Raw genomic sequence first — 1,149,597 nt, forward strand, 5'->3', positions numbered from 1 at the left:
GAGCCAGCTCCAGGCCTGGCCTTTCAGAGGACTGTAAGTCCCCCTTCCATCCTCTGGGAGCCCTGAAATTGCCGGTAAGAAGTCCTCCTTCCCCGAGGCCGTTGTGCTTGCAGCAGCCCAAGCGCCCCAGGCAGAAAGGGACGCAATGCACCACCCGGCCCCTCCCTGCCGTCCCAGCCCGAGCTGCGAAAGGCTTCCACCTGAGCTGTGAAGATAAACCGAATCGCTGCATCTTTTCTGCATTCATGACCCACCAAAGAGGAAGATGCAGTAATAATAAGTAACCGTCTTAAACCAGTAAGCACTGGGGTCATTTGTTACAGAGCCATCGGTAAAAAGCAGCAGGCCGTTACCGTCTCAACAGTCTGCCCCTCTGCTTCCCTCCATCCCACACAAAAACGTTTTCAACCCCTCTCCAATCAAGACAACTTGGAAGTCCCACCAGGGACGATCCCAGCTCCGAGCCCAGGCTCTGTGGGCGACGCGTGGTGGTCTGTCTGCAGGACGGAAGGAGATGTGGAGATTCTTGGCGGAGGACAAGCCCTCCACCCACCCCCCGACGTGCGGAGGTGGGGGCTGGGGAGGAGGGTCAGAATAACCCCAGTCAGCAGTCCCGTCCAGAAGGAGGACCTGGTCTACGGCAGGTAGAGGGAGGGCGCCGCCCTGCAGGCGGGAATGGGCTCTGGCCAAGCCCCCTGGGCCTCTCTTGCCCTGGGAAGATTCCTCCTTGCCCTTCATCCTCCTGGGCCCCCTGTGAAGTGGGTGTCGGGGCATGCCCTCCGTGGAGCCACATGCTGCCTGTAGAAGGTGGGAGAGCTCATCTTTCCCTGGCAGTGTGACCCTCATCAAAACCCAGCCAGCCTCCCTCCTGCTTCCCTGCAGAGGGTCCCATGAGCCAATGAACCCGCCCCGGCGCGCCTTTCGGGATGTGGTGCTCAGACATAGTTCTTTGCTTTGTCGTCTCCTGTGCTTCTCTTTCTGGTGTGAGAGGGGGCTGCCTGGAAGGGGTGGGCTTCTCTGGGAAGGTCTCACCATTAATCTCTGCAATGAGTCATTTTGTCCAACCGAAAGCACTTCCTGGGTACCACACCATGCGTCTGCTCTGGGCCCTGAGAAAACTTAGTGAAAATCAGTCACAGAGGTTTTCTCGGACCTTTGAGTACTTTCGACTTTGCTTTTTTTGTCGTTGTGATGTTGAGAAGCGTCTGGCTTTTCAATATTGCAAACCTTTGATTCCCTTTCATTTTTGCCGCGACATGAGCCGCCTCCTGGAGCCTGTCCCTTTGTGTCGTGCTTTGCCAAGCGTGGCCAATCGTCATGTATTTTGCACTGTGTTCCAACCTCTCTCCCGAGGTCTGCGGGTTCATCAGGTGTATCAGCCGCAGCCAGAGTGACGGGGGGTCTGGTGAACACAGATCCCAGCTGTCTGACCGCTAAGCCAATGGATGCTGCACGTTCTAGGTTTCTGTTATATCAACACCCACGGCCGGCACTGATTTCTGTATTCGTCCCGACAGGCTACGTTATGCTGCGGGAACAAACTAAACCCCACCCTGTACCGTCAGTTCTCCTTGGTGTCCTCCCACAGATGCAGGATTTCCCTTGACTAATCGTTTCGAAAATGGTGGTTCCTCCATGCGGCCTTTCATCTCGTCCCCAGGAAAACATCCCACGAGGACAGGACATCGCCTATTCCTCCTGTACCCGCAGGGGCTAACAGGCCTGGCACGAAGGGTCCACCCAATAAAGGCTTCCTGAAAATTGCCAAAGGAGTGGGTGATTTAGGGGATGGATGTCCAGTTTAATGCTTGATAAAGGAATGGCGACTAACTGAGGGAACAAAGAGGGAGAGAGGGGAGGGAGGATGGAGGGGAGGGAGGGAGGCTGCAGCTCGGTCATTCTGAGCAGATTACGGTGGTGACCCAGGACCTATTTTCCTAATTTCACAAAACCTAACAGAAATTGTACATGAACCAAAATCAGCGTGACTTTAAGGTCAACTTTCACTGCTTTTGGCACTGGTCGCGCTGATTATCTCATGCTCAGTTTGGTGGCCATAAGTGTGTGTGATGAGCAAGGAATGAGGAAGCTGTTATCATTTGGTAGCAAAAAAAAAACCTTTCAAAACTGAGGATCTGAGGGGGTGTGATAACGGGGTGGGGTGTGGGGCGCGGTGGAGAGCCTCTCCCCCAGAGAATTGCCATGGATGTAAAAACAGAGATCCGGTATTAAGAGTTTTTAAAGCAAGGCTCTCAAGTTTTAAAAGCGACCCAAATAAGATATTATAAAAGGAACTTGCTTATCTCTGGGCTAGTAGCCAACACTGTTTAGAAGAGGCTCTAGAGTAAATGGGGAGGACCCAGTTGCAGGCTGTGTAGCCTCTGCCCTGGGGTCACTGTCACCACGGGGGGAGCAGGGACGGGGGAAAGGCTGGGGCTCTGCGTGTAGCTGGGCTCTGCCCAATGGTACCTGACGATGTGAGAGAGATTGCAGAAGGGTGGGACCTCGAGGTCCTCAGGGCAACACTCTTCTCTGTGCTCAAGTCCTCTTTGCAGGACCCCCATAAGTGCTTGGATGCCTCCCCTGACGGAGAACTCACTACGGCACAGGCAGGCATCGTCGCACAGCTCTGTTAGGCTAGGGGAGGGGCCCGTCACCATCTCCACCACCTCCTGTCTCGTCCAGTCCCTCCATCAGCCCCGTGAGGTTCTTATCGTGAGGCTCTTGTAGACCGACACTGGGGCTCACAGAAGTTAAGTGATCACCTCAAGTGGGGACCCAAATCCAAGCCTGGATAAAGCTGGGTCCTCCCATGACCCCATGCCTTCCCAACAGCAAAGCTGCATCGTCATGGGCAAGGAGCCTCGTCTGCTCTGTGAAGATGGCCGCTCTCGGTCTGGGGGCAGGGCACGAGGAGCGAGGGTCCGCTCTCCAACCCCACGTGTCCTCTCCGGGCCTGACCTTTTTGCCAGGCGATGACATCAGCTGTGGGCAAGCCATTCTCAGTCCAAGTTTGGCCTGAGATGTTGTCTCCAGGTTAGAATCATTTTCATCAAAGGCGGGTTTGGGTTTTTACTTTTCTTTGTTTGAGGGCCGTGGAGGAGGGGGATCCTTTGGGAACATCACATTCTCTAAAAAACTATGGGGAAACATTTCACTTCCCAACAGTGCAGGGTGAAGGATGCTTCCCGCGAGCGCCATTTCGGTAGCTCATCTCCAGGGAAGGACACATACGAGGCACCTCCGTGGGCAGGCACGGCACGAGGCACCTACCCTAAAAAGCAGCTTCTTTATCTTCACAACGACCCTGAGTCCCCTGTACTAGCACCATGTTTAATGAGGAAACCGAAGCTTAGAGACTAATTTTCCAAAGTAGGGTAATCAGATGGGTTCCCCCAAGGCACTGCGCACAACTGATAAGGATTCGTGGACCAAACCTGAACGAGTGATAAAGCCCAAACCGAACTCAGAACAAGAACAAACAAATTGAACAAAAAGACAGAACGTGGGAAGTTAACTAATTATAATCCGTAGTGTTATCTTGTATTTTACATGACCTCATGTAGCTTTTATAACTGTTTAAAACCTTCCTTTTGATCTCTAATAAATAACAAAACTTAATGTGTGCGTGCGCGCGCACACACACACACACACACACACACACGCAGAGAACTCGCTTCTCGACGTGACACACACTTGGCCGAACACACTGGTCCACGCAGAATCTGAAACATCCTTTCTGCACCAGCGTTGACCCAGGAATCGAAACAGGACATTGAACCTCATTAACAAGTTTGGACCTGCAGTGTATCTACTGCAAAAACATTTCCACTTATCGGGAGATGGCATTTCCTCAAGGGACAAGAGTGTCATGCTGGAGGCGTGACTGAGTCCAAGGGAGAATCTAGGCTCAACTCTCTCCAGCAGCCCCTGGCTCAGTGATGGGACCAGTGTCCTGGGGCTGCCACAGCAGAGGACCGTAACCTGGGCGCCTAAAACAACAGAAATGTATTCTCTCATACTCCAGAAGACAGAAGTCCAAAATCAAGGTGTCCCCAGGGCCACGATCCCTTTGGAGGCTCTAGCGGGAGGGTCCATCCTGCGTCTTCCGGCTTCTGGTGGCCCCAGGCACCCCTTGGCTTGTGGCCACACAACTCTGGTCTCTGCCTCTGTCCCCCATGGCCTTTCCCTGTGTCTGTGTAGTCTCCTCCCGCATCTCTTAGAAGCACATGTGTCCTTGGATTCAGGATCCACCCTAAATGCAGGGTGATCTCATCTCCAGGTCCTTATTACGTCTCTGAAGACCCCATTTCCAAACAAGGTCATATCACAGGTTCTGGGGGTTAGGATGTGGACATATCTTTGGGGGATACAATTCAACCCACTGCCGTGACCACAGCCAGATCAGACTCTCCCCGCAGAGGAGGTCTCCATGACGGTGGGTCTTAGGGGCGGTGAGCTCACCTGCTTATTCCCACCGGCATCACACCACTCACAGCAGACGCCCGAGAGTTTCTGAAGGAACACACGAACAAGTGAATGAAGGCGTGTCTAGCCGAAGCCTCGCAGAGCGTGGGATGGCGGCTTTCCGACGCCGTCCAGGTTTTCGGGTGACTGCAGCCCTTGACTCCCTGCTCTGCCCCTGGGTGAAGTGGCTAAAAACAGCACCCGTCTAGCTAGTGCCCACTGCGAGATTAGGCGTCCTCAAGGGACCTGCAGATCCCAGAGGCACTGAGAGAAGAGGTAGCCTGGGCATCACCAGTCCAACCTCCTTACCTGCTAGGTGAGAAAACTGAAGCCCGGTGGGAGGGCCACAGGTTTGCGCAGGTCACCCAGGTCAGCAGCAAGGTAGAGTCTAGAGGGCTGGCCCCTGCTCCTCCCCTGGAGATCCCCCATCACCACCATCATCATCATCGTCGTTGTTGTCATTCGTCATCCTCAACCAGGACGGCGCCCACGATCTCACCCCCTCCTCCGGGCGCTGTCCTCAGCATCTCACATGAATCTCCTCTTTAACTTCCCTGCAAACCAGTGCTTCACACAACGTCCTCACCCCCACTTTACAGGTGGTACGACTGAGGCTCCGAGGTGTGAAATAACCTCCCAAAGGTCTCACTTCTCACGGAGGGAAGTGAAGCCACGGTTCTCATTTAACTTGTTCTGACACCCAAGCCAGGGGTGCCTGTGACCACAGCCACACTGTGTTCCCACAACCGAAAACAGGAGATCTCTCATGAGAGCACATAAAGTTTAACTGGAACACGACCACGCCTGTTCCTCAGGGTATCATCTGTGGCTGTTTTCCTGCTGCAATGGCACAGCTGAGTAAGTGCGACACAGACGGTACAATTTGCAAAGCCTAAAGTATTTGCTATCTGGTTCTTTACAAAAGTCTCTGCTGATGCTCTATACTGCTCGCATTATATTCTAGTATAGTATATTGTACCGGAGTATGTTTTAGTAATTATATCAGTCATACTGTATCATGGTCACTGCAAACGCTACCACTCGGCAAAGATCCAAGAGCTTTGCCTTTATGATTTCTTGGTCTCTTCACATTTGATTCTCACATGAAATCCACCAACGATTAATTTCCAAGGAACTGAGCATTTCTAGAAGATGACGGCCTTCCCCTTGGTGACACTATTTCCACAGGTACATGTTTCCAAATGGATAATCCCCAAAGTGGCCAACTTAGAAGAAGAAAGAAAGAAATGAAAAAGCCCAATAAGTTGAACTGCTCACATCCGAACCAGAAGGTCCTTTCATGCTGACGTTCTATACGTCGGGGAATTTTATGCCAGAAAGTGACTTTTCTACATCAATAACGCATCACCCCGTCCCCGACGGGAAGTGACATTACAAAAGCCGGAAAGGACATCAGACACGCTGGCTTGGCAGCCACATGCACATGTGAAGTTGCTGTCAGAGTTCAAAGGAAGGGCTGCAAGGTGGGGCCGCTGCACGGCAGCATCACCCGTAATGCTTTTACCTCGTGGGACAGGGCACGGTGACCGCCTGCTTTGACGTGGCCACCGCCTTCCTGACGCCCACGCCGAGCTGGCCGCGGGGCCTGCGGGGCTGGGTTTGGGTGGGCTCTGCAGCTCCAGGGATGTTACTTGGTCCTGCACGCGCCACCCAGCTCCCCGGGCTCACACGCCCGACAGCCTTCGCAGGCACGGCCAGCGTGGACCGTCACGGTTGCCGGGGCTGGCCCACACTCTGAGCACTTTCTCTGTTTGGAGCACTTTCTCTGTTCCCTGCACTGTGCTAAGTAGGAAGGCACTGTCTCGTGTCTCCTGTGTGGCCTGACAAGGTAGGAGCAGTCATGGCTCCCCCTTTATGGATGGGGAAACTGAGATGGATCGAGATTACCCAGTGTGCCCAGCATCACAAAGTCAGGGGAGGAGCCACGACTCAAACCCAGAGGTTTCACCACCTGTAACCACCAGGCTCACTGCCTCAATCTGGAAGCCTCCTTGGGAGATGCAGCCAGGCAAGCTCAGGCAAGGTTAGACCTGACGGTGTGAGGGACTCGCCTCTCCAGGTAAGTCACTGAGCCTCCACTTGGGAATGATGTTTGCATCAACCTTCGTGGCAAGACGGGTCAGGGGAATGGGGTGGCAAAAGGAGATAAGGCTCCTCTGGCCAGACAGGTGACTTGGCTTAGCCACCTGACTCATTAAACTGCTTGGCAAACTCCTACTCATCCTTCAAAACCCAGCTTAAATATTCCTTCCACCATGAAGTCCTCCTGGTCCCATAAACAGAACCGATCAACTCTTCCACTGTGCCATGCAGTGTATGTGCTGTAGATGCCTCTATTATGCCTTGCAGGTGTGTGTCTCACCCCCCTGTATGGTGAGTTCATCAAGGACAGAAATTGTGTTTGATGCGCTTGGATCCCCAGCTTGTAGGAACAGAACAACAGCAAACAGTGTTGACGAAGCATGTACTAGGTTCTGGGCGTTCATCTAAATGCATCCTATGCATGAATCCTTGAAATAACCTAGGAGATGGGGTGGCTATTATCCCCAGTGGCTCAACCCTGAGGTTGACCCTGAGCACGTTACTTAACCTCTCTGTGCTCCGGGGTTCTTATCTGTAAGATGGGGAATGGTCACAGCAGCCACCCTGCGGACCACTGGAACCAACATGTCCCAGCTTGCAAGCACTAACTATTAAATTTTAATAAAATTTGAAAGTTTGCCACTATTAAAAATTAAATTCTGGACACTTGAAATAAATTGTATTAAAAACAGGTAATAAACACTAAGTCGTCACCACTTCCTAATTACTTTACTATATTTTACTGTTATCTGCTCTTAGGTGATTTATGTCTATTGAATCACTATGGAGGAAATGCTAAGTCGCTGTGAGCATTCCCGGCTCCATCCATGTTCAGTGACGGCCGGAGATGAGCCGCCAGGAGAGCGCTTACACCACGGCGTGCGGCAGATGCTACAAAGCAGGGATTTTCCCCTAGAGAACGCGCTGCTGAGCCTTCACCAGCACACCACCATAACTGCCTGCAGTGAACCGGCAACGCGCATTAGCCATTGTTATTGCTACTGATGAACAAACCGCAGAGATAAAATAACCCACCGAAGTATGAAAGATCCAGACCCGATCCCAGACACCGCAGCTCCAGAGCCGGCCCCTTAGCCAGCCAGAACCCGGGGCACACCGCAGAAAGAGCAGGGGCCAATAAACGCTTGTTGGATGAACAAACGTTAAATTAATGGGTTTCAAATCTGCTGGCCACAAAATTGCCTGGGGAACTTTGCTAACACAGATTCCCTGTAGCCTCTTCTGTGCCGAGCTCCAGAACATGCGTTTTCAGTCAGGGTCCCAGGGGTTCTGATTCTGGACCCGTCCCTGTCTGGATGACCAGCCTCCACCCCCAGCCTGCTCCTGCCCTGGCTTCTGTGCCCACCGGTCCTGCCATCCGGCCTGGGGGCGAGTGGCGGCTGTGAGATGGAGAGGCAGATCAGGGCAACAGAATGCCCCAGTCTGCGCGCAGGCAGGAACCAAGAGGCCTCCTGAAGACCAAAGGTTGTTCTCAGGCCTCCTCCAGCCGGGAGCGGGGAGCTGAGGGGCGGAAAGTTACCCTGAGCTGAGAAGCCTTGGCCACATTCATGTACACGACAAGACGAAACGGGGTGAGAGGTGCAGAGCGCAGGGAAGTTCCTGGAAAGTGGCCGCACTGCCTCTCCCTCAGTCTCACAGCAACCATGTGAGAAGAGCAGAGGAAGCACGCACGTCATCCCCCATTTACAGACCCGCAAACTGAGGCTCAGAGACAGACTTGCCTCAGCTCCTCACTGCTCGGACCTGGAGCCTTGGTTTCCAGACTGTGTCTTCCCTCAAAAGTGGGTGTGAGGAGAGGGGTGGAGAAGTTGGAGTTGGGGGTCCCGGTAAGGCTGTGTTTATGCATGACCTTGGCTCTGCTACTCACTAGCTGTGTGACCTCGGGCGAGCATCTTAGTCTTTCTGTGCCTCAGGTTTGCTCCTGTGAAAAAAACAGGGAAGTAATGAGCAGCCTTCCTGTATGATTGCTGCAAATTAACAGTTGTAGAGACGCTTCTTAGAATGTTACACCGAGTGGGGTTCAATAATGTGAGAAACGGCAACCACGGTACGGATCGATACTGTCGCCTTTAGATATGTTATGGCCTCCCCGGATGGCTCTCTTCCTTGAAAGGCAGCAGGCTAATCTGGGGCACAGATGGGGAGTGGAGGTGTCCCGGGATGGAAGTAGGGGACTCTGGATCGGAAACAAGCCTCAGCCCATCCACAGGGATTCCCTGGGCACGTATTCTGCTCTGAAGGTCCTGCTGACTCGACGGGATGTAGAGCGATAGCTAAGAGGGTGAGTGCCAGGATGCCGCGGACACCACACGGCCGACGGGCCTGTGGCCTGGCTCGAGGCTGTACTCTAAGTCTGTCTTCCCATCTGTAAAATGGGATGGGTGAGGAGATCAACCTTAGAGTTTTTGTGAGTATGGAATTTTAAAAGGAAATTTTGCCAATCAGGTGTTTTAGTCTGGGACAGTAGCTCCCAACCCTGACTGTCCATTAGAATCACCTGGGAAGCTTTAAAAAATGCCACTGTGCCCCACCCCAGACCAGCTGAATTGGAAACTGGAACGGTGATGGTGCTGAAGGTGGTGGTAATAGACAGGACGGTGATGATGGTGATGATAACGGACATTGATGATGGTGGTGGTGGTGGTGACACCGACGGTGCCGGTGATGACGGCAATGCTAACGACCACCATTTTCTGCTCTGCCTGCCTCGACGTTCTCCCCAAACCCCCTCATGGTGCCTTGGCTCACTTTCTTCAGGTCCATACACCAATAAATGCCTCCTCCAAGAGGCCCTCCCTGACCAGCACACCCCCATCTTCGGCAGCCCCCACCCTGCTTTCCACTTCTTCGCTGCACGTGTCGCTAGTTCACGTCACATCACACGTTGATCTGTGCACTTGCTGACTGTCGCCACCCCCAGGCTGTGAACCCCTGTGGAATCATACAGGTCACAACTCAGAATTATTCTGCTTGACACGAGGGGGCTCGGGTATTTATGCTCCCGGGGCATCACACCCAGCACTTAGGGTTGCCAACATGCGGGGCAGAGCAGGCTCCAGTGACCAGAGGAGATCTGGGTGCTGGGAACTGTAAGGGTTAAGAGCTAGGATCTGGCCCATATTGTCTGCTCCAATCTCTAAGCCTCAATTTCCCTCCCTGTAAAATGGGAATATTTATACTACCTAACCCGTGCTGCTTTGAGTGAGGAACAGCAGGCTATGCTCACGAAACACAATAAGTGTTTCGCCCACCGTGTGCATCCCTTGGGTTTCTGGACACTTAACAGTGGCAGAGTCTACGTGGGGTCAGGTCTGGTAGGGGCGAGGTGCAAGGTCTTCCGAGTAGGACAGAGCTGGGTTCAAGCCCCAGCTCAGCCTCTGCCTGGGTCACCTGACCAGGTACCAGGCTCACGTGGCCTCAGTTTCTGCTTTTGTAAAACAGAGTTGATGAAAGCACCTCTCCTGGTTATCGGGAGAATTAAACGAGATGTTACGGGAGGTCACCTTGGACAGTAACATCTCCTCGGCTCAGGGAGTGGATGGGTCGCTGTCTGAGGAAATTCCTTCTTCTTGGTCGACCACTAGACTCTGTCGATTTTATGGACAGGGCACAAAAAGAAAGAAAAAGAAAAGACAGCCTAGAACAAGAGGACGAGAAAACGCGGACACACGTGTGCACGCACACACACTCACACGCAGGCCAAGTGGAGGGACCCCGTCGGCACAAAAACTGGAGGTGGGAGTGACCCCTGAAGCCTCTCCTCTGACAGCCGGTGGCGGCAGTGATGAATCTGTGAAGTTATCTAATTTTCCACTGTTTTAATTAGAGACTTGGGCTCTGAGGCCTCACAGCTGGCGTCTTTGTGCTGCGTTCTGTTGCCTGACAGAGAAAAATGTCTTCTCGAAGTGCAGCCAAGCTCTGCTCCTGACCTGAGCAAGTGAAACTTCTGGGATTCATAAACTTGTGGTCTCCGGGCAGAGTGTCAGTTGAAGCAGGCGTCCTCCTCGCGGGCCCCCCAGAGCCAAGGCCGGGGGCCGCTATCACAGGAGGGGGCTGGGGACGAGGGCAGGGCCAGGAGGTGGCCCCTGGTTGTGTCTGGGGTCCTGAGCCCAGTGCACGGGCAGCGGCGGCTCCTTTTGGCCGATAACCGAGCCCAGCTTGGAGAGGCAAACGCTCTGCTTCTCCGAGACAATGCTTTGGTTGCAGCGTGTGTGCTCTGAGTAATTTAATTTGTGGCTCATCTTTTGCCAAGTGATCTTTCACTACACTGCCTCTGATGAACGTGCAGCTGGGGCCGAGGCTCTCTCCACCTCTCCTGGCCCTCTGGCTGCCGGCTTCCTGGTGACTCACTTTGAAGAGAGGCAGGATGGGAGGTGGAGAGAGCCCCGGAGGCGGCCGCACTCCCATCTCGCCTCTGCCCCGGCCAGCCTGCAGGTCCCAGCCCCGAGCCTGCCTCCGCATCTGCAAAATGACAATCCGAAGACCAGCGGGAGGGTGAGGAGGCAGTGAGGGGTGGATTAACTCACGGGTCACAGACAGGAAGAGAGTTACCAGCTGAGGAAAAGACGGTCCCTGTGAGATTCAAATAGGCTTCGGGGTGAAGAAATGCTTTAGGTGTGTGATAACTGCTTTATACACAGCGCCGCTGGGACCACCCCAGAGCGACCACAGGTCCCACCTTTCTCGGAGCGGATGTGAACTCCCTGTCTCCGAAGCCCTGTTTGAAAGCACCTGTCAGGCAACATCTTCCACTTGTGCCACGACCGAGGCCAACCTTCCTACCTACCTCTCACGGAAGAAACCACGCCTTATCCTTACGTAGGTGCCAAAAGATGGCTGTGGGTGCCAGCTCGGTGACAGTTAAGGAAATTACTACGGCATCGTGCCCATAGCAGTAGAGGAAAAATGGCTGTGACTAGGTTTACTGCTGACCATAAAAGAAGTTACCCCCACGTCATGAGCTCAGCCAGTGCTCAAACGATACCCATCGCAGACCGATTTCTTGACCTGAAAATAACAGCTGAGAATCACACACGCAGGAGTCTCCAAACATCAATCAATTGCCTATCTTCTCCATTAAAAAAAAAAGAAAAATTAGCCCAGACTGTGTACATCCCAGATGCTCAAATGGTTATTGCAACTGGTCACTTTTTGACCCAAATTGAACGGATCAAGTTTCCAAGAAGCTTCACTGTGTCCCAGAACAAAGCTCCAGATATTCCAGAATAGGAATAAGAAAATATCTGGCGACCAACAAGGTAAGATTCACCATATCTGGCATCCAATCCACAATTCTCCAGTATCCAAAGAATCGGGAAAATACAACCCGGAAGAAGAAGAAACTCAATCCATCAAAAATAATTAGAAATAACAGAGACGATCAATTTAGTAGACAAGAACTGTTCAAGTTACTATAACTGCATTAACTATATAACTAGGGGGCTTCCCCCAACCCCGGCCCCGCCAACAGAAGGGATGGTCTTGAGGGGAGAAGCTGGGAGTCTCGGTTCCTGGTTCTGGAAAGTCCAGAACGAGGAGAGGAGGAAATGGGCGAGGGAGAGACAGAAAACTGTATCATGACCCTGACAACTCCCACCCCACATCTCAGACACGTCCCCAGAACCTGCATTAAAGATGGGTGTAGGAGGAAGACTCGAGCGCTTTGTGTCGGCATAAAGAAGATGCGGCACATCGATGGAATAGCGCTGAGCCATGAAGAGGAACGAAACTGGGTCATCTGCAGAGACGCGGAGGGACCTAGAGACCGTCATACAGAGTGAAGTCAGAAAGAGAAAAGCAAATATCGTACATTAACGCATACACGTGGAATCTAGAAGAACGGTACAGACGAACCGGTCTGCAAGGCAGAAATGGAGACCCAGATGTAGAGAACAAATGTATGGACACCAAGGCGGAAAAGCGGGGAGGGGGTGGTGGTGGGCTGAATTGGGAGATTGGGATTGGCATGTATACACTAATATGTATAAAATAAATAACTAATAAGAACCTACTGTATAAAAATAAAAATAAAAATTAAAAAAAAAAGGACGGACTCAGAGATGAGGGAAGGAGCGAAGGCCAGTTGCTGATCAAATTACAACACCTGGATCCAGCTGCACCTGAAGCTGACATGCCCCTGGACTTCTCAGGTAACTGAGCCCATCTTCTGTTTTTAACTCGGCCAGGTTGAGTTAGGCTTCCTGACGTTTGCAAGCAGCCAAGGCTGCCCTGACATAGTAACTCACTCCCTCGGGGTCCGCACGTGTCAGAAAAGTAATCAGGGAAGCTTCTGAAGGGGTGAATTCTGGTCAGTGTAACGCGCACTCCTCCCCCTAGGAGCTTCTCAAGCTGAGATGCTCTTTCCAATCCCGTAAGAGCTGGGCTGGGGGACTTCTGACACGCCCCCCTCCTCATTCTCTTCCATACAAGCCATCTCTCTGCAGTGTCCTGCAGGCGATCACGATAAAGCTGGCAGCTGGATCTGCGGGGCAATGTGCAGGCCTCACCCCCTTGCAGTTAAATGCCTAATTAAAATCGAGGGCCGAGGCCCATGGACTTGAGAACATTAACCATGTCCCGCTGTCGGGTGGGGAGTTCACGTCGCCCCACCAGGAACGCACAGAGCCGCAGCTCTGGGGGCTGGGGCTTGGAGTGCCCTTTGGCCCAGTGGCTGTCTCACGCTGCCCTGCCCTCTCCGGGCTGGGTCTGAGGCCACGCTCTGCCCTGGGCACGATGCGGTCCAGAAAGCTGAGCACGGGCCATCTGCAGCTTCCCCCAACCCTCCTCCTCCTGACCCTCCTATCTCCCCTCTTTCTGTATTGTTGGTCTATCTCTCCATCTCCTCTCTCTGCCCCTTTCCCTATCTCGTTCTCTTTCTGTTCCTGTCTTTCTGACTCTTCCTCTGTCTCCTTGTCAACATCTGTTCCTTGTCCGGGGGTCTGTCCATCTGTCCCAAGCTCTCTCTCAATCCCTGTCTTCTCTTTTCCTGTTATTTGCTCCCATCTCTGTCTCTCTCCCTCTCCTGTCTCTCCGTCTCTCTCTCCCGTCTCTGTCTCCTTCCTGACTCCCGTCTTTCTTTCCTATCCTCCTTGCCCCCCTTTTCAGTCTCATGATCGACCATGGGACCTGCCAGGACAGGCCGAAGACCCCACCCTGGGGGCTCTGGCACTGAGCCACTTTGGGCCCAAATGATGCGCAGGGACCCGAGAGCTTGGGCCACATCGTCCACCTTGTTGGGTCCTTTGGGGCCCTCAGAGGAGCCCTGTGCCGACGGTGGACAAAGCCTCAGTCCTGGGGTGACGACGAGGTCTCCAGAGTATTTAGGAAACTGGAGTCTGCAAATACGGGGGGAAGAACCCACTCCTGTCAGCCCTCAGCTGACCTTCCAGGCCCTTCCTGTCTCCTTGGCCTCCACCGGGGCCTTCGAGTTTTCGACTCTGGAGGCTGGACCGACCACGGACCGGAGTCTGGACTCACCAGATCCTGTGTAACGGGGCTTAGTTCACTTCTCCGGGCTGTCCTGATGAGGTACCACACGCTGGGTGGCTTAAGACAACAGAAATTTATTCTCTTACAGTTCTGGGGCCAGAAATCCAAAATCAAGGTGCGGGCAGGGCCACGCTGCCTCTGAAGGCTCCGGGGAAGAGTCTGTTCCATGCCCTTCTCTCCGCTTCCAGCAATCCTTGGCGTTCCTTGGCCCACAGATACATCACTCCGGTCTCTGCCTGTATCATCACTTGGCTGTCTTCCCTCGGTGTGTCCGTCTGCGTCTCTTCTCTTCTTATAAGGACACCAGTCATGCTGGATTAGGGGCCCATACTCTCCAGTATGACCTCATCTTACCTTATCACATCTGCAATGATCCTACATCCAGATAAGTTCACATCTCTGGGTAGGACGTGAATTTTGGGGCGACACTATCTCACCCAACACAGTCACCGAAGGCAGTGTACGGGGTGGCTCAGAACCCCGCTGTGCCACGTTGAGAAGGTTACTCGCGTCTCTGAGCCTCAGCCCTGACCCCTAAGACAGGGTGATGGAGTCACTGCGCAGGGGCCTTGGGAGGCTCTTCCAGCACACGGGGCTCGCACACGGCAAACGCAAACACAAAGCAGTTCTCAGCGCAGAGCGCTTAGCAGAAGACCTAGGACCTGCCGAGTGGCCTGTTGGGTCCCATGGGCTCGTTACCCGCTCCTTCCAGCCATAACTCCTCAGCCTCCAGTTGCTGTTGGGTAGATACTATTGGGGGGAGGGTTCCCAGGAAGAATTGGGGTCTTGACTGTCACTGATGCCCATGCTTTGGCCCCGGATGCAAATTCCCTGAGTGGACACATGAAATGGAGCTGGAGAGAGAGAGGCGATGGGGCCACAGGGAGGAGTGGGCACCGTGAACCCAGGGCATCCGGGTGGACGGCCGCTGGGAACAGGAGTTTGGCATCGTGCAGACCCGGATTGGATTCCAGCCCCACCGTTTACTCACAGCCTGGCTTTGAGCGAGAGGTGGAAGCTGCCTGAGCCTCCGTTTACATCTCTGTAAAATGGCAATCATCGTCCAGGGCGCGGGACAGTCGAGGGAGGTAGACGGGTTAATAACCGGTGATGAGGACCCTACCTTACTTCCCTCTCCCCTGCCAAGACCATTCTCAATCCCAGGAAAGACCAGCCAGCCAGGCCAACCTGATGTGCATTGAAAAGACAGGAGAAAGGGTGAAAGAGAGAGAGATGGGGAAGGAAAACTATGCAGGCTGGGGCTGGGCAGAGGGCTTGGGGGTCTCACCTGTGAGAAACTCCAAAGAGAGTTAGAAGTCGGAGGGAAATGTTTTATGAGATGTGCTGCTGTTGAGGAGGAACTGGCATCCAGGTGACGGACTTAAAAAAGATGCGCGGGAAGCAGGAGCTAGTACACCGCCACCTGCTTCCCTGGAGCCCAGCCACGCCCATCCGTTTACGGCTGTCTCCACTGCCTTGGCGTTGAGGTGGCAGGATGTGTGACAGAGACCCCCAAATATTTCCTATCTGCCCCTTTACAGGAACAGTCGCTTGACGCCTGAGATAAACGTTAGAATTCCTTCTTTTCTGGATCCCTTTCTGCGGCCAGACGATGCTTCCTGGAGAGCGGCCTCGCGCAGAGACGGGGCCACGAGCAACCCCGGAATGCATCAGGGTTACAAGGTGCAAACCACTTAGCCTGCAGATCATATGTACTCAACGAATAATAAATTGTACCTGAAGAAGTTTCCCAGGGAAAAAGAGGAACAGAGTGACAAGGAAAATAATGGCAGGGGAAACAAGGAGTGAGAGAAGGTGCTGGCATTGGAAGCAGCTGCTCTCGGGGAAGGTCTGGTCTTACACGGGGCTGGAATGCAGGAGAGCGGGCAGGAGACGAGAGACCCAAACCCTCATGCTGGATCCTCATGTTTGCTGTTTCCACGGCTCATTTACCGGCATGTCCCCCTTAATATTTAAGTAGTTATTTTAATCTAGCCTCCGGTGTCCCACTGGCACAGACTGCCAAGAGCTGGAGCTTGTGGCCCCACCTTCAGCCAGGTTTTCACCAGGCAGCAGACTGGGAACCGCCTCTGTCTCAGCCACAGGAAGAGAAGGCAGGAGCCCGACGGAGCTGGAAGCTCGGGGCGTCAGCATTTCACACTGATGTCCGGGGCTGTAGGCGACCAGGAGAGGCAGCCGCTGGCAGCTCGAGGAAGTCTGGGAGGACTTCCTGAAGGAGGGGGCTTTTGATCTGGGCCTTTAGAACCGAGTAGCAGTTCAGGAGACAAACATGAAGGGCATATCTGGCACCTGGTATCTGGGGGAGGCCAGCGGGGCCCCTCTTCCTGACTCCTTCCCTGCTCCGACCAGGTGGCAGGAACACTTAATGCTGTCACTAGCTCCTCTGAGAGAGGAAGCTTACATGGAGCAGGCTCGTGAGTTTGGGGAGAGAGGAGACAGAGCTGGAGAAGAAAGAGGGAAAGAGAAGTAAATAGAGAAGAGGCGCCACGAAGAGAAAAAGAGGTGAGAGGCATCAGACACGAAGAGGGACCCCAAAATATCATCTCATCAAGGCTTAAAACCACGGCTCAAGTGTGCCCGGCATTTAAGTGTCTCTTACGCAACCCCCGTAACCCTATCAGGGAGATGCTGCTGCCTTTCCTGGGCTACAAACAGGGAAACTGAGGCTCACAAGGGACTGGCTCAAGGACACGCAGCTAGGAAATGACAGCAGGATCTGAACCCAGGCAGTCTGCCTCCATCGCCCTCACTCTGACCACCCATGACCAGGAGGATTTTCCCAGGTACCACGGGGCAGGTGCCCGGAAGGCGACATCTGCTCTGAGCCTCCTCAGGGCCCCCACCGATGGGAAGTGGGCTGGGAGGACTACAGGGGCCCAGCTCGAGGGAGGGCCCTGGCAGGGCTACACTTGGCCGGTCCCACAGCTGGTCACCAGCCAGCAGCGGCGGGGTCGCCTCCGATAGCCCCAGTCCCCCTGTGCTGCCTGCTGCCTTCCCTCGACTCTTCCTGGCATTCTCCCATAGGAAAGCGGGGGGAAGCTCAAGTTCACTGTCTTTTCCCAGCCTGCAGCACCGCGGCAGAGCGCTCCCCGGGGCCTCCCACCCAGGCAGCCGGCAACTTGGCTGGGCCCAGAGGGCTGTGGCCGGAGGCTGGGGAGCAAGGGGGGCCGGGCAGAGTTCCAGTTCAGTGAAGACATTTGCCCTTTCCGGCCCCGGGGCCCTTTGCTCTCACCGATCCCGATGTCTTGCTCTCATCTGCAAAACTCCCCCCATCCTGGAGGATCCACTCCTTCTACAAGGCGTGTGTCGTTGCTTCCTCCGAGCGCGTACGTTTCTGTTTCCCCTGCCACCCACAGCCGAGTGGCCTACCTGCCCCCTCCCCGGGGCATCACCTGTGTCTGGCACACCACAGGTGGTTGTGACATCAGCCCTCTAACCCTCCTGGGCACCTCTGTGAACCAGGTACTGGCTGAGCCTCGTCTCTCTACCCACCCCCACGCCGCCCCATCCAGCCCGCAAGAGACCCAGGGCTTGGACATCACTTCTGAAAGGTCGCCAAGTCCCGGACCTGGAAGAGGCTTGTCTGTGCCTCCAGAAGAGGAAAAGAGAGCTGCCCTTTCCTAAGTCGTCAGCCACGGGCCCTGCAGGCAATTTTCCACTCTGCCTCCAGTGCTCAAAACTCCAAGTCTGAGTCCGAGAGCTAAAATAATATACATTCTCCGATGACTAATATGGGGGGAAATCCAGGGCTTCTCAGGAAATAATAGTCCACAGGCTGTGTTACCTTTTGCTGGGAAACTCCCAGTTCCCACCAGAAAAAACAAGAAAGGCCATCAATTTCCAGGCAGCCCAACGAGTGCAGGACCCGGGTCTCCGAGCGCATCCGTGTCGGCGGCACGCAGAACACCTGTCTTCCAGCGGGAACAGACCTCTTCCAAGTAAACACACGGCCTCGGGGAAGGAGCCTGGCTGGGGAGAGGCATCCGTCCGCCCAGCTCCGGACATCCTGGACAAGAGTCCAAACGCTTCCTTCCACTGTCTTAGAGGAAAATGGCATCGTCGTCCAGCCGGAGAACCGTCCTGAGAATGCTTTCCAAAAAGCCAGAACCACCTGGAAACAGTCCCCGGACTTGACAGGCTCTGCTGGCTTTCTTCATTCATTCCTTTATTCCTGCGTCGATTCAGTCAGCAGGTCTGTATTGAGCCCCAGCTTGACGATTAACTCCGTGGGTGGGGTATCGTGTGGAACCGGGGCCCCTTCCTCGGGGTTCTTACTCTGTTACTACTGCCCCAGGTGTGGCCCACGCAGCTTGCTGTCCACCAACGTGCGTGTCACTCCTGCCCCGTCAGAGCTGCTGCTGAGAGGCGGCTGTCCGGCCAGGACTTGCACTTCCCAGCCCACTGGGCAAGTAGGTGGGAGCGTGTGACTCGGTGGCCAGCCGTCGTTAGTGGGCTGTGGGCAGAAGGGACGTGGGGGCCCCACTGCGGAGGAAGCACATGTCGACTGGCGTTGTTCTCTTCCTCCCTACGTGCTGGATGCAGAGGACTCCGGCATCCTGGGGGAGGGCAGGGCCACAAGGCAGAAGGAGCCTGGGCTCTCGAGTGACCACCTAGGAGCCCGCCCGCATTAGACGGCTAAGTGCACGAGAAACTCAAGAAACTTCACTCTGCCCACACGTCGTGTCTAGTGCACAGGGCCAGCCTCCTGAGCGGAACAGAGCAGGCCACACAGGCCACGGGAGGGACGGAGGGGCACTGGTGTGGACGTTTGCCAGCAATCACAAAGCCCTTTGGGAATCTGACTAGAGGCTCTGGAGGCGCTTCCAGGAACGACGTGCACCGTTTGCATATGCGTCATTTGCATATGCATAATATCGTGCACGCTTGATCCAGGTCCTCTTGGGGGAGTAGCATCTACTTCCTCAACCTATTCACGGGCCCCTGTGAAAATCCTGCTGTAGATCTCTTAGCAGTCGAGAAGTTAACTGTTAGCCATCAACTAGCAGTCAGTTATTAGTTGAAAGCAACAGAAACCAACTCCAGCTGATAAGAAGAGAAAAGGAATTTATTAGAGGACCCTGCTGGAGCTGATCACTGCTAACTAAGCGGGCTGGAGAGTCAGCCTCAGAAGTTCTGCGGACAGAGCTAGTAAATCCCACATGCGGCCCATGCACTGAGCCTTGCCCACCATTGCTGCTGCATCAGACGCTGCATTCAGCCCCGGCCGAGGCTGGGAACCCCGGCGAGCAAGCTCTGAGATGGGGGCCGGCATGAGGGCCAGCTCCCAGGGAGTGGGCTTGACTGAGCGTGAGGAGGAGGAAGCAGAATTGAGCAGAGGGGGCCCCTGAGCTGTGAGACAGTCCCAGCAAAGGACCTGGCCACCCTCCCGGGGAGCTTGGAGCTGGGATGGTCCTCCGGAGCTGTCCCGAGTCGGGGTGAGGGGCTGGGATTACACCCCCATGACATCAGTCGTCAGACGTAGCTGCCACACAAAACCAGGACACGCCCCTGGGCCAGCTGTGTTCTTCTGCCGCGGCGGTCCCCAAAGAGAGCATGTCTGCTGGACATCCTCTCAGCACCCAGGGAGGTGAGTCGTTAGGGAAGGGGGATCTGGGCAGAGTGCCCCAGCGCCCACCTCTCCCCAGCCGCCCCTGTCAGAGAGAACCAGCCACGGTCCCTCTTTCCTGGGGCCACGAGCTCCCAACTTAAAGTCCAGGGCAGGCATGTCCGGCTGCTGGAGGCCAGGCCATGGGCCCACATCCCGGCTGCCTGGAATTCCGGCCTCCTCCCTTCAAACACAAAAAGACGGTGGCTCCCCGAACACAGACGGGGTGCTGGGTGGCCGCTAAGAATGACCAGTGGTCACTCCACGCATGGGTGAGTCAGTGGTCAGTCAGGGCCAGGAGAGTTTAACAAAAGAAGACTCTTTACAAAGTGTCGGGGAAATCGCAGGATGGCGCAGAGCCCAGCCCTGGAGGGGGTGGGCAGGGTTACTAAAAACCCAAGACGGTAATGTCTGCAGAGGGTCAGCCAGCAGCAGCAGATGCAGCTAACCCCCAGCGAGCCAGCGGGGAGAGCCCTGGGGACGAACACCCTGCCCCTCTCCTCCCACCTTCCAGGTAAGGGAAAATCACCCACCCGACGACGTGCCCCAAACTCTCACAGTTAGGGCGAGCTAACATCTATTGACTTTTCCCTCCGTGTCAAGCATCTCGCCAACACCTGACACATCACGTCGTCCTCACACTAATTCTGACAATAACCCCGCTTTACTCTGTTTGTGGCGGGTGTCCCACCCTTAGTCCTCACCCTGACCTGCCCCCGGAGCCAGCACCTGCCTGCCGGGCCTTGGGGTCAATGTCCTGAGCTGGCTTTGAGTCCATAAGGCAGGCGGGAGCTAAGGAACCAACCTCCTGCAGAGACAGTTCCCAATGACGATTACGGAAACGAGGGTATGAATACCTCAGCTCCCCCGCTGCCCTGGACACCTCTGAAGTGCGTGTTCTCCTTTTCTCCTAGAGTTTTCTCAGTGGGTTTGAGCTCCAACGACCCACACTGGTAACTGTCTTAACAACACTGCTGCATCGTCTCCTTCCGTCCTGGTCTCCCCTCCCCACTCCCTGTGTGTTCTTCCTGCGACCACCTCCCAAATAAACGCCTCACTCAAATCCTCATTGCAGGGTCTGCTTCGAGGAGAAACTAAGATGAAGAAGACCAGAGAGGTTAAGCAGTTCGCCCAAAGTCACACAGCCTCACTCAGGTTGAGAAGCCAGGGCTGCCTGCCTGGTCTCTCCTCGCCAGGACCTTGCTGAAGCTACAGGTCTTGGAGATGGTGGTATTCCCAAATTCAGAGACTCCCCAAGTTCTTGGACGTGTGCCTAGTGAACGTCAGGGTCCTGTCTTATGTGTGCCAGGAGCGGCACAGAGTTCGCTTCCAGGAATGCTCCAGATGGAGCCTGGCATTGCCTCCTGGCTGGTGGCCAGCCGCGTTCCTCCCGGGTGCTCGGAACGCAGGGCCTTCTGTTCCTGTGCACAAAACAGATGCGGGAGGAGGGTCTGCTCAGCGTCAGGGGAGTGGGCTCCAGCGCGGGGAGCGGTGACTCGGGGCGAGGGGGTGGTGCCTGGCGCTCTGCACTCAGCACCGTGCTCCGTCCTCATGGCCGAGCCCACACCCACCACCACCACCAGCACCTTCCGAACTGGGGCTCTGAGCGCGTCACCGCCCGGCCCAAATCCCTGCCCAGTCCCCTGGAGTAACATCCTAAATCCTTAACCTAGACCCCAAGCCCCGCGAGGCCTGGCCTCCCCTCAGCCGTCCACCTCACCCTCCGCCTCGTTCTCCCCCGTGGCCCTCACTCCCGGGACACGGGCAGGAGAGGCAGCCCGAGCAGCACAGCTATGCGATGACACACAGACACCATGAGCCCGGGCCGGCACTGGCCTTGGTGGCTCACCCATCCACAGACTCGTCGGCAGCGGGGAAACTGAGGCACAGAGAGAGGCTTATGACTCGCCCGGGGTAACGTAGCTAAAGATTAGCTCAGCTGCATGCATGGTGGTTGTCATGTGACACTGCCCAGGTACCTCTCCCGTGTGTTCAGAGGGCTTTGGTCAAGCAGTCTGGCTGGGATGGGAGAGCGAGGACCATGTGAGACACGGGCAAGAGATGAAAATGGGGCTGGACGGGTGGTCTCCGTGGGCTTCCAGGAGGAGGTGGCATTTGAGTTGGGCTGGGAAGACAGGCAAAGGTTTAAATAAACAGGAAGGGACCCTGGAGCAGCAAGGACAGCAAGCATTTGCGGCGACACGAGCCAAGGAGGGAAGGTGACCAGTGCACCGGCCGTTTGGCTGTGTTCAGCTCGGTGGGAGGAGCTCCGGAAAGGACAAGCAAGGTGATTTTTCCAAGCTGCCCGTTGGCAAGGCACAAGGACCCGTTCATTGAGGGGGCTCATCTGAGCACCCATTTTTTGTTGCAACTTCCCGGGGCGTTTTGAGTAGAGTGTGAAATCGTATTTATACAGAAGGGTGGAACTTTTCTGAGGAGCCATTTATCCCCCAAAATAGGTTCGCCAGGTTTGTGGGAGGTTGAGCCCACGAATCCCATTTCACACAGCCCTGGGCTTCCTCAGCCCCGTGTTCCCGGCTGCCAGGGCGCGGCGGCTCTGTGAGAGCAGCCGTGCTCGGTTCCTTTTCTATTTTTGCACCCTTGAACGTCTGGGCGCACAGTTACCAAGTGGATGCATGTGTTTCATTTGGCAGTGGGTTGTAGGAAGGGGCTGGGAAGCCCTCGAGATATCTGGAGCTGGCGAGGAGATGTTCATTGGCTTATAACAAATTTGCATTCCTATACATCAGCTCCTCCGGGCTGGGCTTGCAAAGGAGGCTTATTCATCAACCAGGGTGGAATTTGGTCCCCGGGGTTGCTGGCTTCCATTCCTCTCTCTTGCCCATGTAATCAATCATGTAAATAGCAACTAATCTGTAAGGAACAATAGCATGGTGTCCTGCGTCTGTAGGGCTCTGGTACAGCCGGGCTCCGTGGGCAGGGAGGCAGGACATACAGTCTCATTGCTATGGACTGAATTGTGTCCCCCTCCCCACTAATTCCCATGTGACCTCCTAACCCTCACTGCGATGCTATTTGCAGGTGGGGCCTTTGCGAAGTGATTAGGGTTAGATGAGGTCACAAAGGGGGGGATCCTCGTGATGGGATTAGTGGCTTTCATGGGTAGAGAGGAGGAGAGTTCACCCTGCACCATGTAAGGACACAGGAAGAAGGTGGCCATCTTCAAGCCAGGAAGAGTCCTCACCGGGAACTGACCCAGCCAGTGCCTTGATCTTGGATTTTCAGCCTCCAGAGCTGTGGGAAATAAAAGTCTGTTGTTTGAAGCCCCCCGGTCTGCACTGCTTTGGTACAGCCCCCTGAGCAGGACGGTAGCGCAGAGGATCAGGAGATGTCGCACCAGGCAGTAACCTGGGACAGAAACCCAGGCGGATGAGAAACCAGCGTCATAGGTTCCACGGGAGAGCTGGGTGGAGAGACAAGGGGGAGGCAGGGCTCCCTCCCTTCTTCCTTCTTGTAATAAAAGCCCTTCCCAAAGCTTTGGGAGGACACGTGGCCACCAAGCTAGAAACTCCACTTCCCTGCCTCCCCTTCGGCCGGGCAGGTCACGTGACTGCGTCTTCACGAGGAGGGTGTGCAATCCACGTCACTTCCTTCACATCCGCTCTTCCCTGCCGTGGCCGGAGCACTGATGTGGTGCTGGTGGGTCAGCTTCCATCTTAGGGGCAAGCAGCTCCCCGGCAGGTGACAGAGAAGGAGGGTGACTGCAGGAACCTGGGTCCCGCAGCCTAGATTACCCGCCCCTGAGAGAGAAACAGGGCCCGCGGCTGTGAGCCACCGTCCACAGGGGTCTATTTGCTGTAGCAGCTGAGCCTGAACCTGACTAACCCATGGGCTGAACTGGAAATTCACCCCCTGGAGAACTGTCTTCTTGCCTTGAACGGATTTTCTTTTTACGTCGGGAGGAAGTTTGCTGTGCAATCAGTGGCTTGATATAAAGGCAAGTGAGGTAAGCTTTACTCAGAGCTGAGGCCCGCGGGGTTATGCTTCTACGCACACATCAGCTGAGACATGCTTGTTCCTTTAGAGAAGCGTGGAGCAAGTGGCTTATCCATCAGCCTGGGTGCCTCAGTGATCTCAACGTCCCAGCAACCCACAAGGAGCGTGATGCATGAGCAGTAATCAAACTTCTGTCTTTTTAAGCCACTGAGATTTGAGGGTTGGTTTTTGTTTATTTTTTTTAACCTTTTATTTGATATTGGAGTACAGTTGATTAACAATGTTGTTTTAGTTTCAGGCGTACAGCAAAGTGATTCAGTTATACATATACACGTATCTATTCTTTTTCAAATTCTTTTCCCATTTAGGTGGTTACACATAATATTGAGCAGAGTTCCCTGTGCTGTACAGTAGGTCTTTGTTGGTTATCTTTTTTTTTTACTCTAGCAGAACCTCAACCATACTAACTGACGCACTGGCTGTGTGACCTTAAGTGACTTACTCAGCCTCTCTGAGCCTCAGTTTCTTCAGCCTCAGTACCATGGGAACGTGAAGATGATGTTTCCCACCTAATTCAGTCTGTGGACAGATTAAGGAAAAACTGTTATCTATAATAGTGCTTAGCAGAGACCCTGGTATTGGCTGGTCTGAATCAATTCTTCTGATTCTTGCCAGTTCTGATTGATCTGCACTCTGTCCTCCTCCTCATGGCCCCCAACCCAGACTTTCCCTTCTCCACCCTTCCTTCTTCCTTGATTTTACTCCCAGACTGTTCAAGTTGGCTGAGGCCCCTGGGGTTTGACGTGTGCTGTTTGACACCCAGGTGACAGGTTACAAACTCCAGGAACCTCTGTCAGGAAGGCAAGGCAGCAGTGCTAGTTAGTTTCTCGGAGGCTGTAGGGTTTTTTAATTCTTTGAGTCCACCCTTTCCATTAGCTGAACTTTTATAGCTTGGAAAGAAGACGGAAAATGGTTCACACTTCCAAGAATCCTTGAGGCCAGTTCCACGGCGTACAGGGCTCGTTAAGCAGGCACCTACGTCCAAGTTTGGGACCCGGGGACTTTAAAAGTCCCATGGAGAGCTGGGCATTCTCCCCAAGAGCAGATCTAGGGTTTGCTCCTGGGCCATCTGGTATGGCGGGACGGCAAAGGACACAGTCTCTGGAGCCAGCGGCCTGAGTCCCAGCCGTGGCTCTGCCACTAATTACCTGGTTCCTTACCCCTCTCTGAGTCTTAGTTTTCCTTTCTGTAAAATGGGATAATACGAGTATCTTCTTCAGAGGGTTGCTATTTGCTGAAAGCAGTTAATCCACGGAAAGTATTTAGAAACCACGACTGGCGTAAAGCGAAAGCTCAGAAAATTAATTCGAGCTGCTGTTATTAATATTATTTTTTCCAGTTTGGATGTGGACTAGCCTGCCTTTCCCCCACCTGCTTTCTCCTCCTGGAGGGCCTGTCTTGTCCATCCAATATTCTCAGCCACGGTTTCTGACACCCGGACAAGTTGGAATCCCCTGTGGGGCAAGACACAAAGAACTTCCTAGAAAGAATTGTTGAAGTTCCGGAATTGCTGAAATACGCAAATGATTCCTTCCTTGCTTTATACATCAGACCTGATTTAGACATTTTCTAAATTAGGCCTCGTTTGTAAATGATTTATTTCTTGTTTTAAAAATTAGACCTGATTTATTATCCCTCTCATAGCATCATTCCCACTTGTATGTTCTGATATGCTTCCTTTTTAACGGTATAGAACATTTTGTTAAAAAAAATATGCCGAGGGCTTCCCTGGTGGCGCAGTGGTTGAGAGTCCGCCTGCCGATGCAGGGGACGCGGGTTCGTGCCCCGGTCCGGGAGGATCCCACGTGCCGCGGAGCGGCTGGGCCCGTGAGCCATGGCCGCTGGGCCTGCGCGTCCGGAGCCTGTGCTCCGCAACGGGAGAGGCCACAGCAGTGAGAGGCCCGCGTACCGCGAAGAAAAAAACCAAAATGCCGATAAAACAAGTGAAGAAAAATTAGAAAATACAAATAAGTAAAAATAAGAAAATGAGAATCACTACCAACGCCCCAGCCGAGCGGGAACCACTGCTGACCTGTGGGTATATGTGCTTCGGCACAGAGACTCTCAGTAGAATTACACGGGTCACCTCTGTTTCTAAGACACTATCCCTTTGACCCTCACGCTCATTCAAAATGGAAAAATCCATTTTGCTCATTTTCCAGGTAAGTCACTGGGGCTCAGGATGTCTAAAGACCTTCTTGCCATCACACAGGAAAAGGTGAGGTGCACAACCACCCCGGGGCTTAGGGTGCTGGAGGTGGGGCAGCGAGAGGAGGAGGGAGCTGACAAGAAGCTGGTCTCTCCGGAGCGTGGGCTGCATCCCAGAGGTGATCCCCACCCCCACCCCGAGTCAGTCGTTGGCCCAGGTCTCGGGGCTGGGCGGGCGCATAGCTTCCCAGTCCAGGGGCTCCCACTGGGCCAAGGGCACTTCTGCAGAGAAGGGGCGCAGGCTGGTGAGGGGGATGTGGGCGGGGTACCCGCTGCATGCCGTCTGCCGCCTGGGTCGGTCATTCTTTTTCTGTTCATCTCGTCCCCTCTCCCAGCCTCCTTGCCCTGGTCCCGCTCTGGGGAGCCAGTGAGCTCCTCGGGCCTCTGGCTTCCAGCTGGGTTTGGCCAGTGAGAGGGAGCTGAGGGAGGCAAGAGGGTGAAGTCTGACATTCTCCGTCCTAGCTCCCTCCCTGCGGGGCGAACAGGTGGCTGCATCCCTCCCCAAAGGCTTCTGCATCCTTGAGACAGCCTTCCCGTCCCTCCCTCCCCTGCAGTTCCTGTCTCCACTTCCTGTCCCCCGCCCCATGGCTGGGGGTGGGGAAGGCTCCCCGGTTCTAGCCTCAGGGCACTTGGTAGTTTCCGTGGACCCTGCCCCTTATCAACCTCTCTGCAGTTACCCAGGCCAATGTGCTGTCTCTGTCCTGTCGGGGCCTGAATGGCGCGAGGGCTTGTGGTCCAGCGGGGAGATGGTCGGATACAGAAATAGGTGCCCGGATGGGCCCAGGGCCTCCCGCCGACAAAGAAACTGGAGCAACCCAAGGATTCCAGGGGTCCAGCTTAGAGGACACTGGGAACACTGCGGAAAGGGATGCCCCCAAAGAGAAGCACCATGAGCCCCTTAGAGTCACCCCCCTAAGAAGGGAGATGCTTTAATTCACTTGGGTCAGGGCTTCTCCAGGGCCAGGCCCTCTGGGAACAGGTAGGGGTGTCTGCTTCCCTAACAAAGGGTTCATTCCAGGCCAGGCAGAGAGTCAGGAGGCAAAGAAGCAAACCAACGAGACCACTACCGACTGTGACAGCTGCCCTGAAGGGGACATACAGAGTGGCCGCATCTGAGGTCAGTGCTCGCCCAAGTGTGGCAGGTCCCACAGCTGACATGAGGCAGCACACGATCACAGCACAGAATCAAACCAACCCACACACTGAAAAACCCATTTCCTTCCCCCAAAAGAGAGGGCTTCTTCCACGCCTTGTGACTGAGTCTAGGAGGGAGCCCCATTCAGCGCCCAGAAGCTCTCTGACCAGCAGCAAACACTGGGCCCGCGACGCCACCCCTTCTAACAAAGGGAGAGCAGGACGGAGGTGGCCACTGGCCTGAACCGAATTGTTTTCGTTTTCAGTTTCTATCTGCATGGTTACTTTCTATTTCTGTGCAGTGATACTGGTTTTCTATTTCCAGTAGAGATACAGAGTTTCCTTTGAAAATAAATGCATAAAAGGCAAGAGAGGGGTCTAGTTAAATAGACTAAGTAAGAATTCAGGTCGGGAGGGAGGCGTGGCGAGATCACGATTTCCGACATTCTAGAATTCTACGGTCTTAAGCAGCGGTTCTCAGAGAGGGGTGCCCGGCCAGCAGCATCGCCTCTCCTGGGAGCCTGTGAGAAACTCGACGTCTCAGACCCCAGCCCAGCCCCGCGGAGTGAGAACCCCTGCCCCGCCGTGGGCCCAGCCAAATGCCTTCGACCACACCCGCTGGGGGACTCTGATGCTCGCCCAGATGGGGGAGCCAGCGAGCGCACCCTGCAGCCACGGCTGTGCTGACCCTACTGAGACTGAGTAGAGACTACTCAGAAGCCAAAAGGGTGAAGCCGGCTCCCGGGGGCGCGGCCTGGCAAAGGGCCCCGGCTACGCCGCTGAGACCTTGCAGCTTTCGGGCCTCAGCTTACTCAAGACGGACGTTTAGGACGTGCCAAACGGATTCATGACGCCCTCCTCCTTCATGCTCTACTCAAAGCCGGCTTTCTGAAACGCTGAGCACTTACCTGGCGCTGGCCCCCTGCAGGTGACGAGGTGAGGGGGAAACGATTACCACGCGGCAGGGCCTCCCGACTTCTGTGACTGTGACACGCCCTCGCCCACCGAAGACAGACATTTTATACTCAGAACCCAAAGCAGAGGCTCACGAGGCAACACTGAAGCTCCCCGACGGCCGTGCACTTTGGTCCTTTTTATCCCCGTTCATTTTTTTGTTTGTTTTTAATGCTGGTCTTGATGCACTAAATTGATACAGATCAGGGATTGGTAAACTTTTCCTTAAAGGGCCAGATAGCAATAAAGATTTTACGCTTCTTAGTCACGTGGTTTCTGCTGCAACTTCTCAAATCTGCCGTTGCGGCAGCTTCAATGAAATGTTACCTAACGGCCCCGTGACTGAGCTGGGCTTTACTGTGGGATGTGCAACCCTGTCTCCTCCTGCGCCCAAGCGTTCCTTCCCCCGGGGGCCGGGGGAGCTGCTATCGGTGGCTCACAGCTTGAGGCCTTCCCAGAACGTGCCCTCAGCTGAAGGGAACAGCCCACATCGAGGGACTGGTCAAGCCTCGGGTGCAGGACAGCTCCTCCCAGGATGGCCCAAGGCCACTGGGGCCACAGCCGTGCAGCCCACGCCCCCCAAACCCGTGCAGTGCTTCGCCCCCCTGCCAATGCCCAACACAGGCATATTGTCAGAGCTCTCGAGAAAAACCTTCCGTGTCTCACGGCTTATTTCCCAGGGAACCCATGGCCCACTGAAAGGTGCAGCCAGCTATGAGAGAACCACTGAATGAAGGCCACTTCTTCGACTCAGGAGGCGGCCACCAAGGTCCATGACTTGAGGACAAAATCTGGGCAGCCCACGTCAGTCCCTCCCTCCCACACAGAGGCTGAAAGCTCTTCTGCAAACCCAGGTGGTGGAAATGCCGGCGGGGCTCTGGGAGGGACGGTGCTGCTGGGCACGAGGCTCCTTGCATTAGCTCCTGACTTCAACACGTGGCAACTTTTACTGGGCAGGGGGCTACTTATTCATCCCCCAGATAAACCCCTGGAGCAACTCAGTCCGTACCTCCCCCCACCTCTCCGTCAGCTGAGAGAAGAGGAATATACACCTTTTAAGTCCCAAACATCTCAAGAAGTACAGACTGGGCAGAAGAGATGCACCTGGGCTGTGCCGTCGCACCTAAACCAGCCCTTGAGGGAAGTGGAAAAACAAGAGGGGGATGGTTCAGTGACGGAATACCTGCTGTACACTGACACAGGGACAGGGGAAGACAGAGAAATCACAGCAAACAATCGCGAGAAGAGAGGACCGGCAGGCAAATGGATAAACCAATCGTGCTACGTCCATACAATGCAATGCGATGGAAAATAAATAAATAAAAATAAATAAAACCAGTGGTGCTGGCAACACAGATGAACCTCTGAGATATTACGCTGAGTGAAAGAAGTCAGACGTGGAAGAATGCAGGTGGTCTGGTTTCCTTTGGGTTAAGTTCTTGAACAGCCTAAACGAATCAATAGGGATACGTAGCAGGCTGCTTGGGGCCAGGGAGGAGGGGCCTCAACCAACAGGGAAGGAGCTCAGGAAGCCCTGAGGGTGATAGATGCTCTGTGTCTTGATCTTGACAGTGGTTACATGACTGCACACCATCGCCAGACTCAGCAAACTGCACTCTCGATGTGGGCGACTCTCACTGGCATTTTAAGAGGTGGAAACCAAATCCTCTCCCCTTGAGTATAGGCCAGACTTAGTGACTCAGTTCTAACAAGTAGAATAAGTGGAAATGACGGTGTGACTTCAAAGACCTGGTCATTAAAGACACTGCGCCTTCTATTTTGGTCCCTCTTGGCTAATTCCCTCTGGGGGAGCCAGCTGCTCTGCTCCAATGGCCCCACGGAGGGGCCCTCGAGGTGAAGCACCGGGGCCTCCCACCAGCAGCCACACCAGGGAGCGGCTCCTCCCAGCCCCGGCTGAACTTTCAGATGAGACGGCAGCCTCGCCACGTTCCAACTGCGTCCCCACAAAACACCAAGTTCCTGACCCTCAGACACGATGAGATAATAAGCGTTTGTCGTTTTAGGCCACCAAGTTTGAGGCGATTTGTCACACAATCAGAGGTGAGGAGGCAGACAGAAATGCTGTCTCCTCACTGCTGACCTGTCAGCAACCTGCCACATGGTCGGCATTCAAATTAACAATATTGGATGAATGAATGAATGAGTACATGAATTAAACAACAGAGAATGTAAGGACTCTCTTGGAATAGCGTATGATATCCCTAAGGGAAATAAAAGAGCATTTGTTGCGGACCAACTACGTGCAGACATTTTCCCACATTAGTTCACGAACCCTCACCAACAAGCCCCTGAGATGAACAACTGCAGTCAGGCTTGGTTTGCAGATGTGGGATCTGAGGCTCTTGCTCACAGCTCTCCGGCGCTTACGGGAGCCCCTCTCTGAGGGCACAGCCTCCCTCATTATCAACATGCCCACCCGAGTGGTACATCTGTTACAACGGATGACCCTGCAATGACACATCATCACTGACCGGAGTCCGTGGCTAACATTATACTTCACTCTGGGCCCCTGGCATGGACTTCCCTCATCCCTGGAGTCCTCAGTTCCTGGAAATGTCTCCTCGTTACAGAAGCATAACTGATGTTTGCTAAATTGAATGTGAAGAGGGAAGAGAAGTGGTAGAGGGAAGAAGCGAAATGCAAATACGAAAAGTCAGCTTTCAGAAGAGGACACCAAGGCGAGGAGAGATTACATGACTCAGATGCAAACCATGGGCTGGTCGTGACCCAACTAGACCGAGCTTGAGAAACGGGAGACGAGCAACTTCTCAGCGACAGGGCTCCCCTATTTGTCACTGTCATTGTGTCATTTTACTTTACTTTTTAACTGATTGCAAAGTAATATATGGCTTTGGTTTGTAGAAACTGGAAACTACAAAGGCGCCTAAAAATTTCACATAATGTACCTTTTCCCTTATCCAGTAAGAAATCAACTGTGTGTCTGGTGTACATTCTTCTGATCACATATACCATTTTTATGCAATAAAAACGTAAATCATGTGATGCATTTTATATGAAGGGTGTCTCAACCTTGGCACGATCGTCATTTGGGCTGCATAATTAGGTGTTGTGAGGGGTTGCCCTATGCCTTGCAGGATGTCTGGTGACACCCTGCTGCCCACACACGCCAGTAGCACACCCAAGTCTGAACAACCGGGACAGTCTCCAGATTTTGCCAAACGGCCTGGGACGTTCTGCTACATAGGAACCTGTTTGTTTCACCTCCTCAGATGCCGTAAGTATTTTTCCAGGCCATAAACATCTTCTAATATAGAATTTTTCAGTAGATGCCTGGATTGTATCTCATCAACGGGCCATATGCTATTGACCAGCACTCCTGAGGGGCATCCCTGCAGTTTCCACTTTTACTCAGCTTGTGTCCAAAGCCCCGAGCATCACTTGAGTTTTCACCTCCACTGCAGATTACCAAGCTCAGCGCCGTGTTTGGTCCAAAAAAAAAAAATTTTTTTTGTCTTTGTTCTGCAGAAAGTGCCCCGGGAAGTCTGGGTCTGTGGCTTCTGTGAGGAACTCTCTGGCAGGAGGAACTGCTTTCAAAGACTTGGCAAGCACGGCCTTCACCTTGCTGTGGATTTCCTGTGACGAGCTGGGGCCCTGAGATGCTAAACAATAGAGCCTCGGTGGCACGACCTCTTCCCTCGCTGCTGGAAATCACTACAAAAAGCTCAACCCCGCTTTTGCAACCAAGTTGTTCAGAACTAATTTCAAACTTTTAATTAAGCCAGCATCTAAAATGGCAGCCTCAGGCTGTTCCAACTTCCTCTGAATAGTTAATTACGGAGCAACTGGTCGACCTGGCCAGTGTATTGGATGAAATGCCTCAAACAGGTCTCCCTGGGGGTGTAACAGCAAGGCGCCTGGACTGGGGGTCAGAAAACCTGGGTTGCTGGTCCTGCCGTGTGGACTTCGGATGCTCACAGAACCTGCGTGGGCCTCAGTTTCCTCATCTGTAAAATGGGAATGATGACACCTCCCTTAGCAGACTCTCAGAGATCTTGGGAAGGTTCCATGAGTTTCTGTATCTGTAGGTGCTTTGCAAAGTGTCACACCTTATAGAAATATAAACAACTGGCAGGAATCTTATGTCAGGAGCAGGCTTTCTAAGTATGAGGCTCTGTCCTCAATTACATACTGTTTCCCTCAGGATTTAGAGCAGGAAAGAGAAGCCATTCTAAAAAGTCAGAGGACACACGCACCCCAGTGTTCACTGCAGCACCGTTTGAAACAGCAAAGCCATGGAAGCAACCTAAGTGTCCATCGATAGAGGAATGGATACAGAAGATGGGGTACAGATACACAATGGAATATTACTCAGCCATTAAAAAGAATGAAATAATGCCATTTGCAGCAACGTGGAGGGACCCAGAGATTGTCATACTGAGTGAAGTAAGTTGGACAAAGAGAAATATTGTATGATATGGCTTACACGCTGAAACTGAAAAGAAATGATACAGATGAACTTATTTACAAAACAGAAACAGACTCACAGACTTAGAGAATGAACTTACGGCTACTGGGGGGAAGGGTGGAGGGGGTAGGGATAGTTAGGGAGTTTGGGATTGACATGTACACACTGCTATATTTAAAATGGATAACCAGTAAGGACCTACTGTATAGCACAGGGAACTCTGCTCAAATGTTATGTAACAACCTAAATGGGAAAAGAATTTGAAAAAGAATGGATACATGTATATGTATAACCAAATGACTCTGCTGTACACCTGAAACTATCACAACATTGTTAATCAACTATACTCCAACATAAAATAAAAAGTTTAAAAAAACAAAAATTCTGCTCTTTGAAATACACTGTTAAGAAAATAAAAAGAAAAGGCACAGGTTAGGAAGAAAAAATAATCAAGTCAGATAACAACAAGTGTTAGCAAAGATGTGGAGAAGGTGGAACGCTTGTATACTGCTGGTGGGAGTGGAAAATGGTCCAGCTGCTGGAAAATCATCTGGTGGTTCCTCAAACGATGAACTGTAGAGTTACCATATGACCCAGCAGTTCCATTCAGAGACCTGAAAACGTACGCCCACACAAACACTTGTACACAAACGATTATAGCAGCATTATCCTCTAGAGGCAAAAAATGGAAACGACTCATGTGTCCATCGAAAAAGGGAAACGGATAAAGTGTGGTCCATGCACACAATGGAGTATTTTCAGTCATAAAAAGGAATGCAGCACTGACATCCACTACAGTGTGGGTGAATCTTGGAAACACGACGCTGAGCGAAAGAAGTCAGACACAAAATGCCACATTGTATGATTCCATTTGTATGGAATGTCCAAGACAGACAAATCCACAGAGGCCGAAAGTAGATGAGTGGTTGACTGGGCTGGGGGGAACAGGGAGATAGGAAAATGGTTGCTGAAGGGGACAGGATTTCTTTCTGGGGTGATGAAATGTTCTAAATTGCCTGTCATGACGCTTGCACACATCTCTATAAAGCAGCAATGTTGAAGAAACTTGGGTGATACACAAAATCACGCTAATTTTATTTTTGACTCTCAAGTAAAGTGGGGACAACAACAGCTTGTGCTTTTGTGTATGATTCACCTTGGTATTTCCTGTTGCCAGCACGGTGGGTAACACGCAGTAGATGCTCAGAAAATAAAGGCCGTCAAATGAGAGAATGAACAAGTGGATGAACATATGAAGGAAATTCTGCTGTACGTGGCTTATTTAATGATCACGTACATATCTTGATAATAATATGACACTAGCATTTTCAGTCCTTTCCTTCACTGAATGTGATTCCACTTAGGAACTTTGTTTTGCCTATTTAGAGCTCACTAATTTACCCAAAAGTCAATAATAAAAAGAATTTTTTTCCATATTTATTTATTCATTCATTTGCTACAGGCTAGAGCACTTCACTTGTACTAAGACATCTGATCCACACAGAGCAACCTCGTTAGGTAGGTCCTATTATTATTTCCGTTTTATAAATGAAGAAACAGAGGGCCTCATTTGCTCTAGAGATACAATGGCCTGAGATGTAACTGTATACAAGGTTATTCACTGCAGCACCGGGGTAGCAAAAGGTTGGAAACTAAATGTCCAACAAGTGGCCGCTGTTTAAATAAATTACGGTACATACTTGGAGTAGAATATGCTTTACCTGTTCAAAAGAGAACGAGGCAGATGTTTATATGCTGATATGGAAATATCTCCAAGATATATTACGTGAAAAAAAAAAAACAACAAGAGAGAGAACAGCGTGTGTCATATGCTATTACGGATTTTCTGGTATACGTTCTGATCATATCTGGAAGGACACGGTGGTAAGAGCGGGTGCTTCCAAAAGGGGATCTGAGAGGCCGGGTGTATCGACAGGAGAGCCGTGCATGTGCGGCAGTAACAAACGGAGCCTAAACCTAAGTGCCTTAAATAATGGAGGCTTGTTTTTCATCCATACAAGATTGTGATAGACAACAGGGCTTCTCTGCTCGTAAATCGCTCAAGGACGGAAGCCGATGGAGTGTCCACCAACTCAAAGAGAGCTCTGGAGGTCTCGAGCTGACAACGAGCTCCAGCACAGAAGTCACATACGTCACTTCTGCTCACAAGTCCTCGGTCAACACTTGCCACAGGGGGGCCGGGAAATGCAAACCTATGTGTCTGGAGGTGGAGGGCCTCTGAGCTGCAAGAAAGCCTACACCCTGGGGAAAGACGCTGGCGGGAGGATTACTTTCCTGCACGAGCCCTTTTAAACGTCTGAACGTTTTCCTCGGGCATACGACTGCCCAGCCACGAACTGAAATGTTTAAAAAGTGTCTCCAGGAGAGCTAAGTAACAGGCAAGGTGAGCTAAGTCCCAGGTAAACCGCAGAGACCACAGATCTCGTCAGCTGAGAGGAGGAGGGATCACTGCAGGCCATTTGACTCTCCACGTGCTTTTAAAGGGCACCTACTGTGCGCCAGGTGTAGACTCTGCAATGCAAAAGCGCAGTTCGGTAAGCCCTGGCCCATCCCTCCAGGAGTTCAGAGCTGATTGGAGGAAAGCTGGGCCACTTGGGTTCAAGTCCAGTCTCTCTCTGGGTATCCTCATTTGCCTCACCTGTAAAATGGGCCTCCAAACACCTACTGTAGAAGGTTACACCAATGTGGCCGAGGATGGAGTGAACGGGGGTCTGTTGGCCCATGAGGCACCTCACACACGTGGAAACCAGGCGTGTATCCCCACTTTTGCCTGGGATGTTTGTGACAGGATGGAGAGCTGCCCCGGGGAGACCTCCATCCTCTCATTTTTTTCCTCCTCCCTCTTAGTTCCTTCTTTCTGCTAATGGGCCGGCTCTCTGGGGCTCATCAGACCACTTTTCATGCTGTTAAACTGCATCATTTTTGATCTCCCCACTCAACAAATCCACACAAACCATGTTAGATGTTATTTGTGGGGAATAATCTGTTTAGTATCTTATCGAAACTTTGAAAGCTGTGATTCCATTCAGATGGGGGCATTTTCGGGCTGCAGAGGGGGAGGGAAAAAAGAATGTCAGAATGCTGGGATTATCAAGATTTGGATTAGCAAGCAATTTCCTGAGTTCCCCAACTTCATACACGAGGTCAGAGAGGTCTGTTCTGAATGGAACCCATTAATCTCCCTGTTGTTAGCGAGGAAACGTTGGAAAGTGCAGGTGTTAACAGTCTCCGTGTTATTTTTGGGAGAATGTGAATCGAACACTCGCAGGAAGTGTACTATTCCCTCACCGGCATCCTGGAGTATTATTTTAGGCGGCAGAACTGAGGCTGGCGAGCAGAAGCCAGCTTTCAACACACCTTTAAGGCAAGGAGGGTACTTCACAGGCAAGACTTTTGCTGCAAAGTTGGGGAAAATTAAAATAATCAATGTGTTCTCCAAGGCTGCTCAAAAAGGTCACCCGCAGACCTCCTCAGGAGAGCAACACCCATGCCCTCGGCCACTAGCCCATCTGACTCCGTGGACTATGTGGACCCGTCCTAGTCCTATGGAACAGACAGGCTAACCTGAATACCACCAGCCAGCAGACACGGACGGACACACACACACACACACACACACATCAACTCGGCACGCACACCTCTGCCTATAAGGGCTGCTTCCCCTATAACTTGAGGAGTTTATTCTTTAAATGTAGATAAAAATTCTAAACTACAAAATAAAATCAGAGTATATTTGACCATCCTGAAAGGTTCTGCTGGGAATGCAATGGAATTTTCTCTCTTGGACCCTCCAAGTGCACAGCAATTTGGAGTAAATGTCAACAGCAAAAGCCCTAGAGCCCAACTGTCAGGCTTCATGGCTTCCTAGGTGGGGGTTCTTGGGCAGACTTCTTAACTTCTCTGTGCCTCAGTTTCGCCCTCTGTAAAATGAGGGAGGGTGCAACTGTAAGAACGGTGTTGCGGTGAGTTAATGATAAAGAGTGGTGTTGAATTAACGCAAGTACACGCACACCTTGGAGATGCTGCGGGTTCAGATCCAGACCGCCGCGATGAAGCAAATATTGCAGTGAAGCGAGTTACACGGAATTTTTTTATTTCCCAGTGCATATAAAAGTGATATTGGACACCTGAAACCACTATCGCATTGTAAATCAACTATGCTTCAATAAAAAAGTTATGCTCACCCTACACTGTAGGCTGCTGAGCGTGCAAGAGCATTACATCTAATAAAAAATCATGTACATACCTTAATTAAAAACACGTTACTGTTAAAAAATGCTATAACATCAAAGTAACATCAAAGATCACTAATCACAGATCACCGTGACAAATATAACACTAATTTCAATAATAATAATAAAAAGTTTGAGATATGGCGAGCACTACCAAACCGCGATACAGAGCCATGAAGCGAGCAAATGCTGTTGGGAAGATGATGCTGAGAGATCTGCTTGACTCAGGGTTGCCACAACCTTCACCGTACACAAGATAACTGCAATGCGTGATGAAGCGAAACAGTCAAATGAGGCACGCCTGTAATCACCTGAACAGTGCTTGGCGCCTGGGAGGTTGACGTGAGTTGGTTATGAGGATGACGGTGGCGATGATGGTGGTGTTGATGATGATTTTATCCTGGTACATGTGGATGGCTATGACAGAATACCTTAGACTGGGTGGCTTACAGACATTTTCTTACAGTTCTGGAGGCTGGGATGTCCAAGATCGAGGTGCTGGCAGACTGGGTGTCTGCTGACTCCACTTCCTGGTGCACAGAAGGACATCTTCTTGCTGTGCCCTCGCACGGTGGAAGAGGCAAGGCGTCTCCCCTGAGTCTCTTTTATAAGGGCACTAACCCCACTCAGGAGAGCTCCACCTTCATGACCTAATCACCCCAAAGGCCCCACCTCCTAATAACCATCCCACTGGGGATTAAGTTTCAATGTACATATTTGGGGGCAGGGGCGGGACACAAATATTCAGTCTATAGCAATGATGATGGTGGGCATGGTGGCTCCGTGTGTTTAAATGTATGATGCATGCAGGCCTTGGAGTCCAGGAATATGTACGGGGGCGGGTACTCATGAAGTAGTGCTTATGTACTGAGACTACTAATTAGGGAGATCACTTGTGGTTAGCTGTCAACCAGCAAGCCCCACAGAGTGGATCAAAATATCTCCCGGGGCTTGATTAGGACCTGGGAACACTTGGTTAAAGAGTCTGTGGTCATTTCTAAGGACAAGGGACTCCAGCCCCTTCCTGAGGAACACAGGCTCCACTGTGTAGATTTCTCTGGGAAAACCAGATTGACAGTGCCTTTCCCATGCATGAGAAGACTGTCTGTGCAAAGACAGGGGAAGAAGCAAAGAGCCCTCTGGTCTCACAATAACCTGCGAAATAGATGTTCACCTTGCTGTGTCACAGATGAGGAAACAAAATCCTGGATAGACTACACACGGGTGTAAGTGGCGAGGCCAGGGTTTGAACCCGTCTACGAAAACCTCATCTCAAGGCCTCCACGGTGGAGTTAAATCACACCAAGGGACAGTGTGTGTCATTCTGCTGTGTGTAGTGGCCGCCAACTCCAGAATCAGCATTCTTAACCTTTCTGCCACGGAGTCTCAGAGCTTTGCTCACCAGGTGCTTCTCTGGGCAGATGTTACAGCGCAGATCCTTTGCCGTGACCCTGCAGATGTGCTCCGCTTGGAGATCTGGGTATGGCTTGGGGCTCTGCATTGCACTGAGCACCCCAGGTGAGCGGACTGCAGGACCACTGCCCTTGGAGAAATGCGGATCTCTACTCCGCTGCCTTTGGTTCTCAGCGCAATCTGGATTTTCCAAAACGGCAGGCCAACAGGACCGACCCTTTCAACTTGGCATGGTTGAGACCCTTGACGTCCAACAGGGTGGAAGGCAGAGGAAGGGCTGGCTCAGGAGCCAGAAGACGGAAACGCAAGGCAGGCTCCACCGCTTCTCAGCCGGAACCTCACTTTGGGCCTGGGTCTCTTCGCTGGTAAGATGGGTGCAATGGTCCTTGCACAGTTGGCACCCAGGGAGATGATGCTTCTGTAACACAGTGCCACGTGTCCACCACTAGTGACTCATTCCTAGAACCCGCAGCCCCTTCTTCCCATCCACACCAGAGAGCACTCCCCAAGGGGCACGCGTGGCGTTCTCCGAGGAGGGTAACTCAGCAGGCGGGGACATTTGTCAGTCCCACCCCATCCAAGCCCGTTGGAACCAGCAGCTTTCCCCACGGAAGAGGCTCTAATTACCTCACACAAGGAGGCAAATGGGAGATAAAATTACCAGCAACTCGAATCATAAATACTTTCTCTTTTAACGTTTTTACGATACTCCCTCTTTTCAGATGCAATAATTTACCCTAATGTGTTCCTCCCGCTGTGTTCTCTACTCATCTGACATCTGTTTAAATGTCGGGACGGCGGGATGAGAGTAAATCACATTATACTGATTATATGTGTTTCATTCTACTGTGCGCTGCTGAAGCCACGTCGGCTTCACTTGCCAACATGAGGACCGAAAACGCCGAACGCTGCCCTTTGCGTTATCTTGATGAAGAGGACATAAACTTTAACTCCAGCAAATGGAAAAGTACCAAAATGCCATCGAGTTGGCCTGGCCGCTTTTTAAGGAGCTGGAATGGAACGTATTTGTCTTGTCCCGTTCACCCGGGGAGCCATGAATCAGTGTCCAGTGGACCCGCCGCTAAACGCTTAACCAGAAAGCTTCGGGAGGACACAGGGAGAGAAATGCTACTTGTTTTCTAGGATCACATTGTATGGGAAAGTTTCCCAAAAGGAATTTTGTTGAGGTCCGATGTCATGTAAAGAGATAGACGACGTCTCCATTGGGATTAGCCTCCAGAGAGTAAAAAAAAGAAACAAACAAAAATAAGTAATGGATGGTGGCTCAAACACACCATATTTGATCCTTTAGCATAAAAGAAGATATGAGGGGTATTCCAGGGCCGGCACGGTGCTTCCATGAGTTTAACAGGGGACAAGACTCCTTTCAGCCTCCCTACAGTGTGGCCCTCCTCCTCATTTTATGGCTGCCTGAGCTCCGGCAATCACATCCGAGTTTCTGATAGCAGGATGGAAGAAGGAGAGGAGAAAGTCTATGCCTTCCTTCTTTTTACAAACAGACTTTATTTTTTAGAACAATGTTTAGATCTATAGAGAAATTGTGAATATAACAGAGTCCCCATATCCTCTACCCCCAGTTTCCCATATTATTAACATCTTACATTAGTAAGGCACATTTGTTATAATTAATGAGTCAATATTGATACATTATCATTAGTGAAAGTCCATACTTTATTCAGATTTCCCTAGTTTTTCCCTGACGTCCTTCTTCTGTCCTAGGCTTCCATCCGGGGTCCTTACACTTTACACTTAGCCATCACGTCCCCTTAGGCTCCTCTTGGCCGTGACAAACAGTTCACGCCCTTCTCTTTTAAGGAGATTTCCCACAGGTACCACGTGACACGTCCTCTCACTTCTCACGGCCACAACTCAGTCCTTTGGCCACGCAGAGCTGCGAGAGAGGCTGGGAGGTGAGTCTTTATTCCGGGCACCACGTGGGCAGCAGAGCACTGGGGAAGACGTGGAGCATGGATACTGCTGACAATTAACAGTTCCCGCCACAGAAGGGTCTCAGGAGACCACCCTGGTCGGCCTTCTCCTTCAGGCCGATGTGCTCCTAACAGCCCCAGCTGGCGGGGTGACCACAGTCCAGGAAAGGCAAGCGATTACCCTGAAGTCACACAGCCAGGGCCTGGGGAGGAGCCCGGCACGTCGCTCCTTCACGTCTACCAGGCTCCTGCACGCTCCTCTCCTGTTCGAGCTTGTTTCTGAGCAGATTCCAGCTGTCATCCTCCTTTCACGCCAGGCCTCAGTTCAGGCCCTGCATCCTCCAAGAAGGCCTTCGTCATCCCTGTCGCCCTGGGCTGGATCAAGACAACCAGTGGGTGTGTTCTCCTGGGGCTTTACTGAGTGTGCTCGCTGTGTGGCCGGCGTCGTGCTCAGGGCTCCCACACTAGGTCTTGTATTCCTCGAAGCCATCTCCTAGAGTAAGTGTGATTACTCTCCTGGCTCCCTATAAGAGGAGGCTGAAGACGGGCCCAAGGTCACAGTCAGCACAAGACAGAGCCGGGCTCCCTGGCAGACCTGTCTCCGGAGCCCACACTCACCAGGCCACATGGTGCGGCGCTCTGAGCGCCTGGCCCATTCACACGGGGACAGCGGGCGTCTGCAGTCCCCGGGGAGGCTCTCCCAGCCCTGGAGAGTCAGCAGGGCTGGCTCCTCCTTGGGACTTGGAGAGACTCTGTTCCTGCCTCTCCGGCGTGTCCTGCGCCCCTCCAGTCTCCGCCTGAGTCATCACACAAAGGTCTCCTCTGTGTGTGTGTGTCTGTGTCCAAATTTCTTCTTCTTATGAGGACACAAGTCATTGGATTAGGGCTCATCGTAACCTAGCGTGACCTCACCTTAACTTAATTAGACCCTATTTCCAAATAAAGTCACGTTCACAGGTCCTGGGGGTTTAGGACTCAAACATCCTTTTTGTGGGGCGCACACTCCCACACACCCCAGAGACCTAAAGGAGAGCTTCCTTCGTCAGCACGGCCTGCTGGCCTGTCCGCTGGTTTGCTTATTTATTTTCAGCTTCTTTAGCAAACTGTCAGCAAGAAACCAATGTCCCTCTGAAGTGGGGACCTGAAAAGGGCTTAATAGGGTGATGATCTACACAAGAACCTACACAGGGCGGTGCAGCGCACCAGCATGAACGGGTGGGTGCGAGGACCCACTACCCCCTCTAGGACCGAGGGGCTGGCCGAGAAGAGTCGCCAGAGGCCCTGGCACAGAGGCCCATCTGTCGGCAGCTGTGGCCTTTCCCAGAGGGACACAAGTGTCTGTGAGCCTGAGCGAGGCCCGCGGATACCCCACCTTCTCTCCCCTCGCCCTTCGGATCGCTCGCTGGGGCTTTCCGTTGGCTGAACTCACCCAGAAGCAAGGGCAGGGGGGCCCGATTAATACCGTGGAGAGTACTACGAGCTACGGCCTCCGAGGGCAGAGTGGAGAGTAAAGGACGGTGGGAGGTGTCCCACCCAGGGCCCAAACCGCCCTGCGATGTGCTTACGACCTGGCGCTCACGGCCGGGGGGCACGTAAGTAACACACGTTCAGTCCCTGAGATGCCTGGCACCCGACGTTCTAGTCCGGAGGCAAGGCTCCGCGGAGGTCGGCGTGGTGCCGCCAGCCTGGTTCCAGGATTTGATTTCCCAGGCTGTCATTTCCACATCTCACAGCCTCCTGGAACTTCTGCGAGCTCACTGCTACCCCTTCTAAATGCCTTTGCGGCCGGGTCAGGCAGAGCGGGGGTGTGGCTCCCACAAGCACCCTGAGTGACGTCAACCAGGGCCAGCAGCCTGGTTCCCCCAGGACGTCAACCAGGGCCAACAGCCTGGTTCCCCCCAGGACGTCAACCAGGGCCAACAGCCTGGGTTCCCCCCGGGACAGAGCTCGCACCCTCGGCTGGGGCTCTGAAGAGCCTTGCAGTGGAGGAGCTGTTCCCAGAGGTGTGAGCGGGGGAGACCAGCAACTCCAGGAAGCCACAGACACACTCAGATCTGAGAGGATACGGGGCGGGGGGCGGGGGTGGGGATGGTGTTCGCAGGCTGGCGGAGCCCCGGAGCCACAGGGGGACATACTGCCAGGCTGCCGCAGCGCAGCAGAGGGCCGGGAGGATAGAGATGCCTCTCGCCTGCCCCCCAACCTCCTGCCACCCCCCTCGGCTGAACCCCACGGCGAGCCAGACAGAGGACGAGGGAACCCGGGTGCGCTTGGCTCTAGGGGGCAGCGGGGCAGGGGGAGGGGCTGGGGTGGGCGTGGTAATGAGCAAGCGCCACCCCCCGGGGGACAGACGCCTGCTGTGGGCTGCTGGGCGCTGTCCAGAGGCTTTACCCACGCGACCTTGGCCGACCCTGACCGTGCCCAGTGAGGCAGCCTCTGAGACGTGCTGAGGGGCTGCAGCCCAGAACGGCGGCTGCCCCGCCTGAGCTCACAGCAACGCCGGTGGCTGAGATGCGTGTCTTGTCCCCATTTTCAAGATAGAGAAAAGAGACTCCACGAGGCTAGATTCGCTTCTTGAGTATGTGTCAGTCAGTGGAACAACTGCTGGAACAAACGTCCGCGGACTCCAGGAGCTTAGCCCGACACAGATTCCTCTCTCATCACGGTCCGGTGCAGGACGTGGGGCGCGTGGGGGGCTCCATGCGGTCATTCCATAACCCAGGACCCATTTCCTAGGGTCTCAGAGTCACCCCTGGACCCCAGTGTCCAGTTAATGGACAGGGAAGAGAAATCATGGAGGACAGCAGACTTCCTGGGGCCAGGCTGGCCGTGGCACACGGCAATCCTCCCCAAATCCCTCGGCCAGAACCCGTCTCGGGGTCCCACCCGACTGCTGGGGGTTGGGCAGTGATGTCTGCGGTCTGCCGAGAGGAAGTGAGAAACCCGGCTGGGGTGACACTGGCCAACGCTACGGAGCACCTCTGCGGGCGCCCCGCTGGGGGCAGAATGGTGTGTGGCTGCAGGAGGGGACAGTCACTGCACGAGGTGCGGGGGCCGAGGGGACAGGACCCACTGCACAGACCTCGTGAGAGTGGCTTCGGAAGCTGCTGACGGGGGTGAGGAGAGCAGCCCGACGGACTCGCGCACGGCCACTCGGCTGGTTACCTGCAGCCGTGGGCGCCAGGCCGGGGCCTTTGCTCCCGGAGCGCTGCACTCTCCTGGCTCCCAGAGCCGTCTCGGGGTTCACGGGGGTGGCAGGCTTGGGCCCCCGAAAGGATGGTGCTTTGTCACTACCGAGTCTTCTCAGGTTCACAGGCATCCACGTTCTGGGTCCGCAGAGCGCCGAGGGAGGCCAGCCCGGGCTTTCTCTGAGCCGCCCGGGAGCACAGCACAAGCAAGTGGCCACGGAGCCGGCTGCGAGTCAGGCCGCCTTACAAATTACTCCGTGAAAGCTAAAAGCTTCGGCAGTCCCGGGGGATATGAGGAGCCCCGGCGAGGCCTTGTTAGGACGGGCCTCCGGGAGAGCGTGCAAGGTATTTACATTGGTTGAAGGGCTCATTTCGGTGAAGGATGGCAGGGCCTTGGCCTCGGAGAATCATGTGTGCACGGGCTTTTTTCTCCCAGCAAGCACTCAGGCTCCCCAGAGGTCAGATACAGTGCAAAGCAGAAGCGCGCTCAGCTTCCGGCGGGGACCTCGTGGTGGGCTGACCAGGTGCCGGGCGCCGAGCAGAAGCGCACTGGGCTTCCGGCGGGGACCTCGTGGTGGGCTGACCAGGCGCCGGGCGCCGAGCAGAAGCGCACTGGGCTTCCGGCGGGGACCTCGTGGTGGGCTGACCAGGCGCCGGGCGCCGAGCAGAAGCGCACTGGGCTTCCGGCGGGGACCTCGTGGTGGGCTGACCAGGCGCCGGGCGCCGAGCAGAAGCGCACTGGGCTTCCGGCGGGGACCTCGTGGTGGGCTGACCAGGCGCCGGGCGCCGACGCGTCTCTGGATCTTGCTGCCTTCCGATTCTGGTTTCTGTGAGCTTGACAAAGCTGACACCGGTCCCAGGTACCTTTTCACGGGTTCCAACCAGACTCTGCGGGCGCCCTGCTGGAGGTCCCTGCTGGGCACCTCCACCTCCCGCTCTGGGGATTTTCCATGGCCTCGGGGGCCACAGATGCTGTAGGACTGGCCCAGAGCCTGTCCGTGATCCAGAGAGAGTTCATGCCTCTTGGGATGAATCAATGGCCAATGAGCAGCAGAAGCCAGTGGGTAAACATCCCTCCTGCCTCCTCCTCGGATGCACTGTCCTGAGAAGCAACTGTTTATATGGACTTTAGGAAGATGGTCCTATAAAACTGGGTGACCACTTGCTCTTAATACCGAGTGCTGGTCAGTCCGGACTGGCCCTTGCCATTGGCTCTCCTTGCCCTTACTTCCGCTTCCTGGGCTTGCACCTCCTAAGTAGTAGCCTGTAAGCCTTGCCTCGGGTTTTCTTTTCTGGGGAACACACACTCACGCACACACCTGCGCACATATCGAAACGGTGATTATCTTGAGACTTCCCCACAAGGGGTCTTTTCTTTCCTTCCACGAAACGATAGCTATCAGTGATCATGAAGACTGTTTCTCTGGCAGAAACGGACGAAGTGTCCTGGAAATCATTCCCCTTTCCTCCAGGGCACACAGCCATCCACACTCCCCAGCCTCCTGTGCAGCTGCGGGCAACGGAGTGTGAGGGCAGCGACGGCGACCACTCCAGGTCAGACCCGTGAAACGTGAATCCGCAACCTTCTCCTTTCTTTTTCATCCACCTGCTGAACGGGGAGGCCTCCAAGGGCCAAGAGGAGGCAGACCCAGGAGGGGGAAGGAGGACCCTTCCCAGGAGAGACGCCCGACCAGGAGAGTCGGTGTTGGACTGCCGTGTGAGCACGATATAAACTTCCACGGGCTGAGCCTCTAAGATACGTGGCTTTTGTGTTTCAGCGGGAAGACCATCTTCATGATCTACAGACTTTGCATGAAGTACACTGCTATGCACTGTCCCATTGAATCTTCACAGAGAAAATACAATTAGTATTAAAACTGGAATGCTGCAGAAAGTGAGGCACGAGCGTCTGCAGCATTTAGAAGTTCGCACGGTGAGCAAATGCGGGGAGGCGCTCTGTAATTTTAGCGCTAAAAAGACCTCTTGCCATCACAAAGCACGCCTTCCTCCACTTGACAGATGAAGAGACTGAAATTCAGAGAGGACCAGGGACCTGCCTGAGGTACCACTCAGTTCACCGGAGTCCCGGTGGTGAGTCCTCCAGCCTCCCAATCTCCTATGCCCTTTCTAAGGCACTGGGGACAGACAAGTGTCTTCACAGCCCTTGGCTGTCTCTTCCAGGGGGAGAGCAAATGGTTGTTTTAGTGAAGGCAGTGATCAAAGAGATAAATCAGGCACATCCAATGATATGGCACTGAGTCTCGCGGACATCAGGCAGAGAAACGATAGTGCTGCGGCAAAGGTCATAGACAGAGTTGGAACCGGTTCCTCTAACTAGCTGTGTGACGCAGGGCGAGTGACTGAACCTCTCTGTGCCTCAGGTCCTCATTTATAAAAGAGGGCTAGTCATGGAACCCACCCGGCACGGGTGTTGAGTAGATTCTAACTAAGTTGTCAGATGAGCTACCTCATGTCGTCGGCACGTGGTAAACCCTCAAACATTAGCTACTATTTTCACTGTTCGGATTCACTCTTTGGCCAGTTGCAAGGCTATCAACATTTACTAACTCACCCTGTCGCTGCCCAGACTCTTTCTTTGTCCCTCCAAAGATCTTAACTCACTTCCGAGCTTCAAAAACCCGTGGCCACACACTGACTCCTCTCCCCTCTCATTAAACTATCACTCGATGATGTAAACCGCTGCGCCGCCTTGCCCTGCCCAGGGAGCTCTGCCGGTTCCAGCTGAGTTTGCACTGGAGGTGCCGGCAGCACAGCTCCCTGGGACAGAGGCTGGGGTCTGAGCTGGCAGGCAGGGGGCAGAGGCAGGGGCGGGAGCCCTTCCTGAAGTGCCAGGGGGCCACCGCACCCCCCGCCTCCCGCCTGGACGCCCTGCACAGTGCACCCTGTCGGGCACTTGGGTCTGAGCCACCAGGTGATAGGCCTGCCTCCAGCCTGCTCTCTGAGCCAAGCGGGAAGCCCGTAATATGCACCTCAGCTTGGCTTTGTGGTTTTCTGTTTTGCTCGTTTCCCACAACAAGGTCCTTAGAAGGATGAAGACCTAGTGTGCTGACTTCTGGGAAGGGTGGGGCAAGAGCAATTGTCTTTGGAACTGAGAAACGTTTTCAGAGAAGGGTGTGGAGTGTCGGCAGGGTGGGGGTGCAAAACACTACCAAACAGTGCCGTCGGCCCCCGACTGAACATGGTCTAAGGAGACCCAGGTTCTCCCCACCTCGTCCACAGCGTCCGTCCATCCATCCATGCTCCATCCGTCAGCCATCCTTCCTTCCTTCCATCCACCCACCCACCCACCCACCCATCCACCCACCCATCAGCCCATCCACCCACCCACCAGCCCATCCATCCACCCACCCACCAGCCCATCCATCTACCCACCCACCCACCCACCCATCCACCCACCCACCCACCCACCCATCCACCCACCCACCCACCCACCCCCCAGCCCATCCATCCATCCATCCATCCACCCACCCACCCACCCCCCAGCCCATCCATCCATCCATCCATCCACCCACCCACCCACCCATCCACCCCCCCATCCATCCACCCCCCCAGCCCACCCACCCATCCACCCCCCCATCCATCCACCCCCCCAGCCCATCCATCCATCCATCCACCCATCCATCCATCCGTCCACCCATCCATCCATCCAGTGACCACATAATTAGTCAAGCATTAGATGCGGGCCGAGCACTGTGCTGGGCCCTGGGAACACAATACGGAGCAGGAGACGCTGACGCTCCCCCCGCGCCCTCGGCTCACTGCCTAGCAGGGTGTCCACGAGGGCAACAGTTCAGCTGGGCTCCCCACAAAGCACACCGAGGCAAGGAATGAAAACACTGCATTTGGAAAATGGTCCTGGGAAATCAGCAGAGGAGAGTGGAGAGATAAGGCAGGAAAGGAGAGGCACCCTGTGTGCACCTGGAGCTCCACCCTGCTGGAGACCTCCGGAAGGCTTGCAGAATGTGCCCCGGAGTTAACCCAGCTGAAAGACGGCAGGGCTGGGGCCGCGACCCCCCAACTCTGTCCACCACTGGCCAAGGGCTGCTTCCGGGGCTCCTACTCCGACGAGCCGCCCACGGGGTTGGGGAAGGGCCAATACCCATCTTTTTACGTCTGTGCAGACATAAAGCTATTCTAGAAGGATGAGCGGAGACCCACGGCCAAGTGGAGCTGTGTGTGAGCTCAGCGTACACAGGTCCACAGCCGTCCTGGAGGGAGGCAAAGAGCACTGACAAGACGCACGCAAAGTCCAAAATAAGATGCCATCTCAGGAATTACCAAGCGTCCGGGAGTCCCCTTGGAAAGAAAGTGCAGCACTTTCATGGAGAAACTGAAAGCTTTACTAAGATGGGAAGGAAGGCCTAAACAAAGGAAGAGAGTCCCCTGTGCGTGGGGGGGTGACTGAGCCTGTGGAGCTGCGTCCCCTCAGATTAACCCTGCGCCCCGTGAGGCAGACGGCAAGGTGCCCGCGGCATCTCTGACAAGTGTTTTCTAAAATTCACGTGGAAGAATAAACTTCCACAAACGGCTAAGACGATTTTGAAAAAGTGCAGAATGTGGCCTTTGTCTTCATGTGTTTTTAATGCTGTCATCCCGGTATCCACACGCTTCACACACCTTTCTTTGCACTAGCACACAAACATCACTTACATCTTAATAGGAATAGTTTAAAAGCCACATGATAATTCATCAGGTTGCTTTAACTTAATTTCCCTAACCACACCCCCATTGTTGACATTTCAAACTTCAGTTTTTTATCATCTTAAAAAATCCCATGGGTGAAATTTCTTTTTTTTTTTTTTAATTGGGGTAAGAACACATGAGATCTACTCCCTTGCCGAATTTTTAAGCGCACAATACAGCATCGTTAACTGGGGGTCCCGTGTTGTACGGCACCCCTAGAATTTGCCACCTCGGATCACTGACACTTTATACCTGCTGAATGGCAACCCCCCTCCCCCTCCGCCAGGCCCCGGCGACCACCATTCTACACTGCGTTTCTCGGAGTTTGACTCTGTTAGATTCCACACGAGTGACATCATGCAGTATTCGTCTTTCTGTGTCTAGCTTATTTCCCTTCACATAACATCTTCCAGGTCTACCCGTGTTTCACAAATGGCAGGGTTTACTTCTTTTTTAAGGATGAATAATATTCCATTGTATATCCACCATGTTCTCTTTATCCATTCATCCGTCGGTGGACACTTAGACTGTTTCCACAGCTTGGCCACTGTGAATACACTGCAATGAACACGGAAGTGCAGATATTCCTTAGAGATCCTGATTTCAATTCCTTCCAATAAATATCCAGAAAAGGGACTGCTAGATCATAGAACTAAAAATAGAACTTCTATTTTTAACTTTCCGAGGAACCTCTGTACTGTCTTCCATCATGGTGGTACAAATTTACATTCCCACCAACGCTATACAAGAGTTTCCTTTTTTATACATTCTTGCCAACACTTGTCATCTTTTACTGTAGCTCTGCAAGATAGTTTGAAGTCAGCAAGTGTGACACCTCCAGCTTTTGTTCTTGCTGAAGATTGCTTTGGCTATTCAGGGTCTTTTGTGGTTTCTTAAGAATGTGAGAGTTGTTCTTTCTATTTCTGTGAAGAAAGTCTTTAGACCTATGAAAGGGACTGCCCTGAATCTGTAGGTCACACCTTGGGTAGTATGAACACGTTAACAATATTAATTCTTCCAATCCAGGTACATGAGATACCTGTCCACTAATTTGTATCTTCTTTAATTTCTTTCATTACCGTTTTACAGTTTTCAGTGTACAAGTCTTTTACTTCATTGGTTAAGCTTATTCCTAAGTATTTTATTCTATTTTGATTCTGTTGTGAATGAGACTGTTTTCTTAATTCCCTCTTTGGAGAGTTCATTGGTAGTGTATAGAAATGCAGCTGATTTTATATGTTGATTTTGTATCCCACAACTGTACTGAATTTGTTTATTAGTTTGTGTGTGTGTGTGTGTCTGTGTCTGTGTATGTGTGGAGTGTTTAGAGTTTTCTCCATACAAGATCATGTCATCTACAGATAGACACTTTACTTCCTTCTTTCCTATTCGGATGCCTTTTATATCTTTTTCTTGCCTAACTGCTCTAGCTAGGGTTTCCAGTACTATATAGAAACGGCAAGAGTGGGCATCCTTGCCTTACTCCTGATCTTATAGGAAATGCTTTCAGTTTTTCACCACTGAGTATGATGTTAACTGTGGGCTTTTCACATATGGCCTTTCTTATGTTGAAGTACATTCCTAAAGAAGAGAAAATACTACCAAACTCATTTTACAAGGCCATCACTACCCTGATACCAAAGCCAGATAAGGATACTACAAGAAAAGAAAATTATAAGCCAATAGCCTGGATGAACATAAATGTAAAAATACTCAACAAAATATTATCAAACTAAATTCAACGGCACATTAGAAGAATCATACACGATGACCAAGTGGGATACACCCCTGGGATGCAAGGATGGTTCGACACGTGCAAATCAATTAATATAATACACCACATTAACAGAATGAAGGATAAACACACAGTCACCTCAATAGATGCAGAAAAGGTGTTTGACGAACTTCAACACTCTTTCATGACAAAAATCTCTACAAGCTAGGTATAGAAGGGCGAAATTTCTAGGTATCAGAAATAGCTTTAATCCTCTGAGTGATGGCTTTGTTTTTACTTTGAGTGCTGCAAATTTCAATATCATTCTATTTCCCTCTGCCTTTGGTGCGGGGGCGGGGGGGGGGGGCGGAGCTGGGAACGAGAGAACTCGGAGCCTAATCTGTGGCCGATGCCCAGAGCATCATGTTGGACATTTCTTGTAGCTATTTCACTGAAAGTATCTCTTACATCCCTGCCCTTATCTATCCTGGTTTAATATTGTCAATCAAATACACTAACTCCAGACACTGCTGAACACAGACGTGCTCCCCAGCTGAGAAGCCCTGGAGATGCTCTTGCAAGTTGGGCTTCACAGAGCCTGGGGAGCGCCAGATGTTGAGGGTGATAGCCAGGGCTAGCTATGCTGTCTCCTCATGCCCTCTCATCACCGGAAGGCCTGCTCGGCCCGGTAGCACAGGTTGCTGACTGTGCAAATGATGGATGGTCACTGGCCTTGCAGACAGGACGAAAGCCCCTTTTGGTCTGCTAGAGGAGTAATCTGGACATTCCCGCGTGGAGGCCCCTAGGGACTGGTAATGTGGCCAGGCACAGCGGACGGAGCAGAGCTGCTTCCCCAGGGCAGCCTGGGCGGGGCGGGGCAGCTGGAGCAGCCTGACTCTTCAGGAAGGACGGCCGTCCGGCCGTGTCTACCGGCACTCCCCCTTGTCCAGTCACTTTGAACGTCAAGGGTGGCTCGTCTGAATACGACTTTCCTTCCTCTGCAGAGACCTCCCAGGGCCTCTTTTGTTCAAACCCTGTGTCAGGATTTCAGAGCCGCCACCAAGGGCTGGAGGCAACACTCAGAGGCCTAACTCCTTGAGCTGAGACAGCCAAGGCCCAACGAGCCTGCATTCCATCTCCCAGTCTGGGGATAGTCAGGTCGGGGGCACAGTCTCGGCGACGACGGGAAGGCAGAGGCTCCCTAGGATGTTGTAACACACGTTTTTCCCCCAAATGGCAAGAACAGCCCCGCCCCCTCCCCAGGCCGAGCCTGTTGTGAAAACATCCACGTTAAGGCAGAAACAGGCCCAGGTCAGCCGCTGAGCCCAGCTGAGCACCCGGAACGGCTGGGGCCGGGGCTTCAAGTGAGAGATTCACTTCCAACCCCCCTCGGGTGGGTTGAAAAGTTAGCCCTGAGATCTTCTAATGACAAATGCCTCCCGAGTCAACGGGCAGTGGAACTGAAGGTTAAAAGCATAATTAATTAATTAAAAAATAAACAAGTCACTTTTCACTCAACATGTGTGTCCTGAGCGCCCACCTCGTGGCCGGGCGGGGTTCCAGGGCGGAAGGCAGCCAGGGGCGGCGACCTGGAGGAGAGCGCTGCCCGAGGGGCAGGAGCGCAGAGGCCCTGCGGGGACACGGAGGCCGGGGCAGCTGGTGACAGGGGGAAGGCGGTGGCCACTGAGTGAGGGAAGTAGCCGGGGAGAAAGAGAGGTGCGGGCAGTGGGGAACGCACTGAGCTGAGGTGGGCCACGCACGCGCTGGCACACACCTGCACACACCGTCTCGCCCTCACGCTCCTTTCGGGGAGCTGGCGCACTTCCAGCTCCACCCCTCCTTCTGTTCACGGCTTTGAGGCGCACCCCGACTCTGCGCCTCCCTGCACGGTGACCCACACAAAGCAGGCATGTCCTTGGCCTCGGGTCCTGAACCCCCGTCCCCACGTGCACTGGGATCGTACCCACTCGAGGGGCCGGCAGGCTGTGGAGGGCAGAGCGGAGGTACGCTGCCCGTGCCCACTCTCTGACGACGGACACCAGGGAGCCTGTCTCCTGGGGGTGAGCAGGCCGGAGGCCCCGCATCTGCCCGGCTGTCACCCAGGCGACGGCGCACACGACGAGCCAGAGACCCGGCATCGCAGGGCGGCCCTGGGGCAGCGGGCTCGGGGCCTAGGGCTTTGGCGGGGAGGCCGGGCAGGAGAAGGAGAGAGTGGACGGGGCCGGGCACCAGCTAGCGCAGGACTTCACCAGAACTCACCCTGCCCGTGGTTTGGAAAATGAAAGAAAATGTGAAAGATTCTCCTTGGGCAACATTGACGGAACATTCCACGCTGGGCCTGGCGACAGACAGACAGCCTTTCACTGGAGCTACCTCCGGGGGCCCGGGGGGCCTGAACCCACGGCTAGTCCGGGGCCTCCCTCTTCAGCAGATGGAAGGGTACCGGCCGTCCAGGCAGAATCCCGGACGGCTTATCTCCGGGCCCTGACGGGAAAGGGAGGTATTTACAAGGGAGCAGCCCAGCCGCTGGCCGCAAGCCAGCTCACATCCTCTGCAGAAGGTAGGGGTTTTTTCAGACTTCCACGTTCTGTTGAGCTGAAGAAAAGCATTTCTTGCACAGAAAAATAAATAAATAAATACAAGTAAAGAGAATGAGTTTAACCAACAGGCTGGTGTGGTTTAAACGAGAGAGATGAGGACGCAAGGCTACCATATACTGCCTGAGCTCCTCCCCGAAGCAAGCAAAGAAAAAAAATACAACTTCCCTGCTCAGATACGGGTCCTGAGGGCAGATTTCTGGGCATTTTACACCTGTGAAATTCACCACGGTTTCAGACGACAGTCATGCTCAGAGCTGCCAACGCCTAGGGAATCTGGAGTCTGCCACGTCACCAGTGGGGGTGAAGATTCTTCCAGGCCTTCGGGAAATGATTTTAAAATAGATATTAAGAACTAGAGAAAAGAGTCCCGTTCTTTGATTTAGTAAAAATCTCACTTCTAGAAATTTATCCCAAGGAAATAAGCGAATGAGAAGAGAAAAAGGTTTGTGTGAAAATGTTTGTGCCACAGCTATAGAATAGAGAAAAAAGAGAAACCTTATAAAAGTCCAGCATCAGAGGTGCTACGTTATCAACTGATGAGACGTTACCTGGCCTTTAACATAGAAAATAAAAAAAAGAAGGCAAGGCTTATAATGTAATGAGTGAAAAAAGCACGTGCGTTCATCAAAACATTATAAGGGCATCTACAGAGAATGTAAGGGAACAAAAGTTAAAATAAAAGGCTGGCTTTCAGAGGCAGCAGAGTCAGGAGTCCGTTACCATGTCTAAGTTTAGGGGCTACTAACACAGTATAAGTTTCCTTATGTGGCTTCAAGATACTGAATGAAGGAAATAAAACCAGCGCTGTCAAATGGACGGGAGGGGGATGTTTGGACGGGCGGCGCTCCCAGCCCCCGGGCGACCCGCATGCTTGCTGAAGCCCATCGACCGGCAGGCACCCACCGGCTGCTCTTCCTAATTGTCCAGCATCAGGGGTACCCCGTGCGATGCTGTCGCGCCGCTGTGTACGGCTCAGTGGTTAAGATCGTGGCTCTGGGGTTGGTGGGTCTGAGCTCAAAACCCGGCTCAGCCCCTCAGGAGCTGATGGCCGCGGGGAAGCTGTGTCTCCAGTCTTCTAACTCCGTATCCTTAAGGCTCCCTTCACATGACAGCTAATTCCCTCAGGCAAATATGTGTTATATACGCCTAGAGACCTTTCAAGAAAGCGCGAATATCAACTCTCAACCTTAACACTTTACTTTTCAAAAAATTTAAAAGGAAGGAAGGAATCCCTCCACTGTGGATGGCAGGCACCTACTGGCCTAGAGGCAGGGGGTTGGATGTCATGACCCCCAGGTCTCCTACAGTCTACAGTGCTCCAGTCCTCGCTCTTTGCTCCCCTGGGGGCTCTGCACTGTGCAGGACACGGTGCAGAGCCCAGAGCTGGGTCGTCTTTTATCGTCATCGCATGTCCCACTTGAATGCAGAAGGACGTGCCTTCCCGCTGGCTTTTTAACAGCTCACACGCATTGTTCGCCCACCCGTCCTCCGTCCTCCAAAATCTTACACTGGGCGCCCATAAAAACGCATAGGCACTAACCTTCCTGTTTTCCCAGGCAAGGGCTCTCTCAGGAAATGCATCACTATGGGGGTTTTCGCTACGGTTCCCAGGCGGGCGATGGGAGCTCACAGCGTTTCTCAGTTTGTCGCCTGGGCTCGCCGTGCCCAGATCTCTATTCTCTGGAGGACGGACCTTGAATAGTCCCTGGGGCTGCCCAGGGACTTTGTGTGAGGGCAACGGCAGCCAATCATCCAATCGTTGCTCCTTTCCTAAGTATATCCCATGGCCAGGGATTCCTGCCTTCAAGGAGACCCCACTTCTGTGGGAGAATATTCCAGCTAGCTAGCACTGGAATACTTGGGCTAGTGTAACAAGCCCAGAACTTGGTGTTGGCTGAAACAACGGAAAACAACGATCATTTTATCTCCCGTATTCATTTGCTAGGGCTGCCATAACAAAGGAACACACTCCGGGCAACTTAAACAACAGAAACGTATGGCCTCAAGTTATGGAGGCCAAAAGTCGGAGATCAGGGTGTGAGCAGGCTGGTTCCTTCTGAGAATTCTGAGGGAGAATCTGTCCCAGGCCTCTTCCCGACCTTCTGGCGGTTACTGGCGACCTCTGGCATCCCTTGTCTTGTAGAAGCAGCAGTGTGATCTGTTCCTTCACCATTTCCCTGTGTCTCTGTGTCCAACATTCCTCTTCCTACAGGGACACCAGTCATATTGGATTCGATCCCACCCTAATGGCCGCATTTTACCTTGATTACTTCTATAAAAACCCTATCACTGAATAAGGTCCCGTTCTGAGGCACTGGGGGTTAGGACCCCAACATCTCTTTTTCTGGAGGACACAGTTCAACCAAGGATATCTCCCAGGGGTCCTGCGGTCAGGATCTCAGGAGGGCTCAGCAGATGGCTGTGGCCCAAGGTGCCCATATGCTTGCAGACAGATGGTGCGCGTCCTCTCTTCCTGAGGCCGCAGGTCCTCTCGTGTGGTCTCCCCCACGTGGGAGTCTGGGTTCTCTCGCAGCACGGCTGCCAAGAGCTTCAAGAGCAAAAGGGAAGGCGCCTCACCTTTTATGACCTCCCTTCTGAAGTCACAGAGCATCGCTTCTGCATCCTCTGATGGCCGAAACAGTCACCAACACCTGCTGAGTTTCAAGGGGTGGGGACGCAGGTCCACCTGTTGATGGGAAGAGTGTCAAAGTCACATGTGGGATGGGAATATTGCCGCAGCCGCCTTTGGAAGACGCAGTAGGTCACAGGGACGGAGGAGTAAATAGACAACGTAGCACGGCAGGGAGGTGATGGCTACTTTCCAGATAAGCATAGAAACTGGGCACCCAGGCCCCGTGAGGAGCCAGCAGGGCTTGCAGAGGAGGTCGGGCTGAAATCTGATAGGGATGAGCAGCTGGAAGCATGACAACGGGTGGGGTGGAGGCCGTCCAGCAGAGGGGCCTGTCTGTGCCAGGAGACAGGAGAAAGCGTGCACCTTCTGCAGGAAGCTGGGACTCCACGGGCCGGGCCGAGAGCGCTCTCCCTGCCCTCCGGCAATTTCTCAAGATCCCAACTTCCCTGTACGAAAGCCTCAAATACCTGCAGTAGATTCCATCTGGTACGTTTAACCCAGACTAACAAGCGGCTATCTGGCCACCGTCGGGGTCCCCGGTCTGTTCACGCGACTGACTGCTCCAGCCACTGTTTTGAAATGTATTTGTCTCCATCAGGGATCAGCAAACTTCTTCCATAAAAGGCCAGAAAGTACCATTTTCGCCCTTGTGGGCACACAGTCAGTGTCACGGACGACTCAGCTCTGCCGCTGTAGCCCCAAAGGAGCCACAGACAACGTACGAGTGAATGAGCACGGCTGCGTTCCCATAAAAGTCCATCTACGAAAACAGGCAGTAGGCCATTGTTTGCTGACCCCTGACCTAGACTGAAGTCTGTTCTGGTCAGAACTTAAGTCTCAGCTTCCGCCATTTACTGTGTGACTCTGGACAAGTTGTTCAACCTCTCTGAAGCTGTTTCCTCTTCCACAAAATATTTTAGGTTTAGCTGGCAACACCGCCTCTGTCCCAACTACTCAACTCTGCCCTAGTAGAGTCAGAAGGATCCTCTTTTTCACCCAGGATGGGAGAGACAAGTGTGTGAGTGCACGGGAGGGCTGGCAGCACCAGGGTTAGAGAGTCCAACGTTGCCATAGCAACCCTGTGTGCGCTCTCCCGCTGCCCCGAACCTCAGACTCCTCACGTGTAAAATAGGAAAAATGTGGGCACACGGTAGTGTTTTAGCGAGCATGAGTGAGGTTCCCGGGGGCAGAGCGGACGTCCCGTTTGGAACCGGAACTCTGATGGGAAGATGTGGCGGCCACACCCCGCTTGGTGGGGCTGGGGGCTGGGCCGGATGCGCTGGGCAGCCCTCTGGGCAGACCTGAAACCCTCTGAGGACCCAGCCTCCATTTACCTTAGTCACTCAGCTCTAAGCTGCGTATTGACCACGTTAGCACGTCTGAAATCAGAGGGCCTCTTCTGATCAACGCCTGCGTGTAATATGATGGCCTTTCCTGCCCTTCTCTGCAATAAAGGCAGCTTTTAAACTGTTGTGCATCTCACAGTGTTTGGGGATGGAAGAATGAGGATACAGAGACAGACCCCAAATCGGCACGGGCATGTCACCGTGGAGGTGGCCTCCAGCATCACCTGCTGGCTGAGGACTGGGCCCCCTGAGACCCCGCCAGGCTTCCCCTCCCCCATCAGGTGGAGTCGAGGGAGCAGGAACACGCTAGGCCGTGAGATGCCTTCACCCCAGAGCCCCACTTCCTCCACAGGGCGGGCGCTTCCTCGCCCTCGGCACAGGGACGTGCCCCTCCCACCTTAAGGAAAGCCCGGTGACAGCCCCCGCGTGGAGACGGTGACATTCCTTTAAACCAAGCCTGTGGTTCCACAGCCCCGCTTTGGAAGACTTCAAAAACATAAAGGCTCGAGAATCAAAGGCTTCCTGTTATAAATTCATTTCTACACCTCAGGTACTTGGTGGGTGAAGGGGGAGGGAAAAAACTGAGATTCAATGAAAAGTGGTTGCAAATGCTCTAAAAATACTCGGCCTGTGGGAGGAGAAGGTCCGGCAGGCTTCGGAGGGCGGGCGGCGGGGGAGAACTGCCTCGGGTTTTGGAAGGTAGTTTACACGTTCAGAATGGTAATGCTTGGTTATTCTGAAACCTCCGGTGCCTTAAAAAAATTGTTTTTAACGTCGAGACTTGTTGAGAACTAAGTGTCTGAAAAGGAGTTTAGAAGGCAGACTGGATCTCCGAAATCAAGACCGTGTCATCTTCGAGATGGGAAAACCGAGTGTGGGAACCAGCTGCTTACTGGGCGCTAAACAGGGCAAGCCGGAGACTTTCCCTGAAGGTTCCAGAAAGTGAAGTCGGGCTCATGGGCACCACAGGATAGCCCTCTCTCTCCTGCTCTTAAAAAATAATGTCCTGATAAATCGTACCGATGTTTTCTTAGCTCAGTCTCCCGAGGCAAGAGAAATAAAAACAAAAATAAACAAATGGGACCTAATCAAACTTTCAAGCTTTTGCACAGCAAAGGAAACCATAAAAAAAAAAAAAACACGAAAAGACAACCTATGGAATGGGAGAAAATCTCTGCAAATGATGCAGCCAACAAGGGCTTAATCTCCAAAATATACAAACAGCTCATACAACTCAACAACAACAAAAAAACCCAATCGAAAAATAGGCGGAAGACCTTAATACACATTTCTCCAAAGAAGACATACAGGTAGCCAATAGGCACATGAAGAGATGCTTGATGTCGCTAATTATTAGAGAAATGCAAATCAAAACTACAATGAGGCACCACCTCACACCCGTCGGAACGGCCATCATTAAAAAGTCTACAAATAACAAATGCTGGAGAGGGTGTAAGGAAAAGGGAACCCTCCTGCACTGTTGGTGGGAATGTAAGTTGGTGCAGCCACTATGGAGAACAGTATGGAGGTTTCTCAGAAAATTAAAAATACGACTACCATACGATCCAGCAATCCCACTCCTGGGCATATACCTGGACAGAACTGTAATTCAAAAAGATACATGTACCTCTATGTTCATAGCAGCACTATTCACAATACCCAAGACATGGAAGCAACCTAAATGTACATCGACAGATGAATGGATAAAGAAGGTGTGGCACATGTATGCAATGGAATACTACTTGGCCATAAAAAAGAACGAAATAATGCCATTTGCAGCAACATGGATGGACCTAGAGATTATCATACTAAGTGAAGTAAGTCAGAAAGAGAAAGACAAATATCATATGATATCACTCATATGTGGAATCTAAAATACAGCACAAATGAACCAATCTACAAAACAGAAACAGACTCACAGACAGAGACATCAGACTTGTGGTTGCCAAGGGGGAGGGAGGGAGGGAGAAGGATGGACTGGGAGTTTGGGGTTAGTACATGCAAACTATTACATTTAGAATGGATAAACAACACGGTCCTACTATAGAGCATGGGGAACTATATCCAATCTCCTGGGATAAACCATAATGGAAAATACAAAAAAAGAATATATATATGTGTATAACTGAGTCCCTTTGCTGTACAGCAGAAATTAGCACGTTGCAAATTAACGACACTTCAGTTTTAAAAAAATGTCCTGATTACAGAAGCAACGTGTGTATATTTGGGGGAGTGTCTCAGAGTCCAAAGAAGAACCTGAAATCACCTGTGACCCTGAAGTCCACACACAGCCCATTCGGGGCTGGACTCCCACTCTCTTTTCTGGGTCTGGATTGACCAAGAGGATGATACAGCATGGCACCGGGAGGTTGTAGAAGACGCTGTGGATATCCCACACCTCTGTGTCCCCACCCAGCTCGGGGGCCCCCTTCCCTCTGCTTCTCACCCCACCACCTTCTCCTGCCCTCGCAGTTACGACGGAGGCAAGGAGAGGGAACTGGTCTTTGCAGCCTCGAGAGCAGAGTAGGCACGGAAGGCAGGACTGGGGGTGAGTGTTGGGCCGGGACGCCAACCGTGGGTCCTGGAGGGCTTTTGAAAAGGATGGCGACGCCACTGGGGCTGGGTTTCTGAAAGCTCCCTGAGTGGCGAGGATGGAGGCGAGATCTCTGCCCCAGGCCTTGGTGACGCGGCCCCCACCCTGGAACACTCCTTCCCCTCTTGCATCTGGCCAACACCTCCAGGTCTCAGCTACAGTAAAGCCCCTCTGGGAACACCCGTGCCCAGTCTGGGGCTGCCTTCGCCTTTCCCAGCCCGGGTGCCAGTGCCCACGCACGGGAACAGCCCTCCCCTCCCCACTCGGCCAGCGCTTGCTCCGCACGTCCGTGCTTTTAGTTCTAGCCATCCTGGCGAGCACGCATCACGTCGTCATGGTTTGAATCTGCCCCGCCCAGCACCAGGAAGCGGTCCATCTTGGACGATGGCACAGACACAAGGGAAACCTCAGGTGATGCTCTTGGCTCCCAGACCCTTGTGTTCAGCCACCGAGATTATTCTCGCAGGACCACGGCTTGAGCAAAGGATGTACGACGGCAAGGAATATCACATCAAGGACGAGTTGAATCTACCTACCAGGGCGTGAGCCTGTTTACCTGACGCCCAAATCTAGATTAAACCTGAACATTCCAAAGGGCCAGATGTCTGGTATCAGCTGCTCAAAACACCTGTTTGCTGAGCTGTTTTTAAGTTGCCACTCTCACTGGCACACGGCAAAGTGTCTCCAAGGGAGCATCAGTCTCGCTCTGTGGTTGGACAGCCATTAGTCCAGGAAACGCAAGGCTTGAGGCGCAAGAACGTCCACAGTCACACCAAACCACCTTTTGTATCTTTTAGGGGTTTTCAATGATTAGGGTATTAAACTAACAGTCTGACACTTGATCAAAATAAGTAACACACAAACGGAGCCCGTGCACGGCCAGATGCACCAGCAGCACATACATGTGGTTTCAAAATGCAGTTGGAGCTGCAGCGAATACACGGAATTTTGGAATGATTTGCGTTACAGTTCCCTTAAGTAACATTATCTTGTTAAAGACATTAACCTCGGGCCTTTGCTGTTATATATTTGCTTTTATTGTTTTCATCCTGGGACCAACCTGCAGGAGACACTCGTCAGCACGGGAGGGGTCAAGGGTCGTGAAAATATTGATGTTCAAGGTGGCTGAATGGCCATCTGGGGAACACTTGCCAATTATGGAAAGCAGACATCGCTTTTCAGAACTTCCTTCATAATTGGAAAAAAAATTTATGAAATCTCAGACCTTAATAACCATTTCATAGTTTCGCCCAACGTGAGACTGCCTGCAGGAAACGCCTCCTCCAGTAGTGCTTTTCTTGGGGGAGACTCTGCAGCTGGTGGGTTCTCGCAGCAGGGCTGAGGCTGCCCCCGAGCACGTCTGGGGGGGCTCACCCGCAGCGGCCGCTCTCCCATCGTGGGCTGCAGCCCTCACTGCCAAAATCACTGGAGAGTGAATTTCCATTTTTTCACATGGGTTTTTTTGGGTGGTCTCCCCAGAAGGAGTGTGGGCTTTCAGCCAATCCCTGTTTCGAACTCTCAGACCTTCTATTTTCTCATCTGTAAAACAGGGGCTCAGGGAGCTTGCTGGGAAGATACTAGAAAATGGAGTAAAGAGCTGCTGTCCCTGAGATTATTAGGTGATCTGATGGCTGCTGCAACGGGAGCGGGAGGGGCAGCATCTCTGCCTTGGGATCGCATTCATTCGCTTCTTGATTTCAGGTAACGGTGAGCACAAGTCCCGTGTATGGGCATCTGTGGTCTGTGCACCAGGCACCGGGAGGTCAGTCATCTGTTGTCTTCACAGCCCTGCAACGTGGGAGCTGTGCTCCCCTCAGGGAAGCTGAGAGGTGAGACAGCTCACCAGGAGCCCCTGGGCTGGCAAGGAACGGAGATGGCATTTCACCCCAGGTCTGTCCCAGCCCCGAACCTGGGTCTTTGCACTGCACCGGGCTGTCTTGCATGTGCTTATCCCAGGGAGCTGCTGGGCCTCTGCAAAGCCCCTTTCTTTGGAGCCCAGGTTGACAGGAAGCTTCTGGGGGACCTCGTATGGAAGGCCCAGGGGGGCGTAGCTGGCTGTGGACCCCCGGGACCTGCAGCGCTACCAGGTCATGGCCAAATGCGGGGGACATTCTGCTCAATCCCCTTCGCCTGCCCTGCTCTAAGTGGGGATGGCTCCTGAGCTCACGTCCAGTCATTTCAATGCTTCTCCTCAGGGTCATCTCTAAAGCCTAAGGACAGATTTTGTGGTGCTCTGGGATGTAACCCCCTCCCAACAGTGAGGGTAAGCTCTCTCCCTTCCTTATAAAGGCTAGCCTGGTGCAGGAATAAGGTGGAAGACAAAATAGCCTTATCCCAGGGAACAGCCTTTCTCAAGAAGTCTGTACAGGATGCAGCTTCCTCGTCCCTCTTCCCCTCTCTCCTTCCTTCCTTCCTTCCAGATGTCACAGAGAGCTGGCCTGACTTCCTAGGTAATTGGAATATTCCTCCTTGGAACATGGTCGGGGTCTTAATGGCCAAAACAGCCTCCAAGACACCAGAACCCTAGTTAAGAAAGACTTTTCAAAACCTCGTTGATGCAGCTCAGATACAGCTCTTGGAAGTGTCATTTATTCAGCTCTTCTGGAAGGCGATTTAGCAATAACTACCAAAATTGCAAGTATGAATAAACAGTGACTTAAATTCCTCGCTGTTAGGGATTTATAGAAAGGAAATAATTAAGGATGTGTGCAAAGAGACTTAACTCTAAGATGTTCAATGCCGTGATGTTTATCTAGACAGTCAATACTAACAAACCGACTGAACAGGCCGGGGCCAAAAATGCAGGGGGATTCTATTTAGTGAAAGAGAAATACATTCCTGCTCTACTGTTACATGAAAAACATTTCAAAGCTGTGTTCAACTTCATCTCTTTGTCAGTGTGCATGGGTGTGTGTGAGACACACAGAGAGAGAGAAGACCAGAGAGAAGGGTGGGCGGGGATGTCTCTCTGGGCAAGTACGCAGGTTCTGCCATCAGGCGAGCTGAGTTTACATCACTGTTGCATCACTTACGACCTTCGTGACTTCCAGCTAGTTACTTCAGCTCAGTTCAATAAAATGGGGATATAACAGTGCAAACCTGACAGAACTGTGTAAGGATAAAATGAGATAATATATGTAAAGTCTAAGGATAACGAATGTGGTAACGCGTGTTTTCAAAGCCACGTCAAAGGCGGCAATAAAGGACACGCATGTTGAAAATACTTATCTCTGAGTGGCGGATTACCCACAATCTCTTTTCTTGCTTCTCTGATTTAGGACTTTTCTACTGTGAACGCGTAACACAGGTGTGCGTGACCAGGAAAACTTGTATCTTTAGGTGCTAGGAAGAATAAACACTCATATCACTCGGACACATCTAGCTCTGTGAGCAGAGCTGAGCTCTATCAGCTGGGGTGAGGGGTGGCTGTCAGCAGGGGGCGAGGATGCCAGGTGAGGGTGGCAGGTGTGAAGGCAGGCCCTGTCGGGCTGCAAGCCCTGTGCTCGCCCAGCTTCAAGACCAGAGAAAGAGCCTGGAGGCAGCAACAGAGACATCAGTGGTTTCACGGATGGGGGGAGCTAATGCGTCTGGAGCGACTGACAGCAGGCAGGACAAGGTGGCAGCCTTTGCTCCTGGCCGGGAGGCGGGGTGGGGGGGTGGTGGGGGAAAAGGGAGGTTACCAGTTAGAGGCGAATTGTCATCAGGTGGGCTCATTAGTTACCAGGGAAACCAGCGGAGGGGCCCGCCCCTCACAGCCCCTCTGATAAGAACAATCATCAGCTGGGGGTCTGGGGTAAGCACGTGGGAAGGTCAGTCACGTGAGCAGCTGTGGGTGAAGCAGGCGCTGGCCAGGCAGGGGACGTCCAGAGAGCCAGACAAGAGCCACCTTGAGTGGCTCCGCCCCTCCATGCCCTGCACGACCCTTACAATCCTGGTCCACTTCTCTTCCGCCATATCCCTGGGGTCACGCATGTAAGGGGGCACTGTGACCAGATACCACAGATACAACACAGACGGCAGCCAGAGAGCACCAAGGGTAAGATACCTCGTATGCTCGGAACAGTCACTGGCCAGGACGTCGGCAAACCTGGGAGCCAACGCTTACCAGGTCGATGGAGAGGGAGTCAACTGTAGCAGTGCCCCGTCCAGTTACAAGGAAGGCAAGGCCACCCCTGGTTTTCACAAACCCAGAGCCACCCCCATGCGGAGCGGAAGGTCCAGCTTTAAAAGAAACATTCTGGTGGTCTAGCCAGGGGTCCGCGTTCACGGTCCAGATCTGTCACCCCGTGTTACGCTGAGTGCCATCAGGGGTGGGCCCATTAGGTCTTTCCAAACAAAAAACAGTTAACACCACTAGCTGGGCCTGTGTGTCCAGAAGCCAGCCTATTCCTCTCCACACGGCCAGCTGTACGGTAACGTTTACCGACGGGGGTCCTTTGGACGTATTGCCACACGGGACCGGAAGATCGTGAGTCTTTTCCCCCCATGGTCAGTAATCCCCACATAGTCGATCTTTCATGGATGCCCAGAGGAGGACGACAATGCCATCTCGCTGGGGACCCGGCAATTAGACTCATTTCACAGTGAGGCCAGCGTTGCTGCTCAGCCCCCAGATAGGTTTCCTCCCTCAGGCTAGGGATGCAATGTAAGACACCTAACAGGCACAACACGGGACAGCGTGACCATTAAGCACGATACAGGCAGAGGCCGCAATCAGAGACGATACCACACCCACCTGTGGCTTTTGTCCTGGTCTGCCATGCAGTGCAGAAAACTCAAGTTTTCAGTGACACACAAACATGTCCAAAATCATGTTTACAAGGGCCACGTCGTTTTACCTTGCATGTCTGAACCACAGCTACACCACTCTGGCTTTCAAATGCATTCCCTTCGTCAGTGGCGAAAGCAGAGGAACAATGCATGTCTGAAAGGCCACAAAGCAGGCTGCTGGGGTCGGTAACATTTAAGTTCAACCACGTATGAGCCACGATGACTTCCTCCTATCACCACGATACGTGCAGATCTTCCCATCTTTTCCCCTTTGATTGCAAACCTTTCAGTAGAAGGCACTGGTGATCAAAATATCTGTCCTGTGATGTTGCAGTGCCGGCTCCTACCCCAGGTTCGGATCGTGTCCCTGGGAGCGACGCCTCCTCTACGTTCACTTAGTCATTCACGTGGGGGGAAAACTAATCAGATCTCGTGAACGGGCTCAGGGTACGTTAACAGGGAAACCCTTTCTAGGCTATACATTTTATCACTTACACCCAGCTGTCACACAAGCACTGCACCTGTGCTTTTAGCAGCAGACTTACAGCAGGCAGCGTCGCACTTCATGAGTAGTTATACTCTGGGACAACTTCACTAGACAATTTCCTTTCGATCCAGAACATCAGGGCAAAAGCGTGGCTAACACAATAACTCTCATAGATCTAGACCTCAATTAGCAGAACTAGAATTTAACATCCACTGAAACACAATATTTTTCTCTCTAAAATTACCCTCATCTCCACCAAACAAAGACAAATCAAGACTAATCTGTCTGCAAAACAAGTCTGGTCAATTGATCGTATAGGCTCCTCCAAACTGGCTGAGGTGGAACTCCTCAGAAGGAAATCTCAGACTGAATTCCCAACAGGCTTCTCAAGGCCAGGAAAGTCATGCCCAAGGCCCGTCAACAGGCTCTGCCTCAGCGGAGCTCTCAGTCCCCCAGATATTGACATTCTTGTACAGGCCAGGAGACAGTCTTTCCCGTTCACCTGATAAGGCTGCTCGGACCCCAAGAGCCCCCAATTTCTGGAGGGACCAGGCAGAGAGAAAAGAAAAATGTTTTAATTCTACCCACAGGTGCAGTTTACCAAATTGCTAAAAATCATAACCAACTTGAGGGGAAGGGCTTCCCTCTATCTGGAAAACACAGATAAAAACCAGTAACATTCCAGACGAAACCCATAAAAATTATAACCATATTCACCAGTTTGTTTAGTAACCAATCTTTCTGTTAACTTTTTATGAAGCCATCAGGTTTTCCATTAGGATTCTTTAAGTTCTTACCCAGTTCAGCAATATAATCTGAAATTTATCAGAAACCTGTCACTGTCAAAAGGTCCTTCCTATGAATCTTCTTGAAAATGAAGCACTTTTGCAAAAGCAACAGAGTACAACTGTCTAAAAATGACAAATGACTTTAAAAGGCACAGTTAAAACACCTGATCCCAATGTAATTGATAAGAAACATTTGGCTATAAGAATTATGACTGGGACTTCCCTGGTGACGCAGTGGTTAAGAATCCGCCTGCCATGCAGGGGACACGGGTCCGAGCCCTGGTCCGGGAAGATCCCCCATGCCGCGGAGCAACTAAGCCCGTGCGCCACAACTACCGAGCCTGCGCTCTAGAGCCCGCGAGGCACAACCACTGAGCCTGAGCTGTAGAGCCAATGAGCCACAGCTACTGAAGCCCGCGCGCCCAGAGCCCGTGCTCCGCAACGAGAAGCCACCACGATGAGAAGCCCGCGCACCGCAACTAAGAGTAGCACCAGCTCGCCACAACTAGAGAAAGCCCGCGCGCAGCGACGAAGACCCAACGCAGCCAAAAATAAATAAATTTATTTTAAAAAGAAAAAGAATTATGACTGATTATAATCTGAATCCTTAAAAACCTTAATCTCTGGCAAAAACCAAGAAGCAAGTAATTGTGCATTTCTTGATTAGAAAACTTACGCTTTAGTCTTCCTCTCCTAAGCAGGCAAGGGTAGGTAAACTTAGACCCGTCCAGTAATTAATGTTCCAGTATTTTACCCTATTTGAAATGACGCAGATAGTCAATGAAGTCTCTTCATTTAACTTAGTTCAGTTTCAAGTTACCAAAGTCTGGAGAGACTATTTTAGATAGATACACCCCAAACATAATCATTTCTATAGAGTTTACTTCAAAGCTCTTTTTTCTCCTTTCCTCTTAGAGATCACCTGAGATCAAAGTTCCAGAGAGCTCAGGTAGATCATTTACCTCTCAAAGGCACAATAGCAATTCCTTCTAGAGAGCTAGCTCAACCAACGACAAAAGACTCTGATACAACAGCGGAACCGTTAGAGACCACTGGCCTCCAGATACCCTGGCAGCCCCACTTCAGCCGCCATAGCGCCCCACAAACCAGCGAGAGCCGTCCGGGGTTACACCCGCAACCTCCGGGTCCCACGCGCTAGCGGACAGCCACGCAGTTTTCCATTCCCCGTCCCGCATTCCCGCCATCTCGGCGCTCACGGGCGTTTCCTCAGTCTCCTGGCTGGCTTCTCCTGTCGCTGCCCAGCCTCAAGACCGAAGAAGGAGCCCGGAGTTGGTGACAGAGACGTCACTGGTTTCACGCGCGGCGGAGCTTACGTACGTGTCTGAAGCGAGGTTCTGGAGGGCCTCCGAGTGCGGTGGACGGCGGGCAGGACGACGTGGCAGCCTTCGCTCCAGCGGGACGGGAGGTTACCAGTTACAGGGGAATTGCCCTCAGGTGGGCTCATTAGTTACCAGGGAAACCAGCGGAGGGGCACGAGGCCCCTCGCCGCCCCTTTGATGAGAATAGTCACCAGCTGGCCCGGGGCAAGTCTGCAGGAAGGTCAGTCAGGTGCTCGGGTGTGTGGGAAGCAGGCGCTGGTGGGTGGGGCGTGTGCAGAGAGCAGGTGGGCAGGCGGCATGAGTGGCCTGACCGTGCAGGTGCAGACACCCCACCCTGCACTGTTGGCTGACCCTCAGGGTCAGGGCCGGGCTAAAGCAGAGCGCAGAGGCCACGAAGCCAAGCGGGCACGAGCAGGCAGGCCAGGCTCCTCCCACACATGCGAGCCTGGAACGCGGTCACACTCGGAGTCACCTGCCCGAGGCCCAACACGGCGCAGTGGCGGCACCAGGGTCAGGCGCAGCGGGAGCCTCCAGCCCTCCTCCCCTCCCTGGCCACTAGGCTGCGCTGCCCGCGGGGAAAGCACTGGGGTCAGATTGTGGCCTTAGGACGCCAATCTGTTTGAGTGTGGGTCGGGCTCTGCCACTTGCCAGTTGTGTCCCATTGGGCAAACATCCTGACCTCTCTGAACTATGGTGGGGTAGGGCCAGGTGAGGTAGCCCTGTGAGGCCCGGTGGAATGGCTCTGCAGAGCGGTGACGAGCAATAACGACGCTGAGGAAAGGCCCTGCTGGGGGTGTGCACATTCTGGAACAGGGTGGAGGAAGTCAGGAGGGCTTCCTGGAGGAAGGGACATCTGAGTCAAATCCCTTAAGGTGCCTGGGAGTCCGCCAAGCCCAGCGGAGAAACACGGGGCCTCAAGATGCCAGGAGAATGAAGAGTAACGCCAGGACACCTTGCTCTGAGCCATTCTTCCCGTCATGTTGAAATCAGCGCTGGCGTGAAGAGGACGTTCCAGCTGGAGGACCTCCCCTCATGCCCGAGTGAGTCAAGCTTGCCCTGAGCTGGGTGATTCATCACCCTCAGGAACAGTGCCAGGGAGGTGGGGCAAAGGGAGTTGCCCCAATTGACAAAATGTTAGCTACAAGCTGCAAACCAGTCCAGCAAGGTACAGGAGTGGCAGCGACAGGGAGAGGGGCGACGGGTCAGAAGACACCCTGAGTTCAGGTCTTGCTTCCTGACTGTGCAGCCCCTGGCACGTGACTTACTTTCTCTGAGCCTGGGATTCCACCTCTTTAAAACGAAGACAAGGTTACTTACTGGCGTGACTGTGAAAGCCAAACAAGACACTACTTTAGCTGGGAGGAGTGTGTGTTAGAAAAACCCCAAGCAGTAGTATAGGAGCTTCTCACGTGATGACCTGGAGACAGGTGGTCACGGCTGGGCTGACCGCAGCCCCCTGTCCCGCCCTGCAAAGCCCTCAGGGATCCAGGCCCCCTCCGGCCCACCACGCGTGTACCCCGCGTACTCTGCTCTCTGAGATGGCAGCTTAGTCTCCAGCCATCCCGTTACCATCCAGAAAAGAGGATGAAGGAAGAGACCGACTGCGGGGGGTGGTCATCAGAAAGTAGGCTCTGAGACAGAGATCTCATGTGGGAGGTTGGGGGGGACCACCCACTGGGCCCTGCCCGGTGGGGAAGGAGGCGTTGGACCAGGACGCAGCTGCAACCAGGGCCTCAGCTGATCCCACAGGGAGCTCTGGAGCTGGGACAGCCCTCTGGAGCTTGGGTTGTCCTGAGTTGAGGTCAGGGGACCAGACTTTACTTTGTCCAGTGGTTGGGTGGGTCAGTCAGTGGATATGGGACCCAGAGAAACCTGTGGAGAGGGAGGGTGGTTCTAGCAAATGACAGAAGGAGACTGGTGTTGGGGGTGACCGGTGTGGGCTGAGCTGCATATGCTTAGGCTGAGGCCCACACAGGCAGGCGGCAGCTCCCCCCGGGCGATGCTCAGTGAATCAATGTTTTTGGTAGGCGTGGGCCTGAGGGCACAAACGTGAAGAATATACTTGCCCTGGACTCGAAGGGCGTTGCAGTCAGTGGAAGGAATAATCGCAGGGCATTCGAACCACAGGGCCCCCGAGAGGGGCCCAGGCCAGGCTGGATGGGAAATCGGGGTGGGGGGCGGTGATTCTCGGACCTTCGGGCAGGTTAAAATCAGACGTGTTCTGCTCAACACCCTGTAATGGCCTATATGGGAAGAATCTAAAAACAGAGTGAATATATGTATATGTGTAACTGATTCTCTTTTCTGTACACCTGAAACTAACACAACATTGTAAATCAACTATACTCCAATAAAAATTTAAAAAAAGAAAAATCAGACATGTCCCCCCAAAGTCACTATTGGGATCTTCTCTGGCTCTGAAGCTCCGTGAGCTGGTGCCCACTTCACACACCAGGAGAAGCTCTGGAGGCCAGTTGGCCTGTGAAATGGGCCTCACTGGAGGGGCAGTTTTCTACAGGGGAGGCCATTCCAGACCGAGGACACAGCAGATGCAATGGTGGCAGGAGGCTTGAGTAGGGTCTGTCGGGGGATCTCCAGGCACATGGCCGGACTGTTGAGGAAGTGGTGGGTGCCTTGGAGAAGCATCGGGAAGGCAGTGGGAGCCATGCTGAAGAGGGCCTGAGGGGTAGGAGAGTTTGTAACCGGTAGGCCACTAACTTTGGAGGTGGCTGCGAGAGGGAGAAGCCACTGGCTTTGGAGTCAGACACCCTGTGTCAGAGATGCAGCCCCTGCACCCCTGGCGGCCTGGCCGTGTGCTGCTACAGGACCCAATTCCAAGATGGTGAAGGTGCTGGCTGTCAGCTGGGAGTCCTGGCCAGCTCAAGACTGCCACCCAGGTTCCCCTCCATGTCAGTCTTTCCATGTGGGCCTCTTGGCTTCCCCACATCATGGTGGCTGGGTTCCCAGGAGGAATGTCCCAACAGGACCACACAGAAGCTGTGTCTCCTCTCTGGGCCCACTCCGGGCAGTCACATAGCTCCACTTCAGCTGTAGTTACAGAGCCACTGAGATGCAAATGGAGGGGAGCACAGACCCCCCACCTATGGGGTGGGGCACTGTAAGAAGAGCATGGGGGATGGGAGATTTCCCTGCAGCTATTTTAGAAAATGCTCTCTTCCATTGCCTAACGGAGAATCTGGAAACAGAGGGAGGCCTTTGGAGGCACTGTAAGATGCCTGCCTTCCTTCTTTCTCACATGGCGTGTCAAGATGGCTCTGGAGGTCTGAGTCTATGACTTTATTTGGGAAACGGTGAGGACACAATCACCCCCAAGCCAGACTTACCCAAGTCATTAATGGGTACAGGTTGCCAGCCAGCCTAGAGCTTCTACAAATAATCCCATAGATCGTCCAAAGCATTGGTTGCTGACCTTACGTTTCCAGTACGGCTTATCTTATTTAACACAATACATTTAAACCCGAAGATGGGAGACCAGCCTCTGTACATAGACAATCCTGGGCTGAGCTGCCGCTGAAGGTCCCCAAGGATGGGTAAAGAGGAGAGACAAAAACCTAGGAAGGATGAGTGGCCCTTGTCCTACTTACTCTCATCAGAATATATGCAGGCCCATTTTTAAAGACAGAGGACACCCAGGGTAATTTTGAAATAAACTCTAGGGACGGGCAGCCTCCTTGGGGTCCAAGCCCTTGATCCCGTCCTGACTTGTGCCGGGTGCAGAGGAGGGCTGCCCTCTAGTACAGCCCCGTCTGCTAAGCCCCAGGGAGCACCCTCTGCCCTTCCCAGCAGCCTCCTGCTTGATGAAGCCTGTGTCATCTTGAACTTGGTCATGAGTCAGCGGAGGGCCCCATTTCTCCCCATCTCCCTCCACCGGGCCCCCTAGAGCAGGTGTTTGCTGCGCTCCAGGTCTCTCTGCTTACATAACCCTTGTTCCATTTGGAAGGATGAAAAATCTCCCTGGGGTTTATTGTAAACAGGCTTATGTTCACCCAAACACGGCGCGAGGAAAGGTCAGCGGATTATTCATGCGCCTCCGTCTCCCTGCCTGGCGCTCCCCACTCCCCGCCGGCTGCAGACGCTCCCCCGACCCCGACCCCTGGGCAGTGGCCAGGACCTGCGCCCGAAGCCTCCATCAGGCCATCGGGGCACAGGGCCCAGTGGCGGGGGCCAGGGCCAACTTGGCGGCCCTGATGCTTTCAGGGGCCCCGCTTTGGCGACTGGACCTCAAAGAGGCCGAGGGAGGGAGTAGGGGCGGGGAGCGGGGAAGTTTCTTGAATAGCCTCCATGAGTAGAGGCTTGCTCACAGAAAGACCATCTTTTATGATGACGGAAACAGAGCCAGGCACTCGTGGTGAGGGGCCAGCATGCTTCACGCAGGAAACGGAGGGCCCGCTGGCCCAACAGGCCACGGTAACGCCAGTAACATCCACGCCCTGACGTGACCGCAGGTGGTGTGTGCTGAGCATTTACACACGTGAACTCACACACACGACCTCACCGGAGACAGCGGCATCAGGCCCATCTCACGGATGAGAAGCTGCGGGTGGGGCTCAGCAAGGAAGACCTATGGGCCTTAACTGCACGGCTGGTACACTGGTGTCGGCTGGCGGCCAGGAGCTCAGCCCAGGTGAAGCATGGGCGCCTTGGCCAGGTCCTCCGCGGGGGCTCTATGTGGCTGCCCTACTCGGAAATGGTTTTGTCCATGATTGAGGGCCCCATGTACCTATAGGCAGGACTGTTTGGCCCATTAACTAAGCCTGACAGGCCCCCGGGGGTGGTTCTCAAGGTCTGGCCCCCAGACCTACAGCAACAGCCTCGTCACCTGGGACCCTGTTAGAAGTCACATTCCCAGGTGGAGCCCTCGGGAAGCCCCAGGGGCGAGGGTGTAGAGGCAGGCGCGCCCTCTGTGCGTCCGCATGCCCTCTGGTGCTGCTGAGGTTCCAGCTCAAGTTTGAGATGATCAAGTTTGGCCCGGAGATGCAGGGCCAGCCGCTGGGGCCCAAGAGAATGAGGGGGGCTTTCCCACAGAGAAGCTCCAGGTAAGTCCTGCCACAACCAGAGGGGCCAGATGGGCGAGCTCACCACCTCCTCCCCCTCCATCCCGGGGGGTCCTTGGAATTCAGTGTCCATCCTGCCCAGACACACAAAGGGGTCAGGCTGTGCTCTGACATCCTCAATGCACCAGAGGGACAGTGTGATGGGGCTCAGGTGCACCCCGAGGGCACCCAGCAGTCCCGGGGCTAATGTTCCGACGGCTGGCGCCTGCCGGGCCCCCGCCCAACACCCACCGCCATGCCCTCCACCCCCCCCCGACTGCTTCCTGGGTGGCTGGTCCCCTCGGAATGTGCCTGGCCCGGGTGACCTGGGGCTTCGCTCATCCCACAGAGCAGCTTCGGTAAACACAGGAAATGTGGTTTTGTTCCCAGACACGACAGACTGCACGAGACTCTGGTGGATGGGACATGCTCCTTCCAGGAAAAGTCCCCAAAGCCGGTCTCAAAGCTGACCCTCCCTGGATTCTATATGGGCGTGAGGCCAAACCCCAGCTCCCCAAGGAGAAAAACTCCCAGGCTTGGGGGGCTTTCTAAAACTTGGGGGCAATGATGTCACACTCTGAGGTCACAGTTCTATAAGTGAGGGAGGCGTCACCCACTTCCGCTCTTAACCCTTTGGAACTGCCGGGGCCCTACGAGGGGAGGAGCCATACAGCCCCCCGCACTGCTGTGGGCAGGTCCCTGGGCCTGGAGTCAAATCCTAGCACTGCCTGTGGGAGCTCTGTGACCTTGGACAAGTGGCTGTGCCTCGGTTTCCTCACGTGTCCAAGGAAGATAATAACAGTACCTGTCTGGGAGAGTTGTCATGGGGATTAAATGAGGGGGATATGGTAACTAATGATGATGTTCTGGGTAAATGCTTTTGACATGGATGAATGGATAGATGATGCATGGATGGATGGGTAATTAGGTGGATGAGAGGAAAGATGGATGGACGGATGGATGGATGGATGGATGGATGGATGGATGGATGGGAGGATGGATGGACGGATGGATGGATGGATGGACGGATGGATGGATGGATAGATGGAGGGATGGGTGGAGGGATGGACAGGTGAGGAAGAAGAGTAAGGTGTGGCCTGGAGAATCCAGGTGTGGGTGGTTACTGTACACGCCTTCTAACTTTTCTGCATGTCTGGACATTTCCATAATAAAGTTGGGGAACACCATTCCACCCACTGCCCCCAGGCTGGCTTTTTCTCAAAGAGCAAAGGCCAATTTTCCCACAGGCCCTTTGGGCACCAGTGAGTGGAGCCACTGATGTGCCGGCTACAGCAGCACCCAGGAAGGTGCCAAGGACGGCACCCCGGGGACAGCTCTGCAACTGTCCTGCCTGAGGCTCTGATGAGCCGGTTTTGTGGCGTTCAGCCTCTGCCCTCAGCAGTCCCAGTCCTTTGTGGTGGCACCTCTGCTCCTGAAGGTCCCTCGCCCTGGAGCGCCCTGGAATCCCTCCTTCTTTTTATCTGCCTAGAAATTTGTAGATTCTGACTCTGCCCGTCAGGTTACCAAGGGCCAGCTGCATTTCTGTAGGGACTGCAAATGTGCATTGTTAAAACCTTAAACAGAGGCATTCAGGTTAAATAATTGGACCCCAGAGGTGAAGTCTGATGCCTATAAAAAAAAAAATGAAAAAAAAAATGGATAGAGGTATGGCCACGTGGACAGATACCACCTTTCTGCTCACTTACTGTTGCAAGATGGCTCTGAGAGGCTGGATCTGTTTTATATTTAAAACAACCCTATGTGGCATTCTGGTTATGATTCCCACTTCACAGATGGGGAAACTGAGGCCCAGGGAGAGTTCTTAAGTGATGTCCAAGGACACCCAGCAGGCTGTGTCAGAGCTTGGGTTTGAGCCCAGGCAGCCTCGCCCCACATCTGATGTGCCTAGCTTTGCGCAATGTTTGAGGTTCACTCAACTTCTCCTCCTCCTCGGGCTGGTGGCTAAGTACGGGCACAGTCTGGCCGCAGGGCTGCCCAGTTCAGCCAGAGGCAACGCTCCTGACGGATTCAGGGCCCTTCACCAGTGAAGCCGACACCCACCGAGCGCCATACACAGCAGGTTGAGACCCCAGAGGACAAAGACAGGTCAGCCCTCCAGGCAGCCTGAACCCAGTGACCATGGCCCCAGTCAGGCCCAGGGTCTCCAACCACCCTGACGAATGTTAGTGGCAACACAGACGTCAGAGAGGTTTCCTTCACAGCAGTGAGGGGAAGGCTGAACTGTGGGAGATGAATCACCATAAAAACCATAATAATAATAATAACGCCAGGCATGAACTCTTGCCTCTGCCAAAGCCAAACAAATGACGGGGTGTGGACGGGGCTGTCCCTTCAGTTTATGGGTCTCTCAGGCCGTTTACGAGGCTGCGTGGTCTGCATCCTAAGTGGGCAGCACAGTCAGTTCTATTATATTTGGGCCCGTTCCAGGCCTCAGTGGTTTGAAGGGAAACCAGCCTACCGAATCACAGTGCCTTGCCCAACGTCCCCAGATACAGTTTTCTTCGACGACTCTATCAACCCGCGTTTTGACGGCTGTCTGCCCAGATGAGGTGCATCAGCTGTGGCCCAGCCATCCTTCCCTGAGCTGCTCCGGCACAAGCCCTTCTCTTCTCTTAATGGTGATGGTGGGTGATGGGCGGCGGGCTTTGCCCAGGGAAAACCCTCCGGCTCAAACCCTCTCAGTCCTGGCTGATTGAGAACTCTAGAATCATCCAGAGAGTTCAGCAAGCTAGAGATGCCTAAGGTGACGCCCAGAGCTTTGGATTCGGACGGTCTGGGTTGGGCACAGGAAATGGTATTTTAAAATAACCCCTCCCAAGAATTCACAATGGCAGGGTGGGTATTGTGCTTGGTTCTAAGTTGTGGGCATCGGAGCCACCTGGGAGGGGGTCACAGATGAACATTCCTACACCCTGGCTGACGCCTGACTCAGTAGGTCTGGGGTGGGGCCTGGGAATCCGTATCTTTTACTATTGATTTATTTTATTTATTTATTTTTGGCTGTGTAGGGTCTTCCTTGCCTGGCGCGGGCTTTCCCTAGTTGTGGCTCGCGGGCTCTAGAGCGCAGGCTCAGTAGTTGTGGCGCACGGGCTTAGCTGCTCTGCAGCATGTGGGACCTTCCAGGAGCAGGGCTCGAACCCGTGTCCCCTGCGTCGGCAGGTGTACTTTTCACCGCTGCGCCACCAGGGATGTCCCGGGAATCTGTATCTTTTCAAGCAGTTTCCCATGGAGATGGCAAGAGGAGCGTTCAGGAAACTTGGCTTGGCCAGCGCGCTCCTTCCCCGGATTGGAAGTGTCCCCAGGACACAGTGTGGTGTCCCACCCGATGATGGGTGGGCCTTGGTCTGCTGCGCACCAGATCTGGGATACCCTCCCCCACCCCTTGGGTGGTCCTAAGTCACCCAAGGGTCCATTGCTGGCTTTCCAGGACCCTGAAGGCCGCACACCAAGGCCGCAAGCAGTGGGTGGTCATGTTGGCAGTCCCCTAAAGCCAGCAGCTGAAGGACAGTGTTCAGAGCCCCCGAGCGGTGCCAGGGGTTAGGGTGGGGCTGGAAGGGGCATCGCCTTCACTGGTTTTCACGCTAAAACTTTCACAGCAGGGGGTCAAATGGGGCAGGTGAGCTTTGGGAGAGGTCAGGTTCTCCCAGAGAGAATGCCCGCCCTTTGGTGCACATCTGGGTCTTCGTGCTCCTTGCATCATGCCCTCTGCGGGCATGGGAGTCCGAGCACGGTCACCTCGTGGGGACCCTGGCCAAGAGGCTACCACCCCTGCCCCATTTTTGTAGCCCACAGAGAGAGAAGGGGCAGCCACATGCAGACCGAGGCCATAGCTCAGCTCAGTCCGGCTGATGAGAAGCGGGCTGGGCAACAGCCACTTCCCGGGGCTGGAGGAGTCTCCTCCACCTGCTCCAAGCACAGGCATGGGGGCTCCTCAGAGTAACAACCTGCCCAGCTTGAGCGTAGGGGCCTTGGCTGGGGCATGGGGATGGGGGCATCACTACCCAGAACGACTCCCCTGGCCAGGGCTGGGGCCGTGGGAAGGGAGTAAGGCATTTGCCTTGGGCCCAACATTTAAATGGAGGCCAAAAGTCTCAAAATGAATTTTCAAAAAATCCACGATGGACAAAAGATCAAATTTCAAGGAAGGACAGAATCTGATCCTGAGTTGGCGTGACACTGCCTCACCTGCCACACCCTCATCTTGGCCCCAGTTCCAATCAAATTTTATTTACAAAAACAGGCCAGGCAGTAGGCAGTAGTGTGCCAGGTGGCTTTTTGTTTGTTTGTCCGTTTTATTTTGTTTTTTACTATTATACCAAAATCTTAACTCATCTTGATTACCGAGATTTTTGGCACTCCCTTCAATTTTGCACCCAATCCTGCAGCTGCCCCTCGAACTCTGGGGACCCTGGCCTGAAATGTCGCACAGTGAGACGCTCCTCAGCCTGGGAGCCCCAGTCCCTAGGTACTGGGCGTCCTGCTGCCCCGGCAGCCGCCCCCTCCCTCAGCAGGACTGTATATTTGTAGTGGACATTCCCGAGCGCGTTGCTGCTGACGGGGCAAAGCCTTTGCCAGGGGTATTTGCATCAAAGTCTTTTCAACTTTAATGGTGTATGACATTTTTGAGACAAAATATGGTTCAGCTAATCATATTTTAATAGCTCTACCTTTAGAAGCGGACTGCCTTGGAGTGCACACAGTAATATTTTAATTTCTTAGCTCTGATGAGCATCGTTCTAACCAGGTATTCAATTTCTCCATTTATAAATTTCGCTCCCAGATGTTGGATGCCAGGGAACTCTACAGAACAACTATACAAATATAATATTTAATATTGGATGTCAGTTTGCGTGTTCCACTCAATTTCCTGGAAAGAGCTCGAAACTCCTCTTATTCTGGGCGGAATATCCAATCAGTTCCATACTCTGAGGCCCAGCCCGGATTGCCATGTAATACCGCATAACTAAATTCTCTAATTTCTGAGAGACAAATTTGGAGCAGATGTAGGAAAAGTGTGTCATTTGTTTCCAAACGCAACAGTTATCAGGCCGAGTAACTGGGAGGGATAATTAGCAAGGGGCGAAGTTCACGAGCGGGTCCCCCAAACCAGGAGACTTGCCGGGCAACCCACCCTGCCCTTAGGAAGGCACACAGGGTGGGGGGCTCCGCACCACGGTATCAGCTGCTGATGGGGGAGGCCAGACCAGACTTGTGGGTCTGGAGCACGTTTGCATTGGACGTGGAACTAAAAAATAAATAAATAATGGGATGCCAGGGCAGGAAGGTGAGTGGCACATAATCCCAGCCCTCGTTTTAAACGGGATTCCTGTGACGCTCGGAGTGTCTGCAGTTACCCAGTCCCACCCCGGCTGGGACCCGGGCATGTTCACGTCCTCAGCCCAGCTCACTCTCAGTCTGGGGGTCATTCGGTTCTTTGGGACTCAAAAGAGGCTCTGTTCTTGGTGACGCCGTCTTAGTGACGTTGATGTACACCGTCAGCTAAGAAAGAGCTCTGGGGGTGCAGAAGCCGCACGAGAACAACGCCACAGGCAGCCTCTGGGGACCCGGACCAGCCTCAGCGCGTGTCCAAGAGCGGGACGTCTCCCGATGAGGGCATCTTTCCGGGGATGCGGCTCATCAGCTGGCCCGTCCCTCGGTTTCCTCATCCAGAGAAGGAATGCCTGATCCCAGGAGGAGGCCTCCCCCCGATGCTGTAAACGGGGGGAGGAAATTATGAAACAAGGTACTCTGAGCCTCCCAGTGGGAAATTGGGGTAAATTCCTGACATCCGGTACTGCGTGCTCTTCTTGGTCCAGGCATAATTGAGGCAAGGTGACAAATGGTGCAAAACAGGCCCTTCTGGGAAACCTATCGGGACACCAGTGACTGGAAGGCAGGAGGTCCCGGGGCTGGTCCCAGCTCTCCTGGCACCTCGGGCAATGCATGCCCCCCTCGGAGCCTCAGTTTCTCCTTCCAGAAGGAGGGGGTTGGATGCGACAGCTGCAAATCCCTGCTGCTCTCAGGAGATTTCTCTCTCCTCTCTCCCCTCCAGGTGAGGACGGAGGATGCAGACGAAGGCCCCTCATCATTTTCTTGCCAGGAAAGAAAGGAACGTGAGTCCTCTGCGTGTTTGGGCCCCAAGTGGAGCTTAAGGAGTCACAGCTGCGACGCCATATGGGGGAAGTGCGTGGGTGGTTCGGCCTTTCCTGCCTCTTTCATTCTTGGTCGGGCCAAGTCCAGGAGCATCCTCCCTCTCCCCCCCGCCGGAGTATCGGTTCGCCTCCTTCCTTTCTCCCTGTCCCTTCCCCTCCTTCCAGACACCAAGCAGCCTAACTCCGCCGCAGCGAGCTTCGTTGTGGGAAGGGAACCGCCTCAGGTCTCCCTGGTGTCTGGGGGGGTCTGCTGCTAATTGGGTTGGAAAGGATGATCCTGCCGCACAGCTGTCGGCAGAGCTGGGCCCCAGTGACACGGGAAAAATCAAATGCAGACAGCCGGGTGGAGTTACCTGCTGAAACTCTGTGCCAGGCTCAGACCCCAGAAGTCGGAGAGGACAGCTGGGCACTTAGACGGGAGAGGAGCAGAGGAGAGGCAATGAGGGACCCTCACTGGAGTCCCCCAGTCGGACGCTGAGATGACCCTTTCCCTGCAGGCCTGCTCACACCCCCTGCCCACCTCCCTGGGCATCTATGAAATCAAAGCTTCCTCACCCCCTTTACACCCACACTCAGAACACTGCTCTCTGGGGCTGCCCAGCAGCTGAGCCAAGAGTGCCCTGGGCCTGCAGTCCCACAAGGCACCCCCCAGAGCGGAGCGCACGTCCGGGTCCCGCTGCCAGCCACTGGTTCATTCACTCGTTCAAGCTTCACTTATTTACTGAGAATATCGAACAATCCGTCTCTACGCTGAGCACTAGGAATACAGAGATGACGTGGACAAGACGGCTGCTCTCCTCCCCTATTTGTCACCCCGTTCTCCCCACCCGCCAAAGCAACAGAGCCCTGAGTTTAGCTGGCATGTGTTCAGCCACAATTAAAACTACACTTCCCAGCCTCCCTTGCAGCTAGATGTGGCCATGTGATTACATTTTGGCCAATCAGATTAAGCAGAGTGGGGTGGCCCTTCCTTTGAACAACACAGTTGATCCCAGCTTTCTGCCCTCTCCTCTCGGAGATCTTCTTTCCTGCTGGCTGGGATGGAGATGCTGAAGTGGCCATCTTGAGCAAGGTGGCTTTGGGCAAAGAGGCCCCATGTGGTAGGTTAATCAGACAGAAGAGGCCACGTCCTGAGGACGTTATGAAGGAGCGGCACCACGCCAGCCCTGACCTGCCTTACTCCAGACTTTGGTGTGAAAAAGAAAAAAGAAAAACAAATCTGCCTTCTTTAAGCGACTGTTACTTTGGGTTTCTATTGTTTCCAGCTGAAGATATTCAAAACCTACAAAACAAGTGATGACACTACAACAGGGGCGTGCAGCCTTGGCTACAACAGAGGGGACCCGTGGCCTGGTCTTGGGGATCAGAGGCAGCTGTGCGTGGCTGCAACCTGCAGGGTGTGTTGGCCTGGGGAAGGCAGGTTGGCGGGGCTGGGGGAGGCGGATTTCAGGAAGAAGGAAGGCCTGAGGAAGCTCAGTGTGTCTGCGGAAGCACTGGGTCCTTCAGGGAGGTGGGGACCCCCTGCTCTGAATCTGTGAAATGCAGACAAGGCCTTAAAAGATGTTGTCCTTGATTCAAAGGAAGAAGTTCATTACTACGACAAATGCGAGGTCATTTTGCCTGCCGCCAAGGTTGAACCGTTGCTGTCTGATTTCAAAGACTAGTAAACAGCTGACAGTAGGCTCACGTAGACGTTCATAATTGTTGATCGTCCAGGAACGGCTTCTCGGGTCAGCTCAGAGCTTGATGACTTGCAGTTCCGTCTCCTTAGCACCGTGGTCCACATGTCCCTTGTCTGAATGGTCAGTGCCCTCCTCTCCTTAGGTTCAGCCAGTCCCCTTCTTTCCTCATTGCCAGCAAGTCCCCAGTGCCTTACGGGGGAGGGCGGGGGTGGAGAGAGGTGGCAAAGCGAAGCCATCCCACTGCCAGGCTCGGGGAAACCATCCCAGCCGCACACCAGCTAGGCCATCGAGGGGCAGACTCCGTCTCTGTGGTCACCCCTGCGTCCAGCTCTGTCCCAGGACGCTCCAAGGCATTCTGGGAAGAGCGCCTAGAACAGCCTAGAATGTGGGCGCAGGAAAGAACCTTGAGGGAGGAGAGGCACAACAACGACTTTCAGAGCAGAGAGTGCTCCATTCACAAAAGCACTCCTGTGTCTCAGAGGTTACTGTGCGCTTGCAGGACAGTCGGTGTAGTCCATTCGTGTAAGCAGGTCCACTCTCCTCCCAAGTCTCTGGCATGTGATCAATACGAAAAATTTAGGCCAGGCTGCTGCCTCTGCCGTTTACAGATGAGACACTGTCCCAGAGCTACGAAGCTAGAGGCGGAAGCAGCCTCAGCTGTCTGACTCCCAAACCCACACTTTTCCCCAGGAGTCTAAGTGGGGAAAATTCCACTTTTCCCCAGAACTCTACGTGGCTCTGTGCCTTGGAGAACGAGCACGAGGGTGGCCAGTACGTCCAGAGCACCCCGCTTTGTGCTGAGCCACCAGCTCTCACGGCCAAGGAGGGCGTGCATCTGTGGGCTCTCCAACCCCCGCTGGTCTGTGAAACGCACCTGGAACACATGACCCGGGGGCAAGAAGAGAGGACCGTGTCTTCTGCCTCATATCAGGCCCTCCCCAAACAGAATAATAATGAAAGCTGATTTGCTATTCTCGGAACCAGAATTTGATCAAACAGGGTGACAGGCCAGCTCCTACGTGGGATGTGACACCCAGTGAGCGGGTCACAGAGATTGCACACCTGTCCAGGTTGGCTGTGAGATACTGCCCAGCATCCGGGTGCCCATCCACCCGGCAGCACCAGCAGCTGCTGGCGTGAGTTCTGTCACTCAGACAGCACAGAAGCTACACTGCGTTTAAAACTGTGCTAGTATCGTCTGTTTCCCCGTCATGTGTTCTGCTTATCGCCAGATAACAAAACTCCAGGTTTGTAAGACCAGCAAAGACAGTCACTCATCCGAAGATGCTTAAGGAAGCCCCCAGGAGCCAACGTGGTCCTGCTGTCCCGAGGGTCGTCCAGTTCAGCAGACAGTGGCCCGGTGGCCTCTTGCTCCCCACATTAGGGGTGCCAAGAGGCCTCAAGATGACCGCTGCCCTTCCAGCCTTCCTTAGCCAGAGGGCATCCAGCCACGTCCGAAGACATGCTCAGCCTGACGTGGGGCGGTGGTCTGCAGGACGGGCCACAGGCGTCCACCCTGAGACTCTCCTTAGTAAAGACGTGATTCAAGAAGCAGGAATGAGCGGCCATGCCCGGACCACCTCGGATGCATTTTCCTCCGTGGATTATTAAATTAAGGGCATATTTCACTGAGAACGATTATCTCCTCGCTGGTTTCGGAGGATGTATTTAGTAGAAGTATTTCAATTCTGGTGTCGTTTAAAACTAAAAATCAAAGTATCGTTTGTGATATCCAGGTTCTCTCTTCCGCAGGAACACGCACCGTGGTGTGTTACCATCACGTCTCCACCATTTGCGCCTTAGGTGTACTTGCAGGTGCGTTTATTTGGTTTTCGACTGCGTTTTTGGCTGAAGGATCAGGATCACACGTCTAATCTCAAAGGGTAGGATACTCCCAGATGGCATGTGAATTTGGCAAACGTTCCAACTGGTTTAACACCAACAAGTGGCTTCCAAGGGGGGAATGAGGGCAATTCAAAATTTTATACTTTGCAAAAGATAGCTTTTTTTTTTTTTTTTTTTTTTTGGCATCCCCCGTATTGCTAGGAACAAACTATTTTCTTATTTGAAAAAAAACAAAACAAAAACCCACCCTGCCTTTTTATGGGAAAACTTGTTCGGCTCTGTGTATATTATTCCACATGAAAGCAGTTTTGCCTTCATTTGTGGCTGCCTGATTACAAAGACAAGATCTTTAATTAAAATTGGTTTGGTTATGTGTACGTCTTTCAAAGAAAACCATCGAAATAGCATTTGTGACTCATTACCTTCTTAACAGGGATGCTATCCTATCTGCCTCCCTGTTTTCGATAGAGATGCTGACCTTGAACGAGGGGGGGGATGTGCCAACAGGGAGCTCTGTCGCACCCTGAAGTTGTCTTTCTGGGTCTGTGACTTTGACCTGGGGAGTGGGTTTGGTCTGACAATGTGTCGAGGGCATGTAATTCAGGAGGGCAGGGCGGGCGGGCTGGGACTTTTGCAGACCAGCGGCATCTTCCGGGTGGGTCCTGGGCTCATGCGCTCGGGAATGCCCCGCTCGACTTGGCTGGACGGGAAGGGCAGGCCGGAGCTGATTTCCTCATCATCCTCACATGCCCAGGGTGGATGTGGGATCACATGGCTTTCGGGAACCGCTTCCAGCCGAGGCACAGGTCTGCCTAGATCCGAAAGGCTGTCTAACATGTTAGCGAAATTAGTGCTTAGCAATATTTTTGAGAATTCTGTGGTTTGGGCGTTTTATGTTTTTTCCTCTGCCAAAACAAGTTTGCTAACTTCTTTGCTTCTCTCTCTGCCGCAGAGAAAAGCAAAGGGACTCTAAATCGTTTGCACATTTCATGTTGACGGCGTCCTGCACTAGCACGATGGATGGGAAGTGAGGCTTCAGCTGGGCTTTCAATAACTGGGTGACCCAGGTTCACCCCCTCACCGGCGCTCCCCACCTGATGCCAACGGCAGCTGTTCTTCCCCGCTCCGCCCCGTGGACCTAGTGCGTTTCAAAGTTGTATGGGGTGAATGTGAACGTCTGGCTTTTCCAAGTGTGCCTGGGATTTTCCAGTTCTGCCTCCTCTTTAACCCAGGCAATACCAGCCACATTCCAATTCCTTGGGTGAGTAATGATGACAAGAGCTAATACTTAATGAGCCCATACTGGGCACCAGGTCTTGTCTAAATGCTTTCTGTTCCCTGATAGGTTTAACTGTCCTAATAGCCTGAAACCAGGTTGCTGGGATTAAATCCTAGCTCTACTGAGCTGTGTGACCTTGGGCAAAAAACTTAACCTCTCTGTGCCTCAGAAAGACCCCCGGAGAAAGTAGTGTGACCGGTCAGGTGAAAGCGATTAAACATGCAGTGCTCTTAAGAGGACAAGCAACCCCTCAACATGCCAGCTGTTACCATCCCAGTGTCCCACAGCTGAGTACTACCAATGGCACCCAGCAAGCTGGTGGCAGAGCTGGGGCCAGGCTTTTGATCACTAGACTATAGTGCCCAAGACAGAAGCAGTAGCTGCAAAATGCCATCGCCGGTTTCAGGGTGTTTGCATAAAAGGACTTCTTACACAAGCCTTGGTCATTGGCCGCTGCGGGGTAGCTTCATGCACCGGAAGGGGTGGGGGTGGGCGAAGGCAGAGCCTCCTGGAGGGGGAGGCCCCCATCTGTGAGAGAAGGAAGTGCTACATGTGGGGTGCGTACAGTCCCCTGCCTCACCTCTGGAGGAGACGGGGAGCTCTGTTTGCCTGCCCACTTCCTGGGCAGGTGTGTGGCGAGCGGACCAAGGGGCAGTGAGGGAGCTGGAAGCAGGACAGAGAGGCAACGCTGTGACAGGCGGTGACTGTAACGAGCCAAAGGTCCCTCAGTGGGGCTGGTGACACGAGCCGTCACAAGGAAGCGGTCATGGACTGACACGAGAGCAGCGTCAAGACCTATCATGCTGGCCACGCCCCATCGCGGCAGCGCGTAGGGAGAAAAGTATCGCACATGTCTGCATCTCCTTCTGTGTGAGTAAAGGAACTCTGCAAGAATAAGAGTGGGGGTCCCCCAGGGGAGGAGGCGCTGAAACTGGACAGATGGGCCACAGAGGTGAGAGTAAGCCATGTATATATATATACACACATACATACACACACACGTATATACATATATACACACATATGAATACATACCTACTGTGTCAGTATTTATATATACAGTATTTATGCTGTATATATATTTACATATGGTATATATGTATACATGGTATAGACATACATGTATAGGTCATGTATTGTATATATAGTGATTAATAAATATATATAAATCTAAGTGAATAGGTAAATGTCTATGCATTTAAGGACAGAGCTTCAAAATATCATTAAGCAAAATTATACAGTAAATAAAAAAGGCAAAACCCAAAAACTCCACGGTCATAATTGGGGATTTTAAAATCTCCTTCTCAGTAACAGAAAAAATGAGTAGACAAAAGAAATCAGTACAAATATAAACGCTCTGAGCCACCTTGACCGAATTGAACGTACAGAATATTCACTCAACAGCTGTAGAATGAGAGCACGTGAAATGTTCACCAAGACAGACCACACGCTGGACCATGAAACAAGTTGCCATCCGTTGTAGAGGACTGACACACAGAATGTATCCTCCGACCACAGTGGAATTAAATGAGAAATAAACACAATGGGATGTCTGGAAAAAATCCCCAAATACTTGGAAATTAAGGAACACACGTCTAAAGAACCCATGTGTCACAGAACAAATCACAGGGGAAATTATGAAATATTTTGTAATGAATGATGATGAAAGCAAAGCATATTATGATTTGCAGCACTCAGCTAAAGTGATCCTTAGAGAGAAAGGTATAGGTTTGATGCCTATGTTTGTTGGTAAAGAAGAAAAGTTTGAAGTTAGTGGTCTAAACAACCAAGTTAGAAAGCTACAAAAAGAAGAATAAGTAAGTAAAAGTGTGTAAGTAAAAGTAAGCAGACTGCAATAATGAAGAGCAGACATCAAGGAAATAAAAATATTTCAGTAACAGAAAAACATCAAAAGGCGAAAGTTGTTTCTTTGAAAAGATTAATTGATAAGCCTCTAACTCAAGTGATCAAGCAAAAAAGAGAGAAAACACAAACCGTCAATATCAATAATTATTATTAACTCAGTGGGGGAAAGGATGATCCTTTTAACATGCTGCTGGAACAACTCGATATCCTTCGGGAGAAGAAATGAACTTGACACCTCTCTGACACCACACACAAAAATCTGAGATGAATCGTACACCTAAACATAGCCAAGATGCATAGATAACATACAGTTTATTAGAGAGAATGCAGAAAGCACTAACTAAATTAAAACTTGCTAAACTGTACTGCACCAAAATTTAAAACCTTTGCTCTTTAAGAGACACCATTAAGAAAATGAATAGGGAAGCTACAGATGGCGAGAAAATACTTGCAAAACATATGTCTAATGAAGGATCACATCCGGAATACAGGAACTCCTACAACTCAGTAATCAAAAAAGATAATTCAAGGTTTAGGATGCACAAACTATTTGAACAGACACTTCATAGAAGAAGATATATAAATGGCCATTTATCACATGAAAAGATGCTCAACATAATTAGCCATCAGCACTGCAAATCAATACCATAGTGAGATAGCACTGCACACGCCAGGGAGCTACAATTAAATCCACTGACAACACCAAATGCAACCACTTTGGAAACCAGCTTGGTGGTGTCTTACTGAGTAGGACATATGTCTACCTTTCAACCCAGCAATTCCATTCCTGAACACTTACCCAAAATAACTGAAAACAGATGTCCCTAAAAGGGCAAGTATGCAAATTTTTACAGCAGCTTTATTCATAATAGCCAAAAAGTGGAAGCCAGCCAAATGACTCAACAGGTGAATGGACATACACATTACAGTTTATTTAAGTAATGGAATGAGAGGCAATTAAAAAAAAAAAACCAAAAACCTTCCTGATGCACACAGCATGAAGGATGAAGCTCAAAAGCGTGCTGACAAAAAGCAGCTGGACACAGAGTACGTGCTCTGTGATTCCATTACGTGGAGTTCAAGGACAGAAAAAACTACCATGCTGATAGGAATCAGGAACGCTGGCCAAAGGCTTCCCAGGCGTAGTGGTTAAGAATCCGCCTGCCGATGCAGGGGACACGGTTCGAGACCTGGTCAGGGAAGATCCCACATGCCGCGGAGCAACTAAGCCCGTGCGCCACAATTACTGAGCCTGCGCACTACAGCCTGTGAGCCACAACTACAGAGCCTGCGACCCACAGCTACTACTGAAGCTCCCGTGCCTGGAGCCCGTGCTCCGCAACAAGAGAAGCCACTGCAATGAGAAGTCATGCACTGGCAATGAAGAGTAGCCCCCGCTCGCTGCAACTAGAGAAAGCCCGTGCGCAGCAACAAAGACCCAATGCAGCCAAAAATAAATAAATAAATTTACTAAAAGAAAAAAAAAGAAAAAGAACCCTGGCCAAAATCGTTTGCACCTGGCAACCAGAAGTTAAGGACCAGAGATGCAGATGGGAGGGATGTGGGTGTGGCTATAAAAGGGCAACAGGAGATACTTATGGTGATGCAACTGTTCTGTATCTTGACTGTGGTGGATATACAACCATACACAGGTGATAAAATTGCACAGAACTACATACACACACACACGTAAAACTGCAGAAATCTGAATTAGATTGGAGGATTATATTAATGTCAAGATCCTGATTGTGATATTGTAATATTGCTTTTCAAGGTGTTGCCATTGGGGGAAACTAGGTGAAGGGTACATGAGATTTCTATTTATTGTTCATTACAAATGCATGTGGATCTACAAAAAGCTTAAATTTATAAAACCACAACTACTTGGCCCCTCTTCATCCCCTTCTCTACTGCTAACTGGAATGTAGGTGCGATGGCTGGAATTGAAGCAGCCATCTTGGGCTATCGACTGGACCTTCGGAGTGGAGGTTGCTCACATTACAGCAACAAGATGGGAGGAGCCTGGTCCCTGAGGACTACATAGAGAAAAGCATACTGGCCCAGACTGTCTCCCGGGATTTTCATGAAAGAGAAACTTTTAACTCATTTAAACCCTTGCTACTCGAAGCGTGATCCATGCACCAGCAGCCGTGACACCTGGGAGCTGGTTAGAAATACAGAATCTTAACCCAACCCCAGACCTACTGGATTAGAATCTGCATTTTAAACAAGATTCCTGGCTGATCCATGTGCAGATTAAAATTTGGGAAGCACTGATTTTAGCAATTGCTATAATGCATCTCTTAATTTTAATCCAACTCTAACTATTACAGGTACATTATTAGTAATTTTAATGATAATACTCCTTAGAGATTTAGCAGTACTTTTACTCCCTGAGACATATTTCTTGAAGATCGAGGCAGTAGGAGTGAGAGAAGGTTTTCAATGAACCAGCATCTTTTATGTATGAATATATGGGAGGGCGGGTGGTGGTTGATTAATCGGCCCAAATCCTTTTGGCCCACCTGACTGTACCTGCAGCAGCAGGTACACTACCCAGCTCCCTGAAAACGTCCCACCTCAAACACCTGTGCCTCATCTGACCCACCTAGAGGGGGCAGGGCGGGGGCTTCCTCTGTCCCCAAGGGGGTTGCTCAGCCCTGTACAGGAGCAGCTGCAAAGTGCGGGGAGGCTGATGCCCGGGGTGCCCCTCAACCAGTGGGCTGTGGACAATCGCCCCAGCTCTCCTGCGTCCCGGGGGCGAGGTGAGTCCGCCAGGTTTCTCGGGGGTCTGCAGTGGAACCATGCTTGCTCCTCGTGCGTTAAGGCATCCTTCATTCCTTCCCTGTTCCAGTCTCCACACTCCCTCATACCTACTGCCCAGGATCCCCCCGCCCAAGTAACCCACCCCGCCCCGCTCCTGGCGCAGGCTCTGCTTCTTAGGGGTCCAAGCTGAGACACCAGGAGACCAAGAATCCTGAACCCCAGCTCACAAAACTCAAGGGAGTTGCTCATTTCATGCACGGCACCACAAAGAACCGAGACCTCGCCGTCTCAGCGAGAGTAAGCAGCCCCAGTTAGAGAAAAGGCTGCCCTTTGGGAGATTTCACTGGGAAATCACACAAAATCCCTGGAGAGCTGGCGTTTATCAGCAGTTGCTCTGTCTCCCCACTGGGGCTGCAGCGCTGCTGGGCGCACACGCCGAGTCTTTTTTTTTTTTTTTTTTGCGGTACGCGGGCCTCTCACTGCTGCGGCCCCTCCGGTTGCGGAGCACAGGCTCCGGACGCGCAGGCTCAGCGGCCATGGCTCACGGGCCCAGCCGCTCCGCGGCATGTGGGATCTTCCCGGACCGGGGCACGAACCCGTGTCCCCTGCATCGGCAGGCGGACTCTCAACCACTGCGCCACCAGGGAAGCCCCCACGCCGAGTCTTAATGGAACAGCCACTGTGCCCTTTCCCTGCCGAGAACTGGGATGGTTGAGCCAGAAGCAAAGAAACTCAGGCCGGATCCTGGTAACGCTAAGCCCATACCATTGTTGTTCTGACAACCAACTCCGATGGCAAAACAGCCCCTGTGCTGTCTGTACCAGTGTCAGAACGATGCCAAACGAACAGACTCAAAGACTTGAGAAGTCCGGCAAAGCCTCACTGTCTTTTCAAAACGTGCTTTATTAAATTCATCTTTAAAATGACAACTGAGAGAAGACTATTCACACGAACAATTAATAACCTCCCCGTTCCCAGCTGTGTTTTCACCCCCGCTTCTGCTCCAAGGTGACCTGCGTGGATCGTGTGTCCGGCTGCGTCCTCTCACATTTTTCTCCACGTTGACATAAACATATGGCGTTTTATTGAGGTTTGTGTTTACGAAGTCGAGGTGGGGCACTACAGTGGTTTAGGGCTCAGATCCTGGCTAGGCCACTTACAGCTGTGTGTTTTGGGGCAGGTTGCTTGGCTTCTCTGTGTTTCCTCAATTACCAAATGGGATTACTAATAGTACCTGCCTCATAGTATTGTTGTGAGGATGTATACAGTGCCTAGTGCATGCCGTACGAGTATCTGCTATTGTCTCGCGATTTTCCTTTCTCACTTAACGATACATTATTGCCATTCTTACCAGGTCAATAGGTTTATACCTCATGACACATATTCCATCCTTGCAACAACTCCCCCAGAGAAGGTAGGTATTATTATCCTATTTTACACATTAAAAAAATGAAATGGCTCAGAGAAGTTAACTTGCCTGAGGCCACACAGCCAGAGGGCATTATCAGGCAACGAGGGGGAACAGAATAATTTTTTGAAAATTATCTTAAAAATGAAAACATTCTGAACTGTGGGTTAGACTTTTTTAGGTAGGGATAGAAGCCGGTCCATGCTCTTCCCTCAGCCGCAGATGCCTGGTCAGGGTGCCCATCCCATTTCAAAATCTCTCGTGACCCATCCTTCTCTCTGTGGGTTTCCTGGGCTGAAGGGGTAAAGTTGCATCACACTCTGGCAGTCTCCCTCCTGCCCGCCTTTCCTTTACTTGCATTTTGGGTCATTTTGATCATTTTTAATGATAAAAGTAGAGGTGGATCGAAGAGCAGCGACACTCATGTCTCCCGCAATAAAACCTTGGCTTTGACGAGCGTGTCCCGCAAGGAAGAACACGCCGGCCCAGTCCATCCAGGTCGACCCGGGGCCGGTGCGGTCATCCCGGCGAAGGGTGGCGGGAGTCCCCGCAGCTCCTCTCCCTGATCTCCCCACTGGCACCACCACCGGGAAGGAGCTGCCAGCCCCAGCGCCGAGGTGGGCAGGCACTGCTGCCGCCCAGTCCTCTCTGGGAACCATTTTGTAGGTGAAAATAAAGCAGCGCTTTTATCCGAGGCGAGCGGCATAATCACCAGATGCACATGAAATCACTTAAACTCTGGGAGCCCGCAGCCCCCGCGGCTTAATTACACAGCAGGGCCGTGTTCTGCTGAAAGCAATTACATCTGAGATCCCCAGCACGGGCACACGCACAGCGCGCCGTGCTCTCCACGCGCCCAGCCGGGGTCCACGCCCACCCTCCCTCTCTGAGACGCCTTTTGCAGGATGCAGACATTTGTGAATTAGCTATTTGTTCAGGTGGGTCAATACTCCAAGCGCCCGAAGGACAGAGCGCGAAGTTTCTTTCCCTCCCATCCTTCCCCCAAGGCGCCAAGCTCCCCGCACGTAACGGGGCCGTCCATCTCTTTTGTATCCTTCCGAAACCGCTGACACCAGAAATCCATCCATCCATCCAAATGGAGCCTTTCTTCGAGAAGGAAATCGCTTTTCAGACAGCGGGATCTGTGAGCCTCCTATATCATCTCTGTTGCAGTAAACAGCCAACCACTTCTCTCCTGGACAAACAAGTTTGCCGCCGTCAGGAGGGCTCCTTGTTGGAAATCAAATAAAGGGTCTGATTCCAGATGAGGGCTGGTTCCAGGTACCGCTCGGTGAGCCGGGGCTGCCGTGCCCAGAGCTGGCTGAAGAGAGGGTGTGCGGTCCCCACCCCACCCCCCAGATCACAGCCGTGAAAGGCCCCTTTGTGACAGGGAGGGGTCAGACCCCAGTCACAATGCTCTCTTGTCAGAAGGGCCTCCTGGAGCTGCCACGAGGCGGGCAGCTCTACGGAGCAGAGCAGAAGGCAGGCAGCGATTCTGTGGTGGTTTCCGTGGCCCGGTGGACCCCGTGGAGGCGCTCACGTTTCCGGGCCTGGCTGGATCATGGGCGCCTTACGCAAGCACACCAGGCCAGGATGCAAGGCCCGGGGATGTCACCCTCCCTGAGACATGCCAGCCCCAAGGTGGGGGAACGCTGGGCGGCTGGATGGGGCTGTGCCCGCCACTCTTCACTGGCCAGAGAAAGCAGGGCTTCCCGGGAGGATGTGACAGCCAGGATGAAATTCAAATCCGCGGTTCCAGGCGATTCCCGTCTTCCTGTTATTCTAAAACTAAGTGCTTCACACATTTGGGAAGTATTATTAAATATGGATCTGTTGGATGGGCTGTGGTCGGGGCTAATTTCTTCCAGTTTGCAGAGCGTCTAGTTACCAGACCCCCTCAAGAGGACCTGTCAGAAGTGCTTTGCCTGTGCAAACGCTGCTTGCAAACAAGCTGGCTCTGCGGCCGTGCAGCGCCGAGTCAGGAACGCGCAGGGCTCGAGGCTCCAGAATTCCTCCCCAGATCCCACTTCTCTCCTTGGTGCCCGTGAATATGAAATCCTAAGCGATCGCTGAAAACCTAACGGAGCGATTATTTTTGTTCGCTCCAGTGGGATGAGAGTTTGGGATTTTAGGTTGTTATAGGGTTACCCCCAAAGGCAAATCTATAATTGATTTAAAAAAAAAAAAAAAAAAAAAGAAGACCTGGCATTTAAAAAATTCTTTTCATGTTTCTCCAAAGCGTTTGACAGACACAAATTCTCGAAACATTCCAGAGAAGAGACGGGGGGATTAAGTCCTGCTTTGGATGAGGAGATGCATCCTCAAGAGAGAAATGAAGTTTGTGTTTGTCCAAAGAGGAACTTTGGGTCGGGGCTGAGACTCCCAGATGTGTGTCCTGCCCACAGCTGTCACCTCCCAAGTCTGACAAGTGGACAGATAGTGACATCCTAGGATGGCACATGCTATAGGCTCAGGACAATGCATTTTGGAGCCAGAGAATCTGGGTTGGAATCCTGACTCCCCCATGTATTAGCCACATGACCCTGAGCAGGTAACTTAGCCTTTGGGGGCCTCAGTTTCCTCATCTTTAAAGTGGGTATAATCACAGCATCTAGCTGTATAATTAAAGGAGTTAATACTTGTAAAGTGGTTAAAGCCTCCTGGTGCATAATAAGTGCTCAGGAAGCATTGCTATGGTTATTCTCGCTTCCTGCATCTGCGTGATGGCCCCACCACCAACCCATGGGCAGGGTCCACCTTTAATGAGAAGGCTGTCCACATGTCAAATTGCCTGGTGGCAGAAAGGCCAGCAAATGGTGGAGACTCGGATCTTTTTTTTTGGTCGAACTGACAAACTTGGACATGGAGAATGATTGGTTAAAACCTCAATGTTTCAGCCAATCCCTTAAGATAATTCTGACTGGATGGGCTGAGCAAATAGAACCAACCAGAGCTGCTCACAGCCCTGCCTGGTCCCCAGAGCCCGGGGTCTGCAGGGAAAGAGGGACCCAGCCAAGCGCAGTGTGATCTGCCCCTGCGATGGTCTGGTTTACGTGTGGACTTGGCCAGGCTGTAGCACCCAGTTATTCAACCAAACACTCATCTAGGTGTTGCTCCAAAGGTGTCTGGGAGATGTGGACAGAATCCACAGTCAATTGGCTTTAAGAGGAGACCCTGGACCATGTGGGTGGGCCTCATCCAATGAGGTGACGGCCTTAAGAGCAAAACTGAGGTTTCCCAGAGAAGAAGAAATTCTGCCTCAAGACAGCAGCATCAACTCCTGCCTGAGTTTCCGGCCTGCCCTACAGGTTTCAGACTTGCTGGTCTCTGCGATGGCATGAGCCAATTCCCTGAAGCACGTCTCTTTCTATATCCCGTATGTATAATGTATCTCTCCTACATATTTATCCAATTCGTTCTGTTGCTCTGGAGACCCTTGCCTGCGGGGTGGGGGCAGCAGGACCCTCTCATCACTACCTTGTCACTGTAACAGTTGTAGCCACAGCTACGTCTTGAGTGCCGGGCACAGGGCTGAGGGACTCCAAGGGCCTTATTTACGCCAACCAGCCACCTTCTTTGTTTCTGGAGATGTCCAAGTGAGGGACTGGGGCATCAAACGAAACGTGAATTTAAAATGTTAAGGACGTGATTACTTTCCCTAGAGAGTTTAGTGACTGACACTCCCACCATTAACATACGTAATCCAATGGGTAAAAAATGTTAACTTGGTTTTTCTTTGGTAATTGTAGTAGAAAAACACATAACTTACCATCTTAACCATTTTTAAGTGTACAGTTGAGGAGTAGTAAGCACATTCACATTCTTGTGAAACAGATCTCCTTAACTTTTTCGTCTTTCCAGACTGAAACCCCATTGAACTCCCATCTGCCCTGCCCCAGCTCCCGGCACCCACCATGGTACTTTCCATCTCTATGAATGGGATCCTCTAGGGACCTCGTGTAAGTGGCATCCTACAGGACTTGCCCTTTTGTGACTGGCTCATTTCACTTAGCGTGATGCCCTCAGGGTTCATCTACGTTGTAGCACATGTGGGAATCTCCTTCCTCTTTACGGCTGAATAATATTCCATCGTGGGGACGGACAACATTTGCCTGTCCATCCGTCCGTTGATGGACACTGGGGCTGCTTCCACCTCTTGGCTACTGTGAATAGTGCTGCTATAAACGTGGGCGTGCAAATAGCTCTTCAACACACTGCCGTCAAGTCTTTTGGAAATATATCCAGAGGTGGGGCTCGTTGAATTTTGTATTTGCATTTCCCCACGAGTCCTAGTGAGGCTGGACCCGCTTTCGTATCATTTCTGGACAATCCACACTGTTCTTAACACGATGGTTACGCATTATACTGTTGCACCTGTGTCTGCCTAGCCACGATCTCACACACTGACTGGCCATGGAGAGGATGTCTGGCAAATTCTGGCCCAGGGCCTGGCCCCTGGAAGGGACTCAGTAAGTGGCTCTTAACTGTTACTTGCTGAATGAACGAAGGGAGGGGTGAGCTGGAATAGGACGACGAAGGAAAAGCCCCATCTCTCACAGAGGGCAATTTCATTTTCCATTCTCACTGAGCCTCAAAGACAGTAGGGTGGAGGGTGTCTGGTTTTGGGGTCCGGCAGGAAGCTCCGAAACAAACAATGCAAGTGGGACACTGCCAAGGAAAGGAGGTAGCCTCATCTTCCTGTGGACAGTAACGTCACTGAACCTGCTGGGCTGCATAACGTCCTAGAGAAGAATTGCACTGGGAGCTGCCTGCAGGCCCCCAAAGGCCTTGGATAAGCTACTCTGGAAGAATGTCTGCATCCCATTTTGCAGAGGGCTTTGGCCAGAAGCTCCTACAGCTTCTCAACTAACCATAATGCGCGGGGAAATGCCTAGGGCAGTGCCTGGCATCTAAGTGTACACTCAATGCACTTCCCCTCACGCTCACAGGCTGGGAGCAGGTCAACGTCTCAAACGACAGAGCTGGACCCTTGCCAGGCTGGGGGTGTCAGCCAGTGCACATGGAACAAAGCTAAGCCAGCGATGGCCCATAGCTGCTGTGCCCCAGGATCCAGGACACCATAAAGATCTAGGACTTTCCCAGGCAAAGACCCATCAGCCTTCCTCCAGCAATTCCCAGGCAGCCGAAGAGTCAGGAAAAGCTGAGCCTGTCCCCAGAATGCCAGTCCCCTCCTTTGCAGAGACGGTCACTGGCAACCAGTATCTCATTTCCCTCTTCTCTCACGGTAATCGAATTTTCCACCCAGCAAATGGCCACCTCCAATAAAGAATACGCTTCCAGGCTACCTTGCAGCTAGCTGTGGTCACATGACCAGGCGCTGGCCAAGGGGATGCGAGTGCAAGTGATGTGCATAAGTTCCTGGGGCTGCAGTCCAAACAGTGAACCAGCAGTAGAGACAGTCCCTGAGAAATCAAAACACACGCCGACCATAAGGAACCCCCCGGGCCGTGCCCGTGTACACCGACCTCAACACTAGCTCTGGGCGTGCTCTCCCCTCGACGCTGCCCTTGCGTCCTTCCCCTGCCCGGAAGCAGGCTTGCTTGTGGGGAGAATCATGCATATGCAAGCAGCAGCCTATGGTTGGCAGACACACCAGAAAGACAGCAATTCTGGTCCCCTGACACTGTGGACCAACCTCTCAGTCGCACGCGCTGTGTGGGACACCGGCCCGTGGGCGAGAATCACATTCTCCCTTGTTTAGACACACGTCATCTGGACCTTTACCGCAGCAGCTGAGCCCACACCCGAGAACACATCTTCCATCCTCTCCTCCCCGCTCCACGCTCCAGTTTTGCTTTCCGAGCAAATGAAATGGGACAGTTTCTTGCTACAAATGCCACTACCTCAGGGCAGGTGAGGGTCTTTGAACGGCTACTGCTGGTTGGTGGTGGCCCCGAAAAAGAAATGTCCGTGTCGTAACCTCTGAAACCTGGGAAGGTGACCTCAATTGGAGAAAGGGTCTTTGCATGTGTAGGTTAAGAATCTTGAGATGGGGACTTCCCTAGTGGCACAGTGGTTAAGAATCCACCTGCCAATACAGGGGACACGGGTCCGATCCCTGGTCCAGGAAGATCCCACATGCCGCAGAGCAACTGAGCCCGTGCGCCACAACCATTGAGCCTGCGCTCTAGAGCCCGCAAGCCACAACTACTGAGCCCGTGTGCCACAAGTACCGAAGCCTGTGCTCTAGAGCCCATGCTCCGCAACAAGAGAAGCCACCGCAATGAGAAGCCCGTGCACCGCAGCGAAGAGTAGCCCCCGCTCGCCACAACTAGAGAAAGCCCATGCGCAGCAGCGAAGACCCAACGCGGCCAAAAATAAATAAATAAATATATTTATTTTTAAAAAGAAAGAAAAAAAAAAAAACAATCTTAAGATGAGATCACCGTGGATTTGGGTAGGCCCTAAATCCTGTGACAGTGTCCTTATGAGAGACAAAAGTGTCCTTATAGGAGACAGAGAGGAGAGCGGAGGCCATGTGTGGACGGAGGCAGGGACTTGGCCATCAGCCAGAAGCCAAGGACGCCTGAAGCCACCAGGATCCGGAAGAGGCGGGGTGGGCCCTCCGTCCCCTAGAGCCTTTGGAGGGAGCACGGCCCGCCGAAACCCTGATTGCAGACTTCTGGCCTTCGCTAGAATAATTTCTGTTGTTTTACGTCATCCTGTTTGTAGTCATTTGTTTCAGGGCCCACAAGACACTCAGACACTGTGGCTACCACTCTTCTCAGCCGCCTCGGAGGTCTCGTCTCCTTTCTGCTGAGGATGTGTGGTTCCATGTAAAAAGCATGGGGTGAGCGACCCAGGGTCATTGCTCCCAGCCCCAAAGTTCTCAGACCCAGCTTCTCCAACTGCATCTACCAGCCCGCACCCCATGGGCGTCGACCCTGAGAACCCTGGTCCCCCGCCAGGTGGGCTCTTCACTCTTCCCTGGCTTGCCCTCGGGTGTGGGCAGGGAGCCCCGCTACCTGGGCTCAGGTGACCCCACAGCCTGCCTCGGGGGTCTTGCCTCTTGAAGTGTAAGAGCGGTGATTAGAACGCAGGAAACGCAGTCTCCCGACCATCAGGGCGCCGCAGACCCCAAGGGCCTGTTTTGGAAGTGGAAGCCTTTCTCTTTGCACTCCTACCGTGACATGCTAATCCTTCCCGGGGTGAACTGCTGCCTCTCGCGGAAGGGCACAAGGGGTCAGATTTAACACACATTCAGTTCCAAGTCACATAAAGCTGCTACGAGAGACCCCAGCACAGTGGCTGCAACAAACAGAGCTTTCCTGCCCCATGCTCACACGCTTGAAATAAAAGTCCACGCGAGACAGCTCAGGGCGGCAGGTGGTGTGGAGCTCGCAGGGCTCTCGGACCAGGCCCCTCACGCCTCTGCTCTGCGCCCCTTTGCACACCAATCTCTGTGTCACAAGAAGGCCGATGAAGCTGAGGACAGCAGTGGCAGCTTACCCTGTGCCTGCATTTCACATATCCTGCTCCTTTAATCCTCATAACCCCCCCGAGTTGGCCCCGTTTTATAAAGGGGAAAACAGGCACAGGGTGGGGGTGGCATAACTTGCCCACAGTCACACAACTAGTAAGTGGTGAAGCAGGGGTTTGCACTCAGTCTGTCTCCAGCATCTGAGCTCTTGACTACGATGTGAACCAAATGAATCACCCCGCTGTATATCTTGGCTGGGCTCCTTAGAAAGCTTCCCTTCCCTTACAAAAGCGAAGTGTCTTTTCCACTTGCCCCCTTCTTTCTTCTTTGGGATGTGGGAGGAAGGATGTGATGTTTGAGCTATGGCAGCCATCTTATAACCATGAGGTGAGAAGGCAAGCACCAACGTGCAGAAGACGGCAGAGCACAAGGATGGAGAAATCTGGGTCCTCAGTGACAGAGGACAGCACTGAGACACCACATCTGACCTGGCCCACCCACCAGCAGATGCTTCATGTGAGAAACGTACATGTCCTCATTGCTGAAGCCAGTTTTTCTGTGACGTACAGCCAAGTGCATCCTAAATGGAGTGACAGTGTGTGTGGGCTGTGGGGAAGAAGGGGGTTAGCTCATGGAAGGGCATGTCAGGAATTTAAGGAATAGCAAACAACAAGGCCTTGGGAAGGGACAACCTAGGGCCGTACTGGGGACAATCAAGATGCTTCCTCCAGTGAAGACTCAACTCCCGAAACCCGTGTTCTAACCTTGAGTGCAGCAGAGCCGCCTGGAGGGCCTGTTATGATACAGAGCTGCAGAGTCAGTCGGTTGGGCTCTGGGCGTGGCTTGCTGTTTCCGAGCTGTGTGACTCTCTGAGCCTGTTTCCTCTCGACAAAAATGAGGATGAATGAAACACTTTTGAAACACAAGGCTCTTAGCGCAGTGCCACAGTGCTACACGGTGACAGCCCAGTAAAACTGGGTGGCTATTTCTGAGGGTTTGTTTGCGGCCTAACAGACCCAGCTGTCCAGCACTAGGTTGTCCAGACTGGCCATTAGGGGCCCTGTGAGGATAAAGACTTAGTGTCACAGGAATGAGGTGCAGTCCCAAGACGGGCAGTCTGCTGCCATCAAAGGATTATGAGAACTCCACTCCACCGCCACGTGTGCCCTTCCAGGGACCTCTGCCCTGGGACCGCCCGTGTTGGCTGTGGGCAAAGACGGCACTTGTTTTCATAGCTACCTGATTCCAACACCTGATTTTTAAAAAAAAGATTTGCCAAAGCCCACCCAAAATACGGCTCTGATGGAAAATACACCTAACCCTTACGTTTTATATACATAAATTCATTTTAGAAGCTGATGCCCTAACATAAAAATAAATCTGATACCTTAACCTAGACGGAATGATCGCAAATCAAATGCACCATGATACGGAGCTCATTTTTACAACATGTGTCTTTATGCAGGGTCATCAGATTCAGAGAGAGGGAGAAAACGTGTTTCCAGGTGGAGAACCCTCTGCCCCAAGCGTCCAGCCTTTCTCTCCTTCATCCAGCTTTCGCTGAGAACAGAAGTTAAATGTGCTTTTCCTTTTGACGTTAAGATACTTTTGTGGGTCTCGACCTTCCAGACATGAACCTTCTGGGACCTCTGTCCTTGGTTTCTGCTTCTCCTGCTTCTGCCTGTGAGAACGCAATGCAGAGCAGAGGGCCACAGGGTCAACCGGGGGCCGTGGAGGGCACCGGAGTGGAGTGGGCTTCCGCATCTTTAGTCTTTTTTTCCAGTGTAACAGACCATCCTGAAAGGCAGCGGCCTAAGACAACAGTCATTTATTCAGTAGGCGACCTGGGCTAAGGGCTCAGCAGGGACGGTTACTGGGCTGCAGGACCCACTTCCAAGATGGCGCAGCCCCCACGTGGCAGAGAGCGCGGCCAGGGCTATGGGCCGGGGGACCTTGGGTCCTCTCCATGTGGGGCTCTCACAGGCTGCCTGCGCTTCCTCAGAGCACGGTGGTTGAGTTCCAGGAACGAGTGTCCCAAAGCCTTGGAAATCACATCCCCTCCCTTCTGCTGTCCCCTTCTGGTCGGGGTGGTCACAGAGCCTGCCCAGAATCAAAGGGACACGCTCCAACTCTACCCTTGATGGGAGGAGGGCGGCAAGGTCTAGAGGAGCGTGTGGAATGCGAGAGATTGTGACGCGTGTCTCTGGGACCTGCAATCTGCCCATGAATCAAAGAGACCTGGGTTCAAAGCCCAGACAAGTCCTGTCTTCACTGTGTGGCCTTGGGCAAGCTCCTTAACTTCTCTGAGCTTCAGTTTCCCCAAATGTAAAATGGGGTCATTCTGACTCAAGTTGGGAAAATTAAAAGAAGAGCCTGGTGCGCTATGGACTTAGAATATGTTGGCGCCCTTTTCTGTCTCCCTATTGGTGATGTTCATAATTATACCCAGAAACAGCTTTAGAAACTGGTGAACAGCTAGGTAATCATTAGTTTTACGGCAAGTCCATTTCAGGAACCTAACAGGACCCAGTAGAGAGCAAGCAGGAAAGAATCGTCAGGGGTCTCTGACGAGTCCCCATCATTCTGACCCAATACAAAGAGTTCCTGTGTCTTGCTCCATCAAGCCATGCTCCCGGGGTATCCTGCTTGGGTGGCCTGGCCTGGTCTTCAAGGCAAGAAGACAGGCCCTCAGCATCCTGTTAGCACCACTTCTGACTCTTAACAGTAACAGTCATTTCCTTGGAATTTTCTGAAACCTTCCCACCTTCAGGCCAGACTGCAGACAAGAGGCCTGTGGGGGAATTCCAGGAGCGCTGGTGAGTTTTCAAAGGCACAGATGCTGTTTGCTCCACACAGAAGGGCCAACCGCTGGAGGTGCCGACTGGCGTGCCCCGAGACTCAGGGACAGATGGGCTCACAAGCAGTAGAGTCCTGCCTGGAGGGTGGGAGCTCCTGGTTGCGGGGAGACAGCGCAGCCCTCGAACCCGGCTTGCACCCTGAGCCAGTTGGGGAGCGGTTGGCGTGGCTGCCTGGGGACCGAGTGCGCCGGGAGAGTTTCTCGGAAAAGGCCCCACTCCCTTCCCACGAAACGGGCAGACCCCCAAACTCCACAGACGTTGCCACACCCAAGACTCTGTCTAGAGGCTGAGCCCTGTCTGCATGCTGGAGGGATGCTTTACCCTTTCTGTTTCACACACAAAGAAAATTTCTGTTTACTCTAGCCACATTGTTTGTTGTTTAAAGGAATGAAATAATTAAAACAAGAGGAACCCTCTGTAGACTTGGATTGTTTCTCTACAAGCATAGAAAATGTATAGATAACATCATATTTTTTTAACAATACAATGTAATGAATTTAATTCACTGCTCAATGATTTATAAATATCTTTTATTTAACAAGCACACATATATACAAACAATTAGATACTTAAATCTGTATGAGTTTCCTGGGACTGCCATAACATAGTACCACTAACTGGGGGTCTTAAAACAACAGAAATGGATTCCCTCACAGTTCCAGAGGCAGGAGTCCAGGTGTGCATAGGGTCGGTCTGCTTGGGAGGAAGCATCCCAGGCCTCTCCCCCCAGCCGCGGTGTTACCAGTGATCCTTGGCATATAGACGCCTCACTCCAGTCTCTGCCTCTGTCGTCGTCACGTGGCCTCTCCCTGTGTCTCTCTGTGTCCTGCTCTGCGTGGTGTTCTCCGGTCTGTGTGTCTTTCTCTATCTTTTTTAAAACAAAACCGTCTTTGCCCATCTTTGTCTAAGCTGGATAAACGACCAAGACAACAGGCGTGAATCTGCTCCGCTGTGCCGTCTCCAGCAGGTCTGAGCTACCATCACTAAGCAGTGGTTCTCCGTACTTCCGGCGAGCACTCAGCATCCTAACTGCGCCCCTCTCTCCCTGTCCTGTTTTTGGGGGCTGCCCTTGGGGAAGGCGAGTGGCAGCCATCCGTGCAGTGAGTCCACCTTCCTGCATATTTTTGAGGATGTAAACACCCAGGGAGGTAAGTAACTTGCCCAAGGTCACGGTCAGTGGGGGAGCGGGGATTTGAACCCTCGTATTATAGCTCCAGAGGCGGAGCTCACGCTCACGGCACTACACTGTCTCCGCCCTGGCCCTAAGGGTCATTTGCTTCAAATCTGTTCATGCTGCCGTGAGCAGCTTCATTGCACCGTTTCAGTGCTGCACGGCGGCCTACCACACGCACATACCGCTGTGGTCCAGTCTGTTCCCCTAGAGAGGGACACCTAGGTCACCCCCAGTTCCAGGTTCCCCAAGCCCCACGCTGACGAACAGCCTAAGTGCTCCACGCTGGACAAACGTCAGAGTTAGTTTATGCCCACGCTGGTGCTGAACTGCAGGATCTGGGTTGGGGGTAAAGTGTGGGCCGTTTCTACGGAGGAGTCTGATTTACAGAGGAGGGCGTGCCCTTGGGAGCCCAAGCCAGAGGCAGGAGCCGGGGACCAAATTCAGCACAGCTCCCCAGCCGCCGGTCAGGACGCAGGCCACAGGGGTCTGGACTCTTACTCGCTCTCCGCTCACATCCAGGGGCCCTGAGACGGCCGACCTTTAATGTGGAGGTTGAGGTCAAGGCGAGAAGGGCCCTGAGGGGATCCTTAAGCCCTGGTGCACTCTGAGCACACGATCCACTCCCCACAGCGACCGGAGCGGTCCTGCTCGAGTGCCGATCAACCCGCAATTCACTCATGAGCTCCAAAGGTGGTCCCCAACAACGTCACCAGCCTGAAGGTGCGGGACAGTCCTCCGTCCAGAAATGGACCTTATTTCCCTCTCTGGAGCCTGGCTGGGCCTCTCACTGCTCTGGCCAATAGGATGCTGGTCTGGGACATCTGAGCCCAGGTCCTAAAAAGGCTGGAAGCCTCTCCTTCCCTCCTCTTGGAATCCAGGCACCTATCATTAGAAGCTGGACCACATGGTGAGGCCACAGGGAGGAGAACTGAGGTACTCCGACCCAAAGTTTCAGCTGGGCTCCCAGCACCGGCTGGGAGAGAGGCCAGCTCGGTCGTGCAGCCCAGGTGATGCCCTGGAGCATCACAGGGCGGAAGAACTGCCCGGCTGAGCCCAGTCCATCCACAGAATCCTGAGAAAGAAGAAAACGGTTATTGTTTTAAGCCACTACATTCAGGATGGTCTCTTACGCGTTAAGAGACGTGGAAACAATGTCCAATAGAAATGCACACATACATCCACCGAAAGGCACATCCCAGACATTCACAACAGCCCTATGGGTGATGGACGCAAACTGGAACCAAGTCCGTGACGTCCCTCAACAGCAGCAGGAATAAACAGCCTGGGCCCGACCACACGATGGGTTGCCGCGTAGCAATGGAGGTGAAGGAGCTGTGCACGGCTCCCTGCAACAACCTGGGTGAGTGCAGACACACGACGCGGAGTGAAGACACCGGGTCGAAGGAGCACGGCCCCTATGATCCATTTGTACAGGGTTCGCGCAAGGCAGGACTCTCTCTGCTGCTCTGTTCCACGGAGCGCATACACTGCGGTGTCCCAGGCACCCCCGAGGGAGGAGAGCAGCCTGGTCACCTCCCACAGGCCCCGCCTCCCGACTCCATGATGCTGGGGTAAGGATTTCAACACAGGAATCTGGGGGACAGGGACTTTCAGTCCATTGCAGGGTGGCAGTGACCGGCAGGGGGCACAAGGGACTCCTCGGGGATGGGCTGCTGGGTCTTGATCTGCACGCTGCTTGCAGGGTGCGTTGCCTTTGAGAAAACTCATCGGGCCGATCTGTGGACTTCTCTGTACAGAGGTTATATTTCAATACAAAGTTTACTTGAAAAATGTAAATCAGATTTTTCTCGGGTAATCTGCTGCACAGCAAATTATGCCAAAACGCAGTGGCTTTATTATTTTTCCCAGTGTCTGTGGGTGGGGAACCCGAGCGGGGCTGGGCTGGAATGGCTCTAGCTAGGCTCTCTCATGTGGTCGAGGTGCCGTGGGGGCCGGGCGGGGTCGTCTGCAGGCTCCTCATTCACACGTCTGGCCCCTGGGCTGGGAGCCTGGAACAGTGGGGGCTGGAGTCGAGGGGGCTCCGGGCCCTCTGATCTTCATGTGGCCTCTTCACGTGGCCTCTCCAGCGCGGGGCTTCTGAGGAGCCGACCCCCTTCAAGGCCATTCCAGGTTCAAGGCGTGTGTCCCGAGAGAGGCAGACAAAAGTTGCCCCCTTGCTCCCCTGGCCCTGGACATCACACACCTCACTTCCACCACATCCTATTGTTCACGCAGCCTCAAAGTCCCACCCAGGTTCCAGAGAGGGGCATACAGACCTTCCATCCCTTCTGGGAGAAGAGGCGTCGAAGAATTTGCAGATGTGTTTTAAAACCACCCACAGATCAAGCCATTTTCTTTGCCAAAAACCTTCAACAGTCGACCATCACATTTAGGATAAAATCTACTTTCTGTGTCCCACCAGACGGGCAGGATCACCTGGCCGCTGCCCACCTTTCCCCACTCTTTTTCTACTTTCTCAGCCTTCTCTGCTTTCTACTCCCCCCACCCCCAGGCACCCTGGCCTCCTGGTGGATCCCAGAAGTCCGCCCACTGCCGCCACCTCAGGGCCTTTGCACACGCTGACTACTGTCTGTCCCACTCCCTGTCATCAGGCCTCGGCTCACTTCAGCTGAGCCCTCCTTTCCCATCACTCCACCGCACTCCTGGTTTTACTTCTTCACTGCACTTCGCTCCATCTGAAATTAGCTTTTCTGCTGATGTGTCATTTCTTGTTGCTAACGGCCTGCCGAGGAGAATGGAAGCTCCTTGTTCACCACCACGGCAATGTCTGGTGCCTGGTAAACATCCCCTGAATGAACATGTGGGTGGAGAGTGGACGGAGTGACGATACAGAACTAGCGTGTGCTTTGATGATGGACAGGGAGACAGACGCCAACACCTCCAGCGGATCACAGGCAGCTGGACTAGTGCTCGGCCAGTGCTATGAACAGAGCCCTCTCTGGACCCAGAGGGAGGGAGGGACTTGTGTTGCTGCAGGTGATTGGCTGGCTCCCAGCATCCACTCCCCTTTTCACACGTATCTTCCTGGTCCAGAAAATAAAGAACTACATTTCCCATACTCCCTTGTAGCCCAAGGGCTGGCTGGGAATGAGATACAGCCAAGGAGATGCAGCCAGAGGCAGAAGGAAGGCAGCCTGGAGCAGATCCGGCTCCTGCTGGGCTCTGCAGGTGTGGCAGTGTCCCAGCCTCCAGTCACCCACCCTGAGGGGGCAGGAGGCAATGGGCGGTGACTTCCTGATCCTGGATGGCAGGCATAGCTGTTCTTGAATTCGGCAGAACCAGTGGCAACCTCCTGCCAGGTAGCTCTCTTGGCAGGTCAGCTCTGGAGGGCCCACTAAAACCTATGGCCTGTAGGAGTTACAGGCCACCTGATCATTTTGGAAGCCCCAAATCCCCTGTGTTAAGTCCCAGTCTGTATAAAACACTTGGAGGGTATCATCTTATCACCTGCCGTGGCTGGGATGTCTGAACAGATGAAGAGGGCGTGACAATGCAATAGCCAGTCACCGCATTACAGACAGCTCAGCAGATCCCAGAACGACCTGAGAAAAACAGGAGACTGCAGCCCACCACCTAGAAACTCCGCCACAAGACTGAGAAGCACCCAGATATTTGGAATGTCCAGGTGGCTCCCCGGACTGTTCACCTTCCTACCCATGTGTTTAGTACAAGACCTGGTTGACCGGCTGCTCCGATGATTATGTACAACAGCAAATACAAAACTCTTTAGTTCTGCTACATGACATGGTTTAAAAGAAGAAGGCCAGGGGGCTTCCCTGGTGGCGCAGTGGTTGAGAGTCCGCCCGCCGATGCAGGGGACACGGGTTCGTACCCCGGTCCGGGAAGATCCCACATGCCGCGGAGCGGCTGGGCCCGTGAGCCATGGCCGCTGAGCCTGCGCGTCCGGAGCCTGTGCTCCGCAACGGGGGAGGCCACAACAGTGAGAGGCCCGCGTACCGCAAAAAAAAAAAAAAAAAAAAAAAAATGCTCCAGATGCCTCACAGACACTAAGACGCAAATAAGAACACCCACGGATGCACTCAGTTTTTCTAGAAGCGATTTTTAGAACTTCAGGAGCGATTCTAGGGCGGTCCGAATTCAAACATGTTCAGAATACTATGAACATGATGTGGAAAGTGGCCCATTTATTTTAATACCTACACACACCAGGCCCCAAACTCCTGCACCACCACCTACAGCTCCTAACCCTGCATCTTGGGGTCAGTGTCGGTGGTGATGAGCGGACAGCCAGGACCCCTGGGGACTGAGGCTCTGGTGCAGGACGCTGTGCTGGCCCCTGGCTCTACTGCTCAGAACTCTGTGGGTGGACAAGCCAGGCCTTCTCTGGCCCTCCATGACCCCATCTGCAGGATGGGAACAGTGATCTCAAAGTCTCTCTCACAAGGCTGTTTGGGGACTAAATGAGATCATAGAACACGGTGCCTGCATGGTGCCTGATGCACAGGAAGTGCTCCATAAACACCGCTGTCCTGGGACCACGGTCCTGGTTTCCTGAGATGAAGGCTCCCCTGGCCGGTGTCGGTCTCCCTACACGTCAGCTGCTGAAACCAGTGCTAACCCGAGAGAGCACACCAAAACATGATCCCGACGGGAAAACGTCTGCTTAGCCTAATCCTTCCGGATCTTCTGCTATCTCCTCCGCCGCTTGAGCGAGCCTGACACAGGCAGGCATTCAATCTCACTCTCACAGGGAAAGAAAGCATAGAAACACCCTTTTTGAACAGAAAGAACTTAGTTTGTGCAGGAACTGCCGTTTCAAAGGCCTGGAGAGCACAACTGGAGGACTGGATGTTGTAGGTCGGGCTCTCCACCGGAGCAGCCGGCTCGCCGGACAGTAAACACGCTTCTAATGAAATAAACGCTGTTGGGCAGCAGAGTCTCCGCTGTGAGTGGCAGGCGGGCGCTGTGCTTCCAAGAGCGTGTCAGGCTGAGGGCATTCGTCATCTCGGAGGGAGACCCTCCCAGCGACACAACCTGAATGGCAGCACGGAGCCCAGCCCTGTGCGCTGAGCCTGTCTCCAAGGCAACCGCAGCCTGTCTAGGGCACTGACTCAGGACCCACCTGAGGCCAATGACTATGTGTGGACACATCCGCGGATGCATTTACGCCTTTACCACCCGCGCCATTCTTTGCCGTCTCTGCCCTGTGGCGTTCCTGGGTAATACAGTGCGCAGCCCGAAGACACTCAAGGTTTCAGCGCACCTTTCCCCTTAGGAACAAAGCGCATATATATTTATATTAATTGACCAACAAAAGTTACACCTTGTGACGTCATTTAATCAGGACTCCGTGTGATTAAGTACTGAATTGCTCCCTGTGCCCCTTCCCAGCCCCTGGGCCATCCGAAAAGCCTGGATCCCCGTCACCTCGGGATTAAATGCCCATGAAGTACCTGGTGTGTGCTTCCTGAAAGTGATGGGGTGATGCCTTAGAGAGAGAGAGCTGCTCCAACTGAGAAGGAGGGTCTGACATCGAATGTCACAAGTGGAAGGCCTGGCCTCTTGAGGATCCTCATTGCCCAGAAGAAGAAACAGAGGCTCAGAGACAGGCGGGACCTGGCCACGATCGCAGAGCTGTGAGGGACAGCACGGCACCAGCACTGCCATCCCGCACTTCCCTCTCGGAACTGCAAACACCTCTGGAATCGGCCATGATTCGTAAAGATGGAGAGCGTTGGTGCCCTCCCCTTTCCAGGACGGAAGTCCAGGAGGACCCCCAGGACCCCCTGCAATCTCACGTCAGATGGGCCGCCTGGGAGAAGGGGGCTGGCTGAGCTGACAGGACAGCGCCAGGACGGTGAGGGTCTGCCCTAAGGAGGCAGAGTAGGGGATCTGTTTGTTGGACGTGTGTGTGCTCATCAGGAAGGTCTGGGGGATCTGCTCTTGCCCCAACACAACCCACATCTAATATCTGGCAGGCGCTCTCAGAATCTCTGGGCAGGACGTCCATGGGAAGGGATGGGGAGTTTGGTGTGCTGCCCAGCCTGGAGGCCGGGGAAGTTGGGCCTTGGCCAGCAGGGGAGAGGGCCCACGGCCACTTTCCTCCAGGCCACACCTGCCCGGCCTGGGAAGGGGGCCCAGCAGCCTCACAATTAATCTGCCTCCTCGGAAGCCTCGGGCAAACATTTAGACTGGGGACTCCCTTGTCTCATCTGTCCAAATATTTGTAGCCCGTGGGTCACTTGGTCATTTCCTGAGAGGCTGAATGTGGGGCGGTTTTGACCCACACAATCTCCGTCTCCCTTGCACTGCAGGGGCCAACTTGAGCATCTCCAGCGTATACAGAAGCTTCTGGTTCCAACCAGGGCCACCCTGACATCCCGGATTGGGGGGTGGGGGGGCAGGAAGTGAGATAATGTTTGAGCATCTTCCCTCCTGTAAAGCTCTGCACTGGATACAGCAGCATCTCAGCTACTGTTGGCAACTCTGGTCAGGTAGCATTCAAAGATGAGGACCCCAGGGCCTGGACATGGAAAATAAGCTACTCAAGCCAGTGGGCACAGCTGGTGATGGTCTGGGCTTCATTCAAACTGGGTTCCGTCCAACCCTGGACTGCAAGTCTCCCCCAGCCTTACATAAGTGCTTTCATTCATAATTCATCCCAGCAGCCTATAAAGTTGCTTTTTATCAGCATCCTCATGATTTTTCTCACCCCCTGACCCCCTGGGTCAGATTTAATTCTCCTGAGCCGCTAGAGAGAAGGTATGACTTCTCCCCCATTTTACAGATGAGGCGCAGAGAAGTTAGGTAAGCCACCTAAGGCTGCACAGGAGAAACAGAATCACTCTAGAAGCCACACGTTCCGACCCCACCAAGCTCCAGACCATTCCACGGGCACCTTCGATGTTGCTGTGCGGCTGCTCGGGGCGCCCTGAGGCCGTGCCTTTCTGGCCCCGGGGAGCCAGTGGCAGGCCTGCGGCAGGGGCGCGCAGGTGAAGGCGGGGAGGGCCTGCGAGCGCAGCTTGTCCTGCCTGGGGTCGCCTGGAAGCCGGAGCCTGTACTTAGTTCTCTGGTAAATAACAGCTCCGGTTTCTGCTCAAAGGATTCATTCCCAGAACACAATAATGTTCATCTCCCCCTCGCTAACCCGTAGTTTATGCCTAAATATACGGCCTAATGAGCCCCTGGCCTGATAGCGTCGTTAAGGAGATATGTGACCTCGGGTTTAATTGCAGGATGGAATAAATGGCTGGGACGCGCAGAAGGGGCCCCCGCCAGCTCGCAGGCAAGTTCAGGGCTCTGCATCTGGCATCCGCCAGTCCCGGAGAAAGTGGTGCGTCGGAGAAAGGGGCTCCCCCGGCGCCTGAGACGCAGAGGAGGGTGAAGGCTCCGGAGCCCAGGGCGGCCATGCGGTCCCTGGCCAGGGCCGCCCTGGAACCCTTGGGTGTGGGTGGATTCCGGTGGCTGCTGACCCTGGAGAGCGGCCCTCTTGCAACTAACTCCCTCTTTCCGCCTGCACCCTGCTTTCCAAAGTCCCCTAGAAAAAAAGCCACTCCTACCCTCCCACCACCGCCCCCCTCCCCCTTGGCAGAATGCAAGGCCGGTTTGCTGGGCGTTAGGCTTGGGACAAGAGTCACCACCGACTAGACACCGGTTTCAAGTGTCCCCGACACATGCCTCTGTATCTGTCCTGGCTGATGAGGGCGAGGGGAGAGACGGGACCCGGGAACGAGGGCGCCCTGGCACCTGCTGAAGGCTATCGAAAGAAAGAAACTCAAGCAGGCAGACGACTTGGTGATGCGACCCGGAGCTGGGCTGCAAGTCAGGAGGGGCTCCGCGAAGCAACCTGCCTGTGGGCGATGGGCCGGTGCTTCTGCAAGAACAAACGTGGCTTGTGACCTCCACGCCCCGGAGGGAGGAGCGGGGGCGGATTCCGGCCTGTGGTAGTGCAGGGTGCACCCAGTCGTGCCTCTTGGATTTTTCTCTCCGCTGCTCAAGGTCAAGGCTACAAAAGCCATCCAGGGAGTGTCAGCTGAACGGAGGGCTTTGACAAATGACAACTGCTTGAAAGAAGGGAGTGTCGATACCTGTGACTTGCGCCCAATTTATTCGATCTTGGTGGTTCTTATTTGGGAGGGAGTGTGCAGGGGACTCTGCACGGCACTGAGAGCTATGGGCTGCTTCTCCACACACCTAGTTTTGCACCCCCCACCCCAAGATCCTTTGGTCTTGAGTTAAGATCCACACCCCCCAACAGCTCGACCTAAGACCCGGGAAGTACACCAGGGTCCGCCCCTTCCCTTGAGGAAGCCTCTATCTGCACATCTCTAAGGGCCAAGTAATCATCTCCCTATTTTTCTCTTCCTGAAAGAGTTTTGTTTCTTTGGCTCCCACGACTTCTTTCCTGCTAGGGTGCCAGGCGGATTGCTGATTCGGGGTGAGCCTGGCCCCCAAAGCCTATCTGAGTATTGTCTGTGGACTTTGTAGCACCCGGGAAGCAGAGGTTCAGAACCAGGGAAAGTGGCTCCTGGATGCTGCTGGGAGCTCCCGCCTACCAGGCTGGAAGCCCAGGCGTGGTGTTCTCTAGGCCACTGCCTGGCATCTGCAGCGGCCGAGCACCCTGCACACGGGACTGGGAGTGGGCTGAACTGATCCCGAAAGGTAGGAGCACAGCATCTCCACAAGCAGAGCGTGCTGGAGAGCTGCGGGGATCTACTGGGAAACTAGACTCTCCCAGCCCAATGTCCTCTAGGAGATTAGACAAGGCCCTGAGTTCTCCATTTGGTTACACAGTTGCCAGTCTCCCGATGCACGGTGTTTGGAGAGGGGCTGGGGGCGTGTTTCCAAGAGGACGCGCGCGGCTGTGATCCCCAAGGGGTGCAGAGCCCACATCAGTCCCGCTGCCCTGCTCCACCGCACCTGGCCTCGGCCATGGCCGCCGCTGCCCGCTGCCCCCCGAGCAGTGGAATCCCTCCTGATGGCTGCGGGTCGGGGGATCCCTCCAGCGGGGTCCTGCTTTTCCTACTCCAGTTTTCATTCAGCTAAAGAAAAGGAGGCGAAAGCCAGCACATGCCGTCCTCTGAGGCAACGGAAGAAAAGTGGGCAGTGGGTGTTGAGAAAAAGAGAGGAGAAAAACTCTTTTGGGATGGGGGAACTGGGCTGGCCTTTGGAAAGCCAACTGCTTCTCCCCAGGAAAAAAAAAAAAAATCATCCCGGCCAGGAAACAAATGTCAAAGCCTGGGGTAATTATATTATTTGAAAAGAAAAGAGACAAGGGAAAGGCTGGTGGCAGAGGGAGGCTGCAGGCTGCGTTTACCCCTGACTGTCGCAGAGGAACTGTCTGGGTGCTCTTAGAAACGGGCGTCGAAGGACTTAAATTAGGGTTTTTCTTACCCAGAAACCTGATTGTGCTACTGCGGACGGCGGGGGCAGGGGGGGGGATGATAACAAAGAGAGTCCCGATTTTGCACCGTGGGGAAGGAGACATGACAATTTCATCCAGTTAGAAGAAAGAGGACGGGGTCCTGCTAAGAGTCCGAGCGGCCCAGGGCGCACGCCCTTTGATTGGACCTGGGATGCGAGCACCGCGAGGCCCCGGCGGCTGAAGCTCCATCGGCGGGCTGTTTGTAATTCCATCCCTTTTTTCATTAACATAAACACCACTTGAACAAAAATATACACGGCCACCTACTTTGCCGGGAAAGACGGCCCAGCGCCCACCGGCCCGCGCTCGCCCGCCGACCGGGACCCCTGCCCTCGCGGCGCGCCGGGGGCGCCCGGGTCCGCGCCATCCACGCGGCGCGCGGGGCCCAGGCGGAGGCCGCCTTTGGGTGGCTTTGAAGCTTGAGGCCTCCCGGATCTCGGGCTGGCCCCCCACAGTTCAGCCTGTCATCCCGGCCGGCCGCCACCAGAGTCCCGACGGAGGTGCTGAGTTGTCAATGTAAATTCCTAGTTAAGCCACTTGTTGATAAAGCCTCGGGGCAAATTGGTTCCTCTTTACCTGCCCAGCCCCCGCCCTCGCCCTCGCCCGCAAGGCCCTAATTTCAGGAGGAGGTGGTCGCCGGCGGCGGCCTCGCAGCGAGCTAATTGAATTGGAACCCGCACGGCCTCCATTCAGCTGGACGCCTGGAGGGGTGGACGAAGGAGCCGGGGGCGGGGGTGGAGGTGGGCCTACCGCCTGGGACTTCTGGCCTGGGGTGGGCTCCTGGTGAAGGAAGAGCAATAACATGGGGTAGTCTCTGCCGTCAGCGTAAACGGGCGCGGTGACCATCTGGCGGCTCTCCTGGTGCTCTGGCCTCCCGCGTCCGCGTCCACGCAGTCCTGGCCCCTCCGCTCCCCACGTCCGCGTGTGCAAGCTGTCCTTGCGCCAGCGGGGTCTCCTCCCGCGCGCCCCGCCCCAAATCAGAGCTCACCGAGAATCAGCCCGGAGTCGTGAGTCTGAGCTTCGCTCTCTTCCACCCCGCTCTGTACCCCCATTTCGGGCCCCGCACCCGCACGAATTAAAAATCGACAGGGTCTTGGAGACGGCAAGGGGAAATCTCCCCGACTGGTCCAGGCCCCGGCTCCAGTCTCCGTCTCTGCGGGCACAGGCAGGTCAAGAACAGAGCCAGTTCCCCGTATAATTCAGGCCCCAAACAACGTAGTTGGAATTGTCCAAGGAGTAGACCTTTGATGTTCTTTTTTCCTGTTACCTAATGTTACTACATAATTTTTGGTCTCCGCTATTTCCCATTACCCGTATAGACACGTCCCAAGCAATTATGCACTATAGACACGTCCCAAGCCATTATGCACTTTAAGTGCATTTCCCGGTTTTGCAGGAAAAAAAGAAAAACAAACAAAAAAAAAACACTTCGAGGTACCCCAGTTTCATGAGCCTTAGAGTCTGACCTGGGCGTCTCACTCTCTAGCGGCACCCTAGGTAGCATCCGGAGTCCAGCGCGGACACCCTTCTCATCCGCCCCTCTCCCTTCGTGCGCCCAGTGCCCGCGGTATCCGAAACTGGGCAGTCCCCACCACGGTCAAAGGGAGGCGACGGGGCCCGGAGACGCGCGCGTGCTTGGCTTCCAGAAGGCACCTCTCCACGAGCGCGAGTCCCGGGCGCGCCCCGGTGCCCCAGCCCCCGGCCTCTCCGCTTAGACGCCCGCAGGAGAAGGCCGAATCCTCCCCCTCGGCTCCCACCCAGGCAGGGCCAAGCGAGCGAGAAAAGGGAGCTCACTGACCCCACCTCCCAAGACCCTACCCCAGCCCGAGAGTTTTCGGATTTGCAATTCCAGCGTCCCGCGCTCGGGCGCACGCCCCCTCCCCGGGGATGGTCGAGGTAAAATAAACACCGTGTTCAAGCAAGCAGAACCCATCATTAGCCCAAACCACGGTTAAAATAATTGCTTCGTCGCGGAACGAGAGCGGCAGTAACCAGCCGGGACTGCCTGGGACGCTCCCGCCGCCGCCGCCGCCGCCGCCGGGGCCTCGGTGGACGCGGAGCCACGTCGCAGCCGGGGCGGCCCCGACCCCGAGGGGTGACGTGCGTGACGCGGAGCCCCGTGGGCCCGGGTCCGCACGGAGGGAAACGCGTTCTCGGCTTCCTGCGCGAGTGAGAGCGCCGTCTCGGCCGAACGCCAGCCTTCCACAGTTATTTTCTGGGAGGTGACTAGACAGTGCTCGAATCAGATTCGCAAAGCCAGAGTGAGTCTCGGCTGCTTAAAAAGGAGAGAGAGAGAAAGAAGTTAGGGCAGGTAGGCGGCGGTGAAGGGCAGGCAGCCAGCCTGAAGCTACGTTCTTCAGAAAACGCTGCTTTGCAAGAAACGCGGAGAAAACGTGGAGGCGATGGCGAAGGCGGTGTTAGGATACTCATTAGCGGTCTCTTAAAAGGGGCAAATCTGACTCCTAATGAGTTAGTTTTCATGGCGAATTAAATGGGTCTTCGCCCAATTTAGGGGTGGGGTGGCAATGACCTCGTGGAAGCTTTGCCTGCAGCGGCCACGTGGACCTAACTCATTCTCAAACTTTAACAGGAAAAAGGGAGGTGGGAGGAGAACGGAGATAAAAAGATCGATTTTGACCTTGGGAATATAACAAAATGTTTAAAATATTTTGAGGTTTACACTTTTTAAGATAGCCGGTCTTCCCATGTCAGGGCTATAGAGACTTTTTGCATGTAATTGATTTCTAATTATTAAGAAAAGTACCCAGGATAAAAATTAATTGGTGCTGGAGTACGGAAATGAAGTACTTAAATGCAAACCGAGTGCCCCAAGGAAATTAGTTTTAAAAACGAACCCATGCTAGGACCTGTGTGTGATCAAATCGTTCCCAGATTTGGTGTCTCTCGAGCATTGAGAAAACATGTTTCAAAATAAAAGAACCAGAAAGTGTGAGTGACTACTTTATCTTTGCACCTCTGTTTGATTTTTAAATTCGACGGGGCAGGTAGCTGCCGGTAGGAAGGTGAGCATTGACTGAGATGCAAACGTAAGTACAGCCTAAAGGGACACAGCACATTTTATTTTACTTATTTATTTTTTTATTTTTGTTGCGATACGCGGGCCTCTCACTGTTGTGGCCTCTCCCGTTGCGGAGCACAGGCTCCGGACGCGCAGGCTCAGCGGCCATGGCTCATGGGCCCAGCCGCTCCGCAGCATGGGGGATCCTCCCGGACCGGGGCACGAACCCGCGTCGCCTACATCAGCAGGCGGACTCTCAACCACTGCGCCACCAGGGAAGCCCCTAGACACAGCACATTTTAAAAGGCAAGGAGCGGCGCTGGGGCAGCTCTGCAGTTGCCCCAGCTTGAGACCTACTGCCTGGGCTGGTCAGGACCGCCACCGCCAAGGGATCCCACTGGAGGTCTGCTCCTGGGGGGACGGGGACCCCAACGGTCCCCAAGGAGCTCAGCCGGGGCTCTCCAATGTCTGCCTTTCCCCAAGTCCTCCTGTCCCAATTTAAGTCCACAAAAAGAGTGGCCCTGAAGACTTACCCTGAACACCCTGCGGGAGGGCAGTCGAGGGTCTCAATAAGCCCCCACTCCCAGCAAAACAGACGCCCTGGAGGAGTGCAGATGTCCAGGCCAGGCCCCGCCGCTCTCCGTCCCTGGCGTTTCTCAGAAACTGGGCTGCTGGGGAGCAGTGCCAGGAAGCGGGTGGGATCGGGTTGGGGCGGGTGTGGTGGAAGTGATTCGGAGCCCCCTTGCCCCATGCGGGGGTTACAGGGCAGGGCCCAAAAGGCTGGAGACTACTGTTCTGTTACTACGCAGGGTGGAAAGCTGGGGCAGGGGGACGTGAAGCAGAGCCTCCGGGTCAGGAGCCAACGGCCTCCCCTCTCCTTCCTGGAGTTGCCAATGGCAGCCCGGAGTTGGGACCCCACAGGTGCCCTCGGAAGGAGGAGAGAAGTGTCTTAAAGCAAAGCCACGTTTACGGAGCCCTCGCCGTTTGCCTCTTGCTCTCGGGTCTGCGAAATGGGCTCAGCACTGCAGCTCCGTAGCCCGGTGCTGATACACAGCAGGCGCTCAATGGTTCTCTAAAGTAACGCTGTTCTTATTTAGTCTTCACAGCGGCCCGAGGGTGGGGATATCTTTATTTTCACCATCACGCAAATGAGAAGAGGGGCTCAGAGAGGTCACTAAGCTGCGCAGAGGCCGCACAGCAGCCGGGGCAGAAAGGTGGGAGTCTAACCCAGGCCTTTGGCTGCCGGGCCCCTGCTCCAGAGGCCACCCCAAGCGGGATGGGAGCCCCCAGTGGGCTCTGTTGTCTGCAGAGGGTGACCCGGGACCACGCCTGGCGGGTGGAGGGGCGGGGTGCGCCCCTGAGACTTCACCACCCTCCCGTGTGGCAGCAAGTTAGCTCTGAGTTGTCCGAGGGCCAGAGGAGGCTCCCCTCCAACCTAACCTGACGCTCTGCTCTGTGAAGTAGGTGCCAGGATTTTGAGCTACGTTCTCTTCCACGCCACCTAGGGGTGAGGGCAAACCAGAGTGCCCAGGGGAGGGGACTTGCCCCAAGTCTCGGGTGAGCTGATTCCCCTATTTGAGTTCACTCCACCAAAGCTTGGTCCTGTCAAGCTGAGCCCCACAGGATCTCAGCCCCAGCACCCCAAACACCAGGGATGAGGGAACACCCCCAATAACAACAACCAGGCTAAGAATTATTCACAATTTGCTAACTACCCAGAAGGAGCTACTGTCAATGTTCTCGTTCTGCAGATGAGGCGACCAAGGCACAGAGAGGTAAGGCCACCAGCCCTGGGTCACACAACAATGGAAGCCAAGTCTCAGTACAGTCTTATTTATTTGTTTAAGAAGTTCGCCCTGGTTCGCATTTATATTCCCCTGCCTTAGCCCCCTCCTAGACCGTGCTCAGAGCTCTTCTGCCTTTCTCCTCTGGCTCTCAGGCCGCTCCATGGATGGGTACTGACTTTCTCCCCATTTTAAGATAAGGAAAAACAAAGGCACCCAGAGATTAAGTCATTTGCAAAGGCTGTCCTGGTTCCTCGCTGCGCCTGGCCGCCTCCTCTGGCTTTCCTCCCACATGGCCCCAGGGACACTGACAAGGGCCTCACAGGGACCCTTCCCGACTCTCTTGGGAAAGCCCCACCCCAGGGCTAAGTGGGCTGAGGTCTGGGACCTGCTCCTCGGAAAACTGGACACAGAAGAACTTCCATGTCAGAGTGGCCACTGCCCGCCCAATGCTGGAGCCCCAGAGAGAGGTGTCCAGTCACCTGGGGCTGTGCCTTCAGACACACACACACACAAACACACACACACACACACACACACACACACACACAGAGACCTCTGTCTCTTTCTGTCTCTCCTTCCCTCTTACACACACTCCTTTCCACTCTAGAGCTCCCTGCCCACCTCCTCCCCAAGCAGACCGCGGGGAACCCTCCCTGTGTGCCTCTGGGTGAGTTGGTTTTCTCTCTCTCACCCCAGGCTTTGTGGGAGTCCCTGCTTCTCTCACAGTCCGCGTGAGTCCTGGGGCTTCGCCCTCTGTCTGTTTGACGCAGGCATCTCTGGGTTCTGGTGACCAGATACCTTGGGGTCTCTCTGGGGTGGAGGAGGGTCTCCGTGTCTCCTGGACACCTGTGCCTCTGTTCTGCGTCCACAGGGCACTCTACTCAGCTCTGACTGCCCGGGAGCTGTGTCGCCTTCCCCGTGTCACACACACAGCTGGCTCTCCGATCGTGCAGAAGACAGACCGGGGAGGCTGTGCAAGACGGCACGCCCACGTGCAAATCCTCCCAGGGGGTCCCTGGGGCAGCCCGGAAACGACCCGGCTGGGACAAAAGGGCCCAAACCCAACCTGGGGTGCGGGGGAGGCGTGGAAAGAGCACGTCCGTCACCTCCATTTCCTCAGCAAACCCGGGGCTCTGGGCCGCGCTCAGGCAGGTGAAGTCCCTCTTCCCGCAGGCACTCTGGGCTGCGCAGATTCTGTTTTCTCCCTAGAGATAACACTTGTTTTCGTATTTCCCACACCCTCTAAGTGGACATAGAGCATCACAAGCTATCAGGGAGACCAACAGGCACATTTTGGGTGCGCACGCTGCCAGGATTCTGGGGGCAAATTGCTGCTTCTGATTAAGGACCCAATCCGAGCACACTCCCGCCCCGTCCCTACTTAGCCTGGCCCTCATTTCCTCATCTCGCCCTCTTCTAAACCCCCTGATCCCCGAAGGTGGTGTGTGTTGTTTTATCTCCCCCTTGAACCTGAGAAATAGAAAATATCTGACGTTTGAAATTTAATTTATATTTTCCTTTTGGTTTTTTTTTTTGGAAACTCACTCATTTTCATCGTCTCTCTCTACACGATCCGCTCCCCCTGCCCCCAGAGGAGTTATTTCCACGGGGCGCCCCCCCCCAGTAAGTGTTGAGGACCAGTCGCTTTCTCTCAGCCATACCTCTTGGGAGATGCCTCTTTTTCTCCCTCCGTGTGGGTCCTTTGCTCAGAAACAAGATCTGGGACCCACTCCCTCCCTCACACCCCCCCATGATGGAGTGAACGTCTTCTCGCCATCTTTTTGAGAGCAGCTGTCCAGGCACCGGGGATAAAGACACATCGGAGGCTTTGGAGCGTGCCCCCGCGGGAAGGAGGGCTGCAGCCAGGCCAGGCACCGGGGAGGGAGCCCCAGGACACGCAGCGTCCCCGGAGCGCTCCCTGTTCCTTAGAGCAGTATGCACTGCTAATGCCAGAAAACTCCCAAAAATCTCGAGGGGAAGAGGGCTGTAAATTCCTGGGCTGCAATGTTGTCAAATATTTCATTGAAGAACGTCATGGAAAATGCGTGCTTTTGGGTAAAAGGCCAAGTGGAGGGGCAATCGCAGGGCTGCAGCAGCACGAAGACGAGGCTCTTTTTTTTTTTTTTTTGGACCAAAATATGAACCTCTCCCTAATGTACAGCTGACAGGGGAGATGAACCGCCAGGACCTGGGTCAGGGATAACCCTTGCCTCAGCTGCTCCCCAAGCATGGCCCTAGTGGTCCCCACAGGTGCCGTTTCGGAGCCGCATCTGTGTCGAGCAGGGTGTGGCCGGGCCAGTGAAGCCAGAGGGTAGGGCTCTCTCTCCTCCCCACTGTGGGGTAGCCCCAGGAACACTCTAAGGGGCCCCAGAATCTGACTTGCCATTGACAAGAGGAGACAACAGGACTGCCTTAGTTTAGAGCTTGGCTGGCAGCAACGGGCACAAAGCAGGGACAGCACCCCGAGGTGTGGGTGTGCAGCACAGAGCAGGAGCCTCCCCAATGGCCTTCTGAGGGCGCTGGGGCTCCCCAGGACTTGGGGTCCCTTCTAGTGCTCATTCTGCCCACGTTCCTTGTCTCTGCGTCTTTTCTGTGCTGGCTGCAGACAGAGGCTTACACGGTTCTGAGCTCACAGCCTCTCAAAGACCCGCACAGAAGGTAAATCGTCCCCACGTCCCCACACCATGCCATGCCGACGAGGACAGCCCTCCCTTCCCGGCACGACACAGGGCAGGAAAGTTGCTCTGTCACTACAAAAACAGAGTAGGAGAATCACTCACTTCCCTGGGACCTGAGATCAGAACAGAACCTGCCTCCCAGGGTTATGGTGGGGGTTACTGAGCGAGTGGTGGCCTTGAGGTGCCTAGCGAGGGCACAAGGTCAGGCCTCCATGACCGTCGGATGTGTGAGCTCTGTACTTTCATTATTGCATGCTTGGCTGCGTGCAGACCTCCTGACGGTGTTCTACTCACGCCACCATGCTCCACTGCAAACGCACTGCCTGACGCTTGGGCAGACACAGCGTCACAGCGCAGACCCCTCTCCTTGCGAAACGCTGCCCGGGTGCGCACAGGCACCGCGGCGTACTTTACGATGTGCGTGTGAAACCACTATATCATGTCCAATACAACCCATTATATCACGCACACACCTTACAACCGTCCACGTAGTTCTATATCATATGGTCCGCAGAGCCTACAGTATTCTGTCCAGAATACGTGATGCTGTACACACCCCAGCGTGCGTAACCTGCTACATGCTACACACACTTCAGAATATTTGGTGTACAGGACACTTCTCATTGCCCTCAAATATTCTGCACACACAACGTGTCATATTATTCACATCTTAAAACATTCATTACGCATGAAGCCACTATGCGGTACCCACACCCTAACAATGTTCAGCACAGGAAACAGTTATATTTGCACACCTTGTGCTATTCCGTGCACACAGGCCTTACATTGTACACCCACCTGACACGATCACACTTACGGGGCACCACCCGGTGCCTCTCCAGTTCTATAGTTCCTGCTCTCTGGACAATATTCTGCACATTGGCACGCGCGATACGTGTGCACCTCCAGAGTCTGCAGAGAAATACCCCACTTACTCTGTGCACAGATCGCCCTGTAACTGGGGAGAGGGTGCCCTCTCCTCCTGACTCTGACGCTTCTCCCCACAGTCTCCTGTCCCCAGGGCCGCATTTTCACCACAAACCTCGCACCCCTAATCCCCCACCGACGTCCGCAAGCCAAGAGGCTTCCTTTACTGCCAAACGCCCACCTTGGTCTGGGGCCCGGCCCGCGCTACCTTCTGTCGCCTTTGGACGTCGCCGGGGAAGGGGTTCGAGGGAGCGGGGACGAGGGAGGTGCGGGCCGGCGCTAATGCAGAGCAGGGCGGCTGCCCTCGCGGTGGGTGGTCGGCGGCCGCCCCCGCCCCCGCCCCCGCCCGCGCCCGCGCTGCCGGCCCGGGCACAATCCGAGCTGGATCTGGTTCCCTGCTCGGGTTACGGCGCGCTCTCGGCCCGGGCGGCTTCACTTAAGCAATTAGCCAGTAAAAATACCTTGGGTTCGGGGAGTGGGAGACATGGCAGGCGTGTCTGTTTTTACACCCCCCTCCCCATTTTGGGGTTCCTGGGGCCGGCGCTGGAGCGCAGATTGGATTTGGGATGGGTGGGTGTTCTTGATAGATCTCTGCGCTAAGAGCAGAGAGCTGCCCGAATCCCTGTCTGCGTTTTCTCCGACAGTCCCTGGAGCTGGGCCCCTGGGGGTTTTGTTTGTTTCTGTCTGTTTGGAGAGCCTGTCTTTCTCTGCACAGTCTTGTCCAATCCTCCCAACAGCCCTAAGAAACAGACGCCATTATTCGTCCCATTTTTTAGATGAAGACACTAAGTTACAGCGTGGGGATTACAGCTAACAACACTGTATCATATACTTAAACGTTGCTAAGAGAGATCTTTTACGTTCTCACTCCCCCCAAAAAAAAGAAAAGAAAGAAATGGTAACTACGTGATGGGATGGTGTCATTTTGCAACATATAAATGTATCAAATCAACACCCTGCACACCTGAAACCTACCCGATGAGTTAATTGTCTCTCAATAAAGCTGGGGAAAAAAATCACCCAATAAATCCCACCCTCCCACTCCCTGCCAAAAAAAGACAAGGAACAAATGCATAAATGGCTTAGGCAACATCACTACATAGTGGAGGCTGGACTCAAATTCGGACCACGGTTGTGAGTCTGCATGTAGACAGTCTCTGCCCTGTGCTCCGGAGGCTTAACCCCGGTCCTGCTCAGACCTGGATTTGTGTCCTGCCTCTGCAGCGTGACCTAGGACGTGGGGCAATGTCACTGAGCCCATCTGTAAAGGGGGGGATAATATTGACCTGGTAGGGTCATCTGTGAAGGTTAGACAAGTATCCTTGGGGTGTTTAACCACAGTCCTGGCTTCGTGGATGGGAGGCTGGGGATTCACGGGGGGGCTCCAGGCATTTGGTGAAACCTTGAAAATCATTCTACAAATGTCGCAGGTATCTTTCCTCTGGAAGGGGTGGGTGTAGGGTTTTAGTTTTCAACAGTTTATCAAAGGGATTCACAGCCCAGAGAAACATCAAGAACATCTGAGAGGCGTTTATAAGTCTTAGCTCAATACCGGGTGCATGGCCGGCAATCGATAAATCCTATTATCATCATGTGTGTGTGGCGGTGGTTATTATTTTATCACCGTCAGTTCTCCAGTGGGTCTCAGGGCCCTTGAGCCTGGAAAGCCAGGGGTAGGGGGCAACAGAAGCATCTCTAGACACCCCTCTCTCTCCACTCTCGGCCTGTAACGAGGCATCTGGGAGGGTAAAATTCGATGACAGTCAGCCCCTGGAGGCGGAGCAAACCACAGAGAGATGCTCGCTCGGCAGCGCTGGCCGACCCAGGCCAGGGCCTCGGTTTCTCCATCCCCCAAAGACAGGATCAGGAGCGACCTCTCAGGGCATCTTAAGAGGCGAGAGCTTAGTCTCCGGCCACCTGGGAAAGCCCTCCTTGCCATGGCTGTGGCTCTTTCCAGAACTGGGTGGGGGGGGGAACCTCCAAATCACACAGCTGGAACTCATTCCCCTCCACTTTACCTCCTGCCCCAGTGGAGATGCGGGGTTGGGGGAGAGCCTCTGTCTGCCGCATTCCTGAGGCTCGGAGGCCGTTCAGCCTCTCCCTGGGCACAGCAACTGCTGGCCTTCCCCGGCAAAGTCTATTCTACTGTTAGACCTCGGGGTAAGTGGAGGCCAGGCGGGGCCCTGACTCCACACTTCCTCCCAGGAAGGCCGGAGCTTTCCCACCCCAAAACACACAGGAGCCTGCAAAGGGAGCCGCTGAGAAACAGTGATGGGCAGGAGTGAGGGAAACTGATCTGTGGGTTAGCTGAAGACGGAATCTGTAGCCCTCTCCCAACTAGAGAGGGCCTAAGAGGGAAGGGGGCTACTGGAAAAAGGGGCCCCAACTTCATGCTCTATAGAGCCCCCTCATTTTGGAGCGTCCTGTCAGTGGGGGAGGAGCGAGAGAAAGGGAGGGGTTACTATCACTCTCTGGGAGCCTCGGGGCTTTGCGTTGCACCCCTCGCTGCCTTGGGAGTGGGGCAACCTCCCCCAATAGCCTCTCTTCTAAAGGCCAGATGTGCTCCCGGCAGCTGGTAGTAGCGACCCCTTCTCGGGAACTTCCCTCCCAGCGCCGCGGGGCCTCCTACCCTGCAGCTGCCGTCTGGCGGGGGGAAAAAAAAAAAAAAAAAGTGATGGAGAGAGAAATGTGAGATTGCGTGTGCGTGGACGTGTGCGCGCGCGAGTGGAGCGGCCGTGCGTGCGATTGCGTGTGCATGTGCGGCGGGCTGTGCGTGGGCGAACGCGCAGCGCAGGAGTGTGTGCACGTAACCGAAAGTGTGTCCTCGGCGGTGGGCAGGCCAGAGCGCTCGTGCAAGGGTTGGGGCGCCTGAGCTGTGTGAGGGGTGTTCTCTGACGTATGGAGGCCGAGGCTGTGCGCGGTGCTCAGGATGCCTGCGGTCGGTGGATGCTGGGTGGGCTCTGGGAAGTGGGAGTGGGTCTGCCAGCGCGCGTCTACCTGCGCGAAGACAACCGCACACGACGCGGTCACATCCCACACTCACCCTTCCCCTGCCGACCGACCCCTGCCTGCGTGCGGAGCCGAGGCCGGGGGAGCCGAGCGAAAGCGCAGCGCAGAGAAGCTGGCTTTCTAGTCTCCCGCGAGCGCGCTCCGCCAGGGCAGGCTACGCCGCCGAGACCCCCAGCTCCTCGCATGGACGTGCCAGGCGTCCCGAAGGCGACGGGGCGTCCACCGCCGAAGCTGAAGGCGTCGGAGCGAGGAGGGGCGTCAGCGGGTTGACAAGGAGGCCCGAGAAACCCGAGAGGCCGGTGGGCTTTGAAAAGCGCCGCGGGGCCACACTCCGAGCCCGGCACACGCCTCTCGCCCCAGCTCGCGCCGCAGCACGGCGTCCTGGCTCCTGGCGACGACCCGCGAAAACACCCCTCGCCTCCCTCCTCCGAAGTCTGCGAGCGAACAGCACTCACCTGGGTCCCCGCGTGCGGCGTTGCGCCCGGCTCCTGCGCCATCCTGCGCTCGGCGCCACCGTCCCCCCTACCCCGTCCTAGCCCGCACCCCAGCGCCGGGAGGTTGGCGGGGTAAGGCTGCGTGCGAGCCCCCCGCTGCGGGCAGCCCGGCGCGCGAGGGCCGCCCGGGCCCATGCTCCCCGCCCGCGCAGACTGCTTTCCGGAACCTGGCCTGGCGCTCAATGTCAGAGGCCCCCGCGGCGGCGGCAGGCCGAGCCCACAGGGGCATTAGGCCAACTCCCCCCGCGCACGCGGAATTCTCTATTATTATTATTAAAGAATCCCCCAGAATGTGTTTACGTTGAACCGTATAAACTTCCTGCCAGGGCCTTTACCATCTGCGAGAAATCGGAACCTGCTCTTGGGAAGCGGGGACACGGACTGCGGGGCCAAATAGGCGGGTTTTCAGTGTGTATGCTGGGGGGGGGGGCGGTCAACTGAGTTATGTGTGAGCTCAGATCAGCGTGGCTAGTGTGCACATGAGTGGGAGTAGGTGCGAACTGAAGCTCCTGTGGGCCTTTTGTGTGCGCGTGAGTGAGCGCACGAGTGGGCACGCACATGCCTGAGCGCCGTGTGCGCGTGAGTGGGAACGAACGCGTGGGTGTGAGTTTGCACGTCTGAGTCTGCGAAATTTACCGGGTTTGCATGTGCATCAGTGTATGCATGTGTGTGCACGAGTGCACAAGTAAGTGAATGAGCGTGGCCGCCTGTTCGGGAAGCCCGTGAGATGTTGGTCTCCGCAAGGCCAGAGGTTCTCACTCGCTCCCCGAACAGCCTGCGGCGCCGGAGACAAAGCGGCAGCGACCCGCCCTGCGCTTTCGTTTTCCGCCCGCGCTCGGCTCCATCGGCTGCCCGCCCGCTCGCGCCGGGCTGGGCGAGTCCGAAAAGTCCCGGGCGCGGCGCAGTCCTTCCCGGGGCGGGGAGAGTGGGTAGGCGGTCCCTCGCGGGAACACACGCCCGCCGGCCGCGGGGACCCGTAGCCGAACCGGCTGCGTCCGCGATGGTCACGACCCGGCGGCCACGGCCGCCACTGCAGTTGCGATTTGCCACCGAGCAGTACGCGTCGGGGAAGGCCCGGGACCCGGGGTGCGTTTTCCTCCTCGCGGGCCGGGCAGGGAAGGCGGGGGGCCTGCGCGCAGCTGGGCTGAACCGCGGGCCGAGGGCGCTTTAACACTTGCTCGCCAGGTTGGTGGAGGCGGGGCGGGTTCTGCAGGCGGACGCTGGGAGGCGAAGGTGGGGGCCCTTTAAGCGCCCACCACCGCGGGGGCCGGAGGGGGGCAGGGAGGGGAGGGAACTCCTGGAGGGTCTTACGCCGGCCCGCGAGACGCCGCCGAGAGACAAGGCAGAGAGGGCGGCCTCGGCTGGAGTCGTGGAGCCGAGCGCCGCGGGTGGTGGGGACCGAGCGCTGCTCCCCGCGGGGGCGCACGGCCACCGGCCCGAGAGGTGGTGCCTCCCCCGCAAAACCGGTGGGGGGCTTCCTAGCGGCCTCCGCCCAGGCTGCAGAGAGCCTGCTCTCAGCCTCTGCTCGGCTCCTTCCCTTGTGGGAGGGCGAGAGGGAAAGAGGGAGGAGAGTAGGTGGGGGGAGGAGGCAGCTGGAGAGAGAGGGGGCTCTGCGCCAACCGCCCGCGGATCCATCAGCTCCTCGGGGAGGACGGGCGAGCGAGCGAGCGAGCGAGCAAGCGAGCGGGCGGGGGAGGGCGCGCCGAGGCTCGCTCGGGAGAAGTGGCCGCCGATGACGGCAGAGGTGCAGCCAGCCCCGCGCGCGCAGCCCCCTCCCCCTTGCCCTCCTCCCCCTCCCCCTCCTCTTCCTCCTCCTCCTCCTCCTCCCGGCTCGTCGGCGGCGCAGAGCAGCAGCGGCAGCGGCGGCGGCGGCAGCAGCCACCCGATGTCTTCGGCGCCCGAGAAGCAGCAGCCACCGCACGGCGGCGGCGGGGGAGGCGGCGCGGCCATGGACCCCGCGTCGTCCGGCCCGTCCAAGGCCAAGAAGACCAACGCCGGCATCCGGCGCCCCGAGAAGCCGCCCTACTCGTACATCGCGCTCATCGTCATGGCCATCCAGAGCTCGCCCACCAAGCGCCTGACACTCAGCGAGATCTACCAGTTCCTGCAGAGCCGCTTCCCCTTCTTCCGCGGCTCCTACCAGGGCTGGAAGAACTCGGTGCGCCACAACCTCTCGCTCAATGAGTGCTTCATCAAGCTGCCCAAGGGCCTCGGGCGGCCGGGCAAGGGCCACTACTGGACCATCGACCCGGCCAGTGAGTTCATGTTCGAGGAGGGCTCCTTTCGGCGGCGGCCGCGCGGCTTCCGAAGGAAATGCCAGGCGCTCAAGCCCATGTACAGCATGATGAACGGGCTCGGCTTCAACCACCTCCCGGACACCTACAGCTTCCAGGGCTCCGCCGGCGGCCTCTCGTGCCCGCCCAACAGCCTGGCGCTGGAGGGAGGTCTGGGCATGATGAACGGCCACTTGCCGGGCAACGTGGACGGCATGGCTTTGCCCAGCCACTCGGTGCCCCACCTGCCCGCCAACGGTGGCCACTCGTACATGGGCAGCTGCGGCGCCGCGGCGGCCGGCGAGTACCCGCACCACGACAGCTCGGTGCCTGCTTCCCCACTGCTGCCCGCGGCCGCCGGTGGGGTCATGGAGCCCCACGCCGTCTACTCAGGCTCGGCGGCCGCCTGGCCGCCCTCCGCCTCCGCGGCGCTCAACAGCAGCGCCTCCTACATCAAGCAGCAGCCCCTGTCCCCCTGCAACCCCGCGGCCAACCCCCTGTCCGGCAGCCTCTCCACGCATTCCCTGGACCAGCCGTATCTGCACCAGAACAGTCACAACACCCCAGCTGAGCTGCAAGGTGAGTGGGGAGGTTGAACTGTCCCAGTCCTGAGGGGAGCACATCTGTGAGTGCACTGCAGACCCAGCCCCCAGAAGCTGCTGACCGCCCTGGGCCACAGCCTGCGGCCACTTCTGTGCGGTGCCAAGCTCCCCAGGGTGCCTCTCAGCCCCACCTCCCCCCATTTGAGACGCGAGTGCAGCCTGGAGCCTCCAGTATAGACTAAGATGTCGTTTTCTCTCCTTTTCTGTTTCAACTCCCAGCTGCTGGCTGCCCCAGCCTGGCCAGGTAGGCCCCGTCCTCACCAAAAAGACTTTATTAGACTCCAATATTCTAAGTCCTCTCAGGTCCCTTAGCCCCCTCACACCTCAGCAAGTTCCCGGGATGGAGCCAGGCCCAGCCCCGGACAGCTGGCTCACTCTCCCCACTCGCCCCAGAAAAGCTGCGGGAGAGCCGCCTCTGCTCCGAGCCGGGCAGGACGGAAGAGTTAGGCCCAAAGCCGGCCGGGCTGCACGCCTGCTCAGAGGCTCAGAGCCCGGCCTTTCAGGAATCAGGCCTGGGCCACGCGAACATTGAGTCGGGGCATTTTGTGGTGACAGAGGCAGAGAGGGGACCCGATCGAGGGTGAGAGTTGCAGGCCCCCCACACAGCCTGTTTCTCAGGAGCCAGGTTTTCAGGTCTCCAGGTACCGCCCCACCCCCAATCCTCCGAGCAGGAAGGTGCACAGCAATCTTCCCCTCTGAACCCTCCATCTCGGCACCCGCTAGCAGCCTTCTGGGCCTGGTTCTGAGAAGAGCTTGGAGTGATCCAAGCAGGGGCCTGCCAGGAGTCAGCTGTCAGCAGCCTGTGGGGGGAGGAGCCGGGCCTGGAGGCTGGAGGGGCCCTCTGCACCGGGTTGCCCAGCTTGGGCGGCTTCGACCTCCAGGCGGGCTCCAGCTGTCCCAGAGGCTCGGTTCTCAAAGGGTCCTTCCTCTGGAGAAGCCACCCTTGGCCCCCGTGTTGGCCCCTGCCGGCCTGGCTGGCTGCTCTGGGGCCACCGCAGCCTTTGGGGTTGGAAGGTGGCTGCCCAGCCCCAGGCACAGGCCCCAGGCTGCCCTGAAAGTGGAGGCCGCTGGACCTTCTCTGTTGGCGCATCTCGGCCCCTCTCACCACTTCCCCCGTCAGCCTCTGGAAGGCCCCGGCCCAGGCTCGGTGTCCAAGGTGGGAGAGGCCCAGCCAGCAGGCGCTCAGGGGAGCAGGGATCCTTGCCAGTGTCTGGGGATCTTCCCTTTGGGCGCCGGCCCTACGGAGACCGGGAACTCAGACATGGGGAGGCGCTGTGGAGGAGAGGCCTCCAGCCCTGCGCCCGAGCCGGGCAAGCCTGCCCCGTGCACCCCTCGGGCAAAGGTGCTTCTCCACCTGGAACTCTGGCCTCCGGAGGCTAACCCTTTAACGTCCCCTTTCCTGTCGCCCTGCCCTGCAGGCATCCCGCGGTATCACTCGCAGTCGCCCAGCATGTGTGACCGAAAGGAGTTCGTCTTCTCTTTCAACACAATGGCATCCTCGTCCATGCACTCAGCCGGCGGCGGCTCTTACTACCACCAGCAGGTCACCTACCAAGACATCAAGCCGTGCGTGATGTGAGGCCACAGCCCCCGGGGCCCTCCGGGCAGGGGCTGGCCGAGCACTGGGACTTCGGAACCCATCGCCAGAAACTGCTTTATTTTCGAGGTATAACCGTCGGCAGAAGAAAAGGGTTTGACCCCTCCCCGACCGGATTATTCGGGAAAGGAATCCCCGAGGCAACGACGGAGCCCCGCTGTCGGCACCTCCCCGCCACCCGCTCAACAGTTTCTTTAACATGGTGGTGGTGGGGCCTGATCTGACTGCAGCTGTTGAAAAATAAATATCTATTTTTGATCCTATTGAAACCGGCTGAGAAGGTGCTGTGTTGGGGAAAAACCCTCAACATCTAAACAAGCATTCTGCTGAGGTCTCTCCCCCTCTTCCCCTCCAATGGCAAAAGTCGGGGAAGGAGAAAGGCAAACGTGTGAGACCGTCATCATCAGATACTTTTATTTTTTGGTTGAGTATTTATCTTTTTTAATTTTTTTTGAAAGAACGTCTTGGAATGCGCGTCTCCTTTCAGAGCCATCTTTTTGCAGGGAAGGGGGGGGCAAGAAATCGCCTTCTCCCTCCCCACCTCAGAAGGCCTCCAGCCAACCACAGGTGCGAACAACTTGCATTTCTGAAGCCACTGCTCGTCTTAGGAAAGAAACCAGGAGCCCAGAAGCGGCGGCTCTCGGGCCTCCGCTGCCTTCCCCCTCCGCCTTCCTCTCCATCCTTCTCTTCAGTGTTTTTGGTTTGGTTTCTAACTTTATTTTGACTTTTTTGGTCGGTGTTTTTCTCCCGAGACCTGGCTGTCTCCTGATCTCTACTGTAAACCTTCTGGTGGGAGAGTGAGGAAAACACGGCGCCGCGGGGACCGGGAAGGCCCGCTGAGCGCTCGGATTCAGGATTGCGGTGACGCAGAAAGGTTAAGGCACTTTTAAAGAAACGATAGCAAGGCTCATCCTGTTATTTATTCTACTTTCTTTCCCTAATAATCGAAACACCGCATAGGCTCCTCCGTTTATCAGTATTAATGGTGTAACTTTGTTGGCAATATTTGCCGCGTAGATTTTTTTAGGTATCATTGTAAATTTGAAACTAAGTCCGATCTGTGTAAAGACAAATTTCCATATGTTTTATATAAATAAATAAATAAATATATATATAAAATGAAGGCCCCCCCTTTTTTTTAGCATTTTGGCTGCTGGGGTGCAGCGTTTGTGACACGTATTTTAAATTTCCTTCTGCACTGTATAAAAATGACAATTTGAGGATGTTTTTGCCTTTTGTGTATTTTTTCCTAAAAAAGAACAAAAATAAAAATGTATAACATTTGTACATGGCCTTTAATATTGTATCAACTAGAAATAAAATCGCATGAGTATTTTATTGGGATTGGAGAATATCTTCCAAATACAGACAGAAACGAGCCTGGGATCTCCAGCCTTTTTTTTTTTTTTTTTAAATTTAAAGTATGGATGATTCTTAATCCTTTTTTCTTCTTTTTTATTTCTTGGCTAATCCTTCTCTTTTCACTCTTCATTTCACGCTGAGGTGAAATCTGGACGACAGTAACTCTTTTTCTTGGCTTCTGTTTTTTAAGAAGAGCCCTCTGCCCCTCGATATGTCGCTTCTTGTTTTAAAGAAATAAGCAAACGTTTAAAGAAAAACTATAGTTGTCCCTCCCCCAGGGGAAAAAACATATATATACGTATATATATATATGTATATACGTAAAATATTTTACACTTTTGTTTTGGCCCCTCCAAGACCAATGAGAATTGTACTTTGAGTTTCAGACTTTACTGTTCGCATATTCTAGCTGTTATAAATCATGGAACACCTTTTAAGGTTTTTTTTTTTTTTTTTGGTAGGATTTTTTTGTGTGTGTGTGTGCCCTGCACTTGGTTTTCCCCAATGGAGAAGCGAGTAAAATTTGAGCAGGAAAAAGGCTGTTGGTGGGAGAGCAAGGTGATAGGCATGTTTCCAATCTGCTTACATTTCCCCCTAAATCATTAGGGGAAAAATCCATTTTAAAAAGTCTGTCTCCCCTGCTGACCCTCTTTCTATTCCAATTCCCAGCTACCTAGGAAAACAAACACAATAAAGTCACATTGTCGGTGCAGCCGTTCAAGACCCACCACAGCTTCTCCGCGTCGTGGGGTCGTGAGCCTCTGAACCTGGTTCTTCTCAAATCTGACATTCTGGACGTGAGGGCAATTTCTCCGGTGCTCTGTTACATCAAAATTATCAATAAACTCGCCCAAGCAATTAATGCCCCAAACTAACAGCTGTCTATAAAACCGAGATAAAGGGCACAGGAAAAAGCCGGCGACTCCGTCCCTCGGGGTCTTGGGCGGCCGAAGCGGCGGGCCCGGGTCTCCTGGGCAGCGGGCGGGGAGCAGCTTCATGGAGGGCGGAGGAGGCACTGTCTTCCGGGGCAGAGGCCACCTCTCCGCACCCCCTGCCTCCCGTTGGTGCCCAGAACGGGGCCAGAGAAAAGCCCCCAGGCCTCCAGTGCAGGAACGTCGTGCTGGGGCTCCAGACAATCTTGGCAGGGAGGCAGGCAGGCAGGCGTGGGGCCCCCTGCTTCCTCCGTCGGAGCCTGCGCCCCAATTAGGATGGAGGCTCCGGGGAAGTGGGGCTGATTAGGAGAAACCCAATGCCAGCCCAGTCGGCGCGCTCCCTGTCTTCTCGGGCAGCGTCTCCAGCCCCCGCACCCACTCCCTTGGCCCCTTGGTGCGCCCTGGTAGTACGTGGCTTTGGCGCCGCCGGACCAGAGTGGGGGATGGGGGGCGGCGGCGAACCCCGGTCTCCTGTTCATCTCCCCCGGAGCGCCTTCATTTCAGCAAGATCTCCCGGCGTGCCCACGTCTGGGCCAGGCCAGGTGGGACGCACCCAGAGGGGCCTGTGCAGGAAAACCAGCCCAGGGATCAGGGATGGGCCTGGCCTGCCTGGGGCCTGACCTGGAGCCTGGGGATGAGAGCAAAGTCCAGCCTTCCCCGCGGGGAGAGTGTGGCTCCAGGCACACCCGAAAGGGTCAGATTCTACAGGCATAATTGCCTCCACGCCCAGGACCAAGATTTCACGAAGCCGCCCGCTGCCCCTGCGCAAGACCACGTTCACTCGAGTCTTCCCCAAGGCCCATTTCGGCCTGGCTCGCACAGGGACCACGGGGATGAAGCTCCCACCCCCGGTGCCAACACAAAAGCGTGCACGGCTTGTGCAAGTTACCAGCTTAAAATGCAAAGGCGCTTCTGAGTCCCGTGCAAAATCACACGCCCTGGGTGCATAAAGGGGTATCATTCTAGCTTAGGGACATTTTCGAGAGAATTAATTCAACAGTTCTGCACACATCTTTCGGGGGTCTGTCCTGGAACACCGCAGTCAAAATACCCCAAGGGTATGAATACTCCCCAAAACAATAGGCCAGGAGGTGGGGCAGCGGCCAGGATGTTCACGATAGGGCTTCTGTTCGTGGATTACACCTCCCGTGGCAGTTCCCTGCGCAGGGCCGACGGCTGGGACACAGCTGAACCTCGGCTGCAGGCCATCGCAGCCCCAAGCGGCAGCAGCAGCAGCGGCGCCTTGGCGCAGCGTCCCGGCTCCCCAGCCCCTGGCAGACGCGAGCTGCAGGCCTCGCGACCAGCCGGCACTCAGGGTGCGTGCTTCCGAAGGGGAAGTGCCTGCCTGGTCCTGCCGTTTTCTTTGCCCTTTGGGGCTGGAGGGCTAGGGACAGGGAGGGGAGTGGCTCCCCGCCTGCAGCTCTCCTGGAAGCAGTGCAAAGATGGAGCTAGAGTCCCAGCTCCAGCACCACTAGACCTGGGTGAGACATGTTACCTCGGAGCCTCGGTTCTCCTCACCTCAGTGGTCAGCGAGGTGACACCTGCCAGGAGCAAGAGGACAGCCTAGCCCCAGGACGCCCAGCCAGGAATGGCTATGAGGTGCGCATTACTTATCCTCCTCCCCTGGAGTGTGGGGTGGGTGTCAAACGAGTTGCAAGAACCCATATTCTACAAGGCCTCCTGCTCAGGGACTCGGGCAACCAGCTTGGGAACCGCTGGACGCCCCATCTTCCAGTATGACGCACCTGGACTTTCCCTCCGTTCCCAGGGAGAAGAAAGACGTCCCACTTGGCTCCAAAGATGGAATTCTAACGTGGGGCTGAGTCAGGAGTTCGGTTCCGATGTGGACCCTCCCCAGGATCTCCTAACCCTGCGCTCAAGGGCTTCACTTCTGAGGGTGGTTCAGAGTGCGGCCCAGGAACTGCCCGCATCAGAAATACTAGGGGTGTCTGCTCACACTGCACGTGGGGGCAGGGGCAGGTGCTGACAGTCACTGGATTAGAATCTCTGGAGGTGGGACCCGGGAATCCACAGGCTCGCAGATGTCCAGGTGGTCCTGATGGGTGCGAAGTTTAGAGTCTCTCGTCCAGCATTCTCTGGGCTCCTGAGAAAACCCCGGTGAAGGAGTCTCATTGTGGCCTCTGCTGCCCCCTCCCGCCCAGTGGCCCAGCCAGCTGTGATCCTAAGCAGCAGCTGATGGGGGGCACTTGGCGCCCAGGCGAGCAGACGCGGGGCTCGGGTTTGTGCAGGAGGCGCCTTGCGCTGGCCACGCGGCCGTCCTCTCTCCACACCACCTCTGTCCACCTTCTCGGCAGCCCTCTCAGGCAGGTCCTACGACTTACTGCTCTCGACTCCAGATTCAGAAATGAGCTCAGAGAGGTTAGGGGACGTTATCAAGACACTGCTGGTAAGAGGTGGAATTTGGACTCAGACCCAGGACTTTCTGACCACAAAGCCCATGTCCCTAACCACTGTGCCCCATGGCTCCTGGACACCCATTTTCCTCCAGCCATGAGGCCTAGTGATAAAAGAGGGAAGCTGAAGTGTGGTCCGTGACCCAGCCTCTGCCAGCCTCCTGCCTCTTCCGGGGAGATGGCAATGGTCAGGGGCAGCACAAGGGACTGGGGTCCCTCTGATCCCCCTGCCTGCATCTGGATGGGGGGGGGGAGGCCCTCCTAGCAGCCCCAGCTCAGACCCCTGACTTTCACCTCCTCTCTGGGACAGTGGACCTGGTTTTCGTAGGTTCCCACCACGGACCTCCATGAGAGATCCCTTCACTTCCTTGGGCCCCTCAGTCCAACAGAGAAAAACTCAAACAAAAGATGAAGCTCAAGGAAGAGAGGCCAGCTGGGGCAGCATATGTGGCTGCGCCCTCCTGCTCTGCCTCTGGAATCTTCTGGGTACCAAGAGCTCAGAGTTCTGGGCTGTTTTAAGGAGGGAGGCCCTTGTTTAGCATCTCCCGCTGGCAAGCCACGTCCACTCACGATGGCGCACTGACTTATTGTGGGACCGAGACAAATCACGGGCCCTTAACTGTCTTGATCTCTGTGCTCTGGGGATAGGCAAGGGAAGAGGGACAACGGACTCTGCAAGTGTAAAATACCGTTCGCACGAAACACAGGACAGAGGAAGCATCTGGCACAGATTCACTTTCAGGGACACTGAGTACCCACTGCCCTCTGCCATCGGGTCAGACAAGATTCAGCGGCTGACACACCCCTGCTGACACGGGTCAACAGCACCAGGATACTTGGGGTCGGCGTGTCAACACCCTAAAGAGGCAACGTCACCAAGGCCAAGGCAACCCAAGCCCCCAGCGGAGGCAGAAGGCTGGTGCTGTTCAAGACCCCCGTGTGGGCGTGGCCACCAAGGTCCCCTCCGACTCCTACAGCACGGGCTGTCTGGGGACCCCGAAGGGTGAGCCTGTCCAGAGCGGACAGAGGCACTGGGGCCGGTGTAGACTGTGCCCTGCGGCTGATTTCCTGCAGTTCACTGTGTCAGTGGGGTGGCAGCCCAGGGAGAAACGCCGCAGCTGGACAGTGGTCTGAGGAGTAACGGTGGTGATAAGCCTCCCCAGGCTTATGTCATTAAAACCACGGCATCACACCAGGGAGGAGGCACGGGCTCCGTGAACCCTGCTGTGTCAGGGTTCACGACCACGGGGCATGCCGGGCCCGCAGATGTCCCCTGGAAAAGGAGACGACGTTTCTGCATTTGGAAATTTCCACCAAAGCCAGCCCCATAGTTTAGCACACCGTGTTTCTGGGTCCTGCTGTAACACCTTTGCGGGGTCACAGCTTGGGGTGAAGCAGGGAGGGCTGGGCCATCTCTGTCCAAATGGTCAGAAGCCTTCCCTGGGCAGAGAGCTCGGGGCAGGGGACCCTCCCTAGGAGAGGAGGCAGCCTAGCACCTGAACGGTCCCAGGGATTCCGCCCCTGGCTGTTTCTGAGGGGACAGCGCCACCTGCTGTCCACCTCGCCGTTTTTGTTGGGATAACAGCAGGGACCCACTGAGGAAAATTGATTTCACCTGAACGTGGACAGAGGCTGTGCACAGATAAACCTGATTCTGATGTTTCAGGGTCTCTGACCTTTGTTAAGGTGCAGCTGGCGTTTTTTGGGAGACAGCTAAACTAAATGAATTTAGTCTTTTCCTAATTACACAAATGATAGGGCTTATTTAAAATAAAATAAACTGTAGAAAGGTGAAAGGAAGAAAGCAAACATGGCTTCAAACCCACCCCTCGAGACAGCGTGTCGGCTCCAGGAGACGTCTCCCTGCACACACGGAGACCTGCCGACCCTGGAAAAGCAGGCGATGAGCCCAGGATTGAGACCCTGGGAGTCAGAGAGCCTGAGTCTGAGTCCCAACTCCACTGCTTCCCAACTGTGAGCTCGGGCCGGTGCCTCCCCACTATGCCTCAGCTTCCCCATCTTTAAAATGGGGGTGATGGTAGGAGAACTCCTCTCAAAGGATTAAGTGATTAGAAAATCTATGAAGGGCTTACAGGTGAAGAAACCGAGAGGGCAAGCACTCCACCTGAGGTGGCACAGCAAGGGCCCGTCGGAGCTGGATTCACTGCCAACCCTGGCAGGTGTGGCTTCAACACCACGTGCCTCCACCACTAAATCAATTGTCCCTGGTGTCCCCATGGGCCACCCTGGCTCCCAGCTACCTCGGAGGCCTGTTGGTAGTCAAGAGATGACGACGGACAGGCTTCCCCCTTGATGGTGGGGAGAGGCCCTGGGACTGAAGGTCAGCTCTGCTGTGTGACCTGAACAAGTCAGATAACCTCTGGGAGCCACAGCTTTCTCACCTAGAAAATGGGAACGTAACACCTGCTTCATGGGATTCTTCTGAGGGTTAAGTGAGTTAATCCACCCTCCGAGGCAGGCAGGGATGTTTAGTTTGCTCACAACTCAGCACTTCAGGGTCTGAGTTTATTGCTTCCAAAACATCCAAAGTGCAAAACGTCCACATTACATGGTCACATGTCAGCTCCCATTATAACTTCTGTGATTTATGGACGTCGGAAATAAAGAATTCCATTCACAAGAAGAAATCCTGCCCCACTGGAGGAACAGGAGTGTGGGTTCCGCTATTCAGAAGTCTCTGCTTGTTTGAAAGATCGCCCAGGCAGTCTCCAGTGAAAACCTAGGATGACGACAAGGCCTGGCAAAGCAAGTGGGACTCGCAGGGCAGGGCGTGGTAGGGGACAAGAGGGGCTCCGCCACGCACCGGGGAACAAGCCATCACAACTCGGTGCCTCAGCTGCCTCATCTACACGTGCAATAAAATACGGGGCCATTTCAAGCAACAGACGGAAAGCTGGCCTGGTGACCCTCAGACTGAGGGCTTCCAACAGGGGCAGCTACCTAGTGACGTGCACATCAGAACTGAAGGCAGCAGGACAGATGCAACGGAGAGTGGACAAAACCCACCACCCCCTGCCTGGAGACTCTCCTGCAGGCTCCTGAACTGAGCAGCCCCAGCCCCAGGGGTGTCTCTGCCACTAGCATGTGTGCACCTGGGGGTATCACCCCACCCTGCATCTCTCTTCTAGAAAATGACACGGTTTTGTGTGCCTCTTTCTACCTTAGGTGGCAAGGTGAAGGTGACCCACAGTGAAAGAAGACAGATAACTCTGGCCTAGTCTACAATCAGCTACAACCCGACTCCTGGCTTCACTACCAAAGCTGGGGGACTGTGGGCCAGTTACCCGTCTGTTACCTGCTTCTCTCAGAAGCGACTGTGAGGGTCAGGTGAAATCACACACTTGCGCATCTATATAATTTGTATTTCTAAATTGTATCTTCAGTAATGTGTATTTATAAGTGCATCATATAATTCACATAGTAACATTGTTATAAATGAAATTATGCCACTGATTATTAATAAAGAACAAATCACCCTCTAAACTTAAAGCAGCAGAAAGGATTCATCTCACTCCTGACTGCAATCTGGGCAGGGCGCAGTGGCAACAGCCCTTGTCTGCTCCAGGAGGCATCAGCTGAGACGCCTCACCTGGGCTTGGGGACCGACTTTCAAGGTGGCACACCCACGAGGACGGTGAGGTGGTGGTACGCACTCCTCTGCTAGGCCCCGGCCCAGGCAACTTGGGCTTCCTCACAGCGTGGGGACCAGGCTCTGAGGACAAGCGTCCCAAGAAGATGAGGGGGAAACTGCCAGGTCCTCAGCCTCCGCGTGCCAGCCAGCAGTGTACACCCAGCTGCCCTAGGGCCCAGATCCACGGGGATCTGCACAGACTCCTTCGCTCAATGGGGCTGTTGAATAACCTTGGGCCAACACTTCACAACTTCCACAGCATTTTAAACAGCTCAATAAATTTGAGCCATTACCATCAGGAGTGAAGACAGAAGCCAACCCAGCTGAGGTCGGCACCCCACTCTCAGCTGCAGAACAGCTGGGGGCTCAGGTAGGCAGCGCCCGTTAAAGAATACTGCGGGAGGTGACTGTAAATTCACCTACACACCAATCTCTTCTTCCTGCTTTTATGTATGGAGTTTTGTGTCAGATTTATCTTGAAGACAGACTTCCCCAGGATAGCCCTGCCCCACCCCACCCCCTAAAAAAACCCATTTTGAAAATGACTAGAGAGTCCACACTGTCTACTGTATTTGGAACATTGGTTGGGGTTAGATCCAGATACAGGGGAAGTGAGGTTAGCAATACCCATTCAGCTCTTTCTGCTGAGTGCAGGGGGTGTGAGAGGCAGAAGTGAAGTTTTGGAAGAGTCCTCTGCAAGCCAGGTGCTTCCTGGGAGCCTGTGGGGGGGAGGCAGGTGGTGAGAGGTGGCAATGCTCCCCAGGAAAACGAGGTGAAGGGAAGGATCCTCAGTTTTGCTCCTCCGGCAAAAAGGCAGAAAGCTTCACCTCATGGCGATCGTCTGGCCCCAGTTCCTTAAAATCCAGGGCAAAGCCTTCTCAGGCTTGGCTAGGAAGGGCGCTGGGATGGATTGTTGATGTCTGCTGTGGGTGTGGGTGTGGACGGAGAGCTGGATTTGCCTCATGTTTACCATCCCTGGACCCGATTACTGTTTCTTTTTAAATGTTGCTCTCATCTGACATTTTATCTTCTCGCCAATATCTCTTCACCAAACATAAACTCTTTTGTGGTTTTAGCTACACGGGCTCTCTTTTCTTGGGTAGTTTTATTCTCAGCCTTTTCTATTTGCAGTCTTGTGTCATCGTGTTTCTTTCTCCTCATGCGGCATCTGGGGGAGGTCTGTGTGCGTCGCTGGATGGGAACCAGGAAGGCCAAATGATGGCCGAAGGACAATGGGAGGGCAGACCTACAGAACCCCTCCCCTAAGAGTCTAGGAGGGCTGGCTCCCACACGCCCTGGCTGCTTAGGGGCTGCTGGCTGGGTTGGGGAGGGTGGGGTGTGAACAGCGCTATCCCTGCTCCTCTGCTGGTAGAGGAAGTACAGTCAACCCTTGGTATCTGTGGGGGACTGTTTCCAGGAGCCTCCGTAGATACCAAAATCCACCGATGCTCAAGTCGTTTATATCCAGTTGTGTAATACAGTCGGCCCTCCACATCCATGGGTTCCACATCCAGGACTCAGTATTTGCAGTTGGGTGAACCCACGGTTGGTGCAGAACCCGCAGGTGTTGAGGGCCAACCGTAATGCAGAGAAGCCGGCAGGGTTCCTGGGGCAGAGGCCAGGGTCCAAGTACCCGCTTTACCTCTGCCTGGGTCTGGAGCCCCGAACAAGCCCATTGCACTTTCTGAGAGCAGCTGTTTCCATTTGTAACAGTCACCCAGTCCAGAGGCCGATTTTAGAAGTAGGAGACACATGTTGTAAAGCTTATTTATCTTAACATTCCCCAAACGACTTAAGTAATACTAAATAAAATCATTTATGCATAGTGACAAATTTTAGAAAAGAACACACAGAAATTTCGATGCTTAAAAACACTGGTGAATGCCGTCGCTTGGAGAAGCGTCCCGCAGACAGCTCATCCTGGACGGCTCGTTTGGATTCCATACCCGCCAAACCCTGACATTCCAGGAGAGGACCAGGAATAAGTTCCTCCTTAAATTCAGGGCCCCGCCCATCCTTTACTAACCCAACATTAGAAAACATTCTTTTATTATTTCCAAATTCCTTCATTTTTATGTTTAGATATTTAATTAGCCTGGAATTTACTTTTACGTGTGGTATGACTTAGAAGTAAATCCAAGCTGCTTTATTCACCCTTCAAAACAACAAATCTAGAGGAGGTCCTATCCCTATGCCCACTCACAGTTGAGCACGTGGAAGTTCAGACAGGAGGTACCAGGCAGCAGCAACACTGATGCTCTCGGCCGAACCTGTGTGATTCTGAAGCTCATGCTGTTAATCCTAGCTACGTTTTACAACTGCACAGAGGAGAGACTGGACGTAAATCAGAGGCAGTGTCAAGGCTGCTTAAGTGGTGGAGTGAGGGGTGACACTCTTTGTACGTCTGCTATCCCCAAATTTCCAGAATGGATAAGTTTACTTTTATAAACAGAAAAAATCTAAGTGACGGTGAGCAGTGAGCCTTAAAAGAAACAGAACGTTACAACCGTTCAGGCCCTAGAAACAAACATGCTCAACCCTCTCTTTGTAAAGATGAGGACGCCAATGCCCGGAGAGGCTCCATGACTTGCCGACAACATAGGAACCGTCAGCAGACACAGTGAAGCCCCAGGGCCAGCGCTCGCCATGCAGAGTTGAGGGTGGCAGGAATCTCCTCGCATCTGCAAGCAAAACTGCAGCGCCACTCAGGAAAACACAAGACGCGACCCACGAATCGTGACGAATCCACTTAAAAGGGGTTCATACAGTCTCAGCAACTTGTCAAGCACTCAGTTTCCATTACTTTCTAATATGCGAACTATACAATTATGATGCTGACAAATACTCAAGAACTCTGAGAACGAAAAGCAGGGTCCCTGAGGGCCCCTCCTGGCGGCGCTGAGAACTGCGGCTCTGGGGCTGCCCGAGGCGAATGGAGGGGAGGCGCGCAGGTGACACATCTGGAGGGCTTGTATTTCAGGCCCTTGGTCCTAGTTTCCCTCATACTAACCTACTGTCCACAAATATAAAAAAATGATGAATGCATTCAGATCATCTGTGTATCAATACATCTGGATTATTTCAGCTGAAAGTGACAGAAAACCCAGCACTCTGGCTCAACCCGGAGGGATCATCCCTGATGGGCACAACTCAACAGTCTAAGGTGCTGGCGCCAGACTCACCAGACACCGGCCCCCAGGGCTGAGGCCCGGACCCAGCCTCCCCCTTGGCTCTGACGGAGCCCTTCCCATTTGCATTGCTCCTGAGTTGCTCTGTATCAGCAGGTGGTTCTCACGGCTGGGGCTGGGGCACAGTGGGGAGTAAAGGCAGGGACAGACTCACTTCCTGCCCTCCTGTAGCACTACTCCAACGGTAGCAAGTCAAGGATAGAAACATCAACCAAAACTGAACAAGAACATGCCAAAGACAGGAGGCATTCTGGAAAAAAACGGGAAAACCAACCGGAACGGAGCAAGGAGTTCAGATATCAGGTCGCTACTCTGGACTGGGCGGTCAGTCAGCCTGGGATGGCCAAGCTGAACACAAGTGACAAAACGAAACCAGCCAAGGGACAGGGGTTGGGCAGAGAAAGAGTGAGCCCAGAGGCCCTACGGCCTGGACTGCCCTGTGTTAAGATATTCTACCCCCTGGGTTTGCTCATGTCAATGTGGAGTCTGCATTTAACCGAGCAAATCTAAGGATCAATTCTCTTTCCAAAGTCTCCACCGCATTTTCACTGTAAAACCAATGAGAAAATGCTTTTTCAAAGGGAGACTGAGAGCCTTGAGAACCTTATCTTCAAAGTGCAGGCAAGGCCTGCCCCTTGAGGCATAATAATGGGTTTAAAACATGCTCAGTAAGACCCTCTGGTGGAAAAATAAAAATGCCCCGTGCATATACATTTGAAAAAAAAAATGAGATCTCCACTTAAATGCTCATCTTGACTTTTCACCCAGGATCACTGCAAAAGCACTTCCGTTTAGAAAGCACAGTTCGGCCAAAATCCAGCTTGATTTCCAGGAACAGAGAAATGGAGGGACAGAAAACATACGACAGTGGACAAATGAGTGTGTGAGCATGTGTCTGGCCTCGTCCGTGACGTCGGCTGGGACAACTCACTGACAGCCAGGATTTCCTAGACACAGGCTCCCTGCTGTTCAGGGGCAGCTGGCCGAGAGCAGAGGTGTTCACCCCGGGGGAGGAGCCTGGCTGGAAAGGTAAGGAGGGGACAGAGGTGAGACCACACAGCCGAGGGTCCACGTCAGATTGGCCTCCATCTCCGACACCAGGACTGAGGTGTGACAAGCAGTCTGTACCCAGGGGACTGAACCACCTGGCTTCTGCAAGCTGAGCGCATCTTTTCCCTTCTAGCAGTGCCAGGCCAAGGAGCCAGGAACACAAGGATATCTTCTTGTTCTGAGCCGCCACGCCTCTGCAGCTGGTCCTCTGTCCACCTTCTCTTAATCTCCCACGCCTCTCAAGTTCAAAACACAGACTCCCCTAAACTGCAGTCAGCATTTACTCCAACTTGTTTATTGCCCACTCGGTCCCCTAAACCAAGACACCAGCAGGGCTGAGACACCCAGCAGGCTGAAGGCCCAGGATAAGCCAAAGCCTGAACATGGACCTTTCTGCCTTCAGAAGATGGGAAGCATATTACGGTTGACTTCCCTGCTCCTCAGGAGACACCAGGCAGCAGCTGAAGCTCTGACTTCCGGGAGAGGACTGAACTCAAGGCAGCTCGTGCAGCACAGCTCCACCACATCCCGCTGTGCCGGGTCCTGAAGCTCGCCGGGGCTGGAGCGGGATGTTGTCACGGGTCAGGGTGCGGCTCTCCAGTGCGGCCGCCCGCCGGGCCACTGGCCCCCTGATGCCTGGCCAGCGCCACCCTCACTGTGTTGGCGCCCAGACAGAAGCCCTGCAAGCGGGAGATGGCCTGCCAGGCCTCGGCCGGGTCCCGGTAGTGGAGGAAGGCCCCGCGCTGCGGCCCCTACCAAGTGAGCCGTGAGGGCGCCGCGCCCCGTGCGCTGAGGGCTCGCTTCAGCTCACTCACCCGGGCGTCCCAGGGGAGGTTCCCAACGTAAACAGTGCTGGAAGGCACATCGTCCCCCTGCCAGGAGCCCGATTCCAGCGAGGGCAGCTCCCGCGGGCTTCTGACGGTGCTCAGGGCGGCCCGGGCACGCGGCAGGCCCCGGTGTGTGTCCCGAAGGGTGACGTCCTTCCCGGCCTGCTCCTCTCGGCAGCGCAGGCTTCTGAGGACTGGCATTTTCCCCATCATCTCACAGCTGATCTGAAAAAGCAAGGCAGTTCCAGATTCTTGAGGTGTCCAAAAGGGACCATGACTTGGTGACAAGGGAGGAGAAAGCAGTCACTCAGGGGCCTCTGCCCCACATGCTCGTGGAAGCCTCCGTCCACTCAGGCCAGCCATCTCCATCTGCCATTCTGCGTCTGCCAGACAGGCCGTGGCCGCTGCAGGAACCGGACGGCTTTCTCCATCTTCCTGGGGGCCCAGAGGGCAGCCAACCACGGCTTCCTGCGCAGAAGGCGAAGAGCTAGGGGCTTCCCCGGCGGCCCAGTGGTTGGGACTTGGCCTTCCAAGGCAGGGGGTGTGGATGTGACATGCCTCACCGCCAAAAAACCAAAACATAAAAGAGAAGCAATACTGTAACAAATTCAATAAGGACTTTAAGTTCACATCAAAAAAAAAAATCTTAAAAGAAAAAAGGGGAGGAGCTAAGATCACTGGTATGAGGGTTACAGGGTCACAGATGGCAACCGCCCTGGGGACCCCAGGATAATGGGGCGGTTTCTGCTTCCACACCCGTCTCCTCCCCAACCTACGCCTTTGGGTGGGAGGAGGTCTTTAATGGGGCCGTGGGGATCTCCTTCTCAGCCTCCCCCCACCCCCCACCTCGCACCCCTTAATTAAGGGCCAAACCCATCCAGACCTCCGGGAAAAAGCACAGACAAGGCGAATGTGAAACAGAATGCTACATGGAGAACACTTTCTAGCAAAGGGTGATCAGGCTACAAAATAACGAATCCCACATACAATGTTACATCTCAAAGAGAAAGACTTTTACACAAAAGACACTTTTGGCTTTTTGGTCAAATTGATCAGCAAGTGTTTCCTGAGCACCCATGGCAATGGCGGTGACAGAAGCGCCCCAGTACTCGAGGTGAAGCCTGAACAGGACACCCACGGCTCCGTCCTGTGGGGCAGGGGCACTGGGGGCTGAGCCTGGGCAGAAGTGCTTCATGTCTCTTAAGGAATCCCAAGGCAGAAATGAAATAGAAAGCCATGCTTAGTTCTTTTCAATAATTCATTCTTTAGAGATGCTTTCTGTCTTCTGTTTGGGGCACAAAGCATGTAAATGATCAGTCACCAAGGGAATTCCCTGGCAGTCCAGTGGTTAGGACTCCATGATTCCACCGCTGAGGGCATGGGTTCAATCCCTGGTTGGGGAACTAAGATCCCACACAGCTGTGCAGCGTGGCAGGAAAAAAAAAAAAAAAAATCAGTCACCAAGAGGCAAGCAATGGTCCAAGCACGGGCTTCCCACAGATGTGGGTCCATCAGAACACAGATCAGCACACAAGGCAGACAGCTGTAACTTTTCTACAAAAATAGTTCAACTAGCACCAGTGTTCTCAATATATTCAGAAGCCTATGTAACTTAGGGCAATGGTTCTTATCCTTGTCAGGGTGTCAGGGACCCTGGAGAGAAGCTGGGGTTCCCTCCCAAGAAGGGCTCCACCACAAGTCTCTGTACAATTTCCCAGCACTTGTTCCCGGACCTACAATCCGCAAGAGGCACACAGGTCCCAGGTTGAGAATCAACGGGATCAGAATAAGATTTAAAGAAACACGAACACCTAAGCACGGCACGTATCTTCTCGCAAACCTGCAGGCTGCTAACCCTCACCAACTTCGTCCTGGTCGTCTCTCCCAGTGCTGTGCAGATGACGCTCTCCCCCGCAGCAAAGCCCTGCCTGGGGGTCAGAGCTCTCCCCAGCCGGATGCTGCCCTTGTCCCCGGCACAGCCAAGTCAGGAGCCTTGCGGGGGCACCCGACCACTCGGGTCTTCAGAACAGAGCACACTCTTAGCGCAAAGAAAAACTCCCTCCTTCTCATGTTTCCCATTGTTCAGATACAAAGAGAGAAACAAAAACCACGTCTATGCCTCGGAGACACCCACAAGACGGAGCCACTCTTCCTGATCAAAGGGAATCTTCCTCCACTTGACCCTCTGCCATCTCCTGAACTGACTCATCTGCAGGTGGTTAAACTCACAGACCAGTCCTCCAGAGGCTCCAGTTCCCAAAGAATCCCAAAGACAATGCGAGTCAGGCCAACCCAACTCCCTGCCACGTCCCTCGTCTGCCTTCGTAAGGAGTTCACATTCTTGCATTCTTTCAAAGTACCTAGGAGCAGACTTAAACTGGTCATAATTAGATTCTTGGGGACTTCTTAAGTTACTGGATCTAGCATTGAGAAAGAATGATCAAATTTAAAACTGTAATTACAATCAGAGAAAAAGTGTGACTATGTCCTTGTATGAGAGAACTAAACGTTACCCCAGTCCAAGCACCAGCAGCGGGAGCCACCAGGCCACACCTCCTGGGAAACACCGTGCATCCGCTGGGCCCACTGTGGCCAGATGAGCACCCCTGAAGTGCCCAGTGGACCCACAGGGCTGCCTCAGGCAGAGGTGCGTGTTCTCATGAAGCCTGACCCACGGGGTGAGGCTCCACGCTCAGGCAGCAGACATCCACCCTAAAACGTGTGTGAAGCAAACACGCATCCTTCTGTGCACGTCCCCGGGAGCTACCTGATCCCAAGCTGGCGCACATGCAAACTGCAATCAGCTGCAGGATAAGGAAAGCCTGCCAGCACACACTGTGAACTGAGCCCACAGCACCGCCACGCTGGCAAACACCAAGGCATCTTTGGAAACAGAAACAGAAACGCGAGGCTTTTACGTAAAACTGCTCGTCCTGAGAGCGGTATGTCCTTTGGAACAACAAAGCCCAGTGTCAGCTCCCTCTCCACGCCACTCCCACCCCGCGAGCTCTAAAGGACAAACCTCCCTGACCATGAGGGGGCCTCTGCCACTTTCCCAGCCATTTGCCACCTATGTGCTCCTCACGGGATGGCGTAGGTTGATGGTGGCCCTACAGCCAACAAGCTTCTGAGAGCCGAGTGGACGGGCTGGACACCCACACGGGACCCACACCGCAGCTCTCTATTTTTCCTGGCTGGCAATTAGGAACATTTGTTAGGTTTTGTCTACTTGCCATGTGAAATGGAAGATTTTGCTTGTTAATCAAGCAAAAAAATGTATGCCCTTCTGTAACTAATCATACCATTTAAAAAGCAAGTGTAAAGCAAAATTGATTTTTTCTGTGCGCTACGATCCCTTTTTGCTGAAGCATGCAGACGGCAGTCATTTCTAAATATATGTTCCCTTTAGAGATTAAATTAAACCTGTCCCCTAGAAATGCTCGCTTAGCCCAATACAATCAGAAATCTGACTCTCGACGCATCTGCTGCCAGCCCAAGAAGAAGACACTTGGCTCTGACCTCCCTCCGCCACACGCCGGGCTACACTCTGGGATAAATTGCTTTTCTTTCTGGTTCTCACTTCACTTGACCAGAAGATAAGGTGCTGGGGAGGGATGATCTCATTCTATAACGCCAGGATGTGCTGGAGCAGCTGCTGGCAAAGTTAAACAGAAACACCAGAAGTATTTCTAATGAGAACTACAACTTCCATAAAAATCACGTTAGTCTCTTGCAAGACTTAGAAGGTGGGTCGAGGAGACCCACTGTCTGAAGTGACTGGAGCTGGAAACAGAGTCCATATCAGATCAGTCTATTGGCTGGGGCAGTACTCACATTTCTTGAGAAGCTGGAGCAAAGGCTGGAAAATCAGATGCTGTACAGTCTTTGCGTATTAAGAATGAGTTAAAAAAAAAAAGCATCACATTCGGTACCTATTTCAAAACATTGCATCTGGGAGGGCTACAGTGTTTAGAAAAAAAGGGGACTCCAGATATTCCAATGATAAAGACAAGAGGCAAATTCCTAGAGTCTGATCCCTACATGACGAGTCTCTGGGTAGAGCATCACAGAAGGATTTACCGGTATGTGCCAAACAAAGAGCCACCCTGAAACGGCACTGAGCTGCCCCCACCACCTCCTCAAATCTTCAGCGCAGGGCTTCCCTGGGGGCGCAGTGGTTGGGAGTCCGCCTGCCGATGCAGGGGACCCGGGTTCGTGCCCCGGTCCGGGAAGATCCCACACGCCGCGGAGCGGCTGGGCCCGTGAGCTACGGCCGCTGGGCCTGAGCGTCTGGAGCCTGTGCTCCATGGCGGGAGAGGCCACAACAGTGAGAGGCCCGCGTACCGCAAAAACAAACAAACAAAAATCTTCAGTGGAATTAGGGACTTTGTCCCCAAAGTCAATGAAAACGCACTCTGGCTGCACACAGAGCAAGCCCAAGACAGAAACCCCAGGGGCTGGAGAGAGTCCTTGCCTTCACAGGACCCATCGCTCTGCATTGCAGAACTGAGAACACAGGACCCAAAGTAAGAAATGGCCTTTTACAAGCTAGGGACTCTTGCCAAGGCCTCACTAAGCATGAGCATCCTTCGGGAAGAGGGAAGAGGATGAGTAAGCCAACATCCCGATCAGCAGGCTGACATGTCTCAGGAAGCTGTGGTTGAACTTGGTTTCCTTTCATCTCAGAGGGATTATATTCATCTAACACAACTGATAACCTAATTTGTTGCTTTCTTTGTATTTTTCTTGTTAAAATCTGCAGACTGTAACCACGGCTATTCTCCAAGGCAACCAACTCTCTCTCCCCGGAGAGGCCCCCAGAATCCTCCCAGCCTGAGCTGCAGCTGGCCCTCAGCTATGAAGTGCTGGCCCCAGGGCATCTGCAGCCTCGCTGTGGCCGCGCCTGTGATGTATCCTCCCCAGACCGCGTGCTCACCTCTGAGCACAGCCACCTCGCTCCCACGGCCTGAATGCCAGTCGCCATTCAAAGGGAGGCTGTGGGCCTGAATTCTGGGGAAGCCCAAGTTCTAACTGTCCCGAGAGACGCTTTCATAGTCGTGAAGGATGCTGCGCCTTCTCCCCGGTGCTCAGGGTGCACGTGGACTGCCCCACACCCCAGCTCAGGGTCTCATGTGCTCCCCTCTGCTCTCCTCAGGGGCTCTCCTGGCAGGAGCGCGGGCATCTGTGGGGAAGCCCTCAGGCTGCCGTGAGAGCACAGGGCTCATCCTCGGAGGGGAGGTGGATGCTGCTGACTCCCAGGCCCCCAGGAAGGAGGCCTTCCAGCTCTGGATGACTCAGGTTTAAGGAATGTGAAACAGGGACAAACATGCTAAGCTGACCAGGAGTTTCAATGCAAACAGAGCACAACTTCTCCAGTTTTCTCAGTAATTCTGGCTATTTACCAGCAGATGGCATCAAAACCCACAGGTTGGCTTCTGGGGTCAAACTCCAATTGCAGACCACTCTGCGGTCCATGCCACTGCCTGTTCTGGAGATGCAAGTCACCACGGCATCAGCTTATGAAGGCTTTGGGTACTGCCTCCTACCCAATTCGGTTCTGCATGGAGATGCAGACAGCAGTAAGAAAATCTGGGTTTGCAAAAGGACAGACTGATGATTAGGACCATGCAGAGCTGGGACGGCAGAAGACAGCTCTTAGCAGTGAAAGCCAGCGGGCAAACAGACTCAAGGCATCAGCTCTCCTAGTTGAGTTGGTCACTTCCCGCTGCCTAGAGCTGGTGTCGTGTAGAGACCTTGAACCCTGCCTGCTCGTCAGAACCAGCAGGTTTGCAAAGTAGATGCTCCAGCCCATGCTTGGAGACCGTGATTCAGAAGCAGAAATGTTCAGAAACTCGTGGGTGACTCTAATGCACAGCCATGCAGGCCTGGGGACAGCCGCCATGCCAGACAGAGAACACAGGGAAAGAGGAGGTGCCTATAAGCCACGGGCCTCGCTCCACAGCACGGTGACCCACCTTGGACCACACGATTCCTGTTGGCTTGGGGCGCTCACACCCCGTGGTGATGACTCGAGTTGGAGTGAGAATATAGTCCACGGTGAGGTCGTGATCCTCAAGGAGTGTTTCAGGTATGTCGACAACCTGGTCAAACAGAAGCGGGTGAAGGAGCGGACAGGGATACGGCCCCAGCTGTGTTGGCTGCACCGCTGGGTGGAAGTATGATGTCCCCCAAACCCATCATGGGCAAGGCCGAGCTGCCACACCAGGCGAATCCAGCCTGGCTGAGCGACGCCATGCCCGACACGGCATGGAGGGAAGGCGGACACCCTGCTGGCCTGTTCCCAGGAAGCACCTGGCAGTCGTGGACGATGGTGACCACTGGCGTCCCCTGGCTGACCGCTCCCATCGACACCATCATGGCGTATTCAAGGTCGGCATAGCCTTCTCCCTTCCCAATTCTCCAGCCTAAGAACAACGCAGAGAATCAATGTCTCTGTGGGGTCTGGGGAACCATGCAGGATTACGTTTCTCATCGTGGACTCAGAGGCGTTACAGAGGAAGAGCCACACACAGCGGTTCACACACAGTGAAGTGAGCGTGGAGCCTTCTCAACACAGACCTCTCCTTTACCAAGGAAACTGCGCTTGCATTTATGGGAGCTTTACGTCTACAAGTAGTGAAACAGTAGTTTTTAAAAACACTAAGGACAAATTCCTACTAAAGGCAAATCTTTTTCATCATGGAGCGAAAGCAGGAAGTCTAAATCAGGGACGTGGCTGTGAGACAGCACAGCCTTGCCTTGTAAAAGCACTACGGACTCACCCAGCGCAGCCCCACAGCTTGGAAGGAGGCGGTTTAAGCAGCACTAGTGCTATTTTCAAATTCACAAATGCGGCACAAGAAAAGGGTTCATCCTCTGAGGCTGAAGGACAAGCGAAGCAGGAGAAAAGAACGCAGAACAGCGGACAGGGGACGTTAGCACGCTGCCAGCTCCCCACAGAGTCCAGCTACTCTGCTCGGCAGGACGCCCAGGCCAGCCGGGAGCTCTGACTTCTGTGTAACGTCAGCATCGTCAGCAAGCGTGTACGCGCCATCACTCACACGTCCTGTAAGATTCAGCCCTGACTGAGCTCCTTTTACAATGAAAAGCCTTCAACCGGGCACACTAAGAAGCAAGAGGAAGACAATTCAATAGCAGAACAGCAAAGGGTACAAAGAGTCCAGAGAGAGACGGGCGGACGGACAGTGAACACAGGAGAAATGTTCAAGCTCACCCAAACCAGATGCAAATGAAGAGGCGACTCAAATACCACTGTTCACTATCAGACGCAGAAACTGAGGTGGGATAATTCTAGTTATTCACAGAAGAGGGAGAGAGGCACGCAGAGGGGTGGGGATGTGAGGTGGGCACACTTTCTGGTGGGTAATTTGGCAACATCCATCAGGATTTAAAAACCCTTTGGTCCGGCAATTCCTCTCCTAGGAATCACCCCACAGGTGGTCCTCAAAGGTACCCCTAGAGCATACGATAAGACGACACCTCATTCTGGCGGTATTTGCAAGGGAAAGACCGAAACAAACACTGGAGATAACTTAAATATATATCAGTCAGGGCTGATGGACAGGAGGAGGCTGAGCTCTGTGCTGACGGGCAGAGCCCTTGGAGACACAGACGCAGCAGCAGCAGCGCACAACGCACTGTCAGTGCGGAAACAGAACCAGGATGAACGTGCAGCCCACACACAGAACACTCGAGATGCCTGTATCTCACACCACACAAGCTGATACTTCTGTGGGCATCAGGGGACAGGCAGAGGGAAAGTGGCCAGGCAACGCTTTCTGTGCTATCCACCTTTTTTAAACACATGCATGGTGATTTTGTTGTTTTAATTAGGGGGTTATCTAAACAGTGACAGTTACAAAACATTGTTTTCTTTTTCATACATCCTGAATTAAAAAGAAAACTCCTGACGTCCTTTTAAAAGAAGAAATCGTTGCTAACTTCCCATTGCCAAAAGAGTACAGCCCAGTTCCCGGCATCTGGCCTCTGGTCTCTGGAAGGACAGCCCCAGACACTAGAGGGCCGTGCTACATGACCACGGCACTCCCTCTCCCCGTCCTGCCCCGCCTGCCTCAAACACACCTGGCACGCAGGAGCCAACCCTGAGGCCTCTTCTGAGGTCACCGTGCTCCAAGCTGGCGAGTCCCTCCTCTGAGCCTGCCTACGTCCACCCCGGCTTCTGTTTCCAGCACTGAGCACATCGTATTGTAGCTCAGCTCTCATGTCTGCTCCACCCACCCACTGAGGACCCACAGCAGAGTCCACTCAGTGCCGGCCTGGCATGTGGCACACAGTGGGCACACGTGTGCTCACATGTACCCGTCCCTGAGGACACAGGTAAAGCATCTATCTGTAACTGTGAATACAAGGCAAACAAGGAATAAAGACCTGTAACATGTCACTCCTAAGCATCTCACACAGTAGCTCAGAGCAGGAGCTGGGAAAAGAGTAAGTTTAAGGTGATGGTATTAAAGGCCAACATTTAAAACACGACACTCAGGGTTCAGAACGAATGATTTAGAGCACTGCTCGCCAACTGTTTATTCGGAACCTCTACTGAAGGAAGAACTTGGCTTTGGCCGACTAACTTCCAAAGGGAGATCTGAGGATGAGCATCTCAGGACATTCTGTTGGCGGGAAGGGAGGAGAGAGAAGGCTTTCCTGGTGAGGGTGGGGGGTCCCAATCACACCACACGAGCGCAGCTCTGCAATGTGCTCATCCTGCTGCAGAATCAGCAGCTCGTTTCCAACAGCACCCAGCTGGGCCTGGGGCAGAGCAGGGCAGAGAGGAAAAGGCCCTAGGGAACCCCAGAGATGAGTCCTGAGGGCGGCTCAGCCCAGGGCAGAGGCTGGCATAGTGACCCACCCTGTCCCTGCTCATAGGCTTGCGGGGTGAAGCTCCAGGCCTCAGAGGCAGCCTCAGGACACCCCGCACTGTCCAGGAGGCTGCTGCTTCACAACAAAAAAGAGCTTCAGAACCCAACGTTTCTCCACTTACTGGAGGCTCTCCAAAAACAACTATTTACTGACGCACTGCAAATAAGTTCAGCTCCAGTTCCAGTTAACTTAAGAACAGAGGGGAAATCTTTCACACCTGAAGAGAGATTATCTCACTTTATTTTTCCTGTTATGAAAAGTGAAAATGCTGTAAAGGTGTTGAGTGGGACTGAGAGTGGGAGGGACCGAGTTAATTCTTCAAAACGAGTGATAGACGCAGTGGTTATGCACGCCAGGCACGCGTCCAGAAAGCTGAAATCACTCACCATCAACGTCTGAAAGGCGACCGGAGCGCTGGGGTAACAGCAGGCTGCAGGGTAAGTGGTCACATCCGAGAGTTTCTGTTCTTAATCTTACCTTTTTCAGAAACAGCCACGGACCCCACGACCACTAAGTCCACAAGGACCCTGGAATCCAAGCCCACGGGAGTGCTGTAGTTCCTCACACCCTGCGGACAGACACGCGGCCTGAAAGCTCCCTGGCAGAGAGGCCACCCGTCTCATAACCCGCGGGGAGATGCACTCAGGGTCTGAACAGCCTCCCGAGGGAAGCACGTGTACCACCCCACAGCAAACACGCAGCATCATGGAAGCAGCAGCTCAGGAAAACCATGGATCAGAACCATTTTAAGACAATTCCCCACAATTCTTCCCCAGGAAAGACATCAGGAGGAACTGACAGCACAATGACTAGGATATTCATTTCATAATGTTCAACAAATCATTTTCCTCCAAGAGGCAGGAGAGCCCAGTGATTAGAATACAGGCTCGGGAGTCACAAGAAACCGGGTCCAGGTCCCTCTCCGCTGTGGCCTCAGCAGGAGGAAACTCTCTGAGCTTCAGCCTCTTCCTCTGTAAGACAGGGACACCAGCCCTGCCTCGTCCGACATGTTGGAATGAAATGACAGAGCGCAGGTAAAGCGTCTAGCATGTAAGACATGGCCATTAAGCGTGTGTGACATATTAGTTCACTGTGAAACGCTGGAGGCCTCGCTCTGCGTGAACAGCTGGTCACTCCTAACATATTAATTATTCAACCAAAGAGCACCCAAAGCACACCCACTTATGCTGACTAATGGCGGCCTGGTGCAAAGCACAGGGAGGCTCCTGTGGCCATGACTCTGATAACGGGCGACAGGGGAATCTCGGAAACCAGAGGAGGGTGCTGCACGGCCCAGCACCCGGCAGCAGCGGTCGCTGGATGTGGTACGGTGCCCAGTCGACAAGCACGTGACAAGTCCCTATAGGACCGGTACCATGATTGGGGCCTCCCAGCCATCAAACCGCAGTCATCGGCCCGCAGTGCCCACTGCAGGAAAGCGTGTCCTTCGTTAAGCTCACAGCGGCCATGCAGGCAGGTCTCTTGCCCACGGCCCATGTCCTCAAGCCTGTTTCGGGGCGCTTGGTGCCTGGCAGCCTTGGGGAGCACGCACCTGCCTGGGGTTTTCTGTGTTGTAACCTGTCAGGCCCCCTCTTCTCTCGGGGGCTCAGCCTCACCTGCTCAGTCTGACCAGACACAGCGTGAGCAACCAGGAGTCACCCTGACTCTCCAAGATCCTGTTCTATTCAACCAAGAGTCACCGGATGGGCAGAGGGACTTATGAGGCAGTTAACAGACCTTTCTGCCTGCCCCCTGGGGTGGTTACCAGAACACTCCTGAGTCAGAGTAAATACAAAGACCACGATGGCACACACAGGTGGCTGGGGTGTGGCCGTGGCAGGGGGCTGAGGGACAGACTCAGAGTTTTATCTGCCATGAAGTAAGCCTACATCACAGTCTCCTACAGTGACACGCACGGTGGCGGCATTTCACCACTAAGCTTTGGCAACCTAAATAATAATCGTACTAAATTTGCATCTGCGTTAGACGTGGCTTTAAGAGTCTCTCTCTCTCCTTTGCCATTTTTCCTCTGCCACAAAGAAAACAAAAATCTTTGGTTTTTTCTACCCGCGCTCTGTCATTCTGAGGTTCATGGCCCTGGATCTCTGATTTCCATCCGGTATCTCATGATGTAACAGAGCCCAAACACAGTTCAATCTGTATGCAAGCTCAGTTGTGAGAGCTGGTCTGGCTTTACCCTGGCCAGGACCAGCCAGTGCCGGCACCTCACAGGGCCTCCTGGCAACGAGCCCCATGTCGGTCACCCTTCGGAGGGGAGTGGGATGCTGTTAAGGGTGACACAGACCACTACACCAGCACCACGGCCATGTCTGACCTGGACCTCAACACGTGGAAAGGGGCTGCTCTTACTGTCCGGAACCTACCAATTATAACAGATCACATTCCCTGCCAGCTTGCGGAAGTATGGGCTCAGATCTGTGGCCACAACCACCAACTGCAAAGGATCACGGGGTGGCCACTTTGAACATTGACCAGAACCACGGTTATCTCTTATTTTTCTGCATTTATTTTCCCTTTGTTCTTTTTCCTACATGTATTTTATTATCTTACTTTATTATATATATTTTTGTATGCCACATCGAATTCTATTTTTGCAATAAGACAGGTTATCAATAAATAACGATAAAGCATTCACTTTTTATACACTAGACTTAAGTGGAAAATCCCTTTTTAAAAGGAATATCTTGATGCCCTATTTCTTCTTCCCACCGGATTAGGAATCAAATGACCTGGGGTCAACTCTAGAACTCTGAAAAGTCACCAGATTCTATTTCTTCATCTCTAAAATACTAGACAAATTCCATTATAAGGCAGTCTAATGTGACATTTACACACTGGTTTTATGGCATCGTGAGGTAGTGAAGAAAATCATACTGCTAAATCACTAAAGCCATTATTACTTTAGCACTTGCTGAGGCAATTTCCAATTGAACATATTTTGGAAATTCTACCCCGCGTCCCCATTTGCTCTGGTGGCATCTGAGAAAATGCTACAGGGCACTGAACAGCATCAAAAGTTAACACCAGAGGGCGCCAGAGTACTGAAAACTGGCTTTCCCTTTTCTTAATTAACGGGGGAATTTACTATTTCTCAGCTTAGTGCAAGAGAAAAACCGAGTTACAGGCAGTTCTTCTGCTTGGCTCCTGCAATGACGAGATTGCTGAACACTTCACGTCACTCTTCATTTGGCTTTGCTAAACACAGATTTCAGCTCTGGCGCATTTACACTGTTCTAACTCACCAGAAGCCACGGCTGAGAACGGCTCTTCCCTGTGGCCGGTGTTGCTTTTCACACTTACCTGAGAGGTGGCACATTTTCTCAAGATGTCTTTAGTTGCCCCGGGGGGTGGTGTGATCTTATTAAACAACCCCGTTCTCAGTCGTGGTGTTGGAACCAACAATGTTTTTTTGCTCTTTTAAAAGAAAAGACAATCAATAAATTACAAAATTTAAGATGGGAACTTTCTTGTGTATACTTTTAACATTTCAGGAACAGAAGCAAATTACTATTACCTGCATTTTGGGGTGTGTGCCAAGGAGATGAGTTGCTTTGCAAACCCAAGTGAATAATACAGGGGGCCCATTTTACTTAAAGCAGCTGCACTACCCCGCCTCAGAATAAAGGGGCAGGAGGTTTGTAAAACTCGCTGACCCAACTCTACTTGCCATTCACAATGCTTACAGGTGAAAATGACCATGCAAATCCTGACGACCTTCCTGGGCCTTCTGCTCCCAGCATTAAGCACTATCCAGGTACAGGGATGTTTTATCTTGAAGCTGGCATTACACAGCCACATTAAAAACATTACCCCGTCAAGCACTTGTATCTAGTTTGCTGCTCAATAAATCACAGTCTGAGAGATCAGTGCTCATTACAATTAGTATTTTATATTGACCTGTGTTGATAACCGTCTTCTTCTATTTAGTTCTCAAATACCTACTGCGAGCCCCAGGGCAGGGGTTTTCAAAGTGGGGGCCCCTGGCCAGCAGCATCAGCAGCCCCTGGACACCTGTCAGAAGTGATCAGAAGCCCCGTGGGGCCCAGCAACCTGCTTTAACAAGCCCAGCCGGTAATCCTGACACGCAAGAAAGTTGGAGAAACAAGGCCCAAGGACAGCGCTGCAGAGTATTCAGGGGTGGGCCATGAGGCAATCATAAAATTTATAAACTCCTTCATGTAAAAAATCACATGTTTTACTTTTTGTGCAGGAGATGACAGCCTGAGACCAACAAAAGACCTATAAAAACACAGTCTGGCTTATTAAAAAAAGGTTTTCAACCCCGAGAAGAGTATTTCAGCAAAAGTAACGAGTACGTGCTGCTCTCCTTTTGAGTGTGACAGAGGTGGTGGTTTTATTTGCAGTCTCCAGATCCTGGTATACTGCACACTACTCTGATCACCCCTCGGCTGTACACCAGAGTGCCCCGGGGAGCTCTGAGCCTCAGCAAAGTACAGTTCCACTCGAGCCTGACTCAGAAGCGGACACTGGCAAGAGTCTCCAGAGCTCCTCAGGGGTGCTGACTTACAGCCAGTGTGCTCAGGCCCAGGGATCTCAAAGCTCCATCAGGGCGTTTACTATGAACAGGTTCTAGAACCGAATAAAGGTCTGGGGTCAAGCCTGGGAAGCTGTGCCCCCAGGTGTGATCTGCGGCCGTAGGCATCACGCTGCCCCTGCCTGCCGAGGTATGCACTTTCCCACACAGGATGAAACGCGCCCGCAGAGCGAGGATTCTCAGGAGTTGTAGGGAAACTGAGTCACCACCCGAGGCCTGGTGGCATACAGCAGAATCCCACAGACCCCGCACTGCCACACGCAGCACTATACTCACTGTAAACGGTGTTTTGTTTCGGCAAAACAACATCATCCATTACTTTAAATGAGTGATGTTATCTGAATTTTACTGCTTTTATAGTTTGGTTTATATGTAATTTACATGTTTACTTTGGTTTTACAGTCGCATAAGATCCTGAGCCTTATAATTTATAGCAAGTTTTATGTTTATACTTATTAAATTATAATAAATTGAAGCAACCCTGGGGGAATTTTTCCCCTTGAAAAGGGGCCTATTATATCTACGTTAAGAAACACTGTTCTAAGTCATATATTTTGGGGACTCATTTCTCAGATCTCTTACTCATGGGTTATCAAGTTTCGAAGAATTATAGTATTACAAATGTAGCAGATGAAATATATTGTAATCGTTCGCTTCTGGAGAGGTACATTAGAATTGGGATGCCTCAAAGTCATGGTTTCAAAGTCTTTTCTCTTTTAATTCAGAGATGTTCAGGACTTCTAGACCGACAGACAAGGGAAGAGCTCTGGACCGTCCTGGAAAAAACAACTCCAAGGACACATTCTGCACTGGAGGGAGTCAGAAGCACCATCTTTCCAAATGTGGGACTGTGCACATTTGCCAGCCCCCTGGGGAAGTGGGCCGCTCAGTAGCCAGGGCTCAGGCTCAGGGAATGGGATTACCTGCAGCGCCAGCAGCCGGACGCCTTCCAGCGGTTTATCAGGGTCCACTTTAACCTCCTGCGTTCTGGCAAAAACCGCGAGGTCTTTGATGTTTTGGCAAGCCAGATAAGAGCCCTGGTTAGGCAGATAGACAGAGGTGCACTTACGTTGAGGACGAAGAAGCGGGCATTTTTCTGGGGTGCGTCAGGGTTGACTTTAATGGTTCTGGCCATTTTGAACGCCTGCAAACGTGGGAAATGCTCAGCGGCCCGAGAAGCACCCTGTTTTTAAATGCAAGTGCACGTTACTAAGAGGCCACCACCCTGGGCCACCCTCAGCCTGATGCTCCAGCATCTCCCCCAGACAGGCCCGGGGGCCGATTCTGAGACCAGGTCTGGGGTCACCCGAGAAATGTCTAAGGAAGCAGCCAGGTAGAAAGGGCTGAGAAGCCAGCCTCGCTGGCTGGGGCTCCCTCTCAGAGCACGTCACTCCTTAGGAACCAACTGTGTGAAAAGGCACCACAACCATCGAATGCTTCCAGCCAGGAGAAATATTTCACTCTGTACCAAACGGGGAACAGTAGCCTTAGCACCTCCTCATGGCAAGACGCGACCCACCCACCAACCCTGCACAGAAAGGCACGAGGTGCTCGAGAGTGAAGGTTAAGTAACATGATGAAGGACATCTCAAAGCATAAAAACACCCCGGCCAGCTGGTTCAGATTTCACACCACTCACTGTTCACCGAGTTCAAATCCACCGTGAAGCAGGAAGGTAACTGTATTACCACTGTTACTCATCTAGGGGTATCCTGCTTTCACTGTGAATGCTCCAGGAATGCTTCAGTACCTTGAAGTTGGGAATCCTGTGATGAACAGGCCGGGGGAAATCAGCTAGATTTCGTGCCTCCATGTAGTCCCAAATCTGCTCACGAATGTCCTGTTTGGAAACACCTATGGCAGTAAAGGGTGTGACTGATAAACCCACAGACAGGAAGCCCACAGCGCAGCAGTCCCAGGGCCCAGCGCTCGCCCGCTCCCGCTGCACCCCCAGCTCTGCCCCGCCAGACAGAACCTAGGGCTTCTGATCCCTACGTCGAAAAACTAGGGTCAGTGGTAAGTTTCTCCACCTCAATAAACTGCTATAGTCCAAACACAGTGTAAATGCAACGTAACCCAAGTGTTAATTAAGCCAGTTCTATGAACCTGTAGCGGCGGGAGAACAGACGCAAGCCAAGCCATGGACCCAGGCATTCCTAACCCCTCACGCGGAGATACCAGTTCTGCTAAGTCTCTGCGATCTCAGTCTCAGTCTATCGGTCTTGAGACGGCTGTGATTACTTCACTCCTGCTGTAAGTCCTTTTCGCTTCTCTTAGACCTAAGCGACTCGTAACCCAGCTACTATTCTGCATTCCAACTACAGCCCCCTTCATTGTGGGACTCTTTATTCCAGACCTCGCTTTGGTAATGGATTAGGCAACAAATATTCCTTAAGGACGTGACTGGGAAAGTCCTAAGAAAATCCACACCAACCACGTGCCCCTCCTGGAATGGAGAACCATGAAAAGCAGTTTCCAGTTAAGCAGGAAAAAATAAAATCAGCACATGCATATAAACAATTTTAAGATAGTCACTGAATTTTTGTTTTCCTTTGTCCGAAAGGATATCCCTGCACTCATACAGAAGTCTGTTTCAAATCACTTTGGAGTGACGGGGCACCTCTCATCACCCAGGCAGGAAACAGGGGCAGGTTCAACCTCTCAAGTCCTCAGTCTCCCCTGCTGGAGTGGAGGCTGCTCAAAAGTGACACAAGGGAGCAGCCCAGAGAGCTGGGAGCCAGCGCCCTGGGGGGTGGGATGTGGCTGGCAGCTGGCTTCTAGCCATAAACATTTAGCAATTGTGTGGCTTTGAGTCTTGTGAATCAATTACATTGTAAAAGCTTAATTCTTTTGTAAATGGAGCTTTAAAACATACAAAGGCATCTATAATGAAGAGCCTCTCTCCTCCCGGTCTGCTGAGTACCGGGTCCCTTCCCCCAAGGCAATCAGTGCACCAATTTGTTCTAGTGAATTCTTCCCCAGGCATCTCAGACTTCTCCCTGGAGACACTCCATTCTCGCCCTCATCCTCCTTCCCTAAGAGGGTGTGCTATACATGCAGCTACATATACTGCTTTCAACTCTGCTATTTACGTACTGTCCTGCAGACTGGTCCATACGGTATGCAAAAGCACCCTCATCCTTTTCTGCAGCTGCCCAGTTTTCCACGATGGGGGCAGGTCAAATTTTACTCAAGACTGATGGACAACAGGTGGCTCCCACCTTGTTACTGGCGTGTGCCTCACAGCCCCTGCCCCTCTTACAGCCATTTGCTAAACCCCTACGTGTAGTTTTAAGGTGTTCAGGGCCAGAGCCAAAGGTTTCCACTGCTTATGCCCACAGGCTAGACACAGACTCCCCTGCAACCGCAGCCACGCCAGGCCCTTCACAGCCAGGCCCCAGAGCCTCCTGGACTTCCTGCCAACACTGCTGGTGCCTCTTGACCCCAGCTGTGCTTCTGAACCACTGCAGAAATCAAGAATGCAGACTCGAGTGTACACGCATCTCCACGGACGCAGGCCAAGGCTACGCTACTGCTGGCCTGGGTAGGGCCATGCAGGCAGTTTCCAGCACTTGGCTTGCTCTTTCCTGCTGGGAGCTCTGCATTTGCTGGTCTCTGCTGGAAAGTCTGTTCTACTCCCTGTCCCTCAGGCAAACCCTCACTCTTCAAGGCCCAGCTTCGGCACCACCTCCAGGAAGTCTCCCCTCCATGCTGTTCCAGTGGCCCGAGGATCCCTGGCACAGGGTGTGGAATGAGTTGCAAAGCTCTGCCGGCCACTTCAGCCTCATCTCCTGTCACTCTCACATCGAATTCAAAAAGTGGCCCAACCATGTCGGCCCCTAGCCCCACACACCTGTCCCCCTGTCTTTTTCAGGCCTTTGTACCTCCTCCCCTCCCCTCCCCTCCCAGGTTCTCCCCTTCCTGTCCCTTCAGGCCTAGCTGAGACGCCACCTCTCCCAGAAAGTATTCTGAGTGCTGGGTCACAGACAGACGTCCCTCCTTTAGGACCCTCCCCCGTTGAGGAACCCAGAGCACGCTCACTGCTTGTTTTTTCCAACAAAAACCATTACATCGACACAACTATTAAAAGGCTACTATATTTATCACTTTCACTAACAACCCAGACATCCAATGATATCCCCAACACTGTGCACAGTGCTGTGTGGGACACAAGAGATGTAGGCATTGGGGCCCTTACTCCACAGTCAATAAATCACAAACATCCCAGTGACTCCCATTTAGAAAGCACTGGGCTAATCGCAAGGGGAGGGAGAGAACAAAAGGGCAGGTTCTTGCCCTTGGGAAGTTACCAAAACATGGGAAATAATTAGAATAATAAAAGGCGACATATATTAATGTGAGAAATGCATGAACCCTGTTCGTAACTGCCCAACAGGTCAGCCTGGGTCTCGTTCCTTCCATCTCTAGCCCTGAGGTCACTCCTGGCATCTCCAAAGGTCTTTGTCACCATCCCACTGAACTATCGGCACCTGTTCACTGTGCTGTTTCCACGCTACCCAGACAGTAAGGGAGGAGGGGATTTATTCACGGTTGTCGAACCGGGCTTTAACAGACCCTGGGGCGCCAACGGCCTTGGTAACACCTTTGCCAGGCAATTCTGCAATGAGTAACCAAAGCTCAGGGGCTCTGGGGCGAGCCTCCCCGAGGCCTAGGGAAGGGCCTGGGACAGCCTAGGTCTCGGAAACCATCCGTTAAGAGGTCTGTGACGCAGCACCCCAGCGTTTAGGTTAAACTGGCTTCCAGTCGTGCCCCCGCCAGCAGCTGTGAGCCTCCGTTTCTCCTGCTGTAAAGAGGACGGGATACGGGAGACACATCTCTCGGGGACGCACGGACAGTACCACGTACCCAGAAGATGGCCTCCCTTCCTCTTCCCACCTGCTCCACTGACAGTGTCGGGTATCCGGGTCCCAACCCGCCGCAGGTTCGACCCTGCACCCGGCTCCGACCCCTCTGAGACCCCGCCCGCCCCTCCACGTCCCGTCTGCCCAATCCCCGGGGACCCCCTCCGCGTCCCCGCGCGTCTCTCAGCGGCCCCTCCGCGTCCCCGCCCGTCTCTCAGCGGCCCCTCCGCGTCCCCGGCCGTCTCTCAGCGGCCCCTCCGCGTCCCCGCCCGTCTCTCAGCGGCCCCTCCGCGTCCCCGCCCGTCTCTCAGCGGCCCCTCCGCGTCCCCGCCCGTCTCTCAGCGGCCCCTCCGCGTCCCCGCCCGTCTCTCAGTGGCCCCTCCGCGTCCCCGGCCCGCCTCTCAGCGGCCCCTCCGCGTCCACGCCCGTCTCTCAGTGGCCCCTCCGCGTCCCCGCCCGTCTCTCAGGTGGTCCCTCCAGCGGCCCCTCACCCGCCCTCGGCTCCATGGCGACGCCGTCAGTGCGCGACACCTCACCCAGCGGAGTCCGGCACGAAGTGACGACACCTGCGCGCGCCCTCCAAGCGCCTGCGCACTGGCCTGGGGTGGGGGTGGGGGCGGTGGCGTAGCCGCGGAGGCCTGGTGGGAACGTTCCGCGGCGCGCATGCGTATGCGGCTCCGCGGGCCTTGCGAAGGGAAGTGGGCGTGGGGCCTGAGGGTTTGTTCTCTGAGCGGGCCAAGCACAGAGGCCCTGCTCCGACGCGCGTTTGCCGGGCGCTGGGGAGCTACCGAGTGAACAACCCCTGGCCTGTCGGAGCCCACTGCCAATTCAAACACAGCTACCTCCTGTTCTATTCCCCAGAGGCCCCCTACTCCGGGAAGCCGGCCTGGATTGCTCCTCCATGCCGCGATCCCTCTCCTGTGAGACCCTACAAACGTTAAATGCCACAGTTTATTTTCTGTTTCCTGACTTCCCCCTGCATCATCTACACACACACACACACACACACACCCCTCCTAAAGTGCTAAACAAATAAATAATTCTAATAAAAAAGGATGGCTCCCGAGAAGCTAGAAGATTCCCTTCCCCCTGGGGAGCCGCTCTGCTTCATTCGGTCCTTTACAGGCCCCCTAGGGCCTCCCTTGCTTATCGTCACCGTGAGACCCGGTGGTCACTTTCAGGCAGGACGGTGATTCCAAGTCTGGTGTATTCTCTGGGGCTCAGAACACACATCCCACAGTCTGCAAATTCGGTGAAAAACATACAGCCTCCTCATCTCTTTCTCTCCCTGCCCTGTCCAAAAATCAAAGCCCTGTCTGCACCTCCCAGAGAGCAGTCGCTTCTTGCAGACTCTGATAATGAATCCTTTTACCCTACCGGGTTAATTAGGCTTGCAAGGTGGTAGTATAAGAAGCTAAAATTTCACAGACATTGAGTCGTGTGTTCAGAAGTCATGCCTTCGTGCATACGCTATTGACTGTGTATATATAGTTATGAAATTACATAAATGTATGTTTCCATATAGACTATTTTTATTTATATAGAAGTTTGTATTTTAACGTTTTAAGTTGACTCTAATTTCCAAGACGCTAACCCTAATCTTAAAGAGGCAGGAAATTAATGGGTTAAGAGATCCTGATTCTCTCACTTGTAGCTGAAAATCTGTGGTTACTTAAGATCTCTAAACCTAAGGTTCCTCTCCTGTAAAATGGTGATATTAACAGTACCTACCCCAAAAGAGGATTAAATGAGATGTCACAGGCAGAACATCTTGGCACACAGTATGCATGCGTTATATTTTCCCTTATTTATTAGGGAGGAAAGTCTTGGACAAGTCATACATTCGTTCAATAAACACTTCTTGTGTACTATTATGCCCCAACGTACCCTGCAAGGCACTGGGACTGCAGAGAGAAACAAGACAGAGTCACTAGCTGCCTGGAGAGGTAGGACATGTGTGGCAGACATGAGACTGCTAAACAAAAGTCAGCTCACCCATCTGCCTGGGTCCAGGGAAGACTGAACTCCCTGCCCCAGGGGTGTGTTGGGGCCACATGATCTGTCCAGGCCGATGAGTTGTGAACAGAAGTGCCATGTGTCACTTGGACACTTAATTCCCAGGGCAGAATCTGCCTCTCCTGCCCCTGCCAAGGTGACAGGAGGGGCAGCCTTTGAAAACCCAGGCTCCTGAGTGACACCCAGCTGGGGTTGGCTCAAGATGAAGTCAGTGAGACTCCGGTTGTTTGTTACTGCAGCATACACCAGCCTCAACTGACTGATACACTGTGTAAGCCAACCAATTGCATAGCAACATGCATGAGGGCAACTGTATAGAACTGGCATGCAACGGGCAGCAGAAAGAGGCATGCAATTGACTCTCTTTAAGAAGAAACATACGTATATCTTTAATATTCTGTTTCAGAAGCATCTACAGTGCTCTATTGGATTTCTTACAATTTTGATGGTATTAATTGTGGTGATGCTTGAATTATACAGATAGATAAGCTCCTTAGACAATCAGCGTTTGGTTGTTATTTTTTTAAAACAACCACAAGTTAATGTGATAAACTCCATGGTTGTTCAAGATTGTTTTCCAGAAACTTCTAGAACACAAGGAAAGGGGACATTGGGGGCCAAATTAGGCCCCTACATTAGTGTTTGCAATACGGAAACCCTAATTTCCTTCCATGGAAAGATGTTTGCTCTGTGTCACATCCCTTTTTAAATTTCCAGAGTAACAAAGATGGTTTTCTCCCAATCTTTTTCTTTAATTTTGAAAAATTTCAAACTTAGAGAGAAATTGCAAGACCAATAAACAATGAATACCCACATACCATGGGTTCAGCAATTGTCCGCATTTTAGTACATTTTAGATAACTTTCTCTTTCCTTCTCCTCTCTGTCCACACCCTCCCCCTTGGTTGAATCTTTTAAAAGTTGCAGAGATGATGAATATCAGCTCTAAATATTTTGACATGCATCTTTTAAAAACAAGACATGTTCTCACTTGACCACATATAATTATCACACTCAAGAATTTTAACCTTGATAAAAAATTATTACCTAATACACACATGATATTCAAACTTCCCCAGGTATTCTCCTCTATTAGTGTTTTTAAAAAATTTCCTCCATCTAGGATTAAATATTGCATTTAGTTGTTCAGTTTCTTTAATCTTTTAACCAAGAACAGTCCTTACCCCTGTTATTTTGTTGTTTATGGTGCTACCATTTGTGAACGGTGGTTTGGACAGTTTTCATCAGGCACACACTTTTTGTCCTGGAAAAAATTTCTAGGAGCTGGATTGCAATGGATTTCTAAGAAGCAGCATTGGCTCTGATGAACTCAAGGGTTCATCAGATCCCAAGTAGCTTTCGGAAGACTGAGACGGCTCTCATTTCTGGTCCCTTTCCCTAAAACCTCATGAGCCCAGGAGTGAAATGTATTGAAAATAGTGAGGAGAGACACAAAAATCCTTTCACTTGTCTGATCTGTTGTTCCTCAAAAGCAGAAGCGGCTGCAGAGGTGTTGTAAGTCTCCCTTAACTTCGGTTAAAGTTAAGGGTTGTTAAAGCCAATGTCAGGCACACACGTGCAGCCCAAACATTTTTGATGAGTTCCCTGAAACTCACGCCACACATCGGGCAGAAAGACAGCTGTCCTGGGAAGACACGAGGAGAGCAATTTGTTAACAACTCTGGCAAGAATATAGCCAGACTTGTAGACACCTAAGAGGCGCAGGTTTTATTTGCTTAAAACCTCAGCGAGTCTCCCTAGAGGGGATTTCTTGCTCCCCAAGCAGTTTCAAAGACACTTCTGTTTTCCAACACATCATGTTCTTGACACATCGCAAAACCATGGAAAATGTTTTGTATTTTCTTGATCGACTCGCCGCGCACAGTTTATTTACCTTTCTCTCTCAGAGATTTTGAACTTTATTCCTGCCATGCAATGCTAAGGTGCATCCATAAGGTGTCAGCACCTCCATTGTAACCAGAATGGTTGAGTTTCCCCCCGACCCCGCCCCACTATTTCAAGAGTAGTTCCCTGATGGGCCTCAAGGTGGCGCCAACACCACAGGTCCGCCCGAGCCGCTTCCAGGTGCAGGAGCCCGCGGCGCCCAGGCAAGGACTCTGTGCGGTGGGGCGCGGGGCCGGGGGTGGGGGAGTGACTTGAATATCTTCTGCCTTTATCGTCGCTTATTATTCTACTAATGCACAGGGCTCTCTGGGGCCCGATTTGGCTTTCGGCTCACTGACAGCAAGGTCAAGAAAGGAAGAAATCAGCAGCCCCCAATCCAAAATACCTTGGCAGGAAAAAGAAAAGATCGGAAACATGGTTTTTGCAAAGTCCAGGTGTGTGGAAGGTGTTGTTTTAATAACCTGAACAAACATCTCTCCCGGAGTCCTACCGAGCGGAGAAGAAACCTAATTCCAGGGGCAAAGGAAAATGTCTCTCTCACCTTTTCTGTCTTGATTATAAGGATTTTTTCCCTTCCCATCCCACTCTTTTTTTTTGGGGGGGGGTAATAATTTAGGCCATTCAGCCTAGTTCTTTTCAGATGTCATTGGTTTAAACCTGGACACCCTTGTAAATATAAACTCAGGCAAAAACTGCCATTTTGGGATTTATTTTCCGTGGTCCTTAGCTATTTTGGTTTTTGCCCTGTGCTGTGATAAGGCTTTTTTTCTTAAAGCACCTCGTAAAAGCAGAGTAAATAATATTCCTCCAGGAAGTCTACAGACTGAGGAGTGTTTCTTGATCAATAGTTTGCATTTCCAGTAAACTTGTGAGAACTCGGGCTGCCTGTCACGTACTCCAGGAGAAAGACACTTTTTGCTAGAGGTTTTTTTGGGTTTTTTTTGTTTTTTTTAATGGATGTGAAAATACTGGAGGTATGAATAAATAATAAAGTTGTAGTGGGAGTTGGAGGGTTGCGGAGAACGCTCAAACCATTCACCTGTGAGCTGAGGACTGGGCAGTTTATTTTACTTCGTTGCCCCCCAAAAAATCAAGTTAGAGAAAGAACCCAGAGCACCCATAAAAAAATATAGCGAATGTTTCAGAAGCAGAATATTCGAGGTAATAGGAAACTATTTTGTACTTTCCCTTTGATTTTGAATTTATCAGGAGATAATACCATTCAAAGAGAATGCATATAAATGTTTTTCTTTTGTTCTGTTATTGAAAATGAATGAAGTATCCCCAGTGCGTTCTACTCACCTCCCCCAAAGATAAGACTGACCGTAGATTCTCTCAAACCCTTTTCCTGGGAATCTAATAAACAACTGATGGGAGAGTGAGGAGGGGAAAAGGAATTCCGAAATACAAAAGTTTTATCCGAAGTCTTCTTCCCTTCCCAACCAGACCGACAACTTCCAGAAGAATTCTGACCAGCATTTAGCCCGTCTTATAGATGTCCTGCCCCTTCGGGGAAGCGAGCGGAGGGGGACCTGATTATTCGAGGTGTTGAAGAAATAAATACTCAGTCCACAAATAAACAAACTTTCTGGGACTCCTAGAGAGAAGGAGAAAGCTTTGAAGGGCGAGGATCTCCGAGTCGCTCCAGGTCGATATCCCGAATAATACCATCTCCGGAGGTGTCTTTAACCATTTGCAATCGCTTACCCCATCCTCTCGCGGAGCCCCAGTGCCCAAATCACCTTATCAAACAACAGCCAAACAGAAAAGACTGAAATACAGAAAGTTAACTTGGAGAATCCCAAGGGGCTTCTCCAGGAACTGGAAGCAAGAGCTGCGCCCAGGGTTGTGGGTTCCAGCCGGCGGGGCGCCGGTCGGGAACCCGCTCTACGGACGCGCGTCCAGCGCGAAGCCCCAGCGGAGCGCAGAGCGCGGAGCGCAGGGCTCAGAGTGCAGGGCGCGGGGTGCGGCTCGGGTTTCTCCTCGCGCGCAGAGGAACCCGGCTTTCCCGGGGCCGGGTGGCTGGTGCATTGTTCCCATCTTCGGGGAGCGCGGGAGTCAGCCTGTCAAAGGGAATTTATCTCTGGGAAAAGGGAGACACGCTGCGAAGCTGGAGTTGGTGGGCTGCAAGCGTCTACGCGGGAGGGGAAAGGGGGAAATGAACAGAATTATTTCACTCTCTTCCCCAAACCCCACAAAACGGCTCCCGATGTCGTGGATGATTTACTGAATCCACGGCGAATTCAGAGGATTATATCGTCAAGATGTCGCTACTTTCCCCACTTCGCCTTTCCCCTATAGACGCCTCGGCCTGCCTCCTCAGGTTGGGGTGAGGGGCACTCGGTTTCTATAATTTGCCTCTAAAACCTTTATAGGTTATTCTTGACTGCCCTGAACCTGGAAACTTCCCGTTGATTATTAATTATTTGCTTAAATAATGACAACATACAGCGGAGGCTCCTCCATTCCAGTCCAGCACGTTTACTTGGAAGCCATTACACCTGGACCCCGATAATTAGGAAATCTAATTATTTGCCTCATCACTCATTAATAAGAAAAATAGTCCCAGGTTCTTTGCTACTTACAACGTCTTTGGGGAGATACTGGACTACATTAATCAATTCGATTTTATATCTCAAACTGACTTTTATCTGCGAAGGAGCGTCGGGGTTTTTTTTGTTTTTTTCTTTTGCTCTGGGCACGTGGGCCCATTAACCAAAATGTGATAATAAAATAAATTTTAATAAGATATAACTTTTTAAAAAATCTTTTCAAGTTAAGACTGAGCTGCAGAAGTCTGGTTTTGCGCGGCTGGGTCTTAGAGCCGACGGATTCCGGCGCTCCTCGTCCTGATTGGTCCCAAGTCCCCAGAGCGGCCGGGTTATTGGTCCAAAGTTCCCGGAGGGGGCGTGGCTGGAGGAAAGTAAAAACTCGCTTTCAGCAAGAAGACTTTTGAAACTTTTCCCATTCCCTAAAAGGGACTTCGCCTCTTTTTCCGGGCTCGGCAGGGTAGCACTCTGGACCCCAGCTCTCCGACCCTCAGGGCTGCCGATTTGCTGGGGGGGCTTGGAGAGCCGCCTTCCCCTTCCTGACGCGGACCGAGGGGCCAGCCTCGGTCCACCGCGCGCGCGGCGTCTCCGCTCCGTCCCCGGCCGCCCGCCCGGGCTGCCACCCGCCGAGTCCCGAGAGCGAGCGGGCGAGCGAGCGGGGGCCGGCGCTGCGTTCGCCCGGGCGCGCCCTCCAGGATGCTGCTCCGCCCGGTCCGCTGAAAGAGAGCGCCCTTCCCGGCCCAAAGGCGGGCGCCCCTTCCCGGCGCCTCCTCCAGCTCACCCCTGAGGCTTCTAGGCGCCCGGGGTTCCCCCCCGCAGGCTCCCTTCCTCCCTCTCGCGCTCTCTCGCTCGCGCTCGCTCTCGTAGGGCCTTCCTCGCGGTCCGTGCGCGCAGGCGGTGGCTAGCCGTCTCGGACGCAGCATGCAGGCGCGCTACTCTGTGTCCGACCCCAACGCCCTGGGAGTGGTGCCCTACTTGAGCGAGCAGAATTACTACCGGGCGGCGGGCAGCTACGGAGGCATGGCCAGCCCCATGGGTGTCTACTCGGGGCACCCGGAGCAGTACGGCGCGGGCATGGGCCGCTCCTACGCGCCCTACCACCACCACCAGCCCGCGGCGCCCAAGGACCTCGTGAAGCCGCCCTACAGCTACATCGCGCTCATAACCATGGCGATCCAGAACGCGCCCGAGAAGAAGATCACCCTGAACGGCATCTACCAGTTCATCATGGATCGCTTTCCCTTCTACCGGGAGAACAAGCAGGGCTGGCAGAACAGCATCCGCCACAACCTCTCGCTCAACGAGTGCTTCGTCAAGGTCCCCCGCGACGACAAGAAACCTGGCAAGGGCAGCTACTGGACCCTGGACCCGGACTCCTACAACATGTTCGAGAACGGCAGCTTCCTGCGGCGCCGGCGGCGCTTCAAGAAGAAGGACGTGCCCAAGGAGAAGGAGGAGCGGGCCCACCTCAAGGAGCCGCCCCCGGCGGCGTCCAAGGGCGCCCCGGCCGCCCCCCCACTAGCGGACGCCCCCAAGGAGGCCGAGAAGAAGGTGGTGATCAAGAGCGAGGCGGCGTCGCCGGCGCTGCCGGTCATCACCAAGGTGGAGACGCTGAGCCCCGAGAGTGCGCTGCAGGGCAGCCCACGCAGCGCGGCCTCTACGCCCGCCGGCTCCCCCGACGGCTCGCTGCCGGAGCACCACGCAGGCGCGCCCAACGGGCTGCCCGGCTTCAGCGTGGAGAATATCATGACGCTGCGAACGTCGCCGCCGGGCGGCGAGCTGAGCCCCGCGGCCGGGCGCGCGGGCCTGGTGGTGCCGCCGCTGGCTCTGCCCTACGCCGCTGCGCCGCCCGCTGCCTACGGCCAGCCGTGCGCGCAGGGCCTGGAGGCTGCGGGCGCCGGGGGCTACCAGTGCAGCATGCGCGCCATGAGCCTGTACACCGGGGCCGAGCGGCCGGCGCACATGTGCGTCCCGCCCGCGCTGGACGAGGCCCTCTCGGACCACCCGAGCGGCCCCACATCGCCCCTGAGCGCCCTCAACCTCGCCGCCGGCCAGGAGGGCGCGCTCGCCGCCGCCGGCCATCACCACCAGCATCACGGCCACCACCACCCGCAGGCGCCGCCGCCCCCGCCGGCTCCCCAGCCCCAGCCGGCGCCGCAGCCCGGGGCCGCCGCGGCCCAGGCGGCGTCCTGGTATCTGAACCACAGCGGGGACCTCAACCACCTCTCCGGCCACACGTTCGCAGCCCAGCAGCAGACTTTCCCTAACGTCAGGGAGATGTTCAACTCCCACCGGCTGGGGATTGAGAACTCGACCCTCGGGGAACCCCAGGTGAGCAGCAACGCGAGCTGTCAGCTGCCCTACAGATCTACGCCTTCTCTCTACCGCCACGCAGCTCCATATTCCTATGACTGCACGAAATACTGACCTGCCCCGGCCCTCCTCTGCCCTGGCCCGCTCTGGCTTCGCCTCCCAGACGCGACCCTCTCAAACAGTTCAGGCTGCGGAGACGCAAAAAGAACCCAAACTTGCCCACCGCTTTTTCCGCAGACCCGGGAGCACAGAGCGCGCGCGCCAGCCTCAGCCCTCTGCGAAGCTGCAGGTAACTTTAATTCGCCGCCCCGTTTCTGAGATCCCAAGAGGCCCCAGTACAGGGACGCGGCCCAACGAAATGAATAATGATTTTAAAATCCCCCTCCCCTTCCAGGATGGCTGTGCTCACTGCTCCACTCGGGGTTTCAAAAATTATAACTTATGGACCAAATCCCATAGCGATCCAGTAATGATTCTCTGTAGAGACCCCCATAGGTCTATGGGGGTCTCTATAGATTATGTATGTGCTGTGTGTAATTTTAAATTTCTCTAACCGTGCTGTACAAATTGTGGATTTGTAATCAGGCTGTTTTTTTGTTGTTTTTCAGAGCCATTAATATAATATTTAAAGTTGAGTTCACTGGATAATTTCTCATCTTGCCCGACCATTTCTAACTGCCAAAGTGAAAATTCAAGAAACCTATGCGGGGTTCCCCCCCTGTACAATTATGAGATATAATTCTTCTCCCAGTTGTAGGTCTTTTACAAAACAAGAAAGTAATTTATTTTTTGTTGTTGTTGGCGGATAAAGTCAAGTATCTGATACTTTTTATTTACAAAGTGTGATGGTGTTGTATAGTAGATTCCTCCCCCAGCATTCCTAAAAGAAAAAAAAAAAACACTAAAAATTTAACTTGACCTGTGTTTGTCTTATGTGGTCTTAATTGTTGTACTTGCCTTAAAATAAACCCATGTTGTTTTTCTGCCCAAAGTCCGGACAGTGTGTTTGTATGCTCGAATTTTTAAAAACCAGGTGTGTTCACAAATCCACCTGTTTTGATTATTTTTGTTACACAGGTGGGTAAATGTATAGACATCTAAGGATGATCACAGAAGACTGGGGGAACTCCCCTGTTGTCCCGCCAGTGTCACAAAAGGCTTTCGATTAGTTCAGAATCCCACCCTGACTGAGGCAATCAAGAAACAGTCCTGCTTGGACGTTGCTGCCTGAAGGGCTGTGAGCCGTAATGACATTTGCTGTAATGCATTTTGTTAAACGCAGAAAAACATGCCAATAGTCAAAACAAACAGTGCCATTCCATCCCAGTGTCCAGCCATCTCCAATTTAGGAGGTGAGGGAGAGGAGGATAAACATTTTCCATTAGCTGACAACAAACCAGGGGGAGTCCTGCTTTTCCTCAGTTTCCTAAAATACGGACTTCCTTCCCCACTTTAATAGTTCTCCAGAAAAGAATTTGAACCCGGATGGCGGAAATCCAAAGGGGATTGATTCTGTACCATTTAATGACCATCCCTGGCGGTGACCAGATCAGAGGTGAATCTTTGACCTCTTCACTTCTGGATTTGATTTCTAAGTGTTTACCCTACTGCAGTGAAAAATTTTAAAGCCTCGTCGCACTTCAAAAATAATTTACAGTGCTTTTAGAGTTTTAAATTTGTCAACTTTTCCAGGACTTTAAATAATAGATTATTTTTCTTTTCAATGTTGACACCTTGTCCTTCAAATTTTAAATAGCCATGCAGCCTTTGTGAGGTGCGGCTGCGCAGGGGAGGCGGGATGGCGTTACTATCTGTTTCACTGACCAAAACACGCAACTCCCCTCTTGGTCTCTGTGTGTGACTTTGGGGTCCAGAGCTCCAAGTTGGGAATTAGTTTCCCAGCCCAGCAGGTGAGAAGGCACTCGTACCTTGCCTAGAGCGCAGCTCCTGTGAACTTAACACTTCAGGAGATGATGATTTTCCAGAAGGTGATCTTGCTGGATGCAGTAGCCTTGAATGTAACCTGGGCGTTATGTTGTTTTTAACACGGCATTTTGTCTCTGTGTTATGCTGAAATCGAATTGGGGGAAGTTTGAGCATAATAATTTCCCCCATATGTGCAACACAGCTTCTTTCAATCTGTGGCCCCAGAGGTGGCACCTGGCTAAGACTTAAAGATTGCATTTTATTCCTTTTCATGACCGTAGGAGTGGTGAGCCCCCGGGTCCTTGGTGCTCAGTTGAGTGGGATGCACCAGAGAGAGGGAGGGAGAGACCCCTGAGACCATTCTCTGAGCTGCCGAATGAGGCTGCAGATCGCTCACTGCGGACTCGGGCACTGGGGTTTCACTTTGCTCCCCTCGAGGAGAGTGTTCTAGCTGGCTTTCTGCTTCCCCAGATATTTCAGAGTCCTCCCTGAAAGGCTGCCCTCACCTTAAGATTTAGAACTCAGAGGAGGTCTCAGAGACACATGGAAAACAGTGGAGAGAGAAATGGAACCACGGGGTCAGAGATCTGATCTGCCCTTGACACCGCGCTGGGGTCTCCTACCTTTGGGAAAGCCTCTTAAAGAAGTCCCCGCTGTGCGTGGGCCGCTCACCTGAGCGGGTAGCTCACGGAGGCCACGGCGAGGGGCCCTTCCATTCCCCGGGGAACGTGGCCACCTGGGGACTGTTGGAGGAGTTATCCAGGCCTGTGGAGGCGGCAGAATGGAGGCGAGTCAGGCCCTGGGCCGAGGAGGCCGGGAGTGCGGGAAGCGCCTGGAGGCCGGCCGCGTGTGGGGTGGGCGGTGGTGGGGGGGAGGCCCTGCGCTCGGAGCCAGTCTCAGTCCCGGCCTGCAGCAGCCCGAGAGGCTTCGGGACTCAGTGGCCTGGGGCGTCCGTTGCTCCGCGGAGTGGGAAAGACCGGACGCCGGGACTGAGCGCGGAGCCCAGGCGCCGCCGGCTGCCTTGCTGGTCTTCGCGCCACCCTACGCGTCTGCCCCCGTCGCGCAGAGACTGCGCGGGGCGTCCCGGCTCCACGTCTCCATCCGCTCGCCGCTCCTTCCTCCGCCGCTCTCCTCGGGAGGCCCAGGGCCTTTCAGGAAAAGGGGAAAGGAGGTCGGGGCTGGAAGGGCCAGATTGCAGGTCTGCCGGGACTCCTTGCTAAGGCGGCTCTGTGGTCCACCGAACGCAGTTTGCGTGAAGCTGCGTCTGATAACCACGTTTCTTCCTGACCCAGTGAGATACAGCCGGGCAGGTCTCAAAGATACAGCAAATAAAATGGAAGGGACCCGACTACTACAACAGAGACCGTTTCCCACAGAGATAACCCTGCGTCCCCGACTGGCCTTGGCTGGGTGGACTGTGTCTCTAACCAGGGTCCAATTTTGACAGATAAAGGCCGCCAAAGAGACCCAGTGGCCTTTGAGCATCCTGCACGTTGTTCTTAGCCCTGGAGAGGCCGCAACTGGAGGAGCCATGCTTCTTGTAAGTCTCGGAGAGACACCCAGGCTCACTGCTTTCAGGGAGAGAGGCCGAAAGTTGGGCTTCTCCCACGGCCAGTCTTGGGTCTGTGGCCCGGCAGCCCTCACTGCTCTGGTTCAAGTGGCTTGTCCTCGAGGACGCCAAAATCGGTAGCGCCACGCATCCTCGAGTTGCTGGAGCAGTGGGCTAGGGGTTAGAGGACCACATCTCTCTGTGTGAACAAAGTCCTTCCCTCCCTCGCCTTGGCCTTCTCATCTAAAATGAGCAGGTGAGTGCAAGGGCATTTCAGGGCAGCAGGCATGTTTTTTCCTGCATCGCCGGCTCCTGCGATGGGCCCTCGCTTATCCCCACTCCCCTGCTCTGCTCGCAAGAAGTGAATATCAGAAGTTAGTGGGAGAAGAACATGCAGGGTCCTGGGAACTTCAGCATTTGGCTCATAAATCTTCCCAGGTCCATCTCCTGCCCTTTACCCCAAGACTGCCTGGGGGGTGGGTGGGATCACCTCTGGGCCTGGGAGAGGCTTGTGAGCTTCACTCAAAGCACAGAGCAGAGCTCCCAGGTCCCCAGTGGCCGAGTACTCGCCGCCTCCATCCTCAGCCCCAGCCCCAATCCAGAAATCTGGACGGGGGTGTTGGGCCAGGTTGGCCAATGGAAATTTATTGATAACCATAAAGCTGAGGTGAGTGGAGAGAGTGACACCGAGAAGAGACTCCCGTGACGAATAAGCAGAATGCACTGGGGTCTGGGAGCCCGCACCGGGCGGGCGTCTCAGGGGATGTGTGCCTGCGTCCTCGGGACCACGTGCTCGTGCCGGGTCGGTCAGGGCGTGGTGGGAGTGGATGAGTGGAGAGTAGGGCCGCCTTTGGGTGCAGCCAGGCCAGGGGGGGCTGGGGAGTGGGGGGCAGACTCCAGGCCAGCGGGACCCCCTGGTCAGAGCCACCTCCGAGTGCCTGTTAGCACCACATACTTGAAATGCTTTCCCAAACGCTGAGAAGCATTGCCTGCCTGCCTCCTTCTTTGCCCGGCCTCAGCTCACCAAGGCATTTGAAATGTTTGCTTTTTGACATAGGCATGTAGGGAAGGGGGTGGAAAGTTTCAGGGAGTTGGGAAGGCTGGGCAGCCGCGGCTACACCTGGGAAGACGCCACCGCCTCCACTTATGCAAGCCTTTCCCTCTCTGGCTTTTGCAACGTTTCTGTTCTGCAGCAGAAGCAGACAGACATAGCTTGGGTAGAGGTGGATTCTTGAAGGTGCCTCTCTGGCGCTGCGTTTCTTCCTGGGTCAGGTCCGTGGGGACTTTATGCTGGGGCTGTGAGTGTGTGAAGGCTGGAACAGGGGAAGGGGGTGGGAGGACAGCTCGATGGACTTGCTGGCATTGATGGTCCCTTTAAGGGAATGGAGTTGGGGAGCCCGGGGAGGGCTTTGTGCTCACTCCATACGCCCACCCAGGCTGGGAGGTCATGGAGGCCAGGGAGGCCGTTCTGACCTCACGGAGGCTCGGTGGCCCTTGATCCTGGACCTTCCCTTTCCAGCAGCCCCTCTGGGCGCTCTCTCTGCCCTCATGTTATTTTTCCAGATGGGTTCCCCGATGGAGATTTTCTCTCTAAGCCAAATCCACAGGCACCACCTCGGGCCCTACCGCGCACAGGCCGACTGAGGGTGCCCGTGACCTGGGGCATGCTACCTCAGGCTCTCTGAGCCCATTTCTCAACTGAAAAAACAACGGGATCATCAAATAGGGTTATCGTGAGGATTAAGGAACCCAACACCCGTGGGGAACGTGCTTCGATAACATCCAGTCCATGGTAAGGGCTGTTAGCTATTAGGATTTACCTGGATAACAGAAGAGCAAGGATTCTTTGGTCTCACTTAACTGCATATATCAGGCTAAATGCTGATGTGCTTGGGCAGGGTGGTGCCCGGGCCCTAACTGCCCCTCTTCTCTGGGCTTCAATCAGCATCAGCTGACTGGCCAACCATTCCCTTTATGGCTCACTTCCCCTGAGAGAAGCAGAAGACACTGCTCTAAGATTCTTTCAAAGTGGAAGAGGAGGGTAGGGAAGGAGAGGGTGTCCTGGGTTTTGGCAGGATGTGAGGACTCTGGGTCTCCTACTTACAATGCCCCAAATCTCCCAGCTCTGGGGGTGGGGCACTCATCCCTCCTCTCCAGAGGGTCCCCTTGCCCTTTGATTACTCCAGACACACAGTACTCAGCTTCTGTGCTCACCTGAGGGTGTCAGACCTCAGAGAATCCCCCTTTAGAGGACACCGTGTGGGTTCCAATCCCTGTTCCGTTTACTACCTCCGTTGTTTTCCGGTGTTCCGTGCCCGGCCTCAGTTTCACCATCTGTAAAATGGGTGAATCCATCCTCGCATCTTCCATAGATGCTGCCAGGGTTCTCAAGAACCACACACAGTAGCTATTATAATGCGATTGTCTTCCTGTGTTTGGAACACTTCCTCCTAGGAGACCTGAGGTGAGTTAACTTCCTGGCCTCAGTTGCCTGATCTGCAGAATGGGAACGATAAATGTTTCTGTTTCTTAGGGTTACTGTGAGGATGGAGTAACAATACAAGGAAAGCACTTAGAACGGTGCCAGCACACAGTAGTGTTCAAGACATAGTTAGTTGTTCGTATTACCCTTATTATCATCATCCTCGCCCACATTTTGTCATTAAGGTGACCTTGCATCCTTCCATCCTCACTCTTCTCAAACATATGGTAGAATCATTCGTTCATTCAACTGAATGAATGAATCATTCATTCATTCAAATATATATACAATTCCTTAACTATCTTCACACGTAGAAAAGTGAGGCAGATATTTGGGAATATGGCGCAGATCATCGTTAGCTTGAATGTCTGCTCTTTATTTACCGGTGAAGCAGAAGAAGGGTAGATGGGAGCGGGGCATGGGAGGAACTCCTGTCTCTCCTCCGAAGACTTTTATTGTGAGGCCTCTTTGGTCCAGGCTAGTGCCTGGCCTGCCCAAGGAGCAGGCTTTCTGCCAGGGGGCTGGGAATGGTACTTTCCGCCCTCATCCCACACTGAACCCAATTTGTGCTTGGGCCCCAGAGCTGGAACTGCCACGGTCCTTCCGGAAGCATGATTTCAGGGCTTTCGTGCAATCTGGAAGACGCACTCCCACTGACTTCAGAGATGAATGTGCTTTTCTGGGATTTGAAGACCTATGAACCTGCAGGGAACTTTCGGCGTCTCCATCTGGCTCTCTGAGTCACCCAGTCTGCCCGGCTGTCTCCTAGGCTCAGCTGGTCCCCCCACCGAGCCTCCGATAGGTCCTCACCCGACAGAGCTTCCGCACGAGGGCGCATCCACACTCGGACACTCGGTGCTTGTTCCCTGCGCTCCCCGGAAATAAGCCGCAGCGCGGGGCTCCTTCCTGCAGCGTCCCCTCCTAAGCTCAAGTTACACACTTCACCTGGGAGCCCAGGATTCTTCCCCCTGCCGGAGCCGGGTTAGGGAGCCCTGCCGGAGTCCTGCGGCTGAAACCTCTCAGAGAGGTTGCTAACTGCTGCAAGCACGTGGGGCTCGCCTCTCCAGACCGCGACTAGAACTGGGGTTGTTTTTTCTTTACTATCAGTGCCCTGCCCACCAGCTGCGCGTGTCTCCGCCTGCGTCCCGCCCATGCCCAAATTGGGCGGTGTTTATTATTGTACGAATTCAAGCTCCGATTTGCCTTAGAGTTTAGAAGGAGCGCTGCGGTGGCGCGCCTTTCCGGAAAGGCAAGGATGTACGTGCTGGACTTTGGGTGCCTGGGAAACTCCAGGAAGGGCTCCGGGAGCGGAGGTGGGGGCTCCGCGCAGTAACACCGGTTTGTCTCTTGCTCTGGGTCTGGCTCTGGGTCTGTTCGAGCCGGCACCGAGGCTGGATCCAAACTTGAGCTTGCAGGGGGCGCTCTGGTCTGGAGGGGTTGGGTGACTCCGGCGACTGTGGTACCCGTGCGTTGCAAAAGCGCCGACATTGAGGTTGTTTTTCCATCCCAGGGTTGAAAGGGGGGCTCCGAGGAAAGCCAGGGATCCAGAGAGAAGGTAGCGCCCCGCCCCCTCTTGGCTAGAGGGCCATCCTCAAGACCAAAGCCGGGACCAGGCCAGGCGGGACACTGGGCATAAGTTAGAATTGCAGCGCTGGGGACGGAGGCCTGGTTGTGTCCCAGGGCCTGACCTGGCTGTCCCTCAAGCCCCGCCTGCCCCCAAACCGGTTTTTCGACCCTGACCGTGACTTCCTTTTTGGTATTTCAAACGTACCGGGTCCCCTGCAGTCTATTCGGAACCCCCAAACACATGGGTTACTTTCTGGATTCCGCATTGTAGAGTGGGATTCTCCCTGCTTTTCCGTGTTCAGGGGTGACCTGAGCAGTGGCAGCCGGTCCCCAGCATAGGGTCGCCTCTCTGTGACAGCAGCAGCAGACAGGCCCCTCCCTCATTAACGCAGGTTTAGTGCGTGTCTTCCCAATTGCCGTGGAGCCTCGAGGGCCGTTACAACCCTCACCTGCCGTCCTCACTCCTCTGCCTTCTCTTTGGCATCCACACGGTTGACTCAAGAAACGTTAATTCAGTTATCCCAAGCTTTTTCTTTCTTTCTTTTAAAATATATTCAGCAAAGGTGGTAAAACAGGCACTAGTCACGTTACGTGCCACCCCTCCAAGGCGGTGGAGTAGGGGGAGACACCTCCTTCTAAGTCAGCATCATTCAGGCTTTTTGATTCAAACCGGGACGTGGCTAAATGTAAAATGAGACCGGGTGGGGAGTGCTTACACCCCAGGGTGAGTGGGGAGGGGAGCGGCGGGAGAGCGAGCAGGCTTCCCAAACGCTTAATGTAATCACGGGCCAGCTGCGTGCACTTGTAAAGTTGTTATAACCCCCTCCTTGTTATAAACAGGAAAGCACAGAATATAAAGCAAGGACCCGCATTCACAAATACCAGCTCTGCTGCACCAGCTGCCAAGTTCCCCTTTTATGGTGCTCCTCCTCGCAATCTCAGGCCCATCAGAAAGATCTTAGTCTCTCCCCCTCAGCTCTCCAAAAGGGTTTACTTTGAAACCTCCCCAACTAAGCCACGGACCCGGTACTGCACGCCCTCTCCAACTCTCAGTGCCCTGTGCCACTGGCTTCGGGAGAAACTGGGCTCCTGGAGTCCTCTTCCCCAGGTCCCCAGGGAGCCCCGAGGTTTGCCCCTTTCGGGATGCTAGGCCCCCAGGGAGTACGCCTCCACCCCCCAGCTCCTCTGGGGCATCCCAAGGATCTCTCCAAGGAGGGCTGCATCCTCTTCTAATCAGACTCCCGTCTATCTCCTCTCCCCCGCCAAAATATCTAAGAGCTCTTAAAAGACCTCAGAAGGCATTTTATGAGACTGTGTCATCTCTACATTTCCTACTAAGCCTGGGAGAAGAAAAGATCTTTTGTGGGAGGCCATGGGACTTCGGGGCTCCCCCAGGCCAGAGGTAAAACTCACCCCTGCGCCCCTCCCCCCGCACCTCTCCTTCCTGGCCTGGCAGACCCCGCTCTGAGCCACCGCTATCCACATCCTGCCTCACTGACTGTGTGTGCTTACAGCGTCAAGGGGTGGACGTGATATTTCAAACATCAGATCAGTGCGTTTATATATTGGGTGCCCGGAAATTTTTCCAAATAAACACAGCTTGATTCAACTTGGGTGGGCGGACTTATCAACAGACTAATTCTATAAACAAATGAAGGAATAACCCCGAAACCGATTGGCTGGTATCAAAAAGACACGTGGAGGGAAAAGCTTGGAGTTTTTCAGCAATGAAATTTTAATTAATGTGGGTGGGCTGAGAACACAGCGACTGTTTATCATAGACAATTTATTTTCCAGCGCTAAGTCAACATATAATAGCAAACTTACAACAATTATTTAACATTTTTAAAGCCATGAAGAAGGGACAGAGCCCCGAGCCGCCGGGGAGAGCGGCAGAGCGGGAGGCAGGCGCAGGGCAGGCTCCCCTGGAGGGCCCTTGCGGCGCGGGGCACAGTCCCTAAGCCGCCTGGGTCGCCTGCGACGCCGGAGCGCAGCGCGGGCTCCCACTCGCCATGAGCCACCTCTTCAGTCCCCGGCTGCCTGCTCTGGCCGCCTCTCCCATGCTCTATCTGTACGGCCCCGAGAGACCCGGGCTGCCTCTGGCCTTCGCCCCCGCGGCCGCTCTGGCGGCGTCGGGCCGGGTGGAGCCCCCCCAGAAGCCGCCCTACAGCTACATCGCGCTCATAGCCATGGCGATCCAGGATGCGCCTGAGCAGAGGGTCACACTCAACGGCATCTACCAGTTCATCATGGACCGCTTCCCTTTCTACCAGGATAACCGACAGGGCTGGCAGAACAGCATCCGCCACAACCTCTCGCTCAACGACTGCTTCGTCAAGGTGCCCCGCGAGAAAGGGCGGCCCGGCAAGGGCAGCTACTGGACGCTGGACCCTCGCTGCCTGGATATGTTCGAGAATGGCAACTACCGGCGCCGGAAGAGGAAGCCCAAGCCGGGCCCCGGAGGCCCGGAGGCCAAGCGGGCCCGCGCCGAGCTGCAGGAGCGCGGCGCAGAAGCGCAGCCGGAGGTGGGGAGAGGGGGAGCGCGCCCCCGCTCCGCGACCCCCATCCACGAGGGAGCGCCTGCGCGCCCCTCGCCCCTCCGGGAAGGCTCCTCTCCTCCGGCGTCCCTCCACTGGCCCAGGCCCGCGTCGCCCTCTGGGGACGCAGGCGACGCGCTCCAGGGCGCAGCGGCCGTGGCCGCCAGCCAGCCCGCGCGCACGGTGGATGGCTCGCGGTCCCCTCCGCGCCCCGCCTCCCGCAGCTCTCCGAAGAGCTCGGACAAGTCCAAGAGCTTCAGCATAGACAGCATCCTGGCGGGACGGCAGGGGCAAAATCCGGCTGGAGGGGGCGAGCTCCCGGGGGGCGCCAAGCAGGGGCCCGGCGGCTGTCTGGGCGCCTCGCTTCTGGCCACCTCCTCCGGCCTCCGGCCACCTTTCAACGCTTCCCTGATGCTCGACCCGCACGTCCAGGGCGGCTTTTACCAGCTCGGGATCCCCTTCCTCTCCTATTTCCCTCTGCAGCTCCCCGACACGGTGCTTCATTTCCAGTAAAGCAAACAGTGCCTGATCTTTCCCTGCCCTGGTCTGAGCTTCTTGTGAGCAACCAGGACTCCCACCGCTGGAGGAAGAAGTCGCGTGTTTTTTAAAAAATGATTTCCTCTGCCGACTCCTGGGAAGTAGTAGCAACCTCTGCGCAGGGATGGGCACACTCCCCTGCCTCCTGCAAGGCGGACCTTCCCAGAGCCCGGAGCAGCTTCGGAGATTTAAAAGACATTGCCCACGCTGGGACTTGGGCATCTCAGACCTCCTACTGTGGGAGCAGGAAAATGCCTTGACCTTAGGTCGGTCCCACTGGCTACCCAGACAGGCCCTGCGTGTCTGGGGAACGGGAGGGCGCAGACAACCCGAGGGCAGCTACATGGCCGCAGTGTGGTCCTTCCTATCTGAGAGCCACGGTCTGACCATCACCAGCTCGGTTGTCACTGTGGCCTGGGCCTTGGCTTTGAGCTCGTCGGGGTGATGGGTGTTCACAGCTGGGTTTGTCCCTGAAGTCCAGGGAGAATTTTTCTCTTTTCCTTTCTAGATAGTAAAAGGAACATGCTATATTCTTTGGCTAAAATGCTTGATTCTTCTTACTGTAAGGATTGCCCTCTGAAAACATCTGTATTAACAACTTCTATTACGAAAGTGCACTCTGTATCATTTAGCATTTTGTTGCATTATGATAGCTTGTTAATCAATACACATGTTCTCCAACGCATGTTACCAGCAATAGCCAGCCTCCTATCTCTTTGCTTTTTTGTTTAAGGGTCGAAAGATTTTTGGAGACACCGGAAGTGTGTGAGGGGGAGCGAAGATGTCTAAGACAGCAGAAGATTTTCCACTTCCATGTTTTTTTTTTCAAGATCTAGGCTTGACCGTTGCTACATTTTCCAGAATTGTGTAGTGAAGGACTACTTTTAATCAAAAGAGCTGGGTGAAACAAACACACGGAAAGCGAGTAGAGGGAGAGATGGGTTAGTGCCAGCAAGAGTAAGGGAGCCCACTGGTGTCTGTGGAGGCGGCTCTCTGGACCCCAAGGAACAGGAGGCTTGGTGGGAGGCTTCCCAGCCGACTGCAACTGGCTCCTCCCTCTAAGCCCCAACCAGGCAGGCCCAGAGCTTGCAGCTAAATAAACACCTATGGAGGTGACTGGAAGTCTGGTGTGAGGGGTGGGCGGGAAGGCAGGGGGCTGAGACAAAGATCTGGTGACGAAAATTGAGATTTTTCACAGCCCGGTACAGCTTGAAACTTTTGGGAAATGCATCTAACCTCTTATGGTATCTCTCTTTGGGTTGTTTTGGTGGTTCTGAAACTTGATTTCCTGAACCTCCAAGTTACTTTAATTTTATCTGATGTGGGAAAAGCACAATAAGCCATGAGTTCTTGGAGGGAGGTGGAGACAGTCTCTGCATTTTTTAGAGCAGTTTCCAGGACATATAAAAATGAACACAAACTTTACATCAGGAGAGCCTGTTGGTTAATATGTTGGATATTTTGGACAGGCAGAATAATTTAGTAACTAGTAGGCACAGAGCCGACTTACTGAGAATTCATCCTGAAGGCGTGTGCTACCGACCCACACGTGCATCCACGACCGCTTTCTGCCTGGGCTGGTGGGAACACTTTGGCGGCCGAGCTTCAGGGTCCTTGATGTTAAGAACTTTGATGAGATCCTATTGTTGAGATCCAGGATCACTGTGATTAACTTAAAATGTGGTGGAAGGGCCGTCATTCGATATTTTGTTATCCCGAAGTCTCAGCCTCTGTGAATAAAGTTGTTTTTTCATTAACCTCTCAGTGACTGGTTCAATGGATTACTGGGGGGGGGGGATAAACAAACAGTGTAATAAGAAAAGGGAGCCTGGGATTATATCTCGGAACCCCAACAGTGTCTCTGGAGGCTCTGGCTTCCGAGGGAGGGTACACAAACATGGACTGGAGGGTAGGAGCTGAAAACCCCAGGACTGGTGGATGCTGCCTGAATGTCAGCAATAAGATGAAGATTCTGCTGTGTAGGATGTATTTTTAGTGTTTTCTTTTTATGTTTGATTTGAGATCTCGTGTGTTTTGTTAAGTTATGATGCCTGTTTTCTGGAGAAGCAAATAATCGAATACTGTCATTTTAAAAAATACTGTCATTTATCTTAGAATTACAGTTCCAAAAAGTTCCACAAACATTATTTTTATGGCAAAGAAAAAAAAGGCCGGAGTATGTATTACTTTGTAAGGGTGTTTATACATACATAAAGAGGAATTCTGTTACCTAATCCCCACATTCATCTGGTTTAGGAAAGCAAAGAGAAACGGACAGTGGGGTCATTTCTATGGATTCTATACAATTCCATGTGTTTTCCTTCCTACTGGAGAGAGAGAGGGGCTGTGGCACTTAGCAATCCAAACAGCTGTTCTAATGTTCCAGTTTAGTCATGTGCTCCAAATTACGGATCAATGAGAGCAAGGAAAGGTTTCTACTCTTAATAAAAACAAAATCACCTAGATTTCAAGTAAACTAAAAGCAACCAAATCATTCTGTTCTTTGGCAATCTGAAGTATGCCTCAGTGTTCTCTAAACAAAGGGAACAGATTCTGGTTCCTGTAGATGATCGTTGGTTTAAGCCTTGATTACACACACACACACACACACATACACACACACATACACACACACTTATGAGTACACTGATCATAATAGGGGATATGGCAGGTGTATGTGCAGCGATAAATGTGTATGTGTACATATATGTATACATGTGTGTATGTATATACATACATGCATGTGTGTATATATGTTCTACACACACGAATGGTCAGAAATTCACCTTCATTGCATAGCTGGGACAGATAAACTCAGATCAAGTGCTGAATTCCTTTAGATTTACACAAGTATTGGTACTTCGGGAAAGATTTTGTTTTTCTATATAATTTGAACAAGGAATAATTTAGTTTTTTGCACTATCATAGTGAAACTGACAAGGACTTTACAAAAGAATCTTGGAAGACATACCCACCTGAGACCTTTACCTTCCCAACTTCTGCAAGGGGCTTCAAAAAGGCCTTTTGCTTTGTCTGCTCATGGATGTTACCTGGCTCTTGTGGAGGCTGATGGCCTCCTGGGTCTTACACGCCCCATAAGGTTTTCCAGAATTGGAACAGGATGTGTCTTGCCATTTTCCAATACAGCCGCATCTCTCTGGAAAGAGGCCCACCCCGTGGTCTCTACCATTTCGTGAAGAGTGGTCAGCGTCTATGCGTGTGTGGGTTAATGAATTAGCCACATGTGATGTTATTGTTACAGCTGAAGGCCAGAGCCCATCCGCCCGGGCTGCACCCATGTGAGAGCCACGACTCGGTATACTTCCCATGTTCATGGTGGCTGGGGTCTTGCTTCCATGATGCAGGGGTTGTTCCATCGAGTCAAAAATACACATGATAGGCTTCCCTGGTGGCGCAGTGGTTGAGAGTCTGCCTGCTGATGCAGGCGACGCGGGTTCGTGCCCCGGTCCAGGAAGATCCCATATGCCGCAGAGCGGCTGGGCCCGTGAGCCATGGCCGCTGAGCCTGCGCGTCCGGAGCCTGTGCTCCCCAACGGGAGAGGCCACAACAGTGAGAGGCCCGCGTACTGCAAAAAAAAAAAACAAAAAAAAAACAAAAAAAACACATGATAATAAACCAAGTTTATTATTAAAATTGAAGAACATGAGTTTGTTGGAAAAGTAAAATTCTTTTTATCCACATTTCAAGCAGTTTTTATGCCTGAATAGCCAAGTGTCAAAGTTCTCGTCTACACTTGTCTTTATCCAGACGCCCCAGACTCGGGGTTCTGCAGGGTCAGACAGATCCCATAGATTGTACAGTGACCTAGAGGGGTCCACAGGGAGTGGTGGGGCCTGGGCCCAACTGGGAGGGTCTGTCTCTTCCAGTGGCGTCCAGTTGCCAACTGCCCTGGGAAAACCACACAAGTGGCTCATAGGCCAGATGTGGATTCAAACCCAGGGTGTACACTGTGGTGGGCAGATGAGACCAAGTGGAAAATTCACTTCTTCTCCTGGAAGGTGGCTGGAGAGAGGGAGGTGGGAGGGCCTATCCTAAGTACTGGGGACTGAGGGGACATTATCAACTCAGGTGTCTTTATTTACCCTGGCAGTGATAGGGGCGGGCAAAGGGTAGGCACTGGGGCAAAGATTCAGTCCCAACCTCCTCTTCCCATTGGCGTGAACCAGGGTTCCAGCAGGAAACAGAAACCTACTTAGATGAACCACTGGAAAAGACCTGGTTGGAGGGACAACTTACAGGGGAGCAGGTGGAGTGAGTGTAGGTGGGACCGCAGTGCTGGCGCAGGCAGGAGCTGAGGAGAATGACCCGACTTCTCTCTTCTGCCTTCCAGCCTCACGTTGATGCCTCTGATCGGCTAAACCCCACCAGGAGTCCAGCCTGCAGGAGTCCAGCCTACAGGGAGCCCAGGTGATACAGTCCACAGGGCTCAGCCTGCTGGGGCAGAGAGGGGTAGAGAATGCACCGGGCTGGGACCGAGGCAAACAGAGCACGGCCAGCACAGTGGAGGGTCCTGCCTCTGGGGCCAGTTGGTGGCAGCTGCCCGGACCACACTGTTGACGTCCAAGGGCCAAGACCAGGATGTCTGGGACAATACCGGCGGCTGCATCTGGCATTCTCAGAGATTGGATTCTCCCGTCTGGCAAGCTTCTGGGAGAAGGTGTTTCTAGACCCTAGCCTGAGAGCCTCTTGGGTGGGTGGAGTCTGGATTTAGCTCCTGAGGGCCCTGGCCCTGGCCGTACAGTCTCCGCCTTCTCACCTCTGAGCCTGGAAAGGACTTGCTGAGTTGCTGGGGGCTGCGATGACTGTACCTAGTTTGTATCCATTTGCTGAGCATTTAAAACAAAGTTACTCCTTCCTGGCTAGTGCGAGGAGCGCAACTGATGCCGTGTTACTCTTCCAGAATGTGTGTCCCACACGCTGGTGAGGGCGTCCTCCAGCCGGAGTCCAGGGAAAGGACACAAAGGAAGTGTCTCGGCCGAAGGTCAGGCACTCTGGGAAGAGTGGGGAAGACGCCCTGCTGTCCACAAGACCATGTCACCTTGGACAACACCAAGTTTAAAGCCTGACTCAGGTCCTCATACTGTGCAAGGTGAATATGACACATGTCCTGTCTCCCCAGCATCCTGGGACCACAGTTCTTTCCCAGGTAGTGGCCACCTTCTACTGTTCCACAGGTCTCTCTAGACACACCTACTAGTGAGGACAACCCCTCTCATTAATGTCTTATTGACTCATTACCATTCAGTAATTTGAAGTTCAGATGAAGGTGGGGAGGGGTATGTTAGCCTTGTCAAGAGTGAGCCCGCCAGACAGAGAATAATAACCCAGCTCTGCTCTGACTTGCTGTGTGACATCAGCAAAATGACTTAACCCTTCTGTGCCTTAACTCTCTCACCTGTACAAATGGGGGCAACGTTAGTAACTGCCTCACCAAGCTGTTGAAAGGAGTAAATTTAACGATGGGTGTAAATTCCTAGGACAGCACCTGACCCAGTTCTCGTCTGCAAAATGGGACTAATCATAATGCCTTCTGCATCGGGCAGCTGTCAGAATTAAATTAGTTAATATATACACATACAATATCTGGCCTGTGGGAGGCATTTGGTCAATGGGAGGTCTTGTCTCTGTATACAGACGTAGCCTCTAATCTAAACACTCTTGTTTTACAAGCCCATTTGCGAGCCCACAGCGCGGCTCGCATCCCGTCACTCCTCCTGGGCCAGCTTCTTCGGCTCCTCCTCCCGGGCAGGCTGGCAGCCATTTTCGTCTCTTCCTCGCAGTGTTATATCTCTTGAGGTGATCCAATCGTTTGAACACAAAACCAAAAGCAAAGTAAGCCGCCACACGCGGCAGGGGATCCTAGGAAACCACAGGAGGGCGATTTTCACGAGCCCAGGAGGGCGAGTCCTTTGGTGTTTCTTCGCCTTGCCCAGGAGCTTACAAGGAGCTTCCCAGGGCTGGCCGTCCAGCCATAGTGAACTCAGGGGCCTTGGGAATGAATAAAACTCTTCATTTCTGCCCTCCCCCCACCCCAGCACCAAGACCACGCCTGTTGATGAAGGAGAGGCTCCACCCCTCTCCCGGGGACAAAGGGACCAGACTGGGGAGCAGCTTTTCCTAAATTCATGAGTTTCATAGCCCGCCTTATAAAGTGTAAGGAACATTTCTTTAAATGCTGTGGCTAAATATAGCAGGGGCTGGGTCAGCGAGAACATTTTTAGAAAGCACATTACAAATCAGGAATGTTTTAGAGAAATAAATAAACTTTCCCACATTTTTGGACTTTGTGTCGGCTCTGCAGGCTCCATCTTGAGAGCATGATGTGAGGTGGGGGTGATGAATAATTCACGTTGGGCTCTTGCGGGTGCCCGGAGCACCCTGCGAGTGGCTTCTCCTTCCCTTCCTTGGGCATGGGGCTCTAGGACAGGGGTGGGGTGGGCATGGGAGAAACTGTCAGGCTAGGGACAGCTCAGCATCTGAAATAAGGGCCACTCAGTGACATAAGGAAGACGGGATTAAGGAGAAATACATCTATTTCCAGTGCGTTTCATTTCTTGTCTCTGCTCTCTGTTCCGGGGGTTCACTGGCCTTCCACATGGGGTGAGAACAAACCCAGGGGGCCGTGTGCCCACCCCTCTGTTGCAGGATGACCTCCCGGTGCTTGTGACCTGTTCCCAAGGGCTCCCATTCCGTTGGCCTCTGGTGGGACCAGGTGGCGTGTTTCTATAAGCTCCTCAGGGGAGTCTGCTCTGCAGCCAGGGTTGCGAGCCACCGTAGCGAGGTACCGACGTCATCAGGCGGGTCTCTGGGCGTGAAGGAATCGTGCAAAGCAGGTTGTTCATCTCTTACTCTTTCTTCTTATTTATCCACATTTGTACTCAATTTCCTCTTGGTCAAAATAGACTCTCGGCTTCTCTCCATGGACGAAAGCATCCTTTTTCTATTTCTTCGGGTAGAGCTGCCTCCACTAAAGCACTCGTAGAAGTTCTATGTGTTCACGCAAGAAGTGTGGAATATTTAGAAGAGTACGAAAAAGAGAACCAATGTGTGATCCCATGACCACCTGTAATAATCCCACCACCAGAGATTATGGTTGGTACTTCCCCCCTAGACTATATATATATCTGTATCAACCATAGACATACCAGTGATATTAGATCGGTATGTATATATACAAATTGTTCTCTACTTCATCACTGCTGCCACCATCACCATCATCATCACCACCACCATCACCATAGAGCTTTTCTGCACACGCAGAGTGCCAGGGAGGTGCTGTAAGGCCTCTTACGGCACGATCCTTTAATTGCTGACAGCCTGGCCACACCAAGATGAGGTGAAAATAGATCTGTTTATTTATTAACACCTTTTATTTTGAAATAATTATAGATTCATGGGAAGGTGCAAAGAAATGCACAGGGAGGTGAAAGAGACTTATTTTGTGCAAAAATTTTTATAGCCCTTTTCTCATTTAAATTTAACCACCTATGGCATCACCACGATCTCTGTTTACACACACTAGGGCACAGACACGTACACACACACACACTCTCTCAGAGAGACAGGTGTCTTGTCCTAAGGCACCTGGCTAGTCAGGCTCAGAGTTAGTCCTGGAGCACACGGCCAGCACCGAGGTTCTTTCTGACCCCCTGCCATGAGGTCGGGACCAAGGATGGGGACAGAGACTCCCACCACATGACCACTGGTCCACAGACCCAATCTGCACTCCTGCTGTCCCCTTCCTCCCCATCATGGGGGAGCCACGCCAGCACCTAAGATCCATTCTTTGATTGGTTTTCATGCTTCCAGCAGTTACGGGTAGAGCTGCGAGTGAGAACTCGACTTCTGCTGTCTGTTTGGACGAGTGGATCTCTACCTGCGCTAAGCACCGGAATCCCCAGGGGGTCTTTAGAAAAAATGCTGACGGCCGGGTCACAGCCCCAGATGGTTTTTTAGGATGACCTCCCCCACCCCCCGCAATAATCCTAGTGTGCAGCTGGCGTCGGGAAGCAGTGGTTTTGGTATCAGTAAGGGAAGGCTTAAGGTCAAGTGCCTGGATTATTCAGAGAAACCTCTGGGCAAGAAGAAACAGAGAAGTGGGTTTCGGGTTGAATGAGGCAGCCCAGCTGCTGACATTCATCAGGGCTCACGGCCTTCCTGCCTCCTCGCACACCATCTGGGGAGAAGGTACTGAGCACGTCACCGCTTTGGATCATTTCAGCAACCCTGTGAGGCTGCCTTGAGTCTCCCAACTTGCTGGAGGAGGCATCAAGGCTGGGTGAGTGCATGACACACAGTCAGGGAGAACCCGAGTCAAACATTCAGGTCATTTGTTCCTAAAGCTCCGGCTCTCTTTCGCAACATCTTCGCTGCACAAGCCAGCGTCTCACAGATCTCCCCCCACGTGCAGCCTGGGGTAAAGGAAGCACATGCACTTAAGGATACGCACGAAGGAGTAAAGGCGTTTGTTTCCCCGTGATCAGGAACTTGTTCCAAGAGCCTCTGTCATCAGAACAGCTTGTCATTCTCCATCCGCCAGATAGTCATTAAGTGCCAGGCGTGCGACACACCTTAGCCACATACAAGTGGACCAGACCCCGGGCCCGTCCTCGAGGGGCTTATACTCAGGTGGGGAAGACCAGCAAAGCAAATTGACAGGCACCAGCCGATGCACTGTTGACATTTATGGTTACTCAAAATCTTTTAAACACTCTCCACTTCCTGAGAGATCCCCATTCTTTCAAGCCGGTCTTTCAAATATAAGAAGCAAAGAAGGAACCCCCCACTCGTCTGTGTGCTAGGATGGGGCCCACCACCAGACACACGGGTGTGACCTTGGGGGCCAGGTGGGCAGGGAGGAGGGCGTAGTGTACCTGCTTCGATGCTGCGGACCACGGGAGTGGTCCTGGGACCTGGAGCCGCGAGAGCCGCCCAGGACTTGAAGCCCTTGGATCCTACTGGAGGTGGGCGCTTCCGTGGTGGCCAGCCCTGCAGTACTGGCAGGGATGCGCTCCTGGGAGCTCAGCTTGGAATCCACTTTGCAAAGATCCTGTGAGCTACTTGCAAATTCTTTCTGTGTAACTGAACGAGAGTTTGCAGTAAAAGCTTAAGCTACCCCAAAAGTGCTAAGACCTAGGAGGGGCTAATCATCATTTCAGTTTTTGCTGAGCACTGGGTCTCTGGGGGGACTGGTCTAAGGACAGTACTTGGCATGTATTATTACTCACTCACTTCTCCCCAGGCCCTGTGAGTTAGGGACGGTAGTCTTCCCTCCTTAACAGGTGAGGCAGCAGGTGTAGAGGGCTTAGTCACTTCCCAGCGTCTCGTAACCCATACACGGCAGAGCTGGGCTTGGATTCAGGCTCTCCGGCTCTGAAGCAGCTGCCGAGCTCTGTCCTGAGGGCTCTATGTGCACAGTCTCTTTCATTTTGAGATGAACCTGGGAGCTGGGGATTACTGTGTCCAGTTCACCAGTGGCATTTGACTAGTGCGCTCCCCAGGTCGCAGTGCGAATCCTTGGCAAAATAACAGACCCAAGCATACCTGTCTTTAAAACTCGCAGCTGCCTTTCAGCATCAGCTGACCGGGTGTGAAAGGAGTGGGCCTACAGGGCAAACACCTCCTCACCTCTTAAAGTGAAGGACGCAGGCAGGGAACACACCGCCCGTCAAGCAGCAACCTATATGAGGTTCTCAGTCAGGTCTGCACATCAGAACCATTCAGGGAGCTTAACAAAATGTGCTTCCCAGACTCCACTCCCAGAGATGCTAGGGCCTCTGGCCTGGGCGGGTTGCATGACCACCTGGTGATTCTAATGTGGAATAACCATTGACCTCATCTGGTCCTGCATTGGTCTAGTAGGCTGGTTCTCAACTGGGGGCAAGCTTACCCCCTGGGGCAGTTGGCAACGTCTGGAGACAGTCTGGGTGGTCATAACCAGGGGAGGGGTGTTAATGGCATCTAGGGTGTTGAGGGATGCTGTTGGACAGCCTACAAAGCACAGAACAGCCCCTCACAACGGAGGATTATCCGACTCTATAGCCCTGAGGTTTGAGAAACCCCGTCTGTTCCCTTTGTGAGATCTCCACACCCAAAGGACAGAGCTAGTGGCGCAGACACATTTCCATCTCCTTCCCATCTCTCTGGGATTTTCAAGCTAAAGGGTCATAGAAAGCTTCTTGATCAGGGACGTATATTTGGATCTTCTAGGCCAGTGAGCCAAAAAAGACTAACTTAACAATTTTAGTAGCCACCTTAAAAAAGAAAGATGGAAAGGAAACAGGTGAAGTTCATTTTAGGGAATCTATTTTATCTAACCCCACCTCTCCAAGACATTCTCATTTCGGTGTGAACTTAACATAAAAAATTACCGACATGCTTCACATCTTTCTGGCACCAAGTCTTGGAAATCCGGTGTGTATCCTGCACTAATGGTACATCTTAATTGAGATGAGCCGCATTTCTGGAACTCAAGAGCGACGCGTACGTACTTAGCCGCAGCCCCGCTGGACGGTACGGCTTCAGATTCTCTTTGGTTGCCCTTTCACACACTTTTATAGAATTCTGCAGCTCTTCAGATTACTTATCCCAACTGCAGTTAGGTCATTATTTGCCCAGTGATGAGGTTCGCATCTGTCCCTCCCCACGATGCGACGTGCTCCATGAGGGCAAAGGTTCCATCATTTTCTGTTTTGCCCCTTTTTTTCCTATCTGTCCAGCCCAGTGCCTGCTACTTAGCAGGCGTCCAAAACATGTCTGTCAGCGGGACTGCACCTTTTCCACGCCTGACTCTCTTGCCAGAGCGGGCGTCCCTCAGCTTGCTGTAACCCAGTGCTTGGTGTGTAACAGACAGTGAATATTTGTAGGACAATAATGTGAAGGCACTCGTCCGACTCCCGATGCTTCTTTCCATCCAGACCGTTCTCTACTCCTTTACTCACTCGGCCCAGGACGGGCGGGTGCTGGGGCTTATCAGACGGGTAAACATGCGTAGAGCTAGGCAGGCATCCGGGGCCCCAGCCTGGCTTTGTCCCCATGGGAGTGAGCTGCCCTCTACTTTGCTCTCAGGGGTCTGCCCACTCCCCACCCCAACTATGGGGTGGAGCTTCGAGCGTCCAGAGGGGCCACTGAGTAGCGGGCAAGTCTGTTGCTCACCACGGATACAACCCACAGTCTCCAGCTGAGCTTTCAAAATAAATCTTTTTGACTTCTCTCGGCCCAATCCTGTCATTTCCCAAAGGGTTCAGAATTCAGGCAATCTCCTGGTTTTCCTGGCGAGGACCCCACCGAGGAGCGGGGAGGGGAAGTGAATTCCCCAGGGCACAGAGTTACATAGTGGAGGGTCCCGTGGGGGCGCCCGGCTCCCAGTCTGGAGGGCAGGGGGGCTTAGGCTGCAGCTCATGAGAAAAATGCCTGTCTCGACTCTGGACGCGCCTCTGTAGGCAAAGACCTCCCCGAAGAATCAAAGAGGGGGGCGGTCTTTACAGCACTGTGCACCAGACCCAGGGGTTCCATATTTAATCTCCGCGACTTCCCAGAGGAGCAGGGAGAACGTTCAAGCTGCAGGCGTGACCTCTGGATTTATGGGTTGGCGAGTGAGGCGTATCCCAGTCCCCTCTGGTGAGAGGATGCTCCTTGGAAGCTGGAGTTGTGTGGGTGGGGGCGGGGAGGGCTAGGATCAAGGAGGTGGAGTGGCAGCTGGGGACTGTGAGAAACAGGAAGAGCCCTTCGAGCTCCATTAAGAGCAAGCGGTTGTCTTTCCCAGCAACAGAAATTCTCCACGGGCCCCATAATTCATACCGTAGAGCCGAGCCTGAAATCAGCTCCAAGAAGCTGCACTCTGTACGACCACACGATCAGGACGTGCGTGTGTGTGTTTGCGTGTGCGTGGCTGCGTGTGGCCAAGTGGGACGGCACAAAGAGCCTTTGGGGGGATCAGGAATCTCCATCACTGACTCCCCGTCTGTCCCCAGATTGCGGGGATCCCCGCCAGCACCCAGCACAGCTTCCTGAGGATCCCTTCGGTGCCTCCGAGTGCTTCCCAGGACTTTGTTTTCATTAGCAAAGCAATATGTAATAATAGTTGTTAAAATAATTGTATTTCTGTTTTTACATCTGTAAAGATTAAGTTAAACAGTATGAAGCCCATTAAAGTATTTCATGACACGCTGCCGTGAACTGCCCTTCATTCCCTCTGCTACTATTATTCCAGAGTAAACTTCAGAGATCGGGCGGCTGCCACGGAGGGTTATTTATAGCGGCTCATTCATCAATAAAAAACTTCAAAAGGAATCTGTTACTCTTCTATTGGGAAGCCAAAGAAAACTCACATAAAGACAGCCCTGTTAAGAAACAAAGCGGAGCGACCGCAGGACATTTAGTTAAGTAAAATCCTGATTTCTAACAAATACCATGTCGCAAAAAGAGATTGCTGGCAACGTGAATCCATTTAAGCAACTGGGTTCCCATTGGATAGTTAAAATAAGCTGTTAAACAGTTGTATTTACGTTGGCTTCAAAGGCCCTGAGTCTCCTCTTTGGGTTTTAAAAGCGTAAGAGGTCTGTGATCCTGACATAGCGAAGCAAGCCTTGTTTTCATCTTAAGAAAGCGCAGGGGACGGACACAGCCCCTGCGCCTATGGGTTATGGCTTGATTTACGGTTTTCTTGGCTCTTGGCGTGAAACTGGACTGGGGATTGGAATGGAGTCTCCCATGGTGGGAAGACCACTTATTGAGCACTTACTGTGTTCCTGGTACTGTCCCATCGAAGCAGGTGTTAGTGGCTCCATTTTGCAGATGGGAAAACCACGGTTGAGCCCATTACCCATCACGCTGGGCCATCTGTAGGATCCCGTCTTTGGTGGCGTCTTAGAATTGTAGCGATTCGTTCGGTACTGGATCTTAAGGTGATGAGATGCAGCCGTCTGCACGTTCACGAGCGAAACGACCACGAAGGCCAACCCCAAAACGTCAGTGGAGACACGCAGACAACCGCAGCCCCAGCATTTCGTCGTGTTTCTGTGCCTTGACACCAGACAGGTTCTGGGAGGCATGATGCTGGGTTGTAGAAAGGAAACTGCCTTCGAAGGACTCTCTTATGGAGACATCTTGTCCTTCTGGAGGTGGAGGTGGAGGCTGGAGGGTGGGTGACGACACAGTCCAGAGCCTCCGTAATTGTCGGGCAGCTAGCAAGTGCTGGGAACTCTGCCAAGCGAGAGCAGCAGAGGCCTCTGTCAGTTATTTTTTCCAGCCTCGTGATGTAAATACCAACCACAGGCCCATTTTACAGATGAGGGGATTGAGGCTCAGTAAACGAACTTGCTCACGGTTACCCAGCGGGGAGGACACAGAGCAGGGCTTGGCCTCTGCGCTGGAGGTCAGGGCGGGGGCGGCCTCTCCTTGGCTAACAGGAGTGGGAGGCTTTGGATTCAGACAGGCCAGTGGTGACTGGTCACGCAGCTTGTCCACTGCTCAGAGCTGGCCGAGGGGCCGAGCTAAGGCTGAACATCCAGCCCGTGCATCTTGGAGGAGAGGCGCCTTCTGGGCTCCAGATGGCCCGGGAACCAGGCCTATCCGGACTGGAAATCTGGCTTTGCTCCTTGTTAGCAAGTTATTCAGCCTCTCGGAGCCTCAGATTTCTCATCCCTCAAATGGGATAATGACATCAGGGCAGCGGTGAGGATGGAGAGGGGTGAGGTCATTTATCTGCAGGGACTGGCTCAGCGTAACAACCACAACAGTGGGCGCTGACTGCACGCGTCCCCTGGGCTAGACCAACGCCGACAGCCTTCGTGTAGCAACTCGTGCAGTCCCTCCAGCCACACGCTCAGATGGGAGCTGTGAGCACCCTCGTCTTATAGACGAGCCAGCTGGGCCACAGAGGGGCTCGGTAGCTAACTCAGCATTGCACGGCTCTGCGTGGGATGCAGGCCGGCCCTGAGTCCATTCTCGCACCGCTCTTCCCACCCACCTCTTTAGCGGGTCCTCCGTAAATGTGATGGACTAGGCGCCACCCCGTAGACAGCACTGACGTGCATGCTGAGAACTAGTGCTTATTCTAGGAACATGGGGGCCACCGATGCACTTTTGCACCCCTCTCGGGACTCCATCCACAAGGATTCTCATCGTCAGTTGTGCTCTAGAATGCCTTCTGGTTGTGCAACACGTGATCTGAGATGCGGCCTGTGTGTGGCCTGGGAATCGGGAAGCTTGGCGCCCACCCCCCTGCGTTGCTGCTGTGTATCCTGACACGTGAGCCCAGGGGGCCCTGTGCCCTCAGCACTCAGTTTCCTCACCTGTGACATAAAGGAGGTGCCTCGAGGGCTGGCTGAGGGCTGCCCCGTTGTCACCTGCTTGGGGTGTCCACACTTGAGCGCAGAGGGGGACCCCTGAGCACATGCCTGACCACAGGCCTCGCTCTAGAGGGACTTAAAGAACACGTGCTTGGTCTCTGTCCAGAGCCTGAGGGAGGGGCCCCATCTCGGACACAGAGCTGTGACTACATTACTTTCTTTTGCTGAGCGCCCTTTGGGTTCCCCATAGATGGCCACAGGGTGGGTTTGGAGGGAGTCTCTAATTGGGGGTGGGGACCTGAACAGTATGCAAATGCTGCCCTTTGCAATTTCCCTTCATCTCCTTTAAGGCAGTTATCGAGAAGAACGGCGTCTACAAAGACCAGAACCCCTTTATGGCACTGTTAGCCGGAGCTTCAGCTCACAGCCTTCCGGTGTGTGGAGGGGAGGCCTGTCCTCGTTGGATGGAGGAGAAGCTAACAGCCACCCTGGCGTGGCGTCCCCAACTTGTTCAGCAGATCCTTTCCCAAGATGTGCTGTTAGCATTGGATGAATTCAGCTGCATTTTGGATTTGCCAACCATCTCACACTGTTTTTAAAATGCTTGGGGTTTGATAAAACTGAAAAAGATATTTGCCAAGCCCCATTCCCCTTCATTTTTTAAACCCATGTGGATTTTAAGGGGAATTTAATCCATATGTTTCTGATTCATTTGCTCTTAACTCATCAAAACCTTGTTTCAAAAAAGCTATTTGATGTCCAAGGAGCTTTTGGAGTTGGGTTTTAAATCTTTTAAAGTCCTCCCTTCCTGGCTTTGAAATGAGATGTTGCCGTTTGCCAAGCATAAATGAGCTCCCTAGCTGAAAAAAGGTTCATGTTTGGTTCACAATTAGAGAACTGTGAATTCTCAGTGGGCTGTGAAATGGGCAAAACCCGCCTCCTTTGAAGACTGGTCAGGACCCCTCCCCTAAAGCCAGGGCCAGGGCCCCACCGCCTCTGTGTCCAGGAGGCATGCCATTGGCTGGGCGAGGGACAAGAATGATGGATCCTTTTACTTCAGCACCTTGATTCTATCAGCCCAGAGAAGGGCAGCCTGGAAGATGTTTCTGAGGACTGGGCTCCACACATTTTAGGAGAATATAACTTAGGAGGGACTTACTTACATGTTTATAAAGCCTGATTTATTTTAAGCTTTTTATAATGGAACCTTTAAAACATATACAAGAATAGAGAATGTCCTCATGTATTACTCACCACGCCTCAGCCCTTGTCAGCTCAGTATCAACCTTGACTTTGAGATGAATCCTGGATTTTCTACCATTTCATTCTTCTACAGTTCTGTCCACATCTCTAGAACATAAGGAAAGACTCTTTAAAAGTCCACAATACCCTGATCACAAATTGGCAATAAATTCCTAAATGTCATAAAAATCCTGATTAATTTCCCCCTATTTTCTCATAAGTTAGAAAAACTGGGTTCTTTGAATCAGGATCTAAATGAAGCCATCCATTGCATTTGGTGGCTTTTAGTCCTTTGGTTTCTCTCTTCTTTTTTTCTGTTGGCAATTTATTTGTTGAAGAAATAGGTCATTTATCACGTGGCATTTCCCACATTTTGGATTTTTCTGATTACATTCTTGTATTTAACAAGTTTCTCTTCCCCTAAAAATGCAATTTCTTAGAGTTTATGTTTTTGAAAAACTTCAGAGTCAATTCCAGTAGAACAATATTTTACATTTTGATAGGCTTAATATTTCCTTTTTTGTACCTTGAAATATCCCCTTTGGCCCTATATTTAACTCCATTCTCTGAGTATCACTCCCCCCCATCTCTCTCTCTCTCTCTCTCTCTCTCTCACACACACACACACACACACACACACACACACGTACATTTTTGTTTTCCTTATTCGGTGCCACAGTTACAAGACATCAAATGCTGCAGTGGCAGGACCCTGTTCCATTATGTACTAAGACCCGGAAGGAATGAGGGCACAGGAGAAAGCAGAGATATCCTGAAAATGAACACACAACCATCATAAGCATGCTTTTCCAAATGTGATTTTGAGTGTTAACACGTCATGAGTCACCCAGTGAGAAAGCTTTCCCCCTTTCCGTTCTCCTCCGCGCCATTTGATGGCATTAAGGAGCGTCTCAGTCGGTGGGGCCGTGGTCTTTCTTCCCTCTAACACCTGCCAATCTTCTCACGTAAGGAAGGCAGATGAAGGCCTGGGGGTGGAGCCGTGGCCAGGTAACAATATCTAGCTAGCGCCGAACAGCATTGCTTTCTTTGCTTTTCTTGTACCTGATTTGTTTACGATCTACACATCAAGAGATACGGACTGTCCATCGTCAGCCATACTTCAAAGCTTACTTTTACAGTAAAAAGCGAGGGTCGACTTAAAGGAAAACGTTAATGACATCGTGGAACGGTGCTCTGTGCTTTGGCGAAGCCTCGCACTCCCGGTGCTGGCTGACGTTTGGCAAGCAGTGCAGGAGCAGCGGGAGATCTGGGGGACGCAGCGAGAAACTCTGGGTCCTTTTCCTCCTCTTCTTCGTAATCTAACCAGTAAATGCAGGCAGCCACTTCACCTCCCTGCAGGCTGTCTCCCCCGTGGAGTGGGACGCAATCCCTGCCCCGAACCCCGGCCTCACCTCCCAGGGTTCTGGTGGAGGAACAAAGAGATGAGGAAAGTGATGCCTTGTAAACAATAATTATTACGCATAATTTAATCGTCTATTTCGCACCCCTCCAGACACCATTTCTTCTCTCTTCTCCTCTCCCCCTTCTTCAACAGTCTTTACCCTCTCTTCTGGATGCCCCCATTCACTCACCGTCCTTCTGGAACTATAACAGGAAGAAAAGCAGGTGGTTGGGTAGAGACTAAAAAAACCCCCACAAATCCTTGTCTGAAGGACCAGAAATAATTGGGGCTGGCGGCCCAGGATTCCTCCAGTAGTTCCGTCTGCATCAGACTCCACCTCTGGGCCACAGTGATTGGGCCCAGCTTCGGACACGTGACTCCTGTTGGGCCGATCAGAGTCTACCACAGGGGTTTTCCTCACTGGAGCGGGGAAGCACGTGCTCTTTCTCTGAGCAAGATGGGAGCCTGGAGGTGCCTGCAGATGTGGTTCCCACCTTTGGTGGGTGGATGGAGCTGACCCGAAAGTCACCCGGTGAGAAGGTTTCCCCCTTTTCAGTTCTCTCCCACACCATTCGACTATATCAAGGAGGAGAATGTCAGTTTGGTGGCTTCTTTTTTCTTGGAATAAACAAGAGAAAATGTCGGGGGTGGGAGGGGAGAACAGCCTTGGAGTCCCTGAGGCTCCCTCTGCCCCAGATATTTGATTAGAGGAACCGAAAAACTCTTAAGCCAATTTACTTAAGCCAGAGTGTGTTGTGTTTTTGTCACTTTCAACCAAAAGAGTCCTAATGAAATACATCTGGTAAAATTACATTTAAAAGCACATATTGGACAAACAGGATGTCTGCAAACAGATTAGGGACAGGTCTAATCGCTTTGCGATGGCCAACCTGAATTGCTTCAGAGGGAGAAGTTCTAGTCCTAGACCAGCATCTGAATCCAAGCGTCCTCAGCATCACTGTTGCTAACGGCTGGCTTCCTGTGACAGACTTCCAGCTAGCGCCTTGCATTTTGATAACCTCACCGAGTATTTTCCTACTTACCCCTTTTTCTCATCACGTCCCTTTGATGTGGTCCAGAATGACTGATTGATTAATTTGACCAAGCCATGTTTGCTGAGCACCGACAATGAGCTGGGCACCCCGGTGGAATGGCAAAGATGTAAGATGGAGTTTCTATAGCCAAGCAGGTGATACTCAAGAACCATCCATCTGATAAAGAAATGGAGGCACTAAGCAAGGTTAAGCGACCTCCTCCAGGAGTCTTAGGTCTTTCGGATGGAAACGGGACCTTTTAACTTCCCAGCCCGGGCCCCTGCACCGCAGCCTGCTGCCTGTTTCACAGTGTTTGAAAGAGGCTCACTCTCTTTCCACCACTCAGCTGTGCCAGTGGTGTCTCTGGGGCCCTGCGCTCCCGACTGGGGAGTGAAGGATTGCACACAGAGGCCTCAGACTTGCAGCCGATGGCTGGGGGCATGAGAGCTTGGCCGTTTTCTTTGGTTCAAAGAAACATATTTTAAAACACACTGTATCTCACAGATCTTATCCTTGGTAGCAACCTCAGCAGCCTAGTGTCTGTTGCCTTACACCTGGCCCATGTCAGTGACTCTTATTATCTTCCTGGCCCTTGTAGACTTTTGAGTTTGCATCACAAGGTGGTCTCTTAGGTAGTTTCCAGTCTTGATATATATTTTTTTAATTTGTTTATTTAATTAATTTATTTTTGGCTGCATTGGGTCTTCATTGCTGCACGCGGGCTCTCTCTAGTTCCAGTCTTGATATTTTTATGACTATATCTCACTCTTAAAAAAAATATATATATATATATATACAATATCCATAAAATTTTAGACATGTGGACACTCTTTTGATCACCTCTCAGGTTACGATTTGGAATATTTCTGTCACCCAGAAAGTTCCCTTGTGCCCTTTCCCAGTCAACACCCCCCACCCTAGAGATAACTGCCCTTTTGACTTCCATCACCATCAGTTCGTTTTTTCTGTTCTCGACTGTTGTATAAATTGATTCAAACAGCATGTGCTCTTGTGTCTGCCTTCCTTCCCTCGGTGCTGTGATGGGGACTCATCCACGTGGTTGTTTGTGGCAGTGGTTGGTCCGTTTTCACTGCCGTGTAATATTCCCCTAGAGGAAGAAACCACGACCTCTTCGTTCTACTGCTGGTGGGAGCTTGGGTTGTTTGAAGTTCTTGAGTGTTGGGAGTAACTGAGTGTTCTTGCACATGCCTTCTTGTAGAACACAGTCCTAGATTCAACTGGGGATATACTCAGGAAAAGAAATTGCTTGGTCATGGGCCGTGTGCCCTTTGAGCTCTGTCCTGCCGGGCAGCGTCCCAGCGAGACAGAACTCTTGTTCCTCTACTTCTTACTCTTTGCAGAGGGGCTGCATTCACACACGTCTTCCTCTCCCAATACGTGGTGAGCAGCTGGCACACAGTAGGTGTTCAGCTAACGCGGTTCCTTTTTGGAGAATGAATACTGATCAAATCCCCCTTCCCAGTCACCGCCAGCACCCTGTTCACCGTCACGAGTGACATTCGAGCACTGCCCGCTATGGACCTGATCTCTGATCTCCACGAAGCCCTGAGAGGCTGGCATCATCTTGCCCGCTTCGCAGATGATGCAGCCGGGACCCAGCAGAGCTAATCACTCTGCCCGAAGGGTCCCAAGTGGAGCTGGGATGCAGGTCTGCCCGAGGCCCACGTGCTGTCACTAAGCTGTCTCCTGCGAACATCTCCTCCGCCTCTGGCACCCCCGCAACCCACTTCCCAGGCGGCTCCCAGTGCTTGTCTGTTCCTGTGGAACCGTTTGCAGGGACCAGGGCATTTCTCGACAGTTCGGCTCCCCTGGGAGGTCTCTAGGGTCTACGGTCTGTTTATAAACGGCCCCTGGGCCTTTTCCTTTACTGGTCATTATTGACAAATAAATGGCTGACTCACAAGAGTAAAAATATACTTCTGGTTTAGAGCTGTGGAGTTATTAAAAGTTTGTTGTGTCTACTCAGATGGTACAGCCACTGCCCGAGGACAAGGCAGCTGATGTGACTGTAGGACGAGCACAGACAAATGTTCCCTCTCCTGACTCAGTCCTGGCCATATGTTGCCGGTCACGGTGACAAGGCCCACGAGGTTCTAGGGGCCCGCCCCCTCTGGGGTTTGCGTGGAGCAGCAGAGCGCTGCATCTGGAGCCGGGGGACCTGGGACGATGCCACAGCTCTGTTGTCTTCCGGTTATGTGACCCTGGCCAAGTCACCTCCTTAAGCCTCTCCTCCACCCCTGCTGGAAAGTGGGAATCATAGAGCTTGCCTCCCGGGGTTGGTAGGAGGTGTGAGCAAACACTATTTCAGACGAGTTGCCAGAGTGACCATTTTAGAGATAGAAAGGGTTGGCCTGATATGAGCTCGGAGAGGAGGGCTGTGGCCAGGGGCGCCTTCAGGCAGGGCTCAGGAGATTGCTCTGGGAAGCCGTTGGATGTTCAGGCAGGGTGAGGGCGCGAGGGCAGGGCACTGGCAGCCTCTGCTGCAGCAGAGGTGGCCGCTGGCCCTGCCAGGAAGCTGCCCCAGAGGCTGGAGAAAGAGCCGTGCTTAGTTCAAAACTCCTCCGCGGTCAGGCGCCCTTCTGCCGTGAACTTCCGCAGTGCTTCAGCTCCCTCAGTGGGCAAGCATCTGATGCTTCGAAAGAGAGGCAGGATCCCCTACGCAAGGAACGTAGTAAGTACTGAAGACAGGAAAAGACCGCAGATACGTTTACCCGTGAGCCGGCAAATACAGGCCTGCTGCTCAGGCCTTTCCCACCCAGCACGCTTCTCCTGAACCTCTGAGCCTCCAGCGAGCCCTGCAGGCTGCACCGCCGGCTCGGAGTTGACGCACGTGAGCACTCCTCTCTGCCTCTCAGCCCTGGTCCCCAGAAGCTTACCCGCCGGGCTGTGCTCAAGGGATGGGCTTTGGCAACCGTGGTGAGACAGTATTTAACATTTCCGAGACAGAAATGGCCATCCGAAAAGGCTAAAATGATATGTTTTGGCCCCGTCTCTAACCTTTGGAAGGATGCCCAGCTTCCGACAGTCTCTGACGCTGTTTTGGGGGAGGAAACCTTATGTTGAGGAAAAGCACATTGCTCTCCTTTAAGGTTCTATTCGCTCTTTTCGGAACTCCCATTTCAGGGACCCCAGACGCCGTGTCCCATCGTATTCTTCACTGCCTGCCAGTGGGGCATCCCCTGGACTCCCAGGTGGTCAGAGCCTAGACATCTGTTCCAGAAAGGCTTAAAGAGGAAAAGGTCTTCTAAGAAATAACTACTCCTACATACAAAACACTCATGGTTCCTTCCAAGAAAACATGCTCCCACAGTGATTTGAAAAAATTACCCAGTTAAATCCTTTTATCAGGAAGGGATTTATCCCCCAGTGACCAACTCGTAGAAAACAGACGTGTGCCATGATTCACAGAATGAACCCTGGTTTCCATCACTCGGCTCTTACAGACATTGTTGCCAACATCCCATTTAAAGCCCTACTTAGGGTTAAGACTCCATGCTCACAAATGCAGGGGGTACGGCTTCAATCCCAGGTGGGGAACTAAGATCCCAGGGGCTGCACGGTGTGGCCAAAAAAAAAAAAAAAAAAGCGAAAGAGAAGAATTAAGTCCTACTTAGAATCTTGAATCTGAATCAGATACAAAACATGGTTTGATTTGGGAATAATAATGATCAAAAGAAACCAAGCACCACATTATTTAAAAGGCAATTGGTTGAATCCATTGAAAAATCAATGCTAATGGGTTATTTATAAGAATAACTACTTACTTGTTTTTCTTTTACCATTCTTAATGGTTTTTTTGTTTGTTTGTTTGTGTGGTGTTTTTAATGACTGAAAATTGTTTCCTGGATTAGTGTCGTATTTGACATGAAAATAAACATTTTTGATTTGAACCACCAGATGACTCAAATTAGTGGAGGGAAGTAAGATCTGGCCTTGTCGGGCTCCTGGGAAATCTTGAGTCACTATCTGCATCTGGGTATCAGTTTTTCCATTTTTAACACAAGTGATTTGGAAGGAGTCACCCCTCTAGTGCTTCTACAAAAGGGGCAGAGATTTATAGATGATTGCCTAGAACAGCACTGTCCAAAAGAACTTTCTGCAGCGACGGGAATGTTCTCTAATAGAATATACATGTGCGTGGCCTCCCATATGGTCGCCACCAAGCACTTAGAATGTGGAGACGGCACGTGAGGCGCTGCATTTTAAATCTGCTTCAGTTGTAACTCATTTACATCTAAGTCGCCACGTGGCTGGTGGCCCTGGTTCTGGGCTGTGAGGATTCAAGGAGCGAGTCTTCAAACTGGTGACTGTGACAGAGTGTCTTCCCCATGGACCACCGTTTTCTCCTCAGAAAAAGAGATGTTTGGGTAGATGAGAGCTTCTTAAAATTTTCCACCAGAGTTCACTGTTACAGTCAGGGTCCTGTTAGGAAAACTGAAGCAATACTAGGCATTTCAAAGGGAAGTGACTGGGTGTAGGGCATTAGGGAATCAAACCTTCAGAGAGCCTGGCGGAGGGATGTCAGGAGAGGTTGTATCCAGCTTGCAGGTTTGTCACTGTGAGTGGAATTCAAAGCCTCGACAGGCTGGTGCTGTTGCCCAGCGGTCAGAAAACTGCAGGAAGGCCTTGCTGACAGGGCTGCCTTGTGGGCCCGAGCAGGGGGCTGGCAAGGGAACACAGAGGCAGCTACAAAAACGTGCACTTGCCAGATGCATCCTCCGCGGCTGCCAGAGAAACACGGGTGGCTTCTGCCTTCCAAACCTTGTGTGAGAGCTTCTCGTCTGTGGAGAAGTGTAGCTCCCTGTCTTCCAGCCCTGTGGTACACGAGGCGGGAATCCATGTCCACTGCCCCAAAACATGTCCAGCGAGTGCTCCTAACATCACAGGAAGGTGAACAAGTGTCCCCCACCACGTCAGAGACTGGAGGAGTAGAGTGCAGGGTGGCCCGGCCCCAGGACAAGATCGACATTTGTTGTTTTGCCTGCTCAGTATAGGCACACCTTGTTTTGTTTTGTTTTAAATTTATTTATTTTTGGCTGCACTGGGTCTTCATTGCTGCACATGAGCTTTCTCTGGTTGCAGCGAGCAGGGGCTACTCTTCGTTGTGGTGCGCGGGCTTCTCGTTGCGGTGGCTTCTCTTGTTGCAGAGCACAGGCTCTAGGTGTGTGGGCTTCAGTAGTTGCGGCTCGCAGGCTCTACAGCACAGGCTCAGTAGTTGTGGCACACGGGCTTAGTTGCTCCACGGCATGTGGGATCTTCCTGGACCAGGGCTCGAACACGTGTCCCCTGCATTGGCAGGCGGATTCTTAACCACTGCGCCACCAGGGAAGTCCCGGCACACCTTGTTCTACTGCACTTTGCTTTATCTCACTTCCAGTTTTTTACAAGTTGCTGGTTTGTGGCAACCCTGCATCAGGCAAGCCCATCGGCGCCATTTTCCCAACAGCATTTGCTTACTTCATGTCTCTGTGTCACGTTTTGGTAATTCTCACAGTATTTCAAACGTTTTCATTGTTATTATATTTGTTATGGTGAGTTGTGATCAGTGACTGTAGGTGTTACTACTATGACTCGGTGAAGGTTCATGGTTAGACATTTTTAGCAACAAATTTTTAAAAATTAAGGTATGAATGTTGTGTTTGAGACATAATGCTACTGTACACTTAATGGACCATGGTGTAGTGTAAACACAACTTTTATATATACTGGGCAACCAAAAAATTTCTCTGACTGGGGTAGCTCAGGGAGATAGGATGCAAGCCTGGTACTCAGGCAGGCATTCTGCCTCCATGAGGGCAGTTCCTGCCTGAGACTAGAGCCAACGTGCTCCAGTGCCATGAGGGAGGAGTGTGGGCCCCACAGGGGCGTGTATACTTCTGGGTTTGTAAACAGCCTGGCAGGGCTTCAGTTGGCAGCCACAATCATTTCAGAATCTTTCTGTGGCAAACAATTTCCAGCGACTGGGCTCTTAGCTTCTTCCCTGTGTCCATGGGTCCACCAGGGTTCCTGACTGAGCGTGTGTCTTTCTGCCTTGTTACTATGAGCCCACGTCCTGGCCTGATGCTCTATCTTTCCCAGGCTTGGGGCTCTGTTTGACTTTTCTCAGTCCTTCCAGGCTCTGGGCTCCTGCCCCTGAATCCAGCATCACAGGAGACCCTGCAAGGTGCACCCAAACCTCACGGCCGCTGGCATCTGTCCTCCTACTGCTGGGCTGGCACCCTGCCCACCTGCTGGAGCTCCTGGTCCCTGGCCACCTGCTGCCCAGCACCACGCTCTCAGATTCTACAGTCGCACCTGCATCACCCAGCGTCCAGCCACTGAAAGTCATTCTGCTTCCCGACCCCGGCAAACCTTCCCAGGGGCTTTGTTTGATCTATTTCATCAACAGCTCCCAGCTGACATTTACATTACTCCTTCCAGACCCGTGCCGGCCAGGCGACTGGAGAAACTGAGCCACAGAGTCGGAATTGTCCAAAACCTTCCATGTCCCCAACAAATCTTTTACCAACAGCCATTTGGAGCCCAGACGCCTTAGAAGTCATTGCAGACAGGCAGCTTCCATCAATTCCACAATAAACATTTAGCCAAGAGAAAAAACTACCTCAAATCTCAAATGATGTGAGAGTGACGTGAAGCCCAGGATGTGGGCATTGAGTCCACGCTGAGCAGAAAATCTCCCTTCCTCCCGAGTGGACCCACCTCGGCTTCAGAAGAGCCATTTCAGCTCAAGCAGCACAGTGGCTCATTGTAGAAAGGGCCATCCTTGGTGTCCTCTGTACTAAAACGACAAAATGGTTTGGGTAGATTTAGGTCATCTGGGAGTTGGAGTCCTGGACAGAAGCAGGCCGTGGGGGCCAGGGCTTGGTCCAGGCAGCTTGGGGGGCGGGTCTGGAGGGTGAGTGACGGGCTGGAACTGAGCAGGGCTCGGGCTGTTCGTGGTTGTCAGCCCCCAGAGGGGAACCAGTGGCATAGTTGGCCCGCTTTGCACGCCGGGCGCGAGGATAGGGGCAGCTGGGGGTGGAAATTTGGGGAGAGACACTGGGCCACGCACTGAAACTTGAAGAGGAAATGCCAGATGCAGACCTGGAGCCGCCCTGGACACAGTGAGTCTAACTCGGGAAGCCAATAAACAGTAGGATGCTGGCGGGCGGGTTAACAAAAGCTGCCTTCGTGGTGAAGGAGTAGGAGGGAGTAGCTGACTAACGCTCCTCTCCATGCAGGATGCGGGGCCTGGAAGCCCAGGGACGCTCCTGCATGCTCTCAGCGGGATGGCAGCCGGGGCGCCCACACACCGGGCAGAGCTGCCCACCGTCGCCGCTGCCCACAGCCCTGCTCACTCCCACCTTGCGCGGCAACACCTCTCAGCTCGCTGCCCTCACAAGAGCTGCACCTATTCTCACACTCCCTAACACAGCGCCATCCAGAAGAACAGTCTGCTACGACGGAACATTCCAGAACCTCACTGTCCCAGGGGTTGACACGTGTGGCTCTTAGAGCACTGAAATGGGGCTGGTGTAACTGAGGAACGGAATTTTCAGTCTCATCGAGCACAAACCCCTGCCTTGTTCATCCGTTTCTCTGCCCCAAGTGAGTGCCTGGTGGACAGCAAACCTGTGCTGCACGGTGATCTTGTTTTATTTTTCTCTTTCCTGCTATTCGCTGGGTCCTGGAGATCCAAGAGGTAAGTGGAAGCCGCTCTCTCCTCAGCACATATACATAAAATTCATGCAGGAATTTGACTGGCCAGGCCTAGCCATGGGTCTACTCTCTGTACAGGACCATTTTCACACCTGAAAAATGAACAATAATTCTTCAAAATAATCAGATACCAAGTAACTGCTCAAAATTTCCCAATTGCCATATCTACATCTATCTATATTATCTGTCATCCATTTCTACCCACCCATCTCTATCATCTATCTATCTATGATCTATCATCTATATGTCTATCATCTATCTGTCTATTATCTATCATCTATTTAGCAATCATCTATCTATTTAGCTATGTAACTATCATCTATATATCTATCACCCATCTATCTATCTATCATCTATGTATCTACCATCTCTCTATATATCTATCTATCATCTATCTAACAATCACCTGTCATCTATCTGTCTATCATCTATCTATCAGTCACCTATCTATGTATCTATCATCTATCTGCCTATCAATCATTTATCTATCAGTCACCTATCTATCATCTATCTGTCTATCATCTACATATATCTCTGTCTCTATTGCCTGTTTATTCATCCATCTGTCTAACCCATCACCTATCTGCATCCATGCATCTGAGGCAGGGTGCAGCAGGGCCCACACACGCATGTGACATCAGGGCCTCCACTCCTCACTGCGTGGCCGATTCTCTCATCACCTGGTCAGTGACACGGACAGAAGCAGGGGCTTTCCTCCCAGTCCAGTGCTGCTTTCTACCACCCACGCTAGCTCAGCCCCTGGGCCATGTCTGGCCAGCTCCCCAGCTGATAACTGTCAGCCCTGCCCTCCTGTCTCCCCGTCGGTCGCCAAGGATGTGCTCGCTGAGCGTGGAGCGTGGAGCTGGCAGCCACACCATCTGATACTACTCTGTCTCGGGCAGATTTCAGCACTTCGTCATCCTCTCAGTCCTGGCGCCAACGTGCGGCCCAGCCCACTGCCAAGCGGGGCCGTCAGGCCCCACAGGGGAGCCTCGCACGCTCGGACATGGCCAGGCCATGTCGAGACAATCCTGGGCACCCAGGCAAACACCCCAGGTCTGCTCAGACTGGATTGAGCCCGACTTCCCGGAGGCCCGTGGCCCGTGTGGGCTCTGACAACCCTGGGCGCTGTTTTCAGGGCACACAGCTCCAGAAAGCAGCCCTTTTCTGCTGAGACTGGAAGCCTGGGGGCGGTGCTGTCACAGCTGAAAAACAGATTTCCATCGGGAGCGTTTAGATGTTTTCTGAAAAGTTGAAAATATTTTTCCTTTTAATTTCTCCATTTTCCAACGTGACCTCACAATCCTACCTATTCCTTAACACCTATTTCATTCAAGCTAGCACAATTCAAAATAATAATATTTATCATGTGCACATAACGCCTCTTTTTACCTCACAATGACCTTAGAGGGATCCTTATCATTCCTATTTTACACAGATGAAGAAGAGAGCCCAGAGAGGTTAAGTCACTTGCCCAAGGTCACACAGCAGGGCTGGGGTTTGAGCCTAAGTCTTTTGATTCCAAAGCGTGGAAGGAACTGATTGTCCATCAGACCAGTTTCTTCCTGGATGGCAAGGCCCTGGGGTACCCAGGGGCATGAGAAGGGCAGAGCCAGGGGGCAGAACCTGGCAGAATACCCAAGGATGCTATGGGGACAAGGACCCTCTCCACGTGGCCGACGGGCCCAGTCCCAGAGTGGCCCACCTGTTTCACTGATTTCTCTCTCTCTCCCTCTCCAGAAAGAACTCCAGGTTCTGTAAGAACTGTGTTTTCTCAGGATGCTTCCTCATGCTTCTCAGCCCAGGTGAATAAAAGTTGGGTGTCACCTGCCCACCAGACCACCTGGCCAAATCTAAGTCCCATTCAAGGCCCCCAGGACACACACACCATCCCTATTCTATAGATAGGGAAACTGAGGCTCAGAGAACAAAGGAACTCATCCACGGCCCCACGGCTGTGGGATTCAAAGCCAGGTGTTTGCACCCCTTGGCCCAAGCACATTAGAATCAAGGGCACAGTTTCAGGAAAATACGGAATGCTGCCTCTGGGACCCAGAAGCTCACGTTCAATTCCCCTGGGATGGGGTCTAAAAGCTCCCCAAGTAATTATTGTGTTCAGCCAGGGTTTAAAACTTGATGTTCCAAGTGGGGTCCCTGGATGAGCAATATCACCTGCAAGCTTGTAGAAATGCAGAGTCTCAGGCTCCACCCAGACCCAGTTATTGTGAGAACAATATTTTTTCCTATTGCCTTGGGCGCTGGAATCACCCTTAGAAACAACCAGTCCTCCTGCCCCACCTACCGCACCCTGGGCTCTGACTTAATTGGTCAGGCTGTGACCTGCACATTGGGAGGGTTAAAACCCTCCAGGTGGCTCCAATGAGTTGCAAAGTTGGAGCACCCTAGTTCAGAATCTCTGCTAAATTAGACTTCTGAGAACTAGGTGGTTCTCAGAGTATCTCTTTGGGGTAAAGGACTCTTTCTTTAGTGTAAATAACATTTATATTTATTGATTGAGCAAATGAAAAAAGTCATGACAAAAAGGAGGGTTTATCAATATGAAAATGTTAACTTCCGGGAACATATTTTTGGAACACTGGGATAATGAATTGTAGAATCAATAAACAAGTCTACGGCTTCCCTGGTGGTGCAGTGGTTGGGAGTCCGCCTGCCGATGCCGGGGACACAGGTTCGTGCCCCGGTCTGGGAAGATCCCACGTGCCGTGGAGTGGCTGGGCCTGTGAGCCATGGCCGCTGAGCCTGTGCGTCCAGAGCCTGTGCTCCACAACGGGAGAGGCCACAACAGTGAGAGGCCCGTGTACCGCAAAAAAACAAAAACAAAAAACAAGTCTACTGTTGGTGGGAATGTAAATTGGTGCAACCATTATGGAAAACAGTGTGGAGGTTCCTCAAAAAAGTAAAAACAGAGCTACCATATGATCCAGCAATCCCACTCCTGGGCATATATCTGGAGAAAACTCTAAGTCAAAAAGACACACGTACCCATATGTTCACAGCAGCACTATTCACAATAGCCAAGACGTGGAAGCAACCTAAATGTCTACCAACAGAGGAATGGATAAAGAAGATATAGTACATATATACAATGGAATACTACTCAGCCATAAAAAAGAATGGAATAATGCCATTTGCAGCAACATGGATGGACCTAGAGATTATCACACTAAGTGAAGTCAGTCAGACAGAGAGACAAATACCATATGATCTTACTTATATGTGGAATCTAAAATACAACACAAATGAACTTATCTGCAAAGCGGAAACAGACTCACAGACATAGAGAACAGACTTGTGGTTGCCAAGCAGGGGGGTTGAAGAGGGATGGATTGGGAGTTTGGGATTAACAGATGCAAACTATCACATATAGAATGCATAAACAGCAAGGTCCTACTGTACAGCACAGGGAACTATATTCAATATCCTGTGATAAACCATAATGGAAAAGAATATGAACAAGAATATATATATATATATGTATGTATAACTGAATCACTTTACGGCAGAAATTAATACAACATTGTAAATCAACTACACTTCAACAACAACAGAAATAAACGAGGCTAGAATAGAATAGAAAATTCCAGACCACATCGGGGGTAGCAGGAATGTTGTTCTGGTTCTGCCGGGGTGAGGTGTAAAGCGTGTTTCTCATCGTGCATGTGGTACAGACAGGTGGATCTCAGAGGCCTGGGGGCCCCCGCGAGAGTGAGATGTGGTCCTGCCAAATTGTCCTGGGGCCCTGGACTGGGAGAGAGATGAGGTTAAGTCCCCTGGAGGTGAAAGGTCGAGCCGGCAGATTGATTAATCAGTGGCTGGGGAGAGGGTCATGAGCTGAGTGCAGGCCACTCCCCACCACCGCTGCCAGGATTCAAGGCTCTTCCCCAACGGGTAGTCTCCCCGTTCCGAGGCTGGCCCATGGGTTACACTCGGAGGGCGGGGGGCAGAGCCTCAACCTCTCGGGCTGGGTGCTCCTTTGGGGAACAGGGCTGCTAGGGTTCCGTGGGGATGCCATGAGATGATGCACAGCAGACGCTGAGCATGGCAGTGTCTGGGGCGTCTGCAATAAGCCTTGGGTGACAGCAGCCTTTGGACGACGGGCCGTGCTGTCCCAAGCCTCCTGAGGGGTCCAGGGAGACTCAGCTATGGGGCAGGAAAAGCCCAGTTCCCAGGGTGCCTTCTGAAGCCGGAGACAGAGGCTGGTCTGGGCGGGAGACGCCAGAGGGCTCGCCTGCGTTCCCAGGCTGAGATCCCCAGGGCGTCCATGGCCTCTTTTGATCTGCCTTCTCCTCTGGAGCCTCCTGTCAAGGAACCAAATCACTCTCCGACCCTGGCAGCTCCCCTGCTGCATGTCTTTCCACTGTGGGTTGGAATCCTGACTTTTCGGCCACTTTAAAGGCATGGGCCCCCTGCTCCCCACATCTGCCACTCACTTCTGTAGAGGTCGTGCTGCTGGCGTGGACGGCTGAGCGGGAGCCCCCACCCGCGGCCCCGGGGACAGGCGCCTTCCCAGAGCCCCAGGGGCCTCTTGCCAGGTGACTTCAATTTGCTGTGACCCTGTACAAAGCATCACTTTGTGTGAATGGGATGCGCCCCTGGTGACATTTTAATTACCGACCTGGGTCCAAGAGAAGCTCGGAGCATCTTGCAGGCCTGATGAGACCCACTGTCTCTACTCCCCCCACACCCTCCCAGCCGCCCTCCCCCCACGGCCTTGGGCCCCTGAAGATGCCAGGAGGAGCCGAGCTTAAGCGCTGTGAGTGGTGCGTGAAGTGGACGCACGACCGGGCCCGGCCCGACTGTTGGGTGCAGCGCTGGGTGGACGCCAGGCACCCGCTGGTCTTTGACCCTCACAGCTGGCGGGGGATCCCCAGAAGCCTACACTGGGAGAAGAATCCGAGTACAGCCCTTTCTCTGGACACGTTCTGGTCATCAAAGCAACGGAACAAATAACCCCGAAACTTAGCGGCTTAAGACAACGGTGTCTTTTCTTTCGCTTACGAGTCTGCAACTGGGCAGGGGCTGGTGGGGACCCCTCGTCTCTGCTCTATTTTGTCGGAGGCCTTGTCCATGATGGGAACTGGGGCAGTGGGGTGAGGCATCTCCCTCTGCACGTAGGTGCTCTCACTGGGCCGCGAGGAAGCCGCCTTTCCACAGGGTGGCTCAGGTGCTCTGAGAGCCCACAGGGGAAGCTGCAAGCCCTTCTGTGGCCTAGTCTAGAAGCCACCCGTGTCACCTCCCAGTATTCTACTGGTCATCTAGAACCAGCCCTGATTCAATGAGGGCCACACGAAGCACGGGCTGCTACCGCGTGCCCAGCTCTGGGCTAGGTGTGGCGATACAGCCACGAACACACTAGAGGAGGCTCTACACTAAATGGGAAAAGAGACACCGTATCGAGGGGCGAAAAGTGCTGGGAAGGCAAAAGCAGGGCCAGGGAATAGAGAGGGACTGGGGGTGGGGCGGGGTGGGTGGAGGGGGCAGTGATGTCACACAGGGGCACGGGACAGCCTCTCAGAGGAGTGGCATTTGAGCATGGTCAGAGGGACGTGAGGATGGAGGGTGTCTTGGGAAGAGGGGATGGAACAGCCAGTGCAAAGGTCCCGAGGCAGCTGTCTGTGTGTGCAAACGGTTGGTGTGTTGCAGTAGAGTGGGCAGGGGGTCGGGGGGTGGTATGTGGAGGACAGGCAGGTGGAGGTGGGCGAGGGGAGCAGGGTTTGTGGGATCTTGCAAAGGCTTCATTAATTCCAAGTGAAGGGGGAAACCACTGGAGGGTTTTGAGCAGGGGAACAGCATCTGACTTAAGTTTTAAAAGAATCGCTGCAGCTCAAGGGTGGGAAGGAGGGTGCAGGGCACTAGGAGGGAAGCATGGAGACCAGGTACGTTCTCCGCTTTCCAGGTGAGGAGGCTCAGAGATGCAGAGAGAGAGAAGTTTCCACGGCTGTTCCTCTGCCTGCAGCACCCCAGCCCTTTCCCTTGCTGGCTGCGCTCGCCCATCAGCAAGAGCTTGAATCTCTGTGACTCCCTAGATCCCTGCCTTCGGATGTCCTGGACGGTGTCCGCCTTGGTCCCCTTTCCCCGCCGTGAACCTAGCTCAGGGCAGACTTAGCATCGAATCGAACAGACGAAAGGGCTGGGCACAGTGGCCTGAGCTCAAAGGCTCGGGCCGTCCACAGCCCCACCAACCTGGACAGTAATGACACAGGTGAGAAGGAACCCAGGACAGGTGAGGCGGGCTTGTCCAAACACTGAGGGCTGAGCAAGATCGCCCGTCGTGGGAGAGATTCAATGGCGACCCTCCCCTGGGAGACATCATGGAGGGGAAAGTGGGGGGTGGCGGGTGCTGCCTGAATTCCCTTCTTTCCTGGAGAACCGACCGTCCCAAGTCAGCACCCAGGCCCAGGGTGTGTTTCTCCCATAGGAAGTATGGTCATTCCAGGTGGGGTTGGGGGACAGATCACCCCGAGGAAGCAAGGAGGGGGCACCCGAGCACCGAGCTTGAGTCTCCAAGTAGCTCCCCTCACACGAGGCCCCCTCTGTAACCAGCAGTCAGCCCCCATTCTGGGGGGGGCCCGGTGGCAGTAAGCACGGCCACAGACCACCGGGCCACTGCAGCTCTTTAATCTTCCTTGTAAGCTCTGCTCTCACAGATTTGGAAAATGCCTCTCTGATAGACTAGGGACTCACGCGACAATCATCGCCAACAGACTGGGCGTCCTGGTCATCACTCTGCCATGAGAAATAGTCACACGTGGGCTTTAACAATCTTACTTCTGTGAGGTTAGTTACCATCGGGGGAGATCGCTGCTCTGCGTTTTCAGTGTCAGGAGGAGGCGGCTGAAGCGTCTGGCCTGCGGTCAGAGCCCTGTCTGACCTCTCACCTTCCACCAAATAGTACAAAGTGGATGGTGTTTTCCTTAATAGGAATTCAGAGCAGAAGGCTTTTCCTCTTCTCTCCTCATGCACACGTCGGCCTGCAGCCGGCCTTCCATGAGAAACGCACACACTGAGGCTCCAGCTGCAGAGAGGAGGAGGAAGCGGGAGCCCCGGGGCTCCGGGCGTATGGGGTTTACCAGCATTTCAGGGTTTTCAAGCTACATCATGGTACCACTGCACCACCCTCCACCCCTTTCCTTATCCAGGCTCCCTGGCGATTTGTGGGATCCACTCATGAGGACAGAAATCTGGGGATCCTGAGGGAGGAGTAGGACCACCGCGCTCTCTGTGCCTCGGAAGGATGTCGCATCATGGGGTGAGACTGAGCATCTGGGGGTCTCTCTCCTCCCTAAACATTTCCCCACGGACTCTCAGCGCGTGTTGTGAGAAGTCTGGCCTTCGGAGGAAGTGGTTTTCATCCCTAAGACGAAAATGCTGGCGTTTAACCCAAACAACTTTGGATCAATTTTTTTCTTTTTCTTCTTTCTTACTCTCCTTTTCTCTCTTTTTGGGGAGAGGAAAGTTATTGATGGGGTAAACACAGATGTGTTTAATGTTTTAAGTCAGTTACCAGTGTATGTGGAGTCAACTAAATATCTCTGGGCAATAATTAGCCCAGAGGTTCTTCATTATGGCTGTAAATGGGAGGCCGCCGATGAGAAAGATTTTTAACGTACGGATGACAGAGTTCAGTAGTGTTGGACATTTGCTAACTGTTTCCACATGATCCTTTAACGTCAGTGAGAGTGCAGGGCTGACTTCTAAGCTCTCTGGTGAAAACCCAGAGACCATCTCCATCACCAGCTCCAAACTACTGTTAGATGCCTAGTTATACGTTATTAACTAGGCTTCTTCCGGGTCCTTTCCGCGTCAGTCCTTCATATGCAAGAGTATAAACACCTACAACATGATGGTCGTGTCAGGATGGCTGCACCCATCTACCGCAGCCCCCTGCTCTTCCTACACTGAGACGCTGACCGTCCCCTACTCTTGCATCTGCCCAGGCTGGTGACTGTAGTGCGAGCCATGCTGTGTGACAGCTGAGGCTCAGACATGAAAGGTGATGCTGCGTCCACCTGGACCCCCGGGGATGCTCAGCCTTGGAACCCAGCTGCCATCCTCTGAGGAAGCCAAACAGCCACCCGGAAGGGCCACATGTGAGCGTCCTGATCCCGGCCCATCTGAGGTCCCCACCAGCATCGACCACCAGCCAGGTGAACCAGAGGACCTTCAGACGATTCCAGCCTCCACCTGGACCAGTCCTGGGTGGTGCTGAGCGGAGTAGAGATGAGCCGTCCCTGCCAAAGCCTGCACGATGCAGAGATGTGTGAGCAAAATAAATGTCGTCATTGTTTTAAGCCACTGCACTTTCGAGGGTTTCAGTCTGCAGCAAGAGACAACTGGCACACTGGAGGTACAAACCCAGTGCACAGAGAGCGTTTTGCCCTTGGCTGGCTTGATCTTATTTTCTTTTATCTCAATTATAAGTCATTTTGTTGGATTATTATCTTGGTTCTATCATGTATTTAAACGCACTGAAAAAAAGGTTTTTTTTTTTTTTTTAAATCTAGGGCAAAATTCACAAAACATAAAATTAATCATTTAAAGTGTACAGTTCAGTGCCATTTAGTACTTTCACAACACTGTGCAACCATCATCTCTATCAAGTTCCAAAATATTTTCATCACCCCAGAAGGAAACTCTGTATTCATTGAGCAGTTGCTTCCCATTTTCCCCTCCTCCAGCCCCTGGAATCACCAGTCTGCATTCTGTCTCTATTGGTTTATCTATCCTGGACATTTCGGACACATGGAATCATACATGTTCTCCTGTGTCTGGCTTCTTTCACGGAGCATAATGTCTTCAGGGTTCATCTGTGTTGTAGCCTGTATCACAAATTCATTCCTTTTATATGGCTGAATAATATTCCACTGTGTGGATGGACCACATTTGGTTTAGCCATTCATCAGTTTCTGGACGTTTGAGTTGTTTCCACTTTTGGGCTATTATGAATAGCGCTGTTATGAATATTCAAGTATTTTCTCAAGTCCTTTGTTTTCAATTCTTTTGGGCATATTCCTAAGAGTGAAACTGCTAGGAAGATAAGAATCTTTTCTAAACACCAACAGTGCCATCTAATGCATGCAGTGGCGAGAGGCTGAGAATCTCTCACTGAATCATCTGCAGTCTCAAGCAGTGACAGCATCCCAGGTAAAACAGGACATTTAAGATCTATTCTTATGGTTCTTAAGAGACCAAAAGCTCACCCCCCCAAAAATGCTGGAGAGGGGCGTTTGCTACTGCTTGTTATTTAGATTTGTAGTCGATGAAGATGTTTTAATGACATTTGGAAAAAATATAACCCATGGTAGGTCACACTTGTAAGTCCGAATAATCAACTATTGGCAACTTCCTATGATTCCACTTAACATCCACTAGAGCAGACTCTGCATATCACAGACACTTAACCTAGCTTCATCAGATGAAGTCAGGCTATGAGGCTTGATTTTCCTGTGCGACAAGGATTCCAAAGGTGGACAGTCCAGCACACTGCAGTGGCTGACGGGCTTGTTAAGAACTGGGTCTCCTTCTGGCTTACTGCCCTTGGTCCTGAGTACAGGCACTAAGCCTGCATTTCAGGCATGGAGGAGGTGATAAGAAAAGGGGAAGAGGTGTGTGCCAAGATTTTATTTAAAACAAAGCAAAACACGCACGCACACGATAGCTTTCCTAGAAACCCACGTCTGTGGACAGACATCTGTTCACATCTCGTTGGCCAGAACCGGGTCATTTGGCTGCCTCTAACTGCAAGGGATGCTGGGTATTTCTTTATTTTGATGCTGTTTTATTTTGGAACAATTTTAGATTTTCAGAAAAGCTTCTGAGACAGTGCAGAGGGCTCCCACATACCCTGCACCCAGTCTCCCCTTCTGTTCCCCTTCTGCTACTATCTTCACAACCAGTCTCCCCTTCTGTTACTGTCTTCCATCACAATGGCACACTTTCAAAAGTAAGAAGCAACACTGATACATACAGTTAACTAAACTCCAGACCTTATTTGGATTTCACCAGTTCTCCCACAAGGTCCTTTTCTGTCCCAGGGTCCCATCCAGGGTCCCACACTGCATTTAGTCATCACGTCTCCTTAGCCTCTGCTGGGCTGTGACAATTTCCGAGACTTTCCTTGCTGTCATGATCTTGACAGTTTCAGAGAGGAATGGTAGGATGTTTTGTAGAATGTCCCCCAGGTTGAGTTTGTTTGTCAACTGGGCTTTTCTCATGCTTTGACTAGAGTTATATGCACAGAGATATTGGGGCGGGGGCATCATATCCACATGACTTACCACTGGTGACGTTGCCCTTGGTCACCTGATTAACATAGTGTCTGCCGGGCTTCTTCACTCTAAGGCTACTATTGGTCTCCATCCTTTGGAAGCAATGCAGTAATTCAGCGCACACTCGAGGGCGGGATGAGGCTCCACCTCCTGGAGCAGAGAGCGTCCACGCAGATTATTAAGGATTCTTCTGGAAGGAAGAGTGACGGCTCTGCTGTCACCCTGAATAAAATCGGGGTCCTCTTGGTAAGGAAGTAGGGGAGCATGGATATTCCATCCTCAGTTGTGAATGGGGGTACCAGCATTTGCCTTATCTATGTGGATAAGAGGATTTTTACTCTACTTTTTAATGCTGGGACTTCCGGAAGCTTGGAATAATGGTTGGGGTTCTTATCTGAGGTTGGCAAACTTTGACAGGTGAGTTTATTTATTCAGGACTTATGTACTGGAGATGGGGACAGTCACTGGGGCCACAATCGTGCATGGATTGTGGCAGACACAGCTATTGTCACCCAGTATCACTTTCCCTTTCCCTTAGTAATAGAATCCCAGGGCTTCAGCTGGGTATGTGGCTGTCCAGGTAAGGACTTCATTTCCCAGCCTCCCATGCATGGTCGTATGGCTAACTTCTGGCCAGTGGGATACGAGTGCAAGTGACGTAGCCAACATCTGAATTAAGCCATGGACCAGGTCTCCAGGATGGATAAGTGGGAAGAAGAAGGGACCGCTGGTTCTTACTCTTTACTGGAGTAGAAGCTTTTGGTATGGTGGCCCCTTGGGTCAAAACTGTGGCATCAGTGATTGTAAGATACCCATAAATTCTACCCCTGCGGGTGACTCAGATGACGGTGAATTCACCAAAGAGAACTCTGTCCTGGGGCCACCTCTTATTGTCTGTGTCAACCTGAGCAAACCACACCACTTCTGTGCCCCTCTGTGAACTTCTCTGTGAGTGTCAAGGCCTCTCTCACAGATAATCAGGGAAATCCAATGCGCTGAGTATGTAAGATACTCAGTACGGTGCCTGGAAGGTAGTGTCTCACAAATGTTCGCTTCTATTTTTGTTATTGTTATGATTATTACCACAATGTTTGTAGAATTAGAAAAAAACATTTATGATAATAGGGTCAGAGACCATAGTCTTCCTCTGTTTTTTGTGGAGTTTTTTGGCGGGGGGGGGGGGTGGTCTGTTTATTAAACATGACTCTAAACTGTAGCCCTAACAAGGCTAGTCTTAAATGTATGAAACGATTTCCAAATTTGGGACCCATGAACCACTTCAGGGCACGGGAATTAGTCTGCATTCCAGATCAGTTAGGGAAATAGTTTGCAGCAACTACGACATTTTGGAACACATCAAATAAGAAGAGAGATGACTGTTGTATGTCAGAGTCAGAAAGAAAAAGTAAGGCATTTCTGTGTGATTTCAAGAATGGTTCACTCACAGAGTCCCCCCTGGAGACGCAAGAAATAGCAGGCCTATGTCAAAACCACAGTGAACTTTTCACTGACTCAAAGACCTCCCACCCAATCCCAGGGGATGGGGTAATTCAGTGGAGATTAAAGGCTCACTCAGTCCTGGTAACCAGAGAAACGCAAGTTCTATTAGGTTACCAGTTCCATTTTTCTGCCAAGCAAAAAGGCAGAGTTTCCCTGGAGGAGACAGAATATTTGCTCTCAGCCAAAAGACCCCAGAGGACCAGAGCTGTTTAACCGAGATTACGAAAAAGAAAAGAAGTTAAACTGCACAGCTTTGCTGGGCCTGGACCTTACTGCCAGCCCCACACTCTGAGCTAAAGCCCCTGGCATTTAAATCAATGAAAAATGAATAATGCACTTAGTTAAACATTTCCTCCCACCATGAAAGTCCTCGGTCACCCTAATTTCTTTCTCTCCTTGACATTTTCACTTCTTTTTCTGACCAGATATCCAAAATGAAATCTGGCACTCTGAGGACAAGTGCTCTCTACGCAAGTTTTCGCCAGCGTTCTATTAGGAGCTTTGAAACTCAACACCCTCTTTTTATCCCATATTACTTCCTCCCCTGGAACTGTTCAATCTCTACTCAGCAATACCATTAGACTTTTCACTTCCATTTTTTTAAAAGCTGATAAAAATGTGTAGGTGTTTGAACCCCATCCAGGGAGGTCGGCTTCCAAGCTCAGCAGAGAGCAGAAGGCTGCATTGGGTGTGTAGGGTGCTGCCGGGCGCTGGGTCCCCTCCCTGGCTGCCCGCCCATGCCTTCGGGGTAGGGAGGTGGCCCATTGTGGGCACATGTGTGGCCTTTGCCGCATGCTCTGGGGATGGTGGGATCATTGCACAGATTTTTACGTGGCTGGAAGTGCTTGTTTTCATCTTCCTGGTAAGTGGCTGAACTTTGTAAAAGAAGAGAGTGACTTAGCAGGAAATGGTGGGACTAACACAGTATTGTATCATGTGGAGCCGGCCAATGTATTCACGCTTTTCCCCTTCTTTCTCAGGGAGGGGAGTTGCCAGCTTTGTTGCAGGGGAGGGAGGGGCGGAGGAGCCTGTGAGGTGTCCACGGAAGACCTGTGGCCACCCTGGGAGAAGGGGGAACTCTGTTTCTGCAGCAGACGGTGGCCTGTCCCCAGAGCCCGTCCCTGTTCCACCTCTGCTCTTGTCTGCCAACACCTCCCAGAGGCCTTGCACCCGGGCTCCGGTGTAGGTTTGCCCCACGGGGAGCCCTGGCTGAGACCAGAGGTGGAGAGCTCTCTCCATCTCAGCTCTCTGCATCTGAGCCTCCTTGGTGCTTCCAGCCCTTCCTCCGTGGTCCTCAGATGGACCGGGGTCAGCCCCTGCTCTGCTATTGCCTGGCGAGGGGCGAGCGAATCCGTCTCTCTGAGCCTCAGTTTCCACAACCATTCAGTACAGCCACTCGCACCGACCTGGCACCTGGCTGGGACTCACCGAGACCATGGTGGTAAAGCACTGCTCAGCATCTGGTCCCCGCGGGGCTATTCTCATCTGCGTTGGGAGTCGCACGCAGCCCACCACCTGTGCCATCCGAGTGCCACAGGTTCAGTGCTGTTGAAGGACAAAGCAAGCAGTTAAACTGAAGATGCATATATTGATCTCTAGCATTGGATGTTATTTTAGTGATTTTTATCAGAGCATCTCCCCTTCCCTGGCCCCTTCGGCATTCCTTCTGTGATCTGACAAGGAATTGTGTCAGGGGAATACTGCCTGTGGCTATTGGGTGACCGACTGGATCTATGCCCCGCCCTTACCTCTGCAGCAGCTGGTCAGCTTTTCCTGTCACTCAGCCAGCATCTCAGGCACTGCTGTGTGGGGGTCAGTCATGACAGGGAGTCGTCGACAATCACAATTACAACAGCAGCTGGTATTTACCGAGCCCCCTTCAGTGCAGGTTCCCAGCAAGCGTCGTATTGGCTTTTGTCATCGATTATTCTCCTATTTCACAGATGTGCAAACTGAGGCTCCAACTGGCTGAGAAACTGTGCTAAGTGCACACATAACAGCAGCTGCCCTGCGTGTGCTGCTTGTTCCCTGGACACACACGTTCTCTTGGTCCTTCTGTACTCGGACTTGGTCAGTCCTGAGGCTGATACCAGGAGGGGAGTGCCGTTGTCACATTCATGTTGCAAAGGAAGCAACTCGAATACGTGACCTCACTGCCAGGGCCCGGCTGCTAAGGGCAGGAGGAAACTTGCATCCACCTGGGAGCTGGACACAGAGCCCGCGCTCCTGGAGGCAACGGGGTCAGCACCGTCTGAGTCTGGGTCTTCCCAGAGCACAGCCTGACATGTGGCTTGGGCAGTGGTGTGCTGGGAGTGAGACGGGGAAGCCAGAAAGGCAATAAACATTCATTGGCGATGCTTTCCTGCTGTGGGCATGCGGGCGGGCCAGGGCAGGGTCCACTGAGGGCCCCGAAGCTGGGGACGCGCCCTGGGATGCGCCTGGGGGCACTGACTCCTTGCCCCGTCTGGCCTGTCCTGGGTGGGGTTGAGAAGGTCCTCAGGAAGCCGTCGGCATGTGTGATGCGGCCTGCCGATGACCTGTGGGGGCCGAGGGCTGCTGGGCGGGCTCCGAGGTAAGTTCTCTGTCGTTAAGCCCCTTTCACACTTACGGTGCCCGGGACTCAACCCAAGTCCCATCAGAAAGGAGCTGGAGGACATGATGGCAGTGGACAGGACCCTTGCTGGGGGTGTCACTGTGGACTTAGCCCCTGCCCAGCACCCACAGGGAAGCAGAGCCAGCACCAGAGTCCGCTGACATCCCAGAGGGCCACACTCTGTCCTGGCTTCTCAGACCTCACGCAGACGGCAGGACATCAGGAGGAAAGGTCAGGCCCGTCTCCTCCCGCTGCTCCAAGTTCCACGCAAGGGGACTCAGCACGATCAGCCTCAGGGGCTTTCGTTGCGGATTGGCCACTCCCTCAGCGGATGCTCTCCGCTCCTCTGGGACCTCAGGATCTGATGATGAGAGTGACGGATGCCAGTCCTCGGCTGACAGGCACAGCCAGGGGCCCCGCACCCTCGGGGAAAGTGCACTGTCAGGGCCGGGTCTCTCCTGGTGCCTGACCCCAGCCAGCGTGGGGCTGGGAGCCAGGTACAGAGATGCGGCCGGCGTCGCTCCTGGCTGCGGGCAGCTGCCCCAGGAGAACATCGTTCACGGAAGAGCAGAGCCTGCAGAGACCACCTGATCCGCTTCCGGAGCGTTCAGAAGAGAGGGGAGTGCGCAGTCCTGCTGAGGTTTAAGTGAGTGTAAGCCTTGTGACGGCACTGGGTTCAGCGCTTACAAATACTAACTCACTGAACTGCAACAACCCCGCGGGCTAGGGTTGCTCTTTATCCCACCTGCTGCAAAGAAACTGAGGCTCGCAGGGGTTAAGTGCCTTGCTGAAGGTCACCAGGTGGTCTGGCTTGGAAGTTCATACGTGAAATCCCTAGGCCATGCGGCCTCAGCTCCATTCGGAATCACAGCAAAGTGTAATAGAGAAAAAGCCTCTGGAATAGCTCATATTCACAGTGTTTATTAAGTGCCAGGCTCCAGGGGAAGTGCTTTCTGTGGCTTCTCCACTGAATCCCGACAGCAACCCGCGAAAGTGGCACAATCTGCATCTCCATTTTGCAGATAAGCAAAGTGAAGCTCAGAGAGGTTGTGTAACTGTCCCAAGGTCACTCAGGTTGGAATCGTGGAGCTGGGATCTGAACCCTGGCGATTGGGCTCTGAGCTCACCCTCTTGGGGGAGTGTTGACTTCTAATGCAAGACCCAAGGGACAAGCCACATGATCTCCCAAAACACACTTTTACCATTAAAATGGGAAGTGTCGATGTTTTCAGGCCTGTCCCTGTGTCTTGTTCATCCACGGTCCAAGCGCTAACAGAGCGCACGGGGTCAGCACTGACTGAGGGGGTGTGAGCTCGCTTCATGATTGGCCCCTTGGGAGACACCGGCTCCTCAGGAAGGAACCACAGAATATTTTCCGAGATGCCTCCAGGTTTAGCTCATCCTTCAAAGTGTGCCTGATGGAATAATCCCCCCAAGAGATGCTCCAGAAAACCAGAGTTCCAGGGCCAAGTATGTTTGCAAAAGCGCCGAACGCTACACTCCCTCCTGGAGATTCCAAATGCCCCTCAGCCCGTGAGAGGCGGTAGAGGTCGTAAGATGCGTAAGTTCCGGGGATCTAATGTACAGCGGGGGATTACAGCTAATAATACTGTGTCACGTATGTCGCTGAGAAAGTAGCTCTTAAGTGTTCTCACTACAAAAAGAAGTAGTAACTGCGCGCCAGGCTGGAGGCGCGACTAGCTGATGCTGAGCTGGTAATCATTTCGCTACATATAAAGGTATCACATCAACACGCTGCACACCTTAAGCTGACACAATGTTAAGTGTCAATTATATCTCAATAAAGCTGGGAGGAAACTAAGGCACACCTCTCAAAGAAAAAATAAATAAAAGAAGATGTTTCTCAGACTGATTCTTTACCCAACACAAGTTCATGTGCCAGATGCACACTGAGGCCAAACAAACATCAGAGTTTGGAGCAGAGAAAGGTTTGCTGCAGGGCTAAGCAAGGAGATGGCTGACTCTTGCCTCCAAAACCGAAACTCCCTAACGCGTTTCAGCAAAGCATTTTCAAAGGCGAGGTGAGGGAGGGGTGTGGTTAGTTGTTGCAAACTTCTTGGTTTCGGAATCCTTTGTTCTTGCAGTCTTTATTTGTTGCTTTAAAAAAAAAAAAAAAAGATGAGAAACTATGATACTATAACGGTCCTTCCAATAAATCCACAATAGACAGCATTATGGGGAGGAATAGATAAATCATCTAGTGTTCATTAGCTGGAGATTTTTATTTTATTTATTTATTTTAAAAATAAATTTATTTGTTTATTTTTGTCTCTGTTGGGTCTTCGTTGTTGTGCGCGGGCTTTCTCTAGTTACGGTGAGCGGGGGCTACTGTTTGTTGCGGTGCGTGGGCTTCTCATTGCGGTGGCTTCTCTTGTTGCGGAGCACGGGCTCTAGGCATGCGGGCTTCAGTAGTTGTGGTACATGGGCTCAGTAGTTGTGGCTCGTGGGCTCTAGAGTGCAGGCTCAGTAGTTGTGGCGCACGGGCTTAGTTGCCCCGCGGCATGTGGAATCTTCCCAGACTAGGGCTCGAACCCGTGTCCCCTGCGTTGGCAGGCGGATTCTTAACTACTGTGCCACCCGGGAAGTCCTGGAGATTTTTTTTTTTTTTTTTTGCGGTACGCGGGCCTCTCACTGTTGCGGCCTCTCCAGTTTCGGAGCACAGGCTCCGGACGTGCAGGCTCAGCGGCCATGGCTCACGGGCCCAGCCGCTCTGCGGCATGTGGGATCTTCCCGGACCGGGGCACGAACCCGCGTCCCCTGCATCGGCAGGTGGAGTCTCAACCACTGCACCACCCGGGAAGCCCCCTGGAGATTTTTAAATACACACTTTTAGACCCTGAGAGCTCAAAGAGACAAAAATAATACATATATGCACAATAACATAATAACTAAGTTTGCTCTAGTAGAAGTGTATAGAACTTTATGCCCAACAAACAATATAGTGATTTTTTTTTTTTTTTTTTTTTGCCACATTGCACAGCTTGTGGGATCTTAGCTCCCCACCCAGGCAGTGAAAGCGCTGAGTCCTAACCACTGGACCGCCAGGGAATTCCCTACAGTGCTATTTCTACCCTGGCTCTTAACACATTCCTTTCTTCTTCCTACCTTCCTTCTGCTCAGCCCTCTGAACCCCATTCTGTTCTTTTCTGACGCGTTCTCAGTGTACTGTATGATTTTAAAATGGCTTGTGCTAAGCACTGAATGAGTATTGAATGGCGTTTGCAAATTGCTTTGAGCTTGTGGCTTTGACGGAAGGGTTATGTAAAGTATTGATAGCTGAACCACTTTCTCAGGGGGCGGGTTTGAAAACATGGCAGATCAAAAGCTTCTTAAGAATGTGTACGGGTATGTGTTGGGAGTCTGCTCTGTCCAAAGGAAATCTCTGGCAGGTATTAATTTGAGGGAGAAAAAAGGAAGTTTTTAAAGGCAAGTCATCACTAGGAGGAAAAAAAGGGAAAAGGAAGAAAAATTACAGCATGTTTTAATTGTGACTCGGAAACTTTATAAACACAATTTACACATGTATCACTTATAATCATTTTCCTGGCCAGAGCAATAATTATGATAAATCCTTTGTCAACCCTGCTTAGGGGTCTTTATGAAGTAGTCGGAAATTAGTTCACATACTAGAGAATACTTCAATAAAAATCCGATCCAACCCAGCCTCTCCGCACATGGAATTCCACACGGCTCGTAATCAGATGTTCACCAAATCACACTTTTTCACTGCCAAACGCCTTGCCAGGTTAGCATAAACAAGTCTTGAATTCATTAAGTCGCATTTTTTAGTCTTCTAATTAGCTAAAAGTTGTACATTTCAAGCACAGCATGTCAAGAACTCAATGTCAAGGTATAATGATACGGCAAAGGTGCAAAAGTCATGGCCTTTTGTCAAAAATGTTGGTTGATGACTCTCTGCTTAACTGGTCTTGGGCTGGCTTTGGGAGATGTGTAGAGAGGGGCTGGCAAGGAAGCGTTCTTAACACATGGTCCTTCTTCCTAAAAAGTCACCCACTCCAATCTCTATCTTTTCCAACACCATCTGAGGTTGTGTTGCTAGAAATTAGGTCCTCCCACACATTCACCTAATGTGAAAATTTTTTTTAAAACACTTTCAGTTTTCTTCCCCCTCAGTGATTTCACATCAGCAAACTCAGCCGCAATCCATGTCTTATCATGATCATGTTGAAACATAAACATTTCTCTCAATAATGTTTCACACACTCATCTGCAGTGCATTCATGCAAAAATGACAGCGTCCCCATAGTATTCCAGCTCATTTGTTTAAACTTACAGTTAAGTAGCTTCAGACCACGTAGAGAAGACTCAGGGTGGGGACAGCAAAAGCAGATTCTAAAATGTCAGACCTTAAAGACCACCAAATCTGATTCTCTCCTGTGTTACTGAAAGCTGAAAAAAAAATCCCAAAACCAATCAGGTTCAAAAACAACAACAAAAAAGTGAAAGCTGAGACCCAGAGGGGAGGAAACTCACTCAAGTGTACATGGTTGATTAGCAGCGGAGTGGGAATTGAAGAGGATAATCACATGTCTTTCAGAGCATCCTTCACTTTGCTGAGATGCTTTGACTTTCTGATCTCATCTCACACTCCGAGGAGCCCGTGAATCAGGGAGCTGGGTGCCATGCCCCCATCTCACTGCCGAAATACTGAGGAGAAAGAAGGCCAAAGGTCCCGCATGAGTACACGTAACCACTGGGTGCTAAGGCTACAATCCAACTCTCCTTAAGTTCAGATCATGCCCTTTTCATTAGATCAGGGGATCCTGGGGGTTTTCATAAAGGAAAAGGAAGAGTGTCCATGAGGCAGTGGCTTTCAAACATTTTAAAACACATCCCTAATAAGAAGTCATTTTACCTGGGTCTCTGGGGCAGTGGAGGATGCTACCTGGCCTCCATTCTCTCTTTCTTGCTTTTAGTGCTAGAACCCCCTAAGTTTGAGTGGGCACCCAGTCGCTCAGCTGGAAGACTACATTTCCCATCAGTCTCTCCTAGCAAGTGGGTATGACCTGGAGGCTACCTTCCGGCCTATAGGATGTGGGAAGAAGTGTGTGCACCTCAGGTGGGGCCCTTGGAAGAGGAAAGCACCTGCCTTCCGCTTCCTCTCCACCCTCTCCTGTGGGCCGTACGGCTTGCTTCAGGCGGGGGCCAGGCCAGGCCAGGTTGATGAGGGTCACACCCAAGGGAGGTGGAACACCCTGGGAAGGATCTGGGGGTCTAGATTATCCCACAGAGCACAGCTGTCTACTATCCCTGGCCCCCCTGCCCACCTCTGGTTGGGTGCAGACAGGGAAGAAAACTTCTACCTTGTTGAGCCACTATATTGTGTGTCCCTTTAATACAGCAGCATAGTGTAGCCCTGACTAACGTACCCAGGCTACCCTCACACACACAAGTGCATACTCATGTGCACGCACACACACACACACACACACGCACAAAACAGATGTTTCAGAGATGAAGCCACTGCTTACCATGTGAATAGTGCCTTGGTCTAGCCCATTCCATTCCATTCCATTCCATTCCATTCTGCCCTGCTCTACTTTTTTTTTAAAAAAAAAAAAAAAAAACAGATATGGCTCCTTCCCCTGACCTCATGATCCACTAATGGGTTACGACCTGCAGGACTAGAGCACTTGTCTAGCGACAATGCATTAAACTCTGCCGAGGGACCCTCGAGCAAAGCACTTTGCAAACAGAGGTGGAAGGAAGCACCTAGCCCGGCAGTTACGACAGATATGCACAAATGCAAAGCAGCACGGAGCTCGGGAACGACAGGGGCACACTGTGGGCTGGTCTCTGGAGTCGGTGGATGCCGCCCGCAGGGCTCCGCGGAGGTGGGTTCATAACGGGACGGGCACTGACTTTGCATCCAGTAGCGTTAAAGCATCCCGAGAGTCCAAGTGTGCACCTCTGCACTCTCCAGCCACGCTGGCACCTTTATGCACTCAAGCTCAGGTGTGCCAAGGACCAGGTGCCAGGAATAACGAGGCCCTGCTCCTCTGGGCAGCTCACTCAGACCACTCGTTCTCTGCTTTCCATTTTCTGGGAGAATTTTCACCTTCCTCGGGTCTGCTCCCACCTCTCCCCTCCTCTTGGCTAACTTTACAAGCAACAGTGGCATTGTAAGAAAGAGTCCTTTGGGCTTCCATACTGGCCGCGTGGCCCTGAGGAAGTTAGGGGACTTTTCACCTGTAAACTGGGTGCAGTGGCACCTGTCCAGAGAGGACCGAACTCCAGTGAAAAGAGTCAGGTGGCTGGTGTCCTTGAGCATCTACTACGTGACAAGTATTAACTCGGGTACTGGGTTCAGAGAGCATAAAAGCGGTGATGTATGTAGGGTGCTGAGGAGGGGTCTGGCTGGTTCTCGGGTTGTGATGTCACCTATCACAGTGTGGCTTTTACCACCATTCTCGGATACTTGGCAGGTAGCAAAGGGTGGAGAGAGGATTTTCACCTGCAGAGCTGACAACAGAATGAAACTTTCATGGCAGTCAGGGCAGCCTCAGAGGGGAACTTTCCATCTCAGCAAGAAAAGGCATTCATTTCTACCTGTTTGGGTTGATGGATTTGTCCACTGAAACCCGTTTGAAGAATATATATATATATATATATATATATATATATATATATATATATAAATAAAACGACATTTAGTTTATTTTGAGTTAAAATAAACCTCAGTAAATATTTTTGTGATCTCTCCTTACCCTGCCACAAATAAAATATAATGAGCTCGACGTTTAGATAATCCTCTGATTTTTCTCAGTAGACATTTTAGATAAAAGACAAAGAGTTTCTTATTTTGGGTTCATAAAACATTCTACATTTATGGCTTCATTTTTCTGAAATCCAGATCAAAGCCTGGCTGTGAAATTTTACTGTCCCACTGCTCACGGGTCTGTTGACTTACTGCATACTTCAAAATTCCCTTCTTCCCTCTAGACCCTCTGACCACCTTCTTTTTTTTTTTTTTTTTAAAAAAAAGGACATTTGCATTTGGTGCTATTCAGGACCTTGAAGATGTAGATTGGCAGACTGAGGCTGGGGGAGCTGAAACAACATTTTCCTGGGTTCTAATTAGAAGAATTAACTGTATTCATAGCAAGGCCCTCTCCTAGAGCCCCTGATTCCCCCATGGAGCAAGATGTTCTTGTGCTGAATGCAAGTGAGGTTGGTCATTCATAGCCTGTGATCTCCGCCCCCTACCCCGTTCACTAGATGCCTTTATGATCTTTGTTTATATTAATCCCCAAAGAACTAAGCTTCATTTCATTTTATTTGGTAGAGAACCCCAACAGCGAAAAGTTCAGGAGACCCAAATGTTTCCATAATTGCTTTGAGTTCTGAATGTATTTCAGGCTGACAGCAAAGATAAAAAGCCCCTTGCGGTCTGGTGAGGGGAATAATTTTTCAGTGCTCTGTGTGGGAAATTGAGCCTGGGCTGTAACGGGGTGGGTTCAGGGAGGCTGGAGTTCTCAGACTGCAGTGAGATGGGCCCCGGCTGTCACTTTAAATCATCCCTGCATTTCAGGCCTTGGTATCAATCACACCTCGGGTGAACAACACCACGTTGGAAACAAATTTGGGGAGAAGCAAACAGGGGGCGGCCGGGCTCTTGTTTACGTCTTCTGTCGTGTTTCTTAAATTGTTCACATTTTCTTTTTCCACCCACATGGATAATTCCTGCTTTCAGCGGTGACGGAAATGAACAGGGGCCAGAATACTACAAGCTATTCCCATGATGATTGCAGCTGAGACCACAGGCCAAACCATGGATGTGTCATGAGAAAAGCCGGGTCCTGCACAGTTTCCTGGGCTGCAGAGGCTCCCGGGAAGTTTGGAGAACTGGGGTCTTCCTCCCCCATAACAGGGTGGATCCCCCCAGGATCTGCTCTTTGACACTGTTTCAACTTTTTACCTTTATTTTTCCCATCTGAATAATGGGTCCATTTTGTGTTGCCACTTCGTATAATTCTAAAAATCTCTGCAAATAATTTCAATATGGCTGTGAAATACACAGGAAATTGAGATCCTTAGAGCGAGAAGAGTCCTGCATAGGGCATTTTCCTAGGAACTCAATGATCATGGCGCTAAACTTTTCCAGTATCTGAGAAGCCATTCCCACATGGAGTTCAGTTTGGGGGGAGATTTCAGGAAGTACTTAGTTTGAACAGTGGTTCTCAAACTTTTTGGTCTCAGAACCCCTTTACAATCTTAAAAATCACTGAGAGTCCCAAAGAGTTTGGTGTCTTATATCTATTATTATTCACTGTATTAGAATTTAAAACTGAGAAACATTTAGAATATTTATTTTAAAATAGCAATAATAAACCCATAACCTGGGGCTTCCCTGGTGGTGCAGTGGTTAAGAATCTGCCTGCCAATGCAGGGGACACGGGTTCGAGCCCTAGTCTGGGGAGATCCCACGTGCCGCGTAGCAACTAAGCCCGTGCGCCACAACTACTGAGCCTGCGCCCTAGAGCCCACGAGCCACAATTCTGAGCCCTGCGTGCCTAGAGCCCGTGCTGCACAACAAGAGAAGCCACCGCAATGAGAAACCTGCGCACTGCAACTAAGAGCAGCCCCCGCTCGTCACAACTAGAGAAACCCGCGCACAGCAACGAAGACCCAACGCAGCCAAAAACAAATAAATAAAATAAATAAATTTATTTAAAAAACCCCATAACCTACATAGTTCACTTTTAATGAAAAATAACAGTATGTTCCCACCGCCCCCCCCAAATCAGTGAGAAGAGTAGCATTGTTTTAGCATTTTTGCAAATCTCTTTGATGTTTGTTATAATAGAAAACAACTCAATTTTTAGTCTGCTTCTGACTTTGTTGTAATATTGGTTTGGCCACAAAGTTCGTTCGGGATTTTCTGTAACGTCTTACAGAAAAATCCAAATGAAATTTTTGGCCAACCCAATACGTTTTGATTGAAGCATAAGAAGAAAATCAACCGCACACAGATAGTTGGAGAAGGGAGGAGTATTTTGATAAGGTTCTCCGGATCACCGTAGCTTTTCTTCTTTGATACTACACCAAAGTTTGACAAGTGGCGGTTTCGTAAAGGTTAGTTGCCATGTGGAATCTGAAACCCTGCGAATGGACTTTTGATTCTCTGGCACATTAAAATCCGTTGGTGTAACTGGCGTCTCTGGCACTCTGAGTGGACCTTTTACCCGAGGAAGGAAGGAAATCACCAAGCGCCCAAGCGCGCCCATTCTTTCTGTTACATCATTGAATTCTTTCCCGCATTCGTCCATTATTGAACTGAGCACATAAAATAACCAAATACTATACGAAGCACTGGCAAAAGGTGAAGTTGTCAAAGACCAGCTCCCGCCTCCAAAAGGAGCTGTGAAACGGAAGGAGGCTGAATGGGAGGCAGACAGACCTCGGTTGAAATCCAGCTCAATCTTTCACTGTGTTGGTGTTCAGAAGTAAACAGATGTGTGAAGCGCTCCTTAGAAAACAAAACGATTTGAGGTTCAAACAAGTTTGTGAAGCACTTCCTCCCTCATGAAGATTCTGAATGCACAATGGGAAGATAAGGACTCTAAGTCCTTTAGTAAAGAAACTTGCTTAACCCAGCATCTTCCAAACTTACTTCATCACGGGCTCTTTTTCACGAAATGCCTGCTGGCCTGTTGACTGAGCATGAGAACGTCAGACTTGGGGAATCAGACTCGGTTCTGGTGGGGTCTCCTAAATCGCTGGGTACCCTGGAGAATTCTCACCATCAGTGGGCGCTGGGGACAGTAAGACCTGCTCTGACTGCCTTGCCCTGGGTTATGCCATTTAATTCTTAGAGCAACCTTAGAGGGGAGGGTATCACTACACCTGCTTTACAGCCGAGGAAGCAGAAGTTTAGGGAGGATAATAACTAACGAGGTTGCTCATTGGGTTTCTGGTGAAGCCAAGACTCGACCCAGATCTGGCTGGTAGACACCACCTTGCCTGAGGGTCAGGGTCTCCTTGCTTGGTCTTTTGCATTGACTCACATTGAATTCTTATTTGCATCTTGCATTTTATCCAATTTTTGGCCTCTTATTCTTATCTCTTGGCTGGATTGCAAGCCCCTGGAGGGGTCAGGGATGGCTTCTTTGCCCGTTGATTTCTGCTCAGTGCCGTCTCTGTGGTGGGTGTTCAACGATGTGCATTAATGGAATGACTGAGCCCACACTGGGCTTCTTTTCCAGCCAAGTGCTCCATTCCGGGTGCCCTGAGTGTCCGTGCTCTGGTCTTTGGGGCAGGGGTGGACCAGAAGGCAAGCGGATTGTTTTTCTCATCCCTCTGTGAATGCTGCTTAGCATTGAACCCGCCCTGTCTACACACTTAATGCTATGTCTCCCAGCTGCAACCATGCAGAAGACACAACCCAGAGACCCCGCTGTTGTCTCGTCCATGGGGAAGGGAAGACGTTCTTCTAGCGCACACGGCCACAGAAGAGATATGAGCCATTAGATGGGCAGCTCCACGGATACGATGCCTAAGAAAAGGGTCAATTCCTTGCTCAACTTCTTAAAGAATGTGTTTGGAAGTGTGATTTTATTAACTCGTTTGCACATCTTCATTTGGTTTCTACCATGTTCTCAGCACCATGCGTTATTCCAGAGAAGTTTAAGACCCCAGTCCATGAATCTACTCTGAATTTATTTAATCAGAGTTTCTTTGCTGTCAGGGTTTCCATAGATTTTTTTTTTAAAAAAGAAAGCCAGAGATCTGATTCATTTTCATGAGTATTTCACGTGAACCTGCTTTCTATCAAATCATCTGTGTTTCCTAATCTACAAAAAGATGTGTGTTAATTCTTTTCTTTCTCAGAAAGTGTTTGTGAACTTTCAAGGGAAAAAAAACTTGGAAAAATGAATAGCAATTTCAGGAATTTCCAGAGTAAATGAGGCTTTGAGCAGAGCCTATGATCAGTGTGCATAATTCATTAAAAACAAATCACTCTGCAAAATTGGGTAAACCGACATCCTAAGACTGTCTCTGTGTGCCATGTGGCGGCCATTTAGTCCATGGCTGTTGCTAATGAAGCTCTTTATATAAATTTGAGAGTAAACAGATTTGGACAAATTTATTTGCTGGGAAAGCAGCAGCCGCTATCCCTGCCCAAATCACACAGGCCCTTAAAATGTGGTTTGGAGAAAATTATCCTTCTAGAGACGTGTGTGTGTGTGTGTGTGTGTGCGCGCGCGTGCGCGCATGCCCATGCGCCCTGGTGTGCATCGTGTAGAATTATTCTGCATTATTGCAAAGCTCTGGAGACAGAGACTCTATGTTTTAAATAACTAATCGCTTTCAAATAGGGGACCAATTAAGAAAACAAGAGCAGTCATAGAACTGAGCTTGTGCTATAAGAACAGCGGATAACATAGTGAACCCTGTTCTATGCCTCGTGTCTTATCATCTTCTCAGCAACCCTGTGAGATACTACAGCCCAGGCTGAGCTAGGGGAAGGGATCTGCACTTTATACGTTAAGCATCTTGCAAGCAGCAGACTGAAGACTGAAGAAACTCAGGTTTTTGAGTCCAAAGTATGTGCTTTGAGTCCAAAGTATTGCACTTTATTCATAAATCTGGAAGATTCTTCGGAAGAAAATGAAACTGAATATCTTATTTACCAATTTGAATGTAAAAGGGCAATTTTGGACCCATGTGTTCCAGATTAGATGTGGGCCATGTTCATATTCACCTCCAAATTGCATTTTATCTTTTGTAGATAGGCATGGTATTTAAAGTTTTCAGTTGTTTCTGTTTTCTTTCTGTTTGTTTTGCTTCATTTAAAAATTATCCTAATAGGAGACAATCAATTTAAGTTCAGAATTATGACTCAAAATGTTCCAGTGAACATAGTTCTGGATTGTTGATGGAGTTCTGCAGGAAGAAAAAACACTGCCACTTTATCTACACAACGGTTCTCGTCTGGCATTGGACAGGGTTCTGTAATGATTTCATGACTGATGTGAAAATGTCACCTAGTCTTAGACATTTAAAATATATTACAGTGAGCTGTGTAAAAAGCAACGACGATGACAACAGTTAAGTTCCACCCTAAAAGCACGTTCCTATGCCGACAGATTAATTCCGGAAGTAACCCTGAGCTCAATGTTTCCAGAGGCAAAGCAAAGGATCTGTGTGGTGCGGTGACCAGGACAGCTCTTAGAAAAGTTTTTCCAACTTGTTTTGCAACCTGGGATCTTGTTATTCCTTTGTTGACTTAGCTGTTTTCACTAGATTTGAAAGTGGCCATTTCTGGCATCCCTCTCTTTCCACTCAGTATGGAAGCCAACCTCAGATACGGAAGTATCTCTTCCTAAACAGACATCCATGCTAGGCTAGGTTCACGGAGAAGTGGTTCGCAAGGGTGAGCCATGGCAACTCGTTATTTTCTCCCTGTGGTCTGGATTCCTGAGGAAAACTTTGACTCCTTTCTGATGCTTTTCCACCTTATTTACTTGGGGAAAAATGACAGAACACGTGAATATTCTGAACGTTTTCCAGAACGATTACACTTGCTGGTGAGCGACTCTTTCACGTTTCCGCCACATAGAACACCATGCCATCCCCCCAGCAAGCCCTTTCTGGGGGAAATCAGGAAGGCAACTCAGAGACCATGAATACCTCAACACGGTGCATTGTATTCCAACGAGGGAAGGACCGAGGACCTCTTGACCGTCCGTGTTTGCCTCAATTTTTTGGAACCATCTTGGAGTCTGCCTGGCTGAGTTTCTGTTCTCTGGTGCTTGTGGGCTGGCTGGCGTTGGCCCTGGTCAGGAGGAGAGCAGAAAAATCCTCAGGGAAAGTACAGGATATGACAGAAAACTGAGCTGGTGAATCAGGGGTGGGCTGGTCTCCATTGTGTCAAAAGTGCAAGAGTTCTAGAAGGCTGTGGGCAGGAAATGGCATTGCTGAGTCAGAGGAGAGGACCTTGCCCCGTGAGTCAGGACCCTCGACAGACACACCTTGGGGCGCAGACGTAGATGAAGCCCCGGAGACAGCCGCGGAGGGGTTAACGGAAAAGAGAACTCACAAGCTTGTTGAGTGTTACTGCGTCTCAAACCTCAGTGCATTCTAGGGAAAAAGATATCTTGAGATGCGGTCTTGGGCAGGTTCCCTAGAAGCAGACACTGGAGCAAGGTTGTGTGTGAAAGGGGTTGATTCGGAAAGTTCACAGGGAAGGCAGGCTGAGGAGGAGTGAGGAAGTGGGAGTGGGAAAGGAAGGAGGCCGGGCCAGGGTGAGGCTTCAAGCAAAAACCTCAGCCACTGGGGTTGCCTGCTGGGCAGCCAGTGTGCCCACAGGTGGTCAGGAGGTCGGAGGGCACGTGGGGGAGGTGCGGGGGCCAAAAGAGCTGACTGCGTGCTGCCCAACTCCATGCTGAGGCCATGTGGGAGTATTTACACCATGGGAATCAGCAAACGCTACAACTCAGGACTTTTTTGGAGAGCTATGCATTTACCAGCCTGGGTGGACCTACGACAACGTCTGGCACAGACACACCCAGCAGACGTTTACTGAGTAGTTCCTGTGTGGCAGGCTCAGGTATAAGCATTCCTCTACACATTAGCTCTGTAGTCCTCACAACGATCCCATGGAGAAAATACTATTTATCATCCCCATTTACGAGAGAGGAGACGGAGGCACAGAGACGGCAGGTGATTTGTTAAGGACACGTCAGCCCGTTCATAAGGGTGGAGCTGCAGCCAAAGCAGTAGAGCCCCAGAGTCTGTGCTCTTCAATATGCAATATTCAACCATGGAAAATATACAGGCTTGCGCTGCACAGAAGACTTTCCTTGACGATGAGAAGGCATACGTGTGGAGGTCATTCACCGCAACATGACTTGCCATTGCAAAATATGGGAAATTACCAAAATGCCCACACCTAGGAGATCCAGTTGAATAAACTATGGCCCATCCACACAGTGGAGCCCTACACTGCTGTAAAAAGGAATGAGAAGGTTTGATCCGGACTGATATGGGGCGATATCCAGGGAGCGATGTTAAGGGGAAAAAACCCTGAGTGCAAAACAGAATGCATAATGTGTCATATTTTTGCATATAATACATATTTATTTCGTACGTGTATCTCTCATGTACACAAATAGATATGTGTGTGTGTGTATGTGTGTGTGTGTGTGTGTGTGTGTAATATTTCCCCCTCCAAAAGACATGCAGGATGAATAAGCCAAAAATAATTAAGGAGATTGATTACCTATGGGGAGTGGGAACGGGTGAAGGATTACGGGAGGGAGTGGAACTTCCAAGTATGCATTTTTTGAATCGTTTTGATTTTTGGAACTAAGGTACTGTTAATATTTTCCCTATTTAAAAATTTAAATCCATGAGGATGGGGGAAACGTCTGCAAGGTTGTAGGTACACTTGCTTGTGTGGGCCCTCTTTGCAATGGCGGTCCTGGGCACGAGGGATTGTCACAATTCACTCACAGACGTGCCTACGGCTCGTACTGCTCTGAGGGAAGCCCCGTCACAAAGGCTACCACACGGCCCCTGGTGGCTGAGGGCATGGCTGCTGCAACAGAGGCCAGCAATGCGCTCCTGGGATGGCCACGTGTCAAGAAAAGGTTCCCAAAGCCCAGATTTGAGGGTGCTTGGAAACAGGGAATCATCCAGGAACTGACAGCATCCAGAGACGACTCTCTCCATGTTGCAGAAGACAGCTCTTAGGGGACGCCCGGGCGGCTATGTTCCTCGAGCAAAGAGTCTGGTCGTGACCCCCCAAACAGGGGTCAAGAGGTCACGGTGACGGGCTCTAGGTAAAGACCCTGGAGTTCAGCTTTTGCTCAGATCGGTGTTTGCTGTCCCCCTTTTTGTGCCAGATCCTCTCTCGTGGGGGCTGAAAGACTCGCTGGAGACGGGGCCAGGCGAGTCAGCAGATAAGAGAATGTGAACTTCCCTTCGCACTCTGAGCAGCCCAGCCAGGCCCTGCATTTCATGAGAACAGCTCTCTCTTGAGGTTTGTGCTAATTCCTTTTCCCAACTGGGCTGGGAATGCCATCAGACAGCTGCGCTGGTGTGGTCCAGGGTGTCTGCGTCTGTCCTGACAGCCACCGGAAAGCGCGCAAGTCCACAGACACAGGGAGGACATTTCGGGGACTGGCAGCCGTGTGAAATCAGAGCTCCGTGTTTAAGAAGAAGGGTCGCCTTGCTTGGTTGTCCAGCTCATTCTTGGGACTGGTTCTGATTTCACATCCCTGGTCACAGGGGCTGAGTCACCTTCTCATCTAATGTAGAGGGAAGAGCATGAGTTAGTGCAGACCAACCCTGTATGCTTGTCCTGGTTTCTTCTCTTCCAAGCTGTGTGACCTTGCAGCAGTCCCTTTCCTTCTCTGAACCCCAGATGATACAATGGAAATACTGCTATCTGCCTGCATCCAGGGCTAGACCAGGGTGTCTGCTGAAACCCCTCAACCACTTACCTCTCTGATAACAGCAGCTCTGGGAACTGAACCCAGTCTTGTCCATTCAAAGCCACCAGCCTTGCCTCCCGTCCCAGAAGTCCATGAGGTAAGTGGTTAAAGGTGCAGCTTCCATCTTACTTTGCCTTTTACTGAGCACCTGACTCAATCCCTCTGCCCCTCCGTCCTCTCATCTTTAAAGAAATGGGCCAATAATAGTCCTTTATCCAGGGGTTGATGAAAGACCAAATGTGTTGAAGTCTCAGAAAGGCACAAAGAATGTTGGCTGTTGTGGCCACGGTGCCTCTAGACGCACATCCGTGTGCTGAGTTCTTTCCTCCGATTAGCCCGAGGTCTAGGTCGGGAATAGTAAATCCAGGGCACACACTCCACCACGTCCACGGCAGATGTCACCAGTCGCTGGCCTCACGCTTCTCCACAGCCTGGGTGGAGCCTCACACGCCTCAGGCAGGCACGGCTAGTTGATGGCAGCTGGCGCGTGAGCCTCGCCGCCATCCACCGGTGTAGGCGAGCGCGGGCCTTTGATCTTCTGCGGGATGGTCTGCTTTGCATGGAAACTGAGGCCACCTTTGCAATCTGGAAGATATCCAGGCGCCTCTCACAGGTTCAAAAACAGACGTCTCCCTCCGAGGCCTCCCCAGATGAGGAGAGCCTCTGTTCCGTCCTGAAGGAACAGGGTCAGATGCTGCTCCCGCTGTCTGGGGTCAGGAAGAACCCTCTGGAGGGAAGGCAGGGCGTGTCAGTGTACAGGATGAGATGATTCAGGGAGGCCAGCAGTGGAGTACAGATCCGCGTTGCGCAGAGGAGGCCAAGGTTATGCAGCCAGTGAGCAGGGAGGGGCCAGGTGCCCCCCGCCTGAAACCGGCCTCCTTATCCCGGGGGCAGCTGCAGCGCTTCCCCGTGCTCTTACAGCTGTTTAGAGTCTGTAAAGCCGCTAATCCCCGGCCATGTGTCATTCCCAGCCAGTCAATGGGCCTCGCTTCAGCTCAAAGCTGAGAGGCCTGGCTCCCCCTCTGCACACTTAGTGTCCAAATTTCTGATTTAGTGGGAGAAGCCCAGCACGGCCCCCCGGTGCCTTCTCAACCAGAGCCAGCGTAGAAGGTGACAGAGACAAAAGGGCCTTAGGATGCATTTCAGACGGAAGGAGCGGAGAATCTCTTTTCAGCTTCTCCAGGGAAGATCTCAGAAAGAGCTGATCTCTGCTCACCCTCCAGGTGCCGGGACACCGCTAACCTTCACCAGGTAAACCTGGAATTCTAAACCTAAGACACAGCCAGAGGGGGGCACTCCTGCTGGGCAGAAGGTGCCGATGGGAAAACAATTTGAACCTTTTTAAGTTAAGCAAGTGGTTTATCTTTGGGTCTTAAATTCTGCAGTAAGTTCAGGATAGAAATGTGTTTCCTCCCAAACGAAGTCTGGTTTACAGTTACCTTGGGGGACAGTGGAAACTCAAGCCGAGCGGCCATGTCTATGCTTTGCTCATGTGCTGGACTCAATCAGGCCTGGGTTTAAATCCCAGCTTGGCCCCTGTTATGACTTGGGACACTTCTGTCCCTCTCTGAGCCTCAGTTTCCTCATCTGGGAGATGGGTGATTCCAGACCGCCAACGCCACTCAGTCATCCCAACCAGAATCTTCCGAAAGTGAAAGGTCCCATCAGGGGCATCCCACATGAACAGGGACCCTCTCAGGCAAATCGGGGCTGTTTTGGGAATCAGCACCGGGGTGAGCTCCAAGACTGTCACCTCGGGTTATGCACTCCTGTTCCAAAGTCCACGTCCTTTTGGACACCCACTCACAGCTCTGAAGTTTGTTTCTGTGGCAAGTGGCACAGAGAGGGAGGGTTGTCATCACTTCTGGAAACACAGGTGAGTTGACTCCGGAATAAAGAAATATTCCATTTTATTTCCGTGTTGCAGACGTGATGCTGGGCGCTTCCTTTGGTGAGGCTGAAGGGGAGCCGCTGTTGTCAGAGGCATCCAGGGGGTGTTTCGAGGACCCCCTCCCGGCCCTGCCTGCTTCCCTCGCCGGAGGGGCCCTGGGACACGGGAACCATTGCCAGGCAGTGAAGGCTTGCTGACGGCTGTCTTCCCTCAGGCTCTTTCCTGACGTTTCTCCATCACCATCTCTGAAGCCACCCGTCCTTTTCAGGAAAAAGAAAAAAAACGCAGTAGTCTGACATTCCAAGAAACCCCAGAAGGAGGAATGTAGAAAATCAAACAGGCTGGTCCCCATCCAGCGGTTCCTCCGGGGAGAGAAACGATTTCGCACGCTAATGGCCGGGCCTCCGACGCTGACATTTTCTTGCAATGTACTTAAGTCCGGTTTGTTTTGCTTTCTGTCTCCACAACAATTACCAAGATTTATTTTTTATTGCTTCGGTTCACGCTGCCAGGACCACACTTCCTTTTTCTCTTTAAAGGAACAGCCATACTGAGCGGAGGGGCCTAGGAAGTGAGCATTTTCAATCGCAAAAATGAAAATAAACAAGGCTGCTTGCCTCTTCTGGAGACGGCCGGCCGCTTCCCCCACGCTCGGGGCCAGAGGGGCTTCTGGCTCTTCTCTGCTTGACACACGGCTTCACCCAGCGACTCGGCGGCAGCGCTCCGCGAGGCGGGTTGTCACAGAGACGTCCTCCCCCGCCAACGGGCTCCTCAGAGGAACCCCGGGCACTCAAAAGGCACTTGGTTCTCAGCCGCGGGAGACTGGGCTCCTTGTGGGGTGACAGGGACGAGGTTGGGGGTGCGTCTTTCTCAGAGTTGATGTGGTTTTCCAAGGTGATGGTTTGGAGCTGGGGGACCCCTGTGAGTGTCCAGGTTGTCTGGGTTGGGCTTGTCTGTGTCTTCCCTGCCACGTGGTGATGTGGGGCCATTCCAGCAAGGGCGGGGAGAGAACCGGCGTGTGTGCGTCTCCGCTCCTCGAGGTCCTGGAGGTGTGACCCTGGGAAAGTTACTCACCCTCTCTGAGCCCCAGTTTTGTCACTGGAAGCACCTGCCTCCCTGGGCAGCTGTGAGGACCCCCTGAGACCATGGATGGAATGGGCTTGCACAGCCTGGCAGGGGTACCTGGGTCGGCTGCATAATGGCCCCATCTTGAGATGGGAGATGATCCTGGATTATCCAGGTGGGTCCCAGGTAGCAACAGGAAGGGCCTTATAAGAAGGGGGCAGGAGGTCAGAGTCTGTGACGATGGAAGTGGAGGTTGGAGGGATGCGGGGCAATGAGCTGAGGGATGCAGGCGCCTCCAGGAGCTGGAAAAGGCAAAGGAGTGACTCTCCTCTGGAGCCTCCAGAAGGAACCAGCCCTGCGACACCTTCACTTGACCCGGTGAGACCCACGTCAGTTTTCTGACCTCCAGACTGTAAGAGAACACGCGTGTTGTTCTAAGCTGAGTTTGTGGTCATTTGATACAGTAGCCCAGGAAGTGAGCACGCAGTGCTGGACCGCTGCTGTCACATCACTGACGGTGGTGATGAGCCTCTTTCCCAGGGCTGTCTCTCAGGTTCCATGTGGGCCTCCAGTGCCCTGAGGCTACACGTTTGTCTGTTCATTCATTCATTCATTCCTGGGAACCCAGAATCTGCTGAGACTCTGCTGGGGCCGACATCTCGGGTGCCCCCTGCCCTTCACTCTCCACCTTGGGCCCGCTCCTAACCCAGAGCCAGAGTTATCCTTCAAAACCAGGTCAGGCCACCCCTGTCCCTGCTTAAACCCCAGAGCCTGAGTCACCGTCTTTCCTGTGCCTTGTGGCGTTCAGCCCCTTCTGCCCTCCCTCTGGCTCTGCCCCCTGTCCCAGGGCCGTGGTGCCGGCCGCCACCCCTCAGTGCACTGTCTTCCCCGGGGGGGCACCTACCTCACTGCCCCCCTTCTTTGGGTCTTTACTCTCGTATCACCTTCTCGACAAGACCCTCCCTGACCACCCTCTCCCCTCCCCTGCTCTCCCCCCATAACTTATCAACACCTGTTTTTTCCTCTTACATTTGTGTTTCTTGCATCCCCTGCTGGAAATAAGCTCCCTCAAGGCAGAGGTTTTCACCCACTTGTTCCCTGTCGTGTCCTCAGTGCCTGTACACAGCAGGGGTTCAATAAATATTTGTGGAATAAATGAATGAATATCGGGGTTTAGACCTGATTCCATGCAGCTCCTCAGCCTTGTCTGGGGTCTCACCATCTCACGTTCTACTTGCATTGGCTGCGTGCTGTTCCACACACAGCCCTCACTCAAGCCTCTGTGATTTGGCACAGGTGAACCTTTTCTCTGCCTGGTGAACTCCTACTCTTCCTTCAAAACCCATCTCCTTTGCAGAGTTTCCTCTAAATCTTTCATCCCAGGCTGCTTGCCTCTCCCTGTCTTGTGCATTTCTAAAGTACTCTGTGCTTCCTTTCATCGGAGAACTTATTGATCAGAGTTTTATTTTTTTAAACACATCTCTTTCCCTGATCAGACTGTTAAGGTGAATCTTCCTTTTTAGTTTCCTGCACCATTTATCAGAGTCCCTGACACATATAGGTGAACAGAAACAGTGAATGAATGGATGGATGGATGGATGGATAGATGGATGGGTACAGACACCTTGTCTCACTTGACTCTGGGTCTCAATCATTGAGTGCAATTTTTGGCACATAGTAGGTGTTTAGGAAAATCTCCTGTCCATAAGGACAGGGATTTGTGTCTGTTTCGTCCTAGAGCAGCGTCTGGCTCGTAGTAGGAGCTCAGTTACGCTTGATGAGTGACTAAATTCGGGGGCCCTGCTTCCATCAGCTCTCTCCCAAAGGCGAATGATGGGCCTGGGGCTGCAGAAGGGGAAGGAACCTCTAGCTGCTCTGGGGCCTCTCCCTCCAGGCTCGCTCACACACACACACACACACACACACACACACACACATGTTCACATGAATCAGAACACGTTTCACATGGAGAGAGCGGGAGAGGTCTCTGTGTCCAAATCCCCCCCTTTTAATAAGGGCACCAGTCATGTTGGATTAGGGCTCACCCTAAAGACCTCATTTTAACTAATTACATCTGCAACAAACCTATTTCCAAATACGGTCACATTCCAAGGCACTGGGGGTTAGGACTTCATCATACGAATTTGGGTGGGGGGGACACAGTTCAACCCATGACACCCTCCCTGACATGGACACCCCCTCCTTCCATCACCGCCATCACAGACAGCACCTTCCTCTGAACTTTCTGAGCATTTTTTACATTCTTCTTTTTCTACATTTGCCATAAATTTAAACCCCATGAAGACAGGGGGTTTGGTCTTGTTTGTACACTGCCGGGTCCCAGCACTCCCCAGATAGTGCCTGGTGCATAATACGGGCTCAATAAATGTTTGCTGAGTGAATGAACAAGAGACCTGACTCCCAAATCCTTCGTTAGACTGTGCACCCACCCAGGGCAGGGACGTGGCAGCTTTATCTGGGCAAACACTCAGTGAATGCTTGGGAAATGGAATCAGATTTTGGTCCAGCGGCGAAATTTCCTGTGACTCAGTAAATCACTTTAACTAATGAAGGAATAACAATCCCAGAGGAACAGAAGTTTCAACTATGCAGATTATTTCTGAGTTTTTAAGAAGTGTCTCTTCAAAGAAATAAGTCCCTGGGGACTGCTGGCTCTCCATAAAGCCTGACTTTCCACTCGCTTAAGTAGCTCACTTTGGCCCTGAGACAAGATCCAGTTGGTGGTTTTTAATAAATAATGTTTTCTGTGTTACAAAAGCAAAATTGAGAAAATTTACAGAAGTACAAGGAATTAAGAAAAAATAACCCATCAGCCACAGACAACCAGATTGTTAATATGTCACTGTATTTCTTCCTGGTCTTTTTTTATATGTCTATTTTTATATGGTGATAAATTTAAGTGCGATTGGGTTGCTGCTTCAATTACACAAAATCCATCTTGACAATATCCTCCAGTTTCCACACAATTCGAAAACCCCAGAGGCGAGAGTCTGGATGGGGCTGGAGGGAGGGGGTGGGGAGGGGCTGAGAGCTTGGGTCTGGGGTGGGAGCGACAGGGCGCAGCTGGTCCTGGGCAACGTTGTTCCCGGAATCCCAGTCCTTGAATGCCCACGTGGACGGCACTATTGAGATGGATGTAAAACAAGGACAAACACAGCGCCATAAAACCCATTTCCTGGCCTGGGCTCCCAGTTCATCTGCAACTTGCACTTTTCCAATTACAAGGCCCTCCTGGAGCACGGGTGGGAAAGTGAGGCCACTTCCCACCAAGCGAGCGGCTCCAGGTCGGCTCGGATCTCGGACAATGCCGTGGGTATTTTGGAGGGGAAATGATACATCCCCACGGCCGAAAGCAATGGGGCCGATTCAGGCTTTGTGGTGGCCGCTGATGTCATTTCAGAGAAAGAGCTAAAAAGCTGCTTTGTTTTTCAGACTGTGTTTCTGAAATTGTCTTCTTTAAAAAAAAAAAATTCTGATTTTATCCCAATGTGGATGTTCCAAACCCCAAACCTCTAATCCAGGCCTGCTTGAAGGCCCCTGCCCTGGGCCGGTGCGGGCGCCAGTGGGAAACGCAGAGGTCACCCAGTTCAGTCTACCGCAGGGCTCGCTGCCGGGACCCTCGTTTGCTGCTGGCCTGTTGGGGGGCCCGCGAATGGATGGAGGGCGGGGAAGCCAGAGAGAGAGGGACATGTGTCTTCTCGCAGGCTGGCGTGGCTATCCAAGAATGCCACAGCGTGTCTTCCAAAGTTCTGCCTTCCGCGAGTGCGGGGGAGGCTCACCCTTGGCTGACATGCTGGGAACGCTGTCGGGCTGGCACTCGAAGCCGGATAAAGAGGAGAGCAGGACAGGAGAGACCAAGCAAAGGCCCCGCCTGCATGGCTGGGGGGTGGAAGGGGTTAAAACAGGGCTCCTCCCAGCCAGAGCGCCCCCTCCGTGACCCCCTCTGGTCTGCCCAGTCTCCCGCGCAGGAAAGGACCAGCACGGCCCCCCTTCACAGTCCCGGAATGTGACATTGCTGTCTGGCGGGTGGAGTATGGTTGACCACTAACTGGCCAGGTCAAAATTGTGCTGGGTTGCCAGGTACTGAGGCCCTACTGTGTGGCTAAGTTCAGCTCCAGGGCCGTCCTATGTGCCATCTCAGTCGATCCTCACGGCAACGCCGTGGGTGATCCATTTTACAGATGGAGAGATCGGTGCTCAAAGAGGTAAAGGCCACCCCATGGGAAACAGCAGAGCTGGGATTCACGCCTGGGGCTGATGGCTTTTCCTAATTCCTGTACCGCACTGCCTTTAAGTAAAGGATGCCACGGGGGGTTGATATGCCCAAAGATATGCTGACATCCTGACCTCTGGTAGCAGTAAGCAGGACCTTATTTGGAAAAAGGGTCTTTGCAGATGTGATCAAGGATCTTGAGATGACACGCGTCCTTATAAGAGACAGAAGGGGAGGTGACACAGGCACAGAGAAGAAGGCTGTGCGGAGACGCAGGCAGGGCTTCGGTTCTGCACATCTCTGCTTCTCCCAGGACTGCTCAGAAGGCTGCCTTACAATGCTCACTCTACTGGTGGAAACCCCGAGGCCCTCAGAAATTCGGACGCTCACACCAGGCATGGGCTGTGTGCCAGTTACGAACGCTAGCTGTGTGACAAGCCGCCCCCAACAGTAACATACTAACGCAACAACAGTCCCGGCAGCAGCTCAGTCAGGGTCTCTCACGCGGGTGCACCTAGACGGGGGCTGGTCGGGGTCGCCTCGTGGGTTCAGCACACCCTTCTCTCTCTGTCCCCCAAACCCCCCCTCCCCATTGTGTCCCCCCCGGCCCGGCCACCCCCAACCCTCTCGCCAGCTACATGTTAGCCATAGAGTGACTGGCCATCTGGGCATCTTAAGTGTCCGTCAGAGATTCCCGCAGTGTCCCAAGATAGAGCAGCAGAGGCTGCCTGGCCTTTTCTAACGCACCTGGGGAGTCACACAGAGCCACGTCTGCCATGTGCCATTCAGGATGCAGCACCCCCCAGACGAAGACCGTCACAGAAAGCCTGGCAGCTTGCAAGTCCTCCCTGACTTGACGGCCAATCCTGGCCCCCTCCGGCTCTCCCACGCTGGCTCCTCTGGACACTCTCCTCCTCTGTGTCTCCCTCCTCTGCTCTCCAGCCCCCCGGACGCAGGGGTTCACATCGTGCCCCGAGAATGCCAGTGAGGACGTTCCCACCAGGGAGCAGGGCCAGCTGTTTTGGCTTCGGAGGCCCCGGCTCCACAGGGGCCTCGTGCCCTCACACCCCCCGTCCTCCCCGGCCATGTGAACACAACTGCCTCCCAGGGAAATACCTGTGATGGTATTTGGACAAATGCCCGTGATCTGAGCTCTTCCTGTGACATGGCCACAGAGCTGTCAAACTTCTGAAGCAATACTTTCATAACTGAAGTGTATTTCGGGGGCTGGAAATGTAAACTTCAGTGCTAGAGCAGGCGTGGCCATGGACTCAGCCCTAATGGGACAAAATCACAGGCTGTGGATTTCTACCACAGGTTTATATTTTTAACATTTACAACCAATAAACATTAGCTCCAGCATCAACATAAGAAAAGGAAGACCATAAATCCTTCCTCTCCAGTAGTAAAGGGAACGGAGTCCCAGACCGTAACGCTCGCTGTCATATTTTAATAGCAACTGTTCGCAGACTCTTGCCCCGCGCCAGATTCTGGACTAAGCTCTTTGCATTCATCGTCTCATTGGGTCCTTAAACAACCCTATTACTATTATTCTTCCCATTTTACAGAGAGGGAAATTGACGCTTTGAGACGGATAGTCGCTTGCTCAAGGTCATATGTTAGCAAAGGGCAGAGCCAGGGCACGAACACCCGCGTCACTAAATGAATACTGCATTCAAATCCCTGTCACGGAAGCTGTAAGGGGGCAGAGTACTTCAGAATCTACGCACGGGCATTTACCGAAGTATCTGATTGGAATGCTCCGCCTTCGAACAAGTTGATCGTCACATGAAACTCGGAGGTACTGGGGCTGAGGGGGTTTGACAAAATTGGGAGCTAGTAGATGGCTTTGTCCTGGACCTCAGCCCTAGACCAGGGACAAGTGAGGTATTGTCTTAGGGGATTCCTTAGGCACAGGGGAAGCAAGAAAAGGCAAGGAGATGCTCCTTCTGTGGAGAGAGATTCTGAACAGGAAACAATAGAGAAGACCAATGATCCGCAAAGCTGGTTCTTTGAGAAGATCAATAAAAATAATAAACATCAGATAAACAACAAGGTCCTACTTATAGAACAGGGAGCTATATTCAATATCCTGTGATGAACCATAATGGAAAATAATATGAAAAAGAATATATATATGTATATATTTATGTATATGTACAGTCACTTTGCTCTATTGCAGAAATTAACACAACATGGTAAATCAACTATACTTCAATAAAATTTTTTAAAAAGCAATGTCAAACTAAATAAAAAACAAAACTCAAGTACAAAAAAAAAAAAATGATAAACATCTAGCCAAGCTGATCATGAAAAGGAGAAAAGACACAAATCACCAGTATCAGAAATGAGAGCATTGACACCACTACAGATCTTACAGACAACTTGGAAAAAGTGGACAAATTGCTTGAAAGACACAAACTACCAAAGCTAACTCTAAAAGAAACAGATGATTAGATAGATAAGAGCGCTCTCTATTAATAAAATTATATTCGTAGCTAGAAACCCTCCCACAGAGAATACTCTAGGCCCACAGGGCTTCACTGGTGAATTCTGTCAAACATTTAAGTTGAATAATTATCTCAATTTTACCCAAACTTTTCTTAAAAAGCGAAAAGGACTCAGTTAACGAATCAGCAGTATTACCCTGGTACCAAATCCAGACAAATTTTAAGAAAAGAGAACTACAGACGGATATTCTTCACGAACATGGAAGCAAAAATGCTAAACAAAATTTAGGAAATCAAATCCAGTGATATAAAAAAAGGAGAACGCATTGTGACTAAGTGAGGTTTGTCCCACGAAGGCAAGATTAATTGATTAGAAAGTCAATGTAATTCATCATATTAACAAACTAAAACAGAAAATCATACGATCATCTCAATAAAGATAGGAAAAACGTCTGACAAAATCGAACACCCGTTCCTCATTAAAAAAAAAAAACTCTCAGAAAACAATGACTAGAAGGAAACCTTCTTCCCTTGAAAAATACAAACTATCACAACCTCACCATACACCAAAGTTAACTCAAAATGGATCACAGATCTAAACGTAAAACCTAAAACTATAAAACTTCTGGAATATAAGGATAAAACATCTGTGACCACGTGTTAGGCAAAGATCTCTTAGATTTGTCATAATCTATAGCTTTTACATACACGTGATCTGTGCATGAACAGTGTGAAATTTTGAATTGCATTAAAATTCAAAACTTCTGCTTTCAAAAGACTCTGTTAAGAGAATTGAAAGACAAGCTCTATCATGAGAGAAAATATTTGAAAATCATAGATCTGATAAAGGACTTTTATTCAGAATATATAAAGAACTCTCAAAACTCAATCATAAGCAAACAAGCAACCTGGTAGAAAAATGGGCAAAAGATCGGAACAGGCACCTCACCAGAGAAGATCTATGGGTGGCCAAGAACCACATGAAAAGACGCTCTGCATCATTAGCCATTCGGGAACTGCGCCTAAAAGCCACAGTGAGGTACCACTGCATACCTGGGAAGACAGCCACATTGAAGATGGACCACACCTGTGCGGGGTCTTCCTCAGCTCGTTGCTGGTGAAACCTGGTGGAGTTTCTGGAGGTAAAAGCCATGAAACCGTGGATGTGCCCTAAGCCTGCAGCCCTGGGAGTTTCTCATGCTCACAGCAGCCCACACTCAGCCTCCAGCAACTTGTCATTTGAACAAAATGTTCCTCCCAGTTTACGGCTCCTGCAGCTCCCGTTGCAAGGAAGTACATGGTACTTACGACCTTCTGATGGTTTGCCCTTTGACCCCAATTCTCTGACGTGTCCGAGAAAAGTCATCGATCTTCAGGTTGTTCAGGATTTTTCTTGTGGTAAGAATGGAAGTGATGCCGAGCTGTTTACATGCCAAAGCTGAAACTGAAAGTCAGGACAACCACTTTGGAGAACAGTTTGGCAATGTCTTAAAGAGTTAAACATACAGCTGCCACACGATGTGGCCATTCCACTCTTAAGTATGTATCCAAGAGAAATGAAGGCAAATGTAGGTAGCAGTTTTGTTTATAATAACCTCAAACTGGAAACAACTGAAATGTCCATCAACGCATGAATGGATAAGCAGAATTCTGTTATATCCACATAATGGAATATTACTCAGCCATAAAAACAGCAAAAACTATTGGTCCCTGCTACTGTACATCAACTATAATTAAATAATTAAAAAAATAATTTAAAAAATTAAGATAATTTAAAAAAAAACTATTGAAACACGCTACAACATAGATGAATCTCGGAAGAGCTGCCAAATGAAAGAAGCTACGCAAAGAAGAGTACATAGTTTATGACCAGAGACATAAAATTCGAGACATCTATAGGGACAGGAAGCAGATGGATCACTGCCAGGGGATGAGGCACTGCTGGGTGGAAGCAGGAGGGAGGGATGGTACAGGGGCATGAGGGACATTTAGGGGATGACCGTGGTGATGGCTGCACAAGCACGTACACACGCCAAGACTTACTGAATGGTTCACTTTAAACGTGCAATTTATTCCATACCAATTATACCTCGATTAAGCTCTTTAAAAAAAGAGTCTGAACAAAGAAATATTGCCCTATTAGAGATGTTTTTCTTTTCTAAGAGGGAGGGCCATTAGAAACTGCATCTAATCTAGACATTAGAGATTTTCAGCTGTGATTCTTGAAGCCTGAGGCAGAATATGATTTGCAAAGACGGCCACCACTGTGTCTCATGCCCAGGTGCTCTTACACGTGACCTGCCTCTATAATGCTGTCCCCTCCCCTTGAACCTCGTGACCTTGTGACCGCCAGTAGAAAGGAGTGGAGGAAACACTGCATGATGTCCGAGGCTAGGTCACAACAGGTCATGCAGCCTCCACCCGGTTCTCTGGAAACGTTTCTTAGGGGAAACTGGCCACCAAATAAGCATTCTGAGCACACAGAGACCCCCATGCTGGAGAGGCCACGTGTGGGCACTCTGAGCGACAGTCCCAGCTGAGGGTGCAGCCAACGGCCACCATCGACCTCCAGCCATGTGAATGGAAGACCTGGGATGTCCAGGCCAGGGGGGCCATCAGCTGCCTGCAGCCCAAGCTGACACCTGGCTGCACCCCCACGGTAGACCGCGGGGGAACTGCCCAGCTGAGCTGCTAAATGCCTGATCTGCAAAATCGTGAACAAAATAAAAGGGCTTTTGTTTGATACCAGCTTGTTCTGGGGTAGTTTGTTACAGGGCAATAGTGGCGAGACTGGACCCTGTCAGGGATCACCGTACAGCGGGCAGAGGGCAGAGGATCTAAAGGGGTGGGGGCTCTGGGACATTTGCTCAGATAAGGACGACTTTGACTGGTTGAGGAAAAGGTCCTCTGATCCAGCCCAAGCCCTTCACCTTGGAGATCAGGTTACAGAGGAATGGACAGAATAAAACTAAGTTAGGACAGTTTATATGGCTAGTAAGCGGATGCGCTGGTTCTCACAATTGAACCTTACAACTCCGAGTCCAGGGCTCCAGCCTCAGCACTTCACCCACCCATTGGGCCATGGGTTAACCCCCAGGTCAGTGCGGTACTCTTTTAACGGACCCACTATCATCTCAATAATATAGACTTCAAAAAAAAATGCAAGTTGTTGATCTTCCAAAAGCAAATCTATTTATTAGAGTAGCGTCATCAGCCCTTGTATTTATGAACTTTCAATGCTGATTTGAGAGAGCTGCTTTTAATCCAGCAGATTATTCCCACACGTGTGTAATGTGTGACTATAACTTTGTTTTTAAAACATTACCTAGGGAAGCACATCTTTAAGAAAGTTGTAGAAAGAACACAGCGCTCTCGCCCACATATATTTCGTTCCAGTTTCCACCTATGCAGTGCTGGCAGCTCCTTTGAGCATCTGCTGTGTTACCTGTTCCCTTCCTCCCCTGTAATGCCAGGGACTTCGGCAGGCCAGTAAGCCACAGTCGGGAATGCATTCAGAGACCATTAGTACAGGAAGCAGGGTGAGATCCAAAGAAACCATGAGCCAGTGAGTTGGAAAACACTCCATGAAAGGCCTTTTCAGCCTGTTTCTTTCAGGAGGAGTTTGTTTTTGGATTAAAGGCGTTTATTCAGGTATTCACAAATACCCAGGCTCTGCACCAGCTGGAGAGTGGAAACCCGTCCGTCATGATCAATTGCTGTGCAGGGGACTGGCATGTTCCGACTGGGGAATACACGGATGAAAGCGGCGTAATTAGGTGACACGCCTTCAAAGGAGATGAAAGGCCCAAAACATCCTCAAAAACGTAGGCAAAAATATACCCTGAAATCACTACTTTCTTTATTTTGGATGTAGCAGTTCCAATTAAAGGCTGGGTGTCAACGGCATGGAATGCAGCAGTCTTGCACTGGGGTTCTTTCATTCTTTTTCTTTTTTTCTTTCCTTGCTGGGGGAAGAAAAATGATGAAGTGTCATTCCTATATTTCCTCCACTCCATTGGCAAGTGGTGTAAATTCCTCCCTCCTTAAAGGAACCTTAGACTAAGTTGATGCTTTCATGGCCTTCCACTCGGGGAGGAGAGGGGATGAGAGGACCAGGAGCTAATGGCACAAGTATCTGACAGCCCCCACCCCGTCCATCAAATTTTTCTCTGAGCTTTCTGAATGGCTCATTTGTATTCTCAACTCCTTTGCTTAAAAAACAGGGTCTTTTCTCTGTTTATATTGCTAAGAAAACACACAAAGTTCCATAATCTTCTTGCAAGCTCCTTTTCCTTAGACAATTCTTATTCTCTGATTTTGTTAAATTCGGGAGACTGGCAGGTTCTGATGATGAGGGAGTTCTGTAGCTGGGGGATCGATCCATCTACTCCCCTCCGCTGTTCATTTTCAGATGAGAAAATGGAGCCCCAGTGAGGTTGGGTGTCTTCCTCCGAGCAGCAGGACTAGAGGCAAAAGAGAAATTTGGGGGATTTCGATCCCCACGTGAGTGCTCTCCCCACTGTTCAAACTATTCCTTTTCCGTTTGCCTGTATTTTTAATCCTTTAATGGTCACACTCTGACTGCGTTTGCAGCACTCATTAACACATATTTAAATAATTATGGGAAAATCCGCGTTTTATGCATCCTTAAGCACTTTGCCCTCTGGGTTTCTGCAGCTGGATCGCGGAGCTTCAGCGATTTGGCACACTGTAATGGGCGCTCTGACGGCCTCTTCTCCCGTGTGGTCTTCAAGCAGCCGCAGAACACCTGCCTTATTGAGCCCCGGGTCTCCAAGATGCTCGCACAAACACTTGGCTTTTTCTTTTTCTTCTCTCTCTCGCTCCCCCTTCCCTTTCCTGCCTGAATTCGAGGGTGCAGGATGAATGTGCTATTGAAAGGCCATTTTGACAACACCACTAAATATGGATTCCTCTTGGTTGCCAGGATTTCTCCAGTTTAGATCGGGGCTGCACGGAAGGGGATGGGAGGGTATTCATTGCCAAGACAGTCGTTATAGATTGAAGTAGAAAACATATATATATATATATATATATATATATATATATATATATATATATATATCTCCTGAGGTAGAAGACGTAAGTATATAGGTATATATAGATAGACAAATATGTCTTCTTTGTCTGTGTGTGTGTGTGTGTGTGTATCCAAACGTGGAATCACACTGTCGTGTGCTGTTGTAGTAGAACGTTATATTATGCTCATTTTCCTTGTCAATACGCCTAAAGTTAATGGCATAATATTTCATCATATGGAGGAGCCATCAACTTCAAAACCAAGTGTCTGCTGATGGACAAACAGAAATTTAGTTTGTTTATTTAATTTTGCTATTATTGACAGCATTTGATAGACACCTTCGCATACATACGCACCTTTTCAATCTGGTCTGAACACTTACTGGGGACAAATTCCTACAATGTTGTCCTATAAACGTCTGCACGTTTTAAATGCTGACCCATATTGCTCTTATTGGGGTACAGTTGCTTTACAATGTTGTGTTAGTTCCCACTGTACAGCAAAGTGAATCAGCTATACACACACATACACCCCGTCTTTTTGGATTTCCTTCCCGTTTAGGTCACCACAGAGCACTGAGTAGAGTTCCCTGTGCTATACAGTAGGTTCTCATTAGTTATCTATTTTATACATAGTATCAATAGTGTGTATATGTCAATCCCGGTCTCCCAGGTCATCCCACCCCCTTCTTTCCCCCTTGATATCCACACGTTTGTTCTCTACGTCTGTGTCTCTATTTCTGTTTTGTATATAAGATCGTCTATACCAATTTTTTCAGATTCTACATATATGTGTTAATAAGCGATACTTTTTTTTCTGACTTACTTTACTCTGTATGACAGTCAAAAAGACACCTGCAACCCAGTGTTCACTGCAGCACTATTTACAATAGCCAGGACACGGAAACAACCTAAATGTCCATCAACAGAGGGATGGATAAAGAAGATGTGGTTCATATATACAATGGAATATTACTCGGCCATAAAAAGGAACGAAATTGGGAGATTTGTAGAGACGTGGATGGACCTAGAGCCTGACGCATACTGCTCTTAAGAAAGGTGGGGGTGATTGAGAATTCCATCCCCTGTGTTAGAGGATGCCCACTCCCCCCTGCCTTCACCAGCACCGTGTCTGGTCATTAAAAGCAGTCTTTGCCCATGAAATTTTGAAATGTCCCATCGACAGAGGAGGTTAGAATGGAAGGGTGAGGAGGGCCTGGGCTGGGAGGGGGTGGGCAGGGGCGCTTGTGGAGAAACTGGGACTCTCGTGCACGGCTGCGGGAGATGGTGCAGCCACTGTGGAAAACAGTACGGCAGTTCTTCAGAGAATTAATAAAATTACTATACGACCCAGCAATTCCACTTCTGGGAGTACACTCAAAAGAACTGAAAGCAGGGACTCAGACACTTATACACCCACGTTCATAGCAGCATTATTCACAAGAGTCAAAAGGCGGAAGTAACCCAAGTGTCCATCGACAGATAAATGGATCAACAAGACGAGGTCCATCCACACGATGGAATAGTATTCAGCCTTAAAAAGGAACGAAGCACTGACACCTGCTACCACATGGATGAACCTTGAAGGCATTACGCTAAGTGAAAGGAGCCCATCACCAAAAGATAAGTATTGCATGATTCCACTGATACGAGGCACTAGACTAGTTAGACTCATAAAGACAGAAAGTAGAACGGTGGGTGCCGGGGGTTATGGGGAGTTAGTGTTTAACGGGGACAGAGTCTCAATTTGGGAAGATGGACAAGTTCAGAAGACGGATGTGGTGACGGCTGCACAACAATGTGAACGTACGTAACACCACTGAACTGTACACTTAAAACAGGTTAAATGGTTAAGTTTTATGTTGTGTCTGTTTTACCGTAATTAAAGGAACACCTGACAGCAGTAGCACCCACGAGGGGCGCCTCCCTCACTACTTGGGGGCCCCAGAGTGAGGCATTTGGGAGCCCCGCCCCCAGAGGACCAGTGATGAAAGGAGGCCCTTAGAGTGGACACAGGGTGGGGGGCTGTGCCCGGTGCACCCAGTGCAGGGGCGGCCCTGTCCCATCCATGCAGGCCCAGGTGCCATCTTCGGGAGCCAAAGGTCACCCAGGGGACACGCTCCCGCAGAGAGGCCACCGCACTGCCAGCGTGTCAACACGTCTGCACTCAAAGGCACTGGTGGAGATAAGAATGCAGAAGAGGTGTAACCTAAGTGTCATCTGAAAGCTACCAGGGGCTTAGCTGCACTTCAAAGACGACACAGGGCGGGGCCCAGAGACAGCCAGCGCGCAGACAATGCGGTGGGCCAGTGATTGTGACTTATCGTGTTCCACCGCTGGCGGCGGCTGGCGTGTGAAAAGGTGGCGGGACCTCTCCGTGGGGCTTTACGGGGATGGTAACTGATAAATCCCAGGAAGGGTCAAGCGAGCTCTGAGCGGGAAGGGACACCTTGTCCCCAGCAGCAGCTGAAGTCTTGAGCCCCCGATTAACTGATTAACCACAGTGAGAAGAGCCGGGAACACAAGGAGACTCAGGCAGCCCCAGGCGGGAGGCGCGCAGTGTGCCCACGGAATTTGACTCGCATTCCAGGAAGATGAATGAAGGCGGAGAATCTAACTCCCCCAAGTCTGGGTTACTTTAGTCCAAATTAAGAAAAAACCCCAAGTGCCTGAAAGTTCCCTGTGCTAGCAAACACGACGCCTTCTCCGCAAATGGCCGAGGAAACAGGATTCCCACCATTTGGTGCTAGTTTCGTTTCAGGAGGAGTGGGTTGGGGGGGAGGGCAGAAAAGAGCGCATTGCATACCTTCCGTTGGCCTCCGGGGTGGGGGTCAGGAAAGGGGGGCCGGTAGGGGCCTGAGGTGAGAGGGAGCTGGTGTAGGAGGGATACACTCCCCTTCCCTGTGGCGGAAGCACAGGGTGGGGAGTGCAGGGGGATGGGAAGTGAGCCCAATCACAAATTATTTGGGTCTTTACTTGAGGACCGCAAGAAGCCCTGGGATGGTTTCAGAAGAGACGGTGGGTTCCACGGCTCAGGGTCACGTCTCAGGCTCAGCAGTGGGGAGTGCGTTGCATTGGGTGGGGCAGGGAGGCAGCTGTTGGGGCGTCCGGGGCGAGCTGATGCTGCGCGGACCAGGGGAGTGGCCGTGAGGACCCAGAGGTGAAAGGAACTGGGTGAGGTTTAATGGGGTTCTTAATGAGCTTTTCCTAAAGTACTTTATCACAATTTTTTTTTTTTTTTTTTTTAGCCAGCTTCTGCATTCTGTCTTAGAAAAGAGGTGACATAATTTGTATGGCGGGCATGATCTGGGAAAGGAGACGGAGGGAGCGTGCAGAAGCAGAAAAACCAAAGACATGGTTGGAGGCTGTTTCCTCTGCCAGAGCTGTCATGACTGTGGGAATCTCACTGACCGCATCACCTCCACTCTAGCGTAGAAAATAGCAGAGAGCCGGCACCCAGTGTCAGGAGGCATCAGAGTCCAGAGTCCTCTTTACTGCTGGCGAGCCGGGGCTGCCTGACCCTGACGTTGCCTGCCGGTTGCAGGCACAGACGTCCGTGGCGCCCGAGCCTGGACGCCCCCATTGCTCACGTGTTAATGCAGAGCTCTGGCCCTTAGCCTGTGCAGTCTGGTGGGTGCCAGGATGACCAACCGGGTGAGCCGCCCGGGATGGCATAAGTCCAGCATGTGCCGCCCAGTCTGCTCCATCGGCAGAGCAAGTAGACACCCCAATATGGAAACGTGGGGATGGAAAGGCAGGGGGCCCCCAGAGGGGCCATGACTTACCTTGGTGATTCAGATCAGCAGGGGTACGCTGGCGGCTGCGCATCTGCATGGGTCGCAGGCTCCAGGCGGCAATTTAGGGACACAGCCCGGGATGCGTGGCCGGGGCCTCGGGTGGGGCCCATCGCCCGTCTGATCCCAGTGTCGTCTGGAGTAGGACGAGTGGGTGGCCCTTCCATGGTGAAGGTCAGGGTCAGTTTTAAACCCGCTGAGTCTGCAGTAACAGAGGTATCGGAGGAGACCTGTCCGAGGCCCAGAGGAGCAAAGAGCAGAGCCCAGGAAGAGCCCAGGAGCGAGACTGGCTGGAGATGCAGATTCAGATTCATCGGGAGGCTGACAGGAAGGCAGCTTGGATGCTGGGATCAGAGCCTGGCTCCAGAGCCCCACTCCGCCACCTGCTGCTGTGACGCCTGAGGCCACTGGCTTCCTCCCTCCTGTACCTCAGTTTCCCCATCTGTGAGGGACAGTAACAACCCCCCCTCCCCGAGTTCTGGGAGGTCAGGGAGCTGCATATGGAGGATGCACGGCACAGAGTCGGCCTCCAGAGATGTGCGTTCACGGTTTCCGCTCCCTGCTCAGCATTTTGCTCTATAGTCTGGAATCAAGAGACGTCCGACTGTAGGATAAATTATGAGACCCATACGGCCCAGGTCAAACTTGCCTAGACTGCTAAAAACACGTCTGATTTAACTCTGCAGAACACTGAGTGGTTTAACCTTTCGGGTCCTTTAAATAAACTCTCTCTGCTCTGAATGCCATTCTAGCTTGGACTGGAACCAACGGCGCAAACAGCCCCTCTGCCATTGCCCCGTGCTCGCTGGATGGCCTCCCTACCTCCTCACCGGGCGGTGGGCTCGGGGCCGCCTGCAGTTCAACCGCGCGTGCCAGCAGTGAGCGAGGGCCTTGCAGAGACAGCCACGAACGTCCTTGGCTTGATGGGGACGTTGCCTTTTGGGTTACTCCACTACCAGAATGTTCTGCTTCCTGCCAAAGACGGTCAAGTCAGGGCACATCTCCCCATTTTAGAGAAAACAACAGTTTTACAGGAAAACTCTGACGCAGCCTTTCATGAGCACGAACAAAAGCTCCCATCCCTCCAGCGCATCTGGGGACCCAGGAGATGGCATGGAGTGATCTGTGATTAAGATGCTCCCTCTTTTCATGTGCAAGAACCTCCTGGAAAAGTGGACCTGAAACAGCCCAGTTCCAGAGGGGAGGCTCCCAGATGGCAGGTCACTCCCGCAGACGTCAGGATTGAAGACCCCATGAGGTTACGATGCTGACTCCAGGTCAGACTCAGGGAGACCCCATCCAAGCTCTGCGACCTCGGGCATCTTCTTACTTATTTTTTTGTCTGTCTATAATGCTGTTGTGAGCATCACATCAGACCATGCGGTGAATGACGGATAAATCACTACAGTTTACTGAGTGCTTGCCACACACGAGGAACGAATGTAACAGCGTCTCCTGTTATCAGTGTTTTAAAATCCCGAAAATAAAAACACTGTGAGATGCTTATCATCATCCTCACCTCACAGATGAAGCGTTTGAAGCACAGGAATGTTAAGTAATGCGCCTCAGGTCACCCAGCTGGACAGTTCGGTCTCTTACCAACCATAGCACGTCCCCTCTCGTGTTAGCTTTCCTTCCTCTTATATTACTCTTGCTACTTTCCAACCCCTCCCTCTGCCACACCCCTGCCATCTGACAGCCCAGCTCATTGATGACCTTGTCCTAGTTTCTTTTCCCTCCTGGTTCTTGTTGTGTGAATAATATGCATGAACTTGACTCTCCCAGATGAACTTGAATTGTCTTTCAGGACTGGGGCTCAAGCATATCCCTTAGGAAATCTCCCCGGGTCCCTGCAGTCAAGGTCATGGCTCCCTGCTCTGTGCTTATCTCAGTGCCCGGTGTCTGTTCTTCCCATTGCGTCTGAGAAACGGTCACTCATTCTTCCTTCCCACTGAGGCTGCAGTCTGTTTCTCCACCCTTGAACCTGGGCTTGGCCGTGGGACATGCTTTGGCCAGGGGGACTTTAGCAGATACGACGGGGGTGCTCGTGCCCGGGGCTCCACCCCTGGCTGCTCTTGGGACTCTGGGAACTCATGTGAACAAGCCTGGGCCAGCCTGCTGGACGGCAAGGGCCACAGGAGGACCAAGATACGTGAATGAACACTTCCTACCGCATCTAGCGCCCAGCTGACCACAAAGCAGGAGAGAGCCAGCAGATAGCAGCCAGCCCATTCCAGGCCAGAGGAACCAACCATCCTCCTTACAAAACTGTGAACTAAGTAAGTTTTGGGGTGGATTCTTACGCAGCACTAGCCAGCTGATACACTCATGTATCTCCACTGCCTAGATCAGTGCAGGTACTGACACAGGTGCTCAAGGAGTGAATGAATTATGGCTCAATTCATAGTTGGAAGAATGGATGGGGAGGACACCAGAGTGTGACTTGGAGGAAACTTTACCTAAATCAGTCCTGGGAATGCTCCCGTTTCCTCTATTTCCCATCTTCAGATGGGATCTCCCATCTTCAGCTGCTGTAATGAACTCCACTAACACCTGTCAGCCTGAGTCACCAGGTCAGCACTCAGCAGTTACTTCCCGTCCAGTGTGTCACACAGACTGATCTGCAGTCAGCGCTAGAGCTTACTCAGCTGCAGGAACAAATACCCCCAGAGTCTCTTTGGTTTACAACAGCAAAGATTCATACTTGCCCACGCTGCAAGTCCACACACGGTTGGCAGGGGCTTTGCACCTCGTGTTCACCACTAAGGGGACAGCCTTCGTCCGCAGCACCGCCTTTGGGGGGCAGATGGAAAAGAGAAGACAGTGAACTCAGTGCTTTCCAGAGTGTCCTGCTCACTCCCCTGCCCAGCATGTAGCACAATGCCCAACAGGTAGCAGGTGCTCAGTAAAACTTAGTTGAATGACTGAATGATGCGGTAGGTCAGTCGTGGGGCATATGACTTCCTAGCACCTATGACTCTTTCATCAGAGGATTAATTTTGAAATAAATGTAGACTTACAGAAAAGTTTCAAAAATCACAAGGAAAGTTTCCATTTACCCTCACCAAGCACCCTGTAACGTTAACTTCCGACATAACGACAATAAAGTCAGCAAAACCAAGGAGTTAATATTGGTAGGGTACTAACGAAACTACAGACTTTATTGGGATTTCATCTTCCTTTCCCGCTAATGTCCTTTATCTTCCCAAGATCCAGCCCAGGATCCCGTGTTGCATGTAGTTGTCACGGGTCCTTGGTCTCCTCCAGTTGGGGACAGTTCCCCAGTCTTTCCTTGTATCTTAGGTCCTCAGCGTTTCTGAAGAGCACGGGTCATGTATTGGGTTGGCCAAAAAGTTGGTTCGAGTTTTTCCATAACAGCTTATGGAAACCACGAACGAACTTTTTGGCCACCCCAATATTCCGTCGAGTACTCTTCTGTTTGGATTCTTCTGAAGTTTGCTCACGATTGGCTTGATGTACCGCATTCCTGGCAAGCGTACCCCAGAAGTGATGTTCAGTCCTTTTCAGAGGATCGAATTGAGGGGTACGTGATGCCCACGTGTCTTATTACTGGGCATCATGTATCTTAGTACGTAATAAGACACCGTGTGTCTTATTATGAGGAACTATTACTTAGTTCCTCAGGTGCGGCATTATTTATATAAGTGATGGTGACTGGGTCTCCTGGTTACGGTGGTGTCTGCCAGGTTTCTCTAAAGATGCTATTTTCCTGGTCACATTCTAATTCAATGGCCAGCGTGCTTGTCCAGCTCTGCCCCTGGATGGACGCCGCTGGAGGACAGGTCCATCTCTGTGTCCTCATTGTATCCCCAGCACCTACGGCCATATCTCGTAGTTTTTTTGCGCTCAGCAACATCTTATTAAATAAATGAATGTCCTGAAAGATATAACCAATTTTCAGGGAGCTGATATTCAGGGAGTAGTGGGTTTTCAGACTAATTATCCTGAATAGAAAGGGCAAATGCCTCTTGCATTTCTCATGTATTTTATTTAATCTCATAATTTACCTTCTCTATCCTCTGATTCTTACCCCACAGCTGAATGAGACACTTCATTTAGGGGACTCATGATTTCGGTCCTATGAAATTTTGGAAGACTAGGTACAAAGCAAACAACCTTTACATAAGCAGTAGAAAATTGATATTTCTTACTGACCCATTTTCATGAAGCCCACCTTCCCCTAGCAGCCATCCTGATTTCCGAGTCTTTGTGAAGCCTCCAATTGCCAACATCACAGCCACTTCCAAAGGGAGGTTCAGTGTGATGTCTCAGCTACAAGTGACCAGGAATCTGACTAACAGTCGTATAAACAAGCTAGGTAATTATCTCTGTCTAGAGAAGCACACAGGGAGTTCCAGGTTTGTTCAGTGGCTTCATGATGTTATCAAGGCCCAGGCGTGTCTCTCCTCAGCCTGTTGGCATTTCGTCCTCAGGCTACAGGACGGCAGCCCCAGACGTAGGTATCACATCCTGTCTCGTGACAGCGTCCAAAGCAGATGCGGGGGAAGGGGGTTTCTTTTTGCATTTCCCTTATGTCTTCTTGGTGGGAACTGGGTCATAAGACCCTCCCTAATTACAGGAGAGCCTGGAAAAGAGAGCACCTAGGATCATAGCCTCCACCGTGGGAGGTGGACCTGCCAGCATACAACGGGGTAGGTCTGACTTTGCCTAGACAACTCGTACCATCTGCTACGGGGAGCTTCTAGGTGGGGTTTCTGAGTGGGAACCTGGCTGGACCCCAGGGCCATCCAAGGAAGTGGAAAGGTAGAGGTGGTCTGGGGCAGACTTTCTGCATTTCTGAAGGTGTTTTATCAGGTCAAGACCAGAACTGGAATCCGAGTCTCCCATTTGCTATCTTCTTGGTCACAAACCCCACAAAACTCACAATACATAATCACAGTGAAGCCTGCATGAAGAGCAACCGAGGAAAAACCCCATCCATCCATCCATCCATCCATCCATCCATCCATCCATCCATCCTTCCTTCCATTCATCCATCCTCCGTCCACCCATCCTTTCATCCTCCCACCCTTCCATTTGCCCATCCATCATTTTATCCTTCCTTCCTTCCATTCTTTTGTCACTTCTTCTCTCCCTCCCTCTTTTCCTCCCTCCTTCCACCCATACTTTCAATGTTTGGGGGAGCCATTTGACCCAGTTATGACCAATGAGGCAGAAAAAGTCTGCTTCTGGGGAATATTTTCACCCCCTTATGTAAGGCAGGGACATTCAAGAGAGGCCTCTTTCTTCTTGGGACGCTATCGGGAGAGAATAAGATGCTCGGAGCTGCCACAGCCATGTTGCAACCATGAGGCAAGACATGTGAGGACGAAGCACTCTGAGTCTCACACTGAGGGTGCACGGTGAGGAGGGAACAGTGCCTGCTCTTCCGGGCTCGCACTCCAGTGCGAGACACAGAGAGAGATGGGCAGTTACAATTCCACGTGAACTAGCAGTGTCGGGGGATGTGCTGGGAGGTACAACTGGGTGCTGAGGTAGAGGCTCAGTGAGGAACAGAAGGGAGCTAGAGAAGAGAATTCTGGGCAGAGGGCACAGCCTGAACAGAAGAGCACGGAGCTATGATGCATTCAGAACGGAAGGGCTGAGAAAGAAGGTGGAGGTAAGCAGGCTGGACGAGAAAGACAGTGGGACCCCCGCCCCGGCTCACTCTCCCCTGACAGCCCTGGGCTCCCGAGGTTGTACCGCCAGCTCTGTCTCCTTTCTGTCAGGTTCCTCAGTTAAGCTGATGCCCGCCCAGCCCCATCCTGGGGGCACACTCAGCGGCGAGTTTGGGCCTTGCTTCTCTCCATGATGTTGAGAAAATTCTGGCCTTTGATATCTGCTCTGGACTCCTGTTTCCTGCTCTCTGCGGTCTCGGGGTGGACAGAGGATGACAAGCCCCTCCCTGGCCGCCCCTCCTCGCCCCTCCCCCTTGATAAGTTCAGTATCAAAGGTCCGCAGAGGCAAGCGGCAGAACTCAGGCCTGCGCTGCCACCGACAGGTTCATCGTGCACAGAAGCCGCTGACGGTCTGGCTCTGGGCCGTCACCTCGGAAAGCCGGAAAGCCGGACTCGCCCTAAGCCATCGGCAGGCACGGCTCCTGGGAGAAAACCTCCCCGGGACGTACTATTGAGAGCTGGGGGGAATATCCCGAAACATAACAAAAGAGCAACAGAAATGAAAATGGCCAGGGACACGGACCCACCATAGATTTTCCTGGGCAAGGTGGGCTGGGGAGCTGCGGGGATGCGCTTTCCGAGAAACCGAGGCCAAAGGAACAAAGGACCTGCCACAGCTTGGCAGGAGCCCCTTCCTCTGTGACATTAACTGCTTCCTGTTCCCTTCCAACGGGGCAGGAAGATGGAAGTGAAGGAAACGGAAAATGCAAACTACACACCAATTTAGCATTTTGCCGCTTGGAGCTCAATTTTTGCTAACTTTGGAAATGCCAGAAGAGAGAGGTGTTTTGTCAAGACATTAAAAAAATTATTTTTTAAGGGAAACAAGACAGGCTATTCATGGCCAGCAGGGAAGCACACCTCCCGGGGTGCTCGGCACTCCCACTGCACCCGGTAATTTGATTTAATGAGATGATGAGGCTGCTGTGAGCATCCTCTCTCAGCCCCAGCGCTGTGCCACGAGGGCGGCGAGGGCGTTAACTCAGGCACAGCCAGGCCTTTGAAGCTTTATTTTGTTTTCCCCCTGCCCCCTCCCACCCCCTGCCAATTAACACCCGGGAGAAATCACATCCAGGTGTAGTCTCAAGCCGGCCCTGCCAGTAGAGCCACCTTGTCCCCAAGGGCAAGAGGGCGCTTCAGGGCCAGAAGGTGCCTGGCGAGTCTCCAAGCGGAGCGCCTGGCATCAGAGCTGGGATGCAGGGGCGGTGTGCCTGGGCTGCTGGCGTGAGCGGCTGATCACGGGATGACGTCCCTCTGAGCACCTCTGTAGCTCCGGCACTGGGATGCCCTCCCTCCAGAGCCCTGCGTGGCTGCCTTCTCATGCTGCTCAGGTCCGCGCCCAGGTGCTACCTCCCTCAGGAGGCCTTCCCTGACCCTCCCACGTCTAAAAATACAGCCGCCTCCAAGTGGACCGCCCTCCATCTCCTTACCCGGATTTGTTTTGGTTATCTTTCTCTGTAGCACTTGCCACTACTGAAAACACATTATTTACCTCTTGTTTTCTTTACTTTGCTTGTTTGCTTGTTTTTCTGCCTCTTGCATTAGACTGTCACCTATAAGAGGGCAGGGAGTGGTGGTATCCACTTTTGTATCCCCGGGGGGATACCAGACACAGAGCAGGAGCTTAATAAACATCCCTGAGTGTGTGAGTGTGTGTGTGTGTGTGAGCGTGTGACCTCCTAACATGGAGCCTGGCGTGCAAGCAGTATCGTTCATTCATTTATTCACTATCTAGGCATCTGTTCACTTCACACTCATGACAACTCTTTAAAGCAAGTATGGACACCAAGGGGGAGAGGGGTGGGGTGGGAGAAACTGGGAGACTGGGATTGACACGTATATACTATCGATACTACGTATAAAATAGACAACTAATGAGAACAGACTGTACAGCACAGGGAACTCTACTCAACGCTCTGTGGTGACCTAAACGGGAAGGACATCCAAACAAGAGGGAGCATGCGATGCAGAGCTGATTCACTTTGCCGTACAGCAGAAACTAACACAACGCTGTAGAGCAACTACACTCCAATAAAAATGTGAAAGAAACATTCTTATTTCTGTTAAAAAAAAAAGAGAGAGAAAGTAGCATACACCCCCTTTGCAGTTGAGAAACTGAAGCTCAGAGAGGTTATGTGAACTGTCAGTGCCGCACAGCCGCGGAGTCGGGTTTGGGGCCCAGGGCTTCCTGACGCCAGCACCCCAGCCACCCTTCTGAGCACCACCTCCCCACCCAACTGCTCACGCTGGGGTAAGTGGACCCTGTTCATCCCGGGAGCTGCCGAGTCTGGGAGGCCCGGAAGTCCCACGTGGGCTGTTACCTGGGCTCATTCTGTGTTGCCCGGCAGGGTTTCCGTTGCGGAGTCGGGTCTCAGGGATGGGTGGGACGCCCGGCAGTTGGCCTCTCGCTGTGATAATGACCGCCCTTCATTCAGCCCGTTTGCTGACGGCCTGCAGCGGGTGGTTGTGTTGCACGGCCCTGGTGTCCGTTGGTGAGGGAACGCTGGACAGGACCTGCTGTAGAGCATACGTAGGTCAGATTTCATCCTTGTAGCCACACACCTGCCCATGTCTCACACGTACACACACACACACACACGGTCATTAAGGCAGGGGAACCTTGCTGCATCCACTGAGGTCATTAGCTCGTGGCTCTTCTTCATTAGCTCGCGGCAGCTGGACCAACAGCCACGGACCTGAAGAAAGACTCCAGGGCTGAGGACACTGGCACCTTCTAGCCCCAAGGAAGCTGGGCTGAGGTCCTGGTCACAATCTCCTTGATTTGGGGCACGAATGACTTTCCAGTGGACAGCGACGGGTCCTGAAGCCGTGAGGACCCACTCTTGTGTTCCGTGTCCAGTGGGATAATTCGGTGCTGGTTAAAATGGTGCCGACAGAGTGGTCGCTGAGCAGGGGCTGAACGTGCCAGCGCCTGGGGTCCAGACCAGGGAGTGGGGAGCCCAGAGGGCTACAGCCGATGTATCCCGTGGTTGCTCCAGGTTAGGTTTCACAGTTCGAGGAACTGCCAGGCTCTCTTCCAAAGTGGTGGTCCCATGTCACATTCCCAGGTGGTTCTCTTTGGTAATGATTTTTTTCCTCTTCTGCTTACTTGTATCTTATAAATTGTTGGCAGTGCTTATCTGCCTCTTACAGGTTTTTTGTTTTTTGTTTTTTCCTGAAAATAACGTTACCTAACAATAGAAGGTGGCATGGAAGACGAGTCATATCCGGCCATACTGTCCGGGATGCTCTTGGACTCCAGCAGTGGCCACATACCCTGAGGCGATCGGGACATCTCACGGGGGCGGGGGGATATTGTAAAGGACACAGGTTCTATGGAGAAACAGGGGGTTTCTTGAAGGGCTCGCAGGTGTTTGTGTGGATCACAAGACCTCAACTCCAGCAGAGGTTTTATATTCCAGCCGGCATCACTGTGGTGGAAGTGAGCTGCCCCCAACTTAAAAGTGAGAAGGGGCTCCTGCCCCCCTCTCCTTTCTACACCTGGAGTCCTACCTCCTGACCCTGGGAGCCTGGAACGGAGGCTGCTCTGGGCCACATGGGAAGTTGCCACTAACCACATCAACATCTTTAAAATTAATAACATGAATTCCATAGCGAAGGGGCCTGGGCCGGAGATGGAAGGCTGCTGGCTGCTCCTGGGCCCCATGCGGCAGGTGGGGGACAGGAAACCTGAGGACAGGTGGGACCTCCAGGTGGGCACTGTCCTGTCGGAACGTAAGACCTTAAGGACTTGGCTGTTACTGGGATCAGATCCATCCAGGCTGACTGGGGACGGGTTCCCCGAGGTGTAGAGCTCTCATTTCAACACACATTGTCATAGATTTATGACTTAGATAGAAAATAGGCTCTTTCCACTCCCCACAAATGCACCTCTCCCCTGCGTGTTTGGTTTAAAAGGATCCGATCTTTTTATCCGAGGGCTATCCTATGATTCAGGTTTCGTAGAAGTCCGAATTCTTAAATTCTGCAGCTTCAGAGACTTCAGAAGGTCATCCAGCTCAGACCTCTCCCTCTATCCAAACAGATCCTTATACTGACCTGAAGACCAGGAAGGATCCTCTGGGCAAGTTTCTAAAGCTCTTTCTTTAAGCTTCCTTATCAGCAAACTGGGCAAAATAATAAGGTCCATCTCAGAAGGATGTTGGGAGGATTAAATGAGATACGCAGGTAATGTTCTTGGCGCCATGCCAAGCACGTTGTGAATCCTCAATAAACGACTGGGTCGTTACTGTCAGCCGCATCACCAATGCACAGTATTTTCTTTGTGTCCACCTCTCACCTTGTGAAACAATCAAGTCTGTAGTTGGCTCATAAATGAAAGCTGCCTTCCCAGTTCCATTACAACACAGGGGGCAGAGCTCTTAAGTTCATTCCAGACCAGCAGGAACAAGCTCTTACCTTCTCAAGGGCTGAGGTCAGAACACTGGGACAGCCCAGGTGGCACAGTTGGCATCTGTGACGCCACGCCCTCTAGTGGAAGGATGAGGCTCCTGAACCCAGGTGTGCAAGGAGGCAGGTGAACGGGAACGTGGCAAAACCAGGTGAATTTTCACGCCATCTGAATTCTGTCCTCCTGAAACACAGACAGTAAAAAAGGTAATCAAGGTTACAAGGCAACGCAAACAGAAATGCACCCTGAGGAATTTACATTTGCAGTATTCTTTTCGTGCTTTGTTTTCTAAATCTATGCTCAAAACCACAGAGCAAGATAAGAGAAGGGGCCGCTCATACGGAGGGGGCTTCCTTTTGAGCTGAAAAAGAAATGTTCTAAAATTAACCGTGCTGATGGTTGCTTAACTCTGTGAAGATACTAAAAATCACTGAATTTTATACGTTAAGTGGATGAATTGTATGGGATGTAAATTATATCCCAAAAAAGCTACTTTTAGAAGTTGACTTTTCAAAATGTTTTATTGTTTTTACATATTCCCCCAATACTTATTTATTATAAAAATAGAAAACACCCATAAAAATAGATTTTTCTCGAAGTATTTATTTGCATTCTTTGAGTTCCACATGCATTTGTAGTTTGCCCCACCAGAGAAGTTTCCCTGAGGTCAGCAGTACATCCCAGCGTGTGCCAGGTGCCGTGGAGACGGGAGACGTGCAAACCTGGATGGTGAATTGAAGTCTCTTGTCCAGTTGTGGAGCCCAGACTGATCTTTAGAAGCAACGGGATGAAAAGAGACAAGATGGCTCAGAATAAGGGGCTACATTATTTGTTGAGTGAGTTAAAAGAAGGATATTATTGAAGGTTCAAATAATCCAGGAAGGCTTCATGAAGGAAGGACCTGAGCTAGAACTTAATAGGTTTAATAGAAAGGACAAGTAAAATATAATACAAATAAGTAAACTAAAAGTAACACAGAGTTAGGATAACAGCCTCAGCTCTCCCTCCTCGGGCCTACCGTCTGCGTCCTGCGCATCGCGGACGTTCCCCAGAAGACAAGCGTATCATTCAGGGAGGAGAGGGTCCCGCTTCCCCCTCTCCAGTCTCCGGCTGGCACTCCCACTGGCGGACCCCAGCTGGAAGCCAGAGAGCAGGGGCCACTGACACAGACCATGTGGCCAGTCCCCAGGGAGAGAGGATGGAGGAAAGGACGGAAGAGAGATCGGGAGGGCTGCGTGGAGGTGTCCAGCACCTCTAGCTGGGGCTACAGGGGGTTAGAGTGTGACCCATCCGTGTCTCAGAGGAGAGGGGGTTTTCTCAGGCAGACTGACGGAGGACAGAGATGGGGGCCCTGAGCTGCCCCCGACTTTCAATAGCAGAGGGGCGAGAGCGTCACTTTGATTGTTAGAGTGTGCGGGGCTCTTGTTAAGGTCTCGTTATTCATTTACTTTAGAGCCTCGCTACCCCGCAGGCGAGGTGGTCCTCAGCCATCACCTGGGAGCTGGTTAGAAATGCAGAATCTCAGCCCCACCTGCACACCCTGCCCTAGAACCTGCATCTCGCCCAGACGTGCCTGGCGATTCAGGCGCAGGCTGCTCTCGGAGAAGCTCTGCTTTCAATCACCCCAGGGATGCGGGTGGGTGCGGGTGGTTAGGAACAAGCCAGTTAGAGTTCAAAGGCGGGCGTGTCCACCTGCTGCAGGTATTGGGCCTCAGGCACAGGAAGTCATGGCCGCTGGCCTGTCCGTCCAGCAGGGTGGACACCGCTGCTCCACCCGCCTCGCTCTTCCCTGCAGACGCCAGGAGCAACCCCACGATTCTCTCCACACAATATACCTGCATCCACTTCTTGTCCATCAGAGCGGACAAGTGAGATGAAATGTAGTTGCCTAATGTATATATGTAATATCGCCCATGTATAACTTTTGGCAGAAATATAAAATCCGCTGATTCCCAGAAGACAAACACCATGCCTGTTTTGTACATTCATTATCCCTGCAGACCCACACCGTCCGTGGCCAGCAAGCCAGAAGCTCAGAGTCCGGTCAGGAGGCGGAGAGATGACATTGACACTGTACGTCCGAAGTACCAGCCCTGACAGAAGTGCCGCTGCTGCGGTCTCCGAGGCCAGCTCTGTCCCCACGGGAGGGAGGAGGAGGGAGGAAATGCCCTTGACCCAGGCCTGGGAGGATGGGCCTGTGTGGCCAGAGGACACAGACAGGGAGCCAGAAAGTCATTCCCACCGAGAAGGAAGCCACCTGCTACAGAGCAGAGTTGAGTCCAAGGCCCGACAGCGGTGCTCACCTGTCGAAAGGTGTGGGTCTGAGCTGGAGAAGCAGCAGGTGTGTCTTTCTTTGGCTCCCAAGCATACCTGAACTGATATTGTTATTTCTTAAACTTCTGAAAGTGAAGTTAAACATAGAAACGACAACATGGATAACCATGCGTATTTGACGACCATCTTGGAAGTCTGTCAATGCAGAGATTCAAGATGCCCCCTCCCCTTACCTAAAAGCGCTCTGCCTGGGATCGATGCGTCGGTCACCTGTGCATCTTGAGCAGATGTTGAGAAAGGCAAAGGTCCAGTTCTGACGTCTTGCAAACTGGACACGACGGCAAGAGGGGGCTGCTCCAGCTCACGGTGGCCTCACACCATGTGGACGGAGACGGCTCTACCTGTGGGAGAGCTGGGCTGTCCAGACACTGTGGGCCTGGCAGTGACCCTTGAGAAATGGAAAAAAGGGACCTTAAGTTGCATCTGATTGGATTCCACGCGGTGCCTAATGCAGTGTAGACACGAACTGATGGTGGGTGTGGGGCAGCGTGACTTGCTGGGGTGGTGACATCGTGTCACATAGAGATAACCTCTGGCATCAAAGGAGACATATGCTGGCTGTGCTGTGCACCAGTGAGTAACCTGGGAGATGCAGAAGTACCCATAGCTCCGAGCCCCTCCCTGCAGTGGAGAAACAGCAGTGGTTAGCGCAGTCCCAGCGCTGAGGGGACGCTCCGTCCAAGTGGTGATGGGAGAGGGTTGTTATCCTCATGCTATCTTCAAGATGCTGCTAGTGTTACTGCACAGGGAATTTGCCAAAATTGTATTATATAACGTGTTTTATATTAAAAAACATGGGGTGGGGCGGCCGCTCTTAGAAGTATTTCAGCCATGAGTGCTGTGTAGGATCCATGAAACGACAGGACCCATGTGCTCTTAAGTGTACACACTCCAACTCTGCGTGTGCCATGTCATCGACACGGAAAACACTCCACACTTACACGTTCTCCAAGCTGTCAACACGTGTGGGGCGTGTGGGCTGTTCCCGGGCTGTTGCCAATATCGCAGTAGAGGGAGGGGTGGCTTCAATGATTCAAACCATGACACTTACAGCGGGGCTGGGAGAACCCAGTGATGGGGGGACGGCATCATGGCTGCAGCCTCTTCAGGACTTTCAGTCTCCCGGCGGCCAGTCCGTTCCATGACCCGCTCCACCAACCCTCTCACTCTCCGTCCCTGCTCTTCAATTAGTTGTCTGTATTCTCTGCAGGTGTCCCTTGGAGACCACACAGCCTCTTTTTTTTTGACATGATTTCAGACAAATGGAAGAGGAGCACAAAAATTCTCAAGATGCCCTTCTCCGAGGTTCCCCAAATATGAATGTTTACCTTCTTTGCTGTATCCCCTCCCCAACACACGGAGGAAGTTGCGTATAAGATCTGCCTCTCCACTAAACACTACCATGTACGTTTCCTAGAAATGAGGGATTCTCTTCTGTAACCACAGTACAATAATCAAAGTCAGGAAACGAAAACTGACTCAACTCTGAGCTAACCTACAGCTCTTATTCAGATGGTCCGATCGTCCTGAGAAAGCTCTCGATTGGCTGAAAGTGGATGGACCGACAGGCTGAAGAAGATGTGTCTCGTCTTCAGCCGGTTCCTGCCCTGCTCGGCCTCTCTGTTCCACTCCTGCGTCGTTTTCATTTTTGGTCATTTCTAATGATGTCCTACTTCAGAATCAGTAGTCATACTGATGACAGGAATGGTTCTGTACGGGCTTCTCTTTCTGTAATAAATCTCTGTTTCAAGCAACACTCCAAGCACTTGCCAGTAGGCCACGTGTTTCAGAGCTAGGAATGATCACGGAGGTCTGCTTTGATTTTGAGATAACTTATGAAACTAGTTGTGTGTGTGTGTTTTGTAGGAAGCACGTGTGCCCATGTATGTGAGCATAGAATAATACTGGGGCAGCTGAGTCAGGCTATCTGAGGGGTGGTCTTGAATTTATACAGCCCTCCTGGTTGACTCTGGGGAAGTAAATTCAGTCCCCCGGAGCTTTACCCATCACCTGTCGACTTTCAGGCAAGACCATTGTTATTTAAAGGGATCTGTTTTGTTTCAGCATTCTAAGTCCATAGATATGCTGAGAATCTATCAGTGGAATATTATTCAGCCTTAGAAAGGAACGAAGTACTGACAGATGCTACGACATGGATAAATCTTGAAGACATCAAGCCAAGTTAAATATGCCAGTTACGGAAAGACAAATACCGTAGCGTTCCACTTCTATAAAGCAGCAGGGGAGTCAAATTCATAGAGACAGAAAGTAGGACGGAAATGGTACAGAGGAACTTATTTACAAAGCAGAAATGGAGTCACAGATGCAGAGAACCAAGGGGGGAAGCGGGGGTGGGATGAGTTGGGAGATTGGGATTGACATACATACACTACTACGTATAAAATAGATAACTAATGAGAACCTACTGTAGAGCACAGGGAACTCTACTCAGTGCTCTGTGGTGACCTAAATGGGAAGGACATCCAAAAACAGGGGATACATGTATATGTATAACTGATTCACTTTGCTGTACAGCAGAAACTAACACAAGAGTGTAAAGCAACTATACTCCAATAAAAAAAATGTTAAAAAAAAAAAAAGTGGAATGGTAGTTTCCAGGGACTAGGGGAGGGGTAGGATGGGTTCGGTGTTCAGTTACAGAAGACGAAAAAGTTCTAGAGAAGGTCTAGGTGGTGACAGTTAAACAACAGTTCGAATGCACTCAATACCGCAGAACTGTGCACTTACAATGGCTAAAATGGAAATTTTATGGCAGGTATATTTTACCACGATTTTAGAAAACTAAATGATTTTCTAAAAACTTGCGTTTCAGAGGAAGCCAGCATTTTAATCCCTTGCACGGAGAAGCTCTGCAGCAGCGCTTACAGCTGTCATTGTTCCGGTCCCTCTAAAGCCTTCCTAAATTCATCAGCCACCCCACTGTCACTGTCCCCGGTTCTCTTGAATGTCACCCAGAAAAGTGAGCAACACAGGGACACACTCGTAAACGTTCCTCCCAACAGCAGTTGTTGGCCTGACGTTAGAAATGAATGATTTCCCACTGTACCAGTGACTCTGCTGTGGGTTCTATTAGCACCATATGTTACATGTCTACGTTTTTAGTAAAGCCTGGCCCTGTGAGTCCTCTGCCATCTGCCCTGGCATCGGCACAGCCCACGTGGTGCACGGAGGCCAAGGGCCTCCTCCACCCAGCATGGTCTTGCATCTCTTCCCAGCCAGAAAGCACGCGTGGGCAGAACGCATGGGGCCAGGCGAAAGGTGGGTTTTATCAGCTCCGCAAGTCACAGTGAAGTGGGCCCATGTTTTGTAAAACGTGTTTGGCAAATGATTCCCTGTGGGCTGCAGAAATCCAGATGGAGGAAGTTTTCTAAGTGCAACGTCAGAATTTTACATCTGCTGATCCCAACAAGTGCATGGCGCCAAGGAGAAGCAGCAGGTTTTCTGTCCACAAAATCTGAGAGCACGGATGTGGTTCCGGGGGCTTGTTCAAATCTAGAAGACAAAGGCGCCATGTCTTCAGCCCCCGCTGGGCCTGGGCGTGGTGAGAGCAGAAGTCTTAACATCACCCAGAAGGGCTCAGTTTCACAAAAGAGGAAACGGAGGTATGGGGAGGTGGGCAAAGTGAGCTGCCCAAGGCTGCCCAAGGCTGCCCAAGGTTGGAACCTGAACTTGGGGCTCTGTGGACTCAGTGTGGGGTCCTCTGCCTCACCACGCTGGACATGACATTGGAAAGTAGCCCCTGACACGGTGGGTCTGCTTGTCTAGGTGCTGCCGTTCACTGCTGTGGCTAAGTCTGGGGCTGTGCCACTCTGACTCCCGGTTCCCTGTGCGCAGATGGGAGGCTTAGCTGACACAGTGCTTGGTCCATAGGGGACTGATAATGGTGAGTCATGGTACAGAAGAGGCCAACAGGACACGGCCTGGGTGTACATGTGGGTCAGAGGGAGGGCTGGGGACTGGCTGGGCTGGGAATGGCGGGGGAGATTGCCCGCAGAGAGGGGCCTGCAGACCCCATTGCCACATTCAGGCTGGGTGTCCTGTGGGCTGAGACAGGGCTGAGAGACGGGAGGCTCGTCCGCACGAGCCCTTTTGAGGCTGCACGGCCACGTGCTCCACTTTGACGGTGGTACCCGGAAGCCGCGCTGGCTGTCCTGCGCTCACCCTTCCAGATCCGTCCTGCATGCCGCTCTGTGCCTTGGGAGGCTGCCCTGCAGGGACTGTGTGACGGGGCTCCCACACTTCCGGTCGGGATCAGCTAATGGGACATGCCAGAACAGACTGGAGGGCGGGAGCGGAGAGAGGCCGGGGGCTTCTCCTTTGCACCCCTCTTGCCTGGCTGGAGCCTCCCCAGCTCTCTCCCCTGCCACTTCCAGCCCAGGTGGTAATGGCCCCCCACTCCTGTTAGCCTCTGGATACCTCCCCATCCTGGTTGGTCCCCAGAGCCCTGCCCTCCCGCCCTGACACTGGCTTCAGTTACCGCTGGCGGAGGCTGCTTTCCTGGTGGGACCATGATGGATACAGGAGGTGATCGGCAGACCACAGGAATGCTGACATCTAGATTCAAGGTAAGGACAACGCATATTCTGTGCGGTGTGGAAATCCCCTCGAGATCCCACATCAAAGGGATGACGTGTTAGGGAAAATGCCCAGAGGCCTGGGCTACGTCTGCAGTCGCGGAAAAGTCTGCAGAGACCAGAGCTTATGCGGAGGCCACAGTGACTCCCCTCCCACCCAGATGGAAGGGTGTCTGAGGTCTCTGGGGCTGGTCTGGGAGTCAAATTGGAGTCCAGTCTATTGTATTACTAACGAGCACCCTAACGAGCACCCTCCCTCCTCCCTCCCCTCCCCCCTCCTCCCTCCCCCGCCAACACCCTCCACAACCCACTTCCTTTCTTCAGGAAGCACAGAGTCAAAGAAAACACATGTAAACCCCATTCTGGAGCTTTTAACCCAGTTCAGCAGTTATCAACAGTGGTCCTTGGACTCTGAGGTGTTTCGGGCCTCTTCATAATACGTTGGAATGTTATAAAATCATGCGTGGGGAAAAGATCCGTGCACAGTGCAGGACAGACCAACAGAATGGAATGTAGTAAGTACAAGACGTTCATTCATTTGGTTTCAGATTCCACATTGCTACCAGTCTTTAAGGAACTACCTCTTGTCGAGTTTTGGTGTAGTATTAATGAATAATACCCATAATTATCCAAAAAGACTATTAACTTACCTCTTAATTTCCAATCCATATCTGTGTGTGGCCAGGCTTTTTCCATATGCACCAGACTGAATGATGAAGCAGATAGCAGCTGTTTCCTAAGCCAGACATTAAACATGTTTGCAAAAATGTAAAACACTGAATTTTCTCACTACTTTTCTATTTTGCAAAACATGATTATTTCTTTCAAAAATACGTTAGTTGTGTTAACATGCAGTGGGTTTACCCTCGTTCTTATTTATATGACTTAATGGATAAGATATTTTTAAATTTTATCAATTTTACTGTAAAATTCTGTAAAATTTGACAGATATAAGCCACAAAAGCAAAGCTCTTTAGGATTTTCAACCAGTTTTAAGAATGTAAAGAGTCCTGAGATTCAAAGGTTTGAGAGCCTCTGTTCTAGGAGCGATACTGTAAACACTAATATCAGTTGACGCCTGAGGAAGGGGCAGATGGCGCTCATCCCCCATGCTTTCAGCAAATCCCCACTGCTAAACTACGTGCCAGAGAGTTAGGGCTTGGGCATACAGTGTCAGAGTGCCCAGGAGGTTAGGGTTCTGTTCCATCAGTGGGAAAGCTGTGTCACCCTGGGCAAGTTCATTTCCTTCTCTGAGCCTCATCTGGAAATGGGGATTCAGTGGTTCCCGCCTGCAGGAGTGTGCCTTGTGGGAACCAAGTGGTGGTGGAGCTGAGGAAGGTGAGCACGGGCTCACCCAAACGGTGCGTGTGCCGGCCCCACGCTCAGCATTTCACAGCCAAGGTCTCCCTAAGTCCTCGTGCAGCCCCTAACCCAGTACTGTCACCCCTTCAGGCTGCTTGGGAGGGTGAGTGAGACGGCGCCTGCCCATGCGAAGACGGTAAACCCCAAACATCTTCGGCGCCTTCCTATTGCTAAGGGTAAGGACTCTTGCAAAGATCCTTTTCTGAAGGTTAGGGATGCCCGCTGGGCAGCAGGGAGCCTCACACCTGGAGGACAGCACACATCTGGGAAAAGACGCCAATAATCTCCATAAAACTCCTTCCCGGCCTCGGGCCAGTGGGCTGTTTAGAAACGTCCAGGGGGCAGGGAAGACCAGCTGCTGAGGAGCCTGCCCTCCCCGGACCCTTGAGAATCAGGTATCTCACGCTGTGCTGGCTCACAGGGGCGGCCAACAACCCCTGCGCTGGTCTGCCTGGCTGCTGGTTTTTACTGGCAAGGGAGGTGGGCAGATGTGGGTAGTGGAATATGCCGCAAGGTCACAGGATCAGATCTGGCCCGGCTATTGGAGACTTCTGGGGTTATCTGCCCTCTGAGAAGCTGTCTATTTTGGGGACCTGGGTCAATGCTTTCAGCCAGCAAGTGTCTGTGAAGCACCTAGTAGGCTCTAGGCACCGTGCTGAGCGCTGAAGACACCGTGGTGAGCAAGGCTGATAGAGTTCTCATCCCCACGGCAGGTCACGTGCACAGGTTCTGGGGATCAGGATGGGGGCATTACTCTGCCTGCCTCATGGGGGGGCAGAGCTGCATCTCCAGGCCGCCCTGTCAAGGCTGTGGGTGCTGACCCGCTGCGCTCCTGCATGGACGCGGGGCCAACGACTCGGTCAGCGGCTGGGCTCCCTCTGGCTGCCCCACACGCAGCCACGGACGCGGCCATGGGCTGCCTCCTGCCAGCGTCTCCTTTCGTTTCCAGAGCGGAATCCTCAACTTGACGGCACACTCAGTGGCCTGGGGCCTTGCCGGAGGCCGGCGGGGCCCGCGAGTCTGCATTTCTAGCCGTTCCTGCTCCCGGGGACAGCATGGCTGCTGGTGTGGACCACGCGTGGGAGGGCATGGGTGGAATTTCTGCTCCGTGCTGATCCCCATGGCCTGGAACAGAGGTTGGCACATAGTAGGTGCTTAATAAATACCCAGTGAATGAATGGATTCCCCTTGGTCCCTCCCCTGTTTCTCAGCACCAGGACCTGGCATCTTTCTCTTGCTGACAGGCCCTCTGGAGTTCTGGTGGAGGGAAGGAGCCCGAAAGGCACCAGCTGGAGTGACAAGTAACAGACCCGACAGGCAGACACCGCTCCCTTTCTTCCATGATTCTCTACGTCTATTATTTGTATACTGTTTCACTTGCTATGTGTAACCCAAAACCTCATGTTGTCACACCAATCCCACCAAATCTTCAAAAATGAGGGCCAATTGAGCTGCAGTGGCCCCCTGCCCGCCCCCCCCCCCGCAAGGGCACGCACACATTCACCAGCTACTGTTATGGCCCCCCAAGCTTAGCTCCCCTCCCGCCTCGCACCGAGGTCCAGCCACGACTCAACATGGGCTCTGTTTATTATTCTAGAGAAGCAATTTTCAAGGGGCTGAAATACTTGTTAAAATTAAGGTAAAGAATGTAAACCACAGCCAGGCCGGTTCACCTTGTGCTTCAAAGCCCTCTTGTTTCTCCAGGCACCGCCTCCTGCAAGCTTCCTGCAGGTCTCCATCAGCCCCGGCGAAAAGGAAGGCCGGCCGCCCAGTGGACAGGCAGAGCGGGGCCTGGGAGTGCAGCCCGTCTCCAGGCCTGCACAGCTGTCCTGGGGCAGGAGGCACCTGCTGGGCCCGGGCGGAAGACGGCTTGGGAAGGCTGAAGACAATCAGTGCAGGGGACTTGACAAGTGATGAGGGAAGACGGGAGTGTGCAGCGTCCACGGGCGTCTGAGGGGCCCGGCGTGCCCGTGGAGCCGACTGTCTCCCAGTGGGTTGGAGGTACATGCCCCTCCAGGCTGAGTCCTGGCATCGCGGAGCCTGGCTTAGGTGGAAGGGCAAGGGTGGAGGACTTTGACCACGTAAATGCCGAAAGGCAGAGCCCTTCAAGGAGAGCCACCCAGGACTGCTTCACAGCATAGACTGCTGCCTCTTGTTCCAAAAACCTGCTGCTTCCAAGCGGCTTTTTATTTTCTGCAGACATCTCCCTTAAGAAATGATAACGGGGCAATTTAGGGAGCCTTAGCCTTGAAAGCCCCTCCTGCAGTTGGAGGAGGGCCCTGGAAGGCTGGGGTGTGCGTGGGGCTCCTGCACTGAGATTCTTGAGAAGGTCTCGCCCTCTCAGCGGGTCCAAATCGGTGGTCCAACTTCCTCTGGAGATTAGATCGGCAAATGGGGAGAATGATTAAAATAAAATGGATGAATCTGAGCTTTCTCCAAAGTGGGCTCAGATTCAAGTTCAGGCTACATCTCCGTGGGCTCTTGGCACCAGCACGGCGCCCTCAGCCCACGCCTGTTAGATAACTCACTGCTTCTGGTGGAGGGGGTTTCAGGACCCAGCTTCCAACCCAGTTCCTCTGCTGTTTGGGAGCTGAGTGATGCTGTGCACGCCCATCTTTAGAACATCTTCCTGTTCACTGTTCACGACAGGGCGAGGACGCTGCAGACCCGACATGGGGCGGGCACTGTGGCAGTAGGTGAGATGGTCAGAAGTTCAGACGGGGCCCTTGCAGCCAGGCAGGTGGGGACCAAGTCCCCTGCCCATTAACTACGGATGCGCCCTCGGCCGTGTGTTGAACCTCCCTGCGCTTCAGGCCCCCCTCTGTGAAGGTGTGAATGTGAGAGCACCTGTGAGGAACGCAGTCCTTGGGAGCTGCTTCTATTCATGTCTCTGGCATCATCCGTTGACCATGAATTAGAAATAAGATGACACATCCAGAAAGCAATGATTTAGGAATACAAAAGGCACCCTTCTGGCCTTGATCAGTGGCCGGACACATGCTCAGTGAATCAGGGGAGCTATGCTGTAAGCCCTCATCTGAATCTGAAAGCCCAAGAACCAGGAACACTGACGTCCGAAAGCAGGAGAGGGTGGATGTCCCAGCTCAGCAGAGAGAACAGATTTGCCCTTCCTCCGACCTTCTGTTGTACCCGGACCCTCAATGGATTGGGTGACGCCCACATGTTGGAGAGCCATCTGCTTTCAGAGGTTCACCATCTCAGTGCTCATCTCATGCAGAAACACCCTCCCAGACAGAAAACGTGTTTCATCAGCTACCTGGGCATCCCTGAGCGCGGTCGAGGGGACACGTGAAATTGACCATCACATCTGCATGGCAACCCACAGCTTCCCCAATGGCCGTGCAGAGCCCCCCTACCCTGTGAGGCCTGCGGAGCTTGCGGCCGCTGGGTGTACCATTTCCAGGTGAAGAGCGTTGATTTAGACGTCTGCCGGTTTGGAGCCGTCGCACGTGAGGCTACAGGGGACCCCTTGGCACCTTTCTTTTGGGCGCTGATGTCTGCTTTGCCGCGGGAAAGCTGAGTGAGATTCCTGGGGCCCAGCGGGGCGGGTGGGTCGGCTTTGAGCTGTGCAGCCAGCCAGGGCCCTCGCGTGAGTCTAGGACAGACGAGAGACCCGGCTAATGCATTCCTCCTTTGGAACGCAGAGTCCATCACAGGAGAGCCCGACTCCGGGTTTAGCAAACGGAGGGTAATTAGGACAGTGGGTGGTCCTATCGTCATCAGGCAATTAGATCTGAGGAAGCACTCCCCCCACAGAGGACAGCCTGCATTTATTCAGCTGCCCGGTGAGCTCAGCACCCTGCACGCCTATCCCTCCTGACAGCTGCGGGAAGCTTGGGGAAGCGGCATCCCCGGATCCACGTGGGGCCCTGGGAATGCCACAGGGAGCAGCAGTGGCCACCACTCAGCACTGGGGAGAGGAAGTCTGCACTTTACTTCTTGAGGGAGACAGTGGAAACGGTTCCCAGAAGGCAGAGTCTCTCCAGGGACGCTTTAATAGCCGGAGTGGGCGTGGATTCACTCCGTGACATGGGCGTCAGGAGAATTCTACTTATTTATCTGATTTTTCTCAATCAGACAAATCCAATTGCAACTGTCCCTTCCCTCTCCCCCTACCACGTGTTGAGGTTTGTGAGAAATTTAACCCGTGTCATTTTGCCTTTTTTGAGGCGGGTAGGTAGCAGGGAAAAGTCAACTCCCTAGAGACAGTTACCTGTCTTAGGTGGTCTTAAGCAATTCAGAATAGTTGAGGGAGGGGTCTGGTGTGATCTCCACCATGGCTACTTGGAGCCCAAGCACAGCAGCCCACGTGGCTGGTCTAGTGCAGGGCAGACAACTCCACCATAGTCTAAACAAGCGTAGGCCAGGAGCTGGTGGAGGTGCAGGCGGAGGTGAGGAGAGCCTGCTGCGGGCAGCCACCCCTCTGAGCACTTTGCAGATGCCCTGCCTGTGTCACCAGGGAAACGAGCACAGGGGCAGGTCTGGGACTCTAAGCAGGCCGTTGTAACCACTGCGCTGGAGGGATGCCGGGAGTAATCTAGAGTTGCCAGATTCAGCAGATAAAAATGCAGGATGCCCAGTTAAATGGTAATTTCAGATAAACAACTGTGTGAGTTTCCTAGGGTTGCCATAACACATGATCACAAACTGGGGGGCTTAAAGCAATAGAAATGTATTCCCTCGCTGTCTGGAGGCCAGAAGTCTGAAATCAAGGTGTGGGCAAAGCTGTGCTCCCTCTGGAGGCCCTGAGGGAGGGAGGGACCTTCCCGGTCTCTTCAGGCTTCTGGTGGCTGCTGGAATCCTGGGGGCTCCTTGGCTTGTGGAAGCGTCTCTTCAGTCCCTGCCTGTGTCTTCATGTGGCCTTCCCTTGGTGTGTCTCCGTGTCTTCACATATTGTTCTTATAAGGGCAGCAGACATTGGATTTAGGGCCACCCTCGTCCAGTGTGACCTCATCGTAACTAATTATATCCGTAAAGACCCTATTTCCAGCTTGACACGTTCTGATGCGCCGGGTGGACGTGAATTTTTTGGAGGACACTTATTCAACCCATGACAAGAATGAAAATGGTTTTTTAGTAGCATGGGACATAGTTTATACTAAAATTATTCATTTTTTTCTGACATTCAAATATTGCATGGGACATTATTATATTAAAAATTATTCATATTTCATCTGGCCACCCAACTCCTGAGACCCATGGCATCTGTGTCCTGTCCCATCTGAAGTGCAGGCCAGTGCATTCCTAGGAGAGAGCACAGCCCTTCCCACCCTGAGGCAGTGTCAACACTCCCTGGGCCCTGGTCCCACCCTGCAGGTATAGGAGAGCTCAGACTTTGGAAACTGAGTAATGGTCTCCCCTTCCTGGATGGGGGTGGGGAAAGGAAGTGCTTCACTGAGGTTGCAAAGTAGAAACAAAAAAGGTCAATGTTACCTCTTTTCTCTCTGTCCCTTAGGGCAAGAGCTGAGCCTCTCAACTGTGAGGAGTGGTGGCCTGAAGCTCCGCACAATCGCGCGTGCAGATAAAATGCAGGGGAAGAGTGAGAACCAGGGCTGCCTAGCAAAGTTTGTTAAGCACGGGGCGGGGGGGGGGGGCAGTGAGGGGACACAAACATCTCAGCCGTGAGCGTGATGCATTCACGCCATCTGGGCAGCCCCACACCAGGCTGTGTGAGCGGCCGCCTGCAGCCGCAGGGTGCAGTCAGTGCGCCCAGCCCTGGGCACCGTCTCCTATTCTCGCGACCACCAGTAGTTCCCTGAGTGTCCCTGTTTGCACCCGGGGGCGCTCTGGGGGGTCAGGCAGTCAGTGACAGAGGGAGTGGGATTTGAACCCCCTCCCCTGTGCCTGACTCCGACTCACACACACTCGCCAGCCCAGGCACCAAGCTTGTCCCCCACGTGGTCACACATGCGTTTATCCACTGCACAGGTGGTTCGTGTGTTTTACCAAGTGCTTGGGGCCCCTCAAGGCTCGGGGGCCCTGCAGGAGGCTTCTGGAGCTTCCGCTGGGTGTGCAGGGGGTGACGACTGCATGATGGAGAATGAAGAGGGTGCAGGTAAAAGGGTAACGAGCACGTGTGAGTGTGTTCGTCTGTGTGTGCATGAGCGTGTGCGTGCGAGAAGGCCTCTATGGGTGAGTGTAGGAGTGTGTGCATATGTGCGGGTGAGTTTCTTTTTTTTTGGTGGTTTCCTCTTGATTAACGTGTCTCCTACCTTCCCCCCACAATTTCAGTCCCTTCCATCTACCCCCCCAAAAGAAGGCAGTGAAAAGAAGGGATTGTTGGAGTTCTGAGCCCCTTGGGCAGTTAGAAAGGGAACAGAAACCACAACACTCAGTGGATGTGACAAGGACTGACAATCGAAAAATCTAAAGCAGAGCACGGAAGGTGGAGGAGAAAGAGGGAAGGAGTGCTTGCACACGCGTGCACACGTGTATGTGGTGGTGTGCACCTGCGAGTGTAAATGCACGGGCATGTGAGTGTGTGTGTGTGTGTGTGTGTGTGCTGTATCAAATGCAGTGGTCAGAGAAGCTCCCTCTGACGAGATAATGCTCTGGAAGACACCGTGTGAAAGAAGTGAGGGAGAGAGTCCTGATGACTGAGGGGAAGAGTGCAAGGTGGTGGCAGCAGCAAGTGCAAAGGTCCTGGGACAGGACTGGGGCTGGTGTGTGGAGGCTCAGAACAGAGCCCGTGTGGCCGGGACTGAGTTTACATCTCACAGCTTCAGCCTTTTTGACACTGGCTCTGTCACCCTGTCAGAAGTCCTCAGGGAGGCATGGCATGGCCAGGGAGCCAAACTGTCCATACTGACTGGCGAATCCTGCATTTCTGACTCAGCAGATGAGAGAAATGTCAGTCTATAGAGCAGAGATTCGGTAGAAAACCCCAGAGACATCCACTATACTACCTAGGGATTTACCCACCTATTATTAGAGGCTCTAATAATATAGGCTCTTTGTATGGGCAAAAGAATACACATATTATCCAGAAACCTAAAATGTAATGGCATATTTCTATAATGAAAAAAAAACTTCCCCAAACCTGTGAGATGTTTTCTACCACAGCCTTCACTGACGTTAAACCTTCAACATCTGATAGAACAAGACTTCGGTCACATCCAGCTCGACGGGATCAGCCCCAGGGAAGACTTGGGTAGAGAGGATCTCTGGTTATGGACACAGAATAAAAAATGAACAGTGATGAGGGTGGGGAATGGGGAGGTGGGCAGTGAAAGCTGCAAGCTCAGATATAGGTGGCATTTTGGAATGAAATATTGATTCCTCAATATACAAATTACATATCTGTATGTAAGTCAAATCATTATGCTTAAAATCATTATCACCTTCAACCTACATAGTGGATATGTCAATTATATCTCAATAAAGATTGTACCTCAAGAAAAAAATACACAGAGATACACAGAGTCTTTCAGAATCCAAGTTTAAAAAGCTGAGCAGTATGTGGTGAATCCTTTGAACCCAGGCACTGGAATCGGACAAACCAGGAGTGGAAACTCAGCTCTGGCCACGTGGCCTTGGAAGTCGCTTGAGCTGAAAAACGGGGAAACCAGGATTTCACAGTTCCCAGTGTTGCTTCAAGATAGCAGGGAACAGAGTAGCCTTGGATGACAAATGAGACAGAGGAAAGTCTTGAGATGATTACAGTGAATGGAAAGGAAACAGACAAAGAGAGGAGGTCCCCACAAGCAGAGAGAAGAGGGTGGACCCTGAGGGCAGACAAAGACAAGCCCATATTTGGAGACAGCACCAAACGTGACCTGTTTAGAGACAGGTGGGAACATTCCCCTTAACAAGGAATTAGAAGTGCTGGTGGAAGGGACTCCACACCTCCACATTTCATGGCAGGAGATGATGGAGCAGTTTCCCCAAAGTTCTGAGCAAAAGAAAACAGGATGAAGAATATGAAGCCCAGGTACATTGTCTTTCAAGTATGAAGACAACAAATCGGTATTTTTGAGAACAAAACAAGAAAACACTGAATGCTACACTCATTCATCCCATCAGGGCACTGGAGAGTTCCTCGATGACGTGGAGCTGAACGAGAGACTTACGAAGAATCCCAAAAGAAGACACTGTGGGGAAGCGATGGGTGATACCATGAAATCCACAGAGATTAGGATTCTGCACACTCGGGGCGATTGTTGTTACAGAATAGAATTTACCCTAAACAGTATAAACCCTAAATATGGAACTTTACACCTGGGGGGATTAGTATTCAGAACACAGTTTATATCGTATGGGTCCCGTCAAAGGACACGTGATACAGGCGGTTAGTGGGGCCGCGTGGAAGCTGGAGCCTGGGGGGAGTCGAACAGCGTTGCCTTAAGGGCACAGCCTTTGGGTCACCCCTCCCCACAGTTTTGGCATCCACTTTTCTTAGCTTTGGAGTGATTTTTAGGAATCACCATCTTTTTTTTTTTTTTTTTTAACATCTTTACTGGAGTATAATTGCTTTACAATGGTGTGTTAGTTGCTGCTGTATAACAAAGTGAACCAGCTATGCATATACATATATCCCCATATCTCCTCCCTCTTGTGTCTCCCTCCCTCCCACCCTCCCTATCCCACCCCTCTAGGCGGTCACAAAGCACCGAGCTGATCTCCCTATGCTGTGCGGCTGCTTCCCACTAGCTATCTGTTTTACATTTGGTAGTGTATATATAAGTCCATGCCACTCTCTCACTTCGTCCCGGCTTACCCTTCCTCCTCCCCGTGTCACCATCTTTTGTGGTAAAGAATTATTTTGGCAATTCCCTTGGTGTTACTTTACATTTTTTCAATCAAATTCAAGTAAAAGAAATACATTTTCATTTTTAAATAGTGTGGATAGTGTTACTCACGTGTATTAACTTCCTCTCTTCAGCTTTCTATCGATATTTGTGTATGTATGTAGGAGGACATTCAAAAAGACAGCCACATTAATATTAATCCCATTTTGGAGGAGTTAATACATTTTGGGCGGTTGGTTGCTTTCTTAGGAATTTCTGCTTAAATTTTTTTAAAAAGCAAGCATGAATGACATTTATAAGAAGCAATTACACCAATACTTAAAAATACGCCACTATATGCCTTTCTTGGAGAAAAAGAAAACCACAATGGAATATATCAATATATTGTACCTCCCTGAAAGATAAATCTAAGTTATTTAATTGTGGGAAATAAACCTATAAGCAGGCAAAAAACACTGAATCACTAAACGGAATTCCATTTAAATAAAAGGGCATCTGGCCTAACTCTGAGATGCAGATGTCAAATGCTTCCTTTTTTTTTTACTTTATAATTTATTCATGTATTCAACAAAGTGCCGAGTGCCTACCATGTGCTGGGCTTGTCTCTTTTATTTGATGACAGTCCCCTAGGCTCCTACGGACGAACGACAAGATTACATTTAGACGAAATAAAAGTGAGATCCCAAATCATCAGAGGGTTCACTGAGTCACCGTATACCAAAAGGCAGCTTTGAGAAAGCACCCTCTTGGGAAGGAGCCATGACCGTAATGGCTGTAAGTGTTCATGCCCCCAAGATCGCACCTCACTCTTCTTCTAAGACGCAAAATCTCTCAAAAGTTTCCGGAAGAGGAGCCAGAAGCACAATGGTGAGAGAGTCTGCCAGCTTTTAGAAGGTCAGGTGATGCAGAAGTGCTGCTGGTTTGACTTACTGAATACACAACGAAAGGTGTATTTAAAAGGGAAACCCCAGGCTGGTGTCAGGCCAGACACGACCTCTTCCCCTCCTTCTCGGGGACTAGACCTTCGTTGTGACCTTGGCCTCCTGGGGAGACTAATTACAGCTCAGTCCCCTCTTGCAGGGACCCTGCAGCCCCACTCCCAGCCCCCTGCTGCAGCCTGTTGCCCGGTCTAGGGCTGCCTTCCACTGGGTGGTCCCTCCAGCACTGCAATGGCCCTCACAGTCTGTGGGCCCCAAGCCAGGCCCACCAGCGCCCCCACTGTCATCATCCTGCTGGATGCTGCGTTAGAGCCTCCCAGGCCACTTCCTGCCGAGATGCCGGGAGGGAGCTGCACTCTAAGCTCTGGACTGTCCAGCCTGTAACGGGCTGGAGCCCAGTCAACCAGCCTTGATCCAGAAGCCTGGGAACTCAAGCCTTGAGCATCTTAGGGAAAAAACAAGAAAGACTTTCCTCATTCTGCTGTCTTCCGAACACCACTCCGGATTCTGGCTCCAGCCCCTCTGAGATTGTAAACATCTGGGGGGTGACAGACAGCCTGACCCTGTGACTCCGCCGCAGGCCCCCTGTGGATACGCAGATGACGGGTGGAGAGCGGTCAGCCGTCCCAGCCCGATAAGGGTCCCTAAAAACCCCAAATCAATGGGCAGATTTAGCCTTCTCAAACCACGCCACATACCAGCATCTGTGACATATGGTACAAATAAAATGGGCTTAGTCTTACATCGGGAAGGAGGTCATTAGAGGCAGCTGAAACCGGGAAACCTCACGGCAAAGACAGAAAAGGCCAGGCTTGGAGACGACACGGCTGCACGTCCAGCTGCACACGCTCCGTGGGTCAACGCTGGCTTTGCGTCCAGCCTTGGAAGACTCTGCTCCTTCACTGGAGGCTAAATTTGTCCCCGAGCACCCACTGCCCTGTGGAAAACCTGGGCTAAGACTTCAAATATGACCTAAGTCTTGGTCAAAACACAGGCAGGCATTCATGTGAGTAACAGACGTGTCACTGTGTGCCTGCCGCACACGGTGCCCATGGAGGGGAGGAGACCAGAGCTTCTCCTCTGTTTCAGGACCTGCTTTGGGTCCAGCTTCCCAGGACAGGCCTCCGAGGGTCTGTCCTCCTCTTCTCTCTACTCCCAGCGCCCCGAGTCTGCACTTCCTGTGCTTCAGAGCCGGAGGCCACTCCTCAATTCCATAAGCTCGGGTCTAAATGCACCAAAGAGGAGGGTCCTCCCCCAGATGAGTGCCTCCTTGATAAATGGATGGAAAGGGCCCCAAATCTCCCACCTGAAAAGGGCCAGGATGTAAGGAGGCCACAGAACACGAGCAGTGATGCGGCCATGGGGACGGGGACCCGGCCGCCGTTTTCAGTACATGCTTTTACTTTGATTCATTTCCCCCTTTCTCTGTCCAGGCTGAAGGGTCACTAACAGCTCCGGGTCCAGAATATGCTCTGGGACAGTCGTCCCCTACCTTTTGCCCTCACAAACTATGACATCCAGCCCCCCACCCCCACCCCCACTGCCAGGCCTGCGAAAGCCCACTGAGCCACCTTTGTTTTGTTTGTGTTGATCTGTTTAATTGCACGATTGCTTTTGAGGCTTATTTAAGGAGTGGTTTAATTTGTTTCTTCCTGGTCTCCTGGCCCCGCCCCAGACGTCAGGTCCTAGAGACAAGGGACCTGAGCTGTCATTTGCACGGAAGTGTCTTGGCGCCTGGAATCTAGTGAGAGGCGGCTGACCAGAGGAGGGGGTTGCCCACGAGATTGTGGGGTGCAGCCACGGCGAGCGCTCGGGCTTTAACTTTGACTGTGGCTTTTACCAATGAAACATTCCCTCCCTCTGCATTTTGTCCTAAGAGAAGCAGTAGCGAGCGGTGAAGACCTCGTTGTTTCCATCACCGTGGAAGCTGGCATCTCATCTGGAAGGCACCAGCCCTGTCAGGCAGGCCCGGCCTATCCAGCCCCCAGATGGGTGTCAGGCGGCTGGGACCGTCCCAGCTGGCTGACATTACGGCGGTTACTGTAATAAAGACCAGGGTTAGCTGACAAACTTGGTATTTTCTTATACGGCTGCTGTGAGTTTTACAAAGTGTGAGGCAAGCCTCAGGTCGGCAGCGCTGCAGCAAAACAAAAACACACAACAGAAAAAACCCACACTGCTGAGGTCAGCTGTTGAGGTCCTCCTCGTGTACAGCTGTTTGAAAAATACAACACGACACAACACAACACAACACAATACAATACAAGCAGCTGTGCGGTGGGGAGAAGTTAGGTCAAATCCAGGACTGAAAGAAATCTGTTCGGAGCTGCCATTGGGGGTGCAGGGCTGCCCCGTGGAACCGCTGCAGGGATTTAAAGAGGCAGAAGTTCATTTCCTGCGATTCAAGGAACTTTGCTGACGCCTGTGCTGGCGCGGGGTTCGAAGGACTGGGAATGGATCCGGCCGCCCAGGCACACAAGGCGCGCTCCCCCTGCAGCTCGTCTCAATGCAGGGCTGCTCCACGCTGATTGACGGCCCGGGCAAGCGACCTATTAATCCAACAGCAGCCCCACTTCTATTCCTAACTTGCTGGAGGCAGAACGGCCACTGGAAGTGGTTTTCAACTGCTTCCTGTGGTTCCCCCGACTCTGCGGGGCAGGGGCTTCTATTTTTAGAAAGTGACCATTGCCATGAAGGTCCAGTCGGCCATAGATGCGATGTGGGGACTTGCGGGTGGCCTGGGCAGACTGGGTGGGCTCTTCATTCAGATGGTATTTTAAGAGTTCCTTTCAAGTGACGCATAGTGGAGAAGGCCACCACTTCCTCCTGAAGGATAAGAGGGTGTGTCGAGGCCAACAGACGCTAGGACGCTTGGCCGTAAAGTGTGTCACTGTGTTTGGAGGGCTGGTGGCCTCCCCATATGAGGCTGCATGGCTGGCGTCCATGAAACACCGAGATGTGTACACGCTCATTTGCATTTACCATGTACCTTCTCTGAGTATGACGGTACGTTGTGGATTTTTGTTCAGAATGGCTCAGTTTCACATATTCTGTTCCCCTCCAGTCAATGGGTCACGTGTTAGTTTGGGTTTCCTGGGAAGCAAATCCTGGCACAGGGGTTCACGTGCACGTTGCTTCTGTGGGAGATGGTCCCCGTCAGCACCCCTTGGGGCGTGGGCAAGCGAGGCAGGGATGGGAGACAGTCAAGGATGTCGGTGAGTCGGAGATTCCTCAGAAGGCACTGCGGGGCCAGGTGGCCCATTTCTCCAGCTCTCCGAGGCCGCAGGTTCTTCTGAAGGTGAAGGACCCTCTTTGTGGCCAAGCTGGGGCTCCAGTTGACACATAAGCCTGCAAACACGGGAGCAGGAAGCAGGGAACGGAGCAGGGAAAAGAATTCACAGAGCATCTGGATGGCGAGAGCTGAGGTTTCTGTTGGTTCTCCTGCCCCCTTGGCTGTTTTTTCTCACGGCTCTCATTTCATCACAGATGAAACTTTGTCACAATTCAGTATTCGTACAGCACTCCTCCTGGCTATGAAGCGTGATCTGAATGCTTTAGATGCATTTCTTTTTCTCTCTCTGTTTACTTTGCATCTTATTTTGTGCACTCATTTTATGCAAATCACACCCACAATGAAATATCCCCCCGCGGCCACAAGGACAGCTAAGGTTAAAAAGGCTGATAATTCCAAGTGCTGACGAACATATGAGCAACAAGAACTCTCACACGTTGTGAAGAAAACAGGACGGCCTATCTTATAAGGTTAAATACAGACTCACCATAGGACCCAGTAATACCCGCTTCTAGATGTTACCCCAAGAGAACGCACGTCCACACAAAGTCCTATGCATGGATGAGCACAGCAGCACTACTCATAGTAGCCCCAAGCTATCTGGAGCATTCTGCCTGGGTTCAAGCCCCGCCTCTGCATGTTAAAATGCTGAGTGATGTTGGCTTAGAAACTTAGCCTCTTTGAGCCTCTCTTCCACATCTGTCTAATGGAAATAACAGTAGCGACCACCTCATAGGGCTGTTGTGAGTATTAAATGAGTGAATATGTCTGAGAGCTCCATATTGGGTTACTTGTGTGCCTCAAAAAGATATGTTCAAGCCCTAATCCCTGGAACCTGTGAATACGACCTTATTTGGAAACACGGCCTTTGCAGACCTCACCACCAAGGGCTGAGGTGAAATGTCTGCTGGGACTGCTTCCCAGAGGCGCACAGCACCACCCAGGGCCTTCTCCACCGCGTGCAGCGATGAGAGACAAGCTTCACGGGCATCCCTTGGGCCAGCAGACGGCCAGGGGTGTGGCCCAGCTCACCTGTATCCTACCTGCGCCGTCTTAACGGGTCCGTCACCCCCTGGGGCTGCCCCCGCAGAGCTCTGCCAAGCACATGTCCTGACATCGGCGGGCGGCCAGGCGCGCTCACACACATGCTTGGGAAGAGATGTGTATCACAGCCCCTGAGATGTGGGTTTTCTTCCAGATCAGATATGGGCCGAGGCCTCGCAGCTCCAGCAGAAGGGAGGAGAGGCACCGCATCTGAGTTGCATTAGCCAAACCAGCCCCAATTTATTTTTCCATGCCTCAGAATAATGATACATTTTTAGTCTTGTGAGATGCTGCACTTCAGGGAAAAGGCACAAAGACTCAAGTAACCCTGAATGCGGTTGTGGCCAGGCCCCTTCCGTGGATTTCTCTCCACCTTCCCGGGACTCCGAGAGACCCAGCTCCCATCCCCGGCGTCCTTCATCCCACCCCGTTCCGCTCTCGCCCCCAACACCCCTCTGCAGGTTGCCTTTTATTTCAACACAACACGTCAAAGAACGAGGTTTGGTTTTGGGAGCCCAGGTTTGTTGCTTGCAAAAGACTGTCTAAATGGAGTGACGCAGGTGTGCTTTGGGGCTGGTCTGAGAGACAGAGAAGCCCGGGGACAACACCAAGCCCGTGGGCTAGTGCAGCCCCAAACCGGAAGCTTTCCAGCCAAGCAAGCACGGTGAGGAGAGACTGGATGGGTCTCAGCTCAGACCACAGTCACGATGAGATCCACGTGTGTTCTTGGCAAGTATCCGATAGGAGAAAGTCTGCCTTCCGTCCTATACCACTTTCTGTTTGTGCTTTTTCTCCTGTATTTTAATGCAACTCCCTCTCCCCTTTAACACACCTTTAACCCTCTGTGACCTTGTGCACTCTCAGCAGCGCCGCCCTACTGAGACTTGTTCCAAAAAACCAGTGTCAGTCATTTACACATTAGTATAAATAAGCCATGGACGGGCTGCTTTTCTGGGCTGGAAGTGGCATTTAAGCCCCAGTTGTTCAGCGCTTGAACCAGCAGGCAGGCTGCGGCTGTCTGTATCTATAGCTGAAGCTGCTCCTGCCTGAGGTGGACAAAAACACGTTTGCAGCACATACTCATCACGGGCACGTGGGCACACGTGCGTGTGCGTGCGTGTGTATAGGTGCACACGCACACTCTTCCAGGATCCCAGGGTGGAATATAAGTCACAGTTTCCAAAGGTCATTATGGGTGTTCCAGCACTGAGAAGTGCTGCCAATGTTGTCCTCCGAAAAGGAAGCAAGTGAGTGTTCCCATGCTGGAACGAGCCGGCTGTGTCTACCCTTGATGGTGGCGGCGGGGGCGGGGGGAGGCGGGGAGGTCAGGTCCCCGGGACGCTGATGACCCTGGGTATGAGGTGTACGGGGCTTTGCGCTTATTACAGAGTCGCGTTATAAACAGGACTTCTTTTTAATGGTAGTGGGCACCAACTCAAAGACGTCTGCTGAAAAACTGTGCTCTTCTCTCTGCTGACTCATTTGGTGGGAATTACAGCCCCAAATGCCAGTGTGTGGCTGAGCCGCATGACCCTCCACTGAAAAATAAGGACAGGATCGTTTCAGTCTTGCAAACAAACAACGGAGATGCAGCCAGATCTTCTTCCTCTGTTTGTTTTTTTCATTCACATCAACAGCTCTACACCCAGCATTCAATGTGACCCCCCTGGGTCAGTGCCTCCAGATTTGAGAAGAGAGAGGAATGGGTCACAAAGTGACCGCGCTGCTTTTTAAAATTTTTTTAAATTTTTTTGCGGTACGCGGGCCTCTCACTGTTGTGGCCTCTCCCGCTGTGGAGCACAGGCTCCGGACGCGCAGGCTCAGCGGCCACGGCTCACGGGCCCAGCCGCTCTGCGGCATGTGGGATCCTCCCGGACCGGGGCACGAACCCGTGTCCCCTGCATCGGCAGGCGGACTCTCAACCACTGCGCCACCAGGGTAGCCCTGCTTTTTTTATTTTTTAGTAAGTGAAAAGGAACCTTGGTATGTAACAGAGGGAGGAAATGAAAACTCTGAATGGTCTGATTTTTCGGCCGAGTCCTAGAAGTAGTAGCGTGATAAATAAGCTGAAAGGAGAAACAAAGCCTGGACTCCAGCTCACTCTGCCACTAACTAGCCTGGTCACCCGGACTGCCATTTTCCCTCTGGGACCCCAGGTTTCTCATCAGCGAGATGAGGAAGTTGGTGTTGGCCAGAACGGCGCTTCCCTGGAACATAGAACCCCAGGCCAGCACCCACCCCAGGCGCGGCTTATAGGTCAGCTCATGTTCTCCGGCAGACCTCTGAACCCTTCTCAACCCTGCTCTCTGTGAGCCATTAGCAATCGGTCAGAAATCTAACAGCTACATGTGGTTGTCATATCCACATGTGCTGTGTTTGCCAACTACTTCCAGTAGTTTCCTGTCCAGGCTTTTGGTAGGATTGCACTGCCTGCCTTTTTGGGTGACTAGTTCAGGCCAATGAGTCATGAGCCAGTGAGAAATGGGTCACTTCTCGGCTGGGGTGCCTCAGTGCTGCCATGAGACCCTCCACATCCCCCATGCCTCACAGGGCAACTGGAATTATCAAGTCATTGGGCAGAGGGCCCTGCTGACCTACAATGGACCTGCCCCATGAATGAGAAATAAGCCTTTATTTAAAAAAAAATAAACCTCAGAATTTGGGGGTTGTTTGTTACTTCAGCGTGTCTTGGCCCTTCCTGACTGATACATCATCCTCGGCCTCTTGGGCCCTGTGGTTTTACAAGTCTGGGTCTGGTGACTTGGCCGTTCTGCCTGATTCAGAGCTGTCCCTTGGGACACTGACATCAGACCAAAAAGTTTATGGCAAGAACTCCCATGATGTTAGCGCTCAGATCTGTTTATGGTCCTTCCAGGACAGTTTTCCCAGCTAGTCGAGACACACCAGAGCAGAGCCAATGTCCAAACACTGACCACACCCTTCTGGTGTCGGGATGTCCTGAGAAGCAACATAACAGCTAGCAGTTCTACGTTCACCTCTCTTCGTTTGTACGACATTTGCCAGCTTGAAAAACAAGTTCTCACACCAGTTTTCCTATAAAAATGGTGGGTCCGGGGCTGTCCAAGCTTCTGTGTTTTACTCCTAAACCTTTCCTCTAGACCAGTAGAAGCCATGACACTAAAGCAATGTGTGAAGACAGAGGGAAAGAACGCCACCCATGGTGCTAACCGACCGGAATCTTACTCACCAAAGAGGTAGCTTCCTCCAGGAGTCATCCGGGCCCACGCGCGTGCAGGGCTGTGTAGGCGCAGAGATGGAGAGAAATGGACCCTTCCCTCGGGGCGCCACTGTCCAGGGGTGCAGTGTAGCAGGAGGTGGAGTCTGTCAGGCTTAAGCCTCCCTGTTAGAAAGTGACAATCCCGAGGTTAGTCTTCAGCAGAGAGGCTGAGTCACGTAACGCTCAGGCCTCTGGAGCCTGCAGACCCGTCTTCACGACCAGTTTGCCCACTTTACCACTTAATTCACTGTAAACGTGGGCCAGTTGTTTAACTGGACAAGCTGAAAAACCACCTGTAACTAACACAACACTGTTAATCAACTATACTCCAACATAAAATGAAATTTTTAAAAAAGTCATCTGTAAACCAGGCAGCAACACCCATTATTACTAACTTATGTATGAGTGACGGAGCCCATCCTTTGTGCCCAAGCCTGCTGCCCGACGTCTGCTGGGGACTCCCTAACCGCTGGCTGCTGTCACCCCACTTCCAGCAGGAAAGGGACACCCCGACACTCGAGGGCACCCCACACGTTCTGTCCCTGCCTCCCTGTGCTCAAGAAATCTAAGACTCACTCCCTGAAAGAAACATCGGGCAAACGAGGAGGCTCTTAGGAGCCCGACAAGCCTTTGAAGGTGCCGGCAGCCCCATTGCTGAAGCTTTAAGTCCCGAGAAACAGTCACTATATGAACAGAACACTTGCATTAAATGTGCTAGACATGTCTAAGAGGATAAGAATACAGAATCCCTGCTCTTGTTTTTGCCATTTACAAAATTTTTATTCAAAAATTAACATACCGTAAGATTAATTTTTAAAATTCCATTTATAATAATGAACTAATTCAAACATACAGAAGAGCTCAACCAGCCCTTGCTTTGCACACTGCCGTGTTAACCCAACTCACGCATAAACCCACGGGCACGCGTGCCCGTGAATGTGGAGCCACCAAAGCCAGGACTCCTTACAGAGTGATGTGGTAAACACTTCTCTACCCCCTCATGGGCTTGACAAGCTTTCTAAACACTGGGATGGGATTTCTGGCAATTTTTGTTCCATCCTTTGCACTTCTCTGTGTTTTTTTCCCCTTGAAGTCTGTATATGGAACATGCATTCCCTCTGCAATCATACTTTACGGTTAAAGTAATAATGCAAAACAATAATGCATCTTGAACTCTGCTCTTGAACTGTTTACACCTGATAGCGTGTTTCCTTTCCGCCACACCCGTGTGAGATACTTGGGGTTAGTACTATTTGATTGTTGCGGACACAGGCTCAGAGAGGCGACGTGAGTTGCCCAGGGTCACACAGCTCCTAACAGGGTGAGGTGGAGAGTCAATTGGTGTTTTTTCATGTAAGACAGCTCTTATCACTGAACCAGAGCCACCTCCTTGGATGGTGAAAAGTTCTTGGGAAAATCTTACTGCTGAGATGATATGCCTTTTTAAAAAATAAATAATTAATTAATTTTTGGCTGCGTTGGGTCTTCGTTGCTGCGCGTGGGCTTTCTCTAGTTGCGGCGAGTGGGGGCTACTCTTCATTGCAGTGCGCGGGCTTCTCACCACAGTGGCTTCTCTTGTCGTGGAGCACGGGCTCTAGGCACACAGGCTTCAGTAGTTGTAGCACGCAGGCTCAGTAGTTGTGGCGCACAGGCTTAGCTGCTCTGCGGCATGTGGGATCTTCCTGGACCTTTTTTTTTTTTTTTTTGGAAAGATGTGGCATTTTATTAACAGATGGTCATAATGGAAATGTGACCAAAATTCACAAATAGGGAAACTGAGGAACACATAAACGACTAGAATCAAATCACAAGACCTGAATGAATACTGATGGAATCAGCTCCGTCACAGTTACAGTTCTGTTTCCTATCCATTTTTCTTTGAATCCATGTCCCCTGCACTGGCAGGTGGATTCTTAACCACTGCTCCATCAGGGAAGCCCAAGAGACGATATGTCTTTTAAACAATGGCACACGTCCCTGTTGAAAGAAGCATTTCTCTTGAGTTAAGGGCTAGGAACTCACTCTCCTTCAGAGAGAATGCTGAAAAGAAGCCGTCAGCCCTTTCTCCCTCTCCCTCAGCTGAAGAGTAAATATACTTTGGCTGTGTTTAAGTTACAAGAACGTAAAGAGAGAGAAGTTTACTAGTTGTGGGTAATCTATACAATCTGTAACTACAAAATCATTTCTATTTACTTATTTTGAAGGGTCTAACCTGGTATTCTTTTAAAACAACCCCTGTGTAGACTGCAGAAAGGAAAACTAACCATGGCAACCTGGTCGTGGAAGACAGAGAGCTGACAACAGACAGCGTGCGATCGGAGTCTGAGGCTCAGAGATCATCTGAAGCAGCACCTCCTGAACTTCGCTCTGTGAGCGATTTTCCTGGGGCTCTTGTTCAAATGCAGATGCTTATTTGAAGGTCTGGTGTGGGGCCCAGGACTCTGCATTTCCAATCTGGAGTCTCAAGGGCCTTGGATCTGGTTTCGCAGCTCGGAAGCACGTTAGAATCACCTGAAGCTTTGAAGATCCTGGCACCTGAGCCCAAGAGCAGACAGATTCAATCACACACCCTGGCGCTGGACCCAGGTGATCCCAGTGTGTGCGGCCAGGCTTCAGACTCACTGCTTACAACAAACAGTTCTCCAACCTTTAATCCCAGGAACACTTGACACGCTTAGACATGATTCAGGAGTTTTTTATTTTTATTGGAGTCTAGTTGATTTACAATGTTGTGTTAGTTTCAGGTGTGCAGCAAAGTGAATCAGTTACACATATACATATGTCCACTCTTGTTTTAGATTCTTTTCCCATATAGGCCATTGCAGAGTATTGAGGAGAGTTCCTCGTGCTCTACAGCAGGTCCTTTGATTCAGGATCTTGAAGAGCTTTTCCTATCCTATTTATCACATTAGAAAATAAAACTAAGTAATACAAAAAATTCATTAATTGATTCACTTTATTTTATGTTAAAATGAAAACTTGTTTTATGAAAAGTAACTATCTCACAAAACAAACAGAATCGAGTGAGGACAGTGGCACTGTTGCCTGTCTGTGCCTCGAGTGTCTGCGTGACTAGGACACGGTTCGGGCCTCCCCGCTGCCCCTCCCTGCACCCGACCTGCCGCTCTTCATCTTGTTTCATCCCCAGCGACGCTGGCCCAACGTGGAACTCACAGAAGAGGAAGCCGAGCTCCGAGGGTGCAAGGTCTCTGTCCAAAGTCACACCGTGAGTACCAGGGCCTAGGCTGACTGACTCTAAAACCAGCACTCTCAACCGCTAGGCTAGATCCCCCCCATGGGTGGACGAGACACAAGGGACTGGGTCTCATGCTCCGTAAGACCCCCGTGAACGTTTCCTGGAAGGTGCTCAGTGAGCCCCCAGCGTCCCTCCGTCTGACGCCTGCAGCCTGGACTGTCACGTGTCCAGCCTTCTCGCTGCCCAGCCTGCAGTGATGGATGCGTTTTTGTTTGATTCCGTGAGATTGCGCAAATTCATGCAGCGCTTCCTGTGGGTCAGGCACTCCTCTGGCATTCCATAAATACCAACCCCTTTTATCCTCATGGTAACCCTGTGCTGTAGGTTCAGTGTTGCTCCCATTTTACAGGTGAGGAAACTGAGGCCACACAAAGCCGGGATTTGGACCTCTGCAGTCCGGCTCCAGCTAAAGATCTGTCCTCTGCTGCGTCCAGTGACAAAGGGAGCTGCTCTGGTCTAGAAGGCCACCCTGAGGCGGTGAGAGCCTCTGCCTGGAATACTGGAGCATCCTTCCCTCCAGTTCAGAGCGTCCACCTTGGCACTGGGCTCTGGAGCCATCCACTGGCCCTGCCACTGCTCACCAGGGATTACCTCTGTCAGCCTGCAGTTCCTCCTCCGTTCTGTTACCTGCTCACGACAGCCTCTCCTCTATACCTTGCTGGCCGTCACTGTGGCTGGGGTGTACTTCTCTGCCCCTTGGTGACGGCTTTGGTTAGTGGCGTGTGGGCAGGAGTGACAGCATGTGAGTTCTGAACCAAGACCTGGAGAGCCACAGTGGATTCCTCTTCACCCTCTTGCATTCCTGCCACCATCACTGGCAAAGCATGCCCGTGTAGCTGCTGGTCTTAGAATAGGCAACATGTGGAGCAGATCTAAACCTGGCCCACAGCAGAGCCACCCGGCTTACAGATCTGAGAGAAAGAAACACATACTTGCTACTGGAAGCCTCTGCGATCTCAGGGTCATTTGTTACACAGCATTAAGTGCCGAGTGTGTCATTTGATAACAAGGGTGGAGACGATGTGTGAGCGGCTCTTAGTGCGGTGTCTGGCTCAGGGCAGCCCCCGTGAACATGAACCATTATAACAGCTACTTCAGATGCAGTTTCCACACAGCCCCTCCTCTTTCTCCTTCCTTAGTCAGCCGAGGCTCTGCAGCCTGCCCACCCTCCCCACCCAAAGGAACGAGGTGCTCACATACCACGGAGCAACAGGCTTGGGAGCCTGGGCCAGGTTTGTGGAAAACGGGAAAAAGCCCTGGCCTCAGTGAATGGGGTTTTTCAACCTTATCTCGAATTCTCTTGGTGAGGCTGGTGGGTTTGTGCCTGACGGTGTTTTCTGAAAGGGTCTTTGTGGTATGAGCGTGCATGAAAAATGAGAAGCAGGAAGGAAACAGGCTTGACTTTGTTCAGAAGTGTTGCGGGTTTCAAAGGGAACTTGAAGGTGAGTCCAGGGCATGGGCCTGGCTCTGGGTTTACAGCAGGCCCAGGACTCAGTGCCAGGCACGGAGGGAACCTGCCGTCCCGAAGGTGTCCTGGACGCCGTCCTGAGCCTGCTGGTGCCACACCTGCTTTCTCTCGTGATGTCTCACACAAACACACAACTTCAGCTATTTACTGGACCAGGAGAGCAACCCATGATCCAATCCTTTTCTGATCATCTAGAGAAGGCAGTAGAAAGGATCTGCTGTCAGGAGCTCGTTCCTCTCTGAGCTGTGTGACCCTGGGCACGTTAACTTTAGCTCTCTGAGCCTCTGTTTCCACGTCTGTGATAGATGGACACTGTAATGCAGACCTCATAAGGCTGTGCTGAGGACACAGCAAGAGCGAGCGTGTCCGAGCTTCCAGCCCCTTAACTGTGGCTCGATGCTGGCTGTTAGGACTGCGGTCCTCACCTTTCTGTTTCAACGGATGCCAAGCTCCCCCACTTGTCTCTTAGCTCTGACTCACAGTGGCCGCTGCTAAACTGAAATGCCCTCTGTTTATTGACATTTCTCATCTACAATTAACATGTAATGAGTGCCCTGGACGGACGAACGAAGAAGAACCTTTTCCTTCCAAGGAAAGTGGGAACTTACTCTGTGGTGCTGGGCAGCATAGTTAAGACGAATGGAATGAATGAGGCAAAGGAAACTCAAACTGGATATCAAGAAGTTCTGCGCATAACAGCTATTAAAGGAAACGGTGACAGGGCCGTGTGGTGAGCCAGGCGGAGCCAGGCTGGGAAAATACCGGCAATCTGTAATTTCACAGCAGGACAGTGGGAGACGTCGTGCTCGTGCCCAGGCAGAGAGGGGAGCAGGGGAGCGGGACGCAGCCAGCAGGGTGGCAGTGGCTTGTAACACTCACGCAGGTGTCGTACGGGGGCTGTTGCTAACCACTACGGGTCACTGCAACTAAGCCGGGCTGTCATTCGGGTCATTGCTGAATCTCAAAATAGTGCAATTATAGGCGAGAATCTGGAATCAGGCACTGTGAAGGGATGCATTCATTTAAAGGAGGGGCTTAATAATAATCTATAATAACTAAATAATAAATAATAATCTATCATAAGTAAATAGTGAGCAATAAGCTATAAATAATATGTAATAATCTATGACAACGGAAGGTACCCCACCTTCTTCACTTTTCACAGCCACTAAGAATTCATTTTCCAGAACATTCCCCGCCCCACCCCCAGTTCTCTTTTCCCAGACCAAATCAGACACAAAACTCTCGCGGTGCTGACTTGTTCTTGTTCCTCATTAATCGTTACTTGAATGTTCTGGAGGTTTTGCATTCCGGAACCTTCTTTGGCCTTCTCGTTTTTTGTAATTTTCCCAATGAGATAAGACATTTGGGGTCTGTTTTGGGAGTAGTGAGGGGTGAGTGTCAGTAAAAAAGAAAAACCCAAAACACGGGAAAAACTGTCTTCCCTTCGACATCCACAGACTCTCAGTCCATAACTGGCTTCTTCATTCCATTTCTGTTTTGGAGACCATCACAGAAAATCCCTGACACTGCCTTCTGCTGATCTGCAGTGTTTCTCTGTGTCTCAGGAGTCCCTGTTTTAGGGCAAGCACACAGGGAGATGGGGGTGACCCAGATGACACAGCAGCTTAAATGCGGCCCCAGCGTGTCCCCACCCCGGGGAGACAATGCTGGATGGAAAGTCGGGTGGATACACTCATTGCGGCCAAGTGGGGACTGTGCTCCCTGAGCAAGTGCTCTGCAGACAAAGGGAAACTGAGTCGAGGAATGTTAATTGCTTCTGGTACCGTCCCGTTTAGCCATGGATTAACCCTTATCAGCAAGTGGCTTCTTAAGTCTAATTCTGTCCCAGAAGGGAGGCTTGGCCTGTGCCGAGCTGAAGTCGGCCCTCATTTCCCAGGATTACCTGGCCAGTGGGGTCCCACACTAATCCCCACCTCATTTTAGTTAATTTCAACCTCCTGCACAGACCCTTTCCCCGAAGCTACCAATAAGAGACCAAAAAAAAAAGAAAGCCCAGCTTTGCTTCCTCCTCCTGTCCTTGCCCAGATTTTCGGAGATAAGAATGAGCCTGGAAAAGCCACCAGCAGACTCCAGAGCCCCAGAGAAGTGGACAGACTTTCCCCTGGGGAAAGGCCGACGTCCTCTTTCTTCCAGGCTGTGCAGAGGCGCCATCTGTGCCCGTCGCTGGGCAGGGGCATGCGTTTGGACCTTGCAATCCCCTGGGTTAGCTGCTCTCTGAGCCTTGCTGGTTGGGGACGACCAGGACCCCTTCGTGGGGCCGAGTTGGGGCTTACAGCCTCTCCCGGGTCCCGCATGGGGCAGCATGCTCGGTTGCGATTATTCCTCATGGTGGAGAGTTGGTCCAGGACTTTTTCCGGGGTCCCACTAGGGACTGCATCTTCTTTCTCTCCTTTCCTTCCCCAGCTAGCATGGGGAGCAGATTCTACAGGAATAACCAGGACAGGCCTGTGAGTCTGTGCCCTCCTTGCTAGGGATCAGCTCAGGGCAGGGGGGCGATCACACTGAGTCTACCCTCAGTGGGAATTCACGGGGAGGGGGCAGCGCTGCAGCTGTGTGAGCTCACAGATGACTCGGGGCCTGAAGCAGCCAGGTGCCTGGGGAATAGATTACGCCCCCCAGATCGACTCCTAGTGGCTGAGCTGGGGACTTCGGCCAGAACTGCGGGACCGCAGGGAGAGCAGAGGCACCCCCATGGGGGAGAGGTTGCACTCTCCTCCCACTGCGTTTTTATTAATACGTCGCTCTCTATTTGAATTTCCTCCTGTATGCAAGAGAACAAGACAAAAATTCAAAACACCTGGTAGTTCAAAACTTACTCATTAAAAAAAAATCCTGCTAATAAAGATGATAGCAGAAAAGATGAAGTCCAGATGAACCACAGCTGCTGGTTCAAGTGACAAATTCGCATCCCTTTCTTCTCTGTGAGTGGGGAAAGGGGAAGGTATCAGCGGTTTAAAGTCGTTTAATGCAGATTTCCATCGTTGTTATCCTAAGTGGAATCATTGTTATCGTTGTAATAACATTTACCCAGCGTGCCTGCGCTGGGTGCCCTGCATATGGCGACCACATTGTCTCACAGAAGCCTGGAGCTTCCCGGCCCTGACAAGGGGGACGCTTCACAGGGCGTGGGGAGGGGGCTGGCGGGCAGGACGCATAGGCCTCCCGATTCGGTTTGGCGGCGTTTCCCAGAACCTCGTAGACTCTTTGCAGCAGAATACTAGACGCCTGGCACATCGAATGGAAGGGGACTCTGCATTTGTTTAAACAAATGCTGCAGATTACTCTTAAGCACATGAAATGAGTTTCCCCGTCGATAAAAACAGACAGATGCTAACGCCTCCCTCACAGCATTACTGTTGGGGTGTTCAAGGAAGACGATCCGGGCAAACAACAGGACAAGGGCACTGATTACTGTTAAAAGTCAGCAATTATTATTATTATTGTGGTTGTTACTGTTATGGTTATTATTGACAAGCAAACCCAGGCCCAGAGAGGGAAAGCAACTGGCCCAGGGCCACACGGTGACGAGGGGGCCAGCACCCACTGTGAACCCCACTTCGGGGCTCTCCCCAGCTCCACATCCCCTAGCGCCCAGTTTTCACTTCCTTATTGTGTGGACCAACTCCGGGCTGAGGTGGGGGGTGCTGAATGCTGAGTCCCTTCCCTCATCTGGGTTCCCTACAGGCCCTCCCCCAGAAGGCATTTCCTCTGCTCCCGACAAGAAGAGAACATTTCAGGGTTCTCCCTGTTAGAGGCGTGATGACTCTCTAGATGTTTAGGTTCCCATCAGCCGGAGCTCCGAATGGGGCTGACGTGAACCATCTCAAGGCAGGAGGTTCCAGCAGAATGACCTTGTGGCCATTTTCTTAGGGAAAACAGGCCAATCGAGGCTTGATTCTTCTGGTTCCCACACACTGCAGTGGGATGGGGACGCCAGTTTGGCTGCACGATTCTGTCCGCATTCAGAGTTTTTTCTCGCTCATTCCGTAACCCGATCAGGATTCCAAGCCCATGTGTGTTGGGCTGTAGCTGGAAGCCCAAGCTCAGGGCTATAACCGCGGCCTTCAGGCCTGTCTCAGTGACCCAGGCAATTTGGGGGTCAGTTGAACAGAAGCGGGCTGCGAGTTCACAAGAAGGCCAAGTTGTGTGAACAAAATGCTTATGAGATTCCCGGGTTCACGTCTCGCCTTGAGGCGGCCTCACAGGTCTCCCCGGCAGGCAGCAGCAGGCCAGGCGGTGCAGCTGTCGACGGGGAAGAACGATGAAAGGCTGGCCAGCCAGCGCGTGGGGACCATCGGTGGATCATAGGATCGAGTGGTTCAGAAACGCAACACGTCGTGTTCTCTTCCAGTAGTGGGCGGAAAGCTCTGGGTAAGATGAGAAGCAGCTTGAATCCGTTCCATGGAAGATTCCAGGAGGGGTTAGCGTTCTCTAATTCCCACTGCTGATTCTGCCCTATAGATTTTGTCAGGCACTGGGGGCTGAAGCATACCACCTTCCTCATTCGTGGGTCTTCCATCCAGGAAAAACTAGGAAATAATGGGAAACTTGAAAGAAATCCCTCAGCACGTGTCTCCACACCAAAGAGGCTGTGCTGTTTCCCTGTCTGGAACCTCTGAGGAGCTTGAGGCCGATGCACCCACCAGATGAAGAGTCTGGAGGCTAACATCTGCTCTTCGGTCAACTGCACCCAAGGGCATGTCCAGGAAAGGCTAGTTAGGGTGGACTCTCTCTGGTTGCCTCTGTTTGGTTCTGGGTCAGTTACGGCCTCCGTGGTCACGGTCCATGTGGTCTTGGCATCTCAAGAGCGTGAGCTCTGGAGCCAGGTTGCTCCTCCCATCCCTGCTGTGTGTCCTTGGAAAGTCAGTTAATGTCTCTGAGCCTCAGAGGTTTACACTCTTCATATGTAAAGCGGGGATATTAAAAGTACCACATCACTCGGCTGTGAAGATGAAACGCCGGGGGTGGGAGGGAGAGTGATGTATGTAAAGTGCTTCACCCAGTGCGGGGCACAGAGTAAGCCCTCTTTAAGGATATGTTGCTATTATTGGTGTTATCATCCTTATTCAGATAGTACCCATTAGTAAGCACAGCTGTGATCCCAGCTTCTGTTTTGTAGAATAGAAAGAGCCAGAGGTGGGAGAAGGCAAAACCAGGAAGAGAAACTCGTGGGGAAATGTCCCAAGTCTTTCTGAGCTCCTCTGCTCCATCTGTGAGTGGGAGGAGAGGATGCACCTACTCTAGTTGGGTTGCTGAGCTCTCGAGAGGGAAGGGGTCAGTGGCAGGCCTCAATGCAGGAATTATGTTCTTTAGGCAAACCTCTGGGACCTTTCCCTTCCTGGGTTGGTGCCTCCTTCTGACCTCAGAGGTGAGTTTGGCCAATCCTTTGGGCTATTCGTGTCTGTCGTGTTTGAGATCCCCAGAAGCTGCCCCAGGACAAGGATTCTAATGTGAGTTGTTTATTTGGGTGGTGATCCTAGGGAACACCAGCAGGGGAGTGGGCAGGTGGAGAAGGGACCCAGAGAAGGGACAGAGTCAACTGGGGAGGGTTGGAGGTGTCACTATCAAGCAAGTTCATCTGGGAAATGATGTAGAGCACAGACCTCAGGATTGTCGCACCCAAGGGAGGGAGCTGGGGTATTGACACGCCAACCCCCATTAGTCACTGACTGCGGGCTACTCCTGCGTGGGGGGAGGGCGGTTAATTCCCTGGAACTCTGTCCCGCCATGCATGTGTGTAGGCAGAACGGACTCTGGGGACCTCGGACAGCCCTCCACCAATGAGATGGGAGTGCCGAGAGCTGGAAGAGGTTAGGCAGTGCCCCGATGGTGTCAGCTACGGATCACTCAAGAACATCGTCTGCCTTCCTCTAGCCTACCTTGACTTCTTCCTCTGTTTTATTTCTTTCGTATTTATTTCCCAGTGTTGAAATGCTGCTGCCCTGCAACTCTATTTTCAACTTATTTTACTGAGTATATCTTGTGCCCTGTGTAGCTGGTAAGTTCTCTTGAGGGCGGGAACACGGTTTCCAAATGCTCAGATAACAGGACACAAATTCCAAACACAGATGTGTTCATGGGTTTCCTCTGTCCCTTGAGGCCACTGCAGAATATTCTAAAATCGCCAACACTGCCTTTCTCTTCCCAAAGGAGAGTCTTCAGCGAATGAGCAGCTAGGTCTATAGCATAATAATGGAATGAGGGGCTGGGGGGAGAGGAAAGCGGCTCAGGGCTCAGAGGGGAGTTTGGGAAGGACTTTCAGCGCGCACAGCTCTGATGCGGCATCTGGGCACACAGGGAAAGGAGGACAAGGAGGGTGTTTCCAAGCATGCTGTTAGGGATGGCAGGCCCAAGTCCCTTTGTGGTTTTAAAGAAAAGTAAGTAAAGTATCGGAGTTATTCTGAAATTACTTTTGATCGGTATACTGTGTATTTGGATTGCAATGGATTCTCGAGACCGAACTACGTAGATTCTGGGCTTAGATAAGGACTCCAGTGTATTTTCCAGAGGGCAAAAATGCACATGCCATAGGTAACCAGCAAATGCTTGTTGAATGAATTAGTGGATGCTTATGAACGTTTAGAGCTGGAATATGCCTGAGAGGCTCTAGTCTAGGTGTGTGACGCTCAAACGCCTCTGTAAAATTTCCAGATAAGACGCAAGATGCCCAGTGAAATGTGAATTTCAGACTAAAAAAAGAGTACCTGTTAAAGTATAAGCATGTCCTCAGTACGACATGGGACAAACTTACATAAAGCTGCTAAATCTGGCAGCCTAGCTTTAGGAAATGTGCCGGTCGTGGAACTTAATCAAGTGCAACAAGCCATCGGAGGATCGGGAGAGCCGGGGAGTGGGGATGTTTCAGGATCGGTGGGCACAGGTCCTAAGTGCATTTCTTTAAAAAAAAAAAAAAAACACAACAAAATCATCCTCTGGGCAAAACAAAATGCACCTTTTAAGCTAATGTCCTTACTTTAAGTAAGGAATCTGAAATGCAGAGGAGAGGAGAAGCAAGGAGCCTGCAGACCCCAGGCAGTCAAGGCAGAGACGAGGCTGGACCCAGGTTCCTCCCCGGCAGGCCGCTGTCCCCTGCCCCACAACACAGGGCGGGGTGTGCACGTGTCTAATGTGTGGCTTTTGATGCGCGCCCGCCTTCAGAGGGCAGGTGATGGGCGAGTATTCAGGGTAAGAGCAATTTCGTGGATCACCAGGTGTAGCCAGTGCACATCCCCCCGAAGACCCTGAGTAGACCCCCTTGGTCTCCTCTTGCATCCAGCAGACACTATGGCTTTTCTCCCAGTGCAGCCAGCTGGTATTATTTTTCTTCATTTTTGCCATTTGAGGTGCTCTTGATGAAGGTACAACAGTTGGGATATTAGGTAACATATTCCATATCTCGGGCAAGTTATCCTGCCTTTTGAGTCTCATTTCCCTCATCTGAAAAATGGGAGGATGTCAGGTCTCTCTGATCTCTAATGAGGGGGACCGGTGCACCCCACTTTGCCTGGGAGTGTCCTGGTTTATGCCCGTTGTCCAGTGTAGTCATCAACTGCACTCCCTTTGTACCCTCCAAGCCATCCTAGTTTGCATGAAAAATGAATGGTACACTCCTTCCAGGCAGTGGTGTGCTGGAGTCGCCCAGCATGGGCTCTCCAGACCTGATGACTATGTGTTCCCAGTGAGGTCCCACAGGTAGCTTGAAATCAGCTACAGAGTAGTTACACCACGGCCATGAGCAAGCACTGCTTCCGCCCAGGGAACTGGCTGTTAACACTAGTCAGCACACCACTGACTCTGCTCTCATGGTCGACAACCACGTTACATACATGTCTGGACAAACTGCCAGGTAGTCAGTGAGTGAGCATTTGACTCCAGAATCCATTTTATTTTTGTTTTTAGTTTTTGGCTACGTTGTGTCTTCATTGCTGCACGCAGGCTTTCTCTAGTTGCGGTGAGCAGGGGTTACTCTTCCTTGCGTCGCGCAGGCTTCTCATTGCGGTGGCTTCTCGTGTTGTGGAGTATAAGCTCTAGGCGCGTGGGCTTCAGCAGTTGTGGCACGTGGGCTCAGCAGTTGTGGCTCCGGGCTTTAGAGTGCAGGCTCAGTAGTTGTGGTGCACCGGCTTAGCTGCTCCACGGCACGTGGGATCTTCCCGGACCAGGGCTCGAACCCGTGTCCCCTGCATTGGCAGGCGGATTCTTAACCACTGTGCCACCAGGGAAGTCCCCAGAATCCATTTTTAAAAAGATATTTTGGTCCATCCATGTTGTTGCAAATGGCAAGATTTCATCGTTTTTACGGCTGAGTAATATTCCATTGTACAAATGTACCACATCTTCTTTATCCATTCCTCTGTCGATGGACGCTTAGGTTGCTTCTGTATCTCAGGTATTGTGCATAATGCTGGGAGGGCAAAACGGGTGGTGGGGGTCAACAGTATGAGACGGAAGGAAACTAGAGTTCTGGTGGCGAGCATGCTGAGTGTGGACAGAAGTACAAATGGAATCCTGCACACATGAAACTTATATAATGTTATAAACCAATAAAAATTTTAAATAATGAAGAAAGCTACTTTGGTGACGATTGAGTTGACATAATCAGTGTTCTAGTTCTTCTGTAACTGACGCATGAATATGTCCACTTAAGCCAATGTCTGTCCTGGTCCTCAGTGGTTATAACGCTGTGAGAGCAAAGTTCCCTGGCTTTGAGTGAGTTTTTCTGTTTCATCCGTCAGTTTGGTTGGATGGACCTGGTTACTGTGGGACACAGTGTCTCAGCAAAGCTGAAAGCCCCAGATGCTCTCGAGGAAAGAGCAGCCTGCAGTTGGCTATTCCGGGTCGCCCCCTGCTTGGGTGGCCATTTCACCTGACGCTCTTCTGAAAAAGTGCATTTAAAATGCAGCCCTTGTCACGTGTGGAGAGGCTGCAGGTGAGGCTAGCTTTGCTCCTGGGCTTCCTTCCCCGTGTCTAGGCCGACAGACTAGGAACTTTTCCCTTGAGATGGGGAGTCTTTTCCCCACCCCACCCTTGGGAAGGGGTGCTGATATCTCCCCACCCTCCAAGAAGGCATGCCTGAAATATGCTGTGTGTGCCCTGAGCACAGCCACTCACAGAGCCACTCCTCCGACCTCTGAGCTCCTTACGTCATCCGCAGGGAGCCCAAGACCCAGGGGTCATGGATGCTAAAGGCAACACAGAGGGTGAGCGCCGAGGCTTCAACTCCCAAGAGGGGTGAGATTCAAGCAGCCTAGAACATCAGAATGGTGAAGGCCCTTAGGGGTGATAAAGTTACCCCAACTCATTTTACAGATGGGGAAACCAAGGCTGAGAGTGGGCGGGGCCTCCAGGGAGGCGTCTGGACCTGGTTCCCCAGAAGACCTGACGCCGATGAGACACAGACACTTAGAGCACCGCACCTCTTGGGTCCCAGTTTGCTCATCTACAAAATGGGGAGATGAAGTGTCTACAGCTGAGGGGTTTTGAGACTGAAATGAGATAAAGCCCGCAGGGTGCGCACAGAATGCGATGGTTACGCAGCATGGTACTGGACCCACGCAGTTTGATGATCAGAAGTTTGCTGTTATTGTTAGTTGTTGTTGGGGTTTTGTTTTGTTTTGTTTTGTTTGCAGTGGCTGTAATTCACTGCTTCTCAGAATCTGTGATCCCCCTTCTTTCCTTCCTTCCTGCGAGGAACCTGAACCTCCTAGTCATGTGATTTGTTCAGGCCCCAGGTGGTTTGGAAAAATCACATACTTCAACGTGCTTTGACGCCGTTATGGATTCAAGAATGGGGCTGCAACATAAACCCATCCAATCAGAGCAAATCTCGGGACTTGGGTTGGGTGAGGTGGGGGAGACACCCCGTCTCCTCTCCTGTAGGTGAAGAAGGAAGCGTGGAATCTGGTGCAGTTGGCAGCCACCTGACCACCTCGAGGGAAGTCATTGTGTAGGTGGAGCTGCCCTAGAGAAAGAGAAGCACAAGTCTGGTGGCACTGTCAACTGCTGGAACAAACCGAGCCTGAAGCTCGCCTGACCTCTGGATTCTCCACTTACATGGGTCCATAAATTCAAATTAACGCTTAAACTAGTCTGGATATGTGCTCCTTGCACCCTAATCCATTGAAATCCACTGCACCTCTGCAGTGAGGCAGTGCCAGAGACTTCCAGCTAAATGAGACAGTGTACGGTGAGATAGAGACAGTGCAAAGCATCTCCTACAGCACTTAACACATACAGGCGCTCCACTGAAAATTCTTAGCTCTCCCTTCCTTCCATCCCTATTGTATTCAAAGCAATTTCAACTACACCGTCTAAAGTTAGATTTCCAGACTGCTCACAGAAAAAAGGCTCTTTGGCCTGGACTGTTTGGGGCTTTTTCAAGTAATTGCATGCCTTGGCAAATCTTAAGACGATGCCTTTATTCCTCCCTTGAGACGGAGTATGTGACACACAGACCCGCTTGGAATGCAGTGAAGCACCAGAACACCAGCCACAGGGTTGAATTTGAATCTGGGAACTGGTTATGTTCAGTTAGGATTTTAAGAGCTGCTCTCCCCCCATTCCGCTTGCTGCTCGGGACTCAGAAGCAAAGACAGGGGTCCAGCTGAACGTCACTCCTTAGGCCAGCGGGCGGCTCTCCCCTCCAAAGTGCAGCTCAGGGACCCAGGCCTCTCCCGCACTGCAGCTCTCACCTCCTGCAGCAGGGGTTCATGACCTGCACCCTTGGACCACGGGGAACCCAGGAGGTCCACGAACTAGGATGGGAAAAACATTCTACCGTTATTTGCACTAACCTCTCGCTGAATCATAGATGTTGCTTCCGACATGAATGCGGGCAGCAAATGATGGCAGCGTAGCAGCACCAAGGAAACTTCTCCCCTGCAGAAATCAGATATTTTCATATCACATTTCCGTTGTTGTGGATACCTTGAAACTTTGTCTATCCTCGTTCGAAATTACAGTCGACATCTTGTTATTGAATGTATTTGTCAAGAAATGCATACATTACTATATCACAGATGTTTACGTTATTGCAATGCTCTTCTGTGACCCTAATATGCTGGTTGTTATTACTATTATTATGTAATCATTATGTCCCCACATGTCAAATGTCCCTGTCATTCTCCCCAGGGAGACTGTGAACTCCTTGATGAAAAGGGCCGTGTCTGACCCATTTTTATTTCCTGTGTTGAGCACACGGTTGAGAATCCAGTAGGAACCTAGCAAATATTGGGCCAAGTGAATAATGAGGACGTACAGTTACTTCATGACACTCTTGTCATAAGCAAGGTGAGGGGCCTTCTCAAGGGACATGCTGGGACATGCACTTAAACGTGGGCCACATCCAAAACCCTGCTTCCAAGTGAGGTTTGCCTGCTCGGTCACACTCGTTGAAAATCAGTCCCACAGAGGTTGGGATTGACATGTATGCACTAATATGTATAAAATGGATAACTAATAAGAACCTGCTGTATACAAAAATAAATAAAATAAAATTCAAAAAACAAAAAGAAAGGAAATCAGTCCCCCCCACATACACGTGCACACATGTACAGGCACACACATGTACACACATACACACAGCAGCCAGAAGCTGCCCCCGGCCTCCAAGGAGAATATTTATGATTTTTAATAAATTGGGACCACGGCTCATTAAGCTCCTCACCCGCGCCCCCGAGGCCCCTGCAGGGCCCTGACGGTTGACTTTTCATATCTGAGCGCAGTGAGGCTGCGCATGCCACACCGATGAACTCACAGGGGACCCGGCTCTGTCCCTGCCGCCCAGAGAGCGCTCCTCTTTCAAATCAGATTAAAAGAAAACAAGAGTGTGGCCCATCCCCAGTGCGAGGAGCACGGAATTGTGTACTTCACTGAAGGAGGAATGTGGCCCATTAATTACTATTTGTCGTCAATTAATTGCTATTTGAAATATGGCCCCAGCTGTGAGCAGCAGGGGAGTGACAGTCGTGTGCTTACGAGCCGGTGTAATTCATCCTGGGGGCGGGCAGGGAGGCCCACGGAGGTTTGGGGCATTTTTGTCGGGAGAGGAAAGATCCAGCAGCACGTTTCCTGAACTCATGAGTAACAATGATAAGTGAGGGGCTTGGGCCATCGGGGGCCCAGGCCAATGTATCCCATGCAGTTTAGAGGTGGGTCTTGGAGCCGGCACGGTTTTCTGGGGCAGTAACTGAACATTCCTGGCCACTGACGCCAAGGGCGGGCTTGACGTGGGGGGAGGTGTGGGGCAGCAAACTCCTTCCCTGCGGTGGGTTAAGGGACCTCATGGTCAAGAGACATTCACGGGCCAGCTGCTCATGCAGGGGAGGAAGGAGCGGGGTGGCAGGGGGGTGGGGGGCGTGATTTCACTCCCGTGGGTCCCCACCCCGACCCCGATCACCAGCCCAGGGGCCTGGGCAGTGACTTAGGTTAGTCAGTGAACTCAGGGCCAGCTGGTCCCAAAGCTTGGCTGTGGGGCTGAGTGTCCAGCAGTGCAGTTATTTCAAGTGTTAAGACAAGAGCGTCCCTCTTTGGGGGGATTTTTGAGTGAAGGATAACAGACATAGGGTAAAAGGGCGCAAAGCTTAAGCTCTATAAACTTTGCAAAGCGGACGCGCCTGCGTAACCATGACCCGGCTTGAGAGCCAGACACCCGCCAGCCCTCAAGGCTGTCCTGTGTCCCCACCCAGGTCGTTCCCCCCAACAGAGGAGCCCCCTGTTCTGGTCGCTCTCGCAGGAGAGGTTCTGGCTGTTTCTGAGCCTTTGACCGGGCTGCGACCGTTCCTCTCACTTAGCATAAGGGCTGTGACGCCCGTCCGGCCCGCAGCGTGCAGCCCCGACTTTCTCACTGTGAAACGGCAGCACTTCTCAAAGCCTTTGGTCTCAGCACACTTCCACTTTCTTTATGTCTACGAATGTATACTGAAATTTAACAAAATGGAGAAAGTTAGAAACATATTTATTAGCTTATTTGGAAAAGTAATAAACACACTACGTGTTATTATAAATAACATGTTTTAATAAAGATGACTACATTTTCAAAACATGCAGTGAGTGGAGTGCCCTTGTTTTGCCTTTTTACAAATCTCTCTGTGTCTCACTCAACAGAGGAGAGCTGGGCTCTCACATCTGCCCCTTCATCCCGTCTGCTGCGATGTCACGTCACGCAGGAGTTCTTCTGGAATTCTCCTCCAGATGCTCTTGCGATGGGAGTATGAAAGCAAACGGATCTTGGTGATGTTATGAAAATGCTCTCTCAGATCCCCTGAAAGAGTCTCGGGGACTCCCAGGGTCCCTGCACCCCACTCTGAGACCCTCTGCTGGACGCTATTCCGGTGTGCGAATACGTCACAACGTATTTTCCATCCTCGTGTTGATGGACATTTGGGGCCATTCTGAATGAAGTTGCTATGGACATTTCTGCGCGTGTCTTTCGGGACCCCCCCACCCACACATACACACGCAGTTTTGCTGAGCACATACCTAGGAGCGGGACTGTTGCGTCCTAGGGTGGCTCAGATTAGGTTCAGCAGCTCTTCCCAAACTGTTTTCCAAACTGGTTGTTCCAGGTGGTACCCACCCCCCTGACCCCAGGCAGCATATGAGGGTGCCAGCTCATTTTTCTCCTCTTTTATTAAAAGTAAGTGATCTTATCACAGCATGGTGATAGTCAATGTAGGGGAAGAAAACTTGTGAACACGTATATTTTTAAAACCTTCCGTTTGGAAATAATTTTAGGTTTTCAGAGTTGCAAGATTAGTAAAGAGAGTTTCTGAATACAGTCCACCCACTAAAGGTAACTTCACACCTGACCCGTGGACCTTGATCAAGATGGAGAAACCAACACAGCTACAGTACTAAGACACGACCTCACTGGGATCTCTGTTTCCCACGAAGGCCCTCTTCATGCTCCAGGATCCCATCCAGGGGACCACGTCACATCTAGTTGTCACATCTCCTTAGGCTTCCCCGTCTGTGACGGTTTCCCAGACCTCCCTTCTTTTTTGTGACCATAATGCTCTGAAGAGTCCTGGTCAGATCTTTTGCAGAATGTCCCTTATATTGGGTTTGTGTACTGTTTGCTCATGATTAGACTTGAGGATATGGATTTGGGGGAAGAATGTCACAGAATGGATGTGTCCTTCTCATCCCACCTATCAGGAGGTGCATGCTGTCTGAATGGCTTATCATGGGTGACGATCACTTGATCACTTTGGGCGACGCCTGCCAGCTTCCTCCACTGAAAGTTCCCTGTTCTCCCCTCCCATGCTCTATCTGGTTAGGAGAGAGTCACCAAGTCCAGGCCATATTTAAGCTGCACGTCTTGGAGGGCAGAGTATCCGAGAATTTGTGGACATACGGCTACAGCCGTCACAGCAATCGATAAATCTTTCAGGGGAGACACTTTGAGGCTCTGCAGCTATCCTGCTTCTCTTAAATTCCCACCTACTAACTTCAGCGTCATCGGTAGATCTTGCCACAGCAACTCTTCCTAACGATGATTTCTGATCTCCCTCATTCCTTGTACATTTATTATGTGGAATTCTTTTGTAGGAAGGATTTGTCCCTTCTCGTCCATTTATTTATTTATTCAATCATCTATTTATATCAGGATGGGCTCATGGACATTTATTTTGTTGTTCGGGTAATAACCCAATGCTCTCATTATTTATTTTGTTGTCAAATGGTTCCATTTTGGCCACTGGAAGATCTTTTGGATTACTGACTTCTGTGCCCTCTTGACACTGCCCATCTTTTTTTCAAAAACACACACTTTAATTTCTGGCACTACCAGATGCTCCAGACTCATCTTGTATTTTCCCAGCACAGCCTTCAAATCAGATCTTCAAGGGGCTTTGAACCAGGTCCCTTTTCAACCTTCTCTAAAGTTATACTGCTTATTTACACGTGGAGAGTATTGTATAGGGTATTCTCATTTCCACAGGGTAAAAATGAAATGTTTTGTGTCATCAGTGGTTGAATGTGTGTTTTATGCTCTATCTTTATGACGTAATCAAGCATCTGTTTTCCTGGTAACTTTCTTTCACAATTATAATGCTTATTGATAAAGCAGGTAAGGATTGCTACACGGTGGGGGCACCCTGTGGTTGAGGATCTGTAACACTGGAGTCAGCAAGCGGCTGGTGGGGACGTGGGCGGCGGCAGCTGAGTGCACAGACACTTCAGGCTTCTCCGTGATTGGTGTGATGTATGTTGACCAGGTCACTACACCAGCGTTTGGCCATTACTGCATCAGAAAGCAATGCAATCACCCAGGGTGACTGCGCTGGCAGACGGGACTCTCAAATATAAACCCCTAGGAATTCTACCCATTAAACATTCTTCATACCATCCTCGACATGGGTGACGCACTGAGTGGATAATTACACAATTTGGTGATGATGATTTAGACCCGTGACGCGACTCTAAACACATGTAAAAACATAGCTGGTGTTGAAAATGGTGCTGAGAATTCACGGCACGGCAGGGCCATGGCTCTTTTCTGCGGGAATGGAAGGCTTCCGATTTCACTCCTGACCAGTGGTCACTGAGCTCCTGAAGCCATACTTTTGGGTTCCTCCTGAGCCCCCAAATGTCAATGCTCTTTGACACTTTTCCCTTGAAGTGAGCAGTGTGACCTGGGCATGTGGGCCACCTCTCCATTCGGGTAGGAGGTCACAATCTGCACACACATCTGCTCTCCGTCCCAGAGAAAGGCGCTGACATCTGAGGGACAGAATGGCATTTCCATGTTGGTTGCTATGGTGTTTTTGGCAGGAAAGGGACTAGAACGGGTCTCTCTCTGGGGAGGGTATCTATCTTCTGATATAATTAGCCCACGTGAATCTCACCTCCTGTGGTTCCCTGGCCCAGGAGCTGTGCATTTGTCAAAGGGCTGTGATGGGACCCCCCACCTTGCAAGGGCGACATGGGGCTGAGGAATTTGCATCACCAGGAGCCCGCCTTGGGGGCTCTTCGTTCCTGATTCATGACCTAAACTGCCCACCTCAGAGCCGCCTGCTCTGAGCAGCCTTATTCAACCGGAGCTGAAGCCATTGGAAACGAGAGCTTATGGAAACTCAAAAATCACCATCAAAAATTTTCTCTCTTTCAAAGGCTGGATCTCAGTGAACGCCTTTCAGTTATTTTAGTGAGTCTTGTTGAAGATAATTTGGGGCAAAAGGGCCCATCAAAGCACTTAAGGAAAATGCGTACAGCAATGCAGAAAGCGTTCTTGTATTTTAGCTCCTCTCAAGCTAAAGTTGAAAAAAAAAAAAAGCTATTATTTATTCAGTGCTTTCCAAGTGCTGGCGTTCGGCTAAGCTCTTTATGTATTTGAACCATATGAAAGTGCTAGTTTTGTAAATGAAAACAGGTCGAAAGTCAGTACTTTATACGGTTCAAACTAAGAGCTTGCCTCATTTCTTGCAAGTCTGTGAGACAGTTGGGAACGTTCCCATTTTATGGACGAATGAAGCAGAGGCTCAGAGAGGTCAAGTAACTTGACTTCGGTCACATAATTAATGAGAATGGCAGAACGAGTATTTAAATCCATGTCTACATGACTCCAAAATTCACACCTGAAATTACCACGACACAGTGCTCACACTGCACAGGTTAATTTCTGTGAAGTGCTCAGAATGGTTCTTGACACAAGGTAACTGCTACACAAGCAAGGCTCAATAATAACAAATCACAAAAGCATTTTGTATTCATTCCATTAATTACAGCATTAGATCCTAGTCAGCTACTTTGCATAAAATCCTCCATATATGGCTATGTTTGGGATTTGCCGAAAAATCTCCCAGTCCCCCAGTCTTGCCATAAACCATGCACATGGCCCCAAACATCACCGCCTCATGCATCAGAGAACATTGTCCGCCAGATTCTTGCATGTAGAAATCGCCCACAGACCCTGGTCAAATTATAAATCTCCATTTTTCTTTCTGAAAACGTGGAAGCCATTACAGGGGCTACGTTTTCTTTTTTCATTACAGGCTTCTAGAAACTTAGAAATGGAAAGTTCCAGGGAGAGCATCTGGCCTATCAGAGCATCTTCCAGGAACAGAGGCTGGTGACAAACGGTCTGCATGTTAATCCCATTTGCGCCCCAAACCAGCTGTGTGGCCTCAGGAGCACCTCCGACTTCTCTGGATATGTCTATCTGTCTGTGACATGGGGGTTGGGCCAGATCTTTAACGTTCTTCTTTAGACCCAAGGTTCTATACAATTATACGATCTCACCATGAAACAATGAATCCTTGTGAAATGCCATGTTCCCATAGAGTTGGACCTCATGAGAGATAGCCATCAGCTTCTACTTAAAACCATTTTGTTGTCTACCCCCGATACCAAAACCAGACAAAGACACCATCAAAAAAGAAAATTACAGGCCAATATCTCTGAGGAACATAGATACAAAAATTCTCAACAAAATCTTAGCAAACACATGAAAAAGCTCGTACACCCTGACCAAGTGGGATTCATCCCAAGTTCACAAGGATGGTTCAACATATGCAAATCAATGTGATGCGCCACATAAACAAAAGAAAAGACAAAAAACACACGATCATCTCAACAGATACAGAAAAAGCATTTGACAAAATTCAACATCCAATCATGATAAAAACTCTTACCAAAGTGGGTATAGAGGGAACATACCTCAACATAATAAAAGCTATTTATGACAAACTCACAGCCAACATAATACTCAATGATGAAAAGCTGAAGGCGTTCCTGCTAAAATCTGGGACAAGCCAAGGAGGCCCACTCTCACCTCTTCTATTCAACAGAGTATTGGAAGTCCTTGCTACAGCAATCGGACAAGAAAAAGAAATAGAACGTATCCAAATTGGAAGGGAAAAGGTGAACGTGTCATTATATGCAGATGACGAGATACTATTTATAGAAAACCCTAAAGACTCCACACAAAAACTACCAGAACTGATAAATGAATTTAGCAAGGTAGCAGGATACCAGATTAACACACAGAAATTGCTGTGTATTTGCACACGTTCCGAATGGCTAACACATGAACCCGGAACAAAATTTACAAGGTACAAAAGGGTTTTCAGTGCAAAACAACTCCCCTGCCACCACAGTCTCTGGCCACCCAGCCTCCCCTGGAGGAGACTCGTGAAGCCATCACTCCCTCGAGGGTCCTTCCAGAGGGGGTCCCTGCGCGGGAAAGCAAATGCCCTCAACGTACAGGGTGCAGTCAGCCCACCTCATGTCCACCCAGCCATCTGCATCTCACCCGACCCCCGGGCAGCTCCTGCCTGTGTTGAGACAGACATCTCTGCTGTCGTCTCTGTGTCTCTCTTTGCTTTGGAAACTGAGTCCAGCTCCTCAGACCCAGACCTGATGGACCTCCCTGCATCCAGAGGAGAAGCAGCTGGGAGAAAAGGCCAAGTTCAGGTAGGGTGTGGAAACGGCAAATGCAGTTCACTCCCTTCAAGAGAGAACCCACCAGGAAGGGCGGGGAGCATCTTTTCTGCAGCATTTTTTATTGCGTGTTCATCTAAAGCAAGTACAAGTGATCCCGTTTGGACTGGGAACCCGGAAAAGCATTAACACTGCCAATGTCTCCCACGAATCCATGACTGGAGGCATTAATGCAACAAGCTTTGCACGTGGAGTAGATGGGAAATTCCTCACCGCAGCCCACACGCCCTCTGGGGTTTGGTCCTGTCCATCTCCACGGCCTGACCCTAGAGCAGCCCTGCCCTGGCCTCGGGGCCCTTCCTCCTGTTTCTCCACCACTAGAACCTTTCCAGCTGGGGTTTTCGGAATATGCTGATCAGTCTCAGGCACTCACTCTTCCCTGGCGATTCACAAAAGCAGCTCGTTTCCACCATCCAGCCATCACTCCAATGTCACCACCTCAGAGAATGCACCCCGGCCCCTGGGCCTAAACTAGCTAGTGCAATCAAGGAACTGAATTTTCATTGGTTTGATTTTAATGTATTTACATTTAAATGGCCATACATGGCTAGTAGCTACCATGGCTACCACACTGGACCCATTAAACCAAACCGGGATGACAGTGCAATGGCTCAAAGCTCAGACTCTGGAGCCAGAAGACCTGGGTTCCAATCCCAGCTGTGTCCAAGAGCAGATTCCCTGACTGCCTGGTGCCTCGGTTTCCTCATCCTTCTTTTTTTTTAATAAATTTATTTATTTTTGGCTGTGTTGGGTCTTCGTTTCTGTGCAAGGGCTTTCTCTAGTTGCGGCGAGCGGGGGCCGCTCTTCATCGTGGTGCGTGGGCCTCTCACTATCGCGGCCTCTCTTGTTGCGGAGCACAAGCTCCAGACGCGCAGGCTCAGTAGTTGTGGCTCATGGGCCCAGTTGCTCTGTGGCATGTGGGATCTTCCCAGACCAGGGCTCGAACCCATGTCCCCTGCATTGGCAGGCAGATTCTCAACCACTGCGCCACCAGGGAAGCCCCTCCTCGTCCTTTACATGGGGGATACAGCAGTGCCGATATCATAGGGGTTCTGAAGGATCAAATCAGCTGGGGTACATTAAGCACACTGCAGGGGGCCTGGCATGCCATGGACTTTGGGTAAATATCAGCCATTATTTTGAGTTACGCTGGAGAGATGGTGGCTGTGACTCCACCATGGGGCTGTTTATTTCTAATTGGGTGCTTCAAGACCTCAACGACCAAAATAAGAGTGGATTTAGGTGGGATGAAGGGTCAGTGAGAGAAGGTATTCTGGAGTTAACACAACACTGACAGCTAGCGACAGTGGGGGCTCCAAGGGCTCAGGGTGCCGTCTGTTTAGTGTACCACCTGCGTCTGAGCACCGTGGTTGGGGGCCTGGCTGGGGACTCTGACTAGATGGGTATCTTAGGAGCAGCAGCCTCGGCCTACAGGGGCAAATCCACCTCCTTTGACACACCAGGAAAGACTTCCAGGGGAGGAGGGGTCATCCAGTGCAAGACCTCATGAGTTGGCCAAGAGAGCAGGTTCACCTGGGATGTCAGGACCCAAAGGGAGCAGCGTGGTTTACCCCGGAGAAGGGGTGTGTCCGCCACAGCCCTGCCACCTCTCCAAGCCCCTTTGCCCCAAATGGGACATCAGGTCCTCCCACCTGCCATGCCCCCTGCCTCACCTCCTTCCTTCTAGAGGCAGGGATGATGCAGCCTACGTCTGGAAGCAGCAGATTCCCTAAAAATGGCCTCACATTTTCCCTTTCCAGGCCAAGCAGAGGAGAAGGATGCTCTGAGTCACAGCTCTGCCTGCCCCTGACCAGGCTGGCCAGAGGTCCTCCCTTGTGTGCAGAGCCAAGAGGGTAGCCTCAGACGTTCCTGCCACATCACCGGCCCCCGTGTCTGTCCTGCGTCCGCAATTGCTAGAGGCTCCCAGCTGGTTAGGGCTCAGTCTGCATTTCCCCACTCATTCCTTGGGGCAGCTCCTCGCTCCAGAGCTGTCCACGGCCCCAGCCTCCACGAGCGCCGTCCCTGCCCTACTTCGCACGTAGCACATGCGTGTCCGGCCGTGAACATGTAAGGGAGCCCTGCTGCGTTTGAATTCTACGAAGCACCGTCTTAGTGGCTGTGTATTGGTGACTTGCTTCCTTTGCTTGCCACCGCGTTCACGAGTTCATCTGCGGCCATTCACCGCGTTCACGAGTTCATCTGCGGCCATTCACCGCGTTCACGAGTTCCTCTGCGGCCATTCACCGTCATTCTTATAGATGGCACCACCGTCACCCACTGGAGTGACTGTTCTTACATATTTGTGTTGTTTCCAGCTGGGGCACCTGATGATCACGCTGCCGTGGACTGTCTTGTGCACCTGGACCCGGGTTTCTCCAGGGGATACACCTGGAATGAAATGTACACAGCTTCCACTTTCTAGATGATTCTAAACTACCTCTCCAAGAGGCATCCTGGTGTGTGTGTTTTCCATCTGCGATCAGCCTCCATATAACGTCTACCCATTGGTTCAAATTGTGTCCTCTGAGATCCAGAAGGGCCCTGCTTCTTCCTGCCCTCCTTCCCTCAGATAGCAGACTTCCCAGTGCATTAACAGATGCTCAGAAAAACACTGTGGAATGAACGAGTGCATGAGTTCAACTGGAAAGTGGTGTGTCCACCCTCCTTTTGTATTTGATGGTCAAATTCTTCTGACCAGAGCGATGCTCGCCTATAAGGCATCTTTGTGCGAATTAGGTAGGGGCACCCCCTCTGGGTGGGAAAATTGCAAAAAGTCACCGCTCTGCTAGAAGCAGTCCCAGTGGTTCATGTCATGGCCAGCCGGACCCAAGCTGGCTCCAGCCCCCTTGGCCTGGTGCTTTGGTGAAACACACAACAGGGCACAGCCTGCGGGAAAGGGCAGCCCCGCGTTCACCTGCCTCCCCGTGGTATCAACACTTGTCCCTGCTAATCAGCGTTCCTCCTAAACGGCTACTCGCAGAAGGTCACATAATCCCCCCAACCTTTCTAGTTCCCAAGAAAGCAAATTTTCTAAACCATGAAGACAGGGACGTGGAAGTGAAAAATATTACAGAACTTCTGTTTATCCGTGAACTTGAGGGAAATGACAGCCACGGATGAATCCAGCCAGGGACGTCCCCAACCCCATTTTTAAGGCTGAGCCTAATTCTAAACCCTGGAATCCCCTCTGGCTTCTGTTCTGGAGTCTCAGGCTGGTTGCCCAGGCAGGCGGCACAGTGACACACAGAGATATCATCACACCACGGCCCCCACGGCGTGCGGGTGCCGGTAATTTCAGTGTACGATTTCCAGAAAAGAACTTGACTCAGACCCAGTGGTTTGGAATTAACCTGCTCAGTTCACCCAACTTGGGAGCAAATCAGATTCCACATTCGGGGGCACTGTCTGGGCTGGAGGCGCCGCAGAAAGTCGATGGGAGGGAGTGGAACTTCTTAGCAAACGAAGGACACGCTGGGCAGCCCGAACCCTGCCAGTGTTCTCTACAATGGCGTTTTATTGCTACATCATGCAATTTCATGACAAATCCTGGGCTGCCCTCCCACGCCTCTTATTAAGTTATTTCTTTTTATTTTGCTGGTTTTATTGATGATGTCATGACATGGCCCATCAACCTTTAATTAAAACCATGGCCGCAGTGTTAGGCTTCCTTTAAACCGTGAAAGCCAGGGCTTTGGAGAGGTCCCTGTGGAGCGTCCCGATCCTCGGGAGCAAACAGTCACTGTGCGTTTCAGGAGGCACCAAGAGGTTCCCAGAGGGGCTGGGGGGTGGAGGGACTGCTGGGTGCTATGGGCTGAATTGTGTCCCCCGGAAGAGATATGCTGAAGTCCTGATGCCAGGGACTTCAGAATGTGACCTTCCCTGGCAATCGTCATCACAGATGTGATCAGAGATAAAGTCAAGATGGAGTGGGGTGGACCCTAACCGAACACGGCCGGGGTCCTGATGAGGAGACAAAGGCACAGAGGGTCAAGGAAGGATCCCTACAGGTTGCAGAGGGAGCACGGCCTGCCGACACCTTGATTGCAGACTCCCACGCCAACCAGACAATAGTCTGCTGTTTTAAGACACCCAGTCTGTGGTTCTTTGTCATGGGGCCCCCGCAAACAATACACAGGGTTTGGTTGGATCTCGCTGGGTTCCAGCGTGCCAGACCAGAGGCGGCAGGCGTGAGGCAAGTCCCATGTTCCCTCCTTCTGAACCCCAAGCCGGGCTTCCCCAGCGGCATTCCTGCCCTGGCATTCAAAGGCATCCTGTGCATGGCTCGGCTCTGCGGGTGGCTGGGTCAGACCCAGCCCTGGACACAGTTATGATCTGAAACCTCAGCAGTTGGGGGAAATCAACACAGCCGGCTAATTAACGATAGGAAGGCGGCTAGGGAGGCTCTGAGAGTTCCCTGGGTTTGATCTTGTCTGGGCTCCCCAAAAGCGCTTTGGAAAACCGGGATGGCTCCAACATGACGGCTCACTTTCCCTTTATGCAGCACAAAGTTTAGGACCCTGACGTTGGGACCCCTGGACGTGTGCGAGTGTTTTTACTGAATCCTGGGGGGGGAGCCTTGGTCTCCGTTTTCAGGAGAATAAGTGGCTGGGCCCGAGGTCACACCGGGATGTCCGCACTGCCGTGACAAGCATGCTGGTTGTCTGCGGTTACAGATGTGGTGTGTGTGTGCATGGGGGAGGGGGTGAGTACATGTGTGTGTGTGCTTGTGAGACAGGCATGTATAATTATGCCCCATGAGGAAGGTGACAGACCCGCACTCTCGTTCTCTCCCTGAGGTTATCAATGGTCATTTTTCCTTTTAAAAGTTTCTTCTCACTGAATAGCTTCTGTTTCCTTCCCATTGCTGTTTGTGTTACTGTGGTAAAATGCACATAACAAAATTTGCCTTTTGACCATTTAAAGGCGTACAGCTCAGTGGCGCTAAGTGCATCCACAACTGTGCGTGCCCATCACCTTGACCCAGTACCCAAGCAATTTCGTCACCTGAAAAGACCCCGTGCTCGCTGCTGCCACTGCCCACCCCCCAGCCCTGACACCCACACTTCTGCTCCTTCTGGTGCCACGGCACACGTCCCCAGGCTGAGAGACCGGGGCGGGGGGGAAGGCCTAAGGGAGAAGGTGTCCCTCTTTTACTTTTCTTTTAAATTTATTAATTTATTTATTTTTGGCTGCGCCGGGTCCTTGCTGCTGCGCGCGGGCTTTCTCTAGTTGCGGCGAGCGGGGGCTACTCTTCGCTGCGGTGCGCGGGCTTCTCATTGCGGTGGCTTCTCGTTGTGGAGCACGGGCTCTAGATGCGCGGGCTTTAGTAGTTGTGGCATGCGGGCTCAGTAGTTGTGGCTCACGGGCTCTAGAGTGCAGGCTTTAGTAGTTGTGGTGCACGGGCTTAGTTGCTCCGGCAGCATGTGGGATCTTCCCGGACCAGGGCTCGAACCCGTGTCCCTGCGTTGGCAGGCGGATTCTTAACCACTGCGCCTCCAGGGAAGCCCCGAAGGTGTCTCTCTTCCTTGTCATCCTCCACTGTGGCTCACTGTGTAAGTGGCCAAACTTATCTGATTAGGCAGATTAGGGCCAGGTACACACCAAAGGGTCCAGCACCTGCTTGGACCCAGGGCCGTGTTCTCTGTAAGAAGTCATGCTTCAGATGCTTAATCCAGCTCAGACTTCAGGGCAGTCCGGGGTGAGGGGTGTGGTGAACTCACTCTGGCCCACAACATGCTCACAGTGTCACAGGTCAGAGGGCACGGTGTGGGATTTAAACCAATCACCAGCTCGCAATTCTATGGACAATTATCCATGACGCATGTTAAAAGGCCAGTGAGGACAGGACCCAGTCACCACACACGTCCTCCTGTAAGGGCTCATTTCTTACAAATGCACAAACAAATAAAATAAAAAGCCTGTCTCAGGATTTGGGTAAAATTATGAATATGCTTAGTGATACAGATGCAGTAAGAACAGCTTTCAAGGGTACGGGGATGCCTGGTGATTTAAAATAAACGGAGCTGGGTTAGGGAAGAAAGAAAATAGAATGTTTCAAACACCAAAACCCCCTAAATTCTCATCCCAGGAAGTCAGTGACCCCATGGATGGGCAGTTGGAATAAAGGGTCACTTGGAATGAGAACCTGAGACCGTCTCTATTACAAAGAAAGCAGAGGCGTAAGGGAATACCAATTGGTAACAATTAGAGCCGGATCAGATAGGTGGGGGAAAGTTCAGATCCCCTCTGGGGTATATTTATGTATCCTCTCTAGAGCACAAGGCTCGTTAACCTGGGACTGGCTATCGGCTTCCTCCATCGGTGACCTGATCCAGTCCCCCTGCAAGGAATTTCAACTGTGGATGACTTTCCTCCACATGAGCTGTGAACACATCACAGAGGACAAGTTTCCCCAACTGTGTGAAGCACTGCAGACCCAATGGCCTACGGGGACCAGGCAGGTAGTGTGGCCTAGGGAGGCGGATGGGGGCAGGCAATAAGGAAGAGGGGGGACTTGGCAAACTGAGAGCGCAGGGCTTGCCCAAAGTGGACGCCACAGCTGGGCTCCGGGCTCTTGTTTCCAGACGGGAACACTGGCCTGCTGTGGCCAGATCTTCTGAGTTTATCAAGAGCATCAGGCTGTGTGGATTTACACATGAGCTGTCCTCCTTTTTAAAACATCGAGGGCCAACAAAATATTCCTGCAGCAGTTGAAGACTCCTGGACTAAAGTCACAGGAAATGACAGTGACTTCTCTGAATGCATCGACCAAAACCTTCTTCTGCCATAAAGGGGTGGCCTTTGGTGCTGGGCAAAATACAGGTCTGCTCACTGCCTTCTGGCTGGGCCAGGGTGCATCCCACCCCAGACCTTCGCCCAATCTGTGCCTCGTGCCAGGAGGCCCTTCTTGCCCCTCTCTAAGTGTAAGTGGAGTATGAAGCCACGAGGTGAGATTTGCTTTATGATTTGCGAGGAGTCTGCCCGTGACTTGACCATGGAGATGGTCTCCAGTTCCCCAGCTGGCTGGTCCACCCACCCTAGACCTTGGAGTTCCAGTACTTGGTCCCGTCTCCAAGGCAGCTTTATTCATTCACTCACAAGAATTGACCAGATGCCTTCATGGTCTCAACACTGGGCTCTTTGGTGGCATTGATCTAAAGCTCAGCCTCCAGTTCACCTGGCGAAGAAGCTGACACAGGTCTGATGCACGAATGGTGGATCCATTCGAATCTCTGGCAGGGTCTCAGCCCCTGTGTATTTATAAAGGTCCCACTGAGATGGATGTTCGTTTAAGCCTGAGCGCTTTCTATGAAATCTTCTTATCCAACGAGCATCTCTCCCTCAAAATGCCCGAAACTTGTTTCTGTTCATTTGATACGTGGGACCACAAAAAAAAAAAAAGGGTACATTAGAGATGACCCCGTAAGGTCAGGGACCACATTTCAGCACCTCCGATAGCATGTTATTCAAGAAAGGGCTGTGACGATGGATGTCTCCACTTTCAAAATGACCAGGTTTATCAGCGTGAAGCTCTCGTTAGGAGAAAATCATCAGTTACCTGGTTTAATAAGCTAACAGCACGTGCATCTAGAGAGGTTCAAACTTGAAACCCACATGAATGAAAAAGACGCAGAACTATGGTGGGGTCCAATCGCCCTGGAATACGGAGCAGAGCTCACCACAGCCGTCACCTCTGCCCTGGGATGGAAACACGTCCCACTGGGTTCAGCTCCAGCAACTTCTTGCTGTGCAGTGGGTGTGATACAATTCACATGAGCAAACAAAGCAGCCCAGGTAACAGGACCGGCCTCGGCCTCAGCGTTCAGATGTTAATCCACCTAAGCCCCTGCGGTTGATAACCATGACATTCTGGAAACCAGACACCGTGGCTCATTACAGAGCAGTGGCTTGTGCCCTGAACTCTCCCCAGTCCCCGGGTTCAAATCCCAGAGGCCGACTTTAGTTCTAGATTTTCTTTTTCTCTTTTCGGTGGGACACAGTGTAACCTCCACTTCGTCTGAAACCCTTGGGCCAGGGTCACCTTTCAGCAAAATAGCGGCACCCTGCACATGGTCAGTGTTCATTTTTCAGTTGTCATCCCCAGTTTACCTTGCAGAACTTGACCTTTAAGTGAGTAACAAACAGCTACTGAAATCTGCCCAGGACTTTTTTGTTTTGCAGGCAGAACAGCCAGTACACCAGTCCCGGCAGGAAAGAGTGGGGTGTCCACTGCAGAGTAACAAGCTTTTGAAAGACAGATCACACACCTCCTTGGGCACATAACATGAAAACAAATGACCCCGGAACAATAGCACGCCGTCTCTTTGGCTGTGGGAGTAATGTGTCTATGTGGATGGCTTTCCAGGAGCGCCTCACAGGTACTTTGCATAAAGTGAATCTGGTTGGTCTCCTTGGCCTTATCTTTTCCCTGCCAACTTCAAAAGCTGGAGCGAGCCCTGTCCCACAGGGTAAAGTTTCCAGGGTGACAGATGCGAAGAGCAAATCGACTTGAGGTCAAAGGCAAAAAGAAAACAGTCTCTCATCTGATTAATGGTTTGAATTTAATTAGTGGGGAAAAGCGCAAATCATACAGTTTGTGACTTGGTCAAGCCCCAGGTCCCTTCCTGCAAAACTGCAAAACAGAAGAAGGGTCGGTTGGGCTGAAGGCTGACCTTTCCGAGATGCCTGCCGCTTCGTGCTGGTTTAACACGAGTTAAGTGCGAGTGGGCGGGTTGGTGATGTTCCAAGCCAACAGTGAAAAGGTGGTTTCCAAGGTTGTAAATGTGAACGCTTTGGCATATGAAATAAAATTTGAAAATATGGCAGCAGCACCATCCCATCTTCTAACCTACCACCCTGTGAAATGTGAGGGGCTTGGTTTTCGAGTTTCTAAGAAGTCTGGATTTAGAGCCATAAAGGATTAAAGCAGGTAGGGAGGGTGCCTTTCCAGGATTAAGTTCAGTTATTTGCATTTGCATTTGCTCATGCGTTCATTCCACAAGTATCTGTTGCTACTGGTGCCGGCAGCGGGCTGGGTGCCAGGGATAGGGATTTAGACAGGGTCCTCCTGAGAAGGAACTGGGGGCCAAGGAGCCAAGGGACTCAGCTAAGACCACACAGCAAAGCCGGGCGGCGTCTCCAGGGCCCAGCCACCACCCTCACTGTCATACAGGGGTCCCCAGTGGCACCCCACTTACAGAAACCAAAGAAGTCTTCACTCTTAAGAAGGGGAAATGGGCGAACGCATACTCATATTTAAAAAGAGCTCTATTTCAGAGTCACTTCTACCCTGGATGCACCTTAGAATTAAGCTGGAGATCATTACAGAAAGTAAAGAAGGAAAGAGACTCCGACCCCTCCCAGACCGGCCCAGCCAGGATGGCTTAGAGGGGGCACTTGGGCACCAGTTCCTCTCAGAGCTCCCAGGGAGCCTGGGTGAAGAGGCCATCCATGGCTCAGGGAGCTTCAACACAGGGCTGCTCTGGGTGAAGGCCAAGTTAGTCCATCACCATGGTGTCCGGGCACCATGTTCAGCAGCCTCCTCCCTGGTGGAGAGCGTGGAATCTCTTGTTGTCCAGGTCTGCAAGTAGAGCCCTGAGTCACCCCACACCCCCGTCCCTCTGCTCCACCCCCAGTCCTGTCCATCCCGACCTCCTAATCCTGTCTCCACTCTCTCCACCCGCTCTTCGCCCAGCTCCCCACCCCAAAGCCTGACCTGGGCTTCCAGGCTTGAGTGAGAATGATGTTTTGCTATTCTTCCAAGATCAGTCTCATTATTGTATTTCCACTTGTCTTACGTCTTACTGATCCCAACATCCCCTTGGGTCCCTCCAGTTTGGGTTTCCATTTCCTAATTATTTTAAATCCTAGGACTTTTCCTCCATTCTGAAATGGATAGCACAAAGGCATAACAGCTCCAGCTGGGGGATTCTATGTCTGATGTTGGAGAAACAGCGTCTTCATCCTTTACCCTTGTGAATGATTCACAGAGGGACCAGTGCCTTCCTGTGCACTCTAGATGAGCTTCCGTATACACACTTCCCATCCTTAATCATGTCTTCAAACAGAAAGGTGTAGCAAAAGGCTCAAAAAATCCTCCATAAATATCTGATTAGTGAATGAATGAAGGAATGAAGGAACTGCAGAGAGCCCAGATTCTTAGGGCAGATGGACCTGGGTTTGAATCCTGCTTAAGCCACTTATTAACTGGTGACCTAAGGCAAGTTACTTAATAGCTCTGAGCCTCGGATAAGGAAGCACAGCCTCAGAGGGTGGCAGTGAAGATTAAATTAGAGAATCTTTGTGAAGACCCAGCAGAGTGTCTGGCATGAAAGAAACAACTAAGTAGATGAGCTGAAAACAACAGCAAGGAATAATGTTGTACAATCATTCGGAGGTGAAGATGCCAAGCAGTGTTTGTTCAACTGTCGAGTTAAACCAAGCTTTTTTATTTTTTAAAAAAGTTGGAAGACCGTCCCTACCCTGGCCCTGTTTCGGGCGAGAAACTTGCTTTCCAAGAACTGAGAGTAGCTCCACGGTTTGGTATGAACATGGTTTAAATAATACTACTGTCATCTTTATGCCTTAAAAGGATCATATTTCACATACGGTTCTACAACTTCCTTTTTTCATTAACTATACATTTCATTCACGACATATTATTCACAGCACATCAATTTACAAAGATATCTCATTTTTAGATGTTTCCATAATACTTCACCACATGAACATTCCATAATGTTCTTGTCTCACCCCCTATTAATGCACTTCGGACTACTGCTAATTTTTTATAATTCGAAGTTTGATGTATATCCTTGGACACAGACCTTCATACTCTTTTTTAAGGGGTCAGTTGCTGGGAATGGAATTTCTAGATAAATTTGATAAATGGATAAATAACAATTTGATACAAAGGGCCTAACTGGCTTCTCCAAAACGCATACCAGCCATGTTTGAGAGGACTTGCTTCCTGGCATTCTGACCAACTTGGAACATTGTGGCATTTTTAAAATCTTGGACAATCTGGCAGACAAAAATAAGGTCTCGTTTTAAAATGTGTGCCTGTATTTGACTGCTAATAACGTTGGGCATATTTTACATGTAAATTAGCCAAAAACAACATACGGTACTTTTGGGAAATGTCTGTTTATGCCCTGTCCTTTGCCCATTTTTCTATTTTAGTTGTTTATATGTTTCATACTGATACATAGATGTTATTTTATAATATGAATCTTAATCATATGTCTGCCATATGTATTGCAAATTTCCAGGTAATGGTCTACCTTTCAATCTTTTACTACAAATTTCTGTAAACCATATTGTATATCATTCTGCCTTATTTCACACAGACCACTGCACATAATTTAACTTCTTATTGGTCACCATAACCTGCCTCTCTCCAAGCGCCCTCAAGTCTGTACAACTGTTTGCCCTCTCATTAAATGGCCTCAGATCGCCATACACTTATGAGCACTTTTCTCTACTTTGGTTTCCCCCTTAGTGATCCACTATCCACATGTATTCCTTGTTATTAATGTATTAAAAATTATAATATTCTCCCCCGATTTCCTTAATGCATTTTTCTCTAGCAGCTACAGCCAGGGAACCAGACAAACAAGTCTGTAAGAACTAAAACTGTGTCTGAGGTAGGAGTCATTAGGTCGTACATGAGAACCCTAGGCGCTCTCCTACCAGTAAAATGCGTGAACTCTACGGCATCACTTCAGAGTTCTCAGAGTCATTTTGTATTTTCTTGCTCATTCTTGGTTCTTTTTCAGCTAGTTAAGAGTGCCTGATATTTGAAACCCCAGTTCCTATATGCCAGAGACCCTTAAACAGAAGCCAGTGACAGTGCCATCCTTGTTGACTGATCGACTCTCGGACCCAAGATGTAACCCAGTCCGCCTCCTCCCTCTCCAGGGTTTGAAACTCTTCAACAACACCCTCAACCACGTGCTCCTCTAAACTTTCTGAACAATTCCCATGGTGGACAGACACACCAATTATTTAATCAGGGTGTTCCATTTTGGACAGCTCTCATCATTCCAAGCGGTATCGACATATGGAACCTAATTCCCCAGAACTTGCATCCCATAGTCCGACATCTGCTCTCTGGTTGGCCTAACTCTACCATGTGTCTTTTTCACAATAAGACCAATGGTTGCTCTGTGGTCTGCACAGATCTCCCTGGGTGGGCCTGAACCCCCGCACCAAAACCAACCTTTTCCTTCCCCGGGATAAACACCGGGCTTTCCAAGTCCCGCGTGGGGGTGTGGAGTCACACAAATGGAGCTGCCCTGAGCTCAGAGGTGGCGCCAGAGCCGAAGAGTGCCAACGCCGATGAGGTCAGCGCTATTCCAATCCCCTTAGCCCCCCCCCAAACACTGCGAGAAGCCTGCCCACCAGGCAAGGTGCATGTTCAATGTCAGCCGAGAAGGGCTCTAAACCAAGGCAGGTTAGGTATTTAAGCTTTTCCTGAACCTTGCTTTGGACGCCGGCAATTGGCTCTCGTTTCCTTCAGAGCGCTCCTGATTGTTTTGGCAGCGTCTCTGACTGCGTCTCCAACACCAATTCTTCCCCCACAGATCCCCCAAAAGGAAAGAGATATGCACAAAGCAGGTAGTTGTTTCTGTTCAACGATCTGGTCGCTCAGAAATGAGAACCTGGGCCTGTTCCCCTTGAGGCACAGCACCTGCCCCAGCCGCCATGGGGGTGCCCCTGGAGGTGGGTCCTTGATGGCCCAGGAGGCAAAGGGCCTGGCCCACGTAATGCTGTGGCAAAGGGCAGCTCATCGCAGGGGTACTGAGCCTCAACCCTGCACAGGACAGAGCAGCTCAGAGGAGGATGAAGACCACATCACCGAACAGGTCACTTGGTTGGCCAAACCCAAGGACCACCCTTCCTACAGGTAAGGAAACAAAGCGCTAAATGCCTGTAGTCTCGGGCAGGAAGATTAATACCTGGAGCTCTCCTCCCGGACCTTCGGTATGTTCTCATCCGAAAATACCGGAATCCAAACGGGTGGATTGGGCCACAAGGTCCTGAAAGCTCCTATTAAATCTAATGCTCTTTGAGTCAAGCTGGTTACTTGGAGGAATGGGCACCAAACCACATCGACTGCCCTCACTCTCCAGGACCGTTTGTGAAGAACATGTGCACACAAGTCAGCACTGACGGTGCTGGGGTGTCCACCGGCCCCTCACGGGTCTGTCTCCATTGCTGCCATCACTGTTACCGTCATCGTCATCACCACCGTCACCTAGGGCTCTGGGACGTTTAGCTGGAACGAACGTTCAGGAGTTCGTGGCCGTCCTAGAGACGACACGCTGTCTCTCACTCAGGGAACATAAAAGTTGTGTTTTATGTTGCCTATTTTGGTTTTCATCTTGACAACACCCCTTTGCATCAAATTCCTCGTCCCTTCTCCATCAGCACATGGGTGCACGCACACAGTTTACAAACGGTGTGGGGAATGGGATAGAGCAAGGTGTCAATTTGATCACTGAGTGGGGGGATTCTGTAAGCGAGATGCCATAGGTGAGCAACAAAGTACAGTCGAGGAAGCAGACAAGCTGAGGCAAGGGTCTGAGGAGCCAGTGACTTTCCTGCACACTAGCAGGCAAGGGGGAGGACCGCGATTTCTCCCTGTTTTCTAAGCCAATGTGATATACTTTGACAGAATCATGTACATAATGTCTTAGATCTCTCTCCACTTCTTGCTCCTCCACACAAAAACCTTTCAGACCATCATGTAGAACAAGAAAAGGAAGAAGGAAGAACTTTCACTGTGTGTGCATATATCAAAACGTCAAGTTGTACCCCTAGAACAGTGGTCCCCAACCTTTTCGGCACCAGGGACCAGCTTCATGGAAGACAATTTTTCCACAGACTTGGGGTGGGGTAGGAGACGATTCAGGCGGTAATGCGAGTGACGGGGATCAAGGGGGAGCGGCAGATGAAGCTTCGCTCGCTGGCCCGCCGCTCACCTCCTTCTGTGCAGCCTGCGGTTTGGGGACCCCTGCCCTAGGGGGGTCCAAAATATACAATTTTGATATGTCAAATGATCTCTCAATAAAGCTGTTGGTGGCGGGGGGCGGGTAAGAGAGAAGGGTGGTAGCAGAGGGAGAAGCGAATCTCAGAGCATCACGTGTCCACTTCCTTCTACTGAAATCTAGAACAAAAGCATTTTGAAAGAGCATTAAAAATATGTCCGCCGGGTCATGGAGTAAAACCAAAGTCTTGAGCACTGACCGCACTAGAGGTCCACCAGTTCTCAGGGGGACCATATAACTGACTGTCCAAACTGGGGCCCATTTGAAAATGAAAGGAGACATTAGAACCAATTAGTGGGCATTAATTAATTAACAATCAGCTCAACTTAACTGTCCCGGCCCAATGGGGACTTATGTCGTCCTACAAATATGAGACCTTGGGCTCAGCTGATCTATAACTAATTTTTACCAAAGGATAAGTGAGAAAAATAAGGACAATGTAAGTATGTAGAGATGTGTCTACCATCATCCACTACCCCTTCTTGAGACGGTCTGTCCTTCACCTGTGATGCTGTTCTCCCCACTTTGTGTGTGTTAAAATGCTCTTTTTAAAATAAATGGGGACTTCCCTGGTGGCGCAGTGGTTGAGAATCCGCCTGCCAATGCAGGGGACATGGGTTCGTGCCCTGGTCCGGGAGGATCCCACATGCCACGGAGCAACTAAGCCCGTGCGCCACAACCACTGAGCCTGCGCTCTAGAGCCCGTGAGCCACTACTGAGCCTGCGTGCCACAACTACTGAAGCCCGCACACCTAGAGCCTGTGCTCCGCAACAGGTGAAGCCACCGCAGTGAGAAGCCAGCGCACCACAACGAAGAGTAGCCCCCATTCGCTGCAACTAGAGAAAGCCCATGTTCAGCAATGAAGACCCAACACAGCCAAATAAATTAATTAATTAAAAATAAATTAAAAAATAAAAATAATAAAAAAATAAAATAAATGAATTTGTTCTAAGGGTAGATAACAGGGATATGTTATTTCTGTTGATCTGTTTGTTTGCTTGTTATTTTTCAAGTACTTAATTGACACAGTAAAAGTTGGTGAGCCTATGTCAATCCACCCAATATTTAAAACATTTCCCAAATTGTTTAAATCCCCAAATCTGGGACTACTTATGTGGATCTCTCCAGCTGACTAGGGAAAGTCTGGGTTTCAGCCTGTTGGCTGCCCCACACCCACACAGCGCTCAGACCCACCCATTCCTCCAGTTGTGCGGCATTATTATTTCCTAAATATTACTGCCTATTATTCATTTTTAACTTGGACCCCCTTCCCCGCGAATCATCAGAGGGGGTCAGGTCCCTTGAGTCCCAGAAGGGCAGCGCCTGCACCCCACAACGTTCGCCCATTCCCAGCCCTCCCCCACCCAGGAGCCGCGGCTCCCCCAGCATCACAGATACTGGAATTTGCCTCCGAACCATCTGGCCTGCATCGCCATGCAAACGACATCCCCACCGAGGGAGCCCAAGGCCAGGTTGCTATCTCAAGACCCCATGTTGGTTTGTTGTTATTTTTAAAGACAGCTCATTCAGCCGCGGCAGGGAACTAATTTCTTTTCAGCAGGGCTACAGCACCCATCCTGAAGTCAGGGCAGCCGGACAGAGATGGAGGAGCTGGGGGCGGGGGAACTCGTATTAGCACAATTTCTAGGCTCAAAGTCCTTTGTGACCTGAAAGATCTCCAGCTGTTAGATTATAAATTGGGGTTTAATTAGAGCCTTGTCAATCAACCCTTATCCCTGCCTTGGTTTGGGCAAATGGTTCTTAGTTTGGCAAGTCATTAATTAAGAGTTCGGAGAACACACGCTCAGGTTTTTGTGTCAAGCAGAGAAGCAGATGCGGGTGGTTTTCACTCTTCCAGAACTTCTTTTGTTCTCATTTTAGAGAGTAGAGATGCATTCCATTGGCTTCAGAAAGATAACCAGAGATGGGGAGGTTTACAAGTCTTGAAGCATCTATATATCTTGTTAATTCAGGGGCAAAGACGAAGGCACAACTTTGTCTAGAGGTTGAAGTCTGAGATTTGTGTTAACCGCCACCTGACTCTCGGTTCTGACCGTGGCGCCAAGCAGCCTCGGGCAAGCTACTGAGAGTCAGCTACTGAGCTTCGCTCCTCCCATCTCTAAGGTGAGAGCAGTGACAGTAGCGAACTTGTCAATATTGCTCTTTCATTCAGCTATTATTTAGCGTCATCTACTAGGTCACAGGCACTGGGCTACGTTCTGGGAGTCTCACTGTCAATAAAGCAAACAAAGCCCTTGCGAGGTTTACATTCCGAGCGGGAGAGTGAGGGAGGCGACAGCACACCAATAAACAAATAAAGATACAATGTAATGCCCCGTAAGGCTAAGTGCCAAGAAGAAAATTGGAAGAGAGTGCAGGGAGAAAAATCAGACGGACGTGTAAATGCACGCTGAGGGCTTAGGATGGTGCCTGGCACATAATAAGCGGTCCAGTTAGGGATGTGATGATAATGATGCTGACGGTGACGACGATGGCGGTGAGGATGGTGACGGTGAGAAGTTTGGTGAGAGCGATGATGATGATGATAACAGTGGTGTCAGTGACGATGACAGTGATTCCTGAAATTGTTGGCACACCAGATCCCTTCCTTCATCTTTTTCCATCCTTGGAAACAACACTTCAACCATCCTAACTGGAGTGAAAGGATGCCAAAACCATGCCCACTTTTTCTTTCTTCAAGTTCAACACTTCTCCTTAGATTTGGCCAAAGGTTTTGGAGCAAGTGTTCAGCTAGAGCTTCATGAAAAAGCAACACACATGCACGGCCCAAAAAAAGCATCCAAACTGGGAAAGAAAAGCGTTCCTTGTATTTTCTACTTGGCAACGAGCTCGTCTTAAATCAGAACAGGACTGATTCCTCGTAGATAGGAACTCTTAGAACCAGCTCTCCTACTGCCCTGAGCCGCACGTGGCTGAGTGCCCCTCAGCTACACCTAGGCCTTTTATTAGATTCTGGGAGGAAGGCTCTTAGGCCAGGCTGTTCCATTACTAATTTAGCACCGCAAAGGCAAAGCACAGCACGAGGAATGAACTCTGCTTGCCTCCCCCACCCCCCAGCCCTTTATGATTAGTGATCATCCCTTGGCAAAATAAAAGCGATGGTCATTTCCCTGTGAGCCTGTGACAGTGACAGAATAGTCCTGTTCCAAGGGCGTTTCTGGCTTCATCCCAAATATGAGGTCATCATGTTCATCTAGCTTTGGACAAAATCCACGTATTTGCCACTGAGGCTAGAGCCAGGCTAAGCTGGAGAATGAATCATCCCCATCCATCTCTCTCTCCCCGTCTCCGTGAGTGAAGGCGAGAAGATAGAAGGAGATGACAAATAACACTAAGGGAATCCCAAGCATTGCTGTTTCTGCTCATCCAGACACATTTAGAGGGAAAGCATTTTGTTGTATTAAGGGGCATTCAAACAATACTGTTAACCAGGAAGGATAAAAACAAAGTTCCGTTATTTGGGGATTTTTTCATTGCAGTGAAAACATTTCTAGCTTAAGGAAAAAAAGGAATCCATGGGTTGTTCTGGGATAGTGCAAAGGCTTGACAGGAGAATTCCAGAACCAGGTCTCAGAATGGCTGGGAAGCTGCACGGCTCTAGGGCCCTGGCGGGCAGCCTGTCTCCAGAGACCACCGTCAGAATGAGTGAACGCCAACCATTCTAGCCTTTGGGTCAATGGACATCAGCCCAGGCGGCAGCGGATGGGTGTTTAAGGTGGATTTGCTAATGGACTGGGAGGGTACCTGGAGGGGCAGATCGAGCTGGAGGCGACCACCGAGGTGTTGGCCTGGCAGGAATGCAGTAAGAGCGGACGTTCTGGGTGGGGGTGGGGTGGGGGAATCAAGAGGTCAGATTCGAACATGAGAAATCTCCAAATCCAAGAATCTGAAGGAGTAAATCAGCCGGTGCAGAGAGAATGCTGAGTGTGGTGCCTGGCACCTGGAAGCTACTCAAAAATATTACCCATTTGGCCGCTTCTTGATCACCTTACAGCGGGCAGGGCTCTGCCTATCTTTGCGTGATTGTCAGCCTCCTTGCATTTATCTCCCCGTGAAGGTCCAGGAAATATGAGCTGCGACTCGATGGGGGCCATCCCGGGCGGCTGGGGGGAAGATCAATGTCCTGTTTGAAGGGCGAGTTCCCCAGGGTTCACGCGCCCACGCATCCTGAAACCCGATCACTGCTGTGTCTTTCATGAAGATGGAATCCTTGACAGGTGATATTTTTGCTCCCCACTGCATATCAAACATGCTAAAGATTAGTCACTTGTTAAGGGCCACCTGTTGACAAGGAAGGCGGCAGGCGGCAGGCAGAGATTCCTGCTGTTCCGGCCGGGATCTGATTATGCGAAGCACCAAGTGCCTTCACCCCTGAAGCCACTGACAGCCAGGGAGCTGGGGCCTGGGGCTCTCTGGAATTTGGGCAAAGACCCTGCGGCTGGCTGGCCTCTTGGCTTAACGAGCTCCTACTGACCATTCAGGTCTCAGCTGAAATGCCCCTTCCTCCAGGAAGCTGCCCTGCCCCAGCCCTGAGGAGCCCCCATTGTGCGCTCTCATGGAGCACCTGGCTTTCCCCCTCCAGCTCTTCCTATATGCAGTGATTTTATTAATCATCTCTTATGATGTGTTCAGCACTTATCTCCCATACAACTGAGCTTCCTGGGGCGGAAGGCCCCAATCTTTGGATTCTTTAACTCCATCCCGGACTGATCAATATTTATTGACTGGCCGTTGGCCGCAGAACGGAATGGGAAAATATGGGTTTATGAGTAAATACAGTACAATCATCACTCTGTGCCATTCTGACCTAAGAGATTAAAAACAAACCCCCCCAAATTTGGATGACAGGTATTCACCAGTTCTAAAACCACTGGTTCCAATCTGTGGGCTACAGGGAGGGGCAACAATGTGAATTCATACCGGACCAAGGATTATCTTTACTGAAATGTTTTATGATGAAAATTGAAAGACGTAAGTAGGGGAAAGTGTAATGAGCCCCCATACACCTACCAACTACATTCATCAGTGCAAGACTTCGCCATGCTTCCCAGAGTTCATGTCATTTCTTTCTTTTCTTTCCATACTTAAAAATGCATCTTTTAAAAACACAGGCATTTTCTTCCAATAATAGCAAAGGCATCTTGAGAGAAAATACTCTGTCCATATGAACTGGATTACGATTTTTAAAATGCACGCTATTGCAATGACCGATTTTCTAAAATTAAGAGTGTTACAAATTCACAGAAGGCATTCTTGTCAGGCTATATTTTCTTAACTCACAGACATTAAAAGTAACAACAGCTATCCTGAGGAGTCTGGGATATATTCTGATGTCAAACGTGAAAAGCACGGGAAACTTTGGTTTAAAACTTCATTTTAGCCACAACCAGGATTTCTCCCTGGGCCCCCTCCTGTTGGAAGTGGCAAAGGGAACAGATCAGAGAGGCGTGGGGGTCTTTTTCTTTGAGTGGTTTCTGCTCTCCCCATGCCGAGCTGCTCCAGGAGAGGTGGCCCGTGGTGAGGCCGTGGCCCAGAATGCACCCAGGGTGAGGCCAGTCCGGAGTGGACTCGGGTTTCTAAATTGCTTAGGGAGATGGATTCAAATGTCCAGTATGCGGGATACCTAACAGATAACATGGTTCTCGTCCTAGTCTGCTGTTTGCTAACTGTGTGTCATCGCTGGATCCTCTTAACGCCTGAACTACGGTGCTGGTCCTTTGCAAAATGAGTATAAGAATTCTGACCTCCCTGCCCCGCTTCTCAGGGTCAAAGACCCAAATGAGAACTAGAGAAGTGTTTGCAAGCTGCTGGGCGCTGCACACATTTTCAAGGGCACGTGATGTCCACCTTTGCTCCGGGCTTTGTGAAGGCTCCTGCTTGTCGGGGGCGGGGTGCACCTTGGCGCTTCACCGAGCGTCGCAGCCACTTTGCCCTCCCACTCTTTGTCTTCATCCCAGCCGAGGTGGCCCCCGCCCGAGGAGGCCAGGACATCTGGACCCAACGCAAAGACACCCAATCGATCAGCGGCTTTGCCTACGACACTCCAGACAACTGCCCCAGCGGGTCCTTTCCTCGCCAAAAAGGCCAAATGGCCATCAAACGGTTGACCCCAACCCCCGCCCCAGTGCACAGCCCAAAGCTCCATGCTGCACATGCAGGTGGCGATGGCCTCGTCCACAGGGGGCAGGCTGGCCACTGCAACTGTGTGGTCCAACGCAGCAGTTTCGAGCCTGGCTCCTCTCATCCCAGAATCCCCCGGGGAGGTTTCAGAAAGGACCCTCACCCAGGCCTCACCCTGGAGACGCCGGGTTGGACTCTCCGGCATTGGGGTCCAGGCACTGGTGTTTGCTGACAGCACCCAGGTCGTTCTAATGTGCGGCCGGGGCTGAGAACCGGCAGGCTAACCGATCGCTCAGGTCACCACCTTGCCTGTTCCAGCTGCTGAGAAATAAATTAACCAAATCACTTGTTCGACAAAAATCGTTTTCTAACCAAACAAAATAATAAAAACTTTATCCAGAGCCACATGGAGACTGACCCACAAAGATCAAACAAAACCACCACTGGCCTCCAACCCTCAATGGAAGAGATTCCAGTGGGCTGAGTGACCGTGACAGCTTGGCTGGTCTTGTCCGTGTGGAGTTCACCTGGTGACGCTGTCGCTGGTTCAAGAGCCGGAGGTGAGCTTTGTGCCTGAGCTACTTTAACCCCTTGAGCGTTGGCTGTTTCTCTGACAATATCCTGTCCTGCCAGGACCAATACTATTCATTCACTCGTCATTCTGACGGTTGTGGAGGCTTCCCTGCACACCAGCTGTGCTAAGTCACAAGGATATATCGATTAGGATTTGATCACTGTCTTCAGATGGGGAGGAGTTATGGGAATACAACAATAATTATAGCTGTAATTTATTGTGTTTCCTTTGTGCCAGGCATTCTGCTAAGAACCTGACATGCATTCTCTTGTCTGATCACTACGGCACCTCCATGAAGTAGTGAGTATTATTATAATCATTCTCTGTAGAGGAATCTGAGGCTCAGAGATGTTGGGTAATTTGCACAAGGTCACACAGCAAATAGTGCTAGAGCTGGCATTTCAACCCAGCCCATGACTCCAGGTGGATGCTCCTCAGCTCACACACTGCTGCTTCCCACAGTGGAATCACCAGGACATGGATCCACAAGCATCGGGAGGCTGTCAGTGAATGCAGAGGCTCCACTTCTGGGGCCATAAGAAGGCTTCCCCTCCACGGCAGCTTGTTGATATTGGCTGATTTTCAGCTCTGTTTACGCTGACTCCAGCGTGGCTCAGAGGGAACAGTGGGGCTGATAAGCGTTTGACAACCCGCACCCTGCACGAAGCCCTGATTGGCTGAGTTTGCCAGTTTCCACGATGTAAACACTCCCACCATGGCTGATTTTGAACTTCCAATGTGATGTCACTGAACTCAGAGCTGGGAGAGATGCCCACAGTCAGCTCTCACCAGCTGGTGTAAGTGGGCTCCAGCAAACCTGGGAGGACTTCTCTGATTCTCTCCACTTGAAGGTCTTTGGAGGACCATTAGGGATCATCTGATCCTTTCTAATTTTCGTTCACACAGGAGTTTTTAGACTGGAATCTCCATAACGGAAGGGGCCATTCCTAGTCTCGCTCACCATTCATCTACCCTTCTACAGTCCTGGCTTAGTGTCTGCTAAGGAGTCGTCCTCTCTGGCTTGATGGGACGATGGCTTGGCCAAGGTGGCAGTGATGGAGCTGGCAGGATTAGGGCTTGTTTCAAAGGTAGGGTTGATGGGATTTGCTGTTGTTCGGTGTGGAAGGCAAAAGGGAGGGGCCAAGCCTGACCCCTTATCCTGAGGATTGGAACTGGATTTTACGGGGATGGGAACCACTGGGAGGGGCAGGTTTGGGAGCATAGAAATGCAAAGCCTGGTTTGGACCATCCGAGTTGCCTGTTAGACCTGTAACAGGAGGCTGAGTAGGCTGTTATATATGCCAGTCCAAGGGATGTTGACAATGCAGTCGGGGACAGGACTGGCAAACCCTGGACCCCACGAATTGGTGGAAGAAGGGCTGAGGTGGAAACACTGGAGATGGTGGTTGGTGATGAGATGCTTGGAACTAGAGAGGGAATACAGTGACAGTCCATACGCTCTTGGGTTTGACCATGGAAGGGATGGATAAGAGCTTTGGAAGAGAAGATGTGTCGGCTCTGAGAGGCTTGAAGCATCATTGACAATTCTACATCATTATTAGGGCCACAAGTATCAGGACAGAAGCAGGTTTGGAGAGAGTGAGACATTCGGCGTATGAAAGAGAAATCAGTGGACAAAAGTTGGGCTTTTAAATAGGTAGTCCTGAGGAAATTGGTTATCAACAGGAAAAATAAATTAGATTCTTACTTCAGATCATTTACAAAAATAATTTCTAGACAAAGTCTTATAAAAGGATAAAACAAAGTTTAAAAATCTCTAGAAGAAAATGTAGAAGACTCTATGATATTAGGACAGAGAAGGACTTTTCTGAAAAGCATCAAAAATTCACAAACCATAAAGGGTTATACTGTCAAAAATTATGCTGTTAAATGTTACTACATGCTAAATAAAGTGAAGAGATAACCCACGTGCTGGAAATATATTTGCAGCGCATACATGTGGCAAAGAATTGGTATCCGACCTACATATATAAAGAACACCTATGAATCAATAAGAAATGAAAAACAACCTAATAGGAAAAAAGGAGCAGAGGATATGAGCAAGTGATTCATAGAAGAGGACACCCTACTGACCTGCCATGGGGAAATGCCAGTTAAAGCCAAAAGGAGGTACCGTTTGTTCCCCACTGGTAAGTTTGGAGAAAGGAGACCACGGGGGTGTTGATGGTGTCTGTGAGCTTGAGAAGCTGACACCACAGCTCCGAGAACAACACCCGTCTCTACTGAAATCCAGTATGTGCAACCCTCTACCCGGATGGCACGTCCGCATAGACACCGAGAGGAACTTCCATCCACATATGGGACGGCCCACTGCTGCTGAGTGAATTGCAGCAAAAACTCTGAAATAACACAGATATTCACTGATGGGAGAGCTGATAACTAAATTGGGGGAGGTTCACTCAAAAGCACACTCCAGAGCGGCGAACTTGAGGGACAGAGCTACGGTATCACCACGGATGAATCTCCAGGCATCGTGCGAAGCCAGCAAAGCAATTTGCAGGATGAAATGTGCTGTAGGAAACCATTTATAGAGCATAAAAACGTGCAAACCAACACTTCACATTGTTTATGGAGGAATCTACACGTGGCCAAAATATAAAAACATGCCAGGGGATGATAGACATCGAAATCAGGATAGTGGTCGGCTCTCGGGAAGGGAGAAGGGAAGGCGGGGCCGGGGAGGAGTACGGAGCGGAATTCCAATGCCTCTGCAATGTTTTCCTTCATAAGATAATATCCAGATAAACAGTGTAAAAGGCTAATGTTGGTAAATCTGAGCTCTAAGTGTATGGTTACTGGTTACTTTATTCTCTGTACTCATCTGTAGGCTTGACATATTTCAAAGTTTTTAAAGGACAGACATTCCTTTCTTACTGAGCTGGACTTTAGATTCTAGAACTTTCGGATTTTAAGTCTAGAGGAAGGATTTTACATATTGTTGAATGTCATCACTTTGGGCCCTTCATTTCAACCTGCTAAAATTCACTGAGCTCATAAACATTTAGGAAAGCACCTCCTAAACAGCAGGTCCTAAGCTGTGGGCTTTAAGTTGTTTAGAGAGGCATTGGGCATAACTGTCCACCGTCTTTTGAATCGCTACTTTCTCACCAGCTCATGAGAATTACTTCTGAGCTTTGGGAACTCTGCTGTTTGATAAAATGGTTTGTTTTCAGTCAAGTATTTATAAAAATAGTGATTAGGTCTGCTGCCCAACAATGTACATATAGTTAACATTATCGTACTGTACACTTAAAAATGGTTAAAATGGTACACTTTATGGTATGTATTTTTTAACCACCAAAAAAAAAAAAAAAGAAAAACTGAGTAGGACAGCATTAAATGCAGAGCCCTGTGGCAGGCTACTAGAGACTTCTCTCCAGATTACCTTTACATCCTAATCGACTCCGTGCCCGTGCATGCACGTGTGCATGTCTGTACACACTACGTTTCACTTACAGAAACGTGGCCCAAGTTTTAGATGGTCAATTCAGGAAGGAAAATATCCTGAATCACCTCGAAGCATTTTTAAATTGTTTGCTCAATTAGTAGAAAGAACAAAAAGTTTGCTGGGCACAGATCTTCTTGTGTCTGTTTATGAAACCCAAGTGACAGCATTACGGGAGAAAGAGAACCCTCCGAGGGCCTTCTGTTGGCGAGAGTGTCCCCTCTTTACTCTTCACCCCGGGCAGTGGTTGGCCCCTGGTGTTCTGAGGCCCCACAGTGGGTTTCACGTCTCTTCCTGCCTGACGACAAAATCTACCCTTGAACAGCCCCTCCCTGAGCTGTCTCATCTCCCCTCCTCCTTCTGCATTTTTATTTTCTTTACCACTCTTCTTTTCCTGCGTGTTTTGTTTTTTCCTTCTTTGCTATGCCGCTCCATCAATATTTAGTTTCTAAATATTTAGTTTCCACATTGCTGTTCTCGTACGGTTTAGCCAGAATCACTTGTCAATTCGCTCATTCACCACACAGCTCCTCGGCCCTGGCTGCAAGAAGAATCACCTGGGAAACTTCGAAGAGGTACCCCAGCCCCACAGCAGGCCAATTAAGTCAGAATCTCAGGGTGAGGTTTTTTGTCAAAAGCTTCCCAGATGACACTGCTGTGCAGCCAGGGTTGAGAAATGCTGATTTCATAGATACTAACTAAATCCTTCTGTACACCAAGTTGGGGGTTCCTAAGGGGTGATAAGGAGGCCTTCCTGGAAGAGGTGACGGGTAAGTGTGGTAGGTTGCATTTGCCAGGGCACAACAGCAGCGCCCATCCCGAAAGCTCCTGCGCCACGGGGACCCTGATGTTGCTCATCACGTGGTCAAGTTCTCCCCACCTTGAACCTGGGCAGGTTTGTCACTGCTTTCACCAGCAGAATGATGGACATGGTACTGCCAGCCCTTACCTGGGCTCTGCTTCCTCACTTGGTAGTTCCTGTCTTTCAAGGAACAGGTCTATCTCATTTAAGTTATCAAACTTGTGAGCATGGAGCTGCTCTCATAATTCCGTTTTTATCCTTTTAACGTCCACGGGATCAGCAGTAACGACTCCGCTTCCCTTTCTGAGCTTGGTCATTTGTGTCTTCGCTCTTTCTTTGTTCGTTAGCCTGGCTGGAAGTTTATCGATTGTGTTGATCTTTTCAAAGAACCAGCTTTAGGTTTTGTTGATTTTCTCTAAAAAAATTTAAAAGTTCCTGTTTTCAATTTCATAGATTTCTGCTCGTTTTTAAAATGATTTCTTTTCTTCCACTTTAGGCCTAAATTCCTCCTCCTTCTCTAGTTTCCTAAGGTGGAAGCTTTGTTATTGATGTCAGATCTTCCTTTTTAGTATTTGCATTTAACTTCATACATTTCCCTCTTCTAAGCACTAGTTTCATTGCATCCCACAATTTTTGATAAGCTGTATTTTTGTTCTCATTTAGGTCAATGTATTTGAAACAATTTCTCTGGAGATTTCTTCTTGGAGTCACAGGTGATTTAGAAGAGGTCTGTCTTCCTCTTCCTCGGGATGCTCCAGCTGCCATGACAGGGGAGGCCCAGGCCCCAGGAGAGGCCAAGTGTGGACACTAGCGGGCCACCTGCACTCAGCCGTGTCACTGAGCCCCCGAGAGGCCTGCACAGTTGAGCCTTCAGGCGGGGCAGCTGCAGCTGAGCTCTGCCCGCGATGGCCATGTTCAGCATCAAGGTAGGATCGGGCAGCTGCCGCTCTAAGCTGCTGAGTTAAGCTGTAAGCGAGGAGCAGCAGGTAACTGCACAGCCCGTGGAGACGGCGGGGACAGGCGGCAGGCTTCCCGGCCAAGGGGAGAGGAGTGCAGTCCCAGGTTCGGGAAAGGTCTGGCTCCCCTGTGGGCTGCAGGCCTCCAGCGTGACTAGAGCGCAGGGTCTGGGGAGAAAAACACCACCCACTCCACTTAAAAAACAGCAAAACGAGGAAGCGGAAACTCGCACGTCCAGTGTCTCCACGTTGCAGCTGCACCAAAGGCGTAGGCGCCGAGGGAAGCGTAGCACTGGCCCAGCTTCAACTCGGGGCCTCTGTAGCTTTCCCCCGCCCACGCCCCGTCCCCCAGAGAACCCACAGTGCCCCCTGCGTGCAGAACAGAGCCATCTCCCCTCTGGGTTTGGGCCGAGAGTGAGGGTGGGGTCAGCTTTGCTCTAGAAGCTGTCTGGATGGGAACAAGCCGTTCCTCTCACTTGACCTCTGAGGGTTTCGTTTATTATCCGGTGAAATGCCACTGGTGATGATCTCTCCTCGTGAGCCGCTTCCCAGCCGGGCACCGAGAACGTGACTGACGTCCAGACCTTCGCCAGCACCATCTCTACGCCTCTGGCCACGTCCACGGCTGCTGCTGGCAGCTCTAACGGGAGCTTTGTGGTCATCGTTTACCCTTTGTGACCTGCAGACATGCTTGGCTCGGGCACTTATGGACCATACGTGCTGCTGCGAAGCTGCCTCTGCGCCCACGTTCCCCATCTTCAAGAGCAGAGCCCAGGTTTTTGTTGGGGACCCTTCCCCACCCTAAATGAAAGGTTGCAGCTGACCCCACGCAGGATCCTAGGTCCTTGCAACTCAGGTCTGGCCCGTCAGTGTATCACCTACTCCTGCCAGAGTGATTGGCTCATGGCCCAATGCGGCCAATCAGCGCCACTGACTCAGTCCCAGGACTTCTGTGGACGCACCCTGGTATCAGGCCCAACTTTTCTACTCCCAGGCATGTGTCCCAGGATATAAGGTTCCCGCTGATATAAGGGCAGAAGGGGCAGTTCGGTTTAGAACGTTCTCGCCTGGAGCATCCTTGCCAATTGTGTGACCTTTGCCCTCCATCGCTCTGCTTTGTGGTCCTCCCAGCTGTAAAAAGAGAGAGGGGTTGGCTTCGCTTCCCTCCAGGGCCCCTTCCAACCCTAAGACTCTGGGAATCCAGGAAATCCCAATTTAGATACACGGCTTCGGAAACTGGCAGCAGACAGAGAATGGAATCCGGAAGGCCCTGGCCATTGTGAACGCCAAGTCTAGACGATGGAGAGGGGGCCACTGAGGCAGGAAGAAGTGAAAGTCCCCTTCTCAGCGCCGCACCTTCCAGGAAGCAATAACCACACAAGTCTCAGCAACGCTCCCGAGGCTGCGATCTGGTTACCCTGGGGCACAGCCAAGGCCGCTGTTATTGTCCTCTGTCTGTTCACATCCAAACCCTCACACACCCAACCTAGTGCTTCCTCTGTGATAACACCAGTAGCAGGAGCTGCCCCCCGTGTCATCCTGGACAAACAGGTGATGTTTATTTACAGCGTGTAAAAGAGACCATCTGACCAGCCGTGCCAGCTGAGAGCCACGGAGGCTGATAAAGGCGGCTTATCACAAAGGGTTAGCAAATGTTATTTTCTCTTTGTTTGTTTGAAGTCCGGCATTTGGACAGTCACTGTGAGGCCCAGTGTGGTCGGGGCCAAGTTTAACAGTGACCACAGAGATGGCAGTGATTGCTCGGTGAAGATGAAACAGAATGAAATGAGCCAGCCGGCCAGCGCTATGTGCCAGGGAGAGACACGGCAGGGACCGTCAGGCTGGTTTGACAGCGAGAGACACAGTGAGGGTTAGTGAACTAGGTTGGCTTTGGACAAAATAACCACATGAAGCGAAAATTCTACGTGCAGATGCCCCGGGCCTCTCAACCTTGATGTTCATCATATAAATCACTGAGGCACCTGTGCATACCCGGGCTGCACCCAAGCAACGGAATCCGACTCTGGGGGTGCAACTTGGGCGTCAGTAATGCAGCCGAGTGTGAGATGCGTGCCCTAGATTAATGCTTCTCTCTCGTGCATTACGTCCCTGGGAATCTGGTTCAAGTGCAGGTTCCAATTTGGTAGATCTCGGGTGGGGCCTGAGGTTCTGCATTCCTGACATCTTCCTGGGGATGCCCACGCTGCTGGTCTGGGGACCACACGTCGGGTAACAAGCCTAGCTGACTGTTGTTCAAATGCCTCCAGCACTGCCCCTAGTACTCCCCGATGCTGGCAGAAGTGGGGCAGAGAGAGGGCTTCTCCTCTGTGGGAAAGGTGGGCTCAAGCTGCTACTGACCCAGCAGAGGAGAGCAGAGGTTGGAGCCTGGGGCACCACTGCAGCGGGTGGGACTGCGCGCCCTCTCAGGCAGGCGCCCCCAGGCTGAACGGGGCTGGGCTTTGTGGGTGAGCACCAAATGCGGGTCGGGGGACAAAATCTCATGATGAGATGCTTTCTAAAACACCCTTATTGAGATATAATTCACATACCATAACGTTCACCCACTTATCGTGCACAGTCAAGGATTTGTAGTATCTTCCCAGAGTCTACAGCCATCACAGCTATCTGGGGCTAGAATATTTCGTCACCCCCAAGGCTGCTATTTCAGGCCACTTTCACGCCAAGGCCAGCGCCACCTGCAGGAAGATTAGGTGCCTGAAGACTGTGTGCGAATACGAGAGGGAGCTGGACCCTTGGTTGGAAGCATGGAACACCGGCCCATCCGTCAGGGGAGGCGGAGGACACTGATTATCACCGATTTCAGGAAGCCCTCCAAGCCTTCCACACCCATTAACCTCCCCAGCCAGGCTGGGGACCCCGTGAGGGCAGGGTCTGTGCCTTTCTTCTCTGCAGCCGCATGCCTGGCCCCGCGCCGGACCACAGTAGGGTACGGTGAGTACGTGTATGCCAAGACCTTGCACCCAGACCCCGCTCTGCTACGGCGCTAGTGTCTGGGAATGGGCAGGGTGTGGTTTTGAATTTGTTCTCTATGATTTTAGTAGAACAAACACTGAATTACCACCCAGATGGCTTTGTCTCAATCTCACAGTTGGCACCTGGGTGTCCTCACGTGTACAACAGAGAGGAGCCCCCTCCCAGGCCCAGAGCTGTCCCAGGGCTTCTGTAACCCAGGAGCTCTGAGGGTAAAGTTGGAAGCAATGAATGGAGTTAAAGGTTGGAAAACTCTTGCTGAGTATAAAGCAACGGAGATTTCCCTGAAGTTGGAGATGCCTTCAGGGAGGGAGCCCCCATTTCTGGAGATATTTTAGGTGAACGCTTTCCCAAGATGTTACACGGGAGGCGTAGGTGACCTTGAGATCCTCCTGGAATAGGGTGCTCCTTCGGGTAAAAGACGGATTCTTACTAAGTGCTGACCATATGCTCACTCGTGATTTCTATCCTCCTATCAGCCAGGACGGACGAGGCTGGCTGCAATAACAAAACTTGGTGCTACAGACATGAAAGCTTGTTTCTCTTCCACACGATGTAATCCGCCTGCCCTGTGTTCTGATCTCCCAAGTGCTGGCTGGGAACTCTCTGACACTGACCCTGCCACCATCCGTGTGTTACCGGCTGCCATGGCACAGGCCAAAGAGTCCCGGCAAATCACACCCTGGGTTTTTAAACTTCCACCTGGAAGATACGTCACTTCTGCACACCTTTGTCTGCACCGCAAGGGCACAGAGAGGTGCAAGTCTACATGGGCCTAGAAGTCGGGGCTCAGCCCCAGTGACCACCACAGTTCCTCTCACTTGCGGGCTGCCCAAAGGCACACACGCTGTGGCTATTTTCCAGGCCGCATTATTATTATTTTATAACAACAGTCATGGTCATGATAACACATATTCAGTTATTAGGTGCAAAACACCACTCCATGTGCTTTCCATGAATGCATTCTTTCGTTCATTCCACAGTTATAGATTGAGGACCTACTATGTGCTGAGCGTTGAGCAAAGCAATTCACAATCATTATCTCATTTATTCTTTGGGACAACCCCATGAGACAGCGCACGCGTCAGGGCTTGTCAAGCTTAGGCAGAACAGGAATATTTAGGAATTTCTGTGCCAGACTCTCCGGACCAGATTCAGGCCCAGAGGCACTGGAACCAGGAGTAACAGCTCATGGCTGAGGCCCCTGGGAGGCGACACCGTAGCTTGAGGGCCGGCGCTGGGCAGGTCCTTCCCGCCACCAGCCTTCCTGTGAGGGAGAGTGGGTAATGGTCTCAGGACGCAGCACGAAGAGGAACCCTGTTTCCACGCTGCTCAGAAGCCACAATGCAGCAAAGGCTCACGACAGACGTCCTGTGGACGACAAAACTGAGCCTCCAGGACGTTCAAAATAAACCCACAAGGTAAACAACCACCACCACCCAGGCCCCAGCTGGACGGTGGCACAGCCAGGCCAGGGCAGTCCACTCCTGGCCCCACTGCCGAGCTGCAGGGCCTGGGTGTCACACGCGAGCACGTTCTAGGGGGACGTTCACAGCCAGGGAGGCTGATGTGTGTCTGCCACTGTCACTGCAGCCTCCCAGGCTCCCAAATCCACAAGGGCAGGGAGCAGACAGCTCCCCGCAGACAACCTGCTCCTTCCCAGCTTCTGCTCGGCCTCTGACCCCATTTGGCCCCTGGGCACTGCCTTCCCGGCCACAGGACGGCTGTGAGGCTGGTGAGCAGGGGGGGTGGGGCGGGAGGGAGGCACGTCTCAGGCTGGATTTATGGTCTCACTCCAGCCTCTCTGCTACGCGAGCATCTTGGGCAAACCCTTCACCCGAGTCTCAACTTCCCGGTGGGTAGAACAGGAATAAAGTAACAGCAGAGCTCTGACGATTATTGTTAAATGGGGATGATGAGCACGACAGCTAGTTCCAAGCTGAGAAGGGCTTTCTGCACATTAGCTGCTTTTCAGTGTCACCTCTGAATGAATTTGTTTCCATTTTGCCATAGACATTTGTGGATGATCTCCTGGTAGGACAGTGCCATCTCAACTAGTGATGCCATAGCCCAAAGGTTTTAACGACAGCTTTTCCTGACTCCCAACAAAGCCGTGAGCTGCTCGCCCAGAGAGCCCCAGCCTGGTTCCAGCGTGGGGAAGGCGGCCCTGGGCTCCGGGGCAGTGGGTGTGGGAATGCAGTGGCGGTAAGACTCACACAGCACGGCGGGGACTGTGGGCTGGCTTGATCCCTTCCTGTGTCTTCTATGAAAGAAGAAGGAAAAAATCCTCCTTCTGAAACAAACCCCACTACGAATAGAACTAAAATACTCATTTACAGACTCCGAATCAGACGTCTTTTGGCTGTGAGAGCATCCTCTACATCTGACAAAACAGAGACGAGTGGCAACTGCCCTGCCCCTCCCCGGGTCTCCTTCTCCACCACGTCCTGGGACACAGCCTGCCCAGGAGATGAGTGCAGGTGGGACATTCGGGGCCCCTGGAAACCACCTGGCGATGCTCTTCTAAGTACCCTGAGGAGGTGGGGAGGAAGCCCCCAGCCAGTGGAGTCTTCCTGGCCTCTCACACGTGCAGATCGCCCCCTTTAACGAGCTGCAACAGGCTTTGGCTTGAAGCCTCTGGCAAACCCCGGCGTCCAGCGTGAGTTTCATAACACCGTTATGGTTTATTGCGTTTATTTTTACGTTAGATTCTAATGGTGACGAGAAATTACCATTTCCATCAACGGCCGTGATGCAAACTTCTTGCAAAACAAAATAAAGTAAAAACGAAACAAGACTTGATCTAAAGAAATAGTAAGTGCGTGGTAATAGTACAAATGGAACGGAGGTAAAGGGAGACCAACGGTCAAAGTTTCAGAAATGTAGTTTTCATTCAACCAGACAGAGTGAAGGTGAATAAGACAAAGTGTATACAGCAAGAGTCCAATGTTATCAATATTTTAATTTACGTTTTCACTTCTCTCCTATTGCATGAGTTTCAAAACATCACAGTGGCTATGCCTGGGGAAGAGAGTAGGATCTCTACAGGGGGATCAGAAACCGCTGTCCCGGCGAATCATCACCTTTCAATAGCGAAGCAGAGACAGGGTGTCATTTGGAAAACGCATTTTCTCACCCAACCCCAGGGGCCATCCTTGTCCTCTGCCAGAAGCACCTCAGAACTACTCCCCCGCCTCCCAGTCTCTCCTCTGCTGGCCAGTTCAGCACCTCATCTTGGCCTGGGTTGTTTAAAAAACTAAAGCAGGCCTTTTTTTTTAAAGGCAACTTTAAAAACAATAGTCACAGCTACCGTGCATTACACGTTCTCGTAAATGTTTTCCCAGAGTTATCTCTTCATCACACGCTCTGACAGGACTGTAGGCCTCTCCTTTCTCCAACGGAGCCACGGAGCAAATGGCAGAGGCTGGATTTGGGCCCAACTCTGTCCAGCCTCAGGGAGGTAGGGCCATTAACCTTGCAGTGAGGACTAAAAACTGCAAACGAGGGATGCAAAGAACATCCAAAAAGCCTAAGAGAGGGAACAAGGAGAAGACACAGAACAGCAAGAGAAGGATGGAAAATAGAAGAAACAAAAGGGGGAAAAACAGACGAAACTGTAAAAACCAATAAAACGTGTGAAAGGAACCATTCTGTTGAACGTGGGCTTTTGCAATCTCGGGCAGGATCACTTCCCCTTTCTTTTCACTAATGAGATGCCTCTATGCTCAGCGTGTGACAAATCGGTTTGGAATTACAATATTTTGACAGCCTCCTAATTGGCCTTCCAGCCTCTACTCCCACCCCCTCCAGGCCACTCTCTCTGCTGCCAGGGACATCTTTCCAACATGCCAATGTGACCTTGCCACTTCCCTGCTTTGCTTTGCATTTTTCAGTGGCGCCCCTGAGGGCTGGATCCAGTCCCAGGTGACCCCAGGCAACCTTTGCAGCCTCCCTGCAAGGAGCCGGCATGGGGTCTACTCTTCCATGCAGATCCCCCTGCCCTGACTTCTCTCTCCAACTCAGGACACTCTTGGGCTCCTTGGAGGGTCCCTGCGACATAGATACCTCGTTCTTTGCCCTGTGGCAGTGTCCCCACTTCTGTGGCTGGCTGTGCATAAATCTATCTTCTCTTTACTCCTAGAGCTCTGCAAGGGCAGGGCTCACATTCTGTCCATCTCTCTCTAGTGCCTCACCCAGGAAGAGAATGGCAGAGGCCAAAAGAGATGAAATGACAGAACAGTTTGGTCAGATGTCTCTCAGAGAAGTACAGATCCGGTAGGAGCAAAGAAAAGGGGTCATCAACCAAGTGTGGGGGATGGGCAGGGCAGGGAAGGCTTCCTGGAGGAGGCGATGGGCAAGCCGAAAGCTGAGCTGGAATCTGTCAGCTGCAGAGGTGGGGAAGAGTGTTCTTGGCAGGGTGGAGGGTTTGGAGGGGCAGGGAAGTCTGCCTCTTTGAGTAGAGTTGGGAGGATGGTAAGAGATGAGGCTGGACAGGCAGGTCAGGGCCTGGAGTCCTTGCGACAGAGCTTAGGCTTCATGGTGAGAGCAGTGTGGACACCTAGCGGGTTTCTGTAAGCAGGAAGTAGTCTGGTTGGTTTCCATCTCAGAAAGGTCACTCTAGCCATAAAGGGGAGTACGGATTGGGAAGAGCGGTTGATGGGTGCCATGTCTGGCTGTGCAGGTTGGGCACTGCACAACTCTAGGGGTGCTACTGTCCCCTCTATGGTGGCTGTGGCAGTTGAAAAGGGCTGACCTCATCTGATGGCAGGGATTTCTGTCAGACGGTTGTCAAGGCAAGTTAGTAACAGGAGTTGGGATGTGAACCAGTGGCCTGGCTGTGACTGTAGAAGGAAGGGACCTGGTGCGTCCAAGAGACTCAGATGTGGATCAAGGAGGGCTTTGACCCTGTGACTTGGAATCAGCCTGGGACACAACCCAGCTGCCAGCTGGGTCCCTGAGTGTGTTCCTTGTGGGATCCAGGGCCACATAGAGGTGGGTTCATCATGACGCTAACGCAGTTTAGCTTCGGGGCCTGAACGTGCATTGGTCTCTTCCGATGAGTTCCCAAGGTCATAGGTTTCGGGGAAATTGGCAGAAGCAAGATGTCCTCATCCAATTGGCGGTGACTTCTGTCTCCCTCCCTCTGACTTGCCCTCTGCTGGGTGGCGTCTGCAGTCTAGGAGTGTGGCTGAGGGCAGCTGGCACGTGGAGCCTGGCTCGTGGAGGGCGGACAGCTGTGGAGCAGTCGTTCTGGCACAGTCGGGATGCTGCTGGCTGTCCTGGCGGTGGGCACGGCTTCCTGTGCTGACTTTCCTCATAGCACAATGCGAAGGTGCAGACCCAAAAGTTGGACAGGTGGGATGAGCAGGCCCTGTGATGCCGCCACAAGAACTGCATGGGCAGTGGAGGGTATACGAGGTTGGGAGGCATGGAGCCAGTCGCTGGTCTGTGGAAAATTCCTCCAAACAGATGTGTGTGGTCGTAAAAGGAAGACTCGATTCTCTTGGACTCAAAGTCAAAATGGAAATCCATTTCCATCACGAGTACACTCAACAGTGCAGCGTACGCAGCGACGTGTGTGCCACCACCTTTTCAAACAGTTTTGGTGGGAATGGTATATTTCATAAAGTTTGAGTATGCCATTATAATTGGAATTTGGAAAAGCATTTTGGAATACTTCAAAGAAACAAGTGAGAAATGATGAACGTATCTGAAAGGTACCTTCTTTTGTCACCTTTAAATTCCATTATTAAAGAATCAAGTGACAAATTGAGATAAGATACTAACAGAATATGAAACAAAAGAGGTAAACATTCTGACTTGAGAAGTGAATTGTAACTGAAAATGTCCAGATCATAACAAAAGCACTCATTAATTTAGAAGAGATCAATTTCAGATACAAGCGATGAAGAAGCACTTGGATAGTCTGAAAACCTAATGAACGTGGCGAAGTGAATCATGTAATAAATATTGCAAAAATATTTACATTTCTGGCTAGTTTGACACAAAATAATCGACATTGAGGAAGACAGCATAAAATTCGCAAATAAAAACAGTGCTAATTTTCCAAGAAAACTTGAAATGGTGAAATCTTACAGGTCCTACATGAAAGAAATTCAGTAGAAGTTTCCCCAAATTTGACCACAGGCTTAAAAATTTTCCAGAACTGTTGCAGTTGGTATCTATGGGCCAGGTAAAAGTATAATTATGCAATGCGAAACTAAAAGACCTTTTTTCTGAGCTACCAACAAGCATACACATACAAAAGCAAACCACAGTCAAAGATGTCACAGGGAATACTCGGCTACCTTTCCATTCTCTCCGTAGAAAATGATGCGGCCAAATTCGTATTATATGAAAAGGAGATCAGAGCTCGTGCAGCCGCCCGAAAAAAGCAGGGAAAAAAGTGCTACAGATGTGGGTCAGGCAGCTACTTAGTAAAAATGCTATGTTACTTTGTGTATTTAGTGATGTCTGTCACACTTGTCAGGTTTTTAACATCTGCCATTTGTTAAGGTTTCTTTTCTGAGTATTCACTTTTGTAACTGCTTTTATATTTGGATTTTGAATTAATTTTCTTAGAGAAGGACCCCCAGATTGTGTGTACTGCTGGAGCCCAGAAAACCTGAATCTGCTGGTGGGGCCAGGAATATGTGTAGCAACTTCAGACCAAGCGGAGGTCACCTGGGGTCAGACTGATACGCGATGGTGCGGCTGCAGAGCTCAGGCTGGGAGCCTAGCAGGGGCTCCAGCTGAACTAACACGGCTCTGACCGTGGGTTCGCAGTTCTGGGGGCCTTTGCAGGCCGTCCCATCATTAATATTACCCGGCTCAAATCTATGAAGTCGACACCTCCCACCCAGGGCTCTGTCCTGGAGCCAAAATAACACACTCTAAGCTCGGATACAGTTGAAAGTGAAACCGCATGTTTTCTAAAGGTTTAAAAGCTCTTTTGAAGAAGGGCAGAGGGTCAGGAAAGAAGGAGCTGCGTTTACAGAGATCTGGCAACCCTTGCACGAGGAAGAGTCCCACTTATAACGTGTGCTTTCTCCCTGCGCGCTGCCCTGGCTGGAACGGACAGGCCGGTCCACCTTTGTGTCCACAGTGGTGACAAGGGCTTGGCCTCACAAGTCAGCTCCTGGGAGCGAGGCAAGCTCAGGTGCTTCAGAGGTGGAGGGAGGGCTCAGCTCGGCAAGGAGGCGGGGAGAAGGAAGTGGGGTAGAGCTGGGGAGAGCCCTGAGCTGCAGGCCATGAGATGTTACAGCTGGCTGGGATCTCGGGAACAATTTACTCCAAATGATTCTCATATGCCCAGGGGAAAACCACCAAAACCCAGGAGCTTATGCATTTTGCCTGAAGTCACTATGAAATCTGGGGGGCAAAGGGCTGATTGGAAATCTGCTTTTCCACAGGAGTCTTTAGAATCTTATTCATCATATCGACACATAGTTGGTGTTCAGATTTTTCTGAATGAACTCACTGCTGGGGTACCTAAAAGGCTGCTGGGAGACTTCCCCAGTCATCGTTACGCTCACATTTTAAAGTACCACTTTGGGGCCCTTGTATCATTATTAACAACAGCAACAACATTAGTAATGCTGATAGTATTACTAATAATACTGTTCCCCGTCCAGAGATCTTACATGATCTTACATCAATCCACACTGAATGTGACTTCCTTGAGCATTTCTATTCCACTCCATGCTTTGCACGGGTGGGAACAGATGGCGGCTTGAATCTAAGTTCTGTCATTTTTGGCTGTAGAAGCCGGGACAAGAGATGAGACATCATACAGCCTCAGTTTCCCCAACTGTAAAATGGGTCCGACAGCCGTGCCCCATCCCTGGGTAGCTCCAAATCCTAAATGCAAACCTGAAAATACAGCCAAGGGCCAGCCCCAGAGGAAGTGCTCAGGAAACGCAGCTAAAGAACAAAATCAGGTACCAGGCGTTGGAGCCATTAGCCCCCTACGGGGTCTCACTCCCTGGGGTGGATGGTTTTACGTGGGCTCAGGGTGCCCAGGGAGCTGGTAACACGCTAGGTCTGGGTGTGTCTGGGAGGTGCTTCCAGACGAGACTAGCACTTGAACTGGTGGCCTGAGTAAAGAGGCCACCTTCACCAATGGGGTGGGCATCTCCCAATCCAGCGAGGGCCTGAGCAGAACAAAATCCAGGAAGAGGGGCAAATTTGCTCTCTCCACTTGAGCTGAGACGTCCACCTTCTCCTGCCCTCAGATGTCTGACACCCCTGGTTCTTGGGCTTTTGGACTCAGGTGGTAACTTACACCATCAGCTCCCTGCCCGTAACCCCCCAATTCTCGGGCCTTCAGACTTGGACTGAACCACACCCCTGGCTTTCCTGGTTCCCCAGCTGGCAAACAGTGGCCTTCTCAGCCTCCATAACCAAGTCCTATAATTTATATATATATATTTATATATTTATATATATATATATATATATATGTAATATATAAAGTCTCCTATTGGTTCTGTTTCTCTGGAGAATTTAACACTTAACGACTGCTGTCAACTGACCGATATGGTAAGCAAGGGTGGCCCTACCATTGCTTGTTGAATGAAAGCGTGCATGAGTGACTGAGTGAGGGGGCAACAATCTGGGGGGCCCGTCTCAGTCAGCCCTTTTCTTCTTATAAGCCCTTTCAAGGATGATGATTTGGCAGGCTGTCAGTGAGAACGTCTTCAGAGGCAGGCAGGTGGCCCGGAGGAAAGAAACAGGAGGGACTCAGATGTCACTTTGTTCCCCACCAAAGACACCGAAAAAACTGGATGTTTAAAGCACGGTGGTCACTGAGTAAAATACACCCCCAGGTCTTCCTGAAGCCCACCAGCCTGCGACCTCCGACACATCACCCGGGGACGCCTGCTTGCTGGCGACAATTCTAAATGAGATTATTTCAGATCCCCAATCCCTTACTTGAAACTGCTGGGGCCAGATGCATGCAAAACTCAGACCTTTTATGGACTTTAGGAAGGTGATAGGGTGACTGTACCCTACACCCCGTCATCTTCCCGTGGGTCTGGGGCTGCCCTGTATCTTCAAACAGTTCTGCAGGCAGTGGTTGAGCTTTCACTTAAGGGCAGACTTCGTCACCAACGGAGGTTTTTTTAATCTCGGTTTTTCGGTTTTGGATACTGGAATTGAGGGGGAGGCATCGCAGATCTGTGTTGCCAGGGTTTTTAGTCTCTCAGGCGGATCGCAATAAACGTGCTGCCTCGAGTTTCCACGGGTCTCCTTCCCTTTGGCGGGCGGCGGCAGAACCTCCGGCTTCTCCTCCAAGACCAGGCACTTCCTCTGTTCTCCTCTCATCACCGACCTTTCCACCCAGACTTCTGACAGCCTTGAACGGATTTTCCTCTCTGCACTTCTTACAGCATCAAGACTCTGAGTGCAGAGGCCAGTGTAGCTGCCGACGCAGAGTATCAGTACCAGGTGAGCAAACTGCTATCGGATGAGCAAAGGCAGCCCGTGAGGGCCACCCAGCCAGCCGTGGCGAACCGGGGCTGGAATCCCGTCTTTCAGCTCCTGCCTCCCAGCATTTTTCTCTAAGAAAGAAAATAGCCCAGGCTGTCAGGCCGAGGACAGTACATCATGGCTGAATTTGGCGAGGAGGCCTGTGGCCCCGACTCACATCCATCTAAAAGCCTCTTGCCTTTGGCAATCGTTTCTCCTGAAAGTGAAAATCCCTTTTGTCTGTGGGAAAAACCTCATAAAAGAAGAAAAGCCCAACCGAAAAGCACATTGGTTTCTATTTATAATTGGGGGGAAGGAATTTCACACAGATTCAACTCACATATGAAAAAAAGAACCAATTACTCAGAGGCAGATGTGTTTCCCATTTCCTATCAGCTCTAATTTTTTAGGTCACCACTCAGCTATTTGGAGAGTGTTTCATTTGAAGATGATTTCCTTATCGAGGACGCTGGGAGACGCTCAGCGCGCTACACTGGGAACACGCCCGTTCGCAGGGTCCCTCTCTGCTCACACACAGGAGGAGAGTCAGCCACCAGCTGCCACGCAGCACCTGCTGTGTCTACCCCCCAGGAAGCCTGTGTCACCTCACAGGTAGCCCCCAACCTCAGCGTGGGGGACACGGTTGAAAGCAGTTCCTAGTTTCATTTCTTGCTCACAGATAGGAGGAGAGGAATGAAAGAGAAGATGAAGGGACCGACTTCCAGAAAGCCAACAGTGGGAGGATGGAGCTGGAATTTCCAGCCACTCTTTCTGCCTTGCCTCTCTGCAGCTGGCAAGTTCTATGGAAAATGAAGATGCCTTTGAATGAATTTCATTCCATGGTAAAATCCAATCTCAAGGCTGGAGGAATTCAGAGAGATTTGAAACTTTTGGCCCCTTGGCCGAGTCTGTCTGTCTGTCCGACTAGTGGCCATGAGGAGGTCATGGCCTCCTCCCATCAGCCAGTTAGATCCAAGGACGGCTTGACCACAACCATGGGGCTTGCCACCAATCGGCAACTGAAAACCCCCAGAGCTGAATTAGTGGGGTAGGTGCAGCCTTTCTGCTCTAGTCAATGTGAACCTGGGTACCTGGTCTAGTGGTTCATGAAAAAGCAAGATAACTACAAAAAAATAAACCCAGCAATAGCAAATCTTGCTAAGTGGTAAGCATTTGCAGATGCTGCAGGAAAGGACTTTCTTTACATGAATTTTCTCAATCAACTCATGGTCGAATTGTGTCCCCGCAAGAGATGTTGGAGTCCTAAGCCCCAGTACTTGTGAATGTGACCTCATTCTCCAAGAGGGTCTTTGCAGATGATCAAGTTAAGATGAGGTTGTTAGGTAGGCCCTAATCCAATCTGGCAGGTGTCCTTATAAAAAGGGGGAATTTGGACAGATAGACAGAAACACATGGGAGGAGACCATGTGAAGACAGGTTGAATGCCATCTACAAGCCAGGGGTCACCGGAGGCCACCACAAGCCCGGACAGAGGCCCGGAAGAGACTCTCCCTCATAACCCTCCAAAGGAACCAACCCTGCTGACACCTTGAGCTCAGATTCGTGGTCTCCAGAGCTGGGAGGGTGCCAGAGCTGGGTGCCTTTACTATTCCTGTTTTACAAATGCTAGTGCTAGAGAGAAGCTTTATAGATGCAGAAACTAAAGAAGTTAAGGGACTTCCCCAAGTTTAAACAGCTAGTGCGTTTTAGTCAGGACTTGAACGCAGCCCTCTCTGACTATAAAGCCCCAAGGATGTCAAGGATGCCCAAAGGGGTCCCAGAACGTGTGCAAGCTCACTTGGTCCAGTAGCAGCCAAGTGCACACGAGGACCCGGTCACTGCCGGGGCTCGGCCCCCCACGCCAGGCTGACCTCCACCCTGAACCAGGCAACGAGCACATTCGGGTCTGGAGTTCGGGTGGTGCCCGGGGATGCCCGTTCAATCGAAAGAGCAGAAGGTAGAGTAGGGGAGGAGCCTGCCGAACCCAGCTTCTCACTCTGGGCCACGCGGGCAGAACGGACGTGGCAGGCGGGGGGCAGGACACCTGGAAGAGTGAGGACACTCATTTCCAGAGCACCAGTTTACTCCAGGGTGAGTTGCTGCAAATGTCATCTTTATATTAAAGCAATAATCATAACTGACATTCTCAGTTAGAACTGTGCTCAGCTGCTGGTGATAAAGCCCTGAAATGAAAGTGGCTTAAGTAAACCAAGAGTTCCTTCTTGCTCGACACAAAGGAAGCCCGGGGGCTGGTGCGGTGTCTCCGTGACAGAAACATCCAGGCCCTGAGCAGGAAGGAAGGACTGGAACCTGTGCACACACTTGCTGAGGGGGATGGAAGGAGGACTCGGGGTGTGGGGACCAGGGAATGTCCTGCTGGGCCAGAGATGAGAGACCAAAAGGTCACAGGGGATGTCAGATTGAAGGGTTGGGTTGAGGGTCCACCACGGATGGTGGCGGCATAGAAGAGCGTCCTGGGGGAAGGGAGCACAGGCAGGAGTGTTCGTACGCCCACACCCTCCTTCAGAAATGGGGACAGAGAGGACCTGGGATGACATTCCCCTGGCTAGACTGCCCCCCGCCCCCACCGATGGAGGGGGTTCTGCATTCAGCTGGCCTCACCACCACAGAGGATCCTGACTTCCCAGGTTCTCATTTCTGTCACAAAAGAAAAGAGGGGCGGGTCTTGCTTCTGTTTTAGGAGAGAATTGGGGAGCAGCTGCGACGTGTGAGGGGACTGGACGGAATAGCAAAAGGATATTTGAAAATCGTTTGCTTTGGTCCACTGATGCCCTTCACAGTGGTTGACAGATGCAAGTTAGCAACTTGGGTTATTTTTAACTTTGCTCTGGTTGCCGGACTCGGCTTCTCTGATGACTGCACTGTCCCGAGACTGGACCACATGGGTGATGGCTCTGTAGACAGGACGTCTGTGGGTCAACATGGAGAGAGGGGTCACTTCTAAATCCAGTCGGTAATGCAAAACCACAGTGGTCAACGGTACCCTTGAGAGCCATTTAACTCCCCCTGGAATGGCAGGAGCTGAGCTCTTAGGAAGCTCAAAAATCTAAGAAGGGACTTCTTTTGTTTATCTATGAATTTTGGCCAAGGTGTCCCTATCCCTGGGGCTGGCCTAGTTAAAACAGGAGGAAAGGAATTTAAAACATGATTTCCTTTCAAGCACATCTAATCAAATTCCGGTCTGAGAACTGTCCGCCTATGTGTGACATTATGATTCCACCAAACTACTTCACGGAGGAGGGGGTCCCGCATCCCTGCAAGGTTCGCCGGCCCTCCGTGCCCCAGACCCGCCTTCCAGGAGTCAAGGCCGTACTTCTTGTCTGCTCCCTCTGACAGATGCGCTTTCAAGAAACAAACCCTCCATGCAATCCAGCCTTGGGGCTTGGGGCTTGGCGACTTCTCCATGCCATTCGTCTTTCTAAAGTGGGAACACCAAGGTGGGAAGAGAAGGAAAAGTCAGCAAGCAGCCAGCCAGGAGCCGGCCGCCAGGGGAGGCTGGAGCCCCCGACGGCAGGACCACTGCTCAGAGCCCGGGGCCTGGGCCAGGCGGCAGGCACCCTCCGTGGTGCAGATGGAAACATCACAAACGGCCCTTTGTTGCCCCGCCGGGATCTGGGGGCGTCCCGTGAGCTGCAACGCGCACACACCCACTGGATTAAGAGCCGTCAGACTGGTTCCCAAAGCAAACACTGAGTTAATTTTTCCAGCATATTCCTTTCATGTCTGGGCTGCTTCAGGCTTCTCTGGGTCACTGGGCTCTTTGTTGCCGGCTTCGCTGAAGCCCCCCGGCCCACTCCGCCTCGCTGGCTCCTGGAGTCCCCTCCCCTCTACACCCAAGTCCTAATACAGTATTCCGTTTCACTTGGGCAAGGAGAGCCCCCAAAGAGATTGGCCTTTGAAATATGTGAGTCAGAGAGAAGCAGCTCCTGGAAGTTTCAGATCACATTTCTCTGGGCCCCTGGCACGTGTTGGCCTGTAGAAGCCAAGTCCTCATTTCGGGATGTGTCCCAGAGTCTGCTGGGGCGTGGGAGTCTCACCCCTCCCCTACTCACCACGCCACACCACCCCTAATCCTTCTTAAAGTGCACCAGGGGCTCCCGCTTCCCTCAGATCACAGCCACGCTCGTCCATGTGGTTCACAAGGCCCTGCCTGGTCCAGCCCCACCCTCACCACTCACCCCCAAGAACTCTGAACTTATTTTAGTTCCTTGAATGTCCCTGTGCTCTCTTACTGCTGGACACAAGAGGAAACCTATTTGCCATCTGTGTCAGTTAGGCTCCAATCAGGAGAGGAGGGAAAGCTCTGAATATTGAAAACAGAGAGAATTTAATACAGGGAATTGGCTGCACAAGTGATGGGACTGCTAAGAAGCCAACCAGGGGACAGTGAGGCGACCCGTAGCTGAACAAGAGCAGTAGGCCTCCAGCATCACGAGGCTGGGGATGGAGGGGTGGGTCACCCAGCAGAAGCAGGAGCCATGGAGGAGGGCGAGGAGACAGCCGTTGCTGGAGACGTCGCCCGAGGCAGGGAGGGAGAAGGGAACCCCCCTGGCTTCTCCCCTCCTCCTGCCTCTGACTGTCCCCCAGCGCCCTCGCTGGCTGAACTGGCTGGAAGTCAGCCAACGCAGAAGTCTGGGAAGGCGGCCTGCAGATGGCGGCCCGCCCGTAAGACAAAGCAGGATGGGGAGGGCAGGGAATGCTCCTGAAGGCCAAAAGACACAGGATCAACGGCCCATCTCCGACCCAAGGTCTGCTTAGGAATCCTTCGCTCCGTATCCGTACTTCTTATCATCAGCTGCATCTATTATTCAAAGTGCTATTGGTTGTAAGTGACAGAAACTTACCTACGCAAGAAAAGGAACGTTGGTTTGCCTAACTGAAAACTCCGCTTTTGGGATTCGGTAGGGCTGAATCCAAGGACTCAAACAAAGGAAGCGGTCTCCCGTTCGGACCTCGTCGGCTCTCAGCTCTGCTTTCCTCTGTGCGGCTTCCATTTTCAGGGTGAGCGAGATGGCAGCTGCAGGCCTAAGACCCACCTTCTCAGAAACCTTGGTGGAAAAGCTGTCCTCCCGCTGCTAACAGCTCTAACCAAAGCCCTGGAACTGAGTCCTACTGGCCTGCTGGGACCTCGTGCCAGTCTTGGCACCAATGACTGTGGCCCAAGTAGCAGAATGTTCTGATTGGCCAGGCCTGGAGCCAGGAGATGAGGATCAAACCCACCCAAGCTCACAGACGAAAAGGGGCAGAGGAGGTAATACCAGTACAGGAAGTAATCGATGCTGGGATGACAAAAAGATCCTTTGCTTATTTATGGCACTGCTACCCAACCCAAAGAATGGGACGACTGGTTCTATTTATGTCTGGGTACGTCATCTGAATCTCCCATCAGAGATGAAGTTTCTCCACCGAGGGGCCACATCCTAGGAGCACTTTATTCTGGTTCCTTCTCGTGGGTCCGCTCTTCACACAGTCTGGATCATGCACAGTTTTCCAAGCTTCCGCATCAGTTGTCCCATTTGTTCATCCTGATTATTCTGAGCAATAACTAGGAAAGAAGATTTTCTTGCCTCCTAGCAGGGGAGACCGTGGACTAGGGCGGTTGAGGGAAGTGCCCGGGGCCACTGCAAGGAACACCAGTAACGGCTACAGCCACCAAACCCACTGAGCACCGAATAAACACCAGGCTTCTAGTATCCTAACTCCTCTGGCCAGCAGCCCAGTGAGGCAGGCACGACTATCCAGTCCTGATGAAGAAATCAAGGCGCTTGCTTGAGGTCACACAGATGGTTAGTGATGGAGCCAGGACTTCATGTCAGGAACTCTGAGTCTAGAAAATGCAGGCTTTATGCCTCCCCCAATTCATCCTCTCTGCCTAAACATCCCTAGTTCCTTCAACTCCGTCTCGTGGGCTGGCTTTCCATACCGCCTCCACACCAGAGCCCTGGACAGCCCTGGTTTACACCCACGTCCCAGCGGAATGACCAGTAGCTGCCCTTCTGCCTGGACAGTACATTACACAGTCATCCCAGCCACAGTCAAACCCACAGCTCCCATCATTGTGCTGACCCCCTGCCCCACCCCTCTCAGCACTTCCTCCTGGCAGATGGGGGTACCACCCTGGCACACCATCCAGCACCCCTGCTCCAGCATTCGGGGTTCAGGAGTGGAGCGGACCAGCAAGGCTTGGCTCAGCTGTTCTATCCCGAGCCAGGCCCCCGACAGCCCCACACCCAAGATGTCCCCGTTCCTTCTTTCAGGTCTGACTTTTCCCATCCGACTGGCCAAATACGAGAGTGAGGCCCTGGCTTTAATTTCCAAAACACTGTTGAATAAACCAATTTCTCTTCAGGGACTGGAGACCCGGGAAGCTCTCTCTTAGCTGGAGGCTGACGGTAGGTGCTGGCACCTTGCTCTGCGGTGTCCTGGCCTTGTCCCAGGATGCCAGGGATGGGGATCTGTAGCGCTGGGCTGGGTGAGAGTGCACCGCAGGAGGGGAGGCTGGCTGACAGAGGGAGCCATGGGGGCCGCGGGGTCTTCAGGTTGTCCTTCCTGTTTTGTCTCCACTGGCTCATTGGTTCAGCAGGAGACAACTTTCTAAGGTCAGGGTTCCATTGGTCTTCGGGTTTTCTGCCCACCTTCACTCTACAGGCGCAGCAGTGAGAAGCGAACCAGGAACGACTAGCAGGGTCCGGACCAGGAGCTGACGGCCCCAGCAAGCAGTCCCGTCCCCCACCCTGCCGTCCCGCTCGTTCCTGGAAGGAGATGGGTGCTGGGGCTCTAGCACGAACCCTGGCACCAAAAGCACGTAGGAAAAAATTAGAATCAATGCTTTTTAAAGGAACGCAAACTCAAAGGTCTGTGTTTTCCCACTGGGAGGGGTGAGAACCCATCCCACCATGGGGCTGCAAGGGGCTGATGGCCAAGCCTCCACCTCTCAATTGGGGAAAATGAATTGCAATCTGATGCTCCAAAGGCAACTCATTTCTAAATGTTGCGTTCCTCAGTGACTTCCCATTCCTTGTCCTCCATCACTCCTGCCCCAACGCTCCATCCTCCAGCCACACCGACCCGCTAAGACTTCCCTGACTGCTACGTGAGGACTCAGGACGCGGCACCAGAAGGCTGTCCCATCAGCCTGGAGTGAGCGTTCTTGCCTTCTCCCTTGCCATTTGTTAAGACCCAGACCAGATTCTGCCTTCCTTTGGAAGTTTTTCACACCCTGCCCCAACTCCTCTGCTCTGTGGCCCTGCAGCACCTGCACGTCCTTCGATTGCAGCTCCTACCTGTGACTGCACACCTGTCGCCTCCAGTGGGCTACGAGCTGCTTGAGACCTGGACAGACACCTTTTTCTTCTGTCCCCACTGAGTCTGACACAGCATTTGGAAGACAACAGGCACTTGGTAATTATTGAACGAAAGCATACTTTGGGCACTCGACAAATCCTAACGTGGAAATGGAAATTGGTTGCCTGCTCTGTGCTAAGGTGGTGCTCAGCTCTGGCTGCACCTGGGGGAGGGCAGCTTGCCAGGACCCCACCCCCAATTAGAACATCATCAGGGTTCCTCCAAAAACTAAAAACAGAACTACCATATGACCTAGCAATTCCATTCCTGGGTATTTACCTGAAGAAAACAAAAACACTAACCCAAAATGATACATGCACCCCAGTGCACATGTTCATAGCAGCACTATTCACGATAGCCAAGCCATGGAAACAACCTAAGTGTCCATTGACAGATGAATGGATAAAGAAGGTGCAGTACATATATGCAATGGAATACTACTCGGCCATAAAAAAGAACGAAATAATGCCATTTGCAGCAACACGGACGCAACTAGAGATTATCGTACTAAGTGCAGCAAGCCAGAAAGAGAAAAACAAATGCTGTATGATATCACTTACATGTGGAATCTTAAAAAATAAAACAAACTAGTGAATATAACAAGGAAACAGACTCATGGATATAGAGAACAAACTAGTGGTTACCAGTGGGGAGAGGTAAAGGGGAGGGGCAAGCTAGGGGTATGGGATCAAGAGATGTAAACTCCTATGTATAAAATAAGTAAGCTACAAGGATATATTGTATAGCACAGGGAATACAGCCAATATTTTATAATAACTATAAGTGGAGTGTATTCGTAAAAATTGTGAATCACTATGTTGTACGCCTGAAACTTGTATAATATCGTACATCAAACACATCTCAATAAAAAGAAAAAGAACATCACTGGAACATTCTAAAAGATCTCAAGGTGAATTAATTAGCCAAGGGTGAGCCTGCCATGCTAGGGAATAAAAGGTGAGTAAGGCATGGTTTCCCCTCCTTAGAGACATCGAGATGACCAAGCTGATTTTTTTTCTCCAAGACAGGAAAAGAATAGTTCTCAAAGTGGGGTTCCAGTAGCAGCAGCAAGGCCTCGCCCAAGAATGTGTTAGTTCAGATTCTGGAGCTCTGTCCGTGAACTGCTGCATCGTAAGCTGCAGGGAGGGGCTGTGCTCTAACACAGCCTCCCAGGTATCCTGAGCGGGCTGGAGTGTGCAACCACTGCTCTAGAACTTGCCTCCCAAACTGTGACTCATTCACAGCCACGTCAGAAAGGCCAGGTGTTGTGAACGTGTAGATTCCTGAACCCCTTTGCAGTGCCAATGACTCGGAGCCTTGGAGAGAGGAGCACGCCGGTATCGAGTTGGAAGATGGACGCACATTGTATAAATAGCTTCCCAGGTGCTTCTCAAGCTCACGGAGGTGTGGTAACCAGTGCGCTAACGCGATGACAGCTCAGATAAATGCCGTCTGTCCCACTGCCCTCCCCTCTCAAAGCATGGACTTTGGTGAGTCAGGGCACAGTCAGAACGTTGGGTCCAGCTGCCTTCTGTGCGCGCACCTTCCGATCTCCTCCTGAACCTCCAGTACTTAGCGCGACCTGGAAGGTTGCCCAGGACCCTGCTTTGAAGTCTCTGGTTTGGTCAATTCCCAGCTCCCCCTGCACTGGGGCACAGGGGGAGCCCGAGCACCACCCCCCACCGGCACCTTGCCAGTATCTCCTCGGCACCCTCCTGCCTCGGGAAGGGACCTCCTCCTTCAGGCAGACGGGCCATCACGACTAACAGACATGGACGAGTGTGGAGCCATCACTTGGGACTCTGAGTCAACTTCCAGCTCCATGCCTGGGACCGGAGAGCTGCCAGACCTTCCACCAACGCACATTTAATAACCCTATAATCACCCTAACACCCCCGCTTGTGAGCCGAGATTTCATTCTGTGCACATGTAAGCAAACACGTGAGCTTCTCAGCTGCTAACGCGGCAAGTGTAATTATATCCCGCGTTCCATTTCTATTCCATCGGTGAAGCCGAGCCAGGCTTGGAGGGAAACGGGGACCTGTCCCACCGAGGACAGCAGAGGCCCGAGCTCCGTTTCCTGTTGATGCTCCTGTGACGGACACGGAGCCAAGCTGCCCCTCCGTATGCACCAGCGGCAAGTTCTCGTCAGGCTCCAGGCAGCTGCCCACTCTGCTGTGCACAGCGTCTGCAGAGGCCTGTTAATTGGAGACTTTTAGGCCTCAGTATTCGCGGGTGGGCAAGAAGGTGCCTGTCGGGGAGACGAGCCATTTCCAGATTTAGGAAAGAAAACACCTCGCTGTCAGAGCACCTGGTGAGCCCCACTGGGTACAGTGCACGCTGAATTCCATCCACTCCTCACCACCTCAGGACCACAAAGGATGACCAAAGTCATATAAATAACCACACGGCCGACTGGGAAGGCCCATGAGAGAGTGGCTAGGGCCATGATTTTCAAACTGGGTTCCAAGGAACCCTAAGGTGCCTCAAGGAGCCCAATGGGGAGACGGGGCTGGAGCATCTACTGATCATCTGTTGGATGACCTTGGGCAATGAATTCCCTTCTCTGAGCCTCACTTTCCTCACCTGTGAAATGGAGGTAATAGTGCCTACTTTGCCTACTTTGTACACTTATTTTGAGGACTGAATGAAACACCATCTAGACATGAGTGACAGCTTGATGCCCTTGTTCCCACTTTAACCCTGGAGGGTGATTTGGCAGAGAGGGCAAAGGGCGTTTGAGGAGAAAGGGTGGCCAGGTGACAGTGCACGCGTGTCATGTGCTGGGTGAGATGCACCGACCCAAGTGGATGGTGGGGCTCCACATCCTCTGAGCGCTGGCATGTCTCACAGCTCCCATGGCCCCAACTCCTTTCTAGAACAACCAGACTTCTCCTTTCATTTGCTTCCTGGACCCACACTGATCAGACTCAGGCAATGGGTTTCTCTTTAGCATCTTCCTCGATTTAGGGTGAGGACACACTGTGGAAAACATATCATCTGACTGCCAGAAACGTTCGACCCTTGCAACCACAGATGAAGTTGCTTTGTTATTCCTAGCAATGGTCGTGGTGCTAAGACCATCATCATCATCACCACCATCACCCTCTGATCACCTAACCTTCCCAGTACCCGTATGTTAGGAGCTAGGGTTACTCTCATCTTGCAGACAGGGAACAACTGAAGCCCAGAGAGTAATCCGTCCTCAGCTCCACATCCTGGCTGTGCTGGGATTTGAGCCCAGACCCCACTGCTGACACTCTCAGCCATGGGTGCTCCTACGCCAGTTTCGGTGCCGAAGGGTGACTGGAGGCTACTTCAGCACTGCGTATGTATGCTCCATCAGCCCCACGATGTTAATGGCGGGGATGATGGGGGCGGTACTGGACCCCACGGTGAGGAGGAGAGCTGGACACGGTGGTCTTTCAGCTGGGCACCTTGCCCCTTCGCATAAAATCTGAGTTCTCTTAGGAAGAAAGTAGGGGAGGTACTTGGGTATTAGGACTCCTTTTGACGTTCAAAACGTGACTTGGGTTTATGGTGTCTAACATCACTATGGCCCTGCCTTCCCCACCGAGGGCCTTCACAAGCTGGGTCCATGGTCCCACAGTCCCTGTGAGGAACACAATATTAAATGGTGTATCTGGAGGGAAGCCCAGGGATAAGGGAAGAGTGGCTGCGTCTTTTCTGAAGGCGAGGAAAATCTCCCAGTCCTGCAATTCACTCCAGAATTATGGCCCGAGTTCTTTGTAGTGATCCATGTGATAGCTCTGCAAGCTCGAGTAGGACTGGGGGGTGTGGGAAAGATGGTTTTCATTCATTAGAATTCCTGGGGGGGGACCCATTTTCCCTCTAAATTTCCCCCTCCAACTTGAATCCTCTAAGGAATTCCCTCGAAGGAAATTCTCCAGCATGTCCTTTTCATCGAGAGAACACAGTCCATGTCACTTCAGAGAACATTCAACAAGGCAAGTTCATAGCTTTGGAATCCATCACACACACACCAAGGAAACTTCCTTCTCAGGCCTCTTGGAAAGGCTTTCCAAGTAGATTGTAAAGAGGTCCAGTGTGGTTGTTCACCAGCCAGAGGCGTGTCTGCACCCAAGTGAGCCTCTGTTCTTCCCTCTGCAACCCTGAGGCCCTTACGCCCCTGTCGTGTTGCCTCCAAGACACAAGCTCTGTGCCCCCCTTTCCAGGTTGGCATGGAGTCGGGTCCAGAGACTGTGCCAAAGGTGGAGCCAGGAAAAGCAAAGAGGTCTGACTCGTGAGGTAGGAGCTCCAACCCGGTCTTAGCTTCGCCCAGCAGAGAGGAAAATGCCACGAAGAGAACAAGTCAGACCCCAGGTACTCGCTCGTGAACCCTCAGGTCTCCTCTTCACGGACGCAGGCCGCACGTGTGACGGGAAGTGCATCCCGCAGTCACTGGGTGCGCTGGTTTCCACAGCTGCTCGCCCACCAGCAGGGTGACTCAGCAGAAGGGGCTCCCCTTGGTTACAAAAGTGAATACGAGAAAAATCACGTACTTCTTATTGGAAATACAGGCTGGGGCTTCCCCACCTGGCTGTTCTCTCCACATGCAAGGAGTCGGCCGGTGGGGCACTGCTGGGGGACGAATTCCCTGAGAGAATCCCACCCTTCTATCCAGGACTCAGAAATCTGGAAGTCCCATTCATTCATTCACTGATTCTATAAATATATTGAGCATCTTCTACACACCAGGCACTGTCCAAGGCAAGGAAGGGTGGCAGGGAATGAGGCAGATTAAGTCTCTGCCCTCAGGAAGCTTACATTCCAACGGCAAAGTGGTGTGTAGCCAATGCCAGGGAGGGGCAGTGCTCTGGGGACAGTGTTCTCCTCGGCTGGGGGCTGGGAGCTGGGAGCAGGGCAGACACGGGGGCCTCAAGGCCTGTCCGTGCATACGACTTCACCCTTTTTACAGCCAAGAGGTTAATCCACCGTATGATTCCAAACAGCAGTTCTCCTAAATGGATTGAATGAGCAGGGTACAGAGTGTTGACCACCAAAATGGTTAAATCTTTCTACGTTCATGATTTAGAAACGCAGTGCACTCTACTCAGCCCCTTACTTTCACTATGGGGCCAGTGGAAGCCAAGGGATTAAGTTTGAAATGAAAAGACCTGGTGTTATTTTTATTACAACATCTCCAGGGATGATAGATCAATTTCATCTCGCCAACTTCCAGCAATCGGTACTGAATCCCAGACATCCTGTGTCGAGAAGAAATGAGACGCTAGCTTCAGATTCTGTGTGAGAGTGTCACTAAGGCCTGCCCTGGGCCCAGGAGCAAGGGCAGCTCGTGTGTACAGTGTGCCCTGGCCCAGGTCTAGGCGGACAGTCCCAGCTCTGATGCTGAGCCCTCTGCAGATCTCAAAATATTAGCAGACTTATAAAAAAGTCTGTCTATAAAATTAAAGTATGGTGATTAAACAAGGTACACATCACACCACACTGCAGAGAGAGGAAGAAATGGGATGGTGTCAGGTGCTAAAAATATCCCACAGACCCTCCTAATGCATCACAATTTTCCAAAGGGTGGAGCCACTGAGCTGATTAGTGACAGGAAGGGGAGTTGGGGTGGCATGTGTGTATGTTCCATTTCTAGAATTCAGATGCCAGTTTCCTTGTTTGGGGGAAAAAGTGTTTAAAACAGATAAAACACAAGGAAAATGGAAAGTTGTTCAATTAATGTTGTCAAGGTTACAAGGCTCACATAATTAACATTGCAGCGCTTTGATGTAGAGATGCTCCACATGCTTTGAGGAGCCTGTCTGAAGTTTCTGACTGCTGCCACCGTCACCATCATCACCATCTTCATCAGCACCGTCATGACCACCATCACCATCATCATCTCCATCACCATCACCATCAACATCATCATAATCACCATCACGAGTGCCATCGTTACCATTATGGTGATTAATGTCAACAAGCATCCCGGAGTAATTGTGAGATTCTAGAGCAAGCCTGAGTCAGGTCAGCGGGAGCAGACAGTGAGAGAAGGCTCATAAACGGCGCCTTTCTCTCTGCCTCCTCTGTACACAGTTATAGGCAACCGGGAGCCCGGCATTTTATGCACCAGCTGTAGTGTCACCTCTGTCCCCGAGTTCTACCCAGAGCCTGACCTCGTGAGTCAATTACAGCTGTTTTCATCGTGCTCATCGGCCTCCAGCATCCCCCCGGCCCCGCTTTCAACAAAGGGTGGATTCCCATGAACTGGCTTCTTTATTGCCAGCTGGTTCCGATTAGGGATGAACCAGTAAAACGAGGGGGTAATACAGTCGCAGTATGTTCCTAAATGTAGCACTTTTCCATGTGTTTTGATTTACCAGTTGACCAATAAAACCCAGTCCTTCAACAAGGTGGAGCCCACACCTCACATGTTTTACTTATTTTGGTAAATGTAGCTTTTTAGAAATTGAAAAAAGATGGGGGGTGACTCGGGTCGATTATATCTCTTGCAGTGTGTGCATGTGTGTGCGCACAAGAGTTTGTATAAGTGTATGAATGAGTGTAGGGGTATGTGTGTGAGTCTGTGAGAGCTTGTAAAGGTGTGTGTGAGTGTGTATGTGTGTGGGTATGAGTGTGCACCATGGTCAGAAGCTGGGTCCCTCTGGCAGGGTATTAGGCATTGATTTCGGAGCATCTAATATTTCTATCCAAATACTCCCCGTCAGCACCCTTGGTTAAATGGACTATGAATCTAAGAAGAAATAACAACAGGGATGTTTCCTCCCTCATCTTGTTAACTGGGCCCTTCCCTCCAAAACATCTACCTGCCACCTGCTTGTCAGCTCCCCTGTGAAGGCAGCTGTGTCTCAACAATCTTCCTTTCCCTTGAGCTGGATGGAACTGTTGACTATTCAGGCAGCAGGACTTTTATCTGAAGTAGAGAAAGCCCCACACAGTAGCTTTCTGGCCTGGGAGCAGCTCTGTAGGCTTCCAGTTGGAATGAAGGACAGTGTCTTAAACACAAAGAAATGGCTTGGGAAAATTAGTACCAGGATGCTTTGGGTACCACTCAGAAGACCCTAACTCAGTCTAGAACAGGAGCCAGTGATGGGAGGGAAGATTCCTAACCCACAAAGCTCCGTGAGCCCCTCGCTCCTTGCATCTGTGCTCTGTTCCACGGGGGCCAGCCTGCGTGTCTGAGACAATGCTGTTCACAGCTGAACCTCCAGCCAAGTGCGGTGCAGGCATGCAGCTGGCGCTCCGTGTATGCTTGCTCACTGGACGCAGGATCAGAGCGGGCACGGGGAGAGGCCTAGGAGAGGTTTTCTGAGGGAAGCGGATTTGAGATTGGTACTGTGGATTCCATCCAGGAGGAGAGAAAGGAGGTTTTAAATGAGACTTGGACCTGACCGTTGGGATCAAAAAAACAGAAGGGGACTTGGAGACCACCCAGCCTGCTCTCCTGCGACGCACGGAGCACTGTGCCTTTAAGAACAGGAGCATTGTACATTATAATCTATCATTCATTCATTCAGAAACGAAACTACAATGTTGAGTCCCTGCCCTCGTGGAGTTTACCCTCCAGGTGGGAAAAAACAGAAAGTCAACAAGTAAACAAGCAGGAAAAACAGGTGATGAGCAGAGCACCACACAGGACGATTAGCACGATCACTGTCTCTAGACATTCCCGAAGCCAAACCTCAGGGAAGAGACGGGAAGAGCGTTCCAGGGAACAGCGAGCGCACAGGTGATGCCAAGGTGCACCAGGTAGGGAGCCACTGCTCAGGTAACAGGGAGCATCCTCTGGTGTTAAGCACGAGAGCTGCTTATCTGAAATCTGTGCCCCCAAAGTGTGCTCAGGCCTTTCGGTGTGAGGACGGTCACGGCCACGGGGCAGACACGGGTCTTTGGTTTGAACATGATTATCCATTAAAACTTAATAATGCAGGTTTTTTCCTCCATTTTTCCTTAAACTTAGCAAGTTTTTCTGGCATTCAAAGAAGAAAAAACAAACCAATACAAATATCCCTTACTTGTATCTTTGCACAAGACAATGTGCAGAGGAAACGTCCAGTTGCTTCCTCTTCCAGGGGTCACTGCAGAGGCTGAACTCCGTGTCTCATGCGATCACGGCAGCCCTGACGCTTGAGGCTGAGTCGTCACTCTCAGTAGGAGAATCGAAATAAGGTCAGTCTTCCCACTGGGCCAACCTGCATGAAGAGGGCACTTCATTGTTTTAAGGTAGTTCAAAGGTGGTGGAAAAAAATCCCTATAAAAACAAGCAGGAGTTTATTAAAACTCTAATGAGTATAAAGTTGCAGACACAGCGATTCATTCCTGGACATGGTTCCTGGGTTCATTTCTTTCCGCTCCCACGTGGAGAGATATCACCGGATAGAGGCACCAAGCAGACGGAGCCGGCCCAAGTGCTCCTGTGCAAGCCTTGCCTTACACTCCCCAGAAAATGGGACCGCGTCCTGGGAGAAGGCCTCTGCGTGTTACGTCTCCCATAGGAGTGATTCAGTTTCTCACCACCACTAGTCGGACCGTCATGACACAAGTAGCTGGGGGTGGGGCTGTCCAGCTTCCTGCTCGGTAGCCAATATTTAACGCCAGCCGGCCATGCTATGAGTAATGACACCAGGGGGAAACCAGGCACAAACTACGGACCTGCGGGCACCCTATTTCTAATGCTGCTCCTGGGGGCGGCCACTGTTGACAGTTTGGAGCATGTGCTTCTGCAAGCCTGGCAATGGTGGATCGAGAAGAGGCATTCTGCTACTGCGTGAATTCTTGAGAACTGCCCAGCCTAGCAGCTGCCTTTATGTCGCCATCCTCACAGCGGAGCAGAAGTGGTACAGAGGATTTTCAGAAGGGGGTCGAGTGTGTGGGTGTATGAAGTGTGTGGACATGCGTTCTGTGCCTCACTGGGGCGAAGCCAGGAGAACAGCAATATACTCATATTTTAGGTCTATGCTCAACAGTCACACTTACGTCCCACTGGATGGTCACTGTCTGATATCAACCGGGGGATGGGTCCCTGATAGCTACTTTCACTGCCTCCATCAGATGCGGTTTGTAACTGTTGATAATGACGATGATGATGGTAGTGAGACGGGTGACGATGGTGATGATGGTGGTGGTGGTAATGAGACTGGTGATGATAATCATAAGATGGTGATAATGGCGATGGTGATAATAATGTCAGTGGTGATAGTGATGGTGGTGATGATGATAACGATGGTGATACTGGGGATGGTGGTAATAATGTTAGTGGTGATAGTGATGGTGATAGTGATGGTGATGATGGTGGTAATGGTGGTGATGATAATGATAAGGTGGTGATAATGGCAATGGTGATAGTAATGTCAGTGGTGATAGTGACGGAGATGACGATGATGGTGGTGATGACTAACACGTATATGGAACTCACAGGTGCCAGGCCCCGGTCTAAGCCCTTTGCATACATTAACCTCTTTAGTTCTCATAATTACCCTGTGAATGGCGAATTATAATTGTCTCCGTTTCACGGGTGAGGAAACTGAGGCCTGAAGAGTGCAGACCCTCGTCCAATCTCCAGACATTTTAGAAAAACTCACTGTGGGAGCAGTGGCACAGAGGAGTTAAAATAAAAGGTTTTGTTTCTTTGGAAGCAGTAAACATAACTATGAAAACTTGTTTTTTAGCTCATTTGGAAACTGAAGGTCAGCAGGATCACCTTGCCTTTTCTTTATTTCTTCCCTTTTTATGTATTTACTTTTAAATATTTGAGCCTCTGTTTCACTGATGGTCTGTGAAAAATATTTGTCCCTCTCGAGGTGTTTATTCACCCTGGAAAACTGGCTGCCGTCCAAATGCTGTGTTTTCCAACTATCAATGTAAACTAAGGATTCACATTCTCAGAACAGTTAGGTATTGTTCATTCATTAAAAACCCTTTAAACCTCACGCTGTTTATCTCTTTGCTTTTACCTTATTTATCGTACAAAAAACAGCACAAACACGAAATGGAAAACAGACAAGACAGACGGAGTGTGTTTAGGATTTTCCATAGGTCCTCGACGTTTTCCAGTGACGTGGAAGCGGAGGGTAGACGGGTGAAGAAACGACCGATTGCTGTCGGCACACAGTGCAGAGCATTTGAGAAACCAGGGCACCACCCAGGGCCTCAGGTGTCCGCTGGGAGCAGCTGGCCGTGGGTCCTGACTGGGCTTGTGCTCCACGCGGATCCTTCGCAAACCTTCATGGGCCCTCAGCAGGGCCCCATGCTACGTGCCCAGGGCAAAACTGGGGAGAAACCTGAAATCCAGGGGCCAGAGGCACTTCGGTCTGGGCCAGGGAGTGAGCAGAAATTAAACAGGAGCATCCTACGACGGGTGGCGGCAGAAGCCACTCCGTTGTGTCTTCTTTTCCTGAGCACACAGAGGAGTGCGTGTATTCCCCTTCCCCCTCCCAGGTAGGCTGGGGCCAGGTGATTAGGTCTGACCAATGGGCCGCGAGCAGTGACCCCTGGCACTTTGGGTCAGAGGCAGTTAGGGCAGGACTGAGTTCGCGACACTCTCTCTCCTCCTGGCTGTGCCCGGAGCGGAGCCTCCACCCGCCCAGGTCCCTAACTGGGGATGGGGAACAAGGCCCCAAGGGATTTCTTTGAACATGGACCCCCAAGTGAGAAGTAGACCTTCGTTGCGTGACGTCACCTGGGCTCTGGGGTTGTCACTCGCCCATCCGCTGATACAAAGGGGCAACCCCACAGTGCTGTGGGGTGCAGGGGAAGGTAGCGGGTGGAGACGGTGGTCAGCACGGGCGTCCCCAGGCTGTGAGGGGTAAACTGAGCCGCAAAGGAGTCGGCCAAGTGATAAACAGAGGGAGAGCGTCCCTGCAGAGGGGGCAGCTTGTGGAAATGCTGACAGGCGAGAACCTGGCACATCCAAGGCAACGCGGACGGTCCAGCAGGGAGGAGAGGGCACAGGTGCGGCTCACAGGTGGAAGGAGCTGGGGCCTTGAAGACCATCGTAAGGTCGTGGTCTTAGCTCAGGCTGCCGTGACAAAGTACCGCAGACTGGGGGACCAAAACCACAGACACGCTTCTCCCGGCTCTGGAGCCCGGAAGCATGAGATCAAGGCGCCGGCATGTTTGGGTCCATGGTGAGATCTCTCTTCCTGGTTTATAGACGACGGCCTTCTCCCTGCGTCCTCCTCCTCTTTCTGTGAGGGCACTGATCCCGTCACGAGGGCCTCAACCTCTTAACTTCACCTAAACCTAATCACCTTGGAATTACACCTGCGAACACTGCCACATTGGAGGTTAGGGCTTCAACGTGTGAATCTGAGTGCGGCGGAGCAGAGCGTGGGGGACACAGTTCTACAGCATTGTGAAAACCGGAGAGAGTCATTAGGATGCTCTGAGCAGGGGTGACACAACCACACTGCATGGTAGCCCAGTGAGGCCTGGAGGCTGGAGAGGAACAGACTGTGGGGGGAAACTCCAGCTCCCTCTTTCACCCACGCACACATGTATTCCATTGATACGTACCGAGGACCTAGTGCGTGCCAGGCACTGTCCTAGGTGCTGGGGACACAGCAGGGAGCAAGACAGACCCAGACCCCTGTCCTCGTGGAGCTCACATGTAGAGACACACGTGGGGCTGGGGGCACGGGTCGGGGGTCTGGGTTCTCTTCTGCCTATATGCTGTATGCCCATAAAATGCTGAGCACACTCAGGCGATCGTGTTCCAGGTAGAGGTCTGACAGTGTATCTAGGGATAGTCCCTTGGGGAGGTAGAATAGGAGCAGGTCACCTCACAGCCCAGGGACCCCAGCCTCCAGCCCTCTGCCGGCTGGCCCAGCAGCTCCCAGACGGACATGCTTCCCCGCAGGCCCTCGAGGCACTTTCATGGTGCGTGGGTGACGCATCTGAAATGTATTAACTGGTTTGTACTTATAATAATGTATTTTAAGAAAAAAAAATGACATAACCCACGCTAATAATTGTACTGTTTATGATGACGTTGAGTAAAAAATGAGAGAGGAGGGTGTCAATTCGAAGACGATGCCAAGCAAATATTCATCAAAAGAGTCATGGAAGACGTGGCAGGAGGGTTAGTCACGGGGCAGCCGGGAGGGAGGCAGCGGCCCCCGCAGCTGCAGCCGGGGCCACAGTGCAGGGGCGGAAGGGCTGCTGCCTGGCTCCCCAGCGCTCCCTTTCCTCCTCCACGAAATTAGGGCAAAACCTTCCCTGATCACCAGGTGACCATATCCCATCAGTACTGCAGTGACTTCTTACCGTGCAGACCAAAGCCAGTTCCAAAACTCATCCTGCAGAGCGTCTGAGCAAGAAAAAACTGAAGATAAAAATGAAACGGGGAGATGCTGCCCCCTGGGCCGCTTCTCAGACAAGCAGACGGAAGCAGGTGGTGGGCGTTCTCTGAGAACTTGGAGGCTTGGGTGACAGGTCGTGTGCCCTGCGCACCGAGGTCCACGGTGCCGGGGGAGGGCAGTTTCTACAGTAGAGAACACAGCTTCCGGTGGAACCTGCTCCTGGCCGCTGAAGAGACCCACCGGTGCCCTGTGTGCAGGGCAGGGGCGTGGACCCTTCCCTCGCTCTTGCCCTGTCTGGGCACCATGCCCACAGATGGTACAGATGTCATCAACTCTCAGTGTTTATTTTTTGCTTTTTCCACTGCACATGAAGTCAGCTATCGGGTCAGACACGTTTTGCTTTTTTAATTTAGCCTGGCCTGTGACTCCAGCGTTGAGACGGGATCTAAGGGCAGGCTCTATCTGCGTTGACACAGAAGCGCCAACTGTGTCTCTCTGATGACAAGAGAAAAGCAGTTTTCAAAAAAGGGGAGAGCACGTGCAAAGCAGAGGTGGGGCCTCCCTGCTGTGGAGGGTCCTGGGGAGGCGGCCACCGAGCCGCGTCTACAGGAGAAGGAGGGGTGCTGTGACCAGCCGGCAAAGCCTGGAACTTCTTTCCTTCTGTTTCCCCCGAGACGCATGGTGGGTGGTGGGGCGGCTGAGTCCCTGGGGTGCAGGGTGGAGCAGCTCAGCTTCCTGAAGGCCCCACAGCACACTGAGTGGCCCAGGGTCTCGCAGGATGTTACTGCCTCGTTAGCCGTGTCGGCCCAGTGGTATTTGCTCAGCAGATGCCTGCTGCCACCTCTCATATGCTCTTATGCTCTGGGGACATAACGGTGGATAAGATGAACCCACCCTGTCCCCACGGGGCTTCCCATCCGGGAAGAGAATGGATCCCGTGAGCCACAGATGGTCTCAGAGCAAGGGTGGTCCTGCTTGCGCTCCCCTGCTTCCTTCCCACCCCTCCAGCTTCCCTCCTGGGCTGACCCTTCCATGCCTGACCCTGAAACAGCAGGGCTCCCCAGGGCCTGGGCCGGCCCTCCTCCTGCTCCAAAGCTGGACCAGGCCTCTTCTTCGACTCTCAGAGTTCCACCGAGCATCTCTGTGCTGTTTCCAAACAGAGCTCAGCCCTCTCTCCTGACCTCCCTCCAGCTGTGTCCCTGGAATCCACCCACCCACCTGTCCGGCGCTTGGGCAGCCTTGCACGGGGCAGGGCTCCCTCCACCTGCAAATCCGCGGTCACCGCTGGCCTGAATCTACCGGGAGCACGGCACTGGCCTCCCCCCGTCCCACGCGTCCCCCTGCTCCCCCTTCCTCGATCTCAGCCCAGCAGCAGGAGTGGTCCTTGCAAAACCCAAGTAGATCTGACAGCAAACGCAAGGGATGGTTTTAACACCGGCACCAATTTCCCAGCATCAGTTCCTCTCACTCCAAACCAGGCGATGCCCTCTGGCTGAAAGACGGTTATCTCCCTCACAGCCTTCTCACAGACCACCTGCCCCAGTCCCAGCGGCCTGCTGGGCCACTGCTGAAAATGGGCCGGTGGCATCCACTGCACCTGGAGCCTGGGCGACCCCCCAGCAAAGGCAAAGGTGAGTGTGAGTCACTGTGAGTGTGCGTGTGAGTCGGCTGAGCATTACAAGCCCCTGTGCGAGCCCGCCGCTGCGACGTGGAAGCAGCATTGTCCACAGATGACCTAACTGCTCTTTCAAGGATTTTTTCCTTCTGTACTGTTCTTAGCTGGGGGCCTGCAAGCTGACGTCAGAACTTACTTCAAGGAGAAGGAGGTCAGCCCCACTACACACAGTGCCAGGCCCCCTGCCCCCTCACTGCCACTCCCAGCCAAGGGGCCCAGAGACAAAACGTCACTCACTGTCCCCTGGCCAGACCAGGGGTGCCAGGAACCACAGAGGGCTGCTGGCCTCCCCTGAGGGCCCACGCGGCGGACGGCCCTCAGCAAACCCGAAGTCCTGCACGTGCTCACAGCCCTGCACACACATGCATGTTCACCCACGCGTGTCCTCCTCAGCTCCCTGCACACACACTTTGGGGTGGGGATGGCGTCTGTCCAGTGGAGGACAGGAGCTGGACGTGTCCACCTCCACGCCAGTGCCAGAAAAGGGCGAGCACAGACACTGAGGCCTCTGCCCTCCACTGGGGTGTCCACAGGGCCCCCACTGGGTGCTGACCTCCACGGAAGGTCTGTCGCTGGCCACGGCCATGTCCACCCAGCAGGGGCTCAGCCAGCGCTTGCCCAGCCAGACAGGCGGGGTCCAGAGTTGGGCCAAGGTTGAGGTCGGCACGATTTAAAATGATGCCAACCCCCCGCGCCGAGAGCAAGGACAAGGGCAGGAGGAGTTTCATCCTCCCCCTCCCTCTGCCCTGCCTGTCTCCTCCATTCACTCGGGGGACAAACAGAGAATGAGCAGGAGCTCCCTCGTGCTGAGCCAAGGGACTCAGGTGGACGCTGGCCGCTGCCCTCAGGGGCACAGAGGCATGTGTGGCCCCATCCCCCTTCCTCCTCCACGGCTCCCCCTCAGCACAGGGCCAGAGCCGTCCTGTCCTGGCTGCAGGCCAAACCAGGCGAGCCCCCGAACCCCGCCGGAGTCCGTGCTGGGCAAGCCCTGCGCAGGCTACGGCTGGGCCTGAGGCTGCCCTCTGGCCGCCCATGCGAGGTGATCGCGGAAGTCGGTCAGCCCTGGCTGGGCGGGCGGGCTGATGAGGCCCCTGTGGCACGTGGTAAACGGCCTGCAGTCCGACGCTCCCGTGTGTAGACAGAATCCCAGTCTCCCTGACTTACGAGCCCCTGGAGGTGGCGCTGGGAGCCCGCGGCAGTGCCGCCTCCTCCCGCCTCTCCGTGTCCCGCACCTCTGGTCTGCTGCCCAAACCCAAGGATCTTCGCCAACTGTCAGCCCTGAGCACAGCTGGGGAGCCCGGCGCCCAGTGACCCCACAGCACGGGATGTTCCAAGTCCCCTTGCCTGGCCCTTGGCCCTTCTGTAGTTGAGACAGGAGTGGCGCCCTGGGGACAAAGTACACAGGCCGTCCAAGGACGGGCACACAACCCCCCTCTCTTTTAAGGGAAGTTTGAGAAAATCTGGCAAAGTAGAAAAGGTGGCACAGGCCACGTGTGTCTGCTCCTGGCTCAAACTCGGCAGAGGGTGGGGGACATACAAGGTCAGCTGGTGTCCCAAGGTCAGAGATCACTGACTATGTGGCCTTGGGCAAGTCACTTACCCTCTCTGGGCCTCACTTCTCTGGACAAGATTGGGGGTTGAAACTTTCAGCCGTGGCCCCTGCTCCCTGACTGCAGCCTCGCGTGTTGAGATGTGTCCGTCCGGGGCCCCAGGGAAGCTGTAGCGAGGATGGAGTGGGACGGGAGGGCTGTGCTGGGTGGGCCGGGGACAGTGGGCCCGAAGAGGAGGGAGAGCCTGGACCCGTGGACGCAAGGAGCGTGGGGTAACCTCGGCCTTCCGTGCAGCTCCGGGAAGGTCTCCGCCAGGCTGATGGCGAGCCCTGAGGGACGAGGCCCCTGGAGGGTGTCCCTGCTGGCAGAAATGGCGGGACCTTGCACTTCTGCTGTGCTTGGCCATCGGCTGCCCAGAAGGCATGCAGCCTCGGCCAGAAAGTCAAGGCAGGCCCTGCGGTCACCACAGCTGGAGGCACCAGCTGCCCTCACTCGCTGCGGCGGGGAGATCCGAGCCATACACGCCCATGGGCTACTGCCACGGGGCGTGAATTTCGTTTGCTTCTTTCAAAAAGACTTAGTATTTATCAAACATTTAAGAACACAAGACTCTACCAGTACAAAGAGATAAAAATATTGTGCCAGCATTGTTTGTAATAACCAAAGATTGGAAACAACCCAAACGTCCAGTATCGGGAGACGGGGCTCCATGCATTGTGGGCGTCCAAACATGGAGTACCATGCAGCTGGTTAAAAAGAACAAGGCTCTGCTCATGTGGCAGCAGCGTGAATTCCAAGAGAGACTGCTGAGCGACGGAAGACGAAGTGTGGGACGTGGGACGAGCAGGCTGCCGTCTGCGTCTGCGTGAGCAGGGGCAGGAGGCCACCCATTCCGCCGGCGTCTGGGGGAACCGCCCTGGAGGAACCGCTGAGCTGGGAGTGGGCTCCATCCTAACAGCGAGAGGGACTCACCGTCCTGTTTTACGCGAAGGCCTTACTGCTCTGAAACTACTTCTATCTCCCCGTCGCGGCTCGCACGGCTTCTCTTTACGGTATGAATTAATGAATGGCTGCGTGCAGGCGGACACAAAGCCCTCCTGTTCCCAGCGAGTCTGTTCTGGTCTGCAAGACGCTCTGCAGCACAGAGAAGCAAGTCCACGCTGAGCTCAGCTGTGCACACTTGAGCCGCCGCGCCTTCCTCCTCCTCCTTCCCCTCCCCTCCCCCTCCCCCTTGCAGACTCGAGCGTCGTATGGAAGAAATGAGTGAGGGTATTCGCGGTGCACGAGGATCTGTTTATTCCTTATACCCTTACCATTTAATCGGCGTTTACACTCGCTCACAGTGCTTTTACTCTCCCATCCAAACGCCTGATGAGAGACAAACTGTTTATTCAAAGCTGAGAGCTTCAAGGAATGAATCCTCGTCACGAGGGAGGTTCTGAACACTCCCCAAAATTAACCTTCTCAGGACGGCACGGCCTCAAGGCCAGCAAGCGAATCCGGGAGGTGAGGCCTCGCCCTCACACACACTCACACTCTGACACATTCACACCGTCACACACATTCACACACACACACTCACACAATCACACCCTCACACAAGCAGACAACAAAGGCCACTTTCTCTCCCTGCAATGGGTTTTCCCCTAATTCCCTCGAACTTTCCCGTTTATTTCCTGTCCTTGGGAAAGGGAAATTTCGAAATCCTTTTGGGGTCTCTCATTAGGTCCTGACAAACGAGAGCACAAGAGGAACTTGAAGCCCACCATATCACCAAGTATGGGATAAAAATGTGCCCCTTCCCCTGCCCCCGCACCCCCAGGCATGAGCACGGGCTACCTAAGGCCCGGGAGGGCTGTTCCTCCTCCTGTCTTCCCCAGCTCCCAGCAAACGCTAAACTGGCCGGGTGGCCACACAGCCGGTAAAACCCAAGATGCAAATGGGCTGCTCTTCAAAAACAATACGGGGCTTTCTTTCAAGGCAGCCTGACCCGTCCCTGTGCCCCTGCCTCTGCCCTGATTGACAAGGCCCCTGGGACCCACAGGGTAAGGCCCTTATTAGGGCTGTGGCCTTTTCTGGGGCTTAGAGGCCCCCAGCAGATTATCGGGATGGCCCCGTGGGGACCCATCTTTCAGGTTGTCCTGTCAAGGGTTCCTGCCTCCTCCTTGGGATGCAGCCGAGGGGCCGGCGGGCGAGTGCTCTCGTCCACCATGTGGTTCCCTCTGTCCTTCCATGAGCACACAGATCACCCCCTGGAATGCCCTCATTTCCAACCCGGGGGTCCCGGCGGTGGAGACAGGCTGCGAGCCGTGGGTGGGACGTTGGCTGCGGCTCCCGCCCCTGGGCCATGACTGTCACCGCAGATCTCCGTGAAGAATGAGCCCCTAATCCTCGAGGGCGCACAACTGTGGCCTTATATTTCCCCACAGCCCCCAGTGTGACCTCAGGCCCCAAGGCCAGACTAGGAGGGGCTCCTACTGCCACCTCACCACGTGGGGACATCGAGGCCCCAGAGACAATTCATCGCGGCTGCAGAGTTGGACACACCCGTGAAGAGGTTGGAAAGCCACAAACCCAGTGCCATATGCTTCTTCCGTCCCCACTCCAGGCCCACTGGTCTCCTCCTTGTCCTGGAACACGCATGACCTGCCTGCCACAGGGCCTTTGTACGTGCTGGGCCGCTGCTTAGAGCGCAGCTGGCCCAGCTGGCCCATTCCATTCACCCATGTACCTGCCAAGCGTCCCCACTCAGAGGCCTCCCTGTCCACCTTGCCCGCTGCCCCCACCATGTCTCCTCACCCGCCGGATGCTTGTTAGAGCCCTGGCTCCCCCAACACAAATGAACGGACCTGTTTACTTGTTTGTGGAGCCCTTCCTCCGCTAGGTTGTAGGCAGGCTTTTGAAGGTAGGAATGTCCGTGTATTTTGTCCACGGACGTATCTCCAGGCCCTAGAGAAGTGCCCGGCACATGGTAGGAGCTCAGTTAAGTATCGGACGGAAGCGTGGACAAAGGAAGGAGAGACGAGGCACCTGAGGGTTAGCATCTCCGCTTTCAGCCACTTCCCGTAACTGCCCCGTCACCCCGGTGCCACTGCTCCCACCACTGAAGCCATCTATACAGTGTGCTGAGCCCCCTACACAGCCCCAGCCACAGGCGGCAGGCCCAGGGAGCAGCCTGACCCCAGGTGGGGCAACCAGAAGTCAGTCCCCTCCCTGAGAACCTGGAGCTGGGACCAAGAGAGGAGTCCAGCCTTACGTCCTAGACAGTATGTACACTGCTGTGAAAACGTCCCCCGTAGCAGGGGAGACGGACTCAGGGGAGAAGGTCAGTGAAGCAAAACACAGACACACACGGGGTGTGGGGAGAGAGGATTCCCACACCATCCGGGGACCCGGTCCCACACCTTCCAGGGTCCAGCTCCATCCAGGTGTTCTTAGAAATTCCCCTTGTTTTGCGAAAGCTGGAACCCGTGCTCCACGCCAACAAGAACCTTGCTCACGCTCGCCCTTGGCCTGTCCTCCCACTGGCGAGGGGGCACTGGGCTTTGTGGGGATGGGACTGGGTGTCCCAGCACACCACCCTGACCTCCTGTGCTCAAGGAACCCGACCTGCTGGCGTGTGCATCATTTGGGATGTGCGTCCTCTGATCCACAGGGTCTTCTGAGCCCCTCTCTGTACTGGGGACACGGTGGTGAGCCCACGGGCAAGGCCTTCATGCTGCAGGGCTCACGGCGACCTCATGACCCCGAGAAATAAAGTCAGTTATTACTCTGTCAGTGTGATGGAGAGAGCTGAGGGGCAGGGAGGGGGCAGGTGGCACTGACACGGTGACAGTGGAATGAAAGGGTAAAGAGGCTGCAAAGGCCCGGGGGTGGGGCACGCCTGTCTGAGAAACGGAGAGCCAGCCATTGGTCTGGGTGGAGGGGAGTGAGCAAGGGGAGATTCTGGAAAGAACCCTGTGCGGGGGGGGGGGTGCTCAGGGGACAACCGCAGACGCCTTTACAGGCCGTGCCTGTGACTTATTTGGGCCTCACGGGATCTTGGCGGGTCAGGAATGAGGAATGAAGACTCACACAGGTCAGAGGAGGTTAGGGTCACACGGCTCCTACAGGGAGGGTCTGGGGCTCGAACACAGCCCCTCTCCTTCCCACTGAACAGACCCTGTGGCCTAAATCCCAAGTTACCGTTGTACGCAGGGGCTGCACCGTCTCACATCCCCGCCAGCAGAGCACGGTGTTCCCGTTTCTCGGACTCCTCACCAGCACTTGTTCTTTTCTTTTCTTTTTGATTCTAGCAATCCCAGTGAGCGTGAGGTGGTATCTCATGGTGGTGTGATTTGCATTCCCCGGTGAGCACCCTTTTACGTGCTTGTTGGGCACAAAGGCTGCCGAGTGTGTGATTCCACTGTGTGAACCGTTCAGCACAGGCAAGCCCACCGGCAGGAAGCAGACTGGTGGTTGCTGGGGGCTGGGGGAGAGGCTGGGGAGTGGCTGCTAGTGGGCGCTGGTTTCCTTTGGGGGTGACGGAAATGTCCTGGAACTAGAGGTAATGACTGCACAACGCTGTGGACGTGCTAAATGCCGCCGGACTGCACACTTGAACACGGGTGAAATGGTGGCCTCTGTGTTTTACCAAAACAGGAACAGAAACGAAGGGCTCTCGGGGGTTCCGGGGAGGGCTCCCTGGTGATAACTGTATCATCTCCTAAAGTTCCTTTTTTCTGTATTTTGGCAAATTTATGGACAGGCTTGGACCCTCATCAAGGTTTTCAGGAATATACCTCGAGGAGAAAGTCTCAGGAAGGCCCACCGGGGCTTTCCCCACGTGTTCTGTCGGGGCCGAGGGGGAGACTGCCGACTGCCAGCTTCATGATAAATCAGATCCCAAGGTGCCCAGGAAGCACCCCTGATGTCACCCCCAACGCGGCCGGCACCCAATTAGATCCACGCCCAACGTGGAAGCTCGAAGAACATGGACCAGTAACAATAAACAGCTATTTGGTTACTTTTTATGGGCATTTGGACTGCATTTCAGGCAATTTTATGCACAAATGCTAACATTTCCGAGGGTTCCCAAACTCCCAAACTGCACGTGAAATATCTACAGGGTGGACACCTGGAGTTTTACACTGCAGCCCCTCGTGCGGGCTCGCGGATGTAAATCTGAATCTGTCCCAGGTCCCCGGCGAGACCAGTCCAGCCCCCAGTGCGCTTTATTGCCGGTCAGACAGGCCCATCTGGCAGCGGCCCCGCGTCCACAAGATGCAGACCCCGTGGAAGGGGCAGCGGGCGGTGTGGAGGCGAGGCCGCGGGTCTGGGTCTCTCGTGCTCAGTGGAGCCTCCAGCCTTTGCTGTCGGAGACCGTGCCCAGCTCTCTCCCTCCTTAATCTGGGTTTGTCCCAGGGGGCCCCAGGTGGACGAACCACCATCACCTCCCTCCAAGTCTGTGGCCCCTGCACAGAGGGAAGGTTGTTCTCAGACCTGCCTACGGCTGCCACTGCTGCAGGGGGAAGATCAGGCTCGTCACCAGGACTCCCCGGGCTGACTCCTGCCCAACTGCCCTCAGCGCACCTGCTCGCAAGTTCCCGGGTCAAGAACCCTGCCCAGCAGACGCTTCACCGCTTGCGAGTAAACAGCTTTACATAAATTCACAAACAGCTGAGTGAACAAACGATGTTATCTAGTCGACGAACATGCTAGAGTGAACGTCAGCTGGCTGTGGGACGCACCTTGGCATCCTTCTATCCTGACGGCTCAGGACGGCGTCAGCTACCCCCTCACCCTGCTGTCTTCACCCCCTTTTCACTGGCGCATCTCCTTTCGGCCTGCTTCCACCTTTTATGATGATTCTTTCATGATTGCGACTAAACGTGTGGTTTTCTGCCTTCTTACATTAACGTTCCATCATTTACATTTCCCCAAGTTTCTGTAGGCTCTTCAATCAGCTGCTAAATAGTCCATCGTAGTTTATTGTTTCAGAATCGGACAACCACGTCCTTTATTATAGAAGCGGGGCAGCAAACAATGGTCTGGGGGCCAGATCAAGTCTCCCTGGAACGAGTCACACGCACTCATTCACGTGTTGCCCGTGGCTGCTTTTGCGCCACCTCAGCAGGGCTGAGGAGCTGTGACAGAGACCATAAGTATGTGGCCCGCAAAGCCAAAAATGATTTCTACCTGGCCCTTTAAGAAAGAGTTCCCCAACCCCTGTTCTAGGACATTTCGAGGTTTTCCAGATATTGGAAGTTAGATAACCGAGCAGGGAACATCCTTGCACATTTGAGTTTAAACTTTTGATGCCACTTCGCTTTGGTATAAAATCTTAGAGATGGAATTTAGTAAAGGGAACAAACATTCTATTTCCCTGAATTTGCAGTCATGTTGTACAAAATTTACTAGGCTACCAAAATTCAGTGAACTCTCTAGTTTCACTACTACCATCAAATAAGCACTGAATGTCAATGTTTATAGAATGTCAGGGCTTAACATGGGAAGCAGAGAAATGATACTTGAGGGCTTCTTTAATTTCATTACTTTGAATATTTAGAGACCAGATTTATATTTTGGTGATGTCTTTACTTTCCCAAAAGTCCAATGATGACGCTATGGTTTAAAGAGATCCCCAAACACCTTGGCTTGTTGTGAAAATCCTCTTCTAGGGAAAAGGAATTCCTGGGAAGAGGAAAAGGGGTTATTTTTCTAAGAGAATTAAATTTCTGTGGGGATAGCAATTTCAGAGGGAAGCTTTTCCTCTGTGCTGGTATATTTGCTGGGGAAAACTGACAAGATTAGGTCTAGGAACAAGCTGCTTTGGAAATGTGGGGTTTCCCCATAGCCTGTTGCTTGTAAGCCCCCAGGGAAACTCATAAAGAGCATTAATGCAGCTCTAACTGACCCCCTCCCCCACCCCCTGCTCCAGCCTTCAGGTTGGAGCTAGGGCTCCCAGTGAGCACTGCTGGTCGACCAGGTGGCCAAGAAGTGGCTGTTCTGTGCCGCTGGCTCTGGTGGGAGACGGCTCCAGGTTGGAGCCGTGTGTGCCTTTTGTATTCCCACGGCCTCTCCAGAGCAGATAGACACTTTCTAAGAGGCTGACAATTCCATGGCAGCAGACCAAGAGTCCCCAGGCGGAGGAGAAGCAAAGTTTCATGATTTGTTTATGCAGCTTCTCAAGTTGACCAGGAAGATATTGTTGGGTGTCACTCAGCCCCCGGCCCTCCACCCCGCCTTTACCCTGTGTGGCAGCCCCCTGCTTTGAGCCTGGATGTGGAACAAAGAAAGTTCCCTGGGAATAAAGTTGTAAATGAAAGTGTATCTCAAAACAGACCAAGTCAGGAACCCTCATGACTGTGGCCAACGCATCCCTTCACGATCCACCCGGGGGGATTTGACCCCCAGCTGCACATTAGAACCCCCTTGGGGAGCTTTTGAAAAAAAAACCACTGACATTTACTTGGGGGTCCTACCCCCATATATTGTGAGTTAATTGATCTTGGGTGGGACCACATCACCTACATTTCTTAAGGGCTTCCCACGGAGATTCAATGAGCAGAGTGGGGACCCACGGCCGCTACATAACTTTCTAGCTCCTCCCCTTGGCCCCTCCACCATCCCTTCACCCCCTCCGCCAGCCACACTGACATTCTCTCCGCCCCTCACCACCTGACCAACCCCCACTCACCCATGAGGACAAGCATCCAGTAAGATAATGGATGTGAGTGTGGATTGAACGTGGCCCAGATTTCAGAGGCTGACATACCTGAATTCTGATCCCAACTCCAGCATCCAAAGATTGCCTGATTTGGGGCAAACTTCTGCATGCTTTCAACCTATTTTCGTATCTGTATGCAAGTCATGATGGACTAAATATGAAGAATACACTCTCAATAAATTGTGGCTTTTAAATTACATATTATTATTTCTAAAGCATTGGCCCCTTAGAGGGAATCCAGCCACTGACTTTAATGGCGCTGTGAGTCCCCAACATGCTTGTACAAAGGGTCTTTGAACACTGCCTGCTTGTTGCCTCTTCAAGGATATTTGTGTGTGGACTCTGTCTTCGATCATCTTTAGGGATAGCAAATCTTTATAAGTTGGTCCGAATATTAGAATAGCCAAAAATCTTTCAGAGCCCGTTCTGATGATTCACTGATTTAACAAGCATGGCTTGTGTTCCAAGTGAAGAAATGAAACCAATTTCACAACTGGATTCTGCAGTACCTGGGTGGATCTGAAAGTCTCAAATGTCAACGACTAATGTTGATGGTGCCTTTGCAGATTGGGGATGTCTACCTATTGGTCTGTTTATTTAACAAGTGTCTCCCATTCCTTTGCAGAAGGAGGCTGGGGAGAGAGGGAGAGAGAGAGACAGAAAGAGAGAGAGAGGATAGATACATACATAACAGAAAACTACTTTGTCTTACAAAGTACACATAGAATAATCAAAGAGCATTGTGAGAAGACTAATGACAATCAGCCTTATGAAGCAAAATGTGTTAAGAGCCATTGTTTAGGACAGCAACCCTCAGTTAAATAAGCAAAACTTTGAGCAGAGACTGGAGGTGGTAGCTGAAACCTGGTCCTCTCACTGCTAAATTAAGCAGTGAATCATTATTGGACAGACTTCAGATAGGACACAAACATGTAGATAGTGTTGGTTATCCCAGAGCCAACGTTAATCACCAGCATCTAATAATCATAGGTCATAAAAGAAGTTTATGTGCATTAACCGGACTTTCTGTCTCAAGCCATTGGTTTCCTTCAAGGCAAAATCAGTGAGGAAGGGCCATGTGGGGAAGTGGTTAAGAGCATTAGCCTTGCAGCCAAACGAGCCTGCGATGAGTTTGGCCCATGACAGTCTGGCTGTGTGGTCTGGGGCAAGACCCTTGAGCTTGGCACGTGGCCTGATGGGAGAATCCCTGGCTCTAGTCCTGGCTCTCCAGGCAGTTTTACACAGTAACTGCCCCTCAGTTTCTGCCTGAAGTTAGGTCTCTGCACCATTTCAAACACAGCTGCTAATGACGCTTGTCATAAAGACCAAGCAAGTGGGCCAGTTGTCAAGCTGTCATCTTAACCCAGCCCAGCACGGCAGCCATTCCAACTGTGTGCCTGGGTCATTGGGATTGTCCTGCTGAGCAGGGCCTGTGCAGCTCCTCCAAGGCAGGGATGGAAGAGATATGGCGCCATGGACAGCATCAGCCAGAACATCGAAGTCGGGAGGCCCTCTCAAGTCCAGTTGTGTGACCCTTGAATGAGCCACGTAACCTTTCTGAGTGTCAATTTATCTTTAACTATACGGATGTGACAGTGTCTACTCCAACCAGGGGACAAGTGTCTCTAAAGGTCAAAAGACACCTGCTGTTCCCTGATGCCAGTGCTAGAACACTGTACCCTTCTGCCTGTCAGAGGGTGGGGGGAGGGATGGGCCCCTTGAGGCAGGGAACATGTCTTGTCCATCTACACACCCCCAACCCTGGCCATGAGAGGCCTCAGTTCAACTGGGAGGTCTGGGTCCAGGTCCTCTCCTGTTTCTTAACTTCCCTAAGCCTCTTCTATTTTCATCAAAAGAGACGGACAATAATGGTTCCAGGAGGATTAACCAAATCTGTATGTATTACACTTGCATGGCACCTAGAGGTGCAAAGTGCTCAGTGTACATGAAGGGAATCATCACCATCATCACCATCGTCACCACCATTATCATCATCGCCACCATCAACATCATCACCATCATGATCTCTAACTTCCATGTGCCAGGAACTGACCTAAGAGAGTCTGTAAATTGACCCACTTAGCCTCCCAACCCATACTGTGGGTACTTTGATCATTATTACCTTTGCTCAGTGGAGCAACCTGAGACACAGAGAGAGTGAGTAATGCTTGAGGCTGACCCAGGCAGGAAGTGGCAGAGGCAGGATTTGAACCCAAGTATCTGGCCCCAGAGCCTGCATTCCGAACTCTCTCAGCTAGGCTGAAAGCCTGTTTAAAGCTAGTCGAAAACATGCCGTTGGATGCACTTACACATAAAAACTTGATTTATATGCCTGAATAAAATTAGAAGATTTCACAGCTAATTGAACACACTGGACCGTTATGCCGGATAATCCAAATCAGCTCTTCTATTTGATCTTGCTTGAAACTGGTGGATGCTGTTATTACTACATGGCTAAAAATTAAGAGGAAACGCTTCCTGTGTTGTCTCACAGCCAAATCAGCTGAGTTTTCTAATACCTGTAATTATTAACTGGAAAATTTGTCCTGATCTCCGCAAAAGAAAGTTTCCAAGTAAGATCTTTATCAACCAGCACACTGTGGATATGGAGATAAACAGCCCAGCTCACCCCAAATGCCTTTTGTGTTGTTTATTTTTTAAGAACATGCACGATTTCATTTGAAGTTCGGCATTTTTGGTGGCTGGCTCTCTTGGCCTTCTGTTTTCCCTTTCCGCAGGTCAGCACTTCTTCCACACGGGATGTAGAGACACTGGGATGTTCGAGGCCATGTCCTACGAGGAGACTGGCTCCTTTAGACCTTGAGACCAGGCTCCTGGTGAAAACTTCAGAACAGTGACCACGATGCTGACTCATCGGAGGTCAGGTGCTTCCCCACTAGGTTCTCCATCCTAAAGCTTTAGGTCAGAGATGTTCTGGGGAGGGGTGTCGTTTGCTCCCCTTTTTTGGGGTGGGCAACCACAAACTACAACAGTAGTGATATAGAATACAAAGGAACATTCTATTTTGCAATATTAAAAAATTATGGGTGGAAGCTTTCTTCACAGAACTTGAAAACAAAGAGTGACAGAATACTTTTAGTCTGTGGAGATTTTTAGATGAGGTTGTGATTACCAATGAGAACTCTAATGAGAAGTTCCTCTCATAGCCCTTTGGGGGAATGGGCGTACAAATCAGTATGTGAAATGGGACGTGTTTCTGGAAGGGGATATTTGTGTAAGAAGGTTGAGAAACACTTCTTTGGAAATGAGTCAGAGAATTAGTTGAGAAGAAAAAACCAGTTACTTTGCATTTATTCAATAAGTTATGTATTTATTCAAAATATATGAACATCACACCTGCTGGGTGGTCAGCACTGAGCATGAACGCATCTGAACTGGGAGAATGACAGCTCTGACTTAGGGGGTGACGTAAGAGCCTAGTGACACATGGTTGGGGTGGTGGCCCATCCTAGCCAAGACCCACGGCGACCCACGGGGGCCTGACCTTCCTTCTCTGAGGCCGACGTTCCCATCACGAAGAGCTGTCAGCATCTGAGTTCTTAAGAAAGACCACCGTCATTGATAAACCCTTGGTGGATGAGTTTCTTCTCAGAAGCACCATTTTATCACCTGTTCCTCCTGCTGTTGCACAAATCCCTGCAATGTGCCAGCCGCTCTTGTTTACGGTGTGGTCCTTCTTTGGGATGCTTCTCCCTCCAGCTGTGGAAGCATCTATTTATAGTTTTCCATGGAGTTAGAGGGAAAGGATCAAATCTTCTAGGTTCCACCACCTGGGAGACTGTTCTCTAAGGCCCATAGCAGTGAGGGGCACGTCCAGGGCCACGGTGGGGCTCACACACGTGTAGCTTCTGAGACTGGAGGCTGTGGATGGACACTATGCATAGCATGCCATGTGGAATCTGGGCCCGATGTTGCCAAATCTGTTAATTTTTTAAAAGGTGAAGTCTTTTTTTATAATGGAAAATTCTCTCATTTTTAAAAACCCTGGTTTTCCAAAAATGCATAAAAGCTCAGTTGAATCCTGTCAAACAAACTTGAGTAGAGGGACAAACTGCAAAAGGGCAGGTCTGCACTCTTCCCAAATGCTGATGAAATGAAAGGCAAAGAAAGGCTGAGGTACACTCCAGATTAAAGAAGACTCGTGTGACATGACACTGAAGGCAACGCGTGGTGCTGGTTACAGCCTGGACTGGAAGGCGAAAGTGGCCAGAAAGCACAGTTCTGGAACAAAGGGCGAGATCTGAATATGAACGTTTGCTAACGCACCATGGCAACGTGGTTGTGCGGGAGAATGTCCTTGTTCTTAAGGGGACAGCGCTGCAGCGCTCAGGGGCAGAAAGGGACACATCCTCCCCAAGTTACTTTCAAAGAGTTCAGCAAAAATAAAGAAGTAATGATCACGATGATGTTGACCGTGAGAGAGAAAAGGAGTGAAAAAGCAAACATGGCTAAATATTGACAGTGGGTGGATCTAGGTGATGGGCACAGGGGCATTCATTGTAATACCTGGCAATTATTCTATGGGTGGGCCCAACAATTTTTCAAAAGAAAACCTTCAATAGAAATAAACAGAACAAGAAAACAGAAGGCTGAGTGAGCCACACCAAGCTCTCTCACACGTCTGCTCTTCGTCGTGGACCCCCAGACGGAGGCTCCCAATGAGAAAGCATCCACCGCTAGAAGGGGCGCAGGTTACTAACTGGGTGTCTGACTGCAACCTTCGCGTCATCATTCAAGACTACGGAGGGCTGGGCGCAGAATGGGAGAACAGGTCAGGCAGTTCCTGCCCTCGTGGGGTTTGTGTTCTAGATGCATTCAGATAACCACCTACATGAAACGACAGACAGTGCTAGCACGATGAAGAAAGCAGAGTGACAGCGTGACAGCCACGTGACGAGACACTGTGTCTCATCCGTCCACAGGATGTCCTATGGACCCAGGCAGGGACGCCAGCTTTAGGTGGGGTGGGCGGGGTGCTGAGGAGAAGCCCAGCCCCGAGAGCACTCGGGAAGGACAGAGGGATGGACGATCAGCCTGGAGACGGTCCCGAGGAGGCAGCCAGTGTGACGATGGGGGAGCGGGGAGCAAGACCCACGTGCCCAGGCCCAGTGAGAAGCAGGAGGCCTAGGGGACATGGGGACGTTATTCTTAAGGGTAACTGGGGACCACGGAAGTGAGTGACATGCACTTGACCCTGACCCTCTCTCTTTCCGCGTTGTTTTCGGAGCCCCGTGGCTGAAGATCAGAGTAAGAACAGGACCCCTTACATCCCACTGCTGTGTATCAAGCACAGCTCTGAGGACTCTGCATTTCTGAGCCGATGTAATCCCCACATCAGCCCAATGAAGGTGGGACTATTATCCCTATTTTACAGATAAGAAAACCAAGACGTCCAAGCAAAAAGCGCCCTTGTGGAGAATAGCTCTGTACTGGGTTCAATGGTGTCCCCTGAAAAGGTCCATTCAAGTCCTAAGCCCCAGAATCTGTGAGTGTGACTTTATCTGGAAATAGGGCCAAATCACTGTCCCAATAAAGAGGGGAATTTGGACACAGACACACACGGGGGGAAGATGCACATGTGAAGCAGAGGCAGAGAGAGACTGGAGTGATGTATCTGCAAGCCAAGGAGCCCAAGGACGCCAGCAACACCCGAGGCAGAGAGAGGCCGAAGGATCCAAGGACGCCAGCAACACCAGAGGCAGAGAGAGGCCGAAGGACCCAGGCCGACACCTTGACTCTCACTTCCGGCCTCCGGACTGTGAGAGACGACATTTCTGTTGTGTGAAGCCGGAGGTTTGTGGTCCTTATTTTGGGCAGCCTCAGGAACCCTCCACCAGCTCGTAGAAAGAGTTAGACTGCGTGGATGCACACCCGACAGGAGGCTGGTGGCACTGAGGGGGTTCCTGGCCTCATTTTGGAATCGCCCGCACATTATTTGTGAGGGTCCCCCCAGCACTCATCATCCCCACCCCCAGCCTCCAGAACTGTCAGATGAATGTCCTATGGACCCCACTGTCCCGCAGTCAGAAGGAACAGAAGCCCCACGGTCACCAGTCCCTTCCCTTCCTTTCTCTCCTTGAGGGCCCAATTACATAAATTATGAGCTGGGGCCACCCCCGAGTTCTCCCACCCACGTAAGGGCCGCCCAACCTGTCCTGACAGACAGCTGGCCACGGAGGGGGCGGCAGCCTCTCAGGGCCCATGCCTGCGGGACGGGACGGGCTGCACGGGGCCTCCGAGGTGTGAGAGCCACAGCCCCGCCCAGATGCCCGACCAGATCAGGGCGCGCAGCTGTCCAAATCCTGGTCCTGAAACCCGACGACCGACCGGGGCTGCCAGAGGTCAGGAGCACCCCCTTCCTAATGAAACATTTGTGGGAGAAACAAAGGAGACTTTCTCTCTGTACGTACGTCTCCCCTGGGAGGCAGGGAGAGAGGACAGAGCAGAAGGAGGGCCTCCGAGGCTGCGGAGGAAACCTGCGGACACTTGCCTTCGGCGAGGCTCCTGTGCCCCCACTGGAGGACCCCCGCCTCCGGGACATCTGGCTCCCAACCGGGAGCACCGTCTGCGTAAACAACCCTGTGAGCCGCGAGCTTCTCGGCTGCGAGGCAGCCAGTCCGTCCCGTGGGACCCTGAACGTCGCAGTTTCCACTTGTGAGTAAACAAGCCCTTTGATTTCCCTCACGAGTACGCTGGGAGTAGATACTTTGGTCCGACATCCAAGCCGGGAGATGGCCTGCTTTTTGTATAACGGTAGTGACTGTTTAGAGAACGGAGCGGTCGTTCGGCTTTCAAGTCTCAGCCAGAAATTACACGTAAACAAACTGTCGTGACGGCACCAATGAGCCCCAGATGTGGCTATAGGTAGAGGGTGGGGGCTCCTCTAGGCCGCCCCGGATCGGAGGACGGTGGCCAGAGCGAGCCAAGCCTCGCTGCAAACAGTGGGCACTCTGTAATGTGTGCCTGTGCAGCGGACACCAGAATCACAGGATCCGAACTCAGGCCAGAGCAGCGCTCCGGCGGGCGCCTGGGGTCACAGCGGGGCTTCGTGCAGGGAGTGCCGAGGCCTGAGATTTGCAGCCATCACCCATGTGAAGGACGCTTCCACCCTAGATCCCAAGTCAGACGCGACACAGAAAGCAACGCCCGTTGTAACAGGAGGACGGGATGACGCTGTTCCGGCGGAAGCACGTGGCTCTTTCCCGAAGAACCCGGCATCGGTGTACACTGTGGATGTTACAATGGTCGGCAGCATCGGCATGGCCCATGAGCCAGGCGCTGAGTGATTCACGTCCATCTTTCCTATTAATTCTCCCAACATCTCACCAGAGGCCCTGTTGCTGTTCCCGTCCTACTTCTGTGCTGGCTGAGGCTGAGCGAGGTTCAGCAACTTGCAAAGTCCCACAGCTGGCAGGCAGAGGGACAGGGAGTGGGAGGCATGGTGGCCTGACTCCTGGGCAGCCTGTCCTCCGTGCTGGAGCGCTGGTCTCTCTCAGTGGCCTTTGCAACTCCAACAACCAGTCTGCTCAGAAGTTTCACAAAGTATCGCTAAGTCATGGATTAATCCATCTGAGTCTTTACTGAGTAGCTACTATATGTCAGGCCCTGCAGGCAGCTATGCACAGAGGATGTGTCTAGGCACTGGGCTAAGTCAGAGAACCAAAAAAGAGAGAAGCCCTGCTCTCCTGAAGTGGACATTCTGGTGGGGAGAGACACAGAATAAACATGGTAAAGAAGTAAATTACATCACACGCTAGGAAGAAGCAGAACAGGATGGGGGTTTGGGGAGCTGTGGGAAGGTGTGCATGTGGATTTACCACGTGCCAGATGGTAACGTGGTAAGCTAAGGTAACCCTTAGCTTCAAGCCAAGCTTCACCCTTGGCTTGAAGCTAAGGGTGAAAACATGAACAGTGTGAGGATCCTGCAGACAAGAAGTGACGGCTCATCGTGGGGACCAACATGGCAGCAACAGTAGCGGGAGAAGAGCTGTGATGAAGGTACAAACAGGGCTGCGGCAACAGGCGAAGGGTCTAAGTCGGCTCCCAGATAGTGTCGGGCAGCCCAGAGGAGGGGCAGCCCCGAGGTGCACACGTGGCACATCCCCTGCGGGGCACACAGCTACTGCTGCCATTGCGACGTCTCCAGGGCTTACCCCAGGCCAGCCCCTGCTAAAGGTTTCACACACTTAGCTCCTTGGACCCTCAGAACACCTCCACGAGGAAGAAACAGAGGCCTCAGAGACGTCAGAGCACCTGCCTCGGGTCCCACAGGGTGTAAATGGCTGATGCGGGCTTCCCACCCATATGCAATTCCCTATATCGCGACGCTCCTGAAGGAAGGAACTACTGCTTTTCTTCTATCTGCTGTAGACCTAGCATGGTTTCTTGCATAGATTAGATGCTCAAAAAACATGTGATGAATGAATGAGTGAATGAATGCATTTTACAGCTGTGCTTTGTTTCCTATGTCCATCCATTCTCTTTCTCTCTGTCTGTCTCCGTCCTGTCTCTCTCCCTCTCTCTCCTCCTTCTACGTGTGTGGGACAGCGAAACATTTAGAGACACACATGCCCAGGTTGCAGGTGTGCAGCCGGCTCAACTTCTGGCTGAAGGGCAAGCTGCCTTTCCTCCCGGCCGTGTCCCTCTGCCCCGCCCGACACGAGGACGTCTGCAAGACGCTCGGTTCTACAGCAACTTGGTACCTGGGCTTCCTTCTCCTCACTTCCCAAACCATCCACCCTTGGTATATAAGCGCACTGGATCATTCGCAGGCCCAAAGCCTTGGCCTTGCGAAAAGTTAGGCCTCTTACTAGCCCCAGGCCAGGTGGCCTCACTTTGCAATCCTCCAAGGCCGAAGGAAGCCATCCAAACTCAAATCCAGTTAGTGGCAGCTTGCAAGTCCCTTCTGAATGGGAAGGCATGGAAAGGTGTGACCGTTCTTCAAAGGCTCCCAGCTCCTCCCTGCATCTGCTGGCCTGAGGCCTGGGCTGGCCCTGGAGCAGAGCGGGCTGAGGTGAGGACGAACTCGCCCAAGAGGCTCCGTGGGCTCGGAAAGCTGTCCCAGAGCGGGTGGGCCGCCGTGTCCGGCTGAGCCAGCTCTGAGTCCAGGGTGTCAGACGTTTATCCGAAGCCTCTCCAAACCTCTCACGTTGGAGAAACTGCGCTCAAGGCTGCCATCCATCCGTTTTCCAGCGAGACTCTGGCACCCCTGCCCTCCATCCTGGCCAGAATCACTGGAGCCAGCATCTTTGCTTCCACGGCCCAGGTCTTTTCAGTTGCACACAGAGCCCCATTGACTTCAAAGGCCAGAGGGGAGAGGACGTGGGGCCGGCTGACGGTGGAGGCTGCCCCTGTGTGAGGCCGGCATTTGCAGCCCGACCCCAGCAACAGGGCCAAGTATCCATGTGGACTGGAGGCAGGGGAGGAGAAGGGGGAGGAGATCCCTTGAAAATGAAGACCGGCTCAGGCCACACTCGCGTGAAGGCGGACTCCAAAAGTGCAGGGGAGCCCCGCGAGGGGGCCCTCTTTGGTCCAGGAATTGTCCTCAGAGCCCCCATTCCCTGAGCAGGGACCACCCAGGCCCGTCAGAGTCAAACGAAAATCAGAAGGATGCCAGCGCATCCCTGTGGGGACGAGCCCCCTCCGGCAGCCGCTGCTGCGGGGAAGCTAGCGCAGCCAGAGTGAACTGGGCCCCGAGAACTGGGCCCGGAGCTGTGGGTGGCTGGTTCCCAAAGCAGGCGGCTGGAAGATGGCAGAACCAGGGCTGGAAGGGGTCTTCTCTTCTGCTTGTCTTTTCCTAAACCACTTCCCAGGGAAGACCTAGCTGGGGACACGGTCTATCATTCACTCATTCACACGCTCAGTAAATGTGCCAAGGCCTCCTGGGGGCTAGACCCTAGTCCAGCCTGTGAGACACAGAGGAGAAGACAGAATTTAGTTTGCTAGAGGACACAGACCAGCAAACCAACAACGACAACACAAGGACTGCAATTACTTACAATCCAAGGTATACACCCTAGTGTTAAAAGGTCCCCAGATGACTTAACGTGAAGGCAGATGTGAGTATCTTATTCCTACCATGGTTCCCCAATAAACATCATTCCTGCAAATGCAAAACAGGGAGCTACTCCCCGCACAGGAGACGTCACCCCCTCTTTTGACCCTGATCTCCACGTTAAATCCCCACACTTCGGATGCCTTTACTAAAACACGCTTCCAGAACCTGAATCCAGCTTTAACCCCTGGCACCCAGCGATATGTACGTGGCCAGTCTGGTGCTAGCCTTCAGCATCCATTCCAGACGCGGCACTGAGGGATGGATGTGGTAACACTGTCACAAGGGCCCGGCCACGGGTCGGTTTGCTCCGTTAGACCGCATCTTGACACAGCAGATCCTCGTTGAATGCCTGCTCTGAATTAAATGGTGACTTCACTCCATCCAAAGAGGGTGAGATCTTTTAATGTAAATCCAGGTCAACTGAGGTTTCCAAAGGAAACCTGATGGTATCCTCAAGCTGGATCTCCGGCCGACACCCCGAGCTCCACGCACCCCCTCGCCCCTCACCAACCCGAGCTTGCTGTGCCCCACGCTGGTTAACGTCAGCACCAGCCTTCCTCCTCCTGCTCAGAAACTCTGACCATCACTTACGCCTCCTTCCTCAGCCGCCTCCCGCGTTTCCAAACCAGCACAGCTCAGCAAACACACTCAGCCCCTAGACGGCTTCCTTGCCAATCCTTCAACGTACGTGCTTTACATCCAGCTCCAAGTGTCCTCCCTCTTGGCTGACTGTCTAATCTCCTCCTTCACAGAGAAGATGGCTCACTGGGCATTCACCTGCCCACTTAAACACCTCTTCCCCTCCCTCCCTCCCTCCCTCCCTCCCTTCCCTCCTTCCTTTCTTTTTCTTTCTCTTTATTCTCCTTTCTCCCGCAAGATTCTGACATTCTCAGAACAAGAATGCAGATGGACCCCAGAATCAGGGTTCATTTTCTGAAGACTGTGACCATGCAGGCCCCTCTGGCCACTCGGTGCTGGCTCATAGTAGGTCTGCAGGGAATTCTTGTTGAGCAGAGGTGACCAGACTGTTCTGAGCCCAAGGCTGGGATTTGTGTGAGCGATGGCTCTTTCCCACCAACAACCTATAACTCGTAGGGCCCGTGGGGGGTTTCCTGGTCTGGCTGGTTATTCTACGACCATCCAGCACACCCAGGTCCCGGGATGGAATTAGAATTTTGCTGCGGCGAGGGACCTCCTATTTACTATGGTGACGACCGCTATTTTATCAGTGCCAATGCTGGGCTGTGAGCCCTTTACACCTTTCGACAAGAACGCTTCCAAGATTAGCATCGTTATCCCCATTTGACAGATAAAAAGACTGGACACCAGAAAGGTGAAAAGGCTTGCCCGAGGTCACCCAGCTAGGAGGCAAGGGGGCTGAGCTGAAAGCCTGGTGAGAACACTCCAGCTCCCCTTCCCGCCCTCCACACCACGTTCCAGGTTGAACCCTCCGTCTCTTCCCGCAGCCTTGGGACCACACTTCTCCTTCATGGTCTCTGGACACTCGCCACATCACCTGGACGGTGGGACAGGCATCTCCGGGGACTTCAGATTCTCAGTGTCAGAGAGAAAGGCATCCTCAGGGATCACCTGCTCCCAACACTCTTGCTTTGCAAACCGAGGCCGGGAAAGGCTTGGGGGCTTGTTCTGAGTCCTAGGTGCCGCCAGACCCAGAAGCCCTCAAGTCAGTTTTCCTTCCAGCATTTTGCATTGGCTTGAACTTCCCCACTCTGGGAGGGCAGCGGGGGACAAAAGCTCCGAACTCCACAGCAGAGAAGGAGGGACCGCACTGGACGGATTCCTGAGGAGGTTCCAGCAGCCCTCCCACTCACACGAGCGTCACATGGATCGCAGCCTCTGGGCCGGGTCAGCAGAGCCCGGGCACAGACCCAGAATGCTTGGCTGCCCGTCACGACTCCTTTCTACATTTCTCGTGCCCTTGCAACCCACCTCTTTTCTCCTTTCGAGGCTGTTTAAAGAATAAAATGAGAGACTCTGAAACAGGATCACAGATTCCAGTGCCTACAGCAGCCAGGCATGTGCTTTAAATTACCAGAGTCTGGGCCAGGCGCAAGCCGGCAGGGAGCAGTGGGGACTGGAACACACTGAGAAGCACAGCCTTAGCCAAAGGGGATGCCCGCACCCACACCCAGCCAGTTGTTGCCATATCCGACTGCAGCTGGGCCTTCCAATTTGTCAAGAGAAGCCGGACGTCTAGGTTTTTAAATAAAATATTCTGTTTTTAAGCGCTATGAAGCAATTTTTAAAAATGTAAATACACCTACTGACTGATTCAGCCCCCAATCCACCACTTACACCCTCTGCTTCAGAAAATTAAAATCTCTCCGGCAGGGACGTCACTGCGCCCCGAGCTGCACGCCAGCCCCACAAGGCCTGTTCTGTCGTGGCCAAGCATAGCGGAAGGAGCCTTCTGGCCGAAATGACAACCGACATCAACTGTTTGAAATTAGGCATGTCTGTGCAACCTGCCACCCGTCTTCACGTCCGCAGTCTGCACCGCTATTAGCAGCTGGGCTTCACGGCGTGATGAGGACAGCAGGCAGAGGCCTGCACAGCGTCACCGTTCTCATCCTGTCATTAATGAGAGTCAGTTTACATGAGCACCAAGTGCTGATAAGGGTGTCTGAGGCCCATCACTGTAGCTGCCCCATAGAGCAGACAATTTATTGGACAGCCAAGTCCAGCCCATTAGTCATGGACTATTAGAAGACGTTTCAGATGTTGTCTTCAAACCATCTTTTGAAACCCATTAGACATGAACTTCACGCAGGTAATAGCAGGGAGGGTGGGAGCTGCGGGTCGCCTGGCAGCCAATGCAACAATTTCCATCCAGACACCCGCATGGACTTTTCGAGTCTTGGTGCCTGGGGGCCAGGAGACCTGGGGGCGTGCATTCAAGGCAACCTCTAGCCAACTCTGGAGGCTTGAGGAGTCCCAGGGCACCTCCAGGCTTCAGTACGTTTCTCTGTAAGATAAGTGCATCGCACAGGGGACTCTGAAGACACCTTCCAGCTAGGGTGAGGTGACCGGAATCCCGTGTACTCGGGACTCTCCTGGTCTCATCACTGAAAGTCCCTCGTCTCAGGAAACCTAGCAGTCCCAGGCACACCCAGTGCTTCGTCACCTCACTTCCAGCTCTGACTTTTAAACACCCATCAGACCAAGGAACGTGAGGGCACCTCTCACTATCAAAGCTCGGCAATAAACACCAAGGTGGCACGGACACGTCAGGAGTGGTCAGGCCTTCTGAGAACCTCACAAGGGCTGGTCCCTCTGTCAGGAGCCTTTGCCTAAATGCCTTGAGTTTTCATGACACCTGAAGTGGGTTGAAAAGGGGGGTGGTGGTGAGAGCCTAAGTTCTTTGCAGATTCTTTTGTGGAAGAACAAACTATTGCTGTTTCCCTCTCGGGCTGGGTTTATTGCCACACACGTCTACTGAGGGGCTTTCTACGTGCAAGGCCCTGGGGACGGGGACAGCAGGGGGTGGTCGCTGAGAGGAAGCCACCTGCCCTCAAAGCTGACCAAGTTCTGTCAGGGACGCAGCTGTAGCACTGTGTATGGGGTTGTTTTCTACCCTGCCTTTGTGCTGTTTTATAGGAGGTAGAGAGGGATCAACAGATGTGACTTACGGTCTCAGGGACAACATGTACGTGAGCTCTCCAAGTGCTTCACGTAGCATGACTCCCCGGGCTCCTGTTAAAATGCAGTTCTGATCCTGTGGGGCCTGAGCCTTACATTTCTAACAAGGGCCTGGTGGTGCTAAGGCTGGACCGGGACCACACCTTGAGCAGCCAGGGGCTGGGTGACTGACTCCTGAGGCCGGAAGCTGGGTCTGACTCATCTTTTACCCACAGGAACAAACACGCTCTTCGGCGGAGTCAAGCGGATAGGGAACAGACGAGCGAGGCACCATTTAACCTGGCCTGACTGCCCAGACCCCCAGTCCATGCTGCTCTCACCCCAGGCTCCCTGCAGCCCCAGACATCCCGTTCAGCCCAGTCCGCACGTCTGAGAATATTCGTCATGTCGATGGAACTGCCCCGGAACAGAACCGACCACGCAGGTAAAGATGACCGCAACCCAAGCCCAAGCCCCCTCCGCCCAATCCGCCAGGCCACAGAGGAGGTCCCGCCCCTTCTCCATCAGGCTCCAAGCAGGTGACTCCTTGGTTCTTCCCCCTTCTCCACACGCCAGCCTCCCCAGTGACTCGAGAACTTTGTATTTGTAAGCTACCTTTGCTCCAATTCGAAAACCATTAAAATAATCACAGATAAGTACAAGGATGTGCAATCTGGCTTGGTCTGTAAATAAGAAAAATTAGGAAAAGCCTTGTCAAAAATAGGGCTTGATTGAGTAATTTAAGGCATATCTATTAGATGGAACATTTGAGAACCATATTTTTGCATGTCAGCCACAGGAAGTGATCACCCCATGATAGCAATCTTAAGTACAAGGTTGCAAAACTACCTAGAGAATACAATACCGATTTTGTGAGAAAAAATATTCCATAGAGGAAAGCTCAAGAGAAACTGTCTAAAAATCTTAACAGGGTGCTGTCGGGAGTGGGGGTCACAGTGCTTTATCTTCCAGTTTGTCCTTTGGTGACATAGTCAAACGTGGGGCTCTGGACACAGATTTCTGGGTTCCAATCCCAGCTCCACCACCAGCTAGCTTTGTGGACCCAGGCAAGGTCTGAGCCCGCCGTGCCTCAGTTTCCCCTCTGTGATATGGTTTGGAGGGCGGACCTGGGAAAGGTCTGCGGGGAACGAACCGGTCCAGGAATTAAGGGGGAGATGCAAGGACCCATCATGAGACAAACCTGGGGCGCCTCAGACACCCTCCTCAACCCCCGCTCAGGTACAACACGCACGTGCACGCACACACACGCCCTACTTCAAGCTCGACTGGCGCCCTGGTCCTGTCTGAGATGTGGGTGCCAGAGTAGGGCCTCGCCCCCTCTTTGCTTCTGTCTGGCCCTCCCCCTGCCCAGGGAGCAGGTGGTGAAGGAGCTGCAGATGGGGAAGCAGCTTCTTCATGAAGACAGAGCTCCCGGCTGCGGGCCTCCGCTTGCTGGGTCAGCCCCAGGCTCAGGCTCCATGGGCAGCGTCCTGGGATGCAGAAGGGCAGGGTTGGCCACACGGGAAACCGAGGGGGCACCACCACTGTCCAGTTGTTTTCTGCGAAGGTCCCTGTGGGTCCCTCCGCATGACATCACAGCAAGCCTTTGTGCAAAAGGAAAAACAAAACCCAGGGGGCTTGATTCGGCTCCGATATGCACATACACAGGTTGGGATTTTCTAAATGACAGCACCTGTTAATTGTCTGGTTAGGTATGACCTATCAAACATTTACCGCCCATTTCCTGTACACGTCTGGTGAGGCCGGCAGGAAATTTAGAACAAATTAAACAGCAGCTGCAAGCCCTCATGCTTTAATGGTCCCCCACGATTCTGTGCGGCATTGGAAAATATTAGGGGCAGATCCGTTAGGGACAGGAGGGTCTCCTCAAGCAAGCCTCCACGCCCTCCTCCTCCTGCCAACCAGGCCCCATAAAGTTAAATTGGCCAGGGCGCATCTCCCCCTTCCCTGCTCCCCCACTGCCGTATATTTCAGGGGAGGCTTTTTCATCCGCACACCCCACTCACCCTCCTCTCTGTTCCCCCACCCCCTCCCAACCGTTCCCACACGATTTCACATGTGGTCCGAGAGGGGCACTTCCTGCCGTTATAAAAAGCAAAACCAAGACCCCAGCAAAAACAGGCTGTGCACAGAACACCCAAGTTGACAGTGTGAGAGAGAAGGCCTAATCCATTCCATATGACAAACAGCAGTGGCCCGCAGGGGAGGCCCAGCCCTGCGGAGAATTCACAACAGTCCCTCCTCCGCCCCTGTCCGCCTTCCCAACCCCCCCGACTCCCTCCTCAAGTGGACCCTTCAAAACAGGAGAAAAATATTCTTAGGAGCACGCCCCTAACTTTAAACTGATTATGTTTGGGTTTAATAGCCTACTATGCATTGTTCTTTCTTCACTTTGAAAATAAACTCTAGGAAGCATTAATGCAAATACAATATAAACACGCTCGTTCCTAAATTTTCGCATCTCCCTGGTGTGTTTGGGTTTGCGCCTTAAGATCGTGGCTCAGCTTGATGTAAGAACCAGATGGATCTTTAAATTGGAAGCTTTGCAAATAGCTCACCGTGTAAATAGACAGCTGTCCGGATGATGTGAGGGGCGGCGAAAGCGCCCCCAAGAATACGGCTGTTGGTAACCGCTTCCATTGTCCTTCCGGGAACAGCAGAACGGAGAAGGTCTGTCCAAGTCCTCTCCGGTGGTTCTGCTGAAAAAGGACAGACGTTGCCTCAGTTGTAGAAGGAGGTGTAATTACAGAGGTTCGGATTTTAAGACAATGAAAAGAACAGATTTCTGTGCCAACCATACTTTAGTCAGTGTTTTCACATCTCTGTAGATAACCTTTGATGCTGGGTGATGGACAAACGTGCTTCATTCTTTCAGTCCCACCACTAGCAGCTCATCCAGGGTACCAAGCCTTAACCTGCTTATCAGCTGCCACGTCCAAAATAGAACTTTTCGACTTCCTGTTTCCTACTTCCTGCTTCCTGCCCCCCAGTTCCATAAACCATTCTCCTTCAGAGGCGGTAAAAATGGAAAGGACGAGATGAAAGAGTCCGTCAAAAGATTTACACTGGCCCATAAAAGTCTCCTCCGTGTTCCGTAGACTAAACTGTCAGTCCTGCCTTCACGGGAACTTTTATTGAGTAGTCAGTCTGAATTTTGTCTATCATTCCATTAAAACCTATGAGGCCAACCGTTTGCGGTGTGGTTGTTCTGGATGACTTGACAAATTAGTCTAGTAAATTTTGGGTGTCTTAAGTACTAAATTAGGTCATTTGTTTAATGAGCCAATCCACTGCCCAGAGTTTGACCTCAGCCCACGAAGGGGAGTTCACATGGAGTTCCAAGGCGGGGGCCTGGGTCCCTCATTTGTCTTCTGCTTCTAGAGAAAGTCCTCTCAAGCCAGGACTGGACAACAAATTCCAACCTTAATGCTGACTTGTTAGTGACGATCAGCAAAGCAAACTCCTTTGCTCCAGTCCCTCTCCCTCCCGTCCTCCTCCTGCACTGCTGCTGTCACTGTCACCCGCCTGCATCGTCTCACCTGGCCCTCCCAGTGACCCCACAATGGTGAGCTGGTGGCATCACTGTCTCCTTTTCTAGATGAGAAAGTAAATCTTGGAAATGCTAACCTCCCCAAGGGCACATTCAATCTCTCAGCCTCACTCATCCGTTGCCTCGTTCACTAAATATTTAGTAAGCATCCCCTAGGTGTCAGGCCTGGGGTTCCAGCGCTGACGAAGCCATGGTCATGGCTTTCAAGAGCTTCATCGTTCGGTTGAATAGTCACGCATATCAATAAATGTAATACAATTCTACAGTTGCCGTAATTCCGGTGGACCGAAGGTACATGTAGGGCACAAAGGAATAAGCAACCACCTTTGTCTCTGACACGCTGCCTGAATCATGTACATGAAATCCAGCCTCTTCACTGATACCCACCCACCAGCATGGCATCCACTCACAAGTTTATGTGTGTGAACTTGTTACCTTCCAGCCATCAGAGCTTCCTTACTGGTTCTGGGCGTATATAGTATAAGGGGATTGGCATTCACAGTCAGGACTCAAAAGAACGGCCAACCCCCCAACTGCTCTGTCAGTTGGCCACTGCTCCTTTCTGGGCAGAAGGACAGTGTCGCTGAGATATACAACCAAGAGCTCCTTGAGGGCACGACTGGGTCATTTTCATCTGTGACCAACAGTGCTAAGGACAGAACATGGAACATAGCAGTTTCTCCCTAAATGTCTATTGATTTGAAAAGCTTTGATTTGAATGAGTTCTTTGAACACCAGTTACACATGTAGGTTCTGTGTGGTAACTCTCTGTTAACCAGATCATTCGATTTAGTGGAGTCATTTTTCCTTGTAGCACAAATGGGATGACATGAGCTTGCTGTAGACTCTCCAATAATGACCATCTTCACTCAAGAATCAATCTTAGGTTTAGACATGCACAGAACCTTAATTTAGCAAGAGAGAGTATAGGGGCCATCTTCCGTTATTATTTTATCCAATATCCCCACACTTGGTAGCGTTCCATTTCCTGTCTGCCTTACTCTCAATAGTTAAGGACCCATCCCAAGCCTGGCGAGTAATCAATCCACAACACATGCTCCTCTGGGGCAATAGTTTGTTTTATTATTCTGTAAAGGGCTCCTGAGATAGCTAACTGGGAAGAGGGACTTCTGGGGGGTGGTATGCTCAGGACCCTTACAAAGGGTTGTCACATGTGGGACAACTGCAGTGTGACTGTCAAAGTGACAGCCTCCCATGGCTGCCTTCACAAACCCCCACCCCGAGCCAGGTGGGAGTTCACTCTTCTGTCCTCTGCCTAAATATACACGGACAGGGTCAGAGGCCAAACCAGAGGTTTAGGTGTTTAGGAAAAACAAGAACCATTGAATAATTGCCTGGTGTACTTAGACCACGGGTGGTAACAATGCCAAAGAAATCGTTCGTTTAAACTTTCTGTATTTGGTGCAGGGATGTAAAAGCTCAAATCAGACACACACATACAGAGAGAGATTCATGTGTGTGCACACGCATACAGAGGGAGAGATTCATGTGTGTGCACACACTGACATGGACCTTGAAAATAATGTATGAAGGTAGAGATCACCCTCAACGAGGGTCTGAAAGAGACTCTAAATCTGTCTAACTCAGGCTTCACTGTCCCCTCTTTCTGCCCCACCACCCCAGTCCCTACTGGTTCATCCCTTCTCTGCACGCCCTGGAGTGAACCAATCACCCAAACCAGGCTACAAGCGGGTTGAGGACAATGCCTGTGCTTTTTCCTCGATTTTAACTGAAGTGTTATAAATACATAGTAAAGCACGCAGCAGCTTAGTGAATTTTTAAATATGTAAACCTGGTGTAGCTACCACCCAGGTCAAGACAGGGAGTATTTCCAGTACAGCAGAAGGCTCTCCCGTACCTCTTCCCAATCAACATCTCCAAGGGAACCCCCATCACCATGGGCACCATCAGTGTTGCCCGCTGTCTAACTTCACATGAGCAGAACCCCACAGTCCGTACTCTCGTGGTAGGACCTCCTTCACTCATTGTTAGCTTGTGAGAGCCATTCGCGTGTGTGCAGGGGAGTTCTGTTCTTTTCTATTGCTGTGAATGTAATCCCTTCTGTGAATGTACCGCAATTTATTTACCCATTCTGTAATTGAGGCACGTTTGGGATTTTCTCACTTGGGGTTATTGTGAACAAAGCTGCTATGGGTGTTTTTGGTCCACATGTGTCTCTGGTGGATGTACAGATTCATTTCTCTGGGGTGTATATGTGGGGTCATAGAATAGGTGGATGTTTAGTTTCGAAGGTACTGCCACCCGGTTTTCCAAGGTGTCTAATGGTCATGCTGCTTGTAACAGGGCATCCACGGCTGCTTCTAGCCCTTCAGCCCTGTGGGTTTAAGGCTGCGTCTTCTTTCTTCTCAAAGCCTCCTTAATGCCTATTTCTCAACACTTGCCGAGCCTTCCAAGTGGCGTGTGTGTGAGCCTCCCGCCTTCTGCCGGCTGCCCCCTGAAACGAGCAGAGCGCGGCGGCTCGAAGCGCCAGCCTGGTCATGTGGCTTCCTTCGCGGCTGGGTGGCATTTCAGATGCTCCATTTCCCCAAACCTCCATAGAGTGGCAGCAGCCATCATGCCTTCCACCTTCTAAGGTTGTCTGGGGATAAAATGAGGTAAAGCCTGCAAGGTGAGCAGCACAGTGAACGCTCCATACAAGGCAGTGATGGCGGCCGGCGCCGGCGTAAAAACGCCAGCAAAGCAGGTGTTGCCAGCTTACGCACTCTGGCGTGTCGGGCGCTCCACAACGCTTACTCCCCCAGCATTCTGGGCTCCACGTCGCTGCCCGGAGTCTCCTGTTCTCATCCAGCTCCGTGGGTGCCGGGGAGGTAGTGAGAACACTGCTCCTGTCCACTCCTGGTAGGAGAGATCCTGGGGCCCCAAGGGCTTCAGTGGTCCTTGTAAAGCCCAAGAGGAGCACCGGGGAACAGACCAGGCACAGATGCCCCCCTCCTGGCACTGCGGCTCAAATCTCAATCCCGACTCTGAGGGCTGAGTTGAATGCCACGTAGGAGGATGTTTTCCTTTCGGTCCTTTGCTTTGCTTTTTGGTTTCGGTAGGGGAAGCCCCCTCACCATCACCTCTTCCCACCCCCCTGAACAAAAACACCATTCTCCACGCTGAACTTTGCCCCGGCGCAGGGGGGTCTGGCTTCCTTTGCCACGAAGCCTGTCAGGTTTCGATTAGGCCAGGGAAACACCACAGGAAATGAGTCAAAGAAAGGAAGGCTGTGATTTTTTTTTAATTTCAAATACCAGATTTATTATTTTTTTTTTAAATGACGGTGTCCCGGCCGTGCCAGGTCGAGGAGGAATGTGGAAAATGTGCAACTCGAAACGTCTGGGGGGCAGCTGGATCCTCCAATTGTTTCTAATAAAAACCCATGGGAAGCTCTCAGCGGCCCCCGGGAAGACAGTGCACCCGCTGGAGGCCACGGACGCCGGGTCCTGGGCGACGTTTGGGCACAGAGGTGGCCAGTGTGGCTGGGCTTCTCTGACCTCCGTCTCCTGGCCTGGCCACGTGGTGGCCATGTGATGGGCCGGCCACCTTCCCTCCCTCCGAAGGGCTGTCATGACTACTTAACGCTCTAACCCTTGTGAACCTCAGTTCTTTTGCAGAAAGCACAGAATATACAGGCCATTCAAACCCTTCCATACACAAATGCCATCAGAACTGCCTGTGAGTGGAGGTGGCGTTAGCATGGTTGGGGCCACAGGTGTCGCATTCCACGCTGGCTCTGCCACTTCTGCGCTGTGACGCCCCAAGCGAGTGATAGAACTTTCCTGGGCTTCCATTTCTTCCTCAGCAAAGCAGGAGTTACTAGTTACACCTGCTCTGTGCCAGCCATTCTCAGTGCCTGCCATGGGGTAACTTAGTCCCCATCTAAGGAGGCGGGCACTCTTATTAGCCCCATGTTGCAGACGAGGAAACTGAGGCAGAGACGTTAGACAAGTCGCCCTAGGTGACACAGCCGTGGTGCGATTACGTCAGTCTGTGCCAAACCAGAGAAACAGAACCAGAGGGAGAAAGATAAGAGATTTAGCTCAAGAATTGGCCTAGTGATAGTGGGGCTGGCCAGACAAGTCCAGAATCCGCAGGCCAGACCCCCAGGAGGGCAGCTGGTAGCTGGCACTGCGCAGCGCGTAGCCCTTTCAGACTTTCAGGCTTCTTTCCCTTAGCAATATGCTAAGTGCCGCTCCACGCTTTAGCATTTAAGCTTCCTCTGTGGCTTTTCAGGCCTTGAGAGCTCATTTCTATCTAGTGCTGAATAATATTCCACTGTCTGGACGTGCCACAGTTTATTTATCCGCTCACCTACCTAAGGGCATCTTGGCTGCTTCCAAGTTTTGGTGATTATGAAAAAAGCTGCTATAAACATCCATGTGCAGGTTTTTGTGTGAACGTAAGTTTTCAATCCTTTGGAGAAATACCAAGGAGCACGACTGCTGGATCGTGTGGTACGAGTATATTTAGCTTTGGAAGGAACTGCCAGACTGTCCTCCAAATGTCGGTACCATTTTGCCTTCCCCCGATCATACTGCTAATAGTAACTCCTTCTATGAAGGGCATGGTGTAGGGGTGGGTATACAGGTGCTGAGCTAACGCAGGTGAGCTAAGATCATCGCTGCCATGCACAGGCGTCCACAAACCAGTCCTGCCCGGGGGGGGCCGGCGGGGTGAAGTTAACCCCACCAGATCTCTGTTCTCTCCCAAGCTGCAGAGGCTTGCCGAGAAGCTCCCGGAGTAGACGGCGCCCCATGCCTCTCGGCAGCCACCCCAGCACACACTCTCTCCATCTCAGCCCAGGTCACAGCAGGTTCAGTTATTTGAACTGCTTCAGGCATCCGTGTCCTGCGGGCCTCCGGATAGAGAGGCCGGAGGAGACACTGAGGACTAAATCACGCTGCTCTGGCCTGGGCGCGTGGTTCTTACTTTTCATTTGCAAATAAAAACAATCAGGCCATCCAAGGCCAACAAACAGGGCTGCCTCCCCAGCTGCTCAGCTGGCTGGTCCCGCCCCAGCTGCAGGCTGAGGCCCTGGTGTAAGCAGGCCCCGTTAGGGCCTGGGACACAGGAGCACCTGCAAATCCCAGGATGGAGGCAGCCAGGCCCAGGGGAGGCCCGCACAGGGCCTTCCGTTGCTCTTTAGGGCCCAGGACGTATTTTCCAGGTGAGGTCTATGAAAGAGCAGCAGTGGCGGCGGTCCTCGCCATCGCCGGGGCAAGCGTCTCGAGTGCTTCCTGATCGCTTACTGCATGCCTCGCTAAGTGCTTTGCCCACAGTCTTGCGTGGCCTCCAAGCTGCCCCGTGACCTGGGTGCTGCTACAGACACAGAACCTGAGGCTTGGAGGGGTCCCGTGGCCTGCCTGGGGTCACCAGCTGTTGAAGGCCAACCTGGGGGTTCAGACTTAGGTTTCCGTGACGCCAGGGCTCACGGCACATGGCAGTCCGTGAACAACTGTTGACAGGTAAACGGAGAGCAAGTGCTGTCACTTAGTATGGAAAAAGCCCTTCCGCGTCCTCGCTCTGGACGGACACCAGCAGCGGTGCACTGGACGAGGAGGACGCACAGCGCATCCACAAGCTTCCAACTTCCTGATGGGCTTAACTCTTTAACCAGATCACTGAAGCGCTGGCCCAGTGTCCCGGGCCTGGACACCCTCCCACCTTGCTGGAATGGTAATTCGCCAGCAGGCAGCCCCCGGGAGGCCCTGCCCTTCTTTTTAAAGAGGTTCCAAATGGCCCCCAAATCGTGTCTTTCTTCCTTGAGGCTCGGGCAATTTGGGTGTCACGGGGGCCTTTGTAGAGACGTCAATGGATTATTTCACGAGAAGAAACCCCCTCTTTACACCCTGACGTGGCTTCTGCTATGGAGATGAAAGATCCAGGGAGGCAGGTTGGAAAACAGATAATTCACGGGACTGTCAGAGCGCGATGATCTGAATTTCATTCACAGCAGGCAGAGCCAAGGGGCGGGGCCCGAGATCCCGCCCGGGGGTCTTGCTCCGGGGGGAAGCGGGCTGAGCTCTCAAGTGCCGAAGTGATAATCCAGCCCGCGGGGCCCGGACAAAGCTGGACATTTTGTCTTCACTGTCAGAACACCACAAGCTCAGGAGCAGATGGAGTGGTGTCGGCAGTCGTAAAACGCCCCACCCCACCAGGGACAAGCAGGTTAACAGAAGGGATTGGCGCCATGCACGTCATAAAAGCCCTGCAGGCCTGTCATGTTCCGATAAATCTTGATTTGGTAACGGAACAGCGCTCTGGTTCCCAGCCTTGGGTTTCACAGGTGAGCCGTGGGCTGACGGATGGTGTGGAAGCCAGTGGGGGAAGGAGGCAGGGGGAACCTCACCCGCCCACCCCTACCCCCCCCTTGGATTCCCAGCGCCAGGCAGGAAACCCAGCCTGCAAGAGGCCAGGGGAGCCGTGGGTTCTCTCTCTCCATCCACGCTGGAATGCTGCAAGGCCACCGGCTCCATCCTCATCTCCTGGCCCTCGTGCTGGTAGCAAACTGTAGGAGCTCAATAAGCACTGTCTCTTCTCAGTTAGGCTTCCGGGCTTGCCTACCCATCAGAGAGGGGCTGTTGAGGAAGACGAGGCCCTGCTCTGCACACACAGGCTTGCTAGCCCTGCCCGGCACCCTGCACCCCACATCAGCCCCCCGAGGAAGGCGCACTTTTTCAGGATCCATCTGCCCGGGGGGGCACTTTGGAGCCATCTGTCCATCCAGAGGGGCTGACGTTTGTATTTTGCATGAAGGCGCCATCTTGCTGGCAAGAGCCTGGTGAAATGTCCACTCTGAACACTTTCAAATAAAGGACAGGGCCCGGAGGTGACACGGATGAGTGGGGCAGGCCAGGTGGGAGAAGAGGAACCCACGGCCTGGAGTCAGGTGCAAGAGGGAGCATCATGGGGTCATGCCCACCAAGGGCACATGATCCAGTGGTTGCCAGGAGGGACTCAGACCTTCTGACATTGAGAAGGAAGACACAATCTGGACTTCTCCTGATTAGTAAGTATTAAGGAGTCATTCAGATGTGAAATATGGTGCAGCATTTAGCAGGAGAGCCCAGGCAGGCAGCTTGGCCCTGACAGCCTCAGGCCTGGGTTCTGCGGTAGGATCTCAGAGCACAGAGCACAGAGAAGAAGGTCCTATAACTGAGGGGCTCACAGGAAGCCCCTTCCCCTCTGAGACTCAGTGGCCTCACATTTCCGGTCCTGCCTCCAAGCCGCCTGCCCCCTTTCCTGTCTGCGCCCCCGCCACTGGTCCTCCTGGGCTTCACGGTGAGTTCTCTGCAGTTCCCAGAGGGACCCTGCTCTCTGGCCTCGGCCATTTCCCTTCCTGAGGCCCCTGCCCCCGCCTCCCCGCACTTGGACCCCACCTCCCACTGCACCTCACGTTTCAACTCAAACGTATGTTGTGTGCCTGTGGTCCCCTCTCCTTCCTCACTGCCCACTGGCCCCAAGTCGCAAACCCTTGGGCCTTGCCTGCCCACCCCCGTCCTCTCCACCCCCACCGGGCCTTAAGCTCCCTGAGGGCCGCGGCCCCCTCCCTGAGTTATCCCAGTGTCCCCCCCCCCACCGCCATGCCACCAGTTCTACCCAGCCAGCAAGGGTGGCCCCCAGGGCTCAGACACACCCCGCTCGGGCTGGCCAAGCACCCCAGGGGGCCTTGGAGGTAGTGGTGACTCGGAACCAGGACAGAGGAGACACGACGGGCGATGGCCAGCATCTAGTCCACGGCTGTCTGTTAACCAGTTGTGCACCATGGAGACGGGAAGCAGACTTGGGGGTCGTAGGTCTCGGGAATGAGGGGGCTGGGGTGATAGCTGAAGGGTGCAGGGGTGCTCTGAGGGTGATGAGACTGCCCCGAAATTTACTGGGGGATGGCTGCACATATCTGTGAGTACTCTAAAAACCACTCAATTGTACACGTCACATGGGTGACTTGTATGGACGCAAATTATATCTCCGTGAGGCTGTTAAGAAAAGGCTTGAAAACGGAATCCCATGGCCTGTCATGACGGAAGGCAGTGGAGGGCAGGACCCCCAGGCGCCCTAGCTGTGCTATTCGCTGACGGGGGCCTGTCCCTCCCGCCTCCCTGGACCAGCGTTTCCTCGTGCAGGAAGGGTGATGAGCTGTGTGTGTGCCCCTTAGAGGGCGTTGAGACAATTAAACACGAGGTAACGGAGTGCAGCGTTTGGCACGGCAACCTTGTAAATTCTCAAGGAACGGCGAGAAGGGAGTGATTATCGTTGTCCCAGCGTGAATGTGGACCAGGCGCCCGCGAGTCAGCACTTGTTTCTGCAGCAGCCCTGCTGGGCCATCCCGTCAGCACCTGGCTGCTGGGGAGGGCGGGCTTCCTTCCTGAAGGGGTGGTGATGCGGGAGCCGCTGCCCTTCCATCAAGGCAGCGCTGAGCTCTCTCCCAGAGATAAGCGCCGGCCTGCTCGGCCGCATCCTAATCGGCAGCAAGACCCTGGGCTTGTGAGCTCTCCTGGCTGTCAGGAGGAACGAGGGCCGGAGGATGATTAATGAAAGCGAAGGAAATGTAATAATGCATGGCCGGCCCGCCAACAGCATAAATCTCTCTGGGGATTGTGGAAAGGATGGATTCCTCCCTCTCTGGGCCTTGAGAAAGGGCATCCTCCAGGTTCACCGGAGTCTGAGAAATAACCACGGACATTAAATCAAAGCTTACCTGCACTCAAGTCACACAGGAACCCGCTGGCTGAGGAAAATCACCATCCCGTGGGCCTGAAACGAGGGGCTTGGGTTAGTGGCATGCTGGGAAAGAGGTCTGGCTGCAGTCGGGCGATGGATGAAGACCACCCAGCAGGGGCTTGGGTTCAAATCCAGACCCCACCACTCACTAGCTCCGAGACCTTGGGCAAGGTCCTCGGTTCTCTGCTTCAACTGCTTCCTCTGGAACCCCCGCATGGCATTCTTGTGGGGACTGCCTGGGCCACCTGAGTAAAGCTCTTGGGAGGGAGACTGGCTGCTACTGTGGCCGTGCATTTGCCCTGCAGCATCTCAGGTAATCACCGACACTCTCAGGAAAGAGGAATTATTATTAGTCCCATTCTACAGATGTGAAAACAGAGGCCCAGAGCATGGCCTAACTCCTCCAAGGCTCCCCAGTGGGGACCGCCTGACCCTCACCGCACTGCCTTCCAGCAGGCTGAACCGGGAATTCGAAATCCTGCGGTCTCGTCTCTGACTTCTCACGGGTGGGTCCCAGGGCCTCCCGCACGGCCCTCACGCTACCATTTGTTAGGACTGACTGCAGCTAGAACAAATGTCCCCTCACCCCCCCAGGGCCTCCACAGCGGCCACGCTCCAGTGGCCTCACACTTATCTCCGCGGGGGCTGTTCTCCGCTGTTCCTCTCCCCATCTGTCCCTCTTGCGCACTGTCCCTCTTCATTTTAATCGAGAAACGTCCATTTCGCCCCACCCGGGGTCTGCACAGTGTATTGGCAGCTCGGAGGTAGGAAACCCGAGCCGGGCACTTCTAGGGAGGGACCCCTTAATGGTTCTAGCAGATGCCGCAGGAGGGAGGGGGCCCAGGCAGCCCCCAGCTGCCCACCCGGAGATAACCCCTGACCCCCTGCCTCTCTCATGGGGCCGTCAAAAAGGCCGAGCCCTGGGAAGGCCAATAAATCCTTGGGTGTTGCCCTCTCAGGATTCCGGCCCCTGCCTGGGAGAAGGCATTTAAACTTCTTAAAAGAACTCTTTTCTAAGCCTGCAGGAAGCCGCCTGGGCCCTCGGGGGGCTGAGGGCACTGGTTTCTGCGTGGGTTCTAGGACCTCAGTGCTGCAGAATTCCCTCTGTGCTTGGGCATCCTTGGCCCACAGCCAAGCAGCACCAGCCAGGGGCAGGGCGGGGGTGCCTGGGAGCCGAGACGGGGACAGGCGGGCACTGTGCACCCCTTACGCAGGCTTACTCTCACTGCCCACAGAAGGGCCCCTCGCTCACCTCTGGGACACCCAGGGGAGAGGGCAAGAGTCCTTGGGCATAAAGGGGGTTGCGTATTACTCAAGAGGCCACCCAAGTTTAGAGGATAGCATGGAGCTTTTTAATTCCTTTTCAAGGTCATATATTCACATGGCCAAAAATTCAAGACATAGAAAGGTATCTCCCTCTCACCATTTCCCACAGACACCTTCCCAGGGCTACCAATATCTAGAGATCTTTTAGGAATATAAACATATAATTATGTGCATGTAAGTATATGAGTATGTACACTTACATGTGTAAGTATACACACACACACAATCTTGTTGCTTTTCATTCAACTACTTTGGTGATCATTCCATATTGTTATATAAAGAAACCTCATTCCTTTTCATGGTTGCATACTATTCCTTTGAACGGCCCATTCATCATCTATTTATTTAACAGGCCCCCTACTTAATGATAAGGGCCTTCATGATAAACATCCCACTTCCCATAGGCAGCATCCCCGCCATGGCCATCTGGGACTGCCGGGCACTCTCAGGCTCGTCCTCCTTTTTCCTCCTCACAGTCTCTGCAACCCCCTTTGTGGGGTCCAACTCCAGCCTGAGGCTCTGTTCACGGCTGGGTGAGACTCCAGGTCCTTCTGCATCTTTAGAAGCACTCTCCTTGCTGATTTTGACCACCTTTCACACCCCAGAGCTTTCTCTCACATCTATACCGGAAGCATAGTAGGTGCTGGATCATCCTCATTTAAAGGAGGGTAGGAAAGATAAATCCTCATGGAGGGAGTCCCCCTCCACATGCCTCATGGGTCATAAAAGAGCAACAGGTTTTGCCAGAGGGCATTGCACCTCTGCATCTGTCCTGTGGTGGGACAGGAGGGGCCCAGTGGAGCAATGGAGGATTTGGGATCTAAAGAGGTGGGTTGGCCTCCTGGCCATCCTGTCTATTAACCTGGGCCACCCTCAGCCGCCCCCACCTGTGCAACAGAACAGAACACACATGGTATGTTCACATGGCAGAAGCATTTAGCTGTTCAACCCTGGGCTCGGAAGTCAGCTCCAACTGGGTCCAAACTCTACCTCTCCTTCTTGGGCAGATACCTTTCCTCTCCGAGCCTCAGTTTGGATAAATGCAATAGGATGCCCTCATGGGCTTACAGGCTTATGTGATGATTAAAGAGATTAAATGCATACATGTAGCCACTCGGCATAAACTAGCGAATGGCAAGTGCTCAAGACATTTTCGCTTTTATTGTTGTCACTGATGTTGTGTGCTTGGTGCCACAGCAGTGGTGGCTGCTCTCTGGACACACTGTGCTCTTCTCCACAGATGTGCCCCACAGATCTCCGCACAACTGGTTCAAACCCCAAAGCGCTAGCTGGGCTCGCAGACTTGGACAGCTGGCAGGGTCACCACGTCATCACTCTCTGCAGGCGCTCGCAGGTCTGTTCTCTTCCCAAGCCACCACTTGTGTCCTTGCTTGTTGGAGCACACACCACGACTCTTTGCTGGGAGAATCCTGCCTGGAGGCAGGGGAGTGAACCAAATGACCTTCTGACCTCACTCCCAACCCCAACTCCAGGGTTCAGGATAGCCCAGCATGCACAGGGGCCCACAAAATTAGCCACACTTTCCGGAAGTAGGAGGTTATGCAGCTTATGCAGCGTTCCACAGCTCCCAGGGGCTTTTAGATAAGACTTGCTCCAGGCTCTTTTCTCCCCGGGACTTGTGGAAATCTCTGGGTCTGTCGGACATCAACTTGTCTCCTCCAGATCCCACCAATGACCTTCCATTGACCTTTGGATAACGGCGAGAGAAAACGTCATTTTTCCCCTAACCCACTGAACTCTCAGAAATGACAGAGTGACAGAGGCCAGCCTGGCCTTTCCCGCCGTCGCTGTGGCTTAGGGAAGGTACCCACCCCCAGCGAGGCCACGTCACCCAGAGCCCCCTACACCGAAAATGAAGTGAGGTCTTCCTGAGAGGGTGTCTCCTGCGAGGCACGGGAAGAGCGAGCAGGAAGGCCACGGGGCAGCCGATAGGACACCTAAAGGAAGAGGAGGAAACGGCCAGCGGAGTCTAGACGCGTTATCTTGCCCCCTGTGCGGGCACCGGCCCACGCTCATCCATCGTCCCTGGAACTGACTTCCTGCCTCAGGATTTACACCAATGACTTCACCCTCTTGCTATCTCGACAGTCCCGCTGCTGCCCGCTCTGGGCTCTCAGGAATTAGAGGCCAGATAACAAGTCTAGACAGCTCAGAAGTTTTAAATGCATTATCCTCCAGGGGGAGGAGGACGGCTAGCGACTAGCTCTGGGGACTCCAAGGCTGAAACCCTGGACCGCGTTCCGGTTCTGAGTCTGTGTGGGGAGCGTAAGACAACCTCGCTCCGCCTGCCCCTCCGCCCCTCCCTCACCCCCCGCCGCCCGGAGGCTGAAACAGGCACAGTAGAGCCACTCACCACAGACTCTGCTCCACCTGCCATTCATGGGAGCTCCACACCCCACCTCCCTGCCCCCGGTTCAGGGAGGACCCTCGGGGCTGCCTCAACAGAGCTGGATGAAGTCCAAAGGGCCCTCGTGTTCACAACCAAGAGCAGTGGTGAAGCCACACGAGTGGAAGGGAGCCCGTTCATTCAAACCTCAAGGGTCTCAGATGAAACGCTTGGTGCCCTGCTCGGCAGGTGACCTCGGCACGTACCCCCACCTGCCTGGGGGCCTATGCTGACCTGAATCAAATCCCCTCGCACGCGACGTGGCAGCCCCCTTTGCCGCCTTCTCCCACCCTTTACGTGTTGAACCGTGTCCTCCCCAAGTTCCCATGTTGGAATCCCAACGCCCAGTACCTCAGAATGTGCCCTTATTTGGAAATATGATCCTTGCAGATATAATTAGTCAAGATGAGGTCATATTGACGAGGGTGGGCCTCCAATCTAATACAACTGCGTCCTGATAAAAGGGGGGCTGCGGACACAGAGGGCACATAGGGAGAGGCCACCTAAAGACGACGGCGGAGATCACGGTGACACGTCTACGAGGCAAAGAGCGCAGCATGGCCAGGGAACCCCCGGAGCTGGGGAGGCCTGGAGCAGGTCCCCCTCGCAGACTTAGATGGAGTCAGCCCTGCCCACACCTTGGTCTCAGACTTGGGGCCTCCAGCCTGTGGGAGAGGACATTTCTGCTGTTGAAGCCCCCATGTGTGGTGCTTTGTTACTGCAACCCCAGCAAACTACACCCCACCTTCCTGAAGGACAGGGCCAGGCGAAGGAGTGCCTGGGGGCCGCAGAGAAACTACAAGCACCCCCTCAGACTGCTGACAACAGAAGGCTTCCCTGCAGTTGTCCAAGCCACAAAGCTGTCCAGTCAGCAGCTCACAGCTGGAAGGCAGAGAGTGGCTCCGTGGGGACCCGGGAAGGTTTTGTCAGCTCAGGACACGGCTGGAGCATCACTGTCGGTGTCCAGCCTGTACCCCTCGGTAGGCGTCGTCCCAGACAGCAATGGCTTCCTCCGGTGCCTGCGGCCTTTTATGGGCACTTCCTCTGCTACAGACGAGTATTTGGCCTGCTCGCAGACGGGCAGGCCAGAATTGCCAGGGGCCACTGTCCTTGGGAGCAGTCCTCAGTCAGTGACAGTGACCGCTGGTGGGCAACGTCCCAGCTCCCTGGCTGAGCAGCTGAGAAACTCCGGGGGTGATCCACACAGTACCCCCCAAGCTCTCACCGTGGTCACAGGGCCAAGAATGTACCCGGCACTGGCCCCTCTCTTCCACCTCTCCTTCCCCGATGCCTCCTGAGGTCACCTTCCAAACAGGCGCGCCCAAACTTGACCCTGGTCTGTGCTGGGGGAATCCAAACCGAGACAATGGGAGGTTACACCTCGAGGCACAGAACGACCGGGAGGGGAAGGCACATCTCGGCTGCACACGAAAGGGGTGTGTGCCCCTGCGCACTGACTTCTCTGGGTGTCTCAGATAGAATATCTGTCCCCAGATTAACACCAGCCTGATGCGCGTGAAGGCAGAAGTTGCTAGTTCTCGCCAGTATCCATTCTCCTTCTTAGGGGATAATATTAACTGTAACTAGTAGGCATGACCGTCCTTCCCAGAGACTCACCATCCCAGATGCCGTTCTTACTAAAGGTGCAAGGTGCCAGGCGGGTGTGACCCTGTGTCTAGACTCTGGCCAGTGGGATGGGAGCGAAGTGATGTCCCGCTCCAGACACGTGCCCGCAGGTCCCCTTCCCCCCTCCGACTGTCTGGACGCAGCTGCGGCGATGGGAGCACCTCGTGCCCCTCAGGCTCATCCTCGTCCCCAGCTTCCCATCCTTCTCTCCTCCCCCCTCATCTCACACCAAGAAGGTGTGAGGGTTAAAAAACGCTGCAGAGTCTCGTATCGGTTTTTCTCCAGCAAAACCGACTTTGAAGCTTCTGACCCAAGCAAGCCTTTCATCCATTTTAGGAAGCCAGAGACAGATTTCATTTACATGAATCCAAAAATAATAAAGGGAGAGAAATAAATAAAGGTTGAGAAAGATCACCGGTGAATCCCTGAACTTGCGGATCCAGGAAGTGTTGGGAGAGCCGGGCTCCTTCCAGGAAAGACCAGCCTGTTCTGATGAATTCTGGAAAGTGAGCCTCCCCAGTATGTGAGAGGTGACCGGACACCTGGTGTGTGGGTCACCGGGAGGCCCCTCTGCCCGAACCTGCAGGAGCCCCATTGGGAAGAATTTCCTAAGGTGACGATGAGCAGGGAACAATGGGTGAGTCAGGTCTCTAACCGCCAGAGACGATCCTGACTTTCACAGCACGCTGCAGTGTTCAGAAGGTCCGTGTCACGCGGAGTTAAGCTGTGTGAGGCTCGGAGGCTGACGAGCAGCCCAAACCACTTCAGACTGATGTCCTGCACCATCCCCCGCAACGGGGCGAGCAGGCGGATTCGTATCTAAGATCGCTGTGGGTCCGGCTGCGGGGCCCGTGCCCTGCTTGTTGGCTGCACAACGGCCAGTTCAGGAGCCGCACTTCATCGCGGCTGGTCCGAGTGCATCCTTAGGGCTACAGGGAGGAGCTCAAGATCTGCTGGGCCCACTGTGCTGACCACGCCCCTCTTCCTAGGAGCGAGAGCACAGTTCTGGTTCTTCCCAGCTGTGTGCCCTTAGACAAGGCACTTAGCCTCTCTGAGCTGCATTCGGCACATCTCTTAAGTGAAGTCAGTACCCCTCTCTTACTGGGTACCTGTGAAGACTGGATGAAGTCATATGACTGTGGGCTAATGTCTGAGTCCCTTCGGGCTGCTATCACAAAACAGTACAGACTGAGTAGCGTAGAAACAACAGAAGCCCATTTATCACAGTTCTGGAGGCTGGAAGTTCGAGACGAGGACACTAGCACCGTCGAGTGACAGCCCTCTTCCGGGTCACAGACTCTCGCTGTGTCCTCACGGGACAGAAGCAGGGAGGGAGCCTGCGGGGTCTCTTTTACGAGGGCGCGAATCCCCTTCGCGAGCCTCCACCCCTGTGACCTCATCACCCCCCAGAGGCCCCACCTCCCAACAGCATCGTTAGGATTTCAACATGTGAATCTCAGGGGGACACAGGCATTCAGACCACAGCAGGTGATATCTGGTGCACAAATTTCCTATCCAGTCTCCTCCTCTACCATTTCCCTTCAAGAGCCGTGGACAGAAAAACTGGGCTGCTACGGGCCTGGGGCAGATGGAAGGCGGCGCGGTGTGAATGCGAAGCAGGGGGTGTGTGTGAAGGGTGTGTGTGGGTGCCATGTGGTGTGCGAATGAGGTGTGAACGTGAGGGGATAGAAGCGTCCCTGGACAGGAAGCCAGGAGCACTGGATGGGTGGGAACATTGAAAGAAAAGTTCCAGTTTTACAGTTGACGCTATCACTGTGGAGCAGGAACGCATACTTCCTGTGGGAGCGGTAGGGGTATAAGGCACACACAGGAGGAGGGACCCGACTTCCCACAGAAGTTACCCTGGGGAGGGATGGAGGGAGGGACAGAGGCCTTTGGCTGTTTTAAATGGACAGTGTGGAGACAAGGACTGACCCCGAGAGGAGGTTTGTCCAAAAGCCAGTAAGCGTCTGGACAGGGGTCCATCGTTACTAATCACCCCTGCACTGCTTCACACCCACCAGGCGTGCAGTGTGTGCCGACGTGGACGCTGTTGGCCTCGTATCCAGTGGCACAACCATGGACACAGCCATTTGGCAGCCTCTGGTACAGCAATCCCACTCCGGGCACCCACCACCAAAACCGGGTGCTGTGTAGACAGGACACACGCGCTGGGAAAGGCAGAGAAAGTTCAGCCCGGTCAGCCTTCAAAGGTGACAGGGAGCTTAAGTTACAACATGAGGACTTTGGGGAGGTCCACTGGTCCGAACAAACCACAGACTGATTTGTTCTGGGTCACAGGTTATCAGAGGCTGTGCTTAAAGTAAGGGGAATGAGGAAGCGGGGTGTTTCATGTGGGTATCTGTGAGCAAAGGCAGGAAATGGCAGAGATTTTCTCAGACCAGGGAGGAGGGTGCAGGACCCCCTCTCCAGCAGAGGGTGCGTGGACACCCCGGCAAACCGATACAAACTCGGCAAACGTGTGAATTCAGGTCCACACACACCTGAGGGCCATTTCAACATGAAAACACAGAGAAAAGAAGCCGTCAGCCAGTTCCCTACCCCAGGTTCACCAAAGTGTGCGCCTCAGAACAGCAGGCCCAGGCGACATTCCTATACCACACACACACACACACACACGCACATGCACAGACATGTGCACGCACACATACACACGCAAACACACACACAGCCAACGGGCTCAGAGTTCAGGGAGGGGTGCCGACAGCCATCCTCTCAGGAAGTCACATTGGACAAAAGGCTCAGTCTCAGGAACTCCCACCCCTCAGTCTCTTTAACACTTTTATCGAGATGTCATTCACACACCAGACAACCCACCCATTTAAAGTGTAGAATTCAATGGGCTTTAGTCTATTCACAGAGTTGTGCAACCGTCACCACAGTCGATTTTAGAATACTTTCGTCACCCCCAAAGAAACTCAGTGCCCTTTAGCCATTGCCCTCAAACCCCCATCTCCCCAAGTCCTTGGCCACCACTAATCTGCCTTCTGTCTCCGTAGATCTGCCTGTTATGGGCGTGTCCTGATAAACGTATTCATCTGATACGTGGTCTTTGGCCTCTGACTTTCTTCACTCAGCACGTTCCCAAGGTTCATCCACGTGGTAGCTACGTCAGCACTTCACTCCTTTTGTGGCTGAGTCATATTCCACTGTGAGGATGGACCCCATTTTATTTATCTTATCTTTTGTGGATTTTACTTTGAGACCAGTGCTGTTTTCTCACTGGTACACCAACACTAGTTCTGAGGTGAGGGTACTGTCCCGTGCTTCAGGTATTCTCAGTGTTCTCAGACAGGGGCCGGGAGGTGGATGTGCTCCCCTGTAGCGCTCCAGAAGCTGCCTTGTCTGAGAATTAGTGAAAGAGTACACATCTGCTGACACAGGTGACTGCAGCTGCCAATAACATCATAAAGTAGGCAAGGCAGCTGTGTCCACCCCCCAGTGTCCCGATGATGAGGGGCACGGTGACGGTGCTGCAGTGCTGGCCACCCTCCGTCCACAGACCCTGACAGCTTCCCTTGTCAGTTCAGAGGCCGTCCCTCTGCACGGTCCCGGGTGCCTGGCCATCTCCTCACTAAGAAGGTCCCAGGCACAGAGTCCAGGCTCGTGGTTCTGATGGACACGGCCTGAGCTCGTGTCCATTTCATGGCCTTCCTCTCCTGAAACAGACCTTCCCACTCCCCCTTTTAGCACCCAAGGGCATCCAGCTCCCCCTGGATTGATGTGGTGTGGATGTGGCAGGCTCTGATTTCACTAAATGCCCAGACACGAGTCCATGCTCCAGCAGCCGCGCTGTGCCCGTTGTGGGCACAGAAGAGCCTCATCGCTTTGGGGACACAGTCATGCTCTTATCTCTTATGGCTTCAAAGCAACCATATTTGGGAGTCAGATATTTTTCATAAACAAATAGGGTCAAAAGCTGATAAAAATCAATACATCTGAATCAACGCGCGGTTCCTGGTATGGCGTTCCAGCGGATATCTTGCGGCCCGCCGGGTCCCTTTGAAATGTTCACAACAACAGAAAGGCTTGTTTTTCCATCCAAAGCAAATGGAAATACTCGCAGGAGGGCAAAAACAAATATTGTTCAGGGGTTGGAGCGTTTCAGACAGCCCAAGGAAACTTTGGGATCCAGGAGATTCACAGCCCTCTGCTGTGTCCATCTGCCCAAGAGGGGTGCCCATAGAGCATGGAAAGACGGAAGGCTGTCTTGGGGCTGGAAGAGTGCGTGAGAAAGAACTCAGAGTGTGCAGAGAGCGGTTTCTGGAGCCAGGTGAACCTGGGTCCCATTTCTGCTGCCCCCACTTATCCACATTCCTTCCCTCTTGGAGCGTCAGTTTACCTGTCAGCCAAATGGGACAATAACGGCTACCTTGGAGGGGTGTTGAGAAGGTCAAATGAGTCACAGAACATGGTTAGGTCAGTTCTCCAGTTGTCCACATTAGTAATATTTTCGTATCGGAAACTAACGAACTATAAGTCCTTTTCAAATAGCTCATTTTCCATCTGTACCATAAAATCCAGCATGGTTCCATCTTATATTGCTGTTTCATGTCATTCTCAGAACCAGTAAGTGATAACCATGTACCTTCCAAGAGTTAGGCCCTGTGGGTGAGCCTTTTAGAGGCCACGCCTGATACTCCTTCTGTGCCCACAGTGGATGTGTATTAAGTAGTTACAGCTAATGGTCACTGAGCCTTGATGAGCAGTACCTCCTACAGCATGGCTCACTTAATCCTCAGGACAACTCCATCATCCCCAAGTTACAAATTGAGACTGAGGCTCAGAAAGGCGGTGACTGCCCCAGCGGCATCCAACTTGTGTGTGGCAGGGCCAGGATTCCAACCAAGACAAGCAGCCCCACTGTGTCCACATGGGGAAGTGAAGCAGGGGATGGGAAGCTGGGGTGGTGTGGACACTGCGGGGAGGATGGCCAGAGGACGGCTGGGGCCGGGGGTCAGGGGTGACATCTAGAGCAGTCACGTTTGGGAGAAACCAGGAGAGAAATATAAACCAAAGCAGTGGAAATGTAACGTGGGGCAGCCACAGTGGGCAACAGTCTGCCAGCTCCTCAAACAGTTCAAATAGAATTAGTATATGACCCGGCATTCGCACTCCTAGGTATGGACCCTAGAGTGGAGAGCAGGTGTTCAAAGACACGTACACACATGTTCACAGCTGCACTGATCACAGTCGCCATGAAGGTGGAAACAACCCAACCATGGTGGGTGATGGATAAACACAGATGCGGCCTCTGCATACAAGGGAACATCACTCAGCCATTAAAAGGGCTGAAGTCCTGACACACATTAGAGAGCATCACGCCGAGTGAACAAAGCCTGTCACAAAAGACCATACTGAATGACGCCATTTATATGGAATGTCCAGAACAGGTAAATCCACAGGGGCAGAAAGAAGACGGTGGTTTCCAGCGGCTGGGGGAGGGCAAGTGGGGGTGACTGCAACATGGGTATGGGGGTTCCTTTTAGGGTGACTAAAATGTTTCGGACCAAGATAGAGGGGGTGATTGCACAGCACACTGAATGCACTAAATGCCACTGACCTGTCTGCTTTAAAATAGTTAATTTTATATGATGTGAATTTCACGTCAACCGAAAAAGAAACAAACAAAAGGGAAGAGGCTGCTATACAGAAATAAAGAGAGAGATAAAGAGATCTACGTACCAAAGGACAGAGGAGAGCCCCAAGGTAGGAAGAGGCAATGTCCACCCTGAGCAGGGACGTGGACCTGGGTCAGCTCAGAGGCAGAGGCAGAGTCCAGATGTTTCTGGGGAGCAAAGAGAAGGGTCCAGGCTTGTTCTCGCCGGGCGCAGATTGCTTGGCAAGTGGGTATGGACCACACAACCTCACCCAAAAGGGCAGGCGGCTGAAAGGCAGTGGCATGAGGGTGCTGCCCACTTTGCCAACAGTGAGATTCATTCATTCACTCATTCATGAAACAGCATTAACTGAGCACCTATTATACCCAAGTGGGAACATTTAGTGGAAAAGGAAACCCAGTTCTTGCCCTTGTAGAAGTTGTATTCTAGAAAGATACACAGATGGTCAGCAACTGTGGTAAGTGACCTGAAAACTTAGTAGGTGCCCCAGTGAATTTCAAGGACCCCTTAACTGGCCAGTGAGTCAGGAAAGCCTTCCTGGAGGAAGCGATATTAACCAGGGAAAGAGAGGAAAGGAAGAGCATCCCATGAAGCCAGGATGGTGTGTGCCAGAGCCCCAAGGTTAGAGGGGGAGAACAGTGAGCCTGAGGGATGGAAGGAGAGCAGATGTGATGGGAGCTCAGAGAGGGAGGGGACCCAGCAGGTGGTGACAGCAGTGCCTAACATTTATCAGATGTTAACCATGTGCCAGCCATGGAGCTCAGAGCCTGACACACGTGCAGTTGTGTCATCCTCACAGCAGTCTAGCAGGTAGGCTCTACGCTTGTTTGTATTTTCCAGGTTGGGGGATGCTCAAGCACAGAGGGATAAATTAACTGCCCACGGCCCTCAGCCATGGAGCATGGAGCAGGCTTGCACCCAGCCAACAGGCGACAGTCTGGGCTCTGAGCGGCACACCCGTACATGAGGGAGGGCGGCAGGGGCCAGGCCAGTGTCGGATGTCACGGTAGGGACTTCCCACTTTGTCTTAAGAGTACGGAGAAGTTCTTGAGGGTCAGGCTCAGGGTCAGGTTTGCATCGTGAAGGCAACGTTCCTGGGAGAATGAACTGTTAGGCACGAAAGGCCAAGCAGGAAGACTAATTTGAAGATGGGGTTCACATAAATTTTCACTGAAATTCATGAAAATTTTTGTTTTCATGAAAATTTATGTATGTTCATAGTAGCTTTATTCAAAATAGAGAAAAGCTGGACACAAGCCCAGTGTCTTACCTAAGGTGAGTATTACACAGACAGCAGCGCATCACCATGGGGAATACTACACAGCAATGAAAAGGAGCGGATACCTCAAACAATGTAGCTGGAGCTCAAGAAAATGACACTGCGCGAAAAAAGCCTGTCTCAAAAGGTTACACACAGTGTGATTCTATTTATATAACACTTTTGACGTGACAAAATGACAGAGATGGAGAACAGGCTGGTGTCTGCTGAGGAATGGAGGCAGGTGGCAGAGGCTATGAAACGGGGCACGAGGGATCCTTGGGATGTGACGGAGCTGTCCTGTGTACTGACTGGTTGTGGTCACACAAGTGAACCCAAGTCACAAAACTGCTCAGGACAAAATACACACACACACACACACACACACACACACACACACATGCATTTCACACACAAATCAGTGAAATCTGGTGAAATCTGCATGAGGCGGATGGACTGCGTCTATGTTGGCTTCCTGTCGGGGCTGCTGTACTGTAGTGGTTGATGCAGGGGCTATTACGGGGGAACTGGGTAGAGGTACAGGGGTCTCTCTCTATTATTTCTTACAACTGCATGTGCATCTACAATTATCTCAAAGCAAAGAGTTTTTTAATAAAACTGAATTGAGTGTCACAAAAAACAAATAAAAATAAATAAAATGAGAAGGTGGGCTCACCAGGTGGGAGATGGGGGGGCCTTGGGCGAGGGTGGGAGCAGGAGAGCTGGGAACCAGTAAGGGGGCCACGCAGATACATCACCGATCACGCTGCTGCGTCTGAGCTGCTGTGACAACCTCGTTCTCCTTCCAAAGAGCAGGGCTGGCTGAAGCAGAGCTTCTCAACCTGGCTGCCTGTCAGGACCGTGGGGAATGAAGGCTTCCTGGGCCTCAGGTGGGGCTCGGGCACTGGCATTTTTTTAAGCCTCCCCACATGGTAGGAGTGCGGGCAGCCAGGGGTGAGAGGAGCCCACATCTCCAGCAGGCCCCGTTCTTTAGGGCTGGAAAAGGGGCTCTTCCCTCAAACCAAAGGAATTCAAGGGCCCGGGAAAGAGTCCATGCCCACAGAGACGTGGCAAGGGTTTGGTGTGGGCCGTTCTGGAAACTCTTTTTATTCTGCCTGTTCCCCCATCATTTTCTCGAGGGAAAAATAAATACCAACATCCCCTCTTGTGTCAAAGTGACGGGTGTGTACACCATCAGCGTGAAAAGTTATGCCCCAAAGCCCGGCTAGACAACCAAACGAAACCTCCCTGTCAGTGAGTAGATGTGTCCAATATTTCAAGTAAGATGGTTTAAAGCTATTTTTGTAACGTGACTCTAAGTGGATAATGTAAGACTATGGCGAAGCCCAGGGAATGAATACATTCTTGTTTGCAATTTGAAAATCAATAGCAGACTTGGAGAGCCTGCGAGCGTTCCTGCACAAGACGCCCGGTGTCCCCTGAGCCGGCCCGGCGGCAGCGGCGGCAGCTTAGATGGAATGAGGCGGCCCGGAGCAGGGACAGACCTCCAGCACCACCCCCACCCTCACCCCCCCGCCCAGCGCCAGCCTGGGGAACAGAGGGCTCCACCAGTGTTGCTGACAACCAGCCGCGTGCGTGCAAATGTCGTCCCCGGGTTCCAAAGCTCTTTCCAAATCTAACCTGCAACGCTGGGTTCGATGCCAGGGAAAGTTTACTTCACCTGCAGTGAAGGTCTTGCCCGTGTCCAGCCTCACTTGGCCTCCTTGGGCCCCAACATGCCAAGCAATGCCTCCGCTCTCATGGGCTCCCCTTGAGGGAAGGTGGCAGCCCTCCCCGGCATCAAGGCAGTCAAGTACTGAGCTCCAGAGTCCTCAGAACCTCCTGCCTGAACTGTTAGAAAATGCAACCAAGCTGAGTGATAGCTGGGTCCACATCAGGCTTTGGGGCTCTGTGAGCCCACTGGAGCTGGGTACAGAATTCCACGCAGGGGTCCACTTTCCTGTGGCCAAAGTCCATGAGCTTTATAGGATTCTCACAGGAATCCTGAAGCTTGACCCTCTGTCTCCTAAGTTGGCCCAGCTCCACTGCCCCCACCCAAACGCCTGCACAAGGCTCCCTGTCACACCACTCTTGGAGCTTTCAAATATCTTTTTTCCTTCCTACAAAAGCGATGTGTTCTCCTTCCAGAAAGATGAGAAAGTCCAGAAAACATGGTGATTCCAGACCCCCGATGCTAAAACTCAGGTGTGAGGGTCTCTATTGGTTCCCACCCCAAACCCCCCAAAGCGCCCAACATTCCGAGGTGAAGCCCAGATCCTGTGCTGCCCGTGGGCCTCCGGGCCCCTCGCTCCCCACCCAGCACCGGACACCTATTAGCTGCTCTACAAAAGTCTGCATAATAAGGACATGGGTGTTTCCAAATCGGCATCTGGCATCGTAGAGATAAGACGAGAGATGTAACCCAGAGGACAAAGCTTGACCAGTACTTTAATCTCATTCTGCATCCAGCCCCTTTGAATAATAATAACCGCAACTATTTAGTGAGTGCTGTCTTGGTTGGGTCCCCCCAAGCACACGTGGGGACAGTGAGCTATTTTGGAGGTGAATTCAGGAAGCACCTGGAGGTGGCTGAGGGGGTGAGAACGGGAGGGAGGAGGCAACCCAGGGGCAAGATGAAGAGCTTGCTGCTGGCGTTAACGGGGGTGCTGGCCTGGTGGGGATACTCGTGGAGCCGTGTGAAGGCACCTTGGAATCATCTCCCTGAAGGACAGAAGGGCTGGCTGCTTGCCCACCTTCTCGTGCCTCTCACTGTGGCGGTGGAGGGGGCGTGCTGCTCTGGGGGCACTGACCCCCTGCGTGGCCCCCATCCATCTCTGAGCCAAGAAAGCTGTCGGTGAAGAGAAGCAGGTGCTTAAAGAGGGAAGCTCGGGATGATCCAGACGAGTGTTAGGCGACCTCTGGAGAGGCGACGGAAGGTTCCGGTCACTAAGCGAGCATTCAGTCCGTGCCAAATGCCCTGCGAGGAACTTGGGCGCAGTTTCCATTTTCTTGTTAATCCTGACCACACCATGTGGTGAGGAGTGTGGCCCTCACTCTCATCCCAACTGTAAATAAGAGATGCCGAGATTCAGGGAAGCAGAGGAGTTCTCCCGTGGTCATCCTGAGCAGCTGGTAAAAGGCACATTTAAACCGAATCTTGTCGATGCCAAGTCCCACGACCTTAAGCGCCGTGCAGGGCGCCTCCCTGAGGAAGAGGGCTGTATTCCTCCTCTCCCGGCCGGCAGGGAAGGTGGTAGCAGCAGAGGAAACGCTGAGTCACAGCACCTGAAATTCTGCTGATCTGATCTGTCCCAACGCTTTTAGGAAAAACAATACACCCTCTTTGATCCATGTCCAGGTCCACGATGGGCTCAGGTTCAAAGTCAACACGTTCCCAAAGCGTGGAAGCCCTTGGGTTCTGGGAAAGTGGGGAGAACGGGTTTTTTTCTTCCTGGAGTTGATGCAAGGTTTCCCCTCCTGGTGCCGCACGAGTACCCCTGAGGGGTAGTGCTGCAGCCAACACCTGGAGCGCATGATGCCGTGGGCCCTGCCCAGCCCATGGTGGGCACAGCCTTCCAGGAGAAGCCTTGACGAGATGCAGGGCGCCGGGCTCCCTGGAAGTCATTACCAAGACCGGCTGCGGTCACAGACCAGCGAGAGGGAGAAAGCACACACGAGGCCCCAGCTCCATCTCACCTCTGCCATCACCACGTGGGAAGGAGCGTCACAGACAGTGAAGCTCTGAGTCTCACAGGGACCCAGATGTGAAATACGCATCTGTGTGCGACAAGGAGGGCTTTGAAGGGAAGAGCGAGATGCAGAGGAGACGCAGAAAGGGGCGCCGATCCTTGCTGGGGCACGTCCCGTGACCAGCAGTCAGAGCCTTAGGGCCAACAGTCCCGCTCTAGAGGCCCTGCTTTCCGCCACAAGGCAACACTGCCTCCTCTGGGGTTTCTTTGCCAGGATAAGGAATCTGGGCACCCAGAGAGGACCTTGGAGGTCCTCCACGCAATACCCTCCTGTGTTCTCAGGCCGTCTGCAAACGGGTAAACTGAGGCACAGAGCAGGTAGGTGAAGTTTCTGAATCCACTGGGTGATCAGAACCCCCCCTAAACCAGGGGTGCCTAGGTCTCCTCCTTTGGGGCCTCTCGGATTCTCTTCAAAATGCAGCAGAAAGAAAAGTTCATGCAGGGGAGCAACTTCTGATTTTTGGCTTCATTTTGATGAAAAGGACTTCATACAGGAGGTTGGGAGGTGAATGCAGGCTCGATAAGCACGCATGTACTCTCTCCCGGGAGGCAAGAGGCCAGCTCTGATGATAATACATTTCCGGAGACCGTTCCACTCTCCCCGACACACTTCTAACTGTGTCTGGAGTCTTTCCTTCCTAACCCACAGGATGAGCTGGGTGTGCGCTCAGCAGTCTTATCTCTTGTGCGGCAGCCTGGAGTGGGGCCAAGAGCTGTGAAGGCAGAGCAGGAGGGGAATCCCGGCCCCGCAGCGGTGACCCTGAGCATCACCCACCTGAGCTGCAGTTTCTCACCTGCTGTCTGCACACGCAGGTGTCACAGGAAGGACTTGACGGTAGGGTGAGTGGGAGTCCTCCAGCCCCGCCGGCGGCCCCGGCCCCGAGTGCGGGCTCTTCCTGCCGTGGTTCCAAAGGTGGAAGGCAAAGGGCAGCTTCCCTCCCATTTTCTTTACTACCTTCTCGTTCTTAAAGCCAAATGCTTCTTCAAGAATTGATGGGGCAGCTGGGCCAGCATGTCCCCACCTGGTGTCACCACTCACCAGGGGGTCCCCAACCATCTCACAGGGGCATCATGTAGTTCCCGGACCAAAAGAGAACTCAGTTCTCTTTACATAAATGGTATTATAATAAGTCATAAATCTATGATGCCTATGTTTCCCATATAAAATAAGGAGATGATGCTGCAGTTGGGGACAACAGGTGAGTGTGCAGCAAGGACTCAGGGCAGTAAAGCCACTCAGCCTTGTGCCCAAGCCGTGGGACAGGTCTCAGGGGTCTTGAGTTGTCACCCCGGCCCTGCCTCTTAGACCTGGCCTCTCCAAGCCTGTTTCTGGATCTGTCACAGTAGGGCAAGGCCCCCATCCCGACGTAGCTGACGCATTCTGCAGCAGCCTGGGTGCTGGTTCGTTCACGCCTGCGATAGCTCTAGGAGGAGTTACTCCATTAGTCCCTGGGAACAGACAAGGAAACCGAGGCTGGGAGAGGTGCAGTCTCTTGTCTGAAGTCCTGGGAGAGAAGGTTCTGGAATCCTGAGTCCCAAAGCCCATGTCACGCAGGTCTGTGCACACACCTCCCGGGCTGGCAGTCAGGACTCCGTGTTTCTTTGTCGGCGCCTTCCAGTCCAGCAAACGCAGCTTCCAACACACATCCACACTGCTGTCTTTTCCTTCCCTTTCCCTGCCGGCCCCCGGACTCCACTGATCACCCAGCCACTCTCTGATAACGTGTGAGGAAACGCTGGGGGAAGGGGTACCTCCACCCTCCCACCTCCTCCCAAGATGGCGGTCTATGCTCTCCACTCTTGGGTGGGGTTGGTCCCCAGAGTCTGGCAGCCCTGGTGGCTTTGACGGGACGGTAGAGTCTGCTCTTTAGCAAGTCTCATTTCACTGCACCGGGACCTCGAGCTCCAGGTCTCGTGTTCCTGCATCTTAGTGATCACGGCATCCCCAAGGTCTTGCACTGTGCCTGGCACGGGGCCAGCAGGTAGTACAGGTGCACGTGGGCTCTGGCACCAGACAGACCTGCTACAACTGTACCCGGCTACCAATCAGTGATGTGACCACAGGCAGGTTACTTTACTCCTCTGAGCCTCAGTTTCTTCATCTGGCTCACCGGGCTCTTGGGAGGACTAAATGGAATGTATACAGCACTTAGCACAGCGCTGGCTGACAACACTCTAAAAATGACAGCTATCACCACAAACACCAACATCACCACCACCACCCCCATCATCATCGCAATCAACATCACCACCACCATCACCATTATCTTTATCATCACCACCATCGTCACCACTATCATCATCACCATCATCGTTATCATCATCATCACATCACCATCATCACCTCCTCTGTGGATGCTTTGCTGAGACAAAGGCTTATCCCACGTCAGACACCGCAGCTCAGCTTAGAGCTAGTTGAGAAGCAATCCAAAACACATCTGAAATCTGGCTTTCCCCAGTTCCCCGGCACGTTCGGTTTAGCTAGCCCACTCTGTCAGTGGCATGACAAAGGCAGGAAGCCCAGACAAGAGCCAGTGCCTCACATGATCTGATCCCTGGGGGTCCTCCATGCAATCTGGAACAGGTGGGCGGATTTCAGCAACACCACCTCTCCCCATCTCTGCAACAGACGCCCCCACTGGCTTCAGCCAGGGCACGGTGAGAATTACTCCATGGCCTCCTTCAAGACCTGCCCAGGAAGTGAAGAAGTCACTTCAGAGGCCCCCATCCAGAAACGGAACATTTTCTTCCCACTTGTGAGCTCAGTGTGTACTCAACCAGGATGAGAAGCACGCCAACAGGCTACGCCGGGGTGTCAGGAACGTTTAGATCCCTGAACAGGGAAATGAGAAGCAGGGCTATGCCCGCACTTCCGATGACCGGTGGCCATTGCTGAGTGTCTCCACTGTGGTAAGAGCTAATGGTTTTCTAACCCCTGAAGCATGTGGGTGACAGGGGAGATGCCCTCAACCTGTTTCCTTCCCACCTTCAGCACGGAGCTTAGGTCATTCTTGGCAGAGGGTGTGGTGAGCTTTCATGAGTGATTCCTTCCCAAGAAAGTGGTTGTTATACCTGTTTATTTGAAAAGGGGCCAAGCCCAGATGTACCAGGTCCATGCTGAGAGCTGGATAATGTCTGCTGGTGAATTCAGGCCTTGGTCTGATCTCTGCTTGAACCCAGTTTTCTGAAGTATGTGCCGGCTGATGTTTCCCGAGGGTGTGCTGGTGGCTTCACGTATGCTATCATGTTTGCTCTCCATAACAACCCAATACGTTAAAAATGTTCACCATCCCGTTTGTGGATGAGGACATCAAGGCCAAAAGACGTTATATAACTCACTCAAGGTCACTCAGCTAAGAAGTGGGGACCTGAGATGCAAGGCCAGGAAATCTCTCCCCAGAACCCCATCATTAGCCACCTGACCTTTGGTCTGTGCTGGTCAGGACAGTCCCCTCCCACTTCTCACTGCTTTGTATCTCAGGGAACTACATTTCCCAGGCCCCCTTGCTCTCAGACGCCTGGGTAAGCTCAGCCAATGGGAGACACTGGTGCAGCTGGGCAGGGCAAGAGGAGGGAAAAGCTGGAGTATTCTCCTTCCCGCTCTCTCTCTGCTCCTCTCCTGTGGGAATGTCCCTCCCTCCATGGTCCCTGTTCCCAGCAGACAGGACCACGAAGGTGCCAGCTCTCACCAGGCAGCCCTGGCTGCTGGGTTCCATGACACCATTCCCTCCCTTGTTCCTCCAGCCCAGGGAGTGCTGGTGACTTTCTGCTCTTGCTAACCCAGGTGGCACCTCGCTGTCCCTACTTGATGTCTCCACTCAACCACCACCTACAAATCCACACCCCCATATTAAATCCTCTCTGTAAAACACCTGCAGTGGCTGCTGTCTGTAGAAAGGACACAGTGCTCATGAGAAGAGCGGGTAGGAGGGAGGGTGGATACGCAGTGAGTGCAGGCCGTCTCCACGGCATCACCCTCCATGCCTAACAGACATCGGCTCTTTTTACCCTCACAAGAAAATCCCATAAGCGGGTGTCATCATTAGCCCCATTTTATGAGGAGGAAAGTCAAGCAACTTGCTTGTCTGACAGAGAACAGAGATAAGATCCAGACCTTCTCTTCTGGGCACCAAACCTGGAGCCCTTGGCCCTACACCCCAGTGCTGCCCCAAGGCCACTGCCTACCCAGGTCCCATTTGTGCCTCACGGGATGAGCTCACGCACCTGATGAAAACAAGCCCTAACCACCACCCGTGGAGAACATCACTCCCGCCACGTTCTGTCCCTTGGACTCTGACCACTTCTGAGTCCCTGGGCCTCTGGTGGCCGCACTGTGTGGCCTGGGCTGGTCGCCCTGAGCCCAGAGCTGCTGTGGCAGCCCCAGATTTATGGCTTTGTTATTACTGTGTTTTGGAGTTTTTACAGCCCCGCGCTCCCTGGAGAATCCCAGCGCTTTCTCTAGGACGTATCAATCAGACGGCAGAGGAAATATCCAAAATGCTGGGAACATCCTGTGTCATAGTGTCTCCCCGGCCTCCAGGTACCGGCAGCCTTTTGTCTGCAGCCAGGGGGAGGAGGAAACTGATAAAGGGCGGGGGCTGGGGGGAGGCCTCGCCGGCACCTCTGTGCCCTGGCTTGTCCTCCCCCGCTACAATGTCCCCAGCTTCCTGACCAAAACAGTCATCACCTTGGGTCCTCTGATGCGCAGCCAGCGCTCACGCCGGAGCGAGCCCTCTTAATTAGCCTCTCACTCACTCTGGGGCAGGACGCTGACTCTGCAAGGAACCGACACACTCGCCAGTGGGGTCCAGGGGGGTTGCGCCCACACGGAAAACAAGACCCCTTTGTCCTGCGGCTGCCCCTCCCCCACTGCCGGCCTCCCTCTCCCAGAATCCTCTGCTCCCTGGCTCACTTGGGGAGACTCGGTGAAATTCTGAGGGGGGCCGAGGTGGGAGGGGAGAAATGGGCCTGGGTACAGGCGGAAGGATGAGAAAAGAGAGCAAGTTAGTATCACGGTTAGTGCCTATTAATAAATATACACAAATAGTGAAAGAAATAATGATAAAAATAAAGAGGTCTGGAACCATAAACACTAAATGGTTAAAGGGTGGTTTTCTTTGATGGGTGGGAACAATTCTTTGTTTGTGTTTTTTTTTCCTTTAGGTTGTTCTATATTGTTTAGAAAATATTTCATGAGTATCTATTATTTTTTATAGAAAAATTATAGTTGTTTTGATTTAAGAAGTGTAACGTTGATTATCTCCTCTAAGTTTCCTGCCAATGAAGCAAGAAGCAAAGAGGCATTTGGGAGGAGTGAGTGTGTAGACCCTGCCGCCCTGTCTCCCTGGCATGTGGGTGGGACAGCTTCTTGGTTCCTCCCGTCCACCGGTTCTAGATGCTTCCTCGTCCTACTTGGAGGGAGGAATGGCTCTTACGGGACCCCTGTCCTAGGGCCATATCCCCCTTTGCAGTCACAGCCCTCACGAAGCCCCCAGACCAGAAGCGGCAAATGCGAGACCAGATAGCCCCGCCCCCATCCCCCAGCATACAGTACAGGGCCAGGTGCTCTCAGGACTTGTGGGCCAGGCCTCAGTGAGAGCCCGAGCCTCGTCAGCCAGCAGCCAGGTCCACAAGCTCACCTCATGGGCTTTGCGGTCACAGGCTGGGCCCCGGGTGGGCAAGGGCTGGATGGGGACAGAGGCACCAGGGTCACAGCTCAGCCTCCTGCCTTTTAAAGAGAGGCCACCCAGGTACTGGGCCCGGTGTCCCACCCCGAGAAACAAATGTGACCTGTCCTCTGACCTCCAGCTCACTCGCCTCCCCTCGGACCTGTCCCCAAACCCAGGGCCCTGAGTCCCTGCCTAGGCAGCTGCAAGGCCATGCCTGTGCTTTCAAGTGCAGGTTTTCGGCTTCCCCAGTGCAGGCTGCTGCTAAAAATACATCGTTATTGACGGGCACCATGTGGAGGGCTGTTTTCGCTGTCGGCAAAGCACAGTGGAGCCATTCATAATTTTGGCGTTAAGGGGCAGAAGAAATGCCCCCCCATGGTGACAGATGTCCCCACGTCCAGATTCCAGTCTGACCCGGGCCTCTGAGTTGGCGCAGGGCATCGGTGATGGTGAGCTGTGTGCAGATCGGGCTTCCCTCCGTGTACAATTCTCCTCTGGAGCAGCCTCCCAGAGTCCCTGGAAAGTGTGCCTTTTGTGGCAAGGGAGTTCCCCAATCCCTGAGCAATGGCGTGTCCACACTTCACCTGCTTCATCTCACTCGATTCACCCAACAGCATCGTCCACGAGGAAGTACCATTCCCATTTCAGAGAGGGAAACTGAAGCAACACTTCCCAGCTCAGAGGCTTTGAAACTGCTATTCCTTCTACCCAGAATTCTTTTCCATGTGATCATCACACAGTGGACCAGTGAGTCAGGCATGTGAAGCACATAGAAGTCTGGATGCCCTAAGGCATCACCCTGGAGGGACCACGTAGGGAGAGAGATGCCCGAGGAGCTGCAGCTGCCCCAAGGCCCAGCTGTGTGAGTCCTCCCAGCCCAGCTCCTAGGAGAAAAGAAGCCTCTGAGATGAGCCCATCTACCGGCAGCTGTGTGAGACAGCCTGAGTGAGAACCTCCTGGCTGAGCCCAGGCAACGCCTGGACTGGTGAGCCACAGCTTTGGGATGGTTTGTTACGCAGCAACAGCTGACTGGAACAGACCTGCAAGGCTGAGCCCCACCGTGCTTCCCGGGGAGAGGGCATCCAATGCCGACAGACCGCTGGGAAGAGACTCACGTCCCAGCTGAGTCTCCCTTAGCAAGAGCCCTGGGGGACTCTGACTTGCCTTCTCAGCTGCATCTCAGGAAAGCACCAAGTGCCAGGGCTGTGGGAAGAGTAATAACACTGAGAGGGGGGCTGTGTGACTCTGCAGACGGTGATGATGTAGGGAGGGAGACAGCAGCCCATGTCTCTACCTGAATCCATAAAAGGCTTCTAAGAAGGAAAACAAGGAAGCCATGCCTGAGTCCAGCGGGCGTCAGGAATTTTCACGTGCATTCCCCTTCCGTCCTCCCTGCCATCTCATCAGTTAGGTGTTATCACAACTTCCCTCTAGAGAGGAGACTCAGAGACCTAGAGTAAAGTGTCCAAGGGCACAGCCGTGACTACCAGAGCTCGGATTCAGACCAGGTTTGTCTGATTCCGCTTTCTCCGCCAATAACAAAATCACTTGGGAGGAAGGAGAGGGGAGAGGGTCCACACTGTGGGACCCACAAGCCAAAATACTACGTACAGAACTACCCAAGTTAAACACAGTACAGCTTAGAATTCTGGGGTTTGCTCTCATTGGGTTCAATACTTGTTCTTCCACTGAACAGCCTGGAAACATATGGCAAGCTTCAGGTGGCATAAATAAAGAGATTGGGCGGGTGGGCCATGGGAGCCAGGGGTCCAAGTGGTCCCCTGCAACAGAGAAAAGAGTTAGACCACAGACCTGTGCCCCATCCCTTCTGGTCATCCTGTTCTGTGAATTCAAATATTGCTCCAAAGAGCAGGGCCAGTTAGTTGAAAGCTAGTGCAGGACCTGCTTTGTCCACGATGAGCCTTTCACACTCTCCATGCTAGTTCCTTAAAGGTGAGAATTGGGACCTCGTGGCTCCCTTAGAAAGAGCCCACGAGAGCTCGCGTCTTCCCTTTTATCCTCATTGCTATCGTCATCCTCATTGTGAAGATGTCAGAAACTCAGTTATCCAAGGAATCAGGTTAAATAAGAAAGTATGTGCCTTTAAGTACCTCAAAGTTGGGGAAGAAAGCAAAGTCACAGGCGTCTCACCCTGGGCCTGCGGACTCACAGCTTAGGCACGTATATAACCCTTAGCCATTTTCAGAGACAGAGCTAATGCGTCAGCAGTGGCCTGGGACCTGTAATCCAAAGGGGTGGCTTATAGTTCTGGCTGCACCCCCGCTTCCCTGGGCAAGGTGTCCCATGTCTCTGAGCCTGAGTTTCCTCTTCTGTGCAATGCAGCAACGAGATGGATGGGATGACGGTCCTTTCTAAATCCATACTTTGGCTGAACAAGCCAGAGAAGGAGACTGGAAGAGACGTGTCCAGCCGTAGGGAAGCAAACAAAGCCATGAGGACACAGAGTTGCTGAGGGGACAGCAGTCGAGAGCCAGGTCTTGGGCAAGTTCACTATTTTCATGCTGGCGTGTGACCCTCAGCCGGCCACTTGACTGTCACAGGCCTGTTTCTCTCTCTGTCTAAACTGGGGTAACAACGCCTACTTCCCAGGGGAGCTGTGAAGGTTAAACAAGGTTATAGATCAGAAATGCTCAACTCAGCACAGCACCGGGCCCGGAGGGAGCACCCAAACCCTCGGCATGAGATGAGACAACAAGCCATGATCACCATTAAACCCAGGCGTCACAAGCCACCCCAAAACCTAGGGCCACAAAACAACTATTTTATTATGCGCCTGGATTCTGCAGGTCAGGAATTTGCTTAGAACACAGCAGAAGTGGCTTTTCTTTGATGCACACCTTTGGGGGGTCTCAGCTGGGAAGATTCAAACGGCTGGGGTGAGGTGAGGGAATGCAGATGTCCAAGGACTTGAATCTTCTGGAAGCTTCTTTAGTCACACACCTGGCAACTGGCCTGAGACAACTGGGACGAGGAAGGCCCGCTGGGACTGTTGATGGAATGTCAGCGTGTGGACTCCGTGCACGACTCGAGCTTCCTGACAGCATGGCAGCCTCAGGTCGGTTGGACTTCGTACACGGCCGTCAGGGCTCCAAGAGCAAATGTTTCCACAAACAAGGCAAGGGCTGCACAGCCTTTGTTGGCCCAGCCTTGGGAGACACGGAGCATCACTTCCACTGCATCCTGTTGCTCAGTCACCAGCCCACCCAGGTTCAAGAGGAAGGTCACGGGCCCACCTCTCCAAGGTGTGGTGTGTGCAGCTGTGTGTGCAACTGCCACACAGGGACATTCTGTAAGGCCCAGTGGCCTCCATCTCATTCAGAAGAAAACCAGAGCCCTTACCAAGGCCACCTGGTCTGCCCAGCCCACCCCTGCCGCCTGGGCCTCTCTCTGACCACACTCCACGGCCCCCTCCACTCCGGCCATGCTAGCTGCCTGGCTGAGCACATGCTCCCCCAGGGCCCCGGCTTGCCCGTTCCTTCCCCCTCACTGAGGTTTCTGCTCTAACTTCATCTTGTCAAGGAGGCCTGCCGCCCTGTGTGGCTAAAAGAACATCCCATCTCTCTCCACCCCTTACTCACGCTGTTGGTGTTCACAGAACTTACTGCTCCCCAGGTTTCAGAACGTCTACCCACACACACACTCAGCTACAGCTCCCCCGAGAACAGGACTTGATTCACAGCTGTATCCCCAACACCTGCAACAGGGCCTGGCCCTTAGCAGATGTGCAACCAATATTTGCTGAATGAATGAATGAACGGGTGACAGACCCAGGAGTTGATCTTGAGTTCCAAAGGAAAGGGCCCCGCCAGAGATAATGCCCGTCCCCGCCTCTGCACTGAGGGGCTTCCCGGACTAACGACACCAGCCTGCCTTCTCCCTCAGCTTCTCCTTCCCCAAGACTGTTGTGGGAAGGTCCGCCAGGCCCAGCTGCAGAACGCGACTGAGATCAGGGTGTTTGTCTGCATTTGATCGAAGACCCTGCATCCAGGGATGCTAATCCCACGGCTCTAATAAGAAGTCACAACTGGACACAAGGTGTGACAGGCAGACGAACTTTCCCCAGGACAGGTGGGCATCTTTAAACACTTAATATACCATATATTCATTGTAAAACAAACAAACATAGACTATAGGAACACAGCTGAGAAACCGTTGCGGGGGCGAGGGGGGAGCAGGCGAATTCTGCGGAATCCCAACACCCAGAAACAACACACATTTTGAACATGTTGGTGTGATTCCAGATGTTTTGGGTGACAAACGCTTTTTGACCTTTCCACTGAATATATACACAGGGAAAAGCACAGCCATCATAAGTGTACAGTTCAGGGACTCTGCCAACCAAGCATGCGTGTGACAGCGTCCGCGGGGACTTCAAACACAGAAGGTAGAGGTGGGGCTAGTCCCGCTCTGCTTTGGCCTCCATTCGCACAAACGTATTTTCATCCTCGCATACACCGCGGCCCACCCAAGCCTGCTGCCGCACACATCAGCCCACCTCCTTTCCAGGGCAGGCCGCCCACCCAGAAGGAGCTCAGGGGGCATCTCAGGGGCTCCCGCAGGCAGTCATGGTTTTCCACGGTGTATAACACGCGTGTGTCTCCCCCAACTGGACTGGAGCCCTCCAGGGCAGGTGTGCCAGGGCAGCTCTGCCCCGCGGCCCCCAGCCCCTGGCCCCAGGCCCCACTCCAGAGCTTCAAGTCTCCTTCTGAGAGACTCAAGATAGCTAGCGCGGTTTCCTGAGGCCGCAGGGGCCCTGGCACCACAGCTACCCCACCTCCCAGCTCCCCCACGGGCTCCAGGAGAAAATGGGAGCTGCCCCCAGCCCACTTCCTCCCACTGAGACTTCATGGCAGCCCAGCCAGCCAGGACACAGAGAAGATACCAGCCCCTCGGCCCTGTAAAAAGCATTCTGTCAAAGAATTTGAAAACCGCGTCTCATATTCAGAGTTTGGAGAAGGAGCAGGGATGTAAAACACATTAGTCCCTCAGTGGCTGCCCAGGAGCCGGGGCATCGGGTCCTGACAGACGGCCAGAGAGCCCTCGGGGCCCTGGCGGCCAGGTGGAGAGAGGCTTCTGCCCAGCACTGCGTGCCCAGAGGGGAGGCCCTCACAGACTGGCGGGAACCAGGGACACACAGGATGGAGAGGGGAGAGCCCGAGAGGATGGGTCTGCAAACGCTGCTGACAGAGCACCTGGCCAGGTGGGGTGTCTACACGTGGTGGAGGGAGACGGAGAAGGAGGGGGCTTCCACATGGGCACACGGGGTTAGGGGGGCACCACCGACTCTTGGCTCTGGAAAGTCCATCGGCTGATTCCCCAGGGCCTTTGCACTCACCAGTCCTCAGCCTGGGACTTGCCCTGTGTCTTACACTGTTTGTCTCATTTCGTTTTAGCCAATGCCACCTCCTCCAACAAGCCTCCTCCGGTAGCACACTCTAAAGACGTGCCCCCAACATTACAGCCTTGTGTATGTGCACACACACGGGCCTGCATGGGCACTTGCACGCACAGCTGTGCACACACACAGGCATGTGTGCACACAGTCGCGCACACACACACACCCCCCCCGCAATACAGCAAGGTGATTAGCAGACAGGGCTCTGAAACCACGCTGCCCTAGTTCAACTCCTGCCTCTGCTATGTGACCTTGGGTAGGTGACTTGACCTCTCTGTATCCCGGTTTCCCTGTAAGTGAAATGGTGGATGATACTACTGCCCACTTCCTAAGACTATTGGGGGAATGGTAGAAGAGGTAACTGGTGCGCAGGACTTAGCCTGACTTTGCAGGGTTAGGACACAGCGAGGCAGCTGGCATGCTCACCCCATCAGCACTGTGTCAACTTATTTTAGCTGCTTGTTTGCTAACTACTCATGCACCTTCCTCCTTGTAACGTAAGCTTCGTGGGGGCAGCCTGGCCTTCAGTGGAGGGAGACAAGTAATAGTGGGAGAGACGAGACGCTGATGAGGGAGTCTTCCCAGCCCCCTCCCTGGGAGCCTGGTCATGCACAGACCGCACAGGCCACACGCAGAGAAGGCCACTGTGACTAGGGGCACAGCACCACCGTCGCGACATATGACGGGTACGAGCCATCGCCCGGGTGCCGAGCACTGTGCTAGGTCGAAATCTCATTTCATCCTTGAGACCAGCCTGTAAGTTGGATCCTTTAACAATCATTGTTCAGAAAAGGGAAATGGAAAACCAGAGAGGGTAAGTAAAGTAGCCAAGGTCACACAGCTGTTAGCAGTAACGACCATTTGAAACTCAAAACATTCCACACTCACACTCCTGTGATGTGGATGATAAAAAGTCTTTCCTTTTTTTCTGGCTACACTGGATATACATTTTCTCTTTGAACCTCACAACGACCCTATCGGCAGGCCCTAATACGATCTCCTTACTAGCAAGTTAACTGCGGCTTGGGGCAGTCGGTGACCTACTCAGAGCCACCCGCAGTCACAGTGTGTGGCGGAGCCTGACTCAAACCCAGGCCTGACCCCAGGCTCTTGTGCACTCTGCTGTGACCTTCACTGTACCCTCCCCCATACAGATGGAGGCAATGGGGCTCAGGGAGGACAAAGGACACGCCCAAGCCCCCAGGGCATCAGCACTGTGCAGTGAGGACCAACCCAGGCCCTGTTCCAGCGTCCATCCGCCCTACCCAGCGCAGGGATGCTGGATCTTGGGATTCTGGCCCACGGTTTCATGGGACACCCGCCCGGATGGTCACAGTCACAGTTGGGAAGCAGCTTCGTGGTCACCTTCCCTTTCCCGATTCCTCCCAGTGGGTTAACGAGGAGCAGCTCCCAGCCTCTCCCTCAGAGCCCCCAGCCCGCTCTGTCCCCAGGGGCCCCCATTGCCGAGGTGATCAGTGAGAATGACGGCAGCCAGCTGCTCACTCTGGCCCCAGGGAGACAACGCTGCTTCAGTGACACGCTTGGAACTTTCCCCACGGTCCTCGGCCGGAATCACCGGATGGCCAGGCCCCAGGAATCTGCCTGCTTGAAGGAATCAAATCCACCACTGCGCTGCCCACGCTCGGGACCCGGGGGGGTCTCCTGGAATAAGGTTTACAGGCAACTTCTGGATTTGATTACAAGGAAATCTGCTCCCCATCTCAACCCCTCAACTCTCCCTGCCCTCCACTGCAGGAATGTGACGCTGGCTGAGTTCTCAGCAACTCCCTCATTTCTCGCAGACACTAGGCTGGGAGCCAATCTTCCACCTAGCTTGTGCACCTCACGGATTACAGGGCAACTGAAAGAAACAGTCAGACTTCTGAGCATCTACTAGGTGAGGTACGAGTTTCCTAGGGCCGCTGCAAGGAACTGCCACAATAGAAATTTATTGTTTCTGAGTCCTGGGAGCCAGAAGTCTGATATCACGGTGTGGGCAGGGCCAGGATCCCTCTGGAGGACCTTGGGAGGGTCCTTCCTGCCTCTTCCAGCTCCTGGGGCTCCAGGCGCCCTTGGCTTGTGGCCGCTTCCCTCCAGCCTCTGCCTCCATCTTCACATGCCCTCTCCCTGCGTGTGTCTCTTCTGTGTCTCATAAAAGAAACTTCTCACTGGATTCAGGGCCTGGCCAGGCAATCCAGGATGACCTCATCTCAAGATGCTTAGTTTAATCACATCTGCAAAGATGCCATTTCTAAAAAAGGTCACATCCACAGGTCCTGAGGATGAGGACACGGACGTGTCTTTTTTGGGGGGTGGGGGGCACCATGCATCCGGCTACAGTGAGTTTTCTCCTTTCTTCTGAGCAAGTGCACAAAGGCCCATCACCTCCCGGGGCTGTTCCTGCGAAGAACTGAGCTGGCAGGTGGCGGGAGGTGGGAGGGGCATGCCCTGTGGCCTCAGGTCTGCACCCTCAGGAGACCTTGGTCCTGCCACCATCCTCTGTGCTCAGAGCTGAGGATGCAGCATGAACCACAGCCAACCGAGGCCCGGCCTTCTCTGAGTTTACAGGCCGGTGGGGGAAACAGACCGTAAACAAACATGAGAATAAATGGATAAATAAATACATAATGTGGTGATAAATACTACAAAGAAAAACACATCGGGGTGAGGCTAGAGAATGAAGGAACAAGAGTGCCTCTTTAGACAGAGTGCTCACTGGAAGTGTTGATGACGACCAAGCTGCAGAGGTAAGAAGTGAGTCCTGAAAATGGCCGGGGGCTTTTGCAGGCAGAGGACAGCGCCGTGCAAAGGCCCTGTGGTAGGACTGCACTTGGCAGAGCAGCAGGGAGGCCAAGGGGTCAGGGGGATGGTGAGGCAGGATCATACAGGGGCTGAGGAGCCCCAGGGAGGGTTTTGTAATTTTCCCTAACTGTGCACAGAAGCTGCCGGAATGTGTCCAGCAATAAGTGATAGAGTCGGATTTGCCTTCAAGGGGGTCACTCTGGATTGTGAGTGGACAGTGGAGTCCAAGGAGGAATAAGCAGGGAACTAAGGGAAGCCTCGGAGCGGGGCGGGAGGGGGGGGGGGCGTGGCCTGTGAGTCAGCTTTGGGCAAAGCTCGAATCCTGCTTCTGGCCCTGGCACCTCAGCTGTGCAGTGAGAGGTTAAAACGGGAGATCCCCACAGACCACACTCAGCCACTCCGGAATCACGCAGAATTGTACACCTATGTCCTTGTGCCCCGTAAGGAACAGGACAGCACAAACCGTCTCCACCTGAAACAACCAATCAACAGCCCCATCTCGGAGCATCTTATGGGAAGTTGGGCCAGGAACAGGGCTTTCCCACCTCAGCACTGTTGACATTTGGGGACGGATGATTCTTTGTGGGGGACCGTCCTGTGCACTGTGAGGTGTTGAGCAGCACCTCTGGCCCCCACAGTAAATGCCAGTAGCACCCCCTCCCCCAGTTACAACCACCGACACTGTCTACAGACATCGCCAGTGCCCACTGTGGGGTGCAATCGCCCATTAGAACCCCTGTCCTGGGGGATGGTCGGCACCGTCTGGCACAGCACAGGGCTCCTGTTCCCCCCACACCCAAGCTGGCCCTCAGACCTTGGTGGGGATAAGAGCGCTTTCCTGGGCTCCGGTGGGGCGAGAAGGAGGCCACTTGCCCAGAGACTGGCACCCAGCAAACCCTGGGTGCTCCTAGATACCCCTGTCATCACCACTGGGTCCCAAGGGCCCATGCTCTCATCCTCGTCTGTGACCACCCAGCCCTGTGGCCCGGCGGGTAGCCTGCTCTCTGACGCACAGACTTCTCAGCCCTGAAGCAGGACCAGTGATAGAATGAGCTGGTGTGTGTGGACCAGCAACTCCTACCCTCGGTTCTCGACCCCAGAGGCCCGCCGCGCCTCCTAGCTCTACCCCCGACGCCCCCTCCGTGTCTGCAGCTACTCTCTCGGGACCCTCCACACCCCTTCCATGTCCAGCAGCCGTGGACAGTGGGTGCAAGGGAGGGCGGCAAGAGGACTGTGTCTGGGCCGTGTGACCAGCTGCCAACCAGGACGGGTTCCTGGAACACCCGCTACCTTGGTGGGTGACGGGCTTTGATGGTCTGCCAGGAATGACAGCCAGGCCCTGTTTGCTTCCCTTATCTGAGTGTTTTGCACCAATATTACCTCCTGGCCCCTGTGTCCCCTTATGGTGGGTATCAGCAGGCAGCCACGGCATCCGCTGCGAGGTGAAGCCCGCAGTGACCTTTCCCACACCCACCTGTCTGCACCGAAGATCGAGGCCCCCTCCCTTTACCTGGACCTTCCGGAGGGTCACCCCCAAAAAGACCTGTCCTCTGTTAGAATTTATCTCTGTCCCAGGAGTGCTCTAGAACCCCATCATTTCCAAGAAAGAGCCCTAGGGATGCGAATATTTACAAGTGAGGAGGAAGCTCGGCTGTGTTCTGTTTCCAATAAGCCAGCACATGAGAACCACCTGGTGTGTGAGTGTCCTGCGGCGGCCGTAACAAAGGACCACGAGCCGGGCGGCTTAAACGATGTCCTCTCCCACAGTCTGGAGGCCCGCAGTTCGAGATCAGGGTGTCACGTCAGCAGGGCTGATTTCTTGTGGGGTCTGAGGAGGCCCAGCTCGGGGCGGTTTGCTGGCCATCTTTGGGCTCCATGGTTCGTAACTGTGTCACTCTAATCTCTGCCTTCAGCCTCACGTGGCTGTGAGTGTCTCTGTTTCAAAATGTCCCTTTCATAAGGACACCAGTCACAAGATTAGGCCCACTCTAATCTTAACTCAGTCTCAACTTGACCTTCATCTCCTGATGACAACCCTATTTTCAGTAAGGTCACATTCACAGGTACTGAGGAGGCAGGACTTCAACATCGTTTGGGGGGACACAGTTCCACCCCTAATTTAAAATAATACACCAAAAGTCCTGTCCCACCCCAATCAAGTAAGGCAGGGTGTGTAAGGGGAGCCCGGGTGATTCCAGTGTGGAACACGTGAACTGCTGCCCTAGCCCATGAGATGTGGGGAAACTGAGGCTTAAAGCAGGAGTGAGATGCCCATGGTCAGCTGCTGGCGCAGGCGGCCTGCAACTAAGCTCTACTCCTAGTTCGTGCCATGCCCTCGGCAACAGGCTTTCTTTGCAAAGCCGGCTCGGGACCACTGCTCTCAAGCCTGCAGGGTGGAAGACACGCACCCACGGCTGCGCTCAGAGCTGAGCTCCGTGTACCACTTTTCCAGACTAGTATCCTGCATTCTTTGGGGTTTAGCCTCACAACCTTAAGTGGTGCGTGGGAGTATGAGCTAAGAATCAGAGAGGCAAATTCACTTACTCAATGTCGCACAGCCTAGTAGGGGTAGGGGGATGGGGAAGCATTCAAACCTAGGCCTGTCCAACTCCACGGACACACAAGTTCCCCAGCTGATACTGCCCAGGAAAGTCAAGGTTGCTGGTGCTGGTCTGTCGCAGATAGTTATGGGACACACTTGACCAAGTGATGGGAATCTTCCTGTGGTCGATTCAAGAATAGCTCAGAATGAGACAGACCCATGCTCTAGTCCCAGCTCTGCCACTTTCTAGCTGGGTGGCCTGAGACAAGTCATTTAACCTCTCTGTGCCTCAGTTCCTTCATCTGTAAAAGAGGCATGAGAGCAACACCTATCGCTTAGGGTTGCTGGGGGACTAAATACATTAATATGAACAACACGCTTCTCATGGTGTCTTGAGACGCATCAGCTCTATCATTTCCGAGGGCAGCTCGCGGCTGCGCAGAGCTGGGCCCAGTTGTCCCCCAGCTGCTCTCCCCAAATTTATGTTTCTGATCAGCTCCTGGCCCGTCCCCACTCGCACCCCCCATGGACCCATGACATCTCACTCCAAGGCCTGTCAGAGCTACTATTAAGGTGATAAATCTCCCACCAGCCCTTGCCTGCCCTCCCTCCTCTCTGCACGGAGACTGTGCTGTTATAAATGTGTCCGGCCTGTGAAACCTAACCCACCGTGCCCTGTGAAGGGGGCAGCATCTGCACCCACCGGCACTTTATCTGATTGGAAGCCAATGCCTGTGCCGCCGCCCCCCAACCCCAGGCTCCAGGGGACGGTCTTGCCAAGAGGGGCTTTGCTGCTGATTCTAATCTGGGCGCACCACCAGGGTGGTCAAGATTCCACAGAGGAGGGCCAGGTGCAAGCTACAGCAACCACAGGAGTTAGCACAGTGGGAGACGAAGAGGTGAGTGAGTCCCCAGCCTGTGCTCTGGGATCTGTCTTGCCATGTGTTTTGAGCAATGATAACATTCTCATCTGTTCTTTTGTAAAAGGAACTTACTGGCTTATATAACAGAACAGCCCAAGAGTAGTTTAAGGGTTTCAGGCACGGCTTGCTCCAGGATTTAAACAACGTCTCCAGAAACTGACCTTGTCTCCATTTCCAGACTGCACCACAGGTTCTAGGGACTTGATGTGATGTCTTTTTTCAGGGGGAGGGGCATTTCTCCACATATTACATACACACATACAGGGTGCAAAAAATGCCTTGCCACTGGCACAAACAACAAAAACGGTCACTGTTTTTGCTAAGGACAAAACTAATATTTGATTTTGACCCTCCGGTTTATGAAGCCCTGTGCCTGGAAACTTTATTTAACAAATAAGTACTATTTATGAAGTACTTACTATATGTGATCTACTTTGAAGCTCTTACCTGCTTTCCAAGGTGGAGGCTACAAACCCATTTTACTTATGAGGAAAACTAAGAGAGTATTTAATTTGGCCAAAGGCAGAGTATAGATTAAGCTGGATGCCATCTGACTCTAGAGCCTGTGTCCTTTTCAGTACGTCCTCCCGTTTCCCTTGTCCGAAAATCCATCATTGGAAGGTGAATTCATTTCAACGCTATGCATTAGTAAACCTGAGAACTCACGACATGCTGCACTGGGTTAGTACTTTCCTACGCTCACTGACTCAACAAATGTTAAGGCATCTTTCCATGCAGCCAGACACGATGGTCATGTAGAGAAGGAAAGGCATTTTTCTCTGCCCTCAAGAAGCTTAGAATCTGATGATAAAATATGACTGTTGCAACCCATGTACTCCACATGAAAATTCTACAAGCAGGCATAATACTGATTGCTCTGTTGTTGACGAGGACACTAAGGGTCAAAGAGCCCCCCCCCCCCAAGTCAGTGAACAGTAGAGCCAGGGTTTACCAGCCCTATATCTTGTCCCCCTTCAATGGTTGGTAGCTGTGTTCTTTTGTTGAAATGCTGTGAATTTTTTTAATGTGAACTTGGGAAAGTTAATTAACCTCTCTGAACCTCCTTTTTTTTTTTCTATAAAAAAGGATGTATCTGTTAGGAAGCCATTACAAGTGATAGAAAAAGCAACCTCGAAATGCCCTAAGAAAAGCAGAGAATTAATTGGTTCACATAACTGAACAACGCTGGGGTACAGCCACTTCACATACACCTGGACCCCTGTGAAACAGTGTCAGCACGAATGCGGTTTTCTCTCTGCATCTGCCAGAAGCTCAATTTTGCATCCATGCTCAGGCCTGCTCCAGCCTCACAGGGTGGCCACATCTGTCCAGATTCTAGTCCAGCAGGAGAGAGGAAGTATCCTTCTTCAGCCTAGGCTCCCTGCATGGTCTCCAGGCATCTTCCAGCTGGGCTGCCCCAGTCATTCATCCGCCCTTGGACCAAGCAGGCTGGATGGGGTGAAATGACCCGCTGAGCCTGGGTGAGTCTAAAAATCAGGGATGTTATCCAAAGAAGGAGAGATGGATGCAGGGACGTACATACATAACAAGCACCCACACAGAAGGGCTCAACGCTCTCTGCTCTGAACACGCACTGAAATCACTTGGGGGCAGTTTGCAAACATGCCAGTGCCTCCTAGGCCCTGTGTAAGATTAGGTACGTCAGAACCTTCGGAAGGGGACCACATGCTGTGCTTTATCAGCTCCCCTGCTCACACTGCTGGGTAGCGAGAATGAGAACAACAGCTCACATACTCGGACTGAGTTTTATTTTAAAGAACAGTGTCTTAGTCTGCTTGGGCTGCTACAACAAAACACCAGAGACCGGTGGTTTAAACAACAGACATTTATCTTTTTAGGATTCTAGAGCCCAGTAAGGCCACTATCAGGGTGACAGCATGGGCAGGTTCTGTGAGAGCCCTTTCCTGGCACGTGGATGGCCGCCTTCACCCTGTGTCTCTTCCTCTTCTTACAAGGACACTAAACCCATCAAGAGAGCCCTGCCCTCATGACCTCTCTAATTCTAATTCCTTCCCAAAGGCCCCATCTCCAAGCACCACCACATTGGAGGTAAGGGCTTCAACATATGAATCTGGGGAGCGGGACAGAATTCAGTCTATAGGGAATGGGGTGGCACCATATTGTGAATATAAACCCCCAGATGATGCTAAGATAAGGGATGAGAAAGGAAGATAAGGTGTGAGAAATGAATATTCTTCTACTTAATAAAGTAAACGTCACGACGATGATGATACAGGGGCAACAGGCATGGAATCTACACATGCATTGAGAGGCCTTCTCCATTAAATGGACTCACTCAGATGTCCTCTGAGGGGCCCAGTAAGCGACTGACCCCACTGCAAACTGTTTTTCCACTCGGTATTAACAGAGGAGAGGGCCAGACATGGTAAATTACTTGGACCCTTAAGATGACCCAGTTGGAGTCCCCCTGTGTGAGCCCACCGGCTGCCTGGTGACTGACGGGTAGACACGTGGTACAATCCATCATGAGGGCCTGACTGGGAAAAGACAGATCAGTGGTGGAGCTAAAACAGATGTCAGGTGGGAGGGGCGCTGAAGGAGACTGGACAGCCAGCCTGGGGGCCCAGCTGAGCGGCAGCGCCAGGCTTTGGGACACCACCTGCCTGACGGCTCATCAGAGGTGGCTCCTCTCGATGGCCACAATCTCAGGTACTGCTCTCTTTAGAATGAGTGATTAAATACTTAAATATTATTGTGACATCAAGATAGCTATAATGAACAAACGCCAAATTTTCAGAAAAATTGAAAATATACTTTTTCATTATCACTATATTTGGGGTCAATTACTGTCATTTTGCTGTAGGGTCCAATGTTATTCATACTTGAGGGAGCCTTAGTGACATCACTTGTACATCCTATGTGGGGACCCTCACCATAAAGAAGACCTCAGCCGAAACACCGAAAAAAATATTAGCACAACATTCACACCATGTTAAGAAATACATCCAACATCTTGACAATGGTTTCTGCCCCAAAATGACTGAAATTGAAAGCAAATTTTGACTTTTTGGTCACATTAAAAATACCTTGATGTTGTGTTCGATATGTGTGTTTCCTACTGAAATTTCAGTGTTTCTCTAAAGAGTTTGGATTAAGGGTACTGCACAGTCCTGGAACCAGTTCCCAGGCTCGAGACTTACACTAACTGCTTGCTCTGTGGGAGAGATGTACATCCCACAGAATGCCCAAGCTTGAAAACACTCCTGGAGAAGACTTGCACCGGAAGTTTTCCAACAGTGATCCCTAGACTGGATGCTTTGAAACCACCTGCGAAACTCACACTCTATGGATGCACGATCAGTCCCACTCCTCCCGAGCTGCACGGCCTTCTGACTCAGCAGAGCTGGAGTATGTGGGGCCCAGCCATTTGTACTTTTCAAATGCTCTCCGAGGGACTGGGATGGACATCCAGGGACATAACCCTGAGCCTGGCTCCACTTCCTCATCTTAGAGACAGGGAGTGTGAGTATCCACGAAAGGGGAGCCGACAGTCTGGGTCCACTCGGTAAGGAGAAGAGCCTCAAGGACTGTGGAACGACAGCAGGGCCCCTGGCGTCCACTCTGCCTCAGAGCTTCACCAAGACAACGTCAGTGGGAGAAACCCCTTCTCAAAAAAAAATTCGGCCAACTCCTAAGCCTGGTCTCTGTGAACGTGACCTTATTTGAAAATAGGGCTTTTGCAGATATAATTAGTAAAAATGAAGTCAAGCTGGATTAGGATGACCCCTAAATCCGTTATGACAGGTGTCCTTATAAGAAGAGGGAGATCTGAGACACACACAGAGGGGAGTCGTGGTGACAGAGGCAGAGGTGGAGTGAAGTGGCCACAAACCAAGGGCCACCTGGGGCTGGGAGAGGCAGGAAGCATCCTCCATTAGAGCTTCCAGCGGGAGCACCGCCCTGTGACACCTTGATTTCAGACTTCCGGCCTCCAGGGCTGTAGGGCAATAAGAGTCTGCTGCTTTACGCCCCCCAGTTTGTGTCTTTGCTACGGCAGCCCCAGGACATTGACAGACCGACTAACTGCAGGGTCACCAGCACGACTTGCCTCACCCAGCTCTGAGCAGAAGGGAAGCGCCAACCTGGCGGCCGCAGCTTTGAGCGCAGCTGCCTCTACAGAAACTTCTGTGACATATGTCCTTCCTCCAAACACACAAAACTGGGTGTTTCCCGGAAGCAGAAGTGACGGTATGGGAGGCCTCTGACCAGCCGAGCCGGGGGTAACGTGCATGGGAGGCCTGGGCAGGCACAGAACACTCCTCCCAAGCTTCCCACCCCCCCCAGTAGCCCCGTCGCTGAGCTGGGACGCACTTCCTCTGCCCTGGGGGGGGGGGGCGGGCGGGGCAAGAGAAGTCCCATCCAGTCCCGCAGGACGTCGGCAGCGTTCCATCCGCTCCCAGCGCCATGTGTCTGCTGAGGAGTCCAGGTTCCAGGCGGACTCACTGCCCTCAGAACCTGGCACCCCGCAACACTGGCAGTGACGGGCCAGGCCCAAGTCCCCATCAAGCGGAGGAGGCAACTTGGCGCAATGGCCAGGGGCGTGTCAGGGCCGCCCCACTGTGCTGGAACGCGACCTCTGCCGCTGACCAGGGGAGAGCTTGGGGAAGTTACTTAACTCCTCGGAGCCAAACCTCCTCATCTTCAAAAGGGGGGAAAATGGCATTTATCCCTAGCGAACAGCGTTGGGAATAAGAGCCACAGTCTTAGCACAGGACGCGTGTGTGGTGAATACGGCCGTTACTGCCGCCTTGATTCTGGCTCTGCCTGTCAGCAGCCACAACCCAGCTGTCGGGCAGCTCCCGGGCAGCTTGGACTGAGGACAGAAGGCCTTTGGAAGCCCAGCGGAAGCAGGAAGCAGGCGAAAACGAGAGGCCTCTGAAGGGGGCCCTGGGCATGTGCCGGGCTGGAAGCAGCTCTGTGTGGACAAGCACAGCCAAGGAGGCGGGAACACCTGGAGCAACATCTGCTTCTGAAGACAGGGGTGGGGGGCGGGCAGGGAGCCAAGGGCCAGGAGCTCCGCAGGGGCGGGTCCTGCTCACAGTGCCCACCACCGCTTTCTCCACCCATTTGTGTCCCGCCCCTGAAAACCTCCAGGGGCTCCCTAGCGCCCACAGGGTCTGTCTGAGTGCCTCTCAGTGCTCTCGGGTCTGGCCTCCGCTCACCTTGCCAGCTTCGTCTTCGCCAGCCAGGCCCACCTGCTGGAGGTCCTCTTGGTGACCAGTGTCCCGTGTGCAGGCTGGTGGTCACTCTTTCCTGGAGCCCTCCTAAGACTCTTCCACACCTGCCGGACTTTGGCTTGGCCTCTGGGGCTCAGTTCTGATGCCCCCGCCCCTCCTCTGTGTGCTCAGGGCCCACCCTATCTCCTCGGCAGCCCCAGGGCTCAGCTCGGTGCCAGGCACGTGGCAGGTGCTCAGTGAACGAATGGAATAGGCAGATTTGTTTGGACTTGACAACAAGTAACTTTGAGTATCTACTGTGTGCCAGGCTGTTCTAAGTCCTGAGCTCTCAGGCTCCCATTCTGGCTGGATGCATTCAGTAAATAGGGAGATAACTGAAATATGTTTTACAGCGTGCTAAGTGCTAAGAATATTAAAGAGCAGATGCGTGGCCAGTTAAAACACACAAACAAAACCCCAAATTGCCAAAGCAAACTTGAGAAAGAAGAACGGAGCTGGAGATATCACTTTCCCTGACTTCAAACTATACTACAAAGCTACAGTAATCAAAACAACATGGTACTGGCACAAAAGCAGACACACAGATTAGATCCCTGGAACAGAACAGAGGGCCCAGAAATGAACCCACACTTATAGGTTCAATTAATTTATGATAAAGGAGGCAAGAATATACAATGGGGAAAAGACAGCCTCTTCAATAAATGCTGCTGGAAAAACTGGACAGCTATATGTGAAAGAATCAAACTGGACTACTTTCCTAACCATATATAAAAATAAACTCAAAATGGATTAAAGACACAACTGTAAGACCTGAAACCATAAAACTCCTAGAAGAAAATGGGCAGTAAGCTCCTGACATTGGTCTTAGCAATATTTTTTTGGATCTGCCTCCTCAGGCAAGGGCAACAAGAGCAAAAATAAGCAAGTGGGACCACATTAAACTAAAAAGCTTTGACACAGCAAAGGAAACCATCAACAAAATGAAAAGGCCACTGACTGAATGGGAGAAGATATTTACAAATGATATGTCTGATAAGGGATTAATATCCAAAATATATAAAGAACTCATCCAAACAGTATCAACCAAACAGTATCAAACAGTATCAACAACCAAAAAATCCAATTTGAAAAATAGGCAAAGGAACTTAATAAGCATTTTTCCAAAGAAGACATACCGATGGCCAACAGGCACATGAAAAGATGTTCAACATCACTAATCATCGGCGAAATGCAAATCAAAACCACAGTGAGATAACATCTCACACCTGTCAGAATGGCTATTATCAAAAAGATAAGAGGGCTTCCCTTGTGACGTAGTGGTTAAGAATCCGCCTGCCAATGGAGGAGACACGGGTTCAAGCCCTGGTCCGGGAAGATCCCACATGCATGGAGCAACTAATCCCATGCGCCACAACTACCGAGCCTGCACTCTAGAGCCTGCGTGTCACAACTCCTGAGCCTGCATGACACAACTATTGAAGCCTGCGTGCCCTAGAGCACGTGCTCCGCAACAAGAGAAGCACCGCAATGAGAAGCCTGTGCACCGCAACAAAGAGTAGCCCCCGCTCGCTGCAACTAGAGAAAGCCCGTGCGCATCAACGAAGACCCAACGCAGCCAAAAATAAATAAGTAAATTTATATTAAAAAAAAAAAGACAAGAAACAATAAGTGTTGGTGAGGATGTAGAGAAAAGGGAACCCTTGTGCACTCTTGGTGGGAGTGTATCTTGGTGCAGCCACTATGGAAAACAGTGGAGGTTTCTCAAAAAACTAAAAATAGAACTACCATATAATCCAACAATTCCACGTCTGGGTATTTATCTGAAGAATATTAAAACACTAATTCAAAAAGATATATGCACACCAATGTTCATTTTAGCATTCTTTATAATAGCCCAGTTATGGAAACAACCTAAGTATCTATCGACAGATGTATGGATAAAGAAGAGGTGATATAGATAGACAGATATAAAGAGAGAGACATAAGAATAGTGTGCAACCATAAAAAAGAATGAAATCTTGCCTTTTGCAGTGACATGGATGAACCTGGAGGGTACTGTGCTAGGTAAAATAAGTCAGATAGAGAAAGGCAAATACTGGATGTTTTCACTTATACGTGAAAGCTAAAAAATAAAACAGATGAGCAAATATACCAAAATAGAAACAGACTCACAGATACAGAGAACAAACAGTGGTTGCCAGATGGGAGGGGAGTAGGGAGATGAGCGAAAAAGGTGAAGGGAACTAAGAGGTACAAACTACCAGTTATAAAATAAGTAAGTCACAGAGATGTAATGTACAGTACGGGGGATATAGTCAAAAATACCGTGATACTTTATATGGTGTGTAATATATAAAGATATTGAATCACTATGGTGTACGCTTGAAACTAATGTAATATTTTAAGTCAACTATACTTCAACTTAAAAAGAAAGAAAGAAAATAGGAAACTGAGGAGGAACATATGAAATTGGGGGGTCAGAAGAGTTGAAAATTCTAGAGTGGACTGAGAAGGGCTTTCTGAGAAGGTGATCTTTGAGTATAAACCTAAAGCAGTGAGGAAGTGAGCCATGTAGATGAACGGGTGGGAGAAAGGAAGGATGGATGGATGATGGGTGGATGGAAGGAAGGAAGCGAGGGAGGGAGGGAGGGAGGGAGGATGATGGATGGATGAGTGAATGAACGAATGAACAAATGAATAGTCCTATGATATATACAGACAATTTCTCTCCAACACTATTGCTGTTCTTTTTCACGTCTGGCTATCTGCATCCCACCTGTCCTTCAATGTCAGAGTTGGAAGCCTCTTGTAGCTAGACTGCATCCATATTTTCTTATACAGGTTCCTTAGAGTCTGTACCCCCAATTCAGGTGGACTCTACAACAGTCTTCCCTGGTGTGAAATCAAGCAAGAGAGCTTTAAGGCTCACTCCTGAAAAAGTTACCTGCAAAACTAATCTTTCTACAATGAATTCCATTTTGTCTTGTTTATTTTTATCAGTTTAAATATTAACTCTTTTGTGAGGGAGAAAGGAGATAGTTTCAGGGTATTAAAATTCAAGAGCACTGAAAACATTAAGCAGATCAGTTCATGTCATGCTCTACTATGTTCACGCCACATTCTGGTGCTAATCTGAAGTCTTAAAGGGACAGTCTTCCCAAATAAGTGCAAAAAAAAAGGGATGACAGATCTTGGCTTGCTTCCAGTGGTTCAGGAACTTTTTCTTAATCATAAAGAAAATTTCTTTATTTGGGGATCTGAGGAGAATATCAAAAGGAGCCACTGCATGAGGCCTCACGATGTGTGGTTTATCTCGTTATCTGCTCACGTGAAGCCGCCCAGGGTCACACAGCTACTGGGTCGCTGAGCCAAAATTTGATCCCGGGTGTGCTAAAAATATTTTTTTCTCCTACAAAAGGGCTGTGTCCTTAGAGAGTGACCCCCTTCATGAGAGGAAGTTGTGAGTTTAAGATACAGATCAAGGCTTTCAGAGCAAGAGTGACCCGGCTCTCCTCTTTAAGTGGGGCCAGCGTGTCTGTCCCAGCGTATCGAGATGGTTAAAAGTTCAGCCCCAGAGTCCTGGATCTGACTGCCTGAGATGGAGCCCAGCTCCTCGACTTACGAGAGCGAACCCGGGCCACGGCTTTCACCTTCCTGTGCCTCGGGGTCCTCGTGTGTAAACAACACCCACTAACACATGAAACCCATCTCAGGGTTGGCAGGAGGATTCAGAGCAGTAAGATGTTCTAGTGACGCAGAGCTCGTGTGCCCTGTGCCAGCACTACTTCTCCTGGGTGCCGCCCCCCCCCCCCCCCGCCAGACTCGGCCGTGTGTACATCAAACCTGCCCCGGCTAGACCGCCCCCTACCCCCGCATCCAGGGAGGAGGCAGCAGGTCAGTCCTGTGATGCTCATGTAATGGAGACCCTACAGCAACAAGGAGCAAAGCATCACTGCAGGAGACAACTCAGCCTCCCTGGACACCGTGAGAGGGACAAGCCCAGCACAGTGCAGGCACTGTTGGGTGGTCACGAGCACTGTGCCCCGTCGGCGAGACTCACCTCTGGTGTTGGAAGTCAGGGGGCATCTTTCTGGTGGGGTGGGGGCCTAGGGGTGGACAGTGGTCTCTTTCTGGATCACGGTGTGTTCAGTGTGTAAAAATTTATATACAAATCTAGATATAAAGATATGTAGATATTATAGCTACAGATATGTACATACAACTTCAGTAAAAGTTTAAAGAATAACACCTGTAAAATCCTCACTCAATACAGTGCCTTTTCCCCAGGGAGCCCTCAGGACCCACGTAGAGAAGCATCTCTCATGCAAGCGCAAGTGCTGTATTCTGTCTCCTCTAAGACTCCAGAGGTAGGGTCTGCTGCTACGTTCCTCATCCACTCCAGGTGGACAGTCACTGAGGAACCGAGCAGTCAGCACAAGGGACGAGCCAGCCCCTCTACGTGGCTTCATGCCACGCTCAGGGCTGAGGCAAGTGTGACCACGGGTGGAGGGCAGGCTAGAGGTATCTAGAGCTGAGATGACCCGGTCGGGGTGTCCACCCTGGGCTGCGGCAGCAGCACGGCCTGAGGAAGACCCTTCTCAAGGTCCAGGGGAGCTAGAGGCATAGACAGAAACGGCACAGATGACCCATTCCAGGAAGAAGGGGCAGGTTAGACTAGGGAGGCCAGGCAGGCATATAAATGCCTCCAATTGTTAGGTGACTTCTAAAAGCATGAGGCTGTGACAGGAGCCATCCAGAAGCCCAGGAGATGGAGAGCAAGAGACAGGCATGCAGAGGTGAGACAGGGCAAAGCTGTGGGGTTGTAAGGTGTGGGCTGGGACACCAGCAGAGGACGCTTGGGGGACCTTTAGGTAGCAAAACTGCTCTCAGCTAGAGAGTTGAGGGGCCCAGGCTCTGCCCCCCAACCTCCACCATGCCCTTCTCACACCCCTTTATGGGATCTCTGGGGTCCATGGAGCAGTTTGTGAAGCTCTGGGAAACAGGACTCTGGGAGGGTTAAATTTATGTGTCCACTTGGCTGGGTCACAGTACTGAGATATTTGGTCAAACACCAGTCTGGAAAATTAGGAACATTTAAATGTGATTCATACTGAAATCTGTAGACTCTGAGTAGAGCAGATTGCCCTCCATAACGGGGGTGGGCCTCACTCAATCAGTTGAAGGCCTGAATAGAACAAAAGACTCACTTCCCCAGAGCAAGAGGGACTTCTGCCAGCAGACGGCCTTCAGACTTGAGCTACAGCACTAACTTTTCTCTGGGCCTTCAGCATGCTGGCCCACCTGCCAGCTGTGGACTTACCAGCCTCCACAACCGCATGAGCCAATTTCTTAAAATAAGTAAGTAAATAGACATATATACACGTATGGGAGATACATATATATATATATATATATATATATATTTTTTTTTTTTTTTTTCAAGAGAGAGAGACAGGTGGGCCACATGGCCACGATTTCCTGCTACTGGACGCAGCCAGCCACTCACTCACTACCCAGGGACAACTTGCTTGCTGATGGGACCTCAGGACCTAACAGTGCTTGACACATAGCAGGTGCTCAATAAACAAGTGTCGACAGCATATCGAGATGGTTAAAAGTTCAGCCCCAGAGTCCTGGATCTGACTGCCTGAGATGGAGCCCAGCTCCTCGACTTACGAGAGCGAACCCGGGCCACGGCTTTCACCTTCCTGTGCCTCGGGGTCCTCGTGTGTAAACAACACCCGATAACACATGAAACCCATCTCAGGGTTGGCAGGAGGATTCAGAGCAGTAAGACGTTCTAGTGACGCAGAGCTCGTGTGCCCTGTGCCAGCACTACTTCTCCTGGGTGCCGCCCCCGCCCCCCCGCCAGACTCGGCCGTGTGTCCACCAAACCTGCCCCGGCTAGACCGCCCCCTACCCCCGCAGGCAATTCCCTTCCAGGTCTGAACACCTTCAGAGGGAGGTTTCTGTACCTCCCCAGGGCTCTCGCACATGTGGCACCTGCGGTTAGCTGACATGTTTTGGCTTGGTGTTGCTTCCTCACTTTAGAGTTCATCTGGGTGATTCGTGTCTTTGAGACGCACTATAAATATACATATTTGTGACCACCAGGTGATTTAATATTATAAGGGCCACAGGAAGAAGCCTAACACTGTTCCTGACACCTAGAAGTGATTTTTTTAAGGTATTTCCCTTAGAAGTTTCACAGAATAAAGTGTTAGTTAAGCAATTGATAAAGGCCCCCAAATAAGTCCTTTAAAATATAGTACCCTCTATGATGCAAAAACACAGATGATTCTCGCAGGCCTTCTGCTGAGCGAAGAAGCCAACACAAAAGAAAACACTCAGTACGGCCCCATCACTGGCAATTCAAGAACCAACAAGACTAGTCCAGTGTGGAGGTTCCTTAAAAAACTGAAAATAGAGGATCAACCAATCCCACTCCTGGGCATATATCCAGAAAAGATGAAAACCCTAATTCAAAAAGATACACGCACCTCAGTGTTCATAGCAGCACTATTTACAATACCCAAGACATGGAAGCAACCTAAGTGTCCATCAACAGATGAATGGATAAAGAAGATGTGGTACATATATACAATGGAATATTACTCAGCCATAAAAAAGAATGAAATAATGCCACTTGCAGCAACGTGGATGGACCTAGCGATTATCATACTAAATGAAGTAAACCGGACAGAGAAAGACAAAAGTTATATGATAACACTCATATGTGGAATCTTAAAAAAAAAAAAAGATACAGGGGCTTCCCTGGTGGCGCAGTGATTAAGAATCCGCCTACCAATGCAGGGGACATGGGTTCGAGCCCTGGTCCAGGAAGATCCCACATGCCTCGGAGCAACTAAGCCTGTGCGTCACAACTACTGAGCCTGCGCTCTAGAGCCCGTAAGCCACAGCGACTGAAGCCCGCACGCCTACAGCCCATGCTCCGCAACAAGAGAAGCCACCACAATGAGGGGCCCATGCACCTCAACGAAGAGTAGACCCTGCTCGACACAACTAGAGAAAAACCCACGCACAGCAACGAAGACCCAATGCAGCCAAAAATAAATAAAATAAAATAAGTAAATTTATTTTAAAAAGATACAAATGAACTTATTTCTAAAACAGAAATAGACCTACAGACATAGAAAATAAACTTACAGTTACCAAAGGGAAAAGGGGTGGGGGAGGGAAAAATTAGGAGATTGGGATTAACATATGCACATTACTATATATAAAATAGATAACCAACAAGAACCTACTGTATAGCACAGAGAACTACACTCAATATTTTGTAATAACCTATAAGGGAAAAGAATCTAAAAATGTGTGTGTGTGTGTGTGTGCGCGTGTGTGTGTGTATAACTGGATCACTGTGCTGCACACCTGAAACTAAGACAACATTGTAAATCAACTATACTCCAATAAAATATATATTGGAGAGAGAGAGAGGAGAACCAACAAGGCTAGTCTAGGGTGTGGAATCAGACAGAAGTTTCCTCACTGTGGAAGGGGGTGATATTGGCTGGAATGGGCAGGAAGGCGCCTGCTGGGGGCTGAAACTGTTCCGGACTTTGGTCTGGTCAGTGGTTACGTGGTATGCACCTGCCAAGGAAAAGTGCACTGAGGGCTACACTTAAACGTGTTCCCCTTACTGAATACGCGTCTACCCCAATACAAAGTAAAATGGCTCTATCCTAGAGGGATACTGCAGGACAATGGACTTCAACGATGTGTATAATTTTTAACAGGAAACTCATTTACATGGCCCCGAATTTAAAAGATCTACATTCAAAAGCTTTACCACATCCTTATTTCCACCCCCCTCACTCACTCCCTACATGGCCTGCCAGGTTCCAAATGCCTCCAGTGTGTGTTGATCCCGCATGTTCTACAGAAGTGTTTCCATCTGACCAATAGCAACAAGTAAGAATTATTAAGAGCTTGCCACACACCTGACATCATAAACACCGCTTATAAACATTCTATTTTTGATCCTCCTTTTACGGGTAGGGAGATTGAGGCACAGAGATAGTAAGGAATTTGCTCCAGACAAATGGAGCTGGTGGGGGCAGAGGCGGGGTCTGGGCCCGCGCATGAGCCATGCCCTCACCCCTAGGTCGTATGGTGCTGGACATACGGCCGAGGACCCTGACCATAAATGCTAGTCATGAATTATCTGGCGACAGACCCATGCGGATACTGTTGGGAAGCAAAATCCATCTCTTTTACAACTGTCCTCCTGACGTGTTTATAGATCCACGTATCCAGGGGGCGGGGGGAGGGGGAGAGGCGGCTCAAAGCGTTCGGGGCCAACCGCCCCCACCCCCGCCTCTGTGTAACCACGGCAGGAAAGTGAGGGAAACCATCCATTCTGAATGATTTCTACAAAAGCAGGCTCCAGAGTTGATGTCTGCCACATGTACCACCCAGAGCCTGGCTGTCTTTAAAACATGGCCAGAAAGCAGAGCGGGGCCAGCCAGGAATGCGGGGTCTCCATCCTGATATCTCGGTGCTCAGACCCAGCACGGACCTCCGCGCTGCAGCTTCTGACGGCTGTCCTCCCACTCATAGCACACAGGCTGTCAGGGGAGCCCCAGGGGAGCCCCAGGCGGAGAATGCGCCGGAAGGCTGACCATCACCCGGAGTCACCTCCAGAGGCAGTGGTGTCCGGGGACACCGGCTACCCCGGCTTTTTCCTCTGAGCGGTAATTCTCCAACAATACGTCTTTGTGGGGCTCGGCTGTGGGCCCGGGGACGCTGTCCTGAATGAGGCACGGTGGTTTCTGTTCTCTTGGAGTTCACGTTATGACTCCCCCCTTCTCCCAGCTCGAGAGAAAACACCCCAAAGGCAGCTGGAAAGGCAAACTTCTGATTACTGGGGAAACAGAGCTCAACGTTAGAATTCAGGTGTTACCCTGTGTAGAAGGAAGGGGAGGAGAAGAGGGCAGTGGTGTGTGGCCCCTGATGCCTGACGGGTTCAGCGTTGCCCCCGCACACGAGGGCCCCGCAGGACTGCCGAGCTGTCCGTCTCTGCTGACAGCACCCAGACTGGGCAAGCTATTTATAGAACTGGAGGCCTGCTGGAGGGCTGCATCTGGAACCAATTGAGGGAGGCCTGGAGTCGCTGTCAGAGCCTGGCACCCACTCGACGATCCCCCAGGCAGGACTTCACCAGAGAGTGTCAGAGAAACTGGGATGTAGCCGCTCCCTCGGAGGGCCTCCCAAGACAGTCAAGTTAATTTGAAAAGACATTCTGAGCTGGCCAGTGGATCCTGCTCGCAGTGTCAAGAGGCAATTACCTGCAATTATTATGCAAGCGTCTAATCACTGCACGCTGGCTAATTAGTTACAAATTGCTCAGCAATAAATCGCCCTGGGCAGAAAGACCTCCCTCCTCTGGAATGTGAGCTGACTCCTGAGGGGTGAGCCAGGAGGTGGCCTGGCCGGCCCACGAAGGTGGGTGGTTGCTCCTTGCCCCAGAGGCCTTCTGAGAAGTCGCTGAAACCTCGGCCCACAGTACACACGGGCACACCAGAGGGGCACACTCGCTTCTTCAAGGTGTGGAGGAACGGGGTCTCCACGATCCCAGGTCCTGCGCTCAGGCTGGGCTTCGCAAAACCTCCTCTAGGCCAGCGTGCCCTTGCCACCCCGGGGAGGACACCCCTGTGGACGGGGGGCTGCTCGGTGTGGTCTGTGCACTAGCAGTGTCGACAGCCCGTGGGAAATGCAGACCCCTACCCCAGCCACGGAAGCAGGATCTGCATCTTCGCGAGACGAGCCCCGGAGACGCAGGTAAAGCCCTCAGCTGCACGATGAACACCTCCCGGGCCCGAGTTCCTGTGCTCTGCACGGCACACCCCCAACAGCCTGCACCCGCTGAAGATAACTGGGTCGGTCACGGGACCACAAGCTCCACAGGGCAGGCGTCTTGGGTCCCCATGTTCTAGAACGGTGTTGGATATACAGTAGGTGCTCAAAAGATGGTGAATAAACGTGTGCACTGACAGAGATGCCCTGTGTTTCATTTTAAAGCCCTGGTGTGCGTGCTCAGAGGGAACGGCAGACTTTGTGAGCAAAGGTTCCTTTCAGAATTTTATAAACAAAAAAGATTCTCATGTCACTTCTGTTGCTCACTAACATTGCCTGGAACGGCAGGAGTAGAATATTCTTGACCAGCCAGTCATCCCTGCTTGAGCGGTTCCTGAAAAATGGTGGTACTGGCTGCTGTCAGAATCTGGGAGGCGGCAGCCGCAGTGGCTAGAGGGTCTGTGGCCTCCGTTTTGCCTTCTGGAGAGCAGCAGGCTTGAACTTTTGAACCTGAGCTTTGCTGAGAAAGACTCCAGTTCCCAGGTCTTGGCCTGAGACATCCCCCACCCCTAGGCCGGCTGTCCTACAGGGGGTCCTGACCCTCAAGGGGACACACTCTCCCCCAGTGACACTGGTGCTCCCTGATCCTGGGCTGACGGCTCAGGAGTCCTGCATGAATCTGGATTAAGGGGCCTTCCTCACCACCCCTCTTACTAAGCTCCAGCCTCTATGTATCCTGCTGCCCCACAGTAGCCAATGGCAGGCCCTATTTATGGGGTCCTACCGTGCACCAGGCAGCATCTTGCATGCACTGTTCGACGCTGAATCAGCTTCTTGAACTTGCGCAGCAGGTCTAGCGTGCAGGTACTGCTCTTACACCCATTTTACAGACGGGACACTGAGAAGCCCCATGAGAGAAGGGACGCCCCCCTGACCCCCCACCCTGGAACCTCAGTTTCCTCATCCAGAAAATGGGAGAATGAGTCAGGCTCTGTCTGCCTCCTTCTCTGGATGGGACCAAAACGCTGAGGCTTATGTCTGCACTTTGGACCCTCCACGCCTCACCTGAGACAAAGTCCAAGGCAGATGCTAAGAGAAATGCTTCCTAAGGTGCCGAGTTCGAGGGTCGAAGTGCCAACAAGTATGACACGCTCGTCGTGCTCCAGGGCCTTGTAGGGATGAACCCAGTGAACCCCAGGAGGTCTATCTGTGGCCCCCCCCCCCACTTCACAGATGTGGAAACTCAGGGGCAGCGTGATGAAGTAATTTGCCCAAGATCACACACGACGGACATTTGAATTCGCATAACAGATGTACAGAGCAGGTATTATTTTAGACCCCTCACCGACCCTTCACTGGGGTGCCCTCTGTTCCACTCGTGGGCACCTTGACCTGGGGCTTATACTGCCAGGCACTATGCTCCTCTGTCGTGTAAATGAGTGATCCGATGATGATGACAGAAAGCTTACCCTCTGGTTCAAATCACACCTTTAAAGTTCCTTGAGAATCCAGTTCTCGGCCCCAGAGGACGCTCTGGATTCCTGCGGAGTTCCTGACCTGACACCCCCTCACCCCCCCACTCCCCATTCTAGTGGTCAAACTCCCAGAAAGCTTCACTGTGTGGCCAGTGGGAGGTGTGCAGGCTGAGAGCAGGGCCATGGAACCTGATGGGTTTAAAGTTTCACTTTGGCCTGATGACCGCTTTACCAGTCTAAACCTCAGTTTCCTCCCCTGGGAAGTGGGAATAAAATAGTGGAGAACAAAGGCATGTATGGGTTGGAACAGTGTTCCCCCCCAAATTCATGTCCTTCGAGAACCTGATAACGTGACCTTATTTGGAAAGAGGGTCTGTGTAGATGTAGTTAGGATGAGGTCACACTGGATGAGGGTGTCCTTGTAAGCATAGGTGACACAGAGAGACACGCGTAAGAAGGCCACGTGAAGACAGAGGCAGAGATTGAAGTGATGCAGCCGTAAGTCAAGGACACCTGGAGCCCCCAGGAGCTGGAGGAGGCATGAAGGACCGCCCCCCACCCCCACCCCACCGAGCCTCCAGAGGGAGTGCAGCCTCCTGATCCCTTGATCTCAGACTCTGGCCCCCGGAGCTGGGAGAGGACGTTTCTGTTGTTGTAGCGCCCGGCGTGCGGCGCTTGCTGCGGCCCCAGGGCCCTGCGCCATGCCCACACAGCTCCGCTCAGGGAGGACTCTGACTTCGTGCCAGCTTTCCCCGCCGACATTAGGGTGCCTATCACCTACCCAGTGGCCCTTGCCCCTCCGGGAGGGGCAGCACAGAGGTGAGCGTGTGGTGAGACACCCAAAGCGCCAAGTGAAAGGGCAGGGAGAGCCCTGTGGTTTGGGGCCGTCTTCTCTGCCCCATCCTGGGGCTTCCGGGCAGGAGCGCTGAGTCAAGAGTGCCCCAGCCAGCAGAGCAGACCAAGGGATGTCGAGTCGACCGCTGCATTTATCCGGCTGTTCAGGGAGCAGGACCTCACCCGCCCCTTGAACCCGAATACAGATGTGTAGGGGTCAGAGGCCGGGCTAATTAGCTTAGGAAGGCCACGTACACTTGACCGGACCCACAAAGGTCATCGGGAAGCCCCTAGATGGCCCCTTGCTATTTTTAGCCTTGAGGGCCACATGACTGGACCTCGACTTCAGCGTGGCCCAGGATGACCGGGGGCCAAGCGGACGGAGGGGCAGGAGGAAGAGCGTGCGCAGAGGATGCCCGGCCAGGCCCTGGTGACCGCACGGGGCCGAGCATTCGCTGTGACCTTGTACCTGCCCCGTCCCGGTTACTCCTCACAGCAGTCCTGTGGGTGCGGCCAGGGCCGGCCCCATCTCAGAGGTGGGGAAACTGAGGCACAGAGCGACGCAGTGGCCTATACGAGGCGCCCTCCGGACCTCTGTACGATATGAGAATTATGTTTGAGGGTATTTGGGGGCTAGGGTGCCTGTGGAGTGGAAAAATACACATTTTGACACAAGATTCTGGGATGCATTGCAGCGGGGGAGTGCTGGCGTCTCCAAACAGGAGCTTCTACGGCAGGTGGCTGAGGGGCAAAGAGGGGCCCCAGGTCCAAGCCCCACTCCATCACTTCTGGCTGCAACCCCGGGCAGGTGGCTTGCGCACACCGGCCTGTCACGGCTGTAAAGTGGAGACTCTGGCCCCGATGGCAGGAAATGGGTGGCATCGCGACGGGCTTAGCACAGCTCCCGGAGCTGCTGGCGCTCCACGGGGCTTCCTGCGACACCCTGGCCTCCCCAACCTGCCGCTGGGGCGCGCCAGCGGTGGGAGCAGAGGGCCAGCCCGCAGCCGGGGCCTCGCAAGGGCGTCCCAGAGACGGGCAGCACGCAAGGGCAGCTGGCGAGCAGCAAGCGGGGAGGGGAGGTGGAGGGAGGGCCAGCCAGGTCGGCTCCGAGGCTGCCACATCCCTAGCACGGGGCCGGCAGCAGGGCTGTCGGCTACGACGCCGAGTGCAGGAAGACGGGCGCTTAATGGAGCTCTGATTACAGGGAGATAGGGCTCCGATGGCTTCCAAGGGCCCCCTTTGTGGGATTAGTATTTATTACGCCCTGAATTAGCTGGCAAGAGGGTCGGCTTCTGTGGAGACATTTCGCAGAGCCTCGAAGCATAATGTTCCTTTTATTGCTCCATAAACAGCCCTCACGCTCTCCCTCCTCTTCCTCCTGCTGCCCCCTCACTCCTGTCTTTTTAAACCTTTTAAACCTTTAATCAGAGACTAATTGGGCAGAATAATAACAAATCCCTTTCAGCTTTGTTCTTCCAGAGCCCTGGCCTGGAGGTAACTAAGGTGGCAATACCCAGAGAAGCCCCCATACGGCCAAGTAGCTGGCCGAGGGCAGAACCTCAGGTGTGTTCTATGAAATACGGACTTGCTTACACCCCAGCTAAAAAGTGGGAAGAGGCTGTCATGGAGGATATTACCACTGCTGCATACGTGTCGCACACTGCACACCTCTAGGGGGAGCCTTTTCAACCTCACCTCTCTGATTGGAGCGGTGCAGTGCACACCCTGTGCAACTGCACACAGCACCCTATTTCTACAGCTACCAGGTAAAACATAAATGCAAAGATACATAGTGTCAGCAGTGGCATATTAAAGGTGACTTTTCTTCTGAGCTTCCCCTGCATCTCCTAATTGCTTTTCTGTAGTGATGAGGCTTGCAAAAACATGCCAGGCCCAGTTCTAAGTGCTTGGTGTGTCCAGTAATTCCACGCTGGCCACTCCTGGCTCTGTGCTCCCTGTCACCAGCGGTAAATTGCCTCTTACTTCTCCATCCCCAGGTGAAGTGAACTACATTTACGTTAACTGACCCAACCAGACCCCACTTCCAGCGCTCGGGGGCAGCCCTCTCCCCTCACCCAGCCCCTGCCATTCCCTCACTCTAACCCTTTGCTCCCCATCACACGGCTTTCTGGCTGGATTGTTCCCTATCAGGCATTTATACTCTAGCAAGAATTTTCAACAACGCATGTTCTTTCCCAGGGACCTAATTCCTCACTGAACAAGTGAGATTCTTGAGAGATCTCAGCAGGTAAGCAGAGAGAACCTGGAATGGGAATAGGGAATTATGCTAATAACCCAGAAATCAAACTGGTTAGGCATTGCTGAAGAGAATCATGACATCCTAACTTTTAGGAACAGAAAGGATGTTAGAGATCTTTTAATCAAGCCCATAATTTTAGATGTGAGAGAAATGAGAACCAGGAAGGAAAGTGGTTTATGCAAGACACACAGCGAGTCAGTCTCTGAGCAAAACCATGAGTCTAGTTCAAATATTTTCTTCTGCGAGAGAAGAGAATATAAGCATTCGAGCAAGAAACCCTGCCCCAGAATGACTCAAGCCCTAAGACGTGAAAATACGGACACACTGCAGGTGTCGGGGGTGAACACATAGGGTGCATGTGTCTAACTCTCCCATTTTATGGGTGGGAAAGCTGAGGCCTGGGGAGAGTTAACAGTGCAGTTGTCATTTACTGAATGCTTGTGACTTGCCAGGCACAGGGCTAATTGTGCATATCATCAAATTAACCTGCATTACCACCCCACGAGGCAGGTAGAGGTTTGGGAAGTGCTGGGTTAAGGCAATTGATACAGGTTTCCATGTTTATATTTTAACTGCAGGGCTTTTCAGAGCCTTCAATATGCTTATGTGCATTGTGCATCTCCAAGAAATAGAGGATAGCTGGGTTTCCCCAGTTATTTGGGCAAGGAAACATCTTTTCATGAAGCATCTCCGGGGACACACTTCGGTTCTAGATTTGAACCACACACGCCATTCCAAGGGCTCTGCCAAGACAACATGTGTTTAAATGCCCAGTAAGTGGTTCCAGTTGTGAGGGCCCTGAATTCCAAAGACAGGGAGAGGTCACCTTGTAGTTATGCACCACTGTGTAAACGGGTTGAGGGCACCTTCTAGAGCAGAGCTTTGAGCTTTTTGCTGGAGTGGGGTGCAGGCGAGGGACAGGGAGGTGGGTGTGCAAGACACTATCAGTGGCACAAGGAAAACTACACTTCTCGGCCCTCCTGCCCCTGGAGAGGGCGGCACGTGCCTGGTTCTGGCAGGTCTGTGAGCCACAGTGACGTGGGTGATTCCCAGGCCGAATCAGTAAAGAGCGGTGGGGCGTCCTTAAGCTGGTTGCCATGTGCCCTCTTCCCCGTGGTGGCAGATGTGAAAGCCTCATGTTGAAAGGATGGGGCAATAAGGTGGAATTAGCCTCGATCACTGAGTCACTGTGTGGAGGATGGTTGCCCAGGAAGGTTGCCTGAGGCTGCAGTGGGTTTGGCATGAGTGGGAGGTAGGTTTTTGCTGTGCTGCGTCACTGCGATCCGGGAGCTATTTGTTAGTGCAGCATGGCAGAGAAGAGCCAGGCTGCTAGAGAGAGCACTGACCAAGGATTGGCAAAGCAGACACGAGTCCTTCCCCGTAGCACATACGGCTTAGCAGGGAGACTAGACGTGTGTGTGAGAAACCAGAACAGGGGTGGGTGGTGGGTCTCAAGGGCTGCAAGTACCATTCTGTGCCAGCTCTGTGCTTCACCCGATCTCAGTCAGCCTCAGAGAGGCGATGGCAACTGAGTAGAGGCTTGAAGGACAGCTTGATCTGGGAGATTAGATGCTATTCCAGGTAGAAGGAACAGCACGAGCAAAGGCTCCAAGGTCAGAAATTACAGAGTGTGAAGCAGAGCCAGTTTTGTCAGAGGTGAGGACATGGGAAGAGAGGTGGCAGAAATGCCAACTAGAAAACACCACTGGCCCCAAGATGACAAAGGGTCTCAAGTTTCAGACGAAGGGTTCTGGAGGCAGTTCTACTACTGGCGCTTCTCCCAGGAAACTCGGGTCCCGTGAGCTGCGCCTATAAGGTGAGAGTTCTATAATCAGGAAACTGGGGGAAAGCTTTATCGCCTGCCTCCTTCTGAATAAATCCCAGGCTCGTGAACAGGATCAAGGCTCTGAGAGTTCCTACAGTAGAGAATCGAATCCACATTTGCTTAACACAGCATTTCTCAGCCTTGTTGGATCAAGCAGCTCTTTGTGACAAGCCCTGGGGAACGCTGTTACAGAGAAGGGGGACCAGCAGATTTATGAGCAGGAGGGGGCTTGACCAGAGCCCCGAGACGATCAGCCAGCATGAGGGACGTGGGCACATGTGCTCATGTGCTGCCCCAGCTCGCATCCACCCAGCCCCTCCTCTGACTGCCCACGCCAGGTGGACTGTCCACACAGCCCTGGGGCCCCTCCTGCTGACCACATTGTGCCTCAGAGGCTGCAGGTCCTCACTTTGCCATGGAGGCTGTGGAGGAGGCCCCTCCGGCCTCCCTGAGCACCATTTGGAAGTTAGGAGTTGACCAACGAGGGAAGAAAACCAATGGACAAATACCCCTGCCCCCGTCTTTGGGGCAGACAGCTCTGGGAGGTGTTCTGTGAGAGTCTTAGGCTGTCCTGGTAGGACTGAGCCCCCGCTGTCCCCAGTGACCTCAACCTGACACCCTCCTCCTCCCCACTCCCTCAATCCTGGCACCCTACACCACCTCCCAAATAAACCACTAGCTCCCAAGGGCGCAGCTTTGGGGGGCACCCAAGACAAGGCCAGGAACACATTAAAGGAGTCAGAGGAGGGAAAGGCTAGATAGATATGGCGAGAAGATCTCCGAAGGGTTTTGCAACAGGTCCAGGAAATAAATAAACCATAACAGTCCGAGCGAATGCTGCTCCACAGAGAAGCAGCAGCGACAGCAGCCGATGACGAAAGCCATGTCTCACTGGGCTTCCTTGGGCCCACAACCTACCCAAGACTTCATCACTCTTTCTAAGCCTCCCTTCAAAGACTTTTATTAATTCCTTGATTTTTATGGGTTTGGAAACCGAGGCTCAGAGAAGCACACTTCCTCTGAACTGGGGGACTTCCCATCCTCACAATGTTCTGGAGGAAGAAGCAACAGGATTTGACAACCATCGGATGTTCGGCAAGGAGGAGAGAAAAGTTGACTCTGAGGTTGGCATGCACCAAGAAGGCTTCCTGGAGAAGGCTTCCTCTCCAAACACAGACCCTTCATCAGAATCCAAGGCAAACACGCAACATCATTATCATTATTATTACTAGTATGACTAACCCCATCCCAGGGGAAAGCCTTGTGCTTCGTGGGTGTCGGTAAGTCTTAGTTCATTTATAGTCAAATACTGGATCACCCAGAGTCTTTAAAAATGCTCGTTTACCAAGACAGGAGGATCTGTAAGTCAAGTGCATTGTCAAAACCAGGAAACAATAACCACCTAATACAGACCACAGCTCAGGTATCAGCTAGAAGAAGGTGAGTACCAGCAAAGCAGAGAAGTGGCAACTGCCTGACCTTTGAGGCATCACAGACATCCAGTCTGGACAAGCGTGTTCCCCCCAGGGCGTTTGCACACAACGGATTGTTAGTCTCTCACAGAACAAGCCAGTGAGCGGCAGCGCCACTTGGGGGGACAGTGTCCTGGCCTGGAGTCCAGCTGCTGGTCTGCCCAGCAGACACTCTCCGCAGCAGGGCTGTGCAGATGAGGCAGGTGCCTCCGCCGAGGGCTGTCAGCTTCGAGCTGTCAGGCTGGACGAGCCCCTGCCCTGCTCATCCCACGGCCCCCACAAGCCCAGGTATGGATCATCACAGATCGTTTTACTCCCAAATGGAGTTATAAATCAGTCCTTTTACAGGGATGGTTCCCACAAAACGTCCTGCTTCACTGTCAGGGTAAAAAGGGAAAGAAAAAAAGGCGGCGGGGAGGGGGACAAAGGCCTGGGCTCAAAGCGGAGGAGCAAGACGACAATATTTGTTCAGCGGGGCTGGAGCAGGAGACCCCGTGAGAGCCCCGCGTCTGGAGAGCCAGTCTTTTGAACTGTCCCACCTTTGTTATCCTAAGAGGCTTGATGATAAGCCCACCCAGCACAAAGATACTCTCAATCCAGGCATATGGACCCCATTAATCCGCCCTCGCACCTTTTAAGAACTTTGCAGCTCCTGCCGCCCACGAACTGAAAGCAGGGCAAGAGCCCCAGGGTTAATTTTCTTAAATGGATTTTAGTCAGGCGCGTCCTGGCCTCTCTGGACTGCGTAAGGTTGACAGCTAGACCGCCAGCCGCGATCTGTCTTTGGGGTAATGACCGCCCTGCGCCGACGCCCTCGGTGGACGCAGCGAGTGAGGGACTCGCGGGTCAGCCAGCTGAGATGCCCCGCTCGGCCCAGGTCCAAACCCCAGCGGCCAGCTGTCTGACCATGGGCACCCTCCTTGGCGTCTCTGGGCCTAAGCGAAGCAGCAGCAATCGTGACCGCCCCGCAGCACTGTTAGGCGGGTGACAGGAGTTCAAATGTGTGACGCGACGGCAGCAGCTCCTGGCACATGGTAAATGCTGCACAAATAGATGTCCATCGGGGGAGGGAACGAACGCGGCAAGGTTAAAAGCGAGACTGGTCATCAAGACGGCACAGTCGGCACTGCACTGAGGGCTTCAGCGGCGGTGTTTCTAACGCGCCCACCGCCCTTCTGGGCCTTAAACTGGCATTTAGGTGAGCGGCCCCATGCAGAGATGCATGTCCACGAGGGCCTCCGGGCACGATTCATCTGCACCCAGCTCTCATTAGGAAATGCCGGTTTCCAGATATCTAAGCGGGGTGTTCCGTTGGTTTTTCCCGCAGGACTCTCGAGAGTCTCAAGTGTGCTCGTGTATGTTGAGACTCTCTAAGGCGTGTGGCCTTGATCGAGTCACTGAGTGCCCTGACCTCAGTTTACCCATCTCTATAGCGGGGACAATCGTAACAGCAGCCTCCCAGGGCTGTGCAGTTGTTGAGAGGATCCCGTGAGATGGGCATCTAAACTGCCCATCACAGGAAGGGCCTGGAGTAAATGCTCATGGACAGTAGTTGTGCAACTTTGGCTCCGTGGAGAAAATACTGGTGCCCGAGCTCAGGGACAACCAGTGTGGGTTAGAAAAATGGCAATCTTCCACCAGTCACCCCCTCTGCAGCCTCAGGCTGGTCTGTCCCGAGTCTCCGCCAGTTAGCGGTTCCAGGCTGACATCAGAGGCAAGCCTTCTCTTTGGTCCAGCCGAGCCCCCTTCCGGTGTGCAAGGTGAACCCTCTGATTCTGCTCGTGTGCTGGTCACACATCGGCCTCTCTGGACACAGCCCTCTCATTCCTGGCATTTAAGGGGCAGCTCAGGCCACACACTTGTAATTTGCCTTATTTTTGTTTTCCTCTGGCCACATTCATTTAGAAGAAAATGATGTAGCTCTAGAAACACGCTATGAGGAGTCCAGCCCCCACACCACTGTCTGCAGTTAATTTCACAGAAAGCACCTCCCCTGGACCGCAAACACCATCGACGGAAGCAACTCGCCACTAGCCTTACAGACCTGAGCAGATCCCGCCACAGGCAGAGTGACGATCCACCAAGGGAAGTCACTGGAAAGGAGCGGCCCCAGGTCTGGCCAGAATCGCCTGCTGTCTGTTCTCCGGAGGGAACCAGCGCCACAGACCAGACAGTCTACAAGGAAATGGCTTCATATCTGACATTAAATTGCTGACCTGGAATTCACTACGTACTCCTGAATTCTGTTTCTTAATTGTTTTCCTTTTTTTAAAGAAAAGAGTATAGGGAAAGCGTAGGCAATTTCCCCAAACAGAGAGGCTGTTACTTGGCAAAAAACACACTGAAGACTTAGCAGTCCTGAAGTTTCTTTTTTCGTTTAGGTTTATAAGTGTGCCTGTACTTGAGATGGCTTGTATGTAACAATCGGCCTAGATGAACTTTATCCAATTGTTCCCAGGGGATTGGAAAAGCATTAACATGTAAAATGAACCCACCTTACATATCCAAAGGAAATGAAATCAGGATCTCAGTGAGATCTGCACCCCACGTTCACTGCAGCATTATTCACAACAGGCAAGACATGGAAACAACCTAAGGGTCCACAGACAGAGGAATGGATAAAGAAGATGTGGTATATATATACAGAATGGAATACTACTCAGCCCTCAAAAAAGAATGAAACAATGCCATTTGCAGCAACATGATAGACTTGGAGGGCATTATGCTCAGTGAAATCAGTCAAAGAAAGACAAATACTGTATGATATCAACGTTTATGTGGAATCTGAAAAAGCCAAACTCATAGAAGCAAAGAGTAGGATGTTGGTGTCAGGGGCGGGGGAAATGGGGAGATGCTGGTCAAAGGGTACTGACTTCCAGCTAGAAGGTGAGTAAGTTCTGGGATGTAGTGCACAGCATGGTAACTAGAAGTAACGATACTGTATTACGTACTTACATTCTCACCGCAAAGCAGAAATCATAACCATGTGAGGTGATGGAGGTGTTAACTAACCTTATTGTGGTGATCACTGTGCAACACACACGTGTATCAAATCATCACGTTGTACGCATGGAACCTACACAATGTTATAAGTCTATCACGTGTTTAAAGCCAGAAAAAAGTGTACCAGATGCACCACACCAGTGAGGCCATCAGTAATAAGGGACACTGGGGGACGGGATACAACCACACTCTGCACTCTCCATTCAAATTTCCTGTAAACCCAAAACTGCTCAAAAAAGTAAAGTCCACGAAAAATGAATGTATTTTTAGAAAAGAAAAGATGAACCTGAGGTGTTTGGAGCTTACAGTTTATGGCTGATATTGGGCATGGGTGAGGGGAGGCGGGTGTCCTGCTGGAAGCTCTAGATTCCCAGAGAAGTCCTCGATGCTGTGACCTGCCATCTCTACGGTGTGACCGCCCTGCTGCTCAAGGCCACAGAGCCTGTGGCTCCCCTCTGTGCCGGGTCAGTCCTGTGAGGTGGCTTGCGGGTTTGGGGTCCCAGTTAGGTCACCAGGGGCCTGCGGCCTTAACTCTGGACCTGTCCAGAAGTGGCAGTGGGCCAAAATCCGCGCCTTCTGACCAAGGCTACACTTGAAAGCAGGCGTGTGTCCTTCCGCCTTGTGGAGAATCAGCGTCTGTCACCAGCCCTCGCACAAAAGCCTCTTTATTCCTCAGACACCAAAGGAGTCCTTTTCCACCAGCCCCACCCCCTCCCCAAAGTGACATTTCGTCAGCAGTCTCCTTCCCAGCCCCAGCCTTGTAACCACCTGAGCGCGCCACCCAGGCTGCCAAGCCCCAGTTCCGCAGGAGGGCGTTTGGCACCGGCCTCGCCCACACTGAGGGCCTGTGTGCCTGGGAGGCTGCTTCTCACCCGCCCGGCGGCACTGGCTCTGGTTTCAGCCACCAGCTTCCTCTCCCCAACAAATGGGCCTCAGAAAGCACCCAGGCCAGGAACTCTCCACCTTAGCTAACACTTCCGCTTTCCTGGCGGCTCCTCCCAGCGGCCCTGAGTCCGCTCAAGGCCCAGCTGAGCTGAGCCAAGCCAGGCCCTGACTTGCAGCCCCAAGAGAGACAAGAAGGGCAGGAGACCACTCGTGGGTCAGAAACCAGCTTCTCCTCCACTCAGGAGCAACACCAACACCCAACGAAAGGGTGGTGACACACGGAGGCTCACAAGCCGGGATGGAAAACTGCACTCCCATCCTCCGGACACTGGCCTGCAGGTGCCCGGCACGCACGGAGGGTCCCACGCGGGGCTTCCAGAAATCCTGGCTGTGGACCCTCCTGCAGGTGAGGGGCGCAGCTCAGCCTGCACACTGGGCCTTGGTGAGCCCACGGGGCTCTCCCTCCCCGGTAGCCTCGTGAGCCCCTTCAGCAGCTGCCCAGAGTGAGAGGGACCCCCACACGCCTGTTCCTGGCTGGGCATCCATACTACAAGGGCGGGCTGGGGCTTGGATGTCACAGAGGTGCACGCTTCTATTGTGTTACTGGGAATCCCCGGCTCTATTTCCTCTGCTGCTGGAGAAGCTAGACCAGGCCCGAGCTTGCCCCACACCCTCTCTCGATTCCTGACGCTCGAGGCCCCTGAGAAGCAGCTGAGCAGGCGCTGCTCTTGTTCACGCTAGGCCCCTGGCACAGCGCTCTGGGGTCCTCCTCTATCTACCCAGCCCCCTGCCCTGCACAACTGCCTTGAGAGGCTCTGAGGTTGAGCCTCTCAGTTTGGTTAGCTGAGGATCCCAGTGTGGGGATTCATCCTAAAAGGTCTATATCCCCATCACCTCCCCCAGAGACCCATGCAGCTCCCTCCAGCACGCTCTTCACGTCCTACCTCAAGGTTCATGGTCTCCAGAGGCCTTCCTGACTACCTTATTTGAAATTGCAATTTCAGGGAAGTGAAGGCCTAAAAATAATTTGTTTCCCTTCCATTAACAAATGTTTGTTTAACATCCACCGCACACCAAGCCCTGCATAAGGCCCAGGAGCACGAGCGGAAAGCCCGATCGTGTAGAGGGTGTCTCTTCACCTGCTGACACGAGTGGGAACTGAGTAAGGCTCGGGGGCGTGAATCGACTCGCCCAAGGCCATTGGGATTCTGAGTGAGAGTCAGGACCCTACTCGGGGCCGAGGGAGGCCTGCAGCCAGGGCAGGAGGAGGCCTGTGAGCCTTCCTTTAGGGAAAAAGGCCAACCCAGCGATTTATCATGGAGCAATATCTCGGGAGACGCAAGCCAGAACGCGGTCAGGCGGGCGACGATGGCTTTCACAGCAGACAACGAGCCCCTGTTTGGATGGAAAGATACCCAGACGGCTATAATTTAATTGTGTTTATGTGTTGCAGTATAATCCGTTTTAAATATGGGTGGGCGAGGGGTGCTGGACTGGAAGGCCAGGAATGAAATCCAAAATGAAAAGTATTCAGGGTGGGTTCAGGCCACCCTGCAGTCACTGGGGTGGGTTCATGACTGTCAGGAAAGCAGGGTCTCGGGGTCCTGACCTTCTCAGTTTCAGTGTCTTCACGTACAAAGTGAGGTGTAGTGAGATAATAAGATTCTAAATCAGCAAAGATCTCGACCTGCTCTAAGTCCACCTTTGAACCACTGGGGTGATAAAAACAGCCTACACGTGCCAACGGGAGGTTCTGTGCCAGGTGTTGCTGTGCTAACAGCCTGACCCACACAGTCTTGGGGGATGGGAGGCCGAGACACAGAGAGGCTAACAGCTTTCCCGAGGTCACAAAGCCAGTAAACGATGAAGCCAGGATGCAAACCCAGCCACTCCACCAGACTTCTGAGGGTGGGAGTGGGCGTGGCTGGCAACCTCAGCGTGAATTCCAGGCTGAAGGAGGAGGAGGAGCCAATGGCTCGCAGAGGCTGAGTGGTCACACCTCTCCGAGGTGCACAGGCAAATTCCCAGGCCTCTGCCATCAGCAAGGAAAGGAAAGAAAAAGCATCCCGAGTGGAAGGGAAGAAGCAAAATTAACTTTACTAATAGATGACATGATCGTGTATATAGAGGACACAGACACACACACACACACACACACACACACACACACTCACATGAACTAAACACAAGGTCATGAGACACAGGATCCATACACAAAAATCAGTGTTGTTTCTATACACTAGTGATGAACAACCCAAAAATAAAACTAAGAATACAATTACATTCACAACAGCATCACAAGAATAACATACTTCGGAATAATGTTTTTTTAAAGTACAAGACTTGGAGAGCGAAAATTATTAAACTACAGAAGAAAGTCAGAGAAGACCTAAATAAACGGAAGGATGGTCCATGTTCATGGATTAGAAGACTCACCACTGTTAAAACGACAGTTCTCCCAAACTGATCTATAGGTTCAATGCAATTCCTATCAAAATGTCACAGGGCTTTTATTTTATTTTATTTACAGAAATTGATAAGCAGATTCTGAAATGTTTCTGAAGATACAAAAATGTCTAAATGTTCTAAAACTCACTCATGGAGATGGCTGCACCACTTTTTTTAGTGAAGTTACTAAAATCATTGTACATTTGAAATGGCTGAATGTTATGTAAAATATATATCTGTAAAGTTGCTTTAAAGATTCCCAGGATGTCTGTGTTTAATAAGAAGGACTCGGGGGCTTCATCCCCAATTCCACGGGCAACAAGGAAGGTTCTTTAATCCCAAGAGCCTATCTAAGTTCAAATCCCCCCTGCCGCCATACAAGCTCTGTGACCTTAAGCAAGACACTTGCCCTCTCTGAGCCTCCATTATTTCAGCAACCAATTGGAAATAACGGGCACACAGAACCGCGGTGCCAGACTCTGGAGCCGCGGCTCCTGATTTCTAGCCCAGAGCCCTTTCCATTATGATTCTGCATTGTACGGCCCTTTAGTCACCACAGATTCCACGAGTGTCTGCAGCTATTGCTAACCTGAGTCAGCCATGAGTGATTTACAAAATGAAACGCCGGTGCCACCAGAAAGAGGAGGGCTCGGCTCCCTGACCCCTGCCCGTCCACATGCCTGGGGACCACCAGCCTCCATCCCTGGGCGGACACAACCACGACACCTCTGTCAACATGCCCCTAAGCCCCTCAGTCACCGCATTTCTCCATGACACCACGTCCTACCAGGTCCCCACTCCCTCCATATTCTCGCCACCCCAGTGACCCCATCTCCAGAGCCTCACTGCCCAGCCCGGCCCTGCAGTCCCCCCGCTTAGCTGAGCACCTAAAGCAGTCAGACAACGAGACTCCAGCTAGAAATGTTGTTGGCTCTTATTTCCTGGACTGTGGGCTTTCTCTCCCCATCTCCTCGGGACAAAGGGTCACCGTGGCTTATATTTCTTATTTTACATGACGCTTCCGAGCTCCTGTGTGTCGGACCGTGGTGGGTGGTTCAGTGGAGACAGCAGTCTGTGAACTGGCCAGCCGGAGGAGAGCTGGCCCCGAAGCAGGCCAGAAGCAGCATTCCGCTTGGCAGGAGAGGCATGGAGCTGAAGATCTCCAGGAGGGAGAGAACAAGAGAGGGGAATCCAGGATGGCGCCAGGAGCCAAAGCTCCACTCTGCCCAGCAAGTGGGGGCAGGTAAACCGAGGCACCTGGCTCTGGGCAGCTGGCAGAGACCCCAGGAAGGCTGGGATGATCACATCCGTGAGCCAGGCTGGGACTTCTCCCCCAGTGATAGCCAACCATGCACCTCCCTCCCTGATATTTCATCCGAAGCTGGGAGAGAGAAGTCCCCAGGCTGGGGGTTGGGGGAGGCTGAAAGGAGCCCGTCCATTCACCCCACAAGTGGACGGGTGACCTGCCCACGCAGGCCTGTCTCACGGGCACCCCCCCCAGGCCATGTGGAGAGAGGACGCACTCAGTGGTAGAACAGAGAGGGTACAGCTCTCCCAGCGGCCCTCCGGCTTCTCCTCCCGTATTTTTTCCAGATGAAGTTGCACACACATCATGAGAACAACAGAGTGGGACTGAGGGGAAGCTGAGAGAAATGTCCAGCCAGTTCGGCAGTGTCCTCAGCAGAGGGGGCGTGAAGCCCGCTCAGGGCTGCGTTCCCCCCTGGCATCTTCCTCCTGTCCCTCCCCATCCCCCTTCTTCTCCCTCATTCCTCCTCTCAGCCCACCGTCAGGGCTAAATATTGTCCTCAGCAAGAGAGGACTAGAGAGCCTGCACTCCATCACCCCTTCCTGGCTGTAGGCCCTAGACCAGGGCCAGCACACTTTTCTGGAAAGCGCTAGAGAGTAAACAGTTTAGATCCTGTGGGCCATGGTCTCTGGCGTTGCAGCACAAAACCAACCATGGATGCCGGATAAATGAATGGGCATAGCTGGGCTCCAGTAAAGCTTTATTCACAAAAGCGAATGGGGGGCCACATGTGGCCCTCAGGTCCTGGTTTGCTGACCCCCGCCAGAGAGTGCCAAATGGCTTCATGGATTTGTGAGGGTGTCTGAGGTCCTCAGCAAATGTGAAAGAAAGCAATAATAATAGCAATAGCGATGATGACGATGATAAACGCTGAGTGCCAACTTTCTGCCACGGCAGTACCCTAACTACTGAATATCTATGGAGCTGGGGAACACTGATGGGCGAGACAGAGGGGACCCCTGCCCCCCCAGAGCTTGCAGTCTGACAGAGAGTTCCCAGACACCAAACAAGGCAGGGGTCGTGCAGATCCCCATGTGACAGGTGAAGAACCTGAGGCTCAGGGAGGTCATGCGATGCCCACAGTGACATGTGGGGGGGGGGTGACATACTCGGCGAATCCCAGTCGCTCCCAACTCCTGTGTGACACGCACGTGGCCTCACAACCTGCGTGGCCCCCGGGAGGTCCCCCGCCCTGAGCTCCGTCCAGAGACGCCCGAGTGAAGGCACACAGCAGAGGATGGGGCCGCCTCCCTGCGCCACAAAGTGGGACAGTGAGCTAGTGCTTCTCTGAACGACACATGACACATGATGCTTCATGACATGAGCTTTGATGCTCCTTGTTAAACAAAGACTTCATTCTCTTGCCAGTGTCCTCATCTCAGATGGGAAGAAGGCTTTGATCTACCGATTACATTCCTGTGCTGTCAGGTGACAAACGTCTCCGTCCTGACACCATGGATGACGGATGTGCCTTTGACTAACAGCATGTAAGAAACTCGGCCCCTCGGGCCAGCCGGCGCCCAGTGAAGGGCAAGCCGCGGGCTGCAAGTGGAGCAGGCGAGCCCCGGCCTGCCTGACACGGGACCCCGCAGCAGCCCACACAGAGGAGCCCGGGGCACGACCGCGGCAAAGTCCCCCAAAGACTAATCCGCCGTGAGTTGGGGTCGCACTGCAGCAGCCATGCTGTAAGGAAGCAGAGGGGTCCCTGGTGAGAGAGGCCCCCCGAGGGGGGAGGGGCTGAGCCACCGTTAGGAGGAGAGACGGGGCCACCCGCGTGGAGGGCACCACAGAGCTCCCAGTTGAACGCAGCCCGCAAGTAACCCCAAGACACCACGTGAGCGGGACCACCAGGCAGCCCACAGAACAGTGCGAAACACAAAGTCGTTGTTTAAGCCACTAATTTGGGGGTGGCTTGTTAGGCAGCAGTGGGTAACTGAACAAACGCCCACCACTCCCTGTAACCACAGATGACTTCGCCTCTTCAGCTCATCCATATCTGCACCGAAAACTGTGGCAACCTTGCTGCAGATGCCCTCGGCCCCCCTCCCGGCTGATTCCTCTGGAAAGGAATGCGGGAGTGAGGACGGCCGGACTCCAGCCACCTTCTGGACAAGCGGCCACCAAGAACTGACACCATCACTGCTATTTGAGCTGCTCGAGCTCACTGGCCCCGTTGTCACTCCTTGTTTCTATGCCCCAATCATCGGTGGCAGATCTCTGCCTGAGCTGCCTGGCCTGGGAGCTGTGATGTCAGGACCCGGTGGGGCAGTTAACGGCCAACCCAGAGTCAACAACCACACAAGCCGCCCTTTCACAGGAGAAGTCAGAGCAGCCGCTCCCCATGGCATTGAGCAGTGAGAACCCTGGCCTGATGGCCCCATTTTGCATGGCTCTTTCCTGCTGACAAGGCCCATGGAGGGGACAGGGTGATCTAGTGGACAGAGTGGTTCCTGGGTGGGTCTAGAACCTGGGAGGAGTCGTCCCCATTAGGAGGGGCTGCAGTCCGTCTTTGAGTGTCTGGTGTATGCCAGGCACTGTGCTAGGACATTTACGCACAGATGGCATTTTTTAAAAAGGTCCACCCACCTTCTTCAAGGGGATGTTTAGGGAGGTGAAATTGTTCCATCTGACACTGGAAGGTGGATAATCCGCAGAACGCCCAACACCAAGAGTGAACCCTACAGACTTTCGTTAGTAATAACCCATCAGTGGTACTTCATCGCCTGTCACAAATCATCACACGAATGAAAGATGGTATTAGTAGGGAAAACTGTGTATGGGAACTCTCTGTACTCTTTGCTCAACTTCCTGTAAACCTAAAACCTCTCAAAAATGAACTCTATTAATTTAAAAGGAAAGAAGGAAGGGAGGGAGGGAGGGAGGGAGGGAAGAAAGAGAGAGAGAGAAAGAGAGTGCGCGCTATACCACTGAAAAGTTTTGAAACTTTGGAGGGGTGACCCGACCCATCTGGTCACTGTTGGTGTCTCCTGGATGTGAGCATTATGGTGTCTGACCCGGCAGGACCCGGCCTGTTGGAGAAAGGGCAGGGGTGGACGGTGGAAGGGCAAGCACTAGGAGTCCAGGAGGCTGTTACCATCAGCCAGGTGTGAGATGACGGTGCAGACCAGGGGTAGCCCTGAGGGTAAAGCCGACATTTCCAGGGACTGGGGCAGGAACACGAGGGGAGAAGTGGTGCCCACTAGCCAGTCCTCTTATAACTGTGAGCTCTGCCATTGGGGTGAGTCATTCTTGCAAATAACATAAATATCAGTAAGTTTGTGTACGTTCAAATCCCATGAGCGGTGTTCCAAGAAATAACAACTTATGGAAGCAAAATAAGGCCTTAAATTGGTAATTTTGACATGATCCTGTGCAGCCCTGCTAACGTTTCTAGACGGTCTGAACTCGGCGTTATTTCCGGTGTATGAATTTTTGCTCTAGGGCACCGATCTTTGTAAATACTTTAACAGAAGAGATGCAGGCAGAGTGGTGGATGTCACTGCGGAGCGCTCCAAGTGAAATCAGAAACTGATCTTACACAAATGTGCTAGAGCCAGTTTCAACAGCAGAACCACAATCAGGCCAGCGGACAAAATTTTTTCACTGTTAAAAAAGGAATTTAATTTACATAAAGTAACATGCACTTAACGCCCAAACTGCAAATGATTTTGGATGCACTCAGCCATTCAACCAATGTAGATGCCAAATAAAGGAAACTTTTCTAAGTCTGGATTATCTCTTACAAAACAAACATCAAGACCTTCAGATAGGGCCATTACTGGATTGTGTTTTTTAAATTTCATCATCAAGACTGATAAATTTTAATTACTAAATATTTGCAGTACGGCAATTTTTAAATGATTCTTATTTGACATTTTATTTTGTGTTAATATGTCTTACTTTTAATCATTTCTATTATCATACATCTGAATCAGGTGCAAATTAATGTGAAATGCTATCTATTATTGAATTATGTAATATTGGCAAAATATATTGATTTAAAACAATAATAAACTATGCTTTATCATTGTACTTTTTAGCTGAAAAAACTCTGAAACTTCTCATATAATCCAGTCCCAGAAAAACGATTAACCATTTACTATCATGGTCTCTCATTGTTATTTGAATCACTGTAAGTGCTGTAGAATATTACATAATTTATGATTTCAGAAGTTCTTGCATTTTCCCAGGAATTTTGCTATGTTATTCCTGAGTCCCAAAGATCAACATCTGTGGAAAACTGGAAGTCTTAGCCTGAACTGAGATCAGGAGCCAATACGAGCCATAGAACTGGAGGAAGACACGGAGCAAAGAGGAGACGCGTTCTGCAGACAACGGCCAAAGCCAGCGGCCGAGGTCGCTGGTGTTTCACGAGGGATCAGGGGGCTTTGAGAGAACATAGACAAGCAGATACTTGGGCTGGGAAGATGCACACTCTCCCTCAATCTGCCCTCCACTGCAAGCTCACAGCTGCAGTGATGCCCTTATGGGTGCCTGGGAGCACCACAAGCTCCCGACCAGCTGCTGAGGTGGGGACACAGTCTGGCGGGACCGCTCAGGCCACACAGGCGGCCGCCCCTCCAGACAGACACAGGGGCTCCCTCTGGCCCACCCCACCACGTGCAGGCCACAGGGGCTGCAGCGCGAGTGGGCCGGTCCTCCGCCCCCCGGTCCAATTTGGCCCCAGTTGCGTGGGCAGCAGCTTCCCAAGCCCTGTGGGCAGGGCCTCCGACCGGGCTGGATGCGAGGCTCTGGGTGCACATGTGGTGTTTTTCTCTGAGGCCTGTGAGCGCTTATCCATGTCATAAATTGTCACCTACTTCCACTGAGGGATTCAGGCCTGCGTTTCCAGGGAGGTCTTGGCTATCCCAGGACTAGGGAAGCGAGGGCTCCTGATTAGCTCGTGGGGAGGTAAGAGTGACCTCCTACACGAGGATCCACGGAAACGGCTCCTGGTGCTGGTTCATTCACGCCCTCACTCGCTCACCATTCAGCAAGCCCTTGGCCAGTGCCCTCTGGGTCAGGCCTGTGCTCCAAGTCTCAGATGTGAAAAGAACACACAGTGCAGAGGGGAAGACAAACACTTAAAAAGGTGGTTGCCTTTTAGAGACACACTCTGAAATATTTACTGATGACATGATGGACGTCTGGGCTTTGCTTCAAAAGTAACCAAGAGGAAGGGAAGTGGCTGGACCTGTGTTGGGGGGCAGGACTGGACATTCGGAGGATTGGAGTGGGGCGTGATAAGTTTATTGTCCTGTTCTGTCCTCCTTTGAGTAGAAATTTCATAAGAAAGTATGACACAAATGATGACAGTCACGATGAAGAAGCACAGTGTAAGAATTAAGAGGGTGAGGGCTCGGAGCCCAGCTCTGCCACTAACCAAGGGTGTGGCCTTGGGCAGGTGTCCCAACCTCTCTGCTGGTCAGTTTGCTCATCTGTAAGGTGTGGAGAACACTAGCACAGCCTCGCAGCGCTGTGGGATTAATGAGCCGTTGTCTGTGACATACTTGGCAAGAGCTCAGGAGGGTCCCCACTAGGTGAGCTCTCCCTACCTGGTGTGATTCTCTTCATTTTCTAGATGATGACACTGAGGGTCAGAGTGGCAGAGACATTTGCTCAAGGCCACACAGCTCAGGAAATGGCACAGCCATGACTGGAACCCAAATCTATGGGGCCCCAAAGTCCCTTCCACTCCAGTGTGGGGGTGGGTGGAAATGGTGCGGCAGGGACAGGAACGCTGGCCTGCCTGCCCGGATGCAGCCAGCTGCCCGGAGCACCCCGAAGCCCCAGATGCTCTGCCAGGGAAAGACCTCCTTCCTTGGGGATGCTGACACCTCTCCCGAGTGGGTCCTGCAGGGCGACCTGGACGTGGTCGGACATGGGTGCCCTTGGCACTGGGAGGGAAAAGTCTGGGTAGACTAGAGCAGGAGGTCAGGGACAAGCGTCCAAAAGCTATTTTGCCATTTTCCCTGAGCTGTGCTGTGCACCTACACCACCTCCAGGGATGCCTGTTCTTCCCTTGGTTCCTAAATTATACATCACCTCCCCCAGGAAGCTCTCCCAGCCTCCACAGCCTGGAGGTTCCTCAAAAAATCAAACACAGAATCAGCATATAACCCATCAATTCCACTCCTGGGTACAGACCCAAGAAAAGTGAAAACAGGTTCTCAAGCAAAAATTTGTACCTGAATGTTCATAGCAGCATTATTCACGGTAACGCAAAAGACAGAGACAGCACAAACACCCACCAATGGATGAATGAATAAGCAAATGGTAGTCACAATAGTATGCAATATTATTCAGCCATAAAAAAGATTTGAGTATGGATATGTGGTACAAGGCACGTGAACCTCGAAAACAGGCTAAATGAAAGAAGCCAGACACAAAAGACCCCATGTTGCATGATTCCACTTACATGGTGTCCACAGCAGGCAAACCCGTAGAGACAGAACGCACATTCGTGGTCGCCAGGGGCCGGGGGAGGGGGAGTGACTGCTGATGGGTATAGGCTCTCCTTTTGGGGTGACGGAAATATTTTAGAACCAGACAGAGGTGCTGGCTGCGCTTAATGCACGAAAACTGCCACTGAATTGTACACTTTAACACGCTGTGTTTCATGTTATGTGAATTAAACTCAATTGTTTTGAAAAAGGGAGAATGAGGTCCGGGACGATTCGAAGCCCTGGAAAGTCAATTATTCCACTCTTGACATTATATAAGCTCGTGGCTGGCGATACGGGGGGTGTCAGGAGGCCGCTGCGCTGGCCAGGGACACAGGGTGCGGCTAGAAAGCTCGAGGTTTAGAGTAACAGGAAGCCTGAGCAGCACCGTAAATCGGGATTTTCTGACCGCGTTGCTTGTGCCGAGCAGAACGAAGTGGACTGAACATCCTGAGTAGGTGTGAGTCCCCACTGCCAGGCCCTGCCGGGGTCGGGGGGCAGGGGGAGGCCTCTAATTTCACACTGGTCTCAAACTGAAAATCGCTCAGCGAAAAGTGAGGTTTCAATGTTCTAAGGAAAAGCGAGCTGGAAGCAGCGTTAAACATGAGCCAGAGCATTTCAGTAACTGCAAGGAAAACACAGACGGACAAATGTCTCGCGTGGCTGAAGCAATTGGGGGACTATTTCCTCTTCTGGGGCCCACGTAGGAGCTCAGCCCTGTGGCTTCAGGTGACGCGGCTGGGCCTCGGCCAGGCCGTGTCTGCCTGCTCACAGCAGCTCCTCAAGCCTTATTATCCACCAAGCCTCCCAAATCTTCCCCTGCTGGACTCTGCAGCCTCAGGAGTGACTGCACTCAGAGATGGGACCACAATATTTCTGGATCCAGGTTGGGTAGGAGCAGGCATATAGGGTTCATATAAACCCCCAGTGTTTGTTTCCTTGTCTCTAGGGTATAAAGCACTGCCTGGGCCCATGAGCAATCTCTCTCTGAGACACGGTCTTCTCGTCTGTATAATGGGGAACTGACACCACCTCGCCATCTGTTCCGAGAATTAGACTGGGTTTTGCCCTCCGGTCTGCCTGGCATGTTCCTCCTTCCCTTCTCTCATGGGCCAACTCCATCATCCTTCGAGTCTCACCTTGAACCTAACTCTCAGGGCTGCCTTGACTGAGCCCTAGACTGGGTTAATCTCCTTGGGATACCCTCTCCCCTGTGTTGCCCTGCTGTCAATCTAATGCTACCTGGAATTATTTATATATGGGCCCACCTGGAGAATCCAGGATGCTCTCCCATCTCAAGGTCCTTAACTTAATCACATCGCCAACTCCCTTCTGCCAGGTCAGGTCGTATATCCACAGGTACCAGGATTAGGACACGGACATTCTGGAGGCCATTATTCTGTCTACCACCAGTGGGAAAACTGCTCTTTCATCTTCATACAAAACAGACACAATTTATGGCCTGGTGGAACTGGCAGCTTGGTAGGGGAGAAAGATAACGAAACAGCTGCATGAATAATTGCTCTAAGGGTGGCTAACCTTTCTATCTCAATAATGACAATGACAACGACAAAGAATATATATTTATGTAGTACTTCTTATATACCAGGCTTTTTGTTAAACACCCACAGACGTTACCACATTTCAAACAATTATGCTAGAGGGTGTGTCTTATTAGTCCCACTTCAAAGAAGTGAAAACTGAGGGAAGGTTATGACTGACCCATGGGTTCATAAGCATATGCAGACCCAAAGCTGGGTCCTTAGCCATTGAATTGCAGTGGGCTGAAACTCATTAATTATGTTCAAATCTACAAGTTCACAATGATTTTTTTAAAAAAAACTAATTGATCACCTTTTGAGAATTGCAAGGAATCAATTTATCAACTAGGTAAATAAAATGAAAGACTCAATCATTTATCCTCTCTTTCCTATGCGAACTGTACCACTGGGTAACCAAATAGTAGACAAAGGGAAGCATCTCTGTATAAACTTACTCCAGCTAATAAACAAAAACAAAATGACAGAATCAGAACTTCACTGTTTTGCAGCACCTAATGAATTAATGGAAAGGCATTAAGCACCAATGGCTGCTAAGATCACAACAGAGTGGAAATAGGGAAAGAACCTAGGAAGAAAAAAAAATCATAAGTCTCTTCAACAGTCAGGGGGAAGACCAGTTCTGGAAACACACAACAGTAATTTTAGTCCCAACAGGTACGTGTGTGTGTGTGAGAACACACACTTGGACAGGTGTAAACAATATGCTGGTACTTGATTGAGATAAATTTTCTTATGCCTTGGAAGCAGAACATTTAAATAGCCAAAAAGGAAATAAAAACCCTAACATTAATCTAAAAATCTCTTCTTTTCATAAGAGACCCAACGAGTATGGATTGCCAAGTTGCATTTAATACATGTATTTCATTGCCAGGGCAATTCCATTGTCCTTTATATCTATTTTTGGTTTTCATCCTTGAGGCAACTAATATTCATTTTCAGGAAACAAACCTATGAAAATTATACCAGCTTTTGTGCAACATGCAAAGTGAGTGCGTGCGGGTTCAGCATTTCCAAGCAGCGAAGGATACTCCGCATTACTCACCCTGAATTCCCAACATCTGTTGGTCAGCAGGAGAACTAATTCTTCAGGAAAGGGCCCCTGCCCTAATTAGATTTTACTTGCCTTATTAGTAAATCTCATTCACTGACTTAATGAGAAACAAAAGTCATGTGATAAAGGAGTCACGAGCAATAAAATGTTAACTAAATTTATACAGCAGAGGGCTTGAGATTTTCCCTCCATATCAGCAAAACTGAAATCCACAGTGGAAACAGGAATTGCTATAAATGGCTTCAGACCTAGGCATGGGGATTTTTTATATTCAGGATGTAGCTTATTCCTGAGAGAGCACACACAATTTAGGCATTTAAAGTGCTAGACATGTCCAAATCTTTACTAATTGGGAGCAGTAATAAGAGCTAAGATTTACTGCATACTTCCTACGTGCCAACCTATTCTAATAACTTTAAATGCATTAACTCATTTAACTTCATGAAGGGAGGCTATTATAATTCCCATTTTACAGACGGGAAAACTGAGGCTCAAAAGGTAAAGGGACTTACCCGAGGTTACTCAGAAAATAATTGGCAATGATGAAGTCTACCTCCAAGCCAAGAGTGTTGGACCCCTGCACTCCCATTGCTCCTAATACTTAAAATTGAGGGACATGTGTGGGTTTTTTTACTTTTTGAATCAAAAATTAGCTTTTTGAATTATTATAGACCAATTCAAGAACATGACTGCACGTCGGGATCCCCATGGATGTCAGTTACAGCTTGACTACAACCACATTTTTGGTTGGTTTTATCACGGTATCTGAATTTCAGTTCACGTCACAGGAAAGACTGAGGTCATCACGTTTCTCAAAGGGGAGCACAGGCTTTAAAACTCAAGGTCAGGATGGAAATCCATCACTGAGCAGCACATCTTCACGTGGCAAGTTAGGCTTCCCTGATGTGGCCCTGCAGCCCCTGTGAGCATGAGGGGAGAGGCGTTCGCAGTGAGCACGCCTGCGGTTTGGGTGGGAATGCGTAGTTGTGAGGGCCGGACTTAGCGTAACTCCCTCGGTCACCACAGGAGCGCTGAGGGGGCAGCACTGTCATGGTCTCAGCTTTTGGTTAGAAACGCCCACGGTGGAAGGACACCCCTGTCCAAGGAGGACCAGGAACTTCTGACCCCAAGCCCAACATTCCTTCCACCGCAGCGCAGCCCCTCTGCCAGGCCTCTGACCTAAAGCCCTCAAGGGTATTCAAGTCCAACCAGAGAAAGAATGACTCTTGTGTTGTCGGCTGCTCTGTCCCAAGCTATGCAGACATCTGGACGTGCGATGCTCAGCCTCCTCTTCACCTTAGGACACCTCTCCCCTGGGGCAGCGAGGTCCCTGAGGAGCTGTCCACCCAGCTCCCTGGCTGCAGGCTGGGCCACTCAGGTGATCTCTTCCTGGAATCCTGTGTGAGTGGAAATCCACTGGAGCCAGCACATGGATGCTTCCCTGGGTATGTGGACTCCCTGTGCTCCAGGTGCCAAGACACCTGATGCTGGCTGGTGCCTCCTTCCTAGAGTCTGCATGTTTGGTTCTTCTTTGGAATCTACCAGCCCCCAGTATCCTTCTGCTAAACCTTGCTCTTGATTTTTAATCCTGTTTGCAAAGTTAGCTGGGACTCCTAGTTGTGATTGCCAGGAGCCCCTCGCAACCAGCCTAACCCAAAAGGCCGTTCGTGGGTTCTCTTAACGGGAGAATCGACAGGGTAGGTCTAGCCTCAGTCACACTTGGACTGGAAGCTATCAGGAATCTGTCCTTTTCCATATCTTGACACTGGTTGTCTTGATTTTGTTCTCAAGTAAGAATGATCCCCAGCAACACCAGGCCTTACTTGTCCATAAAACGTGGGTCCCTGAGAAGGGAGCTCATCTCTCCCAAGAGCTCTGGGAGAGTCCCAGGGAAGACTAGGGTTGGCTTGGGATGGTCCCATGTCTATCTCTGTGCCCGTTATTGTGGAGGGGAAGGGACGTGGAACACTCAGAGTGGCCAGGCCCGGGTCACACCCCGTCCATGGGCCAGGAAGCAGGGCCAGGCTTACCTGAAATGCACAGATTACTGTGGAATAAAATGCTGGCTCTCCGAAGGGAATGATGCCAAACATGCCCCCACCCCCACTGCCCACGCAAAAAACAAGATCACTCTCATTGCAACCAAAGGGCCCCGTCTGAGGCCCCTGAATTCACTGTGAGTGGCAGAGATTCTGAGATAAACCAGAGCCCAAGGAAGGTTGGATTACTCAAGGAGCTTCCGGAAAAGACTGTCCATGGGATTTGGATAGCTTGCATGGAAAAAAGGATGACCTTCCAGGCAAGATGAAGGATGGCTGTGGGCCCCGCCGGGGACCTTGAGAAGGTCCACCTTCCTTCCAGGTCTGGAGGGCTTCCAATGGGTGAGCAGCGGGAGAGACGGTCCAGAAAGAACAGTGCATCCAGATTGGGTCATCCCAGAAGGGAGCTAAGAGAGCCCTGCAGAAACCAAGGAGTCGAAATCCACCCCCTAAGCTGGAACTTTCCTAGGGAAGGATTGGCTTCCACACCCTTCAGGCAGAAAGAAGACAGCATGAACTGCGAGGTGCCAGCTGGGAACACGGACATTCTGCAGAGCATGGTGGCAGGAGGGTGTGGGCCGCCGTTTCTCCTCCACGCTCCGCGGACTAACCCTGGCGCCGTCAGCCTCCCAAACGTCTCCATGCAAGGGTACGCCATCTTCCTCCTCTCCAGAACACAGGCAGACACCCACCCTCAGGACAACTCAGCCCACAGCCTGGAAGACAAGGCTGGCCCCAGCACCTGGGAGCCGGTATGCTCCTCTGTGACACCTGAGACCAGCACCAAAGCCGCTGCCAGGCAGCACAGCACTCGGCTGGGTTCTCTATGGCCCCCCAAAGATCCCCGGAAGGAGGAGCCCCACTGCCCACGTGGTGACCTGCCCTGTCTGCCTCCCCACCCCCTAATGGATTGTCCTGGGACCCCCTCCCTGAGATATGAGCCGTTGCCTCAGGTCTGCTTCTGGAAGCTCTGCGAGGGAGAGGATCTGCGCCTGTCTTGTTCTCTGCTGAATCCTCACTGCACATAGGAGGTGCTCAATAAATTTGATTTGCGTGATGAATGAATTAAGATGCCTCAGCCTCACCCTCTGAGAATCAGCACTTAACATTCTATTATTTGACATGGACACGCTGATTTACATGTCAGGGAATTTTCTAGAGAGAGGGAAAGAAAATGACCTGCCCAGGGGCAAACAGTCAGTAGCTGATGAGGAACAAGGATTCAGACCACCCATGGAGACATTTTCATTTTAAGAGAAAGAAGCCGAATCCAACCAGTTTATGCCAAAGGGGATTAATGATAAAGACACAGGGGTCCCAGGAGCTGAAGAGCAGGCTGGGTCCATCTCCTCTCTCTGCCCCTCCACTCACAGAGGGAAGCAGGGCCATGCCCAGGACACGAGAGTGCACACCTTCCCAGGGAGGATGCCAGCCCAGCCAGGACCCAGGAAGCTCCAGTTGGGAGCCCTTGGGGACCAGTCCACTCTGGCCAAAGGAGTGGACACTCATGGCACAAGCATGGCTTCCCAGGCATCGGGGGTGTATTCAAGGGCCATCTAGGGTCCACTTCACCCACCCAACCACCTACCAGCCCCAGGCCTACCCTCCAGCTCCTAAACTTGAACCTCTTCCCATTGTCACAGTCTTTGCCATTTACACACCACAATCACACACACCAGATTACCTCTCCTCTTCTTTGTTAAGAAACTCACTTTTTAAACCTTAATGTGGGTTTGATCTGTGAGAAATGTTTTCATAATGCAAAAGCACGTGTGTCAGCTACACTGGAGCGTGAGAGCCAAAAGGAAAAATCGGTAACACTCACCCTGCCTTCATTTAAAATGTTTATATTTTGTTCACCGTGCATTACTTTTTACATTTTGATTTTTCAAGTGCTGCATTGAAGTCGTATTTATCTTGATGACGGGCTTGTTTGGTGCCCCCTTAAACTTTGCACCCAAGGCCAGTGCCTCACCTACCTCTCTTAGCCCCTTCCCTGCATCATCGTTTAAATAAAGCTTTAAAATACTCGGGCTAGTGTCACCTAACCTCTCCTCCATCCTGCACGGTCGGAAACACTCACTTCACCTGCCTAAAATAGAATCAGTGACACAGATGAGCTTCTGCAAGTCTGCTGGTCCAAATCCCTTGTCTCCAAGCGCAGGCCCGACAGCTGTCTAAAGGCAGACTCAGCCAGGGCCCAGGTCTGCCGAGGCGCCGCCCTCTACCCAGCCCCTCTGTCTCCTGATGAATCAGGGACGAAAAAGGAAGTCAGGGCTGCGGCCTCAGCTTTCTGCCGGTTTTGTTTTATTTCTGGAGGAGCCAACCAGCTCTGGCCAAGGAGAGAATCATAAATTCCACTGGGAAGGAGCCTGGAGCTCCTGAGACGTGGCCAGGGCTGCCCCTGGGGAGCACAAGGCTGGCGGGGAGAAGTCACAGCAAATGCCCCTTCCGCCTCCCCACGCCTGCGCCCAGCATTTTCAGGCAGTGACATCACAGTACACAGGGAGGAGAGACCACCCCTGAAAGGAAAAACAAGTCACAAAGAGGGCAGGGGGTAGTGGGAGGGGAGGGAGCCAGCCCTCCTTTGCCTTGGGGAACACAATCAACTCAAGAATGAAAAATTCTCTAAGTTATAAGGGTGTTGCTTTAAGCTCATCCCTGGGTGCCAGGCCCGGGGTGACCATGAGATGCATCATCTCATTTAAGCCTTCCAAGGAAGGTGCTATTTCATTCCCATTTTACACATGAGGAGACTAAGGCTAAGAGAGGTTATGTGATTTGCCCTAAGCCTCTCACTCAGTAGCAAATGGAGCCAGGATTCAGGCCCAGGCTGCCGCATGTACAGACCCCCTGGGAGCAGACAGGCAATAACCCCAATTGAAGGAGCCCCATCCTCTGCCTGCAGGAAGCCCCCAGCAATCTGGGACAGAGGTCAAATGCATGTTCCCCAAAGCCCTGACTCCAAGCGGGTGCCCCCCTTCCCTCCATGGGCTTCCCTCTTCTCTCACCTCTCACTCCCCACCTCCCACCCACCATCAGGCTCCCAGACCCCCCTCCTTCCCAGATTTTTTCTTTTCCCAGATCACTTGAAATGTCTGTGTGGCTAGGTCTGTGCCCCAAGCTTGCACCCCTCATGCCAGAAAGAAGTTGGCCCTGGGCGGATGAAACCCAAGATAGATCTGTCCACCCACGTGTGAGATTCCTGCAGAATTATGTGCATTTTTTGGTGGGGAGAGGGGGGCTTAAATATTTCTGATGGGACCAGACCAGGGCTGGCTGGAACCCTTCTCTGAATGGGCTTTCCACCCAGACGCTCCACCTCACCACTTATCAATTAACCGTCAGTGAAGGACCCGCATTCCTGCTCAGCCGAGAGATGTACCACCTCCAGAATGCACATGGTACTGCTTTCCACAAGTAGGAAAAGAAGCTTTCCTACTGCGAAGCCCACTTCCTGCTCAGACCAGGTGGAAAATCTGCTAAACTCAAAAGGTCAAACCTAGTTTAATTTTATACCCTTTTGTTAAGAATGTTCCCTTAAAAAAAAAAAAAACTCATGTTTCTTTCCAACTTTTCAAAAGTTAATTCATGTGGAAGAAAAAAAAAGATTAGGATAAAATTTCAAATATTAAATTCAAATGCAGGATTAATGACTTTTATTTCTAAGCCCAAGAGGTTGTCTGGAATTTAGGACATTTTTGGAGTAGTGGAGACCAGACATAACCAGATGCGGTTGTGTTTTGGACCAAGTCAGCACAAATTTCATACCTTGAAAGATTATATCCACGTCTGTCTTAATACAAACAGTCCCCCCTTTTCCAAAACTCTCCATCCAAAATGAACCCAGAGCCATCGGCTTGAAGACAAAGACTAAACACTTTTTAAATGTAAGTGAAAGTAGCTGACGACTGTAAACCCTGATTAAAATACCCCCACCCCGTGCAATTCAACCCTTTCTCCCCATCTCCCCTCACACCCTCCTCAAATGCACAGACACCTAAACACAGGCCAGAGGGACGGGAGAAATGGCTAGTCTGAAAGAAGAAAAAACAGCCTTTCCGTAACGTACAATTTCCCTCGAATGACTAAATACTGTGATAACATGCCTGGTGAGGTATCTCAAGTTCTGAAGAACCTGAAAATACTGAACAACCTCACACGAGGGTCCTGGCTAATTTTCCAGCCAAAGCAGTTTGGATTACTTAGGATAAAGTCTGAACAGAAGTCTCGATGATTTAGCCCAGTCCACAGATGAGCCTCATAAAACAGTATCAGGACATGAGTGCACACAGGATGGACATGGAGCAGTGGGAAGGGGTCAGCTGGCTGAGGGTCCAGGGCTGGCCAAAGGAAGAGTGTGGTCTGTGGAACATGAACACACCTTGAAAAAGAACTCCATGATCCAATATGTTTGGAAAATATTCCACACTCTAAGACAGGGGTCAGCAAACTACAGCCCAAGGGCCAAGTCTGGCCCACCACTTGTTCTTGTAAATAAAGTTTTATTGGAACAGGGCCATGCCCATTCATTTACATATCAACCATATCATGGTGTTTTCAGGTGACAACAGCAGAGTTGAATAGTTGCAGCAGAGACCCTGTCATCCACAAAGCCTAAAATATTTACTAGCTGGTACTTTAGAGATAAAGTTTGCTGACCCCTGCTCTAAGGCCATCTTCAAGATTCACAAATCACATCATCACACTAGAGACTCCAAGAAATCCAGCAGCAAGGAAATCCATTCCACTTTGTTCACCATAATATTTCACAAGCATATTTGACTTAAAAAAAAAACAAAACACCTTTTCCCTCCATGAGATATGCATCAATTCCTCTCATAGGATGTGCTCCACATACATTTTGGGAAATACTGGGGTGTGTGTGTGTGTGTGTGTGTGTGTGTGTGTGTGTGTGTGTGTGTTTGCATGTGCCAGAAGGAGACATATTAACACAATCTTCACAGGGGAAATGCTACATATCTATTTTCAGACACTTCTGGTCTAATGGGCAGTGGACACAAGAACACTATCAAAGTGGTTCTTCAAACAACTCTTGAGACGGATTTAACACATATCCACACAACCAAATAGAATGGTTCAATTTGTTTGGAGGGAGAGAAATGGTTTCATTTCAAATGATTTGATTGTTTCCAAGACAGACATCTCCTTGTTGTTAAAAGAGAGGATACGTAGATTGATGGCAGGTCCCCGTGGTGAGGGGGAATAAAGAGGAAACAGATGACTGTGTGCTCCCAAAATTCATGTGCTGAAGTCCTAACCCCCGGCACCACCAAATGTCATCGTATTTGGAGAGAGGGTCTTTAGAGAGGTAATGGAGTTAAAATGAGGTCACTAGGGGGTGGGGCTCTAAACCAATAGGACTAGTGTCCTTCTAAGAAGAGGAGATTAGGGCACAGCCACACACAAAGGGAAGACCATGTGAGAACACAGTGAGAGGGTGACCATTACACACCAAGGAGAGAGGCCTCAGGAGGAACCAACCCTGCCGACACTCAATCTCAGTCTTCCCAGTCTCCAAAATCCTGAGAAAATAAATGTCTGCTGTTCAAGCCACCCAGGCTGTGGTACTTTGTCGTGCAGCTCAATCAGACCGACACAGCAAATAAGGCTTGTTAGCAGAGAGCTTATGAAAGGCATCTGATCTCTTACAGCTATGTGTTATGAAAAATTCTCCACAGCTAATCTTCAAGCGCTCAGCATACAGTTACAGCTGAGTTTCAATCCAAGCACTTAGTAGCTGTGTGAGTTTGGGCAAGCTACTTACCCTCTCTGATGCTATGCTTCTTCATCTGTAACATGGAAACAACACCTTCCTCACCTGTGCACCTTCCCCAGGTGTTTGTGAGCATAAAGTGAGATCACGGATAGTGAAACACGGATAGCAACAGAGAGAGCTATCGGTGAGCAGCAGTTCTCATGAGCACTATACTCCTTGCAGCCTAAGGCCACATGGATTGGGACCCACCAACAACTTACTAAGGGTCTTTAAGGGAGAAAAGAGACGCTAGAATATATGTAACCATCAGCGACAAGATGCACGCTGATTAGAGAAACACTCTGACATGAGCGAAAACGGACATGTGTTTTTGGGATTTGAGAAAATGTGATATTCCTCTTTGTTTTATATTTAGAGAAGTGCCCACAGCGTTGGGTGTAGAAATGACAATAATAGATTCTGGTGCTGGGATCTGTTGTATGGCCTGGGACACTGCGCTCCTAAGTCTTGGGCTAATATGTTACACAGCAACAGATAACTGATACGGCAGTGATTCCTTGTGTGACTGCACTGCTCCAGGACAGAGTTCAGTGGGATATAATTAAATTATTACATTACCTAAATAATTTAAATTATATTAATATAATTATTATATATTATTATATACAATAATTAAAAGAGCTATAGACACAAGAACACCACAGGCTCTACTCCAGGCACAAACTGGGGGACATTCTTAGGCCTATTCATTGATTTATTAACGAGTGAACAAATATAAAGTACCCACATGTTAACAGGCAAGTGATTCATCAGTAGGGCAGCCACGGTCCTTCCTTGCCTTCCGGGAGCTTACAAATCACAAATATGTCCAGTGCTATGAAAGCAAAGTGTGCCCAGTATAGTGGGACATAAATCAGGTGACCAGACCCCATCCTGCGGGTCACGGGAGTCTTCTCTGAGGAAGGGGCATTCAGAGGGGATCCAAAGGATGAACACTAGAGGCGGGGTGGGTGTGGCGGAAGGGTGTGCCAAGCAGATGGAACAGCCTGTGCAAAGACAGGCAGGAGAGAGCAGTCCGTCTGGCCAGGGCACTAAGAGGAGGCCCCTGAAGTCAGAGAACGAGCTGGAGGAGGGAGGGTTGAGACGTGGCTGGAGGGTAACACCTCCTCCCTCTTCTTGATTTTCAGCTGAGCATCCACAAACATGAACTACACAGACTCTCCAGCTGGGAAGGGTCTTGAGATCCTCCTTGTGTTGGCCCAGGCTGTGGGCACTGTCCTCCCCAGCACAAGCTAAGCACTGTACCAGCTCCAAGTCTTAACTCAACGAACCCACTTCCGTGCTCACATCCTAGCCCAGTGTGGCCAGAGGCGAGCTCTGCTCCCCGGTCACTGGGCCCCAGGGCGGTTCCGTCCTGGCTCTGCTCTCCTCTGCGTCTTGGGGCCTCTTCAGCACATCACTTGTGGCCGCAAGCCAGCCAATGGCCACAGCCAATCCCAAGGGAGGCTGGGCTGTGGAGGCTGCGGTGTCCCAGGAGGAAGAGCAGGGGCGGTCTCTGCTAAGGTGTGAAAGAACAGACTGGATGGGCTCTCTCTGCCTCTGTGACAGGTGGGGAGGGTCTACATCTCACCTCTCCATTGAGGAGAAAGGTCTGGCTGGCACTGGGGAAGAGCCTTCTGGGCAGGGGTCTGCCCGGCGCCCTCCCATCCAAGCCGACGAACCACACCACACAGGCGGCAGGTGGCCCTCTTCCTGCTCACAAGGGAGCCCGTCTCCAGGCTGGCAGACCCTCTGCACTGGGGGCTCAGAGACCTCCTGGGTTTGACTCCTGAACCCACCAAAGGCATCTACTGACCAGCGTTGCACAGGTGAGCTCACCTCCCGTGAAACAGGCACCACAAAGCACTTAGCACAGCACCCAACACAGAGCAGTGCTGGACAAGCATCAGATACATTAAGTAGTAGAATACAAATCCATAAATTCATCTAATGGTCACACTAGGGTGTTGTTTTTTATTTATTAATTTACTTGCTTTCCCTTAAACCTAGAGGTAGGGCTCTGTGGTTCTACCATCTCATCTGGTGGCCCCAGGAAACCGCCTGGAGAATCTGCTCCTTTCCCGTTGGAGCACCAGCCTCTCGTGATAAAATCCACAGCATGTTCTTGCCCCAAATATTGCTTGAATGCCCTGGATGTGGTAAACGTTAGTGGTTAGAAGCATGAACTCTGAGGGAGACTGACCGAGTAAAACTCTAGCTCTGGACACTAACCAGCTGTGTGACCTTGGGCAAGTCACTCAACCCCTCTGAACCTCGTTTCCTCATATGCAAAATAGGGATGACTGAAGTACCTACTTCATAGGGTTGTTGTTAGGATTTAAAGACTCACTCTATATTAGGTTATTGGAACAGGCACGTAGTAAGCATGGTGTGTTCTCTAGTACTATTATTACATGGAGCTGCTAGGAAAACTTGCTCAGAAAATGTACACGTTATATATTATATACAGAATGAGGCCTCCAGGAGTGAGCACTGGTGTCATATTTATTATAGTTACAAGTGCCCCCTGTTACCTGAATCAATTAGTTTCTGAGTTTGAACAGTGAGAGTGTGGAGAGTGGATGTGGGTATAATGACCATTTTGTTTCATTGCCACTCAGATGGCATAGAAGCAGCAGCCATTTTTCTGGTGGACCAGGGAGGTGCCAGGCACCAAGACACCCACCCTCAGGGCTCTTTCCTTTCCTGGGAGACGCAGGCCAGCTCTTCCCCACGCAGCTCAGCCAGCCAGGGGCTAGGCAGCCTGCCCATTCAGAAGACGTGCTCCCCGGGGACCCATGAGGCCCAACGAGCTCTCAGGGCAAGAGGAACGGGCCTGGGCTCTGCCAGGCTCAACATTCCCACAAGCGCCACTAGCAGGATGGTCAGAGAGATGGAGGTCAGGGGGCCTGGAGTCAGGCCTGGCCAAGGCAGGGGAAGTCTGCGACATGCCCATTTGCTCCCCTGCCTCAGGGTCACGGGAGCTGGAATCAGCCAGCTTGCCTCGAGCCATAGGCCCTCAATCTGTCATGACACCCCAGGAAAAAATACAGTGAAATACTGTTTTTTCATCCCGTTTATTACCCGAACAAGACTTAACCTGGAAGCACCATTGGCACTGAACGGCAAGGTGCAGCCGTGGCCGTGGTGCCCAGCTTGCCCGCAGCACAAGCACGCTCACTGTGGGGCCCCGGGTCCTGGAGGCCCAGGCCTGCTCAGGAGAGATGATGGGGATGGGAGAAACGGGGCCAAGGGGTGACATCCACGCTGATGGCTTTACAGCCTCACCCCCACCCCACAAAGGCTGCCATTACAGTGACGTCAAGGGACTCCCTGGCATGATGTCACCGTGCTGGGCGGGGCCGCCCGCTCTGTAACCCAGAACCAGAAGTCAGCTTCTTCCGGTTACAAGGGGCTGTGACCCTCGGGCCAGTCCTTGGACTGGATTCAACGGGGGACCGTCCAGAAGCTGTGCCCCTTCCCCCACCGAGAGGCTCACGGGCACGGGGTGGATCTCCACAGTTAAAGAGAAACGTCTCTGGATGCTGCTGTGGTCAGGATCCTGGTCTGAGACGCAAAAGCCCCGGCAATGGGCAAACAATCCATTATCATCAGCCACTGACCTCTCGGTGCCTGCAGCTTCCTGCCACTTCCTGGGCCCTCCAGGGACTCCAGCAAGTGTAGCACGGGGCCCATGCCCAGAAGGTCCCACCCTTGGTTCAGTGCTCTGCTGTAGCTGACTTGAAATTCCTCATCATTTTTGACCAGGGACCCCGTTTTCATCTTGCACTGGGACCCCCACATTATGCAGCCAGCACTGCCCACACCTCACCCTCCCGGGTTCCAGCAGCCCCATCGCTGACCCTTCTCACCCACTGACCTCCTTGCAGCCGAAATCTCAGGAAATCCTCAAAACAACCCCAGGTTTGGGGACTAATTCTGCAAACATGGAAAATGGGATGCATGGGTAGTAAGCAACGTCCTAGACCCACCCGGCTAGCAAGAAGCAGACCCGAGGACCAAATGCAAACTTCTTTAAACCCAGAACCCGTGTTCCTCTCCCCACATCTTCTTCCCCTGAGTGGGGAGGAGGACCCAGGAGAGCCTGGGAGGGGGTCTCAGACCAGCTCAGTGTTGCTGGGAGGAATCGGGTTATTGTCCCGGAAGAGATATTCTAAGTAAGGCCCCAGTGGAGGCACTGGTGGGCAGGAGGCCAAGGTCAATGGGTGGTGGTAGGAGACCCGCAGCTCTGCAAGGGTGGGGGGCATTCTCTAGGGCCCCCTCTCGTTTGACCTCCCTTCCACTGATCTTCCCTGAAGGTGTGCTCAATGAGGTCACGTCCCGTGGCCCCATGCCACTGCACCCAGGAGCCTCTGCCACTGGAAGGGGTTGGCCTCACAAGAGTAAGGAAACAGGGAGCACACAGCCTCTGGGACCCCGGCGATGGCCTGAGTCCCTCCTTCGGAATGAGAAGCAACCTGATTCCATCGTGTCCATTTCGGGGAAACATCAGAAACATAATCAAGAGCCCCAAGAAAACAGGTCTCATGCAGAAGCAGATGGGGCCAAAAGCAAGGGCAAAGGAGCTCAGGAAGGCCAGTCCAGAGAAGCGAAAGCTCTGAGAAAATCATAACAGCCTCCAGCTGAGGAAACGTGCAGACGATGAACACTGGGCACCAGCATTCCCATTCAGATACCACAGTGGCAAGTGACAGAAATGCCGACTGAAACTGGCACAGGCGATTTATCTGAGATAAGCCAGTATTCGGGGAGGGACGATGGAGAGCTCCTGCCATCTGCGTGCGGGACGCCAGCCTCCTGCTTTCACGGGTGCAAATTCCCCCCACCCCCCGCAGCTGCTGGCCAGACGGTCAGTAAGACGGCAGAAGTGAGTGGAGTGTCTGCAGGTTGGCCCTGAGCCCCTCCTCAGACCCACACCACTCCGCAGTACGGACGGGAACTCTGAGAGGATAAGGGCCGCGCACTTGCCTCCAAGCCCCAGCCCTGCCGTTTACTGCCCGTGGGTCAGTCCTCCAACCTCTCATCGGCTTCCCGGGGCTCTTAGGAGAAATAGCAAAGTTTGCATCCCGACCTGGAGGCCTGCGCCAGACAGGAGTATTATTCCCACATAACTGAAGCTCCCTGGGCTGAATTAAGTAAAAAAGCAACTTAAGAGGATGTTGCACGGCCGACATTATCTGCAGTCCTGGGGAGCAGGAAGAAAGGCTGAGTGGCCAGGAGTAATTCCCAAAACCACGCCAGAGAGCGGGGACAGTGGGACCCCGGCCATTGCCTGCTGCCCCTCCATGAAAGCCTGCACTGTGTTACGAGCTGGCTTCGGCTGCACTAAACAGAAACCGGAATACCAGTGTCCGAGATGAGCTGCTTGTAGAATTTGTTTTTCTCCCACAAAGGTCTGAGTTCTGCTCTCTGAAACCAGCAGGGTTTCCTCTCTGCCGTAAAGCATGGGGTTCATCCATGTGGGCTGTGATGGTGCACCACAGTGTCTGCATCGAGCCACTGGGAGGACACAGAGGGGGCGAGGAGATGGCCCCTCCTGGCAGGGACACACGCCAGAGATTGCACGCAGCCCTTCTTAAATCACACTGGCCAGGGCTCGCCACATGCTTTCACACAGACTCTTCGTAAGTTACTGTGGGGATCGTAGGGGTCGATGGTCGGCGGGAATCAGCAGTGGCTACCTCCCTCTCTGCACCCCAGCTGCCCTACCGCCACCTCCTTTTAATTCTCTGGACAGCATGAGCTCTTTGCATAGGCTGTTCCCTCTGCCTGGAACACCGTTCCTCTCCTTTTGTCTAGTGAACTCCTCCCCCAGATCCCACTCAGACATCACTGGTCCCCGTCAGTCTCCTGCCCTGTGTTCTCCTCATCCTGGCCTTGCTGCCCCAGCACCTTCCGTATTCTGCGATTATCGCTCTGGGTGATCATTTGACTGATGGCTGCTTCCTTCAGGAGGTGGAGAACTTTCCAAGGACGTGAATCTTGGTTTGCTTCTCCTTAGGCACTAGTGCCCAGTCCAGGGCTGTAACTATTGGCTGAAGGACTGAATAAATCAACGTGCCTTCCTGAGCCCTGGGTCCTCCCCTGCAAACGGACGCCGCTCAGAGTTGTTACAGGAAACACAGTTACGATCCTAAGGAGAGCCTCGTTCCAAGTAGCAGGTGCTGTTACCCCTTTGATTTGTTTGATCCTCCCGGTAGCCCTTAAATTAGCTCATGTTATCACCCCCATTTTACAGCTGAGAACACCAAGGCAGAGAAACTTCCCAGCTAAGTGGCAGGCTGGGAGGAACCCCAGGGGCCTGGCACCACACAGCAGGGGCTCAGGCAGTGTCCTTTCTACCCAGACACCCCTGCTGAGGAGCACACACCCAGTGGGGAAGGGCCCAGACCCGCTCCTGTCCTTGTCCCCAGGCCTCTTCTGGGAGCTTCTCCCACCCTGACCCTAACTCCTTCGGCAGCAGGTACCCCCAGAAGTCCAGATCCGGATCCATGCTTCCACAAAACCACTGCCCCTGGAGTGTGGCCGTGGGGCCTGGCCCCCTGCAATGGCTCCCAGAGACACACAGCTGGGTGACACACAACCGCCCACCCCCCAACTCTGGGCCACAGACCAGCAAACGGGCAGTCACGTGCTCTGCCAGCGAGGAACGAGGGGCATCCAGCCCTGCTGGCCACGAGGATGTCCACGACATGCCAAACCATGCCCCAGGGAAGAATCTGCCTGGAGTAACTCAGCCAGTTTTTACACCGCTCTTTAAAACAACTACTACTCTGTCTTGTTACAAAATGGATACACATCCAGTGCTGGACAAGAACCGGGAACACACAGAAAACAAGGAGACACGAGGATCGCCCACAACCCCTGCAGCTCTCACGCTGGGCCAGTGCCAACCCGGCGCCTTGCTGTCTGTAGCGCACCTCATTCTTGACGGAGAAAACTACGTTTCAGCAACATCACACATTTCCATGTGTGCGTCCTTCTAAGACTTCCGGATCCTGGGTGTCATCTTTTACAGGAGAACAGGAGTCGGCTGTCACCATACCTCTCATGGGGCCACGTGTGCGTGGTGAGGGCGGCGGTGGTGAACGCCCCGTCCCCTCCCGATAACATTTCCCGAGGCCCCCTCCGTGCCCTGGGGGAAATACAGAGCTCAGACTTGGCTTCTGTGTCCCACCCCTACCCGCACCCCTCAACATCGTACTACCCAGGGGTAAAGATAGGAGAAAGTTAATTTATTTCTAACAAACGTTTTTCTAGCACTCTCCATGTGCTAGGCATCGTTCTAAGGACTCTACAAACATTAACTTGATTAACAGCAACCTTAGAGGTAGGTACTCTTATTTGCATCATACAGATGAGAAAACTAAGACCCAGAGAAGCCAAGTGACTTGCCTGAAGTAACACAGCGACTTAACGGTGGAGCCTAGATTCAAACCCAGGCATTTGGGCTCCAGAGCCTACGCTGGTACAAGCTAATTGACCATGATGTGAGGACCACGTTGGAAATGTGGGAGGTGACACATAGGTCACTAGCTCCTGCTAAGCCAGCACATTTTTAAAAAGAATTCCAACAAGAGGAATTAGGCATAAAGCAGTGGTTCTGAACCCTGGCTATACGTGAAAGTCACCTGAGGCAACTTGAAAACTGCTACCCTGGTTCTAGTCTGCTTGGTTTGGGGTGGGGCCCAGGAACCAGTACTTTTTAAGACTTCCCAGGTGATTCCAATGCGCGGCCAGGTTTGAGAACCTCAACTCTCAGAAGGAGGCTCTCTCCACACATCCTATGCGACTGTGGGCTATTTGCTTAGCCTCTTAGGCCTCAGCCTCCACATCTGTGGAATGGGAATGCCATTGCTCTGGTGAGCACACACCTCACAGGGCCTGCACAGACTGTCGGCTCTTATCACAAAGCACACCAGCTCTCAGCACCCAGGCAAAGATCAGTGTTCGAGTCTGCTTGGGCGGCCATAATAAAGTACCACAGACTGGGGGCTTACTAAAAAGATTTATTTTCTCACAGTTTGGAGGCTGGAAGTCTGCGATCAAGGAGTCGGCAAGGTTGGTTTCTCCTGAGGCCTCTCTCTCTGGCGTATAGGCGGCCGTCTTCTCCCTGTGTCCTCACGTGGTCGTCCCTCTGTGTGTTCGTGTCCTGATCCCCTCTTCTTATGAGGACACCAGTCATAGTGGATTAGAGCTTATTTTAACTTATTACCTCTGTAGAGGCCCAGTCTCCAAATACAGTCACATTCTGAAGTCCTGGGGTCTAGGGCTCCAGTACATGAACTTTGTGCAGGATTCAATTCAGCCCAGAACAATCAGTAACTGCAGACAGAACCTGTTTTGAGGTGCTTCCTTGGGCATATGGCTGAGAATCCAGAATCTCACACTTATGTCCCCAAAGCAGGACACAGCGAGGTGGGTGGTTTTCACTTAGCTAGTGAGCGTTTGACAATCTCTGAGCCTAGGTTCCCGATCTGGGTTTCACCCCTGCCAGCCCTTCGAGGGTTAATCCAAAGGTCTCTGGAGTTGGGGGGATTTACTGCCCCCAGACCTTTATCATCTCACCCTGACGTTGAGGGCTCACATTTCCCACTTAATTACTTGTCCGGCAATCAGAAGAGATAGCCGGTCCTGTGCTGAGTTGGCTGCAGCTGTGAACTGTTTATTTACTTTTCCTCAGTCCGGGAATGGCTATAATTTAAAGGTTCAGATCTCAGCTACCCTGCCTGGTGCAAACCCTGCTTAAACACTTCCATATTGCTCGGGTGGAATGCGCTGGAAGCTGCCCCCACTCCCCTCCCTGGACACAGAGCGCTGAGAAGGCAGGTGTTCCTGGTTACGGAGGCTGCAGGGCTGGGTAAGGGGAGAAGGCTGCCCACCGTTACTGCCAACTCCGCCGTCCACCCCAAGAGCTCACGGAAAACCTAGAAGCCATAGTAGGCCTGAGGACCACGAGATGGCAGGACGGGATGGCCCCAAAGCACCCCAGTCCCACAGCAGTGGTCCCTGCCACAGTCGAAGCCACATCTCGCACTCATTCCTGCACCAAATGGTGTAATTACACTGAGGCTGTCAAATGGCATCCAGATGGCCTCGCCGCTCGCACCAGTGCTTTAATAAGCTTCTAGGCGTGACCTTGGCAGCTTGTGCCCCACCTGCGCAGCCCCCAGTTGTGAAGCCCGAGCCCACAATTAGATCAGATAATGAGCGCCCAGGCGACCAGCCTTGAACTCTGCAAGCCCTCTTCAAGGGGTGCCCAGAGAGTCACCCCACGCCACTGACAAATGGCATGCGTTCCACCACAAACGGAGGGCCGCCTGTGCACAGCTACCCTGGAGGCCTGCCTGGGGAGATCAGAGACCCGAGACCCAAGAGCACACTTGGGGGCCAGGCAGCTCCCAGGCAAGCTGTTCCAAGAGCTGAATTCTGGCAAACCAGGGGCTCAAGCCTGACCGCTTCCTCCAAAGCCCCAGGCAGCCCACCAGGGAGGAACTGCTTCTAACACTGCCACTCCCATAGGCACCGACAGGTGGGAACCCAAACATGGGAATCACCTGCTGCCACAAAGCTGCACGTGACCTCCAGCAATTCATCCCCTTTGAATATCCTCGAGCCGGAGTAACTCCACAGTGAAGCTTTCAGTGATCTTGCGCTGAAAAGAATCACATTCCACTGGCCATTCTGAAAAGTCAAATTATTCTTTCCCAGCATGGGGCACATGCCTCAGAGAGTGACAGAGCTAACATGCCTACACCAGGCACCAATGCCAGGACTTCACACATAGTGACTAAACTAACCCTCAGACGACCTGGATGCTGTTGTTATTCTCCCTTTGTAGAAGAGAGAACTACAGAGAGGGTAAGTAACCTGCCCAAGGTCACACAGCTAGGGAGTGGCAGGAACGGGATTTGAACCCGGGTAAGGAAGCAGACGTCATGAGTGCATACAAGTATGATCGCATTTGGGTAAACAAATAATAGCTAAAGTTTTACTGTGACGCCTGTATGACAACACGTTGTATATTTTAAACAAAGTTTAAGAGTTTTTGCAAAGGTTTGGAAAATGCCGAACAGTCCAAGAAGAGCCCGCATGCTGATATTCTCAGGGCCCTGCCAAGCCGGAGAAAATGGGTAGATACAAAGAAAAGAGCAAATCAGAAGCCTTCTCCATGATGGGTTGGCGCAGAGGGCGATGGGAGAGGGACCAGGCACTTGAGCTCTTGGCCGCGGAGACAAGTTTCTGTGGGAGAATCTTGTCCATGATCTTTGCCAGGTTTGCTTCTCGCAGACCTCAGACAGAGAACGAGGGGAGGCTGAGACCCGACAGGGAAATGCAAAACGTGTTTGTTCTGACTCCCTCGTTATGTTTGACTCTTTACAGGGAATCAGTATTCCCCTCACAGGCATCCTGGGTTTTAATGGTCCTATCTCAAGTTGTCATTGAAAACCTACTCTTAAGATTGTGTCACCATTCTTAGTAAGATGTGAATGACTGACATTTAGGAAGAGGGGATTGCATTTCAGGTTACCACCTTAAGGTCATCTGGCTTTTCAAACAAAGAGACCATGAGAAGACCCAAGATAAATGTGATGCATGGAAAAATCATCATTTTTGCTAAAATAATGGGAGGGACACAATGGCTTTTTTAAATACCTCTTCAAATAACACGGAATGCAAAGTAAAGATGATGTGACTTAATGTGAGGAGATGCCCAAGAGGTCATGCCTGTGCAGGTTTTGCTCTCGGTCCACACTCTTAGGAAGGGGAGCCTACTCTGTTCAAGATTCTGTGATAGAAAATCTTGAGGAACCGGGCCTTAAATTATGCAACTGGTTCGTTCCAGTGGTGACATCACCTGGCAGGTCACAAATTTATTCCAGCGTGAGCTGGGGTGCGGGTGGGGGGGTTCCTGGCAAAAATGCTAGGACTCAGAAGCCACCAGTATTAGGTACTTGGTGATCTGTCCTAGAACCGCTGCAGCCCAGCCAAGCGCTCCTGAACAGATCAATGGTGGACCCACCTCACCATCCAGGGTGTGTCTGCACGTGTGTGCGCACATGTGTGCATGTGTGCTGGTATGCATAGGTGTGTATGTGAGTGGGTGTGTGTGTGATAAGGGTGCGTGTGGTGTGTGTTATGTGTCCAAGTGTGTGCATGTGACTGAACATGTGTATGTGCGTGTGAGTATGTCTGGTCCTTTCCAAGAAAAAAAAAGTCTCAGAAGACAGCACGAGACCATTTGGTCAGCCACCATATTTCACGTTTTATTGCACCCCTGCTTTGGAAAAACATAAGCCAATAAACGTGAAACCAGTTCTGTGCCTGCAGCTTCCTGCTTTGGGTCAACAGAAACCCTGGGATGAGACAGTACTGGGAGATTCCCGACAACAAAGCAAAAAGTTCATAAAAGACAAGGACCCAAAACTCTGAGGACCCCACTGCGTTGCCCGTCATGCTTTCAGAAAAGACCGTAGGACTCGAACAGACAGGGAGTGAACCTGTCCAAGCCCCTAGTCACCCAAGAACCCACTGATTCTGCCAGACAATCAGGCTGCCTGCTCCGGCCTCTTCCGCTGTCTCCATGCCTGTCTTTCCACAAACGGGACCGGCAGTACAGAGCTCTCAGAGGCCCAAATTCAAATCCCAGACCCACCACTCATCACCAGGCCCTTGTGCAAGTGAGGAATCCCTCCTGGCCGCTCCAGCGTTCCCATCCGCGGAAAAGAGAGACCACCACCACCAACACTGTCACCAACTCTGGTGCCGCCTGAGCGCTTCAGCATCTAACTGCGCTTCCCCCTCCGAGGACTGGTGCCCTAAGGATGTACTACCGCACCTCCCGCAGGAGGGAACCGGGCACAGGAGGGACGCGGCGGGGAGGGAGCACTGGAACGAGGGCACTACCTCTGCCGCTGCCCACATTTCCAGGAGGGGCTCATTGCCCCCCACCCCACCTCATCTGACAGGAGTGCCTCTGACGGGTCTTGCAGGATTTCATCCTCACTGTTGTAAAGTTTCCTCGTGGAAAACACGAGCATTTTCCTGGTCTCTTCTTTAACTTGATGTGTCCTAAGGAGGGTCAATCCCCCTCTGGCTCCGACGCCTCAGCTCTGAGAATCCCAGGGTCACTCCGTGTTTCCCAATTCAGGGCTCCTGTGCCCCAGGGGACAGCAAGGACTTGAGTCCCTTGTATTACTGTCAACATTTGGAAATTTCCAATGCAAAGAGCCCTGGTTCCTAAAATGAGGCCTAAGAAGGTGCTCAAAATACTCACAGTCTCTGCTTTTGACTCCAGCCCTGGGAGTTCAGTGTGGTCCGCCCTGAGGTTATGATTATCAGAAGCTTTGCCAGGAAGGTTATATCACTGAATACCATCATGGGCAATAAGAATTCATCCTTTCCTGAACACACTGTCTGTGCTTGCTGTGTGCAGGGCACCCTAGGATGTCTCCCGACTACCCCGTAACAGAGATAAGATCATCCCCAGTCAGCAGAGGAGGAGACTGAGGTTCCGAGAGGCTCCAAGACTCAGAATGACCAGGAGGGGTAGCAGTGAAGATGACTCTCACCTGTCTGACCCCAGAGCCTGCCCAAGCTGCCAGGCCAGGCTTCTCCCAAATGTTCCAGGTCAGAAGAATTACCTGGGGGTCTGGTGTAAACTATGAATCCTGGGTCCCAGGCCACTTCTCGTGAGTCTGACTCTGAAGCCGGGGCCTGAGAATCTGCATTTTCAGACAACCATCGCTGCCCCCTCTCCATCATACAACTAGATTAATTACCTGTTTCCATGCACATTCCATGGCTCGACACATCTTTCAGATGCTGGTACTGATGGGGAGGGGGGAGGACGGAAACCTAGCCTGGGCCAGGCAGGCAGGCCTCCCCTGCCCTCACCCGCCTGCACAGCGCCCCCGAGGGCCATGCGGGGCACTGCGACCCCCCAGCCTCCCAGCAGGGAACCCACCCACTGCCCCTACAGAAAGAATGGGCGGAAATGGCCGCAGGCAGGAACTCACCCCTGCCATTCCACAGCGCTCTGCAGGGGAGGGCCTGCAGAGGAGCTGAAAAGGCCAGGGACAGGGAGCCAGCCTTGCGAGAGGGCCTGGCAAACAAAGCACAGCCCCCCCAGAGCAATCACCCGCCAAAATCTGCAAGCTCATCACGGTGCTTGGGAACCTCGAGGGGGGGACACAATACAGGACGCATCCTGCTCGGCAGAGATAAGAGAATTCCCAGGTTCTCACTGCCCAGCCTCCCCCTGGGGACAAAAGAGCTGGCAGGGAGCTTGGAGGAACGTGAGAAAGATGCCCGAGGCCAACACTGCACGAAGCTCTGCACCCCGCACTCCCCACCCTGCACCTCTCACCCTTCACCCTTCGCTCATCCCTGAAGTCACTCCTCAGACTGACCTTCAAGCCCACCCTACGTCTCGCTGGTTGTGGGGCCCTGAACAAGTGGCTTTGCCTCTCTGCTCCTCAGTTTCCCCACCTGCAAAATGGGGCTGCAGGTGGGAACTACCTCCGTCCCTCCTCGGGGTTTTGCTGCAATCCATAGTATGCTTCTGGAGGACCCACTGTGCGCTCGGCACTTTCCTGTATCACCAGGTCCAGCCCTCGGCCAGTCCCAGTCCCAGGAGCTGGGCTTTGGCACGAGCCCCTTGGCCCAGCGCGGAGGCCCATGTGGACGTGGGGGAAGTGACGTGGTGGGGCCCGAGGCCGTGCCCGCCCATCTTGGAGCTCACCACTGTTCTGAGAGCCTGATCAGTACCAGCCAACAACACAAGTGGCGGCTCCAGGACTCCAGTTCCCTTCTCATCCGTGGGTCATGCCTTTAGGCTCAGTTTAATCCAAACGCTGAGCATCTGTTTGCACACATCAAAAATGACAATAACCGCAAGAATGAAAGCTACTACTTACAGCTCACTTTCCATACGATGCCCTGGGAGGGTGGTGCTGTTATTAGCACCCCCAACAGTCGGGCCATTGACATTCTGAGAGGTCAAGTCATCTGCGCAGCGTCACCCAGTGGTGATCAGGGGAGTACTGTGCCTGCACAGTGCAGGGACCCAGCCCTCGGGACCTCTCTCTCCCCCTCTGGGAATTCCTTTCCCTCTCAAGGGCAGGGACCTCACCTGTCTCTCTCTGTGTCCCCAAAGGATGCCAGCACGGCAACCAGTCAATGGACAGTTCGAAAGCAAAAGTTTCCTGGGTCGCTTTGAGCACGTGGTTTCCAGAATGGGCAGGAGGTGGCACCATGCTGCTTGGGGCATGTGGGGGTCAGGCTCCCACCTCTAGAGGGACCCATGCTACCCATGAGGTCTGTTTCCTTCACTCCAGGTGGGCTGAATGAGTTGGTGCAGAGCCAGTGTATTTTGGGGGGAATTCAATGATAAGGAGTCCGTCATGGAGACCAGCTAGGAACCCAGAACCTGTCCCGGCTCTCCAGGCAGAATGGAGGCGGTGGGGATGCCCTCAGGACCCTAGTGGGACCACTCTGTTCAAAGTGCAGTGAGTCCTTTGGTCAGGACAGAGCTGACCCCCCCACCCCGTGAAACGGAAGCCCAGGGCACGGAGAGAGGGGGAGACACACCTCCCTCTGCCTCACTGATGCCAGAGAGGACCTGCCACTCAGACCTGCCCACACGTGCCCCTGGGGCACTCGAGCTCTGAGCATTGCCAGGAGCCCCGTGTGGTGCACATCCTCTCTTGTTCCCAAGTCAAGGAGGTTCTGGAACCCAGGAAAGCCAACTCCAAAGCCCAGAGCCTCCCCCACAATTCCAGAGGGGGAGATTTTAAGTCTCTTTTTAGAGCTCCCAGAGTTCCTGTCAACCACATCCCACTAGAAAGCTTTAAAGCCATGCCCTGAAAGCCACCACTTCCTCCCTCCTGGTGCCCTCCCTGGGAAGATCTGCTGAAATAAACTCAGGAGCGTGGGAAGGGGGCTGTGGCAGACACTGCAAGTGTGCTTCCCAGAGTCTTTGATGCCCACCTTCTCCCAACTGTGTACCTTACCAGCCTCTCTTGCAGCTAGACGCAGCCAGTGACACAGTTCTGACCCATTAGACGCCAAAAAGAGTCCGGGACACTTCTGGGAAAGCTTTTGCTTTCCTGATAAAAAGGGGCAGAGACCCAGCTGGTGCAGTCCTGGAAACCTGCTCCTCCCCTCCCCCCTTGAATACAGACGTGATATCTGGAGATGCAGCAGCCATCTTGAGACCATAACAGGACAGGTAATGGAAATGTGGCAGACAGAATGACACCCACCTCCCAGAAGTGCCCACATCCTAATCCCCAGAACCTGTCAGAATGTTAAGTAATATGGCAAAGGGGAATTGAGGTTGCTAATCAGCTGACCTTGAAATGGGGAGATCATCCTGGATTCCCCAGGTGAGCCCAATATAATCACTGGGTCCTTAAAGGTGGAAGATGGAGGTAGAAAAGGGGATCAGAGAAGAGCTGTGATGAAGAAAGAAGGGCAGAGATGCAGCATTGCTGGCTTGGAAGATGCAGGAAAAGGCCAGGAAGTGGGTTTTCCCCTTGAGTTCCTGGAGGAACACAGCCCTGTGACACCTTGACTTTAGAGACCCGGGTGAGACCCGTGTCGGACTTCTGACTTCCAGAACTGTGAGAGAATACATTTGCGTTGTCTTAAGTGGCCAAGTTTGTGGTCATTTGTCACAGCACCTCCAGGGCACTGACACAAGCCATATGAGATGCTGGCTTGCCCTTGTCGAGCAAACAAACTGAGGCCAGCAGCTGCCTTTCTCCAGACATCCTTGTCGTGTGAGAAGAATGACCCCATGCTGGTTTAAGCCACTTCAAGATGGACTATTTGTGACTTGAAGCTTAACACGTTTCTAACTGCCATCTGTGTCAGCCGGAGAAGCTTTCATTTCAAAATTCCTTTTGTGAGAGAGAAAAAGCATCACCAGCTAAAAATGTAAATTGAACCCTAGGACAGTACCCCCAAGGTCTGACGATGAACTTCGGGCGGCCCTGGGACCTTTCCGGGGAAAGGAAGGTATAGTGAGATCAGAGTCCCTTGAGCAATTCTCTTCATAAAACTTTCTCTTCATATAATGTCCTAAAGCCCTCAACATTCTAAAAAGGGAAACAGATTGTTAAGTAAATGTTTATTGAACCATAAAGCGGACCTATGACAAAAAAGTTAATTGCAATAAACAAAAGGGTTATCTCCTCTGGGCACTGTGGCCACTACATGGCAGGGTCCCTGGCATAACAGACGTGTTTGCAGTTGCCCACCTGATAGGACTGGCTGCGACTTCTCCAGTTTAATGGCCACTCGGGACTCGGTTCCTTACTTTTTATGGCAGGCCGTTTATCATTGATATGACCTCTCTCTGACGGCCCTTTTTCAGAAACACAGCTTTACTGTAATGTCATTTCTGAGCTGAATTTTCCCAACCTATCTGATTGCTCACTTTACAACTGGGTTTCTAGGAGTGGGTTGCGGGAAGATGCCTTTGCTTACTCACGACGCGCAAGGAGACTGTGATCTGGGAAGGGACGTTTGTTGGGGACCTGCCTTGAGGGTCACTCGGCACCGGAGTGGGCAGCCGTTTGACTCTCGCTGCTCCCGGTGTGGTCTGACCAGGTTACGGATGAAAGAGATAGTCCAGCGCAAGGTCTAGCAGAGGCCCGGCAGGTGACCATTGTTCAGCAAACGTTAACTATTGAAATGCCCTTCTCTCCAGCACTCCCAGCAGCCCACGGGGTAAGTCTGGGGAGCGTTCCCACACTCCAGGCCAGGAATCCGAGGCTGAGCAGGATTCCATGACAGCAGGACAGCAGCCCATCTTCCCGCTCTCCCTGAGACGCCTCCCCGCGGCGCCCACGGCCATACCTGAATGTGAGCGGCCGGGGTAGCCCCAGGTCCCGTGTTCTTTCCAAGGCCAGCACCGTGCACCCGCCTTCCTCTCTGTCCTCACGAGAGCCCTGTGAGGGGCCTTGTGCTGCTCACACTCAGGACGAGGAAGCCACAACCTCAGGGGGCCCTAGTGTCTTGCCCACCATTCTGAGACACTTGGAGACAGGTGCGAACGCAGGCGGCCCAACGGCACGTTCTGGGCTCTCATCTGTGACCCCACAGCCCCGCTGGCCGCAGCACAGCCTTCTCTGGCCCCACAGAGTGCAGCGAGGTCAAGCGGGCTTTCAGCCAAAAGCAGAGAGGGTCCCCTCCGAGGGCCAGGCTCTGAGCTCAGAGAACCGATTCGCAGAAAATCCCAGACTGACGGGGAGCCCAAGAGAGGTGTGGGGCCAGAGAAGGGAAGCCGTGGGCACCCCAAGGCCCACCACGCAGGGCCTCCTGGGACTGTGACCACAAAGGCCAGGCCCCCGCCCTCCTCCCAGGCTCGCCCACAGGTCACCTGCGCCCACCGGAGAGACCTTCCCGCAGCCTGCCACAGCAGCCTCTGGGCACGGGCTGGGATCCTGGCGCCAGGCGGGAGTTTTGCCACTTGAACCCCTCTCTGGTTCTGACACCTTGTGACTCTGGGCAAACCCCCAACCTCTCTGTGCCTTGATTTCCTTCTCTGTGAAATGACAGTTGTAAAAGAAGGCTCCTGCTTTTAAGGGAAGTTTTGGCCCAAAACACCGATCCTTTATTTTCCCGACTGGTAGGAACATATTAATTCATTTTATTTTTAAAGAGGCCATGAGTGAGATATCCAGAATGTAAAGAGATAAACATCCCATCAGGAGGGTTTTTGTAAAGAAAAGTGTCTCTTTCTGCTTTGAATCAAGAGAGCATCACGTAATCGTCAGATGTGACCCACGCCGCCTTGGCCCTCTGCTGGTCACCCAACCACATCTGTTCCCCACCCCATTCCTCCCTGTTGACAGGATTCGGGTTTTGTTTGGTTTGGCAATGGACCCGACTAAAAATATGCAATTTCCCAGACTCCTTTGCAGTGAGAGTGGTCAGGTGACATGGTCCCAGCCAAGGCAATGGAGGTGAGCTGCCCAGAGGAGCCCTTCCAGAGGGACAAGACGGTACAGCATCTCCCTGGCCCTTTATCCTTCCTGGAATGCCACGAGTCCCAAAGATGTGGCATTCACCTCAGGACCTGAGCCCACAGGCCCAGAGCCCAAAAGATGGAGCGAACCAGGCTCCCTGCCCGGTCTGCCCACCCCCACCTTCCCCGCCTAGGACAACACCCCTGTTATCTGCAGCTGACCCACGTGCACCTGAATACTAGGAGCTGCGACCCTGACCTCATCTTTGAGGAGTAAACACAGAAGAGGTTAGGCCGGCCATCTCCCTGGAAATAACTCCCACCCAGGCCTGGGGGCCCCACCTCCCTCTTGCCTATCAGAGATGATTGACATCAATAGCATCCAATCACAGTGTTCTCTGTCTTCTTTGGGCACTGAAAGGCAGACACCTCTGTTCACTAATGTAAATATTGTATTTACTGGGGCTTATTTATTTATGCATTTCCTTAGTGGAAGCAGCCTTCAGGTTCCCTGAGGCGTAACATGACATGCAGGCTGCGGCGCCCTGGAGCTGCTGTCTCCTCCTGAAGTGGTGACTGACGGAGATGGCACTCAGGCAGAGGGCCTCGGCGTCTCCGTCTGTGCAGTGGGGATGCCCAGACCGTGCCTGCCCGGTCCCGGGACTGCCCCCATCTCGGTGATAAGACCAAGGCTGTGGTCTCTGAGCACGTCCCCCCTCGTCCACTCTCCCCGTTCCGGCCCACTGGGAGGTCCCCACACTCCCCTTGCTGGCCCTTAACCCAGGCCAGTGCCTGGAATACAGCTGCCCCAGCTCCCCTCCAGGCTGAGCCTTCACATCTCCATTCAGAGGCCCTTCTTAGGGCTTCCCCGAAACCCCCTACATGCCCAGTGCCCCATCCAACGCTCCCCCAAAGCCTGCAGCCGCCCAGCACAGTCCGGCCTCCCCGTGGACTGTGGGCTGAGATAGAAATGACCTTGCTTGTTGTTCACGGCTGTAAACCCAGAGCCGCCCAAGTGCTAAGCACGGAGTCAGGCTCCACAGACACCTGCTGCCCATGGAATGACTGGCGCTGACCTAGTGGGAGATGCTGTCATTTCACAGTGGTGGCTGTGGAGGGCTGGGAGGTACAGCAAGGCCTCATTTTGCCACATCTGTGTTTTCTCTCCCACACACCATGTCCTTACACCTCCTACCCTTGGGGAAAGGAGGAGAGTGTCTCATCGCATTGGCCCCGGTGCTGCGACAGGAGAGATGCCTAACCCCAGGTGACCGAGAGTTAAAGGAAGGACAGCCTAAAAGGACAGGAGGGAGAAGTGAAATACTCAGAATTCCCTTCAGTTCCCCACTGCACTGAAGCCTTGAGGCAAGGAGGTGAGTCACTAGTTGGAGAAGCGGGAACCGCGCTTGGGGAGAAGGAACAGCAGGTGCAAAGGCCTTTGAAGAATGGCGGGTTGTGGGTGTGTCGGGGAGCAGAGTGAGGAAGGCCGAGGCTAGACTGTGGTGGTTGTTGGTTTTTATAACACGGTATTATCATTAACTCTGCTTATAATAATGATAATGTCTGTCCAGCACCAACTATGTTCCAGGTACTTTACCTACACCATCTCAGTCCCTACACACCCCAGGAGGTAGGCCCTACTATTATCCCATTCTATAGAGGACAAACCTGAGGGCCAGAGAATCAAACTGACTTTTCCCAATACACCCGACAAGAAGGGGCAGAGCTGGGATCTCAATCCAGGCTCCTGGCTCCTCAAACGTTGTTCTCAAATGCCATTTTATACCGCGGTCCTTGCCCTTGGGCAACGTGAAAAGAGCTGTTTGTCACCCGGCGATGATGGATCACTCAGCTCTCAGCACATCCTGCTACGTAACGAAAGCACAAAACCTGTGGCACGTGAGGGCAGCATTTATACCCTGTGTCATAACTGGTCGGGTAGGCGTCGCTGCTGACGCTGGCTGGGCTACTTACATGTCTGTAGTTCTGCTGGGATGAATGGGCGTCTCCCATCCTTCCTCAGCCGAGCAGCTCAGGCCCTGCTCACACAGACAGCAGAGGCACACGAGGACTAGTGGACATGGGTAAGAGCTCCTCCAAGCTTCTGCCTGAGTGACGTCTGCTAACATCCTATTGGCCAAAGGAAGTCACATAGTGAAACCCAGACTCCAGGGACAAGGAAATCTACCCGCCTCTTAGTAGAAGGTGCTACAAGGCACTCAGCAAAGGTCTTGGACCCAGGGAGGGCTGAGGCCCTGAGGCCACTTATGCATTCCACCTGTCATAGGTGAGGAAGGCCCAGGCCAGGGCCAGAAGAGATGCTGGGTGGGGAGCCAAGGGGGCCTCTCTGAGCCCGGGTCCTCCCCTGGGCAAAGGAAGAGTGACTTGTCCAGGGTCCAGCACGAGGCAGTAGGAGAGCTGGAGCCCTTGTCCAAACCGTCTGACTCCAAGACCCCTTCCCCTTGAGGTGTGAGCCTGGGTGGATCACTAGATCCAACCAAGAAAAACAGAAACTCCGCTGAGTATTTAAAACAGAGAATTCAATACATGGAACTGGTTGCTCTGATGATGGAAAACGGAGAAGCCAACTGTGGAGCCCAGGAGGTATGCACCGGCAGGAAGCTGCTGGCACCCTGGGGCCAGAGGGACAGAGAGGGGCCGGGGCTGGCAGAGCCTGCCCCTGCAGCAGCACCGCTGCTGAGCTGCTGAGATGGGAGCTGGTGGGGGAGGACTGGGAGGGGGAGGGGGAGGGGGAGGGGAGGGGGAGGGGAGGGGGAGGGGAGGGGGAGGGGAGAGTGCCCAGCTTCTCCCTCCTCCGGCCCTCCCTCCCAGCTCTCACCAGCGCCTCTCACCAGCCAGACCCAGCCAGAAGCCAGGGGAGCCTGCGAAATGCAGCCTCTCAGCCCCTGCAGCACAGAGCCAGCCAGGGAGGGTTGAGGGATGGGGCTGAGGGCACAGAGAGGGAGCCTCCCTAGGGACAAGTGGCCTCTGTCTCCCGTGTGCTCCAGGCCAGCGCACACATGCAAAGCCCTGGTTCTGACCCAGGAGAGCTGGGTGGGGCCTGAGACTCTGCATGCCTAACAAGCTCCCAGTGATGCCCAGGTTGCTGGTCTGGGGGCCACACTTCCCGAGGCAGCACCAGCAGGGAGCGGAACGCCTACAGGGAGACGCCCAGAGAACATTCGTTTAGTATTTACTGCAGCTGGGCTTTCCCTCCTCCTTCCAGCCTCTGAGGCAGGAACTGCAACGGGAGAGAAAATCAACACCACCAACTCAAGAGACTCACCGGGGTCACCCCTCTCGTAGGTGGCTGAGATGTGATGCCAGGAGGCCCCTCGGCCCGTTTGTTCCTGGGCTCCGGGAAGTGGCCCACAGATGGCCACGACCCAATCGTCCATCTCGCATACGCTAGGGGCCCAGCCTTCTCATTCACAATCTCAAATCCTCACGACCTGAAAAAGAAAGATCACCAGCTCCATTTTAAGTCGGAGGAAACCTAGGCTCAGGAAATTTAAAAACTTCACCACGGGTCCCCAGTGAATGAAGGCAGAGCCCTATTTGAACCCAAACCTGCCTAAACCCTCTGCTCAGGCATCACCCCTGCCTCTCAGGCTCACCCTCCATCACTCAGCAGTACTGAATTCGCAGAGCCTACAAGGCCCTGTTGAAGAACGTGGGGCCTGTGATCCCCCACCTGGATTCAGACTCCAGTCCTCCCAGCCCTCCCAGCCCTGCGCACGAGCTGTGCTGCCTGGGAATCTCACTCAGGTGCCTCAATCGTCAAGTGGGGACAATGACATTCCTAACTCCATCAACGCGCTGGGAGGCACCATCCAGTTATCCCGTGCGACCCTTGGCACGTTCACACTCTGGATAAATATCAACCTTGTTGTAAGTATGCAACATTCATGACGCTTAGATTCTGGTGGAGAGACACAACGCACAAATCATCAAAACTAGGCATTCGTCGTGTGACTGAGTGTCCAAGATTAGATTCCAAGAGAGTGTGCGTGATGGAACAGCAGCACGGCACTCTCCGAGCCCTCGCCCAGGCCCTGTGGGACTGGATGCCCACGAGGTGGCCCGCTCTGTGGATTGCTCACAGCTCTCCCAGATGGGAGCATGTCCCATCTCCTCACCAAGCCAGCCTCCACTGCTGCCTGGGCTAAGACCTGGGGAGAGCAGCCTGGAATGTTTGGGGCCCAGACACCTCCGATGCAGAGGCGGCGACACAAGGCCACTGAAAGGTGGCCTCAAACCTCACTTCTCCAAACCGCACACAAGATGCTGGGCAAGTCTGTTTCTGAGAAGACAGGCAGGGATTTGAGCTTCTGGCACTTGTTTGCACAAAGGATTTCGGCCTTCTTTCTCCTGTCACACAGCTTAAACACGTTAGCTGACCCTTAAATGGAATCCCCACAATGCCCCCCTCTCCCTCCAAGAGAATTTGCAGGGGGGGGTGCGGGGGGGGATAAAATGCATTGTGTCCCGAGGGCTTTATTCCCGGCACTGTAGGGTTGATGACTCCATGCTAACTGTATCTTCTGGGTTTTTGAGTGTCTTTTTCTCTTCTCCTTTACCTTTTAACTAAAACACAACATAAAATAAGCGTTTTGATTGCATTCAGCTGTGAAGAGGGACGTACATACCCACCCACCCCACCTTTGCTGGCAGAGATCAAACGTGAATTTCTCAAAAAACAAAAAGTGGAAAGTTTACAAATACAGGACTCAAAATCTGCAACAGCACACCATCACTCCAAGCCAGGGATGTGTGCAGTCTGACATGCTTGTAGGCAAGCAGGCCTCCATGCTGTTTCTCTAATCCCACGTGCAAAGATGGTACCAGGGCCACTTTCTTCCAGAAAAAAAGAAAAAAGAAGGCCCAGAAGAGGCAATAGTCTCTGCATCAGCTCAGGTCCTATCAGCCTGGTTGGCAAACTGAAACATAATATTTTAGGCTGAAAGTGGTCAAATAGGCTGTTGAATTCATTTTCTAAAAAGTCTCACTCCGAACAAATTTATTCATTTACACGAAGTCTGAAAGTGCTTTTCCTTGTTGGGTGTCTGAAACCTGAAATATTTTCAACCAAACAAGAAAATGTTCGCTGTTGAATGGCCTATTGGAGCTGTCACAAATGTGATTTCTGGGAATAAACAAGATCGTAAGAAGGCTGGCCGGAGCAGAAACGTAAGTCAGCGTTAATAGGTGGTGTAACTAAATTATCCCTTAAGCCAAGGTGCTAAGTGACACAGCTTTTTGTGTGTGAATTATAATACAGTCGCCTCCCTGGGCCTGCACAGATCTGAATTGGACCTCTCTCCAGAATCACTAATTTTATTTTTCAGTTTCTATGTATCAAATAGCTCCCTCTGTTCTGCAGGCGAACCAAAGTACTTGAGACATACAAATTCATATTTTCTCCATATCATTTTACAGAGGTTCACTTGATACACACCTGGCTCCATAAACAATGTTTATTTTTTATGGGTTAGTATCTTCCTCAAGAAAATTAAAACTAAGTTTCAGGAAGCTTTATTTTCATTCTAACTATTGTTCGCTGGTCACTGCCACTCAGTACTTAGATGACTTTTTCCCCAAAGGGTAAAACATCTTTAAAGCGGAACACAGTCTATTTAAACAGCTGGTTTTTGCGCAATCGTTTTATCAATGCCTAGACTCGAGGTATGAGTAGTCGGTGACTTGCTCAGTTGTAAATTCATACAGGTATAAAAGCTGGCATGTCACTCAATTAAATTTTTAGAGAGCAACGCATGATTCATTACTACCAGTATGATGGGGTTATTGGTCTCTGCTGCATTTACATATTTCTATGTCTTTAAATAGGATTTCACATTTGGAGTGAAATGAATTCCTGCCTATCTCCCGGCCAAGGACAAATGATAACATTATTTTTAGGAAAAGAAATAGATCTTTTTGTTGCTGTTGTTGAATTCCAGTTTGTTTAAAATAATTGTCAACATGCACCCTATTTCTTTTTAAATTAAAGAAAAGATACAGCAAATTATTCCATAAAACAAATTAAGGAATCGTGTTGTCCCATGAAGAATCAAAACATTGAAATTATCCAAAAATGTTTTTAAATCATTTTAACATTAAATATGTTGAACGACGTGCTCATGGTTATTGAGACTCTCTCTAGCAAGAGGTGGGGATAGAAAAATGTTTGTTTGTTTTTGAAATCAAGTAGAAACTTTTCCCAGTTGGAGAGGAGGAGCTTCACTCCTGGGAGATGGAGGTTTAAAAGCTTTAAAAAGCCGGCCATACCATTTAGCAGGCGCTGATATAACGAAATACAATGCCCAGGGTGGGAGGCCCACACACATTCATCACTTTCAGAAGGAAAATACTTTTTTGAGAAGGTGAGACTCTGGTATCATTATCTGTACACTCCTGATTTTAATTGGCCATTTGTACGCATATAAGATTCCATGCAATACTGTAACACGTATATTCTTCGTGAATGTTACAAACAGAGAATCGTAAATATATCGTTTACGTGATAAAACATAGACAGGCAACAGATAAAATTTTGAAAAAGCTGCTAAGCGTCTTCCATTTTTATTTTGAACATTTCCAGAAAGTATTTCGTTGAACTCTAGCTGGGTGATGTCTCAGACCATTTCAGGACGGTGAGACACTTGGTAGTCAACAGTCGCCTTAAATACTTTTATACTCTTGGATGGCTTGGCACGTTTCAGGCCAGGGCTCAAAAAAGTTTTTCTTCTTGCTTTTAGAGATCACTGGATGCACTCCGGAGAGGTGAAGGGGGTAAATCTCAGTATCTATCTTCCCCACCCCCACCCGTGGGTCACTCTAGAAGTAACATCGCCATCTACTGGACAGCAGGGGAACCTCCCTAAGAAGGGGAAGGTTTCTGTTTCGGCAATCCAAACTAGAAAGCTTACAAAATATATTTAAGATGTACAATGCCATAGCTTCAGGAACAGAAGAGCAAGAATAAAATACTCTAATCAAAAGTGCAGGAAAGTGGAAATACCCTTTTTGCACAAACTGGTCTGCAGCAATTTTGAAAACTGGTTCTACCCCATCACCCCATCCCCTGCAACAACTCCCAGAGAGGAGGTGAAAAAAGTAAGACAATTGCTATTTTTAATTTCTAAGAGTTTTTATATTAGTTATGAATTTCTGAAGCGAGAGGTGTTTTTTTTTTGGTCACTAGTCAGCTCCCACCTTTTTCTCTGCACACTTCCTGGGGGTTGGGGACACGGGGGAGGCACACACACACACACACACACACACACACACATTCACACACACTCTCTCTCTCTCCTTTGGAGTTCTTTAACCTAACAAGGCTTTGGGAACACAAGAGCATAAAACTGGGATAACCCAAATATTATTCTAAACTCTTTTTTCAGGCACTTAAGCAAAACAACTACCATTTTTGAAGTTTATATAACTTTTCCTTATAAATACAATCACATTCCAATTATACATCTGCATGATGTCGATTTCTGGATTTTCTTATGCAAGTAACAGTCCTGCTTTCCCCCCTTCTTCCTGCTCCTAACTGATCACTGGATTGGCCTTGAAATTTGAGCATTAATTGCTTTCTCTTGGTAATTAAAGTCAGGGTATTCTTTTCATGAGAGAACTACATTGTTTTACAATTTCCCATACTCCTTGGAATAGTTTCACAGAGGAAAGGAAAGAAGTCAATTGTGGCCCAGAATATTAACATATGTTTTCTTTACAACCCTCCCAACACTTGACAAGATGTTCAGAAAAAAAAATTGGTAAATAGATAACATGTTAAATGAAAATTACAATTAAATTTATTAAGTATCACAATTCACCCATTTTAAAAGAGAAACATTTCTACTGAATTTTATTTTTCTTTATTACACATCATAAAAAAATTTTTAAGTGTCCTAGGAGCCTTAAAGTCAGGCTTTAAGTGGTATTACAGTCACAGATTACTTCATTTCATATATGTATTCATTTCATATATATATATATATATACCAAAGTATTTACATTTTGTAACTTAATTTCTCACTCAATAGAGTTTGAAAGATCTGGACATTATAAAGGCAAACTCATTTTCTGCTGGAATGAAATGAGAAAATGAAAATTTTAAAAATTCATTTTATTAGGTAAATTCAGTAAGGACTCCCTGTTAGCCCCTGAAATAAACCAGCCTGCTTCTGTTTACTTTCTCCATCTTTCGGAGCCTTAAAATGAAAATTGAAGTCACTGCAATAGGTAAGCATACTCCCCCTCCCCTTCCTACCCGATGTTTGTGTAGAAATTGTAGGGTCTCTTTTCCTAAAAGTTGAGAATGGTGCTGAGGGCTGACAGAGTGAGTTCAGCCTAGGAGCCCCGCAGAAAGCTCACTGGTAGAGAAAGAAAGGGTCAGCGGGACGGGACGGGACGGGACGAGCGGGGTCAGAGCCACAGGAGAGACTGGAGTACTCACAGTTTCCAGTGACTGCTGCTGTCTCTCTGTGTCCTGGTCCCGATTCCAGAAGGAATGTGGCTCTTTGTGCAGAACCAGAATGCACATCCAGGAAGCTGGCAAAATCACTAGCTAAACAATCAATAGAGGAAACACAACAGATTAAAGTACCAAATTTGTTTTTTTCTCCAATAAAGGAAAAGAAAGTGAGCAGAGGGGAGGGTGGGGAAAGAAGACATGTTACAATTTTTTCCTGTGACCTGAGCTGGGCCCCAGGTTAATCTCAGTTCAAATTTGGATATTTGCTCTCCTGCACCCGCATAATATAAAGGATCATTCGACCGCCTGCAATGGACGCAGGCTTATCGCAAACCCTGAGATTCACTGTGTGAAACAGTCTGAGTTCCTGCCGCAGATCTGAAATGAGTTTTCCTATGAAAATACACTTTAAAACTCAGCGACCCCCGCCCCTAACGAATGCCTTCAGTGACAGGAAATGTTAACCATTTTAAGCACTTTTTATTTGCATTTGCTCTGAAGCTGAGGGAGTGAGGGGAGAAATGTACATTTAATGATTGGTCGTGAAAATCAGATCATGGAGTGAGCGTGGATCTGCATGTTCCTGAGCCGGTTGGGGGGTGGGGGTATTGAGCATCCTGGGTCCTGAATTTGCCCAGACAAGAGTGACTTCGCCCTGAATTCCCACAGAAGCTAGAAAGCGTTTGCATATATAGCAGTTGAGCCGTATTTCAAATTCTCTTGCTCTGTTGATAAGTTAAAGGCAGTCCCCTTCCACTTTACAGCTGGGGAGTCTACAGAAAAGTGCCTGTCTCACACTGTTTGTGGCACTGAGATGTGTTTGTGCGAGTGTTTTCTCCCTGGGATCAAAAGGGGAAAAAAAAAATTTCCCCCCGACTCAACTAAACACTGAAGCTCAGAAACACACGGAATGTGTATAACATTGTCCTTCAGAAATCCATCTTGATTTTTTTTAAAAAAACTCCTCTCTTTGATCAAAAGCCGACAGAGAATTACATTTTTCTCCATTCTGTTGCATTTAACGTGGACTAACACGGGGTGAGTTTAAACAAACAGATGGCCTGGGCATGAATACTTCTTTCAGTTTGAGTAGCTCAAGGTGGGCTGGATCCATGGGGGGTGGGGGTGGGCCGCAGTCCGGAGGATTAGTTGGAGGGGAGGAAAGCTGCAAAGTTGAGGGGGGAGCTAAGACAAGAATAAACCCATGATGAAAACAATTTTTAAACTACCTTTCTGCTTTGAGCCTGCGATCCTCCAGCAAGTGTGCAGTGTAACTGTTGAAATTCTTCTGCCTAAAAGATAAATGGCCTACTTGATTCAAGAGAGTCAAGTAGGAAAAACAAAACAAAACAAAAACTCTTCAAAGTATATTTTCAGAAGATAATCTAATGCACAATGAACGCCCGGTAAGAGGGGTGTGCAGGGGAGAAGGCCAGCTCCTCGTGGGAAATCCTGCACGACAGTGGTACTCCAGCTGCCTTGGGGTGGAACGGGGGCCAACTGAGAAAGGCCAGTCCTGGGTTGAGGGTCTTCACAGGGTTGAACTGGACCTATCCACCCCGCCCCCCACCCCGAAGTCCCAATCAGAACAGCTGCTCGTGGCCTCCCATGTGGGAACTCTAAGCCACTGACCCACACGCCATGAAATCCTTCAGCCCAATGGGAACATACAGGGCTGTGCAAGACTGGGGCGAAAATTCTGGGGCATGTGGACACTTGGAGGTCCCTGCTGAGAGCTACGCAATCTGCACTGTGTCTTCCCCATGTGGGAGGACGGAGGTGCTAGCTGGTGCCAGTCTACCCGTGGGTGGGCCGGCCATGGATGCCCCCCTTGGTCTCAGAGACCTTCCAGAATCCTCTTCCTCCACGGAAAGTCTGCAGAAGAGGGACAGCCATCCTCGCCTCTGCCCCACAGCCTGGGAGACATCTCACGTCTCCACATCTCAGGTATTAAACCCCAGCCAACTGTTTGGACAGGGTCTGTGCCCTGGCTTCAGGGCCCGGTGGGTGATAAAATGCAGAGGGCATCACAGAGAACCCTCTGAGCCGGCGTTCCCTCTCCCTTTCACTGCCTGCAGAGCAAGCATGACCTTCCCTCCGTGCTCCTTCCCTCTGGTGCTCAAGACGCCACTGAAAGGAAGGGGAGAAAAAATCAACAGGCCGTGTAGAGTCACTTGTCAGCAATGGCACACACCCCGCTGGGGTGCTTAATTAAAGGCCAGGCGATTTCTGCAGGATCAAACCAGAGAGAAGGAACCCAGACCCGGCCAGGCTGCTGTGTGGAAATTCAGGAGGCCTCTGGCCCGGGGACCCCACGACCCAGAGACCGGCCCCATGCTCGCAAACTTCACCGCGTCTCTCGAGTTCCTGGGCCCTGAGCTGTACCTCGAGCTCTTGGTGCTCAGATTCTAGCTTCCCATCCATGTTGGGGCAGACACAGCCCAAGCCTGGAGTTGGCAGGATCCCGACAACTTGGCGAAGGCAAAAGAGCCCGCAGGGGGAGGAAAAGGAAGAATGTTCTAGAAGGAGACAGAGCCCAGGCGCTGGGCCGAGAAGGCAAGCGACACCCACTTTTCTCCCTCACCTGCCCTTTCTCTGCAACACCGAAAACAAACCAGGACAGCAGAAACGTATGTGCATAAAGAATGCAGTGACTGCACGCACACACACATGTACATGCACACGTTTTATTTTCAATTTATTTATTTTAAATGCCAGACTATTTCTTCTTACTAAAGGCCTTTTCTCACACTGCTTTATCCCCTAGTTTCACAGAGCTTCCCTCCTTCATGTAAACGAAGGCATTTCCCACAGCCCTTTGGCTGGAATGTTCTAAAATGCTAGCATCGACACATTTCTATTTCATTTTATTGCAGAAAAGTTGTTTTATGGCACAGAGTGTGTGGTGTGTGTGAAGAACGAGCAAAGGAGGGGGGTTCTGCTGCGGAGGGGAGCTGCCCCGTGGTGCCGTCGGCCTCATATAAATCCTGAACAGTGACAGTTGAGCTGGCAGGAGAATTTGGGAAACCAACAGACAAAATATACAGTGCAGCCCGTAGGCCTCACCTTTACGAGGCAGAGAGAGCTTCTGGAATGGGTGGGCCAGGACCTCCGAGGCCACTCATTAGGCACTTGATGAATTGGACATGGGGCCCACTGCCCTCCTGGGGCAGTGAAACGCTCGAAAACCAAGTTTTATTAACCTAATAAAATGAAAGGGAAAAAAAGTCAGGAAAATTTCAGCTGCAAGAATAAACGCGAGGAGCGTAGCAAGTTAACCTACTTTTCATGTATTTAGAACCGTTTTGGCAGCTACGGGCAGTTCCCAAAAAGACCCCACATTCCTAACATCAGATTTCAGCCAACTGGCTATCAACTGGCCACGGCAGCCTAGGAGATCCAGGGATGCGTTGTCTCCACGGTCCCGGGAATGAATACAAGTCAGTACTTTTTCATCACGTTTAACGACAAAGCCAGGGAGGGAGAGAAGGAAAAATGGCAAAGCAAGGTCTTCAGGCGCAGACAGGGGGTTTGGAGAATGAAACGGACGCTGGCTGAGGTCTCGGGAATGCCGTCGCACCCAGAATCAGGGCTGCTGCCTCACAGGGGAGCAGTAACGAATTGGAGTAGTTCAAGCACAGGCAGACGTGCCAGGCTCTATTTTACCCACAAACGCCTCCAGGGACCCTCAGCTTGGGCATGGGGGCTGTGAGGGTCCCTTCTCAGAGACCAGCCCAAGCCCAGCCTTCTCGTGCTCCTGGAGCCGCTTGGGGCCATCTCAGTGGACCTGGAGCCTGCTTTGTCCAGGGGCCTGTCCAGGCGACCACTCCCCCCCAGGACGCAAGGGAGCTTTGTTATCTGTGGGACAGAGAGGCACAGGGTGCTGGCCAGCCTGTGTTCACACAGTGCCCCTGCACAGGGAGGAAACATTTCGGCAGCAGATGCTTCAGCAGGACTGTGCAGAGGAGGCAAAGATGCCTCCTCCCGATTCCCCACTCGGTGTGCGGGCTCAGAGCCGGCCTCGCGGCACCATCACCCATGGGCAACGTGTCGGCAGCAAACTTTCCATCAGCCAGAATCAACAAGCCCCACCCCAAAACCTCACCTCCTGGTCCTACTCAGCGGGCCGGCCCACACCTCCCCATGGCCATTCCTTTTTTTTAATAACACACATACACACACTACTGCCACTATGCATGTGTACGACCCCTGTCCACTCCTCGCTGGGCCCAGCTCCGGCCTCTGGGCAAGCCTCTAACACACAACCCGGCCCTCCTGCGTGCAGATAACAGGATCTCATCCGCACATGCTCCTGCTATCCAGTTCCTAGGGTATTTGTGCAGCTCTGAAAGGTGGGATAGCTCTGGGCTTTGTTAAGTTGCTTTAAAATTTCATTGTTACAGGGGATTTCTAGGGCAGTGAAACTCTTCCGGATGATGCTGTAATGGTGGGTACATGACATCACGCACTTATCCAAATCCACAGAATGTCCAGCACCGACTACGGACTTAACAATGATATATTGATATTGCCCCATCAGCTGCACCAAATGCACCACACCCATGCAAGACATTAGCAATAGGGGAAACTGAGGTGACGGGGTAGCAAGGAGATGGGGACTGGCCTTTCTGCTCAGTTTTTCTGTAAACCTAAAACCACTCTAAAAAATGAAGTCTACTAATAAAAGAAACCTCGTTGCCAAAGTGATAGAAGGAATTTTCCTTCACTGCTCTCTTCCCCGTTTGGTATTTCCTGGGAAAGCAGAGAAGTTCAGAAAGTAGAAAGTTCAAAACAGAACAAAAATCCTACCAGCGCACAGCTATTCCACCCACCCCATTCAAGGCCATCCTGTGTTGGGTCCGGTCTCGGAGGACGTTTTCCAAGACTGGTTTCTGCAGACAGGGGTGGCCTGATGCTTCTGCAGTAGCGACAGTGATAAATCCAGGTTACTTGAACAGTATTCTCATTTATTTTTTATTTTTACACTAACGACCCATGGTTATGAGTGCAGTGACGTGATCGCTGTTAAATAAACCGAAATCCTGCTTTCATTTCACAGCTGGTTCCATCCAATTTACAGTCAAATGTCAGCCCATCAACCAGGATTACCACGGTCATTCTGCCCCTGCCCTCTGAGGCCAAAGAGAAGGGTTCTGAGCCCACCTGTGAGCCCACAAACCTGGCACGGGTTGTGCAGGAGAAGCCACCCTGGGGTGTAGACTCCAAGGTGAAAGCTGACCTGAAGAGCCTCCTGCCCCAGTGGGAGGAAAGATGGGAAGCTCACTGCCAACCTCTAGGGAAAGATGGGCCTTGTGCCTGTGAGAGAGAGACAAAGATGGGGAGAGACAGAGATAGTGAGTCAGAGAGAGAGAGATGGGAGGAAGGAGCACAGGGACAGAAAGAAACAGAGACAGAATGAGGGGTGTCTGTAAGCCAGAAACTCGGCCTCCCCCCTCATCCTCCCTGGGAGCTGGCATCTGTAGCCCCGGCCAACGTAAGCGTGGACGCAGGGCAGGCACTGCATTTACACCATTTATACCGGGCCTGCACCCCCGCCGCTGTCAGCCCTGACACTCAGGCCTTGGCATGTCGGTTGCTCCGTCCTGCAGCCTCAGTGGCGCCACCAGGTGGTGAAAGCACAAACCCAGGTTCCCGCCCTCCAGCTCCGCTGCAGGAGCTTTTTACGAGGGTGGCCCCAGGATTTCAAACACCATGCACACACAGAGGGAGACACCCAGAACACCCAAACCACCGGTTCCATTCTGCCTGGAGCCGACTCACACGCAGTGTGAACCCACAGCGCCGCCTAAATCCAGCCGGCGGAAACATGGGGAGCAGACCCGATGTCTGGGGCCCCCAAAGGAAGGGGGCGACGAGGAACTCCAAGCTCTGGGTTTGGGGACGTCAGCCCCAGTGATGTGATCGCAGCCTCTTTCCTGCCCTTTGTTAGCTCAGAGCCAGTTTTCAAACCTCTAAACCTGGCCCAAGCCCCTCACGCTTAAAATTATACTATAGGGTTGGGAGGGTGGAGAGAATAGAGGATCTCTAGCAGGAAATACACACATCCAGAAAAGAAGAGCCTCCTTAATATTCAGCAAGGTTGTGGGCATTGGGGTGGGGGTTACCAGGCAAGGACGGGGAGGGGAGGCGTGCCCGGGCACACCTGATCTCCCCATCGCCATCCTTCCTCAGAGTCACTTTCTAGACCGCGCCACAGAGGTTTTTACGGCACTTCTGAACTGCTAGTTGGCATTGAAAATAAACTTCAGCTAGTACTACCCATAAACAAGCAGTAATTGTCAGAGCTGACGTTTATTGGGTGTTCCCAGCAGGCTGAGCTCAGAACCTGACACATGTTGACACGCTCCACCACGCACTTCTGGGAGGCGCCGCTGGCACACCCATTCTGCAGATCAGAAAGCAGAGTCACAGTAGCTGTGTCACCAGTAAGTTGCTGAGCTGGATCCACAGCCCACAGCCAAGCCGTCTCTACCCACCTGTGTCAACCCAGGTGACGTGAGGGGCTGCCTCTCACTAAGCATGGTTATGAAAACCCAAGAGAAAAGGAAAGCAGATTTCACTCCATTTACTTCTCCATCAAAGTTGTTTTAGGAAACAGGAAGCCCAAGGAGAAATGTTGGGCCAGGGGAGACTGATGAAAACAGGCCCAGTTGGGCCAAAGGCTAGACACAGGAAAAGGCAGCTCCGAGGGTAGCGCGTACCTTTGGGGCCGTCTCCTGGCGTCAGCCCTCCTGAGCAGCCTGGAATTGGCTGCCCAGGAGGTTGCTGCCCTTCTGCATGGACACTTCTACCAGAGAACGGACAACTTTCCAGCACACCGACGAGAAGCTGTACAAAGTAAGACAGGGGTGAGCACACAGACCTTGGGTCAGAAACACATGGTTTGGGTGTGTGAGCTCTTTCCCTTGCTTTGGGGCAAAGTGTTGGCCTTGCAGAGCCTCAGCTCTTTCATCTGCAAAATGGGGATCATCACACCTGGTCTGCATGTCCTCATGTATGACGTGCAATCCAGCATCAGGTGGGGAGGAGAGGCCCAGCAAGGCCATGTCACCAGGCTCAGGGTTCCCTTCATGCGGCCTCAGCAATGAGCACAGCTCTTGCCCTGGGGTCTTGGCAACACCTCCCATCCGCATGGTCCTACTGACCCCACAGGGCTTTTATCCTGACTACCCAGCAGTCTTCAATGGGAACATTCGTATAATAAAATGCTGACTGCACAAAATGTATGCAAACTTTTGTAAAATATCCAAATGCTCAGACAAAGGCTAACACACCAAAACATCAAACTCTGGTGATGTTTAGACGATAAGATTACTGATAACTCTTTTTCAATCCATAATGTTTAATGTTTTAACTACTTGGATAATAAATAAAGGAAATTAGGAAAAGACAAATAAATACAGCTTAGAGGAAAATAGATGCCTTTTTCTCCTGAACGACACTCATTTCCCACGTGATCGGTGACAATCAAGGCCGCACAACCATGCGCCTTGTGCATGGCGCTGAGGCTCTGCAAAGCCAAGCACTTTGTCCTGAAGCAACGGGAAGAGCTCAGACCTCGCAGGGGCCAGTGTCTGGCCCCTCAGGAAGGACCCCGTCCCTGCCCCTGCCCCTGCAGCGCCCAGGCAGGGTTCTGGGTTAGGTTGAGGAATGCTCCCAGGCCTCCTGCTGGAGGCAACTGTCTGCCCCGACCGGGACCCAGTCCACCTTTCCCTTGCCATGGAACATTCACGCTTCCCTACAGCTTTTCTTTCTCCCTTTTTGCAATTATAGACAACGATGCAGCCCCTCTATTTGTGCACAAAGTAGCCTAGAGCTCTGGATGAGTGCACAGGGGATAACATCCAAGCTGCACACCGCTGTCCCCATGAGCCAAAGCCAGAGCCAGCTGTGGTCTGGGATCTCTTTGTTTTAAGCTTCTCTGGTCCTGAGGATAAAGACCAGCCCGCGCTGGCAGACAGTGCAGCAGGCCCAGCGTCCCGTTCCGTCCCTCACACGGTAGGGCCCCTGCTAGAGCCACGGGACTAAAAATAACCACCACAAACAAATAAAAAGCAAAGCAAAACAAAACGCACCCCAGCATCGAAAGTAAATTCACAGATGGAAAATCCGAGGCCCAGAAATTGAGGATGGGACCGCAATCGAATCAAATCCAAATTGCTGGGGAGCACACTGGGAGACACCGGTCCCTGGCTGAGCTGGGACTCTGCCTATTAAATGATGAGGCAGATGGGCTGCCCGCATCTGCTGACACTGTCAGAGGAAGCCCGTGACCACTGTGACCCCAGAAGGTGTGAGTGGACAGAATCGACACTCCCAGGGCTTCAGCCCCAGCAGGACAAGGGGCCAGACATCAGAGAATCAAATTTTCTTTTGCCCAAAGAATGCTTTCCCCTCAGATTATCAGCCAAATGAATGTGATCAACAATAAAAGGACTCCTCCCTAGTGTCGTTGGATTATTGCATTCCTCTCCCATCCTTTTATAGGAATAAGCATTTCCTTGCCTCTCCCCTAACTTGCGGTACTTCTGTTTCTCCACTGCCCCCACCTCCAGCCCCACTCACATGAGGGAAGCAGGCTCGCCAGACAAACATTCTCGCACACATTCCTCTGACCCTTCCAACCCACCCAGGTCTTGTACTCCTTGTCTCAAACTACTCAACAGCCGGCCACCTGAGTCACTGAACAAGCCGCATGCATGCTGTACCCTCTCGGGCCGGGCTGCTCACGCTGCTTGTGTCAGGTCGATGTTTGGGATGTGCCCACTCCACCACAACCCCCCTGGTGATAAAGACCCCGTCATCCCAGCGCTGAGCCCCTGCTCGGACTCGGGTAAAACCCCTCAGAGTCAGCACGCCCCCCAGTCAGGCCGCAAGGTCCCAATGCATGTGCGCTCCAACTTTCCAGAACCATCACCAGGTCTCGTGCCTTCACCAGCCTGCAGCCCCTGCATGATGGTGATGTCCCCCACCCCCCGTGGCGGCCAGCGAAGGGGTTGCCACCTTCCCGACGGTGTCCGTCTGAGTCAGCCCCACTTCACATTTCGGTCACGCCAGAGCTCAGAGGAAGCACGTGTTGCCCTTGCACTAGTTTTGGCTCAGTTCCCTGCCTGGTCACGTGGGGGGGTCCCAGTGGCCACTACGGGGCTCCTGGATAGGACGTGACGTTGACCGGTATGCATTTAGCTGTTTTACGCACCCCTTGTCCCATGGGGACTTGAAGGGGTTGGGCTCATCTTCTGAGGCCCTTTCATCTGCCTCCTAACCCATGAGTCCAACCATGAGTTGGCTCTGGCCACACCTGGGCCATTTGTCCTCAACAAAACAGTTGCAGGTAACAGGACTGTAAGAGGAGAACACACACACACACACACACACACACACACACACACACACACACGGGGTACATGACCTGTGAATAAATGTACATGTGCACATGGAGAGGAAAAATAATAAACTATGCCGTAAGTCAGCATTTCTCAAACAAGACTCCCCAAGATACGACTGTTAGGCCTTAAATAAAACATCCCACGCTTAGTTAAATTTGGGCTGTTTCTTCCAACGCTCTCGGTGCTTCACAGCGGGCCAGAGGCTCTGAGAAGCCTCGCTAAAAAGCACCTGCTCAGCTGTAGTCCGGTTAGCATCCCCGGCACGCATCTGGCTTTTGGACTCTTTGTTGGAGCACACACATCCGTTTCACTACTCCACACACCCGTGTGCAAAAGCAGACCCATCGCCTGCCCTCCTGGAACTCTGTCCAGTAACAGACAGACATCAGTGAACCACCACACAGAAGTAACGCTACTCTGTAATGAATGTTAGGAAATCAAGTGGCTGGGGTGCTGCGAGCCTGAAGGAGAAATCCAGGACGAGGCTTCCCTGCTGGGAAGCGACGCTGGCGGAGCAAACTGGTATCAAAGTGGCAAATCGAAGGAGATGGTAACTATTCAAACCGTAAGCCGTGTTATGGACACGGAGCCCACGTGTGCTCCAGAGGCAGGAGGGAGGGGACATGGCAGATCTGAGGACCAGCAGAGACCAGGGTGATGGAAACAAAGCAAGGCATCACAAGGACGGCTGGAGATGTGGCTGGAAAGGAGATGGGGCAGAGAACACGGGGACTCTTACCACATTAACCATTTTGCACATTATCACATTAAAGCCCCCAGCCCAAGCCCACCAGACACGTGGCTGCAGGCAACCAAGTTGGGTTTATTAGCTCTCTGAGCAAGGGAGAGCCCACCGTGAGGAACCACAGCATCTCAAATTGGGAAGTGAGGAAAGGACACCAGTAGGGGGTGTAGGACAAGAGCTAGTAACAGGATGGTCTGGGCCGGGATCGTTCAGGATTTGTAAGCTAGACAGGTGACTGCAAGAGACGAAGGGTAACAGGGGTAGGGCATGACGCATGATCAGACTCGGATTTGGTGGAAGAAGAGACCAGATTACAAATATATATTTTAACTGATGAGGTGATGTTCTGATTCTGTTTCACTGTGAAACAAACCACCCCAAACTTTAGTGGTTTAAAACAACAACAATTATTTTGCTCATGAATGTGCAATTTGGGCAAAGCTCAACAGGGCTCACCTCTGCTCCTCTCCCCCACCAGGTGGGCAGGCTGGAAGGCTGGGGGCCGGGCATCGTCAGAAGGCCCACACGTCTGCTGCTCAGAGCTGACTGTCAGCTAACGGACTGGCTGGCTGCCGGTCAGACCACCCACACGTAGCCTGAGGGTCCCAGGAGAGAGAACCCAATGGAAGCGGTATTGCCTCTTCTATTTTCTGCTTAGAAGTCATCATTTCTGCCACATTCTTTTCACAGAGGCTGTCACAAAGGTCAGCCCATATTCAAAGGGAGGAAAATGACATCCCCCCGTTTGTTTTAAAACCACCACAGTAAAAAAATAAAAAGAGGGAAGAAGGATGAGGGATAACGCGATGAGATTTGCATTTTGAAAAGATCACTCTGGTTACCATCTGGAGAATGGATCTCAAGGGAGAGAAGGATGCATGTGCGGAGACCAGGGAGACGGCTGGGACCATAAACTAAGAGAGAGCTGAGTGTGCTCTGGGCCAGGGTGGCCGAAGCAAAGGTGCAGAGTAATGAGAGTTTCAAGAGCTAATAACGATAACGTTTCATGGGAAGAGCCAAGAGTGAAGAAAAATTCCTAGGTTTCTGGCTGACTTTGTCATCACTCTCCTCTCATCTCTTCCTCCAGGCCTTTGCATGCCTCATGGTGTCACTGAAGTATTTGTTCAAATGTCACCTCGATCTAATACAGCCACTCCACTGACCCACCCATCAGTCTCTCCTCACCCAGCTTTGGTTTTATTTATGGCATTTACCCTCTCCTGAAATTGTGTGCTATGTTTGTTTCTTTGCTTGATTTATGTTTGTCTCCTCCACTAGGGTACAAACTCCATGACAACAGGGACCTTGCCCATTGTTCATCTGTAGAAGATCTCCAGTCTCTTACACAGAGTAAGTTCTCCAGCGACATTTTTCTAAATGAATGAATGATGATGGGAGTGGTGGCAGAAGTGGCATTTCCTGAGGTAGAGACCCTTCAAAGAAGACTAGGTTAGAAAAGAAATGATGACTTTTTGTGGGGACCTGCTGAGATGCGAGCTGCCTTTGAGATACCCACAGGAGAAGATCAGTTAGGCAGTTCAGAATATGGACCGACGCTCAGAGCAGAGTTCCAAGATGGATGTACAGATCTGTGCTCTCTGGGGAAAGGTAACAATTAAAGCCATGGGCATGAACGAGCTTGCTTAGGGAGAAAGTGTCAAGTACGGAGTAACATAGGCCTAGAAATGAATTCTGAGGAATCCAAACATTTTATGGTCAAATAGAGGGGATGAGCATGCACAGAGAACAGAGCAGAAGCACCCAGAGAGTTGGGAGGACAACAGAGGGAGTGCGTGCCATGGAAGCCGAGAAACAGGGTATTTCAAGAAGGATGATGTGGCAGACAGTGGCAAAGGATGCCCATGGTCTGAAGTTAGGTCCAGAAAATGTCTAACTGGATATAGTTATGTCACGGTCATTGGTGACTTTGGCAAAAGCTGTTTGATGAGAACAATGGAAGTGGAAACCAGATTACAAATGAAAGAAGATTAGAGAATGAGAACAGAAAGTACAGACCACACTACTGAGACACGTAGCAGAAAGGAGAGGAGAGTGAGCAGGTGACAAGATGGAGCATCACGTGGGGCTGATCATGTATGTTTGTTTATTTTTAATGTGAGAGAACTGGTCATGTATAGACATCTTTTTTAAAAAATTTAGTAGTTACCCCAGGGTTTGCAATAAATATCTTTATTTGATCAGAGTTTACCTTGAAATAATATTACATGGATTTACATGTAGTATAAGAATCTTACAAACTACACTCCCAATTCCTCCCTCATACTGTTTTTGCTCTTATTATGCATGTTACTCTTATATACGATACAAACATACAGCACATTGTGACTGTGGAGTGGAGTGGGAGATGAGAACATGCTCTCACCATAGTTTCCCTATTTGGTTTTAGAAACATAAAGACTTAGTGGAATTGTGTTTTCACAAGTAGCTTTCGAAGCAGAAGCTACCTACCCCCATCCAATCACCAAGGTAATTTTTTCTGTCTTATAAAGGAGAAGAACTTGGCCAGGTTATACTCAGGGCAAACGGAAACTGGGAAAATCAGACAGCTGAGGATTCTGTCCAGACTTGCTTCTGACCTGCCCCAATTTGGGTCTTGCTAGAATATTCCAAAGGTTGTTTCAGAACATTTTCCTTATAGCCAAATGCACTCTGTGCTCACTCAGTCCACTTCCTTTTTGTTTCGGGGTGCCGTGGTATCCCAGAGAAATTTATGTCAGGGTTCAATTCATTTCATTTAAATTGTCAAAATGCCTAACTCTGGGCTCTTCAAGCCCTCCCCTCTGACCCAGGAAGTATTCCATGCCAGCTTCAAGTTGAATTCCATCCCCAGTCCAAGTTCCAAAGGATGGGATTCTACTGAGAGCCCTGGAGCCTGGCCAGGTTCTATGGGTTCAGCAGTTGGAAGAGGGTATTGAGTCCACTTCCAGGTGGACTGAGCCACCTTCCTCTTCCTACCAGTGCAAATGCTTCTGGCCACTGGCTTAGTCACTCTTAACTTTAGACATGAGAAAAATTCTGTTTTCCAGGAGACAGCAGATGGTCACGTCAAGAGCTGTGGAAGTCTGTGTAACTCAGCAATGGCTGACCTCACAGGCCCACTCTGGGATCGTGTCAAGCCAATGAGAAGTGGTTAAGCCATCACTTATGGTCAGATAGTGTGATCAGAAAGGAAGACCTTATGATGCACATAAGCTTGTGTGTAACTGTCCCAGGAAACTGCCCCTTAGCAGGCCAGCACACACAACCTTCCAAAAGAACATGTGTTTGCTCCCTTGGGCATGACCTGCATTTGACTTCAGAGCTCCTGATTCAGCTCAGCTATAATGAAGGCTCCTGGGGCCAACACAGAGCAAAACACAAGAGACTGCAGCCAACATGGAAGAGTCAAATCCCCCTGGAGTATTTCCTCTGCCTCCCTGGACTGGGAAGGAGAGTCCACCAGTCTTCCCCACCCACTAAAACCACCACCCAGACCCTACCCCAGGCCTTAGCAAATGCCCTGCCCTCTAGCATCTGAAAGCCAGCCAAGGGATCATCTCAAAATTCACATCTCCAGATGATCATGACTAGACTCCATTTCCCAGGACTACTGTCCTGTAAAGGTGAGGAAATAGGGGTTACCACAGATCTCTAAATATGACATCAATTGACTACAGAATAAGTCAATCACAGGGTATGCCACACCCACAATTTCCTAGGCAACCAAGTTCTTAATCAGGCAGTCCTCTTGGCCCTAACTTGCTGGACAAACCCTCTGAAAGGTTGGGATTCACTCAGGGGTGACAAACTACATGTGAAATGCATTTTGAAGCAGGGAGCCATTTACCACTGTCATGTGCCTAACTAGTCCTCCAACAAGTTAACCTGGGAGAGCAACTCCTTCAGGCTCTGGAAGCAAGTTGGAATGTTATGAGAATGAAAAGTCAGCATGCATGTGGAAAACTAGGAAGGACCAGGTGCTGCTGCTAAATAGGTGGGGTGAATGGCTGGTTAGGCAAAGACTGGCTTTGGGTAGAGTCAGCGTGAAACTGGCTTTCCCGGTTTGCACACTGATGTCTAATCCTCATGACTTTCTGAAATGAGGGAACATCCATTTCCACTTTGCAGAGGAAGAAATCGAAACTCAGTTATGGGACTTGTTCAAAGTTTCATAGCTGGTGGTGAGTGACAGAGTAGGGATTCAAACCCAAAGAGCTTCAGGATCATGACTGCTCCCATCAAAAGGCTACAGTCATTTAGAATGAGTATATTTTTATTAAAATGCTTGATAAGCAAAAATTAAGCTCAACATGTGACCAAGGTGGATTCTAAGAACATGAGAGCTTAGGGGGAAAGTGAATTTAAGCCATTTCTGAATCTCACAAATCTAATACCATTTTTATGAACCCAATTCCATTTTTACAAGATTAATTCCATTTCCCAAATTTTTCATCATCATTTTTCATCAAGCCCTCCTCTTCTTTTAGGAATACGTCACAGGTTAGGTGTAAATCGGTACAACACATCTGTAGAGCAATACAGCAATGTGTATCAAGAACGTCAAAAAGATTCCTACCATTTGATTAGGGTGACCTGACAATTTATCATCCAAATCAGGACACTTCTGAGAGTAAAAGAGAGCACTATTACTAACCATATCAGGAGAAAATAGGGACTAAATGGGCCAACCAGAGGCGTGGACCACCTACTTTAGACAAAATAAGTCTATATCCAAGACCTATCCTAAAGAAATCCACTCATTCATCCATCCTTCATTAATTCATAAATATTGAGTACGTACTATATGCCAAATACAACATTTATATTAAAGGACCATCATAACAAAGTTGATTTTAAGAACAATAATTGGGAAAACACCTACAGATCCATAGTTAGTTATATTCGGGAAGATCCAGATGATGCGAGACTCCAGGAGATTATTAAATGGGAGACATTAAAAATCCAGTTTTCCCATAATGAATCAATAGAAAACATAAGCAATATATTAAATAAAAAGTATAAAACAACTGTATATTTAGCATGATCCCAATTTTAGAAGGATATATAAGCATGTGTGTGTTTATGCATCAACGTAGACAAAAATAGCAATATATCGAAAGGGTAATGGTAGATTTCTCTGGATGATAACATTATGAAAGGTTTCTATTTTATCCTATGTGGGGTTTTCTTTCTGTATTTTTATATTGGGTTGGCCAAAATGTTTGTTCTTTTTTTTTCCATAAGATGGCTCTAGTAACACTTAGTTGTCTCTAACTTCATTCGAAACAAGTTTGTTAGCTTGTATTGTGACAGCTGTCATATCAGCGTGCATTAAAAAAAAAAAAAAATCAAAAGTGGTGAACTTTTGTGTAGCCATTTTAATATTGAAGATGGAAGAAAAGAAGCAACATTTTCGGCCTATTATGCTTTATTATTTCAAAAAAAGGTAAAACTACAACTGAAACATAAAAAAAGATTTGTGCAGTGTATGGAGAAGGCGCTGTGACTGTTCGAACGTGTCAAAAGTGGTTTGAGATGTTTCATGCTGGAGATTTCTTGCTGGACGATGCTCCACGGTCAGGTAGACCAGTTTAAGTTGATAGTGATCAAATCGAGACATTAATTGAACACAATCAACGTTATACCACGCGGGAGAGAGCCGACATACTCAAAATATCCCAATCAAGCGCTGAAAATCATTTGCACCAGCTTGGTTATGTTAATCGCTTTGATGTTCGGGTTCCACATAAGTTAAGCGAAAAAAACCCTCTTGGCCATATTTCCGCATGCGATTCTCTACTGAAACGTAACGAAAACGTTCCGTGTTTGAAACAAATTGTGACGGGGGATGAAAAGTGGATACTGTACAATAATGTGGAATGGAGGGGATCGTGGGGCAAGCGAAATGAACCACCACCAACCACACCAAAGGCCAGTCTTCATTCACAGAAGGTGATGTTGTATACGTGGTGGGATTGGAAGGGAGTCCTCTATTATGAACTCCTTCTGGAAAAGCAAATGATTAATTTGAACAAGTACTGCTCCCAACTGGACCAACTGAAAGCAGCACTCAATGAAAAGCGTCCAGAATTAGTCAACAGAAAAACGCATAATCTTCCATGAGGATAACGCAAGACCGCATGTTTCTTTGATGACCAGGCGAAAACTGTTACCGCTTGGCTGGGAAGCTCTGCTTCATCTCCCGTATTCACCAGACGTTGCACCTTCGGATTTCCATTTATTTCCGTCTTTACAAAATTCTCTTAATGGAAAAAATTTCAATTCCCTGGAAGACTGGGAAAGGTACCTGGAACAGTTCTTTGCTCAAAAAGATAAAAAGTTTTGGGAAGATGGAATTATGATGTTGCCTGTAAAATGGCAGAAGGTAGTGGAACAAAACGGTGAATACGCTGTTCAATGAAGTTCTTGGTGAAAATGAAAAATGTGTCTTTTATTTTTACTTAAAAACCAAAGGAAACTTTTGGCCAACCCAATATTTTCCACATGAGCATACGTTAGTTTAGTAGGGGAAACAGGACACAAAATATCACTGGCAGAGTCGGGAGAGTTACATTTTGGGTGCAAAGGGCAGATGTTCCCACCTAACAGTGGGACCTTGGGCAAGTGATGCTGCTTCTCTGAGCCTCTGTTCCTACCCTACGGAACAGGAACAGTGACTGTGCCTTCTCTTGGATCTGTGGGGAGAATGAATGAGCAGGACTGGTCACCTCCCCTCCCCAACCTGTCCTTGTCCCACTGCCCCCATCTTGGTCTCTGGCTTTCTCAGATCCAGGCCTTTCATCTCACGGAAGAAGAGCTGGTTTCTGCAGTTCCTTAGCATGACAACTGCAAGAGTTTCTGGTAGCCCCAAAGGTGATGTCTTCTTGCCAGAGTCACTGGGCTCTGGGAGCCCCAATCCTGGACCTTGCCAAGCGCTCACTGTCCTCAACAACAGTAACACATCAACAGATCTTTGTTGAGTGGACTTGCAGTTCAAATCCCAGCTGTGCATATCACTGGCTCTGGGACCCAGGGAGGGCTATTTTACCTCTCTGTGCCTTGGGTTCCGCAGTGTAAGATGAGAATGAGATAGAACCTTCCTTCTGGGGCAGTTGTGTGGGATAAAAGAGAGAGTGTGTGTAAACACTCGCCCGCACCTGGCCTGTAGCACCTGCGTAATCAGGGTTCACTCTCTCTGCTCACTTGGGGTGCCTCCAACACTCTGCTTTTAAGTCTAAGGGATGCAAATGTCTACAGGATGCCCACGGCAAGCAAGTCCAAACCATGCATCTGTGAGTGGAAAATGCTCCTTCCCGGTCCCCACTGTGATTAGAATTGTTCCTTTTCAATTGTTTTTCAATTTGGTAAGATACGCATAACATAAAATTGCCCATTAGTGTCATTTAGTACATTCATAATGTACTAAGTCACCAGTATCTAGTTCAGATCATTTCATTACCTAAAAGGAAACCTGCACCTGCTGGCAGTCACCCCCATTCTTCTTCCCAGCCCTTGGCAACCACTAATCTTCTTTCTGGCTCTACGGGTTTACCTATTCTGGACATTTCCTACAATAAGGGCCTTTTGTGACTGGCTCTTTTTTTAACTTAGCACAATGTTTTCGAGGTTCAGCCACATTGTACCATGCATCAGTGCTTCCTTCCTTTTTAAGACTGAATAATACCCCTGCATCAAAAGGCCATATTTGTTTATCCATTCAACTGTCAATGGACATTTGGATTGTTTCCACCTTTTACCTATTGTGAATAATGCTGCTACGAACATTTGTGTACAAGTTTTTGTTTGAACACCTGTTTTCATTTCTCTTGGGTATAAACCCAGGAGTGGAATTGCTGGGTCAGAGGGTAACTCTTATGTTGAACCTACTGAACGCACAGCAGCTGCACCCTTTCACATCCCCACCACCAATGTGTGAGGGTTCCGATCTTTCCACATCCACATCAGGATTGTCTCTTGACCAGCTCTCACCTCAGGCTAGGCTTTTGACAGGCACAGGGTTAAGCCAGGCTCCTTCCAAAACGTATGCTCTCCCAGGGAGGTCCCCTGCCTTGGAGTGTGGCTCGGCACCACGTAGAAGGGCCATGGAACGATGCTCACCATCTCTGCATGAGGCTCTGTTCTGGCCTGCCTGGCACTACATGTGTAAGGAAAATGGCAAATCCCACCAGCACACAGGATGGCAAAGTCCCCAGCACCTGGGCTCCCAGGGGCAGCAGACACACAAATGGCCCAGGCACTTTGGAGACAGTCCCTGAGAACACATGTGGTTCCGATCAGGCGTGTCCTGTGCAGCATCCTGTCTGTCGACAGCTTATTATTACTGACAAAGTATCCTCCCTCCCAATCTTAGGGAGCGCTCATTTTTCCCGCCTATTAAACCTGATTGGAACATTGGGTTTGATTGGACTCAGCCTGGGGCCCTGTCATAAGCCGCAGCAGCTCTGTTTTGTGGTGAAATGCTTGAGATGTGTGGAAATAGTATCTCCCTCAGGGCGCTGGATTCCCCAGTGTTAGAAGTGGGTTTTGCCAAATGAGAGTAGATGGTGGTGCCAGCAGCTGGGGGTGCAAGAAATGGGGAGATATTGGTCAAAGGGCACAAACTTCCATTAAGAAGATGGGCAAGTTCTGGGAGCTAATGCACAGCATGGTGACCAGCTAACAACACTGCCCTGTATGCTCTAAAGCTGCTGAGAGAGTAGACCTTAAATGTTCTCTCCACACACACAAAAGAATGGTAGCTATGCGACGTGATGGAGTTAACCAACCTTGCTGTGGTGATCATTTCATAATATACACACGTATCAGATCATCACGTGGGACACCTTAAACGGACGTAGTGTTATGTGTCAATTATATCTCAGTAAAGCTAGGCAAAATAGAAGAAATGGGTTTCACAACTCGCTGGTTCCCTGGCCTCCCAAGCTTCATTTTACGCACCTAGTAAAGGGCATCCAAAAGCATCCAATTATTTTGATAAGCTTCTGCTTTAGAATCATCTCATGGCATGTGTCTTAGCTCTTACTGCTGCAAAACAAATTACCCCCAAATTTAGCAGCCTGCAGTGGTAAACTGTCTTGTGTCCTGCAGGATTTTCAAATGTACCCTGGATAGTCATGAATTTTAAAATCCTATTCATAATTATCTGAGTCCATCTGACTCTAAACATAAAAACAATGTTTCAGTATGTATTAAATGTCTCAGGAATGTAACCAATTGTTCAGAATTCTCACATACCACAAGAGGAAGGCAGGCAAGTTCGAGTCTGCAGAAGTTGACTCCCTTAAAACTATCCATATTCAAGCAACTCCTAGAAAGCCTCCATGTATCCAGGGGAACAAGAGCTGTCCTATAACAGCCCATGATGGGGGTGTGATATTTCATCGTATAACCTCCCCCTGTTCCATGGGACACAGTGGGCCAGGCCACCAGTTCAGTTCAACCCCCTAGTTTACAGAGGCCAAAGAGAGCAGGCAGCTTGTGTAAAGGCACGGAGCAAGTGGCTAAGCTGATCCTAGAAAAACCCCAAGCCCATTTTCCTTGGTAAACTCAACTGAGAAACAGAAGTCATCCTCCTGGATGCAGACCCCTCCGATCCTAGCGTCCCCCACATTTGTCAGATACAGCAGGGAAGCAGGTGCAGGGCATGCCCTTGCCCCAAATACAGTGGAAGCTGACTTCCCAAGCAGCCCCCACACCTGGCTACTCAGCAAGCCTCCCCACTGAAGAAGGGCTGGGGGCTGGGGTCCAAGGGCGACGAAGGAAGAGCAGAGCTTGGTGCAACGGAGAGAGGGATTCTGGTGCGGATCCCAGCCCTCCCAGGTCTGTATCCCTGGTAACCAGGACCTCTTCCTAAGGCATCTCCAAATATGTGGCAGGTCCTGGGAGCCACATGCAACCTGGTGGCGTGCCCTGGGGTGGGCTGGTCTCGCTGCCGGACTGGGGAGCAGAGAAGACCATCACTTGTGGGTGCTCACTGCTGAGGATATTGTGTTTGGGCTGCGTCCCGGGGCCCACAGCACACTTTTTGTCTGCTCTGGGGCTGCTCGGCTGTCTCAGGTTGCACGCTGTGGCCAGGCTCTCTGCCTTTCACCAGGAACCCCTTGGAAACTAAACAGACGTCTGAGGGGGGGGCGGGGGGTGCTGTTCATTCTGCTGGAGAAATAACAATTACGCAGCCAGCAGGACAGTGAGCACCTGGAGAGGCTCTGACTGCAAGACAGCAAGGGCCGAACAGAACTCACGAGTAACCTCGCCAGAGACCGCGGGGTGGGGAAAAGAATTGGGTCAGAGTGATTTTTAAGTTGCAAGAGCATTTGGTGAAGGAGGAGGTCAAGATGTGTCTCCATGCACTGTTTGCGAGAGGAACCTGCATGTTTACAGGCCCCTGTATGACACTTGCTGCATCTCATGGTCTGTTTGGTTTTCTAGCTAAATTATAAATGTGCTCTATTTGGTGGAATATACGGGTGCAGTTTATTTGCTGGTGTGCATGGCACCCTTGGACATGAAAGCCGGGGACTCCTAAGAGGTCTGTTCATTCCTTTTCCCCCAAACCTCAGCCTGAGGAATGCTGTAACCACCTCACACCTGCGTGTCACACCTTCACTAATTACCAGCTATTTTTTCTTTTTTAAAAAATTTGATTTTGGGGGCTTCCCTGGTGGCGCAGTGGTTGAGAGTCCGCCTGCCGATGCAGGGGACACGGGTTCGTGCCCCGGTCCGGGAGGATCCCACATGCCACGGAGCGGCTGGGCCCGTGAGCCATGGCCGCTGAGCCTGCGCGTCCGGAGCCTGTTCTCCGCAACAGGAGAGGCCACAACAGTGAGGCCCGCGTACCGAAAAAAAAAAAAAAAAAAAAGATTTCATTTTGAAAAATGTCAAACCTACAGAAAAATTGCTAGTGAAGTGAACAACTGTCTGCCTTTCCCCTAGACTCACCCCTCCTCTGTCACACACACACTAACAGTCACAGACATTACTGTCATTGTTGCAGAACCTTTTGAGAGTGGACACACTTGAATGTGTCTCTCCTAAAAACCACACCGTTCTCTCACAGAACCATGACACAACGATGCAGCTCAGGAAGGCCATCACTAGGCCCCTGCTGTCATCAGATACACAGCTCGAGGTCAAACTTCCACACTAGTCCCAATTACGCAGCATTAGTTGCCCCATCACTTCAGTCTCCTTAAATCTGGGACATCCCTCAGTCTTTTCTCCCGACACTGGCATTTTGGGAGGGCACAGGCCAGTTGTCTTGTAGAATTTCCCTCAATTTGGGTTAGTCTGATGGTACCTCACTGTTAGATTCAGATTATGTGTTTTGCGCAGGAATACCCCAGCAGTGACGTTGAGTCCTCAGGGCGTCATATCAGGGGCCCATGATGTCATTTGTGTCCCATTAATGATGCTGTAAATTTTGATGGCTTGGTAAAGGTGGGGTCCCCCAGGGTTCCCCACTGTAAATGCACCTTTCCTTTCCTCTGTAATTAAAGTAATCTGCAGGGACAAGGGCTGAGCAGTGCTGATGCCTTGTTCCCAACAAACTCACTTGTGGCTTTAGCATCCATCAGTGATTCTTGCCTGAGTCAACTTGATTGTTTCTCTAAACAGACTCACATTTTGCTTAATTGATTATTTAAGAGGAAAATAAAACCCCTGCCATAAATGAAACACTAGTATCATTTTTTCCTTAAAAAATAAGGACATACAAATACAATGAAAAATGTTAGCTACAACTGCCCTCTTATGACTCTGAGCTGAGGCTTGCTCTGTGTTACAAAGGAGAAATTATCATGTGTTTGACAGCTGTTAAGGACACATTAGCACCCAGCAAAGACTTTCTCAGTGTTTCCTCCAAGAACTAACCTTGTAAATGGATACTTTATAGCACCAAGAAGCAAATGTGAGGGCTCTCTGTCCTACGGAAACCCCCAAAATACCATATGTGCCTGTCGGTGAAGAGTGACCCCCAAACCATTAGGTGATAAGAGATGATTCCTGGGCTGGAACACCCAGAAACGATTTTATAAGGATGCATTTGTGCCAGAATTCTTGCATTTTTGCCTTAAGTTCCATCAATTTCAAACTCCCTTTTTCTTCCAAATGGAGCAATCCTGAGGAATAGTTTCATAATCCAATCCACGTCTTACAATATAATAGAGTTCAGAAGTGTTTAATTCCAGTGGATCCTGGCTACAAAGTCCAAGCTCACACACAGTGAATTTCTGTAGCCCTTGTCAGCTCTAGGCTGGGTGAAAACTGGACTCGATTTCCACTTTCCCTGCCCTATTTCACCCCCTACAGTAACCTTAGTCCCTGTAACTTGTTTATTTTTGAACTTCCATGACTTGGTGCTCATAAAACCTGTTAACCCTGCAGCCTCAGTCCATAACCCAGGAGTGAGCCACTTTCTTCCAATAATTATCTCTCCCAGGGTATGAAACAGATCTTTAAAACAGAGCTGCTCTATCGGGGGCAAGAAACCTTCAGCCTGCTTGCCCATTCCCCCATCCCCTCTGAGACGACCCCTCGCCACCACTGCAGAACGCCAAGCACTGTGCAGGAAGACCCCTGATGGAGAACCACCGTTCTAGAGCCCAATGACTGCATTCTAGAGGACCAGGAAGGTGCACTCCAGCATGCAGAGAGAGTGTGTTCTAGAACACAACAAGAGGAACCCCTGTGGTGTGGGGCCCAGTGTGTTCCAGAGCACAGAGGGGCCAGTGCACTCTCCCAAGTTCATTTCGTATTTATTCTTGCAGATTTATTAACCACTTGGAAGAAAAGGCATTAAGCAGACATCTGCCACGCACCAACCTCTTGGAGCACCGTGGATTTCACTTAAATGCCCACAACGGTTGTCATGTGGCGACAAGATGGCAGTCAGTCCCACATCACAGCCGAGGATGCTGAGGTCCGCAGACACAAGAAGGTTTGCCAGGCTACTCAGCCATTCGGTGGCTCAGCCGGGCATCTCTCACCCCACAGGGCCACACTTGCAGGCAGGGCAAACAGAGAGGAGGGAGCCCAGCCGAGTGGTACCAACCTCTTCCCACTCTAACGAACCCCTGGGAAAGCTGTCAGGATGAGCTTCTCCTGAGTTTAACTCACAGGAAGGAAACCCGGGAACAAGATACAGACTGCACCGTATGTGTTTGGAGCTTGGTTCTTGCTTTCTGTCTTGTCTTACTACACCTCCCTGTGGGGTCTCTGGGGAAGCTTACAGGACGCCTGTCCCAGGAGAGTCCTAGACGTTACCCTTCAGGCTGCTCCAGACCTTTGCCAGCAGCCAGGGGCCCACCTTGGTGTCACTTTCACCTTCGCAGTCAGAACAGACAGCAGGGACCCTGCTGACCCAGGCCAGCACTTCACATGTGACCACAGGTGGGCGGGGGTGGGGGTGACGGTTTCATGTCCCACAGATGTGGCTGATGCAGCCAGTACTTTCCCTTCCCCTGGGGCTCAAGCGGAGAGCACAGCACACAGTGACAGCCATGCACCCGCTGCAGCTAGCGCCAAGAGCTGGCCTGTCAGACAGACCTGGTTCAAGTCTCAGCTCTGCCAATAATGGACTGGGTGACCTTGGACAAGTTACTATCCTCTCTGAGTCTTCGAGTGCTACGAGAGCAACTACAAAGCTTTCTTGGCAAGGTTAAATGGGATAACATATGTAAAAAGCTTGGAAGAGTAGCTAACGCATAGTCAGCCCTCAATCCATGTAAACTATTACTAGAACAATCAAATTCAGGACAGGGTGGCAGAACTTGCACTGGAAAGGAACTGATATGCTTTAGTTATATTTACATCGTATATACAGATATATTGTATGGGTATGTTCAGATACACACTGTATCACTGAACCCCTCAGCTATCTAGGGAGTGGTTTCACACACATACATTGCATACATAGGTTCAGATATACGTTGTATCACTGAACCCCCAGCTATCCTTTGACATAAGAAATAGTTTACATACACATACACTGAATACAGATGGTTAGATACAAATTGTGTTACTGAAGACCCATTATCCTATGTAGGAAGAAGCGTGTGTGTATGTGTGTGTGTGTGTGTGTGTGTGTGTGTGTAAAATTTCTACATGTTCAGATATTATATTGTATCACTGATTCCTCCCCAAGCTATCCTCTGATCTAAGAAGTAGTTTTCATACATATTCATTGTATACATATGGTCAGATACGTATTATATCACTAAATACCCCTCATGTTATCCTATGATCTAGAAAGCATTTTTCACACATGTACCTTATTTCTAAATGTTCAGGATATAGACACAGGATGTCCTTCCATTTATTTAGGTCTTCTTTAATATATTCCAATAATGTTTTATAGTTTTCATCATATAAGTTTTGCACTTCCTTAACTTTATTCCTGAGTATTTTATTCCTTTTGATGCTACTGTCCGTAGAACTGTTTTCCTAATTTCATTTTCAGATTTTTTCATTGCTGGTGTATAAACACACAATTGATTTTTGAAGATTGATCTTATATTCTGCAACCCTGCTGAACTCTTCTATTATTATTACAGCTGAGCCCAAGATCAAAGGAGCCTGAGTTCCTGAATCACCACATGGAAATGCCTACCAAACCCATAATCAAGTGTTGCATGAGCAACAAACAGACTCCTATTGTGTTAGGCACTGAGACTGGGGTTTATCTGCAGAGCAGCTGCCATCACCTTAGCTAATACAACTTTCAACTTAAACGCCACTTCCTTTCTTGATTACTCCCTCCTAACTTAGGAGCCTTCCCTTGATTCTCTCTCTTATTTGTTTCCATCCTAGCTTTATTAAAAATTGTAATTCTTGCGCTTCCCTGGTGGCGCAGTGGTTAAGAATCTGCCTGCCAATGCAGGGGACATGGGTTCGAGCCCTGGTCCGGGAAGATCCCACATGCCGCGGAGCAACTAAGCCTGTGAGCCACAACTACTGAGCCTGCACTCTAGAGCCCGTGAGCCACAACTACTGAGCCCATGTGCCACAACTACTGAAGCCCGCGCGCGTGCTCCGCAACGAGAGAAGCCACCACAATGACAAGCCCGCTCACCGCAACGAAGAGTAGCCCCCACTTGCCGCAACTAGAGAAAGCGCGCACACAGCAACGAAGACCCAATGCAGCCAAAAATTAATTAATTAATTTTAAAAATTGTAATTCTTTAACTATTTGTGTCATTGATATAATGTCTTGCTTCCCCTAAAGGCAGAGACTGTATGACCTCATGCATCACTCCACTGCCTGCTCGATATAGCACAGACCACACTAAGCAGGTGCTCAGTACATATTTGTTGAGTACATGAACACATATTCTCTTTTTGTCTGGCTTCTTGCTGCCATGCTCTGAGCACTTACTTTGCGCCAGGCAGTGGCTGAGGGCATTATGTGCACTACAACTCACTGAGCCCTCCCACCAACCTTCCGAGAACTCTACAATGACTCCCGTTCCACAGTGCAGGAAAAGGAGCATCAGAGAAGTGAGGTCACCTGCCCACTGGTACTTAGCTAACAAGGGACAGAATCGGGATTTGAACCCAAGTTTGAACACATTCTTCTACAAGGTGTCTGTTCAGTCATTCTGCAAATTAGACTTCTTGACCATTTTTACAAGATCTAGTTCTGTGGGCAGCCCTTAGCTATGCCAACTCCTTCCAGGCAAAGTGCAGATCTGAGGGTTTGGGGGTCCCCATGGCTGTTGAGGTCCCAATCAGGCACCACCTGGTGAGAAATATGGTGGCCGAGGTGTAGAGGGGGTGCCTGAGGACTTTGGGGAACTCCTGGCCTGCCTCCCCTGCATTTAGCTTACACACGAGGAAACTGCGGCTCAGACCGGCTAAACAATATAGCCAAGGTCACAGAGCTAGTAGGTGGCAGAGCTTGGACTGGAACCAGGTCTGATCTGACTTTTCTCTCTTCTACCGGCAGTCCACCATAAACAGGTGTGCCTGGCTGTAACGCATCTCCTAGAGATACAGGAACAACCCCACCCAGAACGTCCTCAGGGTTTACTGGCTGCCAGTCTGGGAAAGTCTCTTGCAATATATATATTTAAAGTTTTGCACAAGAGCAGAATATAAAACACCCATATATAAATATCTCCCTCTCTCCTCCCAGTCTCCAATGCCACATTCACTCTGATTTATGGAAGCATTTCCTTGCAACAGGATATGCTGGAAAGTTTGAGCCTGGCTCAAGAAAGACTAGGGTATGTTAATTTCAAGGCAAATTAATTAAAATGCAATCCAAGCTCTTTGGAAATAACACAGAAACAGTATTCAATGCTTGGTGTCCCTCCAGACAGAAACAGGGCCTCCCGCCTTTGGCCAGTATAGAGACAACCTTATTATGCCTCATTTTCATCTTAAGACTTTCAATTTCATTATTCAAGGAGCTCAGCTTTGGGTATCACCTAGCACTTTTGTCATTAGTATTCCAATCTTTTCATCTTTTCAATAAATATTAAATATAGAAACTGCTGAGTCAGTTGGTGTTTGATTCAGGGTCCCAGCTTGAATCGGATGGTACGTTAAAGGGAGGTAATTTGAGCAAAGTTTAACAAAGGGACTGCCAAGACATAGGCAGAATTTAAGGAAACCAACAAGGGGTGGTGCAGAAGCCCCAGGTAGTAAGAGCAAGGGTGGTACCTCTGCAGGGCTGCAAAGGGAAGGGAAGGGAACGGGTACCAGAACCCAGACAACGTACCATCAGGGTGAGGGTCACCTGACCAGAGCCGTGGCCTTGGTGCTTGGCAGGAAGAAAACTGAGGGAACAAACACTCCCCCTGTCTCTCCTCCCTCCCCCTGGTCCCAGCCAGGCCTCCCACTGGCCAAACCCAAGCAAGAGGTGGACAGTAAGGAAGCCACTGGTGCAGCCCATGCACATCAGGCTCCCGGGGCACAGACCAGGGTGGGAAGGTGGAGGTGGGATCCTGACAGCAAATGGAAGACACCCAGCACAGGTGATCTCATCTCTGCCTCTTTCTAGACGTGTGCCCTCGACACAGGACTTACCCTCTCTGTGCCTCGGTCTCCTCTTCCGGTAAACGGAGATAAGAATGGTCCTGGCACTGGTAACTTTGTTGTGAGGATTCACAGCGAGCCCTCAGCTAATCACGGCTACTGTCGATACCTGTCCTGGTCACCCCAGGACCCCATGCGCTGGGGGCAGACAAGACTTGGCTATTGAAGTGGCGCTCGTGTCTTGGCCCTACCTCCCCATGCTCCCCAAACACACGCTGAGACCTCGGAGCCACATACCCCATATTCCAGGGGGATGATAATAACAACAACATCAATAACAGAACGACCTAAGAGGATCATTGCAAGCATTAAGCATGTATTAAGCAATTAATTCACTTTGGTCCACAGCACGTGGACCAAGGCAAATGTGGTTAACTGAAAAAAAAAAAATGGTCACAAGTTTTCACAGCCTCAGAAATGAGATGTCGCTCTCCCATCATGATGTGAAGTCTATTTCCCTGCCCCTTAAGTCTGGACTGCTCTGTGACTTGCTTTGGCCAACAGTACATAAATGGTTGCACAACAATTTGGAATCCAGGCCTCAAGGGGTCTTGCCCCCTCCCTCTAGAACCCTGAATGCACATGTGGGCAAGCCCAGCTAGCCTCTGAAGGATGGGAGACCAAACAGGCAGTGATGAGTCACCTCCACTAAACCGTCCCCCATCCAGACCAGCTAGCCCAGCACTGGCCCAGCCAACGACCACAGATGCCTGAATGAGTTCATCCAGGACCAGAAGAACCTCCCCACTGAGCCCAGCCCAAATTCTATATAGAATCACGAGTTAAATAAATGGTGGGGTTTTAAGCTGCTATGTTTCAGAATCATTTGCAATACAGTAAGAGCTAATTGATACAGTAACTATTCAATAATTGGTAGCAGTCATTATTATTGCTGATATTTTAGTAGTACTAATAATCTGGCTAATAGTAGTATTAATCATCTCTTCCCCACAAATATTTGCACAGCTCTCAGAGCCATGAACTTTCCATGTATCAATATTATTATTCAATCTTCATAACGACCCTTCTAGGTCATGCTGTGGTCTCCATTTCACAGCTGAAGAAACAGCTTTGGCAAGGGGATCTGACCCTCGTCCAGGAAGTGAACAGCCAGACCTGGGGTCAGAGTCTAGTGCTGCTGTCCCACTGTCACTACCGGGCCTCTTGGGATGGTCACTGTACATTGCCTGGATTTTCCCTAGGGCATGGCGTTATCTGAACACTTTCAATTTTAATAACCTAGCTATTACAGGGTGATGGTGTCAGAACATTCTGTACAGTGTTCCTTCTACTTTGGTCCAACTATCCAAGTCAAACCCTGCCTGGACTCTTTCAGTGACAGAGGCTCAAAGGATGTCATCAAGACTCTGCATTGACGACATTCCCAACAACTCCAACAAAAGTGCTATAGCCAGCTCTGACTGATGACCCTGGGTCATCTGCCCACCCCTGAGCTGTCCCATGTGTTCAAGGAAATGAACAGCAGTTATCAACAGGTCTTAAGAAAGTGTTCAAACCTGGATCTGTGAGGGCGAGGCCAGCCCAACCCAAATGCAAGGGAGGAAATTGGGTAAGAGGATCTCCCCTGGGAAAATCAGGATGCCATTACGAAACAAGAAGGAAGGGCAATGGAGCCCAAACAGAGAGACCTACCTAATCCCAGCTCTGAGCTTTGACTTGCCCCAGTCCAAGGAGGGTCCTGAAACCCCCAGAAGAGGAACGAGGCTCGCACTCTGACCACATCTAATCCTGGTACCTTCTACACACCAAAAGATCTGCTTTCTAGACTCACTCAAGTAAGAGAATCTTCGGCCATATTTTGGCACCTTCCCACCACACCACCCTAAAACAGCTACAGGTCCTTCAGTAAGTTACTTAACTTCTTTGAGTTCAGTTTCCTCATCCATAAACTGAAGATATTTATGTTGATACTCAAGACAGACCATAAATATAGTCCTAGACAAATATCTTAGCTAAATTTTTCATTTTTCTTTTACTTATTTGTTATATAGCATTTCACAAAATAGACTGAAAAGAGATGACATTATTCTTATTTGCTTATATTATTAAATGGGAACCCCACCCATGCCTAAGTCTGTATGGTGTCAGCATCCACTTACTGCCACTTCTCAACACTCTTCCTGTCTCTGGAAGTTGCTGTTTCTTGGAGGACAGTTTGACCGATGGGAAAGAGTCATAAGCAGGTGGCTTTGGTTCCTTTCTACAGGCAGAAAGTAGTCCCAAGAATCAAACAGAAAAATGTTGAGTCAAATGTCAGCCTCATTATTAGCCACGGAACTCCAAGATAAAGGATTAATCTGCTCATAATGAATCAAATCGCTATAGTGTATAATTTGAAAAGGTTCCCTTAAAGAAGAAGGGACAGAAAGGAGTCCATCTTTTCTGAAGTGAAGCTGCACCAGTAATGACAACAACAAGTGGCATTTCTTGAACACTAAGACCTTTATACACCAACTCGCCAAACCCTTCAGCAAGCCGATGTGATGATGGTACTACCCCATTCTAAAGATGAGGAAACTGAGACCTAGGGGACCGAGGAGGGAACTGAGTAAGAAAGGAACAGGCAGGGAAAGCAAAAGAAAAGAGAAAAATAAGGAGGACGAGAGGAAAGGGAGAAAATAAATGACTTCTAAGGTTTTGACAAAGCTTCTTATTTTCTTTTTTCTCTTTTAAAGGATGAGGGCGTAGTCACTGAGAAAGAAAAATGGGCACTTCTGCAGTCAAAAGGGAATCTTTTCATGTATTTTACTATCTTTAGCTCTATAATTAAAGAACTTTGGTTTCTTACATAGCAAACTTTTCTTCCGCTTTAAAAACAATGTCACTAGAATAATCTTGGCCGGGGGTTGGGGGGCTGCCACCTAAAAACTGTCACTGTTTCCATAAGGTGGCAGCTTTAAGTCTCCTTCTTTCATTTCTGCACAGCAATGCAGTACAAAGAATGCTGGCTGCCCCCTCGCAGCAAATGACCACATTAAAATTCATTCTCTCCTTTCGTCTTTTTACTGTTTATTTTACAAACAGAGACACTGTGTCTGAACACTCCAGTGGCTCAAAGACATACTTTTCTAGTGAAACCTAACTACTTTCCACTTTCATATCTGAAAATGAAGCAAAGTCTTCCTTCAAAAGAATTTTCATCCAAATGCATCTACTTTCCAGCGGAGGTGGGAATCACACCCACTCATCCAAAATCCATAAACCCACACCTCTTTTCCAAAGCCCCATGTGATGCAGATCTCCCTCTGAGAAAGAAAGTTAAAACTGAGAATTCACGAATGAGTGCTAAGGTCAGGGAATAAGCAAGCTATTCTATTCTTCATGAATGCGAATTGAACTCACACCCTCAAGAAAACATGGAGGCATTTGGGGACCATTTCTTTAAAGATCAAAGGACAGGCAAGGATCTCCTAAACAGGACACAAAAAAGCACTAGCTAAAAAGGCAGATGGATAAATTGGACTTTATCAACATTAAATACTTGTGTTCATCAAAAGATAACAATTTAGTAAATCAAAACTACAATGAGGTACCACCTCACACCAGTCAGAATGGCCATCATCATTAAAAAGTCTACAAATAACAAATGCTGGAGAGGGTGTGGAGAAAAGGGAACCCTCCTACACTGTCGGTGGGAATGTAAGTTGGTGCAGCCACTATGAAGAACAGTATGGAGGTTCCTCAGAAAACTAAAAATAGAGCTACCATATGATCCAGCAATCGCACTCCTGGGCATATGTCCAGACAAAACTATAATGCAAAAAGATACATGCACCCCTATGTTCATAGCAGCACTATTCACAATAGCTAAAACGTTGATACAATCTAAATGTCCATCAACAGATGAATGGATAAAGAAGGTGTGGTACATATATGCAATGGAATACTACTCAGCCATAAAAATGAATGAAATAATGCCCTTTGCAGCAACATGGATGGACCTAGAGATTATCATACTAAGTGAAGTAAGTCAGAAAGAGAAAGACAAATATCATATGATATCACTTATATGTGGAATCTAAAATATGGCACAAATGAACCAATCTACAAAACAGAAACAGACTCACAGACATAGAGATCAGAATTGTGGTTGCCAAGAGGGAGGGGGGTGGGGGGAGGGATGTTGGGAGTTTGGAACTAACAGATGCAAACTATTATACATATTGGGTTGGCCAAAAAGTTCGTTCGGGGTTTTCGTAAGACATGAGTACAGAAAAACCCAAACAAACTTCTTGGCCAACCCAATAGAATGTATAAAAAACAAGGTCCTGCTGTACAGCAGAGGGAACAATATCCAATCTCCTGGGATAAACCATAATGGAAAAGAATATTAAAAAAAGAATGTACATATGTGTAAAACTCAGTCACTTTGCTGTATAGCAGAGATTGGCACAGCATTGTAAATCAACCATACTTCAATTAAAAAAAAGGTTTAAAAAAAGATAATTTAAAAAGTCAAGGAGTAAGTAAGCTACAAATGGGAGGAGATATTTGCAATACACATACCTGAGAAAGTACTTATATCTAGAATATATAAAGAAATTCCATAAGTCAATAAGAAAAACAGAGTATTCAATTAAAAGTAAGCAAAAGCCTTGCAGAGGCAACTCACAAAAGATCTAAATGATCCTATAAGCTACGAAAAAGCACCAAACCTCACTTTTTATTGCGAAAATGCAAACACTGAGATAACACAGTGACACCCCATCAGAATGGCTGAAATCCTAAAAGACTGATGATGTCAACGGGGGCCACCGGACCCTCATACACTGCCAGTGCACACAGTGTCACCATTTTGGTTAAGTGCTTGTCATTTTCTATAAAACTAAATATATAGCTGCCTTGTGACCCAATGATTCTCTTCCTAGGCATGTATGCATGAGAGACGAAGGTCTCCAAATCCTGTCTCAGGGTCTGCTCCTGTGGGGACCCAAAGGAAGACCCCTCACTCCAGCATAGACTAGCAGTTCGGGGAAAGGGTTCTGGAGTCAGAAGGACCTAAAACTAAATTCAGGCTCTTCCAATACCAGCTGTGTGGTCTCAAACAAAGGATTTAGACTGGAGTTTCTTCATGTGTAAAATGGCGATAATACTGGAGCCAACTCACAAGGGTTCTGAGGCTGCAATGAGTTAATGCACACAGGGCACTTTTCACAATGCTTGGCCTGTTGTCAGCACTTCAAAGTGCTCAATGTTACTGTCATCAGCATCATCAAAGTTTGGAATCATATGTTATGCTCATTCTGCAATACAGAAAAGGCAAACTATTTCTAACATTTTATGTACCTAGCCCTTTTGTTTTTGCAGAATGTTTAAAGAAGTTCATCAGTGGCTCTACTTGGAACCATAGATGTTGGGGAAGGTAGATCTTGGGACATCTGACTGTAGCAATAACAGAAAATAAATGCTGAAACACTGGTTGAAAAGATTCCATTTCACTTATCTGTTTCTCCACAGAGACCACACACTGTGAGATACTTGTAAGATTAGGTTATTTTCTGGAAGAGCAAATTTACCTCATCTCTCTCAAGAAGACTGATTTATTCCACAAGTTTATCCCAGGCCAACCAAATTTAAGCAGACTAATTTAAAGCTACATTTGAGTAGAACTAAATTCCTTTCATGAACACTTTTCAGCTTTTCTGATGAGCACATTTTATGTTGGAGGTTGCTCACCTTGTCTTTACTATTACATTCTTGCCTCCTTTGTTTATTGGCATAAGGGAAAGATTATAAGCCTGCTGAACATTTTTTCTTTTTTATGTCTTTCATGTGTTCTTTTCAGATAAAGAATGTGATATGTCCATTTAGAAACTGCCTACCTGCAGGAAAGAAAAATTTACAATAGCTGACACTTTTTGTGCAGCCCCAAATAAACAGTAGGTAGCCTTCCTGGGCGTGGATGTGGATAGCAGGCATGTCATTTGAGAAACAGCACATTAGGTCTCTTCTCTCTGTCTCTCTGTCTCTCTCTGTCTCTCTGTCTCTCTGTCTCTCTCTAACTTCCGTTGGAATCACCTGGAGAGGATCTATGCTGGGAGTATATGATGGCCGCATTACAAACCAAAGACAAACAGGAAGCTCAAGTCACAGAAGGATGAGCAGTCAGCTGTTAAGCTCCGGGCTCAGACTTGGGCCCCTACAACTCAACACTGTACTGTTCCCAGTGACCCTAGACACATGACTTCACCCCTCCAAGCCATGGTTTTCTCCTCTGTAACGTAGAAGTAGCAACAGTGCCTGCCTCACAGAGTGGTCAGGATGCTTAAATGAGATATTGCTGGTCAAATGCCACCAGACCTGGTTTCAAGAAGCTGTCACTGCTACAACTATTCAATCCAGATTGGTTGACGCTTTGGGAAGGTGAGACCACCACTTTCTAATTTAGTGGCAGCATTCATTCATACTACATATTTTTGTTGTGGCATGAGTTCTTTTTCTTTGTGATAATGTGGAGTACATATCAGTCAGAAGGCATTCTGGGGCAAGGGACCAAATGCTCAGCCAGGGATGGCTTAGATGATAAGAATATCTAGTTGTATCACATGTTTAGAAGTCCCTAAGTAGGCGGTCCTGGGTTTGCTGGCAACACAATCAAGTCATCTTTGCCCAGGCACTTTCCATCGTTCTGCTCTGCCATCCTTAACTTCTCTCCCTTAGGTAATCACCTCATGGTCCCAAGATGGCTGCTGCAATGCCAGCCACTTCAACCATATTCAATGGCAGGAAGCACAGCAGGGCCAGGGCAATAAAGAAGAATCTCTTCATGTGACCCTTTACACAACTTCCTTTCCTTTATCAAGGAAGAAAATTCTTCCCTGAAAGCTCTGCTGACCTCCCTCTGACTTATTGACCAGAACAGGGTCACTTGGCACGCCTGGCTTCAAGGGAGGCTGGGAAAGCACATATCTGGATCATCCAGGCCTTTGTAGCAAGAGAAAAGCATTGGCAAGGGCTTTGGTGTAGCTGACCAATAGTTTCTGCTATAGGGTGTTGGACTGTGGTGCAAAATTGGGGATATCCAGCCCTATGCAGCTGAATGAACCAGGAATTGAGAAGAAATGTGGCACAACCAGACTTCCTAGTTCCCCCAGCCTTCCTGCTAACTTCCAGTACAAGCCTGAGCAAGCACCTCACCCTTCTGAGCATCCCCTGAAGAAGGAGAGGCTTCGAGCAACCTCCCAAAGAAACAACAGGAAGTCATGCCATTGGTACTTTCAACCACATAAGAAAGAGAATAAAGATTATTGGGCAGTGAAGTACTGATTTATCCCATTAATTACTGAGAGAGTGAGCCCGTTAAGACTTTCAGAAGGAGGGATTCTCCGTAAAGCTGGGCGGGGCATGCAGGGCAAAGAATGCTTTTGACACAGAAGAGGTCTGAGCTATGTGTTAAAGGGTGGGTTGGTCTGGAACAGTCAAGAGAAGAGGGAATTCCCAGCAGAACGGGTTCAACAGAAGGGTGGAGGTGGGAAGCCCAATGTTTACCTGGAGGTCAGTAAAGAGGCAAACTTAACCTAAAGCCATGTTTTCAGCAGCCTGTTCTACCCCAAACTAGTCACTCAAGATGTTACGGGAAGGACAGGGTTCTGGGGTATGTTACATTAGGAGACATCTGATACTCTAGCCCAATGCATCCAATGAAAATACAATGCGAGCCACCTAAGCAGTTTAAAATTCTGTAGCAGACACGTTAAAGAGGTAAAAAGAAACAACTCACTATGCCCCAGATATTGTCATTTCATTATGTAATCAATGTAAATAATGAGAGATTTTGCATTCTTCTTTTTCATACTAAGTCTTTGAAAGCCAGTGAGTATTTACACCTACAGGACACTGCAATTCAGACCAGCCGTATTTCTAGTCAATGGCCACACGTGGCTGGTGATTCCCGCATCAGAGGGAGCAGCTCTAACTCCATGCGGAGAATGACGTGCCACGGCCTCTCCCTTTGTCTTCTTTCTTTTTTTTCTTAGCACTTCTTGCTGAGAAGCAGTGTTGTAGGGAGCTCATAGCAGGAACTGCCAGCTAACACGCTGCTTCTGGTGCTTTCCCCCGAAACACCCCCATGGCAGGAAGAGCAAGCTAGGACCTCGGAGGGGGTGGAAGGAAAGTATCTGCACTCTTCGCTCAAGCCAGTCTGCTGCCAGTATGGAATTTTCTTTGAAGTCTTCTGTTTCACTGTAAAAATTTATGGAGATTTTACACTCTACTCCAAAATATAGACGTGTTTGCTTGAATATTGAAAATGTTTTGGATTACTTGGCGTCTAGGAAAAATCGAAGCTTACCATGTTTATGTTGTAACTCTCTCTGCCCATTCCATCTACCCTTGGGGTTATGGACCCCCCAATTTAAGATGCACAGGATTACCTGATCTCCAAGTTTCTTTCCAGCTCTGGAAGCCCAAGACTTTTTAAAAAATTAAGTTGGAGAGTCTGCTCCCTTACATTTAGGCAATCCATGAGCCTGTGTAAAGTTTGTTTTTTTTTTTCCTTAACCATTCTGATCTAGGATAACTCACTAGCTGGGAGGCTTTAGGTATCAGATCTTCCAATTGTTCCCTTTTCTCTGCTAGTAACTCTTCCCATTCAAGCTGAAAATAATCCCTAGGTCTCCCAGAACTATCCCCTAAATATCCCCTAGAACTGTCCCCTGAAAGTACCCCCAGAAGATGCTTCCTCCTGGAAGAGAAGTGGTTCTTCCTGAAACTACTTATGAAAAATCAACATTTAGACAGACATTCCAATATCATTACAATTTCTAGTCTTTATGAGAGGTGCTATGTTGCCACTAACTAAAGTGGTAAATTTTGTAATTATTACAAAAATTTTATATATAAATATATTATACATTTATAAATATTATTATATTTATTATATATAAAATATAAAAATGTTAATGTTCCTCCCATCCGTGGTGGGGTGTGTGTTCCCTCCTCTTGAACCTGGGGGGAAGTTTGTGACCGTCTCAACCTGTAAAGCACTGGTGGAAGTGACCACCAAGACTAGACCAAGAATTCTTCCTCCTTGCTGTGAGGAAGCCCAAGCAGCCACAGGGAAGACCAAGCACAGAGATTCTGGCTGAGGGAGCCTAATGGGGTCCAGTTAACAGCCAGCCTCACACACCAGACAGGTGAGTGAACCAGCCTTCAGGTATTTCCAGATCCCAGCCATCAGGTATCCCCCAGCTGTCAAGCCTCCCCAGCTGACACTATACAGAGCAGAGCAGAGCTGTCCCCACAGAGTCCTGCCCAAATCGCAGATTCATAAGCAAAAAATGAATAAATGCTGTGGTTTTAATCCACTACGTTTGGGTGGTTTGTTACGAACAGCCTTCAGAGTCAGGCAGACCCGACTCTGGGTCAGGTCTGCCCCTTGCTCTGCAATCTCCCCACCACACACACACACACCAGTCACACCCGCATCACACACCACACACACACACACACACACACACACACACACTTGCAAACAGTGCTGAGGGCATGCAGTTGAACTTACAGAGGACGGGGCATTTTTGGTGAGGCCCCCAGCTCACATCTAAGTGAGACCCAGTAAGTCATCAGCAGCACCAGAGTTAGTAAAACTGTGATCGTGAAGGGAGCTTCCCCTGTGTTCGCCCCGAGCTGGCTCTGCTCTGAGCACTTCTCCTAGACAAACTCATCCAACCCACAGCGGCCTGAAGCCCGGAGGACTCTATCTCCCCATTTCCCAGGAAGGCGTGTTGACCAAGGCCACGCGGGAGAGGAGCAAAGGGACCCTGGCCTCTCATCACCAGTTTCCTCCCGAGGTTTGTCAGCAAAGCCGTCCCAGAATGGAGCCGTGAGGGGTGTGGCTGTGCACCCATATGGTTTGCTGCAGAAATTCATGACACAGGGTGTCCAAGATCCCATGGGGCTGTTAATGATATACAATATAAGCACTGATTAAGTTCTGAAATCTAACAAATTCTGAATTCTGAAACAGATCTGGCTCCCAGGGTCTGAGATAAGGGACACAGATAAGAAACCTGTGGGACAGATTGTTTGGATCATGAGTCCCAATTGTGGACAATTAAAGAACAATAAGCCCGCTCACATTCATGGGGGCTTATTCATGGGGGCTTATGCATTTCGCACAGATTATCTCATTACTGCTCACATCCACCCGGGGGTCAGCAAACCGGGCCCACACGGCCGCAGAAACGCTGTCCAGCCTCCAACCACGCTCTGCTGGGGGGTCAGCAGGCTGACCGCCTGTGAGGGTGGGATGCACGTTCGCACCCTTGGCACCTATCGGGTTTCCCAGAGCCAGCGCCCTCCCTCGCTGGTGCCGACATCAGGCTCCACGCTAAGCACCAGATTAGAGCTGTTTGTCACGGGATTTGCAGGGCTTTCCCCAGCAGGCGAGAGAGCCAGCATTTCCCCAGAACGCTAATACAGCTGGCTGTCGGGGGCTCCCTCAGGCAGTGAGCACATGGCTAGGCTTGGGGATGGGGACAGACAGGATGGGGGAGGGGAACAGTCGAGGGGCCCCTCTGCCAAAGAGGAGGACGGGGACCCTTGCCCCTGACAAATGCCCTGTGCTTCCAACCCTGGGGTTCTCTGCCACTTCGCTCCTGAAATGCCGTGCCTCTTGCTAAGAGCTTGGTTCTCAAGCGCATGGATCTGGCTGGAATCCCAACCCTGCTCTTTACTCTGGGACTTTGGGCTAGGCACTAAAAGTTGTTGTGCCTCAGTTTCCCCATCGATGAGGTGAGGATGTTAACAACTGCAAGTACAGACGTGATAACAAGTGAAGGAAGCCAACAGGCCATGTGATTCACAGATATGCAAGTTCCACAAAACTCATGGCGATACAAGTTGGGATGGTGACAAGCTGGGGAGATGGGCATCTACCAGGAAGGTCCGAGGGGACCCTGAGGGCGCTGTGAATGCTCTGTGTCTTGACCTGGGTAGTTGCCGCACAGGGTCGGGCGGTGGGAACGCCTGAGTTAATAACTCACCGAGCCGTGCACTCAGGTGCGCTGAATTGCATTGAAGCCATGCCTCAATGAAAAGGAAAAAGTGCCAGCACATCGTAAGGGCTCGAAAGATAGCAGCTCAAAAAGCATTTGTGTGTGGCCTGGGCCCACACCACCTCGCTTCAACCAGCAAGCAGACCAGCGCCTGGGAAGGTCCTGGCGATTTCCCACCATTAAGGCTTTACCATTTTTCTTAAGTAGGGTTCTTTCTGTTCAGTTTGGATGCGCCTGCAGCCTTCTCTCTGATTACGGTATTTTTTTCTTTTGAGGGAAAAGAGAAATTGGGGAGTAGAGGGCAGGACAGAGGGTAGAGCGAGAGAGTTGGGACAGGGCCAGTGGAACCTTCCAAGACATGGTGTCAACACACGCACCCTGGGGTTTCCTCTGTGTGCTCCTGGGCTCGATTTTTCCGTGAAGGCCCACATTCCAGGAGGGGACCTTCAGCCTACCCAAATGCAGCTCCATGGTCAAGGCTGCCCCCCATTGCAAGACCATGGCAGGTCCGAGACATGGCACCGAGATACAGCAGATAATGGTTGTAATTTGTCCCAGAACAGAGTCTGCTCAGAGTGAGGCCCGGAACCTTCCCTCCCTCCAGGCCAAAACACCTCCTGCGGATTCTTTAAACACTGCTATGTTTGTCTAGAAGGGTAGCTGAGGCTTTGCTGAGGCTGATGGTTTTTAGTGGACTTACTTCTCACCTCCCAAGAGGAGGTCTCTGTCTCCTCTCTGCAGGTGGCCCTGGCAAGGAGAAAGCAGGGGCATGGGAGACACTGGACCTGCCGCCCCCTGCCTGAACTCACTGGCCATCCAGGAGGGGTATGGCTACCTAGACATGGCTGGCCATCTCGAGGCCCTTAACTGGGTCATATAGGCAAAGTCCCTTTCACTCTGCAGGGTAACATGGTCATGGGTTCTTGGCATCAGTGGACGTCTTTGGGGGAGTGAGACATCTTGCTCACCACACTGAATGTGTGTAGACTCAACCTGTCCAAGGAGAAAGAACTAGCTTGAGCCTCAAAAGGTTTGCACCAGTTTATGTTCCAGCCGGCAGAGCACGAGGGTCCCTATTTTCCCACACTCCACCTTCCTTCCTTTCAACCCCTCCGCCTTCTCCCAGAGAGGCCTGCTCAGTCACGTGAATCTACACCCTGAATACTAAAGTGAACCCAAATATATTATTGCTCCCCCCCCAAAAAAGTAACATCAAAAGTAAAACAGCCCAATTAACAACATCTCTTCTGAAAGCCCCACTTTGTGAAAAACCAAAATGTTGAGAAATAACTATTTTGCAGTCATGAAATGAATCTTCCAGAGTCCCACTTTTAAAACTAAAATCTCAGATTCCACTTCAGAGGCATTGGAATGAATCTCCTCCCGTGGTTGGAGTGAATTCCAGAAGTGACAGATGTCTTAAGGATAAAACTTAAAAGAATACAGCAGTGTTTTTAAAAGGCTATTTGTCCACCCTGAATCTAACCCTGAACTATATGTAGAATAACAGACATAAGTGAGATCAGCACAATCAGCAGGGAAAGTTAACAAATGATCATGAAAAATTCGATACTGTGTGCAGTGATAGTTCAGGGGCATGTGCCTGTTAAAATTTACCAGACTTTAATGTCCCTTCCACAGGTAATCAAAAATAAATACAATGACATTCTGTATTTGTCAACAAAAAGAGAGCCCTGCTTAGCTTGACATCACCTCTGTGTCCAAGACCCAGGAGAGTCCACTCTATTCATCTCGGAGGATAATCACCTGTGAGATAAACGGCCGTCTTATAAAACACAATAAAATACAATACCCAGTGCTGGCAAGGATGCAGTAAGACAGCGGCCTCGTGCCCTACCCCGTGGGAAAAGAAAGCAAATTGGCAGCCAGTCCCAAGAGCCTTGACAACACTTGGACACTTTGATTCTTTAATTTGTTCTGGCCAACTGTCCCAGGGAAATAATTCTAAATACTTCACATAGGAAGTGCTGAAGAAATAGCCACTGGGTTGAACTGAGCTGGACCTCAAGGCAACCAGGGGGCTGGAAGAGGAGGAGGAGAGTCCGAGGTGAGCTTTGGGTATGACTCACACACCCTTGAGGGAAATAACCAAATGTGAGAGCCCACAGGAGGGAGAGCAGGTCCAGGGCTGAGGAGGGACATTCCTTCCTGCCTGGTGGGTGGCCGCCCTGTTGTCACCCCTCTTCCCTCCATTGGAGCCCCTCCCAAGGTCTCCTCTTCCCACCATGTGGAAGGGTCACCGCCACTACTTTCCCGCAGAGCAAATCATAAACACCAGAGAGAGAGGGAGGAGGCGAGGGAGAGAAGAGCCTGGGTCAGAGAAAGGGGGAGGGGGGAGGTTGCAGGGAAGTATGGGAATGAGGGGGGGGCTCCACAGCATTTAGAAGCACGAGGCCGGAGCCACGAGCAGGAGCTCAGGCTCTGCTGGAGAAAGCTGCTAACACGTGTATTCTGATGCAGTGACCACACCAGACTCTGGTCCTCACTTGATGGACCTGATCGGGGTTAACTGCCCATTTAATCAGAAACAATGCAGAGTGTGCCGCTGGCAGAGGGACACAAGAGCATGCTCCTGCACCCTGCTGCCTGGAACACAAACACAATGGCCGCCCCCCCTTGCTCCTCGGGCCACACCTTTAGGTGGCAGAGTGGTGAGCAGGAAGGAGCCTTGACCCCTGAAGACTCTGTGGAGCAGAGGCACCCACCGCCCCAAATGGCCACCCCAGGACTCCCATTACATGAGAATGAAATCAACATTCGTCATTTTTAAGCTGTTTTCTTTTCCAGCTTCCACCATACATAGCTGAGTCTAATCCTAAGTAGCAGAGTGACCAGGAGATAACAAAGACATTACTTAATGTCAAAACATCAGCATTCTAATTATATTATAATTTTTAATGATGTACAATTATAACATCGTATCACTCTTAGACCTGGGCCCCCACCCTGGAACCCACACCTCAGGGGGTCCCACATTTTGGAGCACAGCCCTTAAAATTTTCTAAACTCCCTCCAGTGGCTGGAACCAGACAGGAAGGCAGTGCCATCCAGGTAGGACACCCCAATCCAGGATGGGACCCATCTGAGCCTTGGTCCTCATTCCCTCCCACTCTCCCACCCTCTACCCAATAGGAGAGGTCGACCAAATGCCCTGAGTTTTGGTACTTGTGCCTATGGGTCATCTGGGGTTCTATGGCCACTGGTGCCAGCCTGGTGTCACCAACTGATGCAGTACATTTTATGCAGGATCACAGGAGACTGGGCCACTAGAATGGACTCTGATTTGGAGTCATTCAAACTGTTTATTAAGACAAGAGCCCTGGGCTTCCCTGGTGGCGCAGTGGTTGAGAGTCCGCTTGCCGATGCAGGGAACATGGGTTCGTGCCCCGGTCTGGGAAGATCCCACATGCCGCGGAGCGGCTGGGCCCGTGAGCCATGGCCACTGAGCCTGCGCGTCCAGAGCCTGTGCTCTGCAACGGGAGAGGCCACAGCAGTGAGAGAGGCCCACGTACCGCAAAAAAAAAAAAAAAAAAAGACAAGAGCCCTGCAAAAAGTATCTGCCACGGACTTCCCTTGTGGCGCAGTGGTTGAGAATCCGCCTGCCAACGCAGGGGACATGGGTTCAATCCCTGGTCCCGGAAGATCCCACATGCCGCAGAGCAACTAAGCCTGTGAGGCACAGCTACTGAGCCTGTGCTCTAGAGCCCGTGAGCCACCATTACTGTAGCCCACGCACCTAGAGCCTAGGCTCCGCAACAAGAGAAACCACCGCAATGAGAAGCCCGCGCACCCCAACAAAGAGTAGCCCCCGCTCGCCGCAACTAGAGAGAGCCTGCGTGCAGCAACGAAGATCCCACACAGCCAAAAATAAATAAATAATTAAAAAAAAAATATGCCTGGCGCCCCACACATCCTAGGGGCAGCCCTGTCATTATTATTATCGAGTGCTAATAATTACTGCTAATAACAAATAGTCTCTGTCAATCCAAACTCCACAGCAGTAAAGCTAACCCCTCCTGCAAAAGTTGAGGGACTTTAGGACCAACGTCCTATAGCCAAGCAGGGGCCAGCCCATCAGCGTCCCACAGGATTCCACTCCTGGGGGAGTAGAAACCCACCCACCACCTTCCCTCCCAACCTGCCATCCTGAAGGCTTCTCAAAAACGCAAGCAGCTGCTGCCCTCTCTCTCTCCCCCCCCATCTCTATTTAAAATGCCTGCCTAGAGTCCAGCAAACACCGAGGAAGTATGGGCACTTCCAGGAGCAGCAAGGCTGACAAGGTGTCCGGGGCCCTGCCAGGCACCGAGAGCTCCACACGCTGACCATTTCGTCACAGAGTCACCCTGTGAGTTAGGTTGCTGAGTGTGCCCGGTTTACAGCTGAAGGGACCGAGGCAGAGGGCCCACGCAGCATTAGGACGTGGAGAAGCCCTGACTCAATTCGAGGCTGTGCCTGGATGCAGAGCCCCACGTGGAGATCAAGGAGGGAGGGAAGAAGAAGGTAAAGCAGACGGTGCAGGGAGTGAACAGAATCACATTACGTTGTTCAGAACATTTTGTCTAAGGAGAAAAAGGCTGTAATGGTGCCCTCAAACTCGCTTTGCATTAGAGTTCCCGGGGGAGGCTATTAGCCTTCCATCCTCAGACCCCAGCCCGGGAGACTGCCTGAGCAGGTCGGGGGCGCCTGGGAACAGGTATTTTCACTCCTGGGTGATTGTGCCCTGCCACCAGGGTGAGGAGCCACCAGATGTGATGGTCTCTAAGTGCACCCCCTCCAGCATTCGGGCCCTTCCACCACCTCTAGGGAGACAGGCCCCTCCCTGCCTCCCTAACCCAACACAGGCAGGCTTCCTGTGCCTTGTTTTTATATTACAGATAAGGAACCTGAGACCCAGAGCGGGAGAGGGCCCAGGCCACCGTCATCCCGCGGGTTACTGATGAAGCTCACTGCTCTCGGTTCCCTTGCTCTGGACTTTCCGCTCCAGTCCAAATGCCCTCAGGGCTGTTTCTCTCTGCCATAGAGAGCAGCCTCCGCTACGAGCATGAACGCCAAAACATAAAAACAGACAAGGAAAAGTCTTGTCACCACAAGGGTGCCCGCCGTGTCCTCCTAGGGGAGTCCAACCTGACAAGCAGCCCCATCATTAAACCACCACAGTCCTCGCCAGCCCGGCAGCTGGGCATGTGTTCTCAGGCAGGCACCTCCCAGGGAAGGTGATGGCAGTGGTGCCCACGGGGGCAGGGGCTGCCTGGGACACATGGGCCCATCCAGCAATCTGTTTCCAATTCCCTGACGCAGGGGTGATTTATCCTCCTCACTCGGCTGCCGCAGGCTCCGCATGCCTCAAGGATTACACGCTGAGTGAACTCTGTCGGGTGCAGGACAACGCGTTCCATTGTTCCCCCCGCCTTTCCAACGCCCTGATTGGCAAGAAAATGTCTCCGAGAGATGGATGGAAAAAAAACATTCCCCAGGCCGAGGTCTCCCCATCAGACTGATTAGCTACCAGCACTGAGGTGGCTCTTTGCAAGACCGGCAGACTGGGGTCTTTTCTGTTGCCAGAAAGGCTCTCTTCTCCCTCATCAGGAAATTAACTTCAAAATGAAGTGGGGCCCAGGGGACTGCCCACCTCGACTTCCCAGGGCAGGTCAAACTGCAAATACTCCACCTATCACTGTTTGTTAGTATAATTGTTACTATTACAGTTTATTGAGCATTTACTACGTGTCAAACCTTGTGCTAAGCTATGTAATTATCCTGACGGCAAAGAATACGTATAAGGCACTCACTATACGTCTGGCACTGTGACTAGCGCCTTCCTCCTCGTTCAACCCTAACCACACAACGCTGGCCCCGTTTTACAGCTGCCCTGGCTCTTCCTTGGCCAGCAGCACAGTGAGGAGTCTGAGAAGGGATCTGCCCGCTTATTATCACCGAGTGCTGGTCATCACCGTCGCATGTGTACCACTGCGCTGGATAAATGATGTCACCGGCACAACAGGTCCATGAGGGTGAGCACCAGGGCCATGCAGAAGGCTTTCCCTTGTGTGAAGGGCCTGGGCCAGTCACTGAGCAAAGGGGACCGGTGGAGGTGTCAGGGATGAAGCAGAACCGAAACTGACGGAGGAGATGGGATACAAGAAATGGAAGTGTCAAAAGGGGAAGATGTGTCAGGCCCAGGAAGAGCAGAGGCAGAAAGGGAGAGGCAAGAGGTAGCCAAAGCAAGAGGTTGGATAGAAAACTGTTCCCTGCCTCCTGTTTTCCGCATTCGGAACTCTCCTTGTGAAACGCCCCAGCCTGCCTTTTCCAGCCTCAGAAAATGTTGCCAAAAGTTCACTGCAGGAGAGGCACTCATACAAGTGAGTAAACGCCTTTTAAGGATGGCAATCACTTGTCACCCATTCTTCTCACTCTGTCCTGGTCAGACATCACTAGTCAACCATGGGCCCCCCTAGAAAGTCTCTACCAATCGATCAGAGTTTGTGCATGAAACAAAACCCATTTGCTATAACTGCTTGGCTCAGGTGATTTTCCTCCTTAATCCCCTCTTATGTTATTTTTTTTGTACTTTTTTTAAAAATTTATTTTATTTATTTTTGGCTGTGTCAGGTCTTCATTGCTGCACGTGGTCTTTCTCTAGTTGTGGTGAACGGGGGCTACTCTTCATTGTTGTGCACCGGCTTCTCGTTGCAGTGGCTTCTCTCGTTGCGGAGAATGGGCTCTAGATGCGTGGGCTTCAGTAGTTGTGGCTCGCGGGCTGTAGAGTACAGGCTCAGTAGTTGTGGTGCACGGGCTTAGTTGCTCCACAGCATGTGGGATCTTCCCAGACCAAGGATCGAACCCATGTCCCCTGCGTTGGCAGGCGGATTCTTCACCACTGCACCACCAGGGAAGCCCGCCCTCTTATGTTATTTATGGTCATAGCTTTCTGCCCTTTGGACCACCGAGCATGGTCCCATGGCCTCATGCAACAGCCTCCAGGCAGATCTCCAGGCTCTGTAGGAGCACTGTCCCAGAGTGCAGGTTGTCTTCTCTGAATTACACAGTTGGCATCTCGAAGCACAGTTGTGTTTGAAGGCTTTCGGACCAAATGCTGCCTTCCCTGTGACCCATCTCTCTCCATTAGAAAGGTATGTGTATGTCACAAAAAAACAGAAACCAAGACAGGACTGTCTAGAGGCTGGAGAGACCCAATACCAGGCCCAGCAGACCCTCAGGCCAAACAGAGCTACCCATGTGGTTCCACCGACATGAAGTCTCTGGAATTGGACCTTCCTAAGTTTCCACCATCAGAGTCCCTTTGCTGTTATCTTCCAAGCAGCTCCACTGAAATGGAAAACTGCTGCCCAGGAAACAACCTATGAACCTATTCATACCTGCCACCTCAAAGCTTTCTCATTCTCCGTAACAAAAACACACGCAAGCTTCAGCTAGGAATACAGAATAAAAGAATAATAATGAACAAAAAAGCAGAATGATTATAAGAAAAGATGAAGGGGAGCTCAGTGCATCCTGGGCAGTGGCCCAGGGCCCTGTGCTCAGAAGGGCCCTGGGCTTGGTTCAATGTTCTGATATCGCCATCTTGAAATTCTTAACAATCTTATTTTTTACCAGCTCAGTCCTGCCGGAGACCTTGAGGAGATGGTGTAGGACATGCCTCGGCACAGCCCCCTCTGACAGGTGAGGAGTCTGGGGTATTCATCCTCCACCTCCGTCCATCACTGACTGAGGACCCCCAGCATCTCTGGTCTGCCCAGGTGTGGGCTGAGAGGAGCTATCAGGGGAAGTTTGGGGTACCTGCAGAAGGTCATCAGCATGCACTGGGAAGGTGGGCGCCAAGGGCATGAGGGCAGGGCAGTGGCAACCTCAGGCACTGTGAATTACAGAACTAGAGTATGGGTAACTAGGACGGTTTACCTATAATAACACCAGGGAGAAAACTGTACCTAGCTGCAGCCTTCTAATTCTACACAGAGCTTAAGTGCTGGTGTGAGCTAAGAATCCCAGAGGCTCAGGGGTCCACCCTTTCATTCCACAGATTCATGAACACACAGAGCACAGCATCCCTCTCCACAGCTCTCTGTCTTGGATTATGACACAGCCCTTCTTAAAACTTAGAATGAGATGCAAACTCGCCCCCATGGCCTACAAGGCCAAGCGCTCCATGACCTGTGCCCCTCACTCACTGTGCTCCAGCTGTGCTGGCCTCTCCTCACACCAAGTCCCTTCCCACCTGTGGGCCCTTTTAGAAGCTTTGCCCTCTGCCTGCAAATGTTCATCCATCTTTCTCCCCTTCATGTCTGGATTCTCGTCATTCTTCAGGGGACAGCTCAGATGTCACCTGCATATAGAGGCCTTCCCAGACCAGTTAGTCCCCTTCCCTTAATTTCTAGCATGGCTCCCTGTCTGTATCCTCTAGAGCAGTCATCAGAATTGGTTGTGAAGTTTTTATTTGCTTCCTCTCCAATCACCTGTCTCCACACTAACTGTACTCCATGAGGCAGGTACCATGTCTGTTTTGCTCACTGATGCGGTCCTAGAGCCTGGCACTGTGCCCTGAGGCTCAATATTTGGCAAATGAATGAATGATTGTGACTTCCTGAAGTTCTCTGCCTTCAAGGGGAACATCCGCTGGTCACCACTAACATGGGAAATATTTCAGGCATAACTGCTGTCACATGTAGCAGCTGGACCCCAAGGACATCACAGGTTTGGGGGTTTGATGGCCCCCCAGAGACATCCACTACTAATCCCTGGAACCTGTGAATCTATTACCTCACAAGGCAAAGGGGAATTAAAGTTGCAGACGGAAGTAAGTGTACTAAATCAGCAGACCTTCAAATGGTGAGATCATCCTGGATTCCACAGGCGGGCCCAGTGTAACCACAGGGTCCTTAAATGTGGGAGGTAAGGCAGAAGAAAGAGTCAGAGAAAGCGTTGTGATGACAGATGCAGGATCAGACAGATGCAACATTGTTGACTTTGAGGCTGAAGGAGGGGGCCACGAACCAAGGGATGCAGGCAACTCTAGATGCTGGAAAAGGCCAGGAAACAGATTCTCCTCTGGAGCCCCCAGAGGGAATCAGCCTTGCGACACCTTGACTTTAGCCCAGTGAAACCCACATCAGACTTCAGACTTCCAGAACAGTAAGAGAATTGACATGTGTTGTTCTCAGACACGAAGTTGATGGTACGTTGTTACAGCAGCCATAGGACACTCATACAGTGTGGCAATGCTTTCTCTAAGAATCTCATTTGATTCTTGCAGCAGCCCTGCACAGCGGGAATATCAGTGCCCCCATTTTATGGATGAGGAAACTGAGGCACAGAGAGACTAAGTTGTTGCCCGGTTCCAGAGCAAATAGGTGGCAGAGCGGGCCTGTGCACGGGAGGTAGTCCCCGGAGTCCACCTGGTGCCCACAGTGGCTGCCTCCACAGACGGCTTTGGTGATAGAATGAGATAATAGGTGTGAACACTTAGCACAGCCCTGGCACATGGGAAACCCTCACCACGTGGGCCTGGCTGTGGTCAATAGCATGGGTCTGATTCCTGCTTAGAGGGCCAATGGCTGTCATCTTCTGAAATGAGCCTTCATGGCTTTCCATAGCTCCCTTGACCCCTGGGCTGGGCGCTGGTAAGCTGACCTGCTGAGGTACTGCACATCTACAGTTATGCTGTAATAAAAAAGCCGTGAGCTTGGGCCAGTGGCAGAAGGCCTGGGTTAGAATTTCCACCGGGACCAATGAGCACGTGCCCTATGTGAGGGTGTCATAGAGATCACCCACGAAGGCGCCCTGTCCCTCCCAGCACACGGCGGGTGTGTGCAACAGTGCTGTGTCTCTTCCTCCATGCCTCTCTGACCCCCGCCGCCCTGTAAACTTGAGGAGCCCCCAAGGCTTCCTGCTCACCCCGACCAGCTGCACAGAAGTGGTCGAATCTCGCCCTGAACGTGGGGGAGCCTGGGTTTCCCTTGTCCTGTCCGTCTGTGAGTGGCTGCTTGTACGCTCCATCTAGCCCCTGCTCCAGGGCAACAGGACATGTGGACATGCAGATGGATGTCTCCTGAAATGATCCCTCTGGGAGGGCAGGCCCAGCTGTGTGTTCATCTAAGAAAAGGGCAGGCGGCCACGGAAAACAGCCCTGCCCATCTCCCTCAGCGGCACAGGCATTCTCAAACCTTTGCTTCCTGCTGCCTCTCTCCCCCAGACCCTGGCGCCAGGTTTGCACTTAGCCCTGAAAAATGAGAAAGGGCTCGGCTGGGAAGCCAGAAGCAATGGAGCTCTGTAAAGGGGCCCTGAATTTTTAAAAAGTTAAAAATTAAATGTAAATCATCAGTGACTTGGGAAAAAACATTTCTCTCCAATCCAGAGGTTCTTAACCTTTGGAGGAACTCGGACCCCCTTGAAAGTCTTATGAAACTAAAGAACCCCTTCTTGGAATGTTTATGAACATATAAAATTTGCAGGATTACCAAGGAAACAATTATATTGAAATACTGTTATCAAACAATTTTTAATTGTAAATGTATAGTCAATATATGTGCTTTTTTTAGAAACACAGATCTCACAGAGACTCTAACAGCTTCTTTAACTCAAAGTAGCACTGAACTCAAATTATATTTCAAAATAGTAGCTGTGACTGTACTATGACAGGAAATATCTATGATTTCATTGGTGACAAAGTCACAGATTCTGCTAGTGCTACTGGCTTATTGCCTTTGACCATAACGAAAGGAAATGCTACATTTTGGTTAGACAAAATAAAGATGTAATATTTTTTCCTCCAGGTTTGCCGATCCCCTGAATTCTCTCCACGGACAGCTTGGTTATGCACTAGGAACCCCGGTGACAATCATGACAGTCACTCCTGGCTGCCACTTGGATCTCACCCAGAGAGTGAGCAAAAAGAAGGCACTCGGGATAAGCCTTCAGTACCCTCAAGCTAGTACATGAAGTGTAAGATAGTCTAAATTTCATGTTGGAAAACAAAAGAACACCCTCAAATGTGCGGGAGGGGTGGATTTTGAAATAGCTTTGGTGGTTATGTCTAGATACAGAATTTAGAGTAATTTTTTCCCTGTGTTCATCTGTCTTCTACATAAATATTATTTTTTTATTATTAAACATATAGTAAAAGCATTCACTGGGTAGAAATGACTGCAAACAGAGAGCTTTCATATTAAATTCTGCACAGAAGTACTGTTTACGTTTTCCACAATGGACGCACATTACATTTTAAATTAAAAGCTACCAAAAATCATTAAGTTGTACACTTTAAATGGGTGAATCATATGGTATGTGAATTATATCTCAAAGCAGCTAAAATTTTTTAATTCACTGGTTTTTGGAGACTCTACTTGGATACACATGATTGATTGACTTGAATAACTACTTAATTAAAGCAAATCAATCAAACTTTAAAAAGAAAAAAATATAAGCCACTTGGGAAATGTAAAAATTGTTTGGATATTGGATGATATTAAGTAATGATTGTTAAATATTTTGGTGTGATAATATTATGACTGCGTTTAAGAGAAATGACTTGCATAGTAAGGATCATTTCTTTGTGTTATTTCCTGCAATGTGAGTAAATCTACAGTTCTCTCAATATAAAATTTTTAATTAAAAAAAATGAGTGAGATCCTGTTTTTCAGAGATACATACTGAAATAGTTACAGATGAAAAGATACAGTATCAGGAATTTGCTTCAAAATAATCCTGGCTTGGGGAGAGTGGGTGGAAGCAGAGAAAATAAGATTGGTGAGTTCATAACTGTTAACGATGGGTGACGGGCACGTGGGGCTTTGTTCTACTTTTGTATACATCTGAAATTTTCCATAAAACATTTGTAAAAGCTAACCTTAAAAAAAATTGGGCTTCCCTGGTGGCGCAGTGGTTGAGAGTCCGCCTGCCAATGCAGGGGACACGGGTTCGTGCCCCCGTCCGGGAGGATCCCACATGCCGCGGAGCGGCTGGGCCCGTGAGCCATGGCCGAACCTGCGCATCCGGAGCCTGTGCTCCGCAACGGGAGAGGCCGCAGCAGTGAGAGGCTCGCGTACCGCAAAAAAAAAAAATTAATTGGATGGGCAATGATAATGAAGGTAATTCACACACAAAGTAATAAGGTATCTAGGAAAAAAAGTTTTGTGTTTTAAAAACTCAAGAAAGAAAGAATCACTGTCACTGTTCTCCTTTTGTTTTATAAGTTGAGGGGATTGTAAGTAACAAATCTATTATCCTTCCTCCCCCCACCAACGTAAACCACCCCAAAGGGGAAGGACGGCCTCACCCAGCATGCCATTTGCAGGCAGCAGGCTTCTGAGATGGCCCAGTGCGGGCAAAGGTGCCCTGGAATCAAGGTCCAGACCCGGGGTCCCAGGCCTACCTCAGCTGCAGCCAATCCCTTCCCCACTCCAAGCCTCAGTTTCCCCACTGTCCAAGTGAGGAATTTTGCACCAGAAGAATCTCTAGGCTTCCTTCCAGCTGGTATGCTCTGTGATCATCCGAGCTGTGTTTACTTGGGCTCTGGATGAGCAGGGATTGGGGCCCACAGGCCGCGCTCCATCACGCAGGCTCTGACATGCCCCTTGCCGAGATCCCAGGGAAGTCACAGGCCCCTGCCGCTTCCCAAAACACGGGCGTTCCATACCCTGCCGCTGGCCCAGCGTGCAAGGCTGGGCGGAGGTGTCCGCACATGTACTCATCCTGATGGCAAAGGGCCAGGCCAAGGGTGTTTACAGGGACCCTGCAGCGAGGGCAGAGGGTGTGAGCAGTCAGCCCCTCTCTGGCCTGGCCCGTGGACACCCCCTTCCTTTGGGCCTCACCCTGCCCCACCTTCTGGCACCCCCTGATTACACGATCGTTTTGCCAGCAGCTCCCTGGCTGTGACCCGGGCAATTGCAAACACATGGGACCTGGCTGTAGCCAAGAGTGACAAGTGCTGCGTGGTGTCACTGGCTGGCGATGAGGCCTGGACGAGGCATGGACCCCTTCAGAGTGCCCTTGACTCTCACGTAGCCAGATTCATACCCAAGTAGGCCCCACTTGTAAGCTGACACACGGATAGCGTGGCTCACCTTCTTAACGTACAGCCCTCCCCTGCCCTGCATTCAGGGACCCCAGCCCTCTGCCATTCGGGCTCTGGACACCCTGGCCCCAAACCACCATTTCAACCCGATCTCCAAACCTCTCCTCAAAGTGTCTTCCCTACGAATGAGTGCTCTCCAAAGTGAGTTCCATGGAAGCCCATCCTACAGGATAGTCGCAGTCGTCACGCCACTAAAAGGCTCCACGGTCAAAAAAGTTTGGCAAACACTGGGTTAAACCAATTTCAACATGTCTTCTGTGTATTCCACAGGCCTTCTCAGTGACTTTGCGATGAGCATTGTGAATTTGAACCAGGGGATGCCACGTTTTCTCTGCTGATTTGGCCCCAGAAGTTGTATGTTAATAGGCATCCTGGGGACCAATCATCCATGTACTTCAGGGAATTCTGCTCTAGACAGGCTGACCTCCACCGTCACCGGTATGATTGAGGGCTTTTGTGATGTTCCAGCACTTTGCTATTCATTCATTTGGAGTTGGCAGGTTTTTCCACAATCAAGCCCGTTCACCCTGATCTCATACTCTGACAACTGATCTTTGTATCAGGACTTTGCATGGACTATGAATTTGCATCCATCTGCTTGGACTCTTGTTCTGGTGACCCTCTAATGGTCATAGCTGGGGCCACACTTGTCCTTAGAGCATATATTTTCTGACCTTCCAAACTTTCAACCATTCAAGAAAATGTTATTGAGCACCTAGGACATGCACGACGACAATGCAGCAGAGGTACCCAGGCCCAATGGGAGAGCCACCAAAGCGCAGTGAGCCTCTAGCGCTGGTTTACACCTGCAAACATCCAGCCAGCGGAGCTACAGCAATAGTTTTGAAAATGACCAGAAGATGTTCCAAGGAAGTCAGGAGTCCCACAAGTCCAAAACCAGGGCAAGCAAAAAGAGGCAAGAGTAGGAAGCTACCAGTATTCTCAGCGGCAATCACGGCACCCTTCCCAGTATGGAGACAGAACGGTCAGAATCTGACCCCCAAGCCATTTCTGTTTAAGCCCCCAGTTTGTAGTCACTTGTTTCAGCAGCCCCAGAACACTCACGTGCACCCCCGAAGCTGACCACCAGGGAGCCCCCGATCCCTTCCTGGGCCTTCAACTCGCCTTTCCCCCCAAGGGGGGCTCAGCCCCTGCCCTGTCACGTGCTCTTCAGGACAGAGTCTCAGACACACCACGAAGAGCCAACACGTGGAGACTAAGTTGCCCACTGGGAGCTGTGTCCTAATTCCTACCTCTTGCTAAGTAATGAACCCCAAAGCCATGAGAGTGGGAAAGGTCTGCGGCCTTAGAAGGCACGTAGCCCAGTGTTGCTACATGAGTGGACCAAGGACCTATGGCAGAGTGAAGAGGCTGGCAAATTCTATCTGGAAAAAGCAAGTGTAGAACTGGACAACATTATTAAAAGCAACAATGTCAGGGCTCTGGAAATTGAGCAAAGGCAGACAACAAACTAGGAGGAGCCTATTCTTGAAAAACAGCTTCGGCTTGGGGTACAATCACTGGGAATCTGTAGCCTTCTCACCTGAAGCTGCTGCCACCCACCCCTCCCACACGCCCATCCCCCTTGGTCAGCAAGAAATGTGGCTTTACCAGCATGGGGCTGGCTTTGGAAACCAGCAGCTGAGCTGCCGGCGGGGGCACACTCAACCTAGGGCTGGGGTCAGCTAACAGCAGTGAGCTGGAAACATGCAAGGGAACCCCCAGCTCCCATGGCTGGAGGCTGTGATCTCATGGGGAAAAGCATCGAGGCAGCCAAAAGTTGAATGGGGATCCGGGAAAAGAGAGCAGCACAGAAGGTCAGGATAAGATCTCCCCTCATCCCTGCCTGTCTGGGAAATGAAACCAAGAAGCCCACTAGACAGCAAGAGCAAAGGAGGCTTGAGGATTGACTGAGCTGTGACCACGCTCCCCAACCACAGAGATCCACCCACATACAATGGAAGCCTTTGGGCACAATGTTCTGTGCACAACCTTGCAACCTTGGCCAAATTCACTGGCTGAACCCTGAGCTGTGCAGACACTAGGGGACACTAGGAGGTCAGGCTGAAAAATGAAAACAAGAATCAAGTGAGTCTGAGCAGAGCCATTGGTGCACTGCAGGGGAGATGGATTTCACAGTTCAAGTCCAAGAAAGTTACTTTAAAAAAAAAAAAAAAGCAAAAACAAAACAACTCTCTAAAATACAATTCAGAATCCAGATTTGCTGCAACATAGTATCTAAAATGCCCAGCACCATGGAGGGGCCCATGTGGCGAGGAGCTGAGGCCTCTTACCTAAAGCTCAGTATGGAGCCATCTCAGAAGTGGAGCCCCCAGTCCCAGTCAAGTCTTCAGGTGAAAGAGCAGCCCCACCACCAACTTGATTACAGCCTCATGGGAGACCATGAACCAGACCCCCACCCAGCTAAGCTGCTCCTGAAGCCCTGACCCTCAGAAACCATGTGAGATAGTAAATGTTCACTGTTGTATTAAGTGGCTAAGTTTGGGGATAATTTGTTACACGGCAATAGATTACTAATACACCTGACTTCTATAGTGGGGATGGGGGTAGGGGAGAGGAAGGGCTATACTTTCCCCTTCAGTGTAGGAGATACGGAGTCTCTGGAAGAAATTTAAATTCAGTTCCACAAGCATGCATTAGGCTCCTGGGCCCACAGAAATAATATGTAGGCGACCACAATATTCTAAACACACAAAAAAGTCACCCACTGTTATCTCAATTTGCTCTTTCAAGTCTGAAGGATTTTTTTTTCCTTTCTACACAAAGCGATAATGGCAGGACCCCTTGGAATTCTCTTCCCCCAGATGGAAACAGTGGGGTTATGGATGTAAAGCAAGCTAAGGATTTATTCCTGGTGTCCATCAGTGAAATGAACACAGCCAGCCCTGAAAGGATTCCATGCTTCAGTGGCAACAAGAAAATCAAATAAAGCTGCACATGTTCCAAAGAGGGGGCTGCTATTAAAAACGTGGTGCTAATTAGCTCCCTTGAGTAATCATCCCAGGAGTGAGCAGGGAGGAAGGACAAGAGAATTTGGGTTCCACGAGGCAAATATTTAGAACGTGTACAGAAGCATAACTGTGAAGAATGGAGAGAGATTCAGATAGGGTGGCTGAGTGAGCTGATGGCTGGGGAAGGAGGGTCGTCCTGGACAAGACTGGTGTAAACGCAGCAGGAGACCAGAGTTTCAGAAGAGAACATCAAGGCCAGAGTGTTGCTTCCCACACTGCATGCCTGTCCCACTGTGAGATCCAAGGGGCATTCGATTCAGATACCAGAGGGAAATGGTACCTGCAGGGGTCTGGGAATGAGCATCTCAACGAGCCTGCCTGGGGCAGTCATCATCATCACCATCATCATCAACATCAGCACCCATGTACCCACTGCAGGCCTAGGCAGCTGGTATTATTATTCTTCCCATATTACTGATAAAGAAACTGAGGATCAGAAATGTTGATTCACTTGCCTCAAGTCACACGGCTAGTGAGTCTATTAGAACAAGCATTCAAGCCTAGGTCTGACTCCACAGCCCCAAGTCTTAGCTACAATGAGGCACCTTCTGCAACAGTTAGTGAATAATGTACCAGTAAGAATTCCCTCTGTGAAAGTTCTAAAGTAGCAGCACCCAAAATTCTAAGGCAAAGTCTTTAGCTGCTGGGTGTCATGTTGCAGCCCATTAGAAAGTCCTTAGGCAAATAGAGTGCTGATGGAGCCTGCGCCATAAGAGAGAGATGAAGAAGGGGAGTTCTGTTTTTCTTTCTTTCTTTCTTTTTCTATTTTTTAAACCTAATCCCACTTAAGGGAAAACAGTTTGACTTGAAAGGGAAAGTGGCTGCTAGGGATCACAACTTGTTGAGGAGAATTGCTTTTTTATGGTTCTCCTCCAAAGCAATAGTTCATTCAAGGGTCTTTACTTGATTTTTTTCACTTTAATTAGGTTTTTTTAATAGGTAAAGGTTTTATGAGACACAAAATGCAAAGGAAACAATCAAGTAACCAGTGAAAATTCCCTCCCCATCATTCCTCAATCACCCCATTTGCCCCTCTTCTGGAGACATTTTTCTGGCAAGTTCTTTTCCACCAAATTGCAGCAGATTATTCACTAATTCTACATCTTGATTTGTTCACTTGACAACATATCTTAGGTAAATAAGTTGCCACAAGTAAAGTATGTAACACCACCCCCAGCACACAGTAGGTATTTGGTGTTTGTTACTGTTGCTGCTACCATAATCATCACCAGCTCCATCTCATCTCCATCTCCATCATCATCAACAACTCTATCTCAATTCCATCATATCTCCATCTCCATCTCTATCTCATCTCCATCTCCATCATAATCATCATCTCCCTCTCCATCTCATCTCCATCTCCATAATAATCTCCATCTCCATCTCATCTCCATCTCCATCTCAACTCCATCTCATCTCCATCTCATTTCCATCTCCATCTCATCTCATCTCCATCAACATCTCCATCACATCTCTATCTCATCACCTTCTCCATCTCATCTCCATCTCCATCTCCATCATCATCATCATCTCCATCGCAATCTCATTTCCATCTCCATCATCATCTCCATCTCTAGCTCCATCTCCATCATCATCACCATCTCTATCATCATCTCCATCTCCATTTCTAGCTCCATCTCCATCATCATCACCATCTCCATCATCATCTCCATCTCCAACTCTAGCTCAATCTCCATCATCAAATCCATCTCCATCTCATTTCCATCTCCATCATCATCTCCATCTCTAGCTCCATCTCCATCATCATCACCATCTCTATCATCATCTCCATCTCCATCTCTAGCTCCATCTCCATCATCATCACCATCTCCATCATCATCTCCATCTCCAACTCTAGCTCAATCTCCATCATCAACTCCATCTCCATCTCATCTCCGTCTCCATCATCATCACCATCTCCATCTCCATCATCATCATCTCCATTTCATCCCCATCTCCATCTCCATCTCATCTCCCTCTCCATCTCATCACCATCTCCATCTCATCTCCATCTCTACCATTGAGTCATTCCACATCAGTACAGGAAGGATGTCCTCTTTCTTTTTCCCATCCATTATGCAGATGTATCATAATTCAACCAGTCCTTTTAATTGACATTTAGCTTGTTTCAATCTTTTAAGGTTACTGCTGCTGCTGCTTTGGTAACTCTGTGCATGTGTCATTTTGCACATGTACAAATCTAGTCCTAGGATAAAAGTCCTAAAAGTGCAATTGCTAGGAACAGGGCATGTGCATCTGTAATTCCAAAAAATATGACCAAATTTCCCCCATAGACACTGTGCTAAGTATTACTCCCATGAGAGCCATGGTCCCCACATTCAGCTGTATCATGAGGCCTGGGCACCCTTGTAAGCATCTCATCCAGCACCCCACTTCCTCCTGGACGCCCCACACCTCACATGCCAAAGGGCCTACTCCACCCCATCACGCACCCTTCACACCAGTTCTTCTGCTCCTCTTCTGTTCTCAGCCTTGCAGGCATTGTTACCTGCAGTACTTCCTCAACAATCCTCTCTCCTTCCCCTTCACCAACTGATGGCCTGTCCCAGGCCTAGCTTACCTCCATCCCTCTTGCCTGGACCACACCAACGAGCTGCAAATTCTCAGCAGTGCAGGCCCCAGGGATGTTTAAAGAGAAAAGGCACCGAAGGGTCTTTGCAGAAGCAGGTTCAGGCAAGGGGCAATCACAGCACTTGCTTGCAGGTCTGGGGTGCTGAAATGGACTTGGAGGGAGAGCTAACTGGGCCATCTAGGGTGAGGGGCTTAGGCACCCAGGTGCACAGTCCAGAGTCAGAAAAGATGCCTAATATGATTTTAATTTTCTTAAATTTACCAAAGCTTGTCTTGTGGCATAGCAGGTGATCTATGACAGAGAATGTTCCATATGCACTTGAAAAGGCACCCTGTATTCTGCTGCTTTTGGATGGAATGCTCTATATATATCAATTAGGTTCCTTTGATCTAATGTGTCATTTAAGGTCTGTGTTTCCTTATTGATATTCTGTCTGGATGATCTGTCCATTGATGTAAGTGGGGTGTTAAAGTCCCCTACTATTACTGTATTACTGTTGATTTCTCCTTTTATGTCTGTTAATATTTGCCACATATATTGAGGTGCTCCTATGTTGGGTGCATGTATATTTACAATTGTTATATCTCCTTCTTGGACTGATCCCTTGATCATTATGTAATGTCCTTCTCTGTCTCTTGTAACAGTCTTTATTTTAAAGTCTACTTTGTCAAAGTATTGCTACTCTGGCATCAACCTAAGTGTCCATCAACCGAGTGGGTAAAGATGTTTTTTATACACACACACAAAATGGAATATGATTCAGCCATAAAAAAGAACGAAATTTTGCCATTCGCAGCAACATGGATGGACTTGAAGGACATTATGCGAAGTGAAATAAGTCAGACAGAGAAAGATATTTATTTTTCTGCACTGTACTCTGTGATACTGTATGATATCACTTACATGTGGAATCTAAAAAGTACAACAAACTAGTGAATATAACACAAAAGAAGCAGACTCACAGATAAGAGATAACCCCAGTGGTTACCAATGGGGGGGCAATATAAGTGTGGGGGAGTGGGAGATACAAACTACTGGGTATAAGATAGGCTCAAGGATGTATTGTACAACATGGGGAATAGAGCCAATATTTTATAATAACTGGAAATGGAAAGTAACTTTCTAAATTGTATAAAAATAAAAAAGAAATTTTGGGGAAGCTGCTGCATAGCACAGGGAGATCAGCTCGAAGCTTTGTGATGACCTAGAGGGGTGGGATAGGGAGGGTGGGAGGGAGGCTCAAGAGGTAGGAGATATGGGGATATATGTATCCATATAGCTGATTCACTTTGTTGTACAACAGAAACTAACACAACATTGTCAAGCAATTATACTCCAGTACAGATATTAAGAAAGAGAGTAAAAAGAGTAGAAATTTTTAAGACATTTGTGATTACATTCAGGGTCCACTAAGATAATACAGGATCATCTCCACATCTCAAGATCCTTAATCACATATGCAAAGTCCCTTTTGCCAAATAAGATCACATAAATAGGTTCAGGGGATTTGGGCATCTCTGCAGAGCCTACCATACTCTCCTTCACCACATGTTTCAGCTAGCTGTTCTGGAGAAAGGAGCCCATAAATATCATTTTCTAGGGTGTTAAAGTAAAAACTTCCCAGGCTGGAGTCCATTCTATCATTAAGAGGCTCAAACTTTTGGCCCATAGAAAAGACTGAATCTGGTCAAGGTGTGGTTTGGCTGTTGTGCGATGCAGAGAGATACTATGCCCCTCTCGGGCCATAGCAGGGAGATGACAGCTTACATTTAATTATAGGAGACACTATTCTTGCTTACTTTGTCTTTCAAAGGAAACACTTGGGGCAAACGGGAACTCAGGCCTAGCCAAAACCACATGTCCCCAGGGCCACTCTCTTTGCCTCTCCCAGAACAGCCCTCATTTTCTGAAGGCAGGAACTAAGCCTCAAAGATCCGAGACCTTTGGCCTCTTGATTTTCACCAGGGAGCCTGGTGGCAGGCAAGGGCAGAGATAAGACGTCTCCAAGGCCTTGGCTGCACCAGAGGGGCTGAGAAGACGGCAAGAGGAAAGAGCCAAAGCCCCGGTTATCTGTAGATCCAAACCATCCTCAATGCAGCCCTGCTTCCCGCGGCTCCACGGGCAGAGAGCTGCTCTCACCAAGCCAGCTTCCAGGAGAGAGGTGTGGGAGGACGAGGGCGTCTTCCAGACCCCACTGGCGAGGTCTGCTCTCCCTCACTGGCGTCTCAGACGGTCGCACCCAGTGGGGACCCAGCACAGACGCCAACCACAGGGACATCTGAAGGCCAGTGCCCGCTGGGATTAGAGGAAGGGCCTGCCAACAATGCCAGGGCCTATCACACATGCAGGGCCCTCACTGCCAGACCTGCTGAACTGTCCCTCCCCGATCCCAGTTCTGGGCAACCACAGTCAAGAGGAAGCCTCTGAATGCCTGCCTCAGTTTGCCTTTTCAGTCAGTGGGGTCTTCATGAGCAGGTGGTCAGGCATTTCAAGCCCAAATTCTACCTGTACCTGAAACAGTCACATCACTGGGGCATAAAGCTCTTCTCCTTGGGAGACGCAGAGAGAGGCTGCTCTCTGGGAATCATTCTTGAATTACTTGGGCATTTGTCTCAAACCCTCCACTTTGCCTCGGGTACATAGATGGGGAAAGATGACAAGGCCGGGACAGTGCAGCCACTTTGGACGCCATGCCAATGCTCCCCCACCTTCTGGACTCAGAGCCCACCTCTCCTTGGCAGCCACCGCCTCAGCTCCTGCTGACGCTCACAACATCATGACCACACCTCTCTGGCCATGCCGCCGGGAGAGACGCCAATGGAATTACCCAACGGGGCCCTTTTTGGGAAAATTAACAAAGCATCTTAGAGAACAGTTGTATCTATGAGCCCTGGGTTCTCAATTTCCATCTCAGAAAGGAGAGCGAGACTGCGTTCATGACAGTTCAGGGTCATGAGTGCCCAGTCCTGGTGCTTAGAGTGTTGTCACCATGTTCTCAGCTTCTTCAGAAATGACTTGTCAACTTCACTGAACAGGATACACAACTGACAGACAAACTTAAGCACTAAAGCTGGGGATTTGATCTCTATGTCTCATACTTGAAATACAGGCAAAAAAGACAAATATCTACAAAATCCAATTCCGGAGACTCAGCCAAGTTTTGTGAGAGAAAGTGGCTGAAGAAGGAGAAAATTTTTTTCACCACTGAGTCGTAGTTCACCAGGAATAGAACTTAAACTCAATTAAAAGAGGCATTGAAACTCTTTTATTTCTACAGCTTCAGTAATGAGACATCTTAAGACTGGGAAGAAAATACTTCTCTGGATTTTTACATTAAGGGAATAAGCCTCTTTGGGGATGTTTGGCATATAGGATGCTCAGGAAACAAAATAATAAAACCAAAAGCAGGCTCTTCAAAAAGACTGATAAAACGGACAAGCGCTCTTAGCAAGTATAATCAATGAAAAGAGAAGGGAAAGTACAAATAAAAAGCATTGAGAACCAAAAAAGGTAAATCATATCCACAGACGGGAGATTTTAAAAGTCATAAGAGACTCCTACATACAACTTTTCTTTTTTCGGTACGCGGGCCTCTCACTGTTGCGGCCTCTCCCGTTGCGGAGCACAGGCTCCGGACACGCAGGCTCAGCGGCCATGGCTCACGGGCCCAGCCGCTCCACGGCATGTGGGATCTTCCCGGACCGGGGCACGAACCCGCGTCCCCTGCATCGGCAGGCGGGCTCTCAACCACTGCGCCACCAGGGAAGCCCCTACATACAACTTTTTAACACAAGTCGGAAAGTGTAGATGAAATGGTGGTATATTTGGAAAATGTAAATCACCAGCACTGGCTGAATAAGACGTGAGGATGCACAGACACACGGTGTGTCGTGTTTGCCTCCATCACATGGCCATCAACCCGCCAAGCCCCAGGGCTGTTGTGAAGGAGAAGGGAGACCATGTGCGGTCACGCTGGCAATGGCAGAGCCTCACACCACGTGAAGGCTCCCACCCTGGAGTCCCCTTGTAGAGATCAGGAAAGGTTCAGAAAGGCCTGAAAGGTATGGTGCAAATTTAAGAGTGTGTTCATTTCCTATGGCTGCTGTAACAAATGACCAAAAACTCAGTGGCTTCTCTGAGGGCCCCAGAGAAGTCAGATTCATAGAGATAGAAAGTAGAACAGTGGGTGCCAGGGCTGGATTGAGGGGAATGGGAAGTTATTGTCTAATGGGGACAGTTTCAGTTTTACAAGATGAAAAGAAGTATGAAGATGTGTGGTGGTGATGGTTGCACAATGCTGTGAATGTACTTAGTGCCACTGAAATGTACATTTTAAAATGATTATAGTGGTAAACGTTATATATATTTTACCACAATTTTTGAAAAAAGAATTTTTGGAGCAGAGGAATGTGCAGGCCCTTCCCGGCCTATACCTCCTCTGGACCTTCAAGTGCATGAGAACTTGACCAGGAAGAGGAATCAGCTTCCAATGAGCCCTGACAAGAGTGAGGTAGTCAGATGCTGGGTTGTAGGGTCAGCAAGCTGAGCTCACAGCTCACCTCTGCTACCAGCCAGCTGTGTGACCTCAGGCAGTTTACTTAACCTCTCTGAGTCTCAGCTCTCCCTGTGTAAAAAGAAGATAAAACCACCAACTTTGTAGGATCATCATACCTGGTGCCCAGCGGTGCAGTTATTATTCATCAGCTAAACTGGTTGCTCTATGTTTATAAACTGCCGTCCCACAGAGCAGCAGACAGGAGGCCCGGATGCCCATCTCCATTCTACTTTCTTAATCACCTCCCCCTCCTTTCTTGACCTTGGTTTGCTATATTTGCTACTGTCGCTGGCAGCATATCGACACCATCTCAGAACTTCTCTTTTGCTGAAGCAGCTAAAAGGGCCACATTTTCCTTGACTCCCAAGATGGGCAAACAAACCCAGCCTGACCCTTGGGAGCCCACTTGAAGCCTGTAATGAGCGGGGTGATGATTCCAGAAACAGCCTGCCTGGCCACCCCCGCTGCTGAGCACAGCAAGCCCCGCTGGCGACATGGGTCACAGTGGCGACATGGGTCACTCTAATTCCCGCTCAGCACAGACTCCAGGAACACACAGATCCTGTGCGAGGGCCAGCACCCCTCTGGGATGCCGCCTGCCAATGCCAAAGGCACCTCAAGGTCCAGGGGCTGGGTAAGACCACCCCGCCAGGCCCCATGCTCTGGGATTGCTTCTCCCTGACAGATAGGCACTAATATCTCCTCGGGGTTGGAGGAATGGTTTTCTCCCTCTTCCCAATGCGCCCCGCAACTTCTGCTGCTCAGGCAGTCAGAATTCAAAGGAAACCAGAGCTCCTGTCTCCTGGCCCATGTCACAAAGCAATGCCACTTGGGATTTGTCCAGCAGGGCAATAACGCTGGACCTCAGAGACAGACTTCCTGGAGGAGAAGAGGGCTGTGACATCTGTTTTTATTGCTTCTGAACCCACTAGGTTACTCCCCCTCTTTGAGGGAATAACAACTTTAATTGAGCTGAGGCTGCCCTGGTGGTCTGGCCCTGGGGGGCCTGAGCCACGCCCCTCTCTGGGCTGAGCCTAAATTGCAGGTTGGGTAAGTGACTGTCGTGGGGCCTGTCTGAGAAGGCAAGAGCAGTTCAGTTCTTTGCCATCCATGTTGCCCTCAGTTAAAGCCACTGATCCACTAGGAGGGAGGATGGGGAAGTGTTTTCCCAGAAAGACAGAGCTGTTGACCCAAGTCAAGAAGTGGAAACAGCCCAGATGTTCATCAACTGACAAATGGATAAAGAAAACGTAGATTATCTACACAATAGAATATTATTCATCCATAAAAAGGAACGAAGTATTGATCATGCTACAGCGTGAATGGACCTTGGAAACAGCATGTGGAGCAACAGAAGCCAGACCAAAGGACCACTTATTGTATGATTCCATTTATATGCAATGTCCAGAATAGGCACACCCCCAGAGACAGAAAGTTGATGAGTCTTGCTTAAGGCTGGAGGTGGGGGAAGGGAGGAAGGGAAAATAGGGGGTGACAGCTAAAGGGTTCAAAGTTTCCTTTTGGGGGTGATGAAAGTATTCTAAAATTGACTGTAGTGGTGGTTGCACTTAACTGTGAATATACTAAAAACCACTGAATTGTACACTTTAAATGAGTGCTATGGTATATGAATTATATCTCAATAAAGCTGTTTTGTTTTGTTTTTCCTAAAGAAAGGAAAGAAGGAAGGAAGGGAGGAAGGGAGAAAGAAAGGAAAACAGAACTAGGGCAAACCCAGCTTCACTACTTATCACCTGTGTGACCTAGGGCAGGTGCCTAACCTCTCTGTGCCTTAGTTTTTTCACCCTAAAAGAATGGCCATAATTATATCAAATGCTCTGTCATTGTAATTATTAGATAAGGTGTGTGAACACTTAGCATGGTGTCTAGGTGTCAATACACAATCCCAATCGTGGACCATAGAGAGACTGTCACAGAGACCAGGCAAATGGAGATGAATGTATCACTTTTATTATTTATAAAGCTCATCGGAGAACACAGTTCTGGCCCAGCCAGTTTATGTATGGGCTAATTGCACAGAACCTCCTTGGGGCAGGGGAGGGGGTGCTGTCCCAATAGGACTTAGGGCACAGAAGGTGAGGAGGGGTGCCTCCAAGTAGGAGGGGACATGTTTAAGCTGATCACAAGGAAGAGCTAGTGAAAGATCCCCCCATCAACAGTGGGTCAGTATATTTATGATCATTACAAACAGTGAAGAGCAAAGGCAGTGCCTGGCAGGCATCAGGTGCTCAGTAACTTCTTAATACGTTAATATAATTACACATTTTTATATGTTTGAGTATTGGAAAACAATTGAATCACCGAAGTATTAGCAGTACATAACTCTGGGAGGTGGAATCATGGGAGATTTGTATTTTCTTCTTTGTGCTTTTCTGTTATTTTCCAGTTTTTTTCTGATGAGCATATATTTTTATGTTATTTTTAGGAAACATTCTTTGTGGGTTCTAAGGATTTGAGGACACACTCCCTGCCCTCAAGAAGCTAAAAACTCTATTTAGGAAGAAGATACTTTACACAGCAAACCATTAGAAAAGGGCTTGCAGGCGGGTAATAGGAACTCAGAGGAGGAAGAGGCCCTGTGGGGGGTGCTTTCCAGACTGGGGGAGTCAGCCTGGTAATTCGAGCACCGAACGACAAAGGTTCTCTTTCAGCCAGACAATCCCAGTTCCCACACTTTCCAGGTCACATAATTGGTCTCAAAGCCAGATTTCCAACATCTTTGGCTGTAGTGACAATTTCTGACTGCCAGCAGCCCTCTTCAGAGGATGTCCTAGCCTCTGAAGTACATTCCCAGCCATTTTGAGTCTTTACCTTGGTCCCATTTGTGTGGTTATTTATTTTCAAATGCCAGTGGTCAAGCCCATCACTCAGTACCGGAAACAGTGGTCACTCAGCACCTATCCCTCCTCATACTGCAGGGGCTGGAAGACTGGGAACTTCATTTGCCAGGATCCTTTGCCATCACGATTGTTCTAGACTAGACTCCAACGATGAGCCAGCCACACAAGATTTGAGAAGTGGGAGAAAGCCGGCCAACATTGTTTCCCTGGCACCAGTGGGCAGACATGTGGAATTTGGCAGCTCTAAGGTTTGCAGCGACTTCTTACGATCCCCGGCAAATGCTGTGATTGTCAGCAGCAGTCTCCTGCAGCTCCTGAGGTTCCTGGTTCACCAAACTTTAGTGGCAAACCCAAGCACAAGTGACAATATTCCCTGACCTTCTTCCTCTAGCTCTTCAACAGTTTTGAAAGCGTCTGAATGAAATCTATTCTTTTCTGAGGGATGCAAGAACTCTTCTGTCTAATCCACAGATCATAGAAGCATACGTGGATCAAACACCTCCGCCTTGCAAGCACAGTGTGAAGCATTTTACCTGAATTATGCCACAATACGAGTTACCTATGAGATTACTATTGTCCCTATTTTCACTGTCTCCAAGCTCACAGAGAAAATAAGAGGTAGTGCTGAGACTTTCATCCAGGTCTGCCTTACTCCCCAGCTAGGACCCGTCTGAATGCCTTACTGAAGCCTCTACCCAAGTTCAACACACACTGGACCTTCTTTATCTACCAGCCCAGAAAATGTAGATTATGCAAGGAACTCTCTGGAGACACATCACTAGAAGTAAGGGTCCAAGAGAACCTGGGAGAAGACTGCATCCTTAGCTTGTTTCATTGGCACCTCCTTCCCTTCCTTGAGACCCAGTGATAGGTCTGTTGACAAAGTGCAATGTCCAGTCTCACATGGGTGTAAAATAATCCCCAGTGGGGCAGACATCACTGTCAATGTAGGCATGTATTTCTAAGAGAACTTGAGAATACCAGGATTGGGGAGATTCTTGGACCATTTTTAAGACAGTAATTCCAAAAGAGCCACTTCCTAGATCCCTTGAAACTCTTACAATTTGTGCCATCTCTAGAAGGATAAAGCACTGGCAGGTTTGTAGATTTCAAGAGGATGTTGGTAACTTTATGCACTTTTTTTATATATATATATATTTATTTATTTATTTATTTATTTATTTATTTAGGCTGCGTTGGGTCTTTGTTGCTGTACGCGGGCTTTCTCTAGTGGCGGCGAGCAGGGGCTACTCTTCATTGCGGTGCACGGGCTTCTCATTGTGGTGGCTTCTCTTGTTGCAGAGTACAGGCTGTAGGCGCACGGGCTTCAGTAGTTGTGGCTCGCGGGCTCAGCAGTTTTGGCTCATGGGCTGGGCTCTAGAGCGCAGGCTCAGTAGTTGTGGCGTACGGGCTTAGTTGCTCCGCGGCATGTGGGATCTTCCCAGACCAGGGCTAAAACCCGTGTCCCTGCCTTGGCGGGCAGATTCTTCACCACTGCGCCACCAGGGAAGCCCCTTTATGCACTTTTAAATGCAGCAAAACCTTTGTTTTGAATCCAACTCAAATGAAAGGTCAAAGCCTCCTAGAGCAAGTTGGGGTGGAGGAGGGGAGTTCTCTGTCCTTCTCTGCTCTGATTCTTTCAACCTACTTGGCTTCGGGAAGGAAGCAAACCAATTCAAGAAATGAGACTAAAGGAGTTTCTGGTTTAGGATTATTATTTTTGAAATTGTTGGAAAATATGTATATATTTAATTTAGGTCCATTAGAGCTTTCAAACTTTAATGTCTAAATTGCCAGGATTATATGAATTCCCTTTCAAAATCACTGTTGTAAAAAAAAAATCTGTGACGTGGTTTGGAACTGTCTCCTCACCCTGTAAAGTGATATCACCGTTTGGTGCTTGATCCTTTCCCTTTTAATCAAAGCAGATGCGCCCTTTCAGTTACTCTGACTTTGAAAAGTCCCAGGGAAGACCTTCTCCCCTTCCCACCATGGGAGCCGGGTGCTTCTGCCGACAGTGAGCCCTGATCCAGAGACCAGCTCAGGATCCCCTTTTCATGGAAATGGTTCAGGGAATGCTGGAACCACATGATTTATTATGCTAAACATTTCCCCTCAGTAAAAAAATAAATTGTGGTAGAGTAAGGTTTGGAGCGCCAAGCAGGTGGTTCTGAGCAGGGAGCAGGCATATCCAGGGCTGGCCATGGAGGGAGGCCAAGTGGCCTTGGTTTCAAATGTCTTCAATTTTTCCAAAGTGAGGACACAGCAAAGGTTTGAAAGTTCCCTAAAGAGTCCAGAGCTTGGCTACATCACGTCATAACTGGAGGTTCTCTAGGCCAACAAGAGCCTGCACACGTGAGCCCCAGAAGGTCCAGGGTTGGGCCACAGGGGCAAGCAGTGGGGATGAGCACACAGGGCTCTGGGCCCCCCACCTGTGCCCCACATCTGCAGCTGTCTGTTTTGTTTTGATATTGGGTTCTGCAATGGATTTCAGCTGAAGAAAGTTACCTGAGACAAAGAAAAGTTTAAAAACCTTGCACCTTCTTCAACATTTTTCAGATGAAGAAAATGAAGTCCAGAGAGGAGCAATGACTCTCCTAAGGCCAAAGCACTAGACCCACAGACCCTCACCTGGAATAACAACGTTACTCGTTCTATGTTGTGTTACCTATGCAGACCCCGGCAAGCTGGTCACCAGATTTTTACCTTTTCCTCCCGAACACACCGACTATTTATTTCCCAGCTGTGGTTAGGTGTGCCCACATGACTGACCCATAAGTGTACTCCTTCCTTTGTCTGCTGGCCAGATCCAGAGGACGCAGTGAAAGATGTGGAGCCTGAGTCCCTGAGTGGCCGTGTTGAGCAGACACCAGGAGTGCCACGCCACCATGAAGGAAGAACACTGGAGGGTAGAGTGTGAGTGAGAAATAAACTGCCATTTATGAAGCCATGGAAATGCTGGTTATTTACCACAGCACTTAGCCTGCCGAGACTAATTCAATACTACAAAACAAGAGCCACTACTTTACCTCATTTCGGTTTTATGCACACCCAGAGTCCATCTCTCCTTTTGGTTACCGCTTTTCTCTTTCCCTCCTCCCTCATTGGTTAACCCTACTGCCAATCATTTGCCCCACCCTCCCCAAGCCTGGGGTATGGGCACAAGACCCAACATCAGCCAGTCAGAGTCTCTGGCCTGGGACTTTGGCTCCTGAGCAGAGTAAATGCGGGAGAGAAACGGGTTGCAGCTGATGCTCTAGTTCCAGTCTTTTCCAAACCTAACTGTTAAGCTTTTCCTCCGTGCTCCCACCATATCCCTCCAATTAAATTTTTTCTTTTTTTTCCCTTAAGTTTGTCAAGTCCATTTCTATTCCTCACAACCACAACAAAAAGAATAACAACAAAAAGAAACGAAATTGATACATTATAAAGATGAAATAATAATAGGATTGCCTAACATGGGGTAGTGTCATATCTCACCTAATGGTTTCAGAAAATATCACCTTATTTAAACCTCACACCTGCCCCAATAAGTAGATAATAACACCCTAAAATCAGTGAGACTGAGAGCCCAAGAAATGTCATTTGCCCAAAATCACACAGCTAGTGAGTGGGGCAGACTTAGAAGGCTTGTGGGTTCAACTCCAATATTCTACCTGATAGTCACCTTCACAGGATATGAACGCATTTTTGTTATGTTTTTAATTGAAAAAAGTAATGCATGGATATTATTTTTTTAAGACCTTCAGTTTCTCTTGTCACCAGAACCACTTTTAACAGTTACTTGTGCATCATTCCAGAATTTTTCTATGCATATACCAGCATAAATATTCTTTTTTTAAATCTAGATGAATGGGCACACACTCTTCTGATCTTACTTTTCAACCTTGCACCTTGGAGATGGTGCCACAGTTGCACACAGACACCCTTGATAGTTTAGTAGTTATCTAGTCCTGCTTATAGGCAGGTACCATTATTTATTTATAATCATCTACACCAACAGACATTTCAGTGGATTTCAGCATTTCAATATTCAATATTGACTTCATATATTTATGTGAATATTTCAAAAGAAATACAGTCGACCCTTGAATAACGTGGGGGTTAGGGACACCAACCCTCCGACAGTCCAAAAGCTGCGTATAACTTACAGTCAGTCCTCAGTATATGCTGTTCCTCCCCATCCACAGTTCCATTTCCTGGGATCCAACCAACCACAGATCGTGCACCACTGTCGTATTTACTATTGAAAAAACTCCGCATATAAGTGGACCCGCGCAGTTCAAACCCGTGTTGTTCAAGGGTCAACTGAATATTAATTTCAATATTCATGGGCCTTTGGGCAGATGCATGAGTTCAGCTGCAGGCTGGATTCCTAGATGTGAAATTGCTAGATTGAGAGGCACAAGAATTTTAAATTTTGATGCATGTGATTGACTTGTTCTTTCAAGAAGCACCCCTAATTCATGTTCTATGCAAACACATCTTGAGAAAGTTGATAAGTGGCCTTGAAATGTGAGATAGCATTACAGACAACTGAAGGGACATGGTTGGTCCAGAGTTGCTGGGTTCTATGGCCCAAGCATAGAATTGCTGCCTTTTGCCCATGGAATGCTAAGATTGAAGCTTTTGACCTTTGGTTAACGGCCAGAAGACATTTGCTCTGAATCACTAAAACACACACACCCAAACAAACAAGTTTCCCTCCACCCTCAACAGAAGAGGGGGCGTTTAATGCATTCCCCACCCCTCCCCAAGCCAGGTCTTCATGTCCTGAAGCTCTCAGCTGAACACACAAGAGCTTCAGAAAAAGTTTCTGGTTTGGATTACCAGAAAAATAATGTGGGACAGTAAATAGGCCTTATGACTGTTTATGAGGAAGCTATGTGATGCTTTTACTGCCTTCACACCAATAAATGTGGACATCAATTTAATTATTTGCTACTTCCCTGCCTGCCCCCTTTCCACAGAGGAAAAAATATCACAGAGTGTTTTCACCTGGTCTACAGCCTCATCAAGGACCACTGAATGAGGGCGTGAGATGCTATCTTCCGACAAAGTCTGAACCATGCAACTTCCACCTGGAGCAAGGACTCAAGGGGTGACTCGCTGACCCCATGGTTCCCAGGGTCCACCCTCTGGACACAATATTCACTGCACATTACCATAAACTAAAACTGCTATTCTCAACACACACAACAACCACTTTCTCATTTCAGTTTTATAATGATTCTGGGAAACGGGAATCCTTAACCTCTCTGAGCCCCGCTTTCCTCATCTAGCAAAGAACCTGATGCCAGAGCTCTATGTGGACCCAGGAGGTAGAACAGGGTGTCCTGGGTTCAAATGCAGCAAGCGCCTGACTCTCGGTGGTCTAAACAGTCTACAGCTTCTCAGAAGTCTGCCCTCTGACAGCTCTCTGATCTCATCTCCTACTACCCCCTCCCCTCCCTCCCACACCTCCAGCCACTCTCAGCCACACTGACCTCCTTGCTGTTCAGTGAACATTCAAGGTATGCTCCTACCTCAGGGCCTTTGCACTGGCTGTTTGCCCCAGCTGAGATTCTCTTACCCCAGGTTTCCACATGGCTCCCTGTCAAACCTCTTCCAAGACTTCTCTCAAATGCCACCTTCTCCGAGGGGGTTCCAAACTCACCATCCTATTAAAGTTGTACCAGCACCCCCACCTCCAAGGCTCTCTCTCCCACTTCCATGCATCCTTTTTTGCTCCACAGCATGTCACTAGCAGGCATACATTATATTAACTTATTTACTTGTTATATCTATCTATCCCCTAGAATGTAACCTTTATGAAAAAACAGGGTTTGTTTCTGTAGTTTTGTTTTAATTTGTTTTTGCTCTTCTCTATTCTATCTCCAGAGACTAGAACAGTGCCTGGCATAAAGTGCAAGTGAATTATTGAAAGGTGAGTGAATCAGGTGAGATGATGTGACCAAGACCTGCAATGTGTTCTTCAAATTGTGTTCCCCTTCCTGGCCACACAAGAATACTACATTTCCCAGCCTCCCTTGCAGTAGGTGGGGGTCAGGTGACTGATTTCTGGCCAATGGGATATGGGCAGAAGTGCTCTAAGAAATGTCCTCCAGGTTCCTCCAGCTCTCTTGTCCACTTTGTCAGTGGCGATGGAGGCCACATAATGAGACAGCAGAGCCACATAAAGCAGCCTGGATCCCCGAGTCACAGCATGGAGGCAGCCACCCAAGAGAGTCACCAACCTGAACAGGACTTTATGTGAGAGAGAAGCGAACCTTTACGGTATAAAGCTGCTGAGATTTCAGGGTTTATTTGTTACTGCAGCAAAGCCTAGCCAATCCTAACTAATACAGGTGGGAAAATACTGGACTAGCACTCAGGAGGCCTGTGTTATAAATACAGTCAGTTCTTCTACCACATGACATACATATTCCTTAAAATCACTACACCATGCAAAAGCACACAATTAAAACCACAGGGCTTATGAGAAGAAACAGATTTAGGAGCACAGCACTCAAAAACTTCACCAGTGACACATTAAAAAACAAATGATAGGAAGCCAATAAAATGGTAGGTATCTCAGTTTCCATGTTAAATTGTTAATACATAAATATTACAGTAAATATGACACTTGACCTTGAAAAAGACCTGAAGTTTACTGGAGAAGGGAGCTTCAGACGGCTTGCAGCTTATGAGATATTATGAGCGGTGGAAGGAAGCTTATCTGAATTTCTCATCTAGAAAGTTCTCCTAGATATGGGATCAAGAAACTATAGCCCTCCAGCCAAATTTGATCCACTTAAATAAAGTTTTATTAGAACACAGCCACACCTGTTCATTTGCATATTACCTCTGGCTGCTTTCACACCACAACAGCAGAATCAGAGTGGCTACAAGCAAGGCCAGCAAAAGCTCAAATATTTACTACCTGCTCCTTTACAGAAAATGCTTGCTAACCCCTGTATGAGATGGTCTCTGGAATCCCATGGGTGTGCCATTTTCCTTACCTCAATTTGCCAAAAGAGTGGTGATTAAACCCGTAGTTCTGATCCCCTCCTATTCTAACAAGGAAGGAGGCGTGGACACACACATGCACACACACACACACGTGCACACACACACACACACACACACACACACACACACGCTATGGCCAGACCTCATCTGCATAAGCCATCCAATCCTGCTTTCAGCTCTGCCACACCCCAGGCACTGTGCCCATACCTGGGGGCAGTTGTCCTCCTCACCCACCCGCAAGTGCTCTCTGGTCAGCCCACACCCAGCACAGGCTGGGAGCTGGGGTGAAACCTTCCATTTCCCCTTCCTCTCGGGGGATGCCCCGGAAAGCCTGTCTGTCTGGGCCACTGATGGGCTGGAGGGAAGGCCATGAGCTTGACCTAATGGGTCAAGTGCAGCATGCCCAGACTAAACATCCTTAATTAAGCTCCCACAAAGGTTAAATGGGCAATTAGACTGCCCGAGGGAGGGCCAAATTAGACAGATGGGCCGTTTACCCCCACAGGACCAGCTAGAACTTCCCTCTGGAAGGGACACCCTCCATCCCAAGACAGGACGGCCCCCACCCCAGGCATAAACTCCGGTTTGCCACAGTCCATCCAATGCATGGTTTCTCAACAAAGGGTGGAGTCCCTGGCCTGTGGGAGTGTCACGAGTAAAAGTCTTCATAGTGACATCTGCTAACCTTCCAGGCCACGAGCCTCACAAGTCTGAGAATGAAATGGGACAACTGTTCCAGAGGGGTCCTTGCACACGTACGGGAGCCCTGGCACTCCCTGTCTAGCACCCTCCAAAGTCCATCTCACTTAGGACAAGTCCGAGAGCCAAAGAGAGGCTGACCAGGCTCTCCAAGCCTCCTGCTGACCAGCGTGCATCGCACCACAGCCTCGGGGGCTGGTCCTGCCCAGCCCCACTGGCCTCCAGGCCTTTCCGTCACTTTTCCTCTGTCTGGGATGCTCTTCTCCAAGATATCAGCCTGGCTCGGTCTCTCACTTCTGGGTCGTAAGCCATCGTATCACAGAGGCCCTCCCTGGTCCCCTTCCACCCCACCCCACCCCACCCGCTCCCTGGCCCTCCTTGAATGTCCCCCACCGCACAGACACCACCTGAGGTATGTGACGTGCCGTTCACTCTCGGCCGCTCGTGCTGGGATGCCCACTCTGTTCACAATGCACCCTCAGCACCTAGACTAGGTGTCCAACAATGTGGCTGGATTAAGAAGTCAGTCCATGAGCCACGTGCCTCCTGGTGCCAGGCAGAGAGCCAACCTGCCTTCTCACCCAAACCCCCCCAGTAACTAACTAAACCCAATTTACAGAAGGGGAAATCGAGTCTCAGGGTCGCTAAATGACTTGCCCAAGGAAACACAGCAGGTTAAGAGGCAGGATTCAAACCCAGGCCTGCCTGGCTCCCACACGCAGGCTCTTAATCACCATGCACTGCAGGGAGTGCATATCAAGGCCGAGGACAGGCCCCGTGTGTGCTTCCATGCCCACTTACATGTAAGTCAGAGGCAGCTCTGGATAACTGGGATGGTGGCAGCATTCCCACTCACTGGCCTTCTGGAGGGCCAACCTGAAAGGAAGAGACAGGGTCTCTCCCTCAGCCAGGCACAATCATCAGCTCTCTTATCTGTGGCGAGCAGTGTCTCATTAAGAGGCAAGGTGAGAATTCCTGGGTTACTAGATGGATGAACAGAGAGGGGCTGTCATTCACTCCTTTGTGGGTGCATTGAGGACTGCCCTGGTGGGGATAAGCTTAGGCTCCTCTTGTCTCCCAGCTTCAAACAGAAAACAAGGGCAGGGTCCCCTGCGATCCCTCCGCACAGACACCAGGCAGCTCCCCTCACCCCCTGGCCCTCCCTGCCCAAAGTAGGGCTTTCCACCCACCTCTTTCTCATCATGCACACAGAACATGGTAACATTTGTGCAGCCCACAGTGATGATCTAGAAGGGGTTGGAGGCATCTACTTGGAATCTGGTGGAAAAAGCATCAAGTTTTTCTTTGTATGTTTTAAGTATGCTATGAAAAAAATAAAATTCAAAGTTGGGGAAAATGTTTAGATATTGAAAGAGTATTAAACTTCCAAATAAAGGCAATTTTGGGTTTTTTAAAATAACCTCTTGATCCTGCTTTCATGAACATAATTTTATAGAAATTTGGCTTACGCTTGAAATGGCTACACGTCAGCCCACCTTCTCCTAGTTTTTGTTCCTCCCAAAGCAGACCTGATGTGAGGACTTGAGAGGAAGTAGTTTATGAGGGAGGCGACCCCAGGAAGCACAACTGAGAAAATAAGAGAGTGAGACAGAGACAGAAGACAAACCAATAAGGGGTGCATTAAAGATGGGGGGAGCACTGCGGGCACATGGAACTCAGTCCCACTGAGGACCTCTGAGAAACCACATGGAACATGTTCAGAATTGCCCCACTGCCACCGCAAGAAAACTGCAAACCAATATCCCTATAAATATTGATGCAAAAGTCCTCAACAGAATCTAGCAAGTAGAGTCTAACAGCTTATTAGAAAGATTATACAACCATTACCAAGTGAGGTTTATCTCAGGAATGCAAGGATGGTTCAACATATGAAACTCAATCAACATAACACCCTACATACCTAGACCATTGGAAGGGGGACTACGTGATCATCTCAACTGACAGAGAAAAGGCATTTGACAAAATCCAACAACCTTTCATGATTAAAAAAAAAAAAACACTCAGAGAACTAGGAACAGAAGGGAACTTCCTCAACAAGACAAAGGATATTTACGAAAAACCCACAGCTAATATTATGCTCAATGGTGAAAGACTGAAAACCTTCCCTCTATAACTGAGGACAAACAAAGATACCCACTTTCACCACTGCTGTTCAACATCGCACTGCAAGTCCTAGCCAGAGCAATTAGACAAGAAAAAGAAATAAAAGGCATCTCAGCTGGAAAGAAAGAAGTAAAATGATCTCTATTTGCAGATGACACGATCTTCTATACAGAATTCTCCCCTCCCCCGGAGGGCAGGGAGTCAGGGGTATTTATCTACCAATGCTCATCACTCTACCACCACCCCCCCCGACCCCTCTGCATAGGAGAATGACCCATCTCCTCACTTCCAGGTTGCAAAGTGAAGCGAAAGTGAAGCAAGCTCTCAGGAGCCAAAGACAATTCTCAATCAGAACAGAAGAGGAACTCAGGTGCTTGAGGTGGGGGGCTACCAGCTGCCTGTAACTCATCTACCAGAGCTGCAGGTGAACTGAGGGGCTAAGAGGATATGGGACAAGGCATCTGCAACATCCACCACTGGTAAGGACATTTTAGTGATGACCTTCAAGCTCTTAATAATCACTGTCAAGGAGACATTTTGTTTGCACAAGAAGGTGATTTTTTAAAAAACTTTTAACCAATTTTCACAACTATTTCAAAATGTAAAATAATTGAAACTGTCTTAAAGATTCTCACTGTAGATCATTTTCTATTATGGACAAATGAAAAAAAAAGTTCTTGAACTAAAAAGAATATCTCAAATCCAATTGAATTTTGCCATATCAGATATTTCAAAATAAGGATGTAATCTTTTCTAGAAATTTCATATAAATGGAATCATTGCATATGTGCGCTTTTGCATCTGGCTTCTTTCACTCAGCATGTTTTTTGAGCTGTAGCTGGGTCATTGCATGTAGGGGTAATTCAATCTTTTTCATTGCTGAGTTGAATTCCGTTGTACATCTAAAATGGTTTACTTTCAAGGTGTGTCAATTACACCTCAATAGCGCTGTTTAAAAATCAGTAAGTATGAAGCTCTAACTTCCAGAGTGTGCAAGCATCCTTGATCCAGCCACCTTGGCCCATCACAACCTCAAGCGGAACTTAACGTCTGTTCTGGTGATTCCCACCCTAACCACCTTGGATGCATGCCATGCTCCCTGTGCTGGACGGAACACAAACTCCTAAAGCAGCTCCGGGGCCCTTTGTCCGTGATGGACAGTGGCCCCCTCTGCAGCTGGACACTCACCTGGCTGCCCAGGTGGAGAGAACCTCCTGGGGTGCTGATGGGAGCATCACATGCTGAAAGCCACTCACAGTAAGGGACGCACTGCCAGACACCAGGCTGCTGGCAGCCAAGGCAGACTGGCGCCTCGGGCCTCCCCCTGGAGTGAAGGGTGATACTGCTATGAGCCATAAGGTTGGGCCACTCTGGCCTGGAAAGACCACCACCTCACTGTGGGGCCTGCAAGCCCCCCAGCCAATCTCCCTTGATGTTCTAAACAGAAAACTAAACAGTGTTTCACTGTTTACTCTAATCCCAAGAGCTTTTCTCATTCCAATGAGCATGGTAAGCTGTTTCACCCCAGGGCCTTTGCACATGCTGTTCCCGCTGCTTGTGCTGCTTCTGTTGCTTCTTAACCCCTCTTTATACAGAAAAATCTCACTGCAAAGGCCATGTGCTTGGGGAAGTCCTGGCTCTCCCCCAAGCCAGGTCAGACAAGCTCACAGCACTATGTCATGTGATTTGAGTTCCCTGTGTGATGCTGTGGAACATCTGCCCCTGCTGGACTGAAAGTGCTCGGGGGTAGAGAGCACACCTGCCCTGCTCACCGCAGCACCTTGGTGTCCAGCATAGTGCCCAGTACACAGGATCACTCATGAAATGCTGGGTGAAAGCACGAATGAATAAACAAGCTCGTGATGGTAGAGTTGGTCAAGTCACTCAACCACTTTGAACCTGATTCCTTAATTCCATAAGGGGATAATGTATTGTCCACACTGGGGGTATTATGACAATTCCAGGGGCTAACGTGCATGGACACAGCCAGCCCCAGGCCTAGCACACACACCACAGTGACTATTCACTGAGCACTGTCTATGGGCCTAGACCAGTCGTGTGTTATAGCCCCCTGAGTCCTCCCATCAGCCCTGTGGGGCTTCAGCACTGCCACTATTCCCATTTAAGAGGTGAAGAAACTGAGGCATAGCAGCGCTTAGTGACTTGCCCAGGTCTGACCACTAAGCACCATGCTCTTAGTCATAAAACTCTGTTGCCAAGTGAGAAAAGCAGAGATGAAATTAGTCAGATAAATCTCCGGCTGGTCTGTATCTGATGCTAACAGTGGTCTCCCCTACGAGGTGGGATTATGGGGTTTCACTCTACAGTTGGCATGCCTGTGTTTTCCCACAAGGAACATGAATGACTTGTGTAAAAAGAAGTATGGAAAACAAATGAAGGGGGGAATTGCTCACAGACTCCACCCTCCATGGCTGGGCAGCCCAGGGTCCCTAGGGACCCGAGGCCCTCACACAGGAACACCCAGTTAGATGCCCTCATAGACCCTGGACCCTCCTCCAACAGCCACGACCTTTCACCCAGCTGACCAAAGGGAAGACCACCAGGGAGGGAGAGGTCAGCCAGCGAGGGATGGTGGCGGGAGGGTGAGGGCACTTTCAGGAGGGGAGCTTCTGGGGGGCCTCTGGGCGAGAGGGGTGGGCTGAGGGACTGGGGAGGGGAGGAAGGCGGGCGGGAGGGGCTCCAGCAAGCAGGGAGGTCACAGGAAGGGGCGGGGTCCGCAGGGGACGCCCAGGGCCTTATGCTTCCTTCTTTCCCAGGAATCCTTTCATTCGAGGGAAAACCGAGGGGGCGGGAGAAGGCAAGAAAAACAAAGAAATGGAGAGGAAGAAGAGAGAGGCGTGGAAAGAGAGCGAAAGATTGAGACAGAGCGGGAAAGAGCGGCCGAGATGGAAGAAAGGGGCAGAGAGAGGCCCAGGAGACCAAGATGACACAGCACACCGGCCACAGACTTGGGGAAACACAAACAGAGACAGAGCCGGGAGGGCAGGGAGGAGAGACGGCAGGGTCTTAGCAGGCCTCTTGAGCTAGAAGGGACCACAGGGGTCAGCCCCCTTCTTCTATAGCCAGATTTTCATAGAAAACCTCCACACGGACTCCAAAGAGTACAAGATCCTAGCAAAGTTCAGAGCCAGCAAGGTATCCAGAGAATTCAAGTTGGGTCAGAAACAAAACAAAACCAAATAACGTGCAAGAACCCCTCCCCTCTCCTCCCTCCCCTCCCCTCTTCCTCCCTCTGGTCCTCACTCTCTCCCTCCCCCATTGACCTGAGGATGGGGGACCTGAGGAGTTGGGGGAGGGCAGGCAGCAGGTTTGGCTGCAGAGGCCTGCTCCTCATTAAGGCTGCTCAGCCTCTCGACACAGCACTAATTACAGTTGAGTATGTCATGTTATTTTGATTCATATTTCCTGCCTGGAAAACAGACTGGAGTGTTGGGCCCTGGGCCAGGCCGCAGGCCAGAGGGCAGGGGCAGGGACCTCCCCTTGCTGACCAGAGCCCCCTGCAGGAAGCAGGAGCTTTCCAGGAGGCTGAGCTGCAGCACCGTTGTCCTCCATCCCACTGCCTGCCCCCCAGTGTTCACCAGGGGCAGGGAAGGGGGTGGGCAGTATGGACCTCTGGTCTGTGCCCAGTGCAAATCCTGCCTTGGCCACTCCTCCCAGCCCAGCCTCACGTGTCCCAGCTGTGAAATGGGAACATCAGCACCATGGATCTACAGCGAAGCCCTCTACACCACGCTGGACGCACAGCAGCCTTGTGTTTGCCGTCATCCTTATTCTTGTTAAAACTCAGAGAGCAGTGGCCCAGGGACAGAAGCCCCCTGGAGACTTCGCAGTAGGCGGATAGGAGGGAGGGCTCTGGGCTCTGCTGAGATCCTGTTTCCCTCCCTGTAAAATGGGTTCACACTACACCTTCCTCACAGGTCAGGGGCAGGTGACATGGGTCAGTTCCTGCACAGCGCTTTGGAGGATGCCTGGCACAAAGTCTGCTCACAGACAGAGCTACTGTCACTGTCCTCATCACCACTACGGCTATGACCAGGCCTAAGACCGCCAGACAAGGGGCTGCCTCTGCTCCATTCCCCATAAAGTTTCTAGCTCCTCCCAGGACTGACCCTGACCTCAAACAGCGGAAACCCACAGCATTGCAAAGTCGGCTCCAGGGACGTCTGCCCACCCCAAGTCCATTCTCAGGGAATCACCCGAGTCTGCAGCACAACCAGGCTGGGAGGCTGGAAGCAGGGTTGGGGGCTGCTGTTGGAAGCAAGACTCCCACCTCCTTCACTTGCCAAGGAAGCCAAGAGCCAGCACCAGGGAAAGCTCTCAGGGACACACTGCGGGGGTAGGGGTCATTTTTCCTTCAATCCATAACAGACAAGCCCCCGAGCTCTTCCACGTGCCAGACACGGTCCTGAGTTCTGCCCTCCAGGGCTCACCATCTGCTTGGGGTAGACAAGACTACCCAGGCGTTGTACCCACGACCAGTGGGATACTGCGTGCCCAGCCCAGGAATCAGAACGGAGGACAGCTCACCAGGGGCCGAGCCCACAGCTGGGGAACGTTGACCAATGATTTAAAGTAGTATCACGTGTGTATTGTTAAGTGAAGCAAGCAAGGTGCAAGACTATAGATACACACGTGTATACATGCACACATATATACATGCATACATATATCAATACACACGTGGATATATATGCACACAGATACACACACGTGTGTGTAGTCACTTACATGCTCATATATAAATACAAAAATAATGCTATCTTTTGTATGAGAAAGATAAGGAAATAAAAATCTGTTGCATGAAACAACACAAGCGTCCATCAACAGATAAATGGATAAACAAAATGCGGCCCAGCCCTACAATGGACTATTATTCAGTCTCATAAAGGAATGAGGCACTGATACGAGCTACAACAGGGATGGTCCTCCAAAACATTGTAAGTAAAACATCCAGACAAAAAAGACCACACATTATATGATTCCATTTATATGAAATGTCCAGAATGGGAAAATGGGTAGAAAGTGGATTCCTGGCTGCCAGGGGCTGGGAGGTTAAGTGTAAATGGGCATGAGGGAGTTTACTGTGGGGTGAAAGTATTCTAAAGCTGATTTCAGACGACGTAAACTTACTAAAAACATTGAGTTGTACACCTGAAATGGCTGAACTCTGTGATGTGGAGAATATACCTCGATAAAGTTGTTTTTGAAAAGTTTCTGTTTTTTGGTTGTCTGCAGGAGCAGCCGGGGGACAGAGGAGAAATGAACACACGCCATCCTGCGGAGAAGAGAGGGGTCAGCTGAGGGACAGGATGGGAGTGAAGCTGCTCAGCAACTCCTTTCAGCTTGATTTTTGAACCAGGGGAGTATCTGCCCCCTCAAATGTAATATTTTAATATAATATCCATTTGAGGGGTGTCACTGTGTAAGGCTGAGCATCTCCAGATGCCACCAGACTCCTGCAGAATACCCCAGAAGTGGACTCCAGTCTCCTGACCCCAGTTCTAAGCCCTTCCAGTGTTATGGCTGAGTGACCAAAAGGTGAAAAAATGACAGGGACCAAATGGCGTCTTGTTCCAGGAGACAGACAACCATCGCTGCTCCTGCCACTGCTTTCTGATTCCCTGAGAGTCGTATCGTCCCAGCTGCCAGGGCCAAACGGCCCCACTGGAAGGGCTGGACGCAGTGCCCCAGGGCAGCAGCAGCAGCATCAACATCCCCTCTTGAAAGTAGAGGAAACTGAGGCCCAAGCTCCTATGGAACAGAGCAGAGAGATCTGAACCAGACTGGCATCTCGTCTCACTAGTTACATTCTCAGCTGCTTCTGAAGGAAGCCCAGGGAGTCATGGACCTGCTTCTGCAGAGGTCAAAGGCACCGGTAACTCTTGATTAGACTCCCCCCCACCCACGCTCTGCTCCCCACCACGAAAACAGCCTGCAGGCTCCTTTACTTAGTCCTCCTGGAGAAACCAGCGAGAAACTGGGGCATCCCCAGGTTGTCCCCTGCCCTCCACCGGGTGGGGAGACTGTGGACAGGGCCCCTGCAGCCAGAGGCAGCCCTGCACCAGCTCCTGCCTCCGTAAAATCTCCGTCCCCCTTCGTTATGTTTGCATTGCTTTCCCAGGGGGACCTCAGACTTACAGTATTATGTTTTAACCTCTTTGGCAAGTCTTGAGAAAACACTTCGGGCATATTTCACTAGCAAAAACAAAAGGCTTACAGTCCAAACAGTGCCCAGCAAAGACCAGAGGAAGAGGGGTGGGGGGTGGGGCGGGAATCAGACTGAAATTTCTTTAATGGATTCTTGTTTTTAATTGAGATAAAACTCACCATAAGAATTGTTTAAAGTATGCAATTCAGTGATTTTCAGGAGAGTCACAAAAATGTGCGACCATCACCACTCTCTGATTACAGGACATTTTCATCATCCCAAAGAGAAAGCCGTCCCCATCAGGCAGCCATTCCCTATTCTCCCCTCCCTCCAGCCCTTGGTAGCCACCAAGCTACTTTCCATCTCTGTGGATTTGCCTACTCTGGACATTTCATATAAATGAAATTCATACACTATGTAACCTTTTATGTCTGGCTTCCTCCACTTTGCATGATGTTTTGGAGGGATATCCATGTTGTGACTCAGAACTTCATTCCTTTTCGGAGCTGAATAATATTCCATTGTATGGATAAATGACAGCTTGTTTATCCATTTATCAGTCCATGCATGTCTGAGTTCCCTCTGTCTTTTAGCTGCTATGAATAATGCTGCTAAGAACATCTGTGTAGTTTTTTGTGTGGACATGTGTTTCATTTCTCTCGGTTCTACACCTAGGAGTGAAATTGCTGGCAGAAATGAAGTCTGGTCCAAAGGCTGGTGTTCTCTTTGGAAAAAGATACGTTTCCACTGGCCCCTCAACCACAGGAAGGGAGTGGGAACTTGCCCACCGCAGACATGGGCAAGAGGCACTCAGGAAGTAGTGGTGGGCGGCGGGGCCGCGGGGGCGGCCCTAGGAGGTGAGAATCTGGGCCGTGCTCTGGAGTGGAGGGCTTTGGCTGAGCCTTGCCGGGTGGGGTGCACAGAAATAGCAGAATTTGAGAAGTCCAGGGGGCTTTCCAGGAAGGAGGCACAGCATAAGCCGAAACCTCATGGTGGGTATGCACATAGTCCCCAGACCACCGGTCAGTTTGTGTGGAGGAAGAGGCTCTCTCGGGTACTGAGCTGCGAGCATCGCTATGTTGTAAACCCTTCCCAGCTGTACTGCCTGATGTCCATGGGGTCTGCCCAGCAGAGTCCTGTGGCAGATCCAGGTAAACTCGCTACAGGTGAGAGGTAAGCGCCAACATGTGTGGTTGAGAGGACCCCCAAAACATGCAAGAGCTTTGTTTCTTGAGAATCCATGAGGATATTCTGGGCAGTAAAAATCCAATCCAAATATCAGCCCAATATAGAAGGGCAGCCCCCACAAATGTTGATTCATTCACTCATTCAACGAGTATTTCTGAGTCACGTGCTAGGTGTTGCAGATGCACCAGTGGGTGAGAGACAAGAGTCCTTGCCTTTGCCGGGCTCACAGTCTGATGGGGGAGCCAGATATTAAATAAGTTAAAAACCATGATGCAAACCAATAAAGAAGAACTTCCATGCCGCTCTTTAAAAAGAGGCTTCCTGATAAATAATTATATTTCAAAACGATAAGATGTGATCCATCTTCTCTTTGTCATAGAAATGTGAAATTTTGTCTTCCTGAAACTGAAGATACTGATTTACGTTGACTACACGGCTGTGTATTTATTTATTATTACATTATTATATTGTATCATATTATTTGCTTTGCTTACAACTGTGATAAATATTTGTATAAGTGAAAATAAATCAATAACAATTAATTTTTAAAAGTCATGATGCAAAGCATGATGGGTGCTAACAAGGAACTGAGCAGGAGGTGAAGCAGAGGGAAGCACCGAGAAGGGGGAGGACCTGCCCGGACAGGCGGTCAGGAAAAGCGACCTTGAAGCCCAAGCATGAGGACATCCAGCGTCCCAGGCATAGGGGATGGGGCATGGAGGGCCCCGGGTGGGGAGGGGTGTACTGAAGAGGCTGGTGGGCAAGGTGGGAATAACGGGTGATCTCAGGGAGACTCCTGGGACTTGGACTTTCTTGCAGGGCAAGAAGAAGCTGTGGAAAGATTCTGACCAGGGAGTGACTGTTCTGGTGTCATACCCCTCACTCAGCTGCTCTGCTGACTGATGGGTAGATGGACTGGACACAGCCCACATCACAAACGCTGGTGGCTGGGCCCACGTGGTCATAATGCAGCGAAGACACAGTCACGGAGCCGAGGCCCACTGTGGAGCTGGAATGTCGGGATAGTCTGGGGAGGGCCAAGGAGGCTGACAGGGTAACTGACAGGTGCCTCGAAGTGTCACCCAAAGCCCCTGCATGGAAAAGCATGTCACGCTGTGGAAGAAGCAGAGAGACCACTGGGAGGGAGGTGGGAGCCGGCCCCCAGGACCCTGAGCCAGCCAAGGGATGAGGTGGTCCCTGCTGGCGAGCATCTGGTCCCTGACCCTGGCAGCCAGAGGGCACAGCCAGCACAGAGTCCTTACCCTCTGCCCACTCCCACATGGAGAATTCTGTTTCCCCCTGGAACCTTCCTCATGAATATTTTGCACAGAAATGAGAAGTCAAATTCCGGGCTCCGGACAGAGGGTCACAGATTTCAGAAAGTCATCTTTAGAAAACACTGGTTTCTATTTTCACCAAATCCCTGGGAGATGAGTTACGAAAGCCTGAGGCCTGGGAAAGGCTGAAGAACAAAACTAGTGGGGGGCGTGGGAGGAGGTGGGGGGAACTGGGGGGCGGGAGGCATGGAGGGCCTGGGGATGTGGGGGGTGATTTCACTTGGATGCAGGAAGCGGGTGTCTAGAGTGGGTGAGCTAAGGGTCTTGCGGGGACACCAGAGCTAGAGTTGGACAAGTGCTTTTTTTTTTTAATTACCTACTCGAAACATAAAACTTGATGTATCTTTCTGTACCAAAAAACTTACTTTGAGCCAATGCCGGGAAGAAAACACTATACAATGAGGGCTGGAGAGTCATGCGGCTTGGATAATAATATCACTACTAAATAACAATGTTAATCATTATAATCGTTAGCAACATAAATAATAATCATTACTAAACCTTGATAATTCACATCATTAATTAATGAGTAACTAGTAATTAAAGTGATAGCCGCTCCACGTGCTCCACAGTCAGTCCTTGCAACCCTGTGAGGTAGGTGCGATTTTTCTCTCCTGAGTTGGGTGTAGAGATGCCCCCCATGAACGCTTGCTTACATTCGCCCGTCTGTCCATCCATTCATTTGTCCTATGAAGCCACAGTGACAAATTCACAAGCAAATACAGCACTTACATAACTAAATGCTAGGCCTGCCCAAACAAGCCATGGAGTTAAGGAGCGAGCAGATACCACAGCTGGATGAATTTCAGGATCAGGCGACCTGGGCTCAAAGCCCAAGCTCATGTGCCACCTGTGCGACCTTAAGCAAGCTGCGTGGTTTTACTGGACTCCCATCAACCATACCCCACATGGCCATTCCCAGCGTAAGGAGTCGCGACACCAGGCAAGTAGCACAAGCCCTGGCGCGCAGAGAGCAGGCCGCTCTGGCAACTGTCGTCACTGCAGACTAGGGGCGTCTGTCGCAACAAAAATGAAAGCGAGCAGAGCAGAGTATTAAAGAATGTAGCCTTAAGTGTTGGGGTCACACATAACTTTTATTTTCTTAGAGATGATGTCCAGAACCACCTGGATTTTCTACTAAAATATAGTTTCTGCCGGAGAAAACGAAGTGAGTTATTATTTTTTTAAAACGGAAGTTCATCATGTCTGACAATCCTTACCTCTGCTGGTTGGGCCAGAGAGGGTACAGTCAAGGACTGTGTGAGTCGGCGGATAGCCCTTCCAGGCCCCCAGAGAAAACCAACACATGCATGTTGCCAGCATCTCAAGTGAAAAATCTCTCTTTTCATGACTCCCTGAAACCTGCCCTAGTAAACCCTGTGGGGTCTGCTGGGGAAGCTTGAAGGTCAAGGCCAAAAACCCATGTAAAGAGAGAGCCTGGCTTTGATTGGCACCTGGTGGGCCCACCTAAGACAGGCAGCTGACTGGAGGCCACGCAGGAGCTGATGGCTGGTCAGTGAGGACAGCTCTGCCGGCCAGCCTACGATAGTACCTAGCCCAGGAGGTGTGGGCACCCCAACTTCTGACCACCTGGCTCCTCCTTAAAAATGTCCCAAAGCACCCAGTGAACACTGAGGGTGACCCTCCCAGGGTCACCCAGGTCAAGGTTGCTGCCCTGATTATGAAAACAGCAGAATGCTCAAATCACTTTGTCTCTATATCTTTTATGAGCCTCGAATCGTCTCCTCCCCGTTGGTGCAAAGATCCTTATTACAGCTATAAATTGAATTAAAAACTCACATTTAATATTTAGTTATGGTGCGGTTAACAGCTTTATGGGCCAGGCCGCTGCCTTCCTATTTGCTTACAATGTTGTCCTTTATGTTTGCCAAAACCAGGCTGCTTGAATGACGGGGCGGATGCCAAGTTATTAACAATTATTACCTTTTACAGTCATTTTTGGCCCCAGCATGCTTTTCTGGTGGTCTCATAATTTCAAAACAGGGACCTTTGAAATCGTACCCGAGACCAAACAGGCCTGCAGAGGGCACTTCCTCCCTCCTGGCCGAGTCCGGCCCATTTCCCATTGTGAAATGTTTTTCCAGCCCACATGTGCCCAGCATGAGCCCAAGCTCTGGGCCTGTGGTACAAACCATACTCCCAGTGAAAAGGAGCCCTCTGTGAGGCGGGGGCCCCTCCGAGGGGGCCCCTCCGAGGATGCCCGCAGCGCAGCACACATCACGCGGCTCGCTGGGACAGAGGGCAACATCAGGGCCGAGAGGGACAGACTCCAGCAGTGACGTGGGCGGCCTTCACTGTTGTCACCCAGGCCATGAGCTGAGGGTATGCAGAGGCCCCACACAAAACCACCAGCCCCGTGACCCCACTGCCAGTAGGCCCCTCTCAGAGCTTCTCTGAGGCTTTCAAGTCTGGCCCGGATCGTTAACTGCATAATTATATCCCACGCATGCATGATCTGGACATGGGGTAGGGTGTGTGTGTGTGTGTGTGTGTGTGTGTGTGTGTGTGTGCGTGTGTGTGTGTGTGTGTGTGTGACTGTATGTGAGTGTGTGTGTGTGTGTGTGTGTGTGAAAGAGAGACAGACAGACAGAGAGACAGAGACAGACAGAGGACATTGAGATATGACCTCCTGGTTCTCAAAATAATTTTTATGAAATATATCTTCCTTAATGTCCTGCTTGCTTTTTAAAAAAGTGTGTGTGCGTGTATTTTTTTTTCTGGAATTCGACAGTGGTCATGGTTGTACAACACTATGAATCTATTAAAAAAGCACTAAATTATACACTTTAGACAGGTAAATTTTATGGTAGATGAATTTTATCTCAATAAAGCTGTTTAAAAAATAAAACATCTCCTACTGCACCCCACACATCTCCAGCCCCTGCCAGAGCCTCCCCTGTTCCAATGCCTGGGTGGCCGTCACCCTCCCTCACACACATCTGATTCCCAAGAGATGACCCAAAGTGTGGCAGGTTTCTGCAGAGTGATGTGAGCTGGGTACTCATTCTATCTCAACCTGGCTGGGTCCCCCGTGAAGCTGCCACTCTGCAACAAGATTTGCTTTCATTGGGTACCAGACTCAATGAGCCTGTGGAACAAAGGCCAATGCCACCAGACTCCAACACAGCAGCATGAATGCAGGCAGTAGGGCTGTGTTTGGAAAGCAGGCATGTGGGTGGCTTTCAACTCTGATGCAAAGGACTAGCCAGTCTCTTTCATCTGTGGTGACCCAGACTCTAAATGGCCATACTGAGAAACGTCAACCACATGCTAGAGACGAAATCCTTAAAAAAAGGGCTGTGGCCGATTGAAGATGGACAGTTTTTGCTCCTCCCACCACTATGAGGCCGTCTAATTCCCCTCCTCCTGAATCAAGGCCAGCCCTAGGGACTTGGTTGGCCAATGGGATGCGGCAGGGTGACAGGTTAGGATGCCCAAGGCTAGACCCTAAGAAGCCTTCTGCTTCTATGTTTTCTCTAGGAGCACTCACTCCAGAAGCCCTGAGCTGATGTGACTGCACAGACACTGCCATTCAGGAAAGGCCATCTGGAGGTGACAGTTCTAACTGAGCCAGCCTTCCAGCCACCCCTGCCAAGGTGCCTGCCACGTGAGCACAGCCACCTTGCACCACAGAACAGCCCATCCACTAGCTGAATATCAGCGAGTGACAAGCTGAGCCCTGCCCAATTCCTGACCTTTATTTTGGCAAGATAAAATAAAATGTTCTCATCTTAATTTCTGCTACCCAAATTTCTGGCACTGTGTAATACTGAACTGGACGCTCTCCATGAGGGTGATGCTGCTGCCTAGAGGGTGTGTGGAAACTAGGGGCATATTTGATTGAAACACTGACGGGGTGATACTGGCATTTATAGGAGGAGGGGTGCAGTCAAGGGATGGCTGGCATCCTGCAATGGACAAGAGAGCTTCGCTCAACCACGAATTACCCACATCCTGTGTGACTTTTGACACTGACAGAGATGAAGGTTCATTTTATAATTATCGGAGCCTGGAACATGACTCTTTTCTATATACAGATATAAAGCATTTTGAAATAATTTTAACATACCCTGAATTTTCCAACTACCATGTAAATCAAAGGAAGACTACAATTTGCTTGGTTCGAAACCTCATGAAAAATTGTTCAGCACACACAGTGAACGCTGGCAAGCATTCATGGTGTCCGAGCCATCCACACAGCTCTCAAGAGCGCTCCTTCTGAGGCTGCCGCCCTCCCGGTGAGTTTGAGTCTATAAGCAAAGATACTTAGTCTTTATTTCAAAATCTCAAATATGAAAAGAAGCGCTTGACAACATGCCATGGAGAAATATCTCCTTTAAAACCCAGATTCATTTATAAGGGTAGAGAAACATTTCACTACATGGTCAAGACTGCTAGTACAGGCGAGCCTGAGCACTCGCACATTGAAACGTATTTTAAATAAATAACTTCCCTATATTGCTCCTTTATGTAAGAATAACAGCACTGTTTTTGAAATTGTGTTTGTAAGTAGGCTATATCACGTGAATTCCATCAGGATAAGAAAGGAGGCATTGTGAAATCGTTGTTATAAAAATGAGGCGCTAGGTGTGACAAGGTTGAAAACCATTGTGCCACATGTACTCGGGTTCCTGGTGCCATCCAGGAAGGGTGGGAGTTTCCTGAAAGATTCCAAAGACCCTGTCGACACTGTGATCCTTTTTGCTTACTCCCCCTAGCAAAGGATTGTAATATCGTCCTAGCAGGACGATATTAAGAGATCATTAGGAGAGAGAGAATAGTACTTAGCTGGATATTGAGAACAAGCAAAATGAACAAAGATCTTTATGCACAGGTCAATATTAGTTGGCAAAACGTGTCTCTGACTCTCAAGAGCAGACCTGGGCTGTAATCCCTGTTGCCTAACTCCTATGTGACCCAAGGCAAGTCAGGCCCCCTCTCTGAGCTTCTTCCTTGTCTGTAAAATGAAGGAATTGAGTACGGCGATTGAAAAGAGTCCCTCTGCTTGGGGAGTCCCTGGAAGATGGCCTGTCTGCCATGACCTTCTCCAGTCGACAACTGGTCCTTCCATCCAGGGACCAGGAGGGGAAAGAATCCTCAGAATCATAAAGCACCATTTCAAACTGACCAATATTAAAGATAGAAAAGAAAAAATCCCACAACATATTAATGGTTCAGAGCACGCATAGCAAGATCATTTCTGGAGAGGAAAAGAAAGAAAAAAAAATAGGGGCTTTTCAGCCTGTGAATAAAAAGTGTCCTTTAACAGGCGATAATTATATACAGGAAGGCAATTAAAGTTTTAATAATTTAATTACCTTCCTGCAAACCCATCAAGGTAAAATATGGAGTGAAAACATTTTTGAGGGCCAGCAGCCATGAGGAGCGGATCAAAGGCCCCTGAGATAGCTCAGCTCTGAGGCAGTTGACACATTAATTTTTACGGGCTGACCGCCGTTATTAATAGAAGAAACTAGATGGAAGTATTTTTCCACGGTGGGGGGGACCACATCATCATTTGATGCCTGATGTTACAGCAAACATAGTTTTGGCTTCTCCCTGGAAATAAATCTTGTTTTCTTTGACCTTCGTTTGCTTGAGGCAGGGCCAACTTTCAAGACTGGACTTCATAGAGAGGGCTCCCCGCTCAGGGCTGCCATGTCGGAACATCAACAAGAAACCGTGAAAGGAGATCAAAGGGGGTCCAGTCAGAAACCACAGAACAGGGCTGCCATAGCCAGGCACAGTTGGGCGAGCGCATCTCAAAGCCGGCCTGAGAGCCCCCCCAGCCTCAGAGTTCTCACCTACCAAGGGCCAGCTGCACTGCTCCTTACAAACATCTTTAAACCCACCCCCTACTTTGTTGTTGCTGCTGTTTTTATTGTTGTAAAATACACATGACATAAAATTCACCATTTTAACCATGTGAAAGTGTAGAGTTCAGATGATTTACGTACATTCATGATGTTACACAACCATCACCTCTATCTAGTTCCCAAGCTTTTCCCCTCCCCACACGGAAACCCATCCCCATCAGCAGTGCTCCCCACTGCCCTGCCCCAGTCCGGACAACCACGAATCTGCTTTCGGTCTCTGTGGATTTGCCTGTCCTGGACACATCCTATAAATGGAATCCTACGCTATGTGGCCCTTTGTGACTGGCTTCTTTCACCCATTATTTTTTATGCTTATTTTTATTTTTTTAACATCTTTATTGGGGTATAATTGCTTTACAATGGTGTGTTAGTTTCTGCTGTATAACAAAGAGAATCAGATATACATATATCCCTATATCTCCTCCCTCTTGTGTCTCCCTCCCACCCTCCCTACCCCACCCCTCTAGGTGGTCACAAAGCATTGAGCTGATCTCCCTGTGCTATGTGGCTGCTTCCCACTAGCTAGCTATTTTACATTTGGTAGTATATATAAGTCCATGCCACTCTCTCACTTCACCCCAGCTCACCCATTACTTTTTAAAGGAAGCTTTGTATTATTATCTGTAATAGAGGACCTGTATCACTTGCCATAAATGAAAAATGATCATAAAAATTAATACACTGAAAACTAGCTCAGGTCACCAAGTTGCTGTAGGACACGGCACAACCCCCCAGAGGGTCCACAACGAGGAATCATTTTACATCAGTATGTACACTTCTGCTCCATTCTACTTCAAAGCCACATAACAGTCTTTGTAGGCCTAAACTGTATACTAATACACTTTCTATTGATAGATATTCATGATGTTTCCATTTTGTATCACAACAATGCTGAAATTGATATCTTTGTAATCATTCCGTGTGGGAATAATCTTGATATAAATTTCTGGAATGCCTGGATCAAAGGATGTGTGCATTTTACATTTCAGTTCGTGTTTCCAAGTGTTTTCTTTAGAGGTGGTCTCAATTCCTCCTCTCAGCATCAATGTATGAATATGCCCGTTTCTGCACGTAACCACCAATATCATGAGCTCCAGTCTCTAGATCTTGGCCAATCTGATAGGTGAAAAATGCATACACCTCATTGTGGTTTTAATTTGCATTGAGATGAGTATTTCTATCTCCATTTTATAGATGAGAAAATAGACTCACAGAGGTTAAGGAACTCGCCCAAGGTTACACAGCGAGTAAGTGCAAAACCAGGATTTGGACCCAGGTCCACCAGAATCCAATTCCTGGGCTTGTCCCCCTACTTTCCTGCTGCTTCTCATGGCACGTGATGGATTCTGCCACTTGTGGATGTGGCTTGTTCCACAAATGGAGGGGAAGCTCCTGGTTGGCAGGTTCTATATTCTTTCCACAAGCCCCACTGTGCCTGACTCGACACGTAGGATATGAGCACCCCATAGACACTGCTGGTGGAACCACTGGATTGGATTATCACACCTGCATACCTACAGTGCCGCCTAGCATTGAGGAGACCACAAAAGGAAAGGACAAACTATGGGGACAAACAGCCAGAGTCGTGATCACGGGAACCTCTGTGACCTTATAGTTTCTGCCGTTTCCCCAAGCTGTGGTCACAGGGAGGTCACACCCGGGCTGAAGGATGATTTATGCCAGTGCTCACAGGCACTTCCGGGGAAGGGACAGCTGGGGATGAAGGTGTCAATGCCTAAATATATAGAATCGGGAAAAATAACCAGGACCATCTTCCACCAACTACATGCTTGGGGCTGGTGGGTTTCACGGGTTCTGGCAAAAATGAGAGTGAATTTTTTTCAGGGTGTCAGGTGTTTATTAGAACTTATTGTAAGTACTAATAGAGCCCAAAAGACCAACTGAGTGGACTTCTCACAGTCCTAAGGAAATAAACTAGGGCAGCGGGAGCCAGTCTCATGCATTTGAAGGGCTCCTCACAGCCTTCTTCAGTTCAAACCCGTTTCCATTTTGTGCTTCACAGCAACTTTCTGAGGCTGGTGCTGTGGTTCCCTTTCACAGATAAGAAAATGGAGTTTCAGAGTGACAACATAGCTTGCTTGAGATCCCACAGCTGGCACTGCCAGATCCAGAAGTGGCTTTGATTGCATTCAATACCAAACAAGTATTCCCAAAAGGCCCCCTTCCCAACACCCTCTCTGGGAGCCAGGGGTCCCCCAGGCCTTGTTCTTTCGGGGACAGCCCCAGGTCCTGACCTTGCCGCTTCTGCTAAAGAGAACATCTCCCACGTCCTGGAATGCAGCTTGGCGGCAGGGGGGTCGGAGGCTGCCGGGACCTCTCTCAGCACCCCTGCTCCCCTCCCAGCACTGAGGTCTGACCTAATCACGGGCCGGGCAGCTGCGGGTGGTTGGGTGGGAGGGACTGCACACCTCACCCTCCCCTCCTGGGCTCAGCAGGTACCGGGTGTGGGCCTGACAGCACGGATTCCGAGAGAAGCTCCATCAGCCCCAGCCCTGACCCGAAACCCAGCTGGGCGGGTCTGGGATGAGGGACTACAGCACCACGCCTGGGCCCCACGTGGTCATGGATGTCTGGGCCGGGCTCTAACCATCCCCTTTACAGCTTGCAAGGGCAAGCTGGGGTCTGAGTCTACATCTACAAGGCAGGGATGGGATGAGGTGACCAGGGAGAGCACCACCCTTCCTCTGGGCCCCTCCAACAAGATGGAGGGTCCACGAGAGCCACCAGTAGGAGGCGGGCCCATGAGCTAAGCAAAATACACCAAGTCCGGGGTGCCCTTAGCGGCCAAGCGCCTCTTCTCCCCTTTCTTCCAACCCACAACCCTTCCTCAGGGAGTGGCCCCTCCCGGACAGGTGATGGCGTTGCCAATTACAGGACTCTGCCCACCAGCCATCATGATGGATGAGGGACGGGCACATGATGAAGCAATCATGTATCCCCTGGGGTTTCTCCATGGGGTCTGCACAAGATTGTTCCGTGGTAACAAGGCTGCAGTCACACATTGTCCTGGGAGAATAAACCCCAGAAGCAGAAATGGGAGTGGGAGACAGTCCTGAAGCAGCTGGCATCTCCCACCTGCCCCTCCCAGGACCCAACAAATTCCCCTTGTTTTGCCTTTGCTGTCTCAGAACGAATTCTTACAGCTCACATATCCTGAGCACGTGCAGGGGCGGGGGGTGGGCACTGTTCTGAGTGCCATGCTTGGATTAACTCATTCCGTCCCACCAGAGCCCTCCAGTGAGGAAAGGTGACATGCAGGTCAACAGCTCACATGGCACAAAATCAACAGCGTGGGAGAGTCTGGATCTGAACCCAGGCCTGTGAGCTACCCTGGCATTCAGCAGAGCTTCACAGGTGGGCATCACTACCACCAACCAATAACCAGAACTGCCTTAAGGTCAAGTGTGGCCACAGGACCTGTGTCGGCCAAGAAAAGGGGAGTGAAAGTGGCACTGCCCCTCCTGGGCAGAGGCGTTCCACCCTTGCAACTCTTCTGCCCTCCCTCACCCAGTCTTGACATCATCATGGACACATGTACTGATCTGGAGGTGCCTCTAGATCCAGGCAGCCTGGACGTTAAGCAAATTCACAGAGGGCAGCTGTCCTGGGAGCCACCTCCACCCACAGTCAACTCTGTACCAGCAAGAAATCTACACTTGTCATCCTCAGTCACTGGCTGTTCAGGGCTGTTTCTCACTGCAGCAGAGTGTGGCCTATTCTGACCGCAAAGCGTTTGTCCAACTTGCAAACAAGAGGCCGCCCAAACTCTCAGGCCAGCACTAACTCCTGTAACTTCCCAACAAACTGACACACCCCATTCTGTTCGTTTTTGTTGATTAAATTGGTCTTGTAAAGGGAGGCTTCCTCCCCACCTCTCGGGTTAAAGCCCCCTCAGAGCTTGACAGCATCCCTGTGCTGTAGACCCCTTTCAGACCCAAATGAGAGATCCCCTGCTTTGTTATCCCTCCAAGACCATTAGCAACAGATGTGACTGAGGATGATGCACTGACTTAGGATGAAGCCCAATTACACAGGCTCAATTACTACAGAGAATGGACCCTTTGGAAGCCAAAGGGCCTTCAATTAGTGCAATTTCTGCAGAAAATTACTTCTCAAAACCTTGAGGTGAAAATGACCAAAGGGGACAATAAGAAGGGGGGCTTGAAAATGATGAGATAGGGTTAAAATGCAGGTGTATTGACCGTGGGGGACTCACAAACACCATAGAGCATCCGATTTCAGCAAAGGATAGTCCAGCCAGAAAAAAACGCACACACCTCTGAGCACACAGAGTGGTTCCTGGGAACCCGGAGCCTCATCCGTGGATCCATATTACTAAAAGTTCATTCTCAGGATCATTCTCAGCAATAACCCTCTCAGAGCCCCAGAGCAGCCCATCCAGCCTTCACAACATTAGAACTCATCTCTCTAAACCACTTTGTCCGTCAGTACAGGCTCACCTCAGAGATGCTGCAGGTTCAGGTCCAGGCAACCACAGTATAGAGCATAAAACAATAAAGCGAGTCACACAAATTCTTTGGTTTCCCATGCATATAAAAGATATGTATACACTATACTGTAGTCTATTAAGTGTGCAACAGCATTATGTCTTAAAAAATGTGGAAACCTTAATTAAAAAATACTTTATTGCTAAACAATGCTAAACATCCTCTGAGCCTTCAGCAAGACAAAATTTTTTTGCAATGGTAACATCAAAGGTCATTGATCACAGATCACTGTAACAAAATATGGTAACAGTGATAAAGTTTGAAATATCGCAAGATTTACCAAAATGTGACACAGAGACATGAAGTGAACAAATGCTGTTGGAAAAATGGTGCCCGCAGGCTTGCATGATGCAGAGTTGCCACAAATCTTCAATTTGTAAAAATGCATTATCCGCAAAGTACAATAAAGCGAAGCACAGCAAAATGAGGTCTGCCTCATTATTAAGCACCTACTGTGTGCCAGGCACTGCACTAAGCCCCAGGGACACAACAGCAAATGGAGACCCAGCCCTCAAAGAACCCACCATTTCATGGGGGAAGGGAGACAAAGGCAGGTCCACAAATAAGTAGGACAGGTCGATCAGCACTGTGGACATAATTGAAATGGCCCCCCACCACCTTCCGCATGCCTGGTGGTCCTTGAGCTGGAATAATCGGGGGGCTTCTCGGAGAAGGGGACTTTTGAGTTGCAAATTGAATGAGAGAAGCACGCAGGGTGATAACCAGACCCGAGATGGAGAGGAAGATCCTGCTAGGAGCTACAGCCATGCATGGCTGAGGCTCTGCATCACCTGCCTTCCCTCAGGCCGGATCTGGGCTAAGACAGGCATGGGGAAGATGATGAGTGGCCACTAAGGGTTCAGCTGCCCAATCGGAGCCCCGGACACCAGTCTGACCTGTCACCTATTCACTGAGTGCTCTTGGTCAGGTCATTTCCCCTAACCTTGGCTCCCTCACCTGTAATGTAGAAAGAATGATAATATTTGCCGCTTAGGTCTGTGCACTTTTGGACATTTATCCCAGAGAAATTCGAATAGGTTCAAGTACAAGTCTTTCCACTCATGTTCACAGCAGCTTTATTTGCAACAGCCAAAAGGTAGAACCAGCCCAGGCATCCTCAAACGGGTGTATGGACAAACTGTGATACGCCCTCACCATGGAATACCACTCAGCAAGAGAAAGGAATAAACAACACCTGGATGGACCTCCAGGGAATTTTTCTGGGTGAAAAAGAGCCAGTCCCAAGGTTATATCCTGAATGAGTACATATATATGACATTTTTGAAATGACAGAATTTTAGAAATAGAGAAAGGTTAGTGGTTGCCAGCGGGTAGAGAAGGGGTGGAGGATGGGGCAGGAAGGAGGTCGGCATGGTTATAAAAGGTCAACAGGAGGGGTCCTTGTGGTGATGAAGCTATTCAGTATCTTGTCCAGCTACAAAATTTGGACAGAACGTGCAGGGCAGCCATGCAAGGCCCATGGATAGTAAAGAGCAGGCAGATTAAGAGAAAATTTCAAAATATCACCAAACTAGCAGAAAGTCTCCCATTTTTTTCTCCAATATCCCCTGTATGGGCTCACAGTGGCCTCAAACCTGGACACAGGTACCAGGCTCAAGGAGAGACAGAGAGACCGAGAGACAGGTCTGGGGGGAAAAACACAAGCCCTCCAGAAGGGGGAAGAGACACAGCAGGGAAATCTTGTTTCAATTTTTATTTTCTTCTGTTCTCTTGCACTCAGTCTTCAGACATTCCCGGGGCATAGGTAATGACAGCAGCCACAGCAGTGACCCATGGCCCCTGCTTGAGAGGGAGCAGAACCTTCCTCACTGATCAGAAAAGCTGTGGTCCCGCCTCTGTCTCCCAATCTGGATGCAGGCACAGCTATCAACTGTGCGCAGCAGAGCAGAGTAACTCAAGTCCCAGCTCTCTGAAGGGAGGACCCACAGCGAGTCCAGGGAACCAGAAATCACTAAGGAGCCCACAGAGTGGGAGGAGGCAAGGAAAGGGACCCTTTAAAGCTGTGCATGAGCTCCTGGGCTCACCCCTAAGCTGCATGCACGTGCACGTGCCTGACCCTGAACAGCATACCTAAGACTGAGAACTGAACACAGAACAAACCATCATCCAGATCCAAGACTGGCCACTGGGTGGTGCACACGCAGGGCAGCTCTGACCAGCATGGCAGAGCTTTTGGAAACTGACCTGCCGTCAGGACCACAGCCGGCAGGAGGCTGGTGGGAACTTGCTGAACGGGTCAAATGCCCGATCAAACAAAACTAAAGTCCTCTGTGGCATTTAAACAAGACCTAGAGCTTCATAATATAGTATTCAAAATGTCTGTAATACAAATGAAAGTGACTTAGCATATGAAAAAACAGAAAAATCTCAACTTTTACCCTCAAAGACAAGGACCAGACCCCCATACCTTGATGACGCAGATGTTAGAACAATCAGAAAGACTTAGAACTAGCTATTATAAAAATGCTCCAGGAAGTAAGGGCAAACACTCTTAAACTGAATGCAAGGATAGGAAGTCTCAGCAAAGAAAGAGAATATAAAGAAGAAGCAAATTGAAATTTTAGAACTCAAAAGTACAATAACCAAAGTGTTAGAGCTCACCAGATGGGCTCATTAACAGTATCAAGACAGCAGAGGAATGAATCATTGAGTACGAGGATAGATTATCAGAAATTATCCAATCTGAAAGACAAAAAAAAAAGGGAAGGAAAAGAATTCTAAGAACAGAAAAAAACAAATGAACAGGAACTCATGGACCTGAACCAGAAGGTCTAACATTCATGTCCTAGGAATCCCAGAAGGAAAGGAGAAAGAAAAAATGCAGTGCAGAAAAATATCTAAGAAAATAATAGCTGAAAACTTCTCAAATGTATCAAAAAGTGAAACCTACAGATTCAAGAAGCTCAGTGAATCCCCAAAAGGAGACACTCAAAGAAACCCATGCCTAGATACATTCTCATCAAAATAATCAAAGCAGAAGACAAAGAAAAATATCTTGAATGCAGCCAGAGAAAAGCAACACATTACTTACAGGAAAACAATGAAGCAAAACCCAACAGAACTAAAAGGAGAAACAAATCCACAATTATAGTTAGAGAGTTCAACACTCATCTCTCCGTTCAAGGAAACAAACAAGACGAAATCAGCAAGGATATGGATGAACTGACAACACCATCAAGCAATTGGATCTAATTTATAAAACACCACCAATAGCAAAATGCACGTTTTTTTCAAGTGCACACAGAACACAAAGATCAACAACCACTTCCTGGGTCATAAAACAAACCTTAACAAATTTACAAGAACTGAAACCATACAAAGTATGTTTTCTAATAATAATGAAATTAAACTAGAAATCGATTACAGAATGATAACAGGATATCCAAAAACTTGAAAACTAAAACATATCTAAATAATTGATAAGTCAAAGAGTTCTCAAGGAAAATTAGAAAATATTTTTAATTGAATGAGAATGAAACTACGATGTAACAAAACTTGCAGAATCCAGCTAAAGCAGTGCTGAGAGAGAAATTTTTATCATTAAATGCTTATTTTAAGAAAGAAGAAAGGGCTTAACCCAATGATCTAAGTTTCCATCATTAGAAACTAGAAGAGCAAAATAAACCAAAGTAAGCAGAAAAAATATATAATAAAGAATAGAAATAAATGAAATTGAAAAAAGAAAAGTAATAGGGAAAAATCAGTGAAATGAAAAACTGGTTTTTCAAAATAATAAAATTGATAAAACTCTAGCAAGAATGACAAATAAGAAAAAGAAGATACAAGCTATTAATACCAGGAACACAAGAAAGCATATCATTACAGACCCTCAAACATCAACGATGCAATAAAGGAATACCATAAACAACTCTATGCCAATACCTTTGACAATTTAGATTAAATGGGAAAATTCCACAAAAACTAGAAACTAACAAAATTCACCCAAGATGAAATAGATAATATGAATAGTTTGATAACCATTTTTAAAAACTGAATTCATAGTTTAAGATCTTTTAAAAACGAAGTTTCCAGGTCCAGGTAGTTAAACTGATGAATTCTACTAAACATTTAAAGAAGAAATAACACCATTCTATACAATTTCTTCCGGGAAAGAGGAAAGGAGGAAATACTTACCAGTTAATTTTATGAGGCTGGTACCTGATACCAAAACCAAAACCCTGATACCAAAACCAAAGATAGTACAAGCGAAAATATTTTAAAAGCTACAGACCAATATCTTTCATGAACATAAGCACAAAAATCCTTAACAAAATACTAGAAAATTGAATCTATCAATATATAGAAGGAATAATACACCACAACCTAGTATAGTTTACCCCAGGAATGCAAGGCTAGTTCACTATTCAAAACTTAATCAGTGTAATCTACCATATTAACAGTCTGAAGAAAATCCATATGATCATGTGAATTGATACAGACAAATCATTTGACAAAATTCAATATCCACCAATGATTTTTTTAAAACTCTCTAAAAACTAGAAATACAAGAGAACTTCCTCAATCTAATAAAGGGAATCTACCAAAAAAGAAAAAAATTCCTACAGTCAGTATCATACTTATGATGATGAAACACTTTTCTCCTAAGATTGGGAATTAGGCAAGAATATCTATTCTCAACACTCATGTTGAACATCATCCTGGAAGTCTCAGCCAGTGCAATAAGACAAGACAAAGCAATAAAAGATACACAAATCAGGTGGAGAAAAAGGAACCCTCCTACACTGTTGGAGGGAATGTAAATTGGTACAGCCACTATGGAGAACAGTATGGAGGTTCCTTAAAAAACTAAAAATAGAGTTACTGTATGATCCAGTAATCCCACTCCTGGGCATATATCCAAAGAAAACTATAATTCAAAAAGATACATGCACCCCAGTATTCACTGCAGCGCTATCTGCAATAGCCAAGACATGGAAGCAACCTAAATGTCCACAGACAGATGAACGGATAAAGAATATGTTTTATATATACACAATGGAATATTACTCAGCCATAAAAAAGAATGAAATAATGCCATTTGCAGCAACATGGAGGGACCTAGAGATTATCATACTAGTGAAGTAAGTCAGACAGAGAAAGACAAATACCATATGGTACCACTTATATGTGGAATCTAACAAAATGATACAAGTGAACTTATTTACAAAACAGAAATGGACCCAAAGACATAGAAAACAAACTTATGGTTACCAAAGGGGAAAAGGGGGGTAATAAATTAGGAATTTGGGATTAACACACTACTATATATAAGACAGATAACCAACAAGTACCTACCATATAGCACAGGAAACTATACTCAATATTTTGTAATAACCTATAGGGGAAAATAATCTGAAAAATTATATTTTTATATATATATATATATATATATATATATATATAACTGAATTACTTTTCTGTACACCTTAAACTAACACAACATAAATCAACTTTACTTCAATTTTAAAAAAGGCACACAGGGACTTCCCTGGTGGCACCATGGTTAAGACTCCACGCTCCCAATGCAGGGGGCCCAGGTTCAATCCCTGGTCAGGGAACTAGATCCCACATGTATGCCACAACTAAGAGCTCACATGCCACAACTAAGGAGCCCTCCTGCCACAACTAAGACCCAGTGCAACCAAATTAATTAGTTAATTAATTAAAAAATTTTTTTAATGGCATACAAATAAGAAAGAAAGAAAACTCTCCCTATTCACAGGATGGCTAAAATAAAATGTCTAACCACACCAAGTATTGGCAAGAACATGGAGAAACTGGAACTCTCCTACACTGCTGGTGGGAATGTAAAATGATGCAACCACTCTGGAAAACAATCTAGCAGTTTCTCAAAAATGTAAACATTCATCTACGATATGATCCAACAATACCGCTCCTAGGTATTTTCCTGAGAGAAAGGAAAACACATATCCACACAAAGACATATACACAAATGTTAACAGCAGCTTTATTTGTAATAGCTCCCAGCTGGAAACAACATAAATATTCATCAGTAGACGAAAGGAAAAACTATGATAAATTCATACACTGGAATATTAATCAATGATAAAAAGAAAGAATTACTGATGCATGCTACAACATGCACCAATCTTGAAATAATCATGCTGAGTGAAGCAAGCCAGTCAAAAAACAAACACATTAATATAAATCTAGGAAATTCATATTGCCATTGACAGAAAGTGGATCAGGAGTTGCCTGAGAATGAGGTAAGGGGAGGGTGAGAGGAATCACAAAGGACACTAGGGAGTACCAATGACATTTTCATTATTTTGATTTTGGTAAAGGTTTCATAGTTGGATATGTATGTCAAAACATCAGATTCTATTATTTAAATGTATACAGTTCCTTGTATGTCAATTATACTCAAAGATTTTTTTTTTAACTCAACAGGCAGAAAACAAACAACCCAATTAAAAATGAACAAAAGGCTGTAACTGGTACTTAGCCGAAGAGGGTACAGGGAGAACAAATAAACACATGACAAGAAGTCTAACATCATTAGCCATCAGGGAAATGCAAATCAAGATCACGATGAGATACCACTACACACTCACTAAAATAGTTAAAACTAAAAATACTCACAATGCCGAGTGCTGGTGAAGATGCACAGAAGTGGGAACTCTCACCCTTTTCTGGTGGAAATGTATAGTGATGGAGCCACTCTGGAAAACAGTTGGGCAGTTACTTAAAAACTTAAACATTCACCTACCATATGACCCAGCAATCTCACTCCTGGTATTTACCCAAGAGAAATAAAGACATGTTTACACAAAAACCTGTACACAAATGTTAACAGCAGCTTCGTTCATAATCGCCAAAATCTGGAAACAATCCAGAAGTCCTTCAACTGGCGAACGATAAACAAATCACGGTCCATCCAAACCATGGAATACCACTCAGAAAGAAAAAAGAGGAGCCGTTGATACATGCAGCGGCTTGGCTGGATCTCAAAGGCATTGTGCTGAGTGAAAGAAGCCAGGCTCTAAGATTCCATTCTCTATGATTCCACTGATATGACACTCTGGAGAGGACAAAACTATCGTGATGAGGACTGACCAGGAGTTTCCAGGGGCTGGTGATGAGGGGAGGGTGTGACTGCACAGGGGTACATGAAGGAGATTTTTGGAGTGGTGCAGCTGCCCTGTATCTTGATTGCGATGATGATGACACAAACCTATACATGCGTTAATACTCATAGGACCATACAACAAAGAGAAAGTCAATTTTAGCATATGTTCACTTAAAAAAATAAAAAGGTAGGAAGGAGTGATGGGTGTTAGAGCTCTGTGGTCCCCCACCCTAGACCCTGTGTTAATGAAGAAAAACATCTCCCAAACCATGTGACTCCAATCAGAGCAGTAGGACCCTGGCTCTGCATCGGTTGGTGTCCAGGGAAGGGGGACAGATCCTCCCCGTGCGAAATGGAGAAAATTCACATTTGTTGGAAATCGCATAATCATGATTCTCCCACTCAGCCCATTTAGTGCTGAACCTAGAATGAGGTAATTATGCAGCCCAAGGAATCTTAACAGCATGGAGGAGAAACCCAAGCAAAGCCAGTGAGGGGGAAGTTCTACAAGAAACAGGAAATTTGAGCCTGACCAGAGGTCTCAGGGCTTCGCTCCCTCCCGCGATTGTGAGTTCTCAGCCAGGGCACTGTTAACCCTAAGGCGGCTCCGAGACTCCAAGTCTGCAGCAAACGTGCTTCTAAGGCAGACTTCGGAGTAAATCCCCACACATCGCTTGTCCTCAGCCCGCCACAGTGGTGAGATGGGTCTCGATGTACAGACTGACCACACGCACTGCAGGACATTTGTATTCCTGGCCCCTCCCCATCACTGTCAGAGCCAAAAGTTCCACCCCCGTGTTTGTCCAAACAACCCTTGGGCGGTGCCTCTGCTTGAGTGGCTGGAAAAAGAAAGGGATGTTGAGTTGGAAAAAACTGCTCTCTTCACCCTGATTGGAAAAGTGTCCCTAGGGCCCAGGGAACAACACAATTTCACGCAATGAGATGAAAAATCTTAATGTACAAACACCCTCAGTAGTTTTAGTCCCCTGTCTGTGAGAAAGGATGCCAGTTCTGACCACATAACCCCTCCCTTCCTCAGTACCCTTTGAGGAGTGGTCTGTGACCCTCAGACTGAACCGCATGAAGGTTAAAGCCTTCAGCAGGGCTACATCTGGACCACAGAACTTGTGGTTCAGACCATCAGCAAGGCAGCCTGAGGTCAAATAGAATGCCCTGGATTTGGAAACAGAAAACCTAAGTCCAAGCCTGGACCTCACTGCCTCACCTCTCTAAGCCTCAGGGTCCTCATCTGTAAAATGGGGATAACAGGACAAGCTCTTTCCCACGTCACAGTGCTTCACACATTCTGTTCCCTCTTTCTGTGGATGCTCTTCCCAGGCTCTCATAGCTGTTTCCTTCCTGTCCCAGAAGTTTTCTTGCAAAATGCCACCTCCTCAGAGGCACTTTCTCGTCCAAAGTAAGCTCCCAGCCCAGTCATGTTGTATCACAGCGTCCTGTTGGATTCTACCAGGCATTTGTCACTACTTGGATCGTCTCCGTCCTCTCTAGGCCACCGTTCTCTTCCAGACGAGAATGCAAGCACCAGGAACGCAGAATCCTGGTCGTCTCACCTCCCCTCTACACACTAGGACCCAATACACAGCACACGCACACTGCATTTTGGTTGGATGAGTGATGATTCCCCAATTTCCAGGGTTGCTTCAGGGTCAGGGGAGCCTGGGCAAGCAAGTACTCTGCACCTCAGAGTTGGTGGGTCTCACTAAGTAGACCTCTGAGACACCCACTCACATGCTCCCTAGGAAACCAAGAGCAGGAGTTTGGTGTAAAAAGCCTCAAATCATAAGATTCGGAATGCTGCATTTCACCAGCTTGCCAGAGTACAATTTTGCTAGGAAATAAAAATACGTAATATTGCCACAAAATTCAGAACCAGTAAGAGTCCCAGTTTACTAGCCAGACCAGCTGCATCTCTCCCTCTGTGTCAGTTATGTTCACCAAACATTCAGGAATCGACTTACAACATTCTTTCAAAGCAGGAACCCAGCCGAGGACTCCACACTGGAACTTAAATTACATTTGGACGCTAAGCTTACCACCTAAAATAAAACTGAACTTCTCCATGGTGTCTCAACACCCCACCCTCCCAAGACTGATCCATCAGCTGACATTTAAGTTAGGAGAGCAGGGTCTGCACTTTGTAGCAGTCAGACCCCAGGGGCATCACCCACCCTCGCAGTGCCTCAAATTTCCTCATCAGTGAAATGGGGATAATACTCACTACATAAATAGATAAATGAACACCAATCCTTACAACAGCATTAGCCCATGGTAGGCACTTAATAAACATTCCTTGTGATCTGTATTCCTCGCTGGGAGGCTTTGAGCAAGCCATTTCACTTTTTGAGCCTCATTTTCTAGTCGGCAAAGTGGGTACAGAAATCCTTTCCTGCTTGCAAGGCTGCTGAGACAGTCAAATTAGATCACTTCCAAGAATGTGCTAGTTCCCCAGGGCTGCATGGTCTCCCCTTGCTGACTGAGGGGAATTAGAGAGAGGCTAACGAGGTTTTAAAAGCATTTCTTCTCTAAGCAAAACCTGTGGGGATGAAAATCCTTTCCTGACCTTTTAATCAGAGCTATGAACCAAGTGCTAGGGGAAAAGGGAGAGGGAGTGGGGATATGTGCTATGATAGTCATTGGCATGGGGGTACCAGGACAGCAAGATGGAGTGGTGGCTAGAGGTGCAGGCTCCAGGCCAACTGCTGTAGGAGGGAGGAAAAGGGCAGTGGGGCTGGAGATCTAGAGGGTCTAGCTGCACAGCACCACAGCTAGCCCCACATGGCACCCCTGTGCAAATCTGAAAAAGATATCCCTTCCCCAAGATACTCTGCTGCCACTTTCTGCAAAACTGACACAATAAATATACAAATCTACAATGACTATTACGTGAGTGGTGCCTTGGATTGTGCAGTATACAACCTATACAACTGTACTTAACAGCCTGAGGAGCCCATGCACCCAGTAAGGCTTAAGGAAATCAGCTGAGCACAGATATGCGGATTGTAAACGGTTACAAAACAGAACATGGAAAAGAACCTCAGCAGATGTGGAGAAACAGGAACCTTTATACATTACTGGTGGGGATGTAAAATGACTCAGTCACTGTGGAAAACAGTTTGGCAGTCCCTCAGAAAGTTAAACATAGAAATACCACATAACCAGTAATTCACTCCTAGGTATATACCCAAAAAGAATTGAAACAAAAAGTTGTACACAAATGTTCATGGCAGCATTATTGACAGTAGCTAGAAGGTGGCAACAGCCCAAATGTCCATTAGCAGAATGGATACATAAAATGTGATTTATCCACACAATAGAATAGTAATCAGTCATAAAAAAGAATGACACATGCTATGATGTGGATTAGCCTCGAAAACATTATGCTGACAGAAGCCCATCACAAACAGCAGCATGATTCCATTATATGAACTGTCCAGAAGAGGTAAATCAAATCCACAGACATAGAAAGCAGACTAGTGATCGCCAGAGCCTGGGGAGAGGAGCAAACAGGGAGTGACTCTTTAAAGGTACTGGGTCTCGGGCTTCCCTGGTGGCGCAGTGGTTGGGAGTTGGCCTGCCGATGTGGGGGACGTGGGTTCGTGCCCCAGTCCAGGAGGATCCCGCATGCGGCTGGGCCCGAGAGCCATGGCCGCTGGGCCTGCACGTCCGGGGCCTGTGCTCCGCAATGGAGAGGCCTCAACAGTGAGAGGCCCGCGTACCGCAGAAAAAAGAAAAAAAAAAAAAAAAAAGGTACTGGGTCTCCTTTTGGGGTGACAAAAGCGTTTCAGAACTAGATAGAGGTGATGACTGTACAACAGTGAATGTACAAAATTCCACTGAATTTAGCACTTTAAGATGGTTAATTTTGTGTAATGTGAGCATCACCTCAATTTTCAAAATCCCTCAGCAGTTACATTTAGTAAAAGCCAACAAGGACAGAGAACGACACACAGACCAGGTGCCCACCCCTTATGCTAAAAGGACACATAATCCCTGTCATGAACTTAGATCCCCTTGGGAAAGAGAAGAGAAGGGATGCAGAGGAAACTGACTCTCCAACATGAGAGTCTTAAACTCGGTGTGACCGAGTTCCTTGGAACCGGCACATTGGATCTTCCAGCACTCAGTAGAAACGGGATCTCAAGAGAGAAGTTTGATTATAGGGAAATAGGGAAAGGCACAGCTGTGCACACCAGATTCGAAAATGTGAAAGTCAAAATCTACACTCGGAGTAGAATCCTGTTATCATTCCCATCGCACGGACAAGCTCACCAAGACCTGGGGAAGCTAAACCACCTTGCCCAGGAGACACGGCTAATACCTAACAGGCGAACCCAGGCAGCCTAATCCTAGAACCCCAGTCTGGACCCACTCCCTCTACCACCTCCCACATGAAAAGAGGTCATCAGGCTAAAAAGGCTGTCAGAGCAAAGGAGCAGAGGGTTAAAACAGAATGCATGCTTCTGGGAGTACGCAAAGCTTGATCTTGGAGATGATGATGGTGATGACGGGCGTGGGGATGGTGATGACGATGCTGATTACGAGGATGATGGTGATGATGATGATAATGTCGGTGGTGATGGTGATGATAGAGATTGGAATAGTGTGCACAGCACAGGATAGGTTTAGTGATTTACTCAGGAAAAATATTTAAAATCCTTTGTATAATTTCTGGCATACAAGAAAGCCCTCAGTGAATGCCATCTATTGTGACTGCTGTTGTCATCATTATAAGCTTCTGGTTTTAAATGACTTGTAAGCCATTCTAAGTAGATTTTTAAGCACCCCTCAACCTGCGACCTGTATTCATTAAGACTTGAGGCCCATCTCAAGCTGGCTCATGCCAATCAGGGGATTACTTGCTTCTCCTAACTAGAGAGTCTGTGCTGCAGTTAATATGGACAAGGCTCACACAGTGCTCCCAGGTCCTGGTCTCCCTCCTTCCCTCTGCTGTTTTCCTCTGCTCCGGGTTTCATTTTGGGTAGGTTCTCCCACAGGGATGGCAAGGAGCTTCAGGCAGCCTCACGTCCAAATCATCACAGCTTGACAATCCCAGGGCAAACGGAGCGTCTCCTTTGCAGTGTTCCAGGAGAAGACTCCTGGAGGGCTCTCACTAGATACATTTGGGTCATACGACATCTCCGAACCAGTCACTGTGGTCAGAAAGGGTGGAAAGGGTATTCTCACTGCTGAGCCCAGGTCCTATGCTCCTGCAGTCAAGTGGACCGGGGGTGGAGGGAAGGTGATTGATTCCTTGAAGGGGAACAAAGGGGAGATGGGTGCAGAGTGGGCAAAATCAGCAGATAGCCACTGCATGCCCAGGGCGTTGGGAGGTCTAGGCGTGGCCAGCTTGCTCCTTAGGGGAAGCATCCATTCAGCTGGCATCTACTGAGGGCTTGCATGCACCAAGCAAGTGGACCATTTCCTGCAGATCTGGAGAAGCTGGCCTCTTACCGGGATCCACTGCAGCTGTGGACGAGAGAAGACACTGCCTCCCTGGTCCTTCCATTACAAGAAAGGGTTAAAATCTTGGGGAGGAGCCTCCCCATTTGGGCAGCCCGATGGGAGGGAGGGAGCCCACCCACAGCCTTCCTGCAGGGGAGGGAAAGACTGGGTGGCCTGAGGCAAGGTATGCTGGGGTAGGCCTGCTTACTCAGAAAGCCCAGAGGCAGCAGATCCTGGGTCAGAGTTTAGCCCCAGAGAGCCAGGAGAGCCGCAGGGTTGAGTTCATTGTTCTTAACTGATATCATGATGCATCTTCTGGAGAAGAAGGAAATGATCTCCCAGGAATGCATGTAAAGATGGTCTACGGGGTGTTTCTGGGATTAGGCGGGCGACAGGAGCTGCAGGATTGAAAGTGGTGTGTGTGGGGGAGAGCGAATGAGTGTGTGAGCGCGTGTGGTGTACAAGGAGGAGGAGGAGTGCAGGGACCTCCACTGTCTTAGCCACTAACTCCCTAAGCCAGTTAGGGTCACAGTGAACCTCCCCTGAGTGCTGGGCACAGAGCCAAGCGTCTTCTGCTGTCGGCAGCTGAGTGAGGCGAGGCGCGGACTAACTCGGCTGCCGTTTCTCAGAGACACTGACTGACCGACGTGGCCAGCGCTGCGGTCTGGGACTCACACCCAAACCTTCTGACTCCGAAACCACCACCGTCCCACTACAGCCCGTGGCCTCCCATCCCCGACAAATGGCTATCCGTGTCTCTTTGTCCAGGCTTGGGAAACTCACTGAATCTGAAGAAAACAACCCTCCAGGCCAGTGGTACAAACTAGGGACCTTTGGGCTGGATTCCTCCCTCACGTGGGTTTTGTTGGCCATCACTTTGTTTGGTAAAACTCTGGACTTTATTATCTTCAGGCGGTTCATCGTGGCTCACCACGCCATATTTCCTTACATCCCCAAACGCCGACCATTTCTGTTATCTGCCTGCTACTCGAGGCCTTTCAGGGGACAGGGAATAACCAGCTGCTGACAGTGCTGTCACACAGGTCTTTGTCAAACTGAGCTGTGACTTCAGCCCTCCAGGACACAGTTCTGCCTCGGTACCCAGAAGGTGTCTAGTCCATCCTCCCATGATGATGAGGATGATGACAGTGACAGTGAGAAAGGTGGTGATGATGATGTTAAAGAAAAAAACCACTCATGACCCTTGTTAAAATGGTGAGGCAGCCTTTATTCAAGACTGTTGCAATAGGTGTAGGGTCCACCGCAATGAGATTTTGCAGGAGGAAAGAAACAGAGATTGGACTCAACTCTGAATTCAACAATGAAAAGTGAGAATTTACAGCCAGTGTCAACAGATGGAACATTAATAGTAGGAAGCATCAGGGATGGATGAGGGAGACTCTGGCTACCCAGACCCAACAGGATTCTTGCTGAAGGCAGCCCAGGGGGTCAGACATCAGCAGGGAGCGTGGGGATGAGGAGGTCGGGTGGTCAGAAGTCAAAGGTGGGCGACTCTGGCTAAACCCACCGAGCAGGCTTCTGGTTAAAACTGGGCTCTTGAGGACATGCCCAAGGATGAGGCCTCGTTTAAAAAGTGCTCAGAGGTGCCTGACTAGAGTCTGGTCAAGGGAGAGTGGGTAAGTGGTGAGTGAGTGACTGGCCCCAAGCCCCACCCTCAACACGTCTGCAGTTGTGCAGCCCAACGCTGCCAGCATCTGCTCATCAAGTCTGACCAAGGCAAAGACAACTTTTGGCTGTGGTTTCATTTCAGTTATAAAGACACATGTTTTGAATTTTGAAACCACTCACAGGCCCTTCTTTCTCACCTTCACAGAACTCCCAGGGTCCTAGGGCACAATTAGGAAGTGCTGGTCTCGAATAAAACTGTGTTCCGGTCCCCAGTGGTAGGGAGTGTGGTCAGCTAGCTGTCAGTCTGTTCAGGTCTCTCCCAGCTGCAGAGAGCTGCCCGGCCAAGCCAGCCTCCCAGAGGCGTAGGTATAAGGGCTGGGCATTTAAGCCGACAGACACTCTGACCACAGTCCTCACTCCAAGTGCCCCATCAGACTGGCCCAGGCTCTACCAGGCCACATCGAAGTTCAGCTTCTTCCTCTACCCAGTCCTGTTTCCTCTGCCTTCCTTTCAAAAGTATTAATCCCCCAAAAAAGTCTTATACCCAACCTGTCTCAGTATCTAGTTCCAAAGGCCCACCTGTGACAGAGGCAGTGAAGAATTCTGGGGCTTCCCCGGTGGCGCAGTGGTTAAGAGACCGCCTGCCAATGCAGGGGACACAGGTTCGAGCCCTGGTCCAGGAGGATTCCACAGGCAACTAAGCCCGTGCACCACAACTACTGAGCCTGCGCTCTGGAGCCTGTGAGCCACAACTACTGAGCCCGCATGCCACAACCGCTGAAGCCCACACACCTAGAGCCCATGCTCTGCAACAAGAGAAGCCACTGCAGTGAGATGCCCACACACCACATCAAAGAGTGGCCCCCGTTCGCCACAACTAGAGAATGGCCTCGCAGCAACGAAGACCCAACGCAGTCAAAGATAAAAAAGAAGAAGAATTCTGACCTTTCTCCCCTCACACAGTCTCAGTGCTGGGGGGTCATGGGCGTATTTGCTTGACACCTCCAAATACATTAGAGAGCCTCAGTTCTCTGAGACAGAGCAGCCGGGCTGACGATGGAGATGGGATGAGGGAGGAAGGGGAAGGGAACCAGAGCCTCTGTGACCCTCCAGTTACCCGTTCTTGGCTGAATACACTGTGGGAAATCAGGGTTTACAGTTCCTTTCCCCAACAGAGAAAGAAGTGCCTTCAACACTAGAAAGAGACGTTAACACGGGGTCTTTAACACAGTGCCTGGCAGCCAGTCGGCCTTCAGCAAGTCACAATTATGCCTGTCCCACCACGAGGGGTCCTCCAGATTCATTTCCGTCGCTGGAAAGAAATAGATCAGACTTTAAGTCTCATATGTGGAAAGGGGCACTGAGAAGGACTGTGCTCTTGCACAGACGGCTCTTTCTGCCGTGCGGGGGCAGGGAGGCCAGTCCTCTGTTGCAGGACTTGATTTCCAAGTCCAGGTTGCCGCTCAGTCAACAAATCCAACTTTGTTTGGCAGCGAGGAGACACTCATCCCTTCTACCTTGCTAATCTGCTGCCTGGAAGCCTGGCATACAAAGCTTCTAGATTTGATGCTCTCTGATAAAGGAGGAAAACATCCCACTTCCCCGACAGCTGTGAGGCCCTGTGTCCCCTGCAGAGGGTGAGTGACACAGCCATTGTCAGCCCCAAAAAGGGTTCAGACAGGAAAGGTCAAGCCCCCGGGGACAAGGTGGAAAGGTGGGCGTGGCCCCATCAACAAGTAAGGGTCACCTGAGAGCTGAGATGGGTCTTGCAGGCCCTGTGTTTCCTGCATTCCAAGGAGAGAAGCATACACATGGACATTCCACGAATAATGCAGAGGCTCCACAGCCTCTCCTGGGTGTCTCGTTGGGCGTGCACACACACACACACACACACACACAGGTCCAACTCACACCTGATCTTCCGTTTTGTGTCAGCAGGAAGAGTGGATGGGAAGGTGACTTTCCAGGTTGGAGGGTCACTGACCCTAGAATGCAGCAAGCAAACATCCTAAAACACCACAGAGAGCCTCTGGAAACTGATTGGAACCATTTGTGTGGTCGACAAGAATGAGGGCCGCAGAGGACTGGAAGGCCAGGACAATATCTGCTCTGTTCTGAGGCCGGGAACAGATGCCAGCGTTCTTTTGACTTTACAGCTTTTTCTTGGCTTGTGAGGGAAAAAGAGGCTGATTAAAAATGGGGCCTGCACTGGCTGACGAGAAGCCTGCCAGAATGTGGCACAAGCCACGGTGGGCCCGGCCGGAACCCTCGTTGATTCCAGCTCCCACTGGACACATGCATCAGGCAGCCGCCGCCAGCCTCCAAGGCCAAGAGGCCCCAGGGATGCTCCTTCCCTGTCTCTCGGGCTTTCTTCCTGCCCCTGCACCAGAGGCCATTTCCAGGCTAAAAGCAGAGCTACACCAACACCCGTCCGCCTTCCTCCAATTAATTAAACCTTTCAGAAATGGATGGAAAGATATTCAACCCCTCCAAACCCATTTCTTCCTGTAGCAGTGTCGTAGGTAAAACCGAGTAAGCCCAGGGCATTGAGTTTCACTGGGCGAGTCACTGTGTGGTCTGTTCTGAGAGCCAAGACTTTCCAACCATACATTTCAACAGCGGTTACTCAAGTTTGGGTAAGAAAACACTTACCCAATTTCCGAGCAGACGGTGAACCACGGGGCCTGTAACACATAGAGAGAAGGAGCACGCGTTTCCCGGCAGCGCCCGGCTCCCAGGCCCGCGTGCACGTCCGTGGGGCTGATACAGGATGCGGCCAGGCCTGCCAATTAGCCTCTGGCCCCTTCAGTTGGAGATGGGGCAAGGTTCCCCCATGTGCAATTCAGAGAATTTCACACGGTGCCCGCTCCCCTGCTAGAGGGGTCGAGGCTCGTGGGAGGAAGCTGGAATGCAGATTGGAAAATGAAAATATTCTGTTAATGAGGAGCCAGAAAAGACTGGAAATGCCACAGCTAGAAGGGGCCTTGGAGAGGGGCGAGCTCAGGTCTTGGGGCCTCGGTGGCCTCGTGCATAAAATGAGGGAGTGGGGGTGGAGGTGGGACTGAGGCCAGCGGTCCAAGGCCACCCAAGGTGTTAGTGGCTCAGCTGGACTCAGACCCCTGACCCCAATCCAAGGCTCTTCCAGACACATCATGCTCCCCATCCAGAATGGAGCCCAGTGAGCGCTCAGCTCAAGGCAGCATCCATGGAAGTGTTTGTTCTGCTTACACCCGAGAGGTAACTCTCCAGACCAGAGGATCGTCTTACCTTTCCTTTACACAACCCTCTGGGACGGATCTGACCCCCTGAGCCACTTCTAACCGGGCTCCTTCATTCATCCCACAGTGTTCTGAATTGCCCCACGGTGTGTGTGTGTGATATTTACTGAGCCCCCACCAGCTCCATCCCAGCCAGCGATGTGCTGCTCCTGTTCTGGGCTCTAGGGATGCAAGTACAACCAAGGCATCACCCCCACCCTACAGAAGTTCTAAGCCAGCTGAGGAGGCAGATGCTGAACCAACAACTGGTGGTAGTGTGATGAGCAGGACAGTGGTCCTCACTTTCCCACAGACTGGCAGTTCCCTAAGGATGGGGCAATATGTTCTCTCCACCCCAAAGTTCACTGATGACCAGAGGACTGATAGCAACACACGCTGTTGGTTGGCTGGTGGCTGGTTGACTCATTACTGGTTGGTTGTCATTGGTTGAGTGGGTGGTTGTTCATTGGTTGGCTGGTTGGTTGGTTGGTTGGTTGGATGGATAGTTAATTGATTGACTAATTATTGGTTGGTTGTTATTGGTTGAGTAAATGGTTGTTAACAACAGGTTGGTTGGTTGGTTATATGGAGGGATGGATGGTTAGTTGATGGACTGTTTATTAGAGTGGTTGTTATTGGTTGGGTGGTGGTTGTTCATCAATTGGTTGATTAGTCGATTGGTTGTCTGGCTAAAAACAAAAGCCAGATCTAAACCAGCATGATGTCCTAAAGGGAACATGAACTTTGGCATCAGAGAGCATGGATCCCACTGCCAGTTCTGCCACTTCCAAACTTTACAACCTAGAGAAAGTCCCTTCTCATTGACACTTCCAAGCCACAAGACCCTCATCTGTAAAACAGAAATAATAGCACCTACTTTGCAGTTAATATACGTAAAGTGACGAGTACATCAGTGGCACTCAGCAAATGGAAGCTATTATCATTACTATTATTCATCATGGAAATGAAGAATTAGAGTCTGTAACTTGTAAGGCATCTTTCTTTCTCACACACCCCCAATGTAATGTCACTCACTTCAAGATCTGCACACGATCACACAGGCCCGTCTATGTGGTGAGTGATGGGCCCAGAAAGAAATAGGGCTCATCAAAGCCATTGCATAATAAGAACTAACCTGTAATTTAGTGCATAGACCTCTTAAAGGAGTTTCAAATGGCATTGTCATTCAAGGGTCCCCTCCCTTGGTCATTTGGGATTAAAAGCCAGCACCAAACACAAGCATCTGACGGAGAGAAGTTCTCCCCAAAGCTCACCTAGCCATGATTCACAAGCATCCAAAACACTTTACGGTTTGCAAAGCACATTTATATCTAGAGGTCATGTGACACCCAGTATACTCCTGGAAGGCAGGCAAAGCTCAGTTAGTCTCCCCACTCTACAGATGATGCAACTGAGGCTCAGAGAAGGAGAGTTACTCAGACAAGTCACACAGCATAGCCCAAGGGAAGTCCTACGCCTTTGTACTGGGGCACAAGTTTAATGGGTATTGAACAGGAATCCTCCATCCCAAAACATCTCTGAAGTTGATGTTCCAATGTGAAATCCAAGGCAGGTGCTTTTGTCAACATGCTCTCCAAGGACAACCCACTACTCAAACACAGAAAGGTTCTAAACCACCATTTTTTTTAATTTCCCATGAAAATCCCAAAGAGCCATAAATGAAAATAAACATCTGGATATTAACATTAAGTCAAACATCATACAATTCTGGAAAATACCAGGGTAACAAGATGCCAGCTCAAATGACACTGGCTCAGCTCCCATGACATGTGTGGCAGGGGCCAATGCTCAACCTATCTCTCCAGGATTCTGGGAAGTGGGCATGGCTTCCTTCTTTTTCCTAGTCATGTCTGGCTCCAAGTTCTTGTTTGCACTGAAGTTTTCCATTTATACATCATATCACTGTCCTACATGTGACCGTCCCTGTCCTATTGGCCTAGTACAATAGATTAGACCCAGTGAAAAAGAAAATCGGTTAATGAGATGATAGAGCTAAAAGATCACATAGAATGCAACATACAGAAATTAAGAGGTGGAAAATATTAAGAGGAGTTAAGAGACATGGAGGACAGAATGAAAAGCTCCAACAAATATTTAATAATATTCCTTAAGAACAAAATAGAGAATGAGAGAAAAGCACTTTTAGATGAAATAACACCTAAAGTTTTTCCAAAATCAAACAAGGACATGAATATTCAGACTGAAGGAACATACTGACTCACAAGCAGTTTGGGATGGATGGATGGAAGGATGGATAAATGGGTGGATGGATGAATAATCTAGTGGTGGATTTAAATAATGACATACCTGTGAAAAGATTCCCTTAGCTTAAAAAGAAACAATAAAATCCTAAATCACCTTGCTGCCAAGTTCATCTCCCAGAGGATGGAAAGAGATCTAAAACTCTTAAGCTCATTCTGACCAATGAAAAAGAACTGAAGAACTTCTTCGAGATGTGGCAATATAGGAATTTCTACCCTATATTGGAATTTGGAATACCCTACCCCACCTCATAGACATAAATAAACTCCAGATGCACTAAATGCTAAAGATGAAAAGCAAACTATTAAAACATTTGGAAGAAAATATAGAATAGCTTTATGAATTTTGAGAATAATTTTTTAAACGAAAGGTAAAAATACAAAGATACATCATCATCATGATCACCATCATCAAAATCATCATCACCACCATCACCGCCATCACTATCACCACCACCATCATCAAAATCATTATCATCACCACTATCATCATCATCACTACATCATCGTCATCATCATCATCATTATCATCAACAACTAACACATAATGAGCACTGACCATACACATTTGATCCTACACATTCCATCTGCATCTGCTCGTTTCACGCTTATGAAAACCATCAGAGGCATACGTAAAAACACTGTTCCCATTTTGTAGATGAGAAACCTAAGGTTCAGAGAGGTTATGAGACCCGCCCCTTGTCCCACAGCTGGGAAGTCATGGGTTTGATGCCAGGGCTGGCCCATGTCCATGTCTTCCATCCTGCCTCTTTAGGTCCTGGCTCATGCCTGTCATTCTGAGCTCTCCACCAAATGTCTATGACCTGCCACCTTGAAGCCCATCCTCTTCATGCAGGGGCCAAAATATATTCATCCACACATTTCACAGAGTTTGTTAAGACCTACTAGGTCCTGGGGGTTCTGCAAGACCCCAGAGAGGTTGATTTCAATTTCACATGACTCATTCATCAGACTGATAGGAAACACGAGGGCAAACATTTTTTTAAGTTTAGTAACACAAACAAACATACTGAATATTCTCCAAGGGTTCCATCATATAAGCATTGATATGAGGGCACTGAGCCTAATGGAGAGTGAAAGATCGACGCTGGGGAGGGTGGGAGTGAATAAACCCTCTCTGCACCCCCAGGTTTGCTGGAGAAAACTGTTTTTGCAGGTGGGAAAATGACTACATTTCAATCAGGATCAAATTCCGAAGGCTTTGCCAGCGCTCACAAGTGCCCACATGGCACAGAGCCCTGGCCTGGCCAAGTTCCTGCTCAATAACCTATTTCTACAGCTCTTTGGATGTTAAAAAAATGAAACACAAGATAAACTCAGCTGAAACCCAAACGAATGGATTCGTTCCCATTTTAATGCCATTTGAGGGTGTTTTATAGCCTGCACTGTGTATCTTTTGCACGTCTATTTTTAAATACTGCAAACTTAGTGATCATGATAAAATATATAAAACCCTTTACGAAATTCCATCTACAAAATTACAGCAAGATCTAGGCGGTAAAAATATGCGGTCAATGTTGTTAGGCAGTGATGGCAGGACCTGAATTGTACTGAATCATTCGTTTGAACGAGGGGCACAAGCTAAAATATCTTGGTCTTCTTCCTGAAGGTTGTCCCAACTGTAAACCCACCCCCTCCATGAAAATGCAGCTGAGTGAAAACGGGGGTCAGCTCATATTCTCAAGACCATGCTTCTATGAGGAAGGCCTTCTGCCACTTTAATAAAACCAGCTAACACCTACTGCAGGCTAGGGGCTTTTCTACATGCTTACATATATAAATTCATTTAAGACTCACCACAGCCCTGTGAGACAGGTAATGTCATTGTCACTACTTTACAGAACTGGAAACTGAGGCACATAGAGGTTAAGCAAGTTGTCCAAAGACACACAGCTAGTAGGTGGCAGGCCTAATGGCTCTGATCCCCGCTCTTAACCACCACGCTCCCTGCCTCTTGTGGATGCCTGCTAACAAGGTCATACTTGATCATTGGTACTTTGCTGCCCGAAATAGAGATAATATAAGAATCCTGGTTTTACCTGTTAGAATATGATTCCCTCCCTCCAGAAGAAGCAGGCAGTGATGCCATCCAATAACTGTGCCACTACTAGCCCACACAGAACTCTGGTGTGAATTAGAAAAAGGTACCCCTTCCTCAATCTGTCAGAAAATAGTCATAATATACTTTTTGTTGGAACAAATCACTTTATTACCAGATTTTATTATGAAAAGTGTCATAACAAGCCCCCATATCTATGATATCTGTGATGCAAATGGGGCCCTTAGGGTTGTGCAGTGCACAACCTGAGCAACCATACATAGCAGTCTTACCCTCCATCCTCAGCCGAGTCAAAACAAATGCAGTTTGGACAGTGTCTCTGCAAAACCAGAGTGCAGTAAAGCAGAGACACTAGGAGAGTGGTCCCTAGCGTCACACCTCATGTAGTCATTGTTAGGATTCAGCAAAGGTAATACAATTAAAGTGTTTCTAGAAACTGCTCGGCAGGTGTCAGTTATTGCTCTCATTAGTCCATTCAAAACACCTTCCACTTTCTCATCCTCAGTTGCAGCCCACGGACAGCATTAGAGAGACTGGAAATTTCTCCTCCAGGGAGAATCCTCAGACAATCAAGTCTTAAAAGAACTCGCTCTTCAAGGAGGTACTCAGCCACGTTTCCTTGCATGTTCTGTTAAAACTTCACCACAATGTTACTTCCCTTTTTCCCCTTCGTGGAAATGCTGCGTTGCTCGTGAGCAACGTGACCTAACATCGGCTTTGACTCTTCACCCCACTAAGTACCATGAGCGTGCACTAACCCTCAAGGCAACACTCTGAGGGAGGTATTTTATGCCCGTTTTACAGATAAGAAAACTGAGGCTCTGCCTGGGGAGCTGAGGACCAGACCTGACAATTCCAACCTGATGTATTTGGACTTCATAGCTATTGTTCTTAACAAAGTGGTAATTCAGCCAAAATAAACCCATTTTGTAAATGTAATAGATAAAGCTGACAGCAGTCAATCACAGCCCCGAAGCACACACAGCAAATGAAGATAGCGGCCCTCCTTGGACAAGAATCACTTCTACTTTCCTTGAAAGAAATAAGGGGAAACAGAACAGGTGATCGCTGTTCATGGCATTTGGTTTCTCGTGGAAACAGAGGCTAGAACTCAAGGTGCTCTGAGATTTTTAATACCTTCTCAACTCAAAGCACCACATGGAGGGTTATCATGTGTGAAGGGAAACATGTTTTCCACGTAATATTTCCCTTTCCAGTAGGACCCCATCACCCTTTTTAAAATAACAGCGTTATTGACATCTAATCCACACTATGCTGGGTGCTTTTATAGCTGTCATCTCATTTAATCCAAATCATTGCTCCACTGCACAGATTTGAAAACTGAGGCTCAGAGAGGTCAGTGTTCCCAAGGCCACCCAGTTGCTCCCTGGCAGGAGTAGGATTTGAACCTGGATCTGCCTGAGTCCATCTCCAAAGATCTTCCTATTCCTCCACGTTCTCTCTGCCGGAAGAGAAGGATGAGGCTGGAGGGTACAGTGACGGCAGCTGCCCTCTCACCATTTCACTGTGGGACATTTTAGAGACAGCTACAAAACTGCACTTTTATTTGGTTTACATAAACTCAAACGCATGCAATTTATCACTTCACCCATGCGTATCCTTGGGTTGGAGACGTGCCCACATCTAGGGAACCCCTAAGAACAAGCATTACACAAATAAACTTTTTTTCTAAATTCCCTCTGATTCCTGGAGCTACTGAAACAGCTCGCCAATATTTCTGTAATTTTTTAAATCCCACAAAAGAAAGTTAGTGTACAACAGAAGCCTCTGTGGTTCTCGGCTGCATCCTAACCATCCTCGTGCCAAGTCTCTGAGTAGACTGGCCCTAACAGTGGAGCCCGGGAGAGCACGGCCTGCCTGAAAACACCAGTTCTGATATTTTACTCTGAAGTACGATGCCAGCCAGTGCTGAGGAGTTGAAAACAAGGGAGCAGGAGCTCTCAACAAACACCGTTCCATCGTGGACCTGAGGTGCCAACCAACGGTTTAACCATCATTAAAGTCAATGAATTAAAACCAGGAAAATACCGTTATTTTACAATAAATTAATTCAATGCCTTAAAGCCAATTAATTTATTTTACAATAAATTACAGCCAATAAAATACAATTGAAACCAAAATTCATTGCCTTTGGCACAATTACAAGACAACTGGAATACGATCTAGAGAGAGTGTCCTCAAGTGACAAGATCATGGACCAGCAAGGTGAGGACCCCAGGTCCCCATCCCAGACCCACTCACTGTCTGACAGGCCCTGGCCGACTTATTCATCAGTTTTCTTGTGGTAAAATGGGGACACAGGGTGTGGTATGGTGTGAGGCTGTGTAAATGGTGTAGCACTCTTCAGGTGTGTGCTCCAGCTTGTCACTAGAGGACACTGTGCTGTTTAACGTGTTCCTCCACAAATGACAACGAATGTGGGATCATGGAGTCCAGAGATGGCAAAAGGGTCTCCACTCAAGTCTAATGATTGGAAATGGAGAACTGTGCTAAGAAGGATTCTGAGGCCAAATGTAAAGTCGGTGGGACGGAACTCTCTGGGATCAGTCAGCAATGTCTGTCACGTTTGAGGTGGGGGGGGGGGGACTCGGGTTAAACAAACGATGTACACTCCCCATAGAAAACAACACACGATCACCCTCCCCAAACTATGAGGTTATTTTCTTTATAAAAATATTCAAAAAGTGAGACCTTTGGTAATATATTCCAGGCATTAGCCATTCTCCACAGGAAACGCTCTCTAAACAGGTTTAATTCTTGTGAACTTTCCAAGGAAGGCGCAAATTCCATCTTCCTCTACTCCAGACTTGATACCCTAATGGAACGGGTGGTTTCCATTTTCTCAGGCCTCCTACTTTTCCAAACAGGACACAGAGATGAGCAGTCTTCAAAGAATTTTTCATGTTCATACACAAAGGCAGATTTTCCCATCTGCCTGGAGGTTGCTTTTGGGCCACGGCCATGGGAATCACAGAGAGCACTGCGACATTCGACATTCCGATGAGCTCCCCCGACAGAGCGACTTCACCCCTGCCAGGGAGGAGGGACCCCGCTCTGCACTTGCAGAGGCCACACTGCCCCCAGACGGCTCAGCTCTGCTCTCGGCCCCAAGGCCTGCAGCCCCTGGCTGCCGGCTGCTCCCCAGGCCGCTGCATCCTGCTGGTGGAGCTGGCGCTGCTCAGAAGGCCCACATCTGCGGCCCTGGCCACGAGCGATTCGCGCTCCCCATCGCCAAGGGCTGCAGTGCCAGCCCCACATCGAGAGCCGGACTGTGGTGGTCTGTCTGTGTTTGTTGAAATTGGGCCGGGAGATACGGCCTCGCAGTCAAGATTGCCTGGAATGTGAGCCTGAGCGCTGTGCAGACGGCTCTGTCAGCAAGCTCAGGAAACGGGCTGGAAGGCTGGGACGAGGCCCAGGTGTGGACCACGCAGCTCGCCCAAGAGCACGCCATCGGGGAGGGGGAAACCGAGGGACGCCGCCAGTACAGACGTCCCTTCTGTGCTAATGCCGTCCTGCCTTCTCTCAGTTTGCAGCATGAGGCCCTGATTTCCTTGACCAAGTAGAAAACCCAGTAGGAAGCGCTGATTTTCTTATTTGACCAGTAGGGCTTTTTCCAAAAGGGAAGATGAATCCTGCTGACTTTCCGGAGAATGCTAGCACTTCTTATTTTCAAAGGCACAATCTCTGGGTCCCCTTCTTAAAATAAGAACAAAACAACATTCGTACTAATGAAAGAAGTGCCCATTTACTGAGCATTACTAGAGAGAGTAGAGTGATATGCAAAATGTTTGCCCACCACTAAGCCATAGGCACCGGCTATGGAAAGCACTGGAACGGGCCTCAGAAGCCCCCCACTCTGCCAAATGCTACTCTTCAGTCGCTGGGTCATGAGGAGGTTTGGAGGGGGCAGCAGTTATTTATGAATGAGTATGGCAAAACTGCAGCATTTAACCACAGCTGTGCTCCCAACGCCTTGTCCCTGAGTGCTAGCCCCGCTGAGAAGCACCTGTGCAAGGGGATCTCCAAACGGCCCCCAACAATTCTGCCCACCTCGTATGCACAGGCCCTCCTTCCCAGGACTCGGGAGGGCCTGTGACTGCTTGGCCAGCGGAAGTGATGTCTGGGTCATTCGAGCCCAGGTATCAGGAAGACCTGGCCCTTGGAGGCCTGCGTCTCCTCTTAGGAAATCCAGGCCACCCTGTTGGAGAGAACAGCTGTGCGAAGAGAACTGGAGAATGAGACACCATGTGGAGAGAGGCTGTGGAATCATGAGGCTCACCCGAAGGCTGTTGTCTTGAGCCCCTATGCGTGAGGACGGTTCGTTACGCAGCACTAGACAACCAGAACAGCACCTAATATAAGTCCCCTTCTGTATTTATTATTGCAGTGAGGTGGGCGTTATTATACCCATTTTACAGACTCAACAGATTAACACATTTGTCCAAAACCACACTAAATCCTGGAGACCAGCTCCGCTGGTCCCCTGACACCCTAAACCGTCGTAACTTACAGAAGAACCCGAAAGCTCCTCTCAGGCCCTCACTCTCAGACCCCCACCCTTCACCGAATCATTTAATGTCTCCAGAAAACAGCTGTGTGCCCCGTGATTTCTGCTCATGATCTTGTCAACCTTCCCATTCTGCCCACTAGGGGTCTTGGCCCTGGGTGAGCATCCCCGGTGCTATCAGAACCAGCAAGCCCACCGCTGTACTGGGTGTAGCCTCCCTCCCTTTCAGAGCCCCCACCCTGCCCCCTGCCCAAGCACCGTCCTGGGAAAGCCGCCCGGCCACATGACGAGCTCTGTGGGTATATTTAGCTGCTGGGAGACTTCTCAGGATGGCATTGTTGATCCTGGACCCCAAGCCAGCCTGAGTGGAAGAGCCGTCATGCGGTTTTCTCACTGCCCGCTCTTCATGTTTTACACGCTCACTCCTCAAGTTCCTCCGAGGAACAAAGATGTTGTATAACATTTATGAGCTTTATTCCTGCTGGTGCTAATGGAACTGGAAAAAATTTTCTCATTTCTTTTCCCTGCTGGAAAGTACTTTTCCGTATTTTTCTCTTTGTTATGAAATCTCCCCAGCTATGTTAGTTAATTATTCAAAACAAAACTGCCCAGCGAGACTGAATTCATACCCCCAGAGAGTCAAGTGTTTTTATTCCTGTTGTGTAGTGGTTCCCGCCCCCACCCTCCTCTCCCCGAGGCCCTCATTAGGGTGATGGATGCCCGGTGTGCACCACAACAGGCTGAAGAGGGGAAGAGAAGCACACCATGCCCCCCCAACCTTCATGTTCCTGCATGGCCCCATTCTCCTGCTTCCCTGTGCTCATCCTTCAAGGCTCAGTTCAACTGCCACCTCTGCCAGGAAGTCCTCAGGGAACACTCCCTCATCTTCACCTACCACATCCTCATTGGGCGCCTCTCATATAACCCTGAGTTCCTGTCTGTCATCTAATTTCGCTTTTTAAGGCTCATCTTCTCAGCCAAATCCTACGCTCCAAATTCCAACCTCAAGTTCTTGCAGACGGCATCATTGTCATCACACACCGCACATTCAGACCCTATCCCCAGCACTTTCCAGGATTACCTCATTTCATAATAAAGACACTGATATCCCCATTCGGCAAAGGAGAAACCGGGGCTCCAAAAATGTGCCCCTTAAGGCGTAGCTGGGACATGAGCTCAGGTAGCCTGAGGTCAGGATCTCTGTTGTTAACCACGTTAGTAATTAACCCACAACCCTAACTGAGCATTACAGGACAAAAGAAGAAAAAGCGGAAGACCACAATCTAGCTTTTTCCTGCAAATGAGCAGCAGAGAAAAGGACAGCTCTCCAGTGAGGATACCCCACACTGGACAAGACGTACTGAGACAGGACCTCCATCACATTGCTTGTGAGAGTCAAAATCCATACACACGTTCTCGGATTTGTTTTGGCAGTGTAGTGCAAGAAACCTAAAATCAGCCAAAAGGTTTTACTCTATGACTCCTGCTGTCCAAATCTCTCTTAAGGATATGAGCAAAATGTGGGTCAAGATTTACACACAGTGACAGTCACTGCACATGACTTCCAACAGCAAAAACTCAGAAACAATCTAAATAAACAGCAATAGGACTGGAGTGTGGAAACATGGTGATGTTTACTTTCTTCTTTCATTTTTCTGCATTTTCCAAATTCCTTCAAAATGCATGTGTTGCCTACAGGATCAGGGAAAAAATCAGTAATGTTTTTAAGGCAAAGCAGGGACACAGGTCACGTCATCCCTACTGGCAGAGAAGCATCTTTGTGGAGGGCATTCTGGCAGCACACGTCCCAGTCCAGCAATTCTCCTTCTAGGAATTCACTCGACATAAATCCTGACACAAATGCTCCAAGATACACGCACAAGGACATTCAGTAGAGCACGACTTGTAATGGCAGAAGACTCAAATTAACCTAAAAGTTTACCCAAAGGGAATGGTTAAATAAATTATGGTACATCCATACAAAGGAATACTGTGTGATTAAAAGAAAGAAATGGAGTATAACATGAAAAATTGGCCATGATACATTGTTGAGTGAAAAAAGCAGGTTGCAGACCTGTATGCATAGCATAATCCCATTTGTGTAAAATAGTATAGATATATGTGATTGTTTATACAGACGTTGGAAAGTCTAGAAGGATATACATCAAACTCTCAACCAGTTGTTACCTGGATGGGGAACAAGTTGGAAGAATGAGGAACTTTTGTGTTTTACTCAGTTTTTATATTGACTGAATGGTTTCCAAACGTGGTATTGCTTTAGGTAAGTAAATATATTCTTTCTTTACTTTCTGTTATGGAATAATAAAACATATGCAAAAATAGAAAGAACAGTACAATTAACTCAATGTACCCTACTCAAGGCTTCCTCACTTTCTGGTTGTGTGACCCAGGGCAAGTTTCTACCCTCTCTGTGCCTCAGTTTCCCTGCTGTTATATGGGGATAACAAGGTCACCCACTTTCTAGGGTGGTAGAGAGAACTAGATTAGGGAATCTGTAAAAGCTGCTGAAACCATGCTGGTACATCAGACGCTAGCTCATATTCCGCGACCTGAAGCAGGTAGGGACAGAGCCCAGTGAGCCCACGATGGATTAGCAGATCCTGGGGCATCGCAGGGCAGGTAGCACAGTGGTAACAACTGTTTTGTTACGAAATCAGCCAGTCATGGTGGTGCTACTTCCTACCTTTTCGACCTTAGGCAAGTTACTTCACCTCTCCCAGCCTCAGTTTTAGTATCTGTAAAATGGGGTGCTGATGAAACCCTAGACTCATAGGGTGCTGTAAAGATTTGATAACCTAAAGCATGTAATGCTAAGAGCCAATGCTCATGGGAGGATGACTCTGCTCCAAGCACCTAGTTCCAGGCTTTGTCTGTCTTACCGCATTTAGTGTCACCAGTGCCCTGGGAGAACTGGTCAATTTTCACCCCGTGTAAGGTTTCTAGAACTCTGCCAAGCATGCAGGACTTTAGCCGGTCCACAATCCCTTATCTAAAACCTCTGGGGCCAGGTGTGGTTCAGAGTTCAGAGTTTTGGGGATCTAAAAAGGCAATGAGGCATTCATCCCATATGGTCTTCACACTCCAGCAGGGTCTGGGGCAGCCTCTGGGATCAAGCATGTTGACACCCTGGCAGCAAAACATATGAACATTCCTCCACTAATTGGGATAAACAAAGACCCAAATAGACTCACGTCAGTTCAGGTCAAGTTTTACCACCCAATCAGTTTGGGGCAAACTTCAGAAAAACGTTTCAGTGTTCCGATATTCTGAGATTTTGGCACTGCGGAGAGAGGCAAGTGGGCCGACAGCATAAACATCAGAGAGACCACACGTGGGGCGCAGCGGGCAGCAAGAGTGAGTCCTATGTCAGGGCCTTGTGACAGGAACATCAGGCCAGTAGGGGCCTTGGAGACCCCCGGGCCCTTTCACAAATAAGAATCCCCAGAGCCCAAGCTTGGATAATCCTCTGGACTGTGGGGAGGGTCAGGCAGAAATGGGGTCCAGGAAGGCTGAGATAAGGGTGGGGACAAGGTCTTTACCCTTGGTCTCTTTGTCCATGCCCTCATTGCCAGGGGGCACTAGGATCCCTGAGCCCCTGTGAGAGCCACCAGAGGTGCTGTGGGCTCCAGCCTCCCTCAAGGCCCTGGGATGCAGGTAATAGCAGGGCCACGTCAGAGGCATGCAGTAGAGTCTACTCTTGTCACTAGGTCATCCCTCCTACCTTCCATATGACCCCTCCTCCTGATACACACACTGTCTCTCCCCAACCCCTTCTTCTAGTGGGGGTGGCCATACTCTGCCATGGCTTCATCTCTGTGGCCACAGCTGATTGGCCCAGGGGAGAACCTATGAGCCAGTCAGAGTGCTTCCTGAGATTTTTCTCAGCAACTGGGAGAAGTAGCAGGAGCATCCCCTCTCCCCTGGGGCCTTATGAGCCAGGAGACAACAGCTCAGATGCTGTCCTTCTGCCCTCATGTGGAGGAATCTGTTTTGGAGAGTGAGTGGAGAGTGACATGCTGACAGAAATGGATATGGGAGAGACAGACATTTCTCTTGCTCCCCTGGCTGGGCTGACACAGAGACCCAGGTCCACACCTGCCCTCCCCATGGCCTGGATTTCATCCTTTCAAAAAATCCCCATTTGTACCTAATTTCCATTGAGCTGGGGTGGGAACACAATGTGGGGGAAGAAAGGGTCCTAGCAGCTGGCCACGAGCAGCTATCTGGCTTGTGAATGAGAGCTGTGTTGCAAAGAAAGTTCCTCCTTCTGTATTTGTTCAGGAGGCTGGGGTGGGGGGTGGGCACATCTTAACCCAAACCCACCCAGCACCTGTTGAGAAACACTGATCCCACTGCGGAGTTTGGACTTACACAGACTCTGTATAACACCTTATAAAGCAAGCCACTGGTGTAGAAGATTAAAGAACACCATTAAGTTCCTTGTTTTATTTCTTCTGAGACTGAACGAAAGCTGGAAAAGCGCAAGGAAACGTTGCTGAGTTATTTACTCTCTTACCAGGGGCCGTGCATTGCCTCACAGAAGCAGCCCAGTCGGTCACGGTGGTGGTTTATAAGGTGTAAATGTAGGGGGAGCCAGTGCCATCCGAGCGAAGCCTGGCGCAGCCCCACAATGCAAAGAGAAGTCTGTGCCAATAAAAGCTCCTGGGGCCGGTCCGGCGTCCTGGCCCCGGAGGGACCAGGAAGGAGGCCTGTCCAGCTCCACGGAGTCCCTACCATTCCTGGGTGGAAGGTGTGTCAAGACGCTGCCCACTGGGGCGGCTCTGTCTCTTTGTGGATTCTGCAAATCCCTTTCTGGAGCCCAGGGCATGTGTCAGAGAGAAAGCAGCCCCTTTCATTTCTGGACCCCGTGCAGTGTGTGAGGAGGGGCAATTCACCCTAAGACCAAAGGAGGCTCGTCCCACATCCCACATGCGAGGCTATCTGTGCCCCTGGCCTCCCTTTTTGCCTGCTCCCTGATTATCTTGGTAAAACACCTGGGAGTCGCAGGGGACTGAAACTGACTTGAGTTGGCCCAAGCCAACTCAAGAGATGGATTTGCTGTAAGCTGATATGGGTGGTTCATGAGACTCAGGTCTCAGAGGGCTGGAATGGGAACAAAAGGCCTCCAGAAATTGGGGCCCCCATCATTAGGTTACTCATTTATGTGTCCCATGCTCTTGCGTGGGCATTTTCTGACTCTTCCTGACTTCACACCCACTTTCTCTGGTTCTCTGTGTGCGTGGTGGAATATGAAGGCCCCACAGCTCCCAGCAGTACACCCACACTTCAAACCACCTCTGAGAGCAGTTTCCAAATCCCAAACTTCTACATGGAAGAACTGAACTGGCCAACCTGCATTCAAATGTCCACCCCCCTGCCCAAGTCATTGTGGCCAGGGGGCTCACATAAAAAGTCACCACCGTGCTCTTTTTTCTCCTGGAAGCCATTCTCATGTCCAGTCAACAAATAACACATTGAGCACCTACTGTGTGCAGGCCTGGTGGTGGGGGGCAAGGGGGGTGCCATGATGAGCAAAAGACACCTTGTCTCTGCCCTCAGGATGTCGCTATCTTGATGGGGAGCGGCGGGGCATGCAGATAGGAATTTAATAAGCACACCAAGGGAGAGGAGAGGGTCACGGTGAAAATAACTTGTCATGGCGGGGGAGGGTGGGGACTTGGTCTAGGATCTAAAGTGACACATGAGTTAAAATCTAAATTCTTTAGACGGTAACCAGGCAAATGATGGAGAAAGAGCCCCCATGCAGAGGAAAGTGCAGGCAAGGCTCGCAGGTGGGAAGGGAGAGGCTGACTGGCTGAGTGAGGAGGGGGACCTGGGGAGCAGGCAGGGCATGGGTGCAGCTAGGGAGGCGGGAGGGGCGCCTGCGGTGCTGCCAAGGCACGGGCAGAATCCGATTCCCCGTAGCAGCAACAGCAGCCACTGGAAAGCTTTGGACCGAGAAGCAAGTCAGGTGTGGATGGGAACTTGGAGCGCAGCTCGGTTCCAGGTGAGGCTATGAGGAGCCCACCTGGGTCCAGTTCCTGTGAGTGTAACTCCCCAGGTCTCCATTCTCAGTCCCAGCTCTTGGCTTCCATCATCTAGCCAGAACTCTACTCTAGAGCACCCGACGGTCTTCCTGACTCTCTGCGCCACCTCTGGCTTTCCCACCCTCAGCCCTGGGAAACTCAACAGCATGGAGAAAAATATTTACCTTATACTTAGCCACATCTCCACCGGATGACTAACATCCCGTCCCCACGCCACAGGGAAACACAGACTCAGCACACAGACTATGAGACAGCAGGCTGCCGCAGCTGGAAGGCCTCAACCACAGAATCGGGGCAAAGGAGGGGTGCTAGGCAAACCATCACAAGACACCCATGACTCCCCGCTTTCTCTTTGCCTGTTAAGACGCAACTTCAAGCCTGAATCTTTGAGCCTGTCCAAGGAAAGCTGTGTGATAGCGGGTGGTGTGAGAACAGCTCAGACAGTGTGCACCACAGCACTGGGCAAGGTTAACTGGGTTGGCCGCACATCCCGATGCAGCAGGTACTGTTATCTCGCCCATTCTGTTGATGAGAAAGCAAAGGCACAGAGAAGTGGAGCTTCTCGTCCATGGTCACCAGCAGGTGGTGAAGCCAGTTTTGAAGCCATGATGGGGCTCCAGGGTCCCCACTTTTCACACTACAGACTACTGCCTCCTACAAGGGGCTCCATGAATACAGACCAGATAAGCTAGGTTGTGTTTTGTGAATTATGTTCCCATCGAACATCCAGTCAAATTCATACTACTTGAGACTGAGGCAGGGCCTGCAGGACCAAGCCCCGCCCATCCTGCCCTCACTGGCTCCGTTCTGCCCCGTGGCCAGGCATCCACACCCACCCTCTAAACCTCCTCCTGAAGCTCATGGACAAAGAACAGCCTGCTCCTCTCCCTCACAGCACCCTGTGCTCTTCCCTTAGAGCGTGGATCTCCATCTGGAAGGTTACACTTACACACGTGCTTAGTTCTGTGACGAGACTTGGAACTTGCAACACGCAGAGACTGTTTCTGTTCTGCCCACTGCTGAATTCTCAGCATCCATTGCACGGCTTAGAGCATAGGATTATTTATGGATAGAAGTGCGGGAGAGGGAGGGAGAGAAAGAGGGAGAGAAAGGGGGAGGTGAGAACCCAGTGTCCCAGGAGCACAGAGCGTACACAAGCACCTACACAGCACGTGCCTTCCTACTGCCTCTCTCTGATGAGTTGGTCAATAGATATTTGATATAGTTTCAATTTTTTGAAAAGTAGACTTTAATAACTGTCATCAAGGATGGCTTCCGGAGGAAAATCAAAGATGAACTAGACCTGCAGGATGGCCTGGTTACGTGGGTGGCACTGGCACATCAGGCAGAGGCAGGACAGTCCTCACCAGGCCCCAGGGGGCCAGCCCCACCCACACTGGTCCTTCTTTTCTACTTGGATGGTGCGTCTATTTTGAATGTTACATCAGACGGAAAGACATGTTAGCAGGAATGGGTAAGATATTTTTAAGGAAAGAGACTGAATTATTCTGGCTCCAATGAGAGAAATCATGTAGGAGGAAAGTAAACTGGATGAATCTGTAGTGGTTAAATAAATCACTGTGCATCTAGACGATGGGACAGTCTGTATCATGGGCCAGAGTGAGTAGATATGTCTGCGCTGATACAGAAAGAGATCTAAGATATATTAAACATAACCTATTCCCAAAAGTATCTGGGACACACGGGTAATTGTAAAAAAAAAATAGTATTGAAAAAGTGGTATAGGTAGAATGATACCATTTATGTTTAAAACTATACGGCTATAGATGTAAAAGTAAATATGATTTTCTATATCAAGAAAATTTCTAGAGAGATGATAATGAAAAATCACCCCAAACCTGGTCTCGGACAGAACATTCTTCCATGATGTCATTACAACCTCCTTTTGGGAAGAAACTGGCATTTCTGATAAATGCTAAAGCAATTTTCAAATAAACTTCAAGTTCACCCTCAGTCAGCAACCAATGATTGTCAACCAGTTATTCTTTTTTTCTTGTGTCCATGCTAAAGATTTAGGAGGTAGAGGAAGCTCTTAGTCTTTATTTGATATGGTTTTGTAATCTCTGAATTTTTTGCCATTGCCATCTATTATTTTAACAAATATTTTTGAAGATTTAAACATATATCACGGCCAGGTTGTGGAAAAGCTTAAATGCCACATGGGAGTATCTGGAAACTATCACACTAGTGATAAGGAGACACGGAAGGTCTTTGAGCCAAGAATTCCCTGGACTAAAGTGTCATTTTTAGAAGATTTACCCTGAACTAGTGGTGCCTTTGCTCCTTGCCTGACTGTGTTCTCCTGAGCTTCTCCTAAAATGAGGCTTGGAAATTACAGTCCTTCCATGTGAATATTCACAATAGATTTAAATAAAAAGTCGGCCTCCCTGGTGGCTCAGTGGTTAAGAATCCGCCTGCCAACGCAGGGGACATGGGTTCGAGCCCTGGTCTGGGAAGATCCCACATGCCGCAGAGCAACTAAGCCCGTGCACCACAACTACTGAGCCTGCGCTCTAGAGCTCGCGTGCCACAACCACTGAGCCTGCATGCCCCAACTACTGAAGCCTGCGTGCCCTAGAGCACATGCTCCGCAACAAGAGAAGCCACCGCAATGAGAAGCCCGCGCACCGCAACAAAGAGTAGCCCCTGCTCGCAGCAACTAGAGAAAGCCCGCGTGCAGCAACAAAGACCCAACGCAGCCAAAAATAAATATGATCTCAGTTTGGAAAAAGAAGTTACCTATAAAAAATTAATTAATTAATTAATTTAAAGTGGTTGTTAAGAAAAATCGTGAAACACTTTGAAACAAAGGATATCACTGGAATCAATGAAATCGACTGACTGAATTAAAATAGTAACGGATACTTCATTTGAATGCTGGGAATTGTCTTACAAAGCCTCTGGAGTTGCCCTGGTCTTCAAGTGTGTATTGTACACACTACAAGACAAGTGTGTATCATAGAACACAGAGTAATGCAAAATGACTCCTGCCCCAGAAGTGCAAATAAATTCTGTCCTGTAGAGATACAATTCATTCACCCCGTAGAAAAGATGATTCCAAACACACATATTCCACCCCAGAGATAAAAACTAGGCGTGCGCCTACTAGGAAATTCACTTCCATTTGCCTGATTGCCTACAGACATGTTTGTTCTTCACACTCTCCTTTGAACCGGCTGTAACATCATACCAACTTATTAGTGACCTAAATAAAGTCTCTAATCTGTCTTCATTTTACATTTGCATGAGAGACATGATTTTACCTTTTGAAAACTATATTTTAACATGACCAGGTCAGAATGGAAGAAATGAGACAGTGGCTCTGCCCCACAGTTATCATCCGAGTAGAGAGGAATGAGAGACGACCAGAATTTGGGGCCTGAGTATATTATGACTGAGTATATCAGGCGGCCAGGACTGGAAAAGAGATGTGATTTGGAAATAGTTCAGCAGTCAGTTGGGCATGGAGTGGCAGGGGACTGTTCCAGATGTGGCAGAATGGGGTGGGGGTTGGGGAGCAGATGGAGAAAGAGTTGGGAACAAGAGAAAATCTGATTATCAGATGTGCAAACAGCTTACAGACATATTTCTGTAATTATGTGATGCTAAACAGGACAGAAAGAATGAAGAAAAATGAAGAGCTGAGGGGACTGGATGTGGAGAAACTTGTTATTCTTGAATCTGAACAATGAGATGTTTTCTTAGATAATCAGATAAGAGAGCAAAAAAGAGACTTGTTCCAAGCTGCACCCAAGCCCACGATCAGAAAGTATTTACATTGAATTTAAAAGCTAATGCAATTACAGGTCAGTGATCAGGAAAGCAGTGTTTGCCTGTTAACCCACTCTTCCTACCCAGGGACAAATGCGCAGGCAGGCTGTATTTTGAATAATAATAACCCGGATACCACCAAGAAGAAGTGAGCTTTGGGGAGAAGATCCAGCCTCTAAGGGCTAGGTCTTCTGGGGGTGAAGGTGACCTCAACGAGGAACAGAAGGGAAGCACCCGGAGTCCTTTTCCTGGACTTCAGCAGCACTTGGGGTTTGGGCTCTGGGACACTGATTCCCCGGACTGTCACACACTGTGTCACTTGCTTTGCAGGGCACGGAAAGGACATCCACCCAACTAGAGTGGGCTTTCTGCTCCATTCCCTCAGTACCTCTGTGAGGTTGGAAGAGATTTTCCTAGATGGACAAGGAACTGAACCTTCCACTGGTTTCACCTACTATCACCACAGACCAGAACAATGTTTCAGACTGAAACCTCCTGTTTTTTTCTTTTAAATAATGTGACTCTCTTGATCTACGACTCACATGGGGATCAGAGGAGTATAGCATTTTGGTCGACCCCAGAGATTTTGAAGCTAGGGCTCAAATTCTTTCAGCTTCTGCTTGTTGACCTTGGGTGGGCTCACCTTTCAGACCCTCAGGTCCCTTGTCTGTAAACGGGGTTAACGTCCCCCAGAGCTGGGTCCACTGGGGGCCCGTGACTGGAGAGCACTTCGCATGGTGCTTGGCTTACACTGGACCCTTACTCAGTGGTGGCTGAACTTCATGATGTTGATGGTGAGTAGTTGCAGGAATAGTAAAGTAAAACACACAAGCTGGATACAGTCGTTGTGTTAGAATAGTGGGAGATTGCTAATAATCGTTTCTTTAAATTTGTCTTGAGTTTTGTCACATTGCAGTCTTTTCATTTGTAAAATGAAGTAAGTCTTGGATTCACCAGGATTTATTTCTAGAATACGTAAATAATAATTAGTAGCACTTACTGTGTGCCCAGCACTATTCTATTTAAGCCTCACAACTAATCTACGTGGTTGGTGTTACCACCGTTCCCATTTGACAAAGGGAGAAGCCAAGGCCCAGAAGGGCTAAGAAACCTGCAAGGAGGTGGCAAGTGGAATATGTACCCAGCAGTCCAGTGCCAGGAATGCAAGGGTCCGTCTGCGGAGATGGCACCCTAGCCAGGAGAGACAGGGAAGGTGGAGGCCAGCACAGACCGAGCCTCTTGGCCAACAGCAGGCCTTTGGCACACCAGGCCTGAATATGCCTCTGAGCTGAGTTAGGGGGTCCCTCAAAGATGCCCCGAAGGCCCTTGTTCCCTGTACCTTCCAACTTGCATTAAGACCGAACCTGTTCGGGCCGCCAGAAGCCAACTGCCTCTTCGTGGCACAGGAGAATCCCCCAGCTGTCTTTGTCAAGAAACACGCGTGAAGGAGCGGCACCCTGGCCCAGCTGGCAGGGTGTCCGCTGTGGGAAGACTGCAAGACAGATTTCAGCTGGGACAGACAGCTTCTCCTGCCCAGGGACAGCCCACGCCAGCCACCAGGTGAGGGACCGATTAGCTCATGAAATCAACTTTCGAGACCCCCAGTGGCAAAGGCAGCATCCTATGCACACAGTTTTCCATTTGTGCAGGAAGCGGCAGCGATGAAGAGAGATGAGCCTGGAAGTAAAGTCAGGTTCAATGATTTTATTGAGGCCAGGGCTGCACTAACCAGCTTCATGGGCACCATGCCTCCCTGGAGATTTGGGAAGAGGTAAGCCAGTATCTGGAGATCAGAGCATGAAGACATCCGCAGAAGGCAGTGTTTGGGCACAAAAAATATGCTTCTGTGTAGAGCTTCAGGACGCCTGGGCTCGGCTCAGCCAAGCTAACAGAAAGACCTTTCATGGGGCTCTCAGGAGATATTTCAAAAAAAGAAAACTAGAGCCTTTCAAAGAAGAAAGTTCAGCCCTCAGCAAAAACTGTTCTTTAAAAAAAAATTAATCAATTTTTGTGGTTTCAATAAAAGCAAAGGATTTTGTGGTTTTCCCTGAAACTTTTCACCATTTTCCATAAAAACAAAAGGCAATATTTGAAACCATTTTTTTCCCCAATGAAAGTGGCGATGTTTTTGCCCAGGGACGACTTCTTAGAAAAACCTCTTTGCAGTTTTTCAGCCTCGTGATAGCCCTGCTTGAGCCCGAGAAAGCCTGACACCCTTGTCTGTGCCGACGTATTTCACCTGCAGCCAAATGTGTACGCCTTGGATCACAGAAATGTGCTTCGGTTGGGAAAATTCCACATGATGAGATGAGATCTTTTCTTTCAAGAGGTTATATTAGAAGGGGGCCATTTTACTTTCTAGGGAGTCCAACATGGCAGTCTCAAAGCGATTTCTGAGATGCAAGCTTTGCGCCTTAAGCAGGTCTGATTGTGGACAACAAAAGAATAATCCCCCCATACCATCATAGTCACAGGAGCAGAACTCTCACACGTGAGATCTCAAAGGAGTCTGGTTTAACCCTCTTATTTTACTGATGAGGAAACTGAGGCCCAGAGAGGTTGTGTGCCCTTCCCTAAAACACAGAGATTATTGGCAGAACTGCAATTCAAATCCAGGTCTCTTTACCTCCACCCAGTGGTTTGCGGGTTTGTTTTGTTTTTTTTCCATATCACACATCCTCTTTCGGTAAGATTTGCTTATTTTTATCAGTTCTTAATTCCTGGGGAAAAATATCATCTATACTTTTGCCAGCAAACTTTAACATTTTTTGAGCACCTGAAACTAAAGGTCAGTAACTTTCAGCTTCTTGGATTTGAACTTGAGCAAGAGATTCCACACTCTCACAAAATCTTCCTTTTAGACCAGGATCAAGAACGTTCCAGGAACTTTAAGGAGACAACTGAGGACCGTCAGCCCCTTCTGAATTTCTGCCTCCCTAACCTTTAACATTAACAACACTCTCTTAGTTTTGCTTTTTTCCTTGGCTGCTAGGAAGCTCAGAGCTAAGTTGTATGCTTAATTCCCTCAGTCTAGATTTTGTAATACAATTTCTGTCTATCTCTGCACTTTTATTCTCCTCAATCTCGCCTTTTATTCTGGATTAATGATTTTTTTGTTTTGTTTTGTTTTTTTTGTTTTTTTTTTTTTGTTTTTTGCGGTACGCGGGCCTCTCACTGTTGTGGCCTCTCCCGTTGCGGAGCATAGGCTCCGGACGCACAGGCTCAGCGGCCATGGCTCACGGGCCCAGCCGCTCCGCGGCATGTGGGATCTTCCCGGACCGGGGCACAAACCCGCGTCCCCTGCATCGGCAGGCGGACTCTCAACCACTGCGCCACCAGGGAAGCCCTGGATTAATGATTTTTATGCTTTGTATTTTAGTTTAAGTCATTCTCAATTTCTTCTGAAATCGGTTAAGAATAAATATTAAAATAAATAAATAATTGCTGTCTCAGATCTCAAACCAAAATAAGTAATAAAATTACTCTGTGACAGAAAGAAGTGTGCAAGAGAAACACAAAAGTAAATATAAAAAGAATTTTCCCCAAAAAGCCAGCAAAAGAAAACCAATATGTTACTGGTCAACCTTTCAGAAACACAGAGTTTTCACTGTAGGTCTCTTGTCCTACTCTATTAACTGCCATGCAGAAGCAGTGAATCACATCTGTAATTCTGAATCTTAAACCTGAGGATTCATTCTTCCTCCAGTTGCCCAGGTTCTCAGAACTGGCAGGACTGCTGAGAGTATCAATTCAATTACACAATTAACAGATAAGGAGAATGAGGCCCAGAGAAGGTACGTAACTTCTCCAAGGCCGCACAGCTTGGAAGTGGTGAAGTCAAGATCTGGGGGCTTTCTACAATATCACATCCTCCTTCACAAACCAGCCTGGTTCCACTAAACCACATGAGACAGACCTAAGAATTTCATTCACTGACATAAGATTTTGTTGCTGTTGTTGTTGTTGCTGTTTTCAGGACAAGCTAAAAGCTAAATCAGAAGAAAAAAGGCTAAGTTTCTACTCACCAATCTATGACAATCAACAAGCTGTGTGTGTGTGTGTGTGTGTGTGTGTGTGTGTGTGTGTGTGTCCAAGTACCTTTGTTGGGGTAGGACAGATGATCTAAAATTCCAAGAATCTTTGTAGGTAAAATTTAGGAAACTATTTGTAAAACAAGTTGTCACACCTATTCAAGGAGCACTTTTTTATTCAATAAATATTATTTATTTTTGGCTGCGTTGGGTCTTCGTTGCTGCACGCAGGTTTTCTCTAGTTGCAGTGAGCGGGGGCTACTCTTCGTTGCGGTGCGCGGGCTTCTCATTGTGGTGGCTTCTCTTGTTGCGGAGAATGGGCTTTAGGCTCGTGAGCTCAGTAGTTGTGACTTGCAGGCTCTAGAGCGCAGGCTCAGTAGTTGTGGCACACGGGCTTAGTTGCTCTGCAGCATGTGGGATCTTCCTGGACCAGGGCTCGAACCCGTGTTCCCTGCATTGGCAGGCGGATTCTTAACCACTGCACCACCAGGGAAGCCCTATTCAATAAATATTTAACAAGAGCCTCTTAGGTACCCAGCGCCATGGAGGGGAGGGCAGCAGTAAACAGAACAGAAAGGTTCAAACTCTATGGACCTCCACATCCTTATTCCCAAGGAACCTACGTCTGAGAAAATACACTCTGTCCAACCCAGTACCTCGAAATAAACTCCAAATTGCTGGATGTTGAAGCATGAGAGAAACCCACAGCCTCTCTATGAAACCAGTCTCTTTTTGAACAGAGAGAAGGAGAGCTTTACTTTCCATAAGCAGCTGCTCCTGTAAGGTGAATTGAGACAATACGATCATTTAAACTTTCCCCACAGAATGTGTGGTATCGCAGGAATGTGTGTTTGCAGCCTGGAAAACTTAGACTCACTGCGCCCACACATTCAGCCCCTCCATCTTCGCAGAATCCCTGCTTTAGTGTCTGCTGAAAACTTAATGTCGAATTAAATGGCTTTCCCGAAATCTGGGACACACAGAGACAGGCTTGGGATCTAGAACATTAGTTTTCTGTGTGTTCATGGAGAGGGATTGATTTAAATATGTTGAGGGCGTCTTAGTGGTAAAAGCGAGTGGATTTTTTTAAGGAAAATTTTATTGGGAATATTTTTTCCCCTTAGGTGTGAAGTTTGGCAGGTAACTGCATTCTCTGATGGACTGTTGAAGACTCGGTTAATTAAAAACAAGATTTGGGTCCAAGGTAAACATCTTGAGCCTGCTAAGTCTTCTTAGGATGTCTGTCTGAAATGCTTCTGAAAATAGTATAGCTTTCTATAAAGAAATATTAACCGGTGTTCATAAATGGAGTTGACTACGTTCTAACTCAGCCCTTAATAAACTGGTATTAGACGAAGGGTTAGTCTCTGATTTTATTTGAAAATCGCAAGAGGAAAAGCAACTCCAACCACTGCTTTCTTATTCGTGTTTCAGAAATAAGGCAACGAAGCCTCCTCTTTAGTTAGAGCTGTGGGAGATTAAAACAGCCCCGTTGGCTTGGTACAGGGAACGGGCACAGCTAATTGCCCTCTGCCTATTGATACAATCAGCTGCACAGACAGGAGGACAATGGCTCATCCACGGAGTCTTAGGTCGGGACACCTAATCCTCACTCATGCACCTGTGCATCACGCAGCCAGGGGCCACCTTCACCTTGAGACGCTCTCGTCTTCTCCATTCAACTTCCCTTAGTTCTTCTTTCAGTCCTCACACTACACTGTGCTAAGAGGAATTTCAAGGCCCCTGGAATTCCCACGAGGAACACAGAATGAGAATGGTACCCTTTGATTCAGGGGAACAACATCCCCAGGGAGCCTTCCATCCTTCTGGGCTGGACATCCGAGGCCTCCTGGATGAAAGACAGTGAGCTTCTGCTGAGCACCCTCTGGAGGCCAGGCACCAGGCAGCAACACCCCCCCATTTCAGGGTAAGCTGATGAGCAGAAAAGTTAAGTCAATTGCCCTCCTGCCCACAACATGGTGAAAGGGGGATCTGAACACAGACATCTGGAGAAATAGGCAAGACAGTAAAGAGGACATAAGTCCCGTCCAGCAGAGAATGAGGACCCATTCCCAGGCCTCAGCCATGACCCCCGATCATGAAATCATACCTTCAGAAGCCGTAAACACATAAGGCAAAAAGAGTCCGGAAAAAAAAGATGCGTGATCCACTTACAGCCAGCTCCCCTGTGGGGTGGGGCAGGGCAGGTCTCCTTCCCCGCGGCTCTGCTGGTCTGACTGCCCACGCCCCTCCTCAGCTGTTCACCAGGAGGCCCCACCCTCACCCCAAACACTGCCAGTGCTTCTCCCACCCCCTTTTCTGGCGTTCACCAAACTTTGCGTGAGGACAAATGAGTGAGTGTACACCTAAGCACCGTCTCAGTAGAGTCGTTATTAATCACCAGAACATCAGCCCCAGGAGGGTGGGGATCTGGGTTCATTCACTCAGTACTAATGGTGATGCCTGGCCACAGTAGGTGCTCAATAAATAAAAGTCAGACAAGTGGATTATGCAAAACATATTAGGTCTCCTGGGTCCCAGTGCCAACTCAACGAGACTCTATCACTTCCCTGAGCACCAAAGGGATCTGACCCTGCACTCGGCCCCTCAAGCCCAGCCATACTCTGCCTTCTTCCCATCCACCTCAGGCCGTGGGAGAGAGAAGAGAAGCAGGGGCTGCTCCCTGGCTTCCCCTAAACCCTGCACGTGGCAGGAGTTTCTGGGAGAGGCCCCAAGTCTGGCAGGCGAGGACTGGAGGTCACAGCCCCTGGCAGAAGAGGACCGGGACTTTGCTCCATGTAGCTGACCATATCCAGTCCAGGCATGAGGGTCCAGCCTCCAGGGCCCAGGCTTGTCCCGCTTTCCCCCTGGTTCTGGTGTGTCCCCCGTTTTCCAGAGCACATGGGAGGAGGAAAGCTCACCCTGGCCGAAACCCTGGACATCTGTTTTCAAGGTTGAGGCTCTGTCCAGCAGGAGACACTCTGTGGGTGGGGAAGGGTCCCCCCTGCCCACAGGGAGCTCCCAGCCTGGCTGGTACCTGAGCGTCAGGTGAGCATCACTGCCTTTGTGGGTGAAAAATGAGGCGCTCCCCCTTGATCTCTGTTTGCCCAGAGATGGGGAGAGAAGGCAGGCCCTAAACATCAGCAATGAATTATCCAGTATGTGTGAGTGTCACGTGGCTGCTGTAACAAAACTGCACAAACTGGGGCACTTAAAATGCAGAAATCTATTCTCTCACAGTTCTGAAGGCCAGAGTCCAAAACCAAGGTGTTGGCAGGGCCACACCCTCTGACACTTGTGGGAAAAATCTGTCCTATGCCCTTCTCTCAGCTTCTGGTGTTGCCAGAGGTCCTTGGCATTCATTGCCTTGTAGATACATCCCTCGAATCTCTGCCTACCCCATAGTCACATGGCCTCTCCTTGTATCTCTGTGTCTCCCTCTTCTTATAAGGACATCAGTCACTGGATCAGGGCCCACCCTAATGACCTCATCTTAACTGGATCACGTGCAAAGACCCTATTTCCAAATAAGGTCACTGTCAAAGGAACCAGGGGTTAGAACTTGAACATATTTTTTTCAAAGGAAACAATTCAATCTGCAGCTGTGCTTGGAGAAAATCAAGCAGAAAAAAAGAAGTGCCAAAGTCCGGGGCAACGTGTGCCTGTGTCTCCAAATGGGGACATCTTCAGAGTTCGTGGTCTTGGTGTCCAGGACACGAGTGAGACCATCCCCTTCAGACCCTCAGGATTCTGAGGTCACTGTACCCCCTTTTCTTCTCACTCGCCCCCTCGAAGCGAAAGTTGAAAGTCACCAACAGCATCATTTGGTCGCCAAGCCTCTGATGCCAACACTCTCGACTCCTCTCCACACCCGGGCATCCGTCGGGTGTGGGGGCAGGGCTCTGTCCAGCCTGCGCTTTGGGCAAGAGGCTGACACGTCTCCACTAAAGCTGCCTCATAAAAGCTGGAAATATATTGAGCAGAGGGTTCCATTTCCTGCCCATGCCAGCAGGCGTTCATACCAGGCTTTCATTCTCAGCCAAGCACTCCGGGAAGGTAACGCTGCAAACCATTTTTCTGAATAAATGTTTACACTGTATAATTTTCCTTTGGTGCAAGGCATTTCATCTACACGGGAAAACAAGCCAGAGACAAGGCCGGCGAGTTGTGTAGAGGCAGGACTCTTCAAACTGCGGTTCGGGGGTGGGGGGGTGGGGGCGCGGAGCCTTGAAGAGTCTAGTTAGAGGCAGACACAGCCACCCCGCAGCCCTCTTGCTCCCCTTCCTCGCCCTGGAGCTGCAAACAGCATGCATCCCAAGATATCTCAGGGGGTGAGGGTTCTACACATTCACTCAGTTTCTCCCGGGCCCATCTGTCCCAAATATCCTAGATAAGTTTTTCTTTTGTTAATGCCCCATTTGTTTAAGGGGCAATTTTCCTGAACAGACCAGGAAAGATTTTTTTTTTTTAATTAACAGACTTTAGTTTTTAGAGCAGTCTGGGATTTACGGAAAATTGAGCAGAGTTGCCACACGCCCGGGAGGCGGGCTCCTGCCCAGGCCGTGGCCGCCAGCTGATGTCCCATGTGAGGCAGGCGACCAGCTGTGACCGAGGCCACCATGGGAGTGGGGGCACCCCAATGGGCCCAGCCAAGAGGACCCACTCCCCGACACTTTGATTCTAGAGGGAGTGCAGATAAGTAGGCGAGAGGAGCTACTGCTAATGAGTGTATGACAAAGGGGATAACCAGGACAGTATGACAGACACTGAAGGGGGAGCCTGCTCCGACTGGGTGCTCAGGAGCAAAACTTTTACACAGTGCTGTTCGTGGCTGGGTTTTATTGGTGATATTGAAAAGTTAGAAACAGCCTCAAGGTTTAAATACAGGAGTGTAGTTAATTAGCCTCAGTACCCAATGAATGAAATACTATGTAGCCACCAAAGATAATTTAAAGACTGCGTAATGCCTGGGGAAATGCCTACAATATAATTTGAAGTGAAAAAAAAGCAGAATACAAAACTGTACTCACGTGTACCAACTAGGAGCACTTAAAAGTATATATACCCTGGAGGACTTCCCTGGTGGCACAGTGGTTAAGAATCCGCCTGCCAATGCAGGGGACATAGGTTCAAGCCCTGGTCCGGGAAGATCCCACATGCCGTGGAGCAACTAAGCCCGTGTGCCACAACTATTGAGCCTGCGCGCTAGACCCCGCGAGCCACAACTAGTGAGCCCGCATGCCACAACTACTGAAGCCCGCGCCCCTAGAGCCCATGCTGCACAACAAGAGAAGCCACCGCAATGAGAAGCCTGTGCACCGCAACGAAGAGTAGCCCCCGCTCGCTGCAACTAGAGAAGGCCCATGCACAGCAACGAAGACCCAGTGTAGCCAAAAATAAATAAATAAATTTATAAAATTTAAAAAATATATATATACATACACACACACTGGAAAGAAACACATCACATTTAACAAGGGTTGTACTAGAATACAAAATTGTACACGTGTACTAACTAGGAGTAAATAAAAAAAAATACACACTGGAAAGAAACATATCACATTTAACAGGCGTTGTATTTAGCAGCTGAAGAGATGGAGGTGCATCTCTTAATGAGTACATACACCTTATACAGAAGGTGGGAAGAAGTTTTAAACAAAGAAATGACCCGAAAGTTCAAATCAGTTCTGGTGTCAGTCAGAGGCTATGATTTAAAAATCAATATTTAAAGCAGTATTACTGCATCTGACATTTAGCTATTTCTGATCACTCACTACTAGCTAGCCTAAAACCTGTGCTAAGATAATACGCAATACATCCACATGTATATATTTATACCTACACACATATATGTGTGTGTGTGTATGTGTGTTTGTGTGTGTGTATATATATCCATCAGGATTTTATTTCCCAAGGAAGAGTTACAAATCTTAATTTGTTTGGGAAAAAAACCCCTAAAGGTGGGCTCCAAATGGTCTTATGAAAATAGATGACCAGCCAGGATTTAGGAATACACGATGCAGAGAGGAATAATTTTACACATGACACGTTCCTGGCAGAGTGTCAGCCATACATTTTCAAAATTATTTTTTAATTAATTTCAATAGTAAAAAAAGGAAAGAAACAAGTCATTGAATAATTAAATTCCCTGCCTCTAAGCATTTTCACTTAAATAGATTCATTTGGTTTTTAACTGACTCAGTAGAAATTCATAGGCCAAAAAACTGAGGTCTGAGCTAGTAACCCCAGCCTCAGACCGTAAACCTGGCTGCTCTGAGCTCTAATTCAGGCCCAGTTTAAACTCCCCCTGTGGTCTGGGCAGCAAGGTACTTGGGCCTGGCTTGCCACTTCTTAGCAGAGAAAGTTAAAAATCACTGTGGATTCTGCAACGTTGGTTGTTGCTAGTGAGTCTGGGTCTAGCCACAGTGTGGGCTGCAAACCCCTCTGGGCTCCACAGACAGTACCCACCTGCCACTTGCCCGCTACGGGCTGTGAGCTAGAGAATGTTCCTCTCCGAGCCTCATTTTCCTCATCTGAAAGAATAACAAAAGCACCTCTTGCATCAATAGTGAACAAAGTAAAACCGGGACTCATGTGTCAAGGGATCCCATGCGATGGTTTTCACTTCCTCCTCCCAATTCTTCTTTAATAACTGATTCACCAAATGATTGAGTTGAACCTTGTATTTTTTCCCTTTGGCAAAGGCTGGTTTTGAGCCAATGATAATGGCTAGTTTTACTGAGCACTTACTGTGTACCAGGTTACGACCATATTAGTACTAACCACATAACTCCACCAAGAGCCCTAGGAGTTACTAACCTCATTTCCCCATTAGACACATGGGAGGAGCTGAGGCTCAGTAAGCAGAACTAGGATTTCAACCCAGGCAATTGGACTCCAAGCCCACATGCTTCACCCCTCTCCATGCTACACGTGAGGGGGAACAGGAACACAGGTGTGGGTGACCTCACTCCCCACATGCGAATGTTAACTAGGATCAGCGATCCACAGGAATCCAAACAGCTCCCTCCTCCTGCCCACTCCCACCAGCCCTCAACTCCAGGATTCTAAGGTTAAGGATTCCAGTCTTGACTCCACCATTTTCAAGCTGTATGATCTTGGGTGGGCTACTGGACCTCTCTGTTCCTCCTTTTCCTCAGTTTCAAGATAACAATAGAACCCACCTCATGGGCTGCTGTGAAGATGAAGTGAAATAATGTACGTAAGTGTGTACAGATCAGGAACTGAGATTCAGAGAAGCTGCATGCCTTGCCTGACACTCCACAGCCTAGCCCCCGAACCAGCTGTAATGGAAGCTGGGAGGTGAGCCATTGACTTAGACCTGGGTTGGCAAATTGTTTCTGTAAAGGACCAGGTAGTAGGTATCTTGGGCTTTGTGAGCCACACAGTCTCTGTCACAACTACTCGACTGTCATTGCAACGCAAGAGTACTCACGGAGGAGCCATCAATGAGTGATGTGTCTGTGTGCCAATAAAACTTTATTTACACAAACAGGCGGTGCCCTTGGGTTGTAGTTTGCTGACCCCTGACATAGATGGGGCTGGGGCTCGGTGCCCTGGACTAGGTCAGAGTTCTGGTAAAAGGAAAAGGCAGGGTGGATACTGGGTAAGAAAGAAACAATGTGCTGTCATCACTAAGCTAAATCTATGTAGCAGGGGCTACAAAGTGCAACACAAAGGAAGAGCTGGGGGCACTGCCAAACGGAAGACGAGCTCTGTCCCAAGTGTACGGTGTTCCTTGCTCCATGCCACCCTTGGGATTCCCCAGCAGACCCCAGTCAGGTCTGCTTTCTGGGTCGGAAACTCTCACTTGCCTCCTAACAACGTGGGCAATGGTGGGCATTGTGCCTGCTGCTGGGTAGTTGGGTAGGGACAGAGCTCCTTTCACAGACGGGGTCTCCCACAGAAGGTCTCCTCTGCCAGTTTACACCTGTGGCACAGACTGGAGTCAAAATCCCCAGGCTCCTTCTAGTCTCAGGGCCTTTGCACATGCTGTTCCCTCTGCGTGCAGCACCCTGGCCCCTGTCTGCTTTTCACCTGGCCAAGTCCTCCCCCTTCAGGTCTCAGAGCAAGCATCAATTCCCAGGGACCACCTCCATTGGCCAGATGCCCCCCCCTTCCAGCTCAGGGTCCTCTGTACAAACCCCAATACACCTTCACCCCCCTTGCAATCCCAACCACACTGTGGTTCTGCAGTATTTACTTGTCTCCCCCACTGAACTCGGAGCCCCATGTGAGCAGGGACCTCACTGGTCTTATTCTCTGCGGTTTCCCCAGCTCCCAGCTCAGGATCGTCAGATCAAATATTTGTTGAACAAATTAATAAATGAACAGAAAGAAAACTAAATGTGCAAGTAGAATTCTCCCGTTCCAAAGGTGATGTTACACTCAACAGCATTCCATCATCAGAGTAAGCAGTGTGTTTTTACTTTTTTCCTCTCCTACATTTCCCCACTTCCTTGCTTTCCAAATTTATAAACTGAGGTAAAATGAGCTCACATAAAGGACTAAGCTATTTTTGAAAAAAGTTTTTCAGTGACTGATGTATTTCATTAGCATGGAAAACAATATAGCTACATTATACGTTTTATTCAAACTACTAATCCACATGTGTGCAAATCTGCCTCTGAGGACCACTTAGTATTTTTACAATATGCTTTATTTCCCCATTGTTCCAATGTAATTTTTTTTTGCTATTAAAATACATAATACCGTTCTAGAGAAGAAAAGAAGTGTCACTCTAACCAAGTAAAAGCAGAAGACTAAGGGCTTACAGATCCACTTTTCCCTTTGTCTTTGATGAGGGAAGGATCTGAAATTAACTTCACCACCTGGATTACAAAAACATATGGAAATGGTCATAGACAGGCTTGAACCCATCACGCTACTTCAGCTTCCTTTCCTCAAAACCAAGAGGCTCAGCTCATCCTTCTCTGCAGAGACACAGCGATGTGCAGGTAAATATCCAACATCGCTTCTCCATCAGGGAGCCCTGTACCGGGGCGTTTGTCGACTGCCCGCTGTACCCTCACATTGAGGAGAGAGCTCTGGCCTCTTCCTCTTCTTCTAAGGACACTGACTCCATCTTGGGGGGCCCACCTTCACGACCTCATCTAACCCTAACCCTCCCAGAGCCACCACCTCCAAGTATCACTGCACTGGATTTGGGGGGGACACAAACATTCTGCCCAAACACTGACTGATATTTATAATACTGATAATATTTTTGATATATTGAGTTAAATAAGGTATATTATTAAAATTAATTTCACTTTCACTCTTTATCATGAGCCTATCAGAAAATTTAGAATTATACATGAGTTCATTTATATTTCCACTGGATGGCGCTGGTTTAGACAGACCACGAATGTGAATCCCATTTGCATAATGTACTGTGGGACCTTGAGCATCTAACTGTGCCAGGTCCCTAATCTATAAAATGGCTGTCACTCTGGCACATAAAGGTGAGCTGTTTTAATGTGCAACAGCCCTTCCAAGTGGGCCACTTTCCCAGGAGCAGGTGTGTCTGCTGGAATCCTCTCCCTCAGTGAAAAGCTCCCCACTTCTCTTTAGTCCTGGCGACCTTTGTTTGGTGAAGAACTGATTGGCAGGGAGACACTAAGCAAGAAAAATAAACGGGACCCCTCTCTATGAGGTTATTTAAGAGAAAGCTTGAAAACAAACAAATGAAGAAAGAAGCAGTCACCAGAAATCTAAGTCGTTAATGAGGCACCCTTAGAACTCACTCCAAGCTCCAGACTGGGGGCAGGGCGGGGGCGGGGAGGCAGGCAGAGGAGGGCTGCAAAGGGCAGTGGAAACGGGGAGGTGGGGGGAAGATGGGGAAAGGAACACCCAGCTCAAACCAACACAAGTCTGACAGGCGGAAGCTGACAGGGAGTTCAGGTGAGGCGAGGAAGGAGGCCCCCACGTTTGAAGTAATTACTGAATCATTTTGCACCTTTCAAAAGAGCAAAGGGCAATTTCCAGCTCCAAATATCTTTGCAACATTCCCCACTGCAAAGCCACTCTGAACCCGGCTGACTGAGCAGCACTTTCATCATCGGCTCTGCCAAGCTGGGCTTGGAGAGAGGGGCATTCTGCTGGGGTCTGTGTGCTGCCCTAGGGCTGGGGCTGCAGAGCAAAAATGCAAGGATGGTTTGTCTGCCGCCACTGGGATGGAACCAGCTGGAACCCACTCACATCCTGCACCAGACGGTAGTCACGCTGTGATGGATGAGGGTCAAGAACCTGCCCCTGACCTGTGTCCTGGGGGGCTGGACTTCGCTTAGAGCTCCTGGGTCTTCTGGGGGGAGGGGGCTGAGGCTGGCTGAGCCACATGGCAACAGCTCCTGAGCCGTTGAGAGGCCACTGTCAGTGGTATTCTGTGGATATTCTGATGACCAGGTGAGAGACTCTGGTTTTGCAGAAATAAAGTCCTACATCCTGTTGGTTTCAGCAAGGACCGTGCCCTCGCACCCCATATGCCACCTGGAAATGCTGGTTCCTAAGCTGCTGAATGGCCAGGTCTAATGGAATTATTCACCTGCCTGCTTTTTCATAAGATTCTCATTAAAACCCTGCCTAGGCCAAGCTAACTAAGTCCAGGCTCCTCTCCACCTCTGCTCTGCTCCCTCTCACAGCCCTCCACGCTGACCACATGCCCCAGGAGTTTCCCAAAAGGCATTGCATCATCACCTCTTCATGCCAAATGCCCCACCCTCCTTCTCCTGACCCCCTGGAGAAGCCTTCCTGACTTTCTCCTGCTTCTGAGTTCAAGGTTCCCCTCACTCCGCTGGCCACTCTGGTCCCTGCACGACTACTGCTGCCCTCTACTCTCTGCATCATAATTATTTCTAGGTTTATTCATTTCCATGTCTGGCTGCCAACTCATGGGAGGCCTATGAGTGCTTCTATCTAAATCACCTTGGCATTCACACAGCACAGGTGGTGAATGCAAATGAAGAAGTGTATGAATGAATGAACAAATAACTGAATGAATGAAAACTGACTAGGCAGACATTTCAGAGCCTCCCTCTTTAACAAGGAGCACAGGCATCAAGAGCATGGACTCCGAAGCAACTGGTCTGGGTTTGAATCCCAACCCACAACCCCCTCCTTATTATGTGACCTTGAGCAAATTACTTAACATTTCTGTGCATAGTAACAGTACGCACTTCCTCCGGTAGGAGTAACCAAGTTACTCTATTTGAAGTCCTTAGAGCAGTGCCAGACACATAGTAGAACCAGGGACACTGCAGAGCGTCAGCACAGCATACAAAACCAAATGCTTTTTATGAAATTCTGATGTTGATCCCAACAGCCCACTTTGAGCTCACTGCCTTAAAACAGAAGGCAAGGAGTTAAACCCTTCAGCCTCAGGAATAGGGATTAGCAGCATTGTGTCTGTTTAGTTATTCAGCTCACTGCCTCTCCAGATGAAAATATCCTTGAAAGATTAGATTATGTAGTGAGAACTATAGCCACAGTGCCGAGAAGCGCTGCTGTCGCCTCCCAGCTAGGCTGAGGTCTCAGGCTAATTTCCCGTAGGTGGTCTGGGCCAGATTTCCTGGAGGCCCGGGACAGAACAAACAGCCTTTCCTGTCCCCCAAGGATTATAGCGTGAAAGCACTTTTTAAACCTTAAATTAAAAAACTGAAAGGCCGTGTCCATTCTGCAAACTCCACATACTTAATTTTTAAAACAGCAACACGCCAAAGAGCTCTCACAAATGACGGGCCCCTGCTTTGGGCTATTGAAAAGTGTTCTCCTTCAAGGAAAATAATTCAAGCAGAATGACATGTACCTGAAAAAATGATTCAAAGGGCTCCTCTCTTCTTCTGGAATGGTCTTCCATTCTCCAGGAGTCAGGGCTGTGGGAGATGTTGACAAGCGACGTTTGGGAACTGTTCATACTCTGATATTATAATGTTCCAGGGGAGTCATGGCTTAGCACCCCTGGAATAGGAAAATCTCCTTGTTCCAGGTATGAAATGGACCATCATATGGAAGAGAAAAGGCCTGGCTTTCTGTCAGAGGTTGGAGATGGCTATGTGCTTCCTCTTCAGATTTGTGACAACTCCCAGAAACACTCACATGGGCAGAGATCAAACCTTGAGCAAAGCAGCCAGACTCCAGATGGAGTTGAAATGGAAAGTTCTTGGGTAAGCATCACAAAGTCTGAACTCAAGGCTCTGCCGCTTCTGGGACCCTGGGCCAGTTTCGTGACTTCTCTGAGCCTCAGTTTCCTCATCTGTATAACTGTAGAACTATCAGTATCTGCTTCCCAGGCTGGTAGTGAAGACTCAGTGAGAACTTGTACTTGAAGACTCTGTTTTGAAAACTGTAATTTGCAATACTATGGTATGCAAACGGGAGGGAGTCTCCTCTGGAAGAGGCTTGGTGTGTTGTGTCTTGCTGCCCTAAGAATCTTTTTTTATTATTATTATTTTTTGATGTGGACCATTTTTAAAGTCTTTATTGAATTTGTTACAATATTGCTTCTGTTTTACATTTTGGTTTTTTGGCCGGGGGGCATTTGGGATCTTAGCTCCCTGACCAGGGATCAAACTCACACTCCCTGCGTCGGAAAGCGAAGTCTCAACCAGTGGATTGCCAGGGACGTCCCAAAATCTTTAAATCTTATAAAACACCCAGGTGCTCAACGAGACCTTCACTGCTTCCTTTTTTATAATGGAAAGTCATCTGGAACTCAATCTGCTGTCCATCAAAATTCAGTGTTCTCTCTCAACATTGAAGAGTACAGGACAGACATATAAGGATGACCATGGAGAGAACGCGCCTAGATACTCTGTGAAATGGAAGGGAAACCAAGTCCCAGCACAACATGCCTGCAGCCTGTGAGCTGTGTGGTGGCTCACTATTGAATCTGCAGCTCCCAGCATCATACCTGGCACATAGCAGGTGCTCAGAAATATTAGGTGAACCAATAAATATGTACAGAATTATTCTATACATTGAATATTGGCTACATTGAATGTGGTATTAAATGACAAAAGTGTTTCTATCTATACACATATATAAGTGCCTGGGAAGGAACCTGGAAGGAGGCTCTGAAACCTAGATACTCTGTTACATGGAGGGTGATTCCCTGGGGAGGGAAGGGGCAGCACCTTTTGCCCTGAACTTCAGAATCATTTGAATATTTAACCCTGAAAATATACTCTTGCATAGCTTGGATACTCTATAAAGTAATAAAGAAAAACAAAAACGAAACTCATTTATAACTAATACCTCCTACTGGATGACAAGAATTCAGGAACCATTACAGAACGAGTCTTTGGAGCCCCATAATTTGAAATTCAAATCCGTAAGCTCAGGGGAGAGAGCTGCACAGCATTGACCCCAACCTCCAGGAGCAGGAACGGGGGTGGGGGTGGGGATCAAAGTAGCGAACTATTTTACCTTAATGAGCATGATAAAGGACCAAAGCTGGAAACCAGAGAGCACCCAGCTCTTGCCTCTGTATTTTTATTAACCAAGATCACTTTGGGTTTATAATAAGACACTCAAAATACACAGGTGAGGACAGTTCTGGCATGGAGCCACTATGGGAGCAAGGCTCGGGGTGGCCCGATTTCCTTTCATTCTTTCAAAGCCAGATTCAATGAAGACTGTGGACATGAGAGAGGCTCCAGGCCATACTATCCTCAAGGTACAGAGAGGGAACCCAGCCGGAGGTTTCAGAGGAACATGACACGTCTTCTTCTTAGTGTTTCTTTTCTTACATACACGCACGCACACACGTGTACACACTAAGCAGCCAAGGAACTTCTAAAACAAATTAATCCCAAAATTAAGGTTAGGAAAGGAAACTCCCCCGGAACACCAATCATGTTTGAAGCTGGGTTTTGTTTATTTGTTTTAGAGCTATCACAGTCTCTTTCCTGAACAGTAGGTGAAACTATCTTTGGGGATCAGACAAAGAGATCTCCCACTGGCTTTTAGTCAAAAGCTGAACACATGTTCCATCAACTACAGAACCAGCCACCAAGACCCATTATTTGGTCGTGGCTTATGAACTTGCAAACCCACAGAACATGCACCCCGACACTCACGCCCGCATTTGTGGTGTCACATTGACTCAAGTGGTCAGAACTGCAAGTCTGCGTGGCACTGAGATACCCGTTAATTGCCCAGTTCTCCGGGGAACCCACTGGGTGGTGGAGGCTGTCCCGTGGGACCTAGTCCATCGCCTTGTTCGGCCTTAATCTCAGAAGCACCCCCACGACCCCTTCCCAAATTTGCCATCATGACAGCTTTCCCAGGTGTGCCGCTCCCTGTCTGCCTCCTCCCTCCCCAAACACCCATGTCGGGGCTCTGGTCCAGGCTTCCATATGCACCCAGGAGGCCTTGGCAGGGAGGAAAGGGGAGTTACTCTACATGACCCTGAAGAAGACACAGACGGAGAGCCCATGGAGAGCTGTGGCCTGACTGAGCAACATTTACTCCAAGAGACAGTGCAGACCTGGCATCCAGCCACCTGCCAACCAACCTCCACTCCATCCTATGAGCAGTAACTGGCCTTTCACCTGAATCTTGTCTCTGTCATATACACCCAAAGAGTCCTGCCAAAATCAGCTTGTGTGTGTGTGTGTGTGTGTGTGTGTGTGTGTTAAAATACACGTAACATAAAATTTACCACTATGACAATTTTTGAAGTGTACAACTGAGTGGCATTTAGTACATTCACAGTACTCTACAACTACCACCTCTGTCTAGTTCCAAGGTGCTTTCATCACCCCAAAAAGAAACACTGTACCCATCAGCAGTCACTCCCCATCCCCTTTCCTCCCAGGCCCTGGCAGCCCCTGGCTTTCTGTCTCCATAGGCTTATCTACTCTGGACATTCCATACAAGTGGACTCATACAACATGGGACCTTTTGTCCGAATCTAGCTTTAGGGCAGTCCTGAAGCAGCACTCACCCTCAGTGGGAGATGGCTTCCTTCCTTCTGACAAAGCGCTCCATGGGAGGACGATAAAAATGGCTTTCAGTCCTCTCCTCACAATGAGTGCTTGCTCACCGCAGCTGGAGTGGACGGCCTTGATCATGAGAAACCCTGTCAGAGTTTGAATCCTCCGTCTTCTCCTTCCTTCATTCCATTGTAAGCATTTATGTGGCACCAACTGTGTGCCAGGTGCTGTATGCCAGCACATGAGACGAACAAGGGGCAGCCACTGCCTTCCAAGAGCTCACATAGCCCAGGGGGGCTGGGGCAAGGCCTCTGTCCTGCTCTGCGACATGGGCCCATCCCCTTACCTGGCAAAGCTGGCGTGGCATTTGTATGACAAAATGAGAGCCAGGATTCGGGCAAGGGGGGCAAGGCGCCCAGGGTGCATAATTCAAGGCGGTGGTCACTCTCAGGGAGGTGTACATGCAGGGCTGGGTGGGCACCACCTTAAACTTTGCACGCTGGGCCTCACTCCCCTCACCTGGTCCAGTCCTGACAGGACATAAATCGTGCAGCCAGCACAGTGGGCAGGCTGATGTTCCAGGGCTTCCTGGTGTTTGAGGCTGGGCAGCATACCACAGAGAGCTTTATACCTTTAAGTTAATCACAACAGCAAGCCTGAGACAGCTCAGCTCCTCCCTTCCTCTACACACCAGGCTCAGAGAGGTTAAGGAACTTACGTAAAGCCACAGAGCTTGTGTGCGGCATCACTGGGGCTTGGGCTCAATGCCAAATGGTCACAGAGCAGGAGCCTATCTTAATAATGAAAGCATCTGTCCTTACTTAGTGTCCCAAAGTGGGGAAGCTTTTCTGAAAGCCTCACCTGCATCAACACATCTGTGCCTCACTACCCTAAAGGCAGGTACTAAGGAGACCCCTTTTACACCTGTAGCCCAGAAGGGCTAATCTGCTTGCTCCACTGCCAGCCGGTGGATGAGCTGGGGTGGGCAACAGGATGGCACAATCCACCTGAATGACTTCTGCGTTTCTTTGCATGACATGATGTCACATGCCTCTACTATACCTCTTGGTATACCTCATCAATATTTATTCACCCCTTGCCCATAAGTTCCGTGGTCCACCCCAGAAGCTCACCACCTGCAGCACCCTCTCCCAGAACCCTCTGCCCGTGGCCATGAATTCAGCTGTGGTGGCTGGTTCCCAGTGAAGTGGACACACCTGCTGGCAGAGCACACATACAGCGATGCCGTGTCCTGCGCGTTCGCATCACTGCACAGCCCCACCACGACACACACGCTCGTTGGAAAACAACTCGAGATTCCTAGAAGGTCCTAGACAGGCACAGAGAAGCTCGTTTCTGATTTCATAGACCCTCGGCCAGCAGCCTGGGACTGCTGTTCTCTTACGTAGCTCAGCCAGTTATCAGTCAGGGCCCCCCGAGAAAGAGAACCAACAGGAGATGTGTGTATATGATGAGACTCGTCTTAAGGAAGTGGCTCTCGTGGCTGTGGGGCAGGGCAAGCCCAGAATCCACAAGGGCAGCTGCAGACTGAAAAGTCAGGCAGGATCTGATGCTGCCGTCCTGAGGCAGAATTCTTCATCGCAGAGAAAACTCAGCTTTTGCTCGTAAGCCTTTCATGGGATTGGATGAGGCCCACCCAGATTCTCCAGGTTACTCACACAGCCTACTGATTGGCCACAGCTACCAAAAGCCTTCTCGGCAACCCCTAGATTAGCACTTGATCAAATAATTGGGTCCTACAGCCTGACCACGTCTACACACAAAACTGACCAACCCATGGCCCATGGGGGTCTCAGCCAGGCGGCAGATCCTGCTCAGGTGTCAGACCCCATCGAGACCTCAGACCCGCCCACGGCTGCACAGGCCAAGAAGCCATAGTTGAGACACAAGCAGGTGTCACACCTGCTCCTTCTCACTCCAAAACGCTTCATCTTAGGACAGCATGCTGCTTCTCTCCATGAAACATGATTTGGGGTACTCTAGTGCACCGTGCAAGATGCAAACAGTGGCTTTACACACACGTGGGTGTCTACCCATGTAGAAAATCCAGACAGGATGTTGCCAGAATCTTTTGGTTGTCTCACAAGAGCTGTCTTGCTCAGCAATTGCTTCTCAAAGTTACTAAGCAACAAAAAGAAACTTCAAGTTTTAAATTTCAGGGGGCTAATTCTCCCACCTAGGAGAATTATTTAATAAAATGACTACTACGAAAAATCCCTACAACGGAAAAACCAATGGGCGATGTGACCCCAACCACACCCAGGAGGATAAAATGGCATGAAGCTGTTGCTACGCCATCTGACCCCTGGAAGTAAAACGTGTTCGACTCTCCCTCATGAGATGGCTGGTGGGGTTGGAGGACTCAGCAAGAAGGTTACATTAAACCAGGTCCCAGGAAGTCAGGTTCTCCTAAAGCCCCCTGGTATGTGTAATTGCAGAAACATGAGAGAAGAATCACAAATATACTTTTCACTGTGATTGAAGAAATGGCAGCAAAGTCTACTGGGCAGAAAAGGGGGGAAGCCCCCTTGTTTATGAAACAGGAGGGGGAGGGGAAGGGAAGGAAACATTTGGGATTAAATATTGTCGTTTTGAGTGGCGCAGCTGATAAAAGCCAGGAAATTCAAGATGTGTGCACCGACAACCTGCCACTCCAATTTTACACTCCGGACCCCGAACAAAAGCTGCTCTGTGAGGTGCCAGGATGGCGGCCGGCGTGGCTGCTGAGGGAGGGACACAGGCCCCCTTTCCATTTAACGGCTGTTCAGTGCCAAGGGTGAAAACGAAAATGTTGTTCTGCGGCCCAACGCTGGGCCCCTACCCTGCCCCCAGCTCCAGCGACACGGTTCCGTGGCTGGGGCAGACGCATCTGGCCTGTTCTTCACCTCAAAACACTGAAATACAAGGGTGCTTCCACCAGTGGGATCCCCCCATCCCCATCTGGACACAGACAGGCAGCTGTAACGTCCCCGGTCTTCAGCCCAACTCCCCTGGCACTGTCCCTGCCACAGCAGATCCAACGTGGCCTCAGCCCAAGCGGCCCCCTCCACAGAAAGCCAAATGCAGCACAAAGGATCAACCAGGAGGGACTCCAGGCTGGACCGTGTGCTGGTTCCAGTGAAAGAGCCCCTGAAGATGGCAGGCACTGCAGGCGTCCACACTCTGGGGAGAAATGGCAGAGGAACTAGAGTCCCTGCATTTGTTTATTGAGTTCAGCCAACAGTCTTTGAAACTTCAGTTGAATGGTCCTCCAGATAAAACCCTTGGTTGGACTCTCAAACATAACCTTGCCGGGTGGGAGCCCGGGAGGCTGGAAGTGAGGCATCAGGACCCAGTTCTGTGAGCTCTGCGTCCTGGAGATAAAAGGTGAAGGCAGGCACGGCAAGGCCTCTGCCCAAGTGAGCAGCTGGACAGCGAGCGTGTTGAGGCATCCGGCCTTGAGAAGGAAGAGAGCCGTCAGGTAAGGAGCAGGAGACAGGAGAACCATGAATCCATCACTCTCCCTTTTATACAGCTTAAGGCTGAAATTTGGGCTCTGAGGAAAGCCATTGGGCAGCTCCACGGTGCACATCTCACCACGTTTCAGGAAAGCAGACGGTGATTGAAAAGTCACCTCCGAAGGCCCCACCCAGAACCCATGGGCCTGTGGGAGTGAAGTCCACACCCACGTGGGTCTACCTTGCACCCCTGGCCCGCCCTCCGCCACACCTGAAGCCTTTCCATCGCCATGGCTTTGCCTGGACTGTGCCCTCTGCTCAAAGCACCCTTCCCATATGTCCTCTCCTGAAGAAATCCCACTGTCATCTCCTCTGTGACACCCTACGCCAACTCGCCTGGGCAGACCAGGTCCCTCGCCGCCCCTGTCCCCCGAGCACCTTGGTCAGAATCTCCAGAAAGACTATCACACACTTTCCCCTCTGAGGCCCGAGAGGCGGGGTTGGGGGTTCTCATCTGTGTCCTCCCGGCTCCCTGTGCACAGATGGTGCTCGGAAGTGCCAGCCCCACCTCCCTACAACAATAAGGAGGGCTGCATTCCCCAACAAAACCCCTCGGTCAAAGCAGCGTGTCAGAGGCGCCCACCATCTTAACTTCAGCACCAAGACCCACCAGCCCAGCCACAGTGCTGCTTTCTACACAGTGGGCACGGGGCAAGTGCTTTATAGTCACCAACTCACAACCACAACCACCCATGGACATCGGGACTTTCATCTCCACTTCTCTCTTGCAACTCGCCCAGGGACACAGAGAAAGGGGCACAGCCCAGAGCCCACCTTCTCCAGCACTTAGAAAAACAAAATTGGGTTCTCAGCCCCACCAGCCCTTCCTGCAGGATTTCTAGGCAGAGCTAAAAAAAATCTCTTCTGACTTAAGATGGGTCCTCCTGTGAGCAGAGCTCAAAACTCAGACACAGAACCTGAATGGAAGCCTTAACTCATCATTTTATTTTCGGAATTTTTTTTCTTCCAGAAAACTAGTCCAAATGCCCATGATTTTCCCTTGATCTTAAAGTCTCATTTGGGGGACAAAAACAAAAACGGTCATCTCTCTGCTCTCCTTCACCTCCCAACCTATAAAATGTGGGGCAGCGCCACCTGCTGGCCAGCGGGTACAGGACAGCAGGCGACCAGCCGAGAGGTGTCCAGTGAGCTGGCCGTCCCTGTGATCTCCTGAGCAGTTTAGCCTCTTCAGTCCCAATCAGGAGAGGAAATAAACATGGACAGGAGGTGTGGGAAGGAGGTTGGACTGGCCTCCGTGCACTCGCTTATCTGATGCAGGACCTGCGATAACACAGGAGCTTCCAGGACTGCCCAGCAGCCTATTTCAAAGGTCAAGCACCAAACGGGCACATAAGCCAGAGGACACAGGGCTTCCCGGGACTGGGAGAGCAGCCAAAGGCAGGCTTTGGGGGAAGGCAACCGGGCCAAGCGAGCCCCGACCATGGGCCAGGTTGGGGGCCCCAGGGAACAAATCGAGGGCAGGAAGGCAAGTGCTTAGCGTCCAGTACAGGACCTGGAACAGGGGGAGCCCCAGTAAATATGTCAGGAAGCAAAATGAACTGAGTCAATCAGCAAGCAGGCCTGCCTGCCCTGAGCCACAGCTGTGGGCATGCTGGGGGTACAGCCTGAACAAGGGGTACAGCCTGAACAAGGCAGACAGGGTCCCCGCCAGTCCAACACACACACACGGTAGAAGAAAACCCTGGAAACACACAAATAAATACATAGATAACAGTCCCACATGGTTTGTTACAGTAAGTTAAAGTCTCCCGGTAAGGCCCTCCATATTGCTCCCAATAAACACTGTTATAGGAGGAGACGGGTCCGCCAGAGACAGAGGCCACTTGAAACTTTCATTCAGTCGTTCGTTCGGTAAATATGGACTGAGCATCTAACACAATGCCAGGTACTGCAATAAGCACTTTGGTGCATTAGATCTTCACCACAACCCCTATGAGGCAGGAGCACAATGTGTATTTCATAGATTCAGAAACTGTGTTCCAGAGAAGTTAATTAATTTATCCAAGATCACACAGCTTCTCAGTAGCAGTTGAGCTCAAGTTCAAGCCCAATGCCCAAGTATTAAGCGTGCTAAGCCCCATGATGGTCCTTCATTCAGGAGATATTTACTGAGTTCCTGTTATGGGGCAGGCATTGAGCCAGTTCCTCAGGATACATCAGTGAGCAGAACAGAACAAGTGCCCTTCCCTCAAGGAGCTGAGCCTGGGAAGACAGATGATAAACAAACGAACAAGAGAATGAGATGCAGGGGGCTGTGGGGGACAAACTGCTCAAGAGCAGAGCTGGACAGACCCACTTTCAAACTTGGCTCTGATTTCCTCTTTCTGAACCTCAGTTTCCTCATCTGTAAAATGGAAATAAGAGTAGTGCCAACGTGAAGATTTAAGAATACCTGGCACCCAGGACATACCCAAGAGAAGTGGCTGTTTGTATGAGTAGTTCAGAAAGAAAGACTGCATAAGGCAGGGGTTCCCCACCCCCTGGCCACGGATTAATTAAGAGGGTGTCTGCCAGGCTTCTTCACTATGAAGTTCATTCTTTACCCTTTGTGATTAGTTTCTCATGGGGAGGTTCTTTGAGACCACATAGATACTCTGTTACTCAAGAAAACTTTACATTAGCATCCAGTAATGATTCTTGCCTGAATCAATTATGGCTGTGATGGCTGTCCAGTGGTGAGTTTCTAACCATTTCCTCTAACTTTATTGGTTGGCACTGCAGTATACCTTTTCTCAGAGACAGATTACCACGTAACAGTGGGAAATTAGTCTCCCTGATTCCTTCTTGCCCCCAGCTTTTCTCCACACAGTAGTTAGAGAGATCCTTTGAACAAGGAAATCAAAGCCTGTTCACATGCAAAAGAATGAAGCTGGACCCCTACCTCACACCACACACAAAAATTAACTCAAATGGATCAAGAAGCTCAATGTAAGAGCTAAACTTTAAGCTCTTAAAAGAAAACATAGGGCTAAACCTTCATGACATTGGAATTTCCAGTGGGTCCTTAGATGTGACATCAAAAGCACAAGCAATAAAAGAAAAAAATTAGATAAATTGGACTTGATTAAAATTTTAAAGTTTCAAAATACACTATCAAGAAGTGAAGAGACAACCCCATACCTAGGGGAGCAATAGGAGGTGGCCCTCTTCTGGACTGAAGCCCTGTAGGGTATGGAGACATCCCCAGCTCAAGTTGCCTCTGCACAGGCCCCCATGAACCTCCTGCCCTTTCCATCTGACAGCTCCATCCTCTGCACCAAATGCTGCTTACTGCACACACCTGATGCTTCTGCTGCCCCGACTTTTCCTCATTGATCATGCAGACAGTGCCTCTCAAACTTTAACGTGCATACGAATCACCTGGGTCTGTTAAGTTGCAGATTCTGCTTCCATGGGTCCGGGGTGAGGTTGTTTCTGTGTTTCTAAGAAGCACCAGGGATGCCACTGCTCTGGTCCATGGACCACACTTTGAGTCACAAGGTAACAGATGATCTGTTCACTGTATCAAGAAATGGACAAGAAGTCCTCCTCTCCTCTGCCACTCCCTTCCCTGCACTGCCCAGGGCCTTGGGAAGGGCTGCCTCCCTCTGAAGGCAGTGCCAGGTAGATGAGGTTTGTCCACTTGACCTAGAACTTGGAGACTGGGCAGAGGAGGGGCCCATGAACCACTGGCAAAGTCCTTTCCCCACCCCAAGAGCTCGACTCTAAAAAGAGACTATCTTATGGAGAGGCAAAATTTTGCAATTCTTGTGTATTCCAAAGCTGATATGGTACTCTTTTCAGGATTCAGGGCAAACAGAACAACTGACTTAAAGGTTTAGCTGGGCATGGAGGAGGAGACCAAAAGCAACAGCTAGTGCCAAGTGAGGACCAGAAAAAGAATCCTTCACATCCCCCTACCTGTCCTCACTGGGTACCCTTTAAAGTTGGCTGGAGCCCCTGCCTACATCTAGTGAACTCACAGGAAGGAACAGGTGATGGGGGAGTAAAAGGTAGGAGAGAAAATGGAGGATACTTAATATCTGAGGCCAATTCTATGTCTGGTTCTCACACTTATCTTCAGCCACTTATCCCTCTTTTACAGACAAGGAAACTAAGGCTCAGAAAAGGTTAAACGGTTTGTCCAAGGTCATTCGGCAACCAAGCTGGCAAGAAATGTCTGTGTTCCTGACTCCTAAATCAAGCTCCTTTCTAATAGGTCTCTTAAATTGAATGTTTATATTGAGAGAAAAATCAAAGTACAAATGGCATTTTGTGGGATGGCAACTGCACAAATCAATGTATTCCAATTAATTTGGAAAATCTTCTTGGGAGAAAGCAAACATTGTATTGAATGAGGGGAGGCAGTGAAACTGGTGGTCAGGGCAAGAATCATTTTCCAGATATAGGATCTTAAGGAATGGAATGAATGGTTTGCAGCTATTTATTTATTTATTTTAATGAGCCAGCAGAACTCAAGAAAGCACCCATTCATTCAAAAGCATTTAATAAGCATCTACTGCGTACCAGGCCTTGTGGTAAAGGGGACAGAGAGAGAGACAGGGTCATCGCACTTAGTCCCTAACACAATCATCTGTTATTCCTCTTTATACATGAGGAAACCAGGGCTCAGAGAGGCTAAGGAATCTGGCCAACTGGGATGTAAAGCCAGGTGTGTATGATCCCAAAGTCTACAGTCAGGGTACTACCCATATATCACCCCTTAGAGATGAGGACATCAAGTCCTCATCGCTGTGACTACATGGACACAGACTATACCTGATATTATTCTCAATGTTGGCCTAGATTCAGAAAAAACACACTCTATCTGCCGATCCAAGTTAAGTAGGAAACTAGTGACATGCTGTCTACAAGAAATAAACTTTAAATATAAAGACATGGACATATCTGAAGTAAAAGGATGGTCTGGCAATGATAGAGTAATAAGCACCAGATTTATCCTCCTACCTTATACACAAAAGAGAAAAACTATGCAAGCAATCTCAGTTCAAGAGAGTCATGCCTGGGAGAATGAAAACAGAGGTGAGTCTCATGAGAGAACACACATGGCAACAGAGACAGAGAATGCCCTCACTGAGACCATCAGTAGATGCAATACAGCTGAGGAAAGGATCCCTGAAGCTAGGTCAATAGAAATTATCCAAACTGTAAAACAAAGAGGAAGGAAGAGAGAAAGGAGCAGGAAGAGAAGGGGGAGAAAGGGAGAAAGAAAAAGAGAGGGAGGAAGAGGGTGATGACAATGAGGGGCTTTAAATACACTTGGGACAAGATAAATAATCTAATATACATGTAACTGAAATCCCAGAGGGAAAAAGAGAGACGTGATGGTGTAGAAGATATATCTGAAGAAGTAATGGCTGAGAATTTTACAAAAGTAATAAAATATATTGTCACAAATCCAAAAAGATCACAGGACTCCTAGCAGGATTATTAAAAATAAATAAATAAAAACAGACACATCGTATTCAAAATACTGAAAGACAAAGAGAAAATCTTAAAGGCAGGCCAGAGAAATTAAGGAATTAAGGAAATGTAAGAATGACAGCAAACTTCTCATCAGAAACTATACAACACAGAGAACAGTGAAGTGGCATCATAAAAGTGCTGAGAAAAAAAATAACTGTCAACACAGAATTCTACCCCCAGGAAAAAGTACCTTTCATAATTGAAAGCAAAATTTAAAATTTTTTCAGAAAAAGAAAATCTGAGATAATGAATTATCAGCAGATTTGTGCTACAAGACACTAAAGTTCAGTTTTTCAGGTGGAAGGAATATGAAACAAGACAGAATCATAGATCTACAGAGAGAAATGAAGAGCTCTGGAAACTGTATAAATGAAGGTAAATATAAAAGACCTTTTCAGTAACTTTTTAAGATTGTTTAAAGCAAAAATAGAAGCAAAGGATTGTGGACTTATAGCCTATGTAAAGGTAACAGGTGATAAGAATAGCACAAAAGATGGGAGAAATTGGGAGTAAACTGTTACAAAGTTCTCACACCAGACAGGAAGTGATATATTATTTGAAAGTAGCCTGTGAAAAGTTAAAGATGTATACTCTAAACCCTAGGACAGCCAACAAAATATCATTAACTGTTTAACGATATAAAAACAATGTATTGTAGAGTTCATAGCATCTGTAGAATAAAATGTATGAGAAAAATAACACCACGGTTGGGGTTGCAGGAAATTTTTACTCACATCTCTTTGACCAAACCAACCACATCTGTAAAATGAGGACACTGCCCACCTCACAGGGTTATGAAGAGACCTAAATGAGATCACATGTGTGCAGTATGGAGCCCAGCCCTGACATGTAGTAAGTGTTGAATGAATGCGTGAATGTTCAGTAGCATACATCCCATTCATTACACGACAGAGTTAGGATTTCTGCCAAAGCAGAGACCCCCAAAAAGCTGAATGTAGACTTCCTACTTGGGGCTCACAAGGAAGTGGGTTAACTGCCAACCAGCTCTGTGTCTTCAAGTCCTGGTCTGTAATATAATCTATAATCAATTCCACCTCCAGAAACTCCCCACCGCCCAGGAGCTTGTAAGTGAGGCAGACAGAGTTTAGTCAGTAATGGCAGTCAGGAAAAATAAACTTACCTAGAGAAAGGAACAGAGAGAACCACAAACAGCTTATGCTGAGAAAAGGAATTCTGTAATCCCCCCAACATCTGTAACGCACATTTACCTTGTGATGGGCATCGGCACTTCTGTGTCTGACCTTGGGAAGACCCTAAGAAGTCTGGCTGGTTTGAAGATGAATGTATAAACCACACACAAACTCTACAGCAAACCAGCCAAAACATTCTCCAATCTGCCCTTGACATGTAAATATTACTATGAATCTAATATTAGATAATACTGCTGTGAATCTAATAAATCCCTAATGGAATAACAATTTGCATTAGGTTTTGGGTCCAAATCCTAGGCTAAGAGCAGCAAGTAAAGCCTACAGAATGATCTCTAAATGGGATGTTGGTCAAAGGAATGACCCATTTTCCATTTTGCATGGGAGAAACGTGACTCAACTTAGAAGGGGGAACTGCTTGAGGAAAGGAGGTGATGTGAAAGCCCAGGGCATGTCTGGGTGGAGCCAGCATATCTTTGAGGCTGACATATTGGATGTTCCATGCCCCGTAGGCTATCTTCCCAGCCCACCATTCTGCACCATTCTTCTGCAGCAGCCAGCTGTGCACAGATGCAGTCCAGCAGTAGTGTACTTCACTGCACTGTGCGTGCCTTGCTTTCTGCCCAGCTTCTCTGCCTACTGCCTCCAGAAGCCCGTCCTGTCATGGAAGAGCCAAAGACATATCACCCTGTGGGACTGCCCTCCACCAACGAGAGATCAGAGCCAGTGGGTAAACACTCACCCCTTCGGGCTCAGTGAACAATTGCTAGGCTCATTCTACATACTTCCTCGGAAATCCCCGACAGAATCAAGCCCAATCGCCCACTGCATGGGTTAGCAGCAGCCCTGACTGGGCTCAAAACCGCCTCACGCCTCTTCCCCCAAAGAATCGGTTTGCTCAATGACCAACTTAACTTTCAGAATTTACCAAATTTAACAATTTACCAAAATTTTGTTTATTTATTTATAACATTTAAAGTGATTTGTGTTGGGTGGAACAGTGTTAATACATTTTGAAGATTCTGCAAAGCTTTAGGTAACTAATTTTTATTTTGTCTTCATGATAGCATTTTAAGGAACGTGCAGCTGCAACTCTCCAGCAAGAGGGAGAAGGTAACCAGGAGACGAGCACACAGAACAGCCTGGGCTGATGATCCCAGGCGGGCAGTAGGAGACAGAGTGAGGTGGTGGGGAGGAGGCTGCCCCAAACGCTACATCCTGGCCCCACCATCTTCCTCAACCCTAACGATCCTTCCAGGTTGGGAGCCTGCGCTCTGGGCGGCTGCCGGGTTTAAGTATCAGCAACAATTCCTGAAAGCTGTGCAGCCTTGGGCAAATAACTTCAGTTTCCATAAGCTCCTCGATAAAAGGGGGAAACTTCCCAACCCTCCACCCCACCCCCACCCCCCCACCCGGCCAGAGGACTTCAGAGGGGGTGAGATAAGACGGCATGTGTTCAGCCCACAGTGCAGCAAAAGTATGATAAACAAGGGATGCTTTAATCATTGCTCTGGCCACAAATATTGCCTAAGGAGCTCCTGCAATTCTGAAGACGTAGCTGGAAGATACAAGATTCCTCTTGGCTACAGATGTGGTCACTTTTTAAGAGACACTGATTCGTGTACGAACCTTCCTGCACCACCTCTTCCCCAAGCCCTGGGCCAAGCACTGAGAACATCGCACACAATACTGCCCTCCAGAGGCTTCCAGGCGGGACACAGCAGGGAGAGGGGCACAGGGAAGAGGAGCAGCATCCACAAGAAAGGGACTCTGAAAGGGAGAAGCGCAGGTAGGGAGGGCTCTCCTGGCAGACAGAGTGAGAGGAGCAAAGTAAAGGAAGCTGGAAATAAAAACTAGGGGACCAGTCTGGCTGGGGTGGGGGCCGGAAAAGCCTGTGGCAGATGGGGTTTCACAGGTCGTAGGTCTCAGATGACTGAGGACTTTACCTACCAATAGAAAAAAAATCTATTCTTGCAATCAATGAAAGACTTCCTTTAGGGGGATGGAAATTTTTCCTTTGAAACTCCAAATTTTAATTTGCATCACTGGCACAGATATACATTACCCATTTAAGGAAACAGTTTCTGAACTCCTGAATCCTGCAGAAATTCTCCTGGGTATGTAGATCTTGGTTCTCCCTATTTGTCACCTCTGTGAAATTGCACTCAATCCTGCTCTAGCCCCAAATGCCTCTGAATAAATCTCACAGAATGCTGTGGTTGCCAGAACCCAATACGGATTACTTGATCTGGTGAACACTAACAAATTAGGAGAAGGGTGTGACCTGTGGCATGAGACAGTGAACCTCTGAGTGGACAGCACTTGGCAAACCCCTGCCTTGCTGAAAAACAGTGACTCCTCTAAAAGGAAACTTACAGAGACTTCCCTGGTGGTGCAGTGGTTAAGAATCTGCCTGCCAATGCAGGGGACACGGGTTCAAGCCCTGGTCCGGGAAGATCCCACATGCTGCGGAGCAACTAAGCCCGTGCAACACAACTACTGAGCCTGCGCTCTAGAGCCCATGAGCCACAACTACTGAGCCCGCATGCCACAACTACTGAAGCCCATGTGCCTAGAGCCTGTGCTCCACAACAAGAGAAGCCACCACAATGAGAAGCCAGCGCACTGCAACAAAGAGTAGCCCCTGCTTGCCCCAACTAGAGAAAGCCCGTGTGCAGCAACAAAGACCCAACACAGCCAAAAACTAATTAATTAATTAATTTTTTTTTAAAAAAAGGAAACTTACAGCTGCGGGAGCGAGAAAAAGTCCCTTATCTTAGTTTTGTCACCTGTAAAATGGGAATGACAACTGTGACCTACCTCAGAGCTGTTCTAAGGAATAAGTGCAATATTCATGTGGCACAGTTAATATAGTGTCTGCGACATATGAAGAATTCAATAAATGGTACCTAGCTATGTTTACATCATCATCATCACCATCACCACTATGACCACCCTATAGCTAAGTGTGCCTAGATGGTAGCAACACCCCACTCCATAATCCAACATTCAAACATAGATTCCCCTCCTGGACATGGGGGTAGAATGCTCAAATGCGAAACATTCTGGGACTGAAGGCAGATACTCAGCATGCATCATCACCCCTCTCTACTCCCATTCCTGCAACAGACATTGCTAGTTGATCACAGAACTCAGATGCAGTCTCCTCCTCATTCTTGACACACCACTCAGACCCACCAACAGATCAGAATTGGCCCAGGAGATGAAATATATCTACCCACTGAGACGTCCATGCCACTAGAGGCAATGGGCTTAAATTGTAAGAAGTAATTGGGCTGCCATCTGTTAAGGGACAGGCTGAATGGATTCCTGATTAGCCAGCAGAACTTTAGCTCAGGGTCCAAGGTTTTAAAAGCAAATCCAGGTTCACTCAAAAAGTATGAGAAATGCAGTAAGATATCCGGAATTGAGTCCCAGGACATTAATGGGAAAGTTGGTGAAATTTGAATACCATCTACAGTTTACTTAAGAGCAATGTTCCTTAGTTTTGGCAAATCTAAAGTTATTACAAAATTAAAACTTTATTTAAAAATTAGTCTGACTGACACAGGAATAGCCAGGACCTGGAACCCAGCTAGCTGCTTCACCTGGAAGACAAGGTGACCAAAGCTTCAATCCCCAGAGCTAACCTGGAATAAACATGTCATGTAACCATGACAACCGTAAGTGCCCGATTTTCTAGGATCTTCCCAATTTCCAATATTCAGATATGATACCGACTAACACTGATAGGTATAAACCTTCCTGTATAATTTTTGGTTTCCCTTCATGGAATACTCTTCAAAACAAACAATTTATTTGACTATCCTTTAAGATTTTTTTCTCATAAATTCATACATCTGAGAAAAAAATTTTGTCAGTCTGTAGGTCTCAATTTTTCTTTGTTTGATAACATGATCACAGTCTATAGAACCTCAGTGCCTTCAAGCTCTGAGGCTCTGTCCCTTCACATCTGTTCCATTCACTACTCACCCCTTTGGAAGGAGACATCCCTGGGTTGAACCCACACTCACTCAGTGACCAGCTGTGTGACCTTGGGCAAATCACTATACCTCTCTGAGCGCCTCCATTACCTCACCTGTTAAAGGAAGGCTGGATTAAGACCATGCATGCAAAAAGCCTGTGGAACAGGTAGAGGTGGGAAACAGTGAATAGTAGCTATCACCATTGTTGGCACTCAGAAAATATCAGTTCACTTCCCTTCCTCTTTCCCACCACAGAAAAGCAAAACGTTCTGATGTAATCATTAGTAATTGCAGCAAAGAAGGCTGTCTAGCTCATTTCATAGAAGCATCTTCTCACATCCTACATTCCTGAGCACATTCATGATCATCTTCCCACCTGATAGGTGGGTATTAACTGAGTGAACATCTCCAACTCTTACTAGATCCAAGATACTTTCCTGCAGGAAGAATCAACCAAGTAGATGGCCAAGGCTGCAGTCATAAAGGCTCTACAGGAGCAGAAGGATCTTCAGCCAGGTTCACTCAAGTGGCTTTTGAGGCTGAGGTTCCTTACCATGTGGCCTCTCCATAGGGGTGCTCAGGACATGGCCGCCAGCTTCCACAAAGGAAAGGATCCAAGAGAGAAGGGGAGAGGGCAGGGAGAGAGACAGAGAGACAGACAGAAAGACAGAGAGACAAAGAGACAGAGAGATGGAGGAAGAAGGGCAGTGGTGGTGGGGGGGATTCACAAGAATGTGAATTCCAGGAGGTGGAACCACTGGGCATCATGGAGGCTGGCTGTCACGACCTGAGGTTTGTTCCCAAGGACAACGTCTGGGAGCACAGATGGGGGTGCCTATGTCATCCTCCGGGGCATGGTCAAGTGGCTGCCATCCATTAGGACCGAAAGCAATCCTGAAAAGAATGAGAAGGCTGCGACTTGACAGTAAATGGGAAAGGTTGACACTGCTTCTCACTAGCTGCAACACAACTGGCAGGCGTATACCTCAGGCATTAACACCTCCCTTGAGCGAGGGTAATTATTTCAGCACATTAGCAGGCTCGGCCTCATATGCATTTCAGAAACTCAACCAAGAATCAAAGCCAACAGGTCACCCCTGCAGGTCGTTTTCAGATGGTCTTAAATTTTATTTAAGAAGGAAGAATTTGGGATTGCATAAACAGGGGCCACCTGTGCCCAACCCACCGGGTCATAATCAGCTTCTCTCTCACCTGGGAGTACAGAAACCAGAGAGAAGCTTGAAAACCCCAAGCAAACTTTGGAGTGCTTTGAGGAGAGTGGGAAGGAAAGCAGCTATTTTAATAGGAAAATAAATGAAGTGATAATCTTTTTGTTTTTAATCTTTTCACTGTGTCCAGAGGTAGGAAATTACAACCTGTGGCTTCCTCTCAGGCGAGCCCTTGGAAGCCAGGCCCTCAGGGATCTAGAAGTCACAACAACTCAAGTAGCAAGGAGCAGTTCCAGGGGTCCAGCCTGGTGAGGCTCCTGCACATTTCACATCTGTGCTCTGAGAGGGAACAGAACCAGAGCACTCTACCTCAGTTTCCTCCTGTGTAAAGTGGGGTGAAAATTGTCTATTTCAGAGTACATTTTTATTATTATTGATCATGGCTGTAACTTGGCTACATGTATTGAAGGTTTGCTTGCTCTAGGCCAGGCATTGGGCTAAACCTGTCACCAACACAGCCTCACTTGGCAAGTGAAGAAAAGGGAACTCAGAAAGGTGAAATCACTGGCCTCACCCACTGGCTGGCTGGACACACACACTGACCCCAGGACTGGTGGAATAGAGCAGGCCTCAGCCTGTGATGGGTGGATGGGTGGATTGATGAACGAACGGATTAGCAAATGAATAGAGGAATAGGCCCACTGTACTGGTTGTGACAAGTCCAACTCCTTCCCTTAGAAGAAGTATTGGAAATTTCCATGTGTTTGCTTTCTGCAGTCTGTGAAAATGTTCCACAGGAGAACAAGCTTTGGCTGTGAAATACTTCATCTTTTCCCGAGGAAAAGCAGCACCTCTTTTCTCTTTCTTGTAAGTGAGGTAAACCAGTTTACATGGCCCCAACAGATCTAGCACCTTAAGGGTCAGGAGCTGGGGACTTCACCCAAACACATACAACATTAAAGTTCCCCTGAAGTTAATGTTACCACTGTTTTGTGCCCGTGAATAAAGCATTAAACAAATATTGAGCCTGACACACCTCATTACCCAAGGTCGTTAAGCGGCTCAGGAACACCGCAAGCTACATTTGAAGCCAATTAAGAGGCCTCACACTAGGCGCTGGAACCACACGAGTGGCTGGCACATCCCCCAGCACATAGTAGGCACCTCGTAAAACACAGAGAGCAAGTCAACAGGATCCCCCTGCCCTGGAGATTAGCTGATTCCATCAACATGCTCTGTCTCGGATCCCAGCCCACAGGTCCCCAAGGCTGCATGAGACACAAACCACAGCACTCAGAGTTAAGAACAGCTGTGAGCACAAAAAGCAAATGATCTACACCAATGATAAATACCAATGATTCAGGTTTTGTTTTCAATTATTTTTTTATTGTGGTAAAATGCACAAAATTTACCACCTTTGCCACCTTTAAGTATATACTTCAGTGGTATTAAATACATGCGTAATGTGATATTATCACCACCATCTATATCAAGAACACTTTCAACTTCACCAGCTGAAACTATGTGAGGACCCTTGAGATTCCATATGAAATTTAGGATGTGTTTTTCCATTTCTGCAGAAGACATCATTGGCATTTTGATAGGGGTTATGTTGAATCTGTAGATCACTTTGGGTAGTATTGACATCTATACTGAATATGAAGCCTTCCAATCCATGAACATGGGATATCTTTTCAATTACTTGTGTCTTCTTCTTTCACCAATGGCTTTAGTTTTCAGTATACATGTCTTTCACCTCCTTGGTTAGCTTTATTCCTAAATATTTTATTTTTTGATGGTACTGTAAATGGAATTGTTTTATTACTTTCGTTTGGGGATTGTTCATAGTTAGTGTACAGAAATGCAAGTGATTTTTGTGTATTGACTTTGCATCCTGCTACTTTGCTGAGATCATTTATTAATTCTAACAATTCTGTGAAATCTTTAGGATTTCCTACATATAAGATCATATGATCTGTGAAGAGAGATCATTTTAATTCTTCCTTTCCAATTTGAATGGCTTTTGTTTCTCTTTCTTGCCTAGTTGCTCTGGCTACCACTTCCAGTACATGTTGAATAAAGTGGTGAAAGCGGGCATCCTTGCCTTGCTCCTGATCTTAGAGAAAAAGCTTTCAATCTTTCACCACTGAGTATGGTGTTAGCTGTGGGGTTTTTATATATGGATTTTACTATGTTGAGATAGTTTCCTTCTATTCCTCATTTGTTGAGCATTTTTATCATGACAGTTGTTTTTATTTAACAAATAATTCCTTGGCACTTATCTGTCAGGAACTGTTTAAACTGCTTTATAATTATTAATTCATTTAATGGCCACAGCACCTTATGAGGTAGAACTATTGTTATCTCCATTTTATAGATGAGGAAACCAAGGCACAGACCAAACACACAGTAAGCTGTAGAACTAGGATTCAAACCAGACCACCCAGCTCAGAGTCCATGTTTGAAATGACCAGGAACCAGAAGAGAGGTCAGCAGGTTGAATATTTATCATATCACAGACACTTTAAACTTACCACATTACCTAATCCTTCCCCAAACTGTATGATGTAGATATCTGTAAACCCATCTTACCCCTGGGAAACTGAGGTACAGACACTTAGGAAACTTGCCCAGGGCCACACTATTAGTGAGAGATAAAGGCTGGGTTTGAATTTAGTATGTTTAGACTATGGAGCCACAGAGCACCCTGACAACTCCTCAGTGGTGGGAGTGGCGAGGAGGAGGTCCTCCAAGGTTCTGCACCAGAAGAACACAGACTGTGGGATCCCGAAGCTGGCCCTCCTAGGCTGTAGAGAGCCTCTAGTACATGATCACTGATGGCAGAAAGATGACCCGGAGACAAGACTTGGGGGAGGGGGGAGGAGAAAGGTGGGTAAGAGGGAGGCAGGAGAAGGAAGGAGAGGAAATGAGGAAATGGGAGAGGAGAAGAGGGAGGAAGTGGTGGCTGGGGGGTGGTGGTGGTAATGACACCAGAACCCATTTTTATTGCTATAGCACATGTTCAATCATGTAGGAATACCTAAGTATCATTTTAGTGACCAGATCACAGTCTTTCTGCATGGTGTGTATTCTCAACTTTCTGCCATCCAAAAATCCCAGTGGTAGAGAACGTCCCGTTTGCTGGTGCCCTGGATGACCCGGAACATGCAGGTGGCAGGACCCACTGCAGCCAGCCCCCCTTCTGCTTCAGTCTCCATCCTCCCCACCCACACCCACACCCACTCCCCAGGTGATTGCATCCAGCCGCAGGGCTCCAAAACAAGCCAGCTGGGAACTCGGATTTACACCTCTAGCCCAGACCTCACCCTTCCACGCAGACTCGGTTCTAACAGCCACGCCAACACCTCCACGTGGCTCCTCTGCAGTGCCCACCACTCCCACTCCTTCCCCCCTGCTCTCCCACCCCAGCCAATCCACCAGTATCTCAGGCTCGTTCCCACCATCCCAGGTCGCAAGGCCACCTCTCCTCAGCCAGTTCTCAGTATGGCCACCAGAGGGAGCGAGTTAGTATCCAACCTGGGGCCACTCAGTCAAGGAGCTTCCAAAGGGTTTTCCTAAGTCAGAATAAACCCTAAGTCCCTCCCATGATGCCAAGGCCTCGGGACTGGACCTGAGTTGACCTCCAGACCTCCATTCCTGACCACAGTCCACTTCATTCTCCACTCTAGCCACAGTGGGCTCCTGAACTTCTTCACACTCCCTGCATGTCCACCCTCAGAGCCTTCGCACCTGCCACTCCTCTGGCACTCTGTCCTCACACTCGCCCCATTCAATCCTCTGCCCAGGGTCTCTTCTTCAGAGAGGCCCCCAACCCAATCACCACCCGTCCTTTTTCTGCTTCGCCTTTCTTCCTAGCACTGTCACCACCTGACCATCTCTTTGCTTACATATATTTTATTGTCTTTCACTTTCTGTCGAGTCAGACCTGCTTGAGAAGAAAGCAATGTCTACGAAATGGCACATCTCGGTCCCCAATTTTGTCCACTGATGACAACTGGAGGCCCATGAGGGTTGGGGCATTGCCGTCCCAGCTCATAAATGTTAGTGACTCAGGGACCCACACAAGTCAGCATGTGCTGAGTTTTATGCCTGGCTAACTTTCCATGCTTCACACATGCCCTTGGCCATGACCTCAGCCCCCATTACTGGTGCAAGTCCAAGGACATTCCAGTTAAAGATGCCTCGCTCTTTTGTCTTGTTTTGTTTTGTTTTTAGTATGTTGACTGGCATTGTCAGCTGTCCTCAGCTGGAACCACACGGGATGACAAAGGCTATGGACAGACCACTTCCAGCAGAGGCAGTGCAAACACCCGCAAACTTGTAAGGAGCTGCTCACGGCTCAATTAAACAATGCCAATTAAAATGACACAGCAACAGCATGCTTTACCTCTCAGGCTGGCAGAGATTCAAAAGAGGAGGAATGCCTGGTGCAGGTATGGGGAAGGGAGGCCCTTTCACTGCTGTGTGGTAGGGTTGCATCATAGAGGCACTCTGAGAAACATCAATACACCTGTGTCACAGAAATAGCAGGCAGGAGTCACCGCACAACCAGCACTCATGGCACTGCCCTGCGTGCACAGGTCTCTTCAGACACACGTCTACAGTACACACTCCCAAACATATCTGACAATGGAACCCTCTAAGAGCACCAAACATAGTGAATGTTCCGTGGAATGCATTTTGGAAAGAATTGCTATCTGCAAAACTTGCAGCAATAGTGAAGCTGAGATATAGGCTAGGAAGGTATCAGCAGTTAAAAGAAACAGGGTTATGGGAGAGATCCTGGTTCTGTGTGGTCTTGTGTGGTCCCTTGTAGTCCCATGTGACGCCATGTGGCCATGGGTGGTCCTGTGCAGCCACAAAAGACCCTCTCTGAGACAACAGTTTCCCCTTTTTCAAAAACAGGATAACAATAATTATCTCAGCTTCCAAGAATTAAATGTGAGAATTGTAAGAATTAAATGAGGTCCCAGGAGTAAAAGTATATAATTTAGTACTTTTAAAATCTGTATATCACATGTTTCTCTATTCTCAAAATTTTCCAAAGCAAACTGTACTGTTTTTTAAATTAAACTTTTGAGATATTTGTAGATTTACATGAAAGAGAGATCCCATGTCACCCTTCAGTTTGCCCCAACTATAGTCTTGCAAAACTATAATACAATCTCAAAGCAGAACATTGATAAAGTCAAGAGAGAGGATATTTCTTTCACCTCGAGGATGCTTCATGTTGCTCTTGTATAGTCACACCCACATCCCTCCCACCTCACCCTCTCCTGAATCCCTGGTAACCACTACTTTGTTCTCTATTTCTATAATTTTATCACTTCAGGAATGTTATACGGGACAACTGGATATCCACATGCAAAAGAATGAACCCCGACCCCTACCTTCACACCATATACAAAAATTAACTCAAAATACGTCAAAAACCTAAATGTCAGAGCTAAACTATAAATCTTTAGGGAGAAAACATGAGTAAATCTTTGTGACCTTGGATTAGGCAATGATTTCTTAGATATGACCATATATCCTAAAGCACAAGCAACCTAAGAAATAATTGAAAATTGGATTTCACCAAAATTAAAACCTTTTGGACTTCAAAGGATATCATCAAGCAAGTGAAAAGGCAACCAGCAGAAGAGGAGAAAATATTTGCAGAAGATCTATCTGATAAAGATCTAATATCTAAAATATATACAGAACACAAACTCAACAGTGACGCAAAGAAAGAGATAACCAATCAAAATATACGCAATTGGTTTGAACAGACATTTCTCCAAAGAAGCTATACAAATGGCCAATAAGCACATGAAAATACGTTCAGCGTCATTAGCCATTAGGGAAATGCAAATCAAAATCACAATGAAAGGGCTTCCCTGGTGGCGCAGTGGTTGGGAGTCCACCTGCCGATGTGGGGGACGCGGGTTCGTGCCCTGGTCCGGGAGGATCCCACCTGCCGCGGAGCGGCTGGGCCCGTGAGCCATGGCCGCTGAGCCTGCGCGTCCGGAGCCTGTGCTCCGCAACGGGAGACGTCACGGCAGTGAGAGGTCCACGTACCGCAAAAAAAAAAAATCACAATGAGATACCATTTCACACCCACAAGGATGGCTAAAATCAAAACAACGTATAATAACAAGTGTTGGCAAGGACACAGAGAAACCAGAAAGTTTATACCTTGCTGGTGGGAATATGAAATACAAAATGGTGTACAGTTTTCCACCATGAAAAATTGAGGCAGCTCTTCAAAACATTAAAGAGAGTTACCTATGGCTCAGCACTCCTAGGGACATACCCGAGAGGAATGAAAACATGTTGACACAAAAATCTGTAAACAAATGTTCACAGCAGCATTATTCATAATAGCCAAAAAAGTAGAAACAAAACAATGTCCACCAACTGATGAATGGATAAACAAGATGTGGCATGTCCCTAAACTACAATATTATTCAGCCATAAAAAGGAATGAAGCAGACTTCCTGGGTGGTCCAGTGGTTAAAACTCTGCGCTTCCACTGCAGGGGGCGTTGGTTCAATCCCTGGTCGGGAAACTAAGATCCCACATGCCGCAACGCAGCCAAAAACAAAAAGGAATAATGAAGCACTGACACATGCTACAATGTGGGTGAGCCTTGAAAACATTATGCCAAACAAAAGAAAGCCAGACACAAAGGACACATATTATATGATTTCATTTATATGAAATGTCCAGAGTCGGAAAAGTGAGAAAGTAGGTTACTGGTTTCCAGGGGTGGGGAGAGAAGGGAAGGGGGAGTGAGTGCTTAATAGGTATAGGGTTTCTTTTGGGGGCAAAAAAGGTCTGGAATTAGATAGTAGTGATGATTGCACAACCTTGTAAATACAGCAAAACCCACTAAATCATACACAGTAAAAAGGTGCATTTTATGGTATGTGAATGATATTTCAGTTTTTAAAAATTCAAATTACATGCAATTTTATGTTACTTAAAGTGAGACCCACATGAAACAGGTGCTAAAACCACTTCAGGATCCTCGTCCAGAGGATCTGCTGTCCTTGCAAAGGGAAGAGAGACTCAGTGATGGGCCCCCTCCCACAGGGGCACAAAGGTGAAGAACAAGTCCCACCTTCACAAAGGAAAATCACAGGTTATCATCTTTAAAGTAGCCACTTTAAGAGTTTCACAAGTAACATTTATTGACTGTATTCATAATGGAATCCCACCCGCATTCACACAACTCCACTACAACTAAGAATCACCTGATGATAAATAATTTGGATTGACTCTTGGATGTGAATTATATGATCTGAGAAAACGGTGGCTATTACAGACTCTTCCTGATGTGATGGCTTTCGTTAAAGACCTTGAGTATGACTAACATTTGTGTTGATGTTCTTGACAGTAGCTGTTGATTCCAACTTCAAACCTAAACCAACTGGCTAGAAAGCAAAGAGAAAGGCAATTACTAGGAACTGCCCCCCAAACTGAAACCACATTGCCCTTGCAGGGCCTGTTTGGGGAACCTCCGAGGGGTGGAGGGTGAAGGAAACCCCACCACAGAGCGGGATGTACGCTTGGTCCCTGAGGAGCCCAGGCAGAAAACAGGGTGCAGCCTTGGCTGGCTCACTTTCCAGCTGTGGGACCTGAGGCGACGCACTCAACCCCCAGAGTCCACTCTCCCTTCTGGAACTCCGAGGAGAATCCCAGCTTTGCAGAACTGTGGAAGGAATCAAATAAAACGAAGGCTACGGCAAGTCCAGCCACAAAGGCAAGTGCTTGACTCATCACTACTCTTCAGGGCTCCCTGTCGGGCAGTTCAGAGCTCACCTGATCTCCTGAGGTCTCTGAAGTTCTAGCAAGTCTCTGCCAGGCCAGCAGATGGGCCAACAGCCTCTCCTGAGATAGGCTGGGTGTGTGCTTTGGGGGATCTCACAGGGCACCCCACATACACCTCAGGCAGGTAAGATATTTCTCCTAAACAGGTGATTGGTGCCTGACCTCTGCCCTAAGATCCTGGCTCTGAAGCAAACACATCTTATAAAAGCATTAGCAATTTTCCTTTGGCCCACCTGGACCAACTACTTAACACAGACCATCTACAGACAAGTTTCTTTCTTTGCTCTTCCCAGAGTGGGAACCAGGGAGTCCAACTAAATTTGACATCGAGATGGCAAACACAGACAGAAAGATGAAACTTAAAAAAAAAAAAAAAGAAGGAAATCTCACAATGCTGCCCCACTAAGGTTCACAGATCACGCAAAGCTGACGGACCCCCGCCCGGCCCCTTCCTGGGGGCACTCGCCCTAGAGAAGTTGCAACCCAGGTCCATATAGGCACTTGTACGCAGATGTGCATCACAACATCATATGTGACCGCAGGGAGTGCCCAATACTAGGAGAGTGGACAAGCAGGATGCTGAGAGAGGAACTTCCACTTCCAGACAAGATGGTGGGACAAAGACAGGGCTACCTTCCCGTCTGAACAACTAGAAAACTGGGCAGAAGACATCTGAAACTGTTTTCAGATACTGGACACTTTCTAGCACATTCCCCTTACAACTATGTGGAGGAGACAGACAAAAAGCAAACCAGTCAATATGTGTAAATTCTAATTGTGCACAGTTACGTGTTGATGTGTACTTGCCTATTTACATACCTGTGTGTGTGTGTTTGCACGTATGTACATACAGGTGTGATAAAAGAAACAGAAAGAAGGGGGTGGATGGGGGTAATGGTTGGGGAGATGGGTAAACTGGGGCAGCGGAGTTTAGAGATGGAGGAGGAGAGCTTTTTCCAAGAAAACTAAAGCAAACAACCAGGTAAGGGGACACCCTGTCTTGAAACTGAAGTCGCCCTGGAGGCTTCCTGGGTGGTGGTGGGGGACTGAGTGGGGTTCCAGGTGAGAAACACAGGCCTGGGCAAGGACAGTGGGTCCGAGGCCAGAGAAAGGGCTTTTCAATATGGAGCCTTGATGGTTGGGGCTGGGCTGGGGGAGAGGGGAGAGGCAGCAGGTCCCCCGAGGGTGCGATGTGCTCAGACCTCAGAAGGCTGGCTAGTCGAGCTGGCTTAAAATCCACTTCCAACCCCAACACAACAGAAATCTGCAGAAACTGGAACCAATGGTCTTTTGGGGGCAGGGGAATTTGGGAACTTGGGAACAGGGAAGAGAGGAGGAAAGAAAAGTGGGTGGTCCCAAGACACCCCACCTCCCCACCATCAGCCCTGGCCCTGGCGTATCTGGATTGCTCTTCCCTTGCATTTTCTGGAAGAAGATACCTGTGTCAGGTGTGAGCAAGAGTCCAGACAATGGTAACAACATAACAGGAATCATGGCCGTGCTCATCTCTCACCCTCTGCTGAGCAACAACCAAGTTCTCCCACATCCTCAACTCAACTAAAGCCTGGGAGTGAGATGAGCCCAAGGCCACCACTGCCCCACCCGCACCTGCTCACCGGAGGGCCACGATGACACTCATTAGGGCCTGGAGGACGATCAGGAGGCTGAGGCTGAGGGGCAGGAGGGAGGCCGGGAGGCTTGCTGGCTGCCCTGGGGACAGCGGCGCAGCCTGGTGAAGGGCCTGGAGCTGCTGCCACTTGAGGAGACGGCGCCCTTCACCATCACAGATTCTCCAGCAGTTGTACCCAGAGCGCACGTCCAGGGGGACTTCTAGGTAGAGAAAGAGAGTCAGGCCTCAGCGGGGTGTGGGGACAGGATGCTCTCAAGTCTGCACCCATGAGAGAGCCCTCTGGAACCCAGGGCAAGGAAACCAGGTGTCCCAACAAGGCAGGTCACAGCCCAGGGGTGTGCCCACTGAGATGAAGAGAGCACTGCTGTTTGTTTGTTTCTAGGGTGATTGCGGGGCCTCGTGGCTGTGTTTTCGGAGTCTTTATCTTTTAGAGCTGCCTACTGAAATATTTATGAATGAAATGATATGGTAGTTAGCTGGGATATGCTCCACATTAATCTTTTTCTTTTTCATTTTTTTCATTTTTTTTTTTTTTTTTTTGGAGGTGGGGATGGAGTGGGTGAAGCACATATGAAACCACATCTACCAGGAGCTGATCATGGCTATAGATGAGAGATGGGAACTTGGGCTTTAGTGGAGTATTTGAAATTTCCCATAATAAGAAGTTAACAACAACCACATCCACAAACAGAATTCAAACATCTCCATCTCCTTGATGCTCTTTAGCTTTTTCAAGACCTGCTTTTGTCACATGTGACCCTCTTGATGTTATATCTCTTATTTACTTTATTACACAATTAATATGTTACTACTAGAAAATGTACACTCTAATTATACTAATATAAAATGCGCTCAATATAAAGTATATTTTCCTTATAAAAAATTCTACCACAAAAGCATAAAGAGGAAAAGCACATGAGCCCTCTATTTACAAGGAAAATACAAGATCAGAAACACAGATTTTCCCTTTAAAATGGAAATCAGCTGGATTTGAGGCCAAGGGAAGCATCCCATATTTTTAATCACTCTGTACAAAGCTCAGCTCAAGGAAAGAAGGATCCCTATCTTCCTGGCAGCAGTGAGACTCGCTCTCTCACTCCTGTCCTATGAACACCTTCTGGCTTGAATGGGTTTGAGGCTTGAAACATTAACATAAATCACCTGAACTATAAAACAATGGCTGGAGTAAAAATTAATACTGGTTTTTAACAACGTATCAGTGGATGCATTATTCAACAATAAACTGACTGAACTTTTAGACTTTCTTAAAGATGCAGAGTGTTCAAAGCCAAAAACAACCAATAAAAATAAGCCCATAAATCGGTGATTATAGGGTGAGAAGAGTACTTTCTCAGGTGGTTCTCGTTCTCCTGCCTGTTTTTTGTTTTTTCGTTTTTGTTTGTTTTTTGTTCTTGATGAAGTGATTTCTGGCTCTTCCACCTGAAGCTTGAGGCAACGTATTGCTACCTGTTTTGCTCATCATGCACCCCACCAAGAGCCTCTCTTTGCTGGGCCTGACCTGCCCCCTTCCCCACCCACAGGGGTTACCTGTGACTGTCAGCTGAGACAAATGATAACAGCCTTCACCTAAGCACCATCAGAGCTTTCATTTTTAAAACTGACATTAATGGAGTCCTATTGCCTGGGCTACAATGACTTCTTTTCCTACACTGCAATGTGCGTGGGAGTCCATTTCATCATCCCTAACAGTTGCGAACTCTAGGCAGCTGGTGCCACATTTCAAATGCACCCCCATTCATGTCCATCCTCCAACTGAGAGACACTTAGGTTGCTTCCAGTTTTTTGCCAAGGAAATCACTGCCGCAGACAGACGTGCGTGGAGTGTCTACACGTATTACCCAGATGTGGGCTTGTTGGATTAAAGATTGTGCACGTTATAAAATTTGATCGATACCTCCAAACCTCCCGCCAAAGGCCGTGACAATTCGTGCTCCTCCTAACTGTGCTACTTTTATAATCAAGAAAAAACTAGGTATCTTCTGCATGAAGAGGTAGGCGTGTGGGATAGTGGCTGCTCGTTTCCCAAGCACTCTCCCCCTTAGCTGAGTGCCCCTGGGCGGGCCTCTCAAATCACCTGCACATCACAGGAACCCCATGTCAGACATCCAACCTCTCGGTACCTGTCCAGTCCCTCCTTCACAGAGTCCATCAAGGGGACTCACTATGCCCTCTGGCCCCAGCACGAAAAGGGGAGGGTGTGATCTGAGCCAACAAATCGTCCACTCCTTTGCTCACATGCAATGCAGAGAGAGCACACGTGTCGGCTATCTGCAAGGGAGAGCACCTCCGCTCATTTTAGAGACAAAGAAAGTAAAGGTGCGGGTGGAGACACCACCTCCTGGTGCACCATGACTGAGCACGTGAGTACATGCATACATCATGCCGCAGATATATGGATATGCGAACACACCTTGTCATGACTACACTGCACTGTGAACATATGAACATGCGAGTATGTGCTATGCCTGTCATGAATATATGAACGTATGAATATACTGTATGATGAATGTATGCATAAATGTGGTGCCATGAACATATAACGTGTCATGAATATATGAAAGTAGGAATACATCAACATACAAACATATATACTATATCATAAATACATATTTATACACAACACATACATACACATACCATATCATGAATTATAGAAGAGTAGAGCTTAAAAAACACTTCAGATACCACCTAACCCCAGGTTGCAAATTGGTTTCTTCCTGAGAGCCAATGTTGATAACTGGTAGAGTCTGAGTCTTCTCTGGGTTCACTGGGAAAACATGGGGGATGATTAGTGATGCCTGGTGAGGGTAGGGGTGGGAGAAGTGGTGTGTGCGCCAGTCTGTGGTCTTCTTTGTGTTACACCCATCTGGGGATGACAGAAGTCTCCCCCACCCCATCATGATGTTCATGAGACCCCCGCCTTCCTTGGGGACAGGGAAGGGATGAGACATGTGAGCAATGAGTTACCTGGGATGCCTTTAAAACTCTGCTGCCTTTTCACCACCTAAGATAAAAGATAAGGATGTGGGCAAGCACTGTCAGCCCCAGCGATCCAACAAGAAGGGGTCCCAGTGATTTGGCCTGGAAACCCCCTGGAAGGGGTCCACGGCCAGCTCAGAATGCAAGTTGTGCTCTCCTTTTAAAAAGCCTCTGGGTCTTAATTCTGGGGGCAGCATGCTACTTGATGGCAGAAAACCAGCAGCTGGAATGTGGGTGAGGGCAGAAGGAAGCCTCTCGCTCCAGAAAAGCTTGCTCAGAATGCAAGGGGGAGAAGTGGCCCTGGAGCTGAGTTGGGCTGGACCTGGCTGACCATCTCCCACCACAGTTGCTGGCCTGGAACCCAGAGCTGTGGAGGTACCAGACAGAGCCAAAGAGCAAGGACAGACACTCGAGCAGTGGTCCTTCCCCAGCACCCTCCCTCCAGGCCTGCCAGGCTGGGGCTACAAGTGCAGAATGCTCAGACAGGCGGAGAGAGCTGAGGGGGAGAGGAGGCAAGGAGAGGGAGGAGGGGTGGGAAGGAAGAGGGAGGGAGGTGAGGGAGGTGGAGAAGAGGGAAGAGGGAGGAGAAGGCAGGAGAGGAGAAGGGGACAGAAGACATGGCCGGAAAGGTGACTGCTGTCACCTTTGTCACCTTTCTGATGGCACCCTCATCAGAAAGCAGTGCACCCCACCCTTCCCAACACCACCAGGACACCTGGCCTGGGCCTGCCCTGAGTACCACTTGCCTCCTGCACTCTGCTGCCCTAGGCCACAGCTTCCAGAGGGCCCCCAGACATCAATGGAGACCACTGTGGGGAAAGAACCCAGCACCCTTTCCCTCATCTCTGGGTCCCTCCTTAGCCCGCCTCTCACTTTCAGGCCTCGCTGCCATGCGAGCCTCCCTCTTACCTTCTTGTGAGACCTCAGGACCTGGGGCCCCAGTAGGGCATCACAGCCTGATCCCTAGGCAGCGGGAGGCGGCCCCCAGAGTGGTGGCATGGGCAGGGGCATGCCTTGGTGGTTTGGGGGACGTAAAACCAGACCATCTTTTGGATCTAACAGAGGAAGGGAAGAGAAGGTCCAAAGCGGGGTAGAGCCACGCCCCAGACAACCTCAGCCTCGGGGACAGGGCCCTGGAGAGCGCCTCTCCTGTGCCCCGCCCACAGCACACCCCAACAGCCCAGCTGAGGGAACAGGTCCCCATTCCATGATATTCCCAGGAGTGGCTGGCACCCTCACGACCCACCACCTGCATCTCTGCAGTGGGGCATCTGTGTGGTACTGTGGCGGGACACATGGGTGGGAGTTGGGAGGCCTGGCTCTGTCCTGAGCCTGGCAGCCTCCAGGAACAACCCTTAGGCATAACGTTTAGCCTCTCTGAGCCTCAGCATTCTCGGCTAGAGAGAGGGCTCTGCCAGAATCCTGACAACATTGGTCAGAGTCTAAAATGGATAGTCTTTGGTCCAGCAATTGCACTCCTGGGACTGTATCCCAGGAGGACACATGAGCATTTGCTCAAGAACACTCAGTACAGCACTGGCTGTAGTGACCAAATAGCCTGAATGCCTATAGTAAGGGACAATAAATAATGGACGTGGGAACAGAGGGAATGGGTGGCCTTTGGAAAGAATGAGGCAGACCTGTCTGTCCTGACACAGAATGAGCATAGAGACACGATATTAGGTGGGAAATGCAGCACCGTATGCTACCATTTACATTTTTTTAAAAGGTGGCGGTGGGGGGGGGGCTTCCCTGGTGGCGCAGTCGTTGAGAATCTGCCTGCCAATGCAGGGGATACGGGTTTGAGCCCCGGTCTGGGAAGATCCCACGTGCCGCAAAGCAACTAAGCCCGTGCACTACAACTACTGAGCCTGCGCTCTAGAGCCCACGAGCCACAACTACTGAAGCCCACGTGCCACAACTACTGAAACCGGCGCGCCTAGAGCCCGTGCTCCGCAACAAGAGAAGCCACCGCAATGATAAGCCCGTGCACCGCAAGAAAGGGTAGCCCCTGCTCGCCGCAACTAGAGAAAGCACGTGTGCAGCAACAAAGACCCAATGCAGCCAAAAATAAATGAATAAAATATAAATAAATTAAAAAGAAACCAATTTTGCTCATGGGGCAAAGCGGCCAGGCCCCAGGGATCAGCCAGTCCCACTTTGCCAGCAAAGAGTCTTGGTTGTGGGGTTGCGGGGGAGAGTCAACCAGGGCTTCTGAGAATGTTTTATACCTGAGAAGAAAGAGAGAGTGGGAGAGTAAGCCTTTGGAAGACTCCGAAAGACTCACTTTCTGCCATGTGTAACACAGTGTAAAACAGACCCGTGGCCACCATCTAAAAACACTAGAAATGACAGCACAAACACTCTGAGTGGAAGGATGAAGAGAATCTGGGTCCCTGAAGACATCATAAAGCCAAAAAACCAATCCTAGAAGAACCCTCTCTCTACCAAAGACCCTGGTTGAACCCACTGTGGGTCAGTTTTCTGTTTCTTGCACCTAACACTTCCCTGCTGATGGAACAGGAGCCTGAGGAGCAAGCGGAAAGGGGACTGGATATCCAGGCAGGGGCAAGGTCAAGAAGGACCCCAAGAGTTGTGTCAGGGAGTTTGGTCCATATTCTGAGGGAAATGGGTCTCCACGGGGTAGTGACAGGACCAGATATATGGTTTTAAAAGCTCACCAGCTACAGATCAGAAAATGGACAGTCAGAGTTAGAAAGGATGTAGGCAAGGAGACCAGCTGGGAGGCTGGGCAGTCACCCTGGTGAGATGTGCTGGGCACCTTGACTTCTATATTCCTTCCACCCTTACCCCTGACACCCAGCAACAAAACTCAGTGGGGAGAGTGCTGGAATCCGAGCCAGAGACCTAGATTCTAATCCCTGATCTGCTATGGACTGAGTGGGTGATCTTGGACAAGCCCCCGTCCCTCTCTGGACCTCAGTTTGCCCATCTGCTAAAGGGAGATGATAATACTTACTCTGCCCAACTTTCAAATGATACAATGACCAACAGGAGGGACTGAGGCTATCACCTCTGCCTAGAACAATATGACTTAGTCATCTTGATACACTGACCCCTTTGAGAGTCTATTAAAAAACAAGAAACGAGAGATTCCACATTCTACAATCACTACAGAGTCTACTGATATTAAAAGGGCAATAAGGAAATATTATGAACAACATTATGCCAATAAATTCAACAACACTGATATAATGGACAAAGTCCTTGAAAGGTATAAACTACTAAAGCTCACTCATGAAGAAATAGATAAACTAAATAGCTCTGTATCTACGACAGAAATTACATTTGTACTTGAAAACCTCCCCACAAAGGAAGCTATAGGCCCACGTGGCTTCACCAGCAAATTCTACCAAACACACAATGAAGAAATAATACCAATCCTACACAAAGTCTTCCTGAAAATGCAAGAATACTTCCCAACTGATTCTACGATGCCAGGATTAATACATCATAATTAAATGGGTTTGAAAGGTTGGTTTAACTTTTGAAAACCAATCAATGTAATTCATCACATTAACAAACCCTTAAAGGAAAACTATAAAACGACTTCAATAGACACAGGCAAAATCCAACGCTCATTTCTGTAAAAGCTCTCAGCAAACTAGCAATAGAAGGGACCTTCCTCAGCCTGATAAAGGGCATCCAAACCCACAGCTAACATCATACTTAATGGTGAAAACTCAAACGTATCCTCTAAGATCAGGGGAAAAAAAGGATGTCTGTCTTCCCCACTCCACTTCAATAGTTTACTAGAAGTTCTATCGTGTATCAGACAAGAAAAATAAATAAAAGGCATACAGATTGGAAAGGAAGAAATAAAACCATCTCAATCTGGAAATAACATAATCTTCCATGCAGAAATTCTGATGGAATCTACAAAAACAGCTACCAGAATGAGTTTAACAATATTGTGGGATACAAGATCAAAATACAAAAATAAATGGTATTTCTAAATATTAGCAATGGGCAAACATAAACTGACTTTTAAGAACAATGTCATCAAAAATATGAAATACTTATAAATAAAACTGACAAAAGATATGCAAGACCTGTACACTAAGAACTGCAGAATACTGCTGAGAAATATTAAGGAAACCTAAATAAATATAGAAATTACCATGTTCATGGATCGGAAGACTCAATATGGCTAAGAAGACAATTTCTTCAAACTGATCTACAGACAATCCCAATCAAAATCCCAGTAGGACATTTTTGTAAAAAATTGACAAACTGGGCTTCCCTGGTGGCGCAGTGGTTGGGGGTCCGCCTGCCGATGCAGGGGACGCGGGTTCGTGCCCCAGTCCGGGAGGATCCCGCGTGCCGGGGAGCGGCTGGGCCCGTGGGCCATGGCCGCTGAGCCTGCGCGTCCGGGGCCTGTGCTCCGCAACGGGAGAGGCCACAGCAGTGTGAGGCCCGCGTACCGCAAAAAAAAAAAAAAAAAATTGACAAACTGATTCTAAAATTCAAGTGGAAATGCCAAGAGCCTACAATAACCAACTGTGAAAAAGAAAAACAATGTTGGAGAGCTAACACTACCTGATTTCCAGACTTTTTATAATTATAAAGCCACAGTAATCAAGTTAGAGTAGTACTGGTATGAAGATAGACAATCAGATCAGCGAACAGAATACCGCAACAGAAAACAGACCCACGTGTATATGGACAATTGGTTTTTGACAAAGGTGTAAAGGCAAGTCAGTGGAGAAAGGATGAGCTTTATGATACGTGGTATTAGAACAACTGGACATCCATGTACAAAAAATGAACTTCAGTCCATACCTCATGTCATATACAAAAACTGACTTAAAATGGACCACAGACCTAAATATAAACAGTAAACTATAAAAATTCGAGAAGAAGGCATAGAAGAAACCTTTCTGACCTTGGGTTGGCAAAGCTTTCTTAGAAATGCATAGAAAGCATGATCCATTGTTGTGCTGGGGACAGGCACACCTAAACAAGATCCAGGAAAGATTAAATTGATAAATTGGACTTCATCAAAATTTAAAACTTCTGCCCTTTGAAAGATAGTGATAAGAGGATTAAAAGACAAGCCAAAGACGTGGAAAAAAACACTTGCAAATTAAATATCTGGTAAAGAACTTGTATTCAGATATATAAAAAACTCTCAAAACTCACTAATCTAAAAAAAGCAAACCAAGTTTTTTAAAGGGGCAAAAAAGACATATCAAGTAAGATATGCAGATGGCAAAAATATATGACGAGATGCTCAACATCATGAGTCACTGTGGAAATACAAGTTAAAACCTCAATGAGAGGGAATTCCCTGGTGGTCCAGTGGTGGGGACTCCGCGTTTTCACTGCCAAGGGTATGGGTTCAATCCCTGATCGGGGAACTGAGACCCCGCAAGCTGTGCGGCCAAAAAAAAACACACACACACAATGAGATACACACCTATTAAGATGGCCAAAATTTAAGACTGACCAAACCAAGTGTTAGTGAAGATGTGAAGGAACCGGAACTTTATACATTGTTGGAGAGACTGTGAAATGGTACAACCACTTTGGAATACAGTTGACAGTTTCTTAAAAAGTTAAACAGATACCTACCATAAGATGCAGCAATGCCTTTCCTAGGTACTTGCCCAAGAAAAATGAAGGCATGTTCTCACAAAGACTTGTACACAAATGTTCACAGCAGTTTTATTTGTTGGACAAAACAGAAAAAGCTGGAAATGATCCACACACCCTTCACTGGACGAATGGATAAACTGTGGTCTATCCGTGTAACGATACTACTCAGCAGTAAAAAGTAATGAACTATCAATGCACACAACCACGTGGAGGAATCTGAGAAATAATTGTGCTGAGTAAAAGAAGCCAGACAAAAACAGCACATACTAGACGATTCCATTCATATAGTGTGAGTTGGTGGACAGTGGTGAGCATAGCTGCCTTCCATTTATATAACATTCAAGGAAATGCAAATGAATCTCTAGTGACAGAAACAGACCCACGGTAGCCTGAGGACCGCGGGGCAGAGAGGGTTGAGTGGAATTTCAAAAGGGCACGAGGAAACCTTTTAGGGTTGCGCACATGTACCGCACTACTCCATTTTATACAAGGGACTTGAGCACCCTGGATTTTGATATCCACAGGGGTCCTGGAACCAATCCCCTTTGAATGCCTAGAGATGACTGTACATCGTCACAATTGTAGAGGTGGTTTCACAGATGTGTGCATATGTCACGATTTATCAAACACTACATTTTACGTATGTGCCATTTATCATATGCCAATCGTATCTCCATAAATCTGAACCCCTGATTCAAGTCACCTACCTGCTTTCGGGGTCTCAAGGACAGAGGGACCCAGTAAGGCAGCACTGCCTCAGCCCTGCGCACCGGCAGGCGGCCCCCAAATTTGGCCTGACACTCACAGCAGATGGGCTCTCGGTGAACAGAGCTGGGGACAGGGCACATCTGAACAAGAGGCAGAAAAAAGAGAATTGAATGTGATGCTGCATTAGTGATGTGAGTCAAGGTACTCTCTGAAACAGTAAATCCATGCTCAGAGGGAGCAAGGTCAAGACAGGGCATCCAGGGGCAGGCGCAGGGACAGGAGCCTCAGCTCCCGAAGCTCACAAAGAGGCAGGCTATCTCGGCCTGCCCTGAGGCCCTCCAAAGTCACTTAGAGGGGGACCACCAGAGCCTGCAGACCAGGTATGCTGGGATGTGCGACCACTTACAGCCACATTACCATGAGCAAGTCTTGGATTTCCCCCCTAAAAATGGGGAAGTACAACCAACCCTAGCAGGGGTTGGGGGGGAATGATTGCTCTTTTTGTGGTAATCCGTGTCAATCTGCACACAGTGCTTTATGTTTGCAAAGGCTTCCACAACCATCCCATGTGACCCCACCACACCCACAGGCAGGGGCAGAGGAAAAGTCATCCTCTCCAGGGGCAGATGGAGCTGATGCCCAGAGCAGATATTTTAAGGGGCAACATTGGTTCTCCCAGGCCTCCTGAATCCCTGTCATGAAGAATTGAGCAGTGGGGGAGGCAGTGGGTGACCCTACATAGAGATTTGGGGGCTTGCATGGTCCCTGAAACCACGGACTCCCCTGACACACCCTCTCGTGAGACGCTGCTTCTGGACCCACATTCTCTGCTCTCCCCACCCCACAGGGGCGTGTCAGAGTTGGAGCAAAGTAGTTGAGATTTGCTTTCCTTACCGAATGATCTATGGAACACACTTCTTCCCCAAAAGTTTGAAATGTGCTTCTTTCCCTAGAAAAGAACAGGAAGGCTTAGAAAGTTCTGGGCTTTGTGTAAATTGGGAGCAGGAGTACTAGGGTGAGGGCCTGGGCCAGCTTGGCTCATACCATTAAACCCCAAGAGTGGAAGGGGTTATCATTCTGAGCCTAAGAGGGTGCAGGGGGTGACAATAGAATCAGGTATGTGCACACTCACATGCTAAGGCCTGGGGGTTCCCAGACGTCAAGCTATTGTGGAATCCTACATCCCCAAACCTATGTGCTCCAGGCACACTAGAGCTAAACCCGTGCTAGGCCCTTTGGGAAAGACAGGAACATTCCAACCTGGTGAGAATTTTCCAGGACGTGGAGCTGCCCACCACAACACATATGATGCTTTAACAGACACCCTGAGCATACTTGGAATACTGAAGGACAATATCGTCAAAGCTCTACATCTAAGGAAATTCCTTGCAGCATAAAAACCTGGGTGCTTTGTCTCTGGGACGACAAAGCATTTGGGGCTGCATAGACTCTGTTACTCTTCCCATTCTCCCCAAAACAAGTTGCTAGAATGTTGGCCGCTGTATGGAGAGTGTCCAGTGGGCATAAAGCCAACACAAAGCAAAGACCAGCTTCCCTGAGAGCGATGTATAACACGGAAATGGTAAAAGTGAGACCATCATCGTAATCACCATTATTGCTATCTCACTACAGCAATAGCTTCAGGTCACTGAGCTCAACTGCCCCAGCTGATCCCTGACAACACAGGATGTGGGATGCTGCCCTGCACAGTACCCAAGCCCCCAAACGCTCATGACAGCATTGCTGTTTCCTTGCGGCGGGCCACAACCCCAGCCAAGAAGGTGAAGCCAGCTAGTTTCAGAGGCTGCCTCAGAATTGTATTATAACCCAAGTCAACCCAATGAAACCCATTCTGGGACTCTGTTAAAATTACTGGGAAAGGGAATGTCCTTTTCTGTTGAGGCCGTAAGCCTCCGGACGTCTTAGGTCATTTTGCCTCCAGGAGGGGAAGAAAGCAAAGCCGAAGATGGAGACAAACAGTCCTTGACCACCGTCCCTGAGCATCTGGACACATCCATTCCTGACAACCTCAGGTGAAACGCTGAATTGCCCTTCCGGGCTTACATGATGTAGGTATGGCGTCTGTCCTGCCTACCTGGTACAAGCTTCTATGGGACAGGGTGATTTCGGGGTGCTGGGGCTTCCCCGGGTGACTCGGGGTCCGGGTTCCCTCAGGTGACTCGGGGTCCGTGTTCCCCAGGTGACTCGGGGTCCGTGTTCCCCAGGTGACTCGGGGTCCGGGTTCCCTCAGGTGACTCGGGGTCCGTGTTCCCCGGGTGACTCGGGGTCCGGCTTCCCCGGGTGACTCGGGGTCCGGCTTCCCTCAGGTGACTCGGGGTCCGGCTTCCTCAGGTGACTCGGGGTCCGGCTTCCTCAGGTGACTCGGGTGCCGGTTTCCCTCAGGTGACTCGGGGTCCGTGTTCCCCAGGTGACTCGGGGTTAGGCTTCCTCAGGTGACTCGGGTGCCGGGCCCCAAGGTGTGGAGTGGTGGCCCAGAGTTTAGGACTGAGGGGTCACTTGCCTGTCATGACGCGCTCGGGGTGAGTGCGCGCTGACAGACCGAACGGACACCCGAGGGCTCCCGGAAGTGCCCGCCGCGACTCTAAGTCGTGGAGAGGGGGGTGACGAAGCTCATGATGACGGCGGTGACGAAAGCGGGGACTGGCCCAGGCGTGACACTCCTCCCTCAGACCGTCCTCCTCTATGCGCCCTGTCCCTCCCCGGGGCCTCCTCCGACCCCCAAGGTCCCTCCTCTTCCGCCCCCCCCGCCCCTCAGAGGCCAGGCTCTTCCGGCGACGGCCCTCTGCGCACGCCGCTGACTGGCCCTCATTCAGCCAATCAGACGCTACCTTCTAGGCACTTACTTGGCAGCTGATTGGGCCCTGGCGCCACGGGCCTCGGGGTCAGCAGGGCGAGGTCGGCGGGGCGGGGCGGGGCTCCTCTCGGGGACTGAGCGGAGGTCGGGCCGGCGCGGTTGACCGCGTGTCGGTTGTGGCCCCGGCCTGGCCTGGATGGGCGTCGGCCCCGGAAGAACCACCCCCTCACTCCCGGGAATGCCCACTCACCATTTCCGAAGGACGGGCCTGCGGGGCCGCGGGGCACACTAGCCGGGGTCTCTGTCCCCTGGAAGGAGAGAAAGAGGTGGGACCCGCCCCCCGAGGCCGCAGGGGCGCGGTGCCGGCCCAGGGCCTATTCCGGATACCGGGGAGCATCTCGGTAGGAGTGTGTCCCACGCAGGACCCGGGACGTACTTGTAGTTGAAGTCGTTGTTTTTCTGACACTCAGATTTAACCGGGCGCCCCGCAAGTCACTGGCTGAATCGGGCTCAGATTGTGACTTTAGAGAATGTGTGTTTCTTAAGCAACCTGGGGGTTCGAAGGCCGTGGAATTCAAAACAACTGACATCCAGAGATGCCGTGCGGTTCTGAACTCTCGGCCCGTTTCTCTACCCGTTGATCTCTCCTTCCTCCCCCTCGCACGTGTGCGCTCTGGGCAGTTTCCGAAATGAAGACACGATGCTTGTCTTCACATTTTAGTAAAATTGAATGTTTTCTGCCTCTCTGTGATCTTTATCACAAGATCAGATTTGTATTTCTTGGAAGCATGGGAGTTCCCTGCTGACCTAGTGGTTAGGATTCCGAGCTTTCAATGCCTTGGCCCGGCTTCAATCCCTCATCGGGGAACTGAGATCCAGCGAGCCACACCGTGGGGCAAAAAAAAAAAAAAAGTATTTCTTGGAAACAGACTTCTCAGTGTTTGTTTTGCTTTTTTTCTTTTTTTTGGGGGGGGGGCACATCTCCACGTGCTGCGTTCTAGCCATGGACAAACAGGAGTTCCCGGGAACTGCTCAGGATTCTTGGCTCCTTTATTAACTGGTAAGTTCATGAAGTGTAAACAGGGCTGAGCTTCCAGCCAGTACCCCCACGCAGGCTCTCCGGGCCAACACCGATGCTGACTGGGCAGCACCCCACCATATTAGCTGCTAATTATTTCAGACACCACCACCCCCCCACCGCATGTGTGTCTATAAATAATGTCACCACTGGTCTCTTAATAGCTAATGACAAAATTATCCAGGAATCTCACCATTAGCCTAGCATTTTATTTATGGCTGTCTTGTCTCTGCCAGCCTTGGAGGGCCCTTGGCTTCCTTGCATTCTCCTCCTGAGCCCACTGGAACATCGTGGTAGCATAGAAGACAGGTTTGTGCCCCCCTAGAAAGTCTGGCCCTCACCCCTTGGACTTGCCATCTCATGTCAAGAGTGACTCATCACCGTCCCCATCCCCACCAAAAATAGTTAAAAGGACTTACGGTACCAAGTTTGTAGAGGATGTGGCAGCTGGAACCCTCATACATTACTCACAAAATGGATACAACCATATAGGCAAACTATTGGGCAGTATTTACAAAGCCTAAACGTGTGAATACCCTATGGCCAAGCAGTTCCCCGCCCCCCCCCCCCGGGTATACACCCAAGAGAGTGAGAGCTTATGTCCACTAGAGGACACAGACAAAAACACACACAGTGCTGGCTCGTCCAGCAGCTGGAGGACAGCCACTTCCCACTCTCACACGTGTCTATATCTGTGTCTTCGAGAACGTTCCTTAAAAAGTATGTATTGGGGCTTCTCGGGTGGCGCAGTCGTTGAGAGTCCGCCTGCCAATGCAGGGGACACGGGTTCGTGCCCCGGTCCCGGGAGGCTCCCACTTGCCACGGAGCGGCTGGGCCTGTGAGCCATGGCTGCTGAGCCTGCGCATCCGGAGCCTGTGCTCTGCAACGGGAGAGGCCACGACAGTGAGAGGCCCGCAAACCGCAAAAAAAAAAAAAGTACGTATTACTGGTAACCCAGAAAAGAACCAAAAAGTTGTGCTTTTGTTTTGAGGTTGGCTTATTTCAAGATAGACTTGCCTAACTGACCTGTGACAGGCATAGGAGTTCCACAAACCTAAATCCTACGGATTAACTGAAATCATGATTTTCAAATAAAATCTAAATAGGAACTGTAATTCTTAAGTTCTCATGTCTCATAAGTTTTTGGGTCTCTCTGACGTTGAGCACTCAAGTGTCTTCCCAGCCCAAGCCGCACAGCGGTTTTGGTCAAGATCACACCAGGTGCCACTGTCGTCATGGCCCTGGACACAGGACTCACTTTTTACCCGGATGGGGGCCCTGCATGATGTGACAGGTTCCCACCGGTGGACAGCATGATGTCAACTCTGCTGCCCCAAACCTTACCCTTTCCTCGTAGGACCATAGGCTTCATCGTCACCCTCACTGACCGAGACACCTAGACTTCTCTCTTCGGTGGCTGTGACATCAGCGTCTCGGCTTCCCTTCCCTTCTTCACTGCGAGCTCCTGCAATCTGCTGGGGGACACAGGACCACTCCTCACTGTTGTCAGAGGGCTATGAAACGGCACAGCCGAGCCAGGCCACCAGGCTAGGAGAGTCTGTTCGTTTTCAAGTGCCTCTGTCACTGTCTCACCCCCACCTCCGAGGTACCAAGGGCCCCGTCCTAGCGCCTTCCCCGAGATCACTGAAGTGTCCTCTAGGAGAGGCCTCGGCACCATGTTCCCTGCACCCATGGCGCCCCATGGGAGCTTGCCTTCCAATAGAACTGTGGAACGCTGGGAACAGGAGAGACATTCTATGGCAGTGGGGCCATCCACCTGGGCTCACACACGCACACAGACCCACACAAATGCATACAGTACATATAAACTGTATCTGTGGCGTTAAATTGTCATGGGGAGTATTAGGGAAAAAAAATGTCTAAAAAGGCTCCTTGGAGGGAGATGATAATGAATAAAAGACTGAGAAACTGCTGATGAAAGAAACCAGACTAAAAAGCTACATACTATGCAATTCAGTTTGACATTCTAAAAAAGGCAAAACTAGGGATGGAGAAGAGATGAGTGGTTTCGGAGCGGGGCACTGGCTATGAAAGGGCAGCACCAGGGATTCTGAGGAAGATGGAACATTCTGGATCTCGACTGTGGTGCCTGTTCACAGCTCTATGTGTTGGTCAACTTAAAGAAATTTACTTACGCTAAAAATTGACATAATTTATAACTCAAAAAACCTAACCATGAAATAAAAAAGGACAGTCCAGTGATTCCCACTACAGTGCCAAGAACAGCTATGTGTTTAAAATCATGTTCCTTGAGGTATTTTCTCTGGAATCCTCTTCCCAAAAGATTTTGGAAAAGGAGATATTTGTGCAACATCAGAATCCTTTGGGAGGTTTGCAAAACTCGACTGCTCAACCCCTCTCCCCAGAGATCACAGTTCAGCATGCCAGGGCTGGGCAGGCATCTCCCTCCTGCTGAGGACCTGGTGGCGCTGAGCTTCACGCCTATCCACCCTTCGGGAAGCCAAGCCACCAGCTCGAGTGGCAGGCAGTGTTGCTGTTGCCACAACAGCCGTTGCCCACTCCTGCCCACCAAGAGCCGGGGAAATGTGCCGAGGACGGGGCCGGTACCAGGGAGGAGCCCACGGCTCTGGAGCTTTGCAGACACCCCGTTCCTGGGCCCCTGCTGAGGTTCTGGGAGTGACGTCCTCCTGGGTAGAGAGGGAGATAGGTGAGGACACAGCACCTCGCCCACCATCTGGGCCCTGCAGGCCAGGTACCACATGACCACCTGCACCAGCTTCCATCTCAGCCTTGACCCCCTCATTGCACTGGAGACAGATCATCACCTGATACAGCACCCAAGAGTCAAGCGGAGGCTACCTGAGCCCATTTGGGGGATGTTCTGTTCTGTGACCTGTGCAGGACTGAGACCCTGCCACCCGTTCACTGCTGTGTCCCCAACACTTGGCACCCTGCTTGGGGCATGGAGGTGCAGGTACATACCCAGTGGTTCTCCACCAGGTGACAGTCCCCAGGGGACTATGGCCGCATCTGGAGACGTTTTTGGTTGTCATGATGGGGGAGGCCAGGGATGCAGCTCAGCCGCTACAGCAAGCGGGGTGGCCCAGCACAGAATCACCTGGCCCCTAAACGTGGAGACCTTATGACTGGTGGAGAAGCCCCGCCCCAAGCAAGCAGCCGGGCTTGGGGACTGAGAAGCTCTAGGGACCTAGGCAGCAGCGGGGCTGGTTTCCCCTAAAAGATCTTGTGTCTGGGGCTCGGCCTAGGCTGAGGGTGCGTGTGCGTGCCACGAGAGCAGGGCCGTCGGGTGGACCTCAGGTCTGCTTCTCAGGTCCGCCTCTAGGGCCCCTCGTGGGTGTCCTGGGTGACTGGCTGCCTCCTTCCGAGTCCGCTCCAGGAGAAGCACCTGTTCATCCCAGGGCGGGGCAGAGCTGCCAGCCCTCCCCTCCCCAAGTTTCCTGAAAGGCGGCCTTCCATCACTCATGGATTTTCAAGTCAAAGTGGGGGGAAAGGTCTGAAAACTTTACCCAAGTGGCGTATCTTCTTTCTTTGTTGTTTTCACCTTGCTGGCTGGGGGTCACACAGCGTGCAGCGACTCTACGTGCCCACTAGAGGGCGGGCTACAAAGGGACCCGGTCACAGGGACGCCGGGCCGGAGGGGAGCACACTCCCCAGGGCCACCAATGCAGCCTCCTGCCGCGGGGAAGGGCGAGCACGGTGCCTGCAGGGATGGGGGTGATGCGACGCCCCGGATGGGGGAGGGGACCTAGCCCCAACCCTTCTCAGGGCTCCAGGCCCAGCTGGATGGGAACATGAGGTACTTTTACTTCCTACATAAAACATTTGAATTTTTCACAAGAATATTACTTTTGTAAACAGGTTAAAATAATACATAAATGAGCTCCTCAGCTGTATGCCCAGCCGCTGAGCACATGCCCTGCCCTATCTATCCTGCCCTTCTGTTCTCAGAAACAGCAACTTACTTAGACTTCAGACTAAGAAAACCCACTTCGGCCCTGCCCTCAGGGCTGCCTTGCTGGGGAGGGGGACACATGTCTGCTGGGTGAAAGGGAGGAATCCAGGGACCCACGGTTGTCTGGGTTCCCCGGGGGTCACTCACCACTCCATTCCATAACTGGGAAAATCAAAGTTTTGTCAAAATCAAGTGTGAAAAGTGCAGGCCCCTGGGGAGGCCCCCCACCCGTGCCCCAGTCCCCTCCCTCGACCCGCAGCCCCCTCCCACGATCGTCCCCTGTCCACATCCATATAGGCCATGTTGCTTAGGGCTCCAGCCTCCATCCGAACCACATCCCGAAAGGAATAAATTACAAAGCACACAATAAGATTTCAGAAGCTGCTTTATGGAGCAACAACCCCGCATGGTTGTCGTGTCCGGGTCACAAGCCGGGGCCCAGGCTCGCGGCAGCTGCTTCCTCGGGTCCTGGCCCTGCCCCAGCCGCACCTGGCAAGCCCGAGCGGATGCCTGAGAGCGACCACAACTCTTTCCATCTCCACTCTTGTCTTTCTCACTCACGGGGTGGGGTTTCAAGATCACACAGGATGAAAGTTTTTCTTCTCCAAGCGGACTGTATGATCTCAAACAACCACCAAAAGTACTGAATTAAGCTAAAAAAGCAAAATGTTCTGATCCCTTCACGTGCTCTGGCTGCTCTCCCGGCGAGCACAGAAAGGACCCAGAAGAGGGGCTGCCTTTCTGTCCGAGCCTCAGGTGCCACTGCTGGTCACCTTGGCCCCACGGAAGGCTGGCCTGCAGGCCACCCAGCTGTAAACGACACCGCTCCGTATGGTTCCCATGCACGGCATCAGGCAAACTGACGGCATTGTGGCTTTCTTCTGTCTCTAAATTGTTCTGAGAACATACAAATTACACTTCAGATCTTCTCCCAAAAGTAAAGACAGAGAAGTTGGCCTACGTTAACACTGGGATGGACCATGAATTGGGTCATCTTATCCTCAAGGCAGGTGAGGGTTATATGAGAACATTCCCGTAGGCATTCTTGAAAGTATCCAAAAGAACATGGCTACTAAGTCACAGTCAGGTGCTCCCAGTCTACACTCGAGACACCGTGGTCACAAGGAGCTTAGGAAATTCCCCGAATGACAAAGGGCTGAGCAGGTTTCTGATCCTCTTCAGCTCAGCTCACAAGCACTGAAGTGTCCTCACAGCAGCAGCTGTGCAACCTGGGCAACCCGCACACTGCAACCAGCCCTGAAGGTGTCAGGCCGAGAGGGCAGCTGGCTAAGGGAGGGGTCTGGTCATCTGGAAACAACTCAGTTAGAAAGTCTGGCAGGACAACTGCACCCCTGCGCTTGTTCTGCAGGAAGCGGGAATGTAGCTAGTTAGACCGCTGTGCACTCTCCCGCCCTCCGCGTTGGCCAGGGACGCAGGCACCTGGCACTGAGCAGCCTGGTGTCGGGGCAGGAGGGGGCAAGGGGCAGAGCAGGGCGGCTGTGGCTGTGAGCACCAGCCAGTGAGCTGGACTGTATTGGAGGAGGGGCCAGGCCCACGTCCCACGGCCAAAAAATAAGGTCATTTCCCACAGCCTCACACCAAAAAACGCTCAGCCCCAACAGGGAAAATCGCCAGTGACCCGTGTCTGAAATCTCCAATCACATCATTTCCAATCGACTAGCAGAGCGTGGAGCCCGCCCAGGTACACAGAGGTGCACCTGAGCTTCCTTCCCCAACCTCACGGCAGCAAAGTGGCAGTGAAGGCGGTGCCAACCATGGGAAACATCTAAAGACCCTCCGAGGTCCACCCACCACCCCCAGATCAAGCCCCACGTGGACGCTGCCAGCCCCTAACCTGGGTCGAGTGCACCACTGGAACCTGATTTTTCAAAAGCCCGGTTGCCTTGAGGCCTCGGACAACGACGTCAGCCTTTTTGAATCCTCGCCTACAAGTTAACTGGTTGGAAGTTCCCCTCCTGAGCTGGTTGACCGTCTGCCAGGAAGGGGAGCGGCCAGTGCCCGCTTTGTGCACAGAACCGCCACTGTCCCTACACCTCACCTACTGACATCAAGAGCTGGCTGAGCACGGGTCAGACTGGGGGACCTCTGCATGACCGGCTGTGCGGATGACAAGCCCTCACCCTTCATTGCTGCTGACCTGCCTGGCGTCACCCCGGCCACTGCCAGCTAGACAGACCCCACCCACAGGCCCAGGGGCCCCGCCTGACACCAGACACAGAGGCCAACGTGAACGCAGCCAAGAGACCAGGGTTATTTTAGTCACTGTTAGTGGAAACCATGTGTAGGCCAGACACTAGAGGCAGAACAGCATTTGGTTTGAGACTGGTTTTTAATCAGAAGTGCTCGTCTTCGATCTGTGTGCGCTTTGCAACACTGGGGGCCTCAGAGGGAGACGGTCCCTTGGCTCTGGGTAAAATACGCATTTTCTTGATTTTATTTAAACAATGATGAAATCTAGAGAGGAACAGCCTAGCCCAGCTGTCCTCCGTTTTCACGGTCCTCAAGGCTTTGCGGCCAGTCGTCACCGTTGGGGACGGCCATGCTTGGCACGAGAGAAGAACAGCCACGTTGTGAGAGGGAGGGAGCGGCCTCAGGCTCTGAGGCTCAGTCCTTCGAGAGACGCGGGAGCTGGGACCACGTTCCCACCCGACCCCGGGTCCTGCTGGAAGGGTCTGGGAGGGGGGCCTACGTGCCTCGGACGAGACGGCCGACAGTGCCCGGCGTGCCCAGGGCAGCCCCACGGAGCCTCCGGGGAGGCCCAGCCTGCGCTTCAAGGCCATGCACAGAGCTGGCTGCTTCTGTGATTCTGGGAGCAAAGGAAGGCCAGGGTCGCCAAATGTGCTGCAGCGGGGGCGGTGGGGGTTGTTGTTTTAGAAAAGGGCTGGTCAGGGAGAGCGCCATCACGAGACACGGGCCACGCTTCATGGGACACCTCAGGTTGGTCTCTACATAAAGGCACCACAAAGCTGCCCCTTCCCTGGGGCCCCCGCCCCCAGTGTGAGGGCTCAGCGCAGTCCAGCCGACAAGGACGAGCAACTGGGAAGGAACAGAGTCCGTCCACCCCGGGAAGCCACACGCCCTGGTAGGCAGGTGCAGCCTGGAGGGAGGGCTGAACAGAACTCCAGCAGGTCTGTGCACAGGCACGCGGGGCTCCGCTCTTCAGGAGACAGCAAGATCAGAGCGAGCTCACAGGGGTCCCCAAATGAAGGGGTCAACGTGACACAGGGACGATGCCAGCGGGAGGGTCTGCATGCTGGAGGCTCCCTGAGGGTCCTGGTCTCTAAAGTGCGCTCCCTACGTGCAGCGTCCAGAAAGCCCCCCCCCACCCCCCACAAAGGGACGCCACGCTCACCTGGCACAACCCCTTCTGCTGCTTCGCCCCTCTCAGAGCGGCACCTGTGTAAAGCAAGCAGGAGGAACAGACGCAGGTCATCTCAGAGGGTGCCCTGTCCTGGTTCTGAGACCAGCGGCTGCAGCTCAGGGTCTGACACCGGTGAGTGCGGGGCAGGGGCAAGGCGTGAACTAAGTGAATGCCTATCTGAACTGCCGCAGTGAAGGTCTAGGTTCTAGAGCCTGAGAGGCCAGGCAGGCACACCGCACCGCAGGGACCGGGCTCGGGCGGTGCTTGCAGGGCCTCCGAGCTGCTGGAAGGCCTGCAGTGGCGTTCCCTAGTGACCCGTATCACTGGCCCCATTCCACTGATTTGGAAACTGAGATCGGGGTGAAATGCCTTTGTCCAAAATCCAAGCAAGTCGGTAGAGAAGTGGGTCCCAAGCCCGACTCCCTGGAGCCCTTATTCCACACACAGTGCCCCACCTGCCCAGGCTGTGTCGAAGGCACCAAGGCCCTCTGGCTCACTTCCTGCAGAGGGGATGGTGGAGCCCGCACACCTCACCCATGACCCCTTCCATCGGCTGGAGGCAACAGACTCTGTTGCGTTGTGAACCTCCCTGGAGGAGGATTTTGTTTTCCCTAGACAATGGCCAATTTCTCCAGTTCAGTCACCTACGTGCCCTGCAGCCCGTCCTCTAAGGCGGTTTGTTCTGGTTCTGTTGTTTGTTTCAGACATGCTCAGCTTTCCCATTGCTACTGGCAGATATGTGGGCGTCCACGGAAAGCGTCTGGGGAGGCCGCGCAGAGGCTCCTACGAGGAGGTGGGTGTTCCGGTCAGAGGCCGCGTCTCCTGAGCGCACACTGCTGCCCTCCCAGCCCGGGCCGCCCGCCGCGGGGCGGTGGGCCATCAGGAGGCGAGGGACTGGATGTTCTTGAGCATTTCCTCAAACGCCTGTGGGGACGGGGCGTCCGCATTCCGGAAGGCGGCCTGGACCCTGCTGTATAGGCTGAAGGACTTCAACTCCAGCCAGATGAACCCAAAGCGATCCTCGTCGAACAGGACGAAGACCCCGGGGGTGCGCTCGGGGCTGGTGAAGCCGTGGCCGGCGATGAGGCCCGTGCCGTAGAAACTGAACAAGGACAAGAGGGAAAGCGCGGGGAGAGGGGATGAGCGGGGCCTCGAAGGCGCGTGCTGGCCCAAGCCCATCACCCGTGGTCCTGGACGTTCTGGAACATTCTCCATTCCACCTCCAGGCCACTTCCACCATCTGCCAGCAGCTCTGCACAGAGGTGGGGCCCTGCGCCTTCGGGGAAGCCGGCGTTCACCCCACACAGTCGGGCTCACCCCGCCGACCACTGCTCTCTCTCTACCAGCTCACCCAACGAAAGGACGAGGGTTCCAGGCAGCCCCACCTCGTATTCTCTATCCCAAAGTACATGTCTTTATGATGCAGACCCAGGTAACAGAAATCGCAATTCCCGGGACAGTTAGGTCCACGTATGAACAACTCAAATGGAATCGATAATGATTTATTGGCATGCAACTGACATTAACCAGAAGCAGGACTTTCAAATACCCATTACAGCCAAGTTTTGAGACTCAGGCTGTAATATGTTTATTTCTTTCTTGCAAAGAACAGGTGACGAGGAGTTAGGGGTTGGCCTGAACCTCCCAATGCGTGGAATGGTGCCTGGGACGCCCACCTCTGCCCACCATGCTGAGGCTCTGCCTGGCGGGAGGGGGACAGCAGCCCTGCGCCTGAGGGCCCATGGCTCAGAGAGTTTCGGGGGGGTGCACCAAGCTTAGATACACAGAGACGTGTGTTGCGCAGGCACTGTGGCAGTGCCAGAGAACGCATGCACCCCTCCTGGCCGAGCCCCTGATGTTTACCACCAGGTGGAGGACCATCCCATGACACAGCCAGAGGCTGGGCCAGAGCTTCCAGGCCGGCGCTGCCAGAGGGCTCTGAGCTGGCCCTGCGATGCTGCAAGTTGTCAAGTTTCCCAGGGATAACAAAGCCTTTCCCTTTATGACCTTTCAAAACTTCACACATTCACTATGTGTACATCTCCCTCCAGAAAAGCCAAATTCAGCCTCTTTTATCACAACTGTATTAACATGAAGAAAATGTAATGAATTTTTTCCATCAAGTCCACGCAGACGCCTAAATTCCCTTTGGGGAGCTCGGCGTGCGCCTGCCTACATGTGAAAAGCCTAGGAGACCACTGCGGGCACACGAGAGGCAGCAGATGGCCCAGAGGTAAAGAAAGAAACCTTCACACGTAACGTGACAAAGGCAGAGAAAAGTCGGCTGTGATAATCTGCCAAGAGACTGACAGGTTCCTCCCTCAATGAACCCCGAGGTGACTGTCCATGAGAACTCTCTATGGCGATGGAATGTTCTAGACCTGCACTGTCCAACACACGAGTGGCTACTGAACACTTGAAATGCGGCCAGTGTGCCCGAGGGCCTGAATTTTCATTTTATTCTCTGTAGTTAAACTAAACAGCCCTGGAGTGCAGGGGACCGGGGCAGGGCGTGCATCTCTAAGACAGGACCGTGCAAACAGCACGCCAAGTGAGGAGCTAGCAGCAGCGGGCAGGCCCTGTCCCAGACCGGGGCCCACGGCCTCTGTGGGGAGGCTGTTAGAGCCGGGGAGAAACCACATGAAGAAATGAGGAGGCGGTGAGACCCCAGGACAGGCCTTCCCTGCAAGGCCCGTCCAGGACGCCGCGAGCAGGCTTTCCAGGGGAGGCGCGGGGAGGGACGCCACGGCCTGCTTTCAGTGCTGCCCGACGTCTCACCTGTCTGCCTGGCTACCTTTGATCTCAGCGGCTGTGCAGTGAGAGACGGTGGGGAGGAGGCCCCCTGCCTGGCAGCTGAGGCCCCCAGAGGGGTGAGGGGACAGGAGCCTCACAGTCTGCTCGGCCCGAGCTGGGACCCGGCCCAAGTAGGCAGAGCTTCCCCACCAGTGCAGGGCCCCCAGCGCAGGGTCGGCCCCACCCCAGGCCACCTCCCTGCCGGCCGGGCAGAGCCCCCTCTGGGAAGCCCCGTCTTGCCCGCCCCGCGGCATCCTTACCACATCCTGCAGGTCCGGGGATAGTCCTCGTTCCTCGAGCTCACGCCCACCGGCAGCACAAACGGCTGCCCCTGCCCCGACTGGGCGGGCGGCTCAGCCGCGGCCTCGGCCCCTCCATCCCCGGGCCCCTTGGCCTGCTCGGCGGGTGGCTCCGCGCAGGGCTGGGGGCTCTGCCGGCCGAGGCCCGCGGCGTCCTCGGGCCCACCTTCCTGCTGCTGCTCCTGGCGCACCTGCTCGCGCACCTCCAGGACGATGCGCGAGAGCTCGTTAAAGTCGCGGAGGCTCTCAATGTCGGGCAGGTGGATGCGGTGCCTGAGGTCGATCTCTACTGTCTGCTGCCCGGCAGGGATGTTGGGGTCACCCTGCGGAGCCAGCGGGCGGCGGTCAGCAGGCTCAGAGACCGCGGCCTCCAGCCCCGGTCACACCTCCGGCCGAGGGCACTCGCTCAGCCTTCCTACTGATTTGGCGGCAACCCCTTACAAGTCAGAAGATCCTAGAAGCCCTTACAAAGCAGCACCCAGCGCAGGCAGCCTTCTGTGAAGGACCTCTGAGGACACGGAACAACAGCACCCACGAGTGACCCTGGGAGGGCCCGCAGGCACATCTGTGCCCAAAGACCTCAGGTGGGAGTCAGCCTGCGTGACAGCTGAAGAGATGCGCGGCCTAGAGAGGTCCACGGACCCTCCCCGGTCAGACGGGGGACAGGCCGGAAACACCAGCCCAGACTGTCTGCCTGGAACACGAAAGCTCCCCAGCATGAACCTGGGAGAACGCCCAGGCCCTCGTCCACAGGGAGCCCGGCCAACGGAGCTGCGAGCAGTGCCCTGTGAGGACCAGGAAGAGGCCTGCTCTGCGCCTCCGCAGAGACTCCCCCCCTCACACCTGCACAGCGACAGGCGAGCACGTGGATAGCAGCCCCTAGAGCGGGTGACAGAGGGCCTGTCATCCGGGACCCCCACTCAGCTCAGAAATCCTCCCACTGCGTTCCCGAGCGGCTGAGGCCAGGACGGGCCACGGGGGCCGGAGGGCTAATGCAGAGGGTGTCCACCATGGCCACACCTCAGGGTCACCCAGGGAGCTCCTGGAGCCCCTCACCCGGCCCACCCCCATTAAATCAGAATCTCTGGGATGGGGCCCCAGCATCAGTGTCTCCTCCACCTCCCCAGGGATCCAGGGTGTGGCCAGGGCTGAGAGCCGTGTGGTAAGGCTGCCTTGGAAACATTCAGAATCGCCGGGGGATCCTATGGAAGGCAGGCCCTGGATCAGCAGGTCTGGGTGGGGCCTGCGTTCCCAGCAAGCTCCCCGGGGAAGCAGTGCCACGGTCCGGGGCCCACACTGAGCAGCCAGGGTGCGGCCCGAGTCACACTACGCCACGCCGATGTGATGGAGTCCACACGGTGCTGGGCCTGCCAGGGCAGCCCCTGGACTCACCGTGATCTTCGTGCCCCTGGCGTGCTTCCCGTGGAAGCTGAGCATGACGATCTCCAGGCCGTGGCTGCCGTAGGTGCCCTTGAAGAGGCCAGGCCTGATCAGGTCGTCCGGGTGGCTGGGCGGGAGGTAGATGCGGCGGTAGGTCAGGCAGTTGCTGCAGGGGGAGCGGGCAGCATGAGAGCTCGGCCACAGAGCCGCACGGGAGCAGGGGCAGGAGTACAGAGCTCATGCACCTCCGGCCGTGCTGCATAGGGTGGGCTGGGCAGGGTGGCCCAGGGCAGCCAGGGTTAGCTCCCCACTAGGGGCACCCCTCGTTCCTGAGCTATGCTCCCCCACATGTGCACAGCACACCTCACACCTTCTCCATCACCCCGGGGCAGGGACCCCTGAGACTGCAAAGGGGCTAAACAGGGGCCATGCGACAGGGTCCGGGGGCAGAGGGCACGGCAGCAGGGAGGCTAAGAGGCCCCCCGGGTAGACATGGGAAAGCAACTATGAGGCTCTAACACACAGGCCAGGCCCGTGACAGCACACAGCTGGTGGGTGATGATAGTCCAACAGACAGAAAACAGACACCAAGGTGGGCCAGGGAGTGTGCTCACAGTACCCTGAGAAAAAGACCATGTTCACAGTACGCAGAGAGAGGGACTGTGCACACAGCACCCACTGGGAGACGGTGTTCACAGTACCCAGAGAGGGACTGTGCACACAGCACCCACCAGGAGACTGTGTTCACAGCACCCAGAGAGGGACTATGCACACAGCACCCACCAGGAGACGGTGTTCACAGCACCCAGAGAGGGACTGTGCACACAGCACCCACTGGGAGAGAGCCTGTGTTCACAGTACACAGAGAGGGACTGTGCACACAGCACCCACCAGGAGACGGTGTTCACAGTACCCAGAGAGGGACTGTGCACACAGCACCCACCGGGAGACCATGTTCACAGTACCTGAGAGGGACTGTGCACACAGCACCCACCGGGAGACGGTGTTCACAGTACCCAGAGAGGGACTGTGCACACAGCACCCACTGGGAGACCATGTTCACAGTACCCAGAGAGGGACTGTGCACACAGCACCCACTGGGAGAGAGCCTGTGTTCACAGTACCCAGAGAGGGACTATGCACACAGCACCCACCAGGAGACCGTGTTCACAGTACCTGAGACAGGCCGCTCACACCCAGCGAGGGGCTGCACTTACTCGTACTGACTGGTGTAGATGAACTTCATCAGGATGAGCTCCTGCATGTGCTCGTGGAAAATATCCTCCAGCGTCCGCCCCCATTCTTCCCTCAGCCACGTGCGGAATTCCTTCGAGAGAACACAGGTCACGAAAACCGCCACAACACTAGGGCTCGGAGAGGCTGTGATGCTGAGTGCATGGGATGAAGACAGAGGCCGGGCAGGAGGGAGGGGGGGCTGCTGTGTGTTTGGTCTCCCAGCTCCTGGCCTCCCTTCCTGTTGAGGCGTGGCGCCAGGGGCTCTGGTCCCCACTTCCCCCGCCCGACTTCAACAGGAAGGAAGCGCAGGGACCGTGGGGGTCCTTCGGGGAGGATGGGGCCGCAGCCCATGTCGAGAGCGCCTAGGAGGCAGCTGGGCAAGCCTCGCTTCTGTGCCACCCACACAGGTGGCGTCTACACTGAGCCTGGTTCTCAGGTTTCTGGGGGAGTGGGCACAGCAGACCCCCGTGCCGGACAAGTCAGCAGAATTGCCTTCTGTAGCCACCAATGAGGAACAGGACAGGGACAGGCGGGGCAGAGAGTGTGGGTGGATTTTCCTTTTTAAAATGTGCCTTCAGGGCTTCCCTAGTGGCGCAGTGGTTGAGAGTCCGCCTGCCGATGCAGGGGACACGGGTTCGTGCCCCGGTCCGGGAGGATTCCACATGCGGCTGGGCCGGTGAGCCATGGCCACTGAGCCTGCGCGTCCAGAGCCTGTGCTCTGCAACGGGAGAGGCCACAACAGTGAGAGGCCCACGTACCGCAAAAAAAAAAAAAAAAGTGCCTTCACTGGGATTGACATATACACACTACTCTATATAAAATAGATAAGTAATAAGGACCTACTTGTACAGCACAGGGAACTCTACTCAATACTCTGTAATAATCTATATGGGAAAAGAATTTTAAAAAGTGTGGATATATGCATATGTATAACTGATTCACTTTGTACAGCAGGAAATAACACCACATTGTAAATCAACTATACTTCAATAAAAAATTTTTTAATAAAGTAAAATAAAATGTGCCTTCACAGTTATGTTCAGTAAGTATATTTGTAAAAAGAAAACTTTTATGAATACCTCATCCGCAAAGCCCAATAATTCATTATGGAATCGAACAATGAAGGATATTTAGTGCTTAACAGTTTCATTCTGTACACCTAACATAACTAATCCACAGCTCTGGGATCCTAACTCAACAGTGTTTCTAATGAATATCTAGAATTAGCTCTACAAACAGAAGCAAAAGCAATTTACAAAAAGAAAAAAAAAAGCTACAATCTGTCAATTGCTTTAATATGTTACTGCCCAAACCCTGGCAAAGAAGAGAAATTACTAGTGACTGAAATAAACAACTATTAGAACTACAAGGTCAATGTATAAAATTAACTGAATTTTTGTATACTAGCAGCACAAAACTGGAAAGTAAAAAAAACTTAAAAATCCTACTTACAACAGCCTCAAAAGACATAGGACTTAGGAATAAACATTACAAAACGTGTGATACCTCTACTCCAAAAACCACTAGATGCTGCTGAAAGGCGGGGGAAGAGGCCTACAGAGCAGAGGCACCTGCGAACCGGGAGACTTGGTATTGGGTCAGCAACTGTCTCCAGACTGATCTACAGACTCAACATCAGGCCAATAGTAATCCCACCATGCTTTCTGTAGAAACTGACAAGCTGATTCTGGAATTCGTTTGGAACATCCAGAGCAATCTTGCAAAAGAACAAGGTTGGAGGATGTACACTAGCGTGCACTGTGACCCACTACAAGACGACAGTAACCGAGATGGTACCTGAGCAAGAGGGCAGAACTAAAGACAGAGCCTGGAGGGAGCTCCCTGGTGGCCTAGTGGTTACGATTCCGGGCTTTTGCTGCCATGGCCTGGCTGGGGAACTGAGATGCCACAAGCTGTGCAGCCAAAAAAAAAAAGAGAGAGAGAGAGAGAGAGCCTGGAAACACCCACGTGTGTCTCAGGAGTGGACTTTCGATCACAGCATCCAAGCCACCTCCCAGGGAAAGAAAGTCTTTTACACAAATGGTGCTTGGACAACTGCACAACCACAGGGAGCAAAGGAGCCCCAATCCCCACCTCACACCACACACAGGAACCATTCAAGATGGGTCACAGACCGAAAAGTAAAGTGAAGCTACCAAACTTCTAAAAAGAAGAGAGAGAGAGAGAGAGACACTCTCTTTGCAACTGGAGGGTAAGCAAAGTTTTTTAAGACAGAAAACAATAACCACTAAGGAAAAAACTTGACAAATTAGACTTCACCCAAATCAAAATCTTCCACTTAAGTGGCTTAACTCATGAAGGGTAGGCCCTTAAAAAAAAAATCAAATAGAGAAATAACAGATACAAATGGAAGTAAAAGAATGTAGTGATTTCAGTGTTGCCATGGTGCATAATCAGACTTGAGCTAAATACCATGAAGCTGGCCTGTGAACAATCATAATCTTATTTACTTTGCATGAGAAGGTCAGTCGTTAAGAATACCAAGCAGACCCAATTACTCAGAACAAATATGCTTACTATGAAATTATCTTACCAGATATGTATCCACAAGGAAAAACACAGGGGCCTAGAACATATCAGACAAGACTCAGTCCACTATGGACCCAGGGCTCGTCCACCACGGCCAACACCGCCCCATCACTGCTTCACTCTGCACAGCGGCCTAGGAGCTGGGTGCTAACATCTTCCCTGTTCTACAGAGGTTTGGGGCTTGGAAAAGTCAACAGACCTTTCCAGAGCCACCCAGCTAGCAGGTGGCAGAATTAAACCTAACCAAAGGGCACGTGCTAACCGGTCTCATCTCTGCCAGGGCCAATGCCAAGGCTGGCAGGAACGTGGTGAGGCAGGGGGCTCACGTGCCCTGGTGGGCTGTAAACGGGGACCAGCAAACTGACAGCACGTAAAGAGAATCTGGAATATCTTCAGGGCCTTTTACCCAATTCCATTTCTGTGCAATCCAAAACCACAACGTTTTTGCAGAGTTCAGGCAGTGGGTCACAGTAATAATGCCCGGCATCTCTCCTGGGCGGCTCCGACCAGCTCTGGCACTAAGTCATTCAGCGTCTTACTCAACCCTCCAGAATCACTCGGCACCGCAGGTAATCTCATGGCCCCATTTTACAGACAAGGGCTGAGGCTCCCAGAGGCTAAGTCACTGAGTCACATGGTCAGGAGGGTAACAGGGGAATATCTGACCACAAACCCCAAGTCCAACTGCAGGATGGTCACACACCTACAGTCATTACAGCGCAGCAGATGACAGATGGAACGCTGCATTAAAAATAAAGTTTGTAGGGACTTTCCTGGTGGTCCAGTGGTTAAGATTCCACACTTCCAACGCAGGGGGCATGGGTTCAATCCCTGGTCAGGGAACTAAGATCCTGCAGGCTGCGCAGCATGGCCAAAAAAAAAAAAAAAAAAGGTCGTAAAGAATTCTAATGAGACTGGGAAATGTTTCTGGAATAACGGTTAAGCTAAAAAAAAATAGAAAAACTATCCAAATTAGATAGTTAGACTGCAATGACATCACGAAGGCTGAAGGAAACTTGAAGGGATGATGGAGGATGGGCACGGAGGCCGCTCCTTGTGGGGCTGTGTCAGCACTCTTTTCCCTCCCGATTCTGAGGATTTCGGATCTGATGATGACGAGGTATCATTTTAGGAATGTGGCGAGAAAGTACATAAGACAAAGGAAAGCAAAATAAAAGCCACTTGTGTGCAACTGAGGGGAGTCCAGCGCCAGAGCCTTCTGCAGGGCCGAGCAACCGCAGGTAGGGCCAGGCCACACGCCCTTCCCAACCTCTGCTCCCCCTCACAGCGCCCCCCCACCCCGATTTCCAGAAGCCTCAGGCTGCAGGGCCTGGACGGGCGCGGGCAGGGAGGGAAGAGCCAGGAAGAAGAGCAGGCAGCGTTTGCAGCGGGAGCCAGAGAGCAGACGCACTGCTGGGGTCTGGGCGGGCGAAGGCCTGAGCTGCTCTCAAAGGCCCAGGAGATGAAGCTGCAGTTTGAGCAGCACAGGGAGGGCCCCCAGGAGGGGCACGTAAGGAGCAAGCAGGACACCCCAGTCCTGAGGGGCCAGATCCCGCCGCAGGACGTGGCCTTGGAAGGTGCACAAAGCTGGCAGAAGGCCCAGGACTGGGGACTGGGATGGGGAATGGGGCGGTTGGCAGCCTCAGGATGCAGCTTATGCAGAGCTGGCCTTGGGTGGTGACGAAGGGATCACAGCCAGCACGGCCTGCAGGGGCTGGGGCGGGCATCTCCACATCTCTCCACGGTGCCAAGGACAGCCTTCTGCCTGGAGACAGTGATAAGCAAGGCCCGTTCACCTTCCTACCCTCCTAGGCCACCGGGAGTCCTCCATTCCCTTGGGAAGCACCCTTGATGCCCAGAATTTTAAGTGACCATCAACCATCAGAGCGCAGAGCAGCCCGGAATCCGGGGCCGAGACTTTCACCTCTTCTTCAGAGCTGTCAGGACACACGGCAGTGCCCACCTCACGGCTCCTTCTCTCTCCCTGGAGCCTGAAGCCACGCTCTGGGTCTGAAAGACTCAGCTACAGAGTGAAGATGTTTCAGGCTGACACAGGAATCCATGGGAGAACCCGTCCCCCAGTCCCCCAGCTCCCCCCTTGGAGGGCAAGAGGGAGGGAGACAGGAGACGGCACAAGGAGCCAGCAAAGTGGCCCCGGGCAACTGAGATGGACAGAGTGACTGTGCCTCACACAGCAAGCCCCCTTGCCCCCATGACTCTAGGATGCATCCCTCGGCACCTCAGGCAGCCCAGCCCCTGCTCTGCCTGCAGACGTGCGGCATCTCCCCACCCCAGACCGGCAGGAGTTCCAAGTCCACTGTTAAATGATTCCCAGGCCTAGAGAGAAAAGAAAGGCTCCCCAGTTCTAGAAGCCAGCAAAAGACTGCTCCTAAAGCCAAAGACAGCACAAAAAATGTTAGACCAAGCCCGTTCATCAATGCAGAAGTCCTAAATAAAACAGGATCAAAGAGCATCCAGGAGCAGAGAGAACTGTGCCCCACGATCAAACAAGCTCTCTTTTCACGACTTCAGAGTGGTTAGAAATCTATTAACATAAGTCATCACATTACTAGATTAAGGGGGAAAAAAATCACCTGATGGTTTCCACAGATGCTAAAACAAACTGGTAAATTCAACATCATTTCTCAATTAAAACAAAGCCCTCTTAATAAAACACGAATAAACAGCTCCATCCCTAGCATAATAACGTATATCTTGACCCCAAGGCCACCTTGCTGCCTCGTGACAGGACCATGTGAACCACACCCACCACTAGACAAGGGTGTTGTCCTCACCACAAGGGGTCAAGGAGGAAGGAAATGTCATTATTTGCAGATAATCAGTATTATCCTGGAAAACTCAAGGTAGTCAACTCAAAGGTGCTCATAAATGAAAGAGAAGAGGCAGTAAGATGGGTGGCGTGCAACAGCTTTTATATATAAAGTCACCAGCTGAAAGATACGAGAGCCAAGAGTCCATTTACAGCAGCAACGAAAGACCAGACGCTTTACAACAAACGTGCACGATCTACCTGAAGAAAATCAAATTCAAATGGCAGCACAGGACGAAGATGGCATTTTGAATCGTAGAGAAAACCTGCATCACTCAGCACCAGTGCTGGGGTGACTGAGGGGTACCTGCACTACAGCCAAGGCGGGCTGAAGCTCACTCTACAGAATAAACCCACAGAGCCAGCGATAAATGTGGGAAACAAACGCGTGAAAATGAAAACACGAGCGCGTCTGTAAGTATAATTCCAAAGTGGGGAAAGGATTTTAAGATGACATCAAACTAAGAAGCTATTCACGGGCTTCCCTGGTGGCGCAGTGGTTGAGAGTCCGTCTGCCGACGCAGGGGACGCGGGTTCGTGACCCGGTCCGGGAAGATCCCACATGCCGCGGAGCGGCTGGGCCCGTGAGCCATGGCCGCTGAGCCTGCGCGTCCGGAGCCTGTGCTCCGCAACGGGAGAGGCCACAACAGTGAGAGGCCCGCATAGCGCAAAAAAAAAAAAAAAAAAAACTAAGAAGCTATTCAGGAAGGGGAACTCCCTGGCGGTCCAGTGGTTAGGAGTCTGCGCTTTCACTGCCCAGAGCCCAGGTTTGATCCCTGGTCGGGGAGCTAAGATCCCGCAAGCCACACGGTGTGGCCAAAAAAAAAGGAAAAGACATATACAACTGCAAATATAAAAATTAAAAACTAAATTCTACAAGTGAAAACATACCTCATTTCAAACCAAAAGACAAAAGAATGAAGGAGGAAAAAATATTTGCATCTCGTATCTTGAAGGGTTCACTTCCTCACAGGATGAAAACTCCTACAAATCAATTAGAAACATAACAACACCAAACAGAACCAGGCAAAGGGTATGAACACAGATTTCACAGAAAAGGAACCACAGGACACTAATCCTAGCCTCAGACATAAGAGAAATGCAAATTAACCACCAAAGTCAGGATTCCAACAAAGCATTTTATTCTCACCTTAACTTCTAGGTGTTTTTCTAGTTTCCCCAAGGAGCATGTTATTACCTTCATAATGAGAAAAAATACCATTCCGTCTCCAAATTGGTGAGGCCGCACACGGCAGTTGGCTCGCAGGAACTTTCTCTGATCCCAGAGTATTTCCAGAAGTCCATTACATGGCCCTTTTAAGGTCTCAACAGCTGAGGAGGTTCTATTCTTGGAAAATATGCTGTTGACGTGTTTCACTTAAAAGTGGACTTGGAACAGCCACTGATGTGTATGTGGTTGTATGTGAGACTGAATGACAGTGTTATTAGGGAAGGAAGCACGTCATTACCGTCACCTTCACATACCATGCGTTCGGGAAAACAAGGGCCTCGTTTACCCTCAACAGATTCCAAGCAGCACGTGCGTACTCTCCATCTGCGCTGTCTCCCTGCAGACCCCTGGCTACCAGGGACCCAGCAGACTCAGAAACGCTAAGAGATGCACCCGACAAATAAATGCAACGAGCATCCTGCATTTAAAAGTCTGAGGTTCTCCTAAGAATGTTTTGAGATGGTGGTGTAACTAAAACTCAAAGGCGACGTGAGATTACTCGTGCAGAAAGGAAACCCGAAGACACTCACGCAGGCTCACCCACCACATGGCTGTGACCTGGGAACCTCCACCACGGGGTTCACGCCAATAAAGGCCTCTGGTCTCCCTGCAATTCACATCCAGGAAGAGACCCCACCGCCCACGGGCCTGTTGTCAAAGGGGCGACGGAGAACCAGGTAGAGAACTATTTCTACTCGGCCCGTTCATCCTGGGGGTGGTGGGGACTCAGAACCTGGGCCCAGCACACACGCCCACAGCGCCAGCATGAGCCCGGGAGGCGGCCCTCCCTTCAAACCACCCACCCTCTCAGCTGCCCCGCAGGACAGGAGGGTCCGGCCTCACCTCCTGCCTCCCACCAGACATCCTGTGGTGGTCCGTCTGGTTGCACTTGGTGGAGAACTCGTCCTTCTTCACGATCTTGAGTGTCCACAACAAGGAGAAAGGGTAACGAGTCAGCCCCTAACCCCCACCAGAGCAGGCGTGCACCAGTCCCTCCCGCACCCATGCATCCCACTCATCTACAGGACCCCAAGAGGCCACCAGATTGCGGCTGCTCTAAGAAGGAAGGCTGGAACCCCCCTGAGCACACGCTTCCCTCCCAGGGGGCCAGGCGTCGCTGTCCCCCGGGGGGTCCGAGAGCAGCACAGAGGGGCTGGCGCTCTCCTACTGAGATAGAGAACAGGCTTGCTCTCGGGCTGGCCACCTGCCAGGCCCACATCCGAGAGCAGAACGTCTGGTTCCAAGTTGATGCCCTTGCGAAGAGGAGAAAAAGGAACAGTGAGGAATCTCTCTTGGAAGGACAATTGGCTCTAACCAGAGGCAGAATCAGGGGAGGCTCCAGCAAGTGAATCTCTGAGGAGCAACAGCGGCATAGCGCACAGAAGGGCCGGGCCAGGGCCCGCTTCCCGGTCCTGCTGGCCGGCATGGGCGTGGTGCACAGCTGGGAAGACCCTGGCAAACAGCTGGCAGCAGGCCCGGGACGAAGTGAGGAGACCCAGCCCCTTACCTGCACACGCTGCCCCGCGTGCTCACCTGGACGTGGCCATTGTGGGGCCCCCTGTGGCCGTACATGCACTCCACCGTGGCCGACTTCCTCTCCATCAGGTGGATTCGGAACAAGGGCTTGAACCGCATCGGGTCGTCCACATGTGGGTCGTGGGGAGGCAGGTACATCCAGCCAATGATGAACAAGCCATCCACCTGTGCAGAGGTCCACACACGGCTGAGGGGGAGGCAGAGGCTCAGTATCCGCACCCCCCAGATCACCACGAGGACCATTCTTGTCTTCACACTCCGGTCCCGCAGGGACCCTGGGGCCTCACCTAGCGCAGCAGGACGAGCACGGCCCCGCCCACCAGTGTGTGTTCATCGAAAAGTGGTTTATGCAACATGAAACATGGTGACTAAAGTTGATAACGTTGCTATATCACTGAAATATACTAAGAAATAGAACTCAGTGCTCTCCCCACCCCTCAAAAAAAAATAAAAATGTGAGGTGATGGGTACGTTAATTAACTAGACGGGAGAATCCTTCCACAGTGTACTTGTACATCAAATCAGATCACCACAATGTACGTTTTATATATCTTACAGTTTTGTCAATTATACCTAAATAAAGCTGAAAAAGTAACTAAATGTTTTAATAGAAAATATAGTGGTTAGCCCCAAATCCGAGCAAACCTTTTAGAGAGAACTTCCGCTATGAAGTGGGGGTGGGAAGGTGCCGGGAGCACAAGCTAAAAGACATAAGAAAGAAGCAGGAATGATCCAGAAGTGCGACACCCAGTAGGGCAACTGACCAGAGGAAAACGGGAGTGCTGCTTTCCACAGAAGAGACTCAGGAGGCAAAACAAAGCAGGCAGCACGAGGGCCTGCTTAGATCCTCGTGAACAAGCCAGCTGTCGAAGGCGGTTCTGAGACCGTCAGGGAGCCTCGAGCGTGGACTGGGCCTCAGGTAATCCAGGAACTACTGCCACTGCTGTGAGGCGTGGTCAGGACCTCACATGTGTGGGAACGTGCGAAACACCCACATGGTTAGAGATCCACACTGAAGTACAGACATGAACTGACACGGGCCTGGGATCTGCTTTAAAGTACGGAAAAGAAAAGGCAAAGGGGCAGAGACAGACACCATGAACCTGGCGCACTACGGCCAACCTCTGAGTCCAGGAGGTGGGCGTCTGTGGGCGTTCACCCAGCCATTCCCACTACCCTTGTATGTGTTCAAAATGGCAAATGATAAAAGTGGTGATCAGGTCAAAGGAGGGGGCAGTCTCCAGGCACGTTCTCAGTGGAGGGGAGGGGGTGGCCTCTGTAGCCCACTGGGGATGGCCCAGCAGTCGCTCCTGCCTTCCTGGCGGAGCCTGGGTCCACAGCTTCCGGCTCTAGCGACAGAGGAGAGAACTTAATCGCTAACCATCTGAGACAAGAGCCAATTGGCGGTGTTCTGTCATAGGCTCCATTTTCCCCTAATTATCCCCTGCTTTCAGAAGTCTTTTTTTTTTTTTTTAACTCTATTACTCACTGCCAGTAAGACAAACAATTATCACCCTCCCCGACTAAAAGAAAGGAAAGAACCTGCCCACGCTGGGAGCTGTCTGTCTTGGCCCCTGTGAGAATGTTCTAAAAGCAAGGCTTCCCCAGTGATATTAAACAGAACAAATATAAAGCAAGTTTCTTAACAGATGTTTCCATCAAATTATAAAAAATATGAAGCAATATTTATCCCTGCCCAAACCCCACCTGGTGAGCAAAATACAGAGTGACGAAGTAACCAGTCACCCCGTGGCCTACGTGAACCAGGCTCGGAGGAGGCCACGAGGAGGCTCCCTGGGGGCCCCAAAGACCACAGCGAGGCAGACCCGTGAGCCGTGACACGAGCTGCGGCCAGTCCCCTGGACTTGGCTTCTGGCCTGCCAAGCGCGTGTGCAGCGCCGGCCAAAGGGCACCTGGCTGTGTTTTCCCTGCACCATCAGCTGCGGCAACATCGAGGCCAGGCCCCTGCCCAGAGCTCAGCAAGTACAATGGCCCCACTCAGGTCCCGGCTTCTGTCCCAGAGGCACCACTCGTGCCTGGCAAGAGCACCGGCGAGGGCTGCATCCTGCTAGACACCGACACCAGTTAAGCCCAAGAAAAGTCAGATCTGAGTTTCTCAAATGGACCCAAAAATGAGCAGCTATTATATGCTTCTAGGCAAGTGACCTAGAAGCATATAAAAATTAAAACCAGAAGACTCTTCTCCTGGCTACGACCAAGGAGCTTGTATCAAACAGCCCCTCCTGCTGAGATCAGCTATAAAGCCTGAATAAAGTAAAGTTAAAATGCTGCTTGTAGACCTCAGGGGGCAAGCCTGAAGAGAAGGGACAGACACCTGCCATGACACCAAGCCTATGCCACTTGGTCCCTGGGTGGGGCGGGCCTGGAGTGGGCTTTCTGTCTAGGGCCAGCCTCCGAGGGCCCCACATGGCCTCCTTTTCTTTTAGCCTGCAGACCCGATTTAGGGCAACGAACCAGTGCACAAGCCAACACTGGAGTGCCCCGGGGGTGTGAAGGCCGATGGCCCCGAGTGTCCAAGAGGCAGGGACCAGGGAAGGCATCCCGTCACCACGAAGTTCGTAGGTGTGGCAGAAGCCAAGAGCTACTTAAAATGAATCTCTGCTCGCTAGGAAAATAAAACCTGGCCCAATGAGTCTTTGTGAACAACTGGCCTGCCCCTTGGAGGGAGGACGCAGTCCCGTCCGCAAGAACCCAGGCCCGACGCTCTGGGACTTACCACCACGTTCAGCAGTCCTCCATACGGCCCGATATCTGGCTGCCACAGTCCCAAAATGTGTCTGTATCGGTGAAGCACTACAGGGAGAGAGAGAGGACAGGACTTCATCAGAGCCAGCTGATCTTCACTTTACAGTCAATAATCGGAGGAAAGAGCGTGAGGAAGAGGAGGGACGTGTGAAGAAATCCCTAACGGAGGCTCGTAACAGAGCCTTCCAAACAAATGTGGATTCAAGCAAATATTACAAGTGTCTAAATCATTCTAAGAGTAAAAATGTAACAGACAACTGGGTCATTTTGAAACCCAGCCTCTGTGTATCAGCTCCAATGACAAGGAACTGCTGCCTCGAAGGACGTGCAGTGGGCGCCCTTGTGAAGCAATGAACCTCCCCTCCCATCAGTCTACACAACGGAGATGTGGGACTCTTTACCAGGGGCAGAGTCCAAAACATCATGGGGCTGTAGAGTAAGATTTAATTGGATCAGCTGTCTTTCTTTTAAACACACACACACACACACACATTCCCCCTTATTTCAAAAGCAGCGCATGTATATTCACTGAGGGCAACGGGAGAAAAGGACACCTGATGCCGACCTGAGACCCCACTGCACGGCCATGGCCAGCACAGTAAATGCCCTGGGAAGAGTCCTTCGCTTCCATTTCCTCTGCATGTGTATTTGTTGAGTGAACAGTGAACAAGTGAAAGAATGAGCAAACTGCACAAAGAAGACAACCAGCTCATGCAGGGCCCTGCCTGCCCGCTTCAGGGTCTGGGGTCTCTCTGCAGCCAGTGTGTGGTGGTAAAGTTTATATGTCAACTGGACTTGGCCATGGGGGGGCCAGACATTCGTAGTCAAACATTATTCTGGTATGTCTGTGTTCCCGGATGAGATTAACATTTAAATCTGTGGACAGAGAAAGCAGATTGCCCCCCCTAGCGTGGTGGGCCTTGTCCAATCAGTTGAAGGCCCGAGCAGAAGAAGGCTGGTGCTCCCACCAGTAAGGAGACACTCCTGCTGCCTGGCTGCAGGCTGGGATATCAGCCTTTTCTAACTTCGAACTCTAACTAAATCATGGGCTCTTCCTGAAGAGGACAAAAAGGCTAACCCTCCCACAAACACAGGGGAATTTTCTCCTGCCCGACTGCGTTGAGCTGGGACATTGGTCTTCTCCAGCCTCTGGATTCGAACTGAAACATGGGCTCTTCCTGGGTCTGGAGGCTGCCGGATTTCGGACTGGAACCACACCATCAGCTCCTGTGGGTCTCCAGCCTGCTGACTGGAGATCCTGGGACTTGTCAGCCTCCATAGCTGTGCGATCTAATTCCTTATAATAATCTCTTTATACATGAAGAAATTGGTTGTGTGTCTGAAAACCCTGGCTAATACTCAGTGGGAGCCATGGACGGTCTCCAAGTGCTGGAGCTGCATCATCACAACCGACTTCAGGAAGGAAGACCAAGCAGCAGAGCCCAGAGGGACCTGAGCCCAGACAGCAGTTCTCCAGCCACCACTTGGTCTGGGGAACAGAGAAGAGGAACATGAGGCCAGAACCATCCCAAGCCTGCAGGGCATGCCGACGGCTGGTGGGAAAATACCAACCGTTCCCTAGGTTTCAGCCTAAAGACACACTTCTCTAAATGAGCCTCGGTGGTCTGCACGGCGCCTGCCACTCATGCCGCGTGCAATCCTCTGAGTCGGTTTACAAGACACACATTAAAGTCAGTGGTTATTTTATGGCCATACCCTGATGGGTTTTGTGTTTGTTAAACAAGCAATAATAAGCAGGGTCAGGAGCCATAAACAAATACTGAACTCAGACAGTGCAACACACACTCAGGTGTTTAGGGGTGAAATTGACTGATGGCTGCCAGTTACCTTGAAATGCATCGCAAACAGGATGGACGGAGGGGCGGGTGTGTGGGAGTGAAGTGGAGCAGGGTGCTATGGAATCGGGTAAATGGGTGTTCACTGCACAATTCTTTCTACTTTTCTGTGTGTTTTTAAAATTTCACGACAAAATAGTGGATAAAAAATTAAATGCGCCCATACAGCATGGTCTTCTCTTGTCTCCCCTCCCCTCATCTCCCAACTTGACTGCTGACAACGTCTGGTTCTTTCCAAGATCAATCAATCTGATCTCGAAGCCCCTGGAAAGACTGTTCAAAGAATGTGCCCCAGACTCAGCAATTCCCAAAGGGGAGTTCCTTGTTTTGCTTTAAAAGCAACATCTCTTTGAAATAAAAGTTCAGCCTCCCATGTGTGCTTAGAGCAGCAACTGTCTCTGGATTTTAAGCTCTGTGCCCATTAGAAGACTCAGGTGTGCCCCTCGCCCCCGCTGACACGACGCTGGCTCGCCCAGCCTGGGCCCACCCAGGACAATCCGAGGGGAGGTCAGAGACCAACGTCGTCATGTGGACCGTGAGGCACGGGGTTTCCTCAGGCCACGTGACACCTGTGTTCTATAACGTGTTCTTTAAGAAGTCTCAGTTAGTCTGGCAGAAGTGACCTGAAAGACTCAGCAAGTCCAGGCAGCACTCAGACAGAAGGAGTCCACTTGAGTCACATGAAACTCTAGGTGTCAGGAGTGGGAGGGCAGCCTGTCCCCACAGCAACCTTGTGTGCCCGGGGCCTGCCGGGCAGGGCAGCTCTAAGGCGTCACCACCACAGGAGGTACGGAGCACGATGAGCTCAGGCACCAGCCCCTGTGCTCTCCTCTGACCCGCACCCGGACCCTGCCTAGGGCACACAAGGGGCCTGCGGGCTTAAGACAGAATCCACAGCACCTCCTGGCCCAGGCGCTGACCACACCCCAGGGCTCCTCGCCTGGAAGAAGATTCCAGCTCAACAAGTCCTCCCGACGCTGTTTCCAAACAACCACTGACCGTGCAGGAGAGTAAACGGGATTAAGTCCCAATGACACCGGCTCAGGTGCAGACGGCGGGCTTGGGACCTAGGACAGCAAGTGGACTGGGTCAGACCCTTCGGGTGCTTTCCTGTCAGAGACAGGTGTGCTGAAAGGGCCCAGCTCTTAGGAGACCACAGAAGACAGGCATTCGTGGGCAAGGGGACCCAAACACCAGAGAACCACACTTAAACTCAGTCAGAATAACGACAACACTCCTGCTCTGAGCCCCACGAAGCAGGACTTGGGCCTTCCAGAACGAACACCAGCTCAGAGACTCTTCCAACCATTGATCCCCGAGGTCAGCATAGTTGTGTTCAGAAAACCATCCCTGGCTCTAACACAACCCTCCTATTCCCCAAAATAGGAACAACAGTCCAAGATGGCTACGGGGCGGCTCAGCTCAGGAGCCAACAGGAAAAGAGTCCTAGGCAGGTTTCTCATCTGCCAACAGGAAGGGTCACTTAACAGGCCAAGTGGGAAACTCCGGTACACTGGACAACACCCAACCCGAAAGATCCAGCTCTCCTTGCACAGCATGCTCTGATACTGAGCAGTCGCTTCCCTGCTGTCCTACCAGCAGCTGTCATTGCCCACCACACTCGGGACAGCGGCCCACCACCCAGCAAGGCCGTAACATCATTCTTGAATCACCACATCTGTCGCTGCAGAACTGAGGTTTCTTGCCCAAAGCCAAATCATACATGCAACTAATGGTATCTCCCACCACTTGCTAGAAGCTTTTGGTACTTAGAATAAAATCAGAGGAGGGAACACTTCCAAACTCATTCTATGAGGCCGGCATTACCCTGATACTAAAACCAGACACAGACAGCACGATAAAACAAAATTACAGGCCAATATTCCTGATGAACATAGATGCAAAAACCCTCAACAAAATATCGGCAAACCAAAATGGATCATACACCATGACCAAGTGGAATTTATCCCAGGGATGCAAGGATGTGCAACATCCACTAATCCATCAGTGCAGCACACCACATTTACAAAATGAAGGCTAGCAAGTCACATGACCATCTTAATCCGTGCAGAAAAGGCTTCTGACAAAATTCAACATCCATTTATGATAAACGGGTATGGAGAGACTGTACCTCAACACGGTAAAGGCCATGTATGACAAACCCACAGCCAGTATCACACTCAAAATGAAAAGCTGAAATCTTTTGAAAGACAAGGATGCCCGCTCTCCCCACTTTCATTCGATGTAGGATTGGAAGTCCCAGCCAGAGCAATTAGGCAAGAAAAAGAAATAAAAGGCACTCAAATTGAAAGAGAAGAAGTAAGACGGTCACTATTTGCAGATGACATGATACTATATAGAGAAAATCCCAAGGACACCACCAAAAAGCTATTAGAGCTAATAAATGAATTCAGTAACATTGCAGGATACAAAATCAATACACAGAACAAAATCAGGAGAAACATTCTATAGACACGTAAGTAGCAGAGGGTCTCTCCTCTCTCAGACGTACATACCATTGGTGCCCCACTGCCCTTTCCAGGAGCCCCCTTCTGTTTTATTCTTACCAATGGTCTCCTTCCTTCCTCAGTAACCATCCTGCAATGTGCTCTTAGCTCCAGTTGGCAGACTGGTCCTTCCCCTCCAAAGACTCTACCCTGTGTTATCTGCACCTGAGGATTAAAAGTGGTCTGTCTGTCTCCTCACCAGTGGAGGGGGGCGGTTTCCACCAAATCCCTCATATCTACTCGAGCAATCTGAAGCACTGCTAAGATGCTGGGTGTGAACCTCAAAACCCAGAGCCCTACAGGTACACGACGTTATTTTTAAGTTCAAAGTGCACTCGGACAGTCACCATCGATTAGCACATACAGACACGTGTTAGACCCATCGTAAAGGCAATATACCCCCTAGGACACTCCCGACGCCTTACAGACATGGATTATCAAGACCATCAGGAAGCTACATACACACACCAAGAGCAGCTGATCTGGGCCACAAGGCTGTGGGGAGATATCATCTCTTGGGTCCAAGGGAACGTGGCCCAGAGGACTTCAGAGGACGAGGGGACACGAGGCCCCACGGCTCTAGGAAGAGCACAAGTGGATGAGGAACAGCCCCAGGGCCTTGTTCCTTACAAGCCAGTCATCACAGCACACGTCTCTGGAGCTTTGGTGAGCGTCAGAGGATGAATTCCGAGCTGCCCTCGGTTAGGACACGCTAGGACGCTGGAACACAGAACACCTGGGCGTACAGAGGTTTCAAATTCAGTTGAAACTGGTTTTTTGTTCACACACGTAAGTTTTTCACTGATGTTTTAGGAGACCATCCAGGTAACAGACCAGTCCACAGAGAAAGGCAACCAATGCTGACAACTGGTTATTTTCATTATGTTTTCTAGATCTTTCAAGTTTTCTACTGTATTTTTATAACTACACTCACACCTCAATGGGACAGTAGTCCCCAATTAAAACAAGTCTGCAATACAGCTACAAGCAGCTGGGGGGCATCACGGCATGTGGCTCTCGTCGGACGTGGTCTCCGAGAAGCATGGTAGGAAGTCTGGACGCAGAACTCGTCCTCATCAGCTGCAGGAAGCTTCTGTCCACCGCTTGGGGACAAAAAGAACACCCCCCAAAACAACTCTAGGTGCTTCCTAGGTCCTGGCCACCCCCAGAGGTGGGTCAGAATTCCACACTAGCCCCATGGTATTAAGTTCCAGATGGGCTGTTGTTCCAGAAGAAGTCTGTGACAGCGGTGTGACATAATGGACCTCTAAGTGCTTGTCTGCTTGTATCGAAAATCCCGCGGCACCCAGTTCCCGTCAGCACAGCCAGTGTCATTGATCCGCTGTTCTCACCAATACCCGCTACGTCACCGTCTCTCCCGTGGGGCTGGAGAAGGCACCAGGGCTCACTGACTGCTAAGCAGGGAGAGCAGCCCAGTCCATGACAAAATGTTCTAGAGAGCCTACTGCTGAGATGGCAGGGAAAAGAACGGAACTTGTGTCCTCATAGCCAGCCGGCCCAGCCCCACACTTGTGGTGATCGCTCCCACACCCATCCCCCCAGGGCCTGGGTGACACGCAAGGTGGGTTTGTTAGCCCAGACACGCCCCCAAAGCATGCTGCCCACACCCAGGCAGCGCTGTCCGGACCCCAGGATAACCCCGAGTAAAATGGGGCCAGCCAAGCACATGGCAGCTAGGTGGCTGGAGTCTGATGGGGGTTAGGAGGAGATCCACAAACGACTCTATTCCCTCTACTCTGAGTAGGTTTTGTTAGAAACTGGGCACTTCTTTTTTTTTTTTTTTTTAAAGATCATTTTTGATGTGGACCAGTTTTAAAGTCTTTATTAACTTTGTTACAATATTGCTTCCGCTTTATGTTTCGGGTTTCTTGGCCACTAGGCATGTGGGATCTTAGCTCTCTGACCAGGGATTGAACCCAAGCCCCCTGCATTGGAAGGCGAAGTCTTAACCGCTGGACTACCAGGGAAGTCCCGAAACCATGCACCTCTAAGACCTAGGAGTGGGTCTGCCCCACGGTGGCAACACCGACATGAGGAGCACTCGGAGGGGTGGAGTAAAGAGCAGAAGGGTGTCCCTGTGCTTCTTGAAACATAAAAACAGCTTTCGGGACTTCCCTGGTGGCTCAGTGGTTAAGAATCTACCTGCCAACGCAGGGGACACAGGTTTGATCCCTGGTCCGGGAAGATCCCACATGCCGTAGAGCAACTAAGCCCACGAGCCACAACAACTGAAGCCTGTGCACCCTAGAGCCTGCAGGCTGCAACTACTGAGCCCACGTGCTGCAACTACTGAAGCCGCGCACCTAGAGCCCACGCTCCACAACAAGAGAAGCCACCGCAATGAGAAGCCTGCGCACTGCAATGAAGAGTAGCCCCCGCTTGCTGCAACTAGAGAAAGCCCGCGCGCAGCAACGAAGACCCAACGCAGCCAAAAATAAGTAAATAAAATTAATAACTTAAAGAAAAAAAAAACAGCTTTCAGTGCATCTCGGCTCAACCCAATAAAAGGCAGGGACAGCGGGCTTCCCTGGTGGCGCAGTGGTTGAGAGTCCGCCTGCCGATGCAGGGGACACAGGTTCGTGCCCCAGTCTGGGAAGATCCCACGTGCCACGGAGCAGCTGGGCCCGTGAGCCATGGCCGCTGAGCCTGCGCGTCCGGAGCCTGTGCTCCGCAACGGGAGAGGCCACAGCAGTGAGAGGCCCGCGTACCGCAAAAAAAAAAAAAAAAAAAAAGGCAGGGACAGCATTCATCACCTATGGAATGTGGCTTAGAAAATCTCCAGAGCTCAAGTAATGCCAATCGAAGGAGGAATCAGGACCTAAGTAATCAACTGTTTCTACACACTTTTGTCGTGTGTGTGTATGTACACTTTGAATTGACAAATGCTGTGCAAACGTGACTGACTAATAAAGCCCAGATGTGAATGCTTACGTTCCATTTTGCAATAGAAAGGTTTTGAGGCTTCCACTCTGCCTCAAGAAGCGATAAATTTTAAAATGCACAGCAACATGGTGATCTTGCTTGGTACAACCCAAAAACCCAAAGCTGCTGCGGACACCCAGCCCATCTGTGCAGCTGCCCTGGAGTCGCCGCTCAAGAGTGACCCTGGTTGTGCCAAGCCACGGAGGACGCTGCAGCGAAGTGCAAACCAGCAAACGCCAAGGAGGTCAGCTCGATCTCAGGGCCGAAGCTGCCTCGTGCTGTAAGTGAGAGGCCCTATCCATGCAGCTTCTCGGTCTTGCTCACCCACAAAAGCGGAAGCCAGCAGGAGATACGTACGGCAGGTGTAAACATCTCTGTATTCCATGTGCTCGTAATCGGGAAGAATTTTCATGAAACGGCCCGACTTCACACGAGGGTTTATACCTGAACAGACACAGCAGGGAAAGGGCTGAAGATGGTTCTGCCTTCTCGACTGTAGAAACCATTTTCACAGGACTCAACGCCTGTCCCTCACCGACATCACACGCTTCCCTACATCCTTGACCCCCAGAACCAAGCGGTTGCCAAGGAGGCAGGTCTGGCCAAGAAGGAACTGTGGTGACAGGTGCTCCTGTCAGTCAGTGATCCACACCAGGAACTCATGATGGCCGGCCCGCTCGGGACCCCCTCCGGGCTCTCTCCCCATCACCCACCACAATCAGCGGGGCTCACCGAGGTGGGAGGGCAGAGGTCGCAGCTCACAGATATTTGGGGTGGCTGTGTAGGGAACCCTGTGCCCCGCTGCACACCTGGCATTGTCCTTCACCTGCTGCACGTGTGTGTTTTGTTTTTGACAAAGGACCGTGCTTGCCAGCCTCCTAACTCAATCAGACCCCTTCACCCCTGGACTGAGGTAGCTGACTCTACCATCTAAGCAGGAACTAGGGACGACTGTCTTCTACCACCTATTCCAGAAGCTAAGTGATTTTCTCCTGGATAAGGCCTTCAAAGCAAATTCACAAAAACACAGTTCCTGCACTGTGAAGATGAAAACTGAAGCTCGCTTTGGCCGGGGCAGATCAAACGCTCAGGGGTGCTGATAATAAGATAATATGAATCAGTCTCTGGATTTGGCAACCATGTTCAAGGGGTTAAGAACCAGCAGTCAAAGAAGTCTACAGACGTCCTCCTTTGCCTCACGGTGACCTCACCGTGGCCCTTGTCCCCTCTCCCTGGCCCACCTGGACCTCCCCCTCTCTCCTACTCACCTGCCCATCCACCTGTGCCCAGACGTCCCCTCCACAGGACAGATGTCCCCAAGGCCCGGGCAACCCCTCTGCCCACAGCTGAGATGAGCTCTGTGGGGGCCTTCATTCTCACACGTGTTCTCCTCTGGGTGCTTCAGCCCCCAACACCTAGCAGGTACGAGCACCTGCCTCCCTCCAGGAGTATTTTGAGGGCTTACAACTCTTAGACAGAACTCAAGTGGCTTTGAGATGATATCATCAAATGGCCTAACAAACTCAAAAAGCAGTGAGATGATAAGGACTTCTCATATTAGATCCTCATGGAAACAGCTGACCGTCCCCAAAGCCAGGAACCTCTCGTTTCTGTGCGCTCACAGGGACTCCTGTGGGGAGTGTGCCTCTGACTTGGACACGACGCCCATAGCGAGGGCGGCCTCCTGGATTCTCTGCTCTGGGAGACTTAAGACACGGACGCTGGGGAGCAACACTGAAGCAGAGAGTGGAGCGGGGCCCTGGGGGCAACCCCAGGATGGAGGGCGGGACGGGAGGGAAGGGGACACAACCACCTTTCCAGCCCTGGAACTCCGGGCTCTGCAGGGTTCAAAGTGGCACTGTTCTCACCACTGAGACCACAAGACAGGAAGGAGTTACATTTTCACGAGACGTGACCACTCGGGCCCCAAGACCCACTTCCCCTGGAGACACGCATGCTCTTGGGTGGGTGGGACATGAAGCAGAGGCCAGAGAAGAAACCAAAATGCGAAGCTGCACAGGGAAGGAGGCGCGGGAGGCCTTGCGCAGACACGCCCTGCCCTGGGCTTCAGGACCAAGGACAGCGGCACGGGGGTGGGGTGGGGCGCTAGGTCGGGATGGCGTCTGAGGGTGGCTGAGGATGCAGCCCGAGCCCCTCGGCAAGTGGGGACAAGCGGATACGGGGAGGTGGCAGAGGTGAGGCTGGGACACACAGGGCTCCCAGAGAAGGTGGGAGGGGCAACAGCCTCGAAGGCACAGCCAAGCGCCAACATCGAGAACCACACGTGCCCCGGGCGGCCGGGGAAGGTCCACGAAGAACTTAGAGCCTCCAACAGGAGATCTCCCCGCTCGTGAGCAAACTCTAACCCAGGAACACTGGCCAACCCAACATCCCAAATGGCCACGGGCTCGAGGTGGAGAGAAGTCTGACGGGATGAAGAAATCAGCCCAGATTCAGGGACCAACTGCGCCCCCCCTGGGCTGTCTCCCCACAGAGCTGACGCTCCGCAGAAGTCCACACTCTACCTGTGCGGGGGATGCGGGACACAGGAGGAGAGGCGTCTCCCAGGGGGACTCTGAGAGCAGCAAATCCACTGAAAAGAGGGAACACAGCAAGCGACACCAACGAGCAAGCCCCTGACACTGGAAGGAAGCCTCCAGCACGCTGGCTCCCACCCAGCAGCCTGGCACCCGGGAAGTCCCTCCATCCTGAATCACAGGTTTTTCCGAGCAGGAGCCCAGTCCCCAGCCTCTCGGTGTTTAAGTAAGAAGCATCATCTGGTCTAGGTGTTCAGGGCAGAACTGGTGCAGAGTTCAAAAGAATGTGTAAGCCAGGGCTTCCCTGGTGGCGCAGTGGTTGGGAGTCCGCCTGCCGATGCAGGGGACACGGGTTCTTGCCCCGGTCCGGGAAGATCCCACATGCCGCGGAGCGGCTGGGCCCGTGAGCCATGGCCGCTGAGTCTGCGCGTCTGGAGCCTGTGCTCCGCAACGGGAGAGGCCGCAACAGTGAGAGGCCCGCATACCACAAAAAAAATAAAGAATGTGTAAGCCAGAATCTACCAAGCTGGTTTTAAGATGAACACTTAAGGTCCTTTTCAGAGAGGTCAACAGGTCAACCTCAGGCCAAAGAGGAGCGGGCCATCGTGATCCTTCTTTCCCCGTCCTTTACTACCCAGCCCCGAGTGTTAACAACACACGCCACACCCCGCCGGGCAGGGACAGGCGGGCTGCTCCCCGCGGGACGGTGTGCCCACTGCCCCTGGGTGATGTCAGTGCCAACGGACACCCTCACAGCCTCACGCAAAGGGCCCTGAGGAAGGGCCAGCAGAGAGGTGCTTGGGGTCGGGGGCTCTAGGCATCACGGAGCATTGCTGGCGACTCTGGAAAGCAAAGGGGCGGGGACAAGAAATGGGGGCGCTGGGAGACTCAACGTGCCTGCAGGAAACAAGCCAAGGAAGGGCCGGGGCTGGTGCGGTCAGGGTGGCGGGGAGGAGCCCTGGCAGCTGTCACGGCTGCATGTCACAGTTGCTCCTGGTGTCCACGTCTCCAACCAGGCTGCGGGCCTGGGATCTAGAGAGACGGGCACCTCCAAGCACACCAGAGTTGTTTCCAGGGCAGCCACGTTCCCCAGAGGAAAGACACCTTCATCCACCTGCGCTGCAAAATCAGGGTCATGATTCACTCAGAAGGGGAGACGAGAGCCCCCGACCTTGTCAGTGCTGTTACTACCAGCGCTGTCTCTACAACGTCAAAACTGAACTTAAAGCGTATCTGAGAACACACCTGTGGGCTGAGGGCCATGGACTTTTATTTTCCGTGGCTGATGTCTCTGAGCACCTGCTTCTGGAACAAGTTAACAGAAGATGGTGACAGATTAACTTACACTTCGCGTAGACGTCTCGACAAGACACGCCCGTGATCTCCAGCTTCCGCAAGTTTTCACAAACGCCGTACTCTGCAACAAGAAACGTTTGCTGGAAATTACAGTCAAGAAGTCATAAAGCAGCAGAAATATTAATAGACAGACGTGCGGGTGGGGGTGGAGCAGGCACGCCTCAGCCTTGGCCTTGTCTTCTCCGCCTGACCCTTCTTTCACTGTGGAGGTTTCATGGCCCTTCTCCACAGTCAACACCCTCACTCACCAATGAAGCCACTACTCTATTTTTAGGCAACTCCACTCCGCATGAAATAGCAACCTGCCATGTCTATTCTGATAAGCTCTAGAAACCTAATCGCTCAAACTCACAACCAGACACCCTGGTTTATGACCACGGTGTGGCAGAAACTCAGAGTCTGGAGACGATGCGAGTTCCCATGGAAATGAGACCATCACTGGTGTCAGGGTTCCACGAAGGCCCCCCTAACCCGCTCCTGATTCTGTGAAACGAAGACACAGCTGGGGCTGCCCAGGACGGCCTTGAAGCAAATCCCTGACACCCACCTCCACGGCCAGCGCTCTGCCCCACCTCCGGGAGAGAAACCCAGGCGTGGAGAGGTTGGTGACTCAGCAGTCCTTCCAGAAGGGGGACGGCAGTCTGGCCAGCAAAAGGCTGTCCACCTCATCACATCACAGACCCCACCCCGGCCCCAAGGCCTGGTCTTTTCAGTGGAATGGATGATGACACTAACCCAACGCTTCTGCGAGGATTTTGACCATATCCAAGCCAAGCTCAAGATGCAGACGGTGGAGAAACCAGTTGGGGCAAGGCGGTTAGCACCTGGCAAACCTCCCTGAGATGGGCCTGCCCGACGGTGCTGCTTCCCCTGTTCCACTGCCGATGAGCAGACCATGGCCTTGCTCGTCACCAGACAAAAACACACGTTTTATCCTCCTGCCAGGAAGAATGTGGACTCCACTCTGGAGTGTTATGCAAGCTACAAGAACGTGTCAGGAACTAGATAACAAAATGTGCTTGTTTGTGACCTTGGACGGGGTGACACCTGCATGTCACATGAGTCACCAGCAACTGAGAGGCCCTGGTTTGTCAAAATCCTTGCAGACCATGCCAGGGACCAGCTGGAAGGGCCACTCCCGCCCTTGTTGGCGACCAAGCTGCAGCTGGTCTACCTGTGCTCTTGAGAAGAGCTCTGCTCCACAACGAGCTGTCTTCATGATTCCCCGTCTGCTCTGGGATGTCCACCACAGCCAGGTGGCCCTCCTGACGACCACAGTGGCTGTCACCACCTCGTGTGCTCTCCATAAACAGTGTCCTTCCCTCGCACCAACCAGGCACTCCAAAACCGTCACCGCACAAGACTGGTGCCTCGGTTTGTTTCCTATGTCATGCTAAAGGACAGGTCCTCTCCCGGTTCCAGCAGTGACCAGCGCACGGGATAGATGAGATGCACCTCTTGCTGCCTTGTTGACGAGACAGTTTGGGAGCCGGGGTACAGGTGAGGCGCGGGGTAGTCTTCTCTGAACTGCGCGCTTTTGTGATACACGTGGACACTCTGCCGGTGAGATGCAGGGCACAGACCCAAGGCGCGTCCGAGTGTGCCCCGGCGGCCTGCAGCACACTGAAGCAGCAGTGTTGCCCCACAGCATCTGCCGACCCAGTGGGTGACTTTCGCATCTGAGCCCAGCGATCCTCCGACCTGCTAGAGACAACGCACCACGTCCCAGCACCCGCTCAGACTTCCAAGCGATTCTAAGGGTTTTAGCCAGGATGACCAAATTGTCAAGAATCTCTGCACATCGTGTCAAGAAAAGGTGCTGATAATATCACACAAGAGATGACCCTGCACAAGCAGACAAACCATCCACAGGAACGCCACTAGCAATCAGAAGAACAGCAAAAACATGATGCAGTGCTCATAAATACAGCAATGCTTAGTGGGTTTTTCTTAATGTTCCCAGAAGATAATAAATTCACCGAAGCGGAACAATGTCATTCTGACCCAACTGCTCCTTCAAGAAATGTTCAGTATTTTTCACATGATGGAAAAATCTTTTTTTTTTAAACAGTGGCTCAGAACAATTCCACATACTCTGACTGTTCCATAAACCTTCCCATAAGTCATCAGGGAAAGTGCCCTTAAAATAGCATTAAGGCCAGTGTACATGCAGAACCACGGATCCTTCCCCCTAGAAAAACTCACCAGTGTTAACGCCATCCTACCCAAGACCAGCATTAACGCCGTCCTACCCAAGATGGTTAAAGTTAGCACAGCAAACCGTGCTGCCCACAGCTGCTTTCTAAGTGCCAAATTTGGGTTGCAGGCTGCCGATTCAAATACTTTCCTTGCTAATCTATGACATAAAGTAGCTTGTGAAAGTCTGTTTTCAAAGTGTCTACTCCAAAAATGGCAGCAAGTAAAAAGAAAGCTGGGAAGGGGGAGAAAAGTGGGTCAGCTGGACTTGAGGAAATTTAAATTAACCATGGAATTACCATATGATACAGCTATATCCTATTTCTGGGTACGTACCCAAAAGAGATGAAAGCAGACACTCAGAGATGTTTGTACACCCATGTTTACAGCAGCACTACTCACGATAGCCAAGAAGGGGAAGCAACCCAAGCGCCCACCGATGGTTGATGGGCAAGCAGAACAGGGTCCATCCACACGATGGAATATTATCCAGACTTAAAAAGGAAGGAGAGGGCTTCCCTGGCGCAGTGGTTGAGAGTCCGCCTGCCGATGCAGGGGACACGGGTTTGTGCCCCGGTCCGGGAGGATCCCACATGCTGCGGAGCGGCTGGGCCCGTGAGCCATGGCTGCTGAGCCTGCATGTCCGGAGCCTGTGCTCCGCAACGGGAGAGGCCACAACAGTGAGAGGCCCGCGTACCGCAAAAAAAAACCACCAAAAAACAAACAAACAAAAAAAAGTAAGGAGAGTCTGACACCTGCTATAGCCTGGCTGAATCTTGAGGACGTTTTGCTGAGTGAGATAAGCAGTCACAAAAGGACAACATTGTATGACTCCACTTATATGACGTCCCTATAGAATAGCCACATTTCACAGAGACAGAAAGTAGAATGGTGAGTGCAGGGGCTGAGAAAGGGAAAACGGGGAGTCAGTGTTTAATGGGGACTCAGTGTCAGCTGGATAAGACGGAAAGGTTCTGGAGATGATGGGGGTGACGGCTGCACAACAATGTGAACATACTTAATATCACTAAACTGTAGCTTAAAAATGGTTAAAGTGGTAAATCTTATTTTGTGTATATGTTACCACAATAAAAAAATTAAGTTGCCACTTCAAATACTCCAATCAGAAAATTTCCAGAAAGCTATTGAACAAATGTTTTGCCAAGACGGAAAAAGAGCCCAGGAATCTGGGCCAAGTCGACACTGAAGCTCCATCCTCTGGTGACCTGACTGCCAGGGGCGCACTTCCTGTCCAGTGAGGTCAGTACTGTGTGACGGTCGTTACCGAAAACCCCTGCACCCAGAGCATGTGTCTGAATGTGCAGGAAGTCTATTCAGTCTCTGCGGGTGGGAATGGGTGAGAAGAGTTTTCTCTCTCCCTCTTTTCCACTCTCTTGTTCCTTAGGAGTACCTAAGGAATACATGCTGCTTCCTGAGGTTCCTTCCCTCGAAGAGATTAACGGAGATTAACAGAGGCAGTATCTGTGCCAGCCGTGGCTGAGATGTGCACGCTTTCTGCATCGGAATGGAACATGACAAAGTTAACATCATAATTCTATGCACTGCACCTGCCTTGGTACCTGCAATTAGAGGGAACTTAGCCCCATGCTCCCCATAAATGCCACTTATAAGGGTCCCTGCCACGTTGGAAGGGCACAGCACTAAGACAGTGTCTGAAGCAAGCTGGTGGGCACACAAGATAAGGCTGGAAAGGGGGTGGTCTCCTGGTCCTGCCAGAGCCGGGAGTCCACAGGAAACGCAGAAGCACTGAAGAGTCTCAGGTAGAAAAGCAGCCTGGACTGGGTAACCTGTGGGTGGAGCCAGCGGAGACACACCTGGAGATGCAGGTGGGGGGTCCCGTGAGGAGGCCACTGCACCACCAGGTAAGTCAGAGGTGGCAGGAAAGGATGGGGGAACCCAGCTGGAACCCAGCTGTGGCCTCCGGCAGGCAGGAGAGAGTGGGAGAAGGAAGAGTGGAGGAGCGCTGCGGGCTTGTTTCCCACCTGCTGTAAACTCACACCGTTTTCCAAATAAAACCAAAAGGCAGTATTGATTGCAAATTTAGCGCATTTTTGTTTGCACTAAGTTAGGGAATAATTATATCCCTTAATAAAATATGGTTAAAACTTTACTTCCGAGAGACTTCCCTGGTGGTCCAGCGGTAAAGAATACGCCTTCCAATGCAGGGGACTCGGGTTTGATCCCTGGTGGGGGAACTAAGATCCCACATGTCACGGGACAACTAAGCCCACGCACCACAACAACTGAGCTCGCGCACCTGGATGAGAGAGCCCACAGGCCACAAACTAGAGAGCCCACGCGCCCTGGAGCCTGCACACCACAACTAGAGAGAGAAAACTTGCACGCCACAACTAGAGAGAAGCCCTCACGCCGCAAGGAAGAGCCAGCGCCAAAGTGAAAGATCCTGCGTGTCGCAACTAAGACCCAACGCAGCCGAAAAAATAAATAAATAAATAAAACCTTTACTTCTGAGGCTGATAAAGGAGGCAGAGGCAGGGGAGGGAGCTGGTGGGGAGGGGGCTCTGCCAGGCTCAAGGGTGTCAGGCAACTGGCCCCCAGGCTTCCTGACACAACTGTTCCGAGGACACCCCTGTGACAGCACAGTGCCGCTTCCAAACCCCTGTGTGTCCCCTAGCTCGCTGCTTTCCTTAGCTATTACTATAACTGCATGAAATGCCTTTTTTTTTTTTTTTTTGATAATGTAGCAGATCTGGAAAAACACTGTGCAGCCAGCTCATCTTAGGATGGGAAGAATGTAAAAACCAAAACCTGGATACAGCCCATAGGCATCTCCTATTCAACACCTAGAATATTCGGGATGCTAACCAATAGTTCCCAAGAACAGCTGACAGCACCTACATACTCCACGCGACTTCTTCCCAACCAGCTCCACCCCTACAAAGATGAACAGTCTTGGTGCCAACAGCAGCCTCGAGAAGCCTCGCCCTGCCAGCCAGAGGACGCTGACCCTGTCCAGCTCCACGACAGGTATCCCTGGCCAAGGGAGCCCCACTCCAGTGGAAGCCCACCTGTCATGCCCGGACACTTCTTCCTAGTGCACACACACCTGCTCGGTCTCGCCAGCCACTCGTGAGACCAGGAGGTAAGCAGAGTCTGACTCTGCCATCACCTCGCCCCGGACCCCTTCTCAGATTTCAGACACTTCCCGACTCCCCACTAATACTCCTCATACAGGCTTGGCTACTCTGGGTTTCCTCCCCTGTCCATCACCACTGGGCAGACAGTGAGGGTGTCACTGGCAAAGGATGCTGACTCACGAGTTAGAGCCCAGGCCGCCTCCTGACCGGTCCTGGCTTTCTCACAGGACACCTGTTCCTCCAAAGTCCCAAAGATGCCCTTGTATTTGCACACTCTTTCCAGCCAGAAAGACAAACCAAATGCATTATGTAATCACTTTGTAAACACAGCGAAACAGTGAAAATGGCCCATCAGTTCTTCCTGGCAAGGCAACCATATCTGCCCAATTAAGCAAGGCCAAGGGGAAATCTTCACTCGGTGCTTTCTGGGGGCCAGGTCCATTTTCCAGCTCGCTTTTGTAAGGTTAGCAATGTCCCTCAAGAGGCACCGTTTTCCTTTACCCTCTCCTACTTCGCTAACTGCACGGATGAGGTTTCTCTGTGAAGCAGCACATGAGATTGGACTTCCAAAAATACAGAGACTGTAGTCCTGACAAGAGCAAAGCGGAAGAAAAGGATAAATGTCCCCCTACGATTCTGAGATCCTGCTGTACGTCCAGGAGAAGAAAAGGATAAATGTCGCCCTACGATTCTGAGATCCTGCTGTACGTCCAGGAGAAGAAAAGGATAAATGTCCCCCTACGATTCTGAGATCCTGCTGTACGTCCAGGAGGGGGCCTGCTTTCCTCTTCTCACGGCTGAGGCAGGTATGCTTCTCCTACCTCAACACCGCCCACCCCAGCCCCAAAACAGGAAGGCTCAACAAGAATCATAAAATATGCCCAAAGCCGACTTCAAAGCCTACGACTTGCCCATTTCACCTCTTCCCAAGACGACCCTTCCAATTTCAGCCATGGTTAACAAAAGCCGCATTTCTCACATTTCACATCAGCACATCAAACAGAATAGAAAGCGTTTTCTTCTGCATGCAAATACAAAATTAAATATCGGTTTTTAACTTCCCATTTCTGTCATAAAGCTCATACATTTTGGGAAAAGGGTATTTCTAATTATGATGGAATTGAAGCCCACTTTAGACTCACAAGTGATCAAAATATTATACAAATATTATTCCAGGTGTCATTAAAACACTTACCATCAAGGGGAGAAATGGACAAATATATATTATAAATTCAAAACCTCACTCTATGTCTCAATATTTAAGAGTTTGGTGTAGAAGGGAAAACACACGTGGGAGCACTTCCTTTGCATTTCCTTTGCTTTTAAATGCTTCTTTTGTTATTATTTGAATGTTCTGATTTAGAACCATGGTCTGAATTTTCTAAACACCTTAGCCTCAGGTAGACCGGCCAGCATTTAAAAATTCACCAACTAAACAGTGAAATGTTAACCAAAAAAAGCCTCCTCTCGGTCAAAGACAAAGAACGAACTCGGCTGCTATGCTATGCTCTGAGAAACGATGGCTTATTTATAGCCCCACATGCCAGTAACTGCAGGAGGCCTGAAGCCAAAGGAGGGATGCAGCAAAACATTGCTGGGCTCCCGACGCCGCGCCCACGCTGCCGGCTGGGGTCGCTCTGGTTTGGTTTCCTGTAGGAGGGGGAATAGCGCCTACTTGGTGTATCTGCCCCCAAAACAGGAACACAGATTGGGCTTCTCAGTAGCAACTTTCTTTCACCCGCCCCCAGAAATACCACCTGAAAATAGTTAATCAAATAGCTCCAACAGGCAGGAGGCTCAAAAGACCAAATTCTATAAAAACAACTGATTATTATTGTTGACTTATTATTGCTAGGACACTGAAAATTGTGAGATTCTCATCAAGCGCTATAAAGCCTTCTCATTTTAAGTTTGTAGCGTCCCTACGCCCCCCCGCCCCTGAGTCATCCTCTCATTTTATGAAGAGCCACTGACATGCTCGCCCTGCCCATGCCCTGGAAGTCCATCACAGCCCCAAACGCTCTGAAACAATAAAACACAGGTGCGTGGCACCCTCCTCCCTGTGCCCCTTTCTGTGGCTTGTCTTCTCCTCTGGGAAACCCAATTATCAAAATACAGAAAGCAAACGTGTAAACACTGAGTAGTAAACGTGCAGACTCACTAACGTCTCACTCACCTTCCTAAGACACTAACAAATGGAAGCACCATCGTGCCGTGTCAGGGCCGGACCTGGAGCTTCTGGGCCAGGAAGCCTGCTGGGCTAGGACCACCCAGCTCCTGCTCACCAAGGCTGAGGGCACTGGTTTTTGCCTCTGTGGACATGACTTTGGCCTTAACACCCACCATAACCAAATGTCTAGTTCAGGATGGAAGAAGTCTGGGGCTCAGGGAAATAAGATCAGACTTGTCTCACATGCGACTATTCTTATACATATTCCAGTCATAATTAGACTAACCCTACGAGATGCCTATGAATTACGCACGGAACTGCCAACCATCCAATGTTGGACCCAGATGAGCTGGAAATGAAAGCTACCAGAATGAACTAGTGAAACTGAAGACCTTCATAACCTCGGGACAACAATGATTACTTAAACCCGAAGTTAAAAGTGCGTAGCTTTGATTAACGCTGTAGCTTTTGCAGAAGTCACTTTGACTAATGCAGTAACTTTTGCAAAAGTCACTGTAAATGAAGTTAAAAAGCAAAGGGTTATTGACTATGAGAAAATGTTTTGCGTATATTAAACAGAAATCGACCCAGGTTAAATAAATAAAACCCGCAAATCAATAAGAAAAAATAACGATAGAGAAAAAGGGCAAAGATTAAGGATACGCGAATAAGAGAAATCCAAATCGCCTATAATTTTATTTCTTAAATGTGCATCTTCATGAGTTATCAGCCGTCTGCAAATTAATATGAGATGCTGTTTCTCACCCAGATTGACACAGATTTTTAGAAATGAATCATTCAAACTAGAAAGAATTCAGAGGACACTGGATTAAATGAGATAACTTAAAGAACCCAGACCACAAAGACAGCTACTGTGTAAACAAACACAGAGCATTCCTGTCACTTTCGGTGACTTGCCTGTGCACACCCTCGTGACAGGTGTGCAAAGAGGAAAATACAACTATGTTATATTTGGAGTGAAGAATCACTCCAAAAAAATAACTGGTCAGTATCTAGTAAAACTGCAAATCTCACAGCCCACTACCCCGGCAACACCACTTCTGGATATATTCCTTAGAGAAATTTACAAATTTATCTGCGTCTGAAGACACGTAAGAGCTTCTTTGCTGTAACACTGTGTACACTGTATGAAAAAAATTAAAATGAGCAAAGAACACATGTGGCCTCTTCAAATTATGAACCACCACATAGTGTTCAAGAAGACTGAACCAGACTTAAATATATTAACATGGACAGAATTTAAAAACACAAGTTGACAGGGGGAAAAGGCAGATGCACAATACTTATGGTATGATATATTTCTTAAAATTAAAGTACCGTAAAACAATGTTACACATTGGGGATGTTACAGGAGTATGTATATACAAGTAAACTCAACCCACAATAGTGGTTGCTTCTTGGGAGTGGGAAGGACAGGGGTGATCAGGAGGGACTTAAATGCTGCCTGAGAGGTTTTCTTTCAAAAAAAGGTAGAGAATTCAAAAGCAAATATGACAGAAGACTTAACTGTTATTTACTGGGGATGACTAGGAATATGCCTGTTTTACCATGTCTGTTTTTCATTTTCTTAATTTCTCAAAGTGAAAATTCTCCTAGCTGCTAAGCCACCTGGGTGAAGAAGAGACCTTGATCCTACCATCACAGTGTCTGCTGTCCCAGAAAAGCTGAACTGAGAAGCACAGAAGGAGGCAAAGAAGGACTGAAGAGTCCTTCCCTGTCTGCCCCCCAAAGTCTTTCCACATCTTCGTGAGGACTTTTTATGCTTCCACTAGCAATTCTAAGAATTTGCCCTGAGCTGTACCTCCAGTTAATTTTACTATGTGGCATACCTTTGAGTTTTCTGATTATACAGAAGTCTTCCGTTACTCTCTCTTGCTACATACCTTACAGTTTCCCCAGAGACAACACCCGGAGACCACCACACAGGTTTGGCTGACTGATGGAGAAACTCCACAGAGCACAAAGGAACATCTGTGATGAACCTGGGTCTCACAGGTGTACAAAATACAAAACAAAGCAAATGAAAAGGTGGAACTCTCTTTGCCTCTATTTTAAAATGTCAAAAGAAACTCACTTGCCAAATAGATGACAAAAGGTTAATACTGCTAATATTCAAAGAAAAGAGAATGAAAAGAAATGAAGACAGTCTAAGAGACCTCTGGGACAACATTAAACGCACCAACATTCGCATTATTCAGTCCCAAAAGGAGTACAGACAGAGAAAAGACCTGAGAAAATATTTGAAGAGATTACAGTCGAAAACTTCCCTAACATGGGAAAGGAAACAGCCACCCAAGTGCAGGAAGCACAGACAGTTCCAGGCAGGATAAATCCAAGGAGAAACACACCAAGACACATAGTAATCAAATTGACAAAAATTAAAAACAAAGAAAAATTATTAAAAGCAACGAGGGAAAAACAACAAATAACATACAAGGGAACTCCCATAAGGTGAACAGCTGCTTTCTCAGCAGAAGCTCTACAAGCCAGAAGGGAGTGGCACGATATATTAAAAGTGATGAAACAGAAGAAACTACAACCAAGATTACTCTACCCAGCAAGCTTTACAGACAAGCAAAAGCTAAAAGAATTCAGCACCACCAAACCAGCTCTACAACAAATGCTAAAGGAACTTCTCTAAGTGGGAAACAAGAGAAGAAAAGTGACTTCCCTGGTGGCGCAGTGGTTAAGAATCCACCTGCCAATGCAGGGGACACGGGTTCGAGCCCTGGTCTGGGAAGATCCCACATGCCGTGGAGCAGCTAAGCCCATGCACCACAACTACTGAGCCTGCGCTCTAGAGCCCGTGAGCCACAACTACTAAGCCCACATGCTACAATTACTGAAGCTCGTGTGCCTAGAGCCCATGCTCTGCAACAACAGAAGCCACCACATTGAGAAGCCCACACACCACAACTAGAGAAAGCCCGCACCCAGCAACAAAGACCCAATGCAGCCAAAAATAAATAAATAAATAAATAAATAAAATTTTTTTAATGTAAAAAAAAGAGAGAGAGAAGAAAAGGACCTACAAAAACAAACCCAAGGGTTTCCCTGGTGGCGCAGTGGTAGAGAGTCCGCCTGCCAAGGCAGGGGACACGGGTTCGTGCCCCGGTCTGAGCCTGTGCTGCAACAGGAGAGGTCACAACAGTGAGAGGCCCGCGTACCGCAAAAAAAAAAAAAAATTAAGAAAATGGTAATAGTAACATACATATCGATAATTACCTTAAATGCGAATGGATTAAATGCTCCAACCAAAAGACACAGGCTCACTGAATGGATACAAAAACAAGACCCATATATATGCTACCTACAAGAGACTCACTTCAGACCTAGGGACACATACAGACTGAAAGTGAGGGGATGGAAAAAGATATTCCAAGCAAATGGAAATCAAAAGAAAACTAGAGTAGCAATACTCATATAAAATAAAATAGACTTTAAAATAAAGAAAGTTACAAGAGACAAGGAAGGACACTACATAATGATCAAGGGATCAATCCAAGAAGAAGATATAACAATTATAAATATATATGCACCCAACAAAGGAGCACCTCAATACATAAGGCAAATGCTAACAGCTGAAAAAGAGGAAATCGACAGGAATACAATAATAGTGGGGGACTTTAACACCTCACTTACACCAATGGACAGATCATCCAGACAGAAAATTAGGGCTTCCCTGGTGGCGCAGTGGTTGAGAGTCCGCCTGCCGATGCAGGGGACACGGGTTCGTGCCCCGGTCCGGGAGGATCCCACATGCCGCGGAGCGGCTGGGCCCGTGAGCCATGGCCGCTGAGCCTGCGCGTCCGGAGCCTGTGCTCCGCAACGGGAGAGGCCACAACTGTGAGAGGCCCGCGTACCGCAAAAACAAAAACAAAAACAGACAGAAAATTAATTAGGAAGCACAAGCTTTAAATGACACAATAGGCCAGACAGATTTAATTGATATTTATAGCACATTCTATCCGAAAACAGCAGATTACACTTTCTTCTCAAGTGCACATGGAACATTCTCCAGGATAGATCACATCTTGGGTCACAAATCAAGCCTCAGTGAATTTAAGAAATTTAAATCATATCGAGCATCTTTTCTGACCACAATGCTATGAGATTAGAAATAAATGACAGGGAAAAAAATGTAAAAAACACAAACACATGGAGGCTAAACAATACATTACTAGATAACCAAGAGATCACTGAAGAAATCAAAGAGGAAATCAAAAAATACCTCGAGACAAATGACAATGAAAGCACGATGATCCAAAACCTATGGGATACAGCAAAAGCAGTTCTAAGAGGAAAGTTTATAGCAATACAATCTTACCTCAAGAAACAAGAAAAATCTCAAATAAACAATCTAACCTCACACCTAAAGGAACTAGAGAAAGAAGAACAAACAAAACCCAAAGTTAGTAGAAGGAAAGAAATCATAAAGATCAGAGCAGAAATAAATGAAATAGAAACAAAGAAAGCAATAGCAAAGGTCAATAAAACTAAAAGCTGGTTCTTTAAGAAGATAAACAAAATTGACAAACCTTCAGTCAGAGTCATTAAGAAAAAGAGGGAGAGAACTCAAATCAATAAAATTAGAAATGAAAAAGGAGAAGTTACAATGGACACCACAGAAATACAAAGCATCCTAAGAGACTACTACAGGCAACTCTTTGCCAATAAAATGGACAACCTGGAAGAAATGGACAAATTCTTAGAAAGGTATGACCTTCCAAGACTGAACCAGGAAGAAATAGAAAATATGAAGAGACAAATCACAAGTAATGAAATTGAAACTGTGATTAAAAATCTTCCAACAAACAAAAGTCCAGGACCAGATGGCTTCACAGGTGAATTCTATCAAATATTTAGAGACGAGCTAACACCCATCCTTCTCAAACTCTTCCAAAAAATTGCAGAGGAAGGAACGCTCCCACACTCATTCTACGAAGCCACCTGATGCCAAAACCAGACAAAGATACTACAAAAAACAAAATTACAGACCAATATACTGATGAGTACAGATGCAAAAAATCCTCAACAAAATACTAGCAAACAGAATCCAACAACACATTAAAAGGATCATACACCATGATCAAGTGGGATTTATCCCAGAGATGCAAGAATTCTTCAATATATGCAAATCAATCAATGTGATACACCACATTAACAAATTGAAAAATAAAAACCATATGATCGGGCTTCCCGGGTGGCGCAGTAGTTAAGACTCCGCCTGCCAATGCAAAGGACATAGGCTCGAGCCCTGGTCCAGGAAGATCCCACGTGCCGCGGAGCAACTAAGCCCGTGCACCACAACTACTGAGCCTGTGCTCTAGAGCCCGCAAGCCACAACTACTGAGCCCGCGCGCCGTAGAGCCCGTGCTCCGCAACAAGAGAAGCCACCGCAATGAGAAGCCCACGCATCGCAATGAAGGGTAGCCCCCGCTCACCGCAACTAGAGAAAGACCGCACACAGCACCAAAGACCCAAAGCAGCCCAAAATAAATAAACAAAATAAATAAATTAAAAAACAAACAAACAAAAAACCCGTATGATCATCTCAATAGATGCAGCAAAATCTTTTGACAAAATTCAACACCCATTTATGATAAAAACTCTCCAGTAAGTGGGGATAGAGGGAACTTACCTCAACAGAAAAAAAAAAAAAAACACTGCTAATATTCAACAAGCTCTTACTAATTTGTAAGACAAAATAAACTCCCTAAGAAAAAATGAGACCAAAAAACCCAAAACAAAACACAAACATGGAATTCACAAGAGGTGAAATTAAAATGGCCAAGAAGCATCATAACCATTTAGGGGGTGAGGGCTTCATCTGCATCATCCCATTTAACCCTCAAAGTCACCCTATGGGAGCAGCACTTGCCAATAACACTTGGGAAGGTGAAGCAGCATCTCCAGGATCTCAGAGCAGATAAACAGATTACAAATCAGTCTTGACCACTGAGCCTTATGGCAGAAAGAAGATGACTGACTGATCCCCTGCTGGGAAGGATATCTGGAAAGCGGCCTTCTCATGCAGTCTTCCTGGGGGTGCAAATACCAACAGCTGGGCAGTAAGTATCTAAGGTGTTATCAGCGTGCACACCCCACTGCCCACAACCCCACTTTGGGAAGTACACTCCAAGAAGATAATCTCCGAAGTTCTAAAAGGTACATGCAAGTCCCATGTAAGTCCCATGAACTCCTATAAAAGGCACAAAGGCACTCTTGACAGCACTGTTTACAAAAAGAAAAAACTGCAAACTTAAACGTCTATCAGTAAGGGACTAGTCTGTGGCATACATAGACAGTGGAACACTATGAAGCTTTTTTTATACTAAATTTTTCCAAAATTTTAAGAATGGCTTATCTTTGATTGCAGGGGTCCCGGAAGATATTTTACTTTCTTCCCTTTGTTGTCCTTCGCTGTTTGATTTTTTTTCTTACCTATTGTTTTTACCAAAACATGAGAGCTTACTGAACATCCGAGATCTATCAACGTTCAAATGAACAGAGAGACTTGAACTATGGATTAGGTAAAGCTTTCTTCCTGAGATTTGTTACAAAACTACTCACTATCCTCACTTCGGCCACCACCATCCCTGAGGGGAGGCATCAGCCCCCTGCAGCACTGCCCGGCTCCACCCACCGCTCCACAGACCAGGTCCTCGCCCTCAGGAGACACTCCAAACCCTCGGGCTCCCCTAACTATTCAAGTTCACCCTCATCGTTCCCGTCAGCTCCGCCCCCAAGGACTGGGGACCAAGGACAGACGTCAGCTTGCTCCCCGGCCTAAACTCAGCCCCAGCTCGCGTCACTGCCCTCGGCGTCCTGGCCCCCGCAGCTGGGGGACCCCTCACCCCTCTCTGATCACCCCACGCAGGCAGAACCCGGTCCGCCGCCCACCCGGAACTCCACCGCGCCCGGAACCCGCGGTCCCGGGTCTGTGGCAGGGCCCCCCGGGGTCACAGCACGCCCCGGCGGCCGGGACCCTCCTGGAGCATCGTTCCGAGGTAGGTGCCCTTCCAGAGCCCGTGGTGACCCCGCCCAGAGCTTCCCCCGGCCAAGCCCCCTCAACCAGGCCCCGCCCCGACGCACTCACCCTCGCGGCAGCGCCGCCTCCAGATGGTGTCGGTGTGCAGGATGCGCCGGAACTTGGTGCAGACCTGGGCCAGGCTGGGCAGGTCGGTGCCGGGCAGCGAAGCGAAGATCTCCACAAGCAGCTCGGGCGGCAGCTCCAGCAGCGAGCAGCGCGGGGGCGACGAGGGGCCCGCGCTCCGGCCGTCCCCCGCCCCGGCCAGCGCCGCCGCGCCCGCCTCGATGCGCTCTTCCTCGGGGTCCGTGTCCGGCTCGCTGTCGGCCGCTGCCGCCTCGGCCGGGCCCCGGCGCTGCTGGCGGCGCCGGCATCCCCGCGACGGGCCCACGCCGCAGAGGCGAGCGCACACCGCCATGCCGGCGACTGACGGCCGCCGCGCCGCCGCCGCCGCCGCCGCCGGTGCGCACGCGCCGCCAGAGAGCCGAGCCCCGCCCCACCCCGCAAGAGAGCCTATCCCCGCCCCGGTGATAGTCTAGCCCCGCCCCCTAGTGAGTCTAGCCCCGCCCCCCGGAGGATCCGAGCCCCTGCCCCAGGAAAACAAGACACGCCCCTGGGATTCGAGCCACACCTCTCCCTACTGTCAAGCCACGCCCCGAATGCATAGGCGACCTCGCGGTCTAGGGCTTGGCCCCGCCCACCAGGGAGAACCTGCAAAGACCTGGGCCGAACCCGAATGCCTCCCGCCTACCCCCGCCCTCCCGTGTCATTGAGACCGTCTCCCCGCGGCCCCACGATCCCACGACCCCCGGGGGGATCGGCGCCTGGGCAGCAAATGGCGCGCTGTCGGGTGTGAGGGCTGAACTTACCACCTCCCGAGTATGTGGCTGACGCGCTCTTCCCGAGATCAGCCCCGAACACCCTACAGGGCACCTCCCCCCAACCCAGAATGCCCCAGGAAGGCCCGAAGGGCCCCCGCAAAACCCCCCAGGAAGGCCCAAAGTTGCCCCCCAAGAACCCCCCCCGAGCACCCTTCCATGAAGAATCCTCCAGGAAAGCCCAGAGGACACTGCTCCGAGGACCTCCCAGGAAGGTCTGGAGGAGCCCACCAGAACTCCCCAGAGGACCCCAAGAACCTCGCGCTAGGTGTGTAGTCAGTCTGATCTTGCTGTGCCCTAGTTACCTTATTTATTGGGTTCTGGAGGCTGACTGGGGCCTAGGGCGGGGGTGGAGAATGTGCAGACCTTCTCCTGACAGTGGCTTCACCTTAAGGAGCGCTGATAACAAGAAACTGTCCAGAGAGGAGGGCCAAGGGTATGGATGTGATTACAAGATTACAGGATTATAGGAGCCTCTGCCTGGGTGGGCCCAAATCCTTTCTGGTCTAGACTGACTTCAACGCCCTGAAGTGCTGGAGAGCCCTTCAGGAGCCCAAAAGGAAGACTAAGCAGAGCCCGAAAGGAAGTTAAGAATCCACAGCCCACCCCAGTGTTTCTGGTCAGTGTTTCTATTTCTACTCAAATAGAAAATAGTGACCGCGCCAGTTCTGGGCCCAGCCTCCACAAGGTCCTGGCTATTCACTACCTCCCTAAGGAGGTCTCCAAGCAGAAGAGAGGGCTGCCTACCCCAGTCCACAGAATCCCATAAACAAGGAAGTTCATCTTCTGACAGAAGTAACCATTCTGTACTTCAAACCTCGACCATCTCAACTCCAGGCAATTGAAAAACAACATGTAGGGACTTCCCTGGTGGCGCAGTGGTTAAGAATCCACCTGCCAATGCAGGGGACACGGGTTCAATCCCTGGTCCGGGAAGACCCCACGTGCCACGGAGCAGCTAAGCCCGTGCCCCACAACTACTGAACCTGCGCTCTAGAGCCCGCGAGCCACAACCACTGAGCCCACGTGCCACAACTACTGAAGCCCGCACGCCTAGAGCCCGTGCTCCACAACAAGAGAAGCCATCCAATGAGAAGCCCGCGCACTGCAACGAAGAGTAGCCCCAGCTCGCCGCAACTAGAGAAAAGTCCGCGCGCAGCAATGAAGACCCAACACAGCCAAAAATAAAAATAAATAAATTTTTCAAAAAAAAAAGACTCCGCACTCAAAAAAAAAAAGAAAAACATGTACCTGCCCTCCCTGTATCTCAACGGTTTTTCAAACTGTCCTCCACCCTGTTATCAGAACTCTCTTCCTGCAAATAGCAACACATAAACAAAAGCATACTCATCACTTCACTCACCTATTTAGAAATATTTGACTTCTTATGACATCACACAAAGTACCTCACAATCCTGTCCTAACTTCCCAGTCTGGCGTCATCTCCTGTGTCTCTACTGAAACTCACCGTGTCTGCCCCTTGTTCAAGCTGTCTCCTCTGCCAGGAGAACCCTCTCCCCAGTCTATGCCAGTAAACAGCCACCCCTTCTCAGAATGTCCCTTTATTACAGCACCATCATTTGTTTTGTTACAAACATTTGCTTCCTTTAGTAGCAGCCTTACTAGATGTATCTCCTGTCACATGATAGACCTGCTAACACACATCATGTAATCAGCAAATGTGTACCGACTAAATGTTCAATGAAAAAGGAACAAATGATAAACTGGCTAGAAGGCTAAAAAGTGAGGAACGTGAACCAGATTTAGAGAAGACTAGTGGATTTATCACCTGAACCATCCAAGCTAGCAAGTCTCCCAGCAAACAGAAATGCATTAACTAATGTAATAAATATTTATAGAATGCCTGACTAACCTACATGCTATGTTCTCTGTGGACCCATAGATTGTAAAGCATGAACTTTGCTGTTGTATATTTCAATCAGTTTGTTTTCTTAAATCTATCTACTCCCTACTAGGTCCTATTAATAAAATACAGTATTCACCAATTAATAAAATACAGTATTCTCCTATTAATAAAATAGAGTATTCTCAGGTCCTATTAATAAAATACAGTATTAATAAAATACAGTTTAGAGTACATTAAAATGTACAAAAATTTCCATCTTTAGAAGAATGGTTAACGTATGTTCATAATTTGAATAATGCATAATTCAGTGAAAAGATACCTCTAAATCTATATATTCTTGACAGCAGGAACGACAGAGCGCTGTGTACAATAACCCACAAAGGTGTGAAAGGATGGAATTTGTGCTGACCATCAGAACAGAAAGAAAAGGATGGCCGTGAGAGCTTGGGTAATCCATATCGGTGGAGAGGGACCAGAGGCGAAGAGTTAGGCTGTAGCAGAGAACTATTACACATTGAACCCTGAAAGCTTTGCGTCCTTTGAACTTTTACAATCCCTTATATAGAACTGTATCCCTTACAAAGAACGCTAAGGAGGATACATTCATAAATGAGAAAAACCTAGATAGAAGAGGCCCTTTTTATGGAAAATTTTAAAAATTCTATACAATTTTAAGGCTTACTTTTTATTTCCAGTTATTACAAAATTTTGGCTCTATTCCGCATGTTGTACAATACATCCTTGAGCCTGTCTGACACCCAAAAATTTGTGCCTCCCTCTCTCCCACTCCTATATTGCCCCCCCCAGCGGTAACCACTAGTTTGTTCTCTGTATCTGTGAGTCTGCTTCTCTTTTGTTATGTTCACTAGTTTGTTGTATTTTTAATTTCATTATTTTTTTTCAAGAAAGCAAAGTGAGGATTTACTAAGCGAAAGTACCATCTCAGTGGGAGAGTGGGCAGACTCAGGTGAGTAGCTGCCTAGTTTGTTGTATTTTTTACTCATACCACGTATAAGTGATATCATACAGTATTTGTCTTTGTCTGGCTTATTTCACTTAGCATAATGCCCTCCAATCCATCCATGTTGCTGCAAATGGAAAAATTTTGCTCTTTTTTATGGCTGAGTAGTATTCCATTGTGTGTGTGTGTGTGTGTATACATATATATATATATATATACATATATATATATCACATCTTTATCCATTCATCTCTTGATGGGCATTTAGGTTACTTCCATATCTTGGCAATTGTAAATAATGCTGCTATGAACATTGGAGTGCATATATCTTTTCGAATTAGTGGGGTTTTTTTCAGACATATATTCAGGAGTGGAACTGCTGAGTCATATGGTAGGTCTATTTTTAATTTTTTGAGAAACCTCCATACTGTCCTCCACAGCGGCTGCACCAAGAGATCATTTGTTTTAACAGTATGTCGGGAATATAAGAATGAAGTCTTTGTTAGTGAGAACTGATAACAACTAAGGAAATTAGTAGAGTACAGGACGAGGCATTTCTCAATTGGTTGCCTCAAAAGTAGTCGTTCTTTCAGGTTGCCCCTGAAAGTAGTAGTTCTCGAACTTAAGAAAACCCTGTTAACTTTCCCCATGCTGGTTCTCAGAATCCAGATGTGAAAAAATGGCATCTTGCCCACTGCTCAGAAGAAACAGTCAAGGTGAATGGAAAGAAGGGAAAATATTCAAAGGCTAAGCAAGAGGTTTGAGGTGTGAAATAAGAGTCTCAATGATTACATCCTTTAGTCCCAACATGGGCAAAAAGCTGGAAAAATAGCAATCCTTCAGAATTTGTTTGGAATTAAACAAGCAAAAAACTACAACAGAGAAAACCCTGTGGAATGCCTGCCAGCTCCATTAGTTGTTACACACTCACTTAAGAGACAATGTTAGGTTTTAGGAGTGATTTGAGATCACTTTCCTGCATGCACCAGTGTGCTGGTTTCTGAAGTTGTACACCAGAGCCAGAGCGTCCTGGGAGAGGAAGCACTTCCACATGGTGCCTTTCTCGCTTCGGACAATCCCTCCTGGACCTGGTGAAGACACTCCTGAGGACTGCAAGCTATGGAGCATCAACTGCAAAACCCTCCTGGCTGAGTCCTTTCTGAGAACAGCGGGAACACTGCTCTTGAGCAATACTTGTTTGTTTACTTTAGCTAAAGAGCAGAGATGACACAAGACTGATTGGACCACTGGCCAATAGTGGCCCAGACAGCAAGGAGGGTGGAATATCTTTCCCAATCAGAAAGAAGAGAGGCAGGACAGGCCGGGCAGGCCTGAAGAGCTGAACTAACTCTCAGTGTGACTTGCCCTCCATACTGAGTGTGGCAAAATAACCCTAACGTGTTCTGCCCCGCCAGTTAATGTTTCACGCTTCGTGTTTTTGTTTTTTTTTCATGCCTCGTTTAACAGATTCTTAGAAATAGCGAGACAGCATGATTTACAGCATGTTACTTCACTAATGCTGGGACATCATATTCAATTTCTAGCTGTTACCTTATAGAAAGAAATAGGGCAAGAGTTACTTAAAACTGACACTGCTTGGTTTTCTAGAATGATTATTTAATAGCCTAAGAGTACCATGAGATTTCTGGAGAAAACACTGAATAAATTCACATGACAGATGCGGTCTTTTCTACCGTATGTGGATTATTTCAAAGAAGAGTAATATTTGTTAATCGTTTAAAAATAAACCGTACTATTCTTATATTAACTAGCTTAAAATAGATCATGATATTAATTTACCACTCTGAATATCATTTACTACGTCGAACATATATTAAACTGCAATCTGGGGGGAGATTTCCCTGGTGGTCCAGTGGTGAAGACTCTGCAGTTCCACTGCAGGGGGCACGGGTTCCATCCCTGGTCGGGGAACTAAGATCCCTCGTGCCACACGGCACAGCCAAAACTAAACAAAAACAAAACTGCAATCTGGGGGCACATGAAATTTTTCACATACACTCAAGCACACTTGTTTTCAAATTTTACATGAAGTTATGGTACTTCTTGATTGATATTTATTTGCATATGACTAAATTAGTAAACTAAATATAATTTATATTTTATTTCAATATGTTGTTCTTACATGCTCATGAGACACCTTTACACACCAACTGCTCTGGATGATTTTTCTGAGACCCCTATAGGGAAGTGTGGTTTTAGATTCAAGTAGAAAGTGGAGATAATAGCATAGCAATCACTGTAAATGTGCATTTCAGTACTTGAAAATCACAAAGAGTAATCCTGTCCCATCTCTATCACAGCCCTTGAGGTAATCCCTGGGGCAGTGAACCCAAGGCCTGAGGTTATTTGAAAGCTTTATGGATGCCTAAGGGACTGGCGAAATATGAAACTCTCCTTCCCCTCCCCCCAGCTCCAGATGCCTGATATCGATTTTTTTTTTTCACTCCTCTTGCATTTGGAACAGTTGTCCAGCAAGGGAACAAAAAGTCCATTTCTTACAAACTACCAATTAAGCCAAAAAAGCACTCACCAGTCAATACTCAATATCATAAAAACCCAGAAAAGAAAGCAATACACAGTCCACGCAATCATTTAAGACTTCGAAACTGATCATTCTGTGTCTGGCAGAAGGTAGGTGCACTTACTGGATTTCCCCGCGCCCCCCTCATCGTCACAGAATAAATCAAAAACAACCAAGATAGTACACTTGGAGCTTAAAACCTTCCTTTGGAACACTGGAAAACAGACAGAATGTTTAAGTCATCTTTATTAACTGTACACTATTAGAGATTTTTCAAGGTAAAGAGCTGTGACAGAAAGAGGAGAAAAAAAAAAAAAACCTGGGAAAGTGACATATGCACAAATGCACTTTTCTTTCGTAAATAGTGGCACAGTACAGAGCTACAACTAACATCACTGTTCTGGCAGCTAATTATAGAAGATAATTGGCTACTCTGTAAAGGAAGAAATTCCAGGTGCATTGGAACCCCTTTGAGAAATATATTTTAGTAGGTTTTGTATGTTTGTATAATAACTGTATATTAGCACAATCCAATTACTTTATGAAACAGACATTTTAAGAAAGGCTTTTACAAACTCAAAAAGGGGAAAATACTTTCAAAGTATGAAATATTAAACAGCAAAAACAGCCAAAGAATCACGTGCTGTTCATTCAGATACCTGTTTATCAGATGTCTGAGTTGGGCAATGACTGATTTGATAACTGAACGTTGCGTAGTATCTGTATTCTACCAGGTCCCTTTCATTTGCTCCTCAGAAAGCACTTGGAGTTCTAAAATAGTATTGCCCTCTTACACACGAGTCGGAGACTGAGAAAAATGGTTACGTATTCAAGGTAGCTCAGCTAGTTAGTGGTTGAAAGACTGAGCGGTGTGAACACGGTAAGACTCCGTATCTGAGACCAGCAGAGATGAATGAAAGGCAGTGAACCCTGCCCAGGTGTGGGCAGGCCCGCGCCCTGTCAGCGAAGGTAATGCCCAGGGCTCATTCGACCACCTGAGTTACCTGAGGTCGGATGCCGAGCTCAGGGCACGGACTTTCTCCAGGGCCGGACTTTACCGACCATAACCTGAAATAACACAGTTGCGGTTCTTTTCCTAGTTGGGACAATGCGTGCCGGAAGTTACCAGTGGACAGTTTCCTTAAAAATGAAGAGAAAACTGAGACGTACTTGACGTGGAAGCCAACGAAAACAAAGACACAAAAAGCCGCGGGCGGAAAAGCACCAGCAGCCCCAAAGGAGGCAGGGGCACAACACCCCTTTATTTTCAGGTGCAAACATCACCAGGCATCAGAACCGGCACCGGGAACAGGAGCGAGGCCGAGTCGCGGAAGCTCGGCCGCAGGGGCAGCACCGTGCGTGTCTGCGCGGCGCCTTTCCGCGGGTCACAGGCTGATCCAGCGCTCACGCTCCCCACGCGGGCCGCCGACCGCCCCCACTCCCGCCAGCCCCGACCCCTCCCCCGGCGCGGCGCTCGTCCTGCTTCCGCCACGCCCGCCATGGCGACGGCGGCGGCCCGCTCCTGGCCCCGCCTCCCGGGACGCCGCGCAGGTCACCTGACGCGGCTGCGGGCTGAGAAGACACAAGAGCCGTCGCTGTCGCCACAGTCGGAACCGTCTCAGCCACCGCCTGGAGCCGCCGGGACTCTCCACCTCGCCGCCCCCGCCCAGCCTGCCGCGCCATGCCGTCGGAGAAAACCTTCAAACAGCGCCGAACCTTCGGTGGGTGCCGCGGGGCCGGCCGCTGACGGAGGGTCGGGGGCCTGAGGGGCCGAGGCGGTGGGGCCGGCCCTGGCGGAGGGGCTCCGGAGAGGGCGGACGGGCCGAGGTGCCGAGGGCTGAGGGGCTGAGCCAGGCTGAGGCGGGGGCTGCGGGAGGGCCGGGCCCGGGCGGCCGAAGGGCCGAGGAGGGGGCCTGACTGGCCGAGGGCTGCCGGGCCCAGGGGACTGCGGGCCCGAGGGGCCGGAGTGCGGGGGCCGAGGGGCCGAGGGCGCACTGGCGCGGAGCTGCTGAATCACCTTTTGGCCCCGGGAGGCCGGGCGGGTGGTGGGCTCGGGGCCCGTCAGCCCTCCAGCCCTGGGGTGTTAGGTCCCCAGGACGAGACGAGCGCGAGCCGCGCAGGGGGTGCCCTCCTTGTAGGGGAGGCTGGCCCGGGCGTCGGGCTGGGACAGGTTCTCCGAAGTGGTGGCAGCGGGGGTGCAAGGCAGTCGTCTTCTGGTGCGTCGTCCGGGTGACACCTGGTCCCTTTACGCGTCAGGCCCTCCGTGGAGAGGAGTGACTCCGAGGCCGCGCCTCCTCACGCCTGCCCCTTCCCCTGCAGCCCCGCGTGGCCGGGACGTCTTGGTCCTATTTGTGGCACAAGAGCTAGGGTGGGTGGCTCTTCTAACCGGCGGGCGACAGCATTCTTTGAGAGCAGCGGCGAATCCGTTCTCTCCCAGTTCAGGCTAGAATCCCCACTTAGCTTGCTGGCATTTGGTTGAAACTGGAGGTGACACCATCACAATATTTACTCCTCCACAAAACCCATGGGAAGGAAGTGATTGGTGCTCCCTTTAAGCAAGGCAGTTCTGCAGTAACAACGTGGCCTCCTTGCATATCGCCGTGTAGGGCTTGTTTATCTCAGCCCTGGAAGGCCAGGTGGAGTAGGGCGGCACCAGCGTTCCTTCCTGCTCTAATCTTTAAGAGCTTGAGCAGTAAGTGTCGCTTTCGTCTACTTTTGTCTAGTTTCCTGGAGTCTAGAAAGAGCCGAGCATTCACTTGAGCTAGGATATGGTTTTGTAGATCTCGTTATTGATAATTGTTTCTTGTGCCTTGGAAGCTCCAGTAGATGAAATTCACGCTGACCTGTGGAGCATATCCTTTCAGCCTCTTGAAGCGGTTGGTTAGCAAAACTTAGACGTGTCTTTTTTTTTTTTTAAAGAAATTTTCTCTTTAGTGACTTTCATGAACTCAAGTTGATACTCATGAATATTGCTTACTTTTTATGCAGCCATGAGAACAGCATTTAGAGCAGATTTGCCGTTGTATCTGGCTTCTGTCCTTACAGACTCTGGCATTGAAAGCTAACTGGGGACATTTGTATGGGAAAGATGCCCATTTTCTCATGACCAATACTATAGTTACTTTCTTTTTGCTTAGAGTATTTTTAGGTTATCTAGAAAAATCACTCAAGAAGAGTAGGTGGTAAGAGTAGGAAAGGTGAGGAATAACTAGAATAAAAGTGAGAATAAATGAGAATAAAATAGCGAATTAGAAGGAATTCCCCTGGTGCCTGTGGCCTTGAGGGTAGACCAGCAGGTATGCCTCATTTTTTTCTCCATTAGTGTATTTGTGGAGTTTCCTCTTTGTTCACCTTTACTCCCACTCCTCCTTTTTTTCTCCCTGGTCTCCTGACTCTGATTCTTTTTTTTCTACTTTTATTGAGAAATGACATTCATCACTGTATAAATTTAAGGTATTCAGCATGATGGCTTGGTTTACATATATTGTGAAATGATTACCATAATAGGTTCAGCTAACATGCATCTTCTCATAGATAAAATAAAAAAGGAAAATTTTCTCCTTGTGAAGAGAACTCCTAGGATTAACCCCGTCCCCCCCTTTTTTTAAAAGCGCTCTTTAATAGTCATTTTGCAGGGCTTCCCTGGTGGCGCAGTGGTTAACAATCCGCCTGCCAATGCAGGGGACACAGGTTCGAGCCCTGGTCCAGGAAGATCCCACATGTCGCGGAGCAGCTAAGCCTGTGCGCCACAACTACTGAGGCTGCGCTCTAGAGCCTGTGACCCACAACTACTGAGCTCACGTGCCACAACTACTGAGGCCCGCGTGCCTAGAGCCTGTGTCCGTAACAAGAAGCCACCACAGTGAGAAGCCCGCACACCTCAACAAAGAGTAGCCCCTGCTCGCCGCAACTAGAGAAAGCCCACGTACGGCAATGAAGACCCAACACAGCCAAATAAATAAAAATAATTTTTTAAAAAATAGTCATTTTGCAGAAAAATATCACATCATTTAATGGCTACTGCCTTTCCTTGCTACTGATTATGGTAATCAGCACTGACAATTTTCAGAGATTTGTAACACAGTAAATGAGGGAAATAAGTTGTTTGGAGATACCTTTTTTTTTTTTTTTTTTGCGGTATGTGGGCCTCTTACTGTTGTGGCCTCTCTCGTTGCGGAGCACAGGTTCCAGACGCGCAGGCTCAGTGGCCATGGCTCACGGGGCCAGCCGCTCCGCGGCATGTGGGGTCCTCCCGGACCGGGGCACGAACCCGCGTCCCCTGCATCGGCAGGCAGACTCTCAACCACTGCGCCACCAGGGAAGCCCTGGAGATACCTTTTTTGGTTTTTTTTGTTTTTTTTTTTCTTTAGCGGTACGCGGGCCTCTCACTGTTGTGGCCTCTCCCGTTGCGGAGCACAGGCCCGGACGCGCAAGCTCAGCGGCCATGGCTCACGGGCCCAGCCACTCCGCAGCATGTGGGATCTTCCCAGACCGGGGCACGAACCCGTGTCCTCTGCATCGGCAGGCAAACTCTCAACCACTGCGCCACCAGGGAAGCCCCGGAGATACCTTTTTTATAGACACTAAGACCAGCCCCAGTTAGCTTGAACAGTACTGTTCCCAAGTGAGTGAGTTTAGGTTAATTAAAAATTGAGTATATCTCTGCTGTGATATATTCTACAAGGGTTAAAAGGGTTGAGATGAATCTTAGGGCTCGCCCAAAACAACCACTTACTTTTGTGGCCAAAGAAACTGGGTGGGGCCCTGAGAGGTGGAAATCATGGTCCACCTAGTGGCAGAGTCTGGACTTGTACCCTTCTGATAGGAATTCTGTCCTCCAGTAGGTAGCCATCATTTCCAGTACATGAAGTGGGCCAACACTCTGAGTCAAGAGGCAATAGTGTTTCCCTACAAATGGTTTGAAAATTTTTATCAACTTCAGAAGTTGTATTTGAGCAAACATTTTTGGATTCAGTCTTCTCAAATGTCATAATCTCACTCCATTTTCTTCTAGGGTTGCCCTAGTTTAATAACACATCTGTCTCCTAGACATCATTTTGTTGAGATTCAATGTTAAACCTAGATCTTAAGCTTCACCATCAATAACAAAAGGTCTGCATGTCTCGGAAGTTCATGTGATGGTCTAGAATAAATAGCTCCAGCTATGTAACAGGGAGACTGGAGAGGGAGATTTATGCCAACACCTAGGTAACACTCCCTGCTCTTAAGCTGTGTCACTCACTGATGGGTGGGATTTTATGTTTTTTATTTATAGGCGTATTGGGGAAAATATTTATGGTTCCACTTCAGTGAACTAAATCCTGGAAAATATATGTAAGCCTTACTTTAAATGCCCTAGGGAATCTATCTCAAAGCATCTTTGCAAATAAGACACCTTAGACTCCTAGTTTCTATTTTTGTAAGGCTTATAAGCGGTCTTAGAGACAGGAAGAGGAATCTGGGGAAGTATATCATCCATGTACAAGCCTGAGCCCTGGGGAATACAGACATGACTAGAGCTGGATCCCTGACCGCCAGGGGCAGTCTGTTGAGAAAGGCAAATGATAAACAGATCATCACAACATTAAGAAAATAATTGAGTAAAAGAAGTGCTCTCGTGTGCCTTTGATCCAGTGGCGTTGGTAATGCTTTTGTTAAATATACTGTTGGCTTCTAAAAACAGCCTTGTATTCAGAGTTAGGTCTCAGCATATACCATATTTATTTAATCACTCTGGGCTCACCACTGGATTTTCATTACAACTGGCCAGGATGCTAAAGACATTCCTGCAGGACTTTGGTACTACTCTTTTCACCTTAGGGAAGTCACTTGTCTTCCTCTGTTGTCTCACCTTTAATGAAAATAATCATTTTTGCCTTCCTTTTTGGATCAAATTTGGGGGATAAATCAAGATAAAACTTTTGACGCTGTAGTTTGACTTTGAAGCCCCACATTTACAGCCCATTTTATTTTTTCCTGCTCCACTCACCAAAATAAACCTGTTTTCCTTGCATAAAAAATTCTCTCCCCCTTATGCCTGAATGATTCCTTGAACCTTTTAAATTTTTTTGGAAGAGCTTTTAAATGTGAAACATTTCGGGGTGTATTAAACTTACTATTTATTGGCTACAGTGAATTAATTAAATTGTGATTTCCGCTTGCTTGTGAAATCTACTCTGACAAGATGGAGGTTTTTGTTGTGAAGATGGCTGATAGCTAAGTGTAGATGGTAGAGCGTCTTTTCTGGGGTAGCACAGACATAGGGACAGGTCTTAGGGCTGAGAGAAATGCTGAAGTATCCATGACACTCCTAGAAATAGAGCGGGGTTCTAAGGATGATAGAAAGGAAAACTCTTCCTTTGTGTCCCCTCTACTCTGCAGTACTCCATAAACACTGCGGCTCACTTCTGACACCAGACAAGCAATTCAGCTAGTTGTCATCCAGTTTAACTCAATTCTAGCGCTACCTGGTGATAGCCTCAGATCCAGCAGGTTAAGGGCTCCGTCCCACCTGACAGCCCCCCCCGCCCCCCACCAAAGGCTAATTGCAAGTACAGGTCCTTGCTCTGACTAGCTATAAATCAGTTTCACAAGACCACCTTGTGTTTGATTAAATTACTAGAGTGGCTCCCAGAGCTCAGGAAAAGCCTTTAATTACTAGATTATCAGATTATTGCAAAGGATATTAAAGCATAGCAGGTGAACAGCTGAATGAAGAGATACATGGGGTAAGGTACGGAAGAGTGCTGAGCACAGTAGCTTCTGTCTCCATGGGGTTTGGTGATTGCACTCTCCTGCCACCTGGAAGCCCTCCAGACCCTTTTACTGTAAATAAGTTCGTTTGTATTATTTTTTAGATTTTACATGTGATACCATATATGATATTTGTCTTTCTCTGTCTGACTTACTATGATGATCTCTAGGTCCATCCATGTTGTTGCAAGTGGCATTATTTCCTTTTTTTTTTTTTTTTTTGCGGTACGCGGGCCTCTCACTGCTGTGGCCTCTCCCGCTGCGGAGCACAGGCTCAGTGGCCATGGCTCACGGGCCCAGCCGCTCCGCGGCATGTGGGATCCTCCCGGACCGGGGCACGAACCTGTGTCCCCTGCATCGGCAGCCGGACTCCCAACCACTGCGCCACCAGGGAAGCCCCTCATTTTTTATTTAATAACACCTAGCATTTATTAAGCATTTACTATGTGCCAGATATTTGCAAGGGGCGTACCAACACTCTCACTGAATCTTTTTTCTTTTCTATTATGGTTTATTACAGAATATTGAATATAGTTCCCTGTGCTATAAAATAGGACCTTGTTGTTTATCCATTCTGTATATAGTAGTTTGCATCTGTTTGTCCCAAACTCCCAATCCAGCACTCCCCACCCTGGTCCGCCTTGGCAACCAGAAGTCTGTTCTCTACGTCTGTTAGTCTATTTCTGTTTCATAGATAAATTCATTTGTGTCATATTTTAGACTCCATGTACAACTGATATCATATGGTGTTTGTCTTTCTCTTTCTGACTTATTTCGCTTTGTATGATAATCTCTAGGTCCATCCACGTAGCTGCAAATGGCATTATTTCATTCTTTTTGGCTGAGTAGTATTCCATTGTATGTATGTAACACATCTTCTTTATCCATTCCTCTGTTGATGGACATTTAGGTTGCTTCCATGCCTTGGTTATTGTGAATAGTGCCGCTGTGAACATAGGGGTACATGTATCTTTTTGAGTTAGAGTTTTCTTCGGATATATGCCCAGGAGTGGAATTGCTGGATCATATGGTAGCTCTATTTGTAGCTTTTTGAGGAACCTCCGTACTGTTCTCCATAGCAGCTGCACCAGCTAACATTCCCACCAACAGTGTAGGAAGGTTCCCTTTTCTCCACACCCTCTCCAGCATTTGTTATTTGTAGACTTTTTTTTTTTTTTTTTTTTTTGTGGTACACGGGCCTCTCACTGTTGTGGCCTCTCCCGTTGCGGAGCACAGGCTCTGGATGCGCAGGCTCAGCGGCCATGGCTCACGGGCCTAGCTGCTCCGCGGCATGTGGGATCTTCCCGGACCAGGGCACAAACCCGCATTCCCTGCATTGGCGGGCGGACTCTCAACCACTGTGCCACCAGGGAAGCCCTATTTGTAGACTTTTTGATGATGGCCATTCTGATGGGTGTGAGGTGATACCTCATTGTAGTTTTGATTTGCATTTCCCTAATAATTAGTGATGTTGAGCATCTTTTTATGTGCCTATTGGATGTCTTCGTGGATGTCTTCTTTGGAGAAATGTCTATTTAGGTCTTCTGCCCATTTTTTGATTGGGTTCTTCGTTTTGTTGAGTTGTATGACCTGTTTGTGTATTTTGGAAATTAAGCCCTTGTCGGTCGCATCATTTGCAAGTATTTTCTCCCATTCTGTAGGTTGTCTTTTCGGTTCTTTTTTAATGTTTCCTTTGCTGTGCAAAAGCTTGTAAGTTTGATTAGGTCACATTGTTTATTTTTGCTTTTATTTTTATTGCCTCGGGAGACTGACCTATGAAAACATTGCAGTGATCTATGTCAAAGAATGTTTTACCTCTGCTTTCTTCTAGCTAGGAGTTTTATGGTTGTCCTCTCTTACATTTAGGTCTTTAAGCCATTTTGAGTTTATTTTTGTGTGTAGTGTGAAGGTGTGTTCTAACTTCATTGATTTACATGCAGCTGTCCCACTTTCCCAGAACCACTTGCTGAAGAGACTGTCATTTTTCCATTGTATATTCGTGCCTCCTTTGTTGAAGATTAATTGACCATAGGTGTGTGGGTTTATTTCTGGGCTCTCTGCTCTGTTCCGTTGATCCATATGTCTGCTTTTGTGCCAGTACCACACTTTTGGTTACTGTAGCTTTGTAGTATTGTCTGAGGTCTAGGAGGGTTATGCCTCCTGCTTTGCTCTTTTTCCTCAGGATTGCTTTGGCAATTCTGGGTCTTTTATGGTTCCGTATAAACTTTAGGATTATTTGTTCTAGTTCTGTGAAAAATATCATGGGTAATTTGATAGGGATCACATTAAATCTGTATATTGCTTTGTGTAGTATGGCACTTTAACAATATTTTTCCAGGGACTTCCCTGGCAGTCCAGTGGTTAAGACTCTGCCCTTCCAATACAGGGGGTGCACATTCAGTCCCTGGTCAGGGAACTAAGATCCCACATGCTGTGCAGCCAAAGAAAACCAAACACCAATATTCTTCCAATCAAAGGGCATGGGATATCTTTCTGTTTCTTTGAATCATCTTTAATTTCTTTTATTAATGTTTTATAGTTCTCAGTGTATAACTCTTTCACCTCCTTGGTCAGCTTTATTCCTAAGGTGTGGTTTTTTTGTTTTTTTGTTTTTCTGGCTGCGTTGGGTCTTTGTTGCCGCGCACAGGCTTTCTCTAGTTGTGGCGAGCGGGGGCTCCTCTTCGTTGCAGCATGTGGGCTTATTGCGGTGGCTTCTCTTGTTGCAGAGCACGGGTTCTAGGTACATGGGCTCGGTAGTTGCGGTGCACGGGCTTAGTTGCACTGCGGCATGTGGGATCTTCCCAGACCAGGGCTCGAACGCGTGTCTCCTGCATTGGCAGGCAGATTCTTAACCTCTGAGTCACCAGGAAAGTCCCTGGTGTGATTTTAAAAGGTAGTTTTTTTTACATTCCCTTTCTGATATCTCATTGTTAATGTAAAGAAATGCAACCAATTTCTGTATGTTAATCTTGTATACCAACCTTTGCCAGGTATGAAGTGTTAGTGTTTGGTTTCTCTCAGTTCTAGGGAAGATGTCTTTACTGCTTTGCTCTGCCACAGCTAAGGACAGGTGGATTCAGATATGGAAGTCACCAGGTAAAAATGCAGGAAAGAAGCTGCATTTTTGGCCCTTAATAATGCCTGTGTTTCTTCCTTTCCTTTGCAGAACAAAGAGTAGAAGATGTCCGACTTATCCGAGAGCAGCATCCTACCAAAATCCCGGTAGGTAGTCTCTGTCTCAGTTGTTATTAATGTACGCGGGAGAGAGCACGGCTTAAATACAACTTTAGGACAGTGCTGCTATGTGCGACTAACTGACGGGTTTCTTTTTTTAATTTATATTTATTTATTTTTTATTTGTTTGATTATTTATTTATTTTTGGCTGCGTTGGGTCTTCATTGCTGCACACAGGCTTTCTCTAGTTGCGGTGATGGGGGGCTGCTCTTCGTTAAGGTGTGCAGGCTTCTCATGCGGTGGCTTCTCTTGTTGTGGAGCACAGGCTCTAGGCACACAGGCTCAGTACCTGTGGTGCACGGGCTTAGTTGCTCCGTGGCACGTGGGATCTTCCTGGACTGGGGATCAAACCCGTGTCCCCTGCCTTGGCAGGCAGATTCTTAACCACTGCACCACCAGGGAAGTCCCTACCTGATGGGTTTCTATAGGAATCCTCAGCTATGCAACTGGTGTGTCAGTTTCATGACCTAGAATGGAGATACCTTAATCTACAGTTTAATCTAATCACATTCTGTTTCCTCCTAAGTCTGAGTTTACTGTGTTAATGTTACACACTTCACAAATCAAGGGTATTTTACTTGCGGGGGAAGGGATAGAGGGGCTAGATCTGTTGGTATTTTATCAGTGAAAGTTGGTATCCACCCTCTTTTGAAGCAAGCAGAGACTACTGCTGTGGGAAAATCAGTAGCCCTCAAGATTTAAATGTGACGGCGCATTCCAGGCTGCCTGACTTTGATGCCCCAGAGAAAGAAGTCTCTCCTTATATTTTATTTCTTTGCAGGACTGAGGAAAGATGCTGCTCCTGTGATGTGTAGGGACCTCAGATGCTTATTGCTGTGCCCAGCCAACAGTGTCCTGTGTGCCCTGGATCCTTTGGTGGTGGACCTTAAATAGGTTTCTGCTGAGGCACTAGGTCTAGAGAGAAATGGTCAAGGAGCTTTTGGCTTCAGACAGTGGCTGAGTTCAGGCCTTAGGTTCAAGGTTGCTAAGTGATCTTGGGCTCATTACTAAAATTCTGAGAGGAGCTGCCATATCCTCATCTATACAATGGGAAGAGAATCCACCCATGTGGTTGGAAAATTTTGCATAATTCTGGGGACATGCTTGTTACCTCTTACAGACCACTTCCAAAGAAACTCCACTGCTAAATTCTGCAGAAACTTTCATGGTTGGCTTTCTGATTGATCATCTCATACCAAAGTGGGGGAAAAGAAGATGGGAAGATCAGTGGGGCTGGGGTTGTGAGGTGCACAGAAGGGAGAATAGGATGGGTCTGCTCAGCAGTGCCGTGACTGTAGGATTCTGTAGTTAGAAGATACGTTTCTTGGACTGGTTGGAAATTTCAGTCTGTCTTCACACTCAGGGCCAACATACGGCCTGGGGATGAGGCTTCTGGGTAATTTCCTTTTCAAGGTTTTTCTTCACTTTTGAGTACCTGCTGTGTCTCTTTGCTAGCAGGTACTCGTCAGTCACTGGAGACAAACAGCCAGCCCAACAGTCTGCCAGTATTTGTTCCATAGCCTCCTTCTGAAATGTGAATGTCTGCATATATCTACAGTCATCTTTTCTGCTAGTAGTTTTAGGTTTTTTACAGAAGTCACATTCATACTTGTAGATACCATGTGCTGAACACACCTCAGAGATAAAGCTATTGATCTTACCAGGGAGGGTGACGACAGCTTGACCTGGCCTTACACAGAACCTCATGTAGGCCCCGTGCAGTGCAACAATATACATACAAGCATTTTTCCCTCTTCTGAAGATTTTCCATTCCTATCTTACAACTTCTCATTGTCATGACAGGGTAAAGAATTGCTCTACGTGGAGAAGGATGTCTCTGGTGCTCAGTAAACAGGTAGTATTGAGGCTCAAGGGCAGTCACCAGTTTGCTGTCAGAGACTACATAAAGTGGCTTAGAACTAGAAAAAATTTTTTCCTTTATGGAAAGGAGGAAGCATGGCAAGGAGCTAATGGATTTATTTCAAGTCATAATGTGGAACTATTTTTGTTCCCTGCAGAGTTCATCAAGGATATTTTATCAAAATGGCAGGATCTTCGAGACTTCTGCAAAAAAAAAAAAAAGTATCTCCAGACCAGCTAATCATGGTCTCTGCTTCTCAAATATTTACTTAGGATTTGAGTCTATTACCAGAGTTAAGATCTTACTTACGCTTTTAATAAAAGTTTTATTAAAAGACTCTCGTCATGTCACAGGAAATGGTGATGTAGAACTGGCATAGATTCAGATCTTTACACTTAGAGCTGGTACCCAGCGTCTCTGCTGTTATAAGGCTTGGGGTCTTTTTCTGACTAGGTAGTATATTTTCATGGTTCCAAATACCAGAATTTATAGCAAAGTTTCTTTCCCCACCTCAGGGCTACCTTGCCCCTCCCTGACGGCAGACATGTTGGCTCGTGCACCATATTTCGTAAGGAACAGAAGTGCTGTTTTAAACCCCATTTTGGCGTGTGCCAGCTACAACATAGGACGTATCTTACCGGTTTTTCTTTGTTAACGGCTATTTTTAAATCACTTTTCTGGCTTCTTTTCTAGGTAATAATAGAACGATACAAAGGTGAGAAGCAGCTTCCAGTCCTGGATAAAACAAAGTTCCTGGTGCCTGATCATGTCAACATGAGTGAGCTCATCAAGATAATTAGGTATTTTATCATCTTTTTACTTTATTTCTTTGGGTAACTTCTCATTCTTTATCAGGCTTACAGATAAATCTTCAGTCTAGCTCTGATAAAAATCTATGCAACTTAATAAAACTGTAAGACATTTCACTTCTGAGTTTTTCTATTTCTTACCTGCTGGATCTCAAGTCCCTTCTGATCCTTTCATCATAACATCTATGTAGATGTCTCTTAATCAGAAAAGTTTTATATAGGAAAATAAGTTAAGAGAATGTAGACGTGGTCCAATGGTAATAAATTGCATCAGCTTAGATCTTAGTTTGTAAATTATATTTTGAAATATTTTTATCACATTAGACACTGGTGGCTACTCAGATAGCATACTAGTTTTAAAACTGGCCTCAGGACTTCCCTGGTGGCGCAGTGGTTAAGAATCCGCCTGCCAATGCAGGGGACACGGGTTCAAGCCCTGGTCCGGGAAGATCCCACATGCCGTGGAGCAACTAAGCCCATTCACCACAACTACTGAGCCCGCGCTCTGGAGCCCACGAGCCACAACTACTGAAGCCCGCGTGCCTAGAGCCTGTGCTCCGCAACAAGAGAAGCCACCACAGTGAGAAGCCCTGCGCACCACAACAAAGACCCAAGGCAGCCAAAAAACAAATAAATAATTAATTAGCAAAATAAATAAATAAAACTGGCCTCAGGAAAGTAGTAAGAATGATCTAGCAAGGATTATCATTAATACTTACCATGCATATAGTCGTAGAAAACATCCTGTGTCTTATGAGAAGAAACATTCAAGTCATCGTAAGGCATATATTTCATTTTGCCAAAAGCAGCATTTACAAAATCTTTGTACTTTTTTTTTTTTTTTTTTTTGGCGGTACGCTTTTTTTTTTTGCGGGCCTCTCACTGCTGTGGGCTCTCCCGTTGCGGAGCACAGGCTCCGGACGTGCAGGCTCAGCGGCCATGGCTCACGGGCCCAGCCGCTCCGCGGCACGTGGGATCTTCCCGGACCGGGGCACGAACCCATTTCCCCTGCATCGGCAGGTGGACTCTCAACCACTGCGCCACCAGGGAAGCCCAAAATCTTTATACTTTTATATTGATCCAGGGTGGGTGATATTTTTTACACATTCTCCCTAGGTATTGATGTATCAGTATTTCTTAACGTTTTCTTTCAACAGAAGGCGCTTACAGCTCAACGCTAATCAAGCCTTCTTCCTGTTAGTGAATGGACATAGCATGGTGAGTGTGTCCACGCCAATTTGTGAAGTGTATGAAAGCGAGAAGGATGAAGATGGATTCCTGTATATGGTATACGCCTCTCAGGAGACTTTTGGAATGAAATTGTCTGTGTAAGACTAAAAGAAAATGTGTCTGTTCTAGAATTTAAACCCTTACCAAGGAATAAAAAAGGGATGTTACCAACTGAGATTGATCAGTTCACCTAATCACAGATCATCAAAACAGTAGTAGTGTTCCTGCCTAGGAGTTTTTAGCAAGTTGTTTTTTTGTACTTCAGGCAGAAAAGCTGGGCTCCAAATGAGCACATTCAGCTTTGGGAAACTTCATTATTTAACCTAGGCTGTCTTGTTTTCACATTTAGAAGTTTAAAAATAAAATACTTTGCATTCTAAGTTGCCAATAAAATAGACCTTCAAGTTATTTTAATGTTTTTCCCCCAAAAGGAACTTGCAATTTGAGCATTCAGAGAGACATTCAGTCTTCTCTCTAGAGAAGAGAACCTGCCAGCTTTTTATAGAAGGGTTTCTACTCAACTAGAGAGATCTCCTTAAGAGGATCTTTAAGCCTAAATTGTCAGGCATAGCCAACCCCCACCCCCAGCCCATTTGCCATAATAGCTGGCAGAAAGCAGGGTGGATGCGAGTGTATAGGAAATAAGAAAGCTGAGCTGCTGTCCAGGGTTCCTGATTGCTAATAAGCGTATTTCACATCAGTGCTCTTGTCATAAAGTTTTCATTTGGTTTGTTCTCTAGGCAGTAACGCAGAAAAATACCACTGCTCAACAGGAACCTTGAATAATTTATAATTTTGGTCAAGTTTCTCAAAAGACCTAGAGAAAGAGAATGACATTTTTTTTTTTGTTTTGAATATTCTCTTAAGAGCTCAAAATAGTGCCTGCTTTGGTAAATAAACAAGCAGTTCCATGGGTTTCATTCTTCGGGACAAAGGTAGAAAGCTACAGGATCCTGAAACAAAAAGCATTAAAATTCAGATACACCTCCTCGACCTTTTGGCTTAAAGCTGTAGATGATCCGTGTTTTATGTTACGTATGTGACTAAAATATGTTATTAAGTATCTTTAAGGGTATTTCAGTTATCACAGTTAGGTCAAGCAGTCCTCAGAATTCCCCCACTCCATGTGCATGTCAGTTTTGAAAATAGCAAAAGGAAACATGTTCTTCACAGATATTAATGTCAAACGTTAAGCATTTTCAGAGTCCTACTAGAATAAATAACCAGTGCTTCCTACTACCTGCATGGGGTTCACTATGTACTGTTTTTGTGAGAGCTGTCGCAGAAGGCTCACAGGCCCCCTTGAGACTGTACAGTGGCAGGTCGCCATTAACCCTTGTGCATTTAGACGTGTGTGTGGACAACTTGTATCAGTGAGTGGCAGTTACTTATCGTAACTGAGGAAGAAAAAGCAACATTACCGCATATGGGCCCTCAACCCCGATCAACTACTCTTCCCGATGCATGCATCTGTCCACGTGGCTAACTTTTAATATGTATATTTTTACATTATGTAAATTCTTTATTAGCCTGTCTTGTTTAGATTGTATACATCATTATATCTGACATTCTTGTAACTACTATGTGACCGATAAGATTCCTTTAAGAAACTATGCTTTTTAAAGACAAACGTACCACGCTGAGGGGTGACTTACTTATATCCCACATTAGTGGGTGGTTACCCTATTTATAGGATCTTTAAAACAAGTACATTTTTAACGAACTAAGGTGAATAAAGGCACAACTAAAAACTGTCATCAAAGTTCAGTTTAATGGATTAGCATTTGAGACTTGCAGTCTATACCATCCACAGCCAAGTGGGTCATATCCTTTCCAATGAGGAGTGCTGAGGCTGGTTTCACTGTGCCAGGGTGGAGGGACACCCACCTCTGAAGGTCTCTGCCTTGTCATAAGCGCCTCGGCTCGCATTGGTCAAGGTCCTGACTGACTTCAAAAAACTCAATTCTCTTAAAGGTACAGATGTGCCACAAAGTACGGGGAGACGGGATGGGGGAGCGACCTAGGTGTTTTGTGGAAACAGGCACTTGAAAACCTGATCTAAATGAACAAACGTGTAACACGAAAAGTACTGAGAGTGTGGGGGGCGTTGTGCGGCACATGGGACCTGAGGTGGCCGTGTGGGGAGCCGCGTACAGTACAAACAGCAGATGCGCACATGCCCTCCACCCTCAGAGGCCCTGGAAGTGACCAAACAGAGGGGCTGCTAGCAGGTGCCAGGAGTGGCCAGCTGTGTCACCTGATGCTACTTACCTGACAGGGGCCCTGACTAGTCCGAGAACCGTGTGCACGTTTTCCTCCGGGTGACGACAGGTCTGACGACAAGACCAAGAGAAAATGGGGACTCCTGCTGGGGAAAAAGCCCCAGAATTCTCCCTCTGGGGCCTGGCACTGCTCAGGACAGCACCGTAGTCCTGGGCGAGCACAGCACCAGCCCAAGTCCAGAGAGGACGTGGCCTTAGGTGGCAGGGCACATTCATCATGAGTTTGGAAACGTCCAAATGATACTTGATCTAGTAATGCTAATAACCTTGATTGTTCACGGGTACCTGAGAGCTGGAACATCTTTAATCCAACCCCAAATCAATTCACATTTCTATTCACAGCAAGGACATTTTTTAAACACCTAGGAAACGTGACAGAAAATGGATTTAAGACCAGGTGTCCCTTTTGCAAGGCTGGGAAGAAGGCGGAAAGGTCAGACTCCCTAGTTTGGAGGATCGTGATGTGAAAGGCTGTGTGCTTCATACTCTATGAGACAAAGACCTAATAAAAAGAGACTGCTCTTTCTTTTTTTTAATTTTTATTTTCAGTACATTAAATTGACTCATAAAAACATTCTAAAAATGTACAATTTTTCCTTTTTAACAAAGTATAATAAAACATAAAAACCCCAAAAACAGAATACTTGACATTTACAATTCAAAATCAAATTAGCAGAATATTAAATATTTACAAAACTATATCTTTTAAAAATATTTATAAAGTTACATGCAATTTTGTAGAATTGACATAAAAGAATGGCTCAAAAATGGGAGAATTTTCCTTCATTCCTAAAAAGAAAATATGTCCAATAGAAGCTGGGAAGATTCTTGAGTGTACACGAGGTCTTCAGTTTCAGTACCAAAGCCTGTCTTTGTGCATCTAAGAACTTTACGCATGTGAGGGGCTTCTTAACACCGGGGTGACCTGGCAGGCGCACCCCTCCCTCCAATAACAGTGTAGTAACATTGACCTTTGGCCTCAACCAGCACAGTACATAGTTTGCGAGTGTTGATTAAAGATAACTCACTTTGATTCAGAACCTCGGGGCTTTTCAGTAATGGAGCCTCTTCAGAACCCATGGCTTTAAATGTCCCCTGCCTCATTCATTGGGAGTCATCTGCACTTTGGAAAGGACGGCCAACCCGCTCAGGTTCCACAGGCCCATCCACTGGGACGGGTGGTCGAGCTGAGCAGGGTCAGGGTTTCCCTTACAACCTTTAAGACTTCAACACGTAACGCCATCAGTTATCAGTGTGTAAAACTAGCAAGGCATCAAATAAGCCACCACGGAAGCAGGAGGAGTGACAACGACAGGGAGCGAGGAGGGCGTGGCCCACTTCCTGCTCAGCAAGTGCTCACTAGCAACACTGCAGTGAGTGGACAGATGCAAGCCTCGGTCAGCCTGTGCTCAAACAGGAACGCATTACAGCTGCATAATGTCAGGCAAAGTTACTACCCGCTATGCATCTCCATACGTAGTGTGCCGTGTAACTAGCTAGGTGGACTTCTTGCGATAAAGGACCTAGAATTCTAAATAGTGAATTAAAATACTGAACCTACTAACTACTGTATTAACAAGCTGACTCGTGTAATTTTTTGGAGATTATAAATGATGCTGGTTTTTTAAAATACCCAATCACATGTCTGCTTTCAAGAAAATAGCTTTTTCTTTATTATTCTAAGTGCTAGCTCCCATTTTCTCAGTGCTCTTTAGCAATTAGAAGTTTTTAACATTTATACACTTTCCAATGTTCAATATAATCATAAAATAAAAATTAGAAAATAAGGTAGAAAATTGAGTGTTCTGCTTTAAAAAAAAAAAAAAGATTAGTGTTTTATCCCAACGTTGTATTCTACTTCAATCTGTACATTCCACTTTCCCCATTCTTGGAGATAAAAAATGGGGTTAGAAACTTTAAAATATGACAGACTACACAGAGCAAAGTGGCTGGTGCCACACCTACCTGGTTGCCACAGCATTTGGAAACTGAGCCCACAATTTCAGGAAAATAAGTAGTTGCAAGGGTCAGTCTGATCTGTGTTTCTAGCTGATGAGGACGTCCTCTGAGGAAATGCCAAATGCTCTTTAGGCTCACTGACTGTGGTTGCTTCTGGAGAGAAATTTCATCAGAGAATACTGCTAGCAAATATTCCCAAGTTCAAGTATGGGATTCACTTGGGAAGAGGTCTCACGGAGCGGCAGCTGAATGCTTTGTGTCCTGGTGTCTCACATTTACGTTTTACCACTCAACTCGGAACGGCCTCACTGGAGACGTCACTCTGCACATGCACTTTCAAAGACAGCTGGAAGTTTCTCTAAGACCTCTGATGACTGGAACACAGCCACACAATGTCTGAACTTATTTCCCTCAATTTGAATGTCATACTTCAAATTGAAGTTCGTTTTAATTTTTTGTCGTATTTAACGCTAACCTCTAATATTTATCAAAACAGTTATAAGGGTAACAACAGACACACTTTCATTCCCCAATACTGACCACTAAAACAAAAAACCTAAATATGATTTTTTTCTTTTGTTATGAGACGGTTTTCAACAGTTTCACTGTGTTGAAATAGGATTTATTTAAAATAGTTCTTTGTTTAAAAAACCAAAAATTTTAAAAGTTTGGCTTTCAGCACATATCCAGGCCACTGTAAGGGCCTTCAGAAATATTAAAATCGTAAACATCAATGAACACTCTAAGTCTTCCTTAAACATAATATGACAAGTTCCAGTCTAGTACTCTTTAAGGCAAAGTTGTGTCAGTTCTCGTAATTTTGACATTTTGTAGTGTTTATAATTTAAGAGATCAATGTAACATTCCCCCAAAATGCTGTTGTAAGCATCATCATTACTTCAAAACTGTATGTAATACTGTGTACCAGGAAGAGAGAGAAGAATACAGAGGTCTGTCAATTCTGCATTGCATAGAAATAAAACTCTACTAAAATAAAACTCTTAAAAACTCTACTAAAAGCCTTTCATTAAAAAAATGTAACAACTTTCTGCTTTAGTTTCCATGAAGCAGGAAACTGATCTCAAAATTTGAAGCCTTACATCACAATGCCTCAAATTCTAGGGTATTCTTTTGATTTACACCAATTTTACATGAGGCTGATTGTCCCATTTTAAGAGTGGTCTGAGTATTGTGATTTTCTTTTTTTAAATAAATATTCAACTGGAAAATCCCTGGGCAAGACCTTACCAATCAATATTTTAATATTGAAGGCTTTAGCATTTAAAACAATATTGTTTGAGCAGAAAATTCCCTTTAGCCTGGAAGCTTTAAGTCCCTAACTTTCGGACCAAAAGCTCTCATTGCAGTGGGGTGAAATTGAGAGCTGTGTGGTGGACTTTATTTCCCACCTTGGTAAAACTAGACTTCTGCAGATCTTGTAGCTCTGTCCTGTCAGTGTATTCTCTTTCAGAGTCTTACCACTTTCTATTGTAGTTTTCCAGGTAATTTTTAACGGAACTAACTATTGATACACAGCCTAATACAAAAGAAGTTGACAGGAGAAAATTTCCAATCGTTTGCTCAGAGATTATAGGACTGTATTATTGTTGTTGAAATGTCTGTCTCAAGTGTGAATCCATTAGCAGTGAGCCTTGGGGTCCTTGGGAAGTCCATGGGAGATAAAAGAACTTGCAAACTTGGCTAAGGACGTGCAGCATCCATGAGTGCCGCTCACGAGGTGTGCCGCTATCGCGTCTCTGCCAGAGTTCCTTCGTGGTGGAAGACGACAGGACTCAAAGCTCGGAAGGGCTGGGAAGGAAGGTGTCCTCAAAGCTTTGACTACTAGGGATTCTCTGGGACTTGGACCCTTTTAGAAATTAAGTTGTTGCAAGTAACTATTTCTATTTAATAATGTAGTTTAAATTTATTTGCAGGAAAAAAAAGAGAAAAAAAAAAACCCTGAAACTGCTACAAGTGCTTTTAAGGAGGGAAGGAAATACTAAAATCTCTGTTGTGTACTAAATCGTGTAGCCTGCTGGTGCGGACTCTAAGAACGGATTCTCTGAGCGTCTTGCACTGACTGGTCTCAGGGAGTTTGTCTCCCAGAACTGCAGAGATGGACATCGGTTTACATTCTTCAGTAGTGCAATCCTTAAAAAGCCCAGAGATTAGTGCCTAACCACTTTAAGAACGAAACAGAACAGAACAGAACAAAACAAAGGCGACATTTTCCCTCACCAGGGGTGTCAAGAGTCCGACTGGTAGAACTCCACTTGGAGAACTCCGACCTTCAGTTCTCGATTCCAACCTCACGTAGCTGCCCTGGAATTACGTGTGAGCCTAGAAGGACCAATTACGGCAATGCTCTTCAGGAGACGGGAGGTCTCTGCATTGCAACCAAGGGTGGAGGTGGCCAACTTTCACCCACAGTGGAGATACCCACTAGGCCAGTCCTGACATCAAGCTCCCGTCTAGGATTTTGGCAATAAAACTGAGTTTGATGCATTCCTACGCTAGGTTTTCTATCCAGTCTAGTAAAGTAAAGCACCTTTGGATTAAAAATATTGAGCTCAACAGCAACTAGACTTCTCAGTTTTGTATTTAATTTTCCTTAGGTCTCCATGGCTTAATAGTGTTCTGTTGCCAGAGAAAAATATCAATCTGTGGAGTCCAGACTTTCTGCTGGAGGGGCATATTTCAACCTAAAAGTACCTAGAGAGGGGGAAAAAAAAGAGATCAAATTTGAATCACCATAGAATTACTGCCATGATCTGTCCAAAGTTATTTCCAGAGTCACTGGTCAAGATCTGGGTGCTGGAAATCCAGACCACCTGTTCTGACCACTCCCAGCTCCCCTGGCTCCACCCCGCAAACTGGACGTTATCTTAACAAGTTTATCAAATCAGAGAAGGGGTGAAAAAGACTGAAGAGTTCCCAGTCTGTTTCTTCATTCTTTGGGAGCTCAGACAGCACAGAATTGGCCCCCTTCCTTGGGACAGGGCAAGGGAGGCCTGGCCGCCACCACAGGCCTCCGGGCTCGCTGCGTCAGGAGACGCAGCACCACCTCTATCAACGGGGGAGGGGGGGCCCACAGCCCACAGTCACTCCACCTGCCACCAGACCTGATTCCAAGTTGTCTGTAAAGCTCTCCAGGTGACTAAGGGGCACAGGCAGGTCTGGAACAACCCTCAAAAGTCTCCAGAAAGCAAGTGGCTGACTATCCAAGGTCGCACAGTGAGCAGTCGCAGGCTGGGACCCGTTTTCCCAACGCCCAGCCTAATCTTTCCAAGGAAAACAGCAAGAACAAACCTGGTGTGGTAACGACAGCAGACACACACTTGACTAAAGGAGACAAGAAAGAGTAGCAAAGGGGGAAGGAAGAAGATGCAGCACAGAGAGTGAAAACACCACGTAGCCGCCACACAACGCCCACGGCCATGGCCACTGCCACTCTAGACGGGGGAAGAGAAGCGGGGACAGCGAGTTCCACCTGTAGCGCCTGAACTCACATGCCACGCCCTCGGTTCTAAGTTAAACACCGGCGGCGGTGGCACTAAATCACCCATGCTTCCTCCCCAGTCACGTGGCACAAAAATAACAGACCAAGGAGCCACTGGGCCACAGCCAGCTAGCCACACTCTAAAATGAGAAGCAGGCTGAAATCACAGAGACAGTCTCAGAACCAAAGCAGACCTTCTGGGGGCTGCACAGCCCATCAAGAGTTTCGTGCTTTTTCAGAGAGCATTTGAAAAACCACTTCTTGCTTGCTTTAAAAAAAAAAAGGAAGTTGACTATTACTTTCACAGAAAGGACGCTCCTGTCTGGAGCTCTCCACCTCGGGGGCCTTTACCTTGCCGGTTGAAGTCCATGGACGGCTGCTTGCAGTCCTGAGCGCGGTGACCGGTGGCCCCACAGTTGTAACACGACAGATTCCCGCTCTTTTTGTGACTGGAGCCGTTGCTACTACCCACCAAGCCCTGGGCCTGGTAGACGCCCGCCGCCCCCATGAAGTTCTGCACGGGCGGGACGGTGAAGGCCGACTGGCCGCCCAGCACGGGCTCGGGGCCCACGCCGCTGCTGTAGGGCGAGTGCACGACCGGGAAGGCGCCGCCGCCGTACTGCTGGGCGCCCACGTAGCCACTGCCGCACATGGGACTGAACGGCAGGAACGGGAAGGGGAAGACGGACGGCCCCGAGAACGGGTGCTGGAAGTAGTTGGCGTAGCTGACAGTTAGGCCGCTCGAGCCGCAGCTCCCGCTGCAGCCGCAGGACGTGCACACGACGCAGCCGGGGGGCGGGGCAGGCGCGGGCTGCTGGGGCGCCGGCTGCTGCTGATGGTGGTGGTGGTGGTGGTGGTTCTGGGCCGAGGCGGGGAGGTTTCCGGGGGAGCCGCCACCGCCGCCGCCGCCGCCACTGCTGCTATAGAAGCTGCTTTCGGGGACCGAGGAGAGTGCGGGGCTGGAGCTGGGGGCGGGGCAGCTGGGCACGGTGGCCATGTTCGCAAAGGACGTGGCAGGGTGGCTACCGGCAGAGGCAGTGTTGCTGTTTGCGCAGAAGCTGCCCTGCAGGGGGCCCACGGGCACACTGCTCATCGCAGAGAAGGCAGCTTTGGTGTTGGCTGTGTACAGAGCAGTCCGAGGGTTTATTATGGCAGGGGGCACGCTTATTTGCACGTTGCCGGAACAGGACGTTTGCCCAGACACGGCAGAGTCTGCAGGGACAGATGAAGACACCAGAAGTTTGATGGGTGGCCGAGCCACATGGAAGACGGTGCTGGACGTCCCTGCGGCAGCAGTGCTGGTCTCCACCACCAGGGCCGGCTGCTGTGCCGGCTTCATCACCCTGTCGAGGGCGGACGCGTGGACGACTTTGGTGCGGGGACCAAAGGAGACGGTGGGCGACACAGAGCTGCTGTCGTTGAGTCCAGAAAGGACCTGCATGGGCTGATGGGGGGTGGACGCGGGTAGCATGTCCATCATGGTGCTGCCAAAGTTCTTGTCCACTTTGATGCCGCTTCTTGGTCCAGAGACTTTACTGCGCTCCTCGAGAGACAGCAGCGAGTGCACAGAGGACGAGAGGAGCTTCATGTCCGCGCCCCCCCTCTCCGCCTTGTGCACGGAGTTCAGCATCCGGATGGGCGCGATGTGCGAGGCCGCCGTCATCATCTGCGGGGGCAGCGGGTGGTGGCCTGACGGATTGGAGCCTGCTTCGTTCTGCACGGGGAGGACCTGGGCTGTGGGCCTGGCGGAACTTGAAGTGAAATGGTTCAGCAGCATCACAGGCTTCTCCTTGTCAGAGCCCTCCAAGTGGATCTCCACACCTAGAGAGGTGGAAACAGCGTCAGCACAGCTTCCGCAGACCAGGGCGGGGCAGCACAGCGCGAGCCACACGGGGCGTGCTTACGTCTGTCGTTCTCCTCCGCGCTGTCCGAGCTCTCTTCCCGGGCCTGCACGCCCATCGGGCTGGGCGAGGAGCTGGAACATTCAGAGGAGCTGCCTTCCCGGGCCGTCTGGTGCGGGGGCTGCGCCACCTCCACCCGCAGTGCTGCGGAGAAGGCACAGGTGACAGCCCGGAGGTGGCACCAAGGTCCGCGAGCCACGGGATGCCGACGGGGGCTGTGTCAGCCGGCGCCGACCGCGCCCTCTCCCACCCGCATGCATGCCTATCGGGCTCATTTTCTATCCTGTCCCTATTCATACAGGGCTGAGGCTCACAAGCTCGCCAGGCGGCGGACGCACACGTGGCCGTGCTCTCAGCCTCCCCAAGCAGACGCTGCAGGACAGGAAAAGGACCCCCAAACCACCGGGTGCTACAACAGCCACACTCCACAAACAGACACCTCCGTTTTCTGAGGACCGGGGACATAAGACCTTTTCAGTCAAATAAGCACTGAAAAGATGCACTGACATTTTTTCTTCCTGGTTTACTGTCACTCTTGATATTTCTAGTGCATGAGGAAAACAGCAGAACAGCTGTTACCGTGACCCTCCCCCTCCTGCCGAGGAGAGGACGGCAGGGAGAAGAGGAGGAAGGCTGGTGGCGCGGCATCAGGGACTTCAGGATGGACCTGCAGGGCAACGGCCTGAAGCCGCCTCCACACCTGCCGTGGTGGGGCGGGGGGGGGGGGGGAGGGGGGGCGAGGCTGTCATCTATTTTGCATACTTCCTACTCTCTCCCTTTCACCAGAGCAGTTTCTGGGTCTAATGCTTTTGCCCAAACCACTTCAGGCGAGTCACCAGTCTCCAGCTTCTAACACAAACGTCCCTTCTATTTTCCTGTCGCATAAACTATAAAAGCTAAAATAATGAAAAGTAACTCTTAAGTATGAGAAAATGGAAACAGCAAAGTCCCAATTTTGGGACTTCCGTGGTGGCTCAGTGGTCAAGAATCCACCTGCCAATGCAGGGGACACGGGTTCAAGCCCTGGTCAGGGAACTAAGATCCCACATACCGTGGAGCAACTAAGCCCGTGCGCCCCAACTACTGAGCCCACGAACCTAGAGCCCATGCTCTGCAACAAGAGAAGCCACTGCAATGAGAAGCCTGCACACCACAATGAAGAGTGGCCCCCACTCGCCGCAACTAGAGAAAGCCCACGCACAGCAACAAAGACCCAACGCAGCCAAAAGTTAAATTAATTAATTTAAAAATAAAATAAACTAAAATAATGAAAAGTAACTCTAAGCACTAGAAAACAGAAAGGGAAAAGGGGCGTGACCTGTGGCCTGGCCCTCCTCCGAAGGGTCCCAGGTCCAGGCGCGCCCGGCCCCACCCACCTGCAGCATGGCTGCTTCGCACCGGCTGCACAGGCCCCACGTGGCTGGTGGGGGGAACGCGGGCCACTCCGCTGCTGCTGACTGGGGGAGGGGCCGAGGGGTTCAGGCACCGTTTCTCTGACTTCTCCCTGTGCGACAGGAAAGCACAGCAACAAGCGAGCGTTCAGTTCTGCTGCAGAGCCTCTCCGTGTTTCAGTCTCTGCTTAATGCAGAGCCTCTCCGTGTTTCAGTCTCTACTTAATGCAGGGCCTCTCCGTGTTTCAGTCTCTACTTAAGAAGGCTGATTTCTGCCAAAATAATCTCCAGGGTGGAAGATAATGCATTCTGACTTCTCAGATTCACTCTAAAGGGTCCTTCCTAGCAAACCAAAGCCACATTTGTAGAATCTTAAGAGCATTAATTAAGGTTTGATAAGCAATCAGCAGTAATAAGTCCTAGCGTCTGTTCCGCATGTTAGAAACTAAAATGAAGACACATTCTGTAAACAATCTCACACTCACTTCTCCAACTCCAGCTGAGTCTTGAGCTTCTTCTTTGCTCCCATGGTGAGGGATTCAAATTTATTTAGATCTTCTTCCGTAAGGCTCAGAAACTTCCACAGAAGAAACAAATTACAAAGTGTGAGAATTAATTAGGATTCTGAAGACAAAGAACTTGGAGTTTAATTTCATAAATGTATTCTACCTCTAGGATATGTAAACAGATCAAACTTAAGTAGATAATAAAAGACTGGGGATCGCTGTCAAACATTTACTTGCTAAATGACTTGGTGTCCAGGGTCCAAAATATAAGACGCTCATTGTGCGTCTGAGGGTCACGGGCTGTGCCCACTGAGCCTTCAGCACAGGCGTGCGAGTGACAGGTGGGTGAAGACTGGGCACCTGGAAGGTCCGTGCTATGCGGGCAGGAGACTGAAACAGTGTCTGCGTCTCAACTGCTGCAGAGATGCAGCTGGTGGAAGTGTCTCCCCTCCCGGGGCTCTCCCGCCAGCGACAGGAGCAGTCTTCTTTAGTGGCTCTTTTTTCTTGAGATCATGGTCATTTTAGGGACAACAGCAACTTTGTTGGGTAGCCAATGATCCAGAAAAGTAGATGCCATCCAAACTGAACGGCGCCCTAACTCACTGGCCTCATACTAAGAAAAAAGATGATACTTGGTTCTCACAACGGTCCATAACATGATTTGTGATCTTAGCCTTTTCAACTCATACATTACGCTAAAACTTTTTAAACTGATCATGACCAAGGTTAGTAAAATCTGTTGTTTTTAAGACTTGTGAAACCTAAACTGAGAGTATTGAAAATGTACTTAAAATGTATTTTTTATTAGCAGTAAAAGCTTGATTTCTAGATTCTTCAATTGCAGATTTTTGGACAAACGAAACGTTTGCAGAGATAAAAGGCACCAAGTCACTTTATCCAGCAGGGGGAGCTCAGAGTTCAAACATCACACACAGGTCCAATTTACTTTTACCATTGACACTGAAACTTAAGAAATTTCAGAATTTTTTTAACAGTGAAAAAATGCTCCTTGTCAAAACTGTATTGTAAAAGATAACTGCTATGTAGGATTTCTTGAAAGACATAAAATTCATCTATTCCTTTAGCTCTAAGAGCCTACATGAAGGCAGGTCATCAGACAACCCTTTTGCACTGGGCTCTTGTAAAAGGCTACGCTGAGGGGCGTCTAAGAAAGGGGGACGCGGGGCCCACAATTCACTACCTCTACCCACTGAAGGGCTGCTGGAGACATAGCCCTCAGTCACAGACAGTGAGTGTCTCGTTTGGGAAGACCCCAAACTATCCTAAGAAAGCTGTTTACAGACAACTGTGATCCAGTTTTTGCTTCAGCTGCAGGTCGCCTCCAAATTCAAATCCACGGCCCCTCCAGCAAGCTCACAGGACTTGCGGGGACACGCATCTGCAGGTGTTAAGGACCAGGTGGTATGACCTCCACGACACACACGCTGCAGAAACCCAACTCAGTTCCTCTAGGAATGAGGTCCAAAGAAATTGACGGGTGACCTGAGACAACAAGCACGTTCTTGCTGCCTGCTAGTAACCAACGTACCTTCTCCATCGTGAGCTGTTTAAAGACGGGGTAGTACTTGTGCAAACGCAGTTTCCGAAGCCAGTCTAAAATCCCATTTTGCTCCTGGGTCTGCGGGGCCTGCAGGCTGGAAGGCATCAAGATAGCGGGCGAGCTGTCCATCGGGGTCCGGTAGGCCAGAGCTGAGCCTGCACCCCCCGCATGCGAGCAGTGGGGCAAGGCGGACGTGCTGGCCGAGTGCTGCACGTGATGCTGGGTGCCGCCCTGAGACGACGGGATGCCGGCCACTCCGCACACAGGCCTGCGAGGACAGCAGACAGGTAGTTTTCAAAAGACCACGGCCTCCACCGAGGACCAGCTCCTACAGCCTGGACTGCATCTGCAGCCACGTCCACTGCTGGCGCCAGAGCTACAGCCACCACCACCCTGGGGTGAACGTCTGAAGGCGTGGACATGTGCGTGCACGGACGTGTATGTACCCATCTAGATGCTGCGCTTGTACGTGTGTACATGTTATGTATATGTACACGTCTGTGTGTCACCACCAGACTTGTGGCTTTGCTGACTAGTTTCTTTCTGTTGCTTCTATCACAGGATGATACTGATAATCATATATTAAAACTCCAAAATCTTTAATGTTCAAACTAAATTTTTTTTTTGAAAAGTAAATTCTAGAAAGCTGAAGGACCAAAGCATCACCCTCTGTCCCTGCCCCTTCCACACTAAACTGCAAACTGACATATTACATGTTTACACACTCCAGGCAGAGGGTGAAGAAAGTCAGCACCTTCAAAGACCTCATTACCTGACTAGAGCTCACAGAACCGTGTGTGTGTGTGTGCGCGCGCACGCGTGCACACACCGTCTGTGATGCTAGCCCATCTTAATGCTGGCTGTCAGTCCAGATGTGCAGTCTGTCTGTCACCCGTGCACTGCCACCATCACTGTCGGGCCCTGTGCTGGCAGAGGGGCCTCCAGAGCAGCGACTCTGGCCCTTCGTGGGCTTAATCACTCCCCAGGAGCTTGTAAAAATGAAGATTCTCAGAAATTTTGGTTTCCTAGAATGTGCAGGGCCCAGAAACTGGCATTTGCAATAAGGGTCTTTGGGAATTTTAATTCCAGGGGCTCTGAGAACCACTTTTTTTTTTTTTTAAGAAATCAAAAAGTGGATTATCTCTATCCAATTCTTCTCTCAATATTTTTATTCAAGACTAAGATCAAGAGTGACTTAACTCTAGAAACAACTATTTACACAAAATGAAAAGCTAGCTCTGCAACAAGGCTGACTGGAAATGTGTTGGTTACATGGTAGAAGTCTCACCTTCCAGACACGCCCATCATGGTACCGACTTTAGACAGGGAAGGGTTGCCAGGACCTACAAGTTAAAATAGATATAATTTATTTACAGACCATAAAAATGTTTCTACTTTTATTGAATTATGTTTTACAAACTCACCTGGACTTTGAAGCTGTTGGGTGGGAGATGAAGTGCTGAAAAATTTCTTAACATGGTCATTTTTTAATATGTGAGAAGGTAATGAAGCCAAATACCTAGAAATGAAACAGAGTGGTTTTATCAGCATCAAAACGTGTTACCAAAAAGTAACTGGCAGAGAAATTTTAACTTTCAATTAAGAGATATATATAGCAGAGAAAAACTAAACAGAAGTGCCTTAACCTATATTCTTCCTGCTTTATTCAGTTTCATTCTTGGTATGATTCATACTGTTTCCTGGTGCCCCTTTTCCTTATTTACACTGTACTACGCTGTATGAATTGAGTCTCTCAGGGCCCACGACCCGGGCCATGAGCACAGCTGGGGCCGTCACAGCTGCTGTGTGGCACTCTGATGTTGGCCCCAGTCCCCGGGGCCCTCTGTGCGCACGTACAAGACCAACGCGCCAGGACGTCATCAAGGGTCCAGAGCCACCGGGCCCAAGAGACTTTTTATTAGGTCCTCATTTTATCCTTTCAACTATAGGACAGAAGCAGATTTTATTTCATTGAGACTGTCAAAATTATATTAAATGGTGGCATACACTTTGAAATTCCTTCACTTATATATTCTCAAAATCATGCCTAGATTATTAAAATCCTTCAAATTCTCCATAACTGATGAAAACCCCTAGAGGCAAACAGGAGACCTGAACCATCCAGACCGCATGTCACCTGAGGAGCCCCTCAGATGCCTATAGGCAGCTCACGTCAGGCCCCACCCGCACTGCACAGGGCCATCGGCGGCGGCCCGCACTGCACAGGGCCATCGGCGGCCACAGCGCCGCAGGGGGGCCGCTGGCCGTGGCCTTGGGTGGGGTGACGAGCATTACCTCAGGTCCGCTTCCAGATCCATGTGGTTTCGCTCTACATAGAATGCATCTGGGCCAGCTAAGCAAGGAATGAATTTCTCCAAATTTTCTTCAGGACACAGCTGAGATAACTGAAAGACGAAAAGGCATGGGAAGTATGTCACAATTCATCTTACGGAACCAGAACTCCTCACTGCGGGAAACACTTGGGCAGGTCCTGGCTGCTGACACCTGCTGCTGTGATTCTGGGAGCCACCTGGGCTTCTGCGTCCACTTGGGACGCAGGAAGCAACGACCCACCACAACATCAAGAAGAAGCTCGACACCCCACACCGCTGTGCCTGCTCTTGAGCCTAGCAGAGGGCTGAGCTGCAAGGCCACCAGGTGAACCGAATTCCAAGACGGACCTGCCCCTCTGAGGACACAGGGCACGTGAACTGTCTCAGCCGTGGCAGAGCCCGCGGGAGAGGTGGCTGCCATACAAGCAGGTAGAAGAGATCGGCTGGGATGAACACATCCCCACAGGCTGAGTGTGCGTCAGTCAGCAGTCAGCCCGGAGCCCAGACACAGGGGGCCTGTGTCCTCATTCCCGAGCTCCCTTCCACAGGCGGGGAGGCTGGAGAGAGTCTGCACAGGTGGCACAGGGGTGAGGCAGCTGCCCCTGGGGGTGAGGCTGGAAACCCCATGCCTTTCCCTGGAGCCTGCTCTCAATCCAAAGCAAAAAGCCCGTAACCCGCTGGGGGAGGGACGAGATTGCTCGTGCTCCCAGAGCTCAAGCAAAACCCCCCGTTTCTGGGGGCTGAAATGCCTTCATGCCTCTGGAGGAGGAGGGGAAAGTCCTCCCGGCACCAGGTCACAGGCAGAGATACCCTGCTTCTCAGGGAAGATGAAAACAAAACCCCTCTGGCCCCAAGGAAGGGGCAAGAAAGCCCTCCTGAGCCGAGTCAGCTGCTGCTGGGGAAGGAAGGGGCAGGGATGCTGAGAAAGGCCCCCCACGACCCTGTGGCTAGAGCTGAGGCTGCACCAGCAGGACGGGGAACCGCTCCACCCTCACCACGCATGCATCACCACGCAACAGGTGACAGCAGTCTCCCAGGGAGGGAGGAGTCAGCGGAGCAGGGAGACCCCTCTGTGCCACAGGTGAAGCAAGACCACGCCAGGCTCCTCTCAAGGCTCAAGGGACCAGCAGGCCTCCCTGGAGGAACCTGAGGCCTGTGGTGCAACAGCAAAACCCAAACCCAGCTCCGCTCCTGATGACATCAACCTGAAGCCCCACCGCCGGCCCGACAGACGCAGCAGCAGGCCCGTCTCCAGGCTGGTTTCTAGATGTGACGTCTCATGTTCAGTCAAAAATTATAAGATAAAAAAGAGGGGGCAATCTATCATCAAGATAATCATCGGAACCAGACTGGAAAATAACCCAGATGTTGGCACTATCACACGAGGACTTGAAAATAACTATGCTGAACATACTAAAGGACTTCGTTTCAAAAAATGAACAACATGCATTAACGAGTGGGAAATTTCATCAGAGAGATGGAAACTTTCTATTAAAAGACGTCATCAAACGGAAAAGCTACAGAAAACAAAAGAACAAAAACCCCCAAAATCATGGTACTAGAGATGAAGAATTCAGCTCGTCAGCAACCTGGGCAGAGCTGAGGAGAAACGTAAGTAAACTTGAAGACGGGGTCACGTACACATGATTCAAGGCCCGGAAGAAGAGAGAGTGGGGCAGGAGAAATATCTGAAGAGATAATGGACAAGAAGTTTCCAAAATTACTGGCAGACAGCAAGGCAGAGACCAGGCAGGGCAGAGAACCCAAAGCCAGGTGAGTATCAGCCACTGCAAACACCCAGACAAAAGGGTGGCAAAGTCGGCCGGCATCAGCGGAGTCCAGAGAAGCGCTTTTTCACAAGACAAGAGGATAGGCACAAAGGAGAGGAAATTCAGTGTTCTAAGTGGTGCAGAGGAAACAGGGAACCCCCGGGGAGGATCACTAATCAATCCTAGAAAGCACGGCACTGGGGCGTCCTTCAGCGTATGGCAGGCCTGAGTAAGAGGCACACGCAAACAACTTCTGCCCAGGCTTCTCACACAGGATCCATCCACTCGATTCTCTCCTACGGGATTATAGCCTTAATTTTATAATCAAATTGCAAGCCACACCTTGGAGACACTTCAGCTATGTTATTCCACACAACAAAGGTGACTACTTCAGCTGAACAACTGCGGCAAAGACAGTGGTTCACTGCTCCGGCACAGGCCAGGCCAGGGGACTTTAGACACACAGGTGTGTACGTATATAACACGTGTACATGGGGGTAAAGAGGTAATTCTTTAGTAGTGCAGCTTGTTCAAATGGTAGTTTTTGAATCAATTTTAAGCCAAACAGGTTGTACATCATCTGTATTTCAACTTTAAAAAATAAAAACAAACAGGAAAATTCAATATGTAAACGGAATAAGGTGGAAAAAGGTGACCTGTCTGCCCACTGCCGCCACGTGAGCCCCTCACTCAGCTTCGGCTGAGCTGTAACAAAACACCCCTTGGGCACCTTCACACTCACATCTTTCTGTCCCATCTCGTTCTCCACAACCGGAAGGAATGTGGACCGTGGCCCTGAGGGCCACTCGCCCTGTTGGAGCACGAATCCCCGGCACTGCACTCACTGCACCCGCTGAAGGCTGCAACCACGGAAATTACCTGGCAGTCCAGTGGACCGTGGGGAATGAGACCCTTTTAATTTTTGTAAGAGCCCTTAAATCACCTTACCTTTGAAATAAATTCAGTCACTTCAGAGGAAGATTTGGTTACTGATGTTACTGAAGAATCAGACCACAAGACCTTAAAAACAAATAAACAAACAAACCTTAAAAACAGACGCCACATACTTAATTCCCAACACACTTGTCCAGGGATTCGTGGCCGGTACAGGCGCAGTAGTGGGACGAGCCCTAGTGCGCCTCTTGCCTGGAGCGTTTATATACCCCTTGGCTTGTTACAGAAAGAATGTTCACGTAACTCAAGTGCATTAAAGCTTAGCTTCCTGTTTTGCGCAATTATTCAAAGAGCAGTGTTATCACTCAAGTGTGGAGTCTAAGGCTGCTCCTCAAAGCGTCAGAAAGTCCCTGACGACCCCGACTGCAAGCATGTGTGTGAGCACAGCATCCTCACGGGGACCTCCTCCGTTCAGGTCAGTCTACGCAACTGTGGGTGTGGAATCAAGAAATTACCAGAAACGAGCCCATCCAAACAGTAAGTACTCCATACATTTCAGTGCTGGGGGCATGCTGACGGGAGGAGGCCAGGTCCCAGCCCTCAGGAATCTGACAGAACTGCGGGGGGGGGGGGGGGGTGTGTGTGACACAGGCCAGGGCAGTCAGTACCAGAATAGCGGGGAACATCCTCCATTGCAGGGGGCGGGGTAAGAATTCGGGGAGAAAACATCAGAAACGTCTTTCCGGAAGTTCTACAAAGCCCGGTGTGTCTGTTTTCCCTTCCTGCACCTACGACAGCAGCAGTTTTAGTTCATGACTCCACAAATGGACTGTTCCCCGGGGCAGAGGGCTTTCCTGCACCGAGGAAAGCGTGAGCTGAACTCAGAAGGCGCGAGAAGGACAGAGGGGACAGGATGAGATGGGAGGGAAGCAGGGTCCATAACAAGAAGGGTTAAACCACGAACAAGGACGTTTACCCTAAAATCCAGAAGGAGCGTTGGAGGATTTCAAGTCGGGAAATAAAATGACTGAGTGTATTTTATCACCAATAGGAAAGCGTTGTATTTACACTGATTTAGAGAAAACAGGCTGGAGACACCAAACAACTCTCATGCTCTCCTCCCACCCCGTGCTGGCCTTCATCTTCTGAGAAGCAGCCCAGCATGTTTGCTGACGGTCTCCGGGGCCTGAAGCGCTGGCCGTCTCTCCTCTCTGTTGAAATTCACGTGAGTTCCTCTCTGCTCTGGTGGCTGTCACATCACATAACAATTACTAAGGTATGTTTTTCAAGCCCCCACAAAATACAAGCCAATCAAGGAAAGGGACCTCTCTTCTTCATCTCTGAATTCCCTATGCCTCCCAGAATTTATCAAGGCAAGTGCTGGCATTTCTGAATGAACGTGCTGTACCATCCCAAATCTACCTACACTAAAATCAAAGCACCTACGCCATTTTTTCTGTCTAAAATAATTAAATCTTTTAACAACACTAAAAGGAAGTTTGGGGGAGAGTGAGCTGCTCCGCACATAAAACACCAGTAACATCCAGGATTAAAGGTGAGAACTTTCTAGCATTACATGTAGGACCCAAAGTACAGCTGACGTGGTTTTCTCAGTAAAATATGCCGCATGTCACGTGGCACGAACGCACCCTAACCCAACTAAAGCGTGAAGTCCAACACCCAAATGGGGAGCACGGCATGGACACACCATTCTATGCTGAAACAGACAATCTGCTTCCCCGACAATTACATATTTTATATAGGCGCAACCATTCTAGGTTGTCTGCTCCCGGTACGTTTTTCTCTGACTTCCAAAAGGACTTGCTGCTCCAACCAGGGGCAAGGACTGGAAACCAGCAGACCTCAGCAGCACTCTGCTCTGCAGGTGACGCAGGCTGGCCTGACCCAGTCCCCTGAGGAAACCCCCTGACGCAGGCTGGCCTGACCCAGTCCCCTGAGAGGGCGGGCCCCTGGAGGGGCATGGACACGGGAGAGCAGCCTCGCACTGTGCCACGTGCTAGAGACACGTGATCTACCACGTCCAAGACAGCATCGATCATAAGCTACCCCACTGCTGATGTACCACCAAGAAGAAACACTGCCAATCAAATGACGCCACAGTGTTTTTCTACCACCCATAGTCGCTCAAAGAGCCACTGAGACCTGCTGAGATGGATTTTAATGTATCTTAAACATACACAAAAAAGCATGGGGACTTCCCTGTGGCACAGTGGTTAAGAATCCGCCTGCCAACGCAGGGGACACGGGTTCGAACCCTGTTCTGGGAAGACCCACACGCCGTGGAGCAACTAAGCCCGTGCGCCACAACTACTGAGCCTGCCCTCTAGAGCCCGTGAGCCACAACTACTGAGCCCACACGCCTAGAGCCTGTGCTCTGCAACAAGAGAAGCCACCGCAATGAGAAGCCCACGCACCGCAACAAAGACCCAACGCAGCCAAAAAAAGAAAAGCACGGTATGCACAGAGTACATAAGGGTACTGAGGATTTCTTCACACTCAGAGTCTAACTCCTCTGACCCACTGTCCGTCTCAGCTCTCAGCACCCTCTGGAGAAGGGGCAGCGTCTTCTTCACTCACACAGGCAGCAGCTCAGGCAAAGGCCCTGCCACTGCTCAGGCCACAGCCCTCACGTGAGCAAGCAACCCAGTGCCACCAGACCTGCCACCAGACCTCTGAGGAGCGCTGAAGTCGAATACAAGGACAGGCAAAGCAGTCACAAAGAACAAGGCAGCCTGGAGGTGGCACGGACCATGCACTCAAAACTCGCTTTTAAAACTAAAAACTATCAACGAGATTCTCAGTGAACTGAGAGCAGACAGCATCGCCAAGAACAGGATGCTACAAAAAAAGAATCGCCAGGGAACAGAGGTCTCTGTTGTTAAAAACAGGACAGCAGAAGTGAAACGTTCACTTCAAGAGATGGAAGATGAGGGAATCTTCCACAGGATAGATCAAAGTCAAAGGGAAAGAAAATAGAGGGAAAAAAAATAAAACAGAGGACCAGTCTTGAGGTCCAACAGGCAGACAGCAGGAGTTCCAAAACAAGAAAACTGAGAAAAACAGGACAGAGGAAATCAAAAGGAATGATTCCAGAAAAGGAACTCAAATTAATGGACTTAAGTTAAAAGGGCTGACTTGCATCTCAGCACAGTGGATGATAACCTACACCCAAGCCTGGCTCTGAGAAATGTGCAAAGGCTGGGGACTAAGAGAAGATCCTAAAGCCTTTAGAAATTATAAAACAGGGCCAACACTGGATCAGGAGTCAGAGCAGATCCATGCTTCTCAACAGCAACACTGCAAGACAGTAAATAAGAAGTGCTTCCGAGTTCCTAAGGAAAAATGACGCCTGCTCTAGAACTGTATTCCCAGTCACATGTCAGGTCAGATGGATGAAGACACTGCCAAACATGAAAGCCAGAAAACGTACCTCCCCGGGACCCTTTCTAAGAAGCTACTAGAACAGCTATTAAAACCTAGAACTAACCCAAGGCAATAGATGAGTTAAGAGCTGAGAACAGGGTATCAGAGCCAGGAGGGAGGAAGGGACCCCGCGGGTGATGGTACGGGGGCCCCGCCATGAGACTGCACCAGGCCGAGTCCAGGTCGGAGCAGGGCCGTAGCTCCAGAGACGAAACCGATGGAATGCGGGATGCATTTGAACACAACCAGGGAAAACTTTAGGGGTGACTTTGTTTTCTAAGTACTTGTTCACAAGCAACAAACAAACAACAAGAGACAATTAACTCCCGGTAGAATAAAGTATCGGAAAGGAAAGGTACTAAATAAGCATATACCACACGGCTTGGGTAGCAACAACGTTCACACAGTCAGGCTAATTATCATACAAGCAATGAGGTGTACTATCACAAGAAACAGTTCCCTGCTCCTCCGGGTGTGTAGGCACAATTACTGGACTCTCTGCACACAGAGAGCTGATGAAAACAACTAAAGAAAAGAAAAATAGTTTTCAAGACTCATCCTTAGCTAATAGTGATAAAATGTTCAGAGCAGTTAAGACTGTTTCAAGATGAAAAACTTCTAAAGAAAAGATACAGCACTAAAATAAAATGTAATGTCTGGGTTCTTAACAAAGACTGGCATAAAAAGAATGGGTGTTTTAATGAGTATTGCTCCACAGTTCCTTTTAAGTCAATACAGCTCTCCCATCTACAGGCGTTTCAAGTGTTCGCGTAATCTTCTGATGTTTTTTTCCCACCCTGTCCTTCATGTGTAATAAGTATACTTTAAAGAAGTTTTAGTTATTCAACAGTGAATTTGGAAAAGCTGGTAAAATTTGGACATGTCACATGTACACAGATACAAAATAATTTTTGTATTTTCAAAGATTCTGTCATTTTCTTCCTGTATTTGCTTTCCTCAGTAACTAGTAATTACAACTTCAGCAAAAACAAAACCAACTCCATGAAAAAAAAGAACAGGAAACTCAAACTCCTGCTTGCAGTCCATTTGTTACTTATATCTTCCTATAAAATAACAACCTTTCATTTGTCTCCTGGAAAACAATGACACATAAAAACTAAAAGTAGAGATAAACAAAGCTGAGAAAAAGGGGAGGGGGAAGTCGCTGACTTCTCCTTGAATGAGTGAAAGCTTTCAGAAGAAACCGCTTCTCGAGTCTTCCTATACTGTTAGCAGTAGAGGGTACATCTCACCGTGGTTAAGGCAAAGACTCCTAATAAAGTTCTTTATTGTTCTGGCCACAGCACGATAGCTATTTATATCCATGTTCAAAAGACAACCTATTTAAAGGACAATTTATCCTAATTATTTAGGGCTCTGTGGACAAAAATTAATCCTCAGGTAAACTTCTTTCTTTCTTTCTTTCTTTGGCTGCATTGGGTCTTCGTTGCTGTGTGCGGGCTTTTCTCTACTTGCGGCAAATGGGGGCTACTCTTCACTGCGGTGCACGGGCTTCTCATGGTGGTGGCTTCTCTTATTGTGGAGCACGGGCTCCAGGCACGTGGGCTTCAAAAGTTGTGGCATGCGGGCTTCTCATGGTGGTGGCTTCTCTTATTGTGGAGCATGCGCTCCAGGCACGCGGGCTTCTCATTGTGGTGGCTTCTCTTATTGCGGAGCATGGGCTCTAGGCACGTGGGCTTCAGTAGTTGTGGCACGCGGGCTCAGTAGTTGTGGCCCGTGGGCTCTAGAGCACAGGCTCAGTAGTTGTGGCGCATGGGCTTAGTTTCTCTGCAACATGTGGGATCTTCCCGGACCATGCGTCCCCTGCATCGGCAGGCGGATTCCTAACCACTGTGCCACCAGGGAAGCCCTGGCAGGCAGACTCTTAACCACTGTGCCACCAGGGAAGTCCCAATCCTCAGGTGATGTTTTAAAGGTTTTATTGAGTATAACTGACAATGAAATGCACATACTTAAAGTGTACAATCTGACCAGTTTGGACGTACGTATACACCCATGACACCATCACTCCGATCTATATAATGAACATACCCACCAGTCCCTCCCCAGGAAGCTATTGATCTGCGTTCTATCACTGCAGTTATTTTGCATTTTCTCAATTTACATAAATAAACGCATACAGTGTATGCTCCTTTTTTCTGGTTTCTTTCACACAGCACGATTACGCACTTTCCCCCACACTGCCAAGTGTATCAGTAATTCACTCCTCTATTCTGAACGCTGAACTGTGTGGCTGCGATACCACAGTGTACATCCAGTCTCCTGATAATGGATATTTGGGGCGTTACAAACAAAGCTGTTATGAACATTCGTGTACAAACCTTTGTACGAACGTGTACTTTCATTTCCTTTGGTCATTGACCTAGAAGCGGGACCGATGAATCAGATTTTAGGGATATGTTTGACTTTTTAAAAACTGCCAAACTGTCTTCCAAAGTAATCTCACCATCTTACACTCCCATGGCAGTCCTTCCACACACCTGCCGGCAGCTGTCAACTGCAGCCACTGTGACGGGCGTGCAGGATGAGCTCGCCGCGGCTTTAATCGGTGTTCTCCTAATGGCTCCCGGTGCTGAACATCTGTCACGTGTGCTATTTGCCATCCATATATCTTTCTTGGTAAAATGTTCACTTTTTTATTGGGTTATTTTCTCACCATTGAGTTTTGAGAGTTCTTTTTCTAGTTTGAATACAAATCCTCTATCAAACATGCAATTTGCAAATGTTTTTCTCCCGGTTCTGTGGCTTGGCTTAACTTTCTCCACAGCGCCTGTCAAAGAGCAAGTTTAAACTCTGATGAAGTTTAATTCATTTTGTCTTTTATGGCTCATGTTTTTGGTATCCTACCTAAGAAATCTTCGCCTGTTTAAGTCACAAACTTTTCTCCTATGCTTTCTTCTAGAAGTTTTATGGTTTTACGTTGTACATTTAGGTCTGTGATCAGTTTTGAGTTAATTTCTATATAAAGGGTGAGGTTTGATGAAGGTTCCTTTTTTTGGCATATGGTTATCTGCTTCTGAACCATTTGCTGAAAAGACCGTCTTTTCTTCACTGAAATGCCTTTATACCTTTGTCAATAATCAGTTGACCAGGGTGGTGTGGCGTCCGGGGCCCTTAGCCCGAAGCAGACGTGGCCTGGCCCGCGGGATAGAGCAGTCGCCACCGCCAGGCCCCGAGCCGACCCCAGGGCCACCCTGCAAGGAGCCGCGGGCAGCGGGAGCCTGAGTTGCTGCCAGTGCTGGCACCAAAACTGACAAGCTGCTCCTAAAATTCACATGGAAATGCAGCATCCCCAGAAGAGCCAAGACAATCCTGAAAAGGAAGACCAAACCTAAGAGGACTCACACTTCCCAATTCCAACGTCAAAGCCACAGTACTCAAGACAGAGCAGTGCTGGCCTAACAACAAGAGAGATGAATGGAACTGAGAGTCCAGAAACAACCCCTCACAATTTCGCTCAACGGATTCTCAGCAATGGTGTGAAGACCCTTCAGTGGGGGAAAGAATGGTCTTTTCAACAAATGGTGCTGTCCAATAAAGATGTTAAAAAAACTGTAAAATAAACAAACAAACAAAGGGTGCTGGACAACAGGACGTCCACATGCAAAAGGACACATTCGAACCCCTACCTCACACCATACACAAAACATCAATTCAAAATGAATCAAAGACCTAAATGCAAAAGCACAAACAATACAATTCTTAGCAGAAAACACAGGAGTGAATCTCTGCGACCTTGGCTTAGGCAACGACTTCTTAAATACAATACCAAAAGCACGAGGAATGAAAGAAGAAGTAGGGAAACTGGACTTTATCAAAATTTAAAACTTTTGTGTGTCAAAGGACAGCATCAAGAAAATGAAGAAAATTCCCACCCAATGGAAGAAAATATCTGCAACCCAGTAATTCCAGTCCCAGGTGTGTATCCAAGAGAAATGGAAGCACTTGTCCACACAAAAACTTGTATGTAAATGTTCACAGCAGCATTACTCATAAGAGGCAAAAAGTGGAAACAACCCAGAAGTGCATCAACTAACTGCTGAGTGGATGCACTAAATGTGGTCCATCCACACGGTGGAATTTCACTCAGCCATAAAAAGGGAAGCACTTATGCATGATATAACATAGAGAAGCCTTGAAAACATTATTTGCATGAAAGAAACCAATCACGAAGGATCACATATTGTATGATTCCATTTATGTGAAATATTCAGCACAGGCAAATCCACTGAGGCAGAAAGTAGGTTAGTATTTGCCAGGGACTTGGGGAGGAGAAGTGGGGAATGACTGCTAATGGGTATGGGGCTTCTTCCTGGGATGATGGAAGTATTAAATTTAAATCGTGGTGATGGTTACAAAATTCTGAATAAATTAAAAAAAGCCACTGAACAGTTTAAATGGATGCATTTTATGTTATGTGAAATCTATCGCATCAGAGGTGTAAAGAAGAAAGTCAATTAGAAAATTTTAAAACCGTCTAATCTTTAAAAACGCCACCAAGGATATTCTCCTAAAGTCTTCAAAACAACCAACTGAGCGCTTTACATGTGAGTCTAGCTAGGGCTCCACTGCCCCGGGGCACGGCGTCTCCTCCCTCTCAGCAGCACCTTTAACACAGGTGCTGAAATCGGGTACCGTGAGTCTTCCAGTGTTTTCTTCGTTTCAGAATTGTTTGGACTGCTCTATAGTGTTCTCCATATAAACTTTATTTTATTTTATTTACTATTTATTTATTTACTCAGGCTGCGCTGTGAGGCTTGAGGAATCTTAACTCCCTGACCAGGGACTGAACCCGTGCCCTCGGCAGTGAAAGCGCGGAGTCCTAACCACTGGACCACCAGGGAATTCCCTCCATATAAATTTTAGAATCGTCTTATTGATTTTTTTCTTTGAAATTTATTTATTTATTTTTGGCTGTGTTGGGTCTTCGTTTCTGTGAGAAGGCTTTCTCTAGTTGCGGCGAGTGGGGACCACTCTTCATCGCGGTGCGCGGGCCTCTCACTGTCGTGGCCTCTCTTGTTGCAGAGCACAGGCTCCAGACGCAAAGGCTCAGCAGTTGTGGCTCACAGGCCCAGTTGCTCCGCGGCAATGTGGGATCTTCCCAGACCAGGGCTCGAACCCGTGTCCCCTGCATTGGCAGGCGGATTCTCAACCACTGCGCCACCAGAGAAGCCCCTCGTCTTGTTGATTTCTAAAACAGAAAAATGCTACTGGGACTTACTTTTGCCGGGTGGTCATGTAAGATGACAGAAAGTTTGTAAGTTTAAAGGTACATGGAAAGATGTTCTCCCACTGTCCACAGGTTCTCTCTCTTACAGAACTGTAGTCCTGACCACGACAAGCTAGAGAGATGGCGGTTAAACGCCCGAAGCTATGTAACTACAAGGCGCTTCACTTTTCGAGTGTGACAGGAGTCCCAAACCTAAGCACACGCATATCACACAGTCGTACCCTACAAGCAGCCACTTATTTACGGGTAGGAGAGTGCAACTCACCTGCAGAGAACAAGCACACAGTTTAAGCTGCGCAAATGAACCGTGTGCTTTATAAATAAGATGGTTGTGTTTTTTTTAAATCTTCCTTGTATCTTTCCTTTGTGCCTCAAATTACCATCAACAAATGTAGTGTGGGCAGTAAATCCCTCAGGGCGTATCAAGTTAGTATCCCAAAAGAAAATGAGTCGGACTGCTGGCTAGTGAAGGATTATCACTTTCCTAAACACAAGAATCCTTTTATCAGTTATCGCATCAGGAAAAGCAAGTTTTTCCGATAACCAAACCTTTTTCTTTAAGTACCAAAACACTTCATTCAGCTTAACCATTTGGGGTTCGAAGCGTCTTAAACTGAACTTCAACCCAGCTGTCCGCTCTGCTTTCAGAAGACTCACGGCGCCCTATCCTGCCAGCCTGCCGCCTCCCCACCCTGATCACAAGGCCCTCCTCTGGGGAAAGGCCACGAGAGGCCAAGTGTCTACCCTGCCAAGGCTCATTTCTTTGCAGAGAGGCTGTGGACTGGGGCCGAGTCCAAGCCCAGTTTGATCAGACGGGCTGTGAGTGGGATCTGAAGGGCTGTGAGTGGGACCTGAAGGGCTGTGAGTGGGATCTGAAGGGCTGTGAGTGGGACCTGAAGGGCTGTGAGTGGGACCTGAAGGGCTGTGAGTGGGACCTGAAGGGCTTGACGCTCAGCAGTTCCCACACACGCAGGCCCTGTGCACGGGGACCACGCCCGCCACCAGCCCCTCAGGCGATATCCGCCAGCCAGAGGCTGACTGCAGAGGAGAGGAGCCAACACACCCAGCGTTTCAGGGCCTCGCTGGGCTCCCCAACCCCAGCAGGCCTTGATGATGCTGGGGTCCTGAGGTTCTCTGGTTGCTGACACTTGGCTGCTGGTCGCAAGCTCTGACAACCTCCAAAACCGAAGGGAAGCCTTTCCCGTACATCTATGGAGTGACAAGTGATTTGCACGATGCAGGACTTCCCAAATCAAATGAGGGTTTTACCCTTGTGGTATTAAAAGTACCTGAAGTATTCTGATGTAGCTACACTCTTGGAAAGGTTAGTAAGCTCCACAGTGTAAGTACTAGACACTAACCAGAAGCTGCTATGCCTGAGAACACTCTCCAGTAAAGCTGGAAGCAGATTCTCCTCATCAATCAGTTTCCTACGATGCATGTGGTCAAAGGAGAACCTCGCACAACAATGGGGTAGTAGCAGAACCCTGGTGACACAGCCAGCCACGCACACGCAACTAAGCGGGACCAGGAAACTCAGTCTGGCCAGTAAGACATAAGTGGAAGTGTCTAGTGGCTTTTTTTTTTGCCACGCCTCGTGGCATTTGGGATCTTAGTTCCCCGACCAGGGATCGAACCCACGCTCCTGGCAGTGGAAGCGAGGAGCCCTAACCACAGGACTGCCAGGGAAGTCCCTCTAGTGGCTGTTTTTAAGAATGCTCCATGAAAAAGAGGTAAAAGTAACCTTTCACTCTCCTCTTCATCCCATGTCCTGTTGCTTGGAATGAAAACGTGAGGGCTGGAGTCCTAGCTGCCATCTTGGACCATGAGGCTAAGGGCCACCTCCTAGAGATGTCAAAGCAGTCAGCTGGAGGGAACCTGGCTCCCTACGTATTTTATGGAGCACAGATGCCATTCCAGCCCCAGGGCCGACTCCTTGTACACTCCGATGTTGTTTAAGCCACTGTTATCGTAGATCTGAGATTCTAATGAACAGTATGCCTCAATTTTCACAGTTCTCTACTTTAGCCAACTCTGGTGACCAGCCACCAGCAGCTGAGCATGTCAGTCTAGAGAATGTTCCCCACACACACCAAGGAGTTTCTGTCATCCAGGAGGCACAGAAGAACAACAGCTCATCTTTGCAGCCACTTACTATATGCAGACCCTGTACTGAGTGCTTTGAATGAACTGTCACATTTAATTCTCCCCCAAACTCCATCCTGTTCGACTGAATGGAGGTGCTGGGGCACAGAGGAGTCCAGCATTGTCCTCGGTCACACGGCGAACAGGAACACAACAGGACTGCGCACTCCAGGCTGTGGCCGAGCCCAGCCCCTCCCCCTCGTGGAGCCTGCTGAGGTCCAGGGGGAGCAGCCCCCCAGGCCCAACAAGCCCACCGTGGAGACGGTCCACCCACAGGGCCCAGTCCCCACTTCTGTCTCCCGCAGCAGTGGCACAGTGCTTTGCAAAAGACTCGTCTTTTATTTAGAGACATAAAAGTACCACTTCATGGTAAATGTTTCCTTCCTATCCCTTAGAGGAGAAAAGGAAAAAAAAACTTAGCATCTTACCTCAAAGGAACATTCAACATTTCTTTCATTTTTTTTGTGTGATAATCCCTTCAGGTCTATCTTTTCAACACTCACTGTAAAGGTAAACAAAACAAAACAAAACAACAACAAACAAAATTATAAAAATGAAGTAAGAGCTTGAAGTACATATGATTAGTTTGCATTGATACATTAGCAACTTTTCACAGTACGGCTCCCAACACCCGGCCCCGTCTCCTCCGTGGTGGGTGAGCTCGCCAGGAACGAGGAGGCTGCTCGCGCGGGAATGGAAGGCGAAGTTGAAAGTGACACAGAAAAAACAGGCAAAAAATAAAAACAAATCATAGAGAAGAAAGAGATCGGTGCTTGAAAATGCACAAGTGCACAGGCCATAATTATAACTGAAGATTAGTTATGATCTGTTCTCATTTCTGAAAAACTAATGCTCAACGTTTTCCACAGTGATTATTTAGAGACACAGTTGCCCAGAACCTCTCACTGGCATCTCCTCATCTCCTCCTTCTAGGACAAAGCCAGGCTGGAGGTGTGAGGAGAGCAGCTGCGGAGGAGACCCTTCAGACCCCCAGCACTGCCTCTGCAAAACAGAGCAAGGACGGGCAGAGGCCGCAGTTGCACAGGTGGACAGGGATGAGAAAAGGTCGTCACCGTTAGAGTTCCAAAGCCATCACCTCTGCATACCTCCCTTTTCACACGCAAGGGTGCATTTTTTTCTCCTCAAAAAAGAAAATGATACAATTAAGCTTCTAAGCCCTTAAGCTTTAAGATGCAAATATCTGAGCACAAATATTTGTTGAAAATAAAACAGCACTTATCAAACATGATGTAGTTTCCAAACTCCCAAACCACATTAAGGTACGTATGTCCTATTTCTGATTCAAATACTAAAGTTTCTCAAGTACCGAGTTAACTGATTCTTCAAGCTTATGAACCTTGGGCAGGCACACGGGCAGTCAGCTCTTATGCAAAGACCCTGGCAAATGAGGGAGGCTTTACTTTCTGAACAGCACACGCACCTTCTTGCACTATTTCTCACCGACATTTCCAGAGGTCCCTTGGCTGTGCACTATGGGGATTTCTACAAAGCTTCAAAACATGTCTAGCATGACACACTCAACATAACTTATTAAAGCTAGTAAGTTACACTTTCTGCAGACGCCCCATCTCCTGGTCGGCCATACCTTCCATAGTTTTCTCCGGGCCACCCCCAGAAAGCTTTGTGCTCAAAAGTTTGGAGGGAAAATCTGAGAAACTCCTTTTTGTAGGATGCCCATGTACATTAGCATATTAAAGGCTCTGAGAAGTCCTGCAACAAATAAATCTACATTTTTAAACCACAATTCCTCAATTTCTTTGGCCACAGAACTCTCTCCTCCCCTAACACGTCTGAGCACCCCAGAGAGCAGCGAGCAGCTCTGTGCACCGGGCTTCGGGGAAGGTTCTAACCCTGCACTGCCCACGGCTGCAGCCACTGACCACACGGGACCACTTAAGTTGGTACTAATTACAATTGAGTAAAATTAAAAATCTCACTCCTCGGTTGCACTAACCGCATTTTAAGCGTTCCCACACGTGGCTAGCAGCTATACCATACTGCAGCAGACACAGAAGCCCGGTCATCCCAGGGAGCTCTACTGGGCGGCACTGTTCTAAGCGAGGGGCAGGCAGGCTGCAGGCTGCCCTCGGCCTGTCTGCCTGTGTAAACAGGCTCCGGGGCACACAGCCACGCCGTGGGCCGACGTACCGTCAATGGGTGCTCTCCACCCCGCGACGGCAGAGCCCGGCGGCGGTGCCAGACTCCGCACGCTTCCCAGAGCCAGAAATACTGACTTTCTGGATCTTTGCAGAAAAAAGGGTGCCAATCCCTGCCCTAAACCAACAACTGTTCATTCACCAACTCGTCTTACAAAGCTCCTGCTGTGTCCCGGGCTGTGTTCCAAGGGCTGGGCACACAGCGATCAGCACCGTCCATGGGTTCTCGCACTCACAGAGGTTACGGCCTGTTGGGGAAAAGCGCTTTCACGCCCTCAACTTTCCTCACGAGTCTCCCTAATTTTATAAAGTTGCATCGGGGTTGATATGGATCTTGGGAGACACTAGAACCCATTTGGTTTAGAGTAGTTTTAGCTTAAAATAGCTCACAGGAAGGAATTACTCTAAAAAAAAAAATAAGAATGTTTTCTTCCTTTCTGGCAAAACAAAGAAAACACTACATTTAGCAGCTGTGCACTGCCCGACCTCACTCAGTGAAACTACTCACTGTTCCTGTCTGACTTCCCCAGTCAGATTGTCAGCAAATAAACAGCTCTTATGTTTTCCCAATCACTATTTTTAAAAACTTACCCACAATGACCTCACCCTAATCCAGATCCTTTACTTTTTTAAACAACAGAATATACAAAGTCAATGAATACAGAAAAATGTTATTCGGCATTTTCCCAGGCCACAGAACACCAACGTGTACCTAAAAGTTCCAGGACTGAGTATGAGGATTTATGAAAAAAAAGAAAAAAACCCCAACTGGACTGAAAGCAGGAAGTGACTCATATCTGGACAGGAAAATGTGAAAAGCAGATGAATGTTACTCAGCTGTTTTCAAATAAAAGAGGCATTTTGGACCACAGGACCGAAATGCTTGTGAGACCTCTTCAGAATCACCAGCCCACCTGACGCGGTGTTCTGTGTCCGCGCCATCGGCCCTCTGCAGGCAGCTGCAGCAGCCCCGGCACTGCCAGGATGGCTCTGGACCACATACACGGCCGGCTGACGAGTTCTGCTGCTTTTCTCTTGGTGCTGCGCCCACTGTGTGGCCACTCGGGGCTCTGAGGGTGGGAGGACGGCCTGCTGGGGCGGGGGCAAGGCGGGTGGGAGAGATCGTGCAGACGGACTTCTGTAGCAGATGCGAGTGGCGACGGTGGCTAACACAAGGGGCAGCTGGGGGGTGCTGAACCGGGCGGGCTTCAAAGGTGTGTAAGCATACTCTCGATTTTGGAACTATTAAAGACTATGTTTATAAAAATTAAAACATGAAAAATGCTTATAATATTACCTGAAAAATTATAAACTGTATGTATAACATGATTATAGTTGTTTAAAATGTTAAAGGAAGACTAAAAATAAATTATCAAAAATGATAGGGTTGGGCTTCCCTGGTGGTGCAGTAGTTGAGAGTCCGCCTGCCGATGCAGGGGACGCGGGTTCGTGCCCCGGTCCGGGAAGATCCCACATGCCGCGGAGCGGCTGGGCCCGTGAGCTATGGCCACTGGGCCTGCGTGTCCGGAGCCTGTGCTCCGCAATGGGAGAGGCCACAACAGTGAGAGGCCCACGTACTGGAAAAAAAAAAAAAATGATACGGTTAATTGTGTTTGGTTGTGGAATTATGGGTAGTTTCCCTGCCAAATTTCTGTAATGCGGTTTCATAATTTTAGAGTGTTTACCTACACGCATATAAATTTGTTGACGACCCACTTAAAGTCTACTGGTAGATAATGCGGCCTCCCTCCCTCCCACCACCCTCGTGAGCCCTGCAGACTGTGTCATCTGTCACACACGAAGTCTCAGTACTTTCTGAAAAGGGCCAGCAAACTTGTGTCAACTTGAGGGGCTAGATACCAAACCATCACCTGCAGGGAGAGAACACATCCGAAGACAGGATTAGCACCAACTGGAAAGACCCTGAGCCCAAACGGGCGCGATGGGAAGAGCGCTAGGGGGCTGGGAAGGACGTGAGCCTCGCTGGGGTCCAGACTGTGCAGAGGCTCAGGGCAGGGCACCCAGAGCTGGGAACCCGGGACTCGAGGCCACCAGCCTGCTCTCACGTAGAGGTGCAAAGAGCAAGGTGGTGTGCTGTCTGCTTTTAACATTTCGTGTGTTCAAACCTTTCTTCTTTTCTTATTCACGACGTACACTAGGAATTCTCCTCAAATCTTACAAGTTAGAGCACACCGCCTTCACTAAGATGTGTAATTGCACTGAACTACCATTTTTATAATTGGATCAATGCCTAATTTAAAAACCAGAACACTAACGTAACTGAAAAAGGAGGGAGGGAGGGAGATGTGCGTAGAAGAGACTGTAAAAGGCCCCGCAGTAAGAGCCCAGGCAAGCATCCCCAAAGGCCTGAGCGGGGTCTGGCGGACTCACAGATGGACCAGAAAACCACTCCCCGGACCTCAGCCAGGGGAGCTCCTGCGAAAACCGCCACAGCCTAAGGGCCTCCAAAGGCCTTCAAACGATCTACAGGAGCTGATGGCCGGCCACCTCACACTGAGAGAACACGACACCTAGAGATGATGGCTTTAATATGTCCCAAGAATGCGGCCCTCTTTTGGAACATTTTCCCTAAAGTCTTCTGGAAAAAACCGGGTGGTTGGTAGTTTTCTGCCAATTATGTGTTTTACTTGATTTCAAAGTATCTTTATGAAACAGCTTAATTCTGTACACTCAATAACAAGAAACCACAAATTACCAAAACTGTGCCAAAAGAAAGCAGAGTAAAGAGGGTATTATTCACGAGGAAAGGCAAAGATGGAGACAGTCATGTTCCAGCACAACACCGTCTTCTCTCGAGTTGTATACAACAGTACTCAGTGTCTTCATACTTAAAGACTAATATTTGAGATGCCTCCAGCTTTACAATCGTTATTACTGAAATCCAGTTTTCATCTAAAACTTGAAAACCTGTATTCTTAAAAGTCTCAGGTGAATAATGACGTTCCTAAAATATCAAGTTACTTTCTCACTTTCATTTAGTTGTCTGTGTTGATGGGAATAATTTTCTAAAAACACTGCTTCTTTTAACTGTCCTTAAAATTCAAACATACACTACTATGCTGATTAAACTGATCCTCTTTCCTACATCTTTTTAGGTCATGTTATATTTAAGAACTCTGTAACTTATTTTTCTTTGATTTTTTTAATCATCTAGCTACCTTGCATTAATTTGATTTGTTAGTTCTCCAGAAATATAGAAACAAAAGCAGTACATGATCCAGAAAACATAAAGCTGACAGAACATATTTCTAAAGCAGCAAAAGTAGGAGATGAACACACATGCCATTGGAGCGGTTAGTGACACGCACTTGAACCCAGGGCCTGAGGAATTCACTTGCTTACGTATTAAGGCAAACGTTTTATTCAGCCTTAGTACGCACGAGGCACAGGAGCAGCCGTAAGTGATGGAAAAGGACACAGTTCACAGCAGTGCTGTGGGGCTAGACCTCAAAGGGAAGGGCCCAGTGGGCAGAGCGACACGGGGGTCAAGGCCCAGGGATGACAGCACCTGTGCTGGACGAAGCTGTGCCGTGGCGGAGACGGGTGACAGGAGGCCAGGGCAGAGAGGACAGACCCACAACCCACTCGGCAGGGCCAGGGAAGCCAAGGGGCTCTGCAGTCAGACAGGCTGTCTGAAACATGACACTTTCCAGCTCCGTGACCTTGGGCGCAGTTATTTAATCCCTGAACAAAACGTGCTCTGTGGGACTGCGGCATCACCTGGCGGGCTTCCACAAACTCCAAGTGGCTTCCCGAGGAAGGCTGTACCTGAAAATCTTCACAATCAATAGTACAGAGAAAAAGGTAATGCTTTCACTTCATGTGTACTTGAGTTTCCTTTTCTACTCTCTTCTAACACAAGTGTTGGGATCCCAGCTTATCTTAGGAACACTGCTTATCTGTGACTCAGTTCTCCTGTCTGTGAAATGGGGACTGTTGTTAGAATGAACCAGCTCATACCTGAGCCCCACAGGTTCTTAGGAAGATCAGATGAGTTAATGTATGTAACGAGCTTGGACACCACCTGACAAGAGCAGTCAGGGTTTCAGATTGTCCTTACTGCTGTCCCCTGAGCTTCAGTACTGAAGAAATACAAAAATCTGACCTCTTTACAAGCTAAATTGTGTCACTGAAAACTTCTAAGAAGCAGAGACAACCCACAACAGAAGTGGGATACAGAAAAGACAGCAAGAAAACTTTAATAACACTCAGAGTGGCTTCAGACTTTCCGAAGAGCAGTAACAGGGCACCGGGGAAAGTGCGAACGACAAAACCAGGTTTACCTGCTGGTCAATTTCTGGGCGGAGGAGATCATCATCCCCATGACCACTGGCTGGAGAATACCATAGATAATTAGCAAGGTCTGCCTATTCTCTAAGGATTACGATGTCTGAGCGCAGACAATAACGGTCCTACCACAGATCTGCCTTCCCGCACCCAGGCACGTCGGCAAGAGAGTGACAGACACAGCCGTTCAACTGGCAATTATATTAAAAAACAGGAACGAGGGGGTCTTGATAATTGTGCCTACAGGAAAAAGCACAATGGTGAAGGAAAGGCCTTCCCCTTAAGACTGCGAGGGTGTAGGACACAGGCTCCAAAGGTGCGGGGACGGGCTGGGGACAAAGGAAGCAACGCTCCATCGGGAGGCGCTCCTCCCTGGGCGACACATGCAAGGAAGAAGTCCCTCGGAGCGAGTGAGCGACAACCACCCACCCGGAAACTGAGGTCCTGCTGTGTCTTCAGAAAGACTGACCCTCCAGCTGAGCCAGAGGTGAGCCGACCATGCGCTCCCAGGGCTGCTAGGAGCGCAATCTTCCCCCCACACACACCGAGCGCGTTTCCAGGCACCCGCGCCTGGCTCTAGACCAGGAGGCCCAGAGAGCCCTGTCTCTCCCCAGCGAGCCCCCCAAACCCCGCACAGCTGGCCGGGGGACAGCCAGCCCGACTCTGTCTAGTGTGGCTGCACAAAGCCAGACCTTCAAGAACCAGGGAGCTCGGCCTCCTCCCAGACGTGCCCTGCCGTCTCCAGAGGTGCACTGTCCACACTGAGCTAGTGCAACTGCATGAAATAAATCTAAAAGTTCAGGTCCTTACTCGCGTGAGCCACATTTTCCAGGCTCGGAAGGCACGTGTGGCTGGTGGCAACTGCCTCAGTGCAGAGAGAACATACCGTTACTACACAGAGCGCTACAGGGCGGCGCTGCCCTACAATTCAGGACCCACTGCCGTGTGGGGCGGGGAAAGGCACAACAACTTTCACTTTTTCCCCCTTAATAAACATCAAGATGTGAGATGTTTACAGCCGAGATCCACTCGTGTGTAACTTGCAGAATTTAGAAAAACAGTACATCTCACTAAGACTAGCATCCCCAAAGATGTGAGAGCATTTAACCAAACGCCACTGCGAACGTCTCCCCCTACATCCGACGCTGCTCCCCTCTGACCCTGCAGACCAAGCGCTCACCTCTGGAGTGCTTCCCTCCAGGCCTCTTGGGCAGCGACTCCTCAGTGGAATGCGCGGATGTGTGCAGGGCGTTCTCCAAACTGTTACCGACACTGCTGACGGGGGTCTCCGTCCTGGGAGTGACCTCAGGGGACAAAAATAGAAACATCTTATTTTCTTCCATGTAGTTCATATGGAATGATTTCCATTTTTATTTAAAAGACATTTAAGTTTATTGTATCTTCAAACTTTTCTATAAAATGTGTATTGCTAGTGCAACTAGAAAGCACTTCCAGCAAAAGACAAAAATTTCACCAACCCAGTCCTCACCACTGAAACTTAAAAACATCCCCAGTTTGAGCAAACGTGGAAGTTCATGTCTTGTGCCAGTGGTTCACTCGCTGGATAGAAACTGTTAGCCAAGCCATCAGGAATCATATACCTATATGTGAGGTACAACCTGATTTTTTATTTCTTTAAATCATAGAGTTTCCTATAAAATTAATTACACAGCAGAACTTAATACAGTCCTTCTATAAATCTTGAAAAAAAATAATAAAATGCTCTAAAAAAACCCCAGTAAAGAACAGAATACAACTTGATGTATTGGGGGGGTACATTTCTAAAAAGCAGATTCTAAAATTACAATTCCATTTCTGGGAATCTGTCATACGAAGTACTTACACGTGAGAAAGATGTGGGGCGGGACGCTCACTGCAGCATTTGTACTAGTAAGACACTGAAAACACCTTAAACAGCTACTGATAGAGGCCCAATAAATAAAGGACTGCTGCCCACAGATCCCCACTCTGCACGGTAAGGAAAGCTCACCTAGACCAAGTGTCCAAAAGAAGCCAGAAGGAGTGTTCCCTGCCCCCTCCCGTCTTAGGGTTACAGTGAACGTGTCCATGTGTAAATAAACAGTCAGGGCCCGGAAGGATACGGCAAACTCGTAACCGTAAGTGATTTCAAGACATGAGAGGAGGCTCTCTTGGGCAGGGTGGGGAGGGTGCAATAACTTTCTTTTTTTCCCCGTAATAATGACCAGTATTTGAAAATTTTATAGCCAAATATATTTACTACTTGTAGGATTTAGAAGAATAAAAATGACCAATGCTTTAATGTCTTCATATTCACAATTTAATGTACATCAAAATTTCAAAGGACAGTAGAGAAAAATTAAAATTTTAAAGTTTATCAAAAGAGGTGAGTTTTAAAAGGTGGAGAGGGGCTTCCCTTGGTGGCGCAGTGGTTAAGAATCCGCCTGCCAATGCAAGGGACACGGGTTCGAGCCCTGGTCCGGGAAGATCCCACATGCCGTGGAGCAACTAAGCCCGTGTGCCACAACTACTGAGCCTGCGCTCTAGAGCCCGTGAGCCACAACTACTGAGCCCACGTGCCACAACTACTGAAGCCCGTGTGCTAGAGCCCGTGCTCCACAACAAGAAAAGCCACTGCAATGAGAAGGCCGCGCGCCGCAACGAAGGAGTAGCCTCCACTCGCTGCAACTAGAGAAAGCCCGCACCCAGCAACGAAGACCCAACGCAGCCAAAAATGAATGAATGAATGAATGAATTTAAAAAAAAAAGGTGGAGAAACACCATGCTACATACACAACAAAGGAGAAGATCTGGGAAAAAGTGGAGCATGCCTTCTGGTCCCAACCCTGACCCGTGTCAGGAAGCTCTCCGGCCTTCACTGTCCCTGGTTCTCCTTGTTACCTGGACAGCAGGTGGGCGGCAGCACAGCCCCATGCCCTGCTGTGTAAAGCCCGGGCCCACGGCATCAGGCAGAGGCAGAGGGCGTGGAGCAGGCGGAGGTGGCACCACTCCTGCAGGGCAGGACGGTACATGCCATCTCGGAGACAGGACACCCAACCCTGCACAGACGGAGCCGCAGCGACACCACAGGCTGCCCGCAACAAGCTCCGCCTGCTCTCCCTGCCAGCCTCTGGCCAGGAAGGCCTCCTGCTGTGCACGGGGACACGCAAGGACCCCACGCAAGGACAGCAACTCACCGCAGGTCTGGTTAGTCTGCAAGTTTATGTAGCTCGAGGAAAGAACTCCTCCCCACCCAGTATTCCTCCAAAAGGTCAATTCATTTGATAACATTTACCAAGATGTTATCAAGACAGCTACATTTTTCAGTTACTTATATTTATAATTTAACTAAATTGGATTATTTCCTTAGGTGTGGCAAAGTTTCTCTCATCATCCAATGGTCAGAGTATTCCAGAAATGAACTTCTCTCCTATTAAATAAGATAATAGCACTAACAGGTACAAGTAATTACTCAAAGAGCAAGATTTTAAATTCCAAACAGTAAATATTACTTTGGGAAACAACTCAGGAGGTTACTATTTTCAGCTACACACTGAACATAACGGCAGCAGACTCCCCGCATCTGACCTGACTCCTAGGAACCCCTGTGTTCTCTTAGCTGCCCCGGCAAGTAATTCTAGGTCCTGGTCCTAAGAAGAGAGAGGCTGAGCTGTCTCAACAACCGACAACGGAAACACTGGGCCTGCTGGCCAGTGAGGAACCTCTCCGCCCCAAGCAGAGACACACATGCCCCTGCCCACCCTGCAACAGCCCAAACGGCGAGAGCAGAACGCCATCCTCCAGACTCAGCCTGTGGGGAGGTGGATGCAAGAGTGGACCAAGTGCCCTCCAGTCCCTCTGGTTAACACTGTGGTTGGAGAACGCAGCTTGTGAAGCAGGGGAAGCAGACCCACACGGGGTTCTCAGCCCTGACTGCACGGGGAACCCTGGGGCACTAAAAGAATGCAGGCCGACACCCCACCAACCCAACCGGGACTTCTGGACTGCGGCCGGGACACTGGGGTGGTTCTTTTGTTTTGTGCGTGAAGCTCCCAGGGCCCCACGTCCAGATGTCTGACTGTCCCCAGAGGAGAACAGCGAGCTCCTTCCCTGGATTCACAGGAAAAGCTACAGGGTGTAGGTCAACGTGCCGTGGCTACGAACAGAAAGGGGTGAATCTGTGAGTTCCCCATCGAAATGTATGCACTGCATCTGACATAAATACATGAAAGAAAACTCTTTAAAACTGTAACTACTGGGAAAAAAATATTTGTTCTCCTTGGTACTTTTTCCGCAAAGCATTTCCTCCTACTCTTCCAAATGTTCACTTTTTCCAACCAAGCCTTTATCTTTCCTTTGCTCCTTTGTTTACATTGAAAGCTGTCTTCACTTGCATTTCCCAGAAATGCTGTTTGGGGTTATTTCTGGTCAAGTTAATTTGCCCCACGTGACCTATGCAGTTCAGCTCAAGTGCTCTCTGACTCAGGCTCACAAGCAGGGCCCAGTCAGCAGCTTGGTGGACACGAGAATAAAGACTCGCTCGGTTCCCAGTGTCGCCTTCTGCTGCTGCTGGGCAGGCGCTGAGAAGATGCTCTCCAATGACAGAGCCCAGCTCAACCTGGACGGATGTTTCCCATTAGGCTCAAAGTCCCTTTTCCTGCAAGCAGCCGGCTCTATTTCTAAACGACGCCCGACGTGCTTGCCGGCCAGCTCACCTCCCGTTTCACCTTCACAGCTGGCCTCTCCTACGGCCCACGGGGTCTGGCTCCTGTCACGGCCCTGACATCCCCCACGGCTCCCCTCCGCTCCATCCACTGCGGCCACCGGGGGTGGGACCGATGGCCGGGAGGCCTTTGCCCCAGCTGTGCCCTCAGCCGGGAGCCCCTCGACCCCATCTCGTGCACGGCTCCGGCTCCACAGCTGCGGCCGCAGCCTGCTGACCATGCCACCATGGCCAAAACTTCGTCTGGCAACGTGCAGCTTCCTCCACTGCACCTAGCTCGTAGGGTTTTTGTGAGAATTAAATGAAAAGCATTTAAAGTAGCTAAGTGTGCTGGAAAAACAGCCAGGATTCAGTGAGATGTTAGCGGCTGCTATGACCATTGCACGTGCCGGCCAGCCATGAAGGCCATTACACAGGCTCAAGTGCCAACACACGGCGCTGTGAGGACACGTGGAGGCGACAAATGCCCACGAGGTCCCGCAGAGAAGCTCCCCTGGGCAGCCTCGAATCCGGGGGCAGCGTCCGTGCTCGACCCCACTGTCCGCACCCCGAGTGCAGCACGCAAAGCTGCACTGCTGACCACGCCCAGGGTCCAGGTCCAGGGAGCCCCACGGTTTCCACATCCCCGTCCCTGGAATCTGGGGGCTGCCTCCCCCTCTAAATAGACACTCCACCTACAGATGGACTCTTCCGTGACAAGCGATCAGCGCACTGCAACTACAGGTAGACAAATGCCCTTACGAGCAATGATCACATGTCACAGGCGAGCAGTCTCATCCCCAACCAGCAAGTGCAAATCGGTGCAAGTGTCCCAACAGCAATTAGGTGCATGTAACAGACTTTTATTACATCTGTACCTTTGGACCCACTAATCCCGCGGGGAGGAATCTATCCTAAGAATACAGCCAGCGATACAAAGGTTTGTGTGCAAGAAGGTTCATCTTAGCTTCAGAAGGACAAAAATAGGGAATTCCCTGGCAGTCCAGGGGTCAGGACTTCGAGCTTTCACCGCTGAGGGTGTGGGTTCAATCCCTGGTAAACTAAGATCCCGCAAGCCGTGCAGCACGGCCGAAAAAAAAAAAAAATGACATAAATATCCAGCAAGATTAATATTTAAGTACGTAAATAAATTTACATCCAGGGGCTTCCCTGGTGGCGCAGTGGTTAAGAATCCACCTGCCAATGCAGGGGACACAGGTTCGAGCCCTGGTCTGGGAAGATCCCACATGCCGCAGAGCAACTAAGCCCGTGAGCCACAACTACTGAGCCTGCGCTCTAGAGCCCGCGAACCACAACTACTGAGCCTGAGCTCTAGAGCCCACGAGGCACAACTACAGAAGCCCTCACACATATAGCCCGTGCTCCGCAACAAGAGAAGCCACCACAACGAGAAGCCCGCACACCCCTTCGCCACAATTAGAGAAAGCCCGTGCACAGCAACGAACACCCAACACAGCCAAATAAATAAATAAATTTACATCCATATGATTAAATATTACGCAGCCTTTAAAAAATAATTTCAGAAAATGAAAGGCACGGAGAACACGCACACTTAGATGTGTGAATTTTGTAATATATAAATTGTGTAGATACATATACCACAGGCATTGAAAAAAGAAGAAAACACGCCATAATTTTAATAGTATTTACTATCTGAGTGATTAAAAATATACTCTTCTGTTTTTCAATTTTTCTGGAAGGAACAATCACTATTAGAATTAGGGAAAAAGTTAAAGATACTAAGTCTAAATGAGAGCACCTTCCTACAAGATGCAAACAGCACGAAAAAGTCCAACAAAAGCAAGTTCTAAAGCCGCAGCTGCTCATCCCTTGCGCGCGGCTGTCCTGCCCCCCCCAGGCCTGGAGCGGTCTGGGAGCTGTCGGAGGTGCTGAGCAGCACCGGCAGGACAGGAAACCCCGTGGTCTAGGGAGGACGGCGGAGCTGAGGCCTCGTGGGACCGGGAGTCAGCCAAGCAAACACCTGCAGGAAGGGCTTCCAGGAGCAGGGACAGATGGGTTGGGGCCCCGAGTCTCCAAGAGCTGGACAGCAAGGCCTCCTTGGCCGAAGCTCATGAACGCCAGGGACCTCCAAGCACAAGCATGAACTCCAGCAACTACAGAGTCCCTGATTTTCAACGTGTTTTCCAAGTACCACCTCTATACTGGAAAGAACAACATGTTAAATACTTCTAAGTCAATGGGAAAAAAAATACATAAAATCAAAAAGAAAAGTGATTTGTAAGCATTTTACTAAAATAGTGATTATGTGTCTCTAAAACCCAGAACAAGAAAATAGATAGTTTAATAGTGAAAGCTATTTGCTGACTTAGGACAAGCGGAAGCCAGAGCTAACCAAAAACCGTTTTCCACATAAAAACACTGCTTTTAATATTTCTTACCCTAGGGCTCTGCTCATTAAAAAAGAGAAAAGGAGGGAGAAAAAAACGATTACCACTCAAAAATCTCAGCACAAGGTAGCAAGTATGTAACCAGATGAGCTCCAGCAAAGCGGCTCGAAAGCATGCTCTTCCCTAGCAGCCTTCAGGGCGGTGCAGCCCCACCGCGCACCCAGCCTCACTGTGCACACCGGGAAGCTCAGAAATTCAACTCCAGGCCACCATGCAGCCGGCAGCCGGCAGTTAAACCAGAGCCTGGCGGTGGCGGAAGGCGCCCGGAGCCTGACACCTAGCAGGGGCCACCATCGTCCAGCTGGTGACATGGCCGAGGCTCAGGGCGTAGCAGGACAGGCTTCGTCTGGACAGCCGCACTGCCAGCCTCTCATTCAGAGGTTTATTTTAAGCAATGTCAACAGCTTAGGTGTGTTCTCCTAGAACTGAACAGACAACAGGCAGCAAATTTAAGGCAGGGGCGGGAGAGCATTAAAAACAGTGGTGTCGAAAGAAAGGTGCAATGTTAGTGGTGAGGACCATGAATGACGCAAGGAGTCACACAGGAGTATTATTAAACCCAGAACTTCGAAAGGCACAGCCACGTGGGATCTCAATAAACTCTGAAGACAACACTGAATGTAAAATACATTCAGGAAGGCAGCCCCTCCCCCTTTAGGAAAAAGGTAAGGCGTGTGACCGGTGTACTCGTGGAAACCACTTCAAATGCAGGGCTGTGGTCTTCTGCACGGCAGTGTCAATTTCAGGTAGAGTTTCTTCTCGTGGACATCACAGCCAAAGTCGGTCCTTTTTACCCTCAGGACTTTTGACATTAAGTGCATACTACACACCATATTGTTAGCGTGCGCCTTATGGCCAGAAGTGTGCTTAAATATTGGGGTTTTCTTTGAGAACATGAGTCAAAGTCTAGTCATAACGAGTAAACTGGGCTCTAATGACCATTTTGGTTCTAGATTTAACATTCAAGCACCAGAGATGAACCTCGCAGAGCAGCACACGTTCCGGTGGTTGCTGTTGGACCCCCCGGGGTGCGAGCCACGATACGGGTTCAGTGCAGAACACTGGGGCATCCGGGATGGGGGACAACAGGCACCCAAAGCAGCTGGAAACGAGCAGCAGCTGCCCAGCTGCAGACGAGGACGCACCGAAGGTCCAGAGAGCGTGAGTAACACGGGCCCTGGGGCGTTGCTTCTACAGGAGCCACCTGAGCAGACGCCTGTGACGAGCACGGCCAAGCTGCTCAGCCGCTCAGGGCCAGGTAGCTGCTCAGGGAACGATCAGGCCGGAAAGGGCCCAACGCGTGATCAGAGAAGACACTCAGGTCAAGAAATTCAAGAGGCACCTCCAGCCGCAGATGGCAGCAGACCCTGCACCTGAGAGGCACACGGGTATGGGCGCTGGGCCTGCCCTTTCACACACCAGACCCTCCTCAGCACCCTGAGTGCCAGAACACCTCAGCAAGCATCTTATGTGCTGTCTCCAAAGGACACGCTGATCTCAAGGCACCGGGCCAGCCCATTTCTCCGCCTCTGCCCAGAGCCTCACCTTGACAGTGACGCGAGTCCCAGCAAGCGGGAAGCACTCCTTCACAGCTATACTTCCTCGGGGAGCGTTACTCCTTCTTGGACCCATGGTCTACACTGACCACAATGCTTGGATTACAAAACACAGGTGGTTCTCCATTCAGTAACAGCTGAGTAGTCAGAGCAATATTTTGCAGATAAGCATAAGCTCTGGAGAAAGCATATAAAACAATGAACCAACACAACCAAACACAGGAGAAACCAGGGGGAGGTCTCAGCTTGGAAGTGAGACGTGCACGGGTGAGCTCCTGTGCAGCAGGCCTAGGCCGCACCAGAGAGAAGAGCAGCTGAAGCTCAGGGAGGGCCCCAAGCCTCACCAACTCAGAAAGCCAGAGATCGGAATGCTGGTGGACTCCAGCAGCTGGAAAGCGAGAGGGAAACCCCGAAAGGACAGCGCCCGGAAGGGGAACGGCAAATCCTGCATATGACTCCTGCCCACGCTCCGCGTGAGCCCTGAGCCGGGCGCCAAGGGCAGGCTCCTGGCGGTCACCCCAGGACCAATCAGCCGCACAGACCGCAGCAGCCAGCGGACACCGGAGAGGGCCTGGGAGGAGCCCAGCCAGGTCCACTACACCAAACAAACGCAACTCGGCGCCAACACCCTTCAGGAGGACAGAACAAAATCCAGAGTTTCTACAACGCCTCCCACACAAAGTCCAAGAAGCGATCCGTAATTACTGGCCACATAAAGAAACGAAAACGAGACCCACAAAGAGAGAAAAGGAGGGCAGGCACAAGACGAGCCGGAGCTGGGGCCCGAGGCAAGGGGCGAGAAGCGGCTGCTGTAACGAGGCTCCAGGACGGGAGGGAAAATATGCCCATGGTATACGAACCAAAGGGAGATCTCAGGAGACAAACAGAAACTGTTTCTAAAAATGGAAACTCAGGAAGCAACCAATCTCCTTCAGTAAGTGAATGGATAAATCAACTGTGAACTTCCAGACAATGAACTATGACCCAGCTCTGCAGAAAAATGGGCTCTGCAGCCATGAAAAGACGTGGGGGAAGCTTAAATCCATGTTCCTAAGTGAAGAAGCCCATCTGATCCCAACCATGTGACATCTGGAAAAGGCAAAACTATGGAGACAGTCAAAAGATCAGTGGTGGCCAGGGGTTGGGGGGGGCGGGTATGAATGGGTGGAGCACAGAGGATTTTAATGACAGTGAAAATACTCTGTTACACTGTAACAGTGGATATACGTCATTACACATTTGTCCAGACATATAAAATATACAACACCGAGAGTGAGCCCTAACGTGAACTGTGGACTTCGGGTGATCATGATCAATTTTTCTGGGAGCCTAAAAGTGCTCTAAAAATCGTCCTAAAATAACAAAAAAATTTTTATGGAAATTCTAAAACAAAAAGTGCTATTTCTGAAATAAAAAATCCACTGGATGGCCTTAACAGCAGTTTGGAATTAATAGAAAAGTCAGTGAACTTCAAGTCAGATCAGCAGAAAGCGTCCAATCCAAAACACAGAGAGAGAGAAATATTTTGGGGGGGGGGGGAGAAGAACAAAGCTTCCAGGACCTGTGGAATAATATCAAAAGGTTTAACATACCTGCAGCTAGAGTCCCAGAAGGAAAGAGAGATGGAGACAGGAAAACCGTGGAGAAATTATGGCTGAAAATCTCCCCAATTTAGTAAAAGACATAAATTTACAGATCCAGGAAGTTCAAAGAACAGCAAACGAGATAAATTCAAGAAAACAACACGGTCAAGCTGCTCCAATACCAAAGCCAGAGGTGATCTTGAAACCAGCCGGAGGGAAAGAGCACTTTGGATACAGAACCATAAACCGAATGATGGCCAGGAGACATGTCTCAACGCTTTTAAAAGCTAGAAGAAAAAGAACAGTCAACAAAGAATCCTACATCCAGTGAAAACACCCATTAACAATACAGGGCAAAACAAAACATTTTTGGATAAAAGAAAACAGAGAATCTCTTGCCATCAGCCCTGCACTCCAAAACATGCTGAAGAAAAGATTTCCAGACTGAAGGGACATAGTAACAAACCGGTTCTTCTGTAAGAAATGGCAAATACGTGGGTAAACGTAAAAGACTATATTTTATCTTAACTTAAAAAATATATACTCCTATTAAAGCAAAAAATATATTGTAGGACTAAACAGCCTATATAGAAGCAACACGTATTTAACCACAGCATGAAGGACAGAGAAACCTTCTGGGCACAATACAACTGCAAGGCTCTCAGTCTCCACATGGACCCCTGGAGGGCAGACTGTGAAACTTCAGGAGCCCCTGGACCAGCCGCTAAAAATCGCGCAACGAAGCAAGCCCACAGCTCAAATGGAGTCTATGAGTCCCCTTAAACGAAGCTCCAGAGAAGGTGGGACTAATCAATGGCGGGGGAAAAATAGAAGAGAAAAACAAGAAAAAAGGCAGGAGGTAGGAGATAGCAGGGTTTGGTGGCAGTAAAGGTGGGAACTGACCCAAAAAAGAATGAGGACATTTTCTGGGGTGATAGTAATGTTCTGTATCTTGGTAGGGGTTCATTCATTTACCAAAACTCAAGTGGTGAAAAACACTCACTCACTCACATGATACACTTAAAGTGTGTGCATTTTGTGATATACCACCTTAACAAATTGAAGAATAAAAACCATATTATCATCTCAATAGATGAAGAAAAAGTTTTTGATAAAATTCAACATCCATTTATGATAGAAACTCTTCAGAAAGTGGGCAAAGAAGGAATATACCTCAACATAATAAAGACCATAGATGACAAACCCACAGCCAACATCATTCTCAACAGTGAAAAGCTGAAAGCGTTTCCTCTAAGATCAGGAGTAAGACAAGGATGCCCACTCTCACCACTTTTATTCAGTGTAGTTTTGGAAGTCCTAGCCATGGCAATCAGAGACAAAAAAGAAATAAAAGGAATCCAAATTGGAAAAGAAGTAAAACTGTCACTCTTTGCAGATGACAGGATACTATACATAGAAAATCCTAAAGATGCCACCAGGAAACTGCTAGAGCTTATGAATGAATTTGGTAAAGTTGCTGGATACAAAATTAATGCACAGAAATCTGTTGCATTTCTATACACTAACAATGAAAGATCAGAAAGAGAAATTAAGGAAACAATCCCATTCACCATCTCATCACAAAGAATAAAATACCTAGGAATAAACCTACCAAAGGAGGCAAAAGACCTGTACTCTGAAAATTACAAGATGAAAGAAACTGAAGTCGACACAAACAGGTGGAAACATATACCATGTTCTCAGATTGGAAGGATTAACATTGTTAAAATGACCACACCACCCAAGGCAATCTACAGAATCAATGCAATCCCTATCAAATTATCAATGGCATTTTTCACAGAAATAGAACAAAACACTTTTTAATTTGTATGGAAGCAAAAAAGACCCTCAATAGCCAAAACAACCTTGAGAAAGAAGAATGCAGCTGGAGGAATCACGCTCCCTGACTTCAGAGTATACTACAAAACAGCAATGGTATTAGCACAAAAATAGAAATATAGATCAACGGAACAGAACAAAAGGCCCAGAAATAAACCCACACACTTACAGTCAGGAGGCAAGAATATACAATGGAGAAAAGACAGTCTCTTCAATAAGTGGTGCTGGGAAAACTGGACAGCTACACGTGAAAGAATGAGACTAGAACTTTCTCTAACACCATACACAAAAATAAACTCAAAATGGATTAAAGACCTAAATGTTAAGACCAGATACTATAAAACTCCTAGAGGAAAACATAGGCAAAACACTCTTTGACGTAAATCATAGCAGTATTCTTTTGATTTGTCTCCTAGAATAATGGAAATAAAAACAAAAATAAACAAATGGGATCTAATTAAACTTAAAAGCTTTTTACACAGCACAGAAAACCATAAACAAAACGAAAAGACAACCTATGGAATGGAAGAAAATATTTGCAAACAGTGCGACCAATGAGGGATGAATTTCCAAAATATACAAACAGCTCATGTGGCTTAATATCCAAAAAGCAAACGACCGAATCAAAAAAATGGGCAGAAGGACTCCCCTGATGGCGCAGTGGTTAAGAATCCACCCGAAAATGCAGAGGACACAGGTTCAAGCCCTGGTCTGGGAAGATCCCACATGCTGCTGTGCAACTAAGCCTGTGCACCACAACTACTGGAGCCCGTGCACCTAAGAGCCCGTGCTCCGCAACAAGAAAGCCACTGCAATGAGAAGCCCACACACCACAGCGAAGAGTAGCCCCTGCTCGCCACAACTCAGAGAAAGCCCGTGTAAAGCAACAAAGACCCAACACAGCCAAAAATAAATAAATTTATTTTTTTAAAAAATGGGCAGAAAACCTGAATAAGCATTTCTCCAAAGAAGATATACAGATGGCCAACGGACACATGAAAAGATGCTCCACATCACTAATTATTAGAGAAATGCAAAACAAAACTACAATGAGGTATCATCTCACACCCGTCAGAATGGTCATCATCAAAAAGTCTACAAACACCAAATGCTGGAGAGGGTGTGGAGAAAAGGGAACCCTCCTACACTGTTGGTGGGAATGTAAATTGGTGCAGCCACTATGCAGAACGGTATGGAGGTTCCTTAAAAACTAAAAACAGAGCTATCATATGATCCAGCAATCCCACTCCTGGGCATATACCCAGAAAAGATGAAGACTCTAATTCAAAAAGATACACGCACCCCAATGTTCATAGCAGCACTATTTACAATACCCAAGACATGGAATGTCCACCAACAGATGAATGGGTAAAGAAGATACGGTACACACACACAATGGAGTATTACTCAGCCATAAAAAGAATGAAATAATGCCACGTGCAGCAACATGGTGGACCCAGAGATTATCATACTAAGTGAAGTCAGACAAAGAAAGACAAACATCGTATGATATCACTTATATGTGGAATCTAAAAAATGGTACAAACGAACTTACTTACAAAACAGAAATAGACTTATGATTACCAAAGGGGATAGCGGGGCGGGGGGACAGGGGGACGGTATAGATAAACTAGGAGGTTGGGATTAACATACACACACTACTATATATAAAATAGGTAAACAACAAGGGCCTACTGTATAGCACAGGGAACTATGTTCAGTATCTTGTAATAATCTATAATGGAAAAGAATCTGAAAAAGAATATATGTATGTATAAGTGAATCGCTATGCTGTACACCTGAAACTAACAAAACATTGTCCATTAACTATAATTTTAAAAAATGGTTAGCAAATATAAAATACCTAGCTAGTGGGAAGCAGCCGCATAGCACAGGGAGATCAGCTCAGTGCTTTGTGACTACCTAGAGGGGTGGAATAGGGAGGGTGGGAGGGAGACGCAAGAGGGTGGGGATATGAGGATATATGTATACGTATAGCTGATCCACTTTGTTATACAGCAGAAACTAACACAGCATTGTAAAGCAACTATACTCCAGTAAAGATGATAAAAAATAAATCAGTTAAATTAAATTAAAAAATGGTTAGGGCTTCCCTGGTGGCGCAGTGGTTGAGAGTCCGCCTGCCGATGCAGGGGACACGGGTTCGTGCCCCGGTCCGGGAAGATCCCACGTGCCGTGGAGCGGCTGGGCCCGTGAGCCATGGCCGCTGAGCCTGCGCGTCCGGAGCCTGTGCTCTGCAGTGGGAGAGGCCACAACAGTGAGAGACACGCGTACCGGAAAAAAAAAAAAAAGGTTAAAACAGAAAAAAAAAAGTGTGCAAGTCACAGAATGTAAGTTTTACCTTTAAACTAAACTATACATACACTGAGCTGTAATACTGAGGATATCAACGACAGGCTACTGAAAGAATAAAAATGAATGAGTAGGGGTGGGGTGGCTGGAAGAAGAACCACATCACTATGACAAAAGGTTCCGAGGAGCAATCAGAGCCGCCCAGAGGTGGCTGGGCGCCCGCAGCTCATACAACTGCCAATGCCTCCCACTTCCTACTCCACGAGCCACAGAGCTTAGCCTCCTTTGTCTTCTCATTTCATATTCTTCAGGATTTTCCTCTCACTTTTAATGATGAAGTAAAAAACCCCACCACTTTTAACATAATTTTGGTGTCACATAATACACACAGCCCCTTACTCATGTCACCTCTGAAGTTACGCATCCTTAAGCCCTGTGTCTGTCTCCTTGCTGCCAGAATGGGGACAGGACGGGATGGGATGGAACCTCCCTCACAGGCTCACTGGGAAGACCGCGCACACACGAGAAGCAGCCCGCAGAGTGCCCCGCACAGGGCACGTACCCCTCTTGTGTGCGTGCTACCTGTCCTCTGCTCATCTCTTTCCTAACAATTCTGAAAGAAAGAGAGTCATTGTGATTGGTAAATCAGCCTCCCCAACACGAATATGAACAGCACACTGGTTCACGAGCTTCACACCCAGTCTTTAAAGTACAGGAAAAAACCCACACAAAATAAGTGTTTTCAGAAAAATCCCAGCCTGCAAAGTACCCGTACCAGAAACATGCTCTGTCAGGAAGCTGGCGACAGGAGGATCATCCTCCCACAGGGAAGAGCGGAGTTCCGGAGAGTACTTTAATACTTAATTGCGTCCAGGTGGAGTACACGCACCACCCAGCGCTTCCCACACAACCTCAACCCCCAGTACGTTCAAAGTATGTCATTAATTTAATTGACTTTATTATAGCTAGGTTGTTACCATTATTCCCAAGCTTTTAATTTTTATTAAAATGCCCAAATGTGATGGGAGAAGGGACTGTTTCTCTTCCCCACAAATTAACTCTCCTCCTTTTTCAGTTATTTTTTCTAGCCTAGACTATAATATTTCTAGAAGTGGTTCCTACATATACATGTTTTAATTAGATTCACTGTGAATCAGTAAGAAAATTGAGGATACAATTTCTTTCTAGTAATTCTACTGAAGTTCTTATGTAAAGTCCCAAATAACTAGGAAATGATGCTGTAATGCTCCCTTCTTATGATGAATCTGGTGTCAATGTTTAAAGTATAAAAGACATACAAACTAACAACTGGGATGATAACAGTCGCTCGGTTTACTGCCGTTCTATAGCGCATTAAAAAACATCTAGGCTTACCATGATTTACAATTCTGCAAACACTAAAGGAAAACAGCGAAAGAGCCTTATGTTTAGAGATACGAGCTCTAAGCCACCTCTCCAAGACGACTTGATCCACATGCACGGCTCCACAAGTGGCCAGCCCACCAGAGCACCGGACGACCACACGCCCTGTCCCCAGCTCTCACCTCCTCCCCAGCTCTGGGTGTACTTGTCCATAAACTTAGTTTTGTCACAGCGTAACATAAAGCCAAACCATCCCACTCAGAGAGTTTCTCTCAACAGAAGCTTTTGCATGCTGGCTTTTGAAAAAAAACCAAGTAGGATACAGATGTTAAAATTTCGCTAGAATCTACGGCTGTGTAATGCGTAAGAGAAACAGCCATTGGATAAAGGCTACGGAGAGTGTGAGATGGTAACAGATATTACTACTAAGGCCACAGAGAAGAAAAGCACTAAGGAAGAAAAGGTTTTCACTGGGGGGGGCCTTTCATAAACACCAACAAGTCCCTTCCACTGGGTTTTCACAGACTCTCAGGACACAGCTCCTACTAGGTGGCAGGGACCGCTGGCCTCTGGGATTGAAAGACAGAGACACAGTCTCTGCCCTCCAATAAGGCAAAGTTTGGTGATGAAAACTTAAAGAACCCTACCATAGTAGGGTAAGGACTAGGTCAGCAGGAGCCAGAAGAAGGCTTATTTAATACGTGTGCACCAGGAAGTGTGGGCTAGGGTGCCCCTGCCAGCAGGTGTCCCATCTGAGAGGACAGCATCTGCAAAGGCTCAGGGCAACGAGGCAACACAGTGAACAGGAGCAATATAAAAGCTGAATATAGCCAGGCAAGGGGCAGATCACAAAGGACGCAGCACACCATGCTGAGAGCTACGTGCCAGAGAACAACCCTCCTACGGGCATCTTACCAGGACCGTTCCTGTGCCACCCTGGGAACTGCCGTTAGAGGCTCAGAGGGGCCCAGGGGGACTACGGGGTGCTACAGTACACAGACCCAGGCCAGGGAGACAAGTAGGTGTGGTACTAGACTACAACCAGGTTAAAGGTCGGCACCTGAACATGTCACTGTTATTTCTAAAAGGAGTTAAGGTACCGAAATTTCTGTTTTAAATTTAATCAACAAACAAAAGAGAGAAGTTATAAAGTTGCCTCTTGTAGACTTAAAACAATGGCATCAGTTAATTCTACAAAGAGGTCGTCACTCACTCACATTCCCGTCTGCTTCTTGACTTGGGATGAGGCGGGGCCGTGTGGGGCTAGGGCTGTGCTTGTCCCCAGAAGATGGCTTTAATCTGTACCCTGAATCCCTGATAAACCACCCCAAATCCACCTACTAAGGAGTGTCCCACAGATGTAACCATCATGCCAAGTGTGTTAGGGAGAGGTGAGGTGGGGAGAGAGCAAGGGACAGACAGACAGAACCAACGCTGACCCGGGCTGCGGCAGGGCCGATGGAGAACAGTAAGTCTGTGGAGATGCTTGGGACCCGAGAACAAGCTGGTTGAAAACGAGAAAGCAGGCGTGGGCGCCTGGCTGGGGATCAGGACAAGGGCGCAGCAGTAAAGGGTGGGAAGAGAGGACCCTGCCTCTGGACACGCTGAGCTCCCTGGGACACCCAGCTGCAGCTCAGTCCCAGTTAGTTAGAGATTTGGGGGTAACCAGAGAGAGTGGCAAAATCACAGCTGAATATGTCATGAATTATAAAGTAACAAGAGAAGAGAGAGGAGGAGAGAAGCCTGAGGAATACCATCATCAAAAGGGCAGGAGAGAAACGGAAAACAAACGCTCATAGAAGCAGGAGGAAGTCGGCGGCGCCAGAGAAGTAAGGGAGGGGGCCCGGCTCCCAGGCAGCGGGTGACTAGGCCCCGCCCAGACCCTTTAACCCAGCATCTCAGCAGCCCCATTTGTTTAAAAAAAAAATAAAATAAATAACACCATCCCCTGGGGAATTTCACTGCGCAGGGAACCCACAGAACAAATGAGAGATGAGAAGGATAAGGGCTGAAAAGTAGCCAACGAATCTGGCAAATAAGAGGTCATCAAGATAGAGACATCAGAGAGACCCAATAGAGAGTCTAGAAGTAAACCGAAACATACTTGGGAAACACGCCATACCGTAAGAGACAGCACTTCAACTCTGAGAGGGAAAGGATGCATCATTCAACAAATGGCACTGGGACAACTAGGTGGTCATCTGGAAAATATAGACTCAGCTTTGTACCTTACACCAAATAAACTCCAGATGGATCTGTTAAATGTAAAATGAGAAACCACACGAGTTTCGTAAGGAGACACCACCGGGAACGGTTATCATGTATAATGCATGATGTGTGTATGAGCACAATCTATGCATATGTCTAGTACTAGGCACGACACATTGTGTACACTGCATTTCTAATTGGGACACAACACCCAGAAGCCAAACGAGACTGGTAAGAATGACATTAAAAACAAACAAACAAACAACAAGAACTGCACAGTAAAGTCTTTTGGAAAAAACCCAAACCTGGAAAACAAATACCTACAACTTCCACTAAAGACAAAAGGACAATTTCCTTGAAACTTAAAGAGTTCCTAAAAAACAATAAAGAAAAGATCAACAACCCAACAGAAAGGGGCAAAGGATACGGAGAGCTCAACAAAGATAAATAAAATGGATCACCTGCAAACATGTCCCTGCACTGAGCAGCATTCCTCGCCTAAGTGTCCGGCAGCAGCCAGCGGTGCGCTGACGCCTCGCAGGAGGGGAGGGACGCAGACAGGTGCTCACACACGCTGTGGAGGTCCCACAAGGTGCAGCTCGGCGACACCCCAAATAACTACATAAGCGCAGACCATGTGACCTGCCACCAACGCCACGTCCAGGCTTCTGCTCTGGAGACACACTTACCAACATGTGAAAGGCCATATGCAGGTGACGTGTACATGATATGGAAGTGACACACGTTGTCTGTAACAGTAAGATGGGAACAGTGCTCATCAGTAGAGACACACAGGGCAGCCACGAAATAGAATGAAGCAGCTCTGTGGACTGACATGAGAGTGCTCATCAAGAAAGTCGCCGAGAGAAGCAAACAAGGGACAGACCTGTGTGTGCAGCAAGACACCAGTTACCTATTTGTAAACACAGAGAGTCTTTCTAGAAGGTTCTACAAGGAATAAAGAGGGGAACGGAACTGCATGGGTTCCTGGGTAAAAAAAAACAAAAAACCAAAAACTTGTCTTTTTAATGTGATATAAAAGGTATCAACAACCAGGTAAAGGAAAGGAACCTTGAAACGTCCTGTGTGTCCTCCCCTGATTGCATGGGGGATGGGGGAGGGGCAAGAAGGGGATGTTTCGTTGAATATTCTTTTGTAGCTTTTCAATTTTCTTTTTACTTCTCATTATCTATTAAAATATTTTTAATTTAAAAGATTTATTGGGTTCCCTTTAATAAAAACTGTTCTAGTTGAAGAGGCTGGGGGCAGAAGCCAGGTTCCAGGAGGCTGGCTGTATTCTCTACCACTGGGTTTGTGTGTGTGTGCGTGTGCGTGTGCGTGTGCGTGTGCGTGTGTGTGTGTGTGTGCGCGCGCGCACGCACACACGGGCAGAATAGCATGTATGGGAGATCCTATTTGTATTTAATTATGTATATATGATGTTTTCAAAGAATACATAAGTATACATTTATATAGGCATTAGAACATCAGAAGGATTCACACCAAACTGTTAAAAATGGGCTCTCCCTGGAGCGCAGGCCTGCTGACTGCTCTGGGGCAGGACTTGGTCACAAAGGAACCAAGAAGTGAGCGGATGACGGAGGGGACACGTGGAAGGAAGGGTCTCGCTGTTTCCACGAAAGGGCTGATGCTCCAAGTGGGAAAACAGTGGAGGTCAAAGGTTGCTGTGGGGAGGTGGGGAGGTCAGGAAATAGCAAAGCGCAGCACGTGACCTAACGATGTCCCTGAGGAAACAGGCAGATGTGACCAGAACAGAGACAGAGGGACTGCCTGGGACAGAAAGGCAACCTCTACCCCAAAACGTCCACCCGAAGCTCCAACCCCCAGAGGCGCGTCCACTGGCCCTGCCTCTGAGGTCCTGGCCATATACTGTGCCAAAGAGATTATGTGAAATGAGCAATTACTTGAAAGATAGTGGGTCTTGCCTTTGTCTTCTCTTCACTCTAAATAACGTCAGGCCTTCTAACCCAAAACAAAACAGACTGCTTAAGAATTAACCAAATATTTTATTAGTTCTTGATAATTGCTTTTCGCTTTTGACAGGAAACGCTGCTATAATATGTTAGGTCTCACAGGGCAGCTATAAAATAGAGTGGCTATTATAAATAGGGAGGCTCCCACAAAACCGCTACAGAGACTGGAGAAAAGCTGCCTGGTTGAAACTGATTTCTAAACTGTATATGTCAAGGGTAAAGTCAAACATCAGAAACCCTTCAATAATCTGTAAACCAGTTAGTGAACTTGGGGCAACAGTTCCTACTCAAACTAATGAGACAAGTAGTGTTCTGAGGAGGGTTCTCAAAAAAAAAAAAGATACCCAAAGGATCTTTTTTTCTAAAATCCAATCCATCTAAGGCAGGAAAAGTAAAAAGAATACTGAAGTAGAGACTGTTTTTCCTAGATGTGATAAAATTTTTCCTCTGATTTACTAACAGCCTCTAAGGAGGTCAGCAGTCAACGATTTAGCAAACAGAAAGGATGTACCAGCTCGGGTCCCTTCTCCTAGCTTCCTTTCAAGTTGTAAAACTCGGAAGTGAATTTGTTGGGAAAATACGTATACTAATCCAAAACGTCCTCAATCCAAAAGGAAGGTAAATAAAGTATACAGGACTGAGAAGAAAGATGGGCACAATAAAGACTAAGTGAACAATGAACTTCAAAAACTGCAGAAACGAGGCTAATGTTGATGTTCATCTGCAATTACGTTCTAACTTGTATCAGTAATGCTACCCCATCGCTCATCACACCCTAATATGACATGACACTTCCAGCTTCTACAACTATACTCCAGAACACAGGTGGAACAGGAACTCAAAAATGTTTGCTGAGTTAAATAAAGCAAATGCTAACTAGCTCGTGTCAAAGTAAACAGCCTTAAATTAACCTGAGGGCAAAAGACAGTCATTAAAGTGCCACACAATCTGAGCCATTATACAGGAGAAAAACAGCAGGACTGCGACTCCAAGGACAGGTGAGGGGTCTTCATTTTCAATGAACACACCAGCAGCAGAAAAGCAATTAAAACTGTACCCCAGGATGTCTCAATTCCTTATCATGTACTTCACTACAAAAAGAGGACACTCTTTGGGACCTATAAAAGCTGGCCAAAAAAAAACCACTCCAAGCTCTCTCAGGACGCCCTCTCCTGCAGTGTGATGAAGGAAGCCAGACTTGCGTGGAGACTGGTGACCTTGGACCTCAGCTGCCTGGAACAAGTGTGAACAGGGAGCCGCACTGGCCTTCCAGGCACAGCTCTTCCTTTAACCTGAGTGGGAACAACAGCAGCTCCAGGCAAAGTCTCTTCTTGTGGTTTCAGACGACTTTCAGCTCCAACAGTCCAGGGTTTAGGGTTAAAGGAGAAACCAGAGGAAGCCATTTCTACAGCACGTGACAAACCACCAGGTGTCTCACCTCTGAACTGCAACGATTTCCAACAGCTTACGAAAAGCAACGAGACAAAGCAAGCTCTCGCCTGCCTTGGGCAAGAGATTATTAGCAGGTTTGTTCACCGTATCTGCGTGGACCCCAAGTTTCTCGGGCACTCAGCCCCCAGAGGAGGACACACACCCAGAGAAGGGCCACCACCCACCACACTCCTGCACTAAGCACTTTAGACACAGTCTCGACGCCCTCTGGAAATAGGTCCGTGAGGATCCTGATCACGAGGATTCCGGAACGGGAGGGCAGGAGGGGCTCACAGCGTGACCACGGAGCTGACCATCAGTCCTGAGAGCAGAGTGGCCTCCGCCACCTCTCACTGCAGTTCCTCTGGGAGGCCAGGGACAGACCTGCCGGGCGCCGCGCCGACGCCCAGCAATCCGCCGGGTGGACTCTTAACGTGAGAGCCAGGTCCCTCCGGACGGCCGTGTGTGGGCGACGCTCCGGAGACGACTGAGCAAGCGTTAGGTGGAAGGGATTAAGACACGAGCCTACTAGCCGTGAATGAAAAAGTCTAGAAGCAAGCACCGGAGACAACTCACAAACCCATCAACTGATGGATGGACAGACAAAACGGGGTAGAGCCACACAACAGAAATTATTCAACCTGAAAGGAGTGAAGTGCTGACACAGGCTACACAGAACATGAGTGAACCTTGAGAACAGGAAGCTAAGTGAAAGCAGCCAACCGCAAAAAGCCACCTAGTGTGTGATCCCATTTCCATGAAATGCCCACAACAGGCAAATCCACAGACAGAAAGTGGATTAGTGGTTGCCACCGGTGGGGGAGGGTGAATGGAAGTGACTGCAAATAGGTACAGGTTTCTCTTAGGGGTGATGAAAATGTTCTGGAATCTGACAGTGGTGATGGCTGCACAGCTCTGTGAATATACTAGAAACCACTGAATTATACACTTCAGAGGAGTGAATTTCATGATATACGAATTAAGTCTCAATAAATAAATAAGCATATGCCACAGCACTTTGTCACTTATACGTAGAAAAGATGGTAAAGGATAAATTTAAACTTTTCCCAAAACTATGGCTTTATAATTAAATAAAAGGGAAAGACCGTTTTTCGCACTGCACACCTGCAGCACCCAGCTACGAGCGCAGTGAGGCCACCCACTCGCCCTCCAGCCTATGAACACCTTCCTTTCTGAAAGTAAAAAGGTCTATTTTACATTCTTCACACTTTTAAACTTCTTCTACAAGTCCTTGGAGCAAGAAGAATTTTAAAATAACCCAGTGAGACTTTGGAGAAGGAACTGCAAATACTATATCAGAAAATTTAATTACAAGAAGTATGTCCCTTTAAATAGGATAAAGAATAAAAAACAATCAACATCTTTATCTCTAAAAGATAAACACAAAGTCTCTAAGCTCAAAGAGTTCAAAACAAAACACAACGTCTTACAAAAGAAATGCAAACACAGCTTTAAGGGGCTGCTTTTTCAGGACTGCACTAAATATTAGATTTAGGGATACTAACAAGGCAAAAGGCTTACTTGTTAGATTTCACAGGACTTGTGCATCAGTGTCAGGCATAAATTTGAAAGCAGCAAAGGAACAGAAAGTTAAATGAATATGAGCGAAGTTAAGTTCAGCAGTGACACAGGGGATGTACCAGGTAAAACTAGACACCATGGGCTTCCCTGGTGGCGCAATGGTTAAGAATCCACCTGCCAATGCAGGAGACATGGGTTCAAGTCCTGGTCCAGGAAGATCCCACATACCGTGGAGCAACTAAGCCCATGTGCCACAACTACTGAGCCTGTGCTCTAGAGCCCGCGAGCCACAACTACTGAGCCTGTGTGCCACAACTACTGAAGCCCACGTGCCTAGAGCCCGTGCTCCGCAATGAGAAGGCACCGCAATGAGAAGCCTGTGCACCACAACGAAGAGTAGCCCCTGCTCGCTGCAACTAGAGAAAGCCCGCGCACAGCAACAAAGACCCAATGCGGCCAAAAGTAAATAATAAAATAAAATAAATAAATTTATAAAAAAAAAAACTAGACACCATGATTGTTTCTGAAACATGGAAGCAATGGCCCCAAGGTTCCTCATTATAACCTCATTATTAAATGTCAGGCAAAATTCTCCAATTTCCCACGGATGAACAGAACAACAAAAAAAAAGCCAGCTCCAAGTAACTACACATTCAAAAATCAACTTAGAAAACACCAAAACTCCAAAACATAAATATGTCACTCCCTGACAACGTGCCTTGCTTAAGTTAGTACTCCTAGGGAATTCTCTGGCGGTCCTGTGGTTAGGACTTGGCGTTCTCACTGTCAGGGGCCGGGGTTCCATCCCTGGTCGGGGAACTAAGATCCTACAAGCCCAGCATTGCAGCCAAAAACAAAGTTAGCACTCCTCTATGGAAAGCCAGAGAGGACAGGGCCAAGACAGCACTCATAGAACATCTCCTGGGCGCTTCACATGGGACCTCATGGAACCCTCCAAACGAGCCCATGAGACAGGTAACCTGCCTTCCACCCCAAAAGGGAAAACCAGGAGGAGAGAGGATTCTGGCCAAGGTCACACAGCTGGTCAATTCCCAGCCCCTGCATCTCATCAAAGGGGTTTCTGGCTTGACAAAAAGTCTCTCTTAAAAAAGGTATTTTGGTTCTAGCTTTAGCTCGCTGCCCCGCCAGAATAATCGGCACCTTCTGCTTTTATAAAGTGATTCATCCGTACACACACAGGAATCCGCTTCAAGAGGGGAGTACGACACTACCAGTGTTTACCAACACGAACAGAGGACTGAGACCTCATGAAACCGGCCACCAGGGACTGAAACCCCATGAACACCAGCACCCCAGAGCCTACTGAGTGCCCTGTGGACAATGACATCTTATAGGGCCCTGCTTTCCCTTTGTCATAGCTGGAAAAACATTTTTAGGATGGGATTTGAACACACGCTTAAAACAGGAAACCAAAGTCTCAGAGGTGGTTCATATCTCAAAAAAGATACGACACGTTAAAAACCAATGTAGGGGGGCTTTCCTGGTGGCACAGTGTTTAAGAATCTGCCTGCCAATGCAGGGGACACGGGCTCGAGCCCTGGTCCGGGAAGATCCCAAATGCCACGGAGCAACTAAGCCCGTGCAACACAACTACTGAGCCTGCAGTCTAAAGCCTGCGAGCCACAACTACTGAGCCTGCGTGCCACAACTCCTGAAGCCTGAGCGCCTAGAGCCTGTGCTCCACAACAAGACACCGCAATGAGAAGCCCACGCACCACAAGTAAGAGTAGCCCCTGATTGCGGAAACTAGAGAAAGCCCGCGCGCAGCAATGGAGACCCAATGCAGCTAAAAAAAAAAAACCAACCAATGTAGGTATCACAACCCCGTCTCAAAGGAAATCATTAAAAGCCACAATCCACAGTTGAAAGAGCTTAAAAACCACCACTAGCAAACCAGAGAAACAAAGCTTTAGTTTCAGACAGCACAGACACTATCAAAAAGCACTTAGACTACTGGTATGACTGCAATCTTTTACTACCAAAGAAAGTCAGTTTTAATCCTAAATCACACAACACACGTGGTCAAAGATAAATCCTTTTGCTTGGAGCACAATTCTGGCACAGGGTCCCAGGGGGCTGTTAAAAAGACACTGGAGCCCCAAATGCTTTGTGTTTACATAATTTTTAAACATCTAGACAAAAGTTCACATTTCTAACTGAATGACCACTCTGCCCTTCCTGTTTAATTTGGAGACAGGAGATCTTTTAACTCATCCTAGTTGGACTCTCAATCAGCCTAGGATTTGTTTCTAAAAAGGAAGGCGGGTCACGGAGAAATAACTGTTTCACATGCGTTGAAGGCTCCAAACCTGCTTTTCCGTCTGTTACAACAGCCCTGTTCTTACACACAATATAAATACAGACACACGTACACATTCAGAAATACACATATACACTCTATACACATATATACGTGAGCACACACTCACGTATACACAAAATGCACATACACTCAAGCAGACGTGTACTCACGTACACGCACACACTGACACACGTGCACACGGCGGCCTGCGGCCCATGGCGGCCTGCGGCCCACGCCGACCCTAACCTTCTCGGGGCGACGCCGACCCCACCACTCCCGGGAAATGGACACCTAGGCCGTGGGAGCCCCAGCACAGCACCCCGCGAACGTCTCCTATCGTTACAGCGCCTTCTAATCTCCACCTCACTAGCGGCTTCCTTTTCTGATAATAAACACCAGATTTGGAGAAACCAAGAGGACACAATGTGTAACAGTTATCTGTCGCCCAAGAGCCCGATGAAGGGGACAAAGGCCTTATCGCGCTTCCAGCTTCCCGCGGAAGACGTGTACCGAAGGCCCGGCGGGCCGCGAACTCTGCCCGGTGCGCCCTTCCCCAGTCTCGGAGCCCCCTCCCCCGGGCCCCGAGCAAGGCGGGTGCGACGGGCCCCAGGGGGCGTGGGGTGCCGGGCGGGGTCTAGGGGTGCGGGTTTGGAGTGCAAGGAGGGAATAGGGGGTTGAGGTGAGGGTGGGGTCTGAAGTGCAGGAGGGAGACGTGGGACACGGAGTGAAGTGCGGAGTGGAAGATTGGGGTGGCGAGGAGACGGTGGGGCGGAAGCCTGGGGTGCGGGTAGGGGTTTGCGGTGATGTGGGGTGCCAGTGGGGGCTTGGGGAGCGAGGTGTGAGGTTTGGGGTTCAGGCGGGGGCTTGGGGCGCGGGCACGCACCTTGTGGCAGGACGGGCATGTGGGCAGCGCGCTCTTGCCCCCGGGGCCCCCGCCGCCGCCGCCGCCGCCGCTCAGGCTGCTCTGGATCTGCGTGAGCTCCTGGCGCAGCACCTGCTTCTGGTGGAAGCTGAAGGCCGGGTGGTTGGAGGCCATGGTGAAGAGCAGCAGGAACTCATCGCCTGTGCGGCCCTCGTTGAGCTGCAGCCCGTAGTTGTGGATGATGGAGTCGATGTGCGTGAGCGTGCGGTAGAGCACGCCCGCCGCCTCGCGCTGCTCCGAGCCCAGCAGCGCCAGCGACACGAGCAGTTTGCTGCGCACCACCTCGTCTGTCAGGTTGGTGAGGCTGCCCAGGTCGGCCGGGTTGTTGGCCTTGATCTCCGAGTCGCGCAGCGAGTGGTAGTCCTTGCGGGCCAGGTCCTCGAGGCACGAGCCGAGGAAGCGCAGCTCGAGCGGGATGCACAGGTCCAGCAGGCCGCAGAGGAACTCTACGCGCTGCGGCGACGGCAGCTCCGAGAACCAGCGGTACACGCCGTCCCTCTGCAACGGGCAGCGCTTCTCCACCATGCTGCCGCCCGCGCCGCGCCGCCACGCGGGGCCGGGGGCCGCCGCCCGGGGCCGGGGCCGGGGCCGGGGGCGCGGGCGGGCGCGGCCGGGGGCGCGGCCGGGGCCGGGCGAGGGCGAGGGCGGCCGGGCGCCGAGGGCCGCGCCGGGGCCGGGGGCGCGCGGCGCGGGCGAGACCCCCGCCAGGGGCCGGCGGGCGGGCGCGCGCGGGGCGCCGGGGGGGCCCGGGGCGGCCGGGGCGGCCGGGGGCGGCGATCGGCCTCGGGCCCCCCGCTCACGGGCGGGCTCCTGGCCCGCGCCCGTCCCCGGCGGCGGCCGGTGCGCGGCGGCGGCGGCGGCTGCTCCTCGTCGTCGTCGTCGTCGCCCGGGAGGCGGCCGCCCCCATCTCCCCCCGCGCCGCAGGGTCTGTCACTGCGGGCCGCCCCCCGACGGAGCCGCCCGGGCCATGCCGCCGCGCCGCCGCGCTGGGCCGACGGCCGTTACCCGGGACGGAGGCCGCGGCGGCTCGGGAGCGGCGCTCGGAGCGGGCTCGGGAGCGGGCGGCGGAGGGATCTGCGCCGGCACTTGCCACGGCCTCGCGCCTTTGCTCCCAGCGCCGCGGACGGATCCGGGCCGAGCGCCGCGTTCGCAGCTGACGGGCGCCGGGACAAGGCGCAAGTGGGCGGGGAGGCCGCCTCTCACGACAGCCAGGCGGCCGGGCCCGCCCCCCGAGCTGATTGGCTCGGGCTGCGCTTTCTCTACCCATGATTGTTCCGGGTTCCCAATCCGATTCGCCCCTGACCCGGCCACGCCTCCGTGGGGCTGTCGATCACGTTGGAACCGCCCCGGCCCGCCCCGCGGCTGCCGGCGGAGTCAATTGGCCGGCGGGCCGGGCGGGCCGAAAACCCGAGGCGGATTTCTGGTTGCTTTTGTTCACACAGATGTGCGTGGAGCATTGTTTTAGGTGGAAGCGGGAGTCCGGGCTTCCCGTTTTATTCCTGAGCGTCACAGTAGGAAGGCAGCGAGTGTCTTCGAAAAGTCGCTGGAGCGGGACTCCAGAGACCCGCGTCCCCATCCCCCCTCTGTCTCTGCGAAGCTGTGTGACCTTGGGCGAGTCGCTTGGCCTCTCTGAGTCCTGGGCGCCTCCCCCGAAAATGAGGGTGATGACAACCGCACCCGGGGCCCGTGAGAAGGTCGTGAGCTCACAGAGGCCCGGCGCCCTCACCTCTGAGGCGGCTGGCCTGCCTTGAGATGTGACGGGAACAAGCTATGTACGAAAACCTCATCCAAATTGAGCCATTAAGTCGGCCTCCTTTCAGCGGGTTACTTCCTCAGCTCTGGGAACCGAGAGGATGCAAGCACACCGGCCAGGGTCAGGGAGCATTTGCATTGGCACGGATTCTGGGTTGGGGACAGGCGGGGGAGAAGCTGGTGGCCCAGCCACCTATAACCCTACAGCTGCAGGCAGCGGTCCGCCATCTCCAGATAAGGAAACCGAGGCCCGGGAGCAAGAAATTCATTCTTCCCTGCCCGTTCAGTAGAACCTTTCTTCTGACGTCCTGTGGTCTAGGACGGGGCCTGTTCCTGCATTTGTTCAGCAGCTCGACGGGGGCCTGGTGGACGCCAGGTTCTGAGCCCTGGGGGGCCCCTTGCGAACAAAGCCTGCCCTCCCGCCTTTGGAGCTGACAACCTGGTCCTGGGCAGTACACAATAGAGATTGATTGAATAAATGAATGCATTTCTTCAGGACATGGTCCAAGGTACTAGAAACTTCCTAACAAGACGTTCTGCAACCTCTGGACTTCAAAGTTGAACAGACATTGCAGAGCCATACTTGGGGTGGGGGGAGAAGATTTGCTTCCCAATCCCCCACCCCCTCCACTCCTGGGACAAATCTTCCCTGAACCACCTGGTGTTCTTGGCCATCGTGGGAAGGAGCAGGCATCCAGGTGAAGGTCAGTGTAGCTTCCCAAGTGTATTAGGTCCTCATAGGCAACAGGGGCAAGGCTGGGTCCAGCTGGGTCTCCGCACCTTACTTCTCCAGTACAGACTAATTTCTGCGAATAATTTAATCCTTGTTCTCTTCGACCTCACCTTCTCAAGTGATTCCAGGGAAGTAGCCGCATTCCAAAATCTACGACATGAGGAAGTGAAGGAACATGAAAACCAAAACAGTTCACTGTTGCTTTCTTTTGATAAATTAAGTTCCTTGGAATGGAAAGATCTTGAGACCTTATCGGTGCTGGGGTTTTCCTCAAACCCAGCCCTTCATGGCTGTGAAATCCCTAAGCTCCAGTGCCAGTCGACCTGGATTCTACTCCCAGCTCTAGCAGGCTGTGTGACCTTGGCTGTACATTCAACCCCTCTGAGCCTCAGTTTCCTCATTTGTAAAAAGCAGCCGGGAGCCCCGCCTCCCAGCTGGCAGTGGAGGTCAGAGATGCTAATGGGAGCCCTTGACAGCTGGGACAACTGAGCCACAAGTAACTGGATCAAGGTCTCCCAGCTCCCAGCCGCCTTCTTGCCACTTCTGCCTGTGCTATTTGCTATTTAATGTATGCACTGGGGTGAAGGGTGTCCACCAAAAGGTCTTGTTCACCCAGAACCTCAGACCGTGACTTTATTTGGAAATAGGGTCTTTGTAATTATAATTCAGATGAGAATCAAGATGAGATCATGGACTAGAGTGGGCCCTAAAGGAGAGTGTCCTTGTAAGAGACAGAAAAAACCCAGAGACTCGGGAAGAAAAAGCCATGCAAAGACAGAGGCAGAGCTTTGGAGCCAAGGGACACCTGGAGACACCAGGAGCCGGAAGAGGCAGGAAGGACCCTCCCTGGAGCCTTCAGAGGGAGCATGGCCCAGCAGACATGTTGACTTTGAGCTTCTGGCCTCCAGAACTGTAAAAGAATACATTTCTGTTGTGTTAAGCAAGTTTGTGGCTGTTTGTCACAGCAGCCCCAGGAAACTCATACAGTGTTGTTTCCCCCTCAACTTCAGTCTAGCTCAATTTAATTCAACAGATATTAAATCCCTGCCCTGCTGGACCAGACCCCACTAAGGGTTTGGGGCTTCCAAGGAGAAATGAGACCCAGGCCCTCCGACTCTAAGGAACTGACAGCCTGGAGTCCCTGCTGTGAAGCAGCTGGGCCACCAGTCCACAAGGGAGCTTTCCCTTCCGCACACTGTTCCCTTCCCCAGGGGCCTCCTGGGAGCGGAGCTGGTGGGCACTGACTCCCAGCCGGCCCTGAGGCTGCAGTTTTCTCTGTTTTCTCTGCTCTCCTTGCTCTCCCAGCCACCCGGGGATCCTTCCCTGAAACAGCCTCCAGCCCTGGGCTATTTGGAGCTTCTCACTTTCCCTTGCTCTGCAGCAGGTGACCCCTGGCTTCCACTGGGACTTGAGTGTTTCTCCAGCTGCTACAAAGTAGAGAGGCTGGGGACCCATGGGAGGAGATTGAAGGGGCATCCCTCCATGTGAGAGAAAGGGGGCTGCAGGTAACAGGGAGGTGGGGCTGTGTGTTCAGCAGGGAGAGATTCCCCACACAACGCTGAGCAGGACAGCAGGCTCACTTGCTCCTTCAGGCCATACCTGCCACATACCTGTGCCTGACACAGGGCCCGGGGATGACAGTGCAGTCTAGGAGAGCTCTCGGTCTACAGTAGGACAATGTGTCTGTCTGCATTTTCCATAGAGCTGGGGTGGAGCAGAAATTAATATTATCTTTGAGAAAGAGAAAGATTTGCGATTCACCCAAAATTCCCCAAATGATTTTGCAATGAAGCTGTGATGTGCGAGGGATGACTTCTTGCATCTGAATCAGTGACACTGTTGAATTACTTCAGTAGGCAGGGACCAGGCTGAGACAAGAGGTCAGCCAGCTGGAGTACGGCTCTCCATCTCCCCCACCCCATGGCCTTGCTTCTCCTCTCACTTAGAATCCCGGCCAGAGAGGAAGAGCCTGGAGGCCAGGTTGTGGTTAGGCAAATGAAAACAGAATTAAGATTGAGACTCTGATTAAGATGAGGGTGCCTTAAAAACACAGGCTCCGTGCCTGGACCCACCACTTATTTTTCCCTGAGATGTGTGGCCAGGATGTGTGTGGTCTCCACTTAGATGCTTTTGTTTGTCCTAGGCCCTGCCTTCCTGTGATTGAGAAAGGAAAGGGACCCCTAATGTGCAGGACTTAAGCAGTGCCTCCCTAAATCCTACTGCGGGATCCTTGCTCGGTGCCTCGGCTCCCGATAGCCTCAGTGATGGCCATGAGGCAGTGATGGCCACGAGCCGGTGTGAGGAATCCTGATAGTGCTGTCGTTGTTCCCATTCTACAGATGCAGAGCAGTCAGTTGTGGGCCTGGGGGCACGCGGTTCAGATACGTTGGAACCAGATCCTGACCTAAGTCAACTGCCAGGACTCTGTCCCTCAGGGAGGAAAGCACAAAGGTGACAAGTCATTATTCTCTGTTTCTGCAAACTGGAGATTCCAAAGGTATCTGTGGCATGCCACTTCTTCCTAGCCCTAACTGCTGCCAGAGTCCACCTGGGGTCATAAATGGGCAGTTGACCCCAGCCACATCTGGCCCTGTTTCTGCGTGACCACACGTTCTCCTCCAGGGCAGATCTGCTTTCCAGGGTGTCTTTGACCTTGGGCTGGAGGCAGTGTTTCCCCAGTGGGAGTTACCTGGGCTCTTACTTAAGATGCAGATTCCCAAACCGGACCCCAGGTGTTGAGTCAGACTCTGTGGGGCGGGGCCTTGGAATCTGCATGTGGCGAGCTCCCTGGGGCACACGGAAGTTGGACGACCCCCCTCGGGCAAGGCGTTCTTGCTCTCAGGCTTCTAGTGTGCGTCCCTGGGTCGACAACTGCAGTCATAATCAGAGTGAAGTCCGTGTTACAGGCCTACCATTCTGCAAGGATCTCCCTATTTTAGTTTATTTTTTGTTTTATTTTATTTTATTTTTATTTTGGCTGTGCTGTGCAGCATGTGGGATCTTAGTTGCCCGACCAAGGATGGAACCCGTGCCCCCTGCATTGGGAACACGGAGTCTTAACCACTGGACCGCCAGGGAAGTCCTGGATCTCCCTATTTTACAGTTGGGGAGACTGAGGCTTAAAGAGGCCATCCAATGATTAGTGATTCATTAATAATTAATAATTCTCATCATTAAGTTCTGCAGCCTTATTTCTGTTGTATATTTGCTTGTTATTTACATTTCTATGTTTCTTACGCCGAAAGAATGATATCCTCTGAAAGCTAACTGTTCACTGCTGCTCTCGGTTTTGAGTGTTTTGGGTTTCTTTTGTTTACCTTTTTACAATGGAAGTTTTCAAACATACCCAAAAGTCGAGAGAATAGCATAGTCGTTCCCCAGGTCCAACAGAGATGACAGTTTACCACTTTTATTTCATCTATTTCTCTCTGGAGTGGGAGAAATACATATATTTTCTTTCTGCAGTATTTTAAAGCAAATAAATTGGGGGTTATATATATCTATATTTAAAAAACACTTATTTTGTCTGATTGCAAGATAATACATGCTCCTTGTAAAGAGATTATCTCACTTAAAACAACTTAAAAGTCAAATAATGTCACTTGTCAATCATAACCGACATTAACATTTTAAAATATATTTTTCTAGACACTATTGTATTCATATATACACATGCACACCTATTTTTACAAAAATGGTATATTTCTCGAAATTAGGACTGTGCTCCCCTTTTTGCCATCTGTTTTGTCCACCTAACAGTATACCCCAGATGTCTATCCATGTCATGGAATGTCTTCCAAACCCTGATTTTCAAGGGCGGCCCAGAATCTTGTTTGAATGTATCATGATTTATTCAACTAATCCCCTGTTGTCAGGCATTCAGGTTGTTTCTGTGATCTGCTGAGTTTGAAAAGGCAGTTCTGCTTGTCCTGGACTTTGCCCTAGGCTGAAGCCTGACCCGCCTCCTCTAGATCCTGCGTGGGTTTCTGAGAAGTGTCAGGCAGGGGCAGAGACAGAGGCACTGGGTAGTTCCCAGTGCCTCCCCAGCCAAGTCTTCAGTTCTTGGTTTGAAGTCTCAAGACACAAGACACACCCAGACCCAAGTGTGGGTGAAAACCACCTTCCAAAGGGAGAGAACGTGTTGTTTGGGTGACAAGGTGGTGTAACTCCAAAGTACGGAAAGTTTCTTTTCAAACAATCATACCAGAGCTCACCCAACACAGTAACTCTCCCTCCTTCAAAGTAGTCACCCCGGAATGCAGTCCTCTTACTGAAAGAAAACTGTGATTGCTTGAAAATACATCCGTGAACTCTTTTAAAACTGTCCCCAGAGTCTTGTGTAAATAATGTCTGGATGTACCGTAGGCTGAAAAGTCTTCATGCTTCTAGGTACATTGAGATCTGGGAATAGCCTGTGTTCACCAAATAAATTGCAAACCCAGAATTTGCTATGTCTAGTTTGAGCAGAAACAGGTTTATTAAATTATAGCAGAGAAGTGAGAATCTGGCAGGGTCGGAGAACCAGGTGTGGTTGCCATTCTTGTGTCTTTTTGTAAACGAATTGCCTGTTCATGTTTTTTGCCCATTTTTCTATCAAGTTTTGGGTCTTTGTTTCTGTCCATTTTTAAGATTTTTTTTTAGTATATTAGGGATATTAGCCCTTTCTCTGTGATTTATGTTGTAAATATTCTCTCTCAATTTGTCAATTGCCTTTGACTTCGTTTATGGTGTTTTTACCTTGAAAAGATTTCTTTTAGTTTTATGTAGTTAAATTTATTCATCTCTTATTGCATGGGGATTTGGAATTGTGGTTAGAAAACCTTTCCTTACACCCAGCTTATAAAGAAATTGACCCATGTTCTCTTCTACTATGTATACGGTTTCGTTTTGTCATATTTAGATCCCTGATCTGCTTGGCGTTTACTCTTACGTAAAATATGAGGTATTTGCTTTTGAAACCCAGTTCTATTAGATGTACTCATTAAACCATCTGTTTTTTGGGTTTTAAAATGCTTTGAAGAGCCAGGCAGAAAGCTAATGAGCAAAGCTATAGAGGGTAGAATAAAATAGGGCGTGGTGAGGTCTACGGCCAACCAGAGATTACATTTAAAAAACACAACCACACAGCGGGTATATTAGTTTCCTAGGGCTGCCGGAAACGAATGATCACAAACTCGGTGGCTTAAAACAACAGAAATTTATTCTCTCACAGCTCTGGAGGCCAGAAGTTTGAAATCAAGGTGTCAGCAGGGTTGGTTCCTTCTGATGTCTCTGAGGGAGAACCTGATCCAGGCCACTCTCCCAGCTTCTGTGATTCACAGCAATCCCTGGCTTTCCTTGCCTTACGGCCACATCACTCTAATCTCTGCCTCTGTCTTCACGTGGCTTCCTCCCTGTGTGTCTGTGTCCAGACTTCCGTCTTTTCATGAGGACACCAGTTGGATTCAGGGACCACCCTTATCCAGATGACCCCATTTAACTTGATTACATCTCCAAAGACCCTATTTCCAAATAAGGTCTCCTTCATAGGTTCGAGGTAGACATGAATTCTGGGGGGACAGAGAGGGAAAAGCAGAGCTATCCGGAGCCCCTGCAGCCTGTGTGCTGAGAGCCTGGGGGCCCTCCATGGATGCCTTATGCTGCTGTTGAAGTCGTTCAGGAGTGACAAAGAGTCTGCTGAATTGGGAAACTCATCAGACTTTACTCTGAGAATCAGTTTTGAAAAGCACTGACAGGTGGTCACTTTAAAATGTTCTGAGAAAGGGACTTCCCTGGTGGTCCAGTGGTTAAGAATCTGCCTGCCAATGCAGGGGACACGGGTTCGATCCCTGGTCCGGGAAGATCCCACATGCCACAGAGCAACTAAGCCCACGAGCCATAGCTACTGAGCCCACGTGCCACAACTACTGAAGCCCACGTGCCTAGAGCCTGTGCTCCTCAACAAGAGAAGCCACCGCAATGAGAAGCCCGCGCACTGCAACGAAGAGCCCCCGCTCGCCACAACTAGAGAAAGCCCGCGCGCAGTGACAGTGACCCAACGCAGCCAAAAATAAATAAATAAATAATAAAAATTAATTAATTGTAAAAAAATTTTAAATAAAATGTTCTGAGAAAAGGAAAAAGAAACCAGAGGCCAAGTCTCCTAAGTGTGAACGAATAGTTGGCCTGCCCCAGAGCCTTACAGAAGACAGGCTTGTTTGATATAAATATTTGGGTTTCCCCCTGGAGGCCTGGCCTCTGTTATGCTTTTTCCTTCAATGTAAGGGGTGAATTCATATTATAAATCCCTCTGTGCCAAAAGTCGGCCCAGTTTGTACCAGAGAAGGAGAGGGGTGGTGTCTCCACCCGGAGATCCAGGGGAGGGCTGTCTTTGCAGCTAATCCCCCCTAAAGACCCCACCAGGGTAGGTAGAATTCTAAGGATGCCCCCAGCCTCCACCCCAGCCCCAGTCCCTCGTTATCCAAACACTAACCCAGGTGCTGCTGTGAAGTGATTTTGCAGATTAACGTCCCAGGTCAGGTGATCTTAAAATACGCAGATTATCTGGGCGGCCCTGACTCATTCAGGTGAGTCTTATAAAAGCAGAGCGTTTTCTCTGGCTGGAGGCTGAGGGGGCTGACAGAGATGGTAGAAGAATCGGGAGGCTGTGACACGCCGCCGTTTCTGCTCTGAAGACCGCTGGGGCCACGTGGGAAAGAATGCGGGTGGCCTCCAGGGCAGAGCGTGGCCCCAGCCCACAGCCAGCAAGGACACGGGACCTCCGACCCACAGCCTCGGGGAAGCAGATTCTCCCGCAGATGGGAGCCCAGCTGGGGGACACGGGGCTTTTCGGCTGTGAGACCTGAACAGAGAACCCAGTAGAGCCTGTTCAGATTTCTGGCCCACGGAACTGTCAGGTGATAAGTGGGTGTTATTTTAAGCCACTAAGTTTGTGGTAACTTGTGCAGCAGGAGATGCTAACCCGCCTCTGCTCTTGATGCAGGTCGGGGAGGACGCAGAGATTGGGGTCAGGCAACTCCATCTCTTCCACTGGCACACCTCCATCCTGTGTTCATCCGTGGGATCTACCAGAGCTCCTGGTCCCTGCACGCGATGTAAAGACACTACGATGAGCTGGCTGTGGGGGTCCTCTGCTCCAGAGGCTGATGGAAAACAGCCAAGCGCCCCTCTTGTGGTCAACCCGTTACTGAAGACCCGGGAACCAGGTGAGTCTAACCACCTTTTATCCAGGTGTTTTAGACCTTCCTAGAACCAAAGAACCTTGATAAAGTCCCTTAACACAATCAATTCCCCCTTTAGGGTAACAGCCCAGAAAGTTGCATTCCCGTCCCCCCACTGAAAAAACAAAAAATAAGTAGGCGGCAGAGTGTTGGGCATGTCACAGCTCTGGGTACGCTGTGCCTTGCTGCTCTCCTCCCTCGTAGAGTTGAGGTGGTAGGTGTGGGGCACTTGGCGTCCAGCAGATGCTCAGTTAACGTTAGCAGTGGGGATGATGACCCTGAGGTGGAAGGCTGATCGCACCACCCATCCTGGATATCACCATTGTGAAGCTGCGTGACCCAGGGCGGGTCTCCTCGTCCCGTCACAAAGGTGAGACTAGAGGGGGGACTTGCAGCCCTGCCTGCACCGGAGCATCCCCTGGTCTAGGGAGGAGCTGAGCCTCTGCCTGGGAAGATGACCCAGACCCCTGAGCATCACTGAATGGCAGTGTCAGGTGTGGGTGGGAGGAGGGGTCGGTGCCGAGCGGACCAGTTAGGGCTTTGAAAACCAGTGTTTCAGGCATGTCTGAGACAACCCTCACGCGTGAGGAGGAATAATCAGAGGATGCTGGAAGGTTTCCTGAGGAGGTGGGCGTGAGGCAGGAGAGGGGGTTGGGGACGGCCCTTGCTCAGGCAAGAATGACCCCAGGCATGGGAGCAGGGGTAGGGGGTCTGATCTTGGAGGAAGACGGCACAGGTGTGGCCCTTACCTCCCCTCTCGAAGAAGACAGAAGGCCGATGTGGTCTCTGTTCTGAGCTGAATTGCTTCCTCCCAGAAGATGTGTTTAAGTCCTGAACCCTGTTACATGGGAATGTGGCCTTATTAGAAATAGGGTCTTTGCAGATATAATCAGGTTGAGATCAAATCGTTAGGGTGGATCTTAATCCATTAGGCCTGGTGTCCTTATACGAAGAGGAAATACAAAGGCGAGAGGCCATGTGAAGACGGAGGCGGAGACTGGGGGGAGGCAGCCCCAAGCCAAGGATACCTGGATCCCCAGAAACTGGAAGAGGCAGGAAGGACCCTCCCTAGAGCCCCAAGAGGGAGCACGGCCCTGCCCACACATGGACTTCAGACTTTAGGTCTCCAAACTGTGAGAGAATCCATTGCTGTTGTTTTAACGCCCCCCCCACCCCGCCCCCAGTTCATGGTCCTTTGTTGTGGCCGCCCCAGGACACTGCTCCAGTCTCCCAGGCCAGGGCGGGGATGGCCGATTGGTGAATGTGCAACACTGCCCATGAACTACCTGAGACCCATCCCAACCTGTTCTGTCTTGCTGTCTCAGACTACAAACGTGGGAAAACAAATTTTCATGTGCCCAGCTTCCCTTGCATCCAGGAGTCACTGTATAATCCTGTTCTGGCCAACAAGACCCAAGTACGTCTGCTGAGAAGTTTCTAGAACACTTCTGCTTCTTTAATAGAAGAAGTGTGTCAGGCATCCCTCTTTACCCTCCCCGACGGGGCTTCCTTGAGCACAGCATGGCCGCAGTGTAGGGGGGGCACGGCACTGGGGACCATGCTGCCAGTAATGCTGGGACGTCACCCAGGTGCTCAACTCAGCTTCTCCCACGAGAAAAATAAAACCACATCTGTCAGGTTACTCGGGTTTTCTGCTACCTGCTGCCGATTGCATGCCTTCCTCGACACTGTGGTCTCCCCCGGGGAGCCTTCCCAAACCTGTCTTCCCTCCGGTGGACCAGAGGGGTAAGGGCAGGCGCTCCGGACGTCAGACGAGCAAACTCTAGCCGCGGCTCCCTCACCCCCAGCTTGCAATTCGCCCCCTCCTCCCAGCGCCTCAGCCCCCTCGATATGGAGATAAAGATATCGACTTGGGAAGGTGGCTAGATAGTTGAGATGATGCAAGTGCGTGGCAGATGGTTGACAAGTAGCGGCTGCCACCACTTCCAGGAGCATCTTCAGCCCCAGGTTCTAATGTACGTAGGGGCTCCACAAAAGCCCCAGCACCGGAAATGCTGTAGACAGGGCTAGGGCGAGGACTGGTCCATCTCACCGGGAATTTGAACAAGCACTTGACACCATATGGGTCCCCTATCCTCAGTGCGTGGGCGTGTTTACATTACAGACGCCCACGTCAGAGAACAAGAACAGCCCTGTATCATCATGGTCATTGCCACCAAGGGCGTGGGTTCTGTGCACAGAGCACGGCGCCGGGGAGTCACCTGCCAGAAGACAGACAGCAAGTGACAGAGCTAGGCCTCGAGGCTGGCAGCTCCTGGTGCCTCTGGCCAAGCTAAGGGTTTTGGCACCGAGAGCAGGAAGGGCAGAAGTGCCAGGGGACAGAGCACTTTCATGCCTCATTTAACCTTGTAACATGCTTTGAAATCAATAGATCCTTATCCTCAGCTGGTAAAGGAGGCGATCAGGCCTGGGGGAAGGAGAACAGATACCAGCGGAGCTCAGCCTAGAACAAACGATTCCTGACCCCAAATCCTACTGCCCTGTGCCCTCCAGAAAGGCAGAAGATCAAGCCCGGGTCAGGATGACACCTCTGTGGGCGAGGAGGGTCACTGGGGCTCAGGTGACCCTGGTGTCAAGGAGCTAACACCTGTCGAGACCTACTGGAGGCTGGGTGCTTTGCTTCATAATCTTGCTCGGCTCTCTTTGGACTCAGAGAGGCCACTTGCCCACGCAGACAGCCAGCAAGGACAGACCCCATATCCTCCCCGCTGTGTGACGCTAATCACCATGGGGGTTTCCTGACCAAGTAGGGACCTTTGCCCAGCGTTTTCACCAGAGCCGGTCTGATACGTATGTATGATGTATGTTTATATATTAATATGTATTTGGCTTCTGCTTAAGATTTTGTGTGAAGAGGATGTCCTGTGGCTAATGTTTTTAACCGTTGGTCCACCTATCCCACGTGTGATTCTTGGTGATGAGACTTATTTTCTTTCCTGCAGGGACAGTATTCCTCAAGAACTTCTGGACAGAGCATTCAGAACCATTCCTGGCTACAATATACAGCAAGGCCATGCTGGGATGTCCCAGGTGAAGGTTAGTACTGTCAAAACACATGTGCTGGTGGCTTAATTAAATTCTGAGTTCCCTGAGAGCAGGGACCAGGTCTGATACTTTTTTGTCACTTTGGGTTTCCAGCTCTAGACAGTTGCCTTGTACATAGTAGGCATTTATTAAATGTTTGAGATGGTCATTCTGAATTCCCAAATAAGTTTTTGTGATGTTTCTCCCAAACAGAAACATTTTCTTCTGTAAAGATCGTGGTACTGTGCTAATTTCTCCAATTAGTGGGATAGCTTGTCAATTATGATCTCTTGTGTATAATTATGGTTCTACCCAAGTGCTTGCAAAGTGGAATGTTTTCAAAAATATTGTTGATATTTCCTTATAACATAGCATCAATCCCAGGATGGGAAAGACTTGAGCTGAAAGAGAATTTAGCAGTCAGGCAGGTTAACTTCTTAACTAGCAGATGAAGAAAAGAGGTAAAGGGCTACCAGGGATCACCCAGCCAACCCACTTATCACCCGCGTTGGGGAGCGATTGCTGGTGCAGAAAGTAATTGAAGTGATTTACAACCTTTTCAGATTTTTGATCAACTACATGTTTTTTTTTATAATTTTATTTATTTATTTGGCTGCATTGTGTCTTCATTGCTGCACGTGGGCTTTCTGTAGTTGCGGCGAGCAGGAGCTACTACTCTTCGTTGCGGTGCGCGGGCTTCTCATTGTGGTGACTTCTCTTGCTGTGGAGCACGGGCTCTAGGCCTGTGGGCTTCAGTAGTCGTGGCACGTGGGCTCAGTAGTTGTGGCTCGCATGCTGTAGAGCGCAGGCTCAGTAGTTGTGGTGCACGGGCTTAGTTGCTCCGTGGCGTGTGGGATCCTCCCGGACCAGGGCTCGAACCCGTGTCCCCTGCATTGGCAGGCGGATTCTTAACCACTGCACCACCCGGGAAGTCCGGATCAACTACATGTTTGACCAAATTTCTCTGATTTTCATATGTGTTAACATTTTGCAATAACATGTGCTAGTCACTATCGATCCATGCTTCTGACATCAGATTTGACTTTATCCATGTACCCTGCTAACTAGCAGCTCCCAAGAGCAGCTCTGCTTGCTCACGGTGACTAGTACATGTGAGGTAATCGACTGAATGATTGATGAAACTTGGATTGAAATGTTCCATATGACTTTCTCATTAAGTCTGATGGCCCACTCAGCAGGCATCCTAGACCATCCTGTCTAATTGCTGCTGGGTTTTAGTGAGAAATATCTTTGGTTGCAATGGACAGTGATGTTAAACATTTAGGGTTTGTTTTTCTCACATGACAAGAAATCCAGAGATGGGTAGTGTTGGTGGTGCTGCTCCAGCAATGATGCTCAGTGACATCAGGGACAGCATCCATGATTCTTTTTGGCCTTTCCTCATGGTACCAATATGGCTGCCACCGCTCCAGGCATCACATCCTACACTAAATGCAGGAAAATCGGAGGAAGGGAAGAAATCAGCAGTGTACAATTCAATAGTTTTTAGTTAAAAATTAAAAGATTACAACCATCACTACAATTTTAGAACATTTTAACCACCCCAAAAGAAACCCTCCCGTGAGCCATGGCCATTGAGCCTGTGCGTCCAGAGCCTGTGCTCCGCAACGGGAGAGGCCACAACAGTGAGAGGCCCGCATACTGCAAAAAAAAAGAAACCCTGTACCTATTACTATCACTCCTCAGTTATCCACAACAACCCCAGCCCTGGCAACCACTGATCTATTTTCCACCTCTGTGGATTTGCCTCTTCTGGGCATTTCATATAGATGCAATTGTACAATATTTGGTCTTCTGCTACTGACTGCTTTAAGTTAGCGTGATGTTTACAAGGTTCGTCCATGTTGTAGCATGTGTCAGCTTCCCCCATCTTTTTGAGGTATAACTGACAAATAAAATTAAATACATTTAAGGTGTACAACCTGATGATTTGATGTACACATATACTGTGAAGTGATTACCGCAATCAAGCTAATTAACATTTCCATCACCTCACATAGTTAGCTTCTTTTTTTTATTAATTGAAGTGTAATTGACCTACGTCACTACGTTGGTTCCAGGTGCACAACACAGTGACTCAGTGTTTCTATACATAACAAAATGGTCCCCGCCATAAGTCTAGTTACCATCTGTCACCATACAAAGTTACTACAATATTATTGTTTGTATTCCCCATGCTGTACAATTCCATCCCCATGACTCATTTATTTTGTAACTGGAAGTTTGTACCTGTTAATCTCCCTCACCTATTTCATTCATTCCTCCCACCCCCATCCCCTCTGGCAACCGTGTATAAGTCTGTTTCTGTTTTGTTATGTTTGTTCATTTGTTTTGATTTTTAGATTCCACATATAAGTGAAATCATTATATTTGTCTTTCTCTGCCTGACTTATTTCACTCAGCATAATACCCTCCAGGTCCATCCATGTTGTCACAAATGGCAAGATTTTATTCTTTATTACGGCTGAGTAATAGTCCTTGACTATGCATACCGCATTTTCTTTATCCATTTATCCAGCAATGAACAGTTGGGTTGCTTCACTATCTTGGCTATTGTAAATAATGCTGCAGTGAACATAGGGGTGCATATATCTTTTCAAATTAATGTTTTTGTGTTCTTCAGAAAAATACTCAGAAGTGGAATTGCTGGATCATACGGTAGTTCTATTTTTAATTTTTAAAGGAAGCTCCATGTTGTTTTCAGAGTGGCTGCACCAATTTACGTTCCCACCAACAGTGTATGAGGGTTCCTTTTTCTCCACATCCTCGCCAATACTTCTTATTTGTAGTCTTTTTGATAACAGCCATTCTGATAGGTGTGAGGTGATAACTCATGGTGGTTTTGATTTGTATTTCCCTGATGATTAGTGATGTTGAGCATCTTTTCACGTAATGTTGGCCATCTGTATGTCTGCCTGGAAAAATGTCTATTCAGATCCTCTGCCCATTTTTCAAGCAGGTTATTTTTTTTTATGTTGAGTTGTATGAGTGGTTTGTATATTTGGATATTAACCTCTTGTCAGAAATCTCATTTGCAAATATCTGTCTCCCATTCAGTAGGCTGCCTTTTCGTTTTGTTGATAATTTCCTGTGCTGTACAAAAGATTTTTAGTTTGATATAGTAGCATTTGTTTATTTTTGCATTTGTCCCTTGCCTGAGCAGACAGGTATAAAAAAAAAGAAAATACTGCTAAAACCACTGTCAAAGAATGTACTGCCTATGTTTTCTTCAAGGATTTTTATGGTTTCAGGTCTTACGTGTAAGTCTTTAATCCATTTCAGTTTATTTTTATATATGGTTAAGAAAGTAGTCCAGTTTGATTCTTTCACATGTAGCTGTCCAGTTTTCCGAACACGATTTATTGAAGAAGATGTCTTTCCCCCATTGTATATTCTTGCCTCCTTTGTCATAGATTAATTGACCATATGTGTGTGGGTTTATTCCCGGGCTCTCTATTCTGTTGCATTTATCTATGTGTCTGGTTTTGTGCCAGTACCACACTGTTTTGATCACTTTAGCTTTGTAGTATAGTCTAAAGTCAGGAAGTACAGTGCCTCCAGCTTTGTTCTTCTTTCTCAAGATTGTTTTGCCTATTTGGGGTCTTTTGTGTTTACATACAAATTTCAGAATTATTTGTTCTAGTTCTGTGAAAAATACCATTGGTATTTTGATAGAGATTGCATTGAATCTGTAGACTGCTTCAGGGAGTATGGTCATTTCAGCAACATTAATTCTTCCTATCCATGAGTACTATAAATCTTTCCATTTGTTTGTATTGTCTTCAGTTTCTTTCATCAGTGTCTTATAGTTACCTTTTTTGGTCTGTGATGAGAACACTTAAAAGTCTACTGTCTTAGCAAATTTCAGGGGCACTATACAGTATTAACTCTAGTCACCATGCTGTATATTAGATCCCCAGAACTTATTCATCTTGTAACTGAATGTTTGTACCCTTTGATCAACATCGATTGCTGTTTGTGATGACATTTTATTCAGCATTGTTGGGGCCATGGTTACCTGATACAGTAGGCAAACCTCATTGTTTACCCCTGGGGTAGTAGGAGAGCATTCATTAAGCAGACACTGGAGCATAGCACAGAGGTCCAAGGCACTGTCTCTCTTAGGGAGTCTACATCTCTAGCCAGGGAGCATAATGTACACACATGAATGAAGAAAGCCCTCGGAATCATGGAGGTTTGCTGTGCTTGCTTCATATATTATCACCTCACAAGGCAATGAAAGCTGCCGGCTACCAGGGATTATAGTGGGCACTTTATATATTTAATTCTCAGCACGGCCCTTCAATAGAATGGATGCTCTTGACTACATGTACTGGAAAATCCAACCCAAAGGGGCTTAAACAAAAAAGAAATTCATTGTCAAAAAGTCCTGAGGTGTGAAGATTCTGGAGTTGGTGAATGTATTGGCTCAAGGACACCATTGAGGACCCAAGCTTCTTCTGCCCTCCTCAGTGTGTCAGCCTTGACCTTAGTTTGGCTCTCCTCATGCTCACAAGTGGCTGCAGCTGTTCCAGACATCACATCTGGCATCCAGAAGAAGAAGAAAGATTATCTTTCTTTGTGTAACAATTTTAAGGGCAAAAAAATAAAAACAAACAAAACAAAAATCTTTTACTGAAGCCCCTTAACTTAGGTTGTATCATATGCCCATGCTTAAATTAATCACAGACAAGAGGAAGAGAGTCATCATGGTGGCCCTTGACCAATCAGGATATGCCTTCTGGGGCTGGAGCCAGCCTCTCCTGAAGCCCATGGATGTGCAGAGAGTGTGGAAGGCAGAACAATGTCAGGGCTCTGCTTGCAAATGAGTACACTGGGGCTCACAGAGGTTATATAACTTGCAGGAGGTCACATCTGGTATACTGTATGCCAGACTTCTAACGCAGATGTGTCTCACCCCAAATCTCTCTCCACCAGACAACCCTGGTTCTTTACACGAGGTGGCAAGATTGGATAGGGAAGGGCTTATATCATTACAGGGCTGTTATTACCTTTTTTACGGTCATAATCATGGTGACCATCGTACTCCATTAGAGCCAGCTTATGTGTGTGTGGGTGCTCCGTAATCATTATTCTTATAGCTGGGCAGATAGAGTCTAGCCCCAGATAATCCCATAGCTCATTCCAACATAGTGTGAAGGTCAAGTCTGCCAGCTTAATCACCTCCACTTCTCTGGAGATGGACTCTGCAGCCTCTCGTGCTTTCTTCCTCCTTGTCCACCCCTCAGCTAGTTCTCTGAATGAGCGCCATGCTAGGACTGGGAAGGAAGTTGTTGTGTCTGCCTGCATCACTCATTAGCATCCCTGGGAAGTTTGACGAGGGAGGAGGTTCGAGTGGCTGTGCATCATGAGGCTGGAGCACCCCTGGATTTGCTGTCTAACCCATTTATGGTCCACTGCCGCGGCTAAGTGGGGAGTGGGTGCCACTGGCATGGAAACGGGCTATGCCCTGCCTTGGTCCTGAGCTGATAGGGGCTAAAACCTTCCTGCCATCTGGGTTCATGAACAGTCAGCGACGTCAGAAGCGGGACAGCTGGGAAAGCCCAGAGCTTTGGAAACTTGGGTTCTGTCTTTCCTACCTTGGCTTTGGGCGTGCCACTTATGCCCTCTGTACCCCAGTTTTCTTATCTGTGTAATGGGGCGCCGCATTGCAGGGCTGCTATGTAGCTCAGGGACCAAGGATACTGAGACTTGACAAGAGGCTGGCACCCAGGGGCAGCGGCCATGAGTGCCATTATCACTGGACTCGGGCCAGTAAAACTTGGGACGAAGTCAGGGCTCCTCCATGAAACTGTTGAGTTTTATAAACTATGGGCCAATTTCTTACCACACTTGGGTGTGGCCGAGTTGGATTCAAATGAAGTGAATTGATCCGGTAGTCACCTGACATCTTGGCAGACTCTGAAATGAGAGTTTAAATTTTCCTGTGAAGGCAGACTTCAAAGTCTCGTGAGCTTCCTCACTTTGTCCAGGGAACTCCGAAAGAAACATTCCATGGATTTATGTTTCCTTCCGGGTGAGTGTACCAGCTCCCTCTGGCTGCTTGGTACCTTGACATGTATTTATTATCTTACAGTTCTGGAGGTCAGAAATTAGTCTTTTTAAAAAATATTTATTATTTTTTTATTTATTTAGGCTGTGCCGTGTCTTAGTTGCGGCATGCATGTGCGATCTAGTTCCCCGACCAGGGATCGAACCTGGGCCCCTGCATTGGGAGTGTGGAGTCTTACCCACTGGACCGCCAAGGGAAGTCCCTGAAATTAGTCTTACAAGTTTAAAACGCGTGCATTAAAAGTGCAGTGTGCTCGGGACTTCCCTGGCCGTCCCGTGGTTAAGACTTCGCCTTCCAATGTAGGGGGTGAGGGTTCGATCCCTGCTCAGAGAGCTAAGATCCCACATGCCTTGCCGCCAAAAAACCAAAACATAAAACAGAAGCAATATTGTAACAAATTCAATAAAGACTTTAAAAACGGTCCACATAAAAAAGAAAAAAGTGCAGTGTGCTCAATGCTCCAGGCTGTGACCACACTCCTGGGGTGACACCATCTGCTGAGCACCAGAAAGAGATCCTAGGTCATTTCTGAAGACTAAGAGATCTGGCTCTGGATTGACATTGGCCCTCTGTATCCACGGGAGTCCAGACAGGAAAACAGCCCACCCCAGCTCTTTTGGCAGGAGAATTCAACACAGGGCACTGGTGGAACAGGTGTGGAAGGCTGGAGGGGCAGAGAGGTAACATGCAGTAGCAGAGGGCAACACAAGCTCGGCCCCCGGAAGGGTGATGCTGCACATGGTCACTCCTCACCCGTCTCCCAACGCGTATCCTTTGGAAAGAGCGAGAATTCCCCTGCAAAGTCCCATTGGCTGGTTTGCTAGCTCTTAGCCTACTGCAACATAAAGTTGTGACATGTTGGCTTCACAAAGTGGATTTGCAGGTTCTATACCCACCTCGTCTAGTCCTAACTAAATTAAACACGTGCCTTAGAAAGATTCCTGCAAAGAAACTGAGGATTGAAGCAAATACTACGAAACTTGAACACAAGTAAGAGCCAGAAAGCGGCAGAGGCAACTGTCCTATTCCTGCCCAAGCTCTTTATCAGACGTGTCCCATGGAGAAAACAAAGACGGTCATCCAATCTGACCTCAAAGACAACCCCAGATTCCAGATGATCAAGAAGTCCCTTTGAAACACGTATTCAAAAAGCCATGATTATTGGCAAAAATCCTCACCCAAAGGCATCTTTCTGCCTTAAGTCAGTGATGATAGAAGCTGACAATTAGCAGGACATTAAGAAACATCATTTCATCTTTTACTCAGGCCTTAAAAATTTCCCTGTTGAGGGAATTCCCTGATGGTCCAATGGTTAGGATTCGCCAGGGTTCAATCCCTGGTCAGTCCCACAAGCCACACGGTCCGTGCCCCCCACCAAATTTCCGTGTTGATATGGGTCTCATGATTTTTGCATAAAATATGAGAACAGAGGCACATGTGTATAATTCATAAATTTTAAAACACACATATATTGTGCTGGAAAGTTTTTGCCCTAAAGAATTCATGTCTATTAGCTGTCAAAACAAAAATGGAAACAAAAACCCCATATCAAACAGTGACCGATGGTAGGCAACATTTTAGCTTTATGCACTATGTAGTCGAGAACTCTGTAACGGGGATGGCTGCAGGCAAATGGTGAGGGCCTAGATGTGTTTTTTTATTGGTGGGGAGAGCCCGCTGTACAGAGAAGGCGTTTGCTAGAGGATTTTGTCTGTCTGTTCGTTTGTCTACTGATTTATTAGAACTGGACTAAGGAGCCCCTTCCCCGCTCCGTGTCGTTCTTACTTCTCAGCAGAGTGAGGGTTGGGTGGCGGGGAGACTAGAGCATCTAATAACCAGAAATGGGGGGATGGCTCTGGCTCCCCTACCGCACGTGGGTGCCAGTCCTAAGTGCACAGGACCTTACAGAGAAAACACAGTTGTGGACCTTTCTCCCCTTCAAGACTTCCAGGGGCAGGAAGTAGAGACCAGTGTCCCTCCCCCGCTTCACCCAGAGCCCACGCCTGGCTTGGCGATGGAGTGTGGAGACATATGCATTTGGATGGTTGGTAGGGATTCTTATCCAAGTCTTTCAAGGAGAACTTGACCTCCCTGAAATTACACACAACATTTGCATGTAAATGTCTGTACCCACTTTTTACAGCAAAGGGTCCATAACTTTCACCGTATTCCCAGATAAGCCTGAGACCCAAGGGAGGTTGACAAGAGTTGGGAAAACATCGCTCTGAGCTCAGACTGGGTTCTGGCCGCGGACCGTCACATCACCTTTCTGAGCCTCTGCTTTCCTCATCTGGACGATGGGACAATCCTGCCCGCACCTCCCCACCCCCAGTTGTTGCCATGGACACGCAGAGTAGTGATGCCCTGTACCAGCAACACCAGCCTTTGCTGACCCTGTCCTGCTTCCCAGGGCTGCGCTGGCCTCCCTGGGTTCCTGGCTACCAGGTTCCCCAGCAGGCGTTTTGTTTGTTTGGAACAAGCTCCTGGGGTCTCCTGGAGAAAAGATTCTCACCCGAGTTCCAGAAAACAAACACGCTCCTCCCCGCTTGCAGGTCTCCCAGCTGCTCCCTTGGCCCCCCAGCTGAGAAAAAGTGATGTTAGGAATGTTTATCTCTTGAGGAAGCCGAAGAGCACCTTTTAGCAGAACGAGCAGAAACCACAGGAGGGGTGCAGCGGGGCTTGCCAAAGCGTCCTAGCGTGGCACTCTGGGAATATCCGTTTCCTTTGTTCTGCCTCGGCTAACAGTGCTTCCAAGAGAGGCTGTCAGTGGAGCTGGAGACATTGGCTTTCTTGGCCCAATCATGGTCGTTTCATGTCACAAAACACACTGATGTCTCAGACCAAAGAGACTGGTCCTCAACTCCAGCTTTCAGCCTGTAGGCAATGTGAGGGGCCCTATACTGTGGTTGATATCTCGGCATCCCGTCCTGTCCTTAGGTGCCCTCTTGCGTGAAGAAGCAGGGCTCTTGGCAAGGTTCGTGCTGATCACATAATGGTTAAGGGCCTCAGTTCTGTAATCACATTGACCGGGGTTTGAATCCTGGCTCCACCACTGAAGAGCTGTGTGGCCTTGGGAAAATTACTCCATCCTTCTGAGCCTTAGTTTTCTAATCTGCAAAATGGCAATAACAAGCATTCTCACCACAACGGGTGGTTTCGAGACCTGAATGTGGTCATCGTAATAAAGCGTTCAGTATAGGTAAACGCAGACATGTGGAAAGGAGGTCGCAAAGGGTAGCTAGTGTTATTTCAGTTGTCTGATTATAAAATCCGAAAGTGGCAAAACACAAAAAAGTTCAAAGAAGAAAACCAAAAGCACTCGTGACCCCACGCTCTGGAGGCAAACACTGCTGGCTTCTGGTTAGGTTGCCGTTCAGTCTATTTTCTTTCTTTCTCTTTTTTTTCTTTCATTGAAATATAGTTGATTCCCAGTCTATTTTCTGTGCATGTGTATTTCATAGACTCCTCTCACTGTGGAATGAGTACAGCTTACATACGTATATACGTGCTAACTTTTCTTAATTCCAGGCATGATGTTTCTTAACCCACTTTTTTTAAACTTAAAAATATATCGAGAACATTTTCCCCAGATCGTTACATTTTACCATATTGCATATTTTCCCACACTTTGATGTTCCTGAAGTAAAGATGTGTTTTAGAATCAATGTCAAAAGAAACAGGCCAGCTATTCCTTCTCTTTCTCTTTTTCCCCTGAAGAGGGGGTTATGAAATGGGTGTTACACGTAAGGAATGATGGTATCGCAGACTCAAAATAACGGCGCTTTCAGAAAAACACTTCTTAAAAACCATATAGTATTCTTGGGTGTCTTTGCCATAATTAACGTAACCCACTTCTAATTTTGGACATTTCAGCTCCTTCGGTTTTTTTTTTTTTTTTTTAACTATCATCAACAATGCTGCCAAAGAAAACGTATGGCAGGAAGTACAGTCTGGTGGGTTGCTGACCCAGTGGGACGGAGGTGGGTGGAGAGGTCAAGGGCACAGCCAGCCTGTGGTGACCTTGTAGGGAAGAAGGTGGGAGATAAGTACCGGCCCCCTTCCCCTTCCTTCCTCCCTCCAATCTCATGCCAGGGCTCCCTGCTGGCGAGGAAGGGGGGCACAGTTCTTCAGGTCACCCCCCGGGCACCGTGGGGAGGCACCCCAGATGTGCAGATATGATGCCCAGCGCACATCTGCCTTTAGGCTGGGAGCTTACCGCGCGGGCTTTCCCTTCCCGTGGAACAGAAGGCGCAAACCGAGCATGGCCCCCACCAGCGCCAGGCACAGACTGGGGAGCCCACATGCTCCGAGTCAAGAGCGGGGATGCTTTCTCCTGTTCTGCAGTTCTGGCTCATGCCTGCGTCTTGGGTAGGATGCTATTCTTAAGCGCCTGGCTCTGTGGATTTGTACACGGGAAGGGAGGAGAGGGGATTGACACCGTGCAGGGGTGGGCAAGGGGGCGCTGCCTGTGTGCTGTGCTAACAATGGGGCTGGGGTTGGCGGGCTGTCACACCCACTGCCGATGTTAATCACATCCTGCCTTGCCTTCCCCAGCAGCTCTGACACAGGAGGCCACACCCCGCTTCTGGAAAGCTCCGCTCAGACTCTAAGGGTGCTTCTTGGCCACGCTTCCCCTGTTGGGTCCCTCCCCCCCCCGCCCCCCCCACGGATCCTGCTGCTGGCTCTGGAGGCTGGGTGGGCCCTGGGCGACCACGAGAAGCTGATAAAGCGCTTTGTACAGCAGGCTCTTTGACGGGAGGACGCCTGTCCCCTTTGGAATGTCAGCGGTTGTGTGGGGCAGGCTCACAGGCAGGGTGTGAGGCCCAGCGCGGTCACTTGCAGCCAGGGTTTTGGGGTTGCAAGCAACAGAAGTGGTTGGGGGAGGGGGTTACTGGAAGGAGGTGAGCTAGTTTACAGAATAGAGAGGAAGGATGGACAGCAGATTACAGGACAGAGAGGAGAGGCACAGTACCAGGGATGTGGGAGAGGCACGGTCAACAGCCTGGAGGCAGGGGGGGCTCAATTTGCCCCATTTTACAATCCGAAGTCAGAGGGGAGGGGACTTGCCCAGGGTCACGTGGCTCATTGGAGGCACAGCCAGCCCTGAGCTCAGACCCCTGACGTGGTGCGGTGGGACCAGCGCAGGTCCCCAAAGAAATCCAAAGCCAGCAGGTCCTTCCGGCAAAGGGAGTGCTTATTCCAGGGCTGCCTCCCCTCCTGGGTCCTGACCCCTGGGCGTTGCTTTCTTGGGATTGGCGGGCAGGCTGTGCCCCAGGCAGAGGGAGGGGGGCTCAGGCAGGACCGGGGTGTGACTCATTTCTGCCTACCCAGCCAAGCCCCAAGTGGGGAGGCTGGCCAGCAGGAGCCCGTGCGCAGCCGCTAAGCAGCTGCCGGAATCCTGCTCGGTGGCCTCAGTTTGCAGAGGCCACAGAAGCACGGCCTTGGCAGGATTCCAGGCCCTGCCTCTCTGACCACCAGCAAGCCCACCCCGTCGGTGTCCACTGCCATGACGAGTCCCGCCCTTCGGGCTTCGGACACACCAGACATCTCGCCCATCCCTACCCACTCCCCACCCATTATCACCTCACCCGGAACGCCACCGCCCCCCCGCCCCCCACCGTGTTCCTCCCAGCCCACTAACTTGGCATGTGAAAGAATTCGGGCTGTGCAGTCAGAAAACCACGGCGCCGTCACAACTTCCTGGTGTGGGTCTTCAGCAAGCTGCCTAGCTTGTCTCCACGTCAGTTTCCTCCTTTGTAACATGAAGATAAGATCTCCCCTGCAAGTTTGCTGTAAAGATGAGGGGTAGGGTGTGCAGACGCCGAACTCTGGCACACAATAGATCCTAGAGATGATGGCTGTTTTTCTCATTCCAAGGCCCGGCATCTCCCTCTGGGACCCAGGCTGGAGGAATGCTCTAGGCCGCAGGGTCGCTCTCCCTTGTGCTGCCTCTCACCTTGATCTGGGTCGTTTTTATTTGTTGTTGTTGTTTTTTTTTTTTTTTTTTTTGCGGTACGCAGGCCTCTCACTGCTGTGGCCTCTCCCATTGCGGAGCACAGGCTCCGGACGCGCAGGCTCAGCAGCCATGGCTCAGGCGGACTCTCAACCACTGCACCACCAGGGAAGCCCGATCTGGGTCGTTTTTGTAGCACTTCCCAAATGCCACCCTGTACTGTCCTCGTGGCAGAAGGGAACATTCTGGCTGCTTAAAACCAAGCCACACAAAAAACTCACTGTCATCAGTTCTTGCCTTCAAAAGTGGCAAATCATACTGGGGATGCTGGCCTCGGGATTCTGGTTAGCCAAGAGCAGAGGAAAACGTGTCATTTCAAAGCACCAGCTAGTGCTTTGTGCTACTAACTGCTGGAGTCCTGGCTTACCCGAGCAGCTTAGTGACCTTGTATACTACTCAGGGCTCTTTTCGCTGTGAATGACAGATATTCAACCCAAATCTCTAAAGGAAAAATAATATTTATTGGTTCACTAAATGGAAAACAGAATCTATAGGTGTGCGTAGCTCGGGTACAGCTGTATCCAGGGGCTCAAATGGTGTCTTTCCTTCTCTTTATTCTGCTTTCTTCTGTGTGTTGGCCTCGTTTTGTAGATACCCTCATTTGTTTGACGAAGGGTGATGGTAGCTCTAGGTTTCTGTGTCAGGTTGTATATTCCAAATTTGGCCACATCTACATATGTCCCATCCCACATGCTCTTCTAAAATGTAATGTCGACATACTCCCATCAAAAGGGAGGGTTTGGGCTTCCCTGGTGGCGCGGTGGTTAAGAATCCGCCTGCCAGTGCAGGGGACACGGGTTCGAATCCTGGTCCGGGAAGATCCCACATGCCGCGGAGCAACTAAGCCCATGCGTGACAACTACTAAGCCTGCGCTCTAGAGCCCGTGAGCTACAACTACTGAGCCTGCACTCTAGAGGCCGTGCTCCACAACAAGAGAAGCCACCGCAATGAGAAGCCCGTGCACCCAACGAAGAGTAACCCCCACTGACCACAACTAGAGAAAGCCCGCATGGAGCAACAAAGACCCAACGCAGCCAGAAATAAATAAATAAAATAAATATATATATTTTTAAGTTTATTTATTTATTTTTGTTTTGCGGTACGCGGGCCTCTCACTGTTGTGGCCTCTCCCGTTGCGGAGCACAGCCTCTGGACGCGCAGGCTCAGCGGCCATGGCTCACGGGCCCAGCCGCTCCGCGGCATGTGGGATCTTCCCGGACCGGGGCACAAACCCACATTCCCTGCATCGGCAGGCGGACTCTCAACCACTGCGCCGCCAGGGAAGCCCTAAAATAAATAAATTTTTTAAAATGATAGGGAGGGTTTATGTTCTCTCCTCTTGACCTTGAATGCCCTTTGTAACCACCTCAACAAATAGAAAATTGTAGAAATGATGTTAGGTAACTTCCAAGGCTAGATCTTAAAAGGCATACAGCTGCTGCCTGGCCTGTTCTCTTTCTGGACACTTGGAAGCCAGCCACCATGCTATAAGGAAGCCCAAGCTGGCCTGTGCAGAGAGACGGCCCACATGGAGAGGAACAGAGGCCCTTTGCTGACAGCCAGCATCAACCTCCAGCTTTGGAGTCTTCCAGCTGAGGCCCCAGACAGTGTAGAGCAGAAAGGTTATCCACACCGTGCCCTTGTCTTGGCCCGGCCCACAGAATCTGTAAGCATAGTATATGTCTGTTTTCTGTCCCTAGGTTTTGGGGTAATTGGTTATACAGCCTTAGCAACTGCAATAGATTTCGTGATCCCTATAGCTGAAAATGTTTGTTGAGATAGATCTTCTTTCTCCCAACATCCACATCATCAGTTCTTAGTAAAGATGCAGATCAGTTTGGCATGGGTGAGTCTCATCTCTGAACCACCTCTTGTGGCCAAAGGGATGGAAAACTCTGGCTGGTGAGGCTGGACCGTGAGTCATGGTCTGGCCTGGTGAAGAGTGGGGACAGAGATAGCCAAACCTGGTCAGGACCCCAGCCGGGAAAATGGGGATGGAGCTGTTAGATGAAGCAGGAACCATTCTAGCCTGTAAAGGCAGGTCCAAGCTGACTTGTGAATTGCTCTACCAGTGAAGAAAATGTTTGTTAAGGCAGAGGTGATGGGGAGTTGGGAAAAGGAACCCAGAAAAATAACATTCATGTTGTTTCTCCTGCCATGCATGGGTAGGATTTGGAGAAAATAGGAGAATGTCAAGATATGCAGGCAACGAATGCCTGAGTTACCCTTGTCTGTGTGAGGAACTAATATTCTTTGCCCAGCCTCGCATTGGGTGTTTTATATGCATTCTCACTGAATGAGCCTGTACTCTTGGAGGGGAGGAACTGAGCCTCCAGGGCAGTATCTGGCATGTAATAGTGTGTTTTAATTAGGATTACATCTTGGCTGCTGTAACAAAGGCCAAAGTAACAGTGGTTTAAATAAAATAGGAGTTTCTTTTTTTCTGTCACAATTGCCCAAGATTAAGCAAATAAGGCCCATGTGGCAATGCTAGCTGCTCTTATAAATATAAGATCTTGGTGATCTGCCAACCCCAATATGTGACTTCCATCTTCAGATCTAAGATGGCTGCTCCAGGTCCCGCCAGCACATGTCCATTCCAGCCAGGGCAACAAGGGAAGAGAAGACGCAGGGTGCCGCTTCCTCCTTGTAAGGACTGGCCCAGAAGTGTTAGCCCTCTCTTCTGCTTACATCCCATTGGTCAGAACTTAGTCACATGGCCACATCTAGCTGCAAGGGTTGCTGGGAAATGTAGTTTCTAGCCAGCAACCATGTGCCCACTGAAACTCAAGGGCTGCATTGCTAAAGAAAGAAAGGAGAGAATGGGTATTGGGTGATAACCAGCAGTCTTGGCCTAAAACACTCGAAGCGGTATTCGTAATGAGAGAGGCAGTGTGTACACTGATTAAGGGCTCAGGCCCCAGGCAAGCTTCCAGAGGATTTTATCTCGGTTCTACCCTTTAATAGCGATGTGATGTTAGCCTCAATTTTCTCACCCATAAAACAGGGGTGATGATAAAACTATATTTCATTGATTCTAAGATTCACACATTGGGATGTGTTTACAAGTAATGACAGGCTTTTTCGTTCTTTTTTCTTTTTCTTTTTTTGGCTGCACTGTGCGGCTTGCAGGATCTTAGTTCCCTGACCAGGGATGGAACCCATGCCCCCTGCAGTGGAAGTGCGGAGTCCTAACCACTGGACTGCCAGGGAATTCCCATTTGTTTTTATTCTAAATAGTGTATACCATAATGGTCTATCTTACAACTAGTAGTGTCTAATATTCAATGAAATATTGTTTTGAGGATAAAATATGGAATATACATATTCTGTTTATTAATAGAATTATCAATAGAATATATAGAATGTTTACACTGATGTTTTCCACTTGAATAGTTCCAGGATCATAGTAAGAACTCAATAAATGCCAGGATCTTCAGAGGGTAGAAGGAAGTGGCTCATTCCGCTGGGGCTAAAATAATACCCAGGGCTCAGAGAGTATAAACCACCCAGCTGTCGTCAAGACAGGAGACAGGCAGGTCCTTCATCCCACGCACCACTGATTATAAAATCAATTTTGCAACTGATGGCTGCATGGTGGGGATGGGGGTTATGTGGGAAGGGGTGGGGACCAGCTCACTTACTGTCTTAGCTCAAGATGCTATAACAAAATACCATGAACTGGGTTGGGGGGGCAGTGCCTGCAGATAGCAGAAATGTATTTCTCACAGCTCTGGAGGCTGGAGTCCGAGATCAGGGTGCAGCGTGGTCGGGTTCTGGTGAGAGCCCTCTTCCGGGTCGTGGGCTGCCAACTTCTCATTGTATCCTCACGTGGCAGAGAGCAGAGCCCGGGCAGCCAGCTCCCTAGAAGGACCCTGATCCCATTCATGGGGGCTCCACCCCAAGCCATCCACCAATCCTAATCGCCTCGCAAAGGCTCCACCTCCTAATACCGTCATATTAAGGGTAGAGTTTCAACATACGAATTTTGGGCAGGACACAAACGTTCAGCCCCTAACACTTACCTTCTGAGGTTTTCCTTCGTAAGCCCTGGGGCTGCCATAACAAACTGCCGCAAGCTGGAGGGCTTCAGACAATAGAAATGTATTCTCTCACCATTCCAGAAGCCAGAAGTCTGAAATCAAGGTGTGGGCAGGGACGTGCTCCCTCGGGAGGCTCGAGAGGCGGGTCCTTCCTGCCTCTTCCGGTGGTGCATCACTCACTCCAGCCTCTGCCTCCGTTGTCACCTGGCCTTCCGCTCTGTCTCTCTCTGGATCGTGTCCTTTCTTTACAAGAAGAGGGCCCACCCTAATGCTAGATGACCTCCTCATAACCTACCTGTATATCTGCGAAGACCCTGTTCTTTACACGTAAGGGCGTGTTCTGAGGTTTGGGGGGGATGTGACTCCTTGCGGGGCACTGTTCCATGCGGAACATCCCTCACTGCAGTCTGTTCCCTCTCTGGCTTTGCGTGATTCTGCTGTGGGTTTTTTTTGCCGTCTTTCACTCCCTGGCACATCTGCCAGTTCCATGCAGCATCCCTGATTCCGACCGTTTTGAACATTCTGTTCCACGCAGATGGGGAAGGCAGTGCCCCAACCGTTCCGCTAGCTGCCGTTAAAATATAATAAGTTCGAGAAGATGGGGGAAGATAAGCCTGGGAGAAATAATTAACAGGAAGGAATGTCACATGGCGTGACCTCACTCAAGCACATCAAAATTTGTTACCATCGACCTCCTCAGATCTCCGCTTATTTTCTCCCCTTCAGTAAAACGTTCTAGGTAAGTGCTGCACTTGTCGAAGCAGAAAGAGACGGCATAAGGAAGATTTTTCGTTTGAGGTGTCGACTTTTCTCTTTTTTGAGGTGAAAAGGAAATAAGGCGAGTGTTATGTTACAAGCCAGGTGGTTTTTCTAGCAGGGTCAGAAGGCAGCCTCTTAAGAGTCCACAGGCCCAGCTTGTTGAAATCAGCTGCTGGCTGCACTTGGGCCACGCTGGTGCAATGACGCTTTGGGGATTATTGGAAAGACGTTGTGCACTTGGTTTCATTAGGATTACGGAAAAAGTTTTCGGAGGTCAGGTTTAATTATTTAAAATCTGGAAGGGACCTGCAGAAATGATGTAGCTCAGTGGTTCCCAGATCTCTCTCAGCCCTAATTAACACCTTTTAAAGAAGATAACAAATATTTTGTAATGCTGCTTTTCTTATTCTGAAATGAAATTCATAGAATTTGTAACCTACCTACATACTAATTGCAAAAAAAAAAAAAAAAATTCATACAATGCCCTAACTGCAACATAAAGGAAAAGTCATTTAAAATAAAACAATGTGGAATTTCAAAAGGTAAATGTTCAGGTCTGATCATCCTGGACGACACAGTGAAGTGGTAGACGCTTGGCCCAGAGGGACTCGCGGTGACACAGGTGCATCATATGGCGGCTCAGACACCGTGAAGCATCGCTGCCGCTGATGGGCTTTTCCAAAATGGTGAACAGCTTTCAGTCAAGCTCTGAACAGAGGAAATGACCATCTGCCCTTGACCACATGATATTGTAGTTGCCTTCCCAGAGCTTCCAATGTATATTCCAGCTCTGCTAAAGACACATAAACAGAAAACAGAGCTGGTTCTAGACCCGTTAATTACAAGAGGACTTTTCATTTACATGAAGGTCTGGTGGGACATCGCAAAGTGGAGGGATTGGAGGAATTCTTCATTTTGGGGGACTGTCCCGCTCGTGGAATGCCTGCAAGTTTTCAGAACACCCCCTAGGAGGCAGCACTGCCCCTGTTGAGGACCCCAGATTTTCAGGGCCCCTCAATTTTTAAGGTAAACAGAATGAGGCTGAGAGATGGAAGACAGAAGCTTCTAGGCTAAGTAGCCCTACGAGCTGCAGAGTCACCTGACCTTGCATCCTGGAGGGAGGAAAAGGAAGCCTCCAGTGACCTGGACCTCACTTGACAGTGGAGGGTTTAGAGCACATGCTTTGGGGTCAGATGGACCTGCATCCAAGTCCTGGCTCTGCCGTCAACTGACTGTGTGCTCTTGGCCAGTTGCTTACTTGCTCTCTGAGCCTCAGTTTTCTCATCTGTGATATAGCGTTAATAATATGACCCCATTATCAGGTGGTTGAGAGTACTTAATAAGAAAGATGCATATAAGATGCTCACTTAGCACAGTACACGGTGACCTGAAAAGTCCTGCTCAACGATGATGAGACATTTATACGAAGGCCTCAGCCTGGGGGAGAGGAGAGCAAAGAAAATCCCTTTTCAATTAATTCTCCACTTTTTTTTTTTTTTTTTAATTATCCACTTTTTGTTGTTGTTGTTCTGTTTTACAATTCAGTGCTTTGTAGGATGTCCACAGAGTTAGGCAACCCTCATCACTACCTAGGTCCGGAACATTTTTATCAGCCCCAAAAAGAAGCCCCTACCCGTTAGCGGTCACTCCCCGTTCCCTCCTCCCTTCAGGCCCTGGCAACCCTGTCACTGTAGATGTGCCCACTCTGGACATTCACAGAAGTGGTCCTCTGTGAGTAGCTTCTTCCACTTAGCATGGTGTTTTCCAGGCTCATCTATACTGTAGCATGTAGCAGGACTTCATTCCCTTTGATGGAGAAATAATATTCCACTGTTTGGATGGACTGCAGTTTACTTATTCATTTTTTCCGTTGATGGACATTTGGTTTTTTCCCACTTCTTGGCGTTATGAGTAATGCTCCACTTTTAGGGCACCAGCCAGCCCCTGGCACATCGTAGGTGCAGAATGAGGGCACCAGCCAGCCCCTGACACGTCACAGGTGCAGAATGAGAGCTAATGGCATCTATTCTGCATCTGGGCCTTGGTTTGAATGAAAGGACATGAACAAGACAGGCTGGATTTGGACTCTGATTCCACATAAGTCACTGTGCGCCTTAGCCTTTCTGAATTTCAGTTTCCTCACTATGCAAGTGTGTGGTCATGAGGAATCAGCATGGTGTTTGTACATCAACCCTCTCTCCATCATCTCAGCCAGCCCTTTTGATGCCTTTATTTTAAATTAATTAATTAACTTAGCTGCATTGGGTCTTTATTGCGGGACACGAGCTTCTTATTGCGGTAGCTTCTCTTGTTGCAGAGCACAGGCTCTAGGCACGAGGGCTTCAGTAGTTGTGGCATGCGGGCTCAGTAGTTGTGGCACACGGGCTTAGTTGCTCCGCGGCATGTGGCATCTTCCTGGACCAGGGCTCAAACCCACGTCTCCTGCATTGGCAGGTGGATTCTTAACCACTGCGGCACAAAGGAAGTCCCTTGATGCCTTAATTAACAGGATTTAGCGGGTTCTGGTCTGGGCTGCGTGGGAGCTGGCCCATGCTGGCTCGTGAGAGCCTGCCTTGCAAGTCTCCTCCCAGCTGTGTAGTCAATGATGTCATGTTGATGGCTTGAAATCAACCGAAATGGGAGTGTTTACACCCTGGAACTCAAACCTTCAAATCAGGGATTCCCCCAACCCGAGAGCCTGCTATTAACATTAACAAGCACACCACAGGTTCTAATACTTTCTGTCAAGCTGGCCCGGGTGGCAACAGGCCAGAGAAATCAGGAGGGGGTCAGACGGGACAATCAGGGCTTAAACCCTAAGGTGCTGAAGCGGACGTGGTTTTCTGCACCCCAGCCCTGCCCACTCCTGCGGGGCTGCCACCCACTCCAGAGGTGGAGACCTCCACACCCTCACTGCCCCAGAATTTCCCTGGAGCCCAGCACAGCCAGTAGGACCTGCAGGAAGGTCTGTTGGGTGTATGGGGGGGTACTTCTGGGAAAGCTTTCCTCCCCAGTAAAAAGTAATGCAAAACTTAATCCAGGGCTTCCCTGGTGGCGCAGTGGTTGGGAGTCCACCTGCTGATATAGGGGACACGGGTTCGTGCCCCGGTCCGGGAGGATCGCACATGCTGCGGAGCGGCTGGGCCCGTGAGCCATGGCCGCTGAGACTGCGCGTCCGGAGCCTGTGCTCCGCAACGGGAGAGGCCACAACGGTGAGAGGCCCGCGTATCACAAAAACAAAAACAAACAAACAAACAAAAAACTTAATCCAAAAATGAAGACCTAAATAGACATTTCTCCAGAGAAGATATACAGATGGCCAACAGGCACATGAAAAGATGCTCAACATTGCTAATTATTAGAGAAAAACAAAACTGCAATGAGATATCACCTCACACTGGTCAGAATGGCCATCATCAAAAAGTCTACAAATAATAAATGCTGGAGAGGGCGTGGAGAAAAGGGAACCCTCCTACACTGTTGGTGGGAATGTAAATTGGTGCAGCGACTATGGAGAACAGTATGAAGATTCCTTAAAAAACTGAAAATAGAGCTATCATATGATCCTGCAATTCCACTCCTGGGCGTATATCCGGAGAAAACTCTACTTCATAGAGACACATACACCCCAGTGTTCATTGCAGCACTATTTACAGTAGCCAAGACTTGGAACCAACCTAAATGTCCATCAACAAATGAATGGATAAAGAAGATGTGGTATAAACACACGTACACACACACACACAGGAATACTACTCAGTCATAAAAAATGAAATAATGCCATTTGCAGCAAGATGGATGGACCTAGAGATTATCATACGAAGTAAGTCAGACAGAGAAAGACAAATATTATATGCTATCACTTATATGTGGAATCTAAAAAAAATACAAATCAACTTATTTACAAAACTGAAGCAGACTCAAAGACATAGAAAACAAACATATGGTTGCCAAAGGGGAAAGGAGAAGAGAGGGATAAATTAGGAGTTTGGGATTAACAGATACACACTACTGTATGTATAAAACAGATAAACAATAAGGATTTACTGCATAGCAGAGAACTATAGTCAATATCTTGTAATAACCTATAATGGAAAAGAATCTGAAGCTGTATACCTGAAACTAACACAACAGTGTAACTCAACTATAGTTAAATTTTTTTAAAAAAGTGATGCAAAGTATGAGAGGTCCCTATTCCTGGGAGCTTTCATGTCCACACACAGATGCCTGGAACTACAGCAGTGATCATGTGAAAAGCAGGCCAATGTGCTAAGGATGGGAGGAGCAGAAAGAGAGAGTTTTGGTCCCCAGTGACATCATTGTGCCCCTGGACCAGCCCTGGGACTGCCTGCCTTTGGACTGCTCACAAGCATTGGTAAAAATACTTCTCCATTTAAGCCATTTTTGGTCACATATTCTACTACCTGCAGCCCAAACAGTACTGACACCGATGCCAACATAGGAGAAGGCTGGAATTTCAAAGAGATGAGGGCAAATTCAGAGTGATCTGCCTAAGATTTAGAAGGTAGAAACCTCGGGGTAGCCAGGTAAGGATTTTTCCAATTCAAGGAGTGGCAGAGAAACAGGAAAATTCTTAGAAAAAAATGTAATTGACTAAAACTGGCCCCCAAAGAAATAGAAAGTCTGAAGAGTGAAATAACATTAGAGAATCTATAAATGTCATTCATCACATTAACAGGTCAAAGGAGAAAAACCATTCCATCATTCATACAGATGCAGAAAGAGCAATGGCTAAAACTCAGCATCCTTTTATTATAAGAAGTCTTGAAAGAGTAAGAACAAAATTAAGGGCTTCCCTGGTGCTTCCCTGGTGGTGCAGTGGTTAGGAATCCGCCTGCCAGTGCAGGGGACATGGGTTCGAGCCCTGGTCCTGGAAGATCCCACATGCTGCGGAGCAGCTAGGCCCGTGAGCCACAGCTACTGAAGCCCGCACACCTAGAGCCCATGCTCCACAACAGAAGAAGCCACGATAATGAGAAGCCCGTGCACTGCAACAAAGAGTAGCCCCTGCTCGCCGCAGCTAGAGAAAGCCCACGCACAGCAACGAAGACCCAAAGCAGTGAAAAATTAAATAAAATTTTTTAAAAGAACAAAATTAAATTTTCTTAATATCTTAAGCCTATCTACCAAAATGCTACAGTACACATAATTCTTAATGGTGCACAAAATAGTTTTTTTTTTAATACATTTAAAAAAATTTATTTTATTTATTTATTTTTGGCTTTGTTGGGTCTTCATTGCTGCGTGCAGGCTTTCTCTAGTTGTGGCGATCAGGGGCTACTCTTCGTTGCGGTTCACGGGCTTCTCATCGTGGTGGCTTCTCTTGTTGCGGAGCACGGGCCCTAGGCATGCGAGCTTCAGTAGTTGTGGCTCACAGGCTCAGTAGCTGTGACTCGTGGGCTCTAGAACACGGGCTCAGTAGTTGTGACGCATGGGCTTAGTTGCTCTGCGGCATGTGGGATCTTCGCGTACTGGGGCTCAAACCCGTGTCCCCTGCACTGGCAGGCGGATTCTTAACCACTGCGCCACCAGGGAAGCCCAAAATAGTGTCTTTAAAATCAGGAACAAGGAAAGGATGGGTGTCTCTTTGCTTCTGTTTAACATTGTATTGGAGGAGCTACCAGCATAGGAAAATAGGAAAAGTAATATTTATCAGGGTTGGAAGGGAAGAAACAAAACTATCATTGCCTGTCAGATAATATGACTACATTGGAAAACTAGAATCTACAGAAAAAATTATTAGAAATGAAAAAAGAGTTTAGCAAGGTAGTGTCCAGTCATTGAAAATTAAAATCTAAGAGCCCAGCGTACAAACAGAGCAACAGGGAACATGACAGGTGAGAGGCACAGGGTTCTATCTGCAAGAGCTGAGCCCATCACAGAGCCGCTGGTCCCCAGAAGAGGTTCTGCCCAAGGACAGAGCTGCTTCCGGAATGTGGGTGGGTCTGAGCCCAGGCGTAGCTCTGTGGTTCTGGCTGGTTGGAGGGAAGGCATGGGAGGGTGGGGAGCAGGGCTTTTCTGCGGTTGGTGCCAACTGTGAGTGCAGCTAGCGTGGCTCTTCTCTGCTCTACGTGGCCTCATCCTCGGTGGACAGGTTGGGCATCTTGGCGGCCTCCAGAGGGTGAGAGTGGGCACGGCAGGGTCTCTCGGGACTGAGATCACAAGTCACACGGCATCACCACTGCATCTCAGCTCCCCAGCCGTATCATCTCCTTTGGCAATTTACCCCCCAAATCTGCAGTTTTTTCCTCTGTACGATTTCCTACTGCTGTTGTCACAAATCACCACAAACTTGGTGACTTGAAACAGCACAAGTGTATCATCTGAGGTCAGAAGTCTAAAATGGTCTGCAGGCTGCATTCCTCCTGGAGGCTCTGGAAGCAAACCCGTCCTCTTGCTTTTTCCAGCCTCTAGAGGTGCTGCATCCCTGGCTCGCGGCTCCTCTGTCTTCAAGGCCAGGGGCCCGGCACCTCCTCTCCTCTCTGACCTCGCGCCTCCCTCCTGTAAGGACACTGGCATTGCACGTGGGGCCCACTCGGATACTCCAGGGTAATCCCCTCCTCTCAGCATGCTTAAGTTAGTCACATCTGCAAAGTTTCTTCTGCCAAGTAAGGTAAATACAGCTTCTGAGGATTCGGACACGGAGGTTGTTGGGGGCTGTTGTCCTCTCTGCCAGAGGCTCACCCTTTCTTTCTAATCTGGTAGTTTCCAGACTTTTTCAAACATATTCCAATACAAGTTAAAAAAAAGAGCGTGGCCTAACATATGTAATGAAAGCCCTGGGCTTTGCAGCCAAACACCTGGATTCAAGCCCTGGTCCCACCTCCTGGCCGTGCTGCCTTGTCCAGACTCCTTAACTTCCCCATACTTCCACCTCCTCACCTGCATGAGGCGGGTGGTGGTATCCTGCGGGGGCCTCAACAGACGGGCACAGACTCGGTGGTTTAAGCCACAGACATTGTCTTACCGTTTTGGAAGCCAGAGGCCCAAGGTCAAGGTTCTAGTGATTCGGTGTCTGGAGAAGACTCTCCTTCCGGCTTGCAGACTGCCGCCTTTTCTCTGTATCCTCACATGGAGGGGAGAGAGGCCAGCTAATCCTATGGGATCTCACTAATCCAGTGGGACCAGGGCCCCACCCTTAGGACCTCATTTCCTCTTTATTACTTCCTTGTTCCAAATGCAGCCATGCCTTGTTCCACTGTGCCACCAGGGAAGCCCCCAGAAGGCAGATTCTTTACCACTGGGCCGACAGGGAAGTCCCAGCTAACTATTATTATGATTATGCATAAAGCCTGCATCTGTGCTCTGCTGCCACCATTTAATGCACATCATCAAATCAGCTTGTGAATCTAGTGGGGGGGACACAATTCAGTCCATAGCAGGAGGTAATGGTACCTTGCAGAGCTGTGAGGAGTAAATGAATGAATACCCGTAAAGAGCTTGGAGCAGGGCTGTGGCACACGGGCAGTACGAGGGCTAGCTATTATTAGTATTATTTTTAAATCAAAGGTCAAGTTAAGTGCTTCCTTTTTATTTATTTATTTTTAAATATTTCTTTTCTTTTCTTTTTTTTTTTTTTGGCTGCGTTTGGTCTTAGTTGAGGCATGCGGGATCTTTCATTGTGGTGCTCCGGCTTCTCTCTAGTTGTGGTGTGTGGGGTTTTCTCTCTCTAGTTGTGGCACACAGGCTCCAGAGCACATGGGCTCTGTAGTTTGCAGCACATGGACTCTCTCATTGAGGCGCACGGGCTCAGTAGTTGCAGCGTGCGGGCTTAGTTGCCCCTTGGCATGTGGGATGTTAGTTCCCTGACCAGGGATCCAACCCATGTCCCCTGCGTTGGAAGGCGGATTCTTTTTTTTTTTTTTTGTGGTACGCGGGCCTCTCACTGTTGTGGCCTCTCCCGTGGCAGAGCACAGGCTCTGGACGCGCAGGCTCAGTGGCCATGGCTCACGGGCCCAGCCACTCCGCGGCATGTGGGATCTTCCCGGACCGGGGCACGCACCCGTGTCCCCTGCATCGGCAGGCGGACTCTCAACCACTGCGCCACCAGGGAAGCCCCCAGAAGGCAGATTCTTTACCACTGGGCCAACAGGGAAGTCCCAGCTAGGTATTATTATGATTATGCATAAAGCCTGCATCTGTACTCTGCTGCCACCATTTAATGCACATCATCAAACACCAAAGAGAAATTTTAAAAGGATGAGGTGAATTGAAGTTGAAATGATAATAGTTTCTTCCCATACTTTTAACAGACCTTCTTTCATATATATGCCTTGGGCTTCCCAGTGTCTGCGTTTTCCAGACATGATCTTGGTGTTTGAGAAAATGCTCGAGTGAAGTGTGGGGAAACGCTGAAGACCTGCTTACATCCCTCCTAACACAGGCTCCCAAGTCAAGGTCACCCCACCTGCTGAGCCTGACACCATAGCTGACGACATGGAGTTCTTATATTCACGAGGTCAAAGTCACCACACCAACACCCACATTCCCCAGCCCGCAGTTCCCGTCTTCTTCCCTTGAGATGAAAAACCATTTTTTTTTGTTTGAGACTCTTATGTCACACCCAGGCCACCACTCTGTTTAAGGGGGGATGCCCTTTGACCTTCACCACCGGTGCCAGCCTCCCCCCACCGTTAGCACAGTGACCCTCTGGAGATACGAGTCTTGAGGCCCAATTGCATGAGACCTGGATTCATTTGGAAATGTGAAAAACTTATTTCCCAACTCCTTCTCATGCATTTCCCCCCCTTTTCTCAGTTGCCCACGAGGTGGACAGCAGCTGGGCTGAGGGTCAGTGAAGCTACACCCTGAGGGCTGCTTCTCGGAGAATTTGAAACCCCTGCCGTCCTTTGGGTCGGGGAAAACAAATTCACGGGTTTCCCAGGAGTTGGTGCAGCGTTGGAGCAAAACACTCTGGAATCTGGTTTGCATTTCCATTACCTCTGGCTGAGTCCCTGCGTCCTCTGACCTTGGCAGCGCTAGGATTAGAAGAAGAGAAGGTTCCAGCCTCCATTCCTGGCTCTCTCCCTTCCTCCTGCCTTGTTTCCTCTTTCTCCCTTCCTTTTCCCCCATTTATCTGTTTTTTTGGCTGCGCTGGGTCTTCATCGCGGCGCGCAGGCTCTCTACTCTCTAGTTGTGACATATGGGCTCCAGGGCGTGAGTCCACTCATCTGTTTTTAACTGAAAAATTAATGTATGCAGATGATGAAACCAAACCCAAACCCTAGAGAAAAGTGTGCAATGAAAGTAAGTCTCCCTCCAGCCTACCTCTTCAGGGCGCCAGACCTGCCTTCACGCAGCGAAGCAGAGTCGTCTGGTTCTTGTGTATGTTTTCAGAAATCGTCTCTATCCACATCCGTTCACTCAGCGATGTGTGTATGTGTCCGTATCCCATGGACGTGTGTACACACGTGGACGTTCATGTTCGCAGTGCATCATTTCTTACGGAAGCAGGAGCATCTCTACATCTTGCATTTTTTCATCAGTTTATCCTAGAGACTGTTGTGCATCGGCTCAGATAACCCAGCACTTCTTTTTGTCTGACTGTGTGTTTGTTGTTGGTATGTGGGTGTCAAGCTGTATGTATCCAGCCACCCTCCCGGCAGACATCGGTCCCCATCTTTGCTGTAGTAAACACAGCCTCATGGACGTGGCTGCTCGCACGCCTATGCCATATGCCTCGGCACACACAAGCCAGGCGCTGGTCAGAAAGTACCCCTAGAGGCAGGACGGCTGCACGGAGGGACCCGCCCAGTCAGTGCTGACAGCTGTCATTTCACTGCCTTCCAAAGAGGCTGCCCCACTCCCATGCCCACCCACCATATGTCAAAGCAATGCCCAGCCCTTCTCTCGACACCATGCAGCGCGCCACGTGCCAGGGGCCCTGCGGGCCTCCCACCAGAGAACTCACCCTCATCAGAGAGCAACAGCGTCCATCGGCTTGATTTTCAAATGACTTCACCACAGATCACCTCCTTCACCCTTGGATTGGGAATGTGAGCCTTCCCTGGAAACACTGATATTAAAAAACACAAAAAGCTGTCCTTAGGACACAGACAGAATTGCTGCCTGCACCAGGGGAGCCAGATAGACTGGGATCCGGATCCGCAGACCCCACCCTTCCGTCCCGCCAGAGCTCACCCAGCAAGACCAAGACATGAAATAGGCACCATCCTCGCCAGCACAGAAACAGCCCCTCTGCACCCTCCTCGGTCTCCGAGTCCCCAGAAGGGACTCGGAGCCCACCTGCCCGCCCAGCCCCGGCTCAGCGTAGCCAGCTGGGTGCACGCATGTCAGATTCACAGAGGTGGAACACTCCCAGCTACGTTCTCTGAAGAAGAAATGGCTGCAGAATCGGAGGAGACCGCCCTTACCGCTGGACGGAGTCAGGTTTAAGACGGACCTCCCTTCCCCGAGGGCCACGCTTCTGGTGGACAGTGGCCTGGCCTGCTGGTCACCACGAACCACTCTGCAGAGTCCACCCATTCCCACCCCAACGACTGATCTAGACATTATTTATAGACCCGAACTCCACGGAAACCATTGTGTCTGCTGTTGCTGTGGCAACGGGATGAGAAGCGGGCGCCAGGCGAAGGCGGTTGACGTCTACCCCGCAGCCCGGCTCACAGGTGTTATCAGGGGTCATCCGGGAATGAGAGGAGGTTTTCCGTCGCACGTCCCATAGGGGCTGGTTCATGTCCCAGAAGCAGCACCACCTGGGTGTGGAGCTGCCGGCTGCCTGTTAGGTTTCATCAGACCTCTTGATGAAACCACCCAGAATGACGTCCCCCAGCCTGGCTGAGCTGCGGCCAGCCCAGGAGCCTCTCAGACCCTGACTTCTCACCCCAGGCCAGCTGCATCAGGCTCCCGGGGGGCGGGGCCCAGGAACTGTGTTTAATTTTCTGGATTGGTGGCATCGGCAGTCTAAACATGCAGAGGGCTTGTGACTTCCTGCACCCTGAATATCTGCTTTCATTACCTTCATGTATTTCCTTCTTTTTAAAAAATTTTTAAATATTTATTTTTTGCTGCGTTGGGTCTTAGTCGTGGCACACGGGATCTCTCGTTGTGGTGCGCGGCTTCTCTCTAGTCGGGGCGCACGGGCTTAGTTGCCCCACAGCATGTGGGATTTTAGTTCCCTGACCAGGGATCGAACCGGCATCCCCTGCACAGCAAGGTGGGTTCTTAACCACTGGACCGCCAGCGAAGTCCCCATGTATCTCCTTCTTGATGGAGGTGCAAGCATGTATATAATACACGTTCTTATCCTTCCCCCTTCAAAAAACAAGGATACCGCATCTACTGTTAACAGTCTGTTCTTTTTTTTTTCCCCACTCTAAATGCATGTACTTTTTTTTAGTTGAACTATAGTTGATGTACAATACTGTGTTCGTTTCAGATGTATAGCACAGTGATTCAGTTATATATATATTCCATATGTATAGTATAATATATATATTCCCTTTCAGATTCTTTTCCCTTATAGGTGATTACAAAATATTGAGTAGAGTTCCCTGTGCTACACAGTAGGTCCTTGTTGGTTATCTGTTTCATCTATAGTGGTGTATATATTTAACAGTCGATTCTAAAGGTGTCCCTGAAGCAGTAGCTGCTGCTCCCTCCTTTTTCCAACCACAGCTGTGCCGTTTCCTTTGTGTCGATGACTAAGGAATCGTTAACCCAGATCTGTTTCCTGGGACAGGTTGCCCAGAAGCAGAGCCTACCATGATGATTTGTTTTGAAGCGACAATTAGGGAGTGAGGGAATCTGGACAGGAGGGACGGAGGCCACGTGAGGATGCCTAGGGAGCAGGCTTTCACACTCCTGCCCAAGCCCACCATCTTGGTGAAGGGCTTCCTGGAGTGATACAAATCACAGGCATCTCGCTTATGCAGGCAGGTGCCCTGCAAGAGGCAAGGCGGTTGTCCAGACATAGCGCAGGTGCCAGCCGCTGGAGGTGTGGACACACCCGCACGCTGGGTACATGGAGACGGTACGAAGGGCTCCAGAGATCCCTGGCGGATCCTGACGGTATCCGCCCCACTGCTGAAACCGAAGCTGCTTCCATTGTCTGTGGTTCAGACTGGCAGCTTCTCAGCAGCTGGAAAGCAGGATGCAAAGGCACTTACCTAGTTTAGGGACCATAAATGACCAAGTCATCCTCTGTTTACATAGCACCCCCATGAACAAGACATTGTGAGGGGTCCTGGAGGCCTGGCCCCCAGCGGGAGCATCAGACCTGTGGGCACAGTTTCCATCAGTGGGGCGGCCCTGCGTCCTCACGGCAGATTCTCAGGAAGAGGCTGCCGGCTGCACTGCCCAGCCTTGGTGTGTGCCGAGCCCCGCTGTCAACATCACTTGGTCCTCAGCTCATCTTATTTATCTGTTCATGGAGTCGGCGTAAAATACGTTCATTGGTAATTACTTGGTAATTGATTCTGACATTTGATACTAAAGTCCAAGGCCTGGGAGATAAGCAGAAAATCCTTGTAAGTGCTGGCAGAGATCACGTTCCCCGAGGTCTCTTAACAGCCTCGTAATCACTTGCTGCCGCTTCCCACCTAGGCCTGCCTCGTGCGGTCCGTAAATCACCCCGCGCGCGGAGGCTGGATCTCAGGAAGGGGCCGTGTGGTCCTGCGGAAGCCACGTGTTTCGCGGACCAGAGGCGTTTCTGCAAGGAGTTCCTCAGAAGGGTTTCCGACCCTTCCTTGGCCACCCGTTTGTACAGCGTTCCCAACCCCGCGTGGATCTCGCCTTTGGCAGGAAGGGACCCTCATTTTCTCCCGAGCGAGTCATCAAGCCCACGCTGCAGGTGGGACCTGAGGCAGTCCGTGGGATGTCTGTGCAAATCAGAAGAAAGGTACCCCTATCTGGACTAAGTTTAAAAAGGCATGGCCTTCTGGGTGGAGGAAGATTGTAGGGGCTCAATCCTTTCGGGCTGCTCGTGCATCCGAGCAGCCTGGTATAGTAATTAAGGTATCGACTGCAGTGCCCTAGCAAAGGAAGCCAAAAGAGCAGAGCCGGAAGCGTCTCTGTCTGTCTCTTTCACGTCAAGGTCAAGCTGACTTGGTGCAACTCCTCACCGGTGGCTCCCCTGTCCTGTGGTGCTGCCTTTCTCCGGGTGCAGGTCGGGTCCCCCGGGGGAGATCTGCAGGAGGAGGGTCCTGGGGTCCTGCCTGGCCAAGGGAGACCCTCACTGTGATACAGCCTCCACAGGCCTCACCCCGCAGGGAGCTCCGAGGCTGGGTGGCCCTTCAGGGGTGTCCTAAGCAAGGCGAGGGGCTGGGCCTTTGCGTCTTGGACCAGAGTGGGTATGGCTCCAGGCAAGGCAGCTGTCTTCAGCTGAGGGTATTTCTGGAAAGGCTGTGTCCCAGAAGAGCAGGTATGAGCTCTCCAGTCCAGAAGGGTGGCCCGGCTGCTGGACACACAGTCAATCAGGTACACAGTGCGTACCTAGTGGGCTCACATGGGCTGCGTTCCAGCCGGCAGGGAGGGAGGGAGGGAAGGCGGGCCCTGGTCTTCAAGGACATGGTTCAGAAGCTTCACACCTCCCCTCCTCGCAGGTCCCTGGCCAGAACTCGCTCACATGGCTGCATCCCCCTGCTGGGAGTTGCAGTGTTGACGATGGGCACCCACGTTTCTGTTGGAAGCCAGAGGTCTCCATCCGAGAGAGAGATGGGCAGAGCATAGTACCTGGCACAGATGCAGCCCACCCAGAGCCCAGGTGCTCAGTACATCCTTGAGCGAGCAAAGAAGGATCTGGCCGCCCACTGTATATAGGAAAAGGGGGTGTTTTCTCATGGTTCAGGAGGACTCGGAGGGATCATGTGTGTGTTAGTTTCCTGTGCTGCATAATAAATTGCACAAACTTAGCAGCCGGAAGCAACCCCCAGTACCGTCTCGCAGTTTCTGAGGGTCAGGAGTCCAGGCTCAGCTGGGCCGGGTCTCTGCTCAGGGCGTCTTGGGCTATGATCAAGGTGTCAGCCGGGTTGCGTGCTCATTCGGAGGTTCGACTGGGAGGGCCCAGCTTCGCAGCTCGCTCTGGCTGTCGGCAGGATTTATTTCCTCGTGGCTAAAGGACCGAGGGCCCTGCTTTGTCCCTGGGTGTCAGCTGGAGGCTGCTCTTGGGCCCTCCCCATGGCAGTTCATAGCCTGGCTCTTTCCTTCTCTCTCACTCCCTCTGCTAAGACAGAGTCTTGTATAATGAAACATAACCATGAGAGTAACATCCCATATTCTCATGGTTGGAAGCAAAGTCACAGGTCCTGCCCACACTCGCGGGGAGGGGGCCACCCTAGGATGTGTCTGCCACAGCACGAAGTTGTGAAAACACATTCAGGAGGCCTGGGCTCCAGATCCGGTTCTGCTACTGCTGTGTGACCTCAGTCAAGCCACTCACCTTCTCTGGGCCTCAGTGTGGTCATCTGGATGGCAAAGCAGTAGAGGCCAACGGTCTTTAGCTTCAACGTTGAAACAGATGCACTTTTTTCTTATATTCAGAGAACATGTTTAGCAGTTCTATTTTTCGTGTTAATTATACGAATGCTCCCAACTGTGGCTACAAGAGCCAATGGTAACAGAGAACTTGCTGTTGGTGGAATGTTCCCCGTTCACATCTGTGATCCTCTCAACGGTTCTACACTGAGGTATTGCTGTCCTCACTCTGGAGTTGCCGAGGGGCCTGCCCTGGACACCCAACTAGCAAATGGGCGCTGGGCGTAGGCAGGTCTGACTTCAAATCACCTGCCCTTCCCGCTAACGCCCTCTGTCCCTTATTGGCAGCTGTCTCCTCTCTCTGATGGAATTTAACTTTCAGCAGGAGGGGTGGGAAGGGAGGAGGCTGCCTCCCTTGACCTTGATAAAGTGCTTGGGAAAACCTGGGCCTCGCCTCGCCTTCCCGCCCCCTCCCTCCACCTTGCTGCTTCCATCAGAGCTCAGGGCAGAGCCAGGGGAGGCATGGGGATGGTTTGACTTTCCGGCAGCAAGGTTGGCCCTCGAGTGTGCCGACCATCTTCGTAAATCTTTATGACATCTCATCTCGAGGAAAACAATGATCTGACCCAGACACAGTACTCACCAGTGAAATTGATCATCACTGGAACCTGCTAGCGCATTTGCCTGCCAGGGCCTTCCTGACTTTTACAGGGGTTCCTATCTCGAGTGATGGGCCTCAGCGGGTTCTAAAGAAGAAAGGGTGGCCCTTTCTCCGTCCGTCAGGAGACGCACGGCACACTCACATCAGGGTAACCTGAGGAGGGCACTGATGGGGTGTGATTCCCAGAGGTGTGGGCAGGCAGGGGGCCAGCAGGAATAATGCAGTAAAGCTGCAGAGCTGCTACCTTGGGGGAGCAGGGCCTTGGGGTAGGAAGGCGGGCATTGCTGGAACCGGGAGGGGGAGGTGTGTGGAGCCCACCGCCTTGACCGTCAAGGGATACCCCGGCCCGAGGCAGTCCTACAGGAAGGGATCCAGAGACTGAACACCCGGCCCTCACTCTGCACCTTCATGCTGACTGCACCAGGGCCCCCGGGGGCAGCCAGAGGCCAGAGAGCAAGGGTGTACCCTTCCACTGAAGGCACAGGCCAGCTCCTGGGGCAGGAGCAGGGTGCATAGGGTGCAGCGTGGTTCCGGTGTGGAGGCTGAGGGTGGAGCAGGCATTCGTGGCTGGGCATTCCTGTCAAGCTCTGTGGCAGGTGTGTGTGGCAGGCTGAGAAACGTGGCCAAGATCACACGGTGAGCAAGTTATCAGAGCTGCTGCGTCAGCAGCGAGCAAGAGCAGGGGGCGGCAGGGGCCTGGGGAGAGCGGAATTGTTCTGTGCCATCGACCGAGGAGAATTTGGAGTTGGGGCGTGTGGGCCAGGCGGCGGAAGTGAGGAGAGCCAGGGTGCAGAGAGGAGAAGGGCCCAGTGAGAGGGCAGGACACCAGGTGGGACCAAGTGGGGGGCACTGTCTCTGATGATTCTTTGACAGCAGGTTGGCTTTTGGCAGTAGAACGGTCTATAATGGCATAAAAGCAAAATGCATAAAACTTTTGCAGGGAAAAGCTGTATCTTATGACATTAAAGTAAGGAAGGATTTCTTTCTTTTCTTTAATAAATTTACTTATTTTTATTTTTGGCTGCGTTGGATCTTTGTTGCTGTGCACAGGCTTTCTCTAGTTGCGGTGCGCGGGCTTCTCATTGTGGTGGCTTCTCTTGTGGCGGAGCACGGGCTCTAGGCGCACCGGCTTCAGTAGTTGTGGCACGTGGGCTCAGTAGTTGTGGCTCACAGGCTCTAGAGCACTGGCTTAGTAGTTCTGGCAAATGGGCTTAGTTGCTTTGTGGCAGGTGGGATCTTCCAGGACCAGGGATCAAACCCGTGTCCCCTGCATTGGCAGGCAGATTCCCTGCGCCACCAGGGAAATCCCGGGAAGGATTTCTTTAACAAAATCCCCAAAGCACAAACTGTAGAAGAAAAGATTGTTGACTTTGACGTCAAAATGAACAGGCAAGTGGAAGAGGAGAGACGTGCCTCGTGGGCAAAACGCAGGTCCCGGCCAGGCAGCAGGGCGTGCACACCAGTCACGGTGTGGCCCTCTCCTCGCTGGCAGGTTGGCAAAACTCAAAGAACCCGAGCACACCAGGTGATGCCAAGGATGAGACCACAGGCGGCTGGTCCTTTGCTGCGGAGAAGGTCCCCGTGTGCAGTGTGCAGGGGCAGAGGCCACGCCCGCCGGAGACCCCACAGTGACCTTCCAAGTGCGGCCACAGGAAATGCTCACAAACGTGTAGAGACACACGAACGTTCGCAGTGGAATCCCTTGTAGTAGAAGCAGGCTGGAAGCTTCCGTCAGCGGGAGCAGGAGTCAAGTGACTTCGGGGTCACCACCAAGGTCTCTTCTCTCCTCGCCACCCTCCTGTCACCGGGCCAGGAGCGGGGAACACACGAAGAACGAGGTCCGTGACCGCCCTAGGGTTTGTGGCTGCAAGGGAGGAACCCAGTGACAGTGACAGGGGCCCTGGTGTGAGGGCCTCACGGCCAAGAGCTTTTTCTGGAATGTTCCCACCCATGCACTACCCCCACCGTCCAGCAGGTGGCGGCACCAGGCAGTTTGCAGCAGGGTCGGGGTGCGGGGGGAGCCCTCCCAACCCCCTGTATGCAAGCTGGGGACACTGAGGCCTGAGTTCTTCCTACCTCTGCTGGCTTTCCTACTCCCAGAATCTTCCTTCCACACCAGGGGGGTTGTTGCTGTAAGTGCCACGTGTTCATGGCCCTTGTTCTGTGCCGGGGGCTCCCTCTGGAGTTTGCATCCCTGAGAGGGGAACAGGTGTATGCCTGATGGGAAGTGCCTGGCCCTGAAACATTGCCCTCATCCCACACCCAGCACAGTGTCCATGGAATTGTGTTCCCCCGGAGATGTGTTTGAGTTCTAACCCCATTACTTATGGATGTGGCCTTACTTGGAAACAGGATCTTTGCAAATGTCCCCAAGTTAAGACGAGGGCATGCTGGCGTAGGACGGGGCTCCAAATTTTGGAGCCCCAAATCCAATGTCAAGTGTCCTTATAAGAAAAGACACAGAGACAGACACACATCACGGCAGAGACTGGAGGGATGCGTCCTCAAGCCAAGGAGCACCAAGGATGGCCAGCGACACCGGGATCTGGGAGGGGCAGGAAGGACCCTCCCCTGGAGCCTCCAGAGAGCGCGGCCCTGCCCACACCTCGATCTCAGGCTTCTGGCCCCAGAATGTGGGAGAATAGGTTTCTGTTGTTTTAAGCCCCGTGGTTTGTGGTCCTTTGTCATGGTAGCCCAGGAAGCTGGTGCAGAGGGCGTGCACCGGAGCAGGAGGGGGACAGGCCTGGTCCAGCACCCGGCTCACAGCAGCCCTGGGGCGGGCTGGCTCCCGGGCTGCCCGTTCTCTGCTGGGCAGTGGCCACACGTGGGGAGGTGGTTCCTCCCCAGGCTCAGCACAGCTCTCTGTTCAGGGGCAGACCTCTCGGCCAGTGCTTTGTGTACACGTGTCCCTTGTGTCCTTCTCCCTCCCTGGCCCCGTGTGTGCTCTGAGGACATGGCTGCGTCGTGCTCCAGGATGAGGCATGGTCAAGAATCCTGCCTCTGCTGCTTATAAGTGTGAGCAGGGGGCTTTACCTCTGAGCTCAGTTTTTTCATCCGTAAAAGGGGCTGGTTACACACAGCTCATCATGCTGTTGTAAGGACAGAACCAGACACTGAAGCACATGCGTAGCAGGTGCTCAGTAAATGCCCCATAGCTACTGTAAGTATCAAATGCTTCTCAAAACGATGGACGAGGGAACAGACAAGAGACGGCCAGCTCCTTGATCTCCACTGGGCAGTGTGACCGGCCCCGGACTGGGGAAGCTGGGGGTGGGTCAGGTGGGAGGGTCAGAGCATTTGTCTCTGGCTGGGCCCTTACTCAGAGAGGGTTTCACTGGAGAGCAGCGAGGAGAAAGCCCGTCCATGTGTAAGATTCACCCTCAAAAGACTCCTGAAGTTCCTGTGCTGTTTGGGGGTTAAAACTCAGGTATTTAAGGGAAAACAGAGGTTCCGCTGGAAGAGTGTTGGAAACACATGAACAGGATGCTGTGAGTTTCCCGGGTGGAACATGAGAGCTTCGGAAGCCTTGGATACACCTGGAAGATCTCTGAAGTAGGGTGGGACGCAAGGCACACGTCGGATTGTGTAGTTTTGTGGCAACGCAGGTTGGAAATCCAGCTTCAGAGACTACGCTTTTCAGTGCTCCCTGCCTTAAAATTCACTCACAAGGATCACAACAGCACCTGCAGGCAGGGGAGCGCAGAGGGCCTGGGGGCCTGAGGACAAGGGTGCCAAAAGGAGACAGAGGGGCCGAGGTCTCCCTCCGCATCGTGGGCCTGCCCCGTCCAGCCCTCCGGAGCATCCCCTGCGGCCCGAAGTATTTGCTTCTGTTTGTAGGAGGAATAGGGAGCTGAAGCCCTGGTTATGAGAGAAGGTTGAGGTTAGATTTTTGTTGCTTTATTTTCAGGTTAGGTCTTTCCATGGGAGTCCATGGGCTGCCTCCTAAGGGGGGTGCTACAGCCTGGATGTGAGTGGACACAGAGCCTCTCAAAATAAAGCTGTGATTCTTGTTAGATTGGTCACTCACTCAAACTTCAGCTTGGTGGGTGTGGCTGTTTTAAATGAAACGTGGGCCCAAAGGTCCCTGTACATCTTCTCTGTAGCCGATTCAGATTCTCAGGCAAGGCAGGCGAGAGCACAGTCCCAGATACACAAGGCGCCTTGTGCATGAAGATGTTGCTCTCGGTGTTAGTTACCATAGAAAATACTGGAAACAACTGACATGTCCCATCATAGCAGCTGGCAAAATAAATGCTGCTGCTTTCCTGAGATGAAACATTATGGGATCATCAGAAAAGAGGGTTAGAAATATTAAAAGGGGCCTGTCCTATGATCCAGCAATTTCACTTCCCCGAATTCATCTCAAAGACATACTTGGAAAGTGTGCCAGAGTTTCACAATTATTGTGAAAAATTGGAAACCACTGTCACCCAACAGAGACTTGGTTGAATAAACTGCTGAACTTGGATAGAACAGAGTGGAATGCAGTTTTAGGGTAGAAACAGATGAGCAAATTCAAGGAGTTTAGCGAAGGGACAATGTAGAAGGTGCTGGTGGGGTTAAAGGAGATTCACATGGGAGACAGAAGCAGCCCCGGTCTGGGTCGGGGTAGCTGTTAGCCCCCTAGGCTTCCAGGCGGGAATGCAGCCCCTGCCCAGGCAGAGCCGGATGTGGAGGGGCCAGGGGAACGGCAGTCATGTTAGAAATTGGGCCACCGCATTTAAAAATGTATATGTGGGACTTCCCTGGTGGTTCAGTGGTTAAGAATCTGCCTGCCAATGCAGGGGACACGGGTTCGAGCCGTGGTCCAGGAAGATCCCACATGCTGCGGAGCAACTAAGCCCGTGCGCCACAACTACTGAGCCTGCGCTCTAGAGCCCACGAGCCACAACTACTGAGCCCACGTGCCACAACTACTGAAGCCTGTGCGCCCTAGAGCCTGTGCTCTGCAACAAGAGAATCCACCGCAATGAGAAGCCCACGCACCGCAACGAAGAGTAGCCCCGGCTTGCCGCAACTAGAGAGAGCCTGCGCGCAGCAACGAAGACCCAACACCGCCCCCCCCCAAAAGTATATGTGTACATTCAAAAATCCTAAATACAGTAGATTTCAGTGTCCTTGCTCTCCTAATCTCAGTGGAGGTATAAGACTATAAAATGAAATAAAAAACATCGTATGAATGTATGTATATATGTGAATACGTGTGTGTATATAAAATGAAAAAAATATATAATAGCAAGCACATATGTAGGTATGATCTTAAGTTTGTAAGGGAACAAATATATTGATATGTAGAGGGTTTTTTTTTTTTTTAATCACAGTCTGGCCAAGTGAGCGTCCAGCGGTGACGGTGACAACCCCAGGCATTGGGGTTGAGGGTGATCTTTTTATCTTCTCTCTCATCCCACTTTTCGGTCTCTGAATGTTTTGCAACAAGTATGTACTATTCTTACAACCAGAAAGATGGCGATTTTGCAATAAATGCATAAATAAATGTTGCAAGGATAAGCGGTGTTTGCCAGGATTACGAAATCGCGTGGACAGATGCTTACTGACACACTGTGAAGTGGACGAGGAGGACAGGCTGCCCACACGTGTGCCCGCGACCCAGCAGACAGAGCTGCCCGCCTGGGGACACGAGGCCCCTGGGGCCTCCCCGTCAGGGCTGCGTGGGAGGGCCTGCTCTGCCCTTCCTCTACGCTCAGGTTTTCTTTAAGATCCACACCCCAAAATTAACCAAACGGGCTTTTAAAAGAGGACAGGGAGGGTCAGTGGCGAGGAAGGGAGCTGGACTCCATTTCCGGGTGACAGGAGGGATCAGGTCAGGTCTAGACAGTTCTGTAGGATGGGCCAGAGAGGTCTCTACTGTGAACTGCAGCCAACATTCCTTCCCAGGGCCTCCTGCAGAGCAGGTTTGGCTCCTGGAGCCTGACCCCCGAGATGATGTGATGCTTACCGTCTCCTGCAAGGGCTTCTCCTGGGCCAGGGCACAGTCCTTGCTGGACGCCACTGCCCTGCCTTTGCCCCTGATGTGAAATGCCCTCACTTCTCCACTCTGCCTGGGGTGGGAGGAGTGGCTGGGCTGCTGTGTGGGCAGAGTCCCTTTCCACCCACGGAGACCTGCCAGCAGCCTCAGGCTGCACCACCCACCCCCAAATCCCAGCCGTGGCAGCTGGTTACTCACAGCTGGGTGATGTCTCTGCTTCCTGGCCGGCCAGCGCTTTCCCATCCTGCCAAGACTTTCAGGAATACAGCTGGGATGGCTGGTGACCTGAGGGGTCTGGCTCTGAGTGGCCTTCCTGGCTGGCTGGGCCCAGGGCCATGCCAGGCACAGAAACAGCCTTGGTCCTCCCCAGCTGCCCAGAGGGGAGCCTGGCTGCAGGCTCAAGGTCTGCGTGACCCTGACAGGCCTGTCCCTGGCTCAGGGCTGGCCTTGTTTCCCTTCCAGGAGGAATAAAAAGCAAAACCTCAACCTTTAGGCCCAAGGGTTTCCAGGCTGGCGGGTGGGGGGGCTCAGGCTGGAGGTGCAGAGGCCATGGCCATCTGACAGCCTCGACATGCTTGCTTACTGCCACTGGGGCTCAAGAGGTTAAAAAATTCCCACCGCTCAGGGTGGGCCCAGAGCCCCTGCCAGCCGCAGCCAAGGGCGAATGCCCGTGGGCTCCCATGGGGCTCACGGAGGGACTTCAGAGGTCGATGAACTTAGACAGGAAGGGAAAATTACATCCTTGTTTTCACCAACCTTTCCCTGATGCACACAGGCCCCGGACTCAGTGTGGGAGTAGACCTCAGGTGGGGTTATATCAGCCCGAGTCAGGGCAGGCATCTCAGAGCAACACCATCCTCGCCTCCAGCCTTATCCCCACTTTACAGATGAGAGAACCGAGGATGGGTAGGGTGACGTCATTACTCAAGGTTCTGCTTGTGAATAGTGGATCAGGATTCAAGCCCAGGTCCATCTGATCTCAGTGCTCACGCCCTGGACCCGTGCACCAGAACATACCATCCCACAGCTTCTGGTGGCCCCCCCAAGGTCCCACCCCCAGAAGGAGGGACAGTCACATTAGAGCTTGTTATTTAATGTGCTAATAAAGATATACACATCACTAGATCTCAATCTAAAATAATACTTTTATATAACTCTTTTGTTTATACCCTATGATTTTTTTTTTTTTTTTTTTTTTTTTTTTTTGCGGTACGCGGGCCTCTCACTGTTGCGGCCTCTCCCGTTGCGGAGCACAGGCTCTGGACACACAGGCTCAGCGGCCATGGCTCACGGGCCCAGCCGCTGTGCGGCATGTGGGATCTTCCCGGACCGGGGCACGAACCCGCGTCCCCTGCATCAGCAGGCGGACTCTCAACCACTGCGCCACCAGGGAAGCCCTACCCTATGCATTTTAGTTTGTGCTTTTAAAACATTATTCTGAGCAGGGATCCATAGCTTTCACCAGAATGCCAAAAGGGTCTATGGCACAAAAAAGGCTAAGAAGATGCTTTAGAGCATGCCTGGAAAATGATGGCAGTGAGGAGGAAAATTGCCAGTTTTCCGAGGCAGGGATTTGCCTCTTCAGTTCACTGCTCTATTTCAGCATCTAAGTGAGCTCCCACTCCGGGGAGCGCCAAGGGCGCCTCGGGGAAACTTACAGCTTTTAACCAGCCCCCACCCCGTTATCCCTATAGACAGACTCGCTGGGAACCACCCCCCTTCTGGTCAGGGTGCTGCCAGGGCTCCTCTCCTGCAGAAACCCTGGGGCGGCTGTGACCCTTGATGCCCTCCCGAGGAAGGGATGAGTCCTACAGGGTGGACACAGCACAGCTCTGGGCCAGACTAGCCTGGGTTCAAATCCTGGCCCCCACAATTTACTGGGTGACCTTGAGTAATGTCTCTAATCTTTTGAACCCTTGGTTTCCTCATCTGTAACATGATTTAATCAAACTTTAATAGAAGTGTTCTGTACTCGCTCACACATATCTGTGCGTCCGTCCATCCATCCCCCGTCTGTCCATCCACCTGTCCACTCATCCATCCACCCAGCCTTCCATCCATGCATCTTACTTTTCTGTATTTCAGGGTATGTACATCTCTTCCTAAATACTTCAACATGAATATCATTAACAAGGCTTTAATATTTCAGAAGCTTAATCTTACTTCTGGATACGCAGATGACCAAGACCTGCTTCTCCCCACTTCCATCCTGCAGCCGCAGGCTGAGAGACCCTGAGCCAAGGACCAGCAGGACCCTCTTAATTCCCACCCAGACCCCTGGTTCCTGGCAGACCCTCTTCCATGGAAAACCTGAGGACAGACAGGAGCTGGTGCCTTAGCTCACTGGAGGCTCGTTTCTCTCCAAGGCTTCAGCGTGAGCTGTGTGCTGCTTTTCCGCTATGGAGACATATGTGCAAATTCTCCCCCTAGACGTCCTGCCATCTCTGGTTCTGACGCAAAGCTCGTCACCTTGGACCAGCTGCTCCTAGAGGTAGCGAGCCCCCCATCACTGGGGTTAAGCAAAGACTGAAACGGCTCTGGAGGGGGTGGGAGGATGCCAGAGAGAGGATTCAAAGCCACAACAGAGGTTGAACTACATCAGGGTTTCTCAGCCTTGGCACTGTTGATGCTCTGGGCTGGATACCTGCCGTGGGGCGCCCTGTGCACTGCTGGATGGTTTGCAGCCTCCCTGGTCTCTGTCCACTGCATGCCAGTAGCACCTCCCACCCAACCAGAATAGCAACCAAAAATGCCTCCAGCCATTGCCAAACGTCCCCCAGGGGGAACTCGCCCCCGTTGAGAACTCCTGGACTAGAGGACATTGAAGGTCCGTCCCTTCTGTCTTGAAACTCCATGATTTATCCTGCTCCCAGGATGTTCCCTGCCCCCCGCCCCACCCCCCGCATAGTGCTGCATCCTTTCTGTTGCTATGGAAACTGGGGATTATCTTGCCTCTTCTATTTCTCTTTGCCCCACTCCTTTGTGCCGCCTTTCTACCGACAAACCCATGTGTGGAGCCCAGGGGACACTAACACACAGCCCTGTTTGCTGTCGTGTCAGACAGGAGCAGTTGTAGCCAGACCTCCCGGGGCGGATTGAGGATTGAGCGAGAGGTGCCGGGAGAAGTACAGCAAGGTGCGGCAGGCACAGGGCACGGCAGCCGGTAGAACTGGGATGAAAGTCGGCGGGGGCGGCCGCAGCAAAGGAGAGTGCCCAGGTCTCGCTGGGCGGGCAGGGGGCGGACACCCGACCTGAGGTTGAAGGAAGGATTTTGCGCGGAGAGGAGAGCCGTGGTTTGCAAGAGCAGAGGTGTGGCGGGGCTGGACAGGGTGCTCTCGATGCAGAAGAGACTAGTCTGGGGGAGGTCCTTGCCCCTGGAGGCAACAAGCCCTCCGAAGGCTTTTAAGCAGGGGGTGAATACATCTATTGGGGGTGAGAAAGGGGCAGGGAGGGGACTGGGAGGCTGGCGGGAGGCAGTTACAGCAGCCCGGGAACTAGATGGTGAGGGCTGGTCCCAGTGGTGATGTCCAGAGGAGGGGCTGGGTAGGAGGAACGCAGCGGGGACGCAGGTACTAAGAAAAAGGAAAAAGCCAAGGATGGGGCGAGGTCTCCTGAGGGTGAGGCAGACTTCCTAAGGGCGGAGCCAGGCCTCCTGGGGGTGGGGCCAGACCTCCTGGGATGAAACCAGACCTCCTAGGGGTGGAGCCAGGCCTCCTGGAGGTGGGACCACGCTTTTCTGGGGGCGGTGCCATGTAGCCTGGGCTGGAGACTGGGGGCGGGGCCAGGTCTGGGGGCGGGGCCAGGCCATTGACCGGATGGAGAAGGCAGACAAACAGTATCTTTAGAGATCACTGACAAAGCATGTGCCTAGAAGGATTTGAAACAGACTAGTGTCCATCAGTGGGGGAGTGGTGACGCCCCCCCCAGTCACAGCACACAGTGAAGGACGCATGCACCACCCCCGTGACGCCGCACCCCGTCCCTGGGGGAGCCTGAGCTTTCCTGCAGAGTGGACACGTACAGAGCAGTGTGCTCCCCGCTGCCTCTTGGGGAAAAGAACAACCTGTGATCACGGTGCTTGTATGTGCATCCATATTCCTGGGGAGACCTCAAGAATCCGGTCAGCTGCTTGCCTCCAGGGGAGCTGGGTGCTGGGACAGGGCTGAGAAGGAGACTCCTCACTTTGTTCTCATTTTATCCCCGAGCCTGTTGGGAACTGCACGTGGCTGCAGGGAACAGAACCAGACTCAGACCGTGGAGTAAGCGTGTTTCGTCCTGGGGCCCTGAGGCATCCAGACGTAGGTGTCCTGGCTGGAGCAGTAGCTCCACGCTGGCAACAGTGACCTCACCCAGCTCCTATCCTCGTGGCCACAAGACAGCAGCTGCACTGCCAACATCCTGGCCTTCAGGCGGGAAGGAGGGCAGACACCAGCTGAGTGGGAAGGACTTTTCCAGAAGCCCCTCCCTGACACCCATGTGCCATTGGCGGTGCTGGGCCCACACCTGCAGGGAGGGCTGGGCCACAGGCATTTTCAGCCCCGGACCTTGACGCCCTGGGCAAAGTTGCAGCTCTGGTAGGAAAAAGGAAGGGAGGCACGGAGACAGGGCTGGCACCCCATGTGCCTTTTAAATTATGTCCTAGGGATTGCTGTTACTTGTCTAGGACAAACAGAGAGCTCCAACACTTCCTGAGGAGGTGCACAGCCTGGGCCTCGGCCCCCCACGGCAGCAGGATGCAGGCACAATATGGAGGGAGAAGGCTCAAGGCAGCCTGGGATGGGGACATGCCAGGTGACAGGTGAGGTGGCAGATGGTGGCTGAGGGGAGTGACAGTCTGCGAGGTAATGAGGTAGCTCAGTGTCAGGCCATTTTTGTTGGTGGTGGAGAGCCCAGCTGCCGTCCAGCCTACTCAGCCCAGGAAGCTGAGCTCTGGGCCTGCGCTGCCTGTCCAGAGAAGGCACAGCCCTGTCTGCCTGCACAGCGTCCTTTGTCACCCCTCCGTGATGGGCCAGGGCTCCCAGATCTGCCACCTGGAAACAGATATGCTTCACATGCAGATCCTGGGCTCCCCCGCCCACAGAGGAAGAGCCAGTGGGTCAGAGGGGCCCAGCAACCTGCTGTCTGAGACAAGCTCCCGGTGATTTTCAGACAGTCGAGTCCCTGGCTCAGTTCCAGAGCCACACCCAGATGCGGCTTGTTGAGCACCCGCTATGGACTGGGCACAATTCCTTTTATCTACGTGAGGTTCTGTTTAATCCTCACGGAGGGGGGGTGGGGGCAATCACTGCCCGCAAAGTGTCAGTAGTCCATTTCACGGACAAGGAAATGAAACCCAGGACGTGAAATCTCTGTCAGGGTCACAAACTTGTCCAGGAGGAGCCTCCCTCCTGGCAGACAGCCTTGTTCTCTGACTGAGCCTAGCACGTACGTTGTCTGGTGTAGGCTCACAACATACTCGAAGATCTGGCATTGCTACTCCCCTTTAACAGGTGGGCAGACTGGGGCCTTAGGGGCTGGGTCACCACTCTGAGTTCCAGCCCTACCAGAGAGTGGATGCTTGGGGAGGGGAGGTGGTGGTCCACCAGCCACACGTCCCTCATCTACTCTCCACCATAAACATCCTACCTGCCAGTCCCATCAGGCCGACTGTGAGTGAGGAACCTCGGCCCGCCTTTGCCTAGATCTCCGGAAGTGGGTCCTCACACAGCCCGGGAGAGGCAGCCGCCTACCTGCCTACAAGTGTGGCCTTAGACAGAACCGCTCAAGCCCCATTCTGCCACCCTCAACCGGACAGGAAGCCCGGCCTCTTGGGGCATCCAATTCCTCATCTGTAAAATAGGGGTGATGATGCTTCCTAGGTGGTTTTGAAAATGCAATGAGATCTTGTAGGAACAGGGCTCATCCTAGATCTTGGCACATAGCAAGTACTCAAAATACATACTAAGGTGTAGTTTACAGGGCCACGTTCATTCGGGATACCAGCTCTGTTTATACCTGGCCAGCCTCTTGATACCACCACTCTTGTTGACATAAAATTCACCACTGAACTCTTTTAAAGTGTACAGTTCAGTGGCATTTAGTCCATTCTCAGCATTGTTACAACCATCACCACCATCTAATTCCAGGACATTTTCGTCACCCCCAAAAGAAACGCTATTCCCTTTAGCAGGCATTCCCTGTTTCCCCTTTCCCAGCTCTCGGCAACCGTGAATCTGCTTCCTGTCTCTAAGGATTTACCCACTCTGGACAGTCCATATCAACGCAATCAGACAGTATGTGATCTGTGTCTGGCTGTTTCCGCGCAGCATGTTTTCAAGGTCCATCCATGTTACAGCCTGTGTCAGCACTTCATTCCTTTCTGTGGCTGGATAATAGTGCGTTGTAGTACGGTGTTTATCTATTTGCAAGTTGATGGACATTTGGGTTGTTTCCTTTGAGTAACTTTTTTAACATATTTTATTAGTAGACTTTTAAAATTCAACTATAATTGCTTACAATATTACATTAGTTTCAGGTGTACAACATAATGATTACATACATTTTGAAATGGTCACCATAATAAGTCCAGTTACCATCTGTCACCATACAAAGTTATTATAGCATTATTACAACAGTCGGCTGGATATTACGTTCCCGTGACTTATTTATTTTATAGCTGGAATTTTTTTTTTTTTCACGGTACGCGGGCCTCTCACTGTTGTGGCCTCTCCCGTTGTGGAGCACAGGCTCCGGACGCGCAGGCTCAGCGGCCATGGCTCACGGGCCCAGCCGCTCTGCGGCATGTGGGATCTTCCCGGACCGGGGCACGAACCTGCGTCCCCTGCATCGGCAGGCGGACTCTCAACCACTGCACCACCAGGGAAGCCCTATAGCTGGAATTTTGTGCCTTTTAATCCCCTTCACCCATTTCACCCCTTCCCCCACCCCCCTCTCCTCTGGCAACCACTCGTTTATTCTCTGTGTCTACGAGTCTCTTTCTGTTTTATTTTGTTTGCTCATTTGCTTTGTTGTTTGTATTCCACATATAAGTGAAATCATACAGTATTTGTGTTTCTCTCTCTGGCATATTTCGCTTAGCATAACACCTCCAGGTCCATCCACGTTGTCACAGATGTCAAGATTTCATTCTTTTTTTTAAGGCTGAGTAATATTCCACTGTATATATATGCCATATCTTCTTTATCCATTCACCCATTGATGGACACGTAGGTTGCTTCCGTATCTGTGCTATTGTGAATAGCGCTGCAACAAACAAGGGAGTGTATATGTCTTTGCCAGTTAGTGCTTTCATTTTCTTTGGATAAATATCCAGAAGTCGAATTGCTGGATCACGTGGTAGTTCTATTGTTAATTTTTTGAGGAATGTCTGTACTGTTTTCCATAGTGGCTGCTCCAATTTACCTTCCCACCAACAGTGCACCAGGGCTCCCTTTTCTCCACATCCTCACTAACACTTGTTATTTGCTGTCTTTTTGATAGTAGCCATTCTGACAGGTGTGAGGTGATATCTCATTGTGGTTTTGATTTGTATTCCCTGGTAATTAATGATGTTGAGCATCTTTTCACGTGCCTGTTGCATACGTCCCCTTTGGAAAAATGTCTATTCAGATCTTCTGTCCATTTTTTAATTGGATTGTGTGTTTCTTTGATATTGAGTCATATGAGTTGTTGATATATTTTGGACTTTCTGTATTTTCTTTATATATTATCAGACTCAAATAGATTAAAGAGTTAAATATAAGACCTGAAATCATAAAACTCCTAAAAGAAAACGTAAGCAGTACGCTCTTTGACATCGGTCTTAGCAACAGTTTTTTGACTGTCTCCTCAGGCAAGGGCAACGAAAGCAAAAATAAACAAATGGGATCACATTACACTAAAAAGCTTTTGCACAGCAAAGGAAACCATCAGCAGAACAAAGGGGCCGCCTACAGAAGGGAGAAGATATTTGCAAATGATGTCTCATAAGGGGTTAATATCCAAAATATATTAAGAACTCCCGTGCTTTCCTGGAGGCTGAGTGGAATGTGTTTATATTCCGGAGCAGAGGAATGCCTGGTTCCTGGAGACCGGCATCCGCAGAGCCCTTGGGCCTCCCAGTGGCGAGGAGGGAGAAAGGACAGTTGGTGGGGACCCAGAGTTTCCACATCTGACCAGCCCAGGGGCTTGCTCGGACCAGGAGGCTCTTTTCCTCTCTCTCATTCACTCAGCTTTTAGCTTTGGGCATTTAACAAATACATGTGAGTGAGCGATTCATTCATTTGCTTATTTACTCAATGAAAAATATTAAAGTCTTATTCAGAAATGGTGGCCACAGAGGCAGCACAGCCACCGCAGAGGCCGCGTCGCCGAGTCAGCAGTCCATCTCTGGACGCGGTGGAGGGGGAAATATAAAGTCAGGGTGAGCTGAGCATCTGCGGGAAGGACCCCACAGCCTCCCCTCTGGCCCTCTCTCTTCCCTGAAGGCCCCTTCCTGGTAACGGGATATCCATTCACTTCTCAGCAGAGTTCACAGCCTCTTCAAGCCTAAGGACAGGATCACTGCAAACCAGCAGCAGTGGCGGGCAGAGTGGTCCCTGTGGGGAAAAGGCAGATGAGGCAGGGCTAGGGGGACAGCCTGGGGAGCCCTGGTCCAGGTCATTTGTCAGAGGGAGACCGAGAGTGGGGGCCGCACTGCCTTCTTATCCCACAGTAATGGCTCAATTCAAGATTTAGACGAGTGGGGGCCTCCTTGGGGGCACAGTGGTTGGGAATCCACCTGCCAATGCAGGGGACATGGGTTCGAGCCCTGGTCCGGGAAGATCCCACATGCCACGGAGCAACTAGGCCCGTGCGCCACAACTACTGAGCCTGCGCTCTAGAGCACGCTAGCCACAACTACTGAAGCCCGCGTGCCACAACTACTGAAACCCACGAGCCACAACTACTGAAACCCGCAAGCCACAACTACTGAAGCCATGTGCCACAACTACTGAAGCCCGCAAGCCACAGCTACTGAAGCCTGCATGCCACAACTACTGAAGCCCGTGAGCCACAACTACTGAAGCCCATGTGCCACAACTACTGAAGCCCGCGAGCCATAGCTACTGAAGCCCGCATGCCACAACTACTGAAGCCCGCGAGCCACAACTACTGAAGCCCTCAAGCCAACTACTGAAGCCCGCGTGCCTGGAGCCCGTGCTCCGCAACAGGAGAAGCCACCGCAATGAGAAGCCCGCGCACTGCAACAAAGAGTAGCCCTTGCTCGCCACAACTAGAGAAAGCCCGCGCACAGCAACCAAGACCCAACGCAGATAAAAATAAACAAATTAATTAATTAATTAAAAAAAATTTAGATGAGTGGCGCTCTGAGGTCTCTCTTTCTGGCGTTTTCCTGCCTGACCCACGAGATCTGTGAGTCCTCGCCGTGGCCTCTTCTCTCTGCCCTCTGCCCTCCCCTGCCTCCAATCGATCACAGTGACCAGCACACCCAGGCCGAGGTGGGGCCGCCCAGATCTCACTTCAGTCTCATTCCAGAACTCCACCTTCCTCTGCCAGGCCCTGGTATTGCCCCACTCCGGGTCCCCACTTGCCTCCCCGCCTGGGAAGACAGCCCTGAGAAGCCTGGTCCACCTGGTTCTCTGCCCTTGCCACATGGGGGACCCTAGTCTGGGTCACTGCTGTGGTCCCCACCCACTGCTGCTTCGAGGCTGCCATCATTCCCGGGAATGGCGAAAAGTGGGCCATTCGTGGGATGCATCCAAGCCGGCTCCCCTGAGTCCTGGCGGACTGCCCAGCAGAGTGGGCACTGCCTCCCCTAGAGGCCGAGTTGGAAGTTTCTGGAAGGAAGTCGTTTGTCACAGTGATAGGGTGCCACTCGCACTTAAGGGTGTGGACAGGGGTCTCAGACACACCACCGGAGCAGCTTCTGACATCTCACCTGGTTCTAGGACATCCTTTGGGACAGTCCTGCAGGGGAAAAGCCTGTTTGTAACTGTGCTCGTTTAGGACCAAACGCTATTTTACACACCCGTGGGAAGCACGGTTTTGCACGAGTTTGCACCGTTGGCAAGAATGCAGCCGTTTTGCAAATGGAGGGGACACTGCGTCAGGTTCAGAACTTTGCCAAGAGGTTTCCGCCACATTGGAAAGCCATGTGGCTGGCAGGTGGGTCCCACTGTCACACCCGGGTCAGGTGCCATCTGTCACTGTTGCGCTCACATGAGCCTGTGCGCCAGTGCAAGCAGCTGAGGTCCAGGGAGGCTGGGCTGATCGTGGACACATTGAAAACCCTGTTATTTTATGTTTTTGTCTATTCCTTCTAGAGCTGCTGCATATTACAGCTGGGGCATTATGTGGAGTTGAAAATGTTGTTCAGGATTCTACGAGTTTCATTTCAGGATAGCAATGGGGGTATAAAATTGTGTGCTATGAGGAAGGGCGTTGGTCTGTTGGATTGGGTGCCCTTCACTGAGGGTACTAACCCTAGTGGTTGTGCCAATGTTGCTTTTCTTTTCTAGCTCTGCCGCTTGCTCTTTTTTTAAAAAACAACTTTATCGAGGTATAATTGATATACAAAAACCTGCAACCAGTTAGTGTGTACAATTTGATGAGTTTGGACGTCTGCATATACCCATGAAATCGTCACTGCAGTCGAGTGATAGACATACCCACCCATCACCTCCAGAAGTTGCCTCATGCCCCTTTGCCATTGTTTTTGGTTTGGGGGTTTTTGGTGGCAGGAACACTTAACATGAAATCTACCCTCTCAACAAATTTCAATGTGCCCAAACAGAATTGTTGACTATAGGCACCATGTCATGCAGTATATCTCCAAAATGTATTGACCAATGCTTTTTTTTTTTTTTTTTTTAGAAAAATTAGTTTCCACTTTTTATTATGGACCATTTGGAACATACACAAAAGTAGAGAGAATACCATAGTAACCCCCCACGGAGCCATCTCCCAATTTCAACGTTTTGCCAATCCTGTTTTAGCTGCCTGCCGCTCTTTTTTTTTTTGCCCCAAAATGTCCAAGCAAATTCCAGACATTTCGTCGTGCCACACCTAAGTATGTTAGTATGCTCTCTGATAAAGACGTTAAAAAGAAGAAGTGCGCATTGTACCATTAGGACACCTGACACGATGATTAGTATTTCCTTAATATCATCAATAACCACGTCGTGTTCAAATTTCTCCAATGTGCCAATGATATCTTTATGTAATTTCTTTTAACATCTTTATTGGAGTATAATTGCTTTACAGTGTTGTGTTAGTTTTGCTGTATACTTAATTTTTATTGGAGTATATTTGGTTTACTATGTTGTGTTAGACTGCAGTTTCTTATAATTAGGACCCAACATGGGTCGCACGATGCGTTTTATGTTTTTGCCCCATGCTTCTGCCCTCCCTGGCCCCTTCCTCCTCCCCCCTCCCACCCTATCCCTCCGCGGTGCACCTACTGCGTGCCAGGCACTGTGCTGGGGACATGGTTGTGATAAAATTAGCCTCCTTGTTCTGAAACGACCTCAAATGATATGGGTCCTTATAGGGGGACTGGAGGGAAGCAATAAAAAAGGACACAAAAAATAACATACATTTAGCAAGAAAATTAACATAGATTTAGCAGATCTATGGGGAAAATTGCGTATATGCGTGGGAAACTGTCCGCAAGGAAACACCCCAAAATGTTAATAGTGGTGATCCCTTGGGAATAGAAAGGGCAAGTATTTAGTAAAGATGGTGTTGGACCTACATGTGCATCATACACACACAGCTCTGGGCCTTTTCACAGACGCAGACACCATGTAGAGTCCAAGCAGCAGAAGCCCAGCCTCCCTTCCAGGCCCGGCACCTCCTCCAGGCTGGCCGCCCTCCTGGCTTCTAATTCACAGGTCAGTCAGGGCACCTGAGAGGGTCCGGCTTCTTGCCTGTGAGGGTCATCCTTGTGCCAGATCAAGTTGGTTCATTTCCTCGCCATGTAGTGCAATTGGGATGTTTTAAACTCTTCTTATGCTTATTTATATTTTCTCATTTTTCTACAGCAAATATATATTCCATAATGAAACGTATTTTTAAAAAAATCAAAGGGGGAAAAGAAAAGCTAGGAGAATTCAAGGAATTGCAAGGAGAATTCAAACATTAACCACAAAAAAGGCAGAGTCCTGGGGCTTCTGGTTCAGGGACAGCTTCAAAACATATAATTTCTGGCCAAGGCCAGCCTGTCTGTCGGCCAAGTGGGGGGAGCGCAGGCAGCGGTCACCACAGGCGACGTCGTCCTCTGGTCCCGTGACCCCGCCCGCCCGGAGCAAGCGTTTGAGGCCAGAAGCCAGGGAGGAGGTGATGAGCTCCTCTGCTTGCGGGCACACCGCTCCTAGCCTTTTGGTCTCTAGCCTTTTTCTTTCCCACTAAAGCTTGCAGTAGGGAGAAAAGGAAACCACCCTCGGAAGAATGAATGGTCAGGCGGGAGGTGCCGTGGGGAGTGCACACGGCCCAGCATGCTGCGGGCGGACGCTCACTCCCTCCTGGTGGCTGTCGCAGAAAGGACACAGGAGCTCGCACAGGCTCTTGGTGACGGTTCTGCAATTTGGAGGACACACGGGGTCTCGCCTCCCATCTGGGCCCTCAGGGTCCAGGTGGGTCCAGACCCACACCTGTCACTTCAGGCCGTGTGAGGTTGGGGGAGTCACACTTCTCTCCCTGGAGTCTTTTATCCCGACTTTAAAGTGAACATGCAGACCAGATACACTCTAGATATGCACCTAGGCTGAGAAGGAGCCGGAACAAAAGGAAGGGTGGTGGGTGGAGGCATCACTCCACTGTGTGGCTCAGAAGGGAAAAGAGGCTTGTTTACGTCTCCAGATACAAGCCTTAGAGGCTCAGAATGTGGGCTGCGGAGTCAGGCTGTCTGGCTTGGCATCCTGGCCCCACCATGTACCAGCTGTGTGGTTTTACGAAAACCGCTTTGCCTCTCTGAGCCTCAGTTCTCTCATCTGCAAAATGAGGATAATAGTAGGACCCATTTACAGGGCTCTTGTGAGGTTTGAAAGGGTAATAAGGGTAAAGCTCTTAGGACGGCGCTGGACCCATGATGAGTGGTCAGTAACTGTTATTAGGTGTGCAAACACATGTATACACACATAGTCCACGCAGTAGGGTATTGTTCAGTTGTAAAAAGGAATGAAGGCAACCTACCGAATGGGAGAAGATATTTGCAAATCATGTATCTGATAAGGGGTTAGTTTCCAAAATACATAAAGAACTCATACAACTCTATATCACAAAAACAAACAATCCAATTTATTTTATTTATTTATTTTTAAATATTTATTTATTTATTTGGCTGCACTGGGTCTTAGTTGCGGCACGTGGGATCTAGTTCACCGACCAGAGAGCGAACCCGTGTCCCCTGCTTTGGGAGCACGGAGTCTTAGCCACTGGACCACCAGGGAAGTCCCTCCAATTTGAAAATAGAGTATCTGAATAGACATTTTCCCAAAGAAGACATACAGATGGCCAACAGGTACATGCGAAGATGCTCAACATCGCCAGCTCCTGCTGTCTTGGTATGAATAAGGTGAATGCTAAGCCACAGCCCTGTTTGCTGAGGGCTCTCCCCGATCCAGCGGCTCCCTTCACCTGCCTGAATTCTCTCTGCTGTCCTGGGGATGGTCCTGGAGATGGGTGCAGTTTTGACCCTGCTTTACAGATGAAGAGAGTGAGGCTTGGGGAGGAGAAGAGGTGGCGGTAGGGGATTGAAAACCCAGGTCCGTCTGACTCCAAAACTTCTTGCCATGGGGGAAATCCCAGAACACTGCCTGTGGCAGAAGTTGCTGGATTCTGTGTCAGTAATGTACCTCAGGAAGAACACTCAACAGGGAGCTAGTTGCCTGCAGCTGGGAGCTGGGTCTGAGTTTATTTTGTAGTATTACAATCCCTGGAGGGGCAGCCGGTCAGGGCTGCGAGGGAATTGGCAGAGAAGGGTGGAGTCGGAGGAGAAAGAGGAGGAGGCGTTTACCACCGTGCTCAGCCCCATGTGCTGATGGTTCCACGCTGGTGGCTCCTGGGCCATCACACTCCTTCTGAGGCCAGGATGCTGTGAGGTGTGGGTGGTGAAGCCAGCTGGACTCCCAAGTCTGCCTGCGTCCCGCCTCCTGGCCTCTGAGGGAGGCTGAATAGGTGTGTCAGTTATCTGCTGCTGCATAACAAATATCCCCAAACTCAGGGGCTTAGAGTAGCACATGTGTATTAGCTCATGGCTTTTGTGGGGCAGGAGTCCAGGAGCTGCCTGAGTGGCTGCAGTCAAGGTGGTTGTGCAGGGTGTCAAGGATCCAGTTCCAAGCTAACTGCGGTCGTCAGCAGCCCTCAGGGCCTCGCTGGCTGATCACGGGAGGCCTCCATTCCTTGCCTTGTCTCTGCAGAGGGCAGCTGGCTTCCCACAGAGTGAGTGATCACAGAGAGAGGGAGAGAGACAGACAAAGACAGAAGCCCCAGTCCTCTTATAACCTGATGATGCCACACCACTCCCGCCTGTTCTATTTGTTAGGGGTGTGTGCGGCCCATGCTTAGGGCAGGAGAATTAAGCTCCACCTCTCAAGGGGCAGAGGGTCCAGGAATTTGTGGACATACCTTTAAACCACCACGACGGGTGGCCTCACCCTGCTAGGGTGTGCGGTTCAACCGGAGCTCTGACCCTGCTGTGATCTTCTGCTGGGGAAGCAGAGGACACGGTGGATTTGGAGTCTGCAGACTTGTGCCCGTCTCCCGCCTCTGCTGCTTCCCCTCTGAGCATTTTGTCCTCTTTGTCTGAAAACAATGACTAGAAGCAAAAATCAAGAACCCCCCATAGGCTTACCAGGACGTGGGCTAGTTAACTCAGCTGGGGTTCATTCTCACAGCGGAATAACCTCTATCCTACCTTTAAAATGAATGAGAGCTGCAGGAATCAACAGAGATGAACCTAAAACGTTATATCTGGTGGAGGGGAAAAGAACTGCTAAAGGATGTGAACAGTGTGGTAATCTTCGTGGACATTCTGTAGGACACACATGATGGCAGACGGTGGGAAGGACACACAGTAACTCTGCAAGAGGTCACCTCTGGGCCTGGTGAGAGGGGAGGTAGAGCTTCCACTCTAACTTGAACTGCTTAAAAAACTCTCCAGAGCAAATATGAAAAAGATAAACATTTGTTCATCTGGGTGGTGGTACATGGGTGTGTGGTACAGGCTGAGCTAGTCGTAATTTTAAATCTTGAGTGTGGTTTTTTTTTTTTAATTTTATTTATTTATTTCTTTTTGGCTATGTTGGGTCTTCGTCTCCGTGTGTGCGCCTTCTCCAGTTGCGGCGAGCGGGGGCCACTCTTCATCGCGGTGCGCGGGCCTCTCACTGTCGCGGCCTCTCCCGTTGTGGAGCGCAAGCTCCAGATGCGCAGGCTCAGCGGCCATGGCTCACGGGCCCAGTTGCTCCGCGGCATGTGGGATCCTCCCAGACCAGGGCTTGAACCCGTGTCCCCTGCATCGGCAGGCGGACTCCCAACCACTGCGCCACCAGGGAAGCCCCTTGAGTGTGCTTTGACAGTGGAGCTGCCTGAAGCTGTTCTGGGGGGAGGTGGGTTGAATGCACCCCCATAGACACTAACGTGCTGGAGACTTCCAGGGTCGTCACACTCCCTGTGATGTGCACGGACGCTCACGCTTGTACCACGTGCAGGTCGCACGTGTCACTGAGTTGTGATACAGGAAACGGTCATGTCAGCGTGTAGTAGAGTCTGACTCCATCTTGGATGTCGGGGTGCTGGCAGCTTTCCTCCACCCACCTTCTCCAGGCTTAGGCCCTGCATCCAGGCAGGCTGGTAGACGGTGGGTGCTCCGTCCTTCGGAGCTGCTGGACACTCCTTTCTGAGAGCAGGACCCCTCACCTGGCCCCGCCCCCAACTGCAGCAAGACCAGGTCAGTCTCCTTTCCATTTGGACCAACTTCGGAGGCCGCCCTGCTCTACCCAGAGAGCCTCATCGTGAGAGCATGTGCCGCTCATCACTCCCGACGTGAGACCCCCACTTGGCGGGGGACTGGGTCCAACCCCATCCCTTCAGCCTGGCCACAGCACACTGACACCTGGGAGCTCTCACCTCCTGATTCAGGAAGGTCAGGGCCAGGTGAGTCCCTAATCCACGCACACATTGACATCTTTCTTTCCCGGGATCAGACAGAGGTTGGCATCTCCAGCTCGGAGCTCTGTCCCGCCTCCCTCTCCCCTCCCTTCCCACAGCTCCTCCCTGGGATGGGCCCTCAGAGTCTTTGTGGGAGAGAAAAGGAGGGCAGCTCCCACAGGTGTGAAGCAGACGCTAGCCTGTGGGACCTCTTTCTTCCTCCTTGGCCATCAGTCTTCATGGGTGTGTGGCTCCAGGAAGCTGGAAAGAGAAGATGGGGGGCACTGACCCTCCAAAGTTCCCCAAAGCACTGACAGTGGAACTCAGCTGTCGGGGATGGAGGGGCCCAGAGCACCCTACGCCTGGCATCTTAGATTCCATGAAATATGGTCAGTGTTGGTGGCAACGTGTGTGAAACGTGTACCTGTCTGTCAACATCGTGCATCCTGAGAATGGGCCGGGTATAAAAACGACCCCAAAGGTTTGCTGTGAGCTTAACATTGAACCACATGAAATTGCCCTTTTGGAGGGCAAAAATGGCCCCAGATCTGCAATTTCATGTGGCTCATTCAGAAAGCAAAAACCCCCTACGTGTTTTGTGCCCTCCCCCCTACCTTTACCTGGAGTAGAGTCGTTTGTTTGACCCCTGAGCCCAAGAAATGCCCAGGCTTTTCAGCCCCTTGGGCTGGAGCGGGAACCCAGCGGAGCACACTGCATCTTACGGGGAGAGCGCGAGAAGGGCTGCACGGACGCTCCCGTCCAGATGGGGTCTCCCTCTGCTCGCCCGTCCGCTCCGGGCCTGCCCGCAGTGCCGCTGCAGGGACCGAAGCCCGCAGGCCGGAGGCTGCAGGAAAGGCCCTCCCTTCGCAGGGCTGGACCCCAGCCGCCTGGCCTCGGTGCACAGAGCTGGTCTCTCTCGGCTTCTCTGGGTGGATTGGATTTGCTGGAATTGGCTGCATAAACAGCCCAGCTGGACTGGCGGCTGATGGCAGAGATTCAGGCCTCATGGGGATACGCAGGCAGCATGCCAGGACGGCCTTCCAGCCCCGCCACTAACACTGCCTGAGGCTGTGGTCTGCCCTGCCCCACCGAGCACCCAGCTTCCTACAAGAGGGTCTGGCAGAGAACAGCCCCTCTTGAGCACCTGAGCACCCCCCCCCCCCCGCACAGGGGCAGGGAGTGGTGGGGGCGGGGGGGGGGCGGGGGTGTGTCCTGGACCAGGGGCATCACACCACCTGCCTTAGAAATGCAGTCTCAGGCCCCGCCCAGTCCTGCCAAATGAGAATCAGAGCCAGGACATTCTGTGCATGGGAGGTTGAGCAGTGCCGTAACCGGGAGGGCCACCAGGCAGCAGAAGCAGCAGCGGCCGTCGCAAAAGGCATGTGCCCTTTGGGCTGGCCGGTCTGCGTTTTGGAATTTACCCCAAGGACGCGGTCAGGGATGCACATAGGGAAATATTTGACCTGGGGACACAGCACTTACCGCGACGTCCTGCTCCAGGCAGAGCGGGCACACCGTTCATTTCACGTCCTCGGGCACGACCCTGGGAGGGGCGGCTGACAAAGAGGGGGCTGAGCCCACAAAAGTGAGGGGTCCCAGGGTCCCTCCAAGTTTGGGCTGCCTGGCAGCAGTCCCGCTGCCTCCCTGGGTGAGCGTGGCCATCCTGGTGTCCTTTACAAGTAAGGGGGCACCCACCCCGCTGGGGTGGCCAAGGGGGACGTGGTCTGTCTCTGTAACGGGGCATCCTGCTCTCTGGTTTGGGGGCATGGATACCAGCCCGTGGTAGGGACGTCACATACACTTGAACAACACCCCTCCAAACTGGGCTGACGTCCGTGCTTTCCTCCTTTCTTCCTGCTCCTGTAAAACATCCCAGAATCCCACTGGCGTGGCTTCCTGGGGGTGGGGACACGCCTGTCCTCCCAGCCAAGGCCTATGATCAGCTCTTGCTGCCGAGGCTGCCAGTGGCCAGTGAAGCCCTTGTCTGCAGTGACTCATGCTGGCATTGCCACGGGCAGCCTGGGCAGCCGTCATTCTAGAACATGGTGCTTAAGACCAAGGGGAGGGCGGGAATCAGGGGCCTCCCGTCACCGCAGCTCTGGGAGCTCCACAGTAAGTGGGTTCCCAGGGTTCTTGAAGGTGCTGGCGGATGCACATGTCCACACAGACAGGCACGGTGGCTTCCCCACCATCTGGGGACGGCGAGACAGGGTCACAGGCAGCCCACCATCAGTTACACGCTGGACCCAGAGACACCTCTCCGTCTGTCTGCCAGAGCCCAAGAGAGAAGGAAGCTTGCCCCTTGTCCCCCACCCTCCGTCCCCCCACTGCTCTTCCCATTCCATTTCTGCCCGTAATGAGGGCAATTCAGAGGCAGTGTGGACTCTGGAGCCAGCCTGCCTGGGTTCAAATCCTGGCCCTGCCCCTTAGCAGCTGTGTGACCTTGGGCGAGTGGCCGCACCTCTCTGTGCCTCAGCCTCCCCCTCTGTAAAATGGGGTCATAATACTACACTTAGCTCATGCAGTTGTTGTGAGGATTAAATGAGTTAATACTTGGAAAGCATTGAGAACACATGAGCACGATGTAGCCGTTATAAAGTTCTAAAGGGATATAAACTATATTTGCATATAACGTTTGCTGTTACTGACAGCTATAGACAGATACTAGCAACCATTAGGTTGGGCTGTAGAAGACAGTTTAATGAAATGAGAAAATAGTCAGGACGTGTGCTAAGTGGAAAAAAAAAAGGAAGTACAAAAGAACCTCTTCCTAATTTTGTAAAATATATCTCAAAGAAATCCGTTGTTAACGGTGTGACCGCTGGGCGCTGGGATGATGATGACTTTCATTTCTTGTGTGTGCTTTGCTGTATTTTCCAAAGCGTGTACAGTAAGTGTAGTTGTTATAACGTGAACCAAGTACATTTAAAAACTGCTCTCAAAGGAGAAAGCTACAGTTCGGGAGGCCCTGACCCTTGTCATGACGGGGAGCCACCTTTCCTTTCCCAAAGCTGTGGCCCTGCTGCAGGGTGAAGGTATGGGGGGATGGACTGGTGAGAAGTTAAGGGAATCCTCTCTCCTTCCCCAGCTCTGCAGGGAACGCAGAGACACTGGGCCAATAGGCTCAGCCCCTCCCCGCTCCTGGCCTCCTGTTTCCTTTCCTGGGCGTGCCTCCCACGTGGGGTTGTTGTATGGATTCAGTGGGTAACACCGAGGCCAGGTCCTGACACACAGATCTTCATAAACAGAGGGAGTGTCACCGCCTGCAGCCAGGTCAACGCTGACAGGCACACGTGACCTCGTTCTCTGCAGGGAGGAGGGGCTGATTCTCCTTCCCATGCGACATGGGATGACTCTGAGGCTCAGAGAGGCTGAGTGACTCGCCCAAGGCCACACAGCTAGCGAGGGGCTGACTTAGGACAGAACACACGTCCTCTGAGTGCACTCCAGGCTTCTGGGAGTTCTTTATTCAGTCGGTGATTCCTGAACTGACACTATTTACCAGCCAAGTCTGGCCTCCCTGTCGTCAGTAACTGTAACTGCCATTCGTCAGCAGAACGCGCTGAGCTTCTACAGACAGCTTTGTGGCCACGTGGGCAAAGGCCACACCTGTCTTGTTCTCGGCCACACCCCCAGCCCTGGCCTGGGGTTTCTGGAACGAATGTTGTGTGAGCCGTTGAGGGTTCGGGGTGAAGGGCCTGTGTTTGGGAGGAAGGTGGAGAAGAAGCCGGTCTGCTCAGCTCTTCACACGGCCACGTGCAGAGCAGGTCCTGCCAGCTCAGGGCGAGGTCTGTTCTCTGACACGTGGGTCTCGCGGAGGCTGTGATGGGCTGCGATCACCAGACTCAAGCACACTCCAGGGTCTTGGCCCCCAGAGGGTGGCCCCCAGAGGGTGCTCACGCTCTGTAATTGTCCCCCTCCCTGTGTCTTTCACTTCTCACTGGCCCTTCCTCCAGGAAGGCCTCCCGTGTCAGATCAGCTCTGGCCACGGTGGGGGACAGGAGTGTGTGGCTCAGAACCTGGTCTGTTTGGGCATCTGAGATGATTTCCACGTTGCTGGGGGGCAGATGACTCTGACATCATTGGCTCAAACGCCCCCCGCCCCATCCCTAGGGCACGAGGCTCTCTTTAGGAGGAAAGGCTGCCATGCTCTTAGGACATAAGCAGGGGTAGGTTGATGAGGAGTGACCAGTTGGGGTAGGTTGATGAGGAGTGACCAGTTGTCTCAAAGGAGTCAGGTGTGTTAGTTAAGATCCTTTAGCAGTGACACCAAAAGCATGAGTGATAAAAGAAAAAGCAGATACAAAGGACTTCATCAAAATTAAAAACTTTTGTGCTGCAAATGATAGAACCATGAAGAAAGTGAAAAGACAACCCACAGAATGGAAGAAAATATTTGCAAGTCATCTATCTGATCAGGGATTTGTGTCCAGAATATGCAAAGCACTCCTACAACTCAATAATAGAAGTACACATTTAGAAAAGGGCAAAGGGTTTGAATACACGTTTCTCCAGAAGAAGACATGCGAATGGCCAATAAGCACGTGGAAAGATTCTCAGCGTCACTAGTCACCAGGAAAGTAGTGCAGCTGGCCTGGAAAACAGTCTGGCATCTCCTCCAGAGGTGAAACAGAGTCACCATGTGACCTAGCGATTCCGCTCCTAGGTTTATACCCAAGAGAAACGAAAACATAGGTGCAGAGAACACTTGAAAACAAATGTTCACAGCAGCATTGTTCACAGTTGCCAAAAATAGAAGGAACCCAAACGTCCATCAGCTGATGAATGGATAAACCAAATGTGGTCCATGTACATAATGGAATGTTACTCAACCATGAAGAGGCACGAGGTACTGGTGCTAAAACATGAATGAACCTTCAGGACATTCTGCTGAGTGAAAGAAGCCAGTCACAAAGGGACCTTATTGTATGATTCTCTTCTCTGTGGAATGTCCAGGACAGGCAAATCCATGCAGACAGAAGGCAGATGAGTGCTTGCCAGGGGCTGCGCTGCAGGGGGGAGGATAACGAGTGACTGCTGATAGATATGGGGCTTCTTTTGGGGGGTGATGGGAAGGTAAAATTACACTGTAGTGGTAGTTTATAACTTTATACTAAAAACATTGAATTATACACTTTTAAGTGTATTATATGGTATGTGAAGTATATCTCAGTAAAGATTTTTTTTTTTTTTTGAGGTACGCAGGCCTCTCACTGCTGTGGCCTCTCCCGTTGCGGAGCACAGGCTCCGGACACGCAGGCTCAGTGGCCATGGCTCACGGGCCCAGCCGCTCCACGGCACGTGGGATCCTCCCGGACCGGGGCACGAACCCGTGTCCCCTGCGTCGGCAGGCGGACTCTCAACCACTGTGCCACCAGGGAAGCCCCAGTAAAGATTTTTTTTTTTTTTTTACATCTTTATTGGAGTATAATTGCTTTACAATGGTGTGTTAGTTTCTGCTTTAAAACAAAGTGAATCAGTTATACATATACATATGTTCCCATATCTCTTCCCTCTTGCGTCTCCCTCCCTCCCACCCTCCCTATCCCACCCCTCTAGGGGGTCACAAAGCACCGAGCTGATCTCCCTGTGCTATGCGGCTGCTTCCCACTAGCTATCTGTTTTACGTTTGGTAGTGTATATATGTCCATGCTACTCTCTCACTTTGTCCCAGCTTACCCTTCCCCCTCCCCATATCCTCAAGTCCGTTCTCTAGTAGGTCTGTGTCTTTAGTCCTGTCTTACCCCTAGGTTCTTCATGACATTTTTTTCTTAAATTCCATATATATGTGTTAGCATACGGTATTTGTCTTTTTCTTTCTGACTTACTTCACTCTGTATGACAGACTCTAGGTCCATCCACCTCATTACAAATAGCATAATTTCGTTTCTTTTTATGGCTGAGTAATATTCCATTGTATATATGTGCCACATCTTCTTTATCCATTCATCCAACGATGGACACTTAGGTTGTTTCCATCTCCGGGCTATGGTAAATAGAGCTGCAATGAACATTTTGGTACATGACTCTTTTTGAATTATGGTTTTCTCAGGGTATAGGCCCAGTAGTGGGCTTGCTGGGTCATATGGTAGTTCTATTTGTAGTTTTTTAAGGAACCTCCATACTGTTCTCCATAGTGGCTGTACCAATTCACATTCCCACCAGCAGTGCAAGAGGGTTCCCTTTTCTCCACACCCTTTCCAGCATTTACTGTTTGTAGATTTTTTGATGATGGCCATTCTGACTGGTGTGAGATGATATCTCATTGTAGTTTTGATTTGCATTTCTCTAATGATTAGTGATGTTGAGCATTCTTTCATGTGTTTGTTGGCACTCTGTATATCTTCTTTGGAGAAATGTCTATTTAGGTCTTCTGCCCATTTTTGGATTGTGTTGTTTGTTTTTTTTGTTATTGAGCTGCATGAGCTGCTTATAAATTTTGGAGATTAATCCTTTGTCAGTTTCTTCATTTGCAAATATTTTCTCCCATTCTGAGGGTTGTCTTTTGGTCTTGTTTATGGTTTCCTTTGCTGTGCAAAAGCTTTGAAGTTTCATTAGGTCCCATTTGTTTATTTTTGTTTTTATTTCCATTACTCTAGGAGGTGGATCAAAAAGCATCTTGCTGTGATTTATGTCGTAGAGTGTCCTGCCTATGTTTTCCTCTAAGAGTTTGATAGTTTCTGGCCTTACATTTAGGTCTTTAATCCATTTTGAGCTTATTTTTGTGTATGGTGTTAGGGAGTGGTCTAATCTCATACTTTTACATGTACCTGTCCAGTTTTCCCAGCACCACTTATTGAAAAGAGGCTGTCCTTTCTCCACTGTACATTCCTGCCTCCTTTATAAAAGATAAGGTGACCATATGTGCATGGGTTTATCTCTGGGCTTTCTATCCTGTTCCATCGATCTATCTTTCTGTTTTTGTGCCAGTACCATACTGCCTTGATTACTGTAGCTTTGTAGTATAGTCTGAAGTCGGGGAACCAGATTCCTCCAGCTCCGTTTTTCGTTCTCAAATACCTCAAGTTTGCTTTGGGTATTCGGGGTCTTTTGTGTTTCCATACAGATTGTGCAATTTTTTGTTCTAGTTCTGTGAAAAATGCCAGTGGTAGTTTGAGAGGGATTGCATTGAATCTGTAGATTGCTTTGGGTAGTAGAGTCATTTTCACAATGTTGATTCTTCCAATCCAAGAACATGGTATATCTCTCCATCTGTTTGTGTCATCTTTGATTTCTTTCATCAGTGTCTTATAATGTTCTGCATACAGATCTTTTGTCTCCTTAGGTAGGTTTATTCCTAGATATTTTATTCTTTTTGTTGCAGTGGTAAATGGGAGTGTTTAAAAAGGTCTTTTTGCCAGTGCCAGAAAGCCCAGCTCAGAGTGGTGTACACAAAAAGAGATCTGTTTGCTTCTGTATCAGTAAGTGGGTAAGTTCAGACATCCATCTGCCCTCAGGTACCGCCTCATTCAGGGACTGAATCAGGTCCTCTGCACCTGAGTGAAGACGCCCAACACGTAGGCTGAGAATCGGGGAGAATCTGAGTGCTTTTGCCTGAGCAAAGGGGAGTGGGTTCTTAGCAACCCTGTGTCCACTGCAGGCTCAAGTTGGCACAGGACACAGCTGCTCAAGAGGAGGAAAGGGGGGCTGCGTCCATGTGGAAGGCGAGGTGTGGGGCAGAGCTGGACGAGGGGAGGAGCTGTCCCCAGGCCCAGGTAGCCCTGAGTCACCCCATGGTCCTCGGCAAATACTTGCCCACCTTCTTCATTTCATCACCCCCAACACGTACTTGTTGAGCATCTACTGTGGATGGACACTGAGTTGGGTTAGAATGGGAACCCAGCAAACATGGTCCCTGCTTGTAATCATCTGGCAGAGAATACAGATGGGGAGCAAGCCTGGACCCCACGGTACACCAACTGCCACGATTTGGAGGGTCCAAGGAGCTACGGCAGCACAGGCAGGGCCACCCGTCCTGGCCTTGGAAGCGGTAGGGGGTCAGGCAGACTTCCTGGAAAGCGTTACTAAGCAGAGATGGGACAGGATGCAGCAGGAGGGCAAACAGAACAGGTGAAGGCAGAACCAGCAGGGGAACTAGGAGCAGGGAAGGGAGTAGGAAGGGAGGAGGTGGGAGGCAGAGCCCGGCGCTGGTCAGGGAGGCCTTCTAAACCGTGTTAAGAGGGCTGGGTGTAATCCCAAGGCCAGCGGGCACTGACAAGACCCATCGTTGATAGGACCGGCTTGAACTCACCTGGCCTGGCCCGCACACCTAAGGAAGCTGGTCTGCGCTGGTCGGGGCTCCCATCCACTACCGTGACTTCCCCTCCCCCGGCCTCTGAGCCGGTCTACACTGGCTTTGATCCTTGATACACCCACCACCTATGGCAGCTCAGCCCCTGCCCACAGCCCTCACCCAGACTCCACGACTTTCATCTTCCTCTTTGACGAGCCAGCAAATTCACAAGCATCTTCAGGCCAGACCCCCAACACACACGTGCGCACATGCACACGCACACGCACAGGCACACGCACACACCCGCACAGTCATCCAGCTCACCCCTCCGGATACACAGTAGATGAAAGGCAGGAGAAAGCCACTGGCTGCCTTGTTCTAATGAGGTCTAATCACACTCATTAGCCCTGGGAGGCAGAGAAGGAGGGAACAGAGAAAAGCAATCCGGCTGGGAAGGGTTTCCCTGGATGTGTCTCTGTCTCCGACATCCCACCTGCTGAGCAGAAAGCGTGAGTGAGGCGTCCTAATCCTCCCACCCCTCTGCCCATGGACTGTGTCCCCAGTGCCACCGCCGTGACATCAGTGTCAAGCAAGGTCAAACACAGATCGAAAGCAGCCCCAGCTAACAGCACCTCCGGGCTCCACCGTTCCCTTATGTGACACGCTTCGGTTCAACAGATGTTTAGGGAACACCCACCGTTCATTCATTCCTTGGTTTCTTCATTCATCATTGACTCAAAATGCAACGATCGCATTCCTGATGTGTGCCAGCCACCGTGCCGGGCGCAGAGGGGGACGAGAGGAATTGGATGGGATCCCACCTTGCAGGGCTCCCCCTGCCATGTGAGTGGGTGAGACCATGAATTAAAAGCTAACTACATGGCAGAGTGGCATGTGCTAAAGCCAGAGGAGCACAGGTGCTGACAAGGCTCGGAGAAGAGGCACCTGCCTAACCTGGGATCCCTGGAGACGGATGCTGATGGTGGGTCCTGTGACTGAGTAAGTGCTCCTGGGACAGAGATGAGTGCACACATTCCAGAACACATAGATCAGAAAGCAAGAGTCATTGTTTTTAATAGCCCTAAACTGGAAACAACCAGCCTGAATGTCTAGTTACAGTAGAACAGCTGAGTAACATTTGATGTATTCATACAATGGAATATTATACAGTTAAGAGAATGAATGAATCCCAGAGACATACAACCACATGAAGGACCCTCAGCGGAATGTTGGGCAAAAAAAATGCATGTAGTATAATTCTAGTCACATAAAGTTCCAAACAGACGAAACTAAACTACAGGGTTTAGGGATACATATACACAGGTGGCAAACTATAAAGGAAAAATGATATTTATAAATTCAGATTAATGGCTCTGTTTAGGAGAGGAGAGGTTATGATTGGGGAGGGACACACTGTGGGGTTTGGGGTGACGATAACGTTCAACTCCTTGGCCTGGGTGGTTATTCATGTACAACGCTATATAACCATTCATTAAAATGTCTGAATATGTGGCTTGACCACAGATAATAGCTTGTGTTCCCCGGTGAGGGGACGTTTACACACTTGAGACAGAAAAGTGTGGTAGTTGCAAGCGCATTCTTTGCTGTTGGCTGATTGGGTTCATTTTCACCTTGCGCAAGTGACTTGACCTGTCCGAGCCTCAGGTTTCCTCATCTGTAAAATGGGGTTAATGATAGTACCAGCCTCATAAAGTTGTTGTAGGATTAAATGTGATGGCAAATGTCAAGTGCTTGGCACAGAGCCAGGCACACAGATGTAATAATTAATCATGATCACCATCATCACCATCACCATCATCATCATCACCACCAACATCACCATCATCACCTACATCACCATCACCATCATCATCATCATCACCAACATCACCATCATCATCACCACCAACATCACCACCATCACCAACATCACCATCACCACCATCACCATCATAATCACCACCATCACCATCATCATCACCAACATCACCATCACCATCACCATCACCATCACCATCATCATCACCACCATCACCATCATCACCAACATCACCATCACCATCATCATCATCATCACCAACATCACCATCATCATCACCACCAACATCACCATCATCACCAACATCACCATCACCACCATCACCATCATAATCACCAACATCACCATCACCACCATCACCATCATCATCACCAACATCACCATCATCACCACCAACATCACCATCATCACCATCACCACCATCATCACCAACATCACCAACATCACCATCACCACCATCACCATCATCATCACCAACATCACCATCACCACCATCACCATCATCATCACCAACATCACCATCATCACCACCAACATCACCATCATCACCAACATCACCATCACCACCATCATCACCAACATCACCATCATCACCAACATCACCATCACCACCATCACCATCATCATCACCAACATCACCATCACCATCATCATCACCACCAACATCACCATCATCACCATCACCATCATCATCACCAACATCACCATCACCATCATCACCACCAACATCACCATCATCACCATCACCATCATCATCACCACCAACATCACCATCATCACCAACATCACCATCACCACCATCACCATCATCATCACCAACATCACCATCATCTTCCTCACCATCACCATCATCATCACCAACACCATCAGCATTACCACCATCATCACCATCATCTTCCTCACCATCACCATCATCATCACCACCAACATCACCATCATCACCAACATCACCATCACCACCATCACCATCATCATCTTCCTCATCATCACCATCATCATCACCATCAGCATCACCACCATCATCACCAACATCACCATCATCTTCCTCACCATCACCATCATCACCATCACCAACACCATCAGCACAGCATCACCACTATCATCACCTACACCACCAAAGCCTCTCTTTTTCCTTCTTGCTAATCCATCCAAATCACTTCTTTCTTATCCTTCTCTTCCTTCTTTATTCCTCTGGCACTCTCTTCTTCATAATTGTCTTCATCTAGAAATTGAATGACCCGGTGACAGCGCCCCCTGGAGTCATAAATAGGTCTAGATCTTGGTAAATAAGGAAGTAAAATTATACCTGCCATTTTTCAAAGCTCTTTCATTCTCAGTTTCAAATCATCTGTCCCATTGACAGAACACACATCCCAATTTATTTTATTTTTAAATTTTATTTATGTATGGTTCATTTACAATGTCATGTTAGTTTTAGGTGTACAGCAAAGTGATTGAGATTATAAATATATATTCTTTTTCAGATTCTTTTCCCTTATAGGTTATTACAGAATATTATGTAGAGTTCCCTGTGCTATGCAGTAGGTCCTTGTTGGTTATCTATTTTATATATAGTAGTACGTGTGTGTTAATCCCAACCTCCTCACTTATCCCTCTCCGCCCCATCCACTTTGGCAACCATAAGCTTGTTTTCTTTTTAAAAAAATATTTATTTATTTAGCTGTGCCAGGTCTTAGTTGCAGCATGTGGGATCTTCGTTGCCGCATGTGGGATCTTTAGTTTTGGCACACAGGATCTTTCACTTGTGGTGTGTGGGATCTAGTTCCCTGACCAGGGGTCGAACCTGGGCCTCCTGCATTGGGAGCGCAGAGTCTTAACCACTGGACCACCAGGGAAGTCCCCATAAAGCTTGTTTTCTATGTCTGTAGGTCTGGTTCTGTTTTGTAAATAAGTTCATTTGTGTCTCTTTTTTTTTTTGTTCCACATATAAGTGGTATCATACAATATTTGTCTTTCTCTGACTTCACTTAGTATGATAATCTCAAGGTCCATCCATGTTGCTGCAAATGGCATTATTTATTTTTTATGGCTGAGTAGTATTCCACTGTGTATATGTACCACATCTTCTTTATCCATTCATCTGTCGATGGACATTTAGGTTGCTTCAATGTCTTGGCTATTGTAGATAGTGCTGCAGTGGACATTGGCGTAGATGTATCTTTTTGAATTATAGTTCTCTCTGGATATACGCCCAGGGGTGGGAGTATGGGATTATATGCCAACTCTGCTTTTAGTTTTTTAAGGAACCTCCTTACTGTTCTCCATGGTGGCTGCACCAATTTACATTCCTGCCAACAGTGTAGGAGGGTTGCCTTTTCTCCACACCCTCTCCAGCATTTATTATTTGTAGACTTTTTTTTTTGGCCGCACCACTTGTGGGATCTTAGTTGCCCAACTAGTGATTGAACCTGGGCCACCACTGTCCTAACCACTGGACTGCCAGGGAATTCTCATATATTTAGGCTTTTTGATGATGGCCATTCTGACGGGAGTGAGATGATTTTGATTGGTATTTTGATTTGCATTTCTCTAATAATTAGCGATGTTGAGCATTTTTTTCATGAACACACATCCCAGTTTTTGCCTCAGAATCTGCTTCCTCTAACTTGCACTAGAAATGCCAATCATATCTTCTTCTTGCTGTCACAAGGCAGGACCCCACTCCCTGACCACAGCTGATTGGGTCAGGGATGGACACCTGACTCTAGCTGACCTAAGCTGCATCTCTCCAGGGAGTCAGGATCCAGAGAGTCAAGGTTATTGACTGCCAGGGTGTTGGACTGAGAGGTGATGAGAAGAGCACCCCGCAGCAGAGAAAGCTGGTCTGTGGGGAGTGGAAACGCAGAGCAAACAGCAGGAGAGACAGTGGAGCTCAGGAAAAGAGAGGGACTTGGGTTCTGGTTTCTGTCCAGAGCCTGATTTTGCCTCCATCTTTAAGATCAGAGAGATCCTCCTCTGTTCCACTAAATTGCACATTCTTATCCCTGATGGCCTGTGGTTTGCATAATATTTTTCTTTAAATAGATCTTCCTCTGGCCCCCTTTTTAAAAACATGGATAGATTTATTTTCAAAGAAAACTTTACATTCGCGATCTAAACAGAAAATCAGTAGCATATGATATTCTCAGAAGGAAACTGTAAAACTAGATATAAACAATAAATAATAATAGATATAAACATCAAAAATTAAATAGTGAATACAAGGAAAAAATAAGCCCAATTAATTTACAAAGTGTTTATCTGAGAAATGCACATTAAAATCATAATGAGATACCACTACACATTCACTAGAATGGCTAAAATTAAAAAGACTGACATTACCAAGTGTCGGTGATGCTGTGGAGCTACTGGAACTCTCACCTTCTGCTGGGGGCATGCTAACTGATTCAACCACTTTGGGAAACTAAAGACTAAACTTAAATGCATTTGACACTTGAACAACACAGGTTTGAACTGTGTGGGTCCACTTAAAAATAGACAGATGTTTTTCAACAGTAAATACTACAGCACTAAACGATTTGTGGTAGGTTGAATCCATGGATGCAGAAACGTGGATGCAGAGAACCTGCAGATACAGAGGGACGATTATAAGTTATATGTGAATTTTTGACCGCACGGAGGGTGGGTGCCCCTACTCCCCTCGTTGTTCAAGGGTCAACTGTATACTTCTCCTCTAGTCCCAGTAAGTTCATGCCTAGGTGTATACCCAAGAGAAATGAGTGCCCCCCAGAAGACACATAGGCGTGCTCATACCAGCTTTATTCAAAATAACGCCACACTGGAAACAACACACCTGTGTATCAACAGGAGAGCAGAGAAATAAATTGTAGTACATTCATGCAATGGAACAGGAACAGCACTGAAAAGAACAAAGTGCAGGTGCACGTACAAAACAGATGAATCTGAGACATAACGTTGGGTGAAAGAAGCCATACACACACGTGTGATTCCATTAACATGAAGTTCCAAGGTAAGGCAAAACGAATTTGGGGTGATACAGTTCAGAATAGCTGTTCCCTGCAGTGGGTGGAGGGGCGATGGGTGGGAGGTGCTCAGGGAAACGTCCTGTATCTTGAGCCACGTGGTGCATGTATCTCGTTACCGTGAGGGGTGGGTACCGGGCAGAGCAGAGTGGCCACCTCGCATCAGGGTACTATTACTGCCGCTATTGCTGCCAGCTCCTGATGGCGTGATCCCAGCAGGAAGCGGGAGAAGGATGGCGGGGATGTTGCCGGGCAGCAGGGAGGGGGGGTGCCCGCGTGCTTGCTCCGAATCTAGACTCTGCCCCTCACTGGCAGGTTAGCTCATGTGCCCGAGACTTTCCTCATCCGTAAAGTGACACCATCTGGGGGCTGATGTGGCTTGGGGGTTTCAGGGCACTGAGCCCAGCTTGCTGCAAGCACCCACTGGCTGTCCTAATGAGGGATGGTCAAGGATGAGGGTTCCTGACCCTCCTGGCAGAGAGGACAGTTTGAATGAGTCTGGAAACACTTGAACTTGGAGTGTCAAGCTTGGAGAACCAGCTCCTACAGGATTTACTTGCCTATCTTAGGCAAATTGCTTATCTGCTCTCTGCCTCAGTGCCTTATCTGTGACCTGGGGACCAGCATTTCCTGGGACTAAGATGTGGGCCTTGCAGCCACAGGGTGGAGAGAAGAAGCACCCAGCAGGGTGTCTTAGGGTAGCATTTCAAAGCTCAGCTTAAGTTCTCAACTTTTCTCCTGAGCAGACTTTTGACCCTGGAGCTGGTCAGCAGTTAATCAAAAACAAAGGATTCCTTTGTTATCATCTCCACACAGATCAACCCCTGGGGATGGGATGCTTGCCCTGAAGCCTGGGTGCCGGCATCCCAGAGCAGACCAGGAGTGAGATGCCCCAAAGAGTTCTCCTTGCCTTTCGTTTTTTAAAAAATATTTAATTAATTAATTTTAAAATTATTTTTGGCTGTGTTGGGTCTTAGTTGCAGCACACGGGATCTTCGTTGCAGCATGCGGGCTTCTCTCTAGTTGTGGTGTGCGGGTTTTCTCTCTCTAGTTGTGGCTCGCGGGCTCCAGGGCACATGGGCTCTGTAGTTCGCGGCACACGGCTCTCTAGTCAAGGCACACGGGGTCAGTAGTTGTGGCGCGCAGGCTTAGTTGCCCCGTGGCATGTGGGATCTTAGTTCCCTGACCAGGGATCGAACGCGGGTCCCCTGAATTGGAAGGCAGATTCTTTACCACTGGGCCACCAGGGAAGTCCCCTCCTTGCCTTTCTGGAGCTGACACTTGCTAGCCATATGTGGCCTCGGGTCACTCACTTTACCTGCTTGAGCCTCAGTTTCCCCATCTTTAAGGAGGAAGTGATGGTCACAGTCTGGACCCCAAAGGGTCCTGCCAGGAATTAGATGAAATCAGGTGCTCAGGGTCCTGGCAACAGAAATGGGCCAAGGACATCCAGGAAGCCTGTCTACTCCTCACTGTGCTCCCATCCAGGGCTGGCGTCTTTCCCTGCCTCTGGTTTGGGGAGAAGGAAGAGCCCAGGACAGTCTCGAGGTGTAGACCCTCATGGGCACCTCCAAGCAATTATCTTCTCTTCTCTGGGCCCTGAGCAGGGACAGGCAGAGAGTTACAACTGGAAGATGAATGATGGTGGTTTGGGAGAAGGAGAGAATGGGAGGGGGAGGACCCGGGGGCCTCCTGCACCTCTCCACCTGCTCGGGGCAGAGGCAGCTCCTGTAACAAGATCATCCTCATTCTTGGGAAAATTATCCCTGGAAAGGGGCAGGAATAATACTAATAACAGTTATGAGTTATTGAGGACCAATGAGGCGGTGGGGACCGTACAAACACCTTACTTACCTGGGTTGAGTCCTTTGCTCTTTGCCCCAACCCTACAAAATAGGAACAGGTGTTGGTGTCATTTTACAGATGAAGAGAGAGAGGCACAGAGCCATCCCATAATGGGCTCCCAGCGAAGAAACAGCTGAGCTGGTTTTCACACCCCGGCAGCAAAGGGGACTGCGCAGATGAGATCACGGATGCCTGTCTTAACAGCTGCTCCTGGAGCTGTAGCCAGGCAGAATTCCCACGTTTGCATGAGTTTGTGTAGTGGGCCCAGTTTTGGGGTGGAGAGATCAAGCCTTGGAAGCTGGCCTGGGTGACCCTAAAAAGATAAGCCCTTCTGAAGAGGTTTGCTCATTGCTTACTACGGCCACAGTCCTGATAAGTAATCCATGGCACGGCAGGGCAGGGTCACACTGAAGTGTAGGAAGAGTAGGCGGGGACTGCTAGGGGAAGTCCTGCAGCCTGAGAGCCGAGGGACCAGGGAAACCATCTTGCTCCCCACTTTATAGGTAAAGCCACTCGGCCTCCGGAAGCTCTGGGAGACTTGCCCAGTGTCACACAAGTTAGTGTCAGAACTGAGACCAGAATCCAGGTTCCCCAATGCCTGATAGGGTATTTGTCCCTCTCATCACCCTACTTAACACTAACTCTTAGGTCAGCATATTCATGCAACAGAAGTGTACTGTACACTGACTGTGTTCCAGCTTGGGGGACATGAGAGTGAGTGACACAGATGTGGCTACATCTGCATGAAGCATGCAGTCCATTCTGGTTGCTACTGCTGTGTAACAAATATCCCCCAAATTTAGTGGCATAAAACAGGCTGTTATGGACTGAACACTTGTTTCCCCCCCCCCCCAGTTCATATATTGAAGCCCTACCCCCCAGTGTGACTGTGTTTGTAGACAGGGCCTCTAATGAAGTAAAGTTAAATGAGGTCATAAGGGTGGGGCTCTGATCCCTTAGGATTAGTGTCCTTATAAGAAAAGACACCAGAGAGCTCTCTCTCTTTCTCCTTCTTGCTCTCTCTCTTGCTCTCTCTCTCTCTCTGCCATGGGAGGACCCATGAGAAGGCAGCCATCTGCAAGTCAGGAAGGGGCCCTCTCTAGAACCTGACCATGCTGGCACCATGATCTAGGACTTCCAGCCTCCAGAAAATAAATTTTCGTTGTGTAAGCCGCTCAGTCTCTGTTACTCTGTAATGGAAGCCTCAACAGACTAATACACAGGGCTTGGCAAACTTTCTCCGTAAAGGGCAAGCTGGTAAATATTTTAGGCTTTATGGCCACGTGGTTTCTGTCCAAATTATTCACCTCCACCACTGAGTGTAAAAGCAGCTGTGGCCACGTGTAATAAATGGGCATGGTGTGTTCCAACCAGACTTTGTTTATTAAAGCAGGCAGTGGCCCCTGAGCTGTAGTTGACGTGACCTCTGCCTGACCTCACAAAGCAATAATCATCTATTTTGTTCAGAAATTGAAATTATGATGGAAACAACCTAAGTGTCCGTTGCTGGACGAATGAATAAAGAAAATGAGGTAGATATAGAAATAATGGAATATCACTCAGCCATAAAAATGAAGGAAACCCTGCCATTTGCAACAACCTAGATGGACCTTGAGGGCATTATGCTAAGTGAAATAAGTCAGAGAAAGACAAATATAATTTCATCTCACTTACTTGTGGAATCTAAAACAAAAAAACCCAAAAGCCCACAGATACAGAGAACAGATTGGACTGGAGGTTGCAGGGGAGGGGGGTAGGCAAAATGGGTGAAGGGGTCAAAAAGTACAAACTTCCACTTATAAAGTAAATAAGTCCCAGGATGTAATGCACAGCATGGTGACTTTAGTTAACAGTACTGTGTTGCAGATTTGAAAGCTGCTAAGAGAGCAGATCATTTTTTCTTTTTAATAAATTTATTTTATTTTTAGCTGCATTGGGTCTTCGTTGCTGCGCACGGGCTTTCTCTAGTTGCGGCGAGCGGGGGCTTCTCACTGTGGTGGTTTCTCTTGTTGTGGAGCACGGGCTCTAGGCGCGCAGGCTTCAGTAGTTGTGGCATGTGGGTTCAGTAGTTATGGCTCGCAGGCTCTAGAGCGCAGGCTCAGCAGTTGTGGTGCATGGGCTTAGCTGCTCCGTGGCACGTGGGATCTTCCCGGACCAGGGCTCGAACCCATGTCCCCTGCATTGGCAGGTGGATTCTTAACCACTGCGCCACCAGGGAAGCCCTAAGAGAGTAAATCTTAAATGTTCTCATCACAAGAAAAAAATGATTCTGTAACTCTGTATGGTGATGGATGTTAATTAGACTTATTGTGGTGATCATTTTGCAATATATACAAATATCAAATCATTGTTGTACATCTGAAACTAGTATAATGTTGTGTGTCAGTTACACCTCAAAAGGGAAAAAGAGAAATTGGAATTATGACAAGGCATGGGGGGGAAAGCCCCATGGATGGGGTCTCTGATCCACGTGGCATTTGCTGGTGTGGCCGGACAGGAGCTGGTGGACTGACTTTCAAAATGGTGTGCTTACAGAGCTGTCAACTGGGGCTGGCTGCTGGCGGGGAGTCCAGCTGGGGCTGAGGGCTGGAGGGCCCATTTCTCTCCTGATGAGCCTCTTCACGGGCTGCTTGGGCTTCCTGACAGCATGGTGAGATGGGCCCATGCTCCCAGATCTCAAGAGCATGAGACAGAAGCTGTGTCACCGTTTACACCCTAACCTTCGAAATCACATTGTGCCACTTCTGCTATACTCACCAGCCGGCCCACCTCCCAGTAGATAGAGCGTCAGTATCACGTTATAAGAGAGCATGAAGAAAGGGAGCTCCCGATGCAGATGTCTCACTGTGTAGGGTAAACATAGGCACCTTCAAGGAGACAAAGGGGAAACTATAGATTGCAGCTCAGATCTCTGAAGGAGACACATGGGCTTCTGTGGAGGTGAGAGGGAGGCATTCTTTATATAGGGAAAACAGGAAGCCTTTCTGGAGCTGAAACCGGAAAACTTCCCGGTCCCAGGAAGAGGGAGTGGGCATAGGAAATGGCAATGCACACCCTGGAGGCTGGCAAAGCAGACAGCTTGGGCTGGAATCCTGCTTAATCAATGTCTTCCCTTTGGCCGGGCACTTCCCAGAGCGGGCTTTAACCTGGTCATTGTGGAAGCCCAGGTCACCTGAGGAGTTGCCCGTGGAGTCACTAACGTGAGCTGTTCACCCCAGAGCCTGGTGCACAGAACCGTGAAATTCCTCATGGTGGTCTGGCTTTTTGTTCCTTCTCCCTGGCTTGTGTTTTGAGATTGCTGGGTGGTACTGTGTTTATAGCCTTGGACAGTTTCCTCCAAAATGAAATCAATACCGCCAGCCCTACTTTGTGGGAGAATGATTTCCAAATTGCACAAAATGAATGCCTCTACTATCTGCATTACAGGGAAGAGAGTCTGTCACTGTTGGAGCTAATCTGAGAGGAGGCAGGGTCATGGGGGGGGGCGTGTTTGGAATTGCCTGGGGGAAGGGTATGCATTAGCCAGAGGTAGAAGGTGCTGACCAGTAATTGCTCGGAACCAATCACCATTTCCCAGCGAGATCTCAGTTGCAATCCACTGCTTGTGTGAGGAAGGGCTGCTGAATCAGCAAAAGAGAGCTTGGAAATAAAATGAAAGAAAGTGCAGACTGTCCAAGAGAAACGGCAATTTTATGTCAGCAGTGTCGAGGGAAGCAGGCTGAAGGCTGGGCATCCCATGTAGAAAGCCGTGACCTTTGCTGGGGGCTGGGCTTCTAATAACACTACTTCCCACTTCTTGAGCGCCTACCGGGCACTGGGCGCTCAGCTGAGCTGAGTTCTCACAGCGACCTGATGGGAATTGCCCAAAGCCACACAGCTGCTGGGCCATGGAGGCAGGATTTGAATCTGAATCTTGAGGAAAGTCTGCAGCCCTTTCCCTTACACATTCATGATATCTTATTTTTCATTTACACCGAACAGCCGTGAGATACTATTTTACATCCATTTAGAGAGAAAAAAAAAATGCAGACCTAAGTCTGATAACACCGAGTTTTAGCCAGAAAGTGGAGAACCAGAAGTGCAGTGCACTGCAGGGTGAGAAGGAAATTGCTCCAGGTGTTCCGGAGAGCCATTTGGCAACGTCCATTAAGTCCAAGATGTGCTCTCCCCAAGAATTCCACCCCTAGGAGTTTAGCAAAACCTTCCGGAGAGTACAGGGAGGCGCCACCTAGAAGGTGCATTGAATCACTGTAACTGCAAAGTCACAAAGCAAAACTGAAAACTCCCTAATTGTCCCTCAGCAGGGGGCTGGTAAAGAGAGGACTGCCCTGCAGGCTGGTGGCCCTTTAGGGAGGGGGCTTTGGTGCTCAGGTCAAGACAAGAAGTTGAGCGTGAACTCTGGGAGAAGGAGGAGGGGCTAGTTTTCCAGTGAGAGCCCGTTTGGCCAAAGGTGGGAACAGTTCTGGCAGGCGGTGTGAGCAGGGCCCCTGGCTAGTGGTGACTTCAAAGTGTAGCTCTTTTGGCGTCCTAAATCTCAGCTCCAAGGCCTGTCTTGCAATTCCTGACTCTGCTCGGCCCGAGTCACCCCTGCACTCCAACGAGCCCCGACCCTGTGCAGTCTCCCCCCGCAGCACTCGGGTGCTGCCGTTTGCCCAACACGTTCCGGGAGAGCTGGGAACTCGGGCTCCTGCCTACGGATTTATGGGCCAGGAAATGCATTTCAAATTGGTCCCAGGATACTCGGATCCAGCAATCAGACACCATCTCTTGGGGGTGGGATGGGAGTATGTGTGGAGAGAGACCTAATAACGCCCGAGTGGCGATCCCACTTGCTCCCCCAAAGCACAACCGCTCCTGGGATGGGGGGGCTACCTGTTGGCCAGGGCGCGGGGGAGGGACGGAATTTGGGTGTCTTTACTCCAAGGTATGTGCGTGTAGCCGGACTTTCTCTTAATTTATGGGGCGGGGCTAATCTCCAAATACCAGTTTTCTAAGGCGAGCATCACCCTTCCCCCAAATGTGGACCCGAACTGCCTGTAAGGAAAAAGGACGGATCATTTGTCGTAGAGAAAACCACCTGTGGTCCGCCAAAAGCCTCTTCAGTCAAGTCAGGGCCAGGCGTCGCAGGCGGGAACCGGGCGCGAGGGGCGAGGCTCGGGGTGGGGGAGCCGAAACATGCGGGGCGCCCCCGGCCCACCCTGGGCGTGCTGTGCAGGGCTTCACCTCGCAGCTCCCGGGAGGGGGCAGAGAGCGCCCTGGGTGCTGGGCACCTTCCCGTTACGCAGTTCCTGTCCCTTTAAATCCAAGTCCCGGGAAAGGGGGGGCTGGGGCGCCCCGGCTGGACCCCTATTTCCAGGCTGGCCTGAGCAAGAGGGGAAGGCGGGCGGGCGGGGCGCCTGGGGCCTCCGCCTGCGCCACGCGCCCTAGACCAGGAGGAGCAGCTCCCCTCTCCAGGCAGCCGGCGCGCTGGGGGCTGGGGGCCGGGCGGGGGCGCGCGGGCGGCGGGGTGCGGGGGCGCGCGCGCGGGCGGGGCGCGGGCTACGGGCGCGCGCCGCGCCGGCCCGAGCGCGCGAGCCGGCCCCGGAGCGCACGCCGCCGCTGCCGCCCGCCGCCCGCCGCCCGCCGCCGCCGCCGCCGCCGCCGCCGCCCGACCAGCCGCATTGCTGCTGCCGCTGCCGCCCGGCCCGGCCCGCGGCCCCCAATATGGTGCAGCCGCCCGCGCCGCCGCCCGTGCCGCCGCCGCCCGCGGGCCCCGCCGCCGCCCTCGGGCGCCCGCAGCGCGGCAGCCGCAGGTGGGGGACTGCACCCCAGGCCTGAGCTCCGCTGTCCTCGCCCGGCCTGCGCGGCCAGCCCGGCGGGCTCGCCTCCGAGGGGCACTTGCAGCTGAGGTGGAGCCGTTTGCACCAGACGCTCCTGCTCCTGCCCCCTCCCTCCCCCTCCCCTCCCCTCCCCTCCCCCGCCCTCCTCCCCTCCGGTCCTGTCTCCAGCGGGAGCGCGAGACGCTGGTCAGGCTCCGCGGCGCAGCTCGAAAATGAATAATCGCCCCCAATTGACTTAAATTCCACCGAAGCCGGCGCCGCGGCCGCCCGCCGACCGGGACCTGCTCGCTGTGTTTTTTGCTTTCTCCATTCTTCCTTTTAAAAAAAAAAAAAAAAAAAAGCAAAACAAAACCAGCCAGCCAGCCAACCAAGACTCCGGTTTGTTGATCGCCTTTTTTTTTTTTTTCACCGTTTGCGGGATTTGCAAACCGAGTTACATGCATGTCCAGTGGGGGTAGGTTTAATTTTGACGATGGAGGGTCCTACTGTGGAGGCTGGGAGGACGGCAAGGCGCACGGCCATGGCGTCTGCACCGGCCCCAAGGGCCAAGGCGAATACACCGGCTCGTGGAGCCACGGCTTCGAGGTACTGGGCGTCTACACCTGGCCCAGCGGCAACACGTACCAGGGCACTTGGGCGCAGGGCAAGCGCCACGGCATCGGCCTGGAGAGCAAGGGGAAGTGGGTGTACAAGGGCGAGTGGACGCACGGATTTAAGGGGCGCTACGGGGTGCGGGAGTGCACGGGCAACGGGGCCAAGTACGAAGGGACCTGGAGCAACGGGCTGCAGGACGGCTACGGCACCGAGACCTACTCCGATGGAGGTAGGTGCGCTGGGCGCGCGGGGGCTGGCGGAGGAGGGACCTTCTTCTCTTGCCTCTTCTGTTTATCTCTGGGGAAGTCCAGCTTTTCCCTCCAGAGGGCCGTGGGCACCTGGGGCATTTCCTGGGGCTCCCTGGAGGCCACAGCGGCCTTGGCTACAGGTTGCCCCACTGCCTGGCGGGGACAGTGCCCCTGTGCTAGCTGAAGGGTGTTGGGGGCTTTCCAGGAGCAGTGCCAGGCCCGGGAGCCGCGGAGCTGAGCAGTGTCAGTGCATCGTCCAAGAGGAGGCCGGAAAGGCCAGACTGGGCCCGCGGCCTCCTCCGGGACCCAGCAAGGGCGCAGGGGGGCTGGGAGAGGGCCCCCTCCCCTTGTTGGCAAAGCTCCCTGGGTGTCGGCCTCTAGGAGTCAGGCCCCAGCTCTGCTGCTTGTTTTCCTGCGGTGCCGACGGGCCTCCCTGAGTCCTGATCAACCCAAGCCAATGGAAAGAGAGTGGCTGGGAGAGCTAGAGGCGGGGGCTGCAAACCCAAACCATCACAACAAGGCAATAAACTTCTAGGTGGTTGGACGCGGGCTAGCACTGCCGGAGCAGGCTGCTGAGGGGAGGAGGGAGGGAGGCCCATCTGTTTAGCGCGAGCCCAGGAAGCTCGGCTTTCAGTGGCTGAATCATTTTCACCATTAGTTTAGGGGCGCTCTGTGCCTTCATCCTAAGATGCCACCACATTCCCGGCTGGAAGCCAGAGCTCTGCCCGCCTGCCCACCCGCCGCCGCGGCTGTAGGATGGTTTCTGTGCGGGGAGCCCTGGCCAGCTTTGCGGCTGTCCCCCCCTCCCCCCGTCCCAGACGGTCCGGTGTCCACTCCTCGGGGCGTCTGAGAGGCGTGGAGAATTTACTGTTTCTGCAAGCCAGACCCCAAACGAGCCTGCTCTCTAGAGGCTCCCTCCCCCACGTAGGAGCTCCTCCCCAGAAGTGGCTCCATGGCTCCCCAGGAATTTTTCAGGCACGCCTGGGAAAGCAGTGGGGCCCAGGGGGGACTTGCGTGCTTCGGCACAGAGATCACGAGCGTACGTGTGGTCTCCTGCTCGCTGCCTCCGAGTTAAACACCTGCTCCCCGGCCACATCCACAAGTGACGGAGGGCTGGAGAGTAATTATTACTTTGGCTTATACAGCCGAGAGGCAGGGTTCGTTATTCGCCCGAGGGGAGGAGGCGTGGGGGGCAGTTACTTATATAACGCTCTTGCCTGTCAAAGCCGTGGCGCCCCGTCCCAGGCGGCCTCTTCTGTGCTGTTGTTTTCCTGGAGTGGGTTGGAGAGCTTCCCTGACCCTGGGGCGCTGGGGCAGGCTGAGCAGACGGCCCTCCCTGGGTTCTAGGCCGCGTGTGTGTGTGCGTGCCTGTGCGTGTGTGTGTGTGTGTGTGCGCGCGCACGCACTCGCAGGCACGGCAAGGCCCAGGCGCAGATGTGGGTGGCTGAGGTGGGCGGCCGAGCAGCTTGGCGCTCCCAGCTGGGCTCTTTGGGAACCCGGGGACCGTGGTCACCCAGGGGCTCTGGTCTGGCCGCTAGGCAGATCCGTCCCTCCAGAGGTGCTCCCAGCTGTGCCTGTGCCTAGAGACTGGAGCCTGGGAGGAGAGGAGCCCCGGTCCCTCTGGAGCTCAGCAGAGTGTCTGAGAGTGAGGTCCAGCACCCCAGTCGGCCCACCTTCCCCAGAAATCTTCAGTGGCCAACAGAATTCTATGCTCCGTTCCACAGACATCTACTGAGTGCCTACTCTGAGCAGGTGGTCGGGGCTCTGGGAAAACAGCAGGCGGAAGGCCGTACCCTCGCGGAACTTCCATTTCAGAAGGAAGGGTGGTAATTTCGCTGTGACGGCTGGGAGGGGAGGGTCTGATTCTGGGGCTGGGCGTGAGCGTAGGAGCAGATGCGTCGTTGTGAGGAGTGCTGCCTTCGTTGGGTGGACATCCTTGGGTCTCTACCCGCCATTCAACCGGCTACGCCGTGTCCACTCCCTAAAGCACTTCCGTCTGCACTGTGTTGCTTGAGTCTCACACGTTGGAGGGGCAAGGGTCATATCCATCACAGACAGAGCCAGGGAGGCCCCGGAGCCCCCGAGACAGGATAGAACCCCCAGCCTTTGGTGGCAGAGTCGAGGGTTTGAACCCCTGATCTGTCCAGGGTGGGGCCCTCTTTCCTCACATCACACCACCTGTATGCCAGCCGAGGCAGGCACACAGATGCAGGGCGCCCGGCCGACTGCTGCCTTGTGGTTGGCAACAGGGCATGATGGAAAGTCGAATTGACCTTCCTGGCCTGGAATAATCAGGCCCAGACATCTGGGGCCACTTTTCTGGAACGTGGTCCCCGCTCCTCATGAGGAAGGAGGGGACTGTTGAGAACGTTTGCCCTCAAGCAGCGCGTGGGGTGAGCAGAGCCGACATGGGGTGTCGTAGTCTGCCAGAACGGAACGGCGGGCCTCCTCGCCTGCTCCCAAGTCAGCTGGTGGGCGGGGGTGGCCGTGTTTCGGAGAGGGCACGTAGAGCCTTCATGAGTTCACGGTCCTGACTCCAGTCCTACTCTTCCTTTGCACAAGGAGTGGGAATGTTGGGCCCGCATCAGCAGAGCTCCCGAACTTCAGCCCAGCTCCCAGTGCTGACTTGGGGAAGTGGTGATTTTCATGAATAATGCACCGACGGCAAATGTAGTCTGCATTTAGCTGGAATTGGTACGGAATCCATTTCAGCTGGGGACACTTCTGCCAACTCCCCCTCCTCCAGGTTCCTCCTCCCCCGGGCGCAAGGCATGCATTGCTCACTAAAGTGAGCTGAGCGGCCTTCACTGTCTGTCAGGTGACCCCGCATTGACGGTGAGGCCTGAGGGCCCAGGGTGGCAAGAGCACATGCTGTGGGGTTGGCATCCGTTGGGCTTGAATCCCAGGGGTGCCTTTGCTCTGCTCTGTGACCTTGGGGAAGTTACTTAACTTCTCTGCGCTTCTGTTTCTGAAGCTGTACAAAGGGCTGATAATAACTGTGAAGTAGGTGGAGATTAATTGAGGCGGTGTACACGTCAATGCCAGGAATAGAGTAAGCATTCGTTATTATTTAACCCTGTTTTATTATTACAGTTCATATGTGATGAATGTCACTTACAGTGATCGTTATTAGAACCAACAGCCAGACATGACGATGATGATAATGAAAATGATAATAAAAGGCAATGTTCAGCACTTGCTGTGTGCCGAGCATGGGGCTGGTGTATGTATAATTACAGCACTCAATCCCTGTACCTCTCCGGGCTTGGTTTTCTCCGTCCTCTCATTTCCCACATTGGGAAGCTGAGTCTCAGAGGAGCCAGATGAGTTGGCTGGTGAACGCTGGGCGGCACCCGGATTCACGCTCGGGGCAGCGGTTCCAGATCCCGTGCTCCTGTGTGGAACACCTGTCTCTAAACTCCCTCGTGCAAAACTCCCTCCTTGTTCCTTCCTCTTCCTCCGTACCCGTTCTCCTCTGGGTGCAGCAGAGGAGTTGGAGGCAGATGCACACGGGCAGACACCACACCCAGGCCCTCTTGTCTGCTCGCTGGACCCCTGCTTTGCTGTACAGGTAAATATTTCCTGCTGGGTGCCATGCACACAGGATCCCACGGACCAAAAGTTACCCCCCCCACAAATAAAACCCTCCCACAGCCCGAAAGATATGAGTCATTGCACACACCCGGCCGCTCCCCCTCAGTTACAGATTCCGTTCACCGGCCCAGATCCCTCAGCCCACACACGAATCACACACGCCCACAGTCAAAATTCAGATTCCCCGGTGCCTGCGCGCACACACAGTACACCTGTCATCCAGAGATGGGTTCCACCCTGTCTTCCAAAACACAGCCATGTGCATCCTCCAGCTTTGTTCGATTGCCAGGTACTCCAGATCCCTCCCAGCTCCAGCTCCTGAGAAGCAGCTCTCCCTGTAAAGGGAGGGTGCCAGCCGCGGAGCAGGGCTCAGATACAGATGACTCGCGGCTTTGCTTCCACTTTAAATACACGTTTAGGCAGTTAATGCCTCGTTGAAGGGGGAAAAACCCTCATCCAAAGTCAGTGACCACTGGTCGTGTTTTGGGTGCTTGGCCAGGAATATGTGAAAAGTAAACTGTTTTGTTTTTTTTTTTAATCCAAATGCTCAATTTAGGAGGAAGCAGGTCCATGGACACGGGTATTACGCCAATAGGAACTCATTTCAGAAACAAAAGGCAGTTGGAGATAAAAGCATCTCCTCAGAGAGCCTTTCAGCCCCTTTGGGGAGGGAAAAGTCTCCATGAGGTGAAAGGAGAGGGGAAAGCAAGTAACTAGTTCTTTGTAGCCAGAAATAGCTGAGAAAGGAGTGTAGCTGAAAGCTCCCCCCATCCAGCACAGCCCCGGGGCGATGTAACGAGCCTTATATTAGGAAGCCTAACTGGGCTGGTGAGGAACTAAGTATCAGCATCCTCCGAAAATAGCCCTCCGCCGGCTGGCTAGTGAGTAGCCCTCGCTGACGCTAACAGTTCGCGCAGCAAACCTGGGGAAAGGGGGCCGTGCGCCCATCTTCCCTGAGGATGCCGTGGAGAGAGGACGCCCCTGGGGGAAAATGGTGATGGTGGCAGTAGGGGGTGGGCCAGGAACGTCTGCCCTTTCTCTTCAAGACTGTTTCTTCCTCATCTTCTGCCAGGCCTCCACAGCTCGAAAGACCGGCTAGCTATCAACCATGAGCTGATAATTCTGTATAAAACATTCCTTAGTCCTTAAATGTCAGCAAGAGATTAGATTTGTGAGCCCTGGAAGAGAGGATGATGTTTGCTTGAATTTTCTGCCGTGGTCCATCCCTTCTTGGATTAGCCACTCCCCAATTTGTACTTTCCTGACTTGTGAAAGGTCACGTGGTCAATGAAGGTGGCACTGCAAGGGGTCCTGGCCCCGCCGAACAAGCCCTGTGGACTGGAGGAAGGGACCGGCTCTCCCATCATTCCGGAGAGGAGCTGTCCCTTCAGCACCTTGGAGAGCGCCCCCCGCAAACTGCCTGGGCTGCCAGGGAGCCCGCCTTGCTCTAATTCCTCCGGGCATCTCTTCCCGCCAGTACCGGCCAGTGACCACCTGGCCCTGACCCCTCCACACTCGGCCACCAGAAGTCTTCCTGCTCCCGCTCTTTCAGTGTGTGGGTTCCGTGCTCCATGAAACACCACTACTGGGGGTGTTTGTTTTTCACCCCAATCCTATCAGTCTTTTCTGAAAAAGTTGAGTGCCTTCTAGATGTCTCCTGGTGAACCAAGAGAGCATTTCCCAGCTAGGGGAGGCAGCTTTGGGGTGGGGTCCTTTATTAGGACTCATGGAAATAAGACCTGAGGTTTATTTCCGCCTTGGGTTGTGTGTGCTCAGTTCCTGTGGGTGTACAGGGGTTATAAGTGCACACCAGGGACATCCCTGGCGGTCCAGTGGTTAAGACTTCGTGCTTCCACTGCAGGGGGCATGGGTTCGACCCCTGGTCAGAGAACTAAGATCCCGCATGCCACGCAGTGTGGCAAAAAAAAAAAAAAAAAGGGCACACCAAAGGCAGCAAAGGAACGATTTTGTCTGTAGCAGCGAATGAAAGACTGTTTTGCTTCTGTTCTCTTTAAACGGGCATCAACGGATTAGTCATCTACACCAACCCTGCCCAATCTGTATGTGGCTATTTGAATTTGAATTTAAATTAATTACAATGAAATGAAATTTAGAGACTCGGCGCTTCCGTCACACTAAGCCACATTGCAAGCGCTCAAGTGCCACTGTGACTCGTGACCACCACCCTGGACAGTGCGGAGACAGAACATTTCTGTCATCACACAAAGTCCTGTTGGACAGCACTGGTGTGGAGTGTAAGAGTCATGCAGGAAGGGCTGTGTGTCTGTGCCGGTCACTGTTGAATGTCCAGTAACTAAAGTGGTACCAACATACAGTGGTCACTCAATAAATACTTGTGGAATGAATCACCTGTGCCAATGTAGTAGTGTTTCGTGATTTCATCCACTGTCATCATTTCACACATCCATGTTGTTGCAAGGACTCAGAACTGGATGTAGACAGTTAAAGGGGAATTTTAAAGCTCTTTAAAGCATTGCCATTGTAATTCCCTGGTCGGTTTTGTTTTGTTATCAGCTCTGTCGTTGCTTATAGAGACTGACAGTGTGTTACATGAGTAAGGCAGATGGTGTTGAATATGGTGCATAATAGAGATAATGTCCTAATGCTGTGAGGCATTCATGGCCAGAAGAGTTTTTTTTTTTTTTTTTTTTTGCGGTATGCGGGCTTCTCACTGTTGTGGCCTCTCCCGTTGCGGAGCACAGGCTCCGGACGCGCAGGCTCAGCGGCCATGGCTCACGGGCCCAGCCGCTCTGCGGCATGTGGGATCTTCGCGGACCGGGGCACGAACCCGTGTCCCCTGCATCGGCAGGCGGACTCTCAAGCACTGCGCCACCAGGGAAGCCCCAGAAGACATTTTTGGAGCACTGTCTAATGAGCAGCTTTCGTTGTAAAGTGCTAGGAAAGACAAGCAGAAAAATAAGCACCCTTTCATTTGCACACTTTCTAAAGATCCCTTTTCCTGTTTGATTCATTCATTCACTGAGAAGCATTTACTAGTTCCTACAGTGTTCAAGCCATAAAGACTGAGAAGCTCAGGTCCACTTTTGATGAATCCACCTGGCAGTCTTTGCCGAGCCTGACTCTGTGTCTTAGTTCATTTGGGCTGCTGTAACGGAATACCATGGACGGGGCAGGGTTTGGGGGGTTTTAAACAACAACATTCATTTCTCACTGTTCTGGAGGCTGAGAAGTCCCAGATCAAGGCCCTGGCAGATTTGGTGTTTGGTGAGGGCCTTCTGGGTTGCAGACTGCCACCTTCTCTGTGTCCTTACCTGAGGGGAGGGACAAAGGAGCTCTGTGGGGTCTCTTTCATAAAGGCACTGATCCTATCATGAGGGCTCCACCCTCATGACCTAATCACCTCCCAAAGCCTGTACCTCCTAACTCCATCACTTTGGGGGTTAGGATTTCAACGTATGGTTTGGTGGGGGGAGGACACAGAAATGCAGTCTAGGGGCTTCCCTGGTGGCGCAGTGGTTGAGAGTCCGCCTGCCGATGCAGGGGACGCGGGTTCGTGCCCCGGTCCGGGAAGATCCCACGTGCCGCGGAGCGGCTGGGCCCGTGAGCCATGGCCGCTGAGCCTGTGCGTCCGGAGCCTGTGCTCCGCAACGGGAGAGGCCACAACAGTTAGAGGCCCGTGTACTGCAAAAAAAATAAAAATAAAATAAAACACAAGAAACAGGAGGACATGAGTTTTACCAAGAAGAATGTAGCCTGTATGCAAAACTAAACTATGTGAAATAATTACGGGTTTCTTATGCCAGACTTTGGGCGTCCCAAATGGAAGCACCACAGGTGAGAGTTCTGAGAAGGGGTGGGAGAGACGTGTGTGTCCTTGAGTGACAGCAGAGACGTCCCTGGAGGGCCCCTGAGCTGTGTCTGAACGACGGCGGGCAGGGTGGCTGTTACCCCAGGGCTGAAGTTGCTGACTTTGAAGGAGGCTTGTTCTCGGCCTTGGTTTTCTCATCTCTGCGATGGAGTCATAACAGTTTCTTCCATCTCCATCTCCCACCTTCGCGGGAATGTCAGAGGTGTTGATTGGAATGCAGGGAGGGCTCCCTGGTGCTTTTGGAGACCTCTGAGCGAATCGAGGGGCAGTCTCCACGGCTGGTGCCGTCCCGCCACTGTCTGTTACTCGGGCCAGTGCGTCCCACACGTGAGTGTGTGTGAGAGTTGCCTGGGAGGTGTGCTACAACAGGTTGCTGGCCCCCTGCTGAAGTTCTGGGTCTGAGGTGTCGCCCAAGAATTTACATTTCTTACAAGTTTCAGTTGATGCTGCTGCTGCTGGTCTGAGGACCCCACTTTTAGAACCACAGTGCTGGGCGGTGCCTCTTCACCCTGGCTGCACACTGGGACCACCAAGGATGGTTATCCCTGGAGACTGTTAGAAACGCAGAATCTCAGGCACCCGCAGACCTGCAGGGTTAGAATCCACATGCTTGCGGGACGCCCCGGGTGGTTCTCACGTGGGCGGCTCCGTTGTAGCACGCTTGTCCCGATCTTGGCTGCTCACGGAGTCATCTTGGGTCCTTTGGGAAATGCTAGTGCCTGGGCCCCACCCACACATGCTGACAAGGTGGTCTGGGTGTGGCCTGAGATTCTTTTTCAGAGTGTCCAGGTGATTCTGACACGTGTCTCAGGTTGACGGCCTCTTGCCCAGAGCAGCCTCAGCCACACGTTGGAACCACTGGGACGGTTTCAGGGAGGGGTCCGTCTGGGTTCCACCCAGCACTGCTCCAGCCAGGATCTCGGACGGTGGCTTCTGGCTTGGGTGTGTGATAAAAGCAGGCAGGGCTGAGAGTCGCTGCTCTGGACAGAGTTTTTTAAAACTCTGGGCCAAGTGGCTCATGAAAATGAAAGAGACGGTAACGTTCGCAAGCGCCACATGTGAGTGCTGTTACGTTTCTGCTCTGTCAGCAGTGGCTTCCTCCTCTGTGTCTGTGTCTGCCCTTTGTTTCTTTTTTTAATATCTATTTGGTTGCACTAGGTCTTAGTTGTGGCAGGTGGGCTCCTTAGTTGCAGCTCCAGGGCTCCTTAGTTGCAGCTCGCCAGCTCCCTAGTTGTGGCACGTGGGCTCCTCAGTTGTGGCATGCGAACTCCTAGTTGTGGCATGCATGTGGGATCTAGTTCCCTGACCAGGGATCGAACCCGGGCCCCCTGCATTGGGAGCACAGAGTCTTATCCACTGCGCCACCAGGGAAGTCCCTCCCCTTTGTTTCTTGTAAGGATGCCTCTCATTGGATTTCAGGCCCAGCCCAAATCCAGCGTGATCTCATCTCAAGAACTTTAAGTTCATTGAATCTGCAGAGACCCTTTTTCTAAATAAGGGCACATTCCCGGGTACCACGGTTTAGGACATGGACATATCTTTTGGGGGACACTCTTCAACCCACTACCATGCCCTACGGGCTTCGGTTTGAACGTGCTCCGGGGTGCATACGTGTTAACTAGAATCCTAAAGCCAGGAGATTCCTTTGGAAGAAGGATAATCACTGTTTTTAACATCCACTTTGTCCCAAGTACTGGGCTGTGCACTTACCATAGATGTTCCTTCTTTTAGTCCTTAAATCAGTGCTTTGGGGTAGAGCGTGTGCTGTCATTTAAGGGATGATGAGAAAGTGAAGCGTGGCGGGTTCCGTGGCTTGACGAGGTCGCACGGCCGGGGGCAGTGGGCCTCGGCTGGCCCAGAGCCGCCCGTGGCACCTAGCGATGGCATTTCCCAATGGAGCAATCATTTCAGCGCCCACCCCTGACCCCACCCCATACCTTACTGTTGAGGAAGCTGAGGCCCAGAGGAGTCCAAGGTCTAACAGTGAAGCAGAGAAAGGGAAGGAAGACACATTCTTCTGAACCTGAGCCTTTGCTGGGCCTTTGCCCAGCCATGCATAAACTTGTGGGGTCTCCCAGACCCCTCTGAGAGCATTTGGAAGCTGTGGTCCTCTCCCAGGTGGCAGGCAAGTCCCTGTACTCATGCGATGTTTTGTGGGCACCTCTGGGTCGAAGATTCCCTGAGACTTCTCCATGGACCCCGGATAAGAGCCCTTCCATCCTCCACGGATGTCCAAATGGGCCAAGATCCCACAGCCAGTGGGAAGTGGGAGCAGGGCCTGCGGAGTCCACGGCGGAGGCCTGGAGCGGGCAGTGGGCCTCTCCCTGTCCCTCCTCTCCTGTGAGGGTGCTCGGTAGCTTCTCCTGGGGGACTCCTGGGTCCGCCCTTGCAGCCAACATCTGACGCTCTGACCTTCCTCCCATCCCACTCCCCCCAGCTCACTGCTGTCACTCTCAGGCCTGGCGAGTGTCTGGCCTTGAGCTGGGGAGCTGCGCAGGCTTCTCTCCTGTGGTCTCCCTGTGAGAGAAGCATGACTCCCCCGTTTTACAGGTGGGGAGCTGAGGCTCAGGCAGGCAGTGGAGACGGGAAATGCTGCAACAGGGCTGACCTTGCAGTCTCTGGGCTGATCGCCTAACCCCGGCCACCTGGACAGGCTCCCAGGGGAGAGCCCAGGGGCCTGCAGTGGGGCCGTCTGACACAGGCAGTCCCAGGGACCACGCCTTGAGAAGCACCTGTCCCTCGCACCCCGCGAGCCAGCCTCTGCATCAGGGCTGAGGACGGCAGATGGGAGGAGGGGAGGCATTTCCAGGTGGGGGTGGGTGGCAGCCACACTGTGGGCAGGTCAGTGGGGGAGGGTTTCAGGAACCAAGGGTGGCCAGGGGACCCCTCCCAGGAGTACCAGGCAGGATCTTACCTGGTAGGCCGGTGTCACAAAGCCAGGCAGGCTTTGTCGGAGGCTGGTTGTAGGAGCCAAGCTGAGTGGCTGTGGGCCATGCAGCCAACCTGTGTGCATGGCCTTTTCACAGCCCCACCCCCAGCCATTGGGTTGCTTACTGCTGAGTTCAGAGACGCAGCCGCAGTGGTTGACGTCCACTTTGGTGAGGGCGGTGTGTGGCACCAGGCGTGGTGCCCCTCTGCTGTCCCCTCTGGGCGCCCCGTGTGCACACACGCCTGTGCGCTGGCTCCCGTGGCCTCCACGCTCTGGAGGGCAGAGGCCCGTCTGTCAGGTTCCTGACTGCGGCCCCCGGTACGGCCGCAGCACCTGCAGCAGGGGGAAGCTCGGGGGACCGTGGTTGGACGATGCATGAATGACACACCAGCAGAGAGCTGAGGATGTGAAGGGGCAGTCGTGTGGAGAGTGGGAGAACGAGCAGGTAGGGAGAACAGCACGTGCAAAGGCCCAGAGGCAGAGGCGTAGGCTGCAGCAGAGTGGGGGCAGAGGGTAAGGGGTCTGAGCACAGCTTCCGGGCCATGGGAAGGACGTTAGATTTTGTCCAGAGGCCAGGAAGGGCTCTGAAAGGTTTAAGCAGGACAGCAATGCGATCTGATGTTTGTCCTCTTGTAATTAAACATTTTGTTTCCAGATAATTGTAGATTCACGTCCAGTTGTAGGAATAATCCAGGGACGTCCCCGAGCCCTCCACCGTGCCTGCCCCAAGGGTAACATCTTGCAAAACTCTAGTAGTGTTATAGCCCAAATGCCAACGTTGATACCGTCCGATGCAGAATATCCCATCACCGCAGGGACCCCCGTCCTCCTTTTATGGCCACACCCACTCCCCCTTCACCCCCGTGTCTCCTCAGCCTCCCGCAACCGCTGATCTGCGTTCCATTTCTCATTTCAAGAGTGTTCTACAAATGTAGCCTCTGGGAGCACCTTTGCCACTCGCCGTGCTTCTCTGGAGCCCGTCCAGGCCCTTGTTCCCGTCGACGGTCGGTTCCTTTTACTGCTCAACTGTGCCCCGCAGAGCGGATGGGGTGCTGCCCCGTCACCGTCCGGGGCGTCTGGGATAGTTCCCGCGTGGGGCTGTTGGGAATACCCGCCGCTGCTAACTTTGACGCAGAGGCTCTGTGTGAACCTGAGTCTTCATTTCTCTGGGATAAATGCCCAGGAGTACGTTTGCTGGGCCGTGTGGCAGTTGTACAGTTGTGTTTGGATAATCACTCTGGCTGCTGGGTGGGGAAGGAAAGGGGGGCCAGAGAGGAGGCTGGGGGCCCCTGGGAGGCGGTGCAGGTGTCTAGGGGGGAAGGGATGATGGCCTGGGTCCAGGTGGTGACAGTGGGCTGGGGAGAACCAGAACCCTGAGAGCTCAGAGGTGAGCAGAGCAGGCAGGCAGAGTCAGGGACGGTCAGCACCCAGGCACCGGGGACACAGGGGCCCCTGGGGGAGGGGTAGGTGTGGAGCCAGGTGAAGATGGTGAGGCTGCGGTGGAGGTTGTGAGTCCGGATCTCAGTGGGGCATCATACTCTGGGAGTTGATAGCAAAAGGCAGGAGAGAGGTTGTCCCTGGAGGGGCCCCAGGACTCAGAATCGGCTGAGGAGGGGGGCAGGGAAGGGAGGAGGGTGGAGACAGGCCCGGGGGCGGGGGTGGGTCAGCAGGAGCAGAGACGGGATGGGGACCCAGCCCTCACTTGTCCCGGCCACGTGGCCACCATTTTCGTCCGTTAGGAAATCTGATTGCCCCACACCCTGTGAGGCCAGGCCCACACAGTTACTATGCCCATTTTACAGACGAGGAAACCAAGGCCAGGGGATAGAGTGACTTGCGAAAGTCACGTGGGAGATTTGGGTTCTGGAAGCCACAGAATCACGCAGCACAGGGCTGAGTTCAGACCCCAGATCCTCGGTTACGAGCCTGCGTGGGGCGTCCTGAACGTTGCATGCGAGCCCAGGCAGAGATTTCTGAGCTGGCGCCTGGATGCACAGATGCTGCATAAATAAGCTAGTGTGACTGTTGTAAACCGTTCACAGACACCAGTGGTGGCTACTGGTCCCGCTTCTGCGCTGCCCGTTTTCCCCTCCTGTCCTTGCTACATCCTAGAGGTGGTATCAAGCCTGCGCCCTGAGAGGAGACAAATGGTATTGTTTTACTGAGACATAATTTACATAAAATCCATCCTTTTAAAGTGTACAATTCACTGCTTTGAGAAGTTCATGAGGTTGTGCAGCTATCACCACACCCTAATTTTAGAACTTTTTTTTTGTCACCCACAAGAGAAACCTCGTTATGCATTAAGCAGTCAGTCACCATTGCCGCCCCCGCCCCCACCCCCCCACCCTCCTCCCCACCCCCCCCCCCCCCTTGACAACCCCTAATTTGCTTTCTGTCTCTGCATTTGCCTGTTCTGGACATGTCAAACAGATGAAATCCTACACTACGTGGGCTTCTGTGTCTGGCTTCTTCTACGCAGTGTCTTCAAGGTTCATCCACGTCCCGCGTATCAGAACTTCATCCGTTTTTAAGACTGAATAACAGTCCACTGTATGGACAGACCTCAGTTTGTTTATCCGTCCATTCATTGATGGACATTTGGGGCGGTTCCACCTTTTGACTCTCGTGAGTAGTGCTGCTGTGAACATTGTGGACGCGGTTTTGTGTGGAAGTGTGTTTTCCATTCTCTTGGGTGAACACCCACAAGTGGAATTGCCAGGTCGCATTGTGACTCTTGTGTTTCACCTTTTGAGGCGCTGCCGCCCTCTCTTCCAGAGCAGCTGCACCGTTTTACATTCCCATCAACGGGGTTTGAGGGCTCCAGTTTTTCCACGTCCTCTCCACACCTGTTAGTCTGCCTTTTTGATTATAGCCATCCTGGTGGGTGTGAAGTAGTATCTCACTGTGGTTTCAGTTTGCGTTTCCCTCATAACCAGTGACACTGAGGAACTTTTCATGCGCTTCTTGGCCATGCGTGTGCTTTTGGAGAAATGTCTGTTCAGGTCCTTGCCCACTTCAAGATTGCCCTCTTACTGTTGAGTTCTAAAGCTTTTCTATGTATTGTAGATAACCACGGTGACTTAAACTGCAGCGCCTGAGTCCTAGCCACCCCCAGGGTGCCCGTTGGCATGCTGCCCCCCCCATTGGATGGTGGATTCCTTGAAATAAATCGTGGGTGCCTTCCTCTTGCCCCCAGAGTACCTAGCACGGTGCCAGACAGGGGCTCAGTAAACGTCGGGACCTCAGCCCACCAGCTAAGCGGCCAGGTGGTCCTGTCCAGTTCTCAGCGAGGTGGCTTTGATGGGCTGCATTTAGGGTCTGTTTTACCAACGGCGAGAGAACAGCAGTGGTATCTGCAGGGAAGCTGGGACCCACACAGGTATTTATTGAGCAGGGGCTGTGCCGGGCAATGAGCTGGCCCCAGGGAGAGCAGGGAACCGAGAGCCCCAGGGCGGTGTGTGCATTTGCACAGGCTGGGGACCGTGTCAGTGAATCCGGGATGGAGGAAGCTGGGTCCATGCTAACATGGGCGCTGGCGGGTGTCTGGGGCGTCCGGGAAAGCCTTCTAGGGGAGCGACTTTCCCGCAGAGACCCGAGGATGGCAGGAGTGAGGCGGGTGTCCGAGGCACGCCAGGAGGAGCATTTTTAAGCACCCAGAGGCAGAGGGAACAGGGCCGCCCCGCAAGCACGGCCGTGGGGCCACGGCCTGACCCTTTGGGTCTGCACAGAACCAACCTGATTGTCAGGAGAAACAAGAGCCAGGAGGTAACCCACCAGGGACCGAGGTCCCAGGCAACAGCTGGGCCGGAGTGTCCCTGGGCCCTGGTGTGCCACGCTGCCCGGATGGCACCTGTGTCCATGGTGCCGGGCTCAATGTGGAAGAAATTAATCGTGGGTCCCAGAGAGAATGCGGCAGAAATATAGCAGAAGTCAGGGTTTTCTCGGGGCTGGATCCAGGCTGCCATGTTGACAGTGACCATGAATCGACAGGCGGAGAGTGTCCTGCTAGCTCGAGGCCAGGCAGGAGGAGGAAAGGACAGGAGTGTTAGTGGAGAGACGGAGAGGGAGGGAAGGGGGCAGATAGAGACAGAGACAGAGGAGACAGAGACAGTGGAGGGAGAGAGACAGGGACGGGGAGAGGCAGGGCTGGGGAGGAAGAGACAGAGTTGGGGGTGGGTTATGGAGGGGAGGGGAGGGGAGGGAGAATGAGCCCTTCCTGCTCTCAGGGGCACACGTGTGTTATGTCTCACTTCGCCCCTTGTTTCTAAGCCCAGAGCCCAGCCCCTTCCACATACCTTCCCATAAAGTCCCAGCAGCAGCCCCTGAGGATGGCTGTCCTCTAGCCCAGAGCAGCCGGAACCCACCCAGAGCAGGGCCACCCCGGCTGTTGCTGTGCCCCAGGCAGGAACCCCTGCCTCAGTGGGCAGCCATGTGCCCCCGTCTCGGGACACTGAGGGGCGCTAAGTAGATCTGGGTCCCCAGGGCACGGGGGTCTCTAGGTGATGCCCAGCAGTGCTGCCCAGCCACCCGGCAGCCCAGGGCTTGATCCCACTTGAGGTGCTCTCAGTTTGGCCCGAAGTCCTGAGATGAAAATGCGGGTCTGCCTCAGCTGCCCACGGAGCAGGACCCCCCGCCTGGGGACAGCTCTCCATCTGCTTGGAGATGCCCCCTGCGTCATCCTGCAGGAGTGGCCCCGGCCCAAGCCCACTGCCCAGCAAGCCGCGGGGGGGGGGGGGGGGGTTGTCAGGGCTGGTTCTGAGCCGGAGCCAGTCAGGCTGCACGGTCAGCCTGGGGGCTTCTGAGTTCCCTCAGCACCCGCCCCCCCCCTGGGGAAGGCAGACCTGTGCCTCCAAGCTTCCCCGCCCACCCACAGTGGCCAGCAGGGAGGAGTTCCTGTGGAAACGCCCAGAACTCCCTCAGGGCGCAGAGGCCAGCCCCCCAGGAGCACTTGCTTGGAACAGTGGGGAGCCCTGGAGCGAGAGGGTGTTAGAAAGAGCCTGCTGTGGGAGTGGGCTTTGGGTGGGCCGTTTGGGGAGGGTCTGAGGAAGGGGGTTCACCCTGGAGTGGGTGCTGTCGGAAAGGGGGACAGTCCTCTGATGGGGGTCTGACTCATCTCCGGAGGGAGGCGAGGATGCAGCTGAAATGGTGAAGGGTGCCTTGGCCTCCTTGAGGGTTTGGCACTGTGTGGGTGGCCGGGTGACCTGTGTCACTCCGTGGTGGTCAGAGCAGCCTCGTCTGAGGTCCTGTTTACGTCCAACGGAAGGACAGCCCAGCCTGGCCGGCTGGGAGCCAGGCCAGTGCCCAGGTGTCCGGGGGCCTCTGGGGGAGGGATGGGAGCCCCTCAGGTCTTCACACCATCAGACCGCCTCTCCCAGCCGCCTTCTGCCCTCAGAGCCGCCGTTCTGGCCGCCGTGCCTCGAGGATCCTGGGCGATGGCTGAGGGAAGTTTCCGGAAAACCCAACCTCAGGGGCCTGTCTGCCAGGGGCGCAGGCCGTCCTGCCTGTGTGGCCGGGGACCGTGCAGGGCCTAGAAGGAGCGTGGGCCCTGGGTGGGAGCGACGGGGGTGTGGCCTGGCCAGGTTCCCTGAGGCACAGGGTGCTGGGAGCTGAAGGAGCCGGGTGAGGGCTTGCTGGGAGCACCCAGAGTGAGTCAGGGTCCCCACCCTCTCTCAGAGCCCGCCTGGAGATGCCCAACCCCGCTGCAGCCCCGGGGCTGACCGGGAGTCGGGGTGGGGCTGGGGGACACGGTTTGGCCAGAGACCTGCCCTGCCCCAGGCCCCCTGAACATTGAGTCCTCCCGGGTGGTGCAGGGCTCCTCCCTCTGCGCTCGGGGTCCCTTCTCAGAGCCGCTCTCTCCAGAGACGCCTGTGGAGCCCGCGACGTCCCTCCTTACCCTGGGGCAGCGGGGTGTGGGGCCAGGTGTCCCCCCACTGGGCCCAGCACAGCTTGGAGCTGCGTCCGTGGGGGCCACAGGGGCAGCGTGGGGCCCTGGCACGGTGTGTCCTCGGCTGGCCGCTCTGGCATCCGGCAGGGTGGGCGTGAGCTTCATCCTCAGCTCTGGGGCCGGCAGGCCTGGGCGTAACGCTGTCCCAGGGCGTTTGCAGCCACCCTCACTGGACGTGCTGTTTCCATGGGTGACGGGGTCACGGGTTTGGCAAACGCCGCCGTGGTTTGCTGCCTGCCTCGGTCCCAGGTGGAGGCTGGTGAATATAAGGATGTAATTTCTTCCCTCACGATCCCCAAGTCTGTCCTACCCCTGGGAGTCCGCAGACCCCAGGTTGGGGGGCCCCTGCACCGGCCCCGCCCTTTGGGAGCAAATGTCACGTCTGAAGTCAGAGTCTCCTCCTCCGTGTCCTGGGTGGAGTCCTGACGGGAGCCTTCTCCACCCCCTGGGCCACTGGGGCCTGTGGGTGGACTTGGGGGTGCCCTGTGGGGTCCCCATGGAGCCCAGTAATCAGGGGGATTGTTTCTGGCCTTCACAGGAAGTGGAGGTGTCCCCACTGGGGTGGTCAGGGTAGCTGTGATGTCTGTCAGGAGTGGGCAGAGACCCCCAGACCCCCCCCCCAGGGCAAAGGAAGGGTGGACCCGCCTCACCCCCAGGCCCACTCAGACTGCAGGGGCCCCACTAAGCTGAGGCTCTCTTTTTAATAGTTTGAGGTGCAGTTCACACACCATACAATTCACCCATTTAAAGCACACACTTCCACGATTTCTAGTATATTCACAGAGCTGTGCAGCATCACCAGTCAATTCTAGAACATTTTTATCACCTCAAAAAGAAGCCCTGTCATCCCCCCTCCCCCTCCCCCTGTCATCCCCCCTCCCCCAGCCCCTGGCAACCGCGAATCTGGTTTCTGTCTTATGGATCTGTCCATCGTGGACATTTCACGCAGATGGAGTCCTGCACTGTCTGGCTTCTTTCACTCCCTGTAATGTTTTCAAGGTTCATCCATGTTGTAGCTTGACTACGTGCCGTGTGAATATGAAGACAGTAGTGTTCCAGGCTACGGGTGGACCATCTTTGGTTTATCCATCATCATTGATGGACCTTTGGCTTGTTCCCCTTTTGTTCCCCCCTTTTGCTGTGAACATTCGTGCACAGGTTTGCGTATGGACGTGTGTTTTCATTTCGTTCTTTGCATTTGGGGGTATAAACCGAGGAGTGGAATTGCTGGGTCAGGCGGGGTCTCTAGGTTTAACTGAGGAACTGCTGGGCTGTTTTCCAGAATGTCTGCACCATTTTACATTTCCATTCAGCTTCTTTTTAAAGAATCTTCTGGAAGTTGAGATGTCCTTACAGGCCCTCTACCCCTCACCCAAACCTGGGGATTTATTCCTGGACGCGGTGAAGTCTATGTTTGGAGAAACTCCTAATTTCTCAAGCACACCGTCTGTGCGGGGCGCAGGACCTGCTCAGTTTCGCCCCCTGCAGGTGGCCCTGCCCGCGTTCCTGCCCCTCCCCACCAAGTGCGACTCTAGTTTCCTTCATGGTGGGGTTCACCTAGTGTCTCTCTGTCCCCCTACATCTCAGGTCCGGGAGGTTCTTTGCTCTCTGTACCCTCAGCCCCTGGCACTCGGAAGGTACCTGGTAGATAAACAGTCATTTAGAGTAGGGGGGTGTCCCCACGCCACGGGAAGCGGGCGCTCGGGGGAGGTGGGAGGGGCCCCGAGGAGGTTCTCAGAGCAGAGAGTGACCAGCAGTCCTGCTCTCTGTGTTTCGGGGCTTTGGAAAAAGAGACGGTGCAGGGCCAGCTGGTCCCCAAGCACGCTCTCCTTCTTCTCAGAGAGGGTGGACGGGAGGGGAGGACGTCCGTGAGGAGATGGCAGAGACCTGAGGGTGGATCGGGCACCTGGGCGGGGGCTCCATGGGGATGCTTCAGGCACCTGGGGGAGGGGCTGCGTGGGGACGCAGCAGGCAGCTGGGGGAAGGGCTGCGTGGGGATGCATCAGGCACCTCGGTGGCCTCCGTGGAGCTATAACGCACCTGGGCGGCCTCCTCGGGGATAAAAGAGCTCACAAGCTGCTCCCGGTGCTGGTACCCGGTCGGTTAGGAGCTGCAGCCCAGCGCGTTAGGAGCTATTTTATCCCCATTTTACAGGCGTGGAAGCTGCAGATAAGTCACTTGCCTGGCCTCACGGCTTAGTGGTGGTGGAGCTGGTCCCCCTGCAACAGGAGCCCCACGTGGGCCTCAGCCATCCCCTCTCCCCCCTGGGGGTCCTGCGCTCCAGGAACTGGGGCCTGTGGGGGGGTCTCACTGGGGCCCAGGCGGGCCCGTGGTGTGGAACCCCTGCGTGCGGTTGTGGGTGTTAGTGTTTTCCTGCGATAACGGCTCATAGCTCATGTCACATCTCAGACGGCTCGGTGACCCACCTGAGCCCAAATCCTCCATTTTTTTTTTGTTTTGTTTTTGTTTTTTGTGGGGTTTTTTTTGCGGTACGTGGGCCTCTCACTGTCGTGGCCTCTCCCGTTGCGGAGCACAGGCTCCGGACGTGCAGGCTCAGCAGCCATGGCTCACGGGCCCAGCCGCTCCGCGGCAGGTGGGATCCTCCCGGACCGGGGCACGAACCCGTGTCCCCTGCATCGACAGGCGGACTCTCAACCACTGCGCCACCAGGGAAGCCCCCAAATCCTCCATCTTAATCTGGGTGCTCGGCCTGCGGCCTGGGCCGCCTTCCTGGAGTGTTTGGTGTGTGTGTATAGAGCGCCCGCCCTGGGAAGAGCTGGCGGGGCTCCCCGGAGAGTGTGAGACAGAGGCTGCTGCCTGGGGTGAAGCTGGGAGCTTGACCATCGGGCAGATTTTCAGCAACAAGATCGGTGGTCGTCAAAAAACATAACATAAAAAAGAAAACGATTGTTGGTCCTGAAATAAGAATCACCTGTGAGCTTTTAAAACCCTCTGCTGCTCAGGCCTCGCCTCTGACCCACTGAATCGTCCCTGGGAGGACTGGGTGTCAGTTACTAGTTTTCAAGGTCCTGCAGGTGGTTCTAACAGGACAACCTGGGTTCTTGATCTTGAGTGGCATGTGAGTTACCTGGTGGGCATTACAGCCCCGGTGGTCTGCCCACCCCCAGAGTTTCTGCTTCAGTGGGCCCGGGGGAGCCCGAGAATCTGCATCTCATCAAGGTCCCAAGCGATGCTGTTGCCGCCGCAGTGATGGAGAGCTGCAGCACAGAGCAGCCATGGCCACCCGCGTCCATTACGGCCCCCCAGGTCCTCCGCCTGGTCACGGGCTAGACCATCGCGGCTTCTGATGTGACGTACTTAACGCAGCGCCTGCCACGCGCCCTGCACCATCCTGAGGTGCTTTGCAAGTGTGACTCCTCTTACTCGCCACGAGCATCCCACGGGGTGGGTATTGTCACTGTCACTCGTCACAGCAGGGGACACGGAGACCCAGCAAAGTTAGGTGACTCGGGCCCGCTCTGAGGGCAGTGCAGTGTCGGTCTGACCCCAGCTCCTGGCTCTTCACCCCCACGCTGTTCTCCTCTTCTGTGGCTCCGAGAGAGAAGTAACTTTGACCCCCATTTTGCAGATAGGGAAGTAGAGGCTCGGGTCAGGTCACCTGTCCAGGATCCGAGCTCAGACCTGCCTGACTTCCGGCCACTCTGGTCAAGGACCCTCTCCCGTGAGGGGGCTCCCTCGATTCTTCCTCCCATCCCTGCCCTGCACCCCCTGCTGCCCCACCTCACAGTTATGTCCATGAACCCCTGACCTGTGAGAGGCCAGCCCCGCGGGCCTCGGGCAGCTGAGCCTCAGTGCCTGCTGGGTGACCAGAGAGGGGAGCACGGGTCCGGGAAGGGTGCTCCCCGGATGGCGGGATTGGGAACCCTGCGTCTATTCCTGTCTCCCCTGTTCAGGCCCAGAGGGAGGGGCATGAAGGGTGAACAAGGGTGGTCCCTGCTCACTGAGGCCCGACAGGATATGGGGCTGAAACTTGGAAGCTGGAGTCAGGGATGCCCAGGTCTCCAGAGCCTGCACCTTGAAACCGTTCACACCACAGAGAAGACAGTGCTTGATGTCAGTGGCGTCCGAAGCAGCAGCCGGCCTCCCCTGAGCGAAACCCAGGGTTCTCCTGACGCCCGGGGCAGCTCCTGGGTGCTGGGTGCAGAGCTGCGTCCTGAAGGGACCCTCCTTCAGGATGAGTCATCCTGCCATTCTGAGTGAGGACCCCCAGTCCAGGGGGACCTGGTGTAGTTGGAACTGCAGGCTGCGCTCTTCGATGCTGACCCCCTGTTTTTCGGTGGGCAGTGGAGAGGGATCGTCCCAAACGTGGGCCTGGGAACCTGGCACACATGGCGGGGGTCCTAGCTGAGCCGCTTCCGTCAGGACTTCGGGCAAGTGACTTAACCTTATCACGCCTCAGTTTTTTTCTGTCTGTAAAATGGGTACAGTGTCTCCCTCATGGGCTCTCTGTGGGAACTGACTGGCTTGGACCTGCCGTGAGCACTTGGCAGTGGGGAGAGGAGCCTCTGTCGTCCCCGGGAGGTCAGGGCAACAGGCGAGCAGAGGGCGTCTCCTCAGGGAGTGCAGCTCAGAGGGAGCCAGGCTCCCAGGGGAGAGGACGCTGACTTGGGGTCTACAGACCAGCCACTTCTCTGACTCATCCTCGATGTGCACGCGTCAGCCGATGGTGCCAGGTGTGGGCCTCTCCTCTGATGGGGAACAGGTGGCATTGGGGCTGGCCCCCACATCCCCGTGGCTCCTTCCAGTTCTGGGGACAGCTGAGTGGGGAGGTTCAGATCTTCGCCCCTTCCTGCTGTGTGGCCTTGGACAAGTCACCTTACCTCTCTGAGCCCCCTGTTTTGATGACAGCTCCTGGCCCTCCATGGATGGTGAGAGCTCAGCAGATGTCAGCCGATGGTGTCCCTGGACACCGTGGCCGTGGTTTCTGACTGGGCTGCCCTGGAAGGTTTTCTGGGTGCCTGCAACTGAGAAGGCAGCCAGTGTGGGGAAATTCTCAAGGTAAACTTAACAGGGTTCATTCTTCAGAAGTTAGGTCCATCTCTTTTTTTTTTTTTTTTTTCCTGACGTGGAAAAGACCTTCCCTTTATTCATAATTACCAAAACTTAAGCAACAAAGATGCTCTTGAGTGGGAGTGGATGACACAGTATGGTTCAGGTCCACAGAAGACGCGGAGGCCTTAAGTGCGTACGACAAAGTCAGAGAAACCAACCTGAAAAGCCTTCGTACTGTATGAGTCCCACTCTGCGACTTTCTGGAGAAAGCAGAACTATGGAGACAGTCAAGGAACACTGGTTGCCAGGGGTTGGGGGAAGGAAGGATGAATAGGTGGAGTGCAGAGGAATTTTAGGGCAGGAAACTATTCTGTGTGACACAGTAATGGTAGGTACAGGGCGTTACATCTGTCCAAAATCACGGGATGGGCGACACCAGGAGTGATGATGTATCAGCATTGGTTGATCGACGGTAACAAGTGCCCCGCACTCATGTGTGTCTGTACTTGCACTCAGTTTTTCTGTGAAGCTAAAGCTATAACGTCTAAACTTAAAAAAACAAAACAACCCCGCGAAACCTTCCCAGGATGAACGGGTGAGGAAAGCAGAAGGAGCAATGCTGGCATGAAGTCGGCCAGGTGGGCACGGCCTAGGGTGCTGGTTGAGCTTGTTTTTTGAGTCTGGTCCTTCCCCGGCCATTGGGGACCCCCTGCCCGCACCGTGGAGGTGGGCACACCTGGGTGGCTCCCTGGTTTGAGGCCAACTGCGCCTGAATCCCCTCCCCTCTGGGCAGCACAAGGATGAATGTGGGGCCCGTGTTTGCTGGCCTCCGTGGTGTCTGTTTTTGCTCTCGACCCCTCCCGGCCTTGGGGTGGCTTCCTGGCTGGTGACCTGGTCTCGGCGTGGGAATAGCCGTCATCTGCATGCGATGCTCATGGCCTCTCCGGTCACTTTCCTGCTTCCAGTCTGACATATCTGGTGCCTTCTCAGGGAAGCTTGCCCCCTCCGTCCCCGCAAGAAGGCCACTGACCTGCCACTTGGGCCCCCTTTCTGGCTTTCCCACCAACGTGCTAAATACTCGGGCTGGGCACCTACCAGGCCAGCATCCTCTGTGAGGAGCAGGACTTTCCCCCAACACCCGGGTTCGGATCCCGGCCCCCATGAGGCACAAATCCTGAGTCTTAGTTTCTACAGCTGGAAAAGCAAGCATAACGTCACTATTGTGAGAATTTTCTCATGAAAATCTTTCCTCCCATCCCTCTTGAAAAATTTTAATTTTTATCAAGACGATGTGCCCACAGTTTAAGATGTCAATTAATGTTAAAAACAACAGTGTTTAGGACAAAGCCCCCTTCCCTCTACTGCTTCCAGATGTACAACTTTAAACTCCTTCAGCTGTGTCTCCAGGCACTTACCTCCAAGTCTCTACATCTGTGCTTACTGCTTTCTTGGTTTACGATCACTTTCAGCTGTTATGTACTGACTCCCTACTATGGTAGGTGAAGATTCTCAGTCTTTTAGAACCACCTTTCTCTTCCCTTTCTTAACCATTCCAGCATTGTTAGGTCAATTCTGTTAAATCGATAGCTCTCATTATTAAAAGACTGGGGTATCGAGGCAAGCAACGCACTGATTCTGTATACACGCATGTATTGATACTTTTCACGTGCAGCTTGAGTTAGTAATCGCCTCATTTTTTCAAATACGTAGTTTTCTTTAAAACAGTGGTTAATTTGTTGCCCAACTTCCAAATGCTCAGAAAAATATCTCTCAGTGCTGCGTTTTGCATGAAACATCCACCAGATTCTCTCTCTCTATATACAGTATATGCACATTTTTTTAGATTTATATATTTTCCTTCAGTGTTTGCTGGAAGATATATACAGTGGACCCTTGATCGGTGTTGGGATTAGGGGCTCCGACCCTCCACACGTTTGAAAATCCACGTGTAATTGATAGTCAGCCCTGAGTATGTGTGGTTCTGCTGTATCTGTGGATACATCTGTGGATTCAACCATGAGTCATGTAGTACTGTAGTCTTTACTACGGAAAAAATCCATGTATAAGCGGACCCTCACAGTTCAAATCCGTGGTATTTTTGTGTAAACATATATAAAATTGCTCCTGGAAATTCCCTTCGCCACCTCATGTTCGTTGGACAACCACGCCCCCCCCCCCATGTCTTTCCTCTTCTGTGATTTTCTCCCTCATTTTGGTGGAGTACATCCTGCAGTAGCTTCCTGAGAAAGGATGCATGGAAGATAGATAGTTTTTGTGGCTTAATGAGTTGATAAGTTGGTTGTATATGTCATTCTAGATTGAAAATCATTTTTGTTCAGAATTTGGGTGGGGGCCATTTCCCGCTGAGGTCTAGGTCTCGGTGTTGCTGTCAAGAGGTCTCATGCCCTGCTGACCCTCAGTCCTTCGTGTGAAGTCTGTCTTCTCTGGAAGCATTTGGGATCTTTGCTCACTGAGGTTCTGAAGTTTCTCATGACTTTGTATGAGAATCTTTCCTCCGTTGTGCAGGGTGTCTGTGAGCCCCTTCAGCCTGGACGCTCACATCCTCCAATTCTGGGATGCTTTCCTGTCTTACATCTTTGGTAATTTTCCTTCCTTGCTTTCTGGAACTCCTAATTTATAGATTTGGGGCCCTCTGGATGACTCATGAATGACTCTAATTTTCTTCTCACTATTTCTCACTACTTTGCCCACCTCTTTTTGTTCTAGTTTCTGAAAGGTTTCCTTGGATTTATCTTCCAACTCACTTATCAAAATTTTTATTTTAGCCATCACATTTTTAACTTCCAGGAGCTCTTTTTCTCTGTTTCTTTTCTCTTTTTCCTTTTTATTGCCTTTGATTCTCATTTTGAGGATACAGTGCCTTATCTCTATGAGGATTTAATGTTTGGTATCTATGTCTTCCACACCCTGCATTTTTCATGATTCCCTCCAATTTTTTCCGCATTTACTTGTATGTTTTGGTCTCTTTCCTCTTGGAGGCTTTCTCCAAGTGTCTGATGACCCTGGGCTGTTCACTTATTGCAGTAAGGTACCAGAAAGCTGACTGAAAGCTCTGTGCAGGCTTCACTGCTGGCCTGATCCCGTTTCTCCAGAGAAATTCTCCCCACCCTGCCTGGGTGTAGGAATTCCAGCCGCCAGCACCTGGGTGGGCCGGGGAAGCGGGCAGGGTCTCTGTTCAGAGTGAAGACTTCCTCCTAATAGTCCCGGGTCTGGTCCCATGCCTCCCCCCATGCTCCTCACCTGCCTGGGTCCCCTGGGGCATGGTTTCCTGGTTCACGCAGAAACTTCCTGTGTCACGCAGGAGGGGAGAAGTCTCTCTTTTTAATTCACGATTGATATGTTCTTGGCACCTGGCTTTCTATCTTTTCTCTAGATTTCTCCTAACTTTTAGTTCTTATTTATATAGTTTGTAGGTCGCCTGGCTGGAGACTGAGAATCCTGTATTAGTTTGCTAGGGCTGCCGTAACAGAATGTCACAGACAGGGGGCTTAACCAGCAGCTACTTATCCTCTAGCAGCTCTGGAGGCTGGGTTCGTTCGGGCTCTTCTGAGGCCTCTCTCCTTGGCTTGCAGACGGCCACCCTCTTGCTTCTTCTGCACATAGCTGTCCCTCTGAGTGCACTCCTGGCGTCACTTACAGGAACACCAGTCATACTGGATTAAGCCCGCCCCTTCCCCCCGCCATGGTCTCATTTTTTAAAATATGGTAAAATACACGTAACATAAAACTTATTGGGGCTTCCCTGGTGGCGCAGTGGTTGAGAGCCCGCCTGCCGATGCAGGGGACACGGGTTCGTGCCCCGGTCCGGGAGGATCCCACATGCCGCGGAGCGGCTGGGCCCGTGAGCCATGGCCGCTGAGCCTGCGCGTCCGGAGCCTGTGCTCCGCAACGGGAGAGGCCACAACAGTGAGAGGCCCGCGTACCGCAGAAACAAAGCAAACAAAAAAAACCTTATTATATTCACTGTTCTTAAGTATGTGGCTGACTGATATTCAATATGTTTATAATGTTGTGCCACCACCATCCACCTCCAGAAAGCTTTCATCTTGTAAAACTGTACCTCTCCACACCCGTTAAACAATAACCGCCCTGCCCCCCAGCACCCACCACTGTGCTTTCTGTCCGATTTTTAACTACTCTAAGAATCTCAAATGTAGAATCATACAGTATCTATCGCTTTATGACTGACTTAATCTCACTTAGCATAAGGTCTTCAAGTTTCATCCAGGTTGTAGCCTGTGTCAGAATCTCCTCCCTTTTTTATTTTTAAATTTTTATTTATTTTTATTTTTGGTTGCATTGGGTCTTCGTTGCTGCCTGCAGGCTCTCTCTAGTTGCGGCGAGTGGGGGCTACTCTTCGTTGTGGCGTGCGGGCTTCTCATTGAGGTGGCTTCTTTTGTTGCAGAGCACAGGCTCTAGGCGTGCGGGCTTCAGTAGTTGTGGTGCACAGGTTTCAGTAGTTGTGGCTCGCAGGCTCAGTAGCTGTGGCTCGTGGGCTGTAGAGCGCAGGCTCCGTAGTTGTGGCACACGGGCTTAGCCACTCCGTGGCATGTGGGATCTTCCCGGACCAGGGCTCGAACCCGTGTCCCCTGCGTTGGCAGGTGGATTCTTAACCACTGCGCCACCAGGGAAGCCCCCTCCTCCTTGTTAAGGCTGAGTAATATTCCATTGTGTGGATGGACTGCATTTGGTTTATCCATCATCTTTTGATGGGCACTTGGGTTGCTTCCACGTCTTGGCTATTTTGAGTAATGCTGCTGTGAACGTGGGTGTACACGTATCTTCTTGAGACCCTGCTTTCAGTTCATATGGGCACATACATGCCCAGAAGGAGCCGTCAAGTGACACATGGGTTCAGGGAAGGAGGGAGGGGTGTATCGGGTGCCAGGGCCGAGGAGCAGCCCCTTCTCCTTGCTCAGAGGGAAGAGGCCCAGCTGCTTCTGTCCACAGCCCCTGTCTCGTTTCTTTCTCTGCATCTTTGGGCAGGTAGTAGTCATGTGACCTTCACCTCCTCCCTCCTAGGAGTCCAATGGCATCACCTTGTCAGGGTCCCAGCGACCCAGGGGGAGAACATGCTGGCCAGGGGCAGAGTCTGGCCAGGGTCTAGTCATCTGTGCCCCCAGGCCAAGCCAGGTCAGTCCAGTTGGATGGGAGGTTTCTGGACGGGAAGGCTTGGGCCGTGGCATCGGCACCTGGGTGTGTGAGCGCCGTGTAGGGCCAACCAGGAGAAGGGGTGGTTCAGCCACCTCCAGGCCTGAGCCCCCGTCTGCTGCGGGCTCCAAGCCGCTCCCAGGAAGAGCTCCCCCGTCCAGGGCTTGGCCTCTGGAGGTCACCGCATCTGGCCACACTGACCTGGCCCTCTCCTGGACGTATGGCAGAGGCTGCGTTGTCCCCAGGCTGGTCCCCTGGGCTCTGTGGTGAACGCGTTGGGATAACTTCAGCGGGCAGGCGGGGGCTTCAGAGGAAGAAAATAAAAGCGTGCGAGAGGCGTGCGGGGCCCTGGGGAGGCACGAGTGACTTGGCTAGAGCCAACTGCCCACACTGCCCAGGATGCCGGCTGCAGGGGTCGAGGCCCAGATCTCTGCTGGCTGAGGGCGCGGGGTGGAGTCGGCTTTCGGACTTGGACCCGGTGGTGTCCTAAGACAGACAGCGCCGGTGCCCGCAGTGTGCCTGGAGCGATGGTCTCGGTGGCCCTCAGAGTGGGTCCCCGAGCACCGTGTTGGCTTCACCGGGGAGCTTGTCAGGAATGCAGAGGCTCTGGCCATGCCCACCCGGCTGGGTCAGGAGTTCGGGGGGTGTTAACTCGCCCTGCGATCAGGGACACTGCCACCACCCAAGCCTGAGACCCGCCGGTGGTCACATCTCATTTGCTCTTCCCTACGAGCCTGGGTCACTCAAGTTGGCATCTTACAGGCCATGTTTAGGGAGGTTGGGCCTCCCTAAGGCCCACTCAGAACTCCTGATTCTGGGTTCCGAGTGATGGGGACAGAGGGGTCGTCCCTCATCTTCATGGCGATGGGCACGTGAGGTGGCAGTGGAAGTGGCAGAGTCCCTGAGAGGGTCACCTGCGTGCAACCCTGCCCTCCCAAGCTTACCTGGAAAGAAGCAGGGGTGTCCCCTTGACGATCTGTCCGCATCTGGGTGCCTCCCTGAGAGGGGCAGCCACGGCTGCGGGGCCCGGGGTCGGCGGAGTGCAGAGTGCAGGCAGGAAGTTGCCCCTGCCCTGGGGGCTGCACCGGCCCAGACAGACCCCACAGCACCGCAAGGGTGGTGCCCTGTCGGGCCGTGCGTAGTCTTCTCTTTGCGCGAGGCTGGCTTCTGTCTTTCCACATACAATCTGCTTGGGGTATAAAACAAAGCAGTGGATTTAGTCTTTTGCAAATAACCAGCCGGATTCAGTGGAACCACCATGGGGAATCAGGGCCTTGAATTCAACCTTTTGTCTGGTGGCCCCAAACAAGAAAGCAAGAGGGGGAGGAGAAAAGACTCTGGCCCAGTGGAGGCCGGCCCAGAGCCTCCCTTTGGGAGAAGCTGTCTCCTCGCTGAGGGCCCGCGTTCTCTCTCCTGCTCTGCGCCAGCCCTTTGCTCTCAAGCGGCGGGGCCCAGCTACCCCGGCAGGTCGCAGCAGAGCTGATCTGGAGCGTATTTCTGTAATAGCAACGTCCATGATTCTTACCGACTTCAGCTCTAAAATCAGAGGTGTGTTCCGACCGGGAGCAGAACCGCAAATACGATAAAAACTGCAAGCTGCAAGGCCAGCTCAGCTGCCCTGTCACGCCATGTGCAGGAGGCCATGCCCACTGCTGTATGTGCCTGGGGGGTCACGCCACGTGCAGGAGGCCATGCCCACTGCTGTGTGTGCCTGGGGGGTCACGCCACGTGCAGGAGGCCATGCCCACTGCTGTGTGTGCCTGGGGGGTCACGCCACGTGCAGGAGGCCATGCCCACTGCTGTATGTGCCTGGGGGGTCACGCCACGTGCAGGAGGCCATGCCCACTGCTGTGTGTGCCTGGGGGGTCACGCCACGTGCAGGAGGCCATGCCCACTGCTGTGTGTGCCTGGGGGGTCACGCCATATGCAGGAGGCCATGCCCACTGCTGTGTGTGCCTGGGGGGTCACGCCACGTGCAGGAGGCCATGCCCACTGCTGTGTGCGCCTGGGGGGTGGGTACAGTTATCACCCCCATTTCACAGGTGAATAAACTGAGATCTGAGAGGTGGAGTGAGGTCCCCCCGGTCGTGGGTGGGCGGAAGGGCCCAGCTCTGGACTCAGGGCTCCTCACTTCTGGCTCTCCTCTCCCGAGGCTCCGGAACCGCCCGGCAGGCGGGTCCAGCAGGGCCCCGTTGGCCTCAGGAGTTTGTTTCAAAGCCCCGTGTCCCTCACTCTACTCTGAAAGCGCCTGGAACGGGTCCCGCTCACCTTCTGGCTTGCTTTGGGATTTGAAATTATGTATTTCTCACTGCTTCCGCTCATTTCTGTGCACCACTCATTAACCATCTTGTCTTTTTCAAGTGACCTGAAATTTCACGTAACGCACAACTCACCGTTTTCAAGTGAACAGTTCAGTGGGATATGGCACGTTCACAACGTTGTGCACCCACCACTTGCTCTAATTCCAGGCCGTCATCTTCGTCACCCCAAAAGGAAACCCCGACCCCGTTAGCATCACTCCTGTTCCCCCGCCCCAGCCCCTGGCAGCCGCCGGCCTGCTTTCTGCCCCACGGATCTATCTGTTGAGGGCCTGGAGTGTGTGTGTGTTTTAGAGCAAAGGCTGGCTGGGTAGCTATTAGCTCCCTTTTCCTCACCGTTCGCTCTTGTCTGGCCGCACCCCTCCAGCCTCTGCTAATCTGTTCGGGGACCCCTGGAGTCACGGAATTGAGGACTAATATGCCGAGCAGTTCTTTTCGCTGATGTGGAAACAGACTCGGAGGCCGTGGTTGGTTCTGGTCACTCAGGTCTGCAGGGGCGCAGTGTCGAGGCTTGTGGAAGGCCAGGGTGGCAGGACCCGGGAGCTCGGAGTGGGAGGGAGGCTCCAGCGCCCACGTGGGACCCTTGTGCTGCCTGCTCGTCTCTCAGAGAAAGCTGGTGTTTGCCTTTGTCTCCGTTTATGTTAGACTGTGCGTTCACGTCTGGAAGGTGGGAACGATGCTGTCCAGCCTGTAGAGACGTGGGGAGGATTCCGTGATGGGGCAGGGCGGCCCGCTTCCCAGCACCTCCCCGTTGCCACCGCTTTATCTGAGGGCGGGAACGTGGGCACTCATTTTCTCAGGCGTGGGGTCCGCCGCACCGTTGCTCCCAGTCTGGCACCCTCAGGACGAGGTGGGCAGGGGCTCACTGGGTGCAGAACGCGGGTACGACCGCGAGCCCTGGGTTTGAATCCCTCCGCTTTGGCTGCCTGGCCCCTCTCTGAGCCTCAGTTTCCTCATCTGGGAGGTAAAATGCTGTTCACCCCTAAGGGTTGTTTGTTGTTGTTGTTTTTTAAAATTACTTATTTATTTTTGGCTGTGTTGGGTCTTCGTTGCGGCGCACAGGCTTTCTCTAGTTGTGGCGAGCGGGGGCTACTCTTCGTTGTGGTGCATGGGCTTCTCGTTGCGGTGGCTTCTCTTGTTGTGGAGCACGGGCTCTACACGTGCGGGCTTCAGTAGTTGTGGCATGCAGGCTCAGTAGTTGTGGCTCGCGGGCTCTAGAGCACAGGCTCAGTAGTTGTGGCACACGGGCTTAGTTGCTCCGCGGCATGTGAGATCTTCCCAGACCAGGGCTCGAACCCGTGTCCCCCGCATTGGCACGCGGATTCTTAACCACTGCACCACCAGGGAAGTCCTATCCCTAAGGTTTTGATGATGATGATGAATATTAGTTACCGTTAACTGAGCATTAACGACCTCCCAGCACTTTACACGGATTACATGGATTACCGCGTTTAAGCAGCACAGCCACCATCCCCATTTTACAAATGAGGAAACCGAGGCACAGAGAGTTAAAGCAGACATTCCCAAGGGCACAGATCCAGAAGGAGTGGAGCTTGGATTTGACCCCGTGTCTGCTCCACTCCTGACTCCTCCCCGTGCCCCCATATCCACGGCCTCCACAAGGCTGTCTGTGGAGCTCCTGTGCGTCCTTAGCTGAAAGCCCAGCCTGCCTTGAAGGGATGCAGGGGTGCTGGCAGGGCGGTGGGCTGAGTCTCTTCATGAAGGAGCATCCTTAGCTTTGGTCGGGGGGGGCACCAGTGAAACCCAGGGTGACATCTTGGGAGGTCCCAGCTGGGGCATCTGGATTCATTCAGCAAATAAACAAGGGACACCAGTTAAACTTGAATTTCAGATCGTCAGTCAGATCATTTCTAGTATAAGTATGTCCCATGTAATATGTCTCTAAAAATTACTTGTTCATGTGAAATTCAGATTGAACTGGGCGTCCTGTGTTTTATCTGACAGACCTGTCGCCAACCCACAAGTGGGAGTGGCAGTAAGCTGGGGGTGAGAGGTCCCTGCAACAGCAGCCTACGCCCAGCTTGCACTGGCCACAGGGAGACCACTGTCCAGGCAGACGGGTCTGGCCTTAAAGGGCCAGCTTCCCGCAGGCCACCCACCCCAGGCAGGGGAGGGGCCGTCCAGGACCAAGAGGCTAGTCTAGGTTCCTTCTCACAACCCCAGGTGCAAGCCCTGGGTCTCTGCCCCAGCGTGGGCAGCTGCAACCTGAGAAAAGGAAAGGTGTGGGGTGGGGCGAGGGGTGGGGGGGGAGGAGGGAAGAGGGTGGGGAGCCGCACCCTGTGGAGTGTCATTTAATTTGCATAACTACCTATGGCAGGAGAAATTTAGACCCATCCCATGGGAGTCACACAGCCTATAAGTAGAGCAAGAATATGGGCCCAGTGCTGCTGAGTTTATTTTATTATGTAAAATACATAGATAACTGGGCTTCCCGCTGGCGCAGTGGTTAAGAATCCGCCTGCCAACGCAGGGGACACGGGTTTGAGCCCTGGTCTGGGAGGATCCCACATACCGCGGAGCAGCTAAGCCCGTGCACCACAACTACTGAGCCCGCGTGGCACAGCTACTGAAGCCCGTGCGCCTAGAGCCCGTGCTCCGCAACAAGAGAAGCCACCGGAGTGAGAAGCCCTCGCACCGCAACAAAGAGTGACCCCCGCTCGCCACAACTAGAGAAAGCCCGCGTGCAGCAATGAAGACCCAATGCAGCCAAAAATAAAATAAAATAAATACATTTTATTTTTTTAAAAAAGATACATAGATAACATAAAACTTGCCACTTGAACCATTTTTCGGTGCACAGTTCAGTGGCATTAGTCATGCTCAGAATGTCGTACAACCATCACCTCTATCTATTTTCAAGACTTTCGCGTCACTGCAGACAGAAACTCTGTACCCATTAAGCAATAATTCCCTGCTCCCCTCCCCCCGCCCCATCCCCACCATCTACTTTCCAGTGTCTCTGAGTTTGACTCCTAGGTATCTCATGTAAGTGAAATCAAATAGTGTGTGTCCTTTTGTGCCTGGTTTATCTCACCTAGCAGAGTGTCCTCAAGGTTCGTCCACATTGTAGCAAATAGCGGAACTGCCCGTCCTTTTGAAGGCTGAATAATGTTTCATTGTTTGGATGGACCACATTGTCTTTGGCTATTGTGAATAATGCTGCTGTGCACATGGGTGTGCAATGTTGATTCTTTTGGAGATACCAGGCCTGCCAGTTTTCATGAGTGGTCTTCCCAACTCTTCTTGGATGCCTCCAGCAATGGGGATCTCACTATCTTCCAAGGCAGCCTCGTCAGTAGCCAATTTGTAGCCTGGATCTGTGTCCTTGTAGCTGCCCCTTATGGGCCCCATGAGCCCTGTTTGGAGCTGCTCACCCAGGACGTGTTTCTTCCTTCTTCTCTTCCACCCCCGCTGCGTGTCTTCCCAGGTTGGGCCTTCTGCCCACGTGGCCTAGGGAGCCCTGCAGGTCACTCCTGACTGCCTCAGCCTCTTACTCCTCCCATCGCCGTCCGCGACCTCTAAGAGAGAGAGAACAAAATCCAACCGTGGGAAGCAGGAGGGAAGGGTCTTTAAACACACTACCAGTGGCAGGAATCATAAAATCACCTGTGGTCTGATGGTCTGTCTACCTCGATGTAAACCTCGCCGAGTTGCCCCAAGACCGGGCAGACCGTGGCGGCTGCGTTGCCCGCCCGCACTCAAGCTCACCCTCTCCTGTGTCTCCGCAGGGACCTACCAGGGCCAGTGGGTCGGCGGCATGCGTCAGGGCTATGGCGTGCGGCAGAGCGTCCCCTACGGCATGGCAGCAGTCATCCGCTCGCCCCTGAGGACCTCCATCAACTCCCTGCGCAGCGAGCACACCAACGGCGCTGCGCTGCACCCCGACGCCTGCCCCGCCGTGGCCAGTAGCCCAGCCGTGTCCCGGGGGGGCTTCGTGCTCGTGGTGCACAGCGACTCTGAGATCCTCAAGAGCAAGAAGAAGGGGCTGTTCCGGCGCTCGCTGCTGAGCGGGCTGAAGCTGCGCAAGTCGGAGTCCAAGAGCAGCCTGGCCAGCCAGCGCAGCAAGCAGAGCTCCTTCCGCAGCGAGGCCGGCATGAGCACCGTCAGCTCCACGGCCAGCGACATCCACTCCACCATCAGCCTGGGCGAGGGCGAGGCCGAGCTGTCGGCCATCGAGGACGACACCGACGCCACCACCACCGAGACGTACGTGGGCGAGTGGAAGAGCGACAAGCGCTCGGGCTTCGGCGTGAGCCAGCGCTCGGACGGGCTCAAGTACGAGGGCGAGTGGGCTGGCAACCGGCGGCACGGCTACGGCTGCATGACCTTCCCCGACGGCACCAAGGAGGAGGGCAAGTACAAGCAGAACATCCTCGTGAGCGGCAAGCGCAAGAACCTCATCCCGCTGCGCGCCAGCAAGATCCGCGAGAAGGTGGACCGGGCCGTGGAGGCGGCCGAGCGGGCGGCCACCATCGCCAAGCAGAAGGCGGAGATCGCGGCCTCCAGGTAGGAGGGCGGGGGCGGCGCGGGGAGGCGCGGGGCGGTTCTGCGTCACGCGGCCTGGTTTGCTTGGTTGCGCTGCCCGGGTTGAGGGCTACACTGGTGTTTCTCAAGCTGTGCCCTGCGGAGCCCTGGGGTTCCTCAGAGGGTCCCAGAGGTGCAGCAAGGAAATGGTTGATCTGAGGGGGTTCTGGGTCTTACAGCCTCCCCTCAAAGGGAGCAGACCTCCCTTCCTCTCTTTTACTTGTTCTATATGCTGGTGTTTAATGTAAAACACTGATGGATAAAGATGGTGGCCGTTCTGCTTGGTAACATGCATAGGACGGCTGCGGGCTGAGAGAAACACGTCCTGCCTCCGCGGCCGCACTCCCAGGTGGGCACGGAGTGCCCACTGCTGCGGGGACGTGGGAGCAGGGTGGCAGCTGTCCCGGCCACCCCCCCGATTGCCCATGGGCCCTGGATTCGGCACCAGCTGGACAGACCGGCTGTGGGCACTGGCCTGGGGCTCACTTGAGGCTTGGCGCTGTAGGCCAATAGCTGTTCTGAATGGGATGCAGGACTCACTGCATTTAGGGTTCAGCGGGGCCACCAGGCCCTAAGCAGTGGCCCCAGAGCTGACATTGGCTCCGTGTTGGATGTTGAGGTGTCTTTGGTGTTGGTACAGGGGTGGGGGCTTCAGAGCTGGAAGAAGGGGCCCTGGGTCCCCCTGGGAAGCACAGAGGTGAGTGTGTGAGCCTGGGTCTGCCCCCCTCGGCTGTGGGCAGCGGGAACCTCCAGCCACAGCTTGAAGGAAGCTGCCCTATTGCAAGCCAAGGCCCCCAGGTGGCCATGCTCCTGGGTTCTAAGGAAACAGTTCCTAACTTGAGTTCATCGAGAGCTTCCCACCGCCGTCCCCTTTCCTGGGTCCAGGTAAGGCCCTCGGGTCCGCGCTGAGAGTCGTGGGGCCTGGGACGGGGATCTGGTGTTGCTCTAAATGCCTTAGGCTGCCCGGGCAGGAGGTGTTCAGGAGGACAGACGCTGAGTCTTTCTGGATGATTCTGTATTCCCGGCAAGGGGCAGGCCTGGAGTTATTCCAGGGAGACGCCCAGCTCAGTTACAGTTCAGGCCTTCCCAGCCTTGTCACTAATAAAACTTAAGCTCGTTCGGTTCTGGTCTCCAGTGACCTTTGATCCACACTGAAAGAACAGAAAAGGTGGCTGTCGGTTGTTGGCAGACTATCTGAGGTCTTGGAAATGAAACCCATTCCAAGAAGCTGAAGGGGAGATGGAATTACTACCTTGAATGTCGGGGTCCCGCACCGCTCTGTTCACCCTTCCTACTCCCCCAGAAGTGTTCAGGCCGCATGAACAGAAGCAGCATTTATGACCGCTCATCTGGTATTTTAAGATCAAATTTGGTTCCATAGTTACTTTTTCCATTATACATGTAACACTTGCTCGGTATGGAAAAGGCAGGGAGCCGCAGCCGCAGGGCGGGTCTCACGCGTCACCCAGAGACTCCAGCTGGCGCTTGGCGTATTTCCTTCCTTCCAGTAGTTCGTCTGTCATCTTTGTGTTTGGTTGCCTCATTGACCTCAGTGGACCCAAGGCACTTTCCAGGGCAGGGGGACAGTGTCGTCAGACATTGAGGTGCCTGTGAGGCAGAACTAGGATTTCATGGACAGTGTTCCCCGGAACTGACTTTAAAGTCCGACACCCGGGCGAATTTCTTGAGACTGGGGACAGAGCACATATCTGTGGGAGGTGTTTTCTGACACCTCCCACGGAAACTGCGGGGGGGCTGGTCTTCACGAAGGAGTCCGTGGAGGTGGTGGTGGTGTGGGTGGAGCTCAGAGCCAGCTCCCTAAGGAGCCCCACCTGGGACAGGCTTCCCACCTCTCACCTGTGAGATGAGAGCGGCGGCTGCCCGCCTGCCGCAGAGGCCTGGGAACTTCCCTGACAACGGCTCCGTGTATCGGGTGCTGGCTCGCTGAGACGTCCAGCCTGGGCCCATCACTGCTGAGCAGCCCGGGGGAGGTGCTCGCTCTCTCTGGGCCACAGGTTCCTTGCGGAAGGATGGGATGGAGCGACATGCGGTGCCCTCAGCGTGTGTGGGGCCTGGCGTGCGCCGCTGTCAGCCTCCCAGGCGTCCCCTGAGCTGGGCTGGCCCCTCCCCTCCCGCCCCAGGCCTTGTGGGGAGGTGGGTGTGAATGCCACCCGTGGTGTGATCTCAGCCTTGTGGCTCTGTGGTGCCCGGGGTCACGTCTCGGAGGTGGGAGGGGACAGTGTCCTCGGTCACCACGACAGGATTGAGGACGAGCCTCCGTCCCAGGCTGTGTTGGGAGCTGCACTTGCCGTGTTTCTCGATGAGCTTAGATTTGAAAAAAAAGAAAGAAGAGAAAAGGAGGAGAAGGACCAGCGGCGGCTGTCCTGGAGAGTGAAGCCAGCGGATGCGGGCGGGTCGGTGCCCACCCGCCACCGCAGTGTGACAGTGGCCACGGCAGCCGCCTGGGGCTGTGGGGCGGCTGGGCCCGGTCGGGCTGCGGTCACTGTCACAGCCAGGTTCTGGCCAGGCGCGGGGAGCTGCGTCCTCGGGCCCCAGCCGGGCTCGGTCGCTAAGCCGCGTCAGTGAGAAGCGGTTTGGTGTGTCCTCGTCGTGATGCCTGGGACCTTCCCTGGAGGGCGCCTGCAGTGAGGACAGGGGCGCAGGCTTTCCTGGGAAACGGCGGTGGCACGGAGCTCGGGGTCTGAGAGGGGGTCCCGTTACGTCCGTTTCAGGGCGGACCGCACCTGTAGCTTCTAAGGGCTGGGCCCTGGCCCCGCCACTGAGATGGGTTCCCAGCATGGTTTCCAGCATCCCTGCCCCCGGTGTGCGCTGGGATCACCTGGGGGCAGACGCACAGGCGGCCCACCCCCGAGATGCTGAGCTCCTTGCTGGGGCTGCCACCTGGGCTTCAGAGCCCTTCGAAAGCTCTCCAGGTGATTCTCAGGTGCCCTCGGCACCCTCAGGAGGTGTATAACATGCAGATGGCCGGGCCCCACCCCCAGAGCTTCTGCCTTAGCAGATCTGGGTGGGGCCTGAGAACCTGCATTCCTGAGGAGCTCCCGGGATGCTGGTCGGGCAGGCCTGCCGCTCTTGTATCTCCAGGAGGCCCCAGGGAAGAGGAGATGTGCGCAGACATGCCTGTGAGCAAAGGCGGGAGGTGGAGGAGGTCCCTGCCCCGTCAGGGTCAAAGTGGGAGCCGGGGCTGAGGGGAAGGTGTGCCAGACAGGTCGGTCTGGGCGAGGCAGACGGCATCAGAGGCCCTGCCGTGCCCCAGCTGTGACTTCTCAGCGTCGTGTCTGCGCAGGAGCTCGTTTTGAATGAATGAGTGAATAACTGCTCAGGCCCCACCCCCTCACGTTGTCAGGGGCCCCGGCCACCTCCTTTGGTTCTGGGTCCTGCACGTGTGGCCCTGGCCACGGTGGGACAGGGGACCACCAGGCCAGGCTCCCGAGAGGGCTGAGGGTCCCTTCTTGCTTCTCGGTGCCCGCAGGTTCTCCAGGGTACGAGGCAACCCCGCCCCCCACCCCGGGGTCCAGCAAGGCAGCGTCTGCTGGTAAAGTTCACGGGAGAGAACTGCGAGTTCCTGTGGGTTTAGTCTGTCTCGGGGCCGGGCCCGCCCTCCCGCAAACACGGGCCAGTCCTGATCCGGGCGCGCTGCTGCGCCTCGCGGGTCCCCTGGCTCCACGGAGGGGAGGAGAGAGAAATCCACCGCCCCAGGGTCCTGCGTTGTGGGGATTATGTGACAACTCGCTGTCCCACCTGGACACCCTGCAGGTACCAGGTCCGCGCCCGAACGTGCCCTTTCAGAGGGGCAGGGGCTGGATGGTAGAACAGGCGCTCGTGTACCCCCCCACCCCACCCCGCCTCTTGGCCTGGTGCCCTCTGGTGCTACACCCGCAGCCTGGAGCTGGGAGCCACCTCTGCTTCCCGGGAGTGACCTCTGTGCTTGGGGCTGAGTGGGGAGCAGCTGCAGGCAGGGCGGCTGTGCTGCTCCAGGATCTCTTGCTCCCCGAGGGGCGGGCAGCCCTGGACGGCCCGGGTACGGGGGCAGGAGGTGGGGGCAGCCGGGGCACCCGCTTCTGCACGTTGAGGCTGCTGGGCGGTCGGGGCGGTGGACGGCATCGTGGCCCCAGGCCCGCGTGCGGCCGTCAGCTGACGCCCCGGTCTTGTGATGCTTTGCTGAGTGAGCAGAATCGCGGTGGGGGGAGCTGGGAGGGACCTTGACCAGACGTTTAGGTGTGGAAGATGACAGTTCTTGGCACGCGGGCAGCCGTTCCTCTCTCCCGCACCCACGGCAGACGTGGCTAATTGACGGCTGCGCTCAGAATCCTCACGCCAGGCAGTCCAGCCCTTCTGAAGGTCGGAGGTCATCCCTGGCAGCATGGTTGGAGAGTGGACCCTGCAGGCAGCGTGCCTGAGAGCCGGGCCCCCGTGCCAGCAAGGCAGCGCCTGGGTCTCAGAGCCAGGCAGTGGCCCAGGCGGGACTAGAGCTCACATCTCGGGCGCTGCCTACTGCCCTGTTCCTGTTCTCGGCCCCTTCAGACCTGCACCAGATTCTGGGGACCCTAACTGTGAATAGGGGGGTGCTGGCTGGCTTCCTTAAAGTGCTGTCCAGATACAGCCCTGCCCCTGGGCCAGGCAGGGTTTGGCGTATGAAACCTCGGGTGAGGCCTACACGGGGAAGGGCTTCCAAATCCCCAGTCGCTTTTTTTTTCCCCCCCAATTATTCCACATAAATGTACTGAATGTCAGGAACTACCTGAAGCATTGAATACAAAGATAAGTAAGACGTGGTTCCAGCCATTTAGGGAACTTAGTCCACAAGTTTAACATTTATATTAGCAGATATTCTGCTGACTTCAAGAAGGTCTTGTCTTGGTTTTTAAAAAAAAGAAATAAAAACGATGTCATTCTTTTTCTTACTGTAACGTTGCTGTGCGCAGTCGCTTATTTTATGCCCGGCCCTGCGTTGGCATCTGTCTGGGCCTCAGGGCGACCTGTTCGCGTTAAACTTTCTGCTGTGGCGTCTCTGCCCCTGAGTTATGGATCTCCACCAGGCTGTCCCCAGAGCCCTGGGTGCAGGGGGACAGCGCACAAGACCCCCTGTGGGGTCTCCCAGACCCGGAGGGTGGATTATTGCCCGGAGATTGCCTGGGGCTCTCTAACTGGGGCATCTTTCCATCTTAAAGGAAACAAAATATCGGAGGATCTGAAAGTGGGGGGCGGGTAGTGGTGTATTATTGTTTTAAAATATGTACCTATCATTCCTTGTTAAAACGTTAAGAGTCATATATCCCTGTAAAAAATGTTAACGCAACGAGGCAGACCGGTATCAAGTAACCGTGTCGCACCGTGGGCTGTCCATCTCCTTAGAGGGAATCACGGTTTTTTCAACACGTGTACAGGTAGGTGTGTCACACCTACATGATTCCCGGTTACGGTGATGGAATTGTACTCGACTTGTTTTATAGCTTGTTTTTCTTTTCCCCTCACTTTTATCCGGGACCGCTTTCCATGTCAGGTATGTTTCCTTAGCAGCTGCATCATATTCCATGGTGTGGAGGTACCACCGCGGTCCAACTTACTCTGCTAACAAATGTTTCAGATGCGCCCCATCTCTCAGTCTTACACACAAGGCTGCAGAGACTGGCCCCTGTCCTCCGCGCCGCACCCCCCTAGCTGCTGGCAGGGGTCTTTCTCACCATGATGCCACAGAGCAGGCATGGCTGAGTGACGTGTGCATTTAAAGATTGTAGAAGCCGCTGCCACGTTGCCTGGCCAAAGGCTGCAGCAGTTTACCTTGGCTGGGTGGGAAGGCTCCGGGAGGGGGAGGTGGGGTGGCCTTGAGTGACTGCTCTGTCATCGAGGGGTTTCTCCCTGCAGTAGGCCGATAACAGCCCCCCAAAGCATCCCCATGATGATAATTCCTGGAACCTGTGGGTGTGTGACCGTCTGCGGCAAAGGGGACCTGGCAGATACGGTTACATTGGGATCTTGAGATGAAGAGATTCTGCAGGATTACCTGGGTGGGGGGCCCAGTATCGTCACAGGGGTCCTTAGTAGCGGGTGGCAGGAGGTCAGAGCCAGAGCTGTGATGATGGAAGTGGAGGTTACGGTGATGTGGCCACGAGCCAAGGGATACAGGCGCCTCCAGACTCTGGAAGAGGCCAGGAAACAGATTCTCCTCTGGAGCCTCCAGAGGGAACCAGCCCTGCGACACCTTGATTTCGGCCCATAAGACAGGCTCGTTTTGGACTTCTGACCCCGGATCTATAAGGGAATAAATGCACCGTGCCCTAAGCCACTGCGTATGTGGTGAATTGCTGCAGCTCCGTAGGAACCCATAGGCTCCCGGCCGTAGCCGAGGGTGGGGTATATCCCCGGTGTCCCCCTTCTGGAGCGGGCATGCCTGTCCCCTTCTCGCTCCCACCAGGCGGCCTGCTCTGCAGCCGTGCTTCCAGGTCCTGCAGAATTGGGCTCTCTGCGGCTTCCTGCCTCCGGGGGAGGGCCGGCCATGTGCCAGGACAGGCCTTCTGGTGGGCGACAGCCATCTGTTCCGGCTCTGCCCTCCCAACATTAAAAAAAAAAGGAACAGGAGAGACTGGGGGAGTGGGCTGCTAGGTCCTGAGAAATGCCTGCATTGGGGACCAGCCCGAGGGCTCCCTGGGGGTGAGAGGCTGCTGCCTCTGGGGCCACGTGTGCCCCAAACTTGGGCTCCGTCCCGGAGATCCAGGAACCCTTGGCCTTGGGCCTGTGTCTCGCGTCTGTAAGGTGCTTCCCGGGGCCTGGCAGGTGTCGTCTTGGGGTGCCAGCTTCTGCCCACACCTCTGTCACCTCCGGTCAGCACGCGTGGGCTTGGGGATTCGGGCTGTCAGATGGGATTAGGATCGTTGCCCGCCTTGCTCTGTGCCACTTGTCAGACAGGACGCACGGGGCCTCTTACTCACCTGCAGGCAGCTTTCCCACCTGGCATCAGAAGGGCACATGGGGTGAGATGCCCTGGCCCTGGCCTGGGGTTCTGGGGCAGTTGAACCTACCTTCCACTGAACTCACCCCTTCACAAGAGAAGCTGTTGTCTCTCACACGGCCCTGGAGAAAGGGGTTGCCAAATGGTCTTGGTGAGCTGTCCCCAGGCTTGGAGACAGTAGGGATTTTTTTCCTCTAAATCTAAACCCAAACCCTCCTGTTACAGCTGGAGCCGGTTTCTTTGCCATCTTGGAGGGAAATGGTAAACGATTCCACTGTTAGTAGTGCTGTGGCCTCAGGCAAGGTGCATAAACTCCCTGGGCCTTCACTTTCAACTCTGTAAAATGGGTTGAAGAGAGCGTGTGCCTGGCAGGGTCATTGTGAAGAGTGACACATCACCAGGAAAGACGGGACACCAGGCTGCCTTTGTCAGAGCAGGCGGGGGTGGGGGATATAGGGAAGACTCCCCTGCCCTTGACTCCTGGGCAGCCGTGGAGCCTCAGTCTCCCCACCTGAGTGAAGGGGCTCCCTAGGCGCGGGGACTGCCATATCCACACTGGTCAGATCTGAGGAGTTTAATTTGAGGGGTTTTTTTCTTTTTTTTTTTGGCTACGTCGGGTCTTAGTTGCGGCACACGGGATCTTCATTGAGGCACGCAGGATCTTTCTTTGTGGCATGCGGGCTTCTCTCTAGTTGTGGTGTGCAGGTTTTCTCTTTTCTAGCTGCGGTGTGTGGGCCCCAGGGCGTGTGAGCTCTGTAGTTGTGGCGTGCGGGCTCCAGAACGCGTGGGCTCTGTAGCCGGCGGCACTCGGGCTCTAGCTGTCCCGCGGCATGTGAGGTCTTAGTTCCCTGACCAGGGATCGAACCTGCGTCCCCTGCATTGGAAGGAGGATTCTTTACCACTGGACCACCAGGGAAGCCCCTAATTTGAGTTTAAACTGAGGCGTTTCATCAGATGGAAGTTCAGTCCAGCCTGTGGTAGGTTACATGTTTGTTCCGCATTCCCCATGCCCTTGGCCATGTGACTGTGGTCCCTTCCCACTGGAGGCTCGGCCACGGGCTTTGTTTGGTCTGTGGGACCGGCCTGGAGTGACGGAGGGTCCATCCCAGGCTGAGGCCCTGGGACGCTCGGTGTGTTTCTGCTCACCCGCCTTGTAATTCTGCCATCGCCATGACAACACGCCCTGGGAGCCCCCATCCCTGGGGGTGAGGGACACTTGGGAAGACCTGATGCACGAGCAAGAATAAGTGATTATTTTAAGCCACCTACTTTGGGGGGGCGGGGTTGTTAAACAGCGATGTTTGGCATCACTGGCTCTACAGCCTTCAGTGGGTGGTTCTGGAGGGAAGAAAGGAGTGTCTTCACTGTGCCTGTCTGCACACACCATGGGCTCTGGGCCACACTGGACCTATTGGTCCTTTTTGGAAACACTCCCGGTCCTTTATATGAGTGTCCTGGGGCTGCTGTATCAAAGCGCCTCAAACTGGGTGGCCTAAAACCACAGAAATGTTCTCTCCCAGTCCTGGAGCCGGAAGTCCAAAGTCAGGGTGTTGTAGGGTTGCAATCCCTCTGGAGGCTCTAGGGGAGGGTCCTTCCTGCCTCTTCCAGCTCCTGGGGGCTCCAGGTGTCCTTGGCTGGTGTCTGCATCCCTCCAATCCCTGCCTCTGTGTCTGTCCTTCCTTCTTATAAAGACACGTCACTGGATTTAGGGACACCTTCATCCAGTGTGACCTTATCCTAATTACATCCACCAAGACCCCATTGCAAATAAGGTCACAGTCTGAGGTTGCAAGCGGATGTGAACTTGGGGGTCTGCGCTCTGCACAGCTGCACCACGGCCGCTGCTCCCGTGGTCATGGATGCCTTTCTTCCTCCTGCTTCACCTTGACCTCCTGCCTCTGGCGCCAGGCCTGCCCTCTAGAGGGCTTGGAGCAGAACTTACTCCTCTCCTGGGTAGCCCCTCCCCCGCCCCCAGTAGTTGTGTCTTTGGGTCTCAGGGTCTTATGTGCTCCTGGGTCGTGTGCCCCAAGCTCAGAGGCACTGCTTGTGCTTCCCCAACTTTTTCTAACCATGAACATCTTCCGTGAGAGGCTACCGTATCCTCATCTAAGGGGTGTGTGTGTGTGTGTGTGTGTGTGTGTGTGTGTGTGTGTGTGTGTGTGTGTGGACTTTGCAGATGGTTTGGCGGAATGGAAGGGGGTTTCTTTGGTCGCTGTTTGCCGACCAGGCTGTTTGCACAGTGCCCAGCCTCTGCTCCAGCAGGAGCTTCAGGCTTTGTCTGCTGTCAGCTTCCCCCATCCCCGCCGCCACCTCAGACTCTGTCCCGGCCTCCCTTTGCCTCTCCCAAGACCTATTAGTGGGCTCTGCCAGGCGGGGGGTCATCTTCTCCCAGCCTGTCTGGCACCCGGAGAAGTCACACCACGTGAGCATGGAAGTTACGGATTTGACCGTAACGGCAGTGAGTCAGGAGGGAGAAACGGAGGGAGGAACAGAACAAGATCGGAAATGGGAACATCTCACGCGTAAGCACCTCTCTGAACTTAGTTTCCATTGTGAAAAGACCTATGCGTTTTGCATAATGGAGCTCCTAAATGTATATATTTTAGGGGATTTTGAATAGTCATCTTGACCACTTGAGGTTTTCTCGAAACCTAAAGTCTGTGTAAAACGTGGCTTGGCCCTGTTAATCAGGACTCTGCTGCAAGCAATAGAATCGTAGCTCAAATTAGCTGAAGCAGAAGGGGACTGTAGGGGACTTCCCTGGTGGCGCAGTGGTTAAGAATCCGCCTGCCAATGCAGTGGACATGGGTTCGAGCCCTGATCCGGAAAGATCCCACACGCCGTGGAGCAACTAAGCCCGTGCGCCACAACTACTGAGCCTGTACTCTAGAGCCCGTGGGCCACAACTGCTGAGCCCGTGCACCACAACTACTGAAGCCCGCGCGCCTAGAGCCCGTGCTCCACACAAGAGAAGCCACTGCAGTGAGAAGCCCATGCACTGCAACAAAGAATAGCCCCCGCTGGCCACAACTAGAGAAAGCCCACGTGCAGCAACAAAGACCCAATGCAGCCATAAATAAATAAATAAATAGATAGATGGATAAAATTTGTATAAAAAAAAAAAGAAAGAAAGGGACCGTATTGGCTCCCATTTCCTGTGTTGGCTTCAGGCAGAGCTGGATTCAGGAGTTCAGATAAGGTCAGCGCTCTGTCTCTCTTGGTTTTGCTTTCCCCTGTGTGATAATTTCATTCTCCAGCAGGTTTTCCGTGTGTGGTGGGAAAGGCCACCAGGTCTGCGTTCACATAACCCTTAGAGTTCTCGATCCCGGCGGGAAAGAGAGACTGTTTTCCCCCAGGGTCCATCCAGTGATGGTCTGGAATGGCTCGGATTGGCTCTGCTGGACTCACCTGCCTACTTACTACCCACAAGGGATGGAATTTCCTGATTGGCCAGGCTGGGTCATGTGCCCACCTCCAATGTGACAGCGGTCAGAGGATGGACATCCTGATACCCCACCAGGACGTGTAGTGGGGGAGGGATGGTCCCTAATGGGGGGCGCTGGGCAAACAAACCATCCAGCTTCAGCAGGGAGCAGTACCGGCTCATGTTGTCATGTCCACGTGGAAAGTAACAGTGCCTCCGCCACTCTTCTTTCTACGGAGACATATTCACATACCATAAAAATTCCCCTTTTAAGGTGCGCAACTCAGTCGTCTCCAGTGTGTTCAGAGTCGTACAACCGTCACTGCTGCTTTCAGAACATTTCCATCGCCCCAAAAGGAACCTGCACCCCTGTGCCAGCCTCCCCCCCAGTCCCTGGCAGCCACAAATCTACAATCTGTCTGTGGATTTGCCTGTCCTGGACACTTCATATAAGGGGAATCGTACGATATGTGGAATACGTGGTCTTCCATTTCTGGCTTCTTCATTCAGTGCAGTGCTGTCCGCGTTCATCCCTTTTGTCGTCTGTGTCTGCGCTTCCTTCTTTCTACGGCTGAGTAACATTCGTGGTACAGATGGACCCCATTTTGTCGATCCACTCACAAGTTGAGGGACATTTGGGTTGTTTCTACTTTTGTCTATTATGAATAGTGCTGCTGAGAACGTTTGTGCACAAATTTTGGGGTGGATGTCTGTTTTCAGTTCTCGTGGGTGGATACCTGGGAGAGGAGCTGCTGGGTCGTATGGCCATTCCAGGTTGAACTTTCTGAGGAGCTGCCCCACTCCTCCGCACGGTCTGCCTCTTCCACGTTCCCTCAGCACCGCACGAGGGTTCCCGCGGCTCTGCGTCCTCGCTGACACTCGTTACCGTGCGTCTCTGATTCTAGCCGTGATCCTGGGCGTGGAGCGGATCTCCTTCTGATCGCATTTCGAGCGTCTTTCCCTGCGCTTGTCGGCCATCTGTGCGTCTTCCTGGCAGAACCGTCAGCAGCTTGGATTTTTAATAAATATTTGTGTCGTCTTGCCTGTGGGCTGTGTTTGCTAGTCGGAGGCACCCAGCCCATGGGGCCGAGCTGCCCTGGGCTCTGGCGGGGCCTCTGCAGGGTGGGCTGGGTTCGGCCGGCACTGAGGGAGGGACCCCTTCCCCAGCAGCCTGCTCTGCACTGACCCGCCTGACTCGGAGCCCTCGGCCGGCAGTGCTGTCCTGGGGGAGCAGCAGGGCCACCCTGGGGACAGACCTGACTCTTCTGCAGTTGTCACCAGGGAGACCAGGTCCCTCCTGCCCCGAAGCCCTGGTGAGCTCATCTTCTAGAGGAAGCAGGGCCCTACCCCCACCCCTGCCCAGCTTGGATTCCTCGGGGATGGGGACGGGGTCGAGACTGAAGCTGCTTAAGACACTGCCCCCTCCCTGAACCTCAGGTGCCGCCAAGCTCCTGGGACCTCGCAGGAGCATCAGGGACGCTGGAGGGTGTTTGTCGCTTGGCCTCTTTGGCTCCCGCACCCTCTCCCTTGAGCCCCCATCCCTGCCCTGGGCTCCTAGGATGCGGGAAGGGGAGGTGGAGGCAGTAGAGCCCCAGCTGTGCGTCTCAGGCCTCAGTGCCACACCCCAACCCCAGGGACTGGTGAGAGGCCACGAATATGGAAAGTGTAGCACAGTACCTATTGTGGGGGGCTTGCGCTGGGGTGAGCAGTGCCCCCCCAGAATCCATGTCCACCCAGAACCTCAGACGTGCGCTTGTCTGGAAATAGGGTCTTTGCAGGTGTAGTTTAAGATAAGGTCACACTGGGTGGGCCCTAAATCCAATGGCACGTGTCCTTATAGGAGGCCATGTGAGGACAGAGACTGAGATGGAGGGACACAGCCACAAACCAAGTGTCACCGGGACCCCCAGGAGCTGGAGGGGCAGGAAGGACCCTCCCCCAGAGCCTCCGGAGGGAGGGTGGCCTTGTGACCCCTGGGTTTCGGATTCTGGCCTCCAGACTGTGAGAGAGTAAATCCTATCGTTTTGACCCACCCGGCGTGTGCAGCAGCCCCAGGACGCTGTACCTGCCCATACCGCCTGTGTGTCGTCTCCTCCGCTGTAAGAGGAGCTCTCCCACCTTCACGGGGACCCAGGGGCTGCCCGGCAGCCTTCCCCTTTTGACTTGGGCCCATTCATCACTTCCTCTCCATTTGGAAAACTGCCTTGAGTAGGAATTTTCCTGAGGAAATGAGGAAACTTAAGCAAAACAAGGCTTCGTCCCCTCCCCATCCTACCGCTGCTGTCCAGCCTGACTGTGCAGGGCTGGCTCTCTGCAGAGGCAGGTCCCCTCCTCCCTGGGTGCACAGCTGGGGGCGTCTCTGGGCTCCCCCTGCAGCGGGGTGGCCGCAAGCCAGGCGGGAGCCGGAGAGCCTGTGCAAATGACCCTCTGCTCCGGGCGCTTGGTTCCTTCCCTGTCACTCGGCTTCACCACAGTGTGGCCCAGAGCCGGTGTTGACCTGAACTCTGACCCGCCCCTCCCCCAAGGTTCCTTCTGAAGAGAATTCCAGGCATCATACCCTTTCATCTATGAAAATTAAAATAATTTAAGAAAACGTAACCTCAATATCATCCCCCCCGAAATAACACCAATATCTAATATTAAAATCCAGCTGCGGTTCTCATTCTGCTGGCTGCCTCATTCTTAATTAGTTTATTTATTTAAATCAGGACTGAAATAATACCATGCACTGTAATTGGCTGATATGTCCCTGGTCTCTTAAGCTGCAGGTTCCCTCACTGCCTTTCCTTTTTTAGGTTTTTAATTTTTATTGGAGTATAGTTGATTTCTAATGTGCGTTAGTCCTCGCTGCATTTTTTCCCCTGCAGTTTGTTTGTTGAGAAAACCAAGTTGTTTGTCCTGTAGAATTTCCCACAGTCTGGGCTTTGCTGAGCGCCTCTGGGGGTGGGCTTAATAGGTCCCTCCGTCCCGAGGATTTCTGAAACCGGTAGTTAGACCGAGGGGTGTGATCTGGTTCTGCTTGCTTGTTTGTGTAAGAATATTTGCTGGGTGCTCTGAGCAGCTCTGAAGATAGCAGGACTTAAAGGCCGTCCTGCCTCTGGGTGAGGTCACTGGTCAGTTGTGGCCATTGCTGGGTCATGTTTCAGGAACACCTGGTTTTGGCTTTAAATGAACAAGATATAAGCATGGGTTGCATCCAAGCTGTTACCCATCGTTGGGCCTGTTTGTTACAGCACTCAGCCCAGCCTGACCGATGCATTGAGTGCTGAGCTGGTGCCTCTCCTGCTGCAGCATGTGTGTGGGGGAGGGTGGTTCCGGCCCTGCGCAGGCAGCTGGCTGGACCCCAGAGCCCCAGGCGATGAGGGCCCCTCCCCGCGTGGCTCATCTCCAGGCAAGCCTGGTACTGGTCCCTCTGCAGCACTGCAGCCCTGCGCGTGGGTGAAGTGATTGCCTGGCTTCCGCCTGCCCAGAGAGGCAGCTGCTGGGAGGAGGGAGGTGGGGCTCTGCGCCCCCAGACTCTGAGACAAGACTCTCCTCCCGCTCCGGCCTGGGGGGGAGCCTTCCCTCACTCTTCCCTCAGCCACTCGTGATGTTACAATACACTTTCTTCTTCTTTTTACTCAACTAAAGAGTCAGATGGAAACACCGCCTCTAAGCCCCACCGCCCACGGGGGCCACTGCCCAGGGTCTTTCTTCCCGTTCACACAATGCACGTGCGTGCGTAGAGGAGGCATGTCATGTCGCTTCTGTAGTTCCAGAGTCACTCTTTATTCACAGACCCTTTTTGAACATTTCTGTGTGATACGCACACCCGCTAGAGGTACTTCTTCTCCGGAGGAAGCTGCCTTCTAGGGTGTTCTTCTTTAAAATCGTGTGTGGATAGTGTCCTATCTTCACAAAGAAAGGAAGACGAAAAGTATGCATTCATGCACGTATACTGAGAGTATACAGTTAGATGCTTGGCTCTTGGCCGTGTGGCTCGATGCCTCTAACTTTGACAAGCCCCTTACCGCCCCTGGGACTCCCCTGAGACGGGGGTGGGGCTGAGATCTGCCGGCTGACGGCTCAGAGCAGGCGGTACAGAGCAGGGTCCCCTATCCTCCCGGCACGGGTAGGGACCCAGGAAGCCCATAGGGAGGGCTCAAGTCTGCAGCCACAAGCCCCCTTGAGTTGGCCACCCGTCCCCTCCTGGGACTCGAGGCTGTGACACTGGCAGCAGCTCCGCAGTGAGGCTTTGATGTGAGGTCTGTGGGGCCTGCCCTTCTCAGAGGGAATCGCGGGGAGTGGAGGGATCTGGCAGTCGGGTCCAAGCCCCGGCGGGGTTCTCTGTAACCTCAGGCTTGCTTGTCAGACGGCCCCCCTGATACCCACAGAGGTCCCGCTCAACCAGCCGGGAGGCTAGTCTCGTGGGACCAAGTGTGGTGGCCAGTGTCGCCTGCGTGGAGACTGACCCAGCTCCCTGGAAGGTCTCCACCAGTGCAGAGAGGGGATATCGGGGCGGGGGCGCAGGACCCCCGCCTCTGGGACCGGGCACAGCGGCCCGTCCCTAGTGCCTTGTGTTGGGTCATCTCTGCAGTGGACAGAGGGGCACATCACAGCCTGCTCTGTCTGTCCCAGTGCTTCCAAGCCTTGGGATAAAGTCCAGATCTCCAGCGGGATGGCAGCCCTCCTTGTATTCTGGCCCTGTGACCCGCCACCCGGACTGCAGTCCTGCGCTGCAGCCCCACCACCCTCTGGGCAGCCTTCCTCTTTGCACACGCTGTTCCTTCTGCTTGGAATGCCTTAGCTCCACCCAGCCACCTCCTATGCATCCCTCAAGACCCAGTTCAGACGCACCTTTCTGAACACATCCCCAACTCTGAGAGGAGTTTTTATCTCTTTGTTGGAATTGTGAGTTCCCTGAAGTTATGACCATATCCTTCTCAGTACCCAGTAGGTACAGGAGCGAGGAGGGGAAGGAGGGGATCTCTTTAATAAAGAGGAACGCGTCAGAGTAATACGTGTCGGGGGCTGTAGGGTCGGACCAGCCGTGGTAGTCCGACCTCATGTGAGCCTTCACTCTGAGGTTGTTTCCCCATCTGTATGTCAGGCATGATGATAGACCCACTCCTGGGGCAGCTGGGATGGACCAGGAGCATGCCTGTGGAATGCTCAGCACATTCTTGCCCCCAGGAAGCCCTCAGGGATTGCATTTCTACCTTGAGATCCTCGGGGCAGTTGGAACTCACAACAAGCTCACTGAACACTAACTCAGGAATCAGAGGAATTCTCCTGCCAGGCTCTGGTCCTCTCACCGCCCACAGACACTGTTCCTCAGGTCCTGGTCACTGCCCCGCCCTCTCCTTGTGGAAGGGTGACCACACGCGTAGACTGGTCACCTGGGATATCCCAGCAAGGATTTCAGAGAAATCCCTGCCCTGGTTTGGCTCCAGGAAGACACTGTCGCTGCAGGCGGGCTGTTCTTTGTTGCCGAGCGCCCAAAGGGCGTGGCGAGCGGGTTCCTGTCGCCCACCTTGGACAAAGGCCGTGTGCCGCCAGCTTGCCTCGGGGGTCCGAGGGGTGGCGCCTTGGGGCTAGAAAGGGCTTGTGGCCTCGCGTCTCTGGCCTCGTTGTGGCCCTGCTCTTTCTTCTTCAAAGTCTCACTATTCTGTTCGAGGCAGGAGGTGGGGACCCCCATCGCAACATCCCCTGCCCATCCCCCCTGCCGGGCACGTGAGCTTCGACACAAACCCATCACGCACAGGTGCAGACCTGGCCTCAGGCCCGCCAGCCACCTTGGCAATCTTGCCTCTCCTTGCTGAGCTAGTTTCTCTGTCTGTAGGACAGGAATCATTTGCTATTTTTGTTTGGATTTTCATTTCCCATTTCTCTTCATAACAATTCCCAGGGGTGATAGTCAAAATACTTGTCAACCAATCAGCACAGCACCAGCCAGCATCCCTACAGCTGCATGGAGAACCAGGCACCTGTCCCTGTCCACGCTCCTACTCGGCCCGCCTCTGAGGCAGTTCTGGGTTAAATGAGGAGGGGGGCAAGTGCACACAGTGCGCTGGCCCAAGCGCACCTGGAATCTCTGCGGCTCTGCTGCCGTCACTGCCCCCCTCGCATTCCCTTCTGCCACCGCTTGGCCAATCTCTGCAAGCTGACTTGAGTAGGGGCCGCCAAGGTCGGGGTGTCACCCATGACAGTGGAGCCTGGAGAGTGGGTCTCTCCAGGGTTGCCAGCAATACCGAGTTAACCTGTCGGGGTGCCCTGACCGTGACCTTGCTTCCCCGAGCTGGTCAGCTGAGCGGGACGCAGCCGGGTGCCCTGGGGTCTCTATGCCCCGTCCTCAAAGGCCCTCAGGGTAGCACGGGAGCCCGTGCGCCTGTTCCACAGCTGAGGAAGCCGAGCACCTTCCGTGCCTTGTGCGTCTCTCCCCACTCCTGGCATCTTTGTCCTCCTCTTTGCCTGGTGTCTTAGCTCAGAATGCGTGACAGAATCTCACAGCCTGAGGGTTTACACAAGACGCAGTTTCTCCCAGTTCTGGAGTCTGCAGAGTGCAAGGTGAAGGTGCCTGCGGGGTTGGCTCTGAGCCTCTCTCCTTGGGGCAGGCGGTACCGTCTCACTGTGTCCTTACGTGGCCCGCCCTCCACGCATGCAGAGAGCTGTCTCTCTTCTCCTTCTCATAAGGACACCAGTCCTATTGGATTGGGGCCCCACCCTTATGACCTCATTTATCCTTAGGTACCTCCTATAAGTCCTGTTTCCAAATATAGTCACATTTGGGGGGTAGGGCTTCACATTTAAATTTCAAGGGATACAAAGTTCCGTCCATGGCACCTGGTGTGTTAGGAAGGAGGCCAGATTGACAAGACCCCAAATAACAGTAATTTAAGGTCTGATACAGGCTGCAACACGGATGAACCCCGAGGACATGGTGCTGAGTGACAGAAGCCAGACACGAAAGGACAAATCCTGTCTGACTCCATTCATGTGAAATACCTAGAAGAGGCGAATTCATAGAGACAGAAAGGAAAGTAGAGGTTCCCAGGGGCCGTGCAGCAGGGTGGGCAGTGACTGCCTGTTACTGGTATAGGGTTTCTGTGTGGGGCGGTGAAAAGGGGTTTGAAATAGATCGTGGTGGCAGTCGCACGACACTGCGGATGGCACCACCGCCGCTGAGCTGCACACTCCAGACGGTCGACGTAGCAGATGTTATGTGTAGTTTGCTACAATAAAGACGCTCACAGCAGCGCAAAGGAGATGCTTATTTCTTCCGAGATCAGACGAGATCGGGCGCGTTCAGGGTGGTATCGCCATAGACGAGATGCTTATTTCTTATGTGTAACATCCATGCTGTCCCCTCCAAGGAGCACATGGCACTGTGCTCACACCCCATTGGCCAGAATGTAGTCACATGACCAACCAGCTGCAAGGGAGGCTGGGAAATGTAGTCCTTATTCCAGGTGGCCATGCACTGCTACAGGGGAGTGGGGCCAGTGGTTACTGGAAGGGCAACAGCTGTTCCTGCCACACCTGGCCACAGAATGGCCATTCTTGATGACCTAGGTGAGCCCTGGGGGCCAGGGTCCTGCAGCGTGGCCTGTGCTGCCCTGTCTTGGGGCTGTGGGACCTGGCTTTGTCCACCCCACCTGCCCTAGACCCCTCACTCTTTGGGTGCAGGGTGCTGCCCGTTTGTTGACTGGTGTCTCCGGGGTCAGATGAGAACCTGGCACCTTGGAGACGCTCAGCAAATACTTTACGCATGAGTGAGAGCAAGTGAAAGTCCGTTCCTGGGGCCATAGCCGTTCAATAGCCGAGCCAGGATGTGAACCCCCAATGCAGCATCCGGTGGAGACTTCTGTGTTTGCCTTTGGGGAAGAGCATTAGGACAAGGGTTCCATCTCTCTGTCTCCCTCTCTCCACCTGTGGACTCTGACACAGACCCAGGGCATAACGGGCAAGGGAGGACAGAGAGAAAGAAGCCTTGCAGCTGACCCCACGTGTGGGCAGCGGTGGCGGGGAGGTGGCGTGCGGGGCTGTGCTCCTGCCCTGGGAAAGCTGAACAAGCAGCCGGCCTTCCCGACTGTCTTCCTTCTCAGGCCCTCTGCGTGGGGCCTGCTGGCAGGGTTTATGTGAGGGAGTCTGAACCCCAGCCTGGTGGACAGGGGGCGGACGGGCGGCTGGGAGCCGGGCTGGGTGAGGGCCTGGAGCAACAGCGTCTGCCCCCTCAGCCCGGCTCCTGCCTTTCCGACTGAATGCGCCCTTGTTAGCTGTTCCCGGCAGGAGGCTTGACTGCGGAATAATTACGTGAAGTGGCTGAACAAGGGCACGATCACCGGCAGGGTGCCACCGTGTCTGCAACCTCGGTCAGCACTGGTGCTGGCCGAGACTCCCGGCCAGTCAGGGGGCCCCAGCCCAGGCCGTAGACAGCCCGCCCTGCGTCTGGGGATTGGCGCTGGTTTGCAGGGCCCCCAGGCCCAGTCCTTCACCTTCCCCCTTCCCCTCCCCCTCCCCTCCCCCTCCCCTCCCCTCCCCCTCCCCTTCCCCTCCCCCTCCCCTCCCCTCCCCTTCCCCTCCCCCTCCCCTCCCCTTCCCCTCCCCCCTCCCCTCCCCTCCCCCTCCCCCTCCCCTCCCCTCCCCTCCCCCTCCCCCTCCCCTCCCCTTCCCCTCCCCCTCCCCTCCCCTTCCCCTCCCCTCCCCCTCCCCTCCCCTTCCCCTCCCCTTCCCCCTCCCCTCCCCCTCCCCTTCCCCTTCCCCTCCCCCTCCCCTTCCCCTCACCCTCCCCTTCCCCTTCCCCTCCCCCTCCCTCCCCCAACACCCCTCCTCCCTTCCCCCAGCCCCTCCTCCTCCCCTTCCCCAGCCCCTCCTCCTCCCCCAGCCCCTCCTCCCCCTCCCCCAGACCCTCCTCCTCTCCCTCTTCTAGCCCCTCCTCCCCTTCCCCAGCCCCTCCTCCTCCCCTTCCCCAGCCCCTCCTCCTCCCCTTCCCCAGCCCCTCCTCCTCCCCTTCCCCCAGCCCCTCCTCCTCCCCCTCTTCTAGCCCCTCCTCCCCTTCTCCCAGCCCCTCCTCCCCCTCCCCCGCCCCTCCTCCTCCCCCTCCCCCAGCCCCTCCTCCTCCCTTTCCCCCAGCCCCTCCTCCTCCCCAAGCCCCTCCTCCCTGGGTCCCATCTGGTCCCAAAGGTGGCAGCCCCATCCAGCTCTCCAAGGTCTCTTCTCTTGACACCTCTTTCCCCACGCTGCAGCCACACTGGCCCCTGCAGCCAGACTCTCGGGTTCTGTGCATCTATCTGCAGGGCCCCTGCCTGCTGTCCTTTACCTGAGCCCCAGCGCCCCTTCTCCAGAGCCTTCTGAACCCTCTCCACGCCAAATGAGGTGCCCCCTCTCAGAGTCGCCACTGCCCGTCCGTCCTGGTGTGTGAATGGCCTTGGGTGGGGGTCAAGTCTTGGGGTCTTGGGTAGGACAGGGTCCCCCATACTTCACGCTATAGGGGGTCAGCCAGGCTGGCCTGGTGAGAGGTCACAGGTGTGCCGTGGCCCCTGTGGAGGAGAGGCCTTCCCGAGACCCCCAGGGGTGTGTGGGCGCCCAGGCCCCCTGCACTCACTGCTCTGAGACACGGGGCAAGCGCCCGCACATCTCTGAGCCTCGGTTCCCCGTCTGTGAAGTGAAGCTGCCGCAGGACCCATAGAGAGGCAGTGGTAGGGACCGAGGGGGCGGTGCCACATGGCTAGTCGAGCCCTCAGCTCCCAGGAGGCGGGGGCTGAGTTGTTAGTGTTTCCCGGGAGAGCTTTCTAGACCAGCGAGTTCCCTCCTAGAAGGGCTCTCCCTGGAGCCTGATTCGGGCGACTGAGCCTTTCCCCAGAGCAGACCTGGGTGCCTTCTCCGATGGATGGAGGTCTTCAGGGTCTGTAGTTAAGGGGCCCCGGGAGTCGTTCCCAGGACTCTGCTCTGGAGGTGGCTGGATGACTGTCCACTCACCCGCCCCCGTGCTCCCTGCAGAACTGGCCCCTCGGCCCTGCACTTGTCCTCCTGTTTCCCTGCAGCCCTCAGTCTCCCTGGGTCCTGGAGGGGAGACCACCAGCTCCCAGGAGGGTCTCCATGCCCCCTGCAGTCACCTCTTCCTGGATACACCCATGATCACGTCAGGTCACCTCTCTGAGCCTCTCTGTCCTTGCCCACAAGATGGGACGGCGGGACCCCCCCATGGGGCGTCCTGGGCACTCAGTGGCGAGTCCTCATAAAGCTGGAGGGAGACATCTGGTCTGCAGTCGCCCGGCTGGATGTCAGCTTTGGGGGAATCCCACGTCCTCCTTGGACAGACCCGATGGATCTCCTGGAACTCACCGTAGTTTTTCTGAGCCTAGTTTTCCCATCTGTCGAATGGGATAATAATAGTACCTGCCTTTCAGAGCTTAGAACAGTGCCGGGCACGGAGCGGACTGACAAAAATGCTGTCTCATCCCCCCGGCCCCCATCAGCACAACGGCTCAGAGTGCGGTGGGATGGGGACAGTTACATCTGCGTCGCGCTGGCTTCTAGAGGAGATGCGCGTTTCCCCATTTCCCCATGTGTGAACGTAGGCTTTTGGCCCCCGAGGCGGCGGAGCCCGGGCTTTGCTGCCAGGGGAGCCTCAGATGGTTCATCATGTGTGGAGGTTTCAGATGCCTAAATTCTGGTGGTTTTAGGTCTTGATCTGTCACGTGCTCATCAAAGAGCCGGCAGGATGTGTGACTGTCACAAACGTAACACAAATGACTTTACACCACAGAACAATCGGTTTCTTCGTAACATCACGTCTTTAATTTTGTGTGTTTAAAACCATCCTGAAACAGGCCGTGGGCTTCCCCTGCCCAGCGCTGGCCCAGAGGAGTTGCAGACGGCTACGCCGTGTCACTGGGAGGTGCCTGGCCTTGAGGTGCTCCGTCCACCTTCGAGGACCCCGGGGGCCAGTGGGTTTTGTTGGCAGTGGACTCTGCATCCCCGTGAAACAGAAACCATGGGAAGAGTTAGATTTTTGCCCCACTGCCTGATTTTGCCAGGCTCGCGTCTGATTTCTGGTACCGTCGGCTAACAGGCCTGGGTTAATTTTACGGCTGTTGGTGGTGGAATTGGGCGCTGGCGTCTTTGGGGGCTCCTGTGGGGTGGGTACAGCAGGAGGCTCAGGGGCCTCAGACCCTCCTTTGCCGACCCCCCAGCGGCCTCTCTGTGGTCCACCTGGGGCTGGCCCAGGGTGCGCCGAGCCCACTGAGGGTTGGGCCGTGCACAGCTGTCTCCGGGGTCAAGGTCGGCTAGTGGGTGAAGAGTATTTGTACATTCAGCCCTGCCCCCAGCGTTTGCAATGAAAACATGAATTTGCTTAACATGATTGATACAGTAGGGAACAGTCTGAACATAAGACAGATCACCTGTTTTCTCACAGTTTCATCCACTAGAAGCCCTGGTGAATGCGGACATCCCGCTGAACCGAGCCACGAGGGAATGCAAACACGTAGACACGCCAAGCCCACCGTGTCGGTGCTCCCGGGTGTGAGGCCCCCGGCCCCGCTTTGGGCACACCCATCCCACCCACGCCCCGTCCACACTCCCGCGTTTGTCGAGTGCAGAGGCCCTGTAGTGGGTATGTGTTGCCCACCGAACGTGGGAGACGGTGCCGTGCGTACTGCTCCCATCTTCACGTGCTCCCTCAGCTGGTCTGGCAGAAGCCCCTCCTCCGTCCTCGCTCCGTGGCCCTGGGCGTCTGGGTATAATTGCCTCGGTCTCACCGAGCCTGGCTGTGTCCCAGGGCCTCGTGTGGGTGACTCACCTACCCGGTAACCGTCCCACTTCACAGATGGGAGGATGGTGGGTGGTGCTCCGTGGCTGAAGCCGAGCCTGAGTCTCCTTCACCGTCTGTCCCCAGGTGTCTGGCTCGGTGCCTCCACCTGAAGACACAACGAGATGGACCAGCAGGTCCTTCCTGAGGGCCCCGGGTGGGGCTGGAGACAGGTCACTGGAGCCGCTGGTTCAGAGCTGCAGGTGCAGCAGGGTGAGACTGTCGCCTCTGGGGCCGCCTAGTGGACAGACGGCCGTCACTGAATAAGTGACCTCGGTGGAGAGGGAACGCCAGACTCAAACCCCCTAAGCGAGGGCCGCCCGCCCTTGCTGTCCTCACGATGCCTTGGTGACAGGGGTGTCATGGGCCGTGCTTCACACGTGGGGAAACTGAGGCCCCGGGGGCCCTGTGATTGGTCCAGGGTCCCACCTAGTAGCCAGCATAGCTCTGTGAGGCCCAGGTCATGGCAGGGTCAGCCTTGCCCCCTGCCCGGCTCGGATGTCTGTCCCCAAGCCTCCACTGCTCAGAATTTGAGCATCTCATGAGCGGGAACCGTCCCATCTCTGCTCACCTAGCTCCCTCCTGCAAACAGTCAGCATGCAGTGGTCGTTTTTTGCAAGATAAACCTGGGAGCTGTCACCCCAAGCTCATCCCTTTGACGTGTGGGCGCGTGAGGAACCGACAGGAAGTAATGGGCTCATTGCAAGTGGCTGGACTGGAACCTCCTTCCCTGGGGAGCGCTCAGGGACCCCCGCCCCGGACCCTGGGCCAGCGCTGCCTGGGACCTCCTGTCTCATCTTGGGAGCTGGTCCCGCAGGCCAGGGCCGGCAGGGGCTCTGGTGTCTCCCACCTGCCCGTCTGTGTGGAGACCCCGTTCTTCCTGCAGGCTGTGGGAATGGTGTCCCGTGAGCCCGTGGCATGGAGCCTTCACCGCGCCTTCCCTTGTGGCTCTGAGGCCTGGACCCCGCCCACGGGCTGGTGGCGGCAGGGGCCGGAAGCTGGGGGCGGAGGGGAGGGGCGGGAGAGGCTCACCAAGCGGGACTCGGGGCCCCCGCAGCTCGCCGACCTCTAAAACTGTCCCCTGCCCGAGTCCAGCTTGTGCCCATGTCCCGCCCCACCCAGCTGGCACCTGCCCACCACGTCCACGTTCCTCCCTTTGATGAGGCCATTTAGACAAAGCGCCTCGTCTGTTCTCCAGAATGTCCCGTCCCCAGTTGGCACGTTGGTCATCATTGGCTCCGTCCTGGGCTTTGAAGTCGGATCTAACGGTTGACCCTGACCCCAGGCAGCCTGTGCAGAACCAGTGTCCCGACACCTGCGTGGAGAACCGGGTCCTAGTGCTTGGTGGTGACAGCTGAGGATCTAGGACAAGGTACCCCCATCTCAGAGCCTCGGAGATAAAGGGGTGAGACTTTGACCCACAAAGTTCCCCTAGATCAGTGTCATCACGCCTTTCCTGTAAAGAGCAAGACAGCAAGTATCTTGGGCTCTGCCGGCCCTGTGGTCGCTGTCATAGAATCTTCTCTTTTTTGTAAAATCCTTAAAAATGCAAAACCCACTCTCAGCTCCAGGTGTCGGCCACATTTGGCGGTGGGCTGTAGGTGGCAGCCCCCTGCCTCTGTCTGTAGGCGTCGTGCTGGACTCCAGCTCGACAGGCACTGGGCCACAGGTGGGGTTTTCGGGCTCATCCGTCCTGCTTTGGGGGTTCCTTTTCTTTGGCTGTGCATCAGCGAGCAGAGCATGCCGGCCCCCCGTTTCCTCCGACGTTGGTTCCTTGTCCTTCCTCCGTCTGCTCCGGGCCCCTCTGCCTTCAGCGGCACCTCCTCCAGGAAGTCCTCCAGATCTCCGTCCCAGCCTCAGCACATTTGCTGCCTGAACACTCGAGAGCTTGGCCTCCGGTGGAGCTGCCCTGGCACTTGGAGCTGGCCTTGCTCTGCAGTGTGGCGTTCTCCGGTGTGGAACTGACCTGGACTTGCGGTTCCACCGAGGCCCGTCCCTCATACAAGCGCTTGAAGGCGGGTCCCACGCTCACACACTTTTCAGGAACACCCTTTCCGGTTCTTCTCAAATGGTGGGTGAGCACGGCTGAGCCTTGATCCCACTCGGATCCACAGAGGAGGCGATACCATCTCCCGTCTGTCGTGCGAGGGTCGGGGGAGCTTGACTCCGTGCAGAGCGGCCCATCAGGCTGGCCCTGCCCGGTGTCCAGGGACAGTCAGAGGAGCGGATCAAGGCAGGTGAGGCTCCAGACAGGACGGGTCCCGGCCCCTCCCTCCCTGGCGTGATGGCTGCTCAGTCTCTACAGAGGTCCTTGCGTGGCTGGCTCTGAGCCCCTCGTGCCCTCAACATTACTGACCAAGCAGCTGGACTCCAGTGCCGCCACCTGGCCCTCCTCCACAGGGAGCGCCGGCTGGGACCGGGACCTCTTCGCCGCCAGCCGGCTCCTTGCACCCGCCCAGATCTGGCCTCCAGGGAGCTCCAAACACCTTACAAACATCTCATTAATCCTCTCTGAGGTCCCGTGAGGTTAAGCTCATGCCGCCCTGCCTTCGGAGAACTGAAGGAAATTAGTAAGGACATCTCTCCCAGCCTCTCCAGCTGGACGCAGGAGTGTTGAGACGCTGCTGGCCTCTGCCATCTCATGCCAGATGGGACAAGGGATATCTGTAGTCGGGGGAGGTCTGCTCTGGGCCCTCCCAGGAGTGCCATCGTCTGCAGCGGGGGGTGCGGGAAGCAGGAGGTGCAGGGGTGGAGTCGACTGAAAGCCGCTGGTCTCCCCTCCGCACCTGCGGGAAACCTGGTCAGGTCAGTGGGTAGAGGATTCCTGATCCAGGAGCCCCCCTGCAGAGTGGGGCTCAGCGCCCAGAGCGGGTGTCTCGTCTCCCCAACACCTGACTCGGGAGAGGCTGAGAAAAGGAGAGACTGGTTACCTGAAGGCTAAAGCTTGCGCCCAGACTGGTGCCGTATCCGCGTGAGAAGGCGGGCACCTGAGCTGGACCGGCAGGATCTCTTCCTCCCCGCCCAGCTGCTTGTGTGTCACCTGAGGCAGGTTGTTGAACCTCCCCTGTGCCTCGGCGTCCTCTTCTGTAAAGTGGGTCCTCCTAGCCCCAGGTGCTGGGATGGGGAAGTGCAGGGCGTCGGGCTGCTGGTACCAGTAGGCAGGATGTGTGAGAGCCACCAGCCCGGGTAGAGGGGGGGCCCAGCTGGATCAGGCAGAGGGAAAGGAGCAGCAAGGGTCGCGGCAACAGGAGCCGCTAGTCCAGGGCACGGCTCTGGGGCCTGGCCCTGCGGAGGGCCTGCGTGTGCTCATCTCTTGATCAGGACCTTACGTGTAGGGCTCTGGGGCTCGGACAGGCTGGAGCCACGTGCCGGCGCCCCACAGCAAGGGTTCGGCTGCGTGCGGAACCCAGCCCCGTGTCCGGGAGGCCATGGGAGTCGTTCCTTTAGCGCATCTCAGCCCTTCCGGGGTGGAGGTGTGGAGCCTTTCTGCAGCAGGTCAGGGATGGAGCGAGGCCCCTCCCACGGCCGGCAGCTGGTTCCCAGGAGCCCGAGGCCCTGAGCGAGCTCGCTGTCACCCTGCAGGGGCAGAAGGGACAACAGGACAGGGTTGTGAGGAGGGGTTTGGACGGGCACGGGTGGGTGGCGGCTGCACCCACGGCTGCGCAGCTGCAGGGCGGCGGCCTCAGGGGGTCTGCCAGGAAGGTGGCACTGCCTCTGAGTGGCCTTTGTCTCCACTGCTCCTGTCACTGAGACCCTGGCAGAAGCGAGCCCGCGTGTAGCGTCCGCGGGGTGTCGGCAGTGCAGGGCCCTCCCCGCAGGCCTGGGGGCACGGAGCACGGCCCGCGCCGCTGTCCAAGGTCCCCCAGGGCCCGGCCTGGCCTGATGTTGTTTATTCCATCAACCAGCACCTGTTGCTTCTGCTGTGGGAACAGCCAGGTGCTGGGATCCGCGGGCGGACCCCGGGTGGGGGTCCGTCCCTCACCCACGGCGCCATCCCCCGGCCTCTCCCCCACCCCCCGCACTCCTCCTGTGGCTCGCGCCGGTCTGTCCTCCTTTCCATCCGCTCATTCATCAGGCGAGTGTCTCCTGAGCAGCCTCTGTGCCCTGGGCACCGGGGGTCGGTCGCAGCACATTCTCAAGGGACTGGGATGGGGTGGGGGCAGGTGGGCGTTCCCGGAGAGCCCCAGAAATACACTGAGTTGTCCATTCACCAGTTGCCTCTATGGGGCCCATCCTGCCCCCTGCCGCTGTCCTTGGTACTTGGGAGGAAGATGCTGCTTGGGGGCTTATGCTCTAAGGCGGGAACAGGAACTGGGATGAATGTCCCAGGGTTCTGAGCGTTGAGGGGGAAGGGCAGACTGAGGGCGCAGGAAGGACTTCCCGGAGAAGTGACCTCGGTCAGAGATCCAGGGGCCAGCAGGAATGGGTCCTGGAGTCTAGGGGCAGCGTTGTCATCACCAGAAGGCGCAGTGGGGGTGGGCAGGACGCTGGGTGGGCTGCGGGCAAAGGGGTTGCCCGCGTCCCCTGCCCCAAGGGGCCCCGATACTCGGTGTCACCATCTTGAAATGCCTGACCCTTTGCATCTGTGTCGAGGGAGGTGCAGTGGGGCAGCGAGCAGGGCCTTGCCTTGACCACAAGGGGCGGGTTTGCAGCCGCTGGCCCCTGACCTCTCCTGGCCCCCGCACGCCCCCCACCTGCAGCGTGGCCGGTCTCGTCAGTGAGGGCACCCTCGTCCCACCACTGCCCTCTGCTCCGCGGGGCCTGGTGCGTCAGGCCGGGTGCACAGGGCTGTCCTGAGCCGGCCGGGTCACGGCAGTTTGGTGGGAGATGGGGGGCAGGCCACCTCGAGGTTCCTGGAGAGCCTAGGAGTCCGGCAGTCCTGGGCCCAGTCCACACGTCGTGGACAGACTGGTGCCTTATTAAACTGAATACAGCTGAGTTATTTCAAAGTCCAGGTTTCAAGCAGGGCATTATGTAGGCAAACCAGAGGACAGGGACGCACTTCCAGCTGGCTTCTAAGTAACAGGGACTCGATGGGGAGGGGCCTTACATGCTGGAGAGAGACAGTGCCCACCCCTGCCCCGGCCCCTCCCGACACCCACCCTGTCTGGGCGCACAGACAACCCGGGGAGACGCGGTGCTGGGATCGGCCGTCTCCCACTCGCTCAGTGGGTATATAGGCTACTCGCGGGGCGGCAGCTCGCCTGCTATTCCTGGTGTGCGGGGGCTCGGGGTGTGGGGTGAGGGGGGGGCGCTGGGTCTAAACATAGACCACAGCGGGGGGGAGGCGGCGGGAGGGAGGGAGGAGTGATGTTGGAAAGTCAACCCTTTAAGAGACTTGGGTTTCTAATGAGCGGGAGCCTGTGGGTTGCCATGGCAACTGGGGTGTGCCTCCCCCCCACGCCCATGCCCACGCCCACCCGCCTGATCACAGGCCCTTCTCTGTGGGCTTGCCCGGCTCCGACTGTGGCTGGGCTTCTGGCTGGAGGTGGTCAACGCACCAGCCGTGCCCCCGGCAGGGCCCTGCCTGCAGAGGCCTCAGTGTTCTCACCTGCGAAATGGGGTGGGGGGTGGCTGTGGCGGCCTCAGAGTTTCTTTATGAGCAGTGCTACAGATCAACAAGGAGACCCACTCCCAAAGTGCAAATTAAAACTACAAGGATATATATACATTTTTAAAATATTTTCTTCTTAATAAGTGTATTTATTTATTTGTTTATTTGGCTGCGTTGGGTCTTCGTTGCTGCGCGCGGGCTTTCTCTAGTTGCGGCGAGCGGGGGCTACTCTTCGTTGCGGTGTGCGGGCTTCTCATTGCGGTGGCTTCTCTTGTTGCAGAGCGCGGCCTCTAGGCTTGCGGGCTTCAGTAGTTGTGGCTCGTGGGCTCAGTAGTTGTGGTGCGCGGGCTTAGGAGTTGTGGGTCACGGGCTCTAGAGCACAGGCTCAGTAGTTGTGGTGCACGGGCTTCGTTGCTCCGTGGCATGTGGTATCTTCCCGGACCAGGGCTCGAACCTGTGTCCCCTGCATTGGCAGGCGGATTCCTAACCACTACGCCACCAGGGAAGTCCCAAAACTACAAGGATATTTAACAAAAGAGAGAGAAAACTACACGGATATAATACTGTTTCACCTGTCAGCTTGGAAAGGAACAAAAAATGGATTCCCGCTGAATTGGAGATGTGGGGAAACGGGCACCCGCAGTCCTGGAAACGTGTCCTGAAGATGGATTTGTGTGTGAGATACCAAATGCACAAGGATGTCATTGGACCTTGATTTGTAAAAGCAGAAAATGGAGAAAAACCTACATGTCTGTCAGCAGGGCAGGCTTAATATATTTTGGCACAAAATCCATTAAAAAGAACAAGAAAGGCCTGTTTGCTGGTGTGGAACAATCTCCAAGGTACAGTGTTAGGTGAAAACAACAGAGACGGCAAGAGGTAGAGCCCACTGGGGTGAGCTGACAGCCGCGTCCAGACTCTCTAGCGTGTGAGTGTGTGACGGCCAGTGTCGTACACGCAGTGCAGGTTCATGCCGGCATCGGAAACAGTATGGAAAACAGTGGGGAAGTCATAAGCAGAGGTGTTCAGGACATATTAAAGGCAAAAACGAGTCACAGGAAGAAGTATGTAGAGTATGACCCCGTTCGTACTTCAGAAATCAGATGAGCATGCATGTCAGTACAAACCTCCCCGGCTACCCGAAAGCAGAGCGCTTCTGTGAAACTTCTCCTGCGCCGGAATGGCATAGGTGAAGAAGCAACGGCCTCAGGACACATCTGGCTGTCGGATGCCCAAAAAAGTCCAGACGCAGCACAGATGCTGACACACTTCACAGCTCTGGCGGCCTGATGCTGAGATGCTGAACGTGGTCCTCCGGGAAGGAGCTTGACGGGGGCCCTCTCGCTGCAAAACAAACACTGAACACTGTTTTCGATTTTCTCTTCTTCTCAAAAGCACGAAAATCTTCTTTCAGTTATGGGAAACAGGGATGAGTGTAGGTCTTTTGTAAAAGCAAAGTGGCGTAAAGTGAACTTTTGAGAAGCAAGGGATTCCCGTATGTAGAAAAAGAGCTGGAAGGGCGTCAACCAGAATTAAGAGTAGCTACTGTGGGGTGTTGAGTAGATGAGGGAAAGCTTGGAAGGGGAATTTACATTCATTCTCCACAGTTTTTATTTAAACTTTTTTTTTAAAAAAAAATTTATTTTATTTTTGGCTGCGTTGGGTCTTCATTGCTGCGCCCGGGCTTTCTCTAGTTGCGGCGAGCGGGGGCTACTCTTTGTTGCGGTGCGTGGGCTTCTCATTGTGGTGGCTTCTTGTCGCGGAGCATGGGCTCGAGGCATGTGGGCTCAGTAGTTGTGGCACGTGGGCTCAGTAGTTGTGGCTCGCGGGCTCTAGAGCGCAGGCTCAGTAGTTGTGGCTTGCGGGCTCTAGAGCGCAGGCTCAGTAGTTGTGGCGCACAGGTTTAGTTGCTCCACGGCATGTGGGATCTTCCCGGAACAGGGCTCAAACCCATGTCCTCTGCATTCGAAGGCAGATTCTGAACCACTGGACCACCAGGGAAGTCCCCATCATATCTATTTTTAATGGTCTGTTTAGCTGGGTATATCTCTCTCTCTTTCCTTCCTCCCTTCCTCTCTCTTTCTTAATGGCTGTGTTGGGTCTTCGTTGCTGCGCATGGGCTTTCTCTAGTTGCAGCAAGCTGGGGCTACTCTTCATTGCGGTGCACGAGCTTCTCATTGCAGTGGCTTCTCTTGTTGGGAGCACAGGCTCTAGGCGCATGGGCTTCGGTAGTTGTGGCACACGGGCTCAGTAGTTGTGGCTCGTGGGCTCTAGAGTACAGGCTCAGTAGTTGTGGCGCACAGTCTTAGTTGCTCCGCGGCATGTGGGATCTTCCTGGAACAGGGCTCAAACCCGTGTCTCCTGCATTGGCAGGCAGATTCTCAACCACTGCGCCACTGGAGAAGCCCCTGTTATTTATTTATTTATTTTTGAACCTTTTTTTAAAGAACACACGTGTACACACACACAACACTCGTGTATATATAAAATATATTTTTTAAAAGCCACACTAGCCGGAAAGTGGAAGGTTTCAAGCCCCCCTCTTCAGGGTCGTCCCCACCGCCGCCCCAGGGCCCCGGCACGCCGCTCCCCCCTGCCCTGGGCCTTGGCGCTCGCTGCCTCTTCACCCCAGGGCTCTTGGCGGGCCAGCTCCTCCTCTCCTCTCGGGCCTCAGGGAGGCCCGTGTCCCCTCCAGAGCGTGGCCAGTGCTCGCTGCTCCGTGGTCAGGTCCAGACCGGCCTCCTCATCAGGACTTCCGCCCGGTCGGGGCAGGACCTGCCCCTGTGCGCTGGGTCCGTGGTGTCCCCACGTGTCCAGCGCATGGTCACACCAGGTCAGGACACCAGGAGCAAGTGGACAGGTGAGCCCAACAGACCTGCTCTCCCAGTGGGTGTCGGTGGTGACTGAGCCCTGCTGCGGGAAGGCGTTTCCGTGTTTGGGTTGAGTTTTCTACCCTCCTCTCTGTCGTTTGCTGTTTTGTTCCAGGAGGGTGGTTTTCTAGACTTTTATGTATTTTCATGGAAAAGGGTTTCTTTTAACTCAGAAAAGAACAGCACGACAAAGGAAGTTCAGAGATGGCCAGGGCAGCGCGGAGAGCAGGGAGGGGGCTGCGGTGCTGGCCTGCCCCCAGGTCACCTGTCCCACCTTTCCCAGCACCACCCCTGCTGCACCCGATTCAAATGCAGCTGCCTCTCCCCTGCCAGCCCTTGGCCCTTAATTCCTCCCTGAGAGAAATACTTCCATCAGAACAGCAAGGAAACAGAAAGCAGGCTGGCAGCGGGCTGCCAGGGAACAGGGAGGGAGTGACGCTGATGGACATGAGGTGTCTTAAAGGTGACGAGGACGTAGAACGAGAGTCGTGCAGCCACCGCCACAGCCTAAATGTACTAAATGCCACCAGCTCCCTTAACAGGAGGATGTGCTGGTGTGTGGCTTCCACCTCAGTGAGGCTGCTTGTTAGAAAGCCTCCTCTACAGAGCGTCCACTAATATGGAAAACTGGGCTGTGTGCTGTCTGTGCCTCATCTCAGGAATCTTTACCAAGATCCCACGAGGATCCTTGTACTACAGCTTCTTCAGCTGAGGACTCTAAGGCCCAAAGAGGCATGAGCTGCCCCAGACGGAGCAGCCAGTGATCAAGAGGCTGGATGTCAGCACTCGCCCCTTCACCCCCATCACACCTTCCTGGGCAGTGACACTGGTCCTGGGAAGCCCAGAATGCTCCTGGGGGTGGGAGGGGCTCAGGACTGCTTCCCGAGCATGATATTTGGCCTGGGATCAAAGGTCCCAAAGAAATGGAGCATTAATACCCCATAGTAGGTTAAATGGTGGACCCCAAAAGATCTGTCCAGCTGGAACCTCAGACTATGCCCTTATTTGGAGTAAGAGTCTTTGCAGATGTAATTAAAGCTCTTGACATGAGATCATCCTGGATCAGGGTGCTCTAAATGCAGTGATGAGTGTCCTTACAAGAGACAGAAGAGGAAGAGCGAAGAGACACAGGGAGAGGCCACAGGAAGACGGCGGCAGAGGCTGGCTGCAGCCCCACAAGGAACGCCAAGGACTGCCAGCCCCACCGGAGCTGGGAGGCAGGCCCGGGACAGAGTCTCCCCTGGGCCTTCGGGGCGGGGGGAGGGTTGGACTTCCCACCTCCAGAGCTGGGAGCGAATAAGTTTCTCTTTTAAGCCCCCAGTTTGCGGTCGTTCATTGCGGCAGCCCCAGGACCCTTCTGCAGATCCGAGGCTGCTCCCGGGCGGGGTCTCGGTGTCGGGCACAGGTGCCTCCTGGCCGCAGATCGTGCCCCACGCCCCCGGCAGCCGGGGCCTTGCTCATCTCCAGCTGGTGGGCAGAGCACTGGAGGCTGCGCGTCCCTCTGTGACAGCCTTTGACCCCCGTCTGTTTCTGTGCTGTGAGTCAGCCTCGCTGGACCCGCCGGTACACTGGACACCATTTCCTTCTTTACTTTGAGTTTTTCTTCCTCTGTCTTTGAAGATGTTTTAGTAGGAAAAGAAAAGGGGGGAGGAGGTGGGGGAGGCCTGGCAGGAGGCTGGCTGTCGTGGTTTGATCCAGAACGTTCTCCGGCTCTCTGGGCTGCTCCAGTCTTTGATGTTCAAACTGGGTCTGACCAGATGAAATACCCTTTTCAGGGACTCAGGTGGGGTTCAGGCACTACAGACCCCTTCCCCCCGACCCCGAGTTTCCTGGCTCCGGTAGGAAACCCCATTGAAATGGTTGCAACAAGGGACTTGTTTTGTATTCTGCTGTTGTTTTTTGACTTTAATCATTTTGGAAGATGTTGCCAGTCGCCTGCCTTACTTGTGTGGATGGGCTGAGGCAGTGGACGGGCGCGCGGACAACAGATGTGTTTCCTCCCAGCCCTGGAGGCTGGATGGCTGACATCAAGGTGTCGCCAGGTTGGTTTCAGAGACTCTCTCACCCGGCACGTAGACGGCTCTGTCCTCCCCGTGTCCTCATGTGGTCTCCCCGCTGTGTGTCTGTGTCCTGGTCTGTCTTCTTCCGAGGTCACTGGTCACAGTGGATCAGGGCCCACCCAATGACCTCATTTTAACTTGATTACCTCCATAAAGAGACTCTACTTCCAAATAAGGTCATGTTCGGGGGTACCAGGGTTAGAACTCCAACGTGTGTATTTGGGGGAACCCAAATCAGCCTGTAACATACATGTATTTTCGGTGATGCTTAAAGATCTTCCCAGAATTGAGAAAGGAAAAAACCACACTTTTCAGGCGGGAGGAGAGTCCACCTGCCCTTGGGGGCCGGAAGCCCCGCGTTCCCTGGGGCGATGCTGGGTCTGTCCCTTCGTCCTTGGGCCTTGGTTCTCTCACCTGTGAATTGGACCATGTGGAGAGTTGACACCCCCACCCCCGCTCTGGTGCTCACCGCAGCCCCCTCCTGTCCTGCGTCATCAACGTCCCCATCGGTCAGCGGGCTCTGGTCGGCGCCTCTCCTAATGAAAAGGCCTCGATTCCACAGCTGCCCGTTTCCTGCCCCATCTCTGCTCTCCTCCGCGGCCCGAAGGTGTGGACAGGGAGAGATGACATGGCGGTGGGGCGGGGGGTGGGGGGGGACGACAGGAGGTCCTGAACGGGGAACCCAGGGAGCAGCTGACAGGGCCACACGAGGCCCTGGGAGGCAGCTCCTGTTCAGTGGTGTCAGGAGGCTGTGTCCTCCCCCCGGACCTGCCCCAAGAGCCCCGGGCTCTGCCACCACCTCCCAGGGCCCCGGGCAAGTCGCTCCACCCCTTGGGCCCCAAGTTGTCTTGTCTGCAAGATGGGGGCCTTGTCCACCTCGTGGGGCCCTGGGGCTGAAGGGAGGGTGCCCGTGAGGCCGATCTCCGGTGGCCACAGCGTGCGGTGGCTTGAAGTGGAGTCTTAGTTCCCTGATCGGGGACTGAACCCAGGCTACTGCGGTGAGAGCACCAAATCCTACTCGCTAGACAGCCAGGGGCTGCAGGTGGGACCCCGGTTCTTGTCTTCTTTGAAGAAAGAAGTCAGCAAACAGACAGAAAATTTGTGAAACAGAATGTTTATTAGAAGCAAAGTACACACAGAAATACACAAGGGTGGGCTCGGAGAGAGAGCCGCGTGCTTTGGGGGCGGCGCACATCGCTCACGTGGGGCAGCCTTCCGGGTTTTCTCTGGCCAATCGTCTTGCTTTGTCTGGCTTTGTGTCCATATTTGGTCTGACCAAGGGCCCTGCCACGTGTGCACCCATGTTTTACCCACGATGGGTTCCAGCGTGAGGGTTTCTGGGAGGTTGGCAGGACGTGTTATGGTGGCACCCGCTCCCTCCTCCGACCCCTGAGGAACGTCTCTGCGCATGTGTAGCGTGGGAGGCCTCCTTGACCCTAAGCATGAGCCCAGCTCCTCCCTCCTGCCTGCCTTGCCACTATCGTGCAGTGTCAACAGGAGACAGAGCCCAGCTGCTCACCTGGGGCCCAACTCTCTCCTGTCTCAAGGCGAGACCGCGCAGGGGTCCCACTCTGCCACTCCCGCCCACGTGAGGGGCTCGGGGCTGACCGGGTTGCCGGTAGCCTTGTCATCTTGGGGGAGCCGCCGTGACCATGACCGTACTCTCACTCACTCACTCGGTGGTCTCGTACATTTCCGTTTATGCACCGTTTACTGGGACGCACGGCTCCTCGGCTGGAAGGCAGCCCTTAGCGAGGATCTAACGATGTGAAAGCAAAGGGCTAACGCACGAGCCCTGCCTGCGAAAGGAAGGCTTGTGTGCTATTCCCGCCTCTGTTTCCCCTCAGTCCTGGCTCCGATCCCTCAGCTTCTCTTCAGGGGAAGTACAGCTCTCGAGTCTGCCCTAGAGACGCCTGCCCTTCACAAGCCCCGTGCGGGGTCCGGGACAGTAACACGTCTGGCACTGCCTTCGAGGCAGCCTTGCAAACAACAGAGTGAAAGGACCCTTCAGCAGGGGTGGGCGGGGCTGGGCTGCCCCTCAGCCCAAACAGTGCCAGCCTCCATCCCCCCTCAAGTGGGCTGAACAGCACCCCCTAGAAGACACGTCCACCCGGAAACTGAGAGCAGCCCTCCTGGGAAGACGGTCTTTGCAGATGGAAGTGAATGAAGGATCTGGAGATGCAGTCGTCCTGGATGAGGGTGGCCCTGAGTCCAACGACTGGTGCCCTTACAGAGGCAGGGGACCACTGTACCAGAGAAGATGGCCACGTGAAGATGGGGTCTTAGAACAGTGTGGATCACCCTCAATTAAGCTGTTATAAAAACAGAGGGAACAGGCGGTGGTTGTGAGGTCCAGATACCATATCTCCAGCATGACCTGACAGGAAGACAGCATGAGCTCCGGAGGACGGGGGCCGTGGGCACGAGAGATGGACGTGGAGCCGGGTCACAGCCTTGGGCAGCAGGGGCAGGGCTGCGGGCCGTCGGGCAGACTGGGCCTCGTCCCTCCTTCCTTGGGGCCCCAAGAACCTCTGGGCCTGTCGAGGAGACCTGGGCGTGAAGCCCAGCCTGACGGCCCCAGCTGGAACCACACGTGGGGTTCCCGGGGCTGCTGCGGGACCCTGCAGGGCCGGCGGGAGGCGGAACAGGGCAGGTGGGACCCCACAACACCTGACTTCCGTTCGGAGCCTTTCCCCCTACATGTGCCCAAGGCCCATCTGCACCTCTGAAAGACGGCCGTTCATGTGGCCAGAGAAATGTGTGTACCTGTCCCACCCTCAGCCCCAGCCCTGGCCCTACAGCGCCACCCAGGCAGGTGTGCAGAACCGCTGCTTCCCGAGCAGAGGAAACCTCCCCAGCTGTGCCTGTGCCTCCCGCTCCCTGGGAGCCCCGTCCCTTCCCCGCAGCGCAAGCACTACCCCTAGCTGCCTGTGGTCTTGACCTGGGGCCGCTGCAACTAACAGCTGCAAGCCGGCGGCCCGCAGTCTGGAGGTCAGGGGTCTGAGGCCCGCGTGTGGGCGGGGCCGTGCTCCCTGCAGAGGCCCCGGGGGAGCGTCCCTCCTGCCTCTTCCAGCTCCTGGGCGCCCCGGCGTATCCCCCCCGATCTCTGCCTCTGCCTTCATATGGCCTCTTCCCCACAGAAGGACGTGTGTCATTGGATTCAGGGCCGCTCTTATCCAGCATGACCCCATCTTAACTAATTGCATCTGCACAGACCCTATTTCCAGATGAGGCCACGTTCGCAGGCTCTGGGTGGACGTGAGTTTGCTGGGAATGCTCTTCACCCCAGTACAGGCCCTTCCCAGGCAGATGCTCACGACAGCCCGTGTCACTCACCCTCTGGATCGATCACTTGTTGTGGACTCGGGGCACCTTTTCGAGCTGGAAGAGAACTTGGATCCTCGATTGGGCCGAACCAGCGAAGGGACGTGGATGCCCAGACCCTGTGCCTCGGTTTCCTCACTTGTCAGCGAGAAGCGATCCCCACGCCGACCTCAGGGTCGTCACGGACGTGGAAACGAGCCGGACTGCTGGCCGCCAGCAGGGGTCACGACGCAGCATGTGACAACTCCTAACCCCGGCGTCCCCGCATGCATACAGCAGGCGCTCAGCGAGTGCTGAACTGAATCTGGACGTGAATGGGCGGGAAGGGGGCCTCTCTGCGGAGATCCCAGGGACTGTTTCAGCCCCTTGGTGACCAGCACTGGTGACAGCTGCCTGGAGGCTGCGTCCCCTGAAAACCAGGATGGGGTATCACAGACCCGGCTGGAGGCGTGGGCTCAGGCTGGAGGAGAAACAAGGAACGGGGTGAGCGGAGAAAGTCAAGTGTGGATTGGGTCAGGGAAGGTGGCGGCCACGAGTGGGACGGCACGCCCCGACTGGGGCAGAGGAGAGCTGGAGGGCCCGGGGCGGCACTGGGGGCGGGCACACCTCGATCCGGGGGCAGGAGCGCGTTGAGTGGGTTCACCGCGTGTCGGCAGAGTGCAGAGGACTGGCTGCAGACGTGCAGTAGCCGCTGGGCAGGAGCGGTCAGGAAAGACCTAGGCTCCCACTTTCCTGCAGTGGTTCTCTGAGTGGGGCCCCCAGACCACCAGCAGCTTTACCCAGGGGTGCTAGGAATGCAGGTTCCCGGGCTCCGCCCCAGACCTGCCGAGTCAGACACTTGGAGGGGCCAGGCCATCTAGGGTTTTATCACACCCGTTGCCAAATAAGGTCACATTCCCAGGTTCCCAGATGGACAAAGTTTGGGAGGGATACAGGCAGGTCACCGCACAGCCCACCCGTCCACCCATCTGACACGCCTGTGGCTTTGTCTCGTGCAGCCCTGTGGTTGGCTATCCGTCCCCTGCGCCGTCTATGGGAGATGGTGTCTCACGTTGGAGGGGGCCCTGCCCGCCTTGGCCCCTGGTCGGCAGGAACGCAGGGCCCTCCTCTCGGGGAGCCGGGGGTGCAGGCACTGCCGGGCACGCGGGTGGAGCTGCTGTCAGGAGGTGGGGGCCGGGGGCTCGCAGGCCGGCTCACAACGCTGGCCCGACCCTCCTCGGTGTCCCCAGAGGGACCGGGGCCCAGGGGAGCCGTTACCTGGCTGCCGGCCAAGTCCTGCGAGTCTCACTTCAGGGGAGCGTTCGCGAAGCCTCGGGAGGTTTCTTCTCTATTAAATGCAGTCGCCTTGATTTAATTTTATTTCAGGGTTGCTGCAGCATGTTCTTTTTATATACGTGTGAACGTATATGTGTAAATATACGTATGATGTTGGGGAATTAACGTCCGTGTGTTTTTACTAAGCAAAGCTGCGGGAACCAGATCGTGGCCCCTTCGATCCCTCTGGCTGTGTGTGTGTGTGTGTGTGTGTGTGTGTGCACGCACGTGTGTGCGCGCGCGTGTGTGTGTATGAGGGGGCGTCCCGAGCAGGCGGGCGCAGTGCGCCCTCCTCTCTGGGAGCCGACGGTCGACCAAATGGGGACCAGATCTGGGGGTTGGGGCTCGGCCACACCCACCACGCTGGCTTTGAGGACCGGGCCCAAGTCAGGCGTCCACGCAGCCATCTGAGGGCGGCGACCCGGCTCTCACTGTCCAGCAGGGCCTCCCTAGGAGCAGACCAGCCCCGTCCAGGGCAGTCAGCTGGGCAGGAGGCGCCTTTGTTTTCATTTCCGAGGGTTCGGGACAAACAGGGAAGCACGTGCTGTGAAAGCTGGGCCTCTGTTGGCCTTTTGGACGAACCCCTCCCTGGAGGGACTGCTGTGTCTGAGCCACGTGTCCATCAGGGACAGAGGGGACGGCACACGTGTTTACATGCGTGCCATTGGGACGTGTGTGCAGAATTGCGCTGGAACGATGCCTGTTAGCCTGACCTTTGAAGGGATTTAAGCTGGGTCCTTCGAGATGGGCGCTTCTTTAGGGAATGTTCATGTCATTCCTCTGAGCGAGGAGCCATCAAACCCACTACTTCAGAACACACAGACCCTCGCTCACGTCCCCGTCCCCGTCACTCCGTCCGGCGCGCTGCACTTGGCCGTCGCTCTGAAGGCTCTGACTACCCGCCGGCCCCCCAGCGTCCCTGCAGTCCGGCCCCGCCTCTGCCGGTCACGTTCCTGCCACCCCATCCCTCTGGGGGGGTCGGTCCTTCCTACCTCTTGGTCCAGAGCCCCATCTGGGCTCCACAACCATCAGCACTTGCGCTTTCGGAACAGTAACAGGTGTAGGGACCTGCTGTTAGCAGGCGCCAGGGAACTCTCCCGGGGGTGTAGGGGGGTGGGAAGGGGTGTCGGCCCCAAGCCACCCAACCTACATGGAGCCGCGCTGGCCCCTCCCAGGCCCACAGTGCTGGTCTCTGGGTCGTTCCAGCCTTTTGCATTTGGCGCTGAACTCACCCTGCAGGGCCCCACGTCCTGCACTGGGGGTCTTTACGGGAAGCACCCCCCTCCCCGCCGCCCCCGAAACCTTGAGGCCCAGAAACTTCCTCCAGGCCCACAGCCCGGCCCGGCCACCTCTCTCCTGAGCCAAGGGTTTGATTTTGTCTGGCAAGTGCCCTGAATGGCATCAACGCCGTTCCGTGCTTGCCTTGGCCCCTGGGGAGCTCAGAGCCCTCCTGGTGCCCTGGGCCCTCCAGCACCCACTCTGTACTCACCCCTGGCTTCCATCCTCCCGCCTGACCTTAAGATACTCCACTGTCAGTGCACGCGTCGGCCTGCTCTTGAGACCGCGAGGTGGCGTTTTGGAGGGGGCTCTGAGCAGCTCGTTTTTTATGTCTCAGGGCAGAAGGAATTCAGCGAGAGGCAAAGCGATAGATAGGAAGTGATTTAGTAGAATAAGACACTTGTGAGGCTTACAGGCGGGCGGGCAGGAGGGTGCTGTACCCAGAACTCAGTGGGCTAGTTTTATAATCAAAGGAAAAGTGAGGGAGGCGGCAGGGAGGGTGAAGACCACCTTCTTCCTCATTCTTGATGTCACAGTCCCATCCTCTCCCACGTCCAGCAGGGGACTTTCCTCATCTCTACATGGTCAAGCCGGGACTGTCACGGCACAATGAAAATGAGCAAAAAGGTGGTAACCTCTATGCTAAAAATGGTAAATCATCTCAGGTGTTAGTATAATGTCACCTTTTCCTTGTATCTTTGTTTTTAGTGCACACGGAGGAGCGTGTCCTAGGAATCATTACCTCACTGAGCTCACTGGGCAGGATGTGGGTCTCGCGGCGCCACTGTATTACTGTTTGGGGGCATGTCTCGTGCTCCTGTTGCATAGTTTTGTTGCTAAGCAAACCTGCTTTCTTGAGTGATCATTAACTCACAGGGGTCTCCCGTACTTTTTTCTTTACTCATAATCCCCTAGTGGGATTAACTATTTAATCACCTGCTTCGTCCCTTTACTCTGTTCCGTGCCACTCTTAGGGCTACGAGACAACTGCTCTGATGACGGGTGTGCTGGGGACGCGACAGCCCTGTCCCCCTCAGCCTCCCCGGACCTCCCGTCCTCAGCCTCCTCACTCGGGGTGCCTCCACCGCTAGGTGCACGGCCCTGACACGTTTACTTCTCGGGGTTCCGTTGTCTGTGAGGGAAGCACACTGCATCCCGAGGGCTGGGCCCGTCCCAGACACGGTCTCCGAGGGCCTGCTGGAGGCTCAGGGTGGATGTCACCAGCTTTGGGGACGCCCCGTCTGGTCAGCCGTGATGCTCGTCCGCCAGCCGACGACCCTGGGTCCCGGGATCGGACAGCACAGCGTGGCGGGGCACTCGGCTCAGACCCCAGAAGCAGCCCCAGGACTGGCCCCGCCGCGTGGCTGGGAAGCGGGGTGGGCGCCGTCTCCGTGCAGCAACGGGAGGGGCTTTGTCAGCGCTGAACTGTGGCTCAGACCCCTGGTGCCGGGGGCGCAGGAGGGAGTGACCGCCCTGGGGTGGTGGGAAGTGTGAGAGCTGGACAGAGGTGGCGGCTGCATGGCGTGTGGACGTGCTGGATGCCTCGGACCCGGGGCCCCCAGGTGGTGCGCCTTGTGATGTGCATGTCACCCCAGTCAACTCCGTCGTGCATGAAATGTCCACAACAGGCAGCTCTACTGAGTGCCTAGGGCTGGTGGGGAGGCTTTGGGGGAAATGGGGTCCTTTGGGGTGATGGAAAGTTCTAAAATCGGCCAGGGTGATGGCGGTACAGCTCCGCGAACAGACTAAAAACCCCTGAATTGTACGCTTGAGAGGGGTGAGCTGTATGCTCTGTGAGTTATATCTCAATAAACCGTTACTACCAAAGCCAAACCCATGGCACGTTCTGGAGAAGCCACGTCATCCAGCAGAGGCGAGCTCGGGCCCACGAGCTGGTTCTGGGCCGAGCTGGGGCCGTGCCGTGACAGAGCGCCTCTGGGCTGCGGAAGCCGCCCTGCGGGAAGGGAACCAGGTCGACCCGTCCGGGACTGGCCACGTCCAGAGCAGCGTGTTTAGGCTTTGGGGCCTCATGGGGTCTGATGAAAGCCGTGGACCCCCTGCTTGCGGGGGAAGGAGAAAAGCACGCAGAGCACCTTGGGTACAATTTCAGGGGGTGCCCTGGGTCTCCAAGTCGGGGTGTCTGTGCTGGGGCTGCTCACCGGGGTCCCAGCCCAGCAGGTGGGGCAGGAGTGGGAGAAAGGGTGGGGAGTAGGGTCACCCGATGGGACCCCCGCGCAGCCAGACACCCTGCTATCTGTCCTTTCCTCTCTGTCCCCAATGTTCTGACCCCCCGATGGGCCTTGGATGACCGTGGCCTCACACTGGCCGTCACCAGGTCTGACCTGCACCCTCATTGCTGACGTGACACTGCCAGTTCCTGGGATACGTACGTGCCTCTACCAGCCTCCAACTCGGGGCTGGACAGGAAAGCCTGTCTGTGCCGTAAACTCGTGGCTGTGCCGTTAGGAACGTAGCGGAATGCACTGGCCACACAGGTGGGGGGCACCGCGTGGGAGCCTGCGGGCTGCAGCCGTGGTTTACCAACTGATGTGATAACAACTGATAAACTAAGTATTCATAATTTGTGTTTTATTCCTGGCTTTGCCCCCCTGAGGTTCCTCCCCCTCTTCTGCTGGAATTATAACCGCGGAGTTCCCAAGGAATCTTCTACAAGGCGGTGCTTCCCAGCTTTCACTCCGAGGGGCATGGGACGCAGCTACAGTGAGTGACAGAAACCACGCAAAAGATAGAATTTTCTCAATGCTGCGCTTTTGCACATAGGTTTCTTCCGTCTATGGGTCCTGCTCCCAGGTGACGCGGCAGGTGGCGGGTGGCAGAAGCCTGGAGGCTACTCGCTGCTCCGCGTCCTGGACCCAGGTTCACATGATGACGTACATGTTGTACGTGTGTGTACGTCGCACGTTGGTTTTCTTCTTGTAAATTCTTCTCGGTTAGCACAGTGGCATTTTGAAAAAACAGAACCCAGTGGCGCACGAGGGGTGAGGGGTCTCCAGGTTAAGCCCGTGGAGTGCGTAACGGGGGCAGGCTGCCCTCGTCTCGGGGGATCAGTCGTTGTTGCCTTGGCTTCCCCGGTGGGAAGCAGGGCCTCTGGAGCCAGGACACCAAGCAGGAAGAAATGGAAACTGCAGGCAGGGGAGACCCTCAGGAGCTGGGTGCTGTCCTGCTTCGGGCACCCAGTCCTGCCCCCGAAGGGCCTCACACGGACTCAGCTGGGGAGGGGCAGCTGAGCGCCGGGCGGGAGGTTGTGCTGCTGGAAGCGTAAGGGCGGTGTCATCGGCTCATTTGGATTCGCGGCCCCGTGTCCACCCTGGGGTGTGCCCCGCCCGAGGGCAGTGCCACCACTGGTTCTGTCCATCGCCCCCCCAGCTGCTAAGCGGCGTCGGGCCTCATCCCGGGCCACAGACTTGCCTTCTCTCGGCACCTGCAGACTAGGGCTCAGACTTCTCTGCGCACACCGGACTGGTGACACCAGCTTCCAGGGGACAGGGTTTGGGCTGAAGAACTGCTTGGCCGGGGGCCCAGGTGCAGGGCACTGGGACGAGCGAGGCCCCTTCACACAGGACAGGGGGAGGCTGGGCAGGCCAGGGGGAGGCTGGGCAGGCCAGGGCGGGCCGTGCGCGCCGTACTCCTCGTGCCCTGTGCCCTCTTCTGAGGGCGGGCTGGTCCTGCTGTCGAGCCCTCCCCTTCCTGCCCGAAGCTGGCCAGTTGCTCACCCTGGAGGGTGGCCCGCTCTGCCCACAGTGGGGTGGGGGGGCACAGCCGCCCCCAGACGGTCATCTCTGGTCGGGTCCACACGGAGTACCTGCCCGCCCCCGGAGGTTCACAGATGAGTCAGTCACGGGTTGCGGTCTCTAGCCTGTAGCCGGGCTAGGGGACGGAGGGAGCCTCCTGGCGGCAGGATCTGGGCTCACCCCGGATGAAGACAGCCCAGGCTAGGCAGGTCCTGCTCTCGCTCTGGTGCGGTCTGCTCCATGCTCAGAACAGCTGGCGGGCACCCTGGCCTGGGCGGTGCCCGGGGACGTTTGCCGAGTGAGTGAGGTCTCGGGCATCCTGTCCCGGCCCCTCTGCTGCAGCCACCCCCCACCCCGTGCCTTCACCACCCTCCCTGTCTCTCCTGCCCAGGACCTCCCACTCCCGGGCCAAGGCCGAGGCGGCCCTCACCGCGGCTCAGAAGGCCCAGGAGGAAGCGCGCATCGCCAGGATCACTGCCAAAGAGTTCTCCCCTTCCTTCCAGCACAGGGAAAACGGTGAGTCCCGGTGCCGCTGGGGGCAGGGCAGCCGGGGTGGGGGGTGTCCCAAGGCACATCCGACGGTTCTGCCCCGCAGCCGCCATCAGCCCACTGCCTCCCTCGGTCTGCTTCTCCCCCGAGACTGTGTGTGCACTCCTCCCCCTAGGGTTATGCTAGAACCTGTGTGACTGCTCTGTCTGACGAGGCTGCTGCCCGCCAGGCCAGGACTGCGGCCACGGGTCTGCATCCATCCTTAGCTTCACCTCGTCTCACCTGATCCATCAGCAGCCACGCGTGACTAGCAGTGGCCAAGTTGGTCAGCACAGCTCTGGGACGCTGGGGGGCGGGCCTCCCGCCTGTCCAAGGGGTGGGGCTGGAAGGAGCTAGAAGCCACTGAGAGTCAGCCAGACCCGAGGCCCTCGTCCCCCCTTGGGGGACGGGCCTGAGGGAGGCAGGGAGGCTGCAGCAGGGACGTCATCGATCGGAGAGGCCCGCTGAGGCCGCGATCCTCCCAGCCCGACGCGTCGCCCCACCTGGGTCAGGCTTCCCAGAGCGAGTGGAAGCCTCGCGAGGTTTGGGGTGGAGTGTGTCCCGGGACCACGCCCTGAGCTCTCCTCCCAGAGCCTGCAGTTCTTGGCCCCGCCGGTAGGATCCCTGGGCTTTGGCGCAGCCTTGAGAACCACAGGACCCAAGATAGGGAACAGAAGCGTTGGAATTCAGCCACAAACACTCCATGTCCTGCCTTGTAGAAGGTCACCTAGCACGAGATGTTTTTTTTATCGTCAGGAGGGGTCCGCGGGCGTGGGACCTCAGAATCCCCGAGCAGGCCAGGCCAGCACGCTCTCGGGCCTTGGGTCACCCCTGCAGCCGGGGGCATGGACCAGAATGACTGTCCACCCTGCCCGTCCCACTCTGGTCATCCTTGAAGTGCCCACAGAGGAGAACTGGAGGGTCTATTAGGGGCTTTGGGAGCACTGCCCTCCCCCTTCCTTCGCCCCATAGCCCGCGGGTGGGCAGCGAGGGCCCTGGCTGCCCGCCACCATAGCCCGGTCCTGGTCCCCTGCCATCCTCAGGTGAGACTGGGCCTCCACACGGAACATCCAAGTAACCCCCCTCTGTGCTCCCCATCTGGTCCCTGACCCAGGGCTCGAGTACCAGCGGCCGAAGCGGCAGCGTTCCAGTGACGACATCGAGGTCATCTCCGCCGGGACACCCTTACAGCAGGAGAGCCCAGAGCTGTACCGCAAGGGCACCACCCCCGACGACAGCCCCCTGCAGAGCTTCCCCGCCAGCCCCACGGCCACCCCTCCACCGGCCCCCGCCTCGAGGAACAAGGTGGCCCACTTCTCCCGGCAGGTCTCGGTGGACGAGGAGCGGGGTGGGGACATCCAGATGCTCCTGGAGGGCCGGGGAGGGGACTGCGCCCGGAACAGCTGGGGAGAGGAGAAGGCCGGGGGCTCCAGGGGCGTCCGCAGCGGCGCCCTCCGCAGTGGCCAGCCCGCGGAAGCCTTCCGGGCCCGGGGCCCAGGCCACAGGCAGCCCAGCAACCCCAAGCCCCGGGAGCGACGGACGGGGTCCCCCACCACATTCTCCTGGACTTCCCACCACCGGGCTGGCAACCCCGGCCCGGGGAGCACCAAGCTGCTGGAGCTGGACGAGGAGAAGCTGAGCAACTACGAGATGGAGATGAAGCCCCTGCTGAGGATGGACTCGTACACGCAGGAGGTGCACCCCCCGAAAAGACGCTACAGCAAGGGGGGCACCGACGACCGGGGCTTCGGGGCCCAGAGACTGCGGTCCAAGTCCCAGAACAAGGAGCATGCCAGGCCGGCCTCGTGCGCGGAGCCCGCGGTTCAGAGGCTGGAGAGCCTGCGGCTGGGGGACCGGGCGGAGCCCCGGCTGCTGCGCTGGGACTTGACCTTCTCTCCGCCCCAGAGGTCCTCACCGGTGGCGCTGGAATCGGACGAGGAGAACGGGGATGAGCTCAAGGCCAGCACGGTGAGTGGACGCTAGCGGTCCGGGGCCTGAGAGCCTGGCCCCCTGGGTCTTCCCCGACCCTCCTCTGTAGGAAGCCCACACGGGTGCGGGCTGCACTGCCTTGGACGGGTCCCTGTGAGGGCTACTCCCAGGCGCCGTCCTTTCAGCAAGGGCACTTGGGTGGTTTTGGAAGCTCTCCAAGAGACACGGGGCAGCATGGGACCCCACCCTTGCCCCCAGACCTCCTCCTGCTCATCAGGACGGTCCTCACCTTGGAGGAACGTCCTGCATCCTGGAGGGAAACACAGAGGCCAGAGCAGGCAGGACACACACGGGTCTGGCTCCCATGTGGGTGAGAGGGACAGAGTCCCCCAGGTGGGATCAGACGCGCGGGGTGGGGCCGTGACTTGGGTTCCTCAGGCCCCGTGGTGGGCGCTGGGTCTCGCTCACGGGTGAGGACCACGCCTCGTGGGTGAGACCCGCCCTTGGCGCACTCCTCCCATGGAGGGCGGGTGCTGTTGAGGAAAGAACAGAGATCCTGGGCCAGGCTGCGGGCTGGGGCTCTTGCACCCAGGGGACACCTCCTGACCCCTGGCCTACCGGCTCCCACCCGTAAGCACTCCCCGCTCCCTGGACCGAATGGCAGCGGGAATGGCCCGTGAAACGCCTTCTCAGCCCCACGGCGCAGCGCTGACGCCGTGCTAACGGCCATCAGGCCCCTCACCCGCTGGTGGGGCACAGCGTGCTCGGCCCCATGTGAACACGAGGAAACCAGAGGGCCTGCCTTGCGGGGCATCCCCACGGGGCCCTCTGGGACTCAGCACCTGCCAGGCGGACCCCGGGGCCGAGAAGCTTTCTGTTGGAAGGTGGCCCTCGAGGCCACTGTGAGCATCCGTCTGGGCGGCGGGCTAGCTCCTGTGACGCGCCTGCCCTCTCTGAACCCAGGTGCTCCCGCTGGGACCTAGATACCAGCTCTATTCCAGAAACACGTGTGGTGTGTGCGCGCATGTGGGTATTTTAGGAAGCTGAATGATGGGCAGGGTGGGAGATGCAGGAAGGGGTTCTATATTTAGCCCACTGAACCGCGTTGTGGCTTTAAGACCTCTTCAGGCGCGTCTTGGGTGCTTTAAAACAACGCTGCTTCGGGCAGCAGCACGAGCACGTGGCCACCTCCAGCCGGGCATGTACTCACCCCTGAGTGGTTCCACGGGAGGGGGCTTCCAGCAGAGGCCCAGGGTGGTCGGGGCAGCTGGTGCCCCTCATCCTTGTCCAGCACCGTGGCCTCGGCACCGTCACCGCAGAGGCTCAAGGACGGCGGGGTCGGGGTGGGGGAGAGGCTGTGGTCCAAGGGCCAGGTGGGCTCGTGCCCCAGGAGAGCGAGGGGCTCCCGGCGGCTGCGCAGCTCCTGGGCAGTTGTTCACTGAACCGAGAGGGCTCTCCCGTCGCCAGGTCTGGGGCCACGCTGGGTGGGCTGCACCTGGCGTCCCAGGTGTGCAGAGCTCGGGTGGTTATGCTGGGGGAAAGTTTCGCTCAGGAGGAGGGGGTGTGGCCTGGGGCTCACTCCTCTTCCGCTTCCGTTCCAGGGCTCGGCGCCTATCCTGGTGGCCATGGTGATCTTGCTGAACATCGGAGTCGCCATTTTGTTTATTAACTTTTTCATCTGAGGAGACTGTCGCATTAGCAAAAGCAGCTGGTGTACACACGGGGGACATTAAAAGCAGAACGACAGAAGGGAAGGCTCGTAGCTCGGACACCCAACGACAACTTCCTGGTCTTCTCACAGAACCACGTGATTGGGTATTACTCACAGTTTGCCTTTTTTTCTGGGTCATGTTTTTTGGATTTTAGCCAAAATTCTTTGCTTGTATAACACTCTGCTGTGTGGCATGGCAGAAGGAGGCCAGCACGCCGACCCTCCAGCTTGACGTGGAAAGAGAAGGGATCCCGGCAAATCAATGGCAAAAAATACAGTCACCACCGTCATCACACCCCCGTCTGGGCCGTGGAAAAGGAGGCAACCAGAGGCAGAGCCCCTGGAGCGCCCAGCAGCTAGCGGGTGGCAAGCCCTAGCGTGAGGCACGGGAGAGGGCGCCCGCTCCAGCTGCTAGTGGCCTGGGCCTTTTTCTGTTTTAAATCTGTGCTGCACACTTACTTAGGGAAGCAGAGACCTGCTTTCTCTTCTGCCCATGAAACGACCACAACCCGGCCCTCCTGCAGCCCCGACACTGAGTCTTATGGCAAAGTCCTTCTTTTCCCCACTGTCCCCCCCCCAACCCCAGACCCCAGGGCTGCTGTGCTGTGGGCATCCAGGGGGCTGGCACCAGGGCCAGGGAGCACTGCGGGCATGGGGAGGGCCTCACTTGGACAGCCTGCCGTTGGGCCTGGGCTCAGAGCACGTGGCGTTTCTGCACTGAGGATGCAGGCTGTGCGTCCAGGCTGTCAGATGTCCGCGGCCCCGACGGCCCCCACACGATGTCGTCCTCTCAGTGTGTCACTGAGCCACGGGTTTGCACATTCTTGTCCTGTGCCTGCCTCGACTTCCCTCACAGATATGCATATTCTTCCAGATGCCTCGCCCACACTCGGGAGCTGGTCGGGTCCCAGGACAGGAATGTGTTTGAAACCCGGTGGCTTGACAATTCCTGAGAAATCATGGCATATCCATCTCCAAAATATGCAACGTACCTTGTTTCAATCCAACAAAACCAGGTTCCTGGTGTGTCTGCCCTTCCTGCCAGCGTTGTCCCACCGTCCAAACAACAGAATAAGGTCCCGGACTGTCTGGATGCCCCGTGGTCCCAGCCATGGAGCAGCCGCGGCCACGCGCATGGAGGTGTCTGTGGGGCCCCTGCACCCACGCCTGGGAAGGTCCTGGGCGCGGCCGTCCGCGGACCCTGCCTTGCTTTGCTTATGTTCAGCTGTTTCTCTGCTACCTTTCGAGCAGATTTCTTTACTACACTGCACTGGATTGCTATATTTTTAACCAGAAATAAACTAAAGATTAGAGCATGTTCCCGTTAAATTCAGTTTTTCTTCTGTTACATACTCACCCCCCGTCCCTTCTCACAGTTGGGTTGCGTTGGGGGTCTTCTTTCAGGGAGTGGGGACACAGGAGAGGGAGGGAGGAGCCACGGGAAATCCGTCTCTGGCGATGATGCTTTCTAAAGGGGTGTTTCACGTTTTTGTACACCTTACTTCCCGTTCCTTTTTTACAACTGCGTGGTTGCCGCAGCCCTGGAGTGAACCAAATAAACATGCCTGCTCCTCGCAGCTCTCTGCGTCGTCCGTGCTGGGTGTGTGGCTTGTGATTCTGTCTGCAACGCGCTGTGAAGATCAGAAAGACTTCTGTGCATTCCAGTAACTGCAACACAAAATGGTACCTACACAGGCAGGTTGCATCCTCCCATGTGAGCACACACCGTGACGTAACGTAGCTACGCAGAAAAGCAACAGCACAGATGCCCATCGTGCGAGGCAAGCAGTGGTTTCGGGGCTGGGGCTCACGGGGGGGCTGGCCAGCGTCCCACCACTTGTCTGGCTGCCAGTAACACAACTGAAACCCAGAGCAGCACCCACGTTACTGCCACTTCCCTACACCCGGTGAATTCCGAGTGGATTCCACCGAGACCACGATGCACTGGGTCTGAGAGGCCCTGAAAGCTAGTTTTTACCTGGTTTCCAGAGCAGGCTGCCCTGCACACAGGCCTAACGCTTTCGCTCAGCCTGGCCAGTCTTTCCTACCTGCCGGAGGCCGGGGTTCCCGGCAGGCGTGCCCGTGAGCCCCTCTGGGCCAGGCTGGCTGACCCCGCTTCTGCCGGGCGCCTTCCTGGTGGACACGCGGGGCAGGGCAAGAACAGATGCCGTCGCGAGGCCCTAGTGGCGCGGAGCGCTGACGGGTTTCAATTAATCCCAGAGCAACCTCGTGAGAGTCATCTTCTCTCCTAACAGCTGCTCCCGTGCTTGAGATGTGAAAACCAGAGGCAGAGAAACTGAGTTACCTGAGCTGAGCCGGGGAGCGGGGGCACAGGCCACCCCCTGCTGCCCAGCCATCCCCCACCCCCAGGCTGGGAAGCTGCACCCGCATCTCACCTGCGAGAGCGGGAGAGGACGCTGCACAGGGTATGCGACACCCGCACCCAAACGACTGACGGGGAAGACGCTGCCCATGCAGAAAAGCTCAGCACGGCCACGAGAACACAACGCCCGCGGCTGAGGCCACTCCAGGGGAGGGCGGAGAGGGCTCCAAACACAAGGACTTCCCACACCCCGTCTAACAGCCATAAGCCCATTTCTCTGTTAGACGCCCTCTGGGTGGGGCGTGGGAGGATGACAGGCGCTCTCCTACACGCACGAAGCCCACGGCTCCCCCGGGCTGCACGGAGAACGCGGTGCGGGTCCCACAGACTCCCGCCGGACCCGGCAAACATCCAACGCCCAGCCTGGCCATCAGAGTGCTCCCTTTCATCTCAAGAGCCCCACTTTGGACAGGAAGTTACACAGCCGCCCCACATAAAAACCGAAGGGCGTTCCCGAGCCCAAGGGAGAGACCCAGGCAACAAGCCCAAGACGCTCTGGACCGCTGGAGCAGACGAACGTTCGGGAAAGTGAATGAAATGAACTGTTTCCGGTTTTCACCCTTTTCTGAGCTCGGGTACCATCCCCCTGGGTCCTCCAGGCGTCCTGGGTGGAGGCCCACCCACTCTGGACCGAGCTCAGCTCAGCCTTACAGGTCTTGTCTCCAACGCTCCATGCCTTTCGTCTCAGAAACTTACCGTGAAGGGGCCTCCCAGGCGTCACGACCTCTCTCCTCACTAACACGCGGGCCGCCCACCCACCGACGGCATCCAGCTTGTCCCGTCGTGACATCGAGTCAGCACCACGACAGAGTCACTGTTGATCTTTCCAGGGACGAGGATTTGCTGCTGGTCAGCGAAGGAGGAGGATCGAGAGTCCAGATGAGGGTGCAGGAGTGAGGGGGGGGCCGGGCTCGGGGCCTGGTCAGTCTCGCTCTCCTGCCCAGGGCTGTCCAGGTGTCAGGAAACGGGCAGGAAGCAAACAGTGAAAAACCACCGGCCCCAAGTGCCGACCAGTGTCACTAACGCAGCCTTAAAAGAAGAAAAAGTGCAGCTGCCTTCGTGTAAGACCAGAGAACGAAGCCGCTCCTGTACAGCACGCCCATGAGCCCGGGCAACATGACCTCAAGGATGTGGACCACCCTCCAGGGTGGGTACGAGGCGCCAGGCACCGAGATGCCGGGGCCCGTCCTCCAGCAGGGGCCGCCAGGCGCCCAGCAGGAAGGAGGCGGCCGCAAGGGGGGGGCCCAAAGCAGGCGGACACCCGAGGGCGACGGAAGCAATGCCTAACGCTCCCCAGACACGGCACGTGCGTTAGCACAGACGGAGCTTCTGGAGTCCGCTTCCACCCCAACGTGGAAGAGCCTGGGATGCAAACAGGCAACACACTTTGTTCCAGATCGCCCCCCACCTCAGGGAAGCAGGCACCCCCGGGGGTGGATCACAGTGTGGACGCGGCCAGGCCCAGGCCTGGATCTGGGGCAGCACCCCTCTCGCGCCCACCTCGCTGCCCCCAACACACACCTCTCACAGTACGCTGAGGCTCACACGGCTATCACATGTGCACACCCTTCCCGTCCTGTCACAGGTGGATGCAGGTCTCCAGCTGTGCAGCTGCTGCCTGGCAACACGGTGACAGCACAACCCTAGCCCTGGAGGCCCCAAGGAGTGGCCGAGATGGGCCTCGGCTGGACTCTGCCCTCCACCCCCTGGCGGTTCCTCGTTCAGCCCATTTCAGTAGCTCACTCCACGCCTGCCAGGACGCTCAGACAGGCACCAGGCTCCTCCTGAGAGGGCAGCGCTAGACACACCCAAGGTAGGCGTGAGAATTCCTGGTCCCTTCAGAGCAGAGCACACTGGTATCCCAGGGCCTCCTGCGTGTGGACCACAGAACAGACCGAGGGTTTTCCGGCAGGTATTGTGTTCAGCCGTGACCAAGAGACGGGCCTGGCCCAAGGGTGCCCCGCTCTGAGCGCCATCAACAGGACCATCAGGCAGCCAACTGCCACTCAGTGGGTGACTCCCACCCCACACCAAGCCCGCAGAGGGCAGAGACGGGGCAGGAGGGGCCGCGCTCCACCGCCCTAGCAAGGGCTTCCCAACGCTGGGAGCTGGTACGGCGAGGAGACGGGCATGAATGCAGGGGAGCAGGGTACAGCCTCCCCCCGTGCTGCTCCTGCACCCCTGGGACCCCCAGCTCTTCCCACTGGGCCTCTCGGGGAGCCCAGCTCCAGTGACAGCAATGTGGCCTGCGCTCACCGCCGGGCCTGCCGCGTGGCGGTCTGCCCCGCGCTGCAGAGCTGTGGCTCACGTGTGGGCAGATGAGCCCCTGATGCTGACCTGGTGCTTCTCTGACAACGTCCTCCAGCGGGACCCTGCTTATGGGTACCACGCACCACCTCCAAAGAAATGCCACCCGACGCAGCCTGACTGAAGTAAACCCACACGGTCCGTTCCGTGCGGGTGAGCCCTCACTCACGTGCTGAAGCCACTAACCTGACACGGATGCCCTCCTGTGATTCTCTCACACATCAGTCTCAACCTGCACTTTCTCTTCTCCCTCCTTATGTCCTGGTGCGTGTAAACTGTTAATACAGGCAATCGTTTTGCACACTGACAGAAAGGCAATGTCGACTGCGTTGATTCTTCTCATTGATGAAGCGGTGAAAACGTTACCCTTTGCCTTTCTTCTCTTCTTTCAGCTGGAAAAATGGCTTAGTTACTTACCAAATGAAAATAACTTTCCTTAACGAATGTAACTGTTTAAATCGTACCGCTACTACGTTCTTCACTACCTGCAAGTGAGGGACGCTGTCGAGATTAAAGAAAACTTTCCCTCCTTTTGGTAATAAACGCCACCATCTGAGAGCTCGGTAACTTGCATCATCTCGGTGTAAGTCAGCGTCTTCACTGCAGATCCCTTCTATTGCCCACGCTTTGAGATGCACACACACAAACTCCTCACGGAACCAGGTGTATGTTACCTGACGGCGTCCGTCTATCGTGTTTGGAGGGTCTCAGGACGCTGAGCAGCACAGCTCTGAGAGCAGGGATCTGAAATGCGCCCCTTCCCTCGCCAGCGCTGCCCCACTGGGCGCCAGCCCCTCACCGACCCGGGAGCCCACCTCGCGCCCGCTCCCCTCCGCCAGCCAACGGAGGACACAGAGGCAGCTGGCAGAGGCACGCTCTGCTGAGGGACCGCCCAGCAGCGTTGCTCCAAACCTACCTCAACTTTCTGAAACTTCGACAGCCTTGTGTCTCTTGGGGCGGTTACTGTTTCCTTCCGACTGGAGTCTCTCTGACCTCCACACCCTCCCCGCACCCCCATCCCTGCCCCAAGGCCGGGAGGAAACCGCCTCTCCTGCGTTCTCGGCTCAGGGTCCTGCGCTCCACGAGCTGCCCTGGTCCCGGTCCTGACCCAGGTCCAGGATCACAGAGAGCCCCCGCTCTGCCCCCGCACAGCCTGCCGACCAGGCCTGGCCCTGGCTGCACTGCGCGGTTCCTCGGCCCCAGACGGCACACATCCAGGGGGCTCCGAGGTGAATGGCTGGGCTGGCCAGAGCCTAGATCACCTCGGCCCTGGCCCCGTGGCCACCAGCTGCGCCCGTCGGTGCCTCAGCTTCCACTGGAGGCTGTGTTCAGAGCCCTGATGACCAGGCCTGGCCTCGGACGGATCTTCCACAGAAGCGCAGGTGACCGTGGTCTAAGCTCTGGACCAACAGCTTCCACGCAGCTTTGCTTTCTGACCTAAGACACCTGGGAAGACAGCAGCGAGCAGAGGCATCGCACGCCCACCCGAGCTGCAGCCACCGCGCTCCTCCAGGCAGGACCTACTGCCCCTCCCTGGCCACACTCCTCCAGTGGAAGCTCCAGGCACACTGTCACATTCTCATCCCCACACACGGTGGGGGGGGGGTCCCTAAGCACACGTCTCTCTCGTGTCACGTGGCCAGTGCCTGAGCGAGGCCTCAGGAGGGCCTCCTCTACCCAGCGTGGACAGCAAAGCAGCCGTTTCCCCGGCAGCCCCGCCCAGCGTGTGGTCCCCCAGCACGTTTCTACTGTCACGGAGCACTGACTTCCTACCTGCACCGACTTGGTACAAAAACCGGATGTCACGCTGCAATAAACACCGCTGTCACATGCTAACAAACACGCCACAGACGACTCTGTGAACGACAAGGATCTCCGAGCTCGCTGTGTGTTTCCCTTGATTTCTGCTCAATTCAGTCCAACCCCAAGGAATCCACCGCCTCAGACCAACCCTCTCAAATTATCGAAGCCCGACGCCGTCAGCCAGCTGAGCTGCTCCTGGGAAGCGGGGAGAAAGCAGCACAGCTATTCACACTCAAACCCCACAAAGCCCTCCAGGGGCTCTGGAGTGGTGTCCGCAGGAGTGACGGGGCCAGCTGGTGGGCACCAGCGACAGACAGAGGCAGAACCCGTCCAAAGGCGGGCCAGTGAGGGGGTCTTACCAACAGGTCAGCAGACCCAGGAGCAGGCAAGACAAATGTCCACTCAGGGCCCTCGCTGACCCTGAATACAGCTGTCACCATGCTGTTCTGGCTCCAGCAATGCAGGGAACAGAGGCCTAGGGCTCTGTGCTGGCCGTCCAGGCGCCAGAAGCATTCAGTTCGGCAAACCAGCTGCCGGCAGGCAGAAGGGGGAACGGTGAGCTGGCCGCTGCCCTCCCTGGGGACCCCGCAGTCCTGCACCGTACACCCACCTCTCCTTGCAACTGCCCCACCGAAGGGACGCTCTGATCACGGGGGTGACACAGCAGAGGCAGCTCCCCGTGTGGAGCGTGTGCTTGTCTTCCTGTCCCTCAAACGGCGTCCTCAGCAATAACCCCGTGGACAGGACAGCAGAGCCAAGAGCAAAAGAGAAGTTTCTTCCGGGGGCTGTCATCTTTTTCTACTTCTTTGATTCCAAACTACCTTCCCTGGAGTCTCACCCGCTTGCAGGCTCCTTCCTCTGTAATAACAACGGCCCCGGGAACAGAAGCCTGCGCTGGGGCCGACGCTCTCCCAGCCACCTTCTCCCAAGGCAGCAGCCCAGAGAGCGGGAGCTGTACGCCTGGGCCTCGCACCGCGAGCACACAAGGCAGGTACCGGGAGGGCCTCTGCGGCCCCCGCGGGCCTGCCGTGGCATCCAGCCTGGCTTTGAGCCCTGCCCGCCTGCCCCGGCACCCACGGGGAGCCGCAAGCAAGACGCTGAAGCCGGAGCGCCTGCCCAAGCCCTGTGACCGGGACCCCCATGGGCTCTGCCAGGCCCCGAACCAGAGGGAGGCTCTGGTGGGCAGAGGCGAGGAGAGCGCTTCCTACTCCTGATCCGCGTGCAGTCAGGCGGGAGAAGTCTGACGAGTGAGGTCACACGGCCGGAGGTGCGGGGGCCGAGCACGGCGAGAAGATAAGTGCTGCTTGGGGTGAGGGGCTGCTTCTGGGCAAGCTGGCCTCGACCTTCCACGGAAGCCTGCCCGGGCCCGGGCCCGCTCTGCTGGGTGGGTGCGCCCACTCTCCACTTCTAACTTCCAGGTCATGAGCAGGATGGCCCGTTCAAGGTAACGATGGGTTGTTCGGCCGTCACTGAAAACTAAGAACCCTGCTTTCTCGTTACTGATGATACTTTAGATGAAGATGAATTCACCTGGTGTGAATTCAAAGCCCAAGCTCTGCCCCAATTACATAAACGAAGAGCAGCCTCCTGCCATTAACCCTGGAGCAGGCACCAGTGAGCGTGCCCGGTAGGGGACGGCGAGGCCGTGTGGGGACAGTGGGGCCCGCCCTCCGGTTTCCTGCCCTCTTCTGCTGCTGTGCGAAGGACGACCTTGAGCCCGAAGGGGAGAGGGCAGAGCACAGCTCCACCACCTCCTCCCCAAAGGTGGGGAGCAGCCAGAGGAGCTGGGCACACGGCACTCCAAGAGACCCCAGGCACAGCCACGTGGCAGAGCGAGCAGACCAGCCCACAACAGGCTTTATTCTCCAGAGAACCGAGAAAACGCGTACAGGAGGCGGTGGGCGGCCACCGATCATTTTTAAAAAGGAAGGAGTCGGCTGAACGTGCAGGCGGGCAGAACCCGTCTCCTAGTTTTGCAGAGGGGAACCCCGCAAAGCCCGCAGCGTTCCACTTCATGATCAAGGTGCCGCCTGCCGTGTAGGCGGCTCCCCCTCACCATCAGCTCGGCCCGACCCAGCCCGAGGCCCCGCCAGAACCACCGGGGCCCGGAGGCTGCACGAAAGACCACCCTCGCGGCAGCAGCCCCCTGCCAAGTCCAGTTTATTTTAAACCGCACGCAGCGCGCTGAGGGCAGGGAACCCCACCCCCTCAGTCTAGGCTCTGGCGGGTGTGCGGCTGCGGCTGAGTCATCAGAGAAAGCCACGGCCACAGCCCGGGCGGCTCTCAGCGCTCTCCTCTCCGGGGCCCGGCGTTGTCCGCGCCAGCTTCGCCCACTACTGCTCGGTCCTGGGCAGGGAGTCTGCGAACGGCTCACCGGGCGCCGCCGAGGGGCGTTGCTCTTTCGTGGGGAAAGGGGAATAAGAAAGAAACGGGTTCAGTCGGGGAAGGAGCAAACGTGCTGCGAGCACCCGGATTTACATGGAGGACGTCACGAGGCCGTCACGACCCTGCTTAGACAGCGAGTGCTCAAACGTACTCCAGACACAATTAGAAAAAACACTTCAGCTGACCTCAGGAGCGCACCTACACAGCAAAGTCAAATTTTAACAGAAACTTGGTAAAATTTTACGTACCCTTGTCACCGACAAAAATGAGGGCTCCGGCAGAGAAGTGACCTGAGCGGTGAGCCCTGGGGCCCCTCCTCAGCACCGGCTGTGGCCGCGCGGCCCCCGTGGCACACTCACCCCTGGCCTCCTCACCGCTGTCCTCGTCCTCTTCACTCTCCCCGCCGCCCTCGGCGCCCTTGACCTCGTCGCTGTCCTCCTCCGAGTCGGTCTCCTCCAGCCACTCCTGAGATTCTTTAAGCAAAAGCAAAAACCACAGTGTCAACACGACCAGGGCACCGGGGAAACTGCAGGCGAGCCGCGGCCGCCCCCAGGAGCCCACCTTCTGCCTGGACACGCGGATGTGAGTGCGGGGGCCCCGACCCCAGCACGTCTGGAGCTCACGGCAAACATCACATCCCCACGTGTCGAGGCAGAGACAAGCAGAGTGAGAAGCTGCGCTCCAAGACAGCAGTCGTCTCGCACAGCCGCTCAGGGCCTCTGCCCAGACGTGTGGATTGTAAGGGATTTCAGCCTCAGACCCAAGGACCGAGCAGTGACCGAGTCCAGCGCAGCCTGTGGTGCAACACGGCAGCGGAGACGGGTGGGCCGCCAGTCTGCTCCCGGGCACACACGCGCACCGCGGGGAAAACGCGCGTCCCGTCCGCTCTGCCGGGGCAGGTCCGAGGCTTACGAGTGGCGTCGGGGTGAGGCCGCTCCCTCCCCCAGGCCCCCTGCAGGGATGGCCGTGCACAGACATGCCCCTGGGCAACAGGGCCCTCCCCCCGGGGCTGAGGGCACGGGGGCGAGAGGGGGCAGAGGCGTGCAGCACTCTGCGGGTGCACGGCAGACAAGCTGGGGGGCTCCCGAGGCAACTCCAGAGGTGCTACCCCCTCACCTGGATCCATCTCCACCAGGACGGTCCACTCCTCCATCTTGTGGAGGTCGAGGCAGTACAGGTCGCTGAGGGTGACCTGGCGGTCGCCAGCCTCAAACATGCCCCCATAGAGGTAGAGGCGCCCGTGCTTCACGGCCAGCATGGCGCTGGAGCGGGCGCTCGGCTCCACCGCAGGGACCGCCGCCTCGCTGGGGCCATCGTCGCTGTCGTCGGACTCGGGCTGTCCCGCCGGGCCCCGGGCAGCGAGCCCCTGCTGGATGGTGGCCACGGTCCCGTCCTCTGCCACCAGCTCTCTGGCCACCTGCAGGGGCTCCTGCGCCCGGGTCCCCCTCAGTTCCTGCTTGCTGGAATCCCCGGGCTCCCCTCTTCTGCCCCGCCTGCGCCTCCTCTTCTCCACCTTGGGCCCCTGGTGATAAAGAGCAAAGGCACCGCGACTCAGGACGGGGGTCAGCGAGCGCCCGACAGCCAGAGGAGCCCCGTCCTCTTGCTGGCCCTCCCCGGGGAGCACACCACCCCTGCCTGGTGTGCCCTCTGAGGGGAACGGGCAGCAGATACCAGCCCTCACACGCTGCCCGACTCCCCTCAGAGGCGCCCAGGCACTTCAACCGGAGCCAGCCTTTGCCACACAGTGGACCAGCCGCCCTCCTTCGGCCACAGGGCCCTGCTTCTGAGGCCCCTGACCTGATGAAGCCCCCAGGGATGTCATTCCCGGGAGAGCAGCCACTATGCCGCGTCTCTCAGGCTGGTGCCGGCAGGAGGGGCAGAGGCGACCCAGTCCCTGCTTACGGGGACAGTAAAGATGGTGGCAGCTCCACAGAGCCTCACAGACAGAGGGACCGGGGAGGCCCTGGGCATCACTGACAGAGGTGACAGCCGGGCAGGCCCTGCGCTGGCTGCAGGTCTGGGGCCCAGGTACCTTCAGCTGCCCCGCGAACCAGCGGTTCCTGACGGGGTCGTAGAAGTGCAGGTCACTGAGGAAGTGGCCCTCCAGGCTCTCGTCCTCCTCATCGTCACACACACCCCCAAACAGCAGCGTCTGATGGTTCGGGGCCACAGCCACCGAGAAGCCGGACCTTGGGGTGGGCTTGGCTCCGGAAGGGTTGACCCGAGTCCAGGCCCATCTGCCTGATGAGGAGAGGAAATAAGGACGGGGGGCCTGCAGAATGCCATGGCCGTCGTTCTGTGCCTGCGGGTCCGGCACACCCTGGAGGCCATGCCTCCTCCTCGAGGGTCAGTCTGCACTGAGGTAGGGAACCTGTCCACACAGCCTCCCAACACTTGCCCAGGGGCGCCGTGCGGCTGTGATGTGAAGGGTGAGGGAGAGGCGGGCGCACCAGCTCCGGGGGACCCCGTACACTGTGCCCTCGGGCGGGGCCCTCCGACCTCAGACACCCCCAGAACCTCCCGTGGGCCAGGCACTGTGGTCCTTCCTTCTAGGAGGGCGCCGTGTTTACGCAGCAACCCTCAACATGTGGCCTGGCACAAAGCACGGGGGAGTCTTCCCAACGCGCCCAGAAGGAGGAACTGGGGTGTGTTTTCTTTAATGAACATTTAGAAGAAGCTAGAGAAGCAGCCAAGAGCAAGCCCCCTGGAGGCGCAGCCCTAGCGGCACTAGTGGGCCACAAGGTCACTCACAACAACCAGCATCTAACGCTTAAAGAGAAGAGAAGCATCAGCGTGCCGTGCACGTGGCTGCGGGAGTCGCTTTCCCGGCTGTGCCGGATGCGTCTCAGGACACGCCATGTACTTTTCACTGGGGGCCAAGGGCCTGACGGCCAGACGCGGGAGCTGAACACAAGGGCTGGGGTCCCACTGCCTAGAACACAGTCCACTTTCAAGTTCAAGTGCGCTGACATGTAAAAGGGGCTCTAAACCTTGGCTCCCACGTCCCCATCAGTCACCGCAATCCGGCGTGGTTGGGACCTGAGAAACGCCTTGTATGTGACGTTTCTGCAGCCTCTGCTTGAAGAACGTCACAGCAGGAAAGAGGAAACGTTCCTGCCCAGCAGGCCTCTTGTCTTACGGAGACGGGTCTCACAGGGGCCAAGGGGCAGCCAGGACCACACGGGCCCCATCCACTTAGGCCCCTCTCCCATCACGTGCACCATGCAAACTAACCACCTCCCGACTTCTGAGCTTGAAAAATGAGCACTGGGAAGCCACCCTGGTGTCCATCAACAGAGGAACGGATATAGAAGATGTGTGTGTGTACGTACACACACACACACGCACACACGCACACGCACGCACACGCACACACACGCGCACACACACACACACACACACACACTGGAATATCACTCAGCCATGAAAAAGAATGAAACGATGCCATTTGCAGCAACCTGGAGGGACCTAGAGATTATCATACTAAGTGAAGTCAGACAGAGAAAGACAAATACCATATGAGATCACTTGTATGTGGAATCTAAAAAGATGATACAAATGAACTTATTCACAGGAGAAACTGACTCACAGACAAAGAAAACAAACTTATGCTTACCAAAGCGGAAAAGCAGGGAGGGATAAATTAGGAGTATGGGATTAACAGGTACACACTACTATATATAAAATAATTAACAAACGACCTTCTCTATAGTACAGGAAACTCTACTCAATATTTTATAATAACCTATAAGGGAAAAGAATCTAAAAAACAACACATACACGTATGTATGACTGAATCATTTTGCTGTACACCTAAAACTAACACAACATTGTACATTAACTATACTTCAAATAAAACAAACAAACAGTGGGCATTTCAACCCCACAAGATGCCTTCCAAAAGTCTACGTCCTAACATTAAGCAAGAACAAATGAGAGATGACACAGATGCCGTGGCCCCGCCCCCAAGAAGGGAGCTGTGGATGGACTGACATCACCTGTGTTTCTAACTCAGTGCGTCCTCAACGCCCCAGAGAGGACACGGGGGCTGTTCATGGAGTGCCCCACCAGCCCCGCGACCCCCTGCCCGCTTCCCCCAGCGACACACTGACCACCCGCGTGGTCTGTCACCTGCACGGCGCATGTACCTTCTCTTCCCTCCTCAGCCTTCAGCAGGAACATGTCGGAGTGCTGGGTACCTCTGTCCACATCCTTCCTGACTCTCTGCAAAAGGAAAAGGGAGCCGTGACAAATGCCACGTGCTGTGCGAAGCCACGCAAGGCCCCCCAGGCTTGTGGTCCCGTCTCCCGTGGAGGTGACTCGCTAGCCTTCAGACCAGCCTCAAAATCTGAAACACAACAGGTTCCATCCAGACCGCCTCTGAGCAGACAGAATAGATGACCACAGGCTGGGGACACCCCAGAGCTCTCCTCTCAGAGCTTCCTGTGGCTGTGAGCCGAGCCCTGCTCTGGATGGGCGGGGTCGCCGCAGGGACCCTCCTATCATCACACAGCCACCCTCCATCTCCAACGCCTGTGCCCTCAATTCCCATCGCCTTCCCAGTAATGGGCTTCAAGCTTCGGTGCGAGGATCAAACGCTCTGTGCAGAAGCCGGCACAGCCATTCAAAGAGCTTTCCTGAGCTGCAGACACCGGGCCTGCTGCTTCACACCAGGCTTACGGCGCCGGGCAGACCACACCCTTCACTCTCCCGAGCAGCTGCACTGAGACGGCATGTTCCTCTCTTCCAGCAGGCAGCAGGGGAAGCGGCTGCCACTTCCATGCCCACCTTCCAGGCCAAAAGCCCAGCACCCTCAGGAACCAAATCCACACGAGGGGCTTCCCTGGTGGTACACTGGTTAAGAATCCGCCTGCCAATCCAGGGGACACGGGTTCGAGCCCTGGTCCGGGAAAATCCCACATGTCGCGGAGCAACTAAGCGCATGCGCCACAACTACTGAGCCTGCGCTCTAGAGCTCGCGTGCTGCAACTACTGAGCCTGCGTGCCACAACTACTGAAGCCCATGCACCTAGAGCCTGTGCTCCACAACAAGAGAAGCCACCACAATGAGATGCCCACGCACCGCAACAAAGAGCAGCCCCCGCTCACCGCAACCAGAGAAAACCCACACGCAGCAACGAAGACCCAACACAGCCAAAAATAAATAAATAAAATAAATTAAAAAAAATAAATCCACACGAGGCCTTGCCCACTGGCCGCACACTGCAGGAATGCAGTGCCGTCTGCTTGTGTCGCAAACTTGACCACAGCCGGGCTCCAGCCCTTCCCTCTCAGCCCCTTGCCCTCCTGCACCTGCGGGCATCCACGGCACTGCTCCGCCGACAGCAACCTTCCTTCCTTAGAACCAACGAGCTGAGGAGAACTTTCATGCTGTCACATTTCAATACACCCCCCGAGGCCTGTACGCCAGAGCCCTCCCTGAGAACGCCGCTCTGCCCGCCCGGGGCCACAGCTTCCACACAGTGGCCGGCGTGGCAGAGCCCGGGGCTGGGGAGGCGAGGAGGCTGCTCCCCATGAAGCATGTAACTCCCACTCCACCTCCCCTTCCTGACAGGGGTGATGAGAGGCCCGTGCGCTAGTCCCTCACCCAGTGGCCTGCGCCGTCCTTCCAGTAACGCGAATCACACTGGCCGGACACTCACTCTCCTCACTGGACTAGAGGAGAACGCAGAATGTGCGTGAAGCCCTGGAGCTGTCAAACTTCCCCCAGGACGTGCAAGGCTCCGCACGGGGTCTCAGCTCGTCCCCAAGGGGGAGTGGACGCTAACGCCATGGAGCAGTGACTTGGGCGTGCACCTGACAGCTTTCCTTCCGCTGCTCGCAAATCTCTGTCTCGTACGGTATTAATGGAGCCCAAAGACATCTGAGAGAGCCGTGTACCAAGGGTCACAACACTACGCTGCTCCTGTGGAGGGCGTTCCCACCCAGAAGAACCCCAGTGTCACACCCACGCCTTTACCACCAACTCTGGTAAATCCCCCGTGAGCGCCAACAGAGCAGCTTCTCACTGCCATCAAATGCCGAAGGCCTGGCGTGAGTGGCCCTGAATCAAAGGGACTCGGATCACCCCCCAGCTGTCCGCGTGGCTGCAGAAAAGCCGCATTTGGGAGTCAGGCGCTGCTTGGACTGAAGTGGCATCAGCCTGACGAGGGCTTGCTGTTCATCACCGGGTTTGAGGAGCATCTACTGCGATAAAGCATCAGTTCTGGGCACTGCACACAGCTGGCGACAGCCGCCTGTTTCGCAGGGCCCTCCCAGCTGTCACGCGTCTAGCCACACCCCAGGCAGGTCACAACCACAAATCCCAAGTCAGTTTTCCTTTCCAGAACAAGGGCTGGCCGCTGGCTGGGTGGGGGTGTGGCAGGGTGGACGGAGGTGGCCGGGGCACCTCCCTGCCACAGCCATCACTTACGCTGCATGTTTCGGGGGCGTGTGGATAAGAGCGCAACGTGACCGTAAAGAACCTTAGTGTGTTCACACAGGAGCAGATCAACACCACCTCTGTCCACTTCTCATTCCACAGAAAGGACTGTTCATATTAATCTAATGAACTATTATTGGAAGTTTTCATCGCTGGTGAAACTGAAAAGGCAGCAGACAGAAGTCACTCTGCACCCCACACACGCGTCTTACCTGCTTCGAGTAGCCCCCGTAGATGACGATGCTGCCCTGGGCGGTGACGGTCATCTGGCAGCCTGACCTGGGTGTGGGCCCAGTCCCGGACGGGGACAGCCTGCTCCACGTGAAAGCGTCCAGGTTGAAGGCATACAGGTCATTGTAATAGATGTAATCTCTGTTATAATATAGGAACACAAAAAGGCGGTGACGTGAAAAAGTGAACTTGATCTAAAATAAAGGTACGTTTGCTACCGTATGGACTAAGTTATCGGTTTAATTAAAGTTTAAATTCATAGGAAAGGACAGCAAGCCTATGTGGGTTTGCACTTGAAGCCAGAAATAACGCTGGCCCAGAGAAGCACTGTAACATGCCTGGATCCGAAAGTCTTTTCCTTCTGAAAGTTACGTGATACATCCTTACACAGCTTATACAATCACAGTCTTGCAAAACAACTCCATTAGTTTTCTGTATGTGTAACCTTAAGCGGGACAATGAACTATGCACCAATACCCTGCGTCCTCAGAAGGGAGATATTACAGCTTGGCAAGCGCTGTGGAGACCCCGGGCTGGGCAGAGACGGGGCAAAGCGTTCCTGGAACTGAGAGAGAACTCCTGGAGCCCACAAGCCCGAGCCAAAGCCCAGAGGCCATGGCTGAGGCATCCAAGAGGCACAGTGGCCTTGCCCTGCTCAAAGCTCCTGGGGCTTCAGTGGCAAAGGACTCAAAACACACATGGGGCCTTGAGGAGGGAGCACGTGTGTGAGGAAAGCAGCAGTTCTGCCAGAGACACAGAGGCAACCGTGTGTCCTGACGGGAATTTCACAGGTGGCCACGGGCAAAGCCAAGGGGCCTTGGGTCAGAATTACACGGAAGAATGAGAGATGCCCCCCAGCTACTCCACACGGAGAGCTGGGCCCGATGTTCGCAGGAAGAAAGCATGGATGCACGGAAGGACTGAGCAGCCCCACCGGTCAGACGTGATTCCTGACTCCCCTGCTGCACTCAGGTCACCCACGCCTGGCGCCCTGCAGCCAACGTGCAGGTCACTGAGCTCCCCGGAGTGCTGTCCAAAGCAGGGCACTGGGAACAGGGTGAGCCACGTGACCGCTCCACCGAACACACCCTTCCGTGGGAGGAGGGCTTTCAAGTAGATGAAGTGAGGAACCAGGGGCACAGTTTTTAAAAGACTTCACCACATTCCACAGTTTTCTCAGATTTCACGTTGCAAATTTCCAGGAAAAAAAATATTCTATTCTGCACGTAGGGTAAACAACAACTGTCATTGGGTTTTAAAGGTCAAACTGTACTTTGTTTAATATGGATGGTGACCACACAGATACCTGTTTGAGGAACTTCAACTTTTCTATATGTTTGAAATACTTCATAAAAAATAATTTTAAACAAAGTAACAGATAATAGCTTTTGAAAAACGTTCTGAGTTTGAAATGGTTCCAAGTTACAACCACCGTAAAACCTGAGTCATTTCGTAACCTGTGAGTTTCAGGAGAAGGGCCTGCGTAGACCCCACTCACTGTCCCGCACACGACAGGTGCTGAATTAGCACACTGACGTCGCATGAACCCCCGTGTCTGCGATGGCAAACGATTATGTGCTTTGCTCAGGGTTTTAAATGTAAACAACAGTCCTTTAAATAAGAATTTTAAAAAGCAGAATAGGCTCTCTTCTCCTAAATGGCAAGAAACCGAACACGTGCAGGTCAGGAAACGGACCATGGGCAGGAGACGGACCAGGACAGGGCAGGGAGCCGGGGTGGAGGCAGGAGACGGACCAGGGGTAGGAGATTAACCAGGACAGAAAACCAGGGTGTAGGCAAGAGACAAACCAGGAGCAGGAGACGTTACCAGGGGCAGGGAGCCGAGGGGTGCAGCGCGACAGACTATGGGAGTAACTGAACATCTGCAATCTTTGGTCGAGGACAAGTTCTACTACCTAACAGTTACCTTGGTTTCCTCATCTTTAACTTGAGATAATATAACCTACTCTCCCTATAGCTTGGTTTTTAAGTGAATTCTGTAAAAACCACTTGGTGAACTCTGTGACGAGACATAAAATTTAAGCACTATTATACCCAGATTACGTCTTTAAGATACACAATCATTCCTTGTTTTATGTGAATTTGACTTTAAAAATCTCCTCCCAAAGCACTTAAGAATTATACCCTGGGAGACCTTCAAGATGGCAGAAGAGTAAGACGTGGAGATCACCTTCCTCCCCACAGATACACCAGAAATACATCTACATGTGGAACAACTCCTACAGAACACCTACTGAACGCTGGCAGAAGACCTCAGACCTCCCAAAAGGCAAGAAACTCCCCACGTACCTGGGTAGGGCAAAAGAAAAAACAGAGACAGAAGAATAGGAACGGGACCTGCACCAGTGGGAGGGAGCTGTGAAGGAGGAAAGGTTTCCACACACTAGAAGCCCCTTCACTGGCGGAGACGGGGGGATGGCGGGGGGGAGCTTCGGAGCCACGGAGGAGAGCGCAGCAACAAGGGTGCGGAGGGCAAGGCGGAGAGATGCCTGCACAGAGGATCGGTGCCGACCTGCACTCACCAGCCCGAGAGGCTTGTGCTCACCCGCCGGGGCGGGCGGGGGCTGGGGGCTGAGGCTCGGGCTTCGGAGGTCAGATCCCAGGGAGAGGACGGGGGTTGGCGGCGTGAACACAGCCTGAAGGGGGCTAGTGTGCCACAGCTAGCCAGGACGGAGTCCGGGAAAAAGTCTGGAACTGCCTAGGAGGCAAGAGACCATTGTTTCAAGGTGCACGAAGAGAGGGGGTTCAGAGCACCGCCTAAACGAGCTCCAGAGATGGGCGCAAGCCACGGCTATCAGCGCGGACCCCAGAGACGGGCATGAGACGCTAAGGCTGCTGCTGTCGCCGCCAAGAAGCCTGTGTGCGAGCACAGGTCACTCTCCACACCCCCCTTCCGGGGAGCCCCGCCACTGCCAGGGTCCCGGGATCCAGGGACAACTTCCCCGGGAGAACGCACGGCGGGCCTCAGGTTGGTGCAACGTCACGGCGCCTCTGATGCCGCAGGCCTGCCCCGCACTCCGTGCCCCTCCCTCCCCCACCCCCCCGGCCTGAGTGAGCCAGAGCCCCCGAATCAGCGGCTCCTTTAACCCCGTCCTGTCTGAGCGAAGAACAGACGCCCTACACGCAAAGGCGGGGCCACATCCAAAGCTGAGCCCCTGGGAGCTGTGAGAACAAAGAAGAGAAAGGGAAATCTCTCCCAGCAGCCTCAGGAGCAGCGGATTAAAGCTCCACAGTCAACTTGATGTACCTGCATCGGTGGAATACATGAATAGACAGCAAGTCATCCCAAATCGAGGAGGTGGACTTTGGGAGCAACGATATTTGTATTTTTTTCCTTTTTCTCTTTTGCGGGTGTGTATGTGTATGCTTCTGTGTGTGATTTTCTCTGTATAGCTTTGCTTTTACCATTTATCCTAGGGTTTTGTCTGTCAGGGTTTTTTTTGGTTTGTTTAGTATAGATTTTAGTGCTTGTTATCAGTGGTGGATTTGTTTTTTGGTTTGGTTGCCCTCTTCTTTCTTTTTTTAAATTACTTTTTAATTTTAAATAATTATTTTTTTATTTTAATAACTTTATTTTATTTATTTTTCTTTCTTTCCTTCTTTTTTTCTCCCTTTTATTCTGAGCCATGTGGATGATATAGGGTCTTGGTGCTCCAGCCGGGTGTCAGGGTTGTGCCTCTGAGGTGGGAGAGCCTAGGTCAGGACATTGGTCCACCAGAGACCTCCCAACTCCACGTAATATCAAACAGCGAAAATCTCCCGGAGATCTCCATCTCCACGCTAAGACCCAGCTCCACTCAACAACCAGCAAGCTACAGTGCTGGACACCCTACGCCAAACAACTAGCAAGACAGGAACACAACCCCACCCATTAGCAGAGAGGCTGCCTAAAATCATAAGGTCACAGACACCCCAAAAGACACCACCGGACGCAGACCTGCCCGAGAGAAAGACAAGGTCCAGCCTCATCCACCAGAACACAGGCACTAGTCCCCTCCACCAGGAAGCCTACACAACTCACTGAACCAACCTTAGCCACTAGGGGCAGACAGCAGTAACAACAGGAACTACGAACCTGCAGCCTGCGAAAAGGAGACCCCAAACATAGTAAGTGAAGCAAAATGAGAAGACAGAGAAACACACAGCAGATGAAGGAGCAAGGTAAAAACCCACCAGACCTAACAAATGAAGAGGAAACTGGCAGTCTACCTGAAAAAGAATTCAGAGTAACGACAGTAAAGATGATCCAAACTCTTGGAAATAGAATGGAGAAAATACAATAAACGTTTAACAAGGAACTAGAAGAACTAAAGAGCAAGCAAACAATGAACAACACAATAAATGAAATTAAAAATTCTCTAGAAGGAATCAATAGCAGACTAACTGAGGCAGAAGAACGGATAAGTGACCTGGAAGATAAAATAGTGGAAATAACTGCTGCAGAGCAGAATAAAGAAAAAAGAATGAAAAGAATTGAGGACAGAGGCTTCCCTGGTGGCACAGTGGTTAAGAATCTGCCTGCCAGTGCGGGAGACATGGGTTCAAGCCCTGGTCTGGGAAGATCCCACATGCCGCGGAGCAACTAAGCCCATGCACCACAACTACTGAGACTGCGCCCTAGAGCCACCGAGCCACAACTACTGAGCCCGTGTACCACAAGTGCTGAAGGCCGTGCACCTAGAGCCCATGCTCCCAACAAGAGAAGCCACCACAATGAGAAGCCTGCACACTGCAACAAAGAGTAGCCCCCGCGTGCAACAACTAGAGAAAGCCCACGCACAGCAACGAGGACCCAACACAGCCAAAAATAAATAAAATAAAATAAATTTATAAAAAAAAAAGAATTGAGGACAGTCTCAGAGACCTCTGGAACAACATTAAACGCACCAACGCACCAACATTCAAATAACCCCACCAACATTAGGGGTCCCAAAAGAAGAGGAGAAAAAGAAAGGGACTGAGAAAATATCTGAAGAGATTATAGCTGAAAACTTCCCTAATATGGGAAAGGAAATAGTTAATCAAGTCCAGGAAGCACAGAGAGTCCCATACAGGATAACTCCAAGGAGAAAAACACCAAGACACATATTAATCAAACTATCAAAAATTAAATACAAAGAAAACATATTAAAAGCAGCAAGGGAAAAACAACAAATAACATGCGAGGGAGTCCCCATAAGGTTAACAGCTGATCTTTCAGCAGAAACTCTGCAAGCCAGAAGGGAGTGGCAGGACATATTGAAAGTGATGAAAGGGAAAAACCTACAACCGAGATTACTCTACCCAGCAAGGATCTCACTCAGATTTGACAGAGAAATTAAAACCTTTACAGACAAGCAAAAGCTAAGAGAATTCAGCACCACCAAACCAGCTTTACAAGAAATGCTACAGGAACTTGTCTAGGCAGGAAACACAAGAGAAGGTAGAGACCTACGATAACAAACCCAAAACAACTAAGAAAATGGTAATAGGAACATACATATCGATAATTACCTTAAACATAAATGCATTAAATACTCCAACCAAAAGACACAGACTGGCTGAATGGATACAAATACAAGACCCATATATATGCTGTCTGTAAGAGACCCACTTCAGACCTAGGGACACATACAGACTGAAAGTGAGGGGATGGAAAAAGATATTCCATGCAAATGGAAATCAAAAGAAAGCTGCAGTACCAATACTCATATCAGACAAAATAGACTTTAAAATAAAGTCTAGGGCTACCCTGGTGGCGCAGTGGTTGAGAGTCCGCCTGCCGATGCAGGGGACACGGGTTCATGCCCCGGTCCGGGAAGATCCCACATGCCGCGGAGCGGCTGGGCCCGTGAGCCATGGCCGCTGGGCCTGCGCATCCGGAGCCTGTGCTCCACAACGGGAGAGGCCACAGCAGTGAGAGGCCCGCATACCGCCAAAACAAAAACAAAAAAAATAAAATAAGGTCTATTTTATTTTAGATGTTACATAATGATCAAGGGATCAATCCAAGAAGAAGATATAACAACTGTAAACATTTATGCACCCAACACAGGAGCACCTCAATACATAAGGCAAATGCTAACAGCCATAAAAAGGGAAAGCGACAGTAACAGAAGCACAGTAGGGGACTTTAACACCCCACTTTCACCAATAGATCATCCAAAATGAAAATAAATAAGGAAACACAAGCTTCAAATGATACATTAAACAAGACGGACTTAATTGATACTTATAGGACATTCCATCCAAAAACAACAGAATACACTTTCTTCTCAAGTGCTCATGGAACATTCTCCAGGATAGATCATATCCTGGGTCACAAATCAAGCCTTGATAAATTTAAGAAAACTGAAATCGTATCAAGTATCTTTTCCGATGACAACACTATGAGACTAGATATCAATTACAGGAAAAAATCTGTAAAAAATACAAACACATGGAGGCTAAACAATACACTACTTAATAACCAAGAGATCACTGAGGAAATCAAAAAATACCTAGAAACAAATGACAATGAAAACACGACGACCCAAAACCTATGGGATGCAGCAAAAGTAGTTCTAAGAGGGAAGTTTATAGCAATACAATGCTACCTTAAGAAACAAGAAACATCTCAAATAAACCCAACCTTACACCTAAAGCAATTAGAGAAAGAAGAGCAAAGAAACCCCAAAGATAGCAGCAGGAAAAAAATCATAAAGATCAGATCAGAAATAAATGAAAAAGAAATGAAGGAAATAATAGCAAAGATCAATAAAACTAAAAGCTGGCTCTTTGAGAAGATAAACAAAATTGATAAACCACTAGCCAGACTCAGCAAGAAAAAAAGGGAGAAAACTCAAATCAATAGAATTAGAAATGAAAAAGGAGAAGTAACAACTGACACTGCAGAAATACAAAGGATCATGAGAGATTACTACAAGCAACTGTATGCCAATAAAATGGACAACCTGGAAGAAATGGACAAATTCTTAGAAAAGCACAACCTTCCGAGACTAAACCAGGAAGAAATAGAAAATATGAACAGACCAATCACAAACACTGAAATTGAAACTGTGATTAAAAACCTTCCAACAAACAAAAGCCCAGGACCAGATGGATTACAGGTGAATTCTATCAAACATTTAGAGAAGAGCAACACCTATCCTTCTCAAACTCTTCCAAAATATAGCAGAGGGAGGAACACTCCCAAACTCATTCTACGAGGCCACCATCACCCTGATACCAAAACCAGACAAAGATGTCACAAAGAAAGAAAACTACAGGCCAATATCACTGAGGAACATAGGTGCAAAAATCCTCAACAAAATACCAGCAAACAGAATCCAACAGCACATTAAAAGGATCGTACACCATGATCAAGTGGGATTTATTCCAGGAATGCAAGGATTCTTCAATATTCGCAAATCAATCAATGTGATACACCATATTAACAAATTGAAGGATAAAAACCACATGATCATCTCAATAGATGCTGAAAAGGCTTTTGAAAAAATTCAACACCCATTTATGATAAAAACCCTCCAAAAAGTAGGCATAGAGGAAACTTATCTCAACATAATAAAGGCCATATATGACAAACCCACAGCCAACATCGTTCTCAATGTGAAAAACTGAAACCATTTCCACTAAGATCAGGAACAAGGCAAGGTTGCCTGCTCTCACCACTATTATTCAACATTGTTTTGGAAGTTTTAGCCACAGCAATCAGAGAAGAAAAAGAAATAAAAGGAATCCAAATCAGAAAAGAAGTAAAGCTGTCACTGTTTGCAGATAACATGATACTATAAATAGAGAATCCTAAAGACTCTACCAGAAAACTAGTAGAGCTAATCAATGAATTTGGTAAAGTAGCAGGAGACAAAATTAATGCACAGAAATCTCTTGCATTCCTATACACTAATTTTGAAAAATCTGAAAGAGAAATTAAGGAAACACTCCCATTTACCACTGCAACAAAGAGAATAAAATACCTAGGAATAAACGTACCTAAGGAGACAAAAGACCTGTATGCAGAAAACTATAAGACACTGATGAAAGAAATTAAAGATGATACAAACAGATGGAGAGATATACCGTGTTCTTGGATTGGAAGAATCAACATTGTGAAAATGACTCTACTACCTAAAACAATCTACAGATTCAGTGCAATCCCTATCAAACTACCACTAGCATTTTTCACAGAACTAGAACAAAAAATTTCACAATTTGTATGGAAACACAAAAGACCCCGAATAGCCAAAGCAATCTTGAGAAAGAAAAACAGACCTGGAGGAACCAGGCTCCCTGACTCTGGACTATACTACAAAGCTACAGTAATCAAGACAGTCCGGTACTGGCACAAAACCAGAAATATACATCAACAGAAATCCCAGAGATCAACCCACACACATATGGTCACCTTATTTTTGATAAAGGAGGCAAGAATATACAATGGAGAAAAGACCGTCTTTAAGTGGTGCTGGGAAAACTGGACAGCTACATGTAAAAGAATGAAATTAGAACACTCCCTAATAACATACACAAAAATAAGCTCAAAATGGATTAAAGACCTAAATGTAAGGCCAGAAACTATCAAACTCTTAAGAGGAAAACATAGGCAGAACACTCTATGACATAAATCACAGCAAGATGCTTTCTGACCCACCTCCTAGAGAAATGGAAATAAAAACAAAAATAAACAAATGGGACCTAATGAAACTTAAAATCTTTTGCACAGCAAAGGAAACCATAAATAAGACGAAAAGACAACCCTCAGAATGGGAGAAAATATTTGCAAATGAAGCAACTGACAAAGGATTAATCTCCAAAATTTATAAGCAGCTCATGCAGCTCAATATCAAAAAAATAACCCAATCCAAAAATGGGCATAAGACCTAAATAGACATTTCTCCAAAGAAGATATACAGATTGCCAACAAACACATGAAAGAATGCTCAACATCATTCATCACTAGAGAAATGCAAATCAAAACTACAAATGAGGTATCACCTCACACCAGTCAGAATGGCCATCATCAAAAAATCTACAAACAATAAATGCTGGAGAGGGTGTGGAGAAGAGGGAACCCTCTTGCACTGTTGGTGGGAATGTAAATTGATACAGCCACTATGGAGAACAGTATGGAGGATCTAAAAATAGAACTACCGTATGACACAGCAATCCTACTACTGGGCATATACCCTGAGAAAACCATAATTCAGAAAGAGACATGTACCACAATGTTCACTGCAGCACTATTTACAATCACCAGGAAATCTGCATCTTGCCTCCTTTATCAAAAATAAGGTGACCATATGTGTGTGGGTTGATCTCTGGGATTTCTGTTGATGTATATTTCTGGTTTTGTGCCAGTACCGGACTGTCTTGATTACTGTAGCTTTGTAGTATAGTCCAGAGTCAGGGAGCCTGGTTCCTCCAGGTCTGTTTTTCTTTCTCAAGATTGCTTTGGCTATTCGGGGTCTTTTGTGTTTCCATACAAATTGTGAAATTTTTTGTTCTAGTTCTGTGAAAAATGCTAGTGGTAGTTTGATAGGGATTGCACTGAATCTGTAGATTGTTTTAGGTAGTAGAGTCATTTTCACAATGTTGATTCTTCCAATCCAAGAATCAACATGGAAGCAACATGGAAGCAACCTAAGTGTCCATCAACAGATGAAAGGATAAAGATGATGTGGCACATATATACAATGGAATATTACTCAGCCATAAAAACAAACGAAACTGAGTTATCTGTAGTGAGGTGGATGTACCTAGAGTCTGTCACTCAAGAGTGCAGTAAGTCAGAAAGAGAAAAACAAATACTGCATGCTAACACATATATATCGAACCTAAAAAAAAAAAGTTATGAAGAACCTAGGGGCAGGACAGGAATAAAGATGCAGACATAGAGAATGGACTTGAGGACACGGTGAGGGGGAAGGGTAAGCTGGAATGAAGCGAGAGAGTGGCATGGACTTATATACACTACCAAATGTAAAACAGATAGCTAGTGGGCATCAGTTGCATAGCACAGGGAGATCAGCTCGGTGCTTTGTGACCACCTAGAGGGGTGGGGTAGGGAGGTTGGGAGGGAGACGCAAGAGGAAGGAGATATGGGGATATATGTATAGCTGATTCACTTTGTTATACAGCAGAAACTAACACACCATTGTAAAGCAATTAAACTCCAATAAAGACGTTAAAAAATAAAAAAGAATTAAAAGAAAAAAGAATTCTATCCCCTTTTCTCAACTAATGAAAATATTTTTTTTGTTCGTGAAAGAAACCTGAAACCTTAACTGAGCCAGATCGACACCAGGATGCCTCAGCTCGGGTAGGGAACAGTGAACACAGAAACGCTCGCTGCCGTTAACGTACCGAGCGCCACCCTCTCCACATATACGTGCAAGGACTTATTTTCACGAGCCAGTGAGTATCATAAAAAATGTGTGCCGGGCTTCCCTGGTGGCGCAGTGGTTGGGAGTCCGCCTGCCGATGCAGGGGACGCGGGTTCGTGCCCCGGTCCGGGAGGATCCCACGTGCCGCGGAGCGACTGGGCCCGTGAGCCATGGCCGCTGAGCCTGCGCGTCCGGAGCCTGTGCTCCGCAACGGGAGAGGCCGCGACAGTGAGAGGCCCGCGTACCGCAAAAAAAAAACAAAAAAAGTGTGCCAATGGAGTCACACTGAAAAAAGTGTGTGTGCTGCCACCACAACGAGTTGACGAGTATGTTATTTTTTAAAGGAGTAGGGAACAGAGGAGCTTGTGAAACGAGGCACCAGCGAGAAAGCCATCCACCCACCTTGTCTGACACGGCCCGAGGTCAGAGGAAACGCACCACCTGCGGGGCCTGCACCAGGCATCAGAGCGGTCTGGATGTCTCACCCAGAGCCTTAGCGTTTTACGACAGTGGCAGGAACTAACCTGTTCACCAAGTGTCTTCTTTTTCTGGACTGAACTAATAAGGACATTCAAGAAAGTATCAGTATAGATGATGGGCTAAAAACCCCCGGAGAACATGCCGCCAGGCTAGGCACATAAGCACTGTGGCGACACAACCAGGCACAGCAGACCTGGATGTCCCCTCAGGTCCCTCTGCAGGATGCAAGCTGCCACATGCTCCCCATCGGGCGGATTTTCAAGTTATTTTAGCCTCGTGCTTCTCAAAGTGGGGTTCCCTGGCCAGCAGCATCACCTGGAGGCTGAAGAAATGCAGATTCTCAGCCCAATCCCAGGCCAATGGAGTCACAGATCAGTCTGAACAAGCCTTTCAGAGGATTCTCAATAGGCTGAAGTTTGAGAGCCCATCTTAGATAGGATTGGCCACATTACTTGCAGGCCCTGGTGCAAAATAAAACTGTGGGAACCTCTGTTCAGTAATTATGAAGAATCCCACGACAGTGACAACAGAGCATTAAACCAAGCCCAGGGCCCGCCTCTGCAGCTGCCCAGGCCGCTGGCCCTGGTTTAAGGGATGGGCAGCATTTTCCACGTGTATTCAGAACGGTTCTTCACATAAGGAGCCCGCTCCTTACAGCTCCAGGAGACATGGTCCTCCTGTTTGTACTGACCTTGTACTCTCATGGAAGCCACCAAAAAGGATTAACTGTCTCTTCCAGGCCACCATCCGATGTCCACTCCGTCCTGAAGGACCGCCTGGTGATCTAAAATTGAACAACAAAAAAAGAGGAGCTTGGCAGATGGCGGAAGAGTAGGACGTGGAGCTCACCTCCTCCCACAAACACCAAAATACATGTACAAGGGGAACGACTTGCACAGAACATCTACGGAACGCTGGCACAAGACCTCAGACCCCCGAAAGCACAAGAAAACCTCCACATGACTGGGTAGAACAAAAGGAAAAAGAAAAAAAAGTGAAAGGAGTTGGGACGGGACCTACACCCCAGAGAGGGAGCTGTGAGGGAGGAAAGGTTGCTGCACCGTGGGAAGTCCACTCATCGTCAGGGAGATCAGCCTGGACAGACGGGGAGCTCTGAAGCCTGAGGGGAGCTAACAGCCAGTTCGCGGAAGGCAACACGGAGAGTGCCCTGCACAGACAGTCGGTACAGCTGCCCTGCACTCCCCAGCCTGAGACACTCATCCACAGGCACGGGGGGCGGCTGGGTGCTGAAGCTTGGGCTTCGGAGGTCAGACCCAGGGAGAGGCCCAGAGCTGGCACACGGAGACAGCCTGAAGAGGCTGCACTGTGGCAACTGGGGGTGTGCTCGGAAGAAGCCTGGGCCTGTCAGAGAGCCAAGGCGCCATTGCTGGGGGGCATGTAAGGAGAGAAGCCGGACCACCATAAAAGCTTCCTTCCTTGTACACGTGCTCTCAGTCAACGGGATACCACCTACACGAGCTCTGAGCTGGGTGTTAGCCGCCACCACCATCATGGGCTCTAGAGGCGGGCATGGGCCATCGCCACTGCTAAGACACACACAAGCAGACCCGAAGCGCTGCCCCCTGCTGTCCTGGGAGTGCACAGGCCACGACCACGAAGCCCGCGAGCAGGCCCCAAGCGCTGCCCCTGCTGCCCCAGGAGTGCACGGGCTGCCGCTGCCACCACAAGACCCATGAAGAGGTGCCAAGTGCTGCCTGCACTGTCTCCAGAGGGCATGGGCCACCACCACCAAGAGACCCGCCAGCAGGCGCCAGTCACTGTGCCCTCGTGGGAGCATGCGGGCTGCCACCGCCACTACGAGAACTGGGAGCAGGGGCCAATCGCTGCCGCCACTGCCCAAAAGGCTCAGGGGCCACGGCCACTGCAGGGAGACCAAGAGGGGCTGATCGCCGTCCCCGCCACAGCAGGAGCGCACGGGCCCCCGCACCTGCACACCCCGTATCCAGGGGATAACGTCCAGCACACACTGAGGACGGAGGCAGCAAGCATCCAGACTGAAAGCAACCCCTCAAAGCCAGACAAGATGGCAGAGTAGAGGGTCGCGCTCCCCTCCTCTCAAGAAAACTCCAAAATCACAGCTAACTGCTAAACAACTATCAACAAAAAAGACTGGAGGGCTTCCCTGGTAGTGCAGTGGTTAAGAATCCACCTGCCAATGCAGGGGACACGGGTTTGGGCCCTGGTCTGGCAAGATCCCACATGCCGCGGAGCAACTAAGCCCGTGTGCCACAACTACTGAGCCTGCGCTCTAGAGCCCGCGAGCCACAACTACTGAGCCCTCGTGCCACAACTACTGAAGCCCACAAGCCACGACTACTAAAGCCCGTGAACCACAACTACTGAAGCCCGCACACCTAGAGCCCATGCTCCGCTACAAGAGAAGCCACCACAATGACAAGCCCGCACACCGCAATGAAAGGTAGCCCCCACTCACCACAACTGGAGAAAGCCTGTGCGCAGCAACAAAGACCCAACTCAGCCATAAGTAAACAAACAAACAAGCAAGCAAATTTTTTTTAAAAAGACCGGAACCTACGAAAAAAGATATTTTACACCCAAAGACAAAGAAGAAGCCACAACGAGATGGTAGGAGGGGCACTTTCACAATATAATCAAATTCCATACCCTCCAGGTGGGTGACCAACAAACTGGAAAATAATTATATGGTAGAGGTCCTCCCACAGGAGTGAGAATTCTGAGCCCCACGTCAGGCTCCCCAGTCTGAGGGTCTGGCCTCAGGAGGAAGAGCCCCCAGAGCTCTTGGCTTTCCAGGCCAGCAGGGCTTGAGTGCAGGAGCTCCACAGGACTGGGGGAAACAAGAGACTCCACTCCTGGAGGGCACACACAAGATTTCGTGGGCAACGGGACCCAGCACAAAGCAGTGACTCCACAGGAGCCTGGGACAGACATATCTGCGGGTCTTGGACGGTCTCCTGGGGAGGCAGGGATCAGCTGTGGCTCACTGTGGGGGCAAGGACACTGGTGACAGAGGCCCCAGAGAATATGATCAACGTGAGCTCTCCTGCAGGTCACCATCTTGGCACCAAGACCTGGCCCCACCCAACAGCCAGCAGGCTCTAGTGCTGGGATGCCTCAGGCCAAACAACCAGCAGGGGAAACACAGCCCCACCCATCAGCAGACAGGCTGCCTAAAGTTGTAATGAGCTCACAGTTACCTCTAAGCACACCCCCTGACATGGGTCTGTCCACCAGAGGGACAAGACCCAGCTCCACCCACCAGAGGGCTGGCTCCAGTCCCTCCCACCAGGAAGCCAGCACAAGCCCAGCACCAACCTCACCTACCAAGGGCAGACACCAAAAACAAGAGGAACTACAATCCTGCAGCCTGCAGAAAGGAGACCACAAACACAGAAAGTTAGACAAAAAGAGATGACAAAGAAATATGTGCCAGATGAAGGAACAAGATAAAAACCCAGAAGAACTAAGTGAAGTGGAGATAGGCAAGCTACCTGAAAAAGAATTCAAAGTAATTATAGTAAAGATGACCCAAGATCTCAGAAAAAGAATGGAGGCACAGACCGAGAAGACACAAGAAATGTTTAATAAAGAGCTAGAAGATTTAAAGAACAAACAGACGAACAACACAATAACTGAAATGAAAACTACATTGAAAAGAATCGACAGCAGAATAAATGAGGCAGAAGAATGAATAAATGAGCTGGACAACAGAGTGGTGGAAATTATTGCCACAGACCAGAATAAAGAAAAAAGAATGAAAAGAAATAAGGACAGCCTCACAGACCTTTGAGACAACATGAAACACATCAACATTCACAATATAGAACTCCTAGAAGAAGAGAGAGAGAAAGGGTCCAAGAAAATAGTTGAAGATATTATAGCCGAAAACTTCCCTAACATGGGAAAGGAAACACTCACTCAAGTCCAGTAAGTGCAGAGAGTCCCATACAGGATAAACCCAAGGAGGAACATGCCAAGACACATATTAACGAAACTGACAAAAATTAAAGACAAAGAGAAAATATTAAAAGCAACAAGGGAAAAGCAACAAGTATCATACAAGGGAATCCCCATAAGGTTTTTTCAGCAGAAACTCTGCAGGCCAGGAGTGAGTGGCATGATACACTTAAAGTAATGAAAGGGAAAAGCTACAACCAAGAATACTCTACCCAGCAAGGCTCTCGTTCAGATTCGAAAGAGAAATCGGAAGTTTTACAGACAAGCAAAAGCTAAGATAATTCAGCACCACCAAACCAGCTTTACAACAAATGCTAAAGGAACTTCTCTAGGTGGAAAAGGCCACAACTAGAAACAAGAAAATTATGAATGGGAAAGCTCACCAGTAAAGGCAAACACACAGAAAACGTAGGAAATCACCCACACACAAATATGATATCAAAACCAGCCATCGTGAGAAGAGGAAAGTACAGATGCAGGATATAGGAAGTGTGTTTGAAACTAAGAGACCAGCAACTTAAAACAATCTTGTATATACTCAATACACAGACTGCTTTACCAAAACCTCATGGGAACCGCAAACCAAAAATCTACAATAGATACAACAGACACACACACACAAAGCAATCCAAACACAAGACTAAGATAGCCATCAAATCACAAGAGAACAGAAGAAGAAGGCAAGAAAAAAGACCTACAAAAACAAAACAATTAACAAAATGGCAATAAGAACATACATATCGAGAATTACCTTATGTGGAAATGGTTTAAAGGCTCCAAACAAAAGACAAAGACTGCCTGAATGGATACAAAAACAAGACCCATACATACGCTGTCTACAAGAGACCCACTTCAGATCTAGGGACACATACAGTTTGAAAGTGAGGGGATGGAAAAAGGTATCCCATGCAAATAGAAATCAAAAGAAAGCTGGAGTAGCAATACTCATATCAGACAAAATAGACTTTAAAATAAAGACTGTTACAAGAAACAAAGAAGGACACTACCTAATGATCAAGGGGTAAATCCAAGAGGAAAATATAACAATTGTAAACATATATATACACCCAACATAGGAGCACCTCAACATGTAAGGCAAATGCAAACAGCCATAAAAGGAGAAATTGACAGTAACACAGTAATAGTAGGGGGCTTTAACATCCCACTTACATCAATGACAGATCATCCAGACAGAAAATCAGTAAGAAAACCCAGGCCATAAGTAACACGTTAGACCATCCAAAAGCCAGCAGAATACACATTCTTCTCAAGTGCACATGGAACATTCTCCAGGACAGGTCACATGCTGGGCCACAAAGCAAGTCTTGGTGGATTTAAGAAAACTGAAATCATATCAAGCATCTTTTCCGACCACAACACTATGAGATTAGAAATCAATAACAGAAAGAATTAAAAAAAAAATAACAATACAAACACGTGGAGGCTAAACATGTTGTTAAACAACCAATGGATCACTGAATAAATCAAAGAGTGAATAAATAAATAACTAGGAATAAAAGACAATGAAAACACGGGAATCCAAAACCTATAGGATGTGGCAAAAGCAGCTCTAAGAAGGAAATTTACAGCAATACAATCTTACCTCAGGAAACAAGAAAAATCTCAAACAACCTAACTTACACCTAAAACAACTAGAGAAAGAAGAAGGAAACACAAAGTTAGTAGAAAAAAAAAATCATAAAGGTCTGAGCAGAAATAAATAAAACAGAGACAGAAAACAATAGCAAAGATCAATGAAACTAAAAGCTGGTTCTTTGAAAAGATAAAATTGATAAACCTTTAGCCAGACTCATCAAGAAAAAAAGGGAGAGGGGTCAAATCAATAAAATTAGAAATGAAAAAGGAGAAGTCACTACTGACACCACAAAAAATACAAAGGATCATAAGAGACTACTACAAGCAACTATATGCCAATGAAATAGACAACCTAGAAGAAATGGACAAATTCTGAGAAAGGTACAACCTTCCAAGATGGAATCAGGAAGAAATAGAAAATATGAACAGACCAATCACAAGTACTGAAATTGAAACTGTGAGTAAAAAACTTGTGACAAACCAAAGTCCAAGACCACATGGCTTCACAGAGGAATTCTATCAAACATTTAAAGAAGAGTTAACACCTATCCTTCTGAAACTCTTCCCCAAAACTGCACAGGAATAAACATTCCCAAACTCAATTCTATGAGTCCACCATCACCCTGATACCAAAACCAGACAAAAATACCACAAAAAAAGAAAATTACAGGCCAATATCACTGATGAATATAGATGCAAAAATTCTCAAAAGAATACTAGCAAACCAAATACAACAATACATTAAAAGGATCATACACTGCGATCCAGTGGCATTTATCCCAGGGATGCAAAAATTCTTCAATATACGCAAATCAACCAGTATGATACACATTAACAAAGTGAAAAATAAAAACCGTATGATCATCTCAATAGATGCAGAAAAAGCTTTTGACAAAGTTCAACACCCAGTAATGATAAAAACTCTCCAGAAAGTGGGCAAAGAGGGAACGTACCTCAACATAATAAAGGCCATAGGCCATAGATGACCAACCCACAGCTAACATCATTCTCAATGGTGAAAAGCTGGAAGTATTTCCTCTAAGATCAGGAACAAGACAAATATGTCCACTCTCACCACTTTTATTCAACATAGTTTTGGAAGTCCTAGCCATGGCAATCAGAGAAGAAAAAGAAATAAAAGGAATTCAAATTGGAAAAGAAGAAGTAAAACTGTCACTGTTTGCAGATGACGTGATACTATACATAGAAAATCCTAAAGATGCTACCAGAAAACTACTAGAGCTCATCAATGAATTCGGAAAAGTTCCAGGACACAAAATTAATGCACAGAAATCTCTTGCATTCCTATACACTAACAATGAAAGATCAGAAAGAGAAATTAAGAAAACAATCCCATTTACCACCGCATGAAAAAGAACAAAACACCTAGGAATAAACCTACCTAAGGAGGAAAAAAGACCCATACCCTGAAAACTATAAGACACTGATGAAAAAATCGAAGATGACACAAACAGATGGAAAGATATACCATGTTCTTGGATTGGAAGAATCAACACTGTCAAAATGACTATACTACCCAAAGCAATCTACAGATTCAGGGTAATCCCTATCAAATTACCAATGGTATTTTTCACAGAACTAGAAAAAAATTTTTTTTAATTTCTATGGAAACACAGAAGACCCCAAATAGCCAAAGCAATCCTGCGAAAGAAAAACGGAGCTGGAAGAATCAGACTCCCTGACTTCCCACTATGCTACAAAGCTATAGTAATCAAAACAGTATGGTACTGGCACAAAAACAGAAATATAGATCAATGGGACAGGATAGGAAGCCCCAAAATAAACCCATACACCTACGATCAATTAATCTATGACAAAGGAGGCAAGAATATACAATGGAGAAAAGACATTCTCTTCAATAAGTGGTGCTAGGAAAACTAGGCAACTACATGTAAAAGAATGAAATGAGAACATTCTCTAACACCATACACAAAAATAAACTCAAAATGGATTAAAGATCTACTGTAAGGCTGGATATGATAAAACTCTTAGAGGAAAACATAGGCAGAACACTCTGACATAAATCACAGCAATATTTTTTTTGGATCCACCTCCTAGAGAGTAATGAAAATAAAAACAAAAATAAACAAACAAATGGGACCTAATGAAACTTAAAAGCTTTTGCACAGCAAAGGAAACCATAGAAAACAAAAAGACAACCCACAGAATGGGAGAAAATATTTGCAAATGAAGTGACTGACAAGGGATTAATCTCCAAAATATATACACAGCTCATGCAGCTTAATATCAAAAAAACCCCAAACAACCCAATCAAAAAATGGGCAGAAGGGGCTTCCCTGGTGGCGCAGTGGTTGAGAGTCCACCTGCCGATGCAGGGGACACGGGTTTGCCCCGGTCCGGAAGATCCCACATGCCGCGGAGCGGCTGGGCCCGTGAGCCATGGCCACTAAGCCTGCGCGTCCAGAGCCTGCGCTCCGCAACAGCAGGGGCCAAAACAGTGAGAGGCCCACGTACTGCAAAAAAAAAAAAAAAAAAAAAGGGCAGAAGACCTAAACAGACATTTCTCCAAAGAAGAGAAACAGATGGCCAAAAAGCACATGAAAAGATGCTCAACATCATTAATTACTAGAGAAATGAAAATCAAAACTACAGTGAGGTACACCTCACACCTGCCAGACAGCCATCCTCAAAATATCTACAAAGAATGAATGCTGGAGAGGGTGTGGGGAAAAGGGAACCCTCCTACACTGTTGGTGAGAATGTAAATTGGTGCAGCCACTATGGAGAACAGTATGGAAGTTCATCAAATAACTAAAAATAGAGCTACCATATGACCCAGCAATCCCACTCCTGGGCATATATCCAGAGAAAACAATAATTCAAAAAGATACATGCACCCCAGCGTTCACTGCAGCTCTATTTACAATACCCAAGACATGGAAGCAACCTAAAAATCCACTGACAGAGAAATAGATAAAGAAGATGTGGTATGTATATACAATGGAATATTACTCAGCCATAAAAAAAGAATAAAATAATGTCAGTTGCAGCAACATGGATGGACCTAGAAATTATCATACTAAGTAAGTCAGACAAAGACAAATATCATATGATACCACTTATATGTGGAATCTAAAAATAAAATAATAATACAAATGAACTTATCTACGAAGCAGAAACACTCACAGACTTCAAAAAAAAGTGATGGTTACAAAGGGGAAACGTGGAGGGGGGAGGGATAAATTAGGAGTTTGCAATTAACATATACACACTACTATATGTAAAATACATAATCAACAAGGACCTACTGCATAGCACAGGAAACTCTACTCAATATTCTGTAATAACCTATACAGGAAAAGAATCTGAAAAAGAATGGATATATGTATAACTGAATCACTTAGCTGGACACCTGAAACTAACACAGCACTGTAAATCAACTATACTCCACTATAAAAGAAAAATTAAAAATAAAAAAGAACCACTTTTTACACCAATTTATTCTGTAAGCACTTACTGGGTACCATCAAATTTGACCACAAGCTACCAAAACCATCCTGAGTATAACTAACTATTATAAACTCTAGAATAAAACAGGAGAAAATCTCTATGACCTTGGCATAGATATAGATAGAAGCTAACAAACTGGACTCCATCCAAATAAACATCTTCAGCTCTTCAAAATAAACCATTAAAAAATAAAAAGGCAAGTGATGGACTGGGAGAAGTATCTGCAAATATACATCTGCAACTGACCTGTATCCAGAATATATAAAGAACCCTTACTATCTTATCAGTAAGATAAACAACCCAATAAAAACACAGGCAAGGGCTTCCCTGGTGGCGCAGTGGTTGGGGGTCCGCCTGCCGATGCAGGGGACGCGGGTTCGTGCCCCGGTCCGGGAAGATCCCACATGCCGCAGAGCGGCTGGGCCCGTGAGCCATGGCCGCTGGGCCTGTGCGTCCGGAGCCTGTGCTCCGCGGCGGGAGAGGCCGCGGCGGTGAGAGGCCTGCGTACCGCATTAAAAAAAAAAAAAAAAAAAAACCACAGACAAAAGATCTGAACAGAAAGTTCACAAAAGATATGAAAACAAAATTCACAAAAGATAGAAAAATTATGTATAGACATACAGACGACTAACAAAAATATGAAAGGTGGTCAAGGCCATTAGATGTCAGCTGTTTAATACCAGAAGTGAGCTCCTCCCTGCACCCCCCGGGGGGCCTGAGACAAGAGAGGGCACCCAGAGCTGTGAGGCCAGGAAGCGCTGGAGCTGTGGGGAGGGTGAGAACGGGACAACAGCTCCTCACAACTGCCACACAGAGACTCAGCGCACAACCTAGCGATGTGACACCAGACATTTACTCAAGAGAAATGAGAGCACAGGTTCACAGACACCTCCACGTGTTCAGAGAAGTCTTACCAACGGCTGTCCAAGGCTGGAAGCGGTGGAAAGTGCTCCGAGTACACAGATACACAAGGTGTGGTGTGTTCATCAGACAACACGCGTCTGCCATGGAAAGGAGCCACCTACTGACACACACCACGACGTGGACGGTCTCAAATACACCACAGACGAGGGAAGCAGGGAGATGGAGGAGCGTGGACTGGGTGATTCCACTTGTATGAGATTATAAAAAGGCAAAAGGAATCCCTGGTGACAGCAGCTGCCTGGGGCCCAAGCTTAGGAGGGAACTGACTGCAAAGGGGCAGAAAGGAACTTTGCAGGGTGATGGAATGTTCTGTTTCAGGTATGGGGGTGGCTACACAGGTATATATAGTTGCTGAAATTCAGCTAACTGTACACATAAAAGGTATACATTTTATAGAATGTAACTGTATCTCAATAAAATGGATATAAAAATACACAGCAATAAAAAAACAGGAAAAGGGACGTCCCAGCTTCTGGTTCAGCATATAAGGAGCCTGGAAGTTGCTACCCCGTCCTATAAAAAGCTAAACAGACTGAAAAATCCACAGTTCTTGATCTGTAAGAGAGGTGAGGACACAGGGAACACTGCTGCCCACAGACTGGAGAGACGGGCAGTGACACAGAGTTGTGCTCGTGGCAGGGGGGACATACACAAGCAGAAACCCCGGAAGGAACCAGTGCTGGGGTAGAAACCAGGTAGAAACCCTAGCTCAGCTGGAGGCCCAGTGCAGACAACTCTGAGCGTGGGAAGCCCCAGGTGGACCTCATCACCAGGGTACCCACAATATTGTAAGATGTACCGCCAGGGGCTCGACCAAAGTCCCACAGTAAATATCAGAGAAAACCCCCCTCGAGCCTCTGGCAGGGGGAGAGGAAAAGGAACCACTTTGAGAGACAACAGAGCCCTGTTCTTAACGAGGCCGGCCCTCGAGGGAAACTAGTTAACCACAATCTAAGCTGCTGTGTATTATCAGGGCCAAAATGACCTGGAGGAAGAGAAATACCCAACTCCAGCCCACTCCAGGCAGCCTGTCTCACCTAAAGGGATGGAAAAAACTGAGAAACACTGGAGAAGTTCATGGTCCAGAGGCACAGGCTTCACTAGAAGACCTAAACCCAATCAAAGAACAAGCGAACGCTTCCAGTCCCCCCTCATCCCCAGCGACCTATTTACAGCAGTTCCTTTAACAGATACATCATGTCCGGCAGTTGAGAAAAAATTACAAGGCATACTAAAGGCAAAAAACACAATTTGAAGAGACAAGTGTCAGAACCAGACATGGCAGGAATGCTGGAATTCTCAGACCAGAAATTTGAAACTAAGTTTAATATGCTAAGGGTTCAAATGGACAAAGCAGACAGCATGCGGGGACACATGGGCAATGTAAGCGGAGATGGAAGTCCTAAGGAAGAACCAAAAAGAAAGCCTAGACATGAAAACCACAGTGACAGAAATGAAGAATGCCTTTGATGGGCTTGTAGTTAGACTGGACACAGCTGAGGAAAGAATCACCGAGCTAGAGGATATCTCAATAGAATTCCTGAAAACCAAGAAGCAAGGAGAAAGAGACTGGGCGGAAAAAAAGAACAGAATATATAAGGGCTGTGGGACAACTACACAAGGTGTAATGTACATGTAATGGGACTATTAAAAGGAGAAGAGAGCAAGGAACAGAAGAAATATTTGAAGTAACACTTACTGAGAATTTCCCCAAGTTAAATTCAGACACCAAACTACAGACCCAGGAAGCTCAGAGGATGCCAAGCAGGATAAATGCCAAAAACTACACCTTGGTATATATATCATTTTTAAATTACAGAAAATCAAAGATAAAGAAAGTATCCTGAAAGAAACCAAGGGAAAAAACACCTCACCTACAGAGGAACACAGATAACAATTACATCCAGCTACTCCCCAGAATCCACGCAAGCAGGAAGAGACTGGAAATATTTAAAGTGCTGAGAGAAAAAACCCCATCACCTAGAATTCTGTACTCTATGAGAGTATCCGTCAAAAGTGAAGGAGAAATAAAGCCTTTATGAGACAAATAAAAATTGAGAGAATTTGTTGCCAGTAGACCTGCCTTACAAGAAATGTTTAAGGAAGTTCTTCAGAGAAAAGGAAAACAATATAGGTCAGAAACTTAACTGATCATACAGGTAACAGTTTGTTTAAAATAATAATGGCAACAGTGTATTCAGTTATGTTTGCTTTTGTGCCTGTGTGCGTGAGTGTGTGTGTATATATGTGTATGCCTCTAAGGAATATATATTTGTGTGTGTATACATACTCACATATGTGTACATATAAGTGAAATGAATGACACAATGATACAAGGGATTGGAAAAAGAAATCAGGATTATCTTGTTCTTACAAGGTACTCACACCACCTGTGAAGTGGTATAGTGTTATTTGAAAGTGGACTTGGATTAGTTATAAATGTATACTGCAAACTATACGGCAACCACTTAAAAAAGTAAAAAAAGAAGTATAACTGATATGCTAAGAAAGGAGAAAAAAATGGAATTATAAAATGCTCTATTAAGACCATAAAAGGCAGAAAAAAGAGTGGAGGATAAAAACAGGAACAAATAACAAGGGCAACAAACGGAAAACTATAACAAACATGGTAGATACTATATCAGTAATCACTTTGAATGTCAATGGTTTAAATGCACCAATTAAAACACAGAGACTATCGGAGTGGATCAAAACACAAGACCCAATTACGTGTTATCTACAAGAAACACACTTTAACCATAAAGACATATATGGATTAAAAGTAAATGGAATGGGGACTTCCCTGGTGGCACAGTGGTAAAGAGTCCACCTGCCAATACAGGGGACACGGGTTCAAGCCCTGGTCTGGGAAGATCCCACATGCTGCAGAGCAGCTAAGCCCGTGAGCCACAGCTACTGAGCAACCCCCACTTGCCACAACTAGAGGAAGCCTGCACACAGCAACAAAGACCCAATGCAGCCAAAAATAAATAAATTAAAATAAATAATTTTTTTAAAAAAGGAAATGGATGAAGAAAGATATACCATGCTAACAATGATCAAAGGAAAGTAACAGTAGCTATATTAATTTCAGATGGGGCCGACTTCAAAGCAAGGAAAGGTGTCAGGGATAAAAGGGGCATTACATAACAATAAAGGAGTCAATTCTCTAAGAATACATAACAATTTTTAACAGGTATGCACCTAAGAACAGAATGTCAAACTACGTGAGGCAAAAACTAACCGAAGTGCAAGGAAAAACAGATGAATCCATTATCATTGCTAGAGAATTCAATGCCGCCCTCTCAAAAATGGACAGATAAGATACAGCAAGCAGAAATCAATAAGGATATGCCTGAACTCAACAACCATCAATCAAGTGGATAAAATTGACATCTACAGACTACTTCGTCCAGCAACAGCAGAACACACATTTTTCTCAAGCTCAAAAAAGATCATTCACCAAGTCAGACTCCATTCTGGGCCATAAAACACATTGTAACGACATTAAAAGTATAGAAATCATATAAAGTCTACTCTTAGACCATGATAGAATTAAACTAGAAATCAGTAACGAAAAAAATAACTGGAAAATCCCAAAAAAGGTAGAAATTAAACAACACACTTCTAAATAACACATGGGCCAAAGAATAATTATCAAGGGAAATTATTAAATATTTTAAGTCAGATGGAAATGAAAAGACAACTTACCAAAATTTGTGGGATGCCGTGATAGCAGTGCTTAAGGGAAACTTATAGGGTTGAATGCACATATAAGAAGATCTAAAATCAATAATCTAAGTTTCCACCTTAGGAAACTAGAGAAAGAAGAGGAAATTAAACCCAAAGGAAGCAGAAGAAGAAAAAAAAGAAATTTAAAAAAAAGAAATTAATGAAATTGAAAACAGGAAATGAATAGAGAAAAAATGAACAAAACGAAAAGCTGGTTCTTTGAAAAGATGGATAAAATCAATAAATCCCTAGCCAAGTTAAGAAAAAAAGGGACAGGATACAAAGCACTAATATCAGAAATGAGGGCTTCCTTGGTGGCGCAGTGGTTATGAATCCGCCTGCCCAGGCAGGGGACATGGGTTCGAGCCCTGGTCCAGGAAGATTCTACATGCCACGGAGGAACTAAGCCCATGTGCCACAACTACTGAGCCTGTGCTCTACAGCCCGTGTGCCACAACTACTGAGCCCACATGCCACAACTACTGAAGCCCGTGTGCCTAGAGCCCATGCTCCACAACAAGAGAAGCCACCACAATGAGAAGCCCACGCACGGCCACTTGCTGCAACTAGAGAAAGCCCGCGTGCAACAATGAAGACCCAACACAGCCAAAAAATAAATAAATTTAATAAATGAAAAAAAAAAGGCTTCCCTGGTGGTGCAGTGGTTGAGAGTCCGCCTGCCGATGCACGGGGCACCGGTTCGTGCCCCGGTCCGGGAAGATCCCACATGTCACGGAGCGGCTGGGCCCGTGAGCCATGGCCGCTGAGCCTGCGCGTCCGGAGCCTGTGCTCCGCAACGGGAGAGGCCACGACAGTGAGAGGCCCATGTACCGCAAAAAAAAACCAAAAACAAAGACCCAACGCAACCATAAATTAATTAATTTATAAATTTATAAAAAAAAAGAAATGGAAGAGGGGACATCACTATAGATCACATGGAAATGAAAATGAAAATAAAGGAATACTGTGAACAATTCTATGCCCACAAATTGGATAGCCTGCATGAAATGGACCTACTTCAAACAATTGGACCTCCTTCAAACAATTGTGTGTCAAAACCCACACAAGAAATAAACAATCTGAATAGACCTATATCTATTAAGTAAAAGTAATCAATAATTAATAACTTTCCAAAACAGAAAGCCACAAGGCCCAAAAGGGTTCACTGGTGAAATCTACCAAACATTTAAGGAAGAAATTATACTAATCCTCTACAATCTCTCTGAGGAGAGCTTCTATCCTCTATCCAGCATTACCCTAATGACAAAACCAAACAAAGACATTATAAGAAAACTATAGGCCAATATCTCTTGTGAACATAAATGCAAAAATCCTCGACAAAATATTAGCAAACTGAATCCAAAAAATATAAAAAGAAGTATACACTATGGCCAGGTGGAATTTATCCCGGGTATGCAGGGCTGGTTCAAGGTTTGAAAGTCAATATAAGCCATCACATCTGACAGACTACAAATGAAACATCACATGCTCATATCAACAGCTGAAAAAAAGCATTTGACAAAATCTAATATCCATTCATGATAAAAACTCTCAGTAAACTTGGAATAAAGGGGAACTTTTCCAAGTTGATAAAGATCTACCAAAAAAACTACAGCTAAAGTCATACTTAATGATGAGAAACTTGAGGCTTTCCCACTAACAGCAGGTACATGGTAAGGATATTCTCTCTCACCACTCCTTTTCAACTTCGTACTGAAAAGCTCTTGCTAACACAATACGGCAAGAAATGGAAATAAAATGTATACACATTGGGAACATAAAAACTCTCTTTGTTCACAAATGACATGATCATCTATGTGGAAAATACTTAAGAATTGACAGGAAAACTTCTGGAACTAGTAAGCATTTATAGCAAGGTTGTAGGCAACAAAGTTAATATGCAAAAGTCAATTGCTTTCCTATAAACCAGCAATGAACAAGTGAAATTTGAAATTAAAAGCAGTATTGTTTACATTAGCACTACAACATGAAATACTTAGGTACGAACCTAACAAAATATATATAAAATCTATATGGGGAAAACTGCAAAATTCTGATGAAGAAAACCAAAGAAGAACTAAGTAAATGGAGGGACATTCCACGTTCATGGATAAGAAGACTCAGTATTGTCAAGGTGTCAGTACTTCCCAACTTGATCTATAGATTCAACAGTCCCAATCAAAATCCCAGTAAATTATTTCATGGATATCAACACACGAATTCTAAAGTTTATATGGAAAGCCAAAAGACACAGAATAGTCAACACGATCTTGAAGAACAAAGTTGGAGGACTGATGTTACCTGACTTCAAGACTTACTATAAAGCTACAGTAATCATGACAGTGTGGTGTTGAACGAGTAAACAGGGAGATCAATGGAAGAGAATAGACAGCCCAGAAACAGAGTTCCATAAATATAGTCAACTGATCTCTGACAAAAGAGCAAAGGCAATACAACGGAGCAAAGACAGTCTCTTCAACAAATGGCGCTGCAACAACTGAACATCCACGCGCAAAAGAATGAACCTGACCACAGACCTTTCGCAAAACATACTCAAAATGGATCACAGGCCTACGTGTAAAGTAACTGATAGATAAGCTGGACCTATAAATGTAAAACTTCTGCTCTGCAGAAGATAGCGTCAAGAGAATTAAAAGTCACAGTCTGGGAGAAAATATTTGCAAAAAACACATCTGATAAAGGACTATTATCCAACATACACAAACAACTCTTAAAACTCAACAGTAAGGAAACAGCCTGATGTAAAAAGAGCTGACGTGGTCACCCGGGCACACTCACCAGGTACCCCTGCCCACCTTGTTTTGCGCTGGTGCTATCTCAATCTGGCTCTCCCACCTACACAATCCAACCATGACGTCAAGGCTGCAGAAGATGGTTACAACCTGAGCTGCCCAGTCCAGTACTTCTCTGTACAAGGCATTATTCTCCATTTATTCCACAACGCTTTCCCCAAACCAGGTGCCCTAAAAGAAATACAACACAAAGACTCTCAAAAGGAAAGAGAGGCCTGAGCTGCCCAACCCAGCGTCTCCCCACCAGCAAATCTCAGATGAACATTTCATCACACACTGCTGTGAGGACCTCCAGGATCTTCCCTTATTCCAACCTAGAAAAAATTCCATTCTTCTCACCTTTCTTGAAATGCTTAAACATCCTAGTCTCTCTCCCCTAATGCCCTCAGCTTATTAACTTCCCTTTTAATGTGTCATTCAAACCAACCATGGTACTCATCCATGGAAAGTCAACCAAAAATCACCAGTTCCTATTCCTGAAGACTACATCCTGCTAATCTCATCTTTAAGCATCAGTCTTGGAGTAGCCTCACCATATGTAGATGACTACCGGCGTTTCAACTTACTAAATACTTCTCTTCTACTAGCAAGGGCAGCTTCTTTAAATGCTACATTTATATGCAACCTACAAGGAAAACTTACCCCACTTCAATTTCATCTTGCTAGATCTGCTCCACAAAGAGAATTTTGGATGCTGAACTGCCAACCAATTTATTTGCTTTTCTTCCTAGTTTTGTTTTTTTTTTGAATTTATTTATTATTTATTTTTTAAATTCTTTTGGCTGCCTTGGGTCTTCATTGCTGCGCGCAGGCTTTCTCTAGTTGCGGTGAGCGGGGGCTACTCTTCCTTGTGGGACACGTGCTTCTTCTCATTGCGGTGGCTTCTCTTGTTGCAGAGCACGGGCTCTAGGCGCACGGGCTCTAGGCACACGGGCTTCAGTAGCTGTGGCGCACGGGCTTAGTTGCTCCACAGCATGTGGGATCTTCCCAGACCAGGGATCGAACCCGCGTCCCCTGCCTTGGCAGGTGGATTCTTAACCACTGTGCCACCGGGAAGTCTTTTCCTAGCTGTTTATCACCCACAAATCTAGTAAGCATGTTTTCTTTCCAAATTCATGATAAAAATCCCAGACGGACAAGGTTCAGGAGGGTCTGCACCGCGCCACGACATCACCACCGCAGGTTCACGCCATCACTGGGCACTGACCCTGCCTGTGCACTCTGCACGGTGAGAGCAGCGCTCTCCTCGGAGCTGGCCGCACTCCGCAGGCTGAAGCGGCTGGCACGACTTTTCCATGTCCCGGGACCAGGTGCCGAGGAGACAAGCCACAGTGTACAGCTGCACAACAGAGAAGGGCAACGAGAAGACCACCACCGTGCCGGGCAAGCAACGAACCCCCTTCTGAGAAACTGTTACAGTACTTTACAAGTACAACCTGGGATACAGGTTTTCTTTCAAAAACTAATAGGTTTGCTTCCAATTCTACTTCAAAAATGTACACAGGAGAGCCCAAAACACTCCCAATGTTACTCCAGTAACCGTGAATGGAATGGCCCAGTGACCTATGGAAACAGCACCAGCGAGCCAAGTGATCTCTAGATGACTCCCCAGAGCCGAGATGGCCAGGTTAGGGCCTCCTGCAGCCTCTGGCCACAAATCTGATGGGTGTTCTGTCCTTTGGTGAGCCAGGCATTAAGGACTCAATTAACTTTCTGTGGCAGCAGCCAAGTACCACTGTGTTTTGTAACCAAAAAGGGAAATGTTTTCTAAAAAAAGACTCCATATACCCCTTTAGAAAATAAAGCCACCCAAAAAAGCCTGTTTATATTTGAATCTCCAACAGGCACTTTTCAACTGCCGTCACTCCTAAATATGGAGTCTTAAAAAATTAACATGTCCTACTCAGCCAGCTCTATAAGCAGCGCAAAAATACATATGTGTACTGTCGTGGGAGTGAGCGCTTCCAGCGCATCTGACTGCGTGCAGAGCAGCGCTGCGGTAGGGCACACTGCCACTCAGCATCACCCAGGCCCCTTCCAGCCAGCTGCTGTGGTGACATTTACAGAAGACGCACACGCGTCCAATAGCTCCATGGGCTTCGGGTACAAACAGAGTGTTAAGCACTCAGTATGCAAATGCTTCCCTGAGTTATCTGAAAGTTTACACCTTACAAAAGATACACCATAGTACCATGCTGTTCCCGAGATATTTACTGAGCAAAGGAAAAATTCCTCTCACCATCCCAGAGATTCAGGGCCACACAGGCCGACCTGATGGGGCACTCAGTCTAGTGGCCCATCCTCAGAAAAGGAAAGGGCCCTCCTCCAAGAATGGTTCCGACGTGGAGAGCAGGAAACGCAGGCGAGAGCATCTCTCCCTTCATCAAACCGGGCACCTTCAGAATTCAGCGCCGCTTTTCCAAGTACCACCAGACAACAAATTTGGGACTTAGTAAGTGTTTACTCACATTGCACAGAACAACTAGTAGCAGTCTCTAGAATCCAGGCAGCCTATCAAACTGTGCCCTTCTACTTTAACTATTACTATTAGTAACGAAACCATTTATGGAGTGTTTATATAATAATAACCCTACCATAGCGGAGTCTGCGCTGTGAGAGACTGAGCAGGCAGGCAAATGCTGAGTCCTGCCTTTGGTGTCGAACTGCCCTCAGACTCACACAGGTGCACATACACCTAAGCACAGTCCACTCTCCTCCCCGACCTCCTGGAGGAGATGCAGCGGGGAACGGGGGGAGAGGCTGTGTATGGTATAAAAATAAAAACACGATTAGTACACAGAATCTGTGTTACCAAATCAGGCCTTTGTTTTTTTTTTTAAATCACGTCAGTTGTGCAGGCACATCCCACCGAAGACAGACACTGCAGGGAATCTCTAAACATCTGTTAAAGTTGGTCACACTCGTCCAATGTAAACCAGGAGGCTGTGCTGACATTTAAGCTCTGGTCTTCTTGATGTTAGTAACACTACGACCTTTCCTCTCATTTTCAAACTGTTATGATGTCAATTAAATGTTGCAAGAATGGAGAACGTGCATAAAGGAAGACAATACAGACTCCTAAGGGTCTGCTCCTTGGAAATGCGCTACAGATGAAACCCGAGAAGGGCAAAATTGAAAGACAAAGCGGATGCCTGGGAATCAATCACCCTGCCCTCCCACGAGAAAAACCTGCTTAAAAGCCCACAAAGGGACTACACATACCACATACTGATTTAACTCTGCCTCTGCCGGCCTTTACTGTTACATAACCTTTTCTTGGTCTCAGTCTCCCCAAACATAAAACTTCCCCCACGGGAGTGAAGAATGTTTCCTAAAAAATGAATGCACAGAATTCCCTGGTTAGGACTCGGTGCTCTCACTGCCAAGGGTGAGGGTTCAAAACCTGGCCAGGGAGCTAAGATCCCGCAAGCCGTGCAGCATGGCAAAAAGAATGCAGAGTGCCGGGCCAAGTCCTGGAGACTGAATAAGTTCGGTTCACAGTGACCTCTTCCTGCACTTTTCCCATGATTTGAGCTCACACCGTGTGGATTCCCCCAGACTCAGTGATCTTCCCCAGAAATAGCAAAATCAGCCTTCATTTTGGCTGAAGCGCCTTCCCTTTTCTTTTAGGTAAGAAAAAATTACAGAGGAGACAGCAGCCATTGTGTCTGCCTATTAATAACCAAGCCCAGTTCCGAGTGCCGGCAGCTCCAAGGCAAAACCCCACGTGCTGTAACCCAGCCCCCGGGATCGATAGACCAACTTCAGTAATTAGTCGGCCTGCTTCCGCCGCTACACCGGGCCTCGTCAATTAAGCATGCACAGCCCTGCCAAACAACGGTGGGGCGACGCTTTCATTGTGGAATAAGTAGTAAATTACAAAAGCAATACCCACGCCGTTTTTCATTGTTAAGGATCTAAGACGCATTTTACATGAGTCTCTTACTTCTGAAAAGGCAGCCGACGCTTTCACATTAGTGAACAGTGCTCAAAATATGCATGAGATGCGCCAGTAGGCGAGGCCTCCAGCTGTGATCCAGGGCCGCCTGGATCAAGGTCACTAAGGGGGGTGGGGAGGGGTTACTGTCAGATGCAGACTCCTGAGCCCCATTTTAAAGCGGCTCTGAATCAGACCTGATGTTTAGGGGGCCGAGGACAGGAACACGCACTTTCAGAGCTCCCTAGGTGCTGATCGGTGCACGGAAGACCAAGAATCACCCAGAGAGGTATCCTCTCCGCTCTGAGCCATCTCCCCAGGCTGACAAGTCGCCCAGCCACTCCACCACCGACTCCTGCTGTGAAACCGTGGAAGTTAAGACACCCCCTCCAAAGTGCAGACAGGGCAGCCACCCCGCGGACTAAGCATGTGCTACACTGTGAAGCGAGGGTGGTCCCTGAGAACAAGTAAGAACTGCCCCAGACAAAACACCTGTGCACTGCAGACAGCTGTGCCCACAGGGCCTGGGGAGAAAGTCAGACCCGGCGACAAGGCTCCAGGAACACATGCCCTCTGACTTTGAAACTCTACCTCTGGGCCGGTTTAAATGTTTCTGGAGAATAAAAAATAAACCTAACTGAGACTCCTAAGAGGAGAGAAGTGAAATGTTCCCGACTGGGAAAGCTAAGGATTAGACAGATGTCAATTCTCCCTAGGAGAAATCGACAAACTATGATCCAATCGAAATCCCCTTGGAACGTTTATAAAACAGAACTTGAACATTCTGAAGCTCTTATGAAAAACAATAAGTGGGGCTTCCCTGGTGGCACAGTGGTTAAGAACCCACCTGCAAATGCAGGGGACACAGGTTCCAGCCCTGGTCCAGGAAGATCCCACACGCCGTGGAGCAACTAAGCCCATGCACAACTACTGAGCCTGCGCTCTAGAGCCCGTGAGCCACAACTACTGAGCCCATGAGCCACAACGACTGAGGCTGCGCACCACAACTACTGAAGCCCGCGCACCTAGAGCCCGTGCTCCACAACAAGAGAAACCACTGCAATGAGAAGCCCATGCACCTCAACGAAGAGTAGCCCCCGCTCGCCACAACTAGAGAAAGCGCGCACGCAGCAACAAAGACCCAATGCGACCAAATATTAAAAAAATTTAAAAATTAAAAAAAAATGAGTGCATGACAAAGAAATGTTTTAAGTAAATGAGAAAAACCTTCCTGCTATCCAAATAAACCACAGAGCTATAGCGATTAAAATGGAGCAATACTAGAATAGGTGGGAAGAGAAGATTAAGGAATCAGAAGAAAACCCGGAAACATCCAGACCCTTCTGGACTGCGTGTGTGCACGCATGTGTGCCTGCACCGGCTGTCTGGCCCAGTCTGCAGGCACACGTGCATGCACACACACTCAGGCACGTGCTGCTCTGCATCTTAGGTTTCTGTACAAGCTTTTTTGTACAACATGAGAGGGAACATTTCTTTAGGGTATATTCCTAACAGTGCACATGGGGTCGAGGGGCAGGCGCAAGCAACAGGACGCTGGAACCACAGGTGCTGCCGGCGACACTTCAGCCAGCGGGAGGGACCCCTGCCTGCCCAGCCCTCGCCGCCTGGCAGCCCGGCCTTCCGTGGAGCCACTCGTGCTGCCTTCTCACGTCCGGCCGCTTGCTGCTCACTCTCTACGCAAAGTCTCTATTCTGAACGTGAGCTCGCTTCACGCTGTAAACCTGTCACCACTCCCACACTTTCCTGGTGGCATCATTCCTGATACAAAAACCTTAACATTTCCCATGGTCAGACAGTCACCCTCTTGTGGCTTCCAGTGTGTGACTCACTCAGGGAACCTTCCCTGAGACGTGCTTGCTCCCCACAAACGGTGGCTGCAGACACCGTAACAGCAAGGAACGGGCCACACAGGGCACACCTTCCTCGCTGGTCTCACAGAACACGCTGGGGCAGGGCGGGGGAAGGGCTGTGGCTGTGCGCAGTCCCAGGCACCGAGCCCAGCGCCCACGATGACAAAGGGGAATGGAGGTCGTCACCCCACAGTATCTCTTGCACACCGCTCCCAATTTCTTGCATCCCACCAGGGGCCTTAAAAACAGAGCCAGCCTCGAACACAACGCACCGGGGAACCGTAGGCACGTGAAGCAGCAGTAAGTGAACTGGGCTGAGCAGCAGAAACAGAGAAATTGAGCTGGTCGTTTAAAATCTCCCGGCAAACAGGGTAAGAGGAGAAGCCAGGGACAGACCCTCCGTCCCCCAACTTTCAGCCCCGCAGGGACCACGGGCTCTGGTGAAATGCACCGCCGCACCCTGGCCACTGAAGAGAACAGCTCAGCACAGCTCTGCTCGGCTGCCCATCTCCCCACCGAGAACCAGAGATGACGGCCCAGAAGGTAGGCTCAAAAAAAAGATGCTGCAGACAAAAAAGACAAAAAAAAAAAGCGCCTAACCCTTTCCCTGCCACACCACTCTATCCAGGCTAGAACAGGGGTGCCGAGAGAGGCAGCTCAGTTCTGTCTCTGCACCTTCACATTAGCATTTCGCAGGTTCCCCAGTATACCTTTAGGAATTCTCCCACTTTAATTACAATCAGCAAAAGAGTAATGAAAGACCTGCTCATCAGGAACGACTTCTGACTTAGGACAGCGGCCTCGCGTGCCGAGCAGGCGCAACCAGGCCGACGACGCCGGGACGCAGCTCACGGCGCGCAGTGAGGCGGGGCTCGGGACAGCAGGCCCGGCGAGCTCTGCAAAGAGCACTGACTGCACGGCACTAGGGCCCCCCTGCTTCCCTGGAGCGAACACCTGCACTACCTGTCACAGAAGCGAGAAAGCACGCGCCACAGCACAGCCCGGCAGGGCACTGCGGGACAGCCCACAACATGCTGCCACCACCAACACCAGGCCCCACGGGTGCCGCAGGTCCCATGGGGCCGTTCACCGCCCCTCACCCACACGCTACAGGCAAAAGCTACCAAAGCTGACAAAAATGCAACGAAAACATCAAGAACCGATTCGCCAGAAGTGAACAAAGACATAACAACTGGATTTTAAAAAGAATAACTGAAGCAAAGCAAGAAAGACAAAAAAGGGCACATGCTCTGGGCCTGAACACTCTTTAAATTATGGGGAAAATGAAAATGACTAGGTCTCAACATACACACAATGAAATCAATTTTTAACATGAAAAGTTCTCAGTTGCCACGCCTTTCCCAAAGCAAGTAAGACAAGCAGATGCAGGCGGCGCTCGGGAGAGCGCACCAGGCTCACCCCGGGTCCCACCTTACTAGCACTGCTCTCCAGAGCTTCCCCGGCAGCTGAGCGGGCTTGGGAATCTCCGAGCACCTTCCAGTCACTCTCACGGTCAACTCTTTACACGTTAGTCCAACACTCCAGGCTGGAAGCCGATCTGAGCAGGCCACAGCCGGGTGTTCACGGGCTCCTAAAAGGCCCCTCAGGGGACCACGGAGCACACCCTCCAGAGACCTCCCTCGGATGCAAGTCCCGGGACCTGACAGCAGCCCTGCACCCCCCCCCCCGAATTCCACTCCGCTGAGGCGAGGAGCCTGAACTAATGCCCCAGAGCCACGCGTGCACCCCACGAGGGCAAAGCCACTGCCTCCACTTTCAGTCCGTCATGCTACTAGGCTTCTTCTTGTACATAATTTATAGGCAGACACACCGTCCGTCTCTCTACAGAGTCAGGTGTGTGGCTCTGGCCATGGAGACTGCAGGGGTGAACGTGACAACCACACGTCAATGTCACCGCCAGAAGCAGGAATCGAGCACCAACGATGGCCGAGCCTGCTTTATTCAACAGTGACATAAAGGCTTCCCTGTCCCTCCTCTTACACGCTCCACTATTCCCATGTCAAGCGGACCTAGCCGGATACGTCCTCTCAGTGACACGGCACTCCACGGGCGGCAAGATGAAACCCAGAGCTGCCTCTGGGGCGATAAACGGACAGGAGAGCTGCAGGAAAACACGATCAGTGTTGACGCTGACGAGGGGAGGGAGCACCAGGAAAACGAGCCCAGATGCGGCGCTGGTCCCAGAGACCCTGGCAATGCCTTCCACGAAGCCAGATTCAGGCAGCCGGCACCGGGCCGGGCCGCTCCGCGAAGGGGAAGCTCCTCCCTCACTTTGGTCACCAGCCAGACTGGTCTCCCAGGCGGGGCAACCGCGCTCCTCGGAGGCCTGGAATTATCCTACGAGAGCCGACCCCGTCACTGTGAACCCCAGACGCCGGCACGGGGCAGGGGCGGGCCCAGGGGTCACGCTCCTCACCTTACCTGACTTGCTCCCACGTCCTGGTGGCCAAATGCAGGACCCAGAGGTCCCTGTAGTGGTAGAAGTGCTCTCCGTCGGGAGAGGCAAACTCCCCGCCAAAGATCCACAGCTGTCCGCCGCCCTGGGGCACCACCACCGCCTGTTGAGAGAATGGCGACAGGTCAGGGCACAGCCATACAGCTCTCGGGGAAAACCGGAGCCCCTCCCCCAGAACACCCGGTGCCAAGCCCTGACCTCGTCTTCAAATGCCTGCCCCGTCAGGTCCTTCTCGCATCCTGCCCTGCTGTGGTTCTGCTGAAGGCCCAGGACTCACAGGCCACGTGGGAACCAGGCAGGACCGCCTGGGCTGACAGAGCCACACAAGCCATTGGTGGGCCAGCCCGCCCCGAGAGTCCCCAGCCCTGGGCCCAGACAGCGAAGGAGGCAACTGGGCCTGTCCTTCACACCAAGGGGGTGCGGGACGGGAACCCGTCGAGGGGCCGTCTGGCCAGGGGCTCACATGCAGTGCCAACGGCAGCAGGCACAGTGTGGCCGGGGCAGGGGAACTGGATCGGGGGCAGCTGGACACCAGGTGCTCCAAAGCAGCCCGTGTGAATGCCTCCTGCCCTCGCAAACCGCCACGGGCAAGCACACAGTGGGCGGTCAGATGGTGGTTCCCAGAAGGCCCGCCCCGGGCACCCTCCGAGCACCCTGGGGCTTGCACTGCAGTGTGGTCCTTCGCTTAATTAAGCTTAACGCTGCAGAACTGCAGCTCCATCACCGATGCTGCTCCTGTCCTGGACTAACTGGAGGGTCCTGGTGACACACTTAGGGTGATGTGCCCCCCCCCCGCATTTTCACTCAGTCTTGTGCATCCTCTCAGGACTGACCTATCGAGACAAGCCAGCTTCCTAGGACTCTAGAACCCCAGTAATTATGAAGCAAGAAACTGACCACTTCAAATCTTTAAACCAGACATGAGGATTAGCTCAGGCCCAAACCTAACACGTTTTTTTGAGCTTAATGAAGTTTAGGTAGTACTTTCACGCTACGCAATACAATGCAGTTTTGAAATATCTTATTATAGAAGCTGCTGAACGTCCCAGGATAACACCACAAATAATGCATTAACTGGGAAGAACAGTACAGGGAGAATATATGTATGTATACGTACACATGCATATGTGTGCGCACACACGTATACACACGTATGTACGTGTACAGTCCAACTAAGATGAAATGCATAGAAATATGAATCACAGGTGCAGAGAAAAGATGCAGAAAATATAAATTAGGAGTTCTGGAAGAATGGACAATGGACTTACTCTGCTTTCATTATCTTCATGTTTTTTTTCCACAATGAATATTTATTACTTACATAATCAGTTTTCAGAGCCATTCTTAAAAAATGAAGTCAAACTCCAGGCAAGAAAAAAGACTGTGACCAGAGTGTGTCTCCCACGTCCCATCACAGGCAGAACTCTGGGGACGACACGAAGGTGGATTATGGGCAGTGATCTGAAGGCTCTGTATTAACCTCCTCCTCAAAGACCATAAACACCAAGAAAGAGCTAACATACTACTCAAGAGAAGATGCAAACTATAGGGCCAGGCATACAACTTCCACTTCTGCCCAGGCTCAGCCATCAGCACCATGCCAGCCCTCCCACTGTAAACAAGGAGGAAACTGGACAAAACCCATGAAGCACGACAGCCAGACAGCACGACGTGCAGGACCGTGACCCTGAGACACGGTAAACGGGCAAGGTCAGCCCTCCGACCCCACAGGCAGTTTCACACCCTCGTGGCCCTGCTGAGCTGAGGAAACAGAAGCCAGAGCTCCAGGATGCGGAGGCAGCTGGAATTTGCAGGGCCGAGCACCTGACGTCCGGCTGGGTTCCCCGGGAGCCCATAGACACTAAGCTGCACGTGTGCAGACTGAGACCACCCGAGGCCGGGCACACGGTGGGGACCATCACTGTGAGGCTGAAAACTTGAAAACGACCTGAGCTCACAGGGGGCTCGGAGACAGACAAGTTCCAACCAGAGGGATAGGTGCCACTGAATACCCAGGGCGTTCGCTAGAGACCCCAGCAAGGCCACGCCATAGAGCTACCATTCTTCAGAGAGCCTCCAAAGGCTCATGGTGATCTGCACGAGGCTGAGCCACCTACCAGAACGAAACTCATCACCTGTTGATGAATGAAAACAAACGCAGACAGTCAACCCTCCAGCGGCCCTTTGCTGAATGGCGTCATGCTCACGGCAGGAGGGGTCTCGGCGTCCCAAACACCACCCACTTTACTAGCGTGACACAGACTGAGGACGCTGTCTCCTTGTGGGCCAGGCTGAAGCTGCAGAAGGCATCACAACCACTGTTGACAGAGAAGGAGTATGAAGACCCCAGTGGAATGCTGTGAATACGAAGACATGTGAGAATCTGCAAAGACAAGAACTGCCCTAGTGCTCAGGGATGTACCTCAGCTTTGGGGCTTGCCCAGGCTTCCCTAAGATCTTCTTTTGCATCCACAAAGTCTATCATCTAACCACACAGTTCCAGCAGAAAGACGTGACCCACATCAACAAGGTTGGTCGATACAAAGAGACCCAGAAATGATACAGATGAGAGAATCAGCAGACAAACACTTGAAAAGTTATAAATATGTCCAAAGACTCAGAAGAAAACATGAACATAATAAACAAACATATAAACAACCAACATTCCCTGGATCTAACAGAGGCAAAGCACCTCCCAGAGACCAAAGTAGGACGGCACTGCTCCCCACACCAGGCAGGGCTGTCCTAGCCAGCATCTACTTTGCTACTTGTCCCACGAGGCTGTATGCTTCCCAGGTGTTTGGGTTTCTGTATTGTTGTCTTAACTGGAATAAAAATCATGTCTAGAAAACCTTAACTTCACAACTCTCTCTCCAAAGATCAAAAAAAAAAAGGCACAATGGAGTCCAAACAACATACAGACTCTGAATGGATTCTGACATCAGCCACATAGGTCAGCTTTGTGAAAGCCAAGTCCTAAAAGCGTGCCAGGCCATCAGGACCAAAGGAAACACAAACTATGGGGCATCACCAAGAACGGCAAACGTGTCTTTTTTGCCGCTGCATCCCAGCCCTGCAAGAGTGCCTTGCCTGTTAAAGATGCTCAGACTTTCCCAAGGAACAAGTCTGCAACACCTTCTCGGATGGACGGCAACGAAGCTGTGACTGAGCTGGAGGAAAACACTCTCTGCAGCTCACGTGGGCACTGTCAGTGCAATTCTGCTCGCTCAGGAACAGGCATTTTGTAAACACTAACTCTTCTACATAAACGGCTTACTGCTCATGCTTGCACCAAGCCCGATGAGAACAGAGGTGACTTTTTTTTAACCATACGGAACCTTCTGTTCTACTGTATGAGAGAATGCATTTTGTTTCAAGTGAGTTTAGTTAGTCATTGATTGGGGAGAAACAAACCATCAGGCAAGTAACAAAATGTGAACTCCGTCTGTGCCCGCACCTCCCACTCCCCCACCCCTCAATCCTCAACAGTCCCGTCAGCCCACCCAGGCAGGAGCGTCTGAACACTCTCCCCAAGGGAGGGTGCCGGGAGGGGAGCGCCTGCCAAGGCCTGACAGGTGAGGCCTGACAGGTCGTCGTCAGGCACACCCTCAACGGGCCTCGTGACCCTTTCCCTTCTCTCACTGGCTGTATTCATTTCAGAAAAGGCCACTGGACTCTCAAATTATGTGCTAAAATAACTTAACCACTGGACCGCCAGGGAAGTCCCGGGTTAAGACTCCACGCTCCCAACGCAGGGAGCACGGGTTCAATCCCTGGTTGGGGAACTAAAATCCCACAAGCCACACAGCACAGCTAAATGAACGAATGAATGAATGAACAAAATAAAATAACCCCCCAAATATCTAGAGGGAAAAGACAGAACGAAGGGTCCACGTATAAGCTTTCTCTTTCGACTCATTTTACCCCTAACTGATTCAAGATAAAGAACATGGCTTCTATCATCACATTCATAACCTAGTCCATCATGAGGAAAAAACTTTTTTAAATATTTATTTATCTATTTATTTGGCTGCACCGGGTCTCAGGTGCAGCATGTGGGATCTAGTTCCCTAACCAGGGATCAGACCCGGGCCCCCTGTGTTGGGAGCACGGAGTCTTAACCACTGGACCGCCAGGGAAGTCCCATGAGGAAATTTTTATGTCTCAGAATTTAACATAGTGGAATCTGAACTGCAATGACCTTTAGGCAAAAGACTTTATAAGCAATTATCTGTTTTCCACAGCCCCGATTTGTTGTGAAAGTCACAGAGTAAACAGCAAGCCAACCTCATCTACAGCCTCAGACTCACAAAGTACTCACAAGATGTACATCCAAACCGGAGCCTGCCCAAGTAACTTACTTAAAACTCTCAGAGACTTTTCTCAGAAATCTCAGTGACACTAATTCTTCAGGGACAGAGTTAATAACTGATTGAAACGGATAAGAAAACGAACATCAAAGAAGCACCTCAGCCTGCGTTCCTGGGGCCCAGGAACTGGAGAGGCGTTGAGCGGACAGCGCTCCCCACCGGATGGGCCGGGATGGGACAGGACAGGACTAAGTGCTTGGCCTGGAGGCCTGGGGTGGATGCATTCTCAGAACTGGAGAGGGCTCCGGCGAATGCACTAGAACTTACCAAGATCCATTTATTAGCCTTACTAAGGTGTAGTTTTTATATCAGAAAGCAGTGCATGCCTCTCTTCCAGAAGATGAACCAGTCCAAATGCCTGCCAGCCCGGCTATGCACGAGACGTCCGTGCAGTTCAGGCAGTCAGCTCCCCCTCACAGACCCCATTTCAATCGGGAGGCTGTTCTGAGCACAGGATTAGAAAAAAGAGAACCACACACTGTGGAGGGATGTTTCAGTCGTGCCGCAGTAGGCTGACACTGGCGAGGTATCACTCCTTCAGGTTATCTTTTGAGCCCCAACACTGTCCCGGGTACAATAATGAACAAGAAAGACCAATGCCTGTCCTCGTGGAGCGTACGACTGTGGAACCATGAAACCAGGACTCCTTCCCTGGTAAGTCATCGGCTCTGACGGAGCTCGCTGGGGTGAGCGGAAACGAGCTGAAAGCATGCCGACCTGGCGCTGCTCCCTCAGCGTCCCTGGGCACGACTCACTTCACTCTGCAGTAGCTACTTTCTGTAACCACTGACACCTTCCGTTCTGTCTTCTTGTTTTCATCTCTCTGGTCACCAGATCTTGGGCCTGTGGGAGCCTCTCTCACTCAAATACAGGAGCCTTTTTCTGACTGCTCCACGCCAGGCACCACGTCGGTATTTTTACCTAGCTTCACACCACCTGCAGGAGCAGGAGTTCATCTCCAGCCTCACAGGTGAAGGCTGAGGGTGAAGCAGCTCAGAAACAAGGCCAAGTTGGAGGCGGCAGAGTGAGGACCAGGGGCAAGGTCCAGCGTCTCCATACCAGGCTGCCCGCCATTACCAGCTCTAAAGGTCTGTCGTGGAATCCTGAGCCAGAGCCCCAGCGAGAGAGGAGGGGAGGCTGATGGCCATACGGACACGTACCTGGTGAGCACAACGCCTCGGAGGTGGGTTGGGGATTTCGACTTTAGTCCAGGCGTCCTTCCTGATGTTGTAGACGTAGAGTTCATTATATACAAAAGTCTGCAGAAAGGAAGAGGTACTTTAGCATCACGAATGGTGCTTCCACACAAGCGACAGCAAGTGGAAGGTAGGATCTCAATCACTAGCTCTCCCCAGGAAACGTGTTTTCTAAGGCTGGTCCCTGGACCCTTCAGGGTGATGACACAATGACAAAGACCATCTCTGGACCGCCACACAGGGAAGGCGAACTCAGGATTTTGGAACTGTTTCATCTATAGCTCTGAAACCCAGGGCTTTCTGGTCTGCTCAAGAATAAAAATTACAGGTTTTACAATTTATCAATTGCTCTGCAATTTATCAGCACTTCCCTTTTCAGACACCTCTGGAAACCCATCATGAGGAAGAACAGCAGGGTACTGGCCCACCTCACGCAGGCAGTTAAGAGGCGTGACCCTAAAGGTCCCTAAAGGACCCTGGTGGCTTGTCAAGGACCATGGCCCAGGCCAGTCCTGACATGCAGACACACAAGAGGGGAGTTCAAGGACCATGAATATCTGATATCAGCCTAAAATGAAGTTTCCTCTAAATGCGACCCATGAAAACTTGGAGGGAAAGAAGAAAATATATACGTAACTTTTTGGCCATTGAAATATTCACCTCCGAAAAGGATTAATTCTTCTTTCTCAGGATGAGCAGAGAGTGAGGCATTTAACCTGCAAGAGACACAAGCAGCAGCTCAACACAAAATCAAACCACGTGACGCCCAAACTGAGAGCTGTTCTCCTTTCCAGCAGAGGGCTTCCCCACCAGGGACATGCCTGTCCTAAACTTCTGTGAAAGAGAAGCCTGGCACTGAGGACAGAAGCTGAGGCACCGCCCTTAAAAGCAGTCTCACCGTCAAGACACTAACACCCCGGCTCAGTCTCCTACGAGGGCAGGGGCTACTCACACAGCGTTTGGCTGAAAATCAGCAGCAGCGGGAAGTCCAGGGGCTCCTATTCATGTGCCAATTTTCCAGAACTGTCCTGTTTTAAAGGTCTATCCTCTGAAATCACAATCTAAACTGTTCTAAGAGGTCCAGTATTGAAGCATTTCAATATACAGCCCAGACCCCTTCCATCTAGAAAATGCAGACACTGTTCTACCTACTTCACACACGAGGACAAGGGAACAGCCATAAGGGGATTGTAAGTAGGTCCTGACCATTGCAGCAGGAAGTAACGAAGAGTCCGGTGACTGAGAGGGAAAATACCCTTCTTGCAGAAACCCTTAGAGCGGCACTCCCCAAGGTGCCCTCCACCACGTTAATCCCACAGGACGCTTCTCAAAGGGCAAAGGGTTTTAAGGTCAGGGAAGTCTGGGAAATCTGAAAACTGTTTTTCTCCTGGGGATTTAATGTAGACAGAGACGTTCTATAGGCTGAGAAACTCTGCAGTCAAACTCTCAAGTCAAGATAGTGCACCCCTGGGCTCTGGTACAACCAAGCACCTCATCTTCACGTCCCCATTAAACTACCTCTGAGCCAAGACGTGGGGACGTACACACTTAAATTTGATAACTTTCATGGGTTTTTCCCCGTAATGCGATAGAGAGGTGGAGGTGAGAAGGTACTAAGGTTACCACCGAAACGTCTGCATCCCAGGAGATCTCAGCTCCAACTGCTCCCTTCTGCCAGGAAGCTTCCCAGCTGACCCATGGAACTGCCGATGTCTCACATCATACTGTGACATTACACCTGGCCTTTTTGGGCAGCATACTTTAGGAAAAATGTCATCCAAAAAAAGTCAACCCACATTCTAAGTGAATTCCCTCAGGGGGGCTGCACAGATAAAGCCTCAAAGGTCTCAAGGACTCATCTGCTTCAACAATTCAGAAGAAAACGTCCACCTACCGTGTGTGAGTCTTATGCTTGGCCTCAACGATAACATGATAAATACAAGGAAAAGAATAGCAGATTCCTAACGGAATTTAAGAGCCAAAGAATAAGAAGGATCTGCAACTTTGGGAGCAGTTGCAAAGTCGCTTGTGTCTGCTCAGGGGTAAGCACACTGCTCCCAACCCTGAACAGGTAATGATCGCATGCCGGGGGCGAAGTCGTGGGATTCGGGGCCATGCCCTGCACCCACTGAAGCAGAGGGGGCACTCTTACCACCTGCCTTCCTGACGTGCTAGACCAAGGCCTCCACTCAGGCCTGAGGGAAACAAAGCAAATCATTTCTCAACTGATCAAGACAGCCCCGGATGCTCGTGCAGTTAAGGCATTCCCCCTTCTCCAAAGGACACGGCATCTCCTTATCAGGGTCACTCAGCCTCCCTGGGCTCCTAGCTTGATGCATTCCGTGTCCAGCCTCTGCTCTGCCAGGAGCAAGTATAAGAACTATGGAGCCTGAATCCCTGGATCAAATTAGAGAACTGGCATTCCGGAGCCAAGGGGACGAGAAGAAAGGAGCAAGAAGCCAGTGAAAACCACAGCCTGGGGCTTCCCTGGTAGTGCAGTTAAGAATCCACCTGCCAATGCAGGGGACACGGGTTCGAGACCTGGTCCGGGAAGATCCCACATGCTACAGAGCAACTAAACCCGTGTGCCACAACTACTCAGCCTGCACTCTAGAGTCCGCGAGCCACAACTACTGAGCCCACGAGGTGCAACTACTGGAGCCCACGTGCCTAGAGCCTGTGTTCGGCAACAAGAGAAGCCACCTTAATGAGAGGACTGCACACCGCAAAGAAGAGTAGCCTCCACTCTCTGCAACTAGAGAAAGCCCGCGCATAGCAACGAAGACCCAATGCAGTCTAAAATTAATTAATTATTTTTTTAAAAAACAAAAGAAACCCCACAGCCTGCTCCTTCCACAGGGTCTCAAATCCTACAAAAGATGCTGGAGCTCCTCACATAAACTACAAACCCACCTAAAATGGCTAACAGACAGTTTACGCTTAATGGTCACACTTTTCACACGAGAATTTGAAAGCATTATGAACGAACACAGCAAAAAACTATCATGATTTTAAGTTTCGCACCGTGATGGGCCTTTAGAAACCTAAGAAGCAAGGAGAAGCTCACGGACTGCCCACAGACTGTCACCGGGTGGCGAGCAACCCAGCCCACACAACCTCCCTGACTGGCAGAGCAGCTGAGCCAGGAGACCTCCTCACCGGGTTTCTCCACGACAATGAAGCTGAGCTGCCTCGCTCCCATTCTTCCTAAGCGGAAGTGAAAAAAAGGTTTTATGGGAGCTGACCTGGCGGGTTTTCATGATGAAACTGTCCCAAGTGCCCGGTTACTTATGAAAACACAGTGCCTACTTCAAGCACTTTTCCAACCTATACCAGAAGACTTCAGGTCAGAAGCTACACTGGAGAGTCCGTGCTGCTTACCTTGGAGAAGGTGGGGAGCAGGGTGTCTCCACGATCCGAGTCTTTCTGGCATCGAGAGCCTGGAAGTGGGCTATGAGGGCTTCGAGGTCCTCCTGTAGACAGACAAGCCACCACACGTGAGACGTTTGCTTAAACCCCATCACGTGGCCAGATGCCTGGGCCAGCTTTCCCCAGCCCTCTGACCTGACCGGGGTCCAGTCACATCCGTGAATTACAACTTGTTTCTCCCATTTCAAACACACAGAACCTGACACATGCGCAAATGCTCAGGGCCTGACCTGCCCGCGCACGGCATGTGCATCATCTCCTTCCAAACTCTCACCCCGCCCCCCAAGGCCTTCCTCTCAGACAAGCCCACCCAACTTCACGCCAACACCTTCAGCCACCCCTGGAAACCCAGGCCTGGGCTACCGCACCAGCCTGCTTTGCTGTCTGCAGAGCGGGGTCTGATGTTTCCTTGTTCACTTATTTATTTTGTTGCCACCTCCCTCCCACCAACATAACAAAACATAAGCTCCAAAGGAACCAGACGTGTCGGTCTGCTTAGAACGGCGCCTGCGCGGTGGGCGCCCGACCTCTATCAGCTGCAGCCAATCCGTGTACGAAGGCCTCCACCTTCGCAGAAGGACCGCAGAAACCAATTTAGATGTTAAGGCGCCAATTTCCGTGCACAGCTGGGTAGCATTGGCACTCAGTCTTCCCGCCCTCAGTCCCTGCATTTACAGTAGTGCCGCCCACCCCGCAGTGATGCGTGATGTCTGTCACGGGAAAGTCTCCCATCCTTCTCTTCAATGCTCGGCCCAGCACTTTGCTCATGCTGACACCTGGCATCTGTCCCCCCCATCCTTCCTCCCATCCCACCCCACCCCACCTCACACTACCCCGGCTCTCCTTCCCAGGCTCCACATTCTGCAGGGCCTGAAAGCAGGTCTTCCAGACCCTTCTCCCTCCCTCGCCTGCCTCACGTCCCACCCCACCTCCTCACTCTCCCAGCCGCACTGGCTTCCTCTCAGCTCCTTTCCTCAGAGCATCACACCCCCGGGCCTGAACAGCCACCTGCAACCCCGCCCCCACCGTGTGTACCCCCTTCACCTTCCCGAAGGCAGCCACTCTCTGGAACGGAGGGCTCGTTACTCTCACACCATCTCTCTATACTTTTACTACACGTTATGTACCCCTAAACTACGTACGTTGTTGTTTTAGGTTTTTCAATTCCATGTAAATGTTATCGTACTGAACATTCCCCTGCAACTTGCTTTTCTGCTTAACACTGCTGAAAGAAAGCTCTGATGCCCTGAACCCGTTCGTCATCATGGTGGCGGAGCTACATGGCTTCTGCACCATCCAGCTGCTGCTGAACATCTGGGTCAACTCCAAAATGTTCTTTTTTACATGAAATACTACCTCGGCCGTTCTAGTACCTGTCTTTGTGTAGCTGGGGGTAATTTTTCCAAAGTAAACCTTTAGGTGGGTAACTGCTAGGTTGTAGCTTCCACTTTTCTAGGTATTGACAAATTAGAACCCAACTGGCTCTACCAATTTTCACCTTCGCAGGAGTCCACAAAAACACCTGTCATCCTGCTACTCCTACGTGTAATTAGGTACTCAAGATAAGTTCTGAACCGCTGCACCCTTACAGGAAGACGTGCGTGGAGAAGTGACTGCTGGGGCCTCAGTAAGCTCAGAGCTTCCAGTCCACTGTCACTCACCCGAGAAATTGTCTTACTTAAAGGGAGAAGGGAAGACGGGAACAAGGTGGGAGGAAGGCGTGGCTGCGACGAGCAGCGGCAGGCCTGGAGGGAGAGCTGCTGTATCAGTCCTGGGGCGAGTGGCACTGACACCCACCTGGCTAGGCCGGCAGGAAGCATCAAACCCCGTCACGCGAGGGCAGGCACGAGCACGGTGTCTCTGGTTGGGAGCAGGCCTCGTCAACCCCTTAGTTAGCAGCACAGGCTCTGCCGTCGTGTAACTGAGCAGGACCCTATGAAGCCTTCCGCGAACAAGAAACCGCACCCCTCCCCCCGCCCCCCCCTCCGCCAACATGTCCTCTGCCTGCCTCTTGTCTGTAGAAAAACTTTAGCCTCCTAGGCCTTCCCGAGTTCCAAAGAATAAATTTAATCAGAGAAGGGAGAAAATGCAGAAAGAAAAAGAGTCAAGGAGGACAAAATAATAATAGTTTGATCTCAAAGTCAAGGACCTTTAGTCCCTCCTCAACAGCTGCATTTGATACTCTGCGCCATGTCCTGTGAGCTGTTTCGCAGATATGGAAACCCTCACCAGGTGGAAGAAGTTAACTGCGTGCTGCCACCGGAATGCAGACCCCAGACGGGCTGGAAACAGGTTAATGATGTTGACTCCCGATGACCTCACCACCAACCAACATGAAGAATGTCCACAAGCTGATCACACAGCCCACAGCACCCCCTCCCTGACCCTGTCTTTAAAAATCTTCCCTAAAAGCCTTCAAGGAGGTCGGGTCTTTTGAGCACCAGCTGCTGGACTCCTTACTGAGCACCTGCAATAAACCCCGCAGTTTCCCTCACCACAACCCAGGGTCTGTAGGTTGGCTTTGCTGCGTGCAGGCTAGGGGACCCAACTTTGGTTCGGTGGCTGTCGGGTGACTCGCTTCAACCCCCACCTCCTCCACATCTCGCCAGTTAATCTAGCAGCCGCTCCCCATGCCCGCACGTTGAACAAATCTCACCAGATTAAAACAAGGTCCAGAAGCCAGGTAAGCTTCCCTCCTACCACTCTAAGGCAGCACTTCTCAAGCGGCTGAGCATCACAATCGCGGGGCCGAGGGGCTGGGACAGGGCAGGTCTGGTAGCACAGGCAGCCTAGTCTGGGAAAGCCTCTGCAAGGTGACAACAAGCTGAAAGATGAAAAGGAACGAGTGTAGAAGAATGTATTTGGGGTTGAGGTGCAGAAAGAAGGTGGCATATCTGAGACACAGCACAGAGTTGTGTGGCTGGAGGGGAGTGAGCCCAGGTGATGTAGGTCTCCCCAGCAGGGTGAAGAGATGGAGCTTCAATAGGACAGTCTAGAAGGGGAGGAATCTGCGCGACAGCCACTTGCAGGTGTCAACCAGGTATCTGAGACATGAGTTCTGCACTGGGCAGAACTCCAAGTTGTCCCCCAAGACCACTCGCTTACTCCCCCTGCCAAAAAATGATAGGAGACAGGGAGAGAAAAAGTTCAACCCCATTATTTGACAGATGAGGAAATGGAGACACGAATGCCTTAGGAAGAAAAGGGACAAGGGTATGTGGTTAAGAGCTCTGGATCAGGGACACCCGGTCAAATTCCAGCTCCAAGCCACCTCACAGCTGTGTGACCCTGAGCTGCGTGTAACCTGTTAGCTTCTGACTTCCTGTCAGATGGGGACGCCAAAGCTACCTAACTCAATTGGTTGTAAGAATTAAAGCCCAGAGAGCACAATGCCTGGCACGCAGCAAACACTCATTAACCACTATAAACCGCCCTGGGTTAGGGAGCCCGTGAACAACAGTCAATTAAGAGCAGAGAGCTCTCCTCTAAGCTCAGCACTGATCCATGTGTACACACTTCTAAAGATAGAGAGAAAGAGGGGGAGAGAGTAAGAGGGGGAGGGAGGGAGAAGGAGAGACAGAGACGGAGAGAGACACAGAGAACTCTTTTGGAACACCCCACAGTTCCACTTACTTATTCCACTGACGCTCACTGCTCAGGGCTGCCGCGAGGATCACGTACCCTCTTTTAAAGCCGAGGGCTGAGGCTTGCAGAGGCGCGCCCGCTCAGCCCGGCCCCTCCCAGCGCCCAGCACAGGGGGCCCGGCTACGCACGAGACCCGGGACGAAGGAGGCCAGCCCGCCTTCCGGCCCCGCTCACCTCCTCCTTCCGCGAGCGCTTGGACACCTTCTTCTCCACCTTGGCGGCCGTCTTCTCCGCCCCGCGGCCCTTCTTCTCTTTCTTGCTCTTCTTGCCCATCACGCCGGGTCAGAGGAGATGCCGGGACGCCTGCAAGTCTCGAGCGGCGCGCAGCGCGCAAAAAATACGTGCTAGGCGGCGCGCAGAAAGCGCGTCACTTCCGGTCCGCCCCCACGGCGCGTTTCCGAGAGAGTGGGCGGAGCGGGCGGGGCGGGGCGGGGCGGAGCGGGCGGGCCTCGGCCCGGGGATGGATGTTTTACTGGTTGTCTGTGCGGAAGTTTCTGCCGTGTTTACGCATATTGCTTAGTGCGTGCACATTGCACAGTGACCCAGTTGGGTGACTTGGTAAATGAGCCGCGTTTTGTCAGCGCGAGCCCTTGTACGAGTCAAATGATTGCTGTGCCTTCGTTCCCCATAGAGACGCTTATGCACTTAAAGGATTCGCAGACCCTGAGCACCAGATATTGTTAGGGGCTGAGGGTACTGTGCTCAGCAAGAAAAACAGCCCTGCCAGTCCGCCTTCTAGGTGAATCCTTAAGTGTCCTGTGTGAGGCGACTTGTTTCTCCATGATCGAGCAGGGCTGATGACACCCCCTCCAAAAGCAGTCAGTGTTCCAAGTCTGGGAAGCCAAACTGCCCGCTAGCATTTGACTCAAACGACTTAGTAAATGGGAAGAACCACAGGTAGAACGTGGAATGCTATGGTTTGGACAGAGCAGAGTGAAAACGCTTCTCATTGCTTAGAAGATGTCATCTTTGGACTTGTGATCAAGGAAACAGGACAAATTAAGGACAAGCACAAGCAAACATTTGGCAAAGGGAAAGCATAAATCAGGAAATAATCTCCTTTCCTACTTTGTGGGTGAACCGCCACAAGGCTCAGCCTTAAAGAAATTGAGACAGGCTGAGACCTGGGACCTTTTGGTGCAGTGCTTGCACCTGGACAAATCTCGTCCAAACAAAATACAAAGAAACTAAGGGATTAAAAATAACTGCATGAAAAACAACAACAACAAAAAACTGCATGCATGTGGCAGTTGGGGCAAACTATGAACAAGATACAAAAAGACCAAAGACCCAACTGCCACTTCTGAGGAGTCAGGAAGCAAAGCACAGGTACTGCAAATCCCTCTATTCAGCACCGCCAAGTTGGGGGGGGGGGCAGACCACCCAAGCCACTGTTGGGGACCATCCCGTGGACCCGCCTCTGCCCTCACCCCATGTAAGGTACAAGCTCGCCCCCCCCATCCCCCGTCAGGGGGCAAGCAAAGCATCCTGCTACTTGGTTTCGCTGCCTCGTGCTGCAGCACAAGTCCCAATAAAGCCTTGCCTGAATTTCTTCTCTGGCCTCTTACCAATTTTTATTGATTAAGGAGTCCAAGAATCCTAATCGGTAACAAAATCAACTTAGATCCAATCAACTTACTAATCTCTGAGCAGCCAGGGAGGAATGCTTTTTCAGCCAACTCCAAGCCTTGTCAATTAACCTAGCCTTTCAGAAGAAAAATAGGGCTTCCCTGGTGGCGCAGTAGACAAGAATCCTCCTGCCGACGAAGTGGACGTGGGTTTGAGCCCTGGTCCGGGAAGATCCCACATGCAGCGGAGAAACTAAGCCCGTGCGCCACAACTACTGAGCCTGTGCTTTAGAGCCCTTGAGCCACAACTACTGAAGCCCGTGCGCCTAGAGCCCGTGCTCTGCAACAAGAGAAGCCACCACAAGGAGCAGCCCACACACCACAGCAAAGAGTAGCCCCGCCCGCCACAAGTAGAGAAAGCCCGTGCACAGCAACGAAGACCCAACGCAGCTAAAAATAAATTTAAAAATTAAATCTTTAGGGTTTCCCTGGTGGCGCAGTGGTTGAGAGTCCGCCTGCCGATGCAGGGTACGTGGGTTCGTGTCCCGGTCCGGGAGGATCCCACGTGCCGCGGAGCGGCTGGGCCCGTGAGCCATGGCCACTGAGCCTGTGCGTGCGGAGCCTGTGAGAGGCCCCAACAGTGAGAGGCCCGCATACAGGAAAAAAAATAAATAAATCTTTAAAAAAAAAGAAGAAAAATAAAATTTGGGGAACCACGGGGGGTGGGGAGGATGGAGAGGTGGAATAGGATTCAGGCTGCCGCCGTCCCCAGCACCGATTGTAGGAGAATGTGAGAACACGTGAGATGATAGAGAAAAGAACCAGCTAGAAGCCAATTGGAAGGGAGCTGCAGAATTCCACAGTACCCTGGCCCCTGAACCTGCAGACATAATCGCCTTCAACAATGAGCTACAAATGGCGAAAGCCTCACTAGTGCTCCTCAGAAACCGTTACTTTCCCTCTAGTGCAATATGACTAAGAGCATGCCTAATCCTTTTATACTTTTCTGAGAATACTGGGTAACCTGGAGGCAACACACTTGAAGTAAGATGGCCCTTCAGTCACAGCGCATCTGTCTGCAACACATTACACTGATCGCCTCTTAAGAGCTACGGAAGGGGGAGCCTATGTCCTGCTGAAGATTTGGAAGGATCTGATAGATGGAGGATTTTGTACTTTTATTATCTGAAAGAATCTTGAAGCTCAGTTGGAAGGCTCTTGGAATTAATAGTGTCATGGTGATTTACATGAGGTTGAAACTCTCATTACCAAGAAAGAACACTTAAAATGAGATCAGGATCCTAAAATAGTAGAAAGATGAAGTACACGGTCCTATTTTAGTGAAATTCGCGTTTTTGAAACTTTAATGAATAATCTTAAATCTAATATATCATTAACATTTAGAGTGTACCTTTTGTGTGGTCAGGCGCCCTCTGCTGTCTTCAAGTTGAAATCTAGAAGAGAAAAAAATATTAACAATGCACCTAACATCTAATTACCCTCACCACAAATAATCAGTGTAATTGGAGAGATCTCCCAAGTATGCTATAGATGCAGTGGGTCTTTGTACTTTCCCACCTGGAAAGTGATCATATTAAACCCGCCCGCCTACTACACAGAACTCTTGAGAGAATCAAGTGAAATTTAAAAAGCTTAGAAAAGTAAAAAGCAAAATACAAATTTAAGAGATTCTCTGTGCTGCAAAGTGGGGTCGCGGTTTTGAACTGGCTGACGATCATTTCATTTAACAACATGAATTGGTTACCACAACGCGGGGATGTTGTACCGGGACACATGAGACAGAAAACAGAAGACCCAGCCACCAGCTTCAAGGAGGTTTTCTTCTAATGAGATCAACATGATGACATTCCTCAAATGCTCTGTGAAATGAAGCAGGGAATAAGTACAGAAGGAGAGGATGTGGGGAGAAAGGGAAGAGGGAAGGCAAGGGAGGGAGTGACATCAAAACCTTTGTTTCATGTATTTTGTCCAGTTTAATAGACATCTGAGGGGAAAGGGGGAAACCCAGTCTCTCTGCTCCATCATGGCTGAAAGCAAAACTTTCTCCTCCTTGGGGTCAAAGTGTGCTGTTTAATTTCCAAACACTTGGAGATCTTTCTGTTATTTATTTCTAATCCAATTCATTGATTTGAGGGATCTCAAGAATTCAGTGCTCTCCATGTCCCTTTAATTCTGCTTCAGCTGCATCCTACAAATTTTAATATGTTATTTTGATTTTCATTCAGTTCAAGACACTTCCTGATTCCCTTTTTGATTTCTTCTTTGACCCTTGGGCTACTTAGAAGTGTGTTATTTCGTTTCCAGATATTTGGAGATTTTCTAAAGATCTTTCTGGAGAGTAATATTTTTTCTCCACCTGCTTTTGCGGTTTTTTCCTTCATCTTAGTTTCACTAAGATACGTTTAGATATTTATTTCTTTGTATTCACTTTGCTTGGGTCCTCGTGAGGCTGTGTGTGGTGGCCTTACAGGTCTGGGATTTCTCTGTCATCCTCTCTTCAGAGGACGCTGTTGCCCCCTCGTCTCTCTCTTCTGGGTCTCTTAACCTCTCTTCTCCATTTTCCCTCTGTTTGTCCCTCTATGCTGCATTCTAGATAATTCCTCCTGGTTTATCTGCTGGTTCATGGATTCTTTGCTCAGCCCCATCACATCTGTCTCACTTGTCCATATAATTTTTTATTATGATGAGTAATTTTCAGAGGTTCAATTTTTCTCAAATCTGCTGGATCCCTTTTATAGCTTTCAGTTCCCTGAAGATGTTTTCAAGCTGGTCTTGTCCTTAAATAATGTATGTTCATCAGTCTGTGCTGCAGTGACGCTGCTCGTATCCTTGAAGAACTGCTTGTGAATAACCTTTGAAAGATTTCAGCGAAAGCATCTTTTTCCCAAGGGTAATTGCTTTTGCTTCTGCCAGACAGCCTCGGACACTGCCAGCTCATGACATCCTGAGTCCAGTTTAGTATCTTAAGTTTCTTTTGGACAACCCAGGTGATGTAAATTGAGGCTGAGAATCCAAGGAAAGCCTGGATGTGGTTACAGTATCTCAGGGACCTTGCCTTCCCACATACCCCGCTCGGCACTGGAGTGACTTTCTCTGTTCCCGGCATTCTGGGCAGCAGGCTTACTTCTGCTGCTCCCTCATCCTCAGGCACAGCTCTGGCACCTCAGCTTCATCTGCAGGGAATGGCCCTGTAGCCCCCACCTGGGACAGCCGTGGATTTGCTGAGCTTTCTCCTTGCCCTTCGAGGCTGTCAAACCCAAGTAAAACACGGCAACACTTGCCCATGCCGGAAGCAGAAGCCGTCTCGGAGCCCAGCCTCTACTCGGTTTTCTTTCTGTATGTACCTCCCGTTAGGCTCCGATTTGGTGATTCTTTACTCCTTGTTGATGCCTTTAAGAAGACTCATTTCAACATTTATCCATCATTTTCTAGTTTGAATGGGAGGATTGGTCCAGATAACTAGTCTACCATATTACAGCACTGCTTCAGTCTTTACATGGTATTTTTCAGCGTGTCATTAATACACTAACTTTTAAAATTCGGAAAATACAGGCACAGCCTGTCTTTCTTCGCTCCCACGCACATCCACGCTTAGCATGGGGGGGAGTTTCCTGCTGACTGATTTTAAGCAAAGATCTGTGTTGTAGTTTCACTCATCTGCTTGGCTCACACGTGCAGGGTTTCTTCATCCTTGCCGTCGCCCCATCTTCTTTATCACCCATCTCGGAGCCAACACGTGAGGATCAGGGACATTCTGTAAGTCATCAGAGGCCAAAACTGGGGAGGGGGAAACGCCAAAACCTAGATAATAGTGCAGGAAATGCAACAAAAGACAGAGCCATGCTGGGTATGTTAACTGCAAACTCGAAACGGACCCGTAACATCACAGCGAGTCAGGGAACAGGTTGCGATGAAGCCAACGACCTTGCGTGCCGCCCTGTGAGCCTGCAACTGCTCAGTTTCCCAGCCACTGTGTCCCCTAAACCTACCCAAACGCAGCCCAAAGCCAGCTCTCCTGCACGCAGATTCCGAGGCACCAGCCTAGAGAACACGCAGCATGCGAAACTGCAAATCTGTCCCCAAGGTTAAATTTGTTTTTAAAAAGGTAAAACTCCTTGCCCAAATAGTTGGAGATATTGGTGATTCTTTAAGTTGATTTTTTTTTTTTTTTTTTTTGTAGTACACGGGCCTCTCACTGTTGTGGCCTCTCCCGTTGCGGAGCACAGGCTCCGGACGCACAGGCTCAGCGGCCATGGCTCACGGGCCCAGCCGCTCCGCGGCATGTGGGATCTTCCCGGACCGGGGCACAAACCCGTGTCCCCTGCATCGGCAGGCGGACTCTCAACCACTGCGCCACCAGGGAAGCCCTAAGTTGAGTTTTTAAATCCCCATAATATCACTCTTTTGAGCATCTGGCCCTTTAATCCTGCCTGACCCAGGAACCAGCTCGGTTTTCAAGCCTGATCATCTCACAGTCAACAACTTATGCTCAGGGTTCACAGCCATAGCCCCTTAAATTCCAGCTGCCTGGCTTTGAAAATAGATCGCACGGCACTAAACGTTCTAATTCTCCAGAAGGGCTGTTCTCTCGCCTCTTCCAGAGAGGCTCTGACCTCAGGCCATCTGGAGGGGGCCAGGTGTTAACCCTTCACGGAAACGCAGTTCTGAAACCTAGATTCTGGGCAGAGACCTAACCACATCCTCCTATCCTTGGCCATTAACTGCGTCATTCATGAATGATGCAATTAATCTAAAACATGTGAAATGCAACAAAGACTTCTCATCAAAACCTGAGAGTTCTACGTTGTTACAAAGCACTCAAAGACCGGACTGGAGGATTGGTTAAGTGGTGCCCAGTATTTCAAAGGCATGCCAGGAATAATGTTCATGTTATCTGATTTCCAAGGAAGTCAAGATTTTCCCATGAACGCATTTCCTGGAACGGTCCCCAGGATATGCTAGGAGCTTACCGCTTTATAGTTATCCATGTGCTGTGTCTCTCCTCCGCTAGGTGTCAGTCTCCCTCAGGCTGTATCTTATTCACCTTTGTATCCCCAGGACAAAAATGTTGCACTATTTGCTAAATGTTAATAAATTATGAATAAACAGTGAATGAATCAAAGCCCCCACATGACACCACGACTTGACGCAGAGAAGGTCTGTCCAGCATGGTCAGAGGAGGGGAATGTTTGAGCTGCTCAAACATTTCACAGCAATGTCCTGTATGTGGATCATTCATCCCCAAAGACTAAGAACCACACACGTGGGAAATCAAAACTCAAGGGAGATAAAAATGAAGATCTAGAAAGATCTATTAGAGGAACACAGGACCAGTGAATAAGTGCACAGTCGACCCATTTTGAATAAGATGCCTGTCCTATCTTCCCTGTGAAGCCGCTTTGATTGCAGGTTTGATCCTCTCATAGCAAACTGTTCAACTCTAAGGGGTTTGGGGTAGGCTCTCACCCCGATTCCTGTCTCACACTTGCTGTTTTTCCTTCCTCCCTTCTCTTGACTGAAAGGAAAAGACACAGTGTAAAAGTTGTCAGTTAAGTTGATTCGGGGACCTTCCTGAGGACTATATACCCCTCTCAGAAGAGGTAAGGGAGAAGCCAGGTTATATAGGAATTCGTGTGATCAAGCATGAAAAGATTACTGCTAATCACAAAGAACGGACATCTCAAGTTAATGATTTTGGTGTGCTTTTCTATGTGTGGAAAGATGCAAGAATCTGGGGTCATTGAAACTTTTCCTTAGATATGTAACTTCACTATCTAGGGGGTCTGCATCCAAAGCACAGAGTGCTTCCTGGTTTTTTTCCATCCTGAATTCCCCTCACTGTTGGTGGGCGACTGCAGGGGCCGAAGGCTCGATACTTGTAGCCGTGGAGTGGCGGGCAACTTTTCTTCCTTACTCTCCCTTCCTCCCTTCTTTCTCTCTTTCTCTTTCTTTCTCTCTCCATCCCCCGCCCCCCTTCCTTTCTTAGTGTTTCCCTCCTTCTGGCCTGAGAAGGAAGGCCTGGGGTGGACAGAGCGGAATTCTGCCCCAATGGGCCCCGGAAACACTGTCAACGTTGAGAGTGAAAACAAAAAGTAGGTTATTCCGGGGAATGGGTGGAAGCTGATCAAAGGCAAAATCGTGACGCCGGTGAAATTGCTCTGACGCTGTGCAAGGCCCTCATGCTGTGCTGCCACCCGGACCCTCCCAGGTGGGGCTCCACTCCGACGCCTTAACACCCCATCCAAATGTCTTACCTCCCGGTCTCTCAGATAACCTCTCTCGAGGATGACAGCATTAACTAGTGATTTTATAAGTAACACAGATGCTCCACATCACACGTCATCAGGGAGTTGCAAGTTAAAACAGCCAGGAGACGCCTCCACACACCCATCGGAACGCCCGAAACCCAGAACGCTGACAATACCAAATGCTGGTGAGGACCTGGGGCATGTGTTTACACGAGTCATGTCGGGGAAGACTTTTCCTCTACCTTCTAGGTTCTTCTGCCTGGTCTATGAAGTGGATGGGCATGGGACAGATTAACGGGAGAAAAATCAAAGATTAATAACACGTGTACATGGGAGAGATCCAGAAATGCTGAGTAACTCACCAAAATGGCCGAAACCCTCGCCCTAAATACCATTTGCAGCTAAACACAAACGAGGATGGTGAGTGCAGTGGTTTGGGACTTCAAAGGGGAGGAAGGTCATTCACGTGGAGATGTTTGGTGAATATCTGTTTGCTGGGCCGGGCAGAGACAATGGGACGCTGAGTGGACTCTGATCTCCACGCCTGGCCCATATTCTTTGCAGACATATCGGGTGATAGCTCCATTCTGGGAACAAGCCCTCTGTCTAAATCCTTCGGGCAGTTGGAGGAAGGTCAAAGTTTCTTCCCGAAGTCTTTTGGTGTCTTGATTGTTCTCAGCTTGAAATAATTTGCAGGCCAGAGACATTTTGGGTGTCTCTGGCCTGCAAATTTTGTTCCCCTACAGTAATGTATTTAACGTTACCCTCGATTCATCCAAAAAACGTAGCAAGCCTGTAAGAGCAGTGCTACAGCAGGTGGGGTCTCGGGAGCCAATGCCCACCTCCCAGAAAGTAGGTTTAGGGGGTGCTCTCTCTGGGACACGGATATGAAACTGCAGGCTCTCGAGTGGGTGGCATGCAAGGCTCATGGTGTCACTACAACCTGCTCACCGACCCATTGCTGTGCATTTGACGTTAATGGTTGCTTCCTGGCTGGCAGAAGACCCCGTCTTCCTGGGATACCTCTGAGATACCCCAATAAAGATGAGGAAACATCTGTCACAGGCTGGGCCGCCTAGCAGGGGCTCTACCCACAGGCACATGGGAAATGTTCACATTAGTATATGTTTAATAATAATAATAAAAGAAGAAGAAAAAGAGAGAGAGAAAACCCAGTCACCAGACTTACCTCATTAAAAATTACCAGGTACTGGGACTTCCCTGGCAGTCCAGTGGTTAAGACTCCACGCTTCCACCACAAGCGGCACAGGTTCGATCCCTGGTCGGGGAGCTAAGATCCCACGTGCCGCACGGTGCAACCAAAAACAAAAAAGCAAATTACCAGGTACTATGTGAACTGGGCATCCTCCCCCTGCACTGACCCCTCCCCACTCTGACCCTTGACACGGAGGAGGCATCGAAGGGTCTGCTGTCAGCATTACTTGGTGATAAAATAATGACTTGGTGACAATATTCTTAAAGGCAGAAAGGGGTGTCTCGTTTTGTCTTAGCATCAGGCCACTTTGGTCCGAGTGGCCAGGGCAGGGCAGGCTGAGTACCTTCTGGCTTTTGCTGAGACAGAGCCGACCGGACCCTCTCCTGGGCCGAGGACGGAAGGACGCAGACTGGGGGATCTGGGCTCAGCAAGGGCAGACAGAGCTCCCTTAGGGTTGAGGAGCAGCCCCATGGTCCTAGTGGACCACCAGAACCCATAGACGGGAGCCAGGCCCAGGGCCACAGGGCTGTGGACATAGTCCGCACAGGGAGAAAGGGGCCTGAGGGGTGAGCTCACCCTACCCCACACACCCTCATGACCCCCAGCCAGGAAGGCGCCCGTGGGATGGGGAGGGCCTGGGTCACCCCGGACGGGACGGACAAGCCTTGGTGTCCCCAGGCTCCCGTGGGGGGGATGCAGACAGCATAGAAGCCGGGAGAAGCACGGAGGCAGCAATATGGGAACTGGCCACCAGAGGTCAGCCTTTCCCCACAGACGGCCGCAGGCCATGTGACACTGACCTTGCATCATCCCCGCATGGCGTCCGGGAGGAGGGCCTGGGACTCACCACTGCCAGGGCTGAGCCCGCAGGAAAGCCCCCGGCACTGGAAGTAGGAGCAGCCACAGCTCTCCGTGGCACGGACTGTGCCCCCTGCGCCTGTCACACTGGAGGTTGGCTGGTCCCCAGGCAGGGAGCCAAGAGGGGCCGGGACGGGAGGCTGGGAAAAGTAGCTCTTCGAACTAACTTACCTCCCTGATGAATAACGTGTTAGGCGCTGCGTTGGTTTTTGGTTTTTCGAGGGTTTTTTTGGCCGCGCCGCGTGGTTTGCAGGATGTTAGTTCCCCCAACAGGGATCGAACCTGGACCCCCGGCATTGGCATTGGCAGCTCAGAGTCCTAACCATTGGACTGCCAGGGAAGTCCCAGAAGCTGCGTTTTAAAGAGCGGCTTCGGTGCAGGCTTTGTGATCGTTTTGTAGGATGAACCGAGGGAGGACCAGGCTTGCCAGCCTTCAGATAGGACACCGGGGCAGGCACAGCCGGAGCCCTGGGGCCCCAGAGGAGTCGGCCAGGCTTTCCTAATCCGGAAAGATGACGGGGGTGTTGGGGGGTGATGTCTGGGAAAAGGGTCGTTTGCAACCCCTGGCGGCACAGTCACCCAGTGTCTTCAGATGTCTATGGAAACCTGTAAATTACCGTTTGCTCAATTGTTGGGCACAGGAAGAATCCTCCCTCCTGCCTGCCAGGTGAGGACAGCCGTACCAAGGGCTCACGTGGAGGCCAACTGTTTGTTCTTAAAATCTCAACCTTCAACACTGTCATCTCCGATGATGATGATGACGTCATCTCCGTCATCAAAGTGTCGGAAAGAATTAGAGCCGACCCACCTCTGTGCTTCCTGCAGTCAGACCCACGCGGCTCTCTCCACCGGGTTTATAATGGGCTCTCCGGCCTCACCCTCTGCCCTCTGCCCCTGCACCTGCCCCCGCACCTGCCCTCTCCCCTCCCGCGCCTTACTATTGCTTTCACCTTTGGCTCCTTTTTTTTTTTTTTTAAATCAGATACTTTTCCTTTGGAATACTTTTAGATTTGCAAAAAAGTTGCAAAGATAGTTCTGAGTTTTTGTGTGTTCATCTTCCAGGGCATGGTAAGTCGGTCAAAATGGAGAAACCAACACGGGAACATGACTGTTAGCTAAACTGCAGACGTTATTTGGACTTGGCTGGTGTCCTCACTGAGAAGTGGAGTATTTTCTGCCATATCAGTAAACAAAGGATGTCACAGTCGTCAGCGCTTGCAGCCACTGCCAGTGGTGAGCCGTTGAGGGAACTCTGGAAGGAGAAGAATACCTGCCACCTAGCAGCCATCAGACTGCAGCCACTCCCCATGGTGAGCCCTGGGGAAACTCAGGAGGTGAAAACTGTGGATACTGGCCCCAGAGAGCTGAGGTGCATATCAAAGGAATGAGTTCAGTGAGCCCAGACTCTTGCATCTTCCCATACATAGAAAACCGCTAAATTCCTTTAACTTGAGATATCTGGTTTTCCTTTAATTAACAATAATCTTTGGACATTCAGACTACCTGCCTTTCGTTGCAAAACTTCGATATAATCTGGCTGTACCCGCCCTCGCCTCCTGGGAGCAGTTCTCTCAGGGTTACTTGCGATGCTGCCTCCTGGGCTTGAAGTCCTAAAAATTCCCGCCGAATAAAACATAACTCTCAACTTTTAGGTTGTGAATATTTTTTTAAGTCGACACCACTAATATCCTTTGTCTGGTCCCATTCAGGATCCCATGCACGTCACAATGTTGCATTTAGAAGCAGATCACTTCTCAGAGTGTGGACTGCAAAGCACCCCTGCCCACCTGGTGTGGCTCCCACCCAGAAGGCCCCACCTGCTGCTCGTGGGAGAAACGCCCTGAGTGGAAGTGTCCGGCTGTCTCGGAAATGTCTTTGGGCTACAATGGAGACCTTCCTTTTTTTTTTTTTTTTTTTTGCGGTACGCGGGCCTCTCACTGTTGTGGCCTCTCCCGTTGCGGAGCACAGGCTCCGGACGCAGAGGCTCAGCGGCCATGGCTCACGGGCCCAGCTGCTCCAGGTGCTCCCGGACCGGGGCACGAACCCGCGTCCCCTGCATCGGCAGGCAGACTCTCAACCACTGCGCCACCAGGGAAGCCCTGGAAGGCCTTCCTTTGGCCTCTCCCCAGCCAGCCTCCACAATGGCTGTCCTCCGTCCCTTTGGGGTACCCTCTGTCCTCACCGCTCCCGTCGCCTTGCTCTCGAGATTCTGAGTATCAGTCATTCACTACTTAGTATATACCCTGGGCTTTGCTCAGCACTGTTCACTGCTGAGCTGTGAAGATTCAGAGTTCTCTGGGGTGGGAATCGTCTAGAATCTTGGGTGGCATTAGGGATTAAAGCTTTTTTTGAGAATCCCATTACTTAGAGAGTTCTCCTCACTCCTGTGACTGTGGCCCTTTCTGCCCCTTCCCCACCCATGCCTGGAATAGCGCAGATCCTCGTGCTGTGTTTCACTGATGCCCACCCCGCCCCACAGAGTTTCCCCCGAACCCTGAACCCTGTCGGTGCTGAAGCACCGACACAGGACATCATTTAAGACTCACTTCCATGCAGCGAGATGAGGTGTTTACTCGAAAGAAGAGGAAGGGAATCTGTAAGAGAATCTTGCCGAGGCCAGGCCCTCCTCCACCACTGGTCTCCCGGTAACCAGGTAACCAGGATACCTTCCTCCAGCTGCCCAAGGTCATGGAGTTCCACTCAGAAAACCAAAACAAACCCCTAGGTAAGGGATGCAAAGATCAAAATGTCCCCACCGTGCACCAAAGGGAACACTGAGTTACCTGTTCCTCCCGCTCAGGGGCCGCCGGCCACAGGGAGCCGGGAGTGTTAGTGATTTCATCCACGGGACGATCCTTATTTCATGTGATTGTCAAACGAGGCCAAAGCCAGGGGTCTGAGGAGCACTGGTTTTCTGAATCAGTGACCACAGTAAAAGCTGCAGTGACCTTGCGGGGCCGCATAACTGAGCAGAGTTCTGGGTCGCTCACCCGGAGCCGCTCGGCCCTTCAGGCCAGAACTGGAGAAGGTGGACAGTGTCTTACCCAGGTCCCGGTCTTTCTGCAGTGGCCGCTAAACAAGCTTGGGCTGGGAGAGCTCGTGGCCCCTGCACACCTGGGAGGGCGGAGCTTGGGGAGGCAGTTGAGGCTGAGGCGCTGAGTCCTGTGCCCCGCACCGGGCAGTGGCTCCACCTGTGAGCTCCGTACCCATGGTTGTGCCCTCTCCCTGCTCCCCCCCAGGCCCGAGCTACAGTTCACTCCACATGCACTGCCCAAATTAGTCTTCCCCCTTCCCCTTCCCCCCGTGTTGGCCTTGCAGAATACCCCTGGGTTGATTCTGCGAATCTGGGAACATCCAGGAACAGCACAAAGAGAAGCCACTGGGGCCGCAGGCATGCAGCCAGGACCAGGGATCTGCTGCCCTCGTCCAGGCCCCGAACCCCGGGCTACAGGGGCCTCTCGGCCCAGGAGCTTTCTGTACCTGGGACAGGCCGGGAGCACGGTGACACCCACTCCAGCCCCTCCGGCTCCCATTGAGGTGTGCCCTGGCTCAGTGACCGTCCCTTTCCCTGGTTCCCCATGGCCACCCCACATCCACTTCCACCTCCATCTACTCAGGACAATGATACCAGAACAAACTCCCTCTTACCATGCAGCAGTGGCCTCAGATGTTACCCCCAACCTAGGACTTCCCTGGTGGCGCAGTGGTTAAGAATCCGCCTGCCGATGCAGGGGACACGGGTTCAAGCCCTGGTCCAGGAAGATCCCACATGCCGCGGAGCGACGAAGCCCGTGGGCCACAACTACTGAGCCTGCGCTCTAGAGCCCACAACTACTGCGCTCTAGAGCCACAACTACTGAGCCCACGCACTGTAACTACTGAAGCCCGCGTGCCTAGAGCTCGTGCTCCGCAACAAGAGAAGCCACCACAATGAGAAACTCATGCACCGCAACAAAGAGTAGCCCCCGTTTGTGGCAACTAGAGAAAGCCCGCGCGCAGCAACGAGGAACCAATGCAGCCAAAAATAAAAATAAATAAATTTATTTAAAAAAAAAAAAAGAAGTCACCCCCAACCTAGAGAGAGAATAAACCTGGGTGACTGTACCAGGTGCAGGACCGTGGTACGGAAGTCCATGCAGGGCAGGGTGAGCAGGGACTCTGGACCTGCTGCTTGATTTTGCTGTGAACCTATAACTGCTCCAAACAATAAAGGCTATTGTTTTAAAAAGCCAACACACTACTACATATAAAATAGATAACCAGCAAGAACCTACTGTACAGCACAGGGAACTCTACTCAATATTCTGTAATAACCTACAAGGGAAAAGAATCCGAAAGAATATATAGATATAAAGATATAGTTTAAAAAGCCAGCCTCTGGCTTGGCCAACCCCATTCCCTCCGTGAGCTCACTAGGGGATTAGGAGTCTCAAGGACACCTGGGATGATGGAATTAGAATATCCCTGAACTAATTTGTCCCACATTCTTTGTTTCCTTTTGAATTTTAAAACATTTCTCCTTCTCACCTTCTACTTCTCTTAAAGCATTATGTATGGTGTTTATTGACTCTTGTGTTTCTTCTAATTTAGTCTTCACTTAGGAAATGATTTTTTCTTCTTTTTTTTTTTGGCACGCAGGATCTTAATTCCCGACCAGGGATCAAACCACTGACCCCTGCAGTGGAAGCGTGGAATCTGAACCACTGGGCCGCCAGGGACATCCCTTTTCTTTTCTTTTTCTGTTTAATTTTTTTTGGTTTATTTATTTGTTTATTTATTTATGGCTGCATTGGGTCTTCGTTGCTGCACGTGGGCTTTCTCTAGTTGCGGCGAGCAGGGGCTACTCTTCGGTGCAGTGAACAGGCTTCTCATTGTGGTGGCTTCTCTTGTTGCGGAGCATGGGCTCTAGTCACGCGGGCTTCAGTAGTTGTGGCTCACGGGCTCTAGAGCGCAGGCTCAGTAGTTGTGGCGCATGGGCTTAGTTGCTCCGTGGCATGTGGGATCTTCCCGGACCAGGGATCGAACCGGTGTCCCCTGCATTGGCAGGTGGATTCTTAACCACTGCGCCACCAGGGAAGCCCCCTTTTCTTTTATTTTTAATTCTTTTCTGGAGTCTGTCATTTCTGAGTTTTAAAAATCGACTTATAATGGTGTTTTTCTCATATTTTGTATCATTGTCCTAAATATTTTTAGCTTATTTTGAAACAGCATGTTTCAGTTTTTATCTTTTTTCAGCGCCTCCTTCTAAGTCTCCTCATTCTCTGTAGGAATGTCATTCTGCTGCTTATTCTCATTTTTCCTGTAGTAACTTTGTATGGGGTTTGACCTTGATAGTTTTCTGTTGCTTTTTTTTTTTTTTTAATGAATTTATTTATTTATTTTTGGCTGCGTTGGGTCTTCATTGTTGCACACGGGCTTTTTCTAGTTGCGGCGAGCGGGGGCTGCTCTTCGTTGTGGTGCGTGGGCTTCTCATGGCGGTGGCTTCTCTTGTTGCGGAGCACGGGCTCTAGGCGCGTGGGCTTCAGTAGTTGTGGCTCGCGGGCTCTAGAGCGCAGGCTCAGTAGTTGTGGCCCACGGGCTTAGCTGCTCCGCGGCATGTGGGATCTTCCCGTGCCAGGGCTCGAACCGTGTCCCCTGCATTGGCAGGCGGACTCTTAACCACTGCGCCACCAGGGAAGCCCTTTCTGTTGCTTTTTATGTGAATGTAATGTTCATGAGCTTTTAGCAGGAGACCTGGTTCAAAGGCTTTTCCTATTTCATAGACACACTTCTTCTGTTGGTCTCATGTGATTTTGACACACATGGCAGCAGCTCCCCTTTCATCCCCACCGTCTCCCTCATTTGTCCCCATACTCCCTGTCCTGCTTAACTCTGATCCCAGCACTGCGGTTTTCCCCCCACGTAGGGCTCTGTCCTGGAAGGAGGCCCAGGTTGGCCATTTTGAGAGCTCACAGGGCCTGGACCATTCCAGCCCCTTCAGATACGACCAGGTTGCCCCGCACTCACCCCACTATCCCAGCAGCCACGCCTCTGCCAGCTTCACCTGCTGACGTCAACCTGGCCTGCTGCCGCGCTGTGCAGGGCGCACCTGTGGGCGTTCGGGGGCCCTACACTCAGCATGTAACTGCCCTCTGCTCTCTCCGCACAGACCCCGCACCCCACGGTCTGGGCCTACAGAGGCTCAACCCCACGCACTGAGGCTCCAGGCTGTGTGGGAACACCTTAGCTCCTTGTTTTGCTATAGATGTTGTCCATGGAATGTTTTTTATTTTAAAGATATATTTCTTCATTCACTTAAAATGGCAATAATAATCCTATTACATGTTAACATAAAAAACATTTTTTAATAAAAAGTAACTATATCTCTGAAAACACAACATTTAGTAACAAAAGTGTCATTGTTTCATGTTCTTGCCAATGTCTTAATGTCTGGATTAACAGAAGACAGTTGACTTCTTGGGACTTCCCTGGCAGTCCAGTGATTAGGACTCTGAGCTTCCACTGCAGGGGGCACAGGTTCGATCCCTGATAGGGGAAGTAAGATCCCGGAAGCCACGTGGTACAGCCAAAAAAGAAAAAACAAACAAAAAACCCCAAATAAACAAAACCCACCCCTTTAACTAAAAGAAAAAAAGAAGACAGTTGGATTCTTACATCTGCTTGTGCATTTAATCTGTTGGGCTGTAGCATGTCACGTGGCCTCTGGGAAACTCCGCCGTATACTCTCGGGAATTTTTCTTTTTCTATCTGGTGTACTACCTGTTTTTAAGCGGGGCTCTTGGAATATCCAAAAACTATGTTACTACTTCAATCTTCCCAGAATCCTTCATAAGCTTTTTAACGGGGGGGAAGGGGGAAGAGATAGCTAAAGCTGTGACATCCTTTCTCACCCCATCCATTTAACACAGCCAGCGTGAAACAGCAGGAGAAGGAAATCAAAGGCATAAGCCTTGGGAAAGGAGAAAGGAAGTTCTCATTATTCAGACACAACATAACGTAGAGTTTACCAAAAGAGTTTACCAATCATCGATTAGAATTAACACTTAAATGTGGCTAGATTGCTGGATACAAGATTAACATACAAATTTCTTTTATATATATAGCAACAAGCAAACAGAAAATAAAAATCTTCGAAAGTTACCATTTATGTACTTAGCTGGAAGGGGAGAGACCATGATCACAAAGGCGGCTTTCCCAGGGTGACGCTCATCCATTGCACTCCGGGTGTGATGACTTCTGCGATTTCCCCAAGTGTGGGAAACGCGACTGCATAGTTTGTGGTAGTGGAAGACTGCGTTCGTGCTTTCCCCTGGAGGAAAAAAAAAGTTACCATTTAGGGGCTTCCCTGGTGGCGCAGTGGTTGAGAGTCCACCTGCCGATAGGGGGGATGCGGGTTCGTGCTCCGGTCCGGGAAGATCCCACATGCCGCGGAGAGGCTGGGCCCGTGAGCCGTGGCCACTGAGCCTGCGCGTCCGGAGCCTGTGCTCTGCGACGGGAGAGGCCACAACAGTGAGAGGCCCGCGTACCGCAAAAAAAAAAAAAAAAAGTTACCATTTATAAGAGCATCAAAAAAGGTCAAATGCCAATGAAGAAATGGAACAAAAGATGTGCAAGACCTCGACACTGAGGACCACAAAGCGTCACTGAGGGGAAATTTAAGGAGGCCTGAGGAGGTGGAGGCACAGATGTGAATAAGTGAGGGAAGACTCAACAGCAGAAAGGTGTCCATTGGTCCCAAACTGACCTATAGATTCAGTGCCACCCAACAAAATCCCAGAGGGGGTCCTGTGTGCATGTGCGGGCCGTGCACATGCAAACTGACCAGCTGATTCTAAATTTAAATAGAAATGCAGAGGATGGAGATGACAGAGCAGCAGGGAGAGAAAAGGGGCTTAGCTTCCAGGTGTCATCAGAAAGGAGCAGCGCGTGCAAAGTAATGTGCGGGCAAGAGCTCGGACACGTTGTAACTTCTCAGAAAACCTACACTTTCCTTTAATCCCCAAAGAGATGGCTTCGGTACATTTTATGCCGCAGGAGGTGAAAGTAAGGAGGAAACCAGGACATGGCTTGCACTTTCACTGACTGCCGAACTGCTCAGGGCCTGTGGGAGCTCGGTCTGGGCATCTCGAGACTAGCTCCTGATCTCTCACATCAACTCTGACGTCTGGCATGGCCGGCCTCCCCTGCTGCTGGCTCCTTCTGGGGTCACCTCAGTTCTTTGGCAGGGTTTTGCCCAGTTACCAGGGGCCTCCAGTTCAAAAGGCAAAGCCAAACTAGTTATTGTTTGTCAATTTCATTTTAAAAAGACTGGCAGATCTTTGGACCAAAGGGCAGTGTCAGGAGCCACTCACGCTCTTTGCTTGTGTTCTACATGGCCCGCAAGTCTGCATTCAGCAGTTTCCCTTATTCCAACCCAGGACTCCTGCCTGGGAGGCAGGAGGAACCAAAGACCAGGAGGGGAGTCAAGTGGGAGGGAAGCAGCTTCTGAAACCTGTGCAATCGGATTGGGAGAGCCATTAATCCGCTGGAATGAGAGTCCGGCATTCCGGGGTCCCTCCGGCTGTTTCATTCCTTGGGAATTAGCGCATAGGATCCTGCAGGTTTCAACAAACAAGGCCAGAAGAGGGGAGCGGGTCATGCCCTGAGCATCCGAGGCCGTGGTCCTGGGTGGCCCATGAGGCACCAGCTGATGTGCAGGGTCCCTCCGTCCATGAGATGGTCACGAGTCAGTTTCAACTGTCCATCCTGTGATACAAATGAGTCTTGACAAGGATGCAGAACTTCCCGTGTGAAATGTTTCACACGCCCACCCAGAGTGGTGGTGTAGGTGGGGGGCTTCTGATGGCAAACTCCTACAGCAGCCCCCGCCCCGCAGCCTCTTGGAGGCTCTGTGTGACCCTCTTGGGCACCGTGGACCCTCTCCCGTGTAAAGCAAGCCGGGTCCTTCTCATTGGGTGTTTGCGTTTGGCCTCTTGGCCGGGCTCCTCGGGGGTCTCCAGGACCCCAGAGGGCTCCTTCCTGGGGGAGCAAATGAAAATAAACTCACATTAGGGTTTCCATTTCTATTACCTCAGAGAAAACTTTTGCTTCCCCGGCCTTCCATCTACTTGGCTGGTGGACACATCTTTTCAGCCCTAGGCAAAATCATGCAACACTGCCTTCTCCGGAGGTAATCCTGTAACTCGCTATAATTAACAGCCACGCGAGACTGTGTGAAGGTCCCTGGGACGGAGGGCAGGAACGGCACACGTGCTGGGACCTGGCCATGCGCGCCTCCCGGGCGCGGCCGCCATTTGTCTCTGAGCATCGCTGCCCTCCATACTCCCCGAGGCTCTCCCACTCGGAGGAACCAGTCACACGCTACTGCCTAGATGCAGGTGCCGTTTATCTCGTCGTTACAGAGCTCGGCGGAGCTGTGGCGCCCCGCCAATAAATATTATTCTCTGCTGCTGGGAGCCAAGGCCAAGCTCAGATTTGGGGGTGGAGGTCAAACGAGCAAGGTTCCCAGACGATGGGGGCGGAGGGGGGACAAGAGAGGAGCACAGCGTCTCCGCTCCTGGTGTCGCTTTGCTACAGTTGGAGGGAACCTCATTTGCTGAAGTGGCACAATGAACGCCCAGAGGCCGAGACTTGAGTCTCTACACAGGACACTGCCCCTTCTGTTCTTCCCCCGCCGAGGCCAAGAGCTCTTTGTGTGTCTGAATAACTGGCCGGGAACTGGACAATGCTCCGTGCCAAGACCGGCGACGGGCCGGCTTTAGCCTCTGCTGGAATTCCTCGTCGCTTTACAAATATTTGGTGAGTGTGGTCGGCACGCTCTGGGCACACAGAGGCCTCGGCTCTCACCGAACTCACAGCTGGTCCTCGGAGGAGGACAGACAGGAACAGGTGAACGGAGCCACAGGTAGTTTGGGACAATGATAAATGGGGGAATGAATGAAACAGGGCAGCCTGGTAGGCAGGACGGGGCCTCCTTCAGGGCAGGGGCGGGGAGGCTCCTGAGGACGGGCCCTGCTGGAGTGACTTGGGTGTCAGGGGCCGCTGTGCTGTGACGAGGGGTCGACGGGGGGACAGGACCACCTCCCACGGGCGGTGGGCATAGAGAGGGGTTTGCATTTTGTTCTGAGCACCAAGGGGAGCTGCAGGAGGAGGGTAAGCTGGGCTGTGACATGAAAGGGCCTGCCGTCTGGAGAAAGGGCTGGGGTGACAGCAGGCTGGGGAGGTGGGCAGGGTGACCACGACCTGACCCCAGGAGGAACCTGTGGATGTGCGGCCTCACGTGGCAAAAGGGGCTCTGCAGCTGGGATTAAGTGAAGGACCTTGAGGTGAGACAACCCTGGGCTGTCCGAGGGTCCCAATGTCCTCCCGAGGATCTGTCTCAGGGAGACAGGAGGTCAGAGTCAGAGAAGGAGAGGTGAGGACAGAAGCAGAGGTCGGAGCGGTGCGGGGCCACAAGCCAAGGCATGCGGCTCCTCTAGAAGCTGGAAGAGGCAGAGGATCCTCCCCTGGAGCCTCCAGAGGAACCAGCCCTGCGATCCCCTGATCATAGCCCCGTGAGACCCAGACTGAACGCCTGACCTTCAGAACGGTGAGACAGTAAATGTGTGTGTGTTAAGACACGACACTGGTGGTAATTACACCAAAGGGAAACTAATACACATGGCAGGAGGCCACTGGTGTGGTCCAGATGACAAAGCTGAGTACCCAGGTGCCCAGGTTTGCTGACATGCTTGGCGTCACAGAGCACAGAGAGGAAGAAACAGCTGAGGGTCCCACGGCAGGCGGGCAGGAGGGGATGGGGTCTTGGCTGACCGGCAGCCGTTGGTCCCTGCATTGACGGGGAAGCTCTGGGCCGGAGTCAGAGCCGTGGGGGGCGGCGAGTGGGCACGGGTGATGGTGAAGGCCCAGGAGGGTGGTCCCCCACGGCCTGTCTCTTCACCTTCACCCTTCTGCTGTCTAGCTGCCCCGAGACACCGCCGTCCATGTGCGTAAATAATCAGAAAAGATGATTCTAGTTCTTTTGGTCAAAAAGTCAGGTACTGGGACTTCCCTGGTGGCACAGTGGTTAAGAATCCGCCTGCCAACGCAGGGGACACGGGTTCGAGCCCTGGTCCAGGAAGATCCCACATGCCGCGGAGCAGCTAAGCCCGTGCGCCACAACTACTGAGCCTGCGCTCTAGAGCCCGTGAGCCACAACTACTGAGCCCGCATGCCACAACTACTGAAGCCCGTGCACCTAGACCCCGTGCTCCACAACAAGAGAAGCCACCACGATGAGAAGCCCACGCACCACAATGAAAAGTAGCCCCCGCTCGCCACAACTAAAGAAAGCCCGCGTGCAGCAACAAAGACCCAACACAGCCAAAAATAATAAATAAAATAAATAAAATTTTTTTTAAAAAGTCAGATACTTTCCTGGTAGCCTGATTTCACCATAAACCCAAGACAGAAACAAATGGCAAGGAAAACACAGAACGAACAAGGTTGGCATAGAGATTAAAGGGACCAGAAATATATTAGACATACATAAGATAGATAAGCAACAAGTAAATAACGTAGAGCCCAGGGAACTATCTTCAACGTCTTGTAATAACCCATAATGGAAAACAATCTGAAAAAGAATAGATATATAAATCACTTTGCTGTACACCTGAAACACAATATTGTAAATCAACTATACTACAATTAATAAAAGAAAGAAAAAGGAACATATTAGAAATAGGAACCAACAGGGTGTCTGAGTGTCCTGGGGCCGCCAGAACAAATTACCACAAACTGGGGGCCTTGAAAAAACAGAAGCTGATTCTCTCCCCGTCCTGGAGGCCAGAAGCCCCAAAATCAAGGTGCCATCGGGGCTGTCCTCCCTCTAAAAGCTCTAGGAGAGGGTCCGTTCTTAACCCTTCCAGCTCTGGTGGCCGACAGTCCTCGGCATCTGGGCTTATACCTACATCCCTCCAATCTCTGTCCATCTTCACAAGGCCTCCTCCTCTCTGCGTCTTCACGTGTCTTTATATAAGATCACCAGTGATTGGATCTAGGGCCCACCCTCACTGGATTTAGTGTCCCCCGAAAGGCATGTCCATAGTCCTAAGCCCTGGTACTTGGGGATGTGACCTCATTTGCAAACAGGGTCTTTGCAGATGTGATCAAGTTACAAGATCCAATGACTGGTGTCCTTAAAGAGGCAGAAGAGGGAAGTTTGAGATGCAGAGACATTGGATTTTCCAATGGCCACGTGAGGACAGAGGCAGACATTGGAGAGATGCAGCTACAAGCTAAGGAACACCAGGAGCCCCCAGGAGCCGGAAGAGGCAGGAAAGGTGTGAAGATTAATTTTATTTGTCACCTTGCCTGGGCCCAGCAGTTTGGTCAACCATTATTCTAAGTGTTTCTCTGAGGGTGTTTTGGATGAAATTAATATGTAGATTGGTGGGGGCTTCCCTGGTGGCGCAGTGGTTAAGAACCCGCCTGCCAATGCAGGGGACACGGGTTCGAGCCCTGGTCCGGGAAGATCCCACATGTTGCGGAACAACTAAGCCCGTGCGCCACAACTACTGAGCCTGCACTCTAGAGCCTGCGAGCCACAGCTACTGAAGCCCACATGCCTAGAGCCCGTGCTCCGCAACAAGAGAAGCCACCACAATGAGAAGCCTGTGCACCGCCACGAAGAGTAGCCCCCGTTCACCACAACTAGAGAAAGCCCGTGCACAGCAACGAAGATCCAACACAGCCAAAAATAAATTTTAAAAAAAAATGTAGATTGGTGGACTGAGTAAGCAGATTGCCCTCCGTAATGTGGGTGGGCCTCGTCCAATCAGTTGAAGGCCTAAACAGAACAGAAAGGCCAACCCTCCACTGAGTAAGAGAGAATTCTTCCTACCTGATGGCCTTTGAACTGGGAAAACAGTTTTCTCTTGCCTTTGGAACCCGAAGCATCAGTTCTTCCTGGGTCTAAAGCGTGCTGGCTTTTGGACCGGGACCACACGACAGCTCTCCTGGGTGTCCAGGGTGCCGATCCTGGGGCCTGTCGGCCTCCACACTCACACGAGCAACTCCTTGGAATAAATCTCTTTCTGTGTGTGGAGCCATCCTGTTGGCTGTTTCCCTGGAGAAACCTGACCGGTACAGAAGGCTCTACTCTGGAGCAGTTGGGGGGAGCTCAGACCTGCTGACACCTGGACTTCACACTTCTGGCCCCCAGGACTGTGAGACAATCCATTCCTATTGTTTTAAACCACACGGTTTATGGTAATTCGTTACAGCAGCTCTCAAAAACCCAAACCAAACCAAACTCGAAAGAGAGGCAATACTGAGCTATTTAGGGAACTTGTCCCTAGAAGCCTCACTCTTGCTCTGAAATGCACAATTACCCATGTGCACACAAGATTCTGAGGGTGGAGGACGCTTTAATTTCACAGCTTCCCCCAGAAGAAGAGCCAGACTGCTGTCCTCCCCAGCCCTGAGAGGAGATGTTACCGGGAGAGAAGCCAGGTTTACCTCTGAGGACCCGACGGGGGGGGAGGATGGAGGGGGAGGGAGGGAACTTCGCCGCCGAGGACTTTGGGTTTCTGTAGTGTTTGCGTTTATAACAAACTTAAAGTTAACACGAGAGGAGCTGTAACCGTGGCTTTTAGATGAACAGTTCCCCTCTCTGGGCCTCTGTCTACTCTTCTTTCTAATAGAGCGCATTCGCCTAAGAAGACCTCCCAGGCTGCCTTTCCGACTCTGTGACTTCTGTGACCAGCGGCTGGAGGGCAGGCCAAGTTGCCGCAGGAGCCCCGATTAGAGGTGCCTGGTCAGGAAACAGCCGTGGCAAGCATGGCCGCCTGCTGCAGGTCCCCTGGAAGAGAAGCCCGGAGAAGGCGGGTGGACCTCTGCTGATTCCACGGGTGTGACTCGGGCGCTCACCCCTTAGCAGGTTGTCAGGGTGTGGACCTCCCTCCCCCAGGCTCCGCATGGCCCTGTCAGAAAGTCCCCTAGACCAGCCGTGGACCAGGGCTACCCCCATCCAAGGGGCCAGTGCCTCCACACCCTGGCACCGGCCTGGGGTGCCCGCCAGGAGGGCCGAACATGTCTACGTCCTCTCGGCCGTTTCCTCCCAATCTGACAAGTTCCAGCACAACCTGGTGGGAGTGGTGGACAAGATCACAAGCAGGGGTCCTTCCCCGGCCAGGGAACTGCTTGCTTTCTGGACTCCAGGGCTCTGGCCTCCCTGCTTCGGCCGGTGTTGGTCCTTCTTCCCAGCCTCCCTCCTTCTCCCTTGCGCCCCTCCCTGCTCCCACTGTCACAAGTTGAGTTCCGTGGGTTCCCGAGGCTCTGACCACCTCTGCCAGGAAGCCCCCTTCCCCACCGCTCTCACAGAGGCAGCTCCTAGCCCTGCCCTTCACACCTGGGAAGCTGTGAGGCTTGGTCCATCCCAGCTGATGGAACAGACGTGGAACCTAAACACAGGACAGAACTCCCCTCACATTTCAAGACCCCACCTTCCCACGCCCGCCAGGGGCCACCAGGCCCTGCACGGGACACCCTGTCCCGGCACAGCGACATCCCCTGTGATCCGGGCTGCCCCTCCAAGAACGCTCCTCTAGCTCCTCTAGCTCCTGACGAGGCTAGAGGCTTGTGAAAGGGGTGGGATTTTGCTCATTCTGAGGTCCCTTCAGGTTCTAGTATTGGGTCCTGCCTTGGGCTGCCACCCCAACGTGGCACAGGGTGGCTTTACATAGGCACACAAAGTCCGTAGGGCCTACAACTCCTCTCCTTGAATGTGGGTGCGCTCCGCGGCTGCTGGACGAGTAGAATCTGGAGGAAGTGATCTGTAAGAAGTCTGACCACCTTGAGACTGCCAGCCTCTGGAAGACCCCATGGAGAGGCCCGCCCAGCTCCCGCAAGTCCCGCCATGCCAGCCCAGGACCAAGAAGCTGGGAGAGGACACTAGATCCAGCTGCCCCATGGTTGCAGCTGTGTGAGACCCTGAGCAGGACCCACCCACTGAGCCCAACTGCCCAGAGCCAGGAGCCCTCATGATAAATTGTCTTAAGCCGGTAACCTTGGGGCTGCTATTAACATGGCCATAGCTGGAGCAGGTGGCTTGGCGAGAACTACAAAAGTCTTCCCCTTGGGGAGATCTGTTGTTAAAAAGACGCCCTCTGGGTGGGCACAGTCCCACAGGAGGCTTAGGTAGTGGACAGCATCTCTGTACAAAGACGCAGGTGCCCCGTCCTCTGATGAAGGAAGTCCAGGCCAGGGTGCCTTTGTGCAGTGTACAGTCTGTGCCGCTATACATGGCGGCCCTGAGCAGAAGCCGCACTACGACAGAAGGAGGGGGGAAGGGACTTGCCTGGCGGTCCAGTGGTTAAGACTACACCTTCCAATGCAGGGGGTGTGGGTTCGATCCCTGGTCGGGGAGCTGAGATCTCACATGCCTTGTGGCCAAAAAACCAAAACATGAAACAGAAGCAATACTGTAACAACGAATTCAATAAAGACTTTAAAAACGGTCCACATGAAAAAAATAATAATCTTTAAAAAAAAAAAAAAAAGGAGGTGGGAATTGTCCGTTTCGGATGAGCGCTCCAGCACTGTCCCCATCACACCTCCACCGCGTCTGTCTCAGTCATCACGGGGCCCCTTCCTCCTCCTGGCCCATTCCGGCTGCCAGGGAGCTCAGCCGAACAGGGAGCCGGAGGAACATGCCGGCAGAGGCAGGCCCGGCTGCCAGGAGAGCGTGGAGGAGGGTACCAGGGAGGCTGTCCGCCAGGCCCTGCGGCCCACGGGCCAGGACTTGACCCGACCTCCCAGGCACAGGTCTGTAGTCACTGCTTGTCCCGGCCTCGTCCAGCCCCAGGGGAGCCCTCTTTAAGTCTGCTGCTGGGGACGGGGCACAGGAGCCCCGACCCGGAACCCAGTAGCCACCCCGCCCCGCTAATCTTTGGCTGCATCTGCTGCAAGCGGGTGTGCCTCTCCCTACCCTCTTCCCAGGTGACCCCAGCTTCCCGGAGCCACCTGGCATCGTGATGCAGCCTGCTCTGCCTGGACCTGAAAGGCTGGGTGCTGCGTCTCCCCGCTCCCCTACCCACTGCAGGCACCTCGGGGTGTCCTCGCTCCTGCCCTTGCCCGCCCCCAGGGCCCTCAGCTCCAAGGGCGGTCCCTAGGCTGCCCTCCTTGGAGGCCGCCTGTCCCGCCAGGGCCCTGCTGGTGTGGAAATGAAGAGAGAGCACCAGCTTGTAGCACTGGTGAGAAAGGCCTCATCCTCATTCCGCCTCCCCGAAAGCCCCTGAGAGATGTCGAGTAAGGGGCCTGCACCCAGAAAAGGGTCGTCCACTGTATCCCACATCTTGGGGCCTGATGGCGGGGGAGTGCGGGGCAGAAAGAGGAAACCCGGCCTCCCGTCCCTCCCTCACCGGACGCCAACATTTCACGGGGACACGTCTGGGCCCAGCGTGGCCTTGCCGGCCTCATAGGCCTGCCCAGCTGCGGCGCTGGGGGCCTGCAGCCAGCGACCCGGGCTCCCCGAGTGCCACTTCTTCCCGAGTAGCGATGGTAACAGAGGAAACAGACGCCCTCCGCACTGCGACAGGGGCTCTCCCTGGACCAAGCCCCAGTCAGGCGCCTCTGAGCACTTTTTCAACGAGGCCTCATCCTCGGGCATGTCCTCGAGAGACCAGTTTTAGCCAGAAGCCTGCTCAGTGGGTTTAGCCAGAGTCGCCCACCTTTGACTTCTGACCACTCGACCTCCTCATCCCCACGCTCCCTGCTGATGTCTGACCCCCTGGGCTGCCTTCAGCAAGAATCCTGTTGGGTCTGGGGAGCCAGAGTCTCCCTCATCCATCCCTGATGCTTCCTACTATTAATGTTTCCATCCAGCGACCCCCACCTGCTCCTCGGCCGCAATACCCCACTTGCTGACGCTGTATTCAGACTTGAGCACTCTCCGCTCCTGCAAACCCCACTGCAGGGGCCCTACACCCATCGCGACGCGACGGCCCTGGGTCGGCCTCACCATCTTTAGCACGTGTGATGAATCATGTTTTCTTTAACTCCCGTGGTTCACTCAGGTGGGACGGAAGGGAAAGAGCGCCCGGGGCCCCCAGCATCACGCCTCCCGCGGGACAGAGGCCATAGCGTGTCTTCTCCGCTTTCTAGGGAAATCTGACTTTTGAGAGGGAGATGTCCATGTTCCAGACACCCAAGCAGGTGCTGGGGGCCTCTCAGGAGACCTCCGAGAGGACCGAGAGTCTGTCTTCACATCAGGCGGCGGGGGCCAGCTTCCCCTCCTGTGGACGTCTGGCAGGAGCCGCCTCCCAGCAGCCCAGCCCCGAGGAGGGCAGCAGAGCCCAGGCAGAGGGCGGCCAGGCTCCAGAGAGGCCAGGGCCAAGAAGCTCAAGGGACAGGGTGATGTGGACGTGGCGGGCTGAGGGACGGGATGGGACATTCCACTGGGCAGAGGAGGAAAGGACAGCTCCCTGGGCTGTGCTCGGGGCCTCCAGGCTGGCACCCCCAGGACACTGGGCATTTCTGATTGCCAGTACTGGGGGGGATGGGCAGTGCCATGGCATCTAGGGGTGGAGACCGGGGTGCTGTTCGACCGCGTACGGTGCACAGGACGCGCCCCCGTCCCCCATGCATCCAGCCCAAATGTTCGTGTGGTGGGCGTGCACCCCTGTGACAAAGGGCACAGCCCCCGAACTCCTGCCATTGCCCGGTTCTCTTCGTTCAGGCAATGGTGACACGAAGGACAGCTAACCGGCGTCAGAGGCCCCGCCCAACACACAGCTAAGCAAAGGCGCGTGCCTGCCGTGCAGAGGCAGCATCAAGGCCACCGGCCCCTCTCTCTGCAGGCACGATGCTCCCACGTCTAGAAAGCCCCACTGCGTCCAGGATCTGAGCCTCGCCCACAGTCCCCGGGGCTGCTGAAGCAGGTGTTTCTGTCCCTCTTGAGGACGTCGCCCCTCCCCACCACCCCATCTGTGACGGTGTGCCTGGGGAGTTGCACACACGGTCACTCTGACTTCCCCTCCTCCCTTCTATGCCCACAGCGTTTGTAAGGGCTCCAGGAGGACGCAGGGTCCCTCCGTGGTCCCCCTCTTGCAGAATTCCAGCCGGGCCCCTCCAACTCCCCGCCGAGCAGAGTGCCGGCAGCGCCACCCCCTCGCCTGTGCTTTCTGTGTGCGCGCGACCGCGGCAGCAGCCGGTTCACTCGCACGTCCCACGTGAACTGCCGCTCTGGGGAAGGAAGCCACGCAATCCCGGAGCCTCTTGCATCAGCCGGCAGCCAGCCTCTGCGCGAGGGGGAGGGGACGAAGAGGCCGCCGGAGGCTTAACCTGGCTCCCGGGTTCACTGATGCGAGGAGATGAACGTGTGCCTGGGGGCTTCTTTCTCAACAGAACACGCTCCACCGTCTCTGCCCAGGCCGGCCCTCGTGTAAATGGAGACCGGCTGCAACGGGGCCAGCGCTCCTTGGAGCTGCTCTGACAGGTGCCCGCCCTTGCCTGTCTCCGAATCACTGCTCCACACCGAAGGGCAGGGCTGCAGAGCCAAGCGTGGGATCTGCACGTTGGTCTGATGCAACGAGGTTCTGGAGGGAGTCACGGTGATCGAGCACGGATATGCAAACCAGGACCCGCACACCCCACAGGACGGCAAAAGAGGCTTCACCTGGGCCAGCTGTAATCAACGGGTCCTGTCTCAATCCCTGAATGGCATCTGCGGGGTGCCTGGCAGTGCCTGGAGATATTTTTGGTTGTCACAGCAGGGGGTGCGGGGCGCAGGTGCTCCTGGCATCTAGTGGGGCCGGGTCAGGGATGCTGCTCAGCTCCTACAGTGAATGCATAGGTCACCCTCCTCCCCGCTCCAGCGACAGAGTGATTCAGCCCCAAATGTCGATAGCCAAGACTGGTAAACCCTGGCTCCAAGAGAAAGAGCGCTGTAATCCACTGCTTATGTCTGTCACTGGCACAGAAAAGGGAGGTGGTGATGCTCACACAGTTTAGTCTCCATCCCAGTCTCACCTGGTAAATGATCCTGGGTGAGAGCAATCAATACATTCCACCTTCCCCCGTTTCTATCTGGGGCCTTTACACCTATGGCCCCTTTGCACCGCCAGCTGCAGGCAGGCCCCAGGGAGGAGAGGTGTTTGGACCAGGGCACATGTCACCCTATTCCAGGGGTCCTGTGATGTGGTGGCCTTATGTGGGTTACTGCTTTCTCAGGGATGGTTTTTATATGGTCCAGGAGTTGAAATCTCACATGTCTCCAGGGGCCAGACCCGGAAGAGAAATGAGTTGAGTGGGCAGGTAGAGGTGATGGTTAGATACCAGGGCAGCTGCTGTGTGCTCCAGCCACTTCAGTCCCTGGGGACAGACAGCCTGACATTGCTAGATCCTTGGGGTTTTTTTTGTTTTTTGTTTTGAGACAAAAAAAAATAGAAATTTGGTCATTTTTTAAAGTGAAGTTTCCCGATCTTTGAATATTAATGCATATTATTTGAAAATAGTGTGTGTGGGGGGGAAAGGAGTCTGTGGGTCCCCATCAGCTGCCCCCGTGCTGGTCAGGCAGGTCCCAGCGCCCTAAGTGCCCGTGACTGCACCTGCTCAAATGATAGCAGTCCCCACGTCGTCCAGGCCAACAGGCTGTGATGGACTGTATCACCACCTGCTGGAGGATGCTCACTCCAGGGCCTGGGGCTGAGAGCACGGTGTGCATGTGAGGAGAGGGTGGGAGACGGTGAGACCCAGGGGCTAGTCCATGGTTGGGCTTGTGGATCCTGGCCCAGACCAGCGCCTCCCAACTGGATCCCCACAGCACCCTCCAGGGACCCCTTATCCTAAGGACCTCTGGGCTGCACCCAAGATCTGCTGAGCCAGAATCTGTTTTTCAAGGCTTTTTAGTCATGTTCGGTATCTTGGTGTGGAGTTGGGTTACTCAGTGTACGTGTTTGTCCCAACTCATCCCGTGATGCACTGCAGACGGTGTACTTTGTGATGTGTAATTTTACAGAAGGAAGAAGGGGGCTTCCACGGTGGCACAGTGGTTATGAGTCCGCCTGCCGATGCAGGGGACATGGGTTCGTGCCCCGGTCCAGGAAGATCCCACATGCCGTGGAGTGGCTGGGCCTGTGAGCCATGGCCGCTGGGCCTGCGCGTCTGGAGCCTGTGCTCCACAACGGGAGAGGCCACAACAGTGAGAAGCCCGCGTACCGCAAAAAAAAAAAAAAAAAAAGGAAGAAGGAAGAGGGAATTCCCTGGTGGTCCAGTGGTTAGGACTCTGCGCTTTCACTACCAAGGGTGAGGGTTCAGCAAGCCCCACGGGGCGGCCAAAAAATAAATAAATAAAAAGAAGGAACAGAAGGAAGAGAAGAGGGAGTGTCGAGGAAGAAGAAACGTTCCTGTACCCTGTGAAAACGAGCAGGGCCCCGTGGGGCCCTCTGGGTACAAAAGCCCCTCTGTGTCCCCCGTTTCTTATTTGTAAAAAAGGCTTTAGTCTCCTGGGCCTTCCCTGAGTTCCAGAGAGCGGACTCAAACAGTTACTAATTAGGGAAGTGGGGGGACACAGGAACAAAGGAAAAGCCGTTAAGCAAGAAAAGGAATGAGAGCTTAAACAATAAACAGAACCTAGCTCCTCCTCAAGGGATGTACATAATAATAGGACGCATATCTTCAAGTCCTGCAGAAACTAAGAACCCCGCCCAGGTGGAGGATGGTGACTACATGCTGAGACCCCCAGCCCTGTTGGAACCAGAAGGCCGATGACTGAGATTCCTGGGACACCACCCTGTTACCTCACCACCAACCCATCAGAGGCGAGTCCACAAGATGCAACCCTCACCCCAAATGTTGCCTTTAAATACCCTTTCCTGAAAGCCGTCAGGGGTTTGGGTCTTATGAGCACGAGCTGCCCCTACGCCTTGCTTCATACTCTGCAAATAAACACTGTACTTTCCACCTGAAACTAACACAATACGGTAAATCAACTATATTTCAATAAAAATTATGAAAAATCAATCAATAAATAAACACTACACTTTCCTTCACCACAACCTGGTGTCAGCAGATTGGCTTTGCGGTACAGCGGGTGAGGGGACCCAATTTCAGTTCGGTAACACCTTCTAGGTTCTTCTGGCTGGTCTAAGAAGTAAACTGACATGAGACAGATTAAGAGGAAAAAAATCAGACAGAATTTCATAACATCACCCAGAAAAACTGCGTAACTTGCCAAAATGGCTGAAGCCCTCACCTTAAACACCACCTTCAGGTAAAGACAAATGAGGATGTTGGGGTCGTGGTTTGGGACCTCAAAGGGGAGAGAGGGAATTCACATGGAGATGGAAAAGCATGTGTCTGGTAAGCTGAGCCTGCAGAGACAACGGGACACACAGTCGACTGTAGTCTGAGTTTCCTCACCACACCTGGCCTCATTCCTTGTGGGAATCTCTGGTGACCATGCTATTCCTGAAACAGGCCCTCTGTCTAAATTCTAATTCATAAGCTAAGACAGAAGATCAATGCCTCTTCCTGAGTCTTTTGGGCCTTATTGTTCTCAGCTGGGAATAATTCGCAGGCCAGAGACATTTGGGATGGCAAATTTTGTTCCCCTAGGAGAGAGAGCAGGAGAGAGAGGAAGGCGGGGGAGGGGGGCAGAGAGGGGGGGGAGAGAGAGAGAGAGAAAGAGAGAGAGAGAGAGAGGGAGGGAGGGAGGGAGGGAAGGAGAGAGAGAGAGAGAGAGAGAGGGAGAGAGAGAGAGAGAGGGAGAACCGTAATGCAACATTTGAACACAAGTGGGCTGGTCTCCCACCTCCTGGTCCAATAGGACTGATTTCCTGGGGTTTCCCAGACCCCGGTCATCCCACAACTCAACCAACCATCTCACTTTCTCCCCAGCCTCTTGTCCTCTCACTATGTTTCTTTAAATGGACTCACTTTATTTACTTAAAGGGAAAACCAGCCGTAAACAGACGGTAACTGTAAAAAACAACGTAAACAAAACACCACCTTAGATGTGCAGCGGGACAGAATTTGCCACCCCCAGATGTGTCCTTGTGGAGTCCTACAATAAGCTGGTTATTTTCCAGGCAACACCAGACACGGTGAAAAACTCTGAAAGCCAAGTAAAAGTTACCCTTTTGCAAGAATCATTGACATCTGTAAGGGAGATCTCCGGCTGTAAGGGTGCCTCCTTCTCTGTATCCAGAAGGAAAGGACCACATCTCTGGAAACACGCATCAGTGGGGAAGTCAATGACGTAAATCTCCGTCACGACCGCATCCTGGACCACCGGGCTTTTCCTCACTCCCCACACCTGACTCTCCCCTACACTCAACATCCTCTTTCGTGTTTGGCTGAAGATGATATTTAAGGTGAGGGTTTTGGCCATTAAACTTCTGTTTGATTTTTTCCCGTTAGTCAGTCTCATGTCAATTTAATTCTTAGACCAGCCAAAAGAACCTAGAAATTTCTTCCCCCACCACCGATTCTAGCAGGTTCGGCTGTTTTGCCAAAGGATGGGAACCGCGGGTCGGCCAAAAGGAAACTCACAAGAGTTGAGAGGCGTTCTAACTGGGACTTTCTCAATGCCACTGGAGGGGCTGCGACGGGGCGGGTGAGGGCAGAGGCACCCGTCACGTTTTGAGAGGGATGCCTTGCACCTCGCTCCCTGGCGCAGCTGGCTAGCAAAGCATGGGAACAAGGCCCCCTTCCCCTCCAGGCTGGGCAGCTGGGAGCCTCAGGCAGGGAGGGATGAGAGCCGGCCCCAGACCACTGGTCAGAGCAAAGTCAGGCGACCAGAACCTGCACCCACAGGTGTGTGCCCCAAAGAAATGAAAACGGGCTTCCGAATGAGCATCGTTCGCTGTGGCAAAGTGGAAACAACCCAGACATCCATCCGCTGATGGCAGGAAGACAAACAGTAACACTCCAGCCAAACAATGGAGTATCACTAGGCCATAGAAAGGAAGGAACACTGACACAGCTACCACATGGGAGAACGCTGACACCATCCCATGCTGAGTGAAGGAAGCCCATCACAGAAGACCACATATTGTATGATTCCATGTGTATGAAAAGCCCAGACGCAGCAAATGCATAGACACAGAGAGCACGTCAGTGGTTGCAGAGACTGGAGGAGAGAGGGACGGGGCATGACTACCGATGGCTACGGTGGTTCCTTTTGGGGTGACAAAAATATTCTGGGACTGGATAGAGGTACCGGTTGTACAACATCGTGAATGTACTAAATGCCGCTGAACTGTGGACTTTAAGATGACTGACTTTATGTTTTGTGAATTACACCTCAATGGTTTTTTTTCGCTGTGCCGTGCAGCTTACAGGAACTTGGGCCACGGCAGTGAAAGTCTGGAATCCTAACCACTAGGCCACCAGGGGACTCCCTATACCTCAGTTTACAAGTCTTCTAAAAATAAATTTTTCAAAAAGGAAGACACTCTGGGGGCTTCCCTGGTGGCGCAGTGGTTGAGAGTCCGCCTGCCGATGCAGGGGACGCGGGTTCGTGCCCAGGTCCGGGAGCACCTGGAGCAGCTGGGCCCGTGAGCCATGGCCGCTGAGCCTGCGCGTCCGGAGTCTGTGCTCCGCAACGGGAGAGGCCACAACAGTGAGAGGCCCGCGTACCGCCAAAAAAAAAAAAAAAAAAGGAAGACACTCTGGGAGAGAGGACAGAGATGGTTTACGGCCTGAGGCTGATGTCCAACCTCTGCACAGCGCGCACCCCCCCATCCCTCCGAGGGTGAGGGCCGTCTGTGCTCGGCCAGGTGTGCTGGCCCCAGGAGAACAGGCAGTAGACTCAACTAGGAAGGAAGGGACCTGAGACCCCGGCCCTGCGTTTGCTGGAGACCCTCTGCCCCTTCCCACTTGCAGCAGGCCCATCCCCCAGGCCCCGGGACATTTCTGTCGCTTCTCCCCTGTCCTCCCCTGACCAGCTCCTCGCCTGGCAATGTGGCTCCACAGTGGAGATACAAAGGGCGGCCAGTCTCCAGCCTGTCAGAGATGTCCTGAGGTCACCCTCTCTCTCCAGAGACTCACGGACACCCGCAAACACGCCTGACACCAGGGAGGTGACAGCCGTCGGCAGGCTCATCCGAATACAGGCGCCCATACAGTCCTCCTGCCAGATGGGAGAACGAGCCCCGTTGGAAAAACCCACCCACACGGAAGCGACGAGGTTGGGGTGCCGGTGGGGGGCTGCAGGGCTCGGACTGACCCGGGGCTCCCCAGGGAGCGGTCGGGACCACCTATGCCAGACACGCCAGGAGCTGCTAACACACACCCACCCCATTGTGGGTGGAACAGTGACCCCCCTAAAATTCACCTCCACCTGGAAACACGGATGTGACCGGATTTGGAAATAGGGTCCTTGTAGATATAATTCGCTAAGTTTAGGTGGGGTGTGAACTGAGATTAGGGTGGCCCTATATCCAAGGAGTAGTGTCCTTATATTTCAGGTGCACACAGAGGGAACACCGCGTGAAGATGGAGCAGAGACTGGAGGGATGAGGCCACAAGCCAGGGACGCCTGGAGCCCCCAGGAGCTGGAAGAGGCAGGAGGGACCCTTCCTCGGAGCCTCCGGAGGGCACCCAGCCCTGCGACCCCTTGATTTCAGACTCCTGGCCTCCAGGCCTGGAGGGAATAGATTTCTGTTGTCTGAGCCCCCGGCTCCTGGTCATCTGAGCCCCAGGACACCGAGGCAGCACCGCCCACGCCCGCTCCTGGCCTGGTGGGTGCGTGGTCTCAGGGCCTGTGTCCCCCACAGGCCTCCAGGCTGATGCTGAGGGCTGCTGTGTCCTCTCACGGCCCCACGGGAGCAGCAGCTGCTGCGCCCCTCTCCCCGGGGCCACGGCCGGCGCCCACGTGGCTTCACCGCGTGGTGACTCACGGAGCTGCTGCCTCTGAGAAACACAGCCTCTCCCTTTGGTGCCACGGAGGCAGCCGTGTCCCCGCAGCCATGACGACCGCTCAGAGCTTGGGGACGCGGAGGGCAGGCCCCTCCCGAGAGCAGCACCGCACAGGAGAGCAAGGGTACCTGTCGCTGCACGGCGCCCTCCAACCCAGGTGAAGCGGTAGCCGAGGGGGAGCTGAATAGGCAAACAGAGCCACAGGCTGGGAGCCCGGTGGCCGTGGAGGGAAGGCAGTGGCCACACCCGCTCTCACTAACCTCCTGCTGGAGCTGGAGGGGCCAACTCTCTCCTCCAGCGCCGGGTCCTCGAAGCAGCGGGGAGGCCGGCGATGCCCGCTGCAGTTCGGCTGCCTGGAGGGTCCCTGGAGGGTCTTATTCTCTGAGCCGGAGCCCACAGCTCCGCCTGGCCTGGCCAGGGCAAAAGCTCAGAGTTCCCTGACCTTCTGAGCCCTTTGAGAGGAAGCTGCCTGAAGGAGGTGGGGATTCTCCCCAGATGAGGGGCACCTGGGCCGGACAAACCAGGACAGACCAGGATGGAGCGGTGGGCGTGACCTGATGGGCTCCTCCTTCTCAGGGGCCAATCCCCAGCCTCAGAGCGGGGTTTGACTTCCTGTCACCGCGGAGCTCAGGCTGGAGAAAGCTGGGTCACTCGGTTCAGCATCTGCGGGCACAGTTTCAGCGCTGGGTTGTAAATTAGGAAACAGCAGAGAGATTCCTCCTTTTGTGGAACTCTGCATTCAGGTGCTTATTCCAGAGACAAAACTAGGAACATACCTGGACAAGAGCACTGGGCTCTGGGGTGAAAAGGTGGGGGTGACTCAGTGGGATTAGAACTCGGTCTGGGGGCTTCCCTGGTGGTGCAGTGGTTGAGAGTTCGCCTGCCGATGCAGGGGACACAGGTTCGAGCCCTGGTCCGGGAAGATCCCACATGCCGCGGAGCAAGTATGCCCGCGAGCCACAACAACTGAGCCCATGCACCTAGAGCCCGTGCTCCACAGCAAGAGAAGCCACCGCAGTGAGAAGCCCATGCACCGCAACGAAGAGTAGCCCCCGCTCGCCGCAACTAGAGAAAGCCCGCGCGCAGCAACGAAGACCCAATGCAGCCAAAAAATAAATAGAGATATATGTGTATATATATATATATATATTTTTTTTTTTTTTTTCCGGTACGCAGGCCCCTCACTGTTGCGGCCTCCCCCGCTGCAGAGCACAGGCTCCGGACGCACAGGCTCAGCAGCCATGGCTCACGGGCCCAGCCACGCCACCAGGGAAGCCCAATATATATATTTAAAAAAAAGAACTCAGTCTGGATGTAGGGGACGTGGGTTCAATCCCTGGTCGGGGAAGTAAGATCCCACATGCCACGAGGTGCAGCGAAAAAAAAAAAAGTCAAATGGAAAGGCCTTGCTGAGCATGTCACCTGTGACCGACCCTAGTGGTAGCAGGTGAGGGGGGCTTTGGGCCGAGTGAAGCCCCCAGCTGAGTCCGCTCCTCCAGCCCCTGCTGGGAGCTCCCAGCTGGGCGGCAGGCTGGCCTGGTTTACCAGGGGGTCTACCGAGTGTGAGGGGAAGCAGCGCGCTACGATGGATGCCTGGTCCTGAGAGCAGAGCGTGGAACGGTGCTCTCAGCTGTGAGGTCTGGCAGCCTCTGGCTGTTTCTGTCTGGGTCTGTGGTTCTGAATTAATGCTTATTAACGTAAGCGAGGCCAATCCAGAAATGGAAGCTGCTGGAATATCATGGGGTGCAGGGTCAGCACCGCAAACCCCAGCAGGTGTCCCCAGGCATCAGCACCTGTCAGCCACGTTGATCTGACTCAGTCGATCCTCACAGCGGCCCTGGGAGGGAGTTGGCCCTTGTGTTGGGGACACGTGGAGGCTGAGAGGCTGCCGTCTCAGCCAGGAGGCCGTGGTAGCCCAGATCCAGGTCCCCCAGCCTTCTCGCCCTCACTGTCCGAGGCAGTTACCCTGCAGGGTGAGGGTGAGGGGTAGAGGTGGGAGGTCCCACTGGTCTGTCTGCTTCACCCCCGGCTCCCTGTTAACTGTGGTTTGCAGGGAGGGTCGTTTCCTCCACAGTGTAAAGACTCTGGTCTAGATGGGGTGGTTGTCAGGTTTCCCGAGATTCCAGCTTCACCCCTTCCCCATCACCCACGCACACTACCATCCGGGTCGAGTTTGCGGGTGGGCCCCGCTGTCCCACCAGTGGACATGTTACCAGACACCAGGGACGTCTACATGGACCCAGATTGGAGATCTTTACATCAGGAGACAGGGAGGGTCCTACGCGGGCAGAGAGTCCCACGGAATCTCTAGTGGGTTAGATGGTGACACCCTCCCCCCCAATTCATGTCCACCCAGAGCCTCAGGATGGGACCCTATTTGGAAATAGGGACGTTGCAGATGTAATTAAGGCAAGGATCTCAGGATGAGCTCATCCTGGATTAGGATGGGCCCTAAATCCCTGAGAGTGTCCTTGTAAGAGAATGGAAAACGCACACAGACTCAGAGACACACGGAGAGGCCATGTGAGGACAGAAGCCTCGATGAAGAGGCAGGAAGGAGCCTCTCCCGTCATCCCAGGAGGGATCACAGCCCTGCCCACACCTTGATTGTAAACTTCAGGGCTCTGCACTGCAAGGGGATAAATTCCTGTTGTTTAAGCCCCTGGGTTGTGTTAAGCTGTGACAGCAGCCCAGGGACACGGGTACAAAGAGCTGCTTGCCACGCATCTCCACGAAGTGTCCCCAGTTCGGACTTTCTGGGACGGGGTCACACGGGGATGGCACGTGGTCCAGGATTCTCTCACCCAACGTGAGGTTCGTGCACCTTCTCCACGTGGCCGAGGCCGGGCATGGCTGGGCCATCATCCTCATCACAGTTTATTACCCAACCTGTGACCTCACCACAACCTCTCCCGTGATGGTTCACGAGGTCCCAGGCAGTTCCCAGATTGGGCTGTGGTGACTGGAACATTCTGAGCCTGGCCCTGGGCCTTGCACACACCTTGAAAGTGTGTGCTGGGTGCACACCCAGAAGCGAATTAGTGAGTCATGGATTCTAGTGAAAGCTGCCTTACCGTTTCCGAAAGGGTTGAATTCACTTACACCCGCTCCCAGGGAGATTTATCTGAATGGAATTTGTGCCTCTTGCAGAGTCCTGAAAAATGTGTACAGAGCTGGACTAAACTGGCCCAGATCATTGAGATCAAGATGTTTAGTTCCTTTTGGCAGAATTAATGATTCCCCGCTGCGCCCTGGCCTGCGGGCCTCCGGTGCTCTCTGTCAGGACAGCGGCAGAAACACGCTGTCGCGGGCCAGGTCTCCAGTGGGGTCCCCAGCACCTCACGTTTGACGAGAGATGCAGATTTCCCTTTGGAAGGAGCCAAAGAAAGAAGCAGGCATGGACAGGCGAGCGGAGGCTACTCTTCGTTGCGGGCTTCTCATTGCCGGGGCTTCTCTTGTTGCGGAGCTCCAGAAATGGGCAGAGTCACGGGACACCGTGACTCTCGGGCAGAGACGGGCCGTGACCCGGGGTACCAGCCCCCGCGTCCCCTAGGTTTCCTCCAGTGCACGACGGCACGGGGAGGAACGTACAGGTGGAAGAGACCCCTCCCCCACCCGGCTCGGCCCCTCTTGGGTGGCCTCCCAGGAGCATCTCTGAGGCAGGCTTACTGGGGTGTTCCGTGTCCCGCTGAGCTGCACGGGGGTCATGGCCGAGGCCCCAGCCGACCCCACGGGAGCTCAGGGGCGGGGAGGCCCCGGGCTTGTCCTGAAACCGAGTGGCCCTGAGGGAATCCGGGCATCGAGGCCCTTTTGGCCCCGTTTCTTGTAGGCAAGACTCCAGCCTCCACGACCTTCCCTGAGTTCCAAAGGGCAGATTTGAACAGTTGGCTAATCAAGGGAGGAGAAGCCACGAAACCACCTGAGGCGAGATTACAGGGACCAGAGAGGCCCATCAAGGTGAGACCGACCACCTGAGGGCCTGCACACCCCTCACCTTGTCGGCACCCCACTCTGAACGCTTCTTAGAAACCTCATCACATCCTCCCAGGTTGGGACGCATAGTTTTCCGAGGCAGGAGCCTGCTGCGCCCCCCTTTGCCTGGCAAAGCGATAAAGCCACCCCCTTCTACTTCACCCAGAGCTCTGCCCCTGAGATTTGATTTGGCACCCGTGTACAGAGACGCTGAGCTTTCGCTTACAGTCCCAAACCGGGGACACCCGGGGACGTGTCCAGTCGTCACTGGATGCTGGCCGCCCGTAGAGACAGGGTTAGCTCTGGGGGAGGAGGGCCCCTCCGGCCAAGGGCAACTCGGGGAGGCCCAGTGGTCAGCGGCCACCCTGGCAGGGTGGGCCCCATGCCCACAGCGTCCATCCCAGCTGCCCGACCCAGGCAGGCAGGCAGGCATCTGCCGTCGGGGGCCTCCAGCTGGGCAAGCCGTGAGGAGCGCCATCTGGGGGAGGGGTGCCTCCGGCAGCCTCTCCCCCACTCCTCGGCCTCTTTCTCAGGCCCTGGCCAGAGAAGCAGAGGCTCCAGGCCTCACGCTGCGCTCAGCCACGACCCGAGGAAGAAAACTGCCTCTTCCCGACACTTTCCCCAGAAGGCCCAGCACGTCTCCCTCAGGCCTCGGGCCTCTCTGAGCCACTGGCTGCTCCGTGCTGGACGGGCGTGTGTTTGCCCATAGGCCCACCTGTCCCTGGAGCGGTGGTGGGCTCAGGGTCCCCGGAAGGGAAGGAGGGTCCTGCGCAGACATGGGTGTGCCTTGGGGGCGGGAAGAGTGAGGCCGCTTCCCTTAACTCTCCCCACCTCCTACACCCACCTCACAGGTGGGAAAACGGAGGCTTCGTCGGGGGAGGAGTTTGCTCAAACTCTCATAGCTGGAGAGCGTTGGGCCGGGACTCTTCACGGAACACGGCACACTCACATCCGGGAGGACTGAGGGCAGCTCGTCCCCCTTCTCTGGCTTCCATCTGAGTGTCTCTGGGAGTCCCCAGCAGCCCATGTGTTCTCAGAGGTGAGCGAGGGAAAAGCCAAAAGGCAACTCACGACGTTCCAATAAACCTCCCGGGATCTGACAGAGGTCCCAGGATCCCAGTGCCCAGAGAGGGAGGGGGGTGAGGGGCCAAGAGAAGTCAGCAGGTGAGCTGCTCCACGAGGAAGCAGCACAAGCAAAGGCCCTGGGAGTGTCCCAGCCGTTGGGAGGCGGCCCATCACAGTGGGGTGCAGAGGGAGGGCGCGGGTGGGTCAACAAGGGTTGGAAGAGCAGCCGGCGGCAGACGTGCGAGGTCCTATGGAGGTGGGTCTTTGTCTCAAATGCAGCAGGTGTTGCATTATGTCTGTCAGATGGGTGGGGTCCTGGGGTCTGCTGGGCACATCAAAAATGCACAGCAAGATCCAGGCGGCCAAGCGTCCAGCATACATTTAAAAACACGTGTAGGAAAGCGTGTGACGCTTTCACGCGCAGCAGGATCAATTTCCACCCGACTAGATCTAAGTACAGAACAGCGCCAGCATCCCAGAGAGCCCCCTGATTTTTTAAAAAGCTAATTTAAAAGTAATGTTTCTAAAAAAAAAAAAAATACAATTTTTTAAAAAATAAATATATTAAAAAATTAAAGTATTGTTTCTGTGAATGTGTAAATCACCCATGGGATTCAAAATTCAAGAAGTGTAAAGGGTGCAAGATGAAAACATGTTTCCTGCCCCTTCGCTGGGTGCTCCAATTCCCACCCTGGGGACGGCTGGGGTTACCGACTTCTGCAGAACCCTTCCAGAGACCTTCCATACTCAGAAAAAGACACTTGTATATTCTGTTTTCCCCTTTTTTGAAAAAATCGTAGCGTACCACGTCCACCATTCCATACCCTGCTTAGTGGTACACGCTGTTTCTAAGGCGAGTCGTCCGTCTTTGTCTTCCTTTCTTTGGGGTAACGGCTTTATGGAGACGTAATTCACATACTGAACAATTCACCCGTGTAGAGCGTACCCTCCAGTGGGTTGTAGTGCATCTGCCAGCATCGCGCAGCCAGCGCCACAGAACCTTCTCATCACCTCGTCGGTCTTCACGGCTGCCTTGGACTCCAGTGTGGGCTTGAGCCAGTTTCTTTAGCAGCTTCCTATTGTTCTGCCGACGCTCCTAAGGGATCAGGCGGCTTCAATGCCTGTTTCCTGCTTCCCTGCGGTGGGCACGTCTGACTTCGACCCTGCACACCCATCGCCCTGGGAACCTGCATGCACCGGGCTTATCGGGTGAGGTTCTGTCTCCCCGACGGGACAGGCAGCTCCCATAACCCGGGGGCTCGTGGGGAGCAGAGGAGGGCAAGGCCAGGCTCTCCTGTCCACAGCCCGTGAAGGGTTCGGGCAGCAGCAGGCAGCGGGAGGTGGCCGGGGTGGGGGGCGGCATGCCAGGTACAACAGAAGAAAACATCCCCGACTTCACGTAGAAGGGGCTGAACTTCACCGAGCCGCCAGCCTGGAGAAGAGCCCAGCCCAGCGCCCCTGCCCCGAAGACCAGAGGACACTGCCTGGCTCCACAGCCCCTCCTGGAACAGGCCGCCTGGGGGATCTTCTCTCCCCCCAGGCGCCCTCACCCCACCCCCGCCCCGGCCCTTTCCAGCCCTCCCGGCCGCCCTCCCGGCCGCCCTCACCCCACCCCCGCCCCGGCCCTTCCTCACCCCACCCCCGCCCCGGCCCTTTCCAGCCCCTTCCCCTCCCCCAGCTCCCCCGAGACGACTGCCCCTCCTGTGGTCAGGGCCCATCTGCAGTGACCTTTCCAACATCCCTCCTTACTCAGGCCAGATCTGGCTTCCATGTGACACTTCTTTCCCTGGGGGACTCGCAGCCCGAGTCAAGGGACGAGGCCCAGAGAGAAAACAGGAGTGGCTTTACTGGAAGAACTGGGGACTCAGCCCCCCGCCCCCGTGGCTCCTTGAGAACCAGGCAGGGCCGTCCCACGAGACCACCTTCAGAGCCTGGAAGACGTCATGGTAGCCAGAGGGACGGGCGGGAAGCGCAGTCACGTCCAGGGGCACCCTCCCGCTCCCATGGCCGCCCGGCACACAGCGGCCCTTGGCAGTGGGAAAACGTTCGCTCCCCAGAGGAACCAGCCTCGCCGGCTGTGCAGGAAGGACGATGAGGTGGAACCCTGTCGAGACGAAGAGCGGCCCAGCCTGCAGCTTCCGGGGCGGGGAGACCCAGTCGGCCCTGAGGGCTCCTTACCCTGGACTTCCTGCATTCCCAAGTTCAGGGGCCTGGCTGGCCCAGAGAGCGCAGGTGGCTGCTACCTGCCCGGGCTTGGAAGGGTTGGGACCGCGAGGTGGGCAGGGCCAGACCCACGCCGACTTTGGGTCCCAGAGCCCTCCTTCGGGGAGGGGGTGAGGGTAAGAGCCCGTCTGGGGGCCACATGCCATCCTTCGACCAGCCTGCACAGAGATCAATGAGGGAGAGCGGCTTCTGGAACCTTCTGTGCCCCTCTTTGACCCAGAGAGGATGTGTTCTCCAGTGAAACGGGTAGAGACAGGTTCTGTGAAGATCTGATCACCCAGGGTGTTGGTGTGATCTGGGCGTTTAAGTTTAATCACCGTTGAGTTCCTACTTGCAGAATTAAGTCACCCTGTGGCTGGAGAACAAGGATCTGGGTCTTGCCAGACTCTGGGCCCCAAGAAGTAACGCATGCAGCTCGGGGCCTGTGTGGCGTGGCCGGGCGCACGAAGAAATTGAGGAGCAGTTCAGGCAGGAGGGGGAAGGGTCCTGGGGCCCCAAGGGGCAGCCCCACGAGTGCAGGGGGCGCCTTTGGGGGCGAGGATGTGCTGCTCTCCTGGTTCTTGGGCCACCCCTTCACCATCTTGGAGACCAGGGAAGGGTCACACGTTTACTACGCACGAAAGGGTCCTGTCCAGAGGCAGGAGCGCCAGGGGGTGCTGCTTCCTCCCCAGGGTGCTCGTAACGTCGTGGGGTGTCTGAGCTCTCCCACTGGGCCCGGATGTCACCCCCGCCCCGTCCCACTCTGCCTGGAATCCAGTTCCGCTTGCCTGGCCCCCATCCCCAGTCTGCCGAGATCCCACGCCCTCACGGTGGTTCTGGCTAACCCCACGGGCAGGGCTGGCTCAGCGATGTCAGAGGCCCATGCCTCGCTGCCGACAGCCTGACCCCGCCGGCCGCTTCCCCAGGCAATTTCCCAAGAATTCGGGGACTACGAGAAGAGGCCTCCCCCAGCAGCCAGCATCCCACCACCTTCTTCCCCACCTTCTCCAAACAGGCTGCTCTCTCTGTGCACAGGGTTGGGCCAAAGTGCCCTGGTCCCCCACCCGGAGACGTTTCTCTTCTCTTGCCCCCTCCTGCCCCAGAGGACCCTGACCAGCTCCGCTCAGACCACACGCGTGGGGCAGTTCATTCAGGTTGGTGTGAGACCTGTCCTTTCGTGTCCAGACCCTTTTCCGTCAGTGACCGTGAAAGGCACTCTCGTTGAGGGCCAAGGAACGATCAGGATGCCCGTGCCCTTTCGTGTGTCCCACCTGCTCCCCTGGAGACGGAAGCAGGACTTTCAACACACTAGTGGATGCATCACGGTCTGTGCATCTCACGGGGCTGCCCCTGGGATTTCGTTCAGCTGGTCTCCCTGGAGTAATAGGTTTTCTCCAGCAAAAAGCGAAGCTACGTGGTGCTCAGGGACCCTGGGCACCCACCCCGCTGGGGGCAGCACCAGGACCTGGCCCGTGGCTGGTACTCCCTTGCCCCAAGCCCAGGGGCTGGAGTGGAAGCCTCCCCAGGGGCACCCAAGGCCCCTGGTCCCGGCAGCCGGGGCTCGCGCAGCAGCCGCCGTGGACGAGCCTCCTGCCCTCGCTGAGGTTCAGGCGGCCTCCCCCGTCCCGCCACGCACGGCCCCGCGAGGAGTGGAGTTTGCCGGCATCGAGCGAGGGCTGGCAGGGCCCCGAGGCTGTGATGACTACCCTCAGGGCTGCTGTGGAAGCCTGTCCCTTCCCTCCGACCCGGCGCTGGTCCCGGCCTGGCCGTCGCCCCAAGGCCAGGCCTGTGCTCCTCGGCCCCAACTTCAAGGTCCCTCCTGAGAGCTGGACCCAAACTCCCCCCTCTCATCCCCTCGCCTCCTCCCTGGCCCCGAGCACCCACCTGTGGCCTCGAGGAGGCTGTTGGCAAATGAATGAATGAATGAACGAACCGGGCAAGGAGGCGTATGATCAACCCCACCCCCACCCCCACCCCAGGGAGGCACCTCCAGGAACCTCCCTACAGCCAGAACCTGGCGCTGAATACAAGACAGAAAACCATCAGCAGTGCTTATAATTCTTCTTTAGAAACAAACAACCCCCCACAAAACACAGAACTGCCCATCCCGAACCAGCCAAGCATGTAACAGGGTAGCGGTTGGCAGGAGAGAGAGGCGTGAAGTCACACACGTCACCGCGCGACATCGTGGTGGGCGGCTGGCGTGGCTGGGACCCGTGGAGCAGCTGGGCTGTGCACCACTCCCGTGGTGAATAAACACGGTGCCAACAGCATCCCTCACACTAGTGAGACGTGAGGACGAAACAAAGCAGAACGGCTGCACGCTTGTTACGCCAAAACATGGCTTAAAAAAAAAAAGTAACCCACGAAGGTGAACGCTCAGGACACTTGTCAGTAGTGTGGTCGGGAGTGGAGTCTCTGCCCCAGAACAGACACGCCTGCCTTCTAAGGGGCGGGCGGGGGCCCTGGGCTGCTCGGGACCCCACAGCCCCAAGAATCACAGCCTGGGCCCACCACCTGCCTTCCCACATGCTGTGGAGAGCCACGCTTCAGAACGACCTCTGACCTTTCAGTGCACAAAGGGGCCCCGTCACTCCTGCAGGGCTGGCGCCACCCCACTTCCCCAAGATGCACGTGGTGGGAAGGCCACTGCAGTCTGGACAGGGACACCTGGCTCCCTGCACTCTGCCAGGTCACGTCCAGAGCCAGTGGTCTGACCACGATGCGTCCTAAGTGTCGCCCCGACACCCTGGAGGCAAAGAGGCCAAAATCTGCTCAGCGGTTGCTGGACCCCCGCGGAAAGGCAGTGGGCAGTGCACCCCAGGCAGCACCCTGCCCGCCCCCTGTGCGAGGGGCTGCGGTGGGAAAGGCAGTGGGCCGTGCACCCCAGGCAGCACCCTGCCCGCCAGCTGTACGAGGGGCTGCGGTGGCTACGATGGCCAGTCTCCTCCTGAAGGGGCACAATCCCACCAGGCAGGTGGTACAGCAGCTGCGGGCCCCATTTACAGGTGAGAAAACTGAGGCCCCAATACAGAAAGTCTAAAACCAGGTCTCTGACCTGCTGGATGACATTCTGCCTTCAGACGCTGAGCTGAGCCCCTAGATGTGTGGCTTACAGCCCCGGGACAACTGAGTTGGTGAGGAGACCTCCGTGGACGTCAGTCCTCCTCACACGTCAGGAGCTACAGGCGGGCAGGGGTCTCCTGACCAGCACGAAGAGGGAGGGGTGGACACGTGGCCACCTCTGTTTCAGCCTCAATGCCCAGCCTGGCCCCCCGCAACAAGCTGCTTGTCAGGTCTCTCTGGGCCCATCGGACCATGCGGGGCCCCGGAGCCCAGGTGGGTGGCAGTGGATGGACTGGCCACTCGGAGCTCACATGGCCCCTGGGAAATGGCTACAGCTGAGCAGTGAGGCTCGATGCCCAAGGGCTAGTCTCATCCTTCCCCTGGTGGGAAGGTCAGGGGTCAGAGACCAAGGCAGAGCCGCCAGCGCCTAAGAGGGGCCGGGAGGGAGCCGATCTGACCTTTGGTGACGCTGCTCCCCAAGCTGACTCTGTGGACAGTGACAGCACAGGAAAGCCAGCCGGTGGCCAGGCCAGAGGAGCTTCTGGGCCTCGGCTGCCTCCCCTGGGGAAAATGCTATGGGAACCACAAACACGAAAGCCTGCGAGCACAGGCTCTCCGGAGGGGAGGGCGGGTGTACCATGCTGGTCTCAGCGGGAGCCAGACCCCGAGTCAGGTGGCCTTCAGAGCAGGTGCAGAGTGCCGAGGCCTGGACTCGAGCTCCCCGAGTCTGGGACAGGTGACGGGGGCGGGGACAGCAGCGCCTTGGCCAGGAGCTGAGAGCCAGCCCCCGATAGCTGGCAGGGCTGCCATCCAGCCCTCGAGGCCCGGGAGAGCTGCCTTGCGGGAACACAGAGGAGAAGCCCACGAGGGATCACGGCGTCTGCTTCCAGATTTCAAGTGTGAAGCTTTCAAAGGACTAGAGCTTGGCTCCAAAACCGATGCAGACCTGACCTGCAACAGCACTGCCCACTCGCCCAGCATAGGAGCTGCTGGAAGCTTCTGGCCTTTGCTCAGGCTGGTGTCCAGGGAGAGACTGTACAGTCAGGAGCCCAAAGGTGTCCTGAGTGACCGGGTCTAGCCCCCAAACTGGCCCCGATCTGCACGTCCCGGTGGGAGGTCCGGGGTCTCCCAGCTGCCCCTGACTTCCGCTCGGATGCCCCTGCCCGCGGCAGGCACCAGGGCACCACTGTCAATCAGCCCAAGGCCTTTCCTTCTACAAGCCTTTCATTCAGATGTTCTTTCTTTTCTGGGGTGGGGAAGGGAGCTAGCGCAGGTCTTTAAGGCAACGAGACACGAGCACGTGGGTTAGTTTCACGCAAGTCACTACATCTACGGTAACAGAGAAACGGCAAAGCCCAAGCGCGTGTGTCCAGGCCACCGTCCAGAGGGTGAGGCCGAGCCCGGAACACTGCCGGGGGTTCTCAGAACCTCTCCGTTCTCGAGACGTGCCGGAACCTGGCGACAGGATCTGGTCCCTCTGAGGCACATCGTGCTACGGGTGGCATTAGGGGAGAAAAGACGCCCCCCCCCCTCCGCCAACACACGTTTCTTTAAAAAATAATCATCTTGGTGGCGTCGACGCGACCTAAGATTAAGTTAAAACAAAAATAATAAAGGGACTTCCCTGGCGGTCCAGTGGTTAAGACTCGGTGCTCCCAATGGAGGGGGCACAGGTTCGATCCCTGCTCGGGGAACTAAGATCCTACGCGCCGCACGGCGCGGCCAAAAAAAATAAAATAGAGTTAAAAAAAAGTACAAATACACAAAGGTGAGAAGGGAGAAGGCCTGATTCGGCAGGAAGCCCCGCGGCCTCCTCGGTCCAACATTCCCGCCTGCACGCTCGAGAGGTATCCACAGACATCCGTCTTCTGGGACTAAATTCGTACCAGGGTTCACAGTGGCCCGGCCGCCACCCCGGGGGAGGGACGGTGGGAGCCCCCAGCTGAGCTGCCTGGATGATGGAACCGGAGTCGCTTTCTAAGGGGTGGGTGGTTTAAAACAATCTCTGCGTTTTCCTTCCGGCAGCTTCTCAGATCTTGTCGCTTACGTCTCCTGGGGAACCACATGCATGAGCTTCTGGCAAAGGACCGTCGTGGAAACTGCCAGGAGAAGAGCGGAGTTACTTGGGGATCCTCTGGTCCCGGGCCTGGGGGGTCAGGGCAGCGAGGGATGTGGGCTCACCCCGCCCCGTCCTGATGCGTCCTGAGGTTGTAGGAGAAGCCAGAAAGCCAGACATTTATGTGGAGCCTCCCAATTTGCGTGTGTGTGCGCGCACGTGCGCACCTCGGGCCTGCAGGCCTCCTGAGGGTTACGTTACTCAGGGAGGTGAGGCCAAGGATCCCGGCAACAGGCGGGTGCCGGCTCCACCCCCATCCCGGTTCAGACCCCAGGGCCATCGAGAGACGTAACTAGATGGTGGCCCCCCTGCTGGAGGCCTGTGACACCACACCTGGGCCACCGCCTGGCAGACCTCCAGGACCGGCAGCCAGCACGCCCACCGCGGTCCTCAGAGGGGCTGGAACAGGCGGGTGTGCTGGCGCCCAGGTGAACTCATCACCCACAGAGCCTCCACGAGCATCACTCGGGGGAGATTTCAGAACGGAGGGGCCCTGCTCTAGGCCCTTGGTGTGTTCCGACAGCTCTTCAACAGGGACTACAGTCCGGGCTGGAGGCAAAGCCCCAGCAACATGATGGGCAGCGTCCTGGGCCCCGGGCAGGTGCCCATGAAAATTCTGGGACGGCTACCCTGGGGATTTTGAAGCCCATGCAGGAGCCGGTCACACTAACAGTGGTCTCGGCACAGGGTCCTGAACCAGGCTTGTAAATGAGCCCTGTGGCCACAGTGCAGACCCTGTTTTCTCCTCCTCAGCCGGCTGGGTTTAAGCTGGCGGCAGACGGGGATTTCGTTACTTGGCAAGAGCGGCCTGGTTTTCTGGAATCCCTTGTTCTGAGATTAGCTGGTGCGCAGCTGAGCGCCTTACCCTGAAACACGTAGGCCAGGTCGCCACCCGACACGCCCAGCTCGGTCTGCTCGGCCAGGGCCTCACGCGTCCCGACCCCGACCCCCCGCGGACCCCCGGCCGTGGGCACTGCCTGCCGCGTCGCTCCCGGCCAGGCGGGCGGGGCAGACCCCAGGGCGGGTGGAGGAGGCGCGGCCGGGGGGGAGGTACTCACAGATGCTCTGCAGCAGCCACTTGGGCTTGTTTTTCCACCAGACCCCGAGGAAGTAGATGGGCAGGCCGCTGAGGATGATGGCGAAGCCGATGCCGCACTCCACGGGCGTCTTCCAGAAGGAGACGGCGATCAGGAACAAGCAGGCCAGGATGAAGGACGCCGGGAGAGCCAGGTGGACCTGCGGAGGGGACGCAGCTGACACGGGGAGCGGGGCCTCCCCGCCTGTCCTGGCCAGCCCTGGGAGCACGGCGCCCTCCCTGTGCCCCCGCCACAGCCGGCCTCGCCCTTGGGCCCCCGCAGCCCCTCCCATGGACCCCCCCGGACAGCCCTGCGCCCAGCTGATCCTTCCGGATCCAAAAGGGCCCGGCCTCCCGGGCTGCCACACTCGCCGCGCAGCGTCTCTAGGGTTTACTAGGGCCTGAGGTTCCCCTGGGTCGTGCTGGCCTCTTGAGAACCTTGTTCTCCGTGTACCCACCTCAGCACCCAGCACTGGGCAGTAATTACCCAAAGCCCAGCTGGTGCTGGCGGGTGAGCTGGACCAACCAGGCTTCCCAGGTGGGGGAAGGTGGGCCCCCCTGGTTCCCACATCGCAGGGCGGGCCCCCGGCCCCGCCCCTCACCACTGTCCCGTGGTGTTGGGGCAATGCCTCTGGGAAGGCCGTGGCCACCCGCTAATAGGCAAGGGGTGCCCACCTTCTCAGAGAGTCCTTGCGGATGGACTGGACCACAGGCTGCGTGGCTGCCTGGCAGACAGCCCCGCCCACACAGGGCCCGGAAGAGGAGCCACAGAGGCACCCACAGCACGGCCAGGGCCCCAGGGACACTTGTCCCCTGTCTGCACCCACCGTGCCTCCTGCCAGGCGGCCTGTCCACACCCGGAACCCGCCCTCTGTCTACACCTTGGCAAGAGACCCTGGGGTGAGCGAAGGTCCCATCAGGTCGGCCCTCATGCCTGCTCCACCCCCAGCTCCACAAGGACAGGCCTGCTCCCCACAAGCAGGGAGCAAGGTGGTCCAGGGCACTGAGGTCGCTGGGTCCCCTGGCGGAACCTGTCCAAGACAGGAAGTCTGGTCCTGGCTGGCATCGCAGGACTGCTCGGTGGGCGAGGGGCCCTTGGACAGGCGCCAGCTGCTGGCCACACGCCACCAGGACCGGATGAAGGGCAGGAGCTGCCGGTCGGCAGCCGCCACGCCACGGGCTCTGCCCTCTCACTCCGCCATGACTGTCGGGGGCATAGCTGACGTGCTCACCAGGCCTCCCCAGCAGGGGTGTGACCCCCTTTTTGGAGAAACAAGGTCGCCCTTGGGCAGCTGTGCCCAGTACTGAGTTTATGAGGACACAGAGAGCCGACCTCAGGCTGGGGGCACGGTGGGCAGCCTGGTCCCGAAAAGCCCCCATTCACTCAGGGGCAAAGTCAGAGGACGCGCCCCTCCCCAGACAAGGTGGGGCCCGTCCCCTCCGCCCACGTGCAGTCTGCTCACGGCCACCCCGGCCGCCCGGGGCCGCAAGCTGCTTACTCCTGCTCCTCTCCTTTCGCTAGAAGATAAGCTCTAGGAGGATTAGGTGCTGGGGGTGGGGGGTGACTATCGTGTCCTTTGACGAACCCCAGCACCTAGAATCAAACAGTCATCAGGAGAACTCAAGGCTTCTCACCAGGGCCCTTGGAGAAGGGTGCCCTGAGCTCCGGTGTGCAGAGGGGACGGAGGCCCGCAGAGCGACGCTGGCTGCCCGGGCACACGTGGGGACCGCGTGGACGCTCACCTTGATGGGCCGCTCCAGATCTGGCTTCTGGTAGCGGAGCCAGATCATCCCGATGATGGCCAGGGCCACACAGAGCCAGTTGAAGAAGCTGAAGAAGTTGATGACGGAGAAAATGTCTTTGGAGAAGGCGTACAGCAGGGTCATGACGCACTGCAAGCACGGGGACGGGCCGTGAGCCGCTGCCGCCGCCAGGACACACCTGGCGGGCAGGCTGACCGCACGCACCCACTCCCGTCTTAAAGGAAGATGTGGTCTGTGGGACACGCAGGCCCTCACGGCCAAGGAAAGCGCTGACGGGGAAGGGGCCGAGGCGCCTGGATTTCAAGCACTGACGGGGAAGGGGCCGAGGCGCCTGGATTTCAAGCGCTGGCGGGGAAGGGGCCGAGGCGCCTGGATTTCAAGCGCTGACGGGGAAGGGGCCGAGGCGCCTGGATTTCAAGCGCTGGCGGGGAAGGGGCCGAGGCGCCTGGATTTCCAGCGCTGGCGGGGAAGGGGCCGAGGCGCCTGGATTTCAAGGAGGGGTCACAGGCCACGCGCTGCCCCGCGGGGGGGGTTTGGCTTCACACGCCTCCAGGTTGTTTCTGCTTCTTGTTTCTCTCTCTCTCTTTTTTAATAACCACCATGTATTAATTTTGGAACGAGAAACAAAAAACCATCCAGCGCCCTGTGGAGTTCAGGGGAGCGTGTGGCGAAGAGCCTGACGTGGAGACACACCTCGCGCTACAGCCCGTCTCACCTGCACCTTGGCCTCCGGCCCGCAGCCCGGTGACACTAGGCGGAGCCGGGACGGCGTGGCCGCTCCCCGGACTCCCTCTGCAGAGCCCCCAACAATCCCCGAGGGACACGCCCACCCTCCACCTCGCCCCGCCAGTGACCCCCGCCCCATGGAGGGCGGGGACTCACCGTGAACACGAGCGAGGGCACGGGCGTCAGCAGCTGCGGGTGGATCATGGAGAGGACGGAGGGCAGGTGGCCCTCCCTGGCTCCCACGAAGAACAGCCTGAGGACAGAGGGGAAGGCGGTCGGCCTCGGCCGAGGGACCCAGGCAGGTGGGGAGCGGAGGGGGCCTGTGCTGAGGACCGGGCTCCCTGCCGTGGGCCTTGGTGTCCCCCACGGAGCCAGCTGGCAAGGGGCCCTGTCACCTCCAGCCCCCCACAGGGCTCACGTGAACCCACGAGAGAGCCTGGACGGACACAGCAGTTGTGTCACCTCTGAGCAGGAACGTGCGTTATTTCTGTGTCACTTGAATGTTTTGACAGCTATGTTATTACTCAAAGTAACAAAAACTAGAGCTCTCCGAGAGCACGCGAGAAAGCCACGCGCAGCAGCTCCCCACGCGCAGCCCCGCCCGCTCCACCGCTCTGCCGCCAGAGCCTGAGTGACCGAGGGCGGCGGCCCTGGCGGGGCTCACCTGGAAGACGTGAAGAGGGACCCGTTGACGGAGCCAAAGCAGGACAGACCCACGAAGACGGGGATGATCCAGGACATGACGCCCAGGTGGTAGTTCCCAAAGTCCTAGACGGACGCTGAGCGTGAGCCCTGCCCCGCGACGCCCCGACTGCCCCACCTGGCCGTCCGCAGGTGCCTCACCGCCCCCCACCCCCGGGCTGGCCCACACACAATCCCCTCCCCGGGGGCTCAGTATTCATTCGGAAGGTGGGACAGGCCTCTGAGGTGGGGCTGGAGGTCCGTAATGGACTCAGCCCCTCGGCTCTAAGAGCGACCATCACTGGAACCACCCCAGACGTGCCAGCTTAAAGCTGTGCAGGGCGGTCTGGGCACCAGCGCTGCTGAAGCTCCCTGGGCCCCACGCACAGCCAGCGCCCTGCGCCCGCTGGCAGGCTTGGTAAAGCACCAGCTCAACCCCTCTGAGGAGGAGCACACTTTGCAGACGAGGGGCCCGGCCTGCTTCTCATCGTGGGCTCGGAGGGCCGCGGCCGGCTCTTAGCGGCAGGTGGCATCTTACCACGGCCACAGCCTCCGACGTGAGCATCTGCTCAGGGGACAGCGTGGTGAAGTAGGCCAGGTTCGTCAGCACGTACACCAGGGTGACGATGGGGAGGGAGATGATGATGGCCAGGGGCAGGTTTCTGCAAGGACCGGGCGAGCACATCACCAAAATGAAGCCCACGACAGGGCCGGGCCTGTCCCTCGCTGCAGGGGAAGCGGCACGTGACCAGCAAGTGGCTGGAAGGTGGCGCTTGGGGCAGGGCAGCTGTGCAAACCTGGGCCAGCGACTCAACCCTGCCGGCCTCCACGCCCCCATGTGTGAAATGGGCTTCCTGCCCATTCTGAGGACGAACCTTCTTCTAGATCACACGGCCCCCATGATCCTGACCCCAGGGGCCCTCCCGGAAGGCCATGCACTGCTTTTGTCGGGGGCTGGGCTGAGCCCAAGGATGGGCTCTTGGACAGAACCAGGCTTCTTCCTTCTCTCAGGTGAAAATGATAAAAACACGCGTCTCTGTTCGCATACATACCTGTAGGGATTAATCATCTCCTCTGTGACAAAATTCAAGTAATTCCTAGAATTTAGAGAGCAGACTTTTATTATACGTTCCTCCCTCAGTCATCGGGAAGAAAGAATGCAGGTTCCACGGGGAGTCCGACCTGGCTGCCCTGGGCCGGTGGAGAGGGGACGCCCACACCCCCAGGACGCTCCCTCCCTCCTGGTGAGCAGCTGGGGCCATGCGGGCCGCCTCCTGAGATGGCGATGCTCCTGCCCCTCCCCAGCGCCATCCCCCCTGGGAAGCAGCACCGTCCCTGAGGTGTCAGCAGAGGTTTATCTCGGGGCCCCGTTCTCGGGGGCAGGACACAAGCCGAGAACAGCACTGCTATGAGGACCCCTCTGTGCTTCCTCGGGAAGCATGGGGTTTCCTGCCCCCGCCCCGTAGAACTGCCCGTGGATGGCCGAGAGGTGTGGATTTCTGGACACTCTGGGGTCTGGCATGTGTGCCCCAGGGCCCGGATGTTCTAGAACCTACCATCCCCCGTAGGCAAAGAGGCCGCTGTACAGCGCCAGCACGATGTTCCCCACGTCCACTTTGGTGCCTTCAAACGAGGACTTGGGGTCCAGATTGGACATGTTACCTGGCAGGGGCCAAACAGACAGATAGGGATTCTGGGTTAGAAATCGTGGCACGGAGGCCAAGCCACAAGTTCCGAAATGTTCCTGGATCAAAATACAGCAATAGACAAAAATGCAACAGATTAAATGCACCTGTGAGCCCCCAGACTCCCAGGGGCCGGGGCAGGCAGGCAGGGTGAGCACGGTTCTGCTAGGTCTGAGGCCCCTGTCCCCGCCCACTCGAGATGGGGAGGGCAGCTCTGCAGACCCCCGGCCGGGCGGACACCCAGCGCCCATCTGTGCCTGTGGGACAGGATGCCTGGGACGGGCGGGCACCGGGGTGGGTCTGCCTTGCCTGGGCTGCAGGGCGCTGGGCGCCTCAGAGGACGCTCCCTGCAGATCTCAAGATGCGGCCCAGTCAGGGCACCTGGGCTGCGTCTCCACTCTCCCCCTCAGTGTTGGGAGCCCAGAGCTGCTAAGCGTAAGCCAGGCTTCTCGTCTGGGCACACGAGCTCCCGAAGACGACCTGGACCCGCCCTGGGACGTGGCTGTACCCGAGGGGCTGCAGCTGGTGAGGGACGGTGGGCTCAGCTCTGTTCCCTAACCCAGATGGACGTACTGGGCTCTTGGACACAGGGGGTTGGCTTCTCTGCTGACCATTTCCACCCTGAATGGCCCCAGGCGTCCTGGGCTTGTGGCCGTATCGCTCCAACCTCTGCCCCGCCTTCACCGGCACCTCTGCTGTGGCTCCTCTGGTGACCCGAAAGGACACCTGTCATTGGACTTAGGGCCCCCCTCACCCAGGACGATCTCAGCTCCATCCTTTCCTTAATTACACCTATAGAGACCCTTTTCCTGAATGAGGCCACATCCACCGATTCCGTTGGACATGTTTTGGGGGCCACCACTCAACCCAGTATGGTAGACGTGAAACGTGGGGGCCTTAGAAGGGTCCCTGGCTACTAGGACAGCGTCTGGCCCTTTCTGAGGCTGTTACACCATCTGTGAAATGGCCCCATAACACCCAGGCCCAGAAAGACTCGCTCCATAAGGAGGGACCAGCCTGCCAGCCAGGTGCCGACAGACACGGGCAGGGGCTCGGCCAGACTCCATGGGGTTTTCGTTCCTGGCTCCCCGGCTCTGGGTGCGGCCGTGACACAGGCCCCATGGCTCTGGATATGAGGGTCTGTGCCCCGTGCTGCTGAGAAGCACATGGTCCAGGACCCGAGGGACCAGGCTGAGACGTGACCCTGGGGCTGCTACATGGGTCACTGCCACCCGTGGCTGGAGGATCTGCAGGTCCCTCGGGGGACGGGGGGATGGGGGGATGGAGGACGCCATGCCTTCCACGAGGGCGATGGCCTTGGTCACCCCAGGAACACAACACGGTGACGGTATGAGGAGGTTGAAAAGCGGACCCGTGGCAGGGAGGCTCCCATAAAACGCCGTCATCCTACCCAGTCAAAGCCTGCACTTCAAGGCAGCACTCATTTCCTCTGGCAAACGCCGCTGGGGGAGGGGAGGGACCCCAACTTCCCTTCTGGGTCCAGATGCCCTGGATGCCTGGACTCTGCCCTGCAGGTGTGCTTAGGCGTGAGCTGGGAGAAGGACTCAGGACGCAGGAGGTCCCTTCCGCTCCCCAGATGAGGCCGCGGTCTCGTGACGAGGAAAGGCTCCAGGGAGCCTGGCAGCTCACCCAGCCCGCCACCCACACGTGACCTGTGTTGCAGGCTCGGGTCCTGAGACCGCCTGGTCACAGGGGGGTCAGCAGGCTGGTGGGCGGGGGCAGTGCACAGAGCCGGCTCAGGACAGGGCACCCCAGCACGGTACCCAGGGCCTGGCTGCTCCCCATGGCATGTTCTGGAATGTGCCTTCCTTTACATCTGTGAGGAGGGGGAGGGGCATCTGTCCCACAAGTTGGGGAAGCTGAGGCTCAGGCCACCTGCCCACGGACCTGCGTCTGGCTTCCTGAGCAGACAGCCGCTCCCAGACGCTGCAGCTGCTCCCGTGACCCCAGGTCTCCGGAAGACCCTGCACCCCTACAGGGTGCTGCTGCTGCCGCTCAGGGTCTCGCAACTACTTCTGGAACACTGAAGGCCTTTCACAGCAAGGGCTCCTTACAAGTAAGGCACTTGAGATTTTCTCCTCAATCTGCACCATTTCCCCATCAGGACATACTTCAATCTCCTGCTTGTGCTTCAAGGGGAACTGCTTTTCGCACATGCTGGAAGATAGATCTCGGTGCAGCCATTAAAACTGGCTCCCAGGACTTCCCTGGTGGTGCAGTGGTTAAGAATCCGCCTGCCAGTGCAGGGGACACGGGTTCGAGCCCTGGTTCGGGAAGATCCCAGAAGCCGCGGAGCAACTAAGCCCGTGCACCACAACTACTGAGGCCTGCACGCCTAGAGCCCACGATCCACAACAAGAGAAGCCACCGCGATGAGAAACCTGTGCACCTCAACAAAGAGTAGCCCCCCGCTTGCCACAGCTAAAAGAAAGCCCGTGTGCAACAACTAGGACCCAATGCAGCCAAAGATGAATAAATAAATAAATTTATTAAAAAAACCCTGGCTCCCACCTCGAGCACGATCTGAATTAGTGACACCGTACACACGTGTGTGCATGTGCACGCACCACGGATACACGCACGTGCACGTGTGGGCTAGAGACACGGCTATGCAGGAGGACGGCCTGTGCTCTTGCTGAGAATAAATTCAAGGCTTGAAATACAGGCTGGGGTTACAGAACCACCGTTTTCAGCCCCGAGGCCTGGGAAGCCTTCAAGGGGCGCTGCGCTAACGGCTTGGAGTCCTGACGTAAACGCGTCATCGCCCTGAGACGGTGGATGGAATTCCTGCTGCAGAACGGTTATTTCCTGGATTTAGAGCGACTTTGCAGCCTCTGAAACCCCAAGAAAATACTAGCTGCTCTGGCCCAAACGCAGACTGAAGACTCTCACGGGCTCCACTGGGGGCCTCGGTAGGACAGGTGTGGCCGGGCCGTCCTGCTGGGAGCTCTCTTGGTTATCCGGGGCCTCATTCCCTGTCTACAAAGCACCCGAATGCCCTGGAGGAAAGTGGGCATCCAGGTGCACAGAGGCCAGCACACCCCCTGCTTCTCTCCTGGCACGGTGGTGCAGGGGGCAGGGGGTTGAGGGGGAGCTCCGCCAGGAATGTGGCTGCTTTGGGCTCCCATCTGCCACTGCAAGTCCCTCTGTGCTGCCCCCTCCCTGTCACCTCCCTCCTGCCGACAGCCAGCGCCCGATTGGGTGCACACGTGGGCCCCCTCGGCAGAACTCCTGGGTCTGTCCAGCCTCCGTCTGAGCTGGAGGGCCGCCTGGATCAGACCCGCAGCCGGGCTGGGCACCCGACCAAACACTGGCCGAGCTCTGCCCTCCTCTCCACGGGCGCCTTGGAATGGGCGCCGGGCCTGCTGGCTCTGCAAGGCACTTGGCCCCGGGACCCCCAGGACAGGCACGGCTCGGGGGCGCCCGCCCGGGGACGGTGGCTCTGCCTGCCCGTGCCGCCCGGGCATCCTGTTGGGGCTGGAGCCCTCACAGCAGGGGGGCTTGCAGAGGTCTGGAGAGCTGGGGGGCGTGCGCGGCACCTGCCTGGTAGTCTCCAGAGCAGTAGAAGAAGCAAGGGAGGCAGCCACACCCCACGGAATGATGTGTGTCCGCAGCCACTCGGTGCCTGGCGGCCACCGCAGGGGACACACAAGAAAACCCCCTGGGAGGGCAGATCAGGGCAGATCCCAGACCCCGCACGGTGGTCTCAGCCACCCACCGGCCCCAGCAACCAGGGGACACGGTGATGGGAGACACTTGGGATTGTCACGGCTGGGGGCGTCATCCAGTGGGTGGAGTCTGGGTGATGCGAATACCCGGCAGACGAGACGGCCAACACAGCAGACAGTGCCGGGCGGGATCCCGCTATAGACGGTGCTGGCAGGTGCACGGCTCATGTGCTCGGCCGTCCCCCGCCCCGGACCCCAAACCGGGATGCCATCCTTGTTAAAAACACAGAGGTCCACATGCCAGCCAGACACGGGATGGATGACCTCGTTAACACCCTACCCCCGCCCATGACCGCCGAGCTCCCCACTCCAGCTCTGTCCTCATGGGGCCCACAGAAGGCCGGCAGGCAGAAAAGTCATCACGATGGACAGATGGGGGAGCGCAGGCCCTCCCGCAGGGGCTGGGGGTGTGGGTCCCCTGGGCCACCCCGTCTCTGGGGCTTCCCGGCAGGCCTCAAAGCCGCCTCTAACTTGCTCACGCAGAAGGTGATGCCACCTGGGGTGGGTCCCGCCCCCAGGCTCACCCGCGGTGCGGGCAGGCCCCGAGGCCGCTTCATAGGGTCTGCCCATCTCGGAGGGCCGCGGGAAGGTGGAAGCTAGCGCAGAGCCGCATCCTGGCTTCCCTGGCAGCCTCGGGAACCAGGGTGGCTGGGGTGCGGGTGTTCACAAGGCCCCGGGAGCCGATTTCAGGGAAAGCAGCCCAGCCCCCTGCGTCATGCAGGCAGAGCCATGGCAACCCTCGACCCGGGGGCGCAGGGCACCCCACTCTCAGGAGCTGTGCGCGTGGGGACGGGACCAGGAGCCCCGGGGGGTGTGCCAGCCCCTCTGAATCAGAGGGCAAGGGCTCCTCATGGCGTCTGCGTCCCCCCAAGGTCCTGCCGGGCTTACGTCACACTCACCAAGGCTTGGCCTGGGCCCGGGCATGGGAACCCACAGTCTCTCAATGCCCAGCCTGGAGATGGCAGCTGGGGGCAAGCTGGAAAAATGCCAGAGCCTCAGGGTGACCAGGTCGCGCCCTGCCCAGTGCTCTCCCTCCTGCCTCTGCCCACGGGCACTCCTCCTAGGACGCTGACGCTGACTGTGAGAACGTCATTCCCCGAACCAGGGTGGGCGGGTGTCCACTGTGCAGGAACCTTCCACCTGGTCCCTCCTGAACCCTCTGGGGTTCCACATAATGGTTGTGTATGTGGTGGAGCGCACTGCACAGGGTACCCCCAAAGTTCATGTCCCCCTGGAACCTCAGAAGGTGACCTGCTCGAAAAGGATCTTTGCAGATGTAATCAACGCAAGGATCTCAAGGTTGAGACCGCGGACGAGGGTGGGCCCTAATTCCCCGAGAGCGTCCTTATAAGACACAGAAACACGGGGGCCACGTGAGGACAGAGGCAGAGTGATGCAGCCACGAGCCCGGGAACCACTGGAGCTGGAAGAGGCAAGGACGCTCCTCCCTCCAGGTTCCAGAGGGAGCGCGGCCTGGTTTTGGACTGCCAGCCCAAGACTGTGAGGGGGTAACTGCTGTCGTTTTAAGGCCCTGGTCTGTGTCCTGTGCTGCGGCTGCCCCACAACACTCCCTGTTTCCACTGTGCCTTCACAGGCATGGTCAGGACATGCCACAGCCGTGGCCTTGGATCCCGCCTCACCATCACGGGCCAAGCGAGCAGGTGCTTGGCCGTGGGACTGAGCCCCATCTGAGAGTCAGCTCTGTAGGACCCCTGCCCTTAGCGGGTCTCCTGCTCCACCCAGAGACCAGGCACCCTTGGGAGGCTGCATCCCACAGCTGGCTTGCTGCGGGTCCCTCTTTCCCATCTCCACACCCCGGGCTGAGCGCACAGTGTCTGGTGCCTATTCTCCGCTCTGCCTCGGGGGTGGTGGTGACGGTGCCCATTCACCGTGGCCAGCGTCTGTCTCCGGTGTCATCCGTCTTTTAAACTCCTGGAGGAGCTGCCCCGGGGCCTCAAGATCAGCTTCAAGCCTCAAAGGACCCTCTCTGCACTGCACAGGCTGCAGAGACCCCTGGGCACAAAGTGTGCCCAGCACAGGGCTGTGTGGCTGCCGCCCCCGTCCTGCTGCGGCCCCGTCCGAGCAGCTGACCACCCAGGGCACGGGTGAGCAAGGTCGGCAGGGAGAGAGTCAACTTCCAGGCCTTTGGTCTCATCTCCGAGGGCAGCACAAGCAAAGCATGTGACTTCCCACCTGTGATGACTCTGGACTCGGAATCTGCCCAGAGCCACGCAGGCCGACGGAAAGGTCTCAACTAAAAACAATCAGAGCACCCGGAGGGCTGCCCTGGCGGCGCAGCGGTGGACAGTCCGCCTGCCGATGCAGGGCACGTGGGTTCCCCGGTCCGGGAAGATCCCACATGCCGCGGAGCGGCTGGGCCCGTGAGCCATGGCCGCTGAGCCTGTGCGTCCGGAGCCTGTGCTCTGCAACGGGACAGGCCGCAACAGTGAGAGGCCCGTGTACCGCGAAAAAAAAAAAAAAAAAAAAAGAGCACCCAGAGGAAAGAGACACCCGCATCCAAGCCCTCCCGCGGTGGCCGAGGGGTGCCCACGTCTGCCGCGCGACCTGCTGCTCTGGGCACTGGGTGAGGAGCAGACTGGCCCGCCCTCCCCCTTGGCCCCGCCCCTGTCTCCTGGGGCACAGGTGACCGTGGGGAGAACTGAACCCCAGCCAAGGCCTGGGGCCGCTGTGGCCACTTCACACATGAGGACACCAAGGCTCTAGCAAGCGAAGGGCCCTGCTGAGACCCAGACCCTCCCAGGACGAGGGTCTCCTCCCTGCCCCCCAGTGCTCTGGCCACCTGGCTGGGCTGCCCAGGGCCTTCCCCACCAGCTCCGGACACCACACCCTGGGACAGGACGCAGGGCGGACCGTGCCTCGAGGGAGCTCTCGTCCCCGCACACAGTGCCCATCGTCACAGGCCTTGTGGGGTCATGACTGGACCCCGACCCTGCTACAAGCCGGGCAGGGTTGCGCCACCACTGCTCTGTGCCCTGGGGGCCCACTAACCTAAGAACTAAAACACACACTGTCAAGTGACTCCCAGCCTCGTCCCAGCCCTGGGGGCACGCTGGCCTTCACAGCTCCACCGGGGCCTCCCCACTGCCAGGATCCCCTTCGGCCCAGGTGGACTCCTGCCACGCCTGCCCTAGGTCACTCCATGGCAGTGCCCAGACACACATGATCAGCACAGGGGCCAGGAGCCTCCACGCCCAGGTCTCCCGGACACGGGGGCCTACGTCTCAGCGCCAGGTGACCTCACAGGAACTGCCATGGAGGCCAGGGCCCGGGGCCGGGCCTGTCGGTTCCCCCTCCCGTGAGCTCCCCCAGGGGGCACCCTTAACCTGCAGGGTGACACCAGCTGCTCCAATTGCTCCAGGAGACGCCGGGGGCCCGCCCACCGGAGGACACAGCCGAGCAAAACCACAACGGTCCCATTGTGTGTCCTCCAGGAGTGGCCGGGGCTCAAGGGACGAGCCTTCCCCACTCCCACCCTCCAGTCTCGGAATGGCCTGGCCTAGGGCCGTGGGCCTGCTGGGTGTTGTAGGTAAAGGGCCGACAGAGAGAAGTCAAAGCGGGCACGAAGTGCCCCTCTGCCCACCGCTGTCACTCAGCCCTGGTCCTCGGGGCACCCCCCCCCCCCACACCACGCGCCGGGCCTGCTTCTCTCTGTGGCCGCCCCTGGCCAAGCCTCCGCCACCCACACTTCATGGCCACTGGGCTCTGAAACGCCGGCCTGATTTCAGTGCCCCCTGCTGAGAAGGCTGGGAGGGGGGGGGATCCAGAGCCCTCGCGTGGTGCCAGGCCCCGCATGCGTGCCTCCCCCGGCCTCCGGGCCACCCGAGCCCCTCCCGGGCCCTGCAGAGCCAGCCCCGGTCACACCAACTCTGAGCCTTCATCCAGCCGTCCCTCTGGCCCTCAGAAGGGCCTTCCTGATCGGGGCCGAGCCCTGCCTGCCCGTCTGCGAGTCTCCTGCGCACATGTCTGATGTCCGCACACCAGACACAGCGCGAGCCCTGGACGGCAGGGCCGAGTCCTCAACTGGGTCTCAGCACAGAGCCACACCCGGGGCCTCAGAAAGTTCTGGTGAAGGAGGACAGGAAGGCGGGCAGGACTGCCCACGAGTCTCACTGGCAACGAGGACGAGGCCTGGAACAGAGGCCTGGAACCTGGACCTGCCGGGCTCCACGCCCCAGCCCCTTCTGCAGCCCCCAGGCCCCTCTGGGCACCAGGCAGGCCAGGCGGGGCCAGGCACTGGTAAAGGGCAGAGACGGCGCGTGGGCAGGTCTGCGAGATGGGGGTCATGTCCTCCAGATGCACCGTGGCTCGCGGCCAATCTGGGCACCATTGCGCTGAGCCCCTGCCCGAGGGGTCCTGGCCCTTCCGCCAACATTCAGCATGGGATCCTTGGGGCAGCCGCCCAAGGGGTAAGTCAGGCGACTCTCGTGGGGAAAGGGTTGTTTTCACAAAGTGTCCTCTGCAAGGGAGGGCATCCATCTGGGAGGGAAACCAGCGGACAGGAATTTTGCAGACACTGCACTGCCTCCCAGGTTCAGAAAGGAATGGCTTCGGGGGGGGACGTTTTCGATGGCAGTAGGATTATAAACACGTTATGTATTCAAGCTGAACAAAGGCGCTTTGCTCTCCCTGCTGAAATTTGTTTTTACAAGACTCCGGCCCCCCTACATTCTTCATCAGCCTGTATCTAATCACACCAGCCAAGCAAAACCTGCACCAGCAAGTCCTCTTCCAATGACATTGACGTGCTCCCCAGCTAGACCGTCTGGTGGGCGCAGGATGGATTTTTCCTCCTACCCACTGGTCTCCACCCATAAGCTCTCAGTGGCAGGGAGTCCCTCAGCTCCCTTAGTGCTCCCGTCAGCACTCCTGGTACCTGGAACCCAGCCCGGCCGGGGTCCTCCAGACAAAGTCTTGTCTTTAGGAAGATGCTGGCACCTGAGCTCCCAGGAAGCCAGGGGACACAGAGGCTGGTCTCCCCGCTCCCCGACACACGGGGCCACGGGGGTGGGGGTGGTGCTGCTCTGTGTCGTCACGGTGACCACAGATCTGTGGCAGCCACGCACAAGGCTAGCGTGGGCCTGCCATCCAGCCATCCTGGAGAAGCCAGTACCTCCGTTCACCAAGAGACACCCTCGAGAATGTTCCCGACAGCATCCCTCTCAGTAGCCAGAAACGGGGAGACTCCACCTGCCCACAGCATAAACTTTGCGGCACATTCACGAGAACGCGGCCCAGCGGGAAGACACACTGCCACCAAACGCCACTGCATCGGCGCCCATCATGGAGGGGTCGGCATGGCGGGCAGCCATCCACAGGGCACGGGGACCCTGCTGGGGGCTGGGGGCAAGTTCCCGTGTGGAAGATCCAGCGGCACCGGCAACAGCACCTCTCGGCCGTGCTGCTAATGCAGGAGGCGCGTCGCCAAGCTCTCCCCACGAACCACCGCCCACCCCGGTCACCACCAGGCCCACCCTGTGTGGGCAGGACAGCAGCCTCTGCATGGCAGACCTGTTTCTCCTGCTGCTCTGGGACGGACGACCCGCCAGGTGACGTGCAGCCCGCCTAACTCAGTGTCAGTGCTTCTCCCGGGACCGCGTGACGCGCCGACTCCAGTGACACCCGTTAGCTAAGGCGGTGGATTTGGGGCCGGGCGCTCAGAGACGGGGACCCCTCCCCCTCCCCCCACACGCCCCCAGGCTCAGCAGGGCCTCCCGGGACAGCTGGGAGAGCCCAGGGGCTGCACTCACCCTTCCCGATCTGGATGAAGCCGAGTAGGATGATCAAGGCCAGCGCCAGGAGTTTGGCCGCGGCGAAGGCGTCCTGGACGCGGGTGGCGGCCTTCACGCTGTAACAGTTGACGGCCGTGAGCAGTACTGTGGAGACAGGGGCAGCGAGTGAGTCCCGTGGAAACACGGGCAGAGGGGCCGGCGGGCAGAACCCCAGCCCTGAGGTCACAGGCTGAGAGACAGCTGTGAGCCCAGGTGCCCCCCAGGCTGCCAAAAAGGCCTTTTTGTCCTAATGAATGAATTTCAACACGTCACCGCCACCTGAGTCCCTCCTGCAGGAGCCCTCGAGGAGAGCGCTGGGCTCAGAGCAGGCTGAACGCCCACACTGCCATCTCGGGGTGGGGGGGTGCTCAGTCACCTTTCTGCTCCCACCTGACACTTCAGCACAAGTGTCAGGCTCTCCCACAGGCACCCAAACTTCTCAAGGTGGGAACCCTCTCTTCAGAGGGTCCTCGTAGGATCCCACAGGGGCACAAGGGGTGCGGCATCAGCCTGACAAGTCCGGGGGGGGGGGGGGCGGTCCACGGGGGCTGAAGGAGATGCACAGCCCAGGCTCCCAGTGGTGAGAATAGCAAACAACCACGAACTCTGCGGCTGGTGTCACAGCAGATACTAAAGACCCAAACTCCATGCCAGTCACCACCAGGGGGACGGAGAGGAGACACGGGGGGCGGGCAGCTAAGCCAGGCTCCCCCAATGCGCCGACACACGCAGGCCCCGCCTAGGACCCCAGGGAGACCCTCCAAGTCCTGAGCAGAGGTGGAGGCAGCGCTCAGTGTTCAGGGACCTCGCCAGCAGCCCCTCTGCAAACTCACCACAAAGCAAAATGAGATTAAAACAAAGGCAACAAACCAACACTCAACACCCGGGCCTTCCTACTCGGTGGTTCCTACCTCTCGGCCGAGTCTCACGTGGAAACACGCACTCCGTGAGGCCAGCGCTCCAGTGCCCACGCCACTGCTGACGCCAGCTACCCAGGGAGATGGCCGGGGCGCAAATGGGGCCTTTTATTCTCGGCAGGCTGGCGGTCGAACATTAACCAGCACAGCCTGGACCCAAGGGAAGGGCGTCTGTCCACCATGCCCCGCACACACCGGCTTTTCCCAAGGGCTGCGCTGGGTGAGAAAGTCTGGACCGGGCTTCTGCTCCAGACAGAACCAACCCCGGGCTGGCAGATGCCACGTGGCTTCCTCCCCCAGCTAAATCAATTATGTGTACTTTTACGATGTGAGGGAAAGGCCACAACGAAATAAATCCACGCTGTTTAACTAGATGAGACCTGACAGTTCAGGTGTGAGGAAAACAGGACATGGCCCCCTGAGCTCTGGTTAGGGCCGGGGGCCCGCACTGCACCCCGCCCACGCTTAGCTCTTCCAGGAATTAACTGATACCCAAATACCGCCCCCGCCCCATCACTTTCTCTCTGCTGCCCTAGGCCTGGCCGACGCGGCGGCTGACCACGACTGTTCGCTAAGCCCTCAGGAAGCTCAGGCTGAAAACTTTCAAAACCAGTTGCTTCTGGCTGCTACCCCTAAACTGAAACCCTCGGATGTTCCCAGACCAGATACGAAGGCAAAGAGCCACCTGGAGGGGCCCGCACTCGTGGGGACCCGGGCCGAGGCGGCACCTGTCAGAGGCTCGCGGCAACATGAGCTGCCTCAGGGTAGTGGCACTTACACGAGGCTGTGAGAATGGGGGGACAGGGTATCCCTGGCACAGCACTGAAGCCACCTCCGGCAGCAGGAGCTGAGCCCAGGCTCAGATGAGGGGCCGACGTGTGCAAGGGACAAACAGGACCAGTGGCCTCCGCCGTGTGGCTCTGGGGTGGACACACTCTCAGTTCGGGGCCTCGGGACCAATGCAGAGACAGCTGTCCCGTATTAAGTACATCAGCACTGCCATTCCCAGCACAGAAGAGGAAACAGAGGCTCAGAGAGGACCCCTGTACACGGTGCTAGGGGCAGACCCAGATCTCTGAGGCCCGTCTGATCTCCCACCGCCAGGTCGGGGGCAGGGGTGGGGGAGGAGGTTGAACAGCAGAATTACCTGCTCCTGGGCATCCAGGCTGGTGCGACCTGCCACGTGGCTGGGACCCAGGGTGAGGGGGCCTTGGAGGGCAGCCCAGGTTCCTTCCCATCACTGGCCCCAGGGAGCCTGGGCACAGGAAGGCGGGGAGGGGGCTTTTCCAGGACAGTCGCACATTATGGGGAATGTGACAGCCCTGAGGCCTTCCCTTCCGGATGCGCCAACAGGCTGACAGATTGCATCACACTCCTCCATTCATGCCAGGCAGGAAGTGGGGAGAGCCGTGGCCAAGCCACACGGGGAGGTGGCTCTTCCCGCCGCCAGCCCTGCCCAGCTGCCCTCGCTGTTACCGCTGCACCACTCACCTGGTTTGACTCACCCCATTTGGGATGTGCACCCCAAGGGGAGCAGGGGCACCTCTCCCCACCTCACAGATAAGGACCTGGAGGATCCAGGAAGGGGGTGTGGCTGGCCCAGAGCCCCAGCCCCAGGGCCATCCCCCTGCAGTGGTCACTGGGGGCGGGACGGACCGAGGCCCAGGGCCCCTCCTCTACCGACCCAAGGCCCTCCCCTTCAGGAACACAGGGTGCCACCCTGCCTGTGCAGAGCGGAGCCCACCCGGCAGGTGTCCGAGCCCCTGTGGACAGAGGGTATTGTTCCTTGAGCTCAGCTCCGTGTCAGAGAGTGGACAGGCAAGGCCGGGCTGGCCGTCTGCAGTAGGGAGGGGAATGGGCTGGATCCCAGAACAAAGTGGACTTTGTAATATTCATTTCCTTTATAGAAAGAAGAACTGAGACATATGATGAAACTTTAATGTCCACTGACTTCAGCTGATGAGTAAACAAACGCTTTATTATCCTTCCTAGTGTCCTTTTTAAAAAACTCTGAAATGAAACAGAATCTAAAGTAAATCAGGGGATTCACTGGGACCCGTGTCTCTCAGCCTTAAGGAAAGCAGTGCTGGGAGGCTCTGGGAGGCTGGATTTGCCTCTCGGCTACACTGGTTTTAGGCCCCGTCACCTGGACAAGGTGCCTGACTCTTCAGAGCCTCAGCTTCCACACCCGCAGGACGGAGGGGGATGACAGGGACAAGAGAGGCTCCGGGTGTCACACAGGGTCTGCTGCTGCCACTACCACTACTCCCGGCAGTACCCCCATCTGCGCTGCGTGGCAGGGGGAGGACAGTCTACCCCAGCGCGCCCGCAGGCGGGCTGCTGGGTGAGGCCAGCACACTGGCGGGAGGGCACCCCGGCTGGCAGCCGGCCCCCTCGGGGTTCCCCGTGCCAGCACCCCCAGATAAGCACCCCGCAACAGCTGGGGCCGGGGAGATAGAGCCCAGCGGCCTCCGGAGAGGAGCGGCAGTGGGCTGCGTGCAGAAGGCGGGAGCAGGCGGGGCCTGGCGGCTGGTGCCACAGGCCAAGCGGGAAGCCCGCCCTTCAGGGCTGTGCCTGTCCTGCCCTCATCCCGCCGTGACACAGTCACCTAGCTGGCCTGCAGGGGCACCCCAGCTCAACCTCGCAAATGAGCCGGGGACCCCGGGGCTGTGCTGGACGGCCCACCACCCTCTGCAAAGTCACCGTTCCTCTGCCAACGGACCCACGAACTCGCACTCACACCCTGGTCCACCGCCCCCCACCCCAGGGGCTCCACCCGTACCCCATCCTCGTGCCCGAGACAGCAGGAAGTGCTGCCCAGTGGGGGAGGGAGAACCCCTTGGCTGGCCTCCTGGGCTGCTCTCACCCCATGGCCCTGGGGACAGCTGGTCACACTTAGAGCCGGGCCATGAGCGCCAACTCCAGCTGCGGCCTGGCGGACCAGGTGGCTTGAGTTCAGAGTCCTGTCTGCAGACCGCAAGGGCCACACGTGCCCAGGGGGCCACCCGGGCCGAGGACAGGGGCTGGCCCACGGGCTCGGGGATGCACGGCAGCTCCCCCATCTGTTATTTCTCAGGACCCCCCTTGGGTAGCGCCTCCGGGACCCTCCCAGACCCTGAGCACAGGGTGGCCGGTGGGGAGCTGCCACTGCTCCGCCCACCAGCGTACAAATGGGACGGGTGCCACCAGTCTCTGGGAGGGCGTTTATCTGAGCAGTTCCCAAAGGCTCCTGCCCAGCCTCGCCTGACGTGACCTCTCACCCCGGCCTGACCGGTTATCTCACTCTCCAGGCCCCAGGGTCCACCTCCTGATGATAACTCTTCACACATAGGCTGCTGTCAGCTGTCAGCCACTGAGGGCCGGCCTCCCAGCCCCCTGGTACACGCTGCGCAGCCGACTGGCTGTCTCACTCGCAAGGGAGAGCTTGAAAGGCAAGGGGACCTGTTTTCATTTTAAAACACCAGAACAAAACAAAACAAAATACAAAAAACACACCCAAATCTTAGTTCCCCGAACCCGCACCCCCTGCAGTGGAAGCGCGGAGTCTTAACCACTGGACCACCAGGGAAGTCCCTCTGCTCAATATTCTGTAACAACCTAAATGAGAAAAGAATTTGAAAAAGAATAGATATGTGTGTATGTATAACTGAGTCACTTTGCTGTACACCTGAAACTAACACAACATTGTTAATCAACTATACTCGAAAATAAAATTAAAAATTTTTTAAGTTAAAAAAAAACAAAAGAAACCACACACCCAAATCCATTTCCCTCTCTGACAGAGGGTGACACCCTGACGGGATTTATCAGGCCCAGTGACCAGGGCTGCCCCTGGACTTTGTGTATTGCCAGTAACAAAATCTTCAACAAACCCGGCAACGAGGGCCAAGTGTGAGCACCTGCTGCGTGCTCTCCATCACTCAGCGTCCCCGGCACTCCTGGGAGTCCCCTCACCCTCACCCCCTCTGCTGACTCGAGGACAAACACACCAGACAACGGCATGACCGAGGCCAAGAGAACCATCTGAAAGCTGAAAGCAGAGCACCTGGGGACTGGCTGGCCCCCCACTCATCAGAAAACCCATCTACTGTCCCCACGTCTCTGATGGGGCCGCAGCCGTGGACCCTCCCTCGTCCCCGGCCCAGCGTCTGTAGGGACCGTCCCCCTCCAGGATGGAAAGGGGAGTGCAGGTATCACTCGGGTTTCATGCAGGGTCCACGGGTCAGAGCCCCAGAGCCTAGAACCTCACTACCAAGTGAGTCCTACGAAGCCGCCAGGGCGTCCTCAAATGAGTCTCTGAAGAAGGTGCTTTCTGTACGTGGCTTCAGGACGCCTAAGAAAAAGGGCCAATGCTTGAGGCAAAGCCAGTCTGAGGCCCAGCGGTAACTGCCACCCCACACAGGTGGGAGGGGCCCAGACGCCAGGCAGAGGAGCCCCGTTTTACCCGCAGCGCTGCCGGCAGGCCCCCGGCGGCCCCCGAGACAGGAGCGGAAGTGGCTGGCAGGCGGGGCCTGCTGCAGGAAGCCGGGCCAGCCCGGTCTCTCGGGGCAGCAGCTGTCACGGGGCCGGAGAGCAGCAGGAGCTGACTACCGTGACTGAGGCCGGACGAGCCCTGGGCCCAGGCAGCCGGCCCACCTGCCGTCCGGAGCTCTACCCGCCAAACAGCTGCACCCGCTGGGCACCTGGACCCGGAGCCCCGGCTGCAGGTGGGCCGAGGCTCCTCGACTGTGGCCAGGGAAAGCCTGGGCTTGCGTGACCCAGGCAGCTGGGAGAGTGACCACCGACAAAGCGTCCAGTCGCTCTGGCGTTCTTGTCCTGCCTTTACTCTACTGTCCCAAACCGCCCAGCACACGGGGACCCGGCGTTCACAGTGGGTGCCTGGTGCATCGGGGCCTCCACTCTGGTCCTGGACACCCAGATATCCGCTGGGCTTGGTGAGAGCCCCCTCCACTCCAGGCCCGGCCCCCCCCCCCCCCGATGGCCTGTGCCTCCACAACCCAGCACCTTCCCCTCCTGCCCTAACTCTGCTGCCTCCTAATAACAGATAGGTCTCCCCCCCACCCCGGAGCCTATCAGAATCTCTGAGGACCTCGTAAAACAGGTTCCCGCAACCCAGAGCATCTGACTGGGCAGGCCCGAGAACCTGTATTTCTGACAGTTCAGGGAGAACCAGTGGGTGACTTCACGACGTGTAATTCACCTTGACTGGCTCTAAGAGAGTGCACGCACAGGACCCAACTGTACCCCGAACACCTGAGAAGGCCGACCTCGCTTCCAGGCGCGCTCAAATACAGAGCCCGCTCAGGGTGACAGTCCAGCTCCTGGCCCACCCAGGACCCCACCACCGGCCACTCCAGATCGGAGCCTCCAGAGAGTCTGGAAAACGGAAAGAAAATGAAGGAATTCTCAGGGGCAGGGGCTGCTCAGGTGGGACCAAGGGCTCCAATTCCAGTGTCTGATCTCCGCGGAGAGAGGCAGTGGCCACAGGAGCCAACGGATGCCACACCTCAGTCCAGTTGGGACGATGCCCCTCCAACACCCCCACCCTTGTCGAGCCACTGATTTCCTGCAAAAAGAACTGCTAACAGGCCGAGTCACATTTTCAAATGCGACCAGCCCTGGAACGTGTTTCACGTTTTCCATTTTTAACTGGGGCTGGATGACGCCTGGCTACAGAGCTCCCCCTGCTTGGTGGTGGCGGTCTCAGCGCGCATCAGGAACAGGGCTGACACTTCATTTCAAAACACACCAGGACTTCCCTGGAGGCGCAGTGGTTGGGAGTCTGCCTGCCAAGGTAGGGGACACGGGTTTGATCCCTAGTCTGGGAAGATCCCACATGCCGTGGAGCAACTAAGCCCGTGCACCACAACTACTGAGGCTGCGCTCTAGAGCCCGCGAGCCACAACTACTGAGCCCACGTGCCACACTTTCTGAAGCCCGCGCGCCTAGAGCCCGTGCTCCACAACAAGAGAAGCCACCGCAATGAGAAGCTCGTGCACCGCAACGAAGAGTAGCCCCTGCGCAGCAGTGAAGACCCAAACACAGCCAAAAACAAAAATAAATAAATTAAAAATAATAATAATAAATAAAACACACCAGAAAAAGGCAAATTCAGTTCACTCTGAGATCTGCTGACACCCGAGCCCTGAAGTTAGCAGAAACCCCTCAAGTCTCACTTTCTTTGGTTCTTCTGAAGCAGAGCCCTGCAGAACACAGAGGTTCCCAAAGGTCCCCCCGCCTCCACCCCCAGCCCCAAGGACAGCCAGGCCCATAGGAGGGAGCCCCCCTCCAAGTTGGCCCTGATTTCTAACATGCTGTGTGACCTTGGGCAGGTTACTCAGCGGGTCTGAGCCTCTGTTTCCTCATCAGCTAAATAGGAATACTGCTGCTGGCCCCACGGGTGCGTTTTAACATGCAGACATGCCGACAGGCACGCCTGCTGAGTAAAGACGCGCTGAGGACGGCTGAGGCTGTGTGTGCAGGGGACTCCGTGGTTAGTCTCCATCCCTGGCTCGCACCTCTGTGGTCTGGAATCCCCCCGCCACCCACCCAAACCTGCTGCAGCACCTGAGGGTGAGAGGACACTGCAGCATCTACCCAGCCCCCTCATTTGCTAGCTGGGGTCAGTGGAGCTCAGAGAGGTTGTCCAATGTGCCGGAAGTCACACAGCAGTCACCAGGGGAGTGGGGTGAGGACGCCCAGGCCTCCTAAGTCCCACTCCCATGTTCTGGCCACTTGACTGGGGTCTTCAACCCCAGCTGCCCGTGACAGGTTCCCCACCCTGGCTCCCCCAGCACACACTGTATGCACTATTACAGGCCTGGCTCTGCCTGGGAGGGCCTGGGCGTCAGTCCTCTGACCATGTGGTCCAAGGTGCAGCCAGGGAAGAGACCCACCAACCAGAGCAAGTCCCACAGGGCCCCACCCACCATGAACACACATCTGCTGACACCCGTGGAGGGGAGGGGACGGCTGGGTGGGGGGCACAGAAGCAGGCTGTCGCGGTTGGGGGGCGGGGGGGGCCTGGCAGGGCTGACTTCAGAACCCTACGACCCTGGACAACAGCCCGGGCTGAGAGTCCCTCCCCACACAGCGATAGGGCAATCCTTGGTCACCTGGGATGAGGCCAGACATGGACCCTCGACGACCCTCTGTGCCTCAGCAGGTGAGCTGGCCCCCCAACCCCCCGACCCGGGAATAAGTGCTCATAACCGGACTCTGGTGACCTTCCCTCCCCACCCAGACCCCCGAACCCGGCCCCTCAGCCCGAGCTGTCAGCCCCTCCTGGAACAGGCCGCCTGGGGGCAACTTCTCTCCCCACGTCCCTCCCAGCCACACGCACCCCACCCCCGCCTCGTCCTTTCCCCCAGCTCTGAAGGGGTCTGACACCACGGCTGGTAACGCGTGGGGTGTTGCTGCTGTGTGGGGTGCCCAGCCAGGGCCCCTCCACCTGCCGCTGTGCCAGACACACCTGCTGTCGTGCTGCGTTCCTGGACAGTCCCTCCAACACCAGACCCTCGCCGTGACGGGCCGGCCAATCACACGCCCTCTGCAGGCACAACGTGATCACCCCACCGTGCTCCAGGCTCTGAAACACAGGCCCCGCGAGACCCAGCACCCAGGCCCCGGGTCACGCAGCCGGAGAGCCGGAGCCAGGGCCCTCGCAGGCCTGCCAGCTGACTCAGGCTGACAGGGTGCCCTAGAAGGGGACCAGCTGAGGACACAGCCCTGCAGCCAGCGTCCATGCCGAGGGCTGAATCTTGTACCGGCCTTGGGCAGCTCACGTGGACAGGGACAAAGCGCTAGGGGGCCACGGGGTTACAGGGGGCCACGGGCCCACGTCTCTGGGCAGGGGCCTCGGTTCCGTACTGGCTACACTCGGGGCGACTCACAGACGATCAGGCTGCCAGCCAGCAGCCAAGGTCAGGGTGACGCAGAGGGCAGATTGGGTTCCCTGCAGCAGGCCGGAGGCTTCCCAGAGCCGGCGCATCCCCCGGGGGGGAGGGTGGCGCAGCCCGGAGGACGCCCCTGCCTGAAGGCAGGTCTGGACACACAGGCAAGGGGGGAAACCACACCCCTCCCTCCGGCTGCCCGGCCAACCCACACTCCCAAGCAAGAATGCAGGATCCTGCCAGGACTGAGGAGAGAGCTGGGTGGGGAACTCCTGCCAGGAGGTACAGGGGACCCCAACCATCGAGCCAAGAAGCTGCTGGACTGGGCAGTGGTCCTGCTGGGGGCAGAGGACAGGACAAGGCCCGTTGGTGGGGACAGGCGTGCTCTGGGCAGCTCCCCCAGCCAGTAATCCAGACAAGGGCCCGGGAAGGTTACCCTGACTGACTGGGGGTGTGGAATCACGTGCCCCCCGGTCCCCGGCACCTGCTGTGAGTCACCGGAGGGGACAGGAACTGGAGGCCAGCATGGGCATGGGACAGGGCCCGTGGCCACTGGGTAGATAGAACCCATAGGGCACCTGTCAGCCACCCTGCCCTGGAAGCTCGTTTGCAAAGTTCTGAGAGGAAGACGGAGGTTTTTCTAGATGCTTTCCTATAAGGGGTCCGACTCCCCACAGTGCGGGGGCAGTGCTTCCCGGAGAGCCCAGGACACACACACACCTCAGATCCACTAGTGTGTGCCCCTGAAGACCTGGCGCCTGGACATGGCGACCGACACTGTCCCGGACGCCTGATACCCCCAGCACGGACACAGCCGTGTCCCCACGCCGGATGACAGAGGCGGCTCCGGAGGGGAAGGGCACCACAGCCCCGGCTCCCGCCCACCGCGCCGCAGTCTCCCTGGCTGTAAAGTGGGGGTGATGACACTGATTTCAAAGGCTGGGCCGTTTATGCCGTGACGGGGGCACTGCTCTCGGGGGGCGGGGGGAGGCTCCCAACCCGGACGGGGCCCCGGGGTTCTGGGAAGCTCTCACCGCGAGTCTGGGGTGAACGAGCAGGGTGGACACCTCTGAGCAGGGTCTGCACATTCCATGGGATCATCAAAGGGGTCCGTGACCCAGAGGAAAAGGGTCAGAATCGCCCTCCCTCAGTCATGCGCTCTGTGAAGTACCCGCCACGCCCCGTGACTCGAGCCGGAGCGCTTTCATGTCTGGCCCAGGAAGTCGGATTTCAGGGCTAATTACCATGCTATCGTCTACACTCAGCTCACAGCTCGCGATTCTGGGGTTGCCAGCTCCTTGGAAACACCCAGAAGCCTCTGCTTCACGTGGCGAGGGGTTCAGGCCGGGCGGCTGGCAGGCGTCCAGACACCCTGAGCCGGCCTCGGGCTGTGTGCCGGCCTCGCTGTGACAGGCCTGGTTTGAAGCTCAGGGACACAGCGGTGGACACGCCGGGAAGCCTGGGGGAGAGGGTGTGCTGCCACCCCCCACCCCCTTCGGCTCATGACCCCAACGACCAACTTAGCCTGGAGCCAGCTGGCCACGGCTCACCCCCAGCCACCAAACCCCTGCCTCATCTGCACCCTCCCCTGCGGGGGACAGCTGTGCCCCAGCCCTGGGCGGGGCCACCCCCCCCTCCCCCGGCAGGGCCGCGGTGCCGCCTGTGCGTTGGGCAGCTAAGCTCCGCTCCTGACAGGGAGACGCTGGCCTCCCTCCTCTCCAACGCTCTCCTTCCTTCTTTCCGCTAATAGAGGGGAGGAGAGCAGTTTGCAGGGCGGCTCAAGAGGTCAAGGGCGAACGCCAGAAGGAGGGCACAGCCGCCATGTGACCGGGGTCCCCGGATGCCATGCTCGTTAGACACGCAGTGGCCGAGGCTCCTCACAGACACCCCCCACGAACCCCCATGTCAGATGCGGAAACTGAGGCTAGGAGGGCCCGCGAATTCCTCAAATCAGAACCCGGGTCTGTCCACGTGCAGAACGCAGGCTCTTTGCCTGACACCAGTGGAAAATATCTCAGGTCACGGGTCGCTAGAGGAACAACAGCTGAGGACCCCCTGCCCCCACTCCACGCAGGTCTGCGGGAGGAAGGGTGACTGGGGCGGGGGCAGCTCATCTAGGGGAGCCTGGGCAACCCGCTCTGTCCCCTGTGAGAAGGCAGGAAGGAAGCGCTTTCCAGGCCACACCGAGGGCCACCAAGCCGGAAGGGGACGCAGAGTCCCACTCCTGGCCACCAGCAGACCTGCCAGGTTCTACAAGATGGACGGGTGATGTGCATGACAACTGGGGGGTCCGGGCGGCCGTCCTCCGCAGTGGGAGAGGGAGAAGGGCGGGCGGCCAGGCCTGCAGCCACTTCCCTGACACCTGCGTGTCCTGGGCGGGAGTGACCACAACTCAGACAGGGCCCCATCTGGCAGAGGGAGATGGGAGCCTGTTCAGACGCCTTCCCTTAGGAGCTTCTCCATGAGATAAAGGACTCAGTTAGGTCGCAGCTGTTTCTGAACCACAGTGGCTCCCAGGTACCTGCCCTGGGCAGCTCCTCTCTGTGTATGCCTCGTCCAGCCTCTCCAGATCCCCCTGGACCCATCAGAGAGAGAGGCGGCCAGGAAGGCTAGAGACATCGCAGACGAAAACCCGGCCAGGCGAGAGCCTCACCTCTCCCGAGAGACTTCTGTCGCAAAGATAAACCCAGTGTCCCCTGAATCTCAAACTAACGCTACCAAGTTCTCGCTAAGCGATAGATAACCCGTGCAAACCAAACTCCCGGGGCCATCGGCAAAGAGTCACGGGGCTCGTGTCCCTCTCTCACCTTCATGGCTCGTTAAAAACATGGAAACACCAGGGCCACGCCATGAGAGGGCCCCATTTCGTCAGACCTACCAGAAAAGGGGCTCGTCCCCTCCCCCCGTCTATACTGTCAGTGGGATCATTCTAAGCACCAAAGCCAAACTGAGTCACAACAAGCAGAAAGGAGCTGTCCTGGGGCGAGACCAGGGGACAGGAACGGTCCACTAGCAACACCGAGAAGAGCGTGGCTTCTGAACCCAGGATACACTGTTCAAAGAGCAGGCCCGGGGCCGCTCGTGAGGCACCAGCACGGGCTGCTGGGCCAGGGGTGCACGTGCCCCCTGTGGGGAGGGGCTCAGGGAGCACGCGACGCAGAGGGTCCTTTCTCCTCTCGAGGAGAAGTTCTAGAACCCACCCTGTGTGCAAGAATCGAACAACACTCAGAAACTTTGTGGCTTTTTGCCGCCTTCTCAGGCACCCCGCAGAGCAGGCCCCCTCCCTGCATGGCCACAACATTTCTCTGTGCCCCTGAGAGCAGCCCGGGCCAGCGGCTCCGAGTTCCGCCAGCCTCGGACAGGCCCACGTCCCCCTCTAGACACAGCAGGCTCTAGACTAGCGCTCACTCCTGCAGACAACGTATCCCTTTTTGTTACTGAAAACCTCCTTTCCATCAGAAAAAGCAACAAACACCCAGCTCACACCCAAAGGGGTGCTGTTCACGTGACCCTCCACGCTGGTGACCGGAGTCTTGGTGAGGGTGTACCCGCCACAGCCCCTCCAGAATCCACCCCGAGCCTTTACCTGCTTAAACCTAAAAGTTTAAGAAAGTAAGGCATCCATTTTCCAAGACTAGAAAGTGGGCCCTTTAAAGGCAGTATCACGTCATTACGTCCTGGGCCGAAACATTAAATAAGACCTAGCAATGATGAAAATCGCACAATTAAAATTCTTTAATTGGGGCTTTTCCTTACTCAGCCCAAAGCACCGTCTGAGAAGCCCACCAGAAGCCACAGGTTCCCCGTCCTCAGGCAGATCGACTGTTGCTGTGACTATTCCTAGATTTGGACCAAAAGTTTTTATAAGCTGAGATCCTCATCGCTGAGACTCCCCCAAAAGGCAAAACGCTCCCCCCCCCCACAGCGTAGTTGCTCTGTCAGGGTGTCAGGTCTCCTGGGGTCACCACTTCCCAGAGCGTGCCTCAGAGTTCTGAAAGCCCCTCAACACTACCACCACCACGCAGTGAGCTTATGCGGGAAGCTGGTCCCCAGGCTCAGAATCCCAACAGCATTGGCACGTCCTGCTGGTCAGAAGCCGCTCCAAGGGATGGCACAGTCCCCTGAGTCTTGGGGCTCGGACAGAAACCACAAACCAGCCCTGTTAGCTCTGCACTTCTGTGCACCGTCAAGGTGCAGACAGAGCCTCAAATTAGGGGGCAGCTCTGAAAGCAGGAAACTTCCGTCTTGCAAGCCTCCTTAGACGTTCGCCAAGGGGTAGGGGGAAAACTGCAGCAGCCACAAAGCAAAGAAAATTGCGTGGCTTTTGGTACAAGTGATTTTTTTTTTTCCTGAAATCCCACCAGAAAACAGCCCACCAACGTACCAGGACCTCCTCCACCAACATACTGGGGCCTTATCCACCAACATTTGGACTGTACCCCATGGCTGTGTCTCAGCGCAGCTTGGGACCCCAAAGCCACCGGCACACATTCAAGTTTCAGCCAAGCACCTCTCTTTTACAGCTCACTAGGCAACCTTCAGGGCACTCAACACTGCTGCCTACGCGAGCAGCTCATTCACTGCCCACACAGAATCTTATTACTATTTGGTTTTGTATGAGTCAGCCTTTCCTGATTAGCTGGTTTGAATGAGGTGCGGGGTGTTTTTTTTGGTATTTTTCTTTTTAAACTACGATTTCTCTCTTGAAAAGGGGAGTTTCCCTTGGGAACTCAAACAGCAGGTAGTTGGCTTTTGAAATTCAAGCACTCCACGTGGGTGCCTTGCAAGAAAGTAAGGGTATTGCTTCAGCTCCAAGAGCTCTGGACGGACTAAGTGGAAAGCTTAGTTCCGGCCTGAGGCTCAGGGCGGAGACCCTGCTTGCTGTCCGCCGAATTCCCAAGGCGGTGAGGAAACGAATGAATGAAACGCACGTGGGTTCTGGGGCTAGTGCCCTCAGTCTAAAACTGCGGGGTCGGCCCGGGGCCGCGGAATGTGAGCATGGTCCAGGAGTGCCGGGAGGGGCCCGGGACGCGGGCGCGCGGCGGCCTCGGCTCGGCGCCCCCCACCCACCCGCCCGCCGGGGTCCCGAGGCCGATACTCACGCACGCAGAGGCAGGCCACGAGCTTGGCGGCATCCTCGGGCACCGGGCAGGTGGGGAAGAGCGGCTTGAGCAAGTACGTGGCGAAGACGAGCGCCACGATGTACTGCGAGGAGGGCCGGATGATGAGCAGCTCGATCCAGAGCTTGAGAAAGGCGGGCAGCGAGCCGTAGACCTCGAGCATGTAGGCGTAGTCGCCGCCCGACTTGGTGATGGTGGTGCCGAGCTCTGCGTAGCAAAGCGCGCCCACGATGGAGAACACGCCGCACACGGCCCAAACCACCAGCGCCAGCCCCGGCGAGCCCGCCTCCTTGAGCACGCCGGTGGGCGTCACGAAGATGCCCGAGCCGATGATAGTGCCCACGATGATGGCCACGCCGTTGAGCAGCGTGATGTTGCGCTTCAGGGTCACACCCTCGCCCTCCGCGCAATCCGCGCGCTGCGCCGCCAGCATTCGCTCCCGCGCCTGCCGCTCCTCCTCCTCTGCCGCCGCGGGGGCCGCAGCCGCGCGCCGCTTCGGGCCCGAGCCCGCCATGCTGCCGCGCCGGCCGCGCAGGACAGGGCCGGACAGGGCCGGACACGGGGCGCTCGCCACCCAACAGAAAGAACCCGCTTTGCCGGCGTGGCCACTACGTTAACCGGCTCCGCGCAGCGCCTTTTATACGCCGCCGCCGGCCCCGCCCTCCAAGCCCCGCCCTCTGCCCGCGCCGCCCGCCCTGCCCTGCACGCTGCGGTTTACTCGCCTGGCTGGGGCTCGGTGTCCGCCTCTGTTGAGAGGCACCGGCCGGCCCCGCCCCGCGCACGTGGAGCTCGCGGTGTCCCGCGGAGCATGGCGGGCGGTCCGGGCCCCACGTGGTTCCGGGGATCCCAGCTCCGCCCCGCGCACGTGGAACGCTGGGCTCGTTGCCTTCCTAGCTAGCTCCCTCGTCGCCCCTGCCCCCCTCCCGCGGTGGCCCCTCCCGCGCACTGGGGACCCCGCTGCTCGTGTGGGAGCGGGCGGTGCAGCAGGGCCGACCTGGGGTCACAGCACAGGATGGATGGGATTTGGGGCGCCTTTGGGGCTCAAAGAAGGCACGCTTGCTCCGCTGGCGGGCGCCCAGCCCCGAGGTGGTAGGCGCCCTCGTGGTCTGCTCACCCTGCGGACTTGAGAAGTATTAAGATGATCAGAACCACCTCTCCTCGGGGGGAGCTTGAGGGCCTGAGGTCCCGAATCCCAGGCTTCATGAGTGCGATCTCAGAGAAGAGGGAAGCGCTGAGGCCACATCTGAACTCATTCCTGGGCTCAGAAATTCTCATTTTATCCCAAGGGGAACCTCCTTGCCAAAGAGCAGCGTTCAGGGGCTCACAGATTTGAGAGGTAGCGACACAGACTCTGGGAAACCAGGAATCTGCAAAAGCTCAATTAAATTGACAAAATGGGGGCTCCCAGAAGGAGCACCGTGAGAACTCCCTCCCCCAAACCTACCTGGAAAACCCAAAGGCACGCTGCAGGGTGAAGGGGCTTTAGACTTAAAGAACTCCAGAGGCTCCTGGATAGGAGGGGCGGCCAGGTAACTAGGGCTCAGAATGGGGAATGCAGGATGACCAGTCACCCCAGGCCTGGAAGCAGGAAAGAATCAGAAATACTACCTGATGGGCTTCCCTGGTGGCGCAGTGGTTGAGAGTCCACCTGCCGATGCAGGGGACACGGGTTCGTGCCCTGGTCCGGGAGGATCCCACATGCCGCGGAGCGGCTGGGCCCCTGAGCCACGGCCGCTGAGCCTGCGCGTCCGGAGCCTCTGCTTCGCAACGGGAGAGGCCGCGGCAGTGAGAGGCCCGCGTACCGCAAAAAAAAACAACAAAAAGGAATACTACCTGATTAAACTGACATGTACACAGGGAAGGAATTTAGAATCCCATCGCAGGTGAGTTTAGCCAAGGCATGTCATTTGGACCTTCCACGTCCCCCCAATCAACCCCCCCGTAAGAGGCCAGCCCTTCATCTGCAGTGTTCCGACCAAATGAAATCTTGGCGGCTGGAAGGTCACACAACACCAATATTAACTTTCAAAATGTCTAAGTTGGTGGCTTAGGGGGAATCAGAAATCTCTCCGCTCTTTTTCTTCCCACTGTCCTTTCCAAGGGTGCTGCTTGCAGAGACCAGATGACCAAGGGCTGAGCAAACTTCCTGAGCCTTTATCAGGTGCTGTGCTGAGCCCTCGGCGTGCAAAGCCTTACCTAATAGAGGGGGTGCCGTTGCACGAGGAAACTGAGGCTTAGCAGAGCAATGGAACATGCCTGACCAGTCCCGTGAACCTCCATGGTGTACTTCCGGTCGTCCTGCCACCCCTCTTCTTGTGCTTTATTTACCACTAAATACATCTTAGGATGTATTTTGCTTTCAGGAGGATGGCGGTGATCTGGCGATGCTCTAAGGAGAGTCCCAAGCACCTCCACCCTGGATTCCCACAGCTGCCACCTGCAGGTGCCGGCCACTGCACCGGGCTCCAGGCAAGTGACAGTGAGTACCTCCTCCAGACACAGAGAAGCAATCAGGAATTGCACGCGCGAGTGTAAAATTAACAACCGTGATAAGTAAGCCAAGGGCCCTAAGAGGCCAGAGAGCCGGTCGGAAGGAACACTCCAGTCCAGCTTTCCCAGAGTGAGAATTAACAAGGGAGGCGGAAGGAGCGGAACGTGCACGTGGACTGTCGGTGCCTCCCATGGGGGCTCCTGGGAAGCTGCAGGAGACTTAACAGCTGGAAGGTGACACCACCGCAGGAGTGTCTCCACTGTCCCACAGCAGACACACCACCACTGTCAGTTTCTGCTTGGTTTTCATATGATACCGTACTAGATTTCCAGGGGAAAACTTGCTTTGAAATATATATATATATATATATATGCATACTTATACACGTGTGTATATGTACACGTATGTGTCTATCTCAGGATTCCCTGATGCAAGTTAAACGAGCGGTAAAACGCCTTACTGGAAATCTCTCTAAAATCTTAGCTAAGAGCACCATCTAGTGGTGGAATGACAAAGGAGCTTTTTGTCCGAGGCAGGTTCAATCCGCTCACCCTGCCTTACTCTTTCCAGAGCTAACCAGTAATTTCTTAAAAGTGGTGTCATTTACGACCCCTTTGGGGAAGCCTCTTTCTCCTGTTTGGAGGCTCAGCGGCTCTGGTTCCAATCTCGAGAGAGAGAAGCCCGTCACAGGAAGATAGGCTGGAAGTTGGGCCAATGTAGGATCTGCCTTGAAGCTTTTTCTGCACGTTCTCTGAACTCTGTTCTGTTACCTCCAAACCGTCAGTGATTTTTTCGGATTCTTAACGGAAAAACGTGGGCTGCAGAAAACGGGTAGGGGGTTGGGGGAATGGGTGAAGGTGGACAAAAGGTACAAACTCCCAGATATAAGGTGAGTAAGACCTGGGGGGTCCAATGGGCAGCATGGGAACCATCGTTAATAACACTGTACTGTGTATTTTGCTAGGAGATTAGATCTTAAAAGTTCTTATGACAAGAAAAAAATTGTAGGTATGTGAGGTCATGGATGAGAACCGAACTTTTTGTGGCAATCATATTGCAATATAAACAAGTATCAAATCATTATGTCATACATCTGAAATTAACGCAAGGTTATATGTCAGTAAAACTGGGGGAAAGGAGATGGGAGGGGGATTTCATGGCAGCAGTATAAACCATGGGCTTGAGAGTCAGGCTGCCTGAGTTCCCACCTGGGCCCCGCTGCATACCAGCTGAAGGAACTTGGGCAAACCCTACCCCGCTCTGGGCCTCAGTTTCACTTTCTATAAAATGGGAATAATAGTACCTACTGCAAATGAACTGATATATGTAAAGCACTCAGATCAGTGTCTATTCCCCAAAAAAACAACTTGATAAACAGCAGCCCCGAGTAGTAGTAATAGTGTCTATAAAATGGCTGGAAAATGGAAGAAATTTACACCAAAGTGGTAACAGCAGCCAGTGCAGAGCTGCACTGGCTCTCATGCACGCAGAGGGGCTGGTGGCCCAGGCTCCAGAAGGAAGCTCTGGTGGGGTCAACCCAAGCCTTGACTTCCACATCTGCAAGACGGGGGGAAGTAATAGTACTTCTTTCTTACATTGTTTGAGGTTTAAGTGAGACACGGCACGTACAACCTCTCAGGCAGCGCCGGAGTAGAGAGTGAGCACCCTGCCCCCTTTGACTAGGTCGACCTGTGTCATCCTTCTGTCTCATTGGTGAAGAGGCAGAAAGTTGGGAAGTGGGTAAACAAGACAGTTCTTTGCATGTTGTTGCAATCACGGCCTTCTTACCGCTCAAGGTTTGTGGTTTTGAACCCTCCGAAGAATCCAAGGGTGACGGCCTGGAGTATGTAGAGTCCTATGACGTCCTGGCTCTCCTTTTTTTCTTTTTTTTGCGGTACGCGGGCCTCTCACCGTCATGGCCTCTCCCGTCGTGGAGCGAGCACAGGCTCCGGACGCGCAGGCTCAGCGGCCATGGCTCACGGGCCCAGCCGCTCCACGGCACGTGGGATCTTCCCGGACCGGGGCACGAACCCGCGTCCCCTGCATCGGCAGGTGGATTCTCAACCACTGCGCCAACCAGGGAAGCCCCTGGCTCTCCTTTTGAACTCATTCTTTTTCCTGGAAAAAAAATGTACCTGATAAAACCTTCACTGGTGTGGAAGCTCCCCCCCTTCAGGTGGCTGAGCTGCTGTGTTTGTTCTCAGTCGTATGGAACAAACGTTTGTGTTCTTTTCACGTAGCAAGTGTCTTTTCTTCTTCTTGAAATTTGTTTTTAAAAGCCGTGCTTTCGTGGTGCTCAGCTGTTATTTTTCTTCCTGTCTGCGTGCTTGGAAAGGTGGGGCCGCCCTTAGCAGTCTCCGAAGTTAAGTTCTGTTTTCCGAGCAGGTGTGTGCCCCGCCATCACATTGACTGTTGAGCCCGGACCAGGACTCGAAGATGTTTTATGTCATTTCATTATTGCATCAGCCATGGCTAGACCCCGGTCGGGGCTGGAGGAATAAGACAGGCAGTGAGTTCAGTGAGTGGCCAGCCCGGGCTCAGACGCACGGTGGGCCTTTAATCGCAGCTGCGATGCTATGGCCTCTCTCTCAGCCAACCAGGCCACCTGCCCTCCAGGACCAGACTGACGAGCATGTGTACTCTTCTGGCCAAAGTGGCTTTATTTTAGCTCTTTGTGGCTCCGGGCAGTTTCACTTCCCTCACTGGAAACCCCCCATCCTTGTGGAGGGCAGGACACGTGACTTCCCTGCACAGGCTTTTCGGCTCCCTTCAGATGCTCAGCGAGGTCGCCCGATTTTCTGAAGTTCCTTTGGTGGACATGGTGATTGACTCTGTAACTCTGGGGAGAACCAATGCCTGGGGATTTCTGAGACATGGTAGAAGCAAAACTAGAGATCTTAGGGCTAGACTGTCCACGGGCGGCTCCATTAAGTTAAAACAAGAAAAATAAGAGTTTGCCTGGGTTTCGGGCTCCGGGCTTGTGACAGGCCGCTGTGAGGGTTTCGCCTTCCGCGGGCTTGGCTTTCTCCATGTGCTCAGAAAGCGGGCCCTGCTCCTTGACGACCCCGGAGGAGCGATACCGTAGTAGGAAACGGGGCTTGAGAGTTCAGGCCTGCCTGTCAGCGGATAAACACGTGTGGCCCCTGCACGCAAGGGACTGTCATTCAGCCATAAAAAGGGGGTGCCGACACACACCACGACGTGGATGAACAGTGAAAACCCTGTGCTCCGTGAAAGGGCTGGATGCGTGGTAGCGTTTGGTTCCATTTATACGAAATGTCCAGGAAAGGTGAGTCTGGAGAGACAGAAAGTACGTTAGTGGTTGCCGGGGCTGGGGGAGGGGGAGGGGGAGAGGGTGGCAGCAGGGACCAGGTTTGGGGTGATGAAATGTCTTGGAACAAGACAATGGTGAGGGTTGCACAGCAATGTGAATGCCCTATATGCCACCGAATTGTCCACTTTGGAATGGTTAGTGGTTAATTTTATATTATGTGAATTTTTACCTAAAAAAAGCATGCAGGCCTACAGTCAGAGGCCCTGGGTTCAAATCCCGCCTCTGCCTCTGTGGCTAGTGGGGCTCCGGGGAGGGACACCACTCAGCTTCTAGAGACTCAGTGGTAGGAGCAGGGTGAAGCCCCCATTCCTGACAGAGCTGCAGCCAGTGGGCTGGAGTGAGGGTACGGCCAGAAACTGGGCCAGTGGACTGGCTGGCTGGGTGCCCAGGTCCCACCCTCAACGTTCCCAGCAGAGGCTGAGCTGGACCACGTGTCAGAGGAGACACGGAGAGAACGGTGGTTGCAGCAGCCCACCCATGACCATCCCGTGACGAGTGGCAGTCCCTTGTCAGGGCCTGGTCACTCGTCCAGGTCCTACCCCCATAGGTATGGGTTTGGGACTCGGGGTCCTCCTGGGCTTTACTCCAGACACCTGGGTTGACCAGCCAGAGGACTGGTTGCTGGACTTTGGTCCGAGTCCGATTTCTTCACACGGATGAAATGCAATCAGCACTTCTGTTCTCATCGTGCACCTCCCTGCATGGGCTCGTTTGGGAAGCACTACTGCCCTATCCCACTGTTACCGGTTAAAGTGTGTCCCCCCAGAACAGAATGCTGCAGTCCTAACCCCAGAGCCTCAGAGTGTGACCTCCTTTGGAAATAAAATGAGTTAAGATGAGGTCATCGTGGAGTGGGGTGGCCCCTAACCCGGGATGGCTGGTGCCCCCATAACGGCCATAGGAAGACAGACACCCAGGCCTGGTGGAAGGCAGAGGTTGGGCGGATGCGGCCAAAAGCCAAGGCCACCGATGACACCAGAGCTGGAAGAGGCAGGAAGGACCCTCCCCTGCAGGCTGCAGGGGGAGCTCGGCCCTGACGCCGGACTTCAGGCCTCCAGACTCTGGGAGGATAGACTTCAGATGTTTAAAGGCCCCAGTTTGTGGAACGCTGTCTTGGTGGCCCCAACCCGCTCTGTGAGATGTTACAAAAGGTGGAAATCTTTCCACGTGCGGGCCCCCCCTTGGACCTCACTGTTCCGTTACTCTGTGCCAGGTGCGGGGAGGTCCCGCCTGGCCAGTACGCGGCACCCCCCCGAGCTCTCCCTTAACACCTGCATCCCTGCGCCACCAGCACCGTAGAGAACGCGGCCTTTCCCGAGTGAGGTGAGGGGCGCGCAGGGCCAGCAGCAGCTGGGGAAACTGCCCTGGAGGACCAGCTTGTGGCTGGGAGGAGGGAGAGCAGATGGGATGCTGTCCTGCCGGGAGCCCCACGGGGGTCCCGCAGACGCTGATATGAGCCTGCAGGTCCTCAGGACCCAGGGTGCCCTCCCGCCTCAGAATGGCCACCTCCGGGAGGGACATGTGGAGGGAAGGGTGGGGGCATGAGGTGGCCTACAGTGCTCAGCCCGCTCCTGGGGTCCAGCTCGGGCGGGCACGGACTGGGTGAGGGGCTCCGGCATGATCTTTTCTGACCCCGTCCCCAATTCCATCCCGAGTGGACACAGTGACGGGAAGGTCTCAGCTGTCTCTGCCCCCCAGGCCCACGTGGCTGGACAGCTCCCTCAGGCCCCGGGATGAGGCCCTGCTCCCTGCGCCCAACCGCCGAGCAGTCCCTTTTGGGGGCATTACCTGTGTCACCCCAAAGCAGCCTGGGCTCCCATGCGGCCCATGGGGCTGCCCTGCTGGCCAAGGGTCTGAGAACCTGCCCCCGCTCAGCATACACCTCTGCTTTACCACACTTTGCCCCTTTAGTTTCCAGAAATGAGTGGGAAATGGAAAAACGAAAAGGCTAAGGCTATAAATGTAGCTCTCACGACTTAAAACGACCAAAGAAAGTCAGCGCTGCAGGTCGTGGGAGGTCTTTCTCCACGCGTTCCTGAGAGCTTCTCTGCCCCCGGCCTTCCCGGTCAGCCGAGGGCAGCTCTGTCCTCCAAGCGGTTTGCACCAAACCGTTTGGCTTTATCCCGACACCCCACTTTCTCTCGCACCCCCAGCCAGTATGGCTGGAAAGCACAGTGCAACTGTGTCCCACATCCAACACTTCTCACCACCGCTGCCGGCTGGGTTCCGCCTAGGGTTTGCCCGTCACCCCGCATCTCCCCAATTTGATAATCTGAGTGAGACGTACCCCTGCCCTGCAGCTGTCCTCACATCCCTCGGAGCAAAGCTCCCACCTACATGTGAGCCCCAAGCCCACTCTGGCTGTGGCTCCTCTGATCAGGTCTCTGACCTCTTCTCCTGCCACTTTGCCCCTCGAGCACTTCGTCCCAACCACGCAGGTCTCTCTGCCACTCCTGAACCTTCCAGAACCATCCCCACTGTCTGCACGGCCCACCTCCTCACCTCCTGCAAGGCTTTGCTCAGAGGTCGACTCCTCAGTGAGGCCCACCCTGACCGGTCACTTGGCTCTCTGCCCACACTTTGCTTTTTCCTGGAGCCCCGCTCACCTGTAGCTTATCTCCCACTTGCTCGCTACACCTGCCGTCTCGGGACCATCTCCCCTGCTGACGTAGACACCACGGGGCCCAGGGCCTGAGCTGCTTTGCTGTTTCGGTCACTGATTTTCCCCAGTTGTCTTGCACACTACCGGTACACGCTGGCAGGAGGTGTTCGATAAACAGTGATGTCAAATTGCAGTGAAGCTGTGTGTTTCGTTATGAAATTATGAAACAAACCAAAGACTGTGGCAAGTGGAGCCTGAGTGTCATGCCTGCTTTTGATGTCCACACCTTTGATTTGTGTTTATGTGTTCAGGGACCTAGCACACCCGTAGGGTGGCCCCCTCTGAATTTCCAGAATTCAGTAAAAAGGATCAGAAGATTTCACTTTGCTTAAAAATATTTTCCCTATTTCAATGCCAGTAAAGAAACAAAACAAAACAAACACAAAACCTCGCAAACTGACACAGGAAATTCTGACAGAGAATAATCTCGACATTGAAAAAATATACAGCTTTTATCTTCAATGCAGCGGTTAGTGAACGTATCTTAGGGATGGCGGAATCAGAGGATCTTTCTTTCCTGTTGACAGACACTTTAACATTTCCACAGACATGGGAGCCAGGCATTCCCACTGCTGAGCCTCCAAGGTGTGACCCAACCTGCGTGTTAGGAAACTTGGGGACGAGCTGCCTCTCACGTTGGACTTGGCCCTGACACAGAGGAGGGCTGAGCCTGCATCCCACATGCCACGCTAAGCTGCGCCGGGGTCGAGGCAGCTCTTATCATTCTGTCGAGTCTGGAGGGACCTGTGCTCTTTGCCGTCAGTTTTCAGAGCTGCTCACCTGGGCTACTTTGTCCTTCCTCCCAGCTCCTGGCACAGAGGCTGATGGGAAAACACCACGTACACCAGGGTAGGGATGGGAGGTCAGAGCTGCAGAGGCAGATTTCAGGAGCTGAGAGTTCAACTGTGTATTTCAGAAATGTCTGGGAGAGGACTTTGCTGGTGGTCCAGTGGTTAAGAGTCTGCCTTCCAATGCAAGGGAAGCGGGTTTGATCCCTGGTCAGGAAATTAAGATCCCACATGATGCGGAGCAACTAAGCCTGCGCGCTGCAGCTACTGAGCCTGCACGCCTCAACTAGAGAGAGGCCCACGCACCGCAACAAAGCCTGCGGGCCGCAGTGAAAGTATTTTATTTTGTTTTATTATTTTTTAATTAATTAATTTATTATTTTTGGCTGCCTTGGGTCTTCGTTGCTGCGCGCGGGCTTTCTCTAGTTGAGGTCAGCTGGGGCTTCTCTCCGTTGTGGTGCACGGGCTTCTCACTGCAGTGGCTTCTCTTGCTGTGGAGCACGGGCTCTGGGTGCGCAGGCTTCAGTAGCTGTGGCTCATTGGCTCTACAGTGCAGGCTCAGTAGTTGTGGTGCACGGGCTTAGCTGCTCC

General features: G+C 51.8%; 11 protein-coding genes and 1 non-coding gene across 37 annotated transcripts; 6 read left to right on the forward strand and 6 right to left on the reverse strand.

Annotated features, from left to right (window-relative positions):
• Positions 1-122,417: 122,417 nt before the first annotated feature.
• FOXF1 (forkhead box F1) lies at positions 122,418-126,912 on the forward strand. Its single transcript, XM_030849119.2, has 2 exons — positions 122,418-123,957; positions 125,399-126,912. Exons 1-2 carry the CDS (start codon positions 122,838-122,840, stop codon positions 125,557-125,559), a joined length of 1,281 nt encoding a protein of 426 aa, XP_030704979.1. The 5' UTR covers positions 122,418-122,837; the 3' UTR covers positions 125,560-126,912.
• Positions 126,913-132,182: 5,270 nt separating this feature from the next.
• On the reverse strand, positions 132,183-157,920 carry MTHFSD (methenyltetrahydrofolate synthetase domain containing). 4 transcript variants are annotated; one of them, XM_060289728.1, is made up of 9 exons: positions 157,830-157,920; positions 154,227-154,330; positions 153,400-153,513; positions 151,222-151,335; positions 148,378-148,468; positions 145,315-145,427; positions 144,978-145,103; positions 138,991-139,227; positions 132,183-138,734 (listed from the first exon to the last, which is right to left on the reverse strand). In XM_060289728.1, the coding sequence occupies exons 1-9, from the start codon at positions 157,843-157,845 to the stop codon at positions 138,669-138,671; spliced, it is 981 nt and encodes a 326-aa protein (XP_060145711.1). In that variant the 5' UTR covers positions 157,846-157,920; the 3' UTR covers positions 132,183-138,668. The 4 variants fall into 4 exon arrangements, with proteins under 4 accessions (XP_060145711.1, XP_030704981.1, XP_060145713.1 ...); XM_030849121.3 differs by having other exon boundaries at positions 132,186-139,227; XM_060289730.1 differs by lacking the exon at positions 132,183-138,734 and having other exon boundaries at positions 139,084-139,470.
• A 6,808-nt stretch (positions 157,921-164,728) lies between these two features.
• On the forward strand, positions 164,729-167,099 carry FOXC2 (forkhead box C2). Its single transcript, XM_030849125.3, has one exon. The coding sequence runs from the start codon at positions 164,729-164,731 to the stop codon at positions 166,232-166,234; it is 1,506 nt and encodes a 501-aa protein (XP_030704985.1). The 3' UTR covers positions 166,235-167,099.
• Positions 167,100-175,413: 8,314 nt separating this feature from the next.
• C19H16orf95 (chromosome 19 C16orf95 homolog) lies at positions 175,414-697,321 on the reverse strand. The gene is given in 36 exon segments (XM_060289339.1): positions 175,414-178,447; positions 179,693-180,303; positions 189,481-189,941; positions 192,284-192,379; positions 192,922-193,043; positions 201,330-201,506; positions 202,340-202,518; positions 215,644-215,760; positions 221,124-221,239; positions 221,324-221,497; positions 229,484-229,628; positions 250,753-250,963; positions 251,584-251,733; positions 253,466-253,554; positions 258,782-258,977; positions 260,880-261,054; positions 268,451-268,536; positions 276,223-276,346; positions 286,413-286,565; positions 301,981-302,065; positions 363,450-363,626; positions 394,963-395,103; positions 404,677-404,732; positions 505,449-505,604; positions 506,761-506,926; positions 511,939-512,049; positions 513,186-513,248; positions 515,023-515,159; positions 517,196-517,272; positions 685,264-685,474; positions 688,266-688,302; positions 689,187-689,215; positions 689,218-689,332; positions 694,604-694,744; positions 695,499-695,553; positions 697,126-697,321. Coding segments are annotated over 7 exon segments (615 nt in total). The 5' UTR covers positions 695,499-695,553; positions 697,126-697,321; the 3' UTR covers positions 175,414-178,447; positions 179,693-180,303; positions 189,481-189,941; positions 192,284-192,379; positions 192,922-193,043; positions 201,330-201,506; positions 202,340-202,518; positions 215,644-215,760; positions 221,124-221,239; positions 221,324-221,497; positions 229,484-229,628; positions 250,753-250,963; positions 251,584-251,733; positions 253,466-253,554; positions 258,782-258,977; positions 260,880-261,054; positions 268,451-268,536; positions 276,223-276,346; positions 286,413-286,565; positions 301,981-302,065; positions 363,450-363,626; positions 394,963-395,103; positions 404,677-404,732; positions 505,449-505,604; positions 506,761-506,926; positions 511,939-512,049; positions 513,186-513,248; positions 515,023-515,154.
• On the forward strand, positions 175,453-177,160 carry FOXL1 (forkhead box L1). Its single transcript, XM_030849118.2, has one exon. The coding sequence runs from the start codon at positions 175,656-175,658 to the stop codon at positions 176,691-176,693; it is 1,038 nt and encodes a 345-aa protein (XP_030704978.2). The 5' UTR covers positions 175,453-175,655; the 3' UTR covers positions 176,694-177,160.
• A 5,498-nt stretch (positions 697,322-702,819) lies between the features above and the next one.
• On the reverse strand, positions 702,820-748,608 carry FBXO31 (F-box protein 31). Of its 5 annotated transcripts, none has more exons than XM_030849132.2 (10): positions 748,260-748,309; positions 733,644-733,715; positions 730,119-730,205; positions 722,427-722,503; positions 719,687-719,854; positions 718,997-719,071; positions 711,524-711,633; positions 710,319-710,472; positions 708,888-709,249; positions 702,820-706,936 (listed from the first exon to the last, which is right to left on the reverse strand). In XM_030849132.2, the coding sequence occupies exons 3-10, from the start codon at positions 730,171-730,173 to the stop codon at positions 706,714-706,716; spliced, it is 1,224 nt and encodes a 407-aa protein (XP_030704992.2). In that variant the 5' UTR covers positions 730,174-730,205; positions 733,644-733,715; positions 748,260-748,309; the 3' UTR covers positions 702,820-706,713. The 5 variants fall into 5 exon arrangements, with proteins under 5 accessions (XP_030704992.2, XP_030704997.1, XP_030704993.1 ...); XM_030849137.2 differs by lacking the exon at positions 748,260-748,309 and adding an exon at positions 734,390-734,561; XM_030849133.2 differs by lacking the exon at positions 730,119-730,205 and having other exon boundaries at positions 748,260-748,608.
• Positions 748,609-756,002: 7,394 nt separating this feature from the next.
• MAP1LC3B (microtubule associated protein 1 light chain 3 beta) lies at positions 756,003-772,447 on the forward strand. The gene is made up of 4 exons (XM_030849128.2): positions 756,003-756,159; positions 764,358-764,413; positions 766,981-767,087; positions 768,254-772,447. Exons 1-4 carry the CDS (start codon positions 756,120-756,122, stop codon positions 768,426-768,428), a joined length of 378 nt encoding a protein of 125 aa, XP_030704988.1. The 5' UTR covers positions 756,003-756,119; the 3' UTR covers positions 768,429-772,447.
• Positions 772,418-830,472, reverse strand: ZCCHC14 (zinc finger CCHC-type containing 14). Of its 2 annotated transcripts, XM_030849126.2 has the most exons (13): positions 829,891-830,472; positions 804,927-805,050; positions 797,690-797,763; positions 786,476-786,547; positions 783,721-783,830; positions 782,850-782,944; positions 782,714-782,768; positions 781,414-781,693; positions 779,844-779,935; positions 779,344-779,471; positions 777,971-778,111; positions 776,418-777,887; positions 772,418-775,279 (listed from the first exon to the last, which is right to left on the reverse strand). In XM_030849126.2, the coding sequence occupies exons 1-13, from the start codon at positions 830,452-830,454 to the stop codon at positions 775,224-775,226; spliced, it is 3,261 nt and encodes a 1,086-aa protein (XP_030704986.2). In that variant the 5' UTR covers positions 830,455-830,472; the 3' UTR covers positions 772,418-775,223. The 2 variants fall into 2 exon arrangements, with proteins under 2 accessions (XP_030704986.2, XP_060144477.1); XM_060288494.1 differs by lacking the exon at positions 786,476-786,547.
• Positions 830,116-1,000,846, forward strand: JPH3 (junctophilin 3). Of its 2 annotated transcripts, XM_060288495.1 has the most exons (7): positions 830,116-830,223; positions 839,397-839,619; positions 842,598-842,691; positions 951,953-952,730; positions 995,474-995,598; positions 996,725-997,578; positions 999,141-1,000,846. In XM_060288495.1, exons 4-7 carry the CDS (start codon positions 951,982-951,984, stop codon positions 999,219-999,221), a joined length of 1,809 nt encoding a protein of 602 aa, XP_060144478.1. In that variant the 5' UTR covers positions 830,116-830,223; positions 839,397-839,619; positions 842,598-842,691; positions 951,953-951,981; the 3' UTR covers positions 999,222-1,000,846. The 2 variants fall into 2 exon arrangements, with proteins under 2 accessions (XP_060144478.1, XP_030705015.2); XM_030849155.2 differs by lacking the exons at positions 830,116-830,223; positions 839,397-839,619; positions 842,598-842,691 and adding an exon at positions 918,646-919,361.
• On the reverse strand, positions 993,903-1,063,427 carry KLHDC4 (kelch domain containing 4). Of its 17 annotated transcripts, XM_060288505.1 has the most exons (19): positions 1,063,276-1,063,427; positions 1,059,409-1,059,500; positions 1,056,665-1,056,743; positions 1,055,992-1,056,090; positions 1,050,428-1,050,564; positions 1,026,355-1,026,447; positions 1,014,783-1,014,942; positions 1,012,277-1,012,352; positions 1,010,161-1,010,369; positions 1,009,245-1,009,650; positions 1,008,488-1,008,601; positions 1,006,103-1,008,141; positions 1,005,892-1,005,938; positions 1,005,714-1,005,796; positions 1,004,426-1,005,386; positions 1,004,127-1,004,332; positions 998,750-1,002,662; positions 997,829-998,072; positions 993,903-997,533 (listed from the first exon to the last, which is right to left on the reverse strand). In XM_060288505.1, the coding sequence occupies exons 1-12, from the start codon at positions 1,063,372-1,063,374 to the stop codon at positions 1,008,077-1,008,079; spliced, it is 1,629 nt and encodes a 542-aa protein (XP_060144488.1). In that variant the 5' UTR covers positions 1,063,375-1,063,427; the 3' UTR covers positions 993,903-997,533; positions 997,829-998,072; positions 998,750-1,002,662; positions 1,004,127-1,004,332; positions 1,004,426-1,005,386; positions 1,005,714-1,005,796; positions 1,005,892-1,005,938; positions 1,006,103-1,008,076. The 17 variants fall into 17 exon arrangements, with proteins under 17 accessions (XP_060144488.1, XP_060144481.1, XP_060144491.1 ...); XM_060288498.1 differs by having other exon boundaries at positions 1,005,714-1,006,601; positions 1,006,907-1,008,141; XM_060288508.1 differs by lacking the exon at positions 1,005,892-1,005,938 and having other exon boundaries at positions 1,006,354-1,008,141.
• A 16,733-nt stretch (positions 1,063,428-1,080,160) lies between these two features.
• Positions 1,080,161-1,080,324, forward strand: LOC115848419 (U1 spliceosomal RNA). Its single transcript, XR_004037687.1, has one exon. It is a non-coding gene; the product is annotated as a U1 spliceosomal RNA (small nuclear RNA).
• A 26,871-nt stretch (positions 1,080,325-1,107,195) lies between these two features.
• Positions 1,107,196-1,140,363, reverse strand: SLC7A5 (solute carrier family 7 member 5). The gene is made up of 10 exons (XM_030849129.2): positions 1,139,714-1,140,363; positions 1,125,782-1,125,907; positions 1,116,136-1,116,241; positions 1,115,632-1,115,676; positions 1,115,118-1,115,241; positions 1,114,563-1,114,666; positions 1,114,055-1,114,151; positions 1,113,152-1,113,301; positions 1,111,392-1,111,569; positions 1,107,196-1,110,316 (listed from the first exon to the last, which is right to left on the reverse strand). The coding sequence occupies exons 1-10, from the start codon at positions 1,140,243-1,140,245 to the stop codon at positions 1,110,261-1,110,263; spliced, it is 1,518 nt and encodes a 505-aa protein (XP_030704989.1). The 5' UTR covers positions 1,140,246-1,140,363; the 3' UTR covers positions 1,107,196-1,110,260.
• Between the last annotated feature and the right edge of the window lie 9,234 nt (positions 1,140,364-1,149,597).

The sequence above is a fragment of the Globicephala melas genome, chromosome 19, assembly GCF_963455315.2.
Source record: "Globicephala melas chromosome 19, mGloMel1.2, whole genome shotgun sequence".
In the NCBI taxonomy this organism is placed as follows: domain Eukaryota; kingdom Metazoa; phylum Chordata; class Mammalia; order Artiodactyla; family Delphinidae; genus Globicephala; species Globicephala melas.

Excerpts from the sequence above, each read along its gene's own strand:
- FOXL1 (XM_030849118.2), top strand. The coding sequence starts at position 175,656 with ATGAGCCACCTCTTCAGTCCCCGGCTGCCTGCTCTGGCCGCCTCTCCC.
- FBXO31 (XM_030849133.2), bottom strand. The coding sequence starts at position 748,608 with ATGGCGGTGTGCGCTCGCCTCTGCGGCGTGGGCCCGTCGCGGGGATGC. Across the intron at positions 722,504-733,643 it reads TCGAGACGTCTACGCGAAGT|TGCTTCACCGATACAGACAC; the intron begins GTAAGTTAATCT and ends CTCTCCCTGTAG. Across the intron at positions 719,855-722,426 it reads GAGGACTGCTGAACGTGGTG|GTGGATGGCTTGTTCATCAT; the intron begins GTAAGTCCCAGA and ends ACCTCTGCACAG.
- MAP1LC3B (XM_030849128.2), top strand. The coding sequence starts at position 756,120 with ATGCCGTCGGAGAAAACCTTCAAACAGCGCCGAACCTTCG. Across the intron at positions 756,160-764,357 it reads CAAACAGCGCCGAACCTTCG|AACAAAGAGTAGAAGATGTC; the intron begins GTGGGTGCCGCG and ends TTTCCTTTGCAG. Across the intron at positions 764,414-766,980 it reads AGCATCCTACCAAAATCCCG|GTAATAATAGAACGATACAA; the intron begins GTAGGTAGTCTC and ends CTTCTTTTCTAG.
- KLHDC4 (XM_060288498.1), bottom strand. The coding sequence starts at position 1,063,374 with ATGGGCAAGAAGAGCAAGAAAGAGAAGAAGGGCCGCGGGGCGGAGAAG. Across the intron at positions 1,050,565-1,055,991 it reads CGAGGCGTTGTGCTCACCAG|GCGGTGGTGGTGCCCCAGGG; the intron begins GTACGTGTCCGT and ends TTCTCTCAACAG. Across the intron at positions 1,014,943-1,026,354 it reads GGCTTCCATGAGAGTACAAG|AGATTACATCTATTACAATG; the intron begins GTCAGTACAAAC and ends ATATTATAACAG.
- FOXF1 (XM_030849119.2), top strand. The coding sequence starts at position 122,838 with ATGACGGCAGAGGTGCAGCCAGCCCCGCGCGCGCAGCCCCCTCCCCCT. Across the intron at positions 123,958-125,398 it reads CACCCCAGCTGAGCTGCAAG|GCATCCCGCGGTATCACTCG; the intron begins GTGAGTGGGGAG and ends CCTGCCCTGCAG.
- JPH3 (XM_030849155.2), top strand. The coding sequence starts at position 918,980 with ATGTCCAGTGGGGGTAGGTTTAATTTTGACGATGGAGGGTCCTACTGT. Across the intron at positions 995,599-996,724 it reads CTTCCAGCACAGGGAAAACG|GGCTCGAGTACCAGCGGCCG; the intron begins GTGAGTCCCGGT and ends TCCCTGACCCAG. Across the intron at positions 997,579-999,140 it reads ATGAGCTCAAGGCCAGCACG|GGCTCGGCGCCTATCCTGGT; the intron begins GTGAGTGGACGC and ends CTTCCGTTCCAG.
- MTHFSD (XM_060289728.1), bottom strand. Across the intron at positions 151,336-153,399 it reads TCCGGCTGCTGGCGCTGCAG|AGCAAAAAAACATTGTTGGT; the intron begins GTAATCCCATTC and ends TTCTTTTAAAAG. Across the intron at positions 139,228-144,977 it reads CAGGAATCGTGTGGTCCAAG|ATCAGCTGTGAGATGATGGG; the intron begins GTGGGTCACCGT and ends TTGCTTTTTCAG.
- ZCCHC14 (XM_030849126.2), bottom strand. The coding sequence starts at position 830,454 with ATGGTGGAGAAGCGCTGCCCGTTGCAGAGGGACGGCGTGTACCGCTGG. Across the intron at positions 782,945-783,720 it reads GATCTGGAAGCGGACCTGAG|GTATTTGGCTTCATTACCTT; the intron begins GTAATGCTCGTC and ends TTTCATTTCTAG. Across the intron at positions 775,280-776,417 it reads CATGGACTTCAACCGGCAAG|GTACTTTTAGGTTGAAATAT; the intron begins GTAAAGGCCCCC and ends CCCCCTCTCTAG.
- FOXC2 (XM_030849125.3), top strand. The coding sequence starts at position 164,729 with ATGCAGGCGCGCTACTCTGTGTCCGACCCCAACGCCCTGGGAGTGGTG.
- SLC7A5 (XM_030849129.2), bottom strand. The coding sequence starts at position 1,140,245 with ATGGCGGGCTCGGGCCCGAAGCGGCGCGCGGCTGCGGCCCCCGCGGCG. Across the intron at positions 1,115,242-1,115,631 it reads GAGATGATTAATCCCTACAG|AAACCTGCCCCTGGCCATCA; the intron begins GTATGTATGCGA and ends CGGTCCTTGCAG. Across the intron at positions 1,114,152-1,114,562 it reads TCCCTCTTCACGTCTTCCAG|GCTGTTCTTCGTGGGAGCCA; the intron begins GTGAGCCCCGCC and ends CTCTGTCCTCAG.